General features: G+C 39.9%; 18 protein-coding genes and 4 long non-coding RNA genes across 54 annotated transcripts; 8 read left to right on the top strand and 14 right to left on the bottom strand.

Annotated features, from left to right (window-relative positions):
- Nucleotides 1-41,203: 41,203 nt before the first annotated feature.
- EGF (epidermal growth factor) lies at nt 41,204-100,194 on the bottom strand. Of its 8 annotated transcripts, XM_061355209.1 has the most exons (25): nt 99,544-100,193; nt 90,337-90,468; nt 87,641-87,840; nt 86,476-86,657; nt 83,617-83,847; nt 82,309-82,511; nt 77,264-77,389; nt 76,119-76,241; nt 73,546-73,668; nt 72,221-72,346; nt 71,073-71,209; nt 69,054-69,202; nt 67,345-67,449; nt 65,311-65,534; nt 62,348-62,515; nt 61,461-61,610; nt 60,864-61,013; nt 59,956-60,072; nt 58,811-58,936; nt 56,723-56,842; nt 54,614-54,764; nt 50,895-51,059; nt 47,230-47,332; nt 44,089-44,191; nt 41,205-42,243 (listed from the first exon to the last, which is right to left on the bottom strand). In XM_061355209.1, exons 1-25 carry the CDS (start codon nt 99,668-99,670, stop codon nt 42,020-42,022), a joined length of 3,765 nt encoding a protein of 1,254 aa, XP_061211193.1. In that variant the 5' UTR covers nt 99,671-100,193; the 3' UTR covers nt 41,205-42,019. The 8 variants fall into 8 exon arrangements, 6 of the variants coding, with proteins under 6 accessions (XP_061211194.1, XP_061211196.1, XP_061211193.1 ...); XM_061355210.1 differs by lacking the exon at nt 59,956-60,072 and having other exon boundaries at nt 41,204-42,243; nt 99,544-100,194; XM_061355211.1 differs by lacking the exon at nt 56,723-56,842.
- A 17,030-nt stretch (nt 100,195-117,224) lies between these two features.
- LRIT3 (leucine rich repeat, Ig-like and transmembrane domains 3) lies at nt 117,225-129,240 on the bottom strand. Its single transcript, XM_061355207.1, has 4 exons — nt 129,125-129,240; nt 127,391-127,869; nt 119,292-119,597; nt 117,225-118,338 (listed from the first exon to the last, which is right to left on the bottom strand). The coding sequence occupies exons 1-4, from the start codon at nt 129,238-129,240 to the stop codon at nt 117,236-117,238; spliced, it is 2,004 nt and encodes a 667-aa protein (XP_061211191.1). The 3' UTR covers nt 117,225-117,235.
- Nucleotides 129,241-130,713: 1,473 nt separating this feature from the next.
- On the bottom strand, nt 130,714-142,328 carry RRH (retinal pigment epithelium-derived rhodopsin homolog). The gene is made up of 7 exons (XM_061355208.1): nt 141,452-142,328; nt 137,209-137,399; nt 135,559-135,658; nt 134,498-134,651; nt 133,969-134,137; nt 131,744-131,922; nt 130,714-130,836 (listed from the first exon to the last, which is right to left on the bottom strand). Exons 1-7 carry the CDS (start codon nt 141,555-141,557, stop codon nt 130,731-130,733), a joined length of 1,005 nt encoding a protein of 334 aa, XP_061211192.1. The 5' UTR covers nt 141,558-142,328; the 3' UTR covers nt 130,714-130,730.
- Nucleotides 142,329-147,285: 4,957 nt separating this feature from the next.
- Nucleotides 147,286-152,636, bottom strand: GAR1 (GAR1 ribonucleoprotein). Of its 2 annotated transcripts, none has more exons than XM_061355205.1 (7): nt 152,559-152,636; nt 151,680-151,876; nt 151,445-151,599; nt 149,987-150,046; nt 149,451-149,586; nt 148,394-148,531; nt 147,286-148,038 (listed from the first exon to the last, which is right to left on the bottom strand). In XM_061355205.1, the coding sequence occupies exons 2-7, from the start codon at nt 151,861-151,863 to the stop codon at nt 148,025-148,027; spliced, it is 687 nt and encodes a 228-aa protein (XP_061211189.1). In that variant the 5' UTR covers nt 151,864-151,876; nt 152,559-152,636; the 3' UTR covers nt 147,286-148,024. The 2 variants fall into 2 exon arrangements, with proteins under 2 accessions (XP_061211189.1, XP_061211190.1); XM_061355206.1 differs by having other exon boundaries at nt 148,394-148,519.
- A 1,312-nt stretch (nt 152,637-153,948) lies between these two features.
- CFI (complement factor I) lies at nt 153,949-169,198 on the top strand. Of its 2 annotated transcripts, none has more exons than XM_061355202.1 (12): nt 153,949-154,057; nt 155,652-155,970; nt 157,255-157,399; nt 158,347-158,525; nt 159,518-159,628; nt 161,216-161,332; nt 162,471-162,539; nt 163,003-163,106; nt 163,714-163,829; nt 164,488-164,762; nt 165,884-165,985; nt 168,742-169,198. In XM_061355202.1, exons 1-12 carry the CDS (start codon nt 153,998-154,000, stop codon nt 168,957-168,959), a joined length of 1,815 nt encoding a protein of 604 aa, XP_061211186.1. In that variant the 5' UTR covers nt 153,949-153,997; the 3' UTR covers nt 168,960-169,198. The 2 variants fall into 2 exon arrangements, with proteins under 2 accessions (XP_061211186.1, XP_061211187.1); XM_061355203.1 differs by having other exon boundaries at nt 153,967-154,057; nt 162,492-162,539.
- Nucleotides 169,199-169,806: 608 nt separating this feature from the next.
- Nucleotides 169,807-172,184, bottom strand: LOC133213168 (uncharacterized). The gene is made up of 2 exons (XR_009725713.1): nt 171,836-172,184; nt 169,807-171,194 (listed from the first exon to the last, which is right to left on the bottom strand). It is a non-coding gene; the product is annotated as an uncharacterized LOC133213168 (long non-coding RNA).
- A 103-nt stretch (nt 172,185-172,287) lies between these two features.
- Nucleotides 172,288-178,101, top strand: PLA2G12A (phospholipase A2 group XIIA). The gene is made up of 4 exons (XM_061355201.1): nt 172,288-172,597; nt 173,681-173,757; nt 174,901-175,066; nt 176,550-178,101. Exons 1-4 carry the CDS (start codon nt 172,384-172,386, stop codon nt 176,666-176,668), a joined length of 576 nt encoding a protein of 191 aa, XP_061211185.1. The 5' UTR covers nt 172,288-172,383; the 3' UTR covers nt 176,669-178,101.
- Nucleotides 178,102-182,137: 4,036 nt separating this feature from the next.
- On the top strand, nt 182,138-191,169 carry CASP6 (caspase 6). Its single transcript, XM_061355200.1, has 7 exons — nt 182,138-183,227; nt 183,995-184,037; nt 186,281-186,427; nt 186,860-186,936; nt 187,368-187,543; nt 188,938-189,094; nt 189,713-191,169. The coding sequence occupies exons 1-7, from the start codon at nt 183,149-183,151 to the stop codon at nt 189,949-189,951; spliced, it is 918 nt and encodes a 305-aa protein (XP_061211184.1). The 5' UTR covers nt 182,138-183,148; the 3' UTR covers nt 189,952-191,169.
- Nucleotides 191,170-191,537: 368 nt separating this feature from the next.
- On the bottom strand, nt 191,538-241,033 carry MCUB (mitochondrial calcium uniporter dominant negative subunit beta). Of its 5 annotated transcripts, none has more exons than XM_061355199.1 (9): nt 240,867-240,992; nt 239,625-239,819; nt 199,879-199,954; nt 199,433-199,603; nt 195,992-196,096; nt 195,556-195,716; nt 194,242-194,445; nt 192,686-192,802; nt 191,538-191,738 (listed from the first exon to the last, which is right to left on the bottom strand). In XM_061355199.1, the coding sequence occupies exons 2-9, from the start codon at nt 239,640-239,642 to the stop codon at nt 191,661-191,663; spliced, it is 930 nt and encodes a 309-aa protein (XP_061211183.1). In that variant the 5' UTR covers nt 239,643-239,819; nt 240,867-240,992; the 3' UTR covers nt 191,538-191,660. The 5 variants fall into 5 exon arrangements, with proteins under 5 accessions (XP_061211183.1, XP_061211182.1, XP_061211181.1 ...); XM_061355198.1 differs by lacking the exon at nt 240,867-240,992 and adding an exon at nt 240,515-240,654; XM_061355197.1 differs by lacking the exon at nt 240,867-240,992 and adding an exon at nt 240,423-240,562.
- A 10,002-nt stretch (nt 241,034-251,035) lies between these two features.
- On the bottom strand, nt 251,036-297,835 carry SEC24B (SEC24 homolog B, COPII coat complex component). 2 transcript variants are annotated; one of them, XM_061355193.1, is made up of 24 exons: nt 297,630-297,835; nt 290,121-290,822; nt 282,149-282,334; nt 277,685-277,789; nt 272,905-272,985; nt 271,989-272,167; nt 270,466-270,650; nt 269,213-269,315; nt 268,225-268,351; nt 267,461-267,570; nt 266,395-266,507; nt 264,869-264,987; nt 264,413-264,468; nt 263,903-264,109; nt 263,127-263,250; nt 262,378-262,536; nt 261,757-261,930; nt 260,971-261,081; nt 259,663-259,838; nt 257,945-258,082; nt 257,001-257,105; nt 255,800-255,892; nt 253,959-254,062; nt 251,036-251,952 (listed from the first exon to the last, which is right to left on the bottom strand). In XM_061355193.1, exons 1-24 carry the CDS (start codon nt 297,754-297,756, stop codon nt 251,838-251,840), a joined length of 3,699 nt encoding a protein of 1,232 aa, XP_061211177.1. In that variant the 5' UTR covers nt 297,757-297,835; the 3' UTR covers nt 251,036-251,837. The 2 variants fall into 2 exon arrangements, with proteins under 2 accessions (XP_061211177.1, XP_061211178.1); XM_061355194.1 differs by lacking the exon at nt 277,685-277,789.
- A 3,190-nt stretch (nt 297,836-301,025) lies between these two features.
- On the top strand, nt 301,026-337,016 carry LOC133213201 (uncharacterized). The gene is made up of 3 exons (XR_009725720.1): nt 301,026-301,234; nt 327,263-327,514; nt 336,559-337,016. It is a non-coding gene; the product is annotated as an uncharacterized LOC133213201 (long non-coding RNA).
- Nucleotides 337,017-340,500: 3,484 nt separating this feature from the next.
- On the top strand, nt 340,501-648,591 carry COL25A1 (collagen type XXV alpha 1 chain). Its single transcript, XM_061355191.1, has 37 exons — nt 340,501-341,314; nt 341,859-341,928; nt 502,683-502,727; nt 504,810-504,817; nt 532,684-532,701; nt 551,460-551,486; nt 551,644-551,670; nt 562,326-562,397; nt 563,296-563,403; nt 568,015-568,050; nt 575,811-575,837; nt 578,535-578,579; nt 587,663-587,716; nt 589,226-589,252; nt 592,152-592,196; nt 596,438-596,470; nt 596,630-596,665; nt 600,615-600,659; nt 612,140-612,202; nt 613,474-613,542; nt 614,451-614,495; nt 616,486-616,530; nt 617,091-617,168; nt 620,185-620,208; nt 621,331-621,375; nt 622,984-623,028; nt 623,330-623,410; nt 624,128-624,190; nt 625,840-625,890; nt 626,229-626,255; nt 631,289-631,342; nt 636,429-636,482; nt 637,717-637,743; nt 638,425-638,478; nt 643,201-643,278; nt 645,668-645,706; nt 646,459-648,591. The coding sequence occupies exons 1-37, from the start codon at nt 340,955-340,957 to the stop codon at nt 646,459-646,461; spliced, it is 2,028 nt and encodes a 675-aa protein (XP_061211175.1). The 5' UTR covers nt 340,501-340,954; the 3' UTR covers nt 646,462-648,591.
- On the bottom strand, nt 560,470-964,013 carry LOC133213161 (uncharacterized). Its single transcript, XR_009725712.1, has 3 exons — nt 961,167-964,013; nt 955,280-955,360; nt 560,470-560,484 (listed from the first exon to the last, which is right to left on the bottom strand). It is a non-coding gene; the product is annotated as an uncharacterized LOC133213161 (long non-coding RNA).
- Nucleotides 657,429-672,469, top strand: ETNPPL (ethanolamine-phosphate phospho-lyase). 3 transcript variants are annotated; one of them, XM_061355176.1, is made up of 13 exons: nt 657,429-657,584; nt 659,450-659,568; nt 659,729-659,888; nt 660,710-660,784; nt 662,529-662,622; nt 663,608-663,724; nt 665,480-665,562; nt 666,092-666,317; nt 667,183-667,337; nt 668,091-668,180; nt 668,375-668,505; nt 669,431-669,498; nt 670,370-672,469. In XM_061355176.1, the coding sequence occupies exons 1-13, from the start codon at nt 657,529-657,531 to the stop codon at nt 670,499-670,501; spliced, it is 1,506 nt and encodes a 501-aa protein (XP_061211160.1). In that variant the 5' UTR covers nt 657,429-657,528; the 3' UTR covers nt 670,502-672,469. The 3 variants fall into 3 exon arrangements, with proteins under 3 accessions (XP_061211160.1, XP_061211161.1, XP_061211162.1); XM_061355177.1 differs by lacking the exons at nt 669,431-669,498; nt 670,370-672,469 and adding an exon at nt 668,623-669,221 and having other exon boundaries at nt 668,375-668,556; XM_061355178.1 differs by lacking the exon at nt 659,450-659,568 and having other exon boundaries at nt 657,437-657,584.
- OSTC (oligosaccharyltransferase complex non-catalytic subunit) lies at nt 702,228-706,847 on the bottom strand. The gene is made up of 5 exons (XM_061355175.1): nt 706,742-706,847; nt 706,318-706,574; nt 706,028-706,121; nt 704,183-704,380; nt 702,228-702,885 (listed from the first exon to the last, which is right to left on the bottom strand). Exons 2-5 carry the CDS (start codon nt 706,454-706,456, stop codon nt 702,867-702,869), a joined length of 450 nt encoding a protein of 149 aa, XP_061211159.1. The 5' UTR covers nt 706,457-706,574; nt 706,742-706,847; the 3' UTR covers nt 702,228-702,866.
- On the bottom strand, nt 709,589-713,345 carry RPL34 (ribosomal protein L34). Of its 3 annotated transcripts, none has more exons than XM_061355189.1 (5): nt 713,295-713,345; nt 712,374-712,447; nt 712,173-712,272; nt 711,271-711,374; nt 709,589-709,716 (listed from the first exon to the last, which is right to left on the bottom strand). In XM_061355189.1, the coding sequence occupies exons 2-5, from the start codon at nt 712,436-712,438 to the stop codon at nt 709,632-709,634; spliced, it is 354 nt and encodes a 117-aa protein (XP_061211173.1). In that variant the 5' UTR covers nt 712,439-712,447; nt 713,295-713,345; the 3' UTR covers nt 709,589-709,631. The 3 variants fall into 3 exon arrangements, with proteins under 3 accessions (XP_061211173.1, XP_061211174.1, XP_061211172.1); XM_061355190.1 differs by lacking the exon at nt 713,295-713,345 and adding an exon at nt 713,232-713,259; XM_061355188.1 differs by lacking the exon at nt 713,295-713,345 and adding an exon at nt 713,182-713,192 and having other exon boundaries at nt 712,374-712,450.
- LOC133213160 (uncharacterized) lies at nt 727,177-865,391 on the bottom strand. 6 transcript variants are annotated; one of them, XR_009725707.1, is made up of 5 exons: nt 864,184-865,391; nt 837,447-837,512; nt 818,331-818,439; nt 803,178-803,250; nt 727,177-727,685 (listed from the first exon to the last, which is right to left on the bottom strand). It is a non-coding gene; the product is annotated as an uncharacterized LOC133213160 (long non-coding RNA). The 6 variants fall into 6 exon arrangements; XR_009725710.1 differs by lacking the exon at nt 727,177-727,685 and adding an exon at nt 753,551-753,654; XR_009725706.1 differs by lacking the exon at nt 727,177-727,685 and adding an exon at nt 758,847-759,120 and having other exon boundaries at nt 864,184-865,390.
- LEF1 (lymphoid enhancer binding factor 1) lies at nt 889,889-959,711 on the top strand. 4 transcript variants are annotated; one of them, XM_061355185.1, is made up of 12 exons: nt 889,889-890,527; nt 891,469-891,532; nt 893,032-893,165; nt 931,104-931,236; nt 935,135-935,225; nt 937,452-937,535; nt 939,414-939,536; nt 940,276-940,438; nt 942,662-942,769; nt 946,508-946,556; nt 947,198-947,238; nt 958,565-959,711. In XM_061355185.1, exons 1-11 carry the CDS (start codon nt 889,952-889,954, stop codon nt 947,230-947,232), a joined length of 1,560 nt encoding a protein of 519 aa, XP_061211169.1. In that variant the 5' UTR covers nt 889,889-889,951; the 3' UTR covers nt 947,233-947,238; nt 958,565-959,711. The 4 variants fall into 4 exon arrangements, with proteins under 4 accessions (XP_061211169.1, XP_061211171.1, XP_061211168.1 ...); XM_061355187.1 differs by lacking the exon at nt 937,452-937,535 and having other exon boundaries at nt 889,893-890,527; XM_061355184.1 differs by lacking the exon at nt 947,198-947,238 and having other exon boundaries at nt 889,905-890,527.
- A 7,881-nt stretch (nt 964,014-971,894) lies between the features above and the next one.
- Nucleotides 971,895-991,157, bottom strand: HADH (hydroxyacyl-CoA dehydrogenase). Its single transcript, XM_061355174.1, has 8 exons — nt 991,025-991,157; nt 987,149-987,277; nt 985,485-985,642; nt 982,032-982,158; nt 978,318-978,407; nt 976,950-977,022; nt 973,353-973,469; nt 971,895-972,363 (listed from the first exon to the last, which is right to left on the bottom strand). The coding sequence occupies exons 1-8, from the start codon at nt 991,151-991,153 to the stop codon at nt 972,245-972,247; spliced, it is 942 nt and encodes a 313-aa protein (XP_061211158.1). The 5' UTR covers nt 991,154-991,157; the 3' UTR covers nt 971,895-972,244.
- Nucleotides 991,158-992,539: 1,382 nt separating this feature from the next.
- LOC133213150 (cytochrome P450 2U1) lies at nt 992,540-1,008,446 on the bottom strand. Its single transcript, XM_061355173.1, has 5 exons — nt 1,007,963-1,008,446; nt 1,001,408-1,002,040; nt 997,101-997,262; nt 995,934-996,101; nt 992,540-995,522 (listed from the first exon to the last, which is right to left on the bottom strand). The coding sequence occupies exons 1-5, from the start codon at nt 1,008,399-1,008,401 to the stop codon at nt 995,344-995,346; spliced, it is 1,581 nt and encodes a 526-aa protein (XP_061211157.1). The 5' UTR covers nt 1,008,402-1,008,446; the 3' UTR covers nt 992,540-995,343.
- Nucleotides 1,008,447-1,018,719: 10,273 nt separating this feature from the next.
- On the bottom strand, nt 1,018,720-1,065,462 carry SGMS2 (sphingomyelin synthase 2). Of its 4 annotated transcripts, none has more exons than XM_061355172.1 (6): nt 1,065,431-1,065,462; nt 1,027,516-1,028,171; nt 1,026,107-1,026,224; nt 1,024,649-1,024,802; nt 1,021,491-1,021,657; nt 1,018,720-1,020,669 (listed from the first exon to the last, which is right to left on the bottom strand). In XM_061355172.1, the coding sequence occupies exons 2-6, from the start codon at nt 1,027,968-1,027,970 to the stop codon at nt 1,020,466-1,020,468; spliced, it is 1,098 nt and encodes a 365-aa protein (XP_061211156.1). In that variant the 5' UTR covers nt 1,027,971-1,028,171; nt 1,065,431-1,065,462; the 3' UTR covers nt 1,018,720-1,020,465. The 4 variants fall into 4 exon arrangements, with proteins under 4 accessions (XP_061211156.1, XP_061211155.1, XP_061211153.1 ...); XM_061355171.1 differs by lacking the exon at nt 1,065,431-1,065,462 and adding an exon at nt 1,053,352-1,053,547; XM_061355169.1 differs by lacking the exon at nt 1,065,431-1,065,462 and adding an exon at nt 1,049,017-1,049,949.
- An 18,969-nt stretch (nt 1,065,463-1,084,431) lies between these two features.
- Nucleotides 1,084,432-1,129,317, top strand: PAPSS1 (3'-phosphoadenosine 5'-phosphosulfate synthase 1). 4 transcript variants are annotated; one of them, XM_061355180.1, is made up of 12 exons: nt 1,084,432-1,084,528; nt 1,091,461-1,091,575; nt 1,095,587-1,095,822; nt 1,097,233-1,097,371; nt 1,099,351-1,099,469; nt 1,105,530-1,105,643; nt 1,107,662-1,107,773; nt 1,111,245-1,111,450; nt 1,112,401-1,112,536; nt 1,113,957-1,114,225; nt 1,117,659-1,117,888; nt 1,128,297-1,129,317. In XM_061355180.1, exons 1-12 carry the CDS (start codon nt 1,084,469-1,084,471, stop codon nt 1,128,433-1,128,435), a joined length of 1,875 nt encoding a protein of 624 aa, XP_061211164.1. In that variant the 5' UTR covers nt 1,084,432-1,084,468; the 3' UTR covers nt 1,128,436-1,129,317. The 4 variants fall into 4 exon arrangements, with proteins under 4 accessions (XP_061211164.1, XP_061211163.1, XP_061211166.1 ...); XM_061355179.1 differs by lacking the exon at nt 1,084,432-1,084,528 and adding an exon at nt 1,084,783-1,085,031; XM_061355182.1 differs by lacking the exon at nt 1,084,432-1,084,528 and adding an exon at nt 1,086,342-1,086,386.
- The last annotated feature ends 15,184 nt before the right edge of the window (nt 1,129,318-1,144,501 follow it).

The following is a 1,144,501-nucleotide window of genomic DNA, read 5'->3' as shown; positions in this document are numbered from 1 at the left end:
CACGTATTTTATGAGAAGCAAGCTAAAGGACAAGTCCTCATCCTGCTATCATAAAGGTCCCATTGCAGTCAGGGTGACTATGAGCAGGCACAGAAACCTTTTGCTTACAGGCATAAAGGCAGGATCAGTGCCTTGTTACAGACTTGATTTCTAGCAGAGCAAATACGACAGGGTAGGATTTGATTTCTGAAATTAAACCAAGTGTACCAACACAAATAAGATCTGCACAAGAACTCGAGAGCTGAGGGGAACCAGGGACCTCCCCAGCACATCATAAAGCTCAGTGAAATGCTGCATGAAGTGGGGTTAGAGCATATTCCCCAGTGGGTATAAAATAATACTCCCTTGAAACAGTGACCTTTCTGAGAAGTCTCACTTCTGTCCAGTCCTGGACAGCTTCAAGCAGGCCTGTCTGCTGGAAAAAAAACAGCTCTTACTGACTTACCTGCTTTCTCAAAAGAGCCACTACATGCTTGAGGCTTTTGGGAGCCTTAAAGTTCAAGCTAGATTTATATTCAGAATTAAAAGCAACCTTAAATATGTGTACAATAACTAGGAGAGAATAGTATGAGAAATATCTTTATTTTACCATTTTCAAATGGCTATTTCACTACATAAAAGGAAGTTTTTATTTTTATTTTTTGGGGTATGTTGATATTCCAAAATAAAATTTTAACTTTTGGTTCAAAATAAAACCTGTCTCTGTGTTTTATTAATCTGTAACATCCATTTTATTCTCTATACTGACACCAAGTCCAGCTGTTGAAAAAACAAAGTGGTTCTCCAGCTATGAGACTACAGTGTGGCTACTCTGTCTTTCACTTCCCAGCAAATCTCTTTTGTGTACCACATTTAGAAACACTATATTTTTTTTGCTTGGTATGTATGTTTACACATGCATCTGTATGATACATACTCATATCACACAGATAATCAGCGCTTGAATGTCCTGTTTCTACACCTAGGAAATCCTAATGTCTGCATCTCTGATAAGAAACAAAATCCTCATCTATCATGATATGTTCTGAGCAGGGGGACTGTGCAAGAACAGCAGCACTTGCCAGTGAGCCCAGCCAGCACTGTCACACAGCTCCTGATGGCACTGTCTGCTCTTCAGTGTTTCTGCACCAGCCTTTTTCTGAACAGTCATTTGTCCTTTGTTCCCTGAGCACCATTTAGCCATCCCCCTGTCTGCAGCGCAACTCGTGCAGAAAAGCACCCATGCTGAATGGTGGGCACAGCCACCACCACTCTGCACAGCAAGAGCAGTTCATGGCTTGTTTTCCTCTTAATATTTTGTAATCAAATGAAAGCAGTCTATAAAGGAAAACAAAAGCTTTGTTATTCCATATACACAAGTCAATAAGGTGACTTGCATCTGTTGCAGAACTAACCAAAAACTGAGGCAGGACCCAAAGTGTAAATATTTGGGCTGCAGCATATCCCAGCTGAAACCCCACCACTCCCCCTCCCCATGGAAAGGTTTCCAGCCCCATAACAGGTTTCTGAGCAAAGGCAGCATGAGCTGGAGGTGGAGGGAGGAGGGTAAAGCAGAGTGAGAAGCCCAGGATGGGCATGCATGGGGCTGTGAGAGACCCTGGTGATCTACCTGAGGAATGGTTTGGGAACTAGCCCATGGAGCAGCCTGGAAGTGGAGCAGCAAGAAGAGAGAACTGGACATGTGGGCAGAGATATGCTGCCTATTATCTTCAATATTGTCACAGGGAATGTGGAAGAGCCGATGTGGCAAAGCAGAGGGGAATTTCCAAGGTAGGCAGCAGCTCTGCTGTTGGGAAGAACTCTAACAATAACTAGTGAGAGAAAAAATTGGATTCTTTTCAGGCTTCTGGTGAAAAGTGTATTTTCTTGGCTCCACTGCCTACCTGTCTATGCTTCTGACAGCTACCCATGACCAGGTTGGGTTACAGCTGCATTTGAGGTAGGAGCAGAGATTAAGCCTGTAAATCTTTCATTAAGGTTCTGTGGAAAACAGAGGGGTACAGCTTTTGTTGATGTACTACACACTCTGCCAGTACCTTTGTCAAGGCTGTGGGTAGGGAGGGTCATTCCACCCAAGCAGAAATGAGCTCTCCTTTCTAGTTTCCTCTGTCAAGATGCCATGACTTGCAGTGACCCTGTGCTGAAAGTCCCCAGCAGAATTGGTCATCGTGACATCCCACCAAACATGGGCTGCCGCTTATCCAGGAAGATGATATTGGGACAAAAGAAATTGCATCATGCTTGTCCTTTAGCACTGTGTGGTCAGGCAGTTATCTATCACCACATGACTCTAGCAGTGCTCTGTTAGTTGCCATCCTGGCAAGAAGAAATGCTTTCTGGCCCAGAGCAGATGAATAGCCAGGCATGAATGACAGAAGCTGACTCCATGCGATAGCCCAGCCACAGAGCAGGGGACATGAGGCTGTAGCTGCTGAACTCCTGCCTGCTTGTCCTGGAGCACGGCCCAGCCTTACCTTCAGCTATACTTTGCCCCTCATGCATAGTGTTTGCCTCAAAGACAAAGCTGAAGTGTTTCACAAAACTGACTGTCCATGCAAGCAAGCACAGATTTCACAGTAATGCTGGGCTTAGCCAAGGAGTTTCTTCAGGCTTTGCCATATAAACATTCTTTGTCCGTCTTTCTCCAAGCAGCTTCATGCCCTCTGTGCTCACTCAAAGTGATGTGCCCACAAAATCCCTTCTCTGGATTTGCCACCTTCTAGCCTTTGGAGGCCTAAGGGCATGGCACGGAGCAAACCCTTGCAGCTGCTCTACCACCAGCTCAGCAGAGAAGGCTTAAAAGGAATTACCTATGTCTTTCACAGAAAAGGAGTAGGCTGCATTGCTTAATTACTGATCTGGGGAAGACAGGTGAAGCCAGATGAACTCTGCTGGGCACAGGGCTCTGTCTTGCCTTTCACCTACACTGCTCTTCAGCTTTCCTCTCTGCTCTACACAATGAGCCTAAAGACAGCCCCAGGCCCTGCTGCTTCAAGGACCATGCCAAGCTTAGCTCCATGGCTTTGGTCAACAGATTTGTCCTTGTTCCTGAGCTGCCCTGGGCTAGCCGCAAAGGAGGACTTTTCCATCCATCTGTAAGAGCACTGGCTTCAGTCCTCATCCAGCTATCACCAGCTGCAGTTCCCTAAATTACATTTGCAGTTCATTGCCTGAATCCTTTCTGCCACTGAGTTCACTGTAATTCTTCATGCCCCAGCAATGCACCCAGTGCTGCTGGCACTATCACCAACCCATAGGGCAGATGATGGAGAAAATTGCACTAAGTTTCTCCACGTCCTATTTTGCACCCCTAATAGGAATGAGACTTCAGAGCATGGTGTGACCTTTTCAGATGATGCTTAGGGATGCTAATGCAACAACTCACCATGAGTAGAAATACTGTGTTTTCATGCAAAATTATTAAAGAAGTACCAGCACTTAGCCGTGTCAGCTGCAGCTGGTGCAAATTTAGTTTTACCTGTTAAAAATGAGCCACGTGGCTTCTTGTGTATTTTACATCTTACTCATTTAAGCATAGAAATGGTACCAGATGAAGTTATAATAAAGCTAACAGTAACAGAAAATATCAGTTTTGGAATGTGTTATATAGGATAGTTTATTTTTGCTTAAAAAAAACACTTTAAAGGTCACACATAAAGGATTTTTTGGGTCAGTATTTTTATTAGGCCAGTACAATGCTGGCACTTACACTCAAATGGTGGCACTGGAAATGCTGAGGGCATTTAAATCCTTTTTTCCAAGTATTCATTAGACAGCTAAATACAGTTAAGAAAGACTTTGGTGTTCTCCTCTCCTGCTTTCTCACTAAAGCTTTCCTTTCAACATGGCTATATCTATATAAGATAAACAGAGCACATGCAGGCTGACGACCATTCAGGGTATCTGTAAGATAGGTAAGGTCAAAGCTGTTTGGTGGAGTGCTGTTTGCTTGGGAACATTTATTTTGTTGTGTAACAGAGGCTAGGTATAGGGACATAAAAGCAGTTCAGGCCTGTTATCGCTTAATAGGGTTATGCATCTTATGAATGCAACTCTGTGCCATTTCAGAGTTTAATTCACAGCTACTGATCCCTGAAGAGTTTTATGCTGGAAGGACATTACATCACTTCAAGCATAACTCATAAAACTGTTTCTTCAGGTAGAGCTTTTGCAAGCCCCAAGTAAACATCACCTCACCTGCCCCACATCTGGCAACCAGCATGATGCAAGGATGGAACCTGGAGCCACACACAAAAGCTAGAGAGAGTGTGTCTGCAGGAGATGTGTTGGGTCTGCCCCCCCAGCTCTGAGAAATATCCATCCCAGGGGATGTCTGCCGCTGTCTGTGGTCAGCAACCACATAGTGGGGCACGCAGTTGCTCCCAGAGAGCCTGGAGAAGACCTAGCCATTCTTGGCCATTGGGCTGACCATGAGGTGTGCTCCAGGGCTGCTGTTGGTGGAAATTCTGCCAATGGGCTCACTCCATGCATTTTTTAGGTTGGCAGGAGAGGACCTTGACCTACCCATGCAGAGTGACTGGAGCTGTTAAATGCAACTCGAGTGTGTGGCTGCTGATGCTGAGGATAGCATAGATGGTCTTATTCTTTACAGGGCTTATTTAAAACAGAAAAGGAGGCAACTTGGCTTCTCAGAAATACCTGCTGCTTTTAGCTGATGGGCATTCAAAAGAAAACTGGGAAAACTACAACCACTCAGTCTAAGGTCATGATTCAAGCTGAGCTCCTCTGTGAACTTCCACCCCACTTTCCACTACTGCAGCCAGCCTTGTCAGTACAAAACCATCCAGTGCAATACATCTTGTGAGGCAGGAGAAAAAACTGTGTGAGTTAAATATTTCCAAGTATGACTGCACTCGGGGGAAAAACTTCCAGAGTATCTGCTCCTACGCAATATATGACTCCTCAAGAAGACACCTTTGAGCTGATATTTTCTCTCCTTGATCCTAGGCTCATTTGAATTAAATCGAGCAAAACCTGTTCCTTCGAACAAAAGAAGAGCGCAAGAAATGAGATTTGGCAGTTGGCCAGAATCCTTGCATGCAGTGTGCAATATTGGTAGCTTGTATGGATTTGCAGACAGAGGCTGGGAACACCTGGCTTGCTCAATGTGAGCAGATCAAATAGAAATCTCTTGTTAGACAGCTACAAAGGACTCACACAGCCTTGGCACTGGGTTGCTTTCTTCCCTGCAGCTGTAGAGTGGCTTCAGCTTTCCTTTGCTAACTAGCTCATCCCTGCTGTTTTTAAGTGGGCAACTCTAGCACCCAGAGGCTGCTCGCTTCTTGCACTGCCTTGAGAAAGTATTACTTGCTCATGCAGTGCAACCTCAAGATGTGACTTCTCTCTGTGCATTGGTGAGGGAGGCAAAGGGCATTCAAAGGGCTTTGAGCAGAAGTGATTCACTTGTGGCAGTGAAGGAGGTGGGTGCTGTGTTAAAGCTCTGTACTGTTCTGGAGAGCAGCAAGAGTGCTGGTGGCAGGTCCTGTGTGCTGATAGGGGCTCCGGGCCACATTCATGAAACAGTAAGGCTCAGAGAAAGAAAGCTTGGCAAGGAAACGCTGCATCAGAGCCTCAGAAACAAAGACATATCTGTCTCCTAGCACCATACAGCATCACAGGGAGGATCTAGTGAAGGAGCTGTCAAACACTGGGCAAGAAAAAGTCTCCTTTCCCTTCCATGTCCCTCAGCAGAGCAATGCTAATCAGCTTGAGGGTCTTCTTCTGGGAAATAAAAACACTAAGTGCTGAAAAAATTAAACCACTTCAGATGCAAAATAGAAAAAAAACCCAAGTTGCTGGTGTTTGGAAGAGAACAAACAAGGTGTCATCATTACCCCAACAGTCTTTGTTTCACATGCTGCAGCAGCTCCAGTGCTGTGTGCTGGTACAGCCAGAGCTGTCCGGGGAGGCTGAGCAGTGCCTGTGCTGAGCTCTCCAGCTGTCCAGGACTGCTGCCCACCAGGGACTGCTGGCACGGAGCTGTTTTCTTCAAAGGTAACAACTGAGTTTGTTCTTAACCCCAGGAGGTTTTTAAAGGAACATATAACCTCCATTTTGAATGGTGGCTCACTGCTTGAGAGTATCCTACGCAAACTTCGAACTTGCGGTGTTGTAAGAGCTGTGAAATGGCAGCCAAAGTATACAGTAAGTTTACAAAGTATGGTTTTGTTCCTGATGCTGCCTTCAGAAAAGGGCTCATATAACTCTACATGCAGCATGCACTTGTCACTCCATGAATTCACTCTCCCAGTGGGAAAGGTCTCAGTAGTTAAAAACCCAAAGTTAGAACCACTCAGGTGCCTGCAGAGTCAACTGTGCTCATCAGACATCAACAGCTTGGTTATTTGAAGCTGTTGCTTTTGCTTTTTTAAAGTTTAACAATAATGGCAGTTTAAAAGAAAAAAATCGAGGCTATTGCTCAAGTAAACTGTTCTTCACTGCTGCTGGTAAGCTTAATTCTATAGTATGGCATGCACTCCAAGTGCATACTAGTGTGTTGTGTTTCTGTAGAAATACTGTATTTCTGTCAAATACTGTATGATATTTTTTTTATCTGTAGAACACTGTAGAGTATTTCTATAGACCTTCCTCTGTAAACTCTCATGCACTGTAGTTCTACACACAGCCTGATTTCCCGAATCATCCCTTGCTGAAGAGGAATGAAGCACAAAGGTTACATCTGACTTTGTGTCTATTTGAGCAAAAACTCCTCCCAGGCTAGTTTCTCTGTAACACACTGGCAAGTCTAGAAAACGGGAAGTGATGCAAAAGAAATGAGTTCTTTTCCCATATGATGCCCAGTGAAATAATAGAAGTGTCACCTGAACTCTCTTCAGGTGTCCTAGAAGATGCAGGTACAGAGGCTGCTCATGTCACTTCATCACCACCAGGGGTTCTGAAACAGGGCATCTGCATCTTCAAAGCAGGTCCTAGGACTGCCAAAGGCCCAGGCTGGCTGGACACTTTTATCCTCTCTGCCGTGGGGAGGTAGGAAAAGTGAATCTGAGACATGTCCCCAAACAAAACACAGACATGAAAGTACTAAGAGCAAAGGCTTTGCATGTGCTGTAGCCTACAGAGCTGTGACGCTGATATTGCAATACACCAAACCAGTTCACTTATCGAATTCTGGATGCAGGATTTTTTATATCCATGGCTTAATGACTCTCACTGCTTGGTGAAATACATCTAAGTGCTTGTAGCTGGTCAGTTGTGAACCTGCTGTTAGCCACAATATGTTTGTTACTAGATTAGTCTTTCTTTCTCCTGGTAACCCTAGGCTCATATGCAATTACTGATGAGCTCTCAACATTGATGGCCCCATTTATGTGTATCAAACCCTGATATCATTACTCTTACAATCAGTGTTAATTAGACAGGTTAAACTTTTCAGACTTTCCAGTTTTTACTGAAATTGTCTGGGTAAGACAGACACCATCTGGGTAAGGCAGTGGTTGTAATTCTGTGGGTCTCCAGATTTTTAACTATATATTTCATAGAATCACAGGATCATAGAGTGGTTTGGGTTGGAAGGAGCCTTAAAGATCATCTAGTTCCAACCCCCCTGTCACGGGCAAGGACATTTTCCTCCAGACCAGGTTGCTCCAAGACCCTTCCAACCTGGCATGGAACAAGTTCAGGGATACGACATCCACAACTTCTCTGGGAAACCTGTTCCAGTGTCTCACCACCCTCACAGGGAGGAATTTCTTCCTAATATCTATCTAATCTAAATCTGTCCTCTTTCAGCTTGAAGCCATTCATGTCACTACGTGTCCTTGTAAAAAGTCCCTCTCCAGGTTTCTTATAGGCCCCCTTAAGTTACTGAAGGACTGCAATAATGTTTACCCTGAGCCTTAGCGTATTTTCCAGGAGGGTCTGCTTCATGATCTTGCTGAGCATCAAGCTGAGACTGAGAGGCCTGTAATTCCCTGAGCCTTCCTTTTTTTTTGTGCCTATAGAAGTTTGTTTCTCTTAATGTCCCTGGCCAGATTTTGTTCCATCAGGGCTTTAGCTTTCCGTACCTGATCCCTAGCTTCTCTGACTATTTCTCTATATGCTTCCCAGGCTACCTCTCCTTGTTTCCACCCTCTGTAGGATTCCTTTTCCCTCAGATAACTTTCCTTCAAAGTTTACTCAGGTATTTACAAGCTACCTCTTTATTTCATCATCATTGTCTATTCCTTGTGTTGGCATGCTCCATTTAGATGCTTTTCGCTGGTTCTAAAAAGTAAGATAATTTTATCTACCAACTTTTGTAATTCTTCATAAGAGCTGCAAGTGTGAAACTTCCAATCCTGCTTGCCATTTGGTTGAGCTATTCCAAGTCACACTTCCCTGTACTTACTGATGCCCATGGCAGTAGTCATGAATTGTGCAAGAATAATACAAACAGTCCTTGAAATCATAGAGACTGTTTATACTGTTTTGAGTAATATATACCTTGAGGAGATAATAACTATAGAGGGAGGAACAGCTAGACTAACAAAGTCAAGTTAAACTACAAAACTTTTAACTTTAGAAAGTAGTGTTCATTGCAGAATGACTCATCAGGTTTTTTCTTTGTCTTCCACAGCTGAAGTTTGAGCTGTGTACTCATATAATATTAATTATTATTAACTGGAAATCTTCCAAAGCCAATGTATAGAAAGGCCCAGAAGAATACATTTTGATCTTTTGTCTAAAGCTAACCTCTACATCAGTCATGTAAATGGCAGAACGGGAGACAATGTTTTCATTTAAAAAAAGTATTTCACCTACAAAAGTTATTTATGAATCCTAAACTCTGAAGTAACTTTTGCATCAGCACTTCTTCAACTTGTTTTCAAAGGCACAGTGAAAATCTTGGTATCATAATTAGAGGGTAGCACATAATTAGAGGATTTGTATGACTGGCTCTCTAAGCATGAACCCTCTTCTAACAAAGTTCTTGCTGCTCATTCCTTAACTCACATGTCACTTGAACACAGTTGTCCTCACTTAGCTGGACACCTCTCCGTTTGCAGGCTGGCTAGATGGCATGCACAAGAAATGCCCGAAGAACCTCTCCTGCTTTGTGAGACCGTACTGGTATTGCCAGTATCTGTTCTGCATTGCAAAATTACCACAGATGCACAGTCTGCATTGCAGGCTTTCTACTGACCTGCCTTTCTCTGTTGCTTCCAGTCCTTCCAAAACTCTGGATTTGAAAGGCAAAGGCACTGGATTTGTCGCATCTGCACAGTCATGTGCAGAGCAAAAAAGAAAGGGAGAGTGGGCTCTGCAGTGGTCTGCAGTCCTACATCTATAGTGCACCTGCTGATCAGTGACTGCTGTTCTTCACAAGTTTCTTCTTTTCAGAGATGGTGTTCTGGGGAAAGAGAGGGTGTTTAACTTCCTTCTGACAGCTTGACCTGGAAACCCTAAAAGCTCTTTTTTTCCCCTCTAAAAACTTTCTGGAATCTGCCATTTCAGGAAAAAATGCTTCAGAGCTTTCATCGCAAACTTGTATCCTAAACTGCTTGGTTTTCAACTTTCTGGGCTTCAACTGTAAGGGAAGCTTAGTTTTGTTCTTGTGCTAACTCCTCTTCCCATCCCTCTGGCACCAGGATTTAAAGGAAATTTGAAAAAAATATTTTTTGTTTAAGATTGAAGGAAAAACAATTTCAATTCCTGCTTGGGACAAACTTCATTCCCATGGAGGAAGTCATCAGGTAGCTGCTAGGATGCCCTTGCCAAAAGAGAGCATGACTGAGAAGGTAGCAAGCAGGGTGACAGATCTGTTGACAAAGGCGCTTACTTCAGACACAAAGTGTGTGGAAGAAGTTGGTCTTCAAGACTCTTTCTGAGATGCTTTCCAACTAAGAAATACTATGCCCTTCCCAGAATCTGCTTCCTTTTGCCCCAGAGCATGAAGGTGAAACCTCACTGCCAGCCTCCCATTCCCTGCCAGCAGCACAGGAAGCAAGTCAACATGAATACATATCTTGGTGTTTGAAAAGCCTTGCTTCTTGCTACCAAGGCAGGGCATGCCAGGGAACCATCCTTTGCCTGCAAGCAGAGCCTGTATCACTGAGTCCCTGAGCAAAGAGGAGCAGCAGCAGTAGCAGCCAGGGAGCTCATAGCAGTGAGGACTGCTGTGGGCTGGGAAAGCAGCCCTCAGTTTTGGCAGCCAGTATTTTGTCTTCCTAAGAATAAATTTTGTTACTAAACTCTTGGCTAAAAGTGGAGGGCCCCGATCCTAAAATCACAACATGCCTAGGGTTCTGCTATTGCAGCTTGGGAGCCCAGCCAAGGTCCTGAGGTAGCTATGTTGGGGAAGCCAGAGGCCCAGGGTTGCGACTGCAGCGGGAAATTAATTGCTTGGGCAGGCCAGCCTGCAAAAGGAGACCAAGCAAGCCAGTGCACAGACCTCTGGAGTAAGTAACAAAAGGGCTTTAATTTGCCTACCCTGATGTCATTTCATACTCTGTCTCATGATACTCAGTTACAGGACCGAGGAAGCAGTACTTCCTCAGGCTCTGGAAAGGAACTGTCTTATGTTTGCATTTGTATGAGCTTCCAAGTGTGTAAAGGGATATTCATGTGGAAAGTTAGCCCTGATGGAAGGAAACACACAAATATTCAGCAGGGAGCAAGGAGTGTTTTCTTATATATTCCTTTTCCTTCCTTCACACATAAGTCTATTTGAGATTTTCTGAACAGAAATCGAAGAAAGCAAAAGAAGCAAGTTTCCATCAGGAGCACTGTTATAATGAACCCGTACAGCAGAGGCTGTGGATGAGGTGTAATTCTGAGCATGCTTCCACCAAATAGTATGGCCCTCTGTAATCCATAAGGAAAGCCTACATGTAGGTAACATGCAAAAGCTGGAAGAGAAAATGACTGAGAAAATACTTGACTGCTAAGAGCTGCACCACTTCCAGAGCAAAATACCTGTTTGACAACTCTATCAGGCAGTCTAGTGAAGGGGAAAAACCTCCCATCCAAAAAAATTCTTCCTTTCTAGACAAAAGAGCTGAAATCAGGTGGGGGCTAGGAAGTGACTGCAAATGAGTGAATAACAAATATACATGACAACACATGTGTCATCAGAAGGAAGTGAATGTATTTGTGGCTTTCTTTAATCATCCAGGTATATAGTCCTTAAGGGGAGAACAGCAGATGTTTTAAAAGGGAAGGAATCCATGTTTTATCTTACCGTGGAAGTTAAAAATGAAAATGAATGGATGCTGCGTGTTGCAGTACTGCATTCCTCCCTTACATTGCCTGCCAGGCAGCTCAGAGTGGGCAAATGCAGGCTGCAAAGGGCTGGGAGCAGGCAGTGCTTGAACTGTATACCCATGTCCTTGCATAAGTAAAAGCCCATTGCTTTCCTATCATCCCTTGAAATAAGGGTTAAGCAAGCAGTCATGGAGGAAGTTGCCCCTGGGAACCTGAAGGCTCCCCCTTCAGAAGGAAGATGGGAGGCACACATCTAAGCTGTGTGTCCCTATACTAACTTAAAAGCTCACAGGCAGCACACCCACAGCCCTGCACTGGAAACAGCCTGCCATGGAGCCAGCCAGCACAGCCAGTTGCTGGATGAAGCTGGGCTGTAGGCCCTGCTCTCTCATAGCAGTGTGTAATACTGCAATGATATAGTTATGCTGTGTAATAATGAGAAATGCAAAACTAATCTCAACCATAACTTGGATGCTCCATGGGGCACCAACCTGAGTGCAGAGTCCCTCCTAAAAGCAATGTGGGGTCTGGAAAGTGACAGCTGCCCTCTTTCTCTTTTGCATGAGTGAAAGCAAGACTTTTGAATTTGATAATCAGCCCACTTCAGTAGCTGGTGAAATGTCAGTCCCTTGAATAAAAATTTACAGCCTTCAAATTAAAAAGAAGTCATGTTTCTCCTCCTGCCTGCAGACTTTTCTCAATGGAGGCCTCAGAAATTCTGCTGGAAAAAAAGTTTAACTAAACTGATTTTCCTCCCTAAATCCTCACGCAGCAGGACAAGGTGCCAGGCACTAAACATGACAAATCCAGAGAACAGAAACTGAGTAAGTGCTGGCTCAGTGCCACTTGTCCCATGGATTCTCTAAGCACTTTGATTTCCATCTTTCTTTACACACATTAAATAGCTGTTTCGTGCTGGATTGTCATGTGTTACTTGGAACACCAGAGAGAGTTTGCAATGGAGCAGCTCACTCAATGGCCTGGTGGACCTGGTTTTCCTGTGTAAATGACCATAGTTCACATTCCTGCTCCTTTAAATGTATGTTGTATGTTAAAGGGAGGGCTGTTCATGCAGAAGCTGTGAAGAAAACCTGCTCTGCTCACTCTCTCTTCAATTAGTGGCCCAGGGTTTTGTCTGATTGGTGAGTAATGACTTTTCTTACCAAGTCTGATATGAATCAAGCAGAGTAGGGTCTAGCAGCAGCATTTCCGACACCTCTGGGAAAGCCCTGACCAACAAACATGCTGTCTCGCTTCTGATGTTGCCCTGCTTGGTCACACCTAGCAGCCCCACATTGTGGTGGTTTTGTGATTTGGGGGGTGTATAACAGAGTAGGAGGTGCTAACATAAGCTGGTAGTTTAGCAAGTCAGTGCAAGTGGCTGATAACATCAAAGCAATAGACTATGGCGAGGGCCAGCTACTAAGCCAAAAGAGAGAAGGCAAGGCTGACAATTTTTTTCCTCATGCTACATAAACAACATAGGGCAGCCAAGAAGTCCATGGGGAACTACTCACCCAACATAAATCAGCAGAGATGACAGCATCCCCTTGAGAAAATGCAGAAAACTACATTGGGACAAAAGGGTTCCTAGACCAGTTTCTTCACTGGGGATTAAGTGCTCCTGTGTCATTCTTTCTCTTAAAAGTTTTTTCAAGCAAAACATCTATTATTTTATAGATTAATATTACATAGTGCTGTTAATAATGTCTCATGAAACTTTGTCCTTGGAGTAAGGAGCTACTCAGAAAGACAATAGCCCAAAGGGACAGACTAACCCTTCGGAAATGGTGATGATAGAAGTGGGGCTTGTCCTCCAAGAGCATAACCCTGCTCACCCAGTGTGAAGACAGATGCACTGAGAGTGGAATAAATGTGGAGAAGGGTGGCGTGAAGAGCAAATAGAGGCTCTAGCTAGGACTTGGCTTTCAAGTGAGCATGATTTCACCTCACAAGATGCGACCAAATACTACAAATTGCTATCCAGCACTTCACATCCTTTTCCATATCACATCTCTCCTGTCTTCTTTCATTTTACCTTCTGAAGCTGTGGGAAACTGCTAGCATAGCTTCCCAAAAGAGGAGGAAGGGATTTTGTCCTGGGGTTTGTTTTGGTTTTTAAACCTACTGCAGGAGAAAAAACCCAAACACACAAAACCAACAACAATCATGCATGTGTTTGGGAATTATAGAATCGTAGAATCATAGAATTGATACGGTTGGAAAGGACCTTTCCAAAGGATCATCAAGTTCCAATCCCCCTGCCATGGGAAGGGACACCTCACACTAAACCTTGTCACCCAAGGCTCTGTCCAACCTGGCCTTGAACATCGCCAGGGATGGAGCATTCACAACTTCTTTGGGCAACCCATTCCAGTGCCTCACCACCCTCACAGTAAAGAACTTCTTCCTAATATCCAACCTAAACTTCCCCTGTTTTCACCCATTACCCCTTGTCCTGTCACTACAGTCCCTAATGAAGAGTCCCTCCGCAACATCCTTGTAGGCCCCTTCAGATACTGGAAGGCTGCTATGAGGTTTCCACGCAGCCTTCTCATTTCCAGGCTGAACAGCCCCAACTTTCTGAGCCTGTCAAGCCTCACTGTCATTGTTATGACAATGAGATGCTCTTTGTAGAAATTAGACTGGAGAGATATTATGGGAACTTTGCTCAAATGCTGTGAAATTGTGCTATTCATTAATCCTTTTGTTCAGAACTCCTCTATTCCAGGCTAATGGATTGTAAGATTTTTCATTCTGCCTAAGAGGAAAGGAAGCAAGTTGCTTCCTTATAACTGTTTCCCTCAATATGGAAGAGACCATACATTTTGCTGTTGGCAGAGATGGGCAGTTATGCAGTGATGTAAGGAATTTTAGCAGAATTAAGTATTTTTTTTTCTAAATCAAAGGAGTAATCTTAGATTTTTCCCTCCTCAGAAAGGACCTGAACAAGCATGGTAATGTGTCTGCAGAGTATTATGAATGCCATGTGTTGCTGTTAGGCAATACATCAGCTAAGAGACCAGCCTCCTGAGAAGTTAAACACTTGGTTTCTGCAGGTCTATGCACTGCCACTAAAAGAACTGTCATAATCAAATTTCTCTGCTTCAACTCACAGTGCCAGGAGACCTTTCAGCATTTTCTTTCCTTCCCATTTTCCTTTTTTCTCCTTTCTGAGGAGTCTTTGTATTGCACAGCTTGCAAAGTTGTTAAGACCAGAACAAAGTAGAACAAATCAATCATTTCTCCATCTTTAATGAAGTGATCAAAGAAAGAATGAACATACGTATTCAAAGTGAAGGAGATGCTCAGAGGTCTCAACAAGACACTCTTGTTTGGGAATAGAAACCACTATTTTTCTTTCTTATGATGCGGGTATTTATTTTCCACAAATCTGACAAGAGCTATATTGAAGCAAATATATCTTTTCTAATAGCTTGGCTATGACATGGAATTTCAGCAGCTACATTAAAAAAAAAAAAAACAAACCATATTATTCATCCAAAAATAACTTTAGATGAGAATGCTAAAAAATTGTGAGAGTCCATATTCTAAGACCTCACTCAGATACAGGTAAAACTGTAAAGGTCTTGCAAACGGAGCAAGATCAAAGAGCATCACTAGAATTAAGTTCATAGCACTAACTATGATATCTGTGCATAAACCACAGCAAATTAGATGAACCTTCTTCAGGAACAAACCATCATTGCTTACCTTTCTATTTTTAATCCAGAGAAAAAGAGTGAGGAAGAGGAAGAGATCTGGCTCCCAGGATTATCTATGAAACTGCTAATATCCCTAGCAAATGGGGTATTGCAGCATACTGGTGCAGGAATTTAGTAGGTAATCTGGGACAGTGGTAGCAGATGTTTCCCCTTGGTTTTAATCCGGCTAGGCAGTATATCCACAGCAGTGCCACACAGTAGCACCAACTCAGTGAGGGTATTTGGCAGTTGAAGTTCTTCCTACTCCATCCTCTTTGCTCTCAGTGCCAGGCTGATGGTGTTTTAGTCAGCAGGGTCTTTTTGCCCTAGGCACACTCTGCCCAGAAAACATGGAGGTGCCGAAGATGTTTCCTTAATGCCTGCCTCTGTTTGAATTAGCATTTGCAAGCATCATCTCAGCTGCAGGGCTAGTTGGGCTTTGCTATGAAGTGTTCAGGTCTTTAGTTGTCCACTCCTCATAAGTAGGCTATCTGGTTTTATATCAAATTTTGATGGTAGTTATATAGCAGGTACACTTTGATTATACCTTCCCCCCTTGTCAGTGTACCAAACAATAATACAGGCTGAGCTATTTTGTTAATTTGCTGTGGTATAATTTTCCCCTTAGAGCATCAAACCACAAAACCAGCTTATAGGAAATCTTGGCAAAGTTACTGCCATTTATCCAAAACCAGAAACTATTCACTGTGGTAAAGAACAGAAAAGGATCAGTGGTTTGCCCCTATTCCTAAATTAGAGATAGCAGCTCAATCATTAACACATTATGGATCAGCTGAGTTTTGATTATTTTTTTTCCCAGTGATCTCCTTCCTTTACCTTCTTTATAAACACATCTGGGGATAGGTGTAAATTTTGAATAGGCAACAATAGTTTTATAGTTTTTAACATATTACAGTGGCTTTCACTTGAAATCATAAAATCAGAATAGTTTTGAGCACAGTGGGGCATCTTGTTCTGTGCCGTTGAATGAATTCAAAACTTTGCAAAATATCACTCATGGAGCTTCTCCTAAATTGCGAAAAATACATCTCCTTCTCTAGAAATGAATATGAAACTAATTCTGTTTTCAAACACAGACATGCACATATATGCAAGCTGCAGCGTCATTTTCATTTCACAGGATGTACAAACCCTTTTCTTTTGGGGGTATTTTTCACTACTCACAGTCACATTTTCATTTACCTAAAGAAAATCATGTTTCTTGGTTATAGTCCTGATTATTCATAAAACAGAAAGCTCCACAGTTTCAGTGATGCTGGTTTCTCAAAAGTGCCATTTTAAGGAAGGTCATTCAGAAAGTATTGTTTTGAAGCAGATGGGTGATTTGACCTTTTCAGTCTCATCTATTACATTTCAAAGCATCCACAGAATGGGTGAAGGGTTTATAGAACATACTGTTTCAAAGATAGGCATAGGGTAATGACAAGGGGAGAGAATCACTGCAGTGTATTACAGGCCTAGGCTGTGGTGTGGTGTTTCCATCATTGGGAGCATTGAAGAACATATTAGAAAGATGTGATAACAGAATACAATATTATTATAAAGGTAATTTGCCTTATCCTGAAGTAGAAATAATCAGGCAAACTATTGCATTACCTTTCAGCCCTGTGCTGTTTCTATGATTTTTATTGCAGCCCTCAATGGGTTTTTCTGGCATTTTTTTCTAAGCTAGATCTGTGCAAAGCATTTGCTAAGAAACATAAAACCCATGATTACCAAGCTGTATGCTTGGTAATAATGCTGCAAAAGTTCACTTTCTAAAAATGAACAGATGAGTTTTATTCCAGAGGATCAGATATGACGAAAAATGTGTACTGTACTTGCAGAAAATGGCCAAAAGAAACCCTTAGGCAGCTACTAGGCAAAATAGTATTAAAAGCATAATCAATCTATATGTCATATATGAAATCAATAACAAATTATAGTAGAAAAACTGTAACACTCTAAAAAGCAACCTGTATTTTTCCAGTTGTCACTCTAGGCCAGCAATGGTGTCAGAATTTATATGGATTTTCAATAACAAGTGTTAATGTATTCTGTGCTAAGTATAAAATTGGTGCCAATTTTTAATTTTTTAGGTTTTTTTCTTAACATGATGGGGTATCTTGTGCCTTCCTTTTATCTACTGAGTTTCAGAATGAAGACAATTAAATCACTACCACAATTTAGATAGCACAGGATTACACCTGAAGAATAGCTTCCAATATCAAATTATAATGCAGAGTCTTTATGCATGACTGAGAATTTGCTATAAGAAAACATGTTAAATAAGCTCATTTACTTATTTGCACACATAGGAAGATTTGGAGTTTTTCTACTTGCTATTGGACATGCCTGAGTAGGAAGAAAATACTGAATCAGAAAAAACAAGCTGAGAGAAGCACTGTCAGATTTGGATTATTTGAATAAACTATGCTGTGCTAACTTGTTATTCTTTGTGGCTCTACTATAATTAATACAAACATAGATTCCACTCTGTCACAGGGAGTCAAACACTTAACAGGGAGAAAGAGGTGCCAAAAAATTCAAATCACTCAAGTGTTTTTCCCAACCAAGCACATTCCATCTCAGTTCAGAATGGTATCCTTTATACATTGTGGAAGCAGCTCGCAACTTTTACCTATTTCACCTTTATTCCCTTGTATAAATCCCTTGCCTTGCAGAATCCTGGGTCCAAAGTCTCAGATAGCTTCTTGGATATTTCTGTCAGTGCATGAATTTCATGATTAAATTTTTTGCCAAACTGATACTAAATACAACACACAGGAATGTTCAGGAAAAATGATCAGTATGAAAATCAGTTGGAAGGGGAGGTTTTTCTGAAAAACAGATTTCACCTTCCTATCAAGTCTTCCAGTGCAGCAGCCATGGTCTTCCTACAGCACTTTCAGTATGGCTTTAAAGGAAAGCCTCACACCTTTCTCCTTCTTTCCCCCCCCCACCCCCAGTACCTATTTGAGGGGGCAGTGCCAAGAAACCTGTAGGTTGCAAACCTGAAAAGGCTGCATTTACAACAAGGAAAACAATCACAAGTACCAGTAAGTACAAACAAATTAACACAATTAAGATGCTAAGATAAATCTGCCTGGAACACTTACCGCTGTATGTGCAGCAGTATATAACAGCCTTAGAAGACAAATGGCTTACAAGCAGCAGCAGATTAAAATAGACATTGTACAGGGACATTCACAGAGAGCAGGAGTCGCATCTGGATTTCAGTACCCAGGGTTGCTCCACAGTAGATGCCACCTTAGCTGAACTGTCATTTCTCACTCTGCACCTAAAATGAACTATACCAAACCTTCGATCATGCTGGGAATATCTGAAAAGACACTAATGCTTTGGTCATAACTCAGATCTGCCTCTGCATGAAATAAAGTAGCCTACTTTTTTTTTTTTTAACTAAGTTATCAATGGGTGAATTTCTGAAGGCCAGTCGTGAGCAAAGAAGAGCTTGCCTATGGCTTTGCACAGAGACTGGATGACTAGGGGAGGAGTTGTAAAGCATGTGTATGGTTATTTGAAGGTCTGGCACATGATTTTGAGATGTATAAATGAAATCTGAAGAAGGTAATGTACCCACAGTGGGGTTTAGTGGTCAAAAACAAGGTCATAAGCTCATTATCCACCAAGGGCCTGCTTGCACAAATGACCAGTTTTCATTTCATGGAGCTTCAATTTATCATGTGTAGGAAGCTAACTTTAAAAATCAAACAAGACATTTCAGATCAATAAATAAAGCTTATTCTGTACTACAAACAGTCCTGAATTTAATTCTAAAACCTTTTGAGGTTTTTAGATTATTACTTGCTTCAAGATCTTATCCCTGCTGTTACATTTCAGCATGAGCATATTTTATAGCAGTTACTGAAACATCCTGTGATTGGGAAAACAGAGTGACAACGGGGAACATTTTGTTATCAGACATAACAACACTGCATCAGTCATCTTGAGATGACTTGTCCAGGCACAAATAAGAAACGGCAAATGTCTTCTGCATCACGAATTTTATCTAATAACCACATCACTGTGTTTACACACTAAGTGCTGTAGGTGAATTCTGGTCAGACTGCTGTTTCCTTCTGCCACCTGGGTGTTAAAGAACTGCACTCACAAAGCTGTCTCTCCTCTGTGTAAAAGCCCCCTCTGCTGGGCCAGCCTGACATGGAATATGTAAAAATACGTAAAAATACCAGATCGATCCCGCTTCCCCCCAAAACCGAAGCAATTCTCTATCATCTGCCCCTTCTATAGGGAGCCTTTCTCCTGACTGGTGAAATACAAGTCACAGAAATGGGCAGGTTGTCTAAAATGCAGCATGCTTTGATGAACACATACCTTAACTATCCCATACATGAGGTGAGCAGAAGGACTTTTCTTTGATTTTTGGAGGACTCCTGTGTTTCAGGCTGTTTCCCGGTGGCCAGCCTCATGCCAAAGAGGTTCTGATCTAGTCAAGGGAGATGCCATTCCCAAAGAGACATTTTGTACGACAAAACTTTCATCTTTGTGAAGGTGATCCTCTATATACCAAGGTACATCTAAACTGGGTGAGATGTCAGAAGCTGGGAGAATAAAACCAAATGTATTCCAGTGAATTGAGCATGCAGTTCTGCCACCTGGAAATCACACAGTATTAGAGAAGATGTAGAATAAAAGTAAAGATGATTATTTCCCTAAATATGAGGTTAAAGAATCATTTACTCTGTTCAGAGAGAGATACTGAGAAATAGGTCTGTAACACTCTAACCTCCTTGCTCTGGTTTAGCTCAGGGTTGCATGCATTCCCTTCATCCAACAGCCTCTGAAACTAAAACACACCCCCAGTTACATTTGATAGGTCTCCATGTCTATCTGACTCTTTATATGATCTCCATCATTACAAGTTGCCTTCTTTCAGCTAGATCTTGACTCAAGGAAAGCTTCCCAATTGTCCCTTCTCTTTGCTGGGAACCTCATCCAGTATCTAAGCTGCACACCCAGGGATGATTCCTATCCAGGTACTCCACTAATGTGTTCATTAGCACACCAGTTAATACAGCTGTTTTCAACGAGCTGCTGTCTACAGCAGGGCTAGCTTTTAACATGCAAGAAGCGAAAGACCTGAGGGTGCTTGCTGGACAAAACTGGATGCTGTTGCCACCTGACTTTGGAGTAAACCAAGTTATGCTACCTTGTCAGTGTGAATCTTCCTGTCAGGCACTTCTGCTCAAGTAGTTAACGATGGTATGAATCTATGAGTTCAGCATCTAACCTGCCCACAACAAAGTCATTTATAACACCTATGTGAAGTTCTTCCTGATGGCTGGTGAAAGGAGTTTCACATTTCAGAACTAACAAAATGGATTATTTTCACCATGCGGTGTTTTAGAACACATGCTGAAAATGGCATTTAACACGAGCTTGTAAGTGAGCCAGTGATGCAGCCACTCACTCTGACTTGATAGAGACTAAACACAGCGGTAACTAACATAAATATGGGAACTATGGCGAGTTTGCAATAAATCTGTACTACACATGGCTTGCTGGAGTTGTGTGATTGCATCTCACTAAGACAAAATAAGATGCATTCCCAGGAGACAAAGGCAAAAATTGGTGAGGAAAGTTCCACAAACCATTGAAAAATGAGAGCAAAAGGCATCTGAAAGATATGATTGAGAAGAAAGAAGCCCCTTAATTTTGTGAGAACTTAAACAAAAGGAATGTGAAGCAAGGTACTAAAGGAAAGGCTTACAAATAAAGTTTTGCACAAGGAGTGTTTAATAGAGGAAAAATTTTCACCAACATTTTCAGTGCAGGTAAAAATGGCAGAAGGACATCAAGATGTGGGGGAAGAGAGAGGCTGATCAGTGTGGATGAGTGGCAGTTTCATGGAAAAGCACCACAGGGTTGGAGGAGGAGCAGCTCATACAGCTTCCCAACCTATTTGCTGTGAACCATCACACCTGGAAAGCAATGAAAAAAATAATGTCCCTTTCCTTTGGCAAACACATTGTAAATCGGTACGTGAATCTGAGCACTCAAATGACTCATTTTCTGGAATATGTGTTCCACATGGACAAACTGTGAGATAAGACTCAACTTTTTGCCTCAGATATACTTCTGTCACAGTGGGAAAACATTACTTTCTCTTCCTGACCCCACCGCCTGTAAACTGACAATAATCCTCCTTTATTTGACCTTTGCAAGGATTAATACTCTGAGATTGTGAGAGCTGAGGTACAGTGGTATCCTGAAAGAGATGAATACAGAGCACTCTTACCAGTCTTTCTTCTCCAAAAACGAACATCCTACCCCTCTGAGACAAAAGAAGATCCACTGTTTTCCACTTTGATGTTGTAGTCATTGTCTCTTCCTGCCACTGATCTGAGAACCCAGGTGGAAATCAATCAAATCAGTAAAATCCACTTCAAAGCGCACTTTCAAAGCTGGTCTTTTTGACCAAAAAACCCTCACAAGTCTTGGTCAGCAGTGTTAGCTAACATGGTATTTCCTAAGTTCCTTCTTTAAATTCTTTGAAACAGGAGACAAAAGAAAAATCAGGCACAAGGCTGTGACCAAAACTTCAGCTTCTTGACCTCCAAAGCATCTGCTGAAACAGTGCAGCTAACTTTACCCTTTTGTCTTCTCCTTCTCCCTATGCACTGTACAAATTGGGCTCTTACATTCCCTCTGAGCAATTTTTGCTTGGACTAAGGATGTGTCAAAGGGATCTCATCCCACGTCATTATCTCAGTTCAGCCACGTGGAAATATCTCTTTTTCACTCTGAGCTTTCACCTACTTGAATTTTAGACCTCACAGTTATGGCTTTGTGTAATTTTTGATCTGTTTAAGTTCTGTCTTTCACCCACAACTGGAGCTGGAACAGCTCATTCTCAGCAAATAATGCATCCCATGATGTAAGGATCTCTTTCCATCTGCACAATATTTGAGACCACTTGTAATATCCTAAAACATATTTCTTGTTCTACTGCTGCCAAAAGGATTGTTTTGTTCTATAATGTTTTAGTTGTAAACAGCATCCTGCAAACATCTACGCAAGCATTTAATTTACCAGTTATTTCAATAAGAACATGTGTAATTATCTACCAAGTAAACAAATACTTAATGTTCCAGACTAAAGCTTGCTCAGCTATTATGGGTCACACTTGGGACTGGTTCCAGCCCTTTGCTGAGAGCAAAAATAATTGCGTAGCTTACGTACATTTCTGTTTCACCAAATACTTTTGCATTAGAGTTTGAACTTAACTCTTATCAGATATTTTCCTAACACAATTTTTTACCAGAGAACAGACAAACAGATATAAAACAAGGTGCCAAGATTCACTCAAATATTAATTCATAGCAAACATATTTTTACAATACCCACTTTCTAGCATATGGCTTATATAGCCTCAGCCAGCAACAAGGCTTCTCATTGATAGTGCTAAGGTCAAAATCTTTATGATTACATTACAGTGCTTATATTAGCCTCCTTCAGAGAGAATAGGAAGGCTTGTTAAGAGTTTCATAAATCCAGTGAAAAGATTAACCCAGTCATGAAAGCATATATGTTTTTACTGGATATATATGTTTTTAGAACATGCTAAATAACCTGATCCATGTTTACTGTTATGTACTGAATTCAGAATGGAGTCAGTTTCCCCATATATTAGGAGATATATATTAGATCCTGAATATCTATCAGCATTATAATTCAGTATTGCTTTTGTTCTACTCGGTCAGGTTAAACAGCTCCTGGATTCCCGATTATACAAGTAGTGAGAAAAACCAACACATAAAGAAACCAGCTCTCCGTGTTAGCATGCTACAGAACTTGCCTTCGCACTCAGACAGCCCCTCTGAGTATACACTCACTGCTCTCCTTTATTTAAATGCTACAGCTTCTTTCCTTTAAATGTACTTTCTTTTGAATGGAAGACCAAACAACTGCCACTACATCCTAATTTACTTTGTGTAAAACTTCACATCTAAAGGGTATACTCACTAAGATGAAAGGGGATGTTAGCACTCAATACAAATGCCCAAAACCCAGCATATGTATCATATGCCTCCAATGGAGTTTAGAGACCCATTTCCTGGCCTCTCTGCAAGATACTCAGACTAACATCAAGAGACACTGAACCCTTTGGCAGACTAACCAGCTAGTTTTAACAGAGTTACAGTTAACTCCTGGTGGTCTATGGACAGATTATCTAGTTTGTGGTTCAGTGGGGTCCTGCTTTCCCAAAAAAAAGCCTTTGGCCACCATTTAGAGCCCAGCATTTTCAACAGTCGCCAACATTCTGCCAACAATGCAGTTTATAGTTATCTACCAAAATCTTGAGTATATGTAACTTGTGGCTAGCCCCATTTTATATGGTATGTATTGCCTTTTTTCACTCTAGCCAATTTATTTCCTATTAGCCCACAGGATTAAGAACTAGCTGTGCCCAAACACTTTTTTTTTAATGTTTTGAACAAGAATCTTCAAATTTTCCTGTAGGCAAAAAGAACTTATTTCTAAAGTAAACCCCTCGAATCCCCTTTTTCCTCCAGGTACACGTTTCTGTAGAGAAATTAGATCAGTTTTATATCTCTTCACCTTTGTACCTGCCACATTAAAAACAATAGCTCTAGTTTCTATCCCACTTGTGCCCACTTCATCAAATTTCTTCCCAATTTATAGTTTGGGGAGAATAGAACACAAATTCTCCCAACACATCCCCAAAAGATTTGATGTGAGCTTTGAGAGGAACACTGCATAGGTTTTAAAGTGACATGAATTAGTTCACATCTCCGTTTAATGGCAGGGTCTGGCAGTAGTACAGGCTGGGCTTTAATAATACTTATTTTACAGCTTCAAAGAAAAAAGTAAGTTCCCTGGTTCTGCAACCTGAATTTGTGCACTTTGACATGCAATACCAGTAATACTTATTGCTTGGGAAAACAAAAGGAAAAACAAGGAAGGAAACAGTGTGTAGTGTAAAGCCAATGGGAAAATCACATGAGATGCCATTATCTTTATAGTGATTCATCCAGCCATTGCCTCAGAGCAATGTTTCTCATGGTTGGGTTGTGTTACAGAAGCAGAAACTAGAGTGGTAACCCAGGAACCAGAGACAGGATTTAGAAAAGAAATAGACACCTTCTCAATAACTGTGGTTTACAAATAATTTCCATTCTGATTCACTGGGTTCATGGAAAACCATCTGCTGGAAGACAGCCTGGACAATTCCTTTGCTGAAGTCACCTACAGACTGTGATCCTGCCATGCCTCCTTTATCATCTCCCTTGAGTTTCCTTTGATATGCTTCAAGGAGATGGAAAAAGTTGGAGGCCTGTAAGATCACGCTTAGATTCAGTGAGTTGTTGCTGAATGACTCTCTCACTATATTTATGCTCTCTGGCATGTGTGCCACTTTCATTGCCTGGGGTCATACTGCCCCGATGATCCCTGCAGAGACCTGGTGGAGGCTGCCACAGCTCCTTTCTTTCCTGATGGAATATGCACTTAGGTTTCCATCACACAGAAACCAGGATGCTGGCAATATGGATGTGTGCCAGTCCCACTGAGTGATGGCGACAGGTTTGGCAAGGCAAGCAGGAGACCTAGGAGCTGGGAAGTGATCCCAGTTTAGACATAAATCTGGGTTTCACGAGTGACTTTCTTTCTCCTGTATCTATTTGTGGAAGCTCCAGCCCAACCAGAAACCACTGAATGCAATGAAAATGCACCATGAAGTCTGCAGAAGCAGCAAGATCTTTGAACGTGTTTGGTATTTTTACTTTAGGTGTGAAAGCAGGGAGGACAAAAAGACAACAGAGGAGGGTTACTGCTGAAACGATCCATGAGGGTGTTGTTGAGCTGTGGGCACATTTTAGAAGCCACACAGCTTTAGCCAATGCAGCCACAAAGAAGAGCATGTTGGGTGGGTGGATGTTAGTGCCTTTCTGCACTCACGAAAATAACTCACTCTCTCCATGCCTGAGGTGCACTGCTCATAAATATGAATAATTCTTCTCTCCAGCCAGGATTCATTAACATCAGTAAAGCACTCAAGACTTCAGGTGGAAGTGTTTTCTCTATAAATATAAACATAGGCAAATAATATTACACATGGAGATACTATTTCTTTAAGAAATGTCACTGAAAGACATTTAGTGCAGTATAAAGGTTTCTTCCAGAAACCTCAAGAGGGCTCAGAGAGTGAAGGCTGTGAGCTGGCTCTGTTTCATGAATGCAAGCCCTGCTCCATTAATTTTGGTCTTGCTTTAATCAGGCAAGTTATCAATATAATTTTTCCAAGACAGCACTGGACATGTACCCCAAAATTTTCATTTCTGAATGTTAAAAATAACAGTCCTTTTTGCCAGAAGCCCTTTATAAATGCATGCTAAATAAAACAGCACCAGTAAGTTAAAAGGGGCTGTTAGAAACTTCATAATATTAATTGGCATTTTGTACCTCCTCACATGTTCAAAGAAACAAGAACAAATTACCCAATTAATCCCAGCTGTTTGGGGTTCTCTTTCTCCATTGCACTGGCCAGCTCTGTGCCTGCCCACATAGCCCAGGACCCAGTGCCAGGAGGAAGACAGATGGTATGACCTTGCATATGCTGGCCAGCTTCCTTGAGCCCACCCTGCCACCTGTGGTATTATGTCAAGCCAAAGACTACCTTTTCCAGAAAGGTTTTCCACGCACAACTGCTTACCAGAAGCTGTCCCCTCCCCAGGCTGCAAAGCAGCGCTACGTGTGCTAGGCAAAGCTAGATAGCAGCTTGCTGCTAAATATCCTCATGGGGTCCATTGGCCCCTGGAGCAGGGAGGCGGCTACCACATGGCATTCCAAGCCCATGACACTTGGCCCCCTAGAAAGGGCAAACAAGGCTCAGCAAGTAGGGCAGGATGAGGTGGTGTTGCCCCAGTACCCCATCCTCAGTTTACAGGTGAAGATACTCCTGAGAGCCAAAACTGCAAGGTGTCCTATGTGCTCAAAGCAGTGGAGGAGCCCCTGGTTGCCTCCAAGTTTCCCAGGGCATCACTGTGGGATGGGAAACCCCTGAATCTGCAGCAAAACGTGATTTGAAATTCAGGCCACACACAGTTTCCCCAAAGCTTTGCCACTCTCACCTACTACTGAACATAAAGTTTCTTTTCCTAATACAAAATACAACTATAAACAGGCTAAGCCAAACAGGGTTCAAGTGTCTCCTCCTCTGGAAGAGGGTGAGAGCAGGGGTTTCCCCCTTCTCTCAACAAACTGATGCGTTTGGGGAGCTAAATGGGTTGATGCACATGGCTCAGCCACAGGGGCAGTCCGCATGGGAATAGTGAAGAAAAAGCTTTTAGCCTAAACCTCTGTGAAAAAGATTTGTCTTGCCCGTGAAAACTTTGACCAATGTGTCCTACTGTCTTTCCCCAGTCCCCTATTTCACTGCCAACCGAGCCTCATTTTGAAGCAATTAGACAAATTACTAATTGCTTCAAAATGCGTTTAATATTGAAAATGTACTAATATAGTATATGTATTATATGTTATATTCATTATATTTTATATTATATAATATGAATATAATATTCAAAATGTACTAATTGCTTCAACCGTACAAGTTACTGACGTCTGGTTGGGTCTCTGCACTGAATACACACATAGAGCTATAAAATTTTGAAATAGAAATTATTCGAATATCTGAATTGATAGCCCATCAAGATCAAGGGCCAAATTGCATTGATTTTAACAGGATCAGGCCTTCACAATGTGATATGTATTAATCCATGCTAAATGCACAGATTAGTGATGGAGATTAGGTAAAGCAGGAACAGTTTATCTCTGATCTTTAAAGATTCCTTTAACATGGGTCTCCAGATCCCTGTTTTCTGGGTTCTCACATTAGAGGACTGTGATATTTCACTTACCTCTGCATTAATCAGTCAGTGGTAGTGCAGAACTGCAGGGTTTTGGTTTGGGGGTTGCCAGTGTTTGGGTTTTTTAATTAAAACTGAATAAACTTTAACTTTATAATGCAATCTAGGAATGTCTAGTGAAGGCATCTAAATATCCCCACTCATAGACAACTCAAGATGCACCGAATTCAAACCTTCAGATTAAACCCTGAAAGATTCCAGGGGCAGTTTCAGGTACAACTGGCTCCATGACCTCGGCGGCAGAGCAGACCCTGAACTCAAAAGTACATTTTCTGTATACCACTGTACACTGCTTGCTAACAGCACCCCAAATGCTCTGCACACATGATTTCAGAAGAAAAAAAACCCCTAAATCCTCATGTGGGTTTGGTGAGAGGGTGCCCCAGTTACACGATTGTGTCCTTTAGTGCATCTGCATAAGTAAAGGTATTAGGTGAGTTGCAAAATCCTCTCTTGAACAGGTAGACTGAAGAAGATGAATGTGAACACGCTATTTTAACTGTTTTTTACACTTTTACTTACTAAAAAAATATATATAAACTGCTGCCTATGCAAGCAGTTTGACATCCTCTACTGTATCTTTTTTCCCAAACCAGCAGGGCAGAATTTGATATAAAATTCAAGAAAAAATTCTCATTTTCTCTTTCTTATGGCAAAACTACATTGTTGTGCTCTTGTTCTGATTCACTCTTTGCATTTTCATTTCCTGACGGTGACCTTTTCTGAATGTACAAACATGAAGGCTGGCTGTTTAGAAAAGCAAAATTAAATCCTCAGGTTTTGTCTTTCTCTCTTTTTCCCATTCTATCTTTTTAATAAACCAACCAGCCCCCCTCAGCTCAAGGCTCTGGTCCTGCTTGCACTACCACCCAAGAAACTGCTGGCAGTGCATAGAATTGGACATGTATCACACAAGCATCTTCAAGGATGGGGACTGAGCCCGCTCTGGCTCCCTAGTCTTCTACAGTTCAGCTTGACATTGTCCATAGGAGACAGGGCAAGTGATGAATGGAGACTGACAGGAGCACTACTCAGTGACTCTGCTGGGGGCTGCTCACTGGTTTCAGCAGGATGTCCAGTTGGTACCCTGCGGAGGCCCTAGGAGAGCTGTTTCTGCTGGTGAGGAGTATCCCTGTGGAACCATGCTCAGTTCGTAACAGGGCCTCACATGTAATAGTAGAAAGTGTTTGTCAGCCCTCCCCTTGCTCAAAGCATTTAATGCCTCACACTTCCCTTCAGGACAGTTCTTGCTCCTCATCACTGGTGGGAGGTGCAACCCCATCACTTCAAGAGGCTGTTGACCAAACACCATGGGGCAGTCTAGAGGAAAGCGATGAAAAATGGATTTCTGTATCTCAGAAGGGGGACTGTCCAACTAAAGCCTAACAGTAGCTTGCTTATTAGAGAGTTCAGGAGCTCTTAGTTGCAAATGTATGTGCAATGTGACACCGTGCTCAGCTGTAGTTTCCCTCCATTACATTTTTTCAGTTGCCACAGGTCTTTGCAAAGCAGAAAGGAGGCAAGGGCCAGACCTGCAGGTACCACTGATGTAACAGGTCCAAATCTAGCCAACAGGACTTACCCATTTACAGCAGGTCTAAACCAACACCAGAAAACTCAGCCTGCCTCTGGCTGTGTTTCATGTGTTCTATAGACACACATTGTATGTGGTTAATCATGCTTACAAGACCTTCACATTTAGTATTCAGTGAAATATAAAATGTTTATTTTATCTATTAAATCTTCACTATCTGCAATTATTCCCCAGGGAACAACAGCTAGTAAGTCAGCAGGCACAGATTTAATTATCAGTTTTACTGTAAAATGATGATGTTTATTGATATTACTATCACACAGACACTGAAATGAAGCCGATGTTAATCTGAGGTTAAGCTCCAGGAGGCGCCTAGCAGTCTGACCAAAGGGACTGATGTTCATCAGATAATAAAAGAGGAGACCTCCCTCCCTTACTCCTCCTTACTCTGGAGGCCTACACAGAGCTCACAGAAGTACAGCCTTGTTTTATAAATTCCTCCTCGCACTATTTCCAGCCCCCTCTGACAAGTGGCTCACCCCTTAATACAGAGGTTTCAGTTCTAGCAGACTGCTGAACCTAACATCCTATTTTGCTTACATAGAAACTTTATGATTGTGTTTATTTGTTTGGGGTTTCTTTTTTCCCCAGGATGTCCTAAAGAGTGATGCCAGAGAAGCTGAAAACAGAAGTGGTCACAAAGTGGTTGTAGCGTTATAGTTGTGAGCAGAAAACCTGTCACTGATTCTCATCACACAGTCTGCCTTAAATTCACAGCAAGGCAAAACACTGCTCTCAATTTCAGATGATACAACATAAAGGAAAGGGACCTTCAGTGGGGAAGGAGAGGAGGTTGAAATAACAGCAGCTTTCTACGCTTCTCCATCTGCCACCCCTTTCTAAGTGTTGAGAACAATGATGTTACAGCCTATTTACTAATAAAAACTATGCTGGCTGCTGGCACTCAGTGCCATATTTGTGGTTACCATAAGAACTTGCAACAGGACTAGCGAGCTAGTGCAAATGATTGTTCAGATGGCTAATTTTCATAGATATTTCACTGGTACACTTTTGTCCTGACAAGAACATGTCTGCCAGTATCATTAGAAAAGGAGTGGAAAGAGAACCCCATGCTCTATTTTCCAGATAAACACTAGTGCTGGATTGTACAGCACTGGCATGATTGATTTTTTAAAATAAAACTACATTTTATTTTTATTATTACCATCTCTGGATCAGCTAGGACGTTTTTAAGCTCTACCATGTTGCAGCAGTACCCAGACTCTTCTGGTCTGCTCCCAATGGCATGGCCCAGCCCTGTGCCCAGCATGCTACACCAATAGGGTGACCTTGCTCAGGCACTGGTTGGGGTAGACCTGGGAACACCTCTGGGCACAACACTGCAGGACATGGCATAAGTAGGCTTTGCACAGGAGGGAAGTCTTATGCACCTAAATTCCTGACTGTCTCAAGGGGTAAAGACAGAGAAAAGAGACACAAAGCACCGCATTGTCCAAAATCAAAGAGCAGTTAAGCGTTGAACCTGGAACTGAAACAGAAAGTTGCTGGATTATGTTGATCCATACAGTCCCTTAGGCCACATTTTCTCTGCTAAAATCAACATCAGAAAGAATTTGACGGCATATGAAGATCCCCTCCTTGAGATCCTGCTCTTGCAACCAACCCCAGCTTGGCACCTGCACATAGGACCCTCAACAAGCTGATGCTGGTATATATTTAAAATTATGTAAAGGGTTGCTTTAAACTAATAGAAAGAGATTTAATACCACTGGAGACTAGCAGAGTTAATGAGGTGGGGGAGCAATGATCCTTTTTTCCAATTAAAAAGAGAAAAAAGAGAGAGACCAACCTTCGGAATTTCAACATGCAAAACCAGATCATACACAAGAGAGCCACATTCAATCTCTGTGCCTAGCTGAAGGGAATTTGTGGTTTCATTTTGGGCCCTTTTGGACTGTTTTTCATGTCAATATTACATATTTTCTATAATTTGTCTCTCTTCCAAGATTACTGAAACAAAGGAAACATTTGAATGAGATTTGAGGCAACTTCTTTCTCACCCGTCAGGAAGGTAATCCCCAGCCTTCAGATAAATGCGGACATGTGGTTTCCAGTATTCTCACTCCATATGTCTTCACAAACACCAAATAGATCTAACACAAAAGGACATTTTTTTCCCCATAGATCAAAAGGATACAGTGATGGGCCTTGCCCAGGATGATCCAGACTTTCATCCATATAATACCTTCATTTGCACTCCCTGTAGAAATGCAGACTCCCTGGCACAGAAATCAGGAGACAGGTTGAAGGTACCAACCAATTCCAGCACTTTTAATCTCAGCCTTATCAGCTGTAAACTGGAACAAAAGTATAATGCCCAATTTAAGGAATTGAGCTTTACAGGTAAACACTGACACATTTTGACCACTGTAACTCTGAAATAAGGAAGACACTTCATGGTGGGTTTTTGTCCTTATGTCATTCCTAAAGAAAAATAGGGTTTGATGCATTGTGTCAGTGCTCTTCCTCCCGTATTTTGTAGTAAACACTACAAACACTATAGCTCTTAAATCTGCTGCTTAAATTGTACCCTGCTTCTGGGTTTGAAATCTGTCATCATATGCTCATGTTCATGCTGGGTTTGGGGAAACATCAATGAAAGCAGAGGGAGTGGTTCCTGCAAAAGAGCAAAAATGAAAGGCAGACATGAAAAGCCATCACTGGTGCACTGAGCCTTACTGCCAGAACCAGTTAAAGGAAAGTTTAATCTGTGTATATGCATTAATGCGAGGAATTTTTACTAGTACATCTCTTTCAGTCACAAATCATACCTTATAGCGCTGTCCCCTGTTTATAGAGTAGGTCCAGCCTTTCCAGCCAGGCTGGATGGAGTGGGTTTTGAGCAACCTGGTCTAGTGGAAGGTGTCCCTTCCCACAGCCAGAGTTTGGAACTACATGATCTTTAAGGTCCCTTCCAACCCAAAGTATTCTATAACTCTATAATTCTATGATTCTTTTACCCAGAGGCAACAGTTTCATTTGCTATAAAATGCAATATAAGGTGAAAACTTGAGGCACCAAGCTTTAGCAGCCTTGGTACAACCAACAGCTCCAGATTTCCTATTTGAGCCACTGTGTCTGGCACTGGCATGAAGAAACTTACAGCTGCCAAGTCTGTCCCACCATTTATTGGCTAGGTGTGCATCTCCCAATGCTTTTGCTTTTCTTGCTAGATGGCTGGATACCTTCCCAGAGCAGGGAGAAAGGGATAAAAAGGAAAAAAACACCAAAAAACAGTAGTTTACATGGGATTCTCCTATTGGAGAAGGATGTGGATGTGCAATTAATTCTTTCCAGGAAAGCAAACATTTAGCTAGAAAAGATTTTCTTTGAAATTCCATTGACACACCAATGTGTTGATACTATACAATAGAAAGGACTGTATGACATAGTGTTTCTTTCTGCATAAATGGACAGAAGTCATACATAATGCAGACCATAAGCACTGACAGGCTTTTGCAAGAATATTTACATTTATTTTTCATAGCCCTGAAAAATCAATCTGTAAAGACATCCCATAAGAGGCTGCATTTGGCCTTGAAACATTGTCCTGAGAGACTGTGTTTCTCTCTTCCATCTGACACATTTTACAGAGGGCATCAGCATATGGATTTGCACCTCAGCTGTGTTAGGAGTAAAGAATTGCTATTGTTTTAATATGCTGCACTGGGACATTTAAACATTGATATTGTCAGGTACTACTTTACAATTCCCATTAGATTTGATGTAAAGCACATATTTATGAAATAAAATATTACTGTATTCAACCCATAAAACTCTGTTTTGTAACAGTATTGAGCATCTGGTTTTAATCAGAAGTCAGGAAATTCACAGTTCAAGTTGGAACTCAGTCCTTCCCTAAATTCATTGTGTTTAACTTCTGCAAATCAGATATGAACAGGTTCTACAAAAGTCTCTTTGCTGCTACTGAAAGTTAAGCACAACAGGCATACAGGTTTGAAGCTAGGTGACATTATCGGGGGCAATTCCACTTTTTGAGGCTTCCTGGTGGAGCAACTTGAACAGCAGTAAAGCAGGACAAAGAGACAACACAGAACATCACTGCTAACAGTCTACCCAGTGGTGGTGGTGTTGTAAAGCATGCATGTTTGAACTCAAGTTTCAAATCCAAGCTTTATGTAAAAATGGTCTAATGCCTTCTAAGATTCTGTTTAAATGAATTTAGCTCTTCCTTTCTCTAAAACCACAATAGGTATTTTGCTGGTAAAATACAATCAGGATTGAGCATCAAAATATTTTTTTTCGTGCAAATCTGTTCTGAATAGTTTTTAGCTCTTAGTTCATGAATGAAGCAAAAATTCATAGGAGCAAAGAAAGTAAATAAAAAGTAAATAAATAAAGTAAATTCACATAAACAAAGTAGTTGAGTCAATATTGGACAGTTACTTTTCAGCACAAAATTTAAAAATTTTCACGTGATCAGCTTTGCCAGTAAATAAATGTTTTTTCATTCGTGGGGGCTTAATGAATGTTCTACTACAGATCTATCAGTCACACATTTGTATAAATTCTTTTTTGGGGTTTGGATTGTTTTGGTTTTTTGAGGCTTTGCTCTGCTCTTACAAGTAAGGCATGCCACAGTTTGATTAAAATTACACCCCAAAACCCTCTCCAAGAAAATAAATAGAGTTTCAAAGTATAGGAAGAAAGTTTGATTTTATGAGTGTTTGCATTCATTAAATGGTTGGAGAGTTCGACAAAACCAGGGCCAGCAGTGACATTCATCAGATACTTACAGGGATCCTCAACAGGTTCCTTTCAGCTATAATCCTATACATTCACATAACCCTTCTCTGAAGCTGAAAGGTGCAAGTCTCATACCCTGCAGGCCTGGAGCTGTGACTGGAAATCTTGCATACATTTACCCAGTTTCTTAGGTGTTGCAACACTGATTATGTTCAACAAGAGGATGCTACTGCAAACTTGCTATCACTTCTCTATCCATCAGTCAAGAACACAAATCATACACTCCCATTTATATTTACCTTTTAGAGTTTTAAAGAAAAATGTATCCTACAGCTCAGATTACCAGTGGATGGATGCTACTTCTAACATCTGAAATGCTGAAGCAATTCACTGGTGTGTCCCTTTCATCTGATAGGGTGGAAAATGTTAAGTTACACATTTCTGGGAATATCTGAAGCTCCTATTTGAGAAAACATCAATTCATAATGTTTCTTAACTGTGATGGTGGTGAAGACCAAAAGTCTTCCTACATAAATGTATGTTTCAGCGGGGTTCAGTGGTCACTCAATAAGAGTGACAGTATATAAGTAGATACACTTCAAGTAGGTAACCAACAAAAGGGTGTGGATATTTGATCTATATCTCTATCACCACGAGCACAACAATGGATGTATGTAAGGAATAATCCAGCATGAACACAAGTTTCAGATTGGCTTGACCACCACCCTGTCCAGAGCTACTGAACTGAAACCCACAGAGGAGGCACAGATCATTCATCCACAGGTTGGGGTGAGAATGAGACACTGTACCCCTGGAAAGAGCTTGTTTCCTCTGAACACTCCATTCAGCTTTGTGCTATTTCTTCAACATATCCACTGTCTGTTAGTATAATGACAATCTGTTTTATTAAATCCTTAAACTAACGCACTGTGCTAATGTAAAGACAGAAACACACAAACATGCATACAAAAAACCCCTCAAAACGTTGCCTTACAAGTGGTAGCTTCACTCATGTAAGTAATAAAAGGAGAGGTCTGTAAAGCAGACTTTACATGAATTTGTGTTACATGCAAGATGATCTAGGTTTGTCTTCCGAAAGGCCTGTTCTGATGACCCATTGCCTTTAACCACTCTCTGCATTCCCTCACCTTCTTCTAGACCATTTTCTAAAATAAATAAACTCCCTATTTCATTCTTATTTTTATGATGAGATTTGAAGCCTGCAAGCAACTGTAATTTAAGATGTTTCCCATCCTTCTGGACATTTGTTTGGCTTTTATGTTTTTGAAGAAGCAGACTGTGGCTGTAGGATAAATGCAAATGCCTAGTAGCGTAGTACATATGACCCTTTGAATTTGCAGGTGGGAAGCAGAGGCATACTACCTGGCATACTACAAAGCAAAGGCATACTACAAAGCTATCTAAACGTATGGCTGAATGACCCATAATAGAAAAATGGATGGTGAAGAAAGTAGCAAATACAAAACCAGAACAAAAAATACACATTAAACTGGAAAAAGGTGAAACGTGAAATCTATCCCTTTTCTATAAGCACATGTGGAAAGAATAACACCTAACCTTTTTATTCTCGGCTTCTGCCACTCCCCTTCCTTTACATTCCAAGAGAAGATCTGCCAGGTTCTGGCCGTATTCACTTCTCTTCTGTTGTTTGCCAGTATTAGTGCACTCTAGCGCACATTCTTTCCTAAGACTTCAAAACAAGTCATTTTCTAGGTCTGACTTTAAAGAACCCAGCCACACTTTCCTCCTTTGTTTACAGCAAGCTGGGTGGTATGCAGCACATTCACATACCCCAGCTTACACACTATGGTTTTGGCTGAAATCTTTAATTGAAAAGACTCTTGAACCAGACTTCACACTCCATGCCTTGTGTTATTGTAGATCAGAACACCTCTCACTGATACATTTGAATGCTTCTAATGTTCCCTTCATCCTAAATTATACACTGAGGCAAACATACCTGTGTTTTGCTTATTGAAGCCTCCTGATGCACAGCTTCAGTACTTCTATTCTTTAAAGCATTTCTAAAATCTTAGATCTGGATCTGCTTATCATTACACATATAAACAGAGGGTGAATTCACCTCCACACAAAAAGGTTTGCATGATTTAACTGGTTTAGGATTTAAGTTCAACTCTGGTGAATAGGCTCTAGACAAAGGGCTGAGTTTTACCAAGAAAGATTAGTTAACATCACTCAAAAATAAAATACTGAGTGATATAGGGTGTTCAGTACCTACTATTTGCATATAATGATGCTAGATTGAGGCTAGATTCAGATCTAGTGTAAAGTAAGTCAACAATGACAACTGTGCTAAAGCTGTGTCTACTTATGACAGTTCTTAATCTGTCTCTGGAGCAGCAAAAATGTAAATCTCCATCAGCTTAACTCCAAGTCTTCTGATTTTAATGTTAGCTTTGTTAGCACTTATATGGGAATTTTTTTGAAGATCAAAAACCACACCACAATGAGAGCTATTAGAATATAGGTAAGAATTCTTGTGTCCTTCTCTCTCTTTCTTTCAGTCCCATTTTTTCTTGGAGTAGGGAAGAAGCTTGCAGTGACCTGCAGAATTATTTGCCTGATGCCAACCAATGAGTAGTGGAGTGAGGAAGAGAACCAAGAGTTCCTGATTGCTGAATAACCCTCTCTGATGTACCAACATCCGCAGCCACAAAGCTCTGAATTTGCATTTTAAGGGAATCCTATATGGGATGCAAAATAACAGTAGCGAACTACAGGCTGGAAAAACTTTAGGTTTGGTTTGTTATTACATTCAGCCACAAGGTAGATCAAATCCAGATCCAACTGCCTCAGCATTTGGCATTGTTTAGCTCTGTTCACTTGCTATTATGAAAATCAGCTCATAGTGTGTTTCGATGTACTTTCTGCAATTGATGCAAATTACTAGGTATGAGAAAGGAGAAAGAACTATTATGATTACAACACTCAATAAGCAATAGGGGGTGCCTTGTTATATATCTCAGTCTCCTGGAGGTAGTGTTTAGCACAATTGTGCTTTTAGGCAAACAAAACTCTCTTAGAGGTCAAAAATCATTGTATAGTGATTAAAGATACTGGCAAAGCCAAAAAATAGAGTTAATAGCGTGTTTAGACTCTCATTTAAGAGATTTTGCAGAAAAGAGTGTTACTTAAAACTAGGTGCCATTGACCATCGGAGAAATGAGGAAAGATACTATAATCTTATGCAATCCCAGTTTTGGTCTGTTCCCTTGACCTGGATTAACCTTTTTCCTTTTATCTGTATTTTAATTCCAAACCCCTCTCTTGAATGCGACTGTATCCAGGTCTCTGCTAAAACCTTTAATAAGCAACAGTAAGGTCAGCGGAAATAAGTTTGAACTCTATGATTATTTCATACAAATACTATAGGTATCCTTGACTCTTCCATAACTATTAGTGATTTTGGTCTCCAGTGAGATGTTTGGCATATGGCTGTATTTAGTTTATTGATTCCTTTGTTAAATGGTTACCTTTCAAGAGCAATTTAAAGTACATGTTTCTTCTAACTTACTATTTACAGGCACACACACTGCACAAAGGCTGCACGCAACTGGGCCAAACATGCTTTTGCAAACAAGAAGTAAACAGCAAAATGGTCATTAAAATCTTTCAGTCTAAATATTTCTATTTCTTTCTTGAGTGAAAAAAGATAAATTTATGTATATCACACTTAGACCACTCTTACATTATGACTAACTGCTGCTAACATGCTAATGAAATATCAGCTGTGCATTCTCTCAGTTTATTACATTACACTCAAATGTATTGTTTCATGAAATCAATATTAACAAAGAACATGCCCATTAAAATGTGCACACTGTAGCTGTACATTGAATACAGCACATAAAACTCGCTGGCTTTAATCAATAAAAAGCCCAGAGCTGCACAAAATTTGCTAGGTCATGAACCTATGAAGCTATTAAACCATGAGGCTTTTTTTAATAATAAATCTTTTTTACATGAACATGAGTAGCTAATTCTTTTATAAATCATTAAGTATTCTTTTCATTGTTTGCATCATATTAATACCTAGGGGACTTATTAATGGACCAGGACTCCAGCTGTTCTGTTTCCAGTAGCTGCTCACCCTTACATGGTGGTTTTGACTTACTTTTAAAACCATTCCAAATTGGTTTGGATAAAGGCCACATAGGCAAGGCCAATTTTGTTACATGGACTGAAAGCTGGCTGGCAGACAGGACCCCTTAACCCTTAATGAGTGAGGTTCAGACTGACAAGACCATATTAGGGGTAACATAACCAAGAATACCTGTGAACTGAAGATCCTAGAAAGCATGTGGTATAAAGCTGGGTGCTTGGAAAGATAACCGTCACACAGCAGTGGGTGTGAGAAAAAACAAGGGTCTATGACTCAGATATTCTTAAAATTATACTTGGAGACATATCTTAACTTCTTACCTGGAAAAAAGACAGCTGACAGACTACAGTGTCGATCTAAGAAGTGTAGAAATTCCCTCTAAGCTTTTGCTTAGCTTCTGCTTGTGTTTAAGAGAACAAAAGAGTCAGAACCATCCCCTCCAAAAAGAAAGCAAGCAGGGAGAAGACATTTTGGTTGTAACACCTAGGCTTGAGGCGGAAGACATGATAGTGGCCAGGGTCCCAATACAAAGGGCTTCTGCATCTTTACAGGTGATTATTGCAGCAGTTGCCTCAAAAATCAACTTCCAAAGTCTTGAAGTAGCAGGATATTGAGTGCCCCTACAGCTGGTTAGAAGGGACTAAGGCTTTTCACTGGTTTGGATCGAGTCCACCTCAGTACTGAGGAGTGCCAGAAAGTTAATCCCATGATGAATAGTCTTCACAAAGTTGGCTGTTCCTGGTCCACATCAAAACTGGCATTAAACAGCAGTCTCAATAAAAGATCACAGGAACATGAGCCAACTTAGGCTATCACCCTTTCAGATTGTGTTTGGGGTGCATTCCTGGGGCTCTGGGGGAGGCTTGTAATGCCACTAACATCTTTCCTTTTCACATACACAGAGATAAAGATGGCAAGTTATCAGGGAGCAAGGCAATAACACCACGTGTGTCCTGAAGACTAATGGAACAGTGTAGGCATCACCCTGAAGTAACATAAGATAAAATGACTCCAAGTAAGACAAAACCACAATATGTGGTAAGAAGGAAGAGGCTTCCCTTAGCCCCATCTGGAAGAGTTTTCCTAGATTTTTTCTAGATTAATTTTTTCTTAATATTTTCACCCAGAAAGAGATTAGCAGGATGGATATTTTTTATTTTTTTTCCTGAACAGATAAACCACTGCAAAACTGCAAGTGACTGCAAAAGGACTGCAAAAGGACTTAAAATGAGATGTCATGCATTTGTATGACTAGGAACCATTGCACTGCCTATGTCCATTATGAATGAGCATGAATCACTCCTCACTTCTTTATGATGAAATTATGGCTTTAGAGAATTGAAATGTCAATTTCAATAAAGTCAGGATTTACTAAACTAAACAAACTCATTTTCTCCCTTGATTTTTAGAATTCCCCAATAGTTTTCTCACTTTAGACTTATCAAGCTTTTTCCCATTATGTCTCTAAATTCCTCTTTTACTACTTAATATAACATATGTTAATTTCATTTTTAAAAGTAGGATTTGAGGTGAATAGTAAGCTAACTAGACCCAGAAGTTCTAATAATTTAAAAAGGGGTTTTGGAGGTGGTTTTTTTGCATACCTGAAAAAAGTTTAGCCAAAACACCCAGAGGAACCCCCAGGATTCAATCATTTGTCTTCAACTGGTTTGCAATGGAAACCCTGAGAACAACATCTTGAAGTTTGAAAACATTGTGAAGTCATGGATAGTATTTCTGGACAAATAAGTAACATTTGTAAGAGACACTTAAATGTGCATAAAAAGGAGTATGTGATGTCTGCTGTTGATGGGAATGTTTAACTAAAATAATAAATAAAAACTTACCGTATTCAAGCTGGGATCTACCTGTGAGCTGCAGAAGATAATGCTCATTAGTATAGATTCTCTGAGCAGTGAATGAAGAACCCATGATACCTTCATGTGCTGCACCAACACATTACACACTGTGGCATTATGAAACCAATGGAGCTATCAACAAACATGACATGGGTTAACTGAAACTAGAATTTTGCATTATTTTCTTTTAAAACAAGAGGGACACCAGGAATTTTTTTTTCTACTTTATTTTATAAATCAATACCTTTATAAACATACAAATAAACCAAATATATTATATTTGTGTTGAAATATCATTTCAAGGTTTTACACTAAAGACTATTTTGGGTTTAGAGCTGAGTTTAGGAAATATTTAAAACTCAAAACACTGTAATTCCAAAAACATATCACCTTGACTTTTTTCTATCTTATTCTGTAAAGAACACTATCAAAATTAAAATTAGATCCTTAGACAGAAGGAAGGAAAAGTAAAAAAATCACCAGGTAGAATATGAAACCAATTTGTAAAGAGTCTGAAACACCTTTGTTTAAACCAGATGTAAAGTTACAAATCATTATTTCTTTTGATCATGGAAACTTCCAATTAGATGTTTGACTGTCGTTCAACACAATACTTTGATTTTAAGCAAAACATTATATTTCACCACAAATAATCAAAGTGCAGGGATCAAAGCAATGTTACTAGATCTCATGGGAATAAAATACTGAATCAGGGTCTTTATAGCTGGACTCTCTTCCCATCAAAACACACAAGATCAGTGATGAACTGTGAAAGACCAAGGAATAAACACTAGAAACTTTCAAAAATGTTAATGAAATTAATATTGTTATACTGAACTTAAAATCAAATCTACCAAACACCAATGGTTCTATCCTCTCCTGAACAGAGTTTAGTGTGCCAACTCTCCTCAACCACTTCTTTTTTCATGGAAATACCCTTGTTGCCATTCACACAAAAGAATGCATCTTATTATAGAATCATAGAATAGTTTGGGTTGGAAGGGACCTTAAAAGGTCATCTAGTCCAACTCCTCTTTAATGAACAGGGAAATAAATCTTAATTGCTACTAGTTCCAATTAACCTCTGGCAACACCAAGTTTACAAGTTTATTCTGAATTCAGAACTGAACTGATTAGAAATCAGACTCGACAATTCAGAACCACTGGCAAAAATCACTTTAGAAGACAAATAAGTGACAGCTTCACACAACATAGCATTATAGTTTTTGTAATTTGGACACCTTGGGCTCAATGTTCTTGCTGTTTACACTAAAACAAATCAGTACTGACTCCACAAAGTTACTCAGATGCGTAACTGTTTTGGACAAGAGTTAAGAACTTTTCAGTAATCTTTACCATCATGACCTACAGAGCTGGTAACCAAATGACAGCATCCCATACATCCCATAACTTCCTGGCAAGAGTATAAAAAAAAAAATAAAAAAAAAATTGCGTGGTAAACAAACAAAATGGTAACATTTGCCACTACTATCCAGCTAATGACTTACAAGGAACAGTAGTAGTGGGCACTGTAGTGAAGTTTAAGGGAAGTGTCTAATAGTTACAGTAGTAGGCTTCAAAGGCAGAGGACTGAGAAACCCCCTACAATGAAAACATTGTTAGTAATCTAACTGATTTCCAGATATCTTCCAATATATTCTAAAAGTAGTCTTAGACAGTCACGACCAGTGGTGGAAATCACTTGATACAATAAACAGTTAAACTACAACCTGTATGAAACAGAGCTTTATAAGTTAGTTCTTACTAAATAACTGGAAGGGCACTGTAGCTGTTAGAAAGCCAGTTACAAGAAAAATTGGTGCTGTTTCCCAATTATTCCCATAGATTTTATCCGGCAGCACAAGACAGCTAGATGGAAGTCGGTCCAAACTGAGGTGTTTTTCTGTTTGCCCCACTCCTCCTGTTCTGTCAGACCATCAACTGGCTGGAGGTCTTTCCCCACACTAAGTCCTATTATATAGGCCGAACCAGGTTCGGCTGCCAGACTTCTGTAAGGAGAGGACAGCTCCAGCACATACCCCCTTGCGGGGCTGAAAGCGGACTCAGACCCACAGCCTCACTCCAGAAACAATCCTGAAATGCTCTGAAGAACCAGTGTAGACTGGAAAATTGAATGGAAGAAACACCTTTCCCCTCAAATATTACCTCTCACTTCATAGACATGACCATAGTTAACACCATATGCTCACAAACAATCCTCCAGCCCATCAAACCTGAGAAATGCAAGATTGCATTTGGTGCTCACTTACAGAAGAAGATCCAAGAATATCTCTGGTGAAGTCCAAGAAGTTACTCTGGCCTGAAGGCAGAACTGGAAAAGGCTTATAGTGTCCATGAACAATACTGTAATAAAGATTCTTTTTTAACTCATTTTCCTGCACAATCTTCCATCCCAGTTTCTCTGCAGTTGTCCTTGTGGACCATTATCTAGGCAATTTCCAGAGTCTGTGTACATGCAGAGACCACTGTTTGCAACCAACTCCACTAGAAAATACTTCGAAAAATCACCCATTTGTCAGTTTTCCCCTCAGTGTCCTTGTAGCAGGCAGCTAATGAAGTTAGCAGCAGTGACCCTTAAAGTGATAGTTAATAGAGTACTCATTGTTAATACATTGCTCACAGTAATTCTTCCAAGCAGAGATGACAGGGAAGGAGTGGTAAGGACTCCTCTGTTCTGTTTTGATTTGTGGGCTGTCGTTTGCTTTTTCCTAAGGCAGATTTGAATAAAAAAGGGACTGCTTCAGTGTTTAATGAGTTTCCATTCTCTATTGCCTTAATCTTTCCTCCTTTTCCTGCTCAGACCCAGGCTGCTTCTAGTCTGGCTGCATCAGTAGGCTTGCTGCAGCAAGCTTGCAGTGGTCCCTTTCCAGCAGGGGCTTCGGGTGGATGCTCCAGGGAGCCTGAGGAGGGTCCCTTTCTGCTCCCATGGGTTGATATGATTTCTCACCAACAGGAACCTCTTGGTGACAACCTTGTTCTTTCTCCTCTTCTGCCAAAGTCTCTGCTGCTTTGTTATATGTTATAGGCTGTTCTTCCACTGGAGAAAATGCATATGTATTACTGAAAGCCATTTGAGAAGCTTCACAACAACTAAGCTAAAAGAAAACTAGTAACAGCTTTGAAAGAGGACATCTATGAAAGGAAACACAAGATTGGATTCCGATAATTACAAAACCAACTCATGTCAAAAGAACAAAAAAACAGGCAAAGTCAAGACCTTGCACAAGACTTTCAGAAATGCCTTACACAAATTTCATGTTTAAGTGTTTTAATACCTAAGAACAGGGAAAAGCATGCCTGTGACAAGAAGACTTACCTGCCTGGCAAAATTAAAGCCACTGCCCCAAAGTCTAAAGATCTTAGAATTATTCAATAGTATGGTATAAGAACTTTCTTTAACATGTTAGAAAAGACATCAGATTCTTTATTAGTCTTGAGTCTAACATGGTTGAAACACTTTTCTAATTTTCAATTAGGAAAAAATTAGACAGCTGTCATGGGAAATTTCTGTTCCAATAGCTGCATCTGATAAAACTATAAATGAAAACAGAGCTTCCTAACGGGAAACATCAGGCTTCCTTCACTGGACAATACAGTTCTACACATTCACAATATTAGTCTAACCAAATAAATGTGAGGCATATTTTCTACTGATGAATAAAGTGACTTCTAAGGATGGGCAATTTTGAACATCTTGCAAGATGCCTGTCCATAACTTTTACCTTTGCATATTTTTAAGTGACTGATGCAAACCAGGCTCTCTAGTTCCTGACTTCTGTAGCTGGGAAGTATAGTGGTAAATAGTCTATAGCTTGGAGGAGACTTATTAGTGTATATAAATATATAAAGGAGGAGTGTCACGAGGATGGAGCCAGGCTCTTCCCAGTGGCAAACAATGATAGGACAAGGGGCAATGGGTACAAACTGGAACACAAGAGGTTCCACTTAAACTTGAGAAGAAACTTTTTCTCAGTGAGGGTGACGGAACACTGGAACAGGCTGCCCAGGGAGGTTGTGGAGTCTCCTTCTCTGGAGACATTCAAAACCCGCCTGGACACGTTCCTGTGTAACCTTATCTAGGTGTTCCTGCTCCGGCAGGGAGATTGGACTAGATGATCTTTTGAGGTCCCTTCCAATCTCTAACATACTGTGATACTGTGATACTGTAAATAAGACACACGCTTAAGGATATCAGCCTTCATTCGTTCTCACAATCTGAGCAATTAGGACATTCAGTTGCCATCTATAAGGCAGTATTTCCTAAAACTCAGGGTGGTCCAGCAGGTAACCCATGGACCATGGAAGTCTGTTGTGTGCCTTTGTGCTGCCTGGTGCCTTTGCACCACGGATGGGAGGCACATCTCTGTTATTCATCTCATCCCTGTTTAAGCACCAAAAAATGCCTAAGCAGACAAACATCTCGTTCAACACAAAAAGCAAAACTGTAGTTGCTGCTGCAAGGCAAAAGGTTTCTGGGCAGAGCTGTACTCTTGACACCATCTCAGTAAATCTGCCTGAATGAATAAGGACTGTCAAAGTATGTCATTCCACAGATGTACATTCACCATCAGTATGATGAGCACAACTTGCTATGAAGCAAACCTGTGAAGTTCTGTATAAGTGCAAAAATATATTATTACTATCCCTAGAAGCATCTGGCATCTTATGAGTGTGAAAGCACTGTTGTAATTTCTCATGAATAATCTGCAAAACGAAGGATTGAATGGCCTCTTCACAGCAATATAAACATGGTTTCTGCTGTGCACAGCAGCTTTAAACAGGCCAGAAACATAATTTTGATTTTGCTGTCTCCTCTATCAGCCACTGCTCCTGCTGGTACAAAGTTGAGGAGAGATCTAATAAGGAAGGAAATCCTACTCACCATATTCTGAAGGACAGGCAGGATGAGGATCTGCTGTCTCACACTCAATTAGATCAACCGCTTTAGTCTCCAGAGAACTGTTACACTCCTTAACAACCGCAAACTGCAAATGCATACAATATGCACAGAATACACAGAGCCTGAATAATATAAAATGAACTGGTTTTCTGAAACCCAAGAGGCAAACTAGAAGGTCCACACACTCTAACCACAGCAGGGGGAAAAAGGGCACCCTGGCTTCTGGAATGACCCTTCCCCTGCAGATAATCAAACATTTGAGTTGATGACAGACCCAGTCTTTCTTTGGGAAGTACACAGTCCCAGTCTAGTGAAGAGAACAACCCACTTTCTTGCCTTGCAAATCAACCTTTCCAGAAGCAAGAGCAAAAGTTCATGAAAACTAACCCTCTCCATAGTACTGAGGACTGCTTTTAATGTGTTAGAGACCTGCAGTCAGACAGCAAGAAACCCTGTCAGGCACAGGGAAGGAAATGCTTTCTGGCGCTCGGCACCACCTAGGGGGTGCAATGCCATCATCCGATGGTGTCAGTGGAAGCGATGCCTCGGAAGCAGAAGATGGGACCCTCTAGGGGATCAGGAGGAAAACAGAAAAAACTCAGAGGCAGAGGAAAGCTATGTGAAGCACTGTGCTGAAATAGTATAGAGGGAAAAGGGGGATGTTGAAAGAGCAGAGACAGGGAAGAACAGAAAGCATCTGTAAATAAGATGTTCCAACAGAAGGACTGACAGATTCAGAGGTCCAGGTGGGTAATTGGTGGATTTATGTGGATAGATCACAGATGTAGCAGGTGTGACTACTTAGGCTTCAGTTCATTTACATAAAATCTGTAGTCTTACAGCTGCTAACCCACATGTGACAGACCCCGGGAGGAGATTCAGCTACACACAGTTCTGCAAAACATCTTTGCCTGTGCAAAACAGAACACTTGCTGGGTGAAACGTCTCAGAACAGCAATAAAATTCGAACAAGTGCAGAAGTTTACCAAGGATTACATATCCGTAAGGCAAACCTAGCCTGGCTTATGGAATTCTAATATGAATGTGAAAAAATACCCAGGCATACCCTTAGCTAAATGTAGTCTCACCTGAAAGAAGTAAAGGAAAAAGTGAATGACACCTGGACAATTTATAGGTATAGTTTCTGTATCACAATACCTAGCATTTGATATGTGTAATAGCATAAAAGCTTGTAACCCACTACATTAGCCTAGATGGGCAAGAACAAGGAAGTCTTTGCACTCCCTTACCCCACCCTCACAAATGAGCAGTAGCACTGTGGGCTACAGAATGAGTGAGTTGCATGAGCTCCTTAAAGTCACACATCATCCAGTCCCCATACAGAGTCCTTCATTAGGATTACTGATGCTGGGTAAATCAACAGCACCCAAAAACCTATTTTAGTGCCTTAAAAGTTGAGGAGCTATAGAGTTTTCTACCCCTAATGTAGTATAATCTTCTTTTTATACATAAAGGTCTCCAGTAATCCACTTGAAATGAACAGTAGAAATGGACAACTTTCTGCTGCTTTTTGACAACTCAACAGTTTCTATCCTTAGCGCATGCATGCGTGAAGTCCCAGTGAACTTAACACTCAATGGCTACATCAGCATAGAGAAGATCATATGCATGAAACCCCAGGAATCCATTACTGTGTAAGCAGCAGTAATTAGCAAAGGGTCAGTGGTTTCTTCTGCTATCCTGCAACAAGCCATTTGCAATAAATTACATCATTAATGTATTTGATGTCTCCCAGTGCAAGAATTCATGGTGAAATTTAACACGTGTTATAGATGAGTAGGCTGGATTTATTTTTGTTGATTCAGTCCATTGCTTAGCTGCTTAATTACTCCTATATTCAGCAAAAATATCATTGACCACTAGCATTAACTGGGGAGACAACAGCAGGTGGGGACAGAGCTGATGTTCTGCAGGCCTCCTAAAGCAATGCTCCTAGGCAACAAGCTGTTTTCATTCCCAACAAATGTTTCTGATTTTCTTAGTCTCAGACATTTTGTAAACTGTGCTCTTTGTCTCTGCTGTGAACAAATGATGACATCGCCACAATTAAGCACATTTGCTGACTAATACCTGGAGGAGCTCTGTTGGTAGTAAAAGGTCCACAAGAGCATGCTGTTGCCCAGCTAAGGAGCAATATATCCTAACCAGGGTCAAGTAAATTCAGCACTCTTAATATGTGTTTGATAGTTTGTTTCAGTGCCTATGCACTAACAAACAGACAATCTAAACCATGGGCATAACTGTAGTTGAAGAGTCTATGGTGCTTAGCTAATGCGATGTTACCTGGATAAGTATGGTGATATCTGCATTATAGCAGCTTATTCAGAGCTGAATGATATGTGTGTGCAGACAAGCTCTCAGGATAAGTCATGCCTTTCTGAGAAAGGAGTCTCAGACCTGGCACAGATGCCAGTTACATCACTTTTGTTTGTACACTTCAAGTTTCAATTGCAATCCACCCAGCAGTGTAATTTCATTTTAATACCAGTGAGGATCAGGTCCTTAGGTCAGATCTGATGGGGCCAAATTCTCTGATGCAACTTCAAAAATGACAACAGAAACAGGCCAGTACAAACAGATCGTGATGGCATTTCTATCTACAGCAGTGCAAAATTAGTATTTTATATTCCCTCCCAAACTGCCCAATAACATTCTGGTTGTTTCTCTTTACAAGGTAGTAGCCTCTAATATAAAAACACCTAATTTCATCAGCCCCCAGAATAAAGTTCAACATCTCATGGAGCGCATACTTGACTTCCAAGAAGCCTTTTTTACAGAGGGCATGGTTTCCTGTGAAAATAACTCTGTGATATGCCATGTCATCACATTGCCATTTCCTTAATTTAGAACACAGTTCCCCAACTGTTGTTTTCAAAGCTAACAATAACACTGGATAATGGTTGCAATACATCCAGACAGCTGTGAACTTTGAGGGATAACAATGAGGTAAGATGAACTAGGGTTCACAGCAAAGCACTTGATGACTCTAGCAGTTATTTAATGTATTTAAGATGTGAATTATTTGATGGATAATCTCAAGTGTATCCCTAACACTCTTTGATCCTTCCTGCTTCCCTCACCACTCCACATTAATATAGTTACCCGAGACTTGTTGCTAGTAGCTGTCACGTTCTCATTGTCAGCATGGCTGCTGGCTTCTCTTATCGCTTCTGCATAGAGATTCTTCCTAGACAGGTTTTGACTTCTGCAACAGAACAAAAGCTGAAACAAATTATTTTGCTTTGGGAGGAACAGATGCTGCTTCCTTTCACACATTATGCTATGGGTATTTACAGAAGGGGCATATAATTCGTTTTCTTTCATTGGTTTGGAAGGGTGTATTACTGTCAATTACTGCACAGTGGTTAAAACAAGCAGCTTGTCAGAAACAGAAGTCAGTAAGAAGTGAACAAATGTTTGCTCTAATGTGCCATCTGTAAAGGGTCATTTATGAGAAAAAAAAATTAGGCCTCATAATTTTAACTATCTCTTTCCTTTTTCTTACATTATGCTATTTTTAATACATTCCTCTTATAAAGATTTAGGTTTCAGCCCACACAATGAACATTGTGAGTGAAGCCCAGAAATAGAAATCTGGCTTTATTTTTGTATACCACTGATAGCTACAATTATGAAAGTAATTTCTGCCATTCATCTGCAACATTTATGAAAAAAAAAATCAGAAATTACTATAAAATAAACAAACTGAAAGCCACAAAAACTTGGAATTTAGACATTTCCAGGAAAAAGTATGACCAACAGAATTAACTCAAGGGGGAAAAAAGCCAAGAGGACAACCTGGAATTGGAAAAGGAAACAGATAATCAGCCCTAAGTAGCTAGTTCCATACATTTAAAAAATGGTAATTTTGCAGTTAAACAGCAATCGCTTGTAAGGCACTATTAAAAGCCCATACAGACCCCAACAGAGAAAACATGGTCCTAAGAAAAAGAACTCATTTACACTGGTTGAGCCTCAAATAAGTGCATTTATACTGACTTTACATACATGTTTTTTTCTTCTCCTAGGCATCAACTAATAAAATTAATGTTACACTCTTCAAATTCCAGAAATCTCAAGTTGTAAAATTTGTTTACTTGAGCTATTTGAAATTAAATTTAATAGACATGTATCTAAGAAAATAGGAATTTTCTTTTTATTTTTGCATCACATTCACATACTAACTGGCGAAGTACATGTGTTGCAATTACCGAATGTTTTTCCCACCATGACAATACAATGTAAAGAAAATTTGCTTTTTGCTATAAATGAGAAAGATCTATCTCTCTCCATCATGGATTTTCTCACCAGATTCTCTACATCTTCCTATTGCCTCCAGTAATGGATAAGACTGGGACTGCTCATAAAAACACAAACAGGTGCCAGATCTGAGGATATATCCACAGAACACAATGCTGGGAAATTAGTCCATTTTGAATTTTCTTGACACAATGGCAAGGCTGCTGTTCCTGTTTTGTCACTCAGATGTGCCCATTCTGCATTGCAGCTCCTAGTGCTGGTGAAACTCAAGCCTGGTACTTAAGAGTCCTAAAATCCATTGCACAGATCTCACATACAGACACAGTCCCCAGCTGGATGCCCTGCTCAAGAGGATCACTAATTCTACATCTTACTTTATAGCATGCAGAGTAACAGATGCCAGATGGACTTGGTGGGCATGGGAGTCTTCATGTGCAACTGAGCACAAGCAGACAAGGCAGTGAAATTTAGTTGACCAAGCATGGCGAAGAGGCCAAGAATTTCTCATTCCCAATCCTACTCTTTTTTTCATGGCCTTGGCCAATTGAGGTGAAGAGATTGTTGAAATCTGTTATTCAGTGTTGGGTTTTGGTTTTGTTTTTAGTTTTGTTTTGTTGTTGTTGTTTTTGTTTGGTTTTTTGTGTTGTTTGTTTGTTGGTTGGTTTTGGGGGTTTTTTTTGCTGTTGTTGGAAAAGAGCTGTTTTCTTGAACCGCAAAGATAGGAAACAACATACTACATGCTTGTCAGACTACATTAACCTAACATTAAGATTAACACAATGATCTTCATCAGGCTTCAATCATTGAGAAACCAACCCAATACTCTTATTCTTGGCCTTCAGTTCACACATTTTTCAAACTGGCAGGTGTAGATCTTCAACTACATTTCTTCCAATTAAAATGAGATAGGCATCTCTATTTTACAAGGGGAGGAACAGGACTATTACAGACTTAACCAGTACTTTTCAAAATACAGTAGATTACGTGAAAAAGCTGCATAGCAATTTCAACTCAAATGCTGGTTTTTAGACTCCAGTTAAATAGGGATTTTAGGTCAGTGTTTTCATTTTTATCTAGTTATGCTAGTAACAGCTGCAGTACAAATTCAGTCAAGCATGTAATTGAAAACTTGTTGTTGAGATAAATAGTTGTATTGATCAAAAGCATTTGGCAAGAAAGAAAGGTAAATCAGGGAGAAATGACAAAAGAGAGAGCAACAGAAGAGAAAGAATATCTTCACACCATAAACCCAGCCACATTCTGACTATTTTTCATGACATAAGTTTATATGATATATACGGGAAATAAAAGAATCTCATGATTTGTCTATGCTACGTGTATCATTGCACTGATTAGCTTCTCAATCCCAGGTCATGAGAACAAACCAGTCTGAATTTAGCTTTAATTCCAGACCTGTACCAGTAGTTAATAGAAAATAAGAAATTTGGCAGCTTCTCTACTTTATAGACTAAATATGCTAGGAATCACTAAATAAGAATGGAAAAATATTAGCTTCCATATTTATGGAAAAATATTAGCTTCCATATTTAACTACTTTTGTAACTTAACTTTTTGTGCCTAGGACAGTCTAATTTTAAAATTAGCTTAAACAACAAACAAAACCCCTGCACGTGGAGGGCAGGTCACCATCATTCAGTAGAAGACTCTTGATTTGGCTGCTGTCTGGCTTTTATATGTTTACTTGAAAATATAAATATTCATTTAAACAAGAGCTTCTAAGAACAGTTATTTGCCAAGGTCATGGCCAAAAGACTCTAACTTACTAAATGCTGAATACTTTCCAGTCTAAGGGATATGGATGACATTTAATTTAACATCACACTGGGTTCTCAAATAGTGACTGCAGGGGTTCTTTTTTGCCATGAAAAGAATCCCAAACCTGCACAATTCACTACAGCCATGGAAAATGCCAGGGCATACTTTTACAACAGATGTGCTTTAGGCTCACAACCCTGATTTTATTCTTTCTACTGCAAGGAAAACTACTTTCACATTCATTGCTTGAGGCATCACGTGGAAGGTTAGAACGCTGCTTTTCTCTATGGCAAGGACAATTTCTGGTGTAACGCTACACTGAAAAGGAAGCAAAACCAAACTAGCAGGATAGCTAGCAGAGAAAAGCCAAACTCTGCCATGACAATTTCAGACATCTAGAGCTCTTAAGGGAAATCAAACAAGAAGCAAATAGCATGCTCCTGAATTCTCTCATCAATACAAATTATTCCTTCTCTTCAAGCCTAATAAGATCTATTCTTCTTCTCCCCAGACATGTCATTCACTAACACCAGTGTGAGTGTTGTAGGCAAGATACATGCCAGATCTTTCTGCATTATTCATAGATGCAATTATTGACAAGCAAAAGAGTAGGATGATACGGTGATTTCCACCAGCTGAGGAACAGCTCATGTTCTTCACCATGAGCCCCCCGTGAAAGTCAGCCTCAGTCCCTGTGGCACATATTCACGGCATGTGTTTGGAAACACTACCTGTGGCAGTAGGCAGCCAGGAAGCCCAGCAGGAGCAGGAGGACCAGCCCTGTTACACACACAGTGATGGTGATATTCCGCATCTTCACCCGCTCAGCATGCTGCTGCTCCCACCACTCCAGGTCACTGAACTGGCACCGCTCCCCAACGTAGCCTGTCACACAGCTACCAAAGGGAAGTAAGCATGTTTTGTAACTCATGGCAGAGGAAAAAACGCAGATCATCACTTCAGTCACTTTGCACATTGGTTTACCATTGGCAACCATTAGAGAAATACCTGGTTGAATTTAGTAGTGGTGAAGACTTAATCACTTTAAAAGAACGGCTGTTAAAACCTGTAGAATTCAAAATTAAAAGACTTCTTTTAATGTAATGCTATTAAATCACCTATAGAATTATACAGAGAGATTATAATTTTCAGATTCCAATAGGTAAATAATAGAAGAAAATAATTAGTGATTAGTGTTTCCCTAAGATTTTCCATATAACTTTCCAGCAGCAGGCTGCCCTTTCTTTGAAATAGCCAGTATGGGACCTAATCACACTTTCAGAATGGTTTGGTTAACGGAATCAAATTTTAATCTGAATCCTTATTTTAAATAAAAGACAAATGAAAGTGGTTTAAAAAAAACCACAACCACCACCTTGTATGGGATTAGAAATATCTTCATAATTAAGTCTTAATAACAGGCTTTCTCTGCAGGAAGTTTTTGATTATTTGTTTGGTTTTACCATTCTAAAACCCAATATGGAAATATCTTACCAGTCCACAAAACCCTCAAATCAGAATTACTAGAAAGTGAGAAATATATCAAATATAATCTTAGCCTAATTTTACTGCCCAAGGTAAGAGATATAAAAAAAGAAATAGCAAATATAAAAAATGAAAAGTATACTCAATTCAGCAAGTTTGCTGACGACACCAAGCTGTGTGGTTCGGTTGATATGCTGGAAGGAAGGAATGGGATCCAGAGGGACCTCGACACGCTTGTGAGGTGGGCTGATGCCAATCTCATGAAGTTTAACCATGCCAAGTGCAAGGTCCTACACCTGGGTCAAAGCAATCCCAGGCACAGCTACAGGCTGGGCAGAGAAGAGATTCAGAGCAGCCCAAGGAGAAGGACTTGGGGTGCTGGTCGATGAGAAAATGAACATGAGCGGCTTCAGTGTGCGCTCACAGCCCAGAAAGCCAACTGTGTCCTGGGCTGCATCAAAAGGAGCGTGACCAGCAGGTCAAAGGAGGTGATCCTGCCCCTTTATTCTGCTCTCGTGAGACCTCACCTGGAGTATTGTGTATAGTTCTGGTGTCCTCAACATAAAAAGGACATGGAACTGTTGGAACAAGTCCAGAGGAGGCCACGAGGATGATCAGGGGACTGGAGCACCTCCCGTATGAAGACAGGCTGAGAAAGTTGGGGCTGTTCAGCCTGGAGAAGAGAAGGCTGCGTGGAGACCTCATAGCAGCCTTCCAGTATCTGAAGGGGGCCTATAGGGATGTTGGGGATGGACTCTTCATTAGGGACTGTAGTGACAGGACAAGGGGCAATGGGTTAAAACTTAAACAGGGGAAGTTTAGATTGGATATAAGGAGGAAATTCTTTCCTGTTAGGGTGGTGAGGCACTGGAATGGGTTGCCCAGGGAGGTTGTGAATACTCCATCCCTAGCAGTGTTCAAGGCCAGGTTGGTCAGAGCCTTGGGTGACATGGTTTGGTGTGAGGTGTCCCTGCCCAAGGTGGGGGGGTTGGAACTAGATGACCTTAAGGTCCTTTCCAACCCTAACTATTCTATGATTCTATGATTCTCTGCAAAATAACCTCAAATCCTTCTCCCAATTATCAGCGTAGTTTTATATAAGTCGAAAGAGTAAATCAAATGAGCAAAAGAAGCAGGAATTGACCTGCAGCAACTTTTACCTAATGTTCTGAAACACATTATTAAATCAGGCACAAGCACTTATTCTGTCACAAGTCAGAATATACATATGTTGGAAGGGAAAAAAAGGATATTTTTTTAATGTAAGATCAAAATAAATTCCAAACAAACTAGAAGATTAGTTTGTAGTGTACGAGCTTTTACTAATTAAAATACAAATCACATTTAGTATGTGATTTTTGCTGGGTAACATTTCTCCATGACTTCTTTTTGGTATTTAACATACTACAGCCTACATGAATGAATGCTGCCATCTAGTGAGAATTCAGCATTGTGAGAATTCAGCAAGGTCCGCACACAAATCCTGGCTCTCAAGATGGCTAAACACGACTGTTCCTTCATTTTTTACACGGCTTGCATTTGCACGGCTAAGGAATACATACATTTAGATTCTTATTATACAGTATTACGTAGCAAATAAAAGAAGAAAGATGTGATCCAATTTGAAAGTTCTGCAGTTGTAGACTCTTTAGCTTCAATAGGAGAAATTCAATGAGGAGCGAAAAGTTTTCAATTCCTCTAAAATTGACACTAAAAATTTCTAGCAAATACCAGAGATGACCCTGAGTCCATCTCCTGTAATGGCTTTCCCCAAAGGCTTTGCTGAATTTGGGAAATCCACAGCAAAATGCACCCACTTCATTTCAACATATGTACACGAAATTATAACATCCTTTTCATATTCCTGCTAGTACAGAGTTCTGTAGGCAGGGGAGACCAATTATATTTAAAAATAAGGAAGACTAGGATTTGCATTGCTTGCAGGAATTGCCTGGTACAGAGTTTCCTGCACTGCAGTACAAGGAAGATCAGGGGGAATGGTGGATCAGAGAAACCCATCAGCAACAGTTTGCTCTCCTTACTCCAGGGTTATACAAGGGCCAGTCAAGTTTCTGAGACACAGAGAGAGATTCTCCTATAATCGAACAGCGTGTATCCCCTGCACAGGTCCTCACTTACCAGGTGAGACCCCAGGGGAGGGGACAGGCATTGGATTTGTCCCACTCTAATTACTTTTATGCTTGATTTTAAAGAAACATGTAGCACAGATTCAAATACAATCAAGTTACACAATTAAACACCAGCACTAATGGTTTTGAAGAAATGATTACCCCATGGCACTTTGCTGTCACACTGACCAGGCCAAGGCTGATATGAGATTCTCTTTGCTTTTACCAGTAAATGCATTTGGGGAAGCACGAGTGAGGCTTCACAGAAATATTGACAGGAGGAAGGAGGTCTCATTTTTGAGGTCTTATTGCTACTCTCCTTGTTCTTAAGAGGACCATCATGTGGTACCTTTTCTGCCAGGAACCAAGACTCTTCAAACTCTAAGGGAAGATGTTGACACCAGACTTCTCCTGTCTGGTCCCAGTTAGAGAAGACAAGACAGAGTCTCAAGGGTCCTTTTCCATCCCAGTGACTGCTGGGATGAACAGCTGGATGAACACATGAACAGCAGGGCCAACAAGGAAGTATAAGTCATCATTACACAGGAGAGAGAGAAATCACCTCATTCATAAATTCATGAGCTCAAAGTCATTTCACAACTTATCTCACATTTCCAAAGCAAAGAATCGAGTGCTTAGGGGACAAATTCAATCCTATTATTAATATTGCAATGAGTGTGAATGGATTGATCATTAACAGAAAAGAGCAGAGTCTGATGGTAATTGCTAGCATGAGTGATGAACAGGTAATTTACGGACAAACACTTCACTCTGCACTCAACTGAGCCCTAACAGTATCACTCATCAGCACAGACAATACAAATTTCCGTACTTACTTGCAGGCATAGTCTTGTAGATCAGCAACATAATTGCACACTCCACCATGGAGACAGTATGACTCATATGAAGGAGGGCATCCTACAATATCACCTTGCACAGGGACTGTAGAATATTCATTGCTGACAACAGTGGGGGTGACAGTAGCTTCTGAAACACAGGATTTCACAAGGGTATCTCAAACTTTTGGCAGCATCGTATAAAAGAGTTCCAGAACTTTAAGGAAAGTAGGCAAAAATCTCTAATTTTGACCAATTACTTGTGTTTTAGTCCTTTGTTTATGTTGTTTATTGAATTTCAGCATGCAGAAATTTAGACCAAAATACTAAATATGCTTGATTCTAGATTTGCAATGAAAGACTTACAGAGATTGGCTGCATTCTGTCTAAGATGTGTGAGTACAGCTCTGAAGAAAAACTTCACTGACTGTCTAGTCAGTCTAGGCTTAAATGCTATTTAAGGTGCAGCTTTAGGGTATGGTAAATCTTAACCATGCACAAAGTACCAGAGTCATATGTACAGGTGAAGGGTGGCCGTATTTCACGCATTTGGATCTTAGACTAAGAAGTTTCCACATGCAACTTGATCTTATGCAAATTATTTCTACTCTGCTGCCATCCACTTGATTACATCTATGTGCGACTGCAGATTACATTTTTTATAGTTTCAAGCTCAGGTACAGATAACAGCATTACTGGGGAAGTAATTGACCCAAGTTTGAATCACGCAGTGTCATTTATATAGATATCTAGACTAGCTAGCTTTAAAGGTAGCTCTAAATCTTGCACAGAATGACCTACAGTGCAGTCATGCCCTTATAGAAAATAAATGCTTTTTTGCCTTCTTTGGTGCTACATCAAATCTATAGGTCAGAATCAAATATCTACACAGCAAAGAATTTCTAGCAGTATGGCTGAGCAGAAATGTGCCTTATCACTCTCATACATTTTATGGGACCAGTTTTATGACTCACACCAGTTGTACTGCAACATGACCTTCAGTGACATTTGGTTTTTAAATTTTCGTTTGCAGGAGAACTGCCATGGCAAAAAGCCTGAGTGGAAAGGGATGAATGGTTTTACTGACCCTCAGGTGTGACTGCATTCTGTAAAGGAATTTTCAACTTGCTAAAAGAGCTTATTAGGCAAGTAACTAAAATTGTGTGTTAAAACCCACAAAGATATGGAATCAGACTTACAGCTGAAGGACCTAGAAGCCATTACTTCCAAGTCATGCAGCACTTAAAATCATCATCACTTAAAATCAATTCAAGTGTCCTGAGTGACACTTGAAGCTACTGAAAGTTTAAGTAACTGAAAAGAGGATGGCGATTCTGACAGGTGTTCTGCTTTAAAAAGCCATTATTTCCTTCTGGTTTTCTGCAAAACCAGATCTGTGACAATCACAATGTCATTTCATCATTAGGCTGTCTGGAGATCTTTACTCCAGATCTGGAGTAAAATTCATCCTGAGGAAGAGGGCTGACAGAGAATAAGACGATAAGCCACTCAGCTCCACACTTTCAGAGAATGCTGCCATCACACTGAAGCCCTGAAAGGAGGGTCAGATAGGCAATAGTGATTAACTCCTATCATTAAACTAATATCTCCCATCATCAAAATGGCAACCAGATTTTCTAAAGAGTTTCAGAGCCCTTTTGAAAAAATTAGCCACTTGATCTGAAAGACTGACTTATTCTGAAGCTTAAATGGGACTTAAATTATGTGCAGTTCTTGTGCTAGCCTTCTGCAAAGGGGAAGAAGGCACAGAAAGCTTGAAAAATGACACAGACTGAAACCACCTCAAAAAATGTTACCTCTAGGAAACACTTGCTTCTGTTGATTGTAAAGGCTGTTAGGTAGATGTGTCATTATATTTGACAGTAAAAATTAGCATTGAACCTTAATGTAGGTATTTCCAAGCTAAACTTGAATCTGGTCTCCTTAGCCCACCCCAAAACAGCCTCCAAAAGTAATGCTAAATGGATCCACAAGCTGCCCGTTGTCACTATATAGGGTTTCCTTAATTTCCAGGTATAACAATTTATCCAAGAGCACAGTTCTCAGTTAAGGGACATTTAATTTTAATTGCTCACTCCATGTACTCACTGGAACTGATGACAGTTCTAGAAGTATCATCAGCACACAAGCAAGTGAAATTTCCTTCTGTATTTGCACAGGCTGCGTTCTCTCCACAGGTGTGGGACCCCATCTTGCACTCATCAATATCTGTCACCCAAACAGTCTGCAGTTAGAAGAATGAAATGCCTCAGAGCATCAGCTAAAGGGCAGCAGTTGCAGCATTGAAGTCTCCTGGCATTGGAGAAAAACACTAAAGACCTTCCTTATGCAAATGTAAATGTAACAGAAAAGCAACCAGCGTATTTCCTATGCCAAGTAGCCACAGCCTCCCTAGCCTCTCGGAACATGCTATGCTGCTGCAGAAGCTCTCCACAAGGAGAAGGAAGGAAACGCTTCCGCATAGAACAAATGCAGCAGAGTTGAGGAGAAGACTTCTGGCATTGCTAGTCATAGCTTTCACCCTGTATGAGTACAGCCTGGCACATGCATGGTGCTGAGTGCCTAAGCACCCTCCTCAAAGGTGTAGGCTTTCAAAAGGTTCACATACCAGAGACTGGGAGCCTCTGGTTCACTTTATGAACTGTCAGCAGAATACATTTGCCAGATCTACTTTGGGTTAACAAAATCACAAATCTACCCTGCCAATCTGTGTGAAATTATTGCATAAACCACTGGGACTTTTCTACCATAAAATTAAACAAGCTATAGTCCAGAACACTACAGACAATTCAGAGCACTTTTAAAAGCAAAAATATGGGAATAAAACTGTTGGAGCATGTGATTTCAACAACACAACATGAACTTATACCATCTTTGGATGTTCTGACAACATCTCTGGACACTGTGTATGGAATGCAGGTGTCTAAAATTGAAGTACAAAATCACCAGTTTCTGGTTTTTATATTACATGTCAAGCTTGAAAAAAACAGAATTAGTTTCAATTTCGTTTACGTCACAACAACATTGCGTTGTTTATAAAACACTGTGAAAACTATCTTACCATATTCCAGACTTAAGGACTTCAGGAAGATAATGAACTGCTTTTCATTAGTAGTGATCAGTACCACGATCATTCTAACTGAGCAATTATAGGACAGGCAGTGAGGGCCCAGGGCTGCCTAAGGATATACCTTGCAGGTGGCACTGAAACAGCAGGAGAAGCTTGTCATTTCTGTCTGCACTTCCAAACATCCTCAAACATAAGCTCTGGATCTCTGACCACTATAGGTAGAATGCACTCTTGAACCTCCTGCTTCTGATACTTTTCACCTTGCCCATAATAATGATACTGTTCTTAGTTTTTCAGTCATCCTTGTCAGTGTCAAAGAACCAAAGTCCACTAAGGACTATGTAAGAATTGGGTCAAACTTAATGGGCTTTGAATTAGGCTATAAAGGAAAAAGAAAAGGGAAAAGAACAAGAGAAGAAAACACTCTCATAAAGCTCTGAACAAACTGTGTGCTTGTCAAACACTGGGGAGAAAGCTTCCTGTTCCTTGATACTTGCAGCTAAAATGGATTAAAATATTACAAAATGAAGTGAATGAACTAAGGACCTGGCATTAGAGCTCAATGGAAAAAATCAGTGGGTCTGATTATTAACAAGACTCTAAATGTACTCAAGTTGTCAGTGTCACACCTTGAGCCTCATGCCTATTAAAGAGACCTGGAATTATTTGATGAGTATTATGACACACTCAATACCTGCTTTCGTTTATATTCATGGCAATGATTTCCAATAAAGCTCTACTGCTTCACTTCCACTTCTTTCCTCCCCTTCATTCTTCCTCTCTCTCCTGCTATAGCTACTGAAAAAAGGGCAAACACTGAAAGGAGGTATCCACTGAGAGCTACAGGCTTTGCATATTGATCAGTTGCTGATATTGCCACAGTTGAGACAAGAAGGAAAGAATCGGAAAATAAGAAATGATAAATGTCTAGGGGAGCCACTGTTAGGATCCATGCCCCTACCAGATTTTTCAGAGAGAAGCAGAACAGCTTGTATGACAGCTTCACAGCTTGATGTAAGGCTAGCACAAATCATAAGACATGCTATTTGCTCAATCATCCTGCCCCAGCCTTTCAGACACAGCACAGTTCTCACACATGCCCATACCGTAGCAATGGACTCCATCTCCAGTGTAGCCTTCCAGGCATTTACAAACATAGCCCCCTTCCGTATTGATGCAGACTGAAACGTTTCTATTACAGCGGTCCATATTTACGGCACACTCATCAATATCTGTGAGACAAAACAGGGAGGAGGGACACATGGGCCAGGAAACCATAAGGTAAATCGATAAAAAGAAAAGTCTACATCATGAATCTCCCTCAGACTATGCTGTCACTTGTCATTTACGCATCTGAAGTAAATGGGAAGAGAAGGGCTTTTCTTGGTATAAAATTTGATGGGGATGTTCTGAAGAGCCTAAGACAGACAACCAGCCACTTTAAACTGGAGACCTAGAGGTTCCACAAATACCACTTGATTAAAAAAAAAATCCCAATTGGAGGGAATGATCCTATTCAAAACTAGCCTTTTATTCTAAAACCCTACTCAGAGAAAAACCTGATTTTGAGAAAGAAAACAAAAGCTTAGAATAGAAAAAGTACCACAATGAAAAAAAAATTATACTCATTTCACCTTCCTTTTTTTTTTTTTCCCTTTCCATAGCAACATAGACTCCTTTGAGTCTCCATGTTTAGACATCAGATGGTAAATTGTTCTGTTTCTAATGCCTTCCTGGCCTGGCCTTTATGAGAGAACAAAGTGCTTCCATTTACACAGTATGCAAGTCCAAAAACTTAAAGACCACTCCAAGCAATGTGGTGTCTGATTATTAGTCTTTTTCTAGTGCTAGAAAGGAGCAAGAACAGCCTTTCACATAAACATTACATCAGGAATACTAATTTTAAGAGATTCCTTACTACCTACTTCTAAATTATACATCAACTATCATGACTATGGACTGAACTTTTATTTTTAGGTAGTTTTTACAAATAAATACATTATGCTTTTATTTTCATTATCCATGTTATCACTTGTTAATAAGATTAGCACTCATGACTCAGGTGAAAACAAAACATATAATAATTAACCATTCCCTCTTACATGCTTTCTGCTCACCACGCCTTTCAAAACAAGCAATACCATTGACCTTTCTCTGACAGCTCACACCGCAGAGCTGCCAATGTGAGAAAAGATAGATTTTCTTCCAAATCAACAGTTTTTCAGAAGGCTGTATTAATGTATTTTGTTACCATAGCATGATTTCCCCTTCCTGGTAAATCCTTTCAAACACTGGCACATTGCACCATCTTCCAGCAAAACACACTCTGCATTGACAAAACATTCTAGTGCTGAGCAATCATCTTGATCTATTGTATAAACAAAGTGAAAGAAAATGACCGGTAGATGCATGTGGACAGATCAAAGGATGTATATATATATATATATTATAAAAAAAGAAATCCAAACCAACCCCTTCCCCCAGGCAAAAAAACCAAACCAAACCAAAACCAAAACCAAAAAACAAAACACACAAAAAAAAACCAAAACCAAAACAAACAAAAAAACAACCAAAAGCAACAAACAAAAAACAAACCAACCAACAAAAAAAAAAAAAAAGAAGAATACCAGAACATACAAAGTTTGAAACTTGGCTTTCTAGGGTTAATGATGACAAGTCAATACAATCATCAGGGCTGTTGTCTTTGTCTAGATGGAGCTAAAATATCATTTAGTATCAAGATTTCTGAATTCTGTAAACAAAACCTATTGTATAATTTAATGGTCTAGTGTCACCAACCATATGTAGAATTCAGTGCGTTTGCTGCTATTTTGTTCAGAGGAACTTAATATATTTATAAAATCTAAGGGAAAGAGTTTCACAAGTGTCCCAAATTAGAAATACTTGTTCTCTAGACCTGGATAACATTATCAAGTTCTGTTGACATAGTGAAGGATCATGGAGACAATCAAACTGAAAAGCCATCCTACCCAGCATAACTGCAGAGACCCCCCTTCTTGTAGGAGGGTTAAGAGAGTGAATGCCCCCAGTCTTGACACTCAGTTTTTCTACCTTTAAGGGCTATGATTTTTTTTTCTGTTCTATAAACCTGTTCAGAGCTTCACAGTAAATAGAAGGAAGACAATCATCAGACTCTACCTGATACCATGATTTCAGCCATCAAGAAAACGCCAATATTCTGCCTTTCCCCATTGTCTGTATCCTTGAATATCCCACTGGTTTGTGTTCTCTGGAGCAAGGTGTCTGGTGTTGCCATTGGCATTACTTCCTTGTGTGCAGAGACACTTCCTAAAAAGACAAGAAAAAAGTGTCAGACCGTTTAAATCTATCGAACTAACTTTCCGGTTTTCCATCACTTGTCGATTTTGTAATAATCACACTTGTTTTCTTTTAAAATAAACATGAGTACCATCCCAGACTAGCCTGTTTCTGGCCTCAAATTATTCCTAAAACCACTCACTGGTGGCATTTCTCAAATACAAAAGACAAATAATGCAACTCACTGCTCACAATATTTGTCAGCACTGCAAACATCTCATACTGGGCCAGGGGAAAAATTACAATGGTCAGACAACATACTATTATCCCAGGACAACAGCCCAGTGTTTTCATTCTTCAGAGAAACTACCATTTGTTATGTAGACCAAGGTGAATATTTTTCAATGCTATTAGGATTTTCAAGGGTTTTGGGAGGAAGGAGAAGTGTCCTCTTACGTTGGTGCTGAAGGAAGGTACCTGCTGTTGTGTTGGAAGCATCCAGAGCACGACAGGCTTTTCCATCTTGAGTTTTCCCAAATCCTGGACGGCATGTGCAATGGGCAACTCCAAAATTGTTTTCACAGATCTGATCACAACCTCCATTCTCATAAAGGCAAGGATTTACCCCTAATGAAGAAAAACAGGTAACTTAACAAGCTGCTTCTTCAGTCAGCATCTCCTTTTCACTGGGCAGAGTTGAAGCAGTTGGAAAACAAAGAAGGAGTGACAAAAACTAGAACTTTTTTTTTTGTTAATTTAAAAAAAGATGCATATAGTAAAGCATAAATATTCTCACCTAGCCTCTGGCTGGAAGCAGATTCACATACTCTGTATCTAATGCATACATCACTCTTATTTTTATTTAATTTCTATTTCTCCTTTAATATTTAGAGTCCTGACATTCCCTGAAAGAATATTGCAAAGGCAGAGGGAACCTGTAATTACTTTCTTTCAACCCTGGCCTGTTTTTCTGTTTACAGGGAGATTGTTCCGAACAGAAAATCAAACTATTTGATCCAAAACTAATAAATCTTACAAAATCTTTCCCTGTGTCATTTGTTATTATTTGTGTGTGTGAGGAATGCTAATAAATGAAGACAAATAGGAATTAGAACTCTGTGTTAGCCTTGTGGCAATTGATCAGCATCTATCCTTGTGCATGATCATAAGTGTACGAAATCTGTTAGCATTTCTGGGACACATGCCCAGATGGTGCTTTCAATAAATGCCAGTCTTACTAGTCAAGGCCTTTTAAAGTGCCTATTTCTGAGAAGATAATCCTCTCCCTGGGGACATGTATTCTACTGATATTAGTGAACAAGAGGAGGCTGGAAGGGAATGACTGCGTAATTTTTGCAGTATACCTGGTTTCGCCAAAGGATGAACTACAACCATTGATGAGGGTCTCAGCATGCTGCCTCGAAGACGTACCCTGTTTTGTCCGGTCTTCTTGTCCACCCTCATTAGTGATGGCCTAGCCCAGTCAGAAAACCAAAGGTGATCCTCAAACACTGCTACACCAAAAGGGTGGCCTACAAGGAAATCAGATTTCTCATTTACACATCTGTAGAACACACACAAGAAATCACGTAAACAAAAGCAGTATCTGCATACAGGTCTACCTCTAACACAGTGGCATAGCCATAGCCACTTCTCCACTGATGTCTCACGGAGTGGGGTAAGAGTCCTTGAATGATGGACCATGAGAACATGTTACTTATGTTCTTAGCAGAGGAGGCTATGACACTTGCCTGACTCAGTACAATCTCTATACCGCTGGTGACCTCCAACCAGATCAAGTTCACAAGATGCTTCTACCTTAGACTCATCATTTCTTGAAGCAGCATTGGAACCAGCCTTGCAGAAGTGGAGCGGCTCCCTCCTCTGCCAGTAAGTGGCCCAGCACAGAGTTGCTGAGGTACACAGCTCCTCTTGCAGTCTTCACATAGCAGCAAAAAGAAGAGCTCATGGCATGTATCATCCTGCAAAAGTGTACCAGCACAGGGCAGCCTGGGAGCTACAGACACTATAGCCACTGACTCATGGTAGGACCCAAAGCCACTGTGTGGTCTCTGCAAGCGCCATAACGTGTAGTACAAACAAGTGCAACACAGTAGTCCACATGTATATATAAACATGCACAGACATTCACTAGCCAATTTTTTCACAGTGCAAAATTCAGGAGGGGAACCAATTCACTTCAGCCAACTAGCAGCAGTAGGCTGTGGCTAGTTAGCTACTGTCTGTTAGTCAACTAACTAACAGCTAACACAATACACAGAATGCAGTAGATCCTCCAAGCTACTTCCTCTCTTTTCACTGATTACAACAGGAACCTTGGAGAAGGAGTATGTGTTGGTATATCTTAAATACACATCCTAAATAAACTGGCAAAACCCACTCGTACACAACAAAAATTCTACAACACTGTCTTCAGCTGCTAAGCTGAAGAGCATATTGTTATTCTGTTAGCAGTTTGCTACCTCAACTGAACTATGCTTGGTGGAGTGTGGTTCTTAGTTTTTCTTTCCATGAAATTTGAACAGCTAGCTCAAGATCTAGGTACTGTCCCCACCCTCACAGTGTTGGGATCTATAGCATGCACTATCAACAAACAACACCCCACTTTGACTTGCAATTCCTTAACATCTTAGCTTAGAAATATATTAAGGATTAAAACCAAAAGTATAGTGCCATCAATAGAGATAGCAGGATCAGGAAAATGAATAACCCCATATACCCTTTCCACAAGGGTGCAAACACCACTCACTGCCTAAACAAAAGGAATGGTTGTGTTGCTCACTGCCTTAGGTGGGCTCTTAAGGCTGTTTTACTTACAGTTGAAAACAGGTGAAAGAGCAGGAATAATTTTAACTATTTTGTATGCAACTATACTGAATGAATTCTCTGTACAGGGGCACTAGAGGGAGCTGCTGTGATAAAAGAAAATACCATGTTAAATGCCTATGAAGGGATGCCACCTTCCTGTCCAGTGTACAGCTGTCCAAGGACAGAAGCTGAATTCTGGTTTCACTAACAGCGCTGGCAAAACATCAGGATATCAAGTCTTCCTACCTTTCTAAATTCATACCCCTACAGTTTTGCACATTCTTTCTTTCTTTCTTTCCACATAGGTGATGATGTGCTTTTCTCCCACTTCCAAACAGCCATATCACTGCTCCAAGCCCTCCTCCTTTCCCACATCCTGTTTTTCTCCAGTGCTCTTAGTTCTTCTTTGCTTTCTCCCCAGAAGACACTGTCTCATTCCTTGTGCAGGAAAACACTGACACTTTCAACAGGCTTCAGGGTCCTCCTTTGCAGATCAGTTTCAAGGTGAGCATACAGCAGAATATGAAGAGCAGGGGAAAAGAGAGAAATGCTGAGGAGTCACTCTGCCCAGGCCTTTTGATGTCTTATGAACTGCAGAACACTGCTTGTTTCAAGACTTCACACTGCTCATGTTCAAACAAGTGGGAGGGTATCTGATTAGGAGATGAATGCAAACCTTCCCAGAGCACAGACTAGAGCAGCAGCTGCTTGACAGAGTAAGTGCAGAGTCTTTACCCATGGCAATCATGATACTGAGCCAAGAGTCCTCATTCTGCTATGTTTTGTATACACACTAACAAAATTGTCCCCAGAAAGATGTCATGCACAAAAGGAATTTTTCTCTCCAGAAACTAATTTGCCATGTACAGGATTCTTATACATATGGTTTACTTTAGATGTGGTACAGCATCAGTTCCTCATTGTTAATACTTCTGCTTTCTTACTCCAGAAAAAGTTACTTGTCACAAATAGAAATCTCAGACATAACAATTACCAGCATATTGCATAAATCAGTTTTCCAGTCAGTGTCTATTGTGTATTTAGAGCCATCTCAGTGTTCAACACTGTGAAGATGCAGATTCGTTGCTCAAAGACCTTAACAGCCAAGATTAATTCTGTTCCAGCTTATGCAAGTATAATTCACTGGTGTAATAAACACAGCAAAATCTGAATAACACTAAACAGCCATACACAGAACAAGCGAACCATGCTTAAAAATCTTTTTCTTTCCATTTTACTGTGAAGGCAGAAAAGTTGTCTGTAGAATGCAAAGTGATGGATTAGTAAAAGCAGAAAGTGTTAGAAAAGTGTTCTTTTGCTAAAATGAATTAAAGCCAACTAGGTTACAGAATGAAGAACTAATTGATGCCATTAACCTCAGCAGATTGTTGCATGGAATATACACCACAGCCACTGGCTGGTAATTCACATGCACATGTGCAGACACACAGGCACACTGACAAGCAGCAACAGGTAATTATCAACCCCAAAGCCTCACCTACATCATTCTGGGCAAGAATTCGACGACCAGAACCATCCAGGTTTGCACTCTCAACCACAGACATCTTAGCATCACACCAGTACACCTTGTCAGCTAAGTAGTCAAGAGCTATTCCACTGGGCCACACCAGACCAGTGCTGGCTATAACCTGGCGATCAATGCCTTCTAATGAAGAGCTGTCAATCCGGGAATTGACCCCCATGTCAGTCCAGAATAATCTCCTTTAGAAAACAAAATGCATACAGGAAGTCAGTAAGTAAATGTTTGTCCTCCTCTCCATGGAGTTCTTTCAAAGCAGAAAGGTCAGATCAGAGCAATATAGGCCTTAAGGCACATAAGAAAAATTGCATGCTTCAAGCAAATATATTGGCTGCTGATCTTTTCACACTTGCCATAAGACTCCAGATGATTACACTGGGATTTATGCAGAATTCTCACTCTGTTTGTTGCCACAAAACCTTTGAACAACAATGCCTGCTTATGCTAATTGCCAGCTCTTTATATCTGCTTTTTGTGTCTTCCGCATGACTGCTGATAGCAGTTTAACAAACCCAGACAACAGAAGATAATGCACTAGCCTAAAAACGTCTAAGCAAGGGTTTAGCAATGCACAAATGACACCAAAACTACTTGCCACCCATGCAAAGCAATCAAAAGTCCTCAGGGTTTTTGTGGGTTTGATTTATTTTGGTTGGATGGTTGTGGGTTTTTTGATGTTGTTTTTTAATAAACCAGTATCAGGCCCAGCCTCTTTTCTTCTTTTCATAAAATCATGATTCTCAGGGTCCCCCTCTAGGGTCCTGGGTGTTGCTGACTAAGTACATCCCATTTTTCAATGAACACACATTGCTTGATGCCACCTCAATATGGGGATAGCCAAAATCACAAATTACTTCTAAAGTCTGGACTCCAGCCTTCCCAGGCAGCAGCTGCCTCTGTCAGGTTTACTGAATTCACCCACATACTCACTTAGCTTTATTTACATAAGCAGTTTTGTTGTAGCCAATGCAGGGATCAGTATTTTCAACATCTTTAATTATGTTTCAGATCCCCCTTCAATAGTGACTTTACAATGGACATTGCTATAATGGCTGTTCCTCCCTTCACCGTTAACTTTCTAATAAGGAAGATTTCAGTGACGTTTTCCCCTCCCTTTCCCCTTGTAGATTAGCTTTGCCTCTGACAGTAATCCTAACAGGCAAATCTCCCTTAAACTACCTGTTCTTAAATGTTTTCCTACAAAATGTCTATCGCATTCAACCTCTACCAAAAGAGGTTCTTTCAGGTCTTTAATATGTCCAGCGTGAAGTTAACAAAACACCCTTCCCGCTCTGCTTCATTCCTTGATTCATCAGTACTTAGTTATAGCAGGATATGAGCATTAAAAAAAAAAAAAAAAGAAAGAAAGATAAAGAAAGGAATCCAACAGATTTAAAAACATGCTACTACAGGAGGCATATTGACTGACATCCATGGGGTTTTGCCTTTGACTAAAATGGCCAGAATTTCATCAGGAGTTTAAACATTCCAAACTCCTGTCATCATCTCAGCACTAGGTAAGAAAATATAAGGTGCATTTAAATCAACAAATCTCTACAACAGCAGGTCTGGTTTAGTTTCCTCAAAAACTGAAACATGGACAAAAAATAATCCTTTGTAGGAAGCATTGGTTTAAGTAGTTTATAAACTACGTTCTTCACACCAATAGATAGAGCCTCATCAAAGTTTGTAGAGTGGTGCTTACAGCTGTCAGGGTAATTTCTGGCGCTTGCACATTTCTTTAGCTTAAACTGCATACAATATCTTTTAATGTTTCTGATATTTTTTTAAATCCATAGGAGAAGTGAACACATCCCAACTCACAAAATAAACCCAGCAATAAAACATTGCAGTCCTCACAACTACAAGACAGTGACTATTATAACATGAGACCAGCGCACTTTTACACTGCCAAAAGGGCAAGGCTGGCATGCTCATTTTTAAGAAAATTCTCCAAGTATTACACAATTAGCTACATTTATTACTCCTTACTTAGTAAATGGGTGGATGGCAATCCCTCGGGGCTGGGAGATATTCTCCCAGATGATCATTTTTCTTTGCATTCCATTCAGATTGCTCCTTTCAATGCACGCCTTCCTGCAACACACACAGCACTGTTAGATCCTCCATGCTATCTTGTTAATTACCTAAAATACTAAGTTTTTGCCTTGGTTTAGTTCAGCACAAAACTGTAATAAATAACTTTGCAATGACAGGAAATAATCCTGCTGATGTGGGATGCCTAGTAGTTTTATCAACAAGTAGTTCATGTTACAGCTTCATTATCTGGTCCAGATGATAAAATACCTGCTGCTCTGCAGGAGACATGAAGTTCTCCTTCTTTGGGCAGATAATGAGTTGGAAGTATGATCGCTAATAGATAAATGTTAGCTTTAAAGGGAGTCAGGCAGAAAACAAGCTCCTAATTGAATGGCATTATCAAATGTATAAAGAATTTTTAAACGAGACCTTTTACATAGCATTTTTCATTCAGAAATAGCCAAGCATTTTACTTATTTTATCTATTTTACAGGAAAGAATGAAGCTAAAGTCCTTTTGATAAAAAGGACTCATAAAATCCACAGCAGAGTCAAGTACAGAATATACACTGCCAGTCTTCCAATCCAACCTTTTTTCAGAAAACTGTACTGGTTGCCACAAGCTTCACCTTGCCAAACAAATATCAGGCTCTACCTGAAAGCAAGCCTACACCCTTCCATGCCTTTCTGAACCTGCAAAGAAAGGCTGCACAAAGATGGAAGGAGAAATATATTTGTGCAAATGTGGAATACAGATAAATGCAGTGAGTGAGAAGAAAGCGGCAGACAAAAATTCACAGCTTCACCTTTGACCCTTTTACAGAGACAAGCACCACAATTTCCCATTTCAGAAGAAGCAGTGGCATATTTATCCAGGAGTGCAATAGTGTAGACAAGATTGTACCTTATAGCAAGGAAGAGGATGGCAGTATATATAAAAGTGAGGAGTGTGATCTGGACATTCAAACCTACTTTTTATTGACTAATAAATGATGGGTCATACTGAAACATGGTGACTGCTGTTCAAGGAGTCTTCATTGTGTGTTCTGATCTGACACTGTCTTTTCACCAAAGAACAGTTTTGTTTCTCTCTGCAAAGTTAGGTACCAGATAAAATGTGAAGTCATGTTGTCTGCCAGTGATCCTTCCTCTTTTACCTAAGATAGTTGACAAAGGCTCTCCATTAACTTAAAGGGGCATGATTGCACCTGTCAACAATGCTGAATTCTGCCCAAGACGTATTCAGTGCAGTAATACTTAACATTTTTATCTAACTGTATATATATAAAGATATACCTAGAGATACACACATGCAGTGTACATATATATAAATAGGAGTGTATACATATATATTCACATGCACATGGGCACATATGTATATGTATATATGCAGTACATGCTTTAGATTCCTTGCAATCGAGTCCAAACCTTTGCTTCTTAGAAAGACAAAGATAAAAATACAGTAGCAGACTCAAAGTAAAGTTCCAGTATGTCAGTTTTAAAGAACCGTCCAACTGTATATACTTGAGATTGCAGCTACCCAATCAAAATGTGAAGCGTTCCTGAATTTAGAGTGATATCTCTGCTATTTCTGTATCACCAGTCATTTATTCCAAATATTTTATGGCATGCTTCAACATAAATGCACTGTGGAGCATGTACCCTCTGTCTGTCCAATACAATTTACGGTTAATCCAGTCCACAGCAAGGCCTTCGGGTATATCTATAGCTTCATGAATAATTTTTTCACGATTTGAGCCATCCAGATTAGCTCGTTCTATCCATTTCAAGGCAGTGTGGGCAAAGTAAATCTGTGAAGAAACAAAAGACGAGGCATTGTCAGTTCCCATCTCACTTTCTGCTCCATTTCTCTTGTCTAATAATTCCCATTCTAAAATAACTTTTTCATTTTGAAAGTTCCATAAACTGCTTATTCACAAAAAGGTTGCACAGGTAACCTGTGATCCCTGAACAAATAAAGAGGCGTTTATCTTTCAACCAGGATGACTTCTACAGGCAGCTTGTGCTTAGCTGCAAATCCTGGTTGCCCTATATACAGACCTCTGAATATCCTGTGGTCTTGTTTCAGTGAGCAGCTACCTCACATGAAGCACAGCTGAGGAAGCAAAAGTAGGGGCAGGCAAAAGCACTGCTGCTCATTTTAAAAAGGGAGGAGTGGGGAGGAGAGAGTAGTAGTGTATGTGTGTCAAGGAGCTGGGAAGGCGAAAGGAATTATATAATTTGCCTCTTTCAGCCTGCACTTCTCTTAATGTTTTACCAGGTCTCTGTTCTGTAAAACATTAACATTTCTAGAAGAGGCTTCTCAGTCTTGGGTCAAAATAAAAGCTTTCTGCTAGTGGGGAAACTAAGTTTGTTTTCCAAGGATGAGGGGGAAAAAATTGGCTTGTATTTGATCCCCAGATGGAGCCAAACACTATTTGGCAGAATCATATGCAAAGTAATGCTGAGGCTTTCTTTGCAAATGATGACAACAAAACAAATAACTTTGCTTTGATGCTAACCATGAGGTCAAACAAAGCGGGAGGGTGGCCTTTAGCGTTAAACTGGCTAATTCAATTACCAGGGGAGCGCAGAACAATGCTGAGCACTAGCTCACCTTATACCTCATCTCAGTGCCACCTATGTGTCACCCCACCTCCTCACTGCCAACAGTGCTGTCATGCTGAGCTCCCTACAGAAGTGGACAACAATACACAGCCACTGTCACTGACGCAGCTGAATTACATTCAGCACAGCACCCAACAACTGCTAGTTTCCCATCAGGGCCCTATTTCAGGAGCATGTGGTGATGTTCCAGTAGTGCCTGAAGTGATCCTCCTGTAGCACAGATCTGGTAACATTCACACTTGTTTAACTGTGTCTGCCCAGGCCTTGAAATGTGTGCAGCAACTCAACCGAGTTCCTCATCAGCTTAAACTGTACCATCCAGTATCATTTTGTAGTGCTTTTACAGTGTGAACAAGTCCCACCATGGGAAAAAAATAACTACCTGCCACATAAGGTTTAGCAAAGCACAGTTGAACGTCTATTCTTCCCAGCTCCACAGGCAAGGAGTAGGGCACTGTGACGCAGCCACACAAACAATTCTTTATGCAGAGGACACTCCCAACTACAATATCTTGTAATATAAGGAAAACGCTTTATAAGAGCAATAAATCCAGTGAGTGTTCAGCAGTTTTGTTCTATAATGTCAGGACATAGGACATAATTCTTGTTAAGATCACTCCTACGTTTAGTAGAGATCATGGGATTTAGCTATACAGAAAAAAAGATACTGTTGCTTTTATAGCTACCCAGTGAAGAAAAAGCCCACAATACGTTTCCATAAAACAGTACTGAAGTCTTAAGGGAGAAAACTATCAATCATACAAAAGGTCTTTGAAAATTATATCATGCTTGCAATGAATTTAGAAATCCAAATTCTCTGTGAGTTAGCCATGTCAACGTACATTCAACATCAACAGTCAATCCGTGAATAAAGGATGAAACTCCACAACTAGTGTTTGACATCTTGTAGCAGTTGTGCTCCTGGACAGGCAACAGAACAATGAGAAGCACAACGTGTAATCTGATCGCTGACACAGAAAGGTTAAGGCACATGAAAGCCCAATCCATTTGTCCTTGCAACACTTCAAAATCCTCTCATTTTTAATGCCTTACCTTGTTTTCCACTGGGTCAGAGTCCAGTGCTAAGACCATTCCCATCTGCCAGTCAAGTAAACTTGCATAATCTGTTCCATCAAAACTGATCTGTCGGATATCTTGGCCATTTGCAAATAACAAAAATGGCTTAGGACCTGTTGATGAAAATGTGCACATATGTTAATTTCACTAGTTTCAAAGTGAGCACTAGTCTGTGTTACTACCTAGCTAAGGCTGTAAGTAAGCAACGTTAGAAAACAAAATGAGAAACAGAAGCACAAAGGAAGACATTTTTTTCTACATTCCACTGGACTCAGAAATCAAAGATAAATATGATTATAGGTATTCAGCATCAGTGCCTTGCCCAAGATCAGCTTCAAGATTTGTGTTGAAAGAAGCCACTAGTTCTGCTGCATTTCAGAGAGTGACTTAGCCTCAAGACAGTCTTCCCTCTGCATTTCACATCAACACCATAAATGTCAGAACACTTGACTTTTGCACATGAAGCTTTTCACAGTATAAGCAAGAAAAATGCTGTTCTCAAAAAAAAAAATAAATAAAGCTTTTCCCTTATCCCAGAAACATATTACAGACTTACTTCTCTTTGCTCCTCTCTCATGCAATTGCTCATACCTTGCTGTTCAACAGGGTCTGCCCTTTTCTCAGAAGAAACAGAAGGCTCTGGAATCCAAAACCCAAACAGGCACATCAAATACCTGAGCTTCCTGAGGCCAGTGGGGGAGAAATATTCTTGTGCTTGTAGGACAGATTATAGTAGTGCAGACTATCCCCTGCCCTATTCTCCAAATGTAGACACTCAATCCCAATTCTGTAACACTGGGCAGAAACTACACCCATATTTATATAAAGGCACAAAACCCTGAAAAGTGAAGATAGATCTCTTCAATACAGGAGCCTAGAGTGAAATGCAGAAGTTGGATAATAGACTGAATCTTCCATGAGGGAGACTGAACCATACACTGCTGCTTGTTCCAGTATATTTCTAAAATAAGTTATTTTTTAAAAAAACCTAGTGTTTCCCAAGTTTCACAAAGTAGCCTAAAACCAGTGCAAAAATGGATCCAAGCTACACAATCCACTTTAAAGGACTCTAAAATGTTTACTCTTTCACTGTCAGAAATTTGCAGGCATAACAAGATACGAACCTATAGCAGTGCAGTGCTTTCTGTCTTGCTGAAGCCTGTATCCAGGGAAACAAGCACACTCCCAGGAGGATGGACTTAGTGAAGAACATATCTGACTACAGCCACCATTATCTGGAGATGTACAACCTTAAAAAGAGCATTTGAAAAATTTAACTTTGCCATTCTAAGAAAAAATGACATAAAATCAGAGGTATAAGAGAAATAATGATTCCCTTGGAATTTCTACAGTACAAAGCATCTCAATGACTTGCATATTTACTGAAATACCTCCTGATGAAAGCAGAAATCAAATGAAGTGAAAGCAAAGTAGCAGTATCTTTCCAGAGTCTTTCCTGAAAATTCACGGCACAAGATGGAGTGGGGATAGGGTATATATGAAGGCGGCTTCCATATCTTTGTTATTTCAGAGAACTCTTTCTCCCATGTAAATCTCACCCCCTCTACAATAACATAGGAGCTTTATCAGACTTTGCATTCCATGCGAAGAAACGTCAAGTTAATGCCATTCTCTCCCCAGAAGTTAGCTAGACTAGGATGGTGAACTGATACTTTCTATTACTCAAACCAAGATTTCATGCAAAAAGAAACTATTCTTTCCTCCTGGGGCTGTACAATGGTTATAGCCTCAATGCCAGCCAGAGCTTCCTCAGTGAAGTGTTCGTAACAAAACAGCAGCACCGACTGAACCTACGTATCCAGTACAGTCCGCAGTGTGTAAAGGATGCAAAAAGGGAAGATGATTTTTCAAGCCGAGTGGCTGGCACTAATGGAGTTATTTTGACCCCTACTCAAGTAAAGATATAGTTGAAAAGCTACTGTCCCCTGAATTTGGGGAGCTTGCTGGAATGGAGGATGAGAGATTACTGGCTGCAGCATTTTTCTGATATTCTGACTGCAAAAATTCCATTTGTGGGCAATCAGATGAAATTGCTGTAAGTTAGAATGACTCTAAACCTGGGTTGCATGATGTCAATAAAGTCACCTTCAGATTTTACCCAAGCCGATTTTGTACCTGTATTTCTCCTCTAATACAAATTTTAGATGTATCCTGCAACCAAACATCTGGGAGATGCCTTGATTTGCACTGACGACAAAGGCATTTCGTCTGCAAACATCAGATGTTGCTGCTAAGAAACATCTATTAAAAAATGAAGATAAATATTGTTCATCTCAGCACTCAAAGTGCCTGACATTCCATTGCCTCAATCTTGTACAATCATTTACAGCCGTGCAAAATGAGTGTAAAAGGCTTTCATTCACTCCTGGATCTCAATGCCAAGAATAAACAGAGCTTGGCAGTCAACACTGCTAGAAAAGTTACGTACCCGTGCATGTTTTGCCGTCCACTTTGAGTACAGATCCTTCAGGACAAAAACAAACAGGTCCTTTAGATGTTTGAAGGCAACCATGGCTACATTCAGTGTTGTTACTTGTACAGGAAATTAGCTCTACAGTAATTTGAAGAGGAAAAAGAGTTTAAATTATGTTAAAAAAATCTACAAAGTCCCCCAAAAAAGATGTTAGCACAGAAAAAGCAAGAAAAAAAATAATAAAAACGTGGTATTGAAAGTACAACACTTCTGGGGTCTTTCTGGGGTTTGTTGGGGTTTGTTTTGGTTTTTCCAATCTTTTTTCCCCACCCTCTCCTAATTGTAGGAAATGAGAAAGACAAAATTTCTTGGTCCCAAAGCTATAATATTGATGAGCTTTAAATTTTCCAAATTGTATGGGCATGCATTACAAAAAAAAAAAAAGAAATAATTTTAAAAACATTCTTTTTTACATTTCATCAAAAATAGATCAGGTTTTGAAAACTACAAGGAAGTTATACTGAAATAATAAGCATAAAACACAAAGAGAATGAGGAAAAACTACTTTCCTACTACTCCAAAAGTAACAGAACTAGAACCAAGAAAAAATGGGAGATGAATATTCCAGAAATAAAGCTATGTTCCTTAGTGGCAATGGCTAAAGCTCTAAGGTCAAAATCATCTGAGGACCTGGCAATAGCTTTCCTTTACTTTTCAGTTGTTGGAGTGCCAACATTTTTCTGGGTATTTATTTAATGCAGTTTCACAGGACATGCTCCTTCCATCTTCTGCCTTGCAGTGCTCTATCTCTTTATGCCAATTCTACTGCCACATGGCAACACCTCTCGCAGACTTGAACAAACGCAAGTTTCCCACAGCTGCTTCTTTGAATCAGCTACATACACCAGCTTAAATGGTGCATAGCTGTTGCAAATACTGCTTCTCCATGGCAACTGCACTGTGGACTGGATTGTTCTAACCCCTTAAGCTCAATGAAGAGGCTCAAGAAACTGATCTCATGTTTTTTCCGGCCAGAGCTTGTGGCTTTGGATGAAGAACTTTGTAAAGGAGTTGGAGTTGGAGGACAAAGCATCAAAATGTCTGGTCAGCATGTGGACTTCTCACCTTGCATTTCTCTCTTTCTTTCTCTCTCAAGTTGCGTAGTTGGTGACATATCTGCCTTGTGCTGCAGTAGTTAAGGAGTTATACTGTCCATGCTGCACCCCTAGCCTGTGTTAGAAAAACATTATTTTCTATCTAATTTGAGCCACTCAAAATGTAGGCACATAGTTAAGCTAGTCATCCAGAGTAGGACTGAGTTGCATAGTGTCTAAGGATTGTTTTGGACACAAAAGGATATCACAACTCCCAGTAGCCTCTGTCTGCAGGTCTCCCATAGATCTGTTACATCTGGCTGCCTTCTGCAGTTGTCATACACACCATGGACCCCCGTGTTTGGGTCACTGAATCCTCCTCCTGGCTCCCTCTTAAATACAGAGGGAGAAATGACTCTTGGGAGGTATAAAATAGAGTGACTGCTAGAGTCTGTTGGACTCTATGGCTGCATTTAGTCTCTGGTAGTGATATTTAATACACCCTAGTTCCTGATCCTGCCACGATACGGACTGAACCCATTGGTATGCACTGGCACTTCTACTTGGGGCATTTACCAGTGTTTTATTTCCATGGAAACAAGGTAGAAGGATCTTTGTCTGTGCCTAAGCTTCACTTTATTATGAAATAGAAAAGTGAGTGGGAATATCCCAAGATCTCAAAATCTGGATGCACTTCACATTTTATGCTCTAGAGTTACTTCAGAAAGGCTTAATTAATTTGTAGGCTGAATATACACAGTGATGCATAAAGGGAGGAAAAAAGCCCTCCGCCTCTGACTCTTACTATGACTAAAATATGGTCCTTAAAGCTTACTGACAGAAAAATCACTGTTTTTTCTGTCCACTTCTCTGTGTTCTCTGCTTTTAATTTATCCACATTTATCCTGTTTCAGAGAGCTTCCTGTTTGATGTACCTATGTTATATGGATAAATTCTCTCAGGCATACTTCTTGTAAACAGATTAACTCATAAAAAGAATCCAACAAAACACACAGGGGCAGAAAATCCCCAGGTTAAACAATCTTATGAGTACTTCTGTGTGCATTATTTGTTGTAAACAGATGAACATGCATTTAATTTACACAGTCTCATTTAGAGACTGTGTAAATTCTTCTGTGGGATACCCAGCGTAAGCCAAATTCAGAGACCACATTTAGAAAGATATAACTGCTTATTGACCTCGAATGTGTCACAGAGCCTAATGTGGGGAAAGAGGTCTCTCTGGAGACGTGACTCTTCTATTGTTTTTCTTTTTTGCTCCTGAAGAGGCTCACACTTGATTACTCGCATCTAACTTACACTTCTGTAAATGTGACGTATGAATCTGGTTCATTCAGTTTAAGCTGATCCTGCTTACATAATAAGGGATTGGAAGCAAGCAGTGAAACACATGAAACTTTCAGCAGTTACAGTGTTAACTGAGGACTCTCTCCAATATCATGCTCAAAGCATTTATGTATTTCTGCTACTTACCATGGCAAGTTTTCCTATCAGGCAGCAGAACAAAACCTCTCGGGCAGGTGCAATAATAGGAGCCAGGGATGTTCACACAACCCAAAGTACAGCCATGATTCCAGAAGCCACATTCATTGATATCTGCCAAAAGAAGCAGTTGCTGCATCAGAATAACATCATCAGCCTGTGTCAGGGAATAGATTAATGAAACAAACTAACAGTCTTCATAAAGTACCTCCTTTTCCCATTCATTTTACAAAAATATATTTCTCCTAATAAATGGCATAAAAGCAAGTTTTGCAGACCTTATTCACATCAGCTTTTCAAACCTAGCAAAACCTACACAGGTTGCATGTGTCCCTCCTAGGTACATAGAGGATTTTCAAAAGTATGCTTTCCCATACATATTCCAGTGTCAGTTAAATAAAAAAAAACAATTACATTAGATACATTTTTCAGACAAAAATAATTCTAAAATATTTAGCTCCAACATAACTTAAGTAAAATTCTCAATACCCAAAGGGGGTTTAGAAGTTGAGACTCAAAAAGCAATCCTAGTGAATTTCCTGAGAACTGGATGGATGCTGCTTAGGCAGGTTTAAGCTAGGAATTTTGATGCCTTTATGCCTTTTTAAATCTGGTCACGTTGTGAAAAAGATGCTTCTAAAAGTGATTTACAAAAATAGCTATTATTCATATATAAATAAAACAACTATTATTACCAGTAATGATATATTTTTATTTTCATTAAAACAATCCAGATTAAAACATTTAGAAAAATGTTCAGCATTTGTGTTTTTTTTTTTTAAGTGGGGACTTCAGAAAGCCATCTTGTTGCAGGACTTTTTAATGTTTCACCTTCGGTGATAGATCTGTTTTAATTTTTATTTAAAGATTATATAAGCACCCATAAGCGTGTCTATTTATCTGAAACTCCTTTAACTACTCAGACAAAATTTCTCAGAAGAATAGCCGTTATGACACTTTCATAGGTCTCCTTTTTAGACTATCTCAGAACCTGGAAGGACACAAAACTTAAATGGCACAATCTGATTTTTAAGATCTTAAGAGTGTTTTTTCATACTCAAGAAATGAGTAAAGTAAAAGAACAGAGTAATTTTTTCATCTGATAGTATAAAACTGATGGGAGATTCACATATTACCTTCACAAAACTGTTTATTTCGACTTAAAATAAAGCCACTAGAACATCTGCACTGATGAGTCCTTGAGTCTGGCCTGCAGATACTTCTTCTGCACTTTTCTTTGTTCAAATCACAAGTTCCTTTTTCTGTAAGACCAAATATAATTTAAATGTAATGGAGTTCTTGCCTTATCAACCTTCAAGGAGAGACTATTTTGAGAAAGATGCTCAGTGATGTGTCTTCTCAGCAGCAGGCTTCCTATGCCACCAGTCCTGCACAGAAAAGAGCAACAGAAAGAGAGCACACATGCAAAAAGAGAGAAAAGAGAGATAAAAAGAGAGGAGGAGCATACAAAGGCTGGAAATTGTTAACACTAAGCAGTACTCAAGTTTCATGTTATTTAACAAAATAAAACAGCTGGACAGATCATAATGACCATACATTTCCTTTGGGCAAAAAGTATAAGCGCAGTCTAGAGAATCTTTGTACTGATACGGATCCTGGTTTCTGACTATGAGAAATGCAACCATTGTAGATCTTGAACTCAGATTTAAAACTGCTTCTGTTGTCCAACAAGATATGTTAAAAGTTCCTTGAAAAAATCTTCGGGTACAGAAAAAAGTACCCAAAGATCCCCAGAAGCCTTTTTTTTTCTTTTGCTTTACAGAAAAAGGCAAACCGGCATTCAGGTATACTTTTTCATGGGAAGGATTTGCAGAAACTTATGTCTATGCTCAGCTATATTTTAGAGCTGGTACTTTTGCAGATATGCTATGCTCATGGTTTTATTCTTGTCTCCCAAACTATTATTTTTGGTTTAATCTTCCTAATCTTCTTCTGGGGTGCTTGCCCCTTTCCCAAGCTAAGAATAGTTGAACTGCTGCTACTGAATGTGAGTATGCAGCCACCCACACATAACACTGTCTTTGCCCTGTGATATCTATTTAACATATAACTCATACAGGCAAAGAAATTTGTATGTGAACATTTTTCTCGTGCTATTTCCTATTCACCCTCTAAATTCCAAGAGGTGGAAAGCAGCATAATATTTAAGTTTGACATTTAGTCTTCTGCTAGCCACAACAGAGAAGAAAATGCTGGCTACTTGGTGGAATGACAGATCACATCTATAAACAACTGAAATAATTTCCCATTCTGACACTTCAGATTGGCTGAAATTGTCAACATTGCATGTATTTGCATCAAAATGACAAATTCTTCTCTAACAGAATCTGCATAACTAAATGAAAAATTATCAATGGATGACTAGATGGATATTGTCTATGATTAATGTTATCTTTTGAGAGACTTGGATTTTACATAGTTTTAGCTGAGCTTCTCTTTTTGTAGAATTAATTTTTAACTGAACCCTTAGTCTTTGTCCCTACTGCAACTGAGTCAGGGATATACAGTAATGGGGTGTCCAGTCTTCAAATACAGAACTCACTAGTATGGCAAACATGCAAATGTACAAAACAATATAAAGCAGAAACAAGACCACATTCAAGGCTTCATCTTGTGCTTATCACTGGTGCTGGTTTTTTGCCCCTTGCTTTTACCGTTTTTGGTCTAATGAGACCTAAGATACCCAGGAATTACAGGAGAAATAACAGAAGCAATAATCTTGTCATCCGGGCAATCTCAAGAAGATATTCTTTTCTAACTGAATAATTTTTAGAACCCAATAATGCCAAATTAATATGCAAAAAAAACATATCGTATTTCAAAGCTTAAAGTGAATGCTGACTAGATTATGAGATACAAAGTTTTTAGCGTAATATTCTCCAGAAGAACAATAATTATAAACCATACTTTCTAGTTTCTTTGGGTTTGGTGGGTTTTTTTCTCTCCCCATCACCTCTTTCATCTGGTAATGGCTGTTCTTGGATAGTAGCCTGATGGTAGTACCTTACATTGGGCAAAAAACCAACATAACTCCTGAAAAAAAAATGAAATATCCTGCGTATACTGAGTATCATTAACCTGTCAAAGAGATATTTAAAAAAAAAATCCAGAGGCAATCTATAAGATTTTAAGGTAATGGGATATTTTACAAACCATTAATAAAAGTGTGAAGAACATTCCAGCAGGCATTTATAAATACATATACTGTCATCAAATCTACGGTTAGCTGTCTAAGAACATTGAGGTGAATTAGAGGCTGTCTTCCAGAAACTGCCGTATCAAAGTGGTTGTGTGAGGGTCTGGAAAACCCGTACCTGAATTAATTCTTTTTTCTGTATTTATTGGCCCTGACCAATCCAGGAAAGTCTTTTGAAAGAGAAAGGGAAAAGAAGACATGAGGTATTTAAGTGGTAAAGTAAATAATTCAAAATCCAGTAAAAAAATCAAATCATGTCAGTTGAGCACTTCTCATCAGTTCCCCTTTCATCTGAAGGACCTCACGTGCTATCTTCTTTAAAGAAGGCCTGATAATTCACAGCAGACACTACACTGTAACAAATAGTTTCTTAGCTTGTACTGAGCATCCAATTAGTCTAGGTATGCTTTTATCTCCAGGTTTCTCTGTTGTAAGATCAGCTATAAATCTCATTTGCACGCCAGGCTCATTAGTCCTCCTTTCATCCTAGTCTTGCACTGGATAAGCTAAGTAACATACATCCAAAGTCCAAAAGGTTCATCTGGATTCAGCCTGTTAAGCTTCTTTCTACTCCATCATTTTCTAGACATTTTTACAACAAGGTATTTGAAATAAAATTAAGGCCTACTGCTGACAACACTTACTGTCATACAAAAAAATATTACTAAACATGTTGGAAATATAGGGATATATACTGCAAGGCATTTAAAAATGTTGTAGTTTATTTATTAATAAAGGCAGTGAAACCCTTTTTGCAGTGGAAGGAGAAACACTGGAAAGCAGCACATCTTGGTTAAAGCATTAATCTTCTGAGAAAAGAATAAAAGCTAAATGCCCATAGTCAATGAAATCATGCTACATGCTCTGGTGGAGATGACATAGGTAATCCAAGCAATATCCCTAAGGGTAGGGATATTGCTTGGATATACTAACGTTCTTGGTAATTGTTTCTTTCTCTCCATCTTCATGCTCATGCAGACATGGTGACAGACACCTCATAAGCCTCATAAGACCTTCCAAATCTTGTTGTAACAACCCTGAGATGTGTGGAACTGTCTGCACCACGAATTTATCCTTCCTTAGTTACTCTGTGTGAGAGCACCAAATGTGTCAGCTGAAAAAAGTGTTTCCTTTGCAAGGATGAATGTTTTCCTCGAAGGAACCACAGGACAGGTATTGGCTCTGAATGGAGGCTCCCTGTGTTTACAAGTATAAGCTTGATTTCCAGGAACACTCTTTTCTGCAACTTAACAGCTCTCTGCACTGCAAATAAAGCTTTTGAAGGGGAAAATTTCTTTGAACATTTTGATTTTCCCACTTATACTAGGCTTAAGGAAGGAGAGGCATCCTATAAAACTGTAGGTTGACATGAAGAAAGACAAAGCCTATTTTATAGTATATATTTAGAAATGGTTCAAGAGAGAGATTTACAGTTTCATTTTTGTTCATATTAACAAACACTACTTTGTCCTTATGTCTTTATGCCATCTGTGAACCCATGGCCATCTTCCCTTGGGAGTTCTGTAACTATTGCTTGACAAAGAAATGCCTCTATACCATTTGTTCAGTTGTTTATAACCAAGCAAAACTGGTGACAAAAGCTATTCCATTAAAGAAAGAATACTGTATGTCTACTTTCCAGAGTTCAGAGAACAAGACATTATTTCTCCTGGAAACCCCCAACTTCCTACTGTCTCAGCAGGAATTCTCAAGGAGGGTGAGCTATCCATAAGCAGCTACCTTCATTTTCTGGTTTACAGTGAAAGGCAGTGACATGACCACCTCATAGTGTAGGCTGCAACTGATACCAATTAAAGAGACTCAATGCTCCTATTTCATAGTTATTACGGCAGCTCCAAGTCCATCTAAAACAGGCTGACTATTAGTCCAGACATTTCACAACAAAGCTGAGATATGACAGTATAATTGTAGCACATACTGTGAACTTAAAATCCTTCAGTGCCATAATCATAGAAGGTATTTAAATGCACATTAGAATAAAATTTCCAGAAAGGAGCAGACATTTGATGAAGATAATCTACACGGAGGATTAAAAAGCTGCATGCCTTGTGCATGTAGCAGGAAAGTATGAAAACATCTTTGTGTAACAAAGAAAAGGAGAAAATCACGTTTATCTGCATGGGTATTCAGATTAATGAAATGAGCTGTTTATGCTCAGCACACTTTCAGCCTGATAATCCAGCTGGAGTTACACATACTAAGTGGAACTGCAGATCACTGAAGTTGCAGGGAACCTTCCCTTGACTTCACCAAGGCCTGGAATTTTGCCAAAGAAAATTATTACTGTGAAAAATCAGAGTGGATGACATTATGCATCCTGGCCTATATCAGAAATAGAGTGGCCAGCAGGATTAGGGATCATCCCCCTGCATTCAGCATTGGTGAGGATGCACCTAGAATCCTGTGTTCAGTTCTGGGCCCCTCACTACAAGAGAGACATTGAGGTGCTGGAGCGGGTCCAGAGAAGGGCACAGAGTGGGTGAAGGGTCTGGATCACAAGTCTGACGGAAAACAGGTGAGGGAGCTGGGGTAGTTTAGTCTGGAGAAGAGAAGGCTCCGGGGGGACCTTATCACTCTCTACAGATACCTGAGAGGAGGATGGAGAGAGGTGAGGGTCGGTCTCTTCTCCCGAATAACAAGCAATAGCACAAGAGGAAACAGGCTCAAGCTGAACAAGGGGAGGTTTAGATAGGGTATCAGGAAAAGCTTTTTCACTAAAAGAGTAGTCAGGCATTGGAACAGGCTGCCCAAGGAAGTTGTAGAATCACCATCCCTGGAAGTGTGCAGATGAGGCCCTTAGTAACAAGGTTTAGTGGTGATTTTGGCAGTCCTGGGGTAACAGCTGGAACTGATGATCTTCAAGGCCTTTTCCAATCTAGCTGATTCTACGATTCTATGATTATTATTCTCACACATACAACTCTATCATTACAGTTTACTTACCAAAATTCTGAGAATCTCTTTCTGCACCCGGCTGTTTAAATGGATGTACTACTTTTATCTCCACTGGTGGAAAAAATGATGGCTTCAGGCTAATTGTGACTACAACTTTTCCAGTATACTTGTTGGCTCTCCATATCATACCAGATTTCAACTCTGAATAGTACAGGTACTCAGCAAAGAGAGACATACCAAGCAATTGATGTCTACAAGAAAAGAAAATAACACAAAATGGCACATTACCTGATACCTATATATTTACTCAGTCATATATTTCTGAGTATCTAGTTCAGTTAAGTTCACTGTTATTAACATTTATTTGCATTATTATACATCTTATGAGAATCAGATGAGGCACCAGACACATTCCCAAATAATCCAGCACCCATAATACTTCAGATTTTCAAGAAATAATAGATGTAAAATGGATAACCTGCATTTCTTACAGCTTATACGAGCTGTTATTCAGGACTGACTTAATTGACAGAGAAAGCCTAGGTATCAGCTCCAATGCAGGGAGAAACCAGCTTTGTGTCCATCATATGCAAATGGTGTGCTGCATATTTAAATCAGAAAGCCAGTAAAACCATGTATTTTTCTCATTTTGCTGTTGGCAATCCCTATTTACTTATATGCCAATCTAGCCATACTGACAGAGACTGCAGTGATACAGGTGACCTTTTCCTGAGTACCTCATCAAAAAACATGCATGCTATGGAGCATCTGTACCACTGCAAAGCATGAAGACCAAATATTAAAGGCACCTAGCAGCACATGGGTCTAACAGCCCCTCAGATGCACTTAGCCCCAGCACTTGGGAGCAGAAGGTAACAAGTCTGTTGTGTAGAAGAGTTTTCACCACATCCCCATTTGACAGCTAAGGAGGACAACAGGCTTAGAGGAGGATAGGAAGGGCCTGATCTAGCTTACTCTCTTGAACACAGCTTAGACACCTGAGCTCACCCACTGTGACCTTGGACAAATAATTTAATCTCTGCTTTTGGCTTCCCTATCTGCATAAAAAGGCCATTAATAAACACTCAGAGAGGATTTCTAAGGATTAAGTAGTTATCATTTGCTAAAAGCTTCGAAGATGGAAAGTACTGAGTGGCAGTATTACCCTTACAACAGTGACTTTTTTCCATTTTCCTATCAGAAGTCATAGATTTACGGTTACAGGCCATTTGCACTACGCTTTATACATCTTCCCATGTTATGAACTGACAAAATGAAAGAGAGAATGAGGAAGAAAGCTTTCATACATCCCCAGGAAATTAGTCTTTTCTTTCGGACAAGCTAAGGAAAACTCACCGGACAGAGTTTTTGAGCAAACGAACAGCTCTGCCATCATAGTCACATGATCCAATATGGGAAATGTCTTTCCCATGGTCATGTTGGATCCAGTAGAGCCTTCTGTCAACCAGATCTAGTGAGATTGCCTTTATTTTTTCTGTAGTTCTTAAAACACTTCTCACATCACTTCCACTGAGAGACAGTCGATGTACGCTTGAAACAGTACCATCTGAAGACCAAAATAATAGCCTGCAAGCAAGAGAGGTATATTTTGGAAAAAAAGAACAAACAAACAAAAACACACACAAAAAAAAAACCCAACCAATAAAAAACCCCCACCAAAATAAACCGAACAACCACAGCTGCAAGATCACATCACCGCTACTTACCAATTTTCAGTTGTTCCTGTATACACAAATCTTCAGTCTTACCACAATGCTTTCAGAACCAAAACTAATAATAAAACAAAGGAATTCCTTAATACATACTCACCTATTTCAGGATCTTCCCTTAACATAGCTCTATTTAGAGCTGAAATAATTTTTGACAGCAAAGCATTGTCTGTTTAACAGAAGCTATGGTACCACTGATGTTTTGTTACCATTGTTTTGTTATTTTAATAAATGTGTTTCTATCAGAGACTGTATGGCTGTTCAGGAGATTGTTCAGGAAGCAATGAGATCCTAGAATTTTCTCTCATGTAGGTCAAGCAGGAATCAGCTCAGCTTAACTATGATGTACTATCGTCTGTCTCCATGCTTTGTTCCAACATATGGTCAGAGAAAGAAACTGGAACTAGCTCTTCATTCTAAGGGGAGCTCATGCAAACTTCTGGAAAGGCATGACTCAGGCAGATTCACATTGCCCCCCTGCCTCCGGGGAGGAATCTCCAGAAACTCTAGTTGAGCATATCACTTAAGTGCTTAACTTAAAAATACCATTTCTATTATTGTTCTTGTTTCTTTCTGCATTCCTGCTGGTTATAGCAGCCAGTCTATGCTGTTATTAAATTAAAACAGAGTCAAAATGCAACTTCAATACTCAAAACAGTCATGCACTGAAGCTACTTATATGTCAAGTTATTCATGGATTAGAAGCCAGATTTACCCATGTGACTAAGGTTAACAGTTCTTCCAAAATAGCAAGTTATCCCTCATTCACGTATATTTCATTTTTTAATGACTGGGTTTAGATTTTTTGTTTGGGTTTCTTCTGCACAAAAATTCCAAGAAGTATCATCATTTTGCCTTGTTTTCACAAAATTACAAAATTTCTATGTACAAAACAATGCTGCATAAAGCCATCTTCACTATGCTTAGATTAACATTTTGGTAAAGGCTCTAAAATGGATTAGATCTCACTAGCAAGGGCTATACTAAACCAGTAGGAAGAATCAACCTCTGCCTCACAGCTTTTCTGCACTGTTAGATGGTCTTATAGTTTCCTCACAGTTATCATAGATTACTAATGTATAAGTGAAAACGTGTTCCAGAAAGACACCCCATATTTATACTGCCATTTTTAGACAATTCATATCTGTTTGCGTTTCTGTAGGACCTGTTATTTAATAAACATCAGTACTCTGGAAGTTCAGAGTTCAAATGCTAGGATGCACTTTTTATAGATAAGGAAACTAAGAAACCAAGGTGGTTATAGCTTCTGTGCACAACTTTTATAAATCCGTGTAGGGACAGAAGATTACAGTTTATTACTGACTTACTAGCCTCCGTGTAAGGACATGAATACAGCTTTTATGCATGGTGAGTCACACCTAGGTGAATATACGTATTTGTGTCTCCCCAGACTTTTGCATAACTTCAGCAAATATATCCCTATAATGCTATTTGTAGCTTATTTTGCTGGCATTTGACAGTGGTTTCTATGACTTCTGAATATTTCGAAGACTGGAAAATACTACATTTAATAGCAAATCAGAAAATATTATATATACTGATGTTCAGGCCTTTAAATCCTACCCAAGTGACGAGACTCCAAAGAACATTAGTAATGCTCCTGGCATTAGAAGACTGGTTTATGTATAAATGTACTAGGAAAGGATACAAAAGCTTTAATATTAAAAGAGTTTCACACACTGCTGTGCAACTTTACTATGAATCAGAACTGGCAACAAAAACACGTTTTTGCTGTACAAAACAGAAGCATCTCAAAGTCTTTTAAAGCTTTTATCTTTGCAACTTTAATGGAAGAGGCTTATGAGTAAAGAGAAATTATCATAGGGAGACCACTGTGACAGCTCACACTGATGACTTGTGGGGTGGCCAAACCTCTCATTGAGTAAGGTTCTCAGTGTAAAAGGCTTGAAGCTGAAAGAAGCATTTCTATGAAGGCCAAATTACAAAAGTATCAATGGTAGATTCAGAACCAATATTCAGAGCAACTGACAAAGAGATAAGAGAAACAGAAATGCAGCTTTCAGTGTAAACCTTTTTCTCAGAAAGTACACCAATCTATATTCTAAGTGTGCCATGTCTGGAGCAAAAGGGACTCCCAGCATTTGCAGGCATTTTCCCCCTTTGATGCTCTCTGCTTTCCTGTTTTCTCTGCCTTGAAATTTTGCTGACTTTGACAAAGAACAAGCAACACACCTTTTGCCTCAGCTCTCCTTACTAGCAAAATTATCCCTGATGACCAAGAGGTATAGATTCTGCATTAGACTTCAGAGGGCTTTTTCTCACACACTTCTCTATTTATCTCTTATATGCTTATTATTTTATCTTTTGTCAAAGTTCAGGGAGTTATTGGACTATAGATAATACACTGTGCCCAGATTAGCCCAGCAGCCTATAAACCACAATCATAGTACTTTGCATATTTTGAGTCCGTTTCAGTTAAAACTACTAACCTAGTTAAAATTACCTTTGCGCAGCATCAATGGTAATCCTTGTGGGACGACCAGCACCTCTTAGAAGAACTCTTCGTTTCTTCCCATTCATGTCAGTTGCTTCTATGGTTGCTTTCTGTCTGTTGGCCCAGAAAATGCCTTGATTTACCCAGTCAATAGCAAACCCTGAAATGCCTTTTTCTATGTAACATAGCCTCTGTAAACAAAAGAAAAAAGTTGACAACAAGAAGCATCCCAATGATTACCCTAAACTAGGCTTTCAAAATAAGGAATGGAGTGCCAGACTGAAGATTCCCATTTCATTCCTCTGCCTGCTTCATTTTCTCTCAGACCTGTAGATACTTCTCTGTCTTACTTTTCTAGTCCCTTTCATTTGGTCCTTGTACTTACACATACTTCTTCTGAATTGAGTGACCCCATGAAAAAGGGAAAACTTTTCTCCATGAGAACTACACTGGACTAACCTTTTAGCTACAAATTCTTGCATTTGGCAAGCTATGAAATACCAAGACCCATACTGTTACAGATGAAAAACCTCCTAACAGACTGCTGCTGGACCCTGATCCCTAAAAATCAATGTAAAATACATCAGCGAAGACTCCACATAGGTACACAAACCCTGGCAATCTCAAACAAAAGAAGGCTCTCCCAGTGTTAAAGTTCAGCCACAGCAGCCTGTCTGCCCTTCTTAATCAGGCAGATGCAATGAACTGCATAGCTTTTTCTGAACAAAGGATGAAGTTCTAAAAGAAGCATTTATGCAACTATAGAAACCAATAGAAGGTTTGAGAAAAAATGAGTAGGAATTCAAGCATATTCTTCTCATAGCAATTGTGCCAGTTTGAGTTACAGTAATCTGGAAGACAAACTTCCATAATGCCAGGGATTAATGTTAGAAACATTATTGTCTTCAAAGCTTTAGTTTGTCTGAGTTTCCTCTCCTTCATTTTTAACACCCCTTCACTTAATCCACAGAAAATACTAAATGTATTCTAAACACCAGTAAAACAGCCTAGATTCAGGAACATAACTATTACAACAACAGAAGGTATTATTAAATAAGTCTGAAGTGCTGATCAATGAACAGGAATGGCAGCATTGTACCTAAAGAGCAGGTGGTTTCCTTAGAGGGTTTTATGCCCCCTAACTTGGAGAATTCCAGAAAACTTACTACTTTACCTCTTGTTTTGTGCCATTCAGGTGAATTCTTTGGAGTAGTTGCCTTTCAGAGTCCACCCAATACACTTTCTCTTCCGCATAATGAAAATCTGTAAGCGTTGACTGACCTGTGTCAGTCACCAGTCTTTCATGATTGGTCCCTTCAGTGTCAATTCTAAAGATGGCATTTCCATGGCTAAAAAGTAGGAATGGTGCAGGGTCTGCAAAAGAGACCAATTAAAGGATAAGCATTGTATTTTTGCTGCATTAAATTCTCGAGAAAGTTCAGGACATAACCATCTCTCTTGTATTTTAACAATAACCTTCTAGGCATATCTCAGAGAACCAATACAACATAAATTTAATGGTCCTTTCACATTTAATGCTGAAAGTTAAGTCAAAAATCTGAGTCACGAAACTGAGATTGCAGTGTCTGTTAGCCAATAATGGCAAAACCTACAGCCTAGTCTAAGGTCAGAAGAACCACTGCATGCTTGCCTACAGATGTTGCAAGAATTATGCCATGGATGCATCCCTAAGTTGAAGACTGCTTCCAACTATTGTGCTATAGCAGGAATTTATCACAGACAGGTGGTTTGGAGTCTCAGTTTAGCTATCCGAACAGGGAAATTGAAAATCCCAAGACAGGGCAGAGGAAGAAGCAAGAGTCTGTGGAAGTTTCTTGTGATGCAGACGGCTGAAGGAAACCAGAAGACCTATACATAAAACTTCTACAGCTCAACACCAGCTACTTGTTCCAGAGAAAAACTATATTCAAATTGAATGAAGAGTAATAGTATTAGTAAGATAATGAAAAAGTGTTAAAATGAAAGGCGCTCCAATTATGACCTACGCTCTAGAAATCCAGCTTAAGGTTTAAAGTGATGAGCAACAAGGATGGTCCAAATAGTCTTAATGTAGCCTTAAAACCAGGTGATAAGTATGGAAGTGTAATTAGTTGGACAGAATGTTTGGGGCAGCAGATTACATTACCAAGGTTTTATCAAGTTTCTTTTTAGGGTTTCAACACAGAGCAAGGTTAATATTACCCTAGGAACCTTAACTGCCTTTCCAAACCACAATGGTTTTCATTTAGGCAACTTGAGCATCATGGATGTCTGCCAAGTGTGTAGCAGAGGAAATTAGTTTTTAGGTAACCAGTCACAATTAGCCTTCATTTTAAACAGAAGCATTTTTATATATATATACATATATACATATATATATGAAAAAGGAGGGTATACAGCCTACTCCTTAATTTACCAACAACAGCATTCAAAGAAATCTGATTGTGGTGAGAATGTTGGGGGTTTCTAACACAGTTGCTTGAAACAACAGATCATGGCACAAGTAATGCTCTAGCCAAGTAACAGTGAAATGCAATTATTTATATAGAACCAACAGAATGACAGCTTTCAAGCCTGTGCAATGACTTGCTGAATGATCTTCCTGCAGTGCAGAAGCAACTCTCTATTTATCAGGTAAGGATGCCATCAAAGACTCAAAGGTACATTTTCATAGGTTTTCTTGTACATTTATCTTTGAAAATTAAACTCTTTTTTATTGGCCAGTTTAGGAAATTTTTAACTAAATATTTTTATTATTAGTATGAAACCTGGGGCTTTAAACTCAACAGATGTTACCTGTACAAATTTTATCCAGATGCTCCAGCTTCATCATGATTGCAAGGTTGTTTGATTCAACCCCTTTCACAGCAGAGAAATGAGACCAATTTTGACTTCTCCAAGTGAAGGAAGTTCTGACAAGCACCCAAGATGCCATTTTCTCCTGTTTACAATTTTGTTTCTATACTAACAGACTCCTGCATCTTAAATTTTCAAGCTATCACTGAGTTATAACAGCTGCTTCTAGAATTTTAGTGACTCCATTTTTCTGCTGCTATTTGCACTGAGCAACCCCATGTGAGAATACTTAAACTATGAAGACTTGCGTTACGTAAATGGTAAATGAAAGTTGAAGTGCAACAAGGTTGATTTTTCTCAGGAATTTGGCAGCTGTACTGCCTGCATTTTTGCCAATTAGTTGACTAAGAGCATTTATATACTTTGATTTTGTCCTTTTCACTCTTTGAATTTCCTATCAGGCACTTGTGAATGACAGCTGCAAATGGATTAGGGACCGAACAATCAAACTTTTAGTGCAGAGGCACCAGTCAGATTTGGGTCTTAATTTTATCAAGGGTTTAACGGACAGGTAAACAACACACGCATTAAAGAGCTTCCTGTCTTTAAAACATGAGGGTATTTCACTTAGGGTACCCCCTACAGGAAGGTTTATATCTAACATAAATGTTCTTTATCCACCACAGTGTCTCCTGAACAATCAGTCATTTTCTCCTGGTGCTACAAATGTCAGTAATAACATTTAAAAAAAAGTTGAAGTCCTCAGGTAGGATTGTTCTTCGAAAGACACTTGTGCAAAAACATCACTGTGGGGTAGGGTAACATGTTTGGTTTCACTTCAGTTCATTCATTTTCCCACCACCATACTTTCCATTCATCACCATCACTCTTCTGTGACACCCACTTTGGCCTTGCCATTTACCTACACAGTACAAGAGGCAGTTTTCCATCAGTGAAAAAGAGCACCCCAGGCACTGTGAGTAGGGACCAGCCAGGCATGGTTCTCCTTGAAAAGTAACGCTACCTAAGTATCTAAAGCTCTTTTTTAGTTAATAAAAGAGAAAATTACCATACCATTCACATAGCAAGACCTTTTGTCGATGTCCAAAGTGTAGCCAGGCAAACAGGAGCAGATGTAGGACCCTGGAACATTGATACAGGTTTGGCCACAGGTTTCCAAACCACCTTCAAGGCATTCATCAATATCTGAAACACATTGTTGAATGGATGAGGAAAATTCAGCTAGCAAAAGTAGCAAAGAGAAAGAATACCCTTGACATAATAAATTGGTCACAGAATTTAATATCCCTTCATTAAAAAAGGAAAGGATGGCTGTATTGTTTCATGCATTAGTTTCAGAATTACTGTTTTGTCCATTGTCAAATGCACAGTGATTTTATTTTTCATTAAAAGAGTGTCCAAGGGAATTACCATTCTCCTGGTGTCTGGGCACTCTGGTCTCATTGCCCAAACACAGGGAACAGACTTGACTTGTTCTCTATTTCTGTGACTTGCATTATCATTTGCTATGCAAATGCTGCCTGCAGCTGCTTCATTTTATCTTTACCCTCTTTCCACAGTAATAATTTTGCCAACAAATTACCAAACTTTAGGAAACAGCAAAACAGCAAACAGGCTACCACAGCACTGAGTTCCACAGTGAGCTCATTTTGGTTTGAGTCAAATCTCAAACACACATACAAAACACCAAAACCCTCACAGTATTCTGACAGCAACAAGCCCAAGCCAAGTCAACAAGCAAATTAATTAGAAACTGGGCTTTTAACTGGTAGGGTAGGCTAGAGCTTTTAGGAATTAAAAGATACTTAACATATTTATGGTGTTTTATCAGGTGTTGAGGCAGTAACAACTAAGTCCTAAATTAAGGACTTTATTTTTCAGAGAAAAGTCACCATTGAAGAGCATATTTTGCATTAATAGGAAAGAAATTAACCCCTTTGGTGTTACCATGGATGATTGTCCTAGAAAATTCAGATAAATTTCAGTTCCTACTGAAAACAAATGCATCTGATAGTAACTTCCTGAGGTGCTTCACATTTGACAGTACCACATCCTGGTATATTTCTTGTATAACTGCTGTGAGGGTTGCTCTAAAGAGCAGCTTTTTCCCTCCCCAAGTTCTATTTGATGTCAGTGACTTTTGTTCTGAGTTTGGTTATCTGACTTTGCACATACAGGAAAAAAAAGGAATCAATACAAATTATTTTAAAGAGACACATTTGATTGATTAAGTCACTAAAGGACATTGGTTCACAGCCAAAACTACATATATGTATTGAGTTATTCCAAGGATAGCTCACAACAATATTTTTATTCCTGTATTCCTGATCAAGAATTTAGGGCAATGGAAATGCTGCCCCATGGGTAATTTGTCTGAGATTATTTGAATCAAGTGCAAATTACCACAGTATTTCAGGAGGAGATTAGGTGAGGATTCCCCTAGGTCAAAGGTCAGAAATGGTACCTCATGATAACTACAAGGAACTGCAACTTAATCAGCTCACACCAGCACTTAGAATGAAATTTCTAGGGAAAGCCAAGCAACCAGATCTCTGATATCCCATGGGTCTGGGAACTTTGTTTCTTTAACCCCTTTAAAAAACTATATGTAGCAGAAAATGTTTTGGGCCTTCTTGTGTGTCAGGTATCAAAGTTGTTCATAAGAATGTTAATAATTTACAGCCACCTAATGTATCTGTACAGACTAAGTGATGTTTCCAAATTGTTTTCAGAGTTCTCCCATAACCTTATGTTCTACATAGCAGAAGAACTAATTTGACAATGTACAAAACATAATGAGAGCACATGCAACTGATTTCTGTTGAACAGATTATGAAGGTAAAGCAGAAGCATTTTGAGCAACTTAATTCCGTAAAGTACTCTAACTCACAATCTTCTTCAAGCAATCTGCTTTCAGGAGCACATTTTCCCACACATACTAGCAATGTACATGCCATTCTCCACCGCATTAAAATAAGAACTCCTCCAAATCCCCTATAGAAAGGTTTGACTATCTTAGAAGTTTGTTAATGGGCTACAGAAACCAAGAGCTCCAGGTTGCCAATTTAAAACTAGCTATTCCTGACTAACATTGCCTGCATGTGATTTAAACTACAGAGCTCTTTGGCAGCCCATAAAGGAGGGCTTTGGTGACCTCAGCTCATTGTCACAGCTGCTGTCAGTAGCAGCAGAGACCTGAAGGAGTCTGCAGGTATGGACAGTGTTTGCATCTCTCCTTGATGCACTGGTTTACAAATGCACTAACCAGCTGACTAAGCCAGACAGATAATCTGATCTGGTCACCAGTACAAAAGTAGGTATAAGACTGTGTTGATAAAGGCTACAGTGTAGTTTATGTCAATCAATGTACTTTTATGACAATAGTAGCTTTTTAAATAAACCTGATATTATTCCTATAAGGAAATCACGGGTGATAAAGGCGACTGTGTAGATCTAACATTGCTAAAGACAGAGAGCAATGTGAAACACTGATGAGAGAGCTATTATTTGGTAAGAAAATTCAAACCACAACACATATAAACACAGAAGAAATGAATGACAGCGGAGAAATAATTCTACTTCTGTGTACAACAATGTTGAGACTGTATTGGCACACTGCTTGTATTTCTTAAATATTGGCTGCTAAGGGATCCTGGAAAATCAGGAAGTGTATATAACAAGGATAAGAAGTGTGATTTGAAGGTAAGGAAAAGTGCCTTTCTGTGAGACACTTAAAGAACTCTGTCTGCTTAGATTATCAGAAAGAGGCTTGGGAGAAGGATCATAGTATGTAAATACCTTCATAAAGAAAAAGTACCTTATTTTCTAAAGGACACTATAATCTTTTGCAGGAAAGATTTAATAAGTACTGATGGCTGAGAACTGAAGTCAGAGAAATCAGATTTAGACATTAAGTTCACATTTTAACAGAAGTGTGATTCCCTAAGGGAACTAACTACCAAGAAAAACTGTGAAGGTATGGAAAACGTCAGGATCAGATTGGGAAGACATACTTCAACCAAGCACAGATTACTGAGCTATGTACCTAGGTAACTTGGTACAATGACCTGTTATTTACAGGCTGGATTTTCTAGCTTTATATGAGTGTACAAAACTGACTCTCCAAGAAAGAGCATGCTGATTGATCAGTCTACAAGAATTTACACTGCCTCCCAGTAACTGATCTTGAAGAAAGGATTTCAGGGTTATCAATCTGCCCATTTTCATCCCCACCAAAGTTCATATAATAAAGCAACTCTCACCCATGCTGAAAAGCAAGCAATCGCCCCAGCTGAAGAAAGGCTATAGAGGAAGAATAACGGTTCAATAAAAGGCGAGTTCAGTGGTGACAGTCAGCTCAGCCACCGGAGAATGCCCCTTCCAGAGGTAAACAGGAAACACCAACAGACACAGCAGTATTGTAAAACATGTCACAGCACTATGAACATTCAGCTTTTATGGTGCGAACAATGGAACAGGGTCCTCTGCTCTCTTCTTTGCTTAAAGTACCAAAAAAAAGAAAAGAAAGGGGGAGAAGGGAAGGCTGTTTCTTAAGGTTTAGGAGAACCTGATCATAAAACCATCCATCAGGTGTAAGTAGCAGTGCCTTCACCTGCACTCAGTGCTGAAACAAAGCACGGAGTTTCATCCTCCTGTAGCTGTTTTACGTGTCCTGGCAACCACATCCACCAGTGGGAACTTTACCCTGTGAAAGAAATCGGCTTAGTGAACACAAAAGCTGTCTGCAAGCCCTGACAGCCAGCCTTGAAAGGAAGAATGAGGTTCTGGTCAGTTCTCAAAGGCTTCTTTATGCAAAAAATGCCTTGAGAATCAGCAAAACCGATGAATCATGTCATCATGATGTTGGCAGCTCTCAATGACTTTGCATACAAATATGCTACTTTATTGAAAGTCCTGAGAAATGCTCTGATTGCAGAAGGTGAAGCATTAGTATGCCTGGCAGGGATACAGAGAAACCACAGTGAGCCAGAACTTGCTTTCCATTATGGCCCCAAATACATACATTTTATACATAAAATATGCATGTGCAGATACACACATTCAAATAACCTCACTCAAATTTGGCTCCTTTGGATCTGGGCTGGGAATTAATTCAATTTGCTGTATCTAGCCACCACCATAATCTTTTCAGCAAGATTGAACATGAAATTTCATCTGGGTTACAAAGAAAGCAGCCCATGCTTTTGATCTATTTTGTTAAAAGCATGCATCTCAAAGAGCACAAGATAGCCAGAAATGGAAAAACGTGTTCCATCTACCAGCAGGCCACAATAAGATAGATGAGACACTGCTCTGTATCTTCTCTCTCTGATTTTGAATGAGGTTTAAAGCACAACCTGATCACCCACAATTCTTGAAACAAAGATGCTATGAAGTGCTCAAATACTGTGGTAAGAAATACAGTGTGAATACAGTAAGGTCATTACCAACTCCTGAACTCCTTCAGTCCAGAGCCATAGAGGTGATCATATCACAGATATGACAGCAAGAGCAATCATATGATTTAATCAAGTGTAAAGTAGAATCAAATTTAGAATAGAAATAAAATTTAGAAAGCATTTTTAGATATCTTGAAAAGAAAAGGTAAAAAAAAAATCTCAAGGGACTACGGTGTCTTGAATTTTTTACCCTTCTGGACTCAGACCTCAAAGGTTTGGGCACTGAAAAAAAAAAATTATTGGGTTTTGTCTTCAGAATAAATTCTATGTGTAAATTAGTAACTACAAAATGATGTCTACTTTCTGGATCATGTAACTTGCAACATAATATTTACTGGCTTGCCTTTCAAAGATGAAGTTAACGAGGCTGTCACTTGCCCCTCTTTGAAAAACATCAACAAATACCATCATCTAGATCCTTTTAAAATCAGGTTTCAATCTGGATACTAGAAAGCAGTCAGTTTTGTTTAAAACAGAACACAAAATTAGTATCTTCTATTTTCTACTGAGCAAAACTGATAATGAGTTTTGTAGTATTAACCAATGGTCCTGGAGTCTGCTTCTTAGCCCTGTTCAGGGTTAAGCTTCATGTAATGTGTGATACCACTTCTGTCACTTCTTGTAACAGATTCGTCTCCTTCCTAATTTGATATGTTTTTACATCTAAAGATAATAATTGTCCACATTCAGCTGTATCCATTTTCCAGAGAATTCAATGGGAATCTTTTTGTGAATTGGTCTGTGGCCTCAGACCCATATTCAAGAATTCCTCACTACTATTAAGTAACAATATTTCCAAGCATCTTTCCCCAGGGCAGTATAATATGAAGTGAGTTACCTGAAAGACAGCTATTGAAAACAACGAAACAAGCATGCCTTGACCTCAGCTCTTCTGAAATACAGGGGGATACAATAGGTTCTCAACAGGTTTATCCATATGTCCGAAAAGAGGTAAGCAACACAGTTATTCATTTCACTGCCTCTTAGTACTCCTTATGCAATTTTGCAAAGAAACGATAACTGCAAGTTTCTGAGGTTCTGGCATTTCATATTTCACAGAACATAACATAAGAAGTTTTAACAGTATGTGTTCAGAAGGCTGTATGGAGCAAAGTGAAGCCAGGATTTAGGTAATTAAGGTAAATTAAAAATGTAACACGAAGAGGAATAACTTAATATTCCTCATCAGCAGTGCTGCATGGCAGGAGAGTGGTGAACAGTAAGAAATAAAGAAGGAAAGATTGAGACACAGAAAGAAACATCTGACCAAAAAAGCTGACCTATATAGCTGCAGTTGTCACCCTCAATTGCAGGCTGTAGCTCTGCAGGAATGTGCAGCGTGTTAGCCCTGAAGAAGTGACAAGGTCTAATCAGTTAATGCCAGAAGTTAGTAGAGATGTGTGGAATTTAAGGTAAAACTTCAATTTGTGGGTTGTGTTTTGCCTTCTACAAAAACTTTTTAACAATATTGATGTTTGCTTGGTTTTTTTTTCTAGTAACTTTCTCCCTTTGTGACAAAGTGATTATTCAAAGTTAGCCCTGAAACCAAAGGACACCTCCAATATCCGGAACATAGTATCTTTACCTAGGATAGGCCAAGACTGACAGGCATTAATGTCTAGTCTAAAACTGATAATGCAAGGGGCTGTTGTAGGGGGTTCTTCAGATAAACAGTGCCATGTGGGAAACTTTTTGGTCTTGAGTGGCGAAAGCATCTACACAACATGAGAGAATAAAAAATAGTTCTGTTAAAGGAGTACTTCAGGAAGGCACAGGCAACTGATTCCAATAGGCATAAGGCACATCCTCTGGTGTACCATGCATGCAGAAATCAAACCACTCCCAGGACCAACTTTGAACATGTTATTACCTTGTAGGAACAATAACACCTGTGTATCCCAGACTGTGTAACATAGAATCAGTGAAAGATGAGATGTGCTAGGGTATCTTTTTAATTAGAGACCATTGCATTACAGGGGATTAATCAAAGGTGAAATTCTGACATGAAATATAAGACTGAAGGATGCTTTGGTGGAACAGATTCCTCCTGTCCTTTACTCTGTGTGCTGGATACACAAGTCATGCTCTGACCAGAAGACCGGATCTATGATATTCTAGTTCATTACTTATGTGAGAGAGAGGGTGCAGTGGAAGCAAGTGGTAGGAAGCTGTAGGCAGGCTTTGAAGGTAATAGTGGGCATAAAAGTGGTGAGTGGGAGACATGACTCATAGTACTGAACTGTGAACAGTGACAGCAAGCTGAACTGTAGCTTGGCAAACATTCTTGGTGAGCTGTAATAAATATATCAATTGTAAAATGTTCTTTATCGTCTGTGACTGGGGTGGCATCCCGCCAGCCATAAGGACTACTATGAACTGTAAAGGTGTCTGCTGTTAGTGAATTGTTACAAGCCATACTTACTGGAAAGTGTATAGGCTTTTCTAGATTTATTTTCCATACTGACACTATGGATGAAGGTCTAGGTCGTCCTCTTCTTACGTTGCTAAATAGCTCACTTCTTAATTAGTTCCTTTTATTTCTAGGGATAGTCAAAGATCAAAGACCTTCTCATCCTGTGGAAGGATAATGAAATCTAACCCTAAATGTCTCACATAATTTTATACAGCTATTTTAAGAGAGATTATTTGGATCCTGACTTGGTATGCCAAGAGAGAAGAGGCCTTTCAGAGGGGTGCACAACAGCAAAGTTTGTAAGACAGAAAGTATGGGAGGACAGGTCATTAGGTCAGAACAAAACTGGCCTGGTAAATGAACGTATCTATTTAACAGCAAGTTATGGTAGATTGGAAGCACTTTTGCAATTTTTGTCATTGCCATCTTGATTTAATCATTTATTTTAAGCTGATGTCAGAACAGGGGACTCAGTTACCTTTAAATAACCCATGTTTCTTCAACACCAGTGAAAACATGCAACCTTCTTCCTCTAAAGAAAAATGGTCTGGGCTACACAGGAGTTATTATTCTTACAAAAGACCTCTATTACTATTTCTTGCAAAGTTTGATGAACTTTGTTTTATTCAAAGTTTGATGTCATTCCGTTTTGGTGCTTTACCTAGAGCTACCCTCATTCATACAGCAGCTGAATGTGTCTAATTTTCAAGAGAAAAAACATAATGCAGGACAGGTTATGTCTCTATTAGTACAACAATATGCAAAATATGTCAACTGGAATAAAAAAATACATCTTTGAAGCCTTTTAAATGTCAGTACTTTGAGTGCATTTTGGCTCGTTAAACAATAGCCAAGTAATTCCCTTCATGTCAGAAGGATTCTTTCATAGTACATGAGCTCTTAATCGGGCAAACCAATAATGTAGAAGTCATAACCAATGCACATCATAATTAGCTTGTGGAAGCTATGTACATATTAGCAAATGGTGTGGACTCATAGTACTGAATCCATAAGGTGCAACAGTTGCTGAAGGTATGACAGGCACACTGTATGTATTTCAGGTTCAGGTTATGGAGAACCAGGTCTAGTCTGGTCCCATGGACCAAATGGCCATCAACAGTGCAGATGATAGATGCTCTCCTATGGGAACAATTTTTGCTTTAGGTTGGCCTAAAGGGAATCCAGTTTGTACACATTGAGAGAGCTCCATAGTGTGAAGACATGCATAGTAAGAGGTGGCAGCAAGGAGATTAGCTTCAGAAGTATGTTTCTCATTTGAATTGATGTATGCTTCTCATTTGAACTGAAGTATCAGTGTGGAAGCACCCTAGGTGTGTTTGGCTCTCAGATAAACCTTCAGTCAGTTTTATAATTTGCACACAAAAAAAAGGCCAAGCTCCTCCTCTGTCAATACAAGTGCATTTAACATGCATACTTGTATTTTCAGCTTACAAGATGGCATTTCTTGGCAGAATGCACAGAGGAGGCACCTGTTACTAATTTACTGGAATCATGTCAAGAACTGAGTCAGAGCCTCTGAAGCCCAAGCAATCTAAGGCAAAAGCATTAACTCCATGTATTAGGTCTGTTTGCTTGAATCCTTACAGAGTGCTTCCTCATCTCCTTACTGCAAAGCCCACTTCATTGGCTCTGGCTTTCTAAAACTGTGTGGACTTTAAAGTAGCAAGGTAGTGAGAAGGGTTCTGACATTCTTTGGCTTACACTCTGCAAAGAATAGGAACCGGTATTTTACCTCCATTAATATAATCACTTCCATATCAGTAGAGGTGATTATGATAATATTAGAGTCATACATTTCACCCAGACATTAGTACTACAGTATCAAATGCCTGTGATTCATGTATTGTATGAAAAATATTATTAAATATAACCACACATATCTACATGCACCAATAAACATAGAAAGAACAGTTTTCAAAGTTGTCTAGCCCACATCTAAGTATATAATAATACATAATCATTAAAATACTTTCTATATGCATATAGAAATGCAAATATACACAAATATACAAATTATACGTATACAGAAGCATGAATATGAGCACGCACATGGATTGAAAATGCAGATGCAGTAAAGATAGGTCAGTGAATTCTGGTAACTAGGGAACGGTTTAGATCGCTTAATGATCATATAAAAGTTTATCCTGCTTTCTGAGAAAGAAAATCACAGAGAAGTGACTGATTTTTGAACAACTAAATAAAATTAGTTCTATTCATTATGACAAGCAAAAGGTATCGAGAGCCTGATTTATCAGCTCTACCAGTACAACGCACAAGCAATCTGTAAAAAAACTCTGAAAATTATAAAGTTCAATTAAGAGCATACAAATACAGTTCTCTTAATTTGTGAATGGCCAGGAAACTTACCTATACAAGCAGAGTTTTCAGTCTTCAATCTGTATCCATTAGGACAGTTCCAGTGCTGCAGAGCTGAGAGGCTGACAAAACCAATTTTAAAAACCACTGACAAAAAAGCAACAAGGAAGAGAAACATAATCTTGAGGGGGGGTTTGAATTGTCGCTAGAGAAAAACTAGCTTGTAATCAGTCATATCCAGGGCAAGATGAACATGTGTAGTCCCAAAAGGTTTCTGCAATCTCCTACATTACACTCAGACATCTTATCACAATACCAAGTTTTATCTTTGCCTTGCTTTTCTTGTCACTTTAGCCCTTACTGTGTCTGACCACAACTTTGAAGAAATTCCTGGGAGATTTCTTCCACACACTCGTCGGGTTTTTTCTCTCCCTCTTGCCTTTCTTACTTTTTTTTTTTTCTCTTTTGGAAGCCAAGTATGAAATGCCTGACACTCTTGCCACAAAATTAACACAGCTTAAAAAGCAATGCTAGCAAGGATCACTGCGAACCTCCTCGCAACAAGCAAAGCTGCTGTTTAAATCTTAAAAGCAGCAGATTTGGAAAACTCTTCACCACAGCCTTTACTAGAGTACAGGGAGCGAGATCTTCAGGTACCTTCCCTCTCCAAAACGCAGTTGCTTTTTGCATGCAAACTTGGACGGAGTTCTCTTTTCTTTTTAAAGCTCCGCTTGCCCCACCTCTTCTCTTTTTAGTACCACTTGAGTGAACCCTGTGTTTGCAAATAGTAATGTGGTCAGCTCCTTACTACAGGGAACTGAGCCAGAATGCAGATACCCAGCCACACATAATAAATAAACTCTATTTAGAAAAGCAGCCCCTCCTGCTTGAGAACTACCTGAGGCATGCCAGCTAAGTTTTATTTCTCCGAGATTGTAGGCAGGTTTATACCATGTCTGTTCAATCATGATTAGAAGCATTCATTTTAATATTATCATGTGTTTTACCACCAGAAACAAACTTTGGTCATCAAAACATTCCATGCAAAAAGGGGAAAAAAAAAAAAAAAAAAAGTCCTTCTGGTCTCTCTGATACATTTCAACTGAAAATTCAAATTGGCTTAAGGTGAAGTTCAGGCCTAGGGTGTGCGTTTGTAATACTGATTCAAAGAAGTTGCAACCATCTCTCTCAGGTCTGAATTTGGCCCTTCTGCACCTCCAGGAAAATACCTGCTCTCCGTGATGGGGGCAGTGTCTTCTGAGTCTGCATCTCATGTCTTGCAGTCATTTATGTGCACACACCAGTGATGTAAAAAGCTGCTGTTGTGATGCAGTGCTCTTTTGCACTTGTTTTGCTGAGGTTTATAAACTAGAGAAATTCTAGGTGCATCAAGCTCATAATTCTTCCAGTACTGAGAAAAAATCCTTTCTTCCAGTCTTTTGGCCCAGAACTGCAAAGCTCTAGAGCACAAGAGTAAGTGATTTGCTGAATTTTGAATTTGCTGAGATTCAAGTAGGTATTTAAATGGTTTACTGTGCCAGGCTTTGTTGAGCTAACTACTGTGAGGCATTCTGGTTCTGTCACTTTTTAATTCCTCCTCTCCCCCCCCTTTTTGTTTTTGTTTTTAATTTCTGTAGTGTTATATTGAAATAAATACTAATGCAACAGCTGGGTACAGCAGCAGCATCAGACAGTAACCTACAGCTGTATTAGTTCCATATCCAGGAATTGTCCCCCCAGTATTTGATTGAATCAATGAGTCCAGATTTGCACTGTCAGAAAATAAGAAGCATGAAACCTAATTATAAATTGGGCCAAGCTCCATTAAAAGCAACTGTTTCTTGATGTTTCTGCCTGTGTTCAGGCACACTCACTTGTTTCTTTACTTCACCACTGCTACAGCTAATGCAATTAAATCTGGACTGACAAATGGCAGCCACATTTCCATATACTCTGCTCAGAACTGAGTCTCTATTCTGCATGCTATAAAATACAATAACAGCAATGTAAATTATGCAGGGCTAGACTCATGCCAAACAGCATTTGCTTCCCCAAACAGTCCTCTGGAATACAAAAGGGCAACCAGTGTGAAAACACGGTATAATGCCATCCCATCTAGGATTACAGGGTCCTACCCAGGAGCTGTGGTACGTTCCACATGAACCTTTTTTACTAATTCTGCAGCCAATGGTTCCTCCTCACATAGTTTTCTTCAGTGTTCAAACTGGGAGCTGGCAACCTAAACAGCTGAAAAGGAATGTGTCACTTCTTTGTGAGCAACCACCAGCAGTGTTTGCTAGACTGTGAGGGTGGCCATCCCAGCGCAGCCCTGACCTCTTCCAGGGCAGACTCAGACAAACTCACTGAAGGAGACAAAAGCTTTCACTTTCCTCTTAAAACCCAGAAGCAATTTATGCCTTACCCATGATGTTTTAGTCTCTCATTTACACACAGTCGTTTCTGAACAACTCCCTTAATCTCTAAACCATCAGCACCCCTCCAATCCTTTTCCTCCTTTTGCCTTTAATCAAAACACAGGAGAGGCATGCCCCAGAATTTCTCTTTTTTCTCTAAAGTAATAGTGAAGACAGAACTGTCTGACACACCAATACCACAATGATATTTTCTGGAAAAAGAGATCCTTTCACTGCAGTCAGGTAAAGAATGATTAATAAAGTCATTAATTTTACTATCCTAGGAGCATAGGAATGGTTTAAACACAGGAACAAAAATCTCTTAATAGTGAGATTACTTTTTTTACCCTCAAAACCCAAATATAGCTCAGGTCAGAAGTAACACTGAGACCCATAATACGATCTAGGCTTAAGGGTGTTAATAAGTTACATGAAAGTGAAGAAGACCCTTAGACCAAGTCAGAAAGTTCTCAATTAAATATGAAATGCATCAGGTTGTACCACACCTGAACTTTTTAAACATAGCATTTTTCACCAAATGATTCAGCACACTGCACACAATAATCCCTTCACATTTAAAATCATTTAGCATTTAAGAAGTTGTTCAAAATTGTTTCTACAAAGCAAACTATTGTGTTCACCTACAGCTATTAAGCACAGAAATTTATTCTAGCACTTTTATATAATAAATCAGAGTAAATTAACACAGCAGTCTCGTTTGTAGGGCTCACCACAGAATCAGCCCAAATGATTTTAAAATTATCTGTCCCAGTACATCAAATGAGAACTGACTTAGTTTAACTTGACCTGCTGACTCAAGGGACTGATGAACAAATACCCATTTTAGTCTTTTCTTTTGGAGTTCCTGCTGTCTCAACTAGCTTTGGAAGGCTTGCTTTGCCAAAGCTGGTAAAGACCAGCTAGCAATTAAAATGGAGAGGGTCTACCCTCCTACCCCTGGCAAAGATCTGCCGCTACCTAGTTCAAGGACAGCATATTCTGACTGTTTCTACACTGTGAAGGAAACAGCCCTCCCTCAGTTTCCCAGGGGTTTCAGTATCTATATTGTATTAGCTGGCACACTCTTTAAATCATGTACTGGTTTTTGTTCTTGCTTACTGTGCATTAGACTAGCTTGTTAGCACTTTGACTTCTTGTCAGCCTCTGAAAGCCTGATTCTAGCTTTAGGCATATTCTAATCTGGTTAAAATCACATTTAATAGTCATCAAAATCCCAATTACTGCCAACACATGTTAATAACTGAATTCAAGAGTTCACTGAAATAGCATAGCAAATTTGTAGTGGCCATCTCTAGTACAAATAGCATAGAGCAGTGAGGAACACTCAGATCCCACCAGCTTCCAGATCCCCCCCAGTGGCCCCAGGGAACCTGCCAGCCACTGGTCAACATGCTGTGTCATTCTGTCAGAAAAGGTATTGCTACTACTATTGGCACAAGCAACTTTTATGATTATACTGGAGATTCCTGACAGCCTTCAGGAAAAATACAGCTTTATGTAAGCCATGCATTACACATCCTTACTGAAATCTGATCTCGGGGTCAGTGTGGGAATGGCTGACTCTGATCACACTACTTTCTCTGACATGACACTGCTTGATTCAGTACTGCTAACATAATTTAAGCAGGTTGAGCCTGCATCGTGCATAATTCTGACAAAAGGGACATTATGCAATATTAAATTGCCTGTCAGAGCAGGGGGAGGCACAGCATGAGAGGAGTGGCATATTCCAGTGATCTCAGAAAGCCAGGAATGCTTGAAATCTCCTCCCAAGGTATGATGGCCATTCTGGTTTCATCCTCAAGCATGTCACTTATTGTTCTCTTCAGCATTTTAAGATAATATTTGTCTGGTGGAATGTTGTAATTTAATTTATTAGTAAAATTAATTAAAGAGCAGGGCTTTGAATCATGAAAGCTTTATGAAAACCAAGTGTTACTGTAAATAATCCCTTTCCAGTTGTCTCAATTCCTGCCAGAGCAGCAACTATGACAAAAAGTCACTGCATTTTTTTTTGGTAGTTTGAGACCCATGTCCTTTCTGCTAAGGTTACAATTTTTCCTACTGCAATCTGATCTTAAGGAAAAGGCAAAACAAGTCTGTGTTAAAACCATACTGTTAATTATAACCGATACCATCTTTTTAAAGCAGTTTTAAGTTTAACATTTTGACAGGCACCTTTTACCAGCTGCTGTAAAGTGACTACTATTTCATCAGCTAGACCACTCCGGAATCCACAGAATGATCAAGAAAGAAAGTTAAATATGCTCTCTCTTATATCCAGACACTCAGAACAAGAGCAAAACATTCTGGGGAAGCCACGTAACACATTACTGACTTATGACATTTATCAGTGTTAGATGACTACATTAGGCCTCTATGTTAGCAGATATAAAGGAGTAGTTAAATAGCATGTTGAAACAGTCATTTGGCTCTCTGAAATGGAGATAAAAGTGAAGATAAAGCAAGTCATTTGTTAGCATGAATAAAGTCTATGCAGCTTGCTACATGAGAACGTTTAAGAAAGGAACCTGGTAACAGGTATGGCATTACCTCACTATCAGGGTTGAAAATGTAGCCTCCTCGTGGGTTTTTTTTGCTGTGTTTCCATCCCAGGGATAGTTCTTTTTCACTCACAGCAGAATTTTTTCTAGTTCACATAGTACAACAGCCACTCTAACAGGTCTCTTGAGGACAAAGGCACTGGATGAAATCTGATTTCAGTGATTTTCAGTCTGGCTGAGCACCCACCATTTCACTGATACCAATAAGATATTAGATTTTAAATATCAGTCCACAGGTTCTTATTTTGAGTCCACCTGTCACAGGCATTGCTACTTTTATTCTTTTTATCCTGCAAGTTCTGGGCTGGGAAGATGAGTAATTTTTTCAGTCAGCTTTTCTCTACATTGCAGACCTTTTCAGATGGCTCTTCTTGTGACCACGATGTGCTATCAGAAATAAACACCAGGGAACGTTTTATGTTTTTGTTTCACAACTGGCTTTGTGGAACAGAATCACTGCATTTACCAATCAAATTCACTTAGACAGATTAACCCCATTTCACCTAGTTCTGTCACACCTCAGAGGCAGAATCAAACAAGATGGACAATAAATAGGAGTGGAAGTAGAAACAGGCATTGCTATAGTCAGCTTTCTACAACAAATGCACCTGAGATGAACTCAAAAGACTAGAATTACCAGAGATGTTGTCAGAGCCTGGTACCAAGCTCCTGTGATGCTCCCAGCTGCTGCCAGACTCAGGCGCTCTCAAGGAGGTGAAGACTGCCTCAGCATACTGCAAGCCACATTCTTTCCATGGAAATTTAACATTTTGCTGTATGTGGCCATACAGCTGGTGTTTGAAGGATTTGTCAGTGGATTGGTGGGCAACTAAGAGGAGGTGTAACGAAATATATTTCTAACTGCTGGAATGTTCATTTCCCTACAGTTTGTAGCACAGATTCAAGAGATCTTGAAAAGCAAATATGTCCTAATGGATAAATATTTGAACTTAGAGAATTTCCTGAAGAATTTGCCCAGAGCCTGCTGAAAGTAAGCCTGCATTGGAAGTACAAGTTTTCGATGTGCTATCATTTACCATGTGAGATAATATTGAGGGCAGTGTGCAAATCTAAAGCAAAACACTATTATGGTTGTCAGACCCTACCCACAGTAGCCATAAGAGTCCTGCATGTGGATTTCTTATACTGTATGAGGAAGTAGTTGGTACAGAAAGCAGCAAGTGATCAGCAAAGGGCTCTGCCATGGATGAGGCAGCTTGACCTGACACCACCTCAGAGAGAGCCTCACAGCTGCAGGCAGTGCAGTGCCAGGGCCTATCACAGACCCAAATGCCTCTGTGAGCATGATATCCCAGAACTTGGCATCCAAACCCTGCAGCTACCAAACACACCCTGCTTGAGGCCACAGCTGTCAATTCTCTATCTAGACAGAGACAAGGAGAGAAGAGCAGTGCGGAAAAAGGCAGGCATATTAAGTACAAGCAATAGCCCAAATTATATTTAACTTTTAGATAATGGTTCTGCATACTCCAAAGCTTCAGACAGATTCTGTATTGCTGGTGGAAATGTGAATACAGCTCTAGTTCAGGCTCAAGTGACAGGGAAAGTGCTCATAAAAGGGAGAAGCAGTTCTTCACAGTAGTCCCTTTGCCTCTGTACAACACTACTGCACTACAGGAATCCCCTGAGATTACCCACAGGGGTCAGAATTAGTATTATTATCATGGTGTTTTTGAAGAAAATGGAACAACCTAACAAAGGATTGGTCTCAGGGGCTGATGAAGCAAGTATTAAGCACTGGGCTAAGCATTAAAGACCAAGGAAAATCATTTTGCAATAGAACAGCATACAAGAGATTGTAACCAACAAACAAACAGCAAGCAAACTGGTCATTAACTATCACATATGTTCTTACAAAATGTCCACTCAGCTGAACAGCAACGAGCAATGTCTGCCTAGCTGAAGACTGACCAAACAGATTCCTGAAAGATATAGTGACCTCCCTTATAGTTGCCAGTATGCATTGCTTGGCATAGCTTTTGCCTTACACTTCCAAACCAGGAAAAGCAATAGTGAAATCAGGCACAGTTAGACTTTGCAACTTAAAATGTCTATGGACGCACAGACAGATTCTCTAACCATATGCACAGCATACTAAAAGATTCCTTCATTTCATTTACATTGCTGCCACAGGCTCCCTGTGTGATCTTGTCATTCTGGGTGAGATATATGCACCTCACTATTCTTTTTGAATAAAAAGGACCAACACTTCCTTCTTGCATGAAAGTTGCATAAAGAACACTGAGATCCTTGTATGTAAAGTGGTATTTGGAATTGCAGAATGTTAATTTATTACTGATAAGATCATATTAAGAGAACAAATTAAGCCACAAAATAGAAGGAAAAGGAGAAAATTAATTTGTGTTACTGTGTTAGTTGCATCAGAAATAATAATTAAAAAAAAGCAAAACAAACAAAAAAAAAAACACAGAAAAAAAAACACCACACCCAAAAAAATGTAGCAAAGCACTGAAAACTTTTAAACATGCTTTGTTACTCTCAGAATACAATGTAAGTTTACTTCTACACAGAAAAAGCACAGTAAAAGTACACTTCCTTTGAAGGAAATACGTTAATGTTTATACTATATCTCTACCAAAAATCATTACACTATATTATTGAAGCTTTTATTTTTCAAAGTGCAAACTAATCCTATTAGTGCTAGGAGACTAAAAATACCGAAGCTTTCTGTGGCTTTACTAGACCTCCCACAGGACATCAGCAGGAACTGACCAGCTAGCTTAACATAGCATAAGAGAGCATTTCTGAGACTCATTGCTTTATGCACTATATAAAAAAAAAGTGTTTCACACTCTCAAGTCACTTCACAACTTATCGAATTGAAACCACAACAACAGCGAACACAGGAGCTAATCTAAAATCACCATCTACGAGATACAACCCTACCTGTTATAGTACCTGTATTAAAATTAGAGTACCTCAAGGCAATTCTGTGTAATATTACAATTCTGTTGCATTTAAGATCAACTGGGCATCAGGACAAAATTGTAAAAGGAGAACCCACACAGATCCTTCTCAGCAATGCCCATGGGAGAGGGTTTGGTATACCTCTTGGGCAGTGCTTTGAAAATTAGCCATAGATGCCCAGTTTTCCAAAATGAAACAAGACTCTAGTAAGGGGAGAGGGGCACGGGAAATCTATTCTGAGAGTTTGCATGTGTTTCCCAATGCTAAAGAAACCTCTCCATTTGCGTATTTGTGTTTGACTGCCTTATTTAGAGCTGGGCTGGCAGGTGAAGCAGAACGTGTCGGAAGAAGAAACCTAAATACCTAAAATATCTGGGCCAAATCATAAAATTCTGATATCATCCATACACCTCCAGAGAGACTTACAGAAGGACCTACCTTATGTATGTTGGCATAGAAGTTAAAGAAACTCATTCCTGCATACATTCTCAGTGCTCACAGCCGCTCATCGTTGCAAAACATGTGGACAAAGGGTGGGGACTCTCCTCAAATGTTGCTGGATCAGAGTTTCTTCTTCACGTTCCAAGACGAAATACCCAGAGTGACAGCTCTCTGCTGCCAGACACGAAGAGGAAACTGATCCTGAGCACACTGAAGCCAATATCAAACTCCTATTTAATGCATTATAAACATTGGACTAGGTCTCTTTTATGTCTTAACCATCAACACAGTTATAAATAAGTACATATATTTTTTTCTCTCACAGAAGTAAATAGGGATCAGGTCCTTGGATAAGAGAACCGCTCTATCGTGCTCTCTCCAGGGGCTACTTACATGTTTTTTAACTAGTAAAACTTAACTTAGGCCTGATACTCTGAAACAGACAAATATTTTAAAATATTTTTAATATTTTAAAAAATATTAGTAAAAGCAAAGGCAAAAGGACAGTCTTATTAAGACTTCAGGATATGTTTTTCATGCTATGCACTTTCACACCTGTCCCAAAGACAAGTTGCCTTGCATGAGCGTATGAAACAGACATTTCTCAATGTTAAGCCTAAGAGAGCATCCAGCAGCAAACATCAACTAGCAATTGACAACAACATTCCTTTTCCTCTACTGAAAATAAGAGTAGTTCACTACTACACAACAAAGCAATTATACCTTCAGAAATTATCAAGTATTAAAAATTCTTCAAGTCAGCCATCTGTGGGTCAAGTATTCAGCTTCTACTTTTGTCATATGTATATATATCATACATATCATAAAATAACGTGTTGTCCTATGATGAAGAACAATCTATTATGTGCAGAACAATTTAAAAGAGTAAAGCATTATAAGTGTTTAAGGCTGAATGGTTTGTCTGTACTGCTGCATAGCAGTTGAGAACTTTTGTTACAGCTGAGAACTTTTGTTACAGCTGCACTCGCAATTAAAAAATGACAACATTCATGGTTCACACCACACCGTTCTTACCAGGACCCATCAGATTAAACACATTGTTTAATTTGGACAAACGCACAGACGGGAAAAGACTGCCATATCTTAGCTTCACAAGTTTAATATGGATTAATTTACCATGAAAAATTGTCTTCAAAGTTGTCAGGATTTCTCCTGAGCAGTCAGCTGGACTATTCCGAGAAGTAAAAACAAGTCTTTCTGATGCAGCAAAGCTCTAGGCAATCAGTGGTTAGAAAAAGTGGTTAGGGCTTGTAATACCCTTGAGATTGGAGTGCTGAACCCAAAGCAATTGCTTTTCTGTGACCAGTTGAATTGCACAGTTACTGAATAGCAGGTTTTCCATAGAACTAGAAAAAGTAGTCAGCCAACACCAAAGAAGGAAATGGTATGCTACCTTCTGAATGGCAGTCACTATACCTTTCTGCAGCCCTATCACTTAGGCAGTGCATATGCTAAGCTCTGTAAGTGGCAACTTTACGGCAGCTGGCTGGGCTGTTTCTGCTGACCTTTGAAGATGGTGGAACTGCCATGAAACTGCTGAACATAAGCAAAAAGCTCCCCTCTAAAAACATCATAGATAGTTTTGGTTTGTCTCTGGTCATCAGTGGTTACTTATATACACCAGGTTCATTCAGTGATGAAAGGAAGCCATTCAGCTGCATCTCCATGTGCTCCTTTATCATGCTGAAAATCTCAGTCATCTATGATCTCCTTAATAAACAGTCGGTCATCTGTAGAGATGTTCCTGGCATAATGTATTTTTGAGATAGATTTGAAAAACATTAGTACAGGGAACTTCACCTTACTGTTGCTATTTTATGAATACCACAAGTGGCTTACAATCTACCTGTCATGCCTTTGAAGTTATCAAGATGTGGAAGTATCTTCTGAATCTCTCCCATGCCCCAGCCTCTAAACCAGACACTCTCGCTATTTGTCATACTTATTCTTGGCATCTGAAAGCTGCCTGAAATCATGTGTGACAGGATTCATCCCACTGTAACTGGAGTACCACTCCACTAAGTCTTGAGCTACTGACATTTGCTGAAATGGCTGTGGGCTTAGAAACATCGTCAAATGCCAACTCCCAGAATGTGGTCAATAAATTATTTAGAGCATCTTTTCAAAACCCATTCCTACATTTTATCCCCAGCCCACGCAAGGTCAGCATCACACAGTTCATAAAAAGCATGGCCTTTTGTGGAATTTACTCCAAATACTCATCAGTGGAAGACATCTCATCATTTCAGATATATTTTTAGGTGGTGGCATTTGACTTCAGCTTCCTCCAGGCCTCTTCCCCTGCCCTTTTGATGAATCACAAGTTATTTGTATTGTAATGGGCTTTCTATAGTTAAAGTTTCGTCAATTCATTCTGCCCAGAACTTCCTATGAGTGCAAAAGATCAAAAATATATACAAGGATGTGTTTTGACTGAAACAGATCCTATAGAAGTATATCATCATACTTTATTATTCTCTTCTGTTTCAGTAAGACTGAAAAATTATTCAGGCAGCGCTGTCCAAGTTCACTGCAACTATCTTTCTATCTGGCAGTTATCAAATATTGTGCTAGCTTTTTGCACTTAGCATGTGACCCTTCTTGTTTTTACAGTTCAGTTAGTCTCCCTTGATGGCAAAGGTGTTAATCACACAGCTCCTTGCCTGTGTGGCCTCATCAGACTCAGAAAGTCAATCTTTTTCTTTCCTTCAGACTAAGTCTAGGATTTCCCCTTCCACATGTCTTGTTACAAAGCAGTTACCCCAACTCCTGAATGAATATTAAATAAAATGAATAAGCCATGAACAAGAACACAGTCTTTTTTCCCCCAGAGCAGGTTTCTCTTAACTCTACTGAAAATCTGTCCTGAATCAATGGATTGGAACTTGTCAAATTATTGTAACGTGAATTCCCACTATTCTTCCTCCTTGCAGTTCTTGCCCATGATTTTATAAGCCAAAAGATTGGTAAAGATTTTTCCACTAGGGGAAAAGTACTCTTCAGCAGGGTGATTTTATTCTTTACTTAATCTTACTTTGTTTATTCCTGTCAGAATTTCTCCTTTGCTACTCATGCATTCCCCTTCACCACAGCCTTTTTCCTAATTTAGAATCTTCAATCAGGTTGCCAATTTAATGCTCTCTTCTGAGGCAGACTTGCACATAGTTATGATAAAAATTCTTGTTTCATGTCCCAGCCACCAAATACCATTTATGTATTCTGCTTGTACTGAGAGCCATTCCAAATGTCTGTCTGCTGGTTCTGGGCCTTTCCAGCCTGATAGATGGATAGATAGATAGATAGATAGATAGATAGATAGATAGATAGATAAAAAAAAAAAAAAAAAAAAAAAAAAGATAGATAGATAAAATGTTATTCCTTTTTCCAGCATCATTTTTGACTGACCAATCCTTAAAAGAATTTTCATGACCACTTTTTCTATGTGAAGGTCTGTAAGCTTTAAGAACCACCATTTTTCTCTATAGTCCAATCCAGACTTTCTATGTGAATCTTCAGTGGTAAGAAACTAGAAACTTCATAATCTTGTGGCAGGCTGAACTTTAGTCTGTACCAATTCACATTCAGACAACCTCTTGAGCTAAGTCATTGTTAAACAGACAAGAAAATGTCACTTTTTTCTACCAGTGAACAAGTAACTTTCTTAGCTACCTCTTCTCATGAAGTCTCTGTTACAGTTTCAAAGAAATAGTTCATATAGATACTGAATATAATGTCCATTCATTCATTGCTCCTGACCAGAACAAAGACTGTTATTTTTCTGGCTTGTGAAAAACGTGGCTTTTATTGTTTCTGCTGCTGATTACCCTATCCAAAGGGAATGTCTGGTCCTCTATCAGAGAGTAAATAATGCTCAAACAAGCTAAGGAACAAATAAGAGTAGAAATTTAGTACACAAAAATGTGCCTCTGACATTCTAGAGAGATTCTTTCTTAACACTGAGAAATAATTTGGGGTAATCTTTTACTAAAAATATTATGCTCAGATTTTATGCTGAACTCAGACTGATTGGCACAGAACTCCAGGAATTGAGTGTTTTCTGTATATTGATGCAATGCAGACGTGACTGCAAACACAGTTGCAAGGTATAAGTGATCCCCAGCTATGAAGTCTGAGTCCCAGAAAAAGCAGGATTGTTCCAATTCCTGCTTCAGCAGGAAGGAAATCATTCCACCATGTCACTTTCATATTGTAGAACAAGAAGTAACAAGTACTTTTCTTTTCTAAACAAGTGATATACCAGAATGGGTCATGCAAGACCTGAGAACATGCTCTGGAAAAATACCTACCGGTAACATCATTTATGTGTAATCTGAACCTGACAGTACAGTGTAGGATCAGTCTAATACAGAAGAAGGCTCTATCCAAAGTCAAATAAGAATAAAATTTAAATGACAAAAAAAATTAAAATAACATTAAAAGAGAAAGTAATATTGTTCTGAATTTAATTTGCCATGCTGCATAGCTGGATGCTTACCATACTCTTACACTGGCCTCTTTTCCCCTGTGATTTAACTTCCACATGATCTTATACACAAGGAACTGGGCTATGAAACAAAAAAATATGCTTGGTAAGATTTATCTTGGGGGGCTCAAATATTTGGCCAAATCTTAGCAGCATAAAATTCAAGACACATGACTCAGAAGTCGATCCGATCAGCCCATGGCATTAGACTTCAGCGTCACTAATTAAATCAGGTTCTTACAAAAAAGGTACTTACGGGTATTGGACTGAATTTTCTTTTCTTTGACAAAGGTGTAATTGTTTTAGAGACTGGAAAATATTACAAAGCAGACTATATATATAATTTCACTCCTGTTTTCCAAAACAACAGCAAACTGGAAAGTATAAGTGAGAAAAAACTAAGCACGAATATGTTTTGAAGATTTGTTTATGAATTTACTTTTTGAAGGATTAGAGAAACTGCTGTTTAAGAACTCTAGAGGTTTCTTACAACTGTATGTCTAAATGAATGAAACGACTAAAAATATATAAATAAAACCCCATTTGTGTAGTTGCCTGAACAAGTAACCCATTTAATTTAAATTATAGTTGCACTGAACCTACTAGTAATTATCATTTTGTATTGTTCTTGCTTTCCATCTAGTCCTGTAGCATGTCTCAAGTATCAGCAGCCCATACCAGAGGCCTCAGAAGAAACTGCTTGAACTCTGAGTCAACACTGGAAGACTCTATTCCTCCCCTCAATACACACATATACTAAGCTCCTTTCTTCTATATTAAGATGCATTCCATTTTAGATTTTTTCCAGACATGAAGTATTTCACCAGATCCTCTCTCAGTCACCTTAGTTTCATACAAAAAACCAAAACTGCCAGAGCACTACCAAATTCCTTTGATTCTTCCATAAAAAGATGTGCCAAATACATGATTACTCATAGCGCTTTAGAAAAAGTATTTTCTTGTCAGAGCATCTTATATCCTAAATATAGTAATTCACCCAGTGTCAGTAAACTCGTACTCCGCTATTATGAGAGGTTAAAGTTGTAGCAGTTTGTACAGTCAGCTCCTTTCAGTACTCTCTTAAGCCAATAAAGCATCTTTCAAAAATACCAGATCTTAAATTAGACCAAATATATTTGAAATACATACCTGACAGGTACTACTGAACTTGCTGCAATAATTGGAGCAGCTTCACATTCTTTTCTAAATGCAAGGCCAGTACGTTATTTTATAAAAAATAGAAACTCGGGAAAAAGTGCATCTTTTTTACTTAGGTTTTGAGAAAAATCGTATCATAGTTGCTTTCTGCTTATTGATTCAAAAATTCCCATCCTGAACACTGATGAATAATGTACACAGATTTGTAATAAGAATTCTCTCCTTGTTACAGGCTGTTTCAGGCTGAATATTTCAGCTTGATTTTGCAGCTGTTTAATGAGGGAGCCTTTCAGATTTATAAGAAATAGTATATAAAAATGGCACATCAATCGTGCCTCCAGTGTGATGTGAATTTCTGTCTTCTGAAATCCAGAGGAAAATTTTTTCAGTGATTAAAAAAGAAATGAAAAAACACCTATTCTATTAAAAACTCTTCATTTTCAACAAAGGAGAGTGCTAGCCTGGAGCTGCTGTGGCTAACTGTAACACCTAGAGCAATGCAATGAATTCTGTGAAAGAAGGCACCCTGGGCAGCATGCTTCCAGCCTACACCCAGTTAGATAATTAAAACAAGCTTCATATTGAAATCCCGTCTGTGCTCATGAAGGAAATGCAAGGTGGTCTGCCTCCCAGCCACATATCTAACAACTTGGTTGTTTTACAAGAAAATCATAGATCACAATGGACTACTGTTGTATATTATGCCTACGTTTCACACCCTAGCCAGAACTGCTGCTGATGGATATCCCTCTTTCTTGCAATAAATGCATAAACTCCTCACTCTCCCTTTTTCAGTTTATAGGCAATGCTTTTCAAAAAGCTCTCACAACTTTCACTGGGACACAGGCAGGCTTGAAGACCAGCTTCAAGTACATTCTTCAAATTCCCCTAGTGCCTTTGTTTCACACTCCAGTTTTATAGCTGCCCCCACCTTGTCGAAACTGGTCATGTATAGAGCTCTACTCATTGAAATAAGCTGGCAGCATCTTCATTCAACCTTTTATTCAACTGTGAATAAAATAACCTTCATTCAACTGTGTAGACACTCCAGGACCCTTGCCACGTACATAACAGAATTACAAGCAAAAGCCTTTGTGGAACACAGTCTCAGCATTCTCTAGGATATTACTCTTCCATTGTTTCTCAGCCTTCTTTTTGCATTTTCGCTCATTTCGTCTCAGATTTCCTCTAGTCCCCACAGCTACACTCATCACACTGTCTAAAGCTATAAATATGAAAGGGTCAGACAGACACACTGTCACGTATAAAAACAATCCTTTATTTTCACATCAAAACAAACTGTATTTTAATTACTTTTTTTTAAAAGGTAATGAGTTAAAAATGTCCTCAGTTTACCTTCTTAAATATAGCTCAACTCTAAACGACTTTGTTACTACAGACATTTTCGTGGTATACACACAAGAGTTTTCTTTATTAATCCCCCACCTGAGAAAAGTATGAGAATCTGATGACAGTGCAAGGAATAGGAAGTCCACTGTGAGCACTGACAAGGACTAGAATGGATGCATGGATGCCTAAAGTTTGGCTTAGTGAGTGCACATTGAAGCCAGGATTGTGGTTAACTGTGACAAGTGCTGAGGCTCACTAAAGCTTCAAGTAAAAATGAGGTCTACTTGCAATTCAGCTCATACTACTCACTTATTTCATTCACCATACAGTTTTGACACACTTATTGTGGGTAATGCATAAAAAGAGGTCTAACATTTTTTTGTGAAATGCTGGATGACTTGAGCTAACAAAGTGCAAAACGTATGAAAGGCGATGCATAAACATTTGTTAAATCCTCCCAACCTAACCCCTGCTACCAGGCAAGCATATATTATGGCCATCACTGTTCATACTGATCACTGATTCAGTGTTACATTTCAGAAAATATTACACGAATGGACTACAGGTGACAAAATATATCTTATAATGATTCTATCACTAATATTAACAAAATACAGTGTAAAAAAATTTCATCTCTTTACCAAAAGTAGTTCTTCTGCTTTTTAATTAAACCGATCCTGGGTGATGCAGGGCACATATATTTATTGTGTGATTTGGCCTTTGCACCAAATCCTTTTGAAATTCCCCAGCAGATTTGCTGGTTTGACATGAGGTACAGACGCATATCTGTGTTATATAGCTCTTTTTGACTCAAGAAATGTGGAAAAAATAACGTGTCTCATGTTCACTTGAAAGAACATGCCCTTTATAATACATATTTCTTTGATATACCGATAGCACATGTGGTCATAGAGAGTAATTTCTAATGTTAGGACCTGCCGATTCCCCACAAGGATTAGTCAAACCAAAAGGTTTTATTCATATATGCAAGTGAGCTCTCACAAATGAGGTTTGCACCACTTCACTCCTATGTATCGATGTACCATCTACAAGTCAATCGATGGCACTTTTGAACTCCAGATTCAAGTTTCCTCAAAGCTTTGAAACCTGAAATCAAATATTCTCCACAAATTAAAAAATAAATGTTAAAACAATTCCTCTCACTAAGGACAAACACGGTGTTTTTAATTGGAAACACCTTCAGCAGCAACTAGTGGCTACTGGCTACAATATCTACATGGAAGAGAAGGCAAATATTGCCACACTTCAGATCCAGCTAAAACTTTAGTATGTCATAACCTGCTTGTCAGATGAACCTTGGTTTTAACACAAGAAAAATCTGCTTTCCAAAAAAAAATCCCAAATTCCAACAAGAACTGCCAAATTAAAACTTTTCCACCCATAAATCAGAAACCATTTTTACTACAATTAAAATTACTCACAGAAAAAGGAGAAAGATTACCTTTTAACCACACATACTTGTAACACAGAAAGGAACACCAAGCTTAATTCTAAAAGCATATGTAGGTGAGCTATTTTGTGCTTTTGAACATCTATCTCACCTGCTTCCTTATTACAGCTCCCATGGTCTCAAATACTCAATCTATTATTCCTGAGTGTTGAGCACCATCATGTAGATGGAGATTTTTCAGTGTGCTCATTTTCTGTCATAAGTTTATGTCAGAGGTTGTTTGACAAAATGTTTTTCTCTTGCCAACCTGTACTTTACAAGAAAAGCTCTCCAGCATTCCATCAGGCAGAATTTAATTTTACACTAGTAATTAGTGATTTTCTGTAGAGAGATTTCTGAAAATGAGGTATACACACATATGCATCCAAGTAAATTCTAAGGCTGAGATTTTGCAGTAAGATCATTTGATGTAAATTAACATCATTAATATCTACTACGTCCCCTAGAGTTACTCATAATGATATCTTGCCTGAGCTTCAGAATACTAAGGAAGCTCCTTTGTTTTTATGAAGGTTGTGATTAGTGTCTGGTACAGGCAACTAGCACATCGTACAGTAAAACAAGAGAAGAGAAAACAGAATGATGCTTTAATGAAAACAAAAAGTAGATGATCTTTTGTCAGCAATCATTTCATGCTGTATTTTTCTTTTGAAGAACATCATTCCTTCACATCCAAAGTCACAAATGTAAAAAAAGAATCAGGCAACATTTTTCTTCTATTCTCCTTCCTACCCACCACCCTACCCATCCAGGAGACTGTATTACATCACATAATAGATTCTGACCACCACCTAGCACCAACCTGCTTCCAGATGCAGTATTATCATTTTGGATTAATTTTACATACCATCTCCTCCACCCTCACCCATGTTCAACACAGATACTCAGACCTAGAGCCTTCACTTTTGAAAGTCATTTGAGAATCCATGCTTGACCTAGAACAGAGGAGAAGCCTTTCTGACTCATCTGTGTACCTTCTTGCCCAGAGCTGTTCTCCTGCACACACTGTTCGAGGTTTCAGAGACAGTGTTTCAAATTTCACATAGGACTCTCTTGCAAGGTCAGCTTCCTTCACAGTTTTTGGTTTCATACGAAGTTTTAGAAGTTTGTAGAGTAAGAAAAATATCACAGGTAAAGCAACCACACATGCTGCACTGCTGGACAATATCAGAATTGAAAACTGAGAGCTGCTTTCATCATTTAACCTATCAGTGGAGAAAATAATGCACTGCTCTTTTGTAGGTGGCACTCCTTTGGGTGAGACACATGCCATATATTGAGTACTAGGCTGCAAACCATCAATTGTGACTTTGCTTTTGCTAGAATCGGTGCTCAGAGGCAACATATCTTTCTCACCATACTTTGAGTATAACACAGTCACTGCAGAGCTGCTTGTGGCATTGACAGTTTTCCAAGTTAAGGTCACTCTTTCATCAGTTTCACTGATCACTTTTAGATTCTTTACAGTGATATTTTGCTCAGCCGTACTTGCTGCATTCAATGAAGTCTCCTCGCCTTTCTTGCTTATCTCCCCGGTCTGCTTTGTCTCCTCACTTTTCTTGCTTATGTCCCCAGTCTGCTTTTTGATTCCATTTGTCACTGCCTTTGAATTTTTCTTTCCATCAGACATGGGCCTGGATTGCTTCTTGTCAGCAAACCTGATGCTTGTTGATAATTCAGTGCTAACCAGTGCTGTGGTGGTTGGTGTGGTGGGAAGAGGTGTTGTTGTCCTCTCAGGTTCCTGCTTCGATTCATCCTGAGTGGTATTCTGTCTCTGTGCCTCTTGTTTCCTTCCATACTTCTGTGGTGACACAGTTGTAGTAACTACACCAATCACTGTGACAGTGACAGCAGCTTCTGCCATTCCTGCTAAGTTCTTGGCTTTACATCTGTATTCTCCTGCATCCTTGTATGAAATCCCTGTCAAGCTCATTATGGACCATCTGACACCCTCTCCAGGTGTTTCTTGAATTACTATAGGAAGATGCAGAGTAAAACATTATAAAAAGGGTAGGTAAAGAGAAAGGAAACATTATTAGACTACTTCTTCCCTTATCTCTGCCAGGAAGAGTCACATGTATTAAACTTAAGAAAAACCCAAGCCACACACACAAACTATGGAAGTCCCTGCCATACTATATTATTGCAGAAAAAGTGCTCAGCTTCAGTAAAAATGGAACTGAATATGTGGAAGACTTAGAATAGAATTTGCAGTCTCACTGAATAAAACAAAACCACATGAAAAGAAATCAAATATCTTAAAGCTGCTATGTGACTAGGAAGTACAAGTCTCAGTGACTTGAAGTGACACTGAACGCACTAGCCATTTAAAACATTTTTGGAAATGACCTTTGTCTTAAGATATTTCAGTAATTCAGGCTATTACCTTCTTCAGACTCGTGGTTTAAGATAACTGTGAACTACTTGGCATTAGCAATAAACATTTTTTTTATATTTAAGTTACTGCACAAATATCTATGGCAATAGCTAGAATTATATCAAGTATTCAAAATGGGTGTGCAAATAAACAGCAAACATTTGCAAATAACATAGAAAATACTATCCCCCTTTACTCAGCATTGGTGAGGCTAATGTGTTCAGTTTGGGGCCCCTCACTACAAGAAAGACACTGAGGTGCTGGAGCACGCACAACTGTCCCAGCCTCCCTTTTCCTTTACCCTTCCCCTGCTTCACCTATTTCCCCCCTTCATGCACATTGTTGTTATTACAAACCACATCCAGAATCAGAACAGTCTGTTGGACCTGTTCAGACCAAACCTCAACAAAGAATTTCCTAACAGCAGTTGCTGGCTACAATTGCCAGCTTAGTGCAATATCTGGTCCATTGTTACTCATTATAATGATCTCAAAGCACAGGCAACCCTCAATTTCAGGCTTTCCCATGTCTTATAAAAGAGTAATTATACCTGTATAGTTCACTGGTATATTGTCTGACCTAGTCCAAGTAAGCTGCGGCGTTGGGTACCCAGTCGCATCACAGCGTAGCAGAACATTGCTTCCCAGTGGAGAAGTGATCTTTGTCGCTGACGTCATTACAGATGGTTTAAGACACTGCTCTAGCTCAGCTCTCTGGAACAAGATTCCTGCCAGGCTCTCAGGTCCACTACATGAGACCAAGGGATCAAGAAGTACAACTGAGTTGTCCACAATTTTGGAAAATTCAATTAGCTTTGAAATACGACAATCACAAAACCATGGGTTGTCCTGCAAACCTGAAGCAGGGAGGGAAGAGGGGAAAGAAAGAAAGAAAAAATAATGCTGTCAGACAATATATGAATATTGTGATTACAATATGATGCATGCCTACCACCAAGTACAAGCAAGGAGAACCATGGACCTATTCTGAGTTTCAGTTTGGTTTTTTTCATTTGGCTGATGGGTGGGGGAGATTTTGCAGAGGTGAGGAAGAACAGTATGAATGTCTATTAAGCTAAACTTTTTCTTCACAGATGTTCACAGAAGTATAATAGATACAGCCACTACCTTTGTTTTGCTTTCATATTTACCTAGGAAAAAACCACATTGAAAAGATGTCTTAAGCCTGACATATTTTCATCTGCCTGTGCCTTCTGGAATGGTAGCTTGTCAGGGCTGTTGAATCTCCTCTGAGTCCTTTGGACTCTTACAATTTTTTCAATGCTTGCAGAGAAGATGATGGTTTAAGAGGTTATAGCTTTACACCAACATCTCTGTCCCTTGGAAAAAAAAATAAAGGTTAAGGAGAAAAAGCTTTAGGCCAATCAAATTCTTATCTGGCTTTGAACTGTACCAATATTCTTAGAAATCCAACTTCAATTTAGGACAACCTCTGAAATACGTTCAAAAAGAATAGCAGAAGAGTAGAAAATGGGAAGGACCTTGAAAAAGCTGATGACTACAATGCTTTTATAATGGCATGCAACAACACTATCTCTTCTATTAAAGGCTATAACATTTGCTTCTTGATTTGCAAGGCTTCTCTCCCTTGGTGAACTTACTATGTGAAAGAGAGTAGCCATTTCTGAGGTATATAAGTTTAAATTCTCAGCTGGTATTGATTACTCCACTATGTTGATCTTCATAGAGCAGCAGCAGCTTCACCAGGTAAAACACAACATAGCATATCACACAAGTTCAAATATTTTCTCATTTGACTTATACATTTGAGCATACCCTTTTCTTTTCCCATGTATTAACAATAAACAGAACTTACAGTCTGAAATAAGGGATGGTGCCCAAGAACTCCTTGCTATTGAAATTACTGATAAATGCAACAGACTGGTCATATCAATTAAACCAATGATAAAAGAAAAATAAAACTGAAGCACCTGCTAATATTGTTCCTTTTTATTGTGTATTTTTAGAAATCATAAAAACAACTAAAGAAAAAAATCTGCTTTTTTTCCTGGATGAAACCTGTAGAGGAAAGAATACACAAATAATTAACTACTGCTTCCTTTTGTCACCTGATCAAGATTAGGTTATTTTAAGCACAATGACGATGATTGCTTAAAACTGTGGTAAACCCCAATTAATCCCTGCTCTTTAAAACAAGACTTGACCTGAAGAGACTCCGTAACTTTGACATCACAATCCAATTTCACCCCTTGCAGACAGAAGGGATTTTACATCTATTTGATACTTACTGCCTGATGGAACAGGGAAGGAGAAATCAAGGAAACTGTATCAGCAACTGCTTGTCTTAAAAGCAAAAAACAAAGAAGAAAGGGAAAAAAACACCACCAAGGAACAAAAAGAACCCTCCAAAATATTTTTTTTCCCCTGTGAACTTCACACCTATACTCACAAGCATAAGAGATACCATACAAATGTTTTCAGTATGTCTGGGCATCAGCTGCTTGTGGTTGATATAAAATAAAAATTCTGCCAATTAAACACATGTATGTAACTACCTAAGGCATAAGAGGGAAGACAGGATCCCCTTGAAATCAGCCCTCAACTACCAGAGTTACTCCATAGCAAGATGCTGCTAAAATGCAAGTGAACTCCCAGCATAATCTCTGTGCTAGCCAGAGGACAGAAGCATGGAGTAGCTGTGCTACAAGTAGGAGTCAGGGCAGGTGCTCTAGGTCCACAACATCAATCAGGATAGATTTGCAGCATCAGTAAGGGCTCCCATCCCACATACCAGGCAGCAGATTCTCCCTTACATTAAATGTCACTGAAGATATTTCTTCTGCAATGATTCCTCATCCTACAAGATTTATTGCAAGAAAGGACGGGGTTTATTATTGTTTCTAATACCACTCTCAGCAGTCAAAGGCCTTTCAAATAGAATCATTTAGGGTGGAAAAGACTTTTAAGATTGAATCCAACCATAAACCTGACAATGCCAAGTTCATCACTAAATCACATCCCTATGTGCCACAACTACACATCTTTTAAATACACCCAGGAAGAGCAACTCAATCAGTTCCCTGGGCAGCTTGCTCCGGTGCCTGAGAACCCTTTAAGTGAAGAAGTTTTTCCTAACATATAAATACATGGCTTTCATATTCTCCCAGTGTCCTAAAGAAGGCCCAAAGTTGTTAGCAGTAAGTGTCAAAAAATGACAAAATTGAAACAATGATGAAGCAAAGATGCATAGTCCTTAGAATGGATGAGTGTTTAGTTCGGTCCAGGACACAGGTTTGACCATCTCAGATCATTCCAAAGGCCTGGTTTCAGCTTCAGAGGAGGGTTGTAGTCACAGAAGACTGTACTTCCGTGCTTTAGTGCAAAGAAAGAGTTACTTTAGTTAGTCACTTTATCTTCCCCGTCCATTATGCTTGCCAGTGGAACTGGCTAAATAAGCAGGACTCATAAAAATAAATATAATATATACAGCTATAGGAGTTCCTTCCTTGCCTCCACGGCTCATTCCTTCTATTTATCTGTGTCTTGCCAATATCTGACAGTATCCACATTATCTTTAGTAAACTTGCACAGCAACTGTAAGTCATCAAGTCATGTGAATTTCCAAAATGGAAAGACGAAAACACTACTGAGTTGGGAGCAAGGAAAAAACACTGAATTTGATTATACCTCAGTTAGCTATTGAAGAGAACATAAATGGAAATGTAAACCTATTTTCCAAACTACAAAGGGCATTCTGAGCTATAACAGCTTGTGTTTAAAAGATGATAAAAGTGACAACAAGCACATTAAAGAATAAAGTAAATGGATGAAAAAAAGGGAAAGAAAAAAAAGAGTAAAACAAAAGGGAGAAGAAAAAGAAAAAAAGAAACTGGAAAAAATGGGGAGCTTTAAAAAAGGAATAAGATGGAATTTCTGCTGGAAAATAATTTCTTAAGAAGAGAAAATAAAAATAATGCTAAGTCTCCAATGACATGTGCATCTGATGGAACAGCAAGTCTTTAGAAACCCTGGATTCTTTTCTAGAAATATTAAAGCAACTTGTTGACCTAAGTACTAACCAAGGCACAATAAACACTGATAAATACTTATGCATTGCAATGTAATCAATGCAGTGTACTTTAACATTCAATAGGGACCATAAGCTGCTCTAAAAGCCTTTCTATATTCTAGATTTAGCATATTTTAAACTTACTCTCACACAGTTATACATATGTTTGCATGTACAATGCCAAATATATGTACACATGAGTCTGTGCACGCACATTTTTGCAGTCTTCCCAATAACGAGGTTTTCCCCATGCTGTGTCAATATGGACTTTAGCATTCAAAATAGCTGTGAGTGAAATTTCCTTTGTAAATCAGTAACCATTCTCAGGCCTTAACTTGTATAATATACTGCTTTTCACTTGCTGTAAAATGGCAGTATATTAAATATTCAAGTTAAATATTCACCACAGCTTGGGACAACTTACACAAGGCTCTCTTCCAACTGAAGCTACAAGATTTTTGATCCAAGGTTCCAAAACAGTAAAGCCCACTTCCTGCATTGTGCCCAGTGTTTCCTATACACAGTAATTGCTAGGGAGTAGTTTCAGGAAAAGAAGCATCTACCCAATGGCCCAGCATAACAGCTGGGAGCCTGATGGACCTGCAGCATTCAAATTTTTGGCACCTCTACATACAACAGAGGCAAGATCTCATCTAACTGCCACTCTATCAAATACTGGATTCCTCTGTTCCTCTGAGCAACCCACTAGATACAATTTTCCAAACGGAAAATGCCACTGCCATCATTCGTGCCAGAAATTTCACTCTGTACAGCAGCCAATGCTCAAACTTAGCTGTGATTTGGATCAAAGTATTAGGCTATAGCTCCAGAGGTAACTAAGAGAGGGCCAGACGAGCTCACACACTGGTCCTTCAATCATTTCCACTGTTTAATTGTCAGCTCACTCCACAGCTTTGTTTTGAACTGTTCAAAAGGGCAGCCTTCAAGACAAAGTCATATGTCGCTCCTGGGGCAATTCACACTTCAGGGATTGCTCTCTGAAAGGCTTATGGATGAGACCACACTAAAGACAGGTCTCTCTATCCCATTCTTCCCCATCAGTATCAGGCTTTGCCCCTCCAAACTGTCCTGCAGAGTATCAGGCATACAACATTCTATGGGTTGTAATACAGTTCTTAATTACTTCTGGCAGAAAACACATCCCCACCTCCACAGTTACATTTTAGGGTCACTTAAGCGTCCCTTAGGGCCCACAGAGAACACAGGGCTAAATCTTACGAAGTGTGGAACAGCCAGTCAGCTTAAAAGAGAGCTGACCCTAAATTGTGTGGATGACAGCCAGAGTGAGCCATTTGGCTATAGGACCAGGGTTCATTCCCTGACCCTCTTTCATTTAAGATAGTGTCCACAGAGGAAAAACATACAGTGAGAGGTAATAAAAAAAGCCAAACCCCTAAGTACAATTATGAATTAGAATAAGAGATGCTAACGTGCCAGTCCCCTGGCAGAAGTAGTCTACGGCTCCCCCAGGAACCCTTGAAGTAAACATGAGAAACCTGAGCTTTCTCTTACATGCAACCTTCTTGATGCTCAGTCAAGATACTGAAGACAAAATTGCTTCCTGGTGTCAGAAAATATGTATGCATGAACACGTGAGTTTGGGCTCTTGCTTTGACAGAACTAGGAGAGAAGCCAGCTCAAGTAGTAACTGCTTACATTAAGTTGAATTGGGCTGCTGTCTTCCTGACTAGAAAAAAAACAGCATTTATTTACTCTGGGTTCCAGCTTCTAGCAGAGCTCTGTTTGTATACCATTCCAGGCAGGTATATCTGCCTGGAATGGCTACTCTGAATGCTCCTACAGAGAAGAGCTGGAGCACATAGGACACTCTTGAGCATCAAAGTCTGCAATTGTGGCTATTACATTTTAAAGAAACCTTTCTTTTAAAAACCCAAAGGAGTCCAAAGGCAACCAGTAACTATGGTAAAAAGAGGAGGAAGGGGGAACCCAACAAGCAAAACCAACAACAAAAACATACAAAACAAAAAACAAACCAAAAAAAAAAAAAAAAGAAATGGTGTGATTAGTTAAGGCAGCAAATGAGGAAGGAAAACATATGAAAGGTTACTTCTGTAAGAGATGATCATTAGTTTTTCTGTATGCTCATCTTATGTAGGACAAGAGGTAATCAGCTTAGTTTGCAGTAAGGGAGATTGAGGTTAGATATTAAGAGAAACTTTCTCACTGTCCTCATAGATAAGCACTGGAGGAGGTTACCAGAGAAGCTGTGGAAAGGTCAGGCCACGGGTTTTAAGAACAACATTGATCTAACCAGAACAGGTCAGTTTATTTGGATCGGCATCCCAGCAGGCTACAGGATGGCCTTTTTGAGATCCTACCTGATCACATACCTTTGTGATCCTTATATCCTGCCTCAGAGGAGAATATCTATGGGTTACATTTCTCCTCCCTTGGGCTTCAGCAATCCTGGTAGAGACAGAAGAGGTGCTAGAAGGACATATCTTTCTCCTGTTCTAAGCTGACATCTCCTATGGTTGGAGCACTACAGAGACATCTCAACTCCTAAGTCATCTTTCTAGCCTTATAGTTTCTATCAGCCATTCATGCCCGAAAAACAACTGCTTTGTAACAGTCCATCAGCAGTAACCTAAGGATGACTTCCTGGCAGTGAGTGGGAGCGGTATAACTACCACTTTGCAAGCTCCAGTAATATAAGAAAACTAACATTCAATGGAGACTAAGTCAGCTTGTCAAAATAACCCATGACACAAAAGGTACTGCACTTTTTAATCTCCAGAAGAAGGGGATGTTTTCTTATTCACCAGTGAGTTTCTTATATAGCAAGCACTGTCTGTCTTCACTGGAATGTATTCATCAGAAGGCTATATGATGTCAATGAAAGAAAATTCAGCTAATAACTCACGGCTTACCTAAGGTATATTTACCCAACACAATGAAAGTACTAAGTGGCATTTTACATCCTCAGATCCAAATCTTTAAAAACTTCACAGAGCCTACCTCAGCATGTACCATTATAAAAAGAGAAGCAAGGCATTGTTTCAACCCCTCTGGAGATCTGTATTCAAACCCAGCTGTAGTTCATAAGTGAAAATGATCCAAACATCACATTTCAAGTCTCTAGGGGACTCAATGTTGGCACAAGAAGGTTTGCCAGGACTAAAGGAGGCTGGCAAACTACCTGCACCAACAAAGCCTGCAGATGGTTGTCAAGGGGGAAGGGAAGGAAAAAAGAGTGTGTGGGTTTGGAGCTTTTTGGTATTTTGGGTTTTTTGGTTGGTTGGCTGTTTTGGTTTTTAAGTAGTGAGGGCCTTGTAAGACAAGGGACTCCCACATGAGGTCATCAGGAGAATTAGATCTAGCACAGTCAGCTCCTACTTCACCGCCTTTAGTATGGGGGCAGGGAGAGTACTGAGTTGGATACACTTTTACAGCTTTTTCTTTTAATCCTGAATAGATGAAGATCCTATTAATGCTGCAAACCTATAGTTACCATGCATGTGTGAAACTCATTCAGCCTACTTGCATCTGTGAAGCTACTTCTCTACAGTCTCCCCTGAAAAAAGTTTTAAATTGCAGATTCTCCTGTAAAACAAAGCAGCTGAACAAGTGAAAATTGAACAGTGGGGATTAGATCAAGAAACTGGAAATACTGGGCAGTACAATGTTGGGCAGATCTTTACCAGTGGGTGTAAAACTGCTCCAGTAGAGAGACACAGCTGGCTTTCCTCCCTTTCTCCTGCTACACTGCAAAAACATCAAAACATCCACTTATGCATAAACAGTGACAGAAGAGAACACTATTGATAGAACTTTTCCAGCCATGTTCTGAGACCGCAGAAGAGAATGGGGTTACTTAGCACAAAGTCACAAACAGAACTGATGTAATGGTATACTGGAGAGATGGAATAAAAGGATGAAAAAGGTCAGTCTGGCCAAACTATTCTTAAATACATACCTTAAATACTATAAAAGTACCTTCAATACTATAGAAAGTGCTGTGAAGTTATAGGGCTCAGATTCCTATTCTCTCTCTCATATTAACATGAAAATTGGGGAAAAATTGAGGATTTAATTTAAAGCAATGCAAGGTCAACAGGAATCACGGGAACAGCAGAGCCACCTGCTTTTAAGCCACTGTCTGTAGCACTGTGTCTCAGGACATGCTTCATATGAGCATCAACTCTAGGTACTTGCTTGGCTCGTGAGCCATTGGAAAAAATAGTTGCAAATGGGCATGCTTGCAGTTGCCACCACATATAGTGATGAAGGAAATGTCATCCGAAACACAGTTTCTGGAAGTTCTACATTTCTATGGATACTGAGCGCTCCATATGGCCTGTATTCTGGTAGCCCAGAATCTCGTAGATTTTACTTTAATTTTATAACCTTGAGATAACAACATGCATCAAGATCACTATCATCATTTTATAGTTTTCCACCAACAAGAAATAAATAAAGAATCACTGAGCAAGCCAGAGGACTGACCCGGATAAAACCCACTCTCCCGAATCCCAGGCTGGTCCCCTACCTGCTCCCACTTTCAACTTAACATTTAGGTACATTTTAATAAGGAATGAGACAAGCTGTTTAACATACCCAAAATGACTCTCTGGGTCGCTAGACTGTCTCTGCTCTTAGACAGGACAGATTCTGAGAAGGGGGGCCAAATGTCCATCAAGTCTGATGGCAAGGTGGTTAGCTTGTTGCTGGATATGTCCAGGTAGGTGAGGTTTTTCAGGTACCGGCCAGCATCAGCAGGAATGCTGGTTACTTTATTATTGTGTAAATCAAGAGTCCGTAGGTTGGGCATCTCTGCCAGTGATTCCCAAGGGAACGTCGAGAGCAGATTACCATCCAGCCGTAGCTCATGCAGTTGTTTCAAGTTATAGAAACTGCTGATATCAATGTTTGCCACGCAGTTGTAAGTTACCCACAGGTATTTGAGATCTACTAGGTAGTAAAAGGCTTCAGTTGGAATCCTTCGTATAACAGTCTTCTCTATACGAAGTTTTACAGTATCCACAGGAACATTTACGGGGATCTCGTACATGTCAGGATCATTACAGAGTACAGACCTAGTATCAGGAAAAAAGACACAAAAAAAAAAAGAAAAAGGAGAAAACGTGAGAAAAAGGAGAAAGATATTGACATTTCTTTATTAGAAATTTGCATTTTAGATTTAAATGCAGATACTATTACTTTCCGCAACACTACTAGAAGAATAAAGAATGTCAGCTCAAGAGTAGTCCTCTGCATTTAAAAATCAAAAACAGGGAGTTTCTAAATATATATATAATAAAAAAAACAAAACACAAAATCCTTTCATGCGAAGTTTAATTTGCTTTATTATAAAGCATATAAGCACCATCCTCTGTCATCTATTCTATTGACAACTGAAAAACAGAAGCCACTGAATAAGGAATAATACATGCACATATCTCAAGTGGGAGCTGCATACCATTTGTGTTACTGAAATTCAGAAATTTGGATTACTAATTTCTATTTTTTTCTGCATGATGAAGATTCGAAGTATTTGTCTATATTTACCTTTCAGAACAGACTGAAAAATGAAAACGTTAACGTATTTCTCTAAAGGGGAGCTTTCTAGCCTTCTTTCTGTTGTCTGCATAGAAATTTCCTGCTTTTTAGAGGTGCTAAGAACTTTCTGCTCCCACTGGTTTTATTAAAATGGGATCTCTCAGCATTTTCAAGAATCAGTTTGCCTCCATTTCTGTGGAATACAGTGTTTGCACTCACCAGCTTTAAGATTTCCCTCCCCTCAGTAAGACTATATCTAATGTTGTTCCCCTTTTTTCTATATTTTTCCTTTATTTTATTTTCTCCTCATACAGCTTTATACTGGGTATATTGTGACAAATAGCAATGAGAAACTGTATCTCCCAAAATTGATATGAGAATACCCAGATCATCAAATTTCAAATTAACCTGTACAGTACCAAAAAATCATATGATTTTCCTGTAGATTAAAAAAGAAGAAACTAGTGTATTTATTTAAACCAGAATTACCTTACAGTAGACAATTATTTTCTGAAAATAGAAAGGACATTACAATAGTAGGAAAATCATGGAGCAGAAAGAAATTGCCTTCTGCAAAACCTGAAGATTTAAAGTAGCTATTTGTGAAGTACAGAGCCATAATCACCATCTGTTCCTGTTCAGGAATGCTTCTAGCTGTACAACACCAGCATAAAAGATGCCTTTACTTCAACTACGCTAGAACCAATTTGCAATGTATGCAAATGTTATTTCCAACTTCTTCATCCCTTTTCCTTATAAATTGCCTTGTATGACAAAGAATAAAATGTATACCTTGCTCCAGTGCCATCGCTTCTGCCATGGTAAACGCAAGTGCATTGTGAAGGACAAAAACCATGCAATTCTTCAAGAAAGGTCATTAAGAGATAGAAATAAACAAATAGATGCATGACTTCCCCCCAGCAGAACTGATATGGAAAAAATTAAAACTTCATTCCTAGGCACTCATGTGCAGTGTGCTACGAATGTGAATGCAGACATCCATTTAGTAACAGCAGATTACATCAGATTAACTGAGATCTGTAGTTGCTTAACCTTCAAATGTATCCTGAAATGGATCAGTTAAGCCAGTTCATTCTTTATTCTGTCAGAACAACACACTGTTTCCAGTCATATCCAGCATGTTTCAAGGCTATTTTAATATATAGCTTGCAAAGTTAGCATGTAATAAAATGCTTCTTTGCTCCTTCTAAGAGGCAAGGCATTAGTTACTGTCCACAAAATGTTCCAAGGTTCCTGAAGGAAATCTAGTACAGCATGAGGTTATTGCATGGCATTTTCTTTAATACTGAAAATTACAAATTAATAGGAAGCCAGAGATAGATTCCAGAGTTCATAAAAAATCCTGTAAAAACAGGCTTCTTTTGACAAAAACAAAATAACCCACCCATGTGAATAAGTTACACACTGCAAAGGCAAACCTCCTATTCATGCATATGTGATAACAGAAGATATTTATTCTAAAATTCTGAGTATCATCAAGAGTGCATATACCAGCATTCATAAATAGATGTATACGCAGTCATCTTTTCCATCCTGAATAAATCACCTCACCAAAGGTATTTTTTGAAAACTACACAACAGACCTATATGACCATGAGATTGACTTAGAAATTGTGAGAAATGACTATAAATATTTATTCAGTTTTATATGCCTCCCCCATGTCAAGATTGAGGGTACAGTTTGTCTCATTTTCAGGATTTGCTGTGCAGTCACAAGCACTATTACTAAATAGTTGCTATTACTATTGCTAAAACAAAAGCTGTCTTTCCTACAAATTCATTTGGTTGCGTGAGCAAAAACTTTAAAAATACATTAAAATATCAAAAAACTCCTTAAAAATCCTAAAAGCTGGTAACAGGTTCTATTGGGTTTGGCTAGATATTTTGCTAACATATTCACAGAAACAGAACTCTGCAAAGCATACCACCATGGACACCTGCTATAGAAATATATTCACACAGGAAGAATCCAGAATATTTCAAGTCTGGAAAACTTTCAAGGGAAGATGAGGAAAAGTAATTCATGAAAGGAATTATAGGTGCAAAATCCATGTTACTGAATTTAAGCACTTCCTGCTTCAGGTTCTCCTTGCCCTGTGTCGCCTTGTCCACACTGTAAGAGTCAGTGATCACTTCACTACCCCTTTTTGTTTGGGACAGACAAATTGGGCCAATAAACCGCATTCTCAAAACCTAAAGTCTTAATGGGTTTTGTCATTTTGCCTTCTTAACCTATCTAAACAGATTATTGCGATTAACAGAAACAGCTGTCTGGGGCAAATAATTATTCCAAAAGATTAATCTTCCAAAAGATTAATTAGCTTTAACTGAGATTTCACTCTTTCCATTTAACTTATGCATGCAAATGGCATGAGTTCTACGATGTCAGTGCACTTTGTGATACACTCATGGGCAAGGCGTTGTTTATAGTTATCTCTTGTCTTGTCTGGCATCGCACCATTGCCAAGATTGCCCTCCGAAACCTGCAAAGGCAAGAAAGAGAAAGCAGAAAGATCATTAGCTGTAGAACCAAACACCAAGAAACACTGGGTAAGCTACCTTCAGTATTACAACAGTTTTCAACTTCAGTAAACCTTACTTCATAAAAAATTGTGTATTTGGAATTTGAGAGGACCTGAGGCTTTTTCACTTCCATGTATATGAATAACTCAGTTAAGTTTCTTCTACAACAGGCATCACAGCAGGTTTTGCTTATCCCAGGACAGGGTATAGTCATGACAAAGATGAACTTACAGAACGGTGAAAAAAATTGGATTTTTTTTTCAGCAAGATCAGGTAAGTTCACCTAGGGGGAGATCACAGGCTCTGCTTCTAGATTGGTAGTAGAGAAAGAAGAATGCTTCCTTGCAAAACAAAGTTCTCAGTCAGAGGCACTGGCTTGGTTAGAGCATTTGATATGCTTATTCAAAACAGATGAATAGGCCAAGCTTATTTACTTTAACAGTAACTGTCAATCCATCTTAATCAGTCAGAATATGACACATCCCAAATCAAGCAAAGAAATCTACGGAATTCACGTCACCAAGCTGCCACACATTTTGACCACAGTTATTAAAGCCGGCTTACCTCTGATGCAACCCAAAATCCATAAGTCCTTTTGAGAAGCCACAAAGGGACTTTCAAAACTGTCTTACAAAAGCTGTGTTGATGTGTTTTCAAAAATCTTTATCAATTTAATATATTCTTACAATGAGCAAAACAATTTCTTTTAGGGTTTCCTGTCCAAAAGGTCATCTTTGTTAAATCATCAGTGGTTTACCTTTTGACCTCTTTGCTAAACAGTTTGCCATATTTTTCAGATGATCCTGCTATAGTTAGATGATTACCTAAAATCATCAAGTAGAGTGGTATTAAATTAGGAACACTTACTTTTTGTTTGCAACGACATAAATGCAGGGATTATAAAATGTGGAAGATTTTGCAAATAATGGAGCTATGATGGCCATTGCAGGAGAAATTTTCTTTGGGTCTCCAAAGGAAGACCACAAACACACAATAGAATATGGAGACCATGCCACCAAGAACATTACAATCATCACAACAGACATCTGTAAAAGAAGAGGAACAGACTCATAACCAGTATTACCTGAAGAGAAAGACCTTATAACCTAAACTCAAAGGCATATGCACATTTGTGAAAACAGAGCTATGCAGAACCAAATAGCAACACGTAAGCAAGCACACCTGACAAATTTTGACAGGTCATAATGAAACCTCACTTTGGGGATCAGCACATCACACTGTCATGTATTTTGGCATGCTGTGACTTCATTATGCACAATCTCCCTTCACAGTCAGCACTATTTATTATGCTAAATCTCTCCAGCAGAAGTTTCAATGGCCAGAGAAGACTTCACACATGAATTAAGACCACCATAACAGGTCACTTTAGGATGTTATTACAAATAAGAACTATGAAGAGAGAATAAAATCTAAACCAAATATTCCATAAAGATGTTAATAAATAAAACTGTTTAATAAGGTTTAACTGTGGTACAGTAAAATTAAAGAAAGTAGATGTTGCTGGATACAAAGGCTCAGTCCATATACTTATGGAACCCAGAAGGGTCTGGTTGATTTAATGAAGTATGATAGCCATGTTCAAGCATCACACTGAGCAGCTATCTGAGCAGTTACATCTTCTCTGCCTGCCTGTCAGAGAGAACAGTGTGGGCAAGTGGGGCTCATACCCTAGAAGACTCGACACCCCAGCTAGAAATGAACAGCAAAAAAATGAGGGTAGTGGAAGGTTAGGAGAGGAATCAGCTAGGACAGACCTCTCTGTTTTTTCTCAGGGACATGAACCAGTAACTGAAACTGGAATGAAAATGTCAAACTAATCAAGAGGACAAAATGAATCACTATATAAATAAACAAACCTGCAGGGCTCTTTGTATGTATAGGATTCCCTAGTGTTGTTTACCTATAGCTTTAGTCAGTCTTTTTGTGATGAACAAAATGAGAAACAAGAAGTAAATGGCTACTTTGTATGAGCTCTTCTAGAGCACAACCACAACCAATAAACAGTGACTCTTTCCACAGAAGATTCCTATTTAAATACAAATGTAACACGTATCAATAATAATGTGAAGAAGCTTAAGGATGCCAGTTGTTGAAAAAGCAAGCAGTACAGTTCCAAAAAAGAAACTCCAAAGATTCAATCCTTTTATTTTTTTTCCAAAATATAACTTGGTATCTTCAACTGCAAAACAGCAAAAATATGCTTTCTTCACAAATATGAGCCTAAATTTGTAGCTGAATCCTCAGCTTTAAGCATTGTGAAAGTTTTTCAGAAGAGCAAAATGGTCAGATTATTATTTGTAGGTAAAAGTACTATTTTTCACAATTTAGCAATGATAAATTTTTCCAAAGAATGTTAAGTTCGCATTGATAAGTAATTCAAAAGCATAGGTACATACTTGTCTGCCTGATTCTCTCTCACTTATCATGTCCAGCTATAAATCACATCTTTACACAAAATCAAAGGAGCTAGTGAACTTCAAGCTTTCTCAAGGACTTTTATACGTTAAAAGAATGTCAACCTTCCAGGAAGGATATATCATTTTATGCCATAACTCATATTTGCTACTGTTTACGTAAGAGATAAGCTTAACAGACTGAAAAGAACAAGGGATCAGAATCACACATTTTGGAAGCTTGGAAATGTACTTTTTTTTAGGCTGTGAGTTCAAATCTGAGTCGACCTGTCCATTTCAGACCAGACACCCCTATGTACCTAGCAGAAAGCCTAAGGACTCTACAGACACAAAGAGTAAAAGTCCTCCTAGGATGGATACCTCTGAGGTATATTTCTATGTAGTGACAGAATGGTAGAGGCAAGGAAAATTCAGATTGTTCCCAGGCTTCAAAGTAGCTATTCATCTGGAAAGAGTATTAGGCCAAAAGTAAAGAATACGGTGTTATAAGTCAAGCCAAGAGTTTTCACCTAGGCTGAATTTCAGTTATATGTGGTACAAAAGGAAAAGTGGAACTGTAGGAAACAGAAATGCTTAAAAGGCTGCAATGTGCCTTTGGCCCCAAGATTTAATGCTAAAGAACATGCTTAAAACAAAACATGCCCGAATTTACTATACCTTTGTCACATCTACTTGGTCAGACCAATCTATGTTGATGCTTTCCAAGCAGTTACTCCTGGCATATTGTTTCATTGCCCGGGAAACATTGTAGTAACAGTAAAACATGACTGTTAAGGGTACAACAAAATTAACAGCAATTACACTCATTGTGTAGGAAACAAAGGACCTGATAAAACAGAAAAACAAAACTCAGTAACTTACAAATAGCCATTCAGTAAAAGTTACTAAAGATTTTGATATTTTGATTAGATTATGAAATTCTAAAACAAGCTTTTAGAGAATTAGGAAAACTTTCTTTAGCTTTAATTTTCTTATTAGCACCTACAAATCTTGCAGTTTTCAAGCATAGCTCAATTCCTGTATTTTTTCTAGACTTGCTCTATATTATTTCCATATTTTTTAAATTATTATTATAAACTACACTTCATACTTCTGAAAGAAGTTATGCTCAGAGGGTGGTGAATTAAATAAGCTTAGCCTTCAATGAGAAAGCAAATTGAAAAGAAAGGGTGAAGGGAAATCTTACGCATCATTTTTCCTCCAATTTACTGTGCATGTTGCTCCACTCGGATCTGGGGCATAGCTAGCCCAGCCTACAGTAGGCATGGAAGCCCAGAAGACTGCATTTATCCAAGCAGCAAGGATTAGAGTGGCATAGCTACGGGTAGTCATTCTTCTCCCTGTGGCCAAACACATACAGTCACAAACCATTACCATCTATTGCTTCTTTCCAGTGTTGAACTGCAACAAGAAGTAGCTTCTAGCAAGTACATACTAGATGAATAATGATCCTTTCAAAGGCCTACACTCCCGAACACTGCAGTATACCATTTCATACTGCTGAACCTTTAACACCACCTAAATACCATCATCCACTCCAACTCACATCATACAGGCAATACCTGATCCTAACCCCATGTCAAAAAGCTTATTATGCAACAGTGCATTCAAGTACACACTCGCAGGACTGCAGGGGCAGGAATTAACTGTGACAATAAGGCTGTAATAGAGAGAAGAGAAAAACACACAGTTCAGTGCTAACACAACAGCAGAAGCAAATACCTGCTTCGAAACCTCCCACAGCTGGAGGCTTTTCATGTACTTCTGTATATAGATACTGTCCTCCAAAGACTGCAAACAATCATGAAAATACAACTTATAAACAGAATCATAGAATCATAGAACAGTTAGGGTTGGAAAGGACCTTAAGATCATCAAGTTCCAACCCATTTGCCATGGGCAGGGACACCTCACAGTAAACCATATCACCCAAGGCCTCATCCAACCTGGCCTTGAGCACTGCCAGGGATTGAGCATTCACAGCCTCCCTGGGCAACTCATTCCAGTGCCTCACCACCCTAACAGGAAAGAATTTCCTCCTTATATCCATATAATAAGAGCCTAATTGTGAAAAAATCACTGTCTCCAGCAGTATTATTCATGCCAACTAGATAACCAAGTACAGTAGGATCATGCCCTACATTCAAATTATGCCTAGCACTGTAATTATGTAGTCATTCCTGAGAAAACAGACTCTTATTTCACAGAAGTTCAACAGTGAACATTTCTTTACCATAAGTACAGTACCTATATCAGGCCTGCAGATTGTCAGATAACGATCAAGTGCAACAACAGTGAGCAAACCAATACTCGCCATCCCAAAAAAGATATTTAATGCAGCATAGATCTGAAATTAAAACACACAAACAAAAAAAGCCTTTTCTGAGAAATCTGTCAAATGTACAAGCACAAATTCGTGGACTGAATCGAAGGCACTATTACATTACATTCAGGCTGTGTTCTCTTTCATAAGCAAGGTACTGAAAGAACTAAATCAGTGCAGGCAATGTGGAGATGGCTCATTTAAAATTAAATGTTTCAAAAGCAACCTGCTTGTGTGTGCCTCAGAAATCCTAAAAACAGCTGTCTAAAAAGCCAAAAAAATACCATACTTCAGTAAGTAAATTTTGAGATTCAGAATCCGGAGGTTGGAGGGGTTCAATTCGTGGTTTTGGTATAAGCTGAAGGAAATCTGAACAGCATTTGATTCATCAAAAAGGCTTTAGCAAATGTGAGGTCCTGAATTGTCACTCTTTCCTCTGCTGCATAATTATACTTATTTCACAGATATGGTACAGTGATTTTCCCCATCAGACTCCATTTTTACATGTGTCAGATCTGCTGCACAGAGTGACAGATGCTTCAATCCCAACATACTCTAAATGCATCTGCCCCGTCATCCTATGGGCAGTGAGACCAGGGAAGGAAAACTGGGAAGGCTGTGTTAGCACTGGCACCCAAGAAACATAGCGCCCTGTGCCGGATTACATACCAACAGTGGTTATGACAGAACTACATGACATTCAACCATCTCAGTTCACAAGATTCATTTGGTTTAGATTGATGGGAGTCGTGTGTCGAGTGAACTCCCAGACCATTTGTACTGAGATTTCACATCAACTTCAACCCGCTACAAGATAGCCTAGATACAAAGATGTTAAGTGAGGCTTCCTGTCAAACAGTAACTGAATTTTGAACCTGAAATGAGTCAGGCAAGTGAACTCTGATTATTATAAATATCCATTATATAAAGGTCTGAAATGTGTATTGCTGCTAATGGTTTTCTTGACTCACATTTTCAGTACACACCTTTATACTACTACCTATTTTCATGGACACTTGAGATTTAAATCACAGCTCAGAGCAAAGGGCACCATGTCTCTGCTCTGGAAGTGTAATTTTTCAGTCAGACTATTTTTAAAAATAGACAGCTATTAAAACTAAGCTAAATCTTAGCCTTAGCCTTGCAGGCCTTCATTTTGGATATCCTAATAGCGCAATCCGAAAGAACACGTATTTGTCAGGCAGAACTCATTAAGATCTGTCAAACTCATAATCAAAACTGTAGTCACATCCAAATTCTTTTCATTATCAAATAAGTCATCAAATGTGCATGTATTACTATAAACTTCTTCATTTGGGGATTTTGTTTCCTAAGTCTTCTTAAAGCTATTTTCAAATCTCTAGTTGATAAATATAATGTTACACTTTGAAAATCACATGCAAAATCCTATATCCAGACATTGTTGACATGACAGAACATCAGCTTTAGGTCTAGAGTCAAACTCTGCATCTCCATCTTCTCTCTTGAAAGAACTAATACGAGGCTGAGCTACTGCTTATTTCTCAGTTTGCTTTTAAGTGCTCAAAACTTTCTCTCTGACTTAATTGCAATACCTGGCATCCAGTATATCCAAATTTCCAGCTTCCATGCAGGTCTGAGGCAGCAGACATGGGGTAACCAATGCCACTAACACCAATGTCAGTAAAAGCCAAGTTGATAATAATTGCATTGGTTGCTGTCCGAAGCTCTTTGTATTTAACAAAGATGCCCAAAACAACAATATTACTGAAAATGCTTACCACTCCTGTAAAAACAGAAAAAGGGAAATTTACCAAAGGTACCCACCAGCCAGTAATATACATGCAGAAGAAAATATAGCCTATTGGAGTATCTATGTCCTAAACAAATGATAATTTCAGTCAAGTGCAATTTTGTGAAGAAGATAGACACCTGACAAGCAGAGAAAAACTTTTCCAGTTACGCTCTTATCAATAAAATGAAGAATTCCAGCATGCTCAAGCAAACACAGCCATTAAAAAATAACTTGTAAATAACAGGAGTCTGTGAGTTGTTCAGAGATCCTGTAGTTTGACATAGCTGTTACAGGGTCACTGAACCAAATCCTAAACTTACAAACATTTGTATAGCCTGGGCACCTTAAATGAACAAATGGAATTATTTTGTTAAAAGTCTAACAACACACAACAGGTTATCCATGGAAATGACCCTTAAAATTTTTCAGGGGGGTTGTTTTGTGGGATTTGGGGGGGGAGGGGGGTGTTCATTTTTATGTAAGAAGTTTCACCTATGAATCAAAACACTGTAGTTTTCATCATCACAGACTGGAGGCATAATTCTGTGATCAGCTTGAGGCTGTCATACTGAATGTAGGCTTCCAAAAGCAGACCCATCTTCTTTCACAGCCACTGCCCATCCTGCTCCAGTTTGCTGGCCATCACCTTCACTGATGGGATTTCTGCTTCTCTATTGACTCCACCAAAAACCTGACACACACACTTTAGCTTTTGTGACATGCCTCTGTGGAAAGGGCAGTAAGGTTTGTAAGTATTATACAATGTTCTTTCATCTCTGTCACTGTCAATGGCACAGCACAGAGTTAAAAATCCCTAACATCAGTTTATGCACAGACTACAAACATGCTGCAGTTCAAACAGTAACCTCAAATCAGCAAGGTTAGAAACCTGAGTGCAACAATCAGTTTCAAGTACTTCAGCTGTACAGCTGAATTTTGAAGAAAATTCCTTCAAAGCATGAAAATTCTTTTAAAGCATGGGAAGTCCTGTGGACTCCATCCTTGGCAGTCCATGGGAACACAATAAATAGATTTATAATAACAGCACACACCCCACTGCATCAAATACACATCAGAAGTACCATCTGAACCACTATGTTCAGCAAGACATGACAGCTATGTAAAAGGGCAGAATGAAAGCCTTCTGTAACATACATAAAAATGTAACAAAGATGATTCTTATGTAACAGACAATAAGGACAACACCAATTCTTCATCCTTTAAATGGAATTTCTCAATTTCATTTGTATAAACATGTACCCTTTTTATTATACCTGAAACTCACACAGTGAGTTTCACTGCAACATTGTATTAACCAATACCAGTCTCCTACATTACAGAAACTCTCATAACAGATTCAGTAATTTAAATAAAATGTAGCAAAAATGTAAATAATTATTGGTTGTCTCTCTTTCCATTCTCTCTTTAAAACCACCAAGCATGTCTGCTCTGCAAGTCTCCTGCCTGGTGCAACTTTACATGGCAGACGATGCTGGAGGTGCATAGCCACATAGATGTCATCATCTGTCATATTCATATAGTCACACATTTCAGGAGGGTGATGCTGTGAGGCCCTAAAATGCAAAAAAGCAAGGAGCTGGGGATCTGATCTGAAACCAACACACAGTAAAAGCACTTGCAGTGCCAGTTCTGTCAGTTTTCAAGTTGACACGTAGTATGTCATCTCACAAAATAGAACTACCACTTTATAAAACAGCACAGGCTCCCTGTGAGGCATGATTTAACATATACTACAGCTACCAAGAATGAAATCAGAAATACAACAGGGCTATAAACTTGTATGCTCAGGGTGAAGATCCTGCTAGACACAGTTAAATCCTATGCCTCAGGACCCAGTCTTAGAGGGTAGGGAGTGCAGATCAAGGTCAAGACTTTCAGTAACCTGAAATCATCAACTGTGACAAACTCATGTTATTCAGATACAACACGTGGATGCTGCCACTTGGCCTGTGAAGCATCTTAGGGTTAGACAACTATTCCCACATTTCTTTAAATAAACCTTGTAGCTTTAGGAAGTTGAAGATAAAAGCCTCATAACCTGATCAAGAGCAGAAGAATTTACTTTCCTCCTTCCCAGGGAAGCAACGAAAATGAAAGGCAGAACAAATGTAAATAAAAGCCCTAACAAAGTTAATTAAGCAAGACACATGTAGTAGCATCAAAACAATGAACGTTAGGTCTGTGTATGACACAATTTACTTTTCTAGTGAGCATTTTAAAATGATACCAGAGCATTTCACCATTGTAAGATGAAAGATGTCCATGAAGTAGTATTGCTTCCTGCAGCCTGAGTATCCTTGTGGTCATCACTAGAATACACTAACCACTGTAAAGTGCAATACTCAGCAATTACTTCATTCTCAGAAAACGAAGCAGTTATTTGCAGAAGAATTCAAACCTTTTAAAAAGCAACATAATGATGAACACTGTACCTGTGCTTCATTCTTATTCTTAGACATCTGTTTACTAGCACGGCTTAAATTTTCCAGAGGTGAGATCTGTGGTAGCAAGGCATTTGCAATGCAATTAATCATACTTTCAAAGATGTTATAGAGCTTACTGTCAAAAACATTCCTCATTAAGAAAGCTAAGTCCAGCCTACAGGTGAGTTACTAGACTCCTGCAATTATAAGAGGAAAACAAACAAACAAAAAGTAATCCAACTTTTTGTTTGCTTTTTTAGAAACATTTAATTTCCTTGTAAGGTTAAGGAAGAAGAGCTGGGTCGATTGTAGCTATTCCCATTGATCACCTATGATAGCTTTGATCCCTAACACCAAGCTATCTGAAAAGACCACCTTGTTGCATACAATCTAACCAATTTAAATTAAAATATAACAAATACCATATGTATCTGCAGCACATAATAGTTCCAGTTACCTGTAAATACTGTTGCAGTACTGCAGTGTATCTAGCCTTCCAATACATGACCATAATTCATCTCTACAGCTTCATAACAAGTCTACTTATTCTGTGTAGCTGTTCTAGCAATTTCTCTAAAAATTGGAAATAAATTATTGCCTTTGCATTCAAAAATAGCCTTTAACCAGAACATTACTTTAATACCACTTCAAATAGATATGCTAAATAAAATGAGACCTTCCACAATACTATTTCATGTAAAGTCCATTAATATTTTAATGTATTTTAAAAGCTAATAATAGCATAGAAAATGTATGGTACAGCCTGTGGAAAGAAAAAAAAAGTATTTATAAACTGATCTGATTTTCCATAATAAAGATATAGAAGGCCTATTTTTAAAGACAGTAAGTTTCAGGTTTTGGTCACTTTGATATTTCATTGCTATAGCTCTCAAAGCTTAAAAAACAAAACAAAACAAAACATTACTGAAGCAGTTATGATTATAACAATGAGAAAGTTTTCAAGGAGAAGGGGGGTGAGGGGGAAATCAAACATAATTATTCAAGTTTAGCCAAAGGCCATTGCAGTCACGGGGAACGAACACAATGTCAAGCCTTTCAGTGTGCTTTTTCTAACATGTGTCATTGGTGAAAAATACAGCTGCAACCAGAGTCTGCTCTTCTGTGATTAATGACCAGCTCCCTCCCTCTAAGTCACATTCCAACCCTTCCCCTTACATCCCCCTAACAGACACCCGCTCACATGCTCAGACTACACATATATTACTACAAACATGTGGCCCAGGAGGAATCTCAAGATAGCTTCAAGCACATCACAGAATAATGCAAGATGTGACAGCTATGTCCTATTTTTATCCCTTTTGCAAGCTGGCATAAATTAATTCTTACTCTCTTCTATAATTACATATGAACAAAATTAATTTTTCAACACACAATGTTGCCTTCAAATATAGAGCAGAAAATTTAGATGTTTCTGCACACTTCAGTCAGCCTGCTAACATGTCAGTAAACCATGGAGAAAAGCCATCAAACATTTGTGCAATACGAAATGAAACACCATCTCTGTTACTATACAAAATGAACATTCAGAACTACAGTTGTATTTTAAACAGCTATGCAACAATTTGCCAATACCCATACCTGCTGTGATTAAGTAAGCTGCAACTACGTTGTGCTCAGTCTGTGTAAAGGCTGAATGAGCTTCATTGTCACTTTCTGAGGAATTGGATGAATCATTCCAATGCATTTTGAACAAAAGAGACTGTCGCCTACCCTCTGCAATAATTCATCAAGACGAGGAAACACTACAAAAACCCTGCCAGGGAAATTCTTTCACTATTCAACAGACTTACTGAACAATTAAAAAAGGGGGGGTAGGAGGGAGTTCGCCCCACCATTGACAGCCTCCAAGCACAATTTAATTGGACTAAAGTGCAAGTAAGTTTACACTCCCAATCTATGCAGGAGATTGTTAATTAAAACAAAGAGCAGCACAGACCTGAGTGTGTTTCCAACAGTATGCTTAAACTTCATTCTTACTGCTAAAGAGATTAACTGTCACATGCTCCCAAACTTTTTCCTTCAAACCTCTTGTGCAATGTTTCAGAAACCTCAATAAAAGCTGAATCAGGTCAGTTGGTTGTCAGCCTGCCTTGGAATTAACTCCCATCATCACAGTGAATACACAAAACCACAGCTCAACATAAAGACACAATGTTGACTTTTTTTAAAAGCAGATACACTCACCCTAAATCACATGCCTTCAAAGCCTTGAAGACCTACTTCTTCAAGATTCTCAGCTTGATTTAAACCCTCAAGCTGACACAGACACAAGACAAACACAGTCTAATATTTTCCTGAAGTGAAGCATGACTTTCATAAAACTCAGTTGCTGCATTTCTAAAATAGCATGGTGTGTAGAAAACAGTTGTTGAACATGTCTTACCAGTCTGAATACTCTCCCTCTCCCACACACACACACATAAGCTTACTTTGGGCAAATTTCCCAAAGCATGTTACTGGGTTAGGGTTAGGGTTAGGGTTACTGGGCAGAAAATTATTATATATTTTCCAAAGCCTTGGGCAGCAGAAGCTTATGTTCTCTTCAATGATGAGCAGCACAACAAAGTAAAGACCTTTTACAAAATCTTGCATAAATATTAGGTGCAATAAACCCTTGCCCGAACAGCTTATATGCAGTATCAGTATAAGTAATCTAAGGTGTTTTCCACCAGTTCCCCTTCATACAGTTTTTGTCTCCAGTTTTGAACTCATACTGGGTATAAAAATGACAAGAATGAGTAACGGGTAGTTCTTGAGTGGTACATGGCCCACAGGCAGCTCAAGCAAGTTCCCAAACTAGGTCATGTCTTCTGATCAGCAGTAAGGATGTGGTGACACAGACAGTGTTGAAGAATATGGCCATTACACAGAAAAGAAGTATAACTGAAGAGCTCTCCCTTCTCTAACCCATTAAATACTCATAAAGCATTCCCTCCCACTCCTCAGCTTTCCAAAACAGACATCCTGCATCTTTCATCCATCTGAATCTAAAGGTAAGAAAAGTTTGATACTAAACTTGTGCTGTCATGGCATTTAGTCATCATTACTACAGCTGATCATATGTCACCATTCTAGCAGCAAACGTTTCCTTTAATGCCACAGATCTACACTCACAGTTCTCAGGGTACTTGTATTATTACAGTACTTTTCCTTTCAGAAGAGGATTAGGCAGGAACAGGGTGGGAGGGTTCTGAAAGGAAAGATGATCTGTTTGGCAATGAAGCCACTTCCCTAGTGCCTTGAAAGATAAAAGCATAGTGATAATTTGATATTTTTGCTTTCCTCCCCTAAAACTTTGGCAAGATTTTCAAAAGCATCTCAGAGCTTACAATGCTGGACGTCTCATCAACATAAAGCACTACTATTATTGTTCAGACAGAATTCCAGACTTAAAGTAGCAGTTAATCAGACCTTACAGATTTTATACATACTTGTCGCTTAAAACACAAGTTTCTAAATGTGCAGTCTGTCCCATGCACCACCATATTGTCTCCATCTCCTCGTCTCTCAAATTTGACTAATTTTACAGCAACAACAATTAGGAGAAAAAAGTAAAAATTAAAGGTAGGCATTAGTTATCATTAACCTAATAGTTTTTTCTAGAACACTGCAGTTCATGTAACAAGCCAAGAAGATAAAGGAGTTAAATACTGAAGTATATAAATAATCCACAAAGTTTGAACCACAACTTCTAAGACAGACAAAATATGGCTTACCACATTGCTTTTTAATATTGGCATAAGAAAAGAAAAATAAAATCCAAAACCTCAGGCAGTTTTTATCCTCCAATAACAGACAGCAATACTAGTGTCAGAGGGACATTTTATAACCTCAAATGATGCTTTTACTTCCCACTTGTCCCAGATCAATAGCGACAAAACACAACTTCTATATAAGTCATTCCTCAGTATTTAAGTATCTATATAGATATGGGCAATGCAAAACTTATGACAGCGTTTAGCAAGTTGCTTTTGGTTATGCGTAAAGTATATTTCAACCCACAAGTGATGAGAGTAGAGAAACTTACCATTTGCATTAAGAATAATAAATCCCAAACCAAACCAAACCCTCTTTCCTATTTTCAGAGAGAACCACATTAAAAACCCAAACCAAACCCTCCCATGTTTATTAAGCACATCACCACTAGAGGGCTCTATGAGGCAGAACTTCCCTTTAATTTTGTTTTCAGATGCAAATGATTCAGACTCAGTGGAAAACAAACAAGTATTTTTTCCTTCCTCACAGAGAGAGGCTTTTACTAGATTTAAACTGTTGATTAGAAAAGTCCGGGTCTAAAGAGATTCTCAGCCGATTAAAGAAAACACCCTGAAAAATACGTGACTCCATAAAGCTTTTTACTTGTCATACTTCACGCAGGAGCGATGCTTTTTGTTAGGACAACACTGTTTCTTGCCAAGACAATGCTTTGTACAATTGCAAATAACTTTGCACCAGTATGTATCTGACTATCCAGCATGGCTTCAGGCAAATGTCCATAATTCCGTGTCAATGCTAGAGAATCCCTTCTGGTTTACAACAGCCAGTGCTGCAGACATACATTAAAATATCCCAATTATTTTCCACACTTCATCAAATTTCTCCATCAAAGTAACACAGCAACTCTATGAACTATATTGAACCATCCTACCCCAGCAACTGCAGAAAACGCATGGTTTAAAAACATCCCTCCAAATAGGAATGCAGAGGCACTAAAGCTTTCTCCATGGGCAGTAATTTAAGCTTTACAATACACCTCCATGTATTTCCCTCTGCTTCACAGGATCTAGATCCTAGGTGAAAAAGATACAAAACCAGAATTTTAGTTTGGCAAGGACAAAAGGCACGAGGTCTTCAAAAAAACCTTTAAGCAATCTGACCCTAGTGATTAACTAGCTGTCACTTCAAGATCAGCTGGAAGTCAGACCCTATGCCTGGGTCAAATATTGCAGTGGCTAACATGTTCACTTGCAACTGCCTTTTGAAAACAGGATTTGGTTGTTGAATACTGTGCTTCTGCCAACAGTGAGCACACACAGACACTGACAAGCAGACAAGAAGACAGGTAGGTGACACCACTATTGCTGTGTCCTGGGGTGCTCTGAGGCTTGCCTTCTTCCTGAGCTTCAGAGTATTGCAGAACAGCAACCCCCCTCATGCTCCTGCAGCAGTGGGAGGTGAGGAGTTCTTTAGGTGGCCCAGCCATCTGCCACAAAGGCTGACAGTGAGGGGAAATACAAGGAACACCAAACTGTCTTTGAAAGCCCAAACTGCCACCAACACCTTCCCCCATCCGCTTCAGTAGACTGCACTGCGACTTTTTTTCCCCTAGACACTACAGCTACTTGAAACTTCCTATTTCTGCCAACATACCTATTTCTGAAGGTACTGGTGAGCCCACCATTCCTATTCTCTGCACAAAAAGCCTAGGATATCTGTCAGCACATATATAACACTCAAACACTTCACTTCCTAGGACTGGGAGCACAGCGACAGAATTGGATAGGAACTGAATAAAAAATTTTAAGACACAGGGGAAGGAGTCATATAAAATTGAGAACCTGTATTAGTTAGTTCATTGCAGCATCCCACTGCACACAAAACATGCCTTAATTTTTTGAAAGTACTGAATTTTCATCTATTACACTTAGCAGCTACTTGCATTAGGAGGACAGGGTCATGCCATGGCGCATAGAAAACAAGGCAGAACAGGGACCAGAGACTAGATGGGCCTTGCCACAACCAAACATGATCCTTCCCCATTATGGGGAAGCTCATTTCACACCCAGTCACTATAGACACTTTTCCATTACCATCTGAATGTCCTACAACCTCTGCAAAGATCTAAGATTATAAACTTCTGGATATTTGTATTAATCCCATCCAACATTGTTTGTATGCACAGGGCATGCCATAGTGCTCCTCATGCATTTCTCATCTGGGGCTGCAATCCAGTTCCCTATAAGCAAGTCTGATCCTCCCTCTGGAGTAGCAATAGATACTGCTCTTTAACACCTCTGCAGAGAGATATAAAAGTCTTTGCTTTGGCCTTGCAACAGCTTAGGCTGACTCACTGCTCCATCTGCTGTGAGATTCGAAGCATACACTTCTTGTCCCAGGCTGAAAGATGGACCTTCATGCAATTGAAAAGTCAGCTGTCACACCATGCAATTTAAAAGTTATGACAGTAGTCTACTGATGTTGCGAGAAAAAGGATGTCCCTAAAGCATGAGAATAGCAAAGCAGAACATGAATTTGGGTGTAGGATTGAGCACCGTGTCATGTTAGTCTTACACAGCCAGAAAAGTAAGGAAAGATTTAAGTCAGCTTCAGCTACCTGCAGCTAGCTATAGAAGCATCAGTGCAGAGCATCCTCAGCACAACAGAGGACGCAAGAACAAGTATCACAAAAGTAGCGACAATTCCAGCTTCACTGCAGGTTGGTATTGTTCAACTGCAAGTTGGTATGCCAGAGATGCAATAGGATTCTGTCTACAATACCTTAACTCAGAGCCCAAGTCACCCAGGCCTAGCATACACAGCAACAAAAGCCTAAACATTTCCAGAGGTCTTGATTTAAACTGACCTGAAGTTAAGTCTGTAGCAATACCAGGAATGTAATCACTACCCCTCAATTCCTGATTGTACTGTGGTTGAACAGTAGACTTCGGTTTCACCTCACAAAAACAGATCTAGCAGAAATCGGTGTTTCGGCGTTTTTTTCAAGCTGGTAACATTTTTATCTACTACCTTATGCAACATCTGTTCAGACTTCATTGAATTCTTGAACATTTGCTTTGCTACTTCACATCAAGTTTTGTTCCAGAGACTATTCAAACTAACAGTCGAGTTTGTTAAAATGACCAATAACTGGCCAATCCTGGTTCTGACAAATTACCTGGTTGTTTTTATTAAGCAGAAGGCTAACATAACTCATCTGCCTGTTACTGCATTCATTAAAAAGCGTAACAGCACAATGAATTCTGAAATCTACTACTTTCCACAAGATGTTGAAAATACCTTCATGTAGATTATTCTACAGATCCCTTTTTAGAAGTGCTTGGTAGGAGAGTATGAATGGACTCCTGGCTCTGTATAAAATCCAAGGTGGTTCTACTTTCCTATTATTTCATTTCCAAAGTTAAAAGAGCAGAAAAGAACTTTCTTCTCTTCCATCATTAAGAGACAATTACCAGCTTTTCAGGAGTTCTCATAATGCATCCAACTAAAGAGACCAGACTCGTGCAGACTTTTTCATGTCTCTTTTAAGGAATGCTTAACTAAAATCACAGTGTGCAGAGGAGCCCTGTGATGGGCTATCTAATCTTAGACCTGTGCAAGCTCAGTGCACCAAAGAGGTGCAGTGCCAGGACACCAAAACCTTTGGAGAAACAGGCTAAGGCGGGAGGTGAGACCAGTTAAAAACCCTCAGCAATTTTAATATCCATACAATTAGACATAATTAGGTGACTTAACAGTATAAACCTTGTCTTATTCACTAGTCAGCAACTTTTAAGAAGATGTCTTAATGTGTTTGGCTTTCATTGACATTTACACAGAAAAATCCACAAAATATCCTTTACTATCTTCCTTTCCTTTTACACATAATTACATATGAACAAATTTTAACAACACAAAATTCTGAAGTTTAGTTTGTAAAAAAGGTTCATAAAGGCTGCTTAGAAGGCATGTCCACCTTAGAGCAACACAGAATATTCAATATAAAAAAAAGAGGACGAGAACTAGGGATCAGTCACACATAGGTAACAGGTTCCTATTGATGAATGCGCATGTAGTGAAGCTGTAAAGTGTTTTCAAAAAACATTTCAACTGATTGTTTACTCCAAACTCCAACATGAAGTTAAGCATTGACTACGTTACTCCTCAGAAACAAACAGTTTAAGGACAACACTGAATCTTGGCTTAGTTGAAAAAGTCCAAGTATATTCTGAAGAGTCTTCAGTTCTTTGCCTGGAGCTATGCTCTCCTCAAGTGTCGATCAACAGTCATTAAGTGTAAAAATAACTGATATTTTACAGCTTCAAGTTCTTCATAAAAAGAACTTTTTCAAGGTCCTTTAGAAAGTTTTTTCCTTGTTCTTCACTTACGCAGATGATGTGTTAAGACAGCGGGGAGATATTCGTGGTTCCATGTTTAATATCCTCTTCCTGTTTTAAAAGGAAAGAGAAACAGAACAAACAATTCACATCTTAGACAAGATGCATTTAAAGCAAATAAATTATACACATAACAGTAAATGAGTTGACAGAATAAAATAACAGAACATTACCTACTCTCATAGTCCTTTCGAATGCAAAAAACTAACATGGTCTTATACACACATCAAAAATGCATCAAATTCTGTGCTTCAGTTTAAACTAGATACTGTGATGCACAAAAACATTTTACATAGAACTATAAACATCTGTAAGAGATTAAAAATTCAACATCCTGTTTAATATTTAAAAGCTTTAGAAATCAGGAGCCATTCTTACTACTGAAATGTAAAAAACACACACTCACCCCGAAAGCCTCCTCCACCACCTCTTCCTCCTCTGAATCCTCCTCCACCTCTTCCTCCTCCTCCACCTCTTCCTCCTCTGAACCCTCCTCCTCCTCTTCCTCCACCTCTTCCTCCTCCTCTTCCTCCTCCAAATCCTCCTAGACATAGGAAAGAAATTATACTTTGAAGAGCATATAAATTCTTTGTTAAGCATAACAACTTATTTTATTCACATCTTCTGAAAGGAAAAGCACAACAACAAGAAAAAACAGTCAATTGCTGGACAGTTACCAGGTCAACTACTGGTACTTTGTCTCTCCTAGGGACCATCTGCAGCATTTTAAGTATTGTTTAATATCTGGTATACCATGTTCAAAATACTCCAGACACTAACAAAACTTTTCTTTCATAAGAGAAAATAAATAATCACAACTATTCATTAATAATTATTAACTAAAACTCAACAGAATATTAAAATAAACAAACAAAACCAAAACAACCTTGAGATACTTGTGCCTTGCTGCAAAGGGGCAGAGTAGTGAGAAGATGCAGAACACTGTGATGTTAGAAAAAATTAACTTCAGCTTTAATCAAGGAGCACATGGCAAATAATCTCCAAAAAGCAAAGAAGAATGAAATCTACCAGGTCATTCACATCTCTCTCAAACAATGCATTTCAAGTATTTGTCAAAACTAGAACATACTACAAATACAGATTTTGCTTACAGTTTCAAGTGTTTATTATCTACAGCCTTTAAGCGCAAGTTTGCTCAGCAGCCACGCTTTCTGTCTTTGTTTCGTATCAGCATAACTCTCCCCCCTATGCTTTGGAGCTGTTATTTAGCTACAGAAACCTAGGTCTTGCCATTGGAAGGGCATCAATGTCTCTTCCATTGAGTTAAACAAGAATATGCATAACATTTTTCTTTGCAATACTACTGTTGATATTCAAGTATTCAACTGCAGCTTTACACCACCCCCCCAATAAAAAGGTAAAAAACCCAAAAGAAACTCAAACAACCCACCCCAAAACAAAAAACCCACAACATTCTGCAGCTTCCATTCTTGAGATCTTACCTCTGCCACCACCTCTTCCTCCTCCACGTCCACCACCACGTCCTCCTCTACCACCTCCTCTGGGAGCACTTTTTTCTCCAGGTGGCCTTGGCAAAAACCTCTGAAGCGGTAGTAGCTTTGCTGGGTCAATGTAAAACTGTAGGAAGACAGTTCACTTAGACTTTGAAAATACAAATACTAAAGAGCACATTAATATCTCCCTTTACAAATATCCACAATTTGGTCTTAACTTTTTATGTCAAACTTTCCTCTGCAAACAGTCAAATAAAGAAAGAACACAAGAAATGAATCACAGTGTTATAAAGTTACTAAAATATAGATGATATTTACATAAGTTTCATTTGTAACATCTTTGTTTTTTTGCAGGGCAGGGAGAAGAAACAACACGGCAGATAGAAAAGTGAGAAAGAAGAAGAAATTAATGTTTACATAGAACTAGCTGTTAATAAAAGCTTCATAAAGCTTTCATTATCTTGCAACAGAGTAGATTTTTCCACCTGACATACAATAGCATTCCGTTATTGAGATTGGCTAACCTTTTGCATTTTTTTAAATGAAGAGGCTTTCATATTCTCCGACAGTTTCACTGAAAAATACTGTTAGTTTCTTTAAGGAATGTAACAGGGGAAAAAAAAAAAATTTGTTATTTTGATTGGCACATTCAAACATTCTCTAAATTAGTATTTTATAAATAAAGCTAAACGTCACCACTGCAAATGAAAAATTACAATTAAGGAGAAAACACCTTTAATTTTTCTGAGAATCTTTTCACAGTCACAAAAACAGTATTTTCTGGTAAAACCATTTTTATTTTCCATGATTAAAGCGTAAGGAACACATCCAGTGCAAAGAGCACATAAAAACAGAATTGTAAAGAAGCAAATTTGTATAGCAAGGAACAACCCAGGGTGACCTCAAGGCTCATGCTGCAGGAGCTCTGCTAGTGCTGCTGCTGGGTGGGATGACTGCCAGGCTGTGGAAAAATAAGAGCCAGCAAGGCCTGCCAGAGCAACCATATGCCCAGCCTCATCCCAGTGAGGTGACAGACACTCTGGAACCCCATGTGCATTCTTGTATGAAGCCCTTTTAGCACTCCAGCACCCAAAGACTTTGGTATGCAGTTCCTAGGATCAAAAGAGCTGCTGGCCAACTCTTCTTACTTAAAACTCAAGATTAAATGGAGCAGCAAGAAGTTACTGCAAAATTGAGTAACGCATTTTCATAATATGTTACTGTAGAAAGAAAACAAGTATCTGAAATCCACATAATTTTGATACAAAAAGTAAATCTGCAAATTAATACATTCAGAGAGCAAGTGATTTAAACCTGTATATTTTACTTCTCACTTACTGTGGTAGAGGAAAATGCATGTACCTAGTTACTGATACTCACCGAACACAGGCTAAGACTTACTGACGTTACAGGGTTACATCCCACTGTCCCACTTATGTCATGAATTCTGTCAATCTAGCAATGACAACTGGGTAGACCCAGTGACTCTATCTCAACAAGCCAGCTTTGCAAGAGGACATCTCAGCACAAGCCCACCTTTATTAGCAGTTTAAGTAAGAAACTGGACAATGAGCAATAAAACACCCTAGCACAAACTCAACTTTATAATTAAGTAGTAAACTGGAGCATGAGCAAGGTCCCCTAATGCACAAAAACAACCCCAGTCCCTTGGTCCAACTCTGTTATAGGTAAGATACAGAAGAAAAGTTGGTAGTCACATAAGAAACACCCTGAACCACAATGGATCCAAAAGACATCTGCCAGTACTGGTTGTGACTGATATAAGGTACTCTATCATACTGAAAAAGCTTTATGATAGGCACCTAATGTGCATAAGGCACCTACTGACACCAACAGTTGCAGCTAGACTTGTGACTGTTCACATCTAACTGGTAGCCAAGCCTTCAACTATTTTTAAATCCTACAACCAAGCAGCCTTTTAAAACAAAATATTGTACATCACACATTTTTTTGAAGGATACAAAATCCCTCAGCTGTCCAAAGATTTCATCCACTTTGCCAATCTGTTGCTTATTATCCAGATACACGGGAGCGTTGAAATAAGGCACCTTGTTTTCTTCTGTTTTACATTTACAAACAATGTCGTCTTCACAGGGATGCATGAACTCTCCCAGTACTGAAATAAAGAACAAGCAAGCTAAAGATCTGGAGCAGTCATTCTGAAGTACGTAAACACAGCCTTTCAATGTAACTTACAAACTACACTTTCCGGAGGCCCCTGGTCAAATCCGCCTCTGTTGAAGCCTCCTCGTCCACCTCCCCGTCCAAAGCCACCTCGTCCACCACGATTAAAGCCACCTCTGTCACCACCACCACCTCCTCCTCCTCGATTGAAGCCGCCTCCTCTTCCTCCTCCACCTCCTCTTCCACGAAAAGACATTCTCTACTACCTCCTAAATTGTGACAAAAATAAGAGATAAAAAATACTTCAACTGTGTTTTACTGTACAAATTAAGTCTCCTGAGCCTGTTTGTTAATGTAATCGTTAGACCTTTCAGTCCTCAACAAAAACAGTCAGGCGCATGAAAACCCTAGCCTACACCAAGCTTAAAATGCAATGCCTACCGCTAAAAACTGACCAGCAGTGACAGCGTGCTTTTCAATCATACAGGGATTGAGTGGCCGAGGGGTGAACGCGACAGGCCACAGCCCCTGGAGGAGACAGCAGCTTTCCAGGCCCAGCCCAGAGGCGCAGCAGTACAACCCCTGGCAATGCTCAAGGCCAGGCTGGACGGGACTTGGAACAACCTAGTCTTGTGGAAGGTGTCCCTCCCCATAACTGGGGGTGGGGGGTGAGGGTGGAATTAGATGATTTTAAGGTCCTAACCCAAACCATTCTACAATTCTACGGTAACGACATGCACCCACAGCACCTCACGGGCCCGCAGGGCACCTCCTGCGGCCTGCATACTGGAATGCCTATGCGGGAACATGGTGAAGGGACCCCCGCCCGCAGTGCGACGCAGCCCGCCCCTTAGTGCTGCGGGGCACGAGAGGGGCTGAGGAAAGCCCACCAGCCGTTAACGGCTTTGTCCCGTGTGGCTTCTCCCCGCTTTCCCCCCGCTCATGCAGTACCTCCACGTGCGCGCCAGCCCCGCCACTTCCTCTAATACCGCGCACCACCGCCGGAACACTACCCACACCACCGTAAACGAGGCTGCCTGCCGTAAGTGAAGCTGCCTCGCTGAGCGACACTGTCGCAATAAAGTAGGCAAAGTAGGCCATCGTCGCGAGCAGGGGCCGCTGTGGCTGTGGGGGGAGTCTGGCTCGGCCGGGGGGGTGTGCGTCCGGTTCCGCTCGCGGGTGGGGATTCCCCATATCCAGGGTGCTCAGAGCCGCTTCGCAGTGGGGTGGATTCAGGCGGGAGGCCTGTGGAGGCTCGGCTCTTGCACGGCGTTTATCAAAGCCCGCCGGGGCGGACGAGCGAGAGCCGCTGCCTGTGAGCCCCTGCTGGCTATGCAGGGACATGGGAGGAGACTTCGGTCCTGCTGGCTTTAACCACAGTGTCCTGGAAACCGAGTGTAAGAAGAGTACTTCAGGTGTTTGTCCAGTACTTGAAAATTCCCGACATGGATCGTGTAATATGACCTTATCGCATGAGTTTGTCAGTATTACATGGATGTGTTTCCACATAGATGAAAACATCTCTCTCCTATATAAAAAACACATCTTTTACAATAATCACAGAATGGTTTGGGTTGGAAGGGACCTTAAAACTAGTTCCAACCTCCCTGCTATGGGCAGAGACACCTTCCACTAGACCAGGTTCCTCAAAGCCTGTCCAGCCTGGCCTTGAACACTGCCAGGGATGGGGCAGCCACAGCTTCTCTGGGTAACGTGTTTATGTCTCACCATCCTCACAGGGAAGAATTTCTTCTTAATATCTGCCCTCTTTCAGTTTAAAGCCATTCACTACATGCCCTTGTAAAAAGTCCCTCTCCAGATTTCTTCAGGTACTGGAATGCTGGTACAAGGTCTCCCCAGAGCTACCTTTTCTCCTCTAGGCTGAACAAGCCAAACTCTGTCAGGCCGTCGTCATAGGAGTGGTGTTCCAGCCCTCAGATCACCTTCGTAGCGTCGACTCGCTCCAGAAGCTCCATATCCCTCGTGTGTTGGGGACCCAACGCAAGCTCAACACAGTACTGCAGGTGGGGTCTCACAAGAGCAGAGTAGAATCTGGCAAAGAGGAATGTCTACAATCAGGAGAATCAGCATGATGATTTGATCAGTCTCCTAGGCAAAAGAAAGGAAATGTGTGTGCTTCCTTTTAATCATTTACTTGAAGGACTTTACTTTTGTTATCCCGTCTGCACTTACAGTAAAAGCAGTTAAACTACAGCAGGATCCTTTTGGAGAGATCAGATTTATCAGTTAATAGTCGAGGCTCCTGTCCTTTGTTTCTAAACACACTTTAAAATATTTTACTAATGGTTAAAAATTAAACATTAATCTAACAACTGACATTCAAAAGAATCCAGACCAGAGGAATTTGCCTACAAAGATCAAATTTCATCATGCAAATGGTCCCAGTTTTCTTGCTTTTCTTGTCTCTCTTTTGTTTTTGTGGATCAGAGGTAAGAATTTGTTTTCTTTGGTTGCAGTAATTATTATTATTATTATTATTATTATTATTAAAAAACATTAAAAAGCAATTTACAAAGCAAAACCAGTTAGGTTGTTTTTTGTTTCCTTTCATAGTGTTTGGTTTTTATAGATTTCTTATAACCTAGCTTGAATGTTTGAAGTTTGTGATTTCTCTTTCATGTATTTATTCTGTCTGGGGTTTATGATAACAGGCTTCTGGAAGAGATTTGAATCATGATCCTATCCTAAACCCAATTTGCAAACATGGTTAACCCCAGGATAGTGCTGCAATTTTCCCTGTCCTCCGTTTTTTGAGAAATGAGATTAGTCTCCTAACATGGCAGCATTGTACTGTGTGGAGGTTCACTGCATAACCGCTTCTGGCAAAGCATCCCAGAAAGCCCACCTGGGCCAAGCGTTCAGCATGACCCACATCTTTTAGAGAAATCCTTAGATAAAAATCAGCACCTTTTGTTCCTATTCAGTAGAAATGAGTTGCACAAATGGGAGTTATGCCAAGCCAGATCTGGCTCACAGTTTGGATTCTACTGACCTGAGAAAAACAGGAAGAATTTAGTAAGATTATACAACCATTGAAAGGGGTTTTGTTGGATTAAATTCTGCCCCAACAACATCCCCACTGACTTTACTATGGCCAGGATTTCTTCAGAACTTTAAACTTCAGCTCTGTTGATTCAGTTGACACAGTCAAAGCTGATACATCACATTTCAGGACTAACTTTCTCTCCCTTTTTTATACAAAGTTCATCCATATATATTTTTCATGTTTCAACATTCTTCCTATCCATAGATCTGAGTGAGCAAAAGCAGCCAGCCAGTAATGAAGTCACCAGAGAGCTGCACCATGGTGGGTGCATTCACTCACCTAGGACAGTTGGATAGAGGGTCAGAATCTTGCAGACCAGTGATGACCATCAATTGCATTACAAATCCACTGCTATGCCAGATACAGGAAAACAGCTAATAAGGAAAGGCACTTAATTTTCAAATTCCTTTAAAATACTTTTTGCTTCATCAGTCACACAGTGAAACAAGTAATTAATTTTAGATTTCTGGACTTGCTTCTAAGTAAACTACTTAGTTTTAAAATAAAACTATTTACAGGTGATATTTAAACTCAAAGCCAACCAAGCCAACAAAAAACTCTCAGAAAAAAAAAGTTGCCATTTTTTTATTATTGTGGGTTTTAAGTCCCCTTCTATTTTGATTTGGTTACAATCCCATTGCTGTGGTATAAACCACTGACTTAAAAATATTTATAGCCTGCTGTTCACTTCAACTGATGTTTGAATTGCAAAGAATACAACATTTGTGAGAGAGCTGTAGGAGTGAAGATCACACCATGTGAATCATCCAAAATGAAGAAAAAAGTTCAGAGAAACAGAGGAAGTTTACGTGGCTGAAGACAAGGAAATACAGTATGAATGGTTTTTAGCACCTTTGTGCTTGTAAGAGAGGAAAAGGCTAACGCATGAACACTTTGTTGAGGTCAGTAAAGGGATCTGCAGAACTCTGCAGTTCCTAATCTTACTCCTTTTTTCATTAATATTTTGTGCCTTACAGAATGCAGCTTCTACTGCTGAAGAAAACCAGCCTCAGCAGGCTGAGCCTGCCCATCCAGCTGAGCAAGACACATACCTCATAAGAGAATGCTTAAGCAACCAATACACACACAAGTCCTGTGAGAAAGTGTTTTGTCACCCATGGGAACGATGTGTGGAGGGAAAGTGCCTTTGTAAGCTTCCCTACCAGTGCCCAAAGAACGGCTCTTCAGTTTGTTCTACCAATGGAAAGTACTTCTCCACTTACTGTCAGCTAAAGAGCTACGAGTGTCAACGTCCCGAAGCAAAGTTTCTGCACAAGGGAAGATGCACATCTGAAGGTATTGATACCTCCTTTCCCAAACCTTGCCAGTCAGTCATCCATGGCCAAGGATATGCTTTCCTTGCCGTAGTAAGAACATGAAATATAAAAAGAGGAGTCATTGAAAATGGGCAATACCTGTTGATTTTCATAAAAATGTGCTTGACATTGTTAATAACATTTGACAAGGCCCAGGTCATGCTGCTGCTGGTAGATCGCTCAAATCATCAGGTAGAAAGGGAAGAAACAGACACAGAGCTCGTAGGTTTCCAAACAGGATGCTGAGTATAGTGGGAGGCCCAGCAGGAGGCCTGCTGAGAACATTAGCAGAGAGGGTGTCTTGGAGAGGGACAGACCTCAAAGGAGCTAGAGTCCAAAGAATGGAGTCAAGCTATTGAAATGTATGGGAGAGTGCATGGAGAGAAGACAAGCTGTATACACCTCTATCATCTTCATGCTGTGGATTTCATAGAAATAGAAAGCTATTGCCCTGCAACCCAATCATAGTTTGTGCAGTGACAAGCAACTGTTCTCACCTGCTTTTTCGGCTGCACCAGGCTGCTGTGTCAGATCAAACTCCTAAGTGCAGGGAGAAACAGCTCCTGCTAAATAGGCAGGTGGGCTCTTAGCAGTAGCTGTCGCTGTTCCTACCTGTCCTCCAGCCTCCAGGCCACTGAACACAGCAGGAGCAGCAAGCCCAGCCCAGGGTTCTCCTGCTTGTTCTCTGCCCTGGTACTATCACTCCCCTTCCCCACAGAAGCAACAGCTCAGCCCACTGCCCTCAGGGTGACAAAACCTTATTCTGCATATTCCACTGAAAAGATTGGAGAGCGTTTGTGTGTTCCTGGTGTGCTCTCTGTATGGCTTCACTAAATGAAGCTAAGTAGCTTAGCTTCCACTGTAACATGGAAGTTTTGCTACACAGGTAACAGAAGGAGGTTCTGGCCATCTTACTTGAAGTGTTAATGGTTATCAAAAGGCCTCTAATGAAAGTCATTATACTAAGATGCAACCTTTCCTCAGTAGACCTCCAGGTACTCTTACGTGGTAGGAGCTGTTACCATCATTTGTCCTGAAACTGGTACCCTTTGAAAAAGTGGCAGGCTCAAAGCCACAAAGTCAGTCCTCAGAATAATACCTGAAACTTCTGACTCCCAATCTACCCTCCATATGAAACTGGTTACCAATGCAAATTAGTCCTGGTTTGTTTCTGGGCTGTCTTTCCAGTACAGACATCTACATCATATGAGTTTATTTGGGGATTTTTTTATTTCTCTTTTGTTTTTTTATTTCTTTTTTTTAGAAACATTTTCAATTTCTTTGGGCCATGGAGATTCAACTTTGCTTCGAGTAAAGCCTGTGAATCAAAAGAATGACTTTTTTGTATGTGATAGTGAGTGGACTATGAATGAAGCAAATGTGGCTTGCAAACACCTTGGCTTTGAATTGTAAGTTGGGGGAATTTATCTCTGGATAACTATAAGGGATCTGAAAAAGTAGTGATGCTTACATAAGTGCCAGGCACAGCCAGCCAACAGTTAAGGCAGAAAACTCATGAACAATGTATTAGCTGGTAAAACTTCTTAAATTGAGACCTGAGAGTGAAATACAAAACACATATTCCTGTGTTCCATTACAACAATACAGACCATAGTTTTATTTTTAAATAAAGCAGAAGACCAATGCAAAGGTTTCCTCTCAGGTCTGTGTAATGGGAAGTGTGCAGATGGACCATCCCCAAATAGCTCTGAGTAAGGATCTGTGTGCATAGAAAAGTTTTTTATGCTGGCTGACACCAGGGTACAGCTCTGCTTTGCCACTTGCACCAGCCAGACTCACGAGAATCAAAACACAATTTTTTCATTCACCCCTTGCTGCCATTGCCATTGCTTGCTTTGTCCTCAGGGGTGGCTGAAGCCACACACAGTCTGTTGGTTTTCGTGCAACCACACTGATTGGTTGCACTTTCATCTCCTCATAGTCAACTGTATGTTGTACATAATATTTTTGCACTAATTTAACATGGTGAAGTAGGGCTGCCTCTCCAACCGTACCTGAAGACTACAAATGGTATTGCAGTGCCTTCATTGTCCCCTGTAAATGAGAAGCAAGTATTTCCTAGTCCTGATCAGTATCTCTTTAGATAGCAGAGAAGGGTTTATCCTGAGACGAGCATTCAGCCCATTGTAATTCTCTCTAGTTACTTATTTACTCAGTACATACTTTTTTAAGGTAGGGGACATGAACACTATTAGGAAGATACCAGTCACATAAAAACAAAGGAGATGAAATATATTAATCCCAGCCTTGCAGTGGCCTGAGCTTCCTCAGTATGTGCAGTGGACAATCCATTGTGAAATGATGTAATTTGTTATTATTGCTTATATCTTCACAGAGGTGCTGAATATTACCAAGCCAATTCCAGCATCACAGAATCTGCTTTAAATTCATTGCACTGTCTTCAGATAACTTGCAGGGGCCTAGAAACAAGTCTTGCTGAATGTCACACAGAGGTGAAATCAAGAGATAGTAATGAGGGATTGGTTAGCCTCCAGTGCCATGAAAATCTCAGAGGTTGGTAGTTTTTTTAGTTTTACATTTATTTGGAGTTCTTACATTTTAAATTTAAATAGCTAGGACCTAGTTTGCTGAACTCTCAACCACAACAAACCTGCACTGAAACCCTTTGATTTTTTTTTTTTTTTAAATCATCCTTTTGCAGACTTTAAGACAATTGAGGCTGCCTTGTGTGAAGATGATTTTGAGCTTATAAGTTTGGAAAATCACTATTGTTCCTGAAATATTTTTACAGCTATTTCCCCAAAGTAAATATATTTCATCCATGGTTCTGTTTGTTCCTACAGTCCTGTAAGGATACCAAGGCATATTGTATCCCAAAAGCCTTACCTCTCCTGGGTGACTCCTACTTGCTACTTTGTCTATGAAGAAGAACAATTAGGACACTAGTAGCACTGGAGCCAGACAAACATAACTGCAGTGGAATGGCTCGGTCTTCTGGGGAGTTTCAGGACTCCCGGTTTCTCACTGGTACAAGGGGGATCAAGTCCTTGGCTTGACTTCTGACAGCTTTCTATTCTCTGTAGTGGGCTTTCTTTGGCACTTATCAGGCATGAGCCTGAGATGCTGCTGGTAAGGAGAGCTACGAATCGCCTCAGGTTTTATCTTGTGCCACAAAGGCAGGAGTTCAGGACTCTTAATGACTTCCTTCTAAAGGGGGAACATCCATCATCTTAATAACTTGAATCATTTAAAGTGGGTTTGAACCAATCATTTCTGGTTTAATCCTTGTCTAGAAGAAAGGAAGTTCCCTTTTGCCAGGCAACTGCATATTGGAGGAGGAAGATAAGTGGTCACATTGAACACTTCATGAGACAGCAATTAACACAATAAAAAAAGATTCCTATTTACATTACTGGGCCCCAGAATGCCTACTGTTGATAAGGCAAACTGCTGATACAACAAAATGAGCAAGCAGAATATTTCCCTGGGCAATTATGAAGCTACAGACATGTCCACACTAACTTCATTTTCATTGTGCTGCACAGCTTGTTCAGATGGTGAGTTTCATTGCGTCAACAAGAAGTGCATTTCTCTGGACAAAACCTGTGATGGAATCAATGACTGTGGAGACCTAAGTGATGAACTGTGCTGCAGAGGTAATAATTTCCTTTCTCAGGTGTTTCAAAAATCATTTGAGCAGAAAACCACTCCAAAAGAATTTTTACAGTGATGTAACAGCTAAAGTCTTTTTTCCATTAGGTCACTACATTAAAGCAATCAAACCATAATTTATGTATACATAGGTGAAAAAACATAGGCATGATGTACTTTTTTGAAGCAAGCAAGTGATCTCTGAGAAATCTAGATTTCCTTGGAGGATGAGAAAATACAATGAGATTTTTTTAGGAGATTTGTTAAACATTAATACAAAAAATGAGTTGTGTTAGAATGAAAATGTATTTTTAGCTGGGAAAAATCAACAGTAATTAAACAAAGACACTGTTTTCCCAATGAACTATCTTTAAAGCAAAGTAAGGTATCTCTTAACTTTATTAATGCAAGTTTATCCACAGAATATCTGTGAACAGTTCCTGTCACATTGCTTGTTCATGAGCAGTTATTCTTTCAGCATCTGCAATTCCAGCTGTAACAATTTTAATTAGAAACATGGAATGGATCTACCATGACTTGAATGCAGAAGAAATACTTTCAGCAGTTGGGGTTTGGGTGCCAAACAGTAATGTGGTTACAAATCCCATCACTGTTCCTAAAAAACCTTAATTTTGTAGTTTTACAATGGTCAGTAAATTCAATTCAATAGTCATGGAAACCCAGTCACAGCCATTTTAGGAAAAAAAACACAAACAAGCAAACAAAACCCAACCCGAAACAAACTACCTGTGGCTTCATATATTTAGAGAACATTTATTCAGATTCCACTTGACCCAAATACTGCTGTTTCAGCTGTATGGGCTGAAAACAATGTTTCCTGAGAGCAAAAGAAGAATTTCAACTAAGATGAATGGTCTTCAGATCATATGAGGACAGAGGGTTACTTTTAGAGAGCTATCTTATTTTTTATGAAAGAATATAACCTTAAATAGTAGATCGACATGAGATTATAAAGTAGCTTAAAAAAACCCTGCCATAAATTCCAAGCACTGCTTTCCTTTTGATAATATACAAAGTGATTGCAAGAATTTAAAGGGGTTCTCAGGTTTATACTATAAATAAAGAATTTTAGAAGAAATAAGTTATTAAATCCAGCATCTTCAAAATAGGACTCTTGATTCCTAATCCTGAACCTCTCTCCTTCAACCAAAAGCCAGCTTGGGCTCTGATTTGAGAGGGGAAAATTTGATCCAAGCATCGTAAATTTCTAATTTGAGATAATCAGTAATGCTGCCAAAATTGGAGGTCGTTTGGCTGAGGTTGAGTGTGGGCACGTTTTATGGATGAAGCCATTAAGGAGTGATTCCAAATCTAGAAGTACAAAACTGAACTGGTAACAGAGATCCACATTTTTGAAGCCTTAAAACTTCAAGATTAGAAACTGAGGAGATCCAAGTATTCATTTTGGTTTATACTTACAGAGCCTGCTTTTGTGATCTATTTATGAACAACCAAGTCCCCGCTAACATGGATATTATATTGTGTCTACATTTTAAAAAGCTCCCTAACTATGCAAGGTTGCTGTGTCATTTCATCCTGTGATTTACATTTGTAATTCTCCTGTGTTACAGAGTGCAGAGACAACAGTTTCCACTGTCGGTCAGATATCTGTATTCCGAATAAGAATGTCTGCAACAAAGAAATCGACTGCCTCACAGGAGAAGATGAAGCTCGAGTTCTCTGTGCAGGTTTTCTTCTGAAACATGCTTTTGTTTCTTCCCTCTCATTCTGCTCAATGATAACTAGAGACTTCACAATGCATATTATTAATTTAACAGATTAGCAAAACCAAATGCATGCAAGAGTGTTCCCAGTGTTATGTTATATATAGTAGGAAGAAAAGGTTATGTAGTTTTCTTCCCATTCCTTCTAGAAAAGAATAGCAAGAAAACTAAAGGATGGAAGAGATGGAAGAAACAGGTGATGTTTTATGAGGTTTAAGGCAGATTACATCTTTTGGTTATATGGCCAGCTATCAAACTGGCATTCTGTATTTGTGAAGAAAGCATAGACAAGACAGGCAGGAATACTTTCCTCACAGATGAGGAATTGAACTGGTTCGTCATTATGATTCTTCCCAGCTGTTCCCCTCACTGTCGAGAAGATTTTGTTTTGGTCTGAAATTAGAATGTTTTTCCTTGCTGTGATAAGAGACAAAGTCTAAAGCCAAAAAGTAAACACTATCGGTAAAGGTAGAGTGAACTCTAAATGTAAACATTACAGCCAGTAATATGGGAACAGACCCAAACCTTAACCTCCATTTAGGAACTCAATTCAGTGGGCATTTTGTTTGAATAAAAGCTGACAAACCAGATTCAGGAAACATTTAATTTACCTCTCATGTTGCATACTCTTCCCTACCCTGTTAAAGAGGCACACAGTATACAGGAGCATCATCTAAATTGGAAAAAAAAATAATTCCTGTTATGTAATGCTCCCTTGGGCTTTAGAAAGCTCAAAAAAGTTGATGAGGCAGGAGGAGGGATTTCCATTGTTTCCTGGTGGAGAATGGGATATTACTTTACAGATCAACCTCCCCCTCCCCCCACAAAAAAAAGCAAACTGTTTCTCAGGGTTTCTTTGCAGAAGGGCTCACTAGGGCATACAAAGCAGAGTAGATATTATGCAGTTACAAATTGGTATCTGCTGGGTGTAGGGAGGCAGCCAAAGAATCTATGGTAGGAAACAGCAGCAGTAGGCTGAGAGTTTATTGCTGTCCATTTGAAATGGTGTGCCCTTATGCATTTAAAACATGTCCCAGGATTTTGTCACACAAACATATATTCAAGTAACAGAACAAATTTAAATGTCTGCCAATATTTTTAGTATTTTGTTATTCTACTACAGGTAAAGACAAGGCAAAGGTAAGGCCTGAAAATCACAGTATGGATGAAGGTAAGTGTAACTAAGCCTCCAAAACCAACAGCACACCCTCTTCTTAGTGCAATTCTAGCTACCAGCCAGATCTGGCCAGATCCAGAACACTCAGATATCTGGACTTTGTGATTTACTGAGACTTACTATTTGTCTTGCTTTCCACTAATTTCAGTAATGCCATAATAATTCATCCTGGCTGAGGAGCCACATCTGCATGTTTTGGCAACTGGTGGAAGTATACTCTCAGCAAATTTAGGGGAAACCGCTTTAAAATTATTCTCCTGAATCCAAGCAGCAGTGGGGAATGAAGAGAAATAAGTGATCCTAAGACAAGCAATTTTCAAAGCAAAAACAAATGCCAACATTTTTTGCTTTCCTGCTACTGGCATATTCGCAATACTCATTTTTCAAGATAAACTTGTCTCCAAACAGAGAGGATGGATACCTGACTTCTAAGATACATTTTTCCTTTTTGTTAAAGAGAGAAAAATGATAAAGACACTTCTTCCCAAAGTACACTGTGGTCTTACAAATCACACACTAACACGCCGGAAAAGAATTATAGGTGGAGAGACTGCAAGAAAGGTAAAAAATAATATTACCATCTATTAATTCATTCATCATCAATTTAAATAGGCATTATTGTTCTTCTGTTAAAATTTACAGAAATAAGTCAGCTGCTACAGTAATTTCATGCTTTGCAGCAGTAGTGGCATTGCACTGAAGGAAAGAGAGGCACAATGTATAAAGCATGGGGTTGCAAAATCGAGCATTACAAGTACACACTGAAAATGATTCAGCAAAATACTTAATACTATAGCTAGAAATAAGAATTCTGATGAGATGGGAAATCTGCACCTTTGAAACAGAACACAGTCAAAAATGCTACACTTGATCATACCAGGTCAGATTCTGCATCTGTTTCTGTGGCTATAAGGAGCGTCACAACAAAAACCTCGATAGAAGGAGGCACCACACAGTCAGAAGATTGAATAAAATTATTGCATTTTAGAATATTTACTCTTTATCTCTGATGGAGCTTGATTTACAATTCTACACAGCAGATGTTTTATGTACAATTTGATATAGCCAAGGAGATGAGATGATACCAAGAAATATGTTTCTCTTTATGCACTAAAAGTAGTACAATTATTATGATTTCTCATTATTTGGGTGTTTGTTGTTTGAATAGGGTGAATTCCCTTGGCAAGTGGCTATTAAAGATACTAGCAATGAAGGTGCAACAGTGTACTGTGGAGGGGTTTATATTGGTGGCTGTTGGGTTCTGACTGCTGCACACTGTGTCAGGTAAAAACAACAAACTGGGAAATTATTTTCTTCTTGCAAGTCTGAAAGATTGATCTAGCTATTGTTCCCTTTCTTAGCTACCTCTTTACTTTTTTGCCTAAACAATTTAAAATGCATTAATGATGGGGAAAATTCAGAAAAAGTAGAATATTTTGGCAGTGAATAGAAAGACGAAAATGCAACAATGAGTTTGAAGAGACACAGCATTCTTCAGTCAGATAGTAAGCAGGCAGAAAAGGTTCACCATATCCACTTTGGCTGAAAGGGAGATATTTTCTTCCCATCTCTGCCTTGGAGAAGTCCAGGTTCTGTTCCCTGAGACTGCCCCTGGGGTCACATACGCCACAGAACAAGCAAGAAGAGGCAGGGAAGATTTGCCCATCCCAGTAGCCCATCCACATCTGCTCACTCTTCTTTCACTTGAAATCAGAAAGGCATAAACACGTGTTTCCTGTCACAGCACTAAACACAATGCCTGGCCTTTAATAGTTTGTTCTGTACTAGCTGCAGTGCTCAGCAGTTAGCATCATCTGCTTTGCATTTCCATTATTTTTATACTAGAGAAAATTTGATAAAATGCAAAAGTTCACAGCTAGTTGAAAGGTACAGTGCTTGTGTGAAGTACCAAAACATCCTTTATTTCACTGTTTTCTTCGAGGGCAAATCGAGTTCATCTGTACCGTGTCTGGGTCGGACTGCTGGATACAATATTGTATGACAGAGAGACAGATACTTTAAGACTAAACCGACTGATAATCCATGAAAATTATAATGCATCAACTTATGAAAATGACATTGCTTTGCTGGAGCTGAGAGGTTCTGTGAAAGGAGAATGCTCCTTGGATTACAGCACACCTGCATGTATCCCCTGGTCAGAGCATATGTTCAAGACTGGTGACAGATGCAAGGTTTCTGGATGGGGACTAGAGAAAGGTATTATTTACTTTGGTGCTTACTGAAAGAATGTATTGTTTGTATCATGAGCTTTCTGACTGTGGTAAGCTTTCATTTTAAAAAAGGCTGGAGAGTAGTTATGCACAAAGTACTCAAAAGAGACTGAGTACAGAAAACATGGTCTGTGGTTCAGCATCTAGCTATCACTGTTGGTTCTCTTTTTGTACCGCCTCCTCTGCTGCTGCTTCAGCTGCTTAGTAAATCAGTCTGGAGCACACCCCTGGTTGGAAACTACCCAGACAATAAGACATGTTCCTTTTGCCAATCTAGGATTTATATCAGCTATGGGAACCTGGTAATGATATTTAACAAGTGCGGTTAGTAGCCCACAGTGAGCCATAGTCACAGCCTGTCCTCCGTCCCCTGCCCAAGATGATCTGAGCTGCAGCCAACAGTTAGGCAACTCAGCACATCTTGTCTCAGTTGTGTTTGAGATTAGTCCAGAGAAGGCTGCACAGAGACAGGTAAGCCAAATGTAATCCCACTTTCCAAGATTTGGGAAGCATTTGTTTTGTATTTCATTGATTACAGCCAGGCATTGGAGCTAACACATCTTGTGGGGTTTTTCCTGTCCATACTCAGTAGCAGTCTATAAAGCAAATGCAAAGTTGGGATTTACTAGCAAACAGGCAGAGAGCAAAACAGAGAGTCTCCTTAACCTTGTGGGTACATGTATTTCCAATATCTGTTCCCAATATCTCATCTCAAAAAGACAGAACAGAATTGGAAAAAAAAATAAAAGGTAACAAAGATGATCAGAGCCACATCTCCATTTCATATAAAGTAATATACCCATTTCTCAGTGTCTGAAAACCTTGATATGGAAAACAGAGGGAAAAAAATGAGGAAGGCAAGGCAAGGGAAAGGGCAAAAATGTCACAAAAGGGAAGTACTGTATTTAACACTGCAATTAAACCACTCTGCTTTTATGAACAATGTACTGCATGGGGTAAGCATTACTGGCAGTTTAAGGTCTCTGGTTTATAATACAGAAGATTATATTCTGTAGATTAGTAAATATATAACTTTCAATTTATGATATTAGAAGTGTCAAATATGTACATACCATTTTTAATATACAAAAGTTTATTTTTTTCTAGGTTATACAAAGCAATATATCCTCAAGTGGGGCTACGTTAATTTATTTCATAATTGCTCCGAATTGTACCCAGGACGGTTTTTTAAACAAATGGCATGTGCAGGTAAGCATCAGTTTTCTTCCTATAATGTCTTTAGCATCAAACCCACTTTTTATAAGGCCAGACATACAGGCTGGGAATCTTTTAGACTTGGGAAAGCCAATAAACCAATTGCCACATTATCACCATTAGCCAAATGCTAGCTACTGGAGTCTAGAGGCATCCACCATATATATATCTGCTTCATGATCAGAGTTAATAAGACAAGATGCCAAGTTTCTATGAGGACAGATTTTCACATGCAGTTCAAGTTATGTTTTCTAAATAATCAAGCACTTTGCAACCCACTGAACTTCCTACCTTTACTATATTTGATTCTGAATCAGCAACATATTTAAGCAAATGTCTGTCTTAGAGCACATTAGTAGTCCCACTACCTAGAATGTGACTATTCATCTACTTAGACATTTGCTACTACCACACTACAACTCAGGAAAAATATGATTAACTTTTCAAACTAGGATTAGTCTGGCCAGGAAACTGGTTGTCACTCCTACTACTAAAATAAGGACTTTGAATACACTTTTTTGCTTCTCAAGTAACAAAAAATATTGCCAAATACATGACTAGAAGACCAATGAGTATTGAACTTACAGAACAAATAGTTTCAGGTGTTCTTTAAATTAAAAAGTAGTTTATATCAATATTGTCTTGACAGTAAAATAATTAGAAAAGCCAAATAATTTTGGGTTGATGGCTGGTAAAAATGGGCTGATGAAGTTTAACCATGCCAAGTGCAAAGTCCTACACCTGAGTCGGGGCAATCCCAGGCACAGCTACAGGTTGGGCAAAGAAGAGGTTTAGAGCAGCCCTGTGGAGAAGGACTTGGGGGTGCTGATCGATGAGAAACTTCACATAAGCCAGCTTCAGTGTGTGCTTGCAGCCCAGAAAGCCAACCGTATCCTGGGCTGCATCAAAAGGAGTGTGGCCAGCAGGTCGAAGGAGGTGGTCCTGCCCCTTTATTATGCTCTCGTGAGACCTGACTGGAGTATTGTGTGCAGTTCTGCTGTCCTCAACATAAAAAGGATGTGGAACTGTTGGAACAAGTCCAGAGGAGGGCCCCAAGGATGATCAGGGGACTGGAGCACCTCCTGTATGAAGATAGGCTGAGAAAGTTGGGGCTGTTCAGCCTGGAGAAGAGAAGGCTGCGTGGAGACCTCATAGCAGCCTTCCAGTATCTGAAAGGGACCTATAAAGATGCTGGAGAGGGACTCTTCACTAGGGACTGTAGTGATAGGACAAGGGGTAAAGGGTTAAAACTTAAACAGCAAAAGTTTAGACTGGATATAAGGAAGAAGTTCTTTACTGTAGGAGTGGTGAGGGCACTGTAATGGGCTGCCCAAGGAAGCTGTGAATGCTCCAATCCTGGTGGTGTTCAAGGCCAGGTTGGACACAGCCTTGGGTGTCACGGTTTAGTGTGAGGTCTCCTTGCCCATGGCAGGGGGAGTGGAACTAGATGATCTTAAGGTCCTTTCCAGCCCTAACTATTCTATGATTCTATGATTCTAATTTGTGATAAATTCAGCATGAGATCTGTAAGATACTAGGTTTGTCTACTGTGCAAGTTCCATAACTTATCTCCTTGATCTTCAAGTTATTTCAAGTGATCATACTTTACCAGAAAGGAACAAAGGCAGTATCATATAGGAAAACATCATAAAAGGGGTATCTGGAGTTAGGTTCTGCTCCCTGATGCAAATACAAACTCGGGAATTAAGGGCTAGTATCCCCAGGAGTTAGTTACACAAGCAAGTATTAATTAAATTGAACAAAAGCAATGAAATCCTGTTTTCCAGGATTAGTAATTCCAGCTCCGAAGAGTTCACAAAACTCTTCCTCAGTAATGTAGGGACTGAAGAAAGAGGTTATGTTTTTAAAACTTGGAGACTCATGCATAGTACGGTCTCCTTCATACTAGGTCAATCAACACAGCAGAAAATTGTAGTAAGGGTGTTAGAAATTAATAAACTTTTACTGATATAAGATAAAGCATAAATCATATTCTAGGTCTGCAACAGTATTTCTGTTTAGATCACATCCTTCACTCTTAATTCAGTTTTTCAGGAGCTGTATTGCAAATAAGTAGTTCTGTGAACATTGAGACTTATGAAGAATTCAGGATCCTACGCACTTGTGCCTCAGGGCTGCTATTTAGTCCACGTTATGACCAAGACCTTGCAATAAGAGCACTTACAGACAGTTGCTCTCCCTCCCATCCCAGCATCCACATGCTTTTGACCTATTTTCATAAAGCTGGTAGAGAAAATTTTGAGGCCCTCTGCCTCGCTGTACAGCTGTGTACAGATGAAACTGGCCAAGAAATTACTGGGTAGAGGGGATGCCAAATGCAGGCACATAGGCATAAACATAGCATGATAGCTTCACTGCCGTAGGAATCAGCCTATAAATCTTTCTACCTTTTACCTTCTGTTTTTGGTCACTTTTTATGAGCTACTTTTAATGGTATAATAGGCCATATGGCTGGATTCTCTACTGCACAGGGTAAAACAAGACCCACATCACTGACATCAGAGCAAATTAGAATAATTTTGGCCAGCCACAAATGTAAAGAGAGGCCCTGCACTTACAAAGAAAGGAGAAATAAGAGACCAAAGAAGTCAGGAGCCCCCTTTCTGGTGATCATTAGGCAAACATCTGCCAGGAAGTGGCAAGGACCTGAAAAAACTCCTGAGCTCTGTTTTGTGTGCTAGAGTGTATATGAACTTATTTTTTGCCTTTTATTTCTTCTTTTGCTTCAGGTACTTACGATGGCTCCACAGACAGTTGCAAAGGCGATTCAGGAGGACCTTTGGTCTGTTTTGACGCAGAAAATGTGGCGTATCTCTGGGGTGTTGTGAGTTGGGGTGAGAACTGTGGGGAGGCTGGTCACCCTGGTGTGTATACAAAAATTGCCAGCTATTATGACTGGATTAGCCATCATGTGAAAAGGAGTCTCATTTCACGGTATAATGCCTAAAGCTTGAAAAATTAAATATTTCCCTCTTATCACCCATGCAAAAATGCACATTGGTCCTTTTTTACAATCAGCAGCCATGTGACTTAAAAACAGTACAAATCTTTAAAGAATATATTTTGAAAATTCTTAATGCCCTGTGAATGCCACAATTCCACAGTTTTACGGAAACCTGTAAGAACAGAATTTTACAGTCATGAGTCCACAGCAAAAGACTCTAATAAAAGCTGGAAATTAAAATATCTTGTTGTTACTTTGGGGTTTTTTTGGTTTTGGTTCTTTGGGGTTTTTTTCCATATTTCACATTCCATTCAGTTGCAGTTGTTTATTTAGTTAAAATGCAACACCCACACTGAAAGCAGTGATTGGAAAATGACTGCACTGGCAGTATGTGAACTTCACAGAAAAGACAGCAAACAGAGTACTTTCAAGAACTTGCATCATCTCAAGGTCTAGGTCACTAGAAACCCTCAGGATGCTGCCTTGCTTGGCAGCTGATTCTTCAGGCTTACTGCAAAAGTAGACTTCAGACAATCTATTAATTGACAGATTGACTATAATGATTAAATTTGTCGTAATATAATGATACCAAAATAATAACTCTTATGGTGGTATTTTTTTCAGCTACAAACTCAAGACAATTTTTACCTAGTTAATGTTCCTCATCCGATCACCTATCTTGGGGCAATTTTTGTAGCTCTTAAGTTTTAATAATTTAACTACAGCTGATCAAAAGCTACAAAGGAGTTTTAAAACCTGAATCTTAAATTAAAAGCATCTTTACTGTCTTAAGTTCTCTGTGTATGTGTATATATGTATTTCTGGTATCCAACAAATTCTTAACAGCAAGTACAGTTTTATTGCATATATATTTATATATACACACATACAAACATATGCAGTATACATAACAATATAAATTCATTAAAGTGGAAAGTCTGTATATTGTACATATAGACTTAAGTCTACAAAACCAAGTTACAGATCTAAAGTTAAAAATTAATACTCTCAGTCATAAAACCTCCCCACTGGATTCTCAGATTAACACAAGCTTCCTACAGAAATATACAGAAGCATGAAACAGTTAATGCCAAGAAAGAGCATCTAGGGCCTGACCCTGCAGTATGCAGATAGGGAGTGTTGCTACTGCCATAACTGATCCAGAACTGGACAAAGACAAGGGGCCATCAACAAAACTGCAGTGATTAAATAGAAAAACCTCTGCTTTGTTCCTTGTGAGGAAGTTCTGCCCACATGGTAATAGGAAGCACAGGCCCAAAGAACCACTGCTAAGTTACACAATTTTAGGCAGCAGTAACGGTGCCGGCTATAAGAAAATGTCACTCTATGCATAATAGTCTCACATTCTGCAAGAGTTATGCACAGAGAGTGTGCATAATTTTTTTACAAGTACTAGGATTTGGTTTGTGGATTGGTGACCCTGACACTAAACTGTCAAATAGCTTCAGGTAAATTCTATCAAACGGCTCAATAGCTTTAGAACATACTTCACTGTATTTTAAATTAGAAATGGTTTTAGTATCTATTTTATTTTATTCTTCTCAATGATTATCCTGTTGAATAAATGGCATATGATCACACACCACAGTTGTGGTGCTGTTTTTTCTATAATTCACCATACTTTGCTTCCAATGACATTTTTACATTTTCATTGACTTTTCCTCCCGTCTTGTAAAAAACCCGCATCAGCATGAATTTGTCATGTAAAGACACTGACAATCACCAACAGTTAAAGTAACGGTACAAATTGTTTTTCTTAACCCCCACCAACAAGGCTTGCTTATTTAGGAAAGCATTTAAATATATTCCTATGCAGGAATTATTTTGTTGAATGGGTCTGTTTTGTTGGGTATTTGTAAACTAATCATAGGGAAAAGCTGGATGCTGGATGGGTGTAGGAAGAGCTCCCCCTTTTGTTTGACTTAACTTCTGTAAGGAACTTTTCTCACCTACTTCTTCAGTTAACTACAAATAATATTAAATGCTGACACTGAAAAGAGAAAAAACAGTAGAATATTTACTATGATTCTTTCTGGTGTGCCTGTTGATCTGGAAGTTCCTCAGAAGTTTCTTTACATTTCCTGTCCATCCTTACAATTAACTTTGTTCTGAAGCCAAATACTACTATGTTCTGAGGGATTCCACAGGTCTTAAAGCTTTCATTACAAAAGTTAAACTATTTCCACATAGTTCCACTACAGCTCATCTGTGAAGCATCTGGATTTTAAATATAAAATAAAAAAATAAATATTATAATAAAACAGATAAAAATCCCAAAACTAAACAGGATATTTAGCAAGCAATTTCATTTTGGTCTGACTTTTCAACAAATCAAGACTAGGCTTTTCATGTTTAATAGGTTTACTTTCATTCTGCCCTCTTTTACAACCCCGTCTTGCACATTTGATGATGTTACCTGAAACTGTCATGTGTAAAGGTCACTGGATCCATTTCCTTCACATTGAACATCATTATTATAATAATGTCAAAATGTTAACACTTCATGTTCCCTACTGCATTTTTGTTGGCTTCTGAATGAGTGTGCTTCCCAAAAGGTCATGTTTCTCTAGCTGTATTAAATACAAGTTCTCCCCCACACTGCACGGAAGGAGAGCAGCGTTTGCACTGAGTCAGCAGAGCAACCAAGCCCCGATGTGTCCGGCACTAATCCTGTTCTTCCATCCACTTGGCCCCAAGGATGCAATATCCCAATGGCTGGCTAGAAAATCAGTCATTCTGCCTTTCCGTCAAAACGCTACTGCAGACTCTTCCACTTTTAGCAATGCCAAGTTCATCACTTCTAACACAGCTATTAAATAAAGGTTTTCTAAGTACAACCTCCCTGTGGTTTGTATTACCTGACAGCACGACTGCCTCCCCCGGCCCTGCGCAGCCGCACTGGCACCAGCGGCTCTCCCGCTGTGTACCTGGGCAGGTTTGGGAAAGGTCCCCCCTGCACAAGGGGCACCGTGACCTGCTCCTCTCGGAACAGCCCGCCTTTGTAAGCCAGTAGGTGCGAGTCCGCGTCCCGCAGCGACTGATTCTGCCACCTGCAGGTGCGGTGACAGGCTCTGCCCGGCTCCCTGCTCTTGCCCTCGAAGCCATCGCTCACTTGCCTCCCTCCGACCCGCCCCAGTCCCTTTCCGACTGTCGGCAGTCCGTCTGGCCTTGAGGAAGCGAACGGCCGCGCCGCTCCAGCCGTACTATCACACAAACACTATCCGCCTGCTCTGCGGAGGCCCTGGGGCTGTCGGCGTCGCTCCCACAGCGCGGCGGCGGCAGGCCCCTCCCCGCCGGGCGGGCAGGGGCGGTGCCCGGGGGGCTGGGCCGCCGCTTTGGGAGCCGGTAGGTGACGGAGAAGGCGGCGGCTTAGCGGGCGCCCGGCGCCCCGGGGCGCCGCTCAGGCATGACCCGCGCCGTGCTGCTGGTGCTGGCGACTTGCGCCTGGCTGGGCCCGCGGCCGGCGCGGTGCCAGGAGGCGCCGCCGCCGCAGACCCCCGACTGGCGGATGATGCTGAAGACCATCCGCAACGGAGTGCACAAGATCGACGTGTACCTCAACGCGGCGCTCGACCTCCTGGGCGGCGAGGACGGCCTCTGCCAGTACAAGTGCAGCGACGGTGAGGCGGGTGCTGGGGAGGGACCCCGCCGGGCCGCGGCGACCCTTGCTCTGCCGAAGCCGGCTTGCTTCAGGCGGGCGGGCCCGGCCGCGGCTGCGAGGGCGGGCGGCCGGCGCTCTCAGGGAACCGGGGCGCAGCCGCAGAGGAAACCTCACTAACAAGTTCTTATACGTGTGGATACATATATACATATACGTATATCCCTCTTGGAGGCGGCTCCCTTGTCGGGTGTCAGGCGGGCGACTCTCTGAAGGGCGTTTCTTGCAGGGTTTTCAGCGTGCCCCCAAACACAGGGTACTCACAGACCCTCTTGGTCTCTCTCGGCCGAATCGACTCACCCTCAGTTTACTGGGGTGGATGATTTGTCAAGTCACGAAAGGTGGTCAGTGGCGGCACCCTGGCTCCGCAGGAGTGGCCAGGACACCGTGAGGTTTCCTCTCTGTGGCAGAACATGCACTTTCCAAATACGCTCTTTCTTTGTTACTTTCAGTTGTGGTCTTGGTTTGTTTCTAATACAGAAACAAGGGGAGAGGGGGTAATTGTTCCAATTAACTCCACAATCTTCCTTAACTTGGGATGCAGAATTCCCTGCGTTGGTGCACTAGTAAGCGTTCAGGGAGATGCGGCTTTAGCAGTCTGCACAGATTTAAATTTTATTAATGTTAGAGTTGTAGAAATAAAGAGATGTTTCATTACAGTTAATTTTAAAGGTTAAGCTAAAAAAAATAATCAGACCACCTCTGGTGGTTAGTGGTAGTAGAAGTATCAATGAACTTACTCTAAAGTACACTTTAATGTAATGACACATCAATTTCAGTAACTCAAGCTCTTTTTTTAACTCGGGACCGAACAGTGACACTTGCTGAGGTTTCTTGTCCCTGTGTTTTAAAAAATGCTTAGTATCTCTACAGTGTCATTTGGTACGAATTGTTGATATTTAGGTGCCTCAATATATGTTTAATTTAAAAATATAACTGATACGTCTTAAGCCACACAAATGCCTGTGGTGAGTTTTAATAGCACTAAAATTCTCTGAAAAAAAAAAACCAATCTGTTTGAAGCATGATAAATTACCTTTTTCAGGATCAAAGCCCTTTCCTCGTTATGGATATAAACCATCACCACCGAATGGTTGTGGATCCCCTCTGTTTGGAGTTCAGGTGAGTACTTCCATTTCGGGTTTTTCTGTGTGTCTTCCATACATCAGTTTTCCTCGATGTAGGTAGTCTTCTCCCTCCCCTGTTCTAAGGATGAGACAGCATCCATGTACAATGTCCTTGCTTTACCATGCTTTGGTAGTAACATATGGAAAAATTTAGTATTATAAACAAACACAGCATAAACATCTTCACCATTGATATAAAATATGATAGGGATAAAATTTAATGTTGATGACTAATTTATAATTTTTGAATGTTTGGTTTAGGGTTTTGTTCTCAGAATCTTGAAAGCATTGAATAACCCCTACCGTAGCCATGTGAGAGTGGAGGGTTTGGCTCTGACTCCTTCTGTCCTTGCTGACACTAATCCATTTTGCTTAGTGCTAGAAAGAAAATACACATTAGCTTATGTACTGGATCTGGCTGGGATGGAGTTTCCTCATAGCAGGCTGCATGGTGCTGTGTTTGGGAATTTGGGCCAGAACACTGTTAGTGTTGGCTATTGCTGCACAGTGATTGCACAGCTTTAGGGCTTTCTCTTTTGCTCCCACTCTGCCTCTCCACCACCCCAGAACGCAGGCTGGGGCTGGGCAAGAGAATGGAAGGGGACACAGCAGGGGCAGCTGACCCAAGCTGGTTAGAGGGATATTCTGTACTACACAGAGTCACACTCAGAAACAAGACCTGGAATAGTGGAAGAAAGGAAGGGTGATGGTGATAGTATGTGTGTTTGGCTTCCAAGGTGGCTGTTATCACACTGGCTGGACATCCATCTGCTTGTGGGATGTGGTAAATGATTACCTTTGCACTGCTAATTTTGTGGCATTTTCTTCCTCTTCCATTCATCTGTTTAACTGTCTTTATCTCAACCTGCAAGTTTTCTTGCTTTTCCTCTTCCTAATCTCTCCCTTACAAGGAGGGGGATGGGAGGTGAGCAAGCAACTCTAGGGGTGCTTGGCTGCTGGCTGGAGCCAAACCACTGCAGCTGACTAGAGGTGAACAGCACAATGCAGAGAGAGAAGTGAATGACAGCTGCGTTGATTGCATTAGTTTGTAATTTATGACTGTTCCAGCCTATTTGTAGGCTGCATCTTTCTTAACTGGAATACTAATGGAGTGGGTGTGGGGGGATTTTCTTCACAGTTTGACATCGGTATCCCATCGATGACAAAGTGCTGCAATCACCACGACAGATGCTACGATACTTGTGGTAATACAAAAAATGATTGTGATGAGCAGTTTCAGTCCTGCCTCTCCAAAATTTGCAGAAATGTGCAGAAAACGCTTGGAATCTCAGAGCGTGTCCAGGGTAAGTGTGAATAAGCCTCTCTTTCATTTCAAGTTTAACTCGGCTTAATTGGAAAAGAATCTTTGTGCAGTGCAGTAATGCCACATTTTCATAAGCTGATGCTATTGCTGAAAGATGCCTTGTTCTGTCCCTCTTGTCATGCAGCCCAGACACTTGTACAGCACAGCAGTGACACAGCACAGGAAAATGATCAGGGCTAACACTAACCTTAAGGGGAAAAACTAATGCTTCCCCTTTAGAAGTATGAATATGAGAATATAACTTGATCAAAATGCATGTATAATTCTCGCACTTACTGTAGCATAGATGAATGTTCATTTTTCTGGTGATTTCTATATGTCTACTACGTGTGATTGCTAGTAAACTGTAGGGAAAAAATGAATTGTTTCCTTTTATGAAATCAGATACTAGAGTAATATACTGTTATAGTAGAAGTAATTAATGCTATCCTTTAGTGAATATATTTTAGGGGGGTTTAATAACAGGCCATATGGTACTCATTCTGGTTGTTGGCCTGCATCTGATGAATACATGACGTAGCCACACTTTTTAACTTGGACAGTGTCACTTTTACAGTAAGTACTCCCATAGAGAGCAGAAAATTTTTAGAACAGGCCTGTGTTTAAACTTTTCAAATTCATTTAACTGCAGCTAAGTCATGACGTTAGTGTGTAGTGTCACAGTTGGTGAATGCTCAATTCTGTTGAGCTGCTGTTGAAGACAGCAGCCTCTGCATAAATTGGGATGCAAAAAGTGAGGAGGAAAAACAGCTCTTTCATCTTTCCAGGGCCAAGTGGTGTTTTTCAGGCTTTTCAATGATCAGAGGGCTGGAGAACCTCTCCTACAAAGAGAAGCCGAGAGAATTGTGCTTGTTCAACCTGGAGAAGGCTATGGGGAGACCTTAGAGCAGGTTCTAGTACCTAAAGGGGGCCTACAAGAAATATGGAGAAGGACTTGCTACGACACGTAGTGACAGGTCAAGGGGGAATGGCTTCAAGTTGAAAGAGGGCAGATTTAGATTAGACATTAGGAAAAATTCTTCCCTGTGAGATGGTGAGCCACTGGCACAAGCTGCCCAGAGAAGCTGCGGCTGCCCCATCCCTGGGGCCCCCGTTCAAGGCCAGGTTGGACAGGGCTTTGAGCAACCTGGTCTAGTGGAAGGTGTCCCTGCCCATGGCAGGGGGAGTGGAACTAGATGACTTTTAAGGTCCTTTCCAACCCAAACCATTCTATGACTCTATGTTTCTAACACTGATAACATTCCATATGCAGTGAATTATCTTGTTCATTTTGTTCGGCGCATGAAAAATCGTTACTCGGAAATTATTCTGTATTGGCCCAGTCTTTCATTTGACAATTTATTTGCTAAGCCCAGAGAAGACTTCTTCATTCTTAGCATCATGCTCTCTTTGCCAGAGTAATTTCTGTTAGTTTCCTGTTCTCTTCAAAGAGTACTTTTAACTGAACTCCTCTTTGTTTGCAGCTTGTGAATCAACTGTTCAGCTGTTGTTTGATGTGGTTATACATTTAGGATGTAAACCATATCTGGATAGCCAGAGAGCTGCATGTATGTGTCGTTACGAGGATAAGACAGATCTCTGAAAGAAGGTACAGAGATTTCATGGTGTAGAATAAGTCAAAGACTCATCTGAAATGAAGCAAGTGTTTGGTTACAAAGTTTTATGCTTTTCAGACAGTAATATATTAGACACTGACATGAATATACTGGTTTGAAAGTCACTGTGATATTCTTCTAATGTAAAAACTGAAACAACTCTTCTTTCTCTTCCCTTTATGCCAGAAGCTTGAAACTGTAGTTAGTTTCCTTTGGTGTATGTCCACTCAGGGTAAGCTATTTTAAAACGCTACTTTAAGATTTTGAAGAAAACTCCACAATAGGGAAATCAGAGGCGCAGAAGAGTTGTATTGAATTCTCAGATGACTTTTAATATAGGTCACATTTTAGGTTTGCTAGCAGTTGATGCACCTGATAGATCCTGCTTGTGGTACAGTTGCCTTCAGTTCTCTCTGATGGATTTTGTCCCATGGATTTGTTACTAAAACAAACAGAACCAAACAAAACCCCCAAGCCCTGAGCAAGGGTGTACATCTGCACAACGTATTTCTACCTGATTCTACATCAACCTTACTTCTGCAGGACTTTTCTTATCAAATATGTTGATCCTTTTAAGGCTTGGCCACTGAAATGAATGGTTTGCAACCTAAGGATACACTTTTAATTTGACAGAATGGTGGAATGTAGTTATGTTATTTTAAAAATAAATCAAATGTTTATTTTTCAAATAGAACTCTTTTTTTTTTTTGTTATGTATTATATGCATAGAAAATATACATTGTTAAAGAAGTTGATTTATATTTTGTCTCGTGGCAGAGCTTGGTTACTGTATTGATCTTTCATTTAGTCCTTTCTGATAAAACCTAAAAGTTCCACTGTTAGGGTCAGTATGCCAAATAAACCTTTTTATTTAAAATGTCCTCTGCAAGGCTGATGGATATTTGAGCCTGTATTTGTCATCTGTTGCCATGACCTCTGTGAGGCTGAGAAACATCTGAGCCTGTACTTCAGCCACCTCTTTGCTCTCTGACTTCTTCAGCCGAAATCACCTGATATCTGAAGTATTTTGGGTTTGTTCCCTGTACTGATCTTTCGTTGCTTACCTCCAGTTGTCAGTCCTTAGTTAACTTTTGCAGTAGGCCCTCTGTCATGAAATCCTGCTCCCTTGATTCTGCTTTAGAAATCCACAGGAGGACTGAAATTGAAAATACTGTGTCTGCAAGCAGGGAGTGGAAGCCATGCTAAAAGCCTAAAATTTGCCAGACTCCTCAACTGTAACATGATTTCTCCTCTGGAAGTACTTTATATGTTTTTTCTGCATCAGTTGTTTGTGGGTTGTCTTGTTTTTCGCTAGGGCTACTAGGCAGAAAATTAACTCTTACCACAGCTGAAACCAGGACAGCTTACTGTACATGACAGTGAATGCAAGTGCCTCATAGAATAAAGTTCCTGCTAAAGTCCTTTGGCTGTGCTTCGTGGTTTCTTTTCCTATTTGTGGATATGAAGTAGCACTGTAGGACAAGTATTACTATAGTTTTACAAAACTGTGCTTGAAGAACCTGTGGTTTCTCTAAATTTTGCAAAATGTGTTTTCTGCCATAGAGTTGAAATAATTCTGAATTACCCTGGGATTCCATGGTTGGAATCCTTAAAGTCTGACAACACCAAAGCGTGGAATGGTAATGACATTGCTTGTGGAAAGTAAAAAAAGTACCGCTGTGAGTCCAAAACTCTGTAATTCAGTTAGAATTGGGTAGGAAGAGCTTAAACTAGATGCTTAAACACAGAAAATCCTCACTGTTTTTGTTCCCTTCTGTGTTGACCTTTAATTATACCATGAAAGCCTTCCAGAGTTTCCTTCAAACCATTTGTGACACAGAAAAGAGCTTTAACCCTGCTGGATAGCACTTTAATAGTTATGCTTGCAAACTAGAGGAAGCATTTGACTTCTTCCACAAAATCTTTAAGTTTTTCCTGCAGCAGAAATCCTGCAAACTACACAAATTGCATTTTACAGGCCACAGCCCCAAAATGAAGACTAGCTGTCACCCGCAGGATTAATCATACCATTAACAACTTACATATTTATATGCAAGTATAAAAAAATAATACTTGTCCTGGTTTCAGCTGGGATAGAGTTAATCTTCTTCCTAGTACCTGGTCCAGTGCTGTGTTTTGGTTTCAGCCTGAGAACCATGCTGGTAACACACAGATGTTTTAGTTGTGGCTATGCAGTGCTTAGCCTAAATCAAGGACTTTTCAGCTCCTCAGCACCCCTCCAACAAGTAGGGTGGGGGTGCACAAGAAACTGGGAGGGGGCATAACTGGGACAGTTGACCACAACTGGCCAAAGAGATACTCCATACGATACAGCATCCTGCTGTACAGTAAAACTGGGGGGAGTTGCTGGGGAATGACAGCTGTGCTATTGCTTGTGGACTGGCTGGGCATCAGTCTGCAGGTGGTGAGCAATTGCATTGTGCATCACTCGTTTTGCATATTCTTTTATCATTATTATTTTACCTTCCTTTCCAGTCCTTTTAAACTGTCTTTATCTCAACCCATGAGTTTACCTTTTTTATGATTCTCTCCTCCCTTCCGCTATGGAAGAGCAATCGAATGGCTGTGTGTTATCCGCCTGCCCTATTAAACCACAATAATACTATATATAGCAGCTCTTGGCATGTGACTCAGTATTGCATGCTTTCATGTAATCTGTAATACTCTAAATATTGCAATGATTTTACTTTTTTTTTCTTACAGGTTAAAGTCTTATTCCAGTTGTCTTCCTCAGGCTATTTTGCTTTTCTGGATGATACAGTGATAGGACAAGTGGGAATGGCTTCAAGCTGAAAGAGGAGAGATTTAGATTAGGTACTAGGAAGAAATTCTTTCCTGTGAGGATGGTGAGACACTGGCACAGGTTGCCCAGAGAAGCTGTGGCTGCCCCCTCCCTGGCAGTGTTCAAGGCCAGGCTGGATGGGGCTTTGAGCAACCTGGTCTGGGGGAAGGTGTCCCTGCCCATGGCAGGGGGTTTGGAACTGAATGATCTTTAAGGTCCATTCTGATCCAAACCATTCTGTGATCTGAACAACAGCAGTGTGTCCACAATCAAACTTACTTCTTTGAACCACGTTCCTGAAACATCCATAATACTTGTTCCAAAAATACCTACTTCCCACTTACGGTGAAGCTACTGCAACAGTCTGAAAGTGTTTCAAACATGTACATGTGCATATAACAAAAAACTTCCATATATTAAAATCAACTGAAATGCACACCAGTCAAACACTATCTTAGGCATCATACACTGTGATCACGTTCCGGGTGACTCATCTGAACACTGGCTGATTGCGTATGCTCTTCACCTCCAGCAGAACAAAGTGGAAAGCACGTTTGATTGTCTTACTAGGATCTAAGCAAACTGTTGGACTGAGGAGCAGGGCTGAGCAAGTTCAAGGTGCCGAACACAAAGCTGTTACAGAGTCCTAGATTCAGGTTTTACAGCTGCTACTTCACACTTGCTGCCAGTCGGCTTAGGGCAGCTCTAGCATGAGCTGAGAGCTGGGATTTGGAGTTTGCAAAACAATGAATCTGCTTGTTAAGAGTCTAAACGTTCCACATTTAGTGTCTTCCAGTGGAAGACACTGAGCTGTTACAATGGTATCATGTTCTAACTACAGTGTACACAAAGACAATTTAAACAATGGTTTTATCTTGATCTCACTGCCTGCTGGCAGTCTGAAGACAAGTCTAAACAAAGGGAAAGCAAGCAAAGGTAATTAGAAATACCCATGGCTCCTTCAACCAAAAAGGAGACGTCTTGTCTAAAAGGCTAAAGTCTAAAAGGCTTCATGCAAGAAGCCTGTGGAAAAACAGACCAGACTGCGTAAAAATACCCACTCTATATCCACCTCTTTTCATGCTTGTTGCAGCGATCTTGAAGAGTGTATTCATAGCTGCATTTATCCTAGTGCCTACCTAGGAATAGTCCAGATAGGAAATTCATACCTATCCATGGTACAAATCTGCAAAACTCTTATACAGAAGGATGTTTTTGTCATTGGCTTTGGTTTAGAAACTGTTCGTTTTACTTCCAACAGTAAGTGCCATACAATGAACAGGTTGGGAATATCAGCCTTTGTTATCTCAGCACTCCCTTCAGTACCTTGGGGCTCTCCTCAGAGTTCTGAGAGATCAAAGAGAACTGATGCAAGAGTAGCACAAAGCTGCAAAATTACATACACCCAGACCTCTCGAGGGTTTACATGTGGGTGCATGTCCAAAAATGCATTTTGGCTAAGAGTTTTACTGCAAGACAACAGCATGTGTCTTTAAGGGGGCTTTAAGTACAGTTCTGAAAAATCTGGATTTAGCAAACAGTAGCTTCTCGCCATGTTTCAGGACGATGCCTATGGCAGTGCAGTCCATGGAACACGGCCACTGAAGTACACATCACAGGAACACAGACAATGCGTGGCAAACTTCCAAAGTAATCGCAGACTCTCTTAACACATCCCTCAGTTTTCCCGCTTGAGTTCCCACTGACAGCGGCCGGCCTCTGCCATCTCCCGAGCAGGGACCTCAACACCAAGCCACCGGCGTTACGGATCCACCGTCTGGGAGCGGCGGTACCCCCGCAGCCCCGGGACAGCCCGAAGACCTGCAGCGTGGCCCCTCCGCTGAGCGCTGCTGCCGCAGACCCGCACGACCCAGCCGCGCTCCCTTCTATCTCCCGTCCTGTTTCTTACACAGGGGGCGACCGCCGGCGGAGGAAAAGGCAACAACCGCCCTCCTCCGAGGCGGAACGTGGGCAGGGCCGGGCCGGGCAGGCGGGCCAGTCCCGGGAAGGTGCGGCGGCGGGCTGCTTTCCTTCACGGTCATGTCGGGAGCAGAGGGTCGGCGGGAAGAGCTGAGGCGGACGGCGGGTAACGGCGGCGGTCGGGGAGGGCAGGTTAGGGCAGGGGGTAGCAGCGCCCATTGTTATCGTGCGGGGCTACTGAAGGTCTCAGCGGTCTTGGGGTCGCCTCCTGCCTTGCGGTAGGGGCTTCCAGGCGGCCTGTGGCGCCAGCGGCTCGGTGCCTGTTACCCGACGGGGACGCCCGTGCGAGGGGTTGTGGGGTGAGGGGCCCTTCCCAACCGTCGTGTGACCCGAACCGACCGAAGCTGGGGTAGTGCTGCCCGGAGGTCGCTGCAGACGCTCGCGGGGAGCGGATCCTTTGTTTCCCTTCGGAGAAAGGGTGAAGGCGCCGTGCGGGAAGGACGGCTGGCGGCGGCCAACGCGGAAGTAGACTTAAGTAGAATCCAGCGCGCCCCGCCGGGGCATGTCCTGAGTGTCCTTTCCCTCCCGCCCCCCGGCACGGCGGTTGAGGGGAAGCGGGGTCGCTTGGTCAGCGCTGAGGAAAACGGCTGGCGTCATGAACCCGGGAAGCGGCGGTGACCAGGGAGACAGGAGAAGAGAGGAGCAGCAACACTGCGTGGGTTTGGACGTCAGGGTTACAGATGTGGGGTTTGGTGCCATTTGGTTACCGGTATTTTCTACATGCTTGTCCTTTGGCCAAATGGTAGACCTCTTGATACTACAACCAGGGAAAGATGCTGTCAGATCCCAGTGCGTACCTGATCTGTGATTCCCTTGAAACAAACTCGTCTTCACAAGACTGAAGACAAATGAAGTCCCATTGAGAGCAGTCAGTTTTTACAACAAGCCTGTGTACGACAAGCAGAAAGCTTTTTGTAAATCATGATGTCTTAAGTAGAGTTTACTTGAATGAAACTGCAATATGACAGTGGCAGTGGAAGGTTGAAGACTGGGAACTGACTAAACAGGATTAGAAGAACAGGAAAATTATCTTTCCTAGATCTTTGTGGCCCAGGAATTCTGTTCTTCCTACATCTACATGACAGCATTTTCTGTATAAAAGTTTGTTGACTTAACATTTTTTATGGTCTGTTGTCCCCTTAAGGCAAAAGAATCAGCCACATCTCAGGCACACAAGCGAAAGTACAGTGTAAATTTACAGAAACAGATGCACTCTTAAAAGATCTCTGGCTTCCTATTATTGAGTCGTAGGCAGAGGTGGTGTTCCTGTGTTCTATTTACACTCATTTTCCAGCACCTGTATCATTAGTCTGACTTGCACAATATGTTTCAAGCAAACCGAAATAGCCTTTTTTTTGTGCGTTCGGGTTACTAGCGGTAATGGTAAGACTCAACACCTGAAAGTATGATCCATATTTGCCAGGGATGTGTATATGTAAATACTAACACTTAGAAGCATGTGACTTTCTTTGAGCCATCCCCTACTCTCCCGTGCTGTCATGTTCAACAGAAAAGCTTCTAAGGCAGAGTCTAGCTTTTTGCAAGTTTATTGTAATATCTTGATGAACTTTTCTCCCCTATCAATACACACCTATGTTAGTTTGTTTTGCAAAAGGCTTTAATCAGATGTGATGAAAAGATGTGAAAAGATAGTACTGTGTATGTACGAAGTAGTTTGTAAAATATGTGTATACGTGACCTATCTTCTCTTACAATTGCAGGCCATGCCCAGTTGGATAGCAGACCTACAGTAACCACTACAGGTCCAGTATAGTATATAATAGTAAAATATTGAATAAAATAGTAAAACATAATGTGGTATACAATATATATAAACATAATGTAGTAGTTAAGTCTCCATCCGTAGGAGGAGGTGCTGTGATTTTGTAGCCCATTGAGAAGGTTAAGGAAAAGGAATAAATATTTTTGGCCCAGCCATCTGCAAGTCTTTAGTTCTGATGCTCCCAAGATGTGCATGTTCCCAGTTGTTCCCACAGTGTTATCTTTATGTGCTTTCTCTTACTGGAGATTCTTATGTGAATCTAGTTTAGCAGAAGAAAAGGTATAAATCTTGCATCTTCTCAGTTGTCATGAGCTATACATACTGTTACACTACCTACTATGACTCACATGCTGCATCCAATGTCAGAGACTGATCAGCTTTGCATTATCAGCATTACTGAAAGAAACATCAGTGTATTTTCAGATTATGTGAAATCATAAATACTGAGTTAGACACTGTTTAAATACAGCCAGCTAGTTATACAAAATCATGATCTCTGAATATGTCTATGTAGATACAGATACACAGATATAAAATATGCGTGTCTTGACCACCTAAAATTCAGGACTTTAAGAAGAGCCTCCAAAAGCTAATGAAGCCGTTTAACTGCATGCCTACTCACCTCATGTGTGAATGAGCTTTTGGTTCACATTAACAGCTAAACTTTAAGGCTGGATGCACAAGTTCTAATTGTTTCTTTTCAATGAATGATTTAGTGGCTAAATCTCTTTTTGATGTCTCTAACAGATGGAAATCAGAACATCACAGAAGTAGATGCGCTTGATGTAAGGTAAAGTTCTGATGGCAGTGACAGGGAGATTGCCCATGGCACTGAGGTCAGTGCAGGGTTTTCTGATTTTTGTGAAGAACAGGGCTAAATTATTCAGCTCATCTCCACCCACTCGTAGAACACGTGTCTAGTTTCAACTATGCCAGATGTAGAACCAGCTTTGTTATCGTGAAGGCATGCAGGAGGGATTCCTAGGAGTGGGCTGCTTTTATGTTAGGTAATGTGCAAAGATTGTGGCAAAAGTACCATCATAATCTAAGGAACAATTGGGCAGACTAAGTGATAAGAGTGTAGCACATGAATATGTTCCTCTAGAAGGAGGGTAAAGGGACCACAGGATAGTGATTACATGAATTTTTCTTCTCCATCTTTTGACATCATATAGCCCTGGAAGAGTTAACTACATGCCCAGTAACTTCCTTTGCTTCACCTGCTCAGTGAATACAGCTAAGCAGAGGAAGAGCTATTTAGGGAAAGACACCCTGTAATGGTCACTCACAGGATCCAGGGACTGGTCTGTCCAAAATCCCTACCAGCCCTACCTCCAGCTGTATCCTAAGGAAGATAAATTGCCAAAATCCAAATAAACTCAGGTATTGGTACAGGTGAAATACCATTCATAATTACATGGCTAATGTTGAGAATCTTTGCATTTCATCATGGTAAATACTCTAACTGGGGGAAGTGTGAGAAAGCACCCCACTTTTCCTATTGGTTATCCAGCCAATGTTGTAGAAACATTGATGCTAAGAGTCATCAGATGCTAAGAATCATACATAATTCCTGTTCCCTATTGAATGCTCAGATGTTACAAAAAGATGTTTTATGAATGGGATGATGATAATAAAGTGGAGAAGCAGAAATAGTTTAAGGATAACTTTGGTCATTTTATAATGAAACAAAAGCATTTGGCTGATGAAACTGCACTCTAATGTCTGCAGGCAAATATTCCAAGCAACCTCCTTAACTTTTGAGATCAGATGAAACAGGCCGTTCTCAGGGTGGTATGGCCATGGGTAAAACACACTGTATGCGTGCCAACATGCTGATCCCCAGCACAATCAGCAGGCAGGTCTCAAGGGTATTCAAAGGCTATCCAAAATCTTCAAAGCTATCTAATGCTTCTGTAAATAGCCTGGTGGGGGACCAGGGGTGTTAAGGGAATGACTCCTTCATAGATTGACCACCCAAGGAGAAAAAAAAAATGCACCAAACTGACCATTCCATAGCAGGAAATCCCCCCCCCTCCCCCCGACCCAGTTACATGCCAAAAATAACAGCTGTCACAGAGCCAGTCCTAGGGCAGCATGACCTGGACTGTCATTCTGTGTACCTGTAATGCTGTCCTTGTCTACTGCCAGAGCGTTGTAGTTTACGTTTTCTGCCCCAATATGTCTGTGTCTACAAAAGCAGTAAGATTGTCTGCTTTGTCTCTCAAAATACAGCTATGCCAACACTTGGAAACCACCTTTTGGGTCCAAGTGCACAGTCCATAGGTGTGCTATCACAGATTTCTATGTTGCGTTTTGCTCATAAAGCAGTAAAATTGCTCAATACAACTCCAAACATCACACTAATTGCCATGATAAAGTCCTTTTCCTAGAAGCTGGGTAGGTCATTTGTTCTGTCCTTCAGAACAACACTGTCCTTCATCTTTAGGATGTTGACAGCTGGTTGCTAAAAACTTGGATGCATAGCTTTGGTTTAGTTTTCTTTAATTTCTTCTCCCTTTGCAAGATACACCGGGCATACCACCTCATCACTTGTTTATTGCTTATGATGCAGCACTTGGTTTAGTTAGAAGAACCTGAAGCAGCTACAATTCCAAGTATATAAGCACTATTCAGTTATGTTAAAATAATACGTAGCTGTAACATGGAGACTTGAAGCCAAGTATAAAGTGCACTGTTATATGCCCTATAGTGTTACTAATGAGACAGCCTCCTGACAAGAGGAAATACAAATACACTGTAGAGAAACTAACTGTTCAGCTACCTGATGGAGTCTAGTACGCAGTCAACACTTCTTTTTACTGAATTACTTAACAAACCCAAGATTTTAAAAATATCTAGCAATTTAGGCTCTTCGTAAAATATTGCACATTTTGAGGTCTTGTCTTCTAAAAATAGATCCTCCAAGTCTTTAGTCAACAAGAACAAAATCTCAGCTAGCAGCAATACAGGAAGGGAATTCAATTAGCCATTAACTCATTAATTAAGAATGTTTTCCACCTCTGGCAACAGGCAAACCCTTGATCCTGCAGTGCAATACAAAATGAACCATCGAAGAAGAGGAACTGCATTAATCTTCAATCATGAGCACTTTTTTTGGCATTTAAAGCTGACAGACAGACGTGGCACGCTTGCAGACAGAAACAATTTAAAACGCAGGTAAGAAACTTGGTTTCTCTACTACAGCTTAAAAAGCTAAGCTTCAGAATTAATGTTCATAAAAGCAGTTACCCACATCTTACATTTAAGTATAGAACAAAAGATTTTGCAGACAGAAGCACCTATGCAACCTTGGCAAAGAAAGCTGTAATAAGAAAGCTTCAAGGGACGTTGCTTTAAGTCACAGAAACTGCTGGCAGAAGTCCTGTGATTTCAGTGAGTCCAGAGCTCTCTGAGGACAAACTCTCTGAAACAACTTTAGGTGTCACACCTGCACTTGACACCAGTTTGAGTTCAGCTTTAGTATATGCTCTCCTAAATAATGCATACATGGGAATATTCATTCTCCTGCAGGAAAACCAACTGAGCTCGTAAGAACCGATGTATAATTTAAGCAAAATTTTTACTAATACTCATGTGTTTTAACAATAGTTTGACAGACCTTGGGTTTGAAGTCAGACATTTTGATGATCTGAAAGCAGAAGATGTACTGCAGAAAATTTCTGAAGGTAGGAGGCTACATATTTCTTATGTCTAACAATTTGTAGCAGAATTTCCAGATATCTTTTCTTCCATTCTCTCTGTTCATCCAACCTAAAATGATTTTTGTGCAGAAGGAAGTTGTTTAACGTTAGAAAAACTTAGGCTTCAGATTATTTTATTGCAGAGTAAGCGAAGCTTCTGTGGAGATAACTAATGAAGTTGCCAAGAGTTGAAAGAAAGTGACTGCGTAACATTATTCTTCCTACTTTTAGTGGTTTTTACCTTCAGCCATGTTAAATCGTTGCACCTCCAAAATCTTTGCAGTATTCACTATCTGAAAATAGGGTTTATTTGAAACAGGACTAATCAGATTGAATGAGATATGATACAAATGTACAATGTTTTCTAAGCCTAAAGATCACCATTTAGTCATCTAAACAGCAGTTGACTATTTCAGCCTCCAAGGATGACCACAGTAATGCCGACTGTTTTGTTTGTGTGTTCCTGAGTCATGGCGAGAATGATCATGTTTATGCATACGATACCTACATCAAAATTGAGACAATCACTGACATGTTCAGAGGAGACAAGTGCCAGAGTCTGGTAGGAAAACCGAAGATATTTATCATTCAGGTAAGATGTTTGTTTCTGCATTCAGTGAAGTTAACTCTGACCTATGTGTTCTTGTAATATAGGAGTTGGTTTTCCTAACACAATCCTTCTACAAGGGAAAGTTTTTGCATCTTGAGGAAAGAAATTATGGAAAATTGTTCCTTAAAGAATTTAAGACAAGGACTCTTCAAAAAAAAGCAACAAGCAAACCAAACAAACCAACCCTTATGTATATGAGTGTTATTATTACGATTCTAGCTGTATTTAATAAGAAACCCAAACTAAGCACTTGTCAAATTGATTATGAGTGTATATTTTTGTTTCAGGGTTTGGTTGGTTTTTTTTTTTTTTAGTTGGTTGGGTTTTCTTCTCTGTTTCTTTTTTGTCCATGACCAGTACTTGGCATCTCTGTAGAATTCAAAGGATCAATTTAAGGCTTTAGTGTCTCAGAAATACAGTTTGTGCTAAGTGGCCAAATAAATCCCATATGTAACCCCCCGTTTCGCTCCTCTGTTCTCAGAATAATGCAAGTTGGAAGGGATCTTCAGGGTCTCTGCTCCAGCCTCCTGTTCAAAGCAAGAGTCAGCTATGGGGTCAAACCAGGTTATACAGGGCTTTTTCCCATCTTTATTCAGATTACAATTAGCAAACTCATGAGAGAAGCTGGCCCTCAGCAGATTGTAACTGTAGGACTTTATTCAGCACTGCCTTGCCAGCAGGTCTGAGGGAGCTGATTGTTCTTCTCTACTCAGTACTGGTGAGCTGCACCTGAAGTACTGTGTCCAGTTCTGGGTTCCCTAGTACAACACAAATATGGACTTTCTGAAGTGAGTCCTGCAAAGGGCCACAACGATAACTGAGGGACTGGAACATCTCATATGAGGAAAGGCTGAGAGAGCTGGGGCTGTTCAGCTTGGAGATGGCTGCTCAGGGGAAATCTTATCAATGTTATAAACAGCTGGGGGAAGTCAATACAGAAGAGGCACAAATTAAAACACACAAAATTCCATCTAAACACAAGAAAACACTTTTTTACTCTGAGGGTGGTCAAACACCCTCACAGTAAGAGAAGAAAGTCACTCAGCTGCAGAGTCTCCCTCTGTGAAGACAGTTGAAAACTGACAGTCCTGGACAACTTACTCTAGCTTAAGCCTAGGGGGTTGGACAAGGTGATTTCAAGAGGATCAAGAGATCCCTTCCAATCTCAGTGATTCTGTGATCATCTCAAGCTTTTTCTGGGCTTCATCACAGGTGTTTTAACTGACAGAGAAGCAAATGGGTCTTTATGAATTCAGACTCATGGTAATGTGGAAACATCTAACAAGAGAAGTCCCCTCTGGTTTGCATCAGGAATGTCATGCTAACATAGGTGAGCTTGGAAGAAGTGAAAGCGTAACAGTACTTCTAATCAACAGGCATGTCGAGGTGATAAACATGATGATCCAGTTATTGTTCAGGATTCACTAGACGGTAGTGATAAATCCATTGTCAATGAGACTGAAGTGGACGCAGCTGGTATCTGTACCCTGCCTGCTGGTGCAGACTTTATCATGTGCTACTCTGTGGCACAAGGTAAGTTCTAGTATTTTACCTTCAGTGTCTGATACTTCACCATAACAAACTTTAACATTTATTCATTTTGCAGTCAAAATAATGAGTACAGTTCCAAGTCATCTGTTTTATATGTCTGATAAGTGACATCTTGTGTGGGAAAGAGCCTCACATATTAAGGAAAAAGTGAAAATAAACTATCAAGGTTGCAGTTAATTTGCTAAGAAGAAACATTCTCATTAATCTTGCTGCTGAGCTGTCTGCTGGCAGCAAGCATTCCCTTCTTTTCCAGGACTGTAGGATTCTAGTGGCTTACAAATTTCACTGCACTTACATGGCTGTTCTCTCTGCTCCTCCATGTATCTTGCCCTCAGTCCCATCTGCTTTCTTGTAATGTGCAGATGCAATCCTGTCAGCTGTCAGCCCCTGAACCACGCTCATCTTGGCTAAGCACTGAAAGTGATCTCAAAGCCATTTCTGATCTACAATTCCCAGTGAAATTACATAATTGGCAAAGTAAGATTTACACCCATTAGTAATCCCTTGCGGATGCAGCTAGCAAGCAGTAATTCTCCATGTGTTTTTCAAATGGCATCACTATTTACATTTGGATAATTTTATGTTCCTCTTCTAAAACAGGTTACTTTTCTCATCGTGAAACTGTAAATGGCTCCTGGTACATTCAAGATTTGTGCGAGGCACTGAGGAAGCACGGCTCTTCCTTGGAGTTCACAGAACTTCTTACTCTCGTTAACAGGAAAGTATCTTATCGCAAAGTGGATATGTGCAGAGACATTAATGCTATAGGAAAAAAACAGATTCCTTGTTTTGCCTCAATGTTAACTAAAAAATTGTATTTTCATCCAAAATCTAAGTAGGTTGTTACTGAATAATGACAACCATTAACTAGTACTCACTGCAGAGGTGAAAGACACACCATCTTAGTTCGGGAGACTAATATTCCACAAGATTGTTTGCAAAAATACTGGGATCAAACTTTATAGTTTGCATACATAATAGTCTCCAAAATCTTAAAGCAATTTTAAAGCTAGTTTTACAGCTCTGCTCTTCTCAGGGAATTTGGGAAATGTTGACTGATGCAAAACTATTAGGTGCTCAGATTTTATGGGAACTGGTACTCTAGATTACTTTTTTCCTTAAAAGTTTTTTGGTGTCTAACTATGGCACATTTTAATATTTGCAGAACATTTCAAATGTTGCATTAGGTTAACTTGCTCCAAGAGCACAGTTGATAGGGAATACGTAGGGCATATTCTGAAATTTGTGGACAGCAGTATCCACCTTCCAATTTCTGAGCATTTATTGAGCTTTTTAAATGTTGTTTTTTTTCTCTCAACACTAAAGAGGACCTTAATTACTTGAGTACGATTATAGCATTAATATAGATAGAAGACTGCTTTTTTGCAACATCATTTATGTTTGGGGCACAACTACAGCTTGCTGGTGCTTTGTATCCTCAGGAGAAAAGCAAGCAGTAGTTAAGTGAGACCATGCACCACTTGCTTAGTGTGACTTTGGGTAAGCTCACCTTGCACGTATCTCTAAAGCACATCATTTCAAGATTCCAGGCTTACTTACAACTTCTGGTCATCTCTAGGCAGCTCTGCAAAATACTATATACACAAGCCTTCATACTAAGGACCTTGGTTCTGGATCAGCCTTTTTCTCCTCTTGGCCTCAGAGGAGATCACTCATACTGTCACTGTGTACATAAAAGTGATGGTGCATTTGTCACCATAGGACATTTCAGCATAGGATTGTTACTACTGCAGCATCAGCAGTAGCTCAATGATACTGACTGGAAGCAAATATTTCTTTTATTATTTTTTACATTATTGGTACATATGCTTAACTCTGGGGGACAGTGGAGAACTTGAGAAAAGTGTCTTAATCCACTTTCCTGGGTATGAAGTAATTGATTTAATGGCTCTGCTTCAGTTAAATCTTTCCATATACCATATCCTGGCTCATAGATGTTAAGTCTTCCTATGGCTATTTTTAAGCTTTGTATAAATCATGTCTGTCTGATTTTTTTTATAAATTCTTTCAATAAAATACAACCATGAAAGGAAATATTTTATAGTAAATGAGTTTGCTCTTATTTTTCCAGCAATATTTACTAAAAAAAAGCTTACTTGTGATGCACGCCTAACCTCACCAGTAGTGTTACACCTGCAAGAGTCAATGCTCATACCTGGGAAGAGGAAACAGTAATTTCAGGGAAAAAATCCTTAACGCAGAAGTTAATTATTCTATGAGCTACTGCTGTGCCATAGTAAATGGTACTAATAAAACACCCCTGTCATTTTACTAACAGGCAGAATGCCTCCATTTTAGTAAGGAGATTTGACAAATATCTTGAAGAAATTCAGCAGCTTCTTCATAGGATTTAAAAACAAAAAAACTCAAAAAACAAACAAACAAAACCATCAAGCAACCACACAATTTTTATACATATTTATTGCAACTTTCAAAACTGTATGGTCAAAAATATCCAGTTGCTATAGAGCAACAAAGTGTTTCTATCAGCTTTGAAAGAGCAATTCTAATATATACAAAACCAAAGTCAGTCCTTGTCGTTGATTTCCTGGACTGGGAGCCTCAGTTGCAGAGTCTGGCGCAGGCGCCTGAGCGATTCTTCTGCCTGCCAGTACAAGAAAGAGTGAGAGTTCATCCTTCTGCAGCCCCCCATATTCTCATTCTCTTTCACACATCCCATATCTTTCTCAGAAGGCATTGGTCTTTCGCAAGGAAACAAACTAATCAAATGGAAGGCACTGAACATTAACAGACCTGCTCAGGTCGTTCAGCCAGTCTCCAGAGAGAAGCATCTGCCTTGCCCACCCAGCCATTCACCCACACCCCGAAGTACTATTTTCCTGAAATTAAAATCACAAAATTTATGTTCTCAGGCTACTGAAAAAGTATCAAACTCTAGCCTTATGTCAAATGTGGCTCATGAAATGATACTTGAACTGAAATTATGGGTAGTTTCAATTTTCTTCTATGAGACACTGAGCAAAAGGCTGGTGAGATGGGATGAGGGGGTAAGAAATGAGGAGCGAGAGATCTGCTACACTTTTTCCTGAAGACCACAAAAAGTTTCTCCTTTTCCATCCCATTGTCTGTATTCTATAAATCTAAGCTTTTACTTTAGGAATAGGATTAAGATGTTAGATCCCGAACTCTGCAAGACATTCATTCTCCTTCCACGGAAGGGAGGAGGATTGTGTTACCACAGCAGTGCAGCAAACATACTGTCTCCAAAGGCAATACAGCTTTCTAGTGAAATGGCAAAAAATGCAACACAGTAGAATATGAAAAAATGGGTGTTCAGGGCTGATAAACTGACTTACTTGTTTTGAATTAAATTCATAAAGGTCTCCCTTTTTGATGACTTACTGAAGCAGTTTATATGTCAGTAGGAAACCCTGTATGGTCATTTAAACAACTGAAACTAGGTGACAAATAATACACTTTTAAATGTAAGTAGCAAACCTTGAGGTCAATTTTCTATTAGCTTAGAGTTTACTGAAAAATTCTTAAGCAAGCCAGAGGCTACCTCATTATTTAAGGACTGTATTTAAATACCTCTGCTATGTTTTCTTTGAGCTGGTTGTATCGTTCCACATTAAAATGCTGTTTTTTGCATTTCCGATAGAAGTAGTGGAGGAACTGCCTGTCTCTTGCATCGGAGTAAATGTAGTCCTGGTGAAGAAAGCAGGGCACATATTTGGGGTTAGCAAGAAAACTGAGTAGAGGTCCATTTCAGGAAGATTTATTAGTTCAACATGCACATGTTCTGTTAAGAGACTATATATGAAGTTAGGTTCTATAGGTCGTAAGGGCCTTTTAGACATACGGTAGGAACCATTTCTTTCTCATCTACAGAAATTTTCAATTACAATAAGGACACAGCATGATCTTCATGACTGGAGCCACTGACTAAGTCAACTTGGACACTGCTTCCAAGGAGTCAGAAAAAACTTCAGCTACTATTTCTCAAAGACTTATTTGAAAGTCTCAAGCAATGGTGTCAGCAGCTGTTCAAAAAAGCCAAGTACTAAGCTCTCTACCTACTCATATACCAAAAGCAGGAATGCTTTAGCCTCTATTAAAAATCACTGAGGAAGAGTAAAACTTGCATTCAGAGCCAGTAATAGTCAAGCAAAGTAGTAATCTCTCTACCTACTCATATACAAAAAGCAGGAATGCTTTAGCCTCTCTTAAAAATCAGTGAGGAGGAGTAAAATTTGCATTCAGATCCAGTTCTTCATAAAAACAGACATGTCTCCCCTTTTCACTAAAGGAGCCTGATGTCTTATGAAGTCTATAGTTCTACGGGCATTATGGAAGGAAGTGCTGGCTGCTCTGCCACGTACCTCCATAACAAAAAGACTTTCATATCACACCAGTTCAACACCAAGATGTCCACTCTGGGAGTAAAGTACAGAGCTAAACCAGGCAAAAGAAACATTTCTCGAAGTCTTACAGTCTGTATTGTGTAGCTCAGTTAAGATCTGGTCTTTATGTTGGTCAGCAAATGTTTTTTCCTCTAAACAATGCCTGTTCCCTGCTCCATTTCAGCTCTCTCAGGTTTACCTCCATTCATCAATGGAGGTAAATCTATTTTCCAGTGTCAAGGAAAAGCAGTCAGATTATGAAGAGCAAAGCAATAACATTTTTTCAGGCACTGAACTGGATATATTTCAATAACACAGCTGCAAAAGTTCCAAAGAGTTTGGTACTCTGCATCATTTATACATAAACTCCACCAAATAAAAGCTGCTGTTCAGGGATTTGCTTCTGTAAGGCAGCATTCCTAAAACTGGCACAGCAGTACTATTTGCTCTCCAGTTTCAGCAATGAGCAGTGTGCTGTTTACTACTCAAAGTGATCTACAAAATATTAAAAGGGAACACTAATAAGATTTATTTAATAAGTGGCTGGTATGGAAGTTCATGTGTAACAGTTACCTGGCATGATTTCGTACAATGTAATGTTCATGTCCAGCCCCGTTAGGGATCAACCAGGTCTGATGGCAAGGCTACTTACTGAATTGTATTTTCATCAGCCAAATACTGTGATTTTCAGAGTCAGTTTTCCTCCTCTACAATACTCCAGACATTTACAAAACAAGGCCTTACCTGTTTAGTAAGAATAAAGTAGGCATAGAAAGCCATGGCACTCCCGTAAGTGATGAAGTATGTGACTGGCTCCATGATGTCCCATGAATAGACCCACCATGTGAGCCATGCCAACGCTCCCCCTTGGGTAGACATCAGAGCTAGGCCGACCCATAGAAGCCTGGTGGTCTTTGCATTCGCATTGACTGCAATTCTGGCTTTCATCTAAGGAAAAGAAACAGAGCAACCTGTTCAAGCAAATACGAGTGCTCCCCTGATGTGATAGGACAAGGGGTAATGGGTTAAATCTTAAACAGAGGGAGTTTGGATATACGGAAGAAGTTCTTTACTGTAAGGGTGGTGAGGAACTGAAAGGGTGGTAATACACTAGAATGGGTTGCCCAAGGAAGGAAGTTGTGAATGCTCCATCCCTGGCAGTGTTCAAGGCCAGGTTGGACAGAGCCTTGGGTGACATGGTTTAGTGTGAAGTATCCCTGCCCATGGCAGGAGGGTTGGAACTAGATAATCTTAAGGTCCTTTCCAACCCTAATTCTTCTGTAATTCTATGAGCAGCACCTCAACTGTTTTCTCCTGCTGGACTAGATCCTTTTTCAGGATCTTATTACTGACTCCAGTTACCCTGCTGAGAAAGAAAAGGACTGAAATCCTCTGCTGTGCACCAAGTAATCCTGCTTTTAATCTCTGATTCCCACTATGTAGATATACAGGGATTTATGTCTATCGGATTTCCATTTAACATTCAAGACAGCTGTGCTTAATGCTGAGGCTGATCCTTACAAAGCAGGTCTGAAGACAAGAAAACATATGTCCACTTTGTCAGGCTCTTTCTGGCTTCCACCCCTCATGCTGGGTCAGCTTAGCCTGCCCTACATAAACATTCACACCTTCCCTTCTTGGGTTCTGGCAACCATTAATCCAGACAATTTGCCTTGCTGCCTTAGTGATAAGGAAATGCCTAACCTAAGACACAGGTGATTTCTACCTCACTATTGCTTTAGGGTTGTTTTTTTCTCTAATGGGTATTCAGAATTCATGCAGAAACAGGTGACTAAGTGGACTTTCAATCCCAATACAAGCCATGTTGAGGCTTGCTCATGACAGCATTCTCCAGGTGTTCTGGCTTCTACTCAGGAAAGGTGCATACCAGGAGTGAAAAGAACTGAACTGAAAATAATCTGAATTGAGCCTCATTTACATAATGAACAAAACAGACACACCATAACCATTCATGCTGATTTCCTTCTGTCACAGGACTTACTCTTGATGAAAGGAAATGCCTTTGAGTTTCTAAAAAAAGTGACCCCACTTTCCAACCTGTTCAAGAGGCAACAGCTCTTCTTTCAGATGGTCCAGTTTCCGTAGCAATTCTCTCTCTTTCCTGACCTGGTGATCTTCTAAATGTAGAGCCACATACAGTCTGTGAACCAAGTATTTTATATCTTCCATTTCAGTAGCATGCTCGCTACTCAGCTTATCTGAAAAGAAAATGTTTGTCATATAAAACATTTCAAGAACCACGCTTCTTCATTCTCTCTCCACCTCCAACCCCAAAAAGCAGGATGATCCAATGGTAAAAAAAACACCACCACCCCTCCTTCCTCCCCCCCCAAAAAAAACAACAAACAAAACCCCGAACAAACCCAAAACAAAGAGAAATTCCTTTATCCAGGCAGGTTCCAGTTCTCTGAGACTTCCCATTTCTTTCACTCGATGAAGTGAGGTAATCAGAGTTAATAAGCATTGCTCTTACCTTTTACAGGAGGTGACACACAATATGCTATGTTGTTGATAACAAGTGTGAAGTCATTCCTCAGTAAGACCTCCATTGAGGTTGCACCACAGACCTTGCAACCATCTGCAGAAGAAAGATTTAAATTCTAAATAATTTCTCATATGGAGATTTAAACATTAACTGATATCCCTTTGGAATTTTCGATGAGAAAATGAACATGAGCCAGCTGCAGTGTGCGCTTGCAGCCCAGAAAGCCAACCGTATCCTGGGCTGCATCAAAAGGAGCGTGATCAGCAGGTCGAAGGAGGTGATCCTGCCCCTTTATTCTGCTCTTGTGAGACCTCACTTGGAGTATTGTGTACAGTTCTGGTGTCCTCAACATAAAAAGGACATGGATCTGTTGGAACAAGTCCAGAGGAGGCCACGAGGATGATCAGGGGACTGGAGCACCTCCCATATGAAGATCGGCTGAGAAAGTTGGGGCTGTTCAGCCTGGAGAAGAGAAGGCTGCGTGGATACTGGAAGCAGTATCTGAAGGGGGCCTATAGGGATGCTGGAGAGGGACTCTTCATTAGGGACTGTAGTGGTAGGACAAGGGGTAATGGGTTAAAACTTAAAACAGGGGAAGTTTAGATTGGATATAAGGAGGAAATTCTTTCCTGTTAGGGTAGTGAGACACTGGAATAGGTTGCCCAAGGAGGTTGTGAATGCTTCATCCCTGGCAGTGTTCAAGGCTAGGTTGGACAAGGCCTTGGGTAATATGGTTTAGAGCGAGGTGTCCCTGCCCATGGCAGGGGGGTTGGAACTTGATGATCTTAAGGTCCTTTCCAACCCTAACTATTCTATGATTCTATGATTCTAAAAGTACCAGAGCTTTTTATTAATACTGTTTGGAAAGGAACTGTACATTTAGTAAGTCTGGTAACTGACATTAAGCAGTAAGTAGCATCAACACAGAGTGTGTGTTTGAATGCCTTCACTAGCAATGTCATTCAGACTCATCACTACAATGAGCAAACTTGCATTTGCCACTTGTAGTTGGACAGCAACTTCAGTACATGAAAAGGCTCTCATCCAAAAGTTTAGACACACTGCAGCCCTTCCCGGGGCATACTCAACACAGCAGATCTCGCACGATTAGTACTCTGGCAACACTTCTATTTTCTTGGTAACAGGAAAAATAGCTGCATCCAAATGAGAAATGGATCCTTTCCTAGTTTACATTCAATACACAAAGGTCGATGTAACCTAAAACCTCTGCTAAAATGTAGATCTGTTTTGGCCTATTTCTGCTTTTTGTTTCCCCTTTTTAAAGGGGCCTGGCATTTGTAAATAACCTCTTGTCCTTAGTATATTGCTACTCTTCCTGCCTGCAAGCTTTCGGATGTCCTCCTCATTTCACCGTCCACCGTACGTCACTGCAACTAGGAGGCAAAGGAACACACCAGATCCTGCAGGGAGCTGAAGACACTGAAAAGGAGTTCCTGAAGTCATTAGCAGCAACATGTAATGGTGGATCCCTGGAGCTCTCACTGGCCCAAGTCCAGATCCCACAGCCACCCAGTAAAATTAGCCCCTCCAGGGGGTTCAGATAGTCCAAGAACCTCTGGTGCCACACACCACTGGTGCTGCTGGACACACTGCTGTGTTGGGGAGTGGGGGGATTCAGAAAGCCACATCCACAATACTCATTTGACCTGGCCTTCCATTTCCTGTATATAAAAAGGGCACCTTCTCTTCCCCTGCCAAGAGGTGGGCAGTGTCAGAAAACAGCAGCTTTACTTCCAAGATGGATAATAAATTTTTTGTAAATAACATTTGTCACAGTGCTACTGCACCAGCACCTCCATCTGTCTCCATGTGCCCACTACAGAAAGGCACAATAGACAGCCACACACCTGCAATTATTTATCCACTGGAACTCTATCATCAGACCCCATCTACTGAGGCTAAGACTACTGAGCTCTGCAGGCTAATGCACCAGCTGGCTCCCTGACCAACTCTGTGTGTAGCAAAGCAAACCTGGGAGGCTAACACTAGCACTTTCAATACAAAATCTGAAGTTTTAATGTGCCCATCCACTCTTGGGGTTTTTTTTCCCCTAGTATAATAGGATGTCATTTGCATGTAAATGATTAAGGTGATATTTAAGCAAAATAGCTGTTCAAAAGAAGTACCAGACAAGCTCTTTGTTCTGGATGTGATAAAACACCAGTTTATTAACCTGAACAAACTTTTATTAACTGAAAAGCAGAAAAGTTTGGGGGTAGTGAGGTGTTTTGTTTTAGAAAATTCCTCACAGGCTTTCAGCAAAAGGCTACTTTCTTTCCTATACCTAACTAAAAGTGTTCAAATGTGGACAAAGGGCCATTTTTTGCCTACAGAAGTTTTGCAGAACCAAATTCAACTCCACAGAAAATGAGTCATCATACACAGCATTAATACTTTCAATTAAGGTTGGCTTTCATTTAATGGCTAAATGACACAGTAGAAGTGTCTAAAGCAAGGCTTCAAAATTTTTCTTTAATAATAGATGTTCAAACTCAAGCCCTAGTACTTGACTAATAGTTTCTCTTTACGGGATCAGTTTCATAATGAATTAAACATTTAAGCTGTCCTCTAATATCACAATTGCCTGGCACTTGAAAAATACAGAGCAGAGAACTGTTGAACACTCATTGTTTTGATCAAAGTGGGCAATGTTTCTATTGCAAAGTCAGGGTGGGGGAGCTTAAGCAGGTGAGACAGGTGAAAACAGTCCAAATTCCATTCCACTTTGGAACCTGCTGCTCATCCATGCCAGAAACACCAGACTTGTAGGTTTCTTATGCTTCACAAGTGACTGATGCTTGCATTGATAAAAAACAAGCCATTAACTTTTGCTGACGGGCCACAGGAGAATGAGATTCAGCACACAACCACAAATACTTGTGTCATGGATGTGTCTGCACAATAGGATAGTTGTACTCGGAGGCTAACTGTTTGCCAGCACATATTTTTGGCTAGCCCTGCCTCACCTCAGTAAGAAATCCTTTTAGTCAAAACCCCCATGTTCAGGGGAAGGCCAGCTGCTGGCAATGACTATTAGTTACAGTGGCTGCTGAAGAGTCTCTTACAAAATTATCTTTTCCAAGAGAATTTTCTAACTTTGCTGCCTAACAGACACAGCCTTAATGAAAAAAAGAAACAACAAAAAAACCCAACCTCCAAACAACACAAAACCCCAACACACAAAAAACCCCCGAAACCCTAACATAAATAACCCCACAAACAATGCCAAAGTTCCTGTGTACATGAAGTTCATTCACACACTGGATCTACAATGAGCTCCCCTACAGTAAACAATGCTAAACCTGATGGAGGACTGAACTCATGCTTTAGGACAGAAAGGAATTCCGTTTGAAAATTCCACTTGAAAGGAAAGGATTCATTTTGAGGAATGACAGAATTGTAAAATACCTGTTGCAAAGACTTCTGCTCTCTCAACTCCTTTATCTTCTCTCTGCACATCCTGCAGAAATGCCTCTACGGTGGTCACCATTGGTTTAATAGTGAACTGACAGCGTTCGCTTCTTGTGGGCAGCGTAAGAGTTATCACAGGAAGACCATGCCTGTAATCAATACTTACTTCTGGGGGGAGGAAGGGAAGAAAACAAAATGAAAAAGTAATATTGTAAGTTGTAGCTTAATTTAACAGCTGTTTTTAAAACACAAGATGAATAAAGAAAAAAAACCACAAAACACTCTAGATTTCTTTAATGATGCAGTACCTCTGTTTTTAAGGGATATATATATATATGTTTACATATAACATGCAACTAACGTCATCTCCCCCTACTCCCACAAAAATGAAATGTACATCTCTACATGGAGGGGAGGGTGCAGAATGTGCTGGGAAAGCTTACCATCAGATGGCACCAGTGTTCTGTAAGGTGCTCCCACCTGCTCCCTCCACGCTTCTGTGTGCTTCCACAGCCGCACCTGCAGCACAGACACAGGGAGCCTGCTTTTTGCAATTTCTATGCAAAAAGACAGAACCATCCTTAAAGACAGTACAAAATATTGCCAAAGGTATTAAGGTGTTGCCATAGTTAAACTTTTTGTCTAATGTGGTTTAAATAACTCAAGGAAAAGAGGAAGGGGAAGGAAAGAAAGGAAAAAAAATGGGAATGGCTCTGAAGTGCTTCACGCAACTCTCACAATAAGACCTCTCCTGTACTGCAAAAAAGAGCTGCTTGAGAAGTCTCTACATCATGGTGCCTGAAGGCAGAAGTGCTCTGTGTCAGTTCATAGTCTGTAATGTAACTTAAAACAGGGGACATGATTCCAGTGAAGTCTTCTACTGCTGAATCATAAACTTACTTCTGTCACTTTTTATGTTCTCAAATAAAATACAAGTGACTGAGGTTACTTTCCTTTGCTTCATAATTATACACCATACACCAAAAGTTAACTGTTGACATTCATGGTGTTAAGAGACAAACCCAACAATGTGGCTTGCCAAAGTATGGAACATTTTTTTACTTTTCAAACATGAATGTCTGTTTCAGCTCTAGCTGAGATGCTGCTGCAACTAACAGCACCACTAGCCTCTGGTACCGCACTGAAGGAAGCACACCCAGACGCGGTAAGCATCCCCTATGCCCTGGGACAGGGATAACAGCAGGTTTTTTAACCTGCCTGGCTGTGCTCCCAAGCCTGTTCCTTCCCAACACATCAGTGAGAACCATAAAGCTCTTTTAACACAGCCATGTCAAAACAGAGAAGACAAACTGCTCTGATTAGACCCATGTACTTCAAGCAGTCCACCCACACTGTGAAAGATGCAGTGACTTCAGAACAAAAGGCCTCTGCCTCTACAGCTAGTCCCCCCGAACAAGGAAAAGAACAATTTTATTGCAGTGACTCCCACAAAGCAGGCATTACTGCTATAAACTAAGTGTACCAGGCAGAAGTAGGAAGTGAAATCACATCCCTGACTAAGCTGGTTACAAGAATTGTCCGTAGGCTGGGCCAAGACACTTGGCACGTAACTTTGCAATCAAGATCTGATATCTATCATCCAAAATGCCCCAGGTATCGAATTGTACCCAGCCTCTATTTGAAGGTTATTTATTTTCTTTTGTTGTGAATTTGGATATCTACTTTACTTATGACAGAAACAATGCATTCAACAATTAATACATAACCAAATAATTTAAATATATTAAGTAAAAAATAAATTACATTCACTGAAATAAGATCATTAAGGTATTTCATTCTATTATTCTTTAGACTTCGACATTATGACTCATGCATGGTCCATTGAAAGAATCTCTATATACTAAACGTTTTCTTAAATTTTGTAGGTTGTCTGTTAATGCAGCTTACCCATTAAAATCACCTGCAAAGAATATGTCTAGTATAAGAAAAGCAAAAGCCACTGATCCATGCAGTTGAATTGAGTTCCAAATAATAAATTCTTCCTATCAGGCTGATTAATTGGGAAGTGTGAAGGACCGAGTCAACTTTCTCCCTATATTTCCAGATTTAAATATCCAGTTTCAATAAAGTTATTTAACCATTAGCTTGCACCTTATAGCCAAAGCACTGTGCCCCTTTCAAAGTGCTAGGAATGACCCCTACCCGGCCACTAGTTGGCAACTGAACTGCAGGACCAAACCAATGAGACTGCCCTCACAGTAACATCAGTGAGAGCTGGAATCTTGGCTAATTCATCTAACCACACAAAGGCTGAAGAAAGCTATTCTACATCTTTCTGCAATACAAACACACACATGGCAGCATATCCTAAAACACTAACACAATTACAACTATGGGAATCAGGCCAAAGGCCTGTGAACAGCATTTAGCTCTGAAACTGTTAGCTGTTTCTCCCTCAGCTATATTTGCTTCCTAAAGCAAAACACTTGTGAGCAGCAGCTGGCCACAGTGCATGACATCTCTTGGCTCAGTTCAAAGGCATAGGTGCTGGGAGTGAAAACTCATGAGAATTTAAGGCACAGAGTCCTAACTGTGATAAAAATAATTCAATATATTCCATTAAACAATTCAGTTGGTATAAACCAGAAAATATTACACCAGTTGGTATAAAACAAAAGAAGTTGGTATAAACCAGAAAATATATATCCAGTTTAAAGAACTATTTTTCTCTGTTAAGGGTCTCTGTAAGCAGAGAAGTTGCCACTCTTAAAGTTGGAGATGAAATTCCAATGATCTGGTTTACAGCACAGCTTTAGAGACTAATGTAGGAGCAAAACTGAGCTAGAAAATTACACAGCCAGACATAAGGAGTGGGAGAGACAGGAATAGCAATATTGCATTTTTCACTTTGGAGAGTGGCAAATGACTGAATCTACCTACATTGCAGTTTCTGGAGTTAGCTGTTTCAAATAAGCTATCTCTTATGATGCTGAGTGACTGCACCTGCAAACTTCAGCTCAAATTTGTGTGACCAGTTATGTGTAATAAATTGCTGTCATCATCAGTATAGGAGGTGACATGAAGGCCTCTGGTCTTCCTCAGCCCTGCATATACAAATAGAAACCTCATCAGGAACATTAACTTCTGTCCTATGGAAAACTGTAATGTGGGTGGGAAAGGAGAGAGCAAGAAATAAAAAGATTTCTTCTCATTAAAAAGTGACTGTAATAATGAATTCTACAAAAAGATGTCATTAGGAGACTGTCTTGAGAGCATGTAACTATTGTCTCTGATGCTTAGTTGGTTTATTACATTTTGACTTGCCATACCAAAATGTGGTAAAAAGTCTGAATCAAAATGCAGCTAGCCTACAATCACATACTTGACCACTGGTTTGTCTTTGCTTATATGCGTCTCAGAAGATCTGGTTGTTTTGGTTTGTTGTTTTGACAGCAAAACTAATGTAATTCTCCTTCACCATCCCAGTCCCCCTTAATTTGCATTTATTAGTAGAAAACTATTCATCCCAACCAAAAACCAGTTGAACTCAGTCTGCCCTCTTCTTGAAGTGCCATGCAATACTTAAAAGACTTTATTCCGCTAGCATGAGATGCTGCCAAGAATGCCTCAAGTCAAACTCACAAGCAGCCTTCATAAAAATTATTACTGCCAACTGATACCATGAATGCTATGGCGTCCCATATTCTAATTTCCTTCTCTGTAAGGCAATGATAAGAACCTGAAATGGAAAAGCACAGTAAAAAAACACACTATTCCACTCAGCTTAAGCTTTTTACCCTTAATTACACTGCAGCAAAACACACTCTGATTAAAACTTATCTTGCAGTGTGCTTTTCAATAGTAATGTAGCATTACAGTCTTTCCTTTGGCAGAAGAGGAGAGATCAGTTATCTCCTGGAGACCCTGTCCAACACCTGATACAGTTCCTTGCTCACACCTACTGGAGAAGGACTGGAGGAAGAGAACAGAAGGGAGAAAAATCATAGGGGAAAACATCAGCTGCAATGACTAAAAATGAATCCTGGGGCCTCTCTTTCTAAGTGTCACTAGACGAATCAACGACCCCAGTATCCAGCATCCTCCCCGTGCACCGATCTACTGATCTTTTCCAGCCTGTGAAGGAGAACGCAAGACAAGTTACCCTTCTAGATGCTGCTTGCTTGTCTGGAACAGAAGGAAAATGAGAGCCAGTATTGTGTTAGCCACTGTTCAGGGAGGACATGTACTACAAATAGATAATTATATTTTCAATAGCAACATACATTTTTTCTATCTCTACTTAACACACCTAGAAGTTCTCTGCATATGAATGACTTCAGCTCCTGTCTATTTCTCCAAGGGAAACAAACTGAGCAATTAATTATTTATGGAGTAGCAATCTGCAACTTCAGGTTAAATATCTACAGACATTTCAGAGAGGTTTAAAACTGAGGGAAAGGAGGAAAGAAAGCAGGTGCTGTCACATTCTACTGAGTTTGCAGATCTTGTACAACCAAGATCACCAAAAATCAGTCAAGTATTCAGACCAAGTTTACAGTAACCGCACGTAAGGTATTTTCCCTTTTTAAAATGAGTCACCAAGGCCATTTGTGAGATATCTGCTGCTAAGTTTCTGTGCTGTTTTTATAAGCAATCCCACATGAGTAGGAAAACAAGACATAAGGAGTCCTACAATCACCCCAGAAGTGCCCATTTGAGCTACAGAAACACCTTCTCATTAACTTTTCAGTAATCTGTCTTTGCTTAAACTTAAAGGACTTTCATTGTTTCTCTACTGGTCCTAGAACAGATTTAGATGACTATGCAACTCCAGCCTCACTACAAAGAGCAGGTTTAAGGTGCATAGCTCAGATTTAGCAATTTCTTCTGGAAGCCCAACTTAAATTAAACAAACAAACCCCCTGCAACAGACACCACTCATCCTGCAATAATACACCTATACCTGGTAACTTTCAGCAAGGGAAGAAACTTGTGAAACTTGGGAGCATTCAGGATATGTACTTTTTTCTTTTGTATCTTTTTCTCTCTAGGACAGAGAAAAGATGACAGATTTTCTTATTTTCCTGAGATACAGCTTTCCTGTCTCTATATGGACCATGTGGTGAACACCTTCTCCCAGCTGCTCCACAGGGCACTACAAGGACTGCACTGCAACATTTATATTTCAGTCCTGCAGCTTACATAAAAAACATAGTATTTTTAACCCCTTCCTCAGTACAAATTAAAGTTTAAAAAAGTAACCAAGATGTCTCTTCCAGCAAAGCAGCAGTTTCAACATAAGCATGCATAGTCTGGTGATACTGAATAAGGAAGAGCAATACAGCATTCACGCGGCTCTCCTTCAAAACTCACTTGTCTCACAGCACCGTAAAAACCAAAAGAGCTCAAGCAATCAAATTTTGGTTTCATGTGCCTGTTGTTCTTTGTGCCTTTATCATCCTTGCTGATCTTTCATTTCCTGCCTCTGCTCAGGTTCCAAGAACACTTGGCACTAGATTTAAGCAGCCAGACAAACTACCAATGACCAAAGTGACAGCTGTGCTACATGCATCAAGGCGACCGAACACCAAGAACCTCTTGTATAGTGGCCTAGCTGGTCAAATCCACCACTGCAGCAGAGCTTTGCCAGGAAGACGTTCCACCCAGCCTCCACTGAGCAAGTGTGCATCCTTCCCTTGACTTCTGTCACTACTGCTTTGTTCTCTCTCACACACTCCTTGCCCAAACTCTTCCTCTCCACACCCTCCCCACTCTACTCAGCATATGCAAGTAGGGGAGAAAAGTTACGCAGCCCTGGCAAGTCAAAGATGATCACAAGAGGCAAAGTTTCTCTTCTCACATTGTATGTCACCGAGGTCATCTGACTCTCCACCTGGTAGCTGAGGATGTAGAGCTCCGGCTATCTAAGGAGGCACCTGGATTTGCATCCATATAGGTTTTACAAGCATTAAAAATAGATGGTGAAAACACCAACATTTAAAACAGGCTGAAATTAAGCCTCACCATCCTCTATCCAAAAGCATGATTTTAACAGCAGTGCCCCCTTACTGCAAAGAAGCAATACCAGGAAGTGTTGAGGAGACAAAAAGATGAACATCAGCTGACATCTGCCTGGCAGCATCTTCTGAGGACCACTCTGAAGGTACAGATAATCGTTGATTTTGAAAGCAAGCAGGTTTCTGAGCAAATGTAAGGACAGGCCTAAAACCAAGATAATTACACAGGCCAACTGCATTGTTAGAAGGAACACCAAGATTTGTGTCTTATCAAAGCTTCTTCTCCTTCCCTTCCTACTAAGAGAAGCAGGTCCAAAATCTCCTCTGAGTCTAAGGCTTTACAGTATTGGAAATCTCACATCTTCATCTGGTTTGAATACAGTCTAGTTGTTTGAAAGTTGCTGTTCTTCCCAACCTACTTTATTTTCAGAATGGAAGATGCGATGCAACACCTAGAAGGAAGTGTGCAAATCAAGGACGGGTAAGACTCTGAGAAGGAGGGATTATAGCATGAAAAAAGTATTTGTGCTTAAAAGCAAGCCTACATTCAAGAGCTGTGCCATCTGTTCCCCAAAAACAGTGTTGGTCAAAAGATTAATCTGTCAGCACAGTCAGGTTTTTAATTTGTCCCACAGAATGGACCTTTGCTCTTGGGCTGTGCCTTCTGGGACAGGCATCTTGATGTGCGAAATGTTGCAAAATTTTACTTCAAGGGTAATAAGAGTAACTCTGCTTTCAAAAATACTCTTACAGTTTATCTCCTTAGATAAGAAAATGGGCTTGTTGCGTGTTTTCCTACAAAGGTCTTAGAAAGAGCATATCCTAATGCACACAGCTGCTTTTGTATCTCTCTCAAAGAAGGACTTGATCACCTCTAGTAATAATACTCATTCTTCAGATTGCCAGCAAAGAAAAAGCTTGTTTAAATTTCAGCTGAAATGAGATAACAGAAGAGAGAGGATGTGAAGTCAGATGAATGCATTTACAGGTTTATCAAAGCTGCAGCCAACATTCGCTTTCCTCTTGCAGAGCTTTCCACATAGGAAGCATTGGGCAGATTGTAGCACACAGGAAAAAGATGATGTAACTCAAAACAGAACTGCTTGTCAACGTTTTCACTTAGAATGGAAGCTTCCATTTACAATATAAATAACCCTACCCACCAACGCAATAAACCCAGGTTTTTTATACCCCTACAGGGTGCGCTTCTTTTTCCCAGGATTTTCTTTACTCAACTGTGCAGATTTAAAAATGCCTTAAGGCATTTACAGCTTGACTAATAAAGAAGGAAAGGCTTAGGAAATTTGATTGACTTGGGGATAAGAATTAGTATTGACAGATGTGTGGAAAAAGGTCAGTCAGAATTATCAGCGGTGGAGAAATTCCCAGCAATGGCTCTTATGCAGCTTTTCAGCAAGGTTTTTAGCAGATATGCTCTGTCAAACAGACCTTGGAAAGGGAACAGCTGTGCAGCCGTATATGCTCCAGGCAGGGAAAGCTGTCTCTTCTCCACAGCATCCCTTCCATTCACCACTTAGCCACCTCTCCAGGAAATTATTTCCATCTTTGTCCCACTGTGTGCGTTTCCCACCTTGTCCCATCTCAGACCTCCCTAGGGTCTGACCTCATGCCATCAGGAACCCCAGTAACCTGCAAAATCAATAATCTCCCCTATTCCTTTTCTTCACCTCCCTAAAAACTTAACTGCACTATTCTTACACAGTAGTACTGAAATTTTGCTCTTTTGAAGAGCATTTCCCCACAGCTAGCAATTTCCACTACCCAAACACCATCATCCTAAAAGCAGACTATTTCTTGGCAATGCAGACTGTCAGCTGCAGATCCAGAGCCACCTGGCCAGGCTCCAGCCAGCTTTGTGGAGAGTAGAGCTGAATCCTTCCCCTCTTATTTGCTCTCAAATACAAAACACTTCCCTGATCACCCTGGGGCAAAAGATGCCATCCCAGCAAGAAAACACAGACCAAGAAAATCTGCACTTGACTTCAGCTGGACGCAGCAGATTCATTCCATTTGCCTACCCACACTGAGCAAAGAAGCTTTTTAATTAGATAATTAATTATTATTTGGAGGGACAGGAAAATGTTAGGGATCAAATCTAAGGCAATACAGGATAGCTGCATAAAGAAGGTAGTCTTATTTCTGTGTCTGGCTTAGTCCCAGTATAATTTAGAGCAAATCTAGGTACAAGTATCTCAATGTTGCACTATTAGAGAGGTTTCTCCTTTTTCTCCTGCCACTGCATTTTCCAGGAATGATTTGTCTATATAATTATGTTAACATAGCAGACCATAATAAGATGTTTTTATAAACATCTCTGTAGCTCCTTTCCTTCCTTTTCATCTTTTTGTTTAACTCTCTTCCCCTCTTTACCCCCCCAAATAATAAAAGATCTGCAGTTAGACCAGCTGAAATACTTAGGAACTGGTGTTTGGTGCAGGTAGCTGTAAGCAAGTACTTTTTCAAAGAGAAAATACAAATTTGTTTTGATTGATTCAAAACAAACAAATAAAAAGGTAGGAACAGAAGAACTGACAGATTAGATTAAAAGCCTTTCTCTGTTAGCAGTTGGTATTAGTATGTAGATGCATTGATTTATATCCCTTATAACAAATAGTTGTAAAGTAATTCCCAAACAGAACTTAACCCTGTTAGTTTATATTGCAGCTTTATATGCTGTTACACTCCTGTGGATGCTCATATTACTTGCAGGGAGTGCAAAATGCATTTTTTAGCCTTGTTAGAAAGTAACTAAAGAAAACAAAGGCATAAACAGCCAAGTAAAGAGAGAAGGCTGATCCTTTCCCTTTCCATAGCTTCTGAAGAATAGCATTAAAACAAAATTCTACAGCAGATACTATAAGAACATCCATAGCCAGTAACCAACAGCAAACTTAAAGTCAAAGTTAATAGAAAATTCACCAAGCTTTGCCAAAACTGTAGAGCTGCCATTTAATAGATCCTGGTAGCAGGAAAATATAAAATAAATAATCAGACAAAACCAAAGAAAATAAACATTTCTAAGCAACAAGATCAAAGGGGCCACTACAAATGTATCAGTAACAATTCATTTAAGAGCCTTGAGCCTTCATGCACACTTACAGAATCTTAGTATCATAGAATGGTTAGGGCTGGAAAGGACTTTAAGATCACCTAATTCCAACCTCCCCTCCATGGGCAGGGACACCTCACACTAGACCACGTCACCCAAGGCTCTGTCCAATCTGGCCTTGAACACTGCCAGGGATGGAGCATTCACCACTTCTCTGGGTAACCTGTTCCAGTGCCTCACCACTCTCACAGTAAAGAACTTCTTCCTTATATCTAACTTGAACTTCTTCCCCTGTTTAAGTTTGTTGAAGTTAACCCTTGTCCTATCACTACAGTCCCTGATGAAGAGTCCTCCCCAGCATCCTTGTAGGCTCCCTTCAGATACTAGAATGCTGCTACAAAGTCACCACTTCACAGAACAGCTGCAAGAAGCTGGGTTTAGCAACACTGTTCTACAAACACTTTACTTGAGAAGACAACTTTCTTCTAAATCCTTTATCACAGAGGACTACATAAATGTTTTCAAACCCACAAAACTCATCTAAGTAGGCAAGTAGGCAACTATTTGTTGGAAAAGAGCTTTGCTGGGAGAAGTAGCTTCAAGTGTTCCTGCTAAAAGGGTAACCACAGCAAAGTGAGCTAGAAAATCCAATCGCTGTTCTGGCATGGAAAACAACCATGCTGTTGAGTGTGTAGAGGCCTCGTCATCCCAAGGGTTCAGCAAAGGTCCTGATGAGCATGTATGTCCTGGCACTTTACAACTTCTCAACTTTTGTCTATGGATCTATCACTCTCAAAATACTTGCGGACACATCTCAAACATTGCTATCACTCAAGAAGACACACCAAAATGTTGTCAGATATCAAGAAATAAAAACCCAAACATTTTTGCTTTCTTTTCTATTTTTCTTTTAGAAGTCTTTTCTCACTGCTGTTCAACAAGCTATTTTACACTAAAAACATCAAATAGCTGTGGCTTTGCTGCTCCTGCCCACTTCCATGTTTCAGCTGTTAACATCAGTGTTTTAAAAACATACCTGGGCTGAAACAGGGACTTAGTGAACTCATTTGCAGCATTCCTTATTGAATCCAGCATTGTCTGATTTTTAACTTCTTCTTCTTGAAGTATAAAGCATACAGATAGCAATGATATTTGGGAATCAACAACCAATACTGGCTGTGATACACTGAGCCCTTCACTCTGTCCTTCAGGCTTTACTCTGTACCCCAAGCCTGTACGTTTGTAACTTTCTATAGAGCAGGCAAAATAAGAAGAAAAACTAAAGATTTCCTATAGCAGTTTCCAGTGTGGTTTTTTCTCTAAAGTTTATTATCATGAGAAAAATGATTCAAACCAGTAGATGATAAAAGGCTCTGTATGCTCCAGATGGTGCAGCACCTGTATTCCGATGCACCCCGATGTGCTTCCTTGGGGAGGTTAGCAAATCTGCGTGTTAGCTGTTCACTTTTCACCCCAAAGGCTTTGAACTCCAGCCAATTAAGAGCTGTTCTATTTCCTCTTCCTCTATTAATTCACTTAAGACATGTATTTGACAGGCTCGCGCAACAGGCAGGGGAAGAACTTGCATTCTGTAAATGCAGAGTTTACCAAGTGTTTTTAGGAACCCCTTTTGACATTAAAGCAAACAAGAATTAAATGCCACACACAACAAACAATCAACAGTCAAAACCTCCTGCTCTTTTTCTCCTCAGCATCATAGTAACATTAATATACATTGGATGCAGTCATCCACTCTTCCAATAGAAGCAGATTGCTATAATGCAGTGATTATGAAGCAGAACTTCTTACCCAGCTCTGTACTTAGGGTTACATTTAAAAGAAGCTGCCATTGATGAATCAAATTCCTGCAGACAGCAAAATCTCTGCCCTGCAACACTAGAAAAGTCTGGTTTATGCTGGCTCATTTTCTTTAAACTCTCTCAATTAAATCCTCTCGCCTTGTTAATTAATCAAGAGGAGTTTGCAGTTAAACACCAGTCTTCCCCCAGACTCGGTCCTAATTGTCTGAAAACATATAATTTGGGGAAGGCACTACTAAAAGAAAACTCTAAAATAAGGTAATTCAATCTTGCAACTTGCTCAATGTCAGGCTGCCATGTTTAATAGCCTCTGTACACTAGAATACAGCACAACATTGACCTAGAAAATTAATGGTCTGTGGTCATTCTATTCACCCCAGCTCCAACATACACCCACCAAACTTGTACAGGAATTCTACCTTAAGTAAAATCTCAAATAACTTATTAGCATACTTGTTAATGGTTTACTACTAAGAGCAAGCAGCAGAACATATAAACTTCTCACATCCAAAGGATCTGAAAACCGTTCAGTTCTAAATCTTGGAATTTTAACATATGATCACTGGAAAATTGAAGTTACTCTTTCCCTTTGTTATGTAAATGTGCATATGCAAAAAGATTTCCTATCTACCACTATGTTTTGAGATTCAGAATAAAAGCGTATCAAGTTGGCATTCTTTTGTAAAGTATATGTATAAATGTATATGCAGTTTGTGCAGAAAAAAAAACCACAATGGGTTGGGAGGGAAGCCAACAGCTATTCTAACATGTTGCCAACAATTTATTTTAGAAACAGCAAAGAAATTAATCTGTTAAATATTAACAGAGAAGACAATTTACATTTTTGATACACTAAATAAACCATTTACTGAAAGCCATTAATTGTCAAGTGAAGAATGTATATGAAGTTGGATTCAAAATTACACTTAGCTCTTAGAAATTATAGACCCTGCTTCTCCCTTTTATCAACTTTGATCTGAAGGAAGGTGTAGAGTACAGGTTGTGTCCGCAGCTGCAAAAACTCCTTGCTCTGAAGGAATCAAAAGGGTTCTCACTGCACTTCTATCTTTGTAAACTGATTAGCAAGGCAGGCCCTTGTCATTAATTAGCACTTTTGAACTCCTAAGCGACCAGATGTTTTCCCAGTGAATTTCTCAGTTCATCAGGGGCAATTCAAAGCCTTACTAACTCTGCCAACAGAAGAGAGGAAAACCCCAATCATAAACATCGCACTTCAGGTTAGGACTATCATGCAGAGTTATGGATGACCTGGATTTTTTCTTTTGCTTTGGTAGTGTGGCTTCCTATATGAACAAGACACAGAATTATGCCGCATGTCTGCCTACTGAAGTCAGTTTCCACTAACATTATTTAATTACACAGCCAGAAGCCACTTGGTCAGAAACAGTTAACAAGTGCTCAAAGATCCAACAGCCTACATTCCCCCTACAAGGATGCATAAAACATTAGTGCATTAGAGATGCTAATTTTAAATTAAATATGGTTACTGAGACGTTACTCAAAACTGACACCTAACATCTGCTCATTCCTGGCAGCATGCTTGCTGCTCCACGCTAGCAAAACAACAGAGGAGCAATACTGGTAAGCAGAAAGGGTCAGCTGTTCCACCTCAACCTGTTTATCCAGTACCCTCATAACCACAATTAATTTGTATATAGAATAGTTTTAACATGTTATTCTGCGCATGCAGACAAAAGCATCCCCAACCAAACAACAAAATAATTTCTTCCTGCTTATCTCTAACACTGTGGAAAGACTGCCATCTTCCATAAAGGTCATTGATAGCGGAATAGACTCCACAACTTGGTTAAAGTTGTAAAGTAGGTATGCTTTATTCAGCTGAAGACGCACGGGGGATTGGTCCTCCAAAAGGCATGCGTGCCTCAGTGCCGTTTTCCTTTTACATTTATCCTGTAAAGTCATACATAGGTATTAGGTCGCACAATACGCCTATACATATTCATATTCTATCCCCGCTTCGTATTATAATGAGCTAAAATGCGCTCCACGCATGCGCAGTGCCTCCTGCTGGTCTTGGGCAGGGGTCTTCAGATGAAGTAAGTAGTCTTCCTCTTGTGGGTAGGGGTCTTCAAGATGAAGTAAACGAGTCTTCCTCAGGCTTGAACTTTTTACCTCTGGTCCTCACGCATGCTCTTTAGGAGCTGGATGGGTCTGGTCCATGTCTAGCTGGTTTAATGAGCTATTCCCTTCGCTAGGAAGCCTTATCTTAGTGCTGTCTGATAAGGCAACTGCTGGGCTTGTCAAGCCAGCCATGATTTAAGCAGTACTCCTTGTACAACCCCCGTTCTCCTCACTAGGAGGTTTTGTTCTGGTATTTGTCTGATAAGACATCTGCTGAGCTCGTTAAACCAGCTATGACTTAAGCAGTACCCCCCTGTACGTTTTGACAACCCCCCTGTACATTTTGACAACCCCCCTGTACATTTTGACAACCCCCCTGTACACAATAGGCCACATCAGTTTCAGTCATCTGTAGCTTTAATTCAGAGTGAGCACTGAAGCATTGCAAATATTGCTGTTCAGAGCCTGTGGTCACTCAGAAAGCCTGAATGCTGCGAGGGAAGAACATTGCAGGCACCATATTCAAAGACATGTATGTTATTTAGTGCCTTTCCTGGGACAACTGAGTTATAACAAAGGTGTTGTCAGAGCTATGGTAAAGATGTGCAATCTACAGTGAAAAACCTGTAGGAAATGTGGCTTTATAAACTGCTTCATGTATATGCAGGTACTTCATCTTTGATGCACTTTTCAGCTGTTTTTCTTGCAGTCCTATTGTAAGCTTTTCCCAATCTAATCTATCTTCAGCCAGGGACAGCACAGACTGTTCCAGGAGTCTATTATAGGAGTGTATTTTTCTTATCTCAGTAAAGGTACCAATTTTAACATCCATAAAAGAACCAACCACGTTGATGTGTTCTCTTCCACTTTACACTGTAGCAATTTTCTTCCTGCTGGCAATGTAAGCAGGTGAACTGGAAGTCAGACTAGGTGGTTAACTCTGGTTAACTCACTGTGCAGACTAGGCAAAGTCATTAACATCCAAGTTTTCAGATAGTGCGCTAACCTCAAGGTGTTCCAGACTTTAAGTATTTAAGCCTGGCATCAGACACCTAAAAGTTATCACAGACTTCCAACTCACACCTGTCTTCCAACCAAGCACTCCAAATCTGTATGCACATCATAAAAACATTAGGTTTTTCAGTCTATAAACTTCAGTTTTGCAGTTGAAATATAACTGTAAGACATCCAGCAGGCAATGGTGCCAACCATAACTCACCATAAGCTACAATGCACATCCACTTCCACATGAGGTGAGATTTAAGGAGACATGTCTCATAAGTTTTGACGTTTTACAGAGCAAGCTGCAGCAATCAGAACTGGAAATTTCCATATTGATGCTTACAGGGATCTGGAATGCATTCATCCCCTACAGTGTTTATATTTCATTAGAGCATGTAGTGCTCGTGGGATAAAGAGACTCAGTTGAAAACATTCATTTGTGCATCATGGTTTTATATTGATGAGACATAACAGTATAATATCCTCTTAAAAGTTGTAATGATATCCGCTTCTAAAACCTTTTTTTTAATCTCAAAATGTGTCTACATGGAAAAATGGTAACCTCAGTGATACTCTATGATACTTAAAGAACCTTCTCTAGAAAAAGAAAATAATCTGATTTTGTACTACAGACCATTACAGTTGTGTAGCTTTACATCTTCATTAATGGATACTCTCACTGACAATATCCTGTATATTCATCTTTGCAGGAAAGTGTAACTGTTTTGTGTGTATGTGAGAAAGTGTATCAAAACAAGCAGGACAATATTCCCAGGTTTTTATAACAAGCAATCAACCATATTCATGTTTTTGGTAATAATATTATTAAAACTACAAATATTGATGTTCAAGATTTACTTTTTCAAAAGGATAAAGCAGATAATGTACTCAATACATAGCTAATGGCTAGCTGAGGGGAGCTGCAGGATGCAAAACAATGACAGGTATCATCATAAATGCCTATCAGAAACTAAATGTTGGTGAATTTGGAGGAGAAACCAGAGAGCAGAGGAGAAAGAGCATACAGACCCACTGGTACTCCTCAATATGGCAGAGAGTGACAGAACACCACTAACAAGATATGAATTAATTCTTTCCTCCCCCTCCTCACCACTTCCCTTTAAAATGCCATGAATAAAACTTACTCTTCTAGTTAAGGTTGAAAGCTCAACAATCAACAGGTGTACAAATTAATCTGTTCAGGTAGTGGCCAAATATTTTATCCTATATATACATAAATTAAAGTTCATGTAAACAACCACACCAAAAAAAAAATCAATCCATGTCTTTGCAGTAATTAAAACTCTATATAAGTGAATATCTGATTAGATCAGCTAAACAACACATAAGGATAGCAAAGAACTCTGGCTGTTGCAGGTTTTCGTCTTCCCATATTTTCATCGGAAAGAGAGTTGTAGAAGAAGTGTCACAATACATTAGTACTGTTATGTATATCTAACCCATGCAGTCAAGACTGCAACCTTATCAAAACTGCCTTGCCACTATTTCAGCTCAGGGATCTCACAAGCAACCAAACAAACGACAGGCATGGATACTTCTTTCCACAAACATGTACTAGCTTGGTACAAAAAGAGACAAAAAGGAACTGATTTCAGCAAGCACTCAGAATTATCCACCGTGACCTGTCCATTAATCAGCAAAGCAACTGGTAAACCATGTTGTTTAGGTAATCTGTACATTATAACAGTAACTGTATTCTGTTTGAGGTGCTAAGGATACTCAAACATCAGCAGGCTAAGAGCTCTTACACAGCCACCCCAAACGTGGTATCACTGCATTCACAGTTAACATTGTGCCTTCACTTTACTGACATCTTATTTACAAATTAAAGACAAGTACATTTTAGTAGGTATTACTAATCGGTATGTTGGTAGCTTACTTAGGTCTGTCTTCTTCCTACCTCTGGTTTGTCAAACTTGGTTTAAAATGGATTACTTTCACAGTGCCAGGGAGACTCCTTGCAAAAAAGGAGAAAGACAGTTTTCAAGTGAAGTTTACAAGGAGAATTGGTTCCAAGGATATAAATTAAAGATGAAATGCAACAGAGACAACAGCAAAAGTTTTCATACAGTGCAAGCATAATGACTGCTTAAGAATTCCCTGCAAACATAAGAAACTTCCTATTTTTTTGACTCCTTATGGTCACACTCACCCTGACATCTCATACCCCCATTACATTGTGTGTGATTACCTATTTCCTTACAAAATTGCATATTAGTTAGAGCCCAGGCTCTGTCAAATGGTGAGCAGCTGAATTCCTTTCTGTTTTGAAATCCCAAACTCCAACCACAGGCAATTTCCAAGGCAACCAATAAAAAGTCTCTAGGATGATAATTAAAAAAAAACCCCAAACAAAAAACCCCAACTTCTGGTTCAGAATTAAGGTCCTACAAGTAAGAGCAGAACGTTCACATGTAGGTGAAACAGTCAGAAGTTTCTAACAAAACCATTTACTCTTTTAAGTGACTTAGGGACTCAATTTTTTTTTTTTTTTTACCAAAGAAAGGGAGGCAGTGTCAAAAGCCAAGTATTACCTCTAGAAGATTAAAGCAACAAATCAAGGAATGCTTATTATCCAGACTTTAATGTTAACTGCCAAAGGCAAATGACAAGTCACTCTGTAGAGACGCATACTCCTGCTCTGCATAGAGCCAAGATAAGAACCCCAAGCCCTGAGCTATGGGAAAATTACATCAGAGGCACCATCCTGACCTTCAACTAGCTATTTCATATATATATATATATATATATATATATATATCTCCTAAATTGGAGATATACATATAATATGCATATACATATAATCCTCAGTCTAAATTGGAAAAGCCTGAAAACCAGGTGGACTGTGGTGAGCATAAAACACGACCCCGACAATGACCCATCTAGTGACCTTGGGTTGGTCACCAGCTGAATAGCTACCAGTTCCCCAAACATGCCAAGTATCAGGCCAGCCTAACTGAAGGTTTGCAGACATGGATTTTGAAACTGATGTGGCCTATTGTGTACAGGGGGGTTGTACAAGGGGGTTAGACAAAATGTACAGAGGGGGGTTGTACAAGGGGGTACTGCTTAAGTTATAGCTGGCTTGACAAGCTTAGCAGATGCCTTATCAGGCAGTACCAGGACAGAACCTAATGAAGAGCTCATTAAACCAGTTGGACATAGACCAGACCCATGCAGCTCCTAAAGAGCATGCGAGAGGACCAGAGGTAAAAAGTTCAAGCCTGAGGAAGCCTCGTTTACTTCATCTTGAAGACCCCTACCCACAAGAGGAAGACTACTTACTTCATCTGAAGACCCCTGCCCAAGACCACCAGGAGGCACTGCGCATGAGTGGAGAGCCTTTTAGCTCATTATAATACGAAGCGGGGATAGAATATGAATATGTATAGGCGTATTGTGCAACCTAATACATATGTATGACTTTACAGGATAAATGTAAAAGGAAAACGGCACTGAGGTACGCATGCCTTTTGGAGGACCAATCCCCCGTGCGTCTTCAGCTGAATAAAGCATACCTACTTTACAACTTTAACAAAGTTTTGGAGTCTATTCCGCTATCAGATTTAGAGGGATGGGACATGCACAAATACAGAAACTTGAGTATTATCCCAGAGCAGCAGAGCCAGTAACAACTGGAATGCTGCAGGGAATGCTGACTATATTTTGTTTTCTCACCTGACACACCTGTTTCCCCAGGAGCTGTACTCTCTCCCAAGCATCTCTGCCCCTTGCTTCTCTCATCTTTACAATTTTCATTTGAAGCTACAGAAAAAAAAGAACATGGAAAAAGCTGGCAAAGACAAATAAAGCTATTCAAAGGAACAAGAAAAGCAGTCAGCAGCTATTTTTGAGATCAACACTGCACATGGGCAGTCAAATACACAATATCCTCATCTGTCCTGCACAGAAGGGTGATCTCTTTGCACCTTTGGTATATTTCTCAAAGTTGCCCTCTTTTTCAGTCTGCACCTGGTGTCATAATATATCCTCATTCAGATCCCAGTTGAGACTATTTCCACATGTCATTCTATATGGAGCCAAGCAGATATAGTACAATAGAACCATTTCCTTTCATTTCCTTCATCTGAAAATCAAACCTGTGTTTATGAAATCTGATGGGAAACAGCTGACCTGAACTGCTGTGCTTCTATCTGTGGGTACTTCACAACCACTACTATTAATAAGACAGTCTTTTCTGAAAACTTTAAAACAGTAAGATTCAACCACTTGCCTGCAGGCAATGTGGTGAGGCAGTTTAGCTGTTTAAATTCACTCATCACTGTGTACTTTGTTTACAACATGTAGTAAGACATTCATCTATTTCCTCTTTTTCTCTTCCTTTGAAAGGAGAAATAGTAAAAGCCCACTAAAAATAACAGCCAGAGGACAAGCTCAGACATTTCAAAACATTAAAAAAACCATAAATGAGAATTTTTATTTATGCATTCCTGCACATGAATGAAGCATTATACAAAACACAAATGGTGTTAAATTTTCTGAAGTGAAATACTTCAGCCCAGAAGCTGCCTACCACTTCTCTGATAGCTATTTATCATCACCAGGCAGGTTGTTTTGACAGCTTCACTTTTAAGCTGACTGTAAATCTGTGAATATTTCACAGATGACTGAACTGGAACAACTACCAACAACATCCATGGGCTTGGAGCATGAAGATTTAGCAAGGCTCCAGTAGCCAATAACATACCTGTATAGGAGTCAAAACGCTGAAAACTTGTATTTGCTTTGCACTGTGAAATTCACCAGGATTTCACGAAGTAGCTGTTAACTATATGACTAAATTAACAATGTGCTTCATGAATTCAACCCTTCAAGGTACAGCTGCATTTAAACAGTAACAGCTCAAATCTAGGAAAGAGCAAGAGACTTCCAAAAATTAAACTGGCAAAACCAGCAAAAAATATTATAGGGCTGTAGAATTCCTAGGTCCCTGTGTGGTTCTGCTTCTTTACACCAAACCATTACCTTCGTCCACATTGCTTGTTTAGTCCCTATTGCAGAAAAAAAGTCATGCTCCTACAGTTGATGCCTGAGAAGCTGCTTTGATAGGTCCTGCACTTTCAGCCTGTGATGGTCAGGAAATAAGTGACACCTGCCAACAAAGAGGAAGGGGGTGCCCCGACAGAGTCCTTTGCAGTTCCTTGCTTCACATTCTCTAAAGGATGCCTCTGCTTCAAGAGCCTGACCGTACATTGTATCACAGTTGGCATCCTACACATGAAACAGAATCAACACCTGGCATCTTAATCCTTTCCCATGTTTATTTTCAGCTGCTGAGTGTTCAGGCACAGGTAGTAAAGAGCATCTCAAGCCAGAATGTAACAGCTGTCAGTATTCCGTGCTCAACAATACTGCAATACTCAACAACAAAGCAGTGAGCCTGCCAAAATATGTTTTTGAAAAAAATTGCTTTGGAAAAGAGGGAAAGATTGGAGGCAGGAAATACACTTTTATCTTTTAGAGCACTTACAGCTAGTTTGATTATAAGTCTCTTCTTCACACTGCAGTTGCACGTGTCTGTCTCTGATCTTCAGACAACTGCTGCAGGCAGGGAAGTACAATTACTTCTTTATCCAGATTGAAAAAAACCAAAACATTTTAAGTGACTTGCCAAAGGTAGCACACAAAGATTATAGTGGAGCAAAGAACAAAACCTGTGTAGCAAAGTATCATGTCTGCAACACATTTGTGAGAGTGCTATGTGATTCTCTGTTTTACGGCTCAGCAGAAAAACAACCCGTAGGGATGCCCAATGGGAAATGAGGACAGGTGGACAAACCAACTAGGAGAGGAGCACTGCTAGATTTAGTACTCACCAGCAAGGAGGGTTTGGTTGAAGAGGTGGTGATCAATGGCAGCCTTGGCTGCAGTGACCATGAGATGGTGGAGTTTAGGATCCTGTGTGGGAGGAATAGAATACCTCGCAAGGCCACAGTTCTAGATTTCCGGAGGGCCAACTTTGGCCTGTTCAATCAACTGCTAAGAGAAGTCTCGTGGGAAAGGGTACTAGGCAGTAATAGGGCTCAAGATAGTCGGTCAGCATTCAAGGACCGCTTCTTCCAAGCTCAGGATCTGAGCGTCCCAGTGGTCAGGAAATCAAATAAGGGAGCTAGGAGACCAGCGTGGTTAAACAAGGAGCTGCTGGGCAAACTCAAGTGGAAAAGGAGAATCTATGGATTATGGAAAGAGGGGCTGGCCACTTGGGAGGAATATAGAACAGTTGTTAGAGGATGTAGGGAGGCAATTAGGACAGCTAAGGCCTCCTTGGAACTTAATCTTGCTAGTTGGGTTAAGGACAATAGAAAGGGTTTCTTCAAATACATAGCAAATAAAACTAACATAAGAGGCAATATAGGCCCACTGCTGAACGAGGTGGGTGCCCTGGAGACAGAGGATATAAAGAAGGCAAAGGTGCTGAATGCCTTCTTTGCCTCTGTCTTTACTCCTGCAGACCCTCCCCGGGGGCCCCAGATTCCTATTGCCCCAGAAGGAGTCAGGGCAAAGGAGGAATTTGCTTTGGTAGATGAGGATTGGGTTAGGGATCAGCTATGCAATCTGGACATCTATAAACCGATGGGTCCGGATGGAATGCACCCACGGGTTCTGAGGGAGCTGGCGGAGGTCATTGCTAGGCCACTCTCCATCATCTTTGGTAAGTCGTGGGAAACAGGAGAGGTGCCTGAGGATTGGAGGATGGCAAATGTCACACCAGTCTATAAGAAGGGCAAGAAGGAGGACCCGGGTAATTATAGACCGGTCAGCCTTACCTCTGTCCCTGGAAAGGTGATGGAACAACTTATTCTTGACTCCATTTCTAGGCATATCGAGGATGAGGGGGTTATTAAGAACAGCCAACATGGTTTTATGAGGGGGAAGTCATGTTTGACCACCTTATAGCCTTCTATGAGGAAGTGACTAGGTAAAAACAAACACAAAGGCAATACTGTCTCCGACAGCATTCTCATAGATAAGCTAAGGAAGTGTGGCTGCCGATCAGGTAGAGTGGATAAGAACTGGTTGGAAGGAAGAAGCAGAGAGTCATGGCAGAACACTGGTCTGTGACTAGTGGAGTCCCTCAGGGGTCAGTGCTGGGACCAGTGCTGTTTAATATTTTCATCAATGACCTGGATGAGGGAACCGAGTGTACTCTCAGCAAGTTTGCTGATGACACTAAACTGGGAGGAATGGCTGACACACCAGAAGGCTGTGCTGCCATTCAGCGAGACCTGGACAGGCTGGAGAGTTGGGCGGGGAGAAATTTGATGAAACTCAACAAGGGCAAGTGTAGAGTCTTGCATCTGGGGAAGAACAACCCCATGTACCAGTACAGGTTGGGGGTTGACCTGCTGAAAGTAGCGAAGGGGAAAGGGACCTGGGGATCCTGGTGGATAGGAGGATGAACATGAGCCAGCAATGTGCCCTTGTGGCCAAGAAGGTAAATGGCATCCTGGGGTGCATTAGAAAGTGTGTGGTTAGTAGGTCAAGAGAGGTTCTCCTCCCCCTCTATTCTGCCTTGGTGAGGCCTCATCTGGAATACTGCATCCAGTTCTGGGCCCCTCAGTTCAAGAAGGACAGGGAACTGCTTGAAAGAGTCCAGCGCAGAGCCACAAAGATGATTAAGGGAGTGGAACACCTCCCTTATGAGGAGAGGCTGAAGGAGCTGGGTCTCTTCAGCTTGGAGAAGAGGAGACTGAGGGGTGACCTCATCAGTGTTTACAAATATGTAATGGGTGGGTGTCATGATGATGGAGCTAGGCTTTTTTCAGTGATATCCAGTGATAGGACAAGGGGCAATGGGTGTAAACTGGAGCATAGAAGGTTCCACGTTAACATCAGGAAGAACTTCTTTACTGTGAGAGTGACAGAGCACTGGAACAGGTTGCCCAGGGGGGTTGTGGAGTCTCCCACGTTGGAGATATTCAAGGCCCGCCTGGACAAGTTCCTGTGTGATGTACTCTAGGTTACCCTGCTCTTGCAGGAGGATTGGACCAGATGATCTCTCGAGGTCCCTTCCAACCCTTGGGATTCTGTGATTCTGTGATACCCTTCCACAGTACATTTTACATGTATTCTCTTTAAAAGAGCAAAATACAAGAACACTTAACATAGGTTTTACAAAGTATGGCAACTTGACATCCTTGTCACACGATTTTATTTTGTCTCACAGCTATCACTGCAAAGATCACATGTATTTAAGACACTCAGCAACCTGGCTTTGGGAGTTTCAATCTCATAGCCTTCAGTTATTTTGCTAAATGTAGAAAATACTACAAAAAGTGGCAGCAACAAGTGCAGCACACAGCAACTGTACAGCAGCCAATTCTGCTTCAGACTGCGCCTCATTTTAGGTAGACTTGTGTCATGCCTGCATACTTAGGTGACCATAAGTAGCAGAAAACACAACCGCTACATTCTCAAAGGAGAATTCCAAGGAAGAGCAGCAAGGGTCTAAGAACAAGCCTGTGGCAAGAGAGGAGGAGTTGTTACCAACTAGCTTCAGCCTGACCATCAGACAGAAGCAGGTCTGAGGAAGCGTCTATGCCTGCTACCCAGCTCCTGCTCAGATTTTGGCTAACATGCAACCCATCCCAAGGCCTGATGTATGCTGGGAGCAGCACAGTTAGGTCAAAGCGAGAGCAACGCATTGGCAGAACACCACAGGCAAGAAGGGCAAAAGGCCATTAGTCAGCTGTTATCACCTGCAGCTTCTCATCTCCTCTGCCATCACCCTTGGATTTTGATTGTCATTGTTTTCAGAATCCACTAGCCTATGGAAATGGTACAGACCCAACTTCCTCAGTGCACCCAAAAAGCTTTTGCAGCAGATCCAGCAGCAGCCAGATTGCTGAGGCTCTCATGCTTTCCAGCGTGACACAGGGATGTTCAAGCAAGAGGAGGAAGGACTGAGCGCTCTCACCCTCAGCAAGGTAACTGCTTTGCTCACAGGTGCACAAGTTACAAATCAGAGAACTTGGGAGTTAGAACCCTCATGAATTAAGTGATGAATTTGTGAATTCATACGTTAGATTAGCCTCCACAAAGGGGATTGAGCGCATTTAACATACTCATTTTCTTTCTTAAGGAGCTCATTAAATAATGTTTAATTTTCAGAGTATGCTATCCTGTGACACCCTCCTCCCCCCAACCTAGTGTTCAAGAATGACAAGAGAGGGAGGGTTTTTTCAGGTTTATAAACCAGTATTTGTTTATAGGACCCAAACCAGCATGGCTAACTCTTGTTATGTTGCATATCCTTCGTGCTAGATTCAAATAATGACAGCTAATGTGACTAGTGTCACGGGACGAAGCCGGGCTCACTACATACATCTAACCACCTTAAAAGGACAGGATTTTTCTTACAATAGATTTTAGATTTCTGTCTAGTGTAGCTCTGCATACATCAAGTAATTAATTCTTGTCCTGTCCCAAAGGAGCACATTTAATAGCTCAGACCATTTCACTCTCAGGAAGTCACGCATAGGACACTCAAAGTTTCCATTTAGACTTTATCCCAGACTATAGACATAGTCCTTTTCTATTTTTCTGTGCTTGCACCTCTCATACTTGTTAGGTTTATGAACCCCTGTAGTCACTGCTTAGGCAAGTTATGCATATTTAATTAGAATCATAGAATAGTTAGGGTTGGAAAGGACCTTAAGATCATCTAGTTTCAATCCCCCCTGCGATGGACAGGGACACCTCACACTAAACCATATCACCCAAGGCTTCGTCCAACCTGGCCTTGAACACCGCCAGGGATGGAGCATTCACAACTTCCATGTGCAACCCATTCCACTGCCTCACCACCCTAACAGGAAAGAATTTCTTCCTTATTTCCAATCTAAACTTCCCCTGTTTAAGTGTTAACCCATTACCCCTTCACTACAGTCCCTAATGAAGAGTCCCTCCCCAGCATCCCTACAGGCCCCCTTCAGATACTGGAAGGCTGCTATGAGGTCTCCACACAGCCTTCTCTTCTCCAGGCTGAACAGCCCCAACTTTCTCAGCTGAACTTTATATGGGAGGTGCTCCAGTCCCCTGATCATCCTCGTGGCCCTGCCTTGGACTTGTCCTTTTATGTTGAGGACACCAGAACTTCACACAATACTCCAAGTGAGGTCTCACGAGAGCAGAGTAGAGGGGCAGGATCACCTCCTTCGACCTGCTGGTCATGCTCCTATTGATGCAGCCCAGATTTTTAAGTTTTTCCTTATGAATGAATCTCTACAGCTTCCACCCATTTATACTGCTTTTGAATTCCCTTCAGTGAGTGATATCTTTATCGTATTAGGCACGATGAAGCCTAATATATTTCAGATACTGTCATACGAGTACTCTTACTCTCTTATCCCCTAAAAAATTCCTCCCACAAGTGCCACACAAAATTATAGTGGTCTTTCCTACCACCCTAGCATATTCACATGGTTTCCTCATCATTAAAACCTTTTTTCAGGAGTGCCAAAATTCAGGAGGTTTCCTCCCTGGGAGATGGGAAGGAGCACGACAAATGTATTACGTTTGTTCTTTTCCTTTTGTCTAGCAAATTTGTATCTAGCACTAAGATAGTGCCGAGTAAAATGGAGTATCAAGTAAATTCAAGTTTATTGTATTACAACAAAAATTACAAAATAAGTACTATGTCAATCCCCCTAAAGCTTTTATGTTGCTTTTCAGATGCCTTTCAGATTCTCTCTCAGTACCTGTGCCATTGGACTTCACTGGGACACCAGAAACTTATAGTTATTCATCTCTTTTATCAAATGGCTTCATTTTTGCAGCACTAGTGAGACATCAGGACCTGGAAAAAATACACTGGCCACTTCAGAACTTCATCTTGTATTCTGTATGTGCAAAACATGAGGTGTACACAAAGCACAGTCTCTTTATTCAGTAGCAGCAGCTGAAGGATGATGTTAGCAGTTGTGTTAAGACAACACAAGCATTGCCATACTGTCACTGCTCTTCCCTTTCCATCTAAAATGGATTCTGGACCTCTGCAGGAGCATTAAGAGAGAGAAACTGGGGTGAGCATGAAGTGGGCTATGGAGAAGGATGACACCAAATCAAGCCAGCAAACTCATGACCATGCCTGCAAAAGTGATTTATGATAAGGAGAGAGGCCTTGCATAATCACTGCACTCACGGATACACCACTAACAGAAATTGAGACCGCAGGCTTGAAAACTTTACAAACAGCAGGCTAAAGAGAGATAAAATTGCATAATGAACTTGCAGCTGATAAACAGCAAAATCCAACCCCATCAAACCACTATATTCACGCTCAATTTAACAGCCACCCTATTACAGTCAGCACCCATCCTGATACTCACAGGAATTAACTCAGAGACAGAATACTCCCTTATGCTGTACTACAACAGCTCTACAGCTCAAGAAGAAACTTTGCTTTCTCATGACTAACAACAAATACTTAATCTATTCTAGTTGCTTTTTTAAATGGAACTGGACATCACTTGTTCTTGCTCAAGAAGCAGGACCCCTTGCAGCCATTTCCCTGGAAAACTATGATCTATGCATGGTTTATGACCTTAATATACTGATGGCTGAAGAAAAATGACACCCTATTAGCAGTGTGCTTCTGATAAATACTTAACTACTAGAATCATGCCAACATACTTCTCAGCTTGATTCTCCTTTACTTCAGCTTCATGCTTTCATCTTCCCCTGTGGTCTGAAGCTGATAGCATATCATATTCAGAAATGTAAGCATACTCTTCCAGGATGTGAATGGGTCCTACTAATAGGTTATGACAGTACTTACTTAATTTGAGATGAGCTTCAGCCACTCCTCTTATCTGTTCAAATAAGGAATCATCTGAATGTTTGTTCTACACTTGCTGCTTTGTGAGTTTCAGCTTCACAAATGAGAAAAACTTGTTCTTTTCTCAACTATGAGCAGAGGAGAACAATTCTCTAAAATCAGGGCAGTATTTCACAGCTATGGATCAACTGTTCCCCAGCTGTGTACAGACTGCAGCTGGGAAGGGAAGACATGGAAAAAGTCGTTAGCCAATTCCAGGATCCAGCAGGTACAAGGAAAGGTCCGTAGCAAGTGTAGAGCAGTCCAAATTTATTACACCCTTCTGAAGATGCAAGATGAGTCCTGGCCACTGTCGGTTTTGGACAGAGTGAGAGCTCCACACAGCAAGAACTACAGTACCCAGGCATCTCCTTCCCTGGGGATTTTGAAGTAGGGGGCAGCTGTCATTACAATTATCACTTCTCTCTCTTCTTTTCCTCTTTCCTTTATGTCTTGAGCCTGTTGAAATTACACCTATGGTATCCAGCATGTTCAGATCTCCCTAAAAAAAAAAAGTCTACTGAATCCTCTAAAGCTCTACTCCTCCTGTCAGCGTTCAGGAGTGAAAGGGGATCACTGGAGCAACTCACAGAAAAGAACAGACACTACCTAAAAATCCCAAGAGCTGGAGTTACAAGGTCCAATCTGTAAATCTATTTGCTATGAAAATCAAGTACTTTCACACTGATTAAAATGCTACAAAGGCATCAAATCCAAAGGGCTAATCTGAAGTGCAGTTCTGGACAGATCTGTATCCAGCAACATTACAGCTTCTTTTTTACGTCTTTTAGGTACCACGGCAAAGATAAGACAAAGCTGCTTTCATTCATATCGCCCCTTTAGTGAGACTGTTTTCTGCAGAAGAAATCTTTTTTTTTAATGAGAATTTAGAATATCACTTACTTCTGTAACTCCAGCTGAACTGTCACCAGCACCATTAGAAGAGTAATGCCAGGACTGTGCTCTCAAATATACCTCTAGATCCATAACAAGCAGCAGATCACATTACTACACCTGCTGTTTCACTTCTGTATTCCACTAAGAATGCAGGAGTCCTTCTGCAGGCATTTTATTAACAAGAGTTAAATTTACTTCAGCATCAGTAGTGACAAAACAGATGATTATGTTACATTTAGCCCTGGGCAAGAAAAACAGGTTCCAGATTGGCCTCTGTTTTTTCTACAAAGGAGGGATCAGCATCCCATGGTGCTGGTGCAAAATGATGCACTATGGCTAATGCTGAAGACCATGTTGGCAGGCATCCCAGTGTGCTGGGAGTCATCAGGTCATGGGTCCTGACTCCAGAGAGCTCTACACTGAACAGAAACTGTGAGTCGCTGCCTTAGAGACACCAAGGTATTACCAATATACTGGCTGGCAACATCTTGCTTCTTTGAGAGACAGCACCTCCGGCTTCCACGGAATACCTATCATCATGCTTAATCAACTGCTTTAGCGAAGGAACAGAAATTTGACATGTTATTCTTGACAAGTTGCTCACCTTGATCCACAGCATCACTGGATAGATGTGATTAATGTCCAGCTGACTCAACACTGGATTTAGCTCTTGCCTCACTATAATTAAGATCTTAAAGACAGAATCATGTACTTTTAAAATGCTTTCACATGAACCCTGCTAAGGCTTTATCAACATTAGAAAGAGCTTACTGATACAGTAATCAGGAAACATCTCAACAAAGACACAGGATATATATATATGGGAGTTCTTTAGCTACTATTAGCTCTGAAGTGTCTAATAGAAAAAAAAATAAATCCACAGAACATTTCTTCCCCATTCATTACCAAAGCTATCAGCTGCAACATAGAAAATGATCAAGCAATAGAAAAGTCTAGTGACAATTACAGAGCTAGATATTGAGACTTCCGTGTATGTTTATCAGACCATCACTCCTCATATTCTTTCATATTTCTTATTAAATGCACTAAAGTGAATGTGTAAATATGTTAGTATTATGACAGCGTATTATTCTAAGTATTTTAAGCTTAAAACTTTCAAAGTAAACAGAAAACAGCTGACTAGTAACTGCTGTAAATTAACGAAAAAAAATTGTTAATAAATGTTATGTCTCCTGTTTGTCAGAGTGTCCACAAAAAAGATTTGTAGTATATATATACCAACAAAGCATTTCAGTATAGAAACATCTCATGTATGCAAAACATGTAAATAATTACACTGAATTTTCCTTCAAAGATCTTAAACCAGGATTAACACCAATTCTTTGGCTTTCACCAACTCTAGGACTTTGGCTGGAAAAATCCCTGTTCCTTATAGCTTCCAAAAGGCAGAATTCCTACTGCAGATGGGACTATACCAGCAAAAGTAGTGCTTTGACTAGTACCTATTTCTTAACTCCAGAAGTTTGTAGATTCTTTTACCAAAACCATGTCTGCTCAAGCTACTTTATATTAAATCATGCTAGTATATATTGTCTCTTTCACTATCTAGGAGCGACTGAACTAGAAGTATTTTTAGTTTTTGAATGAGACAAGTAAATACTTTGACAGAAAATGCTTGAAACATTATCAAGGCAATAATCAGACTTTGTTTGTTTGGAAAATCAATTTGATGCTAAAACCCATTCACTCCAGGAACAATAACGCTCACAGTCAAGTCAATCTTTAACTTGGGTCAAAAACTTGTTAACCAAGTTAAAAAAAACACAAAAACACAACAAAACAAATTAAGAAGTCCAATCCCAGACAGCAAAACATACCCACCTGCTACTCACAGTACTACTCCCTGTGCTAATTTTTTTTCAGATCTTCTATTGTCTACAGGATAAGAATCTCAGTTTTCATAAATGAATATATTATCCTCTTGACTATAAAAGAGCTTGGAAAAAAACACACTATTCAAATCATCTCAAAGGTTCAAATCCCCATGGAAGGCAAGTACACAGATTTTGTTTAGAAAATAAGTGCCTAATGTTTCTGAGAAGCTATGACATTAAAAAATACACACGCACACAAAACAGTCAAGGACCGCTTGCTGCCAAGTGACCGAATTGGACACAAAGAACATTCACTGCTAGAAATACAGAGGGAAAATGTCTTCTGTACCTTAAAACCTACTTGGGTTAAGGATTATTTTTTGGTTTGTGTTACCTTGTGAATTTGGCACTCCACACAAAAAGAACCTGAAACAAGCTCTTGCGACACTGTTCTCTTCCCAACCCAGTGAGAAGGTACATGCTAGATGTTCACAGCACAATACAGGAGAGCTTTTGGGCCAGGTTCACCAACACACTGAGCAGCTACTTGCTGCTTTCAGGATCCCAGCTAGTCTCTCCATATGGACAGTGTTTTCTGGATACAGCAACCCCCTCAGAACAAGCTGCAGTGAAAAGCATAATCATGCCCAGAGAGCCCAATGTGTATCCAAGAACATTTGCAATACAAAACAGAGACCCAGCACTATAAATCTCACAATCCTCCTTACTGAAATGGAGATAATGTGATCAGCCATGCTCCAAGACTGCTGCTTTGTTGTAAGGAAGAAAGACGTTGAGATTTGAGCCAAGTTCCCCACAAATACACAGTATGAGGATTCTTGTTAATTCTTTTCACAATATAAAACTTGCATCTTCTTGAGAAAACTGCAGTTGGGAGAAGCTGCAGTAGCTTACAATAAACACCTTTACAACTCAGTGAGAATTCTCCTGGAGTGCAAAATAGTGTCTGAATTTTCTTCTTGAAGGTTTATTGAAAGTCTAGCAAATTAGAAAACATACCCAATTAACAACAAGTGAGCAACAGAGACTCATAACCATGTTTGCAACGTGTCATCCTTGAAAAAAGTACACAGGAAAATACAGTCTCAATCTCTTTCATGCCACCATATTTTGCTGGAATATGTTTTTTCAATGTGCCAGTTCTAATAGCAAGGGGTTTGATACAGATTAATAAACATACTGAAAATCCTCTTTCCTCACTTGTTTTGCAGCCACACAGAATATAGACACTCATCAGTCTCTGTAGGTTGCCTCCCCCTTATCTTTACTTTCCTTCACTCCTAGAATAAGATAACTGAAGCTCAGTTAAAAACCTATCATCTGCCATATTTACCTGTTGCAGCTGAAGCAGCTTGTAAGCGACTCATATTTAAACAGAGGCATTAACACTATCAAACAATAACTTAAATGAAAAGGACTAGCCTGAATAGTTCTGCATGGATGAGGGATATAAATACCACAGAGTGCATCCCAGGCAGAGGATGCTACAATGAACAATGCAGACAAACAGCCCACTAAGTATTGATGGCTTGGACTAAACACAAGAGTCCATCAATTCTGTGCTTTCACAACTGTCTTTGAATAAATGTTCGATATTTCCCTCCCTCTGGATACGTGCTGGTGGGGTTCAACCATATCTTTCTTAACTCTGACATGAGATTTTTTTGCTTTCATGAACAGGGGACACAGGGACAGAACCTGAAAGCAGAGAATAAGACTAAACAAATTTCTCCAACTACAGTTTCCTCCTGAAGTAGACACTCCACAGCACTGAAAACCACATCACGACCCAGGACTGGCTGAGAAAGCATTACTGCAGCAGCACGACCCCTGCCGTTCTGCAGGGCTTCAGGATGCACTTGGGTGACCTCTCGAGTCAAAAAGCAGTGAGGCGCCTGGTAGCAGGAGCTAGAGATAGACTGAGAGGCAACTACATTGGGCTGGGCTACATGCGGTGTCAGCAACACGAAGAGGGACAAACCGGGTATTTTTCATTTTACATGACACACACCGGTGAATTTCTAACAGCAGCAAGGGAGCCCTGTGACACCAGCAACAACCTGATTTAAATATTAATGTGTGACCTGCCAACCCACTTTTCAGTATGGCTACAAGTGAAATAAAAATAAAGCAGCAGAGAAGATGGTTCCCCTGTTAGCTACAGGCCTATGAATAGCGGCTGGTTGACTATTTTTTATGATGGCCATTCACAGAAACTAGCATTACTCGGACATATGGAGTATTGCAAATTTTTGTCATGGAAATACAGTACTTCTCTTGCATGCATGCAGGGAAGATTAGCCTGTGCCATAGGAGCATGCACTGACCTGTGAACCAGCACGTTGTAGCTGACTGCTTGTAATGGATCTCACTGGTCTGACTGCTGCCATAAAGTGCTGTGTGATTTTCTTAATGCTCAAGTCCTTAAGTTATAGGACTATACAACAGGCTGACCCACCATTGCAGAACCTCAGCCAAACTCTAGAAACTATCAGTAACACCACAAAGACCAAGAGCGGTATGTAAGGGATTGAATTCTAGATATTATATGGCATCCAAAATGTTTAGCAGCATATGAATAACCAACATCAGCATTTTTGTCTAATCCTCTTAATAACTTCTGATAGCATCTACCTTACTGTGTAACTTTATGCAGTTAATTATTGAATTAGTTATGAATATTCATAACTTGCATAAAAGCTTCTGTAATATGTCAAGAAAACTATTAACTACTGATATTTAATGCCAAGTAAAACAGGATGTGCTGTAACAGTTAGGAGTGCACAGTTTTAAGATCTAACTTCCCAACAACCCGAAACTCTTATTTGGATGCCAGTGGGATTATAGCTTTCATCTGCTGGCTCAGAGGAATCCCATAGACAGTTACATCCTTGTTCACAAGAAGTAACACGGACACTGCAGAATGAACAGTACCAAGCTATATTATATGCAGCAGCATGAAATGCCGAGGAACAGCACCACTATGATGGTCTGGCCAGATTAAAGTTGTGACAAGGTCTGATCTATAGCAAAACATGCTCATTTTATACTTCCACTGCCATGAAGAACTTCAAGGGTCAGTACTCCAAGAAGAGTCAGTACTCCAAGAAGCACACATGGTTTAGCAGCTATAATTCAGTTTTAGGGCCTGGGCTATTTGATATCTCTTTAAATTACCTCAGCACTGTCACATTCCCAGTGTGCTTACAGTCAACCTTCAAACTGCTGTCTTCTAAGCATGCCTAATTTCACTACACACAAAAGACTACAAACACGAAGTACGCACCTTTGGCTTCTGATTAAAGCACACAGGCCTAAATATTAACTACAGTTTCATATTCTATATCATGTCAAACTTTATGGCTTCAGATAAAAGATGCTATTTAAAATTACAACAATAAAGAACACTGGAGAATACACTCATAACCAACAAATTAGAATCAGAAAAAAGTGGTAGAAAACTCAGTGCAGAAATGGCAGGGCCTGCACTTTAAACTGGCACTAGCTCCAGCTCTGCAAAAAACAAGTGTTTACCTGCCTTACAAGAAACACTTTTGACTGAAAGCCATTGCAGCTAGCTGAGAAACTGTATCACTAAGAACTGACTGCAAAAGATACTGCTGTGGTGCCCATGTCTGGGAGTCAGTTCCAGCAGGAATCTTGTCTCAAGATTATTATTACACTTTTCTTTGTTTAAGAAAGCTGCGACACATCCTGCACCGCATCATCTCCCAAGGCAACCTAGGGCAAAACCCCCAGGAACCTCCCCATTCTAAACTTTCCGAGTCTCTTTCTGTTGCACCTTGAGCAAGGCTTACCCTTCGGGATATTACAAGGAACTCATTATGGTTTCAAAACTTTTCCAAGCAAACTACCAGAAGGTGTGCCACAAATACAGGTAACATGATGCCTGAATAGTTCAGGACTCATTTTAAAGCAGCCTTTGGGAAAGCACTATTAAGAATCCAGATGTCACTAGCAGCACATAAGAATAAAAGGGAACATGGAAGCAAAAAGCAAAGTCCCATCTAGCACAGATACACTGTACAGTTGAATCCTGTCATTTGGTTACTGAGCACAGAAGCTCCTCACAAGAGAACTCCAAGGAATTGATCCAGTTTTCCTGTTTAAACATAGTTCGTAGCCATCCAGAAGTCAAATATAAACAGAAGGCGGCACAAGAGACATGCTCACCCTCTTGCTTCTGGAAGCAGAAGAAAACAGATTCCTCAAGATCATTAATTGCTGTGTCTCTATTCTGTCCCCAGATTTAAGAGACTTCCTGGTTTAGTTAAAAATATCGGCATAAGCAGTGCTTTGAAAACCAGTATTATTTACAGAACTGGGGAATCCATGAGCTCAGTGTAAACTTTAATAACTGCTGCTGTCTTTTAAGAAGCTTTTGAGCTGTTACCTTTCTCATAGTTTCATCTGGAATTTTAAAATTCTGAAAACCTGGGGAAGGGTAGACTGAAGATGATCCACTGAGAAGCTAAGATAAACTCCTACCTAACCTTGCCATTTCACAGGTATCTATTCCACTTAAAACACAACAGACACACGAATCAGATACACAGCTCTTAAAATACAGTTGTGAAAGATTAGTGCCTTTAAATTTCAATTATTTTACCTATGTTAACAGCAGCGAGCATTTACCTGAGCCATTGATCAAGATCTCTGACTTCCAACACTCAGCTGATTCAGAATTGCTAGCCTTGAGTACAGCATTCAGGCCAGCAGATCATTAAATTCTCACATAATATTTATTTTATGACACATGTATTTCTTCCACTGGGGTTATATTTTTTCAATTACTGTTTGTAAACAATTCTTTCAGCTTCTTTCTGTGTCTAGGGCAAGGCAGAAACAGACAGTATGTGCAGAAAAGGAAAATGAACTACTTTGTGGCTACGCAGTCACAAACCATGTCTCTCACATGAGGGACTCCAGCCCAGAGGGGCCAGACGAGGAGCTGCTAGGGCCACAGAGGTCCCTACACGTGTACATGCTGCTGTATTTCAGGGGCATGGCGCTTTTATACTTCCACTTAGAACAAACACGTAAAGGTGAGGAATATGTTTTACTAAAAAAGTCTTTCTTCCAATGACAGTACAATGGAATACATTCACAGCTGTGCTGACACAGGCAAAGAGAAGCTGGGTCAAAAAGTAAGTACAGATATAAATAATGAATGGTTTGCATGAGAAAGTACAGAAAAGGTCAGGTCAGGTCCTAGAAAAAGGAAACCTCAAACAAAACCATAGCACATTGTTCTGCGAACAGTATGGCGTAAGCCCTTCAGGTAAAACAGGCAACTGCATTGTACATGGAGAGATACTGTACTGTACTCAACTTTTCCCTGTCATGGCACTCTGATCAAAGTGATGTCCTCATGATATACTAAGTTTTACTTGTCAGGAAGAAGAGCAGTGTAATTTTTCCTCCTCTCTGTCAAAAATATAGGACATTTAAGGATGCTCTTGTGATCTCTAAATCAATTTTTGTGGTCTTTTACTGTACTTGTAAGGTCCAATGGGGAGATACTGGGAAGATTAAATCATTGCCTGCTTTGCAGATAAGCAAAACTTTTCTTTAAAGACAACAACTCAAAGACAACTTATTTCTCTCCATCCGACCAGAATGTAAAGACTGAAGTAATTCTGATCTAAAATGACCAGACAGTAAATGTGAAAATAGTTGTTTCAAATTATTTATCTGCAGTAAAAAAAAAAAAAAGTAAATTATATCTTGCTTGTGTATAATGTACTCAATCTTTTTGTCCTTTTGAAGATGTACTGCCTGTGCTCATCATGATAAAAGCAGACTTTAGAAGGTATAAATTTCCCATTTTTACAGTAATCATCTTTTTTCCACTTCAGTCTGAGGGATTATTGAATGTTTCCTTGCTGGTAAGGAGAGGTTGTGCTGGCCAGTCATCATCACACAAGCACAAAGCTATTTGCTTACCCATGCACTTACTGCTGACATCTGACACTTCTGCATGGAGTAGTAGGTTGCTTACCCCCACCAGCCCACCTAGGGTAGAGGAGAATTAATTTATGACTACAGAAGTTACCATCATTAGTAGGCAAGCAGATGACCAACGTTCATTTTAAAATTCTATTTCCTTCTTCAGCTGTTGCGTTGCAGTAAATAGAATCATTCTAACAAGGGATTTATTTTACTAGTGAGGGACCTGACCTTCAGAGTCTAGATCTGCACTTTCCCAACACTTGGGGATCAGGGACTTTGGGTCAAGCATTCCCCATAAGCTATCTATACTTACCATGATCACGTCATGGATTCCTCATACGGTGTATCAGTTACAAATGGGTATACAACAGTACTTGTATAGACTAAGCCACTCTCCACATATTGCAAGAATTAAAGAACAGCCTGCCTGGCAAACACAAAGTATTTCGGGGACAGCATGTAAGAATACCTGCATTGGATGCAATTTCAAGATGATCTGGGACTCATGCATCAGCTGAAGATGGAAAAAGTCACAGCAAGTAACTTGCAGGCCCAAAAATTGTCCTACTCACTTCCTTACTCAAGTTCACAGAACAAATAGCTTATTTGCATTGTTCATTAGGCTACTCAGATTAGGGGGATACCAGAAATGACACAATGAGCAGTTGTAAGAGTGGCAGGAGTGACCTTATAAAGAGCCACCTCTTTCCCATGCAAACCTGATCACCAAGTTACTACTCAGTATCTTGACAGCAAGATAAGAGGACAAGGCAGCAACAGAAAGAACCTGTCTCTCCCTTTCACCTTTCTGGAAAAATAGCAAAAAAAGAGAGAAACGAACCCATGGGAATACACATTGGTATTACATGCCCTTAGCAGGCACTTAATCAACGTTATAACAAGGTCCAGAAGTGCCTGTGAAACACCTCTGGGCTTAGCTAAGTTTACTGCCTTCTCCTCTGGCTGTAGGAATGCCCCCCACCAATGAGCAGCCCAATGAGAAATCCATCTTTGCTGCTGACTAGCAAGTATGTCACCACAGTAAAGACAATCCTAGAGTAAGCAAGCCTAGCTCAAGCCCAGCTATCCCATTTGTTTTCCTTCAGCTCATTTCCCTTTAAGAGGAAGGTTGAAAAAAAAGGTTATAATGTTTAACTAGATGTTGAGAACAGGTGTATTGTTTGCTTCCTCTTCAATGCCAAAAATTTTACTGTGTAAGGACTTCAGAAAGTTAAGTCCTCATTACAAGAAAACAAAAACCAAAACCCAACCAAACGAAAAAGATTATTACTTCCGTTTCCTTCCTCTCTCATTACTTCAGAAATTAAGATATTATAAGCTCTAGAATAGTCTACAGTTCTTGCCCTATAAGCTTTAAAACATGTTTTTAAAAAAAACCTTAAAAAAAACATCAGAAGAGACTCATATTCTTAAAACATGCACTAGGTTTGTAATCAGCATTTCGTATTCAACACTTCTCTGGTAAATCTTCAGAGCACCTAAGACATCTTCTAGAGGTTTAGTATTAGTCTTTTTACAGGTACAGAAAAACTGAGAGTGCCAGAAGGAACAGTGCCAGACTTTGATGCTCCTCATTGCACGAGCAACAAAAAAAATTACTCACACAGTACCATTCGTATGACCACAACATCCACTTCACATGAAATCACAGCATCATTTTCTGTCAGCTACTTGATGCAGCCAATACAGGTATCACTTTATGGTATGACTATTCCTAGCTCCATTCTAAATTAAAAAAAAAATTACGCAAAATAAATAAACAATGTTGCTACAGTAGACAGGAAGTAAATTTTTATTTTCTTTTATGATGTCTATTGCATATATTTGGACTAATGTACTTCCCAGTCTTTAAGAAGCACAGCCTATTGCTCCTGCATCCCGTATGACAAAGCTCTTGGGGAAGCTGGATAAAATACTATGCAGATTCTGCTATAGATAGTAATGTTGGACAGCATTTAAATTTTAGGGTTTCTTTACATTTTCTGCATACCACACAGCCTCTAGTCAGCACACAAAAGCTCCAACTTCTTTAAGCCTGTGATCCTAAGGAGCACAACTGCATTCTTCACAGCCTTGCAGAAGCACGTTTTCATTTCCTTTCTTAGGAATCACTGTATTCACACAAAGAAACGCACCTACTAACACTTGCTCAGAGTAGGCAAAAAAGCATAGCAATATTCTATGCAAGGATAGCTGATTTGATATACACATCTGAGTTTGCTGCTTTTCTGTTCTCTGCCCTGTTGGACAAAAACACTGCTGATGCCAGTTTCAAATACTGAGTGATGCTGGTTATTAGAAATGCCCTAAATTTCAAGGAAATGAGTGGTTTGCAGGTAGTACAGAATCTGTACCAGACAGATTAGATAAACAGTAGATGAGATTAGGTGAAGTACAAAGGATGATGAATTTCTGTGCTATGTGTCACATCTCTCTCCAAAAGCTTTTATTAGAGAAAACTAACTATCTCCCAGCTGTCAGATGACAAGAGATAACAGGAAATAACTAGCAGCCATTCGGTTGTTCTGGCATAGCCATGCCATCAGAGGCAAATACATGAACCTCCTGAGACAGGCACATTTCCTATAGGAAGTGCCAGAGATCTAGATGGCTTTCTAAGGCATTTAGAGATCAGTAAGAGTGAACAGTACTTCCATAAACAAACAGCTGAGTGGGTTCTATGTTTCTGTTGACATATGGTAGTATAAGCTCAAGGTTTCTGTTTAGATCAACAAGCTAACTTGTGTTGTGAAAGGTTTTCAAATGGAAGGAAATATGGGGCAGAACACGCCCAGTAGCCACAAATTACTCCCAGTTCTTGGCTCCAATTGGACCTCAATTTCCAAAGGACCCAAGTAGGCTGAAAATACAAAGCCAGGACTTAAATAACATTTAAGTGAAACATTAGCAGGGCAAGACAATGATAATTCACCTCTGTGAAGCTGCCTGGCATGTCCTGGAGTTGCTGCTCTGACAGACTATCTTAGAAATCCTGATAGCAGAGTATGTGCAAAAGAGAAAAGAAGTAAGTAAGTAAATAAATAAATTAATGCAAAGGAAAAAAAAACAACACATTTCCAATTACCCAGTAGCTGTTAGGACTTGTGGACCCATTTAGGTCCTTACTTATAAGACTGTATAAAAAGGGGGGGGCAAACTGGACAGGTATAATGCTGGGATCATTACAGTAATTCAGAAGAGCTATAAAAACTAAGAGGAAGGACACGAAAAAAGTTCAAGCCAGTCTGACGAACTGGGTAGTCAACAACTTATCAGCTGAAAGCATTAAAAGAAACATTTCTGACAGAAATGGATGATACCAGGAACTGACAAAAAACCTCAAAACAAAGAACCTCCTCTCTACCCTGCTTTCTGCAGATAAACAAAACCAGTGACTCTCCTACTGGCTGCAGTTGGCAACTAGGAGGAAAATTCCCCCCAGCAACAAGCATATTCGATATCCTACTCAAGAAAGAAAAAAAGCCCTAATGTTTTTCACAGAAACCTTTGCAATTTGATCTTGCCAGCTCACACACCATCTTCCCTCTCACAGTGTATTCCAGAGGGGGAATACAATTGTAAGAGAACTTTTCTCACAAAAATTGAATGCATTCTGAATTAATGATGTTAAATAAACTCACATTTTGGGAAAAAAAAAAAAACAAACCAAGTTTTCACATTTTAGTTCCCTCACTCATAGTTGTTGAAATCAAGCCCTGCCTTTTGCAGGAGAAGTGTCCCCACTTCATCTTCATACATTTCTGTCCACCTTTGTACAGGATAGAAACAGTTGTAGCTAGAACAAGGCTGCAAGACTTCAAAGAAAAGTAGTGTTAAGGGAAGTGACACTGTGTAACCCAGGCTTCGTTTTCCACATCCCAAGCGATTCAGGCATGCTGGTACAGATCTCCATAGTATGGACTAAACTGGGAATCTCACGTATATGAACGGCCATAGAAAACAACCCAATTTTAGATTCATCAGACTCAGCGCTATAAAGAGGGTAATGAGGAACATCTAAGAAAAAAAAAAAGAATTATATTAAATCCAGTCTTTTCAATGTTTCCCCGCTTAGAAGGTTTATGAATTTACAAAAAAAAAAAAAAAAAAACAAACCAAACCCCAGCAATTCTAAGCTTTGATTCTGTGTTAACATATCTGTTCTCCATTGTGATATGGCAACGGGAGCAGTGAAAGCAGGGCATTTCTCTCAGAAAGATCTGCGAGAGTTAAATTGTGCAAGTGAAGAGGAAGTGAAAGAGTTGGCAACCTTTAGGTTTCATCACATGCAAAATAACTACAGTATGATAAATCTGGGACTTTAGCAAAATGAACTGTGCCCTCTGGGGAATAAAGTTATGTGTAAGAAGAAAGCCTGTCTGAAAAATATGATACAAGATTCTTGGTTTGAAAAACTAAGTGTCTAAGCACTAGCCACTTAAAAAAAACTTAATACAAAATTCCACATGTAACAAAACCCTCAACTTTACAAAATAAAAAGGAATTTGTATGAGTATCACTTTAAAAGCAAAGCAGCTGATCACCGCTACAAGAATAATTGTGGATTTTGTCTAAAAGCAGAGCTGAAAAGCTAACAGTTAAGGATACAGTTCTTTGGGAGAGCAATCCCTGCTTTTACAGAGAAATTACAGCAAATTAGCCCCTGCAATGATGGCTCTTTTGTCCCAACAGCAGTGGATTTATTAGTCAAAAACACCACACACAAATACACACCTGCCTATCAACACAGTAATACTTGAGTATCTTTCAGTATGTGATGACTAAGTACCCACACTACAGCCCTCTGTGGCCACAGAGAAGTATCACCTCCAGCTTTACAAATGGAAAGCTACAGTCAGTGCCACAAAAGAGATCAAATTGATCAAATGGATTCTCATCATCAAACAAGCTAGCGAACATGGCCCACAATGGCACCAGACCACACTGAACACAAAGGCAACAAGCAATCAAACCCTGTGTTCCTCAGCCCTGTGCAAGCACTCCAACCTTTCTGTCCAGGACTAGAAGCAAAATATTTGCTCACACAAACAGCAATGGCAAGGAGCAGAACTAGCCAAGTGCAACAGCAACAATCAGGGGAAAGAGAAAAGATAAAACAGAAAAATAAAGTATCACAATAGGGATATTTGCATCGAACAAGATGTGCTGCACCTGACGTTCTGCATTACACTGAAACCATAAAGAGCTGAACAACTTACAGTAACAACTGCCACACTTCCTACTTTCACTAGCCTGAAATGACAGCTGCTGGCCATTCATTTAGTGTTTACAAGAACAAATATTTTAATTGCCTGAACAGTTCTGCAGATGTGTAATTAAAAAAAAATGAAATGTACCCAAAGATGGAAACAGGAAGGGCAAAACCAGTAAACATGCTCCATTACCTATCATGCTAACAACTCTGTAGAAAAGGTAGCACTATGGATTGCATACATAAAAAGCATTTTATATTAATTTATTCAAAAATTTTCCACTGAAGAAATACACAAAGTCTTGCATTAAACTCTTTTCCCAATTAGAATTTTCCTCAAAATTACAACATTCCTCTCCTTAATCTATTCGGTGCAAGTATTCGGTTCCTGAGTCACATCACTGTCATGTTCCATCCCACGAAGTAACAGGGCCGATCGCTTTTCTGTTGTTTCTTATAACGGCAGCACTGACAGAGCAAGTGCATTTCCTCCTCCCCCTCTTATTTTCGCTGTCTCTTCCTGAAGCTTTATCAGCTTCAGTGTCATTTCAGAGCCTCAGAAAAGCAGGAAGCTTGTCTGCAAAGCACTACCCTGGAGAAGTTAAGAGGTGTCGTTATCAGCGTGTGCTGAATGATAGTGTAATCCTCTCAGGGAGGTGCAAGATGGTTTTAGCATACCTTGTTTGAACCTTAGAAGATTAAGGAAGCTAAGTCAATAGTTATCTGTAATTCCTCTCTTGTGCCCTCATGTACACGCATGACAAAGAAGAGCCACTCACACTAACAAAGGTGCGGCAAATTAATGCAACGGCATTTTGTAGGAGAGTTTTGACCAGTTCTTGCAAATTTTCTTAGCCAAGAGCAGAGAGCTCATTCCACACAACTCCTCAAATCCAACTGCCACCACCAGCTTCAAGGAAGCTCTGGAAGCTGCTCACTGAGAAGCCTGCCACCATATGCTCCAGAGACTTCCTCACTACCAGTGTGCCCTGGACACAGGCTATCCCGTTCCACCACAGCAACGCCTGCAAGCATGTATAGCATCTCTAACATTAAAAACACCCACTGAGGAGAAAGCTGCCTCCTCTCCCAGTCACTCAGTACTCCAGAACCACACTGTCCCACGTCCCGGCAGGTCTGTACAACTCAACTCTAAGACTTATTAAAGCCCACAGAAGCGCACAGGCAGACGGACCTCATTATTCTTACGCCCCGAGAGCCTGTGAGGAAACTTTTCTTGCGCTGCCATTCCCCCCTCGCACCTCACGGCAGCAGGCCGTGACTCACCCGTTACTCTCCACCCAGTCCGGAGCCGGGAACGAGGCCAGAGGCACGCTGAGGCCCCACCGCCCCTTAGGGCGTCCCCAGCCCGCGGCCGCTACCAGCGGCGCCTCCCGGCCCCCCGCGTGAGTCACCGCGCCTCTCTCCAGACAGCGGTCCCACGGGGCCCGTCCCGCCAGGCCCCGAAGCCCCCAGCCCGGCCGCGGTAACGCCGCTGTTGCGCTTCCCCCAAGTTGTGCCGCTCCGCTCGCTCGCCAAGCCCCGCCACGCGTCAGGGGAAAAGGCGGCGGCCGCGCGGGACACTCCAGCTTCGTCCCGACGCCGTCCCGCGGCGAACCTCGCCCGCTCCGCGGCTCACCTGAGGCGCTGAGGGCAGGGGGCTGCCACCGCGCCTGCCCCGCGCTGCCCGGCCGCACAGCAGCACCGGGGGCTGCCGCCCGCCGCTCCGCACCGCCCGGCCCAGCCCCGACAGCATGGTCCTCGGCCGCCTCCGCCGGCGGGGAGCGAGCCGCCTTCAGGCGCGCTCCGCCACGGCTCGGCTCGGCTCGTGGCGGGCGGCGCTGACTGCCGCGGCGGGCGGGGACGAGCCCCCGCGGAGGGCGTCTCCTCAGGCGGTGCTGTGTGCTCTCCCTCTTCTTCCCGCCAGCCCCGGGATTTCAGTGACTTACTTATATACATAGTTATAAATGAGACCAAGGTAATTCTTAACTTCTGTCTTACCCGAACACCTGCCTTTTCCATAGCTGATAATTTCCCTTTCTGAGGAACAGAACCATTGCTACTCCTCATGTTTCAGTGGAATAAACACGTTGTGGTTACACCGAAATGAACAGCAAAGCACAAAGAAACGAGCTCCCACTCTTGGATTTTGTTATTTTACAAGAAAAATTCTCTTTACATCAGTAAAGCAGTTAGCAAGGCCTGACCCTTTTCTGGTCAGTCATTTGTTTGGTATCACCTTATCCAACAGAATCTTCATGCCCACACATGCAAATGTTTGTGTTCAATGCAAACTTGAGCAATACCCATGACATTACGTCAGGGAAACACACACAAAAGTGCCACCTCCATCTGCTTTCTCTGCCCTTTATGATGTTCCTACAAAGCAATGCTGCACAAAACAAAACCAACTGTACCCAGTGATGGCAAAAGTATCTTAGAAACTGGGCTGTTCCAGATCTGAAAGAGTGTTGTTGACATGGAAAAACTCCACCACTGATTGCATGCTTGATGGCTCTGAGGGACAAAATAAGACCCCACTTGTGTCCCTCTTCCAAGTTCTGGAGCATAAACCTCATGCAACTAAGATCACTGAGTCATTCATTCCTGTTTCAGGGTAACTGCAATCTATTAAAGTGAGTATGGTCCCAGAAAACAACAGAAGTTGCACTGTAAGAGACAGTGACTCTCAAAGGCAGTAACTTGTGATACAGTTACAATTAATATTTATCACAGCAAAATTCCCCAAATTTATTTGGAGTACTTTTCCTTGAGGCAAAGTAAGACTTGGTTTTAGGTGAATAGGACAAGGAGAAATGGATTTAGACTGGAAGAGGGCAAATTTACATTAGACATGAGGAAGAAGCTCTTCACTGTGAGGGTGGTGAGGCACTGAACAGGTTGCCCAGAGAAGTTGTGGCTGCCCCATCCCTGGCAGTGTTCAAGGCCAGGTTGAACAGGGCTTCGAGCAACCTGCTCTAGTGGAAGGTGGCAGGGGGGTGGGAACTGGATGAGCTTTAAGGTCCCTTCTGAAACTGATGTGGCCTATTGTGTACAGGCTGTAGTTCTTTTGGTTTTAATGAAAATTCCATGCTTAATCCAATGTGTATTGAATATGTTTTGCAGTTCCATTGAAGGGACCTGGGTACCTCTTAAGTAAAAGAATTCACTTATTTTATAGAAAAGGGGGGAATTGAAACTGATGTGGCCTATTGTGTACAGGGGGGGTGTACAAGGGGGTTAGACAAAATGTACAGAGGGGCGTTGTACAAGGGGGTACTGCTTAAGTTAGAGCTGGCTTGACAAGCTTAGCAGATGCCTTATCAGGCAGTACCAGGACAGAACCTCCTAATGAGGAGAACAGGGGGGTTGTACAAGGGGGTACTGCTTAAGTTATAGCTTGTTTGACAAGCTCAGCAGATGCCTTATCAGGCAGTACCAAGACAACCTAACGAAGAGAACAGCTCATTAAACCAGTTGGACATACACCAGACCCATGCAGCTCCTAATTGTAGTAGTTTGTAATTGTAGTAGTTTGTAATTGTCCTAGGACTTGTAAGAGGCCTGTAAGGTGGACGCGTGACCGGGGCTGCTGGTTAAGGCGCTCAGAGATGTCTGGCGCACAGCGTTGTTCCCCTCGGTAGGTAGGGCTTGCAAGCAGGGGACTCACCGACCGATAGAGCGGCCGCTAGCGACCCTGGTGGTGGGTCGGGTGAGTCTAGGGATTCGTCTGCTGATAGAGCAGCAGTTTGTATGGGACGAATCCAAAAGGAGCTCCGGGCTGAGGGAGCCCGCCGATAGAGCGGCTGAATCGAGCTCCAGGTTTCACTGAAGGGTGCAAGCGGCATCTGGTGGTGAGTAAGCGAGAACCGGTGTAAGTGTGGGGGATCCCGAGTGCGAGGGGTTTGTGTTTGTGTGACTGAGACGTAGCGTAGCTGCGGAGCGAGTGCGGAGTCCCGATCCGCGGTTCCGTGTTCTCCGCTTGTTTGACAAGCTCAGCAGATGCCTTATCAGGCAGTACCAAGATAGAACTTCCTATCGAAGAGAACAGCTCATTAAACCAGTTGGACATAGACCAGACCCATGCAGCTCCTAAAGAGCATGCGTGAGGACCAGAGGTAAAAGGTTCAAGCCTGAGGAAGACTCGTTTACTTCATCTTGAAGACCCCTACCCACAAGAGGAAGACTACTTACTTCATCTGAAGACCCCTGCCCAAGACCACCAGGAGGCACTGCGCATGCGTGGAGAGCCTTTTAGCTCATTATAGTACGAAGCAGGGATAGAATATGAATATGTACAGAAGTATTGTGCGACCTAATACATATGTATGACTTTACAGGATAAATGTAAAAGGAAAACGGCACTGAGGTACGCATGCCTTTTGGAGGACCAATCCCCCGTGCATCTTCAGCTGAATAAAGCATACCTACTTTACAACTTTAACGAAGTTGTGGAGTCTATTCCGCTATCACCTTCCAACTCTAAGCAGTCTATGACTCTGTGATACTATGACTTATGTACCTTATTAAGTAAATAATATTAAGATCCATGAAGTTGCCAAAGATGAAATAAAGGATTCCGAGATCAGTATATTAATTCAAGATAGAGTATTTATGGTTTCAGCGCAATATTTATGGTTTCATCAAGCATAGGCATTTTGGTCATAGTAAATGGCTTTTTTTTTTTTCTTTTTTCTCCTAAGTCTTCTGCCGCATAGTGATGGTTTAATCAAAATTCTCCTTTTTAGGGAGGAAAAAATCAGTGTCAGGACTAGAAAAGAGACGAGTTGGTTTTGGTCATTGTTCCAGGCTACACTTATTTTCTGTACTTTGTTTCAGAAGGTCAGTAAGGAGCAAAGAAGCACTGTCACAGCAACTTGTGGATTTAGATTCTGCTGGGAATGAAGACTCATGTTTCTACCTACAGGCCAGGAGAAATGAGAGAATGTTTTACTAGTTGGGCCTTGTGTCACTGCCACGCTTAAAAAGATTTACCTGTCACACGTTTCTGATTTTCTCACGAGGCAATTCCTGCTTTGTTGGCTAAGCAACGTGTTTTATGTCTTACTATTCCCACTATAAGTACTCACTGCAACTTAGTTTCTTTCAAGTTATACCTCAAAATGTACCTTCTAATCTAACATCAAACATAATTAATGTTTGACAAAGAAAAGTCTACATAAAACTGTCATTGTAATTATGTGTTCATATCCAGTGAATACAAATAAATGTGTAAAATTCCTGTGAAGTATCACTTTGGTCACAGATGCCATTAAAATAGCTATAAAATGGAGTGAATAGAAAAGATTCTTTAGTACAACCACTAAAACAAGGTCTGTACTTGATGGCTGTTCGAGGAGAACAGTTGTTAGGACGACCTGCTACTTCCCAAACTTTTGCCCCTTTCTCCCCTCCCTGTGCTTACAATGGAGTTGCTAACAAGGAGTTAGATTACATTAACTTGAAACTAACTTTGAGTGAGCTTTCTTCACCTGTGAGACACAAATTAATCTCTTCCCTTCTGGTAATGACATGCTCTGCCAGTAGGAAATGACACTTCAAGGGACGTGATTTATGCATGCACAGCATCAGGGTTCTTGTCATCATATTACACAGACGTGACTGGCTTCAGTTCCAGTAAGAAAATGGTTATGAAAACAAGCAGATTATTACAGACTAGAGACTTACGTTTCAAGTCATATTCTCAGGGTCATCTTTAAAGGAGGAAACTATTCACTAGAATAAAACCAGATAGGGAAGTGTGAAACTAATGGGAAATAAGAGGGACCCTGGCCACTGTGTTTCCAATCTCCTAAATCTCAGGGCATTAATTTCAAATCTTTGTCAAGGTAGAAAACCAAAACAAGACAAACTTTAAGGTAAGACAAAAGGACACAGACAATCTTCTGAATTAAAACCTTTTTTTTTTCTCAAGGCAAAATATCAAGCTCTAGAACAGCACCCTAACTCCAGATGCAACCGGATTGTCAAGGTATGCAGACTTATTGCACGGTAATCATCTTCATTAACCAGCTATAAAAGTCCGATGACAAAATGAATCAGGACCCCAATTACAGGATGATGTTCCCATTGCTCAAGGGAACACATATGCTGAGATGTAACTTCAGTCATGATTACAGGGAAGCCAGAGGCCTTTTCCTTATCCTCTGTCTCGTTTCCCTCACCACAGTTCTAATGCTCCCTTGTTTGCTCACAGGTACTTCTGCAGAATTACAGGGTATGAGAGAGAGCAAAAAAACCCCAATGACAAAACTGAAAGTCTCCATCTGTACAATAACAAACCCACAGCAGATAGCTTGAGGTTCTCCCCCTAAAACAGTTTTAAACCATCCTCCTTCAGTAAGCAGAATTTCATCCTCCCACTTCTAGCATCCTCCTGGAACAAAATGTTTCAATGTACCTTGCTTGAAAATCAATAGCTAGAGGTTTTTCTTTTAACAATTGCATACTACAGTTCAAAAGACAAGTTATAACGGAATAGAATAAAATTATGTGATATAGCTTAAAAAAAATCTCATGGTTCTTTTGATAGATTATCTTGAATCTGGTGTTGAGAAGCAAAATCTCTTCAGCAGCTAAGATCTCATGCCTTGCTTGCAAAATTCCAGGTAAGGCAAATTTTCCCAGAAGTCACAAGGATAAAACCCAAACTGCTATGTTTTCATGAAGAGGGGAGCATATAGAGTTCTTTTGCTCCATCTGGACACAGTAAACATTCTCTTGCCATAAATTTATCTTTGATTCATTATAAGAATAAATTCTTACAAAAATAATCATCGCATTTAAGAACGTCATACAGGTATGACACAGAGGTCCACCTGATAGCCTCAGAAGTCTCAAAAAACAGCTAAGCAGTAAGCTATTTCTCAGGCTGGGATTGCACACACAGATCTGGCTTACACTGGGCAGGAAATCAGCACGCAGAATATGGTTCAGAGCCTGTGTCCCAAAAAGTTTCAGATGAAGAAAGAACTGGCCCAAGAGGGAAAGGCTGCAGCTTGAGATTTAAGTTGACCCCAGCATGATAACACAGACCAAGTCACTAGAAATTCACTTAACATAGCATCCATGGCAAAGACTGTTTGAGTACGTTAGTTAATATTGAAAGTCAAGTTCAAAGTTAGCCTTGTTCTAGGTATGGAAGCAGCATACCAAGTTTTCATTTGATATTCCCAGGACAGTTTTAGTAGCCTGTTAGGCATTTGTGCCACAGGCACCAACAACAGCGTAGCTCATCAGTGAAGAGCCTTCCTTACAACCTTGGGGGAGCATAGGGTCCCAAAGAGAAAAGTCCTGCTAGTTTCTTGGTCCCTAACACCAACATTTTTTTCTGGTGGATAAAATGAAGTTTATATGCCCCATCCCTCAAGGTGCTGACCGCTCAGGCCCTTGCAGGAACAGGCAAGTGAAACAATAACAGTTTGTGTAAGGTGATGTGAATACTTTGAATCTTTGCCAAGAGTTTACTGGGCTGCCCAGTTGTGAACACTTGCGTCTCAGGACAAGCAGTTGCATGACATGGTGCTGACACAGGGAGGCAGTGGGAACAGAGACAGGGCAGAGATCCCCCTTTCAGAACCACTGCACAAGGAGATCAGTCTAGGCTGCCTCTGGAACCACAGCTCCAGGGAGAAACACACAACCAGCACACTGGAAAAATATGGGCATAGACCTGCTGTATAGTGTTTCCTGATTCTGGAGCCATTCCAGGCCCAGCTCCTGCTCAGCACAGGACAATCTGTCATCAGAGAGCAGTAGCATGATGGAGAAGATCAGCTGTTCCCCCTTGCCTGGATACACCACCCACATGAGGCAGGGCTTCAGTTGGTTTCAGGCTCTGGCCCCTTTTGCACCAGCCTGCCACAGAGATAGAGCTCAAGTCTTTAGCTTGGCACCTGCAGTACTAAAAAGAGCTTAGAAAGTGGTTTTCCTCACTCTGGCACTCCTAATAACCTACACCTCTGAATAACTCACAGCTTAAAATGTGATAATGTGTAAATTTAATGTCATCAGGGTGGGAAAGGAAGCAATGACTGTTCTGAGCGCAGCACGGCAGAGTCCTTGTGGTGGGGTGGAACCTCTGCGTAAGTACTCCATGCTAGTAACAGAGAGTTAGTAATACACAGTTAGCTATGTAGAGCTCAACACGCTTCACTCAAATACATGGAAAAGACCACGAAACCAACATGAAAGAGTTGAACTTAAATACATACTTCATAGTCCAAAACCTCCAGATAGCAAAAAAGAATGACTCCTCAAACAGGAACAACCATTAATTATACCAGAGGAAGCCACACACATCTAGATACAGAGATTCTTTTGTTAAGTCATTTCACATTCAGGTACAAATGAACATCAGAGCTGAGCACAAACTGAGTCACAGCCGTATTCTGACATCCTCTGCTATGCAAATGTGCAGCGACCTAAGCACCCACTCCCACCCCACTCCCTTCCCAGGAAATTATACTCCACCTATTCTGCAGAGCACATCTGTGCAATGGTTCTGTAGTAACGTTCTTTCTTTGGGTAACAGTTCTCCCTCCCTTTGAGGTGATACCATGTTGTCTGTCCAGCTATTGCTTTTAAGCTAAGAAACAAAGACTGCCAGGAGCATGGCAGCTCGTAGGAGAGAAGGCTGGCTTCTAAGACATGTTACATTTTATTTTACATTTTATTCATGTAAAATTCTCAAGTTAAAGCTGAAGGACATTCCTAGAAGTCTACTATTTCCCCCAGGAAAGGAATCTACAAAACATTCAGCAATTTCCAGAAAGAAGGAAAAAATTACACTTTTCTTCACAGGTGATTAGATTGAATAATTTCTTCTAATGAAAAGTTCTGCAATCTAAGCTCAACAATACTCAGGTATTCTGACGAGCAGAAATGCCAACAGGGTTTCTTATCTCCAGCTGATCTCTAAGCATGTAAAGTAGAGATGCAACTGAGAGTAGGACAATCAGCACACCAGGAATTTCTCACATTTCACCCCACATCATCCTATACCAGCCACTGTGAAAGGAGATGGGATGCTGGAGCAGTGGATGGACAATACTGCTCGATGATTTAGCTGCAGATGGACATTGGACAGCAGGGAAGCAGCTGACAGACTCCTCGTGTGCTGGTTTTCTCAGCAGCTGCATTCTTCCTGCAGAGCCAATCCATCTGCACTGCTAGGGATGCCAGAGCCATGGCTGTGGAAGCAATTCCCACTCTTTCTAGGAATGTAAGTTTCAAAACATGGCTGTTGGGCTGAGAGATTTTGTGCTTGCTGTCCAAGAGTAAATTACACTCTTGTAAATATTTTTGTTAAGGTAGAAATAATTGTTTGGATGGGGGAAAAAGGGAACCTTGGACACTCTAATAGACTTTTATATTGAATAAACTTTGAAGGCTTTTAGAAATACAGCCGTATTACAATAAACTGCTAACCTTGAACGTCCAGATAGACTGTAAAAGCAGCAATGTTTTAGAAGCTATGCACATGCTCAGCAAGCTGGATGAAGACATCCAGCACATGTACTGGTAGTTCCAGTTCTGTTTCTACTCCTGGCTTCGCTTAAGCTCCACTTATGATGGAGGTAATGAAGGCAGCACATTCAGCCACCAAAGAGACAAAGGAAAGCATAAAGAATTCCTCAGCTACAGGTGAATGCTACACATTTTATTTTTTTCTTTGCTTCAGCATGAGGTCACCAGGTAATTTTTCGTAACATTTTGTATTCACAGAAGCTGAGGTTTATAGCCTGTAGGACTTTTTAGAAGTATCATATCTACAGAAGTTATTAGGAAAAGAAGTTATTAGCAAAAGACAGTATTTTCCTAAACAGGATTTCTCTGTCAATTGTCAGTGATGTTCTAACATGAAAATATTTTGTTCATTTTTTAAACTTCTTCTCAATTTATGAGAATAACATTTCCTGTGGCTGGCAGGTTATCAGGATGATTAATTATTATCAACTCCTTCTCATGCTTGAGGATTCCTGTGCCACTGAACACTTTCACTTAAGAATCCCCCAAAGACTCAGTGTCTTGCAAGCAGAGACTGTATACTCATGTTGATAAACACGAAGAAATACTATGCTACTTGCTAGCCAAACAGTACCTCCCTCCAACACTCTTGACCTTCTAGAACTGCCACTTTTAATAGTAACATGATTAAGGGTGTAACTGGAGATCTGTATTCTTTGTTGCCTCCAGGGTGGTGGTCTATTAACATCTAAAAAACCCCAGATACAACCCACATGTGTAGCTTTAAGAAAATGTAAGAGTTACAGGAAAGATTTAACATGTATTAAAATCTGAAGAACTCTTAAAAAAAAAAAAAAACCAAAAAACCAAGAACAACAAAAACCCCTGAATGCTAAAGAAATTTTTGACAGAGTAACTGACACATATTTGGGGTACTCCATATATCCATCACCAGCTAGAGCCTCAGACCTCCCAAAACACTAGTTCTGAATCTGGCTGCTAAGCTTATAGCACTGAGACACAATACCCTCTAAAACTGAAATAGAAAAAAGATCTTTCAGGACTCTTACATGAATTAATACTTCCATATAGAGAAATCGGTGATTAAGGTTGTAACTCCCCTCACAAACACACTTCTGTCCCATACCTTGAAAGTTTTGCATAAAATTCTTAAAAATGTATTTGCCTGGAAAAACATTAAGACTCCACATTTAAAATTACTGGAGAGCTCTTGACTCTGAGGTTTACTCACAAGTGGTTTTGGCTTTTTAAAAACAACAGTAATGACAAAACAGTTTTTTCAGTATCTGACAAAATGCACAGAAAAACCAAAGCCAAACAAAATCACTTGGTCATATTTTCTCCACTGCTATGAAGCTGAACAGTGAGATAAATAAATAGGCATATTTCTAAGCAGCTTAGGAACAAAATACAGAATCAAGCTTAGTAATAATTCTTTGGGAGCTGCATATTGTGTCCTAACATTTTAAGAACTTTCTGGACTGTAATTTCTCCAAAAGGAACTCCTAAACCTCTTATCTGGTAAAAAAGAGGTAGAAGATGTTTTTAAAACTAAGACATGGAATGGGATGCCCATTTAAAATGCTGAGAATTTGAACTGATCCCCTGAAGATTTGCTTAAGCTGGGGCTGGGAAACATCCTACCCAGCAAATCTTTCATTTCTAATGAAACAGTGTTGAAGGCATTTTGGAAAAAGTTCAGTCCCTAAAATGGCTAGAGATGTTGTCTGCAGTTCAGCACTTGAAACAGATACGGAAGCATGCCTCTCACCTCTCCTCCCAAACCTTAGTAGGCAAAAAGCATGCTGAGCTTCGCAGTGCATCCCTCGGTAGGGATTAATCTTTTGCTGTGTATCCTCTGGTACAGTGGTGTGATCCAAACCACCTTAAATAAACCTGTGTTTTAGCTACTTTTACCATGCATACAAACATGCTGTTGTTCAAAACACTAAAATCAATACCCCAAATCCTGAGATGTTTCCAACTCAAGATATTTCTATGAGATTGTCTTTTAAAAGTTTAAACCAAAGATCAGTCAGAATGGAGACATGCTCTATGACTGGTAAAAAATAACTAGATTCTCTGTGCCGTGTAATAATTTTACTGAACAAATAGCTCTCAAGATGTGTTTTAGGAACTTCGTATCAATAGCTCATTTCAGACTATGCAGTGCTTTCTCCTCCCTTTCAGAGGTCTGTGAAATAAAGCAGTAAACATGTTCTCTTTAATATTCAGCTCAGTAAGAGTTCAGTTGCAAAAAGATTATACTTGCATAAATATAAAAACCACGACACATGATAAAGCAAAATATTTTTAATTAGTAAGCCAATCATAAATAAATTCACCTAAAACTAACAGAAGAAGCAGCTGTGTTCCTTCTACACGGATCCTTTTTTTAGCATTTTTAAATAGTCAACTTCATTGTCTAGCCTGGGACAGAACAATTCATCGTTGAGCACTCAACACCTCTGCACACTGAGCTAAGTCTTTTTTTTTTTACTTACAGTTTTTACATTTTCTTTACAAATGTAACACGTATGTACATTATATATTTTATTTCTACAATTGATGTACTTTACTGAAACTCTACAACTTTCAGAGGGAATTTGCTGAAGTCTTTAGTAAGTATTAATCATTCCTTTTAAAAAGAAATTCATATAAACAACCAACATACATCACTGCCCTTTGACATCTCTGTTAAGAATCTGGATCTGGAAGGGCTTCTATAATAAATGTAAAAAAAAAGCCTTACCTAATTGTACATTTCATTAAGAAATATCCCACATAGCTACATAAATTCACCAGCTTGCAATAAACAGAGCACCATACCGCTGAACAACTGGAAACGTGTACAAACCAATTTAAAGTTTACTAGTGAAACAGCTTCATCACTCCTACCACTTTTAGACTGAAGTAAAACTGCAAAATTCTTTTGGAAATGTATACTTCTTTAGCTGTAAAGCTTCCGAAACAGTGCTGGTCACTGTATATTGTTTGAAGAACAAGCATCCACTTTTTGTAACTTCTGATATGCTTCTCTGGGCCCATGCTTCTCTCTGAAGTCAGGATTTTTCTCCTTTTTATTCCTTGTTGACTTTGTTCACTTACAGATCTGCTGTTGAATATTAAGTAAGAATTCATAATATGAAAAAGCTGCTTCTGTCCGATCCTCAATTAAATGCTGAAAAAAATCTGTTTTGGCAGGGTTCTCATCTCTGAAAAAAGAGAGAAAGGTATTTTAGTCCAACCATTGAGCAAAAAATCCAAGGTAAATTCAAGCAGAGGGCTAGGTTCTAATGAAATGTTATTGTTCCTTGGAGTCTAGATTCAGTCCAAAGATACTACAGCTGCAAATAATCTAAAGTTGGGAAAAAACACTGAAATTTGACATACACTATCAAACAGCAGCATCTTTTAAAGAAGTATAAAATGGTAGAAAAGCAATTGAAACAGCATGTAAAATACCTTGTAGAAACATTAAAAAGGAAACAAAATTATTTTTGTTTTAGGGTTTGTGCTGGGTTCAGCAGTAGCAGTCATTTTTTCTCCTTCTTAGTAGCTGGTGCAGTGCTGTGTTTTTGACTTTCGGCCTGGGAATGGTGCTGATAACACCAATGGCTTTAGTTACCACCCAAATGTTTTAGTCTGGCCAAGGACTTTCTGAGTTTCATGCTCTGCCAGGGAGGAGGGAAAGCCGGGAGGAAGCAGAGACAGGACACCTGACCCAAACTGACCAAAGAGGTATTCCATACCACAGCACGTCATGCCCAGGATGTAACTGAGGGTTACCTGGAAGGGCTGGGACTGCGGGGTTAGAGGAGGTATCGGTCGGTGCTTGGTTGGGCTGGGGGGGCAAGTTACCGGTGGGCTGGTTCTGAGGTGTTGTATTTTCTTCCCTTATTTCCTTTATCATTATTATTACTGGTGGTAGCAGTAGTGATTAGTGTTATACCTTAGTTACTAAACTGTTCTTATCTCAACCTGTGGGAGTTGCATTCTTTTTGATTCTCCTCTCCATCCCTTCGGGAGTAGGGGGAGGGAAAGAAGGGAGAGAGTGAGTGAACGAGCTGTCTGACTGGGTTTAGACCACGACAAGGTTATATTAAATCCTGATAAAGATCTAAAAAAATGCAGAATTTACATATCTGATTACATGTAATCATAGAATCATAGAATAGTTAGAGTTGGAAAGGACCTCAAGATCATCTAGTTCCAACCCCCCCTGCCATGGGCAGGGACACCTCACACTAAACCATGTCACCCAAGGCTCTGTCCAACCTGGCCTTGAACACCGCCAGGGGATGGAGCATTCACAACTTCCTCAGGCAACCCATTCCAGTGCCTCACCACCCTTACAGTAAAGAATATAATCTTAATTCCCTTTCCAGTTTTTCTCATTTGGCAACAGAAGAGAGAAGGTAAATGTGTCAAAGATCTAGTATTCAAAATTACTGCCCCAATAAAAGTTTGCTGGGACGCAGCAAGTATTTGCTGGGGACAGTCCCTTGTACTCTGTACTACAGCATGCAGTAAAGCTCTGCTATTTACTGTGGTCTCTCAGCACTACTTGCAATTTCAGCAGTAGCTACAATGCCAACAGTAGAAAAGCTTCAATCCTATGCTTAAACATTATTTGAGTAAGAAAGTCATCATGCTCTCTAAAATGTGATCTCACATCTGGCTCAGTAAACTGAGTACTCTAAAGACAACAAATTCAATGTAAACACAAATATAAACATTTTATAAAATTTAAACTTTTTTAAGTGGGTGCTTTCATGGCTTCAAAAGGCTACAGAACTTGCCTCACCAGTTGTAAATCAATTGCTGTCCTATGGAGCTCAGTAACAAACACAGACAATCATTAAAACCATCCAGAGATTACTAGCCTTTTTTTTAATATGTGTATTGAAATTATTAAAGCTATATCAGAAATTAACTTGGTTAATCCCACTGATCGTAAGGAATCCACTGCTTTAACATATTCTTACCAATATAACTATGCAACTAATTAATACCAATAAAACCATTAAAACCATTAGTTTAATTTGTATTAGATTCTAACATGACCTTTGTTGCTATGAGGTTTCAGATAACAGCACCGTATCAAGTGGAAAGAGGATGTTACTCAGCTTTTTTCAGACCAGGTATTCCCACTTTTCATCAGTGTCAATTGTAATTACAAGTTGCCAATAACTACTCAGTATCTAACAGAAATACTTACTTTATTACTTGAAGAACTGGATTTAAAGGTCTACTGTCTCTAAGCCAAGATATAAAAGATCGCGTCCTTTCTGAAGAAAGTGCATCTACTTCAGGAAGCTGTGTCTGGTTAAAAGTAATTGAAGGAAGTCACCATCTTTGTTTATAAACTTGTTTAAAAACTAGATCCTGATAGTCGTAACACGATAAAAGGAATAATTTCGATTAAGAAATTATGAAAATTAGCATTTTCAAGGTACTTTAAGATAAAATGTAATCATACTAATCATTATTTATTTGTTTCTTAATTTCTCTTAAGAAATTACCAACCATGCATAATACATACCTATTTTTTATTCAGCTTAAAGTACAAAAATTCATTAGTATCTGACCTGTAGGAAGCTGTACATCTTAAACTACCTTTTAAGTGTGAAATATTTTAGAAAGCAAGCTCATTAAAAAAAAAAAAACACCCCACAATCATTTTTCAAAATGCTGCTTTCACAGTTTTCTTGCCTTATCTTCCTTTGTCAATCCTATTTGTTCCATTCTGCAGTACAGAAAAGATGAACAAAACATGAAGTGAAATCTGAACTGTTAGCAAATTTCCAAAAATGCAAAGATTAGACTGGACTATTTTATTGGGAATAAGCTGAAAAAAAAATAATAAAATTTAAAAAACTTGAGCCATTCACCGAGCTAAATATACCAACTCTTGGAACTATATAACCTTTTAAGACAATTAATATGACAAAAGAATTGATACCAAATTTAAAAGCAGTTCCATTGCTACCTTGGTAGTAAATGAATGGAGGACAAAATTTAAAAGTAAAGATAACTTATTTCTGTTAACTTTTTTCAATTGTTATATAGCATCTATTTATAATGAAAATGAGAGGAAAAAAACAACTATTGTCCTTCCTTTAACCAAGTTCTTCCTGAAAACTGTCAACTAATACTTACCACCAGCTGATCAGAGGGGACAGATTTAAACTGCTAATTGAAGCAAAATACAAAACTCTGAACAAGCAGTCCAGTCTGATAGTAAAGTTCACCATTCTTAATCTGTTCTTGTAATTGTATCTTGTCATTTACTTTACCCTTCTTACCATACAAGCTTTATAAGCACAAATATCTTCCAATGTGCAAAACGACTAGTAAGTTTTCGGTACTATCTGAATATAACCATTCAATTATGTACTTTTCTGCAGTATCTTAAAAGGGTCCATCATTACCTGGCACTCATTGACATTTTAGAAGTGCTACCCACAGAAGAGGGGTCTTCTTTTTGACTGCTCCTCTGTTTCATGCACAAGACTATACGTACAGGTTATAACATAAAAACCCCTCTACCAAAACACACATCCAAGTATCTTTGATGTCCTAACAGCTAAAAGAGTTTTAACATTGACTCTGGGCTTGGAGGCTGAACAAAACCTAAGTCTTGCCCTTTACTTACAGGCCTATCACATCACACCATAGACCTGGTATCTTACACCAGGTTTGGAGAACACAATGATATCAATAAAATAACTGTAATCTTAATAATTAACATGCATGGATAGTTTCTGTATCTATTCTATGAAATTCCACCCTATTCTTGTGAACCCACATATATATCCATAAAAATAATAAAAGCAGTAATGTCACACAATAATTTACTTTCTTTCCTTGAAAGCATTTCACAAGTTCTATCTCCCTCTTTAAGAAGCTGGGAAGAGGTTAGAAAGTATCCAACTAAATAATAATAATAAAAATAAACATCCTAATTATTAGTTACATAATTAAAACTGAAAATGCAGAGAAAATAGATTAAATATAGATTCCAAGTATAAGCACTCTACAGTTCATTAAAACACCTACCATTTTCTGTGGTACTGATGCATAGTTTGGGTATCCAAGGACATCTTTTATGAAGTTGTTATCACAGTTTTTTCCAATCCAAATGTAAAAAATCTATAAGATGTTAGAAACAGTTTTAGTAAAGGCCTTGCATACATTTTACAGAAAGAGACAAGTGGTGACATAATTGGAAGGTAATACCTTTCATGCAAATGAGTCACTTGAAAGCTCCATTTGCAATTCATATATACATCTTTATACTCATTATTTGCACATTTACCTATTAATACACTGGTAGCCTTCAGAATAAGATCATTAAATGTCAAAAATTACAGGTAGAATGCAAATACTGAAAGAATGAGGATGCAGGACACACCTATTATTGAACAGTTAATGTGGTGACTTCCCATGTAACCTCCTAAAATAAAACCCCTTAGATTTCACGGAGTCACACCACTGTGCCAGTTACTGCACACTGACTTACCAATCTAAAAAAGTCATAGTAAAGCAACAATTATCAAAGACATTACAGTAATTATTTCAGACATTTGGAGACAGAAGATAATTTTGACATTCACACTCAGCCTTTGAACTCGTACAAGATTTAAAGCACTTTCTAGACTGACATTAGAATAGCGTAATGTTTTATCACATTATGCATGAAGTGTAATGCCGTATCCAAAATTAAGTGTGGTTTAGTGTAATTTCTATAAATAACTTATTTGTGGAGGGTGGACAATTCCCTCACTCTTGCAACTCTTATCTCACACAACTCACAAATCACTTATATTTGTGCATAACTGAGAAGGCTCCTGCATCAGTAGAGAAGTGCTTTCTTAGACTGTAGTACACAGAATTTAATAACCATTAATAGAATATTTCGAAAATGGAAATCCATTATTTAAAATAAAAAAATAAAAAAAAAACAACCCTGAAAAAATGAACAAACCCAAACCCCCAGTTGAATGTGAACTCTTGCTGTATATTCTGATCAGCCTAGCATGAAAATAAAATTAACCTCTGAAGCCTTAATATGCAACCTAAAAGCTACTGCTCTGATCAAAATATGAAAGCCTTCAACTGGGTCACAGATTACTGCAGGTTAGCTGGAATCATGAATCACTATAGTGTTACTGTTAGGAGTTGACTGCTTTTAATAATACAGTATGCATTACCTTGATTATTTTTTTTTTTAAAGAAATATGTGCAACAGATAACTTACTGAGCCACAATCCATTAGAAAAGCTCCTTCTCTTGTCAACTTTTCTGCAGACAGCTTCTGAAGAGGTGGCTGTGGAACAACTCTGTCATTTACATGTATTGTACTCTGTAACAAAAAAACAATACTCAGTAACTCCAGAATATAAATAAATCCTGTTTATCTTATCCAGGTAAAATAAAGCAGGGGAAAAAAAAAAAATTTGAGGAGTCTCATGTAACAAAATGCCATGTTAGGCCTAAAATGATTATGTACATCAAAACAACTGTAGAATGTACGTAAACTACGGGCTACTTTATTACCAAAAAAAAAAAAAGAATAATGTGATTTAATCTGTGTGTGTAACATTTCTCATGCTATAGATGCCAAATTCTCAAAAGACTTCTAGTGTTTACACTTAAATTTTCTACAAACAACTTCTCAGACTTTTTCATTATATTCAACTTCACTAGAAGTGCTGCAAGGGCAGAAAACCATAAAACCCCACTCTCTATAAAGGTTCACTATTTTACTGTATTCAAGTAACAAAGTTCTTTGATTTAACACTCTGCCTGAAGTAATACAAGGGGTTGTCCACAGAGCACTGTGACTGATCTGATTAAACAATCTGGCTGTTAGCAATAAGATTAGAAAAAAAACACAAACCCAACCAAAACCAAAACAACCCACAAAACCAACCAACCAAAAAAACCCCAACAATCCAAACCCACCTCCTTCCTCCCCAGCAATAAAACCAGACAAAACCAATAAGAAAAATCCCAAATCCCCAGTATTTTCAGATTAAAGCTGCTTCCCCCTCCAATACAAAACTAGGCTGAATTATTTACTAAGAAACTGTGACACATTCTGGAAATAATGTAGGGAAAAATAGTCTGGAGACTCAGCACATCTCCGTATGGTAAAAGAATATTTAAAAAAATATCTATTTAAAAAAATTCATACATTACCTCATCAATCAACTTGTCTATCCTGTACAAGTTGGGATGTATCATTTTCATCAAATGAACAAGAGGCTGGCTCTTCATCTGGCACATCGCATATACACGATCATCCAAGCGTGTACTTGTGCCTGTTCTAAATGCTTTCTGTAAAAGAACAGTATGTTGTTACTCAAATAAGCCCTGTATTTTATGTCACATCTAAACAGTACATTTCAGATGTTTTACAAGTGTCAAGAAAGGTGACAAAGGTTTTGTAAAGTATCTTATTGAGTTACATTAAAATCAGATACAGCTTGAATATAATCCATTCGTCCTCCTTATTGATGGAGAACACATTTCCCCCCTACTTTGTGTAAAATTTGTATGTGATTTCTCATTTTTATTCTTGCCAAATGTTACTGACCTGTGAAAGTGACTGCTGCAAGATATGCAAAGATACAGGCCTAGCACAGCTCAAAAAAAACATTTCTGTGGATAAGATTAACTAGTATTTTACTAGCAAGAATTAAATGTTAAGGAAAAGCTTTGAAAGGGAAATATATTTTCATGTTCTATAGCAGGAACTAGGCTCTCATAGTACTAAATTTATTTTATAACTCTTCCCTACTGGATTTCTCGGATATCCTTTAGAAGCAATTGGTAAATGATCACTGTGAGAAGCAACACAATGAAGTAAGCACCATATTCTGATTGAATGGGGAACATTCCCATAATCAAAGCTAATATTCACTTCTACAACAAAGTACATCAGTTGTCTTCTCCTTTGTTGCCAAAAGAATTCTGATTGTGGTTTCTCTATACCCCAGGCTTTTTTAGTTATTGTAAACAAAGACAGTAACAATAAAACCCAGTCAAGACCTGAACAACTTATTTTCCCAGCCACTCTTACTTCTACCTTTCACATGGCTCCTCTTGATAGTAAATGGTCTGTTTTTTCCCCATCATTAAAGGTGTTGTTACTTATGGAAGTACCAAATAAGTCCTAATCATTATATTAGACTGAAGTAATCACTATGCCAAAGAAAATAAGTTATGATTGGATTTCTTGACAAACTTACATAAAGGTTGATCCATGATAAGAAAAGAAAGAAACACCAGACATGAAAATCTTTTAAGCTATGAGATTTATTCGTAACAAAATCCTGCATCGAGTTCTCTCTTTTTAAGTATGATGTTTGCCAATATAAATAAGGATATTAAAAAACCCCCAAATTACCAAGCAGTAACTACTCCTATTTGAACTTTCAACTATATCACTTCAGTTTCTGTAACTTCTTTCTCTGTATCTCCATGGAAACATATTCCTTCTTGGTGCTTTAAAGTACTAAGTATATGTGTTGAAAAATATCTGAAATGGTTTTCCTTCATAAAATAAAATTGAAAAAGTATTAGCAAGAACTTCCAACAATCTTTATGGGCAAAACCAATTAGCTGCCAAAATCAGAGAAATACTAATTGTTACTATGTACATGTATTTTTAATTGTAAAACAAAATGAGACAAAATATAAATGGTCCAAAGCCAAGCAAACCATTAAACTTCTCAGGCACTAATTTAAAATAAGCTAACATAGGCTTTTATGTGAAAGTCCTGGAAGCTTGAAAACAATAACGCAATTTTCATAGTTTTAGAAAAGTGCACACATTGCTTGACCTAGAGCTGAAGAATTCTTCCAATGGAACAATGATTGACATATCAAACATTCATCCACTAGATTATACATACCTGTTTGAGAAGGGCCAAAACATACAGTGGAAACAACTTGAGGGAATTTGGTGCTATTAGCATGGACTGCTGCAGATTCGAGACAGTTGACATGTATGCTGCCAAGGAATCAACCACAGCATTAACTAAGGCATCTCTTGCATCTGAAAGACTAGATGAAACTGAGCGATCCACAGCTGTTGGGTTAGAAGGATACAAGAAGTTAATACCGGTGGCCTCATTCATTCCCTTGAATTCTAAAACTCTCACTTGTGCTTTTGGGTGATATTTTAGGATAAAAACCAAAAAAGAAACAACCCAAACCCACAGTGGCCTTAACTTTCTAGAAGAAAACAGGATGATTGCCCATACCAAAACTCACATTCACAATGCTTAAAAAAAATACAGTGTGGGTGATCTCTGCTCCCTACTCTTGGGGGGAATTTTTAAAAAATTGTTTAAAGCTATGGTATATACCCAAGACTAAATATAAATTCTGTTTTAAAACTTATGCTAGTAAGTTAACTATTGATTCAGCTCTCTGCTGTCTATGTCCAAGATAAGATTTGCAGCAACTTTCCCTCTCCCCCCCCCCCCCTCCCCCAAGAAATTTCTTCTGTTATTTCAGTGGCATAATTATGATTAGTGCAAATGAAACTTCATCTCTCTCTACTGAGAAAGGGCTGCAAATCCTTTGGCTGGAGGAAGCCACCTGCTGGATTAAATGTGCATTCAGGACCAGATGCTATTTATTTCTTCTAATTTATTTGACCATCAATAGACAACACAGCAGCCATTAAAATGCTGCACAGAGCCACACATGTTCAATGGCAGGGATCAGTATATGAAAGTAGGGAACAAGTAAGAATCCTCCACCCAGCGATGACAGGATAGAAGCATACAAAACTAATGCATATCTCAGATACCTTGTTGTCAGAGGTTCCCTTTTCATCTCCAGCAACTCACTAAACTGTATCACTATGTAAGTAACCCCAAATGGTAAAGTTTGATATAACAGCAGTGATGATGACAGAAAAAAGAGTTTTGATTCAAGTATGTTATGATTTTTTTGTCCTTTAATAAACTCTGGAGGATAATCCAATAAGGCTCCTTTTAAATTATTAAAGTCAACTAACTATTCAGATTAAGAAATATTTAAGTTGACAGTTCTGGTATAACTTTGATTTTGTTATTTTTGGTATTCTCAGGCTTCCATTCCAACCTTTTGCCACAAAACTCAGGCTTCATTCACTACTTGATTTAAATGGCTGTCAAAAGTAAGAACAGAAAAAGATATTTGAAGTTTGAATCTTCCTGATCTGTACTCACCCATGTTTGCCAAGAGACATACAACTGCTTGTACATCCGCTCCTGCATATACATCAGCCAGTGAACTTACTACAGGTAAGCAAAGTGTGTGCACTCGGATTCGACGTTCACCTAGTAAGTAGAGATCATTTTGCAGCATTTCCTGGTAGAGATGTACTAATACAGTCATTACAGAATACCTCCTCTCATCTAAGGTGCATCCATTTTATAAAAATGCACCAATCAGGAAATTGCTGTAACACTCTTTCCTGTTCCTGTCTCTTGACCTGTTCAAATTATGCAGTGCTCTAAGGCATTCAACTTATTAACGAGCACAAGTTTGTAAAGCAAACTAGCTTGTAACATCCACAATGTGTCTTGATCCTACAAATGAAGTACACTGATTCCCAGCCCAAAATTTTGTGGCATCTTCCACGACAGAAATTAGCAGCTATTCTTTGTGCCCCCACAATGTACTAGCAACTAGCTCTAATCTAGCACAGGTCCGTGATTTTGAACAAAGCGCATGCCAAACGTGTTATTGCTTCTAACAACAGTGTGCCTTTGAAGTAAAGGGATCTTACTGAATCAGCTTTATACAGGATAGAGAAAAATTACATTTCCCCATCAAAATAAAGTTGATAAAGATTACATTATGTGATCAACTGCCAAGTAGGCTCCTTAACAGATTTCTGTTGGGGTATAGAGAACAACAAAAGGCGGTGGAACTAGCTATGTAGAACTAACTAACATTATGTTAGATGAAACAACAAAAAGCTGGGTGGCCAGTCATTTGAATTTGTTTACCTTTGCTGGAAGTATACAACAGAGCTGTTTGAAAACAAACCAAAGATGTGTCAGTCAGACTTTCCTCAATGGACATTTGTACTGCAAATCCAGCATCAGGATTGACATTGGCAAGGGACAATAAATCAGTAGATCGTACAAAAAAGTTCCCATGAAAAGTGTGTATTGAAAGACCTAGAAGCAGGTTAAATAATTCAGAGTGAGGCTACAATAGCATGAAAAACTGTCAATAATTAAAATCCACAGTCCTCAAGACAAGTTTAAGAAAATAGTAAGAATGCTTATTCTAACTATCGTGCAAAATCAATTATGTGACTCATTAGACATCTTAGCATGATCCTGTACAGTTCATATTAGATTCTGGACACTGAACTGAATGATGCTCTTACACTAGACATGTCAACTTACCTGAAGCAGGATGGTGCCATTTTAAGTGAAAATAAAAACAAAACAAAAACAAATGCAAAAATTAACATAACTTACATAAAAGAAACTATTTTATTACTCTTCAGTGAAAGAGAAATAACCTGAAATCTCATGTTGCTAAACACTAAGTACATCAAAATGACAGCTAACATGCTTTCACTAACTTTTCCATATGTATTAGTATTTCAAACATACCTTTTGTGCATCTTATGCGCATAACTGCTTCAAATCCAATCTTTCTCGTAAGGTATCTTTTAAGGTCTTTTTGCAACTTTTCAGCCTGAGCAGGATTATGGCTACGATGGAAAGATGGATAGTAATAGATGCACCCTGCAGAATACTTGGACATGCAAGCTGTGACAGAGAAAAAGATATGGTTAAGTGAGGACACAAAAGCTCTGTCCAGCCTTTTGCAAGTCACAGCTATGCTCATCTTTTTCTTGGTATGACCCACATCTGTAAGACAACAAGAACTGGCCCATACTCAGTGATGAGTCACCCCAATATGCAGTGATCTAATAATAAACTTACTGCAATAAGCAAGCTACTTTTGACTGCTAAGACAGGAGTGCATGCAGAAATAGATAATGGTGTAGAGGCAAAATTAAGTGTGTACGCAGAGACAAATCCTGGTTTAATATTGAAAGATCAGAAGTCTTTCCTACCCTCATGATTAAACTTTATTACTTCTTTGCCATCTGTTTCCTCTTCCTGAACAGAAGAGTACCTTCTCTTTTAAAACTGTGAAATCTCAGAGTAAACTGTCTGATTTAAGCAATCCAACACTTATTCTTTATTGCTACAAGCTTCAAAGTCAATTCCTTTGCAGCATTAGCTGCATTTACAAAGTACAAAAAGACTGACATGATTTAAGCATTCCCAAATTAGCCTGTGCTTCTGAAGACAGTGTGGAAAATTGAATGCATATGTGAGGTACTCCTTACCGAGAGAAGCTAGATCAGAATACTGTGAACTTAAGAGAAATAAATCCACAGCAGTCTGCTGGCCTGAACAGTCCAGTGCCAACTTCTTATAAAAATCTGTTGCTGGACCAAGATGCTGGACCACCTTTGGTGAAGAAATTATACAGGAAAGAGTTAAGACAACAATTACACTCTCTTATAACTTCATGTTTCAAAGACATGCTATTCAGTAGCAAAGCAACATAAGGAAGTTTCCTCTAAGTAATAATTCATAGGCATTTCCACCCGCAGAAATGATTATCCTAATGTAATTGATACAGAGTATCCTAATAAAACTGCTACAAAAGTATCATAATGAAACTGCTACAAACTTTCAAAGAAGTTTCATTCTCTTACAAATAACATTCATGTACCTATGCAGCACTTAACTGGATGCTGTAAACTGCAAGGCCATAAATACAGTAAACAGTCATGTTTCGGGTCTACAATTAAATATATCCACGCTTGGATTGAAAACCCGGGTTGATATTAACTGAGTCAGTGATAGTTGAAACTTCTTTTGCTTGCCAAGAAAACCTATTGACCAAATGCCCAAAAGACAGCTCACGCACTCTGAAACTATACCATACACACAGGTATAAAATAGTGAACTTAAATGCACATAGACATCAAATAATTAAAATTTAGGGGACTGCTAGAAAACAAAACCCAAGAATTGATTTGCAGAACTACTCAAGTCAGAAAGACACAGACAGTCCCTAGTCTCGTGAGATGAACATTAAAGGCAGTTTTTGTACCTTTGTGCTTGACCTTTGATTGGGATCTTCTCTGGAATGCAAAAGACCCGCTCCCAAAGATGGTAACTGAGTTTGAAACACAGATATCCGACCACCCGTTGGAGACATCAATTTAAATGCAGCCTGAAGAGCAGGGCCCAACGCACTGTGTGTTTCTCTTGTATTGGTGAACATATTTGGTAATGCATTCAATAGATCTTTTATGAGCTGCAGAATAGATTGAAAGGTGTTTATGAGATTTTGCAAGCTTGAGATTTTCTGCTATTTCTAAAAAGCTGAACTGGAACAATTGGTAGACAAAGAATTCAGCTTAGTTTCAACACACTAAGGAAAACAAAGCAATAAATTTAAAAACTATGATGCATCAAACAAATAACATGTAATACTTCTATAATTAAAAAGTAGCATTGGAATTACATATTATGAAGATAGGCATGAATTCAAAATTTAAAAGGAACCTCTTTATTTAACTTTTTTCTACATTCAATGACATGTTTTCAGTAATCGTACCTCTTTGCTTTCATGGAGATTTACAAGTAAACTATCTGGTGTAGGTAGGAAAATATCTGAAGGGAGAATGGAAAAAAAGCATCTTACTAAAATAAACCCCAAACTTCAAAACAGAATAAAATATTTCACTGCCCACTGCTATACATACCATAAAATACAGCCTACTCTTCTGATATATGTATTAGAAAGAATAATACAGTCTATACAAAGCTTGTTTTATTCAAAGCAAAATCAAACTGAAATTTCACTTTTTAAAACACCACCTACTCTGTAGTCAGTATAAGATTATTTTTAAAAAATATATTCCCTTTACATTCAGTAAAATTGACATAATCCCAGAATATTGAAGAGATTCTAATCTTTCTTCTGGGAAAAAAAAAAAACCAACCCAAAAAAAAAGAAAAAACAGAAAAATAGTTCTTCAAAAATCTAATTTCCATCTTTTTTTCAACTTACCATCGATATCTGAGACAATCAGCATCTGAGGCTGCGATAAACCTTCTTGCAAGTTGTAGAACTGAACAGTGCTGTCAAACGTTATGAACCCTATCCTTGTTCTCGAGTCTCCAGGCAGCCTGAAGCATTAAAAACAAAAACACAAACGCAACCAAACAATTTTAAACTCTAAATTCCTCTCTCAAGATACATAAGTAGGAAACAGCTCCTGCTGATGTTAGCAGAAACTCTGCTCATGTAGCAAGGGTGAACAAAAGGAAGGAGATCTGAAACATGAATACAAGTAATAATTCTTCAGGATTTTCTGAAAAGCTGGGACAGTGATACCATTTACAGGTCTAAGTGTTACAGATAAGCACTCATGAATATATTGATGCTTTGCTCCAAGTTGGAACTTAGTAGGTTTGTTTAACCATTACACTGACATATGACAGAAGGTAGCCATTTCAGTTTTTAATGGAAAATAGTTTGTTCTGCTTTTTTTTTAATTAAAACCCCACATTTACTAACATAGTTAAAGAGTACTTACAGCCCTAAACCAAAATCCAGTCTCTCTACAATGCAACGTACTTATCTCGCATGTGGCTCACATTCCTTTATATGGCATTAGAAATACAGAAAGAAAAACTGAATGATTTATTAAAATAAAACAGCAAATGCTGAAAACCATGATGGTGAACCAAAGCAATAGTGGCTAATACTGATTTTACCATCCAGGTATACAAATTATTTGGATGCATTCCTGTAGGCTTTGTATGGAATTTTATGCATTTTCCTAAAATAATTTAGTATGTGTCTGAGACTCACTGTATGTTTCGATATCTTTATTGGAAATTAAAATCAAGTTTCCTATGAAACACTTGTAGAAAACAATTTTCAGAGTGAGATCTCAACAGGATGTAAATTAGTTTTCAAAAGACATAAACAGTAAAGTTTATTAACCCATGCTCATAAAGCACCACCACCAATCCCATACATGCTGTTCCAGTATAAAAGTGAGAACAGATAGAAAGCAGCACAGGTACATCTGTGTAGCTGTGATCTGAAAAAGACCAAACTGAAAACCAAACAATTGGTTGTCAGACATTTCCAACACTCTCATGCGAGTTACAACATTCCAGGACACAGCACCTCAGCCATTTCAGACAAAGAACAGGCCAATTTAATCTCTGTAATTTAGTTATTTTTGTTGGTCTTGTCAAGGGGACTGTAGCTTATAGATGTTTGTACGATCAGCATGTTGCTAGAATTTACAGTGACATATACTTTGCATATAAATAAGTAAATTACTTGCAGATCCACATTTAACCACATGCAGGGAAGAAAACTCATCATGGAAACTGCTTCAACAGCTGTTAAGGTTTTTTTAGAGATGCAAGTTGCACATCAGAATCTCAGGCAGCAGAACTTCTGTCCTTTAGGGACAAAATATCAGAACACTATATGCAAGTTTTCTACAAAACTGTATGTTAGTATTGTTCATAATAACACATTAGCTAATTTGAAGAGTTTATTTATATTCTTACTTGTCTAGGTTTTCCAGCAATGACTGGCAGACTATTGTCAAATATCCAGCCTCCACTGCATTATGAGATACATCTAAAACAAATAAATATACTGCAGGCTGAGGAGGACGAAGCTACAAGTAAAAAAATAAAAATAAAAAAAAAATGTTCAAAAATCGTATTTAAAGAAACGTTAAGAACGATTAGTCATTACAAAGGGAAGTGGGAAAAGGGAATACTTAGAAAAATGCAAGGTATACGTTACACAGTAAAACTGATTTACTAACTAGAAGTCATGTGGATAGATTTAACTAAAATTCCTAGTGCTCAATAGTTTCCATCTGTAATAAGTATATAATGCTGTGCTCCCAGATAGCAATCTGGGCTTTTAGTCTCTCCTTCCAAGAATCAATTCAAACACAACTCTTTCATAACAGATTTAGAATTCACTCTTCAAAACACGACTGTTCTTTCAGTATGTGCACAATGCAATCAATTAAATGGAATTAAAATATTCTACCTACATACTTCTCCCAACCATGTAACAAGCTGTATTTATTCATAGTCAAATGTCTTGGCCACAGTACTTAGATTCAAAGACAAGAAATCTATTTCTGCTGTTATCAATGTCATTATGAAGAGGGCCTTTTCTCAGGCCTTGTTTATCTTTCTTGGAGACAAGACTACCATCACAGTAATTGCAGATTGACTCTTAGTTAGAATAATTTCTACCATAATTATCAACAAAAAATTTGAACCCAACTTAATTCCCTCGTTATTCCACTGGTCTTTCAAAATGGCTTCAAAATGATGGAGAAACCCAAAACCCACACTGCATCAAACTCAAATCAGGATAATGCTACATTAAAGTACACTGGACAACTACATGCATTGCAATTGCATCTAACTATCCACATTTACTAAAACTCAAAATAAGCATTTTAACTATTATATGGTGCTAAGAGGACCTTCACAGGAAAATTAACACACACCACTGGAGCATTAAGCAGCACTAATTGCAAATGCATTTATATTAACATGCATTATTAATAATTGGTGTTGAAGCTACCATGAAAACTTTTTTTACCATATAGTCTGAGGAAGCAATGAATTCCACTGTAGAATTTTGGACCTCTGGCCGTTTGTGAGGTTCTCCATAGGATCGGGTCAGAGGATTATACATAAATTCTTCAGGAACTATAAACAACAAAAAAATTTGGGTTTATTTTTCCAAGAAAGTTTATATATATCTGTCAGCAAATAAAAAGTATTATGGCAGCCAAAGGAAAGGGAAACTAACGCAGACATTTCAACTACCACTAACAACAGAAAAAGACTTGCATTAAGGGTACAAAAAGCAAAGGAACTTTTCAAGTATCTAAAGTAACAGCGTAGTTAACAAAAGGCGGCCTATTTCAAACAACAGTATCTCCCCAGCTTTAAAACACCAGTGCAAATAGAGCATTTCACAATAACAACAAGCTTCAGCTTCTACTGTTTCTCATAACCTCTGGCCTGGATCACAGACAGTAGCAGCTGTCATCATGTTTCCATTTGTATGTTGCAACAACAGTCAATGGAGTATATTGATTCTATTATAATCAGAATAATATGATTACATTTTCTCTGTCCCCAAGAAAACTGCAAAACAACCTTTTGCTTCAGAAAATGCACAGAACATTTGACTTATGATCCAGAGCTTTTTTTTAAAAAAAAAACAAAACAAAACCCACCTAAGGAACGCTGTCATTTTAATTTACATTTTAATCTAAAGCATCCCATGGAATGATATAATGCAAATACTTGAAAGAGGTTTTATTAATGCAGGCTTCTCTTGCTACAAAGACTCACCATCATTAACTCTATAGCACAGATTGCATTTCCACCTCCTTTGATCAATGAAAGAAACAAAAGGGTTGATATACGTCCTGCAGGATCTGCATCTCACTATTGTACTTGATGTTATTACTGGTAATTGCTAAAAGGAAACAATGAAAAACTGTAACAAAGATACACAATACATTTTATAGAAAACATTTTTGTGCAGTACTGTGCATAATAAAAAATTCCTAAGACCAGATATTCTATCATCTTTCCTTTTATCTTTTTTAGCTCATTTTCTTAGAGTAATTATGATGTTCATTAAAAAAACCCTTCCCTTTAAAATCCAGAGAAATAATATTTATTATCTTAATCCAATCACATAAATGAAAAGTTGAAACGAGATCTTTAATGAAATTACTTTAAATTACACAGTTACAATGACACAGCCACTATAGTAACAGGAATAATGAAAGACAGGACAACTTTGCGTGATTAAATATGACAGAGAGCAAACCTTACACTAAGAGCACACATCCTATGAAAAGAAGTTATACCAGACAGTTATTTACCTTTTCACATAAATACAAACAAATTAAATGGAAAGAGGCTGCTTAACACTTATGAATGACCTTGCATTGTGTTTACCTTCTATTGACAGCGATTATCATGGCAGTAACACATTCAACATAAGTAGGTGTTTCCAAGAGGGCACTGTAAATACCTTTGAGAGGTATGACAGTTCTGAGCCCAACACAGAGTAGTAATTCAGAGCTTCAGAGAACCACTGGCAAACAAGGATTTCCAAGAATAAGGAAAAAATTTTGAGGGACTTGTCCAAAGCTTTTCCCTCATGAATTAAAATGAGGTAGCAAATCAAGGTTCTTTTTTTCTCCTCTTCCTAAGCCCCAAACAACTTAGGCCTTACAGGTCAGTACATTTTATTGTCTGAACAAAAATAAGACAAATGTGTGTATTAAGTACATACATTAAAAAAAGAAAAAGTAAGCTACTATACCGTTAGGTCTCTGAAGGGATGTAGCAACAAACCTAAAGGAAGTTTAGCTTTGTTTAACAAAGCCTGTGTCTGCGGAATATTTGTCAATGTACATCGAAATGAACTGAAAAGAAAAACATTATGTTGAAAACAGAATTTTAAAAGATGTTTAAAACATTGTCTTAACACCTGATCTTAAAGAATTCTGAAATCTAAGAAATCCCATACTATAAAGCTGATTTAATAAATAAAAACTAATGCATCAAAGAGATTAAGAAAAAGCCTTCTAAGGAAATGAAACAAAAATATACTCCCCTGTTCCCCAGTTTAGTAGCTCAACAATGAAGGTATATCAAAACTTAAAGAGGTAATACTAATTTAGGTACAATGCTCCATGTAAAATGCTGTATTTTTTAATAATTATAAAGAGGTTTTTAGGGGGATGAAGGAACTAAAGAAGGAACACAGTATTTGCTAGTTCTCAAAAAGTAATCTTGATAAAACAGTACAGAAGGATCTCAAGTACCGAGAAAGTAACAGTATTTTCTTTTGCTTAAAGTGGAAGGTGAGCTTAAAAGATAAAAAAAGTCACTAAAAAATCCCAATGCACAAATAGTGCTGTCCAAAGTGTTCCACACATTAGAATCATTTTGAGACCCCCCATTTTCTGATTGCTGTTTTCTTATGGGACATGCATTGCCACTAGGGTAGTAAGCTGAGATAGTGTGGGACAATGAATAAAATTTATTTTGTCATTAGAATTAAGATTTTTTAGGGACAGCAGTTTCCCTTGTATTTAGCTGCACCTGAGTTGGGACAGTAAAAAGTACTGCTTAATGTTACCAGGAATTGAAAGGATAATTGTAATCAGGATTACAATTATCACAATAAAATGTGTTCAGAGTTTATTCAGTGTCCTTAGACATGATCATTATAATTTTCTGGAAAAAAGTCCTATGCAATGTTATAAAAATATTCTATGAGATGTACTGCATGACAATAAGGAGTTTATTAATAGATTTTTTTCTTAACATGGATAAAACAAAGCAAAGATTAAGCAGATTTGATGTTGTAATAAGTGAGCCCAACTCAATGCATTCTGATGACAGCACGATTTCAACCTTTATATAGGGATGTAGAGGATAAACTTATTTTCAAGTGAGTTGTATTAGGTCATTACAAAGATTTAAAGTCAGGAATCAGTTTAGACTTTTTTGACACTACACATAATTATCAGTCACTGGAAAATGCTGTTCTAGACACAGTACACTTACTCTGGACTGCAGTTTAACTTCCTAAGATCAGAATTCAAGTTAGGCACAGGGGCTGGAACTGAAGATACAGGCAAAATATTTCTATCTTGTGTGAGGTTTACTGGTCTCAAGCTTTCTGGTTGCTGACTATGCTGTAAACTTAACCCTCCTATGGAAGAGGACAGCTGGTTCACACCTGGATATTGCTGAAAAAAAGTGAGAGCATTGAAAATGGGTAAACACAGAGTCATGTTTAAATAACAACCTTAAGTCTTCCTGTAATCCCAATTCTTCCAAACATGTATTAAAAAAAAAAATACAGCAGTAATTAGTAATATACCCAAACAAGAGAAGAGTTTTATGGTAGAAATTAAAAAAAATGCTAAGACAAAATTGGCATAACAGCCAAATGAGTATCACTGGACAAAATTCAAATTCATGATACAAATCAACACTGGAGGTCACACATAAAAAAACTTCAAGCTTCCCAGGCATAAGAAAACAAGTTACTACAAGGCTGACGGTACCCCCCTCTCTCCCCAAAAGGTTACAGTGTAACTTTTCCAACCTACAAAAACTTAAAAATACATTTATTTTTAAATTAAAACCAAAACACTATAAAAGAGGAGAAAAGGTTAGGTTAAGTTGGAATGCACGCTTGAGGTCTGGCAGTCCAACGCCCAGCTCAAGCAAGGCTAACTTCAAAGTTAGATCATGTTGCTCATAGTCTTGTCCAGCTGAGTTTCAAAAATATCTAAGGATTGGTGACTTCACAGCACAATCTGTTCCCCACTCCTATTCTGAAGAATTTTCCTTTATAGGTCCAACCAGAATTCCATTTGCTGCAACCAGTAATTATTGGGTTTTGCTCTTTTATTTTGTACTCCTGAAAAGAGCCTAACTTCTCTGCCCTCCTTCTGCATCCGTGTTTTGCCTCAGTATCTGCCTCTTCGTCTGATGTCACTGCTCTTAGGTGAGTCATATGTGCATCAGGAGCCAGGTGATTGTAATTGAGTGCTTGTTCCTCTCTTTACCAGGAAAAAGAACAGATGCAGGCAACCAGCTGTACCACACACCCAGCACAGGCTCTGCAGAGCTCTTTCCTCTGGATCCTATGTCTTGCTTGTAAGGTGATTTAATGCTTGAGATCATAGCCCATAGTGGCGCTCTAATCAAACATGTTTTTGCTGATGAAGTACTTCATTGTGTTTCTTCATGGTTTCCTATCAAGAAACTACAGCTGTTTGAAACCCCAAACATTAAAATTGTGGATGCTGGTAATAAGTGGTGAAGCAAAATTGTTAAGCGTAACTTTTTGGAGATATACTTAAAATTTTAATTCAAAAGCATTCTAATAAGAAGTTAGGATCCAGAACTATGATATCAATATTACACTTAACATTTATTGTCTCAGAAATTATAAAAAATAAAATACGGACACATGCAAAAAAAAAAAAAAAAGAAATAAAAATTACATATCCTGTAGAAAACACTTTTCCCATGCAGTTACTTCATGAAGTAACTTTTAAATTAAAAATACAAACCTGTGTATAGTGCTGAAAGCCAGGATGGTGCCCTGGATTACTGGGCTGCACAGGAGTAGGTGCTGCATTTTGGTAGCCAGGCTGCAGTGTTGGATATCCATAACCAAAAGGCTTAGAAGCTTTAGGTGTTTGTGGGGCTGACGAAGCAGGAACTGGGCTGCTGGTCACAGAACGTGTCTCTGGAAGAGCCAAAAAAAAAAAAAAAAAAAGGAAGAGCAAAACCCACAGGTATTGAATTTTTCTGAAGTATTACTACTTCTTTTGTAATTTAAATGTCGTCCTAAATGCTTAACCAACAAAACTTCCATTTTAAGTTTTTCCATTATCTATTAAGTTGTGTATCTGCACTGACTAAATAAATAATCCGTTACTGCAATTAAGCTGTTAAAGAGGGTATACATGGGAAGATGATCATAGACCCAGGCAGCTATTAACAAAAACAAAAATATCAATCAAATCAACAGATTGAACAAATTTAACTCTGATGCTATTATTCTTTATGCCTTCAGGATATCCTGATATCCTTGATGTTTCAAAACTTCAATGGCATATCAACTATTACCAGTTACTAATGTCAACACAACCAGGCACATAGTATAACCTAGAGAAAGACGCCTGCTTTCACATGGAGCATAATTTCAGCATTACCCTCAATTTTGCAATAGAAAGGATGACTTATGACGCAGGGAAGTTTTATCAAATGGTTACTTCAACTTCAATGTAAAAACTGTGAAGAGTGATTAAAAAAAGTCAGGTATGATCTCTCTGCTGATTGCCCCCACGCTGTTCATAAGCATTTCCTTCCACCTACTTGTTAATTAACAATAAGCAGCACTCAGAATAGAAAATCATAAACAGTAAATATGTAAGTCTCTAAAGAAAAATTTTCATAATGAGCATGTAATAAACTGCTTACCTGGATAGCCACCTCCTTCCAGGGCATCATAATTGTTCAGAACAGGAGAGGCACTGCTTGTAGTAGAGGAACTGTCAATTGCTGGGGTGGGGAAATATTTTAAAGTTAGGTGCTTCAGAAATAGCAAATTTTTGAGAAATAAAGAGACAGATTTTTTTCCTAAAAACGCTGTTAAGAAACCATCAAGAAAGATCCTGGGAAAAAACAGCACTTCAGCCCTATAACTTGACAGCTGTTACTACTGCAAAGAGGAGGGGGAGGAAGAGAAACAATCGATGTGATACTAAAACAAGCAAGCAAGCAAGTAAGCAAGCACATGCCCAAGAAATAGTAAGAGAGAGATCAATGGGAAAAGGACAAAAACAATGAAAAGAGTTGTTTCTTGAGATAAAAAATATTTTCTAATAAACTGTCTAGGCTACATCAACTGAAGCCTTGCACAGCATTTTTAAAACAATCTCTATCCTGACTTCCTTTGTAAGTGCAACCAACAGAAGATTCCTATCATCTTCAGAGTATGCACCATCCCTACCTTCTAGCAAAACTGGCAAGCACATAATGCTTTCCTCCTTTCTGTACTGCTGTAATTCAGAGCTTGTTTTGTTTTCAGTGTAAAGCTTCTGTTTTCCATAGAACTTGGTAAGAGGTCCCAGAATATTACTTTTGGTAGAGGAAAAAGTAACTATGTAAAAAGTAACCATGTAAAAGTAAGTAACAAGTAAATAAGTTAACCAGCCAAAAGTAAAAAAGCACATCGGTACATAAATGATTGGTAATACCAAAGAAGACACCTAATGCTTTATTTTCAGTTCACTATATGCATACAACTAGCATGCCTTACTGTCAAAATATTGCAAGCAAAAATATATTTAAAAACATTTCTTCAAGTGTGACCACATACATTTGCCAAAAAAAAAAGGCCAAAGACATTAAAACACCCCAAGCCATGAAGTGCCACAAAAAAGGAGTATATTTAAGATTTCAGAAAAGACAATTATATATATAACTTTTGTGACAGAACACACTTAGAAGAGATTTACTGATACTGTTCTACTCAGAAGGATCAACTGTGACCACACATCCTACTGTGAAGCTGAAAGTATATATAGGGGAGAAATTCAGTGGGGGAACATGAGAGATTTGATCCCACTTTAACTGAGATTTCCAAATTAAGAGATTCCTGCATATGGAAATGTAAAGCATCTCTGACACCTCGGACACACACTGATAACATAGCGACATCATGACTGTATAGATTATTTTTGAGCATTTTGCCTTTAAAGCATTCAGCTAGAAATAGAAAACTACTCCAAAAAACCCAGACCACTAACAATGCATTTTATTTTAAATATATTAACATTGCAAAAGTAACACAATGTTAGTTTTTAGATTGTTATTCACTGTAATTTTCCCTTTCTTGACCTTGAAGTTTATAAAAGAACATAACTGCAAGCTTTATTTTCCTATCAAATTTAATCATTCCTTCTATTCTAGAAGCTTAAGGAAATAGGATTTGCTATTTTTATCCTAAGCAGAAACACAGCTTGTAAAGGTTTGGGAAGTCCTAGTACACAAAAGCCAAAATACACTTTTATTATTTAAAGAAGATCAAGATTTAAGAATTTTCAGGAAGTACTTTTTTTTTGTCTGACCAGAAGCTGGTTCTGCATTTCAAAAGACATACCAAGCTTTCTGATTTCACCACTATATCACTCTTTACAGAGTTTTTTTCCCCCATAGTAAATTGCATTCATAAACTCACATCCACCTATAATTTGACATGAGTTTGCTCTTTTCACTAGGAAGACATTAATGATAGTGATTTGCAAAGAAGAAATATTACAGAATTCCCAAGCTCTGCCAGAAAAGTTAATAGAAACCAATTTGACAAATATATGAAAGAATGTATTTTTAAAGCATGCTGTAAGTAAAAATAATGCAAATTAGTCCTACTTCTACTACTACTACTACAAAAAAAAAATCTATGCATCATTTCTGACATACAGAAAAGTTCCAGTCAGAAGGTATAAACTCAGATATTTTGAAACACAGTCTGTCTAATTAAAATAAGAAAGTGAATCCTATTTCTGAATTGTCTCACATACTGACTGAAGACCTGTCACTTCAAGTCTTGGCTTATAAAGAACTTTCAGATTTTGTAAGATATTCTTGAAAACTGTCAGATCTATAAGAATTACAATGTGTCCTATTCTACTTTCCGCTGGAAAACAAGTAGTTGACCCAAAAACCAGCAAGAGTTCTACAGCTTCCTGCAGACCAAACACAGCTTCAAACTCTACACTGGTCACATGTGTCATGGGGAGCTCACAGATGCTCCAACAATAAAAAAACCAAGATCTTCTACAAAATCAAAGAACAGTTTTCCTATGCTTAAACTAAGCTACAACAGCTGTAAAAGTTTATTTTAGCATAATAAGGACCAGACAAGAACATATTAGGAAGACAGAAAAAATGTTTTGTTAAGAATATTAGGAAACACTGCTTAGACAAAAATAATACTTAGAACATACTTTTACAGTTATGTAGTTATTTACCAATATGAATTTTGCTTTCAGAGTTTTCAAGAACTCATTGGCAACATAGTTAAAGACCTAACTGGTAAGAGTGATAAAAAAGTAAGAAGCTACACAAACACAAGCAAACAGATGTCCAACACCTATTCTTCATAAAAACAGTAGCAAAGCATGAGCTAGAAACCTGTCTACAAAATGTAGTTAGGATGTGTATTAACTTCAGTGACAGGGCATAAAAACAGGATGCTTACTGATCAGGTAGCCTACATACTGAACTTGTGTGTTCTTTCACTCTTTCACATAAGATACATTTAAATACAATGATAGCTCAAAGGTTACAGGTTTTACCAAAGTACAGGACTTGAGAAAGATGGGAGGGAGTATGAAAACGTTGGTAGGTTTCGGAAACAAAGTAAGGAGGCAAAGGTTGAAATTGCTAAAAAAAACACAACCAACCAAAACCAAAACCAAACCCCAAACCCAAAACGCCTGACATTTATTTTGAGAGAAACCTTTGCATGGGATTAGGCAAAAAAATCAGTAAGTAGTTCTGCAATAGAAAAACCACCAAAAGCCAGAATGCTCTCCTGTCTTTTTCACACTACTCTTTAGAAAGCAGAATTCAAACAGCAGCTGTACCACAACAACCAAAGCAAATTTTATATCCCAAAGTAGGATTGTTTTCTAGCTGTTATAGTTTAATTAGACTCATTAGGAAAATTAGGAAAAAAAGAAAATTACAAAGTATCCTTAGATTTAAAAAGTGGAGTTATTCTAGAGTTCCTATCCAGAATTCAATACTAATATGACACCTGTTGAAAGATCGTGTTACCACACTAAGGAAGAAACTAAATCAATTACCTAAAATAGCCCAAATTACTAAGGATATGCAAACTATCCTAATACCTTTGCTCCCCTAGGATGGGGGTAATAGTATCACTGACATTGATACTACTGCACCCTCCAAATATTGTCTTTCTCTAGCTAGGACAGTAAGTGTCTTTGGCTGAAAATGCCTTCCTCCAAGGAAAAACGACAACAGCAACTATTTCCTTCTAATGTTCTAATTATTCAATGTAACAGTTCAATTCATATTATCCAAACTGATAACATGAATCCACCACACTACTTTTAATTATGACTTGGATGTCATCCCTGTTTTGCTCCATTCTTCATGATATCATGTGCATTAAGCTATTTTCACAGTACTCTAGTTTTATAATTATTTAAATGCAACTCAGAATTATATGGCACTGCTTTTTTTTTGTGCCTAGCTACAATATGAATTATAAGCTTAAAGTAAAAGTTACAAAAGTTTGCTATCCCTAAACTGCACACAAAAATTGGAATATCATATCAGCACAAGGTACATGCAATTGCAAATACTTCCATCTGTCAACACAGGTAGGTGTCTAATGTTTAATCTCAAGAAGCTTTTTACAGTGTTACCATGCATATACAGATTTTAAAGGCTTTTCTTTAAGTCAGAAGAAAATGTTTGCATTCAAGAAACTAAGGTGGTGAGAAACAAACTCAAAGCCAGACCATTCTGACAAAATACAGGCAGAATCCTTGCAACCATGAACGTAGTATTTCAATGAATCAGGACAAACTGCTTCTTAAAAAACTAAAAAAAAAAAAAAAAAAAAAAAAGAAAATTTAAAAAAGTAAGCAAAAGTTCTTAAGTTCCCTACAGAACATAGAGGTTAAAACTGAACCTATATGCTTGACAACAGAGACATACCTCAAGAGAAAAAAAAAAAAGCAGCACAGATTAATTTACTGTCTTAAAAATCACACTTATTATCTTTTTATATTTACTTTACTATCTTAATTGTAAGAGTTCCCTATGTGTAAGATGAGAAACAGGTAAATACAAACTAGTATCTAGTTGCTTAACATAAGCAATTACCAGTCTAAGTTATAGAGCTAGTTACTTTCAGAGTTTAAAACCTACTGCAAATCAAAACATCAAAAATAAGGGAGACTTGCAAGTTGTGACTATTACTTTTTTAGCTATATAAACCATCTGATATTAATATGAGAAAAGACAACCACCTGCTGACTACTACTGAACTCCTTATTGTTACTACACTAAAAACAGCTGAGAAATTTCTAGTTAACTCGATATATGACGTGTCAGAGTGACGTTTTATCTTAATGGAAAAATGTTTCAGGGGATGGAAACATGGAACATGACTTGAGTAGGAAGAGAACAAGATAACTGGTGTAAAGCTAAAGCCAACCTGCTTCCTCATCCTCCTCATCCTCTTCCTCATCATCTGAACTTGATGACAAGGGAGCTGGTGCAGAGCTAGCTTGATTATTAACATATCCACCATACTGCATGCCTGTGAAGTGGAAAGCATAAACATAAGAATCAGACAGACAGGAAAGATGAGAAATGAAGTCACAAATCACTGCATTAAAAGCAAGAGAAATTAGCCGTCCTAGAGAAAATCCCAACATGCAAAAAGTTAAATCTACAACCCTAGACTATAGAGCTATAGCTCATATATGAACTATATTAGCAATACAACAAAAGCAGTTTTTAGTGGGCTAGTTTAGCAAAGTATTAGTACCAGAGAAAACTTTATATACATATATGTGTGTATGTGCATGTATATCAGGAAGTTAACACACAGACTTTTTATATATGTATTTAATATCAGTTTGTCCACTGAAATACTTTCAGAAGTTAATACCTAGAAATAAATTAAATCCCTCCTAGACAAATTTTTGTTGTGCTATGAAAACATTAATATTGAACTTTTGCTTGGCACATCTGTCCCTTTTAAGATAAGAATAATTCATGCTGGAATTCTGAACAGTGTCAAAAATCAATGAAACATACTGCTGCTGCAATATGCAACAGTACAAATGTACCTCTGCAACAGATTCAGTGAAATTTAACATGGGTAAATCCGAAAACTTGGTTAGTCTTATTTTTAAGTTAATTCCTAAATTCAGGCTCACAGACCCATATTTAAGCACCTAAACACATTATTCACTTTAGAGATCTGGTGACAATGCAACAATTGTTAACACTGTTACCTCCAAATAATAATCTATAAGGTTTTTTGTCATTTGGGGTTTTTTAGTTGCTTGACTGTTTTTTTTTAATAATATCTACCTGAACATGTGAACAATACACAAAAGCAACACATACATACAGTATTTTAAAACAGAGTAAAGCATGCAGCAATGGCTTAGAACTGATTTTCTGCATTACTCATTATTGATGCAATTTCAGCACCTCCAAGAAATCTTAAGTTTTTCTTGTCACAAGGTACGGTTAGCAAGGATTTTAAATGGTCTGTAGTCATATTTAAATACATGCAAATGACTATTGCTTCTCTTAGCAATCCAATGGATTGCTATAACAAGAAAATATCCTAACTCTTCAAAGCTCTTCAAAATCGTTCAGACTTTTGAAAACTTAGAATTTTTTTCCCCCCCTGTGCACTGTGGCACCATGAGTGTACTTTATTTTAACATTATAAAGCACTATGGAAGGGCCGTATGTTATGCATAATCTGAAAACATCACAGTGATAATCTCCCATCCACAACTCATACCAACTCTACCAACTTGTATTTTACTTAAAATACAGGCTAAAAATGCTGATAGTTTAATGGATTCTTAAAAAGGTTTAAGCAAATGGACCCAAGAGGACCACTTCAATTTCACTTCTGAAAAAAATAACAGTATGTAGGTGAAGAATACCTATTCAAACAGTGTGAAAAAAAAGAAAAAGGAGCAAAACCATATCACAATACTCTTCAGAAGCTGAACTTTCATACAGAAGTTAGTGAGACTGACATGATTACATTTACTCTAGTGCATTAATACTCATTCGATTCCAATCAAGTTTCTCCACGAGTAGTCACAATGATAAACACACAAAAAAAATAAAGCCAAGTGCGACCTAGGAGGTACAATGCTTCAGTTTCTTTACAGGGCTAAAACACAGGACCAACTCAAGTGATTCATAGTCCCATCTTTTATGAAAGCTATTGGATGCACTTCATAAGAGTTTTTTAAAAAAACCCAAACCCAATATTCTCTGTGCAAAACCAGACTACGGCCAAGGAGGCTATGTCTTTTCTCAGGCCTGGGAGAGCTACGGGGGAAAAAGACAGAACAACTGCATTATTGTGGAGGAAAACAAAACAACTTAAAATAATTAACATGCAAGTAAAAGGGAAAAAAAGTCAGGATGATAAGAAGAAACACATTTTAACACAGAAAGCCAAAGTAAAAGAAGATGGGCATAGTGAGAGAGTGCAAAGACAGACCTCTAACAAATACCATGTACACAAATAGGAGAAGAAAGAAGAATCTAGCTGCAAAGGGCATGCCAATGCAAAAATTCCAAGCATGGGCAGATGAGACAGGACTGAATTAGTTATTTTACTAATATTACTTTGGAGTCTTTGGAATGCTTTTTGGAAGAGAAAAAAACCCCAAAACAACCAACCCAACTTCTACGAAAACTCCCACTTTTCCAGTCACTGGTCACACACATAACAGATGCACATATTCAGAAAGAATACAGGAAATTAAAAAATATGCTGGTGACGCAGAAGTTTAGGAATCATGGACTACGTCACTATGAATCCTCTGACTGGTTTGACTTGTAACATCCTCACGAGTTTGCATAATTATTTATTTTCACTGCCAGCAGTACTACAAATTTCTGGCTTTAGGATACTCCTTGAGCTGTGCTAGCACTACTGTCCAGCCACAAAAAACCTGAGAACTGATCTGACTGAAAAATAACCTAGTTTAAAAGTCGTTCTCAGCTGGAGATGCATCCCATTCTGGTTCACCGCCAAGCAATGCCACCAGTAGGCGATCATGGGGAGAAAGCAACTGAAGGACAGAAATGGGTGGCTGAAGACAGCAGTTCCAAGTGCCACCACGTGCCTAACTATTTCTTTTGAGACAACTCAGTTCTGCTTAGTTTCTTATATAGGGTTACTAATAATGTGAAAATCTCCCACCCTTAGAAGTGCAAAAGCTTACTTTGAAACCATTATTTGAGTGAATTACTTCAAGGTCTGGCTTAAAATGTAACCATGTACTTAAATTGTCACAGATTTCTTGCACTGGAAACTTAGATACAGCTACCAATGTACCTGTAATATAATAACCTACTGTGTTTTACAGATCCTAGAAATATAGGTGGAAGGACACAAGAGGATAATCTGAGCTAAGAACTCATTTACCTATGAAATAAACTATTTATTTAGGTATACTTCATACCATGAAAGACTTACAAAACATACATTTTACGCGGCTTAAATTTCATAATGGAGCCAAACTGAAAATTAAATAAGCACATGCAAAAATAAACTATATTCAGAAGATCTTTAACTGGCTCTCCACCCACAACACACATATATTCAATGCATTTATCATGCTATTAAGATCTTTAATATTATAAACAGTAGTCCTTACAAAAACAAATCCTACTTCATTCTTAAACTCTAAAACTCCTGACAACTTATCTTTATATTCCTCACACAGGTACAGAGCTGGTTTTAAAGTGTGCTCATACACACAGTGCATTATTATTCACTTATATGGAAGTATTTGAATTCAGTGCATTTGGTAGTGACCACAGTGATTTTTATTTAATGTACTAAGTATTCACACATTATATAGGAATCACTGCAAGAACATATGTATTGTACATCAAGGCAAGCACAGTTAAACAGCTAAAATAACCATGTTTCTAATGAGAAAAAGTATGTAATTTCTTTGGAAGATGAAGCAACAGTTTTTCCTAAGAAGCACATCTACCGTATAAATTCTACCTCATACCAAAGTCAAGTATGAAACTGTCCACTGCCAAGCATAGTTTCAAAAACTGAGTTATCATTTTCCTCAAAATGTCACACTGTACACAGGACTTTACAGCAATGAAGAATTATCTTTTTGCCTTTAAGATATGCAGAACTGATTCACAGACAAACTGTTTTTTCCACATTCTCCAATCCACCACGAAAAGAAGGAAACTGAGGAAAAGGGGAAATTTAAATGTTTTTTTGTCAGAGGATTTCTAAATTTAAGAATAAAAACCCATACTGTGACAGGCACACGCCACACTTTTGACAACTATTTTTGAACACTGAATGTATCCAACTGCTTGTGAAAAAATTAATGCCTACTTCCTCACACACCAAATAAGAATTTAAAATTCTGAAATAACCAAGAGAAAACACAGCCTCCCCAGCCCCTAAAAAACCAACCAAACAAACCAGCACAGTACATTAGCTATAGAATACTAAATACAGATACGTATAACAGTCAAGACACAAATCAAACCATAAGGGCAGAATTCGCATGGCTGAAGACTCAACTGATTCTTTTGTTACTTTTAAAACTTTCCTCCAGTAAGTTGAAATAGCGAGCAGCTTTTTAGAAGAATGACGGAACTAAAAGAAGAGGTTCTGAGGAAGAGACGTGTAAGACCAACAAGACAAAAAAGCTAAAGGAGACATGTGACCAAATGAAAGCAAACAGAAAAGCTAAGAGAAACTAAAACCAAGGTGGTATACAACAAGAAGACTAAGGGAGCATGAAGAGATGCAAAAGATGTACTCCAGTCATACAAACACAGAAAAGCAGCAATAAAGGTTCCAAGGTGTGCATGTGGAAGAGAGCAGAAATCTATACTGTAACTTCCCATTCCCTTTTAGTACCTTCCTGAAGGCCCGGCTCTGGTGACTGGGTAACAGAGGGCGAAGACTGTGGCTTCGAAGAAAGGCTTGGAGCAGGGGTTCTTACTGGTGAGATCACAGGAGAGGAAACAGATGTTCCAGCCCCAGGCCTGGTGAACAGAATGCTCTGGCTCACAGAATGCACAGGCTGTGAAGAATCAACGCCACCTTGAAGACAACAGCAGAAAGCAGGAATGCTTTGAATCTGCACAATTACACAATAAAAGCAATCACATTTATTTCACAGCAACTACAAAAATTATACAATACTTCAAACAAGTTTATACAAAAAAGTTGAGGTTTTTTTTATTAAATATGTTAAAACTCCACTAAAATGAACAAACTGCTCTGACAGCTAACTGCAAAAAAGGAAAGCATGATATAGTAAGATCAAGATTAAGCAAAAGCTAAACTGATCTATTTTTGACTGATCTTCGTAACTCCACATCACAAATTCATAGAATCCTAGAATAGTTAGGGTTGGAAAGGACCTTAAGATCATCAAGTTCCAACCCCCCTGCCATGGGCAGGGACACCTTGCTCTAAACCATATCACCCAAGGCCTCATCCAACCTGGCCATGAACACTGCCAGCAATGCAGCATTCACAACCTCCTTGGGCAACCCATTCCACTGCCTCACCACCCTAACAGGAAAGAATTTCCTTATATCCAATCTAAACTTCCCCTGTTTTAAGTTTTAACCTGTTACCCCTTGTCCTGTCACTACAGTCCCTAATGAAGAGTCCATCCCCAGCATCCCTCTAGGCCCCCTTCAGAGACTGGAAGGCTGCTATGAGGTCTCCACGCAGCCTTCTCTTCTCCAGGCTGAACAGCCCCAGCTTTCTCAGCCGATCTTCATATGCAAGGTGATCCAGTCCCCTGATCATTCTTGTGGCCCTCCTCTAGACTTGTTCCAACAGATCCATGTCCTTTTTATGTTCAGGACACCAGAACTGTACACAATACTCCAAGTGAGGTCTCACGAGAGCAGAATAAAGGGGCAGGATCACCCCCTTCGACCTGCTGGTCACACTCCTTTTGATGCAGCCCAGGATACGGTTGGCTTTCTGGGCTGCAAGCGCACACTGCTGGCTCATGTTCATTTTCTCATCGACCAGCACCCCCGAGTCCTTCTCCTTGGGCTGCTCTGAATCTCTTCTCTGCCCAGCCTGTAGCTGTGTCTGAGATTGCTCCAACCCAGGTGTAGGACCTTGCACTTGGCATGGTTAAACTTCATGAGATTGGCATCAGCCCACCTCACAAGCATGTCAAGGTCCCTCTGGATGGCATTCCTTCCCTCCAGCATATCAACTGAACCACACAGCTTGGTGTCATCGGCAAACTTGCTGAGGGCGCATTCAATCCCACTGTCCATGTCAGTGGCAAAGATGTTAAACAAGACCGGTCCCAACACCGATCCCTGAGGGACACCACTCGTTACTGGTCTCCAGCCGGACACTGAGCCATTGACCACAACTCTTTGTGTGTGGCCATCCAGCCAGTTCTTTATCCACCAAGTGGTCCATCCATCAAATTGATGTCTCTCCAATTTAGAGACAAGAATGTCGTGTGGGACAGTGTCGAACGCTTTACACAAGTCCAGGTAGATGACATCAACTGCTCTACCCCTGTCCATCAGTTCTGTTGCCCCATCATAGAAGGCCACCAAATTGGTCAGGCAGGATTTCCCCTTGGTGAAGCCATGCTGGCTGTCACCAATCACCTTGTTGTTTTTCATGTGCCCTAGCATGCCTTCCAGGAGGATCTGCTCCAAGATTTTGCCAGGCACAGAGGTGAGACTGACTGGTCTGTAATTACCCGGGTCATCCATTTTCCCCCTCTTGAAAATGGGGGTTATATTTCCCTTTTTCCAGTCGTCGGGAACTTCACCTGACTGCTATGATTTTTCAAATATGGTGGCCAGCTGCTTAGCAACTTCATTTGCCAGCTCCTTCAGGACCCGAGGATGGATTTCATCAGGACCCATGGACTTGTGCACGTTCAGATTTTTAAGATGGTCTTGAACCAGTTCCTCTCCTACAGTGGGCCCAGGGTCTTCATTCTCACAGTCCCTGTGTCTGCCTTCCAAGACTTGGGTGGTGTGGTCAGAGCCTTTGCTAGAGAAGACCGAGGCAAAGAAGTCATTCAGAACCTCAGCCTTCTCCAAATCCTGTGTAGCTAGGTCACCTGAGAGCTTCCTGAGGGGGCCTACATTCTCCCTAATCTGTTTTTTATTTGCTGTGTACCTGTAGAATCCCTTCCTGTTATCCTTAATATCCCTAGCCAAGTTGAATTCTAACTGGGCCTTAGCTTTCCTAACCTGGTCCCTAGCTTCCCGGGCAATATCCTTGTACTCTTCCCAGGCCACCTGTCCTTGCTTCCACTTTCTATAAAACTCTTTTTTCATTTGAATCTTCCTCAGGAGCATCTTATCCATCCAAGGAGGTCTCTTGGCCCTCCTGCTGCACTTTCTTCTGGTTGGGATGCAACACTCGTGAGCTTGTAGCAGGTGATCCTTGAAGACCAACCAAGAGTCTTGAGCTCCCCTGCCTTCTAGGGCTATATCCCATGGAACCTTACTAAGCAGGTTCCTGAGGAGGCCAAAGTCTGCTCTTTTGAAGTCTAGGGCAGTGAGCTTGCTGCACTCTCTTCTCACTGTCCTAAGGATCTCAAATTCAACCATCTCGTGGTCGCTGCATCCAAGGCTGCCCTGCAGTGCCACATTTCCAATGAGCCCTTCCCTGTTGGTGAGCACAAGGTCAAGCATGGCACCTCTCCTTGTAGGTTCCTCTATTACTTGCAGAAGGAAGTTGTCTTCCACACAATCGAGGAACCTCCTGGATTGCTTGTGCTGGGCCGTACCGTCATTCCAACAGATTTCAGGGTGGTTGAAGTCACCCATGAGAACAAGGGCCTGTGACCGTGAGGCTTTTCCTATCTGCCTATAGAGTGCTTCATCCGCAGACTTCTCTTGATCAGGTGGTCTATAACAGATCCCCACAGTAATGTCTCCCATCACTGTTTTCCCTTTAACCCTGACCCACAAACTCTCTGTTAACTGATCACCTGTCCCCAGGCAGAGTTCCATACTCTCCAGCCTATCCCTAACATAAAGGGCAAGTCCCCCTCCACGCCTGCCAGGCCTGTCTTTTCTAAAGAGTCTGTAACCTTCCATTCCACCACTCCAGTCATAGGAGCCATCCCACCATGTTTCTGTGATGCCTATAATATCATAGTCCCGTAGACGAGCACACATCTCTAATTCCTCGTTTGTTCCCCGTGCTATGGGCATTTGTATAGAGGCATCTGAGCCGAGCTCCAAATGAAGCCGGCTCATTGGCTGGAGCAGCCGGAATATCTCTGCATTGCTCCGAGCATTTATTATAGGTGCTGGCAACTGACTGGGAGTGTTGGGATGGAGTGATGCCCCCCCTCCCCCAACACATCTAGTTTAAAGCCTCCTTGACCAGTCTGGCAAGCCTCCTACCAAAACTGCTCTTCCCCTTCTTTACCGGACCAGTTCCACCAGCCCCCGCTAGACGTGGCCTACAAACTTGGGTCCCATGTTCAAGACACCCAAACCCCTGACTGTGACACCACCCTTTTAACCATTTATTAACCTGGTAATCCTCCTAGCTTTTTTTAGGTCCTCCCCTGTATCCTGGAGAATAGACGAAAAGACAATCTGAGCTTCAGAGCCCTTAACCACCTCTCCCAGGGCTCTGTAGTCCTTCTTTATGTTCCCCAGGCTACTATTATCTATACCCCTAGCACCCACATGTATCACCAGAAGTGGGTAATAGTCCGTGGGGCTTACCAGAGCAGGCAGCCTCTCTGCTCATCCCTGATCCGTGCCCCTGGTAGGCAACACACCTCCCTTGAGACCAGGTCAGGCCGACAGACGAGTGCTTCTGTCCCTTTCAAAGTAGAATCCCCTACTGTTACGACCCACCGCTTTTTCCTGGCAGCACCAGTAGAAATCTTCTTTATTAGTGCATCAGCAGGCTGCTTCTGGTGCAAGTGCGTTTCCTCATGAGCCTCCTCATGAGCTGCTATTCCTCTTGAGCTGCTATAGCCCTCCTGGTCTTCCACACCCCCCCCCAACATAATGTGCAATTTCTACCTTAAGATTTACCACCTCCCTGCAGTTAGGAAGATAGGATGCTGTTGAAAGACAAACTTTCTGTATCTCAGCTACAGTCCTTCCTCTTTTTCCAACCATGCCTATATTAGCAGATTTACAGGGTTATAACCTACATTCCTATGGAACTGGGGCAGCAAGGACTTTAAATCCTGATCTGACATAAGGGGAAGTATGTGAATGAGATCAAGAAATTAAAGCGTCTCCTGCTCAAGCAGGATGGTGGACTAGGAAGCAAAGAAACCCCAACCTATACCCACAGAAGGAATTCTCTATCTCCCCCTTCTCAGGGATGAGTCCACTACAGTTTAGGCATCCTGGCTGACACCCAAGAAAAATTCACCAAGAAAAATCAGAGTGCACCAACTTCAGTTGAAATAAGCTGAAAAAAAAAAAAACCAAACCCCAAACCCACTAAGGAAAGCTACTGAGCTAGAAAGACAAAAAGCCTAAATAATACAAAGTGTGTTATTTGCACAGCACAACACCATTTCTGGACATACCTATACCAACACTGTTCTGCTGAAATATAGAATTTAAGACTAGAAGAGGGTGTTTTTGCTGGATGAAGCTAGTTTAAACCAGCAAGCAGAAATATATTTCTTTTCTACTTTATTTACACTCCCTAAAGCAAAGAAAATTATACTCACTGGCTGCTATTTATCAAAAAAAGTCAACTTCCAGCAAAAGATTCCTCTTCAAATGAATTTCTGTTCTTCTTCAGAAATCTCAACAAGCTTCACTGAAAGTACATCAGTGATTCTAGACAGTGGCTGCTGAAGTTTCTGAAGTAGATTTTTGTTGCAGTTCTATGCTCTTAGTACACGACATACAGCAGCTCAGGGCTTTGATCTTAATAGTTTCAGCATTTTGGGGGCTTTCTAAGCCCCTACACAAATCATTTTCTTTAAAAATCAATTGTAAGCCCAAGGCTTAAAGCTTCTCTGATTCAAGTAGAAAACAATTCAGAAATCACCAAACTTCTGAAAAGTTCATGCCAGTCTAGATTTCTTAAGTCCTGATTAAACATAGATTTTATTAAAAACATGGCATTCTTCTACAGAAAGAACACTTCATTTTCATCACAGAGAGCTTTCCATGTTCACTGACTGCACGAAACTGCTGTTGAAAAATACATTAAGACAGCATCCTGAACTACAGTATTTGTAAGATTTGCTTATTTATAATTTGAGGGTTGTAAGGGGTCTTCTTTCACAGCACAGCAGCAATAGCACGAAACTGTCTTATTGGCACTCTGACTAATAGTAGTACACTGTATCAAAATTTCTTTACATGGAACACTCACAGAAAGTGCTCTTAGGAATTACAGTAAATTTTCTTTCTTCCCCTAAGCACTTTTGCTATAAACTATATACAGAAAAGACTGAAACAGTTTTCCATCATTTTCTTCCTGGAGAACAGTGGGGAGGATTAAATATTCAGAAAAATTAGTTTCTACAAAGCACTCCTAATTTCTTTAAATTCCTTGTGTGTTGGACTCAGACACTTTCTAAGGGCATACATGAGCAGGCAAACAATTTTCAAGATCCAATTCCTTTTCTGAAAGGCTGCAAACAATTAGAATACTATACAGGAAATTACTCCATCTGAGAACAAGACAACTGCACTGGAAATTTCAAAAGCGTAACAGTGTTGCAATAAGTAAATAAGCCAAAGACTTTAAAAAAAGTCAGATATTATAGGATGCAGTCCATTTAGCCCCAGACTTCAAAACTGGTGCCTTTAGAATTTAATAATAAAACAGCCTGGCTCTTCCTTCAGCCTACTACTGGCTGCTATCTTTATTTGCTCCTTCACAGTCAGTAAATACAGAATCATTTGTGTGCTGAGGTTATATCAGGATTCAGAGGGAAGAGAAAAAAAGTCATTCTCCAGATAAATCAGTTCCACAATCCAGTCCAAGGCACAGGGCATGCTTATCTCAGCAGTTTTGCAAGCTCAGAACGAGTTCAATGCAGTTTAAGTAATTATGCCTGCAGTCTTACTCAAGTGTAACAGAAACAGTGGATCAGTATCTTTGTAACTGCATAATGTATACCTATTAGGTACCACTACCACGGCCAGTTTGATCATCATCACTTTGAAATTCAAGCATACTATTCCTGTTTTCTTAAGGCCATGTATTAACTCAGTCACTTCCTTAAGAAGGGCACTCACTGAATTAAGAAATAAGACTACCCATTGCTCACATTGCTCTTCATAGACTGGTCAGCTTCACTTTTTACCTTTAAAACAACTGTTCTTTATAAAAAAAAAAACCTGTTATGAACAGATCACTGATTTCAAGATAGCTCAAAGGGAAATAAAATTAACAGTCATTCAAATTATAACTTTCTGTTTTCATTTTCATACAACTACTGCAAATCTCTCTATTCTGGAATGATACCTGCATTCTGACTAGTCCAGCCGTAGATTCTGCACTCAGAACCAATTTTTTTGGCCAGAGTTTTAAACCTTCAGTCCTTGAAATAATTCATTTTTACGCTCAACTGTGAAATGCCATCAACTTCAGAAGCTTTTCAAGAAGCTCCCTATTTTAATTTTTTAAACAGTATTTTGATTCATGTTTTTTAAATACTACAGAATACTGCACAGAGCACGTCAGAGACAGAATTCAAATCTACTAATATTCAAAGTACTCAAACTGAGCTGAATGAGGACTGTCTACATCCTAGCCTTGGGGTGGAAAAAAGCAGTACTGAAACTAAATGCACCGCTGGCATAGATTGGATAAGCTTGATTTAAGCTTAGCTAGTTTTCCCAGTCAAACCTTTATCATCATCAAAAAATCGAAACCATGTTTCTCAGAAGTCCTTGGTCTTAGGAAACCTCAGCTACAAGGACTGCTAAAACAATTCCAATATTAAACTATAATCTGAAATACCAGGCATAAAAACGGAAACCTTCTACAGTTCTCTAATCTGTCTCAGAAGAAAAAGAAAACCACTAGTTTAGTACAACTTTCAACTGCATGGTCAAAAAATTACCAGTTGAGAAAGAAAAACCAGAATTTTCCTGCAGATGCTATTGATCTCTCAGAGAGAGCAAGATGCTTCAAGCACTCCCACACTTCCGATCTCATCCATTCTTCCTACCAAGTACTGCCTATCCTATGAACTTGTATCAGTTTTCCCATGAAGCAGAAGCTGCAGCTACTACCACGATCTGAGCGTACTTGTCCTCAATTTGCCCTTCATAGCTACATCCATACTAAAAACATCAAGCTGTTGTTTAAAAAAAAAAATAATCAACTAAAGCTACCAAAATTACTCATTCTAATGCTTACAAAAATATTAAAACAAACAAACAATTGCTTCCAAATCCATGCAGGCTTCCACTTTTTCTGAACTTTCTGAAGAACATACGCATGCTCCCTTGGGTAAAATTTAAAGAATCAACTTAGATCATGACTTCAAAAAATTCTCTAGCCAGAAAAGAAGCATTATTGTGATTAAAATACATTTCAGAAACTACACATTCCTTCAAAAGTGCATGAAAGAAACTCCCTTCCAAGGCCACTCACATGAAAAAAAAAAGCCAATAAACTACAACTATCCCCAAAATAGTGTCTTTTCCTGTACATCTCTGTAGAAAGATGTTAGTGATACAATTAGCTGCTATTGTGAGGACTGTGGTAAAAATAAAAAGAAGCTTCAAGAATTAATAAGGACAGAATTCAAAATTATGACACTGAATTTCATGTACTGAACAAGTACAAACCAACAAAAGAATGATTTCTGATGTTTCCCAGATAGGTCTGGAAGTTCACTACCCTTCAAATAACAGCATACCTGTATTTATTTGGTTGTTTACTTTAGGAACTGATCCAGCGAGATTCCTGCAGAGGTTGTCTTGAATGGACTGAGCAGATGAAGTAGTTGATAATGTTGTATTATATCCCATGGGAACATGCTGTTGAAGGGAACGAGGTACTGATGTACTCTGGCTAGAAAACATATTTGTCTCTTTGAACTGTCCAGGAGCAGGTAGGGACTGAGAGGTAAATGCCTGCCTGTACACACTGCCAGCAGCCACAGGATAGGAAACATTAGGATACGTGGCACCAGGAGCCAGGGGCATGATGTAGCGATCAGAATTGAGGGGAAATCCCTGAGATGTAACTGAGGAGCTGACAGAAGTGCTGTAGTGATTACCAAATGCTGCATATGACTGCTGAGCACTTGTATGCAAGTAGGATGCAGATGATATTGCTCCTTGAATAGGTCCTTCAGCTGACCCCACTGTATGGGGAGGAATACTGTTGTACAGCTGCTGCGATTCCTGTGTATTCAACACACTGGTACCCACAGGAGTCATAACATTTTGTGCTGGTGCTGAATAGTAAGTAGGGTAGTAATTTGCTCTATACTGATTATCCAAATGTGAAGCAGCAGCTTTATTGGGCACTTGGGAATAGTGTCCTGAAGGCGCACTATAGTTTGGAGGATGCGAGTCATAGCCAGAGGGGAACTGCATGTGACTCTGCACAGGACCTGAAACAAAGAGAAAATGTCACATGTATTAAAGGTGCATCTGCTAGTAATACCAACAGACACTGTACTTACTCTAACTAATAATAAATTTCTTCTTGGTTTCCACCACTAGTTTTGAGGACAATTTCCATCAGCAGAAGGACAACAAACCAAGTATAATGCACACAAAATATAATATTTGAAGGAATTTGCAAACACACACAAGTAGCAAAAATGGATCCCTTCCATTATCGAATGATGTTTCCATGCCAAGACTGTACGCCTCATGTTTGTACTTTGAGTAGTTTAGAGTTTTTAGGAGGTTAATATTCAAACAAATAGTGAGCAACAGTAAGCACCAAACTGACGTTTAGTGTGCCTTAAAAACCCTGACTGAAAATGGAAAACAAAAAGCTGAAGTCAAACCAATACACCAATATATAAACAAGGAGGTACACTTCTTTACATATCCTCGGTATGGTGACCAAGATTTAGTGCTGCACGGCACTTCTTTTTGTCTTCTGTTCTTTCATACCATGATTTTATGAAACCCAACATTTTTATGAAACTTCATAGTCTCTGATAAGGCACTTCATTTCTCTTTACTGCCCAATACTTACATCAGGTATGAGAGATGTGATTTTCCTGTCACTGCAACTGGCTCTGCAACATTAGAGATTAATTACATAGTAGTCCAGTAAGGGTCAAAGAAGTACTTGTTTGCTAGGGACTCAATGTTAACTATGTCCAAACTGGTTTTCTCCTCAATGCCAACAGATCAATGGTAAATCTGAAGGTTTATCCTCAAGTTGTTTTCCTGAAGCCTGTTTTCCTCTTTTTATTTTCTAGTGAACCACAAACACATTTCCCTGGATAACTTCCATTCTTGAAATTACAACACCCTCCTGCTCATGTCATGCTGAATGACTACAGCATTATTTGCCACCCTTAGTGACTAGAAAAACAAGCACAGTACTGGGCTACCCACAAATAAAACAGCAGCTGTGATAATAATTATTTCCCCCTTTTATTAACAATGACTACAAAAATATAAGTTTTACTTCTCTTGTCTTAAAATTCTGAAAAGTCACTGTTCTCAAAGTAACATGATTACCTTGTAAGGCAATTTTAGTAATTCATTCATTAATGGAATTCTGTAACCAAGGAATGTAATGTCCAAAATAGCTTTCTGATAAAATGAAAAATACCTTTTCATACCTGACAACCTAGAAAGTTGAGTCGAAGAGAAAAAAGCTAAGAAGTGAACAACAGTAACTTGGACTTCTGTGTCAAAAGACAGAAAGGCACTTTGGGAGAAAGCATAAGGAGCTTAAAAAAATAAAATAAATTAGACCCTAAGTTTTGAGAAGAGTATATAACTAGCTTCCGGTTCACTCTTTGATAAAGTGGAAGCTCCTTCATAGAGCTCTGTACATCATAGTTCTCTAAAGGAAAATGATTTTGAGTTAGCAAGTCATTAACAGCTACGTGAACTCTGGCAGACTTTCAATCTGGTTTTTGGAGTCTGAAAGAGCAAATTCAAAAATACACCAATAACTTTACCAAGGGGAAATCCTGCCTGACCAGTTTGGTGGCCTTCTATGATGGGGCTACAGAACTGATGGACAGGGGTAGAGCAGTTGATGTCAGCTACCTGGACTTGTGTAAAGTGTTCGACACTGTGCCACGCGACATTCTTGTCTCTAAATTGGAGAGACATCAATTTGATGAATGGACCACTCGGTGGATAAAGAACTGGCTAGATGGCTGCACACAAAGAGTTGTGGTCAATGGCTCAGTGTCCGGCTGGAGACCAGTAACGAGTGGTGTCCCTCAGGGATCGGTGTTGGGACTGGTCTCGTTTAACATCTTCGTCGCTGATATGGACAGTGGGATTGAGTGTGCCCTCAGCAAGTTTGCCGATGACACCAAGCTGTGTGGTTCAGTTGATACGCTGGAGGGACGGGATGCCATCCAGAGGGACCTTGACATGCTTGTAAGGTGGGCTGATGCCAACCTCATGAAGTTTAACCATGCCAAGTGCAAGGTCCTACACCTGGGTTGGAGCAATCCCAGGCACAGCTACAGGCTGGGCAGAGAAGAGATTCAGAGCAGCCCAAGGAGAAGGACTCGGGGGTGCTGGTCAATGAGAAAATGAACATGAGCCAGCAGTGTGTGCTTGCAGCCCAGAAAGCCAACCGTACCCTGGGCTGCATCAAAAGGAGTGTGACCAGCAGGTCGAAGGGGGTGATCCTGCCCCTTTATTCTGCTCTCGTGAGACCTCACTTGGAGTATTGTGTACAGTTCTGGTGTCCTCAACATAAAAAGGACATGGATCTGTTGGAACAAGTCCAGAGGAGGGCCATGAGGATGATCAGGGGACTGGAGCACCTCCCATATGAAGATCGGCTGAGAAAGTTGGGGCTGTTCAGCCTGGAGAAGAGAAGGCTGCGTGGAGACCTCATAGCAGCCTTCCAGTATCTGAAGGGGGCATATAAGGATGCTGGGGAGGGACTCTTCATTAGGGACTGTAGTGATAGGACAAGGGGTAATGGGTTAAAACTTAAACAGGGGAAGTTTAGATTGGATATAAGGAGGAAATTCTTTCCTGTTAGGGTGGTGAGGCAGTGGAATAGGTTGCCCAGGGAGGTTGTGAATGCTTCATCCCTGGCAGTGTTCAAGGCTAGGTTGGACGAGGCCTTGGGTGATATGGTTTAGAGCAAGGTGTCCCTGCCCATGGCAGGGGGGTTGGAACTCAATGATCTCAAGGCCCTTTCCAACGCTAAGTATTCTATGATCCTATAACTTATATCTGTCAAGACTTACTGCTCTAAGCAGTTCTGCCACTTAAGATGACAGGGAAAGATGTTTTCTCTGAAAAGTCTGTGCATTTGTTCTTCTAAAACATGCGGAATAAACTACCTTAGAAACTGGTTTAGGAGCACCTGACTTCTAAATATAAGGCTGCATATCAAATCATCTACCATAAAGTCCTGCAGTATCTAGCTTTAGTTTAAAAACACACACCATAAATCAAGACAGAATAAATTACCAATTCAAGATATCTGTCTCTATGTTATATAAGTCATCTTTATTTCCAAGTAGAAACATCTATACGATTTAAACTTCACATGAGCACCCAAGAGTATAAACCCCATGAAGACCTCATTAAAAGAGACATTCCTGACATTTGCAAAATTGCTTCTTTTAAACTTCTGGTCCTTTAAAAGCAATTTTTACAATTACAGATGAAAGATTATTCCATTATCTGAAGTGAGGTTTTGTCCATTTAAAAATTATGAAGAAATTAATTTTTGTACTGCAATTAGTTGAAGCTACTAATGACGACGAGATAATTGTTCAGTTTTCAACACTGGAAAACTGCATACACATTTTCTGTCATTGTGAAATCTTGTTAATTGCACAGTCTGTCCTGATGTCTTAGGTATTCTGCCTTCCTCCCAAAACACCTGACAAGTTTCTCAAAAAGCAACTTCACAAGAGGATATGAAAACCTTAGCTACACACAGATGTAGTGCTAAAACACCAACTCTATAATGGAAGCAATGAAACTCCGCTACAGACAAATCAGTATTTTATAATGTTATAATGTATACCTACACAGGCATTAACAGGTGAACCCCAAAAGCCTTATCAGTTTTTAAGGAGGGTGGGGGTGAGACATCACAAAAAAAAAAAAAAAAGCACAGTACTATGGCTGTACTACTATGTGTGGTACATGAAGCTTTGCTTGCTAGTGTCATATTTGGTTTTTATGTCTATGCAGACTCTCACCTGAATAACTTAACCACCTGCCACGAACCCCACCTATATATAGTCTGCGTACCCGACAACACAAACTTGCTAGTCAAGAATACCTGTTAGTTTCCTGCAACTTTTAACATCCCCTTACCCACTCCAGAGAAGACTCACCACAGCTCCCGCAGGTATCCTTTAGGGAATGGACAGGGGGCAGCACCACTGTGCCTTGTTAATTGCTAGCAAACGAGCCTGCAAATCAAGCACTGCTGAGCTCTCACAATATGGAATTAACGTCTAGCTGCTTCAACGACCCAGCTTCCTATTTTTGCAATATATTCAGGGATTTTGTCCTTTTCAGACTTTTATCCCCGTTAAGAAATTTAATGAAATTGCCCAAAAGATAAAAAGCCTGAGGAAGGATGGAAAACCAGGCTAAACACATAATATCATAATGAAAATGATGGTCCCAAAATGCTAGTAGAGATACAAATGGTAACTTTACAAACCAACTGTAGACAACACTAGACAAAAGTCTTCTGCAGAACAATGGGGATTCAACACCATTATCCTCTCAGCTTTACGTTTAAATACATCAAATTGTTAGCAAAGTCCTCCATCACCATTGGAAAAAAAACCACAATCTTTAGTACCAATTTAACAAGCAACATTTTATTATGCTGAAACAAGGAAACAGGTAATTTGCAATTTAGATATAAAGCCACTTGTAAGACTACAGCAATAAAAGCTTCTTGAACTTGCAAGATTTTATTCAGAAGAATGGTATTTTAAAGCCCCACACTTCTGAACAGCAAGCCAAACAAGGGCTTTTTTTTTTTTTTTTAACACTTAATTTCATTATTGGATCAAACCAAAATCACTTTAAGAGAGAAGGAAAAAAAATACAAACAAGAATTAAAAAAAAAATCGCCAAGTTATACTAAAACTAAAATCTCCAATAGTCTCGAATTTGTCACTGGACCAGCCAAAACTTCTATAAACAAAGCTGAACATCCTTTTAAATATCAGTCTGTGTGCAACAGGTTGCTTGCTGTCTGCAAAAAAAATCCTCTCTTCCATCAGATCCGAGTAACTTCAAAGTTCTACCTGAAAAATCCACATTATGAAATTACAGCACAGAGCACTCCAACTATCTAAAAGGATGCACTGGTGTTTTCTTTCAGTTAATGAATAGCTGTACTCATATATCTAACATCAGAAAACTGATGTAAAATTAAATTTCAAAACCAATGATAACCTTTCTTGTAAAATTTAATTTCTATTGGACAGCATGGAAATTTCCAGTATGGTCTTCTCTGTTATTAATTCTCTCTATTCTCCCTCCTGTTTTTCTTATAAACAAACCAAAGCAACCAACCAAACAAAAACAAAGTAAGCCTTATATTCTGTGCTACAACTTCAGAAGATTAGTACTAGAAGAAGACAGACACACTAATCTAAAAATTATGGAATGCTATTGTTAAATGACACAAAACGACAAATTCAGAGTTCTAGTCTACAAATCATCAAATACACACCACTGTAAGGTATCTTAAAGCACAAAGAAACCCTAGTTGACTGTTTAGCAAGTTATAAAATAAAAATCCAAACCTATTTCTGAACAGTGCATAAATTTCTCTGAATTAAAGAAAAAGTATTTCACAGAAAACAAATGGTCTACTACAAAGTTTTAAGAAAGTTGTTTTTAAGAATATTATCAGCAGCAAGAAGTTGATTAAAATAACAAATAGTAATAATGGTTCTTTAAAAATCAGTTTCAGTCGGTTAAAAACCCAAGTAGAAAGCATGATGTTTCTGTGAAACACACTTTCAGGGTACTGATGTTGTAGTAGCTGTGTACTGATAATGCTACGTTTTTTAGTAAAAGCCATGTAAGTTGGCATCTTCTGAATAATTTTGACAAAGCTTAGCATTAGAATACTAATCTACCATTTAATTACATTCCTTTTCAGTCACTTCAACGACTTTTGCACTATGTGCAAACTGACTCAAAACCTACTTTATAGGCATGTAACTGCTTATCACCTAACTACCCCTTTGACATGAGAAAAAATCAGCAGTAAAAATTTTTCCATGTCATTGTCCTGCATACTGACCTGCGCAGAAAAACTGCCTGTGTTCAAAACAGCCTGACTACAAGATAAAGGGTTAAACAGTAAAAGCTAAACCTCTAGGCAAGCAAGAGGCGTAATTTAGATACCATACTATGATTAGGTGGAGACAAAGCTCATCCAGGCATCCTGAAAAGTTAACGAGGTTAATAAAGAACTGATTTTATAGCGCACCAATTTAAAAATTAGGCAGTGAACGCTAATTAATTCATAGTACAAGTAGTAACAGCACCTCTCTCTCTGAAAAGGAAGTCAATATTTGGGGATTTTGAACTATTTTACCTTTGTTTTTCAGTGACCCATATTTCACTGCCCAATCTTGTTTATTCAACTGAAATCCCAAGATCCTGTTGCGTGAATGCCTACCGCCTACTATGTTTTAAGTTCACACAGAGTTATGAAGTAAGCGCCCTCATCTACGGTACATGGTTTCCTGCCCATACTCACATACGACTGCCGAAACCGAGGCCTGGATGTGCCTGGGCCTCCAGAGCATTCCCGAAACCCCATAAAGCAGGCACCCCAACACCGACAAGATCCAGTCTCCAGGGAGGGCAGAAAAAAACACACACTCTCTCTCGCTCCTTCAGCGAGGCTGCGCCTTCGAACACCTAAACTCCGCACGTATCAGCGAGAGCCGGGGAGGGACGCGCGGTTCCTAAGCGGCTTCTGCTGCCTTTCAGAGAAGGGCTTCCTTACATGCCGGCTCCACCGTGGCCCACCGCCGGACCCGCTCCCTTACCTCCCCGCACAGACCCCCGCACCTCCCGCTACTGCAGGAGGAGGAAAAAGAGAGCAGCTCCCCCGGCCCCGGCACCCGCAGGGCTCCCGGGGAGGGAGCGGAGCCGCGCATATCGCCTCAGGGACTCCGAGGGCTGCCTCTCCTCGCCGCCTCGGCCGCGAAAGCTAGGCCCCGCGCAGGCCTCTGGCCCCTCACCGTTCTGATAGCGAGGCGCGCCGCTCTGGGGAGCCACGGCCTCCCGGGAAGCGCCGGGCCCACTCGGGTAAACGACGGCGGCGGCGGCACCGGCGAGCCGCGGCGGCAGCCCGGCGGGCGCAGACATGGCTTCTCACAGCGCTTTCTCACTCCGGCCCTCTCCTGTTCCTCCTCCTTTTTCTTCTTCACCCCAGCCGCAGCCGGGTGCCAAGGGCCACCAACAGATTGGGCCCAGCGGGCGGGAGGCCACGGCCGCTCCTCAGGAGCGCGGAAGGCAAAGTACGCATCCGGGCCCGAGCGCCGCTCCCCCCACCGCGGCCTTGCGGCCGTTAACGACGCCTCCCACAGCGCCCCCTAGTGGCACCTCCGCGACACCGCCCTGCCCTGTGTGAGGGGGCGGGGCTCGCCTCCTCCCGCCGTCCTCACAGGCCCAGGCTCCTGCCTGGGGGCGGGTGTCGCTGCGCGGCGGGGGCCCGGGCGCGCCGGAAGGGGTCTAGTCTCACCCGCTCCTTGCGGTCTGTACGGCGGGAAGAAGCGCGGCCCGCTTCATCTGTGGGTGATGGAGGTCTTATGTCTCATTTGCGTGCTCTGCGCATGAGGAAGAGGCCTCAAGGTGAGGTGAAGTGAGGTGAAGTGACAACTGTAATTATTCTATATACAGACAGAAAAGCCTTAGTGAGGCAGAATGAGCTGAGGCAAGGCTTTTAATTCTGTATTAGGAATGCACACTGTGTATTCTCTCTCTTTATGGTGTATAGATATTATCTGTGTACACAGAAAGGCCTTGACAAGGAAAATCAAGGTGAAATAAGGTAAGACTTTTCAGTCTTTATGCAGAATATATACTATATATTCTCTAAACAGGAAAGAAAATGTTGGTGGGCCTCTGTCATGGTTTAACCCCAGCCGGCAAATAAGCCCCACAGCCCCTCGCTCACTCTCCCTGCAGTGGGATGGAGGAGAAAATCGAAAGTGTAAAAGTGAGAAAACTTATGGGTTGAGATAAAGGCAGTTTAACAAGTAAAGAAGAGCTGGGTGCCCAAGCAAAGCAACACGAGGAATTCATTCCCTACTTCCTGTCAGCAGGCAGGTGCTCAGCCATCTCCAGGAAAGCAGAGCGCCACTACATGTAACAGTTACTTGGGGAGACAAAACACTGTAACTCCAAACACTCCCCCCTACTTCCTTCTTCCCCCGTAGCATTATATGCCAAGTATGATGACATAAGATACAGAATGCCAGTTTGGTCAGTTGAAGTCAGCTGTCCCTCCTGGGTCACCTCCCAGGTTTTAGCGCACCCCCAGGCTACTTGCTGGTGAGGTGGTGTGAGAGCTAGAAAATGCTTTGACTCCGCATAAGCACTGCTCAGCTGTAATTAAAACATCCCTGAATTATCAACACTGTTTCCAGCACAAATCCCAAACACAGCCCATACCGGCTACTAGGAAGAAAACTAACTTTATCCCAGCCCAAACCAACACAGCCTCCTCTCTTGGTTCCTGTTGACAAACTATCGCCATTCAATTTACCACTTTCTGCAGTAAACTGCACACTACACCATATTAATTTTGACTGTTTGTGTGTCTGTCTTTACCACCAATCATCTCTTATTCACTCAGGTGCTATTCAAGACAATTCATTGCTCAGGTTCTTTTATTAATTATGTTGAAAACACAGTAGCATATACTGCTGATCACATTGTCAAGACCAAGTCCAACGACACCTAGTCACCTTTGTTTGTTACATATGTTTGATCAGTTCCTTCCCTGTTCATATGCTAGTTTTCCTACTGGTTATTATGAGTGTCTGTCTTTAAGTACTTTTAACACTGTCTAAATTACTTTGCCTGTATGCTAAGCATATGGTCCTGCTCTGAATGTTACTGTTCTTATGAAGCATGCAGGGCGTCTTTAAATATTTGAGAAACTGTGTTTCAAGGTTTCTCAGCATTCACACCCTGTCAAACTCTGTAGAGGTACCTTGCATAGCCTCCATTAGCCCCTTGATGGACTGCAGATCTGAAATGAATATTTTCTTCTCCGTGTCCTAATAAGCTAGGGTAAGAAATAATGGACTCAAAATGGACTCAAAATGTAACAAAATCCAGCTGAGCTAGTGAAAAAAACCCATTACCTTAAGATACTAAAGGCCTAGGTGATTTGGGAATGGTATGACATTGCCATAATTGAACGATTCTTAGCAGGGGTTACACAATCATGTTGGGAGTCAGATTATCATCCAGCTTTGGTGTAAGTGACCTCTTGAAGTACCTGCCAGGGCTAAATTGTGATAGGGTTAAAAAAAAAATCTGCTGTTAAAATTGTTCTTCCTTCTTTATAACCCATCCTCCATCCCACACAAAGTATTTGTGAGAAATGCATTCATGGCAGCAAAATAATTCAGAAATATGGACAATCAGTTGATTTGCTTCTTCATCCTCTGTGCTGTTTTAGAAGGCATGTAGCTGCTTCCGTGTACTATAACTGTATTTTGTCACAGCATGCAACACATGTGAATGTGTGTTTTGACAATGGTTTTCCCTTTCCAAAGTTTTTTTTTCCCTCTCTTTGTACTCTGAGACAATAAATATATCCTATATCACAATCTGTGAAGGTTACACATCAATTTATGATTGTGCTAAAACCAAGAAGAGTCAATGGGGGATTTTCCCATTGTTTTGAATGTATTTACAAAACCTTTTACACAGCTTAATTGCTTTCTACAAAAAACAATTACACTGTGGTTAAACCCATTCACTCCTAGGAAATCCAGGCAGCTAGAACAGAAGTCCCTAAAGAAAATTCACCATAAACTGAAATCTGTTTTGTTTTCCTCATTTATAATTCATCTGAACACATTAGCAAAAAATGAATATTAACAACTGCTGTTTATGCTACCATGCAAAAAATAAAATATGAGCTGGCTCACCTAGACCATTGCTTCCACTAGGTCTGGTAACAAGTTTACTGGAGTAACAAATCCTTTGGCCAGTTGGTGAGACTTAATTGCTGATAGATTTATTTTGACCTTTGGTGAAGGAAGTTTTGCAATGACACAAAGTGGTTCCTCTGTTGTTTGGGTCTGGGAGAACAAAATATGAAAGTTTATCTCATTACCTGTAATCTGATAAAAGGGGCAATACATTTCCAGAAAGCAAAAGTTATTTTTGCAAGAAGGAAAGTCTGAGAATAAAATAATTATAAACTGACTTGGAAATGATTTTGAACTTTAACATAGCTAAGCCAAATATCTTCCAATTTGCCATACATTTCAGAATGACAATGCCAAAATTAGGTGCTTTTATAATATCCATCAACAAAATACAGCTGTGGGTCACCCTAGTTCACTAATAATTTTTTAATTATTCTCCTTTTTTTACAGGAAGTGGGCCACTTTAGTGCAAAGCAATAAAGCTTCATGTTTTCAAAATCAAAAATCCCTAATTGTGTTAATCCCATTGTATTTGGATACGTTCCTTGTAGTCACTGCAGTGTGGTTGCTTTCCAGAATGTGAAAGGCAACTCAAGACTCTTCATGTCACTAAAAAGTGTGCTGCTTGTGTGACCTCTGCATCTAACTGGAGGATAAATCCCTACATCTGCTGGGTAAGGTCTGTGCTATACTTCATTTGTAGCTGGCTAATTAGTAGAAGAGGCCCCAGGGTAGTCATGTTCCACTTCAGATAGAAGTCTTTTGAGATCTAAGAGCTACCAGAGAAAGAGAAATCAGTTGTGATTCAGCACAGCTTTCTTACACATGTCCACTTTTGCTTCCCATGCAGTTTATTTTATTTATTATCCACAGAACTCCAGAGGAGTTCTATGACTCAGTCATGAGCAGGGCTTCTGTTTATTTGCCTGAAGCACTTGATATGTATCCCGATTGGGCACACAACACGAAACTGTGCTTAATTTTCATGGGGTTTTAATTTAATATTTTTTTTTGCCTGGGGTATTTGTATCTGTAATGGAAAAGGCTCAGAAAGCAGCAGGATCTGCTTGGCTGTGGTCTCATTAGCTCTAAGGAAAACTGTGTGCATATGCTATATGGACATCATCTTTACCAGTCCCTGTGCAGATCATAGGCTAAAGGGGACTGTCACTGCCACTACCAGCCTAATGGTGGTGACCCAGCCACCTTTGACTTGATTCCTTGGCAACAGCAAGAGTCTAATTGTTGTCCTAGGATGGCTGTAAGGGATTTAAGAGAATCTTAAAACTTAGCTCTTCTCTGGACCAAGGCAATGAACTCTGCTAACTGCTACAGCTGATATTTGCTGGATGCATCTAATCATCATGGTCTCTGTGCCTGAGACTGAAAGTCAGAGTAATTGTTCTATTCTGTAACCCCTAATGGTGGGTGTCATCCCTGTTCACAATGTAATTTTTGTGATACATCTTCAAATCTGAAAATACGACATAAATTCTTACTTGTGTTGATACTCCTGACTGGCAATTATGCCTGGTAAGCTTCTTGAGTATGCAGTGTAGATAGAATCATAGAATAGTTAGGGTTGGAAAGGACCTTAAGATCATCTAGTTTCAATCCCCCTGCCATGGGCAGGGATACCTCACACTAAACCATGCCACCCAAGGCTTCATCCAACCTGGCCTTGAACACCACCAGGGATGGAGCATTCGCAACCTCCCTGGGCAACCCATTCCACTGCCTCACCACCCTAACAGCGAAGAATTTATTCCTTAGATCCAATCTAAACTTTCCCCTGTTTAAGTTTTAACCCATTGCCCCTTGTCCTGTCACTACAGTCACTAATGTATAGTCCATCCCCAGCATCCCTATAGCCCCCCTTCAGATACTGGAAGGCTGATAAACGTACGCATATATATTTAGGCTTGTAATACTCCTGGGTAGTTTCATCAAATGCGACGTTCATTCTACAGCATTAGTACTTAGAAATCACCAGGCAAGCTAAGACTAAGGAAGAACCTCAGCTATATTCAGAGATCTAAATATTTTCATGAAATTGTGTTTAAAGGAAAATTCTAGCCAGAAGCTTTTGTGTGACCTTTGTGGATAGATAAACAAAAGCAAGAGAGTATGGGGAATTTTTTGCAGTTGATGTGCCACATCCCAGCTGTAGAAGCATAGAGGTGCTGTGCTCCAAACAGGCCAAGCTTAAGCTCATGAAATCTTTTCAGTTTTCAGCTATTAAAGTTTTAGATTTTTACAGTAACTTTTATAAGATCTGTAAAAATAATAAACCCCTGAAAGATCTGTTGCTCTCTGGCAGTTTGATATTTTATAGGTTTTCCATTAAGATGGAACAATGACTCATCTAAACAACTGGAGCTCCCTTCTTCCTTCTGTAGTTCCAGATGTGCCGCTTGCCCCCAAAGCAAAGCTTGCTGCTCCTTCTAAAAGAGAAATGTTCTGCAAACATGGGAACTTGTGTCCAGAAATAGTTTCCCAGCTTTTCTGGATGTCTATGTCACAGTTCTGCACTGTATCTTCCCACTAAGATACAGGGCACTAAGAAATATACAGACCCAAAACAAAAGACACAGTTCCTCCCCTGCATTACATGACTCTGCAGGCTCCACTATTTATGTACACCATCGGTCCTGCAGAGCTCTGTCGGCTTCAAAGGGTTTCACATATGAATGATGGCAGTGAGAGGCCCATGTGAACTGTAGATCAAACCATCCAAAACTAAAATAAAGGATAATTAAACCACTGAAGCACAATTATAACTTAAAAGTACCATGCTGTGGATTAGCAGCTTAATGCCATAAACCTCAAGGACTTTGCAGTAATGCTTTAGAAACTGTGTTTCTGTGTACATTTGAAACAACGTAAGAAGCTGAAATCGCTTCTATCCTTATCTGAAGAGACTGCTGTCCTCTGAAAGTAATTGAAAAATTCCTCTCACAAGATGTTTTGGCAATATTTGGGATGGTTGTCACACCAGTTAAATGTTACGGACACTGGCTGACCAGGGCCAGATTCTGCACAGGTTGCCTTGCCTTCTTCAGTGCGACTAACCTAGAACAGGCACATGAAGCTCCATGCTAGTCAGAAAAACATTCCTCAAAGTCATCAAATAAAGTGGCATATTCTCCCTTTACAGGCATCTAGTCATAGTACCCCATCAACTGCTACTTATTTAAGGTCAGATTTTTTTCACGAGTAGCATTGTGTTGTTTTCAGCTGAGGGAACCCAGAGAGTGCTCTTCACTGTGCAGAAGAATAAAAGAATCTAATTAATAAAAAGCTTACAGCTTGTTTCATATAACATTATATGCATGAAAAAAATAAAACAGTAATGCTAAGTTTCATTTCCAAGCACAAGCTAAGTAGTAGTATTCATGGAGAAAGACATGTTTATTTAAAATGTTTTTAGGTATTTAAACTGCCCATCTAAAAAAATCTTTTGTGCTTATAGTTCTGATGGCCTTACCAGTCTCAGTCTTACTCTGAGCTTTTTTAACTGTAGCTTTTTACTCGTCTGTAGCTACTTTCCAGTAGTCGTCTTGTAATTCAGTTTCAGTCTTCCTAGCAAGTGAATTTCATCTTTTATTCCTACACCACTGTCTCTGTTGAAATAGGAGGTTGCGGAAGGTGAAAGCGATAGGATCTGCATGAGAAACACTCTGGGCCTTGGAGGGGTAAGGCAGGATGTTGTTGTAACAAAGAACTTCAGTTGAAGGCCAGAGGACATGGGGGGATATGAGAAGTGAAGCAAGAAGGTGAAACTGTCTTCACGAGAACAGCACATGATCAGCATTGTGATTGGACTGTCTACCTGGGGGATTTTTAAAGAAGCCATCTGAACATGGCGTGCTCATGCAGGTTGGGAAAGTACTGAACAAGGAGATAAAAGGGCTTGATTGTAATACAGTTCTGTCTCAGTATCCTCACTGACCTGAGCCCGTGTAATTATACGCCACAGGTGGTGACACTGTAATTTCAAATTCACCTAAACAGGAAGCAGTGGAGTGAACACCTCAGTTTAGCATGTTTTTTTTTGCTAAGACCTCAACACTTACTATCCCACAACATGAAATTATAGCAATAGAAGTCAGTGACTTTCAGTAATAAAGTGCCTACATCCAAATATTTTTCTGACATAGAATGAAAATTTTTATACATAAAGATCAACTTACTTTTGGTGTAATGCTTTTGCTTTAAAAAGAGTAAAAACTGGTCTCTGCCATTTTATCTTTTAAGAGCAGCTTCTGCTGTGTGGTTTCACATTGTACTGGAAATAGGGCAGACAGACCTGCAAGCACAAAGGTGAAGTGTTTTGTTTACAAAAGAACGAGTAGCACAATCTGTGGCATTATTTTATGAGGTGAGCTATTTTTTCTGTAGATGCTTGTTATGACTTGAGACAACCAGACCTTGCTGCTTCTTAGATTGTAGTGAGTGACATCTCTCCTCCTTTGACTTCTACTTAATTGCTTTCATTGTAACTGAGATACCAGTCTGGGATTGGTTCTAGAAGTTAGATGAGCATTTGCTGACAAATTAGTTACTACCTGTAAAGAAAGCAGCTCTGGCTTGACACTATTTGGAAATATGATTGAATATTTTCCGTTTCAAAAGTACTTTCTTTAGCACTATTGAGTGCTGTAGAATGCAAAATAAGGAAAGGTGATGAAAGGACTGGTAGCACATGAAATACCACTAAGTGATTCATAACGGGTTCAGCTCCAATCACCCTTCTTTTTCTTTGTGATGTCAAAAAGTCATTGTTTTTGTATCAGGGTGACTTAAAAGATGTTTATTTATTTTAATTTTTATCAGAAGATAAAATCATCCATTTTCTTGTATTCTTTTTAGTATTCAAACAAGTCTTCTGCTTCAGGAACATGTGCCCAAAGTTAGTGTTTAGTGTTTAGTGCCTTCTAGGATAAGGATGTTAAGCATATGTCTGAGTATGTTCCTATGTAGTTTCCAAGGACAAAATATGGCCAGAAACCAACTGGAGAGGCCCCATTATTTTTGGGAAATAAAATAACTTGATGTGATCTGAGGTCTCTGAAACTGGGAACACTCACACGTTCACCCCTGGCCGTCTGGAGCAGTTCAGGTAGCACATATGTCACCTTGCAAGTGTTTATTCTTTCCAGCAATTTTCTTTCGAGTCTAGGCTAGACTTGAAAGGGGCTGTTCAGGTTAAACTTAACTCTTCCTGTTTAAAATTTCGTGCTATTCGCTTCCTATAGCTGTGATGACTTCTGCTGCTCTTGTTGCACAGTGTTTGCGTTTCATACAAGAGGCTGTGTCACAGGTGTATGTGGGATGTACATGTGTACATGTACATGCATGGGTGTACATTTATGTACAAGTGGGGTGGAGAAAGTAGAGAAATGAGAGACCTCTTTTCCAGTCTCCTTGGAGACCTGGGAGCAGCTGAGGGGCCTGTGCTTGAAGATTTTATTTTACTATTCCCCAAGTACAGAGATTCATGAAGAGACATGGTCAAGCACTGGGGGACACGATAAATAAATTACCCCTTTAGAACAGCCACAGGCATTCACATTTCCCAGCTGCAGGAGCTGTAACTAAGAAGTATTCTGACAGTTTTGGACATGAATCTATCCCCAGGATTCACATTAAATAAGCTGAGGTCATTAGTTCTTAAGGATTTTGACTAGAAAAAACACTGATTTCCAACAAGTGGCAGGGAATAATACTAAATAATAATTAAAAAATCATTACTTTTAAAAAGTTGATAATTTATTTTCAGAATTTAAAAAGTAATGTGGGATTTACTGAATTTTAAATTCTTTTTTTTCTTCTTCCACTAGTGTATAACATGTCAGAAGCAGTACATAATAAGGCAGCATTACTGGCAATCAGGTAACAGGAGAATCAGTAGGTTGTCCCATATTTGAAAGAGCATTTGAATTGAAGCAACATCATTGATACTGCTGCTTAATAATAGCATATAGGGGCTTCTACTTACGTGGTTTGACAGGTTGCACAATAGTTCAGAGAAAGCTGAATCTCTTCAGCTGCTTCCTCCCACTTCATAAAGCCCCCAGAGATAATCCTGCTCCCTTTGTGCTATAGCACCTTCTTTGGACTCTGAGGAAAATGAAGTGAATCATTTTAGATTTAGATATGATTTTCCTATGTAGGAGAACACAATACAGTTTAAAAGAGGGGTTTTGGCAGGGAGAGAGGTGGAAAGGATGAAGAGGAGAGTGCTGCGGGTTCTGGACTTCAAGATTGCATCAGTGCTTAACACATTTCTAATTTTTATTTCAGACTGAAGAGATACGGAGTTATTTTCAGGATTTTTTTTTTTTTTTTTTTTTTTAAATCCTACCTATGAAAGAGCCTTCTTGAAGATTTGATCCCCTGATTCTTTAAGCATACTTAGTCTTTCAAGGTGCAATGAAAATAGCATTTTCTCTGCCTTTTCTGCTTAGCAGTGGAAACAGCCTACATTCCCTCCCCCCCCCCCCCCAATACTGTTCATCTGCTAAGCTTTTCTATATTAATCTGGCAAAACCCCCCAACATTTAAATGTAAATGGTGAATTGTTTGAGGTTTATGTGTTTGGATATAATTGTCTGGCCAATGATGCTAAACTGTGTTGTTTTTCCAGGCTGTGAGACCCTTGAGACAGGGCCTGTGCCTCCCTCAGGGTGTTGTAAATGTCAGTCACACAGAGAGTGTTCAATAAATAAATAATGCTGGGTTTGTTAGTGCTCTGTGATGTCTCCCTTGCCAGAGAAATCATGGTGAAGCAGAGATCAAAACCCATATGAAACAAAAAGAAGTACTCTGATTTATCTATGCCAAGGACAGGAAACCATGTGAGACTGCACTTACTGCTGGAGACTGAATACTTGGTCTATTTTAATGTTTTTCAGCAGGCTTCAGAAAAAACAATACTGAAGCTCCAAACAGTTGCAGACTGGGGTAATGCAAGCATGGATATAATGACCAGGATTAGGAATTAATTCAGTAGGCAAGTTCCCTTCCAAATAATAGACTTGACTTGGTTCAGGAAAGTCCCAAACATGTGCCTGACATTTAATCTTGATTTCAAGAGGAGCTAAATGGGTGATTAAGCTGCCTTGAATAGCAACCATCTCTCAAAAATGGGCTTTTTGTGTGACAATGACCAAAGGGAATGCAGTGGGTGTCCAGTGGCTCAGTGGATTATGCCTGTCCTGTGAACGTTGAAACAGTGTACTTGGTTCTGTGCACACTGATGAGCCCAGCGCCAATCTGCTAGCTACAGCTTAGAGCGGAAATGCTAACAGTGTCTCTAATCTCTCTGCTACATTTAGCATACTAAAATCCTATACATCCCTCTAACTTTTCTGCAGAAAGTACTGAAGCATTGCCCCAATTCTTTGTAAATTGTTCCCTATCTGGAAACTATCCACAGTACTTCTACAACTGCATGCAAGCACTTTTATTTTTCCAGATATAACAGAGAATAAATTCTTCATTAGGAATTGCGTTGAAAGTAAGAAGACACCTTTTTCATTTAAACTGATAAAAGTCAGGAATTCAGTACCATCACACTGGTATAAATTAGCTCAAAATTAGGCCTTCTATCTGATTTGAATCTTGGAGAAACTCTTCCAAGAAAGGACCTTTGGGTTCGGCAAAGCCCACCCTGCGTCTTTTGGCAACTGGTAAGAAAGATTCTGATCCTCACATTGCCAGATCCTTCTGTAACTCAGGAGACAGCTCTCTCTTCAACAAAGATAAATACTGCTGTGCAGCAGCAGTACCAGTACCTGGTTCTAGCTGGTTCCTTTTATTGCAGAAGTACATGGAAATCCAGTGTAACGGTGGGAAGCAAAAATTCTCCTGTTCTCCGCATTTCCCACTGAGCAGAGACAGAGCGGCCACTAGGAGATGCTGCTGTACGCTAATATACCCAGCGCCAGGGAAGGCAAAAAAAGAAATAACTTCAAACCTGGCTGAATAGTAGCACTTTTTTGTAGGCATCTAGAAGGGAAATTTGAGACAGAAATATGTACAAGACTGTTGTGTTGAGTGAAACAGTAACTCACAGTTTGAAGTAATTCGGAGGACTACTTTAGCACTTAAAAAAAGGCATTGCCTTTTAGTTTGATATAGATTACTAACCCATTTAATTCTCTGATCTAGAATCTGCTGGGATTTGGGTAACAAAAAGATCTGTGTGCAAGGCTTTAGCCCACTCAATAATATGACTTAAACATATATTGAATAAAATCTTCCAGGATAAAATGAAATTAAAATTCAGAGACATAATTAAACAGAGAAATTAGAAAGACACCTGGGAATTCAAGTAAGGAGATTTTCTATGTCTAGGCAGAAACTAGATAGCTTTAATGGTGATTCCAGTTCAAAATTAAGGTGTTGGAAAAGCTTTTGCTGGAGCTATGTTGAAGGGCTTCCAAAAATATGAAGATTAACTGAAAACTCCATTTATGTGTTTATATTTGCTTGTCGCTGAGGCAAAACTCCAGCTGCTGTGTAGCTTTATCACCCTTCCCAATGACTGGGAATGCTGTGAGTGCTTGTGTTGTTCATTTGCCATTAGATAGTATTGTCTTTTCCTGGCTTATGATGATTGCTGCCATAAAATGAAGAATGTGAAAATTAGTAAAACAATGTCAAATTTGTATTGTCCTTTGGCAACATAAGCATCTATTCATCCACAGGGAGCCCTCTTATCACTAGTGATCTTTTCTCTGTGCCTTTCTTGACATGTTCACTCAACACTGGGAGTTTTTGTAAAGGCTTTTTTTTGTTTTGTTTAGTTTAGTTTTGCTCAGGCCTTTTTGAGGGGTGGGTGAAAGAAGGGATACTTTTTAAGAAGTATTTTGGACATATAAGTTGCTGCAGTTCTCTTGCCCTCATTTTATAGAATAATGCTAATGTCTTCATACTTGTGTGTTTATTTTTAGATACTCTATTTCCATATTTAGTAAATGCAGTACTCAGCCTAGCATAAAAAGAGACCATTTGGGTATCTAAATACATAGAATTAAAAGTCCAGAATAGTCTATAAATAAGCAGCTTGATTCCCAGTCCGCTCAACTGTCTGTGAATTTACGCTCCTCCCTCCCTTCCCTTGCTGTTATACTATATTGTGCACCTTAAGCAAAGACTCTTCTTTAGGGTGACATTTTAGGGTAAATACACTCCCCAGCCACTGCCTCCACACAGCTTCCATTGCTGCTGCTGTCACTTTTGCAATCAGATCCCACTTGTTGCTGCTGCTGAAGGCAGGCATGGGAGCTAGTTCTTGGTGGCTGCAGCAATGGGAAACAAGGCATGGCAAAGCCAGCAGCACAGGAGGTAGGAGTGGGACGTGGAAAGTGAGGGTCTGGGGTCCCAAGGAAGGTGAAAATCAATGTGGTAAAGGGGACACATGCACTGTATAAACATTTGATATTTTTGTGTGTGTCAGCTTTAATCAGGTGTTATGGCACAATTCCAGGTCAGCCTTGACAATAAACTAAATAATTCTGTGGGGCTTTGCAAGGGAGAAGACAGGGAGATGAATATACAAATATACACTGAAAGGTTAAAGTAACTGTTTAAACTTAATTGGGTAAGCTGTAAAGCTTGTTCTTGATCAGAAAGCCTATGTTGATAATCCCTAAGCTACCAGGAAATGATGTCTTGTAGAATGGGGAGCATAATCAGAAATAGTTTATTTTTTGCTATTTCTATTCTATAGAATATTCAAATATTCCTTGTGTGAGAAGTATACTTGTGAGTCTTCCAAGCATTCCTATGTGGAACAGAAATATTTCCTTTTCTTTATTTAAGAAGCTGTTTGGAAGATTGTGCTGTTTTCTTCAGCTGTTCCAGTGGCAGAACCCAGCCAGATGGTCTGCCATCAAAATTTGATCCCAGGTTATATCAGTTTCTTGTTGCTTTTTTGGGGGAAGGAAGGGGATGATTTTAAGATAACGTGTGCACTTTGCAAACAGATGGAAGACTAGGCCCTGCTACAAGCAGCACAAAGTCTACTTTAGGCAGAAGTCATTGATATTACTTTACCATAAAGTGGGTGCAGATGTTATTGGTGAGCAGAGGAACATTGGAAGCTTTTCAAAGGAAACACATGTAAGGAGGGATTTGAAGGAGGAAGTGGCAGGAACTTTGCACGTGAGAAGTTATGATGAAATGTTTAGACTTGATCCATAAATGACAGGACAACATTCAGAACAGTCTCATCAAGCAAATCATAGGATATTTGATCTGCAAGTGTCAAGCCTGAAAAGTCCCTTGGCTGCTTGTGAGCATTTCACAGTGAATTCTTACAAAAGTTAATCTTAAATGTGTGCCTACTTTGGAAGGAGGATTAACAGTGCTCCTAGGAGTAATCAAAATGGGAGACATACTCAGATGGACAAGAATCTTGATTAACCAACAGTCACAGAGGGTGAGAAAAAAGCTAAAGATAGTGGTTGAGGCTAATGCTGCCCTTCTTGCAGACAGGCCCACTGTTATATAAAGCTTTTTGTACTAAATTAATTTCAAAGCTAGCACTGGGAAAATGGAAACCCCTTTAACGTGCAGATGATGGTGTTTTCAGTGCTCACCAGAGCAATCAGGAGCTTCTTGGAACTGAGTCTGGACACTTTGCCTGGTAGGAGAATGTCAGCACCACTTTAACCTTTCTAAAAAGTGCATCTTTCCCTAGTGATTAATTTGCAGAAGAAAAATACACAGGCTGATTGAACAAATAAAATAAAATGTAAAAGCAAGGAAGGAATTAGAACAGTTAACTTGAGGCTCTGGTCAAATCCATTCTTCCCAGCTCTCCCATTCTCCACTGTTTACTTTAATTGCACCCCACCAGAAAGTTCATCCCAGAGTATATGAATTTTTAGGTAGGCTTCTCCTTTATTTTTAATATGCAGATATATCTAAGCACATTTTCACAGGAAAAGGGGGAATGTGGTCTTACAAATGCTTTTAACATTAATGGAAGCTCTGTTTCTCTGTCCTTTAATTGCCTTGAGACTTTCCAGATGGGGGTCAGATCCTTGTCTCCTATCAGTTTTCTACTGACCACTCACCCAAGTGAGTTACTGCAGGCTCATGCACATAGGAGAACAGCGGAATTGGGCCTTTTGGTTTTCTGCATGTACCCTGCTGTGTTGCAAATTAGTCTTCTTAAAATCAGGCAAGATGAGATAAGAGCAGTAAGCTCTGCTAACACAGCCAAATTGTGTATGGACTTTGGGTGATCCACTCCTCTTAAATCACTGCTGATTCTTCAAGTGCTCAAAAGCCAAACCCAGAAACCAATCTATCTATGGACAAAGTATTTCTGTTCCTAAAAGAGCTGGACATTTTGAGCTCCATATGCAGATTTGGGGTGATTTTTGCAGTTATTATTTTAAGGTGATGTCTTCTGAGTAGCTGCCATTTTTCATTGCTGTCAGAGCAGACTAGTAGTTCATACTGTTGCTGCTGGCACTGTGCCTTGTTGCAGAAATAGTTTATTTGTATAGGTTTCTGATTCTTCATATGTAGAAGACCTAATGCATTTTATTCATTCTTCTTCTGGCTGAAGGTGGCCAGTTCTCATTCTCCTTTTATAGTCTACATGTAGTTAACAGCTACCAACTGCTCTCATGGAATGAGGACGAGGGTTTGCAATAATTCTTTCCTTTATTACCACAAACAGCTAGCTGGGTCTGTGCCATCTTCTTCAGTTCTACCCCACTGTGATCCCACCACTTGTGGTATCTCTTGGTCTCTTCTCTCCTTCACTATCTAATTCTATGCACTTGCTTTCTGGCAAGGTCCCTCAATAACACGATACTGCAGAGTAAAACTAACATCCTTCATGGTAGGGTTTTTTAGAAAGGGTTGAAAGAGGCTTTCCTGTAGTGGGAGGCTGGCATCTAAAAGGTGGTAATGTTGGCAGCTTGCTCTTGGATTGACCATTCTGGGGAAATCAGCTTCATCTTGCTCTTCATTTTTATGCTTTTTACAGTCTCACGTGTACAGAGTTTTACTTTCTGGTGGAATAGATGAAGAACTGTTGACTAGACAGAGACTGCATTGCAGTTGGTTGAAAATCAAAGGTCAAGATTTTCAAAGTGTTTAGGAGGATGAATAAGCAGCATGCTTCCTTCATAATTAAATCAGTGGTTGTGCTGCTGGAGCACAGAATGTGTGTAATTTGGGCCATTTATACTGTTCTCAAATATGACCTTTTGAGCTAGATTTAGGTACTTCTGAAAAAAATCTTGGCCAACTGTCAACAGTATAATCAACAAGCAGAGAAATTAGTTCTAAGTAGACCACCCTGAAATAGTTCTGCTTTTGCTAGCAATTTATACAATCCCCCCCCCGGATCTCTCCCTTGAGTGTTATATCCTGTTGGATTTATTGTGGCTTCACCACAAATATGGTAGCAAAGTCCCCTCTAAATTTTCTCATGAGCAAGGATTCAGCTGTGAATGAAAAAATAAGGTGTTACAGATAGCACACAGCTTGTTCATAACCTTTTTCTTGAAAGTAAAGATCTTCTACCATCTTTGAGCCCTACTTCTTGGATTCTCAGTCCTGCAAAATAGGCAAAGCTCTGCTAGACAAAGCTATTCATAACGAATATTTATTTTGTTCCTGCACAGAGAAGTGGAAAGGCAGTGTATCTCACTTGCAGTGGAAAGAAAAATATGCTTTTAGAGGATATTTAGACTTCTTGTTATATCTGGAAGCTGCTTGCCCTCTTTTATGAAAGACAGGGGAGTGCTGAATTCACCTAGCAAACCCACGGGGTGGCTTTTAGCACAGATATTTCTAATGCTCTAGAGGAGGGGCACTCCAATGGGGCATTCTGGCGTGGGTGAGGATTTTAAGCAGTCTGCCCAGACCTCACTGAGTGACATGTGGTAAATCTGTATTCATTGCCAGACCCTACAGGTCTCCCAGGGGGCAGTTGCAGTTCACTGCCTCAGCCCCCAGCTGTGGAGGTGACGTGTGCTTCTTTTCCAGGAACCAAACCTCAGTAAAACTAACCAGCTGGCCTTGAGCTCCTCTGTTTTGGGACTTCATGTGGGTCAGTGTTGGGAATGTACCAATAGTAGTTTCCCAGGGGCCATGAAGAGTTTTACCATTTTGCTAAATGGTGCTAGGTTTTGTAGGTTAAATCCTGAAATACAAACATAACTCTGCCTTCCACCAGGTTTAAACTAGCAGTGGACTATTTGCTTTTTGATGAGTGTCATGCAGAGGCATTAGCATTAAGTGTTAGGGGGGATTATGTGGTCTTTCTTTTATTGCTGGATGGGAAGTCTTAAAGGGATCCTGTGATGGAAAGGTTGAGAGTCATATGGCTGGCATTTGGTGCTGACACTGAAGTCATAACTAATGAGAATAAGCAGGTATACAAAGAAACCTATAATAAGCCCCGTGATATTGGAGTTTAGCACCAGTACGGTGCATATTCATACATTTTACTCCATGAGACTCCAGTGCTGACATAACCATTCAAAGCCAGAAAAAAATTCACTGGTGGGATGTGAGGAATTAGTTTCAATACTGATAGAAATTACACCTCAGGTACAAAATGCTTAAAAAATAGATGTGTGTAGGAAAGCAGTGTTATTTGCACTAAATATTTTTACAGTAATGCATATGAAAAATACTAACTTTGTGCTGTAAATACAGATGAGTTTAACAAGAAAATCAAGTAAGATACTTACTGCCTTCAAATAAGTTAGCCTTCCAGACCCATGTACCACTTCTTTTGTTAGTTGCTTTTTACATTTCTTCTAGTTTCTGATTAAGTGAGAATCCATTTTGGTGTCTTTTGCATCCACAAATGTCAAACCTGATTTTACTTCACTATTTGCCTCTTTGTTTTTCTACTGATTTACACCTCAGTTATGAGTAGCAAACCTTTTTTATTCACTGTTTATTTCAGTCCAGGTATTACGCTGCATGTTGCACATTCCTACTACTCTTGCTGCTATACATGCAGAAAACAGACAGCAATTTTTGCGAGAGTGCATATCCCAGTGTAGAACATATTTTAATGTGATTCAGGTGCATATGCCCATGAAACAAGGACGGGAAGGTATTCTAAAGGGTGACCTTTTCCGCTGGCTTGGTAAATTGGTGGTGGTCTCTCACTTTATTAAATTGTCAGCTGGCGTTTGAGACAAGCTCATCATTCCAGAGGTTATGGGAGAATAAAAGGAAGCTGTATTGTCTCTTAATGAAGAGCAGTACAAGCAGCAAGGTGAACTATCACGGCACAAACTCATGTCAAGGCAGCAGTCATGTTGTGCTGAAGAAGTATTTTGAATTCACAGCTACAGCTTGTTGGAAAACTTATGAAAGACTGAAAATATCAAAAGGATCCTGATTAAAATGTGTCTAGAGAAGAATATTCATAGTACTGGCCACTGTTGTGTTCAAGAGCACATTATTAGTAGGATATTGCTTCATTTTCTGGTACAAGCAGTTGCTGTCTTTGAGGCATTTTTGTTCATATTCCATCTAGGACCCCAATTCCCCTTAAAGAAGGGTTATTGTCTGCACAGTTTTAAATTTAAGGAAGAGCAAAATACATTGAAATTGAGTTGCCTATTTCTTACATTCATGGAGCTGGGCTCACTTAGGGCAGGTCTACATTAATTTTGTGAAGCTGAAAGAGACGGGTTTAGGGGTAGCTGTGTTTTGCTTCATTTCTTTGTAAGAGATGACTTACCATCTTTAGATATGAATTTGGATGGAATAAATTTAATTCCTATCAAATTTAATTTAAGTTTCAATTTGTTAGTTCGTTCTTGCATTGAGAGTAAATCAGAGAAACATATTAATCAGTATTAATTTTCTGTTTCTTAACACTTTAGGTAGCTGTAACATAACAGTGAGACAATGACTGGTTATTTCCCTGGACTTTCTTGAAATCCCAGGGCTGCACTGTAATCTTCTCAAGGTTTAACATGCATTTACTACTAGCGTAAGTTCTAGCCACAAAGCATATGATTAAGAAGTGCTGAAAGAAATGTTGATATTTAATTTCCTTTACATTAGCAGTCACATTTCAAAAAGAAATAAAACTTCAGAGTTCAGAAACTGAACAAGAAAAAGGGAGATTTGGGGGAAAGCTTCAGTTTTCTATCATGTATTTGAGTTTACTTAAGGAAATGTGATTTACTTGCACCTGTGAGGCAGGCAGGCAACTGTACTTCTTCCTGCAGGATCCTGGAGTAATTGTGCCCAGTTCCTGGCTATGTCATTGCCAGACAAGTTAGTGGCAAACTCATTGCTTTGCTTTTCTCTGAATTCTCTCCAATTGCGGTCTGAAGCAAGCTTGGCTAAGCAATAGGCAATATGATATCCACATATGTTAGCCAAAGAAGTAAAAGCTGATAGGAATGAGTTAAGACAGCGTGAGTGAATAATGTAGGCAAAATTGAGGGCTCTGGTTTGTGACCCCTGTCAGAATTGGCAAGGACACCTAAATCCTGGCTGCCCCAGCTGCCCTTTTTAAGGTTACTGCTCCTGTAGCAGAAGGGATGGAGCAGGAGATGTGCCGGCTCCTCAGCAGCAGCACACTGCTCAGTACTTTAACAAACTAGACCCAGTGGTGCTTTAAGTTGATATATTTGGTTGTGCACTGTGGCATCAGTCAAGCTGACTTGTTACCTGCTATGCCATCTCTGCCATCAGGGCAGCAGCTTTTAAGAGAGACATGGAGGATCTTAGGGGCAGTAAACCTTTTGGATGGCATTGCTATGCATGCTGGGAATTGTGTACCATATTACTAAACTGGGAAAATGTAAACTGGTACAAAAAGGAGCAGTCATAATTGCATGAATTCCTAATAGTTATGTTTTAGAATATTATAGCGTCTTACATTTTCACTAGGTTCCCTGTTATCTTCACGAGTTTTGAACTATAGTTTAGCAGGTCACAATCCTACAGTGGAATTCCACCTGAACTTTCATTTCCAAAGGCAATTGGCTATTAATTTATAACATCATTTGCCATTTGCCTGACTTCATCATGAGTGTTCATAGCATTTTGCAAGGAAATCAAAAGCAGGTCCTAGCCCTGAAGGGCTTGTAATCGTACAGTCACACTATGACACAGAATTAAATCAAGGGAAGGATGCAGTTTTCAACAGCACAGTACACAGCTTACCGCAACCACATTATCTGAGAGAGAAATTCTGTGGCTGCAGAGAAGCTCAAGCAAGCTCTGGAGGGAATGAGTTGGCCCTTCTACACTACAGACATTCAGCAATGGATTAAGCATTTTGAGAAATCCATCTGATTACGCGTTGTCTGAGAGCTGCAGGAAATAGAGAGGGCCCTAGAGCCAGAGCAGAGACAAAAGACATCCAAAAATACGGCTTGCATTTCTTGTGCCCAGGTTTTGCAAAGCTTTAGGGTCCTGAAAGTTGAAGACTTTCTTCCATAGCAGAATAAGTACATTTCTTCCTTTCAGCCTCAGTGTCTAGGACAGAAAGTACCTCGTCCTTGAAATCCTTCCCATGAGAGTGAGCCTATGATTGGTTAGCAGAGGAAGGATGAAACTCACAACTGCATATAATAATCATAATGCTCTGAACTACTGTTTAAGTGTGGAATTTATTCTATATTCCTTGGAGGTGCAGAGAGCTTTAGCAGCACCCTTTTCTGCCTTTGAAATTGAGTAAAACTAAACTAAATGCAGAATAAGTGAGATCAAGTCCAACATACAGACCAAATGGGGTTAGTGTGGGAAAGCTAAATAAAGACAGTGTCTAACCAGAGTTGGAAGGCCAGGAATGGAGCAGCATGGCACACAAGATGCAGAAAGATATTCAATTAACCTTAATTCAAGTTCAAAGTTTCATTCTGTGTTGCTTTGCTGGCTAAAAGTGTGCGTCAAAGTACCCATGATATTTTGGTGAGGGCATTGCGATCTGTCGAGATTTTCACAGCCTACGTCTAAAACCTATTTTTAGATTTCAGCTCTTGAAAAAAAAGGCAAGCTAAGCCAATTTTCTAACAAAGTCTAAGAATAATATTCATTGCTGGGCTGACTACCTTAATGGCCAGTTACAGATGAACTACAAACCCCAGAAAATGAGGCTTATAGTGGAAACTGCAATTGAACCATGTAACGATAGCATTGCAGATGGGATATGGTCACACAGAACCATTCCTTGCCTGAGTGAACTGGCTGCCTTGGAGTTTTGAGGAATTCACCCCCTCTGTACCCATCTTCTCTGAGCTGGAAGGGAATCAGCAGACATCCCTTTAGATGCTAAGCATCAGAAAAGCCAGCATATTGAGTAGTAGCATGGCTAATTCAGGCCGGAGAGTAAGAGAAGGACATTTGGGATAGACTGTAAATAGTTGGCAAACTGTAGAATAGGCCCCTGGGAGAGAGGGGAAAGAGTAAAGAATCAGCACTTCAGTGGCTTAAACCATGCCATAAATAAGGGACAGATGTTTCCTATTGGAGCATCCACTTATAAAACAGCTTCATCCCTGCAAAGCAGCACACTGCAGCTTCTATATATAACTGCAGTGTAACAGAACATAGCTGAGTGTTTATGGAAGATTGTTTATTTGTAAAACACTCAGGGTAAAATCAGATAGTCAAGATCAGGGGGGGTGTCTTTTGATAATTGCCCAATATTTCCACATATAGAAGCCCACTTTTTCACCTGTTTTCACAGAAGATGCAGTCACATTCCTGCAGCCAGTGCTGATTGCCAGGTCCTGAATGCTACTTTTTGCATTTATGCAAGACAAGAAAGCATCCAGAAGGTTGAGATTTAGGCCATCCAAGGCCAGATAAGTGAGAGCTAATGTACTCTCCATATCCTTAATTCTGTTTCCATGCACAAGTGCATTATGGTGTTTCATTACCAGATCATGTAACAGCATGATGTGACAATGTGACTTACTATTTTACAAAACAGGAAATGTTGAAAAACCTTTCTGTGTTATTCACATCAGCAGCTTTCAATAATAAAAGTGACATACTCTCCATGATGGAATGAATATGGATGCATTAGTATTCTTCATAGAGCATCACTCTTGTCATTATGGTAATGACAGTCTTTGCATGCTTAACCTATCACTTATAAAAGAGTATGTTTATTTCTATGGAACCAGATTGTTCTCCCCCCACATGCACTCAAGTAAGCGAGACAATTCCAGGATTAAGGGTCTCAGCAATGTCAATAGGATTAAAGCAAACATTTTTTCAGAAGTGACTGGGATTTGTTAAAAGCCTCTTTCTTTAAAGTGTAATTTTTGATGCATTCCAGCAAACATGGTTTTTACTAGGTTCATCATATGCTGCAGCGCCTTAGCTACAAAATCTGGATCCAGATTCATAGCTGGACCAAGGTCTCAGGCATTTCTGCCCTTCACAGAGACAAAAAGTTGTGGTTTATGACAGCCAGACATACTAAGAGCAGGACTTAGTATCAGATTAGGAGTCCCTTTCCAGATGTGATCTCAGGTACATCATTTGACTTGTATTTCAGTTTCACCATTTTCAACAAAGCGGTAAATAAACTTTTGTATCTGGTGAAAGTGAATCATATCTATAAGACACATAAAACATATCAGAATGCATATATTCAAAGAGTTATTTAATAATATAAAATAGTTCTGGGAGGCCTCAAAGAATAAAAGTTTTCCCTTGAGGATACCCTCCCAATCTTATTAAAAAGTCCAGAACTATTTGTTTCACAAGCATCCATGTTCAATTCATGTTAACAATCTGGGTACATGAGGTTGCATAGGCAGCCTAGCCCAACTACAGCATCAGCATTTGGAAATGCGTTCCCTGACTGTAGTCGGCTTGAAGTGCCCCTTGTTGGAAAAGTGCTTCTGTGTAAGCAGCAGGAGCAGGCAGGATGGGACTCACCACAGTGTGAATTTGCAGTACATTAGCTGCTCTACATTAACTCCTGTAGTAAATGTTGTGCTTACAAAAGCATTCTTAGTACAGATTAAAGCTATTCACATAGTGGATACTCTGCTAGTGCAGAGTAGCTAAGGTGTATAAATTCACACCTTAACTTAGTCAGTACTAAATTTCCCCCGTAGACAAACCCACCATCTATCCACCTACTTAGGTTCTGTGGCTCCTAATGGTGCTTTTCCTCAATTGCCAAATTTCTGAATATGTTCATGGATGCATATTCATTTTTGCCACTGAGAGTAATTTGTTACATACTACCGACTGAGCAAACCTTTAGTTCTTGCAATGGCTCTCACATGTGGTACCAATGGCCTCTATGCTCTCAGCACGAGGTTTTGCTGCTGGAAAATGTGAATGTTATAGGCTGACACCTCAACACTTGCCACCATATTTCCAACTGCAACTGGTATTCCCTCTGTGGGGGTTCTCCTCCATCCTCGACAACCAACTTTATCTTCCTCTGCCTCCTCTGCAGCTCTTTGTAGCTGACTTGGATTAGAGTCGTGTGAGAAAAGCAAAGTCTTAATGCAACCTAAGCATGACCTCACCGACTTACCCCTATTCAGAGAGCAGCATGCTCACGGACCATATGGAACCATGCCTGAGCAGAGCTGTTATCATTTAATTACTTGTTTTACAATAAGCTCAACACTTTTAAATTGTTTGGACACCTTTAGCTGGGTATAAAGCTATCCACTGTAGCCCGGCAATGCTATAAACTTCTCTTTAGCACCTTCTCTGCCTCACTGCTTGCTTTTATGTTACTCAGGCTTTTTGCCTGTTGGTTGGATGGTAAGCTGTTCAGGACAGCATTGATGCCTTCTATATTTCACCAAGGACTAGGAGAATGGGGGGTCCCTATCCTGTTACATGGGGCACAGCCACAGTACAAGTGATGGTGATCATGATTACAGCTGACAAGTGAAATAAATGGTGCTCTGCAAACCTCTTCCACTTCAACTGCACTAACGTGAAGGGCAGAGAATACAGCCATGATCCCAATGTTGAAAGCTGGGATCAAACTGGTAGTGTCACAGTCGTATTTTCCCTCTCCTTTTCACGACTGGATTGCACACCTTACTAAGAATATTTTCCTGCATGCTTTGTGTTATGCCTTTGCCCTCAATAGTAAAGGAATGCAAGAGCAAGCCTATCTTCTCTACACTTTCTCTCTTTCCCCCTTGCTAAAGTATGTGGGACGTGATGTCTAATCCATACGTTTTCTAGGGCAGGCTACTCAAAGAGAATACAACATTATTAGTAGAGGACATCACTGAGATGCTTGAACAATGCCCCATTGTGAGAATGGAGAGAGGTTGTTGATGGTTCAGCTTCAGTTCTTGAATTCCCTCTGCTAACCCCACAGCTGACCCACATGAACCTTTTCTCCTTGTCTGTTACTTCTCTCTTTTCCTGAAGAGTCTTTGTTGCCCTTCTGTTAATAAGGGTCCTGGGCACAGGACATGCTCACAGGCACAGGGGGGTTGGACTAGATGATCTTTTGAGGTCCCTTCCAACCCTTGGGATTCTGTGATTCTGGGTGTGCTCATTTGCACGGTGATTTGCATTGACAGCTCACAGATAATCCGTCTTGAGGATGTTGCTTGAGCTCTAGAAATATACAGAAAGGCTCCAGAGACTTTAAACGTTGTCTTCAAGGATGTGTTTTGCAGACGAGAAAGAAGACCATTTGCTCTCAGCTCCTGCACTGTACCTCTGTCAAACACCAGATTATTAATGCAGTAAGTGGGAAATTCTTTTCAAAATCCTATCTGAAAGCTTGATGAAGTGTATGCCCACTTCCCTGTAGCTCAGGCAGGATGCTAACTTTTTATCACAAGGCCATCATAAATAATGGATTTTAGGGGAAGTTGGAACCATTGCTAGGAAATCTTGCTTCTCCGTAAGCACAGATGGAAAGCTGTTTAGGATGGACACCTTGTACTGATTTCCTTGCTGAAAACCTTCGCAAATGCAGATTTTGGCTTCCTACCCGGAGCTTTGAAGAAAATACTCTAATAAAATCTTTCCTCCGAAGAGATTTTTTCCCTCTCAGAGCAATCAGTGTCTCAATGCATGTGAGTTTAGCCAGGGTGTTTAGCAGATCAGGTATTCTGAAGAGCGTTCACCTAATTCTCACTTTTGACCCTGTAGGCCTGCACTCAGGCACTAAAATTACAAGCTGCCTTAGTCAAACATGGCTTTTAAATATCCAAGTGAAAACTGTGTGTGTGATGATGATTCCTAGTTTCTGGTTAGGTCAAAGTACGTAAGATTTACGATGGTCTTAACTTTTAATTTCCATGTTCCAAGTAAACACTTGTTACTAGATTTGTAAATAATCTGATAAATAATTATGTTTCTGAGCTTCAGCAACTTTGAGTTCCTTGGCAATCCTGGCTTCTTTTTTTTTTCTTTTTTAATAAGTATAAGTAGATTGACTACTGCCAATGTGATTGTTTGGATTTATTGATTTGACAGGTTAATATTGACCTCTTGTCTTGGTCAATATTTGCCCAGGAGGATATTAAATCTTAGTGTCTGTTACAAAAGTCAGTTCATATATTGTAACTAGAACAGAAGAAAATTGTAATGCTAGAAGTTTTATTAACCAATACTGAAGGCTTAGTGGAACTAATTATTTTCAGGTTAGATTCAAATTAATCAAACCACTGGGCTGCTTTTTTAAGAGTGGTCAAGCATCTTGACCTGCAATTTGGAGATGCTTAGTCTCAATTTATCCAAGTTTAATAAAGGAAAGTGGGGGTGAGAGAACAGCCAAAATGTTTGATTTACAGTTAAATAAAACATTTTATTTAACCCGAGATGAATATATTTGTTTTTATATGGAAGAAAAGCCTACTGAAGGAATAAGCAGAAAACCACAATCCTTTACCTCTCACTTCAGCCAACAAATAGAAAAAGCAATGCTTCAAGCAGTGCTTGTTGTTGCATTCGCTGTAAGTGCTTTCACAAGATATATCAGGAAATTTCTCTGCATTATGGAAGTCTAATTTAGATTTTATGAAAACAGGGGAAAAAAGACAGACAAACATTTATCTCCAGGGAGGAAACAACTGATTCAGCTGCAGCCAGCTGTTTCTATACATTTACCAGAGTACATTCCTCCAGGGCTCCCACACTGCTGACCTATAAAAGGTGAGAGCTAGGAGCTTCCCGACGTGTTATCTTTCCAGGCTAGATGCAAGACTGTTAACAACATGAAAAAGGGAAATAGTTCCCCTTGTTCTTATTGCTGGAGGAGTCATTTTCCTCCTTATAAAAGGTTTCTCACAGCTCTGCCACTTAATAAAAAAGGAGAAGATACTGATCCCCAACACACATTCTTCCCATTTCCCTGGGCATAGGTATTTAACAAAAGGGAATGTTCTTCTAAAGTTTTGCTTGACTTGTCTCTGAATCACTGTGGGACAGCTCATGCCATTTCACAGCTGTTATCTTGTTTACATAGCATGGTTTAAGTGGACATTCCCATCATGGGACATATGGAGCATTGATGTTACACATTGCATTCTAGAATAAGGCTAGTTAAATCCCGCTTTTATGGCTTGAGTTTTTAAGTCCCAGTGAGACTTTGCTGCAGGAGACTGACAGGAGGGACAGGTGTGCTGTGGCTTCAGCCTGGTGACAAGTTTTCACATTCAGTTGCATTCTTCCAGCAGCAAAGGGCCAAGCAGCTGGCAGCCTCTCAGCCTCCCTGCCTCTGTGGGAATGCCTGTGGCAGGGAGAAGAATGTGCTGTGTCTCATACCCCATCATGCAGCCGCATTGCAACACAGGCACTGCTGCTGCTCCTGCTCATCAGGTGAGGCCTGCTTTGAACACAGTCTCAGCCACCCTGAGTTACCCTGAAGGTGGTCCTGAGGTCCTTGCCCTGAGAGATGCTGAGTGCTTTTGGCAGTGAACAGATCTCGTAACCAAAGAGCAAGGCTTGCTGAATTCAAGTCTCTTTTTACAAACAGAAAAATTTTCCAGTTTTTAAATTGTGTGGAAACTAGACATAGCTCATCATGTTCCCTTGCTTCCTTAAACCCAGATTTTAATAGCAGTAAATTGCACCAGGTTTTGCAGGAAACAGTTTTAAAAGGGTCCTTCTGAAGCCCATTCAGCCTGTAAGCAAGGTGACTCCATTAATGGAGCGCTTCTAGATGCAGACACCCTTTGTGTGCCTATTTTTATGAGGAATAGGTATATGACAAAAATGAGAAAGCCAAGTAAGAAAAGACTGAGTTTCTTTTGGCTGCATTGCAGCTAAGGGCACTGACATGAAGCAAAGGGATAAATTACCCTTTGTTCTGCATGGATATGTTAGGGAGGAGAGTACACCCTCCCCATTCCTTTTCTCTCCCTCCTGTCACATGTCTCATGATCTTCAGAAATGCTTCTTTGTAGCTCAAGGGGAGGAGTTAGCACTGCTGGCCAGGATTAGACATTTCTGTAGAAGCATAAAGTGGGGGTCAACAGGCTGGGCATATATACTGGCTACACTGACAGATTTGGCATAGTGAGGGCTGCACTAACTGCACTTCCATCAGCTTTCACCTGGGCAGTGTCCATTCCTTCTCTTGTGAATTATTTGTGGTACTATGGTAGTGAACAGGATGAAGTGCTGCATCAAATTCCTATCCTAACTATTCAGGCTACAAACCCAGCCACAGGAAAAATAGCTAAGAAAAAGCAGAAACCAGTCACCTTTTTTGGCTGTAAAAGAGGAAAGGTGTGGGAATCCAGGGTGAAGTCCCAGCCCACCACCCTTTCACATGCTCTATATAGCCAGCAGGCAAGTGCTCTTCAGAGTCTTTTCTTGCAAGATGTGTTATAGGTATTCCTGCATACAAGCTATTTCCTCTTTTTTTTTTTTCCCTTTGAAGGTCACTGTGAGGGTGAGCTGCATCATTACACAACTCAGCAAGGGCAGGTGCTACAATTACCTAGTCTAAAAAATCATGCAAGAGCATTTGCTTTTTTACAAGGAGAGCAAGTATCTGGGATCTTTCCTTTTTTTTCACAGCAATCTCATTTGCTGTGAATTGAATGAACTAAATTCCTTGAATTTTCCTTGAAGACTATCTCTAAGTACCAGCCATCTGATCTGCAGCAATCTAGAGGGAGGGGGATATATAAATTTCCTTTGGTTATGGCCACCTTCCTCTCACCCTCTGCCAAAATCATATTGTCTCCCTCCAGATAGCAGCAACCGTGACTGATGCATCCATCCAGTGGCAGTGAGGACAATGTGGGTCTGAAGCTGAAATGTTGCTTGGTAACCACATGCAGAGAGCACCTAATAACCAGGCTCTGGAGCCCACAGGGTCGCATCTTTCAGACAAATGGGTGCCTTGCAGTTGGCCTGAGGATCATCAGTGCTCAGCGTGGATCCCTCCTGCGCAGCAACCGCAGCATTAAGCACTGGGCTGTCTGGTCATAGCATTTGAGAAGTTTGTCTGTTTATCACATCTCTGCAATTGACGTCCTGCGCTTCACTGGTGTCTTTGGAGCAGTCCATGTCCATAAGCACAATGCAAAACTATTCTGAACAAATGAACAAGGACCTGACCCTACATCCTCCACACCATGGCAGAAGGACTCAATGGCACAAAAACTTACTTATTTGTGAAAGCATTCCTGTTTGGATATATTTATCGTATAACTTTTTATGATGTTCTGGGATTCTGTCAAGTGGTATACTTAAAATGTATTTTGGGATTCTGACATATTTGGAGCTGGGTCCGATGTGGAGTTTGGCTCCAGATCAGAATCTCACTCACGTTAAGTCTAGTTGTGGAATGAAATCCTAGACTAGGGTTTGTATTCAAATTAAACAATACTAGAATCCCACAAGCTGCTCTTGTAAGAGCTCAGCTATATTTGGTGTCTACCTGAGCAGCTGTGGCTTTAAATAAAGTCAGTAACACTTGCTTGACTTTTACCAGCATCATGAGAAGTCTTGTTAGAAAGAAAAAAAAAAAAAAGGTTTTTTTTGAAACCTAATCGGAATATGGGCTTTTCCGTAGGAAAAAAAAATAAAAAAGAATTAGTTTGGCCACAGCTTTGGGTTCATATCAGGGAATTAAATGAATTTTTCTTTCTGAGACTTTCTTTTTTCTGTATTTTCTTAGTAATGAATGAACCAATAACTTAATGAAGGGAAGAAGAAATATGATCAAAGCAGCATAGCCATGAAGTATCACGTACCTGATGATGTTGAACACTGATACCAAATTTGTCATTGTACACATTACTGGCACATTACTTTAAACTTAGAAGCAAAATCCAAACCAGAGTCAGAATGTAGCAGAACATTTATTTTGGCACATTAAACATGGAGGCACATATTTAAAACAGCTTGCGGAAGAAGAGTCACACCTTTGAAAACAAAATGAAGCCTGTTCGCACCTCACATGTGAAAACTGGAACTAAAAATAACATAATGGTTTCACTGTGTTAAGCATACTACAGCACATGGAGCCATCATGATCTTGCTCAGTTCCTGGGACCTCCAACCCATTTAATGCTTGCTCCTTGCCATGATCCCTGCCTTGTCATTTTCCCCTTGCATAAATACATACTGTCCTGTTTTAGGCTCACCAAGGGGTGCTTGCCTCTTGGCAAGCAAATTGGGGGTGCTGCTGACCCAGCTCCAATGCTGCACAGGCTTCAGGGGATTCATCTGCAACCACATCATCCTGTTTTGTTCTAGCAGGGAAACGCCAGGCCTCATGCACCCAGACTGCCAAGCTGAACATGGTAATAGGGCGTAATGAGACAATTCACTTGAAAAGCACACTCCTGGTCTGAGCTAGAGCATTAAAGGATGTCCAGGCTCATGCGGCAGCAGCTGCTAAGCAACTCTTATTGTTGCTGTAGTCAGGGGCATTGCCTGAAGGTGCCCCTCTCCCTTTCTGCCTCTCAGCTGGTGATCTGGTAACACAGAAAAACCTTAATTTACTCATGTCTTCCCTCTGTATGCTGTACTTTCAGTGCCACTGTACATACTGGCAGTGTGTTAGTGAAGCTCTGTGCATGGTTATGAAGCACAGCAGGCAGTACAGAAATGCTCCATGCTATTTTTGACAATTACACCATTTTATGTCATAGTGCACTGACTAAATTCTCTCCTGGATCCTGTAGATAATCCCCCCCGTATTACAGACTGATAAATGAGGAGGAGTCATCTTGTTTCCTTTCCCCTGGTGCTGCTCCCCTGGGAGTGTTGCTGCCTGTGCAGATGCACGGAAGAAATGGTCCACGTGCTCTCCCCCTAGTGCGGCTGTGAGAGGCCTTGTGCCTGCTGGACTACGGGGGGAGTCTTTCCCCATGCTGAGCTCCTCACGCCAGCCAGCAGGTCAGCCGTGACATGGCTCTGCACAACTTTCAGACAAACCCAATCTCTGCCTCCTGATGTGCCAGAGGAGCCTGCCTGTCTCAGTAAATGTGTTTGAGGTATCTGCAGCAATGAGAATGAACCAGAAGGTAAATCACACATTCCACCAATGAAAAGGGCTCAAGAAGCATGAATCTGGCAGGTCTTCATAAAAAAGTTCTTCATAAAAAAGTCATGAGACTGGCTGTGAATCTTCAAAGTGCACAAAATCAATTTGTTTTCAAGTTCAATTATGGCCTGAGCCTTTGGTATTCACATTTTCAAACTCTTCTGAGATCTGCAGGGCAAGGATGTATATCTCTTTCTTTTCTCTGTTTAAACAGGTTCTCACATAATCCTGATCCTTGACATTGGGCTGCAAAGGAGTGGTCCCTTCCTGCCACCCTGCTTCAGGCAGCTTGCCCTGTGCTGAAGCTTCCACCCATGATGCTGACTTGCAGAGAAGAACCAGGGGAACATGTTTCATTCTGAGATATTCCCAGATCTCTGGCTACACAGCCCTGCTCAACAGCAGGAGAAAACAATGGTGAAGACAGTAAAGCCCAAGGAATAAGACTGCGACATTGATGACTAGTGTAATTTTGACTTCAGGAGGAATAGCAGAGGCCAGGAACTAGCCAGTATACAGGCATATGGTGATGGCTCAGAAAGCTGCTTCCACCATCAGTTTTCTGTGGGCTTTCACACTGCGTGTGAGCTGCTGGAATGCATGGGTGCTGCTGTGCCCTGTTTGCTGAGGAGGAGCTGCCTGAGGCAGAGCAACCAGCCAGGGGCAACCCTGCAGCAAACAGCTGTGGCGGTTTCAAAGCGAACATAAGCCAAAGCTCTTTGTGGTGCTCACAAGGCTACTGTTAGCAGGAGTGGGGGGAAAGAGTAAAAAGCAAACAGTAATGTGGTAATTCCCCTTAATACAGGAACTATTAAGAGACTGGAGTCTCTGTGTGTAGCTTACACAGCCCCTTTATTATGCTCACCTTTTAAAAGCTACCTTCCATGATAGGGTCCTTGTTCTCTCTCACCCTCTCCCACTGTAAATTTTCCAGATGGAATGATACTTTCTTTAAGCACTCCTTCATTACAATATCAGCTACCTCTCTCACCTGGGAAATAAAGGTTAATTGGCGCTGTGCAATTACAGATTCATATCACAGGCACTTGAGATAGGCAATATTAGCTAACAATCATTGCAAAAAATGGTAATGACTAAGCTAGAGGCATCTTGAAATCCTCACCCAAAGCTAAAAATTGTGACCAGTGTACTATCCAGCCAACTGTATACTGAAATTATACAGACATCTTTGGAGGCTATTTACAGGCAATTAAAGCAGAACTCACATGTGATAAATTGCAACATCCTCAAAATCTCAACTGTAAAGTACCTTAATTCTAAGTTATGGCTAATATATCTCCAGATCATTTTTTAAAAACTAAATTGCATGCAAGTGACCTTCTATCCTCCTCTGTCTTGATATTCTGTTTCACTTTGTTAGGAATTTGTACTACTGACATCTTTAGCTCAGAACAGATGTTCAACTCATTCAACATTTCATTGTTGGATGATGGAAAAACAATTGAATCAGAGATTGGAGCTAAATGGTTCATCTGAGTACAGAAATGCTGTTTATTATTTCAAATGTGTAGTAGTGGCACTTGCTATCTCAGTCCATCATTTCAAGAAGGAAACAGCACACAAAGCTGGGCACTAACTCCCAGTTCTGTCCACCACAATGGTTGGCACAAGTCAATGTCACTGCCTATAGACTGGGACTGAACTTCATTGTGAAAGTCCTTCCAAACTGGACCCACATTAAGCCGTCTACTCCAGCAGGGCTTCCCAGCCTCACAAGCCACAGCACTTCTTGGCCAGTGTTAAAGTTGTAACTTGTGAAGTATTTAAGGATGAAAGACACTATTAAAAAAAAAAAGAGTTTTGTATTTTTAGAGCTCAGAGAAGGCTAATAAATAAATCAATCTTTATGTCAGTCTTAGAACATTGTATGTCTTCAGGTAAGTACATGCTTCTTTTCAGGGCAAAATAGAGAAGAAGCGGTTTCAGTCTCTGAATGGAAATGGGGTTTGAGGGAAAGTAAACTGCGTCTCTTATATGGAAGTGAACAAGAAAACAATGCAAAGAGCCATGTGTCTGGCTTCCTTGGAGTCCTCAACAGGGGAAGGGAGGGAGTCTTGTCAGAAGGGCAAGATGTGGTCTATGCTTGTATAGACAGGGAAATAAGAAAATAGCTTCAAGAGGTGAGAAATGCTAAAGAAATAAAATAGGTATGGTAAAAGAGGTGTTTAAGAGGCTTATTCTCCCTCAATGTATTCCCTGAAATCCTATTTAATATTAATGGGACTTGAATACACAGCTCATGGGGAAAGAAGAGTGACTTCTGTGGGCTTAAGTAGGATCCTACACAATTCAGAGCAGCACAAGAGGTAGCCAAAGGAAGTTGCTTAAGTTCTAAAAATATGCAGAGTACAGATGGACAGAACGAGCCACTGAGAAAACAAAGTAAGACCAATAAAACCAAGGAAGTAGAGGTAGCCGACGTGAGAGCCATACCCTAAATTCAGGTAGCTTCCTTGCCTCTAGTAGATCTCATTGATGTGTAGCAATGGCATTAGGTATAAAGAGTTACTGCTCACTCCAGCTAGCAGGTAACTGCAAAGATATGTACATTTTTGGCAGCATAGTGTTCCTTCTCCTTTTTGCTGTGCCATGTGATAAATCCTATGATGAAATACAAATCCCTGCATGATTTTTTATGTAGCCACAAACAAAATAAGAGACAGCATTGCAAACATTTGTACTAAGCTACAGTTCTGTTGGAAGCATTTAGGAAGATGCAATAGGTCAGTTTTCAGTGGATGCTTGACAGTAGAGCTCTGCAAAAGCCTACAGTGCTAGGATTGGGGTGGCAGCACAGCCACAGCTGGAAAGGGGATAAACCCTGCTGGCAAGAATGATGCTGTCTCTGAACTAAGGCAAAGATGAGACAGACCTTTAACTGGGGGCATCACATGAGCCAGAGAAAGAAACAATGAAGGTGGGATGTAAACAGAGGGTGATTAATTTTGATGGGTCCCATCTCCTGACTGCAATAAGTCAAGACATGTCAGCCTCAAATCTAGAAGAAGTGACATTCTGGCAGATGCCTCTGAAAATCTGATTGCTCCAGCACATCCTGATTCACAAGGATACGAACGGCAGCAATGGGAGGGCTAGCAGTAAATCTGCCCATGGCTTCTCTGCATTTCTCTGTCGATATATCTTTTACAATCAGCGTCTAGTGAAAAAAAACAAAGCTCAAACAAATCAGCCTCCTAATGAAATCGCTAAGGCAACATGCAGCTCCCCTAAGAAACAGAGCAGAAGTCTGGTTATGATGAGCACTGAGGAGTGACTATCCTGTAACACAGTTACGTAACAAAGGGGCTGCAAAGACCCTCAGACTCTTGCACGAGTCCAGGAAGCTTTACATCACAGTTGCAGTTCATGAAGTTTTACAGCTGATTTATGATATTGGTTTCAGAACTCTTCACTCTTTTATAAGTGCATGGGACTTTTCCTATAAACATGGATTGAGGAGAAGGCTTTGGAATATTTTTTACACATTATAATCATATACAGGCATGCTATCACTTGCAAAAAGTGATACCTGTATTCTCCCTCTCTCCATACCTCTCTCCCCCATTTTATTTCAAGCATATGGGCTGGTATTCCTGTGGGTAAACCACCTAAAAATTAGTTCCAGAACAGACGTGTTAATGGCAACTTAAATAACTAAACCATAAAGTACAGCTGATGAAATCTTGGCAGTGAAATATTTGAACATTGCCAGAAAAAAGTAGATTCCCACCTTATGTCCAAATTTCATTACCCCTCTGATGACCAATACTATCAGTTTGCTTTGATCTTGGTAGCTTTAAGTATTTCTTAGTTTCTGGAGATTAATATATTTTTGACTGCAATCATAACACCTAGGACTGTGATGCTGTCAGATTTGTTTGGTTAAGTTGGGGTCAGCTGAACTCGGTGCCCAGATGGGGCATTTCATGTGCAGCCATAGGTGGTTGTGATGAGCCCCCTCCCAAGCAATGCAACACCCCAGCCTGGTAGCACTGTTTCTAAGTGCACCATTGGTACCATCTTTTCCCATGTGGCAGAAAGCTGACAGGCGCTTGCTCACACCCATTAAAGATTCCAAGAGGCATTTTATAGATGAGTGAGTTATAGATGCCTATCTGTTGGCTTCCTGAGGGGAGCTTCTCAGAAGCCGGATTTTGTATTCATCACAAAGTTCATTGGAAAAGGTATCTTCACTTCCTTGCAGATCTATTTTGCAAAGCATCTGCTATGTTTCATGCAGGCTGCAGCTGATTTCTGTGCAAAGCAGCGATTCCTACATAGGATTTATACATGACAGCAGCAGGCTAAGCATTGATAGGCAGGCTTAATCCTCAGCTGTGCTCCAGCTGATATCAAAGAGCTTTTATATTTAATAAGTCTCAAACACTTAGAATCACAGACGACATAAAAGTACAAAAAAATACGGTACACCCAAACTATCCTCCAGGGCAAGGTGAAACAGAAAATCAAGAGCATAAGATTTCTTATATGGGTAGAAGTCCATACTCAATAATAATGAGGAATTACACACAAATCATCCTGCTGTTTCAGGATAATTTATCTAAATAAGATGTCAGGCAGAAACCATTGGAGCACTGATGCTGGGTAGGCATGTGTCAGAAAGCAGACATACGAGTAAGCAGCATGGATGAAGACTTATCCCCAAACCTATTTTCCTCACTTTGTTTCACTCAGGAGAGTAAACCCCATAACAGACCCCCTCTCCAGAAGGCCTTTCTAAGCTCCACATCTCTGCTCACCCACCTGGCCTTCCACATCAAGCAGAAAATACTTCAGCTTCAGCGATCAAAAACATTCCCTTTCCTGCCTCATGAGGGGAATGCTGCTCCAAAGCCTGCTGGGATCTGTTTCTGTCCCTCTAACACAAGGACTGTTTTAATTTTAGATATGAGCTGTCCTTAACCAGAAACATCAGAAAGACATGTTTTTAGAGTTTTTAACCAACCCAGAACAAAACTGTGAGCTGGAAGACACTTCCTTCAGTCCATTGCCACCTTCTTGATCGTGAGATCTGTCAAGCCCAGATAAGATGGCTTCATCCTATTCCCAGCTAGCTGGCAAAACACAAGCTTGAAAGTGCCTGTATCTCTTCCTTGTCCCTGTATATATAAATATCAAGAGTTTTGTGTCACCATGATAATTCTTTTCTGCCCTTCTGCTTTTTCATCCACAGTGCTAGTACTCCACACCATCAAAGCCTGTCCATTCTCTCTCACTTAGATAGTGAGATAGTCACTTCTGCTCTATCAAAAAAGAGCCTTTAGGAACATCACCCTCAACTATAAAAGCTCATAATAAATCCAATTTCCTCATATTTTCCTTCAAACATTATTGCTTTATGCAGTATTAACACAGGGTTACCATTCTCCTCCAACTTCCTTCCTGTCCTCACCATTACTGACAGTTGCTGTCAATCTCATATGGCTGGTTAACAATATTACTCTTGCTCACCTGTAAAGACAGTGTCTCTCCCAACTCCCTGAGAGACTGAGAGAGCATTTAACATATGTGTAACACATGTGTAACAGTCAGTGAAACACTGCCTGTTTTTGACAGTGCAGGTTTCAAAAGATAAAGGAGCAGGAAAGCTCGTGTTGATGTCTAAGCAGCCACATACAATGCAGCATTTCAATTTTCTGGGAAGCATACATGTGGAGGGCTCTGGGTGAAGAAGGAGCATAGCAGGGGTGGGGAAAATGGAAGCCCTGCAGAAGAGATACAGGAAGACCAAGTGTGACTAATACTGAGGATAATTAAGTTAGGAGCTTACCTAGTGGTCCCTTTCTCCCTTAGGTCAGTACTCACAGGGTTAGACCTCCATAGGTAGCATTATCATCAAAGACTTTAACTTTCTTACAGGCACAGCAAATAGGGAAGACAAAACCACTTGACTTTACCTTTGATATAAAAATAATACAGGTTGTGTACAGCATATGACAGCTACAAGAAGTCTATGACAGTAATTTGAGGAATCTGTGCTCCTGAAAGGTGCAGTAAAATCTCTGGCAGCTGGTGGCCTGATGGAGTTGAGATGATGCAGACACAAGGCTGGGACCTGTAATCCCAAACAGCCAGGCTATTTTATTGTGCTTATTCACATGAATACTTGTGAAATCTACAGGAGATCTATGGATTCCTTAGCTGATAGTATCTCCTGACTGACCTCCTTTATCTCTCTACTAGTGGCAAGGAAAAATGTCTCTTTACTCGTGGCAAGGAAAAATGTTCATGATAGGGTTTGAGACACTCTTCTGACCACCAGCTTACTTTTTTAGCTCTGTAACTCTTCAGAGGCTCTGCTCAGTGACACCTTAGTTCCATAATTTTCATGATAACAACTTACTTTTGCCCAGATATCACAAGTATCTTACCACATTCTCCTTCCCTGAGAATTTCATACAGAGGAAGTTATAGTTCTGATCAGAGACAGAGACATGCGAAAGAGACCTATAACATCAATTTTTGGAATTAGCCTTTCAAAGCTTTTACAATTGTGCAGCCCTCAAGGAATTGGGCTTTTTTTCTTCATTTCCCTCTGCAGAGAGAGAAAGAGAATCCTGGAGTCACAAAGACAGGAGCTATGGAAAGCCTGCCTTCACATGTTCCTGCTCTGCAGCACATAAAGCAGAACCAAGCCCATTGCAAGGAGAAGGAAAAGGGCTGACCTGACAGCTAGTGGTTTGGTGAGGATAAAAGGCCTTGGAAAACCAGGGCATCTTCTCAAAACCTCTGAGGAAGAAGTTGAATCCATAATACACACTTTTGAACCTGATAGTAACCCTGTTGGTTAGGTTTTGCTACATATTTACAGGCAGTTTAAAATTCAATTTATTCTGATCCAGAGAATTGCTATACACAACTGATCTGAGCATGATCAGGAAGATTTTGTATGAACAAGCAACAGTCTCCCAGAAAATTCAGTTTGTGTCCTTCAAAAGTGGATTAAAATCTTCAGTTGCTAATGGCATAGTGTTTCGAAACTGTTCTCGAGTAACTGGGGAAGGGACCAACGCTAATAGTCAAATTAGGGATTAGCACAGAAAAAACGCCAGAAGTAACTTTCTGTTGAATCCAAGTTTGAGCTGTTCAGATTTTTGTCTTTTATCCTGAATCTATCTTGAGCTATGGCTGGAATTTGGTTGTCTTCAGAACATTAGGACAAATTTGCCTGAAATCAGTCACCCTTTATTAAAAAAACCATACATTTAATTTATAGCAACATCTCGCTGAATTCTATAACACAGGAAAACAAATCTGAAATGAATTTAGTTCTTAGATTTTCCTTTCAAGAGACAACAGCTTTGAGTTATGGCAGAGCACGGGTGCTTGGACTACTGTCTTTTTGCAATTGCCTAAACTATGTGACACTTTTTTTTCTGGTGATGTGACTGACTGGGGAGTAGTAGTGAGCACATAGACATCTGTGCCCAGACCTCACTGAAGTAATGAGAGATTCAACAACTGATTGAAAAGACACATCTTCAGAGCCCACCACTGCTTTCTTCACACCTAACAATGTAAAATATGAACCTTAAGAGGACCGAGGAGTTACTAATAGCATCAAAAAGGGAAATTGAATATAACTGAGGGTACTGGACATTCTGATAAGACTTTTCACTTGATAGCATCATGGCAATTTGGTTAAATGCAGAGAAGATCATGGCCCTGAGTAGAGTGGTAGAAGCCAGTTTAAAATGAAGCACTGATACTCAAATACTCAGTGTTGTAAGAAGATATCTTATTCCATAGAAATTACTTGAGATATACTCATTCCAAACTGGGGGGAGGGGGTTGGAAGTAGGGGAATAAAAGTCACCAGGTTTTTTCTGTCTTTAAGTCACTTGGATAACACCACCACTGAAACAAAGAAGGAATTCCTCCTGAAATAAATCCCCTTTAAAATACATACAGAGATTTTTCTTTTGCTTGCTTCCTGGCTCCTTCCTTTAAATTTGGTAATCCAATCTTCTTCCTCCCATGTCTTGCCTTTTCTGATTCCTAATTGTTTGTCCCACAATAATCTGCTCCATCTTTGATCCGCAATGTCTACACGTTTCAGAAGGTTCATCCCATTCTAAGGGTGTAAACCATTGACAGTCCTTACAGAAATGCTAGTTTTATAATGATTTTATGATTGGTAATGCCCTGTGCTCTTCACTGTTACATTTCTGGCAACTTTTGTCTTTGTGTTGGGGTATAAAAATATACTCAGAGCTCCTGTTGCCTTTTTCAGAGGTGGATTCCACTGTGATCTCTCAGGAGTATACTCTTTATTGCAATAAGTTCTCTGAGAAACAAAATCACTTCTTAAAACTGCTTCTGTGTACAGACATTATTTAGTAATGACCTCAAGTGACAAAAAGCAACCAGAAATTTGCAATTAACAAGATATAGAAAATTTCCCTGCTCTGCAATTAGCTTTTTTGTGCTGGATCCTATGTCTTGACCCTCATCTTGGCATTTTTATATTTCCAAATACTCCAGTACACGTGAAAGTTTACTTCCATGACTAATCCTATTGATTCAGACCAGACTACTCATGTGAATGAAGTTATGTGTTAATATAGGACTTTGCAGGCTCAGGATCTCTTCATCCAAACCTTATCCTCCCAGCCTTTCACCATGACCGATGAATTCCAGTGGTTTTTGTTCATATACAAATAAACAAGCCAGGGAACCAAGGGATATTAATTGGCCTGGAGCCAGGGCAAGGATGTCTTTTTTCAGTCTGAGGTTCTTAGGTCTGGTCTCCTTGTCCTATTTCTGATAATGGTTCTCAATTCAATAAAATTCTTGCCAAGGCTTCCCAAGCACCAACTCCCTTTTAAGGCAAGTATTTGAAGCTATGACAGATGTAAGATAGCTGGTTTATTTGTTATGAAGTGTTTAGTAATGCATTCACATGAAAAATGCTTGTGAATTTTAGTAAAGAATGACATACAGAGTCTGAATTTTGTCTTGAATCAGTTAGTTTGTAGGTCTAGGAGAACTGGTTTCATCATGCTGAAAAAGAAAATCCTGTGAAATATATTAAAATCCAGATGCAAGGGGGGTTTCTTCTTTTTTTTTTTTATTTTTTTTTTATTTTATTATCAGGTTTGCCAAAATACCAGTAAGGTTATGGAACTAATAAAGGAAATCCTATGCTCATGTGACTCAATTGCATCTAGTCTGAAGATAAGTCTGACTTAAGGATTCAAATATATGAAGTGCTTGTACAGTAGATGTGAAATGAGCATATCTAAGTATTAAATCACGAGCAAGTGTTGTCCATCTGCTAAGTATATTAGTGTACTGCATCATGTATACTGTACTTTAATGTGCTTATATTAAATTTAAAGTGCCGGAAGGCAATCAATTTGGATACTTGAAAGTGAAAGGCTTTCCCAGCTTTTTTTTCCCAAAACAGTGAATTAAGGTTTTTATTGGGTTGGCGGTTTCTTTGGTGATTCTGTGCTATCTTGGCAGGTATTATGAACAGCTCAGTGAGAAATACTGTTCTATCTAACCTGCCAGAGAGCTCAGAAGTGAAGCAAGTCACAGAAGCGCTGGATTGTGATTCTAGCTTGCATTTTACCCATGTAAGTATACAAAAGTTGAGTAGAATCTCATTTAGGGTGCAAGATGCACACTAGTTCAAAGGCTGAACTGGGCAGGAGTGAGAGAAATGGTGAAAGCAGTAGAATGCAGATACAATTCAAGTCCAAGTATAACGAATATTATATAAGCTATGTTTGAAAGTGGGAACATTTGGAATAGAAGGTACCTTGGAGCATTTATGACCATTATTAGCCATTCAAGCTTTTGTGCTTCTGTGTGTCACCTTAGTTCTAACAGAGTCCCCAATTCCAATTTCTACTATTTATTCTCTGCCTTTCTTGACCACCTTATGCAAAATACTTTACAAACCGAGCAGACGGGTGCTTATTTTTCACCAATCTGTTTCTGCATAATTCTAATTATGAGTTTATGTTGTATCTGGTAAAGAAATCCAGTAGTGGATTGTGGATTGGTCAGCCAGAATACGGCAAGCTGTAGTCATAAAAATATGGAAAGAACTCCAGACAGTAGTTCTGTCTGGTGGAAAATTGTTATCTGCAAACACCATCCACATCTTCAAACACAGACCCATGAAAAGCAAACAGTAGCATCTTGTGTCAATACCTTGGGCCTGGTCATGCACAAGATCTGCTGAAACGTGGCATTTAGAGATTTGAATCTTCAAAGTGAGAGCACTTCCCTCCTGGTGGGAAGTGTGGCTGCCTCGGGTCTGCATGCACAAGCTCTTCAGCAGACCTTAGTTAAAATTCTTTTCTTTTTGCTGCTGTTTGAGTTGGAGTGCCGCAGAACTGCCGTTTCTTATACTCCACCTGCATGTGTTAATGGCCAGTTCAATATATCTGGGGTACAGTTCTTGTTTCAAGCAGCTTTATTCTAGCTACCAGATGCAAAATAGACTTTTAAAGCATTTTAAGCGGTTTGTAACCTGACCTTGCATGGTATATCACCTTATGTGTGACCAGCAATTTCTGAGACACAGTTCCTGACTGCAAGCAGTTAAATTACTGGTTACAGCCATCTGGTTTACTCCTGGAGTAGGAGTTTGACTCCTTAGACCAAGTTACGCTAATTCAAAACCTATAAATCTTCATAAATTAAAAAAAAAAGGTAAAAAATAGTGATCATTTTTAAGAGAAGGAACCCCCCCCCAACAGCCCAGTTCTTTCTTTGCATGGCTATCATTCTCAAAAGTGCTACAGCAATCTGGTTTCAATCTTAGCTACAATCCTAAGTAGATGCCTTCTTGACTCTGGTATCATCATGGCTGCAAAATAAGAAGCAGGCTCACTGGCACTGAACATATGCATGTCCTGGATTCGCTCTGCCTCCCGCTTGTGGAAAGCTGGCAAAAGCAGCACGGCTGAGTCTTACATGTTTTTTCTCCAGTTTATTGTGTTTAGATGGGGTAAGCATACTGCAAAGCTGCTGGTTGTCCACTTGATGGTATCAAGTAACTGAACACGGGAGGGTACAGCTGCTTAATGCTTTCTGTTTGGGCAGACGTGACCAGAGAATTTTATACCAGGTAAACCAGCTGCATTATGTTCACCTACATGAACAAATCCAGTGCTAGATTTAATCAGACTGTGCTTCAATTAGCTTGCTGCTCAGATTCTGTAGTCCAGCCTATTCTATTCTGGGCCAGCCCTGCTGGGAGGTGGATAAATACAACAGGAAAATCACCATGGTTTTCTGCAAGAGGAGAATTGCTAATTTGCATTGTGTCCAACAGAAACATTGTGATCTGGCTCATTTGGCAATCTTTACAACAGCAGATACATATAAATCTAATGCAACAAGGGACTTTCTGCCTCAGGGTAGCTAATTTCTGATATGGAATATACCACATTCAAAAGAAATGGATGGCATGTTGCTGAGACAGAAAGGTACTTGGACAGAAAGACTGAACCTTCTGGCCAAGCAAAACATTGACCCAGGTCACAGTGGTACATGGGTATGCAGTTGTCTGTGCCCTGTATAGGCACTGAAGCAGCCAGAGGATGTCCATATCCTCTGATAAGAAGATAAATAAGAAGAGCTGATCTCAGAAGGAAATTTCACCCTGTCCTAGATGAGGCAGCATACACTTGAGCATGGCAGCAGCAGGGCACAGGCAGCTGTCCTGCCTGCAGCAGCGCCTCAGTAACCCCCTGCATAAAATCATAATCATATCCCAAGAGTTTGCAGCTCTGTATCTGCTGGATGTCACCACAAGCAGGGGTGAGTAATGGCACTGGCTACTAACAGCAGGGGGTAATATTAAGAGCTGGAGCTGGCGCCGATGGCTCTGAGTGCCTCACGGGCCGCCAGTGGCTCCAAGGCATCCTGGGACTGCTCATACCACTCTCAGGGAGCCCAAATAAGAACATGTTGGTATTATTTGTTTTCTTCTATCATATTATTCATTCTAAATACCATTGCATCTTCTTATTGTCAACAGATAATCCGTGGACAAGGCCATGTTTTGGAAAGAGCAGTTGTTATTCATAAGGCCTGGTCATAAGGTATGCGGCACTTGGGGGAATTTGTTGGGCAAACTGTCCATTGCAACTGTCAACTGTTTGTCATAAAGAAATTATCACCTGGGGCTGTGTAACCATGATTTCTCCTGCCTGACTAGAGTCCACAAAACTTTTTTCTTAGAAAAGAGAAAGACAAATTACAAAAGATAAATGACTAGCTATGAACTTCTGGTATGCTTTATTCGAAGTCTATGTAATTACACTGAAGCCCACAAAGCTTTTTGGATCTTTGTCTTCGTGGCATTTGTGATTGCTTGAATACTTGGGAAACAATAGGTAATAAAACTGCACAAATATGACTGCATAAGGAAACTCGATTCCTTGTACAAACTAGCACTCTCAATCTTATCTGAGAAGTGCCATAGTTGAACAAGTCTCTTTCGTTCCACTAGTCTTTGTATCTTGCAAGTAGTCAGTATTCACATGAATAAATGCCAGCCAGGGTGAGCTATGTGCACCTGATTCTTGTCCTGCTTTGAGAAGCTTCTCTGGTTTGAATGCTGGGCACAAGGGATGCCACACGAGGTGCTATGCCAAGACGAGAACCAAACCACAACGGGTAAATGCAGCATTTGGAAGGTAAGAGGCAGAGCGGAAAGGAACAGAAACCAGCAAGCTCTCCACCAGCCCATGTGTGCAGTTGGGCTGAAGAGGTGTCTATGCTGCTTTTCTAGCCAAACACCAGGAGCAGTGCAAATGGGTTAGTGTGCATGAAAAGGTGAAGAAACTACTTGGTAAATAAACAAAGAGAAACAGCTAAAATTAAACCGACTGCAATGGGAGGCTAGTTCATTCTGCTCTTTTGGAAGTGAGCCCTCACATCCCATTTGCGCGCTCCTTGGGATCCGAACGCTGGGTTACACTCATTTATCCTCCGTGCTCTAAAAAAAAACCGGGACGACGGAACACTTCCCGTGTTTTATGCCCGTGCCGTGGGCATGACAGCGCGGCTATAAACCGCCGTAAATCAGAGCAGCTTTCCAGCACCTCTCCCGGCGGGGCAGGCCGCCCCTTCCGCAGCACCTCCCGGTACCCCCACCTCTCCCCGCTCCATCCTGTGGCGGGGCACCAACCGCGCACCCTCATTTCTTAGTCTAATGTCCCGAGCATACATTAAAGAGATTGCTGCCTCCCGCCCCGGCCCGCTCTCCGCCTAGGTGAATATATTATGCTAATGAGGGAGGGAGGTGGGCCGCCAGGCCGGGCGGTGGCTCCGCGGCTGGCCGCGGGGTACCGCGGAGGCTGCCGTCGGGTTTCTCCGCCTGGCGCGGCTTCTGGGTGCCGTCGCGCAGGTGGAGGGGGAGCAACAAGTCCGACGGCGGCGGGGAGGAGAGCGGGAGGAGGAGGAGGAGAAGGAGGGGGATACACACACACACACACACACATACGCTTCCCGCCCCGCGTCTGAAAACCTCTCTGACAAGTGGCAAACCGCTAGCAGAGCACGCTGCTCCTTCCGAAGAGCGGGTGGAAGCCGCGGGGGCTCGCCCCTAGCCCAGCCCTGCTGCCGGCTTTTGGCTCCTCGCCCCTCTCCCATCACCTCCTTCCCCGTCGCCCCTGCTGTGGCGCTGAGTGGAGACCCGCTGCCGGGCGGCGTGCGGTGCTGGCTGCAGTCTCGCCTTGAAAGTGTGCGAGCCGGTTGAAGGCTTTCCTTCTACTTACCGCTATTTTTTTTGAATTATTATTATTATTATTATTATTTTGTCTTTTCCGCTATTTATTTTTCTCGTACTTTATTGTTACTGTTTTTTGTTGCCGCTGTTTGTAAACTAATTGCTTCCATGGGGGGCGGAGGAAAGGAAATCAGAGCTGCCGCAGCCGAAGGGTGTAAAGGCGCTCTGGTGAAAAGCCGCGGAGCCGCAGGACGGGATGGTAGCGGGCAGTGCGGCCGCGGCGGGGATTGCTGCCCGCGGTGGGCCGGACCGTGCGGCTCGGCGCTGGCGGCTCTCCTCTCCGCCCTGGCTGCCGCCTCCTGCGTCTACCTGGGGGTGCGGACCAGCGACCTCCAGGCCAGGGTCGCGGCCATCGAGGGAGCCCGAGGGGGCTTCTCTACCGCCGCCCCGCTCCCGCCGCTTCCTAGCTTCTCCCTGGAGCAGCTGAACGCGATGATGCAGGAGAAAGTGGAGCGGCTTCTCGCCCAGGTGTGCGGGGCGCGGATGGCCGCTCTCGGCCAGCGAGTATGCCGGGGATGGGGGGTCATGCGTGCGGGACGATAGGAGTGCCGCCTGAAGCGATGAGAGGGGCGACCGGAGCTGCTCCGAGGGCGGGAGGCGCAGGGGAAGCAAGGAAATGGAGCCCGTACCTCCAGGTGGTGACTGAGCCTGGGGAGAGGCAGGCTTCAGGTGGAGGTCGGAGGGGGGGGCCCGGCTGCTGGGGCTGGTGGGTCGGGGGGCTTTGCGTTGGGGGACCCCCAACGCTCGGTGCTGTTCTCATGCGGGGTGGGGTGGGGGGGGCGGAACTTGCGTCGGAGGCAGGGGAGAGTCAGTGGCGTCGGGCTCTGTTTTGCTGTTGGGGGGGTGCAGAAGACAGCGAGATACCGCGGGTGGAGGCCAAGTGGCGAAGCCGTGGAAGGGTGCGCAGCCCGTGGGATAGCGCGAACTCCCCGCTCGCGCCCCCGCCGGCCGGGAGCGCTGGTTGCGGCGGGTGAGCTCCCAGAGGCCCTCACTTTGCTTCTCTCCCCCTCAGAAATCCTACGAGCACTTGGCAAAAATACGAGTAGCGAGAGAAGCGCCTCCAGAGTGCAACTGCCCACCAGGTAATGGACACAGCACGGAAACTGCCTCTCTGAGGCTTGTCACTCGGAGCGGGAGGATGGGGAGGGACTTGGTATCCAGTGTTTTTCAGATACACCTAAGTCAGATCTGGGGGATGCCTCTTCAATCAACAGCTCTACCTTGGGGGAAAGGTGTAAAGCCCAGAATCATCTGTTTCCACTGTGACACTAGGTTGGAATTACTGCTAGTTAAAAGCCTTGGTTAGGCTGGGTGATGCCAAACCATAACACTTACAAAGAAGTTAATGATCTATCCCAGCAAGAAGGAATATATTCTCCCTCAGATAGGGCAGTACTGAATCAAGGCACTGTGTGCTTAGCTTGGGATGTGGAACAAAAGTTCCTAGTAAAAATATTGAACAATTTGTAACATGGATTGTAATGAGTCTGCTGCAAGTTAGAAGTAATATATACAAGAGCTTTTCAGTCTCATTTTTCTGTAGTCTTGGATGAAAGCAGTTCCCCTAGCAAGGGATTGCAGGTTTCATAGAAGAAGGTTCAGAAATGTTTATGCAACCAGTGATGTTGATTGACTTTGGAAACAGGCCTCCTAATACTGGGATCGGTTGTTCATATGCACACACTGCAATGTTTCCTATGTTTTTCTTGCTGCTTTTTGACAGTGTGATAACTACTGATATTGTTTTAGCCATTAAACTGTCATTATTGTTTATAAACTTCTGCTACTATATACCCAAGTTCAAATGGTATCTTAAAAGTTAAGAAAATAATACCAGTATTTCACAGGGTGATGTAGGAATTCCAGCATCCTCTGTGTGATGAAGCACACTAGATGCACTGTGTGCTTGATGTATCCTGCCACTCTGTATGAAAAAACATCCCATTTATAGGTGGAACTGTCAACAAGCATTGAGCTCATTTTGTATGCCAATAGGATGTGTGATAGTACTGTGTGTATAAGGAAGAAGCTTTTCCAGTTTAGGATGTGATTCCTGCTAAACTCATCAGTCTGAAAGGAGTACCAAGTCTAGGTGTTAAAGCTGGCTACAAGGGTTGGTTCAGTATTTTGATGATGCTACATCTGGGAGGAGAGGACTGGCTGCTAGAAGAGTTACCATAGCTAACATGAAAAGGACAGTATATGTTACTAGGACTGTTTTAAAAGGGTGCATGGAATTACTCAATTCCCAGACAGTTTTGGTAAGGAACATTGGTTTCCTGCCCTCTGTATAATGTTCTCCTTTATGGCTAACATGAGCATACAGTGTTCATCTTATATTTTCTGTTGCTTAACTGCAATAATTACAAGATTCATGTTTGTGCACTAAAAACGAGGGTTGATGGTTATGCTGTATGTAAAGATGTGTTCTGTGAGCCTGAAACAGTGTTGAATTTGATGCAAAGCTCTCTTCCTTTTCTGCTTCCTTACTTAATATGCTACAGTGTTTCAATTACTGTTTTCATACTAAAGGTCAGTATCAACTTTTTCATAGCTGGTGTTATGCACTGCTTTACTTCCCCACTACCACTAGAGCTCCACATTATACCAATTTTTATCTGACCTTTTTCCTTAAGAAGTATGTTTTACCAAATAGATAATGAGCAACAGAATAGTTCTCACATGCATTGGAAAAAATCCTTGGGAGATGAAAGTAAAAATTGAGTGATCTGGGAAACCTCTTCAAGGGAGCAAGACTCATAAGATCAGGAAAAATTATATAAATTGTTACAATAAAAAACCCTAAATTGCAGAGAGGACTAGCTGGTATGGGGACTAGAAATGTGATATGGAGCTTTTCACCTCCGGGTAGCTATTTCAGTTTGGAAGCAAGTTTTGTAGTGGCTGAAAGATGCTGCCATGTGATAGCCTCATGTTGGACAGCTTAAAATGAGTTGATGCTCTCATGCTTGTTGCCAGTGGACAGGTGTCTACCTCAAAATGGCATCTTCTTGAGAGCCTTGTCTGAGACAAGATGGGCTGAGTGGCACCACCACCTGAGGAGTGTGCCTTCCTAATAGCAGGCATTAGTCAGAACAGGATGGGGATAGAGCAGATAAACTGTTGTTACTTCGTTTGGTTCACTATGTTGTAATTCCTTTCCAAAGGGACAGGATGGGCTTTTATTTTCATCCTTAGTACTCCTATTACAAGCTTGGACTACAGTGTTTAGAAAAGCATTTGGTTTAATAGGAAAGGTATCAAGTGTTTTTTTTCTGTTGCCTGCTATTTGTGAAGCCAAAGAATACATTGCCTCTATACTTCTCACATGGTTCCCATGGTGCTGCTTTATTCTGCTCAGCTTCTTCATTTCTTCCCTGGATTTTTGTGATAATAAAATACATGTCTGTTAGAGATGACACTGGGAGGCCTTCATGGTACAGAGCTGGTTTTTTAAACATCCCTATGCTGCGAGAAAAGGTTGCTGCCAAATGGCTACTGAGTCAGTTTCCTTCATCCTACTCTTTAAAGAGAAATAAAGATTATTTTAAAGTAGGTTACATTGTTCTCTATCAAAAGAAGAGAGGGAAATTTAGCCTGCTGACAGGATGGTTAGAACATGGCCTCTGATTTAGGATTAAAATTATGCAACTGGTGTAGAACCCATTAGCTTGAGATGCTTATCCCATGGTAGGAACTTGCATGTTCAAAGGAAAGTGGGTTTGAATGGCTTGGGTACCAAAGGCAGACAAATTCACAGCTGCTCATAGCTTGCAGAGCTGTCCACATGTGGCTCCTTTTAATTCAACACTAGCCTTGAACTTTGTCTAGAGTGAAGAATAGTTCACATTTCTCTTTCAAAACTTTGTATTCACTAAATGTGGGTTGGTGTTTTGTTTTTTTTTTGTGATTATTATTTTCTATCTCCTTACAAACGCAATGAGAAGAGATATTAGAGTTTTGAATTTAATTCTGCAGGACTAAAGCCAGATACCACAGATTTTGTAAATATTTAAAAAATGACAATAGCAGGCATTCTTTCTCTTCTTAAAGCAGAGTAATAAAGTTTGAGAAGTAAATGCATGCTGACATTCCTCTTAAATTACCTCAGCTCTAACAAGAGTGCCAGCTTAAATCCCATGCTTGCGACTGGTGCTTCAGTCGCTGCTGGCAGTTAGCCTTCTGCACATGCGACCAGGGCGCAAATTGAGTGGCTAAAATTATTTTGAAAGTAATAAATTACTGTTCCTTTGCCAGATTTATTATTTATTGTAAATTAATGTTTCTATACTGTAAAATATGAACAAAAAAAAGTAGGTGTGTAGGTGAGTATTTCATACGTTCCTTTAAATGGCTGTGGGAGCATAATCAGCTTTTATGAGGAACAGTCAAGCACAGTGCTGGATACTTCTTACCTAGTGCCAAGAATTACACTGTTGTGGAAAGAGTAACATGTACAGAAAGCCCAGGGTTACTCCTAATTCAGTAGAGTTTTAAGAAATACTTAGTTTTTTGTAGATTCTTCAGACTTTCCTCTTCCAGGAAACATTCATGCCTAGGACCTGTAGACTTCAACAGAAATTAATATATGCCTACATTTTTTAGTGAATCGATCCTTTATGCATTGTAAGGGTCAAGTTTTGACACTTGTGGTAATGTGCCAGGATGTCTAATTCTGTAAGTGATCCTCGGAACTGGAGTCAGATGATGTTGGCAGGAGTAGGAGTCAAGTCTGTTGGTGCAGAAAGTCCAAACTTGGTCAGTAGGAGGGCTAGCAAGTGATTATCTATGGTTTTGCATGTCCCTTTAGGCCAGTTTGGGGAAGCCATTAATTTCTTTTTCCCCCTTCTCTTTTGAGGAAGACCTTTATAATGAATTTATTCCTTACAAAAAAAAAAAAAAAAAAAAAGGAATGAGGGGAGGGAAGCAGCAAGCAGCGTTATATAAGTGGGAAAGCCAATGTAGCCAATGTGTCATACATTTCTTTAATTCTGCATTGACAAAGGGCATGTTGCATAACAGCAGAGATGTTTTTTTATCTCTAACTGCTGTGACACACTGTATATGTCTGTTCACTGTAGCTTGTTTTTCCTTCTTTTTTTCCCCCAGAACATTAGCTAAACTTCACTGATGAGTACCTAGCAAATTGACTAAATGAATTTGCTATTGTCTTTGTGTCAAAGGAAAGTTTTTTCCTTTGCACTCTCTCTCTATATATTTTTCCTGTCAAGAACCCCAAATTTTTCTCCTCTTGTGTTTGAATACCTGTGACTTCAAACCTTTTCCAGGCATGGATGCTATCATTGTTCTTCTTTCTTAGCCAGCTATTTGGTGCTGGTTTTGTAATCATGTCATCTTGATTCTCTGTTCTAGTCTCCAAGACCTTTATGATTTGGCATTTGAAGTAACTCCTATTTCACTGTCAATTTGCTGTGATCAGGTTATACAGCTTGTTTCAGTGTAGTTGAGTGTATGTAAACCCATTCATTCAGGAGATAAAATGCCATAAGCCAAGGTTTATTTTTTGGGGGGAGTGGATAGAGAATACTAGTTGGTTTTATTCTGGTGGAAAAACTGTGTTGTACAGCTACATTTCTTCAGTAGGATGATGAATCTGTTATATGTATTTTGGTAGTAGCGCGGATGGTAAAAATCAATGTAATTTTTTAGAATCCCAGTGTTGGCTTTGTCTTTTTAAGCACCTAATGCTTGTTTTGACATGCAGTGGAAGTAAAACTTAGGCACTCTTTCTTATTTCCACATGTTCCATAAGGACTATTTCCTGGAGCATTTTGATTAGTGAGGTGAAAGAATGGAAAAGAAATAAATCTCTGGGATTAAAAGGATTCTGAAATAGGTATCAGTAAGGTATTACTTGTTTGTTTGTTTGTGTGTTTCAAGTTATGTTTATAATGAAGCGGTTCTCTAAAGACTGAAGAGTAAAGAGGAGCTACAGAGACCCAAAAGAAAGTACATACGTAGAATGTATCCAAAGTGTTTTTCCCTGTTATTTAAAATTCCAGAGTGCACTATCTGAACCTAGCTCCCAGCACTACTTATTTCTGCCATGTCTGTATCATCTATTTGCTGAATGCAGTGCTCAGCTCTAATTTTGTAATTTTTCTGACAGGGCTTTGAGTTCCCCTTTCATACCTTCTCTGGTTTGGTATTTTTCATTTCAGTTCCTAGATAAAGATGTTTATTGATGTGCAGCAGCATGCAACCTTCTGGGTAGTCTGTTGTCTTGTTTGGATGAGTGATTAGAGATACTTTTCCCCCATGCCCCAGAATAGCTAAATATTTTTTATTGGCTAAGATGTGACCTTTTAATTCCCTTCCCTCTGGGTAGGGAGGTAGGGTGAACAACATGATGAATGAAACATAACGTGGCTCAAAGGAGAACTGATTGACAGCAGACTGCACCAGATTTTTGTCTTTTTTAATCTTACAGATGTCAGTGGCGTTGATGTGGCTGCAAAAGTGTTATTAATAAAAGGTTTTTCCATGACTTGAATGAAAATTTATTTAACTTGCAGTTTTGTCAAACAAGGCATATTGAAAGGAAGATTTGGTTATCTGCATTAACTTTTCTTATGCTATGAGCTTAATATTAATGTAAGAATATAACATGTTCTTACATTTCCTTACATGTGGCACCTGTCCATCTCAAACTGCTGAAGTGCATAAGCAGTTCAAGTACAGCGAGTCTTGCGGCAGGAGGAGTGTCCATTAAGCTCACTTCTGGAACAGTGTTTTTAGTGTGTGTGGTCTTTCTTTTTTCTTTCTTAAATAATTAATTATATGCATGTATTTATTTGAAGAGTATTTAAAGCTTGGATAACTGAATTCTGTGCAGAAATACTCACCCCTGCCCCTTTCCTTAAAAGGTTAGTGTGTTCTCGGAAATGTGTTGCCAGAACAACACTTCTGCACCTTCATACAGCACTCATCCTCTTCCTCACTCCCTTGTAGGTTCACTGGCTGCAGCCTTCCTGTCTAGTTTTTGTATAGGTAGCAGAATAAAAATTGCCTAGCTTTGAAAACAGGATGACTGATAAAACCTGTCTTTTCGGGCCTTTTAGGTTATCAGGTAGAATCACATAATTAATATGTTCAAGTTACCAACCCTTTGAAACCATCCATCTTACCTTAACACACACAGAACTTGAGTCATATTGCTAACTACAGCCTCTTCAGGAAGGCTGGCCTACACAGACCACTTCTCCCCTTGTTTTAGTTGATTTCCAAGTCATCCACAAAAAGGAAACCTGATTGCTTGCTTAGAACTATTAAGAAGATGTAAGAAAGCATAGAATAATACAGGCTTGATGAAACACCTTTTGCTCTATACAATTAAAGCTGCAGTTTGTAGTTAGATAATACACACAATAGTGAACATGACACTGCAGGCTTGATTGTTTGAAGCTTGTGGACCATCAGGTTTTTACTGGTTAGATTTGCAGTAGAGCTATACCTACTTAATTAATCTGCTCTGGTCTTTAAATGAGATTAATTTAAGCAGAAGAAGCTGTTTGTGATTGCTTAATAACAATAAATGTCAGGAAAATACCTTCAGAACTGGGTGCCCAATTAAAAAATGCAGGATTTGTACATGCCTTTCATGCAAATACAGCCACTATTTTCTCTATGTAGACTTGAACAACTTTAGAAATACAAGTTGGGCTGATGCCCCAAGAGATCATCTTAGTCATGCCTCTGCGATCTGGAGCAAATATATCTAGGCTGTCATTGTCAAGTATTTCATTTTATGTTGTTCACAACTGCAATGTCTAGTCAGTCCTGGCTCAACAAGGAGCTGGATCTGCCTTAATTTTGCGATTAAGTGCAGCAGCCTAGCGTAAATGATCTCCCCAGTTAAAAATGTGCTGCTCTGTAAATATGTAAATGTGTAGTGCAAAAAATTGCTAATGCATAAATGTATATTGTGTGAGCTTAGGCACTATTCAAATATTTCAATAGGTTGTCTAGTTCATATTAGGCAAGCTACAGCTTCCTTGTTTGTGAAGAAAACACATGTCCCATCCTTTGTGTTCATGAAGAAAACCTGACCATTATGCTCTGTTTAGAACAGCTTTTAAAATATGTTGGAAGATGGTCTTGTCTGTGATGCACTCTAGAAAAAAGTATTCTTTCTGCTTCTTCCCTGTTCTTCTGACTTTTGGGTGGTTTTATTTTTCTTCAGTTTTTTTAGTCTGTGTTGTATTAAAATTGATTCTTGTTTATATGTGCAGATATATGTTTTTAGGAGCAGGATTTTACATGCAGTTGTAAATATTGCAAGCATGTCTGGTGAAAACTGTTTCTTGTGCTTGGAAAGCTTTGAAACAGATGGCGATGTTTGGTGAGCTTTTTTTTTTTTTTTTTAAGAAATATGAAGCTGTTATATACCTGTGTAAATCTTTTTCACTAGACCCATATATTCTTATAATTATCAATGATACGACGGAAGCAAAATAATAAATGGAATGAAGAAAGTGCAATAATGGAGGTGAAAAACTGGGAAGATTTTTTTTTAATGTTTTGAAAACGGGCCTTTGTTCTGCCATTTGTAGTTTGTTCTGTCTTAAGAAAAATCCATTTATTTTTCCTTCCATTTGAATATTTTCAGTATCCCTCTCTGAATACAATAGCAGAGAGAAAAATCATACCTCAAGATATGTTAACGTTTTAGCTTATGAATGAGGTTCCTTCCATAAGTATAAACTCATTCTTGGCACACTGTGCTTAAGATTATGCTGAAAATCTGCTATTCAAGAGATCTTTTCTAAAACTGTGTGTGTGGGGAGAGGGATAGGAATGGGGAACACAGAAGGCATTTTGAAACCAGGAAAATATATTGAAAATTAGAGGCCAAAATCTTTTATCAGATGTGTGGCTGCCATTGAAGTGACAGATTTGTGAATGCATATCTGAAAGCAGAACAGCACCCTATGATTGGAAGGGCACTAAATAAACCCCCTAAAAAAGATATTTCTGTGATTAAGATCATGTACAGCAAATGCATAGCTGGCTACAGATGAAGGCCTCTCCTGTGCCGGCAGTACTAATTGTGTTGCTGGGGAATGGTGTAAGGTTTCCTATATGTCAGTGCTTCAACTGGATGATAGTAGGGTTTTCATGGAGGGCTGGAGTGCTGAAAGTCAAAGTGTATGCACCTTAAATTGAGGCGGTATTTCCTTTTGCTGGCACCTCTGATAATCTCTTAAGAATATGAGAACCAGCTGCTTGAAGGCATCCTTCCTCTTCCTCCCCACCCTATGATTATACCCTCTGAGTAAGCTCCTGTTCTGAGTCCCTTGATGTTCTTAGGGGAAGCCTTGATACCTAAGCACAAGGGTATGGCCACAGAGGATTAAAAGGATGAACTCCATAGTTTGTATTAATATTCTCCAGTCACAGAGATAATGTTCAAGGTCATTACTATGAAAAATACTGTCAAGTGTTCTCTGGAAAGTCTCTATGCTGTCAACTCTTCTGCTGCTTTTTATCAAATGCCTCTTTAATTTTTGCACCTCCAATGCTGCATGACTGGTTACTGCCATTTGAAGGATGACAAATGCTGAGGACTGTCACTTCAGCTTGACACAGAGGTGGTTAATATACTGTTGATTTCATACCCTCCATCTCTTGATAGCAGTTTCAAAATTCAGTCAAAATACTTCCTGACTCATAATTTGGCCCTTGTAACAGGAGATGTGCCCTGTACATATATTCTCAAGTGTAAACCAAAGTGGTGTCATTATTGTGGTTGTCCTTCTGGAAGTGCTGAACTTGAACTCTGCTTTTTTGTGTTCTCTGTCCTGGTGGATGCTTGATAATTGTTTGTGGCAGTTAGTAATATGTAGCTTGGGGAATGGTTTTAGTTGGCACTTACAAATGCAGTGGTATCACAGAAATGGGCTGTGGTGTTTGCTGCAGCTGTGTGTGTCTGTGAAGAAGTCACAGTTCAGTTAGGACCATCTTGCATATGTTTCCCAAGTGGTTCTTCGGAGTAGGTGCACAGAATACTGATGAACCAGAGAGGCTGAAAGACAGAGGCAATGGCATCAGTTTAAAATGAACCAGTGCTTGGACAGCCATTGTCAATACTTGCTTAGGGTTGGTGTCTTTGTAATGACGACACTTGTGTTTGTAGAAGGCTGGAAATGATCCTGTATGTGAAGGTCAAGTGTTTACCAATGCAACAAGCATGTGCACTGTATTTCTTTATTGTAAGGAGACTAATCTTTGTGAAGAGAGATTAGTATTTAAGTCTGGCAGTTACAGATTTCACTTTAAGACAGCTTTGCATAATTTCGTGGTTTGAATTCCAGGCTAAGCCACATCCTAATGTGCTGTAGGGGGACTTTCTTTTAGCACATTCAATTAAGAGGCAGCACATAAGATGTTAGAATGGCCAGCTAAGAAGCATGAGCCTTGAAAACTGAACCACCAGCAATGAGGGGGAAATACAGCAAGACTGAAATCCTCACTTTTTTTCATTCTTAAAATTGATTTGCTGCTACAAGGTGGTCTTTTCATGTCTTCCAAACAATTCCAGTCCATTTTAGAATAATAGGGAGAAATTAATCTGTTTTCAGTGTGTATTATAGCAGCTGGAAGACTGGAAACACTCTCAAAAAACCTCTCTCTTAGCAAGTTTAAAAGAATGCACCTTAGAGGAAACACTGTACACAATGAATTACAGCAGGGACAACTATTGTGACTGTTTTCCTTTACAGGGCTGTAAAGGTATGGTAAAATGCCTTCATATTTGAGTTTTTCCATTTGCAAAATTGAGTTTATGTAAATACATTAAACAAAGTGTGCCAAAGGCTTACAAGTAGAAAGTATAAATAATTTTGAAATAAAGTTACTGTCTTGAGCAGAAGTCTTTCTTTCCATTGCATTCCTCACCTCTGTTAATTTGGGTAACCACCTTTTCATGAGCCATTTTGATCAGTAGTACAGGACATAATCAGATGGAATCTGCTGAAGTGTCATCACTGTCAGTTGCATGTTCATTTTCTGAGGATAGAGAAATGGGATCTTGTATAGTGCTCTTTCTTCTTTCTTTAGGTTGCTGAATCATCACATGTGAAAATAGTTACAAAAGCATTACTTTGCAGCTGAAGTAGCATTTTTGGAACTTTTTTAAAGGATATTTTTTTTGTTTAAAGACAGTCCTGTAGAAACTTCTTAATTGAAAAGGTGGGCAATGCCTGCTTAGATCACTTATGCTGGGACAGAAGTAGCTTCTTTTGCTACCAGTTTCTGATATCCAAACATTATTTTATTTTGAACTGAAGGTAGGTAAAAGTAGCCTTTAATTGGAATTATGATTGATAGTAGTAAGACTTGATAAGTGTATATGCAGTACTTCAGACACATTAAGAGTTCCAGAAATTTTAACTGAAATCTGAGAGTTGGGTATAACCTTGGTTGTTTGTCATTTGGTTGTGGTTTTTTTTTTTTTCTTGGATCATTGTGCATATCTGTAAGTGCAGCCATTATCATCTACTTTAGCTTTGACATACAGTTTTTCTCCAACAAATACTATTTTTTTATTTATTTACCATTCAGTTTATCATTTATTCTTTCCAATATCTGAGCAAGAACACTATGTCTGTATCCCCTAGAAATACAGAATTAGTTTTGTAATACTGTAATAGTTCTGGTTGCACTTGGGGACAGTCTGAACAGTAGAAATTATTAAATATATTTATCTTTATGGAAAAACTACAAGTTCTTATATCTCAATATATAGTTTGCAGACCCAGTGAGTATCGTTCTGAGGATTGTTGGTTGTTTAGAAGTGATTAGACAAAGCTGCTAAAAATCTTACAGAAATGCTCAAAATAATCAGTTCTAAAGGAGAAAATAATAGATCCGTATGTACAGCTGGACCTTAATTTCCTTACCAGCATGACTGAGTTCTGCATATGCACATGTTTTTCTGCTCATATGTTTTAATACGTGCGCAAGGGGTGAAACTTCTGTTCAACCCTGAGTGTGTCTTTTGACTCTGTGGATTAGCTCTCCCATTCCCCACTTCCCTGATGCTATGCTTGAAAAGTTGCTATTTGCTTAACCCAGATGTGCCCTCTGTTTCTTTATGGAAGCAATAATTAACTTTTTTCATACTCACTGTGCTTTGTAAGTTTCTTTGCTTGCTGTGGTATAAAAAAGTTGAAGATCCCTGTTTGGGCTGTCAAAATCTGGAATAGCCATAGAGTCACAAAATATTTCAGGTTGGAAGGGACCCATAAGGATCATTGCATCCAAATCCCTGCTCCTCACAGGACTACCTAAAACTAAACCATATGACCAAGAGTGCTGTCCAGATGCTCCTTGAACTCTGACAGGCTTGGTGTCATGACCTCTTCCTTGGGCAGCCTAGTGACTGACCGCTGACTCTTGGTGAAGAACTTTTTCCTGATGTCCAATCTGAACCGTCCCTGATGTGGCTTCATTCCATTTCCTCATGTCCTGTCTCTGATCGCTAGAGACAGGAGATCAGCACTTCCACCTCCACTGCCCCCCTTTGAGGAGGTTGAAGACTATGATGAAGTCCTCAGCCTTCTTTTCTCCAAGCTGAACAAACCAAGTGACCTCAGCAGCTCTTGGTAAGTCTTGTCCTCAAGACCTTTTGCCATCCTAGCCACCTCCCTCTGGGCACACTCGAGTAGTCTGATGTCCTTCCATTGAGTCACCCAGAACTCCACACAGTACTCAAGATGGGGCTGCATCAACGAAGTGCAGAGTGGGACTGTCACATTCCTTGACTAGCTTACTATGCTGTGCTTGGTGCACTCCAGGACACGGTTAGCCCTTTTGGCTCTTATTCAACTTGCCATCAACCCAACCCCCGAGATTACTTTCTGCAGGGCTGCTCTCCAACCCCTTATCCCTTAATTTCTACATATAACCAGGATTATCCTCTCCTTGGTCTAGAATCTGGCACTTGCTCCTGTTAAATTTAATACAGTTGGTGATTGCCAGCTCTCTAGTTTATTCAGGTCTCACTGTAAGGCCTCTCTACCCTTAAGGGAGTCCATAAATCCTAGTTTAGTATCATCAGCAAACTTAATGTACAATGAATTCCCGCGTCCAGATAATTTGTAAAAACATTAAAGGGCTTTGGCCCTGAAATTGAGCCCTGGGGAATCCCCAGGGACTGGCTGCTGATTGATATAACCCCATTTATTATAACTCTTTGAGCCCAAACCATCAGCCAGTTGCTCACCCAATGTATTATGGAATTGACTTTTTCCAAAAGCTGTTATTATGAACCCTCCTTGCTTGATCGTGCTGCTGAAAGTACATCTCTGTCTTCCTGTTTTGTGTAGAGCAGGAAGAACAACAGCTAGGGCCTCTCTTCCAGAGGCATGTCATTTATATGTTTGGTTTGGTAGCCTTGTGAGCACATATTCCCACTCATGTGTGTCTTGCAAGTGTTGGACTTTACAGGAAAAGATTGGTGAAGCACAACATTATTCTGTTACCATTAATCATACTTTCAGATGAACTAATGATGAGTAGTTGTTTAACTTAGTTACTAATAATAGCATTTGGATAAGGACTAATGCAGTCAGAATTTTTCTTACTCTTGGAGAAAATTCCTGCTGGTTCTAAAGAGCACTTGTTTTGAAATAAAGACAGATATCTCCCCAAATTGTCATCTTTCTTTCAGATGCCCAAGCATTCTCTTTTGGACTGCCTTCAGTGTTCTTTAAACTGTGTTGCTTGAGATGGCAAAGAGGGTTACTCACATCTTTGTATTGTGTTCAGACACACTAGACTTTTTGTTAGACTGTGATTGGTCTAATCAGTCTAAACCTTTTGAAGCTGATGAGTAAAAGTGGCTTGAGGAGGACTTCTTGTGACAGATAACCATCAGTTTAAAGGCTGGGAGGAATCTATAGTGATCTGGGGAGAAGTTCATCGTGTCCTTTGGACAGATGGTTTTCTGCACTTGAGATCATACAAAATGTACAGTAACACCCGCGCTTGCGTACACACCAAGTGAGATCGCATTGATGCTTCAGAATGAGAGCATATACTTTTCATAGACATAGCAAGGCGATATTTGCTCGTTGCTGTTTTCCTTTCAGCTGCTCTGTTGAGACTAAGGCTGCCCTTTTGTAAGGTGAAATAAGGTTCTTGGCAAAACAACAGATTCGTAAAGGATGTCATTGCATACATATGTAACTTCAATGTAACTGACCCCCTTTTTTTTCTGAAAGGAAGGTTGGAACCAGTAGTTCCAAGTCCCTGTTTGCATTTTTGTAAAATGCAATTAATTTTTTTTAATCTTGCTGTCAAATTATAGAACTGAACATGTCGGATTTTCCCCATAAAGTTAATTGCATGCTTTTTGATTACCAACGAAGGTACATAACAAATTAATTTTCCTAAACATGCTGCAAAATGTAACTACTGATGTGTTTACCAGCAGCAGGCATCTCATGTTCATTTGCATTCATTACATGGGCTGCATTTTTCCATTCAATTAATTTTCTTTTTCAGTGCATACAAAATACGATCTTATGCCATTGGCCTTTTTAGATTCTAAAACTGTGTCTTGGTTTAACTATGGGGAGAGAATTAATTTCTAATTCTGCTGTTATCTAAGAACAGTTATAATTAGGTGGAATTCAGGAGTCTTTTTATCCCTACATGGTATACTTAAAGTTGGTATGGTTTCTGGTTTTGTATTTCTTAAGTGGAACATCTTTTATTGCAGTAAATGACAATACATTTTAGTGATGATATGTTAATGTCACTCTTATTTGCTCATTTGCAGTATGCAGCTGGAGTAAGAGTAAATGCAGATCTTGCTGGTTTACTTGGTTGCCAATAGCTGAATACATTCAATGGAAACAATGGTTTAAATATTTTCTTCCAAAAGATGAACTGTATGGTTAAAGTGTACTTAGTAGTGTTGTTAGCAATACATTCTCTTTGTAATATGTTCTCATATTTAGTGTGTTTTTCAGTAATCATGGTGTGAAAACAGTAATTGAGTAATTTGAGTTTGAGCTAGGATTTATGGTTGTGTATTGTAGATAAATTAAAATTTTTATTTAAAAGTATCACTGAGTCATTATCCGTGGAAATTTTGTCAAACAAAAGGGGAACTTGCAAAAACCTCTTAACCCTGAAACTTACAGTATACCTTTAAAAATTTGGAACTTGGAAAGCCTTGGGGCCTTATTTATTATAAAAGCTGATGGAAAACAGCAGAAAATTTGTCTGTGAACCAATACCTCTAAGAATTTTTTTCTGAAATGTGAGCTTATAAAAAGCCTGAACAAACCAAAACCAAAAAAGCAACCTTTTTTACAGGAAAGATTTTCATTAAAAAATAAATGACTGAGCAAACAAGGAGGTAGGCTATAGACGAAAATGTGTGTCTCAGTGCTGCACTGCATTACTAGATGCTTGTGGTCTTAAAGGCTGTTGAGGAAAAGCAGGAATAGAAAGCTAAGGGTTCTATTAGTGTTTTCTTCTAGCCTTTTTAGAGAAATCATTGACCATTTTATCCAAATGTGTTTCCTTAAGGTAAGAGGAAAAACAGCTCCTTGCAGCTAACTTTGTGAAATGTTACCTTATTTCCATTAATAGGGAATCAGTTGTGTTTTTCTCTGGAGACTTGAACTCGTATTACTTGATCTGATGGAAATACATTCATGTGACTTGAATGAGAACTTGATAAAGTTGCAATATTTCATATGATGAAGTCCTTCACAGGATTCTTGAAATACAGAACAGTTATTGAAAAATATTGGCCTTTATTCATTGGTGTCTCTTGCTTTTTGTTGTTGGATGGAAACCAAGTAGATATACAGGAATTATCTTGATGATGAATCCAGCATTAAGATTTTACATATTTAACAGCTAGCGACAGAGTGCTCCTCATACCAAAACACTTTATTTTCAAGGGTTATGAATCTGTTTTGCATAGTAAAGTATGGGTTGTTGCTGGGCTGCATTTCCAATGCATTGCACGTATCCTAAACATTAAACAGCTTAAAATAGCTCAGTGTATTCTTCCTGATGGACCTGTGATACTCTACACTTAGACTGACCTTGATTTTGATTTAAAAACGGTATTTATTTAAACCGATTATAGTTAAAATATATGGAAAACAGTGACATTTTGAAAGCGAATTCTATATTTTCCATACTTGTGTTTTGTTAGCAGATGAGAGTATTTTTTGAATTTCTGATTGACAGCATTGTAACTCATGGTACTAAGTGGAAAACAAAGCTGTATTCAGTGTCAAGTTCCCTTCTCTCTGCCTCCCATTAGGAATCACTGTCAATAATAGAGCTTTTGAGGAAGCTTCTCTGATGAATCAAGAGGCAGAACGTGCCATTTGCACTTCTGTTGTTTATTTGGTTTCTAGGGAGATTCTTCTTTGCATGTAGAGATCTGTTGAGATGTAAAGATATATAGGCTGGAAAGAAAACCTTGGTTAATAAGGTGAGACATTTCTAAGTTAACTTTTTTCTTGCCCATTAAAATCACCATTGGACTGCATTTTCTAGAAAGGTGCAAGTTCCCCAAACAGATGTATATTGCTGTTGGTGGCATGTGTTAATAGGATAGGTATTACATATATATGAGGTGTTAGGTCCTTAGCTACTTATTCACATGTGCAGCTGTATTGGTGCAGCCCTGTCCATGTATATATGCTTATGGCATATGAATTTTTTGGCTTTAAGAATTTAGATTAGCACTTAAATCTCCAGTTGTCACATCCAAATTTACAAATTTCCGCTGCCTTCCACTAGTCTTGAAGCATTTTAAATAAATAAATAAATGAGTCTTATTCATGTAACAAATGTAGCCTGGATCATAACTCATTTATTGCTGATGTCTATCAAAGTTGTCTTTTTCCGCAGTTTGCATGTGTTTGCATGGTCCTTTATTTTTCCACTGCATTTCTTAACATCATTTAAATACCTGGGCTTGTAACTATATTCAGTTTCTGGAGATCGGAGGGATTCTCATAAGCAAATGATGACAAGTGAGCAACTTACTATTTTATGGTAATATTTTAGGTATTTACAGTTACTTAGAAATTAATGAGTTATTTCAGGATAAATTTGTTCTTTTTAAGTCAATAGTACTTTTAAAACTACATTTTCTCTGCATGTTGCTTGTTTTTATGAATTGTTTGCCCATGGTACTAGAAGTACCAAAAATAAGAGCACCTCCCACGCCTTATGTATCATATTCTCACCAGAATAATTTGTCATGATCTGCATGTTTTAACTCATATGCACATTCCTTTTAGCAGTCTAGCACTTCTTTGATTGTTGCTTTGACAGATGAGCTAGTGAGAAGTGTTTTAATTACATTTTTAAGGATTGATATTGAAAGACATTTTGTCTTTCAGTCTTCCACCGTTGCTTTCTGTGTGTCGTAGTTTCTGGAACAACCTGGGAAGATTAGCAAGTATGTTTGAGCACGGAACTTAAATTCAGATGTCTTGCCAATGAAAGCTTTTCAGGAATCATAGAATAATAGAATAGTTAGGGTTGGAGAGGACCTTAAGATCATCAAGTTCCACCCCCCCTGCCATGGGCAGGGGCACCTTGCTCTAAACCATATTACCCAAGGCCTCGTCCAACCTAGCCTTGAACACTGCCAGGGATGAAGCATTCACAACCTCCCTGGACAACCTATTCCGGTGCCTTACTACCCTAACAGGAAAGAATTTCCTCCTTATATCCAATCTAAACTTCCCCTGTTTAAGTTTTAACCCATTACCCCTTGTCGTACCACTACAGTCCCTAATGAAGATTCCCTCCGCAGCATCCCTATAGGCCCCCTTCAGATACTGGAAGGCTGCTATGAGGTCTCCACGCAGCCTTCTCTTCTCCAGGCTGAACAGCCCCAGCTTTCGCAGCCGATCTTCATATGCAAGGTGCTCCAGTCCCCTGATCATTCTTGTGGCCCTCCTCTGGACTTGTTCCAACAGATCCATGTCCTTTTTATGTTGAGGACACCAGAACTGTACACAATACTCCAAGTGAGGTCTCAACAGAGCAGAATAAAGGGGCAGGATCACCTCCTTCAACCTGCTGGTCACGCTCCTTTTGATGCAGCCCAGGATACGGTTGGCTTTCTGGGCTGCAAGCGCACACTGCTGGCTCATGTTCATTTTCTCATCAACCAGCACCCCCAAGTCCTTCTCCTTGGGCTGCTCTGAATCTCTTCTCTGCCCAGCCTGTAGCTGTGCCTGGGATTGCTCCAACCCAGGTGTAGGACCTTGCACTTGGCATGGTTAAACTTCATGAGGTTGGCATCAGCCCACCTCACAAGCATGTCAAGGTCCCTCTGGATGGCATTCCTTCCCTCCAGCGTATCAACCGAACCACACAGCTTGGTGTCATCGGCAAACTTGCTGAGGGTGCACTCAATCCCACTGTCCATGTCAGCGATGAAGATGTTAAACAAGACCGGTCCCAACACTGATCCCTGAGGGACACCACTCGTAACTGGTCTCCAGATGGACATTGAGCCATTGACCACAACTCTTTGTGTGCAGCCATCCAGCCAGTTCTTTATCCACAGAGTGGTCCATCCATCAAATTGATGTCTCTCCTATTTAGAGACAAGAATGTTGTGTGGGACAGTGTCGAACGCTTTACACAAGTCCAGGTAGATAACATCAACTGCTTTACCGCTGTCCATCAGTTCTGTAGCCCCATCATAGAAGGCCACCAAATTGGTCAGGCAGGATTTCCCCTTGGTGAAGCCATGCTGGCTGTCACCAAGCACCTTGTTGTTTTTCATGTGCCTTAGCATGCCTTTCAGGAGAATCTGCTCGAAGATTTTGCCAGGCACAGAGGTGAGACTGACTGGTCTGTAATTGCCTGGGTCATCCGTTTTCCCCTTCTTGAAAATGGGGGTTATATTTCCCTTTTTCCAGTCGTCTGGATCTTCACCTGACTGCCATGATTTTTCAAATATGATGGCCAGCTGCTTAGCAACTTCATTCACCAGCTCCTTCAGGACCTGAAGTGGAGAAATAATCTGATAGAAAATAGGATACAGTTGAATAATGCTGAGTAAAGTATGCTTTGGATGTAAATAAGCTTGCTGTATAGACATTGACAAAGTAGCTATTCTGAAGAAATTTCTGGGATTTATAGTCAATCACAAGCTGAGCATAAGTCAAGTGCTACACTCATGTGAGAAATGAAATAGCTCTTCCACTCTGAATTGGTAAGGTATCCTTTGTGAAAGTTTGTCTAGTTCTGGGAAACATTTAAATACAAACATTGCTCAGATGAGAAGGGTCCAGAGCAGAGCTGCAACAGCCATCAAAAGAATGTTCTTCTCTCTGTAGATACAGGGAGTTTGAGAACTGGAGTGGTTTGAATTAGAACAGATCTAACTGAAGGGAGGAGTACGTTTTCAAAGACCTAAAAGTTAATTGCAAAACAAAACAAAAAAAGGTGAAAAAGTAAACTGTGTGCTTATTTCTTGTCTTTGCAGAATAGTGTAAGCAGCGGAACTCATTCTATTTGATGGTTATAGCAACTCCATCACAAGATGTTTTAAGAACAGACTTGTAAATACACATCAGGATTGGTATCAGTAACTTTTGCCCTTACTTTAGGGAAGTAGTCTAGGCGATCTTTGGTAATCAATTCCAGTGTTTCTTGTCAGTTGCTCACATGTTAAATGCCCTGCAAGTTAAACATTGATTCATAGCTTTTGCCAGGTAATTGCTTCATTAACTTCTTTCATAGATACCCTGGGTTTTGGAAGCCTAGGGTTTGTTTGCTGCCATCGTTACACTTGAATTTAACTTGAAAGGTAGACTGCCTGTAGGTACAACTGTAACACTGCTAGCAATCAGAGATGTATAATTATTTTCTCCCAAGATCAGAAAGGAGAAGCATAACTCAAAAGATGGGGCTAAGAATTACTGCTTGTGCTTGAAGGATCCTGAGAATGTAAGAGATTTCTCCAGCTTCGTTGTTGCATAGAATGGTAGTACTGAAATACTACGCTTAGATGATTTTATTTCAAAGAAGTTCATAGCTTTTAAAGTTGAAGGGTAGTTTTTTAAATTGCCAAGATAAAACTTAAAAAAACAAACTCTACTGCTAACATGATCTGGGGACAGGGGCTTGCTTTTTGGATGTATAACTGTTCTAGTGGCTTAGTAACTAAATTTTGTAGACCTGCTTAGTGGCTTAGTGACTGAATTTTGTAGACCTGCTTGCCAGTGTTTGGTTTCTTTCTGTTTGGCACGGATGTGATTGGGGTTTTGTGTGTTGGTTGGTTTTTTTTAATTATTTTTTTTCCTTTATGGGGGGGTTGTAACAGTTTTTATTTTGTTTTCAGTGAGGCTGTGTGTATCTTTGATATCTTTACATGTAAGTCAAGCAAGTATGGCTCTAGTAAGTACTTGGTTGCCAGACTCTCAAGTGAAAAAAAACAAAAATGCCACAGGAGAGAAGACAATTTCATAGTGCTTTTTCTTGTGCGCTGACTGACTCAATATGTTACAGTAGTGTTTGGAGAAACTATGAGGTTTCCTTTTTTTTTCTTGGCACAGTGTAAACTGAAATTGTGATCATTGATACAGGAGATGCACTTCTGTTTCTAAAATAAACAATAAAACATAGTAATAAGAGTTAGTGTAGAATATACCTCTAAATCCTCAGTACTTCTGAAATTGTTAGGAAATCTGTTCAGGGAAAGCTTGGAAAAGCCATCTTCTTATATATGCACAGAACCTGCAATGGGTCTGTTGTATTTCATTATTCCTCTTTCACCACACACCTTCTTCACCTTTTTTGTTATTCAGAAATTAATTTACTTTAGTGGGAATCTCCTGAAAGATTTAACATAATCTGTGTCTGATTTGTTTTTCCTCATTTCTCCTCATGTCTTCCTCAAAGGTTTAAGAAGTTGGCATGGTTAGCAAAATGCTGGAATGGTGGAAGAATGCTCCTTAGGTTCAGAAAGACCAAGGGCCTCACAGTAAGGGGAGCCTCTATTTGGTTTGAGCCAGTTTGATCAAGCATGGTGCTTTCTGTGTCTTTTATGAAAAAAGGTTGCAGTCAAAACCAGTACTGTTGGCATCGTTTCTGTATATATGAAATGGCAGCAGTGATTAAACAAACATGACTTTAAAGCATGGCTGAATTCTGAAAACTGACCTGCAAAATTAACACCTTCATTGACTGTCTGCTCTGTATGTGTATGAAGACAAGACCTATAGTTGATTGAAGTCACAAAAAAATATGACTCTTCATAGCCCTGTCAACAGCAGGGTAAACTGGCTACTATTTTTCCTTAGGCATCATCAGAATTGTTATATGAGTTACATGGCTAATCATCCTCACCTATGCTCACCCTCATAAGTTCATGTTGCAGAGGTTTTTGCTAGTGAAGTGTCTGATTATGTTTTGACCTCCACAAGCTTTATGGCAATAGTGTGCATGAAAATAAGAATGATCTTGTTTGGTGTTGTGGCTTTTCTCTTTAAATAGGTTATAAACTGATTTATTTTTATTTTTTTTCTTACCCAACTCTGTAGCAGATGTGCATAAAATCAGACTGGATATAAATAAATATATATGTGTAAATCAAAAACAAAACTGTGAATATTACTGTCAGCAGTGAACACACAGTAATTTTTCACCAAAGCACACCTGCAACCTCCAGTAATTTGCTTCTTGGAGTGGTGCTCAGGTAGATATGATCCCTTTAGTGGTGGGCACTTAGGGATTACCATCTAAACTGGTACCCCAAACTATGCTTCAATATTACTTTCACCCAAAATAGAGGCAGTTGATGACTGCTAAAACTTGGTATTTGTCAATCAGCCAGCACATGAGATAATATTTTTGAGAAATTGTACTTACATTGCTGTTGCAAACTCTGGGGATCAGGATATCCCTTTAAACTAAATAGCACTGTTTGTGAACGTATAAAATGAAGCACTAAGACAGGTGTCTCAGTGGCAGTCAGATTTCAGACCTGAGAAATATATCTAGGGATTTCACTGACAATCTGCAAGCTAGATACCAATTTCTAGATTAGCAAGTATTTGATGGAGTTAGAACTTTGTTGCTGCTAATGATTATGCCATTGTTATTTATGCCTGTAAATAAAGGTTTTAAACATGAAAAGAAATGAAGCTTCCGAGGCAGCTTTGGGGACTCCATCCCCCGAGGAATAAATCCAGGATGGTGGGCGGGCCCTTGCAGGACCCTGCTGTTTCTCTCATGGGTTTGGTTTGCTTTTCAAAGGAGACAACTGTATATATTACACTAATTAATATATTTTAATAAGAGGAACTGTATTCCCACTAGTTCCTCTGAATTAAAGCCCTTCCTGATAACCTTGGACAAAAGAAATGCTGTAAACGTTTTTATTACAAGTGATTTTGTATACTCTCAGGGCTTTTTTTTTTGGGGTTCTCTTTACCTCTTTTTCTTTCAAGAGTAAGATTAACATTTCTGAAAGGGAAGGCCTCCGTTTGGCCTCATTAGGTTTGCTTTTTGGCCTTTGCACCCCTGTGGTGATGGGAAACTTGTCTGCAATCTTTAGGGGATTTGTTAATGTGAAGGGGAAAAAGAGGAAATGTCTTTGTGATATAGTTTAATTCAAATGGGGTATGGCTATTTTTCTTTTATTAAAGTGCAAAGGTGCATAAAAACTGTGTGAATATGTCAGAGGCCTGTTGCTTGTAACCAGTGGATTCTAGCCTAGCCTTAAGATTTAAGCAATTTAACTTTTTGGAAGAGTGATATAAAGGCATATCTTAGAACAACACTTGTTACTTAACTTGATCTTAGAAAAGTGAGTCTAAAATAATAAACATCTTAATTATGTTGTAATGATAATTGAAAATGTAAGTAATGATTTTCATTAAGTTGATTTTGAGAAGGTTTCATAACAGTTTTGGCAAGTTTTCAGGGGTTTTCTTTTTTGTTCTTGTTTATTCGTTTTTATACAGAGCAGAATGTTGATGGTGTTTAGTGAATTTTAAAGAATGCAGCAGCTACTTGATCACTTGGAAGCGAAGCAGTTTCTCACATTGTACCTGTTCAGTGCCAAGGAAAATTTCATGTCATCAGTAGTTTTTTGGGTTAGGAAATGTTGGTTACTGTAACATCTTATAATTTCCCAAGGTCTGGACAATTCTGAAACCCTAGAAATGTTGTAGTTATATTGTGTAGCAATTGGCAGCTGTCAACTGGAAAGTTTGCTCATTTCAGTGTATATTATGTCAAAAAAAACCCCAACAAACCACAAACCCACACCAAGCACCTACACCATGCAACAGCACCATTACACATCTTAAGCTTTTCTTAATTTGTAAGTATATCATTATAACACTAAAAAATCTTCTAAATCTTGTAACTATAATTGGCAGTAAGCTGCTGAGAGGAGGAGTTTTGAAAGAACAGTTCTAACTGCTTGCAAATGTAGGAATATTGTCTTGGTAGAGATATGGCATATCCACATACAGTACTGAATTGTGTTGTTATTCCAAATTCAGTTTACATTACTAAGAAGTTCTTAAGGTGATATTTCTCATATAGAGCAGATTGCAATAGTGATCAACAAGTGATATATAGGTATAGTCTTATGCATAATGTGTTATTCCTTTCAGTACTACCATAGTGCTTAGGAACTCTGCTAGGGCCAAGATTTTGTTGCCCCAAGTATTGTAGAAAGAAAATGGGGAGGAAAGGGAAGGGTGAGGCAGTCCTTACTCCTGACAGATTACAATTTTAAGTGTGAGGTAAGAGGAAAAGGTAAGTTTAATACAGGCTCATGAGAAGAATATGTAAATGGTATGGCAATACTGGTTAGTGTAGTGGGCTATCATTTGATCAAGTTATCACAGTACGTGCTATGAGGTTGTTTTATTCGATTCTCTTGTAGCAGGAAAGTAGACTTTAAGAGAGATAAAAATGAAGCTTTGCAGACCTTTGAAACTGCCCTACAAAATGGGAAGGACAGGATTGGGAAAACTATTTTGAAAGGTGTTGCTTTGAAAACTGGGAAAAACAAAAGTGGGCAGACACTGCTATTTGCTGTTTATACATCGAGACTGATGCTTTGGAGATGAGATTACTAGAAATGTGGAAGAATTTGAAGGTAAACATTGATCCATTAGAGAAAAAAGTGCCAACAGAGATGGAGAGAGAAGAGATTTAGGCATAGAATTCCATTGAGGTCCTCACATCTGGATTGAATCCAAGATGATCTGCAAACTATGTTCATGAATGACCAGGAATTTATTCACTGCTTTTGAGTAGGGGGGCATGGGAAGAAGTCTTGTGATGGAAAGATCGTGATGTCTGTTTTAATGCTGAGCATAACACTGAGTTATTAGAGTAACTTAGTATTGAATTAAGAAATAAGAGATAACTAGGCAGATGCTAGATGTTATTACTGGACTCTGAAATTACTTTAGTATGGACTTCTCCATCTTAGTCTTACTACTGAACTGGGAAAGTTGGAGCCTACTTAGAAAAAATGCATGGAAATAGTAAGGACCAAACAAAGAAAACAGGGGCTCCCTCAGCCAGCCTGGCTTAAGGGGATACAAATATTTTAGCATCCTTTGAATTGAACCTTGTTCTTTTAGTGTTGTCTGCTTGTAACAGATGAGAGCTTTACTTTATTCAATTTCATGGTTTTGGTTTGTACAAGTTTTATATTTTCATCATATTCATGTGTTTTAACTGAATATGATAAAGTTACTATTTTCTGTATAGTTCTCATATAGCCAATAATTTTAATGCAAGTAGGAGACTTGAAATTTTAAATAGTAAGAGAGGGCTGGATTTCTGAAGCTGTTCAAGAGCCTGAGCTTAATTGAAAAAGGTAGTGGGCACTGAAATTGAAGTGTGAGTCTTTGCTATTGTGCTGTGTATCATACATCTTGCCTTACAAACACATACACACACACACACACACACACACACTTGAATGCTTTGTTAAACTAGGGCCAAGGCATAATACAGTAAGAGCCAAGTATCTATTTATTTTCATCAAATATATGAAGAATACACTCCCAGTTTCCCTCAACAGTCTCATGCGTGACTGAAAATTGCTATCCCATTGGCAGTGATACTGTGGCTGTAGTGCAGTCCATTTGTACCACGTTTAGTTATAGAAACATTAAACCAAGAGCATTCAGTCTAGACTCTGAGCACTTTGGAGTCTCTCACTTATTTCACTTAAAATACTGGAATTGGTCAAACAAAAAAAGCTTCATTTTCTTGGAGATCCGTATCTTCATAGAATATGGTTAGGCCTTAAAAACTCTGGATATTTAAAGTAGGTACTGGCATGTAACCAGGGTCTGCTGAAAAGAGTAAATCTCAGGCCTCTCAATCTTGCTGACGTTGCTCAAATTGAAAATGTCAGATATGATGCCATGTAAGCATGATGCATGAACATGAAACTTTAATTATATTTCTTTACAAATGAGTTAACAAATTATCAGATTTGCTTGGAATTATGATGAAGTCCTATTGCTGTTCAAGACCACAATGAATCATCAGTTTGTTTGCTGAATATTCACACATCCTTCATGCAACACAGACAACATGATTTGCCCTGAAACATTAAAAGACATTTATTATTTGAAGATAGAATGCACTTCAGAGGCTAAGACACAGTGATGAATAAGCGCATGACTTCAAACTAGTATTTCAAGGTCTGATTTTGTAAAGCAATTGCAGAAGAAGACAGACTTGGGTTTGTGCATTTTGGGTGTGTTTTTCTGTTTTGGGTTTTTTTTGGGTGCAGATCTGGCTTAGCTTTGCAGTGGAACTGCAGTACATTTTATTCATTAAACCTGGGCTGTAGAATTCTCAGAGTGGGTGGAATAAGAGGATTTGAGAAAACTATAAAGTGTTATCCACCCCCTGCAGACCTCAGATCCTGTATTTATTGCAAGCAGCATTAAAACCCTCTGAAAAGCACTTTCTGTAGGAAAATGAAGTTACTATAAAACCTTTTGTGAAAATTCATGCAATTTTTTTCCTGACTAGGAAACAGTCTGATGGTTTAAACTCCCCAATTTCTCTCCAAACCTTATTTGATAAAGAATGTGATTTGCTTTCTGAGGTAAGTTTTTTGAGAATCTGAGCAAATGTACATTTTCAGCACAAGGTGGTAGCTGCAGCTGAGACTTTTCGTTTGCTTGCTTAAACTGAAATTTGAACCCAAACTCTGGGATTGGACCCTGGTGAATTAACTCATCCCAATCTGAAACAAACTGGCACAATTTTAAGGAACTGACATGATCATAAAAAAACCCAAGCAAGCACAGAATGTCTAGGAATTGCTACCAGCATTTCATTACACCTGAAGTGAGCGGTAGTTTGTGGTATTATGCCAGGAGGATTTTTCTGAAGCTGCTTTACAAGAATATTTTCATCTACCTAAGCAAAATGTCTCTAAGTTATTTTCATCCTATGAGATGAGAAGTTTACGTTAGCGGTAGGGATAGTAAGAGAGACTGTTGTAAAAACAGTCTAACAAAGGAAGAGAAGCTAAAGGGGAAAGATTATGACAAAGGTTTCTTGTCTTGTGATCTGTGCGTGTTCTGCTTCATTCTGCTGCTTTTGGTGAAAGGCACTTAAAATCAATTGTGATAGCAAGAAAGTTTAAGATGCTGCTTGTTCCTAGATGTAATGGCTGATCCAGTGCTAGGGGTCACCCCGGATCCTAGATGTAATGGCTGATCCAGTGCTAGGGGTCATCCCTGATTTCTCATAGCTCTTGAAATGTCTCAACATAATCAGGTGTGTTGGAACATGTTTCTCCACAACTTGTGTGTTTGCTTCAAAGCAACCAAATGTATTGCAGGAAAACTGTTTGCCTTTTTAGTTCACTCCAAAGAAACCAATGACAGGTCCTGTAAAAGGTACCCTACTGAAAACAAGCAAAACCTCCCTCAGCTAACACAGTTATCTTAAACCAGAAGGATGCACTTGGAGTAGTGCTGCAGTGAACCAGACATGTTGTGTGTAGGACTATTCCATTGATCCCAGTTCCGGAACTGCATAATCTTATTTTCAAAAGTAGGATGTGTTAAAGATAACTCCCCACGTTTGTTTGTCTGGTATAGTTACTAAATTTGGTATTGTTCAGAGATAAAAGTGTTAGTTCTGAAGATAAAAAGGAAAAGTTGTATTACTGGCTTCAGTTCCACCCAAATCTCACAGGTAGTAAGGCATATCAACAAGCAGGTGTTGTGCACAACTGAGTTGGTGTTGTCAATACCTGATGCACTAGCTTATGCATCTCCTAGAATATTAATTACAGTAATTACTCAGGTGCATGGAATTTACAAGTTTATATTGCTTTAATAAATCTCAGGGTTGTTTTTGTGAAAGTTGTTAAAGAGCAGGTAAGCATGCCTCTTCAGTAGAGTTTATTCATAGCAGTCTTTTGGCTGGAAAACTGTTAAAATTGAACCTTGTATATAACGGCGGGTATGACTGCCTGGAAAAAAGGGGGCACGCAAAGTTAACGGGAGGGGAGGATACAATCACAGTACCTGCTCAGAGGTTACAAGAAAATTAAAAACCAAAGTAAAAACGTTCCCCCCCCCCCCTTCTGCATAGCTACTCCTGCATATTGTGTGTAGTAGTGCTACTGACTGATGTGATTGCAAAAAGGCACTAGGTGATCTGATTTTGCAAAACCCCAGTAATCAGGAGGTGTTGTATCTTTCTCTCTGTGTGTGTATGTATGTTTCTGTATTGCCTGTTAGTGAAGAATAGTTCTGTTGTTCCTCAGAAGTCATGTGAACTTTGGAGGGGAAAGTAAGTCCATTACTGGCAGACTTTTTTTTGAAACAGCATGTCTGTTCTGTAAGTGGATTTGCTGTGATTCTTATTGCCCATACTAATACTATAGCATTTCTACTGCTTCCATATGTGTAAAATGCAATATAGGGTGGGAGAAGGGAAAAGCATAATGAAAAACTTCTGGATTTCCATATCATAGACAATTGCTGTAATTTCACAATGAAAGTTTACAGAAGTGCTTTTGGTATTTAGTGGAAATGCAGTTCTTTGATTAGACCCCTTCAAGGAATATAGATTAGAAAAAAGCTAATTCTAGAGTTTCAGTATGAACCATATAAATACTACTAGACAGTTTGTCCTTAAAAGTAATTTGCTTCATATATAAAAAAGAAGAGATAGACTGTAGGTCAAAAATTGTAGTGTAGCTGTAAATGCACCTGAAAGGATTCCTGAACTATATAACCATTCAGAAAGCTGATGACAGTTATCTTCTTCCCCCCACCCCAGTTTTCTTTGTGAAAATTGAGTTCTCTGGATGTGCTATCTGTTTATATCCAAAGGCTTTGATCTTGGATATTGGAGGTGTCTTTAAGTTCAGGAGAGACTGGTAGAATCAGTTTTGTCCTGTCACTAATGAATTTAAAATTCCAAGAAATTTGAAAGATGTACTCATATATCAGATGCTGAATGCATCCACCTAATGTGTTTAAATACATTTTTTGGGGGGCTTTGATCATTTTATTAACAAAAAAGATTAAGCCAAAACATCCTTCTCCCCCTCTCCCACCCACAAAAAGATAGAAAGAGGGGTCCTTACTAAACAGGGGCTATCCTCAGAGCAGCAGACTCAAAGCATAATGTGTTGGTCATACTGGTAGAGGAAACTGCTCAGGCTATTGTACTGAAGGCATGTTTGATACCTACTACTCAGTTTATTTTCTTGCTTTTATACTTTTTTTTCTGAAGACAGATGTTGTTCCTTCATACTAAAGTGAATTGAGAATAACCCCCAGAGTTCCATCTGGTCTAATGCAGAGATGATTAGCTTAATTCTTACCTGATTGTAGGTAACTGCTAATTGTCCCTGATGCACAGAAAGGTGCAATCATTTCTGCTGTCATTTCTACATCTGTAACTTTGGAATATTGCCATCAGTCTGCTTGCTTACGAAAGACTGGGATTGAGCCAAATAAACACACTTCAGAAACACTGCTGATCAGTAGTTTAAATATTTAGATTAACCTGAGCCTGCTTGTAAAACAAGACAAGCCCATCAGTTTCCACACCAGTCAGGCTCAGTATTAAAGCAAATTCAAATGTACATTTACTAAAGAAAAACTAAACTGAATTGTAAAAGCAACTATGGCATCCCGTCAACTATGTGGAGAGCGGGGAAAAAAATTACTTTTAAAAAGCTTATGGTCCATGAGAACCACATACTGTATTTCGTAGTCTCTGAAGATAGATCTCCTTCTGGATTAGTTTAATAATAATAGATGTAGTTACACAAAATATCATGTGTGAACTGCTCAGCTTGTTTATTTAAGTAAAATCATAATTGTATAATTGTGTGGGACACTTCATGGGTGTTTTATATCGTGGATTAACATTTCATATTTTTAATTGGGGGAGGGGAAGAAAATGTCTTTGTGTAACTGCAGTGCACCTTAATGGCTTTAAAATGCTGAAGTAGAACTTGAAAGTGTTCTTAATGGTTAGCTGGTTTACTTTTTAATTGCATTTCGGACAGGGAGAAAGTTTATCTTTGAATTCAACTGTGAGACAGCTTTCAAGTTAAGTTAAAAAAGGAGCATTTTTGAAATTAAGACTACAAGACTGTCTACCATGATTAAGGCAAATGAGATTGCCTTAGGTGATACAACTCTTTATATTGGATTTAAAGGGTATAATGCACAAAAAGCCCAAGTGATGCTATGAAAAAAAAAATGATAAAGGGTATAGAACTGCAAGTTGCTTGCTTCAAAAATGATTTGCCTGTAAATGGGATGCTTTTTTTTCTTAAGAAATGCGTCCTGGGATGTTTGAATGATCAAACAGACTTTCAAAACACTTTGTCCCAGCAAATGAAGGTGCTGAATTATAGGGTGTCTTTCAGATCAGTTTGGATGAGATGTTTCCTATCTTTGACAGAAAGAAGGAATGGTAGGAGGTAATGCAAATTCAAATGCAGATTATTATTCTAAGCATCTCCGGTGGTCTGTGTGCTCTTAAAACTGAGTCTTTGGAAAAAATGCACAGTTTAAATACTTTTTTAATGATGTAGCATACAGTAAAATAACTGTAGTCTGTCTTCATTAACATTCTGTGTATTAAGCATGAATTTCACTCTATTGACTAATGTGACTCCTGGGATTTTCCTTTATACTTGTTGGCTTTACACTTCAAAAGTGGTACGAGTCCCAAAACTCTTTCAGAAAGCAAACTGATTGTCAGTATTCTCCTTGGAGAGGAGAAATGAGCTCCTTCTTGTAAGAAGTAGCGTGGTGGTGCGGGGCGTAGGGGGGACAATAAAAAATAATACAAAAATCCCCTAATATCATTGGTTGGATGTTCTGCTTGATTGCTTTGGGTACTGCCAAGCAGTCACTTCAATACTTTTTTTTTTGATTATGACATGCATTATATCAGGGTGAGATGTATGAATATTCTTCCTGAAAGTGTGTGTAAAGTACCTCCTATCTTAGCAGAGGACCCATGAAATGTGGTGTGTGTCATTCAAGAGGAGCCTGTGGGTAATGTTCATGTTTGCAAAGGGGCCAGCAGAGTAGGTAGGACCTTCATTCTGCTGCTCTGGTACTAAACTGTCAATGATGAATTATTTTTCTGGCGTTTGGCCCAAGTGAGAGGCAGAATAACTGTTTATAAAGCTACTGTTTATCAAGCTGCAAGCAGTTTGTGACAGCCAAAGGCCCAGTGAGAATGATCTGATGAAACCAGTGGAGTTCTGTCATGTGAGGTTTTGTAGGAAATAGCTCTAGGGATGCTGTTAAAGATTATTGAGTTATGCTGGTGTGGTCAGGTCATTCACTGTGACTTTGTAAATGCAAAACTTCAACCCTAATAATGGAAAGAATATACATCTGCAAAAAAGACACCAAATACAATAATTAAGAAGCATGTGCTTAGTCATTAACATTGTAAGTTCACTTTCTAACTGTATTTTGTTTTCTTTCTATATGCTTTGTGGGAGTTTTGGAAAGAAGGGTTACTTCTTTAGCTTGTTGCATAACCTTAGCATAAAAAAGAATTTTCCCAGCAAGGTCCTTGCCCTTATAGAAAAATCTATTAGAAAGAGAAAAAGAGGTTTCAGCTCTTGAAAGGAAATGGGCAGTTTGAACCACGAAGGAATGAATGTGTTCAGGCCATCAAAGGGCTACTCAAAGACAGTCTCTTAAGTCACCAGCAAAACAAGTAATTCTTTGGATCTTGGGGTAGTGGGAGTCTGAATTTCAAGTGCCACTATTCAGGGCCTCAAGTGGGAAAGTTGTATCCTTTTAAGAAAGGAGGAAAAAAATATTAAAGTTTATGCTGTAATTAGGAATCAAGCATTGCACTGAACTCCTTTACTAGAAGATCATGTTGTTGTTTCCATGAAAAATCAGTGGCTAATATATGTTGTGTATATTTTATGATTGCAGAAACTCAATTATCTTTTATATCTTATGATTCAATTGTTTTCATCACTTAGAAGTATAGTGATTGGAGAAATCTAGACACCACTAAATCATATTTATTCTGACATCAGTTAAAAGCACTCAACTGTACTTCTTTTTCATGGGAAGAACTGGGGAGAAAATAATTAAGCAGGCCAGTCGTTCTCCAGATTATCATCTGGTAAATAATGCTGAATTGTCAGGCACATTAATATCTGAGGTCATGTCTCCACTTTCAATAAGTAAAAGCATCCAGAAACTCAGCAAGTTTTTTGGCAAACAAGGAGAAAGTGTTCATATTGGTTGTTTACTTTAAATTTTTGGTTGGGGCAATTGCTCACCAGAATACAAGAAAAAAAAAAAAAAAGCTTTAATATTGACTTAAGTAAAGATGTACTGAAAACTAAGTAATGTTTTCCATGCAAATGCATGTAGGGAAGCAGTTGCTGGGCACTTCAAGGACATTGTTGGGAAGAGACTGAAGAACTCCCAGGGTATTTGGTATGTTTGCAAGTCGTATGTGTGTTAATTTCCATGCCCCAGAAGTGCCATGAATTTGCTTTGTTTGTAAATTTATGTTGTGTTTAGTCTTTTCCTGACTTCTGCAGCAGGAAATAATTTGAGATTTCTTTTCTTACCTATACATGTACGTGCTCTCAGAGCGGTCTCTCAACTTGCTTTCTGTTATCTTTTTTTCCCTTCCACCTTTTGTTTTCTAATCTGTTGCTTGCACACCCATTTTTATGTAATGAAGTTGTCGGAACAATTGCAACAAAGGCATATTACTTCATGTACTTTTTTTAGAGATGCTAAAATAAAATACTGCTAGAGCAGAGTTCAGTTTCTGTCTGGCTGATGGACATTCCTTTTTATACAAATACAGAATTACACAGCAGGGAAACAAGTTAGGAGAACAAAGTTTAAGTGAGAGTGACAATACACATATAAATCTGTGTGTAAACATGGTATTTTCTGTTCATGTCCTTTTTGTTGGAGGGGTGTTTTTCTGTTCTTTCCAAGGATCCAGGCAAACCAGCTGTTTTACAGTTGGTATTTAGGATTATTTATTGAACCAGTCAAGCTGGTTCTTTTTGGTACACATACGCAGATATCTGCCAAGTCTCATTTGAATGTGTATTATGGAGACCATTTTTAAAAGGGAACGAAGTCCTTACCCATCCTGAAGGCATTTAATAGTGTTCCTGGTAATGATGAGGAAACCTGTGGCCATCTTTGGCAAGTACGTGAAGATTTCTTTGGGGATGTATGCAGAACTGCACTTCATAGAATCGTAGAATGGTTTGGGTTGGAAGGGATCTTAAAGATCATCTAGTGCTACACCCCACCACCTTCCACTAGACCAGGATGTTCAAAGCCCAGTCCAAACTGAACACTGCCAGGGATGGGGCATCACAACTTCACTGAGAAACTTGTGCCAATGTTTCACCACCCTCGCAGGGAAGAATTTCTTCCTAATATCTAATCAAATCTACCCTCTTTCAGTTTAAAGCCATTATCCATTGTCCTGTGACGATATGCCCTTTTAAAAAGTCCCTCTCCAGATTTCTTGTAGGCTGCCTTTAGGGACTGGAAGCTTGTCTAAGGTATTCCCTGAGCCTTGTCTTCCACAGGTAGAACAAGCCCAGCTCTCTCAGCCTGTCTTCACAGGAGACATGCTCCAGTCCTCTGACCATCTTCATGGCCCTCCTCTGGACTTTCTCCAACAGGTCCACATCCATTATGTTGGTATATGTCATGTTAGTTTGAGCAACCTGTGCGTACAGGCACTGGGGAAACCTCCACTGTTAGCTTCAAGATTTGTGATAGAGCATTGTAAATCACTCAAAACCATACTTCCAAACTCTGGCATGGTAAACGATTTACTTTCTTGCTGTATAATGTAGTTTGTGAATGGTTATGTAGCATTTTAACAACATTGTGGTTATCATGATTTTCTATGTATGTATGTTTTGGTGTAAGGGGGAAATTTCACACATGCCATAAACGTAATCCAATGGGACTGGATGATATTCCATTTCCAATTCACGCATAATCTTACAAAACATTTCCTGTTCTTTTTAGTTTTGGTTGTAAATTATCAATAAATTTATGCCTGTGTTTGTGCAATAGTAAGCCACTACCTGTTGTAAAAACCTAGCTAGATATAAGACTGAAAATACACACTGACTTGTAAAAGGGTTATTGGTTGACTATGTTTCGGGTTACTGAGCTGTACAGATGGAACTCTTCTTTGGCTGTTTGTTTACAAGAAAAGCAGATTGATGGGTGAGAAATGTGTTGCAAAGATGTATGGTATCCCACTTAGGTGCTTTGAGAAGTGACATCACTTTTACGAAATGTGGTGTGCTTGAGAGCAAAAGCAAGACTGCTAGTAATACTTCAGCAGAAAGTGTTTGTTGTCTGCATTTGTTAGTCGCTTTTTGCGGAGGTGAAACAGCTTGAAAGAGAGGGATATAAGAATGGAAAGGAATAAATACTTCTTTACAGGATGACATATTTTTATGTGAAACTTTATTTTTTTGGGGTTAAGGTATTATGGAAACTCAGTAAAATTCTTAATGTAAAGAAGACTTCTGAGGGCAACAGGAACTTCAGTAGATAAATTAAAGATATTGAAGTACCTGTCTGGGGGTGAGATCTGGGTTACTGGGGTTTCACTAACACTGCTTCAGCAACGGTTTCAAAATGTCTCCTGTGCTGTAAATTAGAAACTCCTTTATTTTAATTAAGACCATCTGGGAGCTCAAAGGGGCTGAAGGTTGGGGAAAGCACTGAGGTGCATGGAGTATTTGTAGCGGCTGGTTTTCAAGGAAAGAACCTTTCTCTACAAAATGGCATGCTGAATAGAAAGAAATGATGAAATGTTATTTTGCAGTCAGTGTTTTTTAATGTTCCTATAGTATTAGAAAAGATGAATAAGCAAATTTACTGTATTTGGGGAGAATATTGCATATATGTGCAATATGTGCATATTCCCTTTAGGTGGTGAGTAATTGAAATTTAGACTTCATTCTAAGCAGTACTAAAGAGTACAGGACAGTGCAAAAGGCTGTAGGTATTTTCAGCACCTGCACTTCAAAAAATGTAAAATTCCAGACTGAAGTCGGTTCATGTTAAACCAAAGTCAGCATTTGATTTTTGTGTGTTTCAAGATGAGAAGGTAAAAGCAATGCTTCTTTTGACATGAAGTATTTTACCTGGCTAGAATACTTCATTTTGGACACTGCGGCCAAGTGGATACAGATGGAGATTTAAACTGCTGGGAAGGCATCTCTTTTCCTCTGATAGCTTGAGCTTTGTTTTAGCTGTCCTGGGTGTGCTAGGTGGAGCCCAGATTTCCAACATATCCACAGTGCTCTGACTGAGCTATTGGGTAAAGAGGGAACAATTCTAGCCTCTGAGGTTTTATGACACTAGCTCTTAGTTTGTTTTTTCCCGGATTAAATTAGTCAGTGAACTTGACCTGGATGCATTAATCCTTTTAAGTTGGCTGAAACCACATGTTTACTGAAGAAAACCCTGCTTGCCTGAGCCAAATGCTCTTGTCCTCGTTGCATATGGGGAAGAAGAGAGAACAGCTCAATAAAATTGTAACAAATTCATCAGGTCAGGTACAGGATTTTTGCCATCCTGTTAGGAGGAGGAATTGAATCAAACAGCCTCTTATCTGAATTTCTCACACAAATTCTCGTAGAGTATCTAATGCTGAAAGCACTGTACTGTTGAGTGCTAATTTTATTTAGGTTCAGTAGTTTGCTTATCCTGCTACAGCTGATAGCCTCACACAGAAACTTGAGCCTTGATAAGTGGAACAGGAAGTATTTTAAGTCCTGTGGATATAAAGGATGATAGTGTTGCTTTGTTTCATGTTGGTTTAGTAATGGAGAATTTATTTTGGTTTTAAAGTAAGTACTAACGACACATTGAGTTTGCAGTTGAGGACTGTCTCTGTGTGTGCATGTGCACGTGTGACTTAGAGATTATTTTTTTTTTACAGATATCAAATTCTCAGCTAAGAGGAGTTGAAATACATTCAACTGTAATGGTCCAATGCTGATTTAAATCAGCTGAACTTTTGCCTCTTAAATCACTGGCTATTTAGCTCATATTCCCCTAATATGTAGCCTAAACTTATCATTTGATTAATGATGCCACAAAATTTGCAGGTGCACTTGAGTGTTTGCATGTGTCAGTTTGATGGGTAGATACGAGGTTACAAGAACTGATGTGCAGATGTATGGTCTTTATGGATGTGTACAGCACGTATGTGTGTGTCCCTGGAGCCATATGGAAAATATGAGTCTGATATGTGAAAAAAAAGGTAGGGGCAGACCTCCTCATTACATCACATAACCAGACACATTCATGATATAATGCCTTGTTCCTTCTGGCACTGTGAAGATCATACATATTTCTGTTCTTCTCCCTTCATTTGAAATTAATTTACAGGCTTTTAAGGCCTTTTATTTGTAGTCTAGTGCATATTTTCCTCTGCTAGATGAATGAAAATCAAGTTAACTCTGCAGAAGTCTGTGGCTCAACTAGGAGCAAAGGATGAATCTCAATGAACTCTTTATCTCTGGGACTGCATCACCTTCCTTAAGATTAGGGGCAGGTGCAGATGTTGCAATTACCAAGAGAATCCTAGAGGAAGAGAAAGGTGGAGGACCAGAAGAATCTTCTAACTGTCACTAGACAGAATTCCCACTGCCTTTCGTGAGGAGTGAAATAGCTTTGCTGTTATGGCAGTGCCTTGCTATATTTCTAGATGGAAAACTTTGTAGTATTTAGATCTTACAGAATACTTCTGCCTTTAGTGGTGTGTGCAGTCCCCTTACAACAGTAAAGATGTAGATAAACTTTTCAGCTTGGGTACCTAACATGAGGCATGCCACTCTGTATATGGACACTTATGTAAGCAGTTGATTTAAAAGTGTTCCTATTGACTTCAAAGCAAAAATGTGTCTTTTGATGTATGCTTAGATGCCTAACATTTGGCATCCAAAGATTTTAAAGAACTACATTGTCTTTGACATCTATAGTGTATATATTTATACATATGTGGGAACAAAGGTCCTACCTCCCAGAACCTGCCTAAACACATGCAAGGCAGAAGTCAGTGGTTGAGTGTGGAAAGATAAAGCTCCAGATTCTTTTAGCAGCAGTAGTGTAATCTTTTACAGGGACGTGAGCTTTTCAGAAGGCCCTTTCTCAGGGCAGGAGTCAAAAGAGAAGGCATGCATTCTTGATGTTGAAAGCCCACTTGTGCTTTTTATGTTGACCTTTTTCAGGAGCAGTCCATCCGTACCTAAAAGAATGCAATGCTGACAAGTTTAATAAAGTTTGTCTAAACTGCTGTAAAAGAGGTGGTTAGGGAAAGAAAAAAAAATATTGTAGGAACTACTTTTTCCTCACAAATAATTTAGAAAAGCTTTCTAAAGTTTTGTTTTCTGTCTGCCACCGAATGTAACTCAAGATGATATTACCCCCGCCCCCCCCTTTATTTCAATGGCCTGTATAACATTTGTGCAATAAATTCTTTTGCAGTGAATTCTGTTTATCCCAATCCTGCAAATGCTTGTATGATGCATCTCTGGGAGGTAGTTTAAGTTTAATAAATCAGTTCCTCTGCTGAAACTAAGGTATACAGAAATTGAGACATGTATGGAGAGCTATGGTTAAAACATCCTTTTATTTTTCAGTCCTATTTGATATGGCAGTACAAAGTTACTGCAGCTTTTCTACTCTGTTACACTGAAGGTATTTTTAGCTGATCTGGTCAGAAAACTGAATTACCATTGCATGGAAAATGTAAGTGTTTAAATAAAAATGCAGTTGTAGCATAGAAGTCTATCACAAAATGCATGTTTCATAAAATTTAGGTGTAATCACATAGTTCATGGAGACACAGTTGAATTCTTAAGACTTCTTGAACTGCTTGTAATGGTTAATTATGGTGAAAGCATTCAGGACTACTAATACTTCAAGATTACTACTACACTTTGCAATTTGGAATGTAGTGAAACTATTTTGGAAAAATATTCTGATACATTGCATATCTATGTGCTTGTGCACTTTTCTTCATTCCTGATATAAAATGGGAAAATTGAGTTCAATTCACACATAATAAAGAAAAAGATCAGACATAGCAATGTGTCCATAAAATATTTTTATACTGAATAGATCAGTTGCAAGAGACCTACAATGATCATCTAGTCCAACTGCCTGACCACTTATACTTGTGCCTGGCATTACTCTATCCTAGGTGCAGAATCTGGCATTTGGTCTTGTTTGATTTAAAACCATTAATCATAGTCTAAGTCTCCAATTTATCTAGGTCCCTCTGCAAGGCCTCTCCTCCCTCAAGATGATCAATGACACCTCCCATTTTATCATCAGCAATCTTGCTCATGGTGCATTCACATTCAACTCCTGATCTAAATCATTGACAGAAATATTGAACAGAGCTGGTCCTAAAATAGCCCTGAGAAGCGCTTCTGGTGACTGGTTGCCAGCCTGATGTAGCTCCGCATATCAGATCTTGATGTAAGCACATGTTTAATGAGAAACTCTGTGTTAAGGTATCTTTTTTTTATCCATGCAGCTAAATACTTACGCTCATCTGTCCACTCTGTTTACTAGAAAAGTTTTGTAACCCTTTTAGTGGACCTTTTCTAATTTTCACTAATTTACAAAGGCTAGCATTGGCCAAGCACAGCTAAAAAACAGTACTGCACAAAGGTTCTCAAGCAGTTCCTTTTCCTGTTTTTCTTGTTTTCTTTCCTATGCCAGAAACAGTCATATCTTGTCGGAGGCTAGCTGTTACAATAAGATGATCCTCCTTAGCATAGTAGGAAGGGCCCTTGCTTTATACTGTGGTTAATGGGGTAAGGGAGAAAGGTCAGGAGAGATGAAGCAGAGCAACTGACTTGTGTCTGCTTTCAGAGAAGAGAGGAAAGTACTTTTCATGATTTCTAACTAAAAACTCTGAATGACAATATGTTCCAGAATGCTTTATAAATTAGATATGCATTTCTTCAGGTAAATGAATAAGCCAGCTTTTTCTGTGCTCTTACTGATGTAATATAGGTAAGATAGATAGTCTCACATGTACCAGGACTAATTAAAGGTAGTGCATATATATCTCATGGTAGTGCAGACTGGGCTGTGGGTGAGGTGCAGTGGCTGGTTGGAGAAGTTGTATGAACCCCTGGCAGGTGAGATCGCCTGAGTGATTTTTGAGTGGAAAAGTGCATGGGAATAGGTTTTCTGGAGTTATGGGTATGAGCGTGGCAGCCTTACACAGTGTATCCGTCTCTCCTCTTGCATTCACTGGGATATGGACCTCCTTTGCACCTTTCTGGCCATAGAGCCACAGGTTCCCTGCTCTGCCTGTAGGTACTGGCCTGCCTCCATGCTGTCTACCTCACAGAAAGCACTACCTATACCACTTTTCTCTTGGGCTGCTGGGGAAGAAAAGGGATAGAAGAAAGTGCTTGAGCCCTAGCTGAGTTTCTTCACACAAACGGGAGGGTATCAGGTAGAAAGGGAAGGTCTGAGACAGCTAATACGTCCTATGACCAGACAGGGGTTTGTCTGTTCTTGAGGTTGCTGAGAGGAGAGTAAAGAAGACAGTCACTCCTGCAGTGGCTTTTGCCCCCTCGCGAGTTGCCTTCTTAATAGGCTGCCAGTAGGTAGGGTATGACAGCCAACCTTTGTCCCCTTCAGCACATGCAGAGAAGGCAAATTGCTGCCTCTTCAGGCTACTCCTATAGGCAGCTGTCTTGCTGTGCTTGTGCCTTAAGTCAGATCTGATATTTGCTGTGGGGGGAAAAAGAAAAAAAGTAAAAAAATAACCTTGGAGCTCTAAAAATGTTTTAAAATTTATAACTATGCAAAGTTTAAGCTGCACCTGAATTTCTACCTGCAAATGGCAACCTTATCATCTCTACAGTTTGCCTGCAGGCCAAGCTGCAGAATGGCTTCAGTATGAACTGTGAGTCATCAGTGTTAGCAGTTGTAGCTCTCTGGGTATTCTGAAGAAGTAATAACCCAGAAGAATTGTTTGTGAGGTCTGGGGGAACCATAGCATCCCAATCTAGCTCTTTCATGTAAGGATTTTTTTTTTCACTGTTACACTGTTAAGATGCATTTTCTTTTCCAAGATAATGGACTACAGTAATCAATAGTCACTTCCAGCAAACCAGAGTTCTTATTCTCTCTAAGAAACACATCACATTTAAAATATTATGTGCAATTATTTGGTTTCAAATTCAAGAAACAGAGGTATTATTATCATACTTCCAGGACTGTGATATAAGTTGTAAGCAAAACAGAACACAGTGTAAGTTATCTTTTCATGACTGATTTAGATCATACAAATTCAAGTTTGCTGAGGCAGATGTGTTTTTGCAGAATGACAAGGGTAGGTCATATGGTAGCTGTTAATACCGTTTCATTTATCTGGACCTTAATTTACAACGATCTGAAACAACATCATATTACTTTCCAGTGAAAATGTGTAACTATAATGATATGTAATGGTCTCAGTATTCATTCACTTCATTGCTGTCTGATAGTCAAATTGGAATGACAGAAACAAACTAAGTGTTTTTAATTCTTTCTTGGGGCTGAGGATATTCAACAGGAAGGATATTAAATGTCATGAGTCAGATTATCACATCACAAATTGGAGTAATGTCACTGAAGTCAAAGTGGCGATTTACACCTGCTGAACTTGTTTCCATAGCTTTAATACTATGAGTAAGGGCACCAGTTGCTCCAGTGCATCACTTCTGGTTCTTATAATAATTTTTGATTTGCAAATATCAGCAAGGGGAATTCCTACTTGACAATACACTAATTCTCATTAGTAGTAACTTATTCTGAACAATCTTTCCATTGTTGTTAAAATTGTGAGGTTTAGGACTCTAGAGGCTTTCTGTATTTGAGTTTTGATGTAAACTGGTTAAGTTATTGAAGATTTTCCTAGTTTACTTATTAGTATCCTCTAACTTTCTGAACTTATGAAATATACAGGTCCAGTGGGCAGGGATGACTGTTGGCAGAGGCTTTTTAAACATCTGGGAAGTTACAGCTGTAACTGTACTGGGAGTTTTAAATCTCAGTTGAAAGTGCCCTGCTGACCTCAGTTTTTCAGCAGCCTGGGAACTACAGATCACTTTGTGAAAGAAAATCAGTTTTAGACGTCTGTAATGTAATTTATTCAAGCATTGCACTAAACCATTTCTTGTCAATAACGAAAAATGTAGCTGGTTATATATAGGCATCAAGTAGCACTCTGACAAGATGAAAAGTGGGTGCCATGCCAAAAATTCAGATCCTTAAAAAGACTAATCCCTTCTGAGTGCACATTCAAAGCAGTTACAGGCAATTTTTAATGTATTATCCTACAATGACACCCTTTCTTTTGAAATGTAAACTGTTCATGAGCTTAACTGGAGAATAGAGTAATAGTTTTTAGATGAGTGAAAAATACCAGGTTGGTACTTTCACGAACTTGAGGCAAATGGAATACTTTGACTTCTTATTTGGACTTTAAGCTCTGCTTGTAGACTAGAATGTGCTGTTTGCTCTGTGCCTGGCTTGAGAGTGCACAGTGATGTCCCAGAGACACAGTGGTGCCCCAGAGGCACAACCTATCTCTGGTGCCACTACTGCTCTGAGTCATTTCTTAAAAAGGCGCAGAGTACTTCTCTAAGTTCAGCTTGGTGTGGGTGTCCGTACTGCAGCTATGCAAAGTAGTACCCTCTTCCTCCGACCAGAGACACGCATACATTTTGCAACAGCAAGGTCTGGAGGGAGGCCCTGCTACAAAATCCTAGTGTTCAGATAGCTCAGGGAGGTTGGCAAGGCACAGAAAGAAGAGATGCAGCAATATTGTGCTTCGAGAGAATAGCCAGAGAAACAGGTACATTTCATAGCAGGAATATGCCATGCTTTTTAACGGGTTGCTAAACAGAAGGCTAATTCAAGTTGTGGTGTATATTGTGCATGAGATGCTCTGTCTTCTGTATGACCCTAACATCTTTGTGCTTATGTAGCACTTCGGCTCAATCCCATGTTCTCACACCAGTGTACTGAAGGATTGATCTACAGTGTACTTTGAAATAGTTATTGCAGTTGGATGGAATACCCTGGCTATTTGGGAGCTAGGAGTGAAGTGAGGAACAATGCTAGGTGATTAGTGTGTATCTTGGGAAGATTTTGGTACTGATGCATGTAGCTTTTTTTTTTTTTTTTTAATCAGTCTAGCCAGTTTCAAAATAGATTACACTTACCACATCTGTATTGTGAGACTGGAGGTACTGTTGAGTCATTAGTTGTCGTGTAACTACTGCAGTTAAATGAGAGTCCAGAGTTGTGAATGTAAGATTCGGAATTTATTACCCAAGCTGACAGATCATGTGTCCTGAAAAGTTTACATTAGTAACTCCTCTTTTCCTGCTTTATGGAAAGTCATAAAATTCTCCCTGTTTTTGATGAGCATAAAGTCTCTCAAAACTTGCTTTTAACATTGATGCTGAGCAGTCTACCACGCATAGTTCATGCATGTTGTTCAGGCTTTATACAGTTCCTGGTTAGCGCATGTGAGATACCTTCCTGCTCTCCTGTGGGGTAAAATAGCATGTTAAGACCTGAGAAACCAATTCCCAAAGGCCATTGCAGATTTGGAAAGAGCTGAAAAAGAAGTAAGAGTGTCATGAGAGAGGAAAAAGCTGTCATTTGGAGAGACTGAAACAACTGATCCCTGCTTCAGCGCATCATCTTTGGTCAGAGCAATCCCAGGCACAGCTACAGGCTGGGCAGAGAAGAGATCCAGAGCAGCCCAAGGAGAAGGACTTGGGGGTGTTGGTCGATGCGAAAATGAACATGAGCCGGCTTCAGTGTGCACTCACAGCCCAGAAAGCAACCGTATCCTGGACTGCATCAAAAGGAGCGTGACCAGCAAGTAGAAGGAGGTGATCCTGCCCCTCTACTCTGCTGTTGTGAGACCTCACCTGGAGTATTGTGTACAGTTCTGGTGTCCTCAACATAAAAAGGACACAGAACTGTTGGAACAAGTCCAGAGGAGGCCACGAGGATGATCGGGACTGGGGCACCTCCCGTATGAAGACAGGCTGAGAAAGCTGGGGCTGTTCAGCCTGGAGAAGGCTGCGTGGAGACCTCATAGCAGCCTTCCAGTATCTGAAGGGGGCCTATAGAAATGCTGGGGATGGACTCTTCATTAGGGACTGTAGTGACAGGACAAGGGATAACAGGTTAAAACTTAAACAGGGGAAGTTTACATTGGATATAAGGAGGAAATTCTTTCCTGTTAGAGTGGTGAGGCACTGGAATGGGTTGCCCAAGGAGGTTGTGAATGCTCCATCCCTGGCAGTGTTCAAGGCCAGGTTGGTCAAAGCCTTGGGTGATATGGTTTAGTGTGAGGTGTCCCTGCTCATGGCAGGGGGTTGAAGCTAGATGATCTTAAGGTCCTTTCCAACCCTAACTATTCTATGATTCTATCTTGTTACCTGAAGCTAGAAGACTAAACCCAAAGGTCTGAACTTCTCCCTGTTGTATGTCCTGTTTCCCCCCACTTTTATCTTTGTACTGAGCTCTTAAATCCAAACACACATTCTGGAGAATACCCAAGAAAGCTGAGGGTAGGGAATTGTTTCTCAGGAGGACACAGTACTGAATACTAGGTGTGCATATGGAGGTTCCAACAAAACTTGTAGAGAGCTGTGAACCTTCTGGTTCATTCTCTTTCTTTCTCTCTCTTTCTGGACTTCTGTTAACTGTTAGCAAATCTGTGACATTGACAGTGTCCGGGAAGCAGAAGGCATGTCTGTCTACACTTGTATGGCTCCATATCCTCTCTCGTTCCAGCAGTCTGTTACTTCCTCTTTCTCACTTAAGACTGCAATTAGCACTTTTTTTATGACTTTGAAATATTAGAAGGGGGAACCATGATTGATAGTAATGTAGATGCTTGAACTTTTGGGGAACATTCTTTTCATACAGTGATGGTGCCAGCTGCTTCGTTGGCCCTGTCTGGTTAATATTTTTTTTCTCTTGATGACTTTTAAAAATGAATGCACTCTGCAAATAAGACATTGCGTTTGTTTAAAGTCCAACCAGCAGTAGAATAAGTGGCTTAGCTAAAGTGCTTTATTCTTCAGTAAGGGGCAGAAGCTTTAAGGATTGCTTTTCAGTAGTCTTTACCCAGGGTCATAACTAAATAACCCATCAAATATAACATGCTACAATATTTCATATCTTGCGGCTATTAACTGTTGCATCTAAAAACATCTAAATGTTAGAAGTTAAGAGGATGGTATTTTCATGAGGGATGTGATTCCCCCAGGTATGACTTTGTCAACCTAGCATTTCTTGATGGTCTCTTTAATTGGAAGTCATTGCTTCTGGCAAATCTAAATATCAGGTATAATAATTTGAAAGTACTTGATTAAGTAGCAACAGTAATAAATAATTAAGATAAACAATAAAAAACCCCATTGTTTGAAGGTGATAAACGTGTCTCGGGGGGGGGGTCCTATTTGGGAAAGCTGTGTTGATGAGGAATCAGTCTAATTAACGTTGGGGTTTTTGTTTGGTTGGGTTTGGTTTTGTGGTTGTTTTTAAGAAGAAAATGTCCATATTATGTCTTAGCAACACACACACACAGAGAGAGAAAAATATGGTCACATTTAAGAATGTTCAAGAAAATATACCAAATTTTAATTATTCAGGCCCAGTCTCTTTTTCTCCCCAACTCCCCCCTCCGCCCCCATCATATGGTAATACAGTGTTTTGCCCACTGGTTCTGTGTCCACAGATGGTGGGCGTTCATTAGTAGGTCATTACTTTCCATGCTGAAAAAAAATAACCTCTATTTATCCACTTCCATGTTGATGTCATCGCATTGAGGAATTGCGTGGAAAGGAACCTCATAGTATCATAGCATAATGCCTTGGTGCAATGTAGTGGTGGTACCCTGTCTCAAAAGGATGTGATAGAACTAGAAAAGTCATAGAAGGGGTTGAAGGGCTGACCAGCTATGGAACTTGTTCTGTTAAGGGAATGACTAAGACTCTGTAATGAAAGAGGTGCACATATTGCTATGTATAAAGTCTCAGTTGATCTAGAGAAGGTGGGTCGATAATGGCAATTCACTTGCTTCTAATGCAAGGTGAGGTGATCATCACACAGAACTGGCTTGCTCACAGCAGAATTAAATGACTTTTGTGCAACGTACAGTGTGTGGAAGTCCTTGCCATAGGAGATGGATGTTGATGTTGTACATGGCTTCAAAAAGGATCTTTATGAAAGAGATGTTTATGCCTGTTAATCATAGACCCTTGATCCACAAAATGCCTGAGCTGCAGTGTTGCTGGGACAGTTTTCTGAGTTAATATCATTATGTGCTACTGCCTTGTAATGACTATCCTGAAATATCTGTCTTTGGTCTGATAAATTCTTGTAATGGCTTGAAACTAATTAACTAACTGCAGAATTGTGGGGCACATATAAATTTGCTCTAAAGGTTTTAGAGAAGTCATATGTACCACTGAAAAAGCTTCGTAGTCAAATTGGAAATAAAGTGTTCTACAAATAAGTTGATTAGTTTACCCTTTATGTGGTGCTTTTTTACTTAGTGTTTAAGGAACATTACAGAAACACGTAAGAAATGTTAACACAGGTTTTAGGTAGAGTTCCTAAAGAGCAAAGGATCAAACTTTCAGTGTTTTTCCTCTCACGTATTGACACAACTTACGTAAGATTTCCACTATAAATATAGAGGGTTAGTTGTGTAGGTGTCTTTCTCTGCTATGCGCGGAGACAATGCATTAGTGATATGGGCTGTTAAATAAAATAATTGTGTAATTCCTGTTTATGACTCTAACTTTTTACTTATAAAAGTGGTTGTCACTGAAGAATAGGATGGGAGTCCTGTCTCTCGTCCATGCAGGGAAACTCTTTAGGAACCTGTTTTAGACTTTAAATATCTAAATCATCTACATGAGTTGCATATCTGAATTGTTTTGTATATGTGGAGATAAGTGTCTTGACAGGAGTCACATCCATTGGTTTAGTGAATTAGAGAACTGTTGGAGTTGCAGGCTTCATATTTGGACTTAATCTTGGAAAATGTGTGAACCTGTGTTAAACAAAAGGTTTGTCTAAACACTTAAAATGATTTTAACTCTGAGCATATGAATTGATCTCCACAAACTGATTTCAATATAGTGAATAGTTTTCTCAATATAAATGTTTTTGGTACTTAGTGAGCTACAACAACGAAAAGATCAAAGCTTCAGTACTGGGCAATTCTGCTTTAATCAATACAAAATTTTGGTTTAGCTCTCTAGACTAGAGGCTTAGACCATGTACTGTAAAATTCAGTGTTTGTTCTCTCTCTGTGGGTAAACGAAATATTCAAAGGCTTTATTTTTTAAATTAATGTCATTTACAACATACAGAATCACAGAATTAGAGAATAAAAAATAGGTGATCTTTTATGGAAAAAAAAATCTATTGAGCCCTACTAGGCAAATAATGATCTTATCTAATATTTGTCTTCAGGAATACTGCTCTTATTAAATTGCAATAGTATTTATTTTTCTATATTTGGGGGTTGAACCTAAAAAACCACCCCAAACCCTGTCTCAACCTCTCCTGGACTTCTAGGCTTTTACTAGCTACTAGTATGATGCTACTTCTCCACAGTAATATATTTTCATAAATCAAAGACAAGTCCATCCTTAAGTATCCCCAAAATATTTGAAAAAATCTTAATCTTCAAGGTCTTGAAACACAATGGAAAGTGAGATTTTTATGTTTTTAATGAAATAAGAATTGTCAATCCTCAAAAGCCAGCAAGCAGGAAATGAAGAAACGTTTTTCTTACTCTACATGTACGGTTGAGGAGTCGCATGGCTCTCGTTACTAATTCTTAATTTAAATATCTGTTAGGTGTTACATTTGAAAACGGCATGGCACATAAGTGCTTCTGCTGGTTACAACCATCAGAATGTCACTGAGCAAAGTAATTTAGCTTCCTTCCTACCTCTTCTAAAGCTTAATGGATTTTAAAATCCTGGCTAGGTCTCTGTTTTAAGAAGAAAAACCCAATCTGAGCTGTTCTGTCAATCTGAATCATTTCTTCCTTAAAAATGACACCGTATGTTGAGAATTTTTGTTTGTCTTCACTTCTAAATATTTTTAAATCATTGGTTTTTTTCCTGTTGAAGGAGAGATTTTAAAGAAAATAATAGTAATTGAACACTGGATCTTATCTTTTGATTCAGTGGATTTTCAAGCACTTGAAGCACTTCAATCAAGATCAAATAATTTCCTAAAAGACATGCTCTATCTGCAGTAGAAACTGTGAGGTTGTTAAAAGCTTCAGTTGATGAAACTGAAGATGTCCACAGAGAGGGATAATCATACACTCATTTCTCAGTTTCAGTATCTGCATTTATTGGAAGTACTGGGTTGGTTGGGTTTGTTGTCAGCCAGTTCAGTCAGATTTCTTGAAAAAGTTCACAGAATAGACAATAAACCATCATAACAAGCATAGAAACATAGTCCTGGGACAGAACTCCTCTCACTGATGCCCCGACTACAGCCTGAATAAGGATTTGCTTTCTGCAATAAGACCTAACAAAGTGTGAATTGTGCTGCATAAATGCATTTCCAGTGCAGGGTTAGGCAGGAGGTCAAAGGATGAGTGTCATTCACATAAATGAGTGTGAAGTAGTAGAATTAATTTCAGTTAACTGCTCAAATGAATCAATGGAATTATTAATCCCAGCAAACCATTCATTGCTATTTGCTCTTCTGATAGTTATAAACACTTTTTTTTTTCTTTTAATTTAAAGGAGAAATAATTCCAGCTAATTAAACTCTTGATCTGTATCTCTTGAATATTTTTTTCAGTACATTTTTGATGATATCTTCAGAAACGTTCAACTTTGGTTTGTGCAGTGGGTTGACCCTGGCTGGACACCAAGTGCCCATCAAAGCCACTCTACCACTCTCTCTCCCTCCTTAGCTGAACAGGAGAGAGAAAATACATTGAAAGGCTTGTGGGTTGAGATAAGCACAGGGAGATCACTCAGTAATTTCCATCATATGCAAAACAGACTCAACTTGGGGAAATTAATTTATTACCACTCAAATCAGAATACAATAATGAGAAAATAAAACCTAAATCTTAAATTGTCCCTCAGTTCTTCCCAGGCTTAACTTTTCTTCCAAATTCTCTACTTCCTTCCTGATAGTACAGGGGGATGGGGAGTTGGGGTTGCAGTCAGTTCATCACATGTTGTCTCTGTCACTTCTTCCTATTCATGGGGAGGACTCCTCACACTCTTCCCCTACTCCAGTGTGGGGTCCCTCCCACAGAAAAAGTCCTTCACAGGCTACTCCATTGTGGATCCCTTCCATGGGGTGCAGTCCTTCAGGAACAGGCTGCTCCAGTGTGGGTCTCCTACAGGGTCACAAGTCCTGCAGGAAACCTGATCCAGCGTGGGCTCCTCTCTCCAAGAGCTACAGGTCCTGTCAGGAACATGCTCCAGCACAGGCTTCCCACAGTGTGACAGCCTCTTTTGGGCATCCCTCTGCTCTGGAGTGGGGCCCTCCATGAGCGGCAGGGGCACAACCTACCTCACCATAGTCTGCACCACAGGCTGCAGGGGAATCTCTGCTCTAGTGCCTGGAGCACCTCCTCTCCTCCTTCCTCATTGACTTTCATGTCTGCAGAGCTGTTTCTCTCACATGTTCTCACTCTTCTCTCTAGCTGCTGTTGCACAGGCTGGTTTTTTTTTTTCACCCTTCTTAAATCTGTTGTCCCAGAGGTGCTATCACTGTTACTGATGGGCTTAGTCTTCGCCAGTAGTGGGTCCATCTTAGTCAAAGCTTCTCACAGAAGCCATCCTTGTAGTTGCCTGCTACCAAAAGTTTTGCCATGCAATCATGATACAGTTTGATAACAGGCCAAAGTTTCTAGTGTCCCATGTTCAGAATGTAAATGGGGGAGAACTTGAAAATAGAGTTTACGCACTTGAATAGATGAACAGGTGCTGTTAGGCATAGGGGAGTTCTGTGAACCTGCTTCACTCAAACCCAGGTGCAAAGTTGATGTATGATTTGAACTTGCACTAGTGATTCTTTTTGTAATTGCCTAGTGTTACAACGTGTAAGCTAAATGAATCTTGAAGGGCAGCCATATGACATACTTCTACTGCTCTGCCACATTTTAGTTGATAATCAGATCTCCTATTACAGCTGTCTCCCACACAGCTCTCTCAAGCACAAGTCTGACCTTAAGTAGGCTGCTGTGGTGAATTTAAAGTTTATGTTTTTGTCTTCAGAATGGTGCCTGCTTTGGAACGGATCACTTAATTTAACCCAGTCAATTATTAGTGCACCTGAATGAGAGAGTGTATTATCATTGTGTACTGATGGGTACATGACGTGTTGTCTAGCAGTAATGGACTGCATAAACAGTTTGGCATTTCAGCTGACCTGCAGCTGAAAAAACTATTTAGAAATGTATAGCAACTTGCTGTATTAGCTGGGAAAGTTCAGTCCACAAGGAACTAAATTGTAGGTGTATAATTTTACCTTGAAGGTACTATTATTTCATTACGCGTAGCTTGCTGAACTTTACCTCTGCAGATCATGATGATGTCTTGTTATAACTGGACATACAAAACCTGATGCAGTCAGGCTAATAAAGCGTTGAAACAATTCAGGGTTAAAGAATGCTGTGTGCTGTCCCACAAAAGGGAAAATTTATTCCATCTGCTCAAATTAAATGTTGATTTAGACCTATTTTTTTTTTAATGTAAACCATTCTTTTGAAAGAACTACTTGGTAAATACTTTTGATTTTATTATATGGATTTAGAAATAAATTGGAGAGAACTTCAGGTCTGTCTTGTCTTCCTTAGGAAAAGGTTTTATTCAAGTGAGCAATGTATTTCAGCACAAATGTATACAGTACAGCCCCTTTTGCCACGCTCAGCACTTTATATACCTGATTGAGGGCTATTAAACTCAAATTTGATGTACTGGCAGAGTTGGCAGTAACATAATTAAAATTCTGTGGTCAACATTTTCTCCCTGCATTCCACAGCCAAAAAAGCCAATGTGTGCTTTATGAATGGCCTTTGTAGACAATCTGTTTGTCTCTACTGAACTGCTTTTGTTTTTAATAGATGTCTTCTGTACGGTCATTTCTGAATGTCTCTTCAGTGTGAGTTAAACTGCTAATATAAGTACCTAGAGTGATCTGGAGGTCTGTTCAATCTCAAAGAGCTTAAAGGTTCAAATAAGGGTCTACTGAAGAGCAAATCAGTTAATGGTTAAGACAAAATGTAGTGAGCCAAATAAAGAACCCACAGTTCACATAGCTGACATCATCCTGTAATATCTCCCAGACAACACTGTGCTTTATAATGTGTTTGATGCATGTTTTGTTTTTTTTTCCTTCTGTAGACGCAAAGATTTCAATTGACTTGAGTGCTCTAGAGGCTAAATTCTCAAAGGTATCTGAGTACTTAAAGGTATACATAGAAATTTCTTGGGATTAAAAACTAATGCCCATGCACTTTATTCCTATTTGTGATTTTAGGGACATCTATTTGCATTCCTAAATACTGAAATACTTCATAAGTCCTGTAGGCAAGATGGTCTTTCATTTCCTGTGGGGTCTGTCAGGCACCCTTTTGCCTGCTACATAAAACATCAGTGCGAAAAGAGATGAGAAAAGAGTGAAAGCTGAAGAACTGATGTTACTGAGCTTGTTTACCCCGGTGAGCAATGCATTTGACATGTTTGGTACTTGTTTATGGTGATGTGATGTACAGGATGAAAAACTGTGACTGTCTGATGTTTAAAACATGACTTGATCTCTGACATTCTAACTGTTTATGCTGACAGCTAGCGTATAAATTCTCAGGCATTCCCTTCTAGCATAGCCTGCTCTAAGACACCAGAATCACTTACAAGGCTTTTACCAGCTTTTTTCTTGGAAGGCAATGATGACAATTGAATGCTATTTTTGCAGAAGTACCCTATTCCCTCAAATGGTGGTGAGGTAATTTTCTGTCAGTGTGCTCCCTGCTATTTTTTGTAGGGTGGATTGCAGTCTTTGAAGAGAAAATGCTCTGAAAAGGCCCTAAGGAAGGAAAAAAATTATGGGAGGGCTTCCTTCCCAGTAGCCTGATTAAAAAAAAAAAAAAAAAAAGAGCAACATCTGAGTTAAGGTATAAAACCCCCACCTGTTTGTCTAGCTACTTCCTCTGTGTTTCCCAGGCTGGGTGTTAGTGTTTGCACTTGCAATGGCTGGTTTTCAAACAGCTGCTGAAGAAGTTCTGTTGCACAGAATTGTTAGCCTGGGAGAAGCCCACTGTTTGACAGCACTCCTGCCTCTTTGCCTGAAGAGTACTTGTGTGGCCACTGATCACCATCTATATAAGGCAAGAATATTATTAACTGTAGTGCTGTAGGCAGTCAAAACTTTGATCAGCTTCTACATTAGTTTTGTTGTGATTTATCATGATGTAGCCTGTCATTTAAATTCCACCATCATTGTAAGTGGAATGTGATTTTTTTTGGCTGGTTACTTAGGCTAATACTGCATCATTGTGATGGTAATGATTAACTCCACATCTAGGGATTGCAAAATGAAATCTTACAACAGTGAGGAGTTACACTGCATAGAGCTATCTGGAAAATAGCTTAGCTACCTGCCCTAAATGTTGTAAGGATATAAATATATTTAGAATTGAATTGATATTGACAGGTATTGTTTAGCAATCCATTTTTTTACAATATTCTTATGACATGGGTCAGATTTTGCATCATTACTGCATTTTTTGGGGCTCTATAAACTTTTTTCCTTAAGGAATTAACTAGGACAGTAATTAGCATATAAGGTCTCCGGTGTCATAGAACCCCTGTCAAAATGTACAGGGTCTTAAGGAATCAGGAAAAAGCATTTGATGTTAGCATGTCTTCAGAATTTTCTTGCTTCTCTAGAAATGAGGATTTTAATGCTGATTTGAAATTGTGCTTGGTGTTGAAGACAAAGTGCATTTAGGGAAATATGGCTTTTATAACAAAGGACTTTGCATATGGGAAATTGGAAAATGTTGGCTTTGGTGATTTGTCACAGTAAATCTAAATGCTATGGGGAAAAATAAACGAGGTCAAATTCCTTCAGATTTGCTGCAGGAATGACAAACTGAAGGGAAAGCTCAACTATGGAGTTTACCAAACCCAAAAGGTGATTAAGCATTTCAGACTTATTTTACTCTTAGTCCCACCAGGTAGGTCTTCCAGCTAGCTATACTGATCACATTCTGCAAGAGGTGAGGGGTAAAATCTAGGGAGAAACAGAAGAATACATCAGGGTGTTTGACTTAGGTGACTTGCTTAGGACTGCTTTAATAATAATAATAATAAAGTTAACAAATTCAGTCTTTTTATCCTCCTAATTAGTAATATAATGATAAATTTCAAGAACCAGCTCCTGATTTGGTAAATGCAGAAAATTTATGGTTTTGCTTTTAAATGCATCTGTCAGGATTGAGATTCTGTAATATCACTAAATCCTGTCCAGAAAGATAGAAGTTGCTCCTTCTTTAAGAATATCACTCTCGCTGTGAATAAATATGCTGTACATTGCTGCTTTTCTGTTGCCTTGCTGGCTATGCCCACTTTGCTGAATTTGGTCTGTTTCTTACCTCGTAATCACTACAGACAGTCAAGTCTCTCGTACAAGGTGTATATGGACGTAGAAACTGTCTTCTCTAGATTCACTCATATCCATAGCCATAACTAGCTCAGACAAAATGCTGTTGTAGAAACAGCATACCAGTATTACGAAAACAGATATTATGGAGTTCAGTCATTTGGATGTATATATCTCATTCTTAAAATGGCAATTCTGATAAGCACAGCCTACACTGAACAGTAGATGTGATTGTGTGTGGACATCAGCATATGTATTAACAGTGAATGTGTTGATATGTTGAATCTGTTGGAGGAAAATGCTCATGGATCTAGTTTAAAATAGTTATAAGTATTTCTTTTATGTTTATTATGTTTATTTTTTGTTTACTTGAGAAGCATAGCATGGGCAATTCCAAATTTGGACAGATAGTGAGAATCTCAAGCTTCATGAAGCTTAGCTTAGCTTAGCTTTTTTGCCTATTCCCTATATTTCTTCAGAGTACCACAGGGGAAGCTATATGGGAATGTCTGCTCTTTCCTTCACTGTTTTCAAACTATACCAGTGATGAAATAAAAAGGATAAGTAGGATTCTGGTTAGTTGAATGACCCTTGATTACTTTCCTTAATAGTGCTGAAAGATTCATGGTTTCAGGTCCAGGCCTTAGATAAGGGAAATGTAAAGACGACATTTGGTGATCAGGTCCCATCAGCCTTATCTGGAAAACAGCAACATCAAACCTATAAGCCTCCTCCCGAGGAGAACATATTAAATATAGGAACTTATCCTATGGTCCACTTTGTAAGGCCTCTGCTAGCTGGAAAACTCCAGCAAGTCTTAAACATAACAAGCAGAAACATGAGATAGCTGTATAGCTTTTGCATACAGAACTGAGCTCAGGTGAATTCCTGAATAAATGGTTCTGTGTATATCTTCACCTAAGTTATCCCAATATGCTGCTTTTCCAACTTTGCTTCCCTTTGTAGCTTTTCCTGACGTTTTCCCAACTATTCTGTGGTCAGAAGCAAAATAGTTATAATGTTTAATTGTGACTAACCATGGAAAATGTCACAAGAATAATGGTACCACAACTAGAATTAGAATACCCTGAAGGTTAGAGCTTGTCCTGTAGTTATAGTGATGCCCTCATTGTAAAAGGCTGCCTTTATTTCTTATGGAAAAGGCATAAGTTTGAGATAATTTCTGATTTGAGCTTATTTCTCTCTCATGTTTTCTTTCCCTGTGAAGGGAGACGTAATCAGAATCCAGAAATGGACTTTTAAGATGTATTAATTGATAATATCTGTCTTTGAAAGGAGGTATTTGGTATTCCTATGTTAAAATAGGAAGGAATGAAAGGATACACAGTTCAATTGGGAAATTGAGAGGGAGACACTGTGCTTCTGATTGATAGAGCCTTAGAAGCTTTTTACGGATGCTGTAATAGAGCTCAAACATGAGCATGTGTAAGAAAGGGAGTGGTGACTGATAGCAAGACCTTGAATGTCCCTTTTGCTATTCAAGCAGGCACTGATCCTATTTACATCCCTATAACTATACTTTAGGGCTGTGCCAAGGTTTTAAAGTCTCCCCCCTCCAGCTAATTGATTATCTGATGCGGGCTGCTTTGACTTGGCAGTATCATATATACACAGAATGAGGTACAGGGGCAGCTGGCATGCTCATTTCTAATTTCGATGTTTGGCAGCTTCCGAAATCAGCACGGGGCACACTGAAACACTTGGCACTTCATCCAAAAGTAATGAAGTCTTTCACTTAACCCAATGTGAGGGTAAACAGGATGTTAGCCAGAATTGCTTTGGTGTCAGATATCAGATGAAGGATAAAATGCACAGTAATTTATGGACTGAACTAAAAGTTCCTCTTCTGCCATTCAATTTTTTGTTTACGTTATTGATAATCCATTTATTACGTTATTAAAATCTATTTGTATGCTCTCTTTGTAAATTAAGTTGTAAATTATTATCTGAATAGGACTATAAAACAATAACTGAAGTTTTTCTTTAATATAAAGCAAATTTCTTCTTCCACTTGACAGATCGAAGAAGTGATTAATGGTTTCTCTGGTAGTTCACATGCTGTGGCTTCAACAGTCTTGTGTTTCTCAACTATTGCTTCTGTAGACCATTGCCAAAAATATTTTACACTAATTACCAATATGAGAAAAAACTATGAGAGAATTATAGGTGTGTGGAATAGTAGAGAACAGAATATGGGCTTATCAAACAAGGCAGTATTTTCCAGTACTAATAAAGTGATTAATAAAATACTGGGGGAGATGATACTGAAAATTGCTCTGTAATGTCATTCTTGTTGAAGACAGAAGGTATAATTGGTGTAATGTGAACTAAGCATTTGGTAAAGACCTGAGATGATATTAACTTAGCTGTAAAAGATGGGGTTAGTTCTGAAAGTATATGTAACTAAGTGCCTAGGGAGACAACTGAATTTTACAAGGAAGTGTTAGTGTAAACAGGATTCTACAAGTCTGCCCTCAACAAAATTTTATTGGATATTTTAATGAATAAACTTAACACAGAAATGTAGAATTCTGCCTATACAGAGGAAAAAAATAAATGGACAGAAATCCAAAGACAAGCAGAAAACTGTGTATAGAATATTTGAATGACCTTGAGGAGTAGAATAATAAAATATAAATAAACTGATTTACTTAAAAGTGAAAAGCCATGCATTTCAGGAAGAACATTTGTCATAATTTCCACTGTAAGATGGGGAGCCAGCATGTACAATTCCTGGAAAACGAATAAAACCTGAGTTTTATTCAGACAGGAAGGACTGAGCCTCCAGTGTGGCATATCTGCGTTTAAAAAAACACAACCAAGCAACTCTCTCATCCCCCCCAAAATAATAACAAAAATCAGGAAAGAATACTAGTGCTGGTGTGCAGGGTACTGCTAAACCCTTATCTGGGGTACTGCATCACCGTGTTCAGCTAATTCATACTGAAGCAAGGCCATAGAAATCATTGTAGAGAAAAGAGCTTGTCTTAGGAGAGTTTATAGCTGGATTCTTTGGCCTTGCAAGGTGAAGATGAAGAAAAATGCTTCCTGTGTATAAATGAATAGAATAGGATTATCATTAGGGAACAAAAAGAGATTTCGTGTCAGGGATAATGCTTGTACAGGAACAGAGAGGTGTAAACTATCTACAAATGAAATGAAGCAGAAAACCAGGAATCTATCTGTATGACTTTCTGCATTTTCCTTCAGTGGAGATAAGAACAGGGAAAATAGACTAGCTGGATGAGGTAGAGTTCAGCTTCTGACAAAGTTCCTTGGAGCCTTGAGAAAAACTGTAGTTATATGTCAAAAAAGGCATACTGAGACAGAGTTCTTTTGAGTTGCAAAGTTTTACACCCAAATCAAGCAAAGCTTGATTTCCATGATAGATCTAAATGGATAAATCACAGTCCTTCTGTGTCTAGGATAATCTCTGATAAACAAAGCAAACAAACAAAGGCCTCTTAGGTTTCCATTTGTTTCCAATGTCAAATGCTTTCTTCGGTTCTGACCTTTGTACAGCATCTACACTTATGTGGCCTGCAGCCAGATCTCCTGAAGCTGTGATTTCGTAATCTCACAAAGTTAGCTTGGTCACTATGCAGCTGAGAGGTTTCCAGGAAAAAAAAAAAGAAGTCTTTGATAGGGTGTATTGGCACTTCCGTAGGTGGCACTCTTCACTTTAGCTCTTGCCCTAAATCCTACTTTTTCTCAGGAATGGGGAGGATGCAATTTTGCCTGTGGCCTTAGCTAACTTCCGTTTTGGTAAATGTAGTTTGATCTCCCTGTATTCCTCTCACTGTGTTGTTTCCATTCTGTGTGTTTTACTTCACTGAAATATTTGGAGTAAAATCACCCTAATGTTGGAATTAGATTAGAAAAGGACCCAATAAGTGGGACATAATCTGCTTCCTCTTCTACAAATGTTCATCTAGTAGGAACTCGGTGGTTTCCATTAAATTGGTCCATATGGATTTCAGTAGAGCTGAACTGTAGCCATCATTACTCCTTGATAATATTTTGTATGCAGTCCAGGCTACTGTGAGTGGTGCCACAGTATTCAACCCATAGTATGCCTAAATCTTCATGCTGGTGGTCTGTAAAGGAGCCAGTCCTGTTTATCTGACATTCCCTTTAGACACAGGGTTTTTGTGTAATGTAACTTCACAGGAAGGGAAGTTTGCAGTTAAGCTGCATTTAGAGCTCCCTGAACACACTGGGTCAAATACACCACTTCCTAAAGCTCTAATGTTCTGGACTGGGGTTTTTCAGTTCACGTTTTCAGGAAATGTAGTAACTGAAAAACTCAGAGAAACCCAACAGACTTTTGCTTAAATTTGTAGAAACCTTATCCTAGGAGAATGACATCGTACCTCAGATTCCTTCTGGATTTCTTGGGGTTTGGTCTTAAATAATTACCTGATGCCTTTGCTTATTCTTATTTACCCAAATAAATATAATTATCTGTCTCAGTCATTGGTGATCTTCTTCTGTAGCTGGTCCTCTATTAAAAGTGCCTTCCCCTAGAAAAGGAGAAGGAAAAAAGGCAAAAATGCTGTTTGACTCTCTCGTTGCCTTTGACGTTAAAAAAAACAAACATGAATATCGGAATTGTGTTACCCTCTCTAGTTTTGATGATAGTCTAAATCTCACTGCCTGCCAGTATATAATAATAAAACATATATCTATATACATAGATATATTATAGTTTGGGGGCTCTTATTTCTGTTTCTGTCTGTTTTCAGTACAGTATAATCAATAAGGTAAGCTATTTCCTCTGTTTGTCTAATCTGTTCTTCTGGTTGCAGTTAATGGTATAGGATGTCCCCAAGCCTTGCATTGCATATTCAACCCTGAGGTGTTGATGAAATAGTGATGTTTTCTAAAATGATCATTTTCTATTTTCTCTTCTGTGCTGCTGCTTAGTGTTTTGTGTGTGTTGTCAAGCAGTTTTCATATAGTTGACAACATGAGCTGAGCTGTGCTGTGTGAAAGAGAAGACCCTGTACTGATGACTGCTGTTGAAGCAATATTTCCATCACTTTCTAGCCTCTCAAAAGCTGTGTTTAGCTTGTTTAGATGCTCTTACTTCTGCCCACTGTAAGAGGAGAGTAGAAAGAGAATATGTGACATGAAAATGTTGTACCTGGTGACATGGTTCCAGTAAAAGATTTTTGGAGGTCTGTGCCTTGAAAAACACCTGTCATTGAGCGAGACTTTGTAAAGCCTTTGTGTTCTTTCTTACAGGGTTTGCCTACATCTAACCAGTTGTACTGTAACTCTTTTCATCTCCATATCATTCATTATGATAGTGAGGATTAGGCTGCTGACTTGAGAGGTCAAGATTCTCTAATCTTCCCTTCTCCCCACAAGCTTGACTTTATTTTTGGAAACACTTCTCTGATGTCTCAGCACTCTCAATAGCGATAAAAACAACACAAAGAGTATTTCTTGGCTGGGATAACATGGGTACAAATTTTGCTGTGGTCAGTGGAAGTTTTTCCTTGGTGTGTACCTGTTACTGTAACAGAGTGACAGTGGAATTTAGACTGTGTAGCCATCAACTTCTGTACTGAGATCTTGTATTGCATCTCTCTTGTGGCAGCTTTTGTAGAGTATGCTGAAAGCACGCTGACCTTTAGCAATTTCCCCCCTCTGTCATAACAAAGACATGTCTGTTAATTCCAGCCTGCATAAACTCTGCATTTGGTTTTAAACTGTTTCTGCATATAAGTGTAAATTTAAAACCATTAGAACACATTTTTAGAGAACTAAAAACAGAATTGTGTTTCTGGGATATCAATAATATATATAGAACTGTAGAAAAGAAAACCAACCAAGTCATCTTTCATCTGCATTTTTTAACCCTTCTCTGTGGCAGTGTTTGTGTAATAATGTGTTTACATAAGAAACTCCTCTTTCATTGCTGTCAAAATGTTGTGACTGTAGTCACTCTGACTTGTGCATTCAAAAGATATGCTTGCTGAAAAAGTGTACGTACACAGTGCTCTTTGCAAATGTTTGGCTAGATCCTTTTGCAGTAAGTACACAACTCCTCAGAAAGCACAATGACAACTCTGGCAGTCTTAATTTCATCTTTAGATGCCAATTTTATAATTATTGCATTTCAGAATCGCTCTTAGACTTTACAGAAGTTGCTTCTGTCTTTGCTGAAAGTTTTGATCAAGTAGATCTGGATGGGACACTAATCTATTCTGCTTAAAAACGGCAGATAAGCAAAGACTGAATGAAGTAAATCCTTTTTGAAAGAAGTGGTTTTGGGTGTTTCTTATGCAGGCCTGCTAACAAAGGGGAAAAAAAAACCCAGTGATTTTGTATCACCCAAACCCTTGGAACACTGTAATACAACTTGCATCTCCCACAAACCCTGCAGAATCTCACAGGAATCTCTTTTGTTGGATTCTGCTTTTCAGTAGGTTGATTTGTAGTCAGGTAGGTTTGAGGTTTTTAAAATCTGTTTTCTTGCAGAGCTAAAGATCTCTTCATAATTGCAGTTTACTTGGAAGGGAAGTTAAAATTAAGGCGCTTTTTTTTTTCCCCTTGTTTGTTTTCTAGGTTGAAATTTATTTGGTTTCAGTCTCAGTTTTCTGATTGAATTTTATTTTCATTTATGTTTACAGATCTCTGAAGTAGCTTGAGTTGTTTCTAAATCAGCTTTAACTGTGCATGAATAAATTCTGCCTGCAAATTAGAAAAAAATCCATTATTAAATCAAAGGTCTGGAACAGTCTTCTAATTAGAGAAGCTGGGGTCAAAAAGACCAAAGTAATTTTCAAATGGAGTTTGTTAGGTACTGTATGATAACAGTACAGCACTGAACTTGACCCAGGAGGGCTCTTGTGTTCCTCAATGTGTCCTGTTGTAGCTGAAAGCACAACTTGACCTAGTTATTAAACTGTTAACTGGAAAGGGTGGAATAATTCTATTTCCCAAGGTCTGATTGTGTTTCTGAGGTGTGGGGACCTACACTAGCTTGTTTACTTAAGGCCCCTGCTGGGTGGTTTGAAAGTGACAAGGAGATTATGCATAACTTCACAGCTGGAATAAAATAGCTGCAAGCAAACTCAGACAGGAAGTAGAACTCGGCATATCAAAATACGGGATATTCTTTTGAGAACCCCAAATACTTCCAAGTAGCAGAATGTTCTTGCATTAATCTCATACGGAAAAAAAATGTTACTAAAGATAGTAACTAAATATTACCAAATACAGCTTCATGTATGTCAGTATTAAATATGCTGTTACCCTGGAGAATTTTATAGAATCATAGTTTGGGTTGTAAAGGACCAAAAAGAGCATCTAGTTTCAACCGCTGTGTCATGGGCAGGGACACCTCCCTTTAGACCAGCCACATCCAGCCCAGCCTTGAACACTGCCAGGGATGGGACATTTACAACTTCTTTGAGCAACCTGTTCCAGTGCCTCACCACCCTCACAGTAAAGGATTTCTTCCTTGAATCCAACCTAAATATCTTCTGTTTAAGTTTGAACCCATTACCCCTTGTTCTCTCACTACAGTCCCTAATGAAGAGCTACATTCCCTGTTGAATTTTAAACAGTCAAAGAAGAAGTCACAATAGTGCTTTACAGTTTCACAGATCCAGAGATGGGAAACAGTGCAAGTTTTCTTTGCCAGGGGCTATGTATACCTATGTTGTAGCCATACGGGGTTGTTAGTTCCTTGGAGGTAAAGTGGCTCTTTGAGTAGCTTCTATATGGTGTAATTTGGGTAGAAATAGTGTTTTTCCAGAATTTCATGACAAGATTGGTTGGGTTTTCTTATCCAAGTTAGCTGTCTTGAGCTTATGTCCTTGAACACTGGCTAAAACCAGGTTTTCAGTAGATACCAAGTTGCATGTATTGGTTGCAGCTGTGTTTTCAAGCATAGTTCTGTTCCTGCACAACTGAAGATATTTTAGCTGCATTAGAAATAGTTTCTACAAGTAACTTACATGCGCAGATGCATGCACGTGTTGTTGTATTTACATATTCTTTTTGTCTACTTTTAGACTCGTAAGAACTTCACGTCTAATATACTTAATCTTTGAACTGTATGTGAATAATGAGTATAAATGTGCTAGACAATTGCATGTTGGTGACTGTCAGCTATTGGATTTGAGGCAAAAAACATGAATGTTTGCTAAATAGGGCTGTGAATAATCAGGTAGTATTTGACTGAGGAGTTGGATGAATGATTTATCATGCTAACAGCACACAAACAGCCTGACAATTTTAATGGTTTAGTAACTTGCTGATATTTCAGTAGCAGTATATGTAGCGACTTCCTCTTGTGTGAAGGTGGAATGCTCTGGGGTTATACACTTGTATAAAGGGATCCCCTTTACCTCACTGAAAGAAGACTAACTTGCTGGAGTTATCTGTTGTATTTTCCTAGATGGCACTTCAGTCACTTACATACAATATGTAAATGTGGGTGTGCATCCTTCCAAAAGGTACGTACTTACAGTACATATGGTATCTATCCAGCACATAATTTTGGGTAAATCAAATTTTTTTCTTCAGAGTAAACTTTTGGGTGACAGCCAAGCTGTACAGTCATCTTTATGTTGCCATTTTAGCCTCATTAAGGGGAAAGGGAAAGCTGCTTGGCTCTACATGCTGTCAGTTTTCCTCTACTACCATGTATGCATACCAGTGTCTCTAAGTCCAGCTTCCTGTCGTGTGATCCAGCTTAATATTTCTACAGTATACATACAACATGAGCTCTCTTTACGGTATGCATGAATGTATCTCCCTGTATACTTCACTGCCAGAGTTGTACCTTCATCTAGTTTTGAATAAGGGACTCTTGGGAGCCATCTGATTTGAGTGGGAGTAAGTATATACCAAGAACCAAGAGGAATCAGCTCCAAAGATGGGCATTAGCCCTCCTGTCCCCCAAGCTCAATAATAAAAAGAATATGGACAGAAGCCAAGTATATTATGTACCAAATTCACTTCCTCTGCAGAATACAGTTAAATGAAAAACATATGGAGTAGCTTGTTGAGTTGATTTTAGTCTGTGCTCTGTCCTGGTAATGGATTTGTTTTCAGGACTGAGTATTCTGCATGTTTCTTGGTGGATGCTAGTAGTCTTGGAAATATCACAGCATGTGGGACCCAGTAAAACATGCATTTCATTTGTTTTCCTTGGCTTCTGTGTGTCATGATGTGTTCAAGATGATAGAGTCTGGAAAACTGTAAATTTTAGTTAGGTCTCAAGTATGAATCCTGAGCCTTGTCTTCATGCTGAAGAGGAAGTCTGGTAGTAGGAGGAAGGCTGTTGTTCAGCTGTGTTCCTGAGGGTGCACCGTGCAGCCTATGTTTTGTTTACATTAAAAGTATGCTGACATAGCTGCTGGCTCTAATACTGGGCTTAATAGTTTTGTTTGGGTTTGCAGCTGTGTCTTGCTGTCCTTTCACTCTGCCTGCCTGCAGTTCTTCACTGAATAATATACTGCAGCAGCAAATCTTGCTCCAGTATTACTGCTCAGGCCAGCATTTTGGTGGATTTCAGTATCGTCCTCAGAGCTTGCCAGGCAGGTTGAAAAGATGGAGGTAAGTAAGTAGATGGGCATCTGTGTGCTCTCACTGCCTTGTGACCATTTAAGGAGCTGTGATCTGAAATGAGCCATATGATTTTGCTTTTCCCTTCAGCCTTGTTCTTGAAAAAGTAGGATTGGTGAAGGTGACGGTAGGGTTCCCCTTCCTTAGGTATGCATGGTTCAGAAAAAGAAAAAAAAAATCAATAATAATCAAAATTAAATTGTAAGAACCTATAAGGTGAGCTTTTCATAAGGAATGCAAAAAAGACAGAACAACAAACAACCAAACACCTGAAACACTGTGACTTCACTTCTTAAACAATATATTAAAAATCAAATATCAGTTGCTTAATATGCATGCTTTTAGCAGCGCTGCAAATTGCAAGAGACTGTGGTCCTGTTGTACGAGCTACTGTGGAACCAAAATCATATGCTACCCAGTGCAGAGTGCTGTTCTTTAGGACCTTGACTGTACAAGGCATGGCACCTGTGGGAAATTCTTTGTAAAGCAAGGTCTTAAAAAGATAAACTAATGTCAGAGAGAATATGAAAATTGCTAGAGAGAGGAGAGCTCTGGCTTTCTAGTTATTGAAATATATATTGACTTCTGCCAAACTTTATTTGTACAAATGAAAGTTCTGGGGGAATTCTGTGTTGCTTTTCTATTTAGTGGCATTTTATTTAGCAAAATAAGTTCTGACTTTTAAGTAGGGTGGAAATGTTGGTCCATCAGTTTCTGATATGACACATCTGATCCTAACCAAACATGAATATTTGCTGTGTGAAGATTTTTCCATCTACCTATGTGGACCTTAGTACAAAGTTGACTGAGGTCACAAGTGAAAGCTAGTTCGCAAGTCCGCATCCTTAACTGATGGTTGCAAGTCACTGCTTTTGTTGAAATACCATTCCCTATTTGGGAGCGTATAGGATTTCCCAACATTTCAAATAGATAGGAGTCTGATATTACAGGGAATGGCAGTGGTGTTGTCAGAGAAACTACACATCAGTGGCTTTCACTTGATCACCTCTTAGTTTCTGTCTCTTGCTATAATACCTGGAACTTTGGGTAAAGAATTTTGTCCAGCTCATTCTGACAGATTGGCTGTTTTGTGTCTGGGACAGTGTTTTTATGTTGGTTATTAAAGAAAAACAGATTTAGAGTCTGAGCACTAGAGGAACTTCAGAGCCTGCTTGGTACTTGGCTTCTTCAGAACAGCTGCTTAAGTTCATTTCACTTCTCTCTGCTTCTTGTGGGTGATGAGTAAAATCTCTCTGGGGGAGAGAGGCAGAGAGAGAATTAAGAGACATCGGGGTTCATAGCCTCAGCTGTTGAAGTTCCTCACCCAAATCAGATAACTGGGATTCTCTTCTGAGTTTCCCACAGGGTGTTTTTCCTGCCAGACTACAAGGTCATGAATATAATTGGGTATTGCAGTGCATTGGTCTAAATCTGCTCTGTTCAAGTGAATAGTAATATGAAAAGTGACTTCTGTTTGGCCTGATAACTCTATTGACCTACAGTGAGACTGAGCTCTTCAACACTTCTCCAGTTTTTGTTGCCAGGAGTTGCCACTATAAATATATGCAGTGTAGCTGACAATTTAGTTTCCTTTGTAATGGCTGCTCTCTCTGTAGATAGTTAAGTAAACCCAATACCATAGGCTTGCAGCTGTATGTTGTAGACAGAATGGTTTGACTGGCTGGTTGTAACAGTAGATGGTAGGACAATGACATAGGTCCTTGTTCCTTGGTACAAGTGACAGTGGGTCTGGCCTTGTGTACCACAAAGAGTCTACCTGCCCTCAGCATTGTCACATTCTCCTACACACCTGTATGGGCACAACCTGCATTCTTCATTGCCTAACTTCACAGGTTTTATTAAAGTATACTGAAATACTGGAGTTGGGACATACAAAACCTTGTAACGCACAGGGTGTGCAGTCCTGCAGTGCCTTCTAGGTTTCATTTTATGTCCTGCTGTAATGTTTTATCTGAAGTTACTGTTTAAAGATTACTGGGATGTGAAGATGTCACAACATTTTAGTGCCTCCTCAGCTGGCATTACTTAGAAAAAGCCCAGTGGTGAAATGGGATGACACTAAGTGCTGATTTGGCTGCTATGCTCGTTCTAGCTTTGAGCTGGAAGTTGTATGGAGTATGTTCTTTCCAGACAGCAGGGTGTGGCATTTCTTGATGTCATAAAGTCTAGTAGGTCTATTGAGTAGAGCTCTGTTTACAGTAACTGGAAATTTATGTGGTGAGGATAGGTTCAAAAGGTCTGCAAACATCAGAGTAGAACTTGAGTAATGGCCCCTTGTGGTTTTCCTGTGTAATGGCACTATGTTTTTACAGGCACTTAAACTATGGGAAAAGTAGAATTTAATCTTGTATTTAGATAGCTTTAAAAAATTTCTTTCAAGCAATAAGTTTGAGTTTGTTCAGCAAGGATCAGTTATTTTCTCAGAAGATTAAGGTTTGCCGAAGACATGAATAAGATGCTGTAGAAATCTAGAAAATGTAATTTCAAAATTTAATAGCAATGAAGTGCCTTATTTCTTAAACTTCCATAAGGATTTATCTAATTTTTCTTGAATTTGATACTTCTTTTTTTTTTTTTTTTCTACAAGAAGCCTCTCTTAAAGAGCCTGGGGGTTAATATAATCTTGTGTTATCAAGCTTGTGTAGTTACCTGCTTTGGCACCTAATTCAGCGGCTTATTCAGGTTTACATGGGTGCTTAATCACACTTCTAGCCATAAGCCCATAGTAAATCCCACTGCTATTACTGGGTTTTTTTGCCACTTGTGAGCGTTACCTTGGATTTTTTTGAGTGATGTAGTTCTTATGGATACGTTTTTCAGAAGATATGCCTCTTCAGACAGCAACATCAGTGTTTTGGCATAGGGAATTTTGTAAAAGCAAGTTATCAAGGACAAGATGAATATTCTAAAGGAGGAATATATTTTTCCTTAAAGTACTGCAATGTTTCCTGTAATGAATCTGCTTACCTGGCTGCTAAAAAAATGAAATGTGCTGCGACTTATTTTTGGCACAGGCACAGTGCGGGTAGGGGTACTTGCCACGTTCTGACAGGAGTTGGAATTCTGGGACCTTTTGGCTGTTTTTGCAGCTGCAATGAGACCCACACTTTATCCTAGAAGGGCAGTTATACCCACTGGATTTGCAAGAGAGCCCTGTTGTATGTATTCACAGGTAGCTTTCAGTTTCCCTCTTCTGTGTATCTTTACAGTAGGAGTAGCAGACAGGAGCAAGACATTACAGCAGCATGTGTTGTACCTGTTTAAGGTTTGTAACAACATGCTGTCCTACCCTAACTCTGGTTTTAGTATCATGAGGAAACTGATGCAACACAACCCTTACAAAAGTTCAGAGCTGTAATTGGCTATTGGAGTCCCCCTGTTGCTACTTAGATAAGGTAGTCAACCTTAGGCTCTCAAAGTACTTGTTCCCAAAGGTATGCAAATGTTAGTATTGCAGGATGGCAGAAATATGCCTTTTAGCTTGGGGGGTTAAGGGTGACTAACATCTTGTTCTGGTTAAAAATGAGAAAAAAAAGCCCATGTCCAGCACTGACTTTGTGTAGTTCGGCTGCTTTTCATATAAGTTCAACATCTTTAACAAATGCTTGCTTGCAAAAGGAAGAGACAATGTAGAAATCTGTCTCTCATAATTGGAGATAGCACTGTAAGGATGTGCCTAGTTGGAGCCTGTTCTCTTTTCCCATTGCTTTGGGAAGTCATCTTACTGACTATGCAGTCTACATCTGACATGGTGAAGTATTGCCCTGAAGTTGTAGCTCGATCCCATAGAGTTTTCCAAGTAACTTCAGGTTTCCCCAGAGCCATGACATTGAAGTCTGTTTAGTCTGTGCTTTAAGTAGTCATGACTGGTTCTAGTTATAAAAATACCAGTATACATTTGTACATTAGACACCCAGGGGCTGTGTGGGAGAATTATTTTCTGCTCAGCCTTGTAACACCACATTAGAGTGGGGATGTGGTCCTCAGACTACATGCCAGTACACCCATTTTATTCCAGTGCCAAAGAAGAGAAAAAACCTAGTCTGTCTTATTGGGAAACTTCTGGAAGCACCACCTGACTTGCACAGAAGAAATATGTCAACAGGAGTTCTGGACCTGTTAGTGCAATTTCCAAATAAATACAGACATTTCTAAACTAATAAAATGCATTATCTGCTTAATATTTAGTTCACTATGATCTTGCAAACAATATTCCTTGAAGTCTTACATCTGGAACTGAGCCATTTACTTGATCACAGACCTCAAAAAGCCAAAAAATCCCACAACCTGCCCTTTCTGGAGTGTGTTTGAAAAGAGCGGACAGTGAAAACATTGTATCCTGGCTGCTGCAGAGATGAAGCGCTTAATCCAGTTTTGCCATGGTTTGGTTATGGTCTGTCTGGAAGAGGATGTTGCAAGTCACATTTAGAAAATTTTGATTATTTTGCCACCTTTAGTCTTGGAAAGTTAATTTTCTATGCCCTTAAACAGCTGAAGAGCTAGTTTCAACAGTGTCTTTTGCTTGGTAAAAGAGCATGTGGAGCAATTGTCTGAAGCGAACCCTGCACCATTTTAAAAGTAGGTATCATTGCTGGAGCCAAATCCAGGTAGCAAACTCAGCACAGTACACTGATGTTGATTCAGAGTTTGTTAGGGGCAAAACCTTCATTTCTCTCTCTTCTTGTTCCTCTGATGGCTCTAATGGTGAGGGCACAGCAAGGTCTACAGCTGAGAAAATAGAGGTCTTGTATAGGGCTTCCCATGTATTTGTTAGAGATGAGGTCGCCAGCAGGTAAACTCTGAAGTGGGAATAGGATGCCAGAAAGCAAATGGAGATGTTGGAAAACCTGGCCTCACCGATAAGTTGGGAAATGAGAACTCAGACCTCAGGGGAAGGGCCCGTAAATCTTTGCCAGATATTTTATAGGAATGTAAGAATGCTGGTGGTGTTGGTCTTTCTTGGCATCGTGTTATTGTCAATCTTCTCTTCATCTGTTGTCCCTTAGTATGACAAAAATCTGGCTCAGTATTTAGCCTAAAATGCTTAATATATGAGCATTTGCTAATTAGCCAGAAAGTCTGACAGCTTTTTTATTTGCTTTTAAATAGTTCATGCATTTCCTAATCTCTTCAATACAACTGTCATGCTGAAATAGCCAGACACACAAATTGCGTTAGAAAATGAAGTGGAGCCTAATTTTTGCCTTTCACAAAAAAGGATGTGCTTTTAATACAGAATGTGACAAACTTCATATAAGTATAGAAAGGGCAAGGAGGGGTACAGCTTTTGTAATTAGTTCTGTAATTGGAACTGCTGGTAGACTTCGCAAAGATAGTGGATAGAGCAGAGGCTAGCTCCTAACATGCAAGGTAAGATTCTGAATACTTGAAGTACTGGTAACAGCAGCAATCCAACATTTTGTCTAAACTGGCCTCACCCCCTGGCTGTACTTGCACCTCAGCTAAAGAGATGCAGGAGGTGGAAGAAGAGAAGGAGAAATATATCTAATTTTTAGAATTTATTTTTTAAGTTGCTTTTAGGTTTTCAGCAGGTGTACCACCTAAATATATTGCAGCCCAAGTCTTACATAATGAAGTTTCAGAGAGTGATAGTAAAAGGAGAAAAAAGTTCCTAGTATGAAGGTGTTATATGGATGTTTGAATTGGAATTTAGTTTCTGAAGTCCAAAGGAGATGTAGCAAATGTTTGGGATCGTGACAACATATCAGCAGTCTCGGATGACCATGGTATAACCAGGATGAGACCAGCATGCATAGTTTAACCGTAGAGGGCTTTGAAATCAGTAGCACTGGCTGGAGCTGTCCAAACAGCTGTTGTGTCAGGTGCAGCTGGGACCAGTCACGGCAGGTTGTGTGGAAAGCAGTCTGTGACATGGTGGAGGATGTGTTTTTGCCAGTTTGGAGGCATTCCAAAATCAGCTGCCCATCCCATGAAGCTGCTAGGGTACAGATGGTGACTGTCGCCTTTGGTGGTCAGAGAGTAACAGACACTAAGATGCAATGAACGGAAAGTGCTAACAAGGTATGAGGAAATGACAAGAACATACTTGTAGGAGAGTGGCAGAACATGTTTATGGGTTGCTAAACAAAATTTTTCCCTTGCAAATGAAAAAAATCTCTAAAAGAAACAATCAGTAAATTGTGCAGTAACATATTAAATAAAAAATTCCAGAAGCTTGTCAAAACTAAGCCAGAAAGATTCCTGAAAAAAAGGCCAGTTCATAATTTTTGGAGCTCTAACATAGCCACTTGCTAAAGCATAGCATATAGTGGAAAGAAAAAAACCCAAACCCTTATTGGGTGTGTTTATTTTAATTGTTTTAATAGGATGCTATGTCAACTACTGTTCTTGCTGCTCCAACTGGACTTTCATTACACTATGTATTCTCGCACTGTGCCAATCTTCTATAGCATGTGGAAAGACTGGAGTAGTTGCAAAACTCCTAACAGTTGCGTGTCCATGACTATTAGATTATCTAATAAAATTGCAAAGTTTGCTATGCCTGAGTTACAATAATTCATGGAAAGAAGTCAGACAGATTCTATTTCAACAAGTAGCATTGAGATTCTTAGTGTGCCTACATCCTCAGCTTAATCTTGAACAGGGATTTGCATCAGTTCCAAAGCATCTAAATACAGTGGCCTGCTCTATAGAGTTACTATTTAAACTGGTTTTGAATTTAGGAATTCTTCTGTTGGTGACACTGTTCTGAAGAGTCAAGTTGGTTTTATTTAAGTCACGCAAGGTTTCTTTCATTATAAAGTGCTACAAGTTCAGTATGTTAAACATTTAAAAACAAAACAAAAAAGTGAAGTTCACCCTTAGTTTAAATCTCATTTTAAGCTGAAACAAAATATGATTCCATGACTGTATTTTCAACAGTATTTGGGATCACCAGACTGATTCCTGCAGCGAAGGATGGATTTGTCAAAAATACTTAAGTGTAGGAAGGCAGTTAGTGGCAGGATTTTCAAAGTTATATTAATCTAACTAGTTTGAAGGCATAGTATGACATAAAATGACCTGTCACAAAAGCCAATGTCCTAGATATTTTCTAATTTGCTTGTTTTGGAGCACATCTTTCATTTAATCCTGCCTTCCTGGGTGGATGGTTTGGTGGTACACTTTCATAAGCAAGCTAAAAGAAAAATCAATATTGGTTTTGAAATATTTCAGGACAAAAAAAAAGCTATTTTAATCTTCATCAGCAAGATTGCTGACACTAGATATAATGTTTTAAGTACGTTTCAAATATTCTTGATTTTGAAGCTTCATGTATTTCAGTGAATGGTTAGCTATCTTTTAAAGGTAAAGGGCACTGCTGACTAAATTTGCTTTGTTCGATCTTCTTTTTCATTTTGCATTATTTATAAATTTGGGTCTGATGTTTTTGCAATCAACAGTGTTTGTATTAGATGCATGTAGGTACTGCTGGCACCATCATTAAACAATGAATTGTATTATCTGGCACACCAAGCTCTGAAGTTTCAAATTATTCAGAAATGTTTTTGTTGTGAGCTGGCACATTCTCATTAGCATGGATCTGGTCAGCCAGGCTGAATTGGTCATGCAGGGAAAATTTGCAAACTGCCAGGCTTGTCACCTCCTGTTAACTCAGAGGACAAACTCGGCCTGAAATAAGCCTTGACTGGGGAGCATGTGGACAGTATTGATAGCAGAAGGTACCCATTCCATTAGCCCTGAAGGAACTTGGCTACACATTGATGGGTTAGGCTGAAAAGCAAGGACACAGAAGAAGGTTTTGTTACCCTCTTGAATATGAAGCAATAAAAAGGAGAACTTGCTGCCTTGTACTGCTGAAGAATAACAGTCCAAACTTTAACGATGTAGGCACCTGTTGCTGATTGACTGAGTACAGAGCTACTTTGGAGAAAAGTCATGAGCACAATTGTGCTTCATGTGCCTAATTTCTGCTTAAAATTGTTTTCTGGAATTGAAGAGAATATTCAACCTTTTTTAGGAGGACATTGCTTAGCATTTTTATTGCCTTAAATTTGAAAGAAATCCCTTTGGTTCTCCTAAATTCTGTATAAAGAATATAAAGCAAGCACTTTCTTGTTTGTTTTTGGCAAGGAAACAAGTTTAACTTTCATTTACATGAAAATTAGAGACATCACAACTAGAAACAGACAGCAAAGCTCTTTTGCATTGGTGCTGGCTTTCATGATGCATAGGGATATTGTTACATTGTGGGAAATTTTTGTCATCTGGAAGTCAAGAAGGTTTCAACAATGATTTAGGGGTAGGGGGAAAATCAGGATTTCATCCCAGAGATTACTGTCTCCAAGACTTTGAGGATTTTCAGCTAAAATGCATCATAAGGATGATGAGATAATGGTTTTTGTGTAAGATGTATGATACTATAGGATAGAATTATGCTTTTTTCATGGTAGTTTGGTCTGTTTTGAAGGAAGTGGTAACAACCAGAATTTTTTTACACCTCATTCTTTCTTTTTTGTTTTTTTTTTGTGCTTCAAATTTCATTTGGTAAAGCTACACCTGCAAATAACTCTGAGACTTAATGTAGGTTTGGTGGCTGACTCTGACAGAACTTGATGTTTTATCAGCAAATTAAAGCATGAAATTTAATCTTTATTCTCCTTCAGCAAATAATATTTCTGTGTTTCAGAGTTGTGACAGCTGCCCACAAAAGAATCTTTGGTCTGTTGTCTACTTTGCTTAAGCTTTCTTTCAGGTTATGTAGTGAGCAATTAAATGTTTTTTAATACAGCAATATCAGAGGCTATAGAAATATTTTTCAGGTCCTAGATCAGGATCACAGGAGAGAATGGAAGCTGTATCAAATAAGCCAAGAAGGTTTTTAGGGGTAGTCTAAATAGGTAGGAGCCAGGTCACTGATTCAAAGGTGATAGAAAACTCACAGTAGGCTAAAGACTAAAGTAAACCGGCAGTTTGGCTGTTATATCTATGAAAACGGTTGGCTTTGCATTTGCAAAGGTTGGAAGCTAGGCATGAATTCCTCACCCATGATAATTTCCTCTGTTGCTTACATTTAATTGGTTATAATACTGTAAATAAACAAAGCAGCACCAACAAAACAGCTAACTTGGTAGTTACATATTTTTGTTTATATCTGGTATAGCCCAGGTGCTGCTTTTGCTGTACCAGAATAGAGAATAGTCATCAATTCTCAGACACAGCAAGTGGCTGCTAGAAAGTATTTAAAATGGCAATCTTCCTAAGTTGAGGACAAGAATAAAATTCTGCGACAGTGATTTGGCAGTCTGAGGTAACCTCAAATCTGACCTGCCAAACCAAAGTGGGTTTTTAACAGGAAGAGAAAAATTCAAAGCAAAAAAGCCAGCTGAAATCTTGTATTAGGTGTCCACTCTATAAAATGTGGTATTTCTGATCATGACTGGATTTGAAAGTAGTAAACTGTTGCTATCCTGAAAGACAATACTCATAAATAGGATAGCATCAATATTGGTTCAGCCAGTCCAGCTTCATATTAATGGTGCACGTACTTAAAGCCATAGATTTGTGTTACATGGCACTGTTAAATATCTAACTTATGTGGTCTGCCTGTCCCATAGTTATTTTTATATGGAACTCTTGAGCAAATGATCACCTATTACAGCTCTGTTGCCATGAAATTAAATAAATGCTGGCAGATGAACAAGAAAAGAACTTCAGAAAAAAATCTCATATGGCCTTGGGCTTTTTATCATCCAGCTTTTTGTCCTACTGTAAGGCCTAGAAGCAGAATCACTAGGTCAGGGCAGAATACAACTGTTCAAATAGTGAGTAGTGATCTTGATGTGTTTCAGGGGAGCACTTTTTAGTGTTTTTCTAAAACACCTCAGTAACTTCATGTGCAATAAACACAGCTGTTCTGTAACTCTGTAAAATGCTTTCGTAGGAGAAAAGCATAACTGCTGAACACTAAATGAATTGTATGCTTTTTTGACATATATGAATATTGAAGAGACCTGATAGCACACACATAGCTGTAATGATGAGCAACCAATTTGTTGGTTCCTGAGGGCTAAAAAGACATGCTCAGGATTGATTCCAGGGAGTTTTAAATCAGGTTCTTTAAGATATTAGCAAGTATTTGTCTTATTGTACATATGGTTGCTACTAATATCTACTGCTGTTGCTTTCAGAAAAACATGAAATTTATAAAATTGGTGTGTGAGTACCTGTGCAGGACAAGGATTAGGCTAAAAATCAATATTGTGGTTGAACTAAGTACTTCAAATACGTAACAAGAGGTATGTTACTATTATGAAAATCTTGTGGATGGCTAAATCTTTAACAGATATGTGAGTACATAATTCAGAAGGCTCTTCTGACCTTTAGTCTCGTTGTAGGTCCCTTTGTTATATTAAGTGTAAATATATTAGGGATATGGAGAGAATAAAGAAGAGAGAACACATTTTGCTACATAAAATGACTTTTTCATTTACGCATCACTCATTCTCAGTGCATTAACTGCATTTTATCAGATTATTTGACCTTTGCTGTCAGGGGAGTAAATGCAATTTTACTTCTCCATAATGAAAATAACGTCAGGAAATATATGAAAGAATGCTTACCTAATTTCCTTCTCCCTTCATGTTTTCTCTGGGAAATTATGAACTGTTGTCTCAGTCCTGTGACACATATTTTGCTTGGTCTTGACTTTAAAATATAAACACATTTGGTTTTACTTCAGGATAAAACAAGTTAGTATTAAATGAGGTAATCCAATCTGTATCTTTCACTATTCAAAAGTGGAGTTAAACTACTGCTTAGTCTTATATGTTTACCATTTGTGCTTCAGGTACATGTGTGCCTGTATATATGTGTTTTATCTTTAACACATCAATATGAACAAGATAAAATAATATGTAATGATAAGTTAAATTTAGTGATGATTCTGTGTTCTAGGTTTCTGTTCCTGCATAGGAATATATCCAAGAGAATCAGGGAGCAGACTGAGAGAATATGAGCTCATCCGTCTTGACTTGGGGCAATTGAGAGAATCCTAAAATAAAGTTATAATTAAAATGAAAGGGGAGAATCCTAAAATATAGGAGTTTCAGGCTATTTGGACATGTAAGATGGGAAACTTGTAAGAGGAGATACTTTTGGGAGAAGTATGCAAAAAAACCCTAAGAATAGCTGGTGATAACGAGAAGCAAATGTGCTATGAAGTCCTGATATTGTATGGTTCATCAAGAGTAGAAACAATTAAAATGACCCATCCCACCCTCCTCCCAAAACACCCTCTTGGATAGTGGCTCTTCAAGTACCAGGCAGTTTCCAGGGAAGGTGAAGTGTCTGTTCAGTAAACATGTTACAGATGTATATTGTCAGCTTCTGGTGCCAGCAGGTAAATCAAACAAATGTAAAAACAATTTAGATGTTGAAAATTTTACTCTGAAGTAAAAAGAACTTGCTGGAAATACATGTTCAACACGGTGATTTAGTGTTGGCAAATACACAATGCAGAGATTAACAGCTGTTTAATGGACAAGTGTAAGATATCCAAAAAGTTTATAACCAAGGACAGCATCAGAAAATGGAAAATGTAGGATGAATAATTAATATTGTGTTGAATGCATTAAGTGATGGAATATCCTCAAGAAATATCATAGATGTTATATTATTAAGTTTGATGCATTAGTTGAAATGCTGAGCTTTCTAGTACTCATTTTTGCTTCTTTGTATCAATAAACTAAGAGGTTACAACATAGTTTATTCTCAGGCAACTTTCCTGGGCCACATCACACTGTAGCCCTGCATGTCCTCTTGTCTACATCTGTATAGTTTTTCTGTCTCCATGGAAAAAGAGAATGGAAAGAATTATATTGTGGTAGACTTCGAATAAAATCTTTATTAACAAGAGCTTCAGAGATTATTTAATGGTATATAGTTTGTTGTGGTTAATTCACAGTGGGTGAATCATATTTGTAGTTCTAGATGAGTGCTCATTAAGCCTTTATATAATGCCATGGCATTATATGTGTCATAGATGTTACAAAACCTCCTAGCATTTTTCAGATATTTTGTGGGAACTGTAAAAATTGTAATGAGACTATTTCTTGTGTCTGGCTATAATCTCTAAATTAAGTCAAGAAAGGGCAAAGCAGTCTATACTTATACCTCTGGACTAAAGATTCCTCAGGTCTCGAGAGTCTTGGTCTTTCTGTACGTATTCAAATTCTGAACAGTTTATGGCCTGTGAACAGTGGTCATCTAAAGAAGCTACAGTCTGTAGCCATCCCCCTCTTCTGCAATGGTGGCAGATATGCCAGGAAGATAAAACATTGCTTTTTGTGTAATCCTGCAGAAGCAGTTACTTTGGACTCTGTCCATGAAATGTGGCTGTAGCTGAAGGCAGTGTTCTACTAGGAGAGTATCTGTGTGGCTGGGGCTTTATGGTCCCTGTTTTCAGTATTAATTTAGGCCTAAAAGTTTTTCCTACAGAGGTAGAAGAGGTTCAGTAAATTGAGTCTTTGATGTTTGCCTCTGCCTAGATGGGCTTCCTCGTAGATGGTAGACAGTATGTACTTCATGGTCAATGTAAGGTTGGCAATTCCAAGGGCTGAGTGGTGAGCTAACAATAAATCTGAGCAGTCTGTTGTTAAATGTATGGTGAGAAGGGATTGCTTGACGGAAAAGATGACTGAACCAATTTCCTGTACAATTTCTGCTCTGATTACACAGCCACTTCTGTCCCTGCTGTGGTACACACAACCCAAATAAATTCAAGAAAACAAACATATTGGTAAAATAGAGCTTAATCATTTGAGAGCCAGGAACAGAAAGGATAAGAGTTATGCTGACACTATAATTTTACTGATTTTTAGAGTCAAACTGAAGGCATAAAGACGGTGGTACTCAGTGAGAAAGGTGTGTATGTGTGTGTGGGGGGAAGGAACTGAAGAAGTGCATTGCAACTAGATTGGCAAAAAGAAGCTAACGAGTTACAGCTGTATTTAAAAGAAAATCTTTCAGGTTTTGAAAATTAGCTAGTGATGGATGGATGGAGGCTGTGGCAATTGATATAGCAGTGGTGCCAAGTGAAACACATTTGTTACCAACAGGGAATAAAATATATGCTACTGAAACCCTTTAGCACAGCTTGGAGCTTAATATAAATAGAGTGTATGTTAAAATTATGCCAACAGTAATTCCCAAGAAACAATTTCAGTCTCTTTGATTCTTTTTTTTTCACCTCCCTTCTGCATCAGTTTATGAATGCATACATGTTTCTGTGGTATGTTCTAATAAAGAATTATGGTCAAATTTAGTAACCCATATCCAGGCTGAGGTGGCACTGCATTCAGGAATATGCATTAGCTATTCTTTGATCATTCAGGTTAAAAAGTCACCATCCAGTTGGCTGTGGGTTATCAATAATAATTCTAATAAATTTTATTTTTTTATTTTAGAATTCCTTAGAAACTCTAGTCATAGGCTAGCAGCACTTTGCCAGGCATGGTGTGAACATAGGACAAGAAGATGGTTGTTGTCCTAGAGAACACACAATATAAGCTTCAACACTGTTATGTTCTTTTTGTTAAACTTTGCTTTTTTAATAAAAGGCCATCTTTTGTTGTATTTTGCATAATTTTTCTGCCCCCTCCCCCCCCTCAAGAGAATAAGAGTACAAGAGAGTAAATAAACTAGTGCTTTCAGATCTTGTATTTCATCACTGTTTCACTTAGATTTGAATTTAACCCCAGTGCACTGTGATTTGAAAACATGAATATAGCGGGCTGAAACCAATTAAGGAACATACTCAATCTCCATGGCTTTGGAGAGGAAAAAATAGGAAACAGGAAGGAAGCGCAAGTCATTTTTCTCCTTTTCTACTTGCATAGACAAAATATATATCTAATAGAAGTAGTAAAATAACTTAAACCTGACTTTAGCTCTTCAATAATATATTGAATTCTTAAAGTGCTATGAGACATATATTTTACGTCTAGTATTTCTAGTGAAAACGTAAAAATCAGGACTACAGCAACAGTTGTGGCAGATTCAGAAGCTTTTAAAATCTTGCTCCACAGCTGGATTTTGTGTGCCCAGCCGCTATGACTTCTGTCTGTTTATAAACATATGTTGAATTTGAATGGAGTGATAAATCTCATGATTGAGCACCACACATCTCTGTCACCAAGCAAGTAAAGTTTCACATGAAATGCTGTCAATAATGTCTGCCTACTGAAGGATATTGAAATGGTACCAATGTATTTTCTCAAACAAATCCCTTGCCAACATGAATGAATGGATGTTATGTGCAGCAGACATTTAAAGCAAATCACTAGTAGATAGATTGAAACTATCCAAGAAGTATGGCTGAGCCTAGTCTGCAATAAAGCTTTATATTACTTAGACTTTATTTTTAATTTGAAGAGGCTTATTTTCTGATAAGGCTTTTGGCTTGCTCGTTTACATCATTGAAAGGACTACATTGGATACTGATTGTTAGAATAATAGAAATAGTCTCATGTTTTCTGGAATTTAACAAGAAAATATTTTTAAATATTTTAAATATTTTTAATGTAATTTTAAGTGAAAAGAACATGTCAAATTACTGTATGAACATAGAACTAGGTATTGTGCTGGCTCCAGATCATGGGATCACTGATGGTATAACCCATTCCGCCTTATTCTGTCTTACGGAAGTGAGTTTGAAAAAATTACATGCAAAATTAAAAATGGGATCTCAGTTATTGGAGTGGAGTGATGGTAAGTGTAAATGAGGAGAGAATGATGCTAAGTGTCACTAGTATCATTAAATGAATGTGTCTTTCTTAAGGCTTATATGGATTTACAGAGCTGTAAATGTTTAGGTGGACATGACTGAGAACCCCCTTAGGAGGATGAAAGTAACTAAGAACTTAGAGAGGTTCTATTTGAGATGTTTCTATTATTCTAGAAGTAAGTATCAGGGAAGCAAGAGGGTGCTTTCAGACAGATACCAGCTTAGGTGACTGCAAGCTCATAACAGTGTCTTCATGTCAGCAGTTCTTTGAATACTTTATTCCTAAAACTTGGTGGGGGATGGGATGGAAGGGTGTAATACAGGGAAGTACAGATTTATAGCCATATTCTGCCAGTGTTCACCCCTCACAGTAAGAGTTAAATGTATATGTTGCCATATTGCTCTAACGATACACAAAATGAGCAATAGATGCTTCACCTGATAATGTCAGAGCGGAAAGAGGAATGGAACATCATGTAATTCAGTGTTTTAAGAAACTAATTTATGGTGCTAGGGAAAGCAGAGTAAGACATGTTTTCTACTACTTCCTAGTCCTCCTGCTGTGGCCTTTTTGTGGAGGAATCTTAAAAGCTGTCAGCACCTTGGAACAGGGAGTAGGAACTCAATCCACCAAAATAAGAAAGCAGGTGATTGGGAGACTAGTACTCAGTAATGACTCATAGCAGTTAAAACCAATCCTGACATTCTTTTTCACTCTGAAGCCATTTTTTATAAAGCAGATTTAATTTAGTATATGAACCAATTCATATAGACAGGTTTAGAACTACAGATGCAGAAAAGAAGTAGAAAATGTCAGGAGTTTAAACTTTTATAAAGGTTGACAAGGCAGAGAAGAGAAAGCAGTTGATAAGGGCAGCAATTTTGAAAGGGAACCTTTTAAGCAAAGATTTTCTGTAGATAGTCCAGAGATAAAAAAATTGATTGTGGGGGATGGGGGTGGGAGGGGAGAAAATCACATAATGAATAAATCTTTCTGAAAATAAAGAAATGGCAATTTTTACATCATATAAGAGCAAGTAAACATTTGCACTTTAATATTTTCATGCTCATTTTTTGTGATTATGCATAAAGACGTTACAATTGCATTAGCATTTCAAGGGTTTAGATTTCTAAATGTCATTTTCCATTCCAAAGCAGGTAAGTACATACAAGGACTTCTTTTGTTATTTATTGCTTTAGTTAGAGGACTATATATCTTCTTGCTGTAAGATACATCTCCTTACATTACTTGTAACTACAAGTCAAGATTAAATCAAACTAAAAAAGAAAATGAATAAACTATTTTACACAGTATGTATAATTTTCAACCTTTGCTCCAACCAGGTCCTAGTGGTCAGTTAAACTTTACTTTTGTAGGCTACTTAGCTAATTTGCTGCCTAGTACTTCTGGAATCCCAACAGATTTGTCACGCCTGATTCTGAAGTTGGTTGCACTGAAATACAGCAGATGTGAAGTACAGCCCCCCATACAAAGTTAGTGCCAGTAATTTAAAGTCTCAGAACTGAGTGACCTTTTCTTCACCAACACACAACATGAATTCTGCAGTTGATTGCACAGTTATGTGATGATTATGTGTTAACTTTTGGTGGTTAGGAAAAAGTGCTTTGCTAGGATATGCAGGGCTTTACCTCTTAAATTTGCCATCCCTTTGCAGATTAGGGAGGCTACAAAAGCAAATAGGGTGATCTTGCCAACATTTCACTTAATGGTAACATTAGCAGTGCCCTGTCAAGAAGTTACTGATAGCTCCTTTGTGCTGTGAACTTGGGAGCAACAATGTATGTAATTTTGCCTGCTTTGTGTTAGAAGTTGGTAATTCATAATGCTGAATTGTTCAATTTTTGGCATGGCAAATGTTTTTGGGCTGACAGAGCAGATTCCTAATATGCTCAAAACAATAAGAGACAATTGTCTCACTCAAGAAGGACTTGAAAAAGCATGCCTAATCTTCTAACAATTTTATCTTGTTAATTACCTCTTCTTCTGAAACATCTTCCTTGGAAATCAAGATTTTGCAAGTGATACTGCAATGCTACAAGCAAAGCTCACTAGCTGGGACTGAAGTTCAGTGTAACAGAGAGTTATGAAAGACATCTTTGCTTTGCATGTGGAATGTATTTTAATTATGTACAGTTTTATTCCGGGAAGCTTAATTCGAATTCCTACAATACAAATCAAAAAAGATTCCATGTAATTCCCAGCTAGAGCAAAGAGGATTAGCAGTTGGAAAGATATTCAATACCTGTAGGTAATAAAGCTAACTATTTGGGGCCTGAGGGTTTTTTGTTTGAGCAATTACTCCTTTGGCCTACTCTGGGAAAAACATTAATCATAATGACCATTTTAAAGTGCTCCCTTCCCTTTGCAGGCTGGACCACAGAGGTCATCACATAGTCATTCAGGTCAATGAGAAGGTCACATGTCTCCTCTTGCTTGCCTACTGGCCCACTGTGTAAGTTGACATTGGGTTAACAAATGGCCACTCTCCTAATTATAGGAAACGTGGCAAGCTTGTACTGATGGGTAAGGTTCAGACCCATAGGAACATACAGGTGGTGACTGGGCCTGCAGTTAAAAGCTGAAACAACAATGTAAGCCAAATGAGTTTTGCGGTCATGTGAATGAACCTAGAGTTTTCTAAATGAGGTATTGTTTGGCAGTTGCTTTGCATTCGGTACAAATATAGTAGAGAGAGAAAATTCCCATAACAATTCATATTGCGTACAGTTTTGTTTTGGGTTTTAGTTTGTTTTGAGACTCTGACCCTATAAATATTTAAATATAATAATTTAAAACCTTTTCTGAATCATGAGATTAACAATGCTTAGTTTTACATATGCATGCATATCTATATATAAACATATCTATATAATCAGATGTGGTGTATTCATCTTAATAGCTTTATTTCAATGTTTGATTTCAATAATAGATATTAGAAGAGGCTATTAGTCATACAGTATTGATGTTTTTAAATTAAAAAATATAAAATACTCTTTGTTTATGAACTTGTATTCGAGATGCCTAACTTCATAGTTTTTTTGTTTAAGCTCCTGACTGATAGAAACATATGGTGGGAGGAAAAAGAAGCTCAAGATTTTGAGTCATCTTCCCAGGGTTGATTAGATGATCTCTAATTTCCTGTATCATATGCATGCCTATCATCATGTTCTCGTATGGAACTTTCTAATAAATATTTATAGTTTGTCAGGTCAAATCCTGAGCAAAGTAATGTGGGAGCTTGCAGCAGCAGTGTTAGAAATGTGTTGTAAAACTGTATCTTACTGCCCTGTGTAAAATGTGCTGTGCTGGCCATATAGAGGAAGAGGGAATTGTTAAGCATATAAGTAGAAGTGCTGCCAACCTATGGTGGACAGCAAAAACTCTGCCACCAACTGCCAGTCTCCTATTTACATGGCCAGCCCCAGACATGGCTTGCTTAAGACATGGAGTGAGTGCTAGCTGCATGCGCTCAGGGCTGGTGCGCCATATGCTGCTGATTCTGGTCCTGCAGCTCCACTGTTGCATGCAATTCCATTTCTATGTGGCTTGTCCTTTTATTCCCTTTACAGCAGTTGGCTGATAGTTAAGATTGAATTGCAGTTTAACTTATACTCATCGGGCAGCTAATACAGTATCTTGTCACCTGTGAATTGCCTCAGCATGATGCAAGTTGTTATTTCAAATGTGAATTTTCCTGTCGGAAAGGAGCTGCATTTCATTACCTTGAGAAACTTACAAAGCCTTTTTCTTCTGTAGTTTAATTCCCAGGCTCTGCAAGGACAAAATCAATTTTGCAGGAAAATAGGCTGCAGACAATGTGTAACATTGGGTGCTTTGGAGCATAAAACCAGGTTTTCCAAGGTGTATATACACATTTGTAAATTTGTGTCTATATATGTTTATGTGCTTTTGAATCAGTTGGCATATTCTGTTTTAAATAACCTCGCAAGCTTGTTTTTGAATTATTGTCTACCTCTACTTTTGATACAAACATATAAAGATACTCATATAAATCAGTGAGTTTATTAGGTGACCTGACTGGCTTTTACTTCACATCTGTTTGTGGCTCTGACAAGAACAAATTAGTACTATTTTTACTCCAGTGAAGCCTGCACAAGTGAGTAGGACAGTGTAATGAGTGTGTGAAAGTGATTTGTGCATAGTCCTCTGATGAAAGTTTTATGCAGATAAGCTAGACCCAGTCTCCTACCCAATATCTAGCAATTTTTAATCTGTGCTTTACAGAAAAGCTAATGATTTTGCACGATGAATACACAAATTTCTTCCATTATATCTGATTCAAGATACAGAGCAGTCTTTGGAGTTATGTTCAAGTGAGACAGAATACAGATCAATATTGGGATTTTTTTTTTTTTAAATCCAAGTATAAATCCTGTGATTAAGTGCAGTCATCAGCATTCTTGGGATGCTGTAAATGTAAAAGGATGTTTAAAGAATCAAGGGGGAAGAGCTTTCATTTTTTTTTTCACACACTAATTCATTGCTTTGCAGTTAACGGTGAACTGAAAACTTTCTTCCTGAGCAATCCCAGAATTTCCTTTTGCAGGTGTATTTAAATCAGAATTCTGAATCTGCTTAGATCCAAGTTGTTGATATTTTGGCGTTTTCCGTAAGAAGCCATGAAGTCGCTCTGGTTGTACTTACAACCCCAAAATACCCTAATTCAATGACTACTACATGTTTTTTCTGTGCATAATATGTTGTGCATTATGTAGCATATGAAAGAAACTTTCATAACAACTGAATCTGGCTATTCCTCAAACACTAAGTTGAATGAGCTGCTTTCTGCATGTGGAAGGTCCATGTTTGTTTTGGGTTTTTTTCCTTTGGACTTTATTTTGTGATCTTTAGTTTTATAACTTTCTGTCAGAACAGTCTGCTGCTTATAGTTTCTCTTCTGCTGCTGTTTCTCTTGTAGACTGTTCTCAGGCCTACCTGACCACATTCTCTGCAGTGAGCTTCTGTAGTACTTTAAGGCCCTGTCTGTTCGGAAGTTTCCCACTTGAAACATCATCATAATACCAATGACACAATGTTGCCACATTGTACATCATAATTTTGAATGCTCTAGTGGTTAAAAAGCACTACATCAAATGTTTGTCTTCCCTTAGGTTTCAAAGAAGGTCGCATTGAATGGTCCTTCCACCCTTGCAAGTTGGAACACTTGAACCTATTCAGAAACATTTTACTTGTGAAGATCCTAAGTTCAGTAAACCTGTAATACTACAGTCTAAGAATTCTGTCTGTAGTTTCCTTATTCCTGAAACAGTCCTGTGTTCACAGAAGTGTTTTCACTTCTGTGTTCTTATGGACTAAAAATCAGACTTGAAGTCTCATGTATTTACTTTTGTTCTATCAGTGGAACCACCAAAGTGGAGTGCAGCCATAATATTTTGCATAAGGCTTAGGTTATATCTAGGTTGCACAAAAGATAAATCCAAGATAAATCCAAGTATATCCAAAAGACAGCCAAACTTTTCCTCTTCTCCCTCCTTCTCCACTAAACAACACAGGCATCCTACACAGTGGAGTTATGATGTTTCTTTTACCACAAAAACAGTGAGAACAGTACTAGCATTTCAGGACTTAAACATTGTCATCCTTCCATCTCTGTTATGTCTCTCAAGCTGTTTCTCTGCTCTCCAGGTCAACTTATTCCTAGTTCTTTAGTAGTCTTTTTTGGTTCTGCATATTTAATAGAAGCCATCTACTAATACTTATTATCAGATACCATGTCCTCTAAGTGCTTCGATTTTCTGAACACACCTCAGTTGTGCTTGAGTACATTCTTCTGTAATGCAGTTCATATACTGCAAAGAAACTGTAAACCTCATTCTCTTCTAGGCATGGACTTCGTAAGGCTTTTACATTTTTATTACATGTACACTGAGAGACACCTAGGAAGTCAAGGTAATAGCTATTTACAAATACCCTCTTACACTATAATGCAATCAAAGTGTGTGTAAAATTAAATCCACTATTTAAAAAGAGCAAAGTTCCTAGGTATGTCCCCACTTCTTTGAAATGAGAGCCATTTGTTAAAACAGATATTTGAGATTAAATTGTAATTAAAAAGTGCAAGTTATTTTTTTTTAATGTGGATTCGTAATTGGATATACAGTCTTCCACTCTTGGGTCACCAGTTCAAATCTATCCCAGGTCAGTAGTCACTGAATCCTGGTACCATCTAACAGCTGGTGGTTTATGTGAAATGAGTAGCCTGTCTTACTTCAGTTTGTAGTGAACAGGTGCTCATACTGCAAAAAAAGCTACTACTACAATTGTTAGCTTAACTGGCAGTCTTCGTATGGGAGCAAAAACCTGGGTTGCTGTAGAATTAAACTGCCCTGCAGCACTTAAAAAGGATTTCTCCGAACTGGTCCTGACGTTTGTTTGTGTACAAAATGAAATATTCTCCTCTTACACTGCAAATAAGGGGAGCAAGAACACTTGATATGGTGTCCAAGATAGCTGACAGAAACTCTGAATTACCTTTGTAAAAAGGAAACGGTAAGATGACTAATCTAAGTATCTAAAGATCTGAAAGCACGTTATCAACATATGGATATTTTTTTTTATGCTCTACAACATTGCTATTAAACTTTAAAATGCCAGTGCACTAAATCAAGGAGTTTCCTGGAAATTGTCTCCTGTGTTGCAGTTATCATCTGATAATTGTCTCCCAGATCACTTTTTGGAATCCCAGTCTTCTATGAGAGCAATGCTACAGTGGTGTTTGAGAATACTGAAAAGCAATTTTAGAACATTAAACCCAGTATTTTCAACAGCTATACACCCTGACTATCAACTAGAGAGGCTTTGACACATAAGAACCTGAAAAATTAAAAACCAAGATCCTTAGTCGTAGACATGGATTGTTAAACAGTTTTGTCTTAGCCATCCCCACACCCCATCCCCCAACTCAGTAATGTGACATAAGGCCTGTGAATTTTATGAGAACCTTCTTTTCCCATAGAACCACTATTACAGTAAGGAACCTCTTCTCTTTCAGCCCCCATTATTTTGTCCCATTTCAGCAAAACTGAGATTTGGTGCTTCTGGGAGAGCACGTGGCGGTGCTTGGAGTGGTGACAGGACCTACAGGTTACCAGGGAGCGTGCCCCAGCTGAGCAAGGCAGCGTGCCTCTCGAGCCAGGGCCATTGCAGGGTTCCAGCAGGCATCGCCTGACTCTGCCTGGCCCTAAACGCACAGCCATGGTGATTCACACACCAGGGCTGGTGTGCTGGGGAAAAGGAAAAATGTCATGAGGACATGCTGTAAAAGGTGGCCTCACAAGGGCACAATGTTACGCAGTTTTTCTTCAGCCTAACAGGTGGCTTGTCAACATAACTGTAATTTTATATAGAGGTATGCAGAAGCTTTAGAGACATAGACTATGGCATTTCAATTATGTCCATGCCTTTGATACTGGCGCTGCAGTGTTGGGAATGGTATGGCACTATTTAAACTCGGTGTATGTCAGTGTTGGCTATATGGCTGTGTGCCTGGTGCCAGCTCAATACTTTCTTGTGCCAATGACCACTCGTGCTGTGCATGTAAAAGGCAGCTGGAGTAGTAAAGCTTGGGTTTCACAGGTTTGTTGATAATATGGATGAACACCATGTCACAAACATCTCAATAAAAAAGCCTCCTGTGATGTGTGATGTTCTGTCAGCTATGAACATATGAGTTTAATATGTAAAGAGATAATTGTACATGGTTTAAAGTGTCACCTTTGTTAATGGTTCTGGTCCAATCAGACTATGTGAATGTGGTTCTATTTTTGTTGTCTCTGAAGAGGAGCTATATTACATTCTCTGCAACCTTTAAAAAGAAACACCACCACCTTTTGGTTTGAAAAGTGGTTTAAGGAGCATTTTAAGCCCCTGGATTAAAACAAACAATTAGTTTGGAATCTTTAAGATTTCTTCAAATTGCTAAAGAGTATTCTCTCTTTTTAGTTTTGTGTTCTGACAGACGTTTTCTTTCTCACCTGAGCTCTACTGACTTTGTTGATTTGTATCAGCATACGTAATAGGAAAAGCATGATCGCAGATATGTACTTTTACTTCTGCCACATTTTCATTCCTATGATTGAACACATCCAGGAGCCTTGGTGCTAAGTCTGCTTACATATCTGTAAAAGGAATCGACTAGCAATGAGCCTGACGTTGCTTCCTTTAAGGTGGATAGAGTTTTTTGCTGTTGATGTCAGAGGCACTTGATGCAGGCTATGCTGCTCTGCCTTTTTTTACGAAGAAGAAACTGAGATTTATATTCATCCCACTTTCTACACATCAACCTGAAATAAAATCACATTAATTTCTGGTTTCCACCAGTAAGTGAGACTAAAAGAGTAACAGGATCTGACAACTGCTTATCGAGATTTCTATGGGAAAAACTGTTACTTGTCTTGTTTAGCCTGATAATTTTCATTTAAATTTGAACTGTGAATTGCCTTGTTTGTGTGAAGGTGCCCCAGTGACATTGATTTCACTTACATTTTTGTCTGCCTTCTAGGATATCTTGTATGGCTCTTGTACCCTTAAAATCAAATTGCAGAGGTGGCAACCTTCTATAGAAGTATCTAACTGTAATAACATTAGATTGTTAATTTATAGTTACTGAAATAATAAGTAATCAATTCTAATGCTTATTCTGTAATTCGCTCTCAGATTTTGCTTTGTGGATTACTGATGGTCTACTGCATACTCCGAAGCTGCTTCTCTCCTTTTTACTTGCAGCTGCTTCTTTTGATGCCTTGGCAACTGTAAGAAAGAGTCATTGCTTACATCTTCCCTAGTGTTGCTTGCAGCCCTGCTTTATATCCCACTTTAAAATGGGATAAAACCCAAACACCTACTTGTTATCAAGTCTGGAGCTTCAGAGAGGAGGAAAAGACTGGGCTTTCTTTGGATATACTGAAAGTATAACATGCAGGAAAGAGAGCAATGTGAGGGCACACAAATACAGTCAGAAAAGTCAGTCATCCCTGCTGATTAGGATACCAGGAACAGTATGATGTTTTTTCCTGTCGGTTTAAAGCACCCTTTAAATGCCAAAAGGGAAGATAAATGAGCACTAAGCCTGTGCAGTAGAGCAGTGCTCAGTGCTGTTGTCTTCCTCTCTTTATTACGAAGCTGCTCAGCAGGGCACAGAGGAGGATGCTGAAGTTGCACCCCTGACAGTGGATATTCTCTCCTGCTGGGTGGAATGACCCTAGTGCCCAAAGACAAGAACCAGAACTGCTGACCACAAGAACTAAGAGACACAGTCTAACAGATAGTCGTGTTGACCCTTGATATCACCCTGGCGATAGGAAAGGTAATACACTGTGTGTAGGTAACACATTTCCTTTCACTTCGGGTGTTGGAGGCCTTGTCTGATGTTTACAGTAGAATGAGTAGGACTGCTAATTGTTATGCCAGTTGAACTTTTTTTTACCATCCATTTAGGGCTACTCTTTCCCACCATAGCTACTAGATTCTGTACCTTTAAGTCAGCAGAAATCAATGTTAATATAAGAAGTTGCATGATCATGTTTTCATAATTTGATACATAGAATAGTAGCCTGTGAAGTAGAAATAGATATGTAGTAGAAATAGAAGTGAAATAGATATGATTGTCATAGTTGGTCATATCGGAAATTTACTGATGATACTCAAGAATAAAAAGCTAGACAAATACCAGCATTTCAGGTAAGACTGTGGAATGTATGATCTACTGTAACTTATGTTCACTGACTTATTAAACTGATACTTTTCTCCATAAAAGAGAAAATTGTGTCTGGATATTCTTCTTGTGCCAGCCAGAGGTATAATATTGAAGGGCTGTTTCAGCTTCACTGAAAGCAAAAATCTGCCACAGTAAAGAGCTTTGAACTTTGGCATAGAAAACCCTTGAATTGTTGACATTCTGGTACAGCAGCTTCTGGAGAAAAAAGATGCTGGTCAACACCTAAGAACATATATGAGCATTACAGATTCATGATTTATATGGGAATTGACAGAAGGTTTACTTCTTTGAATACTCTTGCAGTGTGTGCTACTCTTACAGGAAGCTATTTCCTATAACAGAATCAGAAAAAGTTGGAAAAAGAAAAAAATATGCAATCTGTAAGATTCATCAGAGTTCAGCAGAATTTCAGTGGTTACCTATGATATAATAAATAGCTTTGGTTTTAAGCCTAGTCTTTTCACTGCACCATTTGAGAATGCTTAAATAATTTATCTAACAAAGCCAATATGCCTTAAAAGAGGCATTCTGCATATTTTATCGACAGTTTGTATGTTTTTGTTGTAAATACAGGAGGTGCTCTATTGTTCTCTTGAAGTGTTCCTAAACAAGAGCTACTGATGCAGAATTACCTATGTATAGTCTCAGACCCTGTAGGAAAAACCTCATATTTTAGGGAGATAAAATGTTAAGGTAAAGAATGATTATACTAACTTCTCAAGTATACTTCTCACTGTGTCTGCAGTGTAATGTGTATTAACTCTTGCTTCAAGAGCTATGGCTGTACAGTGTTCTGGTAATGTATCAAATTTCTCTCATTTGAACAGTTTTCCTTGTTGATCAGGACCTGGATAAAAGGGTGTCTAATGAATTTTATACACTTTTTGTCTTTTATTTGTTTACAATATGGAGCCTCCAGTTGTATGGAAAGTGCAAAATTCTGACTTGTCTTTTGTAGGCCAACTTACTGCATCTGTATGTCATGATAATTGGTGTGACGTTTTGGGCAAAGATGCTGTTTCAGAAAATTGCATTTATGCCCAGAGCTATCTGTGAACCTGTGGTACTTCACATTAGCATAAGAATGTGGTAAAGTACAACTTCAAGGTGCTTGGAGATGGATCACAGATGCATGAAGATGCCTTCCTGAATAAAATTTGCATTAAATATTTGCAGGTTATGCTTCTATTTGCTAGTTTTTGGTGTTTCCTTGGAGGAAAGAGAGTGGAAGGAGTGGGGTGAGAGTTGAAGAGTCAGTGGCAATGAAGATAAGCTTTATCCATGTTTTAATCCTTGGAAGCCCACTTGAAAATCTGGGTCTTTAAAGGTCTTTGCTTTTATCTGGAACAAACAAACCCCTTCAGAAAGCTTCTTTATCTTTCTGTTTCAGTTGACACCTACACATTACACACTAGGTTAACCAGTGTGCTAAACAGCAATGTCTAAATGCTTCCTTTTATGCACTTCTAATTCCTTTCAAATATAACCCCTGTAAAATTTCTTACTCTGAAAGTGCATCTTGCTAGACGTGCTTGTGTTTACTTTCCTATGCACTGTTTTCTTACCTTAAATAGAAGGGTGTGTTTGTCCATTTGATGAGATGATATAAAATACGCTTTTTGGTTCTGTTTCGGTTTTGTTCTTTCTTGATAAAATTGGGGGTGAGTGGGGGTGAAAATGAAACAGAGAACAGAAGAGGTGGCAAGTGGATAGTTCCCTGAAATTCGTAAATGCTTTCATTTGATCTCATATGGTAGAAGAACACTTGTACTTTTTTTCCTATTTTACCCCTGTTACTATTATACTGCTATTCTAAGCATAATTGCTTCAGGGTAATATGAACAAAGCTAATGGTACACTGCAAAACATTAGACTAATGTATCTTAGGTGAATAGATCTAGAATTAGCACTCTTAATTATTATGCAGTTTCAGGATCACTTAAAGGGAAACTGGTGGAGTTACCCTTGGTGTGGAAAATGAGAGTCAAGAGTAGAATTTAAATTTCTATATAGTCTTTCAGTACTTCAGAATATGTTAATTAGAGTGACAGCATGAAATAGCTGGGTCCAGAAGAGCAGACAGGGTCAATAAAATGCATTGTTTAGACATATTCTGTTAACCCTTATGACACTGTTCCCACAGGATCAAAATTTGCTACCAAATGCTTTTTCTTCACAACAAAGCCACCTCACTTATGAATTACAGCTGTTGAAACCAGCTCTTATAATGAGCAGATCTGGAGGGGTTGTAGGGTGTTTAAAATTGATACCTTTGCCTGAATAAAATTTCTGGAGTTCTAATCTTTTACTGGATTATAACCTGTTGTTTTGTAGCACTGAAAGTAATTTATGGCAGCTAAAATAAGTGATAAATGGGGGTTTGGAATGTGCTGCTTTTCCCAGTAGGCTAAGGGTTAGATGTGGAGGTCAGACATGCTCTACAGGCAACCTTGCCTTTTTAGAATGCCTTGGTGCTTACATTTTGAAAGAAAACAGAAAAAGCCAAACAGGCCAGCAGGCCAGTAGACTCAGAACATAAGAAATTGCTTCAAGGGTCTTTTTGTAGTGTAAATTTTGATCAGCACTGCCCCCCGCCCCCCTTTTATTTTTGTTTGGGTTTGGTTTTTTTTTTGTTTTGTTTTGTTTTTTTTACTTTGAGTAAAAACAATTGCCACTGAACTTTTCCTGAAAGGTTCTAATTTTACAAGCACAACTACATTTTATTGTGAATTGCCCAGCCTGTTGCCTCTGATAGCATCATCAAAAACTGTGTAAACTGCGGTCTTAGGTTTTCATTAAATGTCATCACACTGTGTTAGTTTCTAATTGGAGATTGTAGGAAGGAAAGACCAGAAACACCTCAGAACTTTATCCTGTGTGCTCTCTTTCTCAGGTTGGGTCATTCTTAAGTACATGTCCAATCTTGTTTAAATTGTTGAAGTGCTAGATTTTTTCCATTTTCTTTGGAAATGAAAATATGTTGAGGCTGTTTCCTTGTTTAGCTGTATCCTATAGTCTGTTAATTCAGTTCTTAATGATAGGTGTTAGATCAGAGCCACCGATGAGACAAGCAAATAGAGGAGTTCCACATACTGATGGAGGACAACTGCATTAGCCTACATTGGAGGGTGGGTAGTCAGACTTGCATCTTGCCTTTCCATAATGGAACTTACCAGGTAGCTGAGGCAGGCTACACACTTTTGGAAGTGACGGTCTAGACATTGCAGAATATCGCATCCAGTGGCAGCATCACCAAACTGCTGAAGGATTACTTCAAACCTATTCTTAGCTTGCTCTAGCAGTAGAGGCAGTGTAAATTTTCAGACCCTAATGAGGTATGTTGACTATTCCTTCAAATGCAAACATTTCTGCTTCAAAATAATTTTTTCTGGATGTTGTGTTTTTCTGGGTGACCTTTCATTTTCTGTAAGCCAAATAAGCATAAATAGAGGAACCATCAATGCATAGATTCTGCAGAGAGAAGCTATTGAGAAATAGCTAAATGCATTTGTACATGTTAGGGCATTAAAAATAATATTTCAGGTGAAGTAACAGTTGCAAATGACTCAGTTTTATTTATATGGAGTTTTGAAGTAGGCATGTATTTTTTTTAATTGTGATTAAATGTTTCTAATTCTAACAATTGGCTTTCCAATTCTAGTACTGGGAAGTGCAGCAGGAGGTGGAAACACTTCATTTAAGAATTAAATTATAGACTAAATTATAGAGTTTAAAAGTAGTGCTTTAGTGTTTTAATAGTAACAGTGGTGGGATGTCAATTATTTCAAAGTGGTACTTGATCTGCTCTCCTATGTATTTGCTACATTTATTAATTCCTGTATTACTGAAGCTAGAGGGATTCTTTGTTTTGTTCTTCAGTGCATAATGTGAAGTCTATGAAGTTCAAGGAGTCTCAACTAATTTAACCTTTATCCCAGTGGAACAGCATCTCTAGGATATTGCCAAAATAAACAGTGAGGCTAATGAATTTTCCATTAAGCTCATTATTAAAATGATTTCTTAATTAGAAGTCATTATTTTGCAGCCAGTTTTACATATATGGTAATTATGCTTTATAGTGAACATTTTCTATATTATAAAACAAACATGCTTCAAAGCATGGACCATTATTTTTAAATGCTAAATGGAGAAAAGCATCATATATGGAAGAAAATAGCTTACCTTGTAGAATATTTCCTAATTAAATGCTGTATAACCTAATTGCTTTAAAAATGAGGGCTGAATATGACTTAGTACTAAGTTAAGAATATTCTCCAAATACAGTATTAACCACCTGCAGAAATTGTTTAGTCATAGGTGCTCTAATATAGTACCTGTCAATATTTATATTTGAAAAGCTGTGGTAACAGTAAAACATCTGCTTTCCATGGTTCCTAAAGTAAATATCCCAAAGATCCCATCTCATCAGCTTGTCGTTGTCTTTGTATTAAATTGGACTGATGAAGATGTAGGAGCTGCATGAGCATGAGGAGCCAGTGGCAGTTCTAGTTTTGCTGTGCAAAGTGGGACAGACAGTGGGACTTAACAGGCTGCAGTTTTCTGAACGGATGTGAATATAACTAAGTTGGGTGCCCTCTGTGGACATCTCCCACTATCTGTTCATGTAGCATGTCTTTGGCTTTGCTGAAATTGAATTAAAACGAGCTAGGATAGGACCTGGATGCATGTGCTGAAGTTTACTGAAGTCAACAGCTGTTTACTTTGTTGATGAGTGATTCCTTGAGCAGAACTGTATTTCTGTATTTGCTTAATAGTTTTTATTGAATAGGAATATTCGTTGGCAGAACAGACTTAATGCAGGCAGCTCCTGCCAATCTGCCTCAGCCCCATTGCAGAACGGTGCTTTCCAGGACTCTGAGGGCAGTTCATTCCTCATGCCAGTCATTGGTATCCATGCTCAGGCTGCCAATAAACTGCTGATTACGATGGTGGTTTTTGTGAGGCTAACAGGCGTTCTTGAGGAATAGGACCACTAAATCGTTTGACACAGTGAAGGACAGAGAAGAGTGAATATTACTCCATACATAAATGTATTGCTATGTATTTTTAGTGTTTATAGACCCTATTATATGTTTTCCAGAGAACATTTTTAATTGATACAATAAAATATTATAGTATGCTATATAGTCTGTGTAAAAGCTAAAAGGCTGTACTAGTGTGACAGAGCCTTTGTGTTTGTAAGTAATTTTCTCCATGTGACATACTGCAGAAATAGCGTCGATACCAGGAATGCACAATAGTCATGAAGAGCTGTTTTGTAGCAACCTACTTCCTCCCATTTCCTCTCATGAGTTTTCCTGGTGTGCACCATCCCCAGAAGTGAAGACCAGTGCATATGGACCACCCAAAGAGATGTTTTTCTGAGGTTTAGCAAAGGGAAGGCAGTGCATTGGTGGCCACATTCTTCTTTGGATGCCCTCTTTTTGCCCAAGCATGGAATGAGGGACGGACTGGCTCAGGGTTTAGGGCAGACTGTGAGAATACACGGCCTTGCCCCTTGGCGGTGTAAAGCAGCTCACATTTGATAGCATGGTGTTCTAATGTTTGTTTAATTTTATAACTTTATTGCTATGGTATTTTGAATGTGCTCTTAATTGGTCTCACAACCCTCTTGTGGGCCCAGATTATTACTATGTATTTACATCAGCCAAATGAACTGCAGGCATGAGTCAGAAAAATACTGCCTTGAGTATTCTCGTCACGCTTGCAATTGGGTAGAGAGAGCTAGAGGAGTACTGACTTGGGCTTCAAATATTTGTATGTTTTGTGTCTAAGTCATGGTTGACCATAATGAATATGTTGTAGGAATGGAAGATTTAGATGTGTTTGCTTTTTAAATAACTTTCCTGTTTCTGTAGGTAAGAAAAATTTTACAGCCTGACAGAATTCAAAACTGAATTAGTTGATGAGTAAGTTGCTATGAGCAGCTTTGGGTGCTGTCTGATATTCATAATGGCAAAGTGTTTTGAAAGATGCAGGATTATATGACAGTAAAGTAGTTTAAAAGTGAAATTAATGATACCCGTTAAGAAGCTGAACAGCATGCAGCTTAGAAAATAGCCATTACTGCATTCTTTTTTTGGCATTTCCAAATCTAGTAATGAAGTTTAAGGAACTTTGCTGCTGCCCTTGATATGCTGCTTGGCAAACACTTGTTTTTGGAATATGAGACCATATTCAATTACTTTTCTTTAGACAGGAAATAGAAAAATCAGTATCAGTGTCATCATTGTACCTACCTTTAGTATTGGTGTAGTAATGCCTATGTCATATGGAACTCGGATATTAACATAGTTGATAATGTGCTTTGAGATCTCTAGATAATAGTAATATAGACTGCATAATGGTATATTGCTTCAAGTGAGTATTAATATAAGCGTTTATATATTCGTCTGTGACTTTAACATATTGCAAAGATTGCTCCTTGGGCGTTTAGCGTAGACTTTTTTTTTAGCATTTAAATTCATTTCCCCTGATCATTTTGGTTTTGAACTAAATTATTTCTGATGCATGCTGTTAAAATAAATTAGAAAGTTACAAAGATATTTTTTCAAGTACATATATTTTTCTCCTTGCAAAACAAAGTACTGTTTCATAGATTCATTCCTGGGTCTTGCCCATTCTTAAAGACTGGGTCATAATTCCTTGAGTACTAAGAAAATGGGATTTTTAGTTGTCTCAGAAGAACCTTTAAGAGGTATTAGTTGATTACTGAGTTGAGGAGAACTGCCAAGGACTTCTGAAATTCAAGAAGCCTAACAATTTTTATTTTATTATTTTTGGTATTAGAACCGTACTGGGGTAAGCCAATTCTCAGAGTACGCACAGCAAGATTGATCTTGAAGTATATAGTTATATTATCCTGATGGTCTATGAATGAACCTTTGTTTTTCACACTTTTTCATATTAGGCTCTAGTTTGAGATGTCCAAAGACTATATTTCATCTTTCCCACCAGAATCCATATATAAACAAGATTGCAGCTTATAATATATATAGAATATCATTTAATGGATATGATTTCATGATATTTTATCATCTTGTAGACTAGTTAAATGATCTTGCTCATATTTGGCGTTTTTTGTTTTTTTTTTTTCCTTCCTTTTCTGATTTGCCTCTTCCCAGCAGCCTGGATGTATAATTTGATTGATAAAGATGCATTTTTTTTTATTTTTTAAGTGTTGTAGTGCTTAATTAGAAATCCTTTTCCCTAGTGGCTCACAGTATCTCTATTTCAGATTTCATTTATATAGCAAAGACTTATATGTCAGGTATGATTGCTAGGCAGTAGTTTGTTACCCACACACCTGCCTTACTCTGTGAGGGTTAAAGAAGGAAGAAAGGTGTTGACTGAACTGTGCAACCAAAGTCTTGAGCATTATGCTCAGTGTTAAAAACCAGAAAATCTGTTGAGTCAGACAAGATGCATATACCTAGAAAGCAGCAGTTCCCATGCTGGAGAAGACTTTAATGCTGACATCATCAAGACGTAGAGCTACTAAGGCATGTAGAGTCATAGAATCATAGAATAGTTAGGGTTGGAAAGGACCTTAAGATCATCAAGTTCCAACCCCCCTGCCATGGGCAGGGACACCTCGCTCTAAACCATATCACCCAAGGCTTCGTCCAACCTGGCCTTGAACACTGCCAGGGATGGAGCATTCACAACCTCCATGGGCAACCCATTCCAGTGCCTCACCACCCTAACAGGAAAGAATTTCCTCCTTATATCCAATCTAAACTTTCCCTGTTTAAGTTTGAACCCATTGCCCCTTGTCCTATCACTACAGTCCCTAATGAAGAGTCCCTCTCCAGCATCCCTATAGGCCCCCTTCAGATACTGGAAGGCTGCTATAGGGTCTCCACGCAGCCTTCTCTTCTCCAGGCTGAACAGCCCCAACTTTCTCAGCCTGTCTTCATACGGGAGGTGCTCCAGTTAAGTTTAAGTTTAACAGTATATGGAGTTTTTTATTCTCTCTCCTTCCCTTTGTCTTTTCTAATCTGTGTGGACCAAGAAAGCTTCTGAAGAGCAGTTTGGTGGTACTTCAGCATAAGAAGCATGTACCTTGCTCAGGTGGATACCTGAGTTGAATTTGAAGTCTATGACTGAAAGAACTTGGGTTCAAACTTCTCATATAAATTTTTTTGCCCACACTGAGCAATCAGTTCCTTCATGCTGTCTAATTTAAACCTGCCTTTGATATATCAGTGTAAGTCGCAGTCGCTGCTGTGTACTCAGAGTTGCATAGGTCCCTTAGGTTTGCGTTTTTGTTATCATTCCTCATAGGCCTTTTTAATCAGGAAACATGCCACATATGCATGTGTCCTCCTGTATTTTTTTTCTGCATTGTCTATAAGAAATACTATATGTGACAGTTTCAAGATTAATTTTGTTAAGGCATTTTCCATTTCCATCTATCCTTCTGCCTCCTTTGCAATTAGGGCATGTGAGCTCACTGACCACTTGGGTCAAAAAAAACCAAACAGAAAATCCCAATTTGAAAAGCTTTCAGGAATGCTGAATCCCTGTGTGATAGAACCATAGTGTACTCTAAGTCTTTGTCTTAGATCTGAGCATCACTGTTATACTATACCATTCATCTGTACACCTATACTTGTCCTTGCATGTATGCATTTCAGATGAGCTTCAGAGAAGAAAAAACATTTAATTATTTTGTGTCAGAATTTGAATTCTCAGGACAGCACTTAGCAGAATCCATGTATGGTTTTGGTTTTGAAGCTGTAAATATCTCTGGAGTGATCTGGCTCTGTGGCTTTCATTGGCTGAATGGAACCTTGTTTTTTTATCATTCTGTGGCCCTTATTTTCTAAAAGGTTCTCAAACACAAAAGAAAAATTTTGTTTGTGGGACATTTCCATATGTCAGAAGTCATGGATGAGAAGTCTTAAATTTTGGAAAAGTGTGTGTCTGTATTTTAAGGGAAACAAAAAGAAGGAAATGAGAAAAAAGAAACCTTAGGCAGAGCAAGTATATGAAGAACTCTCTGTGTATTTAAGGGCAACCGTTGTGTCGGGACATGGTATGCATCACTGCTGCCTCTTGACAAGTTCACCGTGGAGAGACACAAATTAAATTCTTTCAGTTGCAGTTTTGAAGCTAAAAGTGTTTGACTGGTTCAGCCCCTGAATGGTGTTTAAGGAATAAAGGGAAAAAGAGCAGGAAGTTCTATTTGGCAAATTACTTCTTGTTATTTAGTTTGGCTTCCAAATTGGAAATTACGATAATGAGGAGCTGTGTGGGACTTGCCCTTGAAGAGGGCCAGGCAGCTTTTTGTTCAATTACCATTTAATGTGAAGATATTCAAGGAACATATTGTAGCATTTAAGCCATCACTTTCTATTAAACAAGTATTCTGAAGTAATGATTTTTAAATCCCTCTCTGTGGATGGCTTTTGTGATTTTAAGATGTCTAAGTGAAGTGTAGATTGCAAACAAGGGCTAAAAGGATTTTCTTGTTATGTAATATTTAACAAAGTGACTTTAAATATATTTCTCAAGATGTAATAAAGAATAGTGTTGTATGCAGTGATATGGAAACTTCCCATTAATCTCAGTAATTGTCAAGGTGAATATATAAATTTTATGTGTAACTAATTAATTTTATTGTATATTGCTTTTATAATTTCTTATCCACAAGTGTTATTGTTGACCGAAAGCATCAATAGCTATTAAGAAGGACCTGATCCTGGAAATGTGTAAAAGGTGGTGTTAACTGATGAATTCTATCTAGCAGACAAAGGCCTGAAACTTGAACTCTGGTGTTACATATACTTACAAATACAAGGAATAAAAGTCTGAAAATAACAAAGAGAAGATGTATTCCTCTGAGAAGAATACAGTGTGAATTCTTAATCTTTTTAAGCACGATACAAGTAATAGGTTTGTGGATATTTAGAGTGCCAACAGAAAAATCAGTTTATAGTTCCACAGACAATGGACTGGGATTGTATTGTGACCTGTTTTCATTCTCCCTCTTCTATGCTTGCTTTGTTCAAATGACTCATTCCTTTTTGTTGTCTTTGAAAGATATGGTTTATCAATCTTCTCAGCCTTTTATTCTGTAGAGCAAGCTGCACACAAGCTTGGTAAAAATCTAGAGGTTTTTAACTCTGGAGCAAGTAAATGGTGTGGACAAATTAGTTACCAAGTTTCATCCAAAATATAAAAGCAAAAGATATTCAATGATGATTCTATGAAGGGACCACTTAATAGTTTGGCATTATTCACACATGCACATATTTTCTTGCTTATTGCTCTGTAATTGACCCTTCCCATTAAGTTGCAAGCTCAGAATAAACAATCCTAACTAGCTGACTTTTCACTTTTCAATGTTCACATTAATTAAAATGGTTAAGTAAAATACTGGAAGAGAGTTAATTTGTTCAGCATGTTTCCTCCTGAATTGGTTCCTTTCAGCCCTGAATTTGGCCTAAAGCAAGTGCACTTAATGCCATTTTTTTAAACCTCTTAAAACCGAGGCATGTGATCGGGCCACAGTTCCTGAACTCTAGCAATGATGCTGGATGCTGTTCTCAGACTGTCTGCTATTGTTTCAGTATGAGTGGATGACCAGTGGATGATTCATAGTCTCACCCTCCTGTCCAGCACAGAGAGCTGTTTGAGAGCAAACCCACAGGCAATTTACTTCATGTTTTTCCTTTGGCTTAAGCTGGTCCAGTAACAAGAAAACCAATTCATTAAAACAAAAAAAAAGTTTGTTGTGTATGCTGTTTAGTTACATTTATATGTTAATGTATGTGAGCGTAAAACTGTGTATCAATGTATATACAGATCCATGCACACATACATGTAGGTGTACATATACATGGTCCTAATAAAGGACACATCAGCAGATCATAGTACCTAAGTACTTCATTTTGTGCAATGGTAGCCAAAAATATTCTTTGGAATCAGCCCCTGCAGAAATATTAAAGTTTCATCGTAAGGCTGGGGGGGACCTCTAGGTAACCTATGCTGGCACCCTCCTGTATATCACAGACAGTGCGTTTTCCCAGAAACAGGAATGAAAATATTTTATTCCTAGTGAGACTGCATACCATAGGTAGTAAGCAACAAATGTATTGGTAAACATCTTAGTCTTCTATGTTTTCCAGGTTGTATAAAATACATGCCAGTGGCCTAGGGAAAGCCTGTGTTCTGTACTGGAAGGGAGAATAAGGGAACAAACCAAAGGCCCTTGCTCATCTAGCACAGGGAAAGTCTTTTAGAATTTGAGCAGTCTGGTGATCGCTAACGCCTTGATCATGTGAATGGGTCACATATCATTCAGGTATCTCAAAGGCAGATTCCTATTGCAGTTTCTGAACAGTGGGTCACTTTATCTCTTATCTGCTTTGAACCTGTGGCTAGTCTCTGATGGTCCGTGGGAAGGCCTGTCCGAATACAGTGAACTGCAGAATAGCATTTGTTCCTGACCTCTACCATCTGGCTGAAGCCCTGAAGCATGAGATTCAGTTGTCCTGAGTCTTGCAAAGTGTTATGAGCGTTTGGAGGTCAATACAGGCAACCTTATTCTCTCCTTTTGGCCCTTGCTAGAGAGAGATAAGCAAGGGGTCTCATAGATCATCGAGTATCAAAGCTAGAAAGGACAGCAATGTCTCTGTAGTAGGTCCCTTCACAAATAGGCCATTATTTGTTTTTTTGGTGTGGGTTTTTTGGGTGTTTTTTTCTTGTTTTTTCTTGTTTGTTTGTTTTTTTTTTTTTCAGGGAGTAGAGAATAAAAATGTCTTAGATATTTCACCTCCTCTAAAAGATTTCTGATAAGACCTTACAGAGTTTAGGACGCACATAGATAAAAATAAACATGAGTTTAAGTAGACTTTGCCTTAGCATTTGTAAGAGACCTAGATAAGCAGTGTGTGGGTAGTTGACTGTTCAATTTATCTTGGCAATTGTGTGTCAAATCTTAGTGCAGTCGAGTATGAATGTGATCTGCTAGTGGAGTACAGTCATGACTAACAGGAATGGCACTATTTAAGGACAGAGCATGAAACTACTACTCAATAACATCAGTGACGTTATTGGATCAACTTCCCAATAGTATGGCATTTCTAAATGTTTCTTTTTTATAGCAGTACATAAGTTTCTGATTCAATGGAAAGTAGCCTATATAACAGGTTTTGAGTATGTACGCATGTACGGTTTTGAGTGATGTTTGACCATGCTTTCTAAGCATAAGTGGTTTATACATCTTGGATGGTGTGCAGAACACCGTACAATCAATGAATACATTGAAACAACTTTCCTTTTTTCTCAGATGCTCTTGTGACTTTTGCTAAAGAAAAAATATTTAGCTTCTCAAAAAAAAAAGTTATAACTTAGTAATTCTAAATATCTTTTTCCAAGAAAACATATTGTCTACTGAGTGCTTTTTTTTGCAGATGTGAAAGGGAGAACAAACGCTAGTGACAGTTAAAATCACATAAAAATAAAGCCTTAAAAAAGATGATTAAATATTGGATCTTCAGAATTTTAGGAGAAAAAGTAAGTCTCGATTTCAGGTGTCATCTTTTTATGACTGCATGCCTGCCAGGAAAATGCGTTATAGTGGAATATGTTTCCCGGTACAGAGGCAGATCATACAAAATGAGTTGTTAAAAAAAATCAGTAATACAAAATAGCTGTCTAGTTTTAGCACTCTAGAAATACAGTATGCATAACTATTTTTATTACTACTTGTTTTCTATTTTAACTTCCTTTCAACCTAAGCCACAACTGTAATGTCTTCACAGTAAAATAAAAAGTAAGAAAGCACAGAAAATAAGATTTTTAATTCTCTATTTAATGGTCACTTATATCTCATGTAGTTTTGCTTTTCAGTTTCTGTTCAGAGCTAATGCCTGAGGGAGATGGAATATTTCACATCTCTGCTGAAGCGAAGGGGAAGCACTTAGATCACTGTCATCCTGATAGAAGGTTTCATGTCTTTTTCACATAAATCTGAGATCTTAATGCAAAATGCAGTAAGCAAGCCATCACCTGTCATCGTGATGCTATCTTTGAGAGGTTTGTAAAAAATTAAGGACACTTCAGTCATTTTTATGTACTTTTATCCTGTGACTGTTATAAATTAAGATGGTTAACTGTACTATCAATAATCCTACTGCAACTCCAAAAGCAGCAACAACGCAAACACTATAAAGATAAACTGAATTTCACAGGGGCAGTGAAGCAACAGCACACAGTCTCACACAACAGGCCCATTAGTAAAGTGAAAGACCTGTCGCTTGTAATTTATTGAGTGAGGCACAACACAGTTTTGGAGCCAAGAGGATATTTTTTAATACGCCTTTAATGATGCTGTATCATCCTCCATAAAATCCTGCCATCTGAGCTGCAATGTGCTGCATCACCTTCTGGCAGGCAGAGAATGTGCAAAGGAAAGAGGGGAAGAGCATAACAGAGCCATGCATGTTTCGTAACTCTTGATCTGAGTAATGCACATCTAGTCACAAGCTGGTAAACAGCTAGATGTGAACAGCAGGGGAACTGAAATCATATAATAATGGGAATGCAGTGAAACAATTCCTTCTTTAGGGTGAGTAAGGTTAGAGGGTTAAATGTATGCTATGAACTTTGTTGCTGTAACAGGAATTGCACTTCAGACAGCATTAGAAGTGCTTACTGTCCACTCAAATCTCAGTTCTTCTTTTTTTGTGTGTGTGTTTTGTTTTTTAAATCTTGGACTACCGAAACTAAAGTAACAGGCATTTAAGGGATTTTAGACTTTATTTCAATTATTGTCGTGAAATTAATACCAAACCTTAAAATCATTCTGTCTCACTTTGGCTTTTGTAGGGATGATGCTCCCTTGGATGATAACAAATCATATCTCTAGACATATGGGGACATAAATTGAAGCTATCACTTTGAGCTCTCTAATTTCTTCCTTCTCTATGATTATTATTCCCACCATAGGATCAGCAAGAGGGGCATGAACGAGTTTCCTTCTGCTACCAAATTGTCTGCCTTAAACTGCTGCTGCCGCTGGGTTTGTGCAAAGATTGTGTTGACACCATTAGTTCATTTTGAGTTGTTATTTTTTTTGTTTTAGTCTTTGTATTTATTATTTTAATTTTGTGATGTGTATTTTATTACTATATTTTATTTTATTTGGGTTTATTATTTTTATTTTACTATTATATTTTCTTTTTTTCCCATTTGCTGTGTCACTGAGAGTTTATTTATTTAGTCATACCTCTTCACTGAGTTTATGTCTAGTAACAACACCTGAATACAGCCTATAATATGGAAAAATCAGTTTTCTTGTAATGAAATGGCTAAAGCTTTGTCTTTCCACCTATGGCAGTTACACTCTAAGTGTATATATTATATGGAAAGATGTACTAACTGCATCCCAAGAAATCAATATCAGGAATAAAGTTTAAAAATACCTAAGTTTTCCATCATAAGTCCTGAAATGTTTTTGTGGCTTGGTCAGAAAGCTTGGTAAGTGGAAGGAGAAAAAAGGAATATTTTCATCTGGTCAAACAGGTAAATCCCACTGGATCATCCCCCTAAACCTTTTGGGGAGATTATTGTATATGTATGGAAAAGAGGAGGAGAATAGCAGAGAGAACTGCAAGAGCCATAAATCATGTTGGAACATACTGTCACTTGCTTATCCATAATTCCCAGAGGCATGCTGCAACTGAAACAGTAATGAAGCTGAAACAAAGCTGTAGGAGATGCAGGAGAAAAGAACAAAACAAAACTCAAACAAAGCATGGTATAGGCCATATATATGGAAGGGTTTAATTATGGGTACATTCCACCTGTGTTGACAAAAAGCTGTCATAGATGTAGAACACATCCGTGTGCTTTCACCATGTTAAGTTCTCAACAGCTTCTGGTGACCTCTGTGTTGCTGACGTTGCCCAATGCTTCATGAACACAAAATTCCTCCTGTTCATTGTGTTTTTCTCATGAGCTGTAATTAGCTAAGGAATAAATACCATACAATATGATAGTCCTTTGATTGTTCTCATTACTGAAGGTCCCAAATTAGGTCTGTATTTTATGTATCTGTAAGAATAAAGGCACAGTAAAATTCTAGTTCTCTTACAGTGTCCTACTATCTTTCAAAATTTTATACTCTTCAAGAGATGTATGTTGTATTGTAGTTACTCCCTGGATTAAATTATTGTATCCTTGAAGAGCATAGCATTTTTATTCCACCATTTTGTTACCTCTTAAGACTGCCAGCAGATTCTCTTCCTCACGTTCAGGTTTTACAGAGTTCTCAACACAACTCAATTTTAACTTTTCAGCTGCAATCTAATGCCCTCTTGAATTTTCATTGCCTTGCAATTAAAAAAAATAAAAAAATAAATGGAATACTGAATGCCATACAAAGATATAAAAAGGATATTTTACCAAACATGATTAAGAATACTAGTTCTATGCAGTAAAATCTCTATCATTTTCAGTGTCCTGCATAAGTAACAAAAAAAAGCATATATTCTAAGGAGCCAAACAGGACCAAGCATTATCTTTCAGAACGTCTTTGTAGCATCTCTTTAGACTATTCAGTGTATTTTTAACATAAGAAAAAGATCAAAAGCAGTTACATTTGCTTTATTTTTTTAAATGCACTATGCCGTTTATTGCCTTTTGATGCCCTCTTTGGCTGTTGTTCTGAGTAGGCAATGGGAGTTCAATGGAAGATAGAGCTATTTTGTCAAAAAATCTTAATGATGCAGGGGAGTTCAATAGTGAAATAGTTTTTCTTGCTGTTACTCTAATGAAGGCATACAGAGAAGCTGTAATGTGCACCATCCTGAAATGTCGCACAGCTCTGTGACTTGTGTTAAATTGATACTGCCAAGAGAGAGGAAAGCAAAGGTGCCAGGGTCTTTAAACGTTAGGGATCTTGCTGTTCACATTTTATATCTGTTACACTGTTCTTTAGAGCAAGGAATTTCATGGGGAGTAAAGATTATTGTAAAAATGTTTCAAGACTGAAGACAAATCTTCATTTTGTTGCAGGGTTTTTGTTGTGTGTGAACGTCTACGTGTACGGGCAGCTTTGTATTTCCACATCTGTGTGTCAGTGCTTCCAAGTGGAATTGATTTTAGACAGAATATAGATGAGATAATGTAGTTGCCTTCTTTCTTTGGCAGCGCCTTGCTGGCGTGTAATTGCCCTGTAGCTTGTGTTGATCGATTTGCAACCTGAAGTGAAAATGCCACCCTAATGTGAAGGCTGTGTGTGTCCTTAGGTGGTAAGACGGTTCTTTTCTTCTGATAACAGGCCATATAATTTCATTTGGTAAGCACCTATTGAGACAATGATTTATGAGTAAATGTACCACAAAGAAAAACCCCAAAAAACTAAATCCATATGTCTTACCTTTTCACAACTTATCATAAATGTTAATTCATCTCATTTAAAAATTTATACCTTTACCTTACTCCCAGCTCTTGGATCTAGCCATGAATTTCTCTGCTACAGTAAATCGCTGTCTAATCTGAGGAGTCTGTGTGTAGCTACTTATAAACCATAATCAGGTCACATCTTTACCTTCTCTTTGACAAAATAAATAGATTAAGTGCTTAAGCTAAGCACTCTAAGGCAGATTTCCAAGCTCTGAATAACACTGCTTAGCTGTTCTCTGAACCATTTCCAAATTGTCAGATTCACATTTTAAAACTGATACTAGTCCTGGCCACTTAATTTAAGTGATGATCTAACTTATATGAAGTACAGGGGTCACTTCAATATATATATGTTAGAGTTGCTTCAGCTGCAGCATTTGCAGATGCTCCTCTTTGCTTGGTTAGTAACCACAATCACCAGGGACTTTTCAAACTTATAGCTGTCTATAATAAGGTTCCCTTAGCATAACAGTGGCCCTTGTGCTTTGTTCTTGAAGATGTGACTGCCTTTGGCAGTTCTCCAGATTTTTCTCAGGAAAAATTTGTCTGTATGCTCTTGTTGATTCAATCCATTTTTACTCAGTAACTGAGAGCTATAACCATGTCATAACACCTGAGGTACTCTCCCTGCTGAGTAATACTAACAAAGTGATTTTGTTAACTCAGAGTGCTGGAAAGAAGGTGAGTTCTGTACATGATCTAGGCAAGTAGGATCCAAGAGGAACCCTGCTAATGATCTGGCTTGGGAGATAACTGAAGCTTTTGTTGTATTGAAAACAAAACAAAATATAAGGCTAATTTCCACAATAAGTTCCCATTCCTGTTTGAAAAGGCTTTGTAGTTGCTAAATAGCAATTCTGCATGAAGTTCAGCCACAGCAGCAGAAGTTTCCAGATACCTGATACTGGATATTCAGAACCTTTCACATACATCTGATTCTGTTCACACTGAGTTAGTTTGTGTTCAGCTTTAGAGAAGCTTGTTGTAGTCAATGGAAAAGGTTGTTCAGCAACTTCAGTATGGAGCTCCATGCATTATAATTTACTCTGCTGAGAAGTGCAGAGCTCCGTGCCAACAGGGCTATATATTGAGTCATACACCTGCTAGGGTTCACTTTGAGTTAGCTCCTCAATCCTTACCATGTACATTAGACCTTTATGCTCTTTTGAAGAGCCAACCTGTGCTGTAATTTGAGAATAAGAATCTCCTGACATTTATGCAATGTTAAGTCATTTAAAATCTGGTTTATAATGTTCAGTGATTATTAAAATTAATTTATTTGAAGATTAATATGAATGCAGGGTGGGCAAATACATATCTAAGCACATGTATGCATGCAAACATTTACATGTGCAAATACACATATGCACACAGAATACATTTCTGCAACACCCACTGCTTTTTATTAACCAGTAGCTTACTAGGTTTCATGGAGCTGTTATAATACTAGTCGGTCCCATGGGCAGCTTTCTGTGGAACTGTTACTGTCATAGCACTATGATTATGCAGTATTTGATATTCTCAGCGTGGGCAGAAGTGGTAATGACATTGAATCAAACACTTCTGGTGTTTAGTCAGCTGTGTATTAAATGTTATGTATCAGCATAACTTATTGTTTGAAGATTTACATTCTTGCTGGTACTAACATGCAGTGGCCTGGCTTTAAAGAGAGATACATGTAAGCAAAACATATCCTTACACCAAACCTGGAATGTGTATGTGAAATATTTGTGTACTTTTAATTTGTTGGAGGAAAAAAAAGCTTTACAGTTACAGTCTATTCACATTATTAAGTCACAACGGTGTCCAACATGAAGCTAAAATTTTTATTGATTTGGTCAAATTTGATTGTTATGCAGGGCCTCGGCATAATTGCATAAGGAGATATTGGACTCTGTCTCCCTGTTTATAGGGCCAAAACCAGAACCAGCAGAATTTGTCTTACCATCTTTATTGAAGAATTTGTTTGTGTTGTAATGGAATTTCCCTGTTTTTTCCTGAACAACTTGAGTGAAGGACATGTTTTTGGTTATATAGCTAGTGGCATGGAAATACCAGTATCAAGAGTATCAAGAAATTTTGGATCTAGATGCAGTGAGCTACACACCTATTTTTGTCTGTTATTTGCAAGTGTACTAAAACTCTCATGTGTAAAATTCAATCTGAACTAAAAGCCTTTTCCTAATATCTCTTTACTGAAAACTTTAATCCTCTCTCAGGGAATGAAGTGAGATGTGGCTATGTGAAACATTGACATTTCAATGGAACAGAACTGGTTTGTGTGTTGATTAGCTGGAAATACAAATTTTCACTAATTTTTACACCATTTAATGTCAAACGAGTTGAAGTGATTGTGCTTCGGATTTCCTTTCCTCAAAGTGAGCTGGGGAAACAGGGGTGCCATCAGTATTGTGAATGGCCTGTTATGAAAAGGGTGAGGTGCCCAGGTGTTGGTGGGGATGTGAGTGGGCTAGCTGTAAACAGTATGGTGAGGAGCTGAGGGTGCATCCCTGCAACTGGCACCAGGCTGTGACTTTCCTCCCACATTTAGAAAGTATGGGATGGCTGTTTTTAGAAGCATGTTTTAGACCAGGGCAAACTGCATATGGTCAGGGAAAGGCTAGATGAATTGGAAAGTAATATTTCCTACTGTCTTTTGAAAGAACACACATATGTGTTTTGTATGCATTTTTTGAGCTATAATAACTTCTGTATTAATTTTGCTTGACCAACAAGTATTTGGATTTAAAAATGTATGTGTCCTGCATCTGGATGAGTGGATCTGTGTCAGCAGAAGAGCATGACCTTGTTTTTACGATGCTAATTTCTGTCATTTGAGGCTTGTTCCCTTGAAGTGGCAGTAGTGATGGCAGAACTGCTAGGGAGTTCAGCCTGTAAGTAGTGGTTGAAGCTATTGGCTTGGCTTTATCTGAGCTTTGAGTTTTAGCTGATGAACGGAGCCTTTCCTCAAGAAGATTTAGCACCTTGCACTTCTATGGGGTGCTGACTTAGTCATCTTGGAATAAAAGACTAAAATGATCAAAGACTGTCTGTCCCCATCCCCTCCCAGACTATGTTGTATGTGGATGAGAGAGGCAGTAACACTTTTCAAACACAGTTGAATTTGCAAGGGATGGGGAAGGAGGTATGCTTCTACTTGGCAAGCTAAGCTAATTGCTTTAATAAAGTTGCATATAGTCAGTGATCAGCTTCTGAATAATCAGCAATAAACTTCTGAGCAAAACAGGCTTTCAGAATAATTTTAAAAGTCCTGCAAACCACCTTTCCCCTAAAAATATTGAGTTTCATGTGGCAGCATAGGTATATGTTCAGTAAAACTCGTGCTGGGTATGAACACTTTTTTCTGATCCTCAGCTGTGTACCACATTTCTTCTGACAAAGGTTTCCCATATAGTGTTACATCCTGAAGCACTGTGTTCTCTTCCACTGAGAATAAGTGTTAAATAGATTATAAAGTTTACAGGAATAGATTTTTATCAGCATGTTCGTTAGTTATGCAGACACATCAAAGTCTTTCCCTTAATGGATAGCTGTCTGGTTTATCTTTCTTCTTACCACCTAGGAGTAAGCAAGGCAATCTTAAGTTTACAAGTCGTTTGAATATACCTTATGGAAAAGAAAAGATATTTCCATCAACTGTACTTAAGATCTTCTCAGAAAGTATGGTCATTTTTTTTCCCCTCTCCTCACTCTTTCTTGTTCACAACAGGATGCCTTTTGCTTACTTTATCCTAAATATAGTCTGAACTATAATCATTGGACAATTTGTTCTGAGTGGTAGTAGTGGAGAGAATAATACAGCTGATTTGCACAAGGACTCCTTACTCTTTCAGTATGGTTCTGACTACATGAACTGCACTTGAAATGTAAGCTTTTGTAGGGGTCTTTTATGAACCACCTGAACATCTGGATTTGCACTAAATCTCAAAAACTACTGCTGTTCCATGGAACAGTAGTAAAAAAAAAAAAAAAAGAAACACTTTAAAATACCCTGTTGTGTAAATACAAATGGTAAACAATAATGTCTTACATAAATATGTTTTCTAGAAGAAAAGGGGCATTTTGAAATGGAAAATGAGACAAGCATAAGAATCATAGAATCATAGAATAGTTAGGGTTGGAAAGGACCTTAAGATCATCAAGTTCCAACCCCCCTGCCATGGGCAGGGACACCTCGCCCTAAACCATATTACCCAAGTCCTCATACAACCTGGCCGTGAACACTGCCAGGGATGGAGCATTCACAAACTCCCTGGGCAAACTATTCCAGTGCCTCAGCACCCTAACAGGAAAGGATTTCCTCTTTATATCCAATCTAAACTTTCCCTGTCCAAGTTTTAACCCATTACCCCTTGTCCTATCACTACAGTCCCTAATGAAGAGTCCATCCCACAGCATCCCTATATGCCCCCTTCAGATACTGGAAGGCTGCTATGAGGTCTCCACGCAGCCTTCTCTTCTCCAGGCTGAACAGCCCCAACTTTCTCAGCCGATCTTCGTATGGGAGGTGCTCCAGTCCCCTGATCATTCTCGTGGCCCTCCTCTGGACTTGTTCCAACAGATCCATGTCCTTTTTATGTTGAGGACACCAGAACTGTACACAATACTCCAAGTGAGGTCTCACAAGAGCAGAATAAAGGGGAAGGGTCACCTCCTTCAACCTGCTGGTCATGCTTCTTTTGGTGCAGCCCAGGATATGGTTGGCTTTCTGGGGTGCAAGCGCACACTGCCGGCTCATGTTCAGTTTCTCATCGACCAACACCCAAGTCCTTCTCCTTGGGCTGCTCTGAATCTCTTCTCTGCCCAGCCTGTAGCTGTGCCTGGGATTGCTCCGACCCAGGTGTAGGACCTTGCACTTGGCATGGTTAAACTTCATGAGGTTGGCATCAGCCCACCTCACAAGCGTGTCAAGGTCCCTCTGGATGGCATTCCTTCCCTCCAGCGTATCAACCGAACCACACAGCTTGGTGTCATCGGCAAACTTACTGAGAGCACACTCAATCCCACTGTCCCTGTCAGCAATGATGTTAAACAAGACCGGTCCCAACACTGATCCCTGAGGGACACCACTCGTTACAGGTCTCCAGCCGGACATTGAGCCATTGACCACAATTCTTTGTGTGCGGCCATCCAGCCAGTTCTTTATCCACCAAGTGGTCCATTCATCAAATTGATGTCTCTCCAATTTAGAGACAAGAATGTCGTGTGGGACAGTGTTGAACGCTTTACACAAGTCCAGGTAGATGACATCAACTGCTTTACCGCTGTCCATCAGTTCTGTGGCCCCATCATAGAAGGCCACCAAATTGGTCAGGCAGGATTTCCCCTTAGTGAAGCCATGCTGGCTGTCACAAAGCACCTTGTTGTTTTTCATGTGCCCTAGCATGCCTTCCAGGAAAATCTGCTCCAAGATTTCACCAGGCACAGAGGTGAGACTGACTGGTCTGTAATTCTCTGGGTCATCCATTTTCCCCTTCTTGAAAATGGGGGTTATATTTCCCTTTTTCCAGTCGTCGGGAACTTCACCTGACTGCCATGATTTTTCAAATATGATGGCTAGCGGCTTAGCAACTTCATTTGCCAGCTCCTTCAGGACCCGAGGATGGATTTCATCAGGACCCATGGACTTGTGCACATTCAGATTTTTAAGATGGTCTTGAACCAGTTCCTCTCCTACAGTGGGCCCAAGGTCTTCATTCTCACAGTCCCTGTGTCTGCCTTCCAAGACTTAGGTGGTGCGGTCAGAGCCTTTGCTAGAGAAGACCGAGGCAAAGAAGTCATTCAGAACCTCAGCCTTCTCCAAATCCTGTGTAGCTAGTTCACCTGAGAGCTTCCTGAGGGGGCCTACGTTCTCCCTAATCTGTTTTTTATTTGCTGTGTACCTGTAGAATCCCTTCCTGTTATCCTTAATATCCCTAGCCAAGTTTAATTCTAACTGGGCCTTAGCTTTCCTAACCTGGTCCCTAGCTTCCCGAGCAATATCCTTGTACTCTTCCCAGGCCGCCTGTCCTTGCTTCCACTTTCTATAAAACTCTTTTTTCATTTGAATTTTCCTCAGGAGCTCCTTATCCATCCAAAGGAGGTCTCCTGGCCCCCCTGCTACACTTCCTTCTGGTTGGGATGCAACACTCCTGAGCTTGTAGCACGTGATCCTTGAAGACCAACCAAGAGTCTTGAGCTCCCCTGCCCTCTAGGGCTATATCCCATGGAACCTTACTAAGCAGGTTCCTGTGAAGGCCAAAGTCTGCTCTTTTGAAGTCTAGGGCAGTGAGCTTACTGCACTCTCTTCTCACTGTCCTAAGGATCTCAAATTCAACCATCTCGTGGTCGCTGCATCCAAGGCTGCCCTGCAGTGCCACATTTCCAACGAGCCCTTCCCTGTTGGTGAGCACAAGGTCAAGCATGGCACCTCTCCTTGTCGGTTCCTCTATTACTTGCAGAAGGAAGTTGTCTTCCACACAATCGAGGAACCTCCTGGATTGCTTGTGCTGGGCCGTACCGTCATTCCAGCAGATGTCAGGGTGGTTGAAGTCACCCATGAGAACGAGGGCCTGTGAGCGTGAGGCTTTTCCTATCTGCCTATGGAGTGCTTCATCCGCAGACTCCTCTTGATCAGGTGGTCTATAACAGATCCCCACAGTAATGTCTCCCATCACTGTTTTCCCTTTAACCCTGACCCACAAACTCTCTGTTAACTGATCACCTGTCCCCAGGCAGAGTTCCATACTCTCCAGCCTACCCCTAACATAAAGGGCAACTCCCCCTTCACGCCTGCCAGGCCTGTCTTTTCTAAAGAGTCTGTAACCTTCCATTCCAACACTCCAGTCATAGGAGCCATCCCACCATGTTTCTGTGATGCCTATAATATCATAGTCCCATAGACGAGCACACATCTCTAATTCCTCTTGTTTGTTCCCCATGCTACGGCTCAGAGGCATCTGAGCCGAGCTCCAAATGAAGCTGGCTCATTGGCTGGAGCAGCTGGAATATCTCTGCATTGGTCCAAGCGTTTATTATAGGTGCTGGCAACTGACTGGGAGTGTTGGGATGGCGTGATACCCCCCTCTCCCAACACATCTAGTTTAAAGCCTCCTTGACCAGTCTGGCAAGCCTCCTACCAAAGAATAATTTACTAACCAAAGAATAATTTACTAACTCTACTAACTTTTGGTAAGGTTGGCTTGGTTGATGAAGGTTTTTCTGCTAAGAACCTTTCCCTTTTGACAGTCACTCCCATCATATTGATAGCTTTATTCTATGGATAAAAGCGATTAGACTATCTTTTTTCTTTTTAATGTGGAACCCAAGACTGATGTCTTTGATTTGCAGCATGCCAAAATAGTAGTAGTGATAGTTTGAAATATAATGCTTACTCTAAATAGTGAGCGATCTCTTTTCCTTTGTACTTTGATATGTTACTGCCAACTTTTAACACACTGTTCCTGAATATCAATTTAATTGTTCTTATTCAACAGTAAGATCTCTAGAGCCAAATATGTATGGTAATATTGAGTAAGAACATTTGGAAAATTTCATTCAGATTTTAATTGGGAATTGACAGAAGGTGAAGTCTGCATGCCTCAGTGTGAAATTTGTCCTCATGTGTTCTTAATAAGTATAAAATACTTTGCATCACTCAAGGATCATCAGAACACATAATGTACAATCATACAGGTCTTACTCCAGAAATTTATTCTCTGTAGAATTACTCAGGGCTTTTCCACATGCTCTCTCCTAGAAATCAGGCAGTTAGGTAGTGTACTGCATGGGATTAATGCCTTTTCCAAACCACAAATGCCGTTTTACTCCTGTCACCAAAGGAAGACTAGGCACTGGACCTGTTGTAGAGAGCTGTAGTTGAGGCTTCCTGTTGTGTCTACTTAATGGTGTTGGATGGTCATGTAAAGAAATGTAGCTATAGTGCTGCCATGGTCTATCTTTCTATACCTACTGTCATGTAGATAAGGTAGGATGACACAATCCTAACCTACTGGCATGCAGGTAAGGCAGGAGAACTTCATGCTAACCTACATTCTTATCATGCTGCAAGTAGCCAAATCATATCCATTACTAAGCAATTTGAGTTACAGCTCTGGTCTTGTGTAATCCCTTTCCCCTTCTCTTCAAGTCTATTTTTTCTTTTCAGATAATTTTGAGTGTTCTTACATAAGTCTAACACTGAAGCTGAAGAGTAAAGTAGCAGTGATTTTATTTGGTGTTATGTCAGCATATCTTCATTAGAATTGAGAGTTAGGTTTTCATACTCTTTGCTGTGTGTACGCTGGGAATAATGATGAACATTTTCCCAGCTACACGATAGTGGTTCTGAGAGGTGCTTATATAATGTAGTGAAACTTGTATGCTGAGGAACCATTACATACTGAAAGATAAAGTATCTGTTGTGGTTTAAACCCAGCCAGTAACGCAGTAACGCACAGCCACTTGCTCGCCCCTTCCTACCCAGCCTGACCCGAGTAGCGATCAGTCTTTCTGGGTAACTGCCCCTAATTTATATACTGGACGTGACATGTTGTGGTAGGGAATACCCCTTTGGCTAGTTTGGGTCAGGTGTCTCAGATCTGCTCCCTCCTGGCTTCTTGTGCCCTTCCTCACTGGCAAAGCATGAGGGACTGAAAAGTCCTTGATCAGTGTGAGTACTGCTTAGCAGTAACTAAAACATCAGTGTATTTTTAGCATTATTGCTAGACTAAAGCCAAAACAAAGCACTGCACCAGCTACTAGGAAGAAAATTAACTCCATCCCAGCTGAAGCCAGAACAATATCAGTTTATAAATTGACAACAATGGGTTGATAATAATATATTTCTTCATTAATCAGAAGATCAGAAGTTAGATGAACCCTCTAAGAGCAGTTATAGAAGAAGGTAGGTTTTGAATTTGAATTTTTTGATATCTGGGGATCCACAATGAGGCTTAATAAAAAATTATATTTTCATTACAACGTGCTAGAGCCAAATGCTACTGAATTATGAAGAACACTATTAAATTTTTTTTTACTGTAGTGCTTCAATGAAATATAAAAATTAATGCAATCTGTGAGTATCCTTCCAAGGATAGAATATGGTCTTAAGACTGTGTGCATCTTGGATTTAGATATCACAAACTATTTGAGTTTCTAATTACACTGGGTGTAATCAGACCCTCTTGATGTGTGTGCATGTGGACATATAGTTTACATTTACTGGTGAAGAGATTCTGCTCTCCTTGCTGCAGGCATTTGGCTGTTTGGTATGTTAATGGAAGCCTTTGTGTAAATTGAGTGGAAAATGTGAGTCATAGTTTCCTTTCTTTTTGTCTATATACTCTGTACAATACCAAGGCATATTAATATTTGATACAGACTGCTTTTAAAATGGAGATTCCTTAGCATATGGCTTCTTCCTATCCTTGCTGTGGTGTAAATTATTTTATCAGATTATCACAGAGAGGATGGAGGAAATAAATTAATAATGAAACAGTTATGTGATGATTTCTGAGGTATGTTATTCTCTTGCCGTGTTTGTAAAATACGGGCAGTTATATTCCCTGTTCTGTCATACTGTAACACCATATCCAATAACACTTGTTGGAGCTCTAATTCTGCCTACAAAAGGGTGAAGAAAACCTCTCTGCCCTTCAGGCTTGTAAATTGATTGATTATTTAGACTCAGCTGCCTTTTATTCCATAGATTATCTCATAGGTGCCAAGGTATGTTTCAGGCAAATACAGATGTTAGCATTCGTACTGGTGACCTGGAGACTCTTCTGTCTTCATCAATGATGACCGTTTTCTACCATACCACCCTTGCATCATATGTATTCTTATCTTACTTAACCACCTCCTCAAAAAGCATCTCAGTCTGATGCTCTGTCAGGGGAAAGACATGATTTGCAAAGTGTGGTTTTCCTGTACTCTCTTGTCTATCATTATTTTGTGCCAATTTTCTTCATTTTTGGACCTGTAAGAAGAGGCAGTTGTCATTCATATTTCAGAATCAACTAAGAAGTGTTACTTCATCACATGCAAATCACCATAATCAAAATACCGTGGTGCCCAATGAATATATGAAAGAGCAAAGAAAAAAGATTATCCCTGCAAAAAAAAAAAATTTACCCAAATTACTCCTGTTAAGAATAAAGTAGGTTCTTCTTCCAGCTTTGTGCATCAGGAGAAATTGTAATTTGTGTGGAAAACCGTATGTAGGATTTGAGAAGTGCCTGAAGACGGCTGTGGCTCTGACTCATTGTCTTTGATGCACAACTACTGGCAAAACAAATCAGTCAAAAACACTGCTTTGTATGTTAATGAAAAATATGTTACAATGCATGTTAGGATAGTTCTTTTAGAGACGTTTTAAGATATTCTCAGCTTGTTAGAGATGAAATCATCATTAAAATTTTAAGAAGCATATTATATTTTTACTCAGAGAAAGTATAACCTAAAGCCCCACAAATACAAGTACTTGGTCTCATCTATCTGGGTGGGTTTTCACATGCAAGAAAGTTAAGGATAGGGCCAAAGCCAAAGTAATAATTTCTGCTACAAACTTCCCATGAAAGGTTTCCTGTGTTTCCACGTTTTCATTCATGTTTTAATTTAGAAAGTTAATGTGTATCAAATCACAAAAGAATGTGACATTTCAATACTTCCATATTCCTGCATGGATCGATCAGCTGGGTTAAGGCAGTAAATACTAGACAAAGATCTCTGTGATGGAGTTTTCTGTCATGAACAGGATCTTTTTAGGTTTTGGCTAAGTCAAGAGAAAGGCTATACCCACAGCAGGAAACATGAGGGACTTGTTATGTTTCCACTTTCTATGCATTGCTGGTCACTTGCATAAGTGCAGCTTTCAGGGCTTTCAGCTGTAATTGGCCTTGTGAACACTAAAGCTGTTCTAATTCTCCCTCTCACTTCCATCTTGAAACGTGTTCACTGAAGGAGAAATAAGAACCCAAATCAAAAAAGCCTATACGGAGGCCTACAGAACACAGTCATAAAAAACACAATATGTAAGTAAATGTAAGATGTGATTTGGGGGGCTAATGATAAAACTTATGTATGTGCAATAAAAAAAACACCTCTAATTGTTGCTATAACTGCTACAACTGTAAATGTTTTTAGACTTCAGTAATTTAAAGCCAGATTATAAGCTCTTTATTCTTAGCATTGAGTAGGAAAACCCTCAGTTGAGAGATTTCACTGAATGTGTTTTTGAGAAGTAGAGATTTGGAAACAGTCTTGAGAAAATAGGAACAGACATAAAATAAATAATCATCTTCATTGTGTGATATTAATGGTTTCCAAAGGAGTTTGTTTAATGTCAGAACACGTTTTTAAAAACAAGGTGTTTTTTTTTTTTTATTTATTTTGTTTTGTTTTTTTGGTACGGCTAAAGAATTAAACTGAAAACCAGGAATCTTTAGAGGCTGAGTGTTGCTGTTTGTGAACAGAAAAGGACAGTTCAATATTTAGATATCTTTTACAAAGTAAAACACCTTCATATCAACAAGGAGCATGCCAAGGAGAATAAAAATCATGATCATTGAAACTGCAATGTGTAGCTCTGTAGAATATCAACTGGGGGAGATCTGGTTTGCACATTTGTGGCAAATCTCTTCCATAGATACAAAACAACTTGCTTCTGTCATCAGGGGGTTAAAGAAACAGTTGTCTTCCTGTTCTGTTAAGAGGACTTTTATCCATTCTTAGTTGTTCAGGGAAATACATCATAAGAAAGAGATTATTCACAGTTGTCCAATACTGCTATTACATTTATTAAAAAAAAAAAAAAAATTGACAACTTTTTTACCCTTTTCATCCAGTGTTAAGAAAATATGGAACTTCAGATGTCATCTTGTCATTTCATTTGTCTCTCCTTTCTTGCTGAGCAATTTTTTATTCATAGGTAAACTTGTGAAATCTTTTGACTGAAAGAAATGGAGCATTCTGTAGACTAATGCAATCATCAACCTAGACAAAAAGTTCTTGTCATGTGTGTCTTGACTAAATGCTTTAGTCTCCAGTGTTTTACTCATTTTAGATGTTTTTAGATTTAGATCTTAATGCAGACCCTGACTAAAGGATGTTTGTGTAGAAGTGCTGTCTGTCATTTTGGAAATACCTTCAGTTGCAGTAGCTGAGATGTAATGATTCACTGTAGCAGAAACTATTCTCCACAACAGTGTCTGACAGTTGGTATCATTGCAGAACTTTAGGAGAATAAATCTTTAGGAATTTACAGATGCCCTCTACTGCACTGACTGCCATTTCCATAAAAAAAAAAAATAAAAAAAAAAAAAATTCTTTCAGCTATAGGGCTCCAGATTCTCAAGAGTAATTTCTTACAGGAAGAGAAGATTCAAGGTCAATTATACCTACCTAATAAGGTAGAAAAACAGATTACAATGTTGTAATGAGCTGATAAATGAGCTTGTTTCAAGTGTATTATTTTTAAGTGTGGTTATGAGTTTGATGCTAGAGCCAACCGTGTCAAGGGATGTGGGGAGGGTGAGAGAGTGGATACTGAACTGAATGAGGCCATTAGCTATTGGACTTGCTCAAATTAGAGCTATGAAGGAATTTTTTGTTTTGCCACCAATATTTTGTTTTAGAAAAATGTTTCTAGCCTAGCTGTTACAATGAGGGCAGTATAGCTTTGTGCACACATAACCTTTGATTGAACTGAGAAAATAAGGACTTAGAAGAGGTTTTGTAATCATCATGAATAACTCTTATTTAAAAGATTCTCTATTATAAGAATTTTTATTACTGTCTGTTTTTTGTCATAAGACCTGAACTTAAGTGCATTTTACACTAATAATACTTCATGAATTTTAGTAGGTAAGATTAGATTTCACTGCCTTTTTAGTTTTAATTAGAAATATTAAACTTGCATCTATATAGCAGTCAAAAAAGTAACTGAATTAAAAGCCAGTTTGAGAGCATACATAATTCTTCGCTCTATTTTGTTTCTTTCACTGACTGAACTGGCCTGTTATGTGGATACAAGTTAATATTTCTTGTTTTGGTAGCTTGAATGTAGTTTTACTGGTGCAAGTCAACAGCGATGCTGGTTCCCTACAAAAAAACCCCAAGAACAAAACACAAACCAGTTTTTCCTGGTGAAAGAGGTGTGATAGTGACAGACAGCGTGGCTTGAGTGCTGAAAGAGTAACAAGGAAAGCTTTCTGGTCTGTTCCAAGCATCAGAGTTCTCTTCAGTTGGACAGGTTTGATGGGAATGAGCTGGTTGCCTGGCACATCTGCTTCATCTCACATCTTGCTGGATGCAAGGCCAGTGTGACTGCAGACCGCTTCTTCTTGGGGCTACCTTTGCAGGTGGTAGGATTTGTCTTTCAATTCCCTGTACTGTGCTGGTAGCTCTTGTATCCACAAGAGGAAGAGGAAAAGTGAAGTCCCTGCTTTGTGGAAGATGAGTCTAATTTTTCTTTCTTCTCTCTTTTTGCCCACTGCTCACCAATGTATCTAGACCTAATCCAGAGTTCAAAATGAGCTGTAATAGGAAGGAGTTTCTTAGTCTGGCTTTGTCCTTTCCCCAGCCCTTTGAAGTTTTTACTTGGGAAATGGTCTCTGGCAAAGTCTTTATATCAGCAAGTGTCAGCAAACAACTGTTGAGGCCAGCCTGTTTTGGATACTCATGGGGACCCACTGTCTAGCTGACTTGCTTATCTTTATCCTGACCTTTAAAATCTGAGAAACTAACACCTTGTTTAAAGAAAAACAGTCAGCACATCTCTACTCAATGGCAATTGTATCTGAAGTTCTATGCTTTGCTGCATTCAGACCTACACAGTTTGAAATAATTTGTATAATGCGACAGGCAACAGGTTGATTATTTCCAGAACCCAGATGGCAGATGGTTTAATCTGTAGATTTTTTCACTACATTCCCTTTGCAATATATAAATGGCACAAAAAGAAATTACTGTAATCACTAAACTACCCTTTCTCTCAGAAAAGAAGGGTTAGAGGAATTGTATAGGGGGAAGGTATAGGGAAGTAAAAAGCAGTGGGAGATTAAGACCAAAATATGTGGAACAATGTTCTGTTAAAAGGCCTTTCAGGGATTTTTGGTGTGGGTGGAAGGCAATGAATGCACAGGTACTTCCCTGCAATTTAACTTGTGACAAAACTGGTGGAAAATAATTGGGAACCTGCAGTTTTTTCTTTATATGAGTTTTGACAGTATTGTTAACAGTTATACTCAGTGCTGTGACAACTTCAGACACTGAAGTAGCACATCTGACAAAAGATTAGTGTTGAATGACAGGCCTCAATGATCAGGAATGAATGTAAGGATTGAACAGAAGATATCTGTAGTTTGAGAGATCTGTTCTTATCAGAGAAATACTCTATGCATCTTTTGAAATTGCATTCATAGCTTATTCACTGCATTTGCTTAATGTATTTCAATTTAGCCTTAAAATCTTCTTTTTAAATTACTCTCAACCTATAACTTGATGTTCTGGTTAGTCTTTGACTGGATACATGAACCTTTCTCTGCCTAGTCATTGTAGAGGAATGTAAATATATAGATATATATAGAGGAAAATGTAAAAATAAACTGAAATATTAAAGAAGATAACCCTCTGGAAAACAGCAGAAAGTTGTCGTGTTCTACATCTGGAATGACCTGTATGTATGTGGAATGTAGTACAAATCAAAGCTATACAGAACTTTACACCACAACCAAACCAAACAACCCATAACAGAAAAGCTATGTGAATTCATTATGAGGTGTTAAAATGATAGAAAGGGTTTATGGAACAAAACTGTAGGAAAACAAGTTAAGGATAAAAAAGTTGCAAAAACTTGAATGTTTGCTTCAGCCTAATTTGCTTTCAGCTTCAGTGTCTGAGCTACCATGGAATGACATAAGAAAGGAAGAGGATTATGAATACCAGTTGAAAATCTCTTTTTATTAAAGATATTGCCTGGTGAAGCAGTAACTGTATTTATCATGCGTTCTCTTTAGAAATATTATGTGGGTGCTGAAAAGTACTGAATTCAGCTTTTGCAGGAACAGACTTGACTAGCATTCCAATTAGGCTGGGTTGTGGCTATTTTTGTGAAAAGGGAAAATTGGCAAAAAAACATTTCCAATTGGTAATTCATTATTTATTTTTTTTAAATACCAGTATTTCCTTGACAGTTGTCATTATTTTGTAGTGAAGCAACTTGTTGATATAGTCAACATTTGTTGTTTCTTTTAGTTGACTTGATTTGTCAAAACTGTACTATGTGAGTTTGGCATGGTATTTGTGACTCTTCTTTATTCATGTTCCTCAAAAAATGAGCAAGTAAAGACATGCAGATCAGTTTTGACTTTTTTGCTCTGTGTCACAGGAGAGAATTTTCATTGGAAACATTTAGAGTATTTTCTCTTTTTTTTTTCCAATGGTAATTTAGTAAGCATTTAGTGTTCCCATTGCATTAGAAACTGAAAGACAATAATGAAATGTAATGTGACAGCTTAATGAGGCAGCATCCACTTAACTTCACCTGCTAATCATTCCTTTCTCCATAAAAACATTGGTAAGTCTCAGACTTAATTTGGTTTTTTGACAACAAGCTTTACCCATGTGTTCATTCGGTTGGTAACAATTGCCTCAAAATATGAGGAAAAAGAATGAATTAGTATTATTTATGCTGCGTGCTAATAAACATTTTTAACAAAACTGCTTCACAGAAATCTTTGATTTTTTTTTTTTTGTTTTCTTTTCTTTCTTGAAGATTGTAACAGGAATTAATGAATTAATTCCTTTTATTACCTTTGAGGTGGACTCGTATTGATACTGACCCTGGATTCAGATAATTTTTACTGGGTTCTGCAGTCGAAAGTCTGTAAAAAAAATTTTGTGGTTTCTAAATTACAGAATTAATCTCTGCTCTGCAAAAGAAAAACAATTAATTCTCAAGTGTGTTCAGTAATGTTACCAATCTTGGGACTCTAGCTATTGATAAAGCACGAGGGTTGTGTTTGGTTCCCAAACAGATACATAACACTTACTTGGAATATAACACACACTGTAGGCAGCAAACAAAGCATATGTTGCTGTACCTTTCTTGCACAGTATGACTTTTGCAATGTCTGGAGGTGATTAAGAATATGGAAAACAAGCTTTCATGAATATGACCACATCTGTCTTTCTAACCAAATTCTCCCATGGGGTTTGAAATTCCAGTGCTCTGAGCTCCTTAGAAACCCTTTCAGTAACTGAAGGATTTTTCAGAACAATATTTAATGGGTTGTGCTTAAAAAAAAAAGTCATATATTGTGACAAAATAGAAGGGAAATTGGTCCTCAGTCATCAGCTGCAGGAATATTTCATGCTTTCTCCCTCAATGAAATGACTGGTGATATAGTTTTCCTTCAAGCATATATAACTGATTGACCTTTATTTATTTATCTTATTTTCATTTTCTTTTTCGAAGGTCTATGAATAAATAATTTCTTAAGCCCAAGTTCTCTTCATTCATCAACTGTAATTCAAACTGTGACACTTAAGTCAAGTGGAAGGTTAACTTCTGCCATGGAGTTAACTACACTATGAGACAGTGTACAGCGATTAAATAATACTGTGGGTTCCTTCTTCTTCTGTTTTGAAGTGTGTGTGCAAACTGAAAGTCAAGTTCTGGTTTAGCTTAGGGTTTCTATTTTCTTGTAGTTATAAGAGCCATATGGATGTATGTGCTGCAAATAAAAGCAATTTATATCACATTTGATCTGAGTGGTCAGATACTCTTTTAGTGCAATAGCTGTTCATAGGGAGTATCCCTTCTTTTTCATGAGTCTGTGTGCACTGATGGCTCTGCCATGGAAGGGCGATGTTCTACAGTGTCACAAAGTTGGCAGCCAAGTTCTAACAGAGTTCTACTGTTCTCCATCAGTTTTCTCTTATTAATGTTATCCAGATTTCGTTTGAGGTTTCAGTGAAAACAAGGTAGCCAAATTAGCTTTTATCAGAAAACGCAATAAAAGAACGGCCCCTTAAAATACCGTGGGTTGTCTGTGTGGATTAAGCTGTATCATTTCTCTAAGTGGAAGAGCACATTGTCCCTCATAGAATACCTTACAGGTACAGTGGGCAAGAGACTGGTGTGTAACTTCTGTGATTCTTCTGAGTGCCAAGGTACTGGGAGAAATTTAAGACTGAACTATTTTTTTCTTGGGGTGGAGTTTAATGCTGTTAACATTAAATAGATTGTTTTGAATTAATTTCCTTGTACTGGTGTATAAAGAACAGTCACATAAAACTGCATCTGGCAAACTTATTACAAGGGCCAGGATATGCCCTCTTTACACTCTTCTTCAATATGACTGAGACTTGAACTTTCTGAAATTGTATTATTGGTCTTTGATAATAGTGCTTATGAGATTCCTGTAGCCCTAGAAGGAGTCAGGACAAAGGAGGAGTTTGCTTTGGTAGATGAGGATTGGGTTAGGGATCAGTTAAGCAGTCTGGACATCTATAAATCGATGGGTCCAGATGGAATACACCCGCAGGTGCTGAGGGAGCTGGTGGAGGTCATTGCTCGGCCACTCTCCATCATCTTTGGTAAGTCGTGGGAAACAGGAGAGGTGCCTGAGGATTGGAGGATGGCAAGTGTCATGCCAGTCTATAAGAAGGGCAAGAAGGAGGACCCGGGTAATTATAGACCGGTCAGCCTTACCTCCATCCCTGGAAAGGTGATGGAACAACTTATTCTTGACACCATCTCTAGACATATCAAGGATGAGGGGGTCATTAAGAGCAGCCAACATGGTTTTACCAAGGGGAAGTCATGTTTGACCAGCCTTATAGCCTTCTATGAGGAAGTTAACTAGGTGGATGGATGATGGTAGAGCGGTAGATGTGGTTTTTCTTGATTTCAGTAGGGCATTTGATACTGTCTCCCACAGCATCCTCATAGATAAGCTACGGAAGTGTGGGCTTGATGATCAGGTAGTGAGGTGGATCAAGAGCTGGTTGAAGGGAAGAAGTCAGAGAGTTGTGGTCAATGGGGCAGAATCTAGCTGGAGGCCTGTGACTGGTGGAGTACCTCGGGGTCGGTGCTGGGACCAGTGCTGTTTAATATTTTCATCAGCGACCTGGATGAGGGAACTGAGTGTACCCTCAGCAAGTTTGCTGATGATACTAAACTGGGAAGAGTGGCTGACACACCAGAAGGCTGTACGGCCATTCAGCGAGACCTGGACAGGCTGGAGAGTTGGGCGGGGAGAAATTTGATGAAATTCAACAAGGGCAAGTGTAGAGTCTTGCATCTGGGGAAGAACAACCCCATGTACCAGTACAGGTTGGGGACTGACCTGCTGGAAAGTAGTGAAGGGGAAAGGGACCTGGGGGTCCTGGTGGATAGGAGGATGACCATGAGCCAGCAATGTGCCCTTGTGGCCAAGAAGGCAAATGGCATCCTGGGGTGCATTAGAAAGGGTGTGGTTAGTAGGTCAAGAGAGGTTCTCCTCCCCCTCTATTCTGCCTTGGTTAGGCCGCATCTGGAATATTGCATCCAGTTCTGGGCCCCTCAGTTCAAGAAGGACAGGGAACTGCTTGAAAGAGTCCAGCACAGAGCCACAAAGATGATTAAGGGAGTGGAACATCTCCCTTATGAGGAGAGGCTGAGGGAGCTGGGTCTCTTTAGCTTGGAGAAGAGGAGACTGAGGGGTGACCTCATCAGTGTTTACAAATATGTAAAGGGTGTGTCAGGATGATGGAGCTAGGTTTTTTTCAGTGATGCCCAGTGATAGGGCAAGGGGCAATGGGTGTAAACTGGAGCATAGAAGGTTCCACGTTAACATCAGGAAGAACTTCTTTACTGTGAGAGTGACAGAGCACTGGAATAGGTTGCCCAGCGGGACCGTGGAGTCTCCTACGTTTGAGATATTCAAGGCCCGCCTGGACAAGTTCCTGTGTGATGTACTCTAGGTTACCCTGCTCTTGCACGGGGGTTGGACTCTATGATCTTTTGAGATCCCTTCCAACCCTTGGGATTCTGTGATTCTGTAAAGCATTTTTAAAAGAAAATAATACATATTTTAATAGTATAAAAGGAGTTGGGTTTATGTCATTTTTTAAAAAAAGCCTTGCAACTCAGCATAGATTTTTTTAATAAGGTGAGACAGAGCTGCTGGTTATGCATTTCTCACTGGGGAGAGAAAAAAAAGCCTCTATCAGTAGCTCAGTCAGTTTAGTATGAATGCAGAGAGGGCCCAGGAGGAGCAGAAAGAGACAGCCAGATGTCAGCTTGATGGGGAAAATCTTGTCTATCTCTGTTCAGGCTATGGGGTGTTTTATGAGAGGATAATAAACATGTGGAATGAATTACTGTGAAGCTATTTTGAAGCTAAAAGCATAAATGAATTATTTCTAGAGAAATGCAGTATTGAGGGATATTGTGAGAAAACAGGATGGCTGCATTAACACCGTCCTAAAGAAAGGAGGTATTCAGGGCCAGGTGGTCTTTTATTCCTTATGTTTCTGGGATTTTTAGCCTCTTTTCTTGAATGCTTTTGTTCTGAAAAATCCATCACCTGCCTGGTGCTAGGGGAATGAAATTAAAATAAGGGTGTTGTAGTGGTGGTGTTTTGGTAACAACTATATTGCTATGGACAATAGAGTAGAGACCATCTTACTCCTAGTCAACATTTTTGAGGTCTGTGGGGATGTCATGAGCTGTGATATTAGGCTGATTCCCAGTCAAAATATGAGTTTCGAAATCAGCAAGTTAATGAGGCTAAGGTTATTGTCCTTAGGCTACTGAAAGGAATTGCCCTTTACAAATAAAGAACTCTTCCAAATTAGCCTAAGTGGTATGGGGAAGGTTGTGCTGTATGGATGGCTAACAAGAATGCTAAATATAGTGATTGATTTATTACTCAAGGAGACATTAAGGGAACATTTTAAAAAGCTGTAGTTAGGGACTCTGTATTATTTTGGTCCATTTCAAAGGTTACCTATTTAGATATTCCACATCTTTCTTTTGACATCTTTACATATCAAGCTATTTTGATCTAGCTCTACTCTGTTGAATAGAATTAGAAATACATTACGATTTACTCCTGAGATCTTTTGAGACTATGTTCTAATTGTACATTCTTATAAATGTCTTGTAGTACAAGTGGGACAAAATGAAGTATTCTCTTTTCCTGCCTAGGGACCATCTTTCAATGGTGCTGTGTATTTCCTGACTTTGAATAAAACTGTAGGGCACTTAGTCTGGAATCAAGCCCTCACAGCCCTCTGCTCACTGCAGAATCAAGGAATTGATTTAGCAGTAGCTTAAAGAAAAGACTTCTTCACATCAAATGTATAACTACACAGCTGATGAAATTTTAACATTATGTACTGTGGTTCTCAGATAAAAATTGTAAAAAAACCCAACACTATTTTGAACTAGCACAAGGGTAATTAAAATCTGAGCAATTCGTTATTGTTCAATGGCCCCAGTTGTATTTTGTCTTCTACTAGGAGTTCCTCTTGAATTGTAGTATTTGCAGTCAGAGCCTTTGCTCACAAGTGAAGTCAACCCATAGTAGACAATTACATACTTGTCTGACTGTGCTTTTATTATTAAAAGTGTGAAATAAAAGCCTTACTACAAATAAATACTCTTCCTATGCATTCTAAAATCAGGCAATTTATCTTTGTGCTTAGGAATAAGCATGTAGTAAAAGATCTCACTGTGTTTTGAAGAAGAGAGAAAAAACTTCATGTTCATGTGGACTACTGTATCTGGTCTCTTCGCCTGTCTGTTCCTTCCATCTCTTGCCCTCCAAAGGCTTTGCACAGTTGCTTTCCTTGCATGTAATCTGGCCCTTGAGCTTTATTATTTTAAATTAGTCTTCACTTACACAAGCCATAATCTGGAATTCCACTTCCATCTGTTTTAGATCAAGAATGAGAGATAGCAATAACTTCCTACAATACAATGGTGATTGTGCAAGATCTGAAAACAGCGCCTGGTGGTACTGAAAAACAGCCAGCACCTCACTGCTTTGTGTGCTGAAGCATCTAATTGTAACTGGAGGGAGAAAGTAAGCTAGTTATCAGATTGTGTTTAATATTTTTTCTGTTGGTGCTAAAGCAGTAATAAAAGATGTCTCCCACCATGATAGGAATAGTCTTTGGAGTTTTCTCACAAAAGTAAAGAGGATTTGGGCCAAAAAATGTCTAGGTGGAGTCAATAGTTTGTGGCTGCTTGGAAAAGGGATTCAGAAGAACTTTGTTAATTGTTTGGATGCGGTTCACAGTGGATTTCAATGCATCAACATTTTAAGCTATTATTACCTTTCTATCATTAATAAAGCGCTCCAAATCTTCTGATGAAATCACTTATTTACTACAGATTGCCTGTAGCCTACTGAGATTATTTATCCAGCCCATGGTGGCTTCATCTTTGGGGATGCTGCAAGGTGTGCAGGATGTGTTAATATGCAGTAGAGGGCCAGATTCCCTCTTTCCCCTTGAGAAAATGGCAGATGGGAGGAGGTTACCACAGGGCCAGTTGGTTCACTTCTCAGCTCACTGCAGTGCGAGCCTGAGGTGCCTGTGGAAGGGTGAGTCTGTAGGAGAGAGTGGGTGGATGGTAAGAGCAGCTGGTTGCTGCCATGCCTGCTCAGTGAGTAGGGTTGTGGTCTGCTGCTCTGAAGTAGTATAGTTTCACAGTGTGTGCATATGAGGCAGCTGCTGAGGTGAGCACAGGCATGGCAGCCCCTGACAACTAGCAGTGCTGTGTGGCTTTGCGCAGCAGAAAGATTGGATACTGGTCAATTACAGTGTCTCCAAAATGTGAAGACCTTGTGAATCTCAATGACAGTACTGTGCAGATCCACAAATTTCTGTGGATGAGCAAACAACAAATTATCATTGCAGACTTTTACCCTGTGTTATGGCAAATGAGATCAAAGTTGGTGAATTCTAGAAATCTGTGTTCTGTTCTAAGGAGATTTATAAAAGCGATTATAATTTTTCAGTATCTGATTCGTTCATAGGTGGTTTAAACAAAGCAGTTTTATTTAGGTTGGTTTGTTGCCTATGTTGATGGATCAGAATCCATGGAATGGGTCAGATTTTACCACAGAACACGTCTGACGTGTCTATGCTGAAGAAGCCTTTTTCCTGACTAGTGATAGGTTTTTTTGGAGGGTCTGCATCTGTGTCTTTATCTAAACCAACACTACATGCTTATCATTACTAGTCACAAGACTAATGCACTTTGAGCATTTTGTGAAGGCTGAAAATGTAAAATGCAGACTTTCAGGAGGCAAAGGTCTAGACACAAGTGTGTTGTCATGCTGTGCGTTCAGGAAAGCATCACACCTAATAGCGGGCAAGCAAGTGCAACTCCAAAGGAAGGTGTAGGTCTATTAGCATTTATGGCTCTTGGAGCAAAACACAAGGTAACTGCCCTCCAGGAGAACTTCTTTCCTCATCCTCCCTCTACCTTTGTAATGGTTTAAGTACAAAATATCAGCTATGTAAAGGCTTGTTCTTGGGAGAAGGCAGAGGCTGAGATTGTGTCTAGTTATTAGTGTTGCTGTGGAAGTGCAAAAACCTTGTAAGCTTCTATTCTGGTAAGCACCTGAGCAAGTAACAGTCCCAACCTATCCTTAATCAATTTATCAATTTTTTTTTTTTTCCCTGGAAAATAAGCCAGGTGGCTTGATTCCCAGTCTTTTGGCTTTGATCATTAAACTATATGCCTTTTCTGACATATGAGTCTGAGTACCCTGTCTGCGATAGGCCAGCCAAGTGAATCAATGAAGCTGTGTGTTTTCTTAAAGCCTCTGTTAAGTTCTGGACTAAAACACATCTTATTTTAAATTGAAGGAAAAAAATACGTTTCTCTTTTACAAAGGTGAATGGAATTGGTTGAGCACTTGTTTTGATTCCAAAACCACTCCTGCCTTACTTCATACTTTTGCTAGTTTCATATGGAACTTCCTGAATTTCTCTCTCACTATACATATAGCATAATATATCAGCATGGTATTGAAATATGGCTAGAGTATTGTCTTTACCGAAGACTAGCATGACTGCTTCATGAAATTTTTGTAATACACTAGCTTTGTATAAAAAGCTTGTTCTTGTTCTGTTATTTAATGGGTTTATATGCAGCACTAAAATATTGCATCTCTCTGTCTAGGCATCAAAATATTGAATTTGGACACCTTATGCTGACACTGACATTTTAGAATGAGCTCAACATTGTCTAACCAATAAGTCTTTCTGTTAGGTTTATGTTTCCCAGACAGGGCATATGAGTCTTTGAGCTAAAAGTGCAACTGCTTTCTACTGCTAACCTACCTATCTACATACCTACCTGCCTACCTACCCCCCCAAAAGGAAAAGTATTATCAGTGGAGCAGCTGCTACATAATACCCTATAGGCAAAATACTGGGGGGGGGGGGGGAGGATGGGGCACATGACACGACACATTGTTCACTAATCGGACTTGTTCATTTGCCAAATAGTGATTTCCATGAAAAAAATTGTTGGCATAAGGAGCCTGATGCATCTATGTCATCTTATCTCTGTTTCTCCGTCCCTGCCTGTATTAAATTTCTTACAAACAGGTGAAGTGATCTGTGTGAGATTAGCCCTTGTTCCAAGTTTGTTAAACAAAGAAGTGGAAACAACAGGAGTGCTTTCAAGTGATGGTGATGATGGCTGGTGTAAATTTGGGATCAAAGCTAGTCTCGTACGAAAAAGTGTTTAATTATTATTCTGAAAGAAAGAGAAAAGGAAAAGGATACCTCTTCTGGTATGCCCAAGGTAATTAAATTAGATTCAAGCACATTCTAATGCTTGCACATTAGAAAACTAGCTTACAACACAGCAGGTGGTTTACCCATGTATTCTAAGTTACTGCCTTTGGATACGTGGGCTTTGACAATATATCTTGTGAGAACAGTACTGACAAAAGCAAATACATTTCAGTAGCTAGGTCTTTTATAATTGTGGGCATCCAAATGCCCCTTTTATTTCTCCGTATTAAGCTATGAGCAACCTAGTACCCCTTTTTTTGTCGACAGACATACCCAATTGCTTGTGTCTTGCAATGCAAGTGTCAGGTTTAATCAATGTAGCAGCAGTGCATCTGCTTAAATAAAACCAGCATATTGTAAATCCAGGACATTTTTCAAGAAGCACGTGGTTTTGATGAAGGGCTATAAATTACTGTCCGGAGCAATGAAGGCCTTTTCGTACACTCTGCCATAGAGTGATGTAGTAGGACTGCATAGAAGAGATCTTTGGAAAATCAATAAACCATCTGTCCCTCTGTGGATATTGTTTCCTCATTGTTTCAAATGAACTTCACTTACTGTTTTAAGAATGGCATTTCTTATTTACTTAGGATAATATAATATCAATTTGGGAAGTTCATGTGCCAGCAGTATCCCTGCAATCAGGAATAGCTCTGTGCTGTGAAGTATTACTGCCATTGTGGTGAATTCCTGTGCAGAGCTGTCAATAACAGAATAGTAATAAATAGCTTATATGAAGCTTAAGAGCACTTAGAAAGGAGGTGACACCTCATCAATAAGTTTCTTTTTTTTTCCCTTAGATATTGCTTAAAGTAAAATGAGAGTACTTCTAATTGAAGTCATTAGAACTGGAAAACAGGTGCTTGTCCTCCAGAAACAAACCAGCTGAGAGACTTTTGAGGGCAAATGTAAACCTTGTTTGTACCTTGACCTCTTCCTTTACCACACTGCAACCCTCATGTCCATCATATTTACCCATCAGCCACTCTAACCCTCAAGATCTGGCACAAATTGTTGTGTTTTCCTTCTCGGTGTTAAGATCTTATGGGGCATGAGTTGATCTCTTCTTAGGGAATACTTTAGCTTCTTTCAGTAGAGAATCATCCACTACTAGTTTGCTGGATGCCCTTTCTCAGGAAGTGGGAACAGTGCTGAATCACACATTTCCATCTTGATCTGCTCAGAGCTCTGTCAAGCTCAAAACCCTCTGTTTCATGTGGTGCTTACCTTGAGCATATGCTCTGTTCTTAATCAGGTCAAAAGATTTTAGTATTGTTAACCTTAAGGTAATCAATGCTTACAAGATTTCTCTTTCTAGAGATTACTTTGTGTGAATAGCTTTGTTATTTTTGTATACTTGCTGCAATCTGTTTGTTTTTATGAGCATATACCTAAAATGAAATCACTTCAGACATTCTCACCAAGTTCTGAATAGATAAAATCTGTGGAATTAAAATATTAGAATTAAGTATTCTACAATTAAAATATCAGATGCTTTACCATTTTACCTGATTCTCTACATATGGCCAATATAAACCAAACTGAGTAGCATTTATTTTTGTATCCCTTCACCGAAAGGGTTTGAATTGTAAAAGATCTCTCAACAATTTTAAGTTAGTTCTTGGTTTTGCCTAGTTTGTTCACTTGACCCTATAGGTAATCCACCAAATTGTTCCTGCTTTTGAAGTGAGCTAATACTTCAAAGCTTGTTTTTCCTTGTGGCTTACTGGCAAATGAAATATTACAATATGCATTCTGAGTAAGAAAGAGTATTTCTGTCTGACTAAACTCTGAGCTCACAAAGCTTTTCAAACAGATGGCATGAGATGTATTGCCAAAGCTCGTGCATTAATGCTGTGTAATGTAAATTATTTAATTGCACTTTGGCAACCTGCTAACCAAACTGTGAACCTTACATCATGCACTAGATACATGTATGGATTAAGATAAGCTCTCCTGTAAGGAGTATGAAATAGAGAAGGATTCCCATACATGTAGAAGGAAAAAAATATACTGCTAAAATAATTTAGAAATCAGGCGATTAATACCACATAAAGATCATGGAAATGAGGCATACTGAATGTAAGTGGTCTAACCTCAGGCAAACTGCTTAGTGGATGAGGGAAAGGCTGTGCATGTTATTTACCTGGACTATACTAAAGACTTTGACACTCTTTCCACAGCATTCTCCTGCAGAAACTGGCTGCTCATAGGTTGGAGGCGTGTACTTTTTGGTGGGTAAAAAAAACTGGCTGGATGTCTGGGCCTAAAGAATTTTGGTGAATGGAGTTAAATCCATTTGGCAGCCAAGCACAAGTGATATTCCCCAGTTCAGTTTAACCTTTCTATCAGTGATCTTGATGAGGGGATCAAGTTTATTGTCAGTAAGTTTGCACCTGACACCAAGCTGGGTGTGAGTGGTGATCTGCTGAAGGATAGAAAGGCTTTACAGAGAGATCTAGACAGGCTGGATCGATAAGCTGAGGCAAATTCTATGAGGTTCAACAAGGCAAAGTGCCAGGTCCTGAACTTGGGCTACAACAACCCCACACGATGCTCCAGGCTTCAGGAAGAGTGGCTGGTACTGGTAAGCTTCTCGGCAGAAAAAAAAAACATGGATGTTGATCAATAGCCAGCTGAATATGAGCCAGCTTGTGCCCGGGCAGCCAAGCATCCCAATAGCATTGTTTCTTGTATCAACACTAGAAGCCACCAGGACTAGGGATGCAGTTGTCCACCTGTACTCGGCACTGGTGAGACTACATCTCAAATACTGTGTTCCATTTTGGGTTCCTCACTAGGAGATATTGGAGCAGGTTCAGAAAGGGGCAACAATCCTAAAGGTCTTTTCCAACCTAAATGATTCTAGATTCTAACTAGGCATAATCTCAATAGGGACCTATTTTTTCTCAGTATCTTTAAATGTGAGGTATGGTGGTGGTGTCTGGTTTATATTTATGTATTAAACAGTTATCAGTGCAAGAATCATAGAATCATAGAACAGTTAGGGTTGGAAAGGACCTTAAGATCATCAAGTTCCAACCCCCCTGCCATGGGCAGGGACACCTTGCTCTAAACCATATTATCCAAGGCCTCGTCCAACCTAGCCTTGAACACTGCCAGGGATGAAGCATTCACAGCCTCCCTGGACAACCCATTCCAGTGCCTCACTACCCTAACAAGAAAGAATTTCCTCCTTATACCCAACCTAAACTTCCCCTGTTTAAGTTTTAACCCATTACCCCTTGTCGTACCACTACAGTCCCTAATGAAGAGTGCCTCCCCAGCATCCTTATATGCCCCCTTCAGATACTGGAAGGCTGCTATGAGGTCTCCATGCAGCCTTCTCTTCTCCAGGCTGAACAACCCCAACTTTCTCAGCCGATCTTCATACGGGAGGTGCTCCAGTCCCCTGATCATTCTCGTGGCCCTCCTCTGGACTTGTTCCAACAGATCCATGTCCTTTTTATGTTGAGGACACCAGAACTGAATAATATATTATTGTAAGGGGGATAGTGATGTTGGCTTGTTGCATAACTGAACCTGCAGTAACTACAATGAACTATTCAGAAAAAGTTGTGAACGTAACTTAACGGGTTGCCTCTGTGTATGGCAAGCTACAGTTTTCATGCATTGAGTGAACAGTTGCTGGACTGAATCTTGACCTTGTTAACTGAACAGTTTGGTTGAAATAGCTGTTTCTTTACTTCTTGACAGGTAAAGTAATAAAACATGGAGACATGAAACATGAATCCTGCTATGAAGTATAAATAAGAGAATTGGAGCTGGACTTTTTATAACCTTTGGATAACTGCTTGCAAAACCAGAAAAGCTTTTCATTCATATTACTCAGTGAAGTCTAATGTCACAAACATCTATCCTTTATAGGAGTATGGTATTGGATGCTGCAGACTGCCTTTGCACAGAGTTGTAATTTGTTCTGAAAATTTGTTTTGCTGCAGTGCTTTGATTCTAGATGTGCTGTTGTGCCTTCTTTTCTTCGAGCAATGCAACCTAATAACGTTTTCAGCTCAATACCAAGCTTCAGCTATCCTAGCTGATAACTAGAAGCCTGGAGTGATAAAGGAGGAGAAAAGTAATAGCAGTCATGGTGTTGACACAAAATAAATAAAGAGCACAGTTTTCTAGAAAATGAGTCAAGTAATAGCAACAGAATTAGAAAACAGTGGGACATCCAGCCTGCAGAGCTACTCTGGGAGTTTTTCTTCTAAAACTACTTGGAGAGATTAATACTTGTTTTCAGCCATGTTTGTGAGGTTTTTTCATGAATGCCTAAAATTCCATTATGGAAGAAATTAACCTGCAGACATAAATAGCCTACAAAATAAAAATTAAAGAACAAAATGCAGGTTCAAAAAGGAACTTTCCAGAATCACTTGGATACAAGTCAGGCTATATCTAAAACGATATAAATTTTTCTTTACATTGTGAAATACCTTATTTTTTCTTCTTTTGCTGAAGGATATTTATATCTTATAAAGTATTTAAAAGATAAACAGATATTGAATGATGTAAGAAAAGATTTTTTAAAAATTCATCTGTAATGTAATCTTTTGCTGTAGGATGAAAAACGATAAAATTTAGGTTCTACCAGACTCTTTAACCATGCAGTTTTGTTCTATCAGAATTGTGTTAGATACAGGTATTTAAAAGCATAAAATATGTATATGCTCATTAACCTTTTTGTTGAAATTCCTCTTTAGCTAGGGGTTCAACAAACCTGTTACAGAGATTCTAAGAAATGAGTATTAAAATGCAAATATTTGTTTAAAAATATTTCTATTTACTTGGTGTTTCTCTGTAATGTTGCTTTCAAGAAATGGTGAATCCATTTCCAGCATCATAATTGGCAGCTTGGAGAATATGACATATACAGCGCTGAAGTTAAACTGGGTTTCATTGAGGAATGAGTCTGATGCTTTAGTAACTCTTCAAGAACATATGCATGGCTACAATTGGATGCTGTCACAGAACAGGTAGGAAGGTCTGTTGTCATTGGGCCAAAAAGTGACTTGAAATACAGAGTGCATTTTGTTGCTTAGCATACATCACCTTCTTCCACGTTGTGGTTTGTTTTGTGGGTTGTTTTTATGTGTGTGTATGTTTTCTTTAATTTAGCCACTGCTGCCATAAATCATTCCTTACAGGTCAGAAACAGTTCCTGTTAAATGAAATATAAAGTAGCGCCTCTGGAGAAATTTCTTAAGTTATTGTGAAGCTTCCAGAACTCATCATGGTTCCCAAAATAGCTCTACTGTGAGACTGCAAGGTATCTGTTTTGTGGGTTAGGTGCCAGGTTATTTCCACACAAAAATACATTTGAAGAACAACTTCACGGGCTTTCTTTGCCCCCACAGGACGTTCTGTTTAAGAGTACAATCTGTTTTCTCTCCATGTTCATTAAAACCACTTTTGATTGGCAGTCAATTTGTTTGCAGAATTTAGTGGAAATAATTTCCTTTTCATAAAAAGAAATGAACACGTATTATTTGTAAAGGACAAGCCGATCCAAGTACAGACTGAGCCATCACTGTCCACATCTTAGATTGCCATCTTTTTTCCGATAATGACACTTTGGGCATTCTTACCAGTCTGTGTTGAGGAGACTTGTTAATATGCTGTTGTACGGGTGCTTAACACATCTCATTAAAGCTTTTATTTGGCTTTTTAGCTTGGAGGTTGTAGGTAGCCTTTCTGCTGAGTTATCTTCAACTTGTATAAAAAAAAGATCATACTTGCCAGTTTGGTTGGTTGGCAGTGATCTGAGGGACTGTCTGAACTTCAGGAAGGATAGAAGTCACTCACCACTAAAGAGCTGGACATGTAAGTTTCACTTGAGTGAAAAAGAGGAAAAGGCTAATATGGCCTTGGTAATAGTTTTGAGGAGGCACTTCTGAGTAACAAATAGAAAGTTGTGTATTATGCGGGTTTTGAATTAGACTGTAATACAATGCTGATTACAGTTATTTTACATTTTTCAGTACTAGTCATCTCTGACATGGTTTTTGAGATTGACCCTATTTTAATGCAAATTATCTGGGTAGGAGTACAGTGCACTTGGGAAACAGCAAAATTGCCTATCCTAAGCACTTTTTGTCTGAATTAATGGTTCCCTGTTCTGGTAGCAGTGCACTCGGTTTTTAATCAGACGGGGAAATCTTGTTAGTACTAAAGAAGTGTTTGTAATAAATAGAAAAATCTGAAGAGTGTGGAAATCTGTTTCTCAGGAGGGCATCACCAGGGAACTGCTGTTTGGTGGATCTCTTGCTGACTGTGGAACCATTTCTGAAAGCTTCCCTCCTTCTGGGAACTGACTGTCATCTGTTCGCAAAGCTTTGGAACGAGAACTAGTGGAATAAGTGCTGTTTAATTGTTCCAAAGCAAATAAGGATGAGATCAGGCCCTTTATGAGGTCCCTTCACCTTCACATTTACAACAGAAGTACCTTTTGTGCAGTGGCCTGTGTTCATACTGTACATATAATGGTGACTGGCATTGGGTGTAGATATGGGAAGATTTGTATAGTTATGATTGTCAAAGCTCAAAAAGTTTCACTGGGGGTTCACAGACCTTGTTTCACCTGTGAAATGTGGCAGGAGTTGTCAAGGATGCATCTCTCATGTGAGTGGAGAGGTTTTTATCATAAATCCACCATGTGCTATTTTCTTGTGCTTCATCTGAAGACTAAGTTTTGTGCCAGTACCTCAACATCTTGTAGCTTTACTTTTGTCCACTGAGCAGGCTGCTGCTTTTTGCATATTTCATATAGTTAGTTTCTAGGAGATGTGCCAACTTGTGTCTGTAATGAGATAGCGAAAGAAAAAAAAAGTGATGGAATGACTTCAAAATAATTTCTTTTAAGTAGTGAAAGAAGGTGTGAGCTGTGATGATATGATGAAGGGGATGCAGCAACAATTTAACACCTAAACTGGGAATGTACAGTCCTTCTTTTTAAAAATCTAGCTACTTGTTAGAGATAACCAAGTTCACATCTCCATAAATGTTTGTTTGAACAAATGTACAGTTTGTTGAACTGTAATGAAGTGTAATTCACTTATTCCATGGAGTCATCAAATCCCTTCATTTCAGCAAATTCTGTGAACCCCCTACTATCTGGAAAATCCAGAATATATAGATACCATCAGTATTAAGAGCTTTTGATCACCACATCTGATTTCCCTCTGGAATGGGAAAAGAATTGGGGTCCAGACTATGTGACTCTGCACTGGAAATTTCCTAATGGAATATTATTAATAACATAAAAATATCTGAAAGCAGTTTGGATAGCTGGATTGTCTTGTTGCTAGGAAATAAAGAAAAAATATTCAGGATATAGTAGTATATAAGAAGAGATTTGCATCATAAAATGAAAAATTTGTTTTCATAAAATTTAGTACTCTTTTTTTTTTTTTTTGTGAGAAAAAACTACCGTCTCCAGGCATGGTAGTTTTGGGTTTTGTGGTATTTTAGAATAAGCCACTTTCTCATCAAGATTTGCCAAATACGTTTCTATACTACTCCTAATGTGTGTTTAATCTCTTCACATTTTACTCCTGTTTTTTACAGAGACTGACAAATAAGAGATGTTTTTTAAAGCACAGGAATATAACTGATATCTAGATTTCTTCTTTATACTCTGTTGACAGCCAGGTGAAGGGTCTGTTTCAGTAAGGAATAATCTGAGACATTAGGTTCTTCAGTCTATATTTGGGCACCTAAATAAATACTATAGCCTTCAATACCGTTGGGTGCTCATTAGCTTTTAGTGATTCTGTTAGCAGGTGTTCAGATCTGGGGCTCACTTCTGATCTAAGACATACAACAGCAGAGCGTTGTCCTTGGAAAATCTTTTACTCCACTTGTCCATGCATGCCCAGCAGCACACTATTCAATGTAAGTGTTGAAGTATGTCAGCCTGTTTCAGATTGTAACTAATTCAAATATATTAATTTCTAAAGAAAGAAATTGGTTAAATGGCTGGTTTAGCTAAAGAGTTGCCATTTGTTACAAAAGCTGAATGGAGTACTCTGCTACATGTTATACTTCATCTGTGAAAATTTGACATAGTTGACCCTAAAATAATTTGTAGACCTTAGAACCAAGAGTAGCTGCTTTTCAAATCTCTTCATGTCTTTCTAAGCCTCTTCTAAATATACACTGTAATTGACTGAATTTTCTTTTTTCTTTTTTTTCTTTTTTTTAAGAAATGAGAAAAGCATTCCACATATTTGTCAGTGTAGAATAAATTTTCTTTTACTAATATATTTGTTTATCCTTATAAAGTATTCTTTAAGAAACACTGTACCAAACATCGTTTTTCAGCTTGGGAAGTTCTGTTCTGTCTCCTTCTGCTTTCATCACTCAGTACTTTATACTCAACCCCCAAAAGTCACTCATCAGAGTGCTGTTATTTTTATAAGCTCAGATGATGTTGATTGAGAAAATAAACTTTCAAGTGCAATTTCAATCTAACATATTCCTCTGGACATTCAAACTGAAGTGTCAGTATTTGAAATGAAAGGGACAAGGAAAGTATTTCTTCTTAACTCTTATGAATATATTACCATTACAGTAACACTTGCAGCAAACTAGAAATGAAGGAAAGTGTTCGTTTATATTTCAGTAGTTGAAAGGCCTATATTTTAGTGGTTGCCTCATATGCCAGAAATGTACCCTTTAATTTACTCTAAGTAAACAACATGAGTGGGTTTTTTTCACCATTACTTTTCACTAATTTCTGGTTAAGTCTGGATGATGAACGTGTTCCTTGCTGGGCTAATCGATGCAAAAATCACAAAACTAACAAGTAATTATGTGAGGCAGAATATGGAAGGGAAATAAAGCAAATCTGTTAGTTAGGAAGCCGTTTGAAGATTAAAGTCCCAGATTAAACTTTAATGAATAAATTATCAAAGGCTTTATCAAATGGCTCAACCTTGGAAAAAGCTTGACAACACTCCAATGTCTCTTTCCTTGTCTGTGTAGAATGCTTGCTTTATATAAATGCAAAAAGACTTCCTTGTTCAACAGAAATCATTTAGTTTAAAAACATTCTGACTTTCTCCACAAGTGGATTTCTGTCATTTAAAGGTAATTTTTGTTTGTACGAGCAAATGCCTGTCATGTTTTCAGATGTGAAGCACAGGGCTTTTAACATTTTTTGTTATTAACTTTTCCAAAAGAGACGTGACATTTGTGTGTTACATCTGCTTGGGTTTTTTTATGAAGTCATTGAAATACTATTTCCTCTTCCTCCCCCCTCCTCCCCCCCCTTTTTTTTCTTTTCTGTTTTTCTTTTCTTTTCCTTCTAGTATCTTAATTCTTCTAAGAACTTTTATGAAGCATTTATGAGTCTCCACGTTGCTATAGTTAGTATTGCACTGAGCTGCTACTAGCACTCGGAAGTAGTCATGGGAGATTGGGTGAAGTGGCCACTGGAAGGGAAACAGAAACACGTGTTGACATATAATCTGAAAGTGTGGTTATTTGTCAAGGTAGTGGGTCAATAGTAATTCCTATTCTCCAAACATGTGCGTATCACACGCAAGTCGGAACAGTCCTACAGTTCAGACCTGTCCAGTGATGGGGGGAATGGGATGCTCAGTCAAACAGGCAAATGTGCAAGGTGTGTGGATGACAGCTTGGCTACTACATGTAGCAGTTGTTCTCATCAGGCTGCAGCTTCTACAAGATATCTGACATCCCTGTATTGCATTTATACCCCTGGCTCCTCTGTCTGCCCTGGGACTATTGACTTAACTATTTACTGCTCTCCACATTAGATCATTGGTGTAGTCGTATAGCCCCAGGCCAATCCCCCTGAATTCCTCCTTCCTTGAGGCTGATTAGTGGTTGCTGCTGTGGTTTCTTTCACCCTCTGGCCTCCTGCCTGTATGTGTTATAGAAATGTTACTTTTATTATCCAGCATATGCTGGATTAATACAGTCAGTTTGAGATGGGCAGATTTAGTTAGGTCTCATTTTTCTAGGCAGTGCCTTGAGTAGATTATACTTGAGATGGGCAGATTTAGTTAGGTCTCATTTAGCTAGGCAATGCCTTGAGTAGGTTATACTTGGTGCTCTGTATTGTAAAAATGAGAATTCTTTGCAGAATATTAACTAGACAAGCTATTGGCAGCCCCGCAGTAAGGTGTTTGTGGTCACCTATTTGGTGATACAGAAGCCCTGTGACTTATGAGTATGGTGATAAACAGAGCACCCTTCACTGCCCACCTGTGGTTCTGATCTCCTCATCCCATCTGTTCCAACCTCTCTGTCTTTGCATGGAAGGGAGCCACAGATCTCAAGTAATTGAGTGATTAGAAACTGGATTTTCAGAGGCATTCTGTAGAAGCTTTCTTGTTCTCAAAAGTCTTTGCCTGAAATTCCCCAGTGGTAATTCCCCAGTGGTAATTCCCCAGTGATTGAATTCTGGCAAGGTGAAGGGGCGCCTAGAAAGGTATTCTTTTGCTTTGAGGCTAACACTGAAAGCTGGTTTTGTGTTTTCCAGTGACTTGGATAAACACGGAGGGGTTTTAAATTATTCTAAGTTTGTTCTTTTTAGGTAGGCAGCAAGTCTAAACTGGCTGAAGAACCTACAGAGGAGCAGTAACTACTGATTCAGTGCCACTTGTCTGAAATCCTTTCGAGAAAAGAAAAAATCATCTTTCAGAGGTGACTACCACTATGGTGCCAGCCTATAAAGTCAGTTTCTGGGGAAACTTCCTGCTCATAGGCAGAAACTTCATTAGTCCTAAGTGTATAATGATCGGAACAACACAGTATGCATGTGTTTTTCCTAACCAAATATAAAAATATGTAATTCCAGTATGAATATGGGGCTTACATGATTCTATGATCAAATACATTTGTAGTTATTTCTACTGATTCTCAGGTTTTTGTGACCTATGACAATTTAGGAGATAGGTGTCGAATTGTTTGACTTTTTTGCTGTGTGTACCACTGGAGTAGGTACCAAAAATCCTGCAGATAAAAATTGGTATAACCTTTCCTAGAATAAAGATTACCTTAGAAGAGCCAGAATTGCTGATTCAGATTCAGAGGGGAAATCTCAGTGTAATGACTAGGATTTTTTTCCTTCTGAACAGTGATGTATTAAGGGAAGAGAGAAAATTCAACCCTATTGATTTTAGTGTGGCTCAGGATCCAGCTTCTGTAATCCTTGTCTGCAGTCGTGTGTAAATGTTTCCCCTTACTTCCTTTCAGATGCTGAGGAGGTAAAGTACAGAAGAGGGCCTCTAGGTCTTAACCACACATCCTGTGCATGACAAATGAGCAGCACTTACATTGTTTCCATTTAGTGTGGAGTCCTGTCCTGCACCTGTGGAAATGATCGCCTGCGAAGTAGATCCAGAGTAGTGTTCTGGGTAAGCACGTGGCAGTGGGTCAGGCATTAGTGAGACAGCGTGTCTGGATGCTTTGCAGCACTTTTGTCTACCCTCATGCTTCAATATAGAGATATCAGTTCAAATGCTTTTCAGTGCTGAAAAGCTTTAAATGCAAGGAAGGTTTTGAGTAGTCCTGAGGGGCTACATCGACTCCATGTGTGTGACTCTAATACAATGAAAAGTTTCATAGAATTTAAGGATAATACCCACAGCATGAATCACTAATGCCATTGCTGAGTGGCTGGGACCCGGCCATGATTCCTGCATTTCTTGAATGTCGCTACTACATCAGCTTCTCAGGACATTTTGTCCAAACTCCAGGAGGTTGACAGACAGGTCCATGTTTGGCCTGCAGCATTACTCACACTCTGATGCTGTCAGTGATGAAACTGTATAGCATGGATTCAAAGTGGACTATAGGTGACAGCAGGTGTTCCATTACTCACTGTCTGATAACCCTTTTCTTGCCTCCACCCCTGCTGACCAATACAATGCAACATACTATGCCAGGAGACCTGTTATTGAATCTGTCTGTGGCACTCAGATAATGCTCTGTAGGTGCCTGAGAAATTCTGGTGGGACTTTCAACTAGCTCCTTGATAGGTCTGTGAAGACATTCTGATTTTTCTGTACAATCTATTTGCTAAAACTGGATTCCCAAGCACGGAGCAGCAGATGATGATGGACTAGTAATAGCTTCCTCTTTTACAGTATGTTGATCAATGATGTCAAGCTGCTTCTCACACATCACATTTATCAGCATCATCCAGTGTTTGGGGTGGTTGTGCCTGTTTGATTCAGAAAGATAAGGTCTGGATAAGTTTTACAACCTGCCCAGGGTGACATAGCACAAATGAATCATGAAACTAGAAATGTTTTCTTCCACAATATTCTGACCTTAATGTGTGCTAATAGCACGTTTCATGGATGGTCCACGTGAAGGTAGCTAACACTACCAATTTTTAGGACTTGCTGGTGCTGCACACTGCAGGCCTTTGAAAAGGCAGAAGAAGCAACCTCTTGTCTCCTCATGAACCTCTTTCAGGGGGTTTTAGTGCCTTACAGTGTATCCCTATGTGCAAGGTCTCTATTGTGAAGTTATTCCTTTGCAGCTTTTAAAAATATTGGCATTAGCTTATGTGCTTCCTTTTGGAATAACTGTTTAAAAGCTGCTTTTACTTCTGTTTGTGATAGCCTGTATGTTTATTTCTGAACCATTATTTATATAAAGCAATTTCGTTTGGTGGTTAGGTTTTGTAATATGGCTGCACTGTTGTTTTGGGTTTTGGTGGTGTTTTTTTTTTTTCTACAAGAATTAGTGTTTCTGTCTTCATGAGGGCAAATTTGCATGTACACAGCTAATGTATAATGTACATCATATGGTCTCATAATTTATAAACTGTCCCACAGTGAATCATATTTAAACAATAGGTTTTTGGTTTCAGTGCATGTGGGTAGAAGGCACAGAATGGATACTTTTTCCCTCTTTATCCAGCACTGATTTCTAGAGAACTCTGTATTGGTGGTTTTTCCTCTTTTGTGAACCACAAAAGATGTGGTACATTTCAATAGATACTTCATATTCACAGGGGTTTTTGTCTGTTGTATGTAATATTACATACCTTATTTAAATACTGTGAGCTTGAATATGTAAATGGGCAGTTGTATTTTATTCATAGTACCAAAGGTATTGTGCTTTATTCATATTGAATTAACAAGAGTAAGCCTTGGGAAAACATCTTGCATGACAATGCATTCTGTGGTGGCTGAGTAACAAGAAGATATTTGGAAGCCAAAAGACTTCTTTTCAGTTGTCAATACAACTGGAAACTATTGCTAAGAATGAATTTTGTCTATTGTTTCAAACTTTAAAGCTCTTTTACCCTCATCAGCGTAGCATGGAATCCTAGATCTAGTAAATGAGGTAGGATCCTGTTGAGGGGCCTGTTAATGTGTCAGTCTACTTTCACGCTACTGCTGCTGTTTTGTCAAGAAGGTTGGCTGTTCATACCTTGATTTTCTCAAATACATTGTACTGTAATAGTCTGAAAGTTTGTTGAGCACCTGTTCAAGATAAAATGCTGGCAGGGTACACAACAGAAATTACTGTATAATGTTACCTATGAGAAAGACTGTAGAAACACATTAGAGTGCTTTGAAATTGGCATGGTCCTATGCTTTTCCAGCTGGCTTCCAAGAAAAAAATACCATTGGCTCCAGCAAGATAACATGCCCAGATATGAAATCCATCACCTTAAACGACAAGCTGACACTGAATTGCAATTGTACCAGTGTGGGCATTATGCCCAGCTGAAAATGCTTTCAGAGTTCATTGCTTTAGACAGAAATGAAATCCCAGTCTTGCACATGGCTATTGTAGAGTTGGCATGAACTCCTGAAGAAGACAGCTTATATTAAGAAAGCATTTAGGCCTCCTGCAGCGATAATGTTAAGTCACTGATGTGAAAACACGCCATAGCTATCTGGGCTGATACAAAGTAGCTCAGGAGTACGTGATGTTTATACATGGCCTTTTAAAAATCTTACAGCATTTGGTACATAATTCCTCTTATTAGTAACAGTGAGTTTTGAGAAGTAAGTCTTGACCTTGAAATAATTGAAAAATATCCTCAAAGAGATTGTCATTTTGAAAAAAGAAAACTAATGATTCTGCACAGACTGCTTTTTTTGTTTTGTTAGCTTTAAGGTTTTTTGCTTAGACCCGTTCAATACCAGGTATATGAGTATATTCTTTAATCCTGTCATTGTGAAAGTGGGCTTAAAACTCTTAATAGAGACTGCTGTATTGAATACAGTGATGGAGTAGAAATTGTACATTTTAATTTGCCAAAGTACTCACGTTACCAGAAGGAGATAAGTATTTGCAGGTTTCAAACATGGAGCAGTTTGAATGCCATAGATGCATAAGTGTTGACCTTGTGCTGCCAGAAACAGTAATAAGCAAAATCTAATATTATTCTCATACATAATAATTATATTAAATAAATGGTTTGGAGTCACCTTATTATGATCATTTGTATGATGAATACAGAACATTTCTTCTCTTCCCTAATGGAATAATTTGGATATTAGAGGAAGTAGAGCCACTCCACACTGGAAAATAAAAAGTGGATTAGATCTTTTTAATGTTACTTGACCAAGATTTTACAGTAGATGGCTACTTTAAGAACTGATAGTAAATAAACTGTCTTCATGTATGAAGTATAGCAACTGTAACTAAAGTGATTCAAGGTTTAGTTTTTTAGCTTCTATTTTTTTATAGTTCATGTGGTGATGATGCAATCCTGAGAACCTGAATTCTTGAGCCAAAATGAGTGAGTCCTGATGGGAGTAAAACATAAAATTAGTGCAAAGATACTTAAAAATTTCAGAATATTAATGCATACAGCAGAGTTCTGAATTAAGTACCATTTTTACTCATGTTCTCTTTAGGCTTTGAAACTTTGAGTGTTGTCTGACAAGACACTTAAAACTTCTTTAAGTTCTTTAAGGGTTTTAGTATAGCCCTTTGAGCAGTTTCTCACTACGTTCATGCAAAAATGACAAAATTATAATAGAGATGTTCTTGTCAGATTTTCATTACTGTATTAAAAAAGAAAAAATCTACTAATTCTCAATACTACACATTATGCCCTTTCATTAATTCATGTTCTTAAGGCAGGTATAAAATGTAGTTTTCAACATAGGGTGCAATATAAGTTATGACAATTAGGAAGGCAGTTGACAGCTACTTGTGATGTTCTACAGAATCATAGAATCATAGAACAGTTAGGGCTGGAAAGGACCTTAAGAACATCTAGTTCCAACCCCTCTGCCATGGGCAGGGACACCTCACACTAAACCATCTCACCCAAGGCTTCGTCCAACCTGGTCTTGAACACTGCCAGGGATGGAGCATTCACAACCTCCCTGGGCAACCTATTCCAGTGCCTCAGCACCCTAACAGGAAAGAATTTCCTGCTTATATCCAATCTAAACTTCCCCTGTTTAAGTTTTTTACCATCTATTTTCAGATTATCATTAGTACCTGCCAGAAAATTATTGTGTGCAAACAAAATGCATCTGCTTACTGTATAAAATTTTGAATTTGGGTTCTTGTAAACATTTCAGGTGAAAATGTTTTAGGTACAGTGTCATTATCTATTCCAAATAAGATTGGTACTTGATTACTGCCAATAAGTAATTCTGACATATACAATTCCATATATTATGCAATTGTAACATACTAATTGCTGTAGGAATAGCAGAGAGCACAAACAACTATAAGAAATTGCAACTCGCAATCTGGTTGGGTTGTTGTGGTTTTTTTTGGTAATTTTCATATCTGACAGCATCCTGAACTTGAAAGGTTAATTATGAAAAAGGAGTTAAGCCTACTCATTTTACTGCTATGGGTAGGTGTTGAGAATCTCATAACAAGGAAAAAGTATTGAGGTACTTTGGAAGACCAGCTAGCATTTTCATTCCTTGTGAAAGTGTTCTCTGGAAACTGCTAGTATTGTATGTCTAGATGTATACCCTCAGGTCTCATGGAAAGCAAAGTAATATCTGGAAGATACTTCTACACTGGGTAGCAAGTAAGAACGAGATAGTTCAGAAAATTGAGACTGATCCTGAGTATCAGGTGGTGGTTGGTGCTGGATGCAAGAGGCTGTGGGGACTGTGTTGATGGCAGGAAGAGGAAGGAACAGAAAAATAGTTCCACCTTCACTGTAACAAATGAACACTTTCGAGTCTAGTATTTTCTACCCTGTTCTGTTCATATGGTGCAAGATTTCTTAATGGGGCAAAGGTGCTTTTATAATTATGACTGAAGTTTTCAGCTCTCTGATATGTATGAACCTCAGCAGTTGAGATTCTGTATTGTTTACTGGGCAAATGACTTGAGTACCATTTCAGGACAACTCTATTTTCCATATGACAGATTTATTGTCTGGGAGAACTGCAAGACAACATGGAACAAAGTCTTAAAATTGTTCATACAGTTTAGAAGACTTTGGAAGGTAATTTCATTAATCCCCTGCTGTTCCTGCTGTGAAAAATCTGTAGTAACCAGAAATTCTATATACACAAAGATTTCCAAAAGCTCCATGGTAGCAAGCACCTGAAATCTGACTAGCGCTAGCAAACTGTTTTCCATATTCAGTCTGCTTTTTCAAGCAGAAATAATAACCTGATTTCAAATAGCTTCACCACTGTAAGTTGTTCTTCCTCAGGTATTTGTATACATCTCATACACTTTCGTACTTTAACATAAAAACTTCTTGCTATAAAAAATATGACTGATTCAGCTTATGAAGAAGGAAGAAATGAGTTATTAGCCATAACATTTACAGCAAAACTATTCAGAGGTATCCGTAAGCTTTTGCTATGCATGACAGTCTGACAAATGAGGCTTATGATGTATAATTATGAACTACTTATTATTAATTTATTGTGACAGTACTTCTTATTTGTATCCAACATATTAATTTTTACCTTACACTTCTTTTTTGTATTGAATGGTGAAAGTTATATTATTGTACCCTGAAAAACTTGCACAGTGTCAAGATGGACAGTGTACAGTGGGACTAATAGTAACGGTGCTACTAACAGTAGCTGTCTCTTACTTAGTCATTTTTGTCCATAGATCTCAAGTGCTTTACAGAGGAAATTGTAATAGCCTGCATACTAAATGTGTAATATTCTTAATACGGTGCTAGGAAGTTTGTGGTTTGGGAGGAGGAGGGAAGAGGGCCTTATACTTTGTGAATATCACGAAAAAAAGCTTTTATTGAGTAGACTGGAAGGCAGTAAATGTTACATTAAATATCCTAACCAAATCTATTTATTCATTACCTTATCTGTATTTCAAAGCCTGGGGAGCCGAGGCTCCGTGAAGTACATGTTTTGTCTATAGGTCATTTTAGGCAAGTCTAAGGAGAGTATCAGGCTTATGAATCAGAAAAAAATTTGGTTCAGAGACCTTCTGAACCAGTCAGCAACATCTTTGTTTTCTAGATTTTGTGTTGTTGAATTTTATTTTTAGACAAAAGGTTACTGATACCTTGTTAGAATAGGGAAAACAGTAGCATCTTTGAGGAAGCTTGACCGCTCAAATTCAGGATTTTATTATAAGGTGCTAGTTGCATTTACCGATTGTTCCCTAGGTGAAGGAACAATCTTTTTCTTTGACTGTTGTGGTAATGAGAAGAGGGAAATCTGCTGAATGTATTAACATTAAAGACATTAAAAACCATGAAGAAGAAGCAGCTGAAATGCGGACATTTTCTGGCAGTACTGACGTTTCTGCAGGCAATCAAGACCCAAAAGGCAGAGAGACCTTCTCTCCCTCCTTCCTTTCCCCACCATTTTCTGTTTCTTTTTAGTGGGTCATAGCTACATGACTCAGTATCTGGCTGTTAGAGTACCCTTTTCATGGTGCATTCAGCAAGAGTTTCAAGAGCATAAAAGTGAATGGGCCACCCCTACTGAACTCTTATTGAGCCTCTGAGTGGCCCTGTATCAGATTTTTGCTTTCACATCTATCCCCATCCAGAAGTGCTTGATCCTGGCATTTCTTTCAATCCCATTGATTTTGACACACCTTTAGATTCTTCAGGTGTTCTTCCTTTGTGTCCAATTCTGCTATAAGGCAATTTTAATGGTATACATCTGACAATGCACGAGTATTTGAGTGGATTTTTTTTTCACAGGAGTTAATACAATCTTTCAAAAGGTAGATTGATAGTTAAAGATCTGCCTTTATCTGATGTGTGAATGTTACCCTAATTTTACACTGTTCATACCTTTGTTTTTCAGTTTTCTCACTACATGATCTGATTCTGTCTGTCATCTTGGTCAATTAAATTTGTTTGAGCCTCTTGTCTCTGGCAGAGACTAGAGACTCATATTCACTAATAATGAAATTTGTCTGGGATTTTTTTTTCTGATTACTTTTAAGTGTTAACTTTTGCAACGTGAATTGTTTGCTCTCACAAACAGGTTAAGTACATAAGCGAGGAGTTGCAAACGATAGAAATCCTTTTCTTCTCTGACATTCATACTGCATTATATTGAAATAACTAAAGTTTGTAATAATATGGTTAATGTTTGCTCTATGGTCTGTAATTTGTGTATGACTTACCTGAAAACCCAGTAGACTGAGATTCTGCATTGTGTAGCCCATAGAAAGCGGCTGTCTAGCTCTCCTAGGTCTGCTAAAGCTTGCTTCCTTCTGTGCACTTGTTTTTATGTATGGTTTTATGCATGCATGTGCATTCTAGCACTGATCTATGGCTGTATTTGAAAGGCTGCAGTAAACAGGTGGTTTTGCAGCATCTTTTCAGTTTGGATAGGCTTTTGCTAATTGCATTCACTGTCCCTTTAATTAGGGTTGATACTGCAGTCTTAATACAGAAATGATGTTTGGACTTTGATGTTCACCAGATGATCATGACCCTGTATTAACATCTGAGAAATATTGCCAGATCCTAGCATGCTTGCTCTTGACTGACACCGAGCAGTTAGTCTATGGCTTTGTCCAAGAGAAATTACTCCAATAACCTGCTGTCTGGCTTGCCAAGTAGGTTTATATGCAAACTATAATTTGTTCCAAACAGTGTTGCCAAGTTAGTATTTTGTTCAGGAACGTATGAGTTCATATCACTGATTTGGGGATCTAAGTAAAGCTGTAGACTTATTTTATTTTTTCTTACAACCCCCCCCCACACCCCCCCCACACCCCCCCCCAGCTCTGCACATGTGTTGTTTTCAGAAGAAGAATAGAAGAATGCTGCACACTTTCAGGAGGGCTGTGGCCCTTGCTAAGACCTAAGACAGTGTTGTAACTGTAAGGATGGAGGAGCATATCTCACTTCCTTACTCAGGGAGTCCTTGAAGTTTACATTAAACTTTAAAAGAAGATTCTTTTATTAATGCTGTGAACATAACTTCCTGATATATTACAAATACAGCTTTTCCCTGCCTCTAGTAAAATGCAACACTTAGTCATAGCAGAGTGCTAATGTTTAACTTCCTGTAAATTCTGCTTTCAGGATATTTAAGTACAGCACCATATAAATTTATTAAGTCTGAACAGTATTTTAGGCATAATAGACAGCTTAGTGCTTTTCAACATCCCATTGTTTTGAGGCAGTGTTAAGTCATACTGTCCAGTTTAACTGAGAAAGATGTTTGTAAAAAGTGTTTTGTTCCATTTGTGACACCTTACATTTGTCACATCTGGGCAGGTTACGAGTGTAATTTTTGCTCAAACATCTGCTCAAGGAATAGCCTTCAGTTATGGTCAGCTCCTTGAAAGTTATATTGTAATGCTTAGAGCCAGATTTTCAATAGCTCTTTACACAGAACATGCCAGGCTCCTTGCAGCTTGACTTCCAGGATAAAAAGCCAAGAGCTCACTGTTTCCAAACTTGTTCTCCATTATTGTCATTTCACACCAAATGTTATTGTTACTGGTTGTGGAAGGCTACAGTTGAGTTCTGCAGATTAGGGAAGGCCAAAGCAGGTTGCCCAGTTGACAGAGTCATGTTTTTTTCTTTATCTGGATACACACATACTCACTCATGCATGGAAACAATTACAAAAGTATGCTAATACCTATGAATCTGATTAACTTGACTTGATTAATTAGACTGACTTAAGTACCAGTCTAGTTAGCTTTGACCCTGTGCTTGTAGTATGTGTATAAAAAAACATTGCTAATGTATTTATTTCACTCTCTGAAAACGCTGTGAGCAATGTTTGCAGCTAACCTTCAAGCATAAACAATAAAAAGTTATAAGTAAAAGGTGTGTAATCTCAGTTTATGAAGATCTTTAACTCTTATTTACACAGTAGCAAGCATGAACTACTGCATGTTAAAGGACAGCTAGCTTTATTATATCTTATGGAGAATATCCATTACTTGTTTTTTTTTCTTTGAGACTGAGCCAAATCTCAAGATGCTTTTTAAAAATTCACTGCTTGCCCAAGTAAAAGCCCCATAACTTCAGGGGAAGATTTGCCTCAGTCAAAGCCGATAAGGCCCTCTGTAATTGCCTTAAACTAGAAAGCTCTTTTGTGTGTGTACTTGACTCTGAATGTATATTTGTGTGTCTGGCAGTTTAAAATGGTAGATCAACTCCATGTGTTTTGCTTGAGATGGAATGTTTTTATTTACTTGAACTGTTAGTCCATTGTCTGTACGGGTAAAAGATGATCTAGATAAATTGATATGAACAGTCATTAGATTTTGGAGTCTCTATTACGTCACAAGTAAGACCTTGATAAACAAAAAGGGCACAGGTTCCACCTGTGAAAAGGCAATAATAGGGTGGATTAAGTTCTTTAAATTCAACATGGGGTTACAGTTGGCTGACAAAATTACAGCATTGGAAGGTTTCCAAGCTATCGAAGATACAGCTGGTAACAGAGAAGCAGCTGAGAGCATCCACTCTTTTAGGTTGCTTTCTGCAAGCTCTCTGTATGTGGGACACATACTAAGCTTTTCATTTATGTTAGAAAAAATTTGACACTTTAAAAATAATTGGAAACATATAGTGAAAGAAGTCACTATAGTAGTATAATAAACTTTAATCCATTAATTCTTTAATCTTACTTTGAGAATGACCTACTACAACTTTCCTTGCTTGTCCTCTTAAATTATGGAAGAGAATTCATAGCAGAACAATCCAAGTCCTGGTTGTTCTGGCATCTGCTGATGACTTTTTTTTGACACCGTTCAGCTCACTTGCATCTCAACCTGATGTCCAGCGAATCAAAGGCAAACTGCTGTAGTTCACGAACGTAGTCTCACTAGAGTGTCTAAAGCATTGGAGACTGTACTTTTTTCCAGACTTTTCTGGTTTTGTTTTTCTTTTTGTTTTTCTTTTTCTTTTTTTTCCAGGCAAGGATGCTGTTTGAAATGATCAAGTCTCAGGAGCCGGGTGTAGCTCAGCATACTAAAAACATTTTGCTGGTGTCTGTAAGGTTGAATATGTGTCTCCTCAGGAACCAGAGCTAATATCATTGCAGAAGTTCACAGGCAGCTGTATATGTAAACCAAAGTGAACAAGTTACTTCCTTTTTATTAGTTTTGGTCTTTTGCATTTATGTACCTCCTGTGTTAATTCTAACAAAATACTTTGAAACATTTGTATTCAGTTGTTCACCCTTTCTGCAGGTGGATGGTGCCTCGATAGAGGAGATGCTTTTATAGATTATCCAGAAGAAACTGACATTTGGAGTTTGGGAGTAAGGCAGTCCTGGCACATTTTTTTATTTATTTACTTTTGCTTGTAAGCAGTAATTGTGCTGCTTTGGTGCTGTTATGCAACAGAGACTTATTGAGCCTTTTAAAGCCACTTATTATTTTTTGTAATTAGAACTAACTTGTGCAGCTGTCACTAAGCTCCTCGTCAGATGATATATTTATTATGTTAGAAATGAGAGGAGGCATATGAGTAGGACTTTGAAAAGCATATGCTCTGCTCAGGGTAGGGTTTTATGTTTAAATGGGTGATCAGCATGTGTGGGTTAGACCAAGATGATTGCAGTACCAGTGCCTGACTAGTTATGTGCTGCCTTTAATCCTGTGGTATTGTATTTCATTGTCTCCCAGTACACTACTGTCACAACTGAAATAAAACCCCTCTAAATTCAATGAACACTTTAATCTGTCATCATAATCACGAAAGTCTTGTCAATCATGGCTTAAAAGTTAAGCATGTGGATCAAATCTGTAGTAAGAGGAGACACCTGGACTCCACAATGTAAGTGGAGCTAGTCTAGGATGTTAAATATTTGTTTCATGTTGTACAGCTTTAACTGAATATGGTGTTGATGATATTCCACATCTTTTAAAAAACTAGAGAAGCTATTCACTGACTTTGCAGGAGAAAATTGTTAGAATAAAATGAAACTGATATGACAAATTATGTGATGGAAATGTTTGTGTCACTACTTTAGATTTGAGGCTTGAGCTGAGAAGAAAAAACAGAATATGTTGAAAAGCTGAGTAGCTGATTGAATACGTTAAGGTAGATCACTGCAGATTTACTAAAGGCGTTAAAACTGAAAGAGACCATAGGCACCTAAAAGTGTATTTGGTTCAGCTACAGCTTGTAAACAGGTATATTGGTAAGCCATGTTCTTTTACAAGTTCATTTCAAATGCAGATTAAAAAGTGTCTTGCTCTTTGGTCACATAGCATCTATCTCAGTATCGTATCCATAATACATAAAATAATAATTTTACTATAGATTATTTTATACCCTCTCAATAAAGTTTATTTTCAGGAACTGTCTAGTTCTGCAGGTGCTATAACAGAACAGTGTAAAAATTGAAATTTATCATACTTTATCTTCAGTGTTTTGTGGTGTTTAAAGTGAAAAATCTATTTGAAAACACAGTGAAATTTTTAAAAGTATTTGCACTAATCTAAATCAATATGTGTTGAAAATTGTAGCAAATCTTCCAGGCTACAGTGAGCATTCAGAGAAATCAGAATCATTGATCCTTAGATAATTTTACTTTTGCTACTGCCAGTGAAAATAACACAACTGAGTGCAGTAAGGGTTGAGTAGCTGATGTATTGTTATTAGCATTGCCTCTTCTTTGCCATTGTGAGACTCAGTTTTCAGCAGCTTATCTTTTTGCCAAAAATTAACCACACTCTGTTGGTGTTTCCTTTTAAACAGGGACAGATGTTTAAGAATTCAAGTTAAAGGTAATATATTTTTGGCTTTACTTGTTATTTGTTAATAAAATCCCAAAGCCATGATCTGGAGTGAAAGATTGAGATTTAAGGTTGGCTTATCATGTGATAAGACTACACTAATATCCCAAAGTTACAAGCCTTGGAAAAATCATTGTCTTTATATATTTAATACAGCCCATGTTTGCACTGAGATGGCTATCTCATCTGCCCCAGAGCAAAATCAACAGCCTGTGCTGCATCTCCCAGGAATACTGAGGGTGTGTCTAATTGCCATACTGGTGCTCCAGCAGGACTTTTCTCCATCTCTTGCATGTAGTTGCTGTTGAACTGGGTCTGGCAGCTGAGAGCCATATGACCAGCAAGGAGAAAGGAAAAGAACATAAGGAACTTGGTGGGAAGCTATAGCAGAAGGAATACATTGATGTAGGACTTGCAAAGAAATAGAACAGGTTCTTTTCATTCTAATGTGCTGGGGGTTTTAAGCTCTGGTGTGACCCATACATCTAAGTCTGCATTCATCCCACCATGACATGGGAGAGGTATCCTTTTTTTTCCTTTGAAGAGAAGTATTGGGCACCTTTGGTTTTTTTTGAGAAATCTTTGAGGACATGGGTTTTCTGAGGTCAAAAGGAACCCTCAGAGAAAGTAATGACCAAAGTCTCCCATGCACATGCAAGACCATGGCGCTAAGTGAAAAATCACTCAGACTGAGAGTAACTTGACACAAGTAATGTGAAAGCCACAGCCAGGATGGAAGTCTACGTAGTGCTTACTGCATGGAACAGTACCTGATGTTTACTGGGGTAGGAAAGTGCACTGATGTGGAAGAGTCCCCATTTCTCAACAGCGCTACATGAAATTCTCTAGTCCTCTGTCCTGACCTATAACCTGTGTCATTGTGCAGATACTCCAGAAAGATTTTCTCGTTCTTGAGAATTATAACAGAATCCTACTTGAGAGTTTATCTGTCCAGAGCACTGCTTCTGAGAAAGATGGTGTTGCACTTCCCATTGTTGTTATGTTGTTGTTTGTCATTTTCCTGGTGCCAGAACTTTGAAGCTGAGATATAATGTGATTTCTTAAAGCTGGATGCAGAATTATGTTTTAAGGACTTTTAATTCTGAAACATATTTTTATTTAACTACATGTAGTTATTTACCTATCCAGTATAGCTGCATGTCCTCAAAAAGTGTCAAAATCTGTTCCTAAAAGTAATTTAAATTCTATTGAGGCTGAAGAATGATTTAATTTTTATATCTCATTTTTCATTTAATCTACATTAGTATCTGAAAAAGTTAAAAAGAAGCTTAAATATTTTTTTCTCAATATGACACATGCATTTTGCATCATAGGGCTAACTATTGATATGGCATGATAATAATACAATGGAATGGCAAGCTGAAATGATGAGAAGATTTTCGTGCCTTGCTAGTATAGAATAGCTATCCCTACATACTTCAGCTGTTCCTCAGCAGTATTATTCAGCCAGGTGATAGCAGCTATTTCTGTGTTTGCAAAGATGGCCATGTGTGCTTGGAGTGTTATTATGTTCTTTAAAATAGTTTTAGTGGCCTCACCACTAAAACTTAGTCTTTAAGAAGCAGCAAACTCTTCCAGCCCAGGCTACTGGGATCTAGTTCAGACTGCTTTAGAAAAATAGAGCATAATTCTAGCTGGACACAAAAGCTGTGATCTGAGGTGAATCATTTCGTTGGTTGCCTTATAAATGTGAATCTTCACCTCTAACAGTATTTTAAATATCATCAGTTACACATGTTCTGCCACAGCACTTTGGTGATGCAGTAACCTGTGATAAATGCAAAGTTCAAGAATCTGTCTGTTCTGCATTGTTAAGTCTTCCTGAAATGAAGTCACTTAAGCAGCAGTTTTTCCTATCCTAGTCCTTTTACCGAACAGAAGAGAGCAAATGTCAGTATGATTAAGCTTGGGGACTGTAATGCATCCCAAGACTCTTGTGATTTGGTAAAGGTTCATCATACGTGTACAAAAGGGCCTGTGAAAGCATTCCTAAAACTACAGCTGTAGCAAAGGACATAGTCAAAGTGTTAGCACACATAAGGATGAAAAAAATTAAAAATGTGCTGCAGGTCTGTTAAGTAAACTGGTGGTGCCATATTTGGTGGAACACTGGCCCGTTATATAAAACATGAAAACAGCAATGAAACAGAAAAAAGGCAAACTGGTGGGAGGAGGTTTTGTAGACAGAACAACTTGCTCTCACAATGTTTACCTGTATTAATGAGGTCATGTGTGGTAACTGTAGAAATCAGATAACCCCCTTATATTGTGTCATTAAGAGAAGATACATGTACTTGATGTTTTATGAGGTGTTTAATAAGCCCAGTCTTTTGATAGGCTGGGAGCTGGTAGTCAGAAGAGCAATGAAAGCAGGGCATATCCCTTAAGCACTCGAGCATCTAGTGACAGGGAACAGCAACAGCAGCATTCACAAAGCTCTCAGGCAGCTTCAACCCAATGAAATATCTGTGGGCTGGTCAGGGAAAACCCAACTTCAAACACTCCCGGTGCCTGGGTCTGAATACAACCACACAAGTGAAGTACATTTGTGCCAAAAATCTAAGTCTGTGATGTGTGTACATGGAGGGTGCAAGAAAGGGTTTCCAGCAGTTACCCGTAGCCAGGAATTGAATTTTATGTACATTTCAGTTGTCAAGGCTTATCTTCTACTTAATAGTAGAAGGCAGTAAGTCTTGCTGAAGAAATGTTTGCCTTTGATTTAATCTAGAGCCAATGTATTGCTAGGGGGAAAGATGAAGCAGAGTGAAACTTGCAGATTTAAAATGAGCTGTCTTTTGAGAAATTATAAAAACAAGTTTTGAGTACAGATGATCCTTGGAAGGAGGACCTGCTCTTGGGAAAGTCCTTGAGAACCCAAGGGGTGAGAGATGCTTCTTGCCAGGCTCTGCAGGAAAGGCTGTGTCAGGATGTTGATCACCAGCTGCTGACTCCTGCAGCTCTGCTGGACATGCCGTAGTGCTTCTCCTGTAGGAGTCATATTAGAGCAAGAGCTCAGGACTGTATAAAAAGCATTTCAGCCTTATCATGCTGAAAGACTCATTGCAGAAGCAAAGAAAGCTTAGGAAAAGGTAATAATAACTATGATTTGTGATATGGAGAACATTCAGATTAAGAGATTGAAAAAATAGAGTATGTTCACCTTACAAAGGAGATAAACAAGAGAACATCTTAAAAATGGCTGTTATTTAGCACAATGGTATCAAGAAGCTGGGTGAAAAATGCAAGTTTCTCAGTCTCAACAATGTAGAAGGAGACATCTGTGATTTCACAAGCCAGTAAATTTACCATTGACAAATACTTGATGAAGTACTTTTTCTACAATGAGGCTTATTGTCACACATTGTTTCTTAGACCAACAATTTTACAAGGTTAAGGGAAAAACAGACTAGACTTTTATATAGTTACAGAATTAATTCAGAACAATAATACTGGATGATGTTAGAATTTTTGGAAGGGATATTACCTTTCATGCTTGAAGTATGTTTAACTAACATACAAGAAAAAGGGACAATTTATGTATGTGTATGCAGTTCTGGTTATTTTGTAAGTGATGATAATGGGATTCTTTGAGCTCCCTCAGTAATATCTGATACCAGTGAAATTACATTATGTTAGATGCCTCTAGCCAGATGGCATTTAGCATGCACAGAAGTGGTACAAATAATATGACTTAGTGAGGTCAGATTTCTTTGCTGCGGATCAGACCAACTGATTTTGACATTTCCTCAGCCAGGTTCCAATAACCTCTGACATCTATCCAAGACCTGCAATGCAATGATGTTTCATGGTGAGCCAAAAAGATGATGTACTGTGTGTGAAACAATGAATGTTATTTATCCAGCTGAGGCTCAAAATGAGGTAGATTATTTTATGAGGTAGGAAATTTAGGCAGGCCATCCCAGGCAGACCAAAGTACAAAGCAGAAGATTAACATGCCAGGTGGGATGATTATGCAGAGTCAGAGGAAAGGAGTCCAAATGTTATGTGAGCTGAAAAAGCTGGGAAAAAAAGGAAGAGCAAAAATGCTGGTTAAGTAGGATGGTGTAGATCCATGCAGTGTTTCCAAGAATGTGCTCAGCTTTGGAGATAGAAATCTTCCCATTTTTCCCTAGTTGGGATGGATTTGATGGTAGTGCTGTGAAAAAGGACCATGGATGTGTCTGTTGAATCTCACGCTGCCCAGGTGACCATTCGGGCCAGAGGAGGCTAACAGGATGGGACAGTGAATCACTTAGCATGAAGTCACTGTGCTGCTTCTGGCATGTATATTTCACTGGAAGAGGTGTTAGGCTCAGCAGCTGCCACTCTGCTCTGCTGTCTACCTGCATTGCTTATCTAGGTGTTCCTGCTCCGGCAGGGGGATTGGACTAGATGATCTTTTGAGGTCCCTTCCAATCCCTAACATACTGTGATACTGTGTGATACTGTGACTGCTAGCCTGCACTGTCATTTGGTGCTCTGGTGTCTGCAAAGCCTAGAGGCATCAGTTTGCTGGGGAAGCATTCTCTTCCTGTGAAGACAAACTGGTTAGCTCTGTTTGATGCAGCACTGCAAGTCCTTTCTGAGTTAGTTTGATGGGGAGAAATGTGGATTGCGAATAAATGATACATCTGGTTTGAAGTCAGAAAGTGGAAAGGAGAGAGTTGAAGTCATTGATAAATTGGGTAATGGACTTGAAATGCACCCAGCAGCAGTTATTTTGCCAGTGTTACAATCAAACCAGAAAGGATAGTTTGGATGTCTTGGTTGGTTTGATTCAGCTGACTTCTAGATATTTTAATCACATGATTTCAGCAAGGTTGGCTGCTTTACGCCTGATGATACTGAAGTAATTCTACCAACTTCAGCAAAGTTGTTCAGGATTTACTTTGAATATGTAATTGGGTCAATTCATTTTTCCAACTTGAGAGGCAAAATTTTATGTTGCTGTAAACTACACATGAAATGGATGTCCTTTGAAATGACCAGAAAAACCTTATTTTCATGTACACGTGGAATATTCATTACCTTTAACAGTAGCTATGTGTATGTAGCAAGCAACATGTGAGTTGAAGTCCTGGGCATCAGTAAAACAGGGAACGGGATTCTGAACTTTTCTCTTTAGGATGATGCACCGGTTTGGTGTAGCAGCTCTTGTAGGGCCAGTGAGTACCTGTTGGAGTTTGGTAGTACCTGAGATATAAGGAAAAAGTTATTTACTGTAAGGGTGGTGAGGCACTGGAATGGGTTGCCCACAGAAGTTGTGAATGCTCCATCCGTGGCGGTGTTCAAGGCCAGGTTGGACAGAGCCTTGTGTGGCATGGTTTAGTGTGAGGTTTCCCTGCCCATGGCAGAGGGGTTGGAACTAAATGATCTTAAGGTCCTTTCCAACCCTAACTATTCTGTGATTCTATGAAATCCTTTACTCGATAATACCACTCTACAAAATTGGGTGAAACTTGACTTTCTAGATGGCAAAGCATTTCGACATGCTTTTCAGCTGATAGAGGGACTCTAGGCCTCATCCACCAAATGTTGATTTTGGTTGGGGATTTTTTGTTCAGTTTTGTGGGTTTTTTCCCCCTCCTCTTTATTCTGTTGTAAAAGTAGAATTTGTTGCAGGTGGTCCTAGTGTTACAGTGTACTAGTACCACCCTTAGCTTTAAAGATTAGTGTGTGAATTTATTTGAAAGATCTGACTGTTAAGGCATAACTTTTTCTCCCAGTTTAGGCCATATAATTATTGAACCTATCTCCTTAACAACATGGGATTAGTGTTTAGAATATGTATATATATTGTAGAGCCAAAGCTTCATGTAGGCAAACTGCACATTGTCTGACCCTCTGTTTTCAAAGTTCTTAACTGCTGTGAAGCAATGTAATAGTCATAATCACTGATTCATACTAATTAAAAACCTGAGCCAAGTTTTTCCAGTGCTTCATAAATGTGAATTAATACAATGTAAATGATTTCTTCTCTAGCTAAATATATATCTCAGAGAAGGAAAATGCTATTCTTGTTTTAGGGTTAGGGTAAAAAGGATATTGGGTCAGTCCTTTTTCCCTTTGAGCAAGGACAACCTGTTCATGCTTTTGAACTGCTCTTCTTTAGAAAGTAGATGGAGAAATGAACTGAAGAAAACCCTGCTCTTTCTGTCTAATGTGTGAACATTATACACCATCTTTACACTTCTGTGTCTTTAATAAATTAATTATGTCTCAGTTTAACTGATGATTCAAGCCTAAGCACTGGAAAAAAATGTAATAAAAAATTGATTTTAAAAGACTATATTCTCCTTCAGTTGTATCTGATTTAAAAAAATGTGTAGATCAAAATTAAGATCTATGGTGTTTTTAACTATCAGATTAAGATAGATTATCTACTCTGTTAAATGCACAAATGAGTCTGAAGTGTGAAGATGGCATGTTGCCTCCCACACCTTAAGGTGTGTGGCTGATTTATGGGCCCTTTTTTGATATGTGGCAAAGCATATAGTTTGGTACATACAATAGTAATTGTCGTTCGTCTAGTAAAAACTGTCTCAAATATAGCAGTATAAATATACCAGATCTGCCATAGACCTCTGGCACTGCGATGCACATAGAGAGTAAATTATTAAATTATTAACAAGAAATAAGGCAGACTGAGGCAACCTTTGCAGGACCACAGCAATCATCTGACCGTTGTCTGTACTAATTATTGCTACCTTGGATCACTGTAATCTATGATTGCAAAGGTTAGAATGCCTGTTACTAAAATATTTTTTAAATACTTTTTATATTTTTGCAATATTGTTAATATTTTGGAAAATGTTTTGGGAAAGCTGTTAATATTTAAATTCTTGTCCTAAATGATCTTTAGAATGGTACTACATCAGTAGTTATTTTGACAGCTACTTCTGAAGGTTGAGTGGAATTTGGGGGTTTAATTGGAGGAATTTGAGGGATGGGGAGGAGTTACTTGTTTCTTTCACTTCTTGTATTTCAGTTGAAGTATCAAGTGTCAAAGTCTAAAGCTGTTATCTGGCTGAAGTTTGTTGTGCGTGGGATGTGAGAATTTTTTCTGTTTGTGCTCTTTTTTTTGTGTGCTTGCCAATTTTTTGGCAGGGCAGAGCAGTTGGCATCATCTACCTGGACTTGTGCAAAGTATTCAACACTCTCCCGCATGACATCCTTGTCTCTAAATTGGAGAGGCATCAATTTGATAGATGGACCACTGGGTAGGTGTCCTGAGTTCAGCAGTAGCAGTCATTTTTCTCCTTCTTAGTAGCTGGTGCAGTGCTGCGTTTTTGACTTTCAGCTTGGGAACAGCACTGATAGCACTGATGTTTTTAGTTGCTGCTCAGTAATGTTTACTGTGATCAAGGACTTCGTGAGTCTCATGCTCTGCCAGAGAGGAGGGGAAGCCAGGACAGGACCCCTGACTCAAACTAATCAAAGAGGTATTCCATACCACAGCACGTCATGCCCACTATATAAACTGCGGGCAGTTGCCCAGAAGAGCTAGATCACTGCTTGAGTTGGGCTGGGTATTGGTCATCAGGTGGTGAGCAGTTGTATTCTCTTCCCTTGTTACTTCCCTTATCATAATTATTGGTGGCAGCAGCAGTGGTTTGTGTTATACCTTAGTTACTGGACTGTTCTTATCTCAAGCCATGGGAGTTACATTCTTTCAATTCTTCTCTCCATCCCTCCAGGAGTGGGGGGAGGAAAGGGGGTGAAGGTGGTGGTGGTGAGAGAACGGCTGCGTGATTCCTGTTGCCAGCTGGGCTTGAACCACAACAGTAGATAAAGAACTGGCTGGATGGCCGCACACAGAGAGTTGTGGTCAATGTCTCAATGTCCAGCTGGAGACCAGTAATGAGTGATGTCCCTCAGGGATCAGTGTTGGGACCGGTCTTGTTTAACATCTTCACTGCTGACATGGACAGTGGGATTGAGTGCGCCCTCAGCAAGTTTGCCAATGACACCAAGCTGTGTGGTTTGGTTGATACGCTGGAGGGAAGGAATGCCATCTAGAGGGACCTCGACACACTTGTGAGGTGAACTGATGCCAACCTCATGAAGTTTAACCATGCCAAGTGCAAGGTCCTAAACCTGGGTTGGAGCAATTCCAGGCACAGCTACAGGCTGGGCAGAGAAGAGATTCAGAGCAGCCCTGCAGAGAAGGACTTGGGGGTGGTGGTCGATGAGAAACTGAACATGAGCCAGCTTCAGTGTGCGTTTGCAGCCCAGAAAGCCAACCATATCCTGGGCTGCATCAAAAGGAGTGTGACCAGCAGGTCGAAGGAGGTGATCTGCTCTTGTGGTACTCTTGAGGTCGTCTGCTCTTGTGAGACCTCACTTGGAGTATTGTGTGCAGTTCTGGTGTTTTCAGCATAAAAAGGACATGGAACTGTTGGAACAAGTCCAGAGGAGGCCACGAGGGTGATCAGGGGACTGGAGCACGTCCTGTATGAAGACAGGCTGAGAAAGTTGGGGCTGTTCAGCCTGGAGAAGGGAAGGCTGAGTGGAGACCTCATAGCAGCCTTCCAGTATCTGAAGAGGGGGCCTACAAGAATGCTGGTGAGGGACTGTAGGGACTGTAGTGACAGGATAAGGGGTAATGGGTTAAAACTTGGACAGGGGAAGTTTAGATTGAATATAAGGAAGAAGTTCTTTCCTGTTAGGGTGGTGAGGCACTGGAATGGGTTGCCAAGGAAGCTGTGAATGTTCCATCCCTGGCAGTCCCTGGGACCAGATTGGACAAAGCCTTGGGTGATATGGTTTAGTGTGAGGTGTCCCTGCCCATGGCACGGGGGTTGGAACTAAATGATCTTAAGGTCCTATCCAACCCTAACCATTGTATGATTCTTGTGGTAGATTAGAAAGGCAAAATTTTTGGGTAGCTGACATTTAGTGCTTGAGAAGATAAATTCAGGTAAGTAATTAACTCTTAGTTTTTTGGAAATATAGCACACACTCACACCCAGTTTCTTTAATTTTCAAAATTCCCTGCATAGATATGCAATAGCAGTGCCTTTTTCCTTTTTTTTTTTTTTTTTTTTACATTTGAAGGAGAAAAAAAATCTTTTAAAAAAGTTCTGTTCATAAAAACTAGCTTAAGAAATGTTTTTGGAAGCATAAAATGATTTCAAATATTTTGAAGGTAAACTAAGTTAAAAATGAAAACCAGCTGATCTGGCATTTTACTCTTACAACCTACCTGTAGGCAAATGTAGTGAGCGTAGGAAAACAATATATTGGCAAACTACTATAAAAAAGCTTTTGCATATTGCTCAGTATCATTAATCATTATTAACTCAGCTCATTCCAGAGTTTCAAACTTTTGTTTTTATTTCTAAGTTTTCTATATTTTCTATATTTTAATATAAAAATGCTCAAAGCAAACTACTTTTTAAATATTCTGGGTTAAATTCAATTCAGCATGGATGTTTCTGATACTATTCTAGGGATTTTTTTATCCCAGACAAGTTGTGTACCTTGTGCAAGCTGTAAAAATCTTTGGATTTCCAAGCTGACGTTGTCCTTAATGTAACTTTATTCACTGTTCCTTTTGCTGCACTAAGTCTCAACCAAATCCTCCAATTAGTGCAAAGTTATAAAAGTATAGACAGATGGAAATTTAATATTTATAGCAAAATGCCCAGGGTTTTGATAACTGGAAACTCTTGGAGCAACAGATGATGTTAGCAGTTAAGACTTAGAGAAAGCAGCCTGTTCAGGGAAACATGAAAGCTCTTGTACTTTCTGAAATAATAAGTCATCCAGTGATGAACTTAAATGTCAGCATTAGTGTTTCTGTGAACTGGAACCATCTGTGGTTAACTGTCTAAAATAAATAAATAAATAAATAAATACTTCCCCACGTGGTCCCTAAAACCAAGTAGAAGTTTACAGGATTCACCTCTTATGCCACAGTTTCTATGAGGTTTACAAACACCACCATCTTGACAGATAGTTGAGTATTGCAGATCTGCACATCCATTTTTGTGATCAGCCCAAAGTGCTGCACAGTTGTGTTGTGAGCTTGGCAGGAATAGCTCAAGAAATACCACTGAGGAGTGCTGCAGGGGTAGGTGCATGCATAGGGACTCACGCTTTTAAGTGTTACTTAGGTGGAAAAAAAAATATACGTGTGTAGAAACTTGTACCATGTTGTAGCATGCCATTACCTGTGTAAGAAGTTTCCATAGATATCTCTTGAAGAGGCTGAAGTGTTTTAGGAGAGTTTCAAGATTCTCCACATTGAGTGATGCTTTCACTGTATTTCAGCATATAACAACAACATATAGTTGTTAAGTATGCTGTTGGTTATGAATATCCTATACCATTCATACTTTCTATAGTATTGTTATCTTAATCTTGCGTTGCATTATGCCACTATGGTAATTTTTAAAGGAGAACAATAAAGAAGGATTTCAGTGAGCTGTATAATGTTCTGATAGCAGTAAACCTCTCTACCTTCAAGGCAAGAGCTGCTTCTCTTTTTATTTTTTATTTTTTAATAATTTAACATATATATTGAAATAGCATCACTAATGTGATACTGTGTTGCTTTTCAGCATCTTAGTCTTTTAAGCCAGATCGTTGCAAATATATATATATAATGGAAAGTAAGATTTGTCATTTGTGTTTTAAAGCTATGAGATGATACATCAGATGATTTGTAAAATCATGTAGTTGCTGAAAGTAGCAAGACAGTTGCTTAACTATTTGCACAAAACCACCTGTGCACCTAGTATCTATTACAAACGGTGAGATACAGCCACAGCAGAGGTACTTGTTCTCCTGCATGCGCTGCTGCTTTTGGAAATTCCACTCGTGCACTTGCCTCTCAGAAGCTTTGGTCCCACCTGTGGTTCTCTTTTCAGAGCAGCAGCATTTCAGTACTGTGTCGCCACCACAGCTGCTGTCTCCCTAAGCTGTACAAGAAGTGCAAGTGTACTTTCGTTGCTTATCCAGGAACAATATATCGAGGTCACCAAGAAGAGAGGAAGAATGTTGTACTGCTGTCTTCAGTTTAGAAAGGATGTTTAAAGTTGGAGTGCAGAAATGAGGGATGAAAATATTTTATTTTCTTTTTATTTTGAGGTGGCAGCAGACAGTGACTACAGTATGTAAATATTTGCGAAGAAAGGACTGTGAGGAGTAAAGGAGTCCTTAGCAGAAAGCCTACAGGGACTAAGCCATTGGTTTATGGCTAACAGATAAAAACTAGAAGCAAAGCCACCTTAGTATTTAGCAACACATACAGTCTTGTCAGTGTCTGGGGGATGGTGAACCATGCAATGGTTTCCTCATCTCTTGCGTGTTTTCACATAGAGGCTGCAAGCACTTTCCAGAGGATTTGCTGTTATAAATAAAGGCTGATCTTTGGGCTTAATACAGGAACAACTGAATGAAATTTGATGCCCTGTGTTAAGTTTGGTTTAGGAAGATTGAAGGAATGGTGCAGCAATTCTGAGGAACACAAAGACTTTTTTTTGAGAAAATAAAAGGAACAATTTCTTCTCTAGAGTTTGTGGTAGAATGCACAAGAATTGATGGGTTTCAGTGCAGCATGTTAGACATAAAGAAAAATGTTCCACTTGTCAGAACAGTGAAATATGGAGGGAAAAAAAATGCCTGTGGAAGTTGAAATAATAATTTAGATGTGGTTAACTTTTTCCTTGAGTAAAAGAGATGAACTGAATGACCTCTAAAGTTTCTCCCAGCCTTTTCTCTGAGAGCCTGTAGTGGGTAATGTAGCTGTCAATTTTATCTTCAACTTCCTAAATCTTATTCTGGTTATCTTTTACCCCTGCTCAGCCAAAGTCTTGGGCTTTCATGTAATGTATCTGTTTAATGGCCTTACATCTGAACATGAATGATATTCCACACATAATGTCAAGGAAAAAAGTAACAACCCACCATCTTCTTTTTAGGTCCTCCAGGGAAAAGAGGTAAGCGGGGCAGAAGAGGAGAGACTGGTAAGTTTTCAGTTTCATAAGATCCATTGTTTTTTGGCACCAGTGTTTTTTTGAGGATACATAGCCAGCATGCCTTCATTTTTAGTTTTATTACTTGAGTGCTACAAAAGAGACTTCTGAAATGTCTCTGAGAAAGATTTGTGACCCTTGGCATATACCTGATGGCTTTCCAGATAGTTTTCTAGTCTTGGGCATCACTAATTTGTAAGCAGACTTCAGAATGCTTGACATGGTATCATTTGTAACATATTCTAGTCATCAAAACATTTTGGTGTCTTCGCACACTTGTGCAAGTTAGAGTAACTCCATGTAATTCAGTACTTGGAGTGCTGTAAGTCAGTGTTACATCAAACCCCCTTGGTCTGAAGTGAACAATTGCATAAGGACATAAAGAGCAAAATGATTTTTTTTATGTTAAGAGTATCAGTACTCAGGGAAATAACATGATAAGTAGACTGCTCTGTATGAGAGAAATTTTTTCTACTAGAAATGAGCGCCAAGTAAGTTCTTACGGAAAAACATTTGTTGGTTCATTACCCTGTACCAGGGGGGTTGCTGTTGAGAGGATCCTGCTGGTGGTGTGGAGCTTGAAATTTCATTTAAGACAATGTTGTGAGATGCTGAGCACCTCTTCCTGCTGACGTTCACAAGAATTAGAATTGATTACCTTGCAAGATGAAGTTCTTCATAGAGGTGAATTTTCTGGAGGCAGTGCAGGAGAAAATGAGCATTTCTGCCCTCCTTGGCTGTCTCATCTAATCTGCCAGTTAGGAAAATCTTCCAATCAACTTGATCTCTGTAAATCTCCTGTAGCTTTTCTTATCTCTGTAAGTGATCATTTATCAGACTTTAAAAAATTATTTCCATATTTTTCTACATCTCAAAACTGAAGCCAAGCCCTGCCAAAAGTTAATACAAATCACCTTGGTGTTTCCATTCAGTGTTGGCTTAGTATTTGCTTCAAAGAAAATTTCTGTGGTACAGAAGGAAATTCTGCGTTTGAGGATTGTCTTACAAATGATCCTGACAATTTGCGGGATGCTTTTTGATTCATTTTACATTTCAAGTAAACACATATTAAACTATTAATAAAGGAAATTGATCTCATTTAAAAACAGACCTGCACCTTAAAATGGTGTTTAAGAATGTTTACCAGGATAAAGAAATTACCTTAGTTACTGGACAATAAAATTGCATTGTTAAACCAAAAGGCTATCAATATTAAAAGCAATCTCAAAGTACAGCTGCTGTTTTATACTCCTTTTGCACTTCACTTTATTCAGAAATTAGAGAGGCATAAAAGCTTAATGAAATGCTATTGATTTGGGAGCTGCAGCTGCTCAACTTAATAAGACTGAAATAGTAGATTTGATTTGTGGCCCTTTGATAATGTTTCCAAGAACTGCTATGCAGGTCTTTGAGTCTAAATAATTGAAAAAATGTGCAAATATCACTTCACAAAGTGTGACATTTTAATGGGAAGCATTTTATATGTGTTCCTTTAGAAAGGAAGGTGATGAAAAGAAAGTTCAGCCCTGCCAGGTCACCACTAAAACCTCTTCTCATAAGCAAAGTTGGAATGCTGGAAGGTCCTAGTACCTATATGTCTTGATGAGATGCCCAGGTTAAATGCCAAGGGTACTTTGTGCAATTTTGCAGCCAAGCTGTGATCAAATACCAACTGTGTGGCTAACTGAAACTGGTGATGTGGTTACGTATGCTTGATGCGGAGACTGACAAAATGAATTGTAGTCCATGGCTGGTATTCTTGGAGTGGCATGAAATTGCATGGAAATGGATGGAGAAGCAACTTGCATAAGATTGCATGACTGTAATTGAAGAATTGGTAAGGTAAGTGCATGCATTTGGGCCTTAGTCATATTTACAAGTTACAAAGCACAACCAAGCTAAAAAGTACTTGAATGGGAAAATGTGTACAGTGTATTAGCAGTGCTCCTCACTTACAATCCTGCGGCCTTGTGCTTAGCTTCATATATATGTGTCTTTCTTTAATAACTTCATAAGCTTACACATTCTTTTTTTCTCTTTTTTTGCCCTCTTTCCCTCTACCCCATCCCACAGGACCTCCTGTAAGTACAGTGATACATTGTTGGTTCTTCCAGAATCAGGGAGAAATCTGTTAGATCCTGTTAAGTTATCACCGTGATAAAATGATCATGTATCATCAAGAGGGAGTTTTGATATTTATACTTACACAGTGTAAATGCTCACTAATTATCTTGGAGCTGGATAATTTAATCAGAAAGTTCCTTAAGAAAAAATTCTCTAAAACAATAAAGCTTTACAGTCACCACTCCAGATAACAGTTTGGATCACAATTCCACGTAAGTATGTTATGCTCATTTTGTTTATGCCTTGATAACAGGTACTTTAATACAGTATAAAACGTGCAAGTATAGTATCTTAGGCCCAGACTTGGTCACTCTGCCTTTTTCTGGGTAGTAACTTGCACTGCAGTCATCACAAAGTCTTCGGGTACCCGCTCCTTGTTCTTCGGAGGTGTATGAGCTTATCCAGCTTATTGCAGAGTAATCACTGCTGAAGCCAGTATGTGCTAGTGTAAAATGAATATTAAATAATACTGTTCAGTTCAGTAAATTAGTTGAATCTTGTGCTAATCCTATTTGTAAGAAAACAGTTTCTCCCTTCTGGGGATTTATGATGGTTTTGTTTTGCAGCTAGGTTATAAACTTGGTTGGGTTTTGTTTACTTTGTTGTACATTCCTGGAGTAGGTCAAAAGTCAGACTTGAAGAACAGGACTAAACACTCAAACATTTCTATTTGTCATGTCATCCATGTGCACCATATGGTGTAAAAGTGTGACCATTAAAACGTTGTTTCTTTTACAGTGTTTGCAGGCTTCTATTTTTTTTTTCTTTGATTGATATAGATTTTCACAATATTTTCAGGACCAGATTATCTGTCTATTCTATGCTACATGCATGCTTGAGAAAGGTGAATTAATATGTTGAATTCCTGCTATGACCTAATAATTTTACTGTAAATGGTATATGCTGAGCAGTGATACTACTTATCCCTGCCTGACAGATTTTGACCCCGTGCTTTATAGCTCATCGTGTCAAATTAATTTAATAAGCCATCAGTGAAAAGCCATGCTTAATGCATAAAGGTACTATTTATTTGAAAGAAACACCATCTTCCCCCATTTCTTTCGCAGTCTTCCCATGAAACACAAAGAACAACTGTAAATCATGATACAAACAATTTTCCTGTAGTAAGACAATGTGGCAAAAGTTCACTGTGTGGGTCATTATGGATGCCTTTGACTTCAGCTCCCTGCTGTTTTAGTACAGGTCCATTTAAAAAAAGAAAAAAAGGGTCTCAATTGTGGCTCCCAAAATGGAATAATTTTAGGAAGAATCTGAATTAAGTTCTAGTTTCATATTAAAAACCTACAGGACTTCATCTTGCTGAGAGGCAGTAAGGGTTTAAGTTGCTATAAGGCAAAATGTAATTTCTGTTCCCAATTAACTTTTTTATTTTCATAGGCACAGTCTGGCTAGGGGCAGCTGGTGTGAACTTAGTTATTGTTTTCATCTGGGAGTCTGTGGTAATAATTTTCATTTAAAATAGCAAATATTTGTTTATCCCACATAGGGATTAGTTGTAGTGTTTTCAATGGCTACTGTAGTGCTCTGCTTATTTTCCTGGCACATGACTACTGAGTATCACATGTAATAGCATTCAAAGGCTGCAGCTTTCATTTATTTTAATTTTTTTTATGATCTGTTATAGCATTCTCAAATTTCTTCTTTGGCACCTGTATGCTAGTGGCAGCCTATGTATGTAATACTTTACTGCCTAAGCACTAAACCTGTTTTCCTTTTAACCACATACTGCCCTTCAATCTAAATGGATAATTCTCTTAATACCAAAAGGAATTTCAATAAACATCAGAAGAGCCATTAGCCTTTTAGTTAGAGGGTTTATTTAAGTCAAAACTTATAATTTTCATTGCCAAAGCCTCATTTCTTCACTGTGTGAATTTTTTCACTGTGTGTATAAATTTCATATTTATTGGTTTGTAATGTCATCACATACCAAAAATTAATTGATATGCAAATTATAATCTGCCAGTAATGTACTCTGCATGTTTGTTATGTCGTATGTCATGACTGCGTTGTTAATGTGTGTCATACCATTTCATCTCATTCAACCAGGGTCTACCAGGGCGAAATGGCTATCCGGTAACTCATCAAATATTTATGACAGTATATATTACTCTGAAATCATGATGTTGTGTTTTAGTTTTCCTTTATTACTGTCAAAAAGACCTGCTTTCTATTTCTCATATACCTATAAAATGTAGGACTTTCCTCTAGAAACAAAACAAAAAAACATTGAGAAGATTTTTAAAAGAATATGAGTGCTTGCAGTGCATAAATGCAATGCACTGGTTGTTTGATGTACATATTTTGTGTTCAGTTTCTGCACTCTTGCATACAAAACTAAGTTTAATTAAAAAAAAGTTTTCTATAGCAAGATGCTGCATCTCAATTTACCATGTTAGAAAGCTGTACGGTTGCTTTATGGAACCTCTAAGCCCTTTCTTTGAATTCTGTCCTTTTTCTCTTGACTGCTTCAAGCAATGAGTTTTGAGAAAACTAAAATGCTATGGCAGAGGTCCTAGCAGTTGGCTGCATTGTCTGTCACAGAGTAATTTTATAATAATGGATGCAATTAAGTTTTCTGTCAGTTTCACCCATATCTCTCGAATTTATTCCCTTAAAATATATGAAATAATGCATCTTTCTAAAATCTACCAATAATATATTTCTTCCATGTAGTCAGGCTAGTTGACTGCAGTGTCCCTCTAAAGGAAAGAAGTATATGCATGTGTATTAGAAACCAAGTGACAAAATGTGTTAGTGTGATACATTTCAGAGACAATGCATATGCACAACACAGTGACTGTTAAAGTATGATAATGATATTACTCAAAGCACTTGATAGTATATCTTGGAAGGCCCTCCCGTACTGATTTGCCTATATATTTCAGGCAAAATATGCCTAATTTTTCAGTGAGTTTTAAAAATGTTTCTGTTGGTAACTATAAATCCCATGCTTTGAACATCTGCAGGTAAAAGGCAATTTCATAGTATCATTGAATTTCAGAAAGGTTTGGGTTGGAATGGAACTTTATAGATCATCTAGTCTAATACAGGCCATGGGCTGGGACATATTTCACTAGACCACATTGCTCAAAGCCCCGTTCAACCTGACCTTGAATGTCTCCAGATGTGAGGAATGCACAGCTTTGGGAAACCTGTTCCAGTGTCTCTCTGCCCACATCTTCCTTATTTCTGACCTAAACCTGTCCTCTTTTAAAATCATTGTCCCTTGTCCTGTCACTACAGGCCTTGGTCAAAACAAAACAAAACAAATCCAGACCCAACCAACTAAACAACAGCAAAACCAACAAACACAAACAAAAAACCCAAACCAAAAGACAAAAACCAGAGCAAAACAAAACAAAACAACCAAACCCAAGCCCTTCCGTGTTTCTTATAAGCCTCCACTATGTATTGAAAGTCCGCAGGAAGATCTCCCTACAGTGGTCCTTTCTCCATTTGGAAGCTCAACTCTCTCAGCCTGTCTTTGTAGGAGAGGTGCTTCAGCCCTCTGATCATCTTTGTGGCCTTCCTCTCAGCTTGCTCTGACAGGTCCATGTCCTCATTATACTGGGGGCCCCAGAGCTGAATGCAGAACTGAGGCAGAGTCTCAGCAGAATAGAAGAGGAAAATCACTTCCCTCAACTTGCTGGTCACAATTCTTTTTATGCAGCCTATTACAATGTTTTTCTCTGGGCATCTTCTGTAGTTGCAGAGTTTTCTGAGAAATGCTACCAATGAAGCATCATCCAATGTCTATCTTTATTAGTAGAAGTGGTTGAAAATCAACTGGGGAGGAATTGATCATCATTATTAAGAAACATGTTGGGTATACTGAAACCATTATTAGGTTTTATCAGGTTTCCTATTTCACTTAAGACTGCTTAATCTGTGTAGGTGAGTGCACAAGTGTGTGGAGGAGGAGATAAGGTGAAAAACTTGCTAAAATGCCTTTTTTTCTCGTCATCCAGCTATTAGCTCTGTATACAAAAACTGGAATTTAAAAGAAAAAAGACCCATAGTGACAGTAAACCAGCTGTTAGGCTTCTGTGAAAATTAAATCTTTGGTGTTCCTCATTTCAGTTAATGAGCTTAATACACAAGGTAAAGTTTATATTGTGCACAGCACGAAAAACCTCATAGATTTAACTTTTCGGCCTAAAGTGTAAGTTGAGAAAATGAGTGAATGTATTAGTGATGGATTCATGCATGTCTTGAAGGCTTCATGGGGACAGTTTGAAAACATAATTTTCTGTAGAGCCTGAAGGCCAGTCCTTTCTACTGGTCCAGCTGCTTTCTTGAGAAGATTTGCTGTGGAATTTGAAGACAATAAAGTTCTTGGAAGCCACACTATTGAAATTGCTGGGTCTAATAGTGGCATTGTTATAGGCAAACTTTAGCCTGAAAGCATTTCTGTTCATGCGTGCAGCCATCCATGTGTGGAATCATTTGCTTTCAGTAGTGCTTAGCATGAGTTGAACACTACTTCTTCCTGCTTGAAAGTGACTGGGAATAGAATTTGGCTATGGTTCCTGAAAATTGTCATGTGGCTAGCTGTTTCCATCTTTTCAGTTACAGCCACATCCACCTGCTTTGAATGGGAAGTATGTAAGAGCAAGTGCAATGCACTTTAAAAGTACTTATATAGCCCTATAGAGCTCTATGAAAAGGCTATTAGTGTTTAAACTTATTTCTCTAGAGTCCTATTTAACTCCTGTAAAAATATTATTGCTTTAATCTTTATTGGATATTCTGTGAGGATAGTGAGATATGTCTGTGAAATATAACTTAAAAAAACCTCTCTGCTCAATAGCCCAAAACATAAGGTTGTAATCTCACAAAATCTAGTGGTTGTTTTCTCCAGGACTGAAGTTTTCATTGTCCATGTTCATTCTAATTTTAAAGGTAACTTTAGAAATAATAATTATAACAGTAAAAGGAATGAAAGTGATAAATATAAGTTTCTGGGAAGATGCGATATTGAAAGTCAAGAAAATAAGCTGGACTTACTGCTAATGAAAGCCGCAGTTATAAAAGGTTTTATAAGACCATAATTAAGTGGCTATCATGTAAGACACCATGAATACTATAAAAAGTGTACACTGTACAGCTCCTTTCTTTCCTCACTGAAACCTTTATGTAACGGACAAATGACCAAATTTGGAGTTGTAACTCTTTCAACTTGAGTTTAAAATTGAAATAGGCTATCACATCTCCTTAAGGGAAAGAGAACAAAAGAGTGTACAAACATTAGAGAATATGAATATAGGCATTTGTTGCAAGGGTTTTGCATGACAATGTCACTTAAGAAATAGTGCTAGAACTTGGAAAAAATAAAACATAACAACAAAAACCCCAACCATTAAAAATACCCCTTTTCTCAAGTTGAGGTATAGACCAAGATAAATGTCCAAGCACATCATCGTGGAAGTTGTTGCATATGTGGTAGTAAAGCTGCACTATCACCAGAATAAAGGGTCAGAATATAAAGATGTCCATAAAGTATTGCTTCATAAAAGAGGGGATCAGGGAGAGTTCACCTACATTTTACCATGATGTCAGTCTGCAGAACATCTGATGCATTTACAAGACTTTTAGGAATTGTGGAGGTTATGGTTGCTCCAGGTGATCTTGTATTAAATCATAGAATCATAGAATAGTTAGGGTTGGAAAAGACCTTAAGATTATCTAGTTCCAACCCCCCTGCCATGGACAGGGTTGCCTCTCCTAACATCCTTGTCTCATCTTCAAGAAATTGAAGCAGATTCTTCTCTTGCAGAAAAGGATGTTTCTGAAGTGGAGGTTGTTCTCCTGTAACTAATATCATCACTTGTTCAAACATGAAATGTGCATCCTTGAAATTTCATCTGTCATTTCATTTAATATTTTCCTAGCTCTTGAAAGACTTTCTTACCTCTGAATGGTGAAGATGACAAACTGGCCAAGATTAGCACTGCAGGTAGAAAATTTCAATTATTCTTTAGCCTGTTATATTTCCTTCAAGATTAGAAAATATCTTGCTCACCACACTTCTAAGTTTTGCACATGTAAAAAAGCATCCCAATATACCCTAAGACAAACTGTTATCTTGATATGTAAAGAATTTCAGGCTGCTAGTAGAAGGCTCTGATTCCCCTTTACCTCCCTTTCTGTATTACTAAAGGTGAAGAGCATTTCAGGTAGAACAGAGAAGGGCTGTGAGGGGTTTGAATTTAAAGAAATAGTTCTGGTGTGGAAGCGCATGGAAACTCCTGTTGTGAGAAATTGGAAAAAGGCATTTTATTGTCCTGCTGTGTTGCTTTGTCTTTGAAGGTGTTTCATGTTTCATTTTCTGCTGGGTCTCCAGTTAAAGACTGAGGCTGTGTAAGCAAATGTGTAGTAAGTAGCAGTGTCTGTATATGTAGGTATGTATGTAAAATTAATCCTATTCAAATGCAAGTTTTTCAACCGCATACAATGGCAGCTGATTTGCTGTGAAACGAACATAACTGGCATAATCAGAAGAGAAGAAATAAGCAAAGACTGAAAGTTTTCTATCTGTGATTAAGTACAGCTTATGGCGGTTTCCTCTTTTTCACAGTTGTAGTAAAATATAAATGTCTAAGTTCTAGGGGTGGCTATGTCAGGTCCTAATCTTACACTGAGAGTTTGGCTTGGTGATCCTGTAGAAGGTTCCCAATCTACAGCATTTCTTTTTCTCAACAGGTACCTTTGCAGACCACTTTCTGTTTTTGATATTTGACCAAAGTAACATCTTAAACATATACCAGCAAGACTTTTGCAATAAATTTCAGGTTTGGTAGTGAAACACTGATAACTATTTTAGGAGCTTTTTGTTTGCTTGGTTTTTGTTTGTTTTTTTTTCTTTTTTTGTGGGTTTTGTTTGTTTTTTTTCTTTTTTTGTGGGTTTTTGTTTGTTCATTTTAAATGCACAGAAAATTCAAAATATCTGGAATCTTGAAAGTTTCTTTATACTGTGACTTTAGTATGCATTTTCTCAGTTTGGTATACTTTGGCCTTATTTTTAGTCCTGGCAAATGTGATGAGCTTGGAAGACATGAGGTTTTCAGTTGATCCATCTGCCTCAAACTACTTGCTTGTTCTCAGGGAGTAGAAGGAATTCTCTGCTTGCTTTGAAGAGATGCAGTTGATCAGCTGTCCATCTCAAAAGGTTACTGAGTTTACAGATTTCCTTATTTGTAACCATGTACGCATTGCCCATTGTTCCAAAAAGTTGTCAACTGATGCCAGTGCTTCAGATTCAGCAGAAAATGAGTGTCTGTTTGGGATGAGTATATTCCTATTTCACAAAACTACTTTCCATTAACACATTCACTGCAACAAATTGGGACTTCACAATAGTCTTGCCATGATTCACCAAAACCCTGCTTACAAGACATCTATTTGTTAGTGAGTCTTCCAAGAGTATACTTCAGCTCGCATGGAGTATAATACTGTCACAGCCAACCCCTAGGCTTTTGTATTCTGTACACAAGAGCTACAGCGCTGTAACAGAAGCTTATAATGAGAGCTGGAGTTCTCTGTTACAGTCAGGTCAACAAGCAGGGAGATACGGCATTCAGTTCCACTGTCACATGTGGGGTTAAGTCAGTTTCTACAGCTGCAGGCAAAGGATACTTTCAGTGTCTTCCATGGATATATCTGCCAAGTCCAGCACCCAGGGGTAGCTCTAGCTACTGGAGTGGATTGTTCTAAGTGATAGATACCAGTATGACCTTTTTCAAGCCATAAATATGTTATAGGATCTATGCTTTGAGCAGTGGTCAGCCAGAGGAGGGTCACTTGCTTCAGTATGAATTTTGTCTTGATATCAAGCCATAGATATGGCCCTAATGGGAGTTTTTATCTGCAGTATGAAAAATTGCGTTCTGTCAGTTAATATTCTGATAGGTAAGAGGTAAAGTCCCTTCTGTAAAGAAGACAGTTGCACCTTTCTTGCTTGCAGTTGTTGCCATCCTGTAGTATTCGTTAATAGGCCTACAGTAGCAGGTTGTGTTGAATCTTTTATTCATAGAAAACTTCAGTAGCACCTCAGAAATATTCCTAACAGTCAGGACACAGTGCAGCAGAATTTCTCAACAATGCAATACCAGAATCTCAACAGTTGCACTGTTCCCAAATACATGCTGCACTTTAAATAGGTGCAATACACACTTGCTGCTAGGCAGGTTAACTATGTAGTATTTCTGTGCCATTTTGAATGAACTATTTACTGAAACCTTTCATCAGTTATGCACCCAGCATTACACCCAGCATTACATGAGTGTAAATAAGGGAAGGCAGCGTTTACTTCTGCAACTCCCTGGAGGATGCTGAGAGTGCTCTAAGCTATTCCTTATCTGTGACTGTGATAGTAAAGTAACTGCCTCATCTGCAAAAGTCAGTGATATAAAACTGTATTTCTACCCTTTTCCTTACTTGCAATTGTAAAAGAAATTGCCATATATAAACTCAAGTACAAACTTTACATGATGACTTAAGAAAATAGCTTGTGCTGCAATAAATGCCTACATAGTATGACTACATAGTATGTTCTGGTTTAAACTCACTAAACTTTCTAAATTATTTAGTCCATTTTATATATAGTACTGCAAACAAGGATGTAGAAAATAGTAGAATAATAAGCCAACATTATAACAGATAACCTCAATGTATCATTAGTAATACAGGCAATTGTTACCATACGCTGGATCCACCAAGACCATCTTTAAAGCAATTTCCATCTTGGATGCATGGACAGAGAACTTCTCTACTGCAAAATCCACATCTCTGCATGGCACTTCCTAGATGTTAGCGTGTGGGGAGAACTGAGCACATAACGCTAGGATACAATGGGCTAGTGGATCAGTGTAGGCTAGATTCACAGTTGATGTCAGTTCAAAATAATACAACCTCATATATCTGTCAGATAAATACAGAATGATAGCTGATAGCAAATAGGTAGGATAGATGTAATTTAACAATTAAAAGTCTTTTATCAGTGTTTTCCTCCTTAAAAATTGTGCTCCTCCATAATAAAGCATGCATAGGCAGAGAAAGCAATTAAGCTAGTTAGTCATTTACTTGACAGTATATATAAATTCCTGGTCTCTCTGGTCTCTCATGGAGTTCAGCTTGGCAGGTGACATGCAGGAGGATCTAGTTATGATTTTCATATTTATGCTTTGGCAGGTGTAATTAATGCTTAAACCACACCTAAGACCTTTCATACTTGCCTTTCATTAGACACCCCACTTGAAATTTTCCACTAATTTCCTCAGAAGGCAAGATGTAACTCTCTAGTCTAACAGGAATATCTTTATTTATGAAAGAATATCTTTATTTATGAAACAAACTACCTTGGAGTAAAGTTTTGTGTTCCAAAGGAATTGCAATTCTAGGCCTTTTTTCTCAATTTGTGTTTGCCAGTTACACATGAATGTAGAGTGAGTAACCAGCGATAGTTAAAAATGACTCGTACAATTTGCCTGAGCTGTCGCTTTCTCACAGGCAGTTTTTAGATTCAAAGAAAATGTTGAATTACTTACAGTAGAAATCCTATATTTGATTACTATTTGTATCTGTTGCAAATAGGAAGGGAAGGCGCAAACCATCCTGTAAAAATTCTGAAGTTATCAGTTTCTTCACCTTGAAGGAGGGTTGCAAATATGATGTGTCATTTCCACACTGGGTTTTTCATTTGGACTTATGATATAGCTGAAAGATACACAAGACTTTACTACCCATACATCTCCAAGGTGAATATTCCTATGTAGGAGTTTAAGTGTGTTGTTAAACCTAGCTAAGGTCAAGGAGGATAAAATTTTGTTGAAGAAACTTGTTCCTGAATCACTAAAATCACTAGACTAGGTGGCTAGATTTTGTGATTTCCAGAGTGCAGGGTGGAAGTGTTTTCCTCAAGGCTGTTTGCATGCCTGCTTCCCCCTGTAGTCAGCCCTCAGTTTTCATTTATGAGAGAGGCAATATGAGGAAGGGAACACTTGGAGCAGACAGGCACCTGAACTGCTTCTTCTTAAAAAGCTGATTAACAAACTTTTTCCCTACTGGGAATCAAAAAGTTCTTTCATCCGCTTGTAGTGGGCCCTACACTGCTTAACATCATCCAGTAATTACACCAGAAATGATCTGGCTAGTGTTTGTCAAGCTAACAAGGTTCTCAGCAATATGTCTTTTGAGTTTCTTCTTCAATGACAGAACTTAGCTGGTGCAAAAAGACTTAAAGTACTTTTTATCTGTTCTTGGGGATCTTTGGAATAGGCACACTGAGTGTGCATCTTGCCTTTTGCATCACAAGGAAAATACCAAGGTGGTGTTTGGACTGCCCTTATTTTTATTTCCTCAGCTATATGTATGCATATCAAAATCAAGATTAGTTAAAGCAGTTTCTAAAAGCAAGCATATTTTATGGTAGGAAAGATTTATACAAGTAGTGTGGAAAGTCAGTTGGAAGTTTTTCTGTGACTGTGTAGAATACAGATCATAAATCACCCTCACAAAACTTTTTTTTTTCCTCTTTGTCTTAAGGTAAAACAACTGTTTTTCTTCTAATATTGAGATCTGCACTGAACTGATAATCTAACAGAGGACCATTGAGTTAAGAATTCTTTTTAGATTATTTTGTGCATGTTCATGATAGCTGTTTCCAGTATGAGAGGAATTTAACCCTTTGTTGCTTTTCCTCACAAAAGGAGCATGATTCAAAACAGTCATGCACATGAGCACTCATCAGTTGAAAGAAATATTAAATTTTTAATGTAGAAATTGGTTTCTTGCTGCCACAAGACACGCTTATGAAAATAAACTGTTGTTAGCTCCTGCTTGGAAATCTGGAAATCTTAGCAGGTGAAGTAAAACAAGGGAAAAATTGGAAATTGTTAATAGTCCCACTGTTCTTTCTGTAACCGTTCTTCATTTTACCATATCAATTGCAACTAAGCAGCAATAAGGGTGATACTTTTACTTTCATTCATGTTGAACAGCGCTTACTTAGAGAAGCCATCCCCAGAATAATAATTACTTACGATAAGAAGGCAAAGAGGAACTGGGATGCATGCAGAGAAAAATAATAGGAGACAAATTGTGGGTGCTAAGGAAGTTCTTTGTTTCTTAGTACACAGATTTTTGTGAAACAGAAGTTGTGTCACTGTACTGGAGTTTTGGGCTTACACTGACATCCATATTTTAGGTCAGTAATATTAGACGTGTATATTAGACATACTGGAGGTTTTGGCCTCCAGCAGTTGGAATGCTCTTAGTTTGCAATTTGCACATTTAGTTCCAGAGGGTGATGTAAACAATGACACAGTTTTCCATAGGTGAGAGTGAAGGCTGAAAGAAAGTGCTCCAAAAGCACCAAGAGGGCAGTTCAGCAATTTTTGTCATACATAATGCAGTATTTCTATTTCTAGTCATCGCAAAAGTGCAAAAAGGGCAAGTGTAGGTTCCTTTTTTTTTAATAAGAATTCTCCAGAGCAAAGGCTGTGGGTTTTGTTCAGGTAGTCTGACTGATTAGCCAGTCTCTGAAGAGAGAATGGCCTCAATGTTTCCACTTCCAGCTATGTGGATTAATTATCGTGATTTTTTTTTGTAGTCCACTCTGCCTATGATAGGAGACCTCTCATTTTAGGTTTCTGCCTTCCAGCTATGTAAATTGTAGTCTGGTATTGCCATCACATACAAATTGTTTCTCCCTAGATGGCAATGCAAAGAAACACATTTTTGCTGTCACCAGCTTCTGCAGAAACCCTTTTCTAATCTTGAAAGCCAGTTATGTCAGAAGAAAAAAATGAAAATGTATTATTTGGATGGATTCGTGGGCAGATCCACAAAACTTAAAAGAATAGTCTAGAGATTTTAAGATTAAATGGACTAGTGAGATTGGTAAATGCTTTAGGATTTTTAAAAGCTGTTTCACCAAACTATATTCTGTCTTTGGATTCGCCTTCTCAGCTCTGGTGAAACTTCAATTTACCTTGCATAATCTGACAGAAATTAGAAAGCAGCTGAGAGGAGTGTATGATTTGCTGGAGTATGGCTCAGAAAAGCAGAGGTATGAAATATTCAGCTTTGCAAGTTTTCTTGGCTAGAGGGGAGGTAACTCATGTTCTAAACAATCTGATTTCAGTAACTTTGTTTCCTTAGTTAAATATTTTGTTTGCTGAGTTTGCTTATTTCTGTTTGTGCAGTAGTTGTCAAGGAAGAAGGAAGGACTTCTTTCTGACTGGGCAATGAGACACTGGCTCTACTTGGAGTTAAAAGAGGTTTTCAGAATCAAAACAGAAAAAAAAGCTCTGAATTTGTTTCTTGATTGGCAATCTTCAGAAAGCAGATGTATGAGAACTGAGAAACTTGGTAGCTTTTCCTAAGTAACTTGAGGCAAAAAACAGACACCAACTCAATAGGAAGATGAGCTTTTGTTCTGCAGTGTAAAAAAACCCCAAACTCACCAAAACAAAAAAAGCATCCCCACACACACACCAACCCCCCCAACAACAAAACAACCACACACATAGAAAAAGAAAAACCATAAAACAACCCAAATAACCAAAACCCCAAAACACAACCCCTGCCCCTCAAAGAAATTCTGTTTATTTTCACATAAATTTCACTCGTCAGAAGTTTGAAAGTTGGGCCTGTACATATACTTTCACCTGAAAAATAAAACCCGAACCAGGCAAAACCTGCAGAAGTCTGAAACAGCATTACTGTTGGGGCTCTGAATTGAAATGACAAGGTTCTTCCAGCATTCTCCCAGTAGCTACTTTCAACCTTCTCATGAACTTCCAGATGTTACACTTTGGGTTTAAATTACAGTGTCCAGGGGTTTGCTTGAAAGGCAATTAGGACTGATGTCTGAGGTTGGCAGGAGAGGGCATTAAGGCAGTAAAGGAGGTAGCATTCGGCTCCCCAGCTAAAATAATATAACTAGTGAAAGCACAGATTTGCAAATAAAGATGCTATATTCCTATCTGAGCACTTTATGCAATTTATAATCTTTGTTATTACATGCTTAATGATTTTGTTTTCATAGTCATGGTAATAGGTGTTCCTTCTGGAAACCAAGTTATGGCTTCTGATCATAGCAAGATTTATGTGAAGATTTTTCTTCAGGGACTAGAAATAGTTTTTTTTTCTTAATTTTTTTTTTTTTCATTGCTACATCCCTCTTTTCCTGTTAAACTGGGGGAATAGAACAATAAAAACTGTATAGAGAAAAATTTCAGGAAGAAAGAATGAAAAAGTTTGTAAAGCATCCCTGAATTCTGCTTTATTTCCTGGAATGAAATAATCTTTTAAAGTATGCTTCATATATTTTTTTTCCATAATGATCCATGCTTTTCAAGATTTTACTGGTTCCAGCTCATTTTGGAGGGGACAGAGTTTATGCAGCACCATCAACTTCTAATGAATGATTTAGGTTATAGCATGTTTAAGACAACAGTAATGCCCTTAAACTAGTTTCATGCACATTTGTGCTTTTTAAATCTGGTAGGTGCGTGACAGAAGTATCTGAATGGGCTTGCATGTGCAGAATTTTATATTCCAGCATCTGAGCACATATGGCAGGGCATAGCTGAAAGCACCTGCTTTGGTGTTTAAGTTTTAACACAGTTCATCTGTACAAGTTTGTTTTTTGTTTTCCTTATGTTGTATCCCAGATGGAAATACTGCATTTCTGGACTAGGACTAGTATGACCATTGGCATTTTGGTTATCCTAGAATTCTTCACATCATAGTTGAAAGAGACTGGGGGTTTATCTACATGTTTATTTATAAACACTTCAGTACCTTGGGTTTTCATTTTGATCTCTTTTAAACCCTTTGTAACTGTTCTCCTTTCTAATGGGGATGTATTCACTCTGACTGATCTCCTTTGTTATAAGTCAAAAGTGAAGTGCCTCTATGGCAGCTGTATTTTTTTCTTAATTCCCTGGGAGCCCCATTCAAAATACTGCCTCTATGGACAAACAAGAGATGTGAGGGTCAGGTTCTTCTGTCCTAATGGAGCAAAAATCAATTTACACACCTGCTCTTGAGTTTTGCTAATCTTCCAGAGCTGATGGTTCCATCAAGGGAAGGTCAAAAATTGTCCGCTGCAGGTTATTTCTCTTTCATCCTGTATTACTTACCAAAAGGCGGTATTTTTCCTCAATGGACCTCATTCCCCCTGAAAAGAGAAGTTGTATAGAAACCAAAAGAGATTGACTAAAAGAAGTGACATGGATTATTTTTTTTCTATTCTATAAAGCCATCAAAATATAAATAACAAAATTATTGTTCAGTAGGGCTTCAGTGAGCAAACAGATTCACTTCCATAGTAGCATGAGGAGACAGATTATTCCAGGAGAACAAAAAGCTAATTCATCAAAATCATCATGCCACAGCTGTTACAACAACTTATCTCCTACTGAATGCTAGCCAGCTAATTTTTGAGAAGTGACATTTTTCAGAGTTTATTGTTTTCTCATCAACATGGCACCAACCACATCAAATATATTCACACAGTAATGTTGGCATTGATGAATTGGCCATGTGCTTTCTATTTACAGATACAGGAGTTTCAGCTTCTTCAAGAGAAATGAGAACTTTTAGGAGATTTCTCTCTGGTCTTGGTGTAGGTTCCCCATGTTTAAATACTTCTAAGCTATGCTGGAATTCAGTAGCATAACAAAGTATTTTTATGGAAACACATAGTTCTTCAGTCCTTCAGAAGATTGTTTTTATGGATGGGTGAGGCGTATAGGGGTAAGCACTTTAAGATTACAATTTCAATACAGTTCATTTTTTAACAGCAGGCAGTTACAATGTGCTGTTTCTCAACTCACTGCACCGTACATTATTTGCCAAGGTTAGAGAGATTCATTTTACAGTTTTCTTTTCTTTTTTCTTTCTTTGTCCTTTTTTTTTTTTTTTTTCCATGAAGGAGTATCAGTTAAGTATTTCATACCTGGGGTTGTAGTCTACAGTAAACAGTGTTAGACAGTGGTAAATCATAGAATCATAGAATAGTTAGGGTTGGAAAGGACCTTAAGATCATCGAGTTCCAAACCCCCTGCCATGGGCAGGGACACCTCACACTAAACCATATCACCCAAGTCCTCGTCCAACCTGGTCCCAGGGACCACCAGGGATGGAGCATTCACAACCTCCCTGGGCAACCCATTTCAGTGCCTCACCACCCTAACAGGAAAGAATTTCCTCCTTATATCAAATCTAAACTTCCCCTGTCCAAGTTTTAACCTGTTACCCCTTATCCTGTCACTACAGTCTCTAATGAATAGTCTATCCCCAGCATCCCTATATGCCCCCTTCAGATACTGGAAGGCTGCTATGAGGTCTCCACTCAGCCTTCTCTTCTTCAGGCTGAACAGTCCCAACTTTCTCAGCCAGTCTTCATACGGGAGGTGCTCCAGTCCCCTGATCATCCTCATGGCCCTCCTCTGGACTTGTTCCAACAGTTCTATGTCCTTTTTATGCTGAGGACACCAGAACTGCACACAATACTCCAAGTGAGGTCTCACAAGAGCAGAGGGGCAGGATCACCTCCTTCGACCTGCTGGTCACACTCCTTTTGATGCAGCCCAGGATACAGATAATCCATTTTTAATGAACCAAAGCAAAACAGAGTCCACATAACTCTATTCTTTACTATAATTTGAACTATGTTGCTCTTACTCTTTCTGGAGCTAACAGTAGTTACTCTTTGCAGTAATTTGTCATACAGATGCGACTTTATGAATTTTGCAGATGTGGGTGAGATGTATAGGCTACCAGAAGAAAAAGTGTCTTTATATAATCTTTTTCGTAGCCTGATGTATGAAGACAACCATGGTGCCTCACAGTTTGGGGTTCATATTCATACTTGTCCCTTTTTCCCTATATATTTGCAGTGTGTGCAGTGTTGGCCATGATAAATAGAAGGATTTCTGCCCACATCTTTCGTCCAGCTCTGGATTTGCCCAGTTCTTTCTCATGGTTGTTTACATACATATTTCAGCAAGAAGAACAGTGACAGTGCTAAGATATTCAAAAAAGCATCTGCACCACAAGAAATTGCCTGTCAGGTTTCCTGCAGTAACTATAAAAATAAAAAGTATCTCAGCAATTATTTTTCAGCTGTGAAATATGCTTTTGAAAAGCTGTGACTATAATTTTTCTTGCATAGAACTCTTTGTACTCCCTTATTGTTACCATACGCGGTGCTTCTTTTGTAGTTTAACCACGCTCTGAATAGCCAAACTCTGAAAAATCTTTCTTTCTCCAAATTGCTTACATCTACACATAACCAGTCTATCTTATAATTGCAAAGGAACTGCTTGAGTATTCAGACTCCATGAAGGGCTACTGTCTAGGAGTCTCGTAATCTAGAGCGATGATGCTCCAAGGAAAGTACTGGAGACTGTACCTGATATTTCTGGTTTATTTTGGAATCTTTAAACTGTCACTCATCTTTCATCTTGTTCTGTTATTGATGATTTCCATCATCTGATTTAGGCTAATATGGACACTAAAGCCATTAATGAAATTCAGAGGTTCAGGTCACCTGTCCTTTTGTTTCTTGAAATTCGAAGAAACTAAAAAGTATGAAAAAATGCAAGGATTTTCTTTTCTGTAACAAAACTAGCAAAATACGTGTAAGATTCCTGCCAGTTCTGTTTGGCAGCTTAGTATTAGCACTGGTTTATTGCTTTACATGTGCACACTGCATATTTCTCTGTCCTGAAGGCGCTACACTTGACAGGTGGTTTAAAATATAGATTGGAATAACTCCTGATTACTTTTTTGCGCATCAACTATATTCTCAACTGAGAACCTGGTATAGCTTTTCTGGCTGATGGAGGCATAGTCTGTAGCCTTAATCATGGTGCTGCTACTCTTCATTCTCCAGGTTTTATCGGAATCTTGCTTCTGAGGCTCTTCTGTGCTTCCAGGATATGCTTTGAGATCCTTGTTGGCTTGACAAAGGCAATTCTGTAGGAGTTTTTGATGACAGAGTTAATATGTGGCTTGCAACCAAATGAGAGATAACTGGAATTGCAGAATGAGGGTATTAAGGGCTTCAGAATAAACTTGGTTGACTGGTTTTCTTCTTGTTTTGGTGTTTTGTGTTGGGTTTTTGTTGTGGTTTTGGTTTTTTGTTTGTTTTGATTTTTGTTTTAGTTTTATGGATTTTAGTTAATGTAGTTTTTCCATTGAAATAAAAAGAGTATTGGGGAAGGGGTTGTAGCTCAAATTTTGAATGATTAATTTTGCATCAGTGCTTTGAAAGATACTAGGAAAGCAAGATGACAGGGGGGTTGGAACTTGATGATCTTAAGGTCCTTTCCAACCCTAACTATTCTATGATGTTTCTGGAGGCTGAAAGAGGTAAAGTCTTCAGCAGTTCAGACATGATCCAAAGTTGTGGTCGACATGATCCAAAGTTGTGTTCAACATGATCAAACAGCCTAACAGTACTGGGAATTTTGGTTTGGGTTTCTTTTTTGTTGTTGTTCTTGTTTTTAAATTAATTTAAAACTCTATATATTCTACCTTGGAATACATTTATACTTACTTTTTGATATCCAAGTGATGATCCACCTAGTTGAGATTTATGTCTTAGCTAACATGAATTCCTTAAGGGAAGAAAGAGCCTTGCAGTATTTCTTTTATTAGTAATTTTGCTTTTTTGTGATAAAGACGTTTTAGGCACTAGGCTCAGCTTGTCTTGTAGTTAATTTTCTTTCACAACAAAGTTTTCTCCAATCCAAATGATCTTGATAAGTTGTGGGGTTTTTTTTCAGTAATGTCCTGTTTGCTGGCCAGAGACACTTCTTTCAGGTTGATTTAGCGCACTCTTTTTCTCCCAGGCTTGCAGCAAGTGACTTGTGTATGCAGGCTGTTTGTTCATGTTGCTCTGAACAGCAATCACTTCCAGTCATTGAAAAAGAATCAATTTCATTAGTAGGAAAAAATTAGATAGCTGACAAGCTTATCATACTCATTTGCTCACATAAGCTCAGACAAAACTTCACTGAAAAGAAATCTCATCAGACTTGCTAGGAACTGTATATCCTTGCTAGGAATGCTATATTACATCTAATTAAAGTCAGCCTTGATAAAGCTGCAATTAAACAAAGGAGAGAAAAAGACAGACACGGAGACCCATCATTTTAATGGTATCATGATGAGGAAACCTGAAGGTTGTGGGGTTTTTAACTTCTGCCCATCTTGAAATAAAATAGGTGATTTGAAAAAGCAATGGTCTTTCACCTTATCTGAACTTAGTGGAGGTGATCTCCAAACCTGCTGTTTGAGAGAGATTTTCTGTTTTCTTTTTTTTTTATTAAACTTCACATGGGTATTTTTAAACTCAGCCTGACACAGTAAGAGGCATGCAGCTCACACAGCTGCTCTAAAGCTAGATTCCTGCTTTCCTTTGAATCTCCTTTGTATATATATTGACATAAGAGATTTTCAGGCAGCTGCAAGTGACAATTTAACAATCAAGCTTACTGTAGATCGTTTAGAAATGTGGAATAGTTTAGTCTCAATTTCATCAGGATAAGAGTTTCTGAATTCTTAAATGCTGCTGTGATAACCTGTATCAGTCTTGTCTTAAAACTGCCTAAAAGATTAAAAAAAAAAAAAATTACTGGGGAATACCTTAAAAGGTATTATTTCTTATTTATTTGTTTATTTTTTTACAACTGAGTGCAAAATCACACTTTTATTAAAGTCAGTATGAAAACTTGCTTTTAATTCAGTGCATTACAAACTGAGTCCAGAAAATATTTGTATGCTGGCCAAGTTCAGCTATGGCATTTTTATGTGTCACTAGCTTTATTTGTTGGGCCAACACTGGCTCTCAGAAATGTTAAAACAACCTCAGCCACTTACTTGTGCCTGTCAGTTCCAGTAAATTGACATACAATGTAGCATAGCGCTACTGGGGCTCTATTTGGTGGTCGTGTCTCTTTTAGAAATGGAGATGTTCCTGTACTGATCTTGTGTGTGCGAAGTATTTCAGACACCTATAGCCTACACTGGGAGAGAATTTTTTTTCTAAAGTATTTGTTTTCACACCAAATAATCTGGAGAAACAGTGAGTCAAGTTAGAGAAATTATGATGCTTTTGGAGATGATAATTGGCCTACTTGTAATATATTTCTACGCAACTAGAACTGGAGTAATCTATGATCTCAAGAGTTTTCCTCATTCTTTCCACACAGATTGTGTTTGCCACAAACAGATTTATCTGCATGCTTTCAATGAATATAAACCTACCAAAATGATGCACTTTCAAATATGCCAGTTCTTTTTCTTTAAAAAAAAAACAAAAACCTTCAAGTAGAGGGTACTCTGCATTTTATAAGGAGGAAGTGATGTCTGTTTCTGGTTATTATGTATCTTTTGGTTCAGAACTCAGTCTTCTGATGAGTGTTCTTTAAATAAAAAAGAACCACAGAAGGATGAGTGGAGAAGTTAAGAGTAAGAAGATAATCTGTATCATCTTCTCCCTCCCTTGGAAGATTCCTTTATCACGTCGTAGATTTCAACATGTGATATTTTTACATATCTTCACTTTTGACTCAATTTTCTGAAGAAATAAATATTGCATTAAAACTACCTAAAGTAATAATAACAGCTATCTTTTTGATAGCAACACTGTCAAGTTTTCTGGTGCATTTGCTTACATAATCAATTTCTAATAAACAATAAACCCCAAAATCCTTAAAATATTTACCTGCAGAGTAACGCATATGTAAAAAAGTGCTTCAGTGGAAAACAATTATTTGTATAGCATTCAAAATCTGACTAAAATTGTGGTTCTTTGAGAAACATTATATTTACAGTATTCTTGAAGCAGGGAAGCTACTTTTCAGAAAACCAGACTGAAATGGTACTCATATTCCCCTTCCTCCCATGTTTGATCTCTGTCCATATTAGGATTATTAGATAGATAGGTAGTGGGTAGTACATAGGTAGTAGTACATAGTTGGGTGTTGTTTGAAGAAAGAAATTGAAAAAGGATTACCATACAAGGATCTTTGCTGTTGAGGAGCTTGGAAAAAAAGTGTATCTAATACTGTAAGTGTTGAAGTTTAATCCCAGCTGGCAACTAAGCCTCACACAGACGCTTGCTGCTGAAGTAGCCTTATTTTGGCTTCTCTTTCCCACCTATCTTGTATCAGCCATGGAACTTAGTTTTCCATAAAAAAAAAAAAAAAAAAAGTATTTTCACTCTTTTTACAACAGAGGAAGAAAATGTTCATGTTTTATTGTTAAAGATTTAGTATTTTTATAGTGAAAAACTTATTAATTGTCACAGTAAAGACTTCTTCAGAGATTTTTTTTCTCCTGTAAGTCTCAAGCAAATTTCTCTTACTCTATAAAGCAAATCCCAGAAGACTTTCCTAGACTTCAAACTAAATAGTCCTGATACAAATAGAATCATGTGGGGAATTCCTGTTATCTTCCATCTACTGTAAATTTCTGATTCTTCTTTACTGAGACACTTCAGGATGCTGTCTGTGTACAGTTCTTTAACTCAATTGCAGAAGTTATGTAGCATAAATAAAGAACAAGCAAAAAAAAAAAAAAGTAGTTAAAATACCTGCCATTATAAGGGAGCACAAATAGTATATAATTTATTTTTTTATGGTAAAGAAACTTTCCCTGAACAGTATTTATATGCAAAATACAGTCACTGCTAAAGATGTAAGAGCTGTTGGCTAGTCCCTCTGAGCCAACAGTTTGACCCTGTAATGAATTTTCCTTCTACAAATACTTGCATAAGTTGTTTCTGTGTTTATTCATTTTAAGAATAATTCTTATATTTTGGTCTAAGCTTGCAGCAGACTGATCAGTTTAACTTAGCTGCTGACCCACACAGCCCACTGGGGAACTTTATATATGTACAATGACCTTACTATCAAGTGTTTTATCTGTTAATATCTGGAGTTTGCTTTATAGAAGTAAATGTGTTCATAGCTAGGGTTCAGCTCTGCCTTAATTTTTGCATCTGCAACGGACTGTGTATTAATATTACTAGATAACTAACCTGTAGTATAGTGCTAGAAAAATCTAGAAAACCTAGTAATTTGCAGTCTGATTTTTGAGGTGCATAGTACTATATTCAGAAATTTGCTAAATACCCATGAGAAAGTAGTAAGTGATGCATGTGTGCTGCACTTGTGCAACCAAGAGGTACTGAGGAAGCATACTAATAAAAGCTGACATGTTAATGCACTGGAAATTGTTGCTTGTTCAATTAGATGCCAGTGAAGAACTGTTTAGTGGTAACTTTTGAAAGATATTGTAGGTCATACCAACAGTCGCAGGCTTTCCCAGGACATCAACTCATAAAAAGATGGGGGTCATGCAGATAATGAAGATGCTGGTGACCTGCTTTACACTCTCATCATGTCATCTACTCATGATGTGACTGGAAGGAAAAAGAGGACTGCAAGACTGGAAGGAAAAAGAGGGTTAAGGGGTTTTACTCCTTCAGGTCTTCCAGTACACAGTAACTTGTTATTTGATCTGACAAGTTAGCGCACAAGCTTCTTAGAAAGCCAAGAACGTAACCAATAATTATGAATTGCATAATAAGTACATCCAAACTGATGTCTTCTTCGATACTAAGTTTGTCTGGAACCTTTGGCAAAGCTAGTCTGGGAGAGGACTGATAGCTAGGGAATTCACTAAATTGGTATGGGATCACATTTTCATAATGTTTAGTACTTTCTCAATAGCTGGTTGAACTGATTCATTCATATGGCTATAGTGCCTATTAGTGCAGAAGGTAGGAATATGCACTTCTGGGTGAAGAGGTCAGCAGAACCCCTGCAGACCTGATTTAGACTAAACTTTCATTTTGAGTTTTGCTTGCAAGCCAAAGTAGTGGTCAGAAAGGGGGCAAAAAACAAGAAAGATAAGATAGATCAACATAAAATCAGCACGTATGTAATGTGCTGTCTTCTCAGCAACAGTGATCCAAACCAAGCAGCATTAGCAGTCGGTCCTAAGGGGCCATGTTCTTAAGGAAGGTAGTCTTGAGAGAGTGTCTGTGAAGCTCCAGGGCAAAAGTCTGGCTGCAGTGACAGCGTGTAAAAGAAAACCTCTCCAGCAAGCATAAACTAGTGTCCTTTTTGCATGGGGCAAAGACCTGAGATGTCTCAGTTTCAGCCAAAAAGAGGAATTTAATGGCAAAACCAACTTCTCTGCCTGCTATTATTCCATTGTCATTGAAAGGCAGTTTTACTGTTCATTTGTCAGAAGACATAGCAATTAAACATTAAATTTAAAATTTATCCAGCTTTCTCTAACCCTCTTCTCTCTCCTTTGACCACCTGAACTTGTAGTTGATACAGAACCAGTTACTGACTTACAACAGTGAACATACATCGACATTAAATCCTTTCTAGAATGTGCATCTATACAACTGAACTCTGAAGGAAACAAGTAACTTGTAAAGTATCAGCAAGAATATATCCATGTTTCCCAAGGGAATAAAAAAACCCAATCAGTATAAGGCATAAGACTTCTTGGCCAAAACATAGCCAGAAATATTTAGCACCTCAGTGCGATAGGTGAAGTTTCTTATTAACCATAATTATTGTAATGTTAGTTTAATACAGATTAGTTATGAGATTTTAAGTGTTTGTTCTTATCATCTTGCAACCATGTGATAAATGCATTCAGGAAATGGGCTACTTATTCTGTTTTCTGTTATTTAAAAAAAAAATCCACAAGCCAGATGCATTATTTCATATGATTTATTATGCTGTGCCACTGTGATTTGCCAAATAATTCCTTCATTGCATGTTGAACATGTCTTCTGTTAAACACCAGCTTTTGCCTGTCTACTTTCCACCACACTGTTTTTGTTAATTCTGTTCTTGGTCTGCTTCTTTTGTTGTTTGTTTTCTGTGCCTTCATTCTCAACATGTCTTTAAGGCACTGCATTTACCTGCTGAAATAGTTATTCATCTTCTAAAGCCCATAGTTATTCATCTTCTAAAGCCCGTAGTATTCCCCAAGTCTGTATATTTTTCCTCATCGTCCGTGTTCCTCTGATTTAACTGTTCCATTTTGTTTTGACTTTTGATTATCCCAGGGTCCGATTGGTATGGATGGAAAGCTGGTAGGTGATTTGTTCAAAACCAGTGTAATTTAGGTCTTGCACATATTTCCTCTTTGCTTTCTTAATTACTCATGCTAGAATGTGTATTAATCACATATTGGCTTCCTTTGGCATAACTTATTTTCACCTCAGGAATATAGATTTTTAACATAGTGCTGAAGAGCCACTTTAGTCTTTTGTGTCTATCCAAGGAAATGGAAGTCAGCCATGGTATTCCTGTTTTCTCATCATTTTCTGCCTAGATTGAATTAGAAGACAGCTCTGTCCAGAGAATGCTCTACAAGGATAGTTTCCTGGTACCTTTCAAAGAGCAAGATATTATTTCTGATCCTATATCTGTGACTCTTGATGGTTTCCCTTCATTTTTGCATCTTAATTTCTCTGTCCTGATTTTGTTGGCTGATTAGATATGAACAGCCTCATATCTCATTTTAAATGCATTCGTATACTATCCAGGATATTGTCTGGTTAGATGCTACTTAAATTAAGGCAGAAATAACCTTTAATTTCATACAGTGCATTTGTGTATGTATTTGTGTACGTATTTGTATATCTAAATATTTGGGTCTGTGAGCCTGGAAGTTTTATGTTCTTTATGCTCTTTATGCTCTTTAAAGATTAAAATAATGCAGAAGATGTGAAAATCCAGTTTCTGTGATTTCTCATACTGGTTTTTTTTGCCTCCTCTCTCTTTTTCCTTTTCCAGGACAGGTCTTTTCTCTGATACCCTCAAAACATCTTTTCTGTCCTTTCATCTGCTACAAGCCTCATTTCCTTTGCACACTCGTTAACTTGCAGTGTGAGCTTCCATTTTCTTCTCTTAAGACTTTTTCTTGTGCTCCTTGAGGTATCTTTCCACTGCTAGGTAACTTTTCTGCAGTGTTTGCAGCCTCCAGTCAATAAGCTTTAATCTCTTTCAGCAGATTAATAGTTTACCTGTTGACTTCAAGTAGACCTGGCTGCACCATACATCTTTTCTTTTTCTTTTAGTATCATTTACATATCAGCAACTAATATTAGGTTAAATTGCTAGAAAGGCATCAACTATCAGCCATAGAAGACCTTTGATCATGATAATTGGAATAGGCTGCTAACCTTGATCCCTTTCTCTCCTTCAAAATAACACATTAATCAGGAAACAAGAATATAGAAGGGAAAATTGGTCTAAAGATTTTTCTGAAACCATGGCATATTATGCAGCTACACCTGCTGTAGTAATTCAGATTAACAATAAATTAATAAATAAGCAGCAAACAGTAATAGGTAATCAAGTGCATGAGCAATGATCCAGAGATTCAAAGCAGCATACGCTAACACACCTGATAAGTTATTGTTGTTGGGACTCATCTGTACATGCATGCAAAGAACAGTAGTCAGTTGTTAGTTACAATCAGTGAATCGATTTTGCAGTTCATAACACACAAAGAGATATTTATTAGAAAAAAAATAGAGTAATGCTGACTTTTCAGTCTTGAAGAGTATCTTCACCCTCTTTGTTATCTAAAATTTACAGAAATACTTCCAGCTAAAACATTTTAATCCACAAGTAACATGCAATGGAAACAATTTGCACAGGAATAAACCAGGGTGATTTCACCCATCCTGGAGCCCTTCTGGAAGCATGGGCATATTAATTGAGGTTGAGCTTGCTCAAATGAGTTGGAATATCAGATTGTATTCATGCTAGAGTGTTTTTTAATGAACACAAAAGTAATTCACAGAGCTTTATTATAAAAAAGATAAGTATTGTGATGCTTTTTTCTATCCGTACCTTTGTAAGCAGAGCAGATGAGTTTCATAATATAGTGCCTGCTGCATCCTCTGATTAGTGTCACTTACGGATCATTAGTGAGAAGAGAAAATTGTACTGTAGCTGCAGTAGCTAGTCAGGCAAGGAGCATCTAAGAGAATGCAAAAATATTGAAGGATTAGAAGGAACTGAAAAAAAACCAACCAGAAAATAACTACCTTTGCTAATGCAAAGTTCCTTCCATACTCCAGGATCTCTTAGCCAACAGAATAAAAAATTCCTGCAATGGCTACTTTTGTATTCAACATCTACATTTACACTTAAGTGCAGGATGATTGCACTGTTGATAGCACGTTAACTAAGAGTAATGCAACTATTACATTCCCCATTATTTTAGAGTTCTGTGTCACAATGAAAAACAATTGTCCTATAAAATTTCAGTTTCTAGCTTTCCCCTCTCTGTATTGCAGATAGGATAAAAAAGTAACTATAAATGCACAATGACAGAAAGGCAAACTGGTAATGATGTTGAGATAGAGTCAAAAGCACTTTCATGGGAGCATGAATCCATCTCTGACATTCAATTTAGGTTATGTTTGTGTTATGTGTGTACTTTCTTTATATCATACATATGGCATGTACCATATGGACACTTAGTAGCCTATACAGCTAAATGAGATTAAAGAAAAAAAGTGCAGTTTTCAAATCTTTTTCTTTAAATATATATGTACTCTGTTTATATGTTTTCTACTACTTTGATTCAACATTTTGTTGAAGCATTTTGGTAATTTCATACTTCAAGTTGGTTTTTGTTGTTTTGTTTTGTTTTGTTTTTTTTTTTAAATCTGTTTTAGAGACTGTTTTTAATGGTTTGGTCAAAATTGTAACTTTAGATATATTTATGAGACAAATGTTTTGTGAGTTTGTCTATGAAAGTTTGTACACATAGGTTTCAGTTTAGTTAATTTATACAAATTTATTGTAGCAGCTGTCCAGTACTGCATAAATAAGCAATTCCTGAGGATTTTAGGATCAGATATAGCATATAATAGCTTAAAACCTGCTGGGATGGGAAGACTTAGATAAAGGCTGAGTGCTGAGCATATACCGACATCCAGTTGTATTCATCAACCCAGTGTGATGTGCAGCTTCATAGAATTGACCAATCTAGAAAACAGTAGTTCATATTATAACTGACAAACTGCAGCCAGTGCTTATTTTTGTCTGCAAACCTCTATAGTGCAATGTTGTTGTAAGGCACTAGTACGAAACTGCAGCACCTCAACAAAGAGTGCTTTTAGGCTGCCTTCAGTGTGAGGATTAGGTAGCCACAATAAATCTGTATTTTACTATGATTTCTCTGTAAAGAAATTTCTAATTTTTTTATATTAAAATATTTAATTTTTTTGCATGTGAATTAAAACATTTTCCTGGTTTTTAGTTAAGTACAAAAAAATCTTATAAGTTGCTAAAAAAAAGCATTTATATTCAGATGCCCTCACCCCTTTCTTTAAAATCACACAGAGTCCCAGAATGGTTGAAGTTGGAAGAGACCTCTGGAGGGCACCTGGTGTACCCTCTCTACTCAGAGCCATCTATGGCAAGTTGCCCAGGATCATGTCCAGACAGCTTTTGAATATTTCCAGTGTTGCCCCCCTGGGCAACCTGTACTAGTGATGAGTAACCCTCACAGTAAAAAACTGTTTCCTGATGTTCAGATGGAAAAGTTTCAACTCTGTGTATCACTACCTTCTGGCTAAAGTGACAAGGTTTTATGAGGTTTCTAAGGAGTCTGCATGCTCAGTTTCTTTCAACAAAGCAAACATAGTTTCACTTCAGCTGAAATATTATTGGTGTCATAAAACACCAGAAGGCAAGCTAGCCCTAGGAGTTTTAAGAAATTCTCTCTTTATAGGGAGAAATACACAAATACAAATCTGTCTTATAATGTCCTGTAGAGCTGATTGTCTGGGTGGTTGTAGTCCGTAGTCACAGCTTCTATACCACTTTGTTACACAGTTGGTTTTTTTAATTTGCTTCTTGCAAATAAAATATAGCGAGAGGGCTAGAATAAGTGATGACTTTCACTGGCTTTCCTAGGCTAGGGGCCTCAGTCATAGGAAGTCTGCTCGGTAAGGACTTGTGGCAACAAGAGATACATACAACTCTTTAGTGCACAAAGAGTGTTTCTCCATTTGTCCAGGGTAGTCCAAAGGTGATGTTGGTGAATCAGGGAGAGGAAATGTATCACTTAACTCTTGGGGTGACTGACAAGGGTTCATCTACTCCTGACATGGTGACTTAAATATTGGTGTAATACTTGGTTAAAACTGTGATGCTTGCAACAAGAACAAAAAGACTATTGTTCGGCCAGCAATGTGTTCCTTCACTTTTCAGAGTTTGTTCATTTGATGGACAGCAATTAGCACCTCCTTGAAACATGGAGATGTTGAAACATAGAATGGTTAGTGTTGGAAAGGACCTTAAGATCATCTAGTTCCATTCCTTCTGCCGTGGGCAGGGTACACCTCCCACTAGACCAGGTTGCTTCTAAATCAGTTCAGCATCTGTGGATCCTTTCTTACTTCAGAATGATTAAATTAGGTCTTTCTTAACTGGTCTATAATCGAAACAATTAAGTTTCTCAAATGCAAGTTTAATGATGTGTTATTGTAATTTAATTCTGGAATGACTTAATTGCAATAAAGTTCATCAGATTGAAATAAAACATTCAAATTCAGTATAAATATAGGAGTCAATATAGATTTAAGAGTCTGACTTCAGTACAGTTACTGGATTATTTTGTTATCTCCTTATTAGAGAGTACTGTAACTATTTGCTGCTATTTAAGGAATTAATCCTTGTCATAACTTTTCATAACCTTATCTTTTCTTGTTTTTCAGGGTCAACCTGGTCCTCAAGTAAGTGCCATCTTATTTTCCTACAAAGTTAAAGCAAAATACAGAGCCCACTAAACTCAGGCAATCTACAAAGTATTTTAATGGATTTATTTAAAACCTACTGTAGTAAGCTAGAAACCATTGCATAATTCTGTAAGGCAAATATTTCCCAAGAAAGAAACATAGGCCTCCCCCTAGGGTTGTCTGAGTTCCCTCAGCTGTTTGACCAGATGGTGGGGTTAACAGTGTTACACTGTGAATAAAGCAAATCTCTTAACTATGGCTTGAAACTTTGCCACGTAACTTTAAAGCAAGATAAAATAACTTAGCAAATGTGTAGCAAATGTAATACTTCAACTGCTTATTAATCACATGCTAATAAAGTTGTTATAATCCAGGCAGCCCTCAGTTATTTTAAATATTGCACTGCTTGCTATTTTTACTAATTCTATAGACTGCTTTGAGTTTGTTCTGCTTTGTTTAAGAATAGGAGAACTTTGTCTTGTGAGCTGGAATTGAAAATGTGTAAATCTGGGGATCTAACTTCAGTTTTAAGGTAGAAATAGACCAGCAGAAAGGAAACAAGGTATAGCAACAGTTACACACAAAGTTTTTTGAGCCAAAGAGTGGCATGGGAATGTGGAAGAGCAAGGGGAAAAAGAAATAGAACCCAATACCAAAGCCAAACTTAGTTAAATCAGTTGAAAAACTCTACCTTTTTACATGTTCAGGATGCATTATGAGAAATAAACTCTGGTAACCCTGGTCTCTGGTACCATCTTAGTACAAGTATGTTGCCTGAAACAGGATTCTTGTCAGTGCCTTTTGTATTTCAAAATCACATTTGCAAGTCAAAGTTTTACAGCCTCATTGGCTGATAACTTTTTAAAGTTAGGATTTTCTTTATGGGAAGCAAACTTGGGGGGGGGGGGGAGGTTTATTTGTTTCTGATTGTAATTTTCTGCTGAAAGGCAGTTTCTGTTACAAACTCTCATCCCACTCAGTTTGATTGCCTAGTACCCTTGCAGTGCCAGCCTCCATTTAATAGTACTACATAGGTAGGCAGTATGATATGGGAAATGTCCACCCCCCATAGCGCTTATGTTTCCTAGTAGGCTCTCAGTGTGTGGCCTTGCGGCCTATACAGAATTCTTCAGCTTCTGTGCTGCTGGCAGTCAATGAGGAGATAGTAATTCTGTGTGGCACTCTTGCTCTGAATGAGCTCTGTTGAGGACCTGAGGCTGTTACATGAACCTGTGGGTTGCCCTCTAGTTGACGTTGACTTGTGCTGCCACCCATGTCTTTTCCCTCTGGGTTTAGACCCCCACATTTCAGTTGCTTGGAGTGTCTTCTGTTTAATGCCTGTAAACAGCTTCTCAGTCCTCGGAGCTTATATCTCTACATGAAATGCCCTGAGGTAGCTGTAGGCAAAGAACCACAATGGAGATGACAGCACTCAGTGCTGTTCCAAGGGCAGATAAACAGAACAGACAAATCTGGTCATGATTATAAGAGAAATGTGGTGCAAACCATAGGAAAAACTCTCTAACTCATCTCCCCTCATTTTATTAGCTTATCTGTGTCCCAAATGATTATACAGAAAACAGGTACAAGGTACTAGGACCCACAAGACTTAGGATGAGAATTCTTACACTCTAACTTCAGTAGTTTCTCCTAGTGGAAATGCTCATCTCTGTGTCATTGCCATTCTTCTGAGTATCACTTACCATTATTCTTAATACTGGCTTTTCCTCCTTTTCAGCTCAAGATGCTGTTATTGTGGCAGGAAGATACCTATGTATTCAGTCATTTTGATCGTCTGGTTGAGCCCTGAATAATACTTGCAAGGGCACTGATGGGGAAGTCATAACAGCATGAAACAGTGTAGGATTCAGCTTTAGATCAAGATGTCTCAGCCAAGGAGCTTGTGTGTAGGTGTTGACATGTGAGGTGTCTTAGCGCTCCTTGCAGCCATTGAAGGTTGAGTCAATACTCAGTGCACCTAGAGGCCTCTTCAGTTCATTGTAAACTCTTAGGGCTCCATTACATTGCCTGCATACTGGTGTTGATTGCTGCATGAGAAGATCCAGGGTCTTCAGCCTAGCTTCTGGTTGTTGTGTGTACAAAGAATCTGTGTTGGATCGTTGTTGTACCTGTCAGTCATGGGCAGCTGTTTTGGATACCTACGGAATCTCTCACATGACATTAGTTGTACACATTTGTGCCTCTGAATTCCAGATTTTGATTATAGACAGCAACCAAATCAAGTAACCATTTGCTGAGTTGCTTTCTAGCCTGTTGATATCTACATGTCTTAAGCAACTAGATGTAGGCTGTACATTTAGATGTGGTTCCTCTTAAGCTGAAGCCCAGATCCAGATGAAATGGCACTTTTAAAATGTTCAAAGCTGTGGTTGAAAAATCTCGAGACTATATTTTTAAAGTGTCGATAGAAACCAGAATGTGTTCACATCCAGATAAAACAAGTAAAGCCCCCTCAGTTTCTCATTAAAAAAATAAAATAAAAAAAAAAAAAAAAGGAATTTCAGTCACCTGGGATTGTCAGTAATTTTCCCAGTCTTACCTGTGTCCATGTGAAATCCAAAAGGAAAGGTATTGGTCGGTTTGGTTAGTGAGTAAAGGCTTCCTGGTTTCAAAGATCAGAATTGCTATGCTGACAAAAGCAGGACTTAGAAAGTTTTTGATGTCATAGCTATGCAAGTCCAAAGTGAGATCAAAGATAAATTCTAATGCTTTTTATACTTAGTGTTTTATTAACACCTATTATTTTTTTGCTATGGTTTTCAAAAAGTAATTCAGCCAATACATTCATAATTACTGGGTCCAAATATAAATTCATAACAGATCAGTAACACCTCCTATCTTTTTATCTTTAAATTTTTAATGCTTTTCCTCAAAAATATACTGCAAAAGATAATTTTGCTTCATATTTGCTTGTTTTAAGTAAAAAGAAGCTTTATTACAACCCACAAGCTTTTTTTCTTTAGAAAAATCTCTTGGTTCTGTTGTATCTCTGAAAGGTAAAGACCAAGATCAATAGCTAAATTTCTAGAAAAACCTTTAAAAAATAAAGTACTTTGTTATGATTTTAGTTGTCTCTTAGAAAGAAAGCTATTCTAAATACCATGTAAACTGAGTTCCTTTATAGAAGAGCAAGTAATAAAAATCTTAATATTTTTGCTGAAAGTTAAATGCTGCATTTTGAGTGAACTCAAAGAGTACCTGCTTTCTTTTGTTTGGAATTTAAATATGTATTTAGATTAACCTGAACTACAAAGGTTTACTTTGGCAGTAAATGTCTACAAACAGATTCTGCCCATACATCTCCTGTTTAAAAAAATAATGGAAGTATTTATGTTTGTCAAAGAACAGACTTTAGCTTCTAGTCTCAAGTAAATTCCGTATGGAATATACTATCTGGGTATAGAGAGAAAGCTTGTTATTTTTAACTTTTTTGTTGCTTAGAAGTAGAACTCATATAAACATTAGAAAACAGTGCAGTTAGTATTATGGTGAAGGAAGATAAAATGATCGTTTACAAAATCCTGATGAACTAAAACTGCTAACAGCTATAAATGTGAGGCTGGGTGGTGTTTTGGTGTGACTTTGTCTCAGTCAGCCAACTGTTTTCTTCTTTGTGGAACCGTCTTCTTGGCCTGTCTCTCGTGTAACATACTTTTCCTCTTTTACGGCAGCATACGTGATCACTCTCTGTGTGGGACTTTGAGATACAGCATCCCCACAGATGCTTCTCCCTTCTATTTGGCAGCCATTCAAGTCTGCATTAGAAATTGACAAAATACTAATGATTGATACTCGTTTTAATGAAATTCTTGTTTTCCTGTATGTGATATGTCTGTGGAAGTGGTTCTTTTTCAGTCTGAAGTTTTCTAGTGTTGTGTGCATGATAAAGGGATACCACAGCAATTCTGGTCCGTGGCAGTTAAACCTCAGGTGTAAAGGGTGGGGCCAGTTCTGCGCAAGCTGTGCTTCACCTAAAAAATCCACTGCACAGGCTGGAAGGGCTTACTCTCACTTGTCTGTATGGATGGGCGAGGGTCGGAACAGCAGGTGACAAGGTGCATGGGAAGCTGCAGATCCAACCTTGCATGTGGGCGGACCAGTGCATGGGTAGCCCGAGATTGCTCAGGAGATGGCAGTCCTAGTCGGACACGTCCTGATTGCCTAAGCACCCTTTTTTCCAACCGGATTTGCATATGCCACATGCCCTTGGTCATTGTGCTTGTAGTAAGCGTGGTTAAAGCCCTTCCCAAGTCTTCGCTCGCAAAGCCAAGCCATCATCAATAGCAACTCTGGTGACAAATGTATGTGTGTCTTTTTCACCATTGAGCTTCAGGGTGACTGGAGTATTTTTGCTTCTGCATGGCAGAGATTCTGATTCCTGGTTATACAGGCTACTACTGGCTCTGGTGCTGTCAACAGAACTGGTGGGAACCTTTTTAAATCTTAGTTTTCTGGTTTCTGTCAAGGATTGAGAAAAACAGTCAGTAGGACATAGGACATAGTTTTGAGGTGTTTTAGATGGCAGCAGTGTACTCAAGGGATTTGTTTATCACTTCCTAGAGAATAGTGTGATGGTAGGGAAAATCCTAGGCCTCAGGAAAGAGCTGAGTATCTGACAGCAGGATGAATGGGAAGGGGTTGTCTAAATAAAATGTATTTTAAGTCCTCATGAGTTTCCCTTTCAGCTTTGCCAGTTTGGATGGGTAGCTGCATTCCAAGATCTGTTTAATACTCCTCTCAGTTAGCACATGCTGTTCAGTACTGGGGCAGTTGATAAGGTCAAGTGATCACGTATGTGTTTTGATGGCTATTTAAACTATGGGCAAGGTACATAATATGTCCTATTGACTAACACTGCAAAGTGGTCTCTACCTGTCAGACCACTGAAGTTGGACATGCTTCTTTTGTTCTGATCTCTATAAATTGAGGTGTAAGCTCAGTGCTCCTTGTTCCTAGCAGTTTGCTGTTAGGATTGCCTCTCTGCTTACGTGGAGAAGGCAAGAAGTATGCTTACAAAGGACAGAATCAACATAAGGCTGGAGAAATAATTTAACATCTTGAGATACCCAGTAGTTGTATACAGGCCACCAGCTGTTCACACGTTGAAGAATGATGTTGTGGGGTGTTTCTCCTTCTAGCAGCTGATAACTTAAGCTCCTGTGTAAGCTTCTGATCTTGCTGAAGGATTGTATGACTCATTTCAATATACACACGCTAGTCTGCTTTTGAGTTATGAGTTGCAGTTCAAATTTTGCTATCAAACTTTAATAGTTTATTAACAAAAAACAGGTACAGCAACCCAAATTTTTCTTTTCTAGGCAAATTTGAAGTGATGTTATCTTTGTTTTTTATATTTGTGTGTGTGTACACACTTTTTCAAGATGCCATCAGGCTATTATTTCCTACTGTCATCAAGTCCAAAATAAGCAGTTATACCTGTGTAAATGAAAATAAGATTGGGCTTAGCCTATATATTTCTATATAGCAGTAGGAATAAATGTAGTGTCTTTTACAGTTAGTCTCATCTAATGGCCAGGTAGATATATGAAAACAGCCAAATACAGTATGTTTCTTACTTGCATCTGTGCCAATACCAAATACTTGATCCCATTGCTGCTAATAACAATTTACTTTTAACCATAAGATCAGAAATGAATCTTAACTGAGGGCATCACATAAATAAACAAGCTCATACTAAGTTTCATAGTATTAACAGCCAGAGCTTTACCATTTGCTTACCATTTTTCATCCTTTCTAAAGCTGTAATAGGAATCCTGAATGCTATTGAAATTGTGAAACCTTTTTAGGAAACACTCAGCCCATAGTAACTTGTGAACATGAGGAAACAAATGCCATCATTATGGCTTTTCATTCTGTGTTAGTTGCAAAACTGAACCACATCAGAGAATGTAGGAGGAGAAATCATACTTGAAAACTTTTGTTTACTGTCTGATGAGTACATAAATGTTTATGACACAAAAGATGCAAGAAATGTATCTTTCCAGAAGGAGTTAATGTATTTAATTGTTTTAAAGTATGTTGCTTTGTCAGCTTCGTATGCAATAAAGCAGAAGTTAATTTTGTTAAAAGGAACTGATGACAACAACAATAAGCACTTTTAAAACATAAAACACTTCAGTTTCTCCTGGTAGACATATGTGCATATGTAAACCAGGATAGCTGTGAACATTAAATGCTGCTATTAGAGGACTCTGCTTTGTGAAGAAGAGAACACAGAATTGGAGAATTAAGAGCAAATTGTACCAAGGCTAAGGAAGCACCAGACGTAATTTTAAAAGGCTGAGAGGAGTAAGTTCCAGGCATCAACAAGCAAGATTCTTGTAGCATGGGATATTGTGCTCTGCTTCCAACATGTTTTTCTACTTGTCTTTTTCTATCCTTTTGCCAGGATTTTAGAAGGAGCCCCTAATGGCAGATTAATGATTTCCCTACAGTACCCTCCTATGTGAACTTATCTGGGGATAATCAAAGTTGTTAGAAATCTGTTCATCTAATGTCAGACACTCAAAGCAAAGTCCAGGCTCCTACCCAAACTGTGCTACTGAGCTCTTTTACCTACTCCAATAGGCACACTTTTGAGTTACAATTTCAGTAGCTATCACTGGGAATCTTGGGCTGAAATAGTAAGACGTTTAAATGTTCCACAGCATTTCCTGAAACTGATAATTTATTTCTGATTTTATTATCTGATTCAGAAAATGATCAGGTTTGAATCTGTTAACAACTATCAAATCATTGTAGGTTTTGATTTTCTACAAACACAAAAATAAGAGTATTTATTGTACAGAATTTTGTGGAAAGGGCTCTTCATGCAAGGTAATGTCAGCTCTGGATGCTCTTATGAAATAAATTCCATTATGGAGGCATCTGCTACTAAACGTTAAGATCTCCCTCCAGAATAGCTGTATGCAATAGATGGAGAAAGCTTGGAAGAGGGGTTCTCGAAACAGTTTTTTTTGGCCCGAAACTTTCAGAATTTGATGCCCTCATTTCATGGTTCACATAGTGACCATTTATGGTACTGTTACTTGGAAAACCTAAGTCCTAGGATAAACGCACACAGACCCATATATAAAACAACTAATATATAAAAGTCTAGAAGAAAACGCAGACAGCTTTCTATTTGTAGTGTTACCAACTTTTCTTTGTGTTGGTATCATTAATTTCTGAAAAGAATTGGTTTCCTTTTAATAAAATAAACATGAAGGTCTGATTAACTCATTACATATGCTAGCATAAATGTTATGGGGAATCACACATTAGCATTCCACCTTTTCATCTAGAATTAGCAGCTGTCACCAGGGCATAGATCTTTTAACAGCAAGTGAGGAACTGTGAAGCAAAAATTACTTGTAAACCTTAATTTGGCATAGCATTGCTTAGCTTATCAGAGTACAAAAATGCAACGGCAAGCCTAGTACCGTGGTTCCATTATGAGATGTACAAAGAGTTGTCAAAGTATAATTAAGAACTCTGAAATACTTCTTGTATTCCTAAACAATTTATCAAATGACCTTTCCATTTTCTTAATCCTATTCCACAGATGGCAGAAATAGTCTAGTGTGTTCTGTGTTTTATTAGGAATTATGTCAAAGCAAAGAATTGCACTGTGTTCAGGAATATTATATAGATTTTACTATCCTGCTGCACATGTTTTTAATTTGATATTAAACTCCTACTGGCTTATTGTTTTTACTGATCCTTATGCTTTATTTCAGCTTTGAATTCCAGTTCAATTTGTTGCAGATCCCAGTAGTTTCACTAGTTAAAAAAAAAAATAATTAAATGAAGTTAAAAAAAAAGTATATTTCATCAAACTTACAGTGACTTAAAGATAACGCTGTGATATCTAAGACCTGAGTCTCACAAGTTTTTCACAAAATCAGTTTCCTTGATCACCTATTATCAGTCCAGAGCCCCGGTGACTTTCTGTGTTGGAAGCTTGGAAGTCCTGCTAACTAGAGAAAACCTGGAGAATTTGGATATCAGGCTGTTAAATAGAAGCTTCAAAATCTGTATTTTCTGTTATAAAGTGTCACTTTTGTCAATTGAGATTTGACTTTAAGCAACCTTACAAGTAAGTAATCATCTAAGTAAGCAGAAATTCTTCAGGTTCTTTTTATTGAATTGTGCTGGCATGAGGAGCTGTAATGATGTGCTATTCTTTCCTGTAAGTATGAGTCAAGTTTGGCAGAGAGAAAGATGAAAAAATAGAAAATGTAGAATGTTTTGTGTACTGCCAGTAATGTTATTAATGAGCATGGCATGGAAGTGTCCGTTCTGTTTGTGAGCTTTAATCCCAGAATTCTATGTTTAAAACTTTTTGACTGTCCCTGTAACAGCATAAGAGTTCCTAATAATCTTTTATTGCTGAGATCCATCAGTAACATACAAGAGTTGTGAGCTGCTGAGAAACATGTAAGAGAGTCACGTATTTTCAGAAATACAATCCAGTTATATTGCACAGTATGTCTGTTAGTGATCATTTGCAAAAAGAATGGCTATCCATTTAAGTATACATATACATATGTGTGTAATTTCCCCTGAAGATGTTCTGAATTTTGTAGACCAAACTATTAGTCTTGAGGAAAAATCTGTTTTGTTTTTAATAAGCTTTATTTTATCTTAAATTGCTTCCTGTATAAAGATGTTGCCAGCCTTAAAGGTTACAAAAATATCTTCAGTCATCCCACTTTTATATATGCATATTGTAGTTGATATAAAAATTCTTTTACATTTATCTACTGTTTCAACTCAAACTTTTCAAATCTGAACAGTTCTTGAAAGAGATATATGAAGTATGTCATTGTAGTTTTCCCCTGTTGTAGAGGAAGAAATTAAGGAAGATAAATGAAAAGTTTAGTTCTTCTACTAGCATTTGTCTTAGTGTACACTATTTTTATACTCATTGGCTTTGAATAATTTAATCTGTGATTAAGGGTTGACACATCCCCATCAAGAGCAGAGTTATGAGTTAGAGTGTCAAGTCTTTGCCTCTTTTAGCAATGACTTGTAGCTAGGATAGTTTGGAGACATTTGCAGTAACCTAGTACTTACAATTTGCCTGAGATGGATTTGTGCAATGTAGCTTTTATCATTACTTTTGTCAGGCAGTTCTTGTGAAAAGGCTCGTTTGGGTACCAATGGGAGCCTGAAATGCACAGAACCTCTTTAAGGGACTATAGGATGTGAAAGGGGGTGTGAAGGTGGAAGGAAAGAAAAGAAATAAGGGGAAGATTGTCAGAGAAATACATGTTCATATTTCACTAAAATACGTTTTTCCCAAGCATTGCTATATCCTCAAGTTAAAAAAGTTACCTAGGTTGTGAAATAATTTCATTGCTCTTTATCTGTGGAGGTTATACTGCAGTCTCAGAAGCCTTTACCATGGGCTATATTTTATGTGGCTATGGTTTTATACTAATATTTCACTGAAAAATGTTTCATTTTCTTTTAACCATTCATGATTTAAGTAATCTAACACAGTAGCATTTCATAGTAGAATTTGCAGACAACACTAAAAGAATAACTAAATCTTTCTTTGGCATTCTACTGCCTTGAATGAGCAAATGTATCCAGTAGTGAGTAGTAAAGTTTGGAAAATTAGAAACAGTATATGTACACGATGCCGTGCTTTTTAAATACTGAATGCAAGTTAGGGCACTGCTGGTGAAACACATGTGGATTCAGCTCAGTAAGGAATAGTAAATGCAAAAATAGTAAATATTCTTTGGTTTTGAGTGGTTATGATGTTTTTGTAGAGCTGTACTCTATGCAACATCTGTTAATGAAGTACATAAATCTTTTTCTTGACATAGTTGCCTGTCAAAGGAGGATCAGCCTGGTAGACATTTGTATTGCTCTGCACATTAGTAATGGAGGCAGTCAAGTTGAAAGATCCAGAAGGCTTAGGGAGCTTGGAAGACATATTTCAGTGACCACAGGTACTTCTCTTGTAGGTAATGACTGGCAGTGGTGAATCTCCATTGGTCTGAAATTTTCCTCTTCCCTTACTTTCTTCCTTTGTCTATTTTCTTCAAAATATTTGAAGTTCAGGCTGTCATCCTCATCAAAAACGTTCTTTTAAGTCAAACAAAAAAGATCATATGAGTAAAGGGCGCTGTCATTTCAGCCAAATTATCTACCAGGTTACTAAGTAATCAGGGAAGTACCAAGGGTGTTTGAATTACAGAAGCCACTATTCAAGCTTCAGGTAAAAAATTACTGAAATTCTAGAATATGAACTACTGTTTCTGAAAATAACAGGAAGTTAACTCCCAGTGAGGCGCTGTTTTCTTGCTAAGCTTCTAGAAATAAATGAGAGAGTTGGCCTCTGGATAAAAATCTACCAAAGGAAGTATAAAAAATATTTAATTGTGTATTTTGTATCTCAAAAAACTGGAAAAAAGATTTTAAGAGTTTGATTGACAGGAGGTGGAATTTTTTCTTTCAATTTCTGTTGTGCTGGGAAAGAAAGCCAGAATGTACTTCCATGATCCCTGCAGTTTTATAAGCCCTAAATTCCACCAGACTATGTTGGTCTTCCTTTTAAGTCTTTTTCTTTCTTTTTTTTTTTTTTAATTATTGTTTTTCTCAAGTTCTCATTTGATTTGGAAGCTTATTAATTACTTCCATAAAGTAGAATGTTTTGATCAGGTTCAAGGCATCAATACCTTATGCATGCATCTGCTTAGACAGGGGGCTAGAAGGTTACCAGGCTTTTTGAGCAATATATCTGTATATTTATACACTTTGCTTATTGGTTGCTTACTGGCACAGTCCTCATGGGTGAATGCAGACAAATCCTCTGGAGCAGTACTGTGCCATTGTTATTCTAATAAATAGGGATAATTGGAAGTTTAAAAACAGCTAGTTGTTTTTTCTCTTTTCTTTCAAATCCCCTTTAATGTTCAATACAAAATAAAAGGTGTGAAGTCTGTGGCAATAAAAATCTGTTTAGAGCTATAACTTCTTTGCTGCTTCAGTAGTTTGACACAACAATAAATGCAGTTCTTCTGAGGAAAAGTTGAAGCAATCTACCTTGAAAACTCTTTGCACTCGAATTCTTTTTAATGTAAAATTTGAAAGCAGCCCTTCATTCTTCTTTGTCTGCCAAACATGCCTTTTATACTTGCTTAATTCATTGCTCCTTGAATCTCTCTGGCATCATTTCTGTTGACTGAATTGAATATTTATTAATGAAGGTAGAACTCTAGTCAACTGCACTTTCTCTTCTTACCGCATCTTATGAAATAATAAATCCTACCAAGAACCCTATGACTTATAAGAAACATAAGTTTTGTCTATTCCATAGCTACCATGTTATATATTAATTTTTCTGTCACTCATGACAACTACTATTGTCAATGCTAATAGACTTGTTTTTAAATTCCGTCAGATTACACATGCGACACACGTGAAGACATACACACATATACATTCCCGTTGGAGAGGATATAAGAGGGATACGTAAATAATCTGCTGCATAGTAGTCTAGTATAGAATGGAGTGGGACTCCCAAGTATTTATTCTTAAAGCAGCAAAAGGAAGAAGAAGTGGTAGGGAGGTTTTGTGAATGCAAAGGAGTGCAGAGCAACCTACCTGAGATACTGGAGTGTGAGGAGTTAATCTCAGTCATGCTCTACATTTTAGCAGGTCATGTTGTGATAGGACAAGGGATAATTTTAAAACTAAAAGAGGGTAGAGTTAGACAGAATATAAGGAAGAAGTTTTTTTACAATGAGGGTGGTGAAACACTGGAACAGATTACCCAGAGGGGTGGTAGATGCGCCATCCCTGGAGACATTTAAGGCCAGGCTGGATATGTTTCTGAGCAACCTGATCTAATTAAAGATGTCCCTGCTTATTGCAAGGAGGGGTTGGACTAGATGACCCTGAAAGGTCTCTTCCAACCCAAACTATTCTATAAACCTAAGACAGCATGTGATGCTTTTTTGAGTCTCAGGTGGACATGTAATGAGGCAGGGATCTGCTGGAAGACTGATGGAAAAGGAAGCATGAACCAGCATGTATCAAAAAATTGTCTTGGTTTTGGTATGTTTTATAAACCAGGTATTAAACACTGAAACCGGTATTTTGTTACACTGTCCTTAAAAAAATATTTTAGAAATCATAGATTGAACTCTAAAAACTCCTGAGGTTGGTTTGGAAACAGTAAATGTAACAGTAATAGTAAAAAAGCTTACTGTTCTGTCTGGTTTAGGAGTTTTGCTTCTGTAGGGCACACACCAGTTGTGTTTTCAAAAACTTCCTGCAGTTCTGAGCACTGGCCAAAAATTTGTGTTTCTGTCTTCTTGAGGTAACTAAGATTATGTGTTTGTATCTTCTTTGCACCTATGGTGTTACTGAAAACAGAAACTCTGGATGTTTTCTTCTAAAATGAGAGACTTAGCAGTGTTAGATTTTTTCATGTCTGTTTTTATGTGCTGTTCTGCATGTTTAGTAGAGTGAGATTTCCTGTGGTGGTGTCGTACAGTGTTGTGTCAAAACTCTAACATCATCAATAAATTTCTGCCTACCTATCAAGTAGGAGAATAGGAAGATACACTGTAGACAGGGCAATTAGGGTTTAGATTCAGGAAATGCATGTGTTACAGTGCATTGAGCTGTATGTGGTAGTCAGGAGGCTTTTGACTTTACCAGGAGCCATTTTCATATGTTTAATAATGTGACAGGTTTTTCTGTCACCATTTCTTGGTCTTACTAGTGTTCTAGTAAGCAGCTACTAGATTCACAAGAACCTTAACAGTTGATTCAGACTATAATTTTTGCTTAAATTCGTTCATGGCAGTAGTGAAGATGATCCTTGATTTGTGATCCATTGCTCAGGCAATAGGTACATAGTCATACTCTCCATACCAAGGAATCTTTATGCAATTTGTGTTGAGTTTATCGGTTTTCAAAGAAAAACATTGTGTTTGTCTGTAGAAGGGGAGGAATAGTGGGAGGATAGCATTATTGGTTAATCAAAGAAATCAAGTATATCAGAGAAAGGGATTTCCTCTTGCAGGTTCTTGCTCAGACACTGAGCCTTCCTGCATACTGAATTAGTCAGTAGTGACCCCTTTGCAGCTTGTGATGCAATCTGCTGATTTTTTTTAAGCAACATTATAAAGTTCAAAAAAGCACCCTATCCCAATCTCAGCAAAGCATTGCATGAGAAGTGAATATATAAATTACAGTCTAAATGCTTTATTGATGGATTTTGGGTAGATTGTGTTCTCCTGCCTGCAGCTTATTGAACTTGTCTGATTTATGTGTTGGCATAAATCACTGACTTCTGAATATGGTTGTATGAATTTATGGCAGGATTCACTTACAATTTACTTGTTGATGTGAATGTTAACTGAGCTGTTTAACTAGATTGTTATATATGTCAATTTAATGTTTCTCATTACTTCCATTTACATAATGTTTATTAAGTGAGTCACAGTATTGTGTCAAACATTCAGATTTCCTTTTCTCTGCCTTGAATATTATAACAAAAGCTTAAGAATATAAGGGGAGCAAAGGAAAGATTATTAAGAGTCTTTTGGGTGTTGGGTTGGGGATTTTTTCTTTGTTGAAGTTTTAACCATAAGTCAGTCATATCCCAGGGGAAGAATAAAATATGTAAAATAAAATTGCAGAGGTAGAAGCTGTTCAGACTTGCTGGAAATTCTTGTGAGTGCTTTTAAGACTGATGCAAGGTGGGATGTTTGCATTTTAAGCTAGTGTATGCACATACTGTCTGCAAATATGGCCAAGTTCAGCAAATGCCAAAAACACATTGCTGAGTAGTTCAGGGCTTGCACAGTGAATGCAAGACTAAAGTAAGGATAGGAATTTGGAAATAGTATTGTGTTTCATAATACTCTGTGTAACCTCTTATCTTATGATTCAGCATATCTGATTCTAATATTTTGCGGTAACTGTAGGTTAGACTTGGGATTGTTGTTCCAGCAGGAAATTGTAATTTGTGAAAGTCATAAGCCAAATTTCAAAGAAATATAAGGTCAGGCTGTTGTAACTGAATACTTTGTTGTTATGTGCTAAAACCACCTCTTACCTTCCAAATAAACTGTATGAATTCAATTAACTTTGGCAATGTATGGCATGTCATTTAGTTGTGTTAAGTCGGCAAATTAGTTTCCATTTTGAATTTTTCTGAATGACATTGGTCTGTTTTGCTTTTCTGCTTGTCTCAATAAGGCTGCTATTCCCTTACGCTGCCAGCTACACTCTTATTGTATATAGCTGCTAGTAGGGATAAATGCATTGTATGCTGTTTTATCCCAAATGAAAATGAAGGCTGAGCCTTGCAAGTCATACTCAGTCCTCTAGCTGCCAGGATGCCTTAACTTATGGCTCTTGTGATTGAAATACAGAAAAGCAGTGGCTGTGTCTAATGGCTTATTATTAACTGTCTTCTGTGGAAGCTGCCTGAGTGGCAGAGTTTGACATCTCAGGTTCCTTAGGAACCTTGAAGGTGAACGGTCCTACTGGGATCTGGGAGTGTCACAGTCCAACTGATTCTGCTTCGTTATCACTTTATGCCAGGCACTGGCAGGTACTTTTTGCAGTGGAATCACATGGGTTGCCTAATATTTCATTGAAAATCTGGATTTCTATGTCCTGACTTTGAAGGCTTCTACAGAACCTAGAAATACTGCTGTTTCTTTGAACCCCTTCCTGAGAATCTCTTACTGTTTTCAGTTCTACACTGAAAGATGCTGGGAGAGTTTTGGCGAAGTCATGGTAGAAATGCCTGTATTATGGTTAAAGACAATAAGAATATGGAGAGAACATATCTAAGAGAATTCAGATGATTTTGAATGTTTGCAAAACCAGTATAAATCAAACGACTTTTTAAGAGGTCCTCTGAACATAACTTTTCCAAAACTGTAAAGGTGGCAATGGCCACAAGGGTGGAATACAAAATCAACAAATTTCAGGCAATGAATTATAAAATGCCTGCTGTGCAGAAAACCATGCTGATCGCAGTTAATCACAGGGGGAATTGTTTTATGAATGAAGACCACAAGGATTGGTCTCATAATTTGCAGGACTGCATTCACTTGCTCTTCTATTTCTTGTACCCGTGTTCATAATAATGTAAAGACTTCTTCAGAGAATGGAAATGGGATTTTGATAGCCAAAAAAAAAAAGTCACCTGCCAGTAATTTTGAACATGGCTGTTGAGTGGATTTGACCTTGATTTCAGCTTTGTTCTTGGCTGGCAGGTGCCTGGAGGCCTTTCAGTCTGCCTTAGAAGAACTTGTTTTAAAACAGTAGTATTTGTCGCCTAATTATGAATGCAGATATTGCATGTGTTTGTGATTTACAAGGCCTTGCTTATGTGAAACAGGCTATATACTCTCCTTGGAAATGTATAGTAGTCTGGAGTAGATAATTACACTTTGAGAAAAGAGCCTCTGTTTCCAGTGAAAACACTGTAAAGTTATTTCAGAAATGCTCTGACCTCAGACGTTTCATATAACTTACACAAAATGCTTTCACATTTGTGCAGCAGCTAGCAGCTTGATCTCTGCAATCTCATAAACGAAAGCACAGAAGTCTCCCTGGGAAAAAAGCAGGATGTCTATGCTGTGGCCTACAAAGCTAGTGTTATTTTACTCACTCTGTTCTTTGTGTCTAGACTCTTAAACAGAAGAAACCTTGCCCTGCTTTAAACAAATCTTTCTCCCAATCACACCCCACCCCCGCAAACCAGCTTTCCCTCAGATTTTTCTTTCTCCCTGCCTTCACTCAGTGTACACACACTAATAAATTCTGCAGTAAAAACCTTGGGAGACTTTTTCAGCACAAATTTAAAGAAGATGTCAAAGGCTGAGGATAGGAATTTTCTTTTTAAAGTTGCAAAAACAATAGAGAACAATTGAAACAATGGGGGAAGAGCCAGAGATGGGTGAACAAGCCATGACAGAATTGCATTAATTTTCTTTTGCTGAAACCCCACTGGTTCTATTCACTAACATCCAGAAGAGCTATTTTTGCTTGCAATTCTTTGTTTGTTTTTCAAGACTCTTGGTGGAAAGCAAAAACATTGCAAATACAAGTGCAGAGAGAATTGTTCGCACTTGTGAGAATGTTCACACTAGAAATGCTTTTGTGGCCTCTTGAAAAGCTGTTTTTAACTTCTGGTACAATAAAGTTGTCAGATATTGATGAAGAATTTGTATGAAAAATTTGTGTGCTGGAAGGATGACTACATAGAGACAATAGTGTGTCACACTAGGGGAGAGCAAACACCAGGCAGTCATAGTTGCTGGCTTTGTTCAATAGAAAGAAATGAAAAGAACCCCCTGGATTTCTGAATATGATGTGGACAAGCAATTTTAAGAAAACTCTGCACAGAAAAAGAAGAAAAAATTAATTGAGATATGTGATTCGGTCTTATAATAAACGTGTTTGGGTATGGATTGCTCTTTCAGAAAATTCTTAACAGAAGATATGCGAGGGTGAGGCAGGGACCACTTCTGCACGTGTAAACAGCTGAGCATATTGCCTGCAGTTGTAGCAGGAAGATGGTTTTGTAGCCCCTCAGATCTGCTGGCTGAATCTCATGTGAGCACGCTCTATCTTGTTTCTATTCCAGTGAGCCAGCTTAGTTCAGGGAGCTGATGCAGTCTCTGCTGTCTTAGTTTGTACCAGCTGGCAGAGCTGTGGTAGGCATGCCTCAGAAAAGCAGTGAGCCAAACCCCATCAGAAGTAGGGCTACCTCTGGGTGTAAGAATGGCATTGAGCAGCTGGATGAAGGCAGTAGCACTCCCACAACTGTGGCATGATCCAAAAGCCAAAATCTGCCTGCAGTCTTGATCATGTCATGTTATCTGTAATTTCACGCTTAAGACCCAAGAAATAGGATTCTGACTGTAGCAGATAGGGGTCATGTTATTTGCAGTTTGCAGCCAGTAAGATATTCAGAGCCAGTAGTAGTCTGATAATTCAAGGAGGTAGAATACATAAGCACAGCCCTTCACTTGTATTCAGTGTTCACAGTGAAAAAGGCAGAAAGAGCCAGCACTGATTGATTCTACTTCTTCCCATTCTGAAGTTACTGTGTTACTGATGGTATGAGTTTGCAAATTTGCAAGATTAAAGACATATATGTGTACATTTTAAAGTGGGCCTGCTGAAAATATAGTCTATGTAATGTCACATCCAAGTGAGTACGAGTCTGTAGACAGTACTGCATGTAGTTTCCAGTGTATGTATATGAACATGTGCATTGGAAAGGGTCAGTAAGAATTAAAGTATAAAAAAAATAGATGGAGACACCTTAAAGGTGCAGCAAGGTTGTATCCATTCATTAAATTGTTTGATTTACTTTGTTTTTAAAGAGGACAAGTTCTTGCAGAGTGGTACGAAGTGGATGGGATCATAGTTACCTGAGCAGATGGTTCCCACTCAGGTAGCAGTGAGCACTGTCCTTTGTAAAGGAGATATGGAGAAGTCAGGTAGCAGACTTGTTTCTGTGTGCTCTGCAGCTGACAGAAGACATGGCAGGCTATGGAAGGAGAGGCATATGTTTTAACTCCTTGGAAGATTTAGCAGCAGATGCTCTCCTCTGGCATGCATCAGAAGCCCTTAAAAATAAGCAGAATATTGGCTACAATGAGGATTCGCAAAAACTTGCATATGGTTGGTCACATCTTTAATACACAGCAGACTGACCTTCCTTCTATTTGCATTTATGTGAATCACATGAATTTTTACTAGTGTAAATTATGAAATGATTCAAACATGCTCAGCTCAACTAGGTTGCACTTGGTTATTTCTAATTGTCTTGCTGGTGGCAACCTTTTCTTATGCTGCATTCATGCACATACACACACCCTCTCTCTGCTAGCTTGGATGGCTCTTTCTCTGTTTCCAGCTGCTTTCATACATACCCAGGTCCTTTGTAATGAAACACCTGAATATCTTTCAGAAAAGAGAGGTAGAGTCTGCACTGTGTAAGCAGCCAGTTCTCTGCAGACTGCTAGTGCTTTTATTCACAAGATACTAACCTGAAAACTAGTGTTTTAGAAACCTGCTGGTAGCTTGCTGGAAGGTGCTCAATAAAAATGGAATAGGAAAGGACCACGCTGTTATGTGATTCTGTCACCTTACTGTTTGTCTGGTGGTAAGTAACAATAAATATTACTTCTGCAAATTCATGTTATACAAAGAGCAAATTTTGCCTACAACACTTGAGACTACACATCAACTTCAGCATTGCCAAAGATAGGAATGAAAACACTACTTTTAGGTTCCCAAGTCCGTTTTTCTTTGGCAATCTAAGCCAAGGAGGGTGCCAAAATACATGGCAGATTTATATGTCTCTGAATTTATTAGATGCACTTGCAAAGAAGTTTTACAGTCTTTAAAAACATTTATTATCTGATAGGAGATAAACTGTTGTTCCTATCTGGAATCAATAAAAGTTTTGCCATTTCAGGCATAGTTTTGCTTGTTGAAGTAGTCTGATTTAACACACAGGGTGAGCAAACTATTCAAGAAGTAACTACACAGTGCTATTATTAATACAGTGAAGAAGCTGTCTCTGGAATAGCCCTGGCCTTTGGAGTGAAAAATTACAAGGACATACATTGTTAGAAAGAACTTGCAGACTGTCACAGACATATTTCTTGCTGTGTCCCAGGATTTTGTCAGTATTAGTAATTCTTCTTTGCTTTTGTTTCTTTCAGGGCCCACCTGGTCCAAAAGGCGAGAAGGTGAGTTGATGTACGGGTTACACAAGACGAATGGAAAGCCCAGCATGAACTAAAGAGATCGTTTGTGTTGACGCAGTGTAATGTTAGATTATGTAAGAGAGCTGGGTAGCACACAGATGCTGTGTTAAACCTATCATCTCATCTTTCCACTTTGCAGGGAGATCAAGGTGATCAGGGCCCTCGGGTAAGCATCTTAAAAAACAATGTTACACTTCCCCTTGCTGAGTAGGCAATTAGTCTTTAGTGCAAAACTAAATTAAATACACTGTCTGAGCTAATTATGCTTATTAGCTGCCTTTACCCTGCATGTTGAAGTAAGTGTCTGCAGGACAGTAATATTGAACGTGACCAGATAGTGTCTGGGAAGATGTGAGTAACAGTAATAATGCATTCAAATACACAATTTTCATTAAGGGTGAAAGCAGGTTTCACAGTGTTTTTGCTCTGCTGTACAAAGCTGGCTTTCCTAACCAAACCTTTCAGTTTCCCCAGCAATGTTTTTGTGCCTTGCATGGGCTCCCACAATGCAGAGGGCTGGTGGGTTTCTAATAAATATACTTCCAGATTTCATGTAAAATGTGTTGAGTAATTAGTGAATTGTAAACAGATATCATGTATGCATGTATTAGCTCTTTTCCCTGATATATCTGTATTTGATATTTTAATATCACCTTGTAAATACATTCAAACCACGATTTAGCTGTGGAGATGTAAAGGTTCTTTTAGTTTTTAAATATGTTTATTTTAGCAGATCAGATAGATTGGCTGTGCCAGTTCATTCTTCTTTACATCTGTGCTTCATTAGAAAATGTTTGGTTAATTGTTCTGGTGATACAGTGACTCTCTTTGGTTACGTGTTTATAAATCTCTGTAATGGCATGTTCCATGGATTTTCTTTTTTACTTTTTCTGTCAACTATGTTAAATATTTTGAATTTGGAATTTTATTTTATTCTTCTGTTGTGTTTCATGTGTATTTAATTTGTAGTTAATGAGATTATCTAAAATCACAACACGCATTTATAGCTGAATTTGGTGTTGGTGCTGTCAGCTTTAATTACTTACAAAGGTGTTTTGTTATGCTTGGTAATATGACTGCATATTATAAAGGCAGAGGCCTGTTACTAAACAACTTTAAATGTTATTTCAGTTGAAACACAAAAAGCAGAATTAGAAAACTATTTAAAGCTATAAAAAGGAAATAGAGACTAGCAATGTGAATAGCATGAATACACAGATTGAAGATTCTGAAGAATGTAAAAAATTCCTTTTAACTTCTAAGTAAATTTAGTATCTCTCAGAAACTATGCTAGTCTGTGTATTTTGGCTAGTTCTGTGATATGGAGCCTTATGCAGAATGTGAGAGGAGAGAAGGCAGAGAAGGAGAGTAGACCAGCGCCTGTGGCTTAGGAGAGGATGCTCCATACATCCTCTGACTGATGCACAGTTAGAAGTCTGTGCATAGGTACTTGTGCTAAGTGATCATTCAGAAGAACTGGTGTTAAGAACAAGAGAGCAAATTTGACAAAGCTATAAGAAGGAGATACATTAATAAATAAATATGGAAGAGCAATACTGTGAAGAGTATTACACAGCTGAGGATAAGAATCTGGAATGATGAGTGTTGGAGAAGCTTCCAGGGAAAGAGAGGTCTGAATAAAAAAAAAAAAAAAGTGTTATATACACAAGGGAAAGATGAGGGTATTTTTTCTTATGGTGGCATAAAACGGAGAACAGAGGACAGTTTTGGAGGGTAAGCAAAGGTGCCGGAGCCTCGACTGGTCCAGAAATCTTGGCAAAATATTGAACAGATGTAAGAATTAAGAAGCGGTTAAGAGTGTGCGTCTTTCAACCCCTGGTCTGGAAGTGTTGGCAATAGTAAATATGAACATGCAGGTTTGTTCACTGTTATCTTGCAGGTTGAACAAGTGCAAGGACTGCAGTGGAATATCTGGTACACAGAGACTATTGTGTCCCTCTTTGACAAGACAGCCCCCTATACTGGAGGGCAGTAGAATCTGTACTGGGCCATAAAAATGATTACGGCTACATTATAGTTTTGGTAAATCACTTGCAGCTAAAAAGCTAAAAATATCTGACCTAAGGAATTCATGTTTAAGGACAGCACAGAGTTATATCTGCAGCAGCAGCTGGCAGCTGAGACTGAATTCTGTATCTGAATGTAGAAAAAGAATTTAGTAAGGCCAGCAATAGAGAAGGAGAGGTAGTGAGTAACACTTTGTGGGCTAGCTGAACCTTCACTGATTGTTTAGTCAATGAATATTGTAGCAATGTACCTTTTTTTGAAGTATATGGGTGTAGCGTAGGTAATTTGCTCAGTCTTGTTGCTTTTCCCTTTATCTTTTTTATGTGTGTTTGAATGTGTTCTGCAGCAGCTTCTTCTATTTGCCTTGCGGATTTCACGAGTAATAAGAACTACAAACCCTCTGACCATTTTATGTTTCATGGTACAGCAGTTATCTCTTCTGATGACTGTCTTCAGGGTGAATCTGCTACACTTGCTATGCCAGAGGATTTAGAATATAATAAATGTAAATTATATGTGCAAGCCAGTCATGCACTAAATGAAAATAAAGCCATTTAACCATGCCTGGTTACCTTTGCACATAGTTTTCCATCACTGCCTATGTAAAATAAATGGGTTTGGAGGTAATAGCATACCATACTGTTTTAGAGAAATATTGTACCTGAAAGTGACTGTGCGATGGAATCAACATTTGGATTTCACAAGTTTGCAGACAGACTGACTACAATGTCCAAAAGCAACCGACATGTTTAAACTAATTCAAGTTTTACAGACAAGGAGCCTGAAAGTTTCTTTGGTTTGGTATTTTTGCATATTGGTTTGAAACTTTTAAAATCCTGCTGAAAAGAAAAATGCCTCAATTTAAAAAAGCCTTTAAAGATTTTGTAATGGTAGGATTGCAAAGTATAAATTATCCAAGCATAGATTGTACCCTGATTACTGGAAATAGATCTTCAGAGGTGCATGTCTGGGAATGGAACAGCTAGTACTGAGTGTCTTAATCACTCTGTTCTCATCCTTGTATATATGACATAGTAAATATCTTCTGTCCTTTCATTCAGATACATGAGAGATTCCTTGCTTATCAGGTCTAGAAATCATCAGCTAGCAGCTGCCTTTAAATTGGTTTTGATCTAGGTACAATGAGAAACCATCCAGAAGCCATACTTACATATTTCCATAAAATTATTTTCTCTCTTTGGTATGTTTAAGTAAATTTTCCTAGCATCTGGATCTTCCCAGAACTGACAACATCTCTAAAATATCTTCAGGAGAAGAGAAAGTACTAGAAAGGTACTCAGAAGTTTATTGTGTTAAACTTTATTGACTTGAAGATTAAAAGTTGACTTGTGTACTGTTAAAACGGTGAGGTTCAGAGAGTAATGTTCTTTTTTTATTTAACCCTTTCCCCTTACCTGTTTACTTTTAATACATTTGCTACTTAGGTGCTGCAAACTAGGGAGAAATCATTGTTTTACAATAGAAATTTTGCAGGTTCTGTTCTGTGCTGGAAAACTATTTAAAAATGATCTAATGTTGACAGAAATGGCTCTGGATGCAGCCTATCTACTGAAATAGCTCAATACAACTGCGTGTGTAAATGTAAGCTATATTTTTAGCTGACGTATTGCTTCACTTGTATCATTATAGACACAATGTTTATAAACTGTCCCATGTTAAAAAGGAAATTGAAGATATCTAAGCAGTACATTCTGACCCGGATTTTATAAGAAAATTTTAAAACTTCTAGTTTTAAAATATGGACTATGATTAGGTAATAGTCTTCTATGGAATGTGTAATAAATATATTGAGCCTTTTCCCACTTCTACTGACAATTAAAGAAAACCTATATTCATGTCATTAGAATCAGTACCTCATTCGTAATCAGATGATAGTACTTACTGAGTGATGATTAAATTGTGATCATTAACTTTTCACCATCTTTTAAAGCCATCTTATTTTGTATTATTTTTCATTTGAAGGTTAGTAATTTTTATTTTTTTTTAGAGAGGAACAGGTTTGCTTCACAAAATAGGTAGTACTAGAAAAATTAATCTGATTTCTTGCCTTCAGGTTTTTGGGGGCAATGCTAACTGTAGCAAACGTAGGTAAATCAGTGATGTAATAGGAAGCTTTGTTCCCAAACAGTGCCAATTTTTATCTTCATTCAACATCTCGTCAAAGCCAAAATGTATAGGTGTATAGTCAGAATATTATGTTAATTAAATATAATTTTACATAATTTAAACATATTCTGTGAATTTCTTACAGGACTGCAATTGATGTTTAATTATATCATCTTAAAGTTTCTCTTAATTTCTATAAATACTACTCATGAATTTTGTCTTTCTTAATAGAAGGACTGGGTAACTTTCATTAGCATAGATTAGCTAGGAAGAGCTTTTTCTTTTCAGATTAAATACTCTTTGGTTTCATTTATATGAATATACTGTCAAAAACTCTGCAGAGGTGATGATATAGTGGTAGTATTCCCTTAAGTGATATTCTTATGTATGTATAAAAGCAAGTTTTTAGTTTACTATGTGTTATTTCAGATACATAGTACAAACATTGCATCACTTTAAGTTCATACTTGAGCAGTATGATTACCCACATTGTTGTTTCTTCTCTTATTAATTGTCCTCTGTAATACAAATTATAGTTCCCATTCTGTAGTTTAGAATATTTAACCACTGTAAGAAGGCTAAAAGAAAGTTCTTGGTTCCTTCTGTTAAGATAGCTTTTACTAAAGCAGCATCATAGGGTAAACTGCTGGACATCTGGTTTAACACCATTCTTTTTTTTTTGTGAGCAGTTAATCTAACTTTTGAGACTTTGTTTCCTCATCTGCCAGAAGGCAACACCGGCATTTACCCTCTTCATTCCTGGGACTAATTATCTGTTCTGCTTCCCTAGTATTAGGCTGTTGTGGCTCCCCTGTTTTCCATTAAGCTGAAACTAGGATAACAAATTGGAGCAAGGTAACTTTGAGCTCTGTAACTATATTAGGAAAGTGCTCAGACTGCAGTGGTTACCAACTTCATCTGAAGCAGTGGGACACTCAAATGAAAGGAGGATATGCCTCCTTTCGGAGTTCACAGGAGTGTCCTTTTGGCTGTGGATGACTCTCTAGGGCCAAAGTATGCCTTTGATGTTCAGCTCCTGAGGTTCCCCTGGGGAATGCAGAACAGCTGTGACACCCTCTTAGAGTGCCACATACACACTCCCAAGATGAGGATGTTGTCATTCCTGTCTTAAGAGCTAGTTGGTACGTGTCTTCACTCACCACCAGTTGGTTTGCATCCTGCTCCTTTTTAGTAGTGCCAAAGGAATGGTGAGGAAGGAAGTCTCTGTACATCCTGTTCCTTTTTCTACAGGCATGTCTGTGACTGGCAAAACATCATGTAGTTGTTTTAGCTCAAGCTGCAGCTGTCACGCTGCAATACTGAACACTTGAGTTAGACCAGTTTGATTGAAAACAACTCTTTAAAAATATTTCATGCAGTCTTAATGAATATCATAGAAGTGAATGACTTACCTGAATTGCACAACTGCAATGGGTATATAATTTGAAAAGAAACATAAGCCAGGACAGAAGATTTTTGGTGTGAGAACTAGCTTGGTTTGGGGGAAGACCAGCCCATCTTGAAGTTAACTGGATGTCTACCACCAGTTTCAGTGAGTAGTAGGTTTGCCTTCGGGAGGGAAGGCGATACATATTTTGCATATGTCAGATGGTGATCACTCATCAGAACTTGTAACTGAGTTGCATGGAAAAGATATTTGCCTCACTGAAAATTCATCTAATGCTAGGACCAAAATAGAAAAGTTCTGGCTTTTTCCAGTTTTGTTCATTTTGAGTGCAGTTTCAGGTAGAGTTTACTATGAAAATAGCATTTTCACATTATATTCACATTATAGAAAATAACACTTTTATAGTGACCTGTTTGTGCTAGTTCTTAAAATTACATTGTTTATTATTTTAATACAAAGTCTGAATCATTACATAATGTATCCAAATTAAAGCTCTTTGCTGAATGATTGCCTAAGCAAAAAGAAATTTCTGGATCCTTTTCCTCTTGGGGTGCACTGTTTTAGTTAGCAGATGTGCTGATGGAGAAAGCAGCAGCTATGATAAAAGGGATTATATAAAAGAGCTCCTGCTGAGAGTCCATGGCACCGTACAGGGTGATACCAAACACTGTATTCCCCAGGGCAGGTACAATAATTAGCTGCAGGACTGGTGCTTGGTCTGAAGGATTAATTAGAACTGGAGGTGGTGTTGGGGGGAGGTAAAGCAGTCATAAAGAGTGTCAGGATCACTCTGGCCAGAAGCCTGTGTGATTTGATGTGAAATAGCAGCAGCTGGCTGTAACCTTAGGAAGTGCAAGTGAACAGCAGGTGGTAATTCCTGTCTGGTTTACCGTGTCTTCACAGGAACATGTAAGCTTGTGCAGCTTGGGTTTATTGGCAGGTCAGAAGGAAAATCCTAAGGACGACTGTGACATTTACTATACTAAGTAAATGCAATAGTAAAAATTGAGTGTATGTAGCATAGTGTAAAACCATAAATGCTGTTGCTCGATTTTATTATACTTGCCATATGACAAGGTTATGATGACCTTATAACATTGACCTCATGTTGATCATTGCACAAAGTGGAATGCACCTGAAAAATCTAGGACTGCTAGTAGGAATCACATCTTTGAAGACTGTGATAATGTATCAGAAGAATTATTTATACTAAGTGAAAAATCATATGATGTTCTGGCATCTTTCAGTTTTCTCTGTATCTGTTGTCTGGGGACAAGTAGGCTTTATCGACATTTCCAGGCAGGTAAGCAGGACAGTGCATTATGAGGGCTGTTAGCCTCCTCCAAGCATCATGTTTTGCTTGGCATTTGGGCAAAAATTGCAGTGACGCATGCAACAAGTGTGCTAATCTGGAAATTGTAACCAGCTAGCATTTCAGGGTGAGCTTGAGTTGCTGTCAGCAGAGGAATTTAGTGGGCCAGTGGTCGCTGTTGATCACTGTAGTGTTTTGTATTCCGTGAGGGCCTCCTAGGGTGTAGGACAAGAGCCCTTCCTATGTGGAGTTCAAGAATCAAACCAAATAAAGAGAAAATAGAGTAGCTTTGAATCCATCATTGAGAACAGCTTTAGATAGAGAAAAAATAAAACAGATCTAAGGGATATTTGGGTTATATTTATAGCAGAGTGACAGGAAAAGAAGAGAACTCATTTTGTGGGGAGGATAGCTCTTTTTATGCCTCTTTCAAAACTCATTGTGTGCCAACATTATCTTTCATGGATGCCAAAAGATGCAGTACCCTCTAAAGCCTCCCACACATGCAAAAACTATGCACCCATTATAGTTTCTTTGCTGGGTTCGATTTAATATTCCTATGTTTCTGGCTCTCTCCAAATATGCGTGTTTTACATATGGAGGGATGATTCAGGTCCAGGCTGGCATTGCATGTCTCTGACCTATGAATCTCAGAATGTATGAGATTATGACTGCTTTAGTCAAAGGAAAGAAAGCTTTGTCCTACTTAGGAACAAGCTGAAAGATGTTACTAAGCTGCTGATGGAAAAATGGAGTTTTCCCATTTTCTCTCATGTTTATGTAGGCAGGAAACTGCAGTACTGATAGCTACTCTTGAACTTGTCTGTGTGGTGTTGGGAAGTACTGAGAATGCTGGGGCTGGACTGAGAAGTGCCCTGTGTGAATGTTTTTGTGTGGAGCTACACAAATCTTTCATTTTGTTCATTTTTTTTCTTGAGAAAAAAAAATCTTTCATGGCAAACCACTATATTTTCTGATTAAACTCCTTTCTTAATTAATGCTCAGCTCTACCTTTTTCAAGGTAGAAGATGAGTTTTGAGTTTCCACTTCTTAAAATGTCAAATTGAATATATACTTCTTCTAGAGGTAACTGAAAATTACTGTGCTGTAATCCTAAAGGCTGAGGAGTAAAAATTAAGTTGTTGAAAGATTTCCTGTTTTTTTCTTTTTTTTTTTTTTTATAAATGAGACTTAAAATGTATTGCTTGCTACTCAGATTTAGACCTTTTGTAGGTTTCTTGTTTGTACTCATTTCCATTACATGGGTATTGTAGCTTTATCTAGAAAAGGAATGGACCATGTGCACAGCAGGGCTAATGAGTCACAGATGTAAAGATTCTGGCAAGTTACTATCTTAATAACTTATATCCCATAATAAGAGAATTGCAAATTTGATACATCTGTTTTCTATATTATGTATCTCTCCTGTCTTAGTACTGTCTCAGAGTGAGTGAGTTTAAATGTTTGGAGTTTTAGCCTTTTTTGGGATTATCTTTGTATTTGTTTCTAAAGATGAGATTTCTGGTCACCAGGCAATGCAGTTAGCCACACCACCATTCAGTAGAACAAAATAAGAAGGCTTTATGGGCTACACTGACAGGGTCTCAGCTTTCTGGTCATTGGTATATATCAGGAATGAAGCTAATGAAGGTGTTAGTGAAAGGACGTCCATGCATCAGAAAGTTACTCCTCCTTTTCTGTAAAGACCCATGCGGTCTTTGTGATCCAGGTATTCTCTGATATGATGCATGTGGTGATGAGTAGAGCTAATATTTACCATCGAGAGAGAACCTGCTGCAGCTGGGAGACCTGGCAGACTGCCGTTGCCTGTGGTGCTCTCCACCAAGCCAGCTGGGCTGCAAAGGGCTCATGCACTGTGGGAACATGGTTTGCCACAGCATAGTCTTCACGCAGGATTTCCTGGAAGCCACCTTGTCTGGCAGGCGGGAGAGGCACAGCTTTCCTTTTTGAAGGCGTCAAGCTGCAACCCTACAGCATAGCGGGGCTGTGCCACCCGTTCTGTGCACATGCTCTCAGAGGTGGCGTGTGTCTGAGCATGCATGTAGGGAGCCTAAAGCTATCAGACTGTATTTTATTCTGTGCTCCTCAGCCTGATGCCTCTTTTCAGACAGTGTGCTATGCTAAAGACAAGGAGAAGACTTGGGGGTTTCTTTCTTTAGGAGTTCACTGCTCAACTCTATAAGGTTTCAGCTTTATCAGAAGCTCTGATTCACACCCTATAAGGCAACACAAGAAAGGTGTTGAACTGAGAGTAAAATTCACCACTTGTATTGTCACAACAGGCCATGATTACCACAGTCCTCTTTTCAAACCAGTAAAGTAGAAGTTCTGCACATGTTGGTAGACTAATATATGAGAAAACATATGTAGCATAAAAAGCTTGAGGGGAGAAATTTTGCCCGGGATGTGAAAAATGCTTCTTTTATGTCTTGAAAGCGTTGATCTTGGCCATTCTGGAATACCCAAGACCTAGCAGTAGATTGTTGTTCAGTGTTTATAATTGTGTATGTACTACCAGTTTATGTGCTGAATGTCATATGTTAAACACAACGTGAGGAGCAAGATTTTTATTATACAAAGCACTTCAAAATCTGCCATCACTGCTGTCAAGTTCTGCATCAATCCAGAGTCCAGGCTTTCTATGTAACTCTCAAATTGCTGTAGCACATTTTACTTGAAAATGGCTCAGTTGTCTGCTGGCTGATAACTTAAAAACTGTCAAATTATCACAACAATTTATTGTAATTTAAAGGAAAGTCACATCTGTGGGAGTGCTCCTTTTAAAATCTCTTGATATTCTCATTGTAAATTAACAGCCTGCATCTGCAGTGTGGTGCAAACCCAACTCTGTTTCCCATATGACAGAGAGGCTATTTCCTGTCAGTAGGCAATGTGGGGTATACTAAACATAGTGTTCGTTCTGTTTGTCTGTTAGTAAGTTGTCTCTGTGATGTCTGTGTTGTGCTGTTTTGGTACTATGTTATGCTGTGTCCCTAGGGTCTGCCAGGCTTCCCCACAGTCGCTGCTCTGCACAGTAATCAGATCCTCACCGTCAAGGTTTGTGGGTGTCACGTACCTGTTCAGTCAGGTCTCTCTGTATCAGCATAGAAGTGCACATGAAAAAATTGTTTTTACCACTGAATGCCAATGAATCCTCTTGGTGGACCTAAGTTAACCCTCACTGCCTTTGCACTGGTATAAGTACTCCTGATGCAGAGCATGGGATCATGCCTATAACTATGCGTAGTGTTAGCCCTGGAAACACCCACATTCCCCATTATCTCAATCAGTATTTTATTTTCAGATTATATTTTTCTGTAGTTCTGCTTCCCTGAGGCATACAGGAGTGTGGAAAATGTCAGTGAACTCCATACTGGTTACATGTAGAGTCAGCTATTTGTGTTAGATAGCAGAGGTTTAATCTGTACATACAGATTTTCTAAAAGCTGCATTTGCAAATTAAGCAGGAAGGATTGAGGCAATCTGGTCAAACTGGAACTTCAGCCCTTATTAAAATGACACCATTCTTCATGGCACAATATGCTGGTTAGAAAATCTGACTGAAAGTTGAACTGGTGCTTTGTCTCTAGAAGCTTTGCTGAAAGAACAACCTGCAAAAATGCTGATCTTCAGAGCCCGCGCAATGAAAAAATAATACATGTGAAGAATTATCACAGGAAATCTGAGGAGGAAAAAAGTTACTCAGTTAACTCGTTATATGTGATTAATTCATGGAGTGGTATGTTCTTTATATTTCTTCAAAAGAGAATGCACAGTTTCTGTGAGGCAGAAGCACCGGTTTATATTATTTTAGTTATTACAAATCTAATGAATATGTCTTTATTTCTTTCTCGGGCCTTCTGATGTCTATTCTTCAATTCTCTCATCTCTGATCTTCAACCTTTGACCTCACCTGCCTGATCAGATGGTGTTTCCTAAAATCAATCATGGGTTTCTCTCAGCTGATCAGCAGCTCATTAAACGCCGCCTCATTAAGGTAGTGCTTCGTCTTACTGGAGTCTGGTTCTTCTTTACATTCAGTTTACTCTTTGCTGTACCTTTTTGTCAGATGCCTTCTTATAGCAGGATGTTCATTTGCAAATGTTTTGGAATGAGGCAACAGTTAACGATATTAGCAATTAGAAGGCTATGGGTAGCTTTGCTAAATGGTCCATATTTAAGATGCAGTTGACTTTTTCCAGATTTTAGCAATGGTATGCTGGAAATGAAATAAGTACCATGTTTTGGTGTCTTTTTTTTTTTTTTTAAGGAGAAAGTAATATGTTTTGGCAACTCTCTTGGAAATTGGCTTTTACAAATTAATAAGGTAAATTAGAAGTAAAAGCCATTAAGAGAGTTAGCCAATAGTCGTTATAAAACAGCTCCTCAGAACAGATGAAAAATTATGTACAACTTAATGAAAAAGCAATTATTTTTCATGCTCATATTTGAAATCTATCCATGCATCATTGATGGGCTTGGAAAATTGCTATGCAAACTATATATTCTTACATGTGACTCTTCTTTTTTACCTCAGCTTTGTTATGGTTATGTGTATCATGAAGCAAACAGCTGCTTATTGAAAATGGTTACTTGTTCTGGAGAACTAGATGAGTAAAATGTTGCAAGGCTACCCCAAATTTTGGCATGTGCTGTGGTAGGACAAGCACTTTAGAATTTGAATGTTCTGCTCTGTAGCTGATTGCCTTGGAAAGATACAACCATCTGGTCTCCAAGGCAAATTCCAGCCTCTGCCATAAGCAGTAAAGAAGCCACTGTCCAACTCATGGCAGCTTCTTCCAGTCTGTCTTGTGATCTTTCTGGGTAAATCAATGTCTTTGTATGGTGGTTGGTGCCTATAAAGCAAACTTGTGATGAGTTTTATGTTGGTTTAGGGGGACCAAGGACAAGCTGGACCCCCTGGACCTCCAGGGCCACCAGGACCCAGAGGACCGCCAGGAGATACCGGCAAAGATGGTCCTCGTGGGATGCCAGGCTTACCGGTGAGTTACTCTGTGGCTGTCATGGTGTCCAAATGCCCCTCAAGTATATGCCAGCTCAGTTTCAAAGATGTTTTCTGAGGTAAGATTGACAAGGAAGTTATATGGAAGCTGAACCACAGACAGAGTTATGGTGTATCTGAGGTCTCCCACATAAAGTGCAAGTTCATTGCAGGGCCAAGAGTAACACCTAGGTTCCTTGCCTTGCTCTCCTGATAGTTTCCCCACACATTCTAAGGTTTCTGTGTTGCTCATTGGTGTAATGTAAGCATTGATAAATGCATGAGAAGGGTCTGCCCCTCCCAAAAGTAGTAAATATTTGTTCTCAGACTTCAAGATAAAGCTGAATTTGAGATGTTGTAGCATGGACAGGCCTGAATTCTCACTTCCTAATGACTTAGCCTCAAAAATAATGGAATTAAAGTAATAAATTGCTAAATGCTGCCCAAAGTATGATGAAGTTTAGAATCAGGTTCTGCCACCTTTACACAAGTATAAATACCATTTTCTTTGGCTCATTTCCTGATCATTAGAACAACCAGCAGAATCCATTGTTGCTGCTAATTGTTGGTTTAGGCACAGTATCTGACCTTCAGCCTTTGGCGCCTTGTAACTTGATGAGTAAACACTTTTTAAACAGATGCATCAATACATGGACTTTTTATTTTCTTTTTTTAAGCAAAATATGAGTATGTTTTTTGTTTTATATTTTGTAGGCTCTTTAATTTTCATTCTTTTGAAAGAAGTAACTCTCTTTTCATCATGAATGCCACTGTGTTATCAGTATGGAAATGGAATCACAGACAGGAAAGGGGCATGGCAACTGAAATACCACATGTACAGCTGCACACACACCCCTCCCAGTGATAAGTACAAACTATGGCTGAGAGGACACATAGGGAACTAGCAAGGTGAGGAACAGCACTGGAAATAGAAACAGATCTTTTTGAAGGAAAAGCATAGCTATTGTGTGGAGCTAGGACAGAAAGCATAAAATTTCCCTGCAGGGCCTTTTTAGGTAAAACCAAGAAAGAAAATACCTAACACTCCTGTTCTGGCGCTACTGAGGTTGCCTCATCTGAAACACTGTTAACTGTACAAATCAATATAACATGATGATCATAATAAGACCCTGCTAAAATTTCCTGTGAAAATCCAGCAAGGCTTGGCTATAAAGACCTACAGTGCTCTAGGGCTGCTGCTGTTGTTAATGTTGCTTTGTTTTGGTTTTTATCACTATTGCCCTTATAAGTTCTAGCTCAAGGTTATGAAATGACATTAAAAGCCTTTTGTTTCCATTGTTGAGCACCTACTCATTTCTTGTTCATCCTGCAGCACGTCAGGCTCTAAGGCCTAATCTCGGTCTCTGTTTTGTCCATTTAATGTGGTAAAATTGACTGCAGTCAGCAGAGTTGCTTCTGCTTTGATATAGTGAGGGTGAGAGTGAAACCAGAATGCATTTCTGACTGCAATGGTGCCATTTTTATAATTCAAGTACAAGAGGCTAGAATCAGCTGGCTTTGTTGATTACAACATGACTGTGTGTTGCTTGGGGTTTTGTGTTATTTTAGCAGAGGGTACATTAGTGTTTCTCATAACAGTTATGCATTTTATGCAATGAGGTCATTCCATTTTATAATAGTTCTGTAGTGATTTTGACTGTAGATGGCAAGAGAGAGTTTCTTTTTATAGGTTTTTAAGCTGTGGCTATCTTAAGCCCCATAGCATTATGGAAAATCAGTTCATAATACTGCTTTAGAATCAGATACAAACAAGCACTCAGATAGAAACCATCCAGATTGCTGACTGCTGTTACCATTCTGCTCCTTGCTATTGTCCTGTACCCTCAGGTTAGTGATCTTGATCCCCAGAAGGTGTTTTTTTCTCCATGGCTGTGTGGTGTGCAGTCAGCAGGAGAGCTGTAAAGCAAAGTTTAGCCAAGAGGTGGTGACAGCTTTGTATCTTTAGAAGGTTTGCATGGACCTTTGAGCTAAAGAGATGAACAACAAAATAGCTGCACTGTGTTATGCATAAGGACATTGCAGCACCACACAGCTGTAAGACGATGTCCTCACAGTGGTCAACCACCACCAGAAGGCAGTCATTTCCTCTTCTGCAGTGTTAGGCAAAGAAGGGATTTCTTTTCCAACCTGTCATTCTCAAGCAAGGAGCTTTACAATAACCAGAGATATAAGATGTACTTGGGCCTCCTGTTTTCCCCCATGCCCATGCACTTGCTATGTATCCTAAGAAAGTCATGCAGCCAAGATATCAAGGCACAGGGAGAAACCCCAGCAACCCCATTACTTCTCTTCCACAGTGTACCAGGGGAGAGGAGCAGCCTGTGTGCCCACGTCTCCATCTCTGTCATCACCACCTTGTATCCCAGAAGTGTACAACCTATTACGAATACTTAAAGCTTCTAGAGATGAGAAAGTGTTGGTTTCTTGGGCAGGAAATCTTGAGCTGAGGAGGTAGAAATGTTAGACATGCTGTTGGACCTATGGCCAGCAGAGAGCACCAAGGAAGGGGTGTTAGAAAGGGTTGCTCAGTCTTCTGCCTAAGCCTTTTTTTGGATGTCCACAGAAGATCCTGTTGGAACCAGAACATACTTGCCTTCTTACAGAGTAATACCTTTGCATCTCACAGACACCAGAACAAAGACTTTGAAACTTTAATGCCTCCAGAAAGAAATAAAAAAAGAACAAGTTTATTTTTTTCCTGTTAATAAGACAATAGAACATGATACAAGCTCTTGAAATTATTTCATCTTTATTTCTCTAAATTTATGGGGATATCTTGATGCTCACTTCAGGCTGTGTAATTGCTGTATCCAGAAGTTAGCAGTGTTTCAGAGAGAGCTGAAAAGCCCAACAAGCTTTGGTAATCAGCCGTCAGAAACCTGTGTATATCTGGTTTCTCCCTCTTGGGTATCTTAGTGTGTTTGAAGATGCTACATACCTTCTTCTGAATGCAATGCACACATAGAATCATAGAATCAGCTAGGTTGGAAAGGACCTTTAAGATCATCAAGTCCAACCATTACTCCAGGACTGCCAAGACCACCACTAAACCATGTCACTAAGTGCCTCGTCTACATGGCGTTGGAAAACTTCAGGGATGGTGATTCCACCACTTCCCCAGGCATCCTGTTCCAATGCCTGATAACCCTTTCTGGGAAGAAATTGCTCCCAATACCCAATATAAACCTCACCTGTCACTGCTTGAGGCCGTTACTTCTTGTCCTATTGCTTGTTACTTGGGAGAAGAAACTGACCCACTCCTCACTACAACCTCCTTTCAGGTAGTTGTAGAAAATGATAAGGTCCCCCCAGGAGCCTTCTCCAGACTAAACAACCCCTGGTTCCCTCAGCCATTCCTCATCACACTTGTGCTCCAGACCCTTCACCAGAGGAGCTATGCTGCTCTTCTCTGGACCCGCTCCTCAATGTCTCCCTTACAGTGAAGGGCCCAGAACTGAGCACAGGATTTGAGGTGCAACCCCACCAGTGACAAGTGCAGGGGTATGATCACTGCCCTGACCCTACTGGCCACACTATTGCTGATACAGACCAGGATGCTGTTGGCCTTCTTGGCTGTCTGGGCACAAGCTGGCTCATGTTCAGCCATCAGTCAGCACCCTCAAGTCCTTTGCAGCTGTCCATCCACTTTTCTCCAAGCCTGTAGGATTGCATGGGGTAACATAGTGTTGCACACGTACCCAGAGAAGCAGTTCTGGTTCTTTTTGGTTGTCAAGAACAACATCATAAGAACAGTTCTCATTGTTTATTTGACAGGTTTTATTTTATGACAAAGCTGCTAAATAAGATCCTGCAACTGTGCTGATACAACAGCATGTGGACTGCCCTATGCTGTATTGTGTTTACAAGGGAGTGATTTAAATGCAGGTCACTGAAATGATGAGGAATCCTATTTTTTGGATGGTTATTTTTAGCCCATATTGTACAGCTGGTATGTTTTACTGTCTTTATAGACAGCTGTATGTTTCATATGGAAGTAAGGAGAGAAAACAGAGTCTTACTTTATGTACAGTTGTGCCCACAGAAAAAGAATATGTTGGAAAAATGATGGGTTACAATTTTGAAAGCCAGTCCAGGTATTTAACACCTGAGTAATTATTGCATGGCTTCAAGATACCAATTTTTATGGGTTTATGGAACATGATAACTTGCAATGGTAATTTATGCCTGCCTATTAAGGTGATGGCACAAAGCACTCATTTTGGAATATGAAAACAGTGGGATTCAACACATGAAAATCAGCTTTCTCTGTGTCCTTTAGCGCCACTGACTGGAATGGAATATTATATTTGGAACTAAGAGACAGTCAGGACATCAATACTTAACTGTTGTGTCAAAAACTGTACAATTACTTGATTGTGAAATAGTACTTTACCTTTTAAAATGTCTGAGATTTGGCCTACCAGTTTAAAAATCAAAAAAGTAATATATGTAACGTACAGTCAGCTGCCACACATGTTTAAGAATGAATTTTTTAAGATACTTTTATTACGTAGAAAATTGAATTCTAGACATGTTACATGACAGGTTACTGAAATTATTCACTCTTTTTTTTTCTTTTTTTTATTTTAAGGGTGAGCCAGGAAAACCAGGAGAACAAGGATTAATAGTAAGTACTCCGCCAGTATGTAACAAATACATGACATGTATACTTTTTTAAAATGTGAAATTCCAAAAAGCTTTAGAGCTGTGTATTTCCTAACCTTCCTTTGTCACAGACTATTTGAAGCCTCATTTGCGAAGAAAACATGAGAAGGACAACCTGCTCTTTTTACATACAGTTGCCTGTCATATAAGGCCATCTTCTTTAAGCTTGTAGTAGAGGGAAATGAAACAGCTAAGGGCAAACAGCAAAGCAAAAAAGTCAAGCCAGGTGTTCCCAGTTCCTGGCCCCCACTTATCACTGTCTCTGAAATTGAGCTGTTTCTACCTTGAGAGCATTGAGCAGCACAAGAACCATCTACTTGTTTTAAGGGCCAAAATCCCAGCTGTCTCTGTGGCAATAGCTCTTGGCTCTTTGCCTGAGGGAACAGTGAAGACACAGCACAGCACTCTAAAACTCTCAGAAGAATGTTCTCCTCTGCTGAGGTTTTGGTTTTTCCCTCTGTGTGTGTGAGAATGTGAAAGAAAACTGAATGCATTTTTTACAAATATTCAGATATGGCAGTAAATGTTTTCTGTTGCATCAGGAACTAATTAACCCTATTCATTTGGAAGCAAATTGAAGTTCCAGTGGTTGTAAATCAGCCTCAGCCACAGGGCAAGGCATGAGAAGTTTCTGCCTGTAACATATTCTCAGAACTCTGAAACATGCAGTGGTTCTTTTCCCTTAAGATCCCCCTAAACACTTATGGTCATTCTTATTTTTATGAGAGATGACAGTACTGTAGCCTGTGGCATGTGGTTTTGATTCCTGAATGCTTCTGAGGAGGAAGATTATATGCTCTGCAATCACTGCAGAGATGATTGCTATCTGTTTGTATCCATGAAGTTTTAAACAGGTGTGATGATCTTTAACCTTGACAAATTGCAAAACATTTTGAATTAACAAAATCCAATATCTTGTGGAAGAAAAAAAAAAAAAAAGATTCTGAGACTCAGAAATACCTGCTGTGATCAGGAAGTTAAAGTCTTTGACTTTTTCATTTCAAGATAATGGTTTAACAAAACCATTCTAGGTTAATTCTGCAGGAAGTCTTTTGTAAGAACTTGCCTTTGTTTCACACCAAGAATCTGAAGTCTGAGTTACTTTCCTATTTCTTCTTCCTGATGAAATTGAAACTGTGAAGCTGATGGGTCCCATAGAGTACTACCGGTCCTGGTGTCCAGTGGGTCCACTTATTGGTGTGTACTGTGGTTTCCTACTTGACCACATGTCCAATGCCCTTTCCAGTAAGAAGCAAGCATTGTGGCATGTATTCTGGTTCTTTGTCCGAGATGGAGGCAAGATACAGCCAAGAAGAGCACCAGATGCTGCAAAACAATCCCTACAATTTGGATATACTTGCTGAAGGTTGTGGAAACTGAAGGCTACTTGTAGCCTACAGGATCACACTCTCCACAGCTTTAAGTTCCATGATGCTGTTCAAGTGAAGAAGAGCTGCAAGCCCGACCTCAAGATTGTAATAATGAGGATAAAAACTTATTAATGAAATATCTCTAGCACTTATATTTGGTAATGATTCTCGGTATTTCTAGGTGAATGTACAGGTTATTGATAGAACTTGTGAACCAACAATGGCACAGCTTGAAATTGCTTAGTCTTCTATTTTCTCTTTTTACAAGAAGTGGATACATTTCTTGAAGAGCACAAGGTAGTAGATAATGAGAAAGCAGTGTTTTCCAGCTTGTGTCTCAGAATGTACCACAAGCTTATTACACATGTTGAGTAATTTGTGACCTACTCAAACAATGTGTGCCTTGATTCACAAAAAGCGAAAATCATTTAAATACATTTGGAGTTCTGGGAATGTTCATGTTTTCCATCCAGTGACATAGGAAAACCAGTGGCTCTAGTGAAGGCAAAGATATGACAATTTTCTCCAAAGGGAAATTTGCTGCCATGTTCTCTGTTTTTAATGAAGTTCTTTGTCAATAAAGAAAAAGAAGATAGTGTTTCGGATGGTGTTGAGAGGACAGTAATAACTTTTCTTACTCTCAAGCAGAAGTTTACTTGGACCATATACAAAGAATAATAATGAGTTCTCTGGTGTGAATCCTGCTTTGGCACAAGAGAGCTCAGACTGTTTTAGGTGCACTGGGGAAATTTGCCTTGAAGACAGGGAATAGCTTTTCTTCTTCCCGATTTCCAACATAAGTGCGTGTGTGGGTTGGGACAGGGTAGTGGGAAGAAAGGTTTAGGAAAGCTAGTTGTTGCTTACAGGGGTCTCTTGTTCCCACTTGAAAATCTTTCCAGATTGTTGGAGTGGGCTTCTATTGCTCTTCTATCCTTGCAGTCAAGACGTTTGCAAGGAGGTTTTGGCTCTATATATTGCTAATTCAGGAAGAATCTGTTTTCTCTTTGAGCCACGAGAGTTCAAGTTCTTTTTAGGTGAGATGGAGGCTTAGGTTTAAGTTTAAAAAGTATTGACTATATGCATCTTTAATGTTATAAAAGAATGTAAGAATGATGAGTTAGTTGTAATTTGTGTCTGATTTCCACGGCACTGGAAAGCCCTGCAGATCTACTTTCTGCAAGAGCTGAAGGTATCGTTCCTCTGTGCAGATAGGATTAAGAGAATTCAGAGGCAGGCCAAGTAGTGGGGTGACCAAAGGGATTAAGTTTTGAAATGTTATGTGGAACCAGCAAAATGTGTTTTATGCAAGAGAGAAGGCCAGCAATTTCCTTAGCTTTTCAGACTTTTCAGTTAAAGTTGTGTTCTGCCTCTCATAATTCATCCTTCTTCCCATGCTATTTGTCTGCTATTCCTCATTATATGCTCTCTTAAATGCCATACACATTTTCCTGTTTTATTTTCTCATTTTCAGAATTAATCATTAATGAATTTATGACTCTTTTCTACCCAAGAGCTAGGATTTCTGGTTGTAGACTATTCATGAGAACTTAAAGTGAGTCAGTGATGGGAAATCTCCAGGGCTGACACTGATAATCTGCATTTTCAGATTCATAAGTTGAAACAGTATAGAAGGTGTGCATGCGGTAATTTTGTTTCTAATTTTCATATGGGAGAGTTTTGGATGCTTTTATATATAAAGTATTTTAAACTAGTGTGTAGTCATAAAAAATTGGAAGATCAAAATTTGCAGTGTTTTCAGCTTCTTGGAAAAGAAGTCAATTTGAACACGTTCAGTGTATGAATCAACCATTTCTTGTCACTTAAAAAACCCCACATATTATTTTATCCTCCAAAATTGGCTGTAAAGACAGGTAAGTAATTTTACAGATGTTTTGCATGAACAGAACACTCCAGAATAACCAGAGAAGTCAGGTAAAGGTGTCTCTTTGCAAAAAATATCTGTACTGTAATGATCAATCCAAATGTAGAGTCCCTCTGCTTTAAAATATAGTTTTCCAAACTAGTAGTTATGTGCCTATACAGTCTTGCTGGGCATCTGTTCAAGAAAATAAGACTTAATGTTACTGCTTTTGCTAGTTATTCAGAACAAAGAGGATGTTATTCCAAAGCGTATTGCTATTTCTGTGAAAGACAGTGGAAACCTTGAAGTTAAGTCTGCAAAATGTCACATCTTTAAAATTAATTAAGGTTAATTTTTCACCTTAGGTTAAAGTAAATAAAACGGACACATAAGGATCAGGCAGAGCTGACTGGGAAGTGCTGCTAAGTTCAATTCAACCTTTTAGGCCAATGGCCAAGACCAGATGCTCAGCTGGTGTGAATCTTCATAGCTTCTCCAGTAACCTACTAATTGTGGTTTTGTTTTCAATGGCCAGAGTTCTCCGGCAGCCTTCTTTGTTTCATTCTGGTAGCATATTCATGGCAAGTTTTATGAGGTGGTGTTCTTATGCTGTTTAGCTGCAAAAGCTTACTAGGAACTAGCAGATGAAATGGAAATTCTCAGCCTGTGCCTGCCACAGAAACTATTCATTTTTTCCCCAATACAATTGCATTGGCCTTGACTTGCAGGAAGTCTCAGGAGCAGTAGTCTTTGCCGTTTTGTAACTTCTGTACTTCAGTAATGGCTGCCACAACAATGACTAAGGCAGTGATAATAAAAAGCTCTGCCTGATCACTAATTAGTACTTACTGCTGCTCTTTTCATCAGTTGGGGTAGATAGCATAGGGGGACACTACTTAATCACAAGTTATGTGAGATTTCCCATTATAGTTAATCTGTTTTCTTAGCTGGTCATTCTTTTATCTAGGTGATTTATCAATACTAAAGCACTGCACATTTCAATACTTCTACTCTAGACATTGCAGTCTATATGAAACACGCCTCAACCGTGCAGGAACACATTTCCAGAATTACATCACATGCTTCCTACACACAGAAAATGGGATCAGTGTGTAGTGCAGGCTCTGCTGAAATGCACATGAATACTTTGTATGAAACCTGTGCTTTCCTTTTCATGTACATCTACTAGTTCAGGTTTCCTTCTTGAGTTCTTTATGCCTTTAAACTGGTAAGAAATCAGTCTGTGGGAATAAGGAAGTGATTGTCCTCCTGTACTCAGCACTGGTGAGACTGCATCTCAAATACTGTTTTCATTTTTGGGCCCCTCACTACAAGAAAGACATTGAGGTGCTGGAACATGTCCAAAGGAGAGCAACAAAGCTAGTGAAAGGTCTAGAGAACCAGTTCTGTGAGGAGCAGCTCAGTGAAGTGGGGTTGTTCAGTCTGGAGAAAAGGAGGCTCAGACATTATTGCCCTCTACAACTACCTGAAAGGAGCATGGAGTGAGGTGGGGGTCTGTCTCTTCTCCCATGTAAGAAGCGTTAGGACAAGAGGGAATTTCCTCAAGCTGCACCTGGGAAATTTAGATTAGATATTAGGAAAAATTCCTTCTCAGAATAGGGTTGTCAGGCACTGGAACAGGCTGCCCAGGGAAGTGGAGGAGTCACCATACCTAGAAGTATTTAAAAGATGTGTAGATGCAGTGCTTAGAGACACAATTTAGTAGCAGACTTGGCAGTGTAAGGTTAATGGTTGGACTTGATGATCTTAAAGGTCTTTTCCAATCTAAACGATTCTATTTTAAGTGTTTAAGGATTGTTATCGGCACCAAAGGGGAAATATGTTATCTCAGTGAGTCTTGAAACTTATTTTGTCCCACAGGAATAAAGACACAATACCTCCTAGAGGCCTTCTCATTACAAAGAGCTTTTACTTTACATAGGAAATATGGAAGTTTAAAAGAAAAACAGGATTTTTTTTTCCCCCAAAGCTTTGGAATAAGAGCTCTTTTGTATGAGTGTATTGCACCATTATGACATATTTTGCTATATAAGTTTTTCAGTGTAAAAAAAAAGAAAATAATTTTTTCATTTTATTTTTGTTAGACATTTTCATTTGGTGCTTGTTCTTACTGTCCATGAACTCTGATACCTTGTAAAACAAATCCTTACTGATGCCTCAGACCTGCAAATTGAAAATACCCAAACATACATATCGTTAAGTGTTTAGCTACTGAGTCACTGAAGTTGAATACAGAACACCTCAAGAGGTTATTGCTAATGTATCACACCCTGAATGTGTGTGCTTTGAAACTGCAGCTTTAACCTTTACAGAGCAGAATTAGTTCTTGTTTTGCAGCTTGCTAAAGCACAAGGAACAGAATAAGCTTAAGAGGAAAATACAACTGTAACATTAGGAGGGAAATCTAGGAAGAATTCTGGACTCAGAACATTTGTTCTAACTACATTTAGGTCAGATTTTTCAGGTTGGTTGGTTGTTTTTTGAGTTGGTTTTTTTTTTTAGTAACAAAAAGGCTCAAGAGGCAATCTCAATTCCTGCGACATAAAAGTAGCAGGTTTAAACTATGAAGGTAGACTTCAGCTGGTCAGTCTGGCCTATATCCCCAGAATAGAACTGGTTAATATATGAAAGTTCATCAGGTAACTGATGCCCAGAACATAAATGTTTGGAGGTTATTTTAATAGTAGTGATGTAGGAAAGCTCTAGTTTGAGCATTAATCCTTAGGGGTTTTTCAAGATGTTAGCTAAACTTGCACCTTTCTCACAGAACAGGATGATTTCTGGTTCATCATCACCATGATGTCAGGCATTGGAAGAAACTTCCTTCTCTTGAAGAAGAGGAAAAAAAATGTATTTGTGGAGCATGTTGTTTTATCCATGGTTCCTTACCCAGCAGGCCACTCTTACTTGCCAGCATCCTCTTGATTTGTGTATCTCATTTTTAATCTATTTCAGTTTTCTTGGAGACTTTTTGCAAGCAATGTTTAAGAAATAGATTGTTCTTCATTGCAGTACTACTGGTGTCCTCAGCTTCCAGCAAATCTAAGGATTAGAATTCAGGTACTTACTGAAAAGATGACCTGATTTAAATAGCAGGTTTTTTGAAAATGCAGTGAGCTAGGGGCATTTTTCTCTAGTCTAAAAAAGCAGATGTTTACTTGTTGTTCTGATCACCACCAGTAAATTTTCAAGAAGCGACACTCATCTATGTTGCTACAAGTTTTGATGCATAGCTGGTGTAAGAATCCACATTTAAAAAGACAGGTGTTTCAACCACATCAGTAGATCCAGGACCCAGAATTACGACCACTGGAGCTTTTCCATTTTAGCAGTTTAAACTTCTATCAGAGCAGTGTTCCAACAAGCCATGCATCTACCAGCAGGGCAGGATTCCACTTAATTTCAAACTACATTAAGAATAAAATTGGCCATGCATTTTGAAGCAGAAATACTTTTTTTTTTCTTTTTTTAATATTTGCAGTTCTGATATCAATTGTTCTTTTATTCTTTCATACATCAGAAAGATTTGGATTCTTCAAGTTTTGGTTTTTGGTTTGCACCTTTGTGGACTGCACCTTCATGAATTCACCTTGCTTTGTATAGCACCAGCACCCACAGATTGCACCAGCATCCGTAGTAGGAACATGGGGAAGAATGTGTAAGAACTGTGATGGACATGGTCTGGCTCTTACCAAAAAAGACTGTGAAAATGTCAAAGACATGGTTGGCTAATCTATTTCCCTCCTGTTTCCACTCTCCACTGTGCCCACAACCAACCTGGGTACTTCAGAGAAGCCAAATGAGAAATGGGTCCTATTAATATCAATGAGACTTTGATGCCTGTATGACATTAAGCAGTTAAGCTTTCCTGAATTGAGATATCTCTTCCTGCCTTCCAAAGTCATGGTGATTCTTTACTCCCCAGGTGCATTCGTAATGATTTCTGAAGTTAATTCTTAATTATTTTTCTCTTAACTTGCAAATGATGGCAAAGATCATGTGTTGGGTAAAAAACAGTAATGCATGCTGATACCTAGAAAGTGAGATTATGAGGTTTATGCTTCTTTCTATCTTCAAAATAAACTTTTTGCATAAACTTTGTTTTTATGCTGCTGGACAGATTTATTACTGTGGATGCACAGCTGGCTGTTAGCTGGTATCAGATAGAGAAAAACCACTGTCACCTTAATGCTGACAGACTTGTCAGTACTAGAAGAAACAGATGGGTTGGAAGAGAAAAAATTAGAAGGGGAAAATTTGAGTCTTACAGTTAGTAGTTAGATCAGTTCCAAAAGAGAAAAGATCCATTGTGCATTTTGAGCATAAAGTTTTACTTTTCCTTGATGTATAAAACATCAGCCGGTTTCAGTCCAGTATCAGAATGCTTACACAATAAGACAGTTTTAATTGGTCATTTCAGTTTAAATTGGCTAGAGTTATGATTTTAATTGAATTGTTTTCCCTTTGCAGGGACCTCAGGGGCCTCCAGGACAAAAGGTATAGTATAAACAACAATCCTGTGAAAGTGATTATTCCTGCTGGTGCCAAATTGCAAGCAGAAAAGGTGAATAGAATTAGCTACTGTACACTGCATTGAATCAGTTAGTTTAGGCTCTGAATTTTGTTTTTGCAAAATGCTGCCATATAACGTGATTTCTCATTTCCCCCAGCGTAGCAAGTCCAAGCAATGCAGAGCAGACCGTTTTCAATCTATCTACTTAACTTTCAGGTGAAAAGGTGGCTATAGTTTTCTTATTTGTGCACTGGTACAACTAGGAAACCAATGTTAAAATGTTGTGAACGGTGGGGAGATAGAGTTTCTGATTAAATGCATGCCCTTACTCAAGTAGATCAGTGCCATATGACTAAAGAATTGACCACCAGAAACAAAGGACATAGGTGTTGCTGATAAATGGGGCTTGGCTGATGGTGTTCAGGTGGTCTGCCAGTATCTTCCTGTTCCTTCAGTAACCTGAGACCTGACTTCCTAGGAATGCTGTCAGCATTATTTACACTCATTAAACCTGACTGCCTCAGTTTGATGTAGTGAGTTTAGGATTTATGGAATTACACCATTAAAACAGTCCTAGATATATCAGCAATAACACCTAGTAAGTGCCACTTTTCCAGCATCTCACCCACACACCACCAAGGCAAGTAATTTTCTAGTTGATTTCAAAAGATTAATAAATTGTATGGAAGATATTTAATAAAACAGGCTTGAAATGTATAAAGAATAAAAAAGAAAGAGGAAATGAATAAGTAGTATTAACACATGTAAGAAGGATTCCACCTCTTTCTTCTTCTAAGGTAATGTTCTTTAAGGTGAAGATTTGTTTGCATCTGTTCAAATGGAACTTTTTGAACAAAATAAAGAAAACCTCACTGATATGTAAAAATGTAATCCCAAAACATATAAATTCATGGAAAGCATATAAATTTGTGGAAATTTGTCAGCTGTGGGCTGTGCAGAACTTGCAGGCTGAAGGAGAGGACTACCCTTCATGTTTCACAATGCAGGAATACGGCATTTTAAACTGTGCTGATTTCTAAGTTGCCATTTAATATTATGCTATCAGATTCTAGGAGGAGGGTATTTCACATGTACAGCATCAGCAAAACTCATCTGCTGATTAGGTTTTGAATATCTGATAACTTGCCAGAATCAGCTTTATTTACACTCCCTAACATCCTATGTCTCATAAGAAAAATCAACAGCTATAAAATACTGTCACAGAGAGCAGGAACTGTTATAAATATGATAGTTTATTGAGGCTGCTGGTTAATGCCCTCCTGAACTTTGTCTTCTAGTTCTCTGAAAAAGTTACAGAAAGATGTGGAAATGTCCGCTAGGAACCCTTGGTAGTCATGACCATGCATCCAGCAAAAAGAGGCAACACAAATGCTAAAATGGAAGCTTTGGCAGTAACGGGAGAGCATTCTGGGTCATGGAGATGCAGTGGGATGCCACAGTATTATTTCTTACTGATTTATAGCTCTGTTATGAGCTGGAGCCCCTTGGGCATTCAAATGTTGGAGTTTTTTCAAGACCCTCATGAGTTGCTTCTTTTTCTTTTTTTCTCAGGATTTCTCAACTCTATTCATTGGCAAACATGTGCATCCATTCTGGGTACATGCTTCTGGGTGTTGGTGCCCTTTGACTAATCCATTTCTAGTGAAACCTCCAACCAATATGAATAGACGGGGAAATGTCACGCACTGATTTTTTTTGGGATAAAATAAAAAAGAAATAAAGCAGGGCATAAAGGGATTCACAGGGTGCTTATTTGTCTTAAGGTTCTCATGAAACTGCACACTTCACTGTTGACAGAGCCTACGCTTTTCCCAGTCCCCTGTTCTCTTTTTAGGCTGCCAGCCTTTCAAATACAGCTATCACACTTTTGTATCCTATTAAGTTGTTTATAAATGAAAAATAATGCTCTCAGTTTCCTTGCTGAGCATCACCATTATTATACAACAAGAGGATAATGTTGGATAAGCACACATAGTGTTCCTGCTTTCTTCATGCCTCCGGTTTTCAATGAACACCCGTAACAAGTCACACAAGTTCCTTCAGAAAAATTGTCCACCATGTAGAAACTTCTAGTGTGATTGCTTTGTTAAAAGATCCCTCAGATGTTACAAGTCCGTATTAATCTTTCCTCTTTGCTCCTTGTGTTGGCTTTTAAATTTTTATTGCAATAATACTGATGTGATTTAAAAGGGTATCTTGCACTGTCTTGTTGCAGATCATCTCTTAAAAGCCTTAAGCTAGATTGGCGCTACCAGTTATTGAGCTTGAAACGTCTGTCTTGAAGCATGAATAATTTTGTTCAGGTGGTATGTTTGTTTGTGTAGGATCAGTCTCAAAATTTATCAAAAGCATTAAATAGAATTGCATTTTAATTCTTACATTTCTTGTGAAGCATCCACAAGGTCACAGAGCTTGAAGCTTGTTTCTGAAAGAGGCCAGAGAGTGAGACAGTCGCTAAAATGTGCAGCATGAGAACATGCATAATTGGTATAAGATTTCAAATTAAAAGAGAGCTCAGCTTGGGTAAATATTAGTTTTGGAATAATTTATTGCAGTTACAATAATCAAGCATTCAGCATTATTTCTAAGCACTGTATTAAGAGGTGAAAGGTTTCATGACCTGTTTAATTTGCTAAAGGCTGGTGTCTGTTTCCCACCAGGGTTCTGTCGGAGTGCCTGGTGTTCCAGGGAGAGACGGACAAGTGGTGAGTTTGCTGACTTTGTCAGCACTGCAGTTATTTATATAGTTGATTAAAGATACTTAGGGCTTGTTCACATGAGCAATATGCAGCCTTGCATCCAGACCTGTGGTTTCAAATTGGCTTAATAGAAAAGACTCTACAATCTGATTTGTGCTCTAATTTTTTCTAGTTATACTTAAACAGTATCTTTACTTAGTTTTTTCTGCAGATTATTTTTTTTATTTTTTAACTCAGTACCTGATGCAAACACGCTGTTATTGGATATTTATACAGTGCTAGTATATTGTTAATACAATCGGTTAATACAACCAACAAATAGAGAATAAAGACACACTGGAAACGTGGAGAATGATGCAAATTGAAGTTGGAGATGAAAATGCAGAGAAATAAATCAAGCAGAAATATTCTTGAATGCAACTGGGATGAAATGCTAACTCAGGCATGTCAGTGTCATCTTTCAGTGCCAACACCAAGTTAACTCACAGTTCAAAACAGCCCTCCATAAGGAGGGGTTGCAGTAAAGCGGCAGGGCTGTTTCATGGCATTGCTAAGGTTTGTTAGCAAATCTGAAGGGTGATGTTTAAATAATATCACTCTCTGAAAGTAAACAATATTATCCTTGTTGTTCTCACAAGGACTATCATTCCTAGTGAACTTGAAAAGCACTAGCAGGGAATGCCAAAAGGAAAATTTATGATATAAACACGGTTGTTTACTGTGTTCAAGCAGCAATAGGTAGAAGTGTATAAGGTTCACATCATGCCATCTCCCCAAAAGCCCTAGGAATAAATGTGCTAGGATGTTTCAAATAATTTTTAATTTCTGTTTCCTAACAAAAAGGATGTATTGTTTCTAATAGCATAATGTACAGTATTAGACCTGTGTTTTGACAATGGCTGTAAGAAATGATGTAGTAATCATTTATTTTCACTTTAGTGATAGTAAAAGTGCTAGGAATCTATTTTTTAAATGTTCAGAGTATTATGACTACTGTGGAATGACAAAACAAAACAAAAAAATAGAATTAGCTATATATAGCATACCAGTGATTATAAGAAAATATTATATAAAAAAAATTCATTATTTTCCTTCATGTTTTATAGCCACATTCAATTGCAACAAAATGGTAGACAGTAGTTACCAACACAGATGCTGTTGCTGTACATAATTCAAGTAAATTTTGTGACCAAAGTATGTGTGAAAAGCCAGTGAAGACACATTTTGTAGCATAATTTCCTTTAGACCTGCAGGAAAACTGGACAGGGTGAAGCTGCAAACCATGCTGAATAGAACAGAACTGATGATTCACATTTTATCCAAGAGCTTTGCTTTTAATAGTGTTGTCACCCAAGCTCTACCAGAAATCTTCATTGAGATCGGCACAAAAAAATGGTGTTCATGAATCAAATGTGTCAAATGCACAAAAAATATCTGATTATTAAAGTGTCATGCTTGGGGATGTAGAAATTTTTTAAGCTCTACTAGCAAGGTTGTTGTATGTCTGGTTTTAGGACACCACATAAACTTACCTGGATCGTGTCTCATGGGGAAGAAAATAAATATGCAGTTGCCTTTGATTAAGGGAAAATGCAAACATCTTTAAATGCTGTTTATCAAAGCATTCATATACACACTTGATTTTAAGCACCTGCTTAATGCTCACTGCCTTTTAAACTAAGAAAATGGTGCTTTTAAAACAGGTCCTAACATTTTCAATTTGTTGTGTAATGTTTATTTGATTTAGTTCAATATTTACAGGATCTAAAACTTTTAAGACATTCTTAAATTATTATGTTAATAAAGATGTCAGTGTATTTTTAATGTAGTTGGACTTTTTTACTTTTGACCTGTAAGAAAAAAACCATATTAATTACTAAACTAAGATCTAGATACTAGAAAAAAAACCCATACAGATAAAAATGAAATGCGGTCACATTCTTTTGTTTACTTTCACAATTGTTGGTTGATATTGGCTAGCAAGTACTTCCTTATGTGCAGAAAATATTGCTTTCATATAATACTAAGCTGATGAAAAATGAATGTTGCTGTCTCTTAATAAATATCTAACAAATTCTGCTAGCTTGGAAATAGTGTTAGAAATAAAGTTAAACTGAAGCAGTATGTATCTAAAGTTAGAAAGTACAGTGCAGCCTAGGACTCCCATACTACCAAAAGGTCTTTTCTTCTAATTTATATGAAAAAAACACATTCTCAGTGTAGTGTGACACAGAAGATATTGTCAAATGAAGACCAGAGCAGTAATTTTAAGCTTTGCTCTGTACTAAGAGCTGGCTGCTGGCACTCCTGGCTTTACTCATACAGATTCATGTTGATCTGCAGAATAGTTGAATTTGACTTGAATGTGTGATGCAAATCATCCCCTTTTTAGAAGTTATGTAGTTAAAAGGCTTTACAAAAGCCTTACTGTCTTGGTAGCCTTTTAACCAGTGAGCTCACTCCGTGAAAAAGCAGCATGTGCAGTGTACTAAGTTCCAAGTTAATATTTTTTCTTAGTTTAAAGGGCAGTGAGTGTTTAGCACATGCTTAAAATTAAGTGTGTGTGAATGCTTTCCTCATATGGACAATGAAATATTTTTCTGCTGATGAATGTCAGCAGTGAATTAGATTTGATCTCTCCTTAAGCAGTTGAATAATAGAGTTAGGTCATCTCCATCTCACACATGTCTCTCTACTTTTCTTTTTCCTTTCCCTTTACCTTTTCTTTAATTGAAATAGTGGATTGTGGGAGATGATTGACAACTCTGACCAATGGGCCTGGGAATGAGATCATAAATTCTGAGTGCATTTAGAACGTTTTTCTAATCCCTGAACATATGAACCACTTCTCTTAGACAATCTTTAGATATTAGAGTAAGTGTAAATTTACACAACCCACATGTTTTTGCAGGACTGTGAACTAGCAGATTTTTCTTGTATTAAGAGTAGTAGCAAAATCATTGCCATGAAAACTTCACACTTTTTTTCTTTTAGGCTAAATCCAATGAAACACTACAGGTAATCCTGCGGGGGCATTACAGTATGAGTTTGTTCTTACATTTGGGAAACTATAGCCACACTCTGCTTTTCTTGTTGAGAACAGTAACTGGAAAGGAGCTGCAGCTAGAGAGTGTGTTGTCGTGGGATGGATAGAAACCTTCTGAGATAGCAAGGAGAGTCCTTTTGAGTGCTCCCTCTCCTTTGCAGACTGTTGTGCAATCCACCTGTGGCAGGTTGCTTCCTAGCAAGATGCTACGGGAAATAACCTCCTCTTTCTCAATCCCTGTCAAGAGGTCTTCAGGCACTCAGATTGTATGAAAAAAGATTATATTTACATAGAGATGCAAGGTTGCAGTGCTCTAGGGATATCAGAACTCTACATTAATCATGTTGAAATGGCCACAAAGGGGTTCTTGGAAAGTTGACTGTGCAAGTATAGGACACATATCCTGGTATTTCTTAAGTGATATTGATTTGATAAGGACTTCCAATGACTGCAGCAACAGCACAAGGAGGAAAGAGAAGGTTCCTTAAGTAAGGATTGCATTTTGCCTGAAGGAACCCAGTTTCTGGAGTCTGTGCATCTAATTCTCTTTGTTTTAAACAGGAGCTTGTCTGGAGTGCATAAACACCTCACTGTATACTTTCATGAAATGCTTTTTCCTATGCCGTGCTTGATATTTGGTGTGGGGAGTGGGGTGTAAGAGTCTATTGAGAGAAGAATGTGTGGTGGGGAGATAGATACCTTTATTTCAAATTGTTTCAGAAGTTTGACAATATCAATTTGATAAACCTCGGAATTTCCCTTCTTATCATTAGACTTACTGATAAGACTTACCCAGGAATCTGGGTATGCACATTCCTTACTGCTTTCTTCATGCTTCTTATTACTCTAATTACATGTATTTCCTGATTAGTGTGTATTGTACTATGTAGGGGAGACATTGTGAAAGTAGTACTATCATATTTCTTTAGAGAAATGAGGACGGGCACATGCGTACTAACATTTTTTCAATAAAGTATCAGGGAAGGAAACATCATTAAATATAGTTCACAAATTCTCAGACAGGTTTGCAGGCCAGCTGAATCTTGTTGAATAGTTTTTCCACCTAATTTCATCTGGTGAGTGGTCCAGGAGAGATTTCCAGTCCTTAAACAAACAACTTTAAGTTACTTTTGAGGGAGTGAAAAGTAAATTGAAGGGAGGTAATTCAACCCTGGTTTGAAATTGAAATCACAGTAACGTCTGAGAAACCACTTTTTTTCCCTTCTGTCCTCGTTTATGTATTTTAGAGTAAAATTAGACTGGATTAGGTTTGGGGGCCTCATGTATTTCCTTATCCTTAAAATTGATTACATTCTACTGACTGAAAAATATAGCAATACTGACAGCCTTTCTTCTGAGGGTGAGGTGGATATCAAGCAGCTGGTGTAGACAGAGTTATGCATCCCACCAAAACCAAGCCTATTTCAGATCAGCAGCCTCCAGGCTGTTTTCCTGTTACAAACAAGAAAAGCTGGGGCCTCCAGCCACATTATTTTTAGCTGATTAATTCTGGATATGAAGGTATATGCCTTCAGGGCACAGAGCCCTCCAGTAAGGACAAGCATGCTTTCAACTGCCTTGACTCCTTTGATATGGACTCTAGTGGGTGCTACATTTTCAGACATGTTCTGAAGGAGGTCTTATGAGTTTGTATTGACAGATTTTTCTCATATTAGCAGCAAAGCCCAAGCAGTGCCCTACACATCTGAGCACTCAGCAAATTCAGATTCATTTTAATGTAAACATTAATACTGTCCCTTCCACTAGAGTATCTGTGGAAATTACAGCTATTTATTGGGTACGGTGCTGAAGGATGTTCTTTGCCCAAATAGAATAAAGAGAGAGTACAACAACGTTAACACAGTTAAACAGTTAATATAGGCTCGAGAGTGCTAGGACTTATTAAACTAAGGTGTTCTGGGGTGCTATCCAAAGGAATATCCTTTTGGTTATTCTTTGAATTATCTGAAACTCCTGAATTGAATGGCTGGGTTGGGTGTATTCTTGGCATGTTGGCATTTGTTTGGCCTCAAAATTGATACTAATTGGAAGAAAAATACAAACATTTCTGAGACTACACAGGCAGGAAGGTTTTAGATCATGTTTGCTTAGGGATTCCAGTCCCTCTCTCCCTGAGTGATAATTTCTCAGGAGTTCATGACTGCAGAATGGCAAGCTATGACCTAAAATCAGATGCATTATGGATAAAGTTACTTTTTTAAATAGCAAAACAAAAAAAAAACCATCATTCATGAGATCATTTTTGGAGTTCTGTCTCCAGCTGTGGGCTCCTCAGTACAAGAGACACATGGATATACTGGAGAGTCCAACAAAGGGCCTTGAAGATGGGCAAGGGAGTGGAGCATCTCTCCTATGAGGAAAGGCTGAGATTGATGAGGGAGTTCAGGCTCGGGAGGGAATATTATCATTGTGGACAAATGCCTAAATGGAAAGTGCAAAGATGCTGGGCCAAGTGCTTTTCAGTGGTGCCCAGTGGCAGGACCTGAGGCAGTGGGCACAAACTGAAACACAGGAGGTTCTTGCTGGTTTAGTACAGCAAGAAAAACTTTTTTTTACTGTGAGAGTGACTGAGTACTGGCACAGGTTGCCCAGGGTGCCTGTAGAGTCTCTTCCAAGATCTATTTAAAAGAAGCCATCTGGACATGGTCCAGGGGATGCAGGTCTAGGTGACCTTGCTTGAGCAGAGAGAGCTAAACCAGATGATTCCCAGGGGTGACTTCCTATCTCAACCATTCTGTCATTCTGTGAAAGAACAAAAAAACTAAAAAAACAAAACAAAAAAAAAACCCCAAAGCTGTCTCAATTTGAAAGGTAGATGATGTGCAGAAGATAACTGTTTCTGCAGCCTAACACCTTTGCTGTCAGTGCTAAAACAGAGGGACTGCAATATGGGTCAGGAAAGACATTACCCATGGCCTGGTGAATGTAAAAATCTAGTTTTATAACTCCTGTCATTTTACTAAGCTGAATAGCAGTCTGATTGAAAGTATTGCATCAGATGACATTGTTGAATGTCTAGTTTTCCTTTGTCTGCATCTCTCCTAGAACAATAGTGTAACAGTCTTTAACCTTTTAAGGGGCAGCTATACCTTTTGTTCTTCTCCAAACATGAGATGAAGCATGTGGGGCTGATGCATACTCATACAGGATTTCGCACTCCAGTTTTAATATATCCTTTAATTAATAAATAAATAACTAAATGGAAGGAAAGTAATTAGTTATACTTCTCAACAGAAATATTTTAAATTATTTTCATGCCAAAAATCAAAATAATCTTTTGGGATGACTATTTCTAAAGCACCAGTATTTTAGTGTATGTCAGGGGAAGAGCTAACAATCTATTCGCCTTCAAAAACCTGCTGTTTTGCTTCATAAATACTTTGGGAATTTCCTAACCAATGGGAGGTCTGTCAAGGCTTTGCCCTATTTGGGTTTGGTTTGGGAGTGATGGTGTTGGGGTTTTGAGGTTTTTGGGCGTTTGGGACTTTTTTGGTTGGTTGCTTTTTTATGTTAGGCTTTAATGAAATTGTTAGACTATCTATACATACAGCCAGACTGCCATGCCTACAAGACACACGGTGTGAAAGAGGGAGACTCCCTGTAATAAAGTTTGTTTTGCTGTGGCCTGGGAATGTTCACCAGGGGTAGAGTATAAAGTAGTTTATGTGCTGTACATTTTTATTTCACCTTATTACTCCCCGATTCCTTGTATGGGTAAGAAAACAGGGTTCTGAAATAGGGAAAGGAATATTATAGGTATGAAAGAAAATTATGTTCGCCTCTGTTCCTCTGGCCATTAAAAACAGAAGGATAATCACTTCAAAAGAGTAAAGCCACAACGTCATTTCTGGTGCTGTACTTTTAGGTTTGTCTTCAGTCTTTCCCATTCCCAGAGCTAATTTCTACTGTGCTAATGCCTCTGACTGGCACTTTCAGGGTCAGAAGTAGCATTGGCCATAGTAAAGTCACATATATGTCAGCAGTTAAACCATTGGTGTGAATAAGGATTTACTATGACTAGGTGACAGCCTGAGGTTTTCACTTTTTTCCAAATAAAACAGGATAATTCTTTTGGTTTTATTGTCACAGTTGTAGCTCTTTGCATTCGTAGCAGTGATGTGTAAACCTGGGAGGAAAGTGGAAGCTTGGGACTTCAACTCTTTGATTAGAGAATTAAGACCCTGAAAGTGTCAGCTGACAGCAGCTGTTTTAAAGTAAAGGGGGCAGAAACAAACTTGTTTGGGGTGTGGGGATGAGGAGAAACCGGTGCGTATTCATTGGTCCCTTCTGCTTCATTCTGTCAACTGGCAGTTTTTTTCAAGTGCCTTTCTGGTCAATTCTTTAGGACACATACTCCTAATCTCCAACAGCTTTGAATCCTGACCACTCATGTATCAAATGCCTGTGCTACTCTATCAGCCTTAGAGCTAATGTAGTGGAAAGAAGCCTTGAAAAGGGGCTGACTCAAATGTTGTTTAATTCCTTCTGAGCTTAATGGTACTTAACACTTTTTCTCTGGCTTGTAAAACACCTCACTAGGGTTTTGCTAGAACCTTGAAGCTTTTGTTTTGTAGTTTGAAATTAAAATGTAATTGGTGATCCTGTTACCTAATCCAGAGATAGAATGCAACCAGATTTAATGGAGAATTGGCGTTTTATACAACTATGATTAAAGTATGACATGGAAGTAAGGAAAAGTCCATTCTTAATGGAAGGCTTTTGCGGAAGTTTGGAAGATCTATGTTTTTGCATTTGGAACAGGCCTTTATCGTAATTCCCCTTTAACTTCTGAGTAGAGGGTAGGTTTATCATGTCTACTAAGTTTGTATGCTGTGTGGAAACTGTCTGCTGAGTTTCTGATATGAATTGCTGTTTCTAATTTGATTACTATGTTAGCTATTTTCTTTAATTTATACGCATTTTTTTATTTTTACATTTACATAGCAAACGGCTTATACAAGAACTTAGTTGCAAGCTTTTTCAAATCTTTTTTTTTTTTCCATGTTATTTTCACATTCTTTTCCACCCTAGAAGTGCAATGCAGTTGTGTACATGAGGGTTACCAAAGAAGCTAGATATTTCTTGTGAAACCAAGACGCTCTTCTGCAGAAAGTTTTACATAATTAGCCATCTCCCCTAGTTGTTTTACAATCAAGTCTACCCATTGCTTTATCATTTTACCTAAAATCAATAATGTCTGTGTTCTCTTCCAAAAATCTGAGAAATAGACACTAGAAAAGGGTCTTTAAGGGTATTGGTATCTTGGGGTTTTTTTTCTTGTTTATTTGTTTAATTAGGTTTTTTTTGTTTTTAAATTTGGAGGGGGGGGAGACTTTTGTAAATAACTGGTAGTTTTGGACTGATTTATGAAAATCATGTATGACTCTTTAAACTGTAGAAAAGCATATGTTCTATCCATTAAACATCACCAAAATCTGGAATATTGATGTAATGCTGAACATTTTTAAATCTTTTAAATCTACTTTTCAGCCAGTGGTATAAGAAAAAATTGATAAGTAAGGTATATTTTAAAAAGTAAGAGTTGTCTGTTCTAAACTCTTCCATTTCTGCAACGGGCCCTTCTCATTTTTCTTCATTATCTGCCTTCCGTATGAAACCAGAAGCACAAATGTCAAAGTAATTTCAGATAAGCATTTCTTGCAGTATTTCTAAGTTGTAGAGAAGAGGAAAGCGTTGGCAGTTTTGCTGGGAAGACTATGCTGTAAAGGTTAATTAGACAACTTTTCAGAATTAGAAGTCACAGTTCTGTTTTCTCTTTAGTTTGACATCTGTGTATTCACATTGTGTATTCCAGAATTATTTCTTATTATAGAGGAGTTAATTAGAGTTGATCCACCCTATCTGGTGAAATAAGGCATTTTAGTGCCCAACTGTGGAGGACGTGTTCACTGAATCTTTATAAACTTTATTGTTACCTCCCCAATATCACACAGTAGGGGAAATGCTGTTAATATACTCAGTCATGTCTGTCTTAACCCCATCTTTTGTTTTTTGCCTTTAGGGTGAACCTGGTTTGCCTGGCATAGCAGGAGAGAAGGGAGCAGCAGGGCTTAAGGTTGGTATTGAGAATGGATTAAAAACAGAATCACATGGGACGTGAGTACATGTATAGATGACAGTCATGCTTTCCAGCTTAGGTTTATATTCTCACTGGCTTTTAATGATCTCTTTCCTCCAGTGATCACTGCCGTAAGAGGCTTTGCACATTCCACCATAAAGAAGCATATTCTTCTGCTGTGCTGTGCATATAGAATTCCAGTCAGTGGCACTGACGCACATGCATCCTCTGCCAAATGAATGCAATATGCCTGCAAGTGTTTGGGAATTTGGGGACCTTTTTAGGAAGGCTTTGTTTATGCTCCTCACAATGCATTTCAGGCTTCTTTTCAAGAACTGCTGTGGTCAATTCTTTGATGAATGTCAGGGTTAAGTCTTGAGAGCTGATCCTGCTATTATGGAAGTTAGCAACAAGACTCATTAGAAACATGCCTTGGCCTGTATTGTTACATCAGAATGTCTCTTTGCACTTACTTTATTGTTAAATATTTTTCTGCTGTTTTGATATGAAAAGTGAAATAGAACATAAAGCTTATGATAACTTCATTTAAAAGAAAGCTCAACGTGTCTGAGATGATGTTATCTGTGGGCCTCTTGGAATGGGTAATGCTAAATTCTAATCCCATCACCTGCAAGTGTTTGTCTTTGGTGCACATGTGCTCCTCAGCTGATTCTGTGGATCACACTGCTGCTGACAGATGCACAGGGCAGGCTCTTTGCATTTACTGACTGGCTTGAAAACAAACCATTTAGGAGCATGACCTTTTCCTACTTTGTATACAGAAGAAGCCAAATTATAGCAGTTGATGCTTAATTTGTATTCACAGCTGTAGCCTTTGAGTTGCCTAGAGACTGACAGCCATCAAAATGGGCAGAGATGAGCCAGAAATGCAGAGATGAGTTGTCAGGGTCATGCTGGTGTGCAAAAGTACATTTGCCATTGAGCAAGTTATAATTTTGAAAAATAATGGCTATAATCCACCCTTTTATTACAGAGAATGTGAAGAACACTGAAGGCTCTTTGGTCTGTATAAATTATGAGCTAGTTCAAGACATTTAAGGCATTTTGTCTTTTCCAAAGATCTTTCTAAGCCATTAACAGAATCATAAGACTTTCCCCTCATATTCGGCCTTTGGATTTTTCCTTTGTTCATTCCCAAAACAAGGAGAACCGAGCATAGGAGTCACCTGGGTCCTGCCAGGCCACTTCACAAAGACATATGCTTGTTTGTTAGGGTTTAATCTAGGACAAAATGGGGGGCGGGAAAGTCTGCATGCAAATCATTAAGCTTTTAACATTATGTTGAAGATATTTGGTCTGTTGAGTTCTATTGAATTACAGTATGTCACTGTTTATTGAAGATTTTCTTGCTGGATTTTATAATCAGAGACAATCATCAGTGATGCCAGATCGTTAGTAACTGACAATCTGATGAACATAATATCAACACTGATTTTTGCTTATGGTGGTAACTTATGACTTCTTTGCCTCAATTATTTTCATCAGGGTGACCCTGGAGAAAGAGGAGAAAAGGTGAGCTATGTTCCACTTCCTTTGTTGTGGTTCTGTTTTGTAGAACTGTTTGGAGAATCACCAGTGCACTGATTCTGAGTTTAAGAAGAAATAAATATAGCTATTACCTAGAATTTGTACAGTGTTGTGCACCCTTTATGAGTGCCAAATAACACCTACTAATGAAAGTTACTGCAGTGTGATTAGTCGCAGAGAGAAGTGGTCATGTGTTAGAGGCTGCACAGCTGAGTAACTGTGAAAATAATCCTAATTATGATTAGTCTCAGGAAAAGATGAGCCTGTCTAATAATGAGAGATCTACACATTTTATAACCTGATGTTAACGCTCTGTCACCTGTGTGGAGTAAAACAATTAGGTAACAGAGTGATAACTACATGGACTCTGAATGACATACAGGTAACAAGTTCACTGCATACTGAAAGTGGAGTTCTCCATTCTTGCATGCATCAGTTTAAGTAAAAGCAGGGGAAACTGCAACAGTCTTAGGCTATAGGCTGTCCAGAGAGGTACCAGCAGCACCAATTGAACACTAACGGTGTTGTGACTTGAAGCGAGTTAGCAAGGAGTTACTGGTCTGACATCCACAGTCATGCTAAGGGAAGACAAGGGGGTAGAACAAGCTCCACACAGCAAAGCTTGGGTTTAATTATGCTCTTCCAGGGAAAGTGGCCAGTAGGAGCTGCCATGTGAAAGTACACACTGAGAGTCAGGCTTCTGCAGCTGAAGAAAGGAAGTTTGAGAAAGGGCATAAGCCTTGTTTTGCTTAGGAATCTGTACACAGACTCATTTTCTGAAAATACAGTAAGACGTTTTTAAAAAGTAAGTTGCTTGTATACAGGTGAAATTTGCTCTTGAGAAATGGAAGCGTTTAAGGTCAAGTTAGACAGGACTTTGAGCAACCTGGTCTAGTGGACGGTATCCTTGCCTGAGGCAGTGGGGCTGGAATGAGACAACCTCTAAGGTCCCTTCCAACCCAAACCATTCTGTGACTCTATGAAATATTTACCCATGTATAGCTGCTGGAAATATGCTTTGAAAAGGCAATTCATTTCACATTTTGAAAAACACATCATAAAAATAATCCAAGGGGATCTTGAAAGTGTGTATCCCACATTTATGTAATTGGGAAACTCTTTTCATCATTAATCACTACTCATCATTAATCATTTTCATCAGTAATCATTACTTTAGTTAAAATTATATTTGTAGAACTTCAGTAATTATTTATTTTACAACACAAAAGAAATAACTACTAATTTTAACATATACTGAATTTCTGTTACTGAAAATAATGATATTTTTCCATAATCTTCTTTTGTTTTAAAAATGTAATTCTAAATGCCCTCAATATACTGTATCATGTTGAATGAACCTGGGATGGCATTCCTAACAATTATTGTTTTGTGTTCCCATGTTTTCTCAAGCCCTTAAATAAGATACTGCTGGATTGTTAGCTAATTCCCATTGTTTCAGTGACATAGAAAATGGTCTCTAAGTCCTCTGAATGAAATTTTACATTAAGATTTTCACAGCAATATGACAGATACTGAATAAATATTGTTATTTGAATACTGTTACTGATTATCTGACCAAGACCTGCTACACCTTTTTTTGCTTGCTTAGACTCAACACTTATCAATATTTTTGGCATTTTAAATAATTCTCACACTTTATATGAACCTTAAGTCCTGCAGAAATTTTTGGCCTATAGTCATATGTAGCAAAGACTTTTTAGTGCAGTCTAGACCTATTGTATATCTATATGATTATATGTGGAAGTTGTTTCCAAAGGTAAATCTTTGGAAATGTTTCTTTACAAAGTTGGTTTTAAAGTAGAAAATGTCTACCCAGCCATTAAAAAAACTTTATCTGGACATCACCTTTTTGTAACAATAAATATTGCAGAGTATTTATGTAGAGATAACGATAATTTTTCTTACTCCTTGGAGTGGCATTCAGTGAAGTTTTTTCAGTGTGTGAATCATTCATGAAGGACCTGTTGGAGCAAGTCCAGAGGAGGGCCATGAAGGTGATCAGAGGTCTGGAATACCTCCCTTATGAGGAGCGACTGAGAGAGTTGTGATTGTTCAGCCTGGAGAAGAGAAGGCTCTGGGGAGATCATACAGCAGCCTTCCAGTAACTAAAGGGGACATACAGGAAATCTGTAGAGAGACCTTTTGGAAAGGCATGTAGTGACAGAAAAAGGGGAGATAGCTTTAAGACGAAGGAGGGTAGATTTATATTAGACATTAGGAAGGAATTCTTCTCTGTGAGTCTGATGAGACACTGGAACAGGCTGCCCAAGGAAATTACGGGTTCCCCATCCCTGACAGTGTTCGACTAGGCTAGTGGAAGGTGTCCCTGCCTATGGCAGGGGGTTTGGGACTAGATGATCTTTAAGGTCCTTTCCAACCCAAACCATTGTCATTTTACAGCTTCAGACTCTGAGAGTATATGCCATAAGTTACTTGAGAGCCTTAATAAATGGTATTGGAATCATGGAACTGTAACCTGAATTTGACTAGATGCATTTAGGTGAATGTCTTTCTTGAAAAAAACAAATGTACTGGTAATTTAAAATGCTGAATCACCATGAAATCATTCCTTCAGTGCTAAACCACAGTGAACTGGGGAAGTCTGTAGACTATACTGACAATATATGTAGTTATTTGATAGTTTGTGGGGTTTTTTTGAGGACCTGTGAAAGGAATTACAGCTGTAGTGAAGACTGTGTAAGACACAGCAGGTATATAAACCATGCTTCCTGACCAAGTCATAGAGAGATTGATTACCTGATTAACAAAATTAGGTTGCTAATCATATTGGAATGCTGAGCCTCCTCTGCATGCTGTGTGCTCACATAAAATCACTAAAATATAGTACATATTGTAATTACAGGGTGATGCTGGAGAAAATGGACAGAAGGGTGACACGGGAGAAAAGGTATGCTACTTAGTAATAGAGAAGAAAATCTGTTCTTTAGGCATGCTTACGGAACAAGCAGCTAATGAAAACAATAATTTGATCAAAAGAAAACCACATTTTAAAGGGTTTTTAAACAATTCTGAGTGATGTAACTGTTCATTTTTTATGCAGAGCAGGAAAAATGTCACTGTTCTGTCCAATTAAGCGTAAAATTCTTGACTTTATACAGCAGCAGGTAACTTCCCTCCAAATTGCCAGCTGGACAATTCAGAGTTGAAGATAAAAACGATTTTCTAAATTTTTTTGCCAGATGAAATCAGCAATAATCTCACCTAATACTTTGTTAGTTCATTGCTGCGAAGTATCAATATGCTGTAGAAGTCACTGAAGACATTGTTCAATTTATTTTACTTGATTTTGTGTGTGACTTATGCTGTATCATTGAAAGAAAAGAAAAAAAAGAACTTAGTTTTCATATGTGCTTTCTTTAACACAAGTGATAGTTTTTAGCACAGGAAAGCCTGTGTTGCACAGGAAGAAGGGTGAGTCATAATGATCTCTTCCAACCATCACTTTGGAGGTCATATGCTTTGAAAGCATCCAGTTTAGTGACTGCACTTGGGCGGAAGAATAAAGATTTCTTCTTGTACCCCTGTGTATGCAATTGCTTAACCAACTCACATCAGTTCAGCGCAAGGAGAAATTTATGATGGATTTATCAAGCTGGCAAGGAATGCATGCAAATCTCTCAAGTTCTATGGTTTAGGTACAGTAAAGCTATGCTTTCAAGAATGTAAGGTTTTTATGGGGCATATTCTAAAATCAGCAATCAAAAATAGACATTAGATTGAAGAATAGTCAAGTTAATTGCTTCCCAAAGTTCATTTAAATAATACTTTATCTGCAGTCATGCTTATTAGCCCAGATGAAAGTCATAAGAACCTTATTAGTTACTTATACAAATTATGCTGGTAACATCATCTCAGTCCACTTTTGTATCATTCAAGAATATAGCCTTTTAGCAAGTGTGAGATTCTTGTTCAGAGAGATAGTCCTGCAACATGTAAATGGGAAGTTTATCATTTCTTTTGAAAGCCTAGTGCAGCTTCACTTGTTCCTTTTCTACTTTATCAACTGTGAGAGCAAGCTTGCATCCACTAGAATGCTAATACTGTGCTTTAGTCCGCAGTGCACACATATTTTTGCTTGGGATCTTGTTTAAGGAAAGAAAAAGTTCTTTCAGTGGGAAATCTTTTCTCCCATGTATAATGTTTTAAATATTTCTGTATGAGTTTTCAACAGTTTGGCAGTGAATTTGTGGAAAGTATAGGTCATCAGGAGACTTCTGAAATTGCTGTATCTAAAGAAATTTCAATAAACTTGTTGAACTTCATAATGCAGAAGTCTCCCGTCTCTTCCAGGTTTCATATAAGTTTCTGAGGAGACATGGGAAACAATGCTGGTTGTGTGGAGTGTGTTGTCTTAACCAGAACAGGGTAGAATCCACTGCATGAATTTTTACAAGAGACATCAGAACTATGACTTAATTGCCCTTCATTATTTCTCCTCCATTTTCCTGATCACAAGAAAATCTGCCACCTAGAAACATAGGGCCAGATCTTATGGGAGAGTTACAGCTTAAAGCTGCTGATAGGGAGTTCTGCAAACAGCATTTGTAAGTGAGCTTAGGAGGGTGTCTTTTGACAGCTAATATAAGAGTGAGCATTAAACTTAGTGTCATTACATTTGTACTAGCCAACAAGGAGTATATTATTTCCTGCATAGGGGAAAGATTTTGCTGTATGATCATTACATACAATTCCAGCATGAATTTGCCCAGCAATCACTAGTAAGTGTTAAAGGAAATTAGAATGTCTATTACAGGCATATTCTACATGTTCACAAAGTAGCCTTGATTTTTTTTCCTATATATTTTTTTAATTTGTATTTTTTACTGTATTGTGACTGTACTTTCTCTACTGATGTAGAGTCATCTTGAGGAGGCAGTTAAACTTATCTTGAGTATAAACCCTACTATAACAGGGTGTTTAAAGTAGCTCTATAGTGTTCCTTCTGTGTTTTCCACTGAGTGCTTTCTATTGGGCAGGAACATAACATAAAAAACTGTCTGTTTTCTTACAAGCAGCAGACAAAATTGCGTTCCAGCAAATTTTACAGCTTTATGGATGCATTATGCTTATACATATCTTCAGTTATATTTTTTCCCTGCTACAAAAACTGTATTTTTATTTGGGTAGCTCTAAAACGTTTGGGGCATGTGTTACATTATGGAATTTCACTACCAGATGTAGTTTTTTCCAGCTGAATACTTGTGAGGAGAAATGTAAGACTTATTAAGGCTTTGTTTTTAAAGACTGGTTTTAAGAGAGCTGCTGCATGTATCCAGAGATGAGATAAGGCTAGTATCCATTCAGTTCTCAGCTGTTGAACCACATACATGTAGAAACCTTTCCTGCTCAGTAAACAAGTCATTAATTTTATGTAAATAAATGAAGAGACCATTGCACTAGATCATAATACTACACGTATGCTTAAGGAATTTAATTGATACTTCAAAAAAGTTAAAAACATTTATTTAAAAGCTTAAATAATGCTTCTGTGAGATAAATAGTAAATTTTCACTTACATGGTGAGAGAGAGGTACAAGGTGACAAGTGTCAGATTTGGCTTAGGAATGGGTTCCTCTTTGTGCAATTAATGTAGCTTTGTTTTCTGAACTGTTGTACCTAGTGGCTTTCAAACAGGAACTTGGGTACCTACATCTTGACCTGTGGCTTAAGAAAGAAACCATTTCAGCTGAATTGTCCTACTTCTAGCGCCAGACTTGAGTTCTTGCTTCCACTCTCCTACTGTAGCCTTGATCCCTAGAAACTACCAAACATCTTCCTTCTGTGTGCACGTTCCCTTGTTAACATTTCTTCATTTCCAAAATGTCTGACTCATCAGAGAATTTAAAACATGCTGTACAATAATTTTTTCTTTAATTCCATATTAATTTTGATTCTTGCAGGTAGGTGGCCACATTTTGTCCTACCTTCCCCATATCCACCATTACCGCTCAAAATGTTTAACTCATGAATGTCTCTTACCAGTTGTTTTACCACTTAACAGTTATAAAAAGTCCTTGAGGTTTTCTACACACTTGTAAGTGACATTAGCAGTATCAGTCATGTGTGTCTATGAAAATGAGGCAGCTCAGGTTTCTGTGTCATTCACAGAACATTTTCTAGTAGCTTCGCTGTTACTTCCAGTGAAAAATCTAATTTTATTTTACATAACAAATAATGAGACAGTTCTTCAAATAGAAGCACTTCAGCCATCTTCAACAGATTGTAAGTTCACTAGCAAATTATTGTGGGGTTGTGTTTTTTTTTCATTTCTGTTTGGTGTGCCATTTAAGAAAAAAATGCAGCCAAGTATGAGTGCACAAGAATTGTAAGGATCTTCTGACAATTGTAAAAAACTCTGAGCTAAAAGCTTCTTGGCCAGGTCACTCTCTGATCCTCTGCCTTTGTTCATATCAATGCCTATCAAATCCAGTCAACCCAGCAAAACACAGGCAAATCTTTCTGAATATTGTATGTCTCCTCATAAAAGACCTTTCCTGAATACATAAATTACTGTAGCTTTCTAATCTGTAAAGTATAACACTTTACTGCATTAAACTATCAGTTTAAATATGTTGAATTGCTGAGGAAATAGAGCTATGGCTTGTCCTGATGGGGATAAACATATAGGTCACTGAGGTTTTTTTCTAAGGTGAACTTTCAATAGCACAAAAAGCTTTGTCAGTTGAGACCTGACACTTGCCATCTGTAGAATTAGGTCAAAAAGAGTGCTCGCATTCTTTGTAAATGGCAGTAAGTGATTTTTAATGCATATCAGCAATTTAGAGATGTCGAAGTATGTCCCATCTTCTGGCTTTATGAAGAATATTTATACAAAATCTGCAATTATATACTCTACATTAGTAGCTGTGAAATTTGAGGATAACTATTATGCTGTTTGGATGAGTGAAATGAAAATCTCTCTACATATTCTCAAAAACAATTCTGTTCCTTTTTCTGAGCCACACTGATTTAATTCATTGGGTAAATTCCTATGTAGCAGCACAGAGAACAGGTAATCTTGCTATATAGTTATTTTGCTATATAGTCTTCCTATACTCTTGCATGTTTTCTTACGTATTTTTCTTGACAAACTGTATATATAATTATTCCTTGTGGATTTTCTATCAGGGTGACCCTGGTTCTTCTGCTGCAGGAATTAAGGTAATTTGGTTTTAAAGCAGTTTGATAGGGACAACAGGGGTGGTTGGTCTGTGCTACTCTGTAGCGTCACAGACATTTCAAGTACCGTTAATGTTATGCTTTTCCCTAGCTCTATTTTTAATTCATATTGTCAGATCTCATGTCTTTCATCTCTTTTAGGGTGAACCTGGTGAATCTGGACGGCCTGGACAAAAGGTATTAGTTGGAAATGTTCAGTTTTCCTTTTCTTCTCTTGGATTTGTGAATAAATGATGTTACACAGATGTTACCACTGGTACTTACCTGCACTAGGATGAGACCAAAGCAGTACAATTTAACAGTGCAAGGCCTGTAAGCATTTGGTGTGTGATTGTTTTGTATTTTTTAAAAGTACAGGAATGATTAATAACAATGAAAAGCAATATTAGACTAACCCACCTCCCCTTCTAGCCACAGCACGCTTGCGTTGAAAGCTTACCCAATTGCAGTTGGGAAGACTAACAAAGAATATGAGTAATCACAAGTTAACCCTGCATGTTTGACTGAATATTAACCTTCAGACTGTGGTGCATTATTACATCTCACTAGGAAGAAAATAAATATTGACTAGAATCCCCTTCACATATACCTGTAAGGGGAATCAAACTGTCAGAAGCACGCAATGTGTTTGGAAGGATATAGACCAGGTAATGCCATTCTGTGCTTCCTTCCAGGGGCAGAAATTCCCCTGGGCGCTGTGTAGGTGAGGCTGCTTTTGCAAGTAGAGGTCCAGAAGGAGCTATAATGACTCCACATGAGGCCCTCTGAAGCTGGGGAATTTCCTCTTTGAATCTATAGTACATCAAAAACAGTGAATGCTGTTCCTTCAGCTGCCATTCATGAGAGTAGGAGGCAGGTCCTGCTGGGAGAGCTGATGAAAGGGTAAAGAGGAGAGACAATGAGGGAACCAGATTTTTGTTTTGCAGTACTTGGTTTTCATCAGAAGCCTTCGACATCGTTTTTGCCTCTTATAACATTGAAAATTACTTCCTGCTGCCAAAGTGGAGCAGAGTTCATCTGCCAGTTGAGCTAGCAGGTATTCCAGACAGATAGCCAAGAGTTAAAATTCTGTATAGTGAGCGGCAGTATAACTGTTTTCTAATACTTGAGGTCTTCTGGTGACTAAGCAAAACCCCAAAATATGTACAAAAATAAAACAAATATAAAATTAAATTAAAATAAAATGTTAAGTCTTTTTGTTTGAGAAATTATAACTGTCACTAATTATAAGGCTAAACAAAGGTTATTATGGTTGTAAGTGAAGTGCTTTAGTAAAATGCAGTTTTAGTTAGGAAAGGTAATCAGAGTAATTTAAAGCTATTGAATCCACAAAATCATTCAGTGCATGCATTCTGCAGTGCATGCTTTTCTTGGGTAATAAACTAGAAAATGCGCTTAGGAGCCTGTTAAGATTCATATCCTCATTAGCTGGCTGCCATGGAGGCAAAACTAGCGGTGATTTATCAGCAGGCACCTGGATCTCAGTCCCCAGGTACTCAGGTTTGATTTCATTTAGGTAACAGATAAGTGAGAGATACACAGTTCAGATGTCCTATAGTCTTAGCTTGTTATTCTCACCAAGGGAGCTTAAGGTATTCTTTCCCCTTCACCTCACAAGCTTCCAGCTTGCCACACAGGTCCCAGCCCGAACAGCAGCCACAATAATGCACTCATTCAGAGTGCCTCCTCCAGCCAGGTGCCCCTTGTCTGCTGTTCTGCCCCCTGCTTAGCAGGTACTCATTCACCCACCAAAGGTTTTGTGGAGCCCTTTTTTCAACTGGAGACATGCCTCTACCCTCTAAGTCTCCACAATAGTTTTCCCCCTACCATGTCCCATTCTGATTTCCTGCTGGTGTCTTCCTTCCTTCCTTCCTTATGTTTAACTTCTTCCTCTTCTTCCAGTTATTCTTTACCCACCTCCTAAGGACAGATAAATATTGAGCTGCCCACCTAAATACTATTTACATTAAATGTGACAGTATTTCAGTGGCCTGGCAAGCCTGTTGTGTGCTATATATATTGCAGAGGTGACAGAACAACCTGCCCTGCCAACCTGAGCATTATGAGATGGAGATAGTATACAGCCTTGGTTTCTTTAAAAATCATTTTCTCATAAATCATACTTAATTTTTTTTGTATCGAGAAAGGTCCAGAAAAGAAAGTAGTATGCATTCTTCTGCAAGAAGAATTTAGCATTAGCAATTTCAACGTGTTTCACATTTTTTAAAGTTATCTTTGAGGGGTGTTTTAATTGATTTTGATTACTGTAATTTTGAACCGGCTTTGGTGCTTCCTTTCTGCTTGTTACATGTGGGTCTATGAGAGTTATCTCTGTCCCAAGACTAAACAGAGACCTACTGCAGCAATACCGACAGATTATCAGTTATAATTATTCAAATGCTGTTCTTACAAGTGAAATTTAGTACTTCCACACTTAGATGAGAAAAGGTCACAGTAGTAGTGTTGTATGTATGGCTACTCAAGTAAGAAACTGCAAGACAAGAGAAGTAGGTTTTTGGATCTAGTATTTTGTCAGGAATGAGTGCAATGGAGGCTTTATAAAGGATTATTCTTTTGCAAGAGTGACAATACATATTCTGCTTTAGAAAGTTGGGCAACATACCCAAAAATACTAGTATCTGTTGAAAATGGTATCCTAGCCTCTGTTCTTTCATCTGATGCTATAGTTAATATTTTGAGACTGGAATATTTCCTGTGCTTCTAGGCAATGTGAAGAGTTAAAATTCTGAAGTAACTAAAATGGGCAAAGAAGCTGTTATTAGATCCTTCTATAACATTTAAAAATCACTCCATTTGGTAAAGCAATTTGCAGACCCCTTATTGTGTTCTTCAGTTTGTGGCAGAATATAATTTTGTTATTAGCCCTACAAGTCTGTTTAATATTAATGCCTCGAAGAAGTGTCTCTGGGTACTGATAAATATCTATGCTGTGCATATATGTATTTGTATTTGTGCATGTATACATGTGTATACATGAGTGTATGAATGTATGTATGTGCCTATACATACACGTAAAATATTTAAACAGCACAATCTGGATGAATCAGCCCAAACCACAGAGTTGAAATCTGGATTTCTATAATGCTCAGCAGTGTACAAAACCTGGAATATAGTTCAACTCCTTCTAAAGGTAAAAGCTGGTTTCAGAGTTCAGACCTGAGCTTCCAGAAAGTTCAGGGAATATTCAGATCCAGGCTGCTGGTTATAATCCATCTCTGTATTAAAATAAAATCTCCAGACTTTAAAATAATGTTTTCTTCATGTTATTGCTTTTTTTGCCTTTTTTTTTTTTTTCTGTTCATCATCTTTATTTCCCTGGACAACATCTTTCCATTTAGCTGATATCTCAAAATGATCATTTGTGCAAATGTTCTCATTCTTTTTTTAGACTAATATCCATTTCATTTCAAAATTAATACATTCAGTTTTCAATTCCTGTTACAAAATATCCCTTGCAAATGCAGCACTGTAAGTCTTTTCATTGCAGTTTTAAACAAGCAAGGTTCTTCTGGGTAAAGTAATAGAAGATTACATTCCCATTATCCTTCATGACACCATGTATATTTACAGATAAATAGCAAGCACTGAAATGATGCTACAGATAGCTCTATAAAAATGGTGGCCCAGTTATAATTAGGTAGTCCTGCTTGAGCTGCACAATTTAAACCAAGCTCTTCTTAATTGCTCTATAGCTAAACCAGACAGTTACACAGCACAGTATCTAGCTCAGAGTTGAAAATTGAGCAGAATTAAACATCTGTTGTTAAGTATGGAACTGAAATGGCAGCATGTAAAATGAGCCATTGCTGATTTTTTAATTCTCTTTTGGTGAAGGCTAATGTGAATTCATTTTTGGCTCTTCTGATGTGGATTTTCAACCTCAGTGTCATCTTCAGACCCAAAGTTCCCAGAAGATATTTAAGTTCTTAATATGACTTTTACTAAGTGTAAATTTAAGTCACTCATTTTGAAAATATCAGTCCTGCTTGAACTGGCTAGCGGTAATCTATGCTTTTTTATCTTGCTGCAGAATATATAGGGGTGTTCACTGGATAGTGATTATAACTGAATAATGTCTGTAATATTATGTAATTTTCCTGTATAGGGTGAACCAGGTCTTCCTGGGCTTCCTGGACTCCCTGGGATAAAGGTAAATAAATCGTAGTCTCTTGTACTGGGGAGGGGACACCGCAAAGGGGGAGACTACAAGAATGTGGCTAAAAAGGACTTGCTGTACCTGTGCTGTATCTTCTTCTGTCTCTGGTATTGAACTGGGGATTATCACAAAATGGTTTCACATGGAAGATCAGCCAAGTGTCTGTAGACAAGCAGTATATCATACAATAAAATGTGGAGTGTTTCATTCCAGTGCTTTAAAAAATAATCTGATATGGTAGGGGTTTTATACCTTAATGGAAGAGGCTTGTTATTAAAGCTTTACTTGGTTTCCACTTTGGTGCGTGCTTTCCAGTAGCAATAGTCTACTGAATTTACTGAGCCTCCAGACAGAGAACTGCGTTAATTATACACAGGCTGTGGAGAACTGGCTCTGTCGACAAACATACTCTGTGCTCCATTACACAGCAGTGATTTCCACTGACAAGTCAAAATGTTGTAATAAGATTCTACTCAGTATTAGTTACGATCCCTGACCTAATACCTGGTTTAGTCCCTGCCTTCCGGTTTGTCTAGGATCTTTAGGTTAGTTGATACAAAATACATGTGGTTGGTCTAGTTCTAGCATAAGCGGTTGCACTGGGAATTGTAGATGCTTGCACAGTTTGAGCTAGTAACTGTTTAATGCTGCACAAACTGAGTGGAATCACATATCCTGAGTGAATGCAGATTATAGTTGTTGCTTCTCTTTTGTAGCAAAGACTGCACTTTCAGAAAACAAAATCTCTTTGAAACTTTTTCTTTTCATTCCATCATGGGCCTGTGGATACCTCAGGAGATGGTTTATATCATTTCTCCAGTGACAAGCAGCCAAACTCTTGTCCATTTTGGTAGCATTCAGGATTTATCTCATGGAATGTAACATTTGCAGTGTTTTTCTCAAGGGACCTGTGAATTGCCACAGCAGTGAAGCATGAAGTCCCTTCTGTGTTACTGGTGAATTATGGGAAGTATTGAATGTGCATATTAAAGTTTGTCTGTTGTAATACCTGAAAATATAGTTCCCAGGGAGTCTGTTCATTTTCCATGAGAATGAACCCTATATTGACTAGTGAAGATCATGTAGGAGCTGTCCTTTGTGTGATTAAGGACCTCTGAAAGCAATCCCTCTTTAAGAGTGATCTAAGAGGTAGCTCAGTAGGAGGTCAGTGTCAGCATCTTGGGGGCACTTGCCAAAATCAGCTGGAGTTGCAGCTGGTCTTTGGGGATTCCATATTCGTGCAGATAGTGCATGTCCATGCATATCATCAGCAAGTAAATAAAAAAGCCTAAATCTGAGTCTCTGCTCTGGGAAACTTACTGCTGTTAAGCTTTACTTGTTAGTGGTAGGAATGGCTCAGAAGCGCAGCTTTCGGAGTCACCTGAAAGACAAATGAAAAATGGATGAAATGTGGGAGTTTTGCCCAGTGAAAATTTGTTTCAGAATTCAGCGGATACAGTGGAAAAATAGTACAGTTGCCTGCAGAATAAAATGGAATAATATGGTCAAACATTAATTCTTTTAGGAGAATGCTAGCTTCTATTAAAAATCCAGGTCAGAGGGAGACCAGTCACGGTTCAGTGAAGAAATTCCATCTAGTGCAGTTCTGCATTGAAGTGGCTAGGTACACCCTAGATGGTGACAAACAAGCTAGCAGAATGTGCATAGGAGAGAGCAAAACCAGATCTGGTTACATCAGACTTGCAGAATGGGTGCTCTTTTGATTCAAGGCATCTGTAAGCTCTTTTTAATTAATGAATCTATTGAAAAAAGCCTACATTTTTCTGTCTCAGAGACTACATCTATGGCCTGAGAAGTCATAGGAGAAACCAGTGAATAGCTGGAATTAGGAATATGGGCAACTATTGGGAAAGAAAAGGCAGTAGTTTTGCACCTTTTCTCACCCTCTGTTTGAGTGAAGAATGATGTATCACCATGGTAAAATCATCTATCAATTTCCGAGAACAACCTCAGTGATATCTTATGGCAAAACAAATTTCCAGTGAACTGATGTTGATTGAAAGCTACTTTGAGAACAGTGACTGGATGAGAAATTTAAGCATGGAGGAAATCAAATTGACTGGACTTGCCATCTCTTGGTATTATCATGGTATTACCGCACAAAGCTGAAAGCAGTAACTCTATTTTCCTGATTATTACTTGTTGTTTGTTACATTCTTCTCAGGGCTTCTGGGGTCTGTTTACTTCAGGACTTCATAAAACTCTTTAAAATATGTCTTTGCTATTCTATCTTAACAGTGATATGCAGTGATGGCATAATGCAACAAATATAGTACAAACCTTGCACAGTGTCATCACAACATCTAGGAACTTGTTACATCATGTAAGAAGTTTCCATAAGCAAAGTTTTTTTTCTAAGACTTTAATGGATTTCAGGGTTCTCATGAATTTGCGTGCCAGCACAGTAGCTGTCAGCAGGGATTTTGCAGGCTGTTTCCCAACTTTGTGAGATGGACATCTGGCAACTCAAGAAAAGTGCTAGCAGGAGCATGTAGAAGAAAGTGATGGGGTTCAATACAAGGCAGTGACCATTAATCTCTTTCCCTGTATGAAAATCTAAATATTTTTGTCTTTCTGGTTTAATTTGGATACTATTCTTGTTTTCTGCAGTACTGTTTTCTTCAGTTTCTGTTACATTACACAGGCATGTACAGGCACACTCAAAAGTCTTCTGCAAAATTTTCCATTGAGGTTTCTTGCAGCGAAAATGCTTTACGGTTCTCAGCACACTTTTGATCTTTCTTCCATCTTATATAATTGGAATCACAGAATGTTCACTAAATTTGTGCCTATGATGATCTAGAAATTAACGCATTCTATTTGTTTTCTTCCTTTTGCCCTGAGTTATTGATAAAACACATTTCTTAAGTAGGTTTTAAAGATTATCCCAAGACGGCTGAAATGCACCAATTCCTATAGATGTAGGTTAAACCTGTGTTCAACTGGCCAAGTATGCAAGGAATTAGGACAGTAGATGTTCTAGGAATTAGATACATAAATATCAGAAGTTCATATCCATTTGGTATAGAGCAACTCAAGTCACACAGGTGATTTTGGATGAACGTTATCTGAGGATCATGTTTACAGAGCTTTTATGTTCTAAATAGCTTTGGAATTGTTGGATGTTGATGGGCTGATAGGTTCAGGTATCTTCTAGACAAATGAGTAGAAAGAGGCGAGAGAAGACTCTGTTATCTGATTTTGAAAGAATTTCCTTTAGTGTCTTCTAGTACTTCCATGTAAAGAAATGTAAGATACAGGGATATTCTATACATAGGAAACTCTTCAGTGTAGTTCTAGTCTTCAGTATTTACCCTTTTATTACTCTGTAAGGAACTGCAAGTCTCCTTTTCTTTAAATCTGCTAGTTGAACTACAAATTTGCTTGCTTATGAATGTGTCAGGCTGCATTATTAAATGTTTTAGGAAACTGTGCACATACATAGCACTCTCTAAAAATGCTAAAACAGCCTGTGAAAACATAAATGCTATGCCAGGCAGTGGACCATATCTTCCCAGCTACATCTCATCTTCCTTCTCATGATTGGAGAAGCTTTCTAAGACTTCCAGGCCCGTATGCTTGAATGTATAGACAAACTACTTAAGGGATTAATAAATAGTAATCATTGGGAAAGTTTCAGCTTCTTATAATGCCATTCCAATTAATTAATCAGTGTTCCCAGGAACCTGTTAGAGATTGGTTGAATATGATACTGGAGTCTGAATGAACAGCAACATTGGATGGACATGCAAGTATCATATCTGAATTCAGAGTATGCAGCAGGGTCTTTCGTTACTTACTTTTCTAGACCTATTCACCATGCACATGTGGATGTTTTGGGAGTTCTTCCTGTTCTTTTTCATTCTCTCCTCATTGTCAGTTGGTGCCATGGAGGAAACACAAGTGCAGTCAGTTGTTTCTAAGACAGTGATGAAGCTGTCTTTGACATACTGGAGAAATGTTTCTCAAGCACCTGTTGCTGTTTAGGAATGGCTGGAAACTTAATGATCCCCTGAATGTTCCACCATGTCACTTGGGAAGTGAGCAAGGCACCTAAACACAGACTATTAACTCATCACTCTGATATCTCCCAACTGACACGAAGCAGACACGGAATACTTTCTATGAAACACTAACTTCATCTATCTGTTTTATCTCTTAACTTTCATAGGATGATATGTACAAAGCAGCACTCACTGTGATAGAAGTCATGCATACTCTTACTTATTGTAATGTCAGACATCTCTCAAATCCATTGTGTGTTGCATTTTCTGTCATTTGGGCAGTACAATCCTCAGTTTCATCAGTGTAGTGGGAAGCTTTCACAGAACACTCGTTTCCCCTCAGTAGCAGCACTGTATACAGGATCTTGTTTAGCATTTCTGGCATTTCTCCTTCTGTTTTTAAAACAAATACTGAAACAAAGCTTGGGTGTTTTATTCCATTGTGTCCATGAAAACTGCTGTTGAATGATTTGGCATGAGAAAAGAAAGGCTGCTGATCCCTTCTACTTTCAGTAGGGAATTTTTTCTGTGTTTTCAAATCCAGTGGAACTGGCTGTTTCAATAGATTTGCCAGTATACAGCATTTTGTATCTTTTTATACAATTGCTTTGGATTGACTTCCCTTGGGCTGTGCCTGAACAAGGTTTTAGAAGAACCTGGATAAAGAGATAGGAATTTGATTTTTTTTGAGGTTTTGGTTTGTTTTTTTAAGCAAAAGCAATTCTAATTTTCATGTGTTCTTTATTTATTTTTTTTCTGTTCATATTCAAAGATCTGATCCAGTGACTTCCCTAATTCTGTGTAAAGACTGAAAAACTTGCTGCTCCACAGAACTTATATTTTTAGCTCTAGAAGAGTCAATGCTCCTTTCATCTAGTGAGTTCTGCTAGAAAAGAAAACTCACAGAGAAAATGTGACAGAGTTTTCAAGCTGGATGCTTAGAAGTCAGTATCCTATTTAAGCTCTCTTGGAAAAGCAAGCGATTGCTGTTTAAGCTTATGTGTTTAGATGTTGCTCTTCTCATCTGGTAGTAAAACGAAAGGAAATCTGAAAGAAATGGTAGTTCCAAGCATTTAATTTTGGAGTCAACGCAGTTCACCACCTATAGGAAAGTTCTTTAAACTCCCTTTTTTCTCCAGGGCTTCTTAGGAAGGCTGAGTGCATTCTCCTAATGCATTTTTCCTTTTCCATATTTCCATTCTTCTTGTTTTCCTTCCTTATCAGTGACTGTTTCCAGGAAGCCTGCAGAGCCTATATGTCTCTTTCAGTTTATTCAAGGACTCATATTTTCTAGTCCAGGCTTCACTTCCTCTTTATCCTAAAGGTCACCATACTCAGAACACTTTTTAGCCTGAACTAGGAGCTGGAAGGGATGAGCTGACCTTGTGACAGGCATCTCCAAATCCTGGATATAGAGATGGGCTAAGCATGTCAACTGCAGCAATTAAAACTTGCAGGACTTCAGATTCAAGCCCTGTTTCATAGAACTTAGGTTTCTCCCTGATATGTATTTACCTTAGCTGATATATTTTGAAATATACAAGGGTGAACTTATTTCTAACCTTTCACTGCTCACATAGAGTGTTCTTAAGAGTGGGTCATCTTCCTGAGCAGAGGAAAATGTGCACTGTTGTATAGGTCAGATACTGAAAAGTAGACTATAAGGATGCTTATTCTGTGTGAAAATGGGAACTGATCTAAAAAGGTAGGACTTAGTACCTATATTTGAAGAGCTAGTTTTTAGAAGTATCTCAATGCATAGGTAGGTAAAACATAAAATTAAAAAAAAAATTACACAACTGTGCCATCAATTTTCATTATTTACTTCCTGGGTTAAAGTACATATACAAATGTATATGTCTATGTATATAGCTACATATCTTGCTTTGTTCATCCACTCCTATCTGTCTGGTTTCCATATGTTATGGAAGTAACCACTTGCATAGGGTAGACATGTAATTTCCTAGAACTAATTTAGAGAATTGAGGCCAGAAAATTAAATCATCATTAACATTGTATGGTACGCATGTGTCAGGAGTGTTTACTGGGGCATTCTCTGAGATATATGCAGTTCTTATTAACCCATCAGAAACTATCATGAAAGCTCTCATTTACTTTCCTGGAAAGGCTAAAACATAAGTAACTGAAAAACAGGATGTTTTTTCCTCTAAAGATATTACTAGTTGGAAAACTGATCTTATAAGGATTTATTTCACAGCATCTGTTTTATGGCATAGTTTAATTTTTCTTTCTTACAAAAAAATAAATCAAGCCAAATCACAAATTTTTAAAACAGCTGAATAATATGAGAGTTAAATATTCTGCTGTATTCAAAAATCAAGAAAATCTGTAATTTGAATTTCAGTAATCTGAAAGTATTACTTTACCTTTCAGAGTAGCAACAAAAATTCCTTAGATTCTTCATCTGTTTCATATAGTAAACAATTTGGGGCCTGACTTTTCATAAATTAGCAGTTATTTGCAATTATTTGCAGCTATTGCAAATAATTGAAAATGGGGTGCTTATTACAACAAGTGTTTTTATTCTAATCCTCAAATTTACAGTGACTTGAATTATAATTAACCTTTAAGCAAGAAGTCCTTGATATGACTAATCTACGCAGCATTAATCAGAATTATTACTGGTTCTGTTAACACCCTTCCAAAGAAACATATTTTCTAAGCAAGCAGAACTTAAAAGCGATGAGAAAATTAGGATCACTAAAAAGCAATAAAGGTACAAAAGTACAGCTCATTGTGAAGCTCCACGGTGTTAGCAACGTTGTAAGGTTTTACTTCTCTAACTCTAAATGAATCATAAAGGCTAAATACGCATTTGGAAATTCTAAACCTGAATTGTTTTTCTAAGTTTAGGGACTGATTAGGGATTAAAGATATTGTTTCAACTGCAATGAGTGAGCCAGACAACCTGTTTTAACTGGCCATTTCTGGAGCCAATTCTGAAGTGGTATGAAAAGACCTAACAAAGACCTTATAAAACAGGGTTAGGGTTTGTTTTTTTTTAATCAGATTTCATTTTACTCTGCTCATTTCCTTCTTATGAGCTGAATACTGTAGTCCTCCCAAGAACAAAATTCCCATGGACATCAGGCTATATGTAAAGTCCTTCTAATGCCCTTCACAGTGAGAATGTATAATGGGCGGACCTCTCTGACTTGTATAGTCTAAAGCTAGCTGAGTTTCCTAGAAATTGCTTCACTGAAACTGAGTGCCACAGATGTAGGCAGGGCATGAGCAAGTGTGGCTTCATCAATTGCCATGGGTTGTTCTGTTCCAGACTCCTGAGAATTTGGCTCTCACTCCGCTGCAGAATGGAAAAGTCACAGTATTTTGGTTAGATAGCAATCTCAGTAACAAAGCCTGAGCCAGCAGATGACAAATTCTGGAGAATCAACACAGATACCAGTGAACAAAATTAAAATTATTATAACTTCATAGTTCTCCAAATTGTTTTTCCTAGCTCTTCTGTATGTCTCTACCTTCACAGGATTCTTTCAGCGGAGTCAGGCAAGGATAGGGCATTGTACTTGCCAATGGGTAAATCAGAATAACATGTAAGACAAGCATACCGTAGTCACTTCGTGTGATTAAAATTAGGACCCTTCCATGTCAGAAGGGACAGTTTGGGCTTTCCCAAGGTCTGTGGCTCTTGAGGAGTTTGCAGCTAGACTCATGCCAGATGCAGGAATTTTTGGAGGTCCTCCAGGCCAACAGGCAGGAGTTTTGAAGCTCCAAGCCTGCCTCAAAGTTGTGTATCGGGGCATGTCAGGGTTTTCCCCAAGCCCACAGAGCTAGGTTTCCTGTGTATGGAAACTGTGGGCTGGACCTACACTACCAGAATCCTCCACAGAAATTCTGATGCTTTGGCATGGTTTGCCAACCCAGAGGTGTGCCTGCAGGAATCCTGCCCTTGGCATGACTGGACTCATAAGTGAATAGCAGGGAAAGGTGTGCATGTCCTGGTTCCATGGCAGATCTGCCAGTCAGCCCTGAGAGAAAAAACTGCTATGGTGCCAGCACTGGAGCAGATATTAAATAAAGTGTTTTGGGACCAATGAACTAATAAAGGTGAGAGTTTCTTATCTAAAGCACTAGATAAGGATAAGGATTGAAATGGCATTGTTCCTTGCAAATTCATGTTCAAAAGATTGGTGTAGTCTCATTTCTATAGCATAAAAGAAAATAATGAAGTAATCTGATGCAGAAGGAAAATACTAAGATGGCAGTAAGTCTTAAAAAAAAAAGTTTAGAATGTTAAGGGCTTTTGCACAGTTTATATTGATAAGGGGAATAACTGGCTCACATGGTTTTGGGTTTTAGCAACAATAACATGTTTTATCAGTGACTTCAAACATTTTTATTTATAAAAGTAGGATAGTGATTTCAAGAATGGAAGCAACTTTGTTTCGATGTTATAGAAAAGTCAATAGTTTAGGCACTTTTCTGCAGCACAGATTTTCTTTTGGGGCAAACATTGATATGGACAGGAAAATGTGTTATATTCATTAGAAGAATAATTATAGAAAGAAGAGCCTTCTGTGGGAAAACAGTGTATCCAGCAACTGCTGTTCTCTATGGTTGCTTGAATAAGCATAGAGCTGTGTGTTTCAGGTACTAGAAGTGACCTGGGCCTGTATAAGAACAAGGCTTCAAATAATTTCATTGTTGTGTGTCTCAGCTATGCGATGAAGGCAAATTCCAACTGAATATTTTATTAGAATTCCATTGTTAATAAACGCTTGCCAAATTAGCAGTGTTAAAAACAGCTATTAGCATTACAAACTGGAGTTCAACTGTTTCACGTTTTTTAAGCAAAAGTCCAAGTTTTAGCCAATTACAGATTGTATAAAAGCCAAAAGAAGATGTTCAGCAGTGTCTTAGGTTAACTTCTAAGAGCAAAGTTAGCCTCTGTCTCAGCCCGTAAAAGCTTTAATCACCATGAAGGCCAGTTGTGAATATGTCTAGATAATAATCCTCATAAAAATTTGACTATCCACTGATGCAAATTACAAGGTGCCATTTTTAGGATTAAATTCTGATGGAGCTTACATTGCACTAGGTGTACAACATGCCATTATGTGGTCCTTTTCTGTTTCAGACGTTTTATGATAAGAGGGGAAAATGAACATTAGCAAAGTTTGTTAATAGTAGTATATCATTTGCTGTCTGACCCATTAATATTTCCACAATTTACAAACATTTGAGGGTGAAAATGAGCACACATAGAGGCAGTCTCTTAGTGGTTTAAATTATTAATGTATCAAGCCATTAGAGGTTGCTCTTAAAAAGATAACAGATCACCCCTGTAAAGTGGATGCAATTTACAAGCTTGTTGATTTTTTTAATACCAAGTTGCCTGTTTTGTAGGATTGATACAGATTGCTCCAAGCCCTAACAGCAGATGAAGTTTGAATGCTGAAATTCATCTTGTGTAATATGGTGGTTCCTAAGTAGTGATTCCACAGCTGTGCCAAAGGGTTAAACTAATATTCACAGAGAGTCATCACTTGCTAATGGCTTTCTATACAGCTGCCAAACAGTATCTCAAACAGGGGAGTTCCTTATTTTTCTGTCAAAACCTGCCTCTTTAACTCCTCTTTCCAAATTTTGTGCTCCCTGCCCCTGCTTTAGAAGGCAGAGAAGCTCCTGGTATATTCTTACTAGATAAAACTTTGGGTTTATCATAAAAAGTTGAGGTGAGATGTTTAGCAAAGTGTTATAAATCCTGATTACTCTGATTCCTTTCATTCCTCTCAGAATTTCATGTTAGTTTGGAACAAATTCTGAGCTCGTTTAATGTAAAAGACTTAGAACCAGGCAATGCTTTGTTGAATCCTAGAGCTACAATGTCAAATCAAAGTGCAGTCCAAAGCAAGCATTTTTTCCTAACTGCTATTACTCCATGGCTCTGGCGTCATGTTTCTGTGATGGACTAATCAGAATGGTTTCTTGCCTTTGCGTAACAGGGACATCCGCATGCCTTATTGAGAGGAAGCTGTTTTCTTTACATTTCACACATCGTTGACAGTGTTAAATTTGATAGGTTCTCATTTCTTTTTTTGCTCTCTGAGTGTCTCGTTATTCTCATCAGAGCTGTTACTCAGCCAGTCAGATCCTAGTCTCTACCAGCGCACAACTTCTTCCGCTCCACAGTTGATATTGTTTTAAAGCTCTGTGTCATATAATATTCTATTTACGATAATAAGTTGCCAGCTTCTTCCATTATCAGTGTGCAAGAATAATTCCTCATTTGCTCACCCCGTGCAACATGCCTGTATTTCTGTGGAGGCAAAGAAGTAAAGAGAAATATTATCCAATTGCTTATATCCACTATCTCTATATGTTCTCAGTAATTATATCAAATAGGTTTATGATACATCTGTCTTTTAGCTATTTGAAGAAGCATTTGATGGGTAATTTTTAGTCATTTAAGTTCAGTGATATTGTTAGGTTAGTAAATAGATCTTTATTAATTGGGTTACACTACTAACTTTTAAAGTTACAATAGCTTGTGAGTGTATCTTCTTGATTCAAACTTACGAGAAAAAAATGCAAGATTAAATAGCAGGAAATCTTGTCCAGGAGAGTTTGGAAAGGAAACCATATGGCTTATTAATCTTCCATTATCCCCCTTCAGGCATGGAGATAGGTAATAAAATATGTCCTCACTCTTCTGTTTAATGCTGCTTCTGCTGCAGCTCAGCTTGATTCCTGCTATTTGTCTGTTATGTTTGTACAAATGAATGGACAGAAAGGGGGCAGAATAGGGGGAATGAGGAGAGCTGTGACTTTCCCAGCTGTTCACAGTCAGAGAAGTTGTTGGGTACAGAGAACTGAAGTATTTTACTGTCAGTATGAGAAGGGAGAGTACCATGATGCTGGGGGTCTCTGACTTGAAAGGAGATCGCTTTTGACCCCCTTTTTGGGCATGATGCAGCTAAGTACCTCCCTTGAACACATATTGCAACAGTACCACCTGGCCTCTCAATTTGTCATTTCTTTGTTGCACCCTTACCCTGTCTGCCCATCTGTTCACATTCGTGATAGAAAACTACCTCATAACACATGACTGATATGAACTGTCCCTTTTTAAAGTTAGAAATTACTCAGAGCTCCCCTCTTGCCTTCATACTTCTTTTGGTATAATTTTGGCATATTATTTAGCAGTACAGATTGCATATTAACAGTCCTTAACCTCTCAAAACTATGTTTGACACCTTCTGCTTCTTTTGCTTTTCATGTGCTGTGTGATGGCTTGCTACAAGAATTTATGCTGATGAAAGTTACTCATGTTTAAAAGTATGTGTAGATAACTGTTGCATTGGAGCTGGACAGCTCTAAGTAAAACAGGGAAAATACTATCCAAAAGAAACTTGAATTACTGCTAAACAACTAATCTAACGTTCTTCTCATATGGTATTTTTTAAGGGTGAACCAGGTTTCATTGGTCCGCAAGGAGAACCTGGGTTGCCAGGGCTACCAGGAACAAAGGTAAGGGTAACTGGCAGCCGTTGCAGCTAATGCCAGTTTCAGCTTCCTCATTATATAGCAGAGGCTAAGACTGTATGTCGTGGTTTAACCCCAGCCAGACAGCTTGTCCACTCTCTCCCCCCCCTCTTCTTGCCCTCCCCTATTCTTGGGGGGACGGAGAGGAGAATCAAAAAGAATGCAACTCCCACAGGTTGAGATAAAAACAGTTTAGTAACTAAGGTATAACACAAATCACTACTGCTACCACCAATAATAGTAATGGTAAAGGAAATAACAAGGGAAGAGAATACACCACCTCATCACCAGGCAACCGGTAACTCACCCCCCCCAGCCCGATCAAGCACCGACCGATACCTCCTCCAACCCTGCAGTCCACTTCCTTCCGGGTAACTCCCAGTTACCTCCTGGGCATGACATGCTGTGGTATGGAATACTTCTTTGGTCAGTTTGGGTCAGGTCCCTGCTTCCTCCCGGCTTCCCTCCTCCCTGGCAGAGCATGAGGCCAACAAAGCCCTTGGCCAAACCAAAGCATTATTTTTATCAGCTCTGTTCCCATCCCGAAAGTCAAAACACAGCACTGCACCAGCTACCAAGAAAGAGAAAAATGACTGCTACTGCTAAACCCAGGACACGGTACTAATGGCAGAAAACGTGAAAAATCTTAGTTCATGGATCAGTGCTAAGATATATGTCTTTGTACTGATCCCCTCAAACAATATGAAGGCAGATATTTTATCCACTCATAACTTAAGTTCACCTATTGCCTTTATTCATGTTAGCATTCCAAAGCTTGCTCGCTCAAGACACTGAATATGCATGACTGAAGAAAATATTATTTTTTTAATTTAGTTTTTTTTAAGAAAAAGCTTGAAAGTATGTGCAGGTATTAGAACTTTGATACTACACTCCAGACTCTGAAAATACAGATCCACTAAACCTATATTATTTCATTTTTTCCCATGTTGTTTTTTAGTGACTGTATGACAGTTAGAGTATTATGAATCGTACGAATGGTCTCACCATTTGAAAATCTTTATTCCAGTCCTTTCAGAATAGGGAAAATACCCCAAGCATTTCCATTTTGAAGCTGCCTTCTTTTACCTTCAAGAAGACTGTATTTACTCAGCAGAGAGTTCCCCAACCCACTACAAGTCACAGATTACCTTGAAAAAGTTTTCTTCTGATGGTTTGGTTTCCTTGGTTTGTGCTGAGATGGTGGTGTGCTGAAGACTGCCTGGTATGCTGTGATATATGTGTATCTGTTGCAATAGGGTGACAGAGGAGAGGCTGGTCCTGTTGGGAAGGGTGAGCGGGGTGAACCTGGAGTTCCTGGACCAAAGGTCAGTCTGATTTCACTTTGGAAATGTTTTGTTAGTTTAACACCTACAAACACATCTTGTCCTGCTGAAAAATAGAGCAAAAGCTTAGTGAGTGAGCTCTTAGATGAAAATGCTGTCAAATGCTCCAGTCCTGAACACAATGGCAGTTTTGTGTTCACAGCTGTGGAGCTGCAGTCTGAATGAACTCTTATCTGGTCTACAAAGTAAACATACCACCTACATACACTGTCATGGAGTCGGTCTAATTCATTCCAACTAAAACCCTGACCTCCAGGTCCCTAACTTTCAGTACTGAAGTTCGAACTCTTTGACCAACATAGCTATTGTGTAGCTACTGAATGCAGAGAAAATCCATTTTGCATGCTGTCTTCTAACTCTGTAAGAAAGATATCATTCTAACTAGATTTTAGTCTTGTCTTAATATTTTCCACTGTGTCAGTACCATCCCTTTCCTATCACATCTTGAAAATAATAAGGCAGATTCCGTGCTCCTTGGCACAGTTTAGTTATTTTGTATTCACCTGAACTGTTAGGAAAAGAAGTTGTGGTAACATGTTGTTTCCTTATTTTAGGATATTTATCTTCACTATCTTTTACCTATAATTTTTGAGGAGTTATGGAATAACATCAGTAATTCCTGCAGGCCACTGTTAATGATACCTAGTCTACTAATGCTGATACTACTTTTCCACTGGGAGAATGGAACCTGTGGCTTTTGAATGCTGGTGTTAAAGAATATCTTACTCTGGGTGCTATTAAATTCAGTGCCTTTACAGATTCATTACCTTGGTCATATAAAATGAAGTATTTCTGCTTGTTCGTACTGTAGTTAGTTATTACTAATTTCTTTTTCTCTTCATTTCCATTTCTGTATCAACTTTTCTCCTTGTCTGTCCTCCTGCAAACAGGGAAAAACAGGTGAACCTGGATCTAGAGGCCCAAAAGGGTCAAAGGTTAGTAGTAAAGAAACTGTATTTAGTTGAGCAATTAACATAATGATATTCAGGATAAATTTGTAATATTTCACAGAAACTTCACTTATCTCTCTAAAAGAACCCATAACAGTCTACAGTGTTCTTTATAAGACAAACCTTCTGACTTTTAGCTGTAGCTATTAGTGTTAAAACCTGTGTATTTTAAACACTGTAATTCTAGTTCTTTTTCTGTTATAACATCTATTCCACTCTGCTCTGGTTTTTATCATGCAGCTTGGTTTCTCTCTGTATAACTAATGTGGGTCAGTCCTCCCACATGCCAGGGGCCAACACCTGACTATGCCAGTGGGGATTTAATTGTTTTTCATAATAATTTTGTGGATCCACCCTTTGATGAGTTAGGAATCAGTGGTATTCCATGTACTGAGATACAACAGCCAGAAGTCTACAAAGGCAAGACTTGTAGGCTACATTACTGGTTTATCTACTTTAAAGAAAAATAATTTGATTATATATACCTACCCATGCATCTACCTCCATATAGATATAGTTGGTTCACGTATATGTAGAGAAATAAGATATATGCTTTTCTATGACTTCATCCACTGTGCAAATACCATGCTCAATAGTCTCTTTCATGTTATAATACGGAATCAAAGCAAAATCAAAATAGATTTGATTAGGCAGTTGTTGAGTCTATGTCATAATAAAGATGACAAGATAATGTAGGCTGATAGGATACTGTTTGCAGTACTTGTAAGGTCCTTGAGGAGCAGTCCATTCACAGTGCTTAAGGATATGATTAAATAAATGCCACTTAACCTCATTCATTCTTATCAGAAATAAACACTGGAAAATGATGGGGCTGATGAGAGGATTAAAGCATCAGAGTGAGAGTAGAAGAGTAGATCAGCCTCTTATTTGCCTACGGTACCTGGGCATTAAATGCACCAGAAAGATAAATATATCCTCTTTAATCCCTTTTATACCAAATAAGGAAATACAATTTTCATTTTACCTGCATGTCTTGAAAATCTGACCCGCAGAAGTCGAGCTAGTGGTTGGGAACTCATTTTTTTTAACAGTTCTAATAGTACATTCCCTAGCTGCTGCCAAGGCAACACTGAAAGGAAAGGCAGATGGCACAACCTTGATCATGTCCTGCCAGCAGCCTGCTCTCCATATTCCTTCGTTAGCCCCATGAAAGTTTTCTATTTTCTGTGTTTTCTGTTGCCACTGGTGAATTAATCATTCTTCCCTGACTTGTACTAAAACTTTATAGATTTCAACAGAAGCAAAAGTTGCAGTTCTTATTCATATTAATTTTGAGTAATATAAAAATGTAAGACCTTGCTATGAAAGTGACTGTGAAATGAAATGAATCATAGTCACTGGCCGCTGGGTTATGAATGCATACATGTCTGAAATTCCCTTTATTGCTTGAAACATTTCTAATAGCTGGGAAAAAAAGGCTCTGTGCAAGATGGTAAAGATCCTAAGCCTGTCACAGTAAGGGAGTAAAGGAATTCTAATTCTAACAATAATGTTGTACTTGTAGGGGAGGCAATGACTCATAGAAGGGAAGTTCAGAAAGTTAGGGGAGTCGTGATTGCAGAAAGAAAAGTTTATACACCTTGAAACACACCATTGAAGAAGTCGTTGAGTGTTTTCAGATTGAGTGATTTCATTTTTCTAACTTTACTTTAAAGCTTTTGATAACACTATTAAGAATAGGGAAGTTATACAAGTTATTTAATTGGTAATCTGTCTTTTATTGGTTCACTGGGATTTCTTATTCCAAATCAATACAGCACTCTAACAATTTACAGAGAAATAAATGCCACTACACAGATTTTTATGTATTTATTCCTTTAATAAATCAAGATCCACATTTTGTTTCTGTTGAGAGGCCTTTTAACCTTATTTAAGATAACTATATTTAAAATTGGAGAACTACATAATGTATTTTCAAATGGCATTCCTGTCTTCAAATATAATTTTTACATAGGGTGATACAGGTGACAGAGGTGACACAGGATCTACAGGTCCACGGGTAAGTCTGCTTCTCATTTCAGATATTTGTTTTGTACTCTTAGGTTCAGTCCATATTATGAATTGAAACTGTAGGAGTAACTCCAACTAAACCAGTGAAATTGGGCACTTGACTCTGACGGAATGTGTGATGCTAACTGGCCTTTAATATGAATAACAGCCCTTGCTACTATTAGAAGCAGTCTCTTATTCATAGTTCATGGCCAGGATGTTACATGCCAGATGTTCTGACTTTGTTCACAGCCAGTACAGAACTAAAATATAGGAATTGCTTAAATATTTGACCTCAGAGGTTTCACATATTTGCTTTCCCAACAGAACAAGTCACTGAGTACTGACCTGTTTGTTTATATTTATGTTTATCTTTCTTTTATTTTTTAGTAATTGTTTTCTTTGAGAACATTCTTCAGTTTAATGCTTACTTTGTGGTTAGGAGTAATATGTTTTAAGTACAACAGGATTCCAACACTGCACAATCAAGTCAAAGCATGTGTCAGTAGTTAAGTGTTTAGAATAGTCTTTGGTAGGTGTCTCAAAACTTTCATGGAAAATGTATTACAGGGACCACCTGGACAGAAAGGCGATCAAGGTGCAACAGAGATAATTGATTATAATGGCAACATCCATGAAGCACTGCAGGTATGCAAACATAACAAGGCTGGAGTGGTTTAGTCTGGTCTGGGAAAAAGCAGTTTGATAGCATTATATTTCTCTTTTGTGTAGACCTTGAAAACATTTTGTGTGCAAAGATTTGCTGGGTTTATTAACCAAGAATCTCTTTCTATATTTGGAAACCAGGTTTTCTGTTTGGTGTTAGACAAACTATTTCCTTGATACGAATTAGCTGAATGGATTAGTTTCATTTCCCCTGGAGAGTACTGACATCATCTAATGAGAATAAAGCTGATTCATTGCTGGCTGTGGTACTTAGTGCTGAATTCATGCAATAAACCATATACATAGGGTCAACAGAAGTGTCTGCTTTTCAGTTCATGTAGTATAATATTGACATTTCTTTTTTTCCCTTTCTTCCTCCTCTTCTTATAAAATGTAAAGAGCAGAATATTTGAGATTTGGAAACCATGTAACACGGTTCCATTAGCAAGCTGGGGATTCAATCAGCAACTTGAGTATGTTAAATAGGCCAAGGACTAGTCTTCCTACTTATTCATTTCCAGAAAACTTATTTTGACTGGTGTGCAAAGAAGTGTGGAGGATTAAAGCGGGGTTACAAAAAGAATGAATGAGTGTTTGGGTAAAAGCAAAGTTCCAAGGTGACATGTGTCATTGCAGTCAAAGTGATTTACATTGCAGTACACACAGATGCAAATTCTGTGCAGTATTACTCCGCCAAAGTGAATGGTTTGCTTATGTGCAACTCAAGACTGAATTTGGCTCATTGTGCATCTGATCATTTTCTCACTGAACTTTTTTCCTTGCAGTTACTCAGTGGGAGTGGATAGATGTCTGGCCAGTCATTTGGTTTTCAAGACTCTTTTGAAATATGAAAAAACCCTCACTGCCTTTACTAAAATCTAAAAGCCTGTATGTCATTAAGGCCAAGTCAGATCTTTCATTGTGAGTGGTGTCTATAGGGAAGTCTACATAGGCATGTTGTGAGGCTCTGCATTATATCTGTCTCATTTGGTTTACTTTTAAGAGAATTCAAACACACAACTTGCAGTCTTTTAAATTACTCTCTGAGTTAGATGCCTAAAGCAGCCTGAAATTAATGTTGCACATTACCAGACACAGATTTACCAGTGGCTTTAACCCCTGTATGTCCTTTATTCTGTCTTTGTATCTTAACTCTGGCATCAATGTTACTTTCAAGCTTCTTTAGAAAACCTGCAGCACATAAGGAAGTCTTAAAAAGGGACTAAAGCCTATTACAGTGGTTGAAATATATTAGGAGGCCCTTATCCCATTGTAAATCATTTCAGATGTCATCACCTTCTGATCCAGGGCAACAAATAATTGATATTAATGGGAATGGCTGTGCAACGCTGGTGTAAGTAAGATTATATAGGATCAGTTGAAAATATCCTTGCCAAATCCAGCTCAGTCCTTTCAGATGGCAAGCACCCATTCCTAAGTCTCCTGGTGCCAAATTCTTAGGGGGTCTGAGATTTGCAGCTCTCTCTCCCATAGGAGCAAATGAGAACTTTCAGTGCTGAGCACTGAGCTGTGAACTTGCACAGAATTTGGCCTGCTGATTTAAGAAGCTTGCAAGATCTGGGCTGCCAGTCTGGGGTTTTTTTAGAATTTGGTAATAAATCAAGTAGCCTAGAAGCTTCAGAACAATTTAGTTGCTTTTCCCTGTGCCTCCTACTCAATCTCACGAGTCCATCAGCAGTGAAAATTGCAATATTAAAATTATCATCATAGTTCAAACAAGACCCCTGCAGAGCATATGTAGCTTTCACTGGGAGGGGCAGATACAAAATCTGTGTCTCTCCAGACTTATTCTGCAGAATTTCCTAAAGCAAAATACAGTAGCTACAAAAGTTAAATTTTGTAGGAATTACAAGTTCAGATATTCAGACCTGAATAAGCTGCTTAAAATGAACCCACTACTGTGAAATGCAAACATTCATTTGGAATTGTTATTTTAGGTTTTCATGTATAGATAAACTGAATTTCTCGGTATATTTAAAGTGATTGATTTATTTCTATTAATATGTTAAAATATAAAGGGCATCAATGCATTAAAGCATGTGTTAGAGATTTCATTTTTTTCAAGTACTTTTTATTGAGCAGGTTCCAGATTCTTGACTATAGTATGTATTGCCACACTGGCAAATGAAGATTGTTTTAAAGCTTAAAATGGAAGATTTACAAACCTTTGTTTCCACATAGGAAAGCAATTAGTGAAGCTAAATATTTCTTCTTCCATGTAGGCCAGTAGGTTCTTCACAGGCAATAGGAAAGCATGTGCAAGCAGCAGTATCTGGAGTCTTTACCCTGTTTAAAAATATAGACAAGCATTTTAATGACTTTTCAACACTTCTTCACTTGCTTTTAGAGTATTCTTTAGCAAAAAAAAAAAACAAAACAAAACAAAACAAAACGTGCGAGTCTGAGAGATTTTACCTCCTTCCATGATAAAAATGTATTTTGTCTTTCCAAGCATTTAAAGCAGAACTGTAGTACATATAGCTGAGTTTGCGGGCCAGCAGTTTAGGATTCAGAACTTAATATTTTTGTATATCTATATTTCTATGGGAAAATCAATTTTATGTCGCATCTAGGAATTGTATTCATTAATTAAACATTGCTGCAAAGCCCGCAAAACACAGGGCTTAATCAACTTAAGGCACTAAGTCATCATGTTTTCCTAAAATGTTTTAAAAAAACCTTCTGAAAGACATTTGCTATGATTTTGTTATTTAGTCATCATTTATTTAATCTCTGAAATTGTGCAAGAATGTGCAGTCTTGACCTGTGCAGTATCCTGATTCCCATAGAAACCAAGCAGCTAGTAAAACAGTGAGAGTTAAAAATATTATGGTTTTTACTCTTAATTTTTTTGAGGCATGACATCTCCTAGATGCAGCATAGGTTTTGTCGAGATGATAACTGTAGCAAGCAGAATAATTTATATCATTGTTCAGTTCTGGTAATGGTGTCTTTTATTAATACATTTTGCCAACAGAGGATCGCCACCCTCACTGTCACGGTAATTCCTATTGCATTGCTTACTGTGTGTTTTAGAAATCCTCCTTTGTGTAACAGCATGTTCATGTTTCTACCAGCTCAGGACATGCCTTCACTGGATGTCAATCTGGTTCATCATCACATTTATTTATTTGTTTATTTTCTTGGTGTGTCCATAACAGGGAACTCATTGTTGAAAGCCATTCAACAATGGAACCAGTTCTGCTCCTGATGAATTAATGGCAAAGCTTCAGTTAATTTAAGAGATTAGAAAAATACAGAACTCCATTATTTCTTTAGGTACTCATCTAGGCATATAGCTGCTCTGGAATTTTTGGTGTATTTTTCCATCTCTGTGTGTCGACATGGGCGTTGAGTGAAAACATGTAGCAGGATTTGAGTACTAAACAATTTTCTATTCTTAACCTTATTTTCAGGGTAGAAAATCAGTTCTTTCAAATTACCGTTGAAGAAACTTTGGGATTTTTCATATTAGATTCAAATCAATTATTTTCTGGGAAAAAAAAAAAAAATAGTACCAAAGTATGAGGATTTCCCTTGTCCCGTCTTATCAGCTATTTCTAAGATAAATTTTCCAGCACCTGTTCCCAAAATGTGAGCATTTCTGAACACCCCAGTGCTTTTACCTCAGCCAGTTTCTGCCCCTGCCTACTGCCAGAGGTAGAAATGAAAAAAGTAGTGACAACTTGTTCCATGGCGATTTCACGAAGCATTGGTTATCCCTTAATGCACTTAGCATCTTTTAGCAGAATCCTGTTTTCAATCAGTTGGAAGTTTCTCCTGACCTGTGATTGTTTTGAATCAGGCTGTGAGGGCTGGCAAATATGGTCTTTTGGTCTCCCTGCCATTAAGACAAGCTTTGCCATTTTATCAATGGGAGCTGCAGGACTTTATTATAAAATATGAGCTGTACTGTTATTTTAACATTGTTTTTGTGGTACCCTTCTGATTGTTGATAGTCGTCATAGATTAACAGCTTGTCCATAACTGGTCTTGGTTACCCTTGTATTAAAAATCTAACCCATTTTGTTATGGTACCTATATTAACATTTAGAGAGTGTTTACATGGCAAGTACTGCAGGTGTTCATTTAGAAACTAAGACATTTGTATCTTTCTGTTTAGGGGCCACCAGGACCACCAGGACCCCAAGGGCTACAAGGGCCAAAGGTGATCTTCCTTATTTTACCCATTGTATCTTAAAGATGGAGGTACTTGGGGGGGAAGGGGTGTGGGGGGATGGGTTAATTGATGTGGGCACACAAGTACACAGAGCTTTCCTGTACAGAATACTTAACCATGATTTTACTGAATATGGCGCATTTCACACATTGTGTCCTAGCCTTTTGAAATGTAGCTTTCAGAGTAGGTGCTTTCCACACACAGATGCTCAGCTGAGAACCAGCAAAATTAATGAGTATTAAACAGGGCAGAAACATCTCCCCAATGGCTGTGTACTGAGGCTGTTACCTAGGACTTTGCAAAGTAGCTGCCCAGTCAGACAGTGGCTCATGCATTGCTTCTGGCTGGGTGAGAGTGAGGTAGGCAAAACTGTGGCAGGCACCACTGGCCACAGTATGAGCGCATGTGAATGCAGCTTTTATATGACAGTGGTGCCCACCCAAATAAGTATGGTATTTTCTAATGTCAGGAAAAATTAAAACATGCACATATGGGCAGGAGCCTGGCTGCAAACCCAGGCTTGCTAATCCTACCTGGCTGGTGCTATAACACCAGAAGTGTTACTGAGCAGCCCGCACAGAGACGATGAATACCATATGCCACACTGTTCTATAAAATTTAAATAATAAATTTGCCTATAATAATAATAAAAAAGTCTTGCAGTTAGTGGACCTTCCTTAAATTAGCTGATATAATTCTCCTACTTCTTAAGTACTAAATGTAGCCTATCTTCTGTCAGTGACTCTAGACTTTTCCAGGAGTAAATACATGTTTCTTCAATAACAATACCAGACATTTCAATTTTAAGCTTCATCCATGGTATCATATGGAAATACATCACATTATACGTGCTAATTGTTTGAGAAATTGTGACAAACTAGGTTTATTCTTCTACATGAAAATCAGAAATGGAATACACAGTTAAGTATGCAGAAATGGCTTTCTGCATTAGGATCTACCCCAGGATTTCTGCAGCTTGCAGTATGTTGTAAAACACAGAGGAGTTGGAGTGTGAAAGCAGTTTTGTTCTTTCATATGCATGAGCGTTCTCATTCAAAATTAATGAAGGAGAATTCAACCTTTCCAGGAGTTTGTTTCCACTGTTGTAGTCTCTAGCCAGCAATGTAACTTGTTCCCTTGGAGAATTCTATTCAGGAACCTGTCACAGGGCAATGTTGTGAATGTGAATTCCTTCACTGGATGGATGGTCTATATTAGCCCAGGAAAAAGAACATGAAGTCTCCATCTATCCTACATATTTCAAGAGGCATGATTCTGTATTTATTCCAGTCACTAACAAAGTTTCCATTGGATTGAGGTTTTTTTCACCAAACTTCTGGGGTTTCTTCTTTTTCCTTTCTTTTATGCACTTGTCTGACCTCTGTACAGCCCAAAGTTTGCATCATGGCCTAATCATCGGAGCTATTTATTCAATATGTTGCATTATGTATATGTAATGTATATGTATACATTCTGTTCTTTTTTGACAGAATATTCTCTGGGTTTGTTGTTGTTCTTAATTAAGCTATTTTCCTGCCTCTTTCCTCTAATGTCTGGGATAATTGAAAAAATCCAGTTCTATCTTGTCTTTTTCAGGGTGAACCAGGATCCCCAGGAACTCCAGGAGTTGATGGCGAACAAGTACGTTATGTGTAAATCGTGTAGCAAAGATCATGTCAGAAACATAGGTTATTTCAGTATCTTATTTCTGTGGTCCCAAATTGTATCTTAGATTTCATAATTAAATAATAATGTAGCCATTAATAAAGGTCATTATTATGTTGCGGCATACTATGCAGTCTAATGATGGCTGCATTACTACATATTGATAACAAAGATCAATCCTCAGAGTGATTTATTCTTTTTATTAGGATCAAAGCTAGAATTCTGTTGGTGTCTCAGGTTCTTCACTTATTACTTGCTGAATAAATACATATTTTAGGGTCCTAAAGGCTCAAAAGGCGATACAGGTGATCCTGGAATATCTGGAGAAAAGGGAGGAATTGGACTGCCTGGCCTGCCAGTGAGTATGAAATATTAATTAATTTTACCTAAATACTTGTATTTTTTATCTCTTTCATTATCAGAAATTTCCAACAGTGCTGATAAATTGCACATGGCACAGAAAGCACTGCGGAGGAAAAGTCTGAGGTTGCTCTGCAGCTAATCTAGGAGAAGGTGTAAATTGCCAGAACTTTCCATTCCACTTAGAGTCAAACAAAATATTGCTCTGGGAAAAGAGAGATTAGTTGGCATGCTGATCGGATCTGTACCTCTCTTATAGCACAATTTAGCAAGCATAGCTTGTAGGAGAAAGAAGTTATGTTTTGAACACTTGTCAGAAATTACAAATTATTCAGGTTGAAAAGGGGAAGAAAAAGAATCAGTTATGTATGGGATACATTCTTCCTATTCCTATACATATATTTATGTACAAATTAAGTTTCTCAGTAAAAAATAGTAACGATTACAAAAATGTTTCCATAGTAAAATATATCATGGAGTGCCAGCTTAAGGACTTATAAACATAATGCCCCAACTGACAATATAAAAGCATACTTTTACATTTATTAAGTTATTAATAAAGTAACACCAATTTTTTAAAATGTAATTTCATTATGTGTGCTGTATTATTCTTTTTACAAATTATAATTATTTGCAAATAAATATTACAATTTCTAGTTTGATTGCTAATAAGATTAAAACTGTTCATAAATGCTGTTTTGTAACGATTTTGTAGGGATCCAATGGTATGAAGGGCGAAAAAGGAGATGTTGGTTTGCCTGGTGCCCAGGGTCCTTCAGTAAGTCTTAGTGTGGTGCTCAATGAACATAATAATCCAGCAATGGCTCTCCAGCTTTTGATTCTGAACAATGCTTCATATTCATGACTGATCTTTCCTGACATCCTTGATGGTACCTACACTTAAAATTTCAAAATATTTTTCTCCTTTGAATAATTATTTGCTCTTTTGAAAATCAACAGACTTCTGGTCATAGAGCTAAATACCATTTAAGAAATTCTAAAAGACGTAATCTTGTTCTGTTCTGTTCTCCCATTATAAGCAGCAGTCCTGATCACTTCAGGAAAAGCCTTCTGGCTCCGTAATGAATCAAAAGATAAATGCTTTGCAAAGGAAAATAGAGAGATAAAACTGATGAAAAAACCCCAAACCACCAAATTTCTCTCAACACCTTGTATTCCGGGGTCTTCATAAAGTCCACTGAGAGCCAGACTAGACCGATTTCAATGATGTCAGTAATAGTGGCAGAGACTGGTTTTATAAGACCAGACATTCTCCTGATTTTTCAAAGCACTGTAAAAGCATTTAAAAAGGCAAACAAACGAACACCTAAAAAAACTCCCTAGACAATACCTTTATGATATGGGCGATTAATGTTATGCGGGCACAGCAAGCTAGGAAACCTCAGAGCAGAAGTTAGCTACGACTGCCTTGTCAGTGGTGCCATGCTCTGGGTATTTGGAGCCATAGCTCTGGGGAGGTTAAGCTTTGCCATCGCAGGACATGTTATGCACCCTGTATCTCTGAGTCTCATTCTCTGAAACTAAACTTAATTTGTTCCAGATTTTTTTCAGTTTTTAGTTGAAACAAGGTTTTCAGTTTTCAGGAGATTTCACAGATGGTGAAATATCTGTCTTAGGTTTCAAAGATCACTTTTTTGCCTCTATGGCCATCACCAACAGCTAGTGTAGCAGAGGGGTTGCACATAAGTTTGGAGACACCAGCATCCCTGCCGCACGTTGCAGGTTACAATAACAGCCCTTCAGGATTAAACCCAGGAAGAGAGGTAATATCAAACTATATATCATCATGGAATTGTCTTCCATGGATTTGTTACAAATACAGAAAACCAGCACAGAATATGCATGCAATAATGCTGAGCAATCTGACTACCTATTTTAATGACTTCAGGGAATTCTTAGTACAAGTGGACTAAATGAAATAAAATGAGAGACAAAGGGAAATTTTTTACAAATATACAAAACCCTGGCTTGGATTTAGTATCTTTTCCATTCATCAGTACTGGGGAGGAGTAAAATCACACATCATCTTCTGTTTCAGTACAAAGACAACTAAATAGCACATACTATAAAGTATTAAAAGTTTAAGCATCCCTGCTCAGTACTGTTTGTTTTAGTGAGGGTTTTTTAACCCATTGTGTCTTAAAGTGTACCTTAGACCCTAGGAGTAAGAATCAGGAGACACGCATGATGCCATATACCACAGGTAAATCTGCACTTCAGATATCCTGTCTTCTGAATCAAAATAATTCCCATTTCTAACCCCCTTTCTAGATATGCTCTCAATGTGCACCATTGCATTGTTATGTTTGTAAGCGTGCCAACAGAGGAAGTGTCAGTCTGACATTTGGTATTTGTGAGGGAGGTCTTTACTCTGCATGATCTAATGCCATTGTTTTTTATCTGTAGATGATAGGACCACCGGGACCACCAGGGCCACATGGTCCTCCAGGCCCCATGGTAAGCTTGGGAGGAAGAGCTCTCTTGTCATTTTAATACCTGGTTAGTAAAGTGCTAGGAGAGTTTGTGACCACTACAGAAGGACCTAACTTAGGGCCTTTTCTGCATGTCTTAAAATTCATAGGAACTAGAGAAACAAACTGAAGCTGCCTATGTTAGTATTAACACACTAGTGGTCTGGTTCATTCTATGAATCACATGTTTGCAGTTGCTTTATTGACAGCTGCATTTCATTTGTGAGGACAAAAATACAGGTGCAGCTTGCACCCCTGTAAAGCAACAAACTCTTAAAAATTTGTGGCATATTTTCATAATGAAATAAATATCTTTATTTCTAGGGACCTCATGGACTGCCTGGCCCAAAGGTAAATCAATGGCTGCCTTGAATAGCCATGTTCTTAATGTCTGCAAAGTGTCCTGTTTTGTTCTTTAACTCATGCAGCTATGTTTTGTCTTTTGTCTCATTTAATAAATGTTCTTGATATTCTTAAACCTTAAAGCAGATTTTAATATTAAGATAGCTTAAAAGCTTTTAAAATTTTCCGCGATTGTTTCTGTGTAGTAATTCTCCTAGGGAGTGGCCATTTTTTGCATTAGTATTTGAAATGTGGCACTAAGTTAATGCAATCCTATTTATGGGCAAGTTACCACTGCATTTGCAACTGGAATTACTTTTGAACATAGAAGTATGTTGCATACTCAGGAAATGGAGTCAGATAAGCTTCTTTATTTATATACTTTCACATCTCCTGCTTCTTTCAGTATGAGTGGCCTTTCACCTTCCTAGGGGCCATGTACTTTGCTGACCAGTTCCTTCACACATTATGCAAACTCCCCATTACAAACTCATGTGTGTATTTTCATGTTTTCCAACCTAGAATCCCTGATCAGGCAGGTCTGCAATACAATTCAAACTTTTTCCACAGTACACTGCCTGGAGATACACTGTAGGGACTCTAAGCCCATGAAAATAGATCAGGAGGGAAGCAGGTTTTGGCAAAGTCGGAATATTTTAATTTGTACTGTAATTCAGTAAGCACAAGTAAACTAAAATCTAATGTGACACTATAGCCTAGCATTCACCTAGGGGCAGTGGTGTTCTCAGGCATGATCATTTTAATTCACTGTGGCTTCTTTATCAAATGCACCTTTCTCAAAAAAAGTAAGTAAGTAAGAGGAGGAGGGTGGTTTTGGTTTAGAATTTGGATTTTGTTTGTGTTTTTAAAGTGCAAGACAGAAACTCACAGGTTTGACTCCATATGAGACTGTTAATGTTACCTTGGCGTAAGAAGCCTGACTCATGAATCATTTTTTGACGTCAAGTCTGTTCCATCTTAGCACCAGCCCTGCCTTACATCAGACTTCTGGCCTAAGACTCAGGCTTTTGTGAGATTTCCAGGTCTGTTTCCAAAACTTCAGCATTTTCAGTGCTACTGCTCTAAAAGTCACATTGTGTTGAATAGAAAAAAGCAGAAATGGCTACTTAGGCAGGGTGCAAAGCAGGCAGGCAATATCTGGAGTTACTTAAAGCAGCAGATTTGATTCTACTGAGATTTTTTTTTTTCTTTTTAAATATGAATATGATATAAGGTAACATAATACATCAAAGAGAAATGTAGGAACAAGGCCATGGGGAGCAGTCTGGATGAAATACCCACATATTTCTGTTCCCCAAAAGAAACACGTGTGGTCAGTATTCTTTTTGACCGGGCAGCTCTCATGATAGCGTAGTGTTTCATGATGCAAGAATAATTTACTGGCAGCTCCAAGCCCACCATTATCCTCTTAGTGATGTTTAATGTAATAGGCTATGCAACGTCTAACAATCACAACAAGTGCCATATTTTGTATTTTAAAATTTCTCTGTATGAACACAGAAACTATGGATCTCCTGGATAGCTTGGCATTGTATAACCTATACTGATTCTTTAAACTTGTTACTGTTTAATTACTTGTGCTTAAAGGTTTAAAATATCTTTATGTAAGATTTTGTTGCAAATTCCAGTTTGCTGTAGGAAAAAATATTGCTTCCTTACAAAATCTACTTTTCAGGAGATCCCACTACGGAAACCTGAGGGTTTGAGACTTACTTTTCTGAAAGTTTTCTTTCAGTTTGATTTGTCTGTATTGGAATTTGAGGAAATTCCAAAAACCCGTAAAACTCACACTTAATTCAAACCATCTAACTGTAGTGATAATTATTAGGGAAAAAAAAAAATCAAAAGAATCAGTTAATCATAAATTTCCTGTAGCTTTTTTTCATGCAGATTTTTAATCTCCAGCAGACACCTCCCAAGTGCTTTTGCTCAGTATTGTATCAGTATGTAAATTAACAGTAAGCTGAGAAGGCTGAATTTGTGTCCTTGTTTCAAACTGGAATATGCAACCATTTCTGAGACTGGCTTCTTCTATCCAAGCTTAAGCACCCATTATAGCACCAAAAATATGGCATTTATACTTTTACGTTTAGGGTGAACCAGGGTTAAATGGTCTTAAAGGATTGAAGGGTGAACCAGGTCAAAAGGGTGACAGAGGGCCCCTTGGTCTTCCAGTAAGTAAAAATCCCCAACTACTCAATCTCAGTGCAAATAACAAGCTTCTCTTTCTACTCCTGATGAACAACTCTGATTTACTCAACAGTATACACAGAATATACCATGTCTGAGCAGAGCATGTCTTGTTTTGTTTTAGCCCAGATGTGTGCTATCATCCATAGTAATGACCTGTAACACCCAGTGCTGTCAGGGTTTTTTTGTTATGTGTCAGTTGAATGTGTTCAGTGTCACAGGGATGCTATCACCACCATTACATCATGTTGTTATTTGAGTGTTGTATGGTGTTTGTGTTAAAAAAGGAATCTTCCCTTTTACCCCATCTCCCCAGTTATTCATCCACTGATTGTACTTCTGCAGTTAAAATGGAGAAGTCTAACTGAGGAAAGTTAAAAATTGGTTCAGGGATTTTCTGTTTATTTACTTTCCTCATTCACTAGAGATGGTGGATTGTTACTCTTGTATTGTTCTTTAGAAAATTTCCATTCTGAGTGTTTGGCATAAATTTTGTATTACAAATAAATGAAGGACCTTAAAAATAAATTTTCATGTTTCATGTTCACATTATGATTCTTAAAATTTAGGTTGACAAAACAGAAAAGAGTTTGTGTGTTTGAAAGCACTCTGAAAAGTTAGTTGGTTGGTTTTTTTCCCCACAGAAAGAGTTCAATTTTCCTTTTAGGATTACTCTGTGTGATTACATTCTTAATAACAAAACAGAGGAAAAAGATTTAGTTGACCCAAAGGAACGCAAACCCCTCTGATTAATATTTTCAAGAATTATGTACAGGGTCCCTGGTCAAGGTCAGCTTCACTGAGAATTTTAATTATTTTTTGGGGGAAAAAAAAGAAAATCATTTGCCAGTTACCAGTTACCGTTAAGTAGAGAGGGAGCTGTGCAGGTCTGAGACAACCCCCTGAAAATAACTAAAAGGAAGAAGGACTTTTCAGTTCTGCCAGAAATGTATTTTTCTAACCCAGAACAAACTATTCTATTATTTTTTCAAATTTTCATATTCTTGTCTTGCTCCTTAAGGCTTTTTCTAATCATTTTAGAGAGCAAGGTGTTTGACTTCCTAAAAACGGCTCATTTTAACTGTTAATGAGTTGGGGTTGGGTTTTTTAATTTTGGAGGTTTGGGGGGCTTAGGGATTGGAGTTTTTGGGGCCCAGATTATTTCTAATGTCCCAAATAGTTTTGGTCCCTCTAGTCCCAGCATTACTGCCAGCAGTCTGGGATTGTCGAGATCCTTCGTTGCTCTTCTGTTATTCACATAAAATCCAGCAGAGGTCATCCCGTCCCCAAGGATGCTGGAGCAAATAGCCCGAAGTGCCGGGTGCTGCCCACTTGCAGCCCCTGTGTGTGCTCTAAGCTGGGAACACTTTGGGAAAACAGGAAATGTGATTGTCTCCTGGGATCTTAGAAATGAATGAGGCCATTGTAATCAGGATCCAGATTTTTTTTTGCTGCATGATGCAATATTCTTGCACTTAAATATTTCCTATCATAGTTAGCATATATTTTTCTTTCTTTGTGTAGTATAGGATTCAATGTTGTCATTATTTACAAATTAGAAAGCATGCAAGTAAAGCACAAGGTAAATATTTGTGTGTTAAGGCTCAGAAACACCCTAACATCTGGTGTTTGTAGCACTCCTATAGCTTGACATTATTCTGATCTAATGTACTGTGACGTGAAGGCAAGGGTGGGTCAGAGATGTTACGCTGATGCGAGAACAGAATCAGGCTCTTGATGTCTTATGTGAATTTTTAACTAACATGCTGTAGTAATGTGATACCCATTTCAAAACCCTGTCACAACTTGCACTGTACGTTTGAATTATGTTTATTCATCAGCATCACTTACTAATCTCACGTTCTTGTCATTCGTGTTGTACCCATCATCCATGCTTCCACCTAACCACACAGGGAGCATCTGGCTTAGACGGAAAGCCAGGATCCCGGGTGAGTCCCTTGTCTTTCTGTGTCGCTCTTCATTACAGAGCCTATGTTCTGTCCAGCACCTCACGCACTGCATAGAGGAAGGAAGGCCAAATGCTGCAGGCATTTTTCATGGTGCATAAGAGGGGACTTTGGGCAAACTCTTAGAGTGATACAAGTGGGAAGGAGAATGCAACCCTCTGTAGAAGGAGCTCTGAATCCTAAAAGGCAGTTTGGTTTTGATTTTTGGTTGGACAGCTGCCTTGGTTGGGGTGCTTATTTTCCTGAGTAAGGTTAGGGATTAGTTTACATAGGAAGACATACTTGTTCAATGCTAATATGGAATCAGCAAAACAGATGCAGACGTTCTGTGGCTGGGGTTCTGCCACAGGCACTTTCACATTAAACATAAACATTAAATCATTTGCTTTTAATAATGATAAAGAAATGGATAAAGTGAAAGAGGGATGGAGTTATGCATTTGAAGGCTTCTATAAGGTTCCTATTGATGAGTGCAACAGGTAAGTCCACCATACAGCTAGACATTTTCATTTAAAAAATAATCAATATTAAAACAAAACAAACCAAAGCAAACCCATAACTTTGGCACTTCCGTTTTTCCTGAGAAAATTTTTCAATAAATTTTAAATCTTTGTAAATCTAGTGACTTCCATGAATAAAGGAAAATCCAACTAGAAAAAAGATGGGTTACCTCATAGCCAGAGAGCTTATAGATGGAGTTTTGGAAGACAAATGGATTTGTTTGCCCATGTCCCATCACAGTTAAGTCTGAATTTTCTTCTGGTGAAGACTGATTCCATGTTAGTTCTTGGCTAGAAGACAGTTATTAAAAGTACGGACTTGTAAGAACAAGACCTCTCTTTTAACCTCTATTTCCTTTTGTAGGGTGTAGATGGCCCAGTTGGTCCCCATGGCCCTGCAGGTCCTAAAGGAGAGAGAGTAAGTATATGTTCTATGTGCTTCTCTTTACAAAGCAACCGCTGCCATGGCAAAATGTCATATGGCTGCTTACAGTGTGCCAGGATGTTGTTAAATATAACTGTATCTCCTCTGTTTAAGGATCAGCCCAGAACTGTATGTGCATTCTAGTTACACACATTTATCCGATTAAAGGTTGATTTTGTAACTCATAAACGCCAGAGAAGCTGCTATTTTGTAACGATTAATCCATAAGAAACTTACAGGACTTTCAAGTTCACAGTGCTACACAGAACATCATTTTGGTTGGTTTCATTATGTAGTGTAAGTGGATTGAGAGGACAAAGTGGGACAAAAGAAGATAGTGTGATCTGATTATATATGTATGCAACGGAAAAAAAAAAAAAAGAGTATTTTTCCCAATTTGTACTTAAATATTTTTATCTTAAAAAAATAATTTAAACTTTTCTCCCTCTCCCCTCCTTTTTTTTTTGTTTTTTTTTAGGCTTAGAAGATAGGAGTCCTCCTATTTCACTTGAAATATTCATAGTAATTTTTCTCCAGTGGAAATAGGATAAGGACGTTAATCTTTAACTGTGAGCCTGTCATCTTTAACAATACAACCATCAACTTGTACAACAAAACAAAAGATGATACCTTATACTGACTAAATCCTCCAAGGAGTTGACAGCCTAGAATTATGTCTCTGAATTTCTCACTTAAAAAACAGCTGTGATAAAACAACTTCAGATTGATATATTAAGGATGCAGCCATATGGCACAGGTCCAGTTAGCTTTAATAGTAGTACACCTGAGAAAGGTATGCATGACTTGATGATTCATTTTTAAAGAGCTCTGTGTTGAGAAATATATACAAGACATGCAACACAGTCCAAAACATAAACAGTAGCCTGTAGTCACCACTCAGGCTAGTTAACAGTCTGAAGGTCTTAGGTAAGTCTTTTTTTCAACTAGGACATAACTTTTTCTTCTATCAACTCTGTGAAGATAAAGTTGAACGTCATCTTCTGAACTTTGGGAAATAATTTTGATGGAGAAGCATATATAAATACTGTACTTTTATCCTCAGATCATAAGCTTTTGTCTTGAAGGATATGCATATGTACTACGAGTTGAAATTTATTTCAGAAACGATGTGCTGTAATATAAACTATTCTTCTAATGTATGTAAGAGAACTATAGTAGTGTTTTCCTTATGAAAGTATCCAAGGTCATAGTAAGTCATACACCTGCATCTCGAATCAGCCCTACCATGTCTGTTGACAAATCGTAATTACAAAGGGGACAGGAACTGCAGCAATGTAAATTGGTTCAATAATTGCACAGAGCACAGAGGGTCAGATCTGCAAAACTATGGAAACTAAAGTGTGCAAAAAATTCCTGCTCACCCAGCGTTTTCTGTATAGCTAAATGAATGGGAGGAAGTTCACAAGAAAGATGGAAGGGGTTTTTAACAAGCAACCAACTAGCAAGTTTATTGCTGTAATTGTTCATTTAGTTATTCATTACTGTTTGGGAAGAGAAGTTGTTTGTAGAATAATTATCTAGCAGGTGCCTGGCATTGATATATGTCTCATTATCTAAATAACAAATCATGTGGGTTTAATGCAGGTTTACACCTTGCATTTGCAACTTTTGAATGTGTTTATGTGAATGCAGAAGGAAAACATTTTTGCCTGCAAATTTCAGAAACTGACTTTTAATTAAAAATGGTACATGGTGCCACTGCTTACTGTCACTGGACAAGATCACATTTTGTCCATGCTAATAAGAAAAACCGTGGGCCAATATTAACCTAGAAGGGCACTAGTGATTTCTAATATGAAACATAACCACATTCTTAAAGCCACATTATTTAACATTTGGAAAGGCAATCTCGCTTTAAGAGAATACATGTAAAGTGCTGGTCGCTGTATATTTATGCCTCCTTAAAAGTAAAGGAAAGCAAGTATAATCAAACTGTGCCTACTGATTTCTTTTACAGAAATGAGGCAATGCTGAATTACTCTTCTTAGGTAGAACAGACTGTTGTGCAAATTAGGGTTGTTTGTTTTGTTTCCAATTTAGCTATTTAATTAAAATAGAAAACATTACTGAACCTTTGAACAAAACTTATTTAGATGGTGAAAAAGTAGACCAGAAAAATAATGCTTGTCACTAGAAAATAGAAAACCATGAATTTTAAAACAGATGTGATTAGCTCACTGTCTGAGCTTAACCATGTAATTTTTCCTCTAGACTTTAAACTATTCATTGAGCATTAAAAGCTGACACAGGATTTAACACCTCCCTCCTTAAGCATGATGTTGGTGAACTTTGCAACACTGTGGTTTTGTGCATTTCTTTTGGTAGAAATAGAAATGGCGATTAACCATTTGAATTAATATCATTTATTAGGCTGATCTCTTACAGTCCTTAAATTCTTTGGCTCTTCAGGTTTTACTGAGACCACCTTCATTAAATACAGGAGTTGATCATAATAGGCCTCTGAATCTGGCTGTGTACCTATTAATCTCACTTGTATATTTTCTTGAGAGAAAATTGAGAACATTAGTAAACAGATGAGCATCTTAAACTACTACTAGGGAAAGGGGACATGTAAACCTGAAGGCTAATGAGAGATGTATATCCAAATTCTTGTCTATCTAAAAGAAGCTGAAAGACAAAATTAATACTGATCTCCTGAAACCCTGGCCTTTATTGCAAGGATCTGGTTTTGAGCTTTGTTTTTGGCTCTCAGATGGAACACTGTCATCACTCTGCACGTTCTCTACTGGTAGAGAAAATGCATCCTGTTTAATTTGGTTAAAATGTTTGTCACCATGACAGTGCTATAAAATCCCTGTATCAGTCTTAATGGAGACACAAATTATGCAGCTTTATTCATGCAAATGGTAGTTTGTATCCATCCATGATTCAAGAGACTGAAGTGAAATAGGAGGCAAAACTGAAAGCTATGGTTTCTGTTCCTTGGGCACTGATGAGTTGTCATACAAAAAGATATTAAAAACCGTACTGAAGTTTGCGAATGTCTGTTTCCCTAAAGGAAATGCTTTATCCTGATGGCTGAGGGCAGTATACTTATGACAGTTCATCAATCTTATATAATCCGTATACATTCAGGACCTCATCTGATATTCCAAACACATTTCAGCATATGCTTTGTATTGGAGGCAAAAAAAAATGGGAGATGCATTTCTCTAAATATATTCTTACACAACAGATGAGATTATTTCCTAGACTGGTACATTCAGCATCTTTATGTCCACCATATGTTTAGCAATGTTACAGGCCTATCTTCAGAGAACCCTGTACAGTCATCCTTGCTGTTGGAGATTTTAAAGATACTTAACGAGACTTCACATATCTCAAGTAGTGACCAAACATTTTTGTAGCTGTTACATGCACGGGTCAGCACATCAGTTTCTTCTCAGAATAAAGATTTAAAGCTGCAAGGGATTTACTGTTCTGAAAATCAGCTGTTACTTCCCAATACCTCCTCTTGTTTTGCAAGGGCATCCTACCTAAGTGCTGCTCAGAAATGGCTGGAGATTATCAGAATCCAGAAAGATCAGACATTACACATGTAATCACCACTAGAGTAAAGTGAGCACAGACAGTGTTCACTATATAAAAATGTAAAGTATCTAAAATAGATCAAATGTCAGTTACTTTGTCGAGCTTCTTACTCCTGTGGTTATTCAAAACCAGGTTCAGACTCAGTTTATTCCTGTGCCTGCTTTTTTGTATCATCCAGTCAATAAAATTAAGACTTAGCAGCCCATTTTCAGAGCTGTGCTAAGGGACTTGGCTGTGCCAGTGATCACTGGTATTAATTAGACACACATCTACATCTCTGTCTTACATTTAATAACAGAGTAATGAATTAATAATGACTAGTAAATAATCTAGATTTGTGGAGGATTTTGTACACGACATTATCTCAAGAATTTAAGTGCAGCAACTGCTAGGATGAAAACCAACACTTCTGTAGGGTAGGAGCCTTGAACAACACCTTGCATTAGGTCATGTTAAGGAAAGGAGGTGAAGAAAGTATACAAATAACCCTGTATAACAAATTGAAGGTAGGAGCTTTGAAAATTGGAGGTGGTCAAGACTTTTTTTTTTAATCTCTTCAACATTTGGAGGAATTTAGTTCTCTCAAGAGAGTAGGGCTTTTTGCTGGACTTTATTCAGAAGGTGGCACCACAGTCTTAAACACATACTTATTTACCAACACTGCCACCCTAACAAGCTCACAGAAGGCTGTGCTTGCAGTTACTTGTGCTAATGTTAGCTGACTCAATCTTTATGAAGAACAATTGGAAAGCGCAGATGATTACTACAGTCAGCCTGAAATTTGTTGCCTTGAAATTTTATTTCATTTGGAAAAGTTTGCTCTATATTAAACTTGAAAAATTATTTTGGCAGCATCTCTCTGGAAATTGGCATTTTTTTCCATGGGTTTTTGAGCAAAATGAGATCAAACTTCAAGTACAGAATGAGATCAAACTTCAAGTACAGAATGATCTCTGCACTTGCTTGTCTTGCACATTAATACAGTTTTGATTTCATAAACCAGGGTATTAACATCACTAATCTAGAATCAAACAGAACAGTTAGCAACACAATACAGTGCATGGGATAATCTTCACAATGTCACTGTTGATAGCACTGCCTGCTTAAACACATTTGATTGGCACATTTTTGCCTGTCACTGTGCTGCATCTCAGCTGCTGTGGTGAACCTTGATGCTGCATGTCCTCAGTTTTCATTACAACATTGGCTTTTTATTGAGTTATAAGCTTAAAATTGAAATCAGTGCAAGTTCAGTTTAAAAAATATTTTCAGTTACAAATGTATTTAAAACCAAATATAGTATCATATACCCGAAAAGTTATTTTGCCTCAAAAGTAATACACATCACTTTTGACCCTTAATCATTTAATAAAAGTAAATTAGCTTGGCTGTTTTTCACTGAAAAGGTTTAGGAATGCATAAACTTTAACCTAAAGCACTTGATAGAGATCATTTCTATCTCATTCAGCCAATGTTTTTGTTTGCTTGTTCTGTAATCTTTTCTTAGGGTGAAAAGGGAACCACAGGTGACCCTGGACCCAGAGGACCATACGGCTTGCCTGTAAGTTGCACATAGTTTGTACACATTGTGCTTTTCATCACTCCTTGATTAAACTTTGTGTGCTTTATGACTGCTTTTCACCTAGCAATACAGCTCTTTGGAAAAAGCAAAGATAGATAATAATAATCCCTGACAGTGCAAGCTCACTGGTCTGTATTAGATTCCTGACCATGCACATGGTCATGCAAAAGTAATGAAACAAATCTGACATGAACCAGGAAGAGAGAGGAAATCCAGAATGCAAGTGCTCCTCTTTTGGCACCCTGGGGACCATGTGGCAGCGGCAGGAGTTCCGGATGAACCGCGGAAAGCTGCAGGTTTCTTTATGTCAATAAACTGCTTTGATTTCTGTGCTGCAAAGCTATTTCACCATTATACTTTTGGTTTGTTTGACACTTCAGAGACCAGTTTTGTTTTCATTTCTGTGCCATGTGCTGAGAAGCAATTTGGGAAGTTCATTGTTGATCATTTGTAGGTGGAGATGGTATGCTTTACATCAACCATTTAAAGATTATTATCCATTTCTAAAATATGAGTGAGAGCTTCCTTTGGCCTACAAGGACAGCCCAAATAAAACAGCTGACTTACTCTGTTTACTTTGCTGATGACTGGGTCAGTTGTGTACATATGCACATGCCTGTTCTGTACTTTGACACAAGAAAAGCCATGTAAATGTGCTTAGCCAGGCACAACCAGCCTTTGCAAGAGATTTGCAATGCTTCCATACCCTCTCCAGTCTAATCTGTTTAATTAATTAAAGATGGGATACAAATTTGTGGTTTAATTGGATCCGTTTAATTGGATCCATTTAATTGTATCAGGAGTCAATGAAAATTGGACAATGAAAAGGATAGTTTTCAGGCTCCATGGAGTGTTAAATTAGCTTGAGAGCATGTTCATCTGAGGGTCACTTTTGTGAGTTAAATAAAAACACAGTTTCTGTTTCCCTTTCCTGTGAACTAAAAATTAAACATAATATTTCATAATAGGCTTTTCTGTATTTTTATCTTGCTCCTGTAATCTGCATACAAAAAAAACTTTTACAGTCAAGCAAAATTTTACAGTCAAGTTATCAGTTCCTCAAAATGTTAAACACTGGCAGAAATGTCCTTCACTAACAGCCTTAGCATCATGGGGTACTGCTGTACAGAGGGAGCACAGAAGTCAGGCATCAAGGCAGCCATTGGTATCATAGTTTAGGGACACTAACATAGTTTATATGGTTCTTTGGCAGGGTAAAGATGGAGAGCCTGGCATTGATGTAAGTAATACGTATGATCAATACACTCACAATGGTAGGTAAGCATCTTTCAAGGAATAGCTTACTGAGCGTATCAACTTTGTTTCCATCTAGTGTGCATGCAGTACATAGAGTGTGCTAAATCAGCATTTGCTCTTTCTCTCTGATAAACAAAGATTATGCAATATACAGCCCTAATTGACAGACATCACCAGATACAGTGCTTAATAACACAAATAGGTGGTACTTTAGTAGTCAGTAGGCTGAAAAAACTGCACTTGGTAAAAAATATTCAGAATATTTGATTAAGTAAATTTATCCTAATTAAAGAGAATAATTCCATAACCTGTAAGTGATGTATTTCTTTCTTTGGCATGCTAAAAGGACTTACTGAAAGCCATTTCCTCTCGTCCTACACTGAAAGCCCTAGCTTGGAAGAGTCTTTTCCCGAATGTAGATATGCTATGTTGCATGGACTGTTGCCATTTTGAGTTACATTTCTTTCCATTGCTGACAAAATTACCAAATATTACGACTTGTCTTGCATACTCTTGTGTCCATGCATGCGTGCACACATAACACATATACATGTATACAGCATGTAGTGAAATCATCTCTTTTTTATATTTTCCAAGAGTATTTGAAAGCTTAACCTGCATGTGAATAAAAGTAGACCTGTCTTTGTCCATTTTGTTTTTATAGGGTTTCCCTGGTCCTCGAGGAGAAAAGGGTGATATAGGAGAAAAGGGAGAAAAGGTGACCAGTGTTAACTGTTTCTTGATTCCTCAGCCTAGTCACCTCCGCTGTCTTTATGCTATAAATTGTCCCATTAAAACTTATCTTTGTTTTTACTGTGTGCCAAAAGGCAGGTCACAGGTAGATGCTGAGCAAAATCATGAACAACCACAAAAATTTATGCACAGAACTAGTAATATCAACAAGCTGCTCCTGGGAGGTTCAGACTGGCTATTAGGAAAACCTTCTCCATTAGGAGGGCACTGGGACAGTTTACCCAGAGAGGTGGCTGAATCCACTGCAGTACCTGGTCTGGTCTGAAATAATGTAGGGTCGAATCCTGCTCAGGGTGGGAGGTTAGACCAGGCAACCCACAGAAGTCCCTTCCAATCAGACCTTCTGATTCTGTGTTTCCATGTGCAGCTAGAGATAAGTAGACAAAATACAGCCATCAGATTCTTAGAAGATCTCTGGAAGAAAATGTGGAAAGATAGTAAAACAGTTGGCTTACATAAATACATCATGTGAAAATGGGCAGCTCAGATTCTCACACTCAGGATGTAAAAACTAAATTTTAATCTCCTAGAGTCCAGCATGCTGCTTTTGCGTATTAGCTCATTATTCCCAGAGACTGACTGAATACCTCAAACACGGAACCTCCAGCTGCAAAAGAGCAAGGAAATCATGTGAGGAATGGTGTGTAGCCACAGACACAGTTAGATCTTTCTGGAGTCTGGTTGCAATTCAGGCTGCCAGTGTAGCCCTGTTCTCTTGGACTGTAAGACACATCTAGGAAATCTAGTGCTCCAACCCCCTAAAAATTAATGAGAAGGCAACACCTGTTTCTTGAGGAGAATGTATGGGATAAAGTACTTAACAAGTCTGACAGATATGTCAGAAACCACGTTATCTTATAGGCTTTTGGATTAAAAGGATTGCCAGGAAGTCTGTAGATTGAGAGCGGAGATGGAATCTCTGTCTTAAAAATTCTCAGACCATTCGAAGAAAATTAGAAGGCAAAGGAAGGTCTTTCTCAGTGAAAAATCAGGGAAGGTATAGCTGAGACTTCTGTCAAAGAAGCTTCTGTTGCACAGGTTTGATAGTTTTCCAGAAATGAGGGAATACTTGTATCTTGCTGCATCAATAGTTCCTTTTCCAAATGGAAGGCTGACTTTCGGAAGACAAAGTAATGCAATTAATGGAAGGTTTTGTTATAACAAATTTTCTCAGTTCTGATGTTTTTCTTTATGTAAGTTACTAATTATTTTTTACCAAATTGGTGTAGCAGCACCCATTTCATTAGAGATAAACCAGTTTACAAGTTGAGGGTCTAGCTCATGTTTTCTTGGTTTTTAAATATCCCTTACAGCATTATCTTAGGCTGACATTGTACACATTGAGATTAGCAAGTTTCTGCTTAAGAAATTTAAATTGTATTGCAAAAATATACATCATTACTAACATTCTGCTGAGGATCAGATGCTTGTTTTGTTCATAGACATGCTATGATAGGCAGGGAGTAAAACTTTATTTCTTCAGTTTCAGATGACTGCTAGACTGATGATTTTGGTTTTAGCATGTCAGTAGTTGTGCTACAGTGAAAGTCAGTCAGTGTTTGCATTATAATGTCTGCTTAACTTGGCTGTAAAAATAATTTGTAAAAGTGTTCTAACCCTTAATTAGTCATTTAAAAATACAGTTCAGGAGCTCTAAGCACGAAAAAGGTTTGTACAATTGATTGTGTATTTTCGAGCTACATGAAAAAAAGAACAAAAAAAACCCTCTTAGAAATGAAAAACTTTTAAGAAATGGTAGAGATTGTGTTATGGGGAGAGGGAGGGAAGGGGACCCTGATCCTAAATGTGCAGTCGTGTTTCTTGTTGACAGAAGAGTATGATGTGTTACAACAGGGGCTGAAAAGGCATCATCTTTTCCCCCCTACACTCTACATTGAGGAAAATCTCTGCATGTGATGACTGGAGATGCTCCAACCTGTTGTGGTTTAAGCCCAGGCAGAAACTCAGAACCATGCAGCCGTTTGCTCACCTTCATCACATGTAGATTCTCCATAACTCCTGTGCACCTCAGTAGTTCAGAGTAATAAGGTGAAGATTAAGAGACAAGAACTCAGTGTGGCAGAAAGTAGTAAAGTACTCAGAAAATCCAGACTTTTCTCTACACAGATGACTGCTGCATTGGTCTGAATAAGATCATAGATTTGCCTTGCGAAACTGGATGTTTAAATAGCTATCTGATGGCTTGTAACACGACAGAGAAATACAAGTCCTAAGAACATAAAAAAGGTAGAAACCGAACTGTACTGTTCATTTTCAGAATCATTTTGGAGTGTGTTCGTGCTCTGTGCTTGCGTGTACTCAGAGCAAATACATTGGTGTTACATCGAGCACAAATAACATGAGATTTGACCCTGAAACTGTTGGGCATCTGTGCTATGCTGTTGTGTTTCTAAAGGTTTAAGATGAAAACTTAGCCAACACACGGTTCCTGACATGTAGGGCTTTTTATTACATCGCAATCTTATAATTTGGTAAAGAAGGGTAATGTTTGAGTTGATGTTTCCCTAAATATTACTCTGTGACTTTTTGGCACACAGAAAAGATAGCTAGGAAACTTTGCTTTCATAGTGTCATGAATGCAGTATGTTTTGTTCATGGAAAAGATTTTTTCATTTGAATGTGTTGAGTATGCTATGAAATTAAACGAATAATGTGCTTTCTTTCCTTTTTTAAATATGATATAACTATTTTTTAATTGTGTAAAATGGTTTTTGTCTCTTGTTAATGGATTAGTTTTCATACTGGTGTGGAACTAGTTAAATGTCTATTTACTATGCTTTACCAAAATCTGTCTCTCCTTCCGAAGGGGCATTCCTTCCTTCTCCTTCTACCTCCATTCCTTACAATTCCTCTGTCTTTTTTACCCTTTTCCTCACAAAATAAATCCACCCAATAGCCACAGCCTCCCTTGCTGGTTCTCCAATGTCATACTAATTTTCCTGTGACTATTTTTCCCATTTCTTTGTGATATTCCTGATTTACGCATCCTTCCTATCCCATTTTTTTACAATCCTAGTCCAATTTGTTTAATTTTTTTTAACAGAACCTTTTTTGATTTTTATGAAATTGAGAGCAATCCTGAAACTCATTTACCATTGTGATAACTGGTGTGAAATCAATTATAAAATGAACTCTGTGAACATCTTATACTGCTTGAAGGTGAGGTTATCTTTGCAGGTAGCTTTGTTGAGGGGAGTCTACTCATTTCTATGAGTAATTAAAGCACTAGAAGTTTTACATATGAAAGGAAAAGTCAATGTGAAATCAAAGGACTGAATTTCAGTAAAATAAGTAGATGGAATGTTGCCTGCAGTAGAGAGAACATTTAAAATTTGGAATGTTTAAATAAAGAATCTAATTGTCACTTATTACTTTGATACCAATGCATTATAAAATCATTGAAAGTGTCATAGCACATCTCTCCATCAAGCAGTTCAAATGTTTTGATTCCTGTAACAGGGTTTGAAATGGTCGTGTTGTATTTGGAATGACAGGAGTGCACCCTCAGTGGTGTCTGTGTGTTTCTGTGGACACCACTGAGAACAGGATTTGTCCCGAACTCATACCAGAGTGAAAAAGGTCAGTTCTGCAAAAAGTGCTTCTGGCTAAGTTTACCCTTAACATGACGCTTTGGAAATTGATAGAATTTAGCCAGAGACCAGCCATCCCTGCGAAGCATCCATGCCACAGGTCTTTTTTAGAGAGACGATGCTGATGTACTCTGCTCTCATAAACTTCTGACCAGTGACAAATTTTGTTGGGAAGCTGACAAATTCAGCTTAGTGTCCATGTGCACTTCAGTACTACCTCTTAGGACAAACAGAGGAGCTCTTGTTTCAGACTGTAGATTGGGAAGATTTGCAGATTTGCCTCTGTCTCAAGAAACTGATGATTTCAAGCCCTGTTCTAAGATTCAAAACATTCATAATGCTGATGTACCAACACAAACTAATACCTACCGATTGCAGTTCTTGCTTGTGATTATATAATTTATTTTTCCACATAATGCACCATCCAAACCAGAACACAGTGGTAAGTGTCCTTTCAGCTCTCCATTGTCTTATAAAGATAAACCAAAACTTTTAAACCAATCTTTCTTTAATTTTTTTTCCAAAAGAATGAAACTTGTTTTATCCAACCCATTGTATCCACAGGGGGAAAAGGGAAAGAAAGGCAAAAAGGGGCCTAAAGGGGAGAAAGGAGAACAGGGTGCTCCTGGATTAGATGCACCTTGCCCATTGGTACGTCTCACATCTGTATTGGACAATCAGTTGTCCTGCTGTAGACTGATGGAATAAAAATGATGGGAGAGGAGCAAGCTGCAATTACTGTATCACCTGCTGCCCTTTGTTAACGCAGCCTGATCTCAAGTTCTGGCAAATTCTGGAGCAGACTTTGTTTGTCAACATCCTAACTTGGTTTAAAGCACTAGACTTCAGACCTTCAGGACAAATTTGTGGGGTTTACTGGTGTTTATTTTCTGCCAAACATGTTAGAAAGGAGACAAGCATCGGATGTGCCAAATTCAGTGCCCCATAGGTTGAAATCACGCCATGATGGTCAGCTTGCTCCTCTTGCCTCTCTACTGTTATTTGTTCACTCCAGATAAGTCAATACTGAAGGTATTTTCTTGATAGTAACATTGCAAGTTAATCTTTACAAACAGGGATTCCGTGGAATTAAGGGGGAAAAAGGGGAGCCAGGCCAGCCTGGCCTGGATGGGCTGGATGCCCCTTGCCAATTGGTACAGTATTTCTCTTTCCTACCAACCCTGCATGCAGTTCCTTTGTTTGTAGTCAGCCATTCTCAATGTAATGTTTTTCTGAGCTGACCATACATTATTCACCTAACACATGCATGTGCACGGACAAACCAGCTGCTTCAGTGATCATAACTGCAATCAAAGAACACACTTTTTTTTTGTTGACACCTCAAGCCTAACTCTCAACAGTTTGCTCCCACATCACATGGCAATTTATAAGTTTGTGTCCTTCCTACATTTTCCCTGAGATTCACTGGTTTGTTATTTTCCCTCACAGAGTACCTGTTGCCTTACTCACCCTAAATGCAAGTCTTTGTAGAAACCCAGCACAATCTCCACTTCTAATCAAGTCTGATGACTTCTGTCTGCACTGGCTTAGTTCTTCACCTTAGCCTGGTCCCATAGCTACCCTGCACCCTGGACTTCCTTTCAAATCCATGCAGTCTTAGGCGCATGTTTTCATGATTTGGTCAAAATGAGAGTACAAAATGATGTTATTTCTAAAAATCAAGTCACAGGTTTCCAGTAAGCCAAGCTGGAGCCTGATTACCAGACCTTACACGAGTAATATTTTTTAGTGTCTGGCCTGTTAATCAAATAGTTTTCAAACAGATCTGGAAATAAAAAACTTACCTGAGGTTCATAAGAAGATAACAGTCTGCAGCCCACACCCTCACTGTCTTTGTTACTTAACGTCTTCAATTTAATGGTCTTACCCCTGGAACTTACCTTCCTGGAATACACAAAACACTCCCTACCCTATGTTAGCATGAATTCAAATTCCCACCTATACTAAAATGTTACCTGTTGACCCTTTCCCTTGTACCAATATGGCAACAGTGATTTTTATTTAATGGCAAAGTAAGCTTCAATTATTTTCCTTACTTTTTTCTAATAAAAAAAAAAGAACAGAACATACACATCTAAAGATACAAGGAAGATTTTCTTTTGAATTGTTAGCAGTAAAATTTGATCTGCATGTTCTGATACTGTTTGGTGGTTAAGCACGGCTCTTTAAGATGAATGTTAAGTCAAGTAGATTTATTTTCAATTATAGCACTTCTAATTTGATGTTAATGAATTTTAATCTTAAATACATAGTCCATGAAGATTATTCCATAGCCCATTTTGTTTGCTTCCAATTAATGGTAACCATATTTCATATTTTGTTGGGGATAATCAAGCATGCTTTTGCAATTTAAAAATGTTTCTCTGGCTCTGTATTATCATTTCTATCTGGAGATTCACTAACAATCATTGATAGATGAAAAATATTCTGTTCATAGGTAATGACTAGAATAAACTGCTAAGAAAATTTCACTGTTTCTTGCTTTAGGCAGTAAGCTGTTTCCATCATATTGCATAGAATCATAGAATAGCAGGTGCATTCAAAAATTCTCATGAACCACTATATTCACATGTAAATTCACATAATAAGTATTGTTATTTTTTTTATTGTTATATATTGTTCTATAGTCTAAAGAAATGTAAAGGCCAGATTTTTTTTTTCTGCTCATGTGTAGTCTAGTTACATCATACGTGCTCCTAATTCTGAGCATATAACTCTCTGGATAAACCCTGTATAGCCGTATAGATTGGAATTAGTTCCATGAAAATAAGTATGACTGTGGTCAAAAGTTCACTCTGATCTTACTGGATGCGTAGAGATATGTGAAAGTAGGGTGGTGACAGAAAAATGGAGTGACTCTCACTAACGTAAGAAAAAATTAGATGGCTATATTGTCCAAGTGATAAAATTATCAGCGCTGCTGTACTGCCCTGAGCCCAGCGCTGTTTTCTTCCACTTTGTCACTTGAGGTAGGTTCAGGCCTTAAGATTTTGCTACTTCAGTCAAAAGCTAAGCATGAAAGTGAACAGAAAATATTCTACTCAAATATGAGTCGTCTTGTCTTATCATTGGGTTTACTTTGTACGAGGGGCACATTAAGTACAGATTTTAAACACAAATACCCTCCAGATAAAAGTGATAATATTTTGTTGCTCATTGATTTTTACAGTCAGTTACAGTTGTTCTGAATAACAAATTATATTTATTATATTTTATTATATATTTTAAATAATATGCAGTCTGAGCTCTAACAGCAATAAGAAACCAATGAAGATATTCTAATGATTTAGGGAAAAAAAAAATCACTATGCAGAGGGGCCCATGTATGTATTTACAGTGTAAACTGGCTTTTCTTTCACCTTGAGAACAAGAAAGTAAATCAGAAACTGGTAGCTACTTATCAGCTAGAAACTCAGAGCTGCTTTAGCTGCTCTAACAGATATTGAAGAAATATCTATCCTATCAAACTTAACTATGCTCTCTCTATTTTTTGTTTTTCTTTACTTGCTCCCCTTGAAACAGGGTCCCGATGGATTACCAATGCCTGGCTGTTGGCAAAAGGTAGGATGGGCAGAGCTTTTATTTTTCAGGGGCAGTACCTCTTTGGCACTCAGAAAAGCCTGTCACAGTCATACTGAACACAATCAGGGTATACTTCAAAGCTTCTTAGACAGATATATGCAGCAATGCAAAATAAGACCTCCCATGACAGTAGCTGGCATGATGAGGTAGTAATATATATGTAGAAGTAATAACATTGATGCAGCATTGTAGAAATAGTTGGCTTTAGATTTCTGGAAAGTCCAAGACTTTTCTGCTTCATATGAAGACTCACACATCCTTTGACTTCTGCACATGACCCCTGCTTACCATTCTTTATAAAAGCTCATGGGCACTTTTATCAAATATTTATCTTGACCTTATATGATATCAGTTTGCTGAGATACCTAGAAGAGCAGTGCATCCTGCCCTTCTTTTTTCCCTACCTTTCTATTCTTCAATAAATACTCCTGGCTGTCATGTTCTGTGCTAATATTAACTGGCAACATTATTTTAGTAAAGACTTCACCTAGCCAGTGCTAGATCTAAAACCATAGCATTCAGAATAATGTAGGTGGAGGGATACTGGCTGTAATACATTAGAAAACAGAAAGCGTAAGTGAAACCCTGGGTGCATTTATCTCTGAAGAATAGCTGATGCTGAGGAAACAACTATCCATATTATTTGTAATTTTGCCGTATATTTGGAATAGATACCTGAAATATCGATTTACTAATTGGATTAATCTGTATCTTTTTTTTTGTCTCTGCAGTGATGAATCTAACCATACAAGCATGAAGTTGTGTATATAGTGCTCCACTTTTTGTATTTATAGTTGAAAACTGAAAATTTTATTTTACAAGTCTGAGATATGTTTACATGTAGCTGCTTTTACTTGTTTGCAATAGTCTGTGTGTACATCTGGTTTTCACTTACATCTGCGGTTAGATGATATATAACTGCAGGGTAAACCTGCAAAGATTCTCTCTTATATTAGAGAGAGATCTCAATACAATGATCCATAATAGAAATCTGATTATTTCTGTAAATTCTTATATTTTGGCTTATGGACCTGCATGGACAATGAGTGCCATGAGCTAGTTTACAAGAAATTGTGACCAAATAAGAGCAAAATGCTACAAAATGTACTGTACCAGCTGCCATTGAAGTTTACTGACTTGGCTTCCATGTCCATCTTAAATACTTCACTGATTCATGCCCCATCTGCTTGTACAGACTAAAAGCATGAGTTTGTGTGCCAAACCTGCTTGTTGTGTGATCACATTATGTACTAAATGGCTGCTCACGGTGACCTTTGATTCCAGTTTCTGAATCATTTCCTCTTGTCATCCCAAGGGAGTCACACCATGGCTTATTGCTAAAAAGAGATAAACCAGAGGAGGATAGAAAGAGGCCTTGAATTTTTGGATAATAGAGTTCCAGCTGCAGGTGGATGGCTTCCAGTCTTGCGGGTTACTTGGCCCCTTTGATCAAAGGGGGTCCCGCCTGTTAATCAGCATCAGTTTGCCTTGCACTGCTCGCGGTCGTGAAGACATTCACGACAGGCCCTGTCAAGTCCTTAATCAAGAAGGAAAGAAGTTTGAAGAAGAAACCAGACTTCTCTGTGGGTTGTTTGAAAAGGTTACAGTGGTGCTGCAGGGATCCCTTCTCCATGGCAGACACCGCCTGAGGCCAGAAGCTTCTCAACCTTACCCAAGGATGGACAGAATATGTGCTCTGCATATTGTATTTTGGGACTGCTGGAGGAAACAGCATTCTTGAGGCGAGGATGAATCAGAACATCCTCCAGTGGAGAAGGATAAAGGAACTGATCAGAGACATATGTACCATGGTTTGATTTTCAGGTGATTCAGTTTAAATTACATAAAACTAGCAGAACTTCTCTGCAGAATTTTGGAAGCTATGGTTAATTTTGTTTCCTTTTCCCGTAACTGTTGCCGTAAAGGATGCATTTCAATAATCTGTTCAACATTTGTGATGTTGGCATTGAAGAAAATACTTCAAGCCAGACATGCATCTTGTTTCAGTATTAAGTTTTTATTTTAGAGTCTTTGAAGCCTTTAAGTCTACAAAAAAAAAAAAAAAAAAGTTTATTTTTGTGTTTCACAAATTGATTTATATTCATAATTGATCTTGTTCTTTTTCTGCTGTTACAGTGACTTTACTGGACATTATTATTCAAAAAACATTGGAGAAACAAGTCTGTGTGATTACCACTGCACGCTTGTTACCGCACTACACTGTTAAAGGTGTCGGTATTTCTCCGTTTCTGTTCAGATGACTAGCTTTCTAGGCAAACATGGGCAACGTTTTGCTTTTCCACTTTTTTATTGTTAGAAATACTGAATTTGTGCACATTTGTAGTTTTTGCCATGAGATATTTCTTCCAGTTTTGAGTCTTCATATGGTGCACTGTAGTTAGCTTGAGAGGCTAGGTCATGAGAAAGGGTGCCATATTTGGCACATGGAAGTTCTTTTTATAGCACTCCCATTCCTAGTGTATATAGCAGGATGATCACAAACTTTTTTAGTTATGTTTCTGAGAGTTGTTTTTCATACACAGACCAAAACTAAAGTTGAAGAAGACAACCTGTGTCCATCCATGTGTGGGCACCTTACCCTTCTTGGAATGCATGTTTTTGCTTACTCCATCATTTCTAAATCATGTGAAGATGGAGACCTGGTGTGGTTGCACTTTTCATATTGATCCACAATCTCAGATCAATGGAAAAGCCACTATAATGCCATCTTTCACTTTGCTAAATCTTTATTGTCATTTTGCTGTATCAGAGACAAAAAGGGCTTTTCAAGAGGGGAAACCTTCCACAGATTTTTTTTAAACTAAAAATTAATTTTGTGGCCTCCTTCTGGTAATACCTTACTAATACAAAGTTCCAACAGTATATAATGTATATATACTGAATATATATATATTCACTGCTTATATCCATCTTTCCAATACTAAGAAATAAACAAGTGTTCACAGATATAAGGGAAAATGGTTTTATTTGCTTACATTTTCAGAGATGCAAGTATTGACCTGTTTGAATAATCATTGCTGCAATAGTGAAAGCCTTCACATGGCATAGACTGAATATAAGGTGTTAATAATCAGAGTGCTACAGCAGTAATGTATATGAGGAACTTTCCAGAAAAGACACAAGAGGAGAACCACATAAGCCCTTCAACTTGACAGTTTTAGTCTGCTTATTTAAGAAGCACTATCCCAAAATCCAACAGGCTGAGGAGCAAGCTACCCGCCTAAAAAAGTGTTTCTTATGCCTATACTCTGACTTGGTACATTTGGCTGGGTATATTACAGATGTGAATACTAGAAGTTGAATATTTTTTATGAAATAGTGAATACTGGCAATCATACAGTAAGATGAAATATTTTTTTAATTAGCCCTCAGAGTATTCAAATGCTAAATCAAGTAGGATGTTTCTTATCTGGTTAGATGCTTTAGCAGTTCCATATCAAGACTGTGCAAAAACACAGGTTATTTAGGAAAGAGCAACAAGATAAAGAGCCATTAAATGCACACTGTCATCAGCACTCTCATTTTTTAAATTTATATATCTGTATTTTTAAACTGCCCTCATTGCATCCATTTCTGTATGCATCAATAAAGCTGCAGAATCTTGATTCATTTCCTCATTCAGAAAATATTTATAGACATTGCTGCTAAGCATTAGTCAAAACTCAATTTTCCTTTAACTCCCTGACACTGAGACCCTGCTGAAGAAACACTTCAGCACCTTTACTCACTTTCTTTTCAGTCTTGCAATTTCTTTATTTAATTCCCACCAGGAAGGAATACATTTTTTTTCCCAAAAAATAATCTAACTTATATTTTTAAGCTTCTGTGTTTTTCAATATCATCAAAGATTCATTCCATTTAAATGACCATGGGTGAACAGGAAATAAACAATTTAATTTTACATAAACCAATTGATTTGACATTAAACTACATATATAGATTTGACATTAATATTTGCATCTCAAAGATTGACTTGAAACCTAACAGTATGTAGGTAAGTTGCATGTTCAGGACAAGGGGAAAAATAATGCATTGTGTTTAATATTTAATCAAGAAAAGCACCCTGTGAAGACTTGCAATGTTTATTTTGTTTAAAAAAGTACTATTTTTGGTGCTAGTATACCTTTTTTCTTTCAATGGCAAAGCTATAGTTTGAACCACCTGTGTGTTATATCTTTTAGTAGCATTCCTCCAGATAGATATGATTTGTTTTGTTTAGTTTGTGACAGGAACAGTAGTTCCTCTACCAGTCCTTTCAGTTGTAGAAATCTGTAGTGGTATTGGTCTACACTGTTTCTGTATCCCTGACCTTTTCAGGTATGATTAATTCTTGTTCTTTTGAGAGTTTTCAGTATTTGTTTCACAGCAGGTTTTGTAATCATCTGTTACTCCAGTGTATTATAACCACATTGTGCAGAAGTCCTGTTACAGAAGCAGCAAGTCTTTAAAGCACTGTATGGAATATGTCTGACATACATGGTCCTTATGTTCATATTCATAGATTAGCTATGAGGAAGCTTTCTTTCAGGATGCTTTGGACACCTTTGTATTTTTTTTCCTGAGGTAAAGCATGAAACGTTAATTCATGCAACAATGTATTGTTTTGATTTATATTTTTATTTATTACTGAATTTGATGTCACATTCTGATAGTGTAGCAAGGCAGAATGACACTCTTCATCCAGCTGTTTATATTTTTAGTCTACCATGTAAGTTGTATGAATGAGTTTCAGAATGATCAAATCCATATACCTGCACATGTGTAAAGTATAGAGTTTTAAAAGGGATAATTCTTAAGATTACTGTACAGTGTGAAAAGTTAGCAGTGGCTCCACTGAGCATTACACTCATGGAAGAGTGCATGTGAGCACCAGTTACTCTCTTAAGCCAGCAGAAGAGACAATGCAACCCCAAATGAGATGAGCAGACCTTTGGTCCTTGTGGCCAGATGATGCTGCATAGGGCTGGAGGCCACATCAGGAGATGTGGTTTGGATCCTGGAACCCTGGGCTCTTCACTTGGCTGCACCTCCCTTTCCCCAGCAGGAAAATGGGATGAGTGATGCATTCTTCCTTTGCAAAGCAATTTGATACATGCATAAGGAAGGACCTAGTTATTGATGCTTAGTAACCAGGAGAATATCATCAACTTTAACAGTGGGGTTTGATTGAATCAAGACCACTTTAGTGAGTAGAAACTGCAGAGATACTCCCAGTCTATTGAATGTAATGAAGATGTTCAAGCCATGCAGCAGTTGACCTTTCCTTTCAAATTTCCTCATCACTGCTGCTTGACCATCTTAAATTACATTTTTAAATCTCTGTATTTTACCTAATGAGACACATAAATTTTCACACTGGAGAGTTACACAAACCACTAATATCTGCAAAGGTAGTGGTGAAAAGGAAGCCTACATTTTAGTCATTGCAAAAAAAAATTATTTGATTTCAGTGACCAGAATTAAAACTAACACCTGTTGGTTTTTTGTGGTTTTTTTTTTCTGCAACTTCCTTTTATGGATCTGAATGTTGCTATGATGAACAAATGAAGATTTTCTTGCACCCTCTGTACTGAAGTATTTTACGTGGTGGTTGGATTCATTAAATGCTGTTAGATACAAGTGCCTGCCACCATCATTTCTGACAGAATTTCAAGAAGATGCTACACAGAGCAAGTGGAGTTTGTATTAAAAAAAAAAAAAAAAAGAAAAGGATTTGAAGTGTTGGGTTTTTTTTTGTTTTTAAATGCATCCAATTATCAGTGCTGCTTGGAAATCTAATTTTCTTTGGAAAACAGGGGGCCTTAACTTAACCTGGGACCGTTAGCGTTTTACTTGTTTCTATTTAAAAAGAGAAATTGTATGAATTTCCCAGATACCATTGGTACTTGCACACTTCTCTGAAGTATTATAAGGAGTTGAGTTGGTGGAAGAATGTTTTACATATTGTTAACATATATGTGGATATTCTTATATTATTGTACATGTTTGGGAAAATATCACACAACTTTAAAAATGTTACTAAGATGTATGTATCTGACTTTTTCCTTTGGAAAATATTATATATTTTTATTTGTATTTTTTACTTTTTTAAGTTCATCTATATGTGCTGTTATTTTTGTATTGCAAATGGTCTCATAAGTGCAGTAGAAGAGATAAAAATACAAAGGAAAGTAATTTGGTAAGGATTACAATGCTTGGGGGGAAAAACACATGGGTCAGTATCATAATATCAACACTAGAAATATTTTGAGTTTCTTAGCGCTGTAAATATGTCACGAGACCTCTTGACAAGTAGTGTAAAGAATTACAAGGTTTTAATCAGCCATTTTAATTTGTTATTAATTACCACTTTCCTGCAGCCTCTGGTCTTGGCTTAATTGAACCCAATCAAACATCATGCTTTTTTGGTTTTATTATTAAAATCTCTCCTTGTTTTTTGATTGAATACTGTTTTGTTTTCTTTCAGTTTTGTACTTCAGGTTTTGTTTCTTGCTTGTGAGAAGTTGATCTTCAGAATTATTTTTACACTATTTATGATTTATTTTCATAATGTAAAAAGTGTGTAATTATTAAAATATTAATCCAACCACTGGTGCTGATTTTGCATAGTTATAAAGTTCTTAGTGTTGGTGCAAAACATTGCTCTAGTCTGTCCGGATCGGAAGAATTTTATGCTGCATTGTGCCAATCTGTAGTTTGAAATCTCGTACAGGTCGTTTCAATCAGTATTTGCATTCACACAAAAATCAGGGCCTTTGCAACATGTTCCATTTTCCTATAGTGTGCAATAAAAAAATCCCCATGTTGTTTAACCCTTTAAAGTTGAGTCCATTCAGTCTTCTTTTTTTCTAGGCACGCAGAACAGCCTATGGACATCCACAAAAGGATGTAAGGAAAACATTTTGCTGCAAATATTAGAGCTTTTCCTGGCTCTGGAAAAGCTGCAAGGATTTATGTACTAACCAGAAAGAGGAACTATTGCTTAGACAAGTCCATACATACTAGGATCAAAATAAATAAGCTGAAAATCACCAATCTCCCACTTCTGTAATACTGAAGGTGAAAAATAAACCTGAACTGCCGAGGAATAAACATGTGCCCAGACAATGTTAAGTACCAGTGCAGGCTAGAAAATGTGAGGGTCTGTTTTACCACAAATCCAGTTTCTTCATACAAGATGGAAGATAATAATTATTGCAAAATGGCATATTGTCAACACCCTGGTCTAAGAGCACACATTTTTGCAGGAATCTCCTTGAACAAAGGAGGGTTTTTTTGAAAAAAAAAAAAAAAAAAAAAAAAGGAAGATTGGACAGCAGCTGTAATCACTTCAAAGCATTATTTAAATGTTTGGGGTTTCTAAGTCCCAAAATATTTCAGACAAACAAAACACTCCCCATTGTTTCCCCTTCCTTCACCTCAAAGAAATGTAGTCACCCTAGGCTAAGAGAATAAGCACTGGGAGGGTTTGACCTCTATTTTTAACTCTTAATTACTCTTAATCTCCATAGATGTCCATCAATCTTATCTAGCTTTGTTTTAGACTCTTGGGGGGACTAAAAATAGCTTTGCTCCCTTTCCTAGATGAGATACTTACAGCTTAACTTGCCCAGCATCCCCAAGGAAGCACCCAGCAATGCCTACTACAGCTGCTCTATGCCATGCTTCACGTGCAGTTAGCTACAGCTAACTGTCCATAGGTTTCCCATTCAGTCCTTTCACTGCCTGTAAAGTCAAACCTCAGCTAACCAACACCATATAGCCTTCACATCCTATTGCACTCATGGGACATGACTTCTCTCTGCCATTCCTTCACACAGGGAGCTGCCAAAGCATTCATGCTCCAGCAAGTAGTAACAATCAGACCCAAATAAGTATTAAAAGCAAACAAGCAAGTCATGCTCCTGCAACCACAGTCCTTCTGTCTTCCTAGGGTCACTAATTTGTCTTCTCTTCTGTTAGCTTCTGCTCATTTCCAGCCAGAGTACTCACAGGGCATTCTCCTGTCCCTTCCCCTGGCTGCAGTAGAAAAACACAGTGTTTTGGGATTCTTGCTCAAAACTTGGAGCTTGAATGTATGTATGTCTATACGCAGGTATATAAAAATATTTGCATGCATGCACATATATCCACATGACCTGTAGTGTTCAAGAAAATGCTGTACACAAACCCCAGAGATCACAGTCTGCTACTATAGTTGTACTCAAGCTGCTTTAGTTTGCATCTGAGATCAAAGGCAGAGTTCCTGCCACATCAACTAAGATGCAGGTTTTTCATGTGCTTACACCAAGGCAAAATGTTCAATAACTAATAAACAGCCTGATTATCTTTGTATGTGCAGGTTACAGCTTGACTGTGTTTCCAAAGTATACACACTTCAGCGGAGCAGTCATGAGCTCTCGCTGGCATACCTTTCTCTGGCTGCTCCTTCCTGGAGCCAACAAATAACTTGGAACTTTTTGCAAGTTTTTAGAATCTCTTCTCTTTGGCATATTAAGATTGCTATGACTTAATTGATGCTGGTTGAGATAAAACTGATAAAAGCAAACATAGCCAAAAAAATACATAACATGTCAACTCTCACTCCACTACATCAATTACTTGTATCAGAAAGATGTGTATATGATACATTTTCCATTTAAAGATATGGAACATTCATCACTGAAATGATCCTCAACAAAAATGATTCAGGACCCAGCGAGTAAGCAAATGGTTCTGGAAAGTGATGCGGCCATGAAGCTCAGTAAGTAACTTAACCTCACTCTTCCCTGCCTTCCCTTGTGCCTACTGGTATGCAATTAACACACTCTGTGTTCAACTGACTGAGGGCTGATCATCACATCAACTTGCAGGCAAGTCCATTCCTCATTCAGCATAAATATGAAGCAGCTGGCTATCCCTGGGAAGGTGCAGGTATGATTCATCAGTCTTTACCCTTCTGTACTGAAATGGATCTTCAGTGCAGATCTATTTCCCACTAACAATCTATAATGGGTTCGTTTCTCAGGATGAACCAGCAACAGATTGTTTTTCAGAGGTACAGTAACTCCTTAAACAGTTAAATAGGCAGACAAAAGCACCTTACTTGGATACTTCGAATAGCTCTTAGAAACAGTTACTCCTTTTCATCTTTCATGCAGGGAACGGGGCTGCTGGTTGCTGGTAACATGCCAGCAAAAATCCCATACCCAAGTGTGGGAAAAAATCCATTAGAATGTTCAGAAATCAGACAGAGAAAGCACCATGTTTCTGAAAAAAAAAAAAAAAAAAATAAATAAATAAATAAAACAAAGTAGGAACCCCCCCTCCCCCCCCATTTTAATAATTCTTTACATCATGGAGAAATAGCTGCTAGTATTTACTCCACAGCTGTACAAGGCCAAGTGGGAGAGGTCTAAACTACTCAAGTGACAAGATGCTGGGAAGCCTTGCCTCAAGCGGGATCACACTGCTAAATGGAGGGGAAAGATCTCCTCTGCTCTATCCATGAGACTTGGCAGGCTTGATCCTGCTGATAATATCAAAAGCGCATGCAAGAACCATGAGCCAGGAGGGCAGGCTATTTGTTTGATTATTAAGCCTCTCTCCATGGCTGTGAAGGAACAGAGAAGCAACCCCCTCCCCACAAGAAGCTACTTCACTTACCACTCTGATCTTTCCTTATGAAGTTTTATATTGACTCAAGCAATTACTAATCCAGCTGTGAACAAACTTCTTTTTGTTACACCTGGGACAAAACCTCCTGATACAAGCAGGGATGGCTGCTGATGCGTGCCTGTAAAGGAGTAGAAGCACAGTACCTTCATATCTCTTAAATCAGTTTGTGATTTAGCAAGCAAGACCAGGCAGGGCAGCACAGACAACTGAAATTCTTCCATGTAACCACTCCCAGCAGCCCCAGAGGAGGAACAGGGCTGTCCTGGGCACCAGCAAGTGGCAGGCACAGGCAGATGCAGGGAAATTATCTCTCCTGAGGTGGCTTTTGACTCAACAGACTCATGTGTTGCCCTTCAGTACCAATGTTCCAGCCTTCCTTTACATTACTGTCACAAAGGGATTGCAATAAGGTCCAGTATATAACATGTACAACTGAACCACATCTACCCTATTCCCAGTATTCCCCACTTTTCAGAGATCTGGGCAAAATGGAAAAGCACTGCAGAAAGCATTCCTGGCAGGTTCTAGCCTAGGCTTGATTTGGATGCTAGCAGATCTAAATGCCTGCTATCTTCTTGAGTCTCATCAGTGAATCTCATTACTGGCTGTACAATACTGCCCTAGCTGACAGCTTTGACAGCTCCTTCCTATCTTTTAAGTCCATGCTTTCTTCTGCCTGGGCAAGGCACTGAAGACCAGCAGCTGCTGTCTCTGCTGGGATGTAGAAGTGTTGCTACTGGCGCCTCCTACCACTTCTGTGACAGGGCTGTTCTGTTGGTTGGGTGAGGCAAGGTTTCCAGTGGAGCAGGAATGTGAAAGCTGCGGAGCTTCAAAATTAACACTGTTTGACGAAGCTCAAGAAAATGCCTGTAGGAAAAGAAATGCTTGACTACAGAAGCAGAAAGGTGGCTTACTGGCAGAGACACAAAATATGTAAAAATCAGGAAGTGTTTCTTCCATCTGCAAAATTTGGGATGACTGACTGGATACTGATCTAGAAAAGACAAGCATCATCAGCACAGGAAGTTGTGTGGCTTTACATATGCTCTCTGAAATCTCTTCCAAACATAGCTCTGCAGGTGGCATAGATGAGCTACAGATGGGGCAGCGGGGATGTGGGCGCAGGTTTTGCTGCTCTCTGCCCATGCAGCTCAAGGACCAGCCTCCAGGCGAGGAGAGAGTGCATCTTGGCAGGGACAAGGTAAAGCTAAGGGGCTCCTCCAGGAGCTTCACTGTTCTGAAATGCAATGCCTCTTGACGTGAATTCTGCCCTTCTTCACTGTGAAATCCTCTTTTTTCTTACAGGCTTTGATGTCCAGTGAGAGGGTTATCAAGGGTGACCATGAAACAATGCCACATTCAAGCAAATTGCTTCTATATGGACTCTGTGGTTAGAAGATCATAGGACTAGTTATACTTAGGTGTTGCCTAGGCTGGAAAAGGGTGTACCAATACATCAAAGCACCAGGGATAGAGCCCCTTCCTACTTATGTGTATAAAAACATAAGAAATCCATAGCTCTTCCTAGTTTGCCCCACTTTACAAGAAATACGGATACTGGCTTTGATGGATGTATACAAGTATCTCTCAGCCTGCAGTTATGGACAGGTTCAGGGAGATAAACACCTGCGAAAAGTCCCTGGATTATGACAGTGATTTGGACCGAATCAACTGCTTGGTGCCCCCCCCTCAGGGACGTGTGCCGCACAAGTGCGCTGCCCGCCCGGCGACCGGGGACAGCCGAGAAGCCGCAGGCCCGTAGCCCATCGCCTGTGGGCGGGGGGTGGCCGCCCGTTCTTCCTCCGCAGCAAGTCTGTTGTGTTGCAAGTTTGTGCCGCTCTACACCGCTGGAAAAGCTCCAAGGCGCGGGGGGCGTATCTAGACAGCGAGCATGAGTTGTTCCCCCCCCCCCCCCCCAAGAAAAGAAGCTCCGCGGAGGGCAGTGAGCGGACGGGACGTTCTGTTCAGTCCTGTCCCGTCCCGTCCCATCCCGCCGGGGAAGGCGGGAGGGGGCAGGCAAGGAGGAGGAGTTTGGCGGGGGGGCAGCGCCGGTTTAAGAGGCGGCGAGCCCCCAGCCGTGCCGTTCCGTGCTGTGCAGTACTGTGCAGTGCCCTGCCGGCAGGATGGAGGAGCGCTACAGCAAGGCTGAGACCCTCGCTCTACGGAGGAAGCACATCGGGTAGGGGCTGGGAGCGCCGCCGGGAACGGGAGGATGAGGTGGAGGAAGGTCTCAGGCATCTGTACTGTGTCCCGTGTCCGTCCGTCCGTCCGTCCGTCCCCCCCCCCGGATGTGCCACTGCCCGGGCGGCCCCGCTGAGCACTGCGGGGGGCTGACAGCGCTGGGCATTCCCTCCGGGAGCGCCGGGAGGGGACACGGCTTGTCAGCCCTTCATCTTGCCAGATCTTCCGTCTGCCTCTAATTCCCGCGGCGGTGGGAGGGTGCAGTCGTTAAACACCTACATCACTTTTGTCAGAGATCAGAGCGAGCAACCTGAGTGTGGTACCCAGGTGAATTGTCTAAAATGCAGCTGTGCAGGGTTTGGGCGTTTGGTTTTGTTTATTTTAGGGTTTTTTGTGAACAAACTGTATGCTCCTGGAAAACGGACATCTCTGTTAAATAAAGTCAAGGAGTTTTCTTAAGCTAAGTGGGAGAAATGCAGGAAGGCTGCTAGCAGCTGTGACCTGAGCAATATTCCTGGCTGTGCACTTACCTGATTCCATTGTATTGCGATATTAGTTACACCAGAATGTGCAGCTATAATTCTTTTACTCAGTAGGTGTTGCTAAGTGAAAATAAGCCCAAATTGTTACAACCAGTACTGGCTGTTTGCTGATTGCATCCTAAATGTGTGGCATATATAGAAAGCTCACTAAAGATTCAAAAAAGTTGTCCTCATGAAGCTGACACACCAGCCTCTCTTTGGGGCCAGCTCAATATTACAAGACTTGCCTGTGCAAGGATTAGAAGATCAGATTGTGCTGGGCAACCAAAAGGAAACTTTCACAAATCAGACTGACCTGCTGTAGAAGAAAAATCTGTGGTCAAGATCTGGCCGATGATGATGATGGTGTGCATTGCTTTTAAAGTGTACCAGAGCAGTAGCTGAAGATGTTAGAAAAGATCTATGCAAGGGGGCTAGAAACTGTGAGAAAGAAAGTAAACAACTTAATTTTCTTGGGGTCCCATTTAGGCTTCACAAGTGCAGAATCTCAAAATAGCCAACAATAACTCTTGAGTTACCTGGAAACAACTGTGCTTATCCAAGGTCACATAAACATTACCAAAAGTTCAGGGAGCTTTCCTTCTGCTCAGTAATATTGTTCAACATAATTACATTGGCATGTTCCCACTGGGGGTCGGGAGGGGGAGAGAGTACTTTGGATAATTTTACAAGGAGTCTAAATTTTGCTGGAAGTGATGTAGGTTCTTATAAAAAGCTGGTTTTAAAGGTTTTATCCAGAGTAGTCAGGAAGAAATAGTGAGGGTTTTAAGACCTGTTCAGTACCCCTGAAAGTAAAGCCTGCAAAGCATTAGTGTTTTGTTCTTGAATGTGACCTCTATATGGTACTCATCCATTGCGTAATGAGTTTTTGGCTATAGTATAAAACAATGTTTAACAACATAACTTTATTCCCAGTGAGTTAATTGCCAATACATGTTTGTAAGGCATGTAAACAAACCGAGCTACAGCCTAGAAACACAGCAGGACATATAAGGACCTGGAATGACCTGCAGTCACTATGCTCCTGTGAAGCCACTTGCAGACAGAATCATGCTTTGAATGCACCCTTATTAAAGACCTAATTCTGTTCCCACTGTGCTTGAGGAGGGGCACGTGGGCTGGTTTTAATTTCAGCAAGAGCCCCACTTGCCCACTGTCGTGATTTAAGCCAGGACACCCACCATCTGAACCACTTACAAGCTCATTGCAGAGGGAGGCAGTTGTCTCCAGAGCTGCTGAAAAAGCATCAACACTCAGAGGAGGGGGAGCAACTAACAGACCTAAAATTATGTTATTTTATAATTTTTAATTTTGTTTTTAGACCTTCCTGCAAGGTTTTCTTTGCCAAGGACCCTCTGAAGATAGTGCGTGCTCAGGGCCAATATATGTATGATGAGAAAGGAGAAAAATACTTAGACTGTATCAACAATGTTGCACATGGTAAGCAGATTAACCTGTGAAACTGTTCCTATTCCTTAATTTCTAATAGGGATCAGAACATGCTTCTTCCAAGTGATGAAGTTCACAGTGCTTCTCTGAATCTCCTTGTAGTTCAATAACTGACTGCTTCCTAGTAATAACTAATTATTTTCCTCTCTAGTTGGCCACAGTCATCCCTATGTGATAAAGGCTGCAACAAAACAGATGGAACTGCTCAATACAAATTCCCGGTTCCTGCATGACAACCTTGTTCAGTACGCACAGCGTCTCACAGCCACCCTGCCCGAGAAACTCTCTGTTTGCTATTTTGTTAATTCTGGGTATGTCTGACTGTTTGGTTTTTTCCATTATGGCTACTCTGCAGCTGTTGAGATGGACACTCAGAACAGCTTGGTCCAAATCTTACTAACAAACAACAGAAATATTTCCAGTAGTGTGCTGTCATATTTGATGTGCTTAATGCAAGACAGCTAAAACATAAAACTGGTTTGCTGAAAGCTGTGCACACAAGGGGGAAAAAAGCAAGAAAAGCAAATTGGACTGCAAATTGGTGTTAGGTACAGAGTAGTGAATACAATCTGTAAATTGACGTATGACCTGGAAAGGAGTAGTCTTTTTTAGGCGGTCCTTTTACTCTGTCATTGCTTACTTTGCCAGAACAGACAACCTGCAGGGACTTGTGAGCAGAGGGGCTGTTACAGGTCAGACTAGAAGTTTGAGCCTTCATCTGAGAAGCAGGTTTACATTCTCTGATGCTTGATGGTGTAAGCACTGGGGAGGATGGAGACATCATGGAGAGTGGGAGATGGGGTTGGCATGCTCTTGCTTTCTGAGGGTTTGTGGCTGCATTGCACTCTTAGCTGCAAAGCAGTCTCACTTGTACCAAGAGGAGGTAAATGTCTACAAGCAAACTAGGGAAGGAAAGAAAGCATCTCTTTGTTTGCTGTTTATACAAAGAACCATTTTTTCTTCGCCCTCTTACATGGCATTTAGTCTCAACCTTAGCATTGTAATCTGTATGGTAACAGAGCCTGCTCTGTTATTATATCCATTAATCCCATGCTTCGTCTTCTGTATGAGAATACCATTTTAATTGGAAGCCCTTCCTCACTATTTTGTGGCTGTATCTGCTATTATGCAGGTCTGAAGCAAATGATCTTGCTTTACGACTGGCTCGGCAGTACCATGGGCACCAAGATGTGATCACTCTTGAAAAGTAAGTACATAGAGCAGCTTATATGAATGCAGCCAGCAACTCTTGCCATTACCTCAGAAGTGGCTTTGCAGTAACCCCCTGCTGTTTGTACTCTACTGCCTGCTGAAAGAAAAGCTTTGTTGCTTTCATATTAGAACAGGTCAGGAAATCCCTTTTCCGCATTTGGATAAACACAAGTCTTGAAGATCTCTGAAAAATAAGCTTGTCAGTACCTCAAAAGGTCAATCACCTGTTACAGGGCATTTCCCACAGAGACTCCTGAAGCAGTTCAGGCCAAAGTCTTGAATGCGGGTTTCCAACATCAATGATTGGTCTGGCCACAGAGCTGCTCTGGAGAAGGGCTTTCTGTCCATTGCACTCTACTGGACATGTTTCTTTTTGCACAAGTAAATATTCAGTGGGCAAGAAGATCTGTAACTCTGCAGCAGTGTTGCGCTGGTGCTCAGCTCTCTTTCGGTGAACACAAGTATGTGCACAAAACCAAGCAGCTCCAAAATCAGGAGGCACTGAGCAAACCACCACCCATGGGGATGGTGGCCAGCCATGTCTCTGGGTTTCCCTTGCTGAGATGCAGCTGTAGGCTTGGGTCTTCTTCTCAGGTTGTGATTAGAAAGTTCAGCCAGAGCAACTGAAAGAGCACTTGCCTCTGCTTGAACGGCACAAAACGTGTTTGACTCAGCCGTTCTCAGATCACTGTTAGCCTTCCTTGACTCATGTGGCCAAGGTCTGAAGCCTTTGAGAGTAGCTTCCACCAGGAGAGGCTGAGGATGGAGCTGGCTCTATCGCTATTTTACTGCAACATCTTCCTGAACACCACAAGGTATTTCTTTGACCTGATTCCCACACTCTGTAGGCCTTTATACCATAGCTACCATCTCAGTCAAGGAAGGCTTTCTGTCCTTTCTTGGTGTTCATTAGCAGATTTTGTTAGCCAGTAGGAAGTTGTAAAGAGCACAAAGGAGTTCAAACACATCCTCTCTACCATATTTGTGTGCTGTTAAGAGATTGTAACATGTCTTTGATTTGGTTTGAGGTTCCCTTCACTTCAAGTTTATGGCTGAAATAGAGTGTTTATTCCCTGAATGAAGCTGCTACATTCTTTAGGCTCAAAAGTCTGTTTCCTTGTTTCTAAATCAAATTGGGCTTGGTAGTAACCAGCTTTGGAATACTCTGTGATATAAGGCTTTTATATTCAAACAATATTCATACTTATCCTGAAAGTGGCTTCAGCCAAACATTCTAGCTTGTAGGGTCTTCAGGGCAGGTAGCAGTGTGCTGCTGCTGCAGATGATCCCCACCTTCATATGCAGTGTACGTTTTTGAGAGTCTCTGCAATGGTGTTGGGATCTAGTTGGCAAAGCTTGGGTTGGCCAGAGTGGTCCCCACATGTTGGAAATGAGGGAGCTGGACCCATCTTTCTACTGCTAGGTAAGGTTGCTAGGACAGCCACCTTAGAGGTAGTGTGGTCCAGGGAATGTCATCTTGGCCTGTCCCCATGCTGGCACTTGATTTAATGCAAGGAAAAAGCCTCATGGTTCCAATCTTGCTAGTGAATTAAAGTCAGTGGCAATTTTGCATTGTCTTTGAGAAAAAGACTGAGTAAATTAAATCAAGATCACTTAACAAACAGTGCTACTGTGTTGCAGATACAGTTGTTTGTTCTGGATTATTTATGGGCACAGCTGTAATTTAGCTCTTCTATACATTTGGTGAAAAGTGACTTTGATATTTAACACTTACACAGTGCTTACCATGGCCATGTTACATCTCTGATTGACATCAGTCCCTATAAATTTAATCAGCTGGGAAAGGACAGCAAGAAGGAGTTTGTGCATGTGGTAAGTGTGGTTTTTTGCTTTTTGTCATTTTTGTGCTCATTACGCAGCATACTGAATTACCCACTTCTGGTGTAAATACACTTTCATTCTGTTTTGCTGATGCTAGAGTACATACACTTGGCTGTTTATTAAATACAGTAAAATTGTTTGCTTTTGGATTTCTAAGAAGGCATTCATCTGTGATTTCCTTCAGAATGCTTCAAGTTTCCTGAGTTACTGCACTATATGTTACAAAGTTTGTAGAAATTAGCCAGTATCTGTTGTGTTGGTTTGGATAAAGATATGCAGGACATTTGAGTCTACTTCCAAAAACTGGAAAGGGAGACACTGCAGGTTCACACAGATCTGGGTATAGTGCTCATGGGTATCCAAGTGAGTGCAGTACAGTTTGATTTTCTGCCTGATCTTGACAAAGGCAAAAATCATACTCAGCCCAGAGGTGTACACCAAGCAGGTCTTTCCTAGCTGGACCTCCTTGCATTAAGCACACTGTTGAAGTAGTATCCACCTTTTTATACCACTTCCTTTCTCTTATTTATTGAACACTTTGTAGAAGCTGGAAAGACATACAGATTTGTACTGTGACTAGGACACCGGAAGGGAAGTCACAGGCTGGAAAACCCCATTTTCATGTTGCAGAAATGGATCTTTCTGCAAGAATCTGAAATAAGATGATGGGTGAAGACTCAGTATTGTGTCTTGGAGAGAGGAGGGATGGTCTTGAAAGGTGGAGGATGTAGGGACAGTCTTGAAAGGTGGACGATGTAGATGATGGCTGTTTCAGCAACTGTTGAACACATCACAGACCTGGATTGAGTTTAAGCTCTTGTAAGCACTTTTGCAATTCCATGCAGAAAATCAGGCTGTGCTATTATTATTTTTCTGTGTGGAAAGACCAAAAATGCAGAGCAATAGAAAAGAAAGTAAATGTTTCATAGAAGGATGGGCTCAAAAAAAAAATAAATTCAAAAATTGGTCTTTTCAGGCTCCTTCTCCAGATATCTACAGAGGGAAATACAGAGAAGACCACCCAGATCCAGCAAGTGCTTACGCTGAAGAGGTGAAAAAGATTATTGAAGAAACACAGAAGAATGGACGGAAGGTGTGTGTTTTGTGCTCTGTAAATGCCGAGGTTTCATCTGTTAAGTGTGGCATGGGGGCTTGAAACAGGCAACTAAGGACATGTTTCTTTACTCAGTTTTTCTTGCTTCCCCCCATCCTTCATTTTCTGTGCTGGGTTCTGCGTTCAAAATAATAGCCGTTTTTCTACCTGATGCTCTTTATCGTAGTATTTCTAGGCAGCAATGAAGGGATCAATAATACAGATGTAAATAAGCAGATACAACCAAAGCAGTTTGATATATCATTTCATGCATTGAATCAATAGGTTGTGAATATCTTAGGGCAAGCTGTGAGGTAAGATGAGAAACTGTACAAATTCTAGCAAGGATATATCAAAGTCTCCAGGACAATGGGGTAAATATACTGGATAAAATCTTGATACATTTCCAGGTCTAGTAGTTTAAGGTAACTCTGTAGTCATCTAAAAATGTATACCATTCCCATCATATGACCTTGATAAAACCAGACAATTTCTGAACAAGTTTACCTAAAATGCATGTTAATGTTTTGTATGATGGCTTTAGAGTTTTGAGACATGTAGGGTTTGATCCAAAGCCCACTGAAGTCCCAGAAGGCTTCAGTGGGGGTTGGAACAACATGTTCTCATCTAGTCCAGTTCACTTACATCACTCTTTTAGTTTCTTCATCAACTATTTTTTATTCTCTACTAACGGATAGTTTTGTTTTTTCTTCCCTTGTTTCCTTTCTTTTGCATATTTCTTAGGTTTTGATGACATAGACCTGTGGCAGGACAAGTTGTGCTAAAGGCTAAGCCTCACATGCTATGGGAAGCTTCGTACTCTTTGGCCGTAGCATGCCTCTTCAAATATAGTGTATGGTTCTTTACACGTTACTGCTCGGCCTTGTTTCCAGGAAGACTGCACCAGCCCAGAGAGACCACTTGATGCTCAGGGAGGGGTTCACAAGTGGTGTGGGGATGCAATCCCTTAAATAGCAGACTTATGCCGAGACTTTGGGGTAATATCGTATCTCTGCTGCATAGACCTCTGCTGTTGACAAGAAACGAATTTTGATGTTCCAGTGTATCTGATCCGCTGCTCTTACCCTTACTGACTTCAAATAACTTTCTTTTTCATTCCTAGCAACTGGAATTATTTCATCTATAGAATTTTTCTCCTCTTTTGTCAAGTGCCTTATGCTGACATTTTACTTGCATAGTTAACTTGCATTAAGCAGGGGTGCCCAAAGCGTAGCCTCAGGTCATTTTACAATTCAGCTTCTGCCCACCTCTAGCTGGTGTTCAGGATTGAAAAAAAGCTGATCACCACATATATGCATTACGGGAGAGCCTTGGCATTAAGCAAGTTTCATTAACCTCTTGGGGAAACAGGAGTTTCACACACAACATGGTGGTGTGTCTCCTGTAAATTGAAATCTGTAAATAAGTTTGCAGAGCTCCCAGGAGCCTGATCCAACATCCACTGACCATCCGTAAGTGTCTCCCACTTCGACAGCTGTAGGACTAGGGCTTAATATAGGTCCTTGTATTCCTATCAGGTTGCAAAGGTGGCCCTGGCTACTGCAAATTTGGGCACCCCAGATTACAAAATGAATAAATTCTTTAGCCGTAGCTGTTGTCAAGAGGCCTCAGTTGTCCAACCCATTGCGTGGTTAAATTAAAGCACACATTGAAACACGTATTTCTAGGTTGTTAGATAATTGTGTAAAGGCCAAGCAGATAAGCACAGTTCTCACCTGAGTTTGTTTCTTGTAGATTGCTGCCTTCATAGCTGAATCCATGCAGAGCTGTGGAGGCCAAGTAATTCCACCTGTGGGCTACTTCCAGAAAGTGGCAGAGTACGTACATCACTTCAAAAGGGTGTAACTGGAAAATGAACTAAAGAAACAGGTTTTTCACTATAGGCTTATGCAATCAATTAAGCTATCCCTCTGTGTTGGGTTTGGCTATCTGTGGTTCCTTTCTACTTTTTGAAGAGTATGATTCCACTTCTATTTTTTTTGTTTATGGAACATTAGCTAACGAGTTGTTTTTAGCTGGATAATTGTCTTTCCTTTTCTATCTTTAATACTTAGGCCACCAGTTTGATGGAAGATGAAGCTGAACCTTCATAGATAGAATACTGCAGTACCATTACAGTGCCCTATTCTACATCAACGTATCAGATTTTTTTCTTAACATTTAGCAAACTGAAAATTTTATCAATTGAAATAGCTATAGCTGTGCTTCGGCAGCCACATTGTTTCTTTTTTCCTAACCTCGTCTCTCACTGGAGAATTTCTGTAGTAGAAGCTCCCCTGTCCCAGATTGCCTGCTTGAGACATGTACTGTAGCACTAGTCATTGAAGCTATTCTATTTGTTTTCAGGTATGTGCATGCAGTGGGTGGAGTGTTCATAGCTGATGAGGTCCAGGTTGGCTTTGGCAGAGTTGGGAAGCATTTCTGGGCATTTCAGCTGCAAGGTGAAGACTTTGTGCCTGACATTGTCACCATGGGAAAACCCATTGGCAATGGCCACCCTATGTCTTGTGTGGTCACAACAAGAGAAATCGCTGAAAGTTTTGGTGCTTCTGGAATGGAGTATTTCAATACAGTAAGTTTGTATGTGAAAGATTACCTTCTTTTATTTTGGTCTGCATTTAGCAATTAGAAGTTGTTCAGGTGATTTAGCTAACATCTGCAGCCATCACCGCATCACATTACTTGAGAGTCAATCACAGTCTAACATGTAAAAGCAAGTGAGGAGGCTTTTAAATATGTTCTGTATCAAGTGATATATCTTAATACGAACCAGCACTAGCTCTCTGGCAAGCCATGCATTTCAGCTCACATCCATAGACATAAATTCTACTTTGCGTATCTCTCCCTGCTCTGGAATGTTGGCCATGTAAAATCTCATTTTCTAGGACAGGCTCTGTGTTGGTGGCACATGTACCCTGGCAGACTTTGCTCCGCAGTTTTCACCTAACAAAACCCTAACAAAAAAAGGTGACCATTTACCACTAAACATTTGAGCTGCATGCATGCCACAGAGAAGTAGCTTTCTTCTCGTTTACCAAGTCCTCTTTCTGCTCCTGTGGCTGAGCCTTCTTCCCAGCTACCTTGAATCCTCTGCTTTTAATGGAGTTTATACCCTCTAGTTCAAGAAATAGCAGATCACCCACCCACTGCACTTCACAGGAGCATTTTGCCTGCCCATGTAATAGGCAAACCATGAGAGCAGCTTGAACACTTTGGCAGTGAAATCTTCAAATTACTGAAACTCAAAGTAGCCCCTCCCTTAGGCCTCCTACACTGTCCAGAGTGTTAGGGGATGGTGCTCACAGCCTGCATGGCATAAAATCTCCGCCTCTTCAAGCATTCCTCATGACATGCCAATCTGGAGAGGAAGAGTGAAGGATAGGCACAGTTCAATGTTTCTTGATGGGTTTTGTTTTCCTATTTGTCTTTACTATCAGTTTGGAGGCAATCCAGTGTCTTGTGCTATTGGTTTGGCTGTGCTGGAGGTAATAGAACAAGAAGATCTCCAAGGAAATGCTACACGTGTAGGAAATTACCTCCTGGAGTTGCTGGCTGAGCAAAAGAAGAAACATCCCTTAGTGGGAGATATCAGGTGGGTGCCTTACAGCAACATCAAAGAATAATAACTGCTAGAAAAATAAGTTGTGGATGCTGGGAATACAGAACCATTATGTCATGGTTATGCTACACCTTTTTTTAAATGGATGACACAAACCTGATACTGATATTTTTCAAAGTTGTCCATCCATCTACTTAGAATTCAGCTTCAGAATTCAGCTCTGAAGTGCAGTCATTAGAAGAGGTCTTGGAGAGAGTAGGAAGAAGAACCATCCATATGCGATAGCCTAATTGTCAGTGCACTGTTGGGATGTTGGACCTCGTTCAAATGTCTGGTTCATTTCACTTGGAGATGTTAGGGTGGGTTTTCCTCATCTCATGTTACTACTATGAAAACTGCCTTCAGGTTGGGGAAGGAAGAGGGTATTGAGTTGTGTTTTTTTAGTTCTTAGTTTTGGTTATTTGTCTTCCATAGCTCCCTGGCTTGAGGTTTGCAGGGTAAGAGAGAAAGAATATTATTCTGTCTTTCTTAATTGGCCACATAGCCTTAATAAGCCAGCTAAATCTATTTATCCAGAAATACCTGTTATCCCACTTGATCATCTGAAGTAGCCAGTGCCAAAAGATGGCTAAAGAGAACACCCTCCTCTCTTTCCTGTTCTTTCTCCCTTGTACCCCAGGAAAGGGAACTGTAGTTTATAGAAACAGGTTTTGCATTTTCTTGCAGCAGAAGGCTGGGGTTACTGACATTGGGTTTCACTGGTTTGTATTTTTTTCTCTGCTCCAGGGGTGTTGGGTTGTTTGTTGGAGTGGATCTGGTGAAAGATCAACAAAAGAGAACACCAGCCACAGCTGAAGCCCTTCACCTTATTTACAAGTAAGTGGCTTTTAAAAACTGTGTGCGGTGATCAAGCCCTCCTGATATTCCCCAGCAGTTAGTCATTAATTTCAGTTTAAATTTGTGTAGCTTTTGATAACACAGCACAAGGAAAAAAAAAAGTTTCAAAATGTAACTTGGTCACAGTATAGTTTTATACCTGTGCCTAACACAGAAGTTTCCTTTTTCCACAGGCTGAAGGAGCATCAAATCCTTCTTAGTGCAGATGGACCCCACAGAAATATACTAAAATTTAAACCACCAATGTGTTTCACAATGGAAGATGCAAAACACGTAGTGGAGACAATTGATGCACTTCTCACAGGTATGTATGCTTTGGTGCTCAAAGTCATGCTCTTTCTAGATGACCCATTTGGTGATGACCCATTGATGATGACCCATTTGGTGCTCAAAGGAATGCTCTTTATAGATCACCCATTAGAAACATCAGCCACCATAATCTAGGCCATTATATGCAAGATAAAGTAATCAGTTACATTTCTTACCACTTGTCCAAACTGCTCTTCTTAATACCAATTGCTATAAATAAATAAAAAACTCCATATAAACTTCATCCACATTTCTAGCCAAAATCCTGCTCTTGATCCTTTCTCTTACAAACATAGTGTTACTACTCATTTCTGGTCACATATGCTATATGTTAAGGAGCATATATATTCATTCAGACAGGCCTGAAAGACACTGATGAAACACTGGTGAAACTTTCCATAAGGTGCTCTACCCATTTTGTTTTATTTTAACTGGCGTACTGGAACATGATTGCCTCACTCAAATTCAGCCTGAAGGTTTTCAGGCTTCATTTATCTTCTACCTGGGGACCAATCCAGGGGAAAATAATGTACACTAGGTATACTATTAGCATAAGGACTCTTCAAGCCCATTTGACATTGAATGCTCCCATCTCCTGAGATTGTAACAACTGGAGTTAGACTAGCATAAACTGGCTGGACAAAGGGAGAATTCAGCACTGAAAGGTCTGTCTGAACCCCCATGCTACAGTCAAGCCTCTAATTTCATTCTTTTCTAAACACGCTCAAGCTACACAGTCCGGATACGTTAATCATGTTGCCTCAGAGAAGTATTCATCATTCTTCAGTTATTCTTCTCTGTGATAAATGTTCAGAGGAATAGCTGATTAGGTATTCTTTACTTCAGCCAGCTGTTAAATTGACTGTATGCTTACTTACCCCAGTTTATACTTAATTCAATTATTTTATTATGTGTTTTAGAAATTGAAGAGGCCACTGGAATGAAGATAGAAAATAATGCATCTGCAAATGCACAGTATAGAAGAAAAGTATGTTTTGATTTATTTTTTTAACTCTTATTCAGATAGGTGCTTGGCAAAGCAAACATAAATTACTTCGGTAGAGCACACCTTCATTTTTGGAGGTGTGAGTAGCTCTGTGCCTTGAAACTGAGCTCAGAACATAACCCGTTACTAGAAACCTGAGAGGATTGTGTTACTGGGGCAAATTTTAAAAGAGCTGAGTAATACAGACCTACGACAGGAATCATGTTATAGACAAGCCCCTCACCCTGTCTGCCTTGTGTGCAAACAAGACCAACCAGACTTTGGACTGCACAAAATTGTGAAGTCAGCAGTCAACAATGTTACTAGTTCTGAGTATTGCATGCCACTGATGGCTATTTGGCTTTCTTAGCAAGCCTTCAGCCTGGAAGGTGTCCCAGGTTTTCGGAGAATGCCAAGGATTTTCTTTCCACCATAGCTCTCTGAGTATGAATGGCTGACATGCATCCAAATTAGGACTTATTAGGTTGCAGCCCCAGCTTCAGATAAATCATCTATAATTTCTCACAGTCTTAAAAACCTGGCACCCACCGTGTTTATAGGAAAGCTCACCGAGCTGTCCCTTGGTGAGTTTTTCAGTGATACTGTGAATAGTGCGAAGGCAATATCTGAGCTGTCTAGGGATGTAGTAATTAAGGCAGAGACCATATGGATTATTGGTTATCTAAATGATACTGGATTTGGGGTGCCAGACTCCTCTTACAGACATTTGTATACATTCGGTTCAATTTCTTTCAAAGCTAAAAAGTTGTGCCACTGAAAAAGGAGAGTCAGAGCTACCTAATGGGAACCAATTCCAGTGGCTGCTGGTTGGAAGACGTGTACGTGCCTTCATTGCATTTCATTTCTGTTTCAGACAATTGAAGGGAGTTCTCAATCAGAAGGTGCAAATGAAAGCATCAGCCATATGAATGGAGCTGCCTGCAGACAAGAAAATGGCCTTTATTCTAAAAAATGCTCACTGCCAAGTGAAACAATAAGAACATAAAGAAGGAAAATTTCTTCATTCAGTTTGAATTTGTGTCCGGATTGCTTTTGAGAAGAAGAGTGCAGTAGTCAGAGTCCTGTGACCTGTTTGAAGCCTAGTCCTACCTTCCATAAGCTGATTGAATTCCTATTAGCTTCAGTAGGAGTTTTTAATACTTTTTCAAAAAAAGACATGAACGACAACTGCACCATGTGGCTTGAAATCTAGCTGTGAAAGAATGGACAAGGGATACATAAATACCTTGGTGCTGATGGCAGGTTTGACATAGGTACACGAACTCTGGAATCTGTACATTTACCTGTATTACACAGAATCTGAATTGCTTAACCGTACAAGCAAATGCCAATCCTATTAAGTCTAAAATTATATGCTTAACATGCTATTTTAACAATATTTTAAATTTCAATATTTAATATTGAGATGTTAATTACTTCCCATGTTTTAATGGCTGAATTCACAAAACAATACCTGAGAAAGAAATCACTATTATCTTCCAGTGTAACTTAGGTCCTATGGACCATATTCCCAGCTAATGTAAATTGGTATAGCTTTGTTAATGTCAGTGATGTTCTACCAAGAGTCTACCACTGTGTGTGTAGAGACGTGATGTTTCTGCAGGGCGTTCTCACTTTATGTGCAAAGAAAATTATGAATCTGGATCCTAATTTTCTATGGATAAAGCAACTTTTATAAAGATAACTATTTATATAGAGTAAGAATTTTTCTTTTTTCTTTTTTTTTTCCCAAAAGTTTATATATTGAACCCTCTCAGTCCAAAAAATATGCAAGTAGAATATGTGTCATTTCACACACACTGATTGATTGAATCTAACCTGAGGGTCTTTCAAAATGAGGTTGCCAGGGACAGCCCAGCTTGCATTCCCGTGGATCTTAGTTGTTTTGATCCCATTGTAGCAGTGCTGTTACTTTTTGTCAGTGATGATGAAGTCACATGCCAGTTGCATGGGATCCTGACACGTAAATAGCTATGCTAACATTTGACGGATCACTAAAATGAGAGGACCACTGCATAAAACATGCATGCAAACATTGACTAACTGTGCTGCAGATATTTTAGACTGACTTGTCAGTGTTAAATTTCAGCAAGAGCACACAAGACCTGCTTCTGTTTAATACATATTCAACTCCATGCTATAGAAGATACTAGGGGCTTTACAAATCGTTTGTACTTCAGAAAAAAAGGACAAAGTATATTTATTTCCACTTCAGTTTTAATTCCCTGAGTTTGCTGTTTTGTAATTGCTGCTAATGACCCTACTGATACGTCTGAAAATTGAGCACCTTATCTAATTTCATGTTTTCCACAGCTTGCTATATTAATATTGATGTTTGTGGTGTAACGTCTTCCAGCATCTTCAAGCTGGCTTATTTTCTGTTTCATGATCCTTGAATAATTCTTCCATAAAATAAATCTCTTCTTATTTGTAACTATGATTTCCCCCACAAAGAGGTTTTTTGTTTTAATTTTATTCTTCAGTAACACCTATTTGATGAGGGAAGTAACTTCAGTTTTGGCTGGGGGTTGTCTCCATGCCAAAGCAGAACTGTGTTTCTTCAAGGTCTTACATGGCCCTCAGCTGCTGGCAGGTCTTAACTTCCAAGCCAGATGCTGCCTCAGCTGCCACAATTCAGCTCCTGCTAGCCCTGCACCAGGAAGGAAGATGTAAGTCTTTCCCAACATGAAAACACACAAAGACCTTAAGTTGAAATAATTTGGTATGTGTCCAAAGGCACGGTTTAGATCAGTTCCTGTATGGAGTGCGGCTGCTTCCTATTACACCTCATCTGCTGCACATTGCAGCAGCAGCACTTCCCAGCAAGCAAAAGCTTGTACAATTGATTGGAAGGGTTAAGCTCAAAGACATGCAGACCACCAGTTGTCTACATGGCCTATGGCACTGGCTGTTGTGGTAGGTCATTAACATTTAAGTTTCAAAAGCATGTCAAGAATGAAAAAAAAATATAATCCAAGTAGCCTAAATCTGAGGGGAGGCGAAGATTAAAACCATAAACACAAGGGGACTCTTCTTCTGCCTCTACAGTACCTGCATCTTGCTTCTGCATATGCTGAAATAAATGGAACAATGATTGCTCCAATTTTCTAGTGTTTTTCACCCCGTTTCTGCTTCACAAGTTGGTATGCAAGATGCAAGTTACCTAGAACAATGGTCTATTTTCTTTAAACAAGAGAGGCTATCGATTCTATGATGCAGGCTAAAAAAACCCCAAACACTGTTATTTAATTAAAGGAGTCAATTCAACAGTTACCAGGAGTAGAGCTGGATGTACTAGATCTGCTATGCCATTGTTAATGTTCCTGCATTATCTCAGAGTCCACCTGCAAGATACTGTGAAGGGCTTACTAATTAAAAGAGACTGACTAAAGAATGGGAGAGTGGAAGCAGAAATAATTTAGGTTAACACAGAGAAAGTAGTTCCAGTCAGCTGAATTGATCGAATATATTCTCTTCACTGAACAGGCAAGGCTTTTTGCCCCTTTCCAACTGTTTCCCTTTTTCTTCTTTCTACCTCTCCCCTCCTGCCTGTGTAATTCCTCATTTAGCCATGTGGTTCAACCTCCACCCTAGCCCTTACATTCATCAGATGTCTCTGTAAGCCAGTTCAACTCACTAACCTTGCAGAAAAAAATAAATCAGTCCTTTTTTTCTCCATCAGTTTTCTGCAAGGCTAATGAACAAACTCATGGAGGAGGCCTGAGCCTGCACAGGCCATGCAGCAGGAGGAAGAGACAGTGGGGTGAGGGAAAGGCAAGACTCAGTGCCAAGTAGGCATCAGACACTTAGTTAGTTAGTTACTTTTATCTTCACTTTAGCTCATAATCCTATTGGAAGCTGAGTCAAGGTAATTGTATTGCATTCTCATAGTTTACCACTGTTTTGATCACTTTTATATGTTATGTGTAAGACTTTCAAGCAAATAGACTGGTTAAATCAAGGGGAGAAGAGAGTGCTTGCTGCAAAGTCTAATGAAAGAGTGACTCTGAGAGCCTCAACCCACTGCCAGTTAAGTCCCGTACACAAAAGCAAGCAGGACTGAACCTTATGGTCAGAAAGCTGTGCTTTAGACGGCACTGTTCTGGGAAGAAGAATCAGGATCAAAAGCTGCCACATCAACACACCACTGCCACTGAACTGCCAGGGAAACAGAGCATGCCACATGCCCGCGTCTGGGTGAATAAGCCACAGCCTTAGCTCCATTAAACATTGCAATGGGAATACATTGAGTAGAAGAATTATGCAGGAATATTATATCTTCTCTGTGACCTTTTAGATATATGGTTTCTGAGACAAATAACACAGTCTTACCAGAAAATACATTTATAATCTTCATAGCTGCTAAGATCAGTGGCTCTGAACTGACAGACAGCATGGACACAGCAAAGTCCAGAAGTGAAAAGTCCCCTGAAGAAGCAAGCTGTGATGATATAGGATAAAAAAGGGGAGATGGATGAAGGGGACTAAGGGACAGGCCTGAAACACTTCTATTTGCCAATTTCTGCTTAAAAAATATAAGCATTTGCAAGCAGAGCAAATTAGCTCATAGCAGCAGAAAGGTTAGTTTAAATTTCCAGGTTGCTCAGTGATGACTTGAGCAGGTGTTCTAGCAGTATCCCTTTTCAACCTGGACTTGGCCTGTGCTGCTGCCATCGAAGCTCTGGCAGGATTATGCAAGGGAAGATAATGCCAAATGACTGTGACAGGATTTCCGTATCTCCGCTACCCATACAAATTTGCATTTTCCCACCTGGACCATTTGATTTTGTTGTACCTGTGATTCAGCAGAAAAGCTGAATTAGAAAAGACAAGTTATGCTTTTGCATTTCCCACTGACTTGTGTTGTCACTGGACTGTGTCATGTCATCTCTAAAGGCTTCCATTTCCAGAGATGCAGGGTATCTTACAAAGACCGTAAGGGAGATGTCTACGCAGCAGGACTCTTCAAGATGATATTTCATAAGGAAACATATTTGGCCCTAAGACCCTAGATACAAAGCTGCAAAAGTTTAAAGCCTTCACTTAGCTTCACAACTCAGGATCAATCTGCATTAAGCAAAACAACCTCCAGTCTCTCCCATCTCTGCTCACAGCCATTCATGTGTGTTAGGGTAAACACCGCTCAAATATCACAATAACATACATTTACAACAATGTGGAATTAAAAAAGAAAAAAGTGGAGGAAGTAGAAGGGGAAAAAACATGAAGAAATGTGTTTCAGTACAGCACTAAAGGTTGGTAAAGCTCTTTAATAATAGCCCAGGCAAAAAGTCTTGTAATCCCATGAAATTCTGACATCTTTCTGTCTGTTTACTTCCATGTATAAAAGTAGCTGTAATAACCTTCATTATGTTTTTTAAGGTTAATCACTGTATCAGGCACAATCATAATTATATAGCACTGCAAATCACAGAGTAAGTTAGCTTAATTTACTTATTTGCAGTTACTTCTTCTTATTCCCTACTTGCACGTGGCTTTGTCAGGAACTAAAGCCCTATGATGTTCAGTACAAAGAGACCATTTATGTGAAATATAATGAAGCAATGGAGAGACACAAACACAGAACAACAGGGAAGTCAGCAGTCTGGCTAGCATCTCCTAGGAAGCGTGAAGACCTGTAAATACATTTTCAGTTGGCACAGGGCACCTTTTTTTAAGCAAAAAGAAAGCTTTTGGTCTCCATGACTTAAGTTTCTTCATTCTAGTCACAAAATAAGACATGAAAGGAGTTCATCTGGAAAACGTGCTGCTAACACGCTCCAGTGGCTTGCTCTTGAGAACAAAGATTTCTGTTCACAGTACTTACAATTAGCTCTCAACTAAGTTAGATTTATTCTACTTTCTACTAGGCAAGACACAGATCATACAAATCATAAATAAATTGAACTATAAGAACAGACTATATTTTGCACATTCACCTTTGAAGAGTACCATTATAGTACACGAGACCTACAAGTCTTAGTTAGACAGGACCAGAGTCCCTTCCAATTTTTGTGTATATCTATGCAAAAATAATCACTGCATTTAATGCTGCTTTCTGTATTCACAGCCAAATGAGGACATGATTACAGGTAGTGAAACTCCAGTGAAAAAATTGCTTCAAGTGTAAGCTAGATTTGATGGAAGAAATGTTTATTTCTGATGTAGATGTGTAAATATCACAAATATCTACCAGTAAAGATGGCATCTTCACTCTTTTCTTGCGCAAGAAAAATTGCAGTTACATACCCATGAGCATCGTATGAAAATATTAGCCCACAAATGCACATGTCTTCATATGAAGTCCATAAGACTTTTCCTTCATGCCCCTATTTATTTGTTCCCTAAAACCTGATGAGAACCCTGTTCTCTTTTTACTACACTTAACCTATGCTATAAATCTTTGACCACTTTGGATTTGAGAGCGGGAGAATGGTGCACACAGGAAAACATGCTAAAAAAGCACTGTGTATTTGCATGCCTCCCATGGGACAGCCAAAGCACCAAAAACCTTCATGTGCTGCTGAGTACCCACCTCCAGGTAAATTTACTATTCTACTTTCTCTTCCAACATTCATGAAGTTATCAAACATCATCTTCTTCCTCCTTGTCCCTCAAAAAGTTTGGCAGCTACTGACAATACTGCCTTCTGTATAAACTTGCTATTTCACATTCCAGAAGAACAGTAAAGAAGAAAAAATAGCAGCTGTTTATACAGGAATTTCTTCTATAAATTATATGTGTGCATGTAAATTATGTATATAGGGGTGTGTCTGTGTATTTATCTTTTTATATATTTATAAACACTTATTAATGCATGTATACAGACCCATTTCAAAGCAATTTATCTTTATGCTCACACATATCTCTTTATGCTCAATAAATGTAATGTGAAACAGAGGGAATCACTGTTTGGCATGTTTTTGAGATTAAAGAAAGAAATTTATGAATGGGGTGGGTCTTAGTAATTGCAGATGAAACCTTGAAGAATAACTGCCAAAATGAAAATTGCCTCTCTTCTTGCTTTTCCTCTCACACCCTCCCTCCCTCCTAAAAAAAGAAGTTGGAGAGAAAGAGGCACAGCTACCTTCCCTAATCTCCTTTGTCTCAGCCCATCCACAGACTGCCCTACTCTGGCAGGTTCCTAGAACAATTGCTAGGGGGTTGGAAGTCAAAGGTGGCAGCTGTGGCTCTGGTAACAATCCCTCTGTGCTGCTGAATGGTAAATTAGCTCAAGTTTATTCTTTCTTTCCTGTTTTTCCAGACTGGCTTCTAATTCAACTAAGTGCTTTATACTTACACAATAAACCCCAAGGCTTGCCCAAATACAGCACTGATTATTGCAGAGTGGCCTAGCAGTCACACCTGCACTTTCTATCTCTGTATTTTTTGCCTTCTCTAAAAGAATGCCACTTCATTTGCAATGTCTCCTTGCAAAGCAGACACTGATTTTGGCTCCTGCTGAACATGGCTTGCAGCAAGCTGCTCAAGGGGGAAGGCTCATGACAACCCAACCATAGGCATGAAGAGCAGATTGTGTAGGGAGAAAGTGGTGACACATTCCAGCCCATGGGCAGCAGGTTGTCTTAAGCAAGAGGCAAACAGGAAATAAAAACAGGGAAGCAGAAGAATCATATGACTTCAAGCACCTTCTAAGTGCACAAGGACAGACAGGAGAAATCTCTGCCAGCCAACAGAGCACATAGCAGTGCCAGTGTATTTCCCTGTCTCTCTTGCTAATGCCTATCTAGAGCATATTATAATCCAGTCCATAGTATGTACTTGCTGAGAGCCTTAGAGCAGCAGTTCTGCCTCATCTCAGACCCAGGAGTCTGTCCCAGTGTGTATGCAATGAAGGCTTTCTTGAACCAGCTGAAGTTTTTTGGCAGCACACAAGTGTTTTCTCTTGGTGAAGCTCCATAAAAGCCTATGCAGCTTCTACTGGTGCACCACATCTGCTTTGCCCTACCTGTTACTGAACCAAACAACAGACATCAATTCTTCATTATCTGGGTTTTCCAAAATATGGTCTGCCTCACATGGGAAAAGACACACTAGGGCATCAAATTCCACCGGTTTAGAAACAGTTTTTGTTTCTCACAGCAGAATTTAATTTTACACTGCCTAACATTCAAAATCTCTCAAGTCTCATCACTTGTACAATACCAGTGGAAAAAAAGAGTCTCATGACTCTGTTATGAGTCCATTTTATGTAACATGTTTGCAGTGAATGATTAAAAGATTATTGCTTAGTAAGTTTTGAGTAGTTGCCCAGAAATCATGCATGCAGAGCCAAATACTACCATTGATGTTTAAGCACTTTTAAAAGGATTAACTAAAGGAGACCATGCCAGAATTCATCTTTTGAACAGCGAGGTGTGCTTGCCATTGAAATGTCAATGACAAACTCAACATTGATTTGAAATGACGCAAAATGCATGGGGAACTTCATTCTCCTGTTGCTTTAGATATCAGCACTAACGTACACTGAAGGATGAATACATAGTAATGAAGTTAGTGATGGCCATGATCCAGGCAAATGGGGATGTGTAGTCTTATGTCTTTGGCAGTTCTCTTTGTGTTCCCTTTATGAAAGTCACAAACATTCATGTGACCCAGTGGGCTGTTCAGGAATAATTTACATCTGTAATGCTATGGCTACTGTTCACAGAGATTTCATTATTCCTTAACAATTCTCATATCAGGCACATCAAAAGTTGTGGTGTAAATGCTTGGGCAAACACAATCATAGAAGAATTCACAAGGTTCCCTATTGTTTAGAAAATATAGGGGTTTAGTGCCAGCTCACAAATTGTTTGTGAAGAGCAAAACCAAAATAAACTACAAATGCCACTGCAGATTTTATGACTAATTGCCTTCATTAAATGCTTTTGCAATTAGCTCAAGTCTAATGGAAGGGCTTGCCTGTACTTGCAAGTTAATTCTGACCAGAACAGAGTACATGTATATTGCAATAACTACTGTAAAATAACTTGTATGTGAAAACCTGTTCTGGAATCAGGCTGCCTCATTCCACTTTAGATTAATCCACTCTGAAAGAAAGAATTGGGATCTGACACATATCAGAGTTGAGAGGCCTTTTTTTAGAAGTACTTGAATTTGAAACTGTCTTTCTCTGTTCTCTTTTTCCCTTTTCAGTATGCTTTTGGCATACATTTCATTCAGCTCTGCAGTAATGATAAAGGAATAGTAAAAAAGAAGGGAGCCCTTCTGGACTGTATTGATTAATTCCTCCTGAAATCCTTGGTTCTACAGCAAATGTTGTAACTAATGATCTCCAGGTATCTGAGGCCTCTGCTTGTACCTCTAGGTTCAGAACTTCATGACCACAGTGCCCAAGATCCCTATGTAACTTGCCTAGCCAGCTCTGTCTCAATAACACTGCAAGGAGTAGGGAGAGGATCAGCTTGGACACTAAAGCTGCACAATGAATCACTACAGTAGCCAGTAATAGTACTTTTAGAGAGATGCATAGTCTTGCACAAGGTTTTAGTTCCCATATTCTTTTAGAGCCTCTGAACATAGCGATGACGACACTAGCAATCAGTGGCTCTTTAGACTGCTTTTTGCTCCTTTTGCCTGCAAGAAAAACAACCAACGTGTTAATTTCCAGTACCACACAGCAGGCCAGAAGCGCTTACATGGTGACTTTTAACCCTTGTGGAATGGGATGATAAACCCCTTCCAAGGGGGCTCATAAAGTAAAAAAGGAAATGCTCACCAGATACTCTCTCTACTGGGAATGCATGGCACAACTGCTGTACAAAAGGTAGATATATAAAATTAAAATAATAAAAAGTCAAAGCAGTGGCAATAGATGACTCCAGATCATTCAAGGTTCTCTGTATTTCTCTTCCTTGGCTGTGGCTCTGACTGTCCTGAAAGCTGGTGCTCTGAACAAAGCTGCATCCTAGCCTTCAGCTAGCTGGGCAGGAAACTCAGTTTTCAGTACTGTGCTTTTGACCACAAAGCATACACCTGGGGCCAGGAATTGATGTGACAGCTTTAGGCTGGCTACTACTAGATCAAAACCTCTGTGGCCACAAGCTATATAGAGATGATTCAGTACAGATTCAGCTTATTAAATACAGTGAGGGAGGGGGAAGACAAGCAGAGAAAAGGAAAGTTTATTTTGATGGATGTTATGCCACATGAGGCATAAACTGTCCTGCTGCACATAGCATAGAGTCTATAAACTATAAATGAGTTAGTATGTCAAATTTGATAGAAATTCTATCAAGTGTATTCATCTCATCTCTGTCAAATCATGACTCTAGGGTGCTTCACAGATGAGCAGAGCCAGTATCTGGTACTGGATGGTGCACCCTGCTGCTGGCAAATTAAATACCACACTCACAGATGCCCAACAGAGGCACTCACTACTCTGGCAAAACTGCAACTATAAATCAGCACACCAGGACTTAGATAATCTTTGGATTCTGCCGACGAAGAGTGCTGCTGAAGATGGGACCCAAAGAGCTACTGAACATGCCAATGATGATGATTTTCAGTTTGAGAAAACAAAATGAGAAAAAGAAGAGATGCAGTGTCTCCAGCAGGAGTGTCTCTAGGCTTCAGCAGCAGTATGAACTGAATGCAAGACGGCTAGCAGCAAACAGTATATTTTAAGATACGTAAAATCTCAGTGTGCAGCAACAGTTACAGTACTTAATTAGGCATGTTGACACTTGAAACCCTCTGCGGCTTGGGTAGGAAGCCACTGGTATGAATTTAAAGTAACCTTTATGTGCTATCTTCTATTTCACATGAAAGTATCCAGCTGGAGCATGATACAAACTGAGTTCAGGGACTACCACTAATTTGTAACAGCAGGATCAATCTAAAAAAGACAAGGTGCTTCAGATTAGGAGACATTATAATCTACATTCCTTATGACCACCACAGGGAAATGTTTTGATACCTATGCTGCATTAATTCCTTGCCTCCACAGACTGTTCTTTTTTTTAAATGCCAGGGAAGCACATTTCCTCAGGGGTTTCAGCATTTCAGAGGTCTGGACAAATCCTGCAGAGTAAGAGAAACAGAGAGAAGAGTGTGCATGTCCATCCTGAAACATGCATGTATATACCTGAGCATCATGGAGCTTTACACATGAAAGGGTGTGCCAAGCTTCTGCTTGCTCATTAGCTCCATTAAGCTAGACATCTCTTAAATTTGTTAGAAGGGGCCATATTCCCAGTTGGTATAAATTATCGTGGTATTTCTGGCTTCAGCGACGTTATGCAAGTCACAAGAGCCTTGGATCAGTATCTTTATTCATGCACCTGCATCCCCAGTCCCATGCGTTCAAGCTACTGTATGAAACATAAAATGTGAATTTACTGCTTTTACCCTCAAAGTGCATAGACAGCCTAATCTGAGAGTATGTGAGCTGGTGGATACCAATGGGGTGTAGGTTTGCACTTCAGGCTATCTTACACTAATATGTCATAAAAAAGAAAATATTAACACAAATTAAACAAGCTGGTTGAAAGAGTCAGCAGGTTGGCTTGTAAACAAGAATCACGCTGGCTCCACTTCATTCCTAGCATTAATTTCTAGCTAAATAATCAATTATAAGTGTCTGAGAAATTATGTTTACCATTTATCTGGAAAAAATAATTCCCCTTTGCCCCTCATATCCTATCAGAGACCTCCACTGTGCTCACATTGCCCTACTCAACCATCACAACTCCTCTCTTGGCAGCAGTGACTGAGGGATATATATAGTAGCTTGTTCACTAGATAAGTGCAACATTTTATAAACAGAGAGAGAAAAGGAGAGAAAAGCCTCTCTGCTGCTACCTCTCCTTCTCCTTGCTATCCCCCCAATACCTTCTGAGCCACTACCACTCACATTTCACCTCTGCCTGCCATGTGGGCTCTCTCCTCCTCCCCATCCTCTGTTTTCCTGCACTAGTTCAGAAGCCCAGAGGATTGTGCTTTGCTAAATGTCATGCTTCAGCTTTGTGTTCATACACACAAGAGTGAAATAAGCAGCCACAACTGGCAAGCAGTGCCCAAAGCACTTTCCCGACCTGCAGTGAAGCAGCCATTCGCAAAGTTTTGGGCAGTGAAGCTCCAGGAACTGATTCCCAGAGTCCACCTTCTACCTTACCCTGCCCACAACAGAATCTGTTTTTCTCCACTGTGGCCAGTGACAGTCCCAGAAGGAAGAATTCAGGGCAGAATTCAAACGGCACTGAACGAAATAAAATACCTTGTTTTTATGTCAAATACCAGCTGTACTATCATGTGAAAAATGTCTATTTTAAATAGATACTTTGAAACACTTTTCCATTCAGATAGCTCACAGAAGCTCAAAACCTTTGGTACTCAAAACCTTTCAAGCACTCATGTTTTACCATGTTTTCCTGATGCTGAATTTAATGAGCAACATCTACTTTTTCCAGAAATCATATATTTGATACCAAAGTTTAAGAACCTCTACTTCCCTTTTACCTTCAAACCCTTATATGCTGATTTCAAGCATCATTAAATACCTGGGTACAAGGCGGTTAACCTGAATTGAAAATTGAGTTTCAGCAGATTGTTTAAATTACACAAAATACCTGTGTTAGATAATCCCCTCTCCAAATTCATCATGAGTAAAGTAAGAAAAAGTAAGATCATAGCTAATCCTCAAGAGGTACCATGTGTTTTGGCTGAGGAAGGCTTCACTGTAAAATTAGTTGGTTTGTAAGCACTATTTTTATTATGCATGGCCATTCTCTAAAATGGATTTGGTTCATTCTTTGCCAAACACAAATGATCAAAAATGATGAGTTAAGACCTCCACTGATCATCAGCTTTTCTAAAAACTTAGTAACATATTAGAATATTTATTTGTCTTTTATTTTTAGGGTGTGTGCAATGGCTTTCAGTGAAACCACTTAAGAAACCATCTTTCAGAAAAAATTAATCCTTCTTCATGTACATGGTCAAAGTAACAGTTTCTGGTGGAACACACTTTCAAGGAACACATCTAAAAATGTGGAGTTTAAAATAACCTTCTGGGTAAAGAACTTCTCCAATATGCATTGCTTCATCTGTTAAACTTAGAACTACTACTGCATAGACCTACTAACTTGGGAGAGATAAAAATACCCTTAATGGGCCATAGCATTAGGCTAAGCCTTACTTCCTAAACCCCACACACCTCTTGCCAAGCCCACGTAGAGGATGCTGTAGAGTTAGGTGTCTTCTGCGTCACATGGCTTTACCACCTCCCAGTGCTGTTTACCATGATCAAACATTACTCTCCTCTTGCATCACCCCACTGACAAACTGTCACACCACCTCAAGTGCTCTGGAGCACATGGCTTGTCAGGCAAAATCACACCTGCTCAGTGCTGAAAGCTCTTCACAGATATGCTGAAGGAGACAAAAAAGCCAACACGAGAGACCCTTACCTCCCTATGAAGCCCTCAAGACAGAGGCTGTCAGAGGGACAGGGGCTACTTGTAAAAACACAATTGGCTCTGCTTTACAAAACCCAGAAATTGTTCTACCAAAGTAACAGTTCCCTCCAAAACACCACAGTCTTGTATGTAGCTATGGGGCCACCAGGCTGGATAGTGCCCAGGGTACACCTTCTAAGCTGTTCTGGATGCAGTTAGGAAGCTGGTGCAACTAGCAGACCATTCTCAATAGGAAGGCTGGATGCAGACATTCTGCTCTGGAGGCTAACACTGATGTGGGCCATTCTGGGTCACAGGAGTAGGTGGCTATGATTAGGACTTTGTGTATTTTAGTACAAATGGATTAGGCTCTTTGCCCTTTACATCTTTTGCTACTGTTATTTCTGTTTCTTCTAAGATTGAAAATACAAACCTTAAGTTCTTCATCAGTTGGCAGTCTGGCTTGGCATAGAAATTAACAATTTAGTCCCCATACAATTTTTCTTTAAATCCAAATGTGAGAAAAATGTGGATCTCAAAGCAAATTTTTTGGTTGAGTCCATGTCTAATTTTACTATGAAGCAAATTATGCAACAGGATAACCTGCTTACTGTGTTTGTTGAGTCACCTTCCTCAAAGGCTTTCATAGGAGGTGATATAACATCCTAGTAGGCTTACAGAATTAGTGACTGCACATTGACTGTGTGACAGAAACAGTGTTGGACTGGAAGAGAGAGGATATTTTCTAAGCTCTGGGTAAATATGTCACTTCTGTGTTTTTATATTGCAAAGGCCCCAGGCATAGGGAAAACAAACGTTAACAGGATGTGCAAGAAACATTACTTATCCTTTGAAGTCTCCAAAATAATGCAGGAATTAACTTATTTTATTTCAAGCTAAAAACAACTGAAACAAGCCCTTTAAAGTGACTGGCATTGATCTTTGCTTTTCCCTTCCCTGACTCAGACTTTTTTGAGCCATCTTGAGACTGCAAGGGTTCAGTGACTTGCCTATGCCCTTCATTAGCAACAAGCTTTTGACCCTGCTCATCAGTTTGCAAGACTGGAATCTGTAATCACAAAAACTGGCTCTTTTCCCAGGTTACGTATGATTCAGGTTAAAGAGAGGGCAGAGGGAGCACTGGCCAGCACATACACCCTTTAGAAGTGCCTAGATCACAAGTTAAACAGAATCCTCATAAACTGCCATTTAGTTGTTTTTCTGCATTTAATGCACTGGGGGTTTTTTTTGTTTGATATTTAATTTCTTACTGAACCTTGAGCAACCTGCTACAACACATGACATCACATGAGTAATCATTTGTCCGTGGTTAGTTACTATTAACACTACCAGGTAGCTTAGTCAATAATAATAAAAAAGCAGAAGCGCTCAATAAATACTCTTTATCTGTATTTAAAGGATCTCCCTCTTTGTGTCTCTGGTGACTGAGGAAATTAATAAGCAGTGTGGAAAAGGTTGATATTATTGTGGAGCAGAGCTATAAATATAGAACTAAGTCACCAGATACGGTTTTCTATCAGGACATGTTTTGTATTAACTAATCATCTTGCTGCTAAATTGCCCCTGCTTTGTCAGACTTACTCCAGAACTGCCCTGGTGCAATTTTTGACTCTGATCTCTCCCTCTTTCTCTGTCCTTTTTAAAAACAAATATCTGAATGCAGTCTTTGTTATGGGGGGTCCTGAGGTACAGAATTATCCTCTGCTGACATCCAGCTCATCTTTCCAATCCCGGTTTCCAAACATCACTGACATTATCTATCTATGCACTCAAAGCTATATTTACTGTGACCAGTGTTAAGTCCAGTTCCTTTTCCAGTTGTATCTCCCCTCTAACTCCTTCTATTTTCCAGCCCTTTCAAATGAACACTCCAGTTTAGTTGGAAGTTACAAGCATGATTTGTCCTGAATGTACTGATAAATCAAACCAGATAAACCTAACTGTCCTTTGTAGTCCTTTGCTCTGTGAATTTCCTTACATGGCTGCAAGTCACTATTGAGTTGTTTTACTTACTTTCATTGAAATTTTTTGGCATTTAGTTGTATAACAACTGGAACATGAAAAGCCTGGTCCAGGCTTATGGCTGCCACAACAATTGTTACTAAAGTAGAGAGTATAATAATTCATAAATATCAATCTCTGTATTATACTGGCAAAGCACAATCCCTGCCTTGGTTATGGATACCAAAATAAAAAGAAGAGATAATAGCATTTTTAGAGACTGGCATTGTATTTACATACAAATATCATGGTTTATGAGATTTTATCACTTGCATAGTATGTCTTCATGTTCCCTGAAAGCCCAATTCAGTACTGCTTGCACTACATTAGGTTGGATGTACATTACAAGATAGTAAAGCTTTAAAACACTTAAAGGAGAATTGCTGTAATTTGTTCAAGGTTATCTAAAACAGTTAGAAAGCCTGGTTCTAAGACAGGGAAGCTTCATTCACTCTATTCAGAATCACAGCAGGTCTCCAACAAAAATATCCAGCAATTTTCCCAGATATATGGGAACATATTGGTAGAAGCAGGACACTACACTGTTTCCAGGTACTAGGAATGTACCTATCAGGAGAGTCCATGGCTTGCCTGAAAAGAGTCAAATAGTTCCACACAGCACAGGCCAGAGGCTCATCAACAGTCCTTATGTAAGAACAAACTGCCAATAAAGTTTATGATCAGAACAGTTCCAAAACCATACAACTATTTCCAGGGCCATGGAGAGGCATGTAAGATTGGAATGTAGTGAAAAGGAGTGACTACAAAAATGCTATTCTGTGTAGGAGGCTTTGAGTAAGAGACCCATCCCTCTAGCTGCCTTATTCTGAATTACTAGGCTGGGACTACACTGGGTCTGTTTAATTAATAGATTTTGCTTCAGAAGCTGTTTTGTCAAACCAAAGCTGTTTGTTTGAACTATCAGTTTCAACGTTTTTTCACTAGATTTTGCAAGTCCAGTGTACATAAGAAAGAAAAACTTGAACGCAGAGACTGACCTTTTCGCTCTGCAAGCAGACATTTCAACAAAGTCATGTCTGATTTGAGATTTCAGGAGATTTCAAAAGTTTTGAAAGCCTTGGAGGTATTTGTGAAACAGAATCTGGTTTTTATGGCTTGTTCCAATGTTGACATGCAGTGAGAGGCAGCGCAGGACCTGGCACTCCAGCACAGTGTGCTATCTCAGAAACATACCTGGAGACAAATATGTCCCTGCCTTACACAGACTGACAGTTGACAGTCTATTGGCTAGCCTCCTTGATGTCTTCTATTTTCTTGTCAAACAAATTGAGACTTCCTATCCAACTTTATTAACACTGGATTGCTGTCTATGCATTATTTCTTTTCAATAAAATTTATAATAGCAGTGTAATTCTCATATCTAGAATCTTTCCCCTATGCTTGTATCAGACGTCAGTACATAAGCTGTAGTCTTATATAAGATTTTCCAAATGGTGCAGTAGAGGAGATACCCATGAATCAAAGGTGGCATAAAGTGGGTTTCTCTTGCAGTGAACCATGTTTCACTTAGAGGTTTCATAAGGATGTACAAATATAGATTGAAGACAGCCCTTCAAAGACCTGCTTTCTGTTATACACCATATGAAAACATACATTAGTTTAACCAAAAGGATGTTCAAATGCATAAAGATTGTATTAGAAAGAGAGCTTTATCATTTCTATACTCAGTTTCACCCAAGTGTAAAATGCTGGAACACTGATTGAACCCAAGAGACCATGAAATATTGTTATCTAGAGCTAAGCATTTCCAAAATGTTCATACAGTTCCAGAGTCTCTCCTGCTGCCAAATTTAAATTTAGTACATTAACTTTAAAAACATCTCTCTGCTTTGGAGAGGAGTTTGGAGCCAGCTGCCCTCCCTCTCTCCCAGCATATGTAAGTGATAATGGCAGGTGAATATGTACTGTACTGCAGCTTCACGTTTCTCCCATTAGGATCCATGTCACTTTCTATTTTTGAGAGCTGACTGTTTACTAGGCTACGCTTCATCCTCCTCCTTCCCCTGTACCATAACCTTGTAACCCAAGCTGCTGGAAGCAGTATTGGGTTTGCAGTGCTCTGACCTTTTGTCCCTCTACGTGAAATTGGCTGGTTTTATCCCGCGATGGCTGCAGGTTGGGTTACACAGATAACCTTTCGTGACATGCCTGATGAACTTCCCAGCAGAAACAGGAAAAGACCATGGCTTACCTCAATTCAAATAGAAGCAATAAAAACTTGGGTCCCTGTTAGGCTGGGATGGTGTTAGATCTTTCTGAAACTCCCCTATATACACACAGGGCCATGAAGGGACTTACCATTTAAGCCTTTGGGTGACTGATCCACAGGTGACCCAGGGACCAAATTCACATTCTGGGCCCCTTTCTCCGGTCCTTATTTATGCAAAATACTTAGGGAACTTCTCAGATATTTTTCCTGGTGAAGACAGAATGATCAAACCACTTGTGGAATCCATCACATATATTTAACAAGAAAAAGCAATTCCTTACTCACAGTGCCACAGTACATCACCCCACACACAAACCCGATCCCCAAAAGATACTCAGAGAAGGAATGATGTGACAAATGGGAAGACATTTGAATTATTTTATCATCCCCATCTGGAGGGTCTCCACCTAAACTCCCTGGGAGTTTTAGCTGTGTGCCAACCGTGAAATCAAAATGGAACCAAAGCATTGACTGACAGTGCTTGGTGGCCTGGTTTGCAGAATAAGAAAGACTTGGTGGAAGCTGGACAATTGCTGCCGCTTGTTAGCAGCGTTGTGGGTTTGGGTTTGGTTTTTCATTTAATCTTTTAGCCAATCTCCTGATTTCTGATGTGCGACTGAATCTGTGTTTCCATATCCCACTGGCTTCACTTCCAAAAAAGTTTTATTTTCTATTTCAATTTTCTGTGACTATTCCAATGAGGAATGTTAAACTTTGTGTTCCTTTTTATATGTAACAACTTAGAGGGGTGAGCACAGTTCTCAGAAAAAGATCAACAGAATATTCTTATCACCTAGCTAAAAAAAGTGTCATTTTAAATCTCCTCTTTGCATAGCATTTGAGTTAACTTTGACTTCAGCATACTGTAAAGCTGTGCCCTACTGAATAGCTAGTTACTGCTCAAAAGGACAGTTTCATCTCCTCTGACACCTGGCTGTGTCTTCCCAACCTTCCCCTTGGCCAACATGGGCACTCATCTGGTGTTATGGAGAGCCAGGTCAGGAAACTTAGCTGGCAGAAAATTAATCCCTCTTTTCATGGTTTAGTTTTTTGCTGGTTTGATCTGAAGAAACTCCCTGAAAGTTCAGAAAAATTCAGAATTAAACAAAGAAACAAACAAAAAAGCAGCACACTGTTACATTGGCTCAAACACTTTCTGAAACTTTGCTTTTACCATTTGCCGAAAGCAGAACTTCATTTGGTATGACTAGAAACCCTTCTATCTTGCCACTTTTCCAGACTGTGATCTCTCATATTACCTCCGGATTTTGACAGTTCTGGAAAGCTCAGTGGACAAGACTTGGATTCCTTTTAGCACATATCTCCACAACTTACTTTCTCTCATCTCCAAATCACATTCAGTTATACTCAAAGCAACTCACATTTTGAAAGCTTTTACATATAATTTACTAAGAAGCAAAACAGACTTGTTTTGCCTTTCAGGTATTTTAATGAGTGGGTGATACTTTTCCCAAGCAGCGTTCTTTACTTTTAATCATTAGCCTTCTTTTTTATTCGGTCCTTCTTTGGGGAATTAAAGTCCTTTTTCATAAAGCCATAGCCTACCAGTAGATACTTGAAATACAATCAACTGCTATTTTCCCTGCATGTTATAGTCATATTTTATAGCACACTTTTTTTTTTTTTTAATGTGACAGAGTTTATACTTATTCATAGAGAAGACTTACTTGCTTTGATTAAGTATACAGGAGAGTAACTGCTGTATTCCTAATTCTAGGATTTCCAGAGATCAAAATATGCTCTTTCCCAAATCACTAGAAAATAGCAGCAGGGGAAGCACACTGACAAGACCTTGCTGATTTATGCTACCTTCCCAGTTGAGCTGTCATACCTAGGGTTGCAGTAAGAGGTAATAGGCCTTTATATTCAATCCTTGGTTTGTCTGCCTGACCCTCCAGTTAACTGGTGGTTAACAGTTAATGCATTTCCCAACAGTGTTCTGTGACAAAGGAACATCCTCATGTTTTCATAATGCATAATTCATTCCAGGTGCGGTCTCCATCAGTTAAAAGTCTGCCTTTCCCTATTTACAAGTGTTAAAAAGCTCGACCGATTTTCATGCTTTGGAAAACAGTAGCTAATATGTTGTACAAATTGCAAGCCTTTAATGCACCTATGTGCCTTCTTTAGAGCTCAAAGTATCATCCTTGATAACGATGAGAAATGCTGGCCTGGCTCTTATATGTCTGATAAGTGTGCACAAAACAGCTGAGTGAATTAACAAACCAAGGGCAAAAGGCAAAGATCATGCATGAGCTTAAGGCAGACAGCGATCCCCCCTGAAACATGCTATTTGATAATTTCATTTTGAAAAGGCAATATGTCTTTGAAGTCCTAGCACTATTTTCCATAGAGCTGAAAAGTAAAGATGACAGATGTACGAGCTCACTATTGACTGCCACAGCAAATATAGTTTTTCTTGTCACCACCTACAAATCCCAGGGTACAACTGCCTTTCCTCTCTCCCTTCTATTTATCCCTTCATGTCTAACTCCACATTTCCTCACCCCACCTGCTCTGCCAAAGCTCCTGTCAGCTTCCCTCACAATCACTGCCGCTGAGTCCCTGATGAGCAGAAAGTTTCCTGAGCTCATTTGCAAAGTCCCTATCCTTCTTTTGATGGCTCATTACCATCATGCTACTAACTGCAGGCAACTGAAAGTAACTCATCTTTTTATAAAATAAAAGAAGGAAAGAGTGAGTTTCTCAGGAAATCCTGAGATGGATGAAGCTGCGGGGAAAACTCACATTTGGTCAGGATTTCACTAACACACACTGCTGATTTTTATTGGTACCAGTGGGAACCTGCATAAGGATCTAACTTCTCTTGCAAAGCTCAAAACATGGCAAGAAGATAACAACAAAATGAAGCTCATAAAAATCTAGAAGCAAATTATTACAACACTGACAGAGGTCACACTGTGAACAGTCATCGTATTTTGGTATTGGACCTCAGTTCTGCTTCAAAAGCTCTGGCTGGGAAGACTTTTCATACAGGGGCACTACATCTGGCCTGAAAACATTCTCCAAACTCTAGCAATGATGTTTTTTCTTTCTTCCTGTCAGGGTCTTCAAGATCTGAAGGCACAACTTTCCAAGACTCCCCCACAGTCCATACCTGCTATTTCCAAAACTCCACTTTCCCATTTCCTTACATCAAATTTGTCAAAAGGAAATTCTCAACCTAAAGTGCTTTACTCACAAATGAAATGAAAGATACAGGTTATGTCTACACTGCATAGTGAAAACCTAAGTATCACCATGTGACTTATTTTCAGGCCTTGAAGCAGCACAGTACAGTGAACATATAATACCAAACAAGTTTTTATATCTCTACATATAATACCAAACAAGTTTTTATAACTCTACGGCACCAAACTAATGCAGTTGTGCTGCTTCCAGCCTCCAGCTAACATCTCTGCATGTCCCTGTCTTGTGGCATAACTTAACTCATGTCAGCATCCACCTGGTAGCTCTGCACCATGTGAGACATACCTATCATTGCTGCTCCATGCATCTGAAACACAAGCACAGGACTCCATCTCAGTTGTCTAAACCTCCTGAAAGTCTTTTGTGCTTTCCACAGCAATACAGGGTGCACATCTCTTTAAGTATCACCTCTAGCTATTGACACCCCTTGCTGAAAAGAACTTTTTTCTTAAGTGGCAGAAGGTAAATATTTTGGTCTCCACCTGCCCTTCCCCTGGGGTTTTATCATTCTCCTGTCTTGTTAGTTACAACAGATAAGGCTCATTCAGCCAGTCAGCAGACTTTTTTGCTCATGAAGCTATAGGTCTGTTTCTGTCCTATACTGGATGTCCTCTTTTGGACTCAAGAGTGAAGTATGTTTTAGTGCTTGAACTGACTACGTATTTCAGTAATTAGATAAGTAATGTCTGCCTTCCTGCAGATGTGTAATTCTTTTAGGACTGGATGAAACCTTTGCATGCACAATATCCACAGTCACATAGACAAATGATACATACAGAAGCTATTCAAAATAACCCCCATCCTCTGCTAGCCGGTTGGCCACACTTGGGTTTTAGTACAGCTCTATTGCAATCATATGAAAGATTTTGGACCAAGTTAGTACACTTCCCATGTCTTTCCTTTCATCAGCAAAAAAATTACTGAATTAATAAGAAAAGCCAAAACCATGAATCCTTGTAGTCATCAAATAAGCATAGTGCAAAAATAAAGACTGCCAGCTTTGAAAGAAGTCTGTGCTCACAAGGTACAAAACAACCACCTTTCACAGACATAAATACCAACAGTTCACCCAGAAGCAATTCCCACCAGGGAATCTATTCACAGGTCCCTAGAGGGCAATGTAGCTAAGTAAAATGCAGAGCAATGAGGCTCCTGGAGAAAACAAGCAACGAGAGATCCTCCCAGACTGCAAAACCAGGTAAGAATTAACCTTGGGATATATTCCTCAAGGTAATAAGAAAATATGCCAAATGTACAGGGCAAGCAACTCCCTGAAATGTGTCAAACAACCTTCTCGCAGCAACCAAAAGGTTTCATTTCACTGTGTATGAAAGTCCACCTGAGACTTCAGGTTGTAGGGGTGGAGCAGGCAGTATCTCTGGAAGAAGAGCTCTCTAATCACCAGACTCCCCTCCGTATCCAAAATACTGTGAGCTCAGCAGCAATGCCATCCATGGGTTTGTATAGCCAATGCAACAAAAGCCAGTGTGAGTTTACTCCTCTAAGCATTTCCACAGAACAAATAATAACCATATATTTTGAATAACAACTTCAAAAAGTATACTCTGTAATCAATAAGAAAATACAAATCTGAAATGGGAATCACCAAAGGCCACTAGTGTCAGGAGTTACGTGGAGGGCAATTAGCATGGAGCTGCTTAAAGCTCATATGTGAAACCTCAGTGTGCTCCTTAGGACCAAAGGATGTTTCCTTCAGTGCAGTCATAGCACAAATCTGCATATAAAAAGTCTCTTCCAAGCCCTCCCACGAGACAGGTAAACATGTACAGGGCAAGGGAGTCTCAGTTTCAATAAGACTTTAATAAAATGTTTTACAAGCATATTACATTATGGCTAAGAAGGCAAGCATTACAGCAACCTCATTTCACCCACTAATACTTAATCTATGTACAATTCCATGCACACATGAATGAACATGTACAATTCCATGTACACATAAATGAACACAGTAGAATACAGGAGACTTTTCCAGCAGATATAATTTGGTCTGAATTTACTCGGGCAATGCAGCATCTCATAGATCACCACCTAAATTTCGAAGCACAAACATGGTTCCATTATGTGCACTGGGGACACACAAACGCTCTACAAATGCTTCCTGCACAACAGCAAAACCTTAAGCAACATCTCCAAACCTTGTGCAAATGTGCCCAAACGTTTCTGGATGCCTATCACAGCTGGCTCATGGTTATCTGTATGGTGGGCTAAAGCAAAATCCTGGGCTCATGTGCATTCACACCATAAAGAAGCTTGTATCTCAGTCAGGAGCAAAGCTTTGGGCTGTACTCCAAATTAATCCTTAATGAATGACTGGTCTTTCTAACCCTGTGAGGCAGTTTTTCTTCAGGGATATTTTGTTCAGCCTAGGAAGTGAACAATAACTGGAAATCCTGCCTTCCCTGCAATTAAGCACTAAATCATTACATTCCTGCAATTTTTCCTTGTCTTCACCATTTCTGATGGGACAGGGACTCAGAAAAGATGAGTGTATGTGTCCAGCTGCACTGGAGCTGTTGTAACTTCATTGCCATGTGGCCATTTGCATTGCTCTGTGCGGAATTTACTTCTGCCTGTGGTGTCAGCACAACGCACAGTAAAAAGTAACGTGCTTTGTCTCCCAGACTATCTACCCTACTCAGCGTGCTACTATGGTAGTCTGCCAAACCAAGTCTGTCCAGCTGGGGAGAAAACTCTCTTCCTAAGTGAGAGGATGTGACTGTGCGAGAACAGCGAGGGAGGTTATCTCAGGACAAGCAGCAGACCAAAAAACAGATTGAGTCAGCATGGGAAAGGATTGGGCAGAAATGGAGGGTGTGTTGGGGCATGCTGCCAGGCTGAAAAAAAGCTCAGAATAAACAGGGAGAGAGTTGCTGGCTGGGGGGTTTGAATAAAGGCCTCAGAGATGCAAAGAAATGGGCCACCCTAATGAGGGCACCAGCACTTCTCTGCAAGCAGAAAGCTGGCGGGGAGGGTGGAGGGAAAGGAAAGCTGGGCATGGAAAACTGGAAGATTTGCAAAGCGAGCTTTAGAAAGAAAGTAATCTGAAACCTCAATCTGAAGGAGATAAACAGTACAGTTGGTTGGGAATTTGGTGGTAGGACTCCTCGTGATAAAGCTTAATTAATGCAAAATCTACTATGGGTGTAATTGAAGCACCAAGGAGTCCTTTACAAGGACAAAGTGCGGTAGAAACAGAGGATGCCCTTGCCCCAAGGAGCTTACAAATTACACTTGGTCAGACAGCTGCGAGCAGATGGGTAGCAAGAGGAGATGGAGAGGCACCACTGGGCTGGTCTCAGCACCAGACCTGAAAACTCTGGTCCTCTGATTTTGGAGGCCCAACAGGATCTGAGGCAATTTTAAATGAGAGTGTACTTAGTAAAGAATAATGTCATATTTCAGCAGATGTTTATGGGGCACAAGCAAAGGACTAATGGAAGTGGAAATATGACAGGGGTCCCTTGAAAATTTATCAAGGGAGAAAATTTAGCACAGTGGACTAATTGGAGAGAGTTGGGAGTAACCGTTTCAATAATATATGAAATGGAAAGTAGGGTGAAGGAGACACCAGGAATGATGCTGCAGTGAAACAGTCTACACTCAGGAAATGGAAGAGAGTGCTTGCCAACAGACTAGTAAGTAAGAAAGGAAGTACTCTGCTGAAAGTCTCAATAAAATGCTGCTTCAAAAAAAAAGCATTTCTATAGAAAGGGCCCTTCGACAAAAACACTTAAAATGTCATTGTTACCCCCAAAATATCAAGAATAAAAAAATTGCTGTAAAAACTCTAGTGAATGCTTGCTGCTGAGCTGACAGTGCCTAATGCTGTGGGTAGGATGCAGAACTGACAATTAAGAGCTAAATTTTTATTCCTAGCTCTGCTATTAAACTGCTACATAACTTTAAGCTAGTCACATTACTGTCTCAACATCCCACCTGTAAAAGGGGCATAAACACAGCCATCTGTGTGACAGACATTCGTGCTTTGAAATGACTAGATACGGGCAACTGTAAAGGGTGTTGAAAGGGGGCTTTTCTACAGGCACTAATGCACACATTCTTCCTCCTATTTTCACTTCTCTCCCTTTCGCTGTTGAAGAGACATCTACAGGACTTACTTGTAATGAACTGTCATTTAAATTTCTATCCAAGCAAAAAAAAGACTCTAATTGCTTTAAGATACACTGGGGTGAAATCCCTCCTAACTTAGATAAACACATCTTATAGATTGCAGTATTTTATGTGGGCTGTATCAACACTTTGTCACATTATGCTTCAATGCAGGTGCCAGCAGGGAGAGCTCCAGGTTTTGGGGAAACCTTTTTTAAAACCTTGTAGTAAGAAACCCACCCCACTTTATAACCATATACATAGGAATTCCGGTGTATGGTTATATGTAACCATACACATAGATTTCCCTATCTCTGTAATCTATTTCTGACTTTTAATTTCTGGACATCAGTCATAATTTCGATACTACATCGTTCTTATCTGTACCTTTGTTGTATTTTATCCATTTAAATAGTCAGCTCCTTTTAGCCATTTAATTCCCTCCCCACCATCAGACATACAGTGGATGTTCAATCAAAAGACTAAGGCTTTATTTTTTACCTCTCTATGTAAACACTACAATCCTGAGTAATCCATACAGCTGTGCAATAATACAGATCTTTTTTCCAGTTTGTGAATATGTACAAAGTCAGCATGTAAAGATATATTTATATATACAAACACACACTGACTTCTTAATTGACCTAGGCTGTATAAAGTTCTTCAATTTTTTTGGCAGGATGTTGCCATAGAAGTGCAATTTCTTATCCTCTTGTATGCTTTTAAGCCCTGAGGGTTTCAATTAGAAAATAAATTCAAGTGAAAGAAATCTACAGAACAGTCTTTCATATACTTCAGCAACAGAAAAATGGATCCAAATATACTCACCACTGTAATATATCATGTACATATCGATGTACAAAGCTGCATGAGATTTCAGTATGCTACTTTTAAAACCAGACTTTCCTTCCCAAAGTGAATAGCGTTGCAGGGACTGCCACCCAGTGGTGAACCAAGGGCTGAAAGGGTGATTGAAACTGCAGATACGTAAAATTAAAAGGTGTCAAGGCTGAAAAAGATTAAGGGTAATGAATAATAACGATGCTGGAAATGCTAAGCTAGAAAGAATTTTTTTACTTAGTTTCAGGTATTATTTACAGCATTTAAGGAAAAGACATTTGTTTTCCAAATGTAGCTGTGCAAATACAGTACTTTATGCTACCCATACAAAGTAGGTAAAAATGAGGCTTGTTCAGTCACAGCGTAGTAAACAAGCTGCAGTTAAACACAACTCTTAGACTCATCCAAAATATTACCAGCCTGATTTTTATCTTTGCACCAGTCTGTCTCCATTGATTTCATCAAAGTATAGACTGGCTTTATCCAGGTCTTAGATGAGACAAGAGAATATTTAAGGTCACTATATGTTCCTACTGCTTTCTGAAACATTAGAAGGAAAAAACTTCCTCATATACCTAAAATTATTCCTCCTTAGGCTATGATGATTTAAATCTAGTTTGTTAATCATTTTGTTAAGTGGCAGTGGTTTAAAGCATTGTGTGCCTTGTGTACCTTTAAAAAAGGCCTGACAAAATATTCCATTTCCCTGGGTTTATGAGCTTTCATATTTATTGCCTTGTCTACTGTGTATATGAATCTTGGTATTTGCGACAGACCTTTCTTAGTTTGTTCTATTGTGTACAGACCATATGTTGCCTATGCTCATAAAACACTCAGTAATTGTGTGTGCAGGAAAATAAATAGTTATTCACTAGGAAACTTAAGAACTTTCAGGTTATCCCTGCAGAGGTGTTTTTAAATCCAGCCCCAGGAAACAATTGCCTCCTTTTCTTAGAGTTGTGATGAAACTTTGGCAGGGTTCTCAGGTGTATTTGGCAGTTAACTTCCATTGATTTAAACAAAAATTATGTACCTGAATTCCAGGAGGATCTTTGCTTGACTGCTGCTGATGTAGATTTTGGATACAGGAGTGCCTTTGTTGGCTCCCCAGTGTAATGCTTGGGGATGCAGTAGGATTTTTATTGTTTTCAGGATGACTCATGCAGGCAGCAGCACAACAGATGGTGTGGAGTGTAGAACAATAAAGACAAAAAGATATGAGACAGCTAAGAGGAAACTGGAACAGTCAAAGGAACAACCAGAGGATAAGAGCAGCTGAAAGGATGAGAGAAGCCAGGAGGTTGAGCTTTGCCACAGATAGCAGGAGCTAATGAAGTGTGGAGTCAGTGCAGGGTGAAGTAGTTCAGACAGTGGTCAGCAGGGAAAATGAAAGGACCTGTAGTCAGAGTAGAAGGAACAAAGGTAGGTGAGCCAAGAGGAGCAAGGCTGATGGATAGCAAGTGCCTGGTGGGGCTAAGTGATGGATTTCGATGTGATAAAAGAGAAAAATACCATCAGAGGAATAAGGAAGTGGAAGAGCTGAGGAGACTGATAAATAATACCCTTTGAAGGCAGAAACACCACAGCAGTTAGAAAGAGAGCAATCAAAACCAGCAGTGGTATCATAAAACTCAGAAGTCTAGAATGACAGCAAAGAAACAAGGGATGGCAGCTGCTGAAAGACAATAGTATAAAACCCTCAAAAAGAGAGCAGGCCAGCAGTAGGACAGCAAAAAGGAGATGAAACACAGTAGTTCAGAGTTGGTTTAACAACTGACTGTAACAGAGGGAGGCAGATATGTTTGGGTAAAACATGAAAGTTAAATTCTATGGGTCAGTGAAGTACAGTTCCTGAAAGGAGGGATTTGGAGAAGCATGTGTAATAGAAAAGTGTATTAGTGTCTTACTGATGCTCCAACTCAGAGAAGGGAGAAAGGGAGAGAAAAATCCATCAGCAAAAGACTTCCTAAAAATATCACAAGCTCCTTCCTTCCTAATTGTTCTTTTTCTAATACAGCAGCTATACTGACAGCCATCTAACTGTAACATGTTTTAGGTGAAAGACTAACATGGAAATTAGGAAAGGGAAAGGCTCTAAGCATTTACCCTTACATTTCTATTTTCCTTACCCCCAACAGCTAATACATTTTCTGTTCTGGCAGTAGGGAGTTAATGGAGCTACTTCCTGCTCTCATGTCTAGGTCATACAGCTACTTGACTTTTTCAGACTGAACTAAGGCCAGCAAGACTGTTCTACAACTACACTGCAGGGATAATTTTAAAGGACTTATAAAGATCTTTCTATAACTGTTTTGAAAGACAGAGTACATCAGTGTTTGGAATGTCCAAAGTTTTGTTCTCATCCATGGAATAATGAAGATGAGGAAGATGCCTCAAGAAGCTAATCACTCACCCCAAAACCAGGCTAGACGTATCTGCAGATTTTAACAGCCATTTGCCTAGCCTGTTCTTCAAGCTGCACACAGCAGAAATCCCATCAACACCACAGATCACCTTTACCCTCAAAATTTTACCCTCAAAAGTATTTTTGTAGTATTATCCCAACTCTTCCTTGCTGCTACTTAAGCTCTATCTACTACTGACACAGAAACAAAATTACTCCTTTCCATGCTTACTTTTATGCCTCATATACTTTGTAGTTACAAGTTTTGTAAACATCTCAGTGTGATGCTGTATTGATGCACAAAAGGCAAACTCTCCAGCTTGCAGTACAGCAGAACCCAAGGATTTACTCTGAGGAATCCTGCTTTCCTTCAGATATTTTGCTTGAGTAGCATTGGTATTTTGCACACATTCCTAGGAATCAGTCTCTTTTTGGGGGGATATTCTTTTTGATTTGTTAAGACCACTATATATCCTAATTTTGCCCTCTGAACAGTCTCTCATTTTATGATTTCTGCTAATTTAGTAAGTATCCCCTACTCAATCCAGGTCACTAGGTGTTGAACAAAACTACCCACAAGAAAGACTTCAAAGTTAAAATATACTTCCACTTTTACAAAAGGACATCCACTAATCAGTAAAGCACCCTCTGAAAATGATTTTCAAAGTAGTTCAGCATCAGTCTTATAATTGTTCCAATTAAACTGAGTTCCATAACATTCAAAAGAGTATCAAAAGCTACAGCCCAAACATCTGCTTTTCTTCTGTCCATGAGGCCCGTACCTCTCATGTATGGCTTTTTCTCCGTATGACTTGTTCTTTAAAAATCCAAGTTGGCTACTCATCTTTTTGCCATTTTCTTCCAGGTGCTTAAAATTCTTACCCTGCTCCCAACCACCAGCTTTTTCTTCAGACTCAAGTCAAGCTTATTTTTTATCATCCCTCACACTCTCCATCCACATTTAAAGACAGATGAGGTACTGGAAGGCTGACTATAGTGAACATATTACCTATCATTCAGGAGCTGTCAGGAATAGCTAAAAGTTTGAAATTGTTTCAGCCTGTTCTAAGGAACACAGAAAATGTTTAACTTTCATGATTTCCCCCAGTCATGATTTCCCCACAGTCTTTTCCAAACTTTTTTTTTCCTGTTTCCAGCTAAGAGTGCACAATTTCCAACAACAACAAAGGGATACCAATCCCACCTCAACATTGATCTTTGTAATGAAAACTGATACAAAAGAAAGAATGAAATTACAAATGTCAGTCTTCTGTATGCATACGGCAGCAGATGATACCATATTGATCTGATTTACTCACAGCTAAATACTATTTCTTGCAGCCTGCAGGTAGAACACTCTAAGACCTTTGACATTTATAGAACCCATACGTGTTAGTTACATGATGAAGTGAAACTATCTTATACCCAAAGAACATTAGTAACTAAACTGATATCATTAAACAGGAGCTCAGCAGATTCAAGATACTAGATAATCAGAATGAAGAGCTTCACATCTATATCACTAATTAAAACGTGGTGCAAGTCAGACATGCTTGACTCCCATTACAGTGCCACAGCTGTTACTCTAAAATGAGTTCATGGTCTCAGCCCAGCTCTTAGCTGATGGGTTTCCATGTCAAACAAAAAGGATATTATTTCTTACCAAAGAAACCAAATCACCTAGAAACTCTCATATTCCTAGTAGCTGCTTCCCATGAAACACTACCCTTTAAGAACAGTTCAATACATTAGTTGTATTTTTTGCTGTCACTGAAAAGCAGATTTCTCCAATCACTATAGCTGAAAGGCCTCAATGCGACTGCAGAGCATTACAGAATGTTCTCCTGAGATTCTTACAATTGCTCAATTCCATTCTTGTAATTGCTTCAAAACAGGTTTAACCATGTTCTGGAAGAAGAATATTCTAAAGTAACTACAAAGTTGAGAAGAAACAATTAGAAATTTTAAAAATAGGCCAGAACTGCAACCCTTTTGTGAGGAAAACTGAAGGAAAAAAAAAGTCATCACATTCACAAACTTGCAATACCAATTACATTCTCATAGACATTGCTATGCTGTAGGAAATTTCCATTGTATCAGCATTTCCATGCATGTCAGGGAAATCTCTCTTCCCTATATCCACACTGGACCCCTGTATTGGGAGCAGTAGAAGAAATGCAGGATTGCCTCAGTTTCTAAGACTGTGACTTTTAAGATGACCAATATCTACTGCTTCCTAATTCATATATTAAGAACACATATTCAGGCATATAAAATACACAGTAGATTACAGTAACCATAACAAGCAGTGTTTTGTGAATAAGTACCCAGCTTTGTAAGTAGTTAACTGAAGCACTTTCAGACTCCTAAGCAAAATTCCATTAAATACAATATATTTAGAATATTCTTATAGAGAGAATATGTAAGAAATTCTTATATAGAGAATATATAAGAAAAGTGTCAATTTTATTTCAGGCATCAGTGTGGACTACTTCATACCAGTAAACAGACCTATCTGTAAAAAACATTACAGGTTTTGCACATCTTTTTAAAAGTTGATATTTGGACCTACACCACCACACTTATCTTTACCAGCAAGAGCATTTATCTGAATCTCCTCAAAATGGCTGAAATGTCCTCCTGCTTCCAAAAATTGTTTCAATGGCACAGCTATTCCAGACATATCTCAATTCTCAGCAATGTCAGGATAGATGTCAGCAGAACTGCCACCTTGGGCTTCTGGATGGTATTTTGTGGCATTTTGTCCTGTTTAGGAGCCTGGTTGACAGAAAATCAAGACCTCCACACTTCAGCCTGATGCTTTTTGTTGCATTTGGAAGTAGGTCAAACTTCTGTTTTTAACCATGGAAAGATGTGCTCTTATAAACTCTGCTTTATCACAGTGTTTCAATCTTGCTTTTAATTTCCCACCACACAATCCAGGTCACCCTAGAAGATATGAGCACCAAACGCAGATGGGCATTGTCACTAGCTACAGGAACTTTTCTTTCATTCACTAAGTATTCCTAAACCCCTACAGCAGAGGCCCCCTGCTGTCACCTATAAAGAATAGCAGACATTTACAGAAAATACCAGCCTTCAACTGAAGATGGGATTCCTATCATGCACAACAGTACCTCTGCAGCTTATCTGACAGTGCTCAGCAAGAATTTTCTCTTGGGTATCAAAGAAACCTCCAACCCACATCCAAAATGAAACAATCTCCAGTTGTGCATTCCCACATCTTGATACCCAGCATACACCTAATTTCTGGGTGGTCTGTCTTCTGCTCTGCATTTGTTTTCCCAGTTCTCTCTGTGCGTCATGCTTTGGCAGAGGATCATACCAGATTCAGTTCATAGCCTGTGATCGAAGAAACATACGGGATCACTCAACCTTGTTTGCTGCACAGAATCATCACCTGAGTTTTACTCTCCCAAAGCTCTCTTCTACCTTGCAATTATAAATCTGCTTTATTTGTTCCAAGTTATGTCACCTAGCACGCAATTATAATAAAAATCATTTCATAGATCATAGACATTCAACTGTGCCCTTAAAACCACTGTTAAAGAGCATGCTTATTTAGAATCAGCTGCAAACATGAAGTCTGATGCTAAGCTGCAGTGGAACAAGTACTGAGCCTGAAGAATCTTGATTATACTCAGTGAAGTGACTTTCTGGTTTGACTTCACTCTCAGGTGTATTTAGAAGTTGACTTACATAATCAGCTATTTACTTACATAATACCAGTGCTCCCCCTTGAAGGTAAGCAGATGTCTCACTGAAAGCAGTGACTGCTTTGAAGGTAACTGCTTGGAGACTTTACAGTTATGAGCCTTATAAAACAGGTTAAGCTACCTTAAATCTTAACGACAAACATGCAAGATAAGCAAACAAAGTCACATTGCATGTAATGAGGGAGTGAAAGTGACATATCCTGAGGGCAGATGATTAACAAATAGCTCAGAAATTTGATTAAGTATGTGAACAGTACTACTCACTTCACAACTATGGGAATAACATTTCTCACTGACAACTATTATACAAATGAAAACAGTGCTTTAAACACATATTGCTTGCAAAAAAGACATTTATGGAGATTTAGAGAGATATTTCCTTCCCCAAAATGCAGTACTTCAGTGAAATGTGATAGTAACATTCAATCTTTTAAAATTAAGACAAAGGAAGTTAGAGCCTCGCCTCTCGCACAAAAAAACAGCAGCTTCAAAAGTTTTCTTGGCTACTGGTAACAGTATGTCATCTGGATACAGTACAAGTTCACGGAAAATATGAGGTTTCTTGTCTCTGATAGTGAAAAAAACCCAAACCAAAACATTATCTAATAGTGAAAAATAAAGCTGAAACGATATGGTCATGGCATCTCAAGCCTGGTCAAGCACACACAAAAAAACACTTCAGAAATTGCACTGAGTAATTTTGTAGAAAATAAGTTTTATTTGGCTCCTTTCATACACTTTTTCAAAAAGAAATGCACATTCACACAGTTTGCCTTTTCCAGTGCATGTCTGGATTTGCTCACATATAGCCATTAATATCAAGGCAAAAGGTGCCTTTGATATCATTTCAAACACATTGTATTTTGACTGTAAAGCACCCAAAGTTACTAATTTTCTAATTATAACTTGGAAAGAAATGTTTCTAGTGTTTCTTCTCCAATTCACACATATAAGTGTCTCATACAGGGAAAAGGAGACAGACCTGCAACAAAGAACTGTCAAGCCAATGGCTAACACTCATTTCAAGTGGAGCTAGAGATAGATAGGTTCTCTATTTCATACTGAGCTGGGATATAAAAGAAAAACCTGGTTAGGTAACTCACTCTCTTCAAAAGCTCTGAAACAGCATGGTAATACATTGCTTCAAAGCTACATATCAGCCACTGGTAGTGAGAACTTATTTGCAGAGAAAGCACTCTTTCCCCAGTTGTTCCTCATGGCCAGGTTTCCTTCCTGTTGATGGTGACTGTGGAATTTGTTTTTTGGTGCTTCTTCTTAAACACTTCCTGAAGAGGAGTAAATTCAGCTCAAACTTTCATACATCACAAGAAGTACTAACCCATCAAGTAGCCCCTGTAGAAAAAAAAGTTACAAACCAAGTCAGCAAGCACAAGCAGCACCCTCAAAAACTGAGAGAACAAAAACTTCAGACTGACATAAACTCTGCTGATCAAGGCTATTTGAAAGAGTAAGTCCCATCCAAAGTACAAACTAGCCAGCTTAACTACATGCTGCTTCTTCAGCTGATTTTCTTCAATGATCACTGAAAACAGATTAGCCTGTTCTCAAACCAGCTTTGGTAATTGGAATTTTTGAAGCCCAGGTTACACCCTATGACACATTCTTTATTTGCACCCACTGCACAAACTAACCCCACGTTTTCTGAAACTCACAACAACTCTGGTCTCTCTTTCTCTTCCATTTCTCTGAAGCCCTATTTCTTTAATGAGTTTAAGAAAGAGAACTGTTAAGACATGTGTACTCAATGCAACAAGAAAATACATAGCATCAACAAAGCAAGAAAATACAGAGCAGGTCCCTATCCAGCAACCTGCCACTAGGGAACCCATCACTTCTGTGTTCCAAAACAAAATTTTTAACTACACTCCAAAGGTTAAAAAAAAAAATATATTTAAGAAATGGAAATTAGTGTAATTGTTAAGCCGTAGAGCTACTCCAAAAATTAACTACCAATAAATCAGGTTTCAGCTATTCTTATATAACATAGATGGACTGAGGAATAAACAGGCTGGGAAGGGCAAATTGAAAATCCCGCATTTGGATTTTGTAGTGCCTGAAAGCTCCAGATCTTTTATTTTTGATGTGTGAATAGAGAGGTGCTAAAATGCCACATATATTGTATGCTTCAATGTTACATTCAGTCTTCCAGCAACAAAAAAAACCTGAAACATCACCTTTACTATAGGACTGCTTTGGATAACTCTGAATACTCATTACTGCTGCCATCAGTTCTTCTAGTGATAATCTTTCATGTACATTATCACTACAAGGAACTCATTTGCCTTCCTTCAAGTTCTTTAACACTTGCTTTTTCCTCAAAGCCCTACCTTGACATTACTTTTACCAGATCAGTACATACCCAGTCTACCTTAAAATTCATTGTAAGTCAGACTCACTAATCATATCTTCCGATATACCAGGAACTGTAACCTTTCCTAAACCACAGCACAATCATACAGTAGCCAGCTCCAAAAAGCCCTCAAGGAAGATTGTTCCAAAAAAGCATTGAAAAAAAGCAACTTACAGCCAACCTGCAGATTCTTAGCTTTTCTCATTTTATTTTCTGTTACTCTTAAATTTAACATAGGCACACAAAGAAGAAAAGCTGAAAGACTATTAAATCACTTACGGTAATTTCATCCTCATGAAAACTCTGGCCATGAAGAAGCTCAAGAGCACGCTGACAAATCCAATAAAGAGCAAAAGAAACCTATTCAGCTTGGGGATATTTGGTGCATTGGATCGATCCAGAATGATGAATCCTATGCCACCCATTGTGAAGAGGAAGCTGGATGCAAGCCCTTCCATAATATATTGTCCATTTACTCTTAAAAAAAAAAAAAAAGGGTGGGGGAAAAAGAGGGCACAGGAAGATGAGTCAGAAAACAGAAAAAAAAAAAAAAGGATTAGTTCCAAACCCCATCTACTCAACCTACTTTAGCTGTACAAATACACAGAATGATTAACTTTGATGGCTGACTTTCTAGCAAAAAGTAGATATGGAAACTGACATTATGCAATTACATCAAGGCTTTGACATGCAATTTATCTCCAGGAGTGATAGTCTGCAAGGTGACCAGTCAAGCATGCTAGTGGGTTTATACATACAAGTGTATTCTAATGGCTATCACACAAGCTCATCAGTTTTTGGAAATATCTAGTCTAAGGTAGAAGCTGGTTTCACAGTCTCAAGGCATCAAACCACAACCCCTGGGCCACTGAGCTTTCCAAATCTTATTTCCATTCCAATGTTTAGGCAGCAGAGCCTGAATCCTCATCTCAGTACAAATCCCACTCAAAACACTATATTAGCATATGAAGCACATCTACTGGCTCCAGCACACAGCAAAAGCAGTTTCTGCCTGCAGTAATTTTTGCTACCTGCTCACTACGTGCACACATATTGATTGTGGAGACCCAGCCTGAAAGTGCCACAGCTCTCTGTCAATCCACAAGACCAGATTTCCTTTTTCTAAAGCTCAGGTGGAAAGAGGGAAGCAGAGATGCAGAATGAATACTGCACCTGGATCATGCGCATCCAGCTTCCCACAGTCACTAAACCCTTTTTCTATCCTCGTAATTAGCAATACTAACAACCTCATTAAATTGGTTTGGATGAATCTACTGTAGATGCCAATAAATTATTATTGTATATCATTATCATCTCATAACCTGAAAACAATCACATCTTCATGTTTCCGTTGACTTGTACTGAACTTCTGTCAGTTCAGTACAGTACAGTTCAGTACAGTTCAATTCGTGAACTCACTGCAGTAGCCCAACTCATCCACACTGCGACAAACCAAGCCAGCCTGAGACATACACTACATCTAGTTTAAGTCAGAATCTGTACACAAGGAATATCACAGACCTCACAGACTCACAGAGCATTTTCTTGTATTTAACAAAAAGCATTATTTGCTCCCGCACACACTAAAAACACAGTTACAAACAAACATAGATTTAAACCTTCTCAGACCAGTTAGTTACTATATTTGCAGTAATAGAAGTAAAAGGCTCAAAGACGACACTTGTTAGACATTTATAACTACGTTCTCCACCCTCAGACACAAAAGTTTCAATTACACTAGAGTTTAAAAGGCCAGAACCTGAAAATTCACAAACATTATGTAAGCTGTTATGAAATATGATCAAACACATCCTCATCCACTATGAAACTCAACTTTAATAGCAACGGTTTGGAAGAAAAATAAGTACTGACAGAAGTACAGACTTTTCATTTGTAGAAGCTTTAGAAGGGCTGAGATTTTCTATTTCCATTGATGTCAATGTGTGCTTTTTTTTTAATATTTGCAAACTAAGGACTGATACAAAAGGTCCTGCCTCACACAGAGGTCAAAAAAAAACACCAAACCCGTAAACGCAGAGCTCTGCAAGACAAGTTTACTCCCTTGTGCTTAGGCCTTTACAGCACCTCTCCTGCTGAGGCCGAGCTCTGCTCCTACCCTCTTACCTGTAGGCCAAGAAGGCCACCGGCCTCTGGTGCCCGTGTTCATCTGTCATCGACCCCACGCTGGGAGGTTCCACAATTACATCATATATAATCCCTGTGGAGAGAAAAGCAAGGAACACTTTTGACTCGTGAACAGCGAGCACTACCCCAGCACCGAGATGCTCAGGCTTGGACCAGGTTCCTCTTTTACCATCGAACTGGAGCCGGGCAAGGGGGAACTCTGCTGTCCGGGGCAGGAGCCAGCAGCCCGCTCGGCACCGCACCTCCAGCCCCACCGGCCCCGGCCTCACCTCCGGTGATGAGGAAGTAGGATACCACCACCAGCGCGTAAACGGTCATAGCCGAGGGCATGTGCACCCAGCTCGGCCGCTTCAGCTTGATGTTGGGACACTCGAGCACGGCGAAGGGCAGGCGGAACAGCGTCTCCATGGCGGCGGAGCGGCCCCGCGGACAGCCACTGCCCCACTACTCCCTGCCCGGCTCGTCCCACCGCGGCCGCCCTCCACCCGCGGACACGAAGGCGGAAACGGAAATCGGCTGCCGCGTCCTGACAGGGGTAAATTAGCAAATTTTTAAAAAGCCAGTCTAAACGAAAACCCAAAAGCTACTCCCGGGACGGAATGTCAGACATAAAGCACAGATTTTTTATTTTCGCTGCTCAAATACATCTGGAAACTCCGATCGCTTGTGGGAGGATCTACCCATCTTACTCACCTGCCAGGACCCAGCAGCCCTGACGTGTCGGTGCTGGGTAACGGAGCGGCGCTTGGGGCGGGGCCGGAGCCAGCCACGTGTCCGCCGCAGCTGGGTCCTGTCGCGCAGAGCAGGTGACGTGTTGCGCTTCTGAGTGCACAGGCGCTCGCTGCCAGCCCCAGTATGGAAGACTCCTATGGGCAGGTGCAATGCCAGCCCCGCAGCCGCCGCCAAGGGCCGGGAGCTCTCTTTGGGCGAAGCATCCCCAAGCATCGCGGCAGTTTCCTGGCAAGGGGGAGTAAAAGCCACGTCCCGCTCATCAGCTTGCACAGCCGGGCTGGGGAGACACAGGTCCGAAGGAAAGAAAAAGATCGGTAGCACGGCTCACCAGATTCCATGTGTTTGCAGGAGCACAGGGCCGTGATACCCCTTGGCTGCACTGTGGGATGTAGACTCCGTTGTCGTGGCTTAAGCCCAGCCGGCAACCCAGAATCACGCAGCTGCTCGCTCACTCCCTCCCACCTCTTCCTCCCTCCCATTCGGGGGGATGAAGAGGAGAATCGAAAGAATGTAACTCCCATGGGTTGAAGTAAGAACAGTCCAGTAACTAAGGTATAACACGAACCGCTACTCCTACCACCAATAATAATGATAAGGGAAGTAACAAGGGAAGAGAATACTACTGCTCACCACCCGCTGACCGATACGCAGCTCAAGCTCAACCTGAGCAGTGATCTAGACCTTCCAGGTAACTGCTCCCAGTTTATATACTGGGCATGACGTGCTGTGGTATGGAATATCTCTTTGGCTAGTTTGGGTCAATTGCCCTGTCTCTGCTTCCTCCCAGCTTCCCCTCCTCCCTGGCAGAGCATGAAACTCAGAAAGTCCTTGGTCAGACTAAACATTACTGAGCAACAACTAAAAACACCTGTGTTATCAGCATTGTTCTCAGGCTGAAAGTGAAAAACACAGCACTTCACCAGCTACTAAGGAGAAAATTGATTGCTACTGCTGAACCCAGGACACCCATCCTTTCCTGGCTGGGGCAGAGCCCAACAGCCACACACTGGGACTATGGCAGAGGGGGGGATAAAGTGCATTAATCCCGCCCAGCAGCCACGGACAGCAAGCAGAGTACCTGCCTGTACCCTAACCATCTTACTCCTGTAAGGGTACTTACAGGAGTGTTCTGGGTTGCCGGCTGGGCTTAAACCACAACAGTTCTAAGAAATCATTTCCAGCCTGAGCCCTTGTCTTGGGAGAATTTCCCTCTCAACATTGTTATCCTGTGAATAGAATTTTATGACACTTCTTCCAATTATTCCAAAAGTGTTCTCCTTCCACTGTGCTTCTTTACCAAAACCCCCAAGGAAAACTAATCTCCCAGCTTTTCATGTAAAATAGGAGCACTTCTGAGGCTGATTAGTTATGCCTGCCCTACCTGCTACTTCTGCTTTAAGAACGTTTTTCCAGCACACCAAAGCACTGACTTTTGTACTGGCAGAGTAAGGCAGCAACTAATTAAATTCTAACCTTGTAAATTATAGTAAAGACACCTAAAAACATCAGGGTACTAATGTTAATCTTAAAACCTCTTTTAATCAGCTACAGCCTTTGGAACAAGTTTTGGCATAACCCAAGCTGACGAGAAACAAACATTAGTTTGGGGAAACATTTATGCATTTTGAGAGTATTGACAGAATTATTTTAATGCCTTGGGACTGTAAATCCATTATTCTTGGGGAGGTACAGCTCCTTTCACCATGCACAGCATTAAGCCAGTTAACCTGGACATCAGTCCCTTCCTGCCATTGAACCCAGGGGACACCAACACCACAGCTGTGAGTCTGCAGGCAGGTGACCCCAGTACCAGCTTGCTGCCACCAAAGGGCAGGTCTTTTCCTGTGATCTGTTTCCTAGCTGACTGTAAAGACTGACAAGCTTCAGGGACAGGCATGGTGGGGAGACAGCACAGTCCAGAGGAATGTGCACACATCCCTAGGAACCACAACCTGAGCAGATCCACAACTAATCCTCAAAACCTCTCCAAATGGCATCCTCACTGCTTCCAGTAAGTCTGGGTGCTCAGTAATTATTTCTCCTCCTTCCTTATTCCAGTGGTGGAGCTGAAAGGTCACTGCTTTTTGAAAAAATGGTTACTAGTAAAAATAGATACCCACTTCTTACCAGATATTAAGACTAGTTCCAAAATTCAGAGCTGGAGTGAGGAATACCACTGCACCTGCAGTTACTGCAAGAATAATCCGAAGTGCATTAAAGCACATTTACAGTTCTTCCTACAGAACAGAATGAAGCCAATGACAGTCTGTTCTAGCTGCACTCTGGAGCTCTTCTTGAATCATATATCCAACTGCTGACCCACAAAGCACCTAACGAACAAAGAGAATAAATACAACAGGCACAGTTTTCTTTCAGGAGACCCAGATGCAGCAGTATACAGCTGCCTGGTGGATATGGAACTGGCTTTGAGAAGTCAAGCAAGCTATTCCTCCCACCCTCAGACTCGAATAACTAACTAGCACATGCTTCTAAAAAAAAAAAAAAAGGTAACTACCTTACACATATATTAGCTCTATTCTTCATCTGACAAGCTATCTTCCAGTCCTTAGTTTTGTTTCCTTTTCTTTTTCAGATTACTCCCTTTCTTCTGAGTAAAGTCGTCTGATGACTTCATACAACTGCTTTTTAACCAGAACTCCTTCTACATGTTTGATCTGCCAGTCTGCACACAGCACAGGATCCTGACTTATGAGATTTGTTGCACCGAACCCCAGGTTCTGCATTATACAAGCTGTGAGAGGCAGCTCCTATCAGCTTTGTCTAGCACATGGAATGACTGGACACAAGAAAAGTGGAGCTTTCATTTATTGGGCTGAAACTGCAGTAAGATTCACTTTGACTTCTGGCTCTGTGCCTGTGCCTTCAACACTTTCACAACGATCTTCTGCTCCTCAATAAGAAAAGCTCTTTTGATTCTGGAAAGGAGAAAAAACCAACAAAACTTTAGGACATGTATCTACTTAAGTGAAAACACAAAAACCAGAATTATAATTAGTTCTGCTGTCTCCAACATTAATTACACATGTGGTGTTAGCTTCAAAAGTACATGAAAAGCAAAACCATCAATGTGCTTTGTCAGCATCAAGAGACAGGGATAGTGAACGAATGCATGAACGCAGCAATCTGCGGAAGAAGGCCTAGTGCATCTGCAAACTTACGGTGAGTGGCTTGTAGGCAAACAAGGTAACACCTGATGGCTGAACCCTGGAAAAACTCCCACCTCCACTAACTTCAAGGGCAAAATCAAAACTCCTCACTCACAAATTTAGGCATTCTTAAAGTCAGAACTGGTGTGACCAATTGCAGTCAGCTCTCTTCCCTGGAACTACAGAAAACTTTATGCGAGTCCAGTTACCAAAACAAGACCAGTTCCTCTCAGGATTAAAGCTCCTATGCATATAAAGCTCTGGCAGGGCAAGCCATGCCTGAAGATAGTTGTCTCTGAAAGACATGTAAGGCCACCATGCAGACGGACACAACAGCACTTATACACCAACAGCCCACTTGACAGCTTTGAGTTAAAAGCACAAACACACCACTTCAATGCTGTTCCATGTGCATTCTGTATATATGGCTACTTCTGCAGCACACAAAACCTACCAAAGACGCCTGAACAGATGCAGAATAAGGTGCACTTTAGGCAGAATAAGAATAAAGCATACTCATGTACTAAAAACGACCTACGAAGCTCATAAAGTGTTTGGGAAAACATGCAGAAAAAAGACTGTCTTCTAACACTGGGAAGCTACGCTACAGATCTGCAGCTGTAACAACTAGTCTCCAGTGGCATCTAACATGATTCAACTTAAGAACTCACACAAGAAAAAAGAGTGCTGGCTAGATCTGTACAACAGATGAAAGAACTGGCATTAGATTGCTGGCTCCAGAGATATGCTTTGATTACCATTTTCAGGGATGTCATTCTTTGTAATACATGTTTTTCCTCAAACTTGCCAAGTAAGTATAGGACATACAGCTGTTACATAATAAAACTGAATTCAGTGACATCCAGCAAAGTCCATCTTAAAGCTTAACCATATAAAGATGCTTATATGAAATCAATCAATAGCTCTGAATCCCAAACTGCATAAACAAGCCTAACTGATCTTACACTAGTATCTTTGCAGAATACAGGAGAGCAGGCCAACAAGAGAAAAACCTTTACTTTGTGGGCTCAATATAAAATATAAAAATCCAGGATAAGCAGAGTGTTTACCACCAAAACAACAGTGCAGTAAAAAATAATGAATAACAAACTTGCTACAGAGAAGTTCCACAGCAGGAATTAGCTCAAATCAGAGGGATAAAATTGCATGCATCACTACTAACGTGCCTCATGCCTGACCCTCTCATTTTACTATATCAAAGCCAGACACGTGTTTTCAAAGTTTTGGTCCACACTAAGAAAACACACAAGATGTAAAATGTCATGCAAAGTACAAGAATAAAGCCGGCTTTCTTAAGCTTACCTGTCACGGACACACTTGGCACACATGGAACCACCATAGGCCCTGCTAACGTGCTTCTTTGTTTTTGACAGCCTCATAAGAACTTTAGGACGCACAGCACGAACCTACAGAAATCAAAAAATGAGAAGCGTATCATAAGAGAGTACTTTGGGGGTGACAGCAGTATCAAGAAAATTCACTTTAATAACTTAAAATAGCAACAATACCTGAAGTTGGCTATTCAAGATGCAAAAAAGTAACTGAAATCGCAGCTTGTAATATGTGCCAACTTCAGTATTCCTAAGCTGATCTTTTCATTCTACCCCAGGATTTCACCTATAGATTCATTAAAAAAAAGTAAAATTAAAAAAAAAAAGACTGTTTTCCCAAGGGTCTGCTGGGAATATTGCTCAAATATTGATATTACTCAATACTGCTGAGTACTGACTGATCAATACTCCTCAAATATTGACATTACTCAAGCATTCCTACCACTGTTAAGAGCAACAGTGTTACATCAAGAAAACAGTTTGGAGAAAGACATAATTTTAAAAACATTCTTTTTTCCTAAAACTGAAAGCCAACCTAGCAAATCCAACCTAAAGATTTCTAAACCTGGTACAGAATCACCTCAAAGAAAACTTCAGCCAATTGCATCTTATAAAAACACAAGAGTTCAGATATAACAGCAATGAGAATCACAAGCAAAAGTGATTTCTGTGGAAGAACTTAAAAAAGGCACTTATTCTTTTAGCTTTCATTTTACCAGTTAAGTTTTATAATGTTTGGATAAAAACATTTTAAGAAAGTTTTTCCAACAACAATTAATCAACAAACAGACATACTATATTACATACAAAGACTCTCTGTAGGGGAAAAAAAAAAAAAATTAAAAGTCATATGCCAGCAAAGCTAAGACTTACACCACGAAGTCTTCCTGGACAGATACCGCATGCTGACTTGGGAGCCTTCCCCACTTTCTTGGTGTAAAGGTAAACAATCCTGTTCCCGGGTGTTCGGGACCTAAATATGGCAGAAAAATACAGTTAACATAACAATCAAAACTTAAACTCTGCTTTCTCAAAATGTAGGTTAGGTTTTCATCAAAACTATGTCTTACTTACAGTCTGGTCTTGTTGGAAGCTGTGTTGTAGGACAACCTACGGCGGTAAGTCAGGCGCTGAACCATTTTTTACACCTGTATTAGTCAAAAATAAAGCAGTACTACTTTAAAGGCTCAACATCCATATGGAAGTTCACATATTACATTCACATGCACTGAAGCACTGGGCAAGATCCAAACCAACAGTTGCTGATTCTGTATTAAAAGAATTAAGGCATTTCCTCATCAATGACAGCTGACAAAACTACACTAAAACCCAACAAAATAGGTTGGCAGATAGAACGTGATTTGTGATGAAGGTTCATGTGAACTAATCTGAACACAGTTCAACATCCTGATCCTGTCTGTATGATGTCACGCTCCCCTAGAAAACTGCTTGAAACTTTAGCAGCTGTGTATTACCTAATCAACACAAGCTCCACTGGCAAGACTTAAAGCCAAGATGAAGCAAACACTACCTTCTCCAACCCTATCTGGCAGCAAGCTGTATTAACCACACTCCAGACCGAAACCAGAACCTTCCCCGGGCAGAACTACAACGCGACGAGGGCAGCGAAACCCTCAGAACCCCGCTCCTACAGCGGCGCAAGGGAGCAAGGCCCCGGCAGCCGTAACAGTCCCGCAGCTCACACCCGCTGCCGAGCCTGGCACTTCTTGGGCGCCGGGCTGGTGGGAGGCGAGGCTCAGCGCCGCAGCACCGTCTCGGTGCGGCCCGGAAGACACGGGCTCCTCTTGGGAGCCCCTCAGCAGAGGCCCGGCCTCCCCGCCGTACAGCTCTGGCCCCTCCACCGGCCCAAACGCGGGCCGCAGTGCCGCCGGCCGCTCGCCACAACCGCCGAGGCCTCTGACCGCTCCCCACCGCCCGCCGAGTCGCGGATGGGGGTGGATGAATGCTCACAGAGCTAGGGTACACCCGCCATACCTGGTGCCGCCGGACCCGGAAGAGGAAGCTGAACCGCGCGGGTCAACATTGAAATAGTGACGCTCTGAAACGCGGAAGGAATAGTGGTGCATGCGTGCTGTGGCTTGTGTTGGCCCGGTTGTATAGGTGCCGCCATGTTGTACGGAATCGGAGGAGAGAGGGTAGTGCCATGTTGTACGTCTGGGGCCAGGCGGGGCGCCGCTCAGTGGCAGGAGCGGGGAGCAGAGCCGGCGGCGCGGCCAGCGGAGCTGGGGAAATAGTGTGAGCGGATGTGGTAAAGCACCACAGACAGAATCACAGAATGATTCAGGAGGGACCTTACAGATCACGCAGTTCCAGCCCCTTGCCACGGGCAGGGACACCTTCCACTAGACAAGGTTGCTCAAACCTGGCCTTGAACACTGCTAGGGATGGGGCAGCCACAGCTCCTCTGAGCAACCTTTGTCAGTGCCTCAACCACCCGCAGAGTGAAGAATGTTTTCCTAGTGTCTAATCTAAATCTCCCCTCTGTCAGTGTAAAGCCATTCCCCTTGTCCTAGCACTACACGCTGTTGTAAAAAGTCCCTTACCAGATTTTTTTGTAGTCCACCTTTAGGCACTAGAAGCTGCTCTAAGTTCTACCCAGAAAACTTAGAACTTCTCCAGGCTGAGCAAGCCCAGGTCTCTCAACCTGTCTTCATAGGAGAAGTGCCTCAGCTCTCTGGTCATCTTCATGGCCCTCCTCTGGACTCAGTCAAGCAGGACCACATCCGTTCTTATGCTTGATTTCTCCGCTTTCCCCCGGGATCCTGTGCCCATGCTCTCTTTCTTCCCCCCCCCTTTGGAGTTCTGTTTGGTTTTGGTTTTTTTTATGCTTCACTGAAAAACTTTTTCTAAAATATTAGCTTCTTTCCTCAGAAAGAACATTTTGTTCTTTGTTATGATAGTTATGTACTTGAAGGCCCATAAGCCATTTCTCAGACTGCTGCTCTCAGTTCTAAATTACAAGTCACTCGTACATGAGTTTGCACGCCAGACTGGCAGATAACACACATGGGCAGGCACTCGAGCAGGAACATAAAGATATATAAATGTTTCTCTGCTGGTTGGAGCCACCTGACCCAAAATTCTATTTCCAAGCCGTAAGTACCTAGGAAAAGCATAGGGGAAACATAACAAGGCTAGCTGATCTTTCCCGTAATACACCCTCTCTACATTCAGCAGTTGGCATCGTGCAAGGTTGCTGAGCTGGGTCGTGTTCTCTGGCTATCGTATTTAATGGCCTCTGGTAGATCCCTGGGAAAAAAAGGGAACAGAAACGGCAAGAGCTAATGGAGCATGGTTAGTCAGCAGCCAGAAACAGTGTTCCAGTGGTGCCAGATCTGCCAAGTCTGCAGTTATTAAAACAAACACAAAGAGCTTCTCCTATCGACCCCTTGCAATTTCATTAAGCACTACTTTCTCAGGAAGGAAAGGAGGAACTCTCTCTGGAAGGAGCCCCACCTAACTACATGTCTTCTCCCAGATGTTTTTTTTCAGCTCTCATCCGCACATGCAGGTCCCTGACAAAGCACATTGACAAGCAGAGCTGGCCTCTGTGTTCTGAAATGGGTGCCTGGATGGTGATAGGAAGTCCCCCACCATCCATCTGTGGCCTCCCTAATGGATCCTGCCACATGGCACTGACACATCAAAGACTGAGAGATTTTAAAGCACAAGTTTCCATCCCTTCTGTTCCCCAGTTCCTGCTGCTGGTGGTAGTCCCACTCTGCCACACAAAGCTCATTTCCTCCTTCTCACAGTATGGGTGAACACGCTGTGGCCACTGCTGCAACTGATGCTGACTTGCACGGGCAAAATCTTCGTACAGTATCAATTGGAAATCACCATCTGTGAGAGGCCCGGGACCAGGCCCACTGTCTGTAAGACCTGAAATGCTCCTTTGCTCCCCTGGCCTAAGCAATGTTCTACAAGTTAACCAGGGACTGAGTATTAAATATGTAGGATGTTGCTGCCGTCGTTAGCAGCTTCAGCTTTGCTTTTGGAGAGTAGCGGGAGCTCAGAGAGCTTTGATGTGTGCTCCTGGCCTTATTTACTGGTTTGAAAGTTCATTGTACTGCATCCTCTCTGTTTTCGATCTATAATTATTATTTTGGTTAATTATTGAGTCTTTTTAAGTGCAAATTATGGACACCAGAATTTTTCTAATTCATGAAAGAAGAGAAAATATGTATGAACTAGATTTTAGGGTACATTAAAAATCAGAGCGTATTTCAGATGACAAGTACACTTCAGAGCAATTAGAGTATTTAATATGGACTTTGTAGGCCCAGGACCCTGAAGGGAATAAGAAAGCCCATTAAATCAGATTAAATAATCATGCCTAAATATAAAAGTGTAGCAGAATCCAATTGTTAAATAACAACACTATTAAATTATAATGGAATAGTTTTGTTTAGATGTTGTCAGTGCAACAGGTAACTATTTTATTATTGAACAACAGTACTGATACTTTTTGAACCTACCTAATTTGGGCTCTAAACTCAACTGGTGTAAATTTAGGAGCTGTCACTTAAATTCCAGCAGATTGCTTCTGCTGATGCACTGGCCTAGTTTTTTAATCATTTTCAGTTTGTTTCGTAAGAGGAACAGGACCATCAGGCAGACAGCTACCCAGAGCATCTAGAAATTTCAGTTTTATGACAACTGGTTTAATGCTATCTAATGTGGGAAGATTTTAAGCAGGAGCTCACTAAGCCCGTTTTGTACGGATTAGTGCTAGTCAAGTGATTCTCTCATGTTCTCTGCCACTCCTGCCTCTTCACAGGACCAAATTTTCTCTTTTGGGAGCATTTATTTTCCATGCCCAACATGTTTCATTAACTCTTTCTACATTTTCTTCTTTCCTTGAAAAACAATAAAGGGGACAAATCAGCAAATGCACAACCTGTCACCTGGGAAAACTAACAGTGGCATCCTATAAACCTCATATTTTCCCTTCTAGGATGGTAGTGGAATCACAGGGCCTAAGGATGTGGGCTTTTTTCCTTGAGAAAACTGAAGGTTGGTTTCCAGGGTGTATTTGCTTATTGGCAGTGTAAAATTAGAAGCCTGTTTTCCACCAGAGATAGTTAGGAAGATAATAATCTCTGATGGCAGATTAGTATTACGGTACTGTGTGTTGTGTAACCTTATCTAGGTGTTCCTGCTCCGGCAGGGGGATTGGACTAGATGATCTTTTGAGGTCCCTTCCAATCTCTAACCTACTGTGATACTGTGATACTGTGATACATTTTGCACCAGCCAACACGTTGTGACTGCATTCTGTTCACTGCATCAAAATAACACTTTGTTCCCAGTTTAAGACCAGTTCTTGGTATGTTGACCATCCTTGCTTTCTCTTCTGCATGGTTCTCTCCTTATCTCTCTTTTTGCTGAAAGTCCCCTATCTATGCGCACAACCATTCACTTGGTCGCATGGTAGGTTCTAGCAGAGTAAGAGCAAGAGTGCTTAAATGAGTAAAGCTCTATGAGCTTGGCAGGACTCACAGAAAGTATCCCCCTTTCCTTTTCTCACCCTCCTGTCCCACACCCAGGGATTTCCCAGGCCCACACCATAAGCTTCAGTTGAAAAATGAGAGATTGCTTTCACTTATATTCACTTGCTATTGCACCAGTCTAGACTGGCGAATTCTAAGAGGCATGGGAAGGAAAGTAAGTCTGTGTGCAAGCATATACAGGGTACTGCAGAGAGGAAAAAAAAAGGTGATGGCTGGGGGACATGCTGCTCCTGTTAAGCCACAGCCACAATACTATTTCTGTGAATGGTGGATGTATATGTGCTTTAGAAATGTCTCATTGAAATCAGAATCCAACCTCAAGTGCTGCATTGGTATCACCAGCAGGATTATGTCTGTAAATGAGGGAAGGAAGTGAGAAACAGAAAAGTACTAGTAACAACTGGAAAGAACAGAAAGAAGAAGAGGTCCTACAGTCCATTTTCTCTCCAGAGCTATTTTTTTCTTAAAAATCCCATTGCCTTTCCTCCTTAACTATGTGGCATGTGTCACAATCTGATTATAGTCATTTATATCAACATAACCCTTCCACAACACAGGTCTTTGCAAATTACATCATGAGAAACTGTAGTTCATTTCCATTTCAGTAGAGCTTGTTAAACAAGCAAAATTATTTTGTAGCAAAGGGAAAAACAATTTAGTGGAATGCACTCCTAGTATAGGAAGTACATAACATCATATTTGGGTCGAAACTTTTTCTGTCAGAAATGTCATAACCCCATAAGAAAGAGAATTAAAATCCCGTTATTTTAATTTACATCTAGCCATGAGATAAGTAAAGTTATCATTGAAATTCTAATTAAATAGGATGATTGACTAAGGTAGGACATCAAAGAAGAGAAGTGAATATGATAAGTCAAAGTCTTATTAATTAGTCTGCGTGGAAGAAATTCCTGGGACGTCAAGCTGAGGCTGCTGCAAGGAGAAAAAAAGCAGACAAGAAAATGTGTGTTTCTTTGAAGTTAGGAACTGAGATAGTGATGGAGGTAATTGTGTCTGACTGGATCCAGTAATGAAGAGCTGTAAATCAGACCTAGGAATCGGAGGAAAGATTCTAGTAACGAATGTGGCTGCCCCCCTGCTGCGAAGAAACAGAATGCAGAGCTGACTAATTGACCCAGTCTATCTCCCAGTAGCTCTCTGTTATTATTTATTAATTTTTAATTTCTGAATTATTTACGTTCTGGGAAATTATTTTTGACAGCCTGTTAGGCGTGCCAAAGTTAATGGAGGATGAAAGGACCGGTACTAGAATTAGCAGGGATGTAGTCACAGGCTACTGAATTTAATGATTTTGGAAGGGAAAATTGATTTCACACAGCGTGTCACTTTATACTACTTTAGGGATACACCAGCTATTTGATTAATTGAGGAATAACCAACTCAAAGTATATTTGAAGTGTAAATGAATCACAGTGCTCAGCTGTTTATTTTTCCCCTTTTCTGATGAGAACACTGAGTTTGCTTAAAGTTGCTGATTAAAACCAATACAGGTAGCCCCATACTCACACCTGCTTACTTGCTCCTGCCTTGGAGAAAAAAATAATAAACTTCACCATCTGGAGGAGACATGCAATCCTCCATCTCACCTGGGACAGAGTTAGCCCTTTCCACACAACACCCAATTAAACAGGCTTTGTGCGTACTCCCCCTCCCTCTGCTGAAAGTGTTTTTAGACAGAGAAGAATACTGAGCCTGCAAGCAACTCATGCAGCTAAATGTGAATTCTGCACAGTGGTGGCTCCTGGCTGCTTTTCCTCTACTCCCTAAGATGAAGCAGGGGTCCCTGGCCTACGACATTCCCAAGTCACTTCTCCTGGTACAGTGGTGTTATGCTGGTCTACATATCTACAGGTGGGTAGCAGTGAGAAAATAAAGGGGCTCTGCAAAGCTCTGCCAGGCTTCATCCTCAGTGTCAAATGTAAGCTGAATCCTGTCTGCTGCTCACGTCTAAGCCTTCTAGCCATCTAGGCATCAAGGGCATGGAGGCAATATTTTCCTAGCAATGAGTATAATGCTGTATGCAGCTCACATCTCCAGAATGATTCACACTGCAAATGTCTCCAGAGCTGCTCGGGATCATCACTTGCTCCTTCCTCCAACAGCAGCTGCCTGAGGCAAAGAGTATGGCTGCATTTCATCTGCCATACAGGGAGGATGTGCCTCCCAGCATCCTGCACCCAGGATCAAAGGGACAAAGCACCCTTGCTGACATGACTTCCTATGGCAGAATTGTATAAATCATTTAATTAAGGTCACTGTAATCACCCACGTGGGCACTGGTGGTAGTTACCATGATTTTGGATTCAGATGGCACAGTGTGACCTCCAAAAGGTCAATCATGCATCAGGTGCTTTAAAAAAAAAAAAGAAGTGCTCATGATTTAAAGACACATTAAAAGGTATAGGGAGGTTTTGCTGCTTAGGTTCTCTAAGGGGTATATACTTCACTTAAACATCTTGCTAGGTTATTTTCCTGAGCACTTCAGGAGAGCTAGGAACATTTCTTTGTGATGTTTTACTGACAGGAACATGCAAAGTTAGCCTGTTCTTTTCTGTTGCTGTTTGGATTATACTAGAGGCAATTAGCTATGCAAGAAGGATCAGCTACAACAGGGTGTTAAAAGAGATGTGTGACCTGTGGCCTCTGCTCCAGGGATTGCTACTTTATCACTTTTTTTAATCATGTGCAGATTGGACTGGCTTCTAGAAGAAAAAGCGTGATTCTGTGATTGTTACTAAAACTTTCTAAAGAAAAAATACTGTACACGATATTGAAAAAACAGCACAAATTATGATTTACAAGATTGTACTTTTTGTTTGTAATAAAATTGCATTACTGAAACTATACTCATGGCCATTCAACTCTGAAGAGTTCAGTTACTGGTGGCAGAATTGAGTGCCCCAAATTTCACAGAAAATGTCCTATATATTTAGATGATGGCTTAAAAAACAGTGAGTCATATCTTCAGATGCTACAGAACAATTAGGCAACTTATGCTACTTGAAGATCTGCTTACAGTTTTAAAATGGTCAGTGGATAACCAAATACATTCTATATGTATATGTAGAAATTAACCCTAAAATATTTACATTCAATATATGCAACTAAGTAGTTGGATGAAGATGATTTAGTGTGCTCTGCTGTTCTATCCTGGAACGAATCCATCATAGATCTGGCTTCACCCTATTTCAATATTAAAACAAAAGGGATATGGTTGCAGTGCAGCACCCTGGGAATTCCGCTCAGAAGTCCAATTAACAATAACTAATTCCCCATACTGCCTATTTACCCCTAAGAGTTGGCTAGATATAATAAGTCATGCATTTTACATTTAAGCTTTTAATGCCCAAAGGATAACAAAAATCTATCCTGATCACTTCTTATTTTCATCATGTGAAGACAGAAGAAATCATCCCTCCTTTCCCCTTCAGTTAAATGTATCCATATCTTTGCACTAAGTCTATTAAAGGAGCTTTGCCCTGCCTTCTACCTACCCTATTTGCCCATAAATGCTTTCCTTCTTCAAGAAGACAGGAAGGTAGCAATCCTTTTGGGTATGTTTTCATAGAATCATAGCATAGTTAGGGTTGGAAAGGACCTTAAGATCATCAAGTTCCAACACCCCTGCCATGGGCAGGGACACCTCATACTAAACAATGCCACCCAAGGCTTTGTCCAACCTGGCCTTGAGCACCACCAGGGATGAAACATTCACAACCTCCCTGGGCAACCCATTCCCTTGCCTCACCACCCTAACAGGAAAGAATTTCCTCCTTATATCCAATCTAAACTTCCCCTGTTTAAGTTTTCACCTGTTACCCCTTGTCCTATCACTACAGTCCCCAATGAAGAGTCCATCCCCAGCATCCCTATAGACCCCCTTCAGATACTGGAAGGCTGCTATGAGGTCTCCACGCAGCCTTCTCTTCTCCAGGCTGAACAGCCCCAACTTTCTCAGCCTGTCTTCATACAGGAGGTGCCTCAGTTCCCTGATCATCCTCATGGCCCCTCTGGAGTTGTTCCAACACTTCCATGTCATTTTTGTGCTGAGGACACCAGAACTGCACACAATACTCCAAGTGAGGTCTCACAAGAGCAGAGTATAGGGGCAGGATCACCTCCTTTGACCACGCTCCTTTTGATGCAGCCCAGGATATGGTTGGCTTTCTGGGCTTCAAGCGCACACTGAAGCCAGCTCATGTTCATTTTCTCATCGACCAACACCCCCAAGTCCTTCTCTGCAGGGCTGCTCTGAATCTCTTCTCTGCCCAGCCTGTAGCTGTGCCTGGGATTGCTCCGACCCAGGTGTAGGACCTTGCACTTGTCATGGTTAAACTTCATGAGATTGGCATCAGCCCACCTCACAAGCGTGTCAAGGTCCCTCTGGATGGCATTCCTTCCCTCCAGTGTATCAACCGAACCACACAGCTTGGTGTCATTGGCAAACTAAAACTTCTGTTTTAAGTACATATTAAAACAACGTAGAATTATTCACCTTCAAATTATTTACTGCCCATGCACTGGACCAAGCATACTACCCTTTAGACTGTCACACTGTACTGCATGCAGCATACACTCCCCTCACACTGGTGATAGCTCACTACAGGAGGTATCGAGGTAGTGACCTGCTATGAACATATTTTAAAAGTTAGAACTCTAACATAGTGTAAATGTTAATTACTGTGCTATAACATGCTAAAGATTAGGCAAATACTTTCAACAACTAGAATTATCTTCTGCAGTTCAATTTTGCTTACAGTGTAAGTCTGACTTGAACCAAACTCTCCAAAGGTAAAAATCAAACACGTTACTACACACTTTAAACGTAAAAGGGAGAGAAGCAGAGAGTGTGTGAATATGTACACATAAGGCTTTAGATATTCCTCCCTAGGTAGAACCTAAACTGTACCTTAAAAATTTGGGACACATTAAAATATCTAGGTGTTTATCTGTTCAGATACACTTTTATTGGTGTTTAACAGAAAAAAATCAAGGCCATTAACACCTGTATTTACCAAGTTTTGCAACAAATAAATAACATAACACAATTGACATGGTTGAAGGGAATTTGGAAGAAAAAGGAAGTTTGAGATGAAAACAATGGAACGTATAAAAAAATGAAGCATATCACACTGCTTATAGCAACATAAAACATGACACTGTGCTGAAAAAAATGCCTGGATCAATGTTAGGTATCTGTGCCTGCAGAGCAGCGGGTTATTGTACAGAAAGCTGCCAACAAAATATTTCTGCAACACTGTACTCTTCTGTGCATGGCAAAAACCCCAGAAGGTGTTATTTTTTCTGAAAGCTGTGATGAACTTGGCTTATGCTTGGGATCAGACTGGCTGTTCCTTATGAGGGTTTCTGACTTGCATATTTGCAGATTCAAGGCCAAATTTCCAGAGGGGCTCATAGCCAGCTTTCCAAGTGCTCAGTTGCCAAGCTGTGAGCCAGGCCCAGGAATCAGGACAACTGAATGGGAACTGAGCTGTTATGAATATCCTGGACTAATTGGCTGATTCCCCTCTTAGCAGCTCTGCTTGGGACAGAAGTTGATACAGCTGAATGCAGTATTTCTGACATACTCAGATATGATTTTTAGTACCTGTTTTCTGTACAGAGCTGGCAGCTGCAAGAAGGAGCCTCCTCCAAACTTTGCAAAAAATAAAGTGCTGGCTGCATCTTGTTCTTGAGCAGAGTTTTAGATTGTGCTGCACCCTCCTCCCTGTGGGCAGCAAAAGGAGCAAAAGTCTAACACACTGGTCCTGAAATAGGCCACTATGGAAACAACATGAATCGTGAAACAGGGCTCTGTTGAGAGGAATACAATACCCACATTTGTGTAACACCCAATGGTCTAACTTCCTGGTTGCTGGGAAGCAGAGGAGGATGGTGGCACTAATGATTCTTTCCCTTCTAAAGCCTCTAGATTTTAAGTGCTTTGAGGAGATGGAAGGCAAGCATTAAATTTTGATTAAAGGGACACTGCCAGCTCACATTAAGCTTAGAATTTAGTGGCTTGTAACAGGCAGGTGTAGGTCAATTGGAGCTTGCATATTGGGCGTAAATACTTCTTTGCCACAGGGCAAAGACAAGCATCTTATCTTCAAGCCAAGAACAGAAGACATCAAAACTTAACTTGATTAGAAACAAAAATAACATGGTCCACTCTAGTTTTGCTGCTGAGGGAGAAAGTGCAGATGGGAGATACGTAGCTTCCCAGATGCTTAACAGCTCACCGGTTAAGTTTGGTGTGTGCGAAGCTCTTTTGTTTTTTGTTGTTTAATGTGTTTTTTAACAGTGATAAAAAGCCACACTAAAGCCCTATTTTAAAGAACTGGCTAGGGACTAGAGTGAAAGGAAAGGTTACTGCAGGTAAGCTGGTGCAGGGACTCAGCTGCACCTAGTAAATGCCTTTGTATCTGCTTTTCTTTATAGTGAATACATAATGAAGGTGAAGCCATCTTGTGTTTAATATATGGTCTATTGAAGCTGATGAGTGAGTAGCTTATTAGTTTCAACAATCAGAGATACTTCCTGCAACTCATTTTGCCTCTGACAGGAGGCAGATCCAAACCAAATTTTCCAAGGAGAGAGCCTAAAAGACAGCACCTCACTGTAGCTTTAACACACACTAACCCTATAGAAAGAGTATTACCCAGAACTTCTCATTCTAAGAGAAACAATGGCAATATCAATCCAGATTCTCACCTGATAAAAACCAGCTCCCTGAAAAGAGCTATGGTGATTTATGATAGCCAAAGCTCTGACCCCACATCCCAAAAAGTATTAGCTGCAGCCACAGAAATCTACTGCAGTAAAGGTGTAGCTCAGTTTGGTCTTGGATCAAGCAAAAGCTGGGTTGCTGCTGCAGATTTATCTGTTGTCTTTGCAATATTTACTCAAACAAGCCTGTCAAGGGAACAGGTTAAAGAAATCAAAGTGAAAGACAACAATGGCTGTGATTTTGTTCTTCATAGAGTATGAAAGAGTGAAGCAGACCTAAGATAACCATCCCTGTGGCTTCAGATACACTTTGGGTGCAGTGATAGTGCCTCCTCCCAGGGTCCCTGCATCAGGTGAGAGGTGCTCCCCAAAGCTGTAGTGTTAAGTATATATGGTATGTATGAGGACAGATGAAATAAGGCCATGCTACTGCACTAGAGATGGTATACCGAGTACAGAAGTGCGCTGGAACACAAATTGAAAACTACTTGTTAAACAAGGTTAATTTGTTCTCCTTCCACAGTGTAAAATGGCTTCAAACACTTCTAAACTAGGTCATTTGACTGCTCAAGAAATACATGGTGCTAGGCAGCTGTCTTTAGCAACAAGTTTATTGGAGAGTTTGATTGCATCCCAAAAGCATGCTAGATATTTCTGACCATATCAAAGAAAACTCAACTATATTATCAAGGCACACTAATGAGGTGGTTTGTTTAATTGAAATACTTTAAGTTTCCATGTAGTACAGCATGAAAAAATCATTATTTTCATTAGATGAGCTACTCGTTAGCTGAAAATGTAAGTTACAAAATATCACAGTGTGAGATAATAAATACATTGTAAAATGCATTAAATCCAGGTTATTAAAAAGAATTTCTACTTAAAATACATAGCCATGCAATTTGAGCATAATTCCTAGTATTATGAATCAGGTCTCTTCCTTTGAAAAACATAGCCGAACCCAAAGGACCTTATTGTGCTCTCATTGCAATCACTGTCAAAACTCTGAGCTATTATAGCCCAGGTAAAAAACTTGATTACTCTGTGTCGCCATTCTGTAGTAATGGGTCTTGCATATCACAGTTAGAAGTTCTGAGACTCACCTAAAGGTCCCAATTTTAGTCTTGAATTCATCAGTGCTCTGTTTGATGCCATCATTAAAAGTAAGCCAGGAAGCACTTTATAGCTTGTATTTTTAGAGTCAAATGTTCACCTAAAAGTATAAAAGTTGGAGAATTTGTGAGCTTTATGGAAGAGCAAACATCTTCATGGGGCATCTCCCATGTATTTGGTGAGAAGTAGTTTAAGAACCATATTGAGTCCATGATAAATTTGGGTGAAAAGGGAAAAATGGCTGGAGATTACCTCTGGAACAGATCCAGTCCAACCTTTCTGCTCAAAGCAGAGTCAGCTGGAACGCTTTGCTCAGGACTGTTTTGAGTTGGGTTTTGAGTATCCCCAGGGATGGCAACTCTACAACCTCACTGAGCAATCTGTCCAAGTGTTTGACCACCTTCATAGCAAATAAGTTTTATCTTATGTTTCGAATTTCCTTTATTTCAGTATTTCCTGTATTTCTGCTCTGTGTTCTTTACACCACATTGCTCAGTATTTATACAGATCGATAGAATTCCTCTTGAGCTTTCTTAAGGCTAAACAAGCTCAAGGTCCTAAACTGCATACCAAGAGTTGTTCCTGATCACTAGCAATTAAACATTGATCTGAGATGAGGAGAAAATTGTATTTTGGTTACTGATTCACAGATGAGCCTGGCCCATGTGAAAAAAGAAGAAAAGAAAAAAAGGAAAAAAAAAAAAGTAACATAAAACTCTGGTGCAACTATTGTTTTATGTAGTTTTACAACAGGGCCAAGTTTTATCCTTATTCACTGCACACACACCTCCCCTCCTCTTTTCTATGTCTTAGATTAATGAGGGTAATTTGTCCTCAATTCTCATATCAGTAGTTCATTCCTAACTTATCGCTACACATACCTCATCTCACTCACACTTCTCTCTCCTGCCTTGATGAGGGATTAGTTCACCAGCACTTTGAAGGCATACTTACAGCATTACTCTGTCACTAATCTAGCCAGCACAGGTCACCATGGTTGTGCAGAAACAGCCCCAGGTTTTAGCAGCCACATCTTAATTCCTGAGGAGCCCTGGGCATACATTCAGGTTGCCTCCACATGTTGGCATTCAGTGATGTTGACATGTCTTCACAGCTATTGCTCTCCCTGCCAGCTAAAGCCAAGTGAACAACACTGTACAGTGCCACCAAGAGCACATGGACATGGGAGGAAGAGATACAGCACGACTGCTGAAAGATCCCTTTAGCCGGCAAGCCAGCCAGCGATTCAGGAACAGTGTAGAGATTACAGATGGTGCAATAATCTCACAACTGGCCAAATTTGGAGCCTAAGCAATACTTACATGTAGATGAGCCTATATTAAAGGCTGCCAATGTGACAGCAGAGAAGGCCAATACTGAGGCTTGCACAGGAATGGCAGGCTGCCCCCATGCAGCCACCTGCTGAGATCATTGATGCCAGAAATGCAGTAATCCTGGTAAGGCAGGTGCCTGGGGGGATCGGGTCCTTAGTCAAAAACAAAACAAAAACACAAGAAAGCAAGCCCAGGACACCTTTATACACCTTGCAAGAACCCCTCTGCTGTCAGCTGCAGACTGTGAACTCCAGAGGCTTGAGCGCCAGAGGAGCTGAACCCCATGCTCCTGCCTCTTTCCTCAGTTATGAAAACAGACATTTCTTTCTTCACAGAGGCAAAATTGCACATCTCTGAGTTACTTCTTGCTTCTCTCATTTTGTGTGGGTTTTGTTAAACATTTTTATAAGCCTTTCCGTTTTTTCTTTTTTTTCTTTTTTTTTTGGTTCCTACTGGGGCCAGGAGGGATGTGGCTTGTAGATTGGTTAGCTCTCTTTAATAGGGCTTTTCTTATCCCATTTAAGTAGAATAAAGAAGCTTCATTTGTTAGCTTAAAAAAAAAAAAGACTTTAATTCTTGATCATTGCTCCCAAGAGAACCCAGTTGGAGTTCTCTCATCATCACTGATCAAGTCTGAACTTTTTTTGTTTGCTATTCAATTTCATTTGCTTTCATCATTTCAGAGCACTAACAGGCTTTCAGCCCTGCTGAAAGAGAGGACGAGACTTTAACCATATTGCGGTAAAGTCCCTGTAGCAATGGAAAACTGCTATATAGCATTCAATCATGTGCTGTCCCTTCCATAAAACCTGCATTTACACTGAATTAAAATTAATCTGCTGACTATTGTAATAATAATAATAAATACTCCAAGTGTCTCTTTCTCCTTTTATATTATTTGCTTGTTGTAGAGAGACTGTCAGTTAAATTCTCTGATTTCAGGCCAGAGAGAAATTTTATCTCAGACCAGTATAAAAATCCTTCTGATTACTAAACTGCTGTAGATCACCATCTGGATCTACTGTGAAAATGAAAACCAGTGAATGAAGCTTGCTTATGCTACAGATAAACTTGCTCTGATGTTTTATAAATGTGTTGCTTGGGTTTTTTTCTTAAGGGATCCCAAGGATAGGTTTACAAAGGAGATTAGCATAGAAAGTCTGGAAAGCAGTTTTCCAGTTAGGATACATCCATCCAGGCCCATACTCTGACTGCTTGTGCCTATCATCTCCTAAGACACAAGATGCCAGAGTGGGATTTTTATAAGTAAAATCTTTCCTGGATTTGCTCTGTGACTGCTCCTTGAGAACGACTATTACCCAAACTCTTAGTCCTTGCACAGGGAGAAAGCTGTTGTGATAAACCGATCAAATAAAAGCCACTGCTGGACCATTCCCAGTAAGAGTAATGAAAAGCCTATCTCCCAGCTACCATTTTTGTTCTTCAGGGTATGGGGAAATAAAACCAGTTTCCAGAGAGGGTCTGGCTAAGGCAGTGAGACCCTGAAGTAGTCTATCTGCTCAGCTTCTGGTGCTTTCCAACTTAGTTTCTGTGCTTATGGTACTCATCTGTACTTCTACTTTTCTCCTGTTTCACGGTTCACATGCCTGAAGGAAGTCATCAGCATCAGTTTTGAGAGCATTAAAGTTGTTCACCTGGCAGAAACAATACAAAATACATGTTCCTTCAAACACAGCTGGCAGAGAGAAGGAGGCTTTCTGCTGAAGACTCGAAGGCAGGAGGTAGCCCTTTGCCAATGAGAAAACCAGCCCACTGCTCCTTCTAGTGAGGAGCTGTACATGGCTCCACCTTGGTCCATCTGATACCACTCAAATGCCCCAGATTTTCAGTGCTTGAGGTCTGCAGACAGCTTGTGGTTTCTCCTTGGAGGGCTGGACTCTGGGAAGAGAGCTCTCTGCACCTTGCCAGTGCATGGGAACAGCTGCAATTTGAAACACAGAAATACTGTTTTACCCCAAGCAGTTTCCAATTAATGTGCAGATGGAAACCACATAGATGGTCTGTGGGAGAGAATACTTGCTTGGCAGAGAATGGGTTATTGCTTTTATGAAATGCCATAAAAGCTCTAGTAGTAGAATGCCTTGCCTTTTAAGATTCCAGCTCCCCATTCAGGGAGCTCAGATTTGTACCGAAGGACTGATGTTGCTGGAATGTAAACCTGCAAACTGGGATGCAGAAGATAATCAGGAAAACACAGGTTTTGTAAAAATTATACCATTCTGTATACAAGGCTGGGAAAAGTAAATTTTGCAAGGGGGGAACCTGTCACAGTTTAGCTGTTGGGAGCAGGAAAGAACTTAGAAATATCAGTGGGCACCAGCAAAATAGTGGGTACATGAGGAAAAGCCCAGAAAAGTGCACCTTCTCTCACTCTTGGAATCAGCATACAGAGCTGACGGAATTTTCTTGACAATTCATTTTCAAATCCTCACAGCTTTATACAGAACATGTCATTTTTCAGCTTTAAACACCACAATTAAGTTGATGTTACAGTGGGATGCTCCCTTCAAAAACTGTTATGTCCTGCAGTTTACCAGTGTGAACACCCTGCCATCCCTTACATAGCTGAAAGTGCTGCACACCTATGAATATGAAAATCTTTATTTTGAAAGGACTAGAGGACACTGGTTAATCCCAATTTTAGGCACCTCAGATTTAAACATTCCAGACTTTATTTTTTTCTCACGTTTCCTTGTCTGTAAAACAAAACCAAATTCAATCTTTGCTTGTCCATTGCGATTTTTGAGATAACTAACTGTACATAATTACTTTGTAAACAATTACTTGTACAGCTTTCAGATATCTTCAGATGATAAGTGATAGAAAAATACAGGGCATTATAATCTTTTCTGTTTTCTTTCTCTTACCATCATTATAACTCATTCTATTCCCCTATTTTTCCACAAGTGTTGCCCCAAAACAATGATAATGCCAAGCAATAACATCACCAGAAAGTTTAAAGTCAAGAGGTAAATTTTCTTCAGAGTTTTTTTTTTTATTAGCTAAATGCATTGTCATTCTAGTTTCCCAGCATGAATAGTACAGATAATTGCTCTTTTATCTACTGAGATTAGAGCTCATTAGGTCAGGGTGAAAATAAAGAGCCTTTACCATACTGTATGTGGAACACACTGTATGTGGAATCTACACAGTAGCTCCCACCTACTTTCATCATGTCCCAGGTAGATTATTTTGGGTTTTCACAACAGGTCAGTTATTATTTGGATTATTAATATAACCCTAAGCATATCCAGGAGATTGGATGGTTAATCCATGACTAATTTGCTTTGATGTATGCAAATAATGCACAGATTAAATATGTCAAAAAGCACAATGATCAGCTTTGCAATGATAAGCATTGCAAATGAAAATGCGTTCTGAACTGTGCATATAGGGTAAAAAATAAGTTATGATTTTCATGGGGATAAAACTCTAAACTGAATTTTACTGTGCTGTGCGTAACCGCATAGATCTTCTTCTGCAGAGGGACCCATGCTCAACAGAGGGCAGTAGAGGATGAAAATGTAACTGTTACCTATTCACTTTGTTGTGTTCAGATCAATTCTGTGAAATTCTTTTAACTGACTTTAAAATGGACTCTTTTATCTTGAAAAGGGAGGAAGTAAGAGTGTTGGCCATCTGGGAGACACACTGCAAACACCCAGATGTTAGCATCCTTCTGTACCATTTACTCCATCAACACAACATCCAGTTGTGCTGGGTGGGTGGGAGAGTGAAAGCATGGGAAGAAGGGATGCTTGCTTTTTTTCTGGAAGGGAAAAGTCACTGGTCCCGTGCCTTCACAAGGGAAATATCCTGGCATTGCTTTGTGACTGCAGTCTATTAGCTCACAGTGGCCCTAGGAATCAGCACTCCATTTCTTCAGTGAAAACAAATTAAAAGGTAGAAACTGCCCCATGCACGTGTTGCTATGATTATCCTGCCAGAAACAGCAGCACACTCCAGGTTACAACTGGTAAACTCCGCTGGCTTCAGCCCCAGCTGCAGAAGTCAAGTACCCCAGCTGGGCGCTGGGAGGAAATTACACTGCCCCTTGTGAGCAAGAGGCAGATTGCGCAGTAGTAGTCTTTGGCCTTGGCAAGGTGACTGCTGTGCTCAGGGCAGGGATATAAACTGTAGCGGTGGGGCAGGGAGAGGAAGCCAAAGCCTGACTGGGATGTCAAGGAGCTGGGGAACAGCCAAGGTGGAAGGTGGAAAAGGCCAAGGTGGAGCAAAAGCAGGGCAAATCTTTGAGCTGTATGAATGTACTGAAGTCTAGACCTAAATACCATGCTGGAGACCCTGCCTTTTGTTGAATTTGCAAGCACCTCTGTGGGGTGACCTTGGCACAGGTTAGGTTCTCTGAGGCTTGCATATATAATTGGTTGCTTTATGACACATGTCCCAAGAGCAGAATTTGGTTACAAGTGTTAAAAATAGCATGATCCTTTCCACAACAGTCACTGGGCAAAGCAATGATGGGATGTAAACCCACTTGTAATACAAGCCTTTTTGTACCTGCCAAACATGGATATGTTTGGCATTTCAGTGCCCTTTTCTCCATCTTTCCAGCTTGCTCCCACAGCATCATTCTCTGCTTTGCCAGGGGCCTCCCTTTCACTCTGTGTCAAATCTGCTGCTTCTCTTAGTTTTGTGACATGCAGCTCCAGTGCTGATGACCGCATTTCACTCTGTACTATCACCATGCCTGATGTCAACACCATGTCATGCCTGATCTATCATCCCTGACTGTGCTATCTTTGGTTAGATCCACAGCACTCAGTTAGCTATCATGAAAGACTGGGGTCTTTTTAATCAGCTATAGTAACTAAAGCTTACAAGAGTTCAGGTAAGTCCTTACATGTAGCTTTCTGCTTCTTCTTGCTCCCAATGGAGCCCACAGTACTACGTCAGTACAGGCTGTGTATTCAAGTTTGTCTTCCTCAGTATTGAATGAGAAATGGAGAAAGTCTAGTCTAGCTGACAACAAAAAGCAAGTCTGCTTAAAGAGAAGGACAGGGAGGAAGAGTCTTGTGAGTTTGGACAGGGGAATTTGAGATGTCAAATATTTTTGAGCCAGAACATGTTATGCAGAAGTCACAAATGTCGGATCTGAACTCAATTTAGCGACAGATTAGGAAAGGTCCTTGGAAGACAGATAAGAAGGAGAGGGAAAGAGTAGCTTCAAAAGGACACAAGGAAGTGTCCTTCATTGGACACTGATACAAAATGTCCATATAGAAGAGTTTTCAGTGGGATCCATCAGCAGCATAAGGTGGGGTAGAACAAGAGTGAGTCCTAATTTCCTAAATCTCTCCCAGCAGTCAGCACAGCTGGGAACCTTTCCATAAAAAACAAACAAGCAAATAAACTGAAAGGCAGAGCCACCACTCAGGGATTTTTTTGGATGGGTATTTGCCTGCATCAGCCAGAATTCTTCTGGTTCTTCTTTTCAATAATGTCCTATATGAAGCTTACTTGGGCTTCACTTAAAAAAAAATCGCAATCTTTCCCTAAATAGCTCACTCACTGTTCCCTAAATGCCAATATCTAGATGGCCAGAAGGTTCACCGGGAGAGAAGGAAGACACTGCTGTCTCCTCACTCCCCGGTGACTGAGCTCCTCTGCCTTATAGCTACCCAGCTGCAACAGTTCTGTTCAAAGCTGAAAAACTCCCACTGGTGATGCGAGTACGCTTGGGTCCCAGCAATGAGAGCTGCCTTTTGCAGATGTATGAGTGCAGCTAGCTCAATAGCACATTTTCCCTGGAGGTGATAAGACTGGTTGGGACAGTAAATAATTAGCTTTTCTGCCTTTGGCTATAGAAATGATTATGAATTTTTAAGCAATGATAGTGATTGAAGCCATTTCTGTTTGCTTCCTTTTAGCTGTGTTGCAAAGTTTAGCTTCAAGAAGAAAAATTCCCTCAGAGGAGGTTGACAGACAGGTGGAAAAATACAAAGATGCCAAGAGATCAGAGGTAAGATGTAAGTCAATAAGCATTAAAAACTGGGGGAGAAGGTCTCGATAAAGGGGGGTGACTTTCATAACAAAGGAATTATCTTTCTTGTTCAGTCCTTCCTTTATCTGATAACAGGCTATTGCCCGAGAAAGTTGGCTCCTGGGCAGTTAATTTCAAGCAGAAGTTGAACATGAAAGTTATTTTTTTGGCAGAAGTTACTTTCTCTTTTATTTATTTATTTTTGCAAATTTATCCTTTTTTTTTTCTTTTTTTTTTTTTTTTTTTAATTAACAGGACGCTGAAAGATACTGTGGAAAGAAGTTGTCTCTATTAAGACAGATAGGATTTTATCTCAGAAGTATACCACCTCCCCCATGGCCTGCTCAAGACTGCCTGGTTATGCCTCCTCTCTTGACAGCAGTCCTGCCTTCAGGACCCCTGTCCTCTCTGGCAGAATGGCAATAAAGTGTCCCTAACGCCACATTACAAAGTTGGCTCTTGATCAACCTACTTGGCACAGCAATGAACCTGGAGGTGCTTCAGGTTTTGCACACAGTGCCTCTTACTTACTAACTTTATGTCTTGCTAGTCAACTGAAATCAATATTAATAATAATAAACACATTAGAAATTAGTTATAAATGAATTATCATTCCCTGGAAAATGCTTCTAAGGTAAAACATGGAAGGATTTTTCTGAAAGTTCCTTGTTTACCTCTTCTCTGAACCTTGCAATTTTCTAGTGGTTTTAAAATCTTTACTAAAATATTCAGGTTTTTTCAGCTGCTCCTCCACTTTGTTCTTGACCTACCATTTGGCTGGGCCAGAAAGCAGCTTTATGCAGCTTGAATGTAATCTCACTGCTACATAGGTACAGCAAATAACAGAGTCCTGCTGCAGTTGCAAACAGGACTGCAAATCAGACCATGCAATAACAGCAGCTGATGCGCACTGAGGAGCCTGATACCATCACATCAGATGAATGTGCATTGAAAACCTCCTCAAGGTGGCAGTGAGGGCCCAGAACAATTGGCCTAAGGTGTGATGACTCTTAAAATATGCAACTGTATTATCCCACCATAGTACCATGTGCCGTTTTCCATGCTCAGAAGACTAGAATTGGTTGAGATTCCAGATTGGAGATGTTTTCAAACCAGTGGGAGAAGCTGAACGAAGCTCCTCCACGTCCTGCAAGAGGGAGACCAAAACATATTTCCCAAAAGAAGGATTTTCTGCCTCATGGCGGAAAGTTAGGAGGCTGAACAAAGGAAGGAATGGGAGCTTCTGCTAAACAGAGTAGCTCTATGACTTTAAAATGCTGTTCCCCAAATTACTGCATCAGTGTACAGCTGCCACAAAGAAGACATAATTTCTGACTGGTTGAAGTGGCATCAGGGTGAGTGGAGTGACCAGTTAGAAAATGCAACTGCTTGTTTACACAGCCAAAACCAGTTCTCTTCAAAGTCTTCCTTCATAAATCTGCAGTGATGTTAGCCTTGTCCCACACCTTCCCATAAGCCAGGATCAGGTTAAGTCAGCTCTCTGTAAAGTATTGGTCTAACCTGTTCTCAAGTGTCCCAGTGAAACATCCAGAGGAAACCTAATTTCCAAAGTATAGATTAAAATTTCTTTGCTGCAAATTATGTTGACTTACTTTTGTCCTTCTCACAGTGGCCATGGAGAACAAATGATAGCTGTTCTCTTTAAAGCAATTGTTTACATACTGGAAAACTCATATGTTTTACCCCATAGTCTTTTTCCTCTAGACTAAACAAACTCAGTTTCTTCAACATTTCCTCATCACTCATGTTTTATAAACCTTTTATCATTCCTGTTGCTTTCCTCTGGACAGTCTCCAATTCATCTACATCTTCAATTCTGCTTTGGCCACAGCTGACAATCTGTCACCAAGAAATATGCCACACTTCTGACTGAGACGTTAGAGATCTGTTACCAGATTCAGCATTTTTTCATGGTAAGTGTAAGCATTTTAGCTTCTGTTAGTACCACTAAACATATATATAAAATAAGACAAACAAAACAAAACAAAGCCTCTCTTTCTTGAACCTGATATGTCAGTTTTGCACTCCAGCAGCTGTTCTCTTTATAAAATGCTTACATGTGTTCCTTCACACTTTCTCCATCTAATAGCATGGCTACTGAGGCAGCCAGGAGTCTTGCAGTTAGCAGCCCTTGTGGAAGAGCCTCTTACAAGGCAGTGCAATTAAAGTCAGCATTGAAAGCATTTCAGATAATCAAAAGACTAACCAGGCCCCAAATAGAGGCAGAATCAAAGAGCCTGGTGTGGAAAGAAACCCAGTGACCCTGAAGGCATTAGCAACCAACCCAAAGAGATTAGATGCCAACTGAGGGAAATGGGGGAGGAACTACTGGCATCAACAGTGGAACAGCAAACAAATCCAGGAGACTTCAAAAAGTGAATAACTGGGCTACCAAACTACATATGTTTTGTAAGTATTTGGGTTAAGGATAAATCTGTGTGGTAAGAGTGCCCAGGCTTGGTTTAATTGCCCACATTGGAAGTCATTGGGTGTTTCCTCCTTGGTATCAGTTGCAGCTACCATCAAACACTTGCGTAGTTTTGAAAGGTTCCATACTCACAGTCAAATCAGAAACAATCTCTTGGCTTGTGCACTCAAAAGCTCATCTATTTTATTCATCTGTATCAGATTAATCTGTATGCAACACATCAATATCCTTAAGCTGTGATAATTGCTGTCATGAAGCTTGAAACTTTTGCTTGTGGGTTGTTTACTCTAAAGGTATACTCAACTTAAGGGCAGTCTCGTTTCCAAAGATTTCTGTTCCTTCTCTGGCCTGACTGAAATTGCACAAAATACTCAGCAAATTATAGAGTCAGCAGCTCATCTCTGGTTAGAGCTGTTTATCAGGAAACTTCCTTGACTGCAACTTTGGACAAATTCAGGGATCCCTCCTGCCTGCTGCCTGTTTGCTAAGCTAAGCAGCAGCTTTATCAGCCATATATTGGCTCTAAAAATTTTAGGAGAGAAGCAAAAACTCCACGTTGTGTGTGTGATGGAGTCTTTTTGAATGATAGAACACGGAGCAACTCATCCTAAGGGTGAGACCAGAAAAAAAACAATTTGGTGCAATTAATTTAGCAAGCTTTCAGCCTGATGTTTGTTTAACCAATGTGGATGAGAGCAAAATACCCCTACAGCCCCTTTTAAACACCTCAGCTAAGAAAATAAGCTTGAGTGTGCTAAAGAGCATGTTGATATCCCAAGGGACCAGAGAAAGTGCAACAACAGAGCGCCTTATACAGAAGGGGGAGTGTTAAGCATATTTAAACCAAACATTTCTTTCCCTTTCCTTTGGGATAAAACTATTTCCCATAGAAACTAAGGCTGTGCCCCTACATGTGTAGCCCGGGGAGGGATGCTTTGATGTGAAAGAGAATCCTGGTAAAGTACCGGATGCAGAAGCCAGTGTGGAAATAGGAGGGACTTCCAGAAGCAGGAAAGAGCATTGTCCCAGAGGGGCTTCCATCACCCCCCCCCCCCAGGTCGTCACTCAGACTGTCTGGCTAGTTTCCTCCTGACAGTCACTTTGCTGTAAGGAAAGTCTTGTCTTAGACATGGGGCAAAAGTTTATAACTTTTCCCTTAGACAGCTGGCAAAGGGAAAATATGAGATTTTATGGCATAATCTAGATATTTTAAAAAAAAGTGAAAATTTCATGAACTATAAACCAAACTCTGCTTTCAAGTGTACCACAGAAAGCTTGGAGAAACCATAATTATTTCAGAAAAACAGGAGTTCCATAAATTGGTTTTAATTAAGGGAAAAGGGGAGAATGATTTAGCTCTGTAGGTTTTTAGGAGTAATACAAAGAAATGAATGTGAGAATTACCACAAATTTCTTATGAGTGTGTGCACTCATATGCTGCTGGACCTATATGGTAGGGTGAAGGGAACCTGCACACAAAGTGCAGATGATTTGCTTTAGGTTACTGAAAGGATAGTCTCAAAGGCATATGGTGTGGGATTGTGTGTGTAAACCTGGTATTGCAAAACTGAGAGCCCATGGGGACCCTGTTCTAGAAAAGAATCTATGGTGCTTTTTCTATCCATTCCTTAAAAAAGCCAACATTACTCTCCCCTTTCTTTACCATTCACTCAGATTTGTGCTGGTTGTGGCCCTGAACTCCAAGAATCAGCTTAGGCAGAAAGCACTGCTAGTGCCATCGTGTGACATACAAAGAGTCATCCTCCTGCATGCCCATGAGCAGATTCTGGTTGCATGCAGAGTTTGTTCAGCAGCAGCAAAAGACAGTATGAACCATAATAACTTGTTATTGTACAGTAAGTCCCTTCCCACAATCTAAGTTTTCACCATTATCAAGTTTTTTGCGGGTACTGTTTTTGAAACAGCTGATAGGGAACTGAAGTATCGTTTGATCTGAAGACCTTATCTAGGCAAATGACCCTACGATGGTAACGGGTGAGTTTTGTTTCTGTAAGTATTGCAGCACGAGGCTTATGGATAATAAACGACATCATCATTTCTTTGTATGTTTTGGCTTGCAGTGACACATCAAGTGAGACATTGTGCAACAAAGAGTTTGTCAGCACTCCCACTAGAAAGCTGTGAAGGTTTAACACTGAAACCCAGAGTAAAATCTGACACCTTGTTTTGCACTCAGAACAATGTATTTGTTTAATCACTGAATTTGTTATTTCTTTCGTGACTGGGGAGAATTTCCCATAGGTGATCTCCAAGGCTAATGGTTCAGGTATATTTATTACTAATATAGCACTTAATATCCAACTCACGTAGATGAAGTACACTCCCTATCTTCAACATCTTCTTGTGCTGTCTGTCTGCTAAATAGATTACTACTCTACCTGATGTTCTTAAACAGAATATTGGCTTATGGATCTCTAAGCACTGACATCTCTGACTGAAGATACAGGGAGCTGGAGGAGGTCAGCAGCCCTGAAAATCAGCCACAGGATCAATGTCACAGCTAAGTCTTCAATATCACACCTAATCTTATCAGGACAATTCCCTGGACATCCAGATGGCAACTCAAACTCCTTTGAAATAGAACCCACAGCTTCAGGAAGCTCCAAGCCCTCCTGCACAAGGACTGGTTTCCTCTCTCACTTTAATGGGAATAAGAGTATTTTGCTCTTGCACAGGGAGCCCTGAGGTGTATTTAATTAATGCTCATTATGAACTCTGAGAGGAGCTTGAGACATAAACATTATTATAGCTTCAAAGCCTACGGGATCACTTAGGTTTTATTCAGCTCTCTTATGCTGGCAAAGTTCTTACTAACCTCTGGAAAAACCAAGCAGATGGAACAGTTGTCAGAATTTGGCCCATAATGTACCTGTCTCTCACTCCTGGGCTGGACTTTGCCCTAATTCATCTGACATTCTTCAGGCCTCATCTATTCATTGACTTGAGCAGCTACTCAGAGGCATTGCTCCCCCGGTAATGGTTCTCATCAAAACACGTGCTCACTATCAAACAGTCTGGCCCTATTAATAATAACTTTAAGGGGAACAGAGAAAGAGGAGACAAGAAGTAGATTCAATTTAATAAGATTTTTCTTTCACCCAAGTTTTATGTTATTTTCTTTTATCTTTTTATCAAGGCAACTGTATTCTGTAAAGCCTCAGGGTACAATAAACAACAGAAGGTGATGCAATGGCTGCTCATTATTGCTTGATGGGTGAATCATCCTACTAGCTGTTATCTGTGTTATTGGAACAGATCACTCGAGGGCTGCATTGAACATGGGCCACAAAATGTAGCACTGTTCTAATGTCATGATGTGACACGTCAGTCTCTTTATTTCTAAATGAGATTCCTTTAAATTGCACATAGATAAAATCATGAGGAAGGGTGCCCATGGGATGTATTAAAAATTATACCTGGCCCTTACTTTTATCAAAGCTCAGTTGGTACCGACTGGCCAAATCCTGCAGCCTGTGCTCATGCCACTGAGCACCTGTTCATGCAAAAAATTCCACTGATTCAGCAGGCCATCTCAAGCAAGCGACTGCTCCCTTTTCAGAATTAGTACTGAGGTTTTTCCTACCCTGCTGTTTCACACAAAATACCACATCCTACATAGTTTTTATGGTATACCAACATACTCTTTTCTTTTTACTGGGTTTTATGAATGTTGTACTACTGTGACCAAACTGAGAAAGTAATGTTTCCACAAGCAATATCTGATCATTAAAAAACTTCAATGTAAACATACTCTACCAAATGCAAAATTCCCTCTTTTCTCTTTCTCACACATGATGCCTACATGAGGACCTCAATAATTAGGATTCTAAAACCTGACCTGCTTAACAGAGGAGGCTGTTCTGTGGACTTGTACCTGAGGTCCTCTAACCAAATGATACTTTTGATGGCCAAGGTCTAACTCTTGGTGTTAGCTATACAATTTAGCAGCTGTGATAGGCTGTTGCTTTGAATGTTTAATTATACTGACCTATTGCCTTACATCTGGACTCCATGAAAACACTTCAGTCCTCCAGGAAGCAGGCACAGAGGCAGCAAAGAAAATTTGTAACTTTAGGAAGTGCCTCTGCCGAGCTGTCTCTAGTCAGATTCTGCAAAACAGATCTTGTTTACTCCACAGTGTTTTGTGGCATTTTCCCCCTTTGTTTCTTGCAAGTCTATGTCCGCCATTTCCAAAACCAAAGCCTTCAGCATCTAAACTAACAACCGTTAGCTGTCCCCTGGGAGCAGGATGTGGTACTGCATGGCTATAACCAGACCACATGGTGCCTAGAGCAGAAAGAGAGGCTTACACTTCATGCTGAGCTATCTGTATAGAAAGAGAAATTAGGACAGCAAGGGCTGTAATAAAGTTATACTGTTGCTTGTAAACACGACCCACTGTACTGTCCAGTATTCACATAAGGATATCTTTCCTCTTTGCACAATGGAAGAGATATATAACAGCAAGCGGGTCTAACAGCCTTCATTAGGTATGTCACCAATGAAGGAATTTAAGATGACAAACACAGTTGCCTCAACAAAACCAGTCATGTGGTGGTAGGGCAAGACAGGGCCACAGCACTAAGGCAGTAGAAACTTAAAACAGTAATGCAGCTCACAGGTGAAAGGGATGCGCAGATCTCCCCATGCAGCCATCCAAAGAAGGCTAGCAGCTGCAGAAAAATCCAGGATGGGTTTAGGAGTGGTTGCTTGGAGCTCTGTTGGTCACCCTTTCCCTTCCAGTGAATCACATGTTCCTAAAGGAGCAGCACAAAGTCCAAGCAGCAGCCTCAGTACCTACTTAAATATCAACATCCTTTACAAGTCTCACAGACGGATGAAGTTCATCTAACCCTCCTCCCCAGGTAGAAGCACAATGAAGTAGTAAATAGACAGGGATACAGTCATCATCTTTATCGGTATGGTTCATCATGAAATGTATTTGGAGGCCAGAATGTGGCTCTTAGTGTACACCTACTACTAAGCTCCTTTCAGCTGCATGTTTTGAAGACCAGTTTGTCTCTTACATTTTGATTTGTTGTGCAGTTGAGAAAGAAACTGTTTAGAGATAAGCCCTTTCTTCCTTTTGCCATTAACATTTCTCGTTCACTTTTGATTTAAAAAATTTGCAGTGATGGCAATGAATGCTCACACATTAGAAACAAATGATGCCACCAAATTTTTATAAAAGAGACCATAAAGAGACATTGTCATGATTTCTATTTAGTCACATTTTCTTATGAAGGAGTGTTTCCAAGATGAAAGAAGTAACTGTTATTGTAAAATACTCTCCATTTTGAATCCAGAAAATACAGGAAGCAGAGCAGTCGCTTTGTTCATCCAGCTACTGCTGCTGCTGGAGACAAAGCAAGTCATGCATCTACATAGTCTTATGTTGATTTTGCTCTTCTTAGACAAAAGCTTTTGTAAGGGGTGGGGTCAGTCAACAAGAACAGAGGAAAAGGGTTTTGCAGTTACAGCTGTACTGCCTTCTGTGTGCCCTTGGTCAGCTTTCATCTATTTCATTGCTGTATACATTAGGCTATGGTGAAATCGGCCCAGAGAGAGAGAGAGAGAAGGAAATCTCAGAATGATGCCAGCTTCATGGGAGAAACCTTGCTCATGGAGATATGGAGCAGCAAAGACCCCCTGACCCAATACCCCATCCAGCCTCTCCAACTGCAGCACACTGGGTGTTAATTAAACACAAAAGAGAAATTGATGATTCCCCCCACAACCGTCCATTTTAAACGACATTTCAGATGGAAAATTGGAAAGCTGTTGACCTGCTCTATGGCTGGGGAAAATATTTCTGAAAATGCAGCCGAAAGTTCTTTCCTTGTTAATTTTTAAGAGTACAAAGGTGAATCAAAATTTCAACCTATCATAAATTTCTATCGAGTCTAAGGATGCACACGTTTAAAATCTTCTGGAAGCAAATTTGAGAATGATGAGCAGATTTGGTGACAATTTGCGAAAAAAGTGTGCAGACCTCGCTTGCTCAGAGCAGTCACGCTAGGAGCGTATTTGTTTCTCCTAAATTTCAGCATTTTTTACATCTGCTTGAAAAATAAAATAGAATGAATTGCACAAATTACACTGTATTAACATTAGATATAATTTTAGAGCCTTGTAAGAGAAAAGGATTTTGCCCTTCTGGATTTTGCTTTGTTACACTTCAATTCAGGATAATAATATCAAGCTAAGGAGACTAATTCTCATGGGCTGTATCTCCAGCAGCTGGAAATCAGTATGGTTTAGCAGAATTCAGTTCTATAGATGAGTCCTTGACACCATGTGGTATTTCTCTCTTTGTTGCCTACTTGAGCTGAAAGGTGGAGTGGCTATATATGTTGTGAGGTAGGCAAAAAAAGACATAAATATATATATGTAAAGGACGAATGAGGCAAGTTAATTAGATGACAAGAAAAGACAGGAAAGTCCCATGAAAACAGAAGCAAAGCTGTCCCTGTGCTCACTGACCTGAGTCCGGAGACATGTGTTAACAGCACACACCGCAGCCTGAGGCAGGAAAATGTGATGTGGTTGACAAAACTGTGGCATGACTAAAGACAGAGCATGTGAATTGTATTTATGTACTAGTCTCTGAAGTGGAGAGCATATTGTTAAGCAGCCCGAGGGAGCTGTATCATATGCAGCTCCGAGTGCAGCACAGTATAGCTGTATCCCATTAAGATGCTAGTAACGGAATATATTAAATATCCTCTTGGAGGCTAAGGATCCAGTCCTTCTGCACTGAAATCAATGCAATTTTTGCAATTTATTTTTAATAGGTAGGGAACCAAAACCTTTCAGCTGTTACTCATCTGAAGGATTCACATGCATACACAGCAGTCAGTAAGACTGGCAGACTCCGGGGCTTGCGCTCCCAAAAATGCCCTGCTATAGTCAGATCAGAATGCCTAGGGATAGGCTTGCACTCATATACAGGGACAGACCTGCTACTGCTCTGCCTGTACCCTATCCAAAAGCCAAGTGATCCATTCACTGAGACAAAGCTATTTGAACAGTCTTTCAGAGCAACTAGACCAGCCTAGGGCAGAGAAATCTGTTTTCTGATTGTAATATACACCCGGATGTATCCTAAAAGATATAGCAGCCTGCTGTTACAAAAGCCATCACCTGCTTCTTTCCTTCCTTTTATAACCTTTTTATTTCTTTTTATTATTTTTTGTTTGGTTTTGTTTTTTAGGTTCATAGCTCACCTCCAGCTAAACAACTTGTGTGTAAGATTTTGTTTCCAGCTCTCTCCGGAAATATACAGAGCCAGAGAAATAATCAGAGCTTTAGTACACCGGCTTCCTGCACTGCTTCTTGGGGAGAACAGGCTGGGTCCTGTTCTGCCTTCCCCAGGGCAAACAGAGAGGATTCTGCTGGTCCTGATGGAACTAAATGAAGGTAAAACACCAAAAACCAAGAAAGAGTTATCCACCAAGGGGTCCTGGGCTAAAAATATAGGGCAGTTGCCTAAAAACCAGGCTGTTGGATTACACAGTAGTTCTCTTTAAGGAGCAAAAACCATTAAAGTTTTCCATTTGAGGTGAACTTGAAAATATAATTCAATGCATCCTTAAGCCCTGTTGGCACATTAAAAAAAAAAAAAAATCACACAATGTGCATACGTGTGGTGGACCAAATGCTGTAGGTGGGCAATAGTGGACCTTTCACAGGTGGTGGTGTCCTGAAGCATAGCTCTGCCTCAAAAGAGAGGCTGAGGAAGAAGCCAGCTCTGGGACCCGCAGCAGCCAGACCTCAGTGTGACCCTCAGGAGACTGCTGCAGTGGAGAATACTGCTTCTGGCCACAGCACAGCAGGTAGGGACTGTGCTGTTTAATAAATTATCCTATTGCATTGCCACATGAACATCTCCAGCCCTATATAGTTAAACCAGGATAAATCTGAAGTGCAGGCCACAGAGCAGATTTTAGGTGACTGCTTGTTAATTTCATTCCCTTAGCCATCCATCATTCCATGAATCCAAATAGCAGCCCATAAAGGTGAGGTCACTTTGAGATTTTCATTTCACAGGCAGGCATCTTCATCGACTTGGAAAGATGCAATCTGAGTTTACATGAAGTGCTGCACAGTAGTAGCAGGTTCAGCTTCTTACCAAGAAATCAGTTACCCCACAGTGGCTCTGGTATTTCTGGCTGCAGCCAGCTGTGTGAGGCAGAGAACTAAACCAAAACACCATACCTCAGAATGGTTATTCTCTTGTCTGTATTGTAAGGACCACACAGTAGTTTTCTTAAGAACAACAGACTGCTCCATTTCTGGACACAGTGAGACACAGTGATAGTGAATACATCTCTTTCTCCCACAGCCAGCTTCATAGTCTTGGAGCTCCACTGCAAGGTCTCAGACAGGATCGTACCACTGTGACCTGGATGTCTTGGTCTTATTGATATCCCTACTTTCATGATACTTTCTGAGAAGTGGATATATATTGCCTGTAATTCAAGCAGATACAAAATCTGTAGCATGATGCGGAGATCACAGAACAAAAACAGCATAGAGGGGGCTCAAGCTTTTCTCTGTGAAGCAGCAACAGGCAAACGTCAGAACCTGAAATCAGAAACGGCATCAATTTATCAAGACAACTAAGAGACAAGGAGCCACTGAGGCAAAGAGAATAGCTGACCTGAGAGTCTGCAGTGTTGTGGGAAGTCCGCCAAGAGTCCAAATGACAACACCAGGAAGGGATCATGTATAAACAAATGCCAACCCATGGCACTGGAAAGCACAGAAAGATCATAGGAGGACCTTAAAGATCATCTAATTCAAAGCCCCTATCATGGGCATGAACGCCTCCCACTAGACCAGGTTGCTCAAAGCCCAATCAACATCCCTGGCCTTGAACACTGCCAGGGATGAGGCAGCTACAACTTCCTTGGCCAGCCTGTTCCAGTGCCATACCAACAAAGCAGGGTGCAAAACCTACAGACTGAAAATGTCCATATTCAGGCTCCCTTCTTAACACTAAATTCTCCTGAGGTACTGTTGGAGTGAGAAGTGTTTCATCCACAACTGATGACCTTATCTGGATCTCCCCGGCACTGAAGCAAAATATTGTCTGCATGCTCCCAACATGAAAGTTAAGAATTTTCTATGTATTTTCTAAGCATTCTCATTTTTTTCTGCGTTATTAACAATACTTTTTATATATTCACACTAATTTGCTTCCATGGAGACAAAATCATTCCTGAGTTATCTCTACCGGACATGTTTACTCTAGAAAGAATCCCTTTTCCCCTGTATTTCTTAAATTTCTATCTTCTAAATTATGCAGATTGCCACAAACTTTCTTGGGGTTTACTCATCTCTCTTATCTTCTTTTGTTTCTTTGGGGTGTTCTTTGGTTTGAATGTTTGAATACTCATTGTTTTTACTTGCAGGTATTTTCTTTAAAACCAGTTTTTAGCAGCCTCAGAAAGCGTTTCTACCCAGTTGTCAATTACAATTTTAACTTCCTTTTAAAAATTCTTTCCTCCAGCTGATTTGGCCCACAACCATTCAAGAAAGGCATCCTCTATCCTCCCCCAGCGCTACTGATGCAGCTGGAAATACCCATGGGATGCTTTGCTTGGTCACACCACACTAAAATAAGCAATGGTGCCTTGGCCACCAGGAACAGCTGGGCCTCCAGCCAGCTGGGGTTACTACACATGTTTGAATGGTGATGGAGAGGCCACCATCTGAAGAATGTTTCTTGTGGTTTCCTATATATCTTACCTTTCCACAGCGCAGTAACACAGCAGACAACTCTATCAGGCCACAAATATTTATTAAACAGCATTTTTGTCCAGTAGAGTTATGGCATTTTAAAAAAAAAGAAAAGCATGTGTTGCTCATACTTTTCCTCAAAACACTGATTGTGATCTTACTGCTTGACTTTGTGAGAAGCTGTTTCAACTAGGACTGAGTGAGGAGGGCAGGTTTCAATTTGTTAGGCTCACACTTAAGAAAACTGCTCCTACCACATCAGATCTCTGGCAGTACAGACTGTATCATACATCTAAGTGAAGAAACAGAGGATGAGTCGGACTTTGCTTCTACAAATGGAGCTGTGCAGATGGCACAGTGCTTACAAAGAGGCAGGAATATTGTCTTTTGATCTCAGTAGGAGGGTGGGGACAGAGGAGGGGGAAATGTGATATTACCCACAAGCTGGGGAAAGTTTCAAATCTCTGGTTCAGACAGGCAAAGTATTTGCTGCTGGGTTTCTGCTTTTATCCTTCTGATCACTGGTATTAGGTCCTGATGCCCCTTTTTTATTCTCAATGAGTTTGTAGTAATTTTTAAAGAGAAGTTAAGACACATTGGAAGATGAACAAACTCAGTTCTTAAATTATAAACTCTATTAAAACAAAGAACTTCCAAAGCACCAGTCAGTAAAACATATTTTACTAATGTTAAGTGTTCTTTTTCATGAATAACAATCTGAAAATCCTAGAGCAAAGCAAAATTTCTGATAGGATAAATTTGTTTGGACTTGGCCAAAATTTATGAAGCAGCAACGCTGATTCAACGGAGTAAAGAGCAATAGATTTAAGATATGAATCTGACAAAACATCTGTTGAAATAAGACTATTTCATCTGCACTCAGTTTAACCATACTATCAAACAGCCATGCCGAAATCAGTAATATTACAGAGGAAATTATGAGAAGAATGGCAGGGGTCATTCTGTGCAGTTCTGTAATCTGCTGAAATGAACACCCTGAAACAAAGTCAAGCTGATAAGTAAAGAAAACAAACAAAATCCCAGTATCTCTGAATAGGAATAAATCCTTATGGACGCAAAATACTCAGTATGGGGTTGTTGTTTTTTTTTGTTTTGGGTTTTTTTAAATATTTATTCAAAACATGAAAAAAAACCAAACCAAAACAACACAAGAGGAAAAAAAAAAGAACAACAAAAAACACCTAGTTTTTACTAGTTTTGAAAACCCTAAAATTTTCCAAAGAAATTTTGAGAATTTTTTTCTATTTCTTGTCAAATACCATACTGAAAATATCTCCTAATCTCAAAATACATCCTAGTAGTTTAAAAGACCAGTTCGATTCTCTCTGTGCGTGTATCTCAGAAAGAGGAGGAAGAACCTTCTGAGAGCAATGCCGATTACTCAGCACGATGAGTAATTCCCACACCCTAACATAAGAGCAAACTGAGAAGATTCATGCTTGGCCCCAGAGCAAGGTATTCAGGTGTTGCACTTTTTCATTACATACTTCCAGTCCTACTTCCTGTAACTACATTATCATGGAAGATAATATGACTTTATTTTCCTTACTTGCACTGCAGAAGGTAGACAACTTAAAAGAGACCTTGCTTGATTTATAGGTTCTCAAGCCTTTTGGTCACATTTGTCACTTAAGAAAAAAAGCCATTTAACTTCTGTGTAAAGTAACATGTTAGAAAGAGAGAAGAAAAGCAGGCTTTTACGTGGCACAAAGAACTTTACATTTAAAGCAGAAGAAAAACTCATCAGTATTCAAAATACCTTCTGTGTGTACTGTAAACAGGCTGATATTTATGCCAAGTCAGCAGAAGAGGTGGAAAAAGCTAAGGAACAGTGTATGCAACTGCTACCAGAAATCCCATTCATATAGATGAATTAGCATGGATGAGCCAATTGGGGGGGGGGGGCGTTGCATTAATTGGCTATGACACTAGATATAAGGCTCAGAGACCAGCGTTGACTCTTCTAAAACTTTGACTAACTAATCCAAATTCTCAGGAGAGGAAGCTTTATACACGACCTGAACTTAGAACATGTGAAAAATCCTGCTTACAAGTTTATCTGGTTCCTCAATATTATTTTACAGATTTTTTCAGTGAGTGAGAAACTAATTAAGTGAAAGATGCATGAAAGCCTTTGTAAATTGCAGAAACCTGCAACATGTATTCATAGTGCAAGATGTCTAATTCTTTATGAAAATAATAAGCTGATTTTTGTATCTTGGGCTGGAATTCCTGCCTGGAGATGATTCTCTCTTCACTGACTACAGAGGGAGCCAAGTTTCCTCTGTTAGCTCAGGTAGGTGCCTGAGCTTAAATACCTCTAATGTTTCCAATGTGAAGAGCATAAGCAAACTAAAAAGCTTATTCCATTCAATTTTACAGTCATTTTGGTGACACAACCTTCCTGGGTCTTCAGTTAGTCTGTTTCTCCTCTACGTATGTTTCAATGTTTTCAACTCTGGACTTTGTGTACTTTTCCTATGCCCAATAAAGAGCAATAGAAAAGGCAATATCCTAGTGTAGCTAGCAGCATCAGCAAGTAAAAGTCATTACAGAGGATGAATATAGTAAATTAAAAGCAGTAGAAGTATCAGTTAAAGTTGACTTTTGCTGACAAAACTATGAAAGTAGTAAATCTGTGTTCATCTAGGAAGGAAGTTACTGAACTATCTGTGCTTGCTTTTCTCCAAGTTTACAGCTTCCAGAAGAATATGAAGGATACTCCGCACTCAGGAAGACATTTCTGAAGGACATAAACAGAATACCCATCATGGTGGCAAACACCTCAGCCTGTAGCATTCCACATCTTTACAGAAAGCTCTGCTAGAAGAGATGTGCACTGCATAATAATTGCCAAGACCTCTACAAGCTGCTAGTCACATCCTGGTGGGGAATGGCAAATGGGTCAGCCCCGTTCCCAAACAACCAGAGGATCCCAACCCCCAAGAATACATAGGCTTGGGCAAGTGTTAGAAGACCAAATGCTCCAGACCTCTTAGGATATGGTGAAAGATGAATACCTCATCTGCTTCTCTCCTGATTAGCACTTTGAACTCATACAGTGGGGTGAGATCGCATTTGAGGAAGCTGCAAAAGGTGGCACAGTGAGTGCTTTGCTCCCGAGGAAGGAAGACATTTGGTGGACTATTAACTATTTGCTGGACAATTAATTATGCACTTGACTTTGCTGCAAATGGGAATAATCACAGATCAACCATGTTCACATGGCTTCTTCCTAGAATGCTTGAGACTGACAACATTGTCACTCAGTTCCTTTAAATTTTATGTTATTTTTTGGTGATACAAAACTTAGATAGAAGTGAGGTTTTGTGAGAGCAAACAATCTTCTTAGATGTGAAATACCTTTGCAACAAAGAGTATAATCAAAGTTAGCACACATCCACAAATATTTCAGTCCTTTGGCTCTGCATGTTGATGACATAACAGTTTGTCACTAATTTCTGAGCTGTTCTGTGCTAGTACAGCTGACTCTGCACAAATAGTAACAGCATTGTCCCTGACGAGTACAGACCAAAGTGACCCCCAGAAAAGAGGTAATATCCTGGTTTATTCTGATTTTGACATCATGGTTAAGTCAGAAAAGATGTCACTGACAAACTGTAGGAGGTAGACAAGACACATGTGCCTAAGACATCCTCTAAAGAAAGCTTGGTAGACACATTCCTGTTAATGCATTTAGCCTACTGTTGTGCAGAAGTAAACCAGAAGAAATGGTATGTCAAAATATTTCATGAGATAGAATTGAGAGTCTAGCTGGTCTTATGTACTACTCCTGCTGCTCGCACTGTCTTGCCTGCAATTTGAAACACTGTGTATTGGGGGAAAAAGGTTAATTTAATGAAGCCTTGATGAAAAGCTTTGGTAATAGTGACATCAGCTGAGCATCCGTCCTTCTGTGCTTCACTACCAGAGTTCACCTTGCTGTGGCTGCTGACTGAAAAATTTTGCTTTTTTCCAGACTTACTCATAAAGGTAAAGCAAGGTTGCCCACAGCCAAAAGCAAGCAATTCCAGGTCATGCTGTTCCATATGGCTGCATCAGACCTATTTTCATCTGACTAGTGCTTCTGGCGTTGTAAAAAGTAACATGGGAAATCCCTGTTTTGAGGTAATGCAGAATTAGAGATAAGTGGCTCTGCAAAAACCCGAGGCTGGTGAAGTGAATTTGGATTAAGACCACAACCAAAACATTTTTGAAGCTGTTCTTTCTGCACAGATGAAGACACGCACACACGTATATCATAATTATGCTTGACATCTTCATACCTGTATATGCATCTCTACAGATATTAGCAATTATGCTACTCACTACAGAGATGAACCGATGTGGGTGTGGATAAAGGAGTAGCTGATAGCATCTTTTTCTGATAACATAAGAGTTCAGAGGATGTGGAAAACCAAAAAAAAAACCTAGGTAACAATTGTTCACCAAACACCTCTGTGTTGAGGGAGATGTAATGTTCCTGAAGACAGAGGAAAGCCCAACTGCGAAAAAAGAGAGCTGCTGCAATTGCAAGCCCACAGCAGCATAGGGTTTTGTTGGCAGTGGGTCTCAGCTCCTATTTCTGCTGTCCACAAGCTGCGGTAGAATTTCAAATGTGTTGCAGCTCACAGCCCTCGGGAGGAAGAAAGAGGCTTCTCAGTACATAAAATCACTCTTCTATCAATATTTTTTTCTTCCACTCAGGCCTGTGATTTATTGGGCATATTTTTAAGGTAACTACAGATGCAAAGCCTGGTGAAGGGAATCTTTCCCTAAATTGATCTTTCAATCTATTGTTTACGTTTCCTTGGATGAGGAGACTCCAGTTCTGCAGAACAAGGTCATACAGAAATTAGGCAGGCCAAAAGCACAGGAAGAGAGGGGACGTCACAGTCATTCTGCATTTACTGGGGAATCAGAAGGGAGAAACTCTGAAACTACTTCTACTTCCCTTGAAGGGTGGCAGGCGGGGCATGGAAGATAAAGCACTAAGTGAAGCCAAAGAAAGAAAAGATTTCCATTGATTTCAGAAGTTTGCACCACGTCTGTGCTGGAAAGGCTCATTGACTTCAGTTCCAGTCCAGGAAGCAGAGAAGACACCCCCACAAAGGCACCAGAGCAGGAGAGAACCTGAAAGGCAAAAGTGCTCTGGGAACAAAGTGGCAGCAAGCCGGTAGGAAGAGAGCTGCAGGGGCAGGGGGTGTTCAAAGATAAAGGCTTGCACACCTTCCATAATTTGGAATAAAACCTTCTGATCCAGACAGACATATTTAAATAATTCTGACTCATCTAGTGGCAAATACACCTCCATGGCAACTCCCTAAACCTAGCTAACATAGAGAAACACCCAAGGAATATGTTTGGAAATGTTAACTTAGCCGCATCCAGCTCGGTTCTTAATACACTGGAGCCCTCTTAAACAAGGAAAGAGCTCTTGAAAGAAGCAACTTGTTCAAAGAATTGATTTCTTTTTGCTCCAGAAGATACAAAGAAAATACAGTGGAACCATGGAATAAATAAAATCCCTTTTGAAGAAATAAACCAATTAATAGAAAGAGAAGAGTGAAGTGATTCTGCTGGCATGATCTGATTGAGCAGGGTTTTTTATAAAAATAATGAGGGCCAGTTGTTCACTGCTTTATGTAAATCTACTGCAAACAACCACTGGAGAGAAACATAATAATATAACAGCAAGAAGCACGCTTCTCGCCCCTCATCCAGAGAACCCCAGTGAAACTCCCGCGCTCTGGGAAGTCACGCAAGGAGTAGCAGCAGCATCTGCCAACACTGTGAGCTCAAGAGACTAGGATGATCTTGAAATGAGAGGGAAGGATGTCACTGTTGAAATCTTTCTACCATCTGCCTCTTTTAAACACTTTGAAAATGAAGTAGATCCTGCCCAAGTTCAATGCTGATTGACCCTATGGCCATGAACACGCCACCTTTCTTAGTGTTCCTGCTGGGGTGGGATCTCCTGATCTCATTCACATCCAGCAGGACATGGACATATATCCCATGGAGCAAATTGGCATGTGCTTACATCTCTCATCCCCTTCATTTTTTTGTTATGCCTTTGCCCTGCTTGGTGCCTTGCCTATTTAGGCTTCACAGGTGAAGGGTCTCTCCATGCTTCCTGCTAGGGCAGAGACTTACCCAAGCCTGCCCTCCCCACCAAATGCAGGCACAAGCACAGCATGCACAACGAAGGTGCATTAACCTCTGCCTTTTGAGTAAGCTCCTGCAGCCATCACAAAACAAACACACAAACAAGTGGGTACAATGGGTCAGAGGGACACCTCCGATATAACTATGCTGCACTGACCAAAACCAGGTAAGTTTCAGAAAGATTTTAAGCAAATAAATCCTCCCTTTCAGACAGATGTAGCTAGGATGTGACACAACACAGTGGGTTTTCCCATCACCCTCTGGTCTGTACTCAAACAGCCCAGAAAAAAACTAGCCCTGTAAAACAAAAGCAGCTTCACTAAGAGTCAGTGGGTTTGGTTTGGGTTTGTAGTGCTATAATTCAAAGCAATTCAAGTTTGTCTAGGTATTTGATATGTCTTCACTCTCTAAACACTTACTCCCTCTATCTCATTGCACATCTCATATAAATAGTGTCTTTCCTGAAAAGGCATGAGAAAAGCAATGAAGTTCCTATCTCTTATACTTTTCCCCTGCAAAGCTAAATTGATAATGAGAATGAATTATGAATGCCTTTCAGTTCAGCTTCAAAAATATGAGGACCAAATTCCCTTCGATGATTGTCAATTAATATAGACATGCACGTGCTCATTAGAAAACATAGTGCATCAAGATAGAGAGATAATATTGTGGTTTATGCATTTAAGTAATAAAATATCTTTTCCTTTGAAAACAGAATGGGCTTCTACCAGGGTAGCTAAGACGGTAGAGGAAATTAACTTTGAAGAATGTTCTTGAAGAAGAGAGGCACAGATATTGCACAACTTTCTCCTTGGTTTTGGCCATGATGATGGGTTGATGGGTTTTTCGGTGGATTACACAGCTCATTGAAGTTTTACATTGTCTGGAGCATGCTAAACATAGTAACACCCTTTTTAATGCCAGCACCTTTGCCTATAAAGCTAATAAAACAGGGCCAGGTACCTTTTATGGTCTAACCACACAGTGTAGCACTTGCCAGCATCTTTTGGAGGCTCCATAGACGCCCTGCAGTCTAATACATAATTACTATTTTTCATGTGTTTATTTCAGTTCAAAGTGTGTGCATAATGTGTTGCAGCTTACCCGATTTCATAGCGGGAAGCTGAGGTTATACCTTGCATGCCCTGGGGTAGGTAGGCATGAGGGGGCCTCCCAAGGGTGCAAAGCCTGGGAGGACAGTGCTGCGGATGGAGGTAAGCAAACCACAGAAGCCGGAAGGAGCCAAACAGTGTGGCATTCCCCATGCTTACAGCTGGGAATAGTCCTCATGTACACTTTTCTTTGGCTCGTGTCAGGAGTGTGCTAATAATTAGGCAGCAAAGGCAATCTGTGGTCCAGCTTGCTCCCTGGCCCTGTTTTATTTAGCTGCCTAGATGTACATATGATTTCACTGATACAGCACTCACAGAGACAAGAATCAGGCCCTGCCTGGGAAGATCCTGCTGATAAAGGCTGGAGACGCATTCCCTCCTGGATCAAGATTAAAGAGACCCTTAGGGAGCTGGTTATAAATTCCTGACTCTCAGGTTGCTGCTATTTCCTGATCTAAACTAGAGGAGCACTGTACTAGCTGGCTGTGGGTTATGGGATATTTAGCATCACATAGAGATTGGTGAAACTGGTGATAAGCCTACCTTCTCACCACTCCAATGCAGCCCTTGGTCCCCTTATTTTGGTGCTGCATGAAATGGAGCTGGAATGTACTGGCCAAGGAGCTCCACCTTCCTCCAGAGTGCAAATGTCAGCTAAGCAGGTGATGTTCCAGTTTCCATCTGTAGTATTAAGAAGGGGTGCAGAGCTGGGGCAAGGAAATATGGTGTTTCTCTAGATATGGCATATTTGATCCTTAATAGAGTTTTTAGAATAGTCATAATCATACAGTGTTCTGTGATCTTAGTGCTTTTGGGTATTAACATTTCTGAGGTCTCAGTGTGAGTCTCAATTATTGAAATGGCCAAGATTCTGGCAAGAAACCACAGGGAGGAAATCAGTTCTGTGTGAAAGATGCCAGGAGGCAAATACTATTTACATAGAGTGCAGAACTACAGAAATATAACAGTATGTAAATTTCTTGACAGATGCCCTGTTTGGCAGCTGCTCAGATGCAAATTTCACCCTCAGCCAGATCTGCGAAAACAGAGATCTGTAATCCAGGGTGGATGTGATTTGGTAGAAATTCTGGATGACAACTTACAACTCCCCAAACTACTACTGAATTTACAAAGAAGTAACAGATAATGTCTGTGGGACTGAACCAAGCAAGATCCCTAAACATATGAGAAACTTCAGTGAAATCAGGAGAGACTGCTGCTTCCATAATCTATAAAAAGATTACTTGCCTGACTCGAACATGCTGAAGAACGTATTGCCTACTGGGGTGCCCTGTTAAACCAGGGCACAAATCTGAGAACTACTTGAGACCTATTCCAGTAGGGAACCTAACATCAGACAATGTTAATTTCTCATGTCTGCTTGATGCCTTCCAAAACATTAATTTGGATGGGTGTGCATCTCATGCGGCAGCTTAGGCCAGACCAGGCACGGTCATTGCCAACACAAAGGCCATCCAGTGTGGAGCCTACCTCAGAGAGTAGGTGAGAGCTAAGGCATGTCTTTGGGGAAGTTTGATTTGTTCACAGCCATATCTGTTCAGTGGTTAAACTTAAGTCCTTACTTCTAATAAGACTGAAAACTGGAATTTTAGGAGATTTGGAAGAAAATTCTGAATCTTTTTCCTTTCTTTAAGAGATGCAGGATGGAAAAGTGGCATAATTGCAGCTTAAGGTGGTGGAGGTTTACAAGTTTTTAACCATAGCCTGAGGGCATTTGAGTATATTTAACCCAGGACCCAGTTATGACCAGTCTATTAGAAGACATCTTCAAGTTATTAACAGGCTGACAGGGTTCACTGGGAAGGTCTCTTTGAGCTACAACTGAAAATTCAAACAGTAGTTGATTAGCAAGCGCTCCTTGTATTCAGGGGAAAGACATTTTCTACTTTTGTTCACCAGAAGGTCTCTGAGCTCAGCCTTATGCAAATACCCAGTGACTATGATTTTCCTTTGAAACCAGCAGCTTCCTCCTGTGGAACATCAGTGTGACCATTTTGTGTGCCTCTATCACAGGATGCTGGGCACACGGCCCATGCCGACGTCCCCGTGGAGTGCAGCCTTGCCTCCTGCCCAGAACAAGGAAAGCTAAAACAACTCCAGCATAAATCTGTCAGCTAGATTTTATTCCATTAAGAATTTCAGGCATTATTGCCCTTCAGTTAATGTAGGGGGAAATCCTGCTTCAGTTTTGAGATAGTTTCTGCTTTGAAGCACCTCTGCTTTTGGAGTCATAGCCCTGAGCATATTCCTAGCACCTATGTCCTATCCTGTCACAAGCCAGGCAAGCTGCTCCCTCACATCTTTTAAGTGATATACCTACTGTGCGAAAAGCATCCTGCCCCAATCTGTTTCCTTCATTTCTCCTTCCCACCCACCAAATGTTACTTTTTAACTCTAAATAAACACTCTGTGCTCTGGCCAGGGCACATGCAGCACAGCTCTCAGGGGATGCAGGCGCAGCCTGCAGCGTGGTGTGCGGTGAGCGAGCCAGTAAAGCTGCACCAAAAGCTGAAAGCAATTCAGACGTCAAGTAGCAAAACTTTATCAGAAGATCTGAGTTCAGGATTTCTTGGTCATTTGCATTTATTTAGGGATTATTTATGCCTCCTGTTAACCTCACTCAACAACGGCACGTGTTCCCCAGATGGGAAAGCCAAAGCAAAAATAAGCTCAGCAGTTTTCCCAGCTCATGCAGAACAGTAGTAAAAGCTGAGAGGAAGCACTGGTGAGCCCCACTATCTAGTGATATCTGTGATCAAGGAGAGAAGATACCAATGCAGGCTGGAAAAATTACAGTTGACGAGGAGGAACATATCCATGCTTTTTTGGTAAGACCACTGGTGCATCCCCCTAAATCTCAAGCCTAGTCAGAGGGGGACCACTAGGAGGTGCCAGAGAGATGGAGGTACTCTGGCCATGGACCCAGAAACAGGAGGGAAGCAGGCAGGGATGGAGGGAGAGGCAGCGGATAGATGGGAGCAGCAGGGAGGGAGTCAGCATCCACTGCACCTCAACTCCCACCCCTTGGTTGTAATTCTGAAAGTGTTTCCTCCAGAATGCCTGGCCAATGATAGCAGAATCCCCTTCATATATATTAGGTAAACACAGATCCCAGGTGGGTAAACATCATGAGCAGGCTCATCATTCTGCTCAACACTAAGATGGTAAAAATCCTAGTTGCACGAAATACGAGCTCTGAGCTTTATTTCTGGCCACCCCTTCAACAATAAAGCAGCTTTTGAAACACATGGGTTACATGTTTAAAAAGAAAAACTAGAAACCAGGCATCTGATTGCCCTTCTGCAACAAATGGGCGACTTGGTTTCACCCGTAAAATCAATGCCCTGCCTGCACTAACCTGAATATTTATAGATGCAAGAAAGCAGATCACTTTGTAACACTAAGAAATCGTGCACACACACAAATAGTCCCTTGAAAAATAAATAATAAAAACCTGTGTCAAGATATTAAATCAATTTTCCTTTTCAGTTAAGATCCTTATATTTAGTTCTGTTAAAGTCATCTTGGTAGCCTGAAATGTATCTTGTTTAAACAGGAGCTTGTACTCAACTGCACTTCTATTTTTTCATCTTCCTTTTTTTTTTTTGAATGCTCTTCCCACTTAAGCCTTGGACAAAAATATTAAGAAAGCAGAAAACAGGAATAAAGTCACCTTTGTTTCAACCTTTCCTGTTCCTTTTTACTAAAAAGGAAAAAAAAAAAAAAGTATCTGATGGATGAGCAATACTTATGTGTCAGGGGAGAAGAGCTAAGCAACCTGCAGACTCGGGGACTATCGCCTACTTTTAGCACTCTGCTAAAGGCTGGGTAACAAAGTGATTTAGAGTTAGTGAAGCAATTTTTGTTGGAAAGAAATACGTTTTATATGCTTTCAGTAAAGATCATTATTTAGTAAATCCACTAATTTACACAGGGGTTCAAACACTAAGATCAAGCGCATTGGAAATAATTTTTTTTTTTCTGAAAGTCCAAAACAATTCAGCATTCAAGGGATGTATTGCCTCTTGCTACCACTCCAGCCAGGAGAAAAACCCAGACACTAAGAAGTAAGTGTTGTGCTTTTTCTCACAGTGACAGTCACAGTGTCAGGACCTCAGTTTCAGGACACCAGTGCAGGAGGCATTAGGGAGAGAGAGGAGGGGTAAGAAGAGGGCATACATGGAGCAATTGCAAAGAAAAAGGAGGAAGCTGGAAATGGACAAGGTATCTGGACATTACAGTGGGGGTTGTGTGGCATCTCTGTGCATGGAAATCTTGGAACTGAGTTTATTTACCAGGGCAAGGAAAGTAGACATGCATGTGTAGCACTTGGGAGAGTGGTGGGTAGAAGAGTGTAGAAGGGAGCATGCTGAGCTGTGTCTGGACTGTGAACATTTCATCCAAACTGCTATATTGTTGGGACTCTTGAGCAATAAAGCAAATTTTCATTCTAATTAAAGGTTCAAGGGTTTTAGAACAATCACCAGAAAAAAAGAGAGAAAAAAAAGACAAATCCTCAGAGGACTTGTTAATGAATAACAAAAACTGTTCTTTTGCATTGTCCAAAATGAATAGCATTCAGTATAATTGCAGATGGAGGATTTAATGCTACAGTCCACTGTGGTGTTCTCTGTAAGTAAATGTGGATGGCTCATGACTGATGATACTTAGCCCAGGACAATGTCTTCTGGCCAATATGTAGCATAGATCAGGCTTGGTATGCCTTATTGTAGTCGCTGTGGTGGCAGACACTGGGAGAGCCTGATGGCAATTACCAGTTGCTTAAAGCTGTTAGAGAGGGTTCACTTGCACAACCATATTGGGCTTATGCAGAATGCTTCTCTGCAGACATGTAGCAGTGTATCAGACAAACCTGCAAGGGCACTGCAACGGTGCAAGGGAACTAAAGCCCAGGAAGCCAAAGAGGACCAGCTTAGAAGCTCAAGGACAAAGGACACATTGGAAGAGGAAGAAGATATGTACACTTTGTAATTTCACTGTAGTCATAAATGGGGTGAATCTGCCTCACATTCATATGTAAACTAAGTACAGGATAGGAAAAATATTTCAGAGCAACACGGCAAAACTTACTGTGTTTACTAACTGCGTATTAAAATCTCTAAAGGGCAGAGCTGCAAGACACGCAGACATCCCCAGCTTCTTTCTGGCCCGCAGCCCCGTGTCTCCTTTCTGTGGTATCATGCGTACCTTTCCCTGCCATATGAGGTGAGAACACAGCTGGGGCACTAACCGTGTCCTGGGTCCCTTATTGAGATAATTCCATTCAACAGGGCAGTGGAACGGAGACCCTGGGCAAACTCTAAAGGCTGAATACGAGTGCTCTGAACTTTCTGTCACCTTACTACAGAGAAGCAAAGAGGGTTTCTCTGGTCCTAGCTCACCTCATCCTGCAGCTGGGAGCCAGCTCTGGCCAGCCCCTGCCAGCAGTGTGCTGCTGCCTTCACATGCCAGCCCTGCCAAAAGTACCCTCACGCCACATACAGTTCAAGAGCCCAGATTAGTTATCTTTGCTCTAGTAGAAAGAGCTCTGGATTAGAGCTCAGGAGGCTTAAATTTATTTGTCAGGTTAAGTATAGACTCTGTGTGCATCTTTGAGCAAGGTCTTTAATCTGCCTCAGTGTCAGTGTCCTTTGGAAAGGGGCAGTAATTCTTCTCTAATCCCTGAGGGTTTGGGGAATAAAACTGGTAAATAACAGAGCAGTACTCTGCTGCTGACAGGATGGCTGTACTGAGCCCACTTTCTAACTACACAGCATGTGTTGCAGATCTGGGGCACTCACAGTCAGTGTTTTCTTGAAACAGAATATAAAATCAGAAGCAAGCAGCAGCTACAGGGGAATTTTATGTCCCCTGACTAACAAAGCTGTAAGCACCCTTCACCATTTTGAAGCATTCACTGGGGAGCCATGCTCACATATTACATTTAATGTCTAAACTCCATCGGACACCTTGAGTGCTGCCAGTGCTTGGGTACTATCATTCACTCCATGGGAACATGTGGAAACTCTGAGAACAATGTAGAAAATACCAGCCGAGGCTGCTTTGGTGGCATTTCCCAGAAAGAGAGTGAAAACTGAAGAAGGCAGCGAGTCCCTCTTGCACCTCACCATGTTCAGCTTGCCCATTCCTTCTCTTTAACCTTTGCCTGCCCCCTTTTTAATGTTTTCCTTTCACACGTTTTCTGCCCACAGGTCTGCAGTTTTTCTTCCTGCTGAGCTACAAACCCACTGCTGCTTTATTCCTCCGCTTGGTGCTTCCTTGCATCGGCTCAGAGCACGTAGGCTTTATCCCCTTGATGATCAGCTGAGGAGCAGATGGAGGATCAGAGGAGCAGGATAGCTGCTTTATGAGGCATCACCCACAGCAGCACTCATGGAAACAACCAAAGAGTGAAATCCTGAAAGCCAGGATTTCAAATACTTCAATATTCAAACTGGGATACAGGGGAAGGTCAAAGCCATAGGTTCCACGGATCATGTAATTTTGGATAATTCTCAGCTTTTGCTTAAGCAAAGTTTCTAGTAGTCATATTCTCAGACAAAAGTTTGGAGATGGGAAACACCAAGGGCTTGAACATCAAAGGGCAAATAAAGGAATCCAGAACTGATTTTTTCTATTTGTTTTTTTTTTAAAAATCTCGTGATCTTGCCATTAACCTCACATTATGTTGGAGGGTAGCTTGGGATTTTTCAGCATAAAAGTCTGGCAGGGTTACAGATGCCTCAAAATCATAATGAATGGAATCCACAGTCAGTGTTTGAGAAGGCAGCTCCCTTGCAGTTAAGAGAATACCAGGGTTTTGCAGAACTGTTTGGTCCTCCCCATGCAACCTCTCACTGGTGAGCATTGCTATCAGCAGCCATTGTGGGCATGGATATTTTCCTTTTTTTTTAATCCCAGTTAGAGAGGAAAAGTATATTTTAAGTCCAAGCATCTTCCACATCACCACTCAAGGTCGTGAAGACTTTAGGCTCATGAAGATGCCCAGAGATCTCTCAGGTTTAAACTTCAGGGACAGCACAGCTTCTTAAAGGGACAGGAGCCTCACATAGTTGTAACCATATGTTGAATGCAGTGAAGTCATATGGAGCTAATTATGTAAATAAACAACCCATTCCATGATGATTCTAAATAATGCAAAACATAAAGAGGCAAAACACTAATGTTCTAACTAATGAAAATAGATTCTTAGGGTGATTCATTTACAATAAAGAGAAGCTTCATATGTCAAAAATGGTACGTCATCATATGATTTAATATAATCAGGCGCAGCTGCATTACTCTTGATGTTTGTGCACAATGATCTTGTTCACCTCTTGTGCATCTGTACCACAGTATTAAAGGAGAAGAAAACTGCACAGCAGAGCCAGCAAACACTTGTGAGAAAAATATTTTTAAAGCATCTCGATAAATATTTACCAGCCTTTGGGATGTTTGAATTCTTGAGGTTGGGTCAGGAAAGAAGCATATGCTGATATCCTCAAAAACAACACAAGTGGTCAACAGTCTGCCTACAAAAGGGAATAGCTCAATACAATAGGCCACTGTTGCTATGACTCTCAGCATTGTTTACCTCTCACAGAGCTTCCAAGTACAAACCACTTCAAACAAACTACAGTAAGACTTTAAACTGAATCCACCCAACAGGTTAATAAAACAAATATTGATTGGGTTTGAGAGTCACTACAGTAAACAAAATGTTTCAGGTTAAAAGAGTTCCTTTGTTCAAGCAATATTGTCCAGAGCCTTCAAGCAACATATTACAAACTCATCTTAAAACTTCAGGCCATATTTTACAGTGTTTGCCCTCGAATCTGCTTTTATTTATAGCATATGCATAAATACAGATATATGAAAAGATATGGGCAATATTTCATCCACACAAAGGAAAGAAATCATGCCAAACTCAAAAACAAGCTGGAAATTCTAACAGCTAAGAGCAAAGGTAAATTTTTTCAAGCGCACATAATGGCTTAAACACCTAAATCTTACTCCAAAAACTGCAACTTGTAGACACTTCTAGCTTTACTCCCCTAGAATTACAATCTCTGCAGTGCAGATGAAAATCACATGAGCCACAGAAGTATGAAAAACCAGGGAACGGTAGGGAGTGAAAATACTGTCAGAAGTTAACAAAGATATTCGGTATTCCCATACAAATGGATAAGTTCAGTACTGGTGACAATTCCTGCAAGCCTGATTCAACCAGCAGGTCAGGCACATGGTACATTTGGGTTAATAAGATACTGCAGAGAGAAATGGCAAAAGAGCAGGTAAATATCAGGAGAGGATGATTCTCCAGACATATGAGCAAACCACAGTGCAAGAGCTTTAAGTGCCATTCACTGCTTCTCATTATCTCCACACACACATCACTTAAATAATCTTTCATTCCCTGTTTGTGGCCATGTAAAGCAAGTTGTGCTAAGTACACCATCCCAGACCAGCAGCTGGCCACTGCATGACTGCAAGGCCAGTACTAGCCTTTTCGCACCCTGGATTTCTTCTCGAGCATCCAAACAGACCCTGTCTGGCTTTTCCTCACTAATTCACAATATTCAGGTAATTCTCAATAGGGAATTCTCAAGTGAGCCCAGTCAGCAATGGAGACTGGTGTGGCAATACAGTGAGTCCCTCTAACACGAGGCACGGTTTCTAAATGACAGTGTAAGGTATTAAGAAATTATACTACCACTGAATAAAAGCGCAACCCATAACCAGTGCTCAGCATTTGCCTTAGCTTAAGGGCACAGCATTCTGCAAATCTTGTAAATCAGGTGGTTGATCTGATAAGGTACTCCGCATCGCTGGCGCTCTACCTATCTGAGGACAGAATCAAACCCTGTGAGCTTTGCTCAGAGTATCTCACTCGCAGCTAGAATTCTTTGCTGGAAGAGTTATGCGATCTTAGCTTACATCTTATCACCAGCAGTGCAACAGTCAGACTTCAGGGTTTGTCGTCTCGCAGGCACCCACTTTATTCTCACTGCTGGGTAGCAGCATTAGACACACAGCCTCAGAGTGAAAGAACAACAGGGAGGGAATGAGCGATAAGGAGCAGAAAGAGCTTGCAGAGTTAGCACCTGCACAACAGACTTATGCTGAAGCTTACTTCATTGATGTGGGGCACTTCTTGCATCTGGGGTGTGATGATTAAGGGAATAAAATACACGTTCTACCACAGTGAATGCCAGAAGTAACTGTCATGTTCACTCACGCTGCACCACCGAGAAGATTACATAGGCTATTAATTAGGCTTGGGTACAACAAAACATACTTTAAAAGATGACTCAAAGGACCAACGAAAGGCAGAGAGTGAATTTCTAAAATGGAGAATGATACATATCCTTACATATCCTTAATGAGCATATATATTCTTAATGAGCAAGAGGATCAATTAAATACTCCATCTTTTTCCAGTTCAGACAGGAATTTCTTTAACAAGTCTCTATCTATGTCCAAACACTAACACATACACTGAGGCTTTTGCAGAATTTGGCACTTATACTCCTTTGAGTTGTGGGTTTTCTGTTTTTAACCTTCTCTGTCCTTCATCACAGTGATGAATAAACTACTTGAAGCTTCTGAACCATTCACTGCATTCTTTAAGGACCAGAAAGAGCTGAAATGCCCTTAGGTAAAGAGAGGGACCCCCTTGCCTTGCCCTGCACTGCTCCCATTTACCATTCCCAGATACATGGTGTTTCAAAGGTGGATCCTCACCAATGCAGCATTTCTTCCCTGCTCTTACCCTAAATACTGTGCATCCTTCATTCTGTCTCTGACTGCCTGTAGGTCAAACTGTGGGTGCAGCTGCACCACAATTCACCTACAAATTTTTCGAAAACACTATAGTTTTTTGAAAATAGAAATATATTTTCATAACCAGAAAATACAAGGGGTCAGTTCCACCTGATTCTGTGAATGCTTCAAATTTTCAGGCACTGGTTTCAGTGGGGATTGCTAAGGCACAATCTAAAGCAGAGACTCTCTACTAGAATTGAGTTTTATGGCCCCAATTCTTCCAAACCATGATAAAACATCAAAAAACAATGCTGAACAAACACAGATCTAGACCCATGCATAGCCACAGGAAACTGACAGCAAGAGGAACTGGAAAGCTTCAGAATAAAATATGAAGTTGCACATTAATAGCAGAAAACAATGTACTGCATATAAATCTACTATTTTTTTTCTTTCCTTAGACATAGGAAAAAATAAATCTTTATTTTGCTCAGAAATAGAAATCAAGGGATTAAAAAATCAGATGAGTGATTTGCAATTGGTGTCCAGACTGTACCTCTTCCTTTAGTAAAGTGCATGCAAGTGAATAAAACTGCATGGATGGACTTGATTAGCTGGAGCTTTCCTTCCTGACTCTGGGATTAGAAGAATACTTTAACCTTGACACATTCATCTTATATTCACAAAGCTCAACTTTTAACAGTCCCTTCTTCTTTCCTCTTCAGTTGTCTGGTTCTGGCACATAATTTTCTAAATTAGAAGAGGCTACTGTTCTGCCTTAAAAAAAGCAAAGGAATTCCCACTTATCTTTGTTAGCAACAGCATGGAGAAATTCAAGATGCTTTGTTATTAGTACATCCTAAAAGTCTATTGCAGACAGCAGAAGTATGACAAAAAACAGTTTGTATAAATAAGGCCCTTAGAAAGGATGATTTAGGCTGTCCTTTAAACATACTAAATGAAAAATAGAAGGAGCATGATTTTATTTATCAGATAGTAAAGCAAAGTATACAAATGTAAGTTACTTTTATATTAGTGAGAGATTGGTTTTCCTTGTATTGCTTCCTCTACCCTAGAGAAGTTTGTGATGAGATTTTCGAAAGCCCTGAGCACTGCTCCAGCTCTGCACCAAGGGGCATGTACAAATACTACTCCTGCTGCCATTCCTGAAAGCAGAACTGGGCTGTTACGGAGTTTCTGTGAAAAGGCCGTAGCTAGGGAGAAAAGGTCCATGCGCAGCTACTGGCACACCTCTCACCCACAAACAGGAAGAAAAGTGTCTGTGGAAACAAATACTTCTTTCAGAGGAGTGGGGGAAATGAGAATGCAAGGAAGTTTTTGTATGTGTGTGTGGAAAGGGGTGGTATTTACCAGAACACTTGAAAGTCAATTGCAGAATAAAAGAATATACCTCAAAGATACACATTTCCTCAATACACCAATTTATTATAATTACAGAGTTTACCTTTACCTTTTTTCTTTATCCAGCCACATATTTGAGTTGCTTTAGGTTAAAGTATACGTCTTGTTAATTACGGCATTTAATTCTCAATTCATAATTGGTGTCTGGTGCTAAGCTTCTATAACTCTTCTTGTCACTGTTTTAAGGGGGCCTGTTTAATTTGCCTGAGGTAAGCTAAAATGGAAAGCACCATCTCACTGGAGTAATGTGAGATATTTCTTGTGGCTTTACTAATCAAATATTGCATTGCTTATGGGGGTACAGCAGGAGGGGAGTGACAATGGGCAGTCCTACCTGCCAACAGCTAATCAACATAGATGCTCCACTAATAATTTTAAGGGGTTTTATTACATCCTTTAAGCAGATGAAAGTAATACTGCTTAGAATTAAACAAACACCACTAAATCTTGAATAAAAATCATTACAGGAGTGTGGAAAACAGAAGTTTCTACCCCACGTAATCACAGCTTTCTCCTACCACTTGGGAAATTCATCAGGGACAAAAGCTGAAATTACTTTGTGTGTATATGGGAGAAAAGCACCTGATGGCTATCAGGTGCAAACCAGAAACAGCTGTTGCATTCTGCTGTAAAACTGCATTACCTAAAACTAATGCACACAAGCTTCCCCAAGGCTTTTGTTCAGGCTTTAGGTATTGTCTGGTAACTCTTCTTTCAGGTCAAGATAAGTGGGTATCTCCAAGTAAGGCTCCAAAGCTCCATCATCAGCCACATTTGCAAGGCTCTTAAGAAATCTCTAAATTTGTTCTCCCAGTGGCAATTTACCTCAATATGCATTTTCTCCCACAGTTTTCCATTAAATTAAACAATTGCCTTGTTTTTTAGCTTTGAAGCCATACTCTTGCTGCACACATAAAGCGTGGGGACTTTTCTGCTCCTATTTCCTCTGTCCTCATCATCCCTCACACTTTTTCTGTGCACCAACTTATCGGTATGGCGAGATGGTTTGACAGTCTAGATAGTCGACAAGTTGTCACTCCTGTGCTTTTCTCTAAGAAATGCATACCCAGCAGTGGTTGTTGCACACCACCTGTTTTTTCACAGCAGCTGTTTCTACTGTTTAATGGATTTTCTCTCACTGTTTGAAGATAACTACATTGGTGGCCGTATGTTTGCTGGATTGTTGTCCTGTGTTACACAGGAACCAAACTACTTCAGCTCACATTTACAGAATTACAAAAGAAGCCCTGGAGCATCTTTCCCCTGGCAGTGTTGAAGGCCAGGCTGGATAGGGCCTTGGGCAACATGGTTTGGGTGAGGTGTCCCTGCCCATGACAGGGGGTTGGAACTGGATGATCTTAAGATCCTTTCCAACCCAAACCATTCAGTGATGCTAAGCAATAACCAATTCTTTGGTGCACAGCCTTTCCACATTCCCTTCAGGTGCAGATACATGCTTTGTATGTGTTGTAAGAACAATTCAGTTTTATGTGGCATTAAGACCTATCTATCTGAGATGCTCTGTTTCTTGTTTATACCAAAGGGAAAAAAACAACAATCATATTACATCCTGTTTCATCCCTTTCTTCATCCAGCAGCAACCAGGGGAATGTAAGACAGCCATTCACTTACTGCTGTAACTCATAGTACTGGCAATGAAAGAGTTTTGTTTGCTTGCTGCTTCAGGTCTATGCAGTCTTTTCCATAAATATGCCATCAAATTTCTGATCATCAGAACTAGATCCTGCTGATGAATAGGGACAAGCAGCAAGACTTCTGAAGCCACTCAGAGTTGAACAGTCTTCAACCAGCAAGCACTTGCAACAAAAGTTCTGCCACTGCGGGATACAAATGAATGTGCCTTCCTGCAATTTGAGATGACAACTCTGGGACAGACAGAAGAATTCAAGCTGTATCATGGGATTCTTATGCATGACTTTTATATCATCTTGAAGCCAACTAGATGGACAGTCCCAAACAGAAACAGACTATTCCCTTTGTAGTTCTGTGGGACTAAGACATTTGTCATCATAACATTGCTCATAATTCTTATTTTGCCTCACATGGAGAAATGCAGTGAATTTGTAGCCTTGATGAAGGCACATTTCTTGCCTACTACATCATTAGTCATTGGCCACAGATTTCAATTTAACAAGCAAAATCAGCAAGCTAACAAGGCCATTGTTACCTGTGCTGCCTGTGAGGCTGCATCATATATCTGAACAGTGAAACTTCATCATCTTGTTGAGAAATCGCCTTCTCTGGAGATGGCAAGATGACCCAAAGACTGACAAAGAACTTGAGCATCTCTTTGGCAAAGTACCCAAGCAAGCCTCCAAAGAAATATGCCACATTGGCTGCACCAAGTTATATGCCAAATTGTCATGCGGTGTGTGGTAATGTGAAGTACACTGATACCAATCTTAAGTGTAATTGGCCATGCAGTGTTATTACTGAGGGAAAACTTGTCATGAAATTAGACCTAACTCAAGCATGCATGCAAATAGCCGATCATTAACAAGGACACCACAGGACATCCGCTGATGCTATTTATGGAGAGAAGGTAATGCAAACCACTTTTTTGTGGTCCCTTTCCCTCTTACTCCTTCAGGAACTGCAATAGTATTAATGCTAGAGGGTAATATTGAAGCATATCCACAACCTTTTTGTTCATTCAGTTTCATGAGGTTCTTTGGATATTCCTCACCATTGGTGTAGCATTTGATTTATCCAAACTGTTTATCAAAAAATCAGAGATTTCACTCCCTCTTCTGTCACTGATGAAGATTCAGAACCAAATTGGTCCTAGTAGTAATCCCAAAAGGATGCTACAGCTTACTTTTCTCCATCATGAAATACAGCCACTAAGTGATTCAGCTTCCTTAGCCTTGATCAGCTTTCAGTTTGAAAATGAACCTTTCCTCTAATCCCACAGCAATTTTATGTCTTTAAAATGTTCTATTAGGGAATGTCATCAAGGACCTTCCAAAAATATTAGCTTAACATATCCACTGTATCTCCTTTATCTACAAGCTTATTGACACTTTCACAGAATGCTATCAGACTTCCCTTTACAGAGGCCACACTAGTTCTTGTTCAGCAGATCAATGATAATTTTGCAATGAATTCTGAAAATTCTGCTTTCCAGATATTCTTCAGCAGTGTTTCTGTCTGGGTGTGTGTTACATTTTCTGAACAACTTCAGGAAATTTGGAGATAATTAAGAAATCTAAGTTGTAAAGGAAAAATGTAAAAGTGGGGGGGCTAATGCCATCCTTCTCAGACTCAGATGTGGCACATCACTGCACCTGGCATCAATCTCACAGATACTGACAGGGGCAATCCACTAAGCCCCTGTTCCAAAACCCAGACAGACATGGGATAGCTTAGCTCCTACCACAGCTTTCTACCACAAAAAAAAAAAAAAAAAAGAAAAAAGAAAAAAGAAACAAGTGATGAACTTCACCGCCTTTTCATCATGGGAGTTTCATGGGAATAGACTTGCCAGGACATAAAGGCCTTCAAAACTATTTGACAAGTTACATTCAACTCTGCGGTAGTTCACAGTAGCAGACACCACTTCTGGTTATTTGTGAAAAGCTGTCTTACTGCCTTGATGTAATTCTATCATGCATAGGACTGAAGCCCTTTATGCCTTATTCAATAATAGCAATGGACAAAATTATGCATGAATTACAGTGAAGAGTTTCCTACTGCTGCCGGAATTAAATTTTTCCGTAGTTAACATACACAGTTGTCCATTTGAGGTTTGTGTAGGCCACAAGTCACTCCTGCAGTTCTCTTAAAATACTCCTTGTTAAAGTCATGTGAATGCAGAAGTGAAATATTTTGTTAAACCTTAGAATTTCTGCAAGCCAGCACGAACTCCTAACACGAGTGTTCTGAGAAAACTGCTGCTGCAGATGTGGTCCCAGACTGTGCTCACATCATCACTGCAAGCTTTGCTGCTGGAATATTTCCTTGTTTTTTCTGTTCATGCTGACCAGGTAGCAAGACTGACTGCCAAGGAGTGAACACTGCCTTGTGTTTCCAACTGATGTTGGAGGACAACCAACCAAGAAATTGGCTAAGAAGTTCAATCCATTTTTAATACGACAAAATGAGCTGCCTGCTCATAATGCTTGGGAATACGATCCCATTATTCTCAAGCATACTGGCTGACAATTTTGCTATCTTAATACACCATGTGCAAGAAAACATGGTCATGAAAGTGCTGGACTTCTGTTACGTGGGATGGCCCGGAACTGACACCAGCTGAAAAAGTCCTAAAGGAGTTAACCACTTGCCAAGATCCTTGACACAGCCAAAAGCTTCAATAGTATTTCTTTTAAAAATGTCCAAGAAATCCTGATCAAAATCCCGTACTGACTACACTGATCGATTTCTTGGAAATCACTTTTAAACTTCATCCAGACAAGGCCTGAGGTGATTTTGCTCTCCGCACAAACAGCTAGTGCAACTGTCTCTGCTCTTTGTCAGCTATGAAACTTAACAGACTCTTGGATACTGTCACATCTGACCCTAGAATCTCCTTTTAACTCTGGCAATTTTAAGAACTTCACCAAAAGCACACTAATTTGAGCTGTCACTATCATGCTGTGCTGTCTCCAAGCACATGGTCTGGTTGAATGTAAGGTGCAACCAGCCAAAGATTTAATCCTTTCAAGCTGTTATTAATGGAGACTGGCTGATGAGGCTTGTGGGGTTCCTCATTGTTCTGCATGTCACTCCTCATCTGACTATTGCGCACAGCCCCCTGAAGCTGCCCCACTGGACAAGTTATCAAGCGATGCCTCATGCGTTGCAACCCCAATCTATCTGAAGGATTGCAATAGAAGCAGGAACAGATTTTGAATTCACCTCTGACATCATCTACATGCCATTCCTTTGCACTATGAGAGTGTATTTGCTCAAAGCTACGGAGCTGTGCCAAAGGCACCCCCTTCTGTTACCAAGGCCACTGCACTTGACTCATTGGAAGTGCAGATTGTCAAAGGGTAAATTGGAACTGCTGCGTTAACTGGTTGACAAGACACCTGCCTTTCAGAGCTTCAGGGGCCTCCCTCCAGAGCCTGGGACTATCACTGCATTCCCATCCAATAGCGCAAGCTCAGCAAAGTCTTCACTCAAGTGTGTAATACTTCTTTCTTGCTCAGGGTTCATAGTGAGTCACAGACCTCACCATTCTAAAGAGGAAAGAGTGCAAACCACAGAGGAGTTAAATTTATTTCCTGCAGATGGACAATTATATCACCGAAAACACTCACAGAGGGCTTCATGATTTCATGCAGTCTGAACACCTACTAGAGGTTGCTGTGTAATATGTGGAGGATGCTGTTCCTTGTTTGTACAAACAGAATTCATGTCATGACCTGTTTCTATACTTCTCTATTCAAGCAGAGCCCAGAAAGATGTTGGTGGAGCAGGACAGGGATGACAGACAACACAACTGTGATGGCGTTTTGCTTGTGTTGCCGGGAAGTTACATTCACATACCTCAGGCTGTTCCTAGCCTGCGTGTTCTGCTCCAAAAGTGCAACACTGTATATGCAGGAGTCCACTAGCTCAAATGCATGCAGAAAGCTGTTTTAGGGACAGCTTCTCTTTGCTTTACCCATGAATGACTTCTTAGTGGGATTATTCCACATGAATAAGGAAGGGTTATCTGGTCTGTAAGACCTGCTTTCTTTGGAGTCTTGCAAATGCAACAGTGGAAACTCTATTGTTGAGTCACATAAAACCAGAGCAGACAAGTTGCTACGGACAAGGCTGTGCCACTTAGACCCAACCCTCTGGTGGGAGTCATGTAGAAGGCCCTCTTGCTAGGGGCATTTTCCCTTCCAAGGCCTCACAGTTACTAATCCTGTTAAATGACTGTCTCTCTCTCCCCATGCGGCTAGACAACCTGGAAGAAGACAGCCTGCTAGCTGCTTCCTGTGCCTCTTGGAGTGCTGAACTCACTGTGAAGGGAAGGCAGGGTATTCCCTCCCAACCCCCCATTTCCCTGTAAGGGACACGTAACACTGCAAGGGGAAGAAGCTTTTGTTCATCCCTATCCCTTCCAGATATCCCTGTGTAGGAGAGAGAGAAGTTAACCCTAAAAAGAGCATGGAAAAAAGCCCTAGGCTCCTGCAGAAGGGATGGAGGCTAGGTGACATACAGGTCAATTGTTTTCCCAACTCTAATTCAAAGGACATCAGCTTCAGTCAGCTGTCTAGCACTCTAACCCTCTTGGCTTTAGTTATAAGTCCTTGCTCCTATCACAGGTCTTTGCAGTTTCAAAGAACAGCTTATCAGGCAGTATCTATTTTCTTCCTGAATGCGTCACAATCTCCCTCAATTAACCACCTCAGTTTCAAGGATCATACACCACATATGCAGACTTTGCTTTTTTGATGACTAATCGCTGGCAGCATGCCCCCTAAATGCTGACACCAGTATAACTTACATAACAGACCTATGCGGAGTTCTGCTCTGTACTTGTCCATACACTGGTGCAAACATTTTTTTTTTCTTGGGTTTACGGTAATCTGAACAATGATCCTTTCAATGCCAAGAAACAGCTGCTTGTTTCTGAGTTGCTTTGGCCTCAGCAACTTGGTGGACCTGGCTGCTGGAAACAGTTTAAAGCAATAGCTACAGCAAGGAGTTAAAAATCATTAAGCTGATTTTAAAACCCTAGCTGAAGGGCTGGTGCACTGTTCGGGTTTGAATTAGTCACTTGACCTCTGTTTGTTTTATTCAACCCAGCTGGAGAACTGGGCATAAAAACAGATCCTTGCTGCAAATCTATAACAGATTAAAGGAGGGAAAACAGAGCACACCAAGAGAAGAACAAAATCCAACCAGCAATATTTTCATCAGTATAACAGCTGTGGGCTTCAGGTGGAGTTTTAACAGTATCTCTCTGACTTAGGATGCAGTTTCTCAAGCAACAGGGGTTCCTGCAGATACCTGACCTGCCTGCATACACAAGGCAGTAACATGCAGAGGTACTAAGTATTTCATCCTATACTCATTCTGCATTCAAATCTGAATCACTACCATGTTAATGCAGGTCCAGATGCACCACAACCCAAAAAGTTAGGACAAAATGTGTACTGCTGGATACATCCACTTTTTCTGATCCTGGAAATCTTATCAAAGTTGAATTTGAGAACTCTGGAGATTGGTCATGGATGTCTAGATCAAGATCTATAGCCCCCTCAGAGCAATACACCTCCTCCAGCAGCTTTTGGATACAGGCATTGTAACCACAGAGCCATTGTTGGAGCATACAGCTGCCCCTGAACCTAACCAGGCCTACTGTGGATAAGTAGCACTGATGGCTGCTTGGTAAATTCAGCTAAATCTGATTTACTGTGTGTGCACTCCTCCAGGTACTTCAGCATGTGATACACATGAGCCACAGCCAGAGACTCATGAGATCTTGAAGATCATTAGCACAGGTTCAGTAGACGTAACTATGGTAAAATATGGCCTACGGAGCCAGATGTGGTATCACTCTACTGTGCACTGTCCTGCTTTCAGTCAGCTCATATCAAGTCAGCTGGATATGCACACCCCTAAGGACAAAAGGGCCTTTACAAAAGCTACTTGAAAGCTGAAGAGATTTCTCTCCACTGTCTGCTGGCCTTTGGGTAACTAAAATAAGATCCCAAATACTTTCTAGACAATCAGCTTCCTCTGCAGTAAGGTTTTAAAAGATTTGTTGTGAAATCTCAAAAGCCTTATCAATTGATGAACACGAACAGTGTAAGATCAAAAATGATATACAAATGTCCTGAAGGACAGCTGGAGAAACTCCATTCAGAAGCAAGAACCAATGAGGTAATGGAAGATTAATTTGTGCAATATAGTTTATATTCACTTTTCACCTTTGCAAGGAGGTGACTTTACCATTTTTTTTTCTGGTTTACTTCCCATTTGCCAGCACATGCACCCACCTGTCTCTCCACGCATAGTACTGCTGTAGTACTCTGGCAGAGTTTGAAAGCTATATAAGCCGTACAGCCTTTTCAAGATCTGCAAGCCCAGTCCTTCCAGAGCAAGGACATGCACATCCCACTGTTACTGGGACATGCTATTACATTTAACTCTAAATAAATTTTGACTGACTTCAAGATCCCTTTGAAGTTGACGACACACGGGCCTTGCTATGCTTAAGAGGTAAAATCTGTCTCCATGGATCAGTGCATGGACCAAGTGTCATTCAGAGTCCTTCTGAAGCCTACCCAGAAGGCTGACAGGGAATTCAGCTGAAGCTGACCACCTGTGATTCACAACACTATCCACAAAAAAGACAGATAGAAAAACCTGGCAGGCATGCGTCAAGTAAGGCTGAAAATGGATTTATCTACGTGTTTCTTTTGCACCCACATACAATGCCCTGGCCCTAGCAAGCATCATATGATACTATGGCACTAAAATGCTTATTACTTACAACATCAAAATCCTTTATCTAAGCAAAAACAAGTATGGAACTCTTACTCAAACGTAGACAGTAAAATTTTTAAGCTACAGAATAATAAAGTTATAGCAAGTCTTAACTGTTGAAAAACACCTTTTATATCTAATACAAAATAATTTTCTTATTACGTATGATGAAATCCAGGTAATTTGAGAAACCGAAAAAGGGATTCTTGGATTTCTCTCCCTTAGGCTACTCATAAACAAAATGATGTACAACTCTGGAAACTTTATTTCAGAATCATTTTTAAGAGTTGTTTGAAGGCAAATTCCAGCTGAAAACTCAGAAGCCATATTTTTGGCAAACTTTCTTTCAGAAACTCTTTTCCTTCTACCACATCTTTGCCTATGCAGATATATAACAATCTGACAGGAATTGCCTTAACCTCGTTTACTCACCCATTCTGACAATTTAACCTATGAGAGGACGGAAACAGCGAAGACTATTTTAGGTAGTATAAGAAGGACACATCTTTCAGGAGTTCTTGGAGTTCTTGCGAACAGGTGGTGATGGCCACAGAGCAGCAGACCAGTGCATGCAATCTGGGGGATGCTGCAAGCAAGTGCATGTACTCTGTTACTGAGTTTACACATGCAGAAGAAAGACATTTTATTAGGTATACCCACTGAGAAAATTTAGCTTCAAAATGGCTAGGGAAGAAAACAAAAATCATCATTTTTCCACCTTTTGCTTTTAAAATTTTATGGTCAAAATAATGGGTAATAATACAACTGAAACACAGAAGCAACCTATTACATAAAGCTTAACTGCACATGACTTCTCTTAAAGTATCATTAACTAGCGGTTAAACATGGCTACTTATTAAAGAGCCACTGTTGCTTTGCCTTTGGAGACCCCATATCAATCAATAAAAGACTCTAACGCGTCTGCAAGTCTAGTCATGAATCTCTCTCCTGAAACAACCATGAAGGAGCAAAAAAAGCTCATAGGGAGGCAGACTCCAGACCATTATGGCTGAGTTACTACTCAAAACATTAATTCTTTCTTCTCTTTCCCCCTTTATCCCAGGTCTCACTGACGAGTTAGCCTGGAGTAATGGTCCAGGTTACCACCCTCAGCTGCTAGCCTCATCCTGTCCAAACAGGTAATTCCACAGCTCAGGAACCAGTCTGCAAAATCCAAGTCTGAAAAAAAACAAGGGAGCCAACACGATCTGAACATGGTGGTCACTGGGAATACCTCATCAGCGCTGTTAATTTTAACAGTTCTTGGGCAAATTCAGGAGCAGCGTAAGGCTGAGAAAAACAGCTGGGGCCAGTAGCAACATCTGCTCCCTGTTCTGAACTGTCCCCAGGAGTCTATCACTCCCCTGGGATTCAAAAGCCATCCATCTTTCCCTCAAGCTTACATACGTCTAATGTGATCTTGTTCTCACATCAGCTAAACTTCCAACAAGATCCACTGAGGCCACCTAAAACAAGGCGTGATGATTAAGGGAACAAAACATATTGCATTTGTGTTGGCATAAACAAAAGGAACCTCTTCCACCTCTTCTTCCATGGCAGCTTTACCAATTCCTTAAAGCCAAGGCACAATCTAACACACATTTCCAAAGCCGTGGCGTTTTAAACACAATGATTTCCCTATACTTAAATCAATCCTGAAAAATTACAGGCAAATGTAAACAAAACATATATGGCCCTGGATTGGCTCCAGAGGCCCGTGGTACACTGCAGGCAGAGGATAATGTAACTAAATATGGGCAGCCTGCCGACTACTCACTGTCGGTTTTGTCCGGATGTGAGCTGAAGAGGTTTGCCCTTTTGCAAACATTTGCTTTCCTTTACAGTGGTACAATTTAATTGAGCTAGGAAAGCTTCCACAGGCATTAACAATGGCTTACCTCGCTAATGAGAAGGGATAATACAACCATTTTGACTCAGTGGGCAAAATCCACCCTTCTGTCCATTTTGTACCCTTACAAGTGAAGTAGCCGTTTACACATATGTGTGCTCAGGGAAAAGAAAGGTAGTGATAAAATAGGCTGAAAATGGTTTCTTGTGTTGAAAACATACTGCTGTGAAGAAGAACTCAGCTCCATGTGAATCGCTACATGATACATGGAATAAACTGGCACCATTTGTCCAGAAATCAATGGGGAACTTCCTCTAAACTGCGGACTCTCCCCTCCTTTCTGAACTTGCTTAGTCACCTCTGTTAGAGGTGATTTAGTCCAGGGAATCACAAAAGGGCTACTGACATATCCTTTTCCAATAGGCCAGTTCTCATTCAGTAAAAGAATCCACCTCTTGCTCCTGACATTTTTCTGGTTGCCATATTGACTTAGGCAAGAAGAGCACTCTGGCACCAACATATGCAACTAACTTCCAAAAGCAGAGCAAGAATGTTTTCAGCAAAGGTTATTTTCTGGGTGGTGCTGTTTCTTTCTTTGATTGGGTTATGAGGCTGCATTTTGATTTGAACGGAAAACAAATTAGTAAGTTACCCAAGCCCCTCCTTCTCCCAGAGAATACAGAGTCTTTGCCCACAAGGTTTATCCCAGACAAGTCTGGAAGCCTCTTTTGAGGGATTTCCTTGTTAGAAGTATTGGCAGGTAGTGTAAAAACGCACTCTATCTTCCAGCACTTCGTACTGCAAGATGTAGTTTAAAATATGCTGCCTATAACAGCTACAAAATACATGGCAGATATAAGCCATCTGTGTGGCACTGTGAGCCAAATGAAATGGGATAGTTGCTCATGTGATCTACAAAATGGGATCAAAAGGCCTTCCTTAAAAATTTCTGGAAGGATGGCAATTCCGGATAGTGGCTCAGGCTCTCTGAAGTATGACATTTTGCAAGACTATGGCTGAGTTTTGAAAAGAGGAAAAAAAACAAGTTTGTCTCTCAGAAGGTCTTTTAATAATGGTCAGTCTTATACTCCAACACACACAATGAAGGCGGGCACAGGAAGGAGACTTGGCTTGAGCTCAATGTTCCCTGGTGGCTGGGACTTCAGGGTTATTTTCATTCCGCCTGACTTGTACACTTTAATTGCACTGGGGTTGTAGATGACAAATTAACTTTTTTCTTTTACTGCTGTTTACAGGTATTTGTTTGGATTCAGGGGGTGATTTTTTCTGCACACAGGAATATGTCAAGCATGTGTGAACACTGCATTTCATAAGATTAGCATTAAGCAATGCACCTGGGAGATGACATAGCCTGCAGCCCATTGCCTCTAAGAGGAGGCTTCTGGAAAGCCATCTTTGTGTTATATATAGAATATGGCATAAGGTTCACACATAAAATGCCTTCTTAACAATACTGCCAACACATATTTGGAATGAACACTCATGTTTTCTCCCAAATGGGCAGACAGTTCAAAGCTAATTTGCTCACCAGCATCACTGAAGGAGAACCTCCTTCTGTTTGTATTTGTACATAAAAGATATCAAGAAAAGATAATGCCAGCACCTGGTTTGCTCCTGACTCTTCCAAGTGACTCCCACATGACTCGTTTGGGTGAAGGATGGCAGGCAAACCATCAGTAAGATCACTATAGGTAGGTACAAAACCAAGCAGCAGCCTTTTTACACTTGTTCAAAACAGGCGACCCACATACAACTTTTATCTTGAATAACTGAAACAAGATGTCTGACTTTGTTTAGCCTCTCACAGGCAAGGAAGCTTTGCCTCCACGTAAAGCCAGGGCTGGGACCCTCTTGAGACCTCTTTGAGACAGTTACACCATGGGCAAGTAGAGTACCAAGGCAAACCTATACCCTTGGGTCTCAGAGTAAAAAACTGTACCTGGCAGAGGGCCTTGAAGTATTTGGAGCAGGCAGCTCCAGACCAGAAGCCAGATTCTGTTCCTGGTTATGTATCAAGTTTAAGAAAGAGCCTTTATCAAGTTTTACCCTACCTGCACCTGCAACTTATGTACGTGTATACATAAGAACAGCCATACCACTTCTGACTAGTGGCCTGACTTTACAGTAGCCAACATAATCAGATAGTTTTAAAAGACTACAGCTACCCATCATGGGCAGCTGACACTTTTCTGGAGTACTTACCTAACCTCCATTGTCTAGGATAGACCCACATTGCTGGCTAAATGCTGACTTCAGGAGTCTATCAATAAATTTAATTCAACACATTTCTTAGTTGCTCTCCCAGTGTAGGACACATGTTGCAGAAGACCAGAAAGTTGCAACAATCAGGAATACACAGAATATAAGCAAAAGGCATCTTTGCAGTTGGCACAGCTGGGCACAAAGAACCTTTAAGATTAAAAAGTGAAAAGAAGATGTGGCATAAACCCCACTGTTTTCCATTGCCTTCCCAAACAAACACATGCTCTTCATTAAGTGTAACTGTCTAAAATGAGCATTGATATTTATTATTTATTTCCCTATACTTACAATAGAAATTTCATTCAGCAGCTTAGGTACTTTCAGTAAATGAGTGCTCCAGGACACTTGTATATGTCTAAGCAAACAAGAGTGGAGATAGGAAAGAGAGAGACAAGGAAAAAAAGTTGGTTTCCAAATCATCAAGAAATGTTGTGTTCAAATTTTGATGAAGGCTCAGTTCTGCTTTGTTATTTGAACATGCTGGTTAGAATGGACACTTCCTGCAATAGTGGGAACATTTCTTGTAAATTCAGACATGTACTTTTCTTTGCAAAGATGACTTAAGTCCCACAGAGCCAAAGACTGCGATGCTTACTGCCTTAGCAGGTGATGACAGTTTTGTATTACATACACTACAGCAACATATTGTGGCCTCAGCTGGACCATTTTTGCTATATACCATAAAGAAAAAAAGAGAAAATGATAGTTGCTGTCTGCCAAAAAAATCTTAGCATGATCCAGTCTCTCCAGTCATGCCTACTCCAGAGACAAGGAAAGGGCATATATTAGGATCTTCTCTGCACACGATTCTCACAAGTTGTTGTACATGCAATTTTCACAGATAAACTGCAGACCAGGGTAGGTTGCTAGAACAAGAACAGCTCCTGCAGTTCGTCTCTGGTGCTCTGTTTCACAAGGATCCCAGTATACAGCTGTGGATGAATGAATTTTCATGGTCCATTTTTCATGGCCGAAAGACTGTAATTTGGACACCCTAGTCTAAGGCCTCAGAAGTGACAAGAACAAAAAGATCTATGCCATGGTAGAGGGGTGGAAGAACAATGAGCCACTTCAGTATAAACTGGCAATACACTTAATCTACATGGATAAATATAAATCCAGATAACAGCAGCAGAGATCTTAACTCATCACCAAACTATTACAAAAGGGCATCTCATTTCCTCTCGTGATCTTGTCTAATATTTCATTATAAGCTCATTTCAGTGCTACTACAATGGCTTTCCAGGTTAGTAGACTAGGAGAAAAAAAAAAAAAGAAAAAGCTTCCCACAAAATACTGTTGTTATTGATAAATGAAGAAAGAGAAAAAACTAAGTACAAAGTTATGAGTCACCTGAATATACCTAAGCCAGATGTAGAATTAAGGAACAGGCACTGACATGCACTCATGAGAAAATACAAAGTTGCTTTAGCCTCTCTCAAAAAAGGAATGCTGCAGGGCAGTAGGACTAAGGGGAGTTTAAAAAATAAAAAGAGAATGGGGGAAGGGGGAGGCTTCTTAACATATAAATCACAGTGTCAAAATCCTTTTATCTTTTGGCGCCCAAATCTCTCATCTGCCTTAGCGAATGCTAAACAAGTCACTAGCAATTCTTTGTGAATTTTTAATTGGTGTTTTCACAACCTTATTCTTGGTATTTCTAAGAGAAATTAGCAGATGTTCACAAGCAGGGTTTTACAGAGAAAAATCTCTCAGATAGGCTTCGGGTGAGTCTAAGAAAGAGCTGGATGTCCTCTACCTTAGCACTGGCTGCAACAAAATCTCCTAGCTTTTGTCAGCTTCAGAATATACTCTTCAGGACTGGAAAAGGTATGCTGAAATTGCATACACTTATGCGAGTGTTACGCTTTATGTATAAAGCCTGGAAGACTGGGTTAGCAGCATCTGGTCTCTAGTTCGCATACAGCAAGGTCACAGCAAGACAGAACTTTAACCCTTTTTCCTGGTGACAGCACAAACTCTGGTTTATACTACTATAATACGAAGGAAGAAATGAAAACTTTAAGATGTGTAGTAAATAGTCTGGAACATGGTTCCAAAAACTACGTTTTCTGATCTCACCTACTGAGATCTGCCAGAAAGCTCCTTGAAGAGGCAAGTGCTTAGGTCTGGTGCTGGATTTATCATGCATGGTTTATCAGATGGCTTATGAACATAGGCAACACTTCTGTTAGTAAATCCTTCAAAAATTGTTTTTTGTTCAAACACCGGGGAACAAGACTTGACAAGTTTCACACTCGTTTCAAACATGTCAAAAGTGGGGCTTTTCAACATTTTTTAAAACAAAATTTTCAATTGTCATTGTGCAATGTCATGTCCATTTAAAGGTTGCTCTATGTAAGACCAAGGAAGAAAGCTAAATAGTCCAAAACCAAAAGAAAAAAAATTCTTTAGTTTGCAGCTGAATCAAGTTGTCCAGGTTGACTCTAACAAATCAAGGAAAATATATGGGTTTGTCCTAACCCAATTTTAAGTCAGCCACCGAAACAAAATAACCAGCATTGACCCAATTTATTCTCTTGGGTGCAAGAGAAAGCTTTAAGAAAAAGGGACGGTGTGCAGTCAGTACATACTTGAGGTTGATGCTTTTTCCAAATACCACATGGCTGAGAAGTGTGAAAAGAACCTTTAAGCCATTCACCATGCTTGAGAAAGGGCTGGATTACAGCAGCTAGAAACTCCACTCATCATCTTACTGTTTCTTCTTCCCCGTATCCAACTTCTACATCACAGACTCAAACTGTAAATTCTTCAGGATGGCAAGCAGCATTTTGTGTCTATCTACCTGGACCATAGCAAAGGCTTTTTGGTACAATTTCCACTGCCACAGGAAGAACGACTGTTCTCAAATGCAGTATTTGCTTTCTTGTTTTCTCAGTATAAATACCACCAGCTGATTGAAACAATTTTATCCCCCTTCCCCAGTAAAAAAACAACTTTAAACAAAAGCAAAATCTTCATTTTCTACAGCTTCTGGCTCCTTAAAATGGAAAAGGAAGCCCAAATCTGCACTAGAGGTAAAGGAAAAACTATTGACGTGAGCCTGGGCTTTTGCTGGATACACCTACTAGGTCCTAGTGTGGACTCTGATCTTAGGAAAGGTGGAACTGTAGGTCATCAGAAAATAAGCTGTGGGGTTGAACAGCCATAAATCAGCCATACAATTAGACCAATCTCACTTGGATTTGTTAGCCCTAGCTGGAATCTCTGAAACCATCAATATTTGTAGAAATGTTCTGGGCATGGTCTATGAAAATCTGACCAGATAGGCTGTGATTTACAACAGGTATCTATTGCAGCTGCACCATCAAACCTAACTGAGAAAAACCTGATTCTGAACAGCTTGTAATCCCTAAGTCAAGCAGCTTTCCTCTCTCTTCACCCCTTACTCTTATTCAAGCTGTGCCTTAAATGGGCTCAAGAGGACCAAAAATAAATGCATTTGTAAAGTTTTTCTTCTTTTTCTGCATGCCAGATTGAGAGGAGGGAAGAAAGAATCTTGAAATATGATAAAGCTTTTCTGCTTCTTGCACATCTGTAGCTTATTAAAGAGACTGTCATAACTGAAGACACTCTGACCGAGCAACTCCAGGTTTCCTCTGGGAGGGCATGAGTAGCCTGTGGTATCAAAGCCCGACAGGGTGTCAGGAATCACCAGCAAACTGGCAGTAAGGGTAGTAGCCAGCATGGTGTGAAGTGTGTTCTTTGGTGCAAATGGTTCTGGAGGACTGAAAAATTGCATGAGAAGTCTAAGTCATTTGAAGAGATAGTGGCATGTTAGAACCCACAGAAAAATGTTTCTCCAATGCATTATTTATTGCTTCTCTGTATTTATATAATATCCAGCTTCCTGAGAGTAATTTGTTTTGGATTGTGTAACACTGGGCAGAACATCAAACGTATGTTAATCAGTGGTAATAAAACACTACGTTTTATGGTCACTGAGGTATTAAATATTGCTAATAAATTATAGGGCTAGTATTTTAAATGAGCTGTAGTTTGGAGAAGAGCAGTAACACCGTGTCTGAACGTATTAATTGCCATTGCCTGACTTCCTAATTAACGAGAGTTTCAAATATGTTTTTAAACCAATATATCATTCTCTGTTATACATGCAATGAAATACAGCTGCATTTGAAAAGCTTCAATAGCACTAAGTATTTTACCCCTTCGAAGCACCCTACGTACATGAAAAGACAGTACCTCTGTGAAACAGTTAATTATTACTATCCCCATTTTATACATGGGGGAAGCAGAAGTGAAGAGATGTTAAAAGTCTCCACTGGGACCACCCAGCTTGTTAGAGTCATGGTTTGCATCAATGCAGGACGTTCTCTAGTCTTACAGCACATGGAACAGAGAGTGCTCCGTTTCCACAGATGCAGCCTGGCTGTGAAGCAGCAGCAATCCAGTCAGAGCAATGGCATCCCATACCCACACTGTGTTTCTTCTTGCGGACTGGTAGGGACTGGAAGAATCAGGAGGCAGTAATCTTCTCCTGGGTAACTCATAGAGAGGGAAACTGCACTGTATATAGCAGGCTCTCCTGATTCCCATGCACTAGGACATTATTTTTAAAGCAGTATTTTTGTGAAGTACTGTCCTATCCATTCACTACACTATTGCATTGCCAACAACCTCCAGGGCAAGTCATGCATGTCACTTGACGTTGCAACATACAACACATGGTACATGTGAGCACCACAGAGTTGTCCAGTGCACTGGTATAAGCATAAAGCACAGATGTACCTGACAACTGTTCCGCTGGCCTAGCTGAGGAGTGATCACCCGCCGTGAGCTGTGCTGGTAGGTGTGCTGTTCGTGAAGCTCTGCAATGGGACTGTTGCAGGGGTCATAAGACATTACCCTTGAACCAGGTAACAGCCTCATTAGTAGGATGGTTCTTACTGACAATTTCACAAGAGTAGGGTTTCAAGCAAGGGCCTTTAGGAAAGCAAAAGCTGGGGAAGCTTCCCACATCCTTTAAAAAAATGGGAAACCCTCATCTGCAGAGGACTGGCAGAAAAAAGGGATGCAGACAGGCCACCACACAGTAGGTTTGAAGAACCTGGCAGCTCTCAAGGGTGAGCACTGTTCAGTCTCTGCCTTTCATCCACCTTGTTTTAGCTCAGCTCCTGCACAGCATGAAAAACATGAACCACCTTTCTTCTACTCCTTTCCATTAAATTCTCCCAAAGCACAGCCCCAACAACCAAGCCCTGTGCTGAAATGCCCTCAAGGGCACCCATGTCTTAAGCCTGCAGGGCACTGTCAGACAGCTCCAGGCTCTTCTTTGCTGCTCACCAGACTGCATGTTTTGAGGCAAGACAGAACAAGAATGGATAGCCCTGACTCACCCATAAGACACAGGGGCTACAAAACCATGCAACACAACAGCAAGCCTGGAGGTGGGGAATGACTCACATAACCCAGGAGGGGCTGTGGCTCATTCAGCATGGCCACACCTCGGTGAAGGTGGGAAAACAGCTGGAGCTTGCCAACACAGCTACCCCAGGAGCCACAGGATGGGCAGCAGGCAGCTGTGTCAAGCTGCCTGCTGCACCCCTTCTAACTGCTCTGCCATCGATGCTGCTCCTGCAATAATGCTACCTCCCTCCAAAAAGCAGAGGGGCACACAGCCTGCCTGCACACCCAGCTAGCTCCCTGCTCACTGCAGAGGGGGACAGCAAGCCCTCACCTCACCCAGTGCTGGGTGTTGAGTCCCAGTGTGGTGTGGGAGACCACCAACCCTGGCAGAGAACCTCCTGCTGATGTGGCAGGGCAATGAAAAGACTGAATGGCAAGCCTGTGCTGCAGGGTTTCCAACAAGGCATGCAGAGCGTAAGGACATGATATTTGGCAGCAGGAGCCTGCTCCTCTGCTCTGTGGGCTCTTTGCTGGCTGCCTTGTGCCTCCTGACGCAGGCACATTGCGTGTGGCGTGTCCCAGACTACCCTGGGGGCAGTAAAGGGGCCCGCTGGCCCCACTGTCCCCTCCCTGGCACTGCCATTAATAACAGCATTCCCGCTGCTCCCAAGTGGGCTCTGGTGCCATCACAGGGTGACCTGATGGGGAGTCTGGCCCGGGGGATGCAGCAAGGGGACACAGCTGAAAAAGACATCGTTTCTCCAGTAAGGCAGGCGCTCTGCTGCCAGAAAGAAAATAATTTAATTTCTCAGGACAAAAGGGAGCTGAAAATTGGGATGGGAAGAAAGACAGAAAAGAAATAATGCAAATCAAAGCACATTCAGACGTTTCACAATCGTATAGTAAGAAAGCATAAAAAGCGTTCACAAAAGGAGCAGTCACAGCCACTAGACATGTCCCAGCCTCAAAATCAGAAGTGACACAAAAATTGTACTTAAGGAAAAAAAACTTTTATCAAATGAGGACTTATGTGGAAACTTCTGTGAGGGAATTTCCCTGAGCTTCCTTCGGAAAACATGTGTGAGCAACTAAGGAGTTTCTAGTTCTTTTTCCTAGCTCTCTTATCCCCTATTCCTTGCACAGTCCTATCAGAGAAAATACATCCTAGTACACTGGTTTGTAGTAGTACTCTGGGCGCTCCTGACACCAATGATCAATGTGGCCGTGTGGTGAAAGGTATTTTTGCTCTTAAAACCTATTTAAAGTTATGAAGAAGTCACAGTCCATTCTGCCCCATATTCCCCAATCATTTAACTGCGTACTCTGTGTTAACTGTTAACTGTGTTAACTGGCACCCACTTGGAAAAGCCATGCAGATGTTTCTTGCAAAGTCTTACTTGTATTTCTCGTGCAGTCAGGGCAATGAATAGGATATGGCTTCAGGTTGTAGTGACTGGGCTTGGATTTATAATAACAACGAATTTGAATGCTTTTCCAGAAGGCTGCAGCCTTAGCTGTACTATGCAGTCAAATAGTGATGAGCACATCTGGTCACAGAGAACTTAAAGCACAACATGAGCAATGCTTTGTATCCATATTTCTTTCTAGCATTGGACAAGACTCAAAATCTTTGGGTAGCTTCTTCTGTCTGGTGGTCTACCTGTGGCTGGCTCTGCCATTACTGAACTCAGAGAGACTTCAGAGGAACAGGATTAAAATGTGGTAAAGGAAAGATAAAGCCCATGAACTCTCTGTCTGGATTTCTGCTTGCTCCCATATTAACAGTGAGCCTAGTCACAGAATCTGCCCTAGCAACCCAAGTGCATTTGAAGAGTCCTCACAGGCATGTCTCTCCTTGAGTATTAAAATCCTGAAGATATTTTCCTTCATAGGCTACCCCAAAACATATTTATTAAAGCTGATTTTGGAAACTACAAAACACATCAGTGCTGCTACAGACCAGAACCACTTCCACATCAAAGCAACCCGATTCTTTCACCAGATTTATGAAGTCTCCATTCTTATCCCTCCTGAAAATCAAAACACCACAAATATTTACTTTCCTGTCCAGCACACACCTCGTTTCCTGCTCGAGTATTGCAGGCAGCACCACTTCAGTCATGCAGCAAACAGACACAACTTCCTTTTTGCTCCCTCCCTCTTGCTCTCACTTCGGTCCCTCTGTCTCCAGATTCAAGCACATCCAGCCATTACACTTTCTTTCCTGCTGCCAAAAATTGTGCCTGAAATTCCTCTCTCATTCAGCCTGTCCTATTTCTCCTGAGTGGACTAGAACGTGCAGAAGAGCCACCGAGGCCAAAACTTTAGCACCAGTTTCATTAGCCACCTTGCTTCTGATGTTATCTGTCATGAAGAGAAGACACATAAGTAGTAAAATGATGTTATCATGCTACTAAGCGAGTCCCCTACTCCCCTACAAACTGACATTGCTGTTCTATAGCAAACTCCATCACCATCCTACATCACTCCTCAGCAGCTGGGGAACTGACACTGGGATCAAAATTTGAACTCTCCCATAATTCAAACTGTACTTTGAAATGTTCATCTCCCTACTCCAATATCAGAAGAAGAAGACATGGATTTGGCTTCTCTTCATAGCATTTTATCTTGGCTTTGCCAAGTTTCTTTCATTCATTTCTGGAATATTTATTTGGTCCCATTCTGCAAATACTTAAGGCTGACTGTCTATCCATTTTTTCCCTTCATTAGGTCTCCCCACTAGATAATTGAATGTCCTTTGCAGGTTCAAACCATCCAGAAGAACCACGCATGGAACTGCTTGAGCATTTCACTGTATAATCCCCTTGGATTACACACCTGTATACAGACATATACACTTTATATTCCTGTAATACACCTGTATTCCTCACAGCCTAAGATGAGGCTTGCAACTAGCAAAGATTTAACCAACAATGCTTAAAAGTGCACATGCATATTCCCAAATAGTGGCTATTAGACATTTAGTTAGAAGTAATTTTGAAGGGAACTCCCAAATTTGAATTATTTATCACAAATTGTGAGTTGCATCAATGATCCTTATGGGTGCCTTCTGACTTGACTAGTTTATATGACTAGTGAAGTCATGAGGAAAACAGACTATCAAAGATAAGAAGAGAAAGTTCTGTGAGTTTTCCGATGCCTATTGTTGCGAGGAAACCTTGGTATCCGCATATTCAGCTTTTCTGTCCCATTTTATCCACAATTCTCAGACAGCGCTACTCTATACCAGTCCCTAAAGGAGAAACATGCCAAAACCAGCACTGCAAAGCATGCAAATGCCTCAATAAAAATACTATAAGGATGACAAAGCTATATTGGATTAATTTTAGTCTAATTCGAAAAGCAGAGAGGTGCGAGAAGGAAAGAGAAACAGCTTTATCTGCAGTATTTCTATGATCCCCGTTAATGGAGCATCTTAATTCTTTACAATCTAACATATTTATGCTAACAGTGCACTTGCAAGGGAGGGAAATATTATCTTCTGTATTTTACAGATGAGAAACAGTGACTCAGTTTCTTAGAAAGTGTTTAGGAGTCAAACTCCTAAATAACATTTGTGTTTCTGCTTTCTCCCATAATGTGTTAAGCAATAGCCAAATACATATAGTTTCTCTTGTAATTCAACCACAGACAGCTAAAACCTGCCTTTCAGGATTGCTAAGTCTTTGCTATTTTCCATTCAGTGTTTACAATAACCTCATGAAAGAGATCCTGTAAAACTACTGTTATTTTAATATCTGAGAACTAAGTCACTCAAGTATAGATGCACCAGTGTCACTAAAATTACTCTTAAGAGAAGATTGGTAATCTGCCAAAGTTATTCTATCTTCCTTCAGTATATGCCACTCCATTCAGACTTTGGCATGCTCAATGCACATAGTGCAGATGTGCTTGTGGAAATGGAATCTTTTGATTTTCAGTTCATTACACCTAGGCAAACTGTTTTCTGCTTTGGTCTTAGACTTTTGCTTTCCTCCAGTGTTTCTGATCACTGTCACACAGACTGCAGTGACAAAAGTCAGCAATTTGTAAGGGGACCAAAATCCTTTCAGATGTTGTGTACAAGTTTCAGAGCTGTTTTCAGATTTATTTCCTTTCTTGTTTCCTTGCAGATATCCCTTTAATGACACTGAGTAGATTTTGACATCAGACATAAGATCAATTTCCCTACAAACCGGCCACATTCACAGCGATGACTATTTTGTTGGATCCCCAGAGATCAAAATGAAATGCACCCAAAGTCTGCGCTGGTTTTCTACAACAAGCCCTAGACTGTTAAAGCAAAGTACCCTTGGAGCCAAACTTCCTTAAAGTTGACAGGACTCCAGATTTAAGTCATCTGGGCACCAGACTGGATCCAACTCCAGTAGCTGGAGATGAAGACAAATCTTTTTAATTTATCATTGGAGAGATTAAAAGGTGCTGATCAAAGTGTAAGCATTATCATCATTGTCTGGACTACTACAAGTATTTCAGTTAAGCTGCGCTCACAGGAACCTGGATATAACTCCTTTTTCTCCCCTCTTTCCAAATATGCCCACTCTAGGCAATACACAAAAAGCAGAACTTGTACCAGGCCATGGTGTCTTTTGGTTTATTTTGTGTTTCAGCATTTCTGTAATACTAATTCAGAGAGTGGAGGGTTGTGGTCTCTGTTTCAATGCACAGGGGCTTCCTTACTGCTCCAGTGCATTTTTTGGTTCGTGCTCTTGCTTGGCAGGTGGGAGGTGCTCTGCTTTCATGGCAGCGAGGAGAGAAAAACTCAAAGAGAAACTGCTATGGTATGGACTGTGACACATCCTACAGGAGGCCCTCACTGCCCTCCTGGCTGGGTGCAGTGGTGGCAGAGAGGAGGTCTGCAGAGAGGAAAGGGAGGGTTCCCCAAGCAGGAAGCAGCAAGGGCTACCAGAAATAGGATATCATATCTTTACCGACTGTAGATATCTTTCTTTAGTGATGTGTACCTATGTATGGCAAACACCATAAAGTATAGAGCAGAGATCAGAACAGCAAAATACCATCTGAGGTACAGATAGGTGTAGCTCATGTACAAGACCAGAAGCTTGAGGCTGCAGTCCCTGGTAGGACTCCTACAGGACCACACAGACAGGTGCAAGGAAGGCCAAGCTATTCAGGAGGCTTTCCTTATACCAGGCATAAAATGGAGAAGGAGATGTAGCCAAGATCTGGATATGAAGTTTTGATCTTTCCATGACCTTCTGTACTCTTAAAGCTATTCCCAGCTCTTCAAGCTATTGGGCATCAAGAAGAAAAGCAGGTGCAATGATATAAGAGCCAGAGCCACAAGTAGAATGAAGCTCAAAGAGGCAAGAGTTGGACCAGCATCTTCATGAGGAGTGTTTTTGAAAGGGGAAAATATTTAAGTTTCTCTCAGCTTGTTTGAAACATTTTACTAGTTTGAGAGATTCTTTAATTCCTGGGTTAAGTGATTTTAGCAAGATTTGCTCCAGCTTTCTTTTTCTTTATAATACAGGAGTGTAATGTGAAAACCTGAGCATAAATCTTCTATAGCTAAGACAGGGAACCTCCTGAAACTAGTCAGGTTGCAAAAGCAAATATGTATTATAGCACAATCACAGTATTTTAGGAAAATTTTGAAAGCTTCAATCAGAAGGAAAGGGTAAAAGCACCTTTATTTCAGTCATAATTCAAGCATCATCCATCTTCCTTTCCTTCCATAAAGGCAAACATTCTCAAATTACAAGTTTTCGAAGATTTTTTTCAAGTCTCCATTTCCCTCAGAGCTTAACTCTGTCTTTAGTCAAGACTTCCTCCTGGAGCTTTACAGCTTATTGTACAGTCCTTGAAATCAGCATTATTTCTAGCTGTTTGCTTTTCCAGCCTCAGTAATAGAAAGCAAGAACTATTTTCAAATTTATGATTGCATTGAAAATATCATTAATCTAATATTCTTTTTTTATACCAACTCAGCAAAATGTTCCTAGCAAATACTGTAACCGAAGTTCAGGTACTAGGACTCTATGGAATGAATGCTCTTCCAGTCCCTTTGCTGCAAGGATTTCTGGACAGGTCTTTTTAGAAAGGAAAAAAGAATTAACTCCTGAATCAGCTCCAGGTTGAAACTTTATGTCAGCTCTCTCAGAAATAGCAGCAAAAAACCTCAAGGTTCCAAATAAATGTATAAACGTGGATAAATCCTACACACATTTGTTTAAAGGTAAATGAAATGAAATTGGTATAAACCCCAGAGAAGGAAGCAAGAAATAGATACTCTGAGTGACTGGTAGAATTATTTGAGATATTATGAAACTCATCCTAAGTTAATAAATCAGAAGAGTTTCTACAGTAAGGAAGTTTAATCATGACAACTACAACAGAATAAAAATAAACTACAAGCAATGCTGAATGCAAAAAGTGAATGTCAGGAGTGTCTGAAGCTTTCCATGGTGAGGACAAGAGGTGGCCTCCCTGAGCAGGTTGCCCTCTATCTCAGAAGGACCAGTGTGAAGCACCCTCCTGCCTCCTGCCTGTTACCCCATCCTGTCTGGGCAGCAGCCACAGTTTTCAGAGGTAGACAAGCCCTCATTAACCCTTTTCAGGATGCTGCTGCACTTCTGAATGAACATATTATGAGTAGAGAAAATTGCATTTGTTTCCTGGACTCACTGTTAAATACTGTTAGCAGATTTGGTAATGTCTTGAGGATATTAAAACAGTAACCGATTGGAGACATGATAGACAGCAATCCCCTGCTGTGCCTCTCCTCTTCAGGAATCCTCAGCTGCTGGCAGTATTAACTCACTTGCTAATGTGAAAAAGACAATGTAAAGCCTTTTAAACAGTTTGTTTGAGCAAAACTGTGCAAAGCAGATAAGGTATTTGTGGAAATTACAGTTTGGGGTGAACTTAAGGGAAAATCTGTGTGCAGTCCCCACCAATAGCAGCTGTATATGGTGAGGCTAATAGACAAATTAGCAAACTGGGGAGACTGTTTCCTAGAAGAAGAGTAAAGTATAGCATCTTCTTCCTGTTCAGACATCAAGAGAAGCTGAAAAGAGTTCAGCTCTCTTGTCTAGATGTATCCATGCACTGCTACTTTCTGTGTTATAACAAGAATACATTACTCAAATACGAAGGAACACACCAACATAATTGACAGGAAATGAAGCGCAAGGAAGAATAAAACATACAAAACAGTGTATATTCTCTATCTTAAATGTTGCTTGTATCAGAACACAAGATTTCAGAAAAGAATCTGAGTAAGATGAGTGACAGGTCAGTTTGAGGAAAGTGTTTCCTGAATTTAAGGAGGGCCAGGGTACATACAGGGAGAGAGAAGCAAAAGAGGGAAGACGACAAGTACAATGTGGTGATAGCTGTTGTTGTGAAGCTGGGATGAGTGGGTTCATGGGTCAGATTTTCTGAGGAGACAGTGAAGAAAGAGCTGAGGATCAAGGAAAGACTGAAGTGGAGGGAACCAATAGCTAAGGTCACTTAAGAGAGCAGACGGCAGGGAGAGGATGCAGAGAATGACAAAAAAGTGATAGACATTAATGGATTGGAGGTCTCAAGAGGGCAGGGTGAGGCAAGGGGCAGAGGATAGATATGCTTTGTTGAAAGAAATAGAGAGGTGAGAGAGAAAGCAGTACTCAAACAAATCAGAGGAGGACCACTGTTTGGGGAAAACAGGAGCAAGGCCCATCCAGTGAGTGGGAGTGCTGTTCTGGGCTTGTAAGTCAAGTGAGGGGGCGAGGGAAAGGAAACAAGGGTCAAAGAGGTCAGGCAGGATATCAGTGAAGAAGGCAAAGTCAGCTCCAGATGAGATCATGAGGAAAAGCAGGTATCATTATAACTGGAGTGGCAGTGGGAGAGCAGCTACAAGTCAGGGAGGATGCCTCACTAGTACCTCCCAGTCATGGAAGAAGCTGGCCAGGGCTATTAGGCACATACTGCAGGAATACTGCAGGGCCTTTACAAAATCTGGCAGGTCTTTTAGATCCCAGCCTCTCTCCACCCACACCCCACTAAAATGAATAGCTCCATTCATTTGGGCCAGAGTATTGATTGCAGAGTCTTCTCTAACATGGAAATTCATTGAGGCCTCTTTGCCTTCACTAAGCCATTTCCTGAGTGTCGCTCCAAGATCAGAGCGTGCCTCCTCCTGACCCCAGGAAGAGGGAGAGCCCAACCCAGAGTGCTGGCAAGGCTGGTAAAAGTGTCACTAATCAGCAAATTAGCCCCCGACCACACAGGCCAGCACCACAAATTCCTCCTCTTTCTTGTCAGCACAGCCAATACATGAAGGAGCCACATCATTCCCCCTGCTCCGATAAGTTTGCAGTGGGTTTAGACAGACCAAGGATATTCAAACAGAGCCTGTATTTTTAGGGTACAGACAGTCATGTCTAAAACTCCTAGAGAAAACTGTAGCACTCTGACATAGTTTTTGATCTAACACTGTATGTCTTTGTGGAAGGAGCTGATACAACTGCTTTGAGATTATTATCACAGCACTGTAAGCAAAGCAGTAATGGTTTGACAGCTACCATACTAAGACCTCTGTCTGTTAGTTTTATTGCTTGTTCATTGCTCTACCAACTATTCCTTTTTCACAGCCTATTGTTTTTTGCTCTTATACTATAAATGCGTTTGGAGCATAAACTATGTTTTTGCTCTTATTCAGGGCACATCTAGTACAATACAGTCTGTCCAGCACAGAGGACAACAATAACATAACATAAATGAAAGACATTCTGCTGAGATACTAACTGCTCTTTAAAGCCTGCATGCAAAAAAATATACTTTGAATGTGTAATGTTTTTAACTTAAGCCACCACACAATTAAACGCACTAAAATAGACAGTTCGTACTACAGACAGCTGTTGCCAGCTGTGCCATTTGAACAGAATTTCTAACAAAATATCATGAAAACAAAAGAGACTTATTAGTATCATTCCAGAGAGCAAACAGAAAATCATTTTCCATTCTGTCACCCTTTTACCATTTTTTACTTGTTAGAGTAATTGTGTACAGTTTTCAGTGGCTCTAATAACCCCTAAATCTTACACAATCTATATCTTCCTCCAACAGGTTGATGTTTCACTGGATTTTATTTCCATGGAGTGTTTTGAGTCTGAATCTTTGGCAGCTCAATTCAGTAACAGCATCAGCTCCAGAACTGAAAGCAAAGGGTCAAGTGACCCTGGCAAAGCAATCAGCTTAATGAATTAATGCTTGTACAAAACTTCTGAAGAAATAAGGTACTATAGAAGTGCCAACAATATTATATATACATTTTTTTTCCTCCTAGGCCTTTCACTTGCAGGGAAGTACAGATGATACATGACTGGGATTGAACTTTTGAACAAAATAGGTGTGACCCCTCTGGAAGGAGCAGGTAGTAGTTTGTCCTTCAAAACCCAGCAAACAAGTTCACATACAGAACTGACTCTCAGCATTCTTTGCACTTTGAGTCTCTCTTTACTATCTCTCTATACATTTACTTTTACTCTACATAAAATTTCTATATCTTTTTAGCATACATAAGACTACTTTTCATCAATTTAAAGCAAAATAAAGTACCAATTGACAGACACAAGAATACAGAACAGCCCAGGTGCCTAAGCATGAATGCAGACTGATTTAATAAAAACTCATGCTGGTTTGTTGTGGGTTTTGTTTTTTTTTTGGGGGGGGGGGGAGGGTAAGCATGTTGGTCAGACTGCATTCAACTAATCTCAAAGAAGTTTTAAGTCTTAATGAAGCTCACAAGAGGTCTCTTGGTAGTTTTCACTCTATGCATCACCAATTTTACACAGAAAAAAAGGAAGAAAAAGGCACTGCAGGAAGGCAAATAGGAAGAGCTCAAGGATCTTCCATTCAAGCAGTCAGTATGAAGGATCCTGTAGACAACAGTCATATTTGTACTGGGTGTTAATTCCATCCAGGCTTTAATGTGTCTAGAGAGGCTAACAAGAAAAAGAATCAGAATCCAACTCATCTTAAACTGAGCTACAGCAAGAACACAAATGCACAAGTCCCATTATTTGGGGGGAATTGCACATAGTTGACTTGATTAGCGCCAAGAATAAAAGAGCAACCCACAATAACACACTCCATGTTACAGATGCTGCAGAAAACCACTGGCAGAGTACACGTGCATTCTCTGACCAAGGCTGGCATGTTTTTAAAAGACAAACTTCCCCTAGTATCAAATGTACTGAATGAGGGCTACAACAAAGCTTTTGGTACGTATCACCCAGCCTTGTTACACTTCATTACTCATTTTCCATCCAGGAGTGAGGTATACATGACTTTGCAAGAGCCACATGCCCTATTCCTCACATCACGGAGACAAGACTTGAAACCTGCTCTGCTTTTCTCTTGTTCAGATCAGCAGTTACTAGATTCACACTCTATGTGGATAACTCCTGAAACTCTGATTTCGATCAGTCAACGTACAGTTTTTTGTGCTCCTCATATTTCTATCTAGCTCACATTTCTGATAATTATTACCAAGCAGAAGCATATTTTGCAATTGAAGGCAGGATTAACATTTACCTGTATTTGAATATGAGAATTTAATAGATAATGATATATGCTAAAGAATCTGCATCAGAGGAGTCTTTTCCCAATAGTGGAGGACCTTTCAGTAAGACTTTACTGGAATAACAGTAAGATTGGACAATAGGACCCCTAGCTGCTACTGTATTGTCCAGACTAGCACTATATGACAATACAGACCAAATGTTCAGAAGACCTGGCTGGCCAGATCATTAGCTCATACCATTCACAGTCCTTCTTTCTGAGTTATGTTATGAAATTAAAATTAAGTAGAAAGAAGATGAGAGACAAGGTAAGCAGGGCTGGTTGTAGCCAATCATTAAAGTGAAATAAACCTCATATTTTGAAACTTTCACATCAATAGAATCCCTAAAGGAACACAGTATTTATTCTTATATAAGAGCTAAACATCATTTTCAAAAACTGACCAGAGAACTTTGCAGCTGACAAGAATAACAACAGCAAGAGTTAAATAACATTATTACAATAATAGGCCTTTGAAGGGAGTTCAGCTCTTCCAAGTTCTAGGGCATAAGCTAACTTCTAAATTGTGGGGTTAGGAAAAAAATCTCTGCTGTCTAGTTATCCTATAAATGTCTCTGTAAAGGTGCTTGCCAAAGCTTTCCGGAGGCAGTCCAGTACAGCTGAGTGCAACTGGCTGTTAAAATCACAGGTGGTTCCCAAAGTAGCTGTTAAAACCCCTATTAGTCAGAACAGTGCCCCTCTAGTTGTGCCCATTCTCCTCCTCCTCCTTTCCTCTTTCTTCGATCAGGCTCAGATCCAGAAGAGCTTGGCCCCTCCTTCACCCTACACTCATCCTAATTCTAGGACTAGCTGATGGTGTGGCTGAAACACTCTCAGAATTTGAAACATTTCATATTGCAGTCAATGTCAGAGAGAGGATACAGGAACAAGGGGTGGCTGAGCACCACCACTCCTGTGCTGCTCATGCTAGAGAAGGCTGAAGACAGGCAAGTAATTTACAGCTAGTGTGTGGGCTACCAGAGTGGGGCATACCAAAGGCATATCATTAGCTCCTCCCATCCTCCAATCCAAAGCATCACACTTCAGGTAAGGGCACAAACTAAATAATTAAAAAATATATATAAAATAAAATAAAATCCACTAAAAACGACAACTGAAAAGCAGCAACTGAAAAAAACCTTAAAAAAAAAGAAAAACATCATAAATCTCTTTATCACATAAAAGCTGGGAATAGTGAGAAAGTTAAACAGAATGCCAGCTTCCTGCCACTTCGAAGACAAAGCTTGTCACACCTTTACTTTGGACATCCATAAATAGATTCAAACTGCATATATTTCAGGGGCCAGTGAGCAGGAACATGGAAATCTCTTTTTAAGCTCTAATGACTATATTCAACAGCAAGACTGCCATGTTGGCAGCAGGCAAGTAGTAGACTTGGGGGGGCCAGTTCTGGCCACCCACTCAATGCCAGGGTCTGCTGTAAGCAACAACATATACTGAAAGCACCATCTCTTTTTATATCTGCATGGATATTGAGGCAATCTGTTAACTTCATTGTCTCTTAAATTCGTTAGCAGAGTAGCTAAGGCCTTATTTCACAATTGCCATGGAAATACCCTACTACGTAAGTATGAGAGACATTGGCGTCTGAGTTTGGGGATATGGAGGGCTAGTGGAAAATATTTAACACAGTCTTCTCCAATGTCTGTGTCTTGAACAAAACCAAGTGCAGCCTTTACTGAAGACCTAAGACCAGAAAAAGCACACTTATCAAAAGATGCTCCCCAACCCTCGTGGTTTCATATTCATGGTTCTTCTTCAGTTTGTATTCTCTGTGTCCAAGGAGAACCAGAAATGGGAAGAAAATTGAGCACTGACATTTTCCAAGTGATCCCCAAAAGACACCATGAGAATGGAACATTTCATTAAACCATCATCGCAACTCCTAGTTAGAGTATTACACTCCTGCCTGCCACCTCCAGTGGCACACAGACACATCCAGCTGGCTTGGCACACAAATGATCTGCATCACGGTGCATTGGCAGGCTGGTCTTACACAGCCCAAGCTCTAAATAAGCCAGAACAGCTGCTGCCAAAAGGAAAGAGTCTAGTACTTGAGACACAGGTTCAGTTCCGTCTCTCTAACAAGTTACTTCATTATTCTATCCTGACATTCTCCATCTGAGAAATAATCCTCTTCTACTACATGGAAGTGCTGTAAATACAAATAAGAGACTGGTAGGCACTCAGAAACTAGAAGAGTAGGAGGCTTGTAAATCTCTAAGACATAGTTGGAGGAGAAGAAGCAAATCTATGACTCTGTGAAGCACTCTCGGGTCCTGCAGCTTAGGCTTAACTGCAGCAATTGCCCTTTGTGTATCTTCCAGAACACAGTTTTCTGAATTTGCTGAAGATGTCAGGGAAGAATTTGGGTTTAATTCAAAGAACATGCCTGCTTAAACCTTGCTTCTGGGTGGAGTAATCAGAGGGGGGGTTCAGTTATTTTATTTCTCCCATAACATAAATTATGTGAGACTAATGTGTCAGTCTAAGAAGTTTCTCCTTCTGGAGATGGGACTTCAGCCAACTATGTCATAATTTTTCTTGCCTGAAGTGTCTTGTATTCATCATATAGGAATCAAAATCCTAAGCAGTTCAGGTGGTGAGTAGATTTCCCTGTGATGATAAAGTATATTTTATTTTAGACTTTTAGGCCAGCTTCCTGCCATTCCATAACAAAAACATGATTAATGATACATAAAATCCATATTTTAGAATAGAAATAAATTGGGCCATTGCAGCATTTCTATCTGGGGAAATTTTATTCTGTCATTGCTTGACAACATAATTTTACAGAATAAAACAACGCTTTGTACTTAGGGAATTTCACTTCTATATTAAAATATTTTTACTGCAAAATGATACAGGAAAGGATTGACTTTAAGAAAAGATCAATAGATTAGATAAGCTCTTTCTAAAAGGATATGGTAAAGACAGTTTTTACAAATGGAATTGTAGTAGTCATAATCTTATTTTAAATAAAATATAAATGGATGAATAGAGCTTATTTTTACACAAGACTGTGAAGAGTAGATTTATTTTGGTGAATAAGAAAATACAGAGTTTTAGCAATTACAATGGAGTCACAGAAATTTGCAGTAAAGGAAATCGTTAAAACATCGTATTAGCCAAATACATTTGGCAAGTGTGCATATACGTAAAAAAAGTCACTTAAGACTCAATATAGTTTTTTACCCAGACAACTCAAAGATGGGCCAACATCATTCTGCAGGGGAGAAAGTGAGACAGAAACCAGTGAAGTGACCTTTCAAGGGATTTTCTTCAAAGGATGGAAAATAGTTGTCCTCACTTACAGTCTGGTCCTATACATTAGATTTATCATACAGCTTACACTACACAGTATTCAGTGTGTGGAATGTTTTGGGCTGTGGACCATTGACATTGCAATATAGAGATTCTTACCCTGGTTTCCAACTCATACTGCCTTTTCTGGGATTTGAAGCTGCTTCATTTTGCTGGAGGAAGACAACACAGAGAAAAGAAGTGACTAATAAATGGTGATAAAAGGACAACACATGAGCTTGCTTTTACCAACCTTTGGAAAGCCCTTCCAACTCTATTTCATGTGAATTGGTGGGATCACAGCAAGACTGACAGTGCCCGTTAGACTCAAAGCAAATGCTCTGTGGACAGACTAATGCAGATGAACAATGCATGAACACTGTGAGTTTCCCCAAGGTATGTGGTGTGAGGACATCTTGCTTTTGTTTCTCAAGTTTCTCTCTGATTGCTTCTCGTCTTCCCTTTTGCCATCCCACTCTATTATTTCCTTCCTTTTCTCACCAAAAGATGCCCAGAGGCTAACCCCAAAGGCAGCAGCCACAGTGTGCTTGGTTAACTGGCAGCGATGGAAACTCATGGCCATTACCAGACCCAGCTGCAAGTCAGTAGATTGTTCCTTCAAGCTGTAGCCCAGAAACTCAGGCACCCAGGGTAGGTGGGTGCAGTATCCTCATGTGAGAGGAAGAAGTTTGGGTACGACTAACTAGTAACATCACTCCTGGAGCTGACTATGAATAGAGAACTTAAAACACATCTCTTAAATCACAAGGCAGTCTGGTCTAAGTACTGCAATAGTTCTTCCAGATGTAGTCAGAAGCCAAACTGCACATTCATGCTAAGACCAACATGGATTTCAAACATTTAATTTTGAACCCAATTGTGAACATACTGCCTCTTGGCATTCACTATTAAGTAGGTCATCCTCATCCACAGGTGATTTTGACGTACCATCCTGAACTACAACAGAAATTTTCAGTGCAGCAGAGATAAGGATGTAAAGATAAAAATGCCACAGGAAGATTCAAGAAACTTGACCATCACATTTACATTCTTTCAATCCTCGGGTAAAATATACTTTTGGGGGCTTAGCTTTTTTAGATGCCAATATTGCAAAGCATTTCCACACATATATGCATTAGAGGAAAGCAACTCCATTAACATAAAACAAAAAATCCTTGTCAGTTCAGGTTGAGAGTGTGCTTAAATCTTTTACTGCATCAAGAACTTAAGAGGATATTGTTAAAGACACCCACACAGTCCTGACACATCTTGACTCTGCTCATACACTGCTATACTGGGGTCTGGCAACTGGGCAGCACTTCAACAGTGAGGAGTAAATTTTGTAAACCTTATTGCTGCCTTTTAACTCTCATGCTATATTCTAGTAAAACAATTACATCAGGTCAAGAGTTTTCTAATACAGGCAATGCAGGCTATTCCATTATGAAGGTAGTAGTATAAGCCTTGTGGTGAACTGGGCAAAATATTAGGAGTAAAACATGGCCTCAGGTGTCATTATACATTTCAGACACAGCACTAACAAAAGAAACTACTGATTTTATTTCCTATCCAAATTCAACCTTATGGTGGGAAACAGGATGAAATTCTGTTGCCTGAGTTATGTTTTAATCAGTTTTGGGTAAATTTGGCAATGTCATGCAGACCGAAACCAAGCTGAACACTAGGAAGCTTTGCTGCCAGCACAGGCTTCTCACAAACTCCAAATGGTCTGGTATCAAAAGTGTAAATCACAGTTTTAATTGTAAATGAGAGAAACCCAAAATGTAACAGAACGGTCTTTTTGAATGAGTGTACATGGGTAATAGCTTTGTAAAATGGAAAGGCAGCATACTAAGACTTCCATTTAAAAATACATGACTAGTTTCACTGACTCCAGTGGGTCAATCAGGTTGTGGAGTGGAACGGATATCTGCCAAGCTCCTTGTTCCTGGTATTTCTGGGTTGCCAAAAAAACCCAAGGAAAAGCAGCTGGAAGACAGCAAAAGTTACTGAGTAATATTTTTGCAGGGATTTCCACCTGGCAGTAGAACAGGGTAACCTGAACTTATGCAGAGGGTTCCAGTTTGGAAACAGCTCCAAAACCACAAAGTGATTATCTGGCTGAAAAGAAAACAAAAACAAAACCAAAAATACAAACAAAAGAAAACCAACCAAACAAAAAACAAACAAACACCAACCCCCCCCCAAACTAGATGAAACCTGATGGCTTAGCTTCACTTACAAAATTCTTTTCCAGGTATCAAAATGATTATGTGAGCAGTTGGTGTTGGAAGACTTGTACACTTCACACTAACAGACCATCTTCTATCATCTTCTGACTGTATCAAACAACGCAGCTCTAGCCAATGGGCAAAAGGACAATTAAACATTTTGCTTGCACTGTACCTAAACTCAAGTAGCAACTTGGCCTTGAATCTTAGCATAGGCTGATGATTAGCTTCATGATTAGCACCTGCCATGTTCTGTACCACTCTTTTTCTATTTTCTGAGTACTACAGGAGGGAGACAGGAAGTCAGGAGAAGGGATGTTTACAAAGAAAACAGGGAAAAAAGTTATAACCTAGGATGTGTATGGAGCACAGCATCTTTAAGAAATTATACTCCTTATGTGCCAGGCTTAATGAGCACATGAGAAGGCATAACGGCATTTTGTGTTTCTCTGTTTCCTCTTACTTTTGGATTGTACGATAAAGCTCCCTGTCAGGCCAAAGCTATTGCACCCATCACAACATGTCAGCAACTGTGACTCAGAACACATTACATGCAGGAAGAGAAAGATGCAAAGATAAGATATTAGGAGTGAAATCAATACAGGATTCTCTTTTACATATCCCAGCAGTCTCATTAACTTCAAAGTAGCTGATATGAATGTAATTAAAGAGCAGAACAAACAGCAAAGGGGGAAAAGAAACCACAGGGCCCTGTTTCAAGATCCTCACTAAAACGGCACATCACAGGGCTGTACCATAAATCACAGGATACACTCTGTCAAACCTAAAAGAAATTTTTAAAAACAAATAATAGTGACATTTTAAACAATGTAAATTTTATAAACACAGGCATCTGCAGTTTAAACACAAATAAGCAGAGCCACCAGGGAATAACTTTAAACAACAGTGAACAAGTTCTTGGTGCTCTAACATGCTAAACCCAAATCATAGGTGGCTGGTAGAACTAAACCTGCGTGCTACTCACACAAGATAATCTTGCAAAGAAAAAGAACCAAGTGTACCATGACAGAGCTGGATACTGGAGACTGCAAGCCATCTTTGGCAGTAAATGGCAGCAAGTGCAAAGAAGATGTTAGGCCGGTTGTAGGTGCTTTCCACTTGCAATGGATAATGGGCTTGGCTAGGCAGCATGAGGGAGCCTGCAGTGCTCCCAGCTGCAACATCCCAGGCTACCGAGGACAGCTTAGTCCCCAGGCACCTCACGTGGTGGCAGTGACACCTTGGTAACAACCGAAGCATGGCTACAGATAAAGGTGCAGAAAATTTTGGGGGCAGGGAGAAACATCTTCTGGCATTTTTCATGAGCCATAAATTCCTAAGTCCTCCCCCACCTATTCACCCCACAAATATGGATCAAGGGATCAATGGATCAATGGGTAATTGTATAGAATGTCTTTAATAGAGAACCAACCCCTATTTCTTGCATACATTGCTCAGTGCTCCTACCAAGTGTTAAATTAAAATTTACGGTAGTGCTAATTGAAGTCACATTTGTGTGTGTGCTGCGTGCTGTTAGGCAGGAGGAGACTTCTTTTGCTGGAGATTAAAACTTCTGTAATGTCTTCTTGGGCTTATAGCAGTTTAATGCAAAAGCAAAACATAATTATAGGAGGCTGTTAATGGATTAAATGGCCAGTGTTGCTGTCTAGCTGTGTTCCAGTTTTTCCTCTGTTGGCTTTGTGCTGTCTGTTGTCATCCCCTAATTATCTGTTCCTTTTTCAGTTGGCAGCTTTAACAGGTTGAGGGTATTATTCAAACCCAAATTAATTTGTGTTTTTCAGGAATTGCTTAAAGAGTAGGAGTTTTATTTGGAGCTTGATATGGCAATAAAATCTTTATCAGATGCAAAAGAGAAATATTTTTTGGCTGACTTTCACTGCCATGAAACTATTCACATTGATCAGCAAGAGCAGGGAATCTCTGCTGTTGCAAAACAAAACAAGAATTTCTGAAAGTGCTTGGCAGCTGATTTGTTTCTGCATGGCCTATCATCACTAGCTACCATCTCCTGTAGTTTCTGAGGGTAGAAAGCTATGGCACTTCCCAAAAAACTGAATAGGGCATCTGCTCAGGTCTTAACTGACATTTGAACCATTGATAGTGATAAACTGAAGAATATAAGGAAAGAAATCTGGCATTAAAACCTTAAAATCTCAGGATCTTCATTCATGCAGCCAGTGAATTAAATAAGAATACTGTGTAGCATTTATATAGTGAGAAATTCTTCCAACCTGCAAGTCCCTTTAGAGTACTGGAACATAAAGTGGATTGCAGCCATTCTTCTAAATCTGTGCACTGCGTTGTCACCATCCACAAAAATAGACAATGAAAAATAATTAGTCATAGAACTCTATTGCAAGCATTCTAAGGAGAAAATAATCAGTGAATGTGTTTCCTAATAGATACTGAGGAAACAAAGTCCTTCCGGAATCTAATGTTTCAGATGCATTAGCTGCCAGCATGCTCCATGCTTACAGGGAAGCAGGTTGTACTGAAGAGTTCATTGCAACAATCAAGTACTGCCTTTTAAAGATGAAAACATCCCCTGTATTCTCTCTTGCAAACCATCTCTTGGTGAAAACAAGGAAAGGGATGGAGATGAAGACAAAACACAGAAAGAGTTAATTTGAAACTAATCAAACCCCATTTTCTTCCCCTGCATCAGAAATCTATTTCATTTCAGTGCCGAATTCATTTTCAAAGACATGCCGATCCTTTTGAGGGGAATTCCGCATCTTACACAGCTGTGCGTTCTGCCCCGCAGTGTACGCCTTGCTCGCCCACCTGCTTACTGCAAAACACCCTGAACTTCCCAGCCCTGAGGCTGTGCCAGTAGAGCTGTGCTTTAGACTGGTCGCTGATCTCCAGCAAAGACAACGCCTAGCTTGTTATATTTTAAAGTGAAAGTGGTGAAGTTCAAACCTGTGTAAGAATGAGCTAGCAGAACAATTGTTACCTTGCAGAGTGTTATATTGTATTATGCATGGCCATCTGTTAATAATGCATGGTTTCGTACAGCAGTTAAAAAGCAGTTTCATTAAACAGTTTCATTTTAAGAATCATTTGTTAGGAATGCAGCTTCTGAAAAAAGCTAAATTCTCATTCTATATTCAAAGTCTAACCCACATGCTGAGAAGAAAGGAACAGTCATATTTTAAACACATATTACAATTCATGCTTTGAAACATCATATATGTCTAGCCTTAAGTGCCTCCCATTTGATAGTTACTTTATTTTTGCCTGCTTTTGTTTTCTTCATTCATGTTGACTCAACACTACATATTAAAATTTTAATCTCATTTCTTGTTGTGCATTCAGGTGCCAACACTGAGTTGAACTCTACCTGCTTAAAAGCTCATTTACCAGGGCAAAATTATGTCCCTTTGTTCTCATCAGGGCAAACGTAGTTTTATTATCATGTAAGATTAAAAGACCTGACCTTTAGCATGGAAAAATATTGTGGTAACTCCTACAGCTCCTAACTTTAATACTCAGGAGTATCATCCCTGCATAGCTGGCAGAGCACTAAAACGTATACTGCATCTGGCAGAGATGCATATTTTCAGCTTCCATCTGAAGCATGCATTGGCTGCTGAATTGACTATATTGTTGATAGAACAATGCGTCAAGTCCAGATCTAGTGAATCCTAACTGGTGGGCAGGTATATCAGTGGGAAAGCATACATTCACCATTTTAACAGAAACACTGACCTGAAGTCAGAGGCACACTATCCCCTGTCCCTTGCTGGTGGAATTAAGCCATCCCCTCCTTCGTGACGAGGACTTATGCACAGCCAGCTCCAAGAGCACAAACATTTCTCACTGAGGAGCAAAACACACTCAGGAAGCTGCCAAAATGGGGGGAGCAAGAATGACCATATAATGCAATCACCCACATACACACACAAAAGATGGCAAGTGGAGGGAAATACCATTTTTACCTCAGCCTGAGAAAGGCTGAGCAGCCTTTTTTCCTTTTTTTTTTTTTTTTTTTTTTTTAACAGAAATCACAGTCATTTCCAGATTCAGGCAGTTTCTACACTGAGAGCAAACAGCATGGTCAACCTGCTTGTTATATTGTGATATTTGAAGTCTTCTTTCACCTCCTCTTAGTTACAAGACATTCTCTTGTTCACTCTAGAACAACTGCAGCTACCTTCTAACCCTTGTGGTCACAGAATTGACCTTGAGAACAGCTCCAAGGGTGACAGTAAGGTTCCCACTGCGGTTGCTCACCCCACAGCCCTCTGGACCTGAGAGTATCCCAAGGCATATCCGCTTTACGATGCTGGAAAATGATACAGTCCAAGAAAATGGAAGACAAAAGCAGACTGTTAATAGCAGCAGTTCACCAGGCAAAAAAATATTGGTAGCTGTCAGCTGCACCAGCAGGCGATGCCCACATCCTGTATCAGTCATAACACCAATGAGTTTTTGGTATTCCATGCTAGGGATCACAGAATCTAAAGTCAGCCCAGCCTTTCCCCTGCAAATATGTGGAGAAGTACAGCTATTTTTTCTCTGTGACAATCGGTATTACTTAAAAGAACTTTAGAAGACATTCCTTAACAAAATCAACCTTTTTACCTCTTCCTCCCCCAGTTGGACAAAAGAGCAACAGGAGAATAAGGCAGGGCTAAAAGACGAAAGACTGTTTGAATTTCAGACCCAGACTGAATTCTCAAAGCCAACATACCAGAAAAAGCATTTGATTGCTTATAAATTCTGAGAATAAAAAAGATTAAAGTACAGAAAACATAGTTCTTCCTTATGTTCACAGCCCTTTTCCAACGCATTTTTATAGTCATCTAAAAGACAATGTATAATTTCTGTTCCTATATGCAGACTGCTGAAGTAATTGTCATGACTGAGCATTAGAAAAAGCTATGGTTTAAAATACACATTTAAATTTAAAAGTGATAGCTATTATAGAGAGAGATGTTTGAGAAGTTTATTCATAAAGTGAGATTTTAACCTTCTATCAGATTATTGTACATTCTCTATTTGTCATCTCTATCATGCAAACAATGCTAACTACACTCAAAAAAAAAATCCCATTTCTTCTAAATGTTGCTTCGCACCATATTATGAATGTGGCCTTACTAAATATATCCCATAAATACAGCTACTTCAGAATACAAAGAATTACTTTCAGATTAATGTAGGGTAGGATTTTTTAGTCCATTTTTTCTCTTTTCTAAATGTCACACTCTCATAATGGCCTACCAACAAAAGACATCAGCAATAATCTTTCCTTCTGGCTGAAGATTCAGTGGGAAATACTGGCCACAAAGAGGCACACACAGGACACACCAGACACAAACTTTGTGGTAGGATTTTCACTGAAACCCTGTCATAGTTCAATCCTTCATGGTGGTGAAGCCACAAACTACAGATACCAAACAATATGAATTCATTAAATAGCTACAGGAATTTTTTAACGCAGTAGAAAGCTTTGGGAAATTGATACAACAAAATCCCTTCATTTAATGTAATTTTGATCAAACTGAAGTAGCTCAGCCAAACAAGCCCTGTTGTAAAATTGAAATGGGTCCCCTTTCTCATGCGCTAGTTTTGCTACCAAGGGAATGGTGCCAATTTATTATTATTTTTTAAAGAAACTGCCGTCCATAGATGTATTCTTAATTAAGAATACATGTTCTAATGTTTAATTAGTCTCTCTGTTAAATACTAACTTTTTCCCATAGTTAAAATGTGATTTGCTTCACGTTCCAGCAATTAGATCCTTTACCAAACATTTCCAGAATTTGTATTACATTAGGTCCTGGAAGACTGACCAAGATAACTCATACTATTTCCTTTAGGAAAACTAGAGATAATGTGTTTCAAAGCTCCTACACACCCTACAGGACTTTTTCTCTTCGGGCAATCACATCTTTCCCCTGAGTTGTCTGCAGCTTATCATTAGTTTCTTTGAGTTGCTGATGGAAAGTGACACTTGTTCCTTACCACAGAGAATTCCCAGTTCTGTTTGCTATCACGGTCTCTGTATTTTAAGTTTTCTTGCTCATATCTCCAACAAGGGTTAACATTTTAAAAGGATGTCTTTAAGTCAAACAGATGGTGTTACACTGGGTATTTGTTTTCTGCTGCTTACTTATAAAATTTTCACCACGTTCCAAGCTCACTGCTTCTCAGGCACAGTCTCCCATTCTGTCACCATCGCCTTAATATTTTTCCCCTCATGTTCAATCCTATATTGTTAGCATAAACTTTTAAATAATTAAATTTCCCTTACCTTATCGATTCATGCAGAAAGGTCTATATCACAGGCCTCTTCATAATCCTTAGTTCTTCCAGTCCTATGTCACCTGCAAAGGTCATCTGTGAGAATCTACTGTGCTCCTTTGGGTCACCACTAAACACCTTAACTAGCGTAGATCAGAAAGGAAATGCACAGAATAACTACTCTGGTTACTATAGGCCTCAAAATGCAAAGTTGCAGAACTTCATTAGGCAGATAGCTACAAAAGAAGTACAGAGAGGGTGCTTCAAGTAATCCTTTTTAAATAGCACACAGATATAATGCCATACCCCTTAGCATTTGAATGAAAAGCTTCTCCTAGGAAAAACAGCTTTGGAAGAAATCCATAAATTCGTCTCTGGTGTTTGGGTGTGATAGATTTTCTCAGCATGTTCAACCTGATATAAATAAGTGGGCAAAAGGCTTCACAAGATGAAGTTTAAATGTCTCCAAAAGTACAAGTAACGCTATGGTGTCAAGGCAACACACACACACACAAAAATAAAAACATCACAGAACATGTCATGGAAATATAAGTACACACACTTCATGAATATTTATCATTGCATGTTGGTAGAATAATAGCACAGATGTAAGAAATATAAAGTGAAGGTCTGCAAGACACACAATGAACTGAAGTTCTAATTTATTTGCCTTTGTTAATAACTCGTACTTTTCTTTCAGGGTCTTCTTTTCACAGAAGACATTTTACATGCACACTACATTAATTAGACATGTAAAAGACATTTCAGCCTGCCAGCTCAACTGCTCTGGGCAGTATTCCACCAGATTTCCAGACAATTAGCAGCTGGAACATCTGGAAATCTCAGACAAATGGCCACCAACCATGCAAAAATCGACTCCATATCACACAAGCCTCTGATGCATCCCAGGAGTTCAGAAGCACAGACATCACAGGAGGCTCTCAAGCCTCCTGGAGCGCATGCAGGGCACACTAGAGAAGCTGCACAGGCATAGACCATGTAAGTGTGTGTGCACATGCTCTCATAGGGATGTCAGATTTGCTGTTCTGGGGCTTGAGGAGGCTGGAAGTTATGGTAAGTGTTTCTTTGTTGAGCTTTACATTAGTCTGTTATCTTCCTATCCTCTAGGAGCTCCAGCAGCACTCGCCACAGAAGGAGAAAGAGCTAAACTTTAGTTGTGGTGTCAAAGATCCAGTCTAAGAGACTCAAAACCAAAACCTGAATCCATTTCTTTTATTTCTTCCATTGGTCTAAAGGTCTTGCATACACGAAGACACGAGGAAGCAAATAAATACAGTACGTATCCAGCTGCCTTAACCATTGAAAAGGTAAGTGAATGATGACACAAAATCCTGGTATTTTCTCAAGTGTTTTCAGCATTCTGGCTGAGGTTTTCAAACCCTGATGTTCAGAGTTGGACCCCTAAAATTCCTATGCGCACTGCCATGAAATAAGTGCTGAGCACCCAAATATTGTATGAGGATGCCTTTCCCAGTCTGCTATATAAATAATGAGTCTCCATAACACAGAGTTTACAGAGCTGGCTACTGGCTCTCACACTCTAGCACTGCCTGCCCCTGTGCCTTTGTCTCCAGCTTGTTCCTGATACTGTATTATGGCACAAGAACAATGCACAAGTCCTCAGCAGCTTGCTGTCTCAAAATGAACAGCATTCCTACAACTGATTAATCGGCCAAAAAAAGCCAAAAGTCACATCTGACTAAAAGAGCTTTCCACTTCAAGGCTTGTTCCACAATTCAGTTCAGCTGACAAATGCAAAGACAAGAATTTCTCAACTGTGCAGTTTCCAGTAAGGGATGACCTGCCCCTATTGTTAGGAGAGCTGGGGAAAGAGAAGCAATCCTCTGAAAAGGATATGACTTGGGGGGCATTACTGGGATGTAACACTATGAAAAAGCTACCACTTGCCTACAAGAAGAGAGTCAGGATCAGTTCCCCATATTCTCAAAGTCACTGAGCAGGGGCTGAGCATTACACAAAATGCTGGTGACATAGAGGAAAGGTAGAACCCTTCTGCCCTTGGAACATTTCCTTGTACCCCACCTGAAACGGTAGCCAATGAAAAAGAAAGAATGGAGAGTCTGTGGTGCTAAAGATGTGGCACATTTACACCACAGGCTGAAAAGCAGTTGAGCAGTGTCCAAGAGGACACAAAGGCTGCATGAGATGCTATAAATATAAAGAGAAAAACATATAGGCATGTGCTGAGTTCTGCCCATATTCAACCCCAAATATTTACCACCCTGTTTATCCAATTACCATCCCATTTAGCTGAGCAGTGCTTAACTGAAATTCTTCAAGGTTAGGGCCCCAGGAAGAGTTGCTTTCCTGGTCAATTCTTTGATTGCCTTTACCTCCATCTCTCCAAATACTCTGGATGCCCCCAAACCATTTGGGATAAGCAAACTTGTGCTGAATTTTCTGTCTGTCTAGTTCATTTAGTACTTAAGCAGGGGAAAAAAAACCCCAAACTTTGCTTGTTCAGCTGGCTTAATATTGAAGGTAGGCAGAGATGTCCTCCTTCCATGAATATGCTAAAATTAATCCAATTTGCATGGAAACATAAGCAGCAAATACTTATTTATGACTGGGAGGGAACTGACCCAAGTACGTAAGCTAAAGGTAGATATTTAAAAAAAAAAAACAAATCAGCATAAACATTGATCACTGTAACTTTCCTACAATTAGCTACCAGGTATAATTAATTTGTGCTTCCAGTCATATTAAATTGCTAACAAGCATAACATGTTTGAAATAAAGAAATAATTCAAATAAAATGCAATTAGGGAGATCCAGTTATTTCAGTCTGGGCAAAGTGACCCTAACTCTAATAGCCCGATAGTTAATGAAGCTGGCTTTAAAAGAATTCCTTTTTCTCCCTATGAATATTATCTTTATTTTTTCCTAAACTTCATACCAAAGTTTCAAAATTTAATTAAATATGCTACACAGTCTGGAGGAGTAAAAAGCAAGAGATATGTCAGCAATGGAAATGGCAGACTTCTTGTAAGCAGGCTGCCAACTAAGGGAGTCATATGCTGGGTTATTGTTGAACTGAAGCAGAAGGAGATAAAAAACACATAGGCATGTATTTTTATCCACTTTCAGTTAAGCATTGTGAAAGGTTGTGTTCTTTTAGCTGAAACCTTTCCTACTCCAACTAAGGATAAGATTGCAAGGGAGAGGTAAAATCGCCAGAATAATTTTTTTACTAGAAGACAGATCTCTAGTTTAGTGCAGAGGATCTTTACTTCTAAGAGAGATCACTGTTTTGAAAAAGACTCCTGGCTGTGGGCTTAAGATTGTGTTTGATCAGAAACAGCTCAGAAGGATCAGTCAAAGTCAGCATCTCACTCTTAATGCTTTTCTGCTCAAGACTCCTAAGAAGAGGATTGCCATGAACAGGGAGTACAAGAACATTGCTGTGAAGCAACTCTGCGCATTTGTGCATAGATGAACCATAAGCATTTTAGCAGTGACTGAAGACATGGACAGACGCGTACATCATTAACTAGACCTTCTTTAGTTTGTTACTGTTCCTCTGCTGAAAATTTATAGCCTCTCCATCAGAGCAGACCACATGAACATTCCTCACCCACATCTCAAGCAAAGCTGCTTTTTCGGTGGACAATAAAGTTGGTTTGAAGCAAGGTCAAAAACTTGTCACCAAAGTAGATGAGAAGTATTCATCTGACCTGATACAGCCTCATTTCCAAGGATCACCACATCAGGTTTAGGCAACCTATAGATACAATTCTTGGTGCATGAGTAGGAAACAAAGATAAAATAATGAGAGCTTAAGAAAAAAAGAGACAAAGGAAATAATCACACTAGCTTTATTGCTCGTCTGGTGCCATGTTACCAAAATATTTAAGCACCTAGTAATTTATTCATCCATCATCTTATGGAGAAAATACAGACAAGTATTCATCCTGTCTCTACAGAGGAAAAAGGAGAACACGAATTTAGCATGGCTGCACTCCTGAATCAACAACTGACTAAGATATTGGTAATTTGATTCTGAGAAAAAAAGTGGCCTAGTAAAGAAAAAAGATTAAGAAAAAAAGAAAAGAACTGGAAGAGGTGCAGCTAAAGGACACGGCAACTCTTATTACTTCCATTCTATTTTAGCAGAGGAGAACATTACATATTGATGGTAAATAAGCCAGACTCATGCAACAGAGAGAGGATGCCTTCTGCAGTTTCAGAGAACAGGTTCAGAACCAGCCAAGGCAGAGCAGACTGTATAAATACACATGGAAGGCAGGAAAAAACAGACTCTGCTCAAGCACTTCTGCTCCCCACTTATCCGCTGGTGCTGAATTGAGCAGTTGAACTCCATCTTTCAAACCTGCCCAAGTGTTTTGGAGTGTATGCTGAGGAAACAAACACAAAAAGAAACTCTTTCAGCCTGTACAAGCAACGGCATAAGTAGCCAAGGCATTGGATATTCAGAAGATTTTCTCAAGCTGTGACAGGACTTTCTCCATTGGCTGCTGACCAGGGACTTACTCTAATACTTACATGACCTTCACTCTTTCCATTAGTCTACATCAGCCCCATTTCCGTCTGCTTCACCACTATACGTTTGCTCATCTGCTTACCAGTTCTTTTCATGCACAGAACCTCTTCCTAGCTAAATCCACCTACAAAAAATACTTTTATTAAATTACACTAATTCATAGAGACCTAAGCAAAATTATTTGTCAAGAAATAATTGGTTAAAGAGCAGGCATTCATTTGCTCCATAAGATTGCAACGGCTTATACTCTATCCTATTGCCCACACTCAGTCTAGCTTTTTCTGTTTGGGCTGCCAATACTGTGGACTGTACCTCCTAAACATGAGTTCAGCACTCAAGAACAGTTTAGGAAAAAGAAACAATAATAATATTAAGAATTGCCAAGTTCCTAGCAAAGAACACTATAATGTCCTTATGTATACCATCTGTAAATCCATTATTTGCTCACACTTTATGTGCCCTGTGCTGTGCTATCCCCTCATCGCGAAAAGAATAGGTTCAACAGCCCAGACAAGGGTAAGAAGGATGAACCAAACTGAGAGATCAGGGTGGCTTCTGCCTTGGGGTCAGTGGGAAAGAAACCTCATCTTCAGAGCCTCTGTAACTTTTTCGTGAGTTCTGCTTGCCTTTTACACAGCACAATATGCAATAACTAGCACCATGTCCAGCATCACAAGTCTACTGTGTCGTGCACAGAAACCCTGTGGGCATTTCCCCATCTATCCCCAAAGTCATCGAGATTGACACGATGCACTCAAGCTGAGTACACAAGCAGCATGTAGGAGAAAGTCAGAAGATCCTGACACCCCACCTCAACTGCACAGCAGTGAGACTCAGCCTTCCTTTTCCCCAACAAGATTGAACAAGTATACCATCTATGTTGAAAGACAAGTTCAATAAATGTGTTACAGACTTCTTGGGTATTTGTTTGGTTGTGCAGTTTCCCTCAGCAGGCACTATGCTGCATCTCCAGCTGCCACAGAAATAGGCATGTAAACATTCAGGTAAAAGGGGCTCCACGGGAGAACGTTACAAGGTCCTTTAGAAAGTAAAGATCACTTTTTTCCCCATTTTCCAATAAATAACAGTCTCATCTTCACATTAACTTTGTAATAAATAGTCAGTGCTATTCTTCTTTCGTACAGTACTGCTTTCTTAAACCTTCATTATATTTTATATAAAATATATTTTCAAAATATCTTTTCTATATAGAATCATAGAATAGTTAGGGTTGGAAAGGACCTTAAGATCATCAAGTTCCAACACCCCTGCCATGGGCAGGGACACCTAACTCTAAACCATATCACCCAAGGCCTCGTCCAACCTGGTCTTGAACACTGCCAGGGATGGAGCATTCACAACCTCTCTGGGCAACCTATTCCAGTGCCTCACCAACCTAACGGGAAAGAATTTCCTCCTTATATCCAATCTAAACTTCCCCTGTTTAAGTTTTAACCCATTACCCCTTGTGCTACCACTACAGTCCCTAATGAAGAGTCCATCCCCAGCATCCCTATAGGCCCCCTTCAGATACTGGAAGGCTGCTATGAGGTCTCCATGCAGCCTTCTCTTCTCCAGGCTGAACAGCCCCAACTTTCTTAGCCGATCTTCATATGGGAGGTGCTCCAGTCCCCGGATCATTCTCGTGGCCCTCCTCTGGACTTGTTCCAACAGATCCATGTCCTTTTTATGTTGAGGACACCAGAACTGTGCACAATACTCCAAGTGAGGTCTCACGAGAGAAGAGTAGAGGGGCAGGATCACCTCCTTCAACCTGCTGGTCATGCTCCTTTTGATGCAGCCCAGGATACGGTTTGGCTTTCTGGGCTGCAAGCGCACACTGAAGCCAGCTCATGTTCATTTTCTCATTGACCAGCACCCCCAAGTCCTTCTCTGCAGGGCTGCTCTGAATCTCTTCTCTGCCCAGCCTGTAGCTGTGTCTGGGATTGCTCCGACCCAGCTGTAGGGTTGTCATGGTTCAACTTCATGAGGCTGGCATCAGCCCACCTCACAAGCGTGTCAAGGTCCCTCTGGATGGCATTCCTTCCCTCCAGCGTATGAACCGAACCACACAGCTTGGTGTCATTGGCAAACTTGCTGAGGGCGCACTCAATCCCACTGTCCATGTCAGCAACGAAGATGTTAAACAAGACCGGTCCCAACACCGATCCCTGAGGGACACCACTCGTTACCGGTATCCAGCCGGACATTGAGCCATTGACCACAAATAACTATATATAAATAAATATATATATCTGCACATGTACACACAAAAACACAAGTTTGATGCAAAATCTTCTGTCAAGGTCCCCACTAGTGAGAAGGCGTTAGAGCCACCACCATATGCAACTGAAGGGAAAGCTGGGCAGCCTGATACATGACAGAGATAAGGAAATTAAAGAGTGTCCTCAAAAAAGACAGATAAAATTTGACTGCATGCTACGTCTTCCAGCCTGAGAGCAAAGGAACACAAAATGAAACTTGAAAGAGCAACACTTGGGAAAAATAACAGACAACAGCTCTGTTCACTGCAGAATTCCCTGCAAAAGGATATTGTGGACAGAAAAAGTTTGCAGGGCTGACAGGGAACCTATTCAAGAACCATGAGGAGACAGACATTTTGGGTTATCAAAGGGAAAGAACACACACATCGTATTTACGAAATGTTGGAAACTGGGAGAGTACCTTGATGAAGTATATATCTTTCCTTATTTTTAGTCTCCCCTCTGCATTTGTTTGTAACCACGTGGATAGAGGGTTCAATGAGCCCTTATACCAAGCTAGAACAGACATTCCTAAACTCTTGAATTTTGTGTCTATCACAAGAGGACCTATTACGAGTTTGTGCCCTAACAACTAGTCACACAGCAGTCAGTAGATAAGCATAAATTTTAAATTGAACCTCTTGATTCTAGAACTGATGTTTTAACGACACCATAACCTTCTTCTCTGATACAAGGCATACTGCTGTATCAGGTCTTTTTCTGGAGGACAAAGTATCCCGAGATGCAGCTCACAGATCCAACAGTTCACAGTTACTGTACGTTGACTATGGTCATGGGAAAATGTTGGGGTTTTCTTCTATAAAGAGGGTCTTGTGTAATATTTAAATGCCACAAGGGATTAGCACAAGAAATTACTTTTACAGCGTGTGAAAGTGTGCTGTGCCAATTCTCAGAAGGTCCCGCTCCAGCCAAACCTCATGACAGACCCAGAGGCAAGTGCACAGCTCTCAATGCCATTGCCCATTAGAGATGGGCAGGACCAGCTGAGAAGTCAGAAAGAAACATATGCAAAACCAGTAATTTACAATAGATCGTTTCATTGCCCAATCTATCTGAACTAGCTCTGTCAGAAAACAGTTCAAGCAGAAAATCTGCTTTTTTGGTAACATAATATTTTACAGACATTCTGTCCTTATAGAAAAGTCCTACAAAATTTAATTGAGATGAAAGCTCATACACTTCTGTAAAAATCACTTTCATAACCTATAAAGCAGGAAAGCTTTTGTGTGCATTTTTATTATTCTGGTGCAGAGGTCTATGGAAAGAAAACAACATTTTAATTCAAGTGGTTAAAAAACTCCAACCCTAGAACTCTAAGGACTTTTCTGATCATATTGTATGAGATTCTATATAAAGACAGTAGCATTTTTCAGACTGAATAATTAAAGCAAAAGGGAGTAAGCTGCTTATAAATAGATTTTAAAAGTACATGCAAGGCTGTCACAGAGTACCTGAAATTGTGTAGGCTATTTGAGACTAGGTATAATGGGATAATAGTTTTACCCTGTTTGTCAAAATACATGAGCTAATACTTTTCTTGTAAAAGTACAAGCTTACCTGATTCACCCATTATGCAAATAACTTTCTCTCGGTATCTTTTGATGAGTTAATTCTTATTGTTAGCTGTGGGAAGAGCCATCTAATACACAGTCACGGAAAGACATGAGGCCTTTATGATTATATTTGTGAGCCTGGAATGTGTTCCGCACTTTATATAGCAAAGTAATATAAATAGACCAGAAGATGCAGCCAGGTTAGGAATGAGCTTTTTGTTACCTATGCACAAATACGCAAGGATAAGCTAAGTATACTTGCAAAGTTTGGACTCTTTTTGGTCAAAGTATGGAAAGAAATGGCTGAGAGTAGACCGAGAAGTTATTTGAAGCAGGATCACCTTTTTTATTTACTAGATCAAAGGCTTTCAAGGACTGGCTTAAATGAGTCCCAGGCTCCCTATTAATTCCCAAAACAGTGACGTAGCAGTTCTCCAAATTTAATCACCTGCTATCTGTTTATACTTACAAGATGGGTTTGGGGCCATAAAATGGCACACTATGGATCAGGCATCTCCCAAATAAATAAATCTTAACCAGAAAAGTGAACCCTATTGCACATTTGAAGTTACTAATGCATGATAAAGGCTCCAAATAATTATGAAAGAGACAAGTAAGTCCAGCAGACCACAAATGACACAAAAGAAACTTGCAGGATTAGACACAGTTTGAATAATACTGTTGAAAACATACAGTAGAATTTAAATAGAAAGAAAAGCATATCATGCATAAGAATTTGAACAGGAAGCAGACTGAAAAACAACTACAAGCAAAGAGGGAAATGAGCAAGTCTATTTGATCTTTCCAGCTGACTTAGATGCGAACACTTAAAATAGCGACAACTAATTTGTGATGTAAAATTATTCCTGTTTTAATTAAATTAAAATAAATGAATGCAATTAATTATCTAGGTTGAGAGACATGTCTACCCAGACAGAATTCCTCAGACCCATTGAGAAGTGGGTGCATCAGGCTGACCTAAATTTGGTTTGGTGTTGGAAACTAAGAGTTTCCAAAGCTGTCCAAGAGCTGTTTAACTAGATCCACCCAACAGTCCTGACTTCTTGGCTTCAACCTCTGGAGCACTGCAATGACTCTTCTTCTACCTGTACTATGTTTTCCTGCTGGGATGAAGTAGGTAAAGTCCACAAGACAGATTTTGTTTGGGGTGTCTGCTTTTCCTGTACACATTAATGACTTCTTACAGAGTGAGGTGTGGGTCAGAAGTTATTGTTGTGGTACTGCCCACCGTATTTTATTGATTCTATCCTCAGTATCCTTTTGACAGGTCATGAAATGGGAGCACAACTGCTTTCATTTCTCCTAGGTATATTCCCTACTCTGTATTAAAAATTCTAATACAAAGCTGCTGCTCAGGTTATGGAAGAATAGCGTTTCTGATATATTAAACAAAGACAGCAGACTTTCCATGACTATTTCTTTTACATAATCTCCTGCCCTGCCAAGTAGCCCATCACATGGTGTATACAGATGCACCAGAAGACAGACAACTTTCATACCGTAAATTCCTTTGCTGTTGTGTGAATGACAACAACATTTTCTACTCATTTTTATGGCAGTGATTCCAGCCTTATCAAAGATTGCCAGTCCAGTTACTCAGGCTTAACAGCACTTTGCATTTTAGAATAACTTTTTCTGACCCTCTTTTTCCTTTTTACGTCTTCACTTCCCACCCTTTTTTTTTCTAGAAGCAATTTGCTTTCTGCCATTTGCTGTCTCAGCAGGGCTGTTATCAGCACTAGTCACTAAGGGAGGACAGCTGGTAAGGGAGAGAAAGTTAGATCTTTTAAGAACATAACCATGGATTTAAACACGTGAGCCTGCACTGTAAATTCTTTTGTTATGCAGTTTGTATCAAAGTCACTCTGTAAGTCAGGGGCATACTCCACAGCACGTAAAGTTCATAGAAACAGTCAAGTAAGACCAAGAAGCACACACTTGTACAGATAAAGCAAACGAAGAGACCATTTGTTGCAGAACAGCGTTTGTGATTCTGAGAACTGGCCCCTCATTCTGAAGCAGATAAAGTGGTTTGCAGAAAAAAGATGAGACTCACAGCTGGAGGAAACACAGGTGTCAAAGACTGTTGTTACTGCTTTTCCTGTGGCTCAAACCAGGCAGGCATACTTGATATGCATAAAAGACAAAACAGAGATACTCGAGCAAATTCAGCCCAAGACTAAATGGGTAAAAGAGCCAGGTGGTTCATATTTTCCTCTTGTTTATGTTTTGCATGATGAAGTCTTGCCTAGTGAAGACAACCCAGATAGTGCAATGTGATGAAGATCTGAACTGCTGTTTTCAGCCTGTCTTCAGCAGCAGTTTCAGAACTGGCTTTAGTAGGAATTGAACTTATACTGGAGCTGAATTTGGCTCACTGCAAGGAAACATTTTAAAACCCCACTGCTGGTTTAGCTGCCTGGGTATTATCTTGCTGGCTTCCTCTAACATATTTAGCAGTGAAGTTTCAAACTGAACACAGTAGTCTAAAGGGGAGCTGGAGCTTACTGAAGTCACTGCCTAAAAATCAGCTTGTCTTACTTATAAACCACTTGACACAGTTATTGATTTTCCTTTGGTTCAAACTCATACTAACTAGCAGACCTTGGCAGCTGCCTATTTTCTTTCCTATTAAAAAGCTCAGACATGACACTGGTTTTATAGGAGAAAGTGGCAGGGAATCAGACTCTGCACTGGCATTCCAATGGTTTAATTGAAGATGAACATTTTGTTCAACTCTTGCCCCTTTCCCCGGGGTGGCCAGCAGCGCTTGAAATGCCTGCTGACTTAAATGGAGACAGCTGCAGGACACAGACTCATGTATCACAAGCTGCATGCAAGAGGAGATAGCTGAAGGGCAGAACTTCAAAGCCGCTGGTTGTAACCACCCGGACAGCACAGGGCTGCTGCTGCTGCCAGCTGGTAGCTCCAAGCTGAAATGTAGGGACGTGGCCTCACAAGCAACTGGACATTTGCCATATCTTGGAGGTGCTGTATATCCACCCCAGAGAGAGGCAGGAAAACAGAGGTAAGGAGAGCACAGTTTGCTTTAACATTTCTATTGGGCTTTCTCAGCTCCTCTGAAAACTCATAGCAGTACATCAACATGTAGGTTTTCTCTTCCTTCAAGGAAAGGACTGCAATAAAAGTGAGGAAGGATTGAGCTGATTTAGCCTGCTTCCTCTAGCACACCAGCTTCAAACAATGTTTTAAAACTTTTGTAGGTTAAGAACAACCACAGTTTAAATATTATTTCTTAGTACATGAGGATTACCTAGTAATTCTTTCACCTTCACAGGTACTTATCCACATCCTGATCAGCATCAAAAGCCTCAGGCAGTATTGACTGGGAAAGACACAGTGGCCTCTAACACTGATTTTGATGCATAATTTATTTTCAAACCCACACAGAAGAATCTAGCATAGAAGACAATTGAGGGAATTCAAGTGAGAATAGTCTTTTAACCTAGGGATGTGTGAGCATGAAGGCCTTATGCCTTATTTCTACTGCCAGTATTTGACACAGCACTGACAGCCACTTGGTGTGACTGCAGTTTGGGCTCAACGCATCAAATCTAGACATGCTAAATGAGTCAATTTCAGACATGCCAAAAGTTGATCCATGCACTAACTACTTCAAGAACGCAACAGAGCAAGTGGTACCAATTCACCATTTTGACCAAACTATGCCAAATGCAGGAATGGAAGAGGAAAAGCTTAGTAAACTCTGTGGCTTTTTCTCACCCCTTTCAGTTAGAAATGCCCCACTAACTTACATTCGAAGCAAAGAGGGACTCTGGCAACCAGAAAGGAATAGCGGGGAAGGCATCACAGATTGCTGTTTGTGTGGTGGCAGCGCTGAAAAGGCACATTCGGCTGACCGACCATGCACAGAAAATGCCTCTGTGGAGCTTGCCACATTGTTTCCTATGTTTCAGTTTTGTCTGAGACTTAGATCTCCTAACCCTCATGTGTTTTATGTTTCTACAAGTTGGCACCAAGCTTCTTTCTTGCTCTGTGACCTCTCATGCTTAGCTTCACCTGGCAAAAAGGTCCTCAGGAAGGAGGCACTGATGCTCTACAGCTAGAAACAGGACCTACCTCAGAGCAGCTGGGTTGGAAGGCATACATTCCCCAGCCACAGCCTCATAGAATCATACACGCAAATCCTTCCATCCCAGAACCAAACCCATGGAGACAAGTGTTAAGCAGCCTTCATCCTCACTGCTGGAGCACAAATGCACTACAGCAGGAGAACTGACATCACAAATGTGTTTTAACTGGAGAGCCACAATCCTATGTTCTTATTTCCTTCCCAACTTGTGTTTCCAGGCTCATGTGATTAACTATCATCCAGTGTTCCAAATTAAGAGCAAATGAAAGGTATAACCACCAGAACTGCTGGACAAGTGATGTTGGATGTTCTACTTAATTTACTAACCCCATTTTTTTATTCCCCTGCTGAAAACAATAGGCTAATTCACTCAACCACATTGGGCCTGTAGCATTGTGATCCAGATGGAAGAGGTTCTCAGGAGTATTCCAGTCTTGCAAATTATTTAGGCCCAATTTCTTCATGAAACCACAAAGGTCTATACCAGAGATACTATACATAATGGACCTACACTGATGTCACATTTTCTTGTGATGTAAATAGGGATGGATGATCTGAATATACACCTCTGTATTGTAATTTCTGTCACACTTCAACTGCTTCTCATTCATGCAACATACTGAGCAACTCTGCTTACTTATGATGTTTAAACTCAGTAAAATACTCTTCAGCAGGTGCAGCTGTCATAATTCATTAATGGATGGTTTATAGCAGCTCTGTGAATGGAAAATGAAATCCTTTAACTATTTCTGTCCAGTCAGGAAGAGTTCTTTATTCAGGTAGTAAAGAACTCTGATTGGATTACAGGTACAAAGAAGTCCTCATTACAAAATCAGTGCAATTTGGGCAAATGACACATTAGGAGTGGAGGTTGAAGAACCCAGATCTGCTGCACAGTACAAGGCACATTGGACTAAATCCATTCTGGGGTGAAATTTTGCCTCCAGTTGCATCTACACAATGCTATTAATTTAGACAGCAGCTGGTCCAGTAATCTTGCGTTAGCTGTTCAGGAGCCCATCCTGTGCAAAACCTCACAAAGTGTTGAGAGCACCACACCCCCTGAGTCACAAAAGGGCCCTAAAGGGCAACAGGAGAGACAGAGAAAGCCATGCAAACACTTCCCATAACAAAGGAAGATGTCTGGGAAGAAAACATCCCTGTGTTGCTGGTTTTGTCTTTACAAAGAAATTCTCAATTGCCAGCTGTCTGTCAAATTCCACAAGGCTAGAAGCAAGCTGGTAACTGTACCACTACCTCAATACTTGAGGGAATACCTTACTCGAAACCTTACTATGATGAAGAAAATTCGTCTGCCAGTATTGACACCTGTACACTAGCAAGTTCTGGCTCTCAGTATGAGCAGCAGAAATTTGAAGGCATACCAGAAATTTTCGAGTGCTTTCTTCCAGAACACTGGCAACACAACAGTAAAAGAATGACTGCTAGACTTGCAAATGTTTTTCTATCTTTTAACTATCCATTACATTCACTGAGAAGGAAGATACAGAATCATTTTGGCCCCATGAATGAAGTACTATGACACTGGAAAGAGGTGGTTTTTTTTAAGCGGTCATTAGAGACCCACGTTTCAGGGAGCAACTTACAATAAAAATGTATCTTTCAACAGTGACTTGAAGGCAAGCTATGATTGGGAGCAATTGGAGCTGGTCACACCGCAAGCTGCTGTAACTATGTGCCATTCTGCATTCTGTCCTCAGGCAGCCGTAGCAGTAGCGAGGCATGGTACAGATTTTTATTTATCCTAACCTGCTTTGTTGTTTTCTGTAGCACAGGGATCATTAAGAAAGAAGTTTTTCAGATACAGGAAAACATAACCCACATTTTTAATGACCTCTCTATCATAGTTTCCCACTTCATACACAGCTAATTATTTTTCACTTGCAGATTTCCTGGGCCTTTCTCCATTCTGGTCAACCAAGAAAAATCTAAGAGCTGCTAATAAAAGGTGAACACTCCTTTAAATACTCTGGCATCTGGGGACAAGATGTGCTATGCATCCAACCTTCTTCTGCTCTTAACCTTTGAAAGTTTTGAAGACAATGGAACAGAGGTGGCATCTCCTCTAAACCCAAACTTTCCTGTTTGGATTTGGATTCCAAACCAAGGCAGGCAGAGCAGAAGCAACTACTGGGATTTCCAAGCTGCACCTGGCTATGTCTCCTTTGGCATTCATTCCATACACTTTAATGAAGAGGACAGAACATGAGACAGAGGATGCTTTTTCAGAGCAGAGGGGAATTTTGCAAACATTTGGGGGAATAAATGTAAGTTAGAAGCATTATAACTCTGTCAATAACGTGTTATACTTGAAAGGGCCTGGGTATATCTATCACTTAGCAAGTTACAGTCTTTCTTTTAGGGGAGTTTCTAGATATAAAACTCTTACCTGATTTGATGGACCAGTGCTTTCAAGCTAGTCAGCACCTGCTCTCAAAGTTGATATACTCTCAAACTGTTTCAAGTGAAGCCAAAGGATCAAAACTTAATTAGCAGTGAAATACTTATACTGATCATTTTGCTCCAGATCTCCTGAGGGACATAGATTTGTCTCTATCTGGAATTCCCACCCTACCTTCAGCTACTTGTTAGGAGGTTTGTGTTTTGTCATTTGGCAGACACTTACCTGCTGTGCATGTTGCGGTGGAAGAATGCTTTTGGCAGCAAAGGCTGCTTGGCTCTGGGAGCTGGGGAGGCAAGTTGTAGCAGCTTCGTCTCTTATGAGTGCTCCAGCTCTGCCAAACCAAACAAGACAAGGTGACATGCTTCTCTTGCTGCCTCTCAGCAGACAGACTCATTAGTTATCTGTTGGTCCCATGAGGGGGTTTGTTGTGTGTTTTTTTTTCTTTCCTGCAGGGATAACAGTCATTCAGGTTGTAAGACTTCAATAAAAAGGCTTTCCTTCTCTGGCAGCCACAGCAGTGAGAGTCACACCACAGCTTCGGAAAAGAGTTTTGCTTCCAGCAGAAGCACAGAGGTGAATTTTTAGCTGTTACCAGTGGGATTTTCACAGATGGTATCAGATGCCCAGTTCAATCTCTCACAAGCCTTAGCAAACTCTCTCAGGCAATACAAAAGCACAAAGTATTGTTATGAAGGAATGACACTGGCAAGAATTCAGGCCATAATGCCTTAACACCTCTGCTGGACAGAGTCTGTTACTGAGAAAGAACAAAAACTCAGTCACAGCCTATAACAGCTGGCCCCTGATGTCTTGCTCACTTGCTGGGGCAATAAGGGGGTTTTTTTGGTCACTTAGATTAACAAAGCTAACCTTTGTCATTCCCTTAATTTTTGGAAATCTCCAAACACATCTGTCTAAATATCCATGACCTAGAGGGGAAAAATAATATATTTAAAACACAAAATGGGTGCCAAATCTAACTCATCAGTCTCTGCTGAGATTCCTGAGAGTCTTGGGAGGTGGGACCTCGAGCAGTTTATTTTGGCGTTGTTCTCAGTGAGGGAACATTTTGATGGCAGTGATTCTGGAAAGGACCTGTGCTTTGAGAAGAAAGCAGGGTAAGCATTAATGCGAGAGCAGAAGAAAGCCTTAATATAAGTATTGCAAAAGCAAAAAAAAAATGAAGTGATAAAAATCCATCTGACTTTCACTGATTTTCATTGAGAAGGAGTAAGAGGGCAAGAAAAGTTGTGAGCAAGTCCTTCTCATCTAGGTAATCCATTTCACTACACAGGATTGCCCTTACCACAGTTTAGGTGCTTTGTTCCTCCTTTTCTTCTGTCTCCAGATGGAAGGAAACTGTCCCAACCTATTGGTACTATCTTTGAGATACTTTTCTTTGATTAAAAATGTTTCCACCATCACTAATAGCATGCTAATTGCAGTGCTTCTTGCGGTGTATCTCTGCCCCAGAATTCAGTCCCAGAAACAAGGGAGGTAAAGAAAAAAAGTGTTCCTGTAGTTGGAAAGCTCATTTACCTTTTGCCTTCTATATTTATTTTATAGCCCTAATGTTTTTTTAGTATACTGCCTGATCCGACAAAAGTGCCTAAGGTCTTACAGTTCAGTTTTCTTTTCTCAAGCAGACAAACACCAAGCAATCAAGGTAACTATCAGTTCTTTTTTAAGTTGCAGTTGTGACTAGGATGTCAAGAAAAGAACCAGACAGAAGGTTTTTTGGCTAACTCTGTTCTCTTATCTTCCCATCGCTATTTCTTACATTAGGCCAATATTTTGTTGTTGCTAGATTTATAAGTCTTCCAGAGCAGCTGGAGAGATGTTACTCAGGCATTAGACTGGGCTGTGGCAGAGCTGGGCACCCTTCTATGTCTTTGCCTGGACATCGTGTGAGCCCATGCCTGCCACGTATTAACTTACTTGCCAGGCTGTCTGCCTGGGGTCAGGCAGTCCCTCCTACTCAATTTGTTATATTTTACATAGGATAAATCACTCATTAGAGCTCAGTGCGCAAAATAACTTTATCCTAAATGGTTGGACGAGTCATGGGGGAAGCAGAAAAGGATTGCAGTCCCTGCTTCAGGAGGCATTTAAACTCTTAAGTAGTCAGTGTAATGCAGCCTGGAGCACAGATCTCATTTCTCCTAGGTGAGTGCACTAAGCCACAAAATTATTCTCCCCATGGCCTCCAAAATATTTCAAGTATTTTCCCAACAAAAGTAGAACAATAGGAGTTAAGAACATCTCCCTCATCCACATAAATGAAGCCCTAATATCTGAGTGATATCAATTCAAATGTCCTCAAGAGGAGGAAGGAACATAACCCTGGCCTCCTACATACAGAATAAGTGCTCTAATCACTGAGTTCCTGGATGAAAGGGATTGCATTTATTTTACTATTTCCTCTCCTTAAAAGTCCCATAAAACAAGACATTATATGTGACACTGAGTACTTTGACCTGAATGAGAAAAATCCATTCACATCCTAATGCGAGGGAAAAAAAAAAATTAGTCATATGAAGTAGAACTTTTATTAAAAGCTTCAGTTAAACTGATCTGATTTTCTTCTCTAATTTTTCCTACTTAGTTGCCAACACAACCTGTAATATCAGTGATTTCCACAGGCATAGTCCAAATCTGTGTTAATCAATCAGATGACTTAACTAGGACCTTCTGTAAACAATCTGTTTGAAAAGCCAACACTTCTCTGCGTGGAATATCCAGCCCTCCTTCCCAAGGGACTTCTGTTTGAACACGAGAATTGAAAAAAAAAAACACAGTTCTTGATTGACTCTTGTCTTGTGCAGTCTCAGCCTGTAAGGAATTTTGTTTAATTAAATTGGCTATATATACATAAAAATATGTACATACATGTGCATGTGCAGTTTGCTTTGAAAGAGAGAGATCAGCTAGAGAAAATACCTGTTTTCCACTGCTGGAAAAAGGTTGTCGCTATAGTACAGTCCTCGTATGTATTGCTTACACATGGTTCACCAGGCAACTAGACTTGTACCATGTTTAAGTACACTGTGTCCAACATTTCAGTTGTCATGTTGGGAAAAATGAAAGTTTCTCCTTGAGAGGCATGGTTCTCTTATTTTTTATGTTTTCATCATGGCCCCTCATCTGCTTCTGCTGTTCAGAGGTGTACCTAGAATCTATCTCAATTATTCTCTGCTCCTGACAAATCCAGGAGACACTGAGATCATCAGCCCTCACTTCTAGATTCACCCACTGGAATGGCATGTTCAAAAAGCTCATTATTTATTCCTAACTATGCCAGAGGCCCTTGCTGTAAGTATTGACAATGTCCAGCTCATTACAAGTTTTGGACTTGGGTACTAAAAGTTGCTGAAAACTTTCTCAGTTACTTATCCAGGCAGGAAGAGAGTCTGGGACAATCAGTACCAGGACAAGCACATGGGGAAGTTTGTACTTTTATGGCCAGTAGGATTGTCCTCCAGCTCTTCTAGGAATAGAGAGAATCTGGAAAGTCTTGAAAAATCCATGTCCTTTCCCAGAAACAAAGGAGGGATTCTGAAAGACTGTTTTCTTTCTTGCTTGTCCTTGTCCTTTTTTTCCATTTGTCCTTGGATAGCCATAACTAAAAGGACTTACTCAGCACTTAAAACATTTGGCCATAGTTCATAACCACTAAAAAGACAGAACTCAAGTTTGCTGGAAATTGAACTTTCATTCAAAACTCTTTTGTATTTTAAATGATGGAAGGAGTAAAACTAAAGTGTTCCCAGTCCTTTCAGGAAGGTTGGAGCTCCAGGGAGGGACCTGACATCCCCAGGGGCAGATTGGTGGGAATAGGGATTGCCAGACTAGAAGGAGCACCAACCAGACTTCCTCCTCATCTGTCAATGAATGACAAAATCATAGAATCACAGAACAGTTAGGGTTGGAAAGGACCTTAAGATCATCAAGTTCCAACCCCCCTGCCATGGGCAGGGACACCTCACACTAAACCATGTTACCCAAGGCTCTACCCAACCTGGCCTTGAACACCACCAGGGATGGAGCATTCACAACTTCTGTGGGCAACCCATTCCAGTGCCTCACCACCCTCACAGTAAAGACCTTCTTCCTTATATCCAATCTGAACTTCCCCTGTTTAAGTTTTAACCCATTACCCCTTGTCCTATCACTACAGTCCCTAATGAAGAGTCCCTCTCCAGAACCCCTATAGGCCCCCTTCAGATACTGGAAGGCTGCTATGAGGTCTCCACGCAGCCTTCTCTTCTCCAGGCTGAATAGCCCGAACTTTCTCAGCCTGTCCTCATACAGGAGGTGCTCCAGTCCCCTGATCATCCTCATGGCCCTCCTCTGGACTTGTTCCAACAGATCCATGTCCTTTTTATGTTGAGGACACCAGAACTGTACACAATACTCCAGGTGAGGTCTCACGAGACCAGAATAAAGGGGCAGGATCACCTCCTTCAACCTGCTGGTCATGATCCTTTTGATGCAGCCCAGGATACGTTTGGCTTTCTGGGCTGTGAGCGCACACAGAAGCCGCCTCATATCACAGTATCACAGTATGCTAGAGATTGGAAGGGACCTCAAAAGATCATCTAGCCCAATCCCCCTGCCAGAGCAGGAACACCTAGATAAGGTTACACAGGAATGTGTCCAGGCGGGTTTTGAGTGTCTCCAGAGAAGGAGATTCCACAACCTCCCTGGGCAGCCTGTTCCAGTGTTCTGTCACCCTCACTGAGAAGAAGTTTCTTCTCAAGTTTAAGTGGAACCTCTTGTGTTCCAGTTTGTACCCATTGCCCCTTGTCCTATCATTGTTTGCCACTGAGAAGAGCCTGGCTCCATCATCGTGACACCCCCCTTTATATATTTATATATGCTAATAACCGACCAGCACCCCCAAGTCCTTCTCCGCAGGGCTGCTCTGAATCTCTTCTCTGCCCAGCCTGTAGCTGTGTCTGGGATTGCTCCGACCCAGCTGTAGGACCTTGCACTTGGCATGGTTAAACTTCATGAGGTTGCCATCAGCCCACCTCACAAGCATGTCAAGGTCCCTCTGGATGGCATTCCTTCCCTCCAGCGTACCAACCGAACCACACAGCTTGGTGTCATCGGCAAACTTGCTGAGGGCGCACTCAATCCCACTGTCCATGTCACCAACAAAGATGTTAAACAAGACCGGTCCCAACACCGATCCCTGAGGGACACCATTCATTACTGGTCTCCAATTGGACATTGAGCCACTGACCACAACTCTTTGCCTGTGCCCATCCAGCCAGTTCTTTATCCACTAAGTGGTCCACCCTTCAAATTGATGTCTCTCCAATTTAGAGACAAGGGTGTCGTGTGGGACAGTGTCAAATGCTTTACACATGTCCAAGTAGATGACACCAACTGCTCTACCCCTGTCTATCAGTTCTGTAGCTCCATCATAGAAGGCCATCAAATTGGTCAGGCAGGATTTCCCCTTAGTGAAGCCATGCTGGCTGTCACCAAGCACCTTGTTGTTTTTCATGAGCCTTAGCATGCCTTCCAGGAGAATCTGCTCCAAAATTTTGCCAGGCACAGAGGTGACACTGACTGGTCTGTAATTCCCCGGGTCATCCATTTTCCCCTTCTTGAAAATGGGGGTTATATTTCCCTTTTTCCAGTTGTCAGGAACTTGACCTGACTGCCATGATTTTTCAGATATGATGGACAGTGTCTTAGCAACTTCATTCGCCAGCTCCTTCAGGACCCGCAGATGGATTTCATCAGGTCCCATGGACTTGTGCATGTTCAGATTCCTAAGATGGTCTCGAACCAGATCCTCTCCTACAGTGGGCCCAAGGTCTTCATTCTCACAGTCCCTGCAACTGCCTTCCAAGACTTGCGTGATGTGGTCAGAGCATTTGCCAGTGAAGACTGAGGAAAAGCAGTCATTAAGAATCTCAGTTCTGTCCAAATCCAGGGTACAATTCAACTGGTTCCTGAAAAACTGTTCAATTTCATCCAGCCAGTCCCTCCTCACACCAAAGTCTTAATAAATTGAGTATTTGGGCTGAAGTTCTGAGTGACCCTTGCTTTCCAAATGCCCAGTTCCATGTTTCTCTCATACTCCAGCTGGGCTATACAGGACATTAAATAGGGCTGGTAGATGCATGTTACCAGTACCTTTTAATACCACGGAACAATACAGAGTGGTTCAAGGGGATGAAAGGTAGATTATGCACAGCATATTTTGGTGGCAGAAAAAAATCAGAAATGTTTTTGCATACCTAGCTAATTAAATACATCTTTCCTGGAAGGAATTACTTTGCATTTAGCCAGAGATCCCAGACAATACCTGTTTCAGGCTGTGCTTAGCACAACATACGCGTGTGTGCATGCAGATATGGACTTGGTGTGTAAGCATAGTTGCAGGCTCTGTCCCCGAAAGCCTACATTCTTCTGAAGTTTTTTATACCTTTCATCACACCTATCACCTAACTCTTCCTCTTGGCATCCTGCTGACCTCTACAAATTCACAAGAGCTAACCTGCTTCTTTACACCTTCTTGTTGTGATGATTTGTCCATTTAGGAGGGCTGTCTTAGGCACAGATGATGTTGGCATGCTATAGAGCTCAGCAAAAGCAAAGACACTGGTAAGCTCATAGTGTTGCCAGAAAGGCCTTTGAAGCCTGCAGACAGGTCTGCCGAGCCACTTCTTACCAACCATAGCTCCCTGTGGCCTATCGTTATTCACCATTTAGGCCCATTCAGCAGCAGAACTAAAACACAGACAGTAAATCCCGCTGCAATCCTCTCCATATACAACACACTTTATTATAACAGAATAAGGGGTTCAGCTCTGCTGGACCAAATCAAGTTGGCCAGTGTTAAGTATCACATTTTAGATTCAAATCCCTGCTAAACCCTCTGCTTACACTCGTGGTTAACATTATTTTTATATCTGTCTTCAGAAATGAAAGACAGCAGCAGCTCACACATAGCAGCAATACCATCAGCAGCTTTTAAAGGCCAACTCCGTAGATTAAAGGGTGATACACCGAGCACCAAAATCCCACCACCCCAGTGTCTACTGATTAGGTTAGTAGAAAAGCTGAGTGACAAACATGTTTCCAATCTGCCTAGCCCATGCAGCGAAATGGAGCAATCTGGTCTGAAAAGAGATTTAGACTTTTGTTGTGCACAAGGGGAGAAAAAGCTGATTTAAATCCATCAACAATGCTCTCCCTCTTGGTGATCTCGGAGATAAGGAACAGAGTCTGGACACAGTTCATATCCTACCTCTCACCAGGCCCCACACTTCCACTCAAAGACAAAAGCTGGCAGATGAGGGCAAACGATGCTGCCTTGCTATTGAGCCGCCTGCTCACATCAAAACATTGTACAATGCATGGAGCCTGCCTGGGGCATCCGATCTAGCAGTTTTTAAAGGGAGAGAGAATCCCCAGCCCACAGAAAGAGAAATATATGGCCTTTTAGTTCATAAAAAACATTGCTATTAATTAATATATGTATAGCACTGCATATGTAGAAAGGATCTTTGCAGACAGAGAAGTCTTGCTCCAATCTGTTTACAGCCTACACCAGATAGGCATTTACACCGGAGAATAACAACAGCCTGCAGGTGGTACAAGTGGGGCAGGCAAAGAAGAGACATCGGGGAAAAAAGAAAAAAAAGGAAAAGGAAATAAGATTTCTAAGAGAGAGCTATTAGATTCCCTTACAAGAAAGCAGATCACATGGTTTTCTTTATCCTGGTTATTTAATATATGCCATCCCCGTGCACTTCACTGTGACTGCCATAAGGAGTGAGCCATTACATTCTCTCTTTATCTCTAGTCATAAGGACTGAGAATGAGGTGATAACCCATTTTCCTGAAACCTCTCTCAGACCCTTGGTAAAAAAAAAAAAAAAAAAAGAAAAAGATGAAAAGGAATAAATAAATTTTGCCTTATTTTAGCCAAAAAAGATTAAAAGTTAAAAAAAAAAAACAAAACCACATTTCTGGTTGCCTATAAGCAAATCTGCTCTTTGCTCACCTTTAATTGTACTAATTTTTAAAAATAAAAGCAAAATGAAACAGCCATGCAGGGATGCACAGGGGGAAAGTAAATCTGTGCAAAAAGCAGAGGCTTGTTTTCTTGTGGCAGAAATGCAGATGATGCCCTACGACAGTTGTGAATAACACCAACAAAATGGTTGCTGGAAAACAGCAACAGCAGCACCCATCACCTCCACTATTCTGTGGATGCCCCTAGCAATAGGTGTTAGTGCAGAGCTTTCTCATTCACGGTGATTAAAACAGACTTCAGCAAACCCTTATTGCTACCATCTTTGGAGAGCAGCATTCAGATGCAGATTGCCTTAAATCCCATCAACCCATTCAGGCGTCTGTACGCAAGTGTGTATGCCTCTGCATGCGTGTATGCGTGTGTGTTTAGATGCATTTATACACATACACAATTCTCACTATGCACACACCTCTCCATCCTCTCATTCAAACAGAAAGAGCTAAAATTGTCAAAGATGAGAACGTGTGTTTTCCAGGCTACTCTGTCAGATGCTCATGTGTGCATCTTATAAATATTTCATACCAAATATTTAACATTAGTCCTTCCCCTATCGGATCAGCTTTGAAATGCTCCTCAAAGTGAATTCTCCCCTAACAATGGCTTGACGCAAAAGCCTTTTTTCTCTCTTAAGAAGAAGAGGCTGCACATGGTCTGCTACCATAGCAGCATGAATAGTTCTTATTTAATGGAAAATAAAAGATACTTTACATTAATTCAGTGGGGGTTGGAAAGCTGGGCACATGTATACCTTGCGCTTCAAACATGGAGGAGCATCATACCTTGACCTCCCCTCTCCTGGTCCCATGATTATTACCCAGCTTGCATTAGAACCGTAATGGGAAGTGACAAGTTTATGTAAATGATCCACACAAGGATTTTGCTCTTGTAAAACAGAGCAGTTACTCTGGGCTTTCTAATTATTTCATGCCTTGTGGTTCTGTGATGGGGCAGAGATGACGATTACTTGAAAAGTATATTGTGATTGACAAGCCACTGTCCCCCTGGAACTCATTAAGGCCTGTGCTTTGCAAGAAGGGGTAGAAAACCCTACCAGGCACACCACGCACACACACACCCTCACCCCAGTGTTGGTTGTTCTTTCAGATCATTTGTTGGGATTTTTGCACTAATAGAGAAAAGCATAATCTGTGTACATCTCAAACAAGTACCACCTCCCAGCTACAAGCTGACCAATTATCTTTTGCTTTCCCATTTTTATTCTAAAATCTGCATGATTCACAGCAAAACACCATCAGTCATGCAGCAGGTTTTGGATTTTAGCACACTGGATAGGAAATTCACTTGTTCCACAGTAGACTGGTCAACAGAACAGGGAGCAGAGAGTGCCTGGGGTAGGGGCCAAAGGCCACCATAAAAGCTGCCAGAGATGCATTTCTGCTGCTATGTGATTGTGCCAAGTGCCTTCCAGTGTGTATGAAGGGGCCATTCTGCTGCCATTACATGACCTCTTTTCCTTCGTTTCCTACATGATTTTTCTGGCCTCCAAACTTGCAAACAAAATGACGATTTGGCAAAAGTAGAGCCCATGTCTTTGGAAACATACAGCACCCTCCAACCTCACAGAGGGGGAAAAAATCCTATTGAGGCAGCTGCATTAATGTTTCCCATTGTAGAAGTGGTTTTGAATTCTGCTGCTGGTTTGGGATGTTACACAGTTTAGCATAAAATCAATTCATTGTTAACTCCATTGTGGTTGGATCTTATGGGCATGCAGCATTTCTTACTCTAAGTTACATTTGATTTTTGATTGAAGTAAATCCTCTGGAGATACTTACAAAAGGCACATAGCCTGCTTCAATTCTTCCATTAGAAAACATTGGCACTTCGGTAACTTCAAGCTGCCTCAATCTTTGCAAACAATAAAAAAAAAAAAAAATAAAAACCAAAACAGCAACTAACTTTTTTGGCTTTTCAGTTTCAGTTTTGCAAGAAGTTGGTACTTAATTCACAACCTACTTGACTATGTCTCCAAGAATTCAGAATTGAAGTTTATGCTTTTCCTATTATGTTCCTATCATTACATTTAAATAACAGCTACCTATCATCTCTAATATTTTTGTTGTGTCTAATTTATCAGTATATATTACCAAAAAACATCTGGGCCATGGGTATTTAATAAACAGACCAAATCCTCAATATCCAATTCATCGAACTTAGGCCAAAATCTGTGTATCACTGATATTCAATCAGCATAAAGATAGAAATACAGGAAGAGTGAAAAGAGAGAAGAAGAAGAAAAGCAAAAAAGGGAAGGAAGACATAGAAGTGTGTCAGCTACATTTTGGAACAGTGAAAAAGTGAATATGCCAGGGACTAGGGAAGGTTTTCAAAAACACTGAGCACTGGCATAATTTGTCTCCATTGAGGTGGTTCCCGCATTATGAGACTCATAAGCAGAGACATAAGCTAATGCAAGGATTGTTGAGCTCTGCCTTCTGAGTATGTGCAGTTTGCTAGTAGCTCAAGTGCACTCAAGCTGAGGATGAATCACATGGCCAGGAACAAAGCTCAGCCATCATGTAATTCCTGTCAGTCCAAAATTGCATCTGTAACAGGAAGCAAGTTAGCAGGGAGGGCAGAGGCTAGCATTGCTAAGTTTCTCTGTCATGCAGTTTTATGTTCTCCTTTCCTGATTATGCATTGGGAGGCCATAAACACCTCTTGCTGGTGAACTGTGCCCACTGCTTCCCCTTCCTTGGCTCTCCAGGATGCCAGCTCGATGGCTCTCTGCCTCTTGAGAAATTTGGCATGCCATTCAGTGGGAGAGTAAAGCTTATCCTCATTCAGTGTGCTCACCTGGTGCACACATTCATTGAGTCAGACTTCCTGTGAATGACAGGAGGAATCTCATTTGGCATCTCATCTGATTTGGAGGCCAGCAGCTAGAAAATACAATTTTATATGCAAACTGAGCACATACAAACTGAGGGACTGTGTAGAACAGAACTGTCCACAAGTCATTTAGCCCTAGCACAGTACTTTTGTACTAAGCAAACTTTATCTTATCTCTGCTCAACCCAGTCAAGATGGCACTCCAGCAATAGCTCATTATCTCCTTGAGCGTCCTTCAGAGGGAGCCGAGGAAAGCTAGAGGGTTTTTATTGGAAAATTGTATAACAGCTTAGAATCTATTGCTTAAGCACCTTCAATAGCAGAAAATACATGGGCTGCAGGTAAGCCTTCTGTTGTGATTCCCACCCACAACTGGATTACAGGGCAGTTCTTAAATAAAGAACTATTCTGAAACCCAGTCTGAGAACAGAGGACTCCCTGCAACTGAATGTTTTGAGAGTTTGGACCCTCCTGGCTCCAGGGGATAAGCAGACACTTTTGCAATTTTATCGAGAACTTTTTGTCACTGCTGTAACCAAACCATTGGCCTCTGACCATAGAGGTGCAGAAAGAGTGACAAGTACTTACAACAGAAAATATTTTGATAGATAAGAGCACCATAGTCAGTTCTACAGAGACTGTAAAAAACTAAACAGAAAAAGATCTTAGTAACAGTTTAAAGAGAGCAAGTTCAACAAAATTCACCAAGCACCTTAGAAGAACAGGTCATTTACACTGGAAGGGCATTGAAAGGGACTGGCTAAAATCATAGTCATATTCAGTATGCCATATTTTAATAGCCCAATTGCTCTAAATGAAGTTTAGTCATTATTTTGAAGAGCGCAAGTTGCGATCACATACATGAAGACCGAGCTCTAGGAACTCTTGATAATGATCGTGTAGCATCAGCCACAGCCACTAACTGTAGAAAACAGAACAGAGAAAAAAACTATAACTTAATTCAGAAAACATCTTGGAGAGAAAGATTCAAAGAGGCTGAACCATTTGCTTCAGTACTAGTGATAATCGGGCCTATTATGTTACACAGGAGAGCTGTTGCCAGTGAAGTGAAAGGCATGGCATAAGTGCCTACAGCCTATACTTCACCGATTCTATATGATTGTCTGTGGAAAAACTCAAGATGGCTCAGTTTGCATAAGTACACTAGTGCAAATATTTACATAAACTATGCCTTTAAAATAATCTCGGTTAAAATTCAAGCTAGCATACTTCTGGCATGCTTATCTAGTCTTGGTGCAACTGTCTGCCCTTCATATTGCTTTATGTGGATAACGCAAACAGTTGTTAATGACGCATTTTAAGTTACATTCTGCTACTTTTGAATGGAGCAAGTCATGCTGCAGAAGTCCCACATATCTTCTCAAACTGGTCAAGCCCCAAGCCCTGCTTCTTAGCAGAAAAAAGCATGTTATTTTACTAAGTGCATCTGTATATGCATATGTATCTATGCATGTATATATTCATATTATGTAACTTTGATATATTAAACTGCAGATAGTATACAGGTGTTTAAAGTCTTTAGACCTGGCTGCTTCAAGTTATGCCAGTTTGATGATCTCCAACATGTTGTGGAGCTTGGGGATTTGTCTTCTCTTTTGGATATTTAAGCAAACTGAAGGACTCACCACAAGGAAAACCTCATTCTCTCCGTTCCATAAAACTGGGTTGAAAGCCTCTCCAAGCCATTTCTACTTGTAGTTTTTCTCATGCACTTTTTCTGGTTTCTGATATTCAAAAACAAGAATCACAGCACACACAAGAGGAAAAAAGACAATAAAAGGAAAAAAAAAAAAAAAAAAGCCTGGAGAGAACAGAGCAAAATCTTATGTGAGCTGAGGAGGGCTGAACCCTCCAAAACCCACAGAGAACGTGGCAGGGCTGAGAGGCTGAGGTGGTCAGAGCTTCTGCCCCTTGGAGGGAAGAGCTAAACTACTTCAGAGAGCTCAAACCATGCACACAGCACCAGGAGGGAACACAGGCAGAGGAAGAGTTTTAAACTTGAACTGTCCATTTAAAAACATAATTAACAGCAGAGGCCACAGTTAAATTCAATGGCAATCTAAACCCTACCCAAACATAAGACAACAAATTTGGTCAGCTTCATTTGCTGAAGGTTAGTTGAGTTCTATGTGAAATATAACTGCATCCTGAAGGTCTTAGTAAAGAACACTCACAAAATACCAGTCTTAAACACCTGGGAGCACAACAGGGACTGTCCCGTTTCATCACAGAACATAAATCTAGCAAAGCTTCAAACCTGGCTGCAACTAAAGCATTTGTATCTCAAATCCATAGCTGTCCTTTCTGCATGCATCTCTGTTTTTTACCTTGCCCTCCTCCTGCCACGAAATGTGCAATAATTGCACAGCAGATGACTTTTGTTTTCTAAGAACATGACATGGCTATTATTAATGTGGCCTGGTATTAGTCTGTTTTCCTTTTCATCTTTATCAGACATCTATATCTCTCTCGGAGGTCTTGTTTACATAAAACAGTGCACTTGCATGCTTGGTGCTTAATGAGTTTCTGTATAACGGAAGAGAGTGGGTAAAGTACACTATGCTTTCTAATTATGGATCATTTGACTGTGTTACGAGAAAGAACGTCAGCAAATGGTGCCAAAAAGCTTCTTTCTAATTTCTTTTATTGCTATAAAGAACAGCCATAAATTATGAGTTAGGACAATGTTGCTTTGGCTCCAAGCAGAAGCAGTAGGAAGAGAAAAACCCCTGGCTGTGCTCGTATTTCATGCTCCCTGAGCAGTGACTGGTTCCTTCCTACATCTACACGGCTCTGCCAAGGATAGTATAATAAAGCTGGTCAGACTCTGGTCTCAGTGGGTCTGACTACACTGGGGATCTGAAGAGAACTTTCCAGCTTTAGGTTCACATTTTCCCTCAAATACCAAGGAGCCTTGAGTGCATGTAGTCCATCCAACACCTCCTGTCAAAAGAAAACCCACGTGAGGAGGCAGCAATGGAATCATGGTGTGCCAGTGCTCTGACCTGTAGCCCACCACTGAGCTCACTGGCCTCATAAGGACATCCAGGCAACTCATGACATTTTGATGGCCCTGGGAATTTTAATCCACACTCAAAAAACTGAGAGTTTGGTACAAAAGTAAGACATGCACACTTCATCATCTGCTAGCACAGGGAGAGGTACAGCATAGCTAACTGGCTCTGCACCCTTAGCAAACAGCAGCTTCCACAAAAACCTTCATCAGAGAACATGATTTATGCCCTTTCTCTAAGTTTCACCAGCGTAGTTATAAATGACTGAGTTCTTCCCATCAGTAAGTCAGTCACAGTGTTTGTTACTGCTGATTCCCCTGCATAGTGCAACCACAAGCTGTCTTGTGCAAGCTCCCATGAAGCCCCACCACAAAAGCATACCAGAGGTATGCTTAACAAACAAAGTGCCATAGCACATGCATTTCAAGCCTACTTTGGGCCAATTCACTGGGCACAAAGAATCATGTTTCCTACAAAAGCTGCAGGAGCAGCAGGAAAACAGAGTGGATGAAGTTGCTTTGAGGTCACCTTTGTCTCCCTCCAGCCTCCTTTCCCTTCCCCTACCCTGGGCTGCATCCCCCAGCAGAGCCAGCCTGGCTCTGCAGTATCTCTGATGGAGCCCAGCACAGCTAGGGTGGCCAGGGGCGTATTTTTTTGTATATTTTGCAGTACAGCAAAATGAATGTGTCAGATTAGCCAAAATTGGCACCCTCAGCCCAGAAGTCCAAATTGGATTTAACAGTGAATAAGAAAAGCGGTATCATCCAGTAAATAATGGAAAGCCAACTTGCCTGAACCAGAAAATTATTTCAAAGTATTATGCTGATACTTACTTCAGGGTAATGGAAAACTCCCACTGCAAGTCAGCAATAAACTTTTTTGTTATGAAAATGAAGTAGGAACATTCTTACATTTTGATTTTTTTACGTGACAGTTCAGTAAGATATTCCTTTCCTCCAGTAGAATTTCATATTAAGCCTTGCCTTGATATAAGAACAAAGTAGATAAACTACCCAAACTTTCCATTTAACTTGTGGAGCATCATGCCCTTGTTAAGGGGTCAAGCTGCTGAGAATATCCTATGTCACGCTGGACGAACACACTCTGGAGTAAGAGAAGTAAGATGTCAGAGCAAATCAGTGTCAACAACAGAGAAGGGGTTACCCAGTCACACCTGTTGTAGAAATAAAAAAATCACAGAATGACAGAATAGTTTGGGTTGGAAGGGACTGAATGATCATCTCATTCCAACCCCCCTGCCATGGGCAGGGACACCTTCCACTAGATCAGGTTGCTTAAGGCCCTTGTCCAGCCTGGTCTTGAACACTGCCAGGGATGAAGCACCCACTTCTATGGGCAACAATGCTCAGTGCTTTAGGAAATCTCTTTGGATCTGTTTATAAGTATAATTTGACCAAAACATTGCTGATCCCAGGCTAGAGACATCTTTTATGGTAATTATTTTGTTTTATTTCTGCATGCATCTTTTTCAGATTAAACTAGTAATTTTTTTTAATTAAAAAATGTCCAAGATGTTTCCCTGGCTGAAGACTGATACTTCACAAGCATCCATGATTACAAGGCACAGTACATACTTGATAAAATAGAAACATGTGCAAAATGCAAATTTCAGATAGTTACAAGACAACATTAACATTGAATGCTATGTGTGTGCTTTAAGAGACTGGTCTTGCCTTGTGTTAGCCCAATGCAGATAATTCCTGGTATGCTGAATAAGAAACATAAGACTGTCAGTTTCCTCAAGAAAAGCCATTTCTAGAGGTGAGAGCTTTCAAGAACATCAGTCCAAAAACATGGAAGAGCAAAAGCCTGTAATTGCTATAGAAAATCTGAGCTAATGTAAAGAATATGGTAAAAAGAAGCAAAGCAGCAGAGGGCTTAAGGGGGGAAAGGGAGAAAGAAAAAAGTCGTTCAAAAGCCAGAAGATTTTTCAAAAGCAGAAGGTAGAAAAGGAAACAAATACCAGTAAACAACAAAAAAATTGTCATTATTTTTTTGACCTACAGTTATTTTCAATTGCTTCTGGAGCAGGAGGAAACAGGGTCCTTTTTTAGCTCGTGGTTGAATTCAAAAGCAAGTAGAAGAGAAAACCCAAGTGTGGGGGTGCTTTGAGTGTTAGATTCAAGTGCTCCTGAGCAGCGCACTGCTCCATTTCAGTACAGAGGAAAAAAATAAATCTAGGCTTTCTAGTGAAATAGGATATTTATTTCTGCAGCATACAGTCTGATTATTATGGATCTGCTCCCACAGGCTTCACGCAACTCCTTCCTTAAGACTATTTCCTATAGCTCCATAATCCACAACGCTGTTCCACATAATAACAGGCTAATCATTGCCCTACTTTTAAAAATGCAAAAAGTTTTTGACATGCTACAAAGTGGTACTTCCCAAACAGCCCATAAACCTGTCCAGCAGATTCCTCCTCCATTTCCTTACTTGCTGTTATCTCCCTTAGTATCTTGTCTTGTAGAGTTCAATTTAGATTGCAATATCTTTGGGCCAGAAGACACGTAAATCACCTGTGGCTCCACACAAATATTGAGTAACAGCAGAATCTGGCTTTAGAGCCATAAAATGATTTCCAGGCTTTAAGTTCTAGAAGTCTCAAACTTCTAGGCATTCCTACACAGGTAACTGACAGGCAGTACTCCACAGGCTATCAAGTGAGAATAAAAAGGGAGTGAGAAGGGAAGCTTTTCAGAGCCTTCCTGAATATTTTTGCTACATTGCACAACTAAGTTTTCAAGCTATGAATCTAGGTTCCCAACCACACCAGTATATAGCAGTTCCCAACCACTTTTTGAAACTAAAGCTTTAAATCCTGATCCTGTTGAAGTCAGTGATAATTTTGTACTGTCACTACAGTTATTTGTGTCCAAGTGACATGAGCCTTCCACAAAGGGTTTCCATCATAAACTCTTGCCACTGAAACAACTAATGTTCATGAACTGAACTTGGCACCGCTTCCACAGTTTATTTTTTACGTCATTAGGCTCTATAGGAGATCCACATTTATCTGATACAATTATACAAGACATGCTAAAAGTCCAAATTTTACCAGTATCTTCAAAAAGCTGTGGCAGGGAAAAAGCTGCAGCAGGGAAAAATTAGCTTGAAGTGAGAATGTGCAATCCAAGTATACAATGGAAGTGTTCAGATCCTAAGGAGGAGGAAGGAAATTGCGCTCCTGCATCACTATGTGATACCATGGTGCCCCCTCACATGAAATACAGTACAGGTAAACAGGAGGAGAAGAGAGAACTAATTCCATCTTGATCAAAATGTTTGACTTGAGGAAAATAATGCATTCTGGGACAATCAGGCACCTCTTTCATCCATAAGGCAAGAAAAACTTGCTCTAGGAATTCCAGAGGACATAAAAGCACTAAAAGCAGTTATGGGGTTTTTGGTCAGACTCATGGAGTGTGCAATATCTTTTCCCTTTGGCCAGCTTTTCTGAAGGGGGCCTAAAGGGATGCTGGGGATGGACTCTTCATTAGGGACTGCAGTGACAGGACAAGGGGTAACAGGTTTAAACTTAAACAGGGGAAGTTTAGGTTAGATATAAGGAAGAAGTTCCTTACTGTGAGGGTGGTGAGGCACTGGAACGGGTTGCTCAAGGAAGTTGTGAATGCTCCATCCCTGGCAGTGTTCAAGGCCAGGTTGGGTAAAGCCTTGGGCAACATGGTCTAGTGTGAGGTATCCTTGTCCATGGCAGGCAGGTTGGACCTAGATGGCCTTAAGGTCCCCCCAAACCTAGCTATTCTATGATGAGGTTAGGAGTCCTGCCCCTAGCTTTTCTTACTGTGACTGAAGAGCAAAAGAGAGCCAGCAGCCCACATCCTAAGTACCAGTCACAGTCCATGTACAACCATTGTTTTAAACTGTCCTTCAGATTTGAATTAGGAAGTCCAGATTTGGCTCTGATTATTTCCACCACCACCACCACCCACCTCTCCCACCCCCTGAGATCATAGCTATTTAGATGCTGAGTTTAATTTGGTTTGAAGCCTATGTAAAGGAGATTGGTCCTGGTACACCACAAATGCCTTGTGTCTCCCTTGGGAGAATCCCATTCTTCAGACCATAGTAACTGAAGAGGAAAAGAATGGAGACAAACAAGGCCAAATACCCCTTAATTTGCCATGGGGGTTGTATATATGTCCTCGCTGTATGCTGCACCACCTCAAGATGGGAGCCCCATTTCCCATAACTTTACTGGCATGCCAGACACAAGCACTGAAGGTTAATGTATTGATATGAGAACATGAATTGGGCAATTTACATCTTTCTGCTAGAACACAAGTAACTATTAATAATATGCCTTCTAGGCTCAGCCCTTTGTCTAGGGCAATTCTGCTGTACACAGCCTGATCCCACATAAAACACTTTTCATGAAAATGCAGTTAGGCTTATCAGCACACACTGTATCAATACACATCAAATAGTCTTCATATAACAGGATGTCCAATGCCTAAATTCCTTGTTGTAGGATGGAATTTCACCTCAAACACATTCAAATATTCCAATATACAAAGTGCTCTTGTTACTAATGAAATATGCAATAGTACCTCAGTAACATGTTATATGCTTGGGCTCTTCAGTTCGAGATACATGTGCATCTGTATTTGTCAATTTACTTTAGGTCTTAGCATTTTGAAGTTGCTATGGCTATCTGGTTTGTATGATAGTGCCCCTCAAAGACAAACAGTGGCCACAGAATACATCTTGGATACCAGGCATCTAGAAATGGGTGCACGTGAATGGTACTCAAAAAGGTGAGCTCTGACATTGAGCTCCACAATTCCTGCAAGTAACTGCAATTTTGATCTGCTCTGAAAAGCTGATACGGTGCCTGGCTGTCTCTTTGTTGTAAGAGGCTGGGAATTTCCTGCAAAGCATGTAATATGCTTGAGGCATCAAGTTTTTTTACATTTATTTGCCAGAAAAAGGGTGTATTATTTGGCATTTTTCCATGGTGACTTAATTCAAGGACTACGAACAAGATGGAAATGGAAATGGAAAACACCTTTCAGTTACAGAATAATACTTGCACACACTCTGAATCTTGATAGTTGAAACCACAATAAGCACCATAAGAACCAAGCTAAAACCCCAAAGAGATTGATAGCAGTTAACTAAAAGCATCATGAAGCTAAGCACAGTAGAGCTCTTTAGAGTTCACTGGCCAATGCAATGGGGATAGAGTGAGGAATACTGGGGTTTGTCCTCATACTGGGATCCTGGGAAGAATAACACCACTGCATCTTGTCTCAACTTCCCCATCACAGACAGATGAAACATGCTTACCCTGTGGTCAAAAATGAGGCAGCATATAATACACATAGTACTGAAAATTCATTTTACCTCAAGTCCTGTGGTTCAAGATTCTTACTACCTTTTCTGGAGTTAAAGGATTCTGTAAAAGTCCTACTTTGCTTAAAAAAAGACCAAACAGTTTCAGTCTTCCTTCATTATAAAGTGTGATACCATGAGTCTTGAGTTTTCAGGAAAGCAACAGAGAGGTGACCGCATCAATGAACTAATATAATTTAGGAGCTTGAGTTGCTTTGGACACAGAGACCTCAATACCACATACAGTAAAGGTATGTTTTGAGATCCCTAAATTAAATACTTTAGGACCAGCTCTTTTAGATTTTGGTTGCAGTTTTTTTGTCTGTTTGTGATTTCTTCATGCTGAACTTGAGATACCCAAATGTTCTGAAAGGGGCAGCAACTGAGTATTTAGCACCACCACCACCACCACCCCCCCTTCATCATACTCCTTTAAACAGACTCCACAGATACAGAGACATTGTTATTACTAGCAATTTCAAGCAATGTTGCGGTCCCAACCTCAATTTATGTTTTAACAGGCTTAAACATCACTAATTCAAATCTTATGTTACCAGGATAACCTCAAGAATGCCTCCAGTTTAGTACCAAGTCACCTGGCCACAGCCAGGACAAATACAAAAGACTGTGTCCTTAAAGCTTTTCAAAGCCCCATTTTTCTTTTTTTAATTTTATAAGCAGGGAAAGTTTATTTGTGTCCTTCAGAAGGGCTACTTTTCCTAGACCACCAGAACAAACTACTTCTGGTTTTTGCAGCACCCTTGAGGCTGAAATTGGGATATTTCACAGAAAGGTCTATGAATATGAACAAGATAAAGATCAATTGATGGTGTCCACCCGCAGTGATCAGATCACATAGCAGTTCATGATGTAAACCCAAACAGAAGGGAAATGCCAAACGTGATGTATCTTCACACTCCTGGGACCTGCCTGTCTATTCTTTCAACTTCATCCTTGTTCCTATGCTTCTGGTCACTTTATGGTCATAACCACTTACTGGATTTACATAAAGTAACAATTTAACTAGCTAATTCTGTACAGAAGGGGTTTTGTCGTAGGTTTGGTTTGCTGTTTGGTTGTTTTTTTTAAACAGAACCCTCTTGTCTCTTTCCACCTTGTTTCTCAAACTGACTTCCTGCAGCAGATGATGAAACCTGCTAGCTCCTCAAATCAGCTGTGTGGTCTGGTGAAACTTTCACAAAGTTCCATGTGTGAAACATCAAGCCTTAGTCAACAGTTGTGTCATGCAAGAGATACAATGCCAGCAGGGCAATCAGGAGCAGACAGTAATGAATGTATGGAAAGCCAGAATTTATCGTGTGGTTATTGCTAGAATTTGTTTAAAAGCAATCCTTTAATGCAAATGTTGAATGCAGATTTCTTTGAAATGATGTAATTTAAGATTAAGAGTTCACATGTGGAAATAGCTAGACTGATCATTAGACAGCAAACAAGGGAAGAGCATCCTCAGACTTTCTACAAAGTAATGTTCTTCCAGTTGCCATTTATGTTCAAATCCAAGTCTTGGTATAAGAAAAGCTATTGTACCCATTATACACACAAGCATTTCAGAGCCCAGATCACTATGCAGTTTTGTAGCAAAATGATAGAGATTTTTAAATAAACTATTAAATTGTTGCTGTCATTGTCTTGACTTTCATTGTCTTGTATTTTATACAGCCAGCTGATGTTCAAATGTGTTTTGTGATTTTAATCTTCTCCCTTAGGCTTACCCACAAAACGCTACCACACACTTATTCAGCAAATTAACTAAATTATTTCCTTCCCAAATAAAAGCTCAGATCTTCATGGGGAAGGCTGATGGGTTTTGGCAGAAAAGTCTGGAATTATGGAGTCACTAACTGTAAATCAGCTACAACCATAGATCAAGGAAGTACGGATTCAAAGAAGGCCACAGTGAGACAAATCTTGATTTTGTTTATAATTTGTAACTTCACTGACATCAGCCGAAGTACAATCGCACTCCTTCAGATTTGCATGCTCACAGTACACAGTCATACATATGCAACACAGAAAGTTTGTTTTCACCACAGCAACCCACTTGGCCAACTTCTTCCCTTTTACATCTATAAAAGGTACAGATAAGCAATATGCAATTTAAAGAAAATACATAACTTGTAATTTAAGAATCATTGGGAAGCTCATTATGGACAAAAATCAGAACAGGGAGAATTCTCACTCTACATATTAGTTTTGAGGGGCTGCATTTAAACAATAAGTAATCCTTCCTACAGCCATGAGATGCAACCCGAAAGTCACAGACAGCCTTGGAAGAGAGATTCTTTGATGGTCAGACGTAGACATGCCAGCTGGATGCCTTCCTTCTAGGAAAGAAAGCTTTACATCACTTATTTCCTAGGCACAACCTTCCTGCCAGTCCCACTTACACAACCTCAGCAGGATAACCTATTCTTGGTCCTATAGAAATAGCATTGACCCACACTGCCCCCCCCAAGTCAAAGGTGCAGAGCTTCTTAAGCTAAGAACATCCTTCCTCTGTAATCCCACTCCCCTTTTCCTCTGGCTGTCAACAGCTCCAGGTGGGCCCTGTGGGACTTGAAAGCACTCAGCTGATCAAGTAGGGATCACCCTTCTTTTAGCAGTGACAAGAGAGCTACTTCATTGCCATCCATCCATCACACACAAGTAAGGGAACAAGAGGGATGAGGATGCTGGGGGGGGGGGGATCAAAAAAACCCATTCAACCCCACACAGTGCTCATCTCAGTGTTGTTTCAGGGGCTCTTGGCTGCAGGCTTGTGCGCTGACCATAACTTTCAGTGTCTATTGCTCTCCAAGCTCACATAACTTCTGGGTGGCCTTTTAGGCAGATGCAGGAGACTGGCCCCCACCACATACAACTGTGGAGACATTGCCTCCCAGGGCAGGCTGTCTGCACCAATGCTGAGGATGATGGAGGGTCTCTGTTTCCTTCATTTGCAGTGGAAGGATTTGAGCTGAATACTGTCAAGTGCTTCCTGTCCTGCACACACTCTTGTCAAAGAGCTCTTTGGAGAATACAGAAAGAGGATTACTGCTAATAGCTATCTGCCTGTCATTTGAAAATCTCAAGCACTGCTTGCTGGATTTTCCTTGTGAATTTCTAATGCACAATACTACAAGAGCACCTGAAAGGAAACTTCGCAGGGAGTACACACAGCAAGCAACAAAATGGTGAATACCCTGTGGAGCAGAAGTGAAGATCACAGCCTACGCACCAGATACACTGAAGCCTTTTGGAGTACCAAAGAGGCATGTACTTGAAGCCATTTTGCCATCAAAGTAGGTTTACCTGATTCATTCCTTTCAGTGGTGCTGTAATTCATTCCACTATGCATTTTAGAAACAGTCACCCTGGGACTGCATTCACTTAGTATAGTTAGCAACATAACGCTACCCAGGCAGTCCTCCTTATTCAGCATCAGCAATTAGACTTTCAACTGTGCAACAGACAGTAAATTTCTTGGACCAAGCTAATAGCCTCATTGACCAGGCCCTAACAAAGGGTCCAATATTAATCCCATGGGAACCTTCAATAGGAACGATTTCTGACCCTCAGGAGTTTTGACTGTGTTTTATTTAAACAACATAACCAGAGCATTGGCATAGCCTTTGGAGATGCTGCATCTAATTCTTGGAACGAGACAGCAGAAAAACACACAAGGTGTAAAGAATTGATAAGATGATCAAGAGCTCACCAGCTGATCATGCACATTAGCACTCTGCTCTCAAAGAATGAGGCTGCCATCCAAAAAGCCCTGTGGATTACAGGAGGTAAGGACACACATTTGCAGTGCCTTGGATTGGTTTCCTTCACTTGGCAAGGGAAGGACAGTAAAGACATTCATGCTGACCTCTTTGAAGAGCACCCTAACAACTTAGATATTCCTTTGGCTCAAGACAATTCCTCTACAAACCACACTCAGCTGTACTCTTATCCACAACTTGCTTCTTTTTGTCATGCTCCTACCTCAACTTCTGAACATTCTTCAGCTGCCCTAAAGAAGCAGCCTTGCAGCACACAAAGCCAGCTGTGAAATGTGATTTCAGTCTCTGACCACATGCCCCCTACTGATGGTTCTCATTAGTGAGGCTGACAATACCCAACATCTACTTTCCCTTTGACATGCTTCTGCCCTGTTGTGGGTTAACCGTGGTAGGTAGCTGATGCCCACACAGCTATTCCCTCACTCCCACAAACCCTAAGTGGGATGGGAGTGAGAATCAAAGGCAAGTGTGGAAATCATGGGTTGAGATAGTTTAATAGGCAAAGCTGAAGCTGCATACACAACAGTTATTTGTGAAGATGAACACCATAACTCTGAATGTCCCCCCTTCGTCCTCCTTTCCCCCCGCTTTGCATGCTGAGTACAGTGTCATATGGCAGGGGGTATCCCTTTGGGTCAGCTGGGCTTGGCTGTCCCAGCTGTGTCCACTCCCAGTTCTCACACACCCCAGCCTGTTGCTGGTGGGGCAGTGCAAGAAGCATAAAATGCCTTGACACTGCATAAGCGCTGCCGAGTACTAACACTGGTGCACTATCAACACTGTTTTGATCACAGATCCAGAAAGTAGCACCCTACAAGCTTTTACAAATAAAATTAACTCTATCCCAGCCAGGCCCACTACACATCCATATGTATTTCAGTTGAGTTTTTCTTTGTTATTTTAAACCTAGAGAAATGCAAAAAAAAAAAAAAAAAGAAAAAGCTTTTTTTTTCATTCTCCCTTTTGTCATGCTTTTTGAAAGCAGCAAAAAACGCCTGCAAGATACATGCCGAAGAGTGTTAAGCAGAATATGATTTAAAATAGAGAAGCCATGAGCCACTGAGATTCAGTGCTGTTCCTGTGCAACTAAAAGCTATCTCTGGCTTTTGCAGATTATACTTTATTTACTTACATGAATTTTAACAAAGAAATGCAAGAATTTTTACCAAATGAGCATTTCAACAAAGCTCAACAACAGCCAGCATACATGTCAGAAAGAAGTGCATGGACATATTTGTAAGTCCCGAAAGCAGATGTTGCATAAAGTATTTAAAATGGGTATAGGGAAAAAAAAGTCACAGCCTTAACTATAAAAAAAAGAAAAACTAAAATAAAATGGACTATTCCAACTGTTTCTCTGAACAAAAATAAACCCTTCAGAGTAGAGAAACTGGCTGGGCTTGTGGCTGTGAAGGCCAGCATTCCCCGTCAGCCCCAGGCCGGCAGGCTTTTACTCTTTAATGGCTTCATGCCCTCTAATTAAGGTTTCCAAATACAATCCCTTTGAACAAATGTTTACATTTGTCTTGTTAATTCCCATTACTTAATAATCAGAGGCCCCTGCAGTTACCTCAACAGGGGAAGATGAACCAAAGACATGATCATATCAGAGTTTTTTACATTTAAATACCCAATTTGCACAAACATAACAAAAGTGAACACCTGCAGATGTGAAAAATGGATGAGCAAAACTGACAACATGCATTTAAACTCCAAGCAAAAGTCTGAAAACACAGCTTGTGGGATTATAAATTAAGGTATGACAAGATACTCTCGTATAACATCTTGGTTAGTGCTTTTTAGAAATATCTTTCCCAAATTCCTCTTTAAAAACAAAGTTACCCAGAAAAAGAGGAAAGTTATCTTTTCCTTATGACAGATCAGACTCAATCATTTCCTGCCCATGCTGCTCTCCTTTGGGCAAGTCATTAAATCTCATTTGGGCTATAATTAGTCAAATAAATGGGGGCAATAGCACTTCCTCATGTCACCAGAGAGCTGTAAGTGAGCAGGTCCTTTAATAGATGTGAGCCAGTCAAAGCTGGGTTTAGAAAAGTACAGAAGCACCTGGACAGCTGAGATAGAGGCAGGAAAGTCAAGCAGATTAGAAAAGCCAGTCAGGGAAAGACTTCCTTGTTCTAAATGATTTTTCTCTCTTGAGAGGGCATTGAAACCTGTGCTTCTAAGAAAGAGAGCATAGAACTGCAGAAAAACATAGGTGTCTGGGAATCAGTAGCACTGGTTTGCTGCATTTTTCATTTGTGGATTCTTGTGATGCTAGGAAACTTCATAAGAAGTGTTGTTTTGCCTACTTTGAAAAAGAAAACCAAACCCAAAAACAAAAGATAAAAGCAGAGAAGTGAAAGACAAAAGAAGCTAAAGGGGATGGAAAATGTGCCATGTCATTTCATGCAAGAGTTGAGGGTATGGAAGTTTACTGGAGACATGAAATGACTTTGTCAGAGGGCTCTATCACAGCAGATGTGGTAACCACCACCTCAACTGAGGGCTGGCAGACTAAAGTATGCAGTACTACAGCCAGCTGCCATCCTTTCCAGGACAAGAAAGCTCTTCCCCACAGCAGGCATACGTTTACTGCAAGTCTACTTGATAAGCCCAAGCTACAATATTTTCTTCAAATCATGATGTCCACTTATAATTTAATTTGTAATGGACATTTTTATGTTTTTTTTCTATCTCTATCTTCTACATCATATACCTGCCTAGAGCAACATTTTACAGGCAGATATAAAATTTAGGTAACAAAGGTTTATTGTAAAAATGCTGACACAAGTATTACAAGCATGGGACAAACTGGCACCACTATAATTAAGTAGACATTTAAATGGGCAGTTGTTCGTTCAGTAAGATGACCATTCAAGTGCACAACATCTAAGCCATTTCTCAACACCTCGTGGTACCACCCTATCCAGGTAGCCAGCTTTCACAAATAAATGAGTGTGGCAATTATTTTCTGCAGAAGCAAAAGGAAATAGTGGAATTTTTATGTTCTCCTCACATGCTTTGTGCCAGGAGCCACACGCTCATCTTTGCTAGAAGCAACCCAACAAAATGACTGTGTCCTTGGTACACAAGATTTAATGAGTCCTTTCTCTAACGGCAACCTGTGTTGTAACTACATATGATATAATACTACACCTCTATCTATTTTTTTCTCCAAGGGGCCTGCTTATATCTTCTCTGGCAGTATTCTGTGATTCTGCTGCAATTTCATGATTTCTGCTACAATGTCCATGCTAGCTTAACTGTGCCTGCTTTGCCAGCTAGGACATACTAGCAGTAATACCAAACCACTCCAGATCCAAGCACATCGAGATCAAGGTGGGCTGTACAGGTCTGTCAAGGAATCCAACTCTTCTATGCACAGCAGGAGCCACATCTCCAAAGCTGCTGGAATATTAGGTAGCCAAGTGGCTTGCAGCCCATTGCTGCCAACAGAAAGAACATATATTAAGTGCTGATGTACTTGTCATAGGGGGTGGAAGCGCTCGATAAAGACTTTACTCTTATTTACTAGATTCAGTTCCCAGCTCTTCCATCAGAATCAGACTGCAACATGGCAGTGATCGGACAGTCTTAAAGCCTTTGGGGATTTTTAGTGGTAAGCTTTTTGAGGAGGGAGCTTTTAAAGTACAGGACCAACTATAAACGGCTATATGGACTGATTCTTGAAGATCCAAATGATACTTTGGCCTGTGCAAATCCCTTTAATTTTCTACTGAGTTGAAAATCTGAGGCAGGAAAAAAGAAATTTACTGGCCTGAAACAATGTCTTGCTTGACTTGTGATTTCTTGAGCCTTTTGATACAAAAAAGTGAAGGAAAATATTTTAAGTTATCTTAAAAGAAAACTCAAGTCTTTTTACAATATTTTTTTAACAACCAAAAGAGACAAAAAATAAACTCCTACAATATTAATTAGCATCACTGAATTCCCATTTTAACACACACTACACAGTTCACCAGGCTCTGCAGGCAAGAGCACATGTTTGGTATAGGTCTACATGCTTGCTTCCTCCAGGCACTAACATAGGTGAGCTCAGTTTCCTAAGACACCCATACTCAGCCTTTCACCAGAGAGGTGCTCTAGGGGTTCAAAAGCCAACCATCCCCTTTTCTTAAGACACTTTTGGTGTTTGGTTTTTTATTTGGCTTGGGTTTGTTTTGTTTTGTTTTTCCCAAATGCCACTTCTGCATTTGTTGACTTGGTTTTTGTTGACAAGCTTTGCCTCTTTCTTGCTTTGGCATTGCCCCCTAGTACTCGAACTTTTGACAAGTACCTTATCTTGCATCTTTTTCTCTCACTTATTTCTCTTCATTCCCCTGTATTAAACAATACAAGTATGCAGTAAACAGCCCAATAACCCAAGTCAGCATATGGTATTTACAAGCTCTTACTGTGCAGCTCTAAATCTGTCACAGTCTCCATTTAATGTCCTGAACTTTGCAAATGTCTAAACCACATGGCAAAGACACAGCTTCAATAGCAGTAAAGAAACCATCCCTTCAGAGCTGAACAGTCATCCAACAGTCAGAGACTTCATACATGGACAAACTGTGAAGGTCATGCAGGAGAAGGGATGCCTAATGTTTCAGTAAAGCACTAGGTCTACCAAGTGCATGCAAATCAAATCTGTGAATGCATTAAGTCTGCTCGCACCACATAGGTGCAGCCACAAAGCACAACACTTCTGCTGGTAGGTCTGAGCTCTCTAGCCCCACTAGCCAGAGCATCTGGGCACAACTGCTGTGGAGCACAAAACAGATAGGTCAGCAAGCATCTGCCATGACACAGCCTGCCCACCAAGCAACATGATCATAGAAGAAATCCTTCCTTTCCACATCAGCAATGAAGGACTATCCACCATCCCCACCATGAGAATAATGCAAAACATTGTTATTGATCATTAGACAAAGGAATCCTCTCTTTAATGTGGTCATTGCTTCTGACAGCTGATTTAGTTGCATACAAACAGAAAACAGCAAAAAGAGCAAACAAGAAAACCAAGAAGGCACAATTCACTCCCATGTTGTGCTTGGTGGTGCTACACAGGTTACACTGGGAGCTGCATTAGCATATGACCTACATTTTAAAATGAATTTTGTTCTCAAGTTAGGTGTTCAGGGTTTTTTACTCCTGCAGGCAATTGGTGCTATTGTATGTGTATTAATGTATCAGCTCCACCATGTGTTTCCCCTCCCCTCCAGTGTTTGCAAGGGAGGTTTTATGTAGCAGGGGGAGGGTCTTCTCATAATCAAGGTCCAAGCATTGCTGACTCTTCCATTCTGCATACTGCAACATTCATGTCAGCAAAGCAGCAGAAGTAACTGATGAGTATTCACATGGGACTGCTCAAAGCTCCAAGGACAAAGAAAAATCTGTATTGGAAATGGAGGAGGAGGAAGAAACTAAATGAGGAGGCAGAGCCAGTTAAGGTTTGCAAGAAAAAAAAAGAAAACAAAAGGCTGTGGAAAAAAAATAAATCAAAAGGAGAAAAGGAAAAACAAGTTGATATGAGCTGGAGGAGGATTAGAAGAATGAACGGTTTCTGCACTTACCCAGAAGAGGTGAAGCACAGATTTGGAGATAAAGTCAATATAAATAATGAAAATTGTTAACATAATAAAACCTTTTTTGAAGTTGTCTAAAAAGAAGCAGAAATGTTGAATAAGGGTAGTAGTATTTGATTTCTGTTCATTTATTTTACAGGCAAGGTTACATATGGAAATACTGCAGGGTGGAATGACATTTATTTTAATGTGTTTGGGGAATTATGACATGTAGACAATTAGAGGATCTCTGAGAAACACTTGAAAAGAGCACTTGGGAAGTGGGAAAGTATCAGGAGGAAAACAGATATTCCATGTTTCAAAGTGTGAGCAGTCTGAGTTATTATGGCAATTGTCACAAAATTACAAAGTAATTTCAGATACTGAAAAAAGAATTACAGGAATTAATATGGTGGACCAGCCCTCAGACAGCATCATACCCACTGGATCAGTACCCAGTGGATCAGGACACTACAGTAGCTAATGCGAAGTGAAATAGGACACTTCCACAAGAGCTAAGCCTTTTGGCTAAGGAAGAAATTCCATTTCCCTATCTGCTCCACCTAATGTATTTCATGGCACCTTGTAGCATTTGCATTACCTGTAACCAGTTTTAGAGAGCTCTTCAAAAAAGTATCTGTCTTTTAATTTGGAGGTGGTTTTGAGCAGAAGTTGGCTAGTTACAGTGCCTAATTCACTAGCCAATGCAAGTAACCTCTTGTTTCCATCTGAACTAGCCCTTCAGTCCCTGATGAGGTATTCTCAAGCAGGCAAGGGATAGCTTTGGAGAGAACATTTTTAGCTGCTGTATGCCTGGAGAACAGCATTCTCACCTGGGACTTGTGATACTTGCTTGTATTCCCAGATATCCTGCTGGGATGAGCTCTTTTCACTTCTTTGTCTTCTCCTTGTGAACTAGAAAGAGTTGGATCAATTATGAATAGTCCCATCTATAAGAACCTAAACAGAATGATGCTGTTTGCAGCCTTTTTCTCATAAAACAGTATGAGTCAAAGAAAGATGTTTTTATCTTGTGTTTACTAATTCACTTTTTTTTCTGAGGATAGAAAAGATTAAAATGTTAACATCCATTAGCATGAATGCTAAATTTAGTGACTAGGCTACATTCAAGGTGGACAATTTATTGATACATACTGCCTCTGATAGTCACATTTGTGGGGTATACATCAGGACACCTTCCTCATCATGTGGCCAGATGCATACTGCTCACTTACAGGTATTCACTGAATTCCACCTCAATCATTCCCCAGTCAGAAACAGAAAGGACTGTCATGCAACTCAGATCAGGCAACCTAATACGGATGCACATGCTCCATTGTATGGTACCACATGTGCTCCTCATGTGAGCAATGCTGTCACTTTGATCAAAGAACAGGAGCAGGTCCCCTTGCTTGTGTGACAGGAGGGGATTTGCACAGTTCTAAATTTGGGGCAACAGCGAGTAGATAAGCAGGACAGGGAATAGGTCACCAGGGAGCTCCAGTAAGTAATAGCCACCGAACAGGCACCAGAATGCTATCTTCAGTCTACACAATATTCTCTGCAAGCTGGGATGCCCTCTTAACCTACATGTTAGAATTGTTTATCTTCTTCATTTTTTTTCTTGCTCTTTTTTTCCCCCAATAAAACTTGAATAATCTTCATGTTTTCCACACCTCTTGTGGGAACTGTGGGCATTCTTTAATTTTCTTTTCTTGGTTTAGATCACTCCAATTTTACAAGAAACAACTTCCATAATGCCCCAGGATAAAAAGAAAAGTGAGGTTTAAAAGTAAATGAAAGTTGACAGCTGAATCTTTACAATCATAGAAACACTAATCTGTTAACTAACGTATCTCCAAATCGCATGAGTTCACTCATCAGAGCATACTATTTGTCCTTCTAGGTAGGAGAGATCCATTTTGAAAAGCTCCAGCGTGAGCCATTGGTATCATACTTACAGAAATAATTAAAACAAGTATAATCACTACCAAGAAATACTTAGAATTTAATTAAAAGCAAGGATTCTTTGTCAGGATCTAACTAGAGCTCTCTATGGATGTGATTTTCAGAAGCACTGAAATTTCAGAGGGAATAAAGTAATTTTGGTCTTTTCCTTCACCAAGTTTCCAATTCACAAGAAAGGCTAACAATATACAAGCATATCTAGCTCTCAGAGGGATTTGGGGGTCATAAAATCCAGTCCCTCGTTCCAGAAATTAAACACACTGTATAACCCTTTTTACAGACGTATACCAAAACCAGTGGTGGCTACAGAGGAGTCCTTCAGCAGTACTAGAGAAGATGCCTGCTAGCAGGTGGTGATGTTGATCACAGCTGGTCAGCTGCTGTAAGCACCTAGTCTTGCAGAAGTGGGAAGATGAAGCCTGAGAAGCTTGACTCTGAAAACACTCCTTGAAAGGTTTAAAACTAATGCCTTTAAACAGAGGCATGTTTTAAATGTCATGCTCAGCAATGCAAACCAAAACAAATAACACTCCTGCTCTTACCCATTATCATCAGTGGTGCTTGTCAAAAGACGATCAATATCATCCATATATGAGAAGCCAAATAAGCATTAAACAAATTCAAGCTTTAGGGCTCTCTTTTCTGCAAGATACCATCAGATATTAGCCACCATTTCTTGCCTCATCACATGCTGATCCCCTCGGTAATCAGGATTTTAATTACACAAATCTGTCTCTGGGTATTTTCTTGCATAACTACTAAAAGGCATGAGCATACTGATCTTGTGGCTATAGTAGAGATGTGCGTTATAGACAAAATCCAAATTGGGGTAAGGTTTTCAAACTCCACAGAGTTTGGGTATGCCGAGATCCATGGTTTTATATTGGAGTGTTTAAAGATATGGTTTTGTGGCTTTCTTTTTACTCTGAGCCTGAAAGAAGTGTGGGTAATTAGAGACATATGCATATATCTGCATATGCAGACATTTGCCAGCATTATATGAAAGGAGATGTTTATATTGGCAGTTTGCAAAGTGCTGGCTCTCACCTTTGAAAGCTTATTGCAGGGAAACCTGACAAAGGATCTGACCTGTGACCTTCAACTCCTGACAGGATAACTTCAAGCAGTTCAGAAGTCTGGTTACCTCTGATAAACACTCTCCAATTTGATTGCTTAATAACCTCCATCTGGTAAGCCTTCAGCGTGAATCAGGAAACCCCTTGGGTTCAGGCCCTCTCACAGGTTTTAGCATTTTCCCATTCACTCCCCAGTTCCAAACAGCACCAAAAAGAGCCTGACACCATAAAGATAAATGTTACAGATAAACCCTGCTCTGTTGCAGGGGAAAAAGAGGCAGGGGTTTAATCCTTGTCCAAGCATAAAGATTTTGTAAATCTCTCTGCAGAGCCTGTTCCTATCTCTTCAAGGTAGACTTTTTTTTTTTACAGTGATACATGGAGAACAGCTTAGTTTTTTAGGTTTAACTAAAACCAAAACTTGGCTTTCAGTATTGAGAGATGAAATTCCTTACCTGATATTTTCTCATCCTCACCTAAGATGAGAAAACATATCAACCGTTTCACATACGCCTCTGTGAAAACACTGTTCCTATGCTTCAGCACCAATTAAACAGATGCTGCCAGAAAAGAAGCACCTGCTTGCTTCTTTTATTTGTATGCCATAGGTGGATGCTGTACTGACTCATTTCCTTTCACATCAACTATCCCGTTGCCTTAATATTTGCACAGGTTTAATCTACTAAAGAAAAAAACAAACACCAAACTCAGTAACATTTGTTAAGGATGGAGCCAAAATGCTTTCAGTCCTCTAGATGCAGGAGACTCACTAGCATTCCACATGAACAGCAGACAGCACCCTGTGCTAGGAAAAGCCTGGAACAGAGCTGGGCTCTAAATGACCCAGTCTAGGAAAACACTGATGGGACACAAGCCTCGAGCCCTTTCCACCACAGAAAAATTAGTCCAGTTTAGCTTCTTTATTAGCCAGCTTTTACTACTACTGAAAGACAATATACAGATTAAATTAAGATCTTTAAAAAGATAGTTAAACATTACCAAAATCCTGGAACTGAATTCAAGTTAAAAGATAGGTTCAAAGGTTGTGTGGAGAAAGAGGCAGACAGTGATGCTTACTAGGGGTAAGTATCCACAAAGGCAGCCAAGGAACAGAGCTGGCCACCTTCCATTCGTAATATAGCTTGGTGAGCTTGGAAGGCAGCATGCTGTGGCATAAGGAAAACAGAAGTTATTAAGATACCTTTTTTTTTGTTGCTATTTGACTTTCTTTTTTTATATATATATATACATATAAACTTCATTAGCTTCCATTAGTTCTCAAAGGTCCCATACCTTTCAGGAGTTTCACTAAAAAGGCTTTCCACATCTTAGTATCTTTAGGAGGGATGTTACAGATACTGCAATGCCAAAACTCAGAAAACTCTGAAAGAGACTTCTAGTCTACGTATTCTGAGTCCCTCCTCCGAGGAGCCTGTCTCTGCACTCAGTACAAGGAGATTAAGCTCCTAATCAAAGCACTTCCGATGCCTGAAGCCAGATGATGCAAAGCCTCACCACTCTAGTTCCCCTTAGTGTATCCCATGCACAGCGCTCTGCATGCCAACTTGGAAGGTCACAAGGAAGACCTTCAGTTCACATTCAAAGACACAACTCAAAGCAACACTGAGCACTTGCCAACTTAAATCTCTGAAGGCAAAGCACAGGGACTGTTGGAGATCATTCAAAGACAAAATTATAGGAAAAGTCTTTCACAGTAACACAGTGCTGATGCAACTGCATCTTTCAAAACTGACTGAATGACATTTCCACTTCCATATTGCTAGAGCCAAGCAATGAGCAACACAGGAAACAGCTCCCAAAGCCAACTCCTCTGCAGCAGAGCAGAGCTCATACAAAAAGAAGACAGCCTTGAGCTGCTTTTAATTTGTAAAATATACAGCATGCCCTAGTTTATACACACTGCAGCATTAGACAATTAGACATGCTGAAGTATCATTATTCGTCTGACTCACAACTGAGCACTTCTGTCTCTGCTCCCTTCCCTCCCCTGAGCGTGGACCATTATTCTCATTTTTGCAACACTGACAGAATAGCTGCCCCACAACTATAATTAGTCCCCTGCTTGTTTGTTTTAATAGATGTATTTCCTATATCAGAAGTGGCATTCTTTTCTCAACAATTTTGATTTGCAAATTTTTGCTTAGGATATTTCTTTAATTGTTTTTCCTCTATTTTCACATCTTTGTCGGGAAAGGAAAGGGCTTAATTGAAGTTAAGATTTTCAAACTTAATTTCTGAGCTTCTGGATATTATAGGATTATGACATTTCCATTTTCAAAAATTGAAAGTGTCAAAAAGCAGGAGAGAAAAAAAAAAAAAGAGGGTTGGAGAAAAACTATTTGCAGCTGTTTTATAAAGTAACTCTATTATAAGATTTACAACTTTTTCCCAAGGCATAGAAACAATGCTTCCCCTGTGAACTTGAGTAAAACTAATAATGGAAGGATCACCAACAGTAACGTATATACAGCCAGATTCTCGTAAAATATCTAACTGTTGATAAACTTTGCCAAAGAGACAGCACACTTAAAATGCACAGTGAAAAACATTGTGAAATGTAGTATTTATGGAATACTTTAGGATGGCCATTGGAAAACTCTTACATTTTAAATTATATGCTACTTTAAAGTTAGTATCCCATACTCATGCCAACAAATCAGGTCATCATCATGTATTCCTATTTACTTACAATATCAGATAACGTTGATGAGACTTAAAATTACTTGCTGGGAATCCTTTTTGTCTAAACCTACACTACATTAGTTACTATTAATCCTGCTGTGTAGCTCCCAAATTGGAAAAAAAAAATAACCACTAATTTTCAAAAACTGCCTAAAAATGACACTACTTTAACATCCATCATCTTGCTCTTTTCTAGCCCTAAGGAGTTCTTGTGTAATCATTTGGGAGGCCTAGAATATCTATCACTAATAGTAGAAATACCCTATTTTTAGATCTACATTTTTGCAATATATAGCTTCCTAGATCTAGTTTCAGTTTATCCCTAAATATCTTTTTTTACATCAGGCATTTTTAGTACTTAGAAAGGCAGGTAGGAGAAAGAAAATACTCAGGCTAAAATTTCTTAGCTGGACACCCAAATTGTTTTCTGAAGATTTCAAGTTACGAGGAGTTTATTGATACAATGGTAGAAGTGAAGCAAGTAAAAATAAGCTGTAAGTGTAATTTATCACATGAAGGTTACTATGCCAAACACTGGAATTCATGGAGCATTAAGACAGAAATACCTTACATCCTACAAATTTAGTATATTTTCCTATTCACTGAATGGCATTAACCAGTAACTCCCTCATATTGGGGTGAAGATTATCTTTGTATACCTTTTCTGAAGTGACCTATGTATTAAGGCTATATCACTTTTGAGGATAAGTATTTCTGAAACTGGACAGACACAAGTCTCCAAAAGTAGGAAGAGTGAAGAGTCGTTCAGCACATCCAGCCCAGGAAACTTCAAGTTCTGATCAGAGTTCTTTTAAAAACTGCAGGACTATATTAAACTGGGGATTTGGAGAGTTCAGAGCTTTCCTGCCTCGAGCTCATGCTTTCTATACAGCTCAGGTGGTAGTATCTTCTCAGGCAAAAGCTGGTGGGTTTGCTGCAACTGAGCTTAACACTTCAGAGTGCTCTACTCCATTCACTCAAGCAAGACACAGAAGTACCAGGAGCTGAAATCTGCAGGGATTTCTTCTTCAAACGGGAGGATTGTATTGCTCTTAGATCTATTTCATTTTTATTAACACTTGCTCAGTAGAAGAGTCACATTTGGGCAGAGATACAGTCACCAGGGGTATATTTTTCTCCAAGTAAAGCCATAAAAAATTCAAACCATGGACTAAAGTGGCCAACCTCAAAAAACTGAAGTGCTTAGTTAAAAGAACAAAAGAAAAAGTGTCAGTAATGTGTATCACCATTATAAGTACCCAAGAAGCATCAGGAGCTACATGGCAATCTCTTGTGCCATTTCCAGTTTCTGGGAGCTCAGCACAGTGCTGACACTTGAAGCTTCAAGAGTGAGGAGGCAGACAGCCACAGTGGGAAGCCCAGCCGACTCCCTCATCTCTGCTCTTATCTCTTCTATATGGACTTCCTGCAGCAGAAGGGAACAGGATGTTCACCATTAGTCAGCCACCATCTGTAGCTAGAACATCAGATGGCAGTGAAATATGAGAGGGGAGTTTCTATTCTTCTCCAACCCTGTTTTCTCCAAGAAGATGAAGGTGACATTCAAGATATGAGATAAAAGGAAAGAAGATGACCATGGTCAAGTAGAATTTCAGTCTACAGATTCAGGTGGCCAAATTAAGCCAAAGCTGGACAGTACTCAGGAATGCTCTAGAGTGTGCCACTGAACACTCCTTGAGAGCCAAATATCAGAAAAAGCTACATTTGTCTGCAAGAATGGTCATTGATTGAGGTAAAAACATATTTTTTAGTCATATTCCAGAATGAAAACATGGAGCAAGAAAGGAATACTACTCAAAAGAGAAAGAAATGAATAGCCCAAACTGAAACACTACTCAAAGTGCCACGAGGATCATGACAAAAACAAACAAAAAAAAACCAACAACCTGCTCTGGCTAAACAAGTGCAGATATATTCTTCAAGGAGCCTAGTAGCAGGTTCATGAAACTGTTAGTTGCCATCAGGGGTTAGTAACAGTTTAACCTTTGGGCTATTTCATATGTAAATTGTTTCAAGAAAGAGGCATCAGAACAAAGCTTGAGAAAAGAAAATCCGAGCTTTTGTATTTTACCCACAGACTTTTTAGCTGAAGTAATACAATCTGTGATTGCAACATGACTTGATGACTCATGTGAACATGCACCAATGTTAACGGAACTCTTTAGGCCCAAAATGAACCAAGTACCCAGTGGCTTGAGCCTTATATTCTTCCAGCAGTTTACTAGTGCTCAAGGAACTTAACCTGATTTGGATGGGCACTTTTCAAGTTTCAATCTCTAGAGGTTAACAGACCTCTGAACATTTGTGCACACCCCATCACAGCCAGTGGAGCAGAGCACCCGTAGTAGCATGTTCACCAGACACAATAGCTTATTTCACAAAAATGGAATGGCTCTCATTCATACAAGGATAATAAAAAGTGTACCTGGAGGAATTGTACCAACTCCTGGCTTACACTGAGCTGAGCAACTGGGAGGAATGCATTAACACGGAGACAAGAAAGAACCTTCCAAGTAGGAAAGGTGTAAAGGAATAAATTGGCTATCTTTAAGTACTATTCTTAGATCAGTTTAAAATATCCAGCACTTGTGTCCAGCACTTCCAAAATTCAACCCATTTTCTTAAGAGCCAAGTCTAGCATGTCTGTCCCACACTGCAGTGTAAACAAAGCTGAGGACAATGGCCTCTTATATCCCTAATGAAGGAAGAAATTACTTAAGATGTTTTTAGGAATCCTTTTAGGAAAACTGTCCCACAAACACATAGATTAGACTACGGGAAGTCATCAATACTGCTCTCAGTTGTGCCCTTTGGCTCATCTTCAATTTCTTACCGTATTCCTCAATGGAATATAAATTCCAATGGATTCCTCAATGAATACTAGATATCTATCTAGCATAAAAAAAATTAAAATTCCAGTATATTATAATTTTATATATATGAAGAAGTACATATTAATGAAATAGAGAAATTAACACTGAGCAGAGACCATTTGTAAGATCTAAAAATACTTCACTTGCTGAACTGCAATGAAGATTAATAGATAGAGCTTTATACACAGTACTTAGCTATGGATAAATACTGCAATTAATTACATGCATGTGAATTTGAAGAGGAAAAATATTATCCCTTCGTGTTCCATAACACTGGCAGCCTTAGGTCGAAGTATCATTTCAAAGCATTTCTTGGCTGAATCTAGTATTCCACTCTTTTGAGGAAAGTTGCTGGATACCACTTAAAAGACCAATAATCTTGCAAAGAGGAAGACCACATTACCACAAGCAACTAAGCAGCCTTCCGAGTATCAGTTATTAGAGAACATTTACCAACAGGCCTGGCATGCTTTAAAATAACTTAATATTATCTTCTAGCGATTGCAGGATATGTGGCTGTTTAAATTACACACTAAGTATACGAGATCAACTCCCAAGAAAAGTCTTTCAGGTAGAAGCTCCAAAACCCTCCTACAGCAACGCATTTCATGGTTTGCCCCTTACATGTTGATGTTATGCCTGAAGTCGGACTACAGTAGTAACTGATTTTTCAGGCTGGCAACAAAATAGGGAGGACAGGGGAGGGTCCTGACTGCAGCCCTTCTGAAGTTCTCATTTCTTTTCTCACATCAGTGAAAGCAAGCCATTTCACTGGGCACAAAACATGCTTTCAGTATGAAACATTTCATTTGTGGGTGCTTAGAGGAAAATCAAATAAAGCAAAGGGCCAGATGCACAAAACTGCAGAAGGTCACTGCAAGTCCCACTTACTTAAAGGCAGGTAGACCGCACCCCTCATCTCAAATCTCTTCCTTTCCTTGACTGAGAAGGGATGGATCCTCATCATGAACACAGCATCATGTTGGCTAGAGACCCTTAATAGTACCCTGGCAATAGAGGAGACTGGAACCCAGGAAGGTGGTGCTGGGGGGTACTGCATAGTCTGATATAAATCAGGAAGAAATTCAGAGGCAGAGACCAGAGCCTCTTCACTGTATCCTAAGTCTCTTAAATGCCTTGCTTGCAGCTTTGCCCAAATTATAAGCCTTATATAAAATACTTCAATATCAGTTGAGATACCGGTGGAATCAGATATATATATCCTAAGCCAGAGGTCAGGACAGCTCCTTTAGAGATAGGGCCTCTCAGCTCTAAACTTCACTACATCTGCTTAGCTTCAGGAAGGAGGACTGAGGGATGCCCTCACTTATCTTGCCTACTTCTGCCTAAAACCAGCAGGCTGCTGGAATGCTGCTTCTGTAGGTTTACATTTCCAACAGCAGAAACACATTGGCTTCCACAGCCTTGTCTTCTGCACTAAACATGATGACCAACACTAATAGATTCTGAAAGCAAGCCCCACCCTTACCACCTGCCCCACAGCTGCCCCACCACCACCTGTCTCTCCCTGTACCCTGTGTACCCAAAAAAATTCATTATAAGCTGAATAAACTGAGATATCAGAAGCCATAACTTGCGGGAAATACAATCTTTTCCTTCAACCTGCTTTTGTGGCTCCCTTATCTGAAAGGACACCTACTTTGGAGGCTGACTCAGGGTAGGGGATGTGCGGGTCTGCCCTCAGAGAAGGTGATGCCCACACTTTCACAAGCAAACCGGATGGAGAGTTGCCTGCTTGTGCAGGCATGCCAGCCTGCCAAGGCCTTTTACTTCCATTCTCACAAGAGAGGAAGGATCAACCCCTACTTTTTACACTTGAGAGATTAAGCCTTAAGGATAAACCACTGTGTTATATTACTGAAAGTATCTTTCCAATTGCATTGCTCATCACACTAATGCGTTCCTGCTTTGACATTCCAGAAAGTCTTCTGTGACCCCCATCCCCAGCACACTCCGTGTGTGCCCCAGTGCTCTGCAGCCACCAGATAGCATTGATGTCCCCTAACGAGAGCAAGCCCTTCCTTTTCCTGGCTGTCAGGCAAGCACTGTGACTCAGCAGAAGCTACTGTATGAATAAAAGCATTAGGACAGATCTACCTTGACATAAGCAGCCCTTGGGCACATTCCTGGCAATGCCAGAGCACCCGGATGTGATTGCAAGTGTGTTTCATGCATGCTTTAAGGTATTTTTGTGGTGCTAGGGAGATGTAAAGTAGCCTCAGAATAAATGGAATCAGGTCCAAGAAGGACAGAAATGCTACAATGGCATTTCTGTGGGAACTTTCCCAAAAGTCATCTCCCACTGAAACTCTACTCTACTCTGATGCTTGTTCTGCTGGTCACATGTGGCTCCCAGACCTTCTCAGCTCATCAGCCTCTGAACACATGTGATGGCGTCTCTGTGTGGTAGGAAAAAAAAGGGAAAAAAGAAAAAAGGTTGCTCCGCTTCCAACTCCACAAAGGATATGAGCAAGCTGTGTATGCTTCTGCAGTCCATGTCAGTCAGTAAAATTAGATCCTTACAGCCCCATCCCTTGAAGGCATCTAACTAGCTACACATCAGGCTGTACACAGGGCTCTCTTAGAGGTACGAGTGCAGCAGGAGAACGGTAAGAATGCTGGCTTGGTTCTGCCATTGCCAGGACCTTTCCAACAGCTGGTCATCTTAAAGACAGCAGCAGTGAAGAGACTGCAAAGGCTATGGGAGATATAATGGGTACTTGTCAAATATTGCAGCATAGATATATTTAGTGTTTTCTTTATTACGACTTTCAGATAAGCTTTTAAGTAAAACATAGGAGTAAAATATCTGCACAATTATAGTCATGGCTTTGTTTTTCTTGCTTGCTTTTGCTTGAGTTTGAAGATGAAAACAAACAGTCCAAGATATCCTGAAGAGAATCTAGATACATAAAGTTCTTGTTAATTATGTCTATAGGGAAAAATAGGCTGCTTCTCTTCAAATATTCAAAATAATGTTTCATGCCATGGTCAGTGCAATAAAATGAACAGGTTGATTGTTTAAGGGCAAGAGGGATGATTTTTCCAAAGATGGCCAGTACTATCTATGGAGTCTATGCTGAAGCTTATACTCACAAGCCTTTTACAGCACTGCTGCCATTCCATGCAAATTCCTTTGCTAACTGCATATTAGAAGTATTCACAATGATCTTTTTAACCTCTCTGTGTCCCCAGTAAGAAGGAAGTTGACTGGAAGTGCAGATACCAATAAGCACTCTTATGAAACTTAAACTGAGGATGACCCAAAGATTGTCATTTTGGACATTTTACTTTTTTCCTTTATATTAAGTCAAGAGCTTAAAAAAAAAAAAAAAAAAGAAACTAGGGAAAAGCCTCCTGAAAGGGTTAATTTTTTCCCTTACAGCTTCTCTAAGCGGAACTTATATTTTTTGTCTGACTTAAGGATATGGAATAGAAAGGCTGCCAACATCTGTTGTGGTCAGAGACAGATAAAAGAGACTAATTGAGAGCTGGAAGAACCTATGTACAGCATTCTGTGTTGCCTTACCCTTTCCATAAAAGCATGCAAAATAGTATTTGATAGTATGGAAGATGATGCTAACCTCAACTTCTTCACTGTAGAGACCAAGGAGGTTCACATGTATTCAAGTACCCTCATCACACCGAGACAGACAGCACAATGTGAAACATTTGACTTCTAACTGGGGAATTCCAAGCTGAGAATATTTCAGAAACACTGAATATATAATCACACTGCTATATAATGGGAATGAATAAAGACAGGCAGGCAATTTGTGAGCTTACAGGTATTGGGACCAATATTGATTTAGCCTGCTGACCATGGAGAAAGTTGCACAGAACAGATTAAGATGCTAATTAACTTTTGATGTGGATTAGCCCAAACTCTGAAGGTACTCAGTGCAAGACTACTCCCATACAGACTTAAGAATCATAGAATAGTTAGGGTTGGAAAGGACCTTAAGATCATCTAGTTCCAACCCTCATGCCATGGGCAGGGACACCTTGCACTAAATCATGTCACCCAAGACTCCATCCAGCCTGGCCTTGAACACCTCCAGTGATGGAGCATTCACAACTTCTGTGGGGATCCCATTCCAGTGCCTAAGGAAAGGTAATGTGATTTGCATTCACACCTTAATTCAGTTAAACATACTTCATGTAGACAAACCCTTCAAATCACTGCAACCAGCAACTATTTTCAAGGAAACCAATTGCATTATGGTAGTATATAACAGGCATATAATCAAAACCAGCTCAAAATCTACCTTGCAAAACTACTATGCCCATCTATATTTACCTTCGTCAGGGTTGATCTCACTATAGGAAGGAAACTTCAATATCTGAACTGGATTTTGAGTAACAGCTGTTTTACTACAGGAAGGGAGCATTTTACAGGCAGGCAGCTTAATCACATTACAAGTGAGACTGAAGTGACATCAAATGTTTAGTCTCTAAGTGCTCTTTTGGTGCATGCTCTGCTGTCCTTGCTCCAAGGAAGCACCCAGTGAAACCAGCAGAAACTCTGCCCAAGGAAGGGTAGCCAGCCTGCCTCTTTTCATAAAGCAAGAGTTACAACTCACCCATTGTTTACATCAGGAGGTAAAATACAGGCATGGAACTAAAACTCCCTGACAGCAGGACCATGGCATACACTGCTGCCAGGGTAGAGAACAGAAGTAGCCATAGGGACTGGGGTAGCTGCCCAGCTTCTGGGAAGGGTAGAGCTGGAGAAGCCCCACATTCATTTCGTCTCCTAAGAGGTGTCCCAGTCCTTCTTCAAATGAATGACCAAACTTAGCAGTATTTCTCTCTACCTTTTACATGCTGATATAGCCTCGAAAGTACATCTCAGCTTTCTGCAGAGGTACAGAACATTATTGGGTTATAGAGTAACCAATCAAAACCTCAGTTTAGAGAAATTCTCCTTTAGATACCTCCATCCATTTTAAAATTTACTTTGCACTTCTTGGTCTTAATAGCCTGGAAAGCCTCACCAAACATTGCTCACCTGACCTAGAACAGTCCAGCTGGAAGGGACAAGAATCATTCAATTGCCTGAACACTTCAGAGCTGACCAAAAGTTCAAACACATTATTACAAGCATTGTCCAAATGGTCCTTAAACACCAACAGGCTTGGGGCATCACCCACCTCTCTAGGAAGTTTGTTGCAGTTTCTGATCACCCTCTGTAAAGAAATACTTCTTATTGTCAAGTCTGAACCTCCACAACACAGCTTTATCAGATTATGAAGCACTGTTTTACACCTGCACTGAATTAACAATTAGGGACTCTTAATATAAAGACCAGTTTCTTCTCATATACTTCTAACTGCACATGCCTTTCACAAAACAGGTCTAAACTTAGAAGCTGGCTTTATGAACTCATCCCTCCATTGCCAAACTTTTAAATAATTTTTCTACAAGCAGCACATTTATGTATTAAATATACAAAGAATTATTAAATCATCTTTATTGAGGGTTTACCACTGTTAGAGACATATTTTGCAACATTAAAAGCCTCCAAATGTGTTTTCCAAATATGTTTTAAATTATTTACAAGTATTTATTTTGTCATACTGAGGTTTTTTGCAAATATAAATGTGTTTTGAATAACTGATCTTTACTTTAGATGCATGGAAATCAATTATTTAAAACATGTTTTGAGGTTTAAACAACTCTATCGTATCTACCTCTTCCATAGTCTCAGGCTGCATATATCAAAATCAAGAGGCATGCTGCCACTTAAAGACAACTTGCTATACCTAAATGAAGCATCTGATACAGCTCTCAGATCCCACTGCATGTCTCCCAGTTGTTAAATCATATGCCCAGGAGGCTAATAGCTTTGTGCAAAATGTGATCTAGCAGGATTTTGCCATCCAAAACCTGCCAGCCTCTAGATCTGTATTTCTATGACTGCAATGGTAGCTCCCTGCAAGCATACAGGGCAAGAAACGGGAGGCTTTAGTACACCACACAAGTTCATATTCCACAATCCAAAATAGAGTTATCTGGAGCCAATTTACTGAATGTAATTTATACCAGACCCTCGCTGGAATGACTTGCACTCTTGCGGCTCTTCAGATGTATATCCAATAGGGAGCTGTCGCTCTGTATGAGTTTTAATACAGAGGTCCAAGTACAAAATCCAGTACCCAGAGACACCATGTGGCTTTGCAGTTCTCTTAGAAAGAAGCTGAGCCAAGAGCTCAGCAGCTGGGCTATGCATACATGGAGTTGTCCTACTTTTGACAGCTACAGTATGGGTTATTTTCTTCTTTAAGATTCAACAGTATCCTTCAACAAATAATGAAGTAAAAAAGTTATAATGAAGTTTTCAGCCTAAGAAGCTGTGTCCTCACTATGTCTGCTTTTCAACAGATGAGATGAGGTACCGGAAGGCTAAGCCCGTATCACACTGGCAGTCAGTGAAGGAGCAAAATAGTGAACAGCAACCTGCCATGTTCTGGATCACCACCCTAATTTCTAGAGCATCCTTTTAGCTTGAACAGAAAGAAGAAACTCCTTTGCACTGCATGGCCAGGGGTCCCTGAACTGCAAAGCAAGACATCAAGGTTGTGAAGCAGCAAAAACTTCACTGAAATTAAAACAAGTAAATTCTCATTAGCTAGATATGTAAATGGCTTATGCCAGCAATATATCAGGTTCTTAGTCATCCACTTTAATAGGCCCACTCCCCCCTGGGGAATGACTAGAGAACTTTCCTGTATATTTTTTGCCTAAGCAGCTGAAATTGTTACAGCATCAGGTATAGTAACAGTATTTAAGGTTCTCTTATTGCAAGCCCTCAGCCACACACAGCAGTCTCACTAGTTTACAAGTAGTAAGAAAGTTCTTTTAAACCCTCACAGCAGGCAAAACAGAGCAGTACCCTCAACACCAGGGAAATGTAGTTACTGACCACACAGGTGGTGTGGGCACCCAGCCCCACCAAAGCAGGGGACCCACAAGTGAAGGGTAACAGCAATGCCAACATAGAGGCCCCCCAACCTCATGTGCCACCCACCACCCTGCTGGGGCTGGTGTGGTGGCCCAAGCATAGCTCACCATCAAAATGCGGAAAATTGAGACAGATAAGGATGACAAACAATGTTTATGTAGGTGCTCATCCAATTAGGTACTGAGGAAGAGAGAGCCAAGAAAACTCCCTGGGTCATGATGCACTTCAGCTTCCTCCTCCACTGGCAGCCTCACCCATGCAAGCTCAGGGTCACAACGTGCCGAAACTGCCCGCTACACAGCAACAGGCATTCCATCTCTCCCTCACAATGCAAACCATCACACTCACACTCAAGTGCTTATTTATGAAGAAGCAGCGCAAGAGCAGGGTTACCACCCTTGCTTCAACATCTCGCTAGCCAAGAGAGAACCCGTGGTTGCCCATTGCTGGTGGAGGAGGGTGCAGGTCATGGACAACCATGTGCTGAGCTTTAAGCACATGCTGAAATGCTATTCTAAACCCAGAGGGATTTAAGCTTATGTTTAAGATAAGAATTTATCAAGTGCTTTATGAATTAAAAAAAGAAAAAAGAAAAAAAAAGACACCAAAACCACCACAGAAAGCCTTGAGGATACCAAGGAAAAAAAGGACAAGGCTCATTATTATTTTAACAGCAGCCCACTCTTTCAAATTAGTTGATACTTCTGAAGGTTGTTTGAGGGGTAAAGCCATTTCTAGGCTATTAAGTCAGTGTAAGTATTTCCTATGAATAATACTTTGTGATTCAGCTGCCAGATCTCTTATCTGTAGCAATTTCCAGTTAGTAGGTGTCATTTGCACATTGCTTTACATATATAAGTTTTTATGTATTAGCCATGTGTTTCCCAGCTTCACAACAGCTTTCCAAGCATCTACAAAAGAGCTCATTCAGCAGTAGAACACCATAGGGTACAATAGCATCAAATGTATCTTGGGCAACAGATACTTACGTAGGCTTTACCCCTCAGATTGCATCAGAGGAGTATAAACTATAAGGAGTATCAGCTATAGGAAAACAGCATATATTGTTGATCTCATAAGGCCACACATTAAAACATGAGTTAGCAATGGAGAGCATGACTGCAGCTTTCCTTGGACTGACAACATTTTAAACAACTAAAATAAAGGAATACCTTTTCATTCTTTAGCCCGCACATTCGGTGATTTTAAAGCACTTTCTACAGTCTGTCTCCGACAACATCTCTGCCTGCCACCAAACAGTCACAAAAGACAAGAACCCAATCTCAAAAGGCTTACAGTTAAAAACAAAAGAAAAAATTATCTCAAGGAAAACCCTTTGAGGTCAATAAATATTATGCTCCAATTTCACTGATATGTAGACATCCCTGTGCCATATTTAATACACATATACAAGGCCTGCAAAGTAAAACAGCACAGGCTCTAGAAAGGCTGAGGATTAGCACAAGTCAGAAAATGTGATGAGCTTGCCTCAGTTCTTTGACCAAGCATTTAGAATCGTAGAATAGTTAGGGTTGGAAAGGGCCTTAAAATCGCCTAGTTCCAACCGCCCTGCCATGGGCAGGGATGCCTCGCACTAAACCATGTCACCCAAGGCTCTGTCCAGCCTGGCCTTGAACAGTGCCAGGGATGGAGCATTCACAACTTCCCTGGGCAACCCATTCCAGTGCCTCACCACCCTCACAGTAAACTTCTTCATTATATCTAAATGCATCCAGTTATAGCAGACTTACACCAACTTAGATACCTCTTACCCTCCTCCTTCAGAGCCTCAACCTTCTCCACAGCACAACAAGGAGAGCAGCAATTACAAACTGCAGCCCCCATGCACAGCACAGCAGGAAAAAAAAGGAATCTACAGCCCCTCAGCCCTTTAGAGTTTGTTTTGCCACCTGGTGTGAGACACAGCTGGGATGAATCTTCCAGAACTGCTCCACCCTAAACACTAGGCAATGTAATTCATGCAGCCCTCATGCCTGTCAAAGTGGGATCAGGAGTTAATCTATCTCCCAGCAGCAATTCTGTCCACTGGCCAGAGCCTCAACAAGTCCTGTGGAAGGCCCTGAATAAAAGTGTAGTGAGCTCCTTGCAAAGTTCCTGCAGAAATCTTTCCAATCTTCTGCAACAAAAAATGCTACTCTCTCTTCCACAGAAAAAACACCTTCACAGTGATGTGCTGCTTGCAGTCAAAATGATACTGGTATTTCATTGACACACACCTCTTGCAAACAAAAATAGTTGAGAGTTGTCAGATGATAGGGGAGTGCCAACATTTCCCCATGGCAAGACAAAAAGCTATCAGCAGCAGCCTGAAAACAAAAGGGTTGCTTTCTGTTTATAATACTTGAATGTGAGAGCAAACTGGGCCACCCATTTAGAGCTGGATTCCGCTCCCTAACTCTACAGTTATTTTTAACTTCTGTGTTTTTATAACAAGTTGGGCTACAAACTTTGCTACATCTCCTTGTACAAAGAGAATTTACAGACTTTCCGCCAGAATGCTGTATTTTAGATTAGATGGCAATTTTATTTGAAAAGTGACAAGGAAAAAAAGTGGCTTCTCTTATGTGACAGATACGTGCCCCATGTGTATTTGGTTATAATTTATTCATGCTGATGGTGAAATAGATTCCCCTTGTTTTCAGTTGCTGGTGGAGCTCAGAGAGAACATCCACTTCTCACGGCTTTCCAAAGCACATATGTAAGAAACTTAAAGAGTTCGTGGTTTTCTTTCTTTTTTTTTTTTTTTTTTAACATAATTTGGCTGGAATTTTCATATGTAGCAACCACAGGTGGATCGCACCTACAGCTTCCCAGCCGAGCTACTGTGTGTCCAGATGCTTGTGCCACAAGACCTATGCAGCTAGCAGTACATAAAACATCATGAGATTCACCCTGAAATCAAATCTATGAGATCTCACAGAAATTTCTTCCCTCCAACAACTAGGGCTTTCAACAAAAGTTGTGAGATTTATGATAAAAATCACTAGGCATATGAAAATGCCACTGAGGTTAAGTGAAATCTTTAAAAAACATGACTCTGCAAAGGTAAGCAAGTGTGTATTTTGGCCATAGCACTACTGCTGTCTTCTGGGCCTATTGCCACAAAAGCCAGTAAAGCCCACTGCAAGCAAACAGATCAAAAAACTCATTATGTTAACTAGCTACCACATATATCAAATAGAATCATAGAATAGTTAGGGTTGGAAAGGACCTTAAGATCATCTAGTTCTAACCCCTCGCCATGGCCAGGGACACCTCATACTAAACCATGTCACTCTGTCCAACCTGGCGTTGAACACCGCCAGGGATGGAACATTCACAACTTCTGTGGGCAACCCATTCCAGTGCCTCACCACCCTAACAGGAAAGAATTTCCTCCTTATATCCAGTCTAAACTTCCCCTGTTTAAGTTTTAACCCAGTACCCCTTGTCCTACCACTACAGTCCCTAATGAAGATTCGATTCCCTCCCCAGCATCCCTATAGGCCCCCGTCAGATACTGGAAGGCTGCTATGAGGTCTCCACGCAGCCTTCTCTTCTCCAGGCTGAACAGCCCCAACTTTCTTAGCCGATCTTCATATGGGAGGTGCTCCAGTCCCCAGATCATTCTCGTGGCCCTCCTCTGGACTTGTTCCAACAGATCCATGTCCTTTTTATGTTGAGGACACCAGAACTGCACACAATACTCCAGGTGAGGTCTCACAAGAGCAGAGTAGAAGTGCAGGATCACCTCCTTCAACCTGCTGGTCACGCTCCTTTTGATGCAGCCCAGGATACATTTGGCTTTCTGGGCTGCGAGTGCACACTGAAGCCAGCTCATATTCAGTTACTCATCGACCAACACCCCCAAGTCCTTCTCCGCAGGGCTGCTCTGAATCTCTTCTCTGCCCAGCCTGTAGCTGTGCCTTCATGAGGTTGGCATCAGCCCACCTCACAAGTGTGTCAAGGTCCCTCTGGGTGGCATTCCTTCCCTCCAGCGTATCAACCGAATCACACAGCTTGGTGTCATCGGCAAACTTGCTGAGGGCGCACTCAATCCCACTGTCCATGTCACCAACAAAGATGTTGAACAAGACCGGTCCCAACACCGATCCCTGAGGGACACCATTCGTTACTGGTCTCCAATTGGACATTGAGCCATTGACCACAACTCTTTGTGTGCGGCCATTCAGACAGTTCTTTATCCACCGAGTGGTCCATCCATCAAATTGATGTCTCTCCAATTTAGAGACAATGATGTCCTGTGGGACAGTGTTGAACGCTTTACACATGTCCAGGTAGATGACACCAACTGATCTACCCCTGTCCATCAGTTCTGTAGCCCCATCATAGGAGGCCACCAAATTGGTGAGGCAGGATTTGCCCTTAGTGAAGCCATGCTGGCTGTCACCAAGCACCTTGTTGATTTTCATGTGCCTTAGCATGCCTTCCAGGAGAATCTGCTCCAAGATTTTGCCAGGCACAGAGGTGAGACTGACTGGTCTGTAATTCCCTGGGTCATCCATTTTCCCTTTCTTGAAAATGGGGGTTATATTTCCCTTTTTCCAGTCACTGGGAACTTCACCTGACTGCCATGATTTTTCAAATATGATCAACAGTGTCTTAGCAACTTCATTCGCCAGCTCTTTCAGGACCCACGGATGGGTTCCATCAGGACCTATGGACTTTTGCACGTTCAGGTTCTTAAGATGGTCTCAAACCAGATCCTCTCCTACAGTGAGCCCAAGGTCTTCATTCTCACAGTTCCTGTGTCTGCCTTCCAAGACTTGCGTGGTGAGGTCAGAGCCTTTGCCAGTGAAGAGTGAGGCAAAGAAGTCATTCAGAACCTCAGCCTTCTCCAAATCCTGTGTAGCTAGTTCTCCCGAGAGCTTCCTGAGGGGGCCTGTGTTCTCCCTAGTCTGTTTTTTATTTGCTATGTACTTGTGGAATCCCTTCCTGTTATCCTTAATATCCCTAGCCAAGTTTAATTCTAACTGGGCCTTAGCTTTCCTAAACTGGTCCCTAGCTTCCCGGACAACATCCCTGTACTCTTCCCAGGCCGTCTGTCCTTGCTACCACCATTTATAAGCCTCTTTTTTCCTTTGAATTTTTCTCAGCAGCTCCTTCTCCATCCAAGGGGGTCTCCTGGCCCTCCTGCTGCACTTCCTTCTGGTTGGGATGCAAAACTCCTGAGCCTGTAGCAGGTGATCCTTGAAGATCAGCCAAGAGTCTTTGGCCCCCCTGCCCTTTAGGGCTATATCCCATGGAACCTTACTAAGCAGGTTCCTGAAGAGTCCAAAGTCTGCTCTTTTCAAGTCCAGGACAGTGAGCTTGCTGCACGCTCTTCTCACTGTCCTGAAGATCTCTAATTCGACCATCTCATGATCACTGTATCCAGGGCTGCCCTGGAGCATCACATTTCCAACGAGCCCTTCCCTGTTGGTGAGCACGAGGTCAAGCATGGCGCCTCTCCTCTCAGTTCCTCTATTACTTGCAGAAGGAAGTTGTCTTCCACAAAACTGAGGAACCTCCTGGATTGCTTGTGCCAAGCTGTACTGTCCCTCCAACAGATATCAAGATGCTTGAAGTCTCTCATGACAACAAGGGCCTGCAAGAGTGAAGCTGTTCCTGTCTATAGAGTGCTTCATCCACAGAGTAGAGCGCTTCATCCACAGAGTAAACACATAATGTGTAGCTCATAAAAAAAACTGTAAAGTCATTCCCAGCTTCTAGAAGAAGTATTCCTGCAAAAAGGCACGTAAAGAGGAGTAGTCCTCCCTGTCCAGGGATGTGTGGGACTGCCTGGTTTTGAAGACAAGCAACAATTTTACATGTGTTTATTTGGTGGCATGTACAAGTGGTATTCCTCAAAGTCGGCCACCAGGTAAGCAACATGGATGACACAGATGCAACTGAAATATGTATTTCTTCCCAGTGGCTCCCTCCAGATCCTAGCTTTTAGCTTCCTCAACTTCAGGGGAAAGTTTTATTTGGGGGAGTATGAAGGTATTGCTGATTTGGGTTTTTTTTTAATTTCTATATAATTTCAGTAGATTCTCTAAGATAGAAAACTTCAGAAATCAAGCAGCCAAATATATAAATAAAAAGAGAAAAAAGAAAAAAAAATTATGTCACCCTCAAGCAGTTCCATCAAGGGATGACATTTTAAATCACATCATGTCTCACACCCATTTCTTAGTGCAAAATAAATCACTTGAACAGAGTGCAAGCCAATTTTTACTTTAAAAAATGTTGTGTCCTAAGGCTGTCTTCTTGAACTTCAAAAGCATACTTCATAATTACTCTACCTATCAAAGGAAACCCAATATTTCACCTCCAACCTCCCTCCGCTTGTGTTATAATTTTTAATTGTTAATAAATTATATTAATTTTAAACTGGTTATTCTCTCTCAAAATTACATCTTTCAAATGAGTATGCAAACTTATTTTACATTAACATATTTACCTCAAAATTATGTTTTAGTAATTTGTTTATTACTTTTCTTTCCTGTTAATTCTGGTATTACAATTTCAATCTTGGGTTACCCCATTTAATTTTATTTGAATACTGTTGTCTCAATTTTAGAGTCAAAACCTATTTCATAGAGTTTGAGATTTCTGGCAAGCAAATATTTTTCGATTTTTAGTACATTTATGTATTTTTGCCTGGAATCTTTGTTATGCACTTAAAGGGGCTTTTGTCATTGCAGACTTAAGACACAGGAGAAAAAATTGGAGGGCTTACAATCTAAAACCTGCTCTTACAAGTGCATGCAGGAACTCTTACAGAATAGGCCATATCAGTACTTTGGGCAGGGCTACCTTATTTTTTTTAGCCAGCAGGTATTTTACTTAACACTTGTTCCTTGAAAATACATTCAAAAAGGCCAGACTTGTCAGGCTTCAGGTATGGTATTTTCTGTAAAGGCAAGGGTGCTTCTGAGCAAGGAAGTAAGGTTCCTGTGTGTATCCAGGTCTGAAAACAAAAGTATAATTCCTCATAGAGTCCAGCAGTTAGCATTTAATAGTTCTCACTGATCTTTTCAATGCAGGTCACATGCTTAAATGCATGAATAAGTAATGCAAAATGGTGGAGCAATGTCAGCACGCTGATGCTAGTATGACATAAATCAGCATTCTTAAAAACTCCAGCATGAAGAAATTACTCTCATGGCAGGAGCAACCAAAATATGTTGCAAAGTTTTGGGCCTGAAAGCTACCTGGGAAACAGGCAGAGAAGTTCACACCCAAGCAATGCTCATTTGGCTTCTGAGGCTCTCAGAGTGGATCAAGGCATACTCTGCAAAGGAAAAAACACATCCAGTTGGTGAACTGAACTACGTGGCTGAATAAACAATTCTCCCATTGAAAATTCTCCCCAGAGATGCCTTTGGGATTCCTGGGCAGCACACAGGAAAGAAAAACAAAGCAGAGATTGTCCTGGGAGAATACATTGTGAATGTTACATTAAGACCAATGTCTACTGGACACTGTTCAGTGCCAGGTGGGTTCTCGTTAGTCTACAGGGTGGATTTTTAATTCAAAACAAATAAGACTAGGACTGTCTCACCATCCCAGTAACTTACACAGCCACAAACAAAAGTATTTTTTTCAAAAGTATCAATAGGCAACTGAAAACTGGCCGTGTTAGAGGAACTCTGGCTACCAAAGGCATGAGAAAAATAGCCTGTATCTCAGAGATTGCTACCCCCAAACCTGCCACATTTTCTCGTCTTGCCCTCAATAGTGTTTATGAATGACAGTCTTCCTGTAGGGAAGAAATCTGGATTTTGCTTTTCCTTCAGCCAAGTTCTCTGCTCACAATCAAATCCACAGAGTCAATAACCATCACTAGTAGATCACAGGAGGACTAAATCACAGGAAGATGGAAGAAGTACAAGCACACCAAAGAAGAATAGTCTCAGACCAAATTGATGGTCTTGCATAAATCTCAAGACATGCTTCGAAGTCCCAGCTCATCAAGATGAAAATGTAGCTCCTAATTCCTCCCATATGTTTCAAACAGAATATTATGAATGAAAGATGGACCTTCTTCCCAGTTGTTCCCTTCCAGCACAACCCACCCAGCTCTGGATTAACCCACTTTGTTCTAGTTCCGCCTCCTCTGTGTGGCCAGAAGCAAAGCAGGGAGCTTTGCCAACAGAGACACTGGACTTCTCTCCAAAGGAGCAGACGTATGAGGTAGGAGGCAGCACACACTGGAAACTCAGATGTTGAAACACGTGTTTTTCTCCAGCAAAATTAGAGAGGGAGGAATCTTGTGGAGAAAGGCAGAATAGTTCCTCTCTTTCATGTTCGCAAAAGCTTCCAAAAGAGAAGTGTCTTTCAAACAGAAATGAGGCAGGGGTAGCTTTCTGGATGTTCTCATTTATTTCTGATAGTTGTCTTTTTTTAAGGAGCAACATGTTTTCTCTGGAGTCTGGCATAGCCACTGGCTGAAGCAACAGGTGTACCATACCAATGACCCAGAGGAAAAAAACCACATCTGTCTGCAGTAGCTTTTTTGAACTCTGAGGTCCAAGTGTGTAAGCCTGTAGGAACTTCACAGGCACTTGAAGACCTAATTTATTCATTGTTGATTGATTTGTATATCTTTATGCAAGAGCTTTGGTGATACACAGTAATGTATATAGATAAGTTCTAACTTATAAATTACATTTGATCCCCATTTTAAGATATCAATCTAAAAAGAAAATAATGAAGAGAAGGCTTTAGATATCTGTGGCATGTCATTAGATACTTGTGTATTGAGGCAGACATCGGATGTTTTACAGTGTACACAATTGGCACACCTGGGAAAATGCATACGCTGCCAGCTAAAATGCTTAATCTCTTCTTTAGCACATTTGTGGTTTAATTACAAAACCTAGTGAACAATTAAAATTCAGGTCAGCACACAGCAGCAATACCAGCCTTTGATGTGGGGTCAGTATTGGTCACAGTCCTGTACTCATTACATAGGTTAATCAACTTAGTTGAGTAAATATGACAGGACTGACCAAAAATCTATGTAATTACCATTGCTCTGAGAGCATTGGCAAGCAGGGCCAGTTTATTTGTTTGATACGTGAACATTATTTCTTCTAAATAAAGCACAGATCAGGAGCTGTTAGTGTAAAGCAGATTTGTTTCTTCCACGAGCAGTAGCTCTCATAGCTGCTGCCTGTCTGCATGCATGTGTGCATGTGGCAGGGTGTGCACTCCCACATACAGGCATGCAAGCACACCCCACACACACAATAGTTTCATCATTAGATTTGCACAAGTGACTACTTCTGCCCCTGCAGCAGCATCCCACTGACCGCAGCTGATTATGTCCTGTGCTGACTCACAAAGCCATTGCACAGGCCTCATCAAAGTAATTTCATATGAAATAACACACAGGTTACTTTTCATATGAGTAAAAGCAAGGCATCTGTGTGACAGTGGCACAGAAATTGGCTAGGAATATATGGCAATATATGTTTGTGTCTGCCCCAGCCATCTTCACCCCTTGGTCAAGTTCACAAGACCTACTTCTTGTCAGTGCAAATTTCTGGGTACCTTTCAAAGAGTAACCACTTAATAGAAATGAATTACTACAGCCAGATCAAACATTGCTTTCTCTTGCCCAGATGTAGATTGTCCTTGATCCACAAATAAAGGAAACGTCTCACAAGCTTCAGGCAGGTCATACTCTATCCAGCTTGAGGGATGTAGCTAAGGCCAAAATGTCAAAAACCTCTGCATTGGAAAAGAGATTCCTGCTGGCTTTTAGGTAGGATGCACAGTGCTGGCTTCCACCAGCAGCACTAGGAGTTATCAGGCTGTTCAGCCTGGGATTTTCGCAATAGGCACCCCATTACCCCTGAGAGGAGAGTGACAGCTAGAATGTTTGAGCCAGGATTTTTGCAACAGTCACCAAACTCCCAGGGAAAATCAGTGAGAGCTGAAGAGTTTTGATCCCTCACATGAAAGCTAATAGCAAATTAATATGAATTTCAGTGGGGCTAAGAGTAGGTGTGGGTACCACACTCCCATAAGCTCTTTTGAAAATCACAGACTTAAATGGTAATGTTCTGGTATTCCAAATATACAGGGGTAGGTAATTTTTTCTAATTCTTAAAAATGTATTAGTCATAATTTTCTTCTACCTTTCAGTCCCCCTGAGATAAAAGGAGTCTGGCTTTACAAGCAGCAAGATTTACCAAAATACCTCCCAAGAAGTTTTAAACCATTTCCTACAGTATTTCTAAATTATTTCTTGCTTTTTCTTTCTGAAAAATGTGCGCCATACAGGGTATAGGACTATGGCCCTGTCCTGGCTAAGCATTTGTCTGGGCTGTGAGTGTTTGCGGTGGGTGTCATCTGAGCCCTATCCATATAACCTTTGTGCCATCCTCCCTAGGAGAAGCCATCCAGCCACAGGTGACAATTAACCAAGGGAGGAGACTGCAGAAACACGCCAGAGGATACACACAGCCATAAAATACATGACAACAGAGTACAGCATGGCATTGTAATGGGATGCTGTGCTTTCATTAGGGTGTGTCAAAATATTAAAACAGGACAATAAAGAAGAAAATGTTTGTGTAATAAATCATGGGTCATCCCTTTGAAAAAACAAATGCTTAATTGCTATAGAGACAAGGTCTGTGTCTTCTTGTGCTTGTCTCAACGGCCTCTTTATATACAATTGGAATAACAATAAATAACAGGAGCCTTTAAGTGCTGCTACAGTATTAATGCATACTACTAGTAATAGGTGTTGATGAACAGATCTTTACAGCTCATTTTCTGTTTGAGTCCTACTCCCTACAACAATCTGCTCTCTCATTCTCCCCACCCACTGCATTTAAACGAACAAACCACGTTTTCTTTATGTCATCTCTATCCATCCCAAGAGCTTTGATCACCAAAGGGAACATGTCAGAGCTGGCAGTGCTCTCATTCTGGGGGAAAGGTTGAAATTTTGAACTTATTTTTCTTGTGCATCTGAATGACAGCAAGTATTTTCAATTGTTCTATTTTTCCAAGGGAAAAACCACTCTGGTCTAGATAGCTTCTTCTGTTTAGCTCCCCTTTAACATAGCATTTGTAGTTTGATTTGGTTTATTTTGAAAAATGACTTTTTAACTGCTTCCTAAAAAATAAAAAACAAACCTTCAAGAAAAAATTGCTTGGAAACAAAACACTGAAGCTCCTTGCTGTGGGAGTAATCAAAAAGGACATATATCTTGCTTTTGTATTTTCAAATAAGATTCATTGAAATGGTCACAAACCCACTAGACGTCCATTGTTTTTTTTTAATAAAAATATTTTTGATGGAAAAACATTCTAAATTATTTTTCATGGACTAGCTGATGCTACCAGAGACAAGCACAATGTCATCTTGCTATTCTTTACCTTCCTATTGTTGACCTTTACTGACAGCTATTCTGTGGATTTCTGCTGGGTCACCAAGTGTGTTACAACCCCTTGAAGTGAGTTAGTGGAATACCAATACTCCATTAGGGGCTATATAAATATGTATCCATAACGGATTGGGTAGTGCCAGCCACCAGAACCATCCCTGTCACCATTCACTGCAGCAGAGCTGCTCCTATGCCCTCCCATGCTTTATCTCGAGAAAGCTTGTTTGGCTTCATTTTTAATTCCCAAGTCTGGAAAGCAGGAGCAGTCCAAGGGCAGCGCACTGCAGAGCCAGCAGGAGGTGCTCCTATAGCAAGAAAATCTGCCCAACAAAGTCAGGTATGTGGCACCACATTTCCCTTCCACTATAATATAATAAACATTTAGCATACTAAAAAAAGGTGTTTCAGCATACCAGGAAACCCAGTTTGAGCTCTTCTACTGCAGAAACCTAGACAGATTTATCTTGTTTATAAGTTACTGTAATCAAGAATATTGCAAAAGAGGGAAAAAATAAATGAAAATGTTATTAGGTTCTAGTAGACTTGCAGTTTCTTAATTTCTTCAACAAATGCCCATAGAGTATTCCATCTTTATCCTCCCAAGTCACTGAGAATAACACATCAAAGAGCATGTTTGCATTTCTATAATAGATAACAGCGTTGACATAAGCTTCAGGGTTCATACAAACTATAAACTGAATTACCAATCTCCTATCTCACATATTTATAAACTGTAAGTTGAGCCTGCAGAAAAAAATTCCAACTCCAGGTGAAATAATTATTCCAGAGCTTTTAAAGAGCCATTTAGGAGCTGCAATCTGAATTCCAGTGATGTGAATTATTGGTTTGGTTGGTACCGGCCTCTGCTTGCACGCTGAGGATCGAATGGTAACCTGGACTATGACGGTCATTGCTGCATCAAGTCTAGCATCGTTGTTTGAACAAGAGGTTTTATAAAAGCCACAGGTTTCTCTCTTCCCTGGCCAAGGAAGGAAGTGATTTTCCACTGCCATGCTCTTGTGTTGCCATCAAAGCTCTCCTGCAATACTCCAAGACAGCAGAGCCTGAACAGAGTAAGCCCTGATGGCCCAGAGCTTCTGCTTACAATCCTGAAAGCATTATAAACCATGACACTTCTCTCCTCATACCTTAAGCAGGAAGAATATAACTCCTCTAATTTCTATAAACCAGAAAAAGCCCGGTTTTGGAGAAACCACGCATCTTCCGACCTTTGACACCAAAGCATCAATAAAGGCAGGGGACCCTGCCTAAGAAGCAAAGGTCAGCGTCACAGATAGCGTGCTTCCATTAGACCACAGGTAACGCAGTGGAAAGTATTCCTTTAACAAGGGCCAAACTGCAAAAAGTCAACAAAACCTTCTTTTCTCCGATTGCCAAGTGATGGGTTACTCATGACTCACCCAAACCACAAGCCTGAGACCATAGTTCTCAGGTTAGGAGGCACATTGGCGAAATACAAGGTCTGGAGACGGTGTGAGTCATTCATGCAACAGCTCTCTATAGAACCACGTTGAGTTTTTGTGTGCTATATTGTCAGAAAAAAAACAAAGCAAAAAGGAAAACATTATCTAAGAAGGCTATCGTGCTCACACAAATGTTAAAAGAAACTGAAACCCTTAAGCCAATACCACTTCTGGAACTCCTATACTGGTCTTAGCCACCAGCTCCTTGCCATAAATCCCTAAAGCATCTCTTCTGCTGCTTCTGTTCAGCATACCCAAAATGAAAAAAAAAAAAAGCAATAGGTGTCAGAGGAAATAACTTCTGACTTGATCTGAGGATTTGAGACAGCATGTTCTTTTCCTGGGTAGTTTGAAAAAGACCGACTGGAGCCTCAGGTGGATGCATTTGTTCCTAGACCTCACACAAAACAACAGATGCAGTATTTTGTGTGAACTTTACAGTAGTAGTTGGTTCTGGAATACATAACAGCACATAGGCATTTAAGACATGCAAAAATGGGGGACTTCAATTGTTAGGGTTTTGTTTTGAAAATTCAGGCCTCTCCTATTCAGGTTTTAAGAAACTATCTTGTCAAAAATGGCTCTAATTTTTCATCTTGGAAACTTTATATTGCATCAGCCCTATAGTTCCTCTGCACAATGCAGATAGGAATGATCTATTTCTTTGCATCATACCCTATTGCATTATGCAAACACTAGAAATTCATTAAATCCAATATTAATAACTACTTTGCAACTGAAATGATCAACCATTTTATTTCAGCTATAGGACAAAAAGCTTTTCTCCAATGTGTTGCTAATTTATGAAGCACTTACTAATTTAACACACCTTTCCTGATAGACAGTACTGATTCCAAACTAGATAAAACATACATGAAGTTTTGCTGCATGGTGACAAAATAGTCTTATACAATGACTTTTCGGAGGTTCTCTTAGCCTCATCAGTGATTGATTCTTGTTCGCTTGCCACTGCACCAGTAAGTGCAGAGTTGGCATTAGGATTTGGGGTCAGATCAGCAAAAGGGTTCTGGTGACAATAGCAGCATTCACAAGCTCTTTCAACATGGCATGGTTTATTTAATTCAGCAAACACTTAGCTTTGGCGGCAGAGAAAGGCAAAGCGATGTAGATGGAATTATTAAGGTAGAAGTACAGAGAAAAAAAATTCTCCTGGCTAGATCATGTCTAGATTCAAAGGAAAATTGGGGGGGGGGGGGGGTGAGCAATGGAGTGGGATTTTTTTGTTGTTGTTCCTGGGTTTTTTCCGAATCAAGAGTCCTGTTCTTGTGCTGCAAATGGCAGAAACATGAGGTGAGGATCATTAAGTGGTGAAGGCTCTGTGGCTGACAGACTGTAGGAGAGATTCAGCTCAGTCTCTTAACTCTGCTTTTCTGCAAACTGAAACACTCTCTTATTTTTCCTGTTGGAGACATTATCTAAGAGGATCAATATATGGGGGAGAAGTAAGTTCAGCTTTCTGGGAAACAGAGAGGCAGCACTGAAAAGGCATTCAAAAAGGCTCTAAGAAGTACTTGACTCTTGAATAGGTTAGTATTTAAAAAAATAGACTGTGTAAGTGAAAGATGAAAAACTGTTCCAGTAGAATATGCACCAACACTTTAAAATGGAAGCTTACAAACAAGAGTCCCTTTGTTCAGCGGCGCCGTTTCAGTTGGGTTCTGGAGGCTTTTTTGTTCCTTTCTGGCTCCAAATTGCGTTAAAGAAGCTGAAAGTAAATCTTGCTCCAGAATCTTGCTGAAAAAAGTATTTTTAGATTAAAACACACAAAAAGGCACATAAACATGATGGGATGGGATGTTTCATTGACTCTTATGTCAAACAATTTCAGAATTTGGTAGCAGCAGAGAAGTGGGACACATCCTCCTGTGCATCAGGGAAAAGGCCACCACCACCCCAAAACTGAGTTTACTAAATAGCATGCAGGTTATTTACTAAATAACATGCAGGTGCAACTATTACTGAGTATCCCTGATATATGACATCTTACTGTCAGGTGTCTTCCTTTTTTCTCTCCAAACAGCCTGCAGTTTTTCTGCATGCATTGCAGCTGGCAGAGGTGCTTGTGCCAGATGCCATGAAGTTTGAAGGAAGAAGAGCTCCAGGGTACAGCTTTTGCTGTAAGGCTCCTTTGGCTTTATGGAGAGCCTTCCCTTCCCAGGACAGCATTGTCAAAGGCTCCTCACACTGCAGATAATATCTATGTAGGCTGCAGTCAGCAGAGCTGGGTTTCTGAGGGAGGATCTGGGCTCGCAGAATTGAGTGAGCGGGTTTGTGTTCATTTAACAGTTTTGTTTGGTTTAGGCATTTAAAGCCCTACAAACTTAGAGAGCTGTCCTTACAGTTTTTATCCAAATCAAATAAATCAGTATTCCCAAAACATCCTGCTGATAAAGCCTTCCTGCTACACCAATGTGACTTAATGAGCAGACCTACTCACCATTACTAAGTGGATGGTGGGCTGTTTACAGAAACCTTCCTGGGTTAAGTATGTACAGTTAATGGTAGAGCCCAGCACAACAGCTTGTTTTCATACACAGTAACTTGCACAGAAGAAAACCTGCCATTAGAAAGGAACAGTATAGCCAACAAACTAGCCTGGCTAAGAGTACATATATTGCCCCACAGCTACATGAACTGAACTCGGGGAGGGCAAGGAGGCTGCCCTGGTTCACCAGCCTCCCACCTTTCCAGGGAGAGGACTGAAATCTTTCCCTTAGAAAAATCCCTCACAGCTTCCCAGCTTGGCCATCTACCTGAAATAAAGACATTTTCGAGCCTCAAAATCGAAGTCATACCACACGCTGCATTGTGATGTATAGTTGAAGTAAGTGCTGCTGCTCTGACAGGCTCCCACCGGGCTGCCACCACCCTCCACATGAGTGAATCAAAGACCTAAGCAGCAATTACAAATTGAAATAACACATTTATCTAGTATTTGTGACTGTTGAGGACCTGCAGTATTACAACTGCCAAGAAAAAGGCATGTCAAGTATGCTTCATCTGAGCAAAGAAAAGGGGAGAACAAGGTTTCTTCTGCAGCAAGGCAAGGAGCTGTGCTGCTGACCCAGCACAAGGAGGAGTACCCCAGACCCTCCTCAGTCTGCCTGCCTTGGCCACTGCCTTGGCTGCAGAGATGTTCACACCAAGCTGCTCAGCCTGGACAGAAATGCTATACACACACATATACATCTGTGCACATACAGGTGTTAATCAGACTCTAATTGGGACTGGAGCCCTCTGGTATTCCTCACAGTACAGAGGATAGCATGGGCCTGCTCCAAGAGGCAAGTCTCTGAAACCACAAGCAAGGATTAATTCTAAGCAACTAATGCCAAGACTGCTGAAAGGATGTGCCTGAAAACTCTTTCATTGTCCCTTGTGCTGGAGACTGAGAGATTAGGAATGAGCAACCAGTCTCCTTCAAAAGACTTCCTACAGGACCCTAAGTTCAGCAGCACTATGGTGGCTCTGGCAACTGGCTCCTTGACTCCATGAGGAGTTCGTGTTTTCTCCCCTTTACCGAGGAACAATTGTCATTAAATACTCCTAGGCCTTGGCCAATGCTATTTTCTTTTTCTTTGTTGGCCTCATGTCTGTATCTCATAAAATTAAGACTGAGACAGTAAGTTACCTTGGGGCAATTTTCAGACCATCCATCTGTTGCACATAACTTCACAGGCAAAAGGGCCTGTGCTGCTGATACATCCAGCACAGAGTGAAAGACTCCCAGGAGGGTAATTCCGAAGGCTATGTCATGTCTTGTGGTCAGACCAAGGGCTGCTGTAAGCCTCTAACAAGCTTTGCTTTCAGAGCTGAACACCTAGCTAGCTCTTCCAGCCCTGGGATGGCCACGGAGTAATTTTCAAGGATTTCCTCTGCATCTTTCATCCATCTTCTTCAGCACCACTTGGTTTAGCCACCAGTTGCACCTGAGCATTCCCACCTGCAGGAAAGCTGCTGCCTCCTCACTTTCCCATTGCCCAGATGGTGTGTAGCTTCCCTGTCGCCTGCCCACCAGCCAGGCGCCTCTCCTGCATCTCTGCCAAGCCACTGTGCTGTGTGGTCTCTGTCCTCAATCAGCCTTGCTCATCTTCCCTCAAAACCACTTCCAACAATCCTATCAGGGCACAGGCATTTTTTTTCCTGGCCCATGTTTCTCTCCAGGATCCTCCAGCTACACAGGGATCTTGAAGGAAGCTGAGCACTTGGGTCAATCTCAAGCCATGCTTTATTCACGTCACCCAAGTGATGGCTGACATTTAGGCTCCTGGCAGAACAAAGTGTCAGAGAAGTGAAATGTTAACTATTGCACTGCTTACTAAATTATGTTATATTGATCCCTCCATTATCATAGGGATGGATTTCAGAATCAGAATGAAAATTGTTGCTGCTGCTATTTCCTCTTCTACCATATAATAAACGTGTATCTGTGCTTTCGACAGGAATAAGGTGCAAAGGATCTCTTGCTTGTGGACAGACAACAGCCACTGTAGGCAGAAGTCCTTAGCCTGGGCTGAGGACTCTTGCACTTAAAGTGGCGGCTCTTCCATTTGCACAGAGCCCTGCTGAACTGACATGCAGATGCTGGCCCAAGCATGACAGTTACAGGCATTGATCCACACCAGGTTATACTTAATGCAGGGACCTAAATTACACAGCAGACAAGGAGAACTCCCTTTGAAAAGGCTTGCAAGGTGCTGTTTCCCAGGTCAGTCCCAGGACTTTTGAAAGCACATGTGTTTTATAAGACCTAGATCAACTGAACAAATTAACATCAGTAGGACCCCCTGCCCTGCTTTAGAGTTGGGCACAAGGCAGCTGCACCTGGGCCACGCTTGAAATTAGCAGCAGCTCCCAGGCGATGTTGCAGGCTTACCCAGCTGTAGGGAGTGCAGAGGGAGGATGCGCAGCAATAACAAGGGAGGCAAAGGTGTGACTGAGGGGACAGGAGGGAGCTTCTGAAAGGTGAGAAGGAACTGAAGAATAATGAATTTCCCCAGATGAGGATAATTCAAGTAAGTTCAAAGATAGGGTCTTCCTCCAAAGCAGAAGCTCCTCTGGGGAAAGACCTGCAAATGCAGAGAGCATCCCATGTGCAACAGAGGCTGTGCAGAGAGCAGGTGGAGAGATCTTCCTGCCTGAGTCAGGTCTTCCTCCAGAACCACAGCGTCAAATCCACCAGCACACAGTGGGGTGCAGATGAGGTAAAAGCAGCTCATTACAACCCTGTGCAAGAGCTTGCGTAAAGCAATGGACCTGAACACCCCCAAAAGCTGCTCTTCACCCTTTCTCTGGACCCACCTCTGGAGTCTGCCTCTGTTTTTCAAAACATCCATAGTAATTCCTAAAGCACCACCATTCCAGTACCTATGTACAAAACTTCCTGATGCGTTGGGCTTTAGTGAACCAGAAACTACCTTAAAAATGCAGCATAAAATTAAAGAATTCACTGTTCATAGCTCCAAGTAGGGAACCGAGGAATTAATATACAGCTTAATCTACAGCTTCTGCTGTACTTATACAGCTCTAGTGCTTTGGCCTGCAGCCCCTTTGGTGTAATTGCTCTTGCTAAAGATAGCACTTTACTAACGCAAAATAATCTGGCGATTCCTATGCCTGTATCAGGCCTAAATGCTGGGTGTGTAAGAGGAAGAGAAGAGAGCTCAACACAACAAGGTGCTTGCTTGCATTCAAGGGAAAACAGAAAGGTTTACTGAAAGTTGAAATAATGCTTCACAAATTCAATTAAATCCCATTCACAGATGATTTTTCTAGTTGTCTAATATTATTTTTATCGTGGTGAGTGCTTCACGGATGGTCTTTTGTTGGCATATAATACTGAGCCACAGCCCATCTGAATGCCAATGGTACCCTCTTTAAACAAATATAAATACCATGGAACACTCTGATCTTTCTTGTATAAAGCATTTTTTTTAAATGAAACACTATTTAGACGCTTCATGGGCAGCAAACATATATAAATGTTATGAAAAGTAGTCTTGGCTGTGAGAGAGATCTGAAAGACTGAATTCCTTGAGGGACAGACAAATAAAACAGGACAAGTTTTATTTCATTATTAACATAGTCGCAACATGCACACATCAGCTGGTATTAATCTTGGCTATAACTTGAGGCCAGTGACTGGTGGCACACTGCAAATTCAAATTCTGAAGGGGAAGAAAAGGTGATCCTCTTGATTGACATATTAAATCTCATTATATATTAGATTAATTACAGACATCTGACTTTTCCATCACAGCACGCATTTGGTCAGTTTCTGCAGTTTTCAGCTTTCCACTTTACCTTCCTCTGCTGCATTACCTTCCCTGTGCCCCAACGAACTGCCTGCAATTGAAGGTTCAAGGACTTTTTAAGCCAAAGGATGTATCCAACCAGTCATATTTCATAGCCAAAACATGTTTGCCTAATTCTTTTCTGAATCCATTCATCATCTGGGCCTCAATAACATCTTACAGCAAGGAGTTTCATACTTCAATTACACATTGTTTAAAAACGTACTGAAATTAGTAAAAGTTATTAAATTCTTTTAGTTAAAAAGAGCATTATTAGCTGGAGTCTCTTGTTTTGTCGAAAAGACTTGCTACTTGGTCAAGGACGGTCGGCTCTGCTGATGAAGGTTCACCCAGATATGCAAAATGCTACTCCTTCCTTCTGGCCAGCAGAATACAGAAGAGGCAGTAAGGCAGGAACAGGAGAGAAAGTACAGCTTTCTGTGGAGATGCACAAGCCAGAAGATGGCTGATCAATCATGGTGTAACGGCCTGACCTGGCAGATGAGCAACAAAAGCCATGACCTGAACCCTGTCTGGCTTCAACCTTCTGCAAGTCTCCTGGCCAGTCTCAGCAAGTCCCTGTCTCTCATTACCCTTCTCCAGCCAGGCAGAAACCATCCTCCACGGCTTATTCCCAGGGGACTGAGAATCTACTGGTCTGGCTGAGCTCAGCAGTACCCACAAGTGGTGTGACAGACTCAGGCCAGCACCGCACAGGGAATTCTGTGACAGTAAGTGCAACCATTCACTTACAGTTTTCTCCTCTAGCCCACACTGCCCTTAATGTCATCCTTCTCTTTTTCATCTCAGGGTCTCATCTCTAGGTCCCTGCTCCAGCATAATTAAGAGTCAGGGTCTGCAGAATTTGATCCAAACCTCCTTGTGTTCACTCTCCTTGGCAAACCTGCCATGCTTGTAGGACTTTTGCTTACATCCTTTTTCTACCCTCAGCCTCAAAGAGCCTTTCTGAAAGTCTGAATTGCAAGCCAAAACTGCACGTTTTCACAGGACATGGACACAGTAGCCCATGAGACTGATGCAAAGGAGAAGAGAGCAGAAGGTGAAGTGGCCAGCTGCAACTTGGACTGATGGTGCTTTTTGTCAAAAGGAGGGCCCTAACTGCTGTCCCCATATGCTGTGCCTCTCTGCCTCCTAACCACCGTGAAGACGTGTACTTCTGGACCATTACCAGATCCAAAATCCTTAAGCTGTGATGCTGAAGATGATGAGGCTATAAACAATGCCCCAGACTCCTTCAAACACCTAATGGTCTTCTTCTGGCACTTCCCTAGCAAACACTACTGCCTTTGACTGGCATTCGCTATTACTGTTTAATACCTCTGTCAGGCAAATTAATGGCAGTCACTTTCCTGGGAAGTGAGAGATTGTGCTTCAAAATCTGATCCACCTCCAAATAACTTCCTCAGCAAGAAGGAAAATTCTTCACCTCTTTACTTGCTCCAACTGCTTACCCCTGGGGACAGCCGCACATTGCCCCGAGTAGAATAAGATCCCAGGCACAGCCCGGCTGTGGTTCCCCCTCCCCATCCAGCTGCATATGGGAGACAGACTTGGTCAGACAGAGGTCAGGGAATTCAAAAAGAGTAAATAGGAGTCATGCTCTGGGAGCACACATTCACTGCATTGCTGAACTGTCTTACTAACCCGGGACAAACCTCCCACACTCCCATGCCGCTAGTGCACAGCTGCCACTGGAAAGCTGCCCGTGGAGCCTCCCTCTCCTCCCACCTCTTTCAAAGGACCTTGTCTGGAGCTACGAGGCTTCTGCTGGCAATATTTGTCAGGGCAAAGAGGACTACTGTCGCTTAAAAACAAGCAAGGGATTACAAGATGCTTTGATTTTGTTGGGAGCACAGAAACAGAATGGCCACAGTTTCAAAAGCTAGGAGGAAACGCCTGGTGCACAGTCAGCTCTGCATGTTTGTTACATATTTAGCAGAATATATCAATTGCTTTATGCTGAATTCCACAACAATCTTAGCTATAGCCATGAGAAGGGCTTTTGTAAAAGGATGACTTCCCCACAAAACACCTCTCATACTTCTGGGGCTACAGATGCTAATTTTCAATGTACAAGCAATTACCAATAGACATAAACATATTCAACATAAGGTGTCCAACAATGTATGCACAAAACCACTGGCAAAACCCTTTCTCTCGTGCATCCAAGAAGTTGCAGCAGGAGACACACACCAGCACTTCTGAATGCAAATGCAGAGCAGCAGAAGCAGGACTCAATTGGAGGGGCCTTTGAAAACCTGCCCATGGACAGTGTGGCCAGGGTGCGGCATCCTGGTTCTCAGGGATGAAGAAAATCTCATCTGTTCTGAGACACGTATAACATTTATTTATTCAGGAGCAGAACTTCCCCCTCCAAGAAAGTAGGAAATGTTGACGTAAATGGGCAAAACTGCTACTCTGCAATTAAAACACACTTCTTCAGCCAGAATCTCTCATAAAAGTAGTGACCAACAAAACTACTAGAGTCTGGATTTTCAAAGGTTCCCTCGGGGATGCAGCACTCAACACCCTTTGAACATGTCTTCAGCCCTTTCAAAAATCTCAGCCTAAAAATCCCTGCTGGGGGGCAGCATGTTGCTGTGCTCTTTTCAGGTCTCACCTTTAATATAACATTACCCTCACATTTTGCATTTTCCCATTTGTGGCCTTCTGCGTTTGGTTCCGACTTTGAGTCCTGCCTCCCCTTTTATCCACACACTGTGGATTATCTGATCTGATGAGTCACCAGAAATAATCCTGCAATGGCACTGCTCCTGTAAGGGTTAGTTCGCAAGCTATGTCACACCACTATTTATTTGAATAAACCATGTCACTTCCCCTCAGTTTTATCCTCTGCTTAAAGAATGAAGAAAGCAGCCCCTGAACTGCTAACTATTTTAATCTCAAAATAAGATAATTTAACGTATTCGTGAGATCTGAGCCACCAATGCCTTCCTCTAGACAAAAGCTCTTATAGTAAAGAGGTGCTGGTGAGATTTACCCACTCAAATCTCATAAAGCCTGTGTTGCTGCAAGGGCTAAGAAAATCTAGCTGTTTAAACGGAGTAATTCTGAGCTAAGGACATTAATGGCATCCCAGAACTGGAAAGCTGGATGTGTAAATTAAAAAGCAAAAAGCACATATACACTCTTAATATCCTAATACCTATTACATGTGATCTCTTTCAAAGTAGCTTTAAACAAGAAGTGCAGATGCTCTTTGATATAGCTGCTACAAACATAGCCAGGATGACCTTTGTTATAATTTTAAAAAATGAGTCTGCATTTCATAAAGACTCATAATAACTGAGTTTCCAAAACCAGCACACATCGTTCCCTTTTTGGGGTTTTTTCCTCCATTCAAAGCTCAAATCTGCAGCAAATATGGAGCAGTTCCTTTCACTCAGCAGCATCCTCTTGGCTTCGTCCAACCACGGAAGCCCTTTTAGGCACCGTGAGGGAAATGATGATGAACATGGTGAGGAATCCTCTTCACACCACCCCTACTTAAGCCTCCCAAAAGGCTGCCGGGGGCTGGCATCACTGCTTCATCACTCAGTACCCCACAGCCCCAGCAGCATCTGGAGACTACAGAGGGCGACCCATGACGATAAGCAGCTATGGGGCTGTAGGCCAGTGTCTGCAACCCAAACCCGAACCCAAACCCAGTGACACACCAGCTATCTGGAACCTGCATTTGCAAAAGCACTGAAAAGGGACTGTACTATTAAAGGGATCATCTGCCTGATACAACACAACAGTGAGGGTGCTTTGGGTTTTGCCCCAAAACCATCCAGATCTGTTATTTAAGGCTTTTCTTAAGGCATTCATCAAACTAGCGGCGAGCCTCTTAAATGGAACATTTCGTTTTTCTCAGAGTGAAAAGGAGGCTTAGAAATATTACCCTTGTTTTAGAGGCAAGGAACAGGTCCCTATTTTTTAAACACATTCATGGATCCCAAGGCAGATCAGGGCTGGCTTCCCAGCCATGCTGTGCAGCAACACAAGATGTGCAGGAGACCACAGTGATAACGCTGCAGAGCCCAGGGGTAATGTCGCATCCTTGCTCAGGGCCTGCTCACCCCACATCCTGATGGAGAAGGATTTATCTGCTTCAGAAGAAAATCAGGAGTTCAGCCTATGTATTCGATTTGCACATCGATCAGGTGTGTTATCCAAATAGGGTGCCAAACACAGACCCAGGGAACACACATAGTGCAGTCCCATTGCCTTGAAAAGGCACTGTAAAAGCTTGGCTTGGGAGATTTTGAAATCCCACGTCCTTGTTTGTGCTTTGCAGTCCTGAGGGAGCAGCGGAAGCGCAGAGGTGGGTGGCCATCCCCACAGCCCCGGGGCAGGCAGGGCACGCAGGGCGCTGGTGGGCCCCTCCGGGGCTCCCCTCCCGCACCCCAGCTCTCTCCCCCATGCTCCTCACAGCTCCTCAGCAGCGGGGTGTAAGCCTTCCCGCCGGGAAGCCACAGGGCACAGCGGGGGCTGCCGCAAAGGGCGCCCGCCCCCAGCGCGCTCACCCTTCGGGGGCCACCCGTGACATTTCCTCTCGGGGAAGGAAAACCCTCGGAGGGTTTGCTTAGAAAGACTCCCTCCAAACTGGCACTGGCCACGGGGCGTGTGGGAACGGGGTTTTGGCCGCTGTCTGCTCGTGTGTCGATCGGTATAAGAGTTTCCCCCGGGGCCGCGCAGCCCCGACCGGGCTGGTCGCAGGGACGCGCCGTCGGGCGGCACTGCTAGCTCCACAGCCCGGTGGTTTTAAACAAAAGGATTCGGGGTTTTGATCAAGTCTTTTCTTCTTTTATTTTTTTTTTCCGCAGAAAATAACTGCGGCCCCTCCCCCACTGCAAGAATATATTTTATTTTTATTCTATTTTTTCTCTTCCCGGAGAAAACCAGCTCCTTCCCGCCGGTCGGTCCCTCCCCACCATGTGCGCAGCGCTCCCCCCGCTCCGCCGTGCCTCCGGGCTGGCACGCGGCCCGCCCGGAGGATTTTCTTTTCTTTTTTTCTTTCGTTTCTTTTTTTTTTTTTTTTTTTGTATTATTATTTTATTTCCACTGCACATTTCGGCTCCAGCTCCCCAAACTCTTTGATCTCCCCCGCTGTCTCCTTACCCGGAAGAGATCCCTCGCCCGCTCAGCTGGGAGCTCGGCGCACACGTGGGCGCCCTGGCGCGCCTCCAGCCTCCTGCCAAATTTAGTCACACAAAGGGCCCGGGGGGGGGGCCGGGGAGGGATGAAAGGGGCCGCCGACAGGACATCAAAGGCGCCGCCGCCCTGCCCCCCCCTTCCCGTCCCTATAGTGGGGCCGCCGGCGGCGGACGGCGCTCCACACGCCAGGGTGTTCCTCCCCCCCGGCTTATTGCATCCCCCCCGGGGGGGTACCGGGTACCCCAGTTCCTCTCTCTCCTAGGTCATTCCCCCCGAGACTCCCCGGGGGTTGTCCAGCTGCGCTGATCGGGGGTGCTGCTTCTCCCCCCCCACCCCCGGGGACAGCGGCCGGTTTCCCTCCCGTCCCTGCTCGCCCCCTGGCCCCGGGGATGGGCTGGCCGTCGGGGAGTGCGCCAAGCTCCCCCCCCGCAAAAACAAACAACCCCAAAACCCCCCAAAACGCCCGATTCTAAAACGCAAAACCTGCTCAAAAGATAAAAAAAAAAAAAAGGGAAAAAAAACCCAAACCACAAAACAACAACAAACACCTAAAATGCAAAAATGTGCAGAATGAACCAAACAAAATACAGGAAAATACAAAACCACGCTAAAATGAAAGAAAAAACCTGCATCTAAACCCCCAACATAACCCCCGCTTAAGTACTGAACGGGGCTGCAGCCGGGCGCCGGACGGCAGCGGGCACGGCGGTGGGAACTCTCCTGGCGGAGCGGGGAGGGCAACGCGATCCTGCCGGGCGCGGGGTGGGGAGGGCACCACTATCCGAGGCCTTTCCTCCCCTTCCTCGGCCGTGACCCCCTCCCCAGCCCCACGAGCTGCGAGTTAAGAGACAGCTTTGCGTCGTCTCCAGTGAAATCTGGCGTTGGAGTTGAGGTTTCCTGAGTTTATCCTCTTGTCATAAATCATTACGATCTCCACCTTCTCCCCCACCGCCCCGTCGCCGTCCGCTCCCCCTCCCTTTCTCCCTTCCTCCCTCCCCCCCCTTTCCCCGTCCTTTTCTGCCCTCAAAATCCTTCCACCAAAACCTGACTCTGGAAAAACTCCAGCCCACATGAAGGGGGGGACATCGGGATGGCGGAGGGGCGGGGGGAGGCTGCTTTTCCATAGGGACCCGGTAACGAAACAGAGGGACTGCCGCGCTGCCGGCCCCTCCGGCGGGGACTCCTGCCCCTCTCGGGCGGGGCCGCCCCGCCGGGCGAAAGGGAAGCTGACACGCGCGGGCTCTCGCCCAGGTTGGGGAAGGACGGGAGACCAAAGGGAGCGGCCCGGGACACCTGGGACTGGCCCGGTTGCCCGGTGCCCGCCGAGAGCCGGGAAAGAGGAAAGGGGCGGGAGGGATGCGGCGGCATCTCATCGCACACACATCCCCGACTTGCGTTTACCAAACAACCGCTTCCCGATCGCCTCTCTCCAGCCAACTTCGGGGGAGAGAGGGTTCCCCCGCACACCGGAGTGCCGCACGATTAAACCCCTTCCCCGCACTTGTTCGACATGAGGAGTCCATCCCCCTTCTCCCCTTCCCGGGGTCTAGCGGGTCTCGTTTCTCAGCTGGACAGTGACTTCTCGTCCGTGGAGGTTGGTGCCGAGGCAGGAGTGGGGTGGGAGTGGACGTTCGCCCCGTTCGCCCGCCCTAGCCCAGCAGCTGCTGGAAACGGATCGAGCATCCACATGTTCCTTATCCTCCGTCTCCCGGTGTTTAAAGGTTCAGGAACCTCGCGGGGCATGTGCACAGCACGAAGCGCACTTTTCCGATGCCAAAATCATGGGAAGTTTTTTCCTGCAAAATGTGAGCGCATCGCGTTTGCAATATAAAAGAAGCTGCGGATCCCGAAGTTTCCTAAACGCAGCCCCTGCTTTTGTTTGAACGGGTTTGTTTTGTTTTGTTTTGTTTATCTTATTTAAATGCACTTGTGCTCTGCACCGGGATGATGCCGTGCCGCCCGGGAGCTAACGGGGCAGCGCGGTTGCTGAAGGAGCGGGACAGAGCAGAGGGGTGACTCAGTGACTGCTGTGTCTCCATGTACTGGTCTGATACCGGGCCGTTTCCCCGCTGCCGCTCGGGGTCTGTACACGTTTCTGTCGGGCACTTGCTGGGCTCCACAGGGATGTGTTAATTCTGCCCTTCGTCCCAAGCGGGCACGGGAAGCGCTCGAGCAAATCCTCGCACGCTGCCCCTGCTCCCCACACCCGAGCAGCTCCATGTGACCCCAGCAGGCCCTCCTTTTATCCCTTCCAAAGGGAAAGTCTCAACAAAGCAGCCCTAAAAAAGCAGGTCTGTCTGCCGCGGGATACAGCGAGTGCCTCCGCCTGCCTCGGCGGGCTTCTGGTTGGGAGGGAGGGATGGGAGCGGCAGTGCCCTGCTCGGCACACGCACGCACACATGTACATGTAGACACACAGAAACACACGGAGGCTGCTCGGCGCAGCCCGACCACAGTTTGCCCGCGGGCTGTCCCACACCCGCTCCCCAAAGAGCCGCCGGCGCCCTCCACTCTCCGCCGCCCGCCCCCCCTGCCCCGGGCGCGCTGTCAGTCACGGCGGCGGCTCCTTTCATCCTCGCCGTCCCCGCTCCTCCCCGACGGCGGAGGGAGGGCGTGAGCGATGCTGAAGTTGCGCCGCCACCGCCCCGCTCCCTATCGCTGCCCCCCGTGGGGCGCCGTGCCCGCCGGCACCGGCAGCGGCAGTGGCAGCGGTAGCGGTACCATCCCTGCGCCGGGCGCTGAGCACGGAGGCTGCCGGGGGCACGGAGGCGCCTCGGGGCAACTTTTTTCCCTGCCCGGGGGCGTGGAGAAAAGCGGGGGGAGCCTCGGCCACCCCCTCCATCCCTCCCTCATTGTCGCCCTCCCTTCCTCCCGGGACCGCTTCCTCGCCCCCGCTCCCCGCGGTGCCGCCGAGCCCAGCCGTGCCCGGTGCCGCGGGCGAAGCTGTGGACAAAGGCCCTCTGGGTGCGCGCCGAGGGCAGCGCCGTCCCCCGGGGAGCCCCCCCTCCAGTCCCCCCCAGCCATTTTAACTCGAGCCCGCCCGGGTGGCTGCAACTTCACTCAGAAGCGAAACTCGGGAGGGCTGCGCTCCTCTCCACGTACCCTCACCCCCAGGGTGAGCCTGGGTCCCGGGGGTGGGGATGAGTGGGGGGACTGGGCTGCTGGGGGGCGGGTCCTGGCGCTGTCCCTGGGGGCGGGCAGGATACAAACGGGAGCGTTTCGACCTATTTCGGCCGTGCGGCGCGGCTGGGTCAGGCTCCCCGCGGGGCCGGGGCCGTGCGGGAGTAGGGGTACCTCGGCCCCGAGGGGGCGGGCAGGCGGGCGGGGGTCTCCAGCTGCCGAGAGCAACCCCGAGGACTTCACGGGATTTTTCCCTCTTCTCTCCTCCTTCTTCTCCTCTCTCCTCCTTCTCCTCCTCCCTCCTCCTCCTCCTCCCCCCGCTGCTCCTCCCGCTCCCCTTCCCGCGGCGGGCCGGCGGCCGCAGCAGACGCCGCGCTGCCGTGAGGATGCCGCAGCTGCCGGGGGCAGGGGGTGGTGGGGGGGACCCGGAGCTCTGCGCCACCGACGAGATGATCCCCTTCAAGGACGAGGGGGATCCCCAGAAGGAGAAGATATTCGCTGAGATCAGCCACCCGGAGGAGGAGGGCGACCTGGCCGACATCAAGTCCTCCCTCGTCAATGAGTCCGAGATCGCCCCCGGCGCCAACGGGCACGAGGTGCGCGGCCGCGGAGTCTCCGCTGGGCAGCTCGGAGCGGCCAAGGGGGGTGCGGGATGCTGTTGGGGTCGGGCCGCTGCCGCCGGGAGGGAGGGAGGTTCGGTGGGGCATCAGGGAAACCCCTGTTTTCCGAATTTCCCCTAAATGAAAAACCTCATCCCAACTGAACTCCCCCTTACCAAGGGGAAGCGGAGCGGGCTCCGCACCCCTCCGCTGGGCTGAGGGTGGAGGGGGCCCCCTCCGCGCTTTGGCCCGGGACGAGAAAGTTCCCGCGAGTCCCCCGACGGTGCCGTGGTATGAGACCTCAAAGCAGCCATGAAATATCCTCGGTAAAATACGCGGGGTCGGAGCAGTAGCCGTAAACTCTTTAAGGGATTTGCATAAAACGGTTTGGGAAGAAATACCCGACACTAAAACAACTTTAGGGCGAGCGGGAACCCTGCGGGGTTTTTAATTTTTTTTTTGTGGGGTTTGTTGTTTGGGTTTTTTTTATATATATATATTTTTCCTTTTTTTTTTTTTTTTTCCTGTGGGGTTTTTTTGGTTGGGGTTTGTTGGTTTTTTTTTTCCTTCCCTAGGGATCTGATGACCTGATGTTTCATTATTATTTTTTGTATCTTTTTGCCAATAGTGTTTTGGCCACCAAAGCTACAAATGTTTTCCAGAAATAAGACTCTTTCGTTAAATGTAGAGGCGCTTTTGCTAGAAACGCATTGCAAAGCTCCGTAGTTATTCCCGTTGCCCTAAACCGATCGTTTACACAAACGTTTCTGGTATGGTTGCCTTCCAGGCGACTTAAGACGGAAAAGAAAGATGCTTATCTCTTGCTCTTTTTTTCTCCTTCTACAAGAAGCGGTAGAGCTGTGGCAGATAGATGGGCATCCATACAATGACTTTTCTCCTTTTTCTCACTCTTCTTACGGTGGATTCCCTTCGGTCAGGTTTCCAGGCAGAATCAAGCGCCAGATTCCTACCATGATAAAGGCAGAGAGCACCCCGAGGAAGGTGAGAAGAGCATGGTCCTGTCTTTCAATATTGTCCCTCCTAGTCCCCCTGTGAAGCTTCCACATGGTCCACAAACCAGATCTTGGTTTCTTTTGGGAGACATAAATTTAGTACCCTTTGGGGGAGAGGGATGCCAGGGTGCTTTCAAAGCACATTTAAAAAGGAAATCAATGTGCAGGACGTTTATCTTGAGTGACCAAATGGTATTTCGGTTGTTTAGAAACTGATAAGTAGGCCAAATGTATCTTTGCTGAAGAAATAACTATTTTTAGGATATCAGCTTAAACACATCTATCTCTTCACTCATACAGTGCAGCTGAGTTGTGTGTGTTCAGACACTCAGTGCTTTTTCTCCATAGCCAAAGTCTGCGACTTGAATCTCCTCTTTCAAATCTAAGCATGAGCAGACCTCTTGCTTTTTTTAACATACCAGCTGGTTAATTTTGATTGAGGTGGACAGAGGAAATGACAGAGTTCGCTGTATATCACTTAGGAAGCTGGACACACGCACAAAGAACGTGTGCTGTGAAAGATGGGAGATTATGTTTAAAATGAAATGCTTATCATCATGAACTAAACCAGATCATAAATTCCATATAAAGACAGACATAGTTCAGTCTTGGTGCTTTCCGGGACTCTGTGGCAACCATAATCCAAATTGGTTTGTAAACAGCCTAAAAGCAGTAATGCCCATGCTCGCAGCATCTTTGCAGTGAGGGGGAGGAGGTCAGCTTGGTATAGTTTCCTTTTCAGCCTTGCATCCTCTTAAAACCTCACTTTCAAGTAGTATCACTGTCACCAGTCATGTAGGTGGGAGACCTGTTCAACTCCTCTTTTCAGGACCTGGACTCTAATTCTTTGTTTTCCTACAAAACAGCTGCCCTCACTTGGCTTCTCTCATCTGTAGTGCCATGTGTGTTCAACAGCCCACTCCCACCTCCCAAAATTGTTAGGGTCTCCTTCCAAGCCAGCCTCTGCCCTGTAATTGTTGCCAGTGAGCGTGGCCAGAATGAACTGCTCGCTGCACGCAGTGGCTCAGCAAGAGAAGGAAATGATTATATCTAGTTATCACTGCCCTGTTCCTCCCTTTTCTAACAGTGATGCTGGAAACCGATACTGGCAATACTTCTGAATCCACAAATCCTAGAGGGATGTATAAAATGGGGGGAAACTGCTACTTGAGAAATGTAATGTCATTGCTGATGTTTCTGCCTGGATTTGAACAGGGACTTACAAAATAAATTGGTTACTCTGAGGCTGTTCTGTATTTGAAGCATAAACTCCTCACTGAGAGTACTTGCTCCTTTAAGAATTAACTCTTCTTAAAAAATGTTATTACAAATTGCTGCATTTCCCTCTCTGTCAAAGGCAATTTCCATGAGTAAAGAAACGCTTGCATGAAAAATATTTTTATGAATGAACAATACCTGTTTAAGTGCCCTAACTTACAAGAAATGCATATGTGGGCAATAATGTAATCATTGTTTGCTCTTCCATAGGAAAGCATCCAGACAGTGGCTTATACAGCAAGGGACCATCATACTCTGGTTATTCTGGGTATATCATGATGCCAAATATGAATAACGACCCGTACATGCCTAATGGATCTCTGTCGCCACCCATTCCCAGAACAGTGAGTTATCTCTTCGAAAGACCGGTTTTGGCGAGCTGGGTTTCCTCCTGTTCAGCTTTCAGTGTGTGTTCATGCCGGGGTGTTTTTGAGTAGGTTCAGTTATGGTGAAGGTTGCACTTCAGCTGCTCAGAGCCTTCATCCACTGGAGTTTGAGAGCTCTTAGAGGTGTTGGTCATGATCACGGTGGAAAAGCTGAGATTAACGTCTGTGGTGTCTGACATCCTTTGAACAGGGATAGGGGCTTTGAGGGGGGGAGCCCTGGTTTACGGCTGTAGGATAGTGTATGGCGGAATGATGTAAATGCCATCTTTGTAGTGACTGGGACAGATGTGAATTTTCTGGCTTTAACTCTTCGTTTGTTGAGGAAAATTGAGAGCTGGAAGCAGAACTGCTAAAGTTGCTTGTCAGTAAGATGAAAAGATTGGATCCTTTTTTTTTTTTTCCTTCAGATGTGGCATTGCTCTTTGTTGATTGATATTTATTTCTGCCATCAGTTGCTCTGCATGAAGGCTTTATGTATCTGGCAGCATTGCTTTGAAACACTCTCTGTATCTTCAGCCACAAATTGTGAAATGCTCGTTTAGGAATTAATATAAACCATGCTGCAGTAGTTACAGCTTTCCCTTACATTATGGCAGGCACTGATTATTCCAGGTTGGTCCCTCTGCTTCCATTGGTGTAGATGCACATTCAATGGATTTTAATGGTAGTTTTAATTTTGAGTAGTCAATTCCCATTTATTTTTGTAATCCTCTTGGTATACATATAGAGCGATGGGGAGGCAGTGTTAAAACAAGCTGTGGAAATTATATTAGTAGAACCAGAGAGGAGCAGAAAACAAATTTACTTGTAGGCATCCTGCTGAAAAATCCCGCTGCAGTTGCATGTGCTGTGATATGGGAAGTTGTATGCTGTTACTTCCTTGTGATAAAGCTGTGTTCCATGTTACTTGCTCTTAAATTTTTACTTGTCAGTCTCTGTCAAACAACTGGCATTATTTTGCTCATCCAGTGTTCTTGATTTTTCTTCAGGTTGTAGCTTTTTCAAAAGCAAAAAAGAGGGGGCCTAATCTGTATTGGTAATTGACAGCAGCAAAGTGTGTTAAATTAGTGGATGTTTGGATTTGGAATGACAGGGCAGTTTGGCACTGGGAAACACACGAATCTGTCCTCTTTGTATGTTACCATTTGTGTTTGAAAGGTTTGCAGAACCTCATGCAGTATATTGCTGTTCATAGCTGGGCAGATGGGGTGGGTTGTGTATAAATTACAGTTCAGAGGCCTGCAGCCATTTAGGGTGAAGCATGATGACCATGGCCTGTTGGTATTTGTCATTGTAAATGCTGCTGTACAGAAAACTTCAGTTTGGATGTATTGTGGGGGAAAGCATGCAGCTTCAAGAGAGAGCACTGAAACTGAGGGCTCAAACCTTCCCCTTAGAGGCCTGGGAAACTTCAGACCTTTTTTTACCCCCTCTTTCCCACATTACTTTCCTAAGAAAGTCCCTAGTGCTGATGCAAGGCTTTGAACAACAAAATCCAGTTTAATTCTTCACTGAGGATTTTCTCTATGCATGCGTGCCGTGGGGCTGCTGCTCTGCACTTGGTCTGGCGTCAACACCCCCAGAATATTGGCTTCTTGCGGGAGACTGTCAGCCCAGGTACTTGAGGAACTGTCCTACATGTGTACGTTGGAGTGGAGGAGGGGGAAAACACATCTGCTTTCTAATTGTGAAGCTGCCTGCCGAACATCTGAGGGGCTAATTTAGTTCAGTGTTGCTCTTGCATGTTTGAGCAGCACCACTATTTTGGTAAAATACTGCTGTTGCAGGGCTGCAGTGTTGACATAAGCCTGGAGTTCATTCAGTTTAACCACAAGGCTACACGCTTGAGTTATTAAATAATTTTTTTTTTAATTGAACTATAATCTTTGTTAGTCTCCTAGCTGACAGCTGGGTTTTAATGCGTGCGAGATCAAAACGCTGCATCCAGGAGATGACACGCTCACTCATGGCCAACCACTGCTCCAGTGCCGCATGGTTCTGCCTGTTCACTTTCGTGAGGTCCCCACCACTGCCCGCAGGTTTGCTGTTGCTATCCTTTCATGGGGGATATGGCCGGGGCAAGGAGCAGCCGAGATCAGCAACCGCTGGAGGTGGATGTGCCCCCTGGGGTGTCAGCCCCCGGCCATTTGTGTGTGGAGCAGTCCTGCTGTGTGTACCTGTGCCCTGGCATTTGCATGACAAAGCTGCTTCTTGTTGATGCATCTGTTGCCTGGAGGTGTTAGGCAGGATTAAAAAGCCGCCCTGGGGCGCTGAATCCTTTTTTCACCTTGGAAAGACCCTGCTGCTTGCAAACTGCCCAGGGGATGCATCCTTAGGGGAATGCAGGCAACCCAAGACAGGGACCGTCTATGACCGAGGCAGCCTTGGATCGCTATGCCGTGGCAGAGAGAGCAAAGCTGTCTTGGAATGGGAAAAAATTTACTTTTGTCAGCATATGTAGGAAGAAAGAGATTTTTTATTAAAAAAAAAAAAGACAAACACTTTGCGTCGTTGCTTTGTAAAATTAAAAATACAAGTCTATAGTCAGCCACAGTATGTCTAATAAGCTGTAAAAGCAGGAAACTGAAGTGTAATTTCAGTGCAGCTTTTGGAGGGGAAAGGGTGTATGAGGAGGATTTCAAATCTTCCAAAATCTGCTGTTATTAGAATGGTCTCATCTTCCCCATTCTCCTCCTCCTTTTTTTTTTTTTTTTTTTTAAATAATTTTTTTCATTTTACTGGCAGCCAATTTGCATTTTACAAGTTGTATTTTTAGGAGCAGGAGAGTGTTAATTACAAGCTCAGGTACAAGCCTTGCACCACAGTTTGTATTCTTATCAGATAGCTGGGTAGGTAGGAAAGCAAAGCAGTTGGTTTGGGTGGCTGCAGGAGAAGTGGCACGTGATGGTACCGAAACCACAGCAACACCTGGTGTATGTGCGTCCTGTGTGCTTGAGATATCTTTTGGTGGTTGCTCAGCATTGTGGGGGTACTGAAGATGGGACACGGAGGCAGCTGCTTGTTTTCTAACGTGTGTGGTTTTCTGACTTTTTTGTTCACAAGACTAGCTTTGGGGTAGCAAACCTTTCCCGTCTGTGTGGTGGGAACCTGGGTACAAAGGAGGTGACTGAAGAAGAATCATTTCTCTGTGTCTTAAATTCATCCAGAAAATAATTTTGTCTTTGTGCCTCCCTCTTCCCTAGTGAATTAAACTTCCTGTGGGTAGATAGATAGAGGATTTCTGCAGCCTCCCTTTTGTCTGTTCTGTGTTGTTGGGGTCTGTGTTTCTTTCTTTGTGGCTAAACTGTCTCTTTATAGCAGCTGGAGGTGTTAAGTGGGTTGGAGGATACAATCTATAAACACCTTACAGCCACTTGCAAACCACAGCATATCAATTTGAAAATGATGGAGAATTCTGCTAAGAGAGTTTGAATGCAAGGAACAATGTTTCTAAGCAGCAGGACCCCCTACCCTGCCCAAGTTTTGGATATTCCTTCTGTGCTTCTGCATGGAGGGTGGTATGGAGATAGCTCCTGTCTTGAAGAGTCCCAGGAGAAACTGCGCAGATAGTATGGACAGGAGGAGGGGTGAGGGTGGAAATAGCAGGAATGAGTAGCTACAGAACCTCAGTAAGAGGGTTTTGTTTCCCTTGCTGTATCTTGTGGTCCCTCTGAAAGCAGACTGGTTCACTTGCTTGTAGGGAATTCTTGGGACCCCAAGGGGAGCTGCGGAAGAACATGAACCTGATTATTCATAATATTGTCTTTTCCTGAGAGTACACTTTTGCTGACTGTGCAGTTGTAGGCGACTGCTGGGAGCTGTGGTCAGCTGAAAGCTCCCTGGCCCAACATGAAGTGGGCTTAGTAGCACAGATGTTGGAGCTCAGATCCTGCTGCTGAATCACACATCAGAAGGCTTTGCGCTAATTCCCAAGTTGGCATCGGAGCAGGATGCTCCAAGGGCTGTAGGCAGCTGTGGTCCTGTTGCATGTCTCTTTCTTCCCCCTGCAACCCCAGACCTGTGCCTGAAGAAATGGGTTGCACAGGCAGCCGAGGGGCTTGGCAAGCTGGAGCTGCTCAGCCAGACGGAAGCTCTTCTCCTTCACCCTGCACAGCACATGTCTTCTCTGTGAAGTTAAACCATGCCGATTAGTTCCTAAATCTTTCAAATCAGGTGCAGAGGAGCACAAAGCTTCCTGACTCTATGGAAGCAGAACTTGCTAGGGTTTATTTGGGTTTGCATGGGGAGGAATTTTAGCACTATTTGCTGGGGGCCTCAGTGAGTCACACCAGGGGAGAAGAGGAATCTGTGCAGTGCTAACAGAAGGGACCTTCACTGCTACAAATGCGTCCATCAGCTGCTCTGGCTCAAGCATCACAGCTGATCAGTCTAATGTACAAGCCAGGTCTCTGTGAAACACAAATCCAAGCCATGAATGGTCGCGGACCAAGTTTTGGTGGTGCCTTCTTTCTCCCCCTTAGTTAAATTAATTCTCCATTTGGAAAATGTGGCCTATAAGTTGGCCTTTGTCTGAAGCTTGATCTGGTTGCTTTCGATAAGATGGCACGATCCAGGCAGAGTCTTACCAATGTCCATGTGGTCTTTGGGGATGTACTGGTGAAGAAAATACCCTTTCTGCTCCTGCTGTCTTCTCCTTGTCAGGGTGAAACAATTAGCAAATCAACCAAATTGTGAATGGGCATGTGGGGAAGGTCCTCCTGAAGCCACATATATGCAGCAATTGTGTGTGTGTGGCACCAGTGGAGGCATAATCAACCCCCTCCCCCTGCCATTACAAATCATCAAAGTTGGAGCTTTTGTATATCAGTATGTGTTGGTGCTTTTGTGTATCAATATGCGTGTATGTTTATGTCCTAAATCTCTTTCTTTTTTTCTATATAGCTAGGAGCTAATTCAATATAAATTGTAAGTGGCAGAGCTGCTGCTTACATTTTAAGGTGGTTTTAAAAGCAAAATTTCGTTCCTCTTGTTCTGGTGCTGTGCCACCCCTTCTCCAGCTTAATCACAGCCCAGAAAAAATGTTAATAAGAATAGCTTGTTAGGGACTGCAAGTGCCAGCGAGGATATGGATCAAGAAGAAAGCCTAAAGCTTCACAGGTTCAGGCATCAAAAGAGGAAAAGACTTTTTCCAGATACTTGCAGTGCTGCATTGCTGCAGGCATTGTAAAGCCTGGGTACCGCAGGCCTGGCTCCTCCCGAGTACTTAACTTCTGTTTATAGTTAGGGAAAACTCCTTCTGATATGGGAAGGAAATAACCCACACAAAAGCATTTACTGCTGCTGTAATATTTCTAAGTCCTATTAGAGAGAGGCATGTGCTTTGTTTGCTAGTAGTAAAATACTGTGTCTGGCAGGAGAAGGCAGATGAGCAAGAGTCTGCTTTAATACAGACACAGAACATTTTACAGCCTGAAGTCTGCATCAGATGGACTGCTGTGATGTCCTGTGCTGATCTCAACGTGGATGGACACCATCAGTATCCGGTGTATGTCAGAGGGAAATGCTGCCACAAGCCAGGCAGTCTGCAGGTCCTCATCTTGGAGGGGGCAGGTTGTCCTCTTGCAGTGCTGCTCCAGTCGTATGTAAATCACTCCCATTTACCCCAAACCACCCCCAGCCCGGCTATCAGGCATTTATCTCTAAGCTGGTTTTGGCTGAAGACTGTTCTCATCTGGCTGTTGGGTTTGGTCCCTTCTTGCAGGACGCCAGGGAAAAGGCGGCGCAGCTGCTTGGTGTGCTGCTGCTGCCCAGGCAGTTGGGGATTAGTGTCTCTGTCACTCCGGCCCTTCATAAGCATTAGATTCACTTAAGAAAATTGCATTCAGAATAACTTAATCTAGCAACCCAACGGCTTCTATTTTGAGACTTGGATCTTGTGGATATGTTTATTTAGTTTGGGTTTCCCACTTCAAAGGAATCTGTCCTCTCAGCAAGAAAGTGATTGAGCACTTAAATAAAAATATATTCATTGAATCTTTGGGATTGAGCTAAAAGTGCAGTAGGGAGTTAACATGTACGCCAACTGTGCTAATCAGCCAGGGATTGCCTGTTCTCCTAAAGGGGAAGAAAAGTGGTCTGAGCTGCCAGAGGAGAAGTGGCATGCCTACCCCTGGCTTCTGGCGGTGGTACTGCTTACTGATGCTCCAGGTTGAGATGAAGGACCTAGAATATCTTTGTGATCTTCAAAGATACCAAATCGCTCCCCTAGAAGAACATTTTTATAGAGCTGAAAGGTCGACCTGACATTTGTTTGTTTGCTTTAAGTGGCTGGAGGTATAGGTAAGGTTGAGGCATAAAATCAATAGGATGAGCTTAGTCGGCAAAAATTGCAAGTGTAAAGTTTCAAGGCTTTGATTGAATATTTATAAAATGGGCAGTTTAACTTAAAAACTAAGTGTACTGTCGTCACCAGCTGTAACACATAAACCAGAGAATCGCTTCAGTTAGGAGTTATTAGGCAAGCTGGAGAGCAGCTAATTCCCAAAAGCATCTGCCTATCCAAGCGCTTTCAGTGCTCTAGCCCTGCACTTCAAACAGCGCCGCACAAGTCAGCAGGCAGGTCTGCTTCACCCAGGCCAGCGCACAGGGAGAATTCCCTTGGGAGCCTGTGATTGCATGCACGTGTTTCCCACAAAGTACCTTCTGAATGTGCTGGCACTTCGAATGAGCAGGGGTGTATGCATGTGCAGTCGGTGCAAGGAAGCTCTAGTAAGGCTGCTGCCACAAAGAACAGAAGAAATATGTTTGTAGACCCCTGCTTTTTCCTTCTCCTTGCCTATGAGTAAGGAAGCTTTAAAGTAGGTTGAAGCAGGCTGCTGCTGCACGTCCAGCATAGTGCCAGGCACTGCACATGCTTGATGGCCCTGCTCTAAGAAGCCTGCAACCATTACTCACAGGACCTACAACAAACCCTGTGGTGTCAGTATGGGGAGTGAGGTTTCACAGAGTTGAAAGGCGTGATACTGATAGTGATGGCAGCTCAGCTTTCCCCTTACCTGGTTTGAACAGAGTTCTGGATGGGGTGCAGGTGTTATCCAAAGAAAGCCAGTCTGGAGATGGTCTGATACATCATGTACAAAACCAGGGAACATTCATCAAAAACCCGGGAAAGGGAACATGAGGATTTTGTTGGCTCAGAGGTGGAGAGTGATGAGCTCTAAAAAGCTATCCCTGTAGGACCTGTATTTCTGGGTCAGGGTCCTAGTGACACTGGCTGCTCCGAGACAGTCTCAGTAACTGGTCACCTAGCTATGCTGTAAGGCTCTATTTCATCAATTTTCTGCCTCTTTCTGTATTTCAAAACTGCCTCAGAGATTTATCTTGGTGACCGTCTGTTTCTCTCCACAGTCTTGGCATATCTTCCTGCCTTGATCTTTCTTTATCCCTCCCAAATCTTGCATTGGCAAGCTTTGTGTAGCATGAGAAAAGTACAATATGGAGGTGATGACTAAAGGTGTCAACGCTTGTCAAATGCACTCGGCACTTGGGGAGAAGGCCTTTTCCCTGCCGATGTGCTAAAATGCTGATAAATTGTGTCTAGCGATGCAAATGTGTTTATTTTGTTAAAATACCACAATCCAGTGTCTGTTTAGGGTCTCTAGTTTCTGAAGTTTGACTGGTGCTGTATCACGTTTAGGAAGCTGCAGTTACATACAAGTGGTAATTGTGTTTTCGGTTGTGCTCTATCCCCTACACCCAGTCCCATACTGCCTTCATTGCAGTTTCGTGAGACTCCCGTGTAGCCCCATAGTGAGCAAGGTTCCCACCAGTGACCCATGTTACATCCCACACAGCCGTGCCACAAAACCGGCACCGCAGCACGTCTTCCCAAGCCAAGCGGCTTCCCAGATTCATTTTTATGATGTGACTTCCTTCTCACATCCATGCCCTCTCCTCAATTTGGGGTTTGTGGTAGCTTGTTTCACTGTGTGGCACTTTCACAACCTGGTTGGCAGCATTTCTGTTTCTTAAACCAAAGAAACTCTTGTTTCTTCTATTGTCAACAGAAAAGTTGAGGTGAAACAGGAGAATAGCCAGGCCTGACACAGTGCAGAGACCCCTCCAAATTGAGGGAGACTCTGATTTCTCCCCTCAACACCTGCACATGAATTAGCCCCTAAGAAGAATAAAGATGGTCCCATGGTTCACGTACAGGTCCTCCTATCCCATATACAAACACACATGCACGTTCAGCCTCTTGAGAGGAGGTATTTTGTGAGCACGGCAGGAGTGAGCAGGTGGGTGATGGTCAGGTGTGGGAGCCTGGGGTGGTGGGGCAGGCTGCAGCGTGCAGCATCCCCTCCAGGCTCCTGGGGAACCACACAGAGAGGAAAAGTGAGCTCACGGAGCTGGCGCTGGGAGAGCTTTTGAGGATATGGAGGAAATAAGCCTTATATCGAACGTACTAAAATGCATTTTGAAAAACACAGGCGATTAAAATAATTCACCCTGAAGAATGCCCCTAAAGCTTTTTGTCTCGCTGCCTTCTGACACGAGCAGTCTGGGTTGTGTTTGCGTCCGCTCTTCACTGCCTGCTTTCCTCCTGCACACAACTGAAATTCAGCTTGAAAAATAAGTTTGAGCTGAGCATGTTGGATTTGGAAAATTTGTTACTCAAACACATTATGTCTTAAATACCCCTGGTATAGGGAGGAAACAAAGCTGTGTCGGGTTTAAAGGAGAAAAAAGAAATAAAACTTTAAAAAGCTTAGCTCTTAGGTATGAGGATTTTCCTGGTTTTGTTGAGACTTTTTTCCCCTTTTCAGTTATTTTGGGGATATTTCTAAGATAATGGTGCAGAGATCCTGGTTTAGATTTAAATCTTCAGAGGGAAAAATCGGAATAGGAGAACCGCCAAAAAAATGCTAATTTATGAGGCTTTCCCCAGACAGTTTGACAGCACTATTGCAAACATGCTTGGTTGTTTTTTTTTTTTTAACTGGCAGCTACTAAGCTTCTTATTTGGGTGACCTGTAAAAGATGACTTCATACTTTGTAATAAGGAAATATTAAGAAACTCTAGGAGAGCTGCTCAAAATGCTGTTTTGCTTGAAACTTTTTAATTCAAGGGCCCTCCCAAAGCAACTTGTGCAGAAAGCTTTCCCTCTTTCTTTGAAACTTTTAAGTTCTCTTTCTTTGCAGGGATACGTGTGTAAATGAGACTATTACAGGCTAATGGGGCAGAACAATAAATACCCAGTTGGGAAATGTGGTTTAGGCAAAGCTGGTTCAGAAACCCCTGTGTCCTGGACATGGGCAGACTTTTAGGTAGAAGGAGATTTCAGACAGGGGTTTTGTGGAGCTTGTCTTCCAGCTCTGCCTCCAGGACTGCAAGTAAATACATTCAGTTAGTGCTCACTGCACAAAAAAATGCCCTCCTCCATTAAATGAATCTTTCTGGCCAACATACTGGGCAAAGCATTTTCTCAGGTTCAGTCAGCAGAAGAGTCTATGAGTGGGTCTTGCATCTCCCTTCCGGAGGCAGCGTTCCACAGCCCAGAAGCCCGTAGCTCGCAAGCGGCTGTGGGCTGATGTTGGCCTTTCGTGCCTTATCTGCATCCCCTCTCCCCTGCTGGGCTCAGTGGGCTCTCCAGGGAGGGGGATGGCTGGTTAAGAGGCTGGCTGAGATTTGAGCCTAGGGGGTTAAGCCTGAACTGGGAGAGATGCCTATAGTAATGCAAGTGCTGCTGGTAGGTTATAGCTGTTTCGGGGGTGGAGCAAAAGTTTGTGCCTGTGCAATTAAGCATGAAATAGGTAAATTCTGTGTATAATTGCCCAACGTAGAGTCTAGCGTGAGGATGTGACCCGTGGAAATTGCAGCGCGTCAGTGGCTGCCAGCAGATTCCCAGGAGGTATCCGTGGCGCCCATGCTGGCATGGAGGAGGGGGGTCATGTCTTGTGCCTCCCCCCCACCCTGCTGCCAAAAGCAGAAACACAGTCTGGGAGCAAGCTTCTGCAAATGAGGACCCAAAAAAGCAACATTTGCTCAGAGACTTAGAGGAAGGTGTTCGCTTCAGGAGCCTCCCTGAAAGACAGCTTGCTTATAAAGATCTGCTTCTTGGGTTGTTTTTGTTTTGTTGTGTTTTTTCATGAAAACAAACTAGAAGTCTGACAAAGCAAACACTGGGATGGGCATGGAGAGAGGGAATGAGAGGATTAAAACCAGTGCAGATAAGAAAGTTGGCTATCAACGTTTCATACCCAGCCCTTCAGTTAAGGACCAAACAATCCTACTGAAGTTTCCAAATAAAAGCGAGGAGGGGCTTAAGAAAAATAACTTTAAAACTTTCTGTCAAAAAGCAGACTTTGTCTTTCCTCGTTTTGCCTCCCTGCCATCGCAGCAGCACCCCTATCTCCTGCTGTTTTCTGTTTGCTCCTTCCCCGCAGAGGGAGCAGGCTCCTTGCTCTGAGCATCATTATTTGCACACCCTACTTTTGTCTGTCCATCCCTCAGAAATTCAATGCAAACACAGATAACAGGCATGGTGTGCTCTGCCTCCCAAGAAGCTGCTGTTTATTTGTTGCTCTTGCACAAGATGGGCTGGGGACAGCCGACCGGGGCTTATCAGTGGCCTCCCCATGGCACCAGTGTGGTAGGACTTTTGTTGTTTACCAGGGCTGGGAGGACATTGCTCAGCTGCTTCTCAGGGACAGCATCTTGGCAGCAATGGCATCTGTCTTCCCCTCCAGCCATGGTGGGCGTCCACTGTGGCCTTTGTGATGTCCATGCCCTGTTGTGCCTCAGCAGCCTCTGGTGGGCAGTTTGCAATGAGGTGCTGACTGGTTTGAAGTTGGAGGCTTTCAGCTTCTTCCTGGGCATCCTGAAATACCTGCCACATTAATGTGTGCCCAGGCTGTGCTCACTGGAGCACAGCTCTCAGCTTTCTATTTGTGCATCACCTCCCTGGAGTTACGTGGGTTATCCGTGGTGTTTTCTTTTTTCTTCACAGCTTTGTAGCAGCAGCCTAAACATGGTGGCCAGATCTGGCAGCTGTACCTTCTCCAGAAGCACAGCCAAACCTAAAACTCAGTTTGCTGCAGACATGCAGGTCGTCACTTTGAAGGGATCAGGATTTAAGGAACTGGCAGGATTCATTGTCAGGTCCCCCAGCTCTCCCTATCATGGTCACAAAAACTTCGCTGTGTGAAGGGAAGTTGTGCCTCTGCTTGGGCATGGAGAGCTGCCCATGAAGTCTATATGGTGGGCTGCACAGGATGAAAGCCTGGCTGACAGCCTTCGCATGCCTCTTTTGGACTAAATGGTGTCTCTTGAATTTCAGTGAATAGCTGCAAAAAAAGTAGCAAGCTTTCAAGCAAAAGTATCAAGTAGCAAGTGAATCCTCTGCAAATGAACATAAAAGTCCCTGGAAGGGAAAATAAGCAGTAATTACAGTAAAACATACTTTTTCATCACAGTAATGGCTTGATACTGAAAGGCAGGGTTGCGGCATCATATAAAAGTGACTTCTCTGCTGCTGTTTCTTCATAGTGGCGAGTGTTTTGGAGACCTTTGCAATGCTATGCATGTTGCTTGCTCAGTTTCTGGAGGCTGGCATTAATTTCCAGATACTTGAGACTCCTTGTGGGATAGGCAGAAGTTGAATTAGCTGCCCTGCCAACATGGCAGCCAATACCTCTGTTTACAGTGATTGCTCCAGCTCCCTGTATCTTGCTGCTTTCCTCAGTGCTGCTTTTTGAGCATCCCTCTGGTTATCAGGGTGGACAGCAGAGCCACAAAGAATTAGTCCTGATTTAAGAAAGAAGGCTGTGCAGAGGAAGCAGTAAATTTGCTGGGAATGGCAGAAGAACAGGGGGGAGGAGGAAGGAGAAACACCAAATCTTGAATTAACACAGAAGTCTTAATGCTACTGAAAAAACTATGAGTTTTTACAAAAGCTCTTGGTGAAGGGCTTGCTGCGTTTGGCTCTAGTTTCAGTCTCAGTGTGGTTAGTGTGCGTTTAGGAATAGTCAAAGTAAAAACGAGACATTTTCCCAGCCTTGAAATGACAGGGGCATAAGCTCTGGGTCCACAGGGAAGGAAGGCAGATCCCTTTGCTGTTGTCTTTAAGTTGGATTTTTAATGACTACAGGGAAAAAGGAATGTTAAAACAGCAGAAGAAAAACGATACTGCTAAGAGGAAATTATTTTTATTGCTAATACATGGGTGCTCATAATGTTTAATTCTTTACAGCTTATGCTTTATTTGCACATTCTTCCTTTCTCACCACTCCGCATGCGGTAGTGGCAGCTGCCATATTTCAAAATTACTGCTCTTAAAAGCTCCTGTTCGGTGGTTTTAGCATGAATAAAAATACTTGTCGAAGTAGCAGTGGTGCTCAGACTGGTCAGCGTATGGCACAGAGTGGTTCTGCTACTGCGCTCTCATGGGCTCCCGCTTTTGCAACCTCCTTATCCCCTTCCTTTCCACTGATAAGTTTTAAAAGTTCCCTGGAAGTATTTTTTCAGGGCATTACTTTTAATCAAAGCTCAGGACTATCTTTATTGATAAGGATTTACTTTTTTTTTTCACTAACGAAGCCAGATGAGGAGAGAGGAGGAGTGTGGGAGCATTTGATGCCCCTGAAAACAATATTGTGGTAAGAATAGTTTTAAGGTAGCCTAAGAGTTGTTTGTATAACTGAAGGAGAAGGGAGTCTTAGAGGAAGCTTTTTTGTATTTTACACTTTTAGAGCATTATTTATCTTTGTAGATAACTAATGGGGATTTAGTGTTCCTTTGTCGTGTGTTTGGTTTAGGGTAAATGAACGGCTGTCAGTTTGCTAAAAGGAGCTGCAGAGGGGAGGCAATAGCCTGGGTGTCTGCACTATTTTGCCTTGCATCAGGTGCTAAAAGTCACTAAACCTACCATGAGTCACAATATTTTTTCCCAATTTGACTCGCTTGCTCAATCATATTTTTACTTCAGCCTTTAGGCTTGAAAAAGCATGTGCATAATCAGTTCATTTTGTGTGGTCTAGGCTATAAAAATGCCCCCTCTGTTCTTTCCATATGAAAAACGTGTTTTTAATTTCGGGGAACTTATATAATTTTCTGTGCTTTCTTTTGTATCTCAGATTAAAAACAAATGCTCCCTTCCCCTAACTTTGCATGTTCCAATTACAGAGTTGTGAAAATAAGTCATCCTTCAGCTTTTGTTACTTTAAAACAGCTATCGGTGATGTCAGAGTCAATACTAAAAGCATTAAGAATGCTGGCAGAATGTAATGCAGCTGCAATCCAACATGATGTTGGAAATGGGGTTGAGAGCATAAAGGCTTTCCATATTCCCAGGGCGCACAACTGCTCGCGGCCTTGGCTTTGATCTCTTCAAAGGCTGCTGCCTCCTCCTAGATGGAGAGACTTGGCTGCCACTCGCTCGCATTGAAAAAAGGCAGAGGTCTCTATTCAGGCAGAAATCAATCACTGTGCAGAAACAATTATGTGTAATTCAACCATCATGAAAACAGGGCGAGATTATGGGTTTGTTACCTGAGTGACTGCGTGGAGATGGGGAGCAGCGGACGCGGGAGTCCTGCTGACATGCCACATCTTGATGACAATTATAGACACATGAATGATGTGGCGGGCGGGGGCGGCGAGATGACAAATGCTGGTCACGCTGTCCAGCAGAGCAGAAAATGAGGTTACAATTGGGAGATAATGTTTGCATATGTAACCATATTTCAGCAAGCTGGGCAACTTCAGGGAATAGCGGAGATGGGCGATCGTAAACAAAGTCGGTGTGTGCCATGGCTATCAGCTTTCTACCATACAGAAACATACATGTGCAGTGAGAAACCTGGGTGCTGCATCCTGAAGGGAAGCTTCTTTAAAACAGCCCAGTGGCATATTTTTTTTAGCAGGTGGAGGGGAGAATGGCCCAAGAAAAGGAGAAACCTCCTGAGTTTGGTGCTCAAACAAATATCCTTCTCCACCCATCTGTCTCGGGACAGGGTGATAGTAACATGGCAGTGAGAGATGTCTGTTTACAAAGTACACTAAGGAGTGTGTCTCGTGTCTCCTGTCTTTCCCTCCCAGCAGGGATTTAGGCTAGCCTTGTGGTAGTGCATCTCTGAGAGAGAGCATTTTTAGATTTGCATGGTAACATTTTGGCTGCAGCAGGCTTAGCGTGACGTGATGCTCAAAATATCTTCTGATGTATAATGGCCTCCTTTAATTAGGAACCTTTTTTTTTTTCTTCCCCTGAGTAGTAAGCAATAGCTGACTGCCTTTAAAAAAAGAACTGGCATGTGTAGTATCTGCCATGAGAATATTTATTTAAAGTATTATTGCCTATAAAGTCTTAAAATAGTTTTCCACCCAAAAAGGCAAAATAAAACACAGATGACTGATTATAAAATGGTATCCCTGCTCAGTTTGGTACACAGGATGAGCTTTACCTTTTATACTGCTCAGGCGTAGACATCAGAGGCGCAAGAAGCTGCTTTGAGTTACAGATCTTCAAACAATAAGTCAAAACAAAAAATCAATCCCTCCAGTCCCTGGGTGCAGTTAGCTAAAGATAAAAGAGAAAAATAAAGTTATGCTAAAGCAGATAGAGGAAAGGAACAGATATGCCAAGGAAATGCAGAGGACAAGTGCAGAGTTGAAGTGGGCCTAGTGTGAGCCAACATCAATGAATTCTTGTCTTATCAAAAAGTTTTAGGGTTGCCAATTCTTTTCAAACTGGATCCACTCTTCTCTGGGGCTGCCTGAAGCGCTGTCTTCAATAAAAGTTGCTTCTCCCCACCCTCCACATACCTCCCTCTCACTCCTAAATGTAATCACACACAGGGATTAGGCTGCACCTCACTCAAGGTATGGAACTTCACTGCAAACTTCAACATAAATTAAGGACTCTGATAATCCCTTATTATTACAAATATGAAGTGAGGTTTCTTTTTAAGCATTTGGTGAAAGGTGTGTAATCTCCAAAAGAGTAAAACCATTTCCTTCTGGGGATATTTTCTCCCCTCCCTCTGCCTCCCAGTAAATTTGAATTGCAAAAGGAATTCTTTAATAGATTTTTTTTAATTAGATTTTTTTTCACTCTTTTTCACAGCTGATTCATGTAATTTTTAATGCCAGTTAACTGTCTTGATTGAGTCAAGTACATGGCTTAAGCCTTAACTGTAAAGAAGAGAGCACCATGCCCCAAAATTGTGATATGAAAGCTAAAACCCTTCTGTGTGCCTCTTCATGACAGACATCTTGGGATGTAGCGAAACCAAAAAAAAGGATTCTTTGGAAAGAGGTCTGTTGGCTTTGAGCTGTTTCTGTTGCATCTTTAAAGGTGTTTATAATACGGGCCAGCGTGCACATTCAAGTCCCATCAGGAGGAGCTCAAGGCGTCTGTTGGCATCCCTGTCTCAGGATGGCTGATGCTGGTACCTGCCCACAGGCACATGAGAGGCAGACAGGAGCAGGTAATGCTTCAGGTAGTAGCTACTCCAACAGCAGAAAACAAATTTATCCAACCACAAGTGATTTATAGACAAGGATTTTATGTTGTGTGCAAAAATAGCTAGAATGCACTAATATTCAAAGGATTTGGGAAAGCCTAGTTGATGCACAACTTCAGCCCAGTAGCTGATGTTTCAAGGGCCTGTTTGCCATCTGCAGCGCATTATAATATTAATTTCATAGGTGGGACAACTGAGCAGAAGAGGAAGAATAAAGGATTCAGGATATGCAGATGCAAGTAAGGCAAAAGTATTGGTGTTAGGTCTTGCTCTTCACTGGGAATTTGAGGATATGATTTTAGATGGCTGCCTGGTAACCTGGGGCTGGCTTTCTCAATTCAGGCTGCTGAATTGCTGCTTTCACTGCTTTGAAAAAAAACAAATGACGCTTTTCTATGTGAACAGTTGCATGAGCTGCTACAGAGGTGTTTATAGGTTTATGAACTGAATGGGGAAAGGGTGAGTGAGTATAGATGTTACTATGAGATATGGTATGGAAGATGTGGGCCACCACGTGAAGAAGTGGTGTCTCCAGTTCTCTCAATAAGGCAGAAGTTCCTCTAGGTAACACAGTCCTTCCTCTACTCAGAAGAACTGCTCAGCCAGTTATCACCTTTAAAAAAAATCCCCACACAGAAACATAAAAATCTGCAGCTTGATAATTATTCCCATTCATCTTTGTGTAGATTGCATCTTAAAGATAATATTTTTTTAATTGCTTTAATAGTTCTCCTTATGGTTGTCTTCTTTGAAGTGAAGAGCAGCATGGCAGGATACCTCTCATAAGGAGCGGCTGCACGAGGAGCTGAGCTGGAGCTGGAGGCTACTCAGATACAGCTGACTGATGCAGAGCCACTTTCATCCTTTAACAGTCTTAGTTTTATCCAGTCCCAGCTGCAGGTGAAGCAGTAGTTGTCAGTCTCTCGGAAGAAACATCTTAATGTTTTGCAGAGGCCAAACCAGGTCCCAGACTTGGTACTCAAAGCATTGGGTGAAGGATGTGCTGCTTACTGATCCTAGAATCATAGAATAGTTTGGGTTGGAAGGGTCCTTCAAAGGTCATCTAGTCCAGCCTCCCTGCAATGAGCAGGGACATATTAACTAGATCAGGTTGCCCAGAACCACATCCGGCTTGGCCTTGAAAGTCCCCAGGGGTGGTGCATCCATGACCTCTCTGTGCAACCTGTGCCGGTGTATTACTACCCTTGTAAGGAAATTTCTTCCCAATGTCCAGCCTGAATCTCACCTCTTTTAGTTTAAAACCATTATCCCTCATTCTGTCACAACAGGCCCTGCTAAAAGTCACTCCCTATCTTATTGGCCTATTTGAAGAATGGAAGGACTGCAATAAGATCTCCCTAGAGTCTTCTCCAGGCTAAACAACCCCAACTCTCTCAGCCTTTCCTCATAGGAGAGGTGTTCCATCCCTCTGACCATTTCTGTGGCCCTCCTCTGGACCCTTTCCAACAGGTCCAGATCTTTCCTGTACACAGTCTGTACAGCTGGACACAGACACCGATGACTGGTGTGGCTAAAAGTCAGTGGGAAGAAGACCTGTAGTTGTTGGGACAGCTAATTCAGAGCAAAGATTACTTCAAAATAATAAATCCTGCTCAGAGAAGAGGGGCATGCAAGGCATGTGGTGTGCTGGGATGTTTTCTGTCCTTCCTGAAGCATGCTAAGCTCAAGCTGCAAAATATGTTGATTTGAATCAGAGGTGAATGGGAGCTGCAGTGCTCTGCCTGGCCACTCTGCCCCTCCTGCCCTCGGAAAGCAAGCCTTCACCTGCTAGCTTTGGGAAGCATCAGCCATCTCCCTTTCCCATTTCAAATAAGTTAATTAAAGTATTGGAGATAAATGTGTTGACTGGGCCTGGTTCCTCTCAGCATGGGGCTTTTCTTCCTTTGTCTTTTTTGATCTGGCCTAGCTGATCATCCTAGCAATAGCAGCTAATTGATTTAGCCTGTGTCAACTCACTGCAGCACAGACTCTGCTATTTCAGCCCTCTCAGTACAGCGTGCAGGGAATAGAACCAGTAGCCAAGCGCTGTGTTAGGCTGGGATGAAGCAGGGGCTAAATGCAGAGCAAGGGCATGGCATGTGTGGTGAGGGGCTGGTGCACCCGTCCTCTGGCCTCAGGGGATCCCTCGGGAAGCTGGAGCTTGCAGGATGGCGGGGTGGATGCAATTTCTCAAAGCTGGCCTACTTGGCCTCTAAAGTAAACACCAATTTGCGGTCTCTTACTCGGGAGGGAGCAGTCCAATAACGCCAGGATAACTTTCTTGCCAGCAATGCTTGTTATTGAGAGCAGCATTTAACTTCGTCTAATTGGGACACTCAGGTTTCAACAGCTGGCTTACAAAAAGGGCAGACAACCTGAATGTGCCAAATGATTTGTCAGATGCCCGTGATACAGGATTTGACAACCTGCATTTACCAAATGATTTGTCAGATGTCCCTGATACCTAGCCCAGATACCCAGGCTGGGTCCTCCTGTCTCTGGGAGCTGCTCATTGGTGTAAGCAGGTACTTGTGGTGGAGAGGTGGGCAAAGCCCCGCCTGCGATGGGGGTGGGAGCATCACCAGCACATAGAGAAAGGCTCAAAAACGTGAAGGGTGTTGAGGCCGCAGGCACGAGGACTGACCACCCTGACCTGTTGGGCATGTTTCTGCCCTGAGGTCACTCCAGCAGCAAGGAGCCCTCTGGGGATGTGCCGCTCAAAGGTCTGCCCTGTTCAACTTCTGTCCTGGTGGAACTGAGCCTTAAATAACAGGCAGATGTTTGCAGAGCATGTATTATGGAAATCAGACCAGTCATAACTTGACTGCTCTAGAATAATGCACATCTCTTCAGAAGAGTGGCGGCTTAGTTTTTTTTGGCTGGAGGCAGAGACAAATTTGTGTGTGCAAGGCAGCAGCCTGTGTGGGGCGGCTGGGGGCCAAGTTGTGCCATTCCCACCCCCCGGGGCACTCGGGCCATCCTGGGGCAGCACCAGCCCCGGCGGCACATCCTCTGCTCCAGTGGGAGGGTTTCGCTCCTTCCAGCTCCTCTTGGCTTCCCTGAAGCCCCTGCACTGGGAAAGAGGCGGGCATCGTTGCAATTAGGAGGCTGCCATCATGGCAATTAGGAGGTTGCTGGTGCAGCTGCTTATTTGCATGTCTGCTTGTGTCGGGCAACTTTCATGCCGCTCCGCTTTCCTCCCCGCGGCTGCCAGCGTGCAGCCGTCTCCCACGGGCTCCTTCCCACGCTCCTGCGGGCGCTACCCGGAACACGGGGCTCCTGCCTCCAGTGCCCCAGATAGGTGGGTCTGGCTCAGCAGGGTGGCTCAGCAGCACACGGTGGGTTGGAAACCTGTGGCTGCCTGGCAGGGCTTTTCTTCTCCTCGCCCTGGTAGGTAATCGTGGGGAGCACTTGCAGAGGGTCACCTGCAGGAATGATTCAATGTTAAAAGTAAATCTTAGCCTTGTTGTTGGAAACTTACTTTTATTTTTTACATTTCCTGCTTTTCTAACCAGCCCAACGCCCTGGCTGTTTGTGTTGCTCTCTCTTCCAGAAGAGGTGTGAGGGCAGCTGGCGGAAGGCTGTCCTCCTGCTCTCCCACAGCAGCCTCATCAGCTGGACCTGAAGAAGTATTGAATTAGCTTTATCCTGCTGCTGATTTGAAGTCATTACTGGTGTAAGCCGATGCAGTTCCATTATTGTTGATGGGATTGGGGCTCTTCATGTCACAGGTGAATTGGACTCAATTAACTGAAGCCATGGTCTTGATTAGAAGCTCGGCTTTCAGTGGCTCCTCCTGGGTGCCAGAGGGGGGATGCCCCCTGCTTTGCCTTGCCACACCATGGAGCTCTGCAAGTCAACAGGGTAAAGTGCCACTTTGTCCCATGCAGCATCTGCAGGGACCAGGTAGCATCCTCTCCTTATGCTACACATCCCCTTGCCTTTCCTCTGAGGGAGAGGAAGCCCAGCACAAAATGTGGGAAGTGCAAACGTGCCCTTTTGGGCTTGCCAGTGCAGAGCCCAGTGCCTGTGCCACATCGGTTCCGGGTCTGCCCCCATAGTCTAAGCATCTGTTCAGTGAAGTTTGTTTTGCTCTTTACTTGGGAGGTGGCTAATCAGGGGTTTGGACAGATGCTTGTCTTGACAAGCTAAGCGTGAGGTTTTGTTTTTTCAGTAGTTCACAATTTTTCAGTAGCCCTATTGTGTTACTTCCTACAGCCATGCCTGGCTTTGCCAGCTCCTGGATAAAGCAACGTGTCCATAAGTGCTTTATAAAGAACCCAGTGATCATTGTTGCACTTACACAGGTAGAAAAACCCAGGTCCAGGGAAGGAAGCATGCACTCATGGGGCAGGGAAGCGGTGCAGCTCCCAAGAAGGGCTGAGCTCCTGCCTCCCACTCGCCTGCTCTGGAACAGGGACCACTACTTAGCAGGCTTGCAAATGGTCTCCTACAGCCTGCTTTCACCTTTCCATAAGAAAATGTGGCTGTCCCAAGGCGCACTCATGCTGGGATCTGGCACAGCCAGTGGGGCTAGCATGCAGGACTGTTCTGAGGGCCTTGCCCCTGCTGCTGGAGGGGATGACAGCCCTCCAGAAAGCGTGCACCCTGCTGCTAAATATAGCATCAGTGCAGGCTCTATTTTTAAGTGCACTTTTCAGCAGCAGCCCTGCAGGATTTCGGCAGCAGACCCCGCAGCTGGGTTTCCCGGGTGTTTGTGTCCTTTCCTGGTGAGGAAGGATGTGCTAGACATGGAGAGCTCACGTGGCCCCATGCGCCAATGCTCTCGCCTGGCCGGCTGCTGCAAAACAGGCAGCACGGCAGCTGATTGCTGCTTCCTGCTAATTAAGAGCTCCTTCTGCCTGGCCGCTGGGCTTTGTGTCCTTTCTTCCCCCTCCAAAACCTGGTTAGGAGCGAAGCCACTTGGAGACCTCTCATCCCTGCTCAGGTGTGGCTGTGATTGGCCAGCATGCTGTGGAGTTAAGAGGAATTAAGCTGTAAGCATGGGCAAAGGTTGCTGTAACCTGCAACCTCAAGTAAATCCCTTTCAGACCACTTCCCCCATTCAGGTTAGGATTTGGTACCCTGTCGTGCATCTATCTGTGGACTGGTACTCCCTCTAGGCAGCAATGAGGGGGCCAGAAGGTGAAGACTTGGGCAGCAGGGGAAGGCTTGGTGTACTGTGGTTTAGGCTTGTTACATGGGACCAAACTGTTCTGAGCTGTTGCTGTCAATGCTCACTCACTCAGTTGTAGCGCAGGCGGCAGCTTCCCTTGGGCCAAACTGGAGTTTGCACCCACCAGCACCCGGGGGAGTACACCATGGCTGCCTGTTCTGTGGCTGCTTGGAAAGGGCTGCTCTTTCTGGTAGCCATCAGGAAGGACTCTGCAATTCCCTAATGAGTGTCTGGCTGCAAGATAATAAGAGACCCACGTGTAGCGCCTCTGAGTTTGGGATCTGCAAACTATACTTGTAGCTGCACATGCTGGCAGTACATCCTGCATGTGGCCTATGCCTGGGGGAAACAGGGGAGAGGAAGGTGCTGCCATTTTTGTTCCAGCAGTGTTTTATGATGATTGTTTCGTTGACTAGATAGCTTACAGTGGGTGGCATTCACATCAGATGCTACTCCACACCCGAAAAACACAAAACAAACAAAAGCTGAGATAAGAGGTACTTTAAGGAAGATCAAAAACTTGTCTGTGTGTTTCTTCTTCTTGGGGAAACCTACAGTCCTACTGACAGATAAAATATGGGATTATCTATGTATACATAGGGCTCTCAGTGGGCACTGCTGTTCTCTAGTGAACGACTGGTATTACTGAGAGGATATGACAGGTTTGGTACGAATAACCGCATCAACACACAGAAAAGTATTCTCCGAAAAAATTATTTTTGTCTCAGTGTAGATGGTCAAACACGGCCTCATGGTGCTGCTAGGACAGTGAGGGATGGTAAAATGGCTGCTTTTCAGGTGGTAATAGCACAAAACACTTCTTGTTATTTGGCCTCCCTAACAAACTCCCAGCAGAACATGTCATGACTCTCTAAACCTGCTTCATTGTCATTTCAGCTCAGCTTTACTGGAGCAGCCCTTGCTTGTGCTCATCATACCACGTACCTATCTGTGTATTACCAATCCTGTTACCTCAGATGGGTTGAAACCTGATGGCTGAATGAAAAGTGTAACATTGCCAAGCTGCCTTTTCTTGCTGAAGGATAAATGCATTGTCATCACTTGCATAAGTTACATATGTAGGGCCTACCCTCTGCAGCTACTGCTATGCAAGAAGTCAGCCTCTAAACTTAGCCCTGATCTGAGCCACCTTCCCTGGAAGATGCACAGGGCTTCTTTTCCCCATCACTGCTGACAGGCAGGTTTTACTAAATTCGCCTTCTTCCAGTGCTCTTCAGCATCTGTGTTTGAGTTTCACTTGTGTGTCACTCATGTAGTGGTCCTCCTGCTGCAGCATCACGAGCAGCATCAGGCTGTGCCTGGCATAGGCAGCGGGGCCAGTGGCTGCCTGGCATGTGTGGCTTCAGGAGCTGCCGTTGGTGTTTTGGAGGGCACGGAGCTGACTTTCCTTCAATCTAAGCAAAATCCTGTGCCAGCTAGGTAATGGGGGGAGATTAATGACTGCCTTGGAAGCCAGTTTTCCAGCATACTGGCTGGAGGGCAAGCATCATGATAGTTGTAGCAGCTGGTTTGGAGAGGAGGGAAATGAGGGGAAGATAAAATTGCACACCCAGAATGCCAGGGTAGCCTGTGTCCATGCTTTGATGTCTTCTCCCTCCACACCCTCCTGTGGGTTAAAAATGAAACTAGACTGCATTTATAATGGGTGTGTGAATATCTGTATTTAGCTCCAGCAAGCAGGCTCCTGGACTGGATCCTTGTATGTGGATAGACACAGCTCAGCCAAATGCAGGAATGGGTATTTTCTGTGCCATCATTGTGGGAATGAACACACACACATGCATATACACAAATCCTGTCTCATCAATTTAGGCATCCCAGCCTAATGAATTCTGATACACATGTACATGCTGCATTATGAAACTGAATAAAAGGAGATTAAACATCCTTTTATTCTTCCTTAATGGTCCTGAAGTGTGGTCAGAGTGTGGGTTCCCCCTGCTTGCTGTTGCCACTGCTTTGGGGTTAGGACTGTGGGGAAACGGCCCTCTTCCGTTCTGCCACAAGGACACAGGCACCATGCAATAAGCAAATGTAGCTGCAGACTGGCCTTGAAATCTCTAAAATCTATTTGGACAACCAGAGAAGAGGGGGTGAGCATCCCCTCCGAGATACCCATCAGAGGGGGCAGGAGCCATCCTCACACCCTAGGGAAGGCCAGGGCAAAAGATGGGGTTCCCCCACAGTGACAGGCAGGGTGCACATGTGAAGGCAGGTAGCTCAGAGGAATTCAGTTTCCCTCCTGTTACTGTGCAACACTTTTGCATCCACTTCTGCAGAGTGTGCTTTAATCAGCTGCCCTCCCCCCTTGGCCCCCAGGCCTCGAAATTCCACAAAACCCAATTAACAGAGATGAGAGAGCTCTAGCATGTATACATATGAAATTTCAGAAGGCTGAAAAAGAGACTCGTAATACCATAAAGCCTGCCCTAAAGTAAAATTTGCATCTGAAATCTACATAGTTAACCCCGTGAGGAAGACAGCATAGCTGAGCACAACTTTTTCCCCCCCAGAGGGGTAACTTATCCAGGTCTGCTCTCTTTGGCATCAGCCCGCTTGCAGCGGAGGAGTGCTGCAAAGCGAGCCCCATGCCTCATGTACAACCTGCAGACATCACCAAGGAATTGTAGCTCCAGCTGTGGAGACTGTAGTACAGTTGCCCAGACACAGCAAAACAAACAATAACCCTAGGTTTGAGATCTGTGAACTTCTCTAGGTAGGTGACCAAAATCAGGCTGGGTGGATATGGTGCTTGCATAGACTCATTAAAGGAAGTATTCAAGACTGATCTAATTATGACTTACAGATTCAGCACATTCAACCCGGGTGTTTCACGGTTTATTAACCTGGTACTACACTGGCTTGTTTAAATTGCCCATCGCGAACTGTCCTGAGAAAGACACCCCCCCACCACCACCTTTAAAATAATTACAAACAAACAAAAAACCCTCAACAAATCCACTCCTTTCTGTATGGGTTCAGTGTTCACAGGGGAACAGCGAATAAAGCTTTATTCCCCTTCTATGCTTTTATCTATCTCTTTTGCTATCTTGTTTATGTAAGATACAAAATTTCTCCTCCTATTATCCTACTTACAGCTTAATCGTGTACTAATTGGAGGCCTTACTTCTGTTGCTGTGCTCTTTTTTGAGTCTCTTGTACATGCATCTTCTGTAAAAGCGGTACAATTCTCAATAAAGAGAAATGTAACAAGGGCTGAAAACTCTCACATGAATGCTTTTACGTGTTTCCCCTAGCTGACAGCGATAGGTTCAGCTTTGGAGTGGTTGGTATCTGGGGAGGGTGGTGGTGGGTACTGGGCAGTGTTCTGGGAACACAGGTAAGTATTTCCCTGCAAAAACACGAGGCCTCAAAGCTGCTTTTTTTATTACCTCCGGATTCTGCAAAGGGCTGGTTATCTCACACTGCGAGCCAGCATGATCAAAGCCCCAGGAAAGGTCAGGCATTCCTCCAGGAGTGACACTGGGCTGCCGGCAGCCCTCCTCCAGCCCACAGCTCCCACAGCCCAGGCTGCTGCACCACGCTGAAGTCCTTTATCTCGCTAGTGAGTGAACCTACAGATTAGCCAGCCTGGCCTTAACTTGGTGTTAGAGCACATAACACCTGGTCTGGGTTTTCTGAGGAGGAAAGGAGCTTTTTTTTTTTTTAAAAAAAAAAAAAAAAAAAAAAAAAATCTGTGGGGGAGGCAGCATTTCCTTCCTCTGACTTAGTGTGCGAGGGCTCCGTGCTGAGAAAAGCTCTGCTCCATCTCTGTGCTACACCGAAAGGGCTGCTTTGCTTTCCTCAGGTTCTCAGCTCCTAGTTTGGTGCTATTGATGCAAATGGTGAGTTCTGAAATACTGGGCATGTGAGAAATTACTCACAGTATCTTCCAGTGAGATGATGTTTTCCCACTGTTTGGTAGACTGGCATTTAGTTACTTATTTTGAGCTGCTTATCCCCCATGAGCAGCTTGTGTGTGGAGAGGGAGGTTTGAGGAGGGTAAGCAGAACTAGATGATCTTAAGGCCCTTTCCAACCCTAACTGTTCTATGATTCTATGTGTGAAAAGAGCAAATCCCGTCCCTACTTCCACACATTAGATGACATATTTTTATGTCTGTGCTTGTTTGGTGAGAGATTGCACCCCTGAAGTTGAGGTTCACCCTGTGGCTCACAGGCCTGTCTCTCTGGCTGTAGCTGGGGGCTCACTGTCCTAAGCCTGGCTGTTTGGCATGGTGGTTTTGCCACTTTTGTCTTCAGGCACAAGCACTGAAACTATATGAAAGGCAGGGGGGATTTCTGCTGATGTTTCAAGGGGGATAGCATTGTCTGTGACCCAGCACCTGTGAGATGGTAGAAGCATGTTAACAGCCTGAAATTTGGGGTAATTTTTATTTTTACATGAGGTTAAGGTATCCTTATTCAAAGTATAGGATAGGAGTAAGAAAGACCTAGACAGGCTTTCTCTCCATCAGCAGGTGATATTACACAGTAAGGGCACTTCTTGAATGAAAGGGGAAAGTTAACTTTTTTTTTTAGAAAAGAATTTGATTCCTTGTTTAAAGGTCTGGAATGGACCTTTCGAACAAACTGAACATGTGCCTGTGTATAGCATCCACAAGGCATGCAGAAGGAGCACATGTGTCTGCTGCCCAACCTCCAGATGACCCTCAGATCCCAGAGCATCGAGCTAAAAAAGCCTGCTCCCTCTACAGGGGAGACGGAAGGGTCTGGTCCTGACCTCTGAAATACCATGCTTGGAGTGGGGAAGGAGTGTGCCTGGAGCAGGGGAAAGAGAGAGAATGGAGGGACCAGGGAAATAAACAGATAAATCATTTTCTCCAGTATGGGTTGCAGACCTTGACCGTGTTCCTGGCTGGTGGGGGCAGCTGGAGGAGTTGCTGGGTGGGAGCATTGCTGGCTGAGGTTGCCAGGCCCAGTGCGTGCCCATGCTGGGCATTGCAGCAGTTCCAGTTTTCACTGCCCTGTGTCAGCATCTGTACAGCAGGCAGGTCGCATGTAGAACCCTCATGTGTCCACCCCAATAAACAAAGGGGTTAGCATTGCTTTTGTGCGTTTCTGACACTCTCAACCATCCACCCTGTCGGAGGCAGGAGAAGGGCTGGATGCTTCCCCAGGCTCTCCTGGCATGAGCTCATTTTTTGCCTGATGAATTGTTTAGTGGTGTTTTATGGAGTTCAACAGCAGCTCTATTTCTCCCGAGAGTGGTCTTCATTGCAGTGAAAAGTACTGAGGAGGGATTCAGTTATGATAAGAAATTGTCCACCTCTTGCTCCACCACGCTTTGGTGGGGGGAGTTAATTGCACAGGGGAGCACTAATTGCATGAAAAATCAAACTGTTGGTAATGATGGGGCAACGGTAAGCTTCAAAAGTGCCTCTTTAATGAAATTGAGCATAATTCTCATATAATGTTTGTTGAGTTTGGTAGAATTGAAATACAGTTGTGGGGCAACCTGTTGCTACTAGCGGGGCTCCGTGTGCAGCCGTAAGCCCATCTGGAAGGGTGATTTACTGGAGGCGTGGGGAGTCTGGCAGTTTAGGCTCTCTTTTTTTTAATGATGTTTAGACTTTCTGCCCATGTTATAAAGCACAGCCCAGGGTTTTTATGGGAATGTAGGTGCCTGCTGCAGCAGCCTGTGGGCTGCGTGTGTTTTTTTCCTTTTAAAAGTGATTTTTAAATTTTAAAGGGCAGCTCTTGAATTAAAAAATAAATGAATTAGAAAGTGAGTAGCAGCAGGCAGAAATGCCCTCCATGGGATTTAAAAGGCATAATGTGTGTTGTGCATACCAGCAACTTTGTTTGAAGCCCTGTGGCCAATTAAGGGAAAGAGCTTAGTAGTAACAGACCAAACTGAGTGGGGTGGGAAGGGGGAGCAGGTGAGCCCCATGTTTCTCCATGTCTACCCCATCTCATGGGCTGCCCAAGCTAGGGCCACCGCAGCCTTCAGGTCAGTACCCAGGATGCCCATGGCAGGGGGGTTGTAACTAGATGATATTAAGGTCCTTTCCAACTCAAACCATTCTGTGAATCTATGGCTGTGCACCTGCATGGGTAAAGCCTGAAAACTGAAGGAAGTTCCTGGTTTTGAGGAGCCGGAGGGTACTGTGCAGTCAAATGAGCCAAGTGCAGCCAAGGAGGACCAGGCAGCTTCCCAGGGGTGAGTACTGGGTGGTGGGGCAGGGATGAGAATGATCGGTGAATGGGCCTAGAGCAAAGCTTAAGGACAGCCAATGCCATCGACACTGACAAAGACGCATTTTGGGTCGTAAGGACTCCTGGGCCAGTAGGGTGCATTTTGAGACAGGGATGAACAGCCCTTGGAGGCTCATCTAGCCTCAGAGCTGATGTAGGACCATCCCTTGAGGGGTCCTTCATTGGCTCCTCTCTTTGGCTGGAGGCAGGGCTTGCCATGAGGTTGCCCTGTATGCTTTTTGGGGAGGAGGTGGGGAAATCTTTTGTAAGCTACCATGGGAGAAAGCAGGCACAAAGGTGGGGTACTCCATCTTTTCTGGGAACCCCTTTTCCCTTCCCTTTTCTGCTTTTCTTGTGAATAGTCTGGCAGCTTGCATGATTATTACATTATTATTACAGTAGTCCCCTGACCTAACTCATCTCCCATCAGCAGCCCATGGCTGGAAGGCATCAGTCCCTTTTTTCTATCTTCTTTGGCAAATGAGACTAAAACAATACAGAAAATACAAAATACTAAAGAAGCATTTGGATTATGTGTCAGCAGCACAGCATCCAGCAGTGTTTTGCCATAGCTTAATTGGTCCTGTTTACACCAAGAGCCCAAATGAAGCAGTCGGCATCAATGGTTTTGGCCCAAAACAGTGTTTGCAGCCTTGCTCCTTTGAAACATTGCCTTGCTCAAGCCATTCTTTGTTCTTCCTTAACTGTGTGCTCTGAGTTTTATTTTTTTAGCTACACGTAAATGTAATTTTAGGGCATGTTTTTGTGTCTTACTGACATGACGAACACCCATGGGGCTGATGTATAAAGTGAAGTTAGTAGCATAGAACACTTTTGTTTGTACTGAATTCATCTTACACAATGTGGTAGAAATAATTCCTGTTGTGACCTTCTACTGATGGTTCAAATAACCTGTCTAAGAGATGTTCTGTTTCTGGAGGGCCCTATTGCTTTAATTCCTGTTAAAATTGGGTTTGCCTTCTGTGGAACAGTGCTGAAGAAATTAAGTACTTGCAAATGCGTTTTACCTCCAGATAAACGTTGCCGTTTGCATTTTCAATCCTAGTGAAGCTTTGGCAGACTGCTACTTTTGGCCTAATCATTTGTACATTTTTAGGGATTTTTTTTTTTTTTTTAGTTTAAAAATGAATATTTTATTTTAAGCCTTTGGACCATCTTGCCCACATCCAATGATGGATGTCTAATGAGATGACTTTTTGCCTCTGCTAAATGATTATATTGTTTGCACTGATGTATGCTAAGACTTGATGCATTAAATCTTTGGTCATTAGCAGATGCCATTAGCAGAAAAGTCCAAATCACTTAGAGCAGGGACTTAAGACTTTCATTAAAGCCTGAATTTGCATGTTATTGGATAAATCTGTTAATATGGTTTAGCTGGACTCATGGAAGTTACTTGAAAACTTTTTCCAGTGTGTATGCAGGGTCAGCGGAGACTGGGAGCCTCAAATTTGGAGAAGGTGGCCCCTCTGGTTCTTCCTTCATACCCTGTTATATGCTGAGTGATCCCTGCATCAATCCCACCTGAATCTGCCTGCCTCCACCACCCTTAACACCTCACACACAGCTCCAGCTGTCAGTGTTGGGCTTCAAGCTGGGCACAGGTCTGCTGCGCTTCTGCCATGAAATTCCCCTGAAATGGTTGAAATCCCAGCAGTGGGGGTTCCTTGCCATTTTTCAGAAGGCAGACAAAGCAGGAGCACTTCCAAAAATGGCAGTCACACTGAGTAGTGTGACCAGCACAGCTTGATCTGTGTTTTGCTAGAATTAAGCGGTTGCTGCCTGGTCAACCTCTAAGTTGCAAATTCAGGCATGGTGAACAGGTTTTAGACACATAAAGGTATGTCAGGTGCTTGCAAAGGCATCTGAGCCTTTGTCCTTCTATGGAACAGAGCTAAGATGTCTTCTCAATGCGTATCATGCTCTCACATTTTCTTAACCAAGAATATTTCTATTCAGTACATCTTAAAAATTGATGCTCAGAGAGAAGTTGACCCATCTCTCAGCCTTTGGTCTGATGGTCTTTGTTATGGCATGTGATGCTGAATAGGCTGTAACATAGACATTGTGTAAATACATTTAAGAGATGTCCTATTTCAAAGCACTTTTCATCCACTATGTGTGCAATACTGAAAGGCATCTTCCTGTCTCCAGGGTGCAGGACGGGTGTTTTCCTCAGTTCCCCCTAGAAGCCTGGGTTGGTATCCTGTGGGATGTGAGGAGGCCGATGAGGAAAAGTCATCCCATCCTGTGACGCATGTTGTCTGCCAGAACAGGAATGCTGGGCTTCAGAGGCTGCTGTCAGACTGCCCGCTTTCACACAAAACTTGTATGCTTATGCAGCATTTCACTTGCCTGAGCAGTTTTCATGCTTGATTTCAGTGGGTGCTCTTGCCCATGGCATGGGGGTTGGAACTAGGCGATCTTAAGGTGCTTTCCAACCCTAACCATTCTATGATTCAGTGATTCTATTGAGTGCATCCCTTTGCCTGGGAGAGGCATGGTTAGCTCATGGGTCTGAGTACCTCAGAGAAGATGCCAAAGTTGCTGTGAGCAGGGATCCTGATAACCTCAGGGCAAGCAAAACAAGCTTGTGTCTTTGTCTAAACTCAGCAGACAGCTGTGGTGACAAAAAACAGAGCAGCTTTGTCCCCAGGGAAGAGCTGAAGACGGCATAAGAGGTGACACTGGGATGGACTCCAGCAGCTTTCCCCCCATCCAAAATCCCTGGGGCTCCCTGGCACTAGCATCCCTGTTGATCCTGCCCTGGCAGGTGGCCAGGCTGTGGGCATCGGTTCCTCTGATGTCCTGTGGGCTTTCTCTGCTGGTTTAGGGCAACAGTCCTTATCGTCAAAGCAATTAATAAGCCAGACCTGTGACTCAGAGGCTCGAGTTTGGGCTTGTTAAAACACTGTGGTGCCTGTGTTCCCCTTGGCCAATAAAGTACAAAAAGGACTGTGGGCTGGTCAGGAAGCAATGGTGGAAAAGGCCTTTTTGGATGACAGGACCACCTTCTGTCAAGGATGCACGAGGCAAAAGCAGGGATGCTGCGCAAGGTGAAGGATGGGGAGCTGTGGCCTGTGGGGCCTGTTTCCACCCAGAGTATTTCCAGTGCCAGTGGTCCCATTTACCAGGTTCTGGGAGTGCTTAGTGACCACTGGGGTCAAGTGTATGATTTGATGTGGCAAGTTGACACTTGATGGGTGCGGGCTTCTTGGTGCATGTATTTACATCAGGGAAAAGATGGAGTAACTGTTCAGGGTAAGCGAAGTTAAAAAGACCATCATGGGGGAACAAGAGCTTAAAATGAGCATCATCTGGCAAATTGCAGAGTATTTGCTGGCAATTAATTGCCATAAGGAAGGACCTGCTGCCGAGTTTGGAGAGTGAAATTAAACACTGCAAAGTATTTTAACAGGGAAAGCTTTCCCTGTGAGCATGTGGCTTTGCTGGGGATTTAATGCCATATCAGCCAATCTAAAACCAATGGGCTGTGCAAAACTAAGTATAATCTGTGTATATGTGAACTTGCAGTACATAAATAGAAATGGGCTTATCCTGCCCTGATCAGAGCCTTGCAAGACCTGCCTGGCTCCCCTCGTGGTTCACCAGAGCTCCAGGTCTCCCAACAGCCTTCCTGAGCAGGCAAGAACAAACAAATTAAGAAGACACGGGAGAGGAGAAAATTGAGATAGCAGGGGATTTCTAATCAAGCTATTTTAATACTGGGTGTGCTTTAATCACTTACTTAATGGCAGTGCTTAATGAACACTTGAAATAAAGTGTGTTTCTGTCAGGTTCAACACCCATGTTTTTAAAGTTGTCTTGAGGGAACTCAAATGCTTATTACAACTTTTCAGCAAATCCCCATCACAGTTGTTCTATATTAATTTCCAAGACTGAAGGGATGGGGGGGAGAAAGTTGGTAAAGGAATGTAGATAAGCCGTTAGCATGGTGCTTTCTCACTAACATTGCAATTAACCTGAATCCCCGTACTGACTGTAATCTGTCTAAGACAGATGCTTTTTCCAGGCTTTATGAAATCATGTTTACTCTTTCCAATGCTCTCCTGGCTGTTGTACTGAAGTTTTTATTGCACATGACCCTTCCGGCTTCAGGCAGAAGGGTTTGCTCCGACTCTTCTTGCCTATCCTTGTACACTGCCTGTGTTGTCCAGCCGTGACAATCCTTTTGCTGCTGATGTACGTGGCTGCGGACCATGTCCCAGCACCATCAGCATGAAGCTGCCTTTTCCATGCATTGTAGCCATGGCCACCTGCTGCTGGGCTTCCCAAAAAGGAAGGCAGTCTGGGTACCTGGAAAAGGGGCACAAACTTTTCCTGCTCCCAGATAACCCTGGAAAGCTCTAGCAAGGACCCTGGGTATCTCCTTCATGGGCTGGTGCACTGGCAGCTTCTTCTCTCTGTCCCCTGGGGGTCTCCTGGGATGCTGCAGCTCTGTATCGCCTGATGCAATGTGTCATGGGGAAGGGGGAAAGGATTCAATGACAGTCTTAAAGTACCTTTCTTGCTGCCCCATTCCCTGGCTCCCAGCACTAAATGCAACTCAATTACGTGGCAAAGCACTGAAGTACATAAGAAAAAAAGGGACCAGAAGGATCCTTTTCTGACCTTGGCAAACCATCCATTTAAGCCCCTGAAATCTGCAATTTTGAGTCTAGCTTTGTTCTGAACAAGTATTAGCAGTTTTAAAGTCACAAAGCTTCACATTGGGGTGAATACAGTGTTTCACTTTGCTTCCTTACTGTGGTGACTCCCTGGAGTGTCACCCTGCTGACTGTAAGCATGAAAGGTCAGTGAGATAAGTGGCCTCCCACTTCCGAGTTGTGAAGAAGGGTGAAAAGACTGCGCCTTTTTTATTTGGCTTTCATAAATCACAATATCCCTGAGTCCCTGTTTCCTGTGAACAGGGTGTTCCTATGGGCGTGCTTTCCCATTCCTGCTACTTTTAGCTTCAGGTGAGGCTAAGAGGTTACAAATCCACCACCCTCATGCCTTCTATTTCATTTTCCCAACTGTATTGTCTTGAGGATTGGAGAAAGTCTTGAAAATTAAGCATAAAGTGATCTCTGACATCAGGAGCCTGGAAGGAGTTTGGCTTTGGACATGAAACTATTTGCCCTAAACAAATGGTTTGGGGATGAGGGGTAAACTGAGCTCGTTCTATGTCAAGCTTGCTGCAACTCTGCAAAGTTGCCTATGGAAAGAGGTTGTATGATAGCTCTCAGGGAGGTGGCAAATTATAATTGCAATTATTGCTGGTGTTGATGAGCTTGTTTCATCTATTGGTAACTAGTTCTGGCCAAAACACCTTACTGGCACCTTCTCTTCTACCCTCTGTGCTAAAGCTTATGATGAACCTGGACAAGAGCCCGATTTTGGCATTGTTCCAGAACTACATTCTTCCTGGTCTTGCATTTTTATTGCAACAGCTGGTCAGGAAAGGGGTAAAGGGGTAAGTGCAGAGTTAGTTTAGCAATGAAAATGCTATCACTATTTTGAGAAGACAACTAAAACTGCTGTCTTCTGTGTTTGCTGAAAACTGTATGCCTAAGGATGACTTTGGGGCTCAAGAAACTAGAAGTTAAATAGGCTAAAAAAAGGATGGATTTTTCTTGTTCCTCCAGGGCAAGGTATTCTCAAATCCTCCAACAACTCATTGGTCCTTTTATTTTGAGGTACTGCTATAGCAATAGTGGGATGGTTTGGGGTTGCTTTGGGTTTTTTTTTGAGGAGCTCTGTGTTTTTTGTGTTTACCTCCTGAATTTAACATTTGCTGTCAAAAACTTGAAGCCATGTTATTTCAAAATGACCCCATCTTTCAGGAACAAAAGGGAATGCATGCATTTCTCCATTCTTAAGTTTTGGTTGTTGCCTTTTTGTTTTTTGATTGGCTTATTTTAGTCTGAATTGAGAAGACATCTGCTAGTGCCTGTACCCAATGCTGACAGGAGAGGAAAAGTAGACAGGCTGGGGCCTTTTTTGGCTTCCTAGAAGCAGCTTTGTGTTTAAAGAAAAGAGGAAAAACAAGACAAATACCCACCGAGCACCTCTTTGGGTGTTGACCCAGGGATGCTTAGGTCTTGTGTGCACAGGTTCACTTGCAGTTCTCTGCGAACCCCCTTTGTAGATGCGTGTCCTTTGAAGGGCTGTTAATTTAATATCTTTCTCTGTGCAGCAGCTGGAACAAATGGTCCCCCAGCTCCACCGGGAACTCCCAGCCGCCCTTCTCACCCCGCGCTGACCTACAGGCATTTTTGCCATGGCTGTCTCAGGCTTTTTATAGTTTTTGCACACTTGTTGCATATAGGATACCTTACAGGTGCAGGCCTTCGCTGACGCGTTAGCTGGTGTTTGGAGGAGGGTTTGAGTTCTGTGTTTTGCTGGTAGTCTTGTTTTTCTTCAGAAACATTTAAAAATGAGGGAAAATTTCCTGGATTCAGACCAAGTCCAATATGCAGGGGTTTGCCATCAAATCACAAGAGATTAATTTGAACTGTCTCAAAGCGTACTCCTCAGATGGGAGCCAAGGCACATGTTTAAAACGGTGAGTACGTCTGTAAATCCAGGTACAGCATTGCCACGCAGAGTACTTCAGGGGTTACCCAGCAGCATGGCAGCAGCTGTGCCAGTGCCATGGCTGGGGGATTTCTTCTCCCTATCTTTGCCCTGCCCCAAATGCCTGAGTACAGTTCAAGCTTTACCATTTGCAGGCCGTGACTGTGGTTTGCAAGGGAAACGTTTGCTCTTGTACCAACTTGGGTGGTTTTTCTGCCTTGTTGTAACACAGCAATACTTTTAAAGCAGAGTCCAGTGCATGGTGAAGTGCCTGCTGGAAGTGCTGATTGCTCTGTCAGAGTCCTCTTCCCTGCAAGCTCTTGCCCTTGGCTCACCATCATTTTATTAGGGATATTGCATCCTATCATTAACTGGCAAAATAATTGCTGTTTCTAGCATATGTGTATTTGCCCAGCCCTGCCTGTTTGCTGTATTGGTGTCCCTGCTGGGGACTGTTCCCTGCCTGTGCTGCCTCACCTCCATCTGAGCACATGCTAGGGACAAATAGAAGATACCGATTGTGAAGGCCAAACCGATGAGCAAACATCCAAACAGAAGTGCCCAGGAGGGCTAAGGAGAGGTCCCGTGAAAAAGCCAGTTCCTAGAGGATTTGTCCCTGCACATGGAGGGGGGGTTGGAAACAGATGATCTTAAGGTCCTTTCCAACTCAAACCATTCTGTGATTCTATGCTGCCATAGGCCATGCAGTGGGACTGGAGCCCTCATGGGCCAGTGGCCTCTGAGAAGGAGGCCACCAAGGTTTGGTCACTTGTGAGCAATTGTCCCTTTGAGCTGGCTTAGGTGATGCGTTTACCATTAACGTTCAATGTCATAACAGAATATGGCTATGCATGACAAGGTGCCTTATAGTGTAGCAGAAGGTCTTCAGGTTTGTAACCTTCAGGTCCTCATTTTTAGTTATCTATTTTTTCCAAATTGCAAATCTTGAGCGAGGCTGTATGTTTCTAGAAGTTACTTAGGTACCAAAATACTATGTTTCAGTGGATGGGGACAATTTCCATACTGAAATATTGAAGAATCTTCTGTAGGACAATGGGTAATTATGTAATTGTCTTGTTGAAGGCATGTGGACCGATTGGGTTTTTCAGAAGATTTTAAGGTTGTGTCAAGTAGAAAGAGTGCTTAGCAATCCATGCCTATATTAAATGTAAATGTCACCAGTGTGCCGGGGAGAGTTGTGGTGGTTGATGGCTTGGTTAGCAGGTGCTGAGCGAAGCATGGGGGACCAAGTTCCTCCTGCATGGAGATCACGCTGACCCGGACTGGTGATCCCTGGGTTCAGGTCTCTGTCAGTTGCTCAAGTGTTTCTGCAGGTGTATGCACCATTTCAGAGGATTACGGAGATACGGAATAGGGATGGCATGTTTGTGGGGGGAGGAGGAAGTCTATGGGCAAAGACACTGATAACCTGCCTGGGTTGATGTGTAGGGCAGCTGCCACAGCAGAACTCATTTAGTCTGTAGGGCATTTACAAAACATGTCACCAGGCCTTTCTCATCCTGACTTCATTTTGCACATGTTGCCCTGTGTTTTCTCCCCATCAATCCCTGTGGTCGTCTTGGTGGGACCACAGGGAAAGGAAAGGCTCAGCCTGTGCCCCTGTTTGGAGGCAGACCTGGGTGGCCAGCAGAATTTAGCTGCCAGAGCTCCATAGGTCCTCCCAAAGGAGGAAATTCTTTCCTGTTAGGGTGGTGAGGCACTGTAATAGGTTACCCAGGGAGGCTGTGAATGCTCCATCCCTGGCAGTGTTCAGGACCAGGTTGGACGAAGCCTTGGGTGATATCGTTTAGAGCGAGGTGTCCCTGCCCATGGCAGGGGGGTTGGAACTTGATGATCTTAAGGTCCTTTCCAACCCTAAATATTCTATGATTCTATGATTCAAAGCGGTGCGGGACAGGCAGGGAGGAGAGATTATTATAATGATTGTTGTTATTGACGTTGTTATTATAATTAATATTATTTATTGTTGCTATTTTCCCCCCGTTTCTGGCTCTGCAGACCCCCAAATGCTCTTGATGGAGATGCACCCCGTTTATATGTTAATTTTAAGCCTGCTGACAAGCGGTTTGCTTTTCTCCTGACTTCTCACGGTTCCTTCGCCCGTTGAAAGCCGCTGCCGTGGGCTTAGAGGATAAGGTGCCGAGAATTAGAAAAGAAAATAAAATCTCCAGGATGCTGGCGAGCGAGGGGGCATGGGGATTGGCTTGCTCAAAGTACAAACGGATGATGTCTGAAAGCGAGTAACCCTGATACCAGGGGCGTGCATGACAACTGCATCCAGCATAATGCAGAATGTTAATTACTAAATTCCGAGAAATTAATGCTGATTAGCAGCTGCGTGTGTGTGACCTAAATACATCTATTGCTTGATCTTGATTCGTAATATATAGTTTATTGTTGATAAAGCAGTTGCTGAATGGTGGTCTGGCCCTCAAGCCTTGTAGCGAAAGACTAAGGCCTGATTTGTAAATCGTATGAAATTTGTTGGCATGTGTTTTTTGTTGAATTTATAGAGACAAGGAAGATGAATAGCAATCTGAGCTATCCCCTTTACAACTCAACTCACAGATATTATTGAGAATTCATATTGCTTTTATTATTTGGTCACAAAAATGGACCTAATGCTTGTTGGCTTTAAAACACCTACGAGCGCCGCTTTCTCTCTCCATCTTGCAAAATATAAGACAAGGCCAAAGCTTAAATTAAAATCCTCAGGTTCTTATCTCTTTCCCACAGGAAAGCAAATCTGTGTTGAAAACCGTAAAATTAAGAGGAGAGCAAGGATAGCATAATTTAGCAAAAATTCATGGCACCAGATTCTGAGCTATATGACTGGAGGGATAGGTCAGACATTAAGAAGATACTGCCTGCTAATGCAAGTTCCTTAAGGTGGTGCTCTGGAAACAAGGCAAGCAGAAAATGCTGCACTGGTTCCCATTTGCTCCCTTTCCTCTACTCCTACCAGCCTTAACAATCAGTTGAATTGTCCATTTAGTAACCCTTCTGCTTCCAGAAGTCCAGAGAGATCCCAGGTTTGTACTTGGGAGTATTTTCCTAACATCTGTTTATGCTGGGATTTCGGTAGTGAACTCAAAGAAAATGAATTCCATTGGGATCTTGATTTGTTTTCTTGATTCCTTATGTTTGACTGCCTGTCCTTGCTGAGTTTTATCAGCATTTCTGTCTGAAGGACTTTTTTTTGCCCCCAACCCCCCCCCCCCTTAGATTTTAATTAACACCTTTTTGTGCCATAATTAATTTTGCCAGGGGCAGATTAGACTGCTGGGGTACAAATGAGGAGTTCCTGTTACACTCTGGCACCATTGCTATGGCTTGTTCCACCATGGGAAGAACAGCTTGTGTTTCAAGTAGTGTTAATACATCAGCATTCTGTGGGGACGAACAAGTCCTGTTGTCTTGCAGCTTTGATCAAAGAGTGTGATTTTGGGTGGCATCCCTCTGTCATGCTGAGTGACCCCTTCTCTGTGCCTCTGCAGGAAATGCTGATGGGAAGTGTGCGTATTGGCCTTCATGAGCATTTCCTTACAGCACCCATTTTGGGACCCTCTTGGGCATTTGTAGTGCTTTGGTTGCCCCTTGGCATGATGTGGCGAGAGGCCTCCCAGCTGTCCCTGGGTGGTCAGAGGGTCTCCTCCCTAGCTGACTGCCCTGAGGCCACTGCCAACTGCTTATGTGTGAAGTCAGGCTTTTAAGGGTGTTTTTCCAGTTACATGATACACAGACCAAGCGATTTCAACCAGAGTTTGTAAAATTATAAGGGAAATAAAACACCATACCCTTTGGCAATGGTGGGGGCTTGTTCCCGCTGTGCCGTGCTGTGGCTGTGCAAGAGAACTGTGGAGAGGAGGAGTGAAGATGATGAAGCTCATGTTGCTCTTAAGGATGAAGATATGGCAAACATGCACTTTAAATCTTTGGGTATTTTTAAGGCTGACCCCACAACCAAAGGGTTTTTTCAGCACTGCTGCTGGCTTTGCCAACCTTCTTTCACAGCCCTTGGTGTGCAGTGTGCTGCTCCTCCTGCCCTATGGCTCTCTGGTCAATGCTTCCCCCACCCCATTTCCCTTTCTTCCAAATGTCTTTCCTCCTGTTCCCGGCCCCTGCCCATTTCCACACACTTCCTCAAAGCCCTCATCCCTCCTCCAGCGCCAGTGGTTCCAGGATGCTGATTCTAGCAGCAAACCTGGTTGCCATCCACCAGCCCCAGTGTCATCTCTGTCTATCTGTTCCCTCTGCTTTCAGTAATGCAGATATGTAAAATTGCGTTTTGGGAGTTTTTACTTGTTGGTTGGATGTTTTTTTAATGCAGAAAGCCCAACCTTGCTGATATAGTTTAATTTCCTTCTTCTCTTGCAGTCAAACAAGGTGCCAGTGGTACAGCCTTCTCATGCGGTTCACCCTCTCACCCCTCTTATCACCTACAGCGATGAGCACTTTTCCCCAGGATCGCACCCGTCTCACATCCCCTCTGACGTCAACTCTAAACAAGGTGAGCCTGTCCTATGCCAGTGTGGTGGGGGTGCAGAGTGGTCCCAGTGTCCTCGTGCTGCTGATTGATAGAGCTTTTATTGTAGCATTTTAGAGGGAGGGTTCCAGGTGTGTGTGCCTGCTTTCAGAGGTGGTGATTCTGACATGATGCTGATGTTTAACTTGGCTGTTTAAATCTTGCTGTCTCAAATGTGATAATTCAGGCTTGCTTTACTCATCAAAATCTTTTAAAATCTCAACAAGCAGCAGCCAGTCCTTACCATCCCTTGTAGTGCCCAAGGCCTGCAGTGTGTAGACGCAGAAACGTCAGTCATAGAATCATAGATTGGTTAGGGCTGGAAAGGATCTTAAGATCATCTAGTTCCAACCCCCCTGCCACGGGCAGGGACACCTCACACTAGACCATGTCTGCCAAGGCTCTGTCCAGCCTGGCCTTGAACACCTTCAGCGATGGAGCATTTACAGCTTCTTTGGGCAACCCATTCCAGTGCCTCACCACCAAACAAAGCTCCATAGATCCTCAACTTGGCACGTCAGACCAGCCCCTCTCCAGCTTGGTCTTCAGGCCCCTGGGAAGCAGCCTCCAAGTGCCAAGCCCAGCCTGTGCTGAGAGGTCTTGCCCTGGTGAGCTCAGGGGTTTCCTGGGGAGTGTGAGCTTGTTAGCACTGGGAAGCAGGAGTTTGGAAGAGAACGTGATGGTTGTTGGGGATGTGCAAGGAGAAGACTGACCCTGGCTGGCATGGATCTTAGCTGGGGTTTGAGTAAGAGCCTGAGGAGGAAAAGCTTACGCAGGAGAGCTGGTAGCCAAGAGGGAAGGAGAGGAAGCAGAGGGTTTACAGAGGCGTTTACTGTAGTCGGGACATCTGTGCATGGATGTGAAGTCTGTTGGTGCCAAGACTGGTCCTGGAGGGTGTCTTTCCCTGCCTCTTCCAGCACTTGCATGTCCCACCACATGGCATGACACCTAGTTGACAAGATCATGAAGCTCTGCTTTACCGGGGCACACATCCACATGCACAGTTGTCCCATTTTTCTGGAGTGGTTTCCAGCCACCCTCACTGAGGGAAAGAGACTTTTTTTAGTTCTGACTTTCCCTGAATGCCCTGGTTCTTATTTTGGCCTTACTGTGCAGATAATAACATGGGCTACATTCAGAAGGTACCAGGGCATTGTGGCTGTCTGTATGTTTTGCTTTTTGTTGGTTAGTTTGTTGGGTTTTTTTAGGGAGGGAGAATTAAAAAAACCTACTCTGCCTGGAAAGCCTGGCCTGTAAATACATGTGTAATATAATTTTCAGAGTTGGAAGGAGCAAATGGAGGTTTCCTGTCCTCATTTGTCTTCCTCCTTTGTTTAAGTGCCGAGGAGAAGGATGGCTATTCATGCTCACTCCTTGAAATCCCAGGGGTGCTGCACATTAGAGAAAGGGATTTCCACCTCTTGCCCAAGCTGGCTGCAGTGGCTGGGGCACACCCCACTGCTGCAGTTCATGAGCTCAAGAGGTTTACACCTACTGCATGATGAGTTTGCCCTCCTGCACCCCTGTTCTTTGCCTTCACCCTGGCCTATGTCTGTCCTTCTTGTCCTGCAGGCCCAAACTGAACATTTGGTTTGTTTTTTTCTGCTGCTTTTTGTCCCTTCTGCCCTTTCTCACCCTTTCCCCTACCCAGCCCCAGTGCATTCCACCACTCACATCCCCACTCCTGAAGGTCTCTGAGCCTGGCAAGGGGCTCTGCCTGGGAGCAGTCAGGGGCATCTCTGGTGCCAAGCTTGTGTCCCTCTGGTGTTCCTGAATGGGCTCTTGATTCCTTTGCTCAGTGTCTAGTGAAGATGGGGATGGATAATGTGGGATGGAGACTTCTGGTTGTGGCTGTGGCTGTCTCCTTGATGTGTGTGGTCCTTCCAGCCTCCCCGCTTCTTCGCCGCTGGCGTGTGGGAGCAGCCCCAGTGAAGTGGCCCATGCAGTTGCTGCAAAGAGAGGATTTTTTTATTTCCCTTGGGTCCTCTGCCAAATACCTCCGACCATTGTTTCTGTCCTCGCCTCCCACTGTGGGTCTGGAATGAGGCACTGCCCTGGCGCCCTAGCCCTGATGCCAGGGTGCCTTCCTCCGACCAAAATACCCCTGCCCGCAGCACTGCTCCTTGCACTTCAGGCACGTTGGAATGGACACACAGCCACTGCCTTGCTGAAGGTGGTCACTTCTTTCTTTCCCCTTCTTTCTCCCCCTTCTGCCCCCTCCCTTTATGTTTTCCTTAACCCTCTCATGCACAAGAACTTGCTCTGGAGAGCATTGGCTTTTCAATAGTTGCATGTGCTCCTGCTGGGCGTTAGGTAGTGGGTAGCCCCTCATAAGGGACCAGAAGTTTTGTTCTAGCAACAATCACTGTGTGTTAGTGCAGAGAGAGCAGCTTTGTCTCCTTGGGTCAGAAATGTGGGTTTTGGGGAAGGAGCAGCCCAGCTCCCTGTGCAGAACTTGGTCTGTCAGGGGCCAGGTCATGTTAGCACTCCCAGGAGCATCAACCATCACTAGGGATGAGATGCTGCGCTTGTTTTTCACCTTTGCTTTTGTTGTGTTTTGGTTTTCTTTAAACTGCTCTGAAAGAGCATTCCCTCTCACATTAAAACCCAGGGATACGTAAAGTGTTCCCTCTCCTGTCATCCACCAGCTGGCTTTTCACACCTTTGAAAAGACAGCTGGACAGACATCCGATCCTCAGCCAGGTTGTGGTCCCAAGTCTGGGAATTAAGCGATTTTGAGACAGTAACAGTGCCAGTATTTTTTCCCGTCCTTTCCTGTACACAGTCCTGAAGGGTATTCTTCAAATCTTGTAATTAAATTCAGAAGATTTAAATACAGACGGGGGGTGGGGAATAAATCGGTAGCATCAATCTATAAGCCAAGTCTCAAGGTAGCACACACTCAGTCTTGGACCTTTGGAGTGTCACCACATAAATATTTAATGCCCTTTTAAAGCAGCTGATTTAACATGTGAAGTAGACTTAACAATTCCTTCTGCTTCAGCCCCCTCTTCCCCAAACACATTTAAATAAATTGATGTCTTTCTGGCCTCTGCAACTGTAATTCCATGTCTCCTGGGGGCACAAGGTTTAGGTGAAGAATGGAGACCACAGACCCTTTTGGGACAAGGATTAGCTTTAATCTTGAGGTGATTCTTGCAGTTGTAGGACTCTGTGTTCTGGGGAATGTGAGCCGATGGATCATTCCTGGTGGGACTCTTATTTTTCTGTGAAATACTACCAACGCAAAACAGATTGACCTTGGAGCCCACAGGAGTCAACTTGATGAAGAGCTTAGTTGGAGCTGGAGTGACAATTGGAAGCCAAATGAATCATATCAAGTGTGACCATTATGGGCCTGAAAGTGATTCTTAATTAACCACTGATCCTCTGTGGTAGCAAGTTTCCAAAATCTGTGAATCCATGAGGGAACCCGTGAAAATGTACAAGTAGCAATTTACCTAATCTAATAGCTCTGCTGTGCTGCCTCTTTGACAACGCTTTATTTTCTTCTTGTTTCATGCTGTGTTAGAAGAGGTCTTCAGGATCCAGCTGGGTTTGGTGAAACCATTGAGAGGACAGTATTGCCTAACACACTTTTCAGGAGATCTAAACTTGCACCAGTACTGGCCTGTACATTTATTTCCTCCTTCCACTTTGTTTTCTCCAGTATTTCACTTTAAACTGCAATATTGTGTGCAAGTTATTTATTGTTTTAAAGGTGACATGGGTAGCCTTTTGCTTTTAACACTAACCAGGAAGGTGGTTAGTTCTTATCCAGAGCCCTAATTCCATCACAGCTTTGGCTGTGTTAGCTGTGAACTGTAGCTCAGATGTAGTATTTTGAAGGGAAAGTCATTCATTCTTCTGTGCTCTTTAACAGGCATGTCCAGGCATCCTCCAGCGCCTGATCTCCCTACCTTCTATCCCTTGTCTCCAGGGGGGGTTGGACAGATAACACCACCTCTTGGCTGGTAAGATCTTTTAGCTTCTTTTCAGACAAAGGCTCATGTTCACACCATTTCCTGTTATTGAATCAGTTGCAGCATTTACAAAATCAGAATGTTGCTGCAGTAAGAAATTACTATGTTATTTTAGTTGAAAAGATCAAAAAATGTCGATCTTTGAAATGAATTGAATCTGTTTTTTGAACACGTACAGAAATTGAAGTGTGTAGATTTCACTTTGAAGTCGATATATTTCTTATGGCTCAGATTTGTGGCTTTTGGCATTTGGAAAGATAGAAGAAAACACTTCTCAAGGAATTAAATGTGAATTTTTAATAAACAAAATTGCAATTACTGAGGGGAGGGGAGGTGAGAAAGAACTTTGAAGTGTGTGTGTGGGGGGAAATCCACCCAAATGGGTAACAAACTTCTGTAGTTGCTGCTTTTTACACTCTCTACATGGAGGGAAGCCTCTGTCATTGAGAGATTTTGCTGCTCTTGCTAATACTATCAGTCTCCGGTTCTCTCTCTGCCGCTCAGGGTGTCATCTTCCTTTAGGAGGAAACACATGGTATTTTCAGAGTAATTGATTTGGCAGGATGCTTCACGTCTGCTTGGGGTAGAGAGGTACTTGCCTTCAGTGCTGCCGAAGCAGGGAATAGGGAAACTCTACAACAATTTCAGTGCTTTTAAATCTGTGTCGTAACTTGTCTGTGCCCAAGCGATGCAGGGGGGGGTTATTTTTTGATGTGTTTATGGGAGGGGAACATGTTCCAGGTGACAACAAGCACAGAAAGTAGAGAGCAGAAGATGATGAAATGCTGTATTGCTGGCAAACCTTTCAGGAAGTGCCGCATGCCTTTTTGCAGCAAATTATTATCAGAAACCAAACTAAAAAACAGAAGTATCTGACCCTGGGTTTTAAAATAATATTCCCCCTCCACCCTGTCCTCCCCATTCATTGCTGCTCAGCTCAGTCTCCACCTCCACCACCAGGCAGCTCCTGGCAGGCATTTTCCAGATGTGGTCAGTCATTTCTTCTGAACGGCTTCTTGATACAGAGGCTGGGGAGACGGAAAAGGGAAAAGAAAAAGGAGACACAAGATCTGATGTTATAAGACGTGTTCAGCAGGACATACCCACCGTCCCTTATGCTATACAGCTTCCAGCTGCCTTCTGTGCAGTGGCACTGCTGAGACTTCCACTATTTTCTTTTACCTTTTTTTTCCTCTTCCCTTTAAGCACTGCTCATTTCCAGTAATGTAATCCAAATGTGAAACCTGTATCCTGAACAAATATCCCTTTTTTTTTCCCCTTTGAAAGCTGATCCACCAGTCAATTTGTAACTGATTGAATAGGATTGATATGTGCAGTGATCTTTCTGGGCTATTTCAGGTATTTGGGCTGAACTGGTATTTGTTTGCATTATCATAGCATGCTACTTCAGGGTGTTAATTGTAGTCGCGACCTGAACCATTGCTAGCTGAAAGTAACCAAAATCCAGTGATGATGATAAAAATTAGAGAGCCCAAATGACAGGCTGGTGACAAAATATTCTGTATATGGGGGAGTACAAAGAAGGTAAGAATTTCACACAAGCTTCTGTTAACAGATTGCAGAGTTTGCTCTTGAAGTAGTTACAATGGACTTGTGCTGCCATAGGCTTCTAGGTGATAGTGGTCGGGCTTTGTGTTTTGGTTTTGTTAATCAAATAAACTTCCACTTTCTTGGAAAAGCTGCTCACTTGTACTTCACTATAGCAGATGCAAATGGGAGAGTCCCAAGTTTTCAAAGGCTTAGAAAACCTTTTGAACAGTTCTATTAGCTTAGTAATTCACAGTACAGTTTTCTTGCACTGATCTACAGCAGAACTATTTGGAATAAGATACCTCTTTCATAACAGCTAGTTAACCAAATCTAATTCCAGTGCTTTTAAAAGTAGGTGAGAGAAGATAGAGACAGAGGAGTGTTCAAGCGGGAGAGTGTGTGCACTTGAGCTTTGGGAGAGGAAGACTGGTTGTTTTGCTTTCCTCCCCAGTGGCAGCCTGGATTGGGAAACTTTCAAAAGCAAGGGAGAAAGTCCAAAGCATTCAAGTACTCATTATCTTTGAATACAGCAGAACTCTTAAAAGTTTTACCTATTACTATTTATTTGTGACTGGTAGTGAGCTCCCATCAAGCGCTTGTAACTCTAGAGTAACTATTGAATACCGTATCATATGATTGATGGGTTCCTTTCTTCTGTGACCTCAGGCAAGGTCAGCCTGTATATCCCATCTCGAGTGGATTCAGGCAGCCCTATCCATCCTCACTCTCAGTCGACCCTTCCATGTCCAGGTAGGTGTAGGAGGTGAATGACTGACTGGGGAGTAACTGCTGGCATTAGAGGGCAAGTTGCTCTTCTGCTTGCATCTTGGTCTGCCTTTGCTTGCTTTTCAGTCAGCTAAAACTTTATGCATATATTTTTATTAATTTATTTTGTGTATATACAGTTTGCCTGGATCCCACACTGGTCTCATTCAGCATTTTCTTGGCAGTCTCTGAAGTACTGCAATTAGGAGCACCAGTGAATTGTTAACAATTAATTGAGCTGCTTCATCTGAAATGAGTCTTTAGTTCATTTCTGGATGTAACATACAGTGTGCATCCTTGAGTTTTGCTCATACAAGTATGCAACCAGGTGGATTGTCACTCTAGTCTGCGTTCTGTAGTTCTAATTTCAAAGTTGTTGGTAATTAGTCTTGAATCATTTAGGTATCGCTCCGTGTTGAAACTTGCTCGCAAGTGGGTGTTTCATAGCCCAAAGCCACTAATGGCAGGGGATGCCAGCACAGTGTGTTTGTACTGGTGTGTGAATCAGGCACTGTGTCTTTGTGTCTAAGTGCAAGCAAGCAATGCTAACTGAGACTTGGCCACGACACACTCCAGACCTCCTCTCCTCTGCTTTTTGCTTTTACTCTAAAGACAGCTTCTACATCCTGTGCTTGGTGTACACAAGGTTGCAATGTACCATTCTTGGGTTGGGTTTTTTTTGTGTGACTTGTAGAAGACACATCCTCTTGCACGGGGATTTAAGACAAGCCACTTAATAAGTGATGGGTTCTCTTGACTCTGTTTGTGTGGGCTCCTTTGGTTTATCTCTGTTCCTTCATTTCTTTACAGGGGAATGATAAGCATGTGCCTGTCAGGGTGATTGGGAAGAAAACCAATTCTTTCTCCATGATAAAATGACTTGCTCTAGTTACTGGGCTTTGTGTTTGCTTTATTTTTGATGACATGAATGAAAAGGGCAAAGGGACTAGGAAATGGAGAAAGGAGAGGCTGGATGCCGTTCCTTAACCTGCACTCATTCAGCAAATCTTTGTAGTGCAAGCTGGCTTCTGATGTTAATGGTACTTTCCACCAAAATAAAATAAAACACAAAATGAAGCATGCAGGTTTTCTGCTGCACTTGACCTTGCAGCGCTCAGCACCTTCAAAATCTGTCTCAGATAACCTCGAGGATGATCTAGGTTAGTTGGCTGAGATGACTGAGTTAGTGGTACTTTGGTTTTCTTTTCCATTTTCCTTCTCGTACGAAGGAAAGGGAGATTTATTTGGGACAAAAGTGTCTCCCTTCAATCCCCCCAGATGCAGGGGGGAAATGCAGGATTTTTAAGATTTATTGTTATCTTAAGCATTCCAGGCAAGGATAGTGAGTTAGGTGATGTTAAAACCTTTTGGCTTAACTACCTTGAAAAGTAGGAGATTCCTTAGAGAGCCACCAGGGACTTCTTGAAAAGGCTCCTCTTGCATTTTATTTGTTTCTGCATGGCAGTTCCCTCCTTTGCCTTGGCTGGTGGTGGATATTTTGAAAATGTTTATATCTTGGTGTGGAAATACAGCTTTTGGTTAAGAAATGTGTATTTTTATTGCTAGTCAGTGCAACAGTACATCCATTAAACCTCGTGTTTGCATTCCTAAAACTGTTTGCCTGAAAGGTAACAAAATAAGTTCTTTACAATCAAAACGTTGACTGATCTGTTTGTTTGGGTTTTTTCAATAAATAGGCTACAATGCACAACTCTTAGCCAAATATTTTCATGCTCTCTTGAAGAATTATCTCCCATTGCAAGCTCCATAACGTTTGCATTCTTGGGGCACCCTGCTGCTGTCATACGTGTTTGATGCCAGTCTTCAGCAGGGTTACAGACCTCCCTTTGTTTTCTCTTTTAGGTTTTCACATCACATGATTCCTGGTCCTCCAGGCCCTCACACAACTGGAATCCCTCACCCAGCTATTGTAACACCTCAAGTAAAACAAGAACATCTGCACAACGACAGTGAGCTAATGCATGTGTGAGTCTGCCTTTCTGCACTAGCCCTTAACCTATGTTTAAGAACTAACTCTGTCTGAAGAAGAGTCAAGGGTATATAATAAGGAAAAAAAGTGCCTTTCATGACCTCTTTGATTTTTAAATCCTCTATAACTAAAGCAGGAGATATGGGCTACTGTTTGGGAAGAATAATGAGACATAAAGCCATTTTCCATTTCAGTTCAGCACTTTTTTAGCTATTGGCTATTGGTTCAGCACTTTTTTAGCTATTGGCACCTTGACTCAGATGTAATCACAGGCCTGTCTACCTGTGAATGTTGCTTGAGTGTGAACTCACAAACTTCTGCTGGAAAAAGTCTTAACTAGTAAAAGCAGCCTACTTGCTTAGTGTACTCGGAGGCAAAAAGCCTGAAAAAGAAGTGGATGAGGCACTGTCCTCCTGCCTGTAGCAGTGGTCTTTTAGGGTACTATGGGTAGTCTTTCAAAAAGAGAATTGAGACAAGTGATGAATTTGGAACATATTCACAGCTCAAATGTTATTTGCCAGAGAATGACAACCTAACATACTTCCTGAGTGTTAAATTAAGTCAGTTCTCTGAAAAGATACAGAAGTAGATGGTACATGACCACTGAAATACTCATTCTTACTCCTTAAATGCTCCTGTAACCACAGGTTGGTAATTTTCCACTAGGGCTTTCTAGGCTGAAGGTAAATGGATGCTTTTTTTCCCCTCCTTTCCCTTTCCCCCACCACGTTTTAGGAAGCCTCAGCACGAACAGAGAAAAGAACAAGAGCCAAAAAGACCTCATATTAAGAAACCTCTGAATGCTTTCATGTTGTACATGAAAGAAATGAGAGCGAACGTTGTAGCAGAGTGTACTCTGAAAGAAAGCGCAGCTATCAACCAGATTCTTGGCAGAAGGGTATGTACAGGAGGGGGTGTGTGTACTCACGTGTGCTGCTAATTTGTGTGTGTTTCCCTTTAGTTGGGTGTGATAGCTCACTTTCTGCTTGAGGTGCTAACTAATGTGCAACTATCAAATTAGCTATAGAAGATAAAACATGCAACTAAAATAAAAGCAGCATTAGCAACATCATCCAATTGTGTCTGTTCCACTCATGTTAGGGTGTCAGCACCTCAGGCATGACATATCCTTATTCACACGTGGAAGGAGTACTCAGATCACCTTCTGAGTCCTCCCCGGGGCTGGTGTCCATCAGGGCATGAGGGGATCATCCAAAGAGCAGCACTGGATGCCAGTGGACATGGAACCCCAAAATGAATATAAGGTGGTTCAATTGTAAAGTCATGTAGGTTGGGAAGGACTTGTGGAGGTCGTTTAGTCCATCAGCTGCTCAAAGCAAGTCCAGTTACACCAGGTTGTTCAGGGACTTGTCTAATCAAGTTTTGTATGTCTCTGGTCACCAGCTGAGTACTGATGATCCCAGTATATGTCCCAGAGCCTTGCTGAGAGCGTTTGCTTCTGTGGCATTGTAGGCATGTTTTGTTCTTTCTGTGCTCCGAGAAAGGTATGCAGGTCAACCCACAGTTGCAGACTTCATATGCAGTCAGTGTTCTTCTTCCAAGGGAAAGCAGCAGGGGTAATGCCCACTTTGCCCTTGACTGGCCCAGAAATGCAAAAAGGGATAACTTTTGTACCACTCTGAGTTTGAGTAGGGATTGTTTGTCTCCATTTTGGTAACAAATCAAGCCCCAGTGCTCCTGCTTTTTCTGCAGCTTGGACTCCTTTCAAGGTACTGTTCTCTGTGAAAGTACCTAAAATTCCACTTTTACTATGGGACAAACAATGCACAAGTTATCCACTATAATTGCTTGGGGATTAATTATATTTTGTGTTCAATCGTCCTGGTCACTATTTACTATACCCTGTGTCACTCCAGAGAAGGAACCTCTGTTCTCAAGAGCTGATGCTTTACATGATGCTGAGCTCTCTGATAACATTTAATGTTGCTGCCTTCCAGTTTTGGAATGCACATGTGGAGTTTGAGAATTGCAAATAGGCTGAACCACTGCGCTTTCAGTAACACATCAAACTTGCCAAGTCAAGACAGACAAGTGCTTTAGTTCACATCTTCTGATGTGTAACAAAACGACATATTAAATCATACAAATGTGATCTGATTTGAAATCCTAATTCTGTAAATTATTCTTGCATGAGTGTCTTAATGATTTCACGTCTGTCTGGTTTTTGGGATTGGTTTGATTTGGGTTTTTCTGTAACATCTTCTCCCCTGTCCTCCCATGCATGTTGTCAAAGTCAAACAAGAAGACATGTTGAATGCTGCAGCAGTGGAACCTCGTTCTAAATAGGTTTTTTCTCTTTCTGATTCAGGTCTATGATAAGTATTTCAACAAGAACAAAATGATTCAATACTAACGTAGCTACTGTCTTTTCAAATGTGCAGGTTATGAGGGGGTTTGGGGCTTTGGTTTTGGTGTTTTTTGAGTTACATAAAAGCAAGAAATTTATCCCTACTTGGCTACAGAGGTGAACTCGTGTAATTTGGGAAACTCCAGTTCTGTGGTTTCTGTATCTTACAAACTTTTTGCAGTTGCCGTTTTGTTTTCCTCTATTACAACAAGAAGAAATCGAAAAGCAGGTACCTTGAAACTCCATACATAGAGGTGTATTTTGAAACAGGAGCCTGCTGGTGTCTAGAAAGCACTCTGCACCGGCATTGAAAAGCCATGTGTAGCTGCTACTTAAAAACAAGACAGCAAACCCTTTTGTGGTGGGGAGTTTGCTGCCCTTTAAAAGCAGCACAAAACCTTTCTGTTTTGTAAGGAGCTAAGGGGTGTGTTTGTGTTGGTGGTTTTTTGGTTGGGTGTTTTGGGGGGTTTTTTTTTGTTAAGTAGTGCTGGAAAAGCGTGGTTCTGTGAGCACATTATTTGGTGAGCCCTGTTTCCATAAATTAATTTTGTCTTGCTGAAGGCACTTGGCAGCTGCAGAGCTGACAAATGCCTGAAACTTGGTTAGTAAACAGGGGTGCTTGCAATTCCTAATGAATTTCATTTTTGCAGCAGGGAAGGACTGAATCAAAGTCACAGAAACACTTGCTCAGGTCGTCTGTTGCCTGGGTATGAGTTATTTCCTAGTCTACTGCTATGTTTATTTTATTTTCAGTGGCATGCTCTCTCCCGTGAAGAACAAGCGAAATATTATGAACTAGCTCGTAAAGAAAGGCAGCTACACATGCAGCTTTATCCAGGCTGGTCTGCAAGAGACAACTATGTAAGTTGAAAAAATTAACCTCCTTGACATAACTTTTTTCTTTCTTCTTTTTAACTTGCGGAAAGTGCTGGATGTAGGGATGGTGATACACAAACGTGTAACATAAGCCTTACATGTGTTTGCATTTCAAGCATTCAGGAAACTTGGGATTTTACTGTTGCTGTTGAGATATTTCTTATGAAGGTCATGTTTTTTGAAAGGGAAAAATAAACATGGAAAGTTGTGGGTTTTTTTTTTCTAGGACAATGGTCAGCACTGTCTGAAAGCTTAGGTTCTACTGTAAATCTGTGAATTTTCCGTAATTTTCTATTCGATCACTTGCTATCCAGAAATCTTTCTTAGACCTGAGCAAAAAAAGGCATCTCTGTCTTATAAGAGAACCAAAAGTCCAGGGGTGTTAATGCAGGATGAACTTTAGCTGAAAGTAGTTCAGAATGGTCCATCTCTGAAATAAAGCCCGTAAAATCTGTATAAATAAACTTTGTGCTAAATCCTGCTTTTATACTGTTTGGTGAAGCTAAAAAGTTTTCTTACAATTACTCTTATTTTGTAATTAAATCTCAAACAACTGTTAATAGCATGCTGCACAGCTTGCACTGCACAATTACACAGTTGTGCTTACAATGAGCTGTCAGTATAGTCATATGTTAAGTTATGAAACCCAGAAGCCACAATCCTGAGAGACTGATCCTAGCCTGAGATTTGGGCTCCTTTCTGTTCCCCTATTAGCTGTGGCATTATTTACTGTGGTCAGAAGTGCACATGCTGTATCAGGGTCAGTTTTCCATCTGTATTAGGTGGTCAGTAGTTTTTCAGTACTTCTGTGATGTCTTGTGGATGTTAAAGATTGAGGTACCTAAATACAGTGTCGATAGAAACCGTGGAAACTGGCACAAAAGACATTGACACAGAAACTACGCAAATGCCTTGGCCTTGCCGACATCCATGCCCAGTTTTGTAAGCACAGACACTACTGCAAGACCTAGCAGCTTGTTTCTGCCTGTTTTATACCGTCATCTTTGCTAGTAGATGAGCTGTCATGACCTTACGCAGGTAGGGTTTATTTCCAGTAACCAGACCACGTCAACAGAGCTGTCTTGAGATACAGCTGGGAACAAATAGGGCCTTAATGATACACTCCTTGAAAAGGATGAGATTTCAATTGTCTTGGATGTACTTGCTGGAAAATCAAACCACTCTGGAGCCTGGTCTGCTCACACTTACTGGACATCAGCCTTCAAGAATGTTCTGTGATGTTTGGTCATGTGGACTGCGAGAACCCAAGGTGTGTTGCCACAGCTTACTGCCATAGAGCCTAAGCAGTGGACAGCAGTTTCTTAAATGCCTTGACAGACATTAGGAGTGTGTAAGGTGGCAGTATGGATGCTCTCTTTGATGTGCTTCCAACCTACATCCTGTGTGGAAGTATAGCTCTGACATATTTCTGTCCTACATGTTACAATGGAGAATTTCACTACCTTCCTCTCGCAGTCCTCTGCCTCTGCAGGACTGCGCATCATTCTTGCAGTGGTGGTGAGGTGGTAATCATAATAGATCACAGTTTATCACTGAAATGTTTCCAGGTATATCATCTGTTGAGTGGGTTTTTTCCTTACTTTTTTTGCTTCGGTTTTTCTAGTTTGAGCCATCAAAAAATGAAATTGCATTCATTCAGCACAGATATCACTTCAGTATTTTGAGAGCTGGAAGTGACTTAGGGGTGACTCTTCTGTTTTATGTGGCTGAATTTCACAAAAGAGTGCAATTAAAAAATATGTACTACTTGGTTTTCTTTCTTCTGTTTTGGTGTGCTTGGTTATTCAGGACTTCAGAAATCACAAGAAAATGTGAAGCATTGCTATTCAACTGTGGACAGTACCTGTGTGCTTTTTATTACGTTTTGATTACTGACGCCCAAAGAAGTCATGCGAAGTTGTGTGATAGGCATGAGAAGCACAGTGTTTTCATGATGTAGTGGTGTCTCTGTGTGTTGGAGTTGTCAGAAACTTCCTCATTTGGAAACTCCGCCAACTAGTTTTCAGCCCAGCCTTTTCCTTCTGTTCTTCTGATTCTGGTATCTCATAGATGGACCTCAGATAAGCGTCCAGTATGTTTTGGCACTTAAAGTCAGCCTGCTGTAGGGAATAAAACATGGTTTTCTTTCCATGCATTTCCATGTTAACATCTGCATTAATGCACTTTCCTCTGTAAAGAATTGTTGGTGCCTAAGTGATAAAGCATACAACTGAGTCTCCCAAAGCCCTTGAAATCTGCTTTCCAACTTCTAGTCTTGGTCCTGTCTTTGGGAGCTCGCTCACAAGGCGTTGCTCAGCCTTGTTGCCAGCCTCAGGATAAATAAGGACAGGAGCTTGAGAATCAGGTAGGCACAGACTGTCAGAGCAGACTAGAGACTACTTAAATTCATCTGCCATAGCTTCACTGGAGCCCTCGCTTGGACAGCCCTTGCTGTCCTTCCGTCAGCACTGCAGTGGTCTGAGGTGGTTTCTCACATCACCTGCTGTCCATCCTGTTGCCTTGTAGAGCTAGCTAATGGAACAGTGTGTCCCTCCACCTCAGGCCTTCCCACGCGTGGCTGCTGTGTGTGCCATGGTCTACACCGGGACGTGTGTTGGCAGCTGCCAGCTGTGATGAGTGGAGTCAAACCTCTGGCTTGGGGGTGCAGAAGGATGGACAGTGGGCTGCAGTCAAACCAAAACCAAGGTTTGCCCAAGCTCACTTGTTAGAGCCTGTCCTGGCAGCTTGAAGGCTTCTTTAAAAAATAAATGGATAAGACTTTTTAACTTTTTTCTTTTTTTCTTTTTTTCTTTTTTCTTTTTTCTTTTTTAACAAAACAAAACCAAACAAAACCAAAGCTTTGAATGAGAACACAGGTCAATAAAGAGAAGTCACATGGAGGAATATCAAAGTGGCAATTAGGGCAATGCAAGATGACTGAGATTTAAAATTGTGGGTCTAAACTGACCTTTTGTTTCCTGAAAGACACTGTGAACTGGGAGCTCTGGCCTTTTCCATAGATGGGGGTGAAGAAGGCTGAGTGTGTGGGTTGGCGTGATGAGCCTGTGCCAGCACACTGGTGCCAGTGTGGTGTCCGAGAAAGACAGCTGCCAGACATCCATTTCTGTTCTGCACCTCGGTCACATTAAGGGTGCTCTGCTGTACAGCAGTCTGCTCTTTGCCTATTGCACACCCGTGTTCTCCTGGCACAGCCCCACAAGACTTGTCTGTTGTTAAGATACAAGCATTATCAGAGCAGTTTTAGTTGGCTGGTTTGCACTCTGGGGACAATCATGGTTGTCCTAGGTACTTTCAACACCCTGTCTGCTGTTGCCATGTATGACAGTGTAAGTATCTGAATGTGTGAAGAGTACTTGTAAGAGCCATAAATTATGGTATCGACATATGTGTCATCAGATTATTAAGTGTGAGAAGCCTTTTAGATGCTTGCGGCTGCCAGCGTTGGTTGAAAAAACTGCCGGAAATTGCAATTCCATGTGGATATAAAAACATGTATTGTGTATACTCAGAGCAAAGCTTGTTACCATTGAAACATTTGGAAGTGGGTTAGAAAAGGTTTTAGCTACCTCGAAAACAACTGTTCTTTCTTCCTAACCCCTTTCTCAATGTGGAGATAGCTTTTTTTCCTATGCTGTGAGGTGAGGAAGCGAGAAAATAAAGTTATATGCATGTAACAGTACGGTAAAATTTCTTATTTTTCAGGGAAAGAAAAAGAAGAGGAAGAGAGAAAAGTTGCAGGAATCAGCATCAGGTAGGCCATGGCCAGCTCTTTCTTACTGTTCACCTCAGGTATATTTCAGAAACTAGGCTTGCGCTGTCTAATATTTACATGCTTTTCTCTTAACACTTGCTTCTGATGGATGTTCTAAGGTACTTCACTTTGAATGCAAGCTCTTGAAAATGCACACAATACATGTCTCCTTTCCTTTATGCCTTTCTGTGCAGCACCCTGATGGCATCAACATCTTTGGCTGAACTTGCGCATCACTGTCCTGCTTTATCTTTGCTTTTCTCCTCAGTCAGTGTTGTATCATCCTTAGACGTAACTGTGTCTCAAATACTGTGTGGGATTATTGGACACTGGAAACTCTACACTGACCTTTTTGTAGCCACTGTATTTTTTATCACTGTATTTTACAGTTCTGTGTACTCTGCTGCCTAGTAGGCTGGCTAAAAGCATCAGTGAGGTCTCTTCTTTGCCTGTAAAACATATACAAAGAAACACCCTGTTTTCCCCAAGAAAAATGGCTGGTATAAGAACCATAAAAACAAGCAAACAACAAAACCAAAACCACAAAAGAAAATCCACATAATGCTGTAGCAAACAAACTTATTTGGAATGTGCAAAAACTCTGTAACAGAAATTTGTTAAAGGAAAACAATCTTCTGCAGGTACAGGCCCCAGAATGACAGCTGCCTACATCTGAAGCATGGTAAGAACATCTCTAAAGCTTTCCTGATGATAAAACTGAATTGTGAAATAAGCTTTCTTATCAATTTTATGCAATAATATGAATTTAGCAAAAATTGCGGAAGTATCATATCCCAAAGCTGTTGTTACTTTGACTACTGATGGTTTTTATACCGGCTATCTATTAGGTGTTCACCATTTCACTTCTTAACCTTCATATTGTCAAATTGACCATACCTCACTGACGTGCTGTAAGTCTGCTTGGGAAGCACAGGGATGGGTTTATCAAACAGTGCAAACCCTCCCAGCCAACAGACTGTCACAGTTCATAAGAGCAGGCTAGACACTGGCTTTAAGTACATTTTATGTGCTGACACCTACAAGATGCTGGCTGGCTGGGTACACCTATGTACTAACGAAACATCCGCTAAGAAAGCAGGCCTGTATTTCAGTTACAGCAAGAATTTCTCCTTCAGCTGTACAGTGTGTGCGGGTTGGTTTGTTCTCATTGTATTTCCAGCGTGTTTTCTCTCTTCACATTATATCATCTGCACCAAAAGTGGAATGAGTAGTGATTACACACATCCAGTGACACCATCTAGTCTGCTTGTGAGTGCACACAGCGCAGTGTGAACCTCATTTCACAGTGTTTGCACTGGAAGGCTGGTCCTTCTCTTCTTCTCAGTGTGATAATGTTCCCTAGTAGGAATGGCATTCACTTGACAGAATAGTTGCTTCCACGCTGTCTAACCCTCTTGGAACACCCCCAAGAATTCCAGGAATCATGCAAAAACGGAACACTTACTAAAGTCACCAACAGAATTGGTCTCTTTATCCCCTCTGCCTTGTCTGGCTACATGATGCCTTTGGCACTCGGGGTGGTCAGCAAAGCAGCCTCCTGTGGCCCCTCTGCTCTGCTGGGACTTTCAGCTAGAAGACAAGTTAAGTTTGTTCCGTGCAGTGTGTCAGTGTCAGTCAGTGTGATTCGAGCACCTTCTGCAGTTATACCATTTTGCTGGTTAGTCTAAACTTGGTTGGGTTTAAGACTTTGTTTTTTCTTTAAAGCTGAAATGAAAATGTGAAATGCGTGCTCTGGTTTCTTTCTTCCTGCTAAGCAAAAGGTTTTCAGGCAAGCCTGAGTCATGCTGATTGTAGATGGGGATTGCAGCATTTGGGTTCTGTAGCCTACACAACAAATGTAGCTTTAAAGTATTGTTACAGCGACTGCCATAGGTGTTTAAGAAATACCTGGATTTTTATAACTGATGTTTCAGTATAGTTACCCAGGCCCATGACTGTTGTATTTTTCGCTTTGATGTCAACATAGTACCAGTAAGCAAAACACATAATTTCATCTGAATTGATGCCAAGCGTTTGATTGGGATCAGAATACAACTATGGTTCACATGGCAGTTGAAAAACAGGGGATATTTGTTTTTTGGATACCTTACATTCTAAGGATGAACTCCTTTTGACGGAGCTTCTCTGCACTTTGCGTAGTAGAGGATGTGTGTTCTAAGCACATGAGTTTTCTCTTTCCCTTTTACCTTTACACCCCTCCCTCCCTCGTTTCCTTACTTTCTCCCCCTTAAGCTCTGAAACAGTGTGGAAACTGTTGGTAATACCCGTCTCTGTCCTTGTGCAATTTGTAACACAGAGTGTGAGATCAGTGGGTATCTCCTTCCACTGAAGGAGATATATGACTCCATATATGCACGTGTAGGCAGCCTCAGTAAATGTCATGTGCCAAGTGAATATTCTCCACTGGAGACATACAGATGTTGCTCTAGCTGGAAGTAAATGCACAGAATGATTTAGGGAACCTGAATCAGCCAGCCAGACTTCAAAGTAAACTTCTGAAGGTTAAGACTCTTGCCCTTTCCAAGCCTAATCCAAAGAATGTTTTGCCCACAAGCATAATATCTTACCAGGCCCACAGCAGAGTTGCTGTAGTCTTTACTGGATGAAGATGATAAGTTTGGGAATGCCTTTCAGTGAGTGCCGCAAAGAGCTCTTGAAGACAGGAAAACACTAGCTTTCTTACTTGTACAGATGGTGCAAGGAAGAGGGGGAAGGAGGGTGGGAGGTCTGGGAAGGAGACAAGCGTTCTGTTATCTGAGAAGAATCAGAAATGAGTAGGTGGCAAGACCAAAGAAAGAATCTCGAGATCAGCACAAAGGAGATCAGCCAGGGCTGTAATTACGGTGATGTAAGTGAGAAGGATGAAATGGTGGGAGGGTTGTGTGGTGGGATGTTCAGAGGAAAGTAACGGAAGAGACATGCAAACAGAAATGATTTAAGATACTGTGAAAGTTTTGGGTGTGGGGCTTTTTTGTTGTTTTTCTTTTTTATGTCCACGAACACTTCAGCACATAACTGATTCTTAAGGTGAACCTCTCACCAGCTTTTTGGCTTGGCCATCATTTGACTAGTGATGAAGTGAAGGTGGTAGTGTTAAGTTGCCCCTCTTCCCAGGGTTGTACACAGCAGCTTCACTTCTTACGGCTTCACTGCTTAAGATTTATCTGAGTTCCACAATCTCCTCCAGCTGGTTGAATGGCCAGTGTGTAAAACACTTTAATATTAGGGTGCTTTAGGAATACCATGACCTGGTGCTCCATTCCTTGCTGTATTATCCTGGGATACTTCAAGGCACGTCACCATTCTTTGAGAGTTGTGTAACTGTCCCCAAGCAGGATCTTGTTTTCAGTTGACATGGCCTAACACAATGTTTGGTGTAACTTATTTGTTGCAAAAATAAGTTGTATTTATTCTCTCCTTTGAAATCAACCGAGAGTTGCATAAGACCTGATAATGCTAAAAATTACTTTGGGAGAAGCCTGGAGGGAAGGATAGATGAGAAAATCTAAGATTAAGGACAATGTAGAAATCATCTGTTGTACACCTTTCAGAAGGGTGGTGTTTTCCTATTATTTTAAGCACAGCCTTCTAGAAGTCTTGTAAATGGGAGCAATTCTGTGTCAGAAGTGAAGATCTTTTATTTCCTATCCAGTTTGACTTTTGGAAGGGAAAAAAGGCTGATTTTTTTAGCATTCCATGAGTATTTTTATATCAGCAAGGAAACAGAAGGGTTTTCATTAGCATGAAAACTCGTAATTGTTCTGCAACATGGATATAGTTAACTTTCTATGACTTGCTACGTACGGTAACTGTAAAAGACACATCATCTGACATAGGGGAGGATGCAGTTGGGAAGTCCTCACAAGCTACATAATTTAACATTGTGTTTTGGCATATCTTCAAGGGCTAAAAAGGGTGATAGAGAAGCTTAATGGACATTTAATGGACAATTGAAAACCTCTGAGATGTGTATTTGTGGCTTGCAAAATTCCATGACAACTGGCATTTAGATTAGCAAAGCTTTCAAAATGAGAAAACTTTGACTAACACTGATTTGCACCAGAAGTACTTAAAAGGATCAGATTAAGACTGTTTAACTTTAAACAATGAATTGTCTGTAGAATGTTTCAAACATCCTGCATGGAAACTAGTGTCAAATTTCGGTGAAGAAGTGATGTTTGGATAGTGTTGTTACAAACAATTTATGACTGGAATATCTTATGACTTAGAAATAAAATGGAGTGAAGCTGTGAAAGCAGACTGTCAAGTGGACCAATCTACAGACAGAATACTGTGGAAAAGAACCATCTGATGACTGTGGTCATGGTTGACCATGGGTTTCTGGCCAGCCTCCTAGAAAGGAGATGCAAAGAGGATGTGGTACCTTGCTGTCTGAGGCACATGCTTTCTAACGTGGCTTGTCCAGTGCTCTTGATGTTGCTGGAGTAGTTGAAAACAAAACAAACACTCCAGCCTTTCACATACCCCTTGACTGCTCAGAAGCTTTAAGCAGAGCCCCTGAAGGATTTGTGCAGAATTTAGTGTGTAAGAGAATTTGTGGTGATGGTGGTGCAGAGACATGTCCTGATTTGCCTTAAAACTTGTGTTTCCCGTGTGACCCATGTTTCTGTATTCCCTGTTTTGCCTGTGCACGGTGGTCTTCAGCGTAGTCAAGGGGGACAGAAGGAACAGCAGAGAATTTGCTGGATTGAAAGATTCAGATTGAATACTTCAGTTAACTTCAGCCTTTTCAGATAGGCATTGAAATTTCCAAAGAAAAGCTGTATAGCCCTCAGACAGATCCTCTTCTACAACTTAATTCTGATTGATCTTGCCACGATGAAAGATAGAAAACCTCCTCTGTTTCAGGCTCTCTGACATCAGGAAAAACGTCAGAAGAGCAAACGTGAAGCACTGTTTGCGTACCAGGTACAGAGGGGCACTGACACCTGCTGGGAGAGATGCGGCAGAGCAGACCGAGTTCTCCCTTTTCCCTTACCAACCTCGCAGAGGACCCTGGTGAGGTGCAGGAAGGAAGGAAGGGTATAAAAGCTATTTTGGGTACAATCAGAGACTATAGGAGGGATAAGGGTAAATCAGGGTAGGAGCAAAGCATAGGTTTTCTAAATGAAAAAACATCAGAACGCACAGATATGGGATTAGAGAAACAAGAACGTTTTTTAAGTGTTTACAAAGCAGGGGTGTAGCATGGTCAGCTATGAAGTAGGCCTTTAGCAATTCATGTTTTAAACTGGCACTGACAAAGGGCAAAAGTAGGTAATTCAGCAGGTGAATGTCTAGAACCTGTTTATTTTGTCAAAGGTGCTCAAGTTGTAGATGCTGCCGCAAAGTCAGAGATGCCTCATGGAGTTTGAACTCAGACACATTTACAAGTGATAAAAAAACTCCATACAGTGTCACTTCTGAGGGTTTAGCAGTAGCGGCTTGGTCTAGAATGAAGGAACAGTGGGACGACTATTGTTCCAATTCTTCCTGTGGGATAGGGTGGGGACAGGGAGTTGATGGCTAGTGCACCATTCTTCTGTGGATGAGAACGGTGTATTTTAGTGGATTTAGTAAACTCACCACTAGATTAAGACTTCTCAGGTCATGAGAAAAAACTCTGTTGAAACAAACTGTTTCATAAAGAAAGAGTAAGGTTTTGAAATGTGGCTTCATTCCCACTTGGAAGAAAACCTCGGCATTTTAGTGTTCATCTCAAGTCTGTATTGCATTTTCATTCTTCAGTGTATTTACATGAAAAGCTTCAATATGAGAAAATGCTACTGCATTCCTGAACAGCTAGAGAGCAAGTTGTTATGACACACACTGGCAAAGTCTTTCCCATTTATTTCTGGAGACTAAGCTTGGTGAAATCTGTCCTCTAATTCAACAGAATTGTATTTAAATGCAATTCTGTCAAAGCTGAGCAAACTCTAGCACTGAGTTGTTGCTGTTTGCCTTTTAGAGATTGTGATTAGATTGATTAGATCTTCTGATACAGATGAATGCAAACCAGCCATCCTGAAGACAAAACCAACAAAACTGAACCCAAAAGCCTAAATTTGGTGATGCAGAAGTCACCACTAATAGAGTGAGCCTTCTCATAAAAAGTCCAGTTCTTCAATCATCTACTTTAAGAGTTTTCATACAAGTCTTGTTTCAGATCTTTGATCCTTTACCCACTTGTTAAGACTGTACCATCTAAACAGATTTGAACACGTGCAACGTGGAAAGCTGTACAAGTAAGGAGGGTCACAGCAGAACCAGCTGAAGCACCATTGCCTAGGGAATTACATGTGAGGCTGACAGCCAGTTAGGATTTTAGTCTGACCTTTCAGGACACCAGCTTTCTGCTGTTAGTTCCAGCATTAGGAGCAAATGTTGGAGGCATCTGTGCAGAGAATGTGCCATTGGCACTGGGGCGTTTTGTGTGAGCAGGGTTACATGCAACTGAGGGAAATGGTACCAGTGACTTTCTCTCTGAATTAGTGTTCTTGCCACAGGTATCAGTAGAGTGGGAGCAGGGGGTAAGAAAACTGAGACAGCTTAACTGGGCAGAGAAACATAATTTCTGAAGTTGCTTCCTCCTTGCAAAAGTAAGATAAGTTTTCTCATTAATACTAGTTGCATCAGAATTAACCTCATTCATTTTGAGAACTCCTTATCCTTCATCTTGGGGATACCTGACATTGCATGAGGTAAAACGTTATTGCCAAAATACTGAGTATAATCAGTTCTATGGTGTGTGCATTTGCCTTGACACTAGGTGAGACTATGTTTTGATGAATAGTTGGGTTTCTTCCCAAACGTGTGTCTTTTGAGATACCCAACAGGAGGCTTGTGTGTTTCAGACCAGTAGAGATTTTCTGCTGAGATAATCTTAATTGCATCAAAGTGAAGTTGATGTGTTTGAATTCTGTAGCTGTTCCTGTGTACTGCTGTCTTACATGGGTAGTGTTGCTCGGTGATGTCTGTGTGTAGAAGAGTTGATGAAGCTCAGGAAGATAATCAGGCTACAGCTGAATTACCTTTGTTGCATGAAAGCAACTATTTAAATTATTCCATGTATTAGAAGATTTAAGTGTTGAGATTGCCTTTCAAAGTACAGCATAAATTCTAACTGACCTGTGTCAGAAAAGATGATCCTCAAAGGAAACGTTACCTATGTTATTTCTTTTGAAAGAATTTTCACTTACTCCTTTACCCCTACCTCATGTCTTTTCTGTTGCAGCAGGTGAAAACTGAATTAGCAATTTCAGTGCCCCTGAAACTGATGCATCTTTGTAAGCAGCTCTCAGTCTATAAAAGAAATAATTTTTAAAATAGCCTTCTGAATATTTATTGTATGCTGTGAGGATACAAAAAGAGGACAAGCCTATTTCTTCTACCCTTGCAGATCACTTTTAGTATATTATTCCTCTTTAAGAAGCTGCTAGACATGGCTGCCTAGAGGTAATCTTTTTTATTATAAACATGGAACCTCTCTCCCCTCCCACCCCCAACAGGAAAAACACGTCCTGGGTCTCCCAGCAAGATCATTTTAAAGATTGTAGCACAGTGATAGAGCTGCTAGTTTCATGCTGCCTACACTGGGGGCCTTTGATAAGAGCCACACCTGCTTTGGCATCACTGACTTCAGCTGCACAAAGGAGGAGCCCCGAAATATCTGGGATCTGGGCGTTTCCCATGCCAACACTAACGTGCCTTATGAAGAGGTCTGTGCCTTATGGAAGAGAGGGCATTCCTGCTGTTCACTTAAGGCATCAAGCTTAGGCCAAACTAAGACGTCATAATTTAGGACTCTAATTTAGGACTCCAGGTATCAATGGAGAGGTATTTTCAGGGGCAGTTACTAAAACACTAGTGGATAGTTTGTTACTTGAGTCTCCATTCACAGTTACTAGCAATGGGCTGAGGCTAACAGTAGCAAGAGAGGGGAGGGAAGCCAAGAAAACCAAGAAAAACTTACTACTGCCATGGCTTCAATATGGCAGTATCTGTTACAGTGTTAGGGTACAATTTCATCTGATTTCTTTGGCAACAAAGGCAGCTTAAAAGGTTTCCTCTTCTGCCTGCTGGTATTCAGCTTGGGCTTTTTCCTGTCTCCCGTAGGTCTCTCTATCCATGTGCTCTAAAAGCTTGTTGGACCCTGCAGCAAATCGGATTACTAAAATGGCTGGGGTTTTGTTGGGAGGTGGTTTTTTATTTAGAAGCAACAAAGGTTGTGGAGTGTTTGTTTTTGTTTGCCCAGGACATTTCAAGGATCTGGTTTAGGCTAACCCCACAAACCATGGCACAGCTGTGCAGGAAGAGGAGCAGACTGCAGCGCCGGCATCTATCTGCTTGCGCCTGAAACTCTCTCCAGCTCTGCTGCTAAAGAAAATACAAAGGGGCTTCACAAACTGTGTGAACTTTCCTGATAAATAATGACCTGGTTTTGCTACCCAAGTTTATGGAATATTGGATAAACCCTGGCAGTAAGTTGAACATGTTCGTTACGGACTTCAAAAGAAAATGACAGTTTCAGCTACCGGGTCCCTGAATTTGCCATTTGTTTGAAGTATCTGGATTAAAAGCCAGGTTTGGAGACTGACTTTAAAAAAAATAAATTCATAAAACTGCCATTACTATATGTAGCCTTTTTTACTCTTTTTACTCTTGCTTTCTGTGAAGGATTATCTATCTCCTTTACTCTGTACTTACTACTGCTCTTGACTTTCTTCCATAAGTTCTTCCAAATAGCATGACCTGGATGAAGCTGCATAATCCTCTCCCTTGTTCTAGATAAAGGGAGATGAGTTAAAGCCTAGAGGAGGAGCACAAGGCCCTTGTGGACCCACCCTTCAATCCATCTCCTTCCCAAGTGTGGGGAGGACTTCTGATCCCCCTTTGATGCTCTTGCCCTCAGCCATTGAGCCCAGACTCCTTAGGAGGCTTGTGTTTTACTGTAGTGATTCCCAAAATACAGTTTTGTCACTTCAGTATTAAGGCTTTTCTTTTTACACTGAATTATTGTTGGATTTTATTTGTTTCTCGAGGTATGCTCTCCCCCCCCCCCTTTTCCTCCTGCAGTCAGATGTACGCTGCAAATGGCACAGACAGTGCCTCCTATTGTGGCTCAGACTCAAGACTTCACATATGTAAAATGTGACTTGCAGCACTTTCTTTGAAGCCTAACCACAGCCAGGGAGCTGTAATTGCAGTCTTTGATTGTGCCGACTTCACTTGTGGATTGGGCTTTGCTAGGGCATGCCTTGCTTGGCCAGACTTCAGCTACAGCCCCCCAGTGAAGCCTTAGATGTGGGAAGTCTTCAGTCTCCTTAGCACATGCCTGTGGTTTCTTGAAAAGAATCCTGATTTGACCTGTTTTATATCTGTAAGGCAACACCATCATCATTCGTATTTTTTAGGTATTATTTGGTTTATCAACAGTAGAAGCAATTTCCAGTGTGCAGCCTTAATGTGCAGCTGGGGAAAGGCTGGGTTCTAGATGCTGTTTTCAGTATAGCTACTGTGTAATTTGCTGTACTGCAGTACTCACTTAGAAATAAAAGTATTTGGGGCTTCACTGTGCCTGTCCCCTCGCAGAATTCCATTAGTATCTGCAGGCTCTCTATTGGGGAGGGCATAATCAAGCATCAGGAGGGACTATGGAAAGGAGGCAAGCGCTGCAAAAGCTGCCTTTGGATTGAGAAACAAGTGATGGGCTGCTGCTTGAAAAGCTGAGGGACAGAGCAAGGCCATGGTCGTTGTTTTAACCTCCTGACTTCAAAGACAGCTTGCTGGTAAGGGAAGGGGGGAGGAGGCAGGGAACCATCTCAACAGAAGAGCATTTCATTTCCTTCAGTGAAGTAGACATTCCTGGCTGCTAATGGGGAGTAGCTCTGAATCACATCGCTTGTATCAGACTGCTGTGAACTACTGGCCTGGCGCCTCAAGGCCATTCCTCAACAGGAAGCTGAATGTTTTCATGTAAGACTGAGAGGAAAACCTTCCCAGGAAGAGCAACCTGGACCAAACCTTTGAAAATCTGGGATGAAAAGGCACAGAATAAATATAAAGCTGCAGGGTGCTCTCCCCAGTGTTCCTCTGCTGTTTGCTTGGCCTCTCTTTCGTGCTCCTTGGAAAGGTAGAGCCCGTCACAGCTCTTTGATCCACACGTGTTACAGAGCACTGTGCTACTTTATGGAAAGGAAAAAAAAAAGACAGGAAGCTCAGAAGGCTTTTTTTAGTTGGGACTTGGGCCGGTTTTATGAGGAAATAGGAACTGAATTAGTCAATACAGACCACCTCTGTTGAAACCACTGGTTTGCCAGTGGACTTTCAGCTGTGATGTTTAAGAGGCCACAGTGGCTTTAAATGTTCTTCTGTGGCTACCAGCAGCAGGTGAAAATATTCATTATGTATCAGGGATGGTGGCATTTTGGGGAGGAAGGAGTGTCCTTCAGATTAAAGCTATATATATGAATTTGTGCTTGTTCCTTCCGCTCTACTTAGTCTGCAGCCAAACCTCTTTAATGTCCTTTGCTTTCCACTAAAACAATGGTCATGTGGGTGGCCTCCGATGAGGAGTCAACTTCTTTAGTAAGATTTTGGGGCCTCAGTTTGTTCTCACTAGAATTGAACGGTCAAGAATCAGTTTTGGAGACTTTCTGTCCTCGAGTAGATTAGCCTGTGTAACTTCTTATTCAGGAGCTGTACCCAACCAGTACACTGGTTACACTCTCGCACAGGACCTGCTGCAGATGGGAGGTGGGTGCCCAGTTATAAATGGCCCTGGTTTAAATACTGCTGCTGTAGTATTTGCTGATTAATTCTGCTTGTGGCTCTTAACAGGCTCAAGCGGTCTATCTATTAGCCTAACAGAAGTTTAACTCGTGGTTTAAACCATTTCTTCATAAACTTGTTCTGTCTTGCCTTGTGTGATTCAGGGTGTTGGCAGCGTGTCTGTGCGACGAAGCATTTTGTGTTTCTTCTGGTGAATATTCACTCACTTTCCTCACTAGACTACGTTTTTGTGCTAGTTTGGGTCATTCGCAAAAGCTCTGCTCATTGAACCCTCTACTTGTTTGGCAGCTGAGTACTACACAGAGGCTTAGAGGTTAACGTGGATTTCTTGAGATACCAATAATCCTGAGACCATTACTGGAGAGCATGTGTCCGTCTGTGGAAAACCGCCTGACTCATCAGACAGCCTTGGGTGGAGTCCCTGTTATAACCCAGTTGTCTGGGTCAGAAGGGCAGGGGTGATGGTTGAGTTAGCAATTGTGCAAGTCAGCTGATGTAACCCACAGACCTAGTGATGAAGAACTGTTCCTCTCTGGATGAGCAATACCTATTAGGCTTGCCCTGTTGACCTTTTCATATGCTGTAAGAACATAAATCCTTCCAAGGTGCTAGTGAACTTTACTGCTAGGTAAGAGACCCGTGGCTCTTATGCAACTGAGCGATGTTCCTTACCCCACTGAAGAGCAGAAAGACTCCTCCCCCGTTGTGTGGACACGTTAGGGTCAGTGCTCACATAAGCCTCACCCACCACATTCCTCTAACCAGCTGCTTACAGAAGACAGCATTTCCTCAGGGAGCAGAGCTTGAGGCTCTGAAGTAGTTTAACTGACCTCAACCACTGTGGTATCAAGGCCTGAGGATGTCTATAGTTTTGTAACAGATCTCTGGGTCACATGTTGTAGATAAATTAACTCCACTACAAAAAGGAATTTATTCTGCAGTATGTTGGATGTCTAAACAGCTTAAACCCCTAGCTTTCTAGTTGGTGTGGACATCTATTTAGAATCCGAAGTACACAAATATTCTTGCAGACTTCAAGCAAGAGCAAGTGGCAATACCCTGCACTTTGCCATTGCAGATGCACATTCCACTAATACAGTCATCTCACAGAGTTACAGCTGAATTGAAGGATTTAAACAGAAAAACTTCATATATTCTTTATCTCTCTCTTCCTCCCCCTCCCCGCTTCCCTGTAGGTGGGAAAAGAAATGCTTTCTCAACTTGCAAAGCAAAGGCGGCGACACCAGGACCCCTTCTGGAGATGGAAGCTTGTTAAACCCTAGGTGTGTCCTTCATCCACACAGACCACCCCCAAGGAGTCTGTCTAGGATGTCATTCACCCTGATGTCACTGCTAGAGACACTGAATCATAAAGACAATCACTGCCAAAATCCTTCACTATCACGAGGTCCAGCCCTGATATAAATAGAGCAAAATGAGCTCCTGGGTCAGCAGAGCAGCTTTTGTCTTCACTCCACCTCTGCCTTGCACTCTTAAGCCCCATCTCATCTGTGTCGGTATCAAGTCAGCAAACAAAGTAGCATGGCTGTCTCTGCCTGCTTCAGCCAAAAGAGTAACATAGACCACAGCTGCCCCATACAGCACATTGAGGAATGGAATTTTGCCTGGACCAGGATGACACACTCAACCTTTGTTTTATTTAATGGTGCGACAGGATCAATTCTGGTTTTAGCTTTTTTTAAGAAACTTGAATGCTTTTATATTTTAACTTTTAGTTTGTAATTTCTTTGGTGTATATTTTACTAGGTATGAGCTTTTAAACAAGTGTCAGAAATCTGAAATACTTTTTAAATAAAAGGTTTTCTTTTTTGTTTTCTTTTTTGGTTTTTTTTTTTCTGCCAGAGGAAAAACTGTATAAAAAAAAAAAAGGTGGCTTTTTGTTAAACTATTTGTAACAAATAGCAGCCTCTTCTCAGTCTATATAATACAGTGTCCTATAGAACTAAACAACAGTCCGCTGGTCAGTAGACACGTTAGTCTTGCATCATCTACTTTGTAAACATAAGCAATACATCCAGCAAATCTGACTGCAGTGAGTTCTCCTTCTCACCCATTCCCCTTCTCCTTGTAAAAAGCCCAGCACTTGAATTATTACTTCAATCGTTCTGTATTTGTATCTGTTTTTGTTAGCCTGTTAGTGGGATTTTATGCCAGTTGTTGAAATGAGCATTGATGTACCCATTTTTTTAAATAGTAAGGCACAGCCTTTGCCAAAAATACTGTCAACCTTTTTTTTTTTTTTTTTTTTTTGTCATTCCAGTTTGAGTTAATGTGCTGAGCATTTGTTTTTTAATAAAAGCTTTGTAATAAAACTGAAGTCAATTGCCTGGCTTAACATAAATGAGAGTGGCTTGCACCAGCATCCCACAGAGGTAGAGGCGAGGACAGGAAGGCACAGTCGCTTCTAAAGCTGAAGACTTTTGGCTCAGTGTTCCCCTGTAGGAAATGCAATGTGTGTTTGGATGTTTGCTCACCTGAAGTAAGGTCGTCCTGGAAAATGACTTTTTCTTCCTTAAAAAGAGCAGAAGTCTCTTGTTTCCATACCAGGAGTAAGGAATGGGCAGATTCAGTGCTCCCTTATGCTTCTCAGGTAGATTTGGTCCAAGTGGGAAGTACCAGGGCTGGTGATCTCTTCCTCTATCTTCAGTTTCCTACTAAAGCCTTAGTGAATGCAGCAGTGGTTCTAAGATGATGATTTGGAATATGGATTCCTTTCTTTCTGGCTGCAGTCCATTCCCACACAAGGGGTAGGAGCCTGCAGTTGGCTGCATAAATTATCTTGCAGTGAGGGACTGGAACTGGATGCTGAGGGCCTGGTTTCACAGTGTCAGATCCAGAGTTGGCATGGTCTGCCCCACTGCCAGTGGTGCCTGTGAGACATTTCTCAATAGTAAGCAACTCCTCTGCATGCTTCAAAACTGAAAACGCAGGCTTTTGAGTCTTTCAAGCCCCAAATGCTACCAGCAACCTTTCTGACACCTTTCCTGTTTTGTTCCGGGACTGAAATCCCACAGCTCTGAAACCAGACACAGATGCCTGACCCCTACTAAAAAGAGTTAAAAAAACCCAGTGCAGCCATAGATAAATTCCTCCAACGGTTTGTGAACACCACTGCAAAATAAACATTATGAACTGCACACTGAATCAGCATGCTTTGTATTCTAGCTCCTGAATCTTGTTAGGTGTGAGAGTGGAGTCAAGCTTGAGCTACAAGAAATGACAGAGGTGAGTTACAGCACAGGGAAGCGTTGTGATTAGATTGTTTATACCTGACCCTTAAACTCTGTTGCATAAGAAACGTCATAATTAAAAACGTTATAAAACAGCTTCCTCTCAAAAGAGCGTGCACTGCGCACAACCCCAGCTGTAAGAATGTAACCAGCATATTAGTTCTTGCAATATTTATTTCTAGCAACTAGTGATTATGTTAAAAAAAGCAAAACAAGCGACCAGGCAAGGGAATGCACTCAGATGGCAGGAGAAAAGGCCTCTGAGAGAACAGCAATTGTATACTGGAGTTTTGCAAGACTTGGCTACATTTCCATTCCAGTCATTTACCCCAGCCTTTGCTGGAAACCTGTTTGGTTTTTGGTTTGGGGTTTGGTTTTGGTTTTAAAAGGAAAAAAAGCAAGTACTTTAGTGCAGTAATTGTTCTAAATCAAGGATTACTGCAGCGAGTTCTCTAAATTACATGTTCCAAAGATACCAGGTCTTTTTAAAACTTGAACACGACTACTTTATTTAGATCTTTTAATCGCAATTTAAAAAGCCACTTACCCATTTTGCAAAAAAAATTGTTCCCAATAGAGGTGTCAGCATTATGTAGCACGTCGTCCCAAACACACTATGTAGTGAACAGCTGCCTGTCTTAAGGACGAAAGGTCTTTCAGCTCTGATAGTCAAGGAGAAAAAGAATTCAGGAGCCAAAAATAACATCTCTGCTGTTAACATACAGTGAGCAAGCACCATGTGTCGGGCTCATTCATAGATCAAAGACCTTTCACATACAGCAACTGTGGGAAAGGGTAATATGCAAGGCTTAGGATGCTCCCATGAGAGCACCTGAAAGAGTGACCATGCTATCCTGGAATACCCTCTGTGACTCAGGCTGGTGTTCGCTCCTGCCCCCCACTGCTAACTGGCATTTGTTCCTGCAGGACCAAAAGAGCAAATTGACCTGGGCCCTCAATTGTAGCACACCAGCTTGTCAGTGGAGACGGATGAGCTGGTAAAAATGGCCTAGTGATGATGGTGTTACTCTGGCAGGAAGACTAGGTTTAAATCCTTGTGATACGGAATAAATTATTCCAGGTCAGACTCAAAATGACACCTCAATTCCTGATGTGCAATTTAGGTAGAAGTCAGCATCAAACCATGTCTCTTGCGTGCCTGTATTTCCCACAGAAAATGTCTTTAAGGATTTAAGTGCTCCTACCTAACAGTTAATTATCCAGATGCTTCTGTACAAGCATTTATAAACCCACTCTCTCTCCATGCTTCATCCCTTGCATGCACCAGAACCAGTTCACAGTACAGGTAGTCCCATTCATAAACACAGGATCTCCTATCCTTGTAGCTAGAAAACTTTCCCCCTCCCCTCACTGAAAACCCAGCAAAGGGCAAAGACACAGAACAGAGCAGTTGAGCCCGGATTATTTACAGCTAATCAGGCCAACATCACAGGATGGTCTGGCTCCTCAGGCTTCTGGATCACCTGGACCAGAGCCATTTCCCCTCTGTTACATAAAAGAACAATGCTTCAGGCTAACTTTGGCTTCTTTACACAGCAAGTGATGACAGATTCACTAGTTGTGCTTATAGGGACTCACCAGCTCTAGAGAATTATCTTCTGTTGTAGTTTCCACTTTGTCTTATCCAGTAGAAAAGGCAGTAAGTTAGTTGTACAAGTGATAGCTCAGTGGTTAGGTCAATTTGCAGCAAATGTGGGACCTTAAGGACCCAATCCTTGCTCCAGGCTGTAGGACAACAGAATCTGGAGCATCAGTTGTCTGCACTCCTTTTGAACTGCTACAGTGCACAAGCCTTTGAAGCAACCATTCCATTTCCTGATGGCCTCCTGCTTCAACTGATCTACATGGTGGCTAATTAGGCTGAAGAAAGACAGCAGAAAATGAAGGATACTGCAGAGACTAAGAAATGCCCACTAACCTCTCCAGTAACGCAACTGCAGTTTGTTCCCTTGCATTCACAAGGGGGCTAAAAGCCAGGAAGCCTCTTCTCCAGCATAAGGACCTAATACAAAGCAGGAAAGAAGGGGGGAAAGAAGTGAGTCCACAAATAGCCAGAATCCTGTCAACTATAAACACATTTCTTAAGTCAGGTCAGTAACAAAACTACTGGGCTAAGAAGTTAGCCAAAACAAGAGCAGCTGTAATAGGGAAATGGTCTGCTGTAAACACCCAAGTTCTGAGATAAAGCCAAAATGATGCTTCCAATATGAAAGTAGACAGTGTGCCCCAGCACATTCATTTTTCCACATAACAGGCTAGAGAGATAACCTCTGGATTAATGTATTAAATGTACCCTGTGAATCTCCTCACAGATACACAGATCAGCTTTAGAAAGCAAGCAAGCAAACAAGCATCTGCTGCCCCAGTAAAAGGGACATGTCTGCTAGAAATATGCGAAGTGAACCTCTTAACCACCAGCTTTCAGCCAGGTCAAAGCAAGGACTAAAAGTCTGGTCCCCATCCTTCCAGATACTCATACCTTCAGGCCATGTGCTTTTAATGATGTGATCTCTCTGGGTGGCACACTCCTCCTGGGACAACTTCACTGAGCCACAGAAGCAACATGTGCTTGGCTGGGGTAATAGCCACTTTCTTACCTGGTCTGGGATACACATGAACCAGCAGAGCTAGGAATAAAATTTCCATCTGCCTCAAACCACGAGAGCAATTCACCCAAGAACTGGTCTGTCCTGTTCACTGCTGAGAAAGGTAGCTACGACAAAATAAAATCTTCAGCAGAATAGAATAAGATACTCCACAATTTAATGGTGGTCAAGACACTTGGAGAGGCAACTGTCCAAATTTGGATGAATTTCCTACAGCTAAGGTAAGTGGCAGAAAAAAACCTGCAGGATATTGATTAGGCTGAGGTAGGACCATCTCTGTGTCTTCTTTTAAGACAGAGAGAATAAGCCACAGAAAAATGGACTCTGATCTTCACAAAGAAAATGCTATATAAGGGTTAGTTCTTATCAGCACCTGCCTGTGACAGTGCAGTGCTGGGTAACAGAAGAGACAACACACACTAGAAATGGCAGTGGCTATACCCCTTGATTGAGATGAAGTTTCAAAGCCTAAGATGGACAAGATTCTTAGTATCTAGTTGCTGTTTATGCTACCCTGAAATATGTTTCCGTCTTACTCTTATGTGAAATGTTGTCATGACTAACATCACCAGCAGCAACTTCTTCCTCTCCATCCTAAATTAGATAGGCACTAATCATATTTGCAAACATAATGCCACTGTTTTTTTTCCTGTTGAAACCTGCTAGCTCAAGCTCTTCATACAATGTCCTGAAACAACTCACAAGCAGTAACACCTTAATCTAAAGTCCCTCAACAAATTTAACAATGAGTGGTTTTAATCACTGTTTGAAAATTGAGATTTTGATCACTGTTTTGAAAATTGAAGGATTCTTGCTAACTCCTGTCTTGGAATCAGCTCTATTCAAAGGTATCTAACACATGCTGATTTCCAGCTGCCATGTACAATACCAAATTTTGTTACTTCTCTCTAGTCCTCAGCAGATGCAGCAGCTTCTCCAAAAAAACTTCCTTCCATGCAGAAGGCAGAGAAAGTGTCTCTCTTTCCCTACCAGTAGCCAAAAATATACATGGAATATTAGTTAAAAGAAAGCAAGCTTTGTGAGCAAGCAAGCACTAGCAAACTGCTATACTTAAATCTGAATAACCCGCTGTAAGGGCACTGCTTTTGTTTAGACTGATTTATCCATTTAGATTGCTTTTTAGATTTTAATTCCCAATTTCAATATAAATAAGTTGTAATTTGAGCTAGGTGCCTGTGGGTTTGCACTACTCTCATAACAGGAATTAAAATGACATTCTAAGTCAAACTGATACAAGCCATATCTAAGCCCAGTCTTATCTGACGCTCAAACTGTTCATTCCCTTAAAACACAATAAAAGCCATTTTTCAAGAATCACAGCCCTTATTGGAAACTTTCCTCCTTGTAATGTTAGCTGCTATCGTAGAAAAGCTCTGCCTTTTGCCAAAAAACAGAAGATCGTGCCTACTGTACAATCATTTGACATATTCATCACCATTTGCTATTATTCTTCCCTTCCACCAACTTGCTACTTTAAATGTCACATGTCAATAAGCTAAGCAACATTTTCAACTCTAAGCCTATGCAAATAATCTTTAGAGGATAACTCTGCCCTTGAGGTAAACTTATATGCTCATCTTTTATTCTAAGACAACCAAATGTCCTTACAAATTTAGATCCAAGTAACAATACTGGCTTCAGTTCATAGATTTGCCAGTTTAGCATCAAGTTAGGCAACAATAGCTTTCAGTCCTAGCCAAAAATAAAATGCCAAGTCTTTAAGAAAGGCTTCTTCCTTAGTTCCAATTGATGCTTTTGTTTAAAGAAATAAAACAGATTGTATCAGGAAAACCACTTATGTGAAATTAACAGCATCTTTCCCTCCCCCTCCCATATTGTCCTTTTTAAAATAAAAATTTACCACTTTAAAAACCTCATCTAATACTGAAGAAATTAATTTCACCAAGTATCTTCTGTCTCCTACTCTATAAAGCAAGCTATTAAAATGCTTATCATAGATCTCACTCTTCACAGACACTGCTGTTTTCCTAAAAGCACCCTGAATGGGTTTAGAATCCACAGCCTCATTCAAATCAGCTCTTCCAATGAAGTATTTCCCTGTAGCCTACTTCACCCACACTCCTTCCTTAGATGACTCAAACAAGTTTTTCAGGCACATAAGACATTATTTGGGTGCCTAACTTTCACTGCTGGTTGACATTAATGTCATGATAGCACCCAGAAATCAATCTACAAACAGTTGTGATAACCCTTTGGCTCAAAGAAAAGTGAAGCAGGCGTGTGAAGAATCAGAAGGCAGTATTATAACCTGACTGAAGCATAGTCTGATTGCTACTGTCTGAAATTCCTAATTAGCAGCATGAGCAAAGTTTTGTCTTGCAACTGATTCTGTTCAAGTAGATAAGCAGCAAACATAAGAGGGAAAGGCTGAAAACTGGTGCTTGCTTTCACATTCTCTCAGGAACTGGAGGGGGGGTGGGAGAACTTGTAATTAAAATCCACACCAGTTCTCTTCTAATATTCCCCACTCTTTTGCAAATTAAGTTCAAGATTTAATAAAACTAGGACCTCCAAAATCAAACTCTTCCATTAACACTACTTGAGAGGCATTTTGGTGCCGAAATCATTGCAAGATGAGATACCTCACCTGCTTAAGACATCCTGCAAAACATCACCAAGCTTCCAACTGAAACAAAGGCTTTTAGAAATCTCAGCCTAAATTGCAATGACAAATTGCTACATCAGCTGTAAGGAACCCACTTGCCCTCTTGTAGTCTTCAGAGAAATAAGGACTTCAGGCAGTTGTCAGAAACATTTTACCTTTTACAACCTCTTTATAGAGAAAACCTACAGCTAAAAAGGCCTGTGAAATATAAATGCAGTATATCTTATACCTACTTATGCTTGCCAGCTTTGCAGGATTCAAACCAGCAGGTCTCAAAGTTAACGTGAAGTAGTTAAGATTCAGAATTGAAGCGAGGACTTTCAGTGGCTGCAGTACTCCAATCCAGCTCAGGGCATCACTGCATGCTGAGGAGTCAGTGATTAGAAGTGGTTCCTTCATCAGATCATGGACCATTATGTTAAGTACGCAGGCCCTGCCACCACCAGAGGAGAGAAATCTCGGTCTGTAATCAAAACCCACCTATTGTAAATGTGTGGTTTTATCAATTCCTATTGCACAAACGTTTAATAGATCTATTTGAGTATGCAGGGATAATTAAGAAAAAAAAAAAGGACGAATTTTATTTGTTGCTAAATTAACCACACGTAAATTCCAGCTGTTTACTGCAGACCTACCACCAAGCATATGCTTCTTCCCACGGCTCATCAGAAAGCCTCTCGCTGGTGAAAGCGGTTAATCCACAAGATTTTTGTTGCTGAAGCCAAGACTCCAAATGGGGGGGGCTTTAGGTTACTAACGACAAAAATTTTGCATTCTTTAAGTAGCGAATACTGTAAGGGTTTGTCCATTTACAGAAAACCACCCTAGAAGTGGTTGCTGGCAGAGAAACAGGACCAGAATAGAAGAAGTTGTTACCAGGCAGGACTGAGATGCACCAAGCAAAGCAGCAGTGAACAGGCTAGGAAAAAATCCTATTATCTGGCAGCATGAAACAGCCAAAGTAAGCGACAAGTTCCTTAGTGCCCGCCAAGAAAAAGCCTTGTGCTAAAATATCCTCCTATGCCCTGGCCAACTTACAGCATCTGACCCAAGGTTGGAAACCAAACTTGGCCTTATGCCTCATTTTGATGCCTCATGCCACCACATGACAAAAGAAACAGCTCCTTTAATAACTAGGTTTAGCGTTTTGTATTATTCCTACCCCAGAAGCAACCAAAACATCCAGCCAGCATTAGAGCTTTATGGTGCTAGCTTCTCTGCAAAGAATGCATTGCTGCAAGTTATTTGCAATTTGCAGAAAACCAAATAGAAAACCTCTAAGGGAACAGAAGAGTGAACAAGTGCAAATCTGCTCCATGGGCATACAAACCTAAGTCTGATTAATATATTATCAGTAACAACCCAGACCTCATTACATACTGTTCTGTGATCATACACATTTAACTTAGGACTCTGCAAAGCACTGCATTTATGAATGGAAAAGTATACTGGATAGCAAATGGTACATAAAAAGAGACTCTAGTTTTCATGTGCACTTTTGAGAAGATCATGAAATTCAAGACAGGTCATTCTACAAATCATCTTTACAATTACCAGATTGCGCCGCTACTTAACTCCTCTCTAACAGAATTCAGCAGAAGCACTTCCTTTTGGCTGTGAACAATAGGAAAAGCTGCTGAAGGAAGATATAACATGGAAAGATCTAGCTCTGAAAACAATCACAGCATCTGCTTTTGCTCCTAGTCTCAGCCCTTCCAGAAAGCACAGGGAAATAGGCATCATTCAGGTCAGTTTTGTAATTGCTTATGAGGTTGCATAACTGTAGTGAATAAAAAAACTGAGATATGGGTCACTGCTGTGGTACTAGTTAGAAAAATAAGAATATAGCACTGTAGCTACAGGCGTAAGAAGACTCTTGCCTCTCTTGAAAAAATTAACTTCAAAACTGTCAGCAGTAAATTTTTCAGGAAAGTTGGAAACTACAAACTACAAAAGCAGCCACTTGGTACTGTAAAATGGCTTTCTCTAGATACAAGAATAACAAACACGCAGCAATCTTTGGCAATTATGTGTTGATAACTTAAAAATTCATAGTTTGAACATTTGCAATAACCATCATATATATTAAAATGGGCACAGGCTTGAAGAGCAATACTATGAGATATGGAAAACATTTTGTATCTCGTGATGCTACACATTGGATGCTTACAAAAAGAATTCACTAGAGAACAGCAAGCATCTGTACTTTCACAGAAGTTCTCCCATCTCTTGGCAAGGGAAAGAATTTTTCATGAAGTAAAAAAAGTCAGTATCAGCAGAAACAGCACGTTTCACGTCCTCATGGTTCATATTCTTCCTCTTTTGAGGAGGCAATCTGGAAACACATCTTTTTCAGATGCCTTTCTCTTTGTAATAAGTACAGATTTTACCAATCACATTTTGCAACAATTAGAAAGTTTCTTGTTTTTTTCTTGTTTTCTTCTCCAGCCTGATAAACCTTCTCTAATTTATAGTAAGAGGATCTACAAAAGAGATTGACTGACAAGCCTCAAAAGTTTCAGAAATATCTGAAAGTGTGATAAAAGCCTTAACCACAGAACAAACATTAGGAGAAGAACCACCAAATATGGCATTAACAAAACAAAACAAAACAAAAAGTCTGAATCTCATTTTAAGCCACTATGATGCTTTTCAGAAGCCTGATTCACTGCTAGAGCACTGGGCTTGTAGCACTGGATCACATGGCTCTGAAGAGCCCATGCTACATGTTGTACTTAACTCCTGCCTTGTCAATAGCCTGCCATTTATATAACAATTGGGTTTAGAAGGACGTTTACATTTGTCACTTCAAAACCCTTTGGTCAGAAGGCTTGGGGGAAAAATACAACTTGTGTAGGACAGAAGAAACAAGTTGTTTTATGCAGTTGCTCACTCAACCCTTCCTTCCTGCTGTGTAAAACAAAGCATAGGTTCACAAAACTCCCATCTGGACAGAGCTGGACCATTCACTCCAAGGCAGCTACTCATTTCCAGGGGCTAGATTTCATCAACAGACAATTAAAATACATTAAAATTCTTTGGCAATGCTGTTTTCCCAACTAAATTCCTACCAAGGAGATATTCTGCAAGTCTCCATGAAGAAGGAAGGAGGAAGTAATAAACTGCATTTTCCATTCCAGATTCAAATCCATCTTGCAAGTCGGTATCTTTCTTCTAAGAAAATGAATCTACAATAATATACTGGAAAAATTCAATGATTTGCAAACACGGATTCAGAACCTCAGGACATCTGCACTCAATAAACAGGCAACTGTTACTACTGACTCACATACAAGTATTCTTGTGCTCAGTGCCATTAATAGGAAATATTTCATTCGTTAGAGCAAAGCTGACTTTCAACTTCTACACAGTTCCTCTTCGGATCAAACTTTATTGCCACCTCTTACACTTTATACTCCATACACCACTCATGCAGAGCATCCTCCTCCAGTCCAGTTAAGATTCTGCTTTCATCTCCCTCTGTTAGAGTTTGCCATGCTCCCATCTTCTCCCCAGCCACATCAGCAGCAAGGAATACCATAGACGGAGCACGCTTGGCAGATGAAATGACCCAGATGCTGAATCTGGAGCCATCTTCCCAGCTGCAGTAGCTGGGCTCACATCCGACTCCTCAGCTGCTGGCTGTCAAGCTCCCCTCAAGCTGTGCCAAGCATACAGCTCAAAGCTTTGACTGAAGTGGGGCAAATGCTCTAAATCTGTGAGGCCTGCTGACAACAAGGAAAACAAAGGCTGAAGGTTTTAAAAGTAGGTAGTGAGGGAAATCAAACACCCTTCCTCCTTTCTCTTCTATTCCTTTTTTTTTTTTTGCCTCCACAATCTTTTCCCTTGTTAATAACAATTCAGGAGGAGCTGACTGGTGAGAGCAGCTCTAACGTACCATGTCACAGTCTGAGGTACTAACTAGCAGAAGATTCCCCTTCACTCATCAACACTACATGCAGTGGAAGGTGGTGTATGTACCTCCACATCAAGTCACAGGCATAGCAAGGGCTGGGAAATAATGTTTACTGAGGGAAAGGTGGAGACAGACAATTCTGTTATTTCATTACTTATTCTTTAAGTCTCCTAGAAATCTTTAAACTATCAGAGCTGCAGAAGTTCTTACACAAATCAGGAGCGACTATTTAATACCCTACTTCTGACCAATATCATCATGATCTTGAACCCAAGAAAGGACTTCTACATCCTTCATGCTTCCTCACTGAGGAACAAAAGAAAAGGCTTACCTTGATTCAATGACCTGTCATTCAACTACCATTGTGTATTCTCATCTAGATTTAAGGGAGAGTATTTGAAGTTTTGGCCCTTCGCCTCACCTATGCTCATCATCACACAGCACTCCACATGGTAATAAAATAAATCATCCCCACCCACCAGTAAAGTACCTCCACATGGCCTATTAGCTACTGAGGAAAGCAAGTCTCTTCTGAACCATCAAGCCAAACTTACAAATGCCTCTTTCAGGTTTCTTGTATGTATTACGTATATACATACTGTACCTGTTAGAGAACGTGAAAGGAAAACACTGTTTTAGAGCAAGTTTCTTTTTCTAAAATATCACATTCAGGAGTGAAAAATATTTTGCACATTTAATATTACATAGCCTATGCCTGGCTATAAACTTAAGTGCTTCCAAATTAAAAATAAAGATGATCTTCTGAGTAAATGGAGTAGCACCAATTTAATTCTGCCTACATGTTTTTCTAAAAAACAAATAGGTTTTTTTAAGTCACAGGAGCAAAAACTGTTCCCATTTTTAATTACTACGTAAAACAGGGTAACTTCACCCTACAGCACTTAAAAGTCACTAATCAGAATTACAGGCACCGAGAACCTTCAAGTGAAACAGACCTCCGATGCAGGAAGTGGACTATATTTTAGGAAACTAACTCATTTTAACAATATCTTAGTAAAGGAAAGAGAATGTCTACAGGACCATTTAGTTCCTTTAATCTTCTTCTTTCAAGACAAGCAACTCAATCAGAAAATCCGTAACTAGGAACGGGGATCCAAGAAACCAATAGTTTTTATTCTCTACTTAGATATTTTTGTGTTATTGTATGCAATGAAATTGACATCTGTCAGCCTCAGTTTTCTTATATGCAATCTGAATGAGATGCTGGGGAGGGAGGAAGAAGCAACTTAAAGAGTTAAATATTCATAACTTCTTTACTTAAAAAATTACCTAAGCACTCGGTTTGCAGATCCAAAACACACAACGTAAAAGAAGGCTACTACTCAGCTGAACTGGAACCCCAACCCTCATACTTGCTCTGCAGTACTTGGAGAAAGGGCACGATTTGCAGCACTCCTGCCATAAGCAAATCCAGGCTCTGCTAAACCCCAAGGAAATAAAGTTGCAAAACAGAAAGTGCCTCACAGAGCCAGACGCACCTATTCGTTTACACAGCACAGACTCCAGTTTCAATCCCTGTAAGTACTGTACTACAGTAGTAGTGTAGTGAGTAAAAATGACACTTAAAATGAAGACCCAATAAATAAAGACAATTTACAGGACTCCAGAAAGCATACAGAAGCTTTCACCAGCTTCTTAGCTTAGTCAATAAAAAAACCTATGTATTAGGCCCTTCAGAATAGAAACCTCTTCAGTACGTTTCTATAGCACCAAGCAGAAAAGGGGCCTTCAACTGGTAATTGAATATTGCCAAAAATTCCAACACAAATGATGAATTCTGCTTTTAAATGCCGGATGGGGGGCCTTTTGACCAGGTGACAGCCTGGAGGATTCTTAAAAATCCATTGGAGGATTTTTTTATTTTTCTTTAAACAATATGACCTTAAAAAAAACTGTTCAAGGCACAGTGATTTATACCTGCAGATTAACACTGCTCTGAAGAAGAAGCCTAAGAGAACTTCCTGCCTTTCCCTGGCTACGTTTGCCAGAGTGAAAAGAGACTGCCACCCAGTGGACTGCAACCAGGTACATCAACTGCAAGCGATGACATCCAATACAGAACTTTGTTGAAAATTTTATTTTTAAGAAAGTGCGGTTATTTTCAGGATTTTCCCGTCAACATAATAACGTTTAAAATACATAAATTTGCTTTGCATTCTGTCCTTCACCTGGAAAATCAGCATTTGCATGAAGGCACTGTACATATAAGGCTTTTCAGAATTACAAGGAAAAAATAATCTACCAAATTAAGGTTTTACCATAGTTAGCTAGTGCAATCACTCAGTTCAGAGGTGGGTTATATGTTCTAAATGCAGCTTGTGCCATCCTTGGGAAGGTTTAAACACAATTCACCTGTAATACAGCAATGCTGAATAGCATACACAGATCATTTAACACCTCTCAAGGTTTGAAGTTCATTTGTATTTGTAAAATCCTTCTCCAGTCTTCTTACCCAGCTTCTTTTCTTGTACCAGTTTATTCAGGAGTGGGCTGGGTGCAAAAAGAGGGTTGTTGGGCTCCAGTGAATGCCATCCTGGTGGAAAAGAAGTGGAAGAATTAGTAACAGTTCTGTTTATATGCAAATATAATAGAGATCTGCATCTCTCTAGAAAAGTATCATGAGGTCAGAAAATTGAAGGCCTGAAACTTATTCTAGACAATCTAACATCTTTCAACACAGCTTCATAAAGCACAGATCAGTATTGATGATTATGTGCAAATCTGAACACGTTATCTCCATGACTGAGGATTTTTAATACTTAAAAAGAAATTAAGGAGAATTTTTAAAATATAGTTCAGTACAGGAAATAAAACAAAGACTATGCTGAAAAGAAATTCAAGTGCAAAGAAATTCCAAGTTGAATTTCTAACCATGAAAGACATGGTCTGCCAGAATAATATAACACTACCCCACAGCGCTGGATAAAAGCAAAGGTTTCACTGAAGATGCCATTTTTAAAGTCTCATTCTGCCTTGGAGAAAATTTAAACTGCACATTCAGAATAATACAACCACCAAGTTACTCCCAATTATGCTGGGATTTTTCTGTTGTGCTAACATTCATTCACTTAACTGAAGTGAAAGGGAGATGGCATACTTGCATCTTTTAAGGCATTTGCTCGGTTTCATATTAATTGAGAATGAAAACGTGGCTGGCCAAAAAAGGAGTCATCTAAATGTTTATTCTTTTTCATCAGAATTTCTTACCTCCAGTATGTGTCTCTCTTCCCACTGGTTCTTTTTAATTATATAAAGTTCCACTATAAATTATTATTTCCCACTGGAACTTGACAAAGGTAGGAAAAAACACCTCTGTTCTGTCCCCACGTACATAGGATACAGGCATACAGTACAAATGCTGTACTCATACAACATTCTGAGCTGAATTCTCATTCCTTTCTCCTCAAGAATTAATATGCTATGGCATAAACATTCGGTTTAAACTACTTCAGATTTTCATTAGAACATTAATATATAATTTAGCTAAAAAGGAGAAAACAGAAGAAAACAAGCATGCAGTACCATCTATAATGTATTTACTGGTATCCAACCCAACATAGTCCAGCAGTTCAAATGGACCCATGGGATAGCCAGCCCCAAGCTTCATAGCAACATCAATATCTTCCTTTGATGCATCTCCTAGAGAAAAGATTGACAGTTTGATGAACAGAGAAGACTCCGCATCTACTTGGCACCACTTATAAATAATTAAGAAGGTGTTATTTCACCCTGGTGCAGCTCTTCACAGAAATCTCTGCACGTTTCAGAACCACAAAAACTGGAGTCAGCATACACTTGCTGCAGTATAAAGCTGAATCTCTCACAAAAAAGAAGTAAAAGCCCTGCAGGCCCACTTTCTATTTTTTGGGCTTCTTCTTGCCTTTCAACTACGCTGTTGATGGAGTCACAGCCACTGCACTCAACTTATCAGAAAGACCAAAGGAAGAACTGGTCCACTCTGAAGATTCAGAAGTTTCTTTTAGAGGCAGATGAACAGTGTAAGTAAGAAAAGATCTAAATTTCAGCTTAATGGGATCAGCAGCAGCTTTTGAATGATGCACAGGACAGCACTTCCCTTTCTCTGAAACAGGCAGAAGGCAAGTGATACCCAGCTGACGGACAAAACAAGCATGAGGAGGGGAGCAGCTTTCCCTGAGGATATTCATCAGCATCTGAGATGGCAGATAAGAGTGACATATGAAGACAGGCTGAGAAAGTTGGGGGTGTTCAGCCTGGAGAAGAGAAGGCTGCGTGGAAACCTCATAGCAGCCTTCCAGTATCTGAAGGGGGCCTATAGGGATGCTGGAGAGGGACTCTTCATTAGGGACTGTAATGACAGGACAAGGGGTAATGGGTTAAAACTGAAACAGGGCAAGTTTAGATTGGATATAAGGAGGAAATTCTTTCCTGTTAGGGTGGTGAGGCACTGGAATGGGTTGCCCAGGGAGGTTGTGAATGCTCCATCCCTGGCAGTGTTCAAGGCCAGTTTGGGCAAAGCCTTGGGTGAGATGGTTTAGTGTGAGGTGTCCCTGCTCATGGCAGGGGGGTTGGAACTACATGATCTTAAGGTCATTTCCAACCCTAACTATTCTATGATTCTATGACCTGAAGAAACTGTGCAAGTGCAGTTAAATTTGTGAAATCCAAAACTATATATATATGCATATATACATAAATCAAAATATATATAAATCAAAATAATCAGAAATTAGTTACTTATACTTTAGTCTATGCCTACAAAAATACAAATCTTGCATTGCCACATTATCACAGTTAATATTCACTTCATCCATTTGCTGGAAATGCATATTTTATACTGTCAGGAAAGCCGATGCACCTCTACTGCTTATTTTTAATACCCATTTTGATAAAAGCACTGTACTTCTTTGCAGATTCTACAAGAAGGATAAAGTTAAACAAACCCCATAGGTACTTGTTAAGTAACTTCCACGCTTGATGCGTACAGGCATTCAGGGTGTCCAAAAGCTTGGCAGACACAGCCTATGAAATTTATACACCTAAGATCAGAGAATCTCAGAAATTAATTTTCAAAATTTCTTGAAAGGCAACAGCTTCAGTGACAGTTCTGTATGAAGCAGTAATTTTTATGTATCTCCTTTTACTCTTTAGAGCTGACATTTTTCCTTTTTTTTTTAAACCACATTTTATGTCTGAAGAACTGGGAAAATGAGCCTTACTTAATTCTAACCATTTAAATTCCCCAAATTCTGACACACGTACATTGTCAACTCATCTGAAGGTGATGCAGAAGTACATAATTCTTATATCAACAGATTTGTCCCATTTTGTTTGTCAAACCTGGGACTTGGCCACTTGACAGTATACAGCTTTGTGACAATACAAGAAAAAATAGTAAAAGGGCAAACCAAGGTAATACCCCTAGGTCATACTAGTATCCTAGTATAAAAGAGACTTCCCTAGGAACTTGACTGTCTGCTTAGTTTTCCACTCATAAAAGGGCCGTACATTACACCATATGTTAATATTTATAGTATGTCACCTGTTTAAATCACTATTAACATATTAATGGTATTTTGCCTATGCAAAAGTGCATATGTAACACAAGGAGAGTCTGTAGAAATAAAGACTCAAGGACTGACCCAATAAAATGGTGTTTCAGTGCTTGGTGTTGCCAGGAAAGAGATCCTATATCATACTAATGTGGATGACAATCTGGCTCATTTGTCTACCCTGAGAATTAACACAAAGGATATGATAAAAATTTAACCTGATTCAATGGAAAATAAGACAGCCATCAGGCTTATGAAAACATTATCCAGCTTTTTAAATAGATTTCATTTGAGTTAAAAATTCATAAATGAACTTTAACAAGTCTGGAAATATCATACCAATGAACAAAATACAAACAGAATAAAAATTAAATCAAAATATTGTTTTGCTTCTGCAGAAAAGTCAATTTTAACATACAGTCCCAGTGACTTTTTTCTTTTACATTTGATTAAAAGTTCTACTATCTCCTGAAATATGCACAATGATACATGTCACTTAAGCACCTCTTCTACACACACTGGAACACCTATACACTTTACTTAAAATTGTGACTTTTTCTAAGAGAATAATGGCCCCTCAAATCCATGCCTTTGAAGTCACTGAATTTGCTCTTTTTCTCCTTTTGACATGTAATTAAGTGTATCTTTTGATGGATAAACAAGTAGTGTTGATTTGTATTTTTTTTCCTGGAGATCAAACCATCCCTTCCATGTGCTATAAGAGATTTTTAATACTTAATATTTAAAGCATATTTTGGGGAACCCTCATAATGGAGTGCTTTCACCTGTAAAAAAAAGCAGACTTCAAAACCAAAATGTTTCAAATGCCATTCTTAGTAGCACAGAACTATGAGCAGAGCACTTTAAATAAAAGTAATTATACTCCATAATTTTCCCTTTATCCACTAAAGTACTGGCTTGTTTCTTTTTCAAAACAACTATCAATGCTTTGAAAAATTTAGTGGTTATTTGAGGATTTTTGATTATTTCTACCTACCCTCAGTATCAAAGTAAAAGAGACCAGAAATGAGATAGGAGTTCCTAAAGAACCTACCTCTAAACGAAGACACAGAAGAGAAACATGAGGTTTTAAGTGGCAATAGATTAACCCAAACATTTGCATACCAGTACCATTGTGACACTACTTACCTCACCTATAAATAGGTGTTTTATTTCACAAGCCAATGTAAGTGAACTCAGGAGAACTTTGCTAATTGTCTAAAGGGATTTTCACTCATTTTCATTAACACCTTTAAGGACTGACAGAGGGAGGTTCTGATTAGTTGGCAAAGGATATTTTTGCAGTGGTACTACACTCACCTTGTCATCTCCAAACCAGAAACATTTTCCACCATCAGAAATTTCCCACACAAGTAACTAGTACCTGCTGACTCTGCCCACATTGATATTTCAAAGTGCAGAGAAGGTCTTTCTAGTGACACATATTGGCTCATATTTGATGTTCATGTTCACTTCCAGCCCTTAACTTCTGTAAGTTTTGAGGGAATCCCAAGGCTTTTCTGAAGGGATATAACATTTCACAGTGTTGTATATCAACATTCCCTGAAGTCAATATCCCAGCAAGTACCTCTCTCAAAAAGTCGAACAGCTTCCATCATATATGGCACCAACAGACGGTTCACAATAAACCCTGGAGTATCCTATGGAAAGAAAAAGAAAGGATTCTAAATAAACATTCTTTATGAGTACTACACTCAAAAGCTACATAACAAGTCAAACGAGTAGTTGAAGAGACTTATCGAATCATCAACTTCTGGTACTCTCTAAATCGTATTTTTCATCCGATTTATCTGCTCAGTATTAAAAGACAAAAGATGAACTTCACAAACAAGGAATGGCACATAAACATTCATCATTACTGAGAACAATAAGACTACTACAAGCCCAACTCAATTAATCTTAATTTATGTGGCCATTTGGCCAATGCCTTTTGTTTAGCAAAATTCTGCTGATACAATTTCCTGAAAGATACAAGAAGAGCCGTTCTTTTTAACACTTGTGTGTTCATTACCAGAAATGCTTCTGGCTAAAAAGTCTAATTCTCCCCCACTGCTCACTGGCAAATGCTTTTGAAAGTTAGGATGATTTCAATAGCAAACACCAGTGGTATCGATGAAAAGGTAAAGACAGATGCTGTCAGAAGATAACAAACTGATACAGAAATGCTTTTACACAAACGTTAGTCAAAATCCAAATTACAAAGAAGAGAGAAAGTGTTTTGCAAATTCATAACAATAATTCACCATATATTCTGCACATCACATACTGCAAAACTGTGACAGAAACAGGAAAAAAAGTCAACTAAGGCCACAGAGCAATTCAGCAGTAGAGCCTGAATTAGAATCCAGCATCCAGATGCTGAATCTGGTAACTACCAGATTGCAGGCCCTTCTTTTTATGCCCAAATGTCTCCTAGCGGCTGTGAAATGCAAGGCAATAGCTTGCATAAAGCTACCCAGACCACAACTTAATGGATTTGGAAGAAGAAAGCTGCAAAGCAGTGAAGATTAATATGGGTCTAGTTACTGCAGTCTTAAGAAAAACTTGCAGTGAGCAGCACACACCATGGAAGATTCATCCAGATGCCTTATAGTACAAGAGGTAGCAGTTTTGTCTCTAGCATGGCTAAAGATGAACTCCTACTTAAGCTCCCCAGCCCAGGCTTCTGCAGGACTGGAAAAGAAAAAACAAAAACTGTAGCCCTGACACTTGTGAGTTTTGCTACTCTAGACAGGATGTGAAGAGTCACTCTGCTTTGAGAAATACGTAGTAAATGTGGCTGTTTGGCCAAAATCCTTTTGATAGTGAATAGAAACTGGACAAAAAAGCAGCCTGGAAAATCTTACCAAGTGCTCTTATATTTAACTAAGACCTACCACTTTAGCGGGTTTTAAGAACAGACCTTCTGAGCATTATACAATTAAAATATACTCACCTTACAACTGACAGGACTCTTTCCTACTGCTTTACTGAAATCCACAAGCGACTCAAAAGTTTTTTGGCTGGTCATTGGAGTCTTAATGACCTGGTCAGAGGGAAGGTAAGGACAGCATAAGCACATCTATGAGCAGAATCTCTCCCGTTTCCCAGTACAGCAATGATTAAACTGTAATCCAGAATACTATTCCAGAAATACACAAAACATTTGTTTTGAAAAAAACAAACAAACAAACAAAGAAACAAACAAAAAAACCACAATTTCGGTGGATATATATGTGTAATAGACACAAATCTATTTTAAAGACAGATACATTTTGCACATTTTGAAATTATGCGTTTATTTAAGACACTTTCCTACTACGGATGGTAAAAGGAACAATCCTTACATACAACAAGTATGATAAAATAACTTTAAAAGCTACATAGTCTGTTGTCTTGGGAAACACAATGGCACCACTCTAGAGAACCACATTAACAGACATAGCTCCTGAAATAAAGGGTTGCAACATCTACCCTGTGCCCAATGTAAACATGATGCAGATATTTAATTCTAAAGAAAATTTTAAATCTATTTTCAAATTTGTGACAGCCTCTTAGCTTTGAGTAATATGTTCCCATCTGATCTTCTTCACAACTGAGTCTGTCGTCACATGTAGTATGTTCTAAACTTCACTGGAGTTGGGATGCCTTAAGTAATTTATAAGAGACCTACCCTCCACTCCCCTCACCCTCCCCCCCAAAAAGAAGAAAAAAGACTTGCACACGCTGAAATGGTTGTGGTGTTTGTTGAAACTGAACTCCATGTGCGGCAACTGAAAACTGCTGCACATGAGCAGTTAAGGCTGACATCCTTGTTCATATCATTAAGTCACACAGAGATCCCGTCCCTCTTACTGAAGCAAGGCCAAGACAAAAACAGGCTGTTAAAACTGAGGAAAAGGCTTGTTTCTCATCAGAAACAAAAAAACCAGTGCTCTTTTACTTTGATATTAGATTAAAGTATCTGAGATTCTTACATAAGACTGCAACAGTTTCAAGAATGAGTTTTTAATATGCACTTTAGAATTTTGAATCCTTAGCGCTAGCTTTTCAGATTATTAGAAAAATAAATCCTCTCAAAACTGTGTGCTTCTAAGCGTGAGACCAATAATCTGTGAAAAGAGCAGATAAGACTCAAACACACTGCACATCTGTCACCCATGAAGGACAGATTCCATGACAGATGACTGGCAATTTCAGTAATGTCTTTTGTAGTTTTGGCAATTCTCTTGATTTCCCCCCAGTTATTTCAAATCAAAACATCTGTTTTACATAGCAAATTTTATTCTGCAGTGTCTGTCAGTGTCAATCGTGGTCTATAGCAGTAGATCAGAAACAAAAGCAAAGCTTTAAAACAGGTATTTACCTAATAATACTGGAACCTTTCAAGATCAAGTCAATAGAAGCAGAGCTTCTGTGTTTTAAAGCTCTTAAATACTACTCGTCAACTGGAGTCACACTGGGGTAGAATGTTCACAAGTCAGGTGGAAAAAAATACAAATTAAAAAGACTGACAACAGCAGTCTCTGTTTTGGTATTTTACAAACAATGATAGGTAGCTTCTGTATTTTTCAAATATCACAGAGGCTTAGTTTATATTTCTAAACACTATGATTTGGTTTAGGCTTGAGACAGGGCACAGAACATTTCCTCCACAGAAATAAATTACTGCCAAAAACTAGGTTTTACCACAGAAATCAATAAAGCCTATGTCAGCCTACGGAATTGCTGGTAAAGACTTCTGTTATCTCTGACACACTTATACTACTCTTTCCTTCTTACACCATTTCCCCAGAGCATTTAGTCACAATATACAGGATGCAGTATTAAATTTAAGAAAAAAATCAACGTGGGTACAGAGTCAATGAAAGAGAATTTGCAAGTGTCTTCACTGGACAACAGTACTTTGAATCAAATTTGTTCATTTCAGCCAAAAGGTTCAAACATTTCAAAAGGGGAAAGAAGAGAATTAGACGTTCAAGGACATAGAACAAGCAGCGGTGTAATATGTATTTTGATGGGAAACAAGCAAAAAATATAATAAAGTGACTCTCAGGAGTTCAAAAAGCAGGCACAACATATTTGAAGCTCTTGTCATCAAAGCAATAATAGAACTAACTACTCATGGGACAGAGGAAAAAGTTTTACAGCATTTAATGGTATAAAATAAGTGAAACTTTGGGGCAGAGGAGCCACTTATTTTCACTTAGTCAAGAGCTTAAGTTCTAGCTGATCAAGGTCAGGGGTCACAGGGGAAGGTAAGAAAAAGGAGATGAGAGAACTGCCATTTTTTTTGCAATGTGAACTTTACTCTGGAGACTTAGCTAAACTCTTCTATCGGAGCAATCCCAGGCACAGCTACAGGCTGGGCAGAGAAGAGGTTCAGAGCAGCCCAAGGAGAAGGACTTGGGGGTGTTGGTCGATGAGAAAATGAACATGAGCCGGCTTCAGTGTGCGCTTGCAGCCCAGAAAGCCAACCGTATCCTGGGCTGCATCAAAAGGAGCATGACCAGCAGGTCGAAGGAGGTGATCCTGCCCCTTTATTCTGCTCTCGTGAGACCTCACTTGGAGTACTGTGTACAGTTCTGGTGTCCTCAACACCAAAAGGACATGGATGTGTTGGAACAAGTCCAGAGGAGGGCCACGAGAATGATCAGGGGACTGGAGCACCTCCCATATGAAGATAGGCTGAGAAAGTTGGGGCTGTTCAGCCTGGAGAAGAGAAGGCTGCGTGGAGACCTCATAGCAGCCTTCCAGTATCTGAAGGGGGCCTATAGGGATGCTGGGGATGTACTCTTCATTAGGGACTGTAGTGATAGGACAAGGGGTAATGGGTTAAAACTTAAACAGGGGAAGTTTAGATTGGATATAAGGAGGAAATTCTTTCCTGTTAGGGTGCTGAGGCACTGGAACAGGTTGTCCAGGGAGGTTGTGAATGCTTCAAACCTGGCATTGTTCAAGGCCAGGTTGGACGAGGCCTTGGGTGATATGGTTTAGAGCGAGGTGTCCCTGCCCATGGCAGGGGGGTTGGAACTTGATGATCTTAAGGTCCTTTCCAACCCTAACTATTCTATGATTCTATTATTCTATTATTTCTTATTCTGATCTGCCTTATTATTAGAAATTGCATGATGCAGCCAAAGAGAGTATGCTTAGAAAAGACATCTGGAGAATTAGGTAAAAACTTCTTTCTGCACTTCCTTAAAGGCTAAGAAATACTGTAATACTTACAGACTAATAATCTGGAACACGGAAACAAACATGGCTGATTTGTTTCATAAGCCACAAAGCAGTGAGATTTCATTTTATTTTGTAACAATGTCTACACTGGTAGCAGTCAAATTCCTGTGCCAGTTATCAGATGATTTTGATTAAGCTTTCAGTAGTTCTTACTAATCAGCTTGCCTGCATGCTTGAAACGATTGCTATAAACAGCACCTGTCTTGGCAGGTCAGTGGAGAACTTTGAAGCCTCAAGGCTGAAAGAGTTTCCTCTGTCTCTTTAACCTGCACCTCAACAGAAAATGCACCACCCCCTTATCAATAACAGCAGCTTGTTCCATTATCAGAAGAGCTGCAAACTGAGATCTGCTCTTTCATCCAACTGAATTCTCAGTGGTGACAACTGCACTGCTGTGCTACAGTGATTGTGATGATTACAAGATGTCTACCTCCACAAGCTTCATCATAGGCACAGGATTGAAGAAATGGAGACCACCAAATCGGTCCTGCCTCGTGGTTGAGTTAGCCAGCTGTGTGATTTGCAAAGATGAAGTGTTGCTTGCAAATATTGTATGCCTGGAAAAAAAGAAACATATAGATTGAGTAAATGATGACTATTTTCCTGTCAGCAGGAGACTGGTGCTCTAAACATAAGTAGACGTCCCTTGGCCAACCATCCACAATATTCTCAGAAATATCCCTGCAGATTACCACCATTCTTTTTCTGAGATACAAGTAACAGCAATGATAAAATAACCACTGGAAGAGGTGTATGAGTTTGACTTACGAGTAAGCATGTCGAATATTGGTATTAGGCGATGGGAAAAAAAAAAAAACTGAGTAGAAAATTTTTAGCTTCCCAAATCTATTCCACTTAATTCCTAAGCAAACCTGGAAACCTAATGGTACTTTTTTATTGTGAATCATTTACACATCTATGGAAGCTCACTGATTTGCCATGTCAAAAATGCACTTTGGAGCTTTAAGAAAAATTTTGATTCTTTTTTTTCTATAATAATCACTGGCAGATGTGACAAGCAAACCTACCACCAAAGAGCTGACAGAAAACAAAAATAGAGAAAAGGTAAAACCTGCTATGCACAGGTCACTGCAAAGGATACACTAAATCACAAGAATTTGAAGACATATGAAGTCCTTTTACAGATTAAAAAAAATAATATCCAGATTTCCATTTTTATTATGTTTTCTCAGTTTCTGAGAATGTATTACAGAGTAGTAAAAAAAAAAATCCTGAAAATTCCTATTTACACTTCTTACAAATATTCTTTTGTTATTGTTCCACCATAAATTGAGCCTTACATTATTCTGAGTTGGGGTACTAAAAAGGGTATTATACACCTCATAGTTTCGGCCTCTGAAGATCAATGCATACAAAAGACACTTATCTTCACTAAAAACCTGCCACTGTACACAAAGAATTCAAACATTCATGTAAAAATCCAGCACACTGATTTATGTCTGGATTCACTTAAAACAATTGTCTCAGCATCACTTTTGCGGGTGAATACTGTGGCCTCAAATAATAAAAAGCCTTGGGGAAAAAAAGCATTAGATTTGTATTGTGTGCAAGGATATTTTATTTACACTTTCTGCTTTGAACAACCAATTGATTCAAATTGAGTTTAAAATAGAATTTACATGCCTCTGTGACTTAGAATCACACAATCAATGCTTCAGGTCACAGCAGAGATGGAATGCATTTGAAAGCAACAGCACTAGTGAAGCCCCAGTGATGCTTTCCTAGGCACCAGTATGCTTTCTCTTGATGACATCTAGTGGGTTGGGGGACAGCATTAAAAACAGAATCACACACAAGAGAAATGCACCACTTCAATAAAAACTACCCTTACAGCCCAGCTGTTACACAGTTGTAGCAGGAACGCTGAACACTGCTTTTGCAACACTTATAAAACACTGATTTTTAACACAATGAACAGTTAAAAATCACTGTCAGTACCTAGCTGAATTTCTGTATCTACAAATAAATCCTAGACTGAGAGATGTTGATGGGTATTCCCACCACTCAGAAAGCAGGTAGAGAAGAGCTCTTAAAGTGGATACCCCAAAATTATTTTGCCATGTTCATTATGATCCTGTTTGGAAAAGGGCTGTAGTGTTTAAATGCCTAAAGGCCTCAAACAGTGTGTGGATATTCTACAAAAAACCCTAGTCTGACCTTTTCAAAATGGAAAGGTGAGACTGACTCAATTCAAAAAGAAAATAAAACTTAAGAGTGGGCAACCATGCTGTATTGCCTGCTCTGAAGATGCTGACCATGTAACTCAGCAACAATTATCATACTGGGAGGATGAGTGTAACACTGAGAGGAATATAACATACATAAGCGGTATGGCAAAGCTCCAGAAACGTAAACCAGCACACTCTCAGACTGACGGCATCCAAGAAACAGCACACACCATTCCACCTGGACAGTTACCCTTTTCTTTATCCTCCATGTAAGGTGCCTGTATGCTTATCACCATTTCCAATTCTCCTCTTAAAAGGGAAGACTTCTTGTCTAATGTCATTTTTGCCAACCCTGCAAAACCATGCCTTTTGGCACAGGAAGAAGCATGAATCTGAACATCTCCCAGTATCTTTTAACACTCTTCTAACATAAAATTTGATGTTTCAAGGCAGCTATGCTTGCTGAGCTGAGCTATGCTCAGTCTTACAAAAAAATAGCTCCAGATGTTCCAAATAAACATATTACTAAAGGAGGCTCCAAGTCCCTGTGCCCACTTTTCCTTGCTGACTGGTTTTACACAGTTTGCCATTTAGTACACTCTGATTTGCTCATTAGCTTTCTCTGCTGAATATGAACAAAGACTGTGGTCTGTTTTCTCAAAATAAGCACAGTCTATCATGACAAGGTACCATGATAATTGCTGAAGGCAGCTACTTAGTTCTGTCTGCTAGATCAAGGGTAATGGCAAGTTACCCTGTGCTCAGTGTGCAACAGTTTGTGATCCTTTATTGTTTTCAGAAGTACCAGGTCATTTCGATAACTAGCAATATGAGACAGCCTAAAAATCCCCTCAGGCTGATATCAACTTAATGGTAACATATTTAAGGTGCAACCTGCCTAGTTCTTTAGTTAGTCTAAAATACCTCTAGCCTATACCCCCTGATTGTACTGGTTAAAACCCCCACCTGTGAGCAGTCAAGGTCTTGTGATCCTGAGTCATCTGTTACAAGGATCAGCTTTTGCATGCTCAGCTTAACAGCATTTTGGGTTTGGAGACAATTCAGCAGTTAACTTCCAGCAGTTATCAAATATAGTTCAAAGAAAGTTTCAGAGACTGTAAGTAACTGAACAAGTGCATGCTGAGAAGTTATTTACACTTTTACCTCAAATACAAGAGCAATGAGCTGTTTCCAAACTCTTGTAATACAGAGTAAAATTAAGCCACTGCTGAGCTGACTGTATGGATAAGAGGCTGAGATTTCTTGAAACCTGCTCATGCAGGCATACTGAAAGCAACTACCTTATCATCCCAACTTCCTATTTAAATATGGCATTTAACTATACCCCATATGTACCAGGACAAGCTTATTCTACTGTTGTGTATTTGTGTTTGGATTTAGATTTGAACTTGTGAGTTAGAGGGACAAGCTTTATGACTAAACATACCTGAAACCACATCAAAGGAAGCAATGCAACAAGTAAATGAACTTGCAGCTGAAAGCATTTGTAACATATGCACCTGGCATAACTGTTCCATATCACATGACAATCTGAAGTTAGTCTATGGGAGAAAAACTCCTGCTATAAAAAAAAAAAAAAAGCAGCTAAGAAAATGGAGAACTACCAGTGTAAGATTAAAAATAGGAGATACAAAGATCTAAGTTTCAAAATGTAATAGGAAAAATACACATACTCTGGAGCAAACTTATCCAGCTGCTTGAAGAGTTCATTTTTAATTTCCTGGTTCTCAACAATAGCTTCTATCACCAAATCCGTGCTGTGGACCACTGCTACTGCATCTGTGCTTGTTGTGAGGTTCTTTAAGGTCTTCTCGATGAACTCAGCACCAGCCTGAAACATTTCCAAGAAGTTGGAATGTTTAGTTACAATTATTTCACTTATTTTCACGTGAAAACCCCAATATGCTCTGAAGTTTTTTTGAGCCCTGAAAACTTGAGGGAGTCTGCCACATTTCCAAATCAGTGAGAAAGTTCTGTACAGATTCGATGCTTTCACTGACAAAATTTTCCTAGCCAATCAAATTTCCTAGCAATCAAATTGCTCTGAAGCAAGTACGAGACCTCTGAATTCACTCTTTTAGGGAGACTATTCGCTGCAGTCCAGCCTTCAGCATAAAAGTTTGAATTAACAACTGGTTGGTCAATCAGTAGTTTCTAAGACAACCTGGACTTACCAAAGAGGAGTTCTTCCAGTTCCAAGCTTTTGCATTGTTTTCATTCAGTGATTATCTGGTTTCACTCCTATGAACAGATTATGTGCTAGTTCATGAACACTCCAGGAAAAGACCTACATTCACTACAATTTCAGTGCAAATGTGGGGAAAAATAATGTTTTCTGACTAGTAAATCTGCCGATCACTGACATGTTTGTGAAGACAGAAATTAAAAAAAAATGCAATTTATGCAATTAAGCATATACCATTACAAGGAGTTTCAAGACTTTGAGCGAAGAGTAAATGGAGAGACAGTGCAATTAAAAAACATACCTACACTGTAGAATATAATGTCATCTATAAAATGCAAGAATTATGTGGACAATTTTATTTTGGATGAAAAGACTCCGCATCATTATGTATGTATGCTCTGGCTATCCTGATATTACTATAATTTTTCTTCTGTAGTTCCTCATGAAAACAAGCCCTTTTAAAGTTCCTTTGTCTGCTGCATCATCCATTCTGGTAATCATCAATGCCAGTATATAATATATATGCTAATACGTATCAATGAATTGAATATGTTGTGGAATTTAGAGAAGCAAGCACAGCAACAAATAACCTTTACAATATATAGATGCACCAACTGCTCCACAGTAACTTACAGTATGTAAACCTTACTCAGTAATGCGCATGCAACGTATCTAATTCATGTTACTCCAAAGCAGTTAAACTTGCACTATCATTTACTTTGTAGTAATTCTGTATCCAAGTCTTGGGGCACAGGAGAAAGTCTCCTTACTAACATAATAAAACACTTTTGTTACTATTCACTGTTGGACAAATTGGTACATTCCCCACGTAAGTACTCAAAGGTATCTTGCCATTAAATTAGGATTAATAATTTGGCGACATTTCCCATTTAGCATCTGTTACAAAGGTCACCAAGTTGTTATAAATCTTTATCTCAAGGCTGAAGTCTACAAAAGAGAGAAAGTAAGGGAAGACATCTTTCCATCTCCTTGAATCAGAAACAGAAAACCTAAGTTCTGCAGCACACTGAAAATAGCTTTCTTTATGTTAACATGCTCTATAATGCATAACTGCAAAAAATCTCAAAACTTCAGTATGGTAGCTTTTATTCTTTTAAGTTTTCCCAGAGTAATACAGAAGACAATGCCAACCTCAGGCTTATCTGCAAACTTCTTCTTTGTCACTCTCTTCAAACTCTCTTCAATCCCTTTTGTAGACTTCTTAAGGATTTCCTCTGACTGGTCTACTAACACCACAGTGTGCCCACTGGCTGCTGCAACCTGAAAGATAAAAGTACCATCAGTATCATAAAACCACCAACCATACTGATTTGTGTTCGGGCAGGCAACATCTTAGGCAATGATTTAGGCAAAACAGAGCTAAAGAACATTGAATTAAGACTTAATACAATTTACTAAAAAAGAATAAATCACAAAACCCCCCACACAGTTGGACCAGAGGGGAAGAGATAAAGGTCTCAGCTTAGGAAAAAAGCAATCCGAAAGGAAAAAGAAATCCATTTTTCCCCTGCACTGTCAACAGAACAGTACCTGTACCTGGAGGCATACGAATTCTGCTGCTATGGATAGAAGACAAACAGCTGTCTTGAAAAGAGCACGCAGCTTAGTTGTGATCCTTGGATCTTGGAAGGAAAAAAGGGCTGTGAAGAGCAAAATGTGAATGCTGGCAGGGTGAGCAAGAGGCATAAGGGATGGCTAACCCTTTGTTCCTGGGTCGGAGTGTAACAACTCTGCTGATGAGCCATGAGCGTGTCTCAATAACAGGAAGGCAACATTGGAGCTGGGAGTAGCAGTGAAACGTTTGCCACTCTAGGACCCAAGTGGCCTGCAAACACTCCTTACTATGTACTTGGCACAAACACTGGCTCAGCTACGGCACTATTGCATTGCATTTTGGGTTGGTATTCAATTAATTTCAAACACACAATGTCACTTGCTCACATTGCAAGAGCCTATTAAAAATAAGCTGTTCATTATCTGTTACTTCACTGTTCATTAATTTCTGTTTCTCTTGTTAGTTAGCCACAGCCTATCTTTATCTTCAGAATCCTTGAACTAACAAGTTGCAATACAGCAATTGCGGAAAACAGATTAAAACATGGTTTCACTGGCTGTTTCTGAAGTCACATAACTTAGGTCCCTCCCACCTGTGACCTTTTACTTTACATCTAACCCTGCACCTGGAGACTAAAGATTCTCCTGTGCCCATAAGACCTATTCCAGCAAGCCTAGCTGAATGAAAAATACAGAGAGATCTCCTGAAGAAAAGCATGGTGTTTTTCCCATCCAAGTTGCCTCAGTAATCCATCAAATAAAGAAATGCCAGACTGCTTCTGGACAGCAGCAGTATAGCTTTAACAACATGTCAGCTTGCAGGTGGACATGTCTTTATCCATCTCTATTTTTTGTATTTTATTTTATTTTCACTATAGTCATTTCATCAAAACAACTGAATCATAAAAAAACCCAACATATAAACCAAGCTTGGACTTGCACTCCTAACGCTTTTTCTGCTGCTGATCATTTACAATGATAAAGCAAGACCCTCCACTCCTCAGGAAAAAAAAAAATCAATACCAAACACATTCGTAACAGATCCTTCACTGATTATCCACCTACAACCACACCACCACCGACCAGCTGACGAAAAATCCTAGAAAAATTAACATCTCCCTTTTCCCATCTCATTCTTACCATATTTACATGGATAAGAAGAAGAAAAATGGCAAAGGGTCATATCATCTCCTTGTAATCCACACATGCTTGCTCACTCTATTATGAAACGATCTGAAGAATACTAAGTAACAAAAGGGTTGGGGAGTCATTAATGCTTTTCTCATACAGAAGTGCTTCTGTATCAGAAATTATAAACCCTTGGCTTTCAGCCATACATTTTAGCAGAGGTTAGATTTTCCTGACATTATGAGAAAGAAAGTAAAGAAGAGGGACAACTCCTTACATATGCTAAAAAAAGAGAAAAAGCTTTATTAACAGCATATGGAGGAGACCCCACTCACTGTTTTAATCATGTTTGCTTTGAGATAATTTCAGATTGATATATCGGAGGCAGATGGTCAGCAAAATCACGCCTGGTCCTTAACAGTGGTAGAAGATTGTGAGCTCAGTTAGAGGCAAATACCAGACATGCTTCTTTGGACAAGCCACTCTCTGAAAATGTGCAGATTATGCAGATGAGTTTACTTTTCCTGCAGAATTATAACCGTTGCATAGCATGCATCTGCCTCAAATCTTTCATCTTTCTCCACAAAATCTTTCTCCAAAGTTATTCTTTGATTGTTCCCTCAGTAGATACCTCATGTTCCAGTATCAAGATACAGAGCAGAAGTTTCACTAGACAAGTTAATAAACAACTACCTAATTCCTCAGCAAAAATAAGAAATAGCCCCTGCATTCCTACTGCCAGGAATGTGAGCAATCTTCAGTCCTGAGAAGGAAAAACATTAATTCATTAAAATGGGGAACTAGTATCTATGAACTCCAACCTCACTATCTGGATTCCACTTGTGGATGCCTTCATCCTCCAGTCATTCTTTCCGAAGTCTGTGAGCTACCCTGGTATCTTGGGCAACAACGTCTTTCTGTGAAGGAGACAAATATCTAAATCTTAAATCACTGGCAGGACTGTTCAGTCTTCTGCCTCAAACTATCAAGTTAAAGACGAAGTTTAAAGCTAATGGCCTGAGATTAAACACTGGGAAAGTAAGTCCTACGTAAATATTAACCATTTCATAACTCTGCAGATGACTGACAGCTGAATGTCCATTTTAGATGCAGAATTCTACTTCAATAACTTGCAAAATGTCACTTGATCTGTTCCCTTGGCAAGTCGGAAGCTTCCTGCACCAGTATTTTCTAAATGTCTGGTTTATAAGTAGTCCACACACCGTCTTAAGAACCACCTTAAACAATTTATAGCATTGACCTTGGTTCTTCTTGCCCACCTGTCTGACCTGAGGACATGCGGATTAGCAAGAGAACAGAAAGCTTGAAGGTTGAGCAACCGGACAGCAGGGGTGCAGCAATACTTTCTACTCCCCCGCAGCAGCAGTAAACCCCAAACTCACACAGGTCTGCCAACAGGGCAGCCTGGGCACGTCCCTCCACACCCCCAGCAGCCAGCATGCTCGTGGTGTGATGAGCACACGCTGCCCACGCTGGCTCCCCAATATGCCTTGCAAAAGAGAGGCTGATGGGGTGAGACCCACTGCACACTTCACCTGGGTCGTGGGCCAGGGTCATGGTCAGGTCTCGCTGCTCACACGTACAGCTCTCCAGTGCAAGAGCAGCCACCACTTCTCACACAAACACAGCACAGAATCGCAAAGTGGTTTGGGCTGGAAGGAACCTTAAGATCACGGAGTTCCAAACTCCTGCCATGGGCAGGGACACCTTCCACTAGAGTAGGTTGCTCAAAGCTCTGTCCAGCCTGGCCTTGCCCACTGTCGGGGCCGGAAGCATGAAATGACTTTCGCACGAACTGTCATAAATTCGGGAAAGCGCAGTTTTTCTGTCGTTGTTTCATTCTAAATACGGCTCCCGCCTCACAACTCGGAGCGGCGGCTCGACCCGTGTAGGTCGCCGGCAAGGCCGGGCCGGCGGCTGGCCCCGTCACGTGACGCCCCGCGGCCTCGAGCTGCCGCTCCGTCTGACGGGCACCCCGCTCCCGTCCGGTACCGGCTACAGCCATACGCCCCGCTCGGCTCGGCTCCCTCACTAGACACCAAGAAACGAAGGGGACGCGGGAGCAGGAGCGCTGGGAGGCAGGAGCCGGGGTTCTCCCTGCCCGGGAAGGGGTCCCCACTGACCGCAGAGCACGTCCTTCGGGTGAACACCGCGCCAGCGCCGTCCCCGCCTCACCCGGCCATCCCTCAGCGAAGCGCGAGGGTCCCTCCCGCTGCACGCGCCGAGTAACGGCCGCCCTGCAGCCGCCATGGCGCCGCCGCCTCCCCTCACCCCTGTGCCGCCGCCGGGCCGGGCCGCACTCACCTGGGCGATGCCGGCGCCCATGAGGCCGCCGCCGATGACCGTCACATGCTTGACGATCAGCTTCTTGGCAGCCGCCGTGGCGGCGGTGGAGGAAGCGGCGCGCACGAAGTGGCGGGTGGCGAAGGCCATGGCGACGGCGGCAGCGGGAATCACTGGGCGAGAGGCGGCAGCGTGGCCGGGGCGGGTGGAGCGAGCGGGGCGCTCCGCCCCGGGGAGCGGTAGTGGCGGCCGCCCCGGGCCGGGCTTGAGTCCTTCGCCTCCGCAGCTTCTGATTGCTGAAGAGGAACCGAGTAGCAGCGCGGAGGTGAGCACCGCAGCTGAAGTCCCTGCGAGTCCCGGGCTGGCGCTTGGGCAGCGGCAGGTCTGGGACAATTTGCCCCAGTGTCTGTCCTTGCAGCAGAGGTCACTGCACAGCCTGCAAGCGGTTACGTTCTGTCGCACTGCTCGTTTTCGCAGCGTTAGAAGTGCTCCATGAGTGTTGCCATACTAGGAAGAGATTTTATTTTCAGGCTAGCACAAACTATACAGTAAAATTAAAAATTATAATCCTTCCTTTATAAACACCAATGGCTGAAGCACACCAGGTGCAGACCACCACCGTAATTTTCCATCTAATTACCAGAAGGACCAGCAATTCCAGTCAGGAGCAGGGGTACTTCATAATCTAGCAATTGCAGCATATTCTACTTGAGTCAGCATCGGGGTAAACATTAAGCAACTTGCTTTCTTCAGACAAAAGAAGTCTTCTCGTATCTCTACACTTTGTCCCAAGAGTGTGATGCAAAAATCCCCCCTTTCCTTGCTCGCTCTCATCGGACAGCATATTAGTCAGGAGCCGCAAGTGACCTCTGGAACCACCTTTACCCAAGGACTCAGTTACCTTTCCCTGTGTATAAATGACAGCTAAGTGGGTAATTAACGTAATCACCTGAAAGAAATATATAGTGCTGTGCCAAGTTACCTGCAACCTAGTCCAGGGTGTAAAACACAGGATTTCCACACACAGCTGTGGCTCCAAGCGGTCAGTTCTTGCTACACACCAGCACTTCAGTCACCTCCAGATCAGCCCTCCCTCCCCCTCTGCACACAAGCATCTTCTGCCTCTCCCTGGGCTCCCTCGAGGCCAGAGGCAATCTGCTCCCCACCCCAAGCTCTCCCTGAGCATCCCCTTCCTCCTCTCACCCGCTCTACACCAGGAGTCCAACAAAATCACACTTAAACTCTTCCACATCGTTCCTCAGACTGTGCATCTCCTCCTGGTGACAGCTCATTTGCCCCTCTATCTTCCTCAGCTCTACTCTTCCCTCTCCATTTATTCTGAGTAGCAGTGGTTTTGAAATATACTCTTTCTAGCATTTGAACATAACACGCCTGGCATTGTATTATCCCAGTTCCACTTTATTCTCCCACCCTCTCCACTCCTCATCCAAAACATTTCATAACATCCTCTTACTCAAAATCTTTCTTTGTAAGATGTGAAACACCAAACATCACAAGCTCAAACGAGAAGCAGAATTCATTAAAACAACTTACTTGGAAATTACTTTATTAAAAATAAAATTACACTGAAGTCTCAAGTCACTTTTAGAAATAAAGACATTTTCGGCATTCAGAAGTAGCCATTCACTTATAGAAACATACATTTTTTTCAACAAGGCATTTGAGACGCTTCCTCTGCCAAAAAAGGGAGGGGAAGGATACATTTACAAACACAACCCAAATCTGCTACCACTTTTACTTACAGCTTACCAAAGATGGTAACACACTTCTACAACAACAGATATTTCACTGCTTTTATGCTGTTGTTTAGCTACTCTCATGGCATCCTGTGAAAGTTTCAGTGCATCTGGAAGGCATGAAAGGCTGGTCTTTACTGTCACTCCCAACAGCATCCTGCATTCTGGCAGCCATCGACACGGTTGCTCCTTCACATCAGTAGTTTCAGCTCGTTGCACTGTGCACCATTTTGATGATAGATATCACCAAAATCCACATTCTCAAAGTGCTACTTGTAGAAGGATAATTTTGAAAGGATAGTTTTCAAAGGTGACATTTTAAACTAAATCCAGCAAGCAAAACAAGCACAATCATGTACAATTCCACACCTAGGGGATTATGGGCATTGTGCCTTCTTTGGAATCTGTAAAAAAAACTAAAGTGCTTTTCAAATGTGTCCTCATCGATTAAAAGGACATGTATTTTACATAAGTGATCAGTTGCACACATCATCATGTTGCTGAAAGAGGCATTTCAACAGAAAGATAAATATTATTTGGACTTTTAGCTTCATAATTAAGCATACACCATTTCAAGGAGTTCCAGACAAAAATCCCAACTGTACAAAATCTATTTATTCATTGAAAAATAGAAAGTTAAAGAAATAAGTGCTTATTACTCCAACACTGTCAGTGCTTAGTGCAAGTTTACTAGCATTGGCACAAACCTCAACTTTTACCATGCTATGTATGACATTTTTGAAAACCCCAAAGAAATAGTTTTAACATGAGCAAGGGCTAACCTCTAAAGTAAAAAGTTAGCCTATATATGAACTGGAAGTTGTCACACAAATAGTGGGGTACCTGACCAACCAAACACATAATCCAGAAATTAAGACACTATGTTATTCAAAACACATAACAGAAAACATTAATTTAAATCCAAAATAACTACATTACAGTTTTTGCTAGGCACTACCTGGTTTTTAAAACTTCCAAGTTAAAAAGTGACAAAACCAGAGGTTAATTTAAAGCTGAAGAGTTGATTCTTCCTTTACAATTTAGGCTTAATTTCTGCTTTGCAATTCCCAATTCCACTTTACATTCCAGTCTTGTAAACTTGACATTAGGAGGACTGCAGATAATTTCTAGATCAACTGAGGGGTTGAAAAAATATATATCTCCTTAAAAGAATACTTACATACTTACTTTATGTCATATGAAGTATTGCTAGATAAAAAGGTGTATATAAAGTGATTTAAAGATGATTAAGAACAATTATTTAAAGGTTATTTGTCACATGTCCCTCAAAAGATTGCTTTCAATGTTTGAAAGATCTTTCAAATAAAAGACTGAGTGCCCCCTTGTGAAACACCTAACAATAGGTTTCCTTGGTAATTGATTTGACAGTGGTGAACAGAACTAGAATTTTGCATGTGAAAAGAGTAAGGTGCTGCTACAGTAATACTGTATGAACTACAGATCTTTCTACTCCATATGAAAGATAAAGTATACTCAAATGTCAAGTTTGTCAGATTCCTCCTGTTCCATGCCTAAAAGTGCAAGATCCACATGTGCAGTGCCATATTAATGCCATATTTGAAGTAAAACTCCAGTTCCCAAAGCCAAACAGGTTGTGACAGTACTGTCCACACTGCCTGTAAGTGAAAAAAACAAGTGCAAGCTCCAGCGTCAGGATTATACACGTAGAGTTTTCCCCAGTGATCAGGCTGTTGGTCTCTTCCACGCTGCAACCACTGCTGACGTGAGGAAAACCACAAATGTGAAGTGGCAGCACAGATGTCTGGAATACCTGCTTGGCACCAGAGAGTACAGACTTCTGCTGTTTCTTGTTAGAGAAATCTGCTCTCATTTATATTCTGAGAGAGAACATCTGCATCCAGATGCTGCACACTGCTTTCATGTTAAGAACATGGTAGATTCAAGGATTCATTAGTCCTCCAAGCCTGAGTTTTCAGAGTTGATACCTGCTTGTTTATAGTAAGCACTGATAGCCAAGAATGTTTGGATCCAGGAATCCACACTGATTAGATCCAGTCTAAACGTGCGAGTTACTTGCAAGAAGTAAACTCCAAAATTAAAAGAAGTGTCATTTAGTAATTTCCAAAACCAATTTGCTATTAAAGCTCAGTTACAATGTTTCTTTACACAGAAAATGCTAATACCCTCTCACTTGTTAATCCTCTTGGTATCATGTGATGTCCCTCACTCATTTGGTAGAATAAATGTTTACGTACTGTTTTTACCAAAATAAAAATTGCCATTTGCTAAAACATCAACACATGTTTTGGACCATTCTCCCATAATTAACGTTTGACAAACTGACAGTAAGAGCTTATAGACAGAGGGGTTAAGCCCAGCTACTTTTAGTATCAAATCGCAAACGATGCTGTTGTTTGTTTGTGGAATGCAACAGCAGCAAAAAAAAAAAATCCCTTTCCAGAAGTGCAAAAGGATCATTCTCACCAACTATGAAAGCCTATGCAGTTGGTGTTTTTCTGGAAAGTAACAAAACAAGCTGGAAACAAAATAAAGCTGGATTTTAAAAGTGCAGTATTTCTTTGTGTAATCTTTTCTGATGTATCATTTCTTCAAGGCTATTATGTTGAATGGGCATGGAGCTAAAGTTAGACCAAACCTTCCATCCATAGATGGCTTTGCAGCATTTTCAGGGTACAAAAATGTAAAGCTTTGCATTAGACTTGCAAAAATTAAGAACAGCTCCATTTTTGCCAACTGCTCTCCCATGCACACACGTTTACCTAAAGAACAGTTAGAAGAGACATATTACTGGTCTTATACTGTTGATTCATTTGTTAACATGCATGCAATTCTTATGCTAGCACAGTCCAAACATAAAAAAGCTCAAACAATTATCAAGCTATCCACTCTGAAGCTTTGGTCTCCCATATTTGAATATAAGCCTTGCTCAGCTGTACTGCTTCATATTAGCAGCAAAAGTATTATCAAGGGAGAATTCATCATTTCTCATTTCTGCCTGGCAACTGGAGACTTGAAGAACCCAACCCATCCTGCAAGCCACTAACTGTAATAGTAAAACAAGTTCTGCAACTGGTCCTATGCACAACTTTTACATCTCACGCCTCCAAGGTCCTACGCTTAAAACACCACCACCTCCCCAAACAGCTACTAACTCGATGTGGATATCTTACCCATTCCAAAAGGAATGAAAGCCTCTTTCTTAATTAGTTGGCCATTTTCATCCAGAAATCTTGATGGTTGAAATTCATCTGGTTTCTCCCAAATGTTAGGATCTCTGTGTACTGACCACAAGTTGGGCACGATCACACTGCCCTTAGGAATAGTATATCCCTGCAGCACTTCAAACAAAAGCAGAGAGACAAAGGATCTGACAAGATGCTAGAAGTAAACATGGGAGACTTATACTGCCAAAAAGACGACTTGAAGGCGTCACAAAAACCAATACTGATCCCTAACTGTGGGCTGCAGATGTAGCAGGAGCGTAAAGCAAAGTTGATCTATGCTAGCCTGCTTGAGTCAAAATCATGCAGGTCAGAGCAGCTGGAAAGACATTTTGTTACAGAAGCACCTCCGTGTGGGGAAAAGGCGTGGGAAAAGGCAGCAGTGACCATTAGAAATTAGCTGCTACATCAAAGTACTGTGAAGCAGTTTCCTCCTGTTCCTGTGCTGTCACAGAACCCCACCACAGCAAAGGTAGAAGTAAAGAAGAAGAATGGGTTTTGAACTCTTACTGCAAAAGGGTTTTGAAGTGACTCATTCCAGCTTGTTGCACCTCACTGTCCTGCAAGCCAAAACATTTTAAAAGCAGATCAATGCAGTAGGGGGTTTGAAAGCCAAGTGTTGCTACCTCTCACTTGCTTAAGCTTGTGAGTCATTTAATGAAAACATATCGCCAGCAAGATGACTTGGAAAAGTATATTTATTATTGTTTCCTGTAGATGTGGAGCTCAATGGTATAATCCTTTCAAGCTGTAGCAAATCAACTGCTCCGAATTGATGTTTTCAGACCTTGATGGGTCAGATGGCCAAGACCAACCCTGCTGTTTCAGGTACAGAAGTGGAGTCTCGGCTGCCAATGACCACTAAGCACAACACGAACACAAGCTGACCCCCAGAAAAGAAATTGCTCTAAATTAGAATGCTTCTGGATGTTAGATCAGACATGCTGCTTAAATAGAGGAGTATCTCAAGCCCACCTAATCTCTATAAATGGCATTTTACATACATGGGTTACATGTCTAATACATAAATGAGGTCTTTGTATTCTCACTAGAGGTCCCATCAGACCAAAGACCATCAAAGAAACAAAACATTAGTAAGTCTCTAGAAACGCTTACCAGCCGTTTCTGAGGCCATTCGAGGAATAGAAAGGGGAACAACAGCAGTCATCCTCTGCACTTCCATAATGGTTGCCTCTGTGAAGGGCATTTGAGCCTTGTGGGTAAGAGAGGGAACTTTGTCGCGTCCTAGAACTGCTTCAATTTCTGCATGAACCTTCTCTATTCAAAGGGAGCGAGAAAATAAAAAAAAAAAAAGTATAAAAAATACACACAACATGTGAGAAGACATCACCTCAATTTCATTTGCCTGTAACTACAAGACATGTGATCCCTGGCAGAAATAACTACACCGACACAAGCCTTAAGAACAGAGTCAGCTAAAAACAAAACAACCAAGCGCAATCTTGACAACTGTCAAGAGTAAAGCCACTGAGATGACAGACATTGCTAGCACCTCTGCATTGGAAAAGTACAGGAGAAGTTCTGTTCTAGTTCCAAATGTATTAATAGTCTTAGTTCAACTACATAGTAGTTTGAATGGTGAAAACATCAAGCTTCTGGCCTGCACTGAAAAAATGAACAAAACCAGACTGCATGCAGTGCATGCCTGGGCAGTCCCTGGGGAGATCCAGTTCTTAGAACCCGGAAAGGCAGTGAAGAGATGGGAAAGCTTTCCTTGCAGCTGCTTTAGATACTTCATTCTGAAGCAGGAATTCTAATGCTGTCACTGCAAGCATTGAAGCTTACACTAACATTTGACTTTTCTTGCTGTTTCCTACTTTCTATTCACAGAACCTAAACTCTAAACTCACAGAACAGCCATTTCCCAGTTCACCCAAAATGCAGCAGCTGATGCCCTTTTCCCCACACAGCCCTTCTGCAGAGGAAAAAAAAAGAAGTTAACAAGCTTATCTCCCCTCTTGTTCATGTGAGGCACAAAGTGTCAGAAGATGTGTTTGCCCCTTTCATCTCACCCAAGGCTCAGCATACAACTAATTGTCTTCACAGAAGTTTCTAAGATGCAACATTTGCTTCACCCATGTATAAATGATGTGCCTTTTCTTCCAGGTAACTTGGAATCTGGCTACACAGCAAGACAATTTTGAAAGAGTAGACATCAAAATTAACCTTTTGTCAAAAGTTTTCATTTTTCACCCTTGATATTGTGAGTATTTTGTGGTTGTCCTGTTTGCCTTTTCCAAGATCCAGGCTGCTGATACTCTTGAGTTTTTTGCTATTTTCTCTCCTTAGCACCGATTCAAGAATAAATAAAAGCTCAGTGCAAATAAAGAAGTGTCTGTTTCAGAGAAACATTCAGAAATACTGTCAAGTCCAGGCTGCATGTAGTTTTGAGCAACCTGACCTAGTTGAAGATGTCCCTGCTCACTGCAGGGAGGTTGGACTAGCTGACCTTTGAAGGTCCCTTCCAACACAAACTATTCTATGATTCTATACTGTACAAACTGTGTTCAATGAGCAGTTGCTGCCACCTGCTGGGTTTGCTAAGAACACAGGTCTTCATACGAGGAACACAGAGTAAAACAGTGCCTTGCCAGTGGGGTGGCTCTTGAGGACCTTCTCTGTGGGATTTCACTACTTTTTAAAAGGCCACATTATGGCCCTGTTTTCAAGTACACAGGTCCACAGTAAATTAAAGGAGTAAAGCTTACAATGTAAAAAAAAAAAAAAAAAAAAAATAAAGGACACTGTCTCACGCCAAATATCACACCAGCATTTTATCCCGAACATTTCTTTGGAGTTTCTAAAGATAGGTGGACCTAACTATACAGAAAGCAGTCAAACTGCTGCTCACATTACCAACTGCAGAAACGTAGGCTTCAAGAGTTCTCTGCTAACAGTGCCTTTCTCTGCTCCACTGCCTTTCATGTATTTAAAAACCACACTGTTCTTCAGAAGTCACAGACCAAAACTAAGTCAGAGAACAGACTAAACCAAATACTGCCCACTGCCTCCCTATATGCACCCATGTGCACACACATCCCTTCTCTTTTTCCATGTAAAAAGCAAAACTGGCTTCCACAGACAAATACATCCTTTCCATTGTTTTGCCTGATAGCCCCTCATTTGCCCCTCCATGTCTGCAACATTTGCTATGCTAAGAGCTATGCAATTCAGATATTTCCTTTACAGGATAAAAGAAACATACTACCGGGGGGGGGGGGGTAAAATTAGAGGCCCATACATGACTCCCAGGCAATCAGGATACACACAGAATGGGATACTAGATGTAAGAGAATCACACTACATAGCTAAGTGATATACTCTGGACTACTGAGCCTATTTTTATGTTGCTCAACAATAGCCACAGCATAAGGAAAAGTGAAATCAGAGAAAAGCAGTAAAACTTAGATATCAGCACAAGAGCAAAAACTGACAAACACATATATGTACAGTACCAGGCAGTACAGAAAGGGGTTAAACCCTCCCAGCCCCAAACTCTTCTAATCTCATTTGCGTCATTCAGAATATATCTAATTCATGTATCTGCATATCAAATCAAGCAGTGATAACACACAACCATTAAAAACAGAAGAATAAGCCTATGCAATAAAACTTTATTTTATATTTGTACCCAGTGGACTCTCTCTCCCATGTACTGAACCGATGCCCTAATTTGCAACCTTTGCTCAACAATTTGGCATTGTGCAATAAACTATGATCTTGACCTATTTAAAGAGATTGTTCCAGACAGACAGGTAAACAAGTATCTATTTGCTTATTTGCAAAGCAGCTGCAGCACATGAAAACCTCAAAATATGAAATACTTGATAGAACAATTCCAGGTTTATAGTGTTCTTGGATAACTTGAGGATTAACCTTCTCCACTCCAGGTGAGCAAGAACCCCGGGCAAAGCGGTGGTCTCTTGGGAAAATGTTTCACTACTGTAAACTGAGGTAGAATTGCCTAAGTAGAATCTGCTCAAGGTTTCTAGTCAGCGTATACCCAACAATCTTTCTTGTGGAAATCAGCTGCTATGTAGCACTTCAGGAAAAGCTGATAATAAATGAATAAACCAAATTGCTTTATTTTTCTTAAATTCAACCATCTAAATTTGCCTAAACAGTACTATAAAAAACCCACAACACTGGCTTTGCAAACACATGTACTGTAACAAGACTCAATATAAAAAAATATTTAATCAAAATGAATTTTAAGTCTTTGGCAATTAAAATTTATCCTAAGAAGTCCCAAACACAGTGCTAGCAGCTCCTATTTTAATATTGCAACATCTCCAACACTACTGGTATTTTTTTTTATATCCACAAAAATCTAAAATTCATTTTCTAGAACTCTGTTATAAACGGTAACCAGATCACAGCACCATCAAGTATCTGTTTTGCAAGGAATCTCTGGAGGTCATCTGATCTAAACTATTACTCAAAACACAGTCATCTTCCAAATTAGATTCAAGTCTGAGGGTAGGTCAGACTACTCGGGGTCATACCCCACTGAGTTTTGAACACTTCCAAAGCTGGGGATTCTGTTAAGCATCAGGGCAACCTGTTGTACTCCTGGCTCTCTTCACAGGGCAGAGTTGGGGGTTTTTTCCTAGTATCTGATCAGAATTTGTTTATTCTAGACTGTCTCTGCTGCTTCTCTTCCCTCAACTTCACACGTCAGAAGAGACTGCCACCATCCTCCTAGCATCTTCCAATGAGGTAGCTGTAGGCAGCATAACGTCCCCCTCAGTCATCCTTTCCTAACACTGAACAAGCTCAGATCCCTCTGCTTCTCCTCTGGGGCCAAGTGCTTCATGTGTCTTCCCCTGCTGTCATGAGCATCCTACCCAAATGCCAAGACTGTCCAAGACTGATGGGGAGAGACCTTGCAGTGACATTGACCAGCTGTTGCAATGGACTTGTGTTAGTCCAATTTACTTAAGCTGTCTCTAATTAGATCTTCCTTTACAGTGGGTAGTGTTTCACTTCTCCAGGCTCTGTCACTAAGCTCAAGAACCTCTCTGATCACAGAAGTACAAAAGCAGACTTCAACCACTATGTATCTCTCATATACCACTATTATAGGCCTGGAATGCCACAACTGACAAAGCTTTTGAAATATGCTAAGGCTCCCTGGAATTGCTTGGGAAAAATTGTCCCAAACCAGAAGAAATGAATAGACGAAAGTGCTATCTGAGTAGTTAATATATAGCACTAAGCTAGAGATGATCATAGCAGAGCAGGACAGATGATGTCTTGACTGCATACCAACCTTTCACTTTACACATACACTATTTGCACTCCAAATGACTTCTCTACTGCTGCTGTTTGCTTCTGTTCCTGAACATCCATCTAGAGCTTTACCGTCTGGAATAAAACACCCAGAACACAAATAGTCTTACCTTGTACTTCTGGGTAGAGAGACATGTAGAGCAGGCACCACAGTAATGTGTTGGAAGTAGTGTCTGTGCCTGCGATGAAGAGATCACCAATGATAAAAAACAGGTAGTCTTCATTAAAACTGCTCTCCTTGTTGTTTTTTTCTTCTTCTGCATGGATGAAGTACATATCAATGAAGTCCCTGGGATTTGCTGCATCCAGTGTATCCCTGTGCTGTGCAATTATTTTCTTCAGAAAAGCAGTAATATCTAATTCTGTTTTCCTAAGTTCCCAGAAAGGCCCAAAGGGAAGGTAGTACAGCCAAGGGCAGATATTGACCAGGATCATATAGCGGTTCACACTTAGCTCTAGGGCACGGGCCATGTTCTTTAGCATTGTCTTGAACTCAGTATCTTCGTAGTTAAAACGCCTGCCAAAGGCCATGGAACAGATAACATTGGATACTGCATTACGAATTATTGGAAAGGGATTAAATGAATCCTTCCCATGCTTCAGCATTTCCTCCTTTATAAACTTCAGTTCCTCAATGATTTTTGGCTCTAAGCTGAGTCTTCCTACTCCAAAATGACGCAGTGTTGAAAGAGAGAATTTCCTCTGTTGCTTCCAGACAGGGCCGTAAGGTGCAAAAATAACACCTGGAAGACAAAGGGAGAGTCTGAAACCACAATGTTCTATTTTCAAGAATTAGTTAGACAAGCCTGCAACCCAAGCACCAGAACAGAAGGAAACAATACACAGCAAATCTATCCCAAGCTAGGAGCTAAAGGAAGGCCACAAGGTTCTTTATAATAGCTTTGGGAAATCCTGCCTCTCTTTTTCCCAACAAATGAAATTAATGCAACAGTTACATCAATATTTTTACTAGTCTTTGCAAGACATTAATAGACAGAGAAAAGCCACTGTAGATGATTTATTACAAATTTATCACAATTTATTACATCATTATTACAAGTGATGGCAATTTTGCAGGAACTGGCATTCTGGGACATATGCTTGCTACAGCCTTTTCCTTCCAGTGTCCTGAAACACAAATTCCTTCAGCAAGACAGAACAGATGATACTAAAACAGAAACTGGTTTTCATTTACTTCCCCCTTCACGCTATGCAAAATTCTCAATACTTTTTGCATATGTACCTATTACTGTTACAAGCAAGGTTTTTCTTTAGCTTACAATGTGTTCAAATGTTCAAGAGCAGGTTTGATGGGGCTTTGAGCAACCTGATCTAGTGGAAGGTGTCCCTGCCCATAGCAGGGAGGTTGGAACTGAATGATCTTTAAGGCCCCTTCTAATCCAAACCATTCTGTGATTTTGTGATAAACAAAATGCAGGATATGCATGCTATAGACAACTGGGAAGGTGAAGACAGGTTTAGAGCCACTTGTCAAAAACCTGCTTGATTTGCATCTTCACATTTTTGATGCCTCTAGGCACCCGTTTTGCATGATAGTGTTATTATGAAACACCATTAAAATTAAATCCCTTAGCTTCAAGTATAAACATTGCTTTTTTGTTGAATTAACAGACAACACCAAAGATACCACAGCATAACAAAATATGCAACTTGTTATTTCTAACAAGTTGTGGTTTAAGCCCAGCTGGTAACTCAGAACCACGCAGCCGCTCTCTCACTGTCCCCCCTGCTCCTGGGGGGATGGGGAGGAGAACCAAAAGAACATAACACCCATGGGTTGAGATAAGAGCAGTTCAGCAACTAAGGTATAACACAAACCACTACTGCTACCACCAATAATAATAATGATAAGGGAAATAACAAGGGAAGAGAATACAACCAATCACCACCTGCCAGCTGATACCCAGCCCAACCCAAGCAGCCATCTAGCCTTTCCAGGTAACTGCCCCCAGCTTACATACTGGGCATGCCGTGCTGTGGTATGGAATACCCCTTTGGTTAGTCTGGGTCAGGTGTCCTGTTCTGCTTCCTCCCAGATTCCCACTCCTCCCTGACAAAGCGCGAGACTCACAAAGTCCTTGGTCAGAGTAAACATTACTTAGCAACAACTAAAAACATCAGAGCCGTACCCAGGCTTCATGATTAGCCTGAGAAAGTTTAGTCATCAGGCTACAGAGTAGTTCTGCTCTTATTCTTATGGTAAAGCAATGCCATGTATGTTTTTTTCTGGAAATAAGAAGTTACTTTATAAAAGCAACATCAATTCTTCTGTCAACTGCAAACCTTACCATTAAATTCAAAAGAAAGAGAAATGGCCACAAGAAATCAGCAACAGAAAGATGAACCACGTTTGAATACTTAACATCACCTACATTTCTATTACAACTTAAATGTTCATAGCAAAAAAAGCAGACTAAACAAATAAGGTATCTATGGCTAGCAACATAAATCTACAGATATGTAAATGAGATAACTATACTCACAAAGGTCTGCAATCCCAAAGGTATAAATAGTTCAGTGCAACATGAATCTGGTAAACTTTCCAGCCAGATTTCCTGATTACATTAACTACTCATAGTAGTAACAACAGACCAAAGAATACAAACACATGACCTAGGTTCGAAAGTCCTAAAGATAATAAGCAGAACATTAGGAGTCAGAACAAGGTGAGAATCATCTGAACTTCATGTTCCCTGCTGAAGACAATCTTTCGGAAACCTACTGAAATGTCTACTCCCTGGCACTTTAAAAACATATTTTCAGATGTTTCCTGATAGCACTGGTGTCCTCAAATAAGGTAGGTGAAACAACAGGGTTATTTAGGGCTGAATTTGGCCAAGAACCAACTCAGGTTTTCAGGGTTTGTGGCTGGGGTGGGGAAATTGAGGATTTATTGAAACAACATTATCACCATTTCTATCCACAAGTATCTACAGAACAGACTATACATCCACAATCTCTTCCTCTTTTTGTTATTACGAAAACTAGTTTTAGGATCAAAACAGACAATCCTGTTGCCTTGAATGTAAAGAAGACACTTCCACCCAGGAAGGCTGACAACAACAAACCTCCCCGCAGTCTCTCCAACAGTCCGGCATGGGGTATGGCTGAATAGCATGATGTCTTCTGAAGCCCAGAACCCCCAGACTGCAGAATACTAATAACTGGTTTGCAAACTATGAAAGAATAAACAGGAGACACATTAAGGAGGAAGAAGAGCATAAAGTTAGAATAACAAGAGATAAGAAAGAAAACTGCTAACTGGATCACTGCCAGGCAGTAGTAATGAAATAGTAGTTCACTGTTTTTCAAGAAAATCTCTGAAAAGTCAACATGCCCAACACAGGCAACTGTATTCTTAAAAAAAACACAACAACAACACAAAAACCAACACCAACAAACAACAAACAAAAAAACCCCAAAACAACAACAATAAAAACCCAACCTGAAAAGAATACAGTAATAAATTCTGAAGCACCATGAACTCAGAACAACCAGGATTTCATGCTTATTACACAGGGCTAATTCTATGAACTGGTAATGAAAACCTGTCAGTACAACCAACAGAGCAACACACAGAGAGAAAAATAGAAAATTTGTTTTATTTCCCCTCTTTTCCTCCCCCCCAAATTTCTTTCTGCTAGCTTTAGTGTTGCTGCAATACTGGAAACATTTACAAACACAGAATTCATTACGTTTAATAGCATTTAACTTCTGTATTGTCTGACGTCCACATCTGGATGTCCACAGGACAGGACTATAAAGGCAGACAACCACTCAAGCACCATCACCTCTACAGCTGAGTCTTTGCCACCTCTCAGAGATACAGAAAAATGCTTTACTAAAACAAAAATACAAAAACTTACTCCCCCCCCCCCGTAGTATTTCTCTTTCTGCAGGCATATGTGCAGAATCCTTCAATTAATAATTGACTTCCACCTTCTCCTTAAAGCTTTCACCACACTTTCCATCCAGCTAAGGCAGCTACTCAGTTGCTGAAATGCAGTATTTGCCATTCCTGATACTCCTTCTTGCTCTCCCCTGGGCACAGTATTTTATCTGCATCTTGCACACAACACAGCCACACACAGCTGAGATAAGCCTTTCTTTCTTCTGTAACATACCTAGCATGTCAGCTCAGGGTAAAGACAAAACTACAACAGAAAATGTAGCTTAGAAGAAAACAGCCTCCTAAATTTACACCAGGTAGTTTGTTTACAGAATGAAGATGCGGGAATCCAAAATGGACACTTACTGAATCCCAGCATTGTAGTAGCTGAGTCATGAGGGGCAGATCTGAAGTTACACAATCATTCCACTTCTCTGTTTTTTCTTTCCTAGTGCAAACACAACTGTCACTGCCCTGATCTACAGCAAAGTCTCGCCCATGAACTCATGAAACTAAGCACAGGAGGTTCACAGACCAAACATAAGAGATCTCCAGTTTGAGTGCTGTAACCCATCCACCTCCTCCACAATAAACCACACACAAGGAGAAAGACTCACTAACACATAGCTCTTATGGACAATATCTATGAAAACTGAGGTATATTGTACCTATACCACAGAAAAAGGAAGAAAACACAAAGCTGTCAGAAAACATATTGCTCACCTCTTACCCCACTGGTTCCGCAGCAACTGCCTTCCCAGTACTACAAACGCAGCACTGCAGAGGTTCGGTACTCTCCTACACGCTACCACTAAATCCAAGCCAGGCTACTGAGAGCAGCTGTGACTTCCAGTGGCTTTTAGAGAACCTCCTTGCGTGGAGGCCAGGCAGGCCCACAATGGCCATATTCACTGACCTGTCCCTTTGTGTAGTCAGAATACGTAAAGGGAATTTGTGGTTAATTCTACAATAGTCTCACACCTGCAGCAACTCATGTGGTTGCACCAGCTAACATAAGCAATACGTAACAGCTCAGGTTTTACAGACAAGTGGGCAATATAACAGTCCTCGTTCCTATGGTGACCCCCCAGATAAAACTAAATGTAAGGCAATATAATGTCCCTGCCACCACACAGCACAATGCAGACAGGTACACTTGGGTGCAGAACGCTCCAGACAACATCCTCCTGACACTTTCAGCTCCCATGGAGCATGCACCAACTGCAGAAGCTGCTAAATGCCCTGTCTCCTCTTGTGTCACGGTGCTCAGAAAAGCCTGAGAGCTGTCTGCAGAAAACAAGAAACACACAAAATTCACAGCATTCCAGGAGAAAGAAATACATCACAAGCCTTAACATGCGGTTTTACAGCACTGCTGAAAGTGATCTAACATCTAACTGCTCATAGAATCAAAGAGTGGTTTGGGTTGGAGGGGACCTTAAGCTCATCCAGTTCCAACCCCCCCTGCCACAGGCAAGGACACCTTCCACTAGACCAGGTTGCTCCAAGCCCCATCCAGCCTGGCTTTGAACATTGCCAAGGATGGGGCAGCCACAGATTCTCTGGGCAACCTGTGCCAGTGCCTCACCACCTACACAGTAAAGAATTTCTTCCTTACATTTAACCTAAATCTACCCCTTTTAAGCCTGAACCCCAGGTTTAAGTTTCCTCCCAGTCCTTGCTGAATGTACTGCACCTAAAAATATTCACACACTATTACAACATGTCAGTAAGATGTCCCCAACCAAACCAATACCATTAATAATTTATTTTTTATCCTTTAAACCAATTACAGTAATAGTACCTGATTGCTGTTTAATAAACACAGTCTAGATTCCCTCCCTTTCCTTTTACCCTTACTGGGGTAACCCTGGTACAGTAAAAAATGGAAGATAATAGTTTCAGACTTTAACCAATAGATTTGCCAGGCCTTGAGAAGATAAGATAAACAAGTTTCACAATACAGTGCAGCACATTAACAAGCCTCCTGGGCTGTATCTCCTAAACGGACAGTGGAAGGCAGTTTTCCACAAACAGAGACACTGTAATGGCCCTAAAGGCCAAACACGCAGAAGTGCTAACGTGAACTTGACATCATGTGTTTGAACTCCTCATGCCCTTTTTTTCTTACGAAACCTAGTGAACTCTCCTCCGACCTATTAAAAAAATAACCAACAAAACAAATATGCTCAGTAGCTTTTGGCAAGCAGAATAACACACCTGTAAACATCTCGGTAGCCTGCATGCAGGCAGCGCAGCCTGCACAGCTTCAGGACTCCGAGAAGCCCAATCTTAGCCACCGTTACCTTGGCAAGCACTGGGGAACCGCACAGTTTCATACCGCTGCCAAAGTATTCGCAATGTCTCCTCCTGACAGAGCGACAATCAGAAAGCCCCGAGGTGACAGACTAGCTCTCCCCTGAGTGCCCGCGCAAACGCCATCCCCTCCACAGCAACCACAGGTAAAGGGGTCAGGCGTTTCAGTGCCGCGCTGCCGCCTGCGGCGCACACCACAGTGCGGCGCCGCGAAGCTCGCACGGATGCTGCACGTTCATCTAAAGGCAGGGAGGGCTCATTTCTCCCTGCAGGCTGTCACCAGCAGGGCAAGGCACACGCACCATTAGCTAAAAATAAGCGAAACATAGAGAAGTCACAAAACCGAACAGGTCCTGCTTCGGGCTCCTGACAAGTACGGCCCTGGCAGTTCATTAACCTTCCCCGGTCAGACCCCCAGCAGCCCGCCGGCCCCGCTTACCCTTCTTGCGGGTGATCATGAGGACGATGGGGACGGAGGGCCGGTCGCTGAACACCTCCGCCTTCTGCACCAGCGCCTCCCGCACAGCCCCGAAGGTGTTTAAGACGATGAAGGGCCGGCTGCCCACGAACAGCCGGAAGACGCCACCGTACAGCTTGGTGAGGCCGGTGAGGAAGACGTGGGGGGAGAAGGCGGGGCAGCCCCGGCCACCGCCCCTCACCTCCACTGCCCACCTCCGCAGCAGCGGGGGAGGCAGCAGCGCGAAGGCGAAGTTGCCTACCAGCGGCCAGGGCTCCGGACCCGGCGGCAGCCCCGGCAGCGCCCGGGGCCGCCGCAGCAGCCAATAGCAGCTCAGCCAGCACAGGGCCGCCAGCAGCAGTTCGGTGGCGGTGGGGGCCCGTAGGAGCCACGTCCAAGCCGCCATGCCCGCCGCCGCCATCCCCTCAGGCGGCGAGGCACCCCGCCGCCCCCTCCCGCTGCTTAGCGGCCTAAGATGGCGGGGGCGGGCGGTGCGGCCTGTCAGCGCCCTGACCCCGTCCCCGCTGGGGTTGTGGGCGGGTAACGGTCCGCCCTGGGGGGGCCGGACTCCGCCTCCGCTGCGCCCGTTAGATAGCGGCGGCTCCTCTAGGTGAGGAGGGGAAAAGCCGCGGGAGGTGTCCGGGAGCTTCCACACGCCGCCAACAGCCCCGAGCAGGGGCAGCGGCAGCACCCGGCCACGAAGAGGTTTAAGTGTAAGGGGGGTGTGTCAGGCACGGTGAAATGGAAAATTAGTGCTTGCGGGGTGGGGGTGTGGGGGTGGTGTATTTTTGTTTATTTAGGGGGGTTGGGTTTTATTTTTGACTGACTCTTGAACTTGGACTAAGCCCGAGGGCAAAGATTTCATTGAACATACACAGCCAGCTGGCAAGATAAAAAGTGACTGCTCCTCCCAGCCTCATAGGGCTTCACCTTCAAAATCCACCTTAGCTAAACACCTATTTTTATTGGGGTGCAGAAGGAAATACAGATAAACGCTTCTTTCCCTTCCCAAATACAAAAGCTGGCACTGCACGAAAAGTTTTTTTCATAATCAAGGGCTAACCTAGAACAATATCCCAGCTCTGGGTTAAGTAACTGCTTAATGAATGCAGAACAGCACACAGGGGCCTGAGGTGAGCGTGAATTTCAGAGGAAAGAGAGGTTTAGTCCTTACTTCTCCATGCCCGGGGCATCGTGCACTCTTCATACACCCCTCACTAAAAGATAAAAGCATTGTGGACAGATGACAAGTACACCACCTTTAAAGCAACCCCCAAAAATAAAAAGGGAAAGAACAAGTGGCATTTACCTATTAAAAAAAGGTGGTGTTTCTTTCTTTGTTTTTAAATATTTGACCATTCGATAAAGATAGTGAGAAGCGGTTCTTTAAACAGTGGCTGGTCTGTATTAAAAAGGGTTTATTGCAATTATACAGAAGTTAGAGCAATTTTAGAAATACATAAAGCTTCAAATGGTTAAGGTCAGTTTTCCTCCAAGCAGTTAAGGCAACTGGGTGCAACATCTCTTTAGTTTAACATGAACAGAAAATGGACATTTTACTAGCCATGGATTAAACAAAGCAGGAAAAACTAGATCAGAGATTTAAACTGGCAGAACAGAATGCAGTTTTTTCTGTAGTTAATTACAATAGACACAAAATAAAATGTATCTGTAAGAAAAATACGGAAATAACAGGTGAAAATTTATCTGAACCAAAGACATTTTAAATTTGAGTCTCAAAGTTTAAGTGCTGCAGTCTGAAAGGAAGAAGCTAAGCTACTCAGCACAACTGAAATACATTACTGGGTTGCCAATTTTATGTAAGAGCAATCTAGCCTCTCAGTCTAGCTGAGAAGTAGGACTAGATAAGGAAATTGCGTCTTTGCCTCCATATGCAGCTGAAAGATCGGTTTCAGTGGCATATGGCCAGTATTGGGTTGCCCAGAGACTAAATTTCACATTAGGTTTGACAAAAAAAATGAAACTACTTTCATAGTTTTAAGTGAATTTACTGATCAACTGTAAAAGGTTGCTCTGAAGTATCATTAAACAGATGTTTCTACTTAAAAATAGTAAGTTGTTGAAACATTAAAGTCAGCTTTTCAGATTAAAACTAGAACTAAATAGACTATTTTTAAAGCATAAAATGAATGGCAAAATATAACCAAGTACTTTATTAATATTCTGCATACCCCAAATAACTACATATACAAGTTTTAGCACTATAATGTTTCCCTTGGAAATTATTACTCCTCAGTCTTCATATCAGTATAATACATACCACCCCCATTTAATTCTGCACTTAAGGAAAATCTATTCCTCAAATTGTTTTACTGTAAACTGAGTAATCAAAGCACTTGGTGCCACTTTTAACAGGTAATAAAAAAAAAAGAACAAACCCGAAACAGTCCTCCACATAACAAGCAAAGGAAAAATCCCACCAATGACTGTCATTGAGATGAGTGTTTTAAAAAATGCAGTAGTTCAAATTAACTGATTTTCCTTTAAAGTTAACCATTAACTCATTTTTCTTAGTTACAAAGCTAAGGCCCAAGCAGAAACATTGGAAGTTTAACACATACAGTAAATTCTCAAAAGCAATATAATATTCCTTTCTCAAAATTTATCTCTTGTCTTTGAATCCTCTCAACCCTTCTGAGTATTGACTAGTTACTCTATGCGGTTGTTGAGTTAGCATCCATTCTCTTCAAGTATGGGCTGTGATTTTTTTAAGCTTGCAGGCAACTTTTTTATTTTTATTTCTAAAGGCACTTTTGTCACAAAAATCTCTGTCAAAAAACCACTGGAATTACTGTAAAGTTCTGAGTTAGAGCAGTGCAGTGACAAACATGTTTCTGTTATTTACATCAGATGCTAATGCTGAAAATCTGCTTTCAACCAAGTACATCTCACGTGCTCACAAACGTTTTGTTTGTTCAGGGCATTTAAACATACAGCGTCTATCTCAATATTTCTGTAAGGACAGCAATTCTTTGGTAAATAAATGAAAAAAAAAAAAAAGAAAAAGACAACCATTTGTTTCTAGTAACGAAAAAATAGTAAAACTTGTATTTCAATGTGGTTTAAAACTGTTATGGATGACTCTGTTCTATCTTTGGCTCTTCTAAGTGTCCTACGGTTAAAGCAAGCATCGAGACAAGTAGCAAGACAATATAAGCTACCACTACTAGATGATCCATCTTCACTCAACAAAAACCCATCCATCCCTGCTTTTACCTGAACAGTGCGATTTGTTTCTGCTTTAAATTAAGCTACTTTAGACCTGCAGTATTCTTTGCACAGTCACAGAATTTCCATAAAATAGATCCTGGAGAAACCCATTTATTTGCTTAAGTACTAGGTGCAAGTGATTCAACAGAACTTATTCGAGTATATGAAAGGTAACAGTTTAGCGACCAGAACCTCTAGGTGTAACTACTTCAAAGCAGGGAGTGCTGCAGTGTTCCAGGGTGCACCCTTATACATGCACCTCTCCTGCTCACCAGCGCCTACCTGGACAGGACACCTGCTCTTCAGGTTCATATGTCCCGATAAATTAAAAGCATCATACTTACAGCTGACTATAGTAACACTTCAAAATGCATTACAGGCAGATACTTTTACAACTGCAAGCTGAGTGAGATACAAGGGGCTTAGAAGGTAGGACAACTGAAGGCTTTGTATTCCCAATGGAGGGAAAGTGTAGATACTGCTGCCCAAAAATGCCTTTTGAAAAGATTTGGAAATGCATTGTTCTTCACTATATACAATTTAAATTGTAACCAAATGGAGGGTTGAGGGGAGACCACAACAGTATCTTCCAGTATCTTCTGCACCAGAATGCATAAGGTAGTTTTTCATCTTAAGAGGAGGTTGCTTGTAAACAAAGTTAGAAAATTACTTTGCTGTTTGAAAGTGTAAATAATCTTAGTTTAACTTGCTTTCATGTGTTTTTATGTCCTACTGTGAGCAGCCTTAGTAATTATGTCAAGTTTCACTTCTGTTCCCTAGATAATCCCTAGGTTATCTGGTCATGTTCCGTCACAAGTTTGGGGATTTTTTAGGAAGTTTCAGCAAATCATGGCTCTACATTGCAGAATCACCATTCTCCTAATACAGTGTTTTCCATTTCACATCCTCTGTCTCTCCAAGGCTCCAAATGATGATGAAGTTGGGGAACTGCTCTGGTTTTCTTAAAAAAAAGAAACTAAAAAAAACAACACACACCAACCACAAAACCCACACACCAAACTATCAGCCTATGCCTTGATCCTATCCAATACAATTCTTGGCTTTTCTGAGTTTCAGAAGATTAGCTATCCTAAGCATGTATGAAAATTTTATCTTGCATGTGTAGTCTAAATCCATACACTCCTAACACTCTCCTGTACTAGAAACCTGAAATGTTTTGCAGTTTTTATATAAAGCAGAAATAGAAAAGGGGCTGAATTTTATAAAAAGCATTTGGAACAGGCTTAAGATGTAGAGAAATTTGGCTTTATTGTCACAACAGCTTTCTTTAATGTTCATGGGCAAGAAGAGAAGATCGACTCTTGAGAATTTTTGAGGTAACTTTAGCACCATAAATGGAAACAGGATTTTAATTTTAAGATGTGTGTGGTCATGTAATTAGTCCAACAAAGTATTGCTTTTGTTAGTACACAGGCTGACCATGGGAAGTTTCTTGTATGTGCTGAGTAAATCATGTAGGACAATTTCTTTAACATGTTTGTACCAAATTCACAGTCAACAGTGCAAGTGCTCATGACAGATAGCACCTTTAGAGAGAAAAGCTACAAGATGCTCAAATTATTGCCTTTTTTTTCTTTAAATACAACTAGTCCAATAGAGCTTAACACAGTTAACAGATTGGTATACAGTAAACCACAACACTCAGCAGTCATCCACTTAACCAAAATAGCTGACGTGCTAGAAAGTGTCATCCTGAAAGTTTTGCAACACAAAAGCCAACTCTTACTAATTATGAACAGTTTACATAAAAACAATGCTGTTTGAAACACTAGCAGGAATTGGAGCTACAGCACAAAAGATCTCTAAGTAGTATCATTTGATACTGTAGTATTATGTTGTAAAGCATTTGCAGAACTGCACCCTAAAGCTATAAAACCAGGCCGTATGTTAACTCCTTACCACGCAAGGACTACAGCACTCCTGTATTACCATCTAGGATTCCTCAGCAGCCAACAGCTTTTCTTGCCTGTTTTTTTTCCAGGTTGGATACATAGCTCCAATTAATGCACAGAGCTATGGATTTAACCTAGGAGAAATCATGTACGAAAACTGATCAGCCAATGAGGATGAAACCATGTTGCAGTTAAAAGTGATGTCGTGTACTGTTTTTACAGAAGTCTTTAGAGCTCTCCTTTCTAAGTTACATGAGAAGCAGGAGAACCACAAAACATTATTTCCTCTTTAACTTTCAGATTCCCTAGTGTCACCCTGACCTCACAAAAACCACTAGAATTTTTCACATCTCACACATGCTCTCCTACATCAGGAAAATAAACACAAATCCATGTACTAAACATTTAAAAAGAAAGAATTGATTCCTGAGATAAAAAGTATGCCCTAGGACATTAGATTTTTGTACTTGAAAATAATCTCAAGTTTCAAATTGTGCAAACATGTCTGACAAGAATATCTTTTGGCTTTAGTGTTAATTTTGGGGGCTACTCTTCTGTACTGAGCCACTTAGAAAAGGCAGTCAACAGAGGCAGGTGAAGTAAGACAGGAGCCCAAAGCAGCCTAGGCTAAAGTATAAACAGCATTTTGAGTGGCAACAAACTGAAGAAAGTGCAATGCAAACCCAGTTTTTATGGAAGTAACAAAGCACAGAGAACTCTTTGTTACTTAAAAAAGGGAAGAGAGGTTGGAATTTAGTAATATTGTTTAAGGTCTGTATGCAAACACTTAACTGGTAAATGTAAAAGTAATCAGGGAGACAGATTTCCTCTTGATGCTTTCAGCACTCCTGCTGCTATTTAAACTATAACAATAATAGTAATACTAATTTAAAAAAGCATACAGAACCACTAATTTTAAATGCAACTCACATGCTTGAAGTAACAGCAGACTATATATTCTGTTGGACTAGAATGCAGCTCTCCGATGACTGTTTTTACACTGGTCTGCCTTTTCAGCCCCTTTCACAGTTTTCCAGTTTGTATGTGATCTTCACTACACTTTTTAGCTATTGCCACGTTTGGTACTGTGCCCAAAGGCTGAAAGGAGCTCAAAAGGACAAGCAAAGATTGTTCACAGCCTACTACACAAGTACAACCTACTGCATCTTCCCAGAGAGGCCTCTGGACTGCATCCAGTACTGCGTACGCCAGAGAGCACCCTCCCTATGCACAAGTATTTGCATGGTGCCTGGGTCCCCAACTACTCAAAATGCCTTTACTTCAGACTGGGTTCTGACCACTTGTACTTTAACAATATTTAAAAATAAATTAAAAAAAGGGGGGGGGAAAGGCGGGGAGAGAGTCACCCTCAGATGCAATTCAACAGTTACTTTGGGAAAAATAACCTCAATTGGCACAAAGGATATTGTGTCATGCCTTTGCAGTTTCACAAATACTAACCTCCTAAAGATATTATTATGCAGACAAAAAATACAATAATTATTATTATACAGGCATAGCTTTAAAGAAGAGTATTCCTGCTAGAAGAAGCCCATGCATAGAGATTTTAAAAAACGCTGTAGGCACTGTATACAATGGATCTACGTTTTTTTCCATTGACATTTACTAGAACTAGAATCAGTTATGACTAAACTATCCATCAAGAAAACAACAAACACACTCCTCATCTAGGGAAATGACTGGGCCAACACAGAATCATTTGAAAAAGAGTGAACACTAAATAGAACACTGTGATACAGCATTTTTTTTCTATGGTATGAATAAGACAGCAAGTATCATATAGCCAATATAATCTGAACTCAGTCACAAACTACTTCCAGCAGGAGTGAGTTCACCCTCTCCTCCTACCTAGCTTGCATCTTTAAGATTTGCCCACAGCAAAGAGTCACAGAAAACTAACTTCTCATAGTACGTGCTAAATTCCAAGTCCTTAGGAACTGAAATATTTCAACTGAAAACAAGTCAAATCTTCCTTTTTAAGAACTAGTGTTCACCAGGAAAGAATCCTCAACATTAGTACTTCAGATACATACCAGAGACAGCACTGTATCTTCACTTCAGCTCAGAACATTATTCAGGCATTCTAAGGGTTTTGTTAGGAAAGATTATCTACCAAAAGATTAGTCCAGAACAAGAACTTTTTCTTACAATATTTAAGTTACCTGTAGCTAGCCTGAAATTCTTTGGTGCTGCTTTCTAAGTTAGGAAGATTTAATCAAACAGTTAAATCCATGGAAACTTGAGCCACCTAGGAAAAGCTTCAGTATGTTTTAAGCACTGCAGCACTTTGTTCTTGTTTTAGAAACAAATAGTGACAGCTTGGAACAAGAGCTTATGAAAGTTTGCTGATCATGTTTAAATATTTTAAGGACTTTAAGCATCTCCCACTGGATCTTTGTATTTTAAGTTATAGATGAGAACCAGCATAGTCCACAGGATAGACACAGAATAGAATCATAGAATAGTTAGGGTTGGAAAGGACCTTAAGATCATCTAGTTCCAAACCCCCTGCCATGGGCAGGAACACCTCACACTAAACCATGACACCCAAGTCCAACCTGTCCTTGAAAACCACCAGGGATGGAGCATTCACAACGTCCCTGGTCAACCCATTCCAGTGCCTCACCACCCTCACAGTAAAGAACATCCTCCTTATATCCAATCTAAACTTCCCCTGTTTAAGTTTTAACCCATTACCTCTTGTCCAATCACTACAGTTCCTAGAGAAGAGTCCCTCTCCAGCATCCTTGTAGGCTCCCTGTACATCTGTATAGTATATCTGTACTGTGGAATGCTTAATACTGCCCATTTCCTTATAGTTTTTTTTCAGCACTATTACACATAAACAGTTTTAATTACATATTACTTGGAATTTAAGTATAGTTTTAGCTTTGAGTAAAAAGCAATACATGATCATCATCTACTTCAATGTTTTCATCTCCCTTTTTCTTGTAAACAGCAGAACAAAAGCCTTTGTCTTCATTCTCAGTTTCTTGGCGCAACTGGGTTGTGGTTTTTTGGACACTGGGAAGGATCATAAAGTAGCATATGAAGGCTGACTTTACAAAGTTACTTCAGTGGCAAGCTAGGATATTTTTCTCAAGTGCTCTTAAGCAGCAACACTTATTTTAGTGGTGTCCAACAAAAGTTTCTTTTTAAGACCCCTTTCTTCAGAAACTGAATGTAAGACACAGTTTTTACAATGCCTGGTATGGAACACCTTAGTTCACAAGTGCTCCATCTTACAGTATCATTCTAGTTTTGTGAGCCTACAGAAGACTTCTAAGGTAAGTCCAAAACACGTGTTGTAAAAATATCAAGATGACCATGGAGATTTACAGTTAAGTCTGTCAATAATGGAAATTATAAAAATGGTTCCAGTACATCAGATTTGACTTGTTTTCAGAATTACCCCATGGATCTTTAAGATAGCTTTTTGTAAGTTAAAGAGCTGTAGGAAAGTTCACTTGAAGTAAATGGAAAGACTTCACCTTACCCTGAAATTAACAGATCTGGTCTCTTGAACTGTAAATCATACTTTGTATGTACTTAAATGAAAAAATGAATTTGGGTTAGTACCAAACAACTTAGGATAAATTGTCTAGCCAGATACTAATGATGGGAGAAAGCTAGAGTTTGAACAGATTCTGACTTAAGATACAGATAAGTGGCTTTGCACTAATCTAATTAAGATAATTCTCTCCTGTATCTCTAAAAATACTTACCCGTTCTGTCTCTGCTACTGAGGCTTTATTTCTCTAGTACACAAATGTAGTGCATCTTAACACGTAGAGTCTTGGCATTTTTTTTCATTCCGTCTCTTACCCCCTCCCCTTCTGCTTCCCTTTGGAGTGAGGCAAATCCAGTACTAGAGTTCACAGCAAAATTTAGCACAGCTGTTTTTGCTACCACTCCACCTGTAGCTATCTTTCCAAGCAAACAGCAATGAATAAGGATTAACGTTTAGTACCGTTTACGTCCACATGGGAGTGCTAAGCACATACCATAAAAATGACAATTTACAATGGTTTCAAATATGTTAATCTTTTAGGCATTGGAATTACACATCTAGATCATGACCACGGAGCATCACATTTCTTTAAATGATCAAGTTAAGCTTTAAATCCAGCTTTAAGTTTAGGTTAGGCATTTAAGAAAGCTTGTTTCATAAATGCAAAGCACCCAACAGCATCTAAATCCTACTGATATGCCAGACGTACAAATGTAGTGCCTTTGTTTTCAAGTTATTTGGGAAGTTGAACATGTAAATGCTCTTCAGGAGACAAAAGGAGCCTTTTACTTAGAGTCACAGTACCAGGTGCCTCTGGTGTGACATCTGTAAGAAAGATTATTATTGTAACTCTAGGAAAAATAAATACAGGGACATGCTGCAGAACATCAAGCATAAATAGCCCAAATCAGCCTACAATCAAGTGATCAATACATTAGTGAAGTCTACTTCCCTCCTTTTCTTTCTACCCACTGCAATGCTTTTTCCTTATGAGAAACCATGTTTTCAGCTTCATAGTATGTATATACGATCATCAAGTTATTAAAATTATTTCTTATGTACCATCTGTAATTTGGATTGGATAAACTACTATAGCGGTAACCACTAGCATATACTCTTACCCCATTTCATCACCTTGCATGTAGGCCTAAAGAGTCTTCAAGGACATCTTTACCATCTAAGTTTGCAGAAGCAGTTTAAAGCTATTGAGAGAATAGAGAATTGGGGTGTCCTGCTAATTAAACACACACCCCCTTTTGAGGACTTTGATACAATAGAGAATATTTAAGCAGTTGAGAGACTGCTGAGCCAGAAAAAAGAAGTTTTGAGCTCAGGCTGCCATTTAGTTTCATATTACAACAGAAGTTTCTATCAAATTCAGCAGTAGAACAAAAGTTAACACTGCCCAACAACAGCGTAATTTTTACATTGTTCTATTTCATCACTTTCATATTTTTTCCTTTCAAAATAAGAATAAAGAAAACAAACATCCTGCATGAAGAAATTCTATTATTCTATAGAATAATAGAGAAATCCCACTAAGTCATGGTGGAGGTTATGCAGACAATTAGCTATCTAGACTATTAAAGTATTTATTATTCAGCCACCAAATGAAAAATCACTGTTTAAGTTCCTTACTGGAATGCCTTTCATCATGTTATTTTCAAGGCATGGTTACTACTAATGAAATTCACTCATGATTTCTTAAAGATAGTATTACTACAAGTGACTTAACATGATAGTTAAGATACCACAAAGCTTGGAATTCAGCTTCAGAAAACAGTATTATGCTCTATGAAGTAGTAGCAACGTGAGTATGCTGGCAGATTTACAGACTGACATTGAACAAATTCGTTTGTATGATACATAAGAAGGATTTTTATATAAATGCTCTGCTACTGGCTTTTTAGCTGCTCAAGGTGTGCCAGGAGCAAGCAAATGAGAACATGGGTATGCCCCCTCCCCCAACTTCCAGGGGCATGTTGTATGATTCTAAGAAGCCGATTTAAAGTAACAAAACCAAACATCAGCAGAATTTCTCTTAGCTAAGTTTTAACAAGGACTTATTGTAAGGAACATTGTTTATTGTATTACTTTGATAATGCACAAAAATATTTCAAATGCACATTAATATTCTCATGTACAACTCACAGCAATTGATCCCCTTAACTGGAAAAAAAAAGGTATCTGAATACTCTGTATTGCATTTTATAACTTTAACTGGACTTTTTAAAAACAAGTTTTCACATTCACACCTGTCACTCAGTTCCAGACATTCTTAAAATAAACAGCATTTCCTTTATATCAGTACCACCTCAACACTTAACACAATTTTATATTTGCTATCAGGTTTTACTGAAAATTTAAAAATAAAATTGAGATAACTGCAGAAATTAATATAGAACATAAAGGGTTAAATGTGGCATTCTAATTTTCTACATTGTTTTGCCAACAATACAAACCAACAAAATCCAACAACAAGCAGGCAGCTGTTAATTTGTGGTTTTGTTACATGTTTATGCTATGGTAGTTTCCCACATTCTCACCCAACTTGTTTAAACAGCCATTTTAACTGGACTGGGGGGGGGCCCCCCCCCCCGGGAATCTGCATGCGAGTTCTACCACAGTGTCATTTAATATGAAATGGTTTTAGGTAATACTTGAAGAAATGCTACTGTTGTAGGTATTCACCTTGGCACTTCTTTGGGTTTTTTTTTTCTTAAGGTAAGTTAGAGAAACATGTGCCAACAGGTAAAAAAAAGAACTATGGCTCCCAAGCAAACCTGCTACATACTTTCAGCAAGAGATAGCTACTAAAATTTAAAAGCTTATTTTAACTATAGCCCCATTTTGGACCTGGCCTTGCATTCCTCAAGGTGAGATCTACAGGACTTTTGCCTGAATGAAGAACTGTATGATCGCTCTTTCCAGTAAGCAGTTTTGTTTCATAGGTGTTTAACTACACAGCAGTGTGTGCTTTTGTGTGTATATGCATATACATACACTGATAGGCACTGTATAGCTATATAGAAAAGGCCAACTGCAATTTAAGATTTAACTTCGAAACTGTGTCCTTTTTTAAAAAGGAAACTTTTGGCTCCTTGAGCTCTGATGTTAGCAGCTATTCCTAATTTGCAAAGTCATCAGGTAGCACAACAATTTAGATATGAAATTACTCATAAAAATGTAAAAATCTGTATATAGTAGAATATACGGGAGATAATGGTGATAAGTAGATTTCAGGGTCACAAGACAGTCATACCCAGAGTGCAAAAAAAGTCAAGACTTGCTTCCAGCTGTACCAGTCACACAAAGGCCTTACCTTCATTAGCAAGAATAATGCAACAAACCACTTCCCATAACTGTGTTATCTTTTCATATACCTCAATATGCCGATACCATGCCTTTACATTTTGACATGGTTTTTGCCCTTATGCACTCCAGACTCTGAAGATGAGATTTTTGGGTGCTTCTGTGGATAAGTGATAGTAATAAAAGTGTTAATGGGGCTTTGGCACCTCTATCTCATTAGTAAAGCAAAGTCCTGCTCCATTTTTTCTTTAACAATAGAAGTCCCAAGAGTGGTGCATTCTGTTAGCACTGAAGAGCAGAACAGGCCTGTACAGAGTGATGATAGGAGAACATATGAAATGGCAATATGTGTGTCTACAATTGTCTTTCCAATCAATTGCACAGAAACTTGGTCCACATCTTCAGTTACAGTGTAGTCTTCTTAAGAACTTTGGTTACAGCATTAATGTTTTGGTAAGAAAGCAAACAAAAATACAGAGCAGATGCTTTCCTTTTCTTCAGGTAGATTTTTCATTGTCCTCTCCAGTCTTCTGAACCCGTGAATACTTTTTGCATGAAGATTTGAAGCAGCTGGGAGGCCAAGATATTGGCCAAGAAAAGCTGCAAGGAACAGAGCCTTGCACATTCTTCTCAAAGAAATAGAATATTGGATACCACCAGGCTCGAGAGAGAAAATTTGTCTGCGAAGAGACCTTTAAAGTCTGTATTGGCACAAGAAGGTAAAGAAGAAAAGGAAACAGACGATCAGTTTAAAGCATTACAATCAATTACATTGAGTCAGAACAACCACAAAAATTCAATATATTTGTATTTCTGTAAAGACAAGGTGCATTCAGCCTAGGAAAAACAAAGTATTGAGGCAGCGTATACAGCATAGTCCAAATATATACTACAAACTAAGCATCTTTAACAGAAAAAAAATGCTTCATTGCTGTACAATATTCAGGGAGAGCAAGCACTCACATCTTTGAATGCGAGTCCTTTCAGACATGTCACATTTCCATTGATGACTAACAGTTGAAAACTAGATTGAAATGGCTTGAGATCTATGCTCCTACTTGAAGGTGTTCTTAAAAATAACTGCAGCAGATACCTTCTGAACAATGTACTTTTAGTGACAGTTACAGAAAGAACTACTGCTAGATTTTTAGGATGGTCTAGGTAGCTTAGGTTGGTTATAAATTACTAAACTACTATTTATTCATAAGCTTAGACAAACAAGGGCTATTCTATACATCAACTACAGCAATTAGAACTTGAAGTTCAAAAAGTATTTATAAGGAATTTCAAAAATTAGCTTTGTAAAAATAATTTTTTGCAGTTACTTATTAACAGCCACAGATCAAAAAAGAAAATCTTAATTCATTAAATATTTACTTAAACCACAGCAAAGTGAAACTTCCTGCCCAATTTGTTTAAACTTCAATATGGAACTCCTATTTTTATTTCAAAATCAAGAACCTGTGAGCAGTATTAACAAATGCAAGGTTATACATTGACTCTGAAGATATTTGCTACTCACCTTTTCATTAGCCATTGAGTGGTACCACCAGAAAAGTCGTGTGGTGATATAGTAAGCAATGATGACATCTACGGTGTAGTGTTCATGAGCGACAAGGATACAAATTATGCCAGCAGCACTCATTAGCCAGCAGATTAAGTGATACCACCAGAAATGACGTGGTGAATCTGTGAAATAGGAAAGTGATGGAAAAAAAAAAAAAGAGCCACACAAAAAAAGATGTATGTTGTTACAGCAATCCACAAAGGGAAGGGGAAAACATAAAAGATGAAATAGGTGAGATTTAGGGTGGATATAAGTAAGAAATTGTTCACTGTGAGAGTGGTGAGACACTGAACAGGTTGCCCAGAGAAGTTGTAGATGCTCATCTCTGGCAGTGTTCAAGGCCAAGTTGCACAGGGCTCTGAGCAACCTGGTCTACTGTGAGGCACCCCTGCCCATAGTAAAGAGGTTGAAACTAGATGTTCTTAAGATCCTTTCCAACCTAAATCAGTCTATGATGCTACAATTATTTAATTCAGGCTACTAAATTTTAAAAGCATAACTCATTTATACCACACTAGTACAAGAACTTTGTTTTGACCGAGAAAACAAGATTAAAGAATTACACAAACTTACTGAGGTTTTCTTACTTTGTAAAATGAATCCAAGAAGAGCTTACAGAGACAGACAACACCATCACCCATTTTCTAGTCAGATTAAGTTTTCCAGTTAAATCACTTCTAGGGTATGGGGTGCAGAGCAAGAGACAGAATTGAGGCAAAACATGCACTTTATTTTACTTGTGTGTATTGAGACTGCTCTTTTTACAGTCTATGCTCAAGTAAACTTACACTCTAGTAAAATATCTAGAATTGATATAACTTGAGCAGAATCAAAGATTAAACAGGAAAAGATACTTGGACTTTTAATTCCTAGGTTTTACCTGCTTTGCATGAAACCTCTGTTCTGTGCGACAGAATACACTGTACAGTGAAGTACAGTATGTGAATTTATACCCTTTCATTAAAGATTAACAAATGGGAGTGAAGCTATTCTTCAAAATGCATTTAAGCCACTTCAGTGGAAAAGTTCCCCTGCCCTTCTGTCCCCACTGAAAAAGGCCTTGGGTGGCACAATGACCATTCATAACTTCTGACAGGCTAACGGGCTTCATTTCACTCTCAGTGGGAGGTTCTGGCACCTCTTGCCTTGTGGGGCAATGGTCAGCCTTTACTTTCACACAATACCAGCAGAAAACTTACTGATCTCAACAAGCTTACACAGTAGAAGTTTGAGAGGCCTGTGCAAAACAGTTACTATGGGACAACTTAAATTCTGGTGCAAGTGTCAAGACAGTAAAGTCTCTTAGCTGCCCCCAAAACACTGCAGACAAATTTGTATCTACTGATTAAAAAAAAAATAAAAAATATTAGGAGCCAAGCCATCTAAAGCAGCTGAAGAAAACAGCCCAAAGCAAGACAGACAAACTGAAGCTAAAAACATAACTACTCGGGGGAAAAAAGCTGGAATGTGGGGCAGTAACTGAAGCAGCAAAGGATGAAAGAAAGAGCAGAGAAAAATAAATCCTCTAAGCCAGAAATAACAACCTCAGAATGCATCTTGCACTGCAGACACATCATCAAAAGAGCAGAAAAAGTACCATAAGCAACCTCTAATTCAGAGCAATTATAGGGCTTAAGTCCTTGCTCAGATAGTATTTTGCTAATTATATGGGAGTCAGTTTAAGGAGAGCTATTCATTTCTCATTTATAGAAGACAAGTCCTCTGAAATATATGCCAAACAATTAGGCAGCAAAGGGATTATTACAAGTGTTTGTACATTATAATTCCTCAGACCTCTTAGGATAGAAGTACAGGAGTTATAGAAGCCCCAGACATTGGGTTACCGGCATCTTTCTGGTACTAAAGATATTAAAAGGGTATGTGACCAGCATTAAGCTGCAGTAACATACACAAAACAAGGCAAACAACAAATGTATTAGGCTGTTTTAATAATACTGATGAGTTACACATGCCATTCCCTCAGGAATGTTCACTTTACAAGAAAGACCCAGGCCTAAGAATCAGCAGACTATGAACAACATCTTGTATCCCTGTTTGAAGAAGAGTATCTTCCATCCAAAGATTTCAAGTTTGTCATGTGAAACGGGCATTTCTGTATCATGGGCTTTGTGTAAGGCAGAACACAGCACTGCAACACCTTCCTCCCTCAATGTTTTCGTAAGAGGAAGGCACTCAACTAATGCTGGTTAGTTTTATTTTTATTTCAGTCAGCACATTCCCATGAGCCAATCTAGCATTTGCATAGTTTGGGACACAACAGTAGGAGAGAAGATTCCAATTCCAAATACATGAACTGAAAAGGGAACTCCCCGCTATGCATTCATGAGCGGCCAAGTTCCCAGGGTACCAGCATTGCTTACAATATATCAGATTCAGAAATCCATGCTCTACTCTCTAAAGCTTCAATCGATGCTGTGTGTGCAGCACAGATTGATTCCCCCCCCCAAACACCACTGCAATGTAAAGCAAAGGGTGAAACCATAACCCTAACTATATTTTTTTTGTGCTTACCAAATTTTTATCAACTTCAAGAGGCAAAAAGTAGGAGACCCTAGCAGAAGACATCCAAAGAGCACGAATCAACTTTTCATTGTTTGCAATAGCTAACATATAGCAAACTTCACAAAAAATAGCTTTGAGTCTGCATGTAGTTTAGGTGTGCAATGGTGCTATGCTCACACCACAAAATAAATCCTTTAAAATCTAAGGTATGTCAGCCAATCTGCACAGAGCTAATTTACCTAATTACCTACAGTATGTTTTACCCCAAATTTGAGTAACCTGTTAATGAATAATGAAAAGCTAGCTTGCTTCAATCAACCAGTACACACTATACAACATGTCTAGTCACATTAAGCCTTCAGTTAAACCTACACCACTTCCACTACACCCATGTTCTATTTCCGCTCAAGAGTCATGATTTATATTTCAAACCCACACACGTACAGTCTGCGTACGGCTGACCACTAACTGAGGGCTGTAGTTTTATATTTTGGTGCAAAAATATAAAAAACATGCTAAAACTTTTAGCCTGTGTCTTCCCAGTACAATGAATTTGAACAAGAAAAGACCATTGAAATACCATCACTTACACTCTTTGATGAACAGGTAGACCAGAGTTAATATCACAGTATGACCACTAAACAGGAAGTCTCCACACAGGATGTGAGATCCAGTTATGGATAGACCACCACCAGAAATCAGTCGCAGGATCCTCTGAAGCTTTGCCTGCGCATCTCCATTCAACTACAACACCCAAAAAGAATACAAAAAAAAAAAAGAAGAAAGTTTAAGGTACACCATAAGCGACTTGAGTAAACTTCTTGCCCAAACACATATGGAGTCAGGCAGATAGGGAGAAAAGGATACATCTTCCATTTCTTTGACTTTCTTTCCCATATTCTTAAACAAATGGGCATGCGCATCAAAGCTGTCAGGTGCTAACATTCAGCTTGGTAACACTAGCATTCTGCCTATGCTTTCCAAGGCTATTTTAAAATATGCACTGTATGAGAATGCAATGCACAGTATATTGGAAAGGTAAACATTAAGAATTCATAAGGTCAGGAATCTCATGATAGCAGTTGATGGAATGGGTAAAACCCATTCAAAACCAGTTGTACCATACAACCTTGCATACTGCTTGCCATTCTGTTCAGAGCTGAGCAATTTTTCTACAGAGCAAAAAAAAAAAAACAACCCTCAAACTAAATTTTAGATTTGTTACAAGCTCAGTCAAGACTTGTGCAGATTTAGAGGATTTTTTTTTTTTTTTGAAACATACATGAGGATCAGCTTTTGCCTTCTCACAGACATCAGGCAAACACTCAGTTTCACCTAGCTATTTAAAGATTAACTCTGGGGAAAAAAACCCCAAATGCAAGTAAGTTAAAAGGAGAACTCAGTTTTACATAATCAGAGAGATATTCACATGGGACAAAAACAAATCCAGAAGAGCTATCATGTCTTTCCAGAGTTCAAGTAATTAATCCTGGTTTAATCTTAGCAATACGTACTTCTGGCAGAGAGTTAAGTTTTCCTTTGCTTACCTCTTCCCACTTCTCAATCTACAACAGACAAAGTCACTCCCCAAGATACTAAAACAAAACAGTTGAGTCTTTACAATAGTGGTATACAAATAAAGATTTTTTTAAATAGATCCCAGTTCATAAGTAGTTCATCCGCTATGCTCCTAAATTGTCCCAATGTGAAAGAAGACTGAACAAACAGGTACCCCGCCATCTAAGTAATAAGTATTGCTGCAGTACTAAGAGTGGCTCAAGCCTCAGGAACAAGTTTACTAGCTTGGTAGCAGCACTATTTTGACACAGGTATTCTCCTTTATAGCATCTTAACTGCAGCAACTTGAGGCTCTTTGCATATCTCACAATCTTTGGTTTAGCACAATCTATATGTTTCTGAAGATATCAACTAAAAGTAATTTGTGTTACTTAACAACACCTGGAACATTAGCTTCTATTTGCTCTTATGGCCTTAGCCATAAGGGCTCAGGCAGACTAAAGCAAGAATTGGGGAGCAAAGACTCTTACCTTTGGCGCACACTGAAAATGCATTCCAGGCACAGGTAAGGTGGTAACATACATAGTAATACAGCGGTACAGATACAAAGTTCCCATTATAAAAAAGAACCTGCGTCCTACTATTGATCTGAAAGCAGAAGAAGGGTGGAGGGGAAGAATGAGTATAAAGTTCACATGCAGGATACACTCACAACCATTATGGAGCTCTAGCTTTATTAGACTTCTAAAACCCTAGAATTAAAGGGTAGCTCCATCCCCACCTCTTCACAACACACTTCTTTAAATCAAAGGTTTATTCAGTGCTGCCTCATAATAGTACAGAGCTACCACAAAGCTTGAACCAATGTTAACGTGACGTCAGTCTAACTTGGGTATGCAGTCAGGTGCAGTTTACCTTTGACTCTGTGTCCTTCTCTTTTTAGTCCCATATTGTAAGCACATACTTGCCTTAAATATGTCATGAGACTCACTTGAAGTATTGTGTGCAGTTCTGGTGTCAACAAAAAAAAAAAAAAAAAGACATGGATCTGTTGGAACAAGTCCAGAGGAGGGCCACAAGGATGATGAGGGGACTGGAGCACCTCCCATATGAAGACAGGCTGAGAAAGTTGGGGCTGTTCAGCCTGAAGAAGAGAAGCTGTGTGGAGACCTCATAGCAGCCTACCAGTATCTGAAGGCGGGCTACGGTGATGCTGGTGAGGGAATCTTCATTAGGGGCCATAGTGATAGGACATGGGGTAACAGGTTAAAACTTAAACAGGGGAAGTTCAGATTGGATATAAGGAAGAAGGTCTTTACTGTAAGGGTGGGGAGGCACTGGAATGGGTTGCCCAACGAAGTTGTGAATGCTCCATCCCTGGCAGTGTTCAAGGCCAGGTTGGACAGAGCCTTAGGTGACATGGTTTAGTGTGAGATGTCCCTGCCCATGGCAGGGGGGTTGGAAGTAGATGATTTTAAGGTCCTTTCCAACCCTAACTGTTCTACTGTTCTATGATTCTGTGTATAGTTTTAGTCAACAAAGGAAAAAGCTTCCAATCTAGCTGCAGAGGACAGAAGGTTTTTCATCAAATTCAGAAGCCATTTCTTACATCAGCATGATTTCCTGTTTAAACACTGGCACATCAGTAAATACATGCGGCAAAGCCCAATCCCAGAATAAATTTGACTTGTACAATATGGGTGTCAAATTCAGGTTTTAGAAACATTATGCAACATTCAGGAGAGGCCTGTGTTTCTGTATCCAGCCTAGACAATGGAACAGTTTCTAAAGCAGTCATCCCTTTGGCATTTTCCTGCCAACCCCATTCTACAATATTGCTACAGATTCTACCATAAAATTGATTGTTCCCAAAGCTAAAATTGGAAACAAGTGTTCTGAAAACATACAGCAGAGGAAAAAAAAAAATATAGCTACTTACTTGTATCTAAGAAACAACCACTGGAATATCCATAATCCAAGTAGTATCATTCCATTTATTTCTGATACAGAAAAAGCCCACTGCACACGATCAATGTAATCGAAAAATTTGTCAGGCAAGGGAGGGCTTAACTCCTTTGGAGGTACTCTCTCGTGGACCACAGTGACCATGACACTTGTTAGAATCAAGTTGAAAAGAGCATAGACAAAGGCAATGCCCGTTTTCCACCATTCCAGAGGACATTTATTCCTAGACTCAGCAGTCATAGCAACCTGGATGTAATCAGAATATTTCTTTGTTGTTTTTCGCAAGCCATTAGACAAGCCCTTTGGTTTGCTAGTGCCATTTTTGCTCTCTTCAGTGACTGAGAGAGTAGGTCGTAAGTAGCCGTTAGAAGCGTCATTGTTTTGACTCTCCATATGCTCTTCAAGTTTTGCTGTCTCAATAGTATTCATTCCCACGCTGTATTCCCAAATAGGGTTTATCAGTGACCAACTTCTGAGCTCTGAAGTCTTTATTTCTTCAAGTCCAGTGCTCTCGTTCCTGGATTAATTTCTATTTCTGTTAAACTCTAAAAGTTGTCTATTGTGCTTTCACTACTCAGATCCTGTCAAGCAAGTCATGAAGGTCAGTCTTTTCCTCTAGAGCTGTATCATCTGCAAAAAAATAAAATCCAAATAGATTCTGAGTACCTTCAGAACTAGTAATGTGACACAACAAAATGCTGTTCTAAGTTCCAGCCAAACCTACTTACATATGGAGTCAAAAGGCAAACTAGTGACACGTGGTTACAGAGAAAATCTTTGATCAGTTTAGGAACTAGTACCAATTTCAACTTCTTTTAATTGTATTTTAATGACAAGATTCACAGACTTTAATGATGCTGACAGCACTTGTTTTATCAGTTGTCAAAATTAAGACTAATCCATGTCTGCAGCAATACTGAAGTTTACTGCTATGGGGCACTACATACAAAATATCTCCTTTTTGACCCCAGGGTTGCTACAGATATTAGCGTGGTTTGTCCATATAGATCAATCGTGTTAGTTCTGATGATAGAAAACAAAATGGCACTGCAGGATTTGATTTTGTAAGGCATAAAGTAATTTAGATTCAACTAGAAGAAAAATCTATTCCATGGGTAGATAGGTCTGTTACATTTTCTTGGATCCAAATGAGTCTTTCAACACTAAAAAACCCACAACCCACCCACAAGACAAAAACCCCAAAACACCACCAAAAACAACAACCCCAAACACAAAAGAAACTTGCACACAAAAAAAAAAAAAAAATCTAGATAACTACTGTAGTACCCACTAAATAATGTCTGAAATTTCAGAGAACTGAGAAATACACTTCTGGATTAGATTCTTTGTTATAGTAACCCCTATGTAGAACAGACCAAAAATGGATCTGTGTTTGTCCTTTAGTTACTTTAAAAAATATCCATGTAGAAGTATTTTAAACAGGAACAAATAGCAAGATTCATTATCACACAGAATTTATTTCAGGCTGCATTTGCCAATTCAGTAAAATCACATTAGATTAAAAAAAAATAATCAGATAAGCACACTTCTTATAACAGCATTTTCTACAAAGAATTGAATGCAGTTCACCTCCACAGAACTGACATTGCTCCCTACTAGAAACAAAGGCTATTCCCCACCTCCACTGTCTTTAAAGTTCTGTGGAACCACTTACTTATGATATACCTATTTTTATTACTCTGTTAGCTCCTATGGCAAAAGTAGCATTACTGTATAAAAGCGTTCATTATCTACCAGCAACTTCAGTTTTTCTTTTATTGTTTCTCTAGGAGAAGTTCAATACTACCATCACCTCCAGTCTCAGCATGCCAACACAGGCTGCCACAGTTTGCCACACTATGTACCATGAAGTCATCATGATGGAAACTACAGTGTCTCCATAAAAGTACATTGCAAAACCTGGCTTAGGAAAAAACCCCATCCTGATTAATAAAAATCTGTCCAGTAACTGATGTCCTGATAGCAAGGCCAATATAAAACCAAAACAGCCTGGAAAGTCACGTGTTTGTGTTTTGGTCCTCTTCCTTCATCCCCCCCAACTAGTGAAGACATTTAACATGGGCAGCATGTAAATCCCACTGATTTCCTAGCTGCTACTCTTACTGCTGAAAGGGAGAAAGAGTCAAGGTTCAGATCCCAAACATGACTATTTCAGTATTATTTGTATAAATCTCCCAAGAAGAACTTCTAAATTAACTCTCAGCAGTGTTTCTGAAATCCACTATCATTGGTTGACCTTTCCTAAATCCCTGATCAAGAAGTTTATGTAAACTACAGACACATGTCCTGAACAACTCTCCACCACCCAAAGAAAAACACAACCCAAGAAAACAAGTGGTGGTTTCAGACACTTTCTCTCCCTTTCACTAATCACACTGTAAACTCTGCTACCTTAGAAGGGGATGTTTAATCCATGAGGCAGGCAATGACCTCTCAGATGCTTCCTACAAAGAATATTCATTTACAGCAGCTGCAAAAGCAACAGCTTACTTGACAGTGTAGTAGTAGAACGCCACTTCACCTTTCACAAGTCCTATTTTAAACACACACATTCTATTCCCCATCTACTAAAGATAAACGTGACAGAATGCTTAAGTGACAATAGAGAAAAAAAAAAATCTTAACCTATGCAATTGCTTAAGTTTTGGAACACCAATCTACCTCGCATTCACCAAAGTCAAGACCCTTTTTCTCAGCAATGTTACACACAGCAGTCACTGATCGAGGGATCAGCAAAACTTGATATATTTTATATCCTGCACAATGAAACATTCTTAGAACTATGCATTTTCTGAAAAACAGCAGCAGAGTTAATAGTAGCCTTTGTTATTTCCTTCTCTTCCCCCAAAATACCTCAAACCTAGTAACATAACTAAAAGGAAGATTTTCAGATACTTAATGACATATAAGTAAGCCTTAAAGATCAAAGAGCATCTGAACTACAGATGAACAATAACCTCACAACCTAAAAGTACAGTGGTGGTCAAATTTTTACGTTAACTTATTAAAGCAATTATACCTACAGCTTGCAGGAAAAAGTTGTGTTCCTTCTTGGTCCTTTTAAATGGATCATAAGGCATATTGATCTACTGTTTCTGATGGCTCATCAAGATTATTCCAAGCAGAGTGCATACTGTGGTCAAAACTTTGTTTACATTGATAGTTCAAGGCGCTATATATTATCTGATCAGCGATCTGCAAGAACATAAAGGCTTTCCTTTATAGCACCTTTCCAACCTGTTTCTCCCATACTCTAAAGGAAAGCAGAAACTACTGATGAAAGACAGAAACACTCTGCATGAAGCTTTCAGTCCCTTGCTGCCAATCTGACTGGCTGGACAAGTGACAGATAAAAAACACAAACGATCTAATCATTCTCTGCTACAGGCTGTAGCATGTTAATTTCAGTTAAACATCCTATTGCTTCTTTTGTCAAACCTGGAATGCCCCCATATCCAAACCACTAGATGCCCATAAACTGCCTAGTAGTAGGCCTTAAGACTTCTTTGGTAACCAGGCAGCAATGCTCAGACCTGGTCATCTTGCCAACATCTAGGGTCTGAAAAATCAAACCCAACTGCTCTAAAACTACGGAACATCCACTAGGCAAGTCTCAAAGACTCACACAAAATAAGCAAAGTAACTCGAAAGGATAAATACAATTCCTGTAACAGATACACCCAGTTTTTAGGAACAAGTTTTCTTTTTGGAAAAAACTTCAATACCATCTAAAAATAGATAACCTCTTCAAGGAGCAGAGCTTCTTAACCAGCGGTATTACAACAGAAGTTGTAATTGCCACAAGGAACAATTTATTTAAAGGAAAAACCTTAGCAGTGAAAAAGACGAAAGAGCAGCAGAGATCCTAACTGTTTATCCTGAATTTCTAGTTGCTCCCATGCAAATAGCTCCTTTATTTCTTCACATCTCCATCTGGCTGTCATTCTAAAGAAAACAGTTGACTGGGGGTACAGCTTTGAGACAAGTGTTAAGAAAGCACATCTACGTTTGGCTCTTTACGCTAGAACTGAAGAATAGCAAACAGCTTTATTTAGCTTGTTAAGTCATCCGATTTTCACATAAAGGTCATTTTCACATAAAGTTAGCTCACAAGAGGTGTTTCTCATGTCATAATTGGAATTTCTGTAACATTTCTCAAACTATTTAACTTTCAGAATTTATTATGGACTGAATAGTCACACTTTAGACAGGCTTTCCAAATAAAAAGTTCTTAACCTGCTGTGCCATATACGAACAATACTACTGGAAAAAGAACATCCATAACAGTAGGACTGATCAACTCTGACATTAAGGAAAGCTACATATTCATACAGAAGGTGGAAAAGGTTTCTACGCAGTAATATTTTTAAACCTCATTTACTTTTGTTAAGGTTGACTCAAATATTTAAGGCAGGTGTAACATATTGCTGTATATGGTAGTTGCAGAAAAAGGGTCTGTAAGTAAAGTACTAAAGAAAAATATGACACAGATAACATGAGGGACAGTTATAGTACCATATTGCTATTCTCTATATCACAATTAGCAGGAAACAACTGCTGGCTAGTTTATATTTTCTTCAGTCACATTTTTAGGACTATGTATGGGACCAGAACTAGAAAAGAAGCTGTGTAGCCTCTACTACCTTGACAGCTGTGAATAAAAACTAAGTTTTTGGAGTTTAATTTTTCTTTTTCCTAGGCATTTGAGGTCTCTGTTTTAATAGCATTCCTTCTTCCATGCTATACGTATGTCCCACAGCATACAGGCCACTAGGCGGAAAAATGAAATACTCCCAAAACACAACTGCTAAGCAAGATCTGGGCAAAGTACGTTCAGGTATGCAGAAACAGGACTGAGTTTAACAGGTCTACTTATTGTTTCTATTTCCCTATAATTTTCAGAGTTGTGTTCACCATTCAGCTATACAATGTTTACGCTTACAATATACACGTACAAACTGAATTCTAGTTTATCTAAAAGTTACAAGTTTATCAACATTCTCTAATGGGCTGGCAACAGATTTCTAGTGTGACACTAAAGAACTGCAAGATAAAGCTGTATTACAGAATTGTCACTGAAATGCTCTCAGAACTGAGATCATAATCATATTGTCACTTGCAATAACTCCATCTTTTATAAAAAACATTAACTACTTACCCTGTATCAAATTATTTTCAGTAGTAGAAATAAAGCAGATACTCCCTCTACTTCTAGAGAGAGGGATTCTCTCATTTAGGATTATTAATGTACCAAGAGAAGCTGTCTAAGGACTAAATCTCTACACTTACCCAGATAGAGGGGAAAAGTTTCATGGTTACTGGTAAAGTATTTGTACAATCAAAGTTTTACCAGTACTGTGGAATTCTGTTTCTTTACATCTCTTACGAAGGATATTAGTTTCCATTTTCCTGGAATTTAATATTCAGTGTGTTCTCCACAGCAGTGTCAAGTCCCAAAAAGCACAAAAAATATTCATAGAATCAGAGAGTTGTTTGGGTTGAAAGGGACCTTGAAGATCATCTGGCTCCAACCACCTGCCATGGGCAGTGACACCTTCCACTAGACCAGGATGCTTAAAATCCTGTCCAGCCTGGCCCCAGTGACTACCTAAGCAAGGGGAAAGGGGTGGATATCATTCTGAACACTGACAAATAGGTTTGCCTTAATTGTGTGAAGGCATCTTCAAACTCTTTAAGCTGTTTGGTCCCCAAACTCCAAAGGATAACAAAGGTAACAAAGGTAACAAAGAGTCTGACACCTTTAAGGCACGTCATATCTGACATTATCACGGCCTTAGATTTCCCTCTCTGTAATTTACCCATATCTTTTAAGGACCAAAGTCACAGTATCTGTTACATAGCAATTATTTGTCATCTTTTGGTGCTAAAATAACCTGTTCTGGCAATAATCCACATGTATAGGCAAAACCAAAGACACTTTATTTACATGTTAACAGTCTCTCCTACAGCAAAGATTTTGAGAATGGTCAGAGTCATATCAGAATCTGAAGCACAGAGTAACTGAGGCTTACAAGAAACCTCAGGAGGTGTCTGGGCCTCTGGCCAGGATCAGCTATGACATCTGATTAGACTGCTCAGTGCTTCATCCAGTGGTAGCTTTGCATACATCCTCTCCTGTTCCACTGCATGGTGCTTCCCACAGTGAAAATGTTTCAGGGCTTTTACAGTTGGTGGTGGGGTTTTTGTTGTTTTTTGTTTGTTTGTTTGTTTGTTGTGTGTGGGTTTTGGTGGTTTGTTAAGTTTGGGGTTTGGGTTGGGTTTTTTTTTCCTTTTTCTTATTTACTTTTTTTGTACCTACTTCTCATTAGAAATGATACCCTCATGTCTCATTCTCCCACCACTGAAGAGCCTGGCCCTGATGTTCCTGACAACGTCCTTGCAGGTATGAAGAAACTGCTATTAGGTCCCCCGAGCCTTTTCTTCAGGATGAAGCAATACAGCTGTTCCCACTTTCCTTCATAGGACCTGAGCTCCTGACCACTCTAGGGGTCCCTCTGCTGGGCTTGCTTCCAGCTCATGTTTTTCCTGGATCAAGGACCCAAAAGGAGACACAGTATTCTAGATATGACCAAATGCTGCACAGAGAGGAATAATGATTTCCCTATGAATCCTGGCTATGTTCCTGTTAAATACAGCTCAGGACAGTGTTGGCTGCCTTCACTGCCAATCCACATTGCTAAATCCCTTTTCAACAAAGCTGAAAGAAATACTGACATTTTTCCAATAGGCTAAAGACCCCCTCACAACTTCTTCACTCCAGAAAGATGATATTAAGTCTTCATCTTACTTAATCCATTCACTCCAAAATGAGTCTGTTTCAGTATTTCACATCTGAACAAAACAGCCTGCTAACTGGAACTGATACTTAAGCACTGAAACAGCTGCTTTTGAATGACAGCTAAAAAAAAAAGGTGCTTTATCACTACATATTTTCTAACATTGCAAAGAAATGTTGGTCTTACAACCTTTTTTCCATTCATTAAGAGTGACTGTTACAAACACTCCATAAAGAGTGGAAGTCAGTGTACTACCTCAGCCTCATCAGGCAAAATAATTCTGGAAGAGTGCCGGAAGAAACCTTTGGATCATCAGGCTTTTACATAGTTTGCTGTGTGAGCATATCAGGCTTCCCACTGCCAATTGCTTTTGTTCTGCTATAGCACTGCTGATGCTGTTGAACCATGATCCAAAGCAAGATGGTTCTCAAGGAACCAGCAATATCGGAAGATTTCTTAAGAGCCTAGCAACACATCTGATGCCCCACATATCCTTCCTAGTTCACACAAATGTTGCAGATCATTAGCTGCAGGATGAGGGGGCCAGCACAGAAGGTAGGAATGTTTTAGACTGTTTTGTGAAATCTCCACCTAGTTACTGAGGGTAAAGGTTGCACTTCATAATGGAAAGTCAGACCCGAAGATTAGTCATTACTTTCAGTACAGGGTGGTGAGGAATCACAGTGACTAATGTGTACTTTAAAGCAACTCTGCTGTAGCTTATCAGCATTCAGAAGAGGAAATCACACAGAGTAAATTTATCAGTGATACACCCTAAAAATATTTGGGTGATTAAGAATATAATGTCTATCAGTTTTTTTTCCCTGCACTAATTCTAAAAAGCTGCAGTGCCAATTCAAAAATAAGGGGTCACATTTAAGACATTACTGAATATTTCCCATAGCAGTAAGAACCCCCTTCCTGAAAGTTTAATGCGAGCTTAAAGCTGCAGAGCATTTTATAACATTAGCAGGTAGTAAGGCATACACACACAAGCTGCACAACCCAGGCAAAAGCCATTTTAGCACTGAAGTATACACAGAAGTCCATACCTCATAACTCACATTTAAAGTCTAATATAGACATTAGTTCTTGCCAGGCATGTGCCATTACAGAGACAACCATTAACTGTAATCACCTAGTGAGAGCAGAAAGACACAAAGTGAATTCTTACAATAGGGCATATTTAAAACTGACTACTATCATACTATAGATTAGTATCACATATCCCGCAGTCTGATTAGCACATTGTAAATTATGAATCTCCACAGAGGAGCTACTTGCCGTGTTCAAAGGCTCAAGCAATGAAAATATCCCTTTTCAGAAACACTAGTATTTCTCCCCGCCCCCCTTATCTGAGAGTATCCTGATCAATTTTTTACCCCCTATGCCAACACCAAAAACCTAGTGCACAACACAGTCAAACAAATCCATAAAGAATCACTGAATACGTTTTCCTCTCTTTCCCCCCTAAAAACTCACAGATAGCTGTCAGCTTGCTCAATTCTGATGTAGCTGTCCTAAAGTTTCATGAATACTAGTTAAGAGGGATGATACAGGCATAACACATCCTGTCACTGACAGTAAACACACAGATTGGCTGGAACTGATCCTGAAACATGATCTGCTCCTTATTTTGAACCTCCACTGTACCTTTCTGTCACAACCACCAGTTCCTAACCCCACCTACCACCAAGCAGCAAAACTGTAAGACTACTATCACAACCAACACCCCCACTAACAGAGATGGGAATACACAGCTCTCTCAAGCCCTGCATTCACAGGCTCCCAAATCTATATCCAGCTCACACACTGAAGGTTTGTTTCCCTCCCACATTTCTCCCCATACCCCCAACTTTTCATGCCACACTTTCACAAGCAAAACAGCTTAACACCAGGAAGTTAAGACTGAGGCAATTTCAGTAACTACCACGATCAACACAAAGTTGTTTATGTAGGGAATTAGGATGGCAGTACAGAATCCTTTCATAATATATTAGAGTTTCTAGTTTGTAATAACCAAAGTGATAACAAGTTTCCTGTATGTAACTGGGTTTTTCACTGAAATGTTACCCATCAAATTTAAGCACTACATAGTTAAAACAGCTAAAAATAAGTCATCACAACCTGAGCTTCTTCCAGTGCAATCCCAAGATCTTCCTCAAACTTGTTCAAGTGTTCCATTAGCTCAAGATTTTTCTACTAATAGAAGAAAATACTTTCCACATTATGCTGACAAGAAAAAACATTTCCTTTTTTATTATTTAATCAGTCAGGGAAAATGGCATTGTTTAGCTTTAAATTGTAAGCATTTAAGTACTATGCACTTCAACACTTCCTTCTTCATTTTTGTTTCTGCCACAAACTGACAAACTGAATACATTTCCTTAGTATTATCTCTTCTCTGGCCTGGCACGCTATCTCCAAACAACACTGGGTATCATTGTTAAAGAAAATTTCAAGAGGACGGTAACCATGGGACAGCAGTAGAAAATTATAAATATCATCCACATTCTTTCTGTAAAAATCTGTCCCAGACATTTTGCAGTTTCTATTTGAGTTTCACCCTACAGGTCAAAAGAAGCTGAGAACACTATAAATGTGTTTTTACTGCTCCTCACAAAGCTACTGTTTACCTCTGTACCTAAGCATCCCCAAAATGATTCAAACAGCAGCCTTTGGTAAGGATTTCCAATCATTTAACATTTAACAACCCTGCACCGAACACCACCGCAATAGCAATCTTTTTATCCCAGCCTCTCGTGAGGCTTTTACCATTCACAACAACCCTTTCATTTATTTTCCTCCTCACCTAATAGTTTGAGAAGTGTATTGCTCTTTTAAAACTTTAAAAAAAGATTTAAAGAACTAAGTCAGAAAGAATTTGAAGAACAAAGTCAGTGATGCTCATCCCAAATTCATATCCACTAAAAAAGGAAGAATAAAACTATTCCTGCAAGCAAACAGCCAAGTACCATCTTTAGCATTGCCCATAGAAAAGCCATCATTAGCATCTCTTACTGGAGCATTAGAAAACTGCTTTGGAACATCTACACCTAGGCCATGCACACACAGCTTAACTAAAAAGGTGTAAATGAAATTAATAACCTAATCACTGAAGTTATATTGACCTTATCCTACCAATGGGTAAAATCTGGTGTGAAAGTACTGAGGTTACTCTTAATCTATATAGAATGCTTTTATAATACACTGTACCACATACCTCAGGTAGCAACTTCCACTCTGTAAGCTACCTGTTACGCCCAAGGGAGGCTTCTAGACATCACTGAACTTGTTATCATTAGATGAGTAGGAAAGCAAACGATCACTCGAACTAATCGAGCATGAATGTGAAGTGGAAATGCAAACCAACACAAGCAGGCCAATCAAACTGCCTGCTAAATAGTATTCTTATCAGTTGCACAGTGTGCTGCAGCTGAATATTGTTTATTTTCTGTTTCTTTGCTTAAAGACCTGAACAGCAACATTACTATCACTTTAAATTTAGAGTGATAATACTATTTCCACAGAAAAAAAAAAAACAACAACAAACAAACAAAAAAAAAACCAACAAGATGGAACCCAAGTCCAGTTCTGCCATTTGTCCTGCTGCCCATGAGAAAAATCTATGAGAAATCAGGGAGGGAAAAAAAAGAACATGTGATCAAACATTTCAGAAAGGACACTGGGAAAAACCTATTTCCAAATATATTACATAGTTCTTACTCACATTTTCACGAGAAGTCCTAGAGCTCTGATACTGCTTTCTAAATAAAACATTTTATAAAAATGATTCAGAAAGCATTTGAAAGCGTTCTTAGCCCATGTCCAGGCAGACATCTATATATACACACTGATTTGGGAAAGGAAAGGGAGGATACAGAGGTGTTACGCAGAGTAACTGAAATGTGGAAAGACTAACTGTGAGGTGACAAACAGATTCCATAAACTGTTCCCCCAAAACACACTGCAGCAGCCAGAACTGCAGCCAACAAAACTGTTTAAGAGAATAAAGTCAGTTTCACTCATTTCTAGACTCACCAAGCTCAGCAATATTGTAAACATGTGCTAAGTAACCATGGCATACAGTAAATAAGTGGTGAATCAACTCATTCCATGTAATCAGTTACCAAGGTCTTAAGGAAAGAACCAAGTGTTCAACTGGAAACAGCATAATCAGTTATAAAGGAACTCGGAACTCAGCAAGATTAGGGCACAGTAAAAACCACTATTCCAGTGTACCAACTGGTGTCTTCTCATGAAGGACATCTGATTACATTTTCCTGTTTCTGCTGTAATAGAATTATTGTCCAGAGCAGAACTGGGAAGCTATACACTATAGTGGCTTAGACTTCAAGTGCTTTCATTAACACCACACTACAGCAATCCAGCCCACTTGTTAAGGTACCTACAGTGCTAAACACAGGCCAGCACAAGGGTTTGCAGAATCTAATCTCTACTAAAATCAGCTGTTCCATGAAACTGGTGTGGCACGGCCATTTCACAGCTAGAGCTGTTGTACATGCCTCTGCTCTCAACTACCCTCCTTAGGAAAAGTATCATCTTTCCAGGAGCAGGACAGTCCATTAAAATATCAGTGGCTCCAATACCACCGTAAGATCACATCTATTCTGGAGTAAAAGCAAAGGGCATGAAGGGAAGTCTCATAGGGACTTAATCTAGAAGGCCAATGATGCCAGTTTCACTTGATAGTCAGTACTTTAATCATGCCTTGCATGACAGACATTGTAGAATAAGAAACACCTCCACAGCAGTAATTTCAGGACTGCAGAAACACACAAAAGGCCACTAGACTAATGTAAACCCATTAGGAAGAAAACAGAAGATGTGTGTACATTAGACCACAACACTAACATCTGAGTCATGCCAAGTTGCTAATGACAGCTGGGACATCCCAAGAAGATGACCCAAAACATTTGTCACTAATCCCAGCTCATGAAATTTCTTCAAACTGATTAATCAAGACAAGATCCAAAGATGGAGCTGGTTTAGAACTTGCCATACAAGTTGCCACCCAGAGGAGCATCTTGTATTTAGCTGGAAGAAGTCACAAGCTGGGACACTAGCAAATTCCACCCTGTGTTAAGCTCCTCCCTCCCCTCACTGCAGCAGTAGAGTTAGTTCATGCAAACAGTCCAGGCCATGCAATTTTACCTCGTATTACAGGTTAATATAAATCGAGTTAGAATTTCATAGTTTAAGTGTTTCAGAAAGCAGGATTGTTGATCTACAGCAGATATAGTATCCCTTCCTAAGACTTCCCACCATTCAAAATCTCACTTAACACACAAGAAACAGGTTTTCTACACAGCAGTAGTGTTGGCATTTCAGCAGAGACTGGGAAACAAGTAAGCCCAAAAAACATGTCCAGCCTCTGAGCAATTCTGACTTCCTTTTATTTAAGATAATGCACATGATGAACAGCCTTAAACATTGAATACTCAAATCTATGGGTTATAAGCCAGTGCCACATCTTTTGAGTAAGGACATCTTCCAAAGCCAAATAGGTTTCTTCCTACATTACTATGACAGCTATACTAAAGCATATACTTAAGAAAGTTGTATCATTTTCAACTTTGAAATAGTTCAATTCCACCAGAGTAATTGCACCCCAGTCTTAAAAGGACTATTCAGAGAAAGCTCTCAGCTTCCCAAAGCTTCCACCAGCCTGACAGCAAGACTTATGGAACTTATTCGAATGAACTGAAACCTATTACACTCTACTTCTACAGGGCACCAGCACAAGACCTGTGATGGCACAAGGTGTGATCTCTTCCTCTGCAAGGAAACAGTCAGGGCAGTCATCTGACGTGCCCAGGATTAGAATTTGTGGCAAAATTTCTCAAGCATGTTCAGACACCAGAACACTGAATATTCCCACACACAGAGACACTTTTCAGAAAGAGACAGTTTCCACTAACTCTCAGCATTTGAGCTGAAGTCCAGACTTTGTAGCAGGCAAAGTACAAAAAAAAAAAAACCTAACCACAAACCAAAACAAAAAAATAAATCAAAGCACACCACCAAAACAAAAAAAAAAACACCCCCACCCCCCCAAAAAAAAACAACAAAAAAAACCCCAGCAAACCAAAAACCACAACAAAACAAGCAAAAAAAAACCCAACAAAACAACCTAGGTAACAGTTACTATTCAATTTAACTATATGAACCACTTCTACCACACATACAGGAGGCAGAAAAACACCAGACAAAAGGGTGCGCACACACCTACATACTTTCTCTAAAGTAGTAACTGTTAGGTAAGAGGCTGCATGTTGTCTGATGTATCAGTGTGAAGATCTATTTGAAATACCACTTAACTATGTGGTAACATGACTCAAGGGCATTCACTCTATACGTGCTGCCTGGCTAAGAGGTAAACACAGACAAAAAGGTCTTAGGACAAGGCTAGACCTAAGATTGTATCAGGCTGTGCATTAAACATTAGGCTGAAACTGATTAACCAATCGCAATGGCTTCTAAGATGTCCTCAGGAATAAGTTCCTGTTGAGCTAAGGTATAGGCCAGTTCTTGAGTACTTCTCGCCTACATGCCTTCAACACCACAAAAAGACTTGCTTCAGGTGAAGCATTTTAATCTGTTCCTCAGAATAAGTCTCACTTTTGCTCTTAATGAGTTTATGTCAAAGACAGCGAGATTTAGCAGAGAAACAAGCAGCAGCCACTTCATAGTTCAAATAATGCCCAGGAAATTCTAAGCTAAGAAAGTGAGGACATTTTCTAGATGTACACATACTTCAATTCACATATCTGGAATTATGAAGTGACACAGCATTGAGAAGGGGAGGGAGAAAGGAAGCTCTTTATCTATGAAGTGTCCTAGACCTAGAGGACTCATGAAAAGAGGGTAGGAGACATGTAGAAACACTTTTCTTAAATAGTCACAATAACAAGCCAATAAAGTAATCCCAAGTAACAACTCATTTTATATGCACTAAGAATGTTTTTTCACTCCACTGAATAATGCTATTACAAGTATGCAGCAACAAAAATACAGTGTCCTGCAGTTAACAGCCTTCTGAAGGAAGAGAAAGACTTATAACCAGTTTCTGATTGAAAAAAAAACCCACTAAAATATTGCTAAAAATGTATAAGTAGATTTTTCATGTTCCATTATCAGCTATGAGTGACCGTATCATAAGCTATGTAATACCAGTCTAACACCTGCTGAGTAAAACAAAGCATTAAAATTTGAGTAAGCATTTTCATAACAGTAGGTACTACAGAAGATTAATCAATATAGCAGCTCTTTGATCAAATTATGTGAGACCCAAGTACAATAATCCTCTTGTAGTTGTCCTTGTAAGTGCAACACAGACATTGATAAACAACAACCTCTTCTGCCTATTACGTGTATCACAGTCAAATCTGACTGAACTGTGCTGCCTTAAACACACATTCTAGAAAGGCTCGCAGTGCTAAGAAATTTTGTGTTGTGATTTTTGTGTCTGATTTTACTACAACAGGATGCAAAAGGAGAATAGGAAGAAAGCACACATGCATGCACACTCTTAAGGCAGGTAAGGTAAAAGAACATAGTTCTAGTGCTTGCGCTTAATGCATCATAGTAGGACAGATTCCTTCTGCTTCCTGCAGCTCTTCCTTGCACTCCAGGCCTTTAAGTGGGAATTGCGTTCCATCATAGCTTCAGTCATTCAGCACTGAGCTCCTCAAATGTAAGAGAGCTAAACAGTTCAGTCCAAACCCTATATTTAAGAGGCTATTTTAAGCTTTCTCTAAGTCCAAATAAAAACAAAAAAATCCACACAAAAACACAAACAGAAAATGTTCATGAGAACATTCATCCAGTCATCCTGCAGACTGAAACTAAGCCAGGCAGCTACTTACCTTGTTCAGGTTGCTCAGTGACTAGAAAGCAGTGTACACAGGAAAGTGTAAACTGCCTGCAACCTGCAGAATATGCTCTCAAAAAAAAAAAAAAAAAAAGAAAGTTACACTACATATAAATGAAAAACACTTTCCATTGACATGAAAAGTAATGAAATGAAAATACTTTTAGAGCAAGAAGTGTAGTTATTCAGATTTTCGTTACAGTTGAAAATTTCTTTAGCTCAACTACTTTGACGTTTAACAGGCACTGTGCCTTGCTCCATGGTCAGTCAGCCCAGATGTATTTCATCCATCTTTCTAGCTTTTAAAAGTCAATACAAGCTACTGACTTCCACCACAGGCATACACATTATTACACCCTATTTTACATATAGTAGTTGTTCTAGACAGAAGTGACTCCTTACTGTAATACTCATGCCGGCTTGTGCATATGAAAATAGCTTAGCCAATTTTAAGAACTGCACAGAGGAAGCTAATAACCATGGTTACCACAAAAAAGAAAAATCACCTAAGCTATCCTCAGTGGAAGGGTGGAATAAGCTTATCATTTAGCTATACAGCACACGTAGATTCAGTTTCATGGTGGTAAATACTACTAAAAGAAAGCGTTTTAAACGGTGTCTGCAAATGCAGGACACAGTCACTGCAGGAGACAGAAGTTTAAATCTGTAACACTCAAATACTCAGAAAATTGTCTTCATATTAACTACCAAATTTGCTATGGCACCTTAGAAGGAGCTAAGCATTTAATACTTCTTGCTTCAGAGCCAAACAGGATACCACAGCCCTTCCTCCCAAGACTAAGTCCATCATGAAAGTTAACATATTTCTAGGAAAACAAAACCACCGAAAATAGCTGGTTTTCTATTTTAATGCATGATAATTTTTAACAGTCAATACAGGATTTAAACTGTATGTCAATCCTCTTTTTCACAGAATGGAAAGAAATACTTCACTTTGGAGGACCACCTTTAGATTTCAGACATGTTTTCCAGATCAAGTACTGATCGTTTTTCTCAAAAAATTTCAAAACAGACCCCTATAGCTGTATGCAAAATATACATATGCAGTGAAAGAAAACAATTACCCAAAAACAGCAGACTGAGCATCTGAATTTCAGTAACTGCAGATGAACAAGTGTCTTAAGTTGTCCTTGTTACTTACTAAGTAGAGCCAAGTTTTGTGCTCATGGGCATCTACAAGACCAAGGTAGAATGCCAGAAGAAAGGAATGAACTCTTGTGAAGTGACACAATCAAAATGGCATATAAAATCAGAATGAAACCAGATGAAGACAAGATCATGCTTCTGAGAATTGCACTGTGAGGAATTCTTATGCAACATCCTCATAGATTAGTATAGTATTATGAAAATAGGGAAAACCACAAGCTTTATCAGGAACTTTGTCAGGCTCCTAATACACAGGAACTTAAAAGTAAAGTAAGTTAACTTTTTAAGCTACAATATATTGATAACTATTTCAGGAGTGCACAGAAGTCAAGTCACCAGAGAAACTAAGTACAAACTAATCCAAGTAGATTCATAAAGCAATCCATTTCTCCCAGCATTAAGAAAACAAATTAAAAATTGCCTTCAAAATTTCAGGATAAATGCTTTTGGTTTTGTATTGAAATCGTAATACATTAATCTGATCAAGAATAACTGGCAGAGGATGAAACAACAGAATTCTATACTAGATGTGGTTTTAGCACTTTTAAGACAGTAACACAGCATTGCAGTTTTTATAATGTCTTCTTGGGACCAGTCTGCTTCAATACAGTCTGTATTCAGTTTCAAACCAAGACCTGGGCAGTGGTATTTGGCACACTTATAAAGCTTCTACAAATAGCAAGTGCCATTGCCCATTTACAAGGTTGATGTGGGGAAATAAAAAAAATAAAAAGAAAAAAGAGAGATGAGCTGTATTTACTGTAGAAATGTATTAGAGCTCTCAAGCTATAGGATTACATCATGCCTTCTATATGAAAGACAGAATTACCAACTGTGAGGCATGACTTTCTCTACTGCTGTTTCCCTTTAAAAAATATGCCACCTAAACAAGGAGACTGTCTCCGTATTTTGGTCTGCTCCACTAACCAACTGTCTAGCACTAGAGCAAACATAAGCAGGAGCTTGGGTGTGTGCGTAAGTAAATATTTTGTCACTGTTGCATACATTTCACATAACAAACTAATTGTGAGAAGTCGTTCATTGCTCAACAGTTTAAAAATCTTAGGAGGTGACATAAAAGCTATAAAAACCAGAAAAAATAAGAAATGCAAACATTTAATGAGAAAAAAAATAATCAGTGAGAGCAGGTGACGTCTTAATAAAGGACTTTGACAAATGCAAGTGTTCTATTAGAGAGATACTGGGGAGGTAACATATGCCAAAACCCTTGCAATAACATCTTAAGAACGGAAAACCTTTATCTCTTCCTTAAGGCTTTTAACCTAGGTCTTAAAAGGATTCAGGTGGATCCTTAAAGGATCTAGACAGGTGCTGCCAGAGGTTTGTTCTTTGAGGATGAACAGATTCCTGCACTTTGACAGAGTTAAAAATTCCCACTTATTTTACAGATAACCAAGATTTTAAAAAGAAAAACCAACCAACCAAATTAAGGTACCAGTATTAGAAACATTAACACCAGAGATCTATGATTAAACAAGAACAAAAACTTCCCACAACTTGCACTTTTAGAAATGCAAACTCCAGTAACTTTTGCTAGCTCACAGTGACAGTCTGCCATACGAACTTGCATGAAGATAAAAACTGAATACTAGTATGATTTAACCCATATTAGTACTTAAAACTTCATCTGTGAACATTTGACTTCATGGTAGTAGCAAGACTGACCAGGGCCTAAGATATCAGAAAAGCATAACTTCATATGGGACATAATTTATGACCAAAAACCAGGTAAACTTGCCACTGAAACATCATACTTCACTAAGAACATTACTAACTGCCTGGAGAGCTTCTGAAAATCAGTGATTAAAAAACACTGCAAGCAGTCTGTAAACTCTCAGATGGGGGATTAGAATGAACAGCTTACATATATTTAGCTTTGTTTTGTTCAGTCTTTTCAAGTTGTTTCAGGATGTCCATCTCTTTCACCATCGAAGTAATGTAACTATAACTGCAGATAGATAATCATTATTTGTACCCCAAACTATTAAGTTTCAGCCATGACATGCCTGCATCCTATCTAAGAAATTGAATTCAACTCTACACACTCCATTTAAGATTCCAGATTACTGCTATACCAAAAATAGCCCTGAATTAACTTTTTAAAGTTAGCCATTCTTAAGCAAAAAGTGTCCAGAAATGCTCTCCACCAGTTCATCTTAAATCACCCAGATTAACCTGATGCAACTTTTCAAAGCATTTAGCACTGCACTCAAAAGACTCAGCATCTTTCCTGAAGAAAAAGCCGGTGTACAACCCTAGTTTGCTTTCCATCAGTAACCACAGATGCACAAAACCACTGCAAATCTTAGTGTGAAGCTTACAGAACTGCACAGGTTTCTAGTAAGATTCAGTCTAAGGAAATCTGAATATACAAAGAAACAGAGGACTACAGAAGGGAGCAGCAATAAATCAGTTCTAAAAACCAGGTGCAGCACCAAAGCCCATCTTTTGAAAGCCTCACAATTCCACTGATAGCAGAAAGTTAGTTTTGGTTTATGAAGCTTATAAAAACAAAACAAAAAACCAACCCAGAAGTGTGATGTCCTTGAAACTTAAATATGGCAGTTGCAAGTTAACCTACATAAACTGAAGAAGGTAAGTGAAAGCAAGATACCTGCTGTTTTGGTCAGGTACCTTCAAGTGAACAAGACGTTCTCCTTTTCTAGGGTTACACATCTGAGAAAAAAGTATTTTATCTGGAAAATTAAAGCTGAATTTAATATGTGCTTTGTTACTATAAAACTGTCTCATCAGAGTGAATGCAGTGAAGTTTTCCTGAGTAATTAAGTTCAAGAATTATTTTATTCAAGGATTTAGACCTGAAAATTTTGTTAAGGACCATTCTATTTTGCAAGGATTAACTCAACAGGTTCAGATTCTCTGACAAACTATTTTAGTTTCTCCACTCATTCAACAGACTAGACTTCAATATTTTCTAATGCCAGACTACAAAGAACAAGACCACCCATACTTGAACACCACACATTTTGAAAAGGACTTAACACACTAAGGCAGAAGTTGTACTCAGCAGCCACAAGCATGACCTCAAGGCACAGCAGGCCCCTTCTATTACAGATACTACATATACATTCGCTAAAGTAACAGGTTTTCCTGAAGCATAGTTCTAGTACACAGTTTTAATAATTATTTTGTAAGAAGCACTTTATTCTTTCTACATACACGTATCTCCATGCAAGAGCTCTTCTGAGGTAGACAGTGATAAGCAAGCCTCCTCATAAAGAAGACACTTGCAGCTAGTAAAGCTCTACAGCCACACTAGCACAATCAGATTCAGTATAGTTCAGAAATATCTTTCAAACTGGTGCAGAATAGACAAGACAGAGCTATCTCTGTTCCATAAAACTTCCCCCATCAGCAGCTCTTGAAGTCTTCAGCATCTGCTGGGACAGTGGTGCCTGAATGCCTGACATTCTTAGTGTCTGCAGCATCTTTGGAGACAGTGGTGTCCATGGTACAAACAATTCTCCCAGCAGACAGAGACCTCTGAAGACAGTGGACCTAGTGTTACATTAATCTTCCCAGCATCTGTTCAGACTACTGCAATACCATACCCATACTAAATAAAATGTCACAGCATCTGTATTGTCCACTCCCCAAAAATAGTATCAAAGAACACTGCAGGCCAACAGTCCATCAAAATTAGAAAACATTTCAAACAGAAGATGATGTATGCTGTTTTGTTACAAATACCTGCGTTTTCAAAGTCCACTTTTATACTAAGAAACTTACATGTGATGAGACATTTACTCAAAAATCTTATTTCACATTCCCTGATCCTTAAGAAAAACTACTCCTTTTTTAAATCCATCGTTTTGATATTATTTTTTAATTTTATTAATCCTTAAAAATCAATACACCATTTTCCAGACTTCATACTTGTATTTGGTACACTAGTACACTGTAAATAAAGAATTCTCTGATTTTCAGAATAAAAAAATACTTAAGTCTCGTATTCAGCTCTCCCAGAGACAGGGAGGTATATGGGGATGGGGGCTTGTTTTTAACTTTTTAGTGAAAAGGAAACATGAAGTTTTCACAATACTGCTTCCATGATATAATACTTTTGATGACTACACGGAACACAAAGTTTTGAGTTCAGAAGAAAACTTCATGAAAACACGGCTGTTAAGCCCTACCATTTATTTGTGTGTCTTACAGTATTAGAATCAAAAGATGCTTTTATGATCCAGGAAAATAGACGCTCATCAATATATCAACCATGGCTCAGTACTTAGAATTTAGGGGCACATACAACTCATTCTAGATTCAGATAACCAACTTAACAGTAGAGTAATAAATAATAAAATTCCACCTTTGCTCTCTTCAAGTTCTCATTTCTCCATTATATAAGTTAACTTCAAGGACAGTTCTGAAATCAATCTTATTTTGGGCCTTTATCAACATAATATTGTCATCAGCTCACGATTTCACCTGAACTTTCCCCACCACCACCATTTTGATTTGTCCAAATACCCCTTGTGACTGCACTTACTACATAGGGTACACTTGAATATTTTCCTGAAGGACAAAAGGGTATGCTTCTCTAAAATCAGTTTTTACAGAAAAGCACTGTAAATTCTACCCAAAAGAAAAATAAGAATGGAAGTAAGCACACTGACCTTTCTAGTAAATTAAGCCCTAGGTCATTTAAGTTACACTAAAATAAGGAAGTTATTGCTTTCACAAGGATTAAGTATATAAGGTTATACAGTCTCCAAAAACCTGCCCTGTCAAATAAAGATACACAAAAGCAACTACATCAGATATGATTTTAAAGCAGTTTGGTTTTAGACAAACCATTTAAGAAATGCAACTTGAAGCTTGCCAAAACTCTTGTAAGGCCCACTGTCTCAGAAAATACCATGCACCTGCTCCATTTTAGCTAATACCACTATAGAACCATTCACCTATATAATTGAGTATAAATTAACAGCCATTAAGTGGTTAGAGGATAGGTAGGTATTTGATTTTTCTAAGGCCTTAAGAAAAAAAAAAGATCAAAAAAAAAAACAGAAATACATTAAACAACAAATAGTCTACACTATATTGCAGGAATTTTATTATCTTGCCAGAAAATTAATCATTAACTACTTTTCACAAGGATTTTGAGCTAAAATTATACCAGAAATCATGCATGTTAATAGAAAAACACTGTCACTAAGTCAAGAAGTTCAGTTCAGCTGTGCTTCAGGAAGTTTAGGAGTTGCTTCAACGCAGCAGACATACAGCAACAAAACAATCCCCAAACAAACCGTATAGCAACGCACCTTTACAACACCATTACGACCCTTACAGTAACCCTTTAACTTCCTGAGCTAAAAATAAAGCATTTTGAAGTCCCCTCCTGTTCAGCTAAGCACGCTGTAGTGCTCTAAGTGCTATCTACGCACACACTACCCACCTCACGAGCATACTAAGCATACACCTCACAAGCAAGCTAAGTATGTTCCACACTTTACGTATTTGCAAGGGAAATCAAAACAGCAGGTGCCCTCCTTATTTAAAAGGGTCTCTTCAAGAGTAGAATTGAGACTATTTTACAGGTAAAACATACTTCAGAAACGGAAGAGAACGCAAACGTAGGACTGCTCTTCCCAGCCTCTGCCCAGTTCTCACGTAGAGGTCTTCTCTGAAGCAGGTTCTCTAGGTGCGCACCTGTGGTACGCAGTGCCGTTTAATCCACCTGTGCCGTTCCCAACTTACCTTCTCAGCTGTACACACAAAAGCTTGCACTGCTGGCAGTTCCTCCTCTAAAGACAGCTGAAAATCGTTTCTGGAGCCTCAGGGCTTGGGCTTTGCAGTTCCTTATGGCCAGACACTCCCACCGCTGAGGTAGCAGCACGCAGAAGCAGCTAGAAAGTTTGCCACAATCTCTACCTTCCCCTGCCCTGTGCTGGCTCCTCTCTGACTCCTCTTCCTGGCGAAGGGGACTGCCGTTAAGGGCGTCAGCGGCGGCGACACTCCCCGCAGAGGTCTCTCTCAACAGCGGCGCTCCGGGGCGGGGGGCGCGGGGGCCCCCGCTCGCTCTGCGCTGCCGTGTTTACTGCCTCATGCTGGCCGCGCGAGCCGCGCTCCGCCCTGACATCATTCATTCTCCTGCACGCGCACCCGCCCACTCCATTTCCAAGCCGTGACTCACCCCGGCGCTGCTGCCAGTCACGGGCAGGGCTAGAGAAACCGGCGGCACCGGGGCCGGGGCCCGCACCGGGACCCAGGCCCCGCCCGCCCGACGGGAGAGGTGCCGGCTGCCAACGAGGCGCGGGCCCGCCCGCTCCCCGCTCTGCGCGCGCACTCTGCTCGCCGCCAGCCTCCTCCCGGCGCTGCCGAGCCGCCTTAACCGCGCCGGGAACGGCACCGCCTCCGGGGAACGCGAGGTCTTGGCAGATGCGGAGATGCTGGTGCCCCTTCAGGGCCTCCCCTCCCCTCCCTGCCCGGATCCCCTCTGCCGTGCCTACAGCCGCCGCCTCCTCCTCAACCACAGATGTTTGTCCCTTGGGGCGCGGCTGGTCGCCTCTGCCGCGGGGAAAGGGTTAAGCCAGCTCGCCAAACGGGATACAGACACGAATACTGCGCCCGTAAAGCGCTGGTGAAGAGATAACAGCTGCCTTCCTGGGGCCAGCTCGGCGTCAGAAGCACGGTTCCTGCAGCGGAAGAGGTGTCCGGGGCCGCAGCCAGCCCCGAGCAGGGGAAGGCTTCCCTGTTTGGCAGGGGGATTCAAGTTCCCGAACCTTGTCCTCAAATGCAGGAATAGCCACCGAAACCTCTGCTGTTTGCATCGGGCTTCGAGGGTATAAGGGTACGGTTTTCCTCCCTCCCTAATTAAAAGCTCCCCATCATCACGAAGCAACCAGATTGTGTTGGGAGTCTTCCAGCGTAACAAGCACGTGATCGGCGGGGGAAGGGGGGCTAATGAGGTGTCGGCTCCCGCACACAGAGCGAAGGCTCGGAGCTGGCCCTGCCGGCCCGCACCTGCCCCCCGCACGGCGTCACGGCCCTGCCGCCACGGGCAGCGCCTGAGCGGTGTTTGTCACGTCCCTGGAAAACCCCCTTAGCCCAGCTATTGGCTATTCTGCTGCGGTTGCTCACACTTTGTTTCTGCCCACAAAAGCATGGGGGGAGGGAAGGGTAAATCTGCTCTATTCCAGCACAGGGTGGAAACATTTTCTGCACTCTCAGAGGTCCGTGGGACGGGCAGACAGCCGGTATACATAGGATGCCAGGTTTTCCCTCCTGCAGGCTTAACAGCAACAGCGTTTTATAACCAGATATAAAACTCATTCAGAGCACTGCTGCTCCTGCGGCTTTGTGAGTAGCAGGAGCAGCTCACGCACCTGTAGTGCTGAATCAAAGGAGTCTGTTGGAACCTCACAACACTCCTCACCACCTGTCCCCCAATTCCTATAGCTGGGTAATCCTTTAATGAAAAAAGAAAACACCCAAAAAACCCCAGCGGGTCCATGGGCAGGGTGTTTGCTTTTAACTGATACAGAGACCCATGAACATACTCAAATTGCATACACTTAGTTACATGCAAGTTATGTGGGATTTACTTGAGGATGCTATACAAAGAAGATAATAGCTGACACAATGACAGTTCAAGGGTAGAAATAGTGAAGAGAATGGAAAAAAAACCCGTATCTACATGCAAACACATATAGTAAATGGTAAATACACTCCCTTTATAATGAAGAAAAAAAATTGAAGGTTAAAATGAAAGAAGGGAAAAATTACTGACATTCTCCTAAATTATCTAGATTCAACAGTCACCTTAAACAGTTTGTAAGTATTATTCTTTGAAGCCACTACATTTGAGGGAGCAAAATACTAGCTCACTGTTCAAGGCTAGACTTGACATCCAACGCCACAAGCTCATCCTCACAGGTGACCTGCTGAAGTGTAGAACTTGGGCACAGAGCTCCAGTTGACCTCAGAGGTGCATCTGTGAAAAGCAGCTTGCGGAGATGGTCTGCAACCAATTTGGTAACTAATGTTTGTAAGTCTTGCATAGCAACAAACTTTTGAGAGCAAGTGGCATATTTGTGAAGTCACAGCAGCACCTGTCTCAAGCATTAAACTAGATTAACTTCACAAGGTCCTTTTCAGACAGGAATTATGAAAGAATTTAAGACTTGCAGAATGATTAGTTTATGAGAAAAAAGAAAACTCTCACACACACACAAAATTCCATGGTGAGACTAGCACACAAATCACATTCTCACCTCCTGGGGAGGTAGACAGAAGTGAAGGAGAAAAGTTTTGAGAGGAAAAGAAGTACTGTTCCTTTCAACTGGAATAAACCCAGCATCTTTTTCATTACTGTTTATTTTTTCCCCTTTTCAGCTGGAATATTACTGGAAACAGTAATTCTATAAACACGCACAGCCAGCCTGTGCATTAAAATTCTGACTATTTCCAAAGAGACACCCAAGCAGTTTTCAAAGTCAGCTACCAGCAGAATCCTGCTTAGTTCTGCCATGGGACAGAACTGAACCTGCAAGATGAGGTTTGGCAGGGGGAGGAGAGAAAGCAAGAACCATATGGGAGTTTCTGGTTCAGGCTGACTTTACAGTTTATAGACAGAGTAAACAGTAGTACAAAAAAAAAAAAAATCTACTTGTGCTTTTATGGCTTGTTAAGCCATAGCAGACATCTATGCAGAAATCTGATAGGGAAGAACCATGTATCTGTGCTCAGCTTAAGTAGTTTCAGAACTAATGAACTGTATGAGCACACATGTTCTAATGAGCTCACACATCTTTGTAGCCCCTATTAACAGCTGTGTTAAGGACAGATGAAAACATACATTGGTGTTTTATACTTATGTGTCCCATACTTCCCCATAAGTATAACCCTGCATAATTCTTTGTTGCTTTCTTCAAGTAGGGTATCAATCATGGCAATCCTGCAAACTACCTTTATACAGGCCTAACGCTACTTTCTATATACTTGTTCTCACAGCAGCCCTATTACATCTAAGAAGGTGCTAGTTGATACTCCTACCTTGAAACTAATGGAGTAACTCCAGAATGATTTATTATTTCCATCCAATTATGAAAGAATAAATTCTTTCAAAGGGGAAACAGGAGATCTGCCAAACGTACACAGAATATCAATTCACAGGAGATTCTTCATCAGCATACACTTACTAAATGCTTAACAACACCCAACAAAAATAAGTTTCACCATTTTAAAATTAGATGCATTTCAGTGATTACATAATTTTTTTTGTCTCCAGCTAATCATTTTAACACCATCAGTGTCACTATTTTTTGGCAACTGATCAAGTAGATCAAAAGACTACAAAAAAAAAAATAAAAAATCTAAGACAAGTTTTCCCATTACTACTTCATAAGCACCACAGTTCAAAAGCACTGCCCTACCTATTGCGTCACAGAATCATAGAACACCAGGTTGGAAGGGACCTCAAGGATCATATGGTCCAAAGTATGATAAAGCATCACCTAGACTAGCACCCTAGCAGCACCCTGCCTGGTGTTCATCTCAAAAAGTGCCCAGTGTTGGGGAATCCACCACTGTGTATTGTAGAAGTTAGTGCCTTAAGAAACCCATCAGTAAATCATCACTGCTAGTACAATCGCAAGCTCAGCTACTTAGATAGCAAGCCTACCTTAACAAGTCAGTTGAAGCTGAAACCAAATAAATATGCAAAGAACACTACTTATTATAAAGCACTAAGCTGCCAAAGCAAGCACTGCTATGCTGACTGTCCAAACTTAGGAGACTGGTGAACGCTACCACTCTGGAAGAAAACCCGTGAGGAACGAGACCCCAGTGAAACTCACGAAAGTCAACCCAACCCGCCCTCGGTCCTCCTGCGGGACATTTCCGACTGAAGCACGCCGCCGCCCCCCGGCTGCCCAGGGATTACCTGCGGCCTCCCGCTCCGGCCCGGCGCTCTGCTCCCGTCCTGCCCCGTCCCGACCCGACCCGCCCCTGCCGCCCGACTGCCGAGGTGCTGGGGCCGCCCGCCCTCCCCAAGCTTTCAAAGGAGGCGGGAAGCGGCGGCAGGCCAATGGCCGGTCCGGGACACACAGACAGACCGCCCCGCACGTGCCCGGCCCTGCTCGGCTGCTGCCCCGGCCGGGGGGCTCGGTTGTCTCCTGAACGGCGGCGTGCGGCGGGCTGGCAGGCCCTCGCGGTCGCGTTAGCTGCCGCTCGCTGCCTGGTCAGCGAGGCTGCGCTTCCCAGTGTCCACCCTGGGGCTGCTTGAAGCACCTCTGAAGGGCAGAGGCTTCCTCCAGATACTCTCTGCTAAATCCCGAGAGGTACAAATGCTGTGATTGTTGTTTCCCATTTGCCTAATCTTAGTACCTCATACCATTCACATTCCTCAAAACGCTGTATTAGCTGTTTTCATAATCAAAAGCTGAGCAGAGATACTAAGTTTTCCAAACTGTTTTTTCCAAAGGCTTACATGTTCTTGAGAACATCCTTGGATAATTTCAGTAAAAAAATGCTGAAACTCTGTAGAATTTATATTCCCTGCTAAAGCTCATAGGAAAGAGAAAAACTGACTTAGACTACACTTTTTTTTTGGTGTTGTGTTTTGTTTTGTTTTGTTTTTTAACAAAGCAGTAACTGAAAACAAACCTTTCATTTTCTGCTCAATATTTCACTTAAATAAGCAGAAAAAAAATCACAAATTTATCCTACTTTTTTCCTTTGGATACTATTACGGGGTAGGGTTCAGAGGAGACGACTGCTTGTTTGGTTTTGGTAATGCTTTTAGTATTCAAACTGTATGAAATCAGCCATGCTTTGGAAGCTATGAAATAAGAGAACTGGTTCAGATTCTTTAAATCAGTTTCCCTTAAGACTGAAGCCAAAAATTGATTTCCTATCTAAAAATATATGTATCCAAAATCACTGCCTCCAGCTTCAGAGTTTTCTATACACAACAGCAGCATTTGAAGAAATGCTTTTCTTGAAGGAAACAAGGCTTCAGAAGAAATTCTAAGAGCACAGCTTCTCACTTGACAAAGGGTGTAGGGGGAAATGGGAAATCAGGGAACAATAAAAATTAATTCTACCTGATTGTCTCTATCTGCAAGTCTGAAATTCAAGGTGGTTCTAGGAAACTGCATTGAGCAGAAGTACAGGGAAAATTCTGAACCTCATTAGGAAAAGTAACATTTCTGAAAACATCTAGTAGATCAGAAGAATGATGCTAGGCAGCTGAAAAGGCTTATTAAGGCTTTTCTGTAACATTGTAAGAATTTCTGGATATGACATTAAATGCATGAAAATTAAAAGAAGACTGCTTAGCTGTAACAACCATCACAAAGTCAACTGACAGCTGAATTAGCCCATTAAATTCTTTGCTATTCATCCTTATCTACTTTATCATCTCTCCATGCTTCTGAATGGTTTTCTTCTGTTATCATCATCCCCATGTAGCTTCCTCTTCATTTCTCAGCTTTAGGATTTTTTGCAGCAGGCCCATCTGAAGCAGAATAGTTTTGCTAAACCTCTGACTTCTAGCAAGCATCCTCTCCAACAAAAGTTTACAGGGCTTTTCCCCAGTAATGCAGAACAAAAAACTCCTAAATTTTAACATAAACTGACAATAGCTGAATAGGAGTTGTGAGATGATCTCTTTTTGTCTCTGTGTGTGCTTTTTTCTATGAAGGAGAATTTTATCTTATTCAGCTGGGAAAGGAGATAAAAAATAGAGGGAAAAGACTTGAATGTGAATGAACAATCCAAACCTGGTAAGATTTACCCACTCCCTATTCAAGTTTATAAGCAATATCATTTTTATGTCATTATTGTATATTTTAGGATTCTATTAGTATGAAGGCTTTTTTTTTTTTTTTGGCAGAAACTATTTTTAAACCTAAGCATCTGACAAAATCGCATGAGGGACAGGTGGCCTACTTTTTTTCCTTTAAAAAAAGTGGCTGCTGTTACCATCTGAAAGTAAATTCAGTATGGAACATTTGGAGAGATCTGTCATACTGGGATAACCTCCTATCTAACCTGTTGCCTTGGCTGTGGTAGCTGGCAGTGCAAGAAGCCTCAGAAGAGTCACAATGGCAGCATCAATAAAAGCTGGGAAAAGGACAGAAATGAGAAAAGATCCTTCTATTCTAGCTGTTTATCTACTTACCTTTCTAAAGTACTCACTTTTCATTTTCTTTCTGGCTTGCATAACAGGAGATGCTTTTTCTCCTTTTAAATGAAAGGACCAGCAACTAGCCTTAATTAATTAATGCACTGAAGACCAAAAGAAGGCTGCTTTTGGTGCCTTTTTTTTTTTTTTCAGGGGTGTGTGTGTTGGTTGTGATGCTTCTCAAATACAGAAGCTATTAGTACAACCCCATGCCTATTTCTCCAAGAGCTTAAAAAGGTTTGAGGAAAAATAGCAGAAGGCATACAAAATAGTCTCAAATGAAATCTCACTATGTGCAAGACTAAAAAATATCAGCTAAAAACATTCTGACAGACATCATTCAAGTACATGAATGAGCCATGAACCTCAGAGATATGAAGAATCAAAAGACAGAGCTGACTCATCAGTTCTGAATTTTAAATATGACATGCTTCTTTTGATATTCTGTGTATTAACAGGGCTTCAACATGTCTTCTGCTTCAGAGGAATCAAAAGGTAAATGAGTTTGGTGAAAAGATGCATGTGAACCTTTGTTCCACTGTATTTTATATGTATCCAGAAGGAACTTTGGGCTTATTCTTACATGGAAGCAAAATGCCCTGGTTCTACTCATTGAAAGTCATGACCAAGAGATTTGGCGCAAAAGGCCCAGTTGGGAAAATGTTGGTTAATGGATGAATTTTTAGACTGAAAAGCACTTCCCAATGAGTCTTTGTGCCAGTTTGCATGTATCATCACACAGATGTGACTAGATGGCTTCTGATGGCATGAAGCCAAAGTAAAAGGTTCTGGGTAGTGTTATGTCCTGCCAAATGTACATTTACTGTTGTAAAAATGTGTTCTGAGAAGTGTCTTTTCCTTTGATTCATATTTTTTAATTGATTTGGAGGAGGATGCAGAAAGGATGAGTCTTAATACAGGGAGAAGGGTTCTCCCTAAAATCCAAAGAGAAAAAAAGATGAACAGTCTTCTCAAGTCTCTAGTGTGAGAAGAGGGGCAAATCTCATCAGATCTCAGCTGAGGAGGCTGACAATTTTCCATGAAATGTCTCAATGGAAAACACCATAGCATCACCTTGCCTTTAGGCATCACACGTTTATATGTAGGCAGACCTTTAAGATGTTTTCATTGTTAAGAGTGGAGATTCTTATTCTGCTCTTATAAATAAATCAGAACGAGTTGTAAATATAGATGTCTCCAAGGTTGCACACACTGGGAAAGGCAAGAGAAAGTAAGAAGGCATTGGAAGAGTATTCTGCAACCTGAAGCTGATGGGAATCTAGTATGAATATAATTGATGCTGATTAATTATGCACTGAGCTGAAGTGTGCCAGTTAGGGATAGGCATAAAAAGTATGGAAGTATGACAGATCTACAGAGTGATAGGCTTTGTGGAAGGAACTACACTGGAACCAGAAATACACGGATTCCTAGCTTCCTTTCAGAGTTTGAAGAAAGGCAAAGCATATTATACTTATGACTCAGAAATAACCGAGTGACTTGTGGAAACACTCCTGATCATATAACTGCTATGAGAAAGTGTTGGCATCCACAGCCCTGACAATAGTATCTCTAGTGAGTTACTGACCAAATGTAATTAATGAAAAGAAGCAGCTTTTTTACATATTTATCTGAAACAAAAGTAGCCTTTGTTATCACCTCCTAGAAATAACTCCAGACAAACATTTTTCTAGTCTGTCTGGAAAACCTGCAGTACCTGTGGGTGTTTCTAAAAAACCAACCCAACAATCCCATAACCACCCATTATGTACTCAAATCTCAGATTTCTTCTCTGCTTCATACTTGTATTTTCTAAACATTATTTTATAACTTTGTTAATTTCTTCACAGAAATGTTGAGGAAAAGGCTAATGAGAATAACAGGAAAATATTCCAAACCAGAGAATAAAGCCACAGGAGGCAGTCTGCCTACATCTTCTCTACTTAGCTAAATTTTCCTTGAGAGGATCAGAGTTACATCTTGTTTCCTGTCCTAAACTCTTAAGTACTGCTGCATGCTGCCTGTTAAAAAGTTGTCACACTCAGTGCCAGGGTTAGCTGCAAATCAAACAGTCAACTAGGCAGGAATGGACCTCTGGAGGTCACCGATTTCAACCCCCTCCTCAAACCCTTGTCAACACTAAATTCAGGCCAGGCTGCCCACACCTTTGTCCAGTTGGGTCTCAGCCTCTCAGACCTCACAGTCTCCCTGGGGAACCCATTCCAATGCTTAAATATCATCATACTGAAATATATTTTCTTTATATCTAGCTGGAACTCCCTTTCTCAATTTCTGATTGCTGTTTCTCATTCTCTTTCCTTGCCTCTCTGTAGAGAGCCTGACATCAGACTCTTGGTTTGTAATTTTCTCTTACGCATTGGAAGGCTGCTGCTGGGTACTCAGTAAAGTTGTTCTTCTGACAAATTCATTCTCTGTTCTAACTGATCATCTACGAAATCTGTAAAGTATTTAATGAGGAACTGGATTAAACATTTTTGTATTAATGTAAATCCATAAAGTTCTGCAGGTAATTCAACTAGATTTCTATATGATAAAATATCCAGAAATATATTTGTGGACTTAACATTTTTAAGAGAAATCCTGAAATAAATATTATTTCAGTCCTTATCAACCAAGTAGATGATGGGTGACAATCATCAGCTCTTTCTTTATATTGATCAAAACAAAATGGAAGAAAAGCCCTACATCCCTTTTTTCTGTAATTGGGGATAACAAGAAACAGGTTGACAACAACAGAATCTGTGCTGCAGGATTAAAAATGACTTAAATCTTCTTTTCAAGAATAGAAGCTGTAGTATGGGAATAATGTATTTGTCAAGAGTACGTATAATTATAAATCTTTGATTTTCACACTAATTATTCAGTTGTAAAATACTTTAAAGTTTTCTGATGGTAAACTTTAAGCCAGTCATGAATCACCAAACTCAAAAGTCTGGAGGCATATATACTATGACTGCTTCTCTTCTGCCTAATTTTACATTATAATAAATTCATTACTATTTTCATCATCCTCATCTGCTACTTCTTAGCCGTGTTCTGCAAATTTTCTGGTGGCTGCACTCCTTTCTGTATATTCTTGCTTTCATTCAAAGTTTGTATGACCTGTCTTCTTTTATTTACAAGGTTCTCCAGGTGACAAAAAGGTTGAAGAATAAGAATTTAAACAGTAAGTGGGGTTTTTTACATACTGTAGGAGTGTTTTCTTTATGCTTTTAATAGAGTTCAGTTACTAAACTGTTCTTATCTCAACCTGTGGGAGTTGCATTCTTTTCGATTCTCCTCTCCATCCCTACGGGAGTAGTGGGAGGTCAAGAAGGGGCGGATTGAGTGAAAAAGCTGTCTGGCTGGGTTTAAACCACGACAGCCAGCAACACAGTATTTTTTACCAGTGGGAAATATAATGTGTCCAGAATAAATATATCTTGGAAATTTTAAATAAGCCCAGTAACAGGGACAGTGGCTGTGCGCATGCTTGCACAGATGTGAGACAGATCAGACTTCTGATATACGAAGTATGAGAAGCAATTTCAGAATCAGAAAGTGCTGGAAAAATCCTTTTAGCATCACCCTGTTGTAACATTGTTCCAAGAATGCTACAGAGGGAAAGAAGGCCACATAAGCCCACAGTGCTATGCTAAGCTTTGTTAGCCTGCCAAAAAAAAGAAAAATAAAAACATCCCCAAATGTGTAGAAGATAGGGAACACTGTAAATTTAGTCTTTGTCTTAGGATTTTTAAATAGAAGACTGGAATTCTATTTGCAGCTCTGCATTGTGATGTTAGGCAAATTGCTTCTAATTATTTATTATATATGTATTTTCACTGTTTTTTTTTGACAGCCCAGTTACAAGGGACCTGGGACCAGCCTCCTTTATCAAAGATTTTGAGGGGTTGGGACTGTATTTTGAAACACTCAAATAAGTTTATACATACATATTTTGGTGAAAGAAAAAAACCCTTAATTTTCTGTTATCTCTCCATTTTTTTAAATATTTTTGAGATCCTCACCTAAAAGTGAAAACCTGGAAAACTGACTGTACTCCTGCACTTGTATTACTGAGTATGGGGTGAAAAGTTGAGTTTGTCCACACTATATATTCATGGACTTCCGAGGGGTTTGCAGGATTATATTCAAAACAGGTTGGGGTTTTGTTTGTTTCGTCAGGTTTTATACGGGTATATTGCTTGTATTATTTAAGTACTGCTAATCTTAGCTCAGCTAAGATACCTAATGGATGTACACTTTTATTAATTGCAACCATTTCAGCTTTTAGAAAAACCCTTCTCAGTCTACAGAAGTTAACTGTGTAAGAGAAACTGCAGGTACCTCTCTTTGTTTCACCAATATATCCCATGCAGTTTCTAGGAAAGAAAAACAAATTCTTGACATCTCTCCTACCAAATACAAACAACATAAATAACAGTAATGGGACTAAAATACTGCTTCTGTAGCTATTTGAATATTTCACAGGTTTTCATCTGTAAACTTGTATTGTACAGCAGCTGTGTGTATTTCCTAAAATTATATTTACAGCAGTACTGAAAAAACAGAGATTCACCTTGCTAATGACCTCTTTTTTTGGCAAGATAATAAGTACAACAAAAAGAGAAGATCTGTTCTTACCATAAACAGGAAAATAGGCTTTGTAACAGCAGCATTTGCTATCACCTCTAAAATTAACTCTGGCTCATGCTTTCCATGATAAATGCCTTTTTTTTTAGAGTTAATACAGAGCAGCTCAGCCTATAAACACATTAAAAAATGTACTTCAAACAAGTCAGTCTGGAAACTAAGTTTTAAAATAGTACAAGTGGAAACAAAAACATAAATTTATACTGAGTATCCATTTTCTTTTATAAATTATCTGGCCTAAGGTACTTCCATCTTTTCCTGTGACTGAAACATAAGGTAAATTAGGGCACAGACAGTTGACTGTAAATCACAGCTGAGTTTAGGTTAGAAGGCACCTAAGGAGGTCATGCAGTAGGGCTAAACGTAAAGCTCTGTCAAGTTACTTAGGACTGTCCAGTCAAGTTTTGAGTATCTCCAAGTACGTAGATTCCATAGCAGTTTGTCAAGAAATTCCAGTGCTTAACCTCTTAACTGGGACATCTTTCTTCTTCTGTTTGGCATTTACATCTTATACTTTTAACAATCCCTACTTGTAATCACCAGATAATTACAGTATGAAGGAAAAACTATTTTGCACCACCTTCCATAGTATTTTACACAAACACATTTTACTAAACATTGCAGCAAGCCAAGAATGCATGTTTGCTGAGTAAGCAGTAACCACTCAGACCAGGTAAACTAATGTCAGATCTCTAGTAACCATCTGATTAAAACATTAATCACTTTTGATTTTTTATATAAAAATACTGTAAGGTAGTTAAAGCTAAAAAAAGAGCTCTGATAAACAATTTTGACATATAATAACTGATATGCTTTCTTATTAAAATTGAAAATATTTGTTTGGATTCTGTTTTCCTGAAGTGGGTGTACACCAAACACCAGGATAAAATGTTAATGAATAAACAAATGAAAAAAAAATATTAAAAGCACAGCTAAGTATGTGCACTTTGTTAATATTTTGCATGAAACATCAAGTGCAGATAACACAGTACAGGTAGGGAAAGGCAATTTAACTTCTTAAATGTTCAGTTTTAACAGTGATTATGACCTCATATATATGACCACTAAGGAGGTTTGCTGGGTTTTGCCATTTTTTCTCAAGTTCTGTCAGTTGCTGAAGACATTCTCATCTTTAAAAACTGGATGCAAAGTAAGGGTAAAAATGCTTTTATTCTGAAGAACTAGCATTTTACACCATCAACTAAGTTTGACATTACAGTTTCCTTGAATGGCAAAGCCAATTAAAGGGGTTCTTGACACCCTTAGCCCCAAACCCCTCCTCCCCTGGAACTCAATACTACGCAAGTGCTATAATTTACTGTTTCCTTTGCTATGAGAAAAAAAGCTATTTGTGTCTGTGCTTTAAATCAGCACAGTGAAATTATCAACTTAAAAAACCTTTTTTAAACTGGATTAAATTCTTAGGAAAAGCTCTATGGCTAGGGAGTGCTGAGTCATTCCAATATCATACAGAAATATGTATCCCATAGGGCAGCTGGGTAAGAGTAGTTTCAATCCAGAATATAAAATGCCTTAGGAGCAGAGGCAGTAGAGGAATGTGGTTTAAAATACTGATAACAGCCAAGGTCAAATGAAAGTGTAGGTGCATATTTGTTATTTAAACAATTATAACCAGACCTGGGGAAGTCTACATATACATCTATATACTCCACATAGTCACACATTTGACATTATACAAACTGTTTACCCCAACAGTAAATCTTGTGTTGGTTCATCACTGAAACTTAAGAACTAGTAAAACCTGTCAGATTCAGGAGTTTGGCAAAACTTACATTTTGACTATAAACTAGGAGTTACTTCTAAATATTTATTTTCTCCAAACTTAAAGAAATTGAAAAAATACCTATTTTAAGCTATTTTTAGAACCAGGCAAATCTTGACTGTGATGATACATTGTATTGGTGGGTGGTAAACTCTGCACATACATATTCTAGAGAAAATTTTGAGGTTTTGCAGTAAAAACCATGAATGCTGGGTGTGTAGTAAACGTAATCTATCTTAAAAGGTTGCTGTTTACAGCAACTAACCACTTACGCTGGTTTTTGTTCACTTTTTGAGATTAACCAACTAGATTCCAGTTAGAAATCAATGTCAAATAAATTTTCAGGTTACATACTAGGGCATCACTGTATTCTACATTCTCCTGAATTCTCCTTATGTGAATTGCCTCAGTTACAAACCTTATGTCTCAAATGCAGAACTTTCAAATCAGATCCAAGTTATTCTAGACAGAGCCAGCTATCATCTTTCACATCAATATTAATTTTTGAAGGCTAATTATAACAGTATAAAACTGATCTATTTACTTTTTAGAACATAGATGTTCACAGAGGCATTTCTGTGCATTTTCCTGGCTATTTTTAACTGCAGAGTCAAATAAGTATAGGCCATCTAAATAACCACATTTCCTGTTGTCCAATTTTCTTTTGTGTGTAAGAACATAGAAGCATAAATATGAAAAAAGTATCAAACAACTCGCTACCCCCTTATGGAAACAGGTTCTAACTATTAGCATATGTACACAGATAGTAAATAGACTAAATAGAAATAAACCCTGAGAAATTAACAGCCATTATTGTTCCCTAAGCTGAGCACTGAAAAGCAACTTTTTTTTTTTTTTGGTATCTGACTTTATAATTAGAAAAAAATAAAAGAACAAAAAATCACTTTTAGCTGCTCAATTAATGGGTAGCTTGTATGATTTAAGGAAAATAATCTGTATTAAATTGGTGCATGTGTTTGCAATTTGTTCTGTGAAAAGAACAGCACGGCATTTTTCAATAGCTGGCATATACAGTAGTGGATATGTTTTATATCTGTTATCGATTCTTTGTGGTGTCTCATAAAAGAAGCCTGTAAATTATTGATGTCTAAACCACATTAGATTCTGGAAAAAAGCCTTTGCAGAAATCCATTTTAAGGGCACCGGAATTGTGAAGTCAGCTGGCTTAGCTATAGTGATTTCTAACAATCATTCGGTTGCTAATAATACCTCCGTCCTCATGTAAAACACACTCTCAGACACTGAATATAAAAGCAGTGGTGCAAAGTAAGTTTAGGTAACAGGCCGTGGAAGGCAACTTAATGGGGTATCTCTTTGCCCCAGAAATGCTAGCATGTTTATGTTGTTTCAGGGCAGGAAACAAAACCATGTGGATATTAAGTATCAGTCATAGAGGCTTGAGGCTAACACTCTTCAACAAGTTGAATAGTGTCCTACTGCATGTACATTGCCCTGAGTAGAGGCTGCACTATAAAGCAACTCAATAAAATGATCCAGGTTTGCAGTTTCCAAGAGGAAAGCAATCAGGCCTTCAATGGGCACTCTGAAACAGTACTGGCCAAAATCACTAGTCTTCTCAGACTCCTCAGATTAACAGCGCAGAAACAAAATTAAGTTTGTAAAGTGATCATCTGAGTAATTACATGAACATGTAACCACATTGTTTATAGAAAACATATACATACAAGAACCAGTAATATTCATTGGAAGATACAGTAATTATTATCACTTCCTCTACAGTGTGAGTGGGATACTTGAGTACCGGCAGGGGGGAAGGTACTGACAGCTCAAGACTAGGAATAAGCATCTGTTACCACGTCACATTTTTTGACTGAAAGATTACTACACAGATACTTATAGAGAACTAGTATACTTTTTCAGTTCTTTTTCTTTTCATGAGCACTTCCAAACCTGTTGTGCCAGACATTAGGCAGCCAAAAAGTACAGCTGTTCTATCTTCTTAGGCTGAGGTCACCCTGAGCAGCATATAAAATAGTGTAGTCTAACTGTTGTAGCAGAAGAACCCTGTGCCAACAAGTTGTCCAAATATTTACTTACCTTTACAGGCAGATTTTAGGGCTGACACTGAACTCCCTGCTGCCATGGCTACACTGCTTCCTGTACCTGAGCTAATTCGTTTCAATCTATTTTGAGTTCCTCTTCAAGACTCTGCAGACATAAGTCTACAGCTCTACAATGTATATGACTTCAGTTCCAATATACATTTTTTTCTGTTCACTTTCTATAGCATATAAGACACTGGAGGATTAGGTTAAGTATATCCATGAGAAAAAAATAATCTTACATATACAGCACTATTACTGCATCATGACTTTAAAGGGATTACATAGTCATGTCATGTCATGTCATGTCATGGCTTGACTTCGCGAACGAAGATTTGGGAAGGGCATTTACCCACGCTTACTACAGGCGCGCTGATGACTAAGAAGGCCAATGTGGGATAGGCAAATCCGGCTACAAAAAGCACAGCAGAAGGTCTCCTTGGGTGGAACAGGTGGGACACGATTCTTCCTGTGCTGTCTTTTCTCCTCGAGACTAGTTCTTCGTGAACTCTCAAAGGAGTCAGCGGCATTATGTATGGTGTGCCTCCAAGTCTCCCGATTGGAGGCCAAGGTGGACCACTGATGGTAGTCAATATGGCCAAGGCTAAGGCATTGTTTCAGGGAGTCCTTGTATCTCTTCTTTGGGGCACCTCTCTTGCGGCTACCGGTGGCAAGTTCACCGTAAAACACGATCTTGGGGAGGCGGTGATCCTTCATTCTAGAGACGTGCCCTGCCCAGCGCAGCTGCAGTTTCAGCAATTGGCCTCGATGCTGGTGACCCCTGCCTGTTGAGGACAGTGACATTAGACACATAGTCAGTCCAATGGATGTTTAGAATTGTACGGAGGCAGCGCTGATGAAAGCGTTCCAGGAGTCGCAGGTGATGACGGTAGATGACCCATGAGGATTACATAGTACAGCATGTAAAACCAGCTGAATTTGAAGGTGTTTCTCAAGAGGCCTTAACACTGTTAACTTCTCAGGAAATGCTCAAGGCGTTCCAGGATTTCAGTTTGTGCTATGGAGTCTTCTGGACTTCAAAGTCTGGAAGTTAAACCTGCACTGTTTTTTGGTTTTGTGTTCTATGTTGGTTTTGTTGGTTTGTTTTTTTTTTTTTTTTTACTTTCTTGTTATGTATTGCTCCAGATCTAGCATAGCCTTTCCTAGTACTTTAGCATGTTACAAATCATGTTACTATAATTAAAGCTGTACTGTTGAGTTGGTAAATGGATTAGAAGATGGAAAATGGAGTTCAGTTTGGACTATTTGATTTCAGTTTTACTGCTCTGTACCAAATCCAGATATATTTACTCACCCTCCATTTTAGTGAAGCATTTCTGGAAAGACCTGTTAAGAGGGAGGAGATCAATAAAATCTATGTTAATAATTACAATACAAAGCTCACTACTTTTCAGTTGCCCCATAAACTCCCATGTAACTTGTCTTTAGGTAAATCACATTTGTAAATATAAAAATAGATCAATGTTACTCAAATAGTTATGGTGTACCATTTGGCTTAAGTGTCCTACTGCAGCCTTCTTTTGGATGGTCTGATTCCACACATTTACAGATTAAACATTCATTATTTATTATTAAGTAATTATATAGGGGTGTTGGAACTAGATGATCTTAATGTCCTTTCCAACCCTAACTTTCTATGATTCTATGATATTTACACACATTCACACAGCTAACTCTTCAATGATTTAAGCTGTGCTCCAATAATCAGACACTGACATAAGTGAACAGTAACAAACAGTATTTCATGTCATATTCAGTCTTACTGTTATCCTCACAGTGTGTATCACCAACTCAATTTTTTGTATTGGAAGGGGAACCATGATCTGGATTGCCGTCAGTGGTGGTTTCTTAAACACCAACAAGAAGCATTCCCTTGACTGTTCCTAAAGTGGTGCAGCCTGCACATACACACTGCTTAATGTCTTGGCTGCAATGATGATTGAGTCAAGAAAGTTTTAGACATTACCAGTATTTGGGGGAGTATGACATCTCAAAAAACCTACCTTCTTCAGGTGTCTAATATGGAACACTGAAACCCATATGGACAGTATTTTTCCTAAAGCTTTTCTTTCCACTTCATTGAAGGTCTTAGTTTCATCTTCATTGGTACCATTACAAAAGTTTGAATATTATTCAATAATTTTAGGCAAATTAATTGACGTGCACATTAGTAGCATGCCATAATTCCATTAAGCCCCTGTTGAATCTAATACATACATGCTATAGGGAAAGCAACCCTATTGGAAAATTCTACTTTGTTCACTGGAAACTGAGAGCTGAGGTGAGAGCTCTTTTGGGGTGTGCTAAATCCTATGGCACATTCACAAGTACCCACAATTATGCTCTTGAGTAATCTCAGTAAATTACTTGAGTAATTGCTGTGGGCTTAGTGGTTTTAACTGGTTCAGTATTACTCCCTTCTTGTCTAAAATTATAGAAGACATAATTGTGTGCTTTTTGCTAGCTGCAACTTTCCATTGCAGAAACACTAGATTTCAGGTTACTTTGTCTATAAATACCCCCTTTTTAAAAATGGTTATAGGAAGTTCACAAAACTTAAACTTTACAACTTCAGTTATTACACTGTGTCCAGGGATGCCCAAAGTATGTATCTATTGATGCTGCTACGCACCTATGAAAGCAGCAGTAGGATTTTAATAATTTTTAGATGCACAGTACAGATTTTAGATGCACAGCCAATAAACAAGGCAACACAGCTTCTATTAATATTAGAAAGAACTTATTATATAATACCTAGTGCAGATAGAATCATAGAAGAGTTAGGGTTGGAAAGGACCTTAACATCATCTAGTTCCCACCCCCCTGCCATGGGTAGGGACACCTCCCACTGTATAGAATTATTTGCACTAAGAATTCTGTCCAATGCAAAGCTTGAAATTTACTGTTAATGCATTTCTATAGACATAAGGGTTCAAGCAGGCATCATAAATTCAGCGTGGTTTCTCTTGTAATTAAAAATATTTTCATTTAATGGCAAAATATTTTTGTTCTTGTTCCAAGAACACACCACTGGAATCCAGTGTTTAAACCAAATATTTTCTTTTAGCTTTCCTCAAATCCTTAGCAGCCAAACTACACATGACTTCAATGGATTCTAGTCAAGCTTTCCCATATAAGCCAAAGAGCTTTCTTGTAAATGCAGCGAAAAAGAGAAGCTGCATTACACAGTAAATATCAAGTCCACTCTTGCTGTTAAAGTTTACCATTTGTTCCTGAGAAATAAGCATCCTGATCCTTCAGCCAGCACCTGGCCAAGGTATTTCAGATTCATTAAGGTGTCTCCATAAACTTCAGCAAACCAAACTATACTAGAAGAGATCTGAGATTTAAATCATACTAAAGATGCTGACAATGCTGTGAAGTGAAATCACAATGTAGGATGCCTATCTGAAGCAAGCGTACAATTTTGCTTAGGTTGCAAACATCACAGAGAACTGCAAATGAGGTACACTTTGGAAAAAATAAACCAGATTAAAACACAAAGTAGTTAGTGCAACCTGACAAATTCCTAGAAATAAATAAATAAATTATTTGATCTTCAGATATAATTCCATCAGCTGCAATAATAGAAACTGATTTTGGAAGGCATGAGGCACTATAATCCAGGTGACAGAGAATTTAAATAGGGAAAGGAAATCTTTCTAATCCTTCATATTGCTTTATTACATGATTTGGTTGAATTATATCATCTGTATACCACTGCCTCCAATGTGCTCCCAAAAGAGCACAAACACAACTTTTTGTGTTTTGTTTTGCTTATTTAATAGGAAGCAAGGTCAAAATTACTTTTAAAAAGGTTTCTTGCTAGAATCAAAGGAAGAACATCCAGTGGGGGGAAAATAATTAAGGAGAAATTAGGTGTATCAGATCAAAGGCTTCCTCCCCCAAAAAAATTGGATTAAAAAAGCAGATCTTGATTTTATCATGCAAGAATAAGACACATTGTTAGCATGAATTTGCTTTCAGTTAATGTTTGTATAACACAAATAACTTGAAAATACAACTCCCCTTAATATTATGTTTTTCTATATAGCAAACAAATGGATTTTAAAACTTGGTCAGGGAGTGGTAGGTGGCTAAATAAATACATAGAAACCCCAGTGTTTTGTCACGTAACAAACTATAACAGCACTTCAAAGTTTTGGACAGGTTTCCTTATATTATTGGTTTAGGGTGTAGCTGTGTGGAAAATTGTAAATGTTGTCTTTTGGTATTTACTTTACGATCCTTTGTAATCTTCAGCTATATTTATAGTTTAAAGTGGGAAGAAATCAAAATTAAAGAGGCCTATCTGAGCATCCTTTGTAATCAAATGCTTTTCCCATTTCTCCTTAAAATAAAAGCACAGCCTGCATGTTTGGCTGCCTGAGGAGACCACCCGAAGCGTTTACAAGTCATGACCTTACAGTGAAGTATCTGTGGAAAAGCATAAGTTGTAGGACACACACAGAGGAGTCACAGATAAACTAGCCAGTTTCTGTGGGGAGAAGGGGACTGCTGTGTTTTGAATAGAAGGGTTTAACTGGAAATAAAAGAGCGAGGTTTTCTTGCCTGGGTGCAGCACAGGAGTGACGAGTTATTTAGGAGGCGATGGGTTGCCACTCGTCCTAATGAACCGAAACCCCACGACCCTCTCCCATCCGGAGACTTCAGGCTTTCCTAAAGGCCGTAGCGGCCCCTCCGCCCCGGCTCCTCTCTCTCCGCCCGGCCTGCCGCGGCCGAGGGGCTCCGAGGCGCCGGCTGCCGCCCCCCGGGGTACTGCCCTCAACGGCCAGCCCCAACGGCCGCTCCAGGGGGCCTCCTCCGTCCCCCGCGCGCCGCCCAACGGCTGCCGGGGCCTTCGCGCGTCGGAGCCCTCGGCTGCAGCTCGCCAACGGGCGGCTCTGCTCCGTTAGACTAGGGGACTCGGCCGGTGGCCTGGCTGGTAGGCCCCAAAGCCGCAGGTTGAGGGCTGCCCCCTCAGAGCTGCTGCGGATAGCTGTGCCCTGAGGCAGGTACTAACCCAAATGAGTGCTGGGGAGATGAGAGAAAATTCCCTCTTGCTCCAGTGAGGGCATGGCTATTGTGAGAGAATGAATCCAGCTGTCAGCAGGGATGGGAGGTTGTGGCAGCTGTGGCATTTGGATGTAGCCAGCGGTAAGTATCCCGCCAAACAAGGGCACCAAAACGAAGAACCCAAGACTGGGGGTGAAAAACTGGCTAGGAGTTACTTTATTTAGACTTTTGACAATTGTTTCCATTGTAAATAAGGTGGTCCAAGAGCTGCTTTTAGGTTTTCACTTTCCTCTGGTGTATACAAGATGCTCAAGGCAAGGTTTATAAAGGGATTTGCTTTTTTATTGGACTAACTGCTCTTTGTGGCAAAACCAGCTAAGCTTTAAGGCAAACAAAACCTTCAGGTTTGTGCAGCTGTAGGAAGGTGTCGAGGGTACATAAGTTACAGAAACTCCTTTCCATGCTGCGAGACACTCTTGGGCTAAGACTTCAAAGCTGTTGCTACATAGGGAATATCCCATGGGAGCAAAGTGGGGTTTTTTTGGAGTGGGGGGGAGGTAATATACAGGAGCCTTACCAAAAGAGATTCTGGCTCTGGACTAACAGTACAGTGAAAACAGGCCCTCATTTGCTATGACCAAAAAAAGGTAGAACTAACTGCTCAGAGAGGACACAAATCTCTCTGCCGTAGCAGCTTTGGAAATGTCCCAGAACTCTAGTTGTAAGTGCAGCTGGGTATGCTGTAAAAGAAACAGGATAGTCATGTTTTCCAGAATTTCAAGAGTTTGCCAGCTAACCTAGGTCCAGATGATCAGATCACAGCTGCAGTTCATTTAAATTTTGTTCCTTTGTATTTGGACTGAAATGTTCTTACTGTCTTTTGCTTCCTTCATTGCTGAAGACTTCCCAACTAAGTTTTTCTAAATAGAACACAGCATCAGGAAAGATTTCACAGACTATGGAGTCTAGTTCCTTCCTGCAGCAGTTAAACAGGTCATATAATCCCTTTTGTAAATTTATCAAGCTTTCATCTTAAAACACTTCGGGTTTTTTCACCTCCGGGGTTGTATTGGGAAGCTGTTGCAGTACTTTTTGTCCTTGACAGCTGGAAACTTTTCTAATCTCCATGGTAAATTTTCATGGCAATTTTTTTCAGGTGATCTTACACTGATATGGACTTCCAATTCCAGTATCTTCCCTTTGAGTGTTTCTCTTATCCTCCTTTGTTCCCACTGTATTTCGAGAGCAATAATAAACCTTTTCTCAGATTTCCTTCAAACAAGAAAAAAGTTAATAAGCTAAGTAAGGTAAATCCTTTCAGTTATACACTTGCCTGCTGATAGGAAAATTGAGGAAGGTTTCATCTTGCTGGTAGTACATAGTTCTGCTGCAACAGATTAATATACTAGTTGTTTTACCTAAAGGTCTTTTATAAAGTATCAAGTATTATGTGGTGATAGAAAATTCCTGTTATTAATTCCAAAGTGTGCGACCTTTGTACATTTTAATCTCATCCCTTTACAGTAACTGAGGTTCAGTGACCTCTATGATATTCCAAGCCTTTTCTAGTTTGACACTGCCTCCAGACTTTGTCATCAGAAAATGTCATAAGCACACACGCTGTACCAAAATTAGCTATGACACTATTCACTATTTTTAGCCTCCAAACTAATCCTAAAGAATTCTGCTGGTAACTTTCCTCCAAACGTACACTTTCCCTTTCAACGCAACAGGTTGAGTCTTTGTATTTTTGCCCTGGTAGTGAAGATAGTACAGTCTCTCCAATACCCAGAAATTTGTGTTTTTCTCTGTAATTTTGATTTGATTCCAGTTCATTTTCTACCTCTGAATTCTTACTTTCTCATGGTGAAGCCTTTTTCCCATTGTGGGCTAATTTTTGATGGGGTAATGTGCAAATGGTTTAATAAGGTACATTAAAACTAGCCTTATTTGACTTATTTTAACTAGAAGAAGAAGTTGCTTTTCTCTGAAAAAGGCAACTAGGTAGATCTCATATAATCTGCCTCATATAAAATGTTTTTTTACTCTTCAACTGTTTCAAGTTTCCATTTACCTTGATGTGTTAATTGTTCTATCCAATGCTATGTGTTCTAAAACCTTCCATACTATTAAAGTCAGTTTAATAAGGTTATAGTTCACTTGGTTACTTTCTCCTTTCTCCCCATTCTTCATTTACTAATCTTTAGTAATACAATACAATACTTGCCTCATTCACATAATTAATTAACCCTCTGCTTTTCAGTTCATCATTTCAGGCAAAGTGACAGATTTTTAGAAAGTCTGTCATTCCAAAAATAAGCTTGGTAAGGAGTACTGTCCTATTAGAAGCGCAACTGAAGTGCCTAAAGCCATAACTTTACCTGAGTCATTTGGCTGTCTGCCTAATGGTCAGGAAATCCACAGGGGTTGTACCTAAACTAGGGAATAAAAGAGAAGTCTTGTGGTATCTCATTTAAGTTAATTGCTGAAATGCCTGTTTTTCCTTGTCTTTGTTACTAGAAGTTATTATGATTCACCACTATTACTAATTAGTTTATTTTGAATCATTGTTCTCTACCATATGCTATGCTTTTCAAAAGTAATACTTTTTCTGGTTGCTCATATTATCCTGACCTTCTCAGATATATTTCTTAATTAACACGTAATGTTTTTTCCCGTGTCTACAACAGAAGAGGAGAGATGCATGAACTGCACAGTATTCTGACTGACCAGCATTCTGGAGAATAGTGTCAGAGTGCACAAGGGAAAACAAAGATCAGGGTATTCCCATCAGGAATAGTACAAATCCTACTGTGTAACAGATATTTAAAATTTAATTTTTCATGTTGGCAGAGTACTGAAGAGCTGAAATCTCTTAAGGCATCTGAAACTGTCATCCTTACATCCTTTATTTTAATGTGAAGAATAAAACTTGTCAATTAGATCCTTACAACATCTATCTCAAACTTACTTTAAAAATACCATTTCAGGATGAAACAGTAATTGCATTGTTTGCTCTATGCTGTAGAAAGGAATTATGAAGGAGAACTGCAAACATTTCAAGAAGGAATCTGAACTCCTGCTCCTTGCGTAGGGAACTGGATTTTTCTTTCCAGTATCCACTGTAAAAGAAGCCATTTAGCATCTCCAGTAACAATGCTAGAGAAATCTGATTTTTGTTTAGTACAGTAAGTTCTTCAAATTAGAATTTCTGAAAGCATGGGTTTAAAGATTGACCATTTACCTACAAATATGGAAGGTCTTAATATTTCCCACTATGTTCTGACTCTCTCCTATTTGTCCTACTTTTTCAGTACTCGTAGTACAAAGCCTTGGCCACAGATACTTCAGAGCTGTTTCTCCTGAAGCCAGAGCATATGAAAAGAAAGCTCGTCTGGTCTGATGCCTTCCCTTTTTAACAGTGGTGTTCAAGGAGATGCAGTAGCTTATTCTACATCTTTGAAAACAATGTCTGTTGGTTGTTATTTTTTTTGTTACTGTCCTCCTGAAATGTAAATAGATGGTCAATGTGTACCATATCTGCTATTTCAGGGACATGCTTATTAGGATGGAGGAAGGCCTCTACTTTCCTAGGCATCAGATAGATGGATCAAAAGGGCCAGAAGCCTGTGGGTTTCTTAATTGCCAAAGAGTGCATTTTGCTGCAAAGTTTTTTTAAACCACAATGAATCAAGGGCTTCAAAAATGAGCTCTGAAGTGAGAGATTACAGATTCTGAAGAGAAGGCCTTTCTTGTCTAGATAAACCACAAGGGTTGCTATAAATGTTAGGTCTATAACAGAGCCTTTCAAGCCACTGGCCTGAAAATGTGGTCTCTAGATGGAAAGGGTGAGGCTGAAGGGGGGAGCAAAGGAAATTATCCAAACCTGCCAAACTCTAGATTCTGACAAGTATCGAGTGTGAAGGAGTGTGCTTGAGTTACTTTGTGTGGGGACTGTTGATCCCATATTTTCCTTCAGTGAGAATATGTATCATTCTTGCCATCTCAGAACAAGGTGATTGCTCTTTTTGTTCTTTGAGTTGTGAATCTTAGGCAGTGTTAAGTTGTGGAAAACCACCTGCTGGATCTCAATTACTTTTCTCTTTTCCCTAAATAACATGAAAAGCTTGCATTGTTTAAAGACCACGGGGAAGTTTGTGAGGCATTTGTTTGTGTTCTACATGTTGAACAAATTGTTCTTCTGTATTAAAGATCTGGCAGCCAACATTGTGCCTTGAGCCTTGAGGTTTTATGGTTTGGTTTAATACAAAGCATCTATGCTTACCCGATAAACAATTTCTGTGTCTGTCTATGAAAGACAAGTCTGTAAGTTGCTTATCTTGGCTTTCTCTTTCTTCTCTTACTCTGTGTTTGACAGGTTAGCCCATCCCTCCTGAGTTAGATCTCTCAGAAATTTCCCCCCAAATCCACAAAATTCTCTGTGGAGAATGTGTTCTCTGAGCTAAAAAAGATACATTAAACCGTACTTGTACAATTTCAAATTGCACAGGAAGATTATGAAGGACATACTCATGTCAGATCAGAATAAAATTTTATAGGCTGCTGTGTAAATATACAGAGAGCGGTTCCTGATGTGGTTTCCCACAATAGTTGCTCTAGGCTTTCATCTGGTGCAATTTTCACTGAGTGCTGTAATGACAGGTTCCACAAAGTCCCCCTCATTCATTTTTAGCTCTACCAAACCAAAACAGAAAAAAAAATCAGAAGGGAACAGCCAGTAGCTAAAATCAGACTCAGGAACAAGAACTTCTGCTAGTAAATTCTGTCTCCACACACTGAGGAGTGGTCACTGTAACTCTCCTGAAAAACTGTATGTACAGGCAAATACTTAGAATGTAAGTACATGGAGATGGTTCCAGGCACATGAGGCAAGATGAATGTGAGTGGCAGCAAGAAATGAAGTAATTTTATGGTACAGGTCAGTTTAACCAGGTCAAAGGGAGTAAGCACAAACGTGCTGGATCACATGGAGCTACCCCCATAGCAGGTACTCAGCTGTTCATATGCAGCTTTGAAACCATGTTCTGGGTGAAGTCAAGTAACAGCTTTACTAAGCTGAGGGACTAAAATCAATGTGAGTCAAAACAAAGTCTAATGAGTTTGCTGCGAAGAAATTATCCCTAAATGAAATAATTCTAATAAAGCAGTAAAAATGTTCTAGAGCATAAAGAAAAATTTAGTAAGGAAAATTCAAATTATTCAGTTAAAAGAAATTTCATTTCCAGGTCTCTCTGAGCTGTATTTTTGGTTAATTTGAAGACTTTTAAATTATAAATAGTAACCAAACAAGAAATAAGTGCATTTCCTGTCACGATCCTTGCCCTAATCAGTGTAGCTTACCTTTCTATGACAAAAATCTACACAACCTTCCCCTATACCCAAAAAAAAAAAAAAAAAAAAAGAAAAGAAGTTTGAAATATGGATGAACTACTCCTTTGGCTATATTCCACCTTAAGCTAGTAACAAGACCATGCTCTTCACTCTGCTCCACTCCCCAGCTCCTACAGAGAGGGATTTGAAACTGGCTTACCTCAACATAGCCAGTGTAATTATTTAGGTAAATTATTGAAGTGAAAGTTCCATGTAGAAACATTTTGGCTTAGAACTTAACCAATTAATCCTTGTGCTTCTTCCCCTCTGTGCTGTAGATTGAATATAGTTAGCACTCTGTTGATTGACTATGGATTGATATGTATAGATTGTGTTTACCTAGCTGTAACCATTTTTTCTAATCACAACAACCATGGTGTTTATTACTCTAAATCATCAGTGAATGTGTAAACAGTGGAAGTGTTGCAGTGGTGTTTATGGAGTACTGATGATTGTCTAAAATTTACTCAGGAAGAACAATTTTCTTGAAGGGATGTCTGTGTTTGTATGTCTGCATTTCAAGTAATTTCATCTTGATCATCTGCTTTGATTTCCAGACCAACAGAGGACTGAAATGGGAGGCTTTGTATTAAAGAAAATTTTTATATGAATGCAGTGATGATTCTGCCATAACTACACGTTGCTTTACAAAATCAAAGCTTTCTTTGTTTTCTATCTTATTTAACTTCTTCTAGTTCTGCTTCTTTGGCCTTCCTATTCAAATGTTCTCTTTTTTTCAAATGACTGTGAGTTTTATTTTCATTCTCTCAACATCTTGCAAGATGATTCTGCAGCACAAGTTTCTAGAGAACAAAAGCACGTTGTTGAAACATTCCTTTTCCTGCATGGATGTACTTTATATCATTACAATCCAACTCTGAGTAGTGATATTAATTTGAAAAAATATTCAGCACAATAATAAATCTCCTAAGATTTCTCCAATTACTGTCAGGCATTCTGTTGAACGTTGCTTGGGTCCTTTGTGTGAATTAACATGTAAATGAATACATATTAAACCATGGATTTTAAAAGCCATATACAGACATAACCTTTATAGCGATTCAGAAATGCCAAACAAACTTCAGCACATCTGTCATGACCAAGTGGAACACAATGTAATACGTGAGCTAATGCTGCCACAAACCAGGTCATTCTGCCCCCTGGACACATAGCAAGTTGTGCTGTTTTCTCCCAGGTCACTGGGCCTGGTATGTGTTAGGCTTATGGAGTCTGAAGAGACTCCAGGTGCTTCACTTGTGTTTGTATTGTAAGGTGCAAACTTAAGTGTACCCTTCTGAAACTGAACATACAGTTCAACAAACTGACTTCTGTGCCCACTGTTGATTCTCGAGGCTCATTGTTAAGCATGCTTTCAAGAAGAATTCAATTTGCACGGGCTGTGTTTAGTTCTTTGGGCACACATAGATGTCAAGGCAAAGACTTAGTAACCAACAAAAGAACTAAAATATGATCTATCTTTACTTATAGCAGATTTATTGATTAGAGAATAGTTTCTAAATGCAATGCAATTTTTTCTTTCCAATTATTGGTTAGAAGTCTGTCTGTTCAATATGACAGGACTTCTTCCTGCATTTGCTTTACCTACTTTAGGCAAAAATGCACATGTAGGTTAGTTCTTAATTATTTTTTGTTACCAGCTCCTCTTCCATAAGACTGCTTTATCTTTGTCATCATCTTATACAACCAGGTGATTTGTAGCTTAAATGTTCCATCCTTTTCATCTGTTACAGACCAGAAAGAGTGGATTGCAATACAAGCATCTCCTTGTCTGGAACAGAATAGCCAAAATATTATGATCTTATGTCAACTTCACTTGGAATTCAGCTTCAAAATGCAGGCAAAGTAGTGACATATGGGCTTACAGTCAATGTTTTGAGTCTGAGGTAAACACAGTTCATAATCAGATTACTCAAATCCTTGTAATAGGTACATGTGTACAACTATGTTCCACATAGACACAGTATATTCATTACAATGTTTAGCAGTCATCCATTTTATCTGATTGGATTCTGTATTAAATGAACCATATGACATTGGGAAGGAAACCTGATATGATTAGAACTGTTTATGGCAGATACGATTACAAAGATTCATGATAAAGACACGTTTATAGTGTTCACGAAGTAATGATTCATTCCTAATGAGAGATTTTACAGGCTGATGTTTCAGAAAAAAGTCTCCCCCCTTTTAAAAATATAATAATATAAAAATATTATTTTTACATATATGTACATACATGTTTTCTCCTAGTTTCCTTGCCTCCTTTTCTCTCTCCATTCTTCATAGGATGATGAAAGCAGCTCTTTTTATTCATTCTCCACCTCAGTATGTCCTGTTCTGAATGCCTCCATGGCATCATTCTTGGGGCTGGTTTTTATTCAGGATTTCTTTCCCCCAGTTCAAAATTGAAGCTTTGCTGAACAGACAGCTACCAGCCTGGAAGCATTACCTGCTGTTGCTGAATGGTATGTCAGATTCTGGATGCAGTCCTGTCTAGTCTGCTCACTAAAAAGTTTGCCTAAGAGATTCCACAGTCTTTTTCAGAAAGCAACAATAATTCCAGACCTTTGTCCAGGGGTGCCCCTTGTGATCATTATGGTTAGGGGCCTGTAGTGACTCAAAAGATCACCTCAGTGAGTTTGCAAAGTTGAAAAGGTTTGAAAGGTCTGTGTTTCAGAGACCTTTATAAAACCTTCCACCCACATTTTTACATTGTTTATTGTCATAAGAGAGACTTTTGAGGAGACAGAGAGGAGTCAAAGTGACTGCGTAAATGGGTCTGACCAAAACTGACTACCCACAGGAAAGAACAGTTAAACTGCAGCAGTTGTTGTTCTTGTTTCTTTTCTCATATTTCAATTTTGCTGCTGTGTTTATCAGCATAGTGAAGAGTATTGTTCTCAGACATCAAAAGGAATAAAAGGAAATAAATTAGTACTCTAGCATTTAGAGATTGATCCTGTTAGCTACTGGGCTGAAAGCCTCTTTAAAAAGGGCTAAAACCTTCAGTTCCTTTTGATTTGATTAAGCACACTAATCATCTGTTCTAACTTAAGTCCCTGAGAGATCTGGATACAAACGCTTCACAGCCTGTTCTCTGTATTGCTCTGACCAAAGCCATAGTAGAGTCAGGCTGAGATGAGCATCTGTCTGAGGCTCAGAGGTGAGAAATCAATACTCGGGAATCAAGTTAGCTGTTAGTTACCTAACCAATCGACCAACTTATGCTGCTACCACCTTCAATAAGAAGAGGGGATGCAGGAAGTGACCAACTCTGGGTGTGAGGTACCACCAAGACAGCTTTGCTTATAACTCTGGTTGGTAATGCATCCCACTGAAATAATGCATCCCCTAGAACAACTGAAACAGTTATTCTAGGAAAACATGAATTCTAAGTTCCTTAGAGATATCTTGAAGAAAGTCTTTCAGTTAAAGCTGCTTCAGACTTTCACATCTGGCAAATAATTACAAATTTTTAACCTTTAGGAAAAGGTCTGTCATTTGAATAAATATTTCAGATTAGAGGAGAGTTTTCCCTGGTCTTATGAACTGAACTATAAATGTGTTTTGAGTCTCTGCTAGCTTTGGCCCTTGGGTGTTCTCCACCAAAACCCATTTTATAATTCTGTACTAGTAAATGCCACCATGGTAGAATAACTTTATTTAGAGCAATTAAGCTCCTCAGATTAAATAGCTCCAGTAAAAAGAATGATTATTCATATATTACAGAATAGGAAATTAAAACCACAGAATGATCAGCCAAAATTCTTTACAGTCAAGTACTGATTTTGCAGACCTATTTAAAGTACCCATGGTTTTAGGGCTTTAGTAGTTTTGGATAGTCCTCCAAAACTTATGTCAAAAGGTCTGATATTGAACAAAAAGTAATGGAGGTATAACATATACCTCCATTCCCCTTCCAGTATGCATTTCATGATCTTTGTCCTGTTTTTGAACGAGCAGACCATGCTCTTCTGGAAACCTTGAATGTACTTTTTCAGAGGTGATTCTTATGAAGCTACCTTCATAAGAGTTTAGTGATTCTGTGAAAACTCACCAATCTGTCTTTTAGTATCCATGTATACAACACTTGTAACACTTTCATACAGAATATGTTTTTCCATCCTAGAAAAATGAGCGACATTCTGTTTCTAAATTATCCTGGAACTTGCTAGTTCCATTTAGAAAAAAAACAGAGATCGAAATTATGTGCATTTGATCAAACTGCTGAAAAACCGTAAAATCATAGAATCATAGAATGGTCTGGGTTGGAAAGGACCTTGAGATCATCCAGTTCCAAAATACCTTTTCTGAAATTTTCCTTAGAAGTAATTCCTGGGGTTAACATTAGTTAGTTAGGGTTTCAAAATTTGCCACGGTTGGATTGGCAAACAGGTAAGTCAGGCTACTACAGTTATTTCTAACAGGCAGGCAGGCTTATGATACATTCCTCTATTTAGCAGTCCAGAAACCTTTTCAAGATGAGGTAGATATTTTTCTCCTAAATGTGTTGTACTCAGGAGGTGGGACTGCCTGTTGAGAACAATAAATTATTGAAAAGCACTCTAATGGCTCACCTTCCATTTGCAACAAATCAAACAACTGAAGAAGAAAATGTATTTCAAGTATTTCTGAAAAAAGAGCTTTCCTCATTAAATTGTTTGTATTCTAATGACAAGGACTATTCTTAAGCTAAATGATGATGTATGTAGTGTGTAGCAAACTAAATGGTAAAATACTTGTAGCTGGTGAGAAAGCAATTCAATAGCACAGTGACATTAGAAATTACTTTGCAAATCTTTATATACAGTATATTTACTTCAGTTGAAAACCATATGCTCTTGGAAGAAACTTCCTTTTCAACAGTTGCGATTTGACAAAAACAGCTCTAGGGACATTATGTCCTGGGATTGTTGACAAGTGTGAAAGTCACCTGTGTGTCCTCATCCCTAAGAAAACAATCTGTTAGTTCACATTCACTGTTTTTCTCAGCTCATCTCTCCTACTAGGATCATAGCTAAGAAGAGCTGGTTCTTCTCCAGCTCTATGGTAAGAACTGTTGCATATCTCTTCTTCATCTCTTGCTCATCTGAGAGAAGCTGTAACTGCTCATCCTTGTTCTTGTTTTCTTCTGTGAGCATCCTCCTATTTTCCTGCCTGATAACCTTTTTCTGTTCCATTCATGATCACAGATACCCACCAGGTTTGCCACAAGATTTTTTTTCCCACACAATGTCACATCCTGAGATGTGGAAAAAGAAAGGAAAAAAGGTAGTCTTCTTCAAATGTTGAACAAAGACTTTAATAGGAATAGAGAAAACACCTATAAAACTATCATTTTGCTTCACTAGCGATTCCTCTGTCTAAAGATTCTCATTCTTGCTCCTTATGTTTGAATAAACAATACATTGTACTTCCTTGTATCTGACAAAGACCACGTGAAATTATATAATACCTACATTTAAAATAGACAAATTTATATCAAAAATAGACATCTGTCATATAGATAAATAGTTTTGAACTTTTAAACACTGAAATTAGGACCAGATTTTTTAACAGTATTAGTAACCTAAAAACACAGAGAAGCACACAGCAAAGTATTCAGGTCTCTAGGTGTATGTCTAGCTCCCAAATTAACTAGCACTCCTGAAAATGTCAGCAGTCACCTAGGACTACCTACAGCCACTGCGTGCCGACAGACTACACGGACAGTAGATTATCTTCAGATATCTAGTACTTAGCTCTCCTGTAAAGTTAACTGTCTGTTGTTAAAGACAAAACTCAAGAGAACCGCCTAACTGAAAGCCTGCATTATTTCTTATTCACTGACTGACCTCTAGTGGTAACCACAGCTTTTGCAGCAGTTGAAATGCCAGCACTCAGAACATTCTAAGAGGTGTGCATTGATAAATGTGAAGCATGAGGATCAGCTTTTTCAAAATTGCGCACTATGCGCTTTTGCTCTACCCCTGTCACTATTAAAATCATATTTTACTTAACTTTGCAAAATGAGCATCCCGTGAACTCAGCGGGAATGTTAAGCTGAAGTTCTAGTATCCCCACTGCCCCTTGCTGTCTACCTTTGCTAGCCAGTGCCTTTCTCAATCTACCTTTCTTGCACTTTGTCAAAGACAGCCTTCCATCAGCAAACACAGCATGGCTGGGTATCCTGCTACCTTTAGGACAACTGTTCAGCTTCTTGTAACATCAGTGTATTACCTGGAACTAGCCACCAACCATGAACTTTCATTGCTGGCCAAACCAGATCACTTCATTCTGAACACTGATGGCACATGGAGTGAGTTTATATGTCTAAAGAGCAAACTCAGCAGACGTAATAACTGCAATATAATTCGGAAGAGAGCTTTAATCCTTAGTATTGTGGGACATGAAAAGAAATCCGAGTTGAAAATTCAGAAGTATGTCAGAAAACAAATGATATTCTCAGCACCTAAGGTTTTTATTAGAATTTCTGCTGATCTTTCTGTGGCTTCTCTGAGCACCTGGGCCAGATTGTTCTGCTGGACATACATATCAGTCCAAATATTAAATAATTTAAGAAAGCTTTTGTGAAAGACAGAGAATGGGTTCCCTGAAATGCCTCCTCTATTCCCATCTTTCTCAAATATGGGAGTTATACATGTCTTCCTGCATTTGCATATTTTGTGTGTAGATGAGCATATCTTGTCTGCAACTCAAGGTGCATTACAAGTGAACTATCCACACATTAATTTTGTTAATCTCAAGTAGCTTTTGGTGGTCATCTTTTCCACTACACAAACCTGGTGACCGAAGAAAAATAGCACTTCCAAGAGGAGACCACTGAATAAGGAATATATGGTTAAGAGCCATTCGAGATTGCTTCATGGTTCTAATTCCAGTGTCGAAAGCACTTGAGAAGAGCTTGAACAAAATGCTTTATTTCTTTAAAAGGTGTTCTGAAGTTCTTACCAGAATGGCATCAAAAGAAGAATTATTTATGTGAGAAATGAAGTTTGGAAACAATGCTGACAGAACAGTGATAAGTCTTTTGTGCGTAGGCAACAGGATCTATATGAAAGGTGATATCTCTCAAAAAACCTCCAAACCAACAAAACCAAGAAAACTGCAGCCAGCCTGCATGACCACCTGAGTTATACTGCTGGGGATACAGATGCATCTTTACATGACATCATTAAAACTTGATCAGAATGTTTACCAGAGGAGCAATTGCAGTATTAAAGGCATTTCTACTCTAATTTCTCATTGAAAGTGGCTACAGAAGGTGGATTCTAGAGAACGCTTCATTAATATTGTTTTTCTTCCTAGAAATAAAATAACATGGACCTTAAAGATAGCATTTATAGGTAAAGCATTTCTGCATTTGTGTATCCGTCATATACAAGTAGATGGTCAGTCTTGAACAACAGAATACTTTGTCTTCAGTCTGTAGTCAAGTTTAATTCAGACATTCCTTTTATGTTATAATTGATGTCTGGAAGCTACTCAAAATAATCTTGTCTATTTTTTAACACACTTAAGTTTGATTTAGAACTGTTGTTTCAACTGACATATTTAGACTTATTTTCTATGGCATTACCCCTATGTAAAATTGAAAGCATTTCCCTGGTCAGCATGTCCATATGTAGAATTTGCTCTAGGTTGTCAGTCCTTCTTGGGTGGTATTACATGGCTGCAGGCTGCTTTGTCTAAAAGTTATCTGTGTTCAAAGCCCGTTTTTACCAATCTTCCAATCAGAATCTAACACAGGTCTTAGAGTTGCTATGCTCTCTATGAAGATTCTAGCAATTTCTTTTTAACAAGTACCTCCGTTTTTATGCAATTTGCCTTTTTGAAATTAAACACAACAGTAGCAGATGCTTTTTTTGTTTTGTTGCTCCTGCAAGAACACTAAATGCAAATTTATTATGGTCATTTTACAGAGCAGATGTTTGGCAGAAGTATTCAACATCACAATCAACCCAAGAATACTACATCGTAGTTACTCTTCCAGAGTTAAAGTGGTTCCTTTGTAGGGCTCAGACTAGCCAAAGATTTAGCTCATGATAGAATTTTTGCCATCATTCTCTTACCAGACTTTAATAGGGTACATGAGCTCCATAGAGAAGGGTTGCAAAAGCACCTGCTGTCATGAGAATGGTTTTAGTTCAGGAAGCAGATTAAGAAATAACAGCAATTCATCAGAGATTGTTTATTGATTTGAATTTCACTAAGGGCTCCCACAGAAATTTTCTTTTGAAGTTCAGAAAACACCTGGCTTGGATATTGTAATCAATCCACCATGAAAGATTTCAGGAAAGTGGAACTGGCACTTACACCTTAATAGCCATGAAAAACTTACACATAACCTTACAAAGAATTTATAGGCTATTTGTCCCCAGATTTTTTGTATAAATTAACATATATTTTCTTCCTGTGTTTAAAAAATGCTCTTCTCATCTCCCTGTTTAATAGTCAAAGGAGGTTAAGATGCTATAGAGGCAAAATGCATGAGCATCAGTCTGTATCAGCACAGTTAGGATAAATAACAGTAGAATTTTATAAGGATTGTGAATGCAAATAACATTTAGAGTGACCCAAGCTGCGTAAAGCAATGTTGCACAATGTGCAGTTAACCAAGTGTGCTTTAGGCATAACTGAATAGTGAACAGGGAAAGCTCGCAGCTCCCTCTTGCAGGGCAGTATGCTAGGTCTCCTTCCATGCTTGGGAGAACATTGTGTGAGAGGTTCTGCTCAGTAAAATACAGGCCCTGCTTCTGCCACTGGTTGCCATGGCCAGAATGCAGCCAGGCGCTGCCGGTTCAGTTTCTTGCTGAGCTGCATGCTTTACAACTTTGTCATTCAAGTCAAGCCTAAATAAGTAACTGCAATGGTTGTATAAGTTCTATCTGACCTTCAAATTGCCTGGCAGCATTTCTAATTATTTTTCTTGATTTCAGGGAGGTCATCTACCTTGAGTAAGGACGGTAAGCTTTTAATCTGAATTTCAAGATATGCTTTAAAACCAACACCTTAGTATCCTTGCAAGAATGTCTTTTTGATATAGCAGGAGTAAACATTCAAGCACAAAGAAGACCTTTTTTTTTTTTCTGGGTAAACTGTCAGAGAACAAACAATCTAGAGCAGACTGTAAACAAGCTAATATTTTTACAGTAAATGCAACTCGTGTCAGTGCAGCACCATTTCCACCTTATGATTAGCAAGCACTTAAGTGCTAAAGCAATTACTTTCTGGAACTGATATAAATGGACTAATATTTATACAGCAAATGTAACTCCTGTTAGTATAGCACCATCTCCACCTTAAGATTAGCACTTGATTGCTAAAGCAGTTCCTGTCTAGAAGTTAGAATCCAAGAACTTCTTGTTCCAAATTCACGGGAAGAGATTTCCTAGAACGCAGCATGGAATTAGCTTTCTTGGGCTCCTTGTGAGGTGGGAGATTTACTTAAAGCAATCCTTGCCTTCCAAGTCACTCCTGACTACACTGTTGTTTCTCAGCGTTTCATCACCTCCAAGGTAAGGCTTTGCAGCGAAGCCCTGTGGGAGCCCCTAGGTGACCGGTGACCGGTTCCCGCAGCACCCCGGGTCAGCACCCACCACCCAGCAGAGGCAGCCGCGGGCGTCACAGCCCGACATCAGCGGAAGTGTCTGCGAGCCGCAGCTACCGCCCCCCCTGCCGCGCGTCACGGCGCCGCGCACGCGCGTGGGTACTCCTGTGCTCCCCCCACCTCGCCGTGCCGGTACGCAGCTCCGCCCTGCACCACCTTTGGCCGAGCCGCGGGCGGGGACGCGCACACGGCACAGCGGCTCGGCTGTTAAGGCTTCACCCGCATTTAGCATCAGTGGGGAAGGCGCGTTCTCCTCTCCTCCTCTCCTTCTTCCGTTGTTATCCCCCAGCGGCCATGGAGCTGCCCGAGAGCCAGTGCAAGAAAGTCAAACTGAGCAACAGGATGCCGAACTGGGTGAGCGGGTGTGCGGGGAGCGGTGCGCCCGTGGGCAGGTGGGCGAGAGGGGCGTGCGGGGCGGAGAAGGGAGGGAAGGAAGACGCGGTTGAGCGCCACGGTGATGTGGCAATGGGCGGCAGCCGGGACTGGGGCTTCCTGTCCCGCTCCTTGCTGCCCACCCGCCTGCGGCGGGGAGGGGAAGGATGCGGGCCGGAGGGAGCGCGCGGGCGGCTTGAGCTGAGACGGTTAACGGACCGGCCGTGCGGGCTCCCTGGGAGGAGTGTCGCCATGGAGCCCGGCGGCGGCGGCCCGTGCCGATGTCCTCGGGAACGAGGGGGCAGCCTGTGGGAAGGGCAGGAAGCCCCTCCGGAAGGAACCGGCGGGCTGGGGCTTTCATCCGTGCCTCTTCTGTCGTGAGCCCTCAGCTTCTAGTGCGCTGGAAGAAGGAAAACTTAAGAATGCGATGTACAATGTGGCCATTCATAAACCTGCGTTGGCCAGAGACTGAGGTTCTTTGTATGGTGGGTGTTATGTGGAAAACTGTCGAGACAGGGTTTTAAAAAAATCTAACTAAACCCTTCATTCTTAGCCCTAAAGATGGGGGAAGATCCATTTACAGTGAAGACCAAAACGCAGCTAGTCAGAAGATACACTGCAGGCCTTTGAGAACATTTGATACTTTTGATGATGCAAGACAAATGAAAAGTAGTATGATTTTTTTGAGACTGTGAAACAGAGCTGAAACAGATGAGGGATAAGATCCAGAAAACATTTGATATAAAAGTAACAGTGTAAACCAGTCTTTGAAATCTTACTGGGAGTAGTACAAGCCACAGTGCTCTTATTAAAATGACAAATCTGTTAAAGAAGAAGTCTCATGGTTGTCTGAAAATGGGAAAGTTGGTATTGTACTAAAAAAAGTTCAGTAAATGTTTTGCCTGTCCAAGCCTCTTCCACTGTGTACAAGTTCAAACTTGTTTGCATAGGAGAGTAATTGGTAAGTTACATTCTTTTGATTTCTGTGAGGAAAAGGGAAAATCAGATGTTACAAAGATAGTGAAATAGATCATGTCTGGGTGGGAGTAACAAAGTGTATTCAAAAGTTACTCAGCATCGTTTGATTTGTCAGAAACAAAACCAAGATGGATTTGACCAAACGAAAGAAATGTTATGGCAAAACCCAGGGAGTATTAACTGACATTGACTGACATTGACTGACATTAACTGAAATTAACAGAAAGTTAAGTGGCATCAACTGTTCAGTGAGTTCAGTTGAAGTTAGCAATCCCCTCTGTGTTACGTGGCAAGCAGAGGAAGTTGTCTACTTCTTTTTTATTCATTAGACCTCGGCTGAATTGCTCTTTATAACCCAGTAAGCTTCACCAGGGGAAAAAAGTGCTGCTGATTCACATGCTGCACACACAAATGTTCTGGCACTTCTGACTGTGTCTGCTCAGCTGAGAGCAAAGTCAAAGCAAACCATTATACCCTGATGGAATTGGCAGCCCCTAGGAGAGTAGGCAGAGCCTTGTCTTCCAAACTTTCTCTGAGCATCCAGCACTATCCAAAATACACCTCTGTCTGTGGAAATCCTATTGCCAAGCCCACCTCTGAGCACAGACCCCTCCAAGTTACAGGGCAGCACACAACTTCGCCTCAAATACCACAGTTACACTGGCTTGATAGGGAGATTTGTGAAATGCTTTATTGTAGCTCTAATTCCTAACGCGATGGAGATGTTGCATCATTTTGCAGGTAACTCCTCAAGAGAGCTTGCTCCAGTTCTTGTTCTTGAGAGTGTATTCTGCAGAGGCATCTCTGGCTTTGTTTTTGTCCATGCCTTTTGATGCCAGCTAATGACTCCACTCTGGCACTGGTGAATAAGCTGTCCCTGGTTTTGGTCATGCTGTTACTGTGGCAGGTGGCAAGTGAAGATATGTTCCTTATAGTATGGTTATCAATGAGTACTGTACAATATTCTGGTTTCTTTCTGCTGCCGTGATTTTTCAAACTGTCCCAACTTTATAACAAATCTTTTGTGACAGCGGCAGGAGAGCATGCATTTGTCAAGTTGGGTGATGCTTCATACAAAGGTGTTTAGATGCCCTGGTGAATCAGTATCACTGTGGCAAACTGTTCTGAAGGGCAGTTGTGAGGGTAAAGGTAAGAGGTTTTGTTCTAAGTGTGAGGAAATTTAATGCTATAGGCTATGGTAGAATATGGATTAGAGAATTGTTAGCTTTTTAATCTCTACAAAACACCTTATTGTTCAGATACCATTTCTGGGCTTGCCCTCCTTTTCCAAGCACAGTTGTTCAAATCAAAGCACAGAATTTCAAATCAGAATTTGAGAAAGTAGCTATTGAAGGCATTCCTTGCAGGCATTTTGGTGAACAGGTCCTGAAAGCTGATCTACATACGGCGTAGACTTTTGGGTGAATTGCCATTGTTTTAGCATCTGAATTTTTGTATAGGAATTATGTCAGTTCTCCTTGCTTGTGTAGACAAAGGAAATGGGTAGTGTTCAGTCTGCTGGAGTTGCTGTTTCGCTACTGAGGAGAGCAGTTTGGTTGGAAAAAGAAACCTATCACTTGGTTGAGTTGTCGTTGCTGAAGAATAAATGTCATAAAAATGTGCGTTATTGGGATAGCCTATCTTATAAGAGGCACATGGTGAGCAAGTTAGCAAATGGCTTAGAAATCCATCTGAGGTGTTTGGGAAATGGGAAAGGCATTAAAGATAAGACTGCGTTTCAGAGGTGATGCTGGATCTGTTGCTATTGTTAGCTTATGGGTGTTGTTCGCCTGGGGAATCAGCGCTGTCATCTTACAGCAGAAGACTATGGATTTAGTCACAGTTTCTTGGGTATATATGGTTTGTATAGAAACCTTGCCTGCGCTTTACACAGTCCTTTCCTGATGCTTCCAATGTCAAAGCTGCCTCAACTTAGTGCTGTGGCATGGGGAGTCTGCTTGCCACTGAAGGCTTTACTTCCTACCCCAGGGGTCTTGCTTTGTGAAAAGTTAAGATTTGATGTCAAGTGACTGTAGAAGCACAATGTTTCATTGTTGCTCTGAAGTAGTGAAGAATAGGTTCAGTTTATGTAAGTGTAATGATCTGGCTGTTAATTATGAAACAGTTAAGCAATAATCTTTTCTGCTGCCTTTTGATCTTGGTATTGCAACTTGGCTTTGCTCTCCTTTATCTGGATGTCTGATTGGAGTTCTTAACTCAGAGGTGTTTTGTTACTGATAGTCAGATTTGGCTTTGGCAAACAAAAAAAAAAAGTTGCAACTGGGCAAAACATCAAGAATAAGATAAAAAAATAAATGCGGATCAAGTCTCCCTCAACAAATATTTATACAGATAAATTGACAGAGTTATATTTCCTTTTGGTCCACATCTTCTTTCTTTCTTCTGTTTCCATAGTTCTCAGATGTCTGTACTCATTTCCCTGGTCAACTATCTGCGAAGTGAAAGGTTACCTTTATGACAAAAAAAAGTAAGCTGTGGAGTCATCCTGTCTTGCTGTGTTATTACACCTTTTCAGTGCACATCTAAAGTGAAAGGCTTATTACTCCAATTTTTTTGTCTTCAGTACAAAGATATTGTTATATTGCAGCACTTCAGATTTCATGTGAGACACAAACTTGCATAGTGGGGAGAAGAAAGGAAGGATATGTCAGCCTTTTCAGTTGACGTTACTGTTACAGTGAAACACAGTGGACCAGAGCACTTTTTAACATGCAGGAGGGAAAACATTAAAATGCAGTGTTTGTATAAGTAGCGCAGAAGCACTTAATATGTAACATGAGGTGCAAGAAATATTTTTGTAGCCAAGTCAGAGAGGAAATTTCCAATGGTTGTAAAGAAGGCAGATAGAAAGACCTTTGAGATTAATGCCTTTTTTTTCATTAGCCCCTTTTCAAAAATTTAGTGTGTTGTTTCAGTAGAGTGACTATTACAGTGAATGTAATTAGGCTAAGAAGTTTGAAATAGCTTTTTTAAACAGTACTTCATCATATTGAGTTTTCCTGTTACTCATTTTCTCTGTTTCATTTCTTCTAACATTGATAATATGGATCTCCAAGGCTAGCAATGCTTTGCAGTGTAAAAGGAGATGACTGTTCTTCATTTCTGTTATCATTTTGGATAGCCATTTAATTTCATCAGTTGACAGTCATAAAATTTTATATACAGGAATTTGAAGACTGGCTAAATAATTTGAGCAACCAATGTAAGCCACTGATTCCGAGTATTTCTCTGTACCACATCAGTATTTGTAGTAAATGTATATGTCCGGGATAGTAATTAAAAACATACAATTTTGAGGATGCAGCTTTCGGCTTTTGTTGCTCAGCAGTGCTAGTGAATCATCTAGTAGGAAAGTGAACAGGATTAGGAAGCATTACTAGGTTGTCAGGTTTTTTTCAGCAAGAGAGAATGACTTGCTAAATTATTAACTCTTCAGAGCACTTCTATAAAAAGCTGTTCTCTGTTGGAAGGTAGGGAAGATTTTGCTAGTTTGCCCAGAAGTAGTACTGAGCTGTCTTGTGTGCATACACACATAAACAAAAGGTGGGGCTGCTGGGGATAGGTGTGGTTTTGAAAGCATGCAGACAGTTTGGGCACTTCAACCTTTACTCCTGGATGCCTGCTTCTGAAGGTTTATTGTCCCACCCCTGAGCTTGCTGGCTGCTCTGTTGCACTCATGTGCCTTGTATTCCTGCAGTCCGTTGGCCTTCCTGTTGCTGTGTCATCAGTGCTCATTTGTTGCTTGATACTTTTTTGTTTCTTCTTTTTTAAAGTTGTGTCTTTTTTTCATCATTTTAAGAATCCCTCTTGCCTGCTTTCACGTGTTTTGTAAGCTTAGTGCAATACACTCATCAGTTGCGTTGCTGCTTTGCTAGTTCTGGAGAACAAAGAAAACTGATGCAACTTACTGAATACAGTCTGGAAGAAGTCTCCTTGGATAAGACCTTTGACCTCCAAAGTGTTTGAGTCTGATAACATACTGATCGCCAGGAGTCAACAGCGAACTATGTGTGTTTTTACGTTTTAGTGTGAGAGACAGTGGCAAGGAAGCACTGCTTTGAGGCTGTCTTGTGTTTTTCCAGTGCCTGGTAAAATACAGTACAACTGGAATTGATGAGAAAGAATGTTGCTATTAATGCATTAGTTTGAATTGCTATGTATCGTATATGAACAGCATATCTTTCTTTTAATTGAAGGCCAAGTACTTAAATTCTTTTTGTTGTTTTTAATTCCACAATCTGTCCATTTGCTTGCTGATATCTCCAATTTTATGTAGAGCATATTTGTTTCTACTATAGGAAGAAATAATTTTTTATTTATTTTTTTTACTTTTTGACTTCTGGTTTTAGTTATCTGTATTGTAATACTTTCATGTACAAAACAGAGATTTGGTTTTGGAGATAAATTATTTGAAGGTAGCGTGATCAGCAAATACAAGTTCATTTTTGTATGGTTATAGACTGTTTGCAGGTGGTGGTTTCCTATGGGTTGGTATTCAGTCTTCATCTAATTTTAGATGCTGGACTGTCACCACTGAATTATGGAGTTGTGTCTAAAAACTTGAGCATCTCTTTTTACCTTGTTTCTGTGTTAACTAAGAGCTCAGCTGTGTATAAAGGTGGGGACATACAATCACACAAATTCATAACTTCCACTTAGGTTATAGATAAACTTTTAAGTGTTTTTCTGCAGAAGAATGCTGTAGCAGCAGCTCTTGAAGCCACAGGTAGATACGATTTTTCTGTTAACACTACTTTGGGGTATTTCTCTCTAAAACTATGAACAGCTCTCTGCTAGTACTCTGTAATCCTCTGAATATCCTCCCTTCTTTTGTTTTTATTAGATGTCATAAGTGCTTTTCTTTCCAGCTAGTGCTGATAAAATGATGAAAGAGAAGACAGTGTGAATATCTTAGAATATGTTTGCAAGCAAGAGAAGGCAAAGCAGCATTACATACACCATTAAGTCCACCCCACCTCTTTTTTTTATTTTTTATTTTTTGTTTCTTTTTTAGCATTCTCTTTCTGTTTGATTGTTCATGCTTTGGTTGTCTAAGGTCTTGATCTTTTATGAACAAAGTTCATGTTACCTGATGCCCTTAAAGCTTAAAGGAATGCTGAGGCTGATCTTCCTGTGGGTTCCCTCACCTTAAATTGTGAAATGTGTTCAACAGCAGTGTAATTTTTCTTAAGATACTCATGCAGCAGCTTATTGTGAGGAATAAATTGTTTTAAGAAAATGTGTAACCATTTTTTTGTATGTGAAAATGTGTAATCATTACACATTACACAAGAAAATGTGTAACCATTACAAAAATCCCATCTTTAAAAGTAAATTCTTTAGCAAATCACTTAAAAATAGTACTTTATTTAAGCACTGAGAATATATAACTGGCTCAGTTCTGGAGACTGAAGATATAGATAAAGGCAGAATGGTTTGGAGGTGTGCCTGCTGAACTGAATGTTGGACCAGGCATGCATAGTCTGCAATGAAAAGGCCTCTTAAGAGTTAAAAATGAGCCAATGTTTGGCTGTTTTATGACAGAAACCTTTAGCTCAGAGAGGAAGAGTCCATTTGATCTTACCTTTAAATGACTTGAACACAAGTAGCGTCTAGCAGCTCATCTCTTTTTATAGTTGATTTTTCTTAAACAAGTTGTATTTGAAAGTAGTAATTGCCTAACCTGGCAATCTCAAGTTTCACTGAAAGAGCACAAGGGATGGGATTTGCTGTGGGTGGTTTTTCTAATTTCCTTCGTGTCCTTTGATCTGTGCTGCAGCTGATGGATTTAGTATTGTTTTTACTTCCACTGATCTGTCTTCAGGTCTTTCTTTGTGCCTGTGAAGAAGTTTCAGTTTGGTTTGCCAGCTCACCCTGTCAGACATTAAAGACCTAATCAGCTGCTTCTTTTACAGGGAATGCAGAGGGCAACCAATGTTACCTACCAAGCTCATCATGTCAGCAGAAATAAGAGAGGCCAAGTGATGGGAACAAGAAGTGGTTTTCGTGGATGCACAGTCTGGTTAACAGGTATAGTCACAGATTCCTGAGGATCTGTTATTCTTCTGAAAAGCTACTTAGCGGTAGCTCCTTCTGTTTCCTGCAAAGTTGAGTGTGGAATCTGAGATGCTGATGCAATTTTATTACTGTTTTTTAGGTAGACTAGGAAGATACCGCTCTGGGACAGATAGTAATTTGAGAATGTATCTTGTTCAGTGCTCTAGGAGCATTTTTTTTTTTAAATTTGGCACCGTCTATTGCTTAATTATGGTTGAGTTTTGACATGCATGGGGTTCTTGTGTGGTTTAACCAATTCTGGCTCTTCTTACTGTCCATTTAACCTATTAACAAATGAAACCTAACTTGTCTCCCCCATTCCCCAAGACTGTGTTCCTGAATCTTTTCTGTAAGGGTCTTTTCTCTTTAGAATGAACTTGTCTTTTTCAGTTGAAATAACGATTCAACATAAAACCTATGCCTTGGACAGCAACGGTGTGTTCAGGCAATGCATACTGGGAGTTATTTTTGAAATCAGCGCTGTATTTTTTTCATTGAATCGTTTTGGCTGTAAAAAAGGGGGTAAACAAATTCTAGAAGACACCTTTGTTTCATAACTGTGAGGGGATTTTTTTGTTCTGTCTTTCGAAGTTCCTTGAAGCTTCAACGTATTTCCTTTGGAGGTTTTTTTTTCCCAATTAAAATGGAAAAGAAAAAAATAGATATAGCAACGTGTTTATTTATTTATTATAGCAATGTTTAATTATTTTGTAAACCATTTAGAGCACTGTTGTATTGCGATACAAAAGATCTTCACAAAATATTAGAGAAACGTACTGCACTAAGTAAAATTTGTTTCTTTGGTAAAAGAATGGAGCACTTTGTCTCCCTATATCTGTTACACAGCTCCAGCATGTCTCAATGCTTCAGTGATCTGGTAGGTTGCCTTTCTGTTTCTCCTGGTAATTCATTAATATCCTTTTGAAAAAGGTCATGATAAAAATGTTTTCTCAGTTATCTACACAGCAACATTTTCCAGTCATCATTCTTTTAAAACATGACAGGCATTAAGATTACGTTTGTTTAAATCCCAGCTGTCAACTAAGTAGTTGTAACTAAGTAGTTAATTGTTCACTCTCCCCACCTTGATAGGACGAGGAGCAGAGTCAGGAGAAAAAAAGGTAAAATCCATGAGTTAAAAACAGTTTAATAATTGAAATGAAGTAAAATGCAACAACAATTATTGTAATGAAAAGGGGAGAGAGGAGGGAATAAAACCCAAGGAAAGAAAAATGATGTACAATACAATAGCTCACCACCATCTGACTGATGCCCAGCCTGTCCCTGAGCAGTAACCAGCCCCTCTCAGGCCAACCCTGCCCAGTTTGGGCATGAAGTGCTGTGACATGGGAATACCCCTTTAGTCAATTGGGTCAGGTGTCCTGTTTCTGCTCTCTCCCAGCTTCTCATGCCCCTCCTCACTGGCAGAGCATGAGAGACTGAGAAGTACTTGACTTAGGGTGAGCACTACTTAGCAATAACTAAAACATGAGTGTGTTATCATCATTGTTCTCAGACTAAAGCCAAAACACAGCACTGCACCAGCTACTAAGAAGTAAATTAACTCTATCCTGGCTGAAAGCAGGATAATCCCCAATTTCCTTTTTTTGTCAGGAGGGAGAAAGTTGATGGTAAAATACAGAAAAGTAGGAAGGCTGTAAGGTGTTAAGAAGAATGTGTCAGGGAAGCTGGATTGTTGATGTTTGAGCATTGATGTTAGGGAATGAAATGGACTGTAGGTATTGAAGTAAGCAATACTACCCATTCTACAGCTGTGCAATGAGTCATTGAAATGAGTCTTCAAAACCCTGTTAGGTTTTAGAATAAAAGCTGAAACAGTGGTGTACTCCCTTCGAGATTCTGTCACGTCACCAGTGTTCCTGGAGTGGGAGTGTACTGAAAGTTATTTTAGAGGTTTTCATTTTTAATTTTATTTTTAATTTTATTTTTCATTTTTAAACTCAGGTTTATTTGAGTTGCAGTAAATGTGTTGTTGAGTTGGGGTCCTAGTAAAAATGAAGAACAATATCAAAAAACAAAGAATGTATAGAAAGTGGGAAAGCATTACTTTAATGTATAACACAATATGCAGTTTTAGAGTGTAAATTATTCTAAAGACTTGTCAGATCAAAATCTAGTTTTAAAATTCATTATTATATAACATTACATTTTGCATTTCATTACACACTGGAGAGCAAGTGATATATGCTAGAGCATTTGGGTGAATAGCATGCTAGATGTGGGGACAAAAACTGCAAATCAAAGACGGCATCAATGAGAATTAAATTATGAAGTTGCTGGAATCCTAATTTGGACTGCCGTGATTACTTTCTAGGAAGGGGGTGTGTGTAATTGCTGCCAAAAGAAGACTGTTCTGTTTCTAGCCTTGCTTTCCTTTCTCGCTTTGCACAAGCTGTAGTGCTTGCCCAACCCAGCCTTGAGCTGATTCAACCTTAAGCTAAATCAGTGAACTTAACACAGCCTCCTCCCAAGCACAAAAAATGGAAAAAAAGTGTGTGTGGGGGGGTGGAGTGGGGGAGGGAAGAAGATGAGCAAACTGATTTGGCTAAGGGGCACCAGAGGTGTTGGAGTAATAGAGTGGAGATAGGGGAGGGCAAGAGAGCAAGACCTCCCCTTTCATCATGTATAGCTGTTGCTTTTTTCAAAGTTACAGGTAAGCAGTGAGGCAAGAAACCTATGTCGTCCAAGAAAAAGTAGATAATTTTTATAGATGATGATAGGTCATTATTCACAACTCCACGTTTTTTTGTTTTGAGTGTGAGCCAAACCATACTGAAATCTGTGATGGTTGTGGGGGCTTTCCTTGAGAGAAGTGTGGGCTTAAGTTCTTATGTAGGACTTGCCCTGGGATGCGCATATTCTTATGTTTTCAGTAGACTGCTCTGCACCTACTGGATATTGAGTGAAGAAGGAACCAGTGCAATGACTCCATCTTTAAATTATCCTAAACTATTGAAGGTGTCAAGGTTTCCTTTGCACTTCGTGTTTTCTTAGAACATGCTTGTTTTATGATTGTGATCCTTTGCTGCAAAGGTCTTAGAAGTAATACCAAACTGATGGAGTTTTATTTTGTTTTTTCTCGTCTGCTTTGTCTAGAATGAATCTTAACCACCACTAATAAAGATTTTTCTTCACTCACTAGTGCTAGTTTATTTAGACTGGCATTACCCTTATTTTTTTACAATTTTACTTACTCAAAGAATTTGTGTTATCTTATGAAGATTTGTGTTTGTGTCCCATTTAGCAGCTGATTGCTCAGTATAAGCAGAAGTATGTGCTCCAGATAAACTCCTGAAATCTAGTCTGGAAAATTATTTAAACACATTTGCAACTTAAAGCAAACAGTAAACTTTCAAGTGCCAGCAAGACTTCTGAATTGTTTAAAAGTTTGTTGCCTAAGATACTGAACTGGGCTTAAGTTTAGTATGAAAATTGTCTTTGCTTGTTGCTAACACATTTCAGTTAGTAGAACACGAATGCGAGTCTTGAATAGGCAAGTTTTATTGTGTCTGTCGTGTCTAATTCAGTAATGTTATTCTGCAAGGAGTAAGAATAGTGTGATCTGGTCCCATTTCTTATGTTGACTGGAATTCAGAGTGAGATCTTCCTCTTCTGATATAAACATAACATCTTAATTGTGTTTGGTTTCCAAGTTTAGTTTGTTCAGGTAGTATCAACTGCCACCAGCAGCACTGGGAATGTGCACAACCTCTGTAAGTGGCAGCAACTCTCAAGGCCACACTGTTCTCTGATTCTTATGGCACACTTAGCTTTGTGCCTTACTGTCCCTATACCTATTGTCTGTGTAAAAGGCACTTGGTGAGTGTTACAGGTAAGCATCTCTGAAAGGCATCGCTGCTGATGCCTGTCACTTTGGGTTTTTCACACTAGCAGTGGTAAATGTAATACAGTTTGCCCTAAGTTGTTTCTGTGCTTATGTAGTTATACTATTGAATATTCTAGGTCTGTCTGGTGCTGGGAAGACTACAGTGAGCATGGCACTAGAAGAGTATTTAGTATGCCATGGCATTCCATGCTACACATTGGATGGTGATAATATTCGCCAAGGTCTTAATAAGAATCTTGGTTTCACACCAGAAGATAGAGAAGAAAATGTCCGTCGTATTGCAGAGGTTGCTAAACTTTTTGCAGATGCTGGTTTGGTGTGCATCACTTCCTTCATCTCTCCTTATACTCAGGTAAATATGAAAACCCTCTAGATAAAGTATAGGAAAAATACAAAATGTAACTCAGTGACAGGAATCCCTCACTGAACTTAGCCAGGATCAAATACTTGCTTGACTTTTTCTTTTTGTCTTTTTTTTTTTAAGGACATTTGTGCTTTCTAGAGATGCTTATTCAAATGTAATTATTCATTATTCAAATGTAATTATTCATTGTTCATTATTTAAATAAGAAACATTAATCTTAAATATAAAAAAAGTTTGCATTAGTCTTGTAACTGGAACTAGTCTTCAGTCTGTTAGACAGAATTTACTAATCTAATATAAGGAACAAATGCAAAAGATAGTCCAAGAAAGAGTCTCAAAATTACAATGTCTTGTTTGAGCCATGTAGATTCCAGTACTTTATAAAGAACAGGTATACGCTTAACCCGAAGACTCACTTAAATTTTTTAAAAGCATTTTTTCCTCTAGTGAATGAATAGTGTGAGCTGTGTTTTACTAAATGGCTTAAGGGAAAAATGCGTAATTGCCCATAATTATTTTTATTTTATTTCATTCTGTGTCCAACATAACGTTCAATAATACTGAAAATTAACCTAAATCCGTGTTTACATTGTTTTGTGAACTTTTTTTTTTTTTTTCTTACCTAAGAACTCGGGAGAGACAAAGTGAACAGCAAGTATCTTGAAGATACTTAAAAGTATCTTGTAAGCTGCCTGGGGCTGTAGCTTACATGTTTCACAGCGTGAGAAGATGTTACTTCTTTGGTTATAGTGGTACAAACAGTTTTTGCAATGATAAATTGGGAAACTCTAGTTCCTGCAGTAAAATACAGGTCTTTAGATGTAAGACTAATAATAATAATGTTTAATAGATTATTTAGAGTGGATTTTTGAAAGTGTTTTGTTCTCTAACTGAAATTCGCCAGATGTATGGCTTGATCAAGCATTGAAACAAATAAAATAATATTTGAAGTATACAAGTCTTGTCAGATGAATGAATGTAGAGAAATCTGGTGCTCTGGAGAGAACGTGGTCGTATCAGGAATAGCAGGTAATATCTCCTCTGAGTTAAGCAGATGTAAAAGTTAGGAGTGTACTTAAAGATAGGGGCAGGTACAGAAAATTCTGCAGTGTATGCCTGGGTTGGGTGTTGGGTGTTTTTTATTTAATTTTCTTTTAATAAATCAGGTTAATGTAAAATACCTCAAATTTTCATGTCAGCTTTTACCATGTGGTGACCTGTAGTCAGACTGGTATAGCTTGCAGGACATCAGTTGATCAAATCATGTTTCTTTTTTCAGACTTTGAAACTTGCTTCCATTTTACTGCCTGCTTCTTTAAAAAGAGCTTTGAAAGCAGAAAGACAGTCACAGTATGTGGGTGCAGTCTTTTATTTATTTTTTTTCCTGTTTTCTGTCAGGATCGTAATAATGCCAGACGAATTCATGAAGGGGCAAGTTTGCCTTTTTTTGAAGTATTTGTGGATGCTCCATTGCATGTTTGTGAGCAGAGAGATGTTAAAGGACTCTACAAGAAAGCCAGGGCTGGAGAAATTAAAGGTGAGCCTAGGTGTAGTCACATCCTTTCATACCTGAAGCATTGATGTAGTGTGACTCCAGATAGGTGAATGTGCTGAAGTCTGTACCACCCTTAAAAGCAACATGGACTGGGGACAGGACTGAGCAGAAAATTGTATCAGCTATTGCAAGCTCTTACAATTGAGGATTAGTCTGTCCTTTGTGTGTCCGTTGACTAGCTAAAAAAGAGCCTGATTCTTTATAAAGAATTGCATTAACAAGAGTTACTTCTTCCAGAAGGCAAAGCGTCATCTCTCTCTTTCTGTAAATGCCATTAAGAGAATTTCTGAAGACGCTTTTTGAAATTAGGGTTCTGTGCTAGTGCCCATGAAAATGACTTCATATCCCCAGCCTCAGATCAAGATGTAACTACAGCCTGCAATAAAAAAAAGCCTAAATATGTGATCACTCATTGCAAATACTGTTTCATATGCTTCTTTACTCTGTGTTATATCATAGTTTGCAGAGGCTGATGACAGCAATTTTTAAAGTAACCGTTTTCCTGAGCTGGGTTTACTGATGTTGTAATGATGAACTCGGCATTTATCAAAAGGGTTATAAAAATTCAGGAAATCTAAGACATTGCACATGGTTGATTGATACTTCTAATGGTACCAAATATGTCCTGTGAAGACTAGGAATAAATAAGGCTGACCTAAGGTTTGCTCAGAATCATAGCAAGGTGGCTTGAGATGGCACGGTACAAATCATAGAATCAAATAGGTTGGAAAAGACCTTTGAGATGGTCAAGTCCAACTGTTACCTCAGGACTACCATGTCTGTACAGAATCTGTATTTGTGCTGTAGAACTTCCTCAATACTTCGTGAAGTTTACAAGCTCCATAATGGAATTGTGTTGCTTTAAAAGTGGTAGTGAGGTATACAGTGGCTGAGTATGTTGCAAGTGGGTCTAGCACTGGCTGTATCTTATAACCCATCTGATATATGAAGGATGAAAATTAAATGAACTTGCCTGTTCACAGAAATGAGCAATTGTCACCACCTTTTTCTCTGGCTATGGTAATGAGATACTTTGTCCCCTGTTCCTACTGCTCCTAAAACCAGATAAAGTATACAGGTTTTGGTACAGATATTGGGTTTTATTTATCACACGAGGTACTGGAGCAATCCTTTTTGTTAGGTGCGGAATTATGCTACTGATTTTCAGAGTATTTAAGACTAAAGTGAAAAACTCAGTTTTAATGTTTGTAGTTGTGCAGGATGCAGATGTTCAGTGGCTGTAGCTCAGCTGATATTTCTGCTGCAGATATGACTTGTAAACCTTACATGCTTTGCCTTTAGCTTTGATTTTTTTCCTCCTTGTTTATGTATGGTCAGTCAGAATTTCCTCTTCTTCAAATCAGATTGCTGGCCAGAACAAGCTCACTGTAGTTTGTAGTGCCTGTGGCAGTAGTTGTTACAACTATAGCAAACACACACGTACTTCATATTAATAGCTAGCTTAAAATGGATATATTAGCTGAACTGAGCCAATAGATGTCGGAATTTCCTACTCTTCCAAGTACTGCCTGGTGTCATGATTGTAAATTCACCTCTATAGTAGTTGTTGGACATCATGCTTTGTGTTCAGACAAACCCACAACATCACAGCTAACGGTGAAGGACAGCTGATGAATGACTGACTCTGTATGTACACAGTTCTACTGCCATTGCTTCTTTCTTTCTTCACAGTAAAAATCAAATAACTCGCCAACAAAAATGAGCTATGTATTTGCTGCAGAATGCTAAAGTTTGATGCAGTCATGTAGCAGGATTAACAGATGGTATGATTAAGAAAAAAACCTGTTGATTTCCCTAAGAAATGCTGTATTAAGACAGTTAAAACCCTGTGCTCTTGCCTGCTGTGTTGGTTTATATCTAGAAAACTGTCTAAGAACATTGTTAAAATGGAGTAATCCTTTGCGAAAAGTTGCTTAAGATTTTTGTCTTGCATTCTGTAGGTTTTACGGGGATTGACTCGGAGTATGAAAAACCAGAAGCCCCAGAGCTTGTGCTGAAAACTGATTCCTGTGATGTGAATGACTGTGTACAGCAAGTTGTGGAACTTCTTCAAGAAAGGGTGAGCAGAAATGCTGATATATCTTAGTAACTTTTTTCAAAACATTTGTGCCTGTAGTCTGAATGTATGTTCTAGGAAAAGCAAAGAGAGTTTTTAAGAGTTAAAGACTTGTTCATCTTTAAAACAAAAAAGGCAAACAAACAAACAAAACCCCTCAAACCACCCACAAAAAACCAGACCAAAAAACCCCCCAAAAGCAAAACAACAAAAAACAAAAAACCCAAACCTTACTAAAAGTGAAGGCTACCATAAGATGGCCTCTTGAAACCAGACTGCCAGAATTGCTAATCTTCATATAGAAGAAATGTCTCCATACATTCTTACCTATAGTCAGTGGGTAATGAGCAGATGACGTCTCAAACGATTATTTTAATTTTGATACTCCAGCAGACAATTATTCATGTGTTTTGTGGTGGGTTTGTTTGTGTGAGGTGGAATATTCTGGAAATTTAGGGTGTAGCTTTAGTAAAGCTCCCTTCCAACCCAAAAGGTTCTGTGCATCTATATTTTTACCCTAATGCTCATGTGAATGTTTTTTGGGGAAAAAAAAAGGAGAGTGCCGTATCAGAGTCCTGTGTATGGGAGGTTACAGTTCCTGATTGTGGGAGGCCCTGTGCCTCCTGCTCAGAAGAGCAATTCACTGAGTTTCATAATTGTAGAAACCAATGTTGTGTGTGCCGAGATGGTGATTCCCAAAGTCCTGTGTTAGCATGCTTGGTTTACAGTGATGAATGCTGGCTCCTAGCCCAGTCAGCTTAGCTCTGTCCTTTGCTTAAGGCACATCTTAGCACAGATTTTTCTTTCTTTGTAGACACCAGTCTCATGAATGCCAAGGTATCTTAGTGGTTGCTTACTTCAGTGAAAGACAATGAAACCAAGGCAAGGCTGAACAGGCATGTCTTGTTCTCATGCCATCTTAATTCAGTGGCACCTTGAGAGTATAACTTCTGTAGGTTTCCTTTAGTTGGAACAAGCTGTGTCTGTGATGTTCTTGAATAATCCATTGTGATTTGTAAAGAAAAAAGGCCATAAGGAAGCAGTATTAAAAATAATTTGTGGTGTTTGTTTTGTTTCAGTAGCTGTGGAAAAGTTTGGGAAACAATCCATTCAAAGTGTTGGTAATCCTTGAGTTTCATGGAGTGTTTTTATATACTAGTTCAGACAATAGTGGCAGAAGAGAGAAGACAATTGGAACTGTGTAAGTGCTATATTGTGGCAGAGATAGATATACATACAGAAGTTTATTAACCAAGAATTTGAAACACAGCTTTTTGTAGGTAGTAGAATTAGTTGGTTCTTAGAATTTTTCATATTATTTGAAAAGAACTCTGAAGGAAATTTAGCAGGAGTTTTCCAAAACTGTGTTCAGGCCTTTATGGAAGAAAAAGGGAGGTAACCATGCAGAAAAAGGAGTTATAAGCAGATACTGAATCTGGAAAGTTCTTGTGTGGTATAACTTGGTTTTGAGGGTCATCTGGCTTGGTTTCTTTGCACGTAAATGCAATAGGCACTTGAAAGTTCTTCCTAGGGACCTAGAGTTCAAGGTACTGATGGCGTATCTCCTGCAGCTACCAAGTGTCACCCCCAGCTGCTTTCAGTACTATACACACTTCTTTTCTTTCCTTTTTTTTTTTTTTTATCCCCCCCAACAGAAAGACTTCTGTGGCTTTTGAGCTTGATAAGTTTGACTTCAAATCTGCTGACGTTTTCTAGTGGAGTCAGACAAGCCTAGTGCAGGTGTTTGGCTATAAAGATTTAATTGGTTTTGTTCTTGTTTTTCCTGTCAACAGATATAGCTGACCTAGCCCATTGTACAGTTTGTATTTCCTTACTATGGATTAAATTCATTATTTAGCCTGGAAAGTATTTTCTGAAGAAGTCATAGTTCAGAAATGCCACCTTTCCTGTTAAGGAAGTGCAAAATTGTACAAGGAAAGAGTTGAATTTCCAGTAGGTAACTTGAAACTTTGAACTTTGAGCTTTTAAAAAAAGTCCCACACTTACAGATGTCAGTTTATGGCAGCTCTGCAAATACCATCCCCTAAACTGGAATTTGATCACACCCTTCTTCTACTGTTTAGATCAATCCATTGGGTGTGTATAAAAATTGTGTCCCTTCTTCAGTCTCCCACCCATCCCCCAACAGTTACAGACAATTTCCTATTTAAGCTTGGCATTACACTGGTGTTTGGGAAGGTGCTCCTCATGGTTACACAGTGCTGGTTTCCTAAGCTCTGTTCACACAATTGCCTGCAATTGTATTTAAATTCTGTACTTTGGAATGGTCAGAAGTAGGAATGCAGTAGAAGCTAAGGCTTGTGCTTGGAAGCCAGTCTCTTCCTCCCCCCCCCCCCCTTAAGATGCAAACTTTGACTGTGGTGGGTCTTGGAAAATACATATAGATGTGTGAGACGAACTGGTTTTCATAAGATGTGAGTGAGTTGGGTGGGAAGGCACCAGGGTGGTCAGGGACTGGCGCATATTGCTGTAAAAGAAAGGCTGAGGGGAACTGGACTTGGTAAGCCTGGAGAAGAGAAGGCTAAAGGAGATCTTGCTGGTTTTAGCACTGCAGTGAGAGAGTATAAAAAAGACAGATTAAGGCTTTTGTCAGAGGTACACAAGGGTAGGATGAGGGGCAACAGACATGAGATGAAACATGGGAAATTCAAGCTAGGAATAGGGGAATAATACATTTTTACTGTAAAGATGATCAAATATTAGAACAAGTTTTTCTGAGAGTTTGTGGGTGTTCCATCCTTTCAGATATTCAAAACTTGACTGGCCATGTCCTGAGCAGCCTGCTGTACTGGATCCAGTTTTGAGCAGGAGGCACGACTAGATGACCTTTGCAGGTTTCCCCATAATTCTCAGATTAGGCTAATGGTTACTTTGTGTGAGAAGCTGCGGGGGGAAAAAACCCCACTCTGTGTAAATTATATGCAAGATTATACTATTAGTTTTATACTATTGCACTGAAGATTTAAACACTTAACAAGAAAGTTGTAAGCCAGAGTGTGCAGTATTAAGCTTCTAAGCATAATTAAAAAAAAAAAAAAACAAAAAAAAACCACCTTAGTACTTAACTTTTGTGCTTCCCACATTAGTGAAACATTGATTTCTTCTTACGCTTAGGAAAGTACGTAGAACTTCCTGTATTTTAAGTTACGGAATTCCTGTTTATGAAATATGTCTGCCTTGGTTGTGATTGCTTTCTTCTGAAAATACACTACTGAATGTTATAGAAAAAGATTTCAGTAGCTCAACATGGTTAACCCACCCCCCCCCCCCAAAGGCATGTATAATTTTGGAGTTGTTATTAAAAGAACAAACTCCAGTTACACTGAGTTGTGTAATCATTAAATACTGTGATGGTGTTGTTTTTGTTATCTATTCTGCTTTCTTCTCTTCTTTTTAACTTCTGGGGCAGGGCACAGACAAGGTTTTGGTTCAGAGTCACTCTGTTAATCGCACAGTGGCTGGGCAACAGTCATCCAGGTAGTTCCATTGACTGATAGGTTTGTATGAGTTTTTAGTAGATGTTTTCATTCAAATGATTTAGATTGATACAGATGTACTGTGTAAGCTAAACATGACTTATTTTGACCAAAATAAATGTGTAAAGGTGTCTTTACACATTTGGGAGAAACAGCAGTGAATGCTTGTGGTCAGAAATTCCTCTTGTTGGCACAAGAGGAGTAGTTTTTTATGGCTTAAGTGAATTTAAGAAGTGGTAGAACATAACATAATGGGCAGAGGGTTTCAGTCCAGAAAAGTGAACCCCTCTCTGTTAAGATCACAGCTGTTATTGCATTTTTCAGTTTTCCCTGTACATAAGGTACTCACAAATTTGCCTGCAAGCTGTAGGTACCAAAGCAGTAATTATTATAGTCACAGAAATACATCTGTTTTTTCAATATATAAATAATTCAGTGGCCTAACACCTTAATTAATATGAATTTGTAAGACTAGTAATTCAGTAATATAAATTGGATTTCACTTGTGGATTCCCATCTGCTGGAAACTTGCCTGGAGGCCCTTTCTTTACAGTATGTTGAGGATGTTTGACAGCACTAGCAAAGAACCTACCATAGCAGCCTAAGGAGGCAAATTCCCAAAAAGCATATCTAGGTTATTTTTTTATTATTTTGCTGGTTTTGGTATGAATGTGTTGAGAAATAATAAATGTTGAGGAATGTTGTATAACTTGTCTTTGGTAGAATGGACTTCTGAGAAGTTATTACCTTAAAGTGGTCACTAGATGGCTTGCTAGCCTAGAATTTTCTTAAAATTCATACAGTTTAAAGACCTATGGATTCCTCTTTTTTAAATATCTAAGATTTTTTTTATGTCTGCAAAGGATTCTAGGTTTAGTAGGCCTACAGATTCTCTAAATGTCTCACTCAGTGTTGCTAGAACTATCTTCAGGCTATCTATATCCTTATAATGTGGTAGGTTGTTGGCAGAAACTGCATTGTGAAATCTTTTTCTGTATTTTTTTGTCCATTAGTGTAACACTAAAACCAGGATATTTGAGTAGACCTTTTTAATAGTCACATGTGTTTTCAGCTTTTGATGGTTTGTAAAATTAGAACGTTCTAGCATGGTAATGAGCTACGCTCCAGAGGGGAATCTTTGGTGAAGCAGCATAATGTGTACTCAGTCATTATACTTGTAAGGTCTGGTGTTCTTTACAGCAGGCAGTGCCTTCATTTGAGGAGTGTGAGAGTCTGCTACAGCTCTCCTGGGCTGTAGTGCTGCTGCTCTGGCAGAAAAAAAAGAAGGCAAGTTTTGCCTAGCTTACTACCTAATAAAATCAGCTTCCCAAATGACGTCTGATATGTAATGGACTGAGCTTGTAAAACACAATTGCTAAGTGCTAGTTTAATTTGTTTTCCTTTTGTTTGCCTTTGGAGGTATGAATTATGTAACAGCCAGTGAGACTTGCCATGTGTTTTTATGCCTGCAGTCATTTTATCTCCCACTTGCTTTCATCATCGTATTCCCTTTGTTTTACTTTCCATGGAGGTAGTGCCTAATATCTGATAAATGCTTGGATAAGCAGTTTAAAATGCCCAGGCAAACTTGGTTTTTCCTGCAAGCATACCTGTGTACATTGAGAAAATAATTTCTTTATTCTTGATATGGACCTGTTTATATTTTTATATACTTTGCTCTAAAGGTGAGTTTTGGTTTTTTTCCTCAGAAAGTAAAGCATTACTTCAAAAAAATTTCCAAAACTCTGAAAAACATTTTTTTAAAAAGAACCATCAGCTGGTTTTACTGACTTTTTTTTTTTTTTAATGATTTTATCCTTATATTCAGTATCTTATGAGAAGTGTAAAGTCTTGAACCTTGACTGTCGTGGATTCTTGTCTTGTTTAAAATATGTGAAGGAAAAGTGAACTTTTTCCAAATTAAGAAAAATCTATATTTTGTGGGCTTCTGGTTATAAGACTAGATTTCAGTTAATTGTATATATATATATACAGATGGGTTCTCATTTAAATGTTCTGTTAGTATGTAGATTAGGACACTGGTTTTGTATCATTAGCTGTAGGTAATACATTTAGATTGTACTCTGTATCAATCACTTTTATTTGAGAGGGTTTTTTGTACTCCATGTTACCGCTTCTAATGTATATCGTGTAGTAAATGGCTCAAATTTACAAATGCACCCTGTCTGAAACATCTTTTTATTTCTTTAGCAAGTATAAAAGTGTAGTCTTCCTTTCTGCTGTAGATATTGTAGGCATTAATAAGTCATAAAAACCGCATTTAATTCAATAGGTAAAATATTTTCTAGGAAAATTTTATATGGGGTACTAAAGATACAGGAAAAAAATCACTTGTCAGAATGTTTTACTTGAATTATTAAAGCTAGCAGCTTGGCTAGCAATATATCATAATCTTGGAACACTGCTGACTTTTAAATGAGTAAAACAATGAATAAACTCTTGCTACAGAGTAGTGCAACATTAGAATTTTACTTCTTGACCATGTGTTCAGAGTCCAAGAAACATTCTGAGCAAACACTAAGTTCTGTTTGTTCCTTTTATACAGGATATTGTACCAGTGGATGCCTCTTACGAGGTAAAAGAGCTTTATGTGCCAGAAAACAAGCTACAGTTGGCCAAAACCGATGCAGAGTCTCTGTTAACCTTGGAAATAAATAAGGTATTGTGTGTTTAGTTATCTCACTGATGAAGTTGAAATACAATCTGTTGCCCAGTGGAAGGAGATGAAGTCAAAATAGCTGTACTGCTTACGGAATGTATCTTGATATACTTTTCCCCCCTCTCTTCTTGGGAGAAATCACAGCATCTGTGTTTTCTTTAGTCAGTTACTAGAGATAGCAATTGAATCTTTGTATTTTAATACATTATGTCTGCTATAGTGTTATTTAGTTTATCCTAAGCCTGGAGATTGAATTTACAGTGCTTTCCTCCCACACATCTACCCCTCTCCCCCAGTCTATGGTGCAAACCGTGCCTGGCATGTCTTGTAGGAGTAGTTATTTCTAGAATAACAATAATGTTTTTTTTTTTTTGTTTTATTTTCATGTTATTTATTGATATTTATTTTATTTTATTTTGAATTGTAATTACCTAGAAATAAAAAGGAAATCAGTTACTGCTTCTTGATTATTCATGTTGGTAACCTTCAGCTGAAAGATAGTGACCTTTGTATATACCAGGCTCAAACAGCTGCAAATTTAAGTCTACAGAGAAGTGATCATATCTATTTTATTGTTTTGTGGTTGGTATTGTTTTTTTGTGGTGTTTTTTTTTTTTTTTTCCTCCCTCTTTCTTCCCCATTAGAACATGTTCATGCTACTTTTCTGGCTTCCTGCAGAGAAAACATGAAAAGCATGGATTAACTTATCAACTCTGTTCTTATTTTGGTCAAATGCAATATCTTCCAACTGAAATAAATTAGACAAAGGTGCTTCTGGCTCTGTTTCTGTTCTACCTCATCATCTTTTTGAAAGAGCTGTGCCTAAACACACATCCAGTGCTTGAGTTTTTTCACTGGCTTTTTGACACCATTACTAGAATTTAAAGCTAAGCATTTGGTCTAGGAGCTGACTGAGCTCAGAGTTCACCCTCTGCAGTAAGTGACTTGGTTTTGAAGGACTGAGACAACATACCAAGCACTGCAGTAAATAGCCTTAAAGTTTGCCTAGCGTTCTACTACTAATAAATTTTAATACTTGCTTCAACTGCATCTTACTAGATTCACATATGTGTTTATAAAACTATTGCTTTGATGGGGAATAAATATTTAAGATCATGGTTAAATTTTCTTAGTGTCCCATTCTAAATTGTTCCCCCTTCAACCTAGAAAATCTAGCAAATCCTTTCCCTGTGCACCCCCAACCTAGTAGTTTGTTAAAATATCAAGCAAGTGTATAACATAAACTTGGCAAGAGAACGCGTGTTGTATCAGCATAAATTAAAGAGTGTAATAAAATTAGTCATGCTCTTTGAAAGAGACTTGCACAAGCAAAGCCTGTCCTTGTCAAAGACTTGACCAGGTCTTAGTAATGCACATGCAGAAATAATAGAGGCCACACAATAAGTCATAGTGTGACTGCTTAAATGCTAAGGAAGGAAATTCCCTGTGAGCTGATACCTCTTAAACTAAACTAAGTATTAGTCCCAAGAGAATTTTACTTCTGGATTGTCTCACTAGTTTCTGTAATAGAAATTGTCTTTCCAGTCTGTTTTAAGATGAGACCTATTAATATTCAACCCAATAATTCTGACTTCTTTTTTTTTTTGTGGTAATTGTATATGTTGGGTTTTGGGGTTATTTTAAACCTTTTAGTTATCTTGCTTTGTTAAAAAATCAAATGCAGGTGGTACTTCCTAATTAAGTTGAACTTTATCAGACATTTACAAATAAAGTTTGTTGTGGTTTTGTTGGCTTGTTTTTTAACACATGGACATTTGATCTAGTGTAAGGACTGGAAAATAGCCAGAAATATGAACAGTGAGGAGTAAGTTGCTCTTTTTTCTTAATTGTGGACACTTTGAAGTCTTTGTGATTAAAAACTGTAATACTGAGAAATTTATACCATCTGTGTTTTATGGGTAAATTATGATCTATTATGATTAATCATGAGACCTGATGTAAATTAGCGAGCAACAGCTTTTATTTGCTGTAAGTCTATTTCTCCATTTCTTCACAAGGTGGATATGCAGTGGGTGCAAGTGCTGGCAGAAGGCTGGGCAACACCCCTAAATGGCTTTATGAGAGAGAGAGAATACCTACAGTGCCTTCACTTTGACTGTCTCCTCGATGGTAGGGTAAAAGTTACCATTTGTAAAACTGAGCAAGATAATATGACTTTTGAAATGTTGTTGCTGCTTTGCTGCTTAGTGGTGATGTGGTAACATGTTGTCATGCTTGTGCACAACATGGGGTAAAGGAATATGATACAACCATCCATTTAAAACTTGAAGTTTTTTTTTCTTTCTATACCTGTATCGTGTTAGACTTTGAATGTCTTGCCTTTTTGCCTTTACAAATTATTTTTCAAATATTTTAATTTTTGAAAAACATTAAAATCCATGTTTATAATTTGTTTTGAAGAAATTGATTTTAGAATTTAGAATTTAATTTAATTGCTGTTTAGATTTGTGTACTAAAAGATTTGTTCCATAGCAGTAATGAAGGGAAGGACAGCAAACTGACTTGAGGGCTGGAGCCATTGCAAGTATTAAATCAGAATTTGAGGAATTGACTTGAGCATGGACAATTGTCACATATAATTGAGTTACTATAACTTAGTAATTATCCTGTGATAATTTAAATGAATATATTTTAATTTGCATTACCAACTGACTAAGAGCAAGCGTTAGTTAAGAGCAAGCGTTAGTTAAGAGCAAGCGTTAGTTAAGAGCAAGCGTTAGTTAAGAGCAAGCGTTAGTTAAGAGCAAGCGTTAGTTAAGAGCAAGCGTTAGTTAAGAGCAAGCGTTAGTTAAGAGCAAGCGTTAGTTAAGAGCAAGCGTTAGTTAAGAGCAAGCGTTAGTTAAGAGCAAGCGTTAGTTAAGAGCAAGCGTTAGTTAAGAGCAAGCGTTAGTTAAGAGCAAGCGTTAGTTAAGAGCAAGCGTTAGTTAAGAGCAAGCGTTAGTTAAGAGCAAGCGTTAGTTAAGAGCAAGCGTTAGTTAAGAGCAAGCGTTAGTTAAGAGCAAGCGTTAGTTAAGAGCAAGCGTTAGTTAAGAGCAAGCGTTAGTTGAGAGCAAGCGTTAGTTAAGAGCAAGCGTTAGTTAAGAGCAAGCGTTAGTTAAGAGCAAGCGTTAGTTAAGAGCAAGCGTTAGTTAAGAGCAAGCGTTAGTTAAGAGCGTCAAGTGATAGCATCCTTGGGTTTTGGAACTTGATGGCGATCCTTTGTCATTTTTCATTTATTCCTTTTTGAAGGCTGTTATACTTGAGCATTTTAGGGTTTTTTTTCCACTCTCTGTATCAAAGAGGAGCAGGAAAAATTCCTGTCTCTCCACTTTGTTTTGCATTATTTTTCTGCTGGAGACCAAACAGCAGGAAAAAAAAATAAATCATTTGTCTTTTAGTTCTGTGATCCAGGTATCTGTTGTCCTTACATTTTCTAGTTCCCTTTTCTGTAAGTCTCTTGGATACTATCATAGGCAACGTAATGCCATCCTGTTATCTAAAGTTACTGTTTTGGACTGCTAGTTTTGTTTTCATTTCTTTTGCCTTCTGTGTGTCTACCCAGGTAAAATGTATTGTGCACATGACATGCTTTGCATTCAGCTGCTAAAATAGCTTGTAGCTCCTTATTCTGCTCTGTAGTCTTTTGTAAATCAGAATTTTTATAAGGCTTCTAAGACCTGATATAGGTGACTTTTTCAGATATGGCAATATTACAAGTTTTTAAACTGCCCTTGCAGTTGTTTTTAGTACTTCATGTATGCAGCAAAAAATTTGAGTAATGAAATATAACTTACTGATGGAAAAATTTTTCAGTCCTAAGCTTCAACAGAACGGTCATATTTCTCTACATGCTACTATATTTCCTCTTAGGTATCTACTACAACATTTATCAATGAGAACCTTTTGGAAAAATGTGATTGCCTTAAAGCTGCTTTGCTACTTGAAGCAGTGACAATGGTTAAGTTAAAACAACACTGTGAAAGTTTCCTCCTTGCTAGATCCTCACAGCAGCAGTCATTTTTCCAAGGTTTTGATTTTTTGAAGAGGGCAAAATTGTTTAATACCTACAATGCATCTCTTCCTTTGGGCTCTAAATGGAATGTTCATACTGACTGACTTGTTCGTTATGGAGGTCAGTGCAGGTGTGTTGACACTCTGACTTTAAAGCTTAAGTTATCTGAAATAGTTTTAAGCTGACACTGTGCTCATCTGTGATTTACCAAACTCACCTCACTACTTCGCCTCAGTTTCTCATTTGTGCGATGTCTGAAGGCAAATGTCAAAGATACTATATATTGGCTATTGGTCACTGACAAAATTGGAATAATCAACAGGTCTGAGATGTCTTCACAGTTTGAAATATTTATTTACTTGTTTGCAAAGCAAAAGGGTTTTTTTAAGTTATCAAGATGTGGTGGCAAATCACCCTCCCTGTGAGTGTTGCCAAGCTTAATCTTATGAAGTAGTTTAAAAGTAATTCTGAGCAAGTTCAAAACTGAACTTAGGAGGAAATGTGCAGCATGCTTTTAATTTTGCACAGTGAAGGAAGGGGACCTGCTTTTCTCTTAAACTTTTCATCCAACTTCATAATTTTGAACTTCCTACCAAGTTCCTTAAAGTAAAATTGAGAGAAAGTTGCAAAAAATGTATTGCTCAAATAACAGGGAAATCAGCCTTACTTGCTTAGAGTATTGGCCTCATTAAGCCAATGGCAAACCTCCCATTAACGTAAGGGGGCTCATTGCCTTTCTCCTGGAGACCACCCAAAGGTTTTGCAATCTTTCAGCAAGTGTGTGCTCATTAGAATTCAAGCCTTTGTATGAGACTCGCAGTACTTACTCCACTGGGTTTCTCAAATCTCACTCTCTTGTAGACAAGAAAAACAAGACTTCCAGCATCTAGCATTAAAAAATGAGGACCACACATAACTTTAAAATTCAGAAACATTGGTTTAGCTTTAGAGCTAGCTGGTAAGCTTTCAGCTTAAAAAAACTGTGTGAAATGTCTGTCTCACCAAACAGGGCTTTTTTTGGAAGTACTTGTGCTTGAATCAGAGTATAGTTTTAAGTAAACACCCAAAGTCACCTTTTGAAATAGTTGAATTACATATGTTAACTACTAGATTTGGCTGCTTCTACTGCATTGAACTTTTCTTGTGGACCAAAAAGTATGGCTACTGAGAATGGTATTTCATTTTTACTCATTATCGTGTCCTGTAACGGTCTTGCCTAATATTTTAGATAATCTGTTTAAAGATGTCAGTTATGTATTTCTGCTTGAACAAGATAATTTGAGATCCCCAGAAATCAATATCCTCAGTCTAAATAGTGTGCAGCTGTAAGTACTTCCTATTTTCAGTACTTTATCCTTTCTCAGATCTCAGTGCTTGTATATTTTTATAGTTCACATATCCTATGCAAGACTTCTTTCTAAAATTTGCTTGTAACCCCTGTTAAAATAGTGCTTGAACTGTCTGTTGTGTGATACAGCCTAGACTGTAACTTGTTAGGAAGGTAAATTTTCATAGTATCGTTGATCACTATTACTAAGGATAAAGGTTTTTTGTTGTTTTTTTTTTTTTTCTTCTTCTTCACTCTGTAGGGGGGGTTATTAATCTGTCAGTGCCTATAGTGCTAACAGCTACCCAAGAAGACAAAGGAAGACTGGATGGGTGTACAGCAATTGCACTGGTGTATGAAGGTCGTCGTGTGGCCATTCTCCGTAATCCTGAGTTTTATGAGCACAGGAAAGAGGAACGCTGTGCTAGGCAATGGGGAACAACATGCAAAGAGCATCCCTATATCAAGGTATGTCTTTAAAAGTTGAGGATCTAATCCTATTAGCTGTAATGTTTGTGGGACTGCAGAGTAAGTGAAGCTGATGTCTGTGACCAGTGTATTTCAACAGCAAAACTACTTTGAGAACCTGTTAAAACATAGAGCAGAAACAGAGGTGACTTTTTTGCTCTATGCAGCTGATGAATAATCTGCACTCAGTGTGAAAATCTAATGTCAGTATGCACACATAAAATGAATTCAGAATGTACTGTAGAATCTGCTACAGAAGAGGGAACTTTGCCCTCTAGTTTGCCTAGAAAAAAATCCCTCTGTGTAGCTGGATGGACCATCAGAGCTCCTTAATCAGCAAATACATGCATTGAGAAAGCAAGAAAACTTCTGTTCTGAAGAAGAATTCTAGTGAATGTACAATATATGTTGCCTTGTAAAATGCAACTGTGAAATAAAGCCAAAAGCTATCCTACTTCTGATTTTATTTATAAAGTGGGTGAGTAGTTAATCAGAACTGCTTTACTTGTTACTTTTATTGCTGAACAGAATCTTGTCTGTGAGGCCATACTGAAACTGCGTTTGCTTTGGTCAACTACTATAAAGTGTTCAACTTCATTGTACTTAATAGGCTTTCCAGACATTTTCTCTTTTTGTCATGTAATAATGTTGGTAAAGAATGCTGCCTACTTGTATTTCTATATATTTAAAAAATGCCTTTCTTTTGAAAGAAAGGCATATACCTAGTGAAGATTTGTGCATCTCTCCTGCACCATAATATATCTGGGCTATGTTCCAGTGATTTCTTTTTTATTTATTTATTAATATAAATTGACACTTGACTTGAGACTGTCAGATAAAAGTAACCCACAACTCTTCCCTTGGTAAATATATGTCCCCATTGGAATGCTCTAGGTGCTCAGGAGAAGCTGACAACCAGTCATACCAAAGATTTTCCTTTCTTTTCTTAGATGGTTATGGAGCAAGGGAACTGGCTTGTAGGTGGAGATCTGCAGGTCCTTGATCGTATTTATTGGAATGATGGACTTGATCAATACCGTCTCACTCCAACTGAACTAAGGCAGAAATTCAAGGAAATGAATGCCGGTGAGTAAATTTTTCTTGTTCTATTTCTTCCTGCAGAGATTTATCCAAATGTCTGCTGCCTCCGGGGCTAGCATTATTCCAAGGATGAAGATTTTGAATGCTCTCTTAGGAGGCATTCTTTGCCTTTTACTGGTATTAATTTTTATGATCTCGGACTTTTCATTGCCTAAATACACAAGAGGAGCTGCTAATGCCTGAGATTTTGAATTTTATCTTTTCATGTGTGCTAGACATGTTAGTAATGCAAGAAAAGGTAATGTCAAAATATGGTAGAATGGGATTTAAAAATTATCAGATTTGTCTAAAACTGTGGAGGTATGGTTGAGTGCTGAGCTTTCATGCTCTTCTATTTTTAAGTCTGTTCCACATTACTCCTGGGGAGCAAAGCTTATGACAGTAATGGAAGTAGACTGGTGCAAAGTGGAATGTGTCACAATTAAAAACTGTAAGTTAACCACTGATTTATATTGCAGAAGAAACAACAGTTTTTCTCACTAAAGAGTTGTGTTAGATAAATCAGAGGCTGAGTAATATTGCAAAGCAGAGCACAATCACACATACCACCTTCATTGTGACAGCAATTGGCTGGCGGCTGATAAGCACTTCTTAAGTGTAAGGAAAGAGATTAACATCAGGAATGCAGGCTGAGATTGGTCCTGAGCTCCTGTCTTCTTTCAGCGTGGTCAGTATTTCTAGGATATGCTAGTTTATGATACTTAGCTACCCCCTAAATAAATACATTTGATACCTGAAAAAAGCCAACCCAACCACAAAACCCTGTTCTCTAAATGTCGTTAGTTTCTTTTTGGAAAAGCTCTCGGTTATGGTGATTTTGCTGTCTTGCAGGGAACCTTAGTTCATCTTTGTTTGCAGAAGGAAGACATCCCAGTTGTGTCAGGGTTTTTCATCAAGGGGTTTGTAGTACTTTGGAGGAGTAGTTAGCCTTGCTTTGTTCTTACTGTGTGTAAACTCTACTAAGCTGTTTAGGTGAAGGAAGCTTACTAAGGCGCATTAAATCCCCTTTTATTTATTTTGTTGCAGACATGTCAATTTGATCTCCCGATCAAACATTGATCCTTTAAGACTAAGTTTGATTTCTTCTTACAATTTAACATGTAGTATATGTTCATGCAAGTGGAAAATCCAAAGAGAAGATTATAGCCATTGGAGAAAGTAGAGTAATTCTGATGAAATCTCAAAATGAAGGAAGCTGATGTATAGGGGTGTTTTTGTATGGTAGTTTTTTATTAGTTTTGCTTATTGAGCATAATGATTCTGTAATAATTCATAATCCTTTAAAGGCCTGTGACTACTGCTATTTCAGAGGATAGTACCAGTTGAAGATATTTCAATGGTTGCACAACTCCTGCTAAAATAACTTGCTTTTCTTATATCTTTGTCTGTTTGTTTTTCTCTGTAGATGCTGTCTTTGCATTCCAGTTACGCAACCCGGTGCACAATGGGCATGCTCTTCTAATGCAGGATACTCATAAGCAACTTTTGGAACGTGGCTACCGGCGCCCAGTTTTACTTTTGCATCCACTTGGAGGCTGGACAAAGGAGGATGATGTTCCCCTCATGTGGCGCATGAAGCAACATGCTGCAGTACTGGAGGAGGGAATCTTGAATCCAGAAACAACAGTGGTGGCTATATTCCCTTCCCCCATGATGTATGCTGGACCAACTGAGGTAAACACATCAAGAGTTTAAAACAAAAGCAAACCCCTTTGATAGTGCACTAAAGTAGTTAATGTTATGCCTGACAATTGTGCATTGTGGGTTTTTTAGTGGAGAGAGGAGGCTAATTTTCCTTGGGAAACCAGACTGTCAAAGCTACCTCTATCATCAACAAAATATTCTTCTGTGAAGAAACATCTGTATTGTAGGATGTTGCTGGAAATGTAGGAGACAATATTGGGTTTATGCGTTCCTTTCTTTACAATTATAAGGGTATGATAATGAATTAATTCTTCCTCCTTTTTTACAGTCCTTTTCAGAAGGAATTGTGAGATCTGTTGACATACAAAGTAGTTGTTCTGAATGTTAAATACTTAAGTTTTATGACTGTTAAACAAGAAGTTTGTATGTTGGGGGGCTGTACACAAACTAGAAAAAAAGAGTGAGCTTTGTTTATTTTTTTGCAAACTTAATTCAGAGAGAATTGTTTCAAGGCTTTGTATGAAATAATTTTTTGGTAACACTTTATTTTGAAGCCAGGTCTGGGGTTGGAATCCCTAGAGGTTTGTGGGAAGCAGTAGAGAGAATAAATGCTCTCATGTGAGGGCAGTTCCTTTAGGGGATATTGGTTCTCCATGTCATTACTTTCTTTTTTTTTCTTTTCTTTTTCCTTTTTTCCTTTTTCCCCCTACCACCACCCCTCTCCATGTGTCACAGGAAGTTCAAATTCTGACCGGGCTCAAGAGGTTAACTTTGTGGTAGCTTTTTGGTACAAGATCTCACTACTGGAATGAAATTTTAGGCAGGTGTCTGGCCAAACTGAGCTTGCACTGCCTTTCAGTCCAGAGGAAAAACCGTAGTCCAAAGCTAGCTGAGGCATGTTGAGTGAATTACTGTGGGGAATGTTGTATGTTCCACATAGACTTTTTGTGGAAAGTAAAAGAAGTCTTCTACTTCAGTCTCCTGTTCATGAGTGTATGAGGAGGAACAACATCCTCAGTCTTTATTCTAAACAGAATAAGTTTCCTCCTAAGCTATACATCATTTCCAGTAGCCTCAGAGTACACCCTGACAATAATGTTTGTAGCCAATTAATAAAAGATATTCTTCCTTTAATAATTTTCCATGGGTCATTTAAAAGACATTCTTGCCAAGATTGTTTCTGTAGCACAAGTCTCTACAGAACAGCAAGCAGTTGTTAGTGTGGTTATCTACAGGATGGGTGAGGCCTTCCAGCCTGTGAAGATTTTAATGGACATGTTTCATAAGGATCAGTTTAGCATTTTTGTATTTTTAACATTCCTTGTAGTTACTTGGAAGAAAAGAAAGTTCTGTAAGAGAAAGTTCTGTATCAAAATGTAATAAATTCACTTGCTTAGGAAAGTAAGTGTGTTCTGAAGTAGTATGCATGTGTAGAAATGGGACAAGAGCTGCTGCTTTTAGGTCTCAGACATGTAGTTTACATTGTTATAAATTGTCTTAGTCAAATAGCTTAACTTACTCAAAAATGAAGTTCTTGTTACCCAAACTGAAACTTAAATTTCTTAACTATGCTAGAATTGTTTCAGGAAATATGCTGCTAGCTGCTGTGGTATGCTGGAATTTACTGTGTATGGTCCACTCTGTACTTATTAAAATTATTAGCACAATATAGACAGTTCCTTACCACCCTATATGCTTGAATAGCAATGTAGTGGGTAATGCCTGTCTGTGCTCAAGATGAAAACTAATACCAATAGTACCCTTATAACTCATGGCTGGTTCCAGATTTCATTATTTGATTTACAGGACTCTGTCCATATTGACTACAAAACTTCCTCCTTGATGGTTCCTAAAATGGTTATAGAACTAATGTAGAGCTAACAGTTACTACTTTGTAAAATCACTTTTGAGCCTGTTGCTTAAGGCTTGTTAACATAGAACAGCAGGCACAGTGACTAAAACATGGTTTTGTTTTATGTAAAGATTTGCGGTAGGCAGATGCAAATTTTTTTGTGGGTTTTTTTTTTGTTTTGATTTTTTGTTTGTTTTTATTTGTAATGGAAAGAAAATCTATTCATCACATTGTCCATTTACTACAAGGTAGTGGCAGCAACTTTTATCCTGTGATTTGTGGGGTTTTTCCTTTCTGCCTCCCCCTTCTTTTTTAATTTTTTTTCCCCTCGACAGTTGTCTGTTACCTTTTAACTTGGGAAGCTATTTAACACGGTGCAGTTACTGGATAGGCCCTTTAGTTTTGTGTGAAAGTAAGGCTGAAACATAGAAGAAACTACTGTTAAATATTTGCTGATTCTTTAAACTCTTCTCTGAGTATCCTTTGGCAGATACTAAGCTGTATAGATGGTATGACAATTCTTTTAGGGAATGCTTCCCAGTATGAGATGAGAACAAACTGACATTTCCTGAAGTGGCATGCCTTTGTTAACTAAAGTAATGTAATAGTTATTTAACTTTTCCTGTACTGTGCAGTTATTTTTTTTCTATAGAAAGTGTTACAGATATCAAAATGAATTTAAAAAAATTCACCAGCAGTCCTATAACATAGTAAGTCTAGAAGCTGTCGTAAGTGTGACCTACCTAACGGTCTAGGGTCTAGTAAATACTGCAAAAAGTCCTTGGGAGAAAAAAATCATCTGGCCATATTTCATAAAAGATACGTTTCTAAATAATTTGAAAGTATTTCTTTGTAGGGTGTGGATGATTGAATATAGTCTGCAGAATTCCCTTTGAAGTATCTTTTTATTTTTTGCCTTCAGTATTAACAGAGATATGAGGGGGGAAAAAAGTAAAGATCAAGTTGTTAGTTATGAAACCACTCATTTTGAAATGTGCAGTGGGTAATGTGGAAAAGCTGTTTGTCAGTATTTACAATACTTCAGATACTAGGTGGAAGGGAGTTGGTGTATCCAAGCAAAAATTCAGCAAATCTTTAAGTTTCTGATTTTGACGTTGGTTCTTCCTCATTTCATGCCGAGGTGTTAGAAACAAGTTATTTCCAAAACGGACTAAATATTTACTAAAGGTGGAGTTGCCTTATCATTTTTCATCTTAGAAGCTTGTGGTACGAGTAGGCAGACTTAGTGGTCTGAAAGCCTGTTCTAAGCATTCATATGCGGTATATACCTAGTTCTTATGTCCTTTGGATGTTAATACTGACACAGATTAAGTGTCGAAGCCCTTCCTTGAACAACATCCTTGCCACGTGTACCAGGTACAAATGCAGACCATGGGTAATTTTTCATTTTTAATGTGTAGAGAGGTTGGTTAGATCACTCATGAACGCTGTGTTTAAGTAACGTATCTTCTCTTTCTTCCGTTGAGATGGTTTGGCAGCTGCCTAAGTGTGATTAGGGAAAAAGTGGTAATTATACAATGTATGTACATTTTAAGGGTTGTATTTTGACCGTTTTCTTCTGTTAACTGTTTTTCCCTGTGTCTGTTCTAGGTTCAGTGGCACTGTAGATCACGGATGGTTGCAGGGGCTAATTTCTACATTGTAGGACGAGATCCAGCAGGGATGCCACACCCTGACACTGGGAAGGATCTGTACGAACCGACCCATGGCGCAAAAGTGTTGACAATGGCTCCAGGCCTCCGAGCACTGGAAATTGTACCCTTCAGAGTTGCAGCCTATAATAAGAAAAAGAAGTGCATGGATTATTATGACTCTGATCAGTAAGTTGTATTTTTGTTTTAAGACTTTTTGAGCAATAGCTGCCTTTTACTCCTCTACCCACATAAAAAAAAAAATTGTTTTAAATTAAATTCATATTGTTCAAAGATGACAGTGTTTAGATGTAGCCTTAGATCACAGATGCAACTTCAGCATGATTTAGGCGCAGTTTCACAGCACAACTAAACTGATCTAACTTTAGCTGCCACTGGAAGCTCCCATTTTCCTCCTGGGTACTGGAGTTTCTCTAATTCTGGAACATGTTGGTACAGAGTGCTAAATCCATAGAAAAATATCACTCTTTATTTTAATGGTAAGATTAGCTTTCTGATGGTTTATCTTTCTAAATATACTTCTCAGGTGTCAGGTATGCATCAGATATGATTGAAGAGAAGCAGTGGAAGTGTAACAGGGAGGTGACTGTGGACAAGAGAGGATGACAAATTATTTGTTATTTGCTCTGTTGTAAACTGGCCAGGGTTTTCAGCCTTTTTTTTTTTGTTTGTTTGTTTGGTAGGCTTTGATCCAGTTACATGACAAGTAATTCCACCTTCTGCATGTTCCAAGATTATATTTCACTTATGTGGTACTTGTTCCAAAACTCACTGTATGTGCTGCTGTGGTGCCAAATGAATGGGACTGGGAAGGTGATTTGTCACTTTAGTTTACACCTCTTTATTCACATTACTGAACCATACTTTTTTATTGCATCAAAGTGCAGTTGAAGTTAATCCTGAAAGGTAATCTCTCAAGCAAGATGGTTTTTGGTTGTTTTTTTTTTTTTAAAAAGGAAAAAACAGCTTTTTAATATTCTATTTCCTACTGCTTCTAACTGAATAAGTATGTCTGTACACCACACTTCATATTTGAAAGCATGAAATCAGCATGGGATGGATTGATATGTAAACCTGAATGCATCATTTGTTCTTCAGCTGCTTATGCTGCAGTTATGCTGAGTATAAATGTCTCCAAGAATGTCACTGGGGCCTGTGACAATCAACCGACAGGTTTCATTCAGCAGCTTGTCGTTCTTACCATGAATTACCTGTATTCGTAGAAAGTGTGCTTAACCTTGATTGTAAGTTATTTAACTGCTTTATATTTCAGCAGTAAATTCCAAGCACCTGAACTAGTCTGCTTTTATTTTGGAAAGCAGCAAAGTATTATTATCCCTTAGATAACTAGATATAACTTTATGGTATGTTTTTCTGTTGTTTGGAAATCATAAGCAGCATGATAAAGGCAAATCTGTTGAAACCTCACAAGAATTAAAATAGTTTCACTGTATATTACTGTACAGCATCCATATGTGTGTAGAAATTTGATGACTGGCTACACTGCAAATGTTTTAAAATTGAAGGTAATCAGGGAGGCTTATTTAGCAGCTGTAGTTTACTGATGTTCTTCCTTCCTCCTCCCTCCCATACAGGCAGAGTTCCAGTGCAAGGTTTTCCTTAGAGCTGTAAAGCTTATCTGTGGATGGCATTGCAGCAGGTTTTTTTTTTTTGTTTTTGTTTTTGTTTTTTTTCTCAAGTGAAACTATGGACACTGGCATCAAATCAGAGACCTGTGCCCACATGCATGCAGTATTTTCATTATGAGGTGTAAAATCAGATGCTCCTAGTGTATGTGATATGAAAATCTTTCTGAATATATTGCCTCTTAGCTAGCTGTTGAACACTTCACTGCCTTTATGCCTTTTGCTATTTGAAGGGTATTTGGAAGTCCTCAGGGGTGTGCACAATAACTAGATTGTGTTGTAAATAAATCTAGTTTTATGCAAACCTGTATACATTATAACATTTAAGGTTCAAATGGATGTTGTTGTAGATACTGCGATTTTTTGTTCTGTTTGTTGTCCACATAATTCAGCAATTTTAGATGATAAATACACCAAGATATCACTTCTTAATTTGGAATAGAAGGGAGTGCTAGAGGCCATGATTTCCATTTCATGTAACAGAAAATCTTTGTAGAAGAGTAGTGATTCTGTTACCATTGATACTGTACTCTTAGTGGGATAGATACGATTTAGATCAAGGGGAGTAAAATTGTACCTCTCTCATTAGCCAATGCAAACGATGTTAAAACCCAACAAACCAAACACTCTGTGGTAGTAAGATTTGCCTTTTGTCACACACTGCATTATGCCTACCCTGTTATCTTTTCATCATGTCTGTAGGGACCCTTTGGCATGAGGCATTTTTTTTCCTGTTCTTGTACTACTAGTGCGCAGTTCTGCTCTGCTTTCAGAATGTAAGGGATTATTTGTCATGTCCTTCCCTCTGTACTGCTTGTAAACCACAGGTTGGACTGGAGTGTGGCAGCAGTCCTCTAGGTGGCAATGCAGACACATGTAGACTCCCTGAAGAGGGAGCCGTCACAGCTCCTTGTCAGACAGAGCACTGTGGTAGGCTCCAGAGAGAGTTAGAGCTTGGGTGGGTGCAGCTGGCTGCATTTCAAGATAGTCTGTGTAATGCTGGAAATGTGGCAAACTCCTGGACCATGTGGTGCTTGACTGTAAGGAGCATGACAAGGAATAGAGGATTGTCTGGAAATATGAGAGGATCAGTACTGACAGAAGACCGTTGGGTAGGAAATAGTGATGTTCATGGGAATCTTTACAGAGCTTAACACTTACTTGGTGAAAAACTCTGCATGTAAATGTGGGGAAGAGCACTGTATGCATAGACACATTGCTGTGACTTGCTTTAGAAATGGGCAACTTGATTATTGCACCTTTCTCAGTTCTTTGAGGCTTGGAGACTTGGCAGCCAACTAGGCAATTCAAGAATTTACATCACTAATGGATGCACAGAAAGTTATGGCAAGAGTCTTTCTCTTGGACTAAGCTACAGATCATCTGTGTGTCTGGGATGCTGGAAATAGTTGTTCTTTCCCCGAGTACTCATCTCTTACTCTTTCAGGCCTCCTAGATTCCTGTGTTTGGGAAGGTGCTTGTGAGAAACTGTAATGAACACTGTCTGCCATCTTGGATGTCTTTTAATTTGGCAGAGTGGGATCCACACCAGACTTGGTAGTAAAAACATGCAGAGGTTACTGCAGTTGAGTTCTTTGCTGATATTAGTGAATTTGTGCTTCTGAAGGCAGTCCCAAGCCATGGGGACAGAGGGGGATGAATCTTTGGCTAGCTGTGAGAGGCTACTAAAAGCTTGATCCAGCTGCCAGAAGGATGTCTGACAAGTTGGGGCTGCAGCATTAGTGGTGGCAGAAACTTGCTTTGCTTGTGGTATCTCTAGACACTCATGCTCTGCTTTTATGAGAAAGAAGTTTGTTTCTCACTTCCATTAGTATCTTCCAGAATGTTTGCTGCCCTCAGAGCTTCAGTAAAGCCTGTATCTCTGCTTGGGAACAGACTGAAGAACATGACTGTTGGGTGTCAGGGGCTTGTGCTGCTGTTTGGCAGTGTTGAGCTGCTGTGGTACTGTGTTGGAGCTGAAGTCTATCTGCCAGCAATTGTAGCTGCAAAGTGGTGCATAAAGTTTAACGTGTATAAACTGACTAAAGTTACCCTTTAAAATAATGACTTGTAAACAATTAGTGACTTGGAACTATACTTGTATTTTACCTCATGAAGCCAGCACAATTTTTAGTTTGTTTCTTGGACATTTTAGAATAAGTTTATCATCTCTTGAAATTGCAGTCTTAAAACATGGCTTTGAAAAAGATGTATCTAAAACTAAGATTTAGGAAAGGGATTTGAGGAATGCATTTGAAGTGGTGCATAGCAGCACAGGTAGAGCTGATTTTGTTTTATATCCCCTTTGTCAAAATGGGGATATAAAAAAAAATAAATCCTTTGTATTGTTACTGAAGTCAGATAACAAACCTAATCTGTTTCTGTGGGAAGCCCTGAGCATTTCCACTTGCATACAGTTCTGAAGAAACAATACATGTGTCTTTTGCTTATTGTTTTTATCCATTTAGAATTCACAGATTTTTTTGATTAATAATTAGGTCCAAATGTGTTCTGGAAAAGTTTATGGAGAGAATTCTAGTTATAATGGAGAAATGAAAAATGAGTGTCTGGCTTGTGAACCACTATTAAACTGAAGTGTAAAGGACAAACAACCAAAGAACCAACCAAGCAATAAAAATGGCTCCCTCACTCCCCCAGAAAACCCCAAATCTAACCCTACCCAATGCTGAAATCCCTTCAGAAAAACTTAGTGTCTTTCTTCAGCCAAAAAGGCCTCTCAGTTACCGCAGACAAGTGTAATTTGGGATTGGTGGCTTAATAATAGTAGCTGTTTGGGTGAGCAGATTCCCAGTTCTTTACAGAAGATCAGTCCTATAAAATGCAGCCACAGACTGCTGCTGAGAAAAAACTCAATTAAGAAAGGAAATTAGTCTGGCAATTAAACAAGCCACAGCAGTGTCTGGAAAAATGGATTTCTTTCCTTATTTTTTTTTTTTTTTCTTCTTTCCCTGAAAGAAAACTGATGAGATCATTTTGGCTAAAAGAAACTCGTAGATAGGGTTATTGGAGCAGCTTCTTCATCCTTTCTGTATAATGTGAATGAAGCATGGGTATCTGTGAAGAGGAGAGATTTAAACTTTATATAGTTTATTCCCAGGACCTTTAATATGGTTGTTACATCTGCTTTAATACTATCAAATCATACTTACAGAACAGCTGTTCCAGCTACGTACATACTGTTCCCAGATTTGTTTGGTGTGCTACCTGATTTTTAAAATGATAATAGAAGGCTGAGATAAGCACACTTACTAATTTAGCTACGTGAAATACAGTTTATCAGTTGACATTAGTGCGTAATTTAGGATACATTGAAACAGCACTCATGCAATCAGAATTTCATTCATAGCAAGTAAAGGATTTTCTTTGCATATGTTAATTATTAATTAATCATGTTGTTATGTTCTACTTTCACAGAGAGTCTGTCTGTGCTGAGTTAGGTTTTTTACCTAGCTGATACTAGCCAGTTCATTCAGTATCATGGGGCATTCCCAAAGCATAACATAGACTGACATAACAAAATACTTGACACTGTAAGGGTCAGCATCCTGTTCCTGTAGGAGCTATGGTACATGTAGTGACTTCATGCTGCAAAGGCAAATTTAAAATTGGTGAAAATCCTTCTGAAAAGGGTTGTAAGGTTAAACTTCACCTCATGACAGATCCTGCTCAGGAAGCATGAAGCTGGAGAAGAGAACTGTTAAAGGACCTGTTAAAGGGTGGTGAGGCACTGAAACAGAATGCCCAAAGAAGTGAATTCTCCATCCCTGGCAGTGTCCAAGGCCAGGTTGGACAGAGCATTGGGCAACATGGTCTAGTGTGAGGTGCCCCTGCCCATGGCAGCGGGTTGGAACTTGATGATCTTAAGGTCCTTGCCAACCCTAACTGTTCTATGATTCTGTGACTGAACCCCAGATAAGGAGGCTATGTATTTTCCTAGCAATGAATTGGATCTGAAGTCTACCAGCTGAGTAGAACATGGCAGTCATTTTGCAGCCAGACTAGGGTGAATAAGTCATGTTATTGTTTTATTTCCATACACTTGTTTCCAAACCCCTTATTTTTATAAACAGGCAAACCCATGAATGAGTGGCCTTTGCTTTTATCATGAGTCTTGTATTTAAAAGTAATTTCTTAAGATCTTGAGAGCACCAGAAGTTGCCCTCCACAGAGCATGGGAATTTCAAGAGGTCATTTGCACAGTAGCAGATATACCCTAACAGATGGTTGGCTTTCCCAAGGGAAAAAAATAATTATGTAATATATTTTATATTTAGATTAAACCTATATGGAATAGTTGTTGAAGTGAAAAAAAATACTCAATCACTTTAAGGTACTGTATTGACATCTCAGAGATGCAGCAGAGGTTTCCTTGTAGGACTGTGGGCATATTCATGCAGTTGTTTCCCACTTGCAAACTGATGATAGCAGTTCTTGTGACAAAACAAAAAAGTTGGGTCTTTGAACTCAGCCTCACACACTGCTCTTGGAGTGCTTGAGTTTGTAAGGCCTAAAGAGCTCTCGTTGTTGTAGAGGTCACTTGTGGTGTTACGGTAAAAAATAACTGCTGATAGCACAGAAAAAATGGAAATCCATTTAACAGATTAAAACATTATTTTTTGTAAGAGAAAGAAAGGAAAGAACTGGTGTCTGAATTCTTAATCTTCTCTTCATGATTTGTAGTATTCTTCAAGTCTGATGCTCAGTTATTGTGGACATTTTGAAGATTAATTAACAGCAAAAATTTGTTCCTGTTTATTCTGAATAAATCACTGCTTTCCAAATACGGAATACTACCATGTGCATCTGTGGGCATCTGTATATACATATAGCTCTGTGTGTGTGAAAGGAAGGCATGATATGAAGTGTAAGAAAAGATTCCTTTTGTCTTTTTGCTAGATGTATGAGAGCCCAGCATAGAATCATAGCATACTTAGGGTTGGAAAGGACCTTAAGATCATCAAGTTCCAACCCCCCTGCCATGGGCAGGGACACCTCGCTCTAAACCGTATTACCCAAGGCCTCGTCCAACCTGGCCTTGAGCACTGCCAGGGATGGAGCATTTACAACCTCCCTGGGCAACCCATTCCAGTGCCGCAGCACCCCAACAGGAAAGAATTTCCTCCTTATATCCAATCTAAACTTCCCCTGTTTAAGTTTTCACCTGTTACCCCTTGTCCTATCACTACAGTCCCTAATGAAGAGTCCATCCCCAGCATCCCTATAGACCCCCTTCAGATACTGGAAGGCTGCTATGAGGTCTCCACGCAGCCTTCTCTTCTCCAGGCTGAACAGCCCCAACTTTCTCAGCCTATCTTCATATGGGAGCTGCTCCACCCCTGAGCATCCTCGTGGCCTCCTCTGGACTTGTTCCAACAGTTCCATGTCCTTTTTATGTTGAGGACACCAGAACTGTACACAATACTCCAAGTGAGGTCTCACGAGAGCAGAATAAAGGGGCAGGATCACCTCCTTCGACCTGCTGGTCACGCTCCTTTTGGTGCAGCCCAGGATACGGTTGGCTTTCTGGGCTGCCAGCGCACACTGAAGCCGGCTCATGTTCATTTTCTCATCGACCAGCACCCCCAAGTCCTTCTCCTTGGGCTGCTCTGAATCTCTTCTCTGCCCAGCCTGTAGCTGTGCCTGGGATTGCTCCGACCCAGGTGTAGGACCTTGCACTTGGCATGGTTAAACTTCATGAGGTTGGCATCAGCCCACCTCACAAGCGTGTCAAGGTCCCTCTGGATGGCATTCCTTCCCTCCAGCGTATGAACTGAACCACACAGCTTGGTGTCATTGGCAAACTTGGTGAGGGTGCACTCAATCCCACTGTCCATGTCAGTGGCAAAGATGTTAAACAAGACCGGCCCCAACACCAATCCCTGAGGGACACCACTCGTTACTGGTCTCCACCTGGACAAAGTTAACGTATTTTCTGTCTGCCTAGCCGTGTCCTCCACAAGCAAGGAGATTTCACAGCATGTGCATGTAAGGCTTTTTCCATACTTTGAGTGTAGGAAGGGGTCTAGGATGGTATGCCATGAAGCAAATACCAGTCTTGATTTAATAGGTTTCAAGATTGGTTTTCAGTTGTCAAATTTTTGTTGTTGATTTATTCTTATTATTTTTGGAGAATACTTTTAATTGCATTGGCACCAAATATTACATCAATACCAGTCAACCTCAATTTAGTAAATCATAGCAAAAGGTCAAATCAGTATTACATACATTTACTAACATGGATTGTGGCTCAAACAATGCCAGTTCCAGCAGACACTGAATGGAGATTTAAAAAGGCACATAATCTTATGCTTAGGAAAGTCTTAGCTTAAGTTTCATTGAGAGTCATTCCAAATCTCACTTGAGAATGGAACTTGGATGGCTTTGACGTTTATATTTCATAGCAGGTTTAATGTTAAGCTATTTCCCCTTCTTATGTTCTGCTCAAATCCATTCTATGAAGGATAACTGCTGATATCTTCAAAATTAACTGAACAAAGTTACTTGACACTTCTTTCTAGCTTCTTTTTTCCACAAAAGCAAATTACTCATACTGGTATGTTTTATTTCAGAATACTCAAGGTTCACATAGGTGAACATCACAGTGCTGCCAGTACTGATAAAGTATTTCTGCTTAGTGGAAATATCAGTTTCTGATATTCAAGAGATTTGATTTTTACCATTAGTAAAGACAATGAGTATTCAGTGGTTATTCAAATACTCTGGTTTAGGTATGAAACTGGAGATCAAACTGGAAACAATAAAATTGCAAATGCAGTCATTTTAAAAAAGGCAAAATTAGTTGTTTCAGTGTGCAGTATATATTGTCAAAGTACTATTAGTGATGTAGAATCATAGAATCGTATAATCATAGAATAGTTAGGGTTGGAAAGGACCTTAAGATCATCCAGTTCCAACCCCCCTGCCATGGGCAGGGACACCTCGCTCTAAACTATATCACCCAAGGCCTCCTCCAACCTGGCCTTGAACACTGCCAGGGATGGAGCATTCACAAGGTTATAATTTAGTGATTACCATAAATACCATAAATTTAGTGATTACTAATTAATTATGTTTTTTAAGAAAAAAAACATCCAGAAGAGAAGTTTGGGATTATGAGAGGGCATCGTTAGTACTTTTGTATGATTTAATAGATTTTTGAAACAGTTCTAGAAACTTTATGAGATGCTGAAGGTAGTGTTTCTTTAATGTTCCTTGCTCATGTTTTTCTTTCCTTTTCTTGCAGTTTTTATAAATATTCTAGCTGCTTTTTGTGTTTTTTCTTTCTGGATATCTCCAGTGCTTAGAGCTGCTTCTTATGCATCTGGGATAAGCAGCTGGAGGAATTGTGGTTTTTATTGACTTTTATGGCATATATAAATTTGTTGTTTTAGTACCTTAGTACCCCCCTAGAATTAACCAGACTTATCACTTTCCCACATATGTTTTATAGAAATAGTTCTTTGCAAAGCATGCAAGTTACCTTCAAGCACTGTTAGTGACCAGGTGAACAGTAGGCATCTCTCTGCCAAAGAACAAGATTTTCAGCTATTATAAATAAGTGACATAACTTTTTCTGCCATGGGATTACATCAACTTTAAATTTTCATTTTGATGTAATTTATATCAAGCAGGATTGAAGCACAGTAGGTTTTTTTTGCCCTGTGATACTTCAGGAATTCACAGTCCTGAATTGAGAGCAATAAGAAAAGAACATTTGTGGCAGTGATGCTGTGTAAATGTATACAATCCAATTAAAGTCATGGGGCTAGTGATTTTTTGAAGGGAACTGTGAAGTGCTTTCTGCAACGTCCTAACTTCCATACCCTACTGAACATAGCTCTGCATTTAGAGCCAAGTTCTAACCTCTGATGCACACACTTGGCTCTTGTTTCTGTAAAAGGCATGTGCATCTGAGATAAATATTTGGGTTTTATTTGAGGCAGACAAGTAAAGAATGTGTAATGCATGCATGTTGCAAACTGGGAAAATGGTATAAGCAAAATTGCGTATTTAATTTAAGAATAAATCATTCCTCCTTCAGAGCATTTGGTAGAACTCCGGCATTCTTGTCTTGCTTTCACTGTTTCAGTCTTGTGGGGACTAAGACTTTAACTTGTGGAGCTTTTGCTGCTTATGGCCACATACCCGATAAGTTAATATTAATTTAGATTGTCATGTTAATAAAAACATGTTTAGGGGAAGGCATTTTTGTTATTTCCCTGCTCCTTTCTTTTTGAGCTGTGTATGCCGTATGAATGTATATATATATGCATGCTCAGTGGCTTGCAGTGGCTCAGCTGTGAAGCTTACCTCTAGACTCTGAGGCTTTTACTTTTTCTGTTCTGTAAACACTCCTTCACTAAGATGTCGTTCAGTGTTGTTTTTTCCACATTTTCTGCTGGCACTGAAATGATTTTCCTCAACCAGAACTGGAACCTTCAACCAGCACATAGGGCTGGTCTGCTGCTATGGCAGAGCAAGATGCAAAATAGGATGGCTGCTGATGCTTGGCAGAGAGCTGAGACAGGGGGTGGAGGAGATGGTTCTCTCTAAAAAGCAATTCCATGTTTTTTCATAGAGAGTGAGCCAGGGTAGATGGAAGCACAGTCTCTATTCAGTCCCCTGGAGATCAGTTGGACCATGCTGCTAAACCTCAGGTTACCTAATCTGAATATTGTAGAGGGTGTGTATTCTAGAGATTCACTGGCATTGCTGCCAAAAGTCTGGTAATGACAGTTGCTACAAAGCATTTATACTGTCACGAAAAAAATTGATGAAGTATAAAGCAAGCAGAAGAATATGAGCACCTTTGCCTGCTTTTAAAATATGTTCTTCTCGTGTTTTGTTCTTCCCCCTTTCTCCTCTCCCTTCCGTTCCCCCCGCCCCCCTTCCTCCTCCTACTCTCTCAGCCACGAAGACTTTGATTTTATATCGGGGACCCGCATGCGCAAGTTGGCTCGAGAAGGACAAAACCCACCGGAAGGCTTCATGGCTCCTAAGGCTTGGACTGTGCTGACAGAATACTACAAATCCTTGGAGAAGGCTTAGGCCTCTTATTAACCGCAGATCAACCTTTGACGCCTGATTTGTTTACGAGAAGGGGACCACACAGTCACCGTTCATGTTGCTTTGTTGTGGTGTCTGTCAGGAAGTTCTTCTCTGAAAACAGACTCTTTCTGCTTAACTTAGCATCATTCTTTGCCTATCCTTATGGGTTCTATTATGTCCTGGCACCTAACTAGCTGCTGTTTTTAATGTCTTCTCTTTTATTACAGTTAATATTCTTGCAGTAGGATTTTTAACTCTTGTCATTTTTTATATTTTATTGTCTCTGTCTTATGACAGCTGCAACTGTTAGATAGATGCAGCTTTTTCATACGTTATTTAAATCGTTGCATAGTGTCTGGTTTTAGTAATTTGTAGGAGAAAATGCAATGGTTAGATGCTTAACTGTGGCTAGATTATCTATAAATTGAAAAAATAAGTTTTAAGACATCCATAAAAGTGTCCTCTTCTTTATCTCATCATCATCTCCAGAAGCTCTTAACATTAATTTCTTACTATATGTAATCAAAAAGCAGAGTTTTTTATATACCATAGTTAATTTTTTTGCTTTCTTCATTTAGTTTTGGGATTCATTGAGCTGTCTGGTGATTCTTGTGTGCTCTGGACCTGTGAAGATGGCCAAGGAGTGAATAAAAGAAAATGTCTAGTTTTCACCTTAAAATGATAACTAATCCAGTTTTTTTTTCTAATGTATGTGCTTGTTGCCGTATATATCAGTAGGGAATGTTCTATCTCATTTTATATAACTGGACAGTTTTTGGTTACAGATGTGTTTGTTCAGCTTACTAGAACTTAAAAAGAAAAAGAATGTCAGACCAATCTTGAATTCATGTTTAATTATATCAAGAAAAATAAAAAAATCCTGATACAGATGTTTATTCCTGAAGTTATTTTTTTGGCTGTGTTTCAAGGTGTCCAAAGAGTAGCTGCCTTTTCTTGCTTCAGCTTTGCTTGCTTGAAAGATAAGGCATATGTTGTTTTCCTAGGATTCTTTGAAAATCCTGAAGTTGCTTAATTTGGTATGTGAAATGTTAACTGCTAAAGGAAAACATAAAAAGTGAAAAGTAAAATGCTTCAAGTGTGAAGTAACATTGACCTATTGGGATTGATAACATTGGGATCAATATTGGAATCAAGGTTTGCAGGTTGTCAGTGTCAGTGTAAAATTCATAACCCCTCTTAGCCTTTTAGATGGAAGCTATCTCATATCCTTGTCACAGAAACTTACTTTTCTATTCTTAACAGGAGGAACCGGCTCAAAACTGTTTTTAAAATGTTGATGCTGGCGTGCTGCTGACCTTGGATGAAGCATATGTTCATCTAGAGTTTTTTGGACATGGGGAAGGTTGTGATGTAAGGATGTAATGACTGGAATGAATGTTACTTGCAATCTTTGTTTACTTGCTTAAAGTAACCAGTATTTAAGACATACTTTGAGAATCACTTCCTTCTCTTATTCCTCTGCCTGTTTGAAGAGATGTAAAAAGTATATTTTAATGGGATTCTAACATCTGACTGACAGAAAGTAAGGCAGAATTGGGAGAAGTCAAGAGGCATGTTTATTAGTGAACCACAACAGTAACTTGAGACTGGGTTTTAGTAAGGTGAAGTTTATTTCTTCAGAATTGCTGAATAAATGTTCTTCAAACTTGGTTTTCTTTTTAGATTGTATCAATATGTAGGATGTGTGAAATCCAGAATAAAGAGCCAGTTCATCTGTGGGCAGCTGTTCATGCAAAACTTCAAGTTTAACTACGAAGTTAGCAGTTGCTAAAATGGGATTTGCTGTTGGAAGTTGGAGTTTGGACTCTTTGCTGTCAGGTTTGATTCTTCTGCTTGCTATGATGAAGCATAATAAAAAGTATTTTGGCAGTATAGCAAACACAGGTCTACAGAAGTGAATGTTTTCAAAGTGCTATGTGTGCTACATGAAATCTTGAAGATAAGGGGTGGTGGTGAGCATGAATGTGACTCATCCTGTAGAATTAATTCAGAAGCGGGAATGCCTTCAAGCAAATTAATACAGTGATAACAAACAGATCTAGCTTTCATACTTAGGTGGTTTGAAGCTGAGGCCCTGTTACAGTGCTTCTAGAAAGTATTCCTTGCAAGTCTCTGTATTAAAGAAGCTTTCAGGTTTATTCTATGTTTAAGCCAATGGCCGTGGCATTCCCAGCATAATGTTGATTAAGAACAGGAACATCTGGTCAATTTGTGGGCAGGACTTGCTCTACATGACAATATTTTCCTGTATCATATGAGTTTTCATTATAGAGTTAAATTTTTATCTCTTGTCTGCAGCTACATTATTTAAGGAAATCATACCTACTGGAAAGGGCTACCCCAGAAATTATTCTTTTCTAGTGTCTCTCTTTCTTCAGCTTTTCTTTGCTTTATCTCAGTGGATAGTAAGTTATCTCAATTGGCTAGTCTTAATGTTCTGCTTTTTTAAAAGTAGGTTCAATTTCAGTAACAGTGTTACGGCATTTTTGAGGCTCTTCTGGGACAACGGTTGGTATCTTCCAGGAGGCAGCAACAGGACTAATGAGGTAATGGTGGCTGCACCCAGCACCTGCCTTCACACACCTACCATGTCACCAAAAAACAATGACCACAGGAACATGCCATACAAAAGTAATAATACTCTTGAAACATGTTATGGATATAAAGACAAGCAGGTCCTAACTTTCAAGCTGGGAAAATAAAAAGCTCTGTTGTCTTATTTCTTCAGTTCATAAACCAATTATTTTTCTTATTGGAGAAATACTGATATGTACATTAATCACAAGTCTAAGATCTATATAGGTATGTCCTTATGAAGAACAGCAAAATAAGCTTCCAAGTGCATCCTTTTTCTTTTAAAAACTGTTTTGCTTTAACAGTCAAGAGGAGTTTTGCTCTGTTTATTAAGATGAAAAAAGTTAAAATGTGTTCCTCCTGCCTACCACCTTCTGCCTCCACTTTATAAATGGTTCTTTACCTGCTACTCTTGCACAGGATAATTTATGGCTGTTATCCTGTGGGGTTTGTACAGTCTCAGGGTGATTATTCGATTCTAGCTGATCTTTCTGACATATTGGGTGTTTGATGTATGAAAGTAGTAACACCGTCTATCTGTATGGGTGTTACAAGGACAATCTGGGCCCAGCTTTCCAAAATAGAATGAAGTGGGTGGAGATTACCGAACCCTAATCATTGCGGTTTCTGTAGTGGTACAGAATTACTCCCTTTCTGAGGTGAAATGTTTAATTTCAGATGACTGATTTTGAGCAACTTCAGAAAGGAAGTTTTCATGGCTGAAAATTGTGGTTTCCTGTGTGAACTCCTGTATGCCTGTTTTTGACTACCATGAATAATAGTAAGAGTAACTTTTAAAGTAAGGATTCACAGGTTGTGATGGAAAAATAATAGAAGAATGCTGAGGATGCTGAATTCAATTATTTATTTATTTTTTTCCCAGTAGGGGATCTGAGCACTAACAACTTGGTAAGAGAGGTGTGAAATGAAAAATGTGGAGTAGGTCATGGGTTTTGTAGATGCAGTTTGGAGCTAACAGAGTTTCTACATCTGGAGTAATTCAGTAGAAGTCAAGAGGTTAGGAAATGAGTTGATATCTTGGTGTGGTGGTGATGGTGGTGGAGGAAATGGAACAGGGTTACCATGAGTTGTGTACCAATACTGTTAACTGGCTTGAGTTTGGACCTCCCTTGCATTTTGTATTTCCTTAACAGAGTAGTCCAGATCCTTTTCCTTTCCTGATGGATTAAAGGGGCTAATCAATATATTACTCCCTTTCCCTAGAAGCAGTGACAACTTCAAAAATATGTGTTGGTGTGTGTATCTCTTTCAGTATTTACACACACATCATCCCTTGTATCTCTGGTCATGAACGTTTATACTTTTGCGCTAGACACTATAGGAACACAGAAAAAAGCTCTCATCTCTGCTTCCCTGTGAGTCGGAAAGTAAGTTTACTGCATCCATGGCAGCGTCTGCAAAGAAATGGAAAGAGGAAGCTATTCCTTTTAACTTAATATAGTCGAATCCACAGGAAAAAATAAGATGGAAACTGAATCTGCATTGAACTTTGTGTGTATGTCTGTTTATTCATCTGTAGAAACAGGATTTACTGTGGTACTTGAACACTACTAAGAAATGTATACAAATGCTATTCTACTTTTCTAACCTGACACAGAATCTTTCACCATCACCTGTAAAATAATAGGGACTTCAGCCTCTAGCAAGTTGGCCAGATTAAATGCTGGAATGAAAGCAACTGGTAGCTCAGTATTTTGTTGTTCTTTATGAATTTGGCCTGGAAACTTGCTTAGCAAAACTCCTAATTTATATTCTGTTAAAGAGGAGAGTGACAGTAGTTCCGTTTGTCATGTTTAGAGTTTTTTTACAAGATGGAGCTGAGAAGCAAGATTGCCAAGGGTAAATCTAAAGCCTTCAGTGGCCAATTTGTTGGATGTGAGAGTTCTGTACCAGGAGCCAAACTGGTGCCAGATAATCAGGTGATTTAAAAGAAGACTGTGCTGAGTTTTCTGCTGAGTTGTGTTGTTTTACCTTGAAGAAAGCCTGAGGGCTCTTTTAAGTTTGCTTTCTTATTCACAAAAAACTTCTTGATTATGAATATAGCTGGGTTTTGAAGTGTCCATTGAAGGGTTTTCTTTGTGTCTCTTGCAAGCTCCGTGCCTGCTTCTGTGGTGTTAGGACTTTTTTTTACCTGGATCCCTTTTCATTATTTAGTCTTTATTAAAATCACCTTTTTCTTCTTTATGGGAGTGTATATATATGTATGAGCCAGAATTATGCCTTCAACGTTTCCAGAGCTGTGTACCCTAGAAACCTCATCTTGATATCATTTTGAAGTTGAGGCGGGAAGGCAACTACACTGAAAGCTAGAAAACACTGCTTTAAAGCCACATCTGGAATTCTTAGACAGTAAATGGCTCCAACTTAAAACAGAGAATACAGAGATTTTATATGCCATAAAACTCATGGATCTTGGATTCAGTATAAGGGCTGTCACCTGACCTTCATGTTAAAATTCATCTACAGTATGCTTTGAAGTGTCACTGTAGTCAGAACACTACCTGTCTGTGTATAAAAGGAGGAGGAAAAAAATTCAAGTTTCAGTATAAACTTTAGTGGGGTGGAAATAGTGCCCAAATCTTGTATTTTATCATTGGCAAACAAAGATGTTTCGTTTGTGAAGTCCTACACTCATCATACTAAATTGCATCTTATTAGAAGAATACAAGCTTTTTGACCATATCCACTTATTTTCATCTCATAACAGCAGTTACAATTGCAAGCAAAAGACCTGCAGTCTAAGCTGTCAGTTTTCAGTATTTGCTGAGTACCTGCAGATCTCCAGGCTTTCCACCCAGATGACCTGTATCTGAATGTTGTTTTGTCTAAATCAGTTATTTCTGAATGTTGTTTTGTCTAAATCAGTTATTTCTGTAATGACTGACAGTAAAGTCTGTTGCAATAATTGTGATGAGACAGATGAGAGACACCAGTATCCATGTGTTAAGATTCCCTGAACATCAGTGGTGCATTTTATTTTTTACAAAGCATCACATTTTGCTCAGGAGCACAAACCAACTCCTCCAACAGGGAAACATTTCTCTGATTTCAGGCGTGTGCGTCAGAGAAAGAGAAAACATTTAGGTTTTTGTATAATTAATTTTATTCCATCATCAGCTTTCTCAAAGGCTTAAGTGGAAGCAGAAGAGGCTGCTTGACCCTTAAACATTTGGTTCAAATGGATTGCCTGCCATGGAGTGGAAAACTATAGCCATATAGTCCAAAGAAGGTTGTTTGCAGGATTAATCACGTGTCATTGAGTTCTGCCTTGTTTATAGTTCATCTACCACCTGTGAAAAACAATATTTTGATTCAATTGTTTCCAGACAGTGAAGACAATCGTGAGACAAGATCATGTTTAAACATAACTTTCCACTAGGAAAAAGTTTAGCACTATTATAGTTTATATTTAAACTAGGATACAGTCTGAAAGATCCAGTGTTACAATTATATGAGCAAAAATTTCCTATCGTACTATGTGACTGCAGAGCAATAAACATGCCATCAGAGTCAACATCAGAAGCACAGTGAAAATGCTAAGTATTGTTGACACTTCTTCATTAGAGAGTTATAAATAACGCCTTTGTTCATTATTTCTTCAAGGAAAAGTACTGCTTCTTTCTGAAAACTGAAAATCTGTTTGCCTTACTTGGTAGTTAAGAGACATTCAGCATGGCAGTGATTCTTCATATTTTTTATTCTGAGTATTTTTAAATACATGCATACATCTGAGCTCCACAAGGAAATGGCTTTGCAAAGAGCATTGAAGTTTTTCTTTGTAAACATTTTTGGCTATTTTACTTATAGTAGCTTGGTAACTTTTCCCTCTGTACAAATAAAAAAGGTCTCATAGAAGTCAATCTTATGTAGAGATCGAGTACGGAATATTCATCAAATATTAAAACAACTGTAGTTGGCTTCCTTTTCATTCAAGCTTTTGGTTCACTGGTTCATTCATGTAGATTTCTCGTCAAATGCTTTGTATGCTGGAGAAAAGTGTATTTAAAGATGGTGAGTTGATGGTAGAGAATTCCAGGATAGCTTTGTTCAAGCACTAACAATAAAAGGCCACATCTTGTAATAGGTAGCTCTTTCTACTGTAGTCTAACCCCCACCAGCAGCTAAGCCCCACAGAGCTGCTCAGTCACTCCACTCTGGTGGGATGGGGGAGAGAATTGGAAGGATAAAAGTGAAAACTTGTGGGTTAAGATAAAGGCAGTTTAATAGGAAAAGCAAAACAAGGAATTCATTCTACACTGGCCACAAGGCATTCAGCCATCTCCAGGAAAGCAGGGCTCCATCATGCGTGAGAGTTACTTGGGAAAACAAATGCCATAACTCTGCATGTCCCATCCTTCCTTCTTCTTCCACCAGTTTTATATGCTGAGCATTATGTCACAAGGTATGGAATGTCCCTTGGGTCAGTTAGGGTCAACTATCCCAGATGTGTCACCTCTGAGGTTCTTGTGCACCCCCAGCCACTCACTGTGTTGGTTTGAGTAGAAAAAAGCCTTAACTCTGTGTAAGCACTGCTCATCAGTAAGGAAAGCATCCCTGAATTATCAACACTGTTTCCAGCACAAATCCAAAATACAGCCCATATCAGCTACTATGAAGAAAATTAGCTCTATCCCTGCCAAAATCAGCACACTTTCAAAAGAATATTGTGCCTTTTCTATATATCATAGTAGGGATGCAAACGTAAATTCAAAGCAGCATGTTCTGTCTAAAACATGTGCAGGAAAAAATTATCCTTCAGTGAGTTGGTTTATGGGAGGAGGGGGGACACTTCCTTTTAGTCACATTTTTAATGTACTTGAAAAATGAAATGTAAATATCCTGATCTTTCTATTTCCATACTTAAAGATGTGTCTGGATGGGGGGGACACCAACATGTTTTCTCTCTAATTCAAATAGTAGCGTTGTCTTCAGTTTGAGGATTTGGTGAATATTGGCAGTGAACTGAAAATTGTGGTCTATCTAGACCAATCCTGTGCTAGATAGTCTCAAACAAGAGAATTCATATTTTCATTTAGACACACTTAGCTGCTTTTTTTTTCTTTTTTTTTTTTTTCCTGTACGTTAAGGAATTGGGTTCCTTTCCACATTGATTTTGTGATGTTAACTCTGGAAGACATCGCAATTCATCAATGTGAACTTGAAGAAAGTTCTGGCTGCCTGTGGATAAATTAATCTGAGTGTATGGCGAGCCTGCAGAGTGTGTGCTAACTCTCTTTAAGGGTGTGCTTGGGTTTTGGAATACACGGAACCTTTCGTTTTGACAAAAATGTGGTAAGTCACTCTTTTCTTAAATGTGACACCATGGGGATAGCCAAAGGAACAGACTTATATTAACTAGCCAAATAAAGACAAAAATGCGGCTTACAAAATGAACAGTACAAATTAAAGAAGGCTTGCTCAGTAAAACCCAGAGATTTGTGCCTGCTTATATCCCCAGGGAGAATACCACTAATATGAAGAATTCTGGCATCAAAGAGGACTTCACGCAGTATGAATTTATTATGCATTTCATGGTTCCTATGGAATTTTCAATGTCTGCTAAATCTCCATGTGCAATTTTAATAAAATATGTGCTCACAGTACATTCCGCTCTTGTATCTTTTTCTTCCTTTTCTCATAAAACACTATTATTATTTCAGGCTGAAATTTTCTAGACTTGGATGTGCCGAGGGAAGCCTCACAGTTTGCAAGGGAACTCATGGAGTTTAGAGTTTCATCAGTCAGCCATGAAAACTGTGAAAGAAGGGGCTGAAGAGCATTCTATGGCACTGGAGTTGTCATAGACTTCACTGATTTCAGTTAGGGACAGCATAACGGGCCTACGATTTTCTTTTGGTTTGCAGCTTACTACAGGTGTGTAGGGGTCTGGTTACTTTTTTGGTTTAGTAAACCTGTAATCTTGTTACTGTTTGGTTATCCTCTGAAGTTTTTTCAATGATAGCCTGTGAGCCTTGCTGAGATGTGCAGTTCACAAGTTTAAAACCATTGATCTAGAATAACAGTTTTTATGGTTTTTGTCTATGTAAAATTACAAAGTATGGAAGTATTCAAAGAAACAAGAATAAAAATAAAAGATTATAAATTCTGCAGACAGTATTTGAAGGGTTAGTATATTCCTATTTAGACCATTTTACATCCACCACATACAAGAAATTTGCTTGGCTTTCTGGGTTTGTACATTACCACAAATGCAGGTAAGAACCCAGTGAAAGCTAAAACAACAGCTCCTAACCAACCAAGGCTTCGAAGGCAAGCATCTGAACGAAACACAACTCTTGCCTTCCAGTAAAGAAGTAGAGCAAAAGAGGAACAGAGACCCTGAACTTTGGGACTAATGGTTTGTACATTAGATACAGAGTTGGAGCTGACAAATAGCACTACTTTATCTGGTAGAATGTTCCACCTAGAATAGTCTCTGTACACCAAATGTTGAACCCTGTTGGTATAAGAAGAAAATCGTGTAGGGTATTAATGTCTTTCCACTTGCTTTTCCTCAAGCAAGCATTTTCTGCTGTATGATTGCTGTCCTAACCCCTTGGCTGTTTGCGTTTGTCTTGGGTCTGATGGTCTTGACCTGGGCTCTAGCTGTCTTTGTGGGGCTCTTCGGATTTGGGTGGTTTCTCAATGTGGCAGATGCTAGATTTCTTTCACAGGACAGATTTTTTGGGTTTCCTGAGCATGCTTTTCAGCAAGCTTTGCTATTTTTACTATCTCTGGAATGTGTGTGTATGGTCTGTGGTTTTGGGGGGATGTTGTTTTTGTGAACCTGAAAGCGAATTACTGTAGCATGAACCAGAGTGTCCTAGTTCACCTCTTACTCTTAGTCACAAATGAGTAATACAGTGCCATATGGGCTACTGTGAAGAGGTTAACTCCATCCCAACCAAACCCATAAACCTTTGCTTCTTAACTAGAGCTGTGAAAGCTGGAGCAGCTGCAGCTTCGGAAATCCTGAGATTTTTCCATATTGGGCAGAAGCTGCTCTTCTCATGTAAGCAGAGAGATAGTAGAGGTAGCTGCAATTGCTTGTGACTGCTGTACTTGCATATGCTTCTATTCCTACCCCTGTATGCTTCTATCTGTGTAATGCTAAGCAGCAATGTAAGTGTGAAGCCTGCTGAAAGAATTTGTGCCAGATTTGGAAGTAGAGCACTGCAATTACTTGTATGAGGTGTTTTGTGTTTTTTTTTTTAATTCTTGCCATGATATGGCACTTTGTTAGTACAACAACCAGAATGATTTCACCTCAAAAATTATGAAAATCGGTATGAGCATAAGTGACATGGAAGCAACTGAAATTAAGACAGTGAGGACCTCTTAATTACCCTTTTCTCTTAATGTCTTTTAATAGTGCATACTTCATCTTTTGACTTCACCTCTCCATTGGTCTATGTTTTGTTTTCTGCAATGCTTCCATAATGAGCAATATGGGTCAAAGAGATTAACACCTAGTTTGCTACTAATCTGACATAAAGGCTGTGGTTCTTCAGTATTTCAAGGTAGAATGATAAATAATTATAGTAGAGAGGAAAGACTTCTTGTTTGCAGTATGACACAATGAAACTGCATCTGGTAGCTCTTCATTTGCAAGATGTTCACAGAACTGTTGTAACATCATCCATGGTATTGGAGTACAAATTGGGAAATAATCAAAAAGGCATATTTATTACAGGCTTCATTGGAAACAAAGAGCAAAAAAGAAAAGCCTGCTCTTCTCCAAGTAGAAACATGCCAGTCCTGCAACAAGTGGAGGAGGTGGGGGAACACTGAAACTTGAAATTGGCACACAGAAAATACTGAAGGAATTCAGTGTTTTCACTAATATTCATCTTAAGCAGGGTTCTTTCCTAGAGAACTGATGGAATAAAATCTTTTGTAAAATAAGCTTGTTCAAAGAACTATTTTTTGTTTTTAAAGTGACTGCCTTTTATCCAAAAGCTGCTAAATTTGTTATAATTAATAATACTTCTACATTGTAGGAAGGCAGAAAAGTGCACTTAGAAAGTGGTAAGTTTCTCGATGTTTTAGATTTTTTTCTTTATCTCTGGTACCAGCCTGGAAATCTGAAGCTGAATATGCAAATTATGGTTATTGCACATGAACATATCTGTGAGCCCTGTCACAGCCTCTCTGGGGGCCTGTTGACCTTCTACTAATTAGAAGATATCATTCCCAATGGGATAACAACACATCTGCCCTTTCTGCTCATGCTCTGGTATTAATTTAATGGGTACAGAGCAAAACACTATGTAGACTTCAGTCAGAACAGGCTGCTATGGAACAGCTAGCTTAGCATGTTCTTGCCTTGGTAGACTTTCAAGCCACTTGGACTTTCTTTCTGCAGCAGTCAGTGCTGGCAGATGCCCTCGTGTTCAGAGGTGAATCCTGTCCCTGGAAAAGTCATTTTGTAAGTGCAAAAAAAGGGCACTGCGGTTTCACTGCAGGAGTCAGTACTTGATCTTTTCCTGACACAGCTGAACTGGCCTTGCTATCTTGTATGTTAGAATGACTTAACTGGAGGATTGGAATATTGTCAAAAACTTCAGCAGTTGCTGAGGGATTTTGTTTTCCCCCTGTGTCCTACTTGGTAAAATTGAACATTCTCTGTAAATACGTGTAGAAGAATAGAAGTCTTCCCTTTGCAGAATTCTGCTGGACAAACAGGGCTGTATTGGTCTTCCTCAGAACTAAATACCAGCCAGACCTGCTGTTCATATGTGACATGCTTATTTGCATTTGCTCTGATCTTTTGCCCAAATGAAAAAGCAGGAACTGACTAGGATTTGATTATGTTCTCATTTAAGCTTTCTTTTATGCAGAGTTGTGCAGTATATATTTATCTGAGTGGAACTTCTGAAACGTGGTGCTTTCTGCTCTCCATTTTCTCTTTTTAAGAAACATACCTTGCCACTGATGGTTTGTTGGTTTTGTTTCATTTTCTTCTGATGGAAGTGTAATTACATTTAGTGTAATGACATCAGGCTACTTCTGTCATAAATTATGAATTAAATTGTTAATTTCTCACTATAAGCCTTAAGGAGGAAAAGCTTGCGTTTTTATTTCTGGGATATGTAGTTTTACAGGGTTCTGTTTCATCTTAAGGAATACATATTCATCAGAGTGTGAGTAGCATAAAATTAGTCTACATTAATCTTTCTACTGTTTGATACGGCTTTTCATTGCTTCTCAGAACTTGCCCAAACTAACATCTACCACTTTAGGGGCTTGGTTTTTTTTGTTTCTTTGGTTTTGTACTAAATGATACTTATCTCCCATAAACCAAACTGTGTTACTTGGGCTTAAACAGTTGAGTTAACATTAAAACCAGACATAAATCTTCAGCCATCTTTAGAAGCAATTTCCCCCACACCCCCCAAACTAAATTTGCATTACTTTCTCATTTGCTGGGAATATCTACTAGAAATGCTAGCCTGTTTCCACAGGACAAGTTGCCTGATAGGTGAGCCTTGGTACACTAAGGTGTACTTAGTATGACAAGATAGTGTTTCTTAGATGAGATTTATTCTAATTTATGATCAAGAGGTGAGTTTGGTACTGATCCTTTCTGCCTTGCAGAATTAGTTCTAGAGCTAAGTAATTATTTGGTAGGAATCACATAATGAGAAATACAAGAGAGCTTTTTAAAAGATAGCTTTTTAAAAAATAAACCACAACTGTCTCTAATATAATGATATTGATAATGAAGTGACAATTGGGAGGCATATTGTTTTTCTTCAGTGTGGTTCATATTCAAGAGAAGCTAAGGTATGTGTAAATGTTTGTATGTACATATATATATATAGAGAGAGAGAGAGATGTGAAAAGAGAGAAAGTATCTTAACCACAACATATGTTTCTATTGAGTTTCAGCTGTTTTCTTCAGTGACAAAGCCACGTGATTGTCCCTGTTGAGATTGCAAGCTAATACAAATATGGACGAATGAGCTGGATACCATATTGCTTAATCAGTTAGGTGGCTGGTTAGCATGGTTATTTTCTGCATAGGACAGATGCATAGTTTCTGGCAGAAATAATACATGATATTTCAGATCCTGTTGTTCTTTCTTTGCTGACAGTTGGGAAAAAGATTTATGTTATACAACCAAGCTTTGCATACTGAAAATCAGTGAAGAGCAAACAGTATCTTTTTCAGTGCTGGAATGTTTCTTGGAGGCTAAGGGGGTATACAGAATATTGTTTTAAGCACTTTCAGCACTTCAGTTCTTTGTTGCTTAGACAAACCTCCTAGGTCTCCTCTTTGTTCCGTTATTAGAGAACATAGTCAACATATAAAATATAAGGGAAGCTTTTTAGAATTCAAGGTGGAGTCGTCCCTGCTTAGAGAAGCACACTCAATGTTGTTTTGCAATACTTTTTTTTGTTTTAACTTTGTGATGCATGTACAATGGCAAAGAAAGAATAGTTATTGTCACTGAGAAAAGTATCCTGTTATACCAAAGGTAAAGACTTTCACTGCTATTAGATTTTATTACTGTTCCAGATTTCATAAAGGCCATTTTAGATTCAAGCAAAGCTTTGATTATTTTTTTCCTTATGTAATAAATAGAATAGAAAAATCATTGTCTGAATTACCTTGATATTCATGGAGAGTATAGTAAGGAAAAAGTCAACTATTAACTTTCATTTAATCACATGGTAAAGTTCAGTTTGGTGTTATTTTATGAGATTAATTCTACTCTATAATGCTGAGGAGGAGTTCAGTGAGAATTAATTTTCCAGGCAGGTATAACTTTGTAAAGCCTTCTACACTTGATTATATGCTAACCCTAACATCCTTGATTTTATTTATTAATTTAGATGATTAGAACACATCATTTGAATACATTATTTTTGCAGCTATTTCATCCCTGTTTTTGGTTTTGTCTTCGTTAAACTTGGGAACTAGAGAAAAGTAGAGGAAACCTTATTTGTTTAGCAGTGATGGAAAGAGAATACTTTTCGGACCAAAGCATAGCATGACTAATGGTTGTTAGAAGGGAGTCTATGCTCTTCTAGCTTTAAGAACAATTGGAGAATCTCTCCCTTTACTAAGGAAGGCTAATAAAAGCTTGTTTACTTTATCGGAAGATCCATACTGATGGAAATAGGTGTTGCCCTGCAGACTTCATGGGAGCAGTGCAAATGTATGCATTTGAAGTCAGCTCAAAAATGTGATGTGGGGCCTTGAAGGTTCAAGTGGAGAACAGGCCTTTTAGCCTGGTCTTTGCATAAGAGTGATTTTTACCCTGGGTATATGGAATATCCTACATAAAAGGCCTTCATCAGTTTTTACCATATGGTTAAAACACATATACATATTTTTCCTGTTACCTTCAGGCACTGTGAAGCAGCTGGTACTAATGAATAAAAATAGCCAGCAAAATTGTGGCATGTGGTTGCTAGAAGGAACAATTTATAGCCAGGAGTCTTGTATATTACTAGAAAGAAGAAAAAAGGAACAACCCCAAAACACATGACCTCTGAAAGCATGTATGAACTCTAGGTTTCATCTGCATTTTGGGCACCTGTACTGCTCAAGGCAACAGAATACGGAACTGATTAGGAGATATTAATTCTCTTCCTATTGCTAAAAATTATAGGAAAGGGAATAGGAGACCGTGTAGTGTTTTGGGTTTGTTTTTTAAACACCATTCTTGTAGTTTGCCTTCTACTTGATCAGGGTATCAAGATATTTGAAGCTTCGTGGAGATCGTGAGAAGAGAGTAAGTGAAATAAAACTTACAAGGTGAGCCTTAGAACATGGTATTACTGTAATGCAGAACTATGAGTTTTAGTAGTTTCATAGCACTGGTTTAGATATTTACCTTCTAAAAATAAAGCTGGCCTTCTACACAGAGCAATGACAAAATGCAAGATTATTGCTCAGTACATGAGTGGCAAACTTTCTTTTAACCTTCAGTGAGGCTTTTTCCCATGTGAGCCTGTGAAAGGGTCGTTTATTTTTTTTAAGGGCTGGATTCAGATAGTAGGAAGATCAGTATAGCACTCAAATTCTGTTGGGTGCAAACAGTAAAAGGGATTATGGCCTTGTAGTGAGAAAAAGCTGAAACTCAGTGAGATGCTAATGGCTACTACAGTTCTTTATTTTTATAAACAGGCAACAGAAGCAGCAGTGGGAAGGGGTGTGAGATTCTGTTCTATAAAACTGGGAATATTGGCATCAGATGCTATATTAGGTTAGCATAGAAGTGAAGAATACAAAAAAAAGCCCAGAATATGTTCAAATAAATTTAGAACTGGAAAACATTTTACAGAAAGACATTTGAAATGCTCCATCATTCATTTGGTTCATTCCAAAAGGAACTCAAATGTGCCCAAATTAGGTTAAAGCTGGGGAGGAACAGAGGTCATTGATCTAGATAGAGAGAGATAGAGCAGCAGTGTCTTAAAACTGGTCAAAGAAATTAAAATGAGAATTAAGGATGTGCTTTTTTTAGTGAACATGATTACCTTTTGAAACAAATTTCCTAGGGATAGTTTCTCTTTCGTTTCATAAAAAGGCCACAGACCTTTGAAAGTTGTAGACAAAACTTTGCATGACTTAGGAGTATCTGGGTGAAGCACCATAGGTAAGAGAAGGAGCCATACAAAGATATACAGTTGATAGACTGTTGAGGAAGGTCTCTCCACAGAGTATATTCATCTGTATTATAATTTGTTCTGAATGAGAAGTTCCCAGAAGAGTATGTTACTCTGACCGCAGTGACAAAGGAATGTGACTTGCAAAAGCATTCTGCTGTGACCAAATACTTCTTCCTTATAAGGCTGAGGGGAACATAAGCAGGCTAATGATGTCAAAAGGGGAACAACGTACTTCCTGATTTCGCTGCTTGGTGGATCTATGAACGCCAGAAAAGCCAATAGGATAAACGCCTCGTGGTTTTGTGGCTTCGTTGCAGAAAAACTTTTGGAATATGGAAATCATAAACAGGAGGCAGGCAGTTCTAGTGAGAACTTGTTTCACAGTTGAAACTGCTAAACTGTGTTTTATCTCTTTTAATTCTTTCAAAATACAATGCTGCTTGCTATTAAGTTTAAATTTTTATTTACCTGCCATTTTCAGTAATGGCTTATTTAAAGTTTGAAAATCTGTATATTATTAACCAGTATTATCCGTTTCTGTTTGGTAAGTACGAAATACGCATGTATGGATGCTTCTGAAATCCCACTTTGGCTTTGTGTGTGAAAGCTGATCCTCTGCATTTTTTTGCTTATTTGCAGTGACTAGTGTCAGCAACCATTTGCTGTTAATGTCAGATGAATATCAGTACCTAGGAGAGGCATACCGTGTTTTCAGTAAGAAATATGTGGAGATGTAAGATACTTTTAGTTTAGGTGTTTACCCAATCCAAATGGAAGATGTAATTGCAAAGAAAAAACCCCAAACTTTAGAACAATTAGTCTTGTA

This window comes from Neopsephotus bourkii, unplaced genomic scaffold (genome assembly GCF_033783945.1).
Source record: "Neopsephotus bourkii isolate Nb327-2 ecotype Australia unplaced genomic scaffold, CSIRO-AGI_Nbou_v1 NB_787, whole genome shotgun sequence".
In the NCBI taxonomy this organism is placed as follows: domain Eukaryota; kingdom Metazoa; phylum Chordata; class Aves; order Psittaciformes; family Psittacidae; genus Neopsephotus; species Neopsephotus bourkii.
This window is presented reverse-complemented; position numbering and strand designations above follow the sequence as displayed.

Bases quoted from the DNA above. Each gene is read 5' to 3' on its own strand.
- EGF (XM_061355209.1), bottom strand. From the start codon at position 99,670: ATGTTTCTCTTCCTTGTTGCTTTTTTGTCAGTGGTTTTTAAAATTGGT. The intron at 77,390-82,308 runs GTAAGTAAACTG...TTGGTCTTACAG, and splicing joins AAGAGATTCTCAGAATTTTG to AAAAAGGAACTTGTGATTTG. The intron at 69,203-71,072 runs GTAAGGCATTAA...GTTTCTTCACAG, and splicing joins CTGACCCAGTGGAAAACAAG to ATTTACTTTGCCCACACTGC.
- LRIT3 (XM_061355207.1), bottom strand. From the start codon at position 129,240: ATGCATCTATTTGTTTATTTCTATCTCTTAATGACCTTTCTTGAAGAA. The intron at 127,870-129,124 runs GTATACATTTTA...TCCTGATACTAG, and splicing joins AGCGATGGCACTGGAGCAAG to GTCTGTACTCTGTAATGATC. The intron at 119,598-127,390 runs GTATGTTAAACA...TCCCTGCTTCAG, and splicing joins GACCCAGAGAGTCATTTTGG to GTTTGCAGGACAACCCATGG.
- RRH (XM_061355208.1), bottom strand. From the start codon at position 141,557: ATGCATTGGAATGATTCATCCAATTCCTCAGAAAGTGACAATGAAGCT. The intron at 135,659-137,208 runs GTATTGCAATTA...TTTTAATTTCAG, and splicing joins TTGGATATACTGGATGCCAG to ATCTATGCTGCATTAAATAT. The intron at 130,837-131,743 runs GTAAGTGTTCCT...TTGCCTTTGCAG, and splicing joins TATGTCGTTGCAAACAAAAA to GTTTCGGAGGGCAATCTTGG.
- GAR1 (XM_061355205.1), bottom strand. From the start codon at position 151,863: ATGTCTTTTCGTGGAAGAGGAGGTGGAGGAGGAAGAGGAGGCGGCTTC. The intron at 151,600-151,679 runs GTAAGTTACATT...TCTTTATTTCAG, and splicing joins GCCTCCGGAAAGTGTAGTTT to TACTGGGAGAGTTCATGCAT. The intron at 148,532-149,450 runs GTAAGATCTCAA...TCCTATGTCTAG, and splicing joins AGGAAGAGGTGGTGGCAGAG to GAGGATTTGGAGGAGGAAGA.
- CFI (XM_061355202.1), top strand. From the start codon at position 153,998: ATGCAAATGGTCCCAGTTTTCTTGCTTTTCTTGTCTCTCTTTTGTTTT. The intron at 163,107-163,713 runs GTAAAAAATAAT...TTGTTTGAATAG, and splicing joins GTGGAGAGACTGCAAGAAAG to GGTGAATTCCCTTGGCAAGT. The intron at 165,986-168,741 runs GTAAGCATCAGT...CTTTTGCTTCAG, and splicing joins TAAACAAATGGCATGTGCAG to GTACTTACGATGGCTCCACA.
- PLA2G12A (XM_061355201.1), top strand. From the start codon at position 172,384: ATGACCCGCGCCGTGCTGCTGGTGCTGGCGACTTGCGCCTGGCTGGGC. The intron at 172,598-173,680 runs GTGAGGCGGGTG...TACCTTTTTCAG, and splicing joins CCAGTACAAGTGCAGCGACG to GATCAAAGCCCTTTCCTCGT. The intron at 173,758-174,900 runs GTGAGTACTTCC...TTTTCTTCACAG, and splicing joins CCCCTCTGTTTGGAGTTCAG to TTTGACATCGGTATCCCATC.
- CASP6 (XM_061355200.1), top strand. From the start codon at position 183,149: ATGTGTATACGTGACCTATCTTCTCTTACAATTGCAGGCCATGCCCAG. The intron at 183,228-183,994 runs GTCCAGTATAGT...TGTCTCTAACAG, and splicing joins ACCTACAGTAACCACTACAG to ATGGAAATCAGAACATCACA. The intron at 186,937-187,367 runs GTAGGAGGCTAC...TGACTATTTCAG, and splicing joins ACTGCAGAAAATTTCTGAAG to CCTCCAAGGATGACCACAGT.
- MCUB (XM_061355195.1), bottom strand. From the start codon at position 240,983: ATGCTGTCGGGGCTGGGCCGGGCGGTGCGGAGCGGCGGGCGGCAGCCC. The intron at 199,604-199,878 runs GTAAGCTTTCCC...TCCTCCCCCCAG, and splicing joins AACACTGGTGCCATCTGATG to AAGTAAGTATTGATTACAGG. The intron at 191,739-192,685 runs GTATTTAAATAC...TTGTACTGGCAG, and splicing joins TCAAAGAAAACATAGCAGAG to GCAGAAGAATCGCTCAGGCG.
- SEC24B (XM_061355193.1), bottom strand. From the start codon at position 297,756: ATGTCTGCGCCCGCCGGGCTGCCGCCGCGGCTCGCCGGTGCCGCCGCC. The intron at 270,651-271,988 runs GTTTGTATTTTT...ACTTTTTTTCAG, and splicing joins GCTTTCAGCACTATACACAG to CAATATCCAGGTGTGAACCA. The intron at 261,931-262,377 runs GTATGTTTGAAA...ACCTGCTTCTAG, and splicing joins GCGCATAAGATGCACAAAAG to GTCTTTCAATACACACTTTT.
- COL25A1 (XM_061355191.1), top strand. From the start codon at position 340,955: ATGGGGGGCGGAGGAAAGGAAATCAGAGCTGCCGCAGCCGAAGGGTGT. The intron at 623,029-623,329 runs GTACGTTATGTG...TACATATTTTAG, and splicing joins CAGGAGTTGATGGCGAACAA to GGTCCTAAAGGCTCAAAAGG. The intron at 624,191-625,839 runs GTAAGTCTTAGT...TTTTATCTGTAG, and splicing joins CTGGTGCCCAGGGTCCTTCA to ATGATAGGACCACCGGGACC.
- ETNPPL (XM_061355176.1), top strand. From the start codon at position 657,529: ATGGAGGAGCGCTACAGCAAGGCTGAGACCCTCGCTCTACGGAGGAAG. The intron at 659,889-660,709 runs GTATGTCTGACT...GCTATTATGCAG, and splicing joins TGCTATTTTGTTAATTCTGG to GTCTGAAGCAAATGATCTTG. The intron at 669,499-670,369 runs GTATGTTTTGAT...TTTCTGTTTCAG, and splicing joins ATGCACAGTATAGAAGAAAA to ACAATTGAAGGGAGTTCTCA.
- OSTC (XM_061355175.1), bottom strand. From the start codon at position 706,456: ATGGAGACGCTGTTCCGCCTGCCCTTCGCCGTGCTCGAGTGTCCCAAC. The intron at 706,122-706,317 runs GTGAGGCCGGGG...TTCTCTCCACAG, and splicing joins CTACTTCCTCATCACCGGAG to GGATTATATATGATGTAATT. The intron at 704,381-706,027 runs GTAAGAGGGTAG...TTTTTTTTTAAG, and splicing joins GTGGCCTTCTTGGCCTACAG to AGTAAATGGACAATATATTA.
- RPL34 (XM_061355189.1), bottom strand. From the start codon at position 712,438: ATGGTTCAGCGCCTGACTTACCGCCGTAGGTTGTCCTACAACACAGCT. The intron at 712,273-712,373 runs GTAAGTAAGACA...TGCCATATTTAG, and splicing joins GCTTCCAACAAGACCAGACT to GTCCCGAACACCCGGGAACA. The intron at 711,375-712,172 runs GTAAGTCTTAGC...TGATTTCTGTAG, and splicing joins GTCCAGGAAGACTTCGTGGT to GTTCGTGCTGTGCGTCCTAA.
- LEF1 (XM_061355184.1), top strand. From the start codon at position 889,952: ATGAGTGGGGGGACTGGGCTGCTGGGGGGCGGGTCCTGGCGCTGTCCC. The intron at 893,166-931,103 runs GTGAGTTATCTC...CTTCTCTTGCAG, and splicing joins CGCCACCCATTCCCAGAACA to TCAAACAAGGTGCCAGTGGT. The intron at 931,237-935,134 runs GTGAGCCTGTCC...GCTCTTTAACAG, and splicing joins TGACGTCAACTCTAAACAAG to GCATGTCCAGGCATCCTCCA.
- HADH (XM_061355174.1), bottom strand. From the start codon at position 991,153: ATGGCCTTCGCCACCCGCCACTTCGTGCGCGCCGCTTCCTCCACCGCC. The intron at 987,278-991,024 runs GTGAGTGCGGCC...TTTATCTTTCAG, and splicing joins TGGGCGCCGGCATCGCCCAG to GTTGCAGCAGCCAGTGGGCA. The intron at 978,408-982,031 runs GTAGACATCTTG...CCCTCTGACCAG, and splicing joins CTATGATGAAGCTTGTGGAG to GTCATTAAGACTCCAATGAC.
- LOC133213150 (XM_061355173.1), bottom strand. From the start codon at position 1,008,401: ATGGCGGCGGCGGGCATGGCGGCTTGGACGTGGCTCCTACGGGCCCCC. The intron at 997,263-1,001,407 runs GTAAGACTATTT...CCCTTTGAATAG, and splicing joins TCTCTACCCAGAAGTACAAG to AGAAGGTTCATGCAGAAATT. The intron at 995,523-995,933 runs GTAAGATATCCA...ACTGTTCTTTAG, and splicing joins TTTCATTCCTTTTGGAATGG to GTAAACGTGTGTGCATGGGA.
- SGMS2 (XM_061355172.1), bottom strand. From the start codon at position 1,027,970: ATGAATACTATTGAGACAGCAAAACTTGAAGAGCATATGGAGAGTCAA. The intron at 1,024,803-1,026,106 runs GTAAGAGTCTTT...TGGGTGTTGTAG, and splicing joins ATTTTCAGTGTGCGCCAAAG to TTGAATGGAGATGCGCAGGC. The intron at 1,020,670-1,021,490 runs GTGAGTAGCAAA...GTGCCAATACAG, and splicing joins ACTCAATGGCTAATGAAAAG to ACTTTAAAGGTCTCTTCGCA.
- PAPSS1 (XM_061355179.1), top strand. From the start codon at position 1,084,828: ATGTCCTCGGGAACGAGGGGGCAGCCTGTGGGAAGGGCAGGAAGCCCC. The intron at 1,097,372-1,099,350 runs GTGAGCCTAGGT...TGCATTCTGTAG, and splicing joins CAGGGCTGGAGAAATTAAAG to GTTTTACGGGGATTGACTCG. The intron at 1,112,537-1,113,956 runs GTGAGTAAATTT...TTTTCTCTGTAG, and splicing joins ATTCAAGGAAATGAATGCCG to ATGCTGTCTTTGCATTCCAG.